Raw genomic sequence first — 1,125,563 nt, forward strand, 5'->3', positions numbered from 1 at the left:
ATCAAAAATGTTCTTAATGGCACCTAGAATGGTGAATCTTTTCCAGAAGCTTTTCAATTTGCTTTGCCCAGATCCATCAGATGAGTCACCATCTATGGCAGCGAAAGCCTTGTGAAATGTATTTCTTAAATAATAAGACTTGAAAGTTGAAATGACTCCTGGATCCATGGGCTGCAGAATGGACGCTGTGTTACCAGGCGTGCAAACAACATTAATCTTGTACACCTCCATCAGAGCTCCTGGGTGACCAGGTGCCTTGTCAATGAGCAGTCATATTTTGAAAGGAATCTCTTTTTCTGAGCAGTAGGTCTCAACAGTGGGCTTAAAATATTCAGTAAACTATGTGGTAAACAAACGTACTGTTGCCCAGGCTTTGTCGTTCCATTTACAGAGCACAGGCAGAGTAGCTTTAGCATAATTCTTAAGGGTTCTAGGATTTTCAGAATGGTAAATGAGCATTGGCTTCTATTTAAAGTCAACAATGGTGTTAGTCCCTAACAAGAGAGTCAGCCTGTCCTTTGAAGCTTTGAAGCTGGGCATTGACTTCTCCTCTCTAGCTATGAAAGTCCTAGATGGCATCTTCTTTCAATATAAGGTATTGTGTACATTGAAAATCTGTTGTTCAGTGCAGCTGCCTTCGTTAATGATCTTAGCCAGATCTTCTGAATAACTTGCCAAAGCTTCTACATCAGCACTTGCTGCTTTATCTTGTGCCTGTATATTATGGAAAGGACTCCTTTCCCTAAATCTCATGAACCAACCTCTGCTCGCTTCCGGCTTTTCTTCTGCAGCTTCCTCACCTCTCTCAGCCTTCATGGAATTGAAGAGAGTTAGGGCCTTGCTTTGGACTGGGCTCTGGCTTAAGGGAATGTGGTGACTGGTTTGATCCTCTATCCAGACCACTAAAACTTTCTCCATATCAGCAATAGGGCTGTTTCATTTTCTTGTCATTCGTGTGTTCACTGGAGTAGCACTTTCAATTTCCTTCAAGAACTTTTCCTTTGCATTCACAATATACTTAACTGTTTGGCTCAAGAGGCCTAGCTTTCGGCCTTGTCTTGTCTTTCAACATGCCTCTTCACTAAACTTAATCATTTTTAGCTCTTGATTGAAAGTGAGAGATGTATGACTTTTCCTTTCACTTGAAGACTGAGAGGCCGTTGCAGGGTTATTAATTGGCCTAATTTTAATATTGTGTCTCAGAGAATAGGGAGGCCTGAGGAGAGGGAGAAAAATAAGCTAACAGCTGCCTGGTGGAGCAGCCAGAACACATACATCTATCAATTAAGTTGGCTGTCTTATCTGGGAGTGGTTTGTAGCACCCCCAAACAATTACAATAGTAACATCAAAGATCATTGATCACAGACCAACCTAACGAATATAAAAGCAATGAAAAAGTTTGAAATATTGTGAGAATTACCAGAATGTGACACAGAGACACAAAGTGAGCAAATGCTGTTGGAAAAATGGTGCCAACAGACTTGCTCGATGCAGGGTTGCCACAAACCTTCAATTGGTAAAAAAATGCAATATCTGGGAAATATAATAAAGTGAAGCACAATAAAATGAGGTATGCCTGTATATTAGAATGTATCCAGAATATAAAAGAACTGTTCAATCAATAAGACACATAATTCAATAAAAAATTGGTTAAAAGTGACTTAAATAGGTAGTTCACAAAAAGGATATGAAAATGGCCAGTAAGGATGTGAAAATGTGCTCAGCATCATTATTTATTAGGTAAATGCAAGTTAAACCCACAAATTCCTCACCGATGGCTAAACTTAAAAGAATTGACAATTCCAAGTGTTGACAAAGATGTGGAACAATTAGAATTCTTTTTTTTTTTTGAATTTTTTCCAGTTTTATTGAGAAACAATTGACATACATCACTGTATAAGTCTAAGGGGTACAGCATGATGGTTTGATTTACTATATTGTAAAGTGATCAGCACAATAGGTTCAGCTAACATCCATCTTCACACACAGATAGAATAGGAAGAAAAGGAAGAAGAAAAGAAAAAAGGAAAACATTTTCTCCCTGTGATGAGAACTCTTAGGATTTACTTAACAACGTTACCATATTTATACACAGTGTTAGCATATTGCATTCCTAGTATTTATTTATCTTACAACTGGAAGTTTGTACCTTTTGACCATCTTCCTATTCTTCCTCCCCTCCATCCTCCATCTCTGTTAATCATGAGTCTGATCTCTTTTTCTATAAATTTGGGGGTTTTTTTTAACAGAAATTTATTTTTTCACAGTTCTGGAGGCAGAAAGTCCAAGATCCGGGTGTCAGCAGATTCTCCTTGGCTGGCAGATGGCCGTCTTCTCTCGATGTCCTCACATGGCCTTTCCTCTCTGCGTGTCCCTGGTGACTCTCTCTTCTTATAAGAGCAGTCAGATTGGATTAGAGTCCACCCTTAAGACCTGGTTTAACCTTAATGACCTCTTTAAAGGCTGTATCTCCAAATACACTGGGTTAGGGCTCAACATACAAATTTTGAGGGAAAACAATTCAGTCCATAATGGTAACTATAACTAAAACAAAGCCCAAACCCAGTTCATCCCCACTTAGATCTACTCAACCCCCCTACTTTTAAAAAAATGTCCTGTCATTATGCTATAAGTGTTTCCCCCATTGCTGCACAGTCTTTGTAGCCACCATGTTGAATGGCTCCATAATATTTCTTCGAGTAGATTTTTCATTCTATACTTATGTCCTCTCTTCTGGTTGCACATTTTATGGTTAATTCCTTTTTTTTCTGCAAGGAAATTTCTGTATGCACGTTTTTCTGTAGTTTGGAATGTTCTTTTAGGATAGATTCTAAAAAGAGAAATTATTGCATCAAAGGGCGTGACCTCTGTCATGGGATCAATTGTGTCATCCCAAAAATCCACATGTTAAAGCCCTAATCTGAAACGTGATGATTTTTGGATGTGCCGCCTTAGGGAGGCATAATTGCCTCATAATTGTGTTAAATGAGGCCGTAAGAGTGGAGCCCTAATCTGATGGGATTGGTGCCCCTATAAAAGGAGGAGGGGACGCCATAGAGCTCTCTCTGAGTGTGCGCCCACAGAGGAAGGGCCCTGCGAGGACACAGTGAGAAGGCAGCCTTCTGCAAGCCAGGACGAGACCTCATTAGGAATTGAATTTCCCGGCACCTTGATCTTGGACTTCCAGCCTCCAGAACTGTGAGAAAATAGATTCTACAGTTTAAACCCCCCAGTTTGCAATATTTTGTGTGGCAGCCTGAGCAGACTACTACACCCATTTTGTACACATGCATTACTAATCTGTAGTGTCCTTGCTTATGTGGAAAGTCACCTGCTTTTTTTCTGGCTGTTTACTTAAGGTTTTCTGTGCCTAGCCCTCTGAATTGATTTTCTATCGTCTATAAACTTAAGATATTCAGATATAGTCCCTCATTTAAATAATTTATGAAGATATGTGTCAGATCCTAGCACTGATATCCCATAATTGTAAATCATGGATTTTGTAAATTTAAGCTTGTCAATAACAAAGCAGTCCCCTAATTCTGACATTGCTTTCTTTCTCTCTTTCTTTTTTTTAGATCATTCCTTTTATGTACCAGGAAACACACACATAATAAAAACAACCAAAACAAAAACAAAAAAACACCAACCGCCCAAACCAAAATCCCCAGAATTCTAGAAATTCATGCCTAAACCCCATAAATATTTTAATGTAAATATTTTTCTGAAGTATATTTTTATGTATCTTAATACAGAAGGGGTGTTATTTAAATATTTGTTGCTATGACATGATTTGTGTTAGTTTGCAAAATAAAGAGGGAAACTTCAATAAACATTTTTCTGTCGTGTGAGTCAGCAAATACTGTGAGTGAAACTTATATAAAAATTGAAAATGAATAGCTGAGGAGAGACTTACCATTGTTGAGTGACCCAACTTCCAAGATAAACCCTTGATTCACTCTGGGATACAGCTTCTCTGGGACTGCAGAAGTATCACATGGTTGGAGGGCCACATTTGCTTCAGGACCTTTATTTTGCATCTTCAATCGAAGCTTCAGAGTCAGTCAATAAACATTTATTGATTTTTCAAGGTTCCTTAGGACACAAAGAATAACTGTCCACACAGAGTTTTCAAGTCACTGGTTTTGTCAGGGTGTTGTTTTAAGGTTGATTGTTGCTTACGAGGATATCCCAGTGGATTTGCGTCTGGGTTCTCACATGAGCTAATATTACCTGAAAGAGAGAAGCATCTTCGTTGCTTTTCAGGTTTGCCTACTTTACATTTCTTTGGCTGTATTGCAGGCAAAGTACAGGCCAGGACTTTTTGAGGTATTAGGAAACTTTTCGGATGATCCAAAATTGTCACTTATTATAATTGGTTCATAATTCAGTTAGTTCCTCACTACAAATGTAGCAAAATCGATGAAGGGGAGCATTTTAGTTCGAGTCTCATTCCCCACCAAAGAAGGTGATTGCAGGAAGCAGGAAGTAGGAAGCAGTGAGGAAGGGAGGGAGGAAAAGCCAATATCTGCGCATAGATGTTATCAATATAGTATGTAGAGACAATAGGGCTTGCTGCTGTGACAATGAGGGCTCAAGCCCCAGGGCGTTCCTCTGAGGCGTATGGATGCCCCCAGAAAGATCCATCTGAAGGACAGGAGGCTGCAGCCTTTGCTCACCTGCCTCATTCCCATTGACTGCGGACATTGACCTCTTCCTCCCTCCCAGCTGCTGAGAAGAACTTGGACCACAAGCAGGGAAAGACTCAAGGTGGCTACCTGAGGTGGGATGCTATAAACTGCAAGATGAGTCTGTGCTCACCCTAACTCTGCACTGTGGACAGTGGGTCAAGGAGCAAGGACTCAGGGCATCAGAGGCCTCTCCCTCAGTGAGCTTCATCTCGCTTTTCCTTTTCCTATTTGACTCCACCACCAAACAAGCAGAGACCATGGGAGGAGTAGAAGAGGAGGACATGAAAAATGCCAGCTGTGCTTAACACAACTTCTGGCACCAAGAGTTGAATCCTCTAAGTCTTTCTGCTTTATTGGCAAACTGCTGAGAAATTGTGCAGTATTTGCAGCTGCTCTTTGATTATGATAATTATAAGGAAGCAAATTAATGAAGAAGCCCGGGGGTATTGATGAGCATCCTTCCACGGCACTGATATGCAAATGGTTCCTTCAAGGCCTGTTGGAGTAACCAGACTTAAAAGCAATGAGTGTAACATGCTTTAAGCTCCTATATCTGTTCAGGGCAAATGTGGGTGGGTGCAGTAGCGACCCGCAAAATGCAAAGTTTAGATCTGTTCTCTGGAAAATGCACAACTCCTACCTTCAAAGACCAATGGTGAATAGTGGTGACCGCATTGGCTCCAGTTTTCCATGTATTAGGACAGCACCAACGTACTCTTGACTTTTTGTTTCATCATTAAGATAAAGATAATAACATCTGTCAGAAGGTGACACTACAAAATATAAAGCTGTATTTATACTTTCTTAAAAGCTTGATGTATAGAATACACTGCTGAGATGAGAGACTAAATAATGTAAAGTCAACCATGTAAACATTTAGATGAATATTTTGAAAAGTGAACTATCGGGTCAGCCCAGGGGCATAGTGGTTAAGTTTGTGGGCTCTGCTTTGGTGGCCCGGGGTTCATGGGTTTGGATCCTGGGCATGGACGTACATTCATCAGGCCATGCTGTGGCAGTGTCCCACATACAAAATAGAGGAAGATTGGTACAGATGTTAGCTCAGGGCAAATCTTCCTCAGCAAAAAAAGAAAAAGAAAAAGTGAGCTACTAGCCTCATCACTAAGTAGCAAGGTAGTAGTGAGTGAGTATGGTTGTGAGCGTTCATGTTTACTTTGGGGAGAGTGGCCTGGGAGATTTTGCTGTTGTTTTCATATAGTAGTAAGTTCCTTGGAAGAAATGGATTTCAAGGATTGCTCAAATTTAGGAAGAGAAAATAAGAGAAGGGGTCAAGGATGGGTAGACTGGGACCCTCAAGATGACTTGGAGATGGAACTGTGACCAATAGCACATGGAATACATTTTCCAGAGAAGAACACATACTTTAGGCAATTTAAAAAGAGTTGTTGTCAGAGGGTGGGCTCTTAATGATGTGGAATGAATGAGTAAAGAGAGATGGTGTGGAAAGGGAAGAAGCCCAGGGAAGGCTGGCCAAATTCAGTGAGGCGGTGGAGTTTGTATTGATTCACTTGTGAAGGGAGGGTGTCGAAGAGCTCTAAGGGGAGAGAGGTGGCAGGAAGAGGAAGAAACGTTGCCAGCGTCAGAGCGTAGCCCAAGGGAAGCTCAAGCAGCAGACAGTGGGCTAGTGAGGAACACTAAAGATTTCAATGAGGAACAGGGTTGAACCCCAATGGAGAAGGTGGGCAATATCACAAAGGACCTCCCCTTGGGCTGGGTCTTCTGTAACTCACAGGTGATGGGTTACTGAAGATCTTCTGAGAGAGAGTTTTTGGGTGGCCAGATTCTCCTTACAGAATTCTGACCTGAATCATCTCCCATTATGTAACCAAAGTGCTGAGTTCACCTCCCATAATCTTACTCGTAAAAGCCCGTCGCTGGTGACTTGAGCAGAGTCGGCCTGGTCTCCTGGTAAGAGTCCCGTCAGCACAGCCAGTGATTTCTGCAGGGGACACTGCCTCTCTCTCACACGTCTCATTGCAACATTTAAGAGGGAGGGGCACACAGGACACAGCCATCCTGGCAAGATCTCCCCTTCCCCAGCCACCTACCTCCATCCATTGCCTGAGGACGTCATCAGAGATGCTCACTCGCTTTTTCCTAAAAGACTATCAGGAGTGATCTCATCACTCTGTGTGCACATCTCTCTTCACGTGAGTCTCCACCACAACGCCACGCCTTTCAGATGGCTTTTCCCCTCCTGATCTGTGCCCCATAAGGTTCTTTATATCCCTTAATAAGACTCAATTTCCCACCCCTTCTTCCCACTCAAAACCTTCCCCTGTATCTTCTGGAATCAAGTCTGTCATCAGGAAAATCCTCTATACCTTCAATATTTTCCCAGAAAATTCCCCCCTTTCTCAGAAGGTGGTCTGCTCTCCCCTGAGGATGCCATAGTCCTCTCGAGTGGTGGCTGTTTCCTGACCCATTGCCCACGGAGCACAGGGCTGGGAGGTGGGGTAGGCATCCTTTCTGCTTCTCACGGCCTTTTCCTGACCATTTTCTTCTCACTTTCCTCAAAAATTCTGTCCTTTTGAGGAACAGCCATTATCACATGTATTAGTTTGGGTTTTCCAGAGAAACAAAATTAATAAGATATATGTATATATCTTATGATAGGATGTATTATTGTATTATCATATATATCCTATATATTTTATATGTATTCATAATATTTATATATTATATATATTCACTAGAAGGAGTTGGCTCATGTGATTATGGAGGCTGAGACGTCCAAGATCTGCAGTCGGCAAGCTGGAGACCCAAGAGAGCTGACGGTGTGAGATCCAGCCAGAGTCTGAGTCTGAAGGCAGGAGACCGATGTCTCAACTTAAAGACAGTAAGGCAGAGAGAGAATTCTTTCTTATTCAGCCTTTCATTCTATTCAGGCCTTCAACAGATTTGACGAGGCCCACCCGCACTGGGGAGGGCCATCTGCTTTGCTCAGTCTGCTGATTCAAACGTTAACCTCACCCACAAACGTCCTCACAGACGCACTCGGAATATTGTCTGACCAAATGTCTGGGTGCTCTGTGGCTCAGTCAAGTTGACATGTACAATTAGTCATCCCACACTTAGTTGTCACGGTTCTCAGCTCATCTACCGGTCACTTCCCCTCATTATTGAAGGTCTGAACACTCAGTTCATTTTTATTATCTGGGGAACTGTAGAGAAAATATTTTTATGTTTCTGCACAGTTAGGGCTTTCTGAGCAAATTTTATTGAAACTTGGGACCTGGGCTAAAAGAACAAGCCTTGGAAGTTAAAGGGTGATTAGAGAGTGAGGAACTTTCCAGATTTCCCGCCCTGGAAGTGTGTATTTGCATTTCAAGGTGGGAATGAGACCTGGGGCCATGGGCACATCCCTGGGTCCCAAAGCTGGAGACATGAATCTTCTCTTCCTCTTAGAGTCATTTATTTACATTCCAAAGGGTAAGAACCCAGGATCCTTTCTAAGGAGAATTTATGTAAACTTAGGAGAGACAAAGATTCTTTGCTTGACCAAACTTTAGTCAGGCTCCTGACCCTTTTCCTGGGACCATCTATGCACCTCCTTGTAAAATCTAGTTTTAGCCAGAACCCTGCGAAGTCAGTTTAACCAGAATCCCCCACCCTCACCGTCTGATCACCCTCGTTATCTGATCAGGTTCCTCATCCTCCGTCATCCTCCTGGTGATGTCTGATCGCCCTCTTCTGTCTTCAGCAAGAATCCCGTTCAGTTGGTTTAGCCAGAATCTCCCTCACCCTCGTGTTTCCTTTTAGTAACTTTTTATCCGCTGACCCCCACCCTGCTCCTTGGCTATGAACTCCCACTTGTCCCTGCCATACTCCCAGTTGATGCCGGTTCTATACCGAGATCTCTTTTCCCCTATTGCAATAGTTCTAAATAAAATCTGTTTTTACTGCTTTCATTACTGTCCAACTCTGGATTTTCTTTGACAGGAGATAAGGTTTATTTCCCTTTTTCAGAAGAGAAGGAGGGCTAGTATACAAACCACCCTGTATAATCATAGTTTGATTTGCAGGCCGTGGTATGTGTGGGGTGACAGCCGGTGTAGCTCTCATCGCATCGCTCCAGGGGCAAGAACTGAGGTGTGGGGGAGGGGGCCTGTTATTATACGTAATTAATAATTAATCTGTCTTTGCTCTGGAAATTCATGCCTACTTTCCACTGAATACGAGAAATACCAAACGACATCGTCTTCAACACTGCTCTCGTATTCTCGGTGAGTCAACACTCATGTCAAACCACCATGCTTGAGCTTCTCTATTTCTTCACTTCCTCCCTGCTCACACACAAGTTTTTCTCTAATCCACCCGCTCCTTTGGTCATTTTTTAGACCTCCAAAATTTTAATTCTGAACATATTCCTCTCAGACTCCCCACTTCTTATCTTCACTTACTCCAGTCCTTCTGCCTCCACAGTACTCGGTCTACATTGGAACCATCCATTTATTAGTCCTTCTTTTTCAGTGATCATTACTCCTTTTTCACCCAGTTTAGAGTTCATGGTCCTTAAATATAACTACTCCCATGCAAACACCCTCAGCTCCTTTGCCACTGTTGACTTTGCTTGACAAAACTCCAGCCTTCACTAAAGTAAATTTTCTGACTATTTCACATCTGCTTCCAGGCAACATAATGTGGCCAGAAACAACTGCCAGCAGTGCTGGCTGTTCCCACTTCGAACTCACGACACAACATCATGTGGTTCCTCAGCCCTGCCCAGCTATTCTGTTACTTTCTATGATCAGTTCTTTCTCTCACACCCAGAGATAACTATTTCATCCTTTCTCCTCTGTCCTTGAAATGGCAAACACCCTTCTGTATCAGTTAGTCTTTGCTGTGTAACAAACAAGTACAACTCCCAGTGGCATACAGCAATAAGAATTCGTGATCATGCTTACAGGTCTATGGATCAGCCAGGATTACTTGCTCCATGTGTCTCATGTTACTCTGGTACCAGTTGGTGGCCAGGGACACCATGGCAATGGCAGAAGCAAAGAGATCAGGCCCAGCTGAGCCAGGTTGTTTCAATTCTCTGTTCACCTCACACTTACCCAAACTCTGTCAGCCAAACTAAGTCACAAGGCCAGATCCCACATCAATGTGGTGGGAAGATCTACCCCTCAGATAGAGATGGTGGGGAAGGGAGTAAATATTGGCTGAGTGATAATCATTCCCCATTGATAGTCTTAATTTATTTCACTGAACAATCAAAAGAGAACTACCTTATATTTTCCCCACAAAATTGCCAGCCAGGCAGACTCTGTCCTACTCATGCCGTCTGCCTTTTCTCTTGTAATAAAGCACTTGCTGTGTCTATGCCCAGCCCCTCCAGTGTGCCCTGGATCCTGTTTCCTCTGGCTATCCCAGGTGGCTTCCATGCATCATCAATTTTTCCTTCTCTCCTTGATCATTCCCATCAGCAAACATGCTGTACTATCTCCCATGTGAAAACATTGTCCTTATTAATTTCTCATTCCCCTCCAGTCACCAACTCAGTTTGCTATTCTCTGTAGCAAAACTCCTCAAAGAGTTGCCCCAAATCACAGTTCCCACTCTCTCACCCCCTAATTCCAGTCAAGCTTTTATCCTCCATATTAAGATCACACGGGTCAAAGTCAGCAATCACCGCCATCTTGTCAAATCCAAAGGACGCTTCTCACTCGTCATCTTTCTTGACCCATTGGTGGCATTTGGTACAGCTGATCACTTCCTCCTTCTTGAAATCTCTCATTTGGTTTCTATGAAGCTCTCCATTCTCCCCCTCCTACTTCACTAACTCCTCTTTCTGTTTTTTGTTTGTTTAGTTTTTGGGATCCTCCTCTTCTTGTGACCTCTAAATGTTTGTTTGTTATAGAATGAGTTTTTGGTTCTTTTCTCTATCTACAATCTCTCCCTAGCTGGTTTCCTATTTCACTCAGTGTCATGGCTTTAAGAACCATGCATAAGCTGATAGTTCCACATTTTTATATTCATCCTTGACCTCTTTCCAAACTCCAGACTTGTTATCCAGTTTATTACTTGGCATCTCACTTGGATGTTGAATAGACACCTCAAATCTACATATCAGTACTAGATTTCTTCCTAAACTCATTGCTTCCCACATTGGTAAGCATTGGCTCTGGTTCTCGTCTTCACATCTTTCATCCATTGTCTTGTGGCAATATCCTCCAAATACATCTGGAATCCACCTATTGTCACCAACTCTGTGGTTGGCAGAATAGTGGCCCCCAAAATGTCCATGCTGTAATCCTCAGACCTGTGAACATCACCTTACATGGTAACAGCAACTGTGCAGATGCCATTAAGGTTACAGACCTTGGATGGGAGAGTCTCCTACATTATCTGGGTGACCCAGTCTAATCACAGGAATCCTTAAAAGTGGAAGAGGAAGGCAGAAATGTGGGTCAGAGAAATATGACATGAGAAGGACATAACTGCTACTGCTGACTTGGAAGATTAAGAAAAGAGGCTACAAGTCAAGGAACGTGGTAGCCTCTAGAAGCTGGGAACAGCCCACAATTTACAGCCTGCAATAAAACAGAGATGTTGGTCCTGTAGCCACAAGGAGCTGAATTTTGACAACTCAAATGAATGGGAAACAGGCTCTTCACTAGAGCCCCCAGAGAGGATTGCAACCCGTCAACACCTCAATTTTAGCCTCACGAGACTGTTCTGGACTTCTGACCTATAGAAACATAAGGCAATAGAGTAGACCTGTTTTAAGGCACCAGGTTTGTGGTAACTTGTCATGCGGCAATAGAAAACCAATACAACCTCCAACACCATCACCCCATCAGAGGTGTCATCCTCTCTCACTGGCAACAGTTTCCCAATTGCTTCTACTCCACAAAATATAAATCAGAGCATACCATTCTCCTCCAACAGCTCCCTGACACCTTTAGATAAACTCCAGATATTTTATCATGGCCCACAGGTCTCTACACGTCTGACACCTGTGTAACTTTATGATCTTGAATTCTCCCACACTCCTTCTTTCTCATTTTGCTCCAGCCAAACTTGTCTTTTTGCAATTTCTCAAATACCCCAAGCTCATCCCTACCTCACTGATTTTTCCTTGCAGTACTTTTCCCTCAAATTCTTGCTCTTTTCCCAGCTATTCACCAGGTTTCATTCAGGTCTATGCTAACGTGGAACCTCTATGGGCAGGACCACGCTGTTGGCTGTATTTATGATTGTCCCGTGTCGCACTCCTGTCACCTCTATTCCTCCACCTGCTGTATTATTCTTGATAGCATTTGTTAGTATTTGAAATGGGTATTATGGACTCATTCCTTTGCTAGTTTATTGTCTGTCTCTGTCACTAGAAAATAAGCTTCCTGAGGGCCCCTAAAAGTATGTCTCGTGTGTTGCTGTTTTGTGCGCTGCTGGCCAGAACAGCTCTTGGCAGTGGTGAATGAATGAGTGAATGGAAGAAGGTGGCTAGGGATCTGAGTCTCTGACTTGAAGACATATGACTATGTCCTTACAAAAGGGGAAATTTGGACACATACACGGACACACAGGGAGAACCATGTGAACACAGAGGCAGAGATTGGAGTGGTGCAGCTACAAGCCAGGGAGCACCAAGGATTGCTGGGCACTATGAGAAGCTGGAAGAGACAAGCAAGGGTTCTCCACTAGTCTTCAGAGACAGCATGGCCCTGCTGTTACTTTGACTTCAGAAGCCTGACCTCCAGGACTGTGAGCGAATAAATCTCTGTTTGTGTAAACTACCTAGTTTGTGGTAATTTGTTACGGCAGCCCCGGGAAACTCATACAGGGCCTCTAAATAATTGGCCATCATCAGAAGCTCAGTGTAAGTAAAAATTCCCCATAATTGCTTTATTTTTGTTGTTGAAACAGCTTATTTTTATTTTACAAAGTAGTTTCTAGCAATCTGTATGAACAGACAGTGTATTCACACGGTTCTCAAACTGAGAATCTAACAGGGGATGCAGGAAAACCCTCCCTCCTTCCGCTGCCCTCCTTTCTCCTCTTCGTAGGCACCATTTTTTTTTTTTATCAGTTTCTTGTATTCTTCCAGGAGAATTTTGTGTATATACAAGCAAAATTCAAAGACATATGCTTTGCCCATTGTTAAACAAATCATAGCATGCTACACTCTTTGTTTTACACCTTGCTTTTTTCACCCAATTATTTATCTTGGAAAACTTTCCATATGAGTATATAAAGAGCATCTTGATTCATTCTTACACTTGCAGAATTTTGCATTGTATGCTTGGAAAGATAATTTATTTAGTTGGTCCTCTCATGAGGGCCATTTAGGTGGCTCCCAATATTTTATTGTAAATAATGGTGCAACAAATAACTTTAGATCTATGTCATTTCATGTGTTTGTGATTATATCTGTAGGATAAATCCCACGAAAGGGAAATAGCGTTTGTTGTTTTTTAAAATTTCTTTATTTTATGGGCCGGCCCGGGGACGTAGTGGTTAAGGTCATGTGCTCTGCTTTGATGGTCTAGGGTTTGCAGGTTCAGATCCCGGGTGTGGACTTAGTGCCACTCATCAAGCCACAATGTGGCAATGTCCCACATAAAATAGAGGAAGATTGGCACAGATGTCAGCTCAGTGACAATCTTCGTCATCAAAAACAATGATTTATTTTATTGTGGTAAAATACACATAACGTAAAATTTACAATTTAATAATTTTTAAGTGGCAGTAAGTACAACGGCACTAAGTATAGTGGTGAGTTCAGTGGAATTGAGTACATTCATATTGTTGTGCAACCATCGCCACCATCCAACTCCAGAATGTTTTTATCTTCCCAAAGCGAAGCTCTGCCCCTGTTAAACACTAGGGGAAGGGAAGGGAAAATAGGGTTCAGAAAGCATTAGATGGATGAATCACTGAATTCACAGGAAGCCAGAGTCTTGAGTCTACCCACTTGGTTAAATAAAAGTCTGGTAGACTGTAGACCAATTACCAAGCAACCAATGTCCAGGCAAGGAGGAAAACTCTCAGATCCAAGGACTGCTACTTGGGGTCATTCATGCATTCATTCATTCATTCATTCATTCAACAAATGCTTATCTTGGGTACCCAGGGGCAGACAAGGAGCACGGTCCCCAGCCTCATGGAACTTCCAGTCTAGTTGGGGAGACATGCCTTAGACAAATAAACATGTAACTGTCAACTGACAAATACTAGGAAAGAGAGCACAGGCAGGACGCAGTTTAGAGGGTTTAGGATTGGCTGGTGGAGCTTGGGGAGCTCTGCACTCAGTAGTTCTCCTTGCCGTCCTCTGAGCCCTGACACACGTTCCCGGAGGGAAGGACAGAGCGGCAGGCGCTGCATTAGCTGCCCTGGGTTCTTGAAATGAACTGCTCTCCTCCCTGAGCACGAGTTCTGTCATCCAACGTGCTCCTCGGGCAGAGTCAGCAGTGTGATCTGGGTGCGCTTTCTGACATTAAGTAGCTGCTGAGATTCTGGCTCCAAAGAGACAATAAACCAAATATTTAAGTGAGATCAGATTAAAATTAACAGACAGACCTGAAGAAGATCCTACTTTGTAATTACAAAAAGTAGCATAGTTTCCTCTTCATAAAAAGGTCCACTCACAGGCTTTCCTGGTTTTCACTTTATGGTGACTTAGCGAAAATCTGAGCCCTCAGAGTTTAGGTTTTTAAAAATTTCATAAGGATAGTGACTTCATCCTATTCTTTTAAAGCTTTAATTTCTTGTCTCCATTTTGTGAAATGATGGGCTGGATTCCAAATCCTACGACTTTGCAATGCTTTTTCTATCCGATTGGGTTTCCTTTTCTGAGTGTTCTTTCTCTCTCTCTCTCTCTGCAAAATATAAAATTTGAAACTTAAAATTAAACCCTAAAAAAAGTTAGGATCCATCTTCTCTTTACTAAAATTCCATGAAGTAGTTTAGTTATTTCTAGGATCAGACAAAGGATATCCATAGATTTTAAGCTCTCTCTACCAATAAGCATATTATAAGAAACAAAATATTTAAGGATTTAATTGTTAGTAATTCTTCCTTCAGGTGACCATAATTTTGATTTCAAAGAAGTTGATATTCAGTCAATTTTCCATTAGCTTTTGTATAATTAAATCTGCCCACTATCTATTTTTCCTCCCTGGTATCTGATGTTTGTGGCCCTCTCATTGTTTCATTGGCTTTGAATACTGTTTCTCAAGTGTTCCTCTCAGTGTTGTCTTCACAGCAGAGAGAGAATATGTGTGTCCCTGGGGTTCTGGGGGATTACCCAGAATGGCTTACCAGAAGCCAAGAAATTTTCATGAAGTCTTGTATTTTAGTCTCACATTTTGCCTCCGATTTGCATTCTTATCATATTCCTACTTGTTCTAAAAAAAGAAGTCTGGGGGCTGGCCCTGTGGCCGAGTGGTTAAGTTCGCACACTCTGCTTTGGCGGCCCAGGGTTTTGCTGGTTCGGATCCTGGGCGTGGACATGGCACCGCTCATCAGGCTGTGTTGAGGCGGCATCCCTCATAGCATAAATAGAGGGACCCACAACTAGAATATACAACTAAGTACCAGGGGGCTTTGGGAAGAAGAAGAAGAGGAAGAAGAAAAAGAAAAAAAAAGATTGGCAACAGATGCTGGTGCAGGTGCCAATCTTTTTAAAAAAAAAAAAGTCTGTCTTTCCCAAACCCTCAACACTGACGCTTTGGGATGCTGGATTAAGCACCTGTGCTCTCCAGTTGTGAGTCTGAGGGATATGGGGTTGCTCGGCCCAGATGAGCTGCACAACATCTGGGGATGGGTTTTAGCCCAAGGTTTATTGAGCGCTCCACGCAGCAGGGCAAGGACCAGAGCCTGACCTTCTCTTGTCACCCCAGGAGGCTAGCAACCGTTGCCTGGATTGTGAAGACAGCTGTAGTGTCACCTCTCCCCGCCTGGCTCCTCACATATGTCTACACAAATCAGCTGGAAACTGGAGAAAGGATTGCCAACATGCCTCGCCCAGCCAGGACCCTGTTTGGATCTCTATGGAGTGTTCGTTTCCTAAAAAAGGCAAAAATGCAGCTTTTCAGTTCTCCTTCCACATCTCCAAAAGCCCTTGCCTTCCTTTAGAGTCAGGATTTCTCTCTCCAAATCCACGTGGCAAAAGCAAAACAGATCAAAGCAAAAGGAGGAGACAGAATCAGATGGAAAATGACAGAATTAGAAAATCGCTATTTGCAATTATTGCTGTAACTGATTCAGGTGAAATCATGGGATGAACGACTGGGGAGCAACATAGTCCCTTAGCCTCAGAGTGACACTCCCTAGGTCATTTATTAATTACAAGGGAAACTTCCCGTCCTGGCCCAGCCATTTGCCAACATCGGGGTCATGGAGAGGCTGACATCATGGGCTCCTGTTCTGATGCAAGGGGATGCACTCAGCATCACATATTTAGCATTCTGCCCCAAAGTGTTTAACCTGAATCTAACAAGGAGGACATGATCAGACAAATTCAGACTGTAGGACAGTCAATAAAACAACTGGTCTGGACTCTTAAAAAAACATGTTACAAACAAAAACAAACACAAAGTCACAGGCAAAGGATATGTTCTAGGTAAAAGGAGATGAAAGAGGCATGATGATTAAGCATATTGCATGATCCTTGGTGAGGTTTCGGATGACTGGGACATTTGAATATGGATTGTATATGCCATAACATTATTTATCAACGTTAAATTCCTTGGGTGTGACAATGATATTCAAGTTATGTAGGAAAATATTCTTCTTGAAGAAGAAATATTTGGAGGTGAGACATTTGGAGATGAAGTGTTATAACGACTTCAATTTACTTTCAAATGATAAATAAATAGATGGAGATAGAGATAGTGCAGAGGGGCCCATGCACGACCGAGGGGGGAGCCGAGAGAGAGATAGTAGGTGTTGGGCAGATGTTAACAATCGGCGAATTGGAGTCAAAGGTATGTAGGGTTTGTTGCAAACGTACGTAGGTCTTTGCTGCAATCTTTGACGTTCTCCGTAGGTTTGAAAATTTTGAAACTTTTGCAGGACAAACAATCCACATAACAACATATCCATCTACAACTCTCGTTTGGCAATTTGAATCTTGAACTCCAGTTGTTTGTGGGTGTTCTGCTGGCCCTAATGAAACCCTGACTTTTCCAGGATGAGATTGTATCTCCTACAGTCTGCCGGCACCTGCAGAGGCTGACTCAAGGCTCTTCACACAATGTGTGTTCAACCACTAGCACGTGCATGAGTGCGAGCACTAACGCTGAATGAATGAATGAGCCAGCCGTCTTGGGGCAATAAAGTGGGCACTCTCTGCTGCAAAGGGTAAGGAATTTTAGCTTTTGTGGGTCCTGAAGATCTTGTGAGTCCTTCCAGTAGGCAAGCCCCACATTTAGGACACTAGACTTCTTGACCTTGAAGGCCTGACCTTCAACTTCACAAGATCATGGGGATTTTTGTGTGGACGGCGTGTGTGAGGGAGCTGCCCCGATAAACTGAGAGTAACGTGAGGATAAAGCTTTTGAAATAGCGGAGGGATGATGCACAATGTTTCAGATGATAAAGTTTTTATGAAGTTATGTTTTATGGACATAGGGCATGAGTAATGGGAAGGAAATGCACATTTAAGTTAAAGCAATAACATTTTCCAGAATTATATATTTATTCAAGGGTCAGAAGGTTGTATATTTTTCTCATTTTTGTTTGATTTGGGAAGCACTGGTTTATCTCATAAAGGGGCTCGGAGGTGGTAGGGCCAGACTCTAAACATTCGCATCAGATCTCAAGGCTCTTAGGGCTTTTTCCATCTTTTTCTCGGTACCTCACAGTTTGCTGTTTTCCTGCATGGAGAGAGAGGCCTAGACTCTCTTCGCAGAAGGGTCAGGTCGATTGCGAGAAACTAGTCTCCTCCCCTTAGGTGACTGGGTTTTCTCCACTGCAGTCCCTTCATGAATCTTGAATTCTGAGCACCTCCAGGTTGGGCTGGGCACTGATGGAGACACCCGCCGCTGCCGAGGCCCAAGGTGGAAGGGTCAGCACTGTTCCTAGGGGTGCACAGGAAAGCAGACGCCCCCCTCCTCTAGTTCAGTCCTAGCACCAGCCGGATGGGCAGCTGACTGCCTTCCTGTCTTCCTAGCTCACCTGCAAAGCAGGCGCACCTGGCCCAGGTGAGCAGTTTCTTCATGGAGACAATGCAGCCAGTCTCACCCAATGAAAGGGATGTCGCTCCTATTACATGATCTTGGTGTCGCACCTCGCAAAACAATAAGCCCTGGCATCCCTGTGCCCAGGGCTGTTTGGCTTCTTCCCAGGACCAGCTTCTGTTACTGGTGCCTCCTGGCTGGCTGTGAATGGGTCTCTCCACCCGCAGGGCGGAGGGCCCTGATTTAATGAGATGGTTTCACCTCCAAATCTTCCCCAATGATTGGAGCAGTGGCAGTGGTTTCCAACTCTCACATTTGTAAGGTATTCGGGGATATAATAAAGTAAGACCACAGCTTCACGCTAAATCCTATGTTCCGCTCTTTGTTTTCGTTGTCATTTTTCCATTTTGATTCTTTGATTCTACTCTGAGGCATGGAGAGATTCTCCCCTCGCTCCTCCTTTCATGGACCGACGGCGGAGAGGGGCAGACGGGTACATCCACAAGGCACACTGTTGTCTCTCTCATCCTGGGTCCCCTTGTGTCCCAATGATTGACATACTTGAACATTTAAATTTTACTTTGTATTAATTTATTCAAACAGGAAACACATGTGTATGACTTGAAATTCAAAGCCATGTAAAAGGTGGGCCCTGAGCTGTCTCTGCCCATCCATCTCCCACCCGCCCTGTGCTATATTCTCCACTTGCCAACATCCATCTTCTGTCTTCTTCTGTCTGTTCAGTCTGGAAGTTGCCCCATGGAGCACGCTGACCAGGCTTCTCGGCTCCATTTAGCCGGTGGGAGATGCTGACAGCCGGTCAGGTAGAGTGCTGGAGGGAACCCAGGGGGCTCCAGACTCCCCTGCACTCCTCCCTGCCTCCCCACGGTTGGGACAGCTGCGTCCTCTATGGCCATGGGGCCTCCAGGATGGCCTCCTTCTGGGGATCCCCTTCTCTGGGACTCAGGTCGCTGCTCCTTGCCTTCAGGCAAGGTGGGTGTGGGAGGAAGACGTGGTGGAAACAGCTTCCTGGAGGTTTTGGCCCTGGACACTTAACTTCCTCTGCTGCTCCCTTAATCCTCCCTACCACTGGGTCCACAGGCTACATTAAACTCTTCCACTAAACCTACCTGAGCGGACCAACAACTGGTGGTCAGACCTGGAATGATACATTCGCCATCACCCATATGCTGTAGGGAACGGCTGGTACTCCGAGCTTTTTGTTTACGCAGATATAAGACATACGCATACATAGTCTCATCTCCCCCTTTCTTGGATGAAAGACAGCACATTCTTCACTGGTTAGTGTGTGCTGGAGGTGCATCCACATTAGCGCACACAGACTCCTCTTTCTGTTCCTTCCTTCCCTCCCTTTCTCCTTTCTTTCTCTTTTTCTCCTGCTCCAGTCTCTCCTGAACGAATGAAGTTTCTAGTCACACCTGCTCTGCGTATTTGTGCATGTGTGGATTGAGAAGGAGGTATGCTGCCTATCCCCTGCTCAGCTGGTGTGGTCCCACCGAGTGGGAGAAGGAATCTGAGGTTGGGTTCAGTGTCCCAAAATCTACTTTCTTAAGAGATTAAGCACCGAGATATTTGGGAGCCAGAGGGAAGAAAGACTGGGAGAGAGGCAGGGGAGGAGTGGGGGCTGAGGGAGGGGAGACAAAAAGATGAGGGAAGGTGGGAGGAGGGAGGGAGCGGAAGGGGAGAGGATGGTGGGAGCAGAGAGGAGAGAGAAGAGCTAGTGGCTGATGTAATGGCCCCTCACTGGGAGTTTCATCCCACGCTCTTTGGGTTTTTCAGTTTTAGAGATGCCACAGCACAGAAAAACCTAGAATATGGTTTGTATTAACCAGACACACAAGACACAAGAACAGATTTTATTAACTTCCTTTTCACTGGCTAGAGGCTTTGCATTCCATTCAGCAGGAAAATAACAATTCTGATCAGCCATGTGCTTGGCGAGCCTACCACCAAGGCAGTGTGGATTTCATAGTTTCATCCAGTATTCTCCCTGGGATTTTCTGGGCCATCTTGAGTCTTTGGTGTTCTGGAGATATTTTTTGCAGATTTGGGTGAGTTCATTGATTCAGTCCCTATGAGTACTTAGCACACGTCCAGTCAGTGCCCGGTGCCAGAAACCCAAGCAGTTGGCACTCTGATCTTGGACTTCCAGCCTCCAGAACTGTGAGAAATAAGTGTCTGTTTCCAAGCCCCTCGGTCTATGGCTTGGGTTTCTGGGGAGTTCTCTCTTCCCGGCTTGCACAGAGCCGCGTACTCCTTATGTCCTCAGATGCCCTTTACTGGGTGCATGCTCGTGGAGAGAGAGAGGGCTCTCGTGTCTCTTCCTCTTCTTGTAAGGTCACTAATTCCATCATGGGGGCCCCACTCTCACGACCTCATCTAACCCTAATTACCTTCCAAAGGCCCCACCTCCCAATACATCACAATGGGGGTTAGGGCTTCAACATATGGATTTTGGAGAGGACATTCAGTTCATAGCAGGTCTCTGCCCCCTGAGTGAGCTGTGTGACTTTGAAAGAGCTGAGTGACCTCTCTGAGCCCTGCCTTCTCTCCCCTCAGTCCATCAGGATTGGAAATATTGGCCTCCGTGGAGAATCAACAGAGCCTCCATGGACCAGAGGGCAACAGTCATCGCTCCCCTTGCCCTCCACACCACCAGCTGACGAAGACAATCCCGGAAGCCAGGAAGCCCTGTGGGTCTGACTGACTCAGGACTCTCCCTCTCCGGAGGGGCCATCGAGGCCAGCAGGTGTTCCGGGTGCAGCACGAGAAGCTCTGTCATCAGGGACGAGGCCTCGCTCTGGCGATGGCTCGGTGCGGAGACGGGAGCAGCTCAGCAGGAGGCTGCAGGACAGCTTCCCCCAGGAGGTGGGGGGACACTTGGCATGTTTCGAGGGCAGTGGACCAGGTGCGGGGGTGGGCTTCAGGCTCAGGGACGCCCTCAGGTGTGCAGAGGCGCGGGACTGTTTGGAATGCGGTCCCCTGGTTCTGAGGCACCCCGCCTCTTCCTTGGCAGAGCTTCCTCCCTGGCCCTTTGGCTCAAGGCTTCAGCCTGGGGAGTCCTCAGTTCTGAGACCTCAAAATGTGCTGTGGTCCAGTGGAGGAGCTAAAATGCTGCCTATATTGGGGCCTTTCAAATGAAAAAAAAGTTTTTATTTCTATACTGGGCTGAGGTGTTAATTTATTCATGGGGTTGATGGCCTCACAGCGCTTGCGCATCTGGCCTGGCTCTCTGGGAGCCGTGCTTAATCTGAGAGGCTGAAAGCCTTTCACCCCTGTCTACTTTCCATTCACAGTGGCTGACTCACTTACTCTTATCGTGTAAGAGTTGCAGGCTCAATTTTCCTTCCGAGGAAAGAAAGGAAGGAAAGAAAATGCCCCTTCTGGAAAAAAGTGGGAGAATATTTCAGAAGGAGGCTTTGCAGAGGAAACATCACAAGGTATAAATAATTCACCAGGAGCAGTGGGAAGGCATTGATCTCCACCAGGACGCTCTGCCAGCGTGAGAGCTCTAAGGTCAGGAGAGAAGAGAGCCCCTTGTCTTCCCGTGTGGGAGCAATTTTCTTTGAGCTCCAGCAAATTTTTGAGTGTGGAGAAAAGCCATCTGGCGACCAGGCTGCCCACAGCTTCCCTTTTTGCCGAAGTTAGGTGCTCTTCCTCCTAAAATTATTTAGGAAAATGAGGCCCTTCAATCTGGAACCCTGGCAGACTGTGTTGGAGGTGGCTGCCCTGGCATCCATGTTTCCAGAAACCAGAGGGGGAGAGTGGGCGCAGAGGTACACTTTCGTCATTTCTCCTTCCCTAAACTGCAAGAAATAATTATCGAGGCCTTTTTTAAACACATTAATTCCCTTGTCTGAATGGAGATTGAAATTTGTTAACTGATAATTAATGTCTTTTTTACCTTTTAATTAAAAGTTAACTGCCAGTGGAAAGTGCCAAGGAAAATTCTTGAGCTGCACCCAGGCAGTTACTGCTGTCTGTGCTTTCCTGACCCGTGGCCAGTCGGAGGGCCCGAGGGCGGCATTTGTATGCAAGTGACGGGTTAGGGATTTAGGGAGCTTGAAATAAAAGTTATTTCTTTTATGCAAAATTATGCAAGAGCTAAGGCTGAAACAATTAGAAAGGAAAATCATCTCCAAGGCCACAGTGTGTCAGCTACCACTCCCCGAGCTGCTTCCTGTGCTGGAGAGGGGAGGAAGGCTTGTCCTGTCTTCCTGGAGATGGCGATGAGTCATTGCAGGTAAAGGCTTTCTCCAGAATCTTCCATACGCTGAGGACAGCTGGCCACCATGCTTTAAGACTCCGTTGGGACAGTACCGCTTTTTTGCCCTTCAGATTATCACGAGCTGTGACAGATGGTGTTTAAATAAAATTTTGCCCAAAGGAAACTTCCTCCCATCCTTGTTCATACCTGAGTTAATGGCATGCGTATATTCTGTCGCAGGTTAGGGGATGGGACACAATGTTCTTACCTAGAAGTTATTTTTTTAGTCGTATTTTGCACTATCCAAGCTTAATTTGCATCCTCGTAGGATTCATATTTACCCTATATTGAGCCTAATAAGGCACCATGCTAAAGCCCTGAAATGTTGGTTTGAACTCTATGAAATTGCAGATATTCAGCTGTTTGAACTACAGAACCAGACGTTTCTTAAAGTTCAACCCAACACCTGATTTCACTTAATCCTCACAATGAGTCTATGGGAGAGGCATCATTTAATTCATTTTTTTGGGTGGTGAAGAACCACGGTTCAGGGAAGTTAGGTATTTGTTTAAGGACTCATGGCCCGTAGGCTGGCAGAGCTGGCTGTCTTGTGCTAAAAGCTTGTGCTATCTTGCACCTTGCTCTGGGAGCCACACCTGTGTGTTTCAAAAAGCTCAGACTACGAGTCAGTGCTTTTTAACAGGATGCAATGCTGTGCTCTCTGGAGGCGCTTAAGACAGAGCGGCTGGTTTAGTGTCTCAGTGGCCAGGCAGGAGGCCCTTTTGGCATCTACTGGGTGAACCAGGGGTGCTAGTGTGTTACGAAGTGTGGGTTGGTCCTGACCAATGATCAGTGATTCTGCTCCAAATACCAATTGTTTCTTTTTAGAAACATGGCCCAAATGAACCCCAGATTTCTTTGGGCAATAGAATCTGAGCCTTCAAAGGTGCAAGTGTCTTTCTGTGAATAGCTGACGGGCTGTCTGACCAGCCCCCTTTTGAAGACGTGCTTGCCCTGCCAGGCTCAGGGCTGGCTCTGGGGCCATGATTCTGTTATTGGACCATATCCCCCTGGCAGAGTCAGTCCATTCAGGGATGGGCACCCAGCCAAGCCAGGCCAATTTCTAGGAAATTTGACCACAAGTACAGAGACCCCATGTGGCAGGAAGCATACCTGTGAACTCGGGCTTGAGGGTGGCCATCTTCCAACCACATGTGGACTGGAGCAGCCAGGAAGGCCAGTTTGCAAACGAAGAGGGTAGAAGGCAATCATGAAGACTTCTGGGTTCCCTAGGGGCCTCCAGGTCTCAGGTGCAGCCTTCCTTGTTGCTCATCTTCCCTCTTGTCCTTGGGTTCTAGGAGGTAGGCTGCTTCTCTGCAATCGGTCCGTCTCTTCGGCTTAAGCCAGTTGGAAATGGTGGTTGTTTTTCGAAACCAAAAGAAGCCTAAGCAAGAAAACTTGCTGACCTTTGCACACACATGATAGAGCGTGAAAGATGAGCCATGCTGCAGACCCCCTCTTTAGAAAATAAAGTTAACTTTCATGCAAATGTGAAGACGCTCATCCTAATTAACTCCACAGAAGGTTAATATTTTTACAGTAGAAAAACTTAGCTTTCATTGTTCAAGGTGAATTTTCCACAATTAAAAAGGCAAAATTACCCGTGAAACTGGAAGTGGTTATGAACTAAAACAATTTCCAAAGGAAAATTTCCTGATTTCTCAACCAAAAAAAATTTTTTCTTGAAATCCTTCTTTGAAATTGGTCTTATTATTTGTCTGGAAATTTACCCAATATTCACTTGTTTGTTATGCAGCTAATTTTAATAAAATGAAAATGCATTATTATAATTGAACTACATTACAGTGTAAGAACATGAGTGCTTTCCACATCAAATAGCTATTATCTCTGAATGCTCTTCATACCAGGATTTTTTTGTGGGTAGTAAAAACAGCTATTTTCCTTGTATTTGAATCTTCACTGCTTGAGTGTTCCAGCTTAATTATCTTCAAGGTTTTATCTTTGTAAAAGACACTGAACTACTTGGAAATAGTTTCTTCATCAACTGATAGAATTATATGTGGAAAAATTCCATCGTCGGATGCTGAAAAGAATGATGACAGCAGTAGACATCTACACTACTCTTCTTTTATTTTTATAATTATAAGTATTAGATCCCATCATCATGAAAAAAATACACTTAATTTATTTAAAAAAGTGGATTATGCCTATTACATAATGAGAATCAGATTCTCAGCTCATCAGACACTAACAGAAGTTGTTTGAGATATGAGAATTTCCTGAAGCTTTTTTGCCAGAGTTGACTTTCAAGGTGAATCGTCAGCATTCTAGATAACTTTGAGAGTTCTGGAATGGCAACCCATTTCCTGCAGAGGCCCAGCTGTACCCCAGGCCACGGTCTGTATTATTCATGTCTGAAGCTACTTCTTTCGTTTATTTTTCCTCGCATCTCTGGGGGCAGAGAGAAGGGTCTATTGAGTAGAGTTGGGATTTCTCGTGGTCTAAAGCCTCATGCTGGCAGAGAATGTGTGTGTGTGTGTGTGCGCGCGCATGTGCGCGTATCCAGGTGTATGAGTATGTGTGTATGAGAAAGAGAGAGAAAGAGAGAGAGAGACCAAGAGAAAGTGGGAGAGAGAGTTTAAAGGCAGAGAAATGGGTGGGGGAACAGCTTGTAGTGAATAGGCTGGATGCTCTCTCAGTTCCAGGCATTTTAGCTACTGCTGTAGTAACCCTTTCATTTCTGAGTCGTGGGGTGTGAGAGTATGGTTGGCAGAACAATGACTTCCACAAATGTGTCCACATCATAATTCCCCAGACATGTGACTATGTTACCTTACATGGCAGAAAGCACTTTGTAGATGGGATTAAGTTAACAATTTTGAGATGGGAAGATTTTCCTGGATTATCTGCGTGGGCCCAATGTAATCACAAGGGTCCTGAAAAGCTAGAAGAGGGAGACAGGAGGGTCAGAGAAGGAGACGTGACAGCCAAAGCAGAGGCTAGAGTGATGCAAGATCCCGAGCCAAAGATGTAGGTGACCTCTAGAGGATGGGAAAGACAAGGAAATGGATTTTGTCCTAGAGCTCCTGGAAGAAATGCAGCTCTACTGATCCATTTTAGACTTCTGACGTCCAGAACTATAGGGTAATACATCTGTGCTGTTTGAAGCCACTGAGTTTGTGGTAATTTGTTACAGCAGTCACAGGAAACTGGGACACACAGGTCACTTCAATTCCCTGAGCCTCAGTTTTTTTCATACTTCAATTACGCTTAGATCATGGTGGGACTAAATGTCACAAGGCATGTGAACGTACTTCAGAAACTAAACTAAGATGCTGGGCAGCTAAAACCTTTGCAATGGGATCTCTCTGTAATGCAGAGGGGCCGTCAGATGTGGCCATGGAGCCAAATCATGGGCTGTCCATTGCTTGATTTCTGGTTTCCATGCTGACACTGTCCCTTTGGTTTTGTGGGTCTTACCCTACATTCAGAAAGCAAGCAGATAAAGACAAGGGCAAAGCCACAAAGACTACGGAAGCCAAGACGGCTGGCTGCCGAGGCCCATGTGCAGAACCGAATCGTGGTGAGTTGAGGCTTTGGGGCAGACTGTCTGGCACTGAAAACCAACACCTGCTGGCTCTGGGGCCATGGGCAGTGCTTAGTGGCCACGAGCCTCAGTTTCCTGCTCTACGCTACTTCTTACCTTGTAAGGGTATGGTGAGAATAAGTGAGATGATATGCAGGAAATGCTGAGTGCAGTAGATCCTCTGTAAGAGCTGGCCGTTTTTATCCCCCTCCCTGCACAACCCTGCTCCCTGGAACAACCGTCATTGCCCAGATTTGTAAACATCTCCTCTGCTCTCAGTTCTATTTAACGCAAGGATACGGGAGTCACTGAGTGGGTGGAGGGATGAAACAGTGCCATCCTCTCCCTGGGGCGAATGGTTATCCTCTTAGTCACAGACGGGAAAAGGAAATGCCATCTTCCCGAATAAAGAAAATGAAACCCAGAACCCCCAGGACTGATGCTGGAAGAAAAATAAAGCCTTGTTTCTTTTTCTAGAGAAATCCAGCTTCCCTTGAGATCCCTGGCTGACCTCCACTGCCGTCCATGCTGGCTCTTGGGGCACAAGTTCTCCCTTTGCCATCTCTAGAAAAAAGACCCTTTCCTGCAATCCCTGTTGCTTCAGCAGGAAATTAATGTTCAAAAAGACTTTGCTAGAAAGGCTGTTGGATATCACAATGGGAATAGATCCAGAAGGACCGGGACTCTCAATATCTGCTTTGTGAGATAGCACTTGTCGCTGAGGCTGGTAGGAATGCTCCATTCTTCCTGGGACTTGACCTCAACCCTTCAGGCTGCTGGCTTGTGCTGAAGACCCAGACATCCTGGGACTCAGTAGGCTGGGACTTTAAAATAATATCATACTCACTTGCAATGACCTGATTTGATCACTTCATCCCCACTGGCCTCATGACTGGAAATAAGCCTCTGTCCAAGTGTCCCCCAGGAATTCCTGGAAGTCCCCGAAGGGTGTCTCCTGGTACCTCTGCTCTTCCTTGCCTCTCTGGCTCTGGCTCCCTCTTATCCACAACCACTGCCAGCAAGCCATATGTTACAGGTACACCACTGCCACCATCACCATGGACGGCCAGTGCTTAAGCTGAGGAGATCTCTCCAGATGTGTCCAGAGCTTCAGACCCTCAAGATGCTGGCCCCACACTCAGGGAGGAATGGCTTCTGATCTGGCTCTGAGCCACTTGCTGCCACCGGGCTCCCAGAGTAGCTCTGCTTTGCACCTGGCCTGCACCTGACACTGACCAACACTTATTGTCTTGGATCTCACTAGGAGGGTTCCTGGAGAATAGAGCGTAACTCATGGAGAAGATGGTGCAGCTCATGGAGAAAACGGTGTGGCTCGCAGAGAAAATGGTGTGGTTCATGCAGAAAATGGTGAAGCTCATGGAGAAGATGATGAAGCTCATGAAAAGATGGTGCTGCTCATGGAGAAGATGGTGCCGCTCATGGAGAAGATGGTGCGGCTCATGAAGAAGATTGTGCAGTTCATGGGGAAGATAGTGCAGCTCATGGAGAAGACAGTGTGGCTCATGGAGAAAATGATAAACCTTATGAAGATGATGGTGCAGCTTGACAAAGACTATCTCCTTGACCAAACTCTAGTGAGGCTCCTTTGAGCCCTTGTCTTGTCTAGGCCTCAACCTTCATCTATAAAAACTTCAGACTCTCACCACAAATGATTTCATCCACTTCTTCACACTAAGAGACTTAAACAAACACTAACATAGTGTCTAACAGCTCAAGCCTGTGTCTCTAGGGTGAAGACTCCAGCTTCCTTCAGTTCCTGTCTGGGAAAGCTCGAGGCTACCAAAACAAGGTACTTTTTGCTCCAGCCAAAACTTGGTGACAGGCAGGTAGGCCTCTGAAACCCCTCTTAGAGCTGTTCCTATAGAAAGCTTGCAAATATAAATCTTTTCTCTGCCCCTTTGAGCTATAACTCTTCTACCACAGAGGTCTGTCTTCTCAAGGATCGTGAGCTGCCCTTGAGCACCATTCAAGGAGATAAGTCTTTGCTGCTTGCTCTCACTCCCGGTCCCCTGGGGAGGGAAAGGGCGTCACTTCAGTGAGTGCCACACTTCAATGAGTACTACGGCCTCCTGACATGGAGACACAAGAAGTTTGTTTCTCTGTGGGTGAGCACAATGAACAAATATAAGTGGTCCAGTCACATGGACCAACCCCCCTTAATGCCCCTCGGTGCCTTTCCTTTAGCACATCCAGCCCTTTAAAAAGTCTCCTGACTTTTGTCCTGGCAAAGTTGGGTTCAACTCATGTTGGGCCATCTTCCTTATTGCAATAATTATTACTAAATAAAATCCACCCTTATCACTTGAGCTGGTATCTAGCTTTGTTTCTCTCTGACAAGCTCATGGAGAACAGGGTGCAGCCCATGGAGAAGACAGTGTGCTTGCATCAGTTTCTGGCCCTCTCACCTCTAACCATCAGACCTCCATGGGAGCGCAGAGGGACAGACTCACAACGCCTGTTTCGTCCAGCATCCATCTCTCCTTGGTCCCTCCTCATTACAAAAAGTCTCACTCCTCCTGAAGCCTCAAACCAAAACTCTTCAAAGATGAATAAGGTGAGCAAATCTTAGCTGCTGTTGGAGGGAGGCAGGGACTAATGTGCAGGCAAACCCTCCTTGTTACCCGTGCCTCTGGGGCCATGCTGAGAGAGGGCTTCCTTTTTGTCTGCTCTGGGAACTGTACTCGGGTTTTCCTGACTTCCTAGGGCGAATGACCCCAGTGATAATCTTGACCCAATATGGTGACCACAACATGCATTCAACCAGAGAGACACAAAGGCCAGTAACAGAAGACACATTCCTGGCAGATGTCCCTTGGGTCAGCTCTCAGGCAGCCAGGACTAGTGCCCACAGATTCCCTCCCAGTTACCCCCTTAGTTCAGCTCAGTTTGCAAGTGTAAGAATTCTCCACGCCTAATAGGACAATCCAAGGTCTCCTAAGGTGCAGCTGTTCCTTTTCAGACTGAAGTCCAGAGTCGTCTCCCTTCTCCACCTCGCATTGCCGCCTATCCCCTGACTCGGATGCTGACCTAGCTGGTCCCTCCTAACTCCTCTCATATGAAGCATGATTCAGTTACTCATCATCTCAGACCTTTTCCATTCCTTGGCTCTGGGCCTCTTTCCCTCTCTTGCACTCAGTGATTCTTTGGGAGAACTTTTTGGGGAATCTCCACTAGCTCTTCCCTTCCTGGGTCTTGACTCCACCTTCCCCTCAGTCTCTTCTGGTCCTTGACCCTCCCATGACAAATTTTACATGTGGTGAGTGCCACTGGCCTGCCACAGAGCCACCCTCCCTCCCCACTGCCGAGCCCCTCCCTTCTCTCAAGGATAAAGCCCCTTCCTGAAGCTGTTTGTCTATTCCCTATATCTCTACCCACCCTAAGCTGGTGTTCTCGCAGGTTTCTGGCTGCTCTTCTCATAGTTCAAGTATCTTATGAAGTTTCAGATATTTTTCAATGGTCCTAGAGATTGCAGGATGCGCAGGACACTGAAGAATTTCATGTCCCCATGGATCTTATTAAAGGCATTACTATTACTGTTAAGGGATACGTATTTATGGGGGAATGGACAGTGAGCTTGTGCACACTTTAATTTTTGGGGTATGGATGTTGTCACAGATGACATTCTGGCCCTTAGACTATTCAGGCTAAAATAGGGCTACGGAATAGAATGTTATCACCCAAAATATCTTTGACTCACAGGTACCTCGTTGCAAAAGCAATTTTTCAGAAGAGGAATGAAGGCTTTTTCTGGTTAATTTCTCTACACGATGAAAACGGCCTTGCCTTTTGGGATCCCAGTATATGATGGCATTTATGCATTTTTTAAGCTTCATTCTCCATAGTTATGCCCAAGCCCAACTCTCTCATTTATGAGGCTAGTACCTCTGTGGCTGCTCTGGGGAAAATATTGCTCTTGCAATCCCCCACTCCTCAGCTCCTTATTTAGGGAATTAAATTTTTCCAAATACTTTAACTTCACTGAATTTAATTGACTGAGATTTTTTCCAATTTTTCTATATTGGTAGTAAGTCCTTCAGTATGATTCAGTATTTAGAATTATTTAAAGCAAGTACTCGTATTAAATGGAATGAATTTATCACTTTTTATGCTTATGTTTTACAGTCTTAAAATAACTAAAATGACATGAAAGTTTTGCAGGAGATCAAATTCGGACATCATTTTTGCTCTCATTTTGAAAGATATTGATAGTTTCCCAGTGTTCTATTGACAGATGCATTAGGCCCAGATAGTGGTACCCACATGTGTGATTCTTCTTTAATGACCCATTTAGATGCTGAACAATTTAGCGCCATAGAAAGTGTCACAGGGAATATACTGCAGTTGTCTACTTTCTGTATACTCCTTTCCCCAGTCTCACCCCGAGAGCCCCTCCCCCTAGATGTCCTCTTTATTTGCCCAACATAACAACCCCTAGTACAAGGCAGGGACTCTATTAATGAGGACAAGAGAATCAGAACTGCAGCCGCCATATTAATACACCCAAGAAGAAAAACCATGATCAAACTTTTAAATTTTCTTGCTATATAAACTATTTTTCTCGAGGGAAAATAATGAGAGTGTCTGAATTCAGGGAATTGAAAGTTAATATTGTGGGTAAGTAACAACAGCTAAATCACCTGTTTTGCTGGTATTTTTATTTCCAGCTCCCTTGGGGATTTTCGTGTAGACATTGACATACAGGACTCATTTCATCCTGCATGACCCATGTTGCCTTCTCCCGGATGCTCTTGTGATCACAGACTGACCCTGTACTATTTACAAATCCTGCTAATCCCCTATAGCCCCTGAGTGACATTTCCCTTGGTAGCAATGAGTCCAGGCATATTATCTTGTGTGCTGCTATGAAGTCAAGCACACAGATTCTGGAGTCAGATTGCTTGTCTCTAAAAACAAGCCTTCACAGTTACTAGCTGCAGGACTTTGGGTAAATTATTAACTTCTCCGAACCACACGTTCTTTATCTGAAAAAATAAGGTTAATAAAATTACCCACCTCATTCGATTTTGTGAGCACTAAATGTAATAAGGCATCTGAAGGGCTATATAGGCAGGCTCGCCGGGAGGCAGACACCAGCAGCTTTGCCCAGATTGGAGTTAATATAAAATTCGTAATGAGGTATAAAGTTGTTGGCTAAGTTGACCAAAAGAGAACACTAAGGTATCATGGAGGTAGCAATTGTAGGAAGCAGCTAACACCTCTGTGGTGGGGGGACAAAGGGAAGAACTGGAATTATTAATACTTAGAAGCTCTGAGGAGGGGTGCAACTTGGCTGGTGCTGGTGTCCTTGGGGGAGTGTGGTGAGGCTGGTTCTGCAAATGTTGAAAAAACCACAAACTAGATCCAGCCAGGAGGAATTTCCACTGCTGAGGTGATCAAGTACTGCCACCAATGGGAACAGGAATCAAGCAGGAAGGAACAAGAAGGAAACAGGAAAGAGCAAGAAGGAAACAGGAAAGAGCAAGAAGGAAAGAGGACAGGGCACACCTCTTCTTCCTCCTCCAGTCTTGCAGGATCCCTACTGTGCCCCTTCTTGGCCGAGCCTGGAAGGGAGCCACTGGCCGAGACAAAATGTGGTTTGCAGTGTTCCAGATCCAATATGGTAGAGCAGAGGTGTAGAAGAGAAAGTCTACTAATTCTATCATTTCGGTGATTGGTTTTCATGAAATGAATGGATCATATTTTCCTGCTTTCTTTTGTACACCTGGTAATCTTTTGGTGCCGGAGATTATGAATGTCATATTGTTGGGTGCTAGATTGTATTGTATTCCTTTAAAGAGTGTTGGGTTGTTTTACTGGCACATAATTAAGCAAACTGTGGGTCAGTGTGAGCCTTTTGAGGCTTGTTGGTGGGCTTTGTTATGGTGAGCCAAGAGCACCCTTTACTCTGGGACTAATTTAAGCCTATCGCTACAGCATGGCCTGATGGGGCCTCTACCCCATTTGAGGTCACTCCTCTTCGGCTAGTGGAAACAGAATGGTTTACAATTCAGTGAGATCTCCAGTAATTATTCAGGGGGCTTTTTCCCCAGCCTCGGGAACTTTCTTCTACTTTGGCTTCAGGGAGTATTTTTTACACAGATCAGTACTCAGCGCAAGATTCAAGGGAGTCCTCTGTAGATCTCTGCAGACCTCTCACTGCAGCTCTCTTCTTTCTGCTATTTGATCTTGCAAACCTTAGTCTTCCCAGTGGCCCCTGGTAAAGGTGATGCCTTCACTGTGTTTTCCAGGCTTAGATGTAATATCCACTCTAGCTTTCTGTCATACCTCGGTTGACATAACATGGGACTCTTGGCCCAAGGTGATGTTATGCAATATCCTATGTCAGTAGTCAAACACTCTTTAAGCACCCAGATGGTGGTGATGGACTTGGATAGATAGAGGCCTGTGAGCAGGGAAGGAAACTCACTCCAGAGTATGTGCCAATTCTTGTTAATCGGAATTCCCGTCTCTTCCAAGATGGAAGGGTCTACAGATGGCAACTTGCAACTAAAGAGCTGACTGATCTCCTTGAGGAATGGTGTCGTATCAAGGGCTCACACTTCTGATCCTCCTTCCTCATGATGAAGGAAGAGGACACATTTGCCAGATCAATGACCACGTACCACGTCTCTGAGGCCACGTTAATCTCCCCTAGCAAGGGTACCACATCTGGCACAGCAGTTGCAATTGGCGCTGCTATTTGGTTGAGTTTGTGCTACTCTACTGACCTCCTCCAGGGTCTGTCTGGCTTTTGTAGAGACCCGATTGGTGAAGCAAATGAAGGTAAGCTGGGAACCATCAGGTCAGCATCCTTTAGCTCTCTAAGAGTGGTACTTATCTCTTATCTATATTCCATTGGGATGCGATATTGCTTTTTATTGATCATTTTGGCTGGGATGGGGGCCCTTGCCTACTAGGAGAGCCCTTCTGCCACAGGCCATGGATCCACTGTGGAGATTCTGCCAATTGCCAAATATGTCTATTTCCAGCAGACCCACTTTGTGTGGATCCTGGGCCAGGACACCGTTTATACTCAGCTCACATATGCCCCCACTCGTAACAGGGAGGCTGACGCTTTGAGTCCCTATTTTCCACTTTGACCTTATATTTAACTATCTTCAAAATGTTTGAGTGTTCTTATTTTTTGGTGTACAGTTATTTAAATAAATGGTTATGGGCCCTTTGGAGGAATAACTGGGAAAATGAGCATTACGTACAGTTGCTGTGATGTTGGTGGGTCCTTCCTCCTGAGGACCTGGCCTTGCTTGCGGTCAATTGCTTCTGAGTCTGAAAACTGGCTCAGATTGAGAACTGGGCAAAGACTCTTGACTTTTTCTTGAGATGGCTGCCCTCAGTCTCTTGATTTCCATCTTTGGTTTCTTGTACAGATTTGTACAGATCCTTGTACAGATGTGTTTGCATAGATTAGGGTTTCTCAACCTCAGTACTATTGACATTTTGTACCAGGTAATTCTTTGTAGTGGGGGCCTGTTCTGAATATTGTAGGAAATTTAGCAGCATCCCTGGTCTCTACACACTAGCTGTCAGTAAAACTCTCCCCCGCCCCCTCCAGGTTGAGTGAAGGGGGAGGATGGGGCAGAGGCGGAGCTTGGGCTGTGATTTAAGCAGAACAACTGCCTCAGTTGATCCCACAGGAAGCTTTGGAGCTGGGATGGATGACCCTGCAGAGTTGTTCCGAACTGGGGCAAGGTGGCCAGACCTTCATTGGATGTGGACTGCCCCGTGAATGGCATGGTGACTTTGCGAGAGGCAGCTCCCTTTGTCTGAGAACAATCTCCCTGGGGGCACCGAGTTGAGAGCTGAGTCCGTCACCAACATTCAGCAGCTGAGGAATGAGCATCTGGAGGGTCCCCCATAGCGTTCTCTACAGAGACAACCACAGCTACGGTCCAGATGTCCGAGCTGCGGGGGGCCACCATAACAGAAGAACACAGGCTGGGGGCTTAAACAACAGAAATGTATTTCTCACAGTTCTGGAGGCTGGAAGTCCGAGCTCCAGGTGCTGGCAGGGCTGAGTTTTTCCTGAGGCCTCTCCCTTTGGCTTGTAGATTGTCTTCCTGTGTCCTCACATGGCTTTTTCTCCGTGCGCACACATCCCCAGTGTCTCTTCCTCTTCTTATAAGGACACCAGTCCTGTTGGGTTAGAGACCCACTCTTATGACCTCATTTAACCTTAACCACCTCATTAAAGGCCTTATCTCCAAATACAGTCACAGCGCATGAATTTTGGGGAAGGCACAATTCAGCCTATAACGCCAGACGAGTGGGCTGGCTCTCCAGAATTGTTGATTTGAAATTTGGGCAACAGTTGCTGGAGAGGGATTTGGAGGAGTTCACCTGTGTTGAAGTGAGAGCAGGGAGAATAATTAAAGACTCAACAAAGCACCATTCTGAAAGCTGTCACGGCCGCTGAGATCGGAGAGCCCTATCAGCAGGCCCACAACCTGGCCTTCAGCGATGAGCCCGCGGTTGCGGCGTCAGACCGGGGGCCCTTTGAATACAAACACCCGCTGACCTTTTCATCAGAGAGAGAGAGCTGCGAAGGGTGACACGCTGGTTCTGTGAGCAATCCAGGCAGTCCTTATCCCGAAGACAGGCTTGGACATTTAATTGGGCTGAAAAGGACTGTAGGTCATAAGATGACCTTTTCATCCATGAACAGGGAGTAATTTAAACCTTGAGAACAGCAGCAGCTCCAGGTAAGACAGCAGCACTCGAAGGTGAGACTAGACAGAGGCCACAGAGCCGTGGCAGGCGGGTTTGACCTGTCCATGTCCCCCTCCCATGGCGTTGTCCTTTCTCTCATATTGGCTAATGACCTTATGGAGTGTCAAGGTGGGATGGAAGGTTGCATGTGTAAACCCAGGTTATTTTAGGTGAGAGAGAGGCATAGAGGGGGAGAGGGAGAAAGAGAGAGAGAGCGCGCTCAAGGATAACAAATTTCCATGCCTTCCAGATAGAACAAAATGTACACATCCGTTATCCAGAGTGGCCAGTTAAGGGTGACCCATGGGGTATAGAAGCGTTGGAGAGAACACACGTGTTGGGTGGGGACGGAGAAACAGGGGGCAAATTGGCAACTGTGCAGTATTTTTTGCTAAAAACCCTGGAAGATCCCAGCCTAATATTTCCGTTAACTTATTTTTCTTTTAAAAAGGCAATAAAACACAGTCCTCTAGGTTTAAAACAGCTCAATTTTTCCAGAAAATGTTTAATGTTTTAAAAAGTTGGCTTAAAATTTGACAGCATAGGGATTTTTGAAGTCTCCTCTTTTCTCATTTTCAAAGGAGAAAATTCTCCATGTTGGCTTTGAAAAATGAATGTAATTTTACAGAAAAAGAGTTTTCTTTATATAGCAACATTCACATTTAGTGACTGATAGAATTCTTATTTGTTCAAAAGCAGTTTTGGGAGCCGACGGGGTGCCTGGCACTGTGCCAGGTAGGGGCAGTGGAACGGTTGAGAGGGTGGGTGCCTCACCCTCTTAAAGTCAAGGATGTGAGAGACAAGACTTGTGTAAGCGAGCAAACACGTGAATGAGTCATTCTAAGAAATAAATACTCCAGGGGAGGTTCGTGGAATTACGTTGCATTTCCACACCCGTGGATATAACCATGGTAGCCCCCTGGCTCTGGGCCTTTTGATGTCCAGCAGTTGGCAGAGGGTTAGGATCTGTAGGAAGGATTAAAATTCAAGGCAGCAGGAAATAAGGTGGGGCACCAAAGGCAGGAGCCCACTGGGTCCACCTGTTAGGATGGGGATTGCTGAGACTTGAGATGGGACTACTTAGAAACCCAGGGACTATAGTTGGCTTCTGGCTGGGGAGCAGTGAAGGCAGAAAGAAGGGAGGAGACTAGTCACTGACGCTGGGACAGGAAGCCTCCATTCTAGGAGGATGACCACATTCTCTCTGTCCCGAAGTCTTCTGTGTTCAAGGATTAGGATAGCACTGTGTCTGCACATGGCAGTATGTGAAAGGTCAAGAAGCAAAGGTGGGAACATGAAGCTGGAGATGGATTTTTTAAAAGCCCCACACCCCCTGAAATTAGAAACAATTGAAGCTTTTGGTATAAAAGTCTGATGAAAAACCCTAGGTCATCAATATATGCTGTCCCTATAAATAAGCCCAGCGGAAGATTTTGAAAGATTGCCTAGTCCAACTTTGCAGTTTCAGGCAGGATCACGCTTCCAAGAAGATGAAAATAATCTATCTGTATCATATATTTTTTCATAAATTATGGGACCATACTTCTGTATTTTAATTCAGCAAGGTTGAAGTATTCCCCAAGATCTAACGTATGAAGCTGTAGATCTAATTCTCCTGAAGTTCTCTCAAAATTTATTTCCAAGCTCAATATATTTAGTGTATATATTTTTGCTTAGGTTGGCAGAGGTGAAGCTTTAATATTTCTATATTACCGGTGGAGGAAACGAGACACTGAAGGATGGAGAGACTTTGCCAAGGTCATATGGAAAACTATTGTTCATCTCAAGGACTAAAGTGCTAAGATTCTGGTTTGTGACTCCATCTACCATGTAATATGGTGTTTGGCTGCTCTGAGGAAAGTCGTGATAGAGATGTGTTGAAGCTGTTTAAATAAAATTGGCATCTGTAAGAGTCAACAACGGGCACACAGATCCTAAAAGGAGGTAGAGGGAGGCGGGTGGGCAGAAAGTGGGAGGGAGCCTGGAAACTTTGGAAGGAGTGAGTAACGTGTGTGCATGTGTGTGTGTGTGTGTTTGTCCTATCACTGCTTCAAGCAATGATGCTCAAACTTGTCTGCTTATCAGAACCACATGGGACGGTTTAAAGACCATCGATTTACCATCCTTTCTCCCTTGGGATTCTGAGACGAGGTCCAGGGATTCTGCAATCCTAGGTCTGATGGCTGGGCTTGTTGGGGCACCAGTGCCCCAAGAGAATGGACGGGGCTTGGAGTTGTGGTCCGAGGGCCCACCTGTTGGTAGATGATGGAAGGAGCATCAGTGTGTCAGTGCCTGTGGAGTGGACCAATGAGCATACCTGGAACTGCATGGGGCGCACTCTCAGATGCATCCTGTGTAATCCGTGGGCACTGATTGCCCACGGGCAGCTTGGTTCTCCCTCTGTGCCATACTCAACATTTGCTTTGAGTTCTCTAAAACAGATACAACTCCACAACTCATTAACAGGAGATAACTGTTTGACTACAGATGTCCTGGGGAAATGAATAGCGTTAAACTGCGTGCCACATGGCAAACACTGATCAAATCCTTCTATTTTTTCCCCAAAAGTCCTCTCCAAGTGCTTGCTCTGTCATCTATCTTAGTCTGCCAGGGCCGCCATAACAAAGGACCACAGGCAGTGGGGCTTAAACAACAGAAATTTATTGCCTCACAGTTCTGGAGGCTGAAAGTCGGAGATCAAAGTATAGGCATAGTTAGTTTCTCCTGAGGCCTCTCTCTTTGGCATGTAGGTGCCACCTTCTCCCTGTGTCCTCACATTGTCATCCCCCTGTAATGGGTCTATGTCCAGATTTCTTCTTCTTTTAAGGACTTCAGTCCTATTGCATTAGAGCCCAACTATAGGACCTAATTTTACCTTAATTTCCTCCTTTAAGACCATATCTCCAAATACAGTCACATTCTGAGGTACCGGGGGTTAGAACCTCAATATATGAATTTGGGGGGAGGACAGCATTTGGCCCATAACATCACTCAGCCTCTCTTCCATGGCCATGGCTACAAATTAAGAAGATTGGTTCCCACAAGCCTTAGGAGACTTGTGCTTCTTGCTGCTTCAGGTTTGTGCTCACTCGTGTTCATGCAGCACAGACAAGGGCTCTGACCCAGGCCTCCTGCCTCGGCCTCCGTGGGCAACCCAGGCTCACTGGTGCCCATCTGGGGACATGAGGTCTTTCTCTCCCTCACTGAGGTGGACCTGAGGAGATGGGTGGGAACTGAGGAGATGGGTATGTCAAGGGGAGGAGGGCATATGGGCACTGAGTTAGGGTGAGAAGAAGATTAATCTGAATTGGGATGCCATGGTCTTCTCGGCACAGAGAGCAGCAAGGTGGTGGGGGGAGTGTGGGAAGAGGAAGGTATCAGGGGACACTTAATCTTCTTGCCAGACTCATTAACTCCCACCCCAGGACTGGCCAGGTAACAGGACTGGAATGTTCCTTGAGTCTCCCTTTCTGCGCCCCACACCTCCCCCAGGTGCTCAGCTCTGCTTTGTTGAAAAGCTGTTGCTGCTCTTCGTCCCAGGAGCAAACCAGAATCTGCAGCAGGAACCACCCTGGGGAAGTTTGGAAGTTTTAACTGAGTGTGCGAACTGTCGATTGCATTTATATGTCCTGGTTGCACTGGAAATATGCATTCTGGCTAGCTGGCTCTACAAAGGACCAGGTTCACAGCCTCTTCTCTGATGGGGCCCTAAAGGGCTCCTGTTCTCTCCTTTTACTGCTTTTATTCGTTGATATTGTGGAAATGTATAAAAGAAACCTTTACTAAACTGGATTAGGAAGACCTGGAGGGGGAGCTCTCATGCTCTATCATGCATCCTCAAGTACTCCAAATAGGAAGAGACACACACCTGCATCTCTGACAGGAAGTACAACTACTTTACTAGGAAAGAAGATTTCTCTCCCCACAGGGCAGCAGCCCAGCCAATGAGAAACATCACAGCTCAGCCAATGAGAAGCACCATGGCTCAGCCAATGAGAAGCACCACGGCTCAGCCAATGAGAAGCACCACGGCTCAGCCAATGAGAAGCACCACGGCTCAGCCAATGAGAAGCACCATGGCTCAGCCAATGAGAAGCCGTTGTTGCCCTGAACTGTTAGTTTCCTCCAATGGACTTTCATTTAGAATAGCCCCTCCTTCTCTCCCTTTTTCTCTATAAAAACAGCTCTCCTCTTTTATTTTCTGGATTTGCCTATGGTTTGCCATAGCATACACATCCTGAGTTGCAGTTCTTTTGGCTAACCCAGAATAAATTGGTTTTGAGGATAAAATAACTGCTGAATTTTCCTTTTAAGTTGGCAGTATGAAGCTCCTTGACCCTCTCCTGGGAATTGGGGAGCTACCAGCAGGAGAGGACTGAGGGGTCACCATCCTGGCACCCAGGGCACACAATTTGAGGAGGTGCAGATTCTCAGGTTCCAGCAAGTGCAGCATTGGCATTTGCACAAGTCTGAGAGTGAGTGCCTCCTTAAGTTTTGCACCTGCCCTGTGCTCATCACTTCTTACTTCCTCCTCCAAACTCAGGGAAGCTGCTTCTGTGGATACAACTTGTAGACCTTCAGACAGTAGGTCACTCTCATATCCACAGGTTCCACTAGCGCATTTCCATTTCAAGGCACCTGCAAGGCAGAGGTGGTAGGACTTTCCCCTAGAGCAGTTGCAGCGGGCCATTCCCTGGCCGTGAGGAAGGACGGTAAGGAAAGAACAGGGAGAAAATTGGAATTGCCACAATTGTCGGGGTGCAGAGGTGGGCGTGGCTCCTGGGAACAGAGAGCCTGGAGCAGGAAAGCATGGAGGTGAGAAGAAAACCCCATGGAGTGTGAAGCGAAAGAGGGAGGAACCCAGGGAGGAGGGAGTCGAAAGGAGAAGCCACCTTGGCAGTGGCCACGTGGAAGCCAATGGAGGAGAATCCGAGATAGGGTCTGTGCTCAGCGCTGATTCCACAGGTAGCTGCTGACTGAGTATCTCTGTGTTGTGGGGCTGGGTGAGGCCCTGTGACGCTTCTCAGCATCGTAACAACTCTACAGTTTCTCACTGATTCATCCACATGAAATATTTGGTGGCCACCGCTTGGATATATCGGAATGTCCAGTAGATCCTTGGTATGTGAGGAGTTACTGCTCGTCATGTGGACTGTTCACCAGGACAGGGCATCACTGTTATTCTACTGAGGCTCCTGCTTGGATCTGTGGTGGCGTTGAAACTGGCACGTTGCAGGAAGTCTCCCTGACCGGCGATGGGCCAAGGAGAGGCAGCCACATACATCTCAATTCTGTGCATCGGCTACATTCCCCAGTCTGTGACGCCTCCCCTGTGAAAGCCAAGTGTCCCCTGAGATGCCGTGAAGACTCCTCAGGGTCTCAAGAGTCCAGGACTGGGAAGAAGGGTTGAACCTCTTCACAGAGAGGCGGGATAGGGCAATGAGACCTTTAGTGGATTCCAGGGTCAAAGCTGAGTCTTCCTCCCAACGCTGGTGAGGTTATGACAACCACAGAGAAAGCAGGGGAAGCTCTTCTCCTCTCTTGTCACAGAGTGACTCTCCAAGTTGATGTCCTAGTCCTGCTCATGGCCTCCAGCCAGAGGGTGAAGTGCCCGGGGTACAGCAGTCTGGCAGATTTGGGGTCAGGGGACAAGGGGTGGAAAACGCTCAACTCTAAAGGCTGAGATGTGTGCTACAAACGCGGGGAGGCTGCAGCTCCTGAGAAGACAAGGAGGGGTGCTGGCAGGCACGAGCTGGTGTTTTCAGAGCTGTGCTTCCTTCAAAAACCACCTTTCCGTTGACATTAAAAATGTATTTTCCATGTGTCGCAATCTTGTGCCCCTTGATTTAACGAACAATGGCATCCCTGTGATGATCTTTGTACCAGTGACTTTGATTTTTTTTTAAATCCAGCATTTCCTTCTCTCCCTGGCAGAATTTGGAGCAGCGACCTAGCATGCCTGCCTCCTTTCTTCCACTAGGTGGCCCTTTGTGCTCTCAGATAACTGCGAGGCGTTCAGACAGGTGAATGAATCTCATTGGCTTACGGGAGGAATGATGCCACCGGGCAGCCCTTTTTAAGAGGAAAGCCAGGACCTGGGACTAGCGACCCCTGAGCAGTGCTCTCCGTGCTTAGCGGTGGGGATCCCAGAGCTGCGGTATTAAGGCAACATGAGCGAGGTGAGTGGCACTTCTACCTGAAGAGGGAAACGTGGGGGTGTGAAGGGACCTTGCCACACAGTTAGTCTCAGAAAATGTGAAGGGTTTCTGAGTGGTGGTACAGAACAAGTCAATCCTTTGGGGCTTTGGGGACCATCACTATTGATAGTTTGGTTTGTATGGCAAGTGCAGAAACTGGTTAAGTTTGCAACTTTTTAAAATTCACCTTCGAAAGAGGAAGAGACTGATTGTTTGCTTCTGATTTAATTGACTGATTTCAGTGACTTTAGAAAGTGCTTTGGGTTTTAGACCTCAGAAGAGAAAGCCAATTGTTTTCGTCTCTCATGATGATTGGCACTACTTCCAGTGTATATCTTCATGTGTTATTTTTTGGTGGGTACCTTTCTGAGGGTTAGCAGGCTGGCCATCTGGGGAAAGTCAGGCTCAGAGGAGAAGTGGGGAAAGGATTTCATTGCGTGGCTGTTTGGAAGCTTTGCTCGTACAAACTACATCTGCAGTTAATCAGAGTACCAGCTAGAGAAACGCAAATTGTATGAACCGTGAAAACAATCTGTGTATAGGCGTGTGGCTCCAGGATGGAGAGACGTGAGCAGAAGAGGAGCTACAGTTTTCAATGGAAAGTCACTTCGTGGATTAGGTTTATATGAATATGTTGTTGGGACAAACTGATGGCTCATTTTATTCTTAAAAAGATCATATTCTGTTTTTTTCTTTTAAACGAGGCAGATTTGGGCTTGTACAATGCCACCCTCTAATTCGCTTTGATAACCGAGACAAGTCCATTTTCGTTTCATTTTGGTTGGCACTTAAATAATTACTTTTAAAGATCTTTTATCTTTTCCGTCTCTTTTTTTTGGACAGATGGGTGATCCTTTTTTTGGAAGTCTAGAGTAAAATTAACAGCTTTGGAAATAAAATGCCTCTTCACTGTTTTCCTCTCTCTTACGGGGGACTTTGATATAAACACAGAAGAAGGAGTGGGCAAAGCATTATCAAATTTAGGAACGGGGTTTGGGGTGGAGCCAAGGGCTCAAGCAAGGAAGAGGGCGAGTGTGGGGAGGAAGAGAGAGTGGCTGAAACCCTTCCAACAACAGCAACAACAGTAACCACCACACCAGGTCCCATTGGCCCAGAGGTCGCAGTGCTCAGGACGGCGTCTAAATCTCCATTGGTGTTGCCTTATTTGGCCCTCCCAACAACCCTGGGAGATAGGGGCTATTATTATTCCCAACTGGCAGATGAGCAAACTGAGTCACAGAGAAGTTCAAGGTCAAGTGGTTCAAAGTCACCAGCCCCTGAAGGGCGAGCCAGGACTCGGGTCGCAATGCTGGGCGGCTGACCGTCAGGTGGATCTTGATGTCCAAAAACATATGGAATTCTCTGAACAGTGGGTGCCAGAGAAGGAGAAAGAGGAGGAGGGTGGGAAGAGAGGAAAAGGAAGTCGGGTCTTTGAAATTAGACACAGGGCAATGAGGACCAGGCCTTCATCTCCTGCACACTTGGGTGAGGGGCTTTCTGCTGGACTCTGCAGAGATTTCAGAAGCTTCTGTATTTGTGTCAGCTCACCTTGCTCGCGAGGAGAAGGGTGGCTGCTGGGTGAAGTGGCTTTTTTTTTTTTTATAGATAACTTAATAGTTTCACATAGAAACAGCATAGCCCTGAGGGGCCGTCTTTCTTCCATCAAGTCAGCTATGGGGATCTGTTGGGAGTAGTGATCCTCTTGCCGACTCTCCCCTCTGGCTATCGCCCCATCTCCACTGAGGCTCCTGCCCAGCGTCATGCTCATGAGCTTTCCAGAATGTCTCAGATCCCTGGTGTTCGCTTAAATGTGGGTCCCCAGGGACAGAGCAGATATCCCAGAGCTCACGCCATGATTAGGGTCACGACCTCCTTTCTGCTAAACGTGTAATTAGGGCAACTCTGTAGCCACGGCCCCGCCCCCCAGCATTCCATCAGACCCGTTTGCAGACTATAGCAAGAACTCCCTGCCTTCCTTCCTTGAAGACTGATAAAATCCCACAGTGTGCACAACTCACTCCTTTGCCTCCCTTTCCTGCCCACCAAGTCCCTTCCAGCTCCCTCCACCTTTCTCCCTCCTGTCCCTTCTGTGCCCATCTCTCCCCTCACATCGCATGCAGCCCCTGCTCTCTGATCACCATCTGGGTGACCAGCTCTTGGCTGATCTCCAAGTTTGTGGGGGTGTGCTCCTTGGGGAGCTGGAATTTATCTTTTGACTAAAACTTAAATCTGCTTAAAACGTTTAATAAAGTTGAACAGAAGCTCCTTTCTGGGTAGAGAACTGGACCCACCCCCCTGCCCTCAGTTGGATGAATTACATGTGGCTTCTAGTTTTAATAACTTTCAGGCAGCGATGGATTTCAGATGATTGTTTACTTACTCCTGTAACTAATGACCACAGAGGGCCGAAGCAAAGGATTTTGTCAGACTTTTCTCTGACTTCAGGATTTATTTGACTCTGATGGGCAAATAGTTCCTGCTCCAGCTGTCAGGGTTTAGCTACAGAAATACCCCAGTTCATAGCTGCTCCCTTGGGCCAGTGCACCACCTGGGCTGGGCGGGGAGGCCCCCAAAGGTCCAAATGCTTCCTTGGGTCAGCTCTGCTCTCCCAGGTCTTCCAGCCTTTAGGGGGAATGCGGTGGGCATCAGGGAACTGAGCCTGGAGCTGGCTCTCACCTGGGCGATTTTACTAAGACGTTGGTCTTCTTTATCCTCCATGACAATGCTTTTTGGGGAGAATGACGTATGATTGAAAAGAGCAGCTCAGTATAGGAAAGAAAGTAAAGTCCAAATTTAGGGCAATGTGAGAGAGTGGAGGTGGTTTGTGGGGGTGTCTAATTTACATTTCGGTATTAAAGTGTCAGATGTGCCTGGAGCAATCCACGAGATGAGTTGGAAGGTAATTTAGCAAGGATCAAAATGCAGGCTTAGTTCTATTAGTCGGATCAGAAATCCTAATCACCAAGGTTGAAGTTTGCAAAATGCATTCTCTTCTCTCCCCACGGGACTCCCCGTGCACAGGAAGAGGAAAAGGCTCCCTGTGTTTAGTCACCTAATATTGGAAAAAAGATTCCCGCGAACAATGACAACCATTCCCATTTCCTCATTCAGGTGTCCATTTTTAAGTTGCTTTTCAAAAGAATTTAGTTAGGAAGTCCAGGAACTAGATTTTAATTCATAAAGGCAAACATTTGGAGAGTTGATTTAAAAATGACACACACTGTTTGGGAAGGGGCCGGGGGAGTTCCCAGTTGCATAATGCATCAGTTGACAGCTATTAATTAGACTTGAGACCTCTTTGGAAAAGCACGCTCCTAATGCTTCGGTTTCCCTGTCACGGGCTCTCTTCTCAAATCGGCCTGGGCGGGATGTTCCCACTCGGTGCCAGGGTTACAGGCTTTTCTTCCATCCAGACGTTGGCCACAACAAAAGACTGCCTGTCAGAGGCATGGCTTGAACACACCGAGGACATTTAAGGGCAAATCTTCAGACACAGAATCAGAAGTTACTTGTCTTATGTATTAAATCTCTAAGGAGAGAAGAAAGCAGCAAGCAGCATTGTTCTGGACGGAGATTTGCAAGGGGAGGCTGTGCCCACTTAAATCTTGGAATGGGGGCATGGGAAAGACATGATCTTTTTGTTTTCAAAAATAGCCATTGGTTTAAAAGTTGCATACAACACTGGTTTGGGGCTAACATAGTCAGCCATCCGAGTAATCCATTGGAGAGACGAATAGTAAGATGAAACAGACCTAAAATGAGAATTATTATAGTCGCATGCTTCTTATGATGTAAGGGAGAACTGGAAGAAATGGTAACAAATGAATGATTAGGTTTGCAAGGAACTGTGTATTTTAGATCATGTAAGCATAGATTCTGAGGTAACTGCATAAAATGTGGGTTTTGCAACTGGCCCCAAAGGCCTAGCAACAGAAGGTCAAGTGACAATTCAATTTCTTAGTCATTTTAACCTCCTTTGGAGGTCTACCTGCAGTGGGGATCCAGGAAGATCTAGCGAGATCCACATGGTTTTGTTGGTAATATACACTTATTGTGTCTATTGTTTGCACAATAATAGACACCCTCTCTATTTTAATTGGGGATATTAGGTCTAGAAAGACCTAATTATGACTTGGGCTCAAAGTTCATCCTTCCCTAAGTTGGCAGAGGCCACAATTCAGCATGAAAATGTGTTTGCCGGGCAGATTGTAATGGACTGCCATAAACTTGTTTCTCTGGATCCTGCATTTCGTTAACGATTGCTGTGGGATCAGAACTAATGCTGTTTTTCTCTTTTCAATGTAAGAATGACAGAATACAAGATGTATTTTTTTTTTCCAGAAAGAAAAATGAATAAATGAGTCACAATTGATTTTATTAAAGGTTTAGTGGAATATTGTGATGAAGATAAAAGATGAAACATGGGTTCTTGTAATGGAAAGTGCCTTGAATTTATGATGAACACATTTTCTGCATTATTTTTTGAAGGTCTAATTTCTGCTCCCAGGGCTTTATCAGAGGTGGTGTCATAGGTGGGAGGCACTCATAACTGGTCTGTGGTCCTTCTCTTCTTAGTGCACTGGGCGCGCTGTACTATTTCAACACCTGAATAATATTACAGGCCCCGGCCCAGGGCTTTTCATTAATTTAGAATGACTTTCTAGAAAGGGCTTCATATTGGGGGAAAAGAAGGATTTTCAGGGATGCATATGCATCGGTTTAAATTATATTTGACTAATAGCTTTATAAAACACGGCATTAAAGATCACGGTGTTAAAGTATTGTGTTAGTCCGTTTCGGCTTCTATAACAAAGTACCACTGAACGGCTTATAAAGAGCAGAATTATTGGTCGTAGTTCTGGAGACCGGAAGTCTGAGATCCAGGTGTAGCATGGTCGGGTGAGGGCCCTCTTCCTGGTTCCTAGGCAGCTGTCCCCTCACTGTGTCCTCATGTGGAGGAAGGCACAAGGGAGCTCTGTGGGGTCCCTTTTATAAGGGCACTAGTCCCATTCATGGGGGCCCCAACCTCACAAGCTAATCACCTTCCAAAGGTCTCCCCTCCTAATGCCATCATCTTTTGGTGTTAGGATTTCAGCCTATTAATTTTGGAGGAGCACAGACACCCCGACCGTCACAAGTATCATGGACTGTATTTCATGTATTAGAGTTACCCTACCTGGACTGTGAACTCCCTGAGGACAGTATGTCATCCACAAGACCTGGCTCCTGGTTTGGTGCTTGTTGATGTCCAGTTACTGGATGAATACATGGCTTTCAGGGTGTGGATTTATCAGTTAATATGACCAAAGGACCAGAATCTCTCTTTTCTAAATGTTGATATTTGTGCTACGGGTAGGTTTGGAGAAGAAAAGTTCTATCATTTGTTTTTTACTCCTGGCTTGAAACCTGTGTTTGCCATTTAAATCCTTTTAAGTTGGAAATGGGTGCATTGTTATATATGTAAAATAAATGCTTTCACGGCGGACAAAGAAATGAGAAAAACTGGCAAGAATCTTGACAGAAAGAACTCTTGACATTTGGGAAAATGTCAAGGAAAATAGGGGAAGCTGAAGGAGGAATGGAGAATTCTAATATCCTGTAGGTGGGGGTTGTCTCCTTTGAGACTCTCTCACCTCAGAGAAGTTCTATCAAACTCAAACAAAAAGGACTGTAGCCAGAGAGGCAGAGCCCATGAATACCTTGAAAAATGGTTTGCTGTTTTGAAAACCAATCTGACTGCGGTTAGAGGCGAGTAAGAAAAAGTCTAAGTGAATCTTTAGTAAGAGAGTTCCTCCTGCCGAATCACGGTCAGCCAAACCGCAAACTCTGGCATATTGTTGAAGGCAAAACATATCTAGCACACAGAAAACAAATAGCATCTTTAAATATTTTAAGTCATATTTAAAAGTTAATCATCAATATTAATATTAAAACAAATATTTTAATTTATAGTTGCATATTTAAATATTTTAAATTAGTTTATATTTGAAATAGGAATATATGACAATTCATACCAATAAGAAATTGAATTGCATTTGCTCTCCTGGGAAGTTAGACATTGAATTGTGCGTCAATGTCCCTATGCAGTCTAATGGGATCTGTCCCCACTTTCCTGTAATCCCCAGGCATAAACTATTTACCATTTTTCTTCCAATCTTTTGAATGAAGTGCAGCATAAATAATGAATAGAGAACGTTTTCCATTCGATTTGGCGTAGGTGCCTTTTGGGTATGGATATGAGAATGTTCTATAGATCATCATTTTGTGCCATTAGCCAAGCAAGCTTGCCACACCCGTCAATGGCCCAAACCTATAAATCCAACATCCATTGCAGGGCAACTTTACATGAGCCATTTAGCATAAGTTACACATTCCAGGCATCAATCCACTTGAATATTGTTTGTGCCTCTCAAATAGCCCTAAATTTATGCTTCTGAATCTTACAGAATTACTTCTCATTCTATTTCTGACAGGGAAACGCTTGGCCATATTTATAACATTGCCAGTGGAAAAATCAATCACCTGCTAAATGCCATTATTTTATATTTTACTCTTCAACTGCCAGCTTATAAATAAAAGGAAGAGAAATTAGAATCATAAAGTAGGAAGGTAATCATCCACAAATTGGAAACTCCCCTGCAGAACATCTAAGGGAAAAGAAGCTACAAAGCGTGAACTGATGGAGCTATTCAAATGAGGCAGTTTTCATATCAACATGGAACTAGGATGGAGAACAGGGGAGTCCTTTCTTCTGGAAGATTTCTGCCCCCAGTTTGAGGACAGTTATGGACTTTGCCAAGATTAAAATAGCTCACCATCCATACTTCAATCCTTCTCCAAATGGTCTGAAATGTCCTTGGGATGTTAGTTTTTCAATACTTGTTTATGACTATTTGAGTGGTGAGTTTGTATCTGGATTGGTTTGGGATTATACTTTTCCCGGTATCACAATCCAAAACTGTAGTGGAGAGGCGTGACAGAAGAAATGGTCATCTGTCCCCAAGACACCACACCTTGCTTAGCCAAGGTTCTAACGATGTGACGAGTTATTTTAATTTTAAACAATGCCTGAAAAGGAATCCCAGAGGTTGACAATACTCCTTAACATTTGTCTTAACCAAACGAGAGTAAAAATATCACAAGGAAATGTGTTTCCCCATTTTCCCCAAGATGTTTTTTTTTTGTTAGCCAATACACTTTTCTGCCCGTAACATGGCTAATTTCCAATATTTAAAAGCTAATTAAGGAATTACACCTGTTTTAACATGTAAGATTCTTACATATATAATTTCCTTATTCAGTAACATCCACTATTTCATTAGGGAGCATTAGAAAAATATCACTTTTTTTCTTGAGCCTGGCAAAATGGCTAATCATACCCAGGCTTTTCTTTTTCACACTTGTTGGATGTGCAGAGAAATCCCTGACCGTGAATTGGTGAGATCATGAGCCTGAGAGTGATTGCGTTGGAGCACCCATGGGACCAGTCTTTTCACCTCTGAGAGGTGAGAGGTCATCAGTAGACACTAGTGTGGGCACAAACCTGTCCGCATCCTAGATGGGCAAGGATGTTGAGCCCTCTTTTAAAAACTGTATCTCTTCATGCGTTTCAAAGAGATGGAGATAGCAACAAGCAAAACTTCAAACCCTTATGCTACAGGAACGTCTTCTCTGCAAAGCAATTCAAGGTCCTTTGACCTGGGTCTGTCCTCTTCCTAGGGAAACCGTTGCTATCTTGTTCCTTTCCTTCTTTGGCTTTTCCACTGTTGGCTGTCATTGTCAGAACAAGAACCACCAACAAGGATTTAGAAACTCACATTCGAAGCTTATCAATTTTGGGGAACTATCTCCTCAATGTTCCCCCAGATCCACGACAGAACAATAGAATAGTGTCCACAGTGAGCGTGGGTATCAATCCTCTAGACCAGTGGTCTCCAAAGTATTTGAAAGTGCACCCTCTCAGGAAAATGATTTTGAGCCTGTATGCACAATACATCTTTATTTATTTATTTAAAAATTATGGCTACGTGCTAATGTGCTAAATGTTAAGTGCAATCATAAAACAAAAAAAATACTTAAAAGAATGAGAGAATGATGAAATAAACCAGACTTTTAGATGTCTTGCTAATTGTGATGGGTTTATTAACCCTAGCCAAAATTTCAAGGCACAATGTCTATTTGTGAAAGTTAATTGATGGAAGAGCACGGAAATCTCTATAGTTCAAACAGTCTTGGGAATTCTACTTCTTTTTGAGCCTAAATTGATGACTGGTTTTTAAGCTCGTCTTGGCTCTCAAGAAGATAATCTAGTAGTAGAAGGGTCATTTAGCACCTCCGTGGTTTCCTCGTTGCTGTTGCTGGCATTATTAGGAGTATTTTCAATATGTGAGCATTTTGTGCAGGAATTTTTTTTTATTGTGGTAGAAAACACGTATCATAAAATTTACCATCTTAACCCGTTTTTAAGTGTGTAGCTCAGTGGCGTTAAGTTTATTTACATTGTTGTGAAGCAGATCTCCAGAACTTTTTCATCTTGTAAAACTGAAACTCTGTACTCATTAGACAGCAACCCCCCTTTTCTCCCTCCCTCTCTCCTGCTAATCATCTTTCTACTTTCTGTTTCTGTGAATTTGACTACGTTAGGTGCTTCACATAAGTGGAATCCTACAGTGTTTGTCTTTTTGTGACTGGCTTATTTTACTGAGCATAACGTGCTCCAGGTTCCTCCATGTTGTAGCATGTGACTATGCAGGAATTATTGAAAGCCACTTACCTGCTGTGGGGAGATTAGTCTAGTTAAAGGTAGATTGTATAATCTATAAATCCTCTTATGCTGGAGCACGGGAACTGCAGTGCAGCACGTGGCGGTATTCTGAGAGCAAGTCGAGAGTAAGGGGGTCCTGGACAAGCCTCAGCTGTGGGGCTCCCACTCTTCCCCGCTCACCCCCCAAGTGATGATGTCAGCATCAATCCGGATACTAGCTATTGTGAAAACCCAATTTCTTTCGTATTGATCTTAGATCCTAAACAGAAAAATAGAAATTCTGAAGTCCTTTTCACCATGCGTCATTGTGAGAGTTAAGCACCTTACAACGCTGGAAGTTGTAAGGCCGTTCATAGTGCAGTCTGTGTCAGTGGTGCTCCCTGGAGTTGTGCTGTGCACAACCTGTGCAGCCGAACTTGGTGGCCCTGCCCCTCCCTGGGTTGCAGTCAGCCTTTTTAAAGATCATTGAGCTAGAGAAAGACTGTCGTTTCTGTGGTCTTACTTAGAATCTAGAGAATTGAAGGAGGCCATGGCTGTCATTTCATTCAAAGTAGTCATTTTAAAATAGGGAACTGAGTGCCCAGAGGCTAACCTTGTTCAAAATCAGAGTTTCTTGAGGAAAAGCCAGTAGGTTTCACTTACACATTTCCTATCCTATTAAATTTCTCATTTTCTATTATATCCTGGATACAACCCAATTTCTTTAATGCCTGTCCCAATTCCATTTAGAAGTTGGACATGAAGTATATCAAAAATAATATTGTCCTGGATTTCTTTTTATTAGTCTTGAGTGAAAAAAAGAACGACGGAAATCTTGATGAAGGCATTCTTTCCTTGCCCAGGTCTTCTATTTTATTTCCAGAGGTTCCAGTTTGCGTTCTGACCCCCACCCCCATCCCCATCACACAGGGAGAAGTTGGCCAATGTCAGCGTTGTTACTCCTGTGAAATATTTCACTAAGGTCTCTGTTGACAAAGTTTTCCTGTTCCTTGGCTGGGAGAGTTTCCTTGCCTTTGAGTTCACACCAATCACCTTCACTCCTTACCTTACTCTCCATGGCGCTGTGTGAATAAGAAGGAGCATTCTGAACCCCCCAAAATGAAACGCTTAGAAAACTTTTGCTCGGGGAATGCTGGCCCTTTCTATGCTCATCGGCAGTCACTATTTGTCACTCACATTTCTTTATGCCTTCTAGATTATGAAATTTTAAAAAACAGAGGCTGCATCTTTGACACCTTTTCATCTCCCCAGCACATACCGTTCAGCCCCCACTGATGGGCAGTCCTTTATGTGTGGGACATTGTGCGGGGTAAGTGAATAAGGCACGGTCCCTACCCCTCAACGAGCTCATAGGCTAGCAGGGGAGGCATATCACATGAAATTAACCACACTGCGGGGTCCACACAGAGTACAGGTCTATTCACTGTATAAACCAAGTGCCAGGGAAGCATGGGTTAATGTCATTGTGCAGGTCTGGGAAGGGGAGGAAGGACGTGTTCAGGAAAATCTTCCCCATGGAGTCAATGCTCACAAAAGCAGGGGATCAGTACCCTTTGATTGAAGAATAACCAATATAAAAAACTTAGCAGTGTGGTTTAGCTATAACCACACGAGAAATTAGCAATCTTGAAGTCCAATGAATGGATACATGTCTGTTATGATTCTGCAGTTGATTTCTAACTTCTGCCCAGTGATAAAAATTGCTTTAAACATGTCAGACATTTTCCCATTCTCATCACTGAATATTTGGGTTCTATTGACTATCTTCCTTTAAAAGTATTAGGTGAAGAAGAGTCTATTCAGTACATTGCAAGCAGATTACATGAGGACAGTCAGGAAGATTTTTGGAATTGTGCGCATTGTTTTATTTTTAAATTTCCGTGTTCTAATTAAAATGCCTATGTGAATTTAGGTATGCCTGTAATCTGCCTTCTGTGTGAGTATTAGCATTTGTCCGTAGTGGAATATCATTGCATGATTTGTATCTTAGAGTCCCTGGTAGCTTCTTAATGATTATTACTATTTTCTCCTCCTCTTTGGAGTTTGTTCAAGGCATGGGCTCATTCCTATATTTATAGCTCCATTCTCACATATGCATAAGTCCTGTCAAAATATCTAGATAATACAGTGCCACGTTGCAAATATTATTTCTGGCAATGTTCTATACCTCTGAAATGTGGGCTGTTTTATCTCTTCTTAAAGATAAGTTCTTAAAATAGATGTAGCAATTTGTCAAGTACTTCCACCAAATACCTCCTTCAAGTTCATAGTTATTTTTTCATCTAGATTTAATCGCTTCCATCTTCAGGGCAGATTTGTTTCATTTTGGGGGAACTATTTTATGAATTTCCGTGTCACTATTTTTTGCTGAGCTCTTGCTGAGTGCCAGATTTGGCTGAAATTCATGTGAGAATTCCCCCACAGTTGAATTTTGGATGAGGATTTTGAGTTCTCACTACAAAAATATAAATGCAGCGTAATGTAACTGTCGAGCTATAGGCGGTGCCCTCAGGGGGCCCTGTGCTCGCTCCTAGGTCCCTTTAGTATTACAACAAGGAGGCAAGAGAGAAACTGGAGAGTCAAGCAGACTTCCGTCAGAAATGAGGTAATTTAAAAACAAGCCACAGTTCTGTAGTTGTTTCCTCCCGTCCACTTCTGCAAGAAATCTCTTTTGATACGATGGTAGCTCAGACAGAGTTGGGAAGCCTGAGAGAGACTGCAACTGGAGTGGGGGGACAGGACCAGTGACACATTTTGTGGGGCCCAGCAAAAAATAGAAATGTGATGCTCCATGTTAAACTTTATTGAGACTTTCAAGATGATGATGACACAGCGTTAAACCAAGCATGTGGCGCTTCTAAGCCGGAAGACCCTGTGTGACTGCAGGGGTCACACAGCCATAAGGCTGACCCTGGGTAAGAGTAGGAGGCCAACCTTATGGCTCTGGGAGGATTGCTTTTCAGTGAAAACAAAATGAGAGAAAGAGCTGGTGAAATGTAATTCCGTTATCCCTTTGCAATACCTGGAGTCTCGTATGTAGTTTTCCCTGTCCAAGCAGAGGTTTTCAGAATGGCCCACCCCTGACCATAAAAGCAGGTGGCTTGAGGGTCTTACCCACAGATCAGATGGAGCTTTCAGGCTGGCTCTGAGGAAGCCCACCTAGAGGCATGTTTGGACAAGAAATCAGTGATGCTGGCTGACCCTGCAGGGCTATTGCGAGGATGGAGTAATAAAATCAATTCAAAAACACTTGGAAGGTATATATTTTTTAAATACTATGTAAATGCTAAACCATGACTTGAATGTGAAAAATTCCCCCAATTCAGATTCCCAACATCTTCACTGAGTGTTGGTTGTTTATTCCCATGAATGCTTCAAGTGACGCATTTTGTCCTGAGACTTTTCCTGCCCTCGAGTCTTCTGTCCTCCTCGTCTCTCCTTAAGGGTGCAATGTCAGGGGACACAAAGGGCAGGTGTAGGAGGCTTGCTCAATTAAAGAGACATTTTTGTGCTTGGGAAGTAAAGAAGTCTATCGTATTAAGAGCCAGAGTCCATAAGTGCAGATATGAAGCAATTCTGTGGTGTGAGTTCGGCCGTTCCTAACAGCCTCGTCCCCGGAAGACAACCTCTAATTAAATTACAGCTGGGTTTGTTCTCCAGCGAATTAAGTTGTTCTGGTTTTCAGAGGGATTTGAAGGTAAAATATGGTGCGAATATCCATGACGAAGGAGGCCGGGCCGGGAGACGGAGGTGGTAGGCGGTGTTGCTGCTGGTGGTGGGATGTGTGCATTTTGTTTGAATGGAGAGATGGCTAGAATTTTCACCTCCCCAGGGGGCAGTGGACCAGATGGCCCCTACAGCTTCTATCCCATCTTCTAATCTGTCTCAATTCACTTCTTGAGCTGTGACAACTGGTTTAGGACTAAGCATTCCCCCTCTCTCCCAAAAGTACGCAACCTCAGACTTCCACCGTCTTCTGAAGCTATTTTCGTTTGAGTTGAGTGGGGGAAGAAACCCGGCTGCTTCTTTATTACCAAAAAAGAAAGTCTCGAGCTTCTGAAGCCTCAGAACACCCCCTCTCGCAGAAACACATGGAGCGGCGCACGGTGCCAAGTCAGCATCTGCGCTTCATCACAAGAAGTCAGTGTGCGAAGACTGGGCTTCAGCCTTCAGAGGAGGCGTGTACACACAGGAATCTACGAAACTAGTTAAGTGTGTGAAAAATACACCAGGACATCCGGAGAGAGGGAATTACCAGGCGAGAGGTGTCTGCGTGGTCCTGGAGCCCAGTTCTCACAGGTGCAGGAAACACGTCTGCAGATCTGGTGTCCAGTGGACTCTGGACACTGCGTGGTGTGTTACCAGGGTCCTCGACAATCTGATGAAGTGTGTTTACCCCATCTTTTTCCTGATAAGTTTTATGCATTTTCATATACAGAATTTTGTGTGATGTCATGGATTTCTATAATAAGGAGGGTCAGGAAGCTTGATGCCCACTCTACCACCAGATGGATGGAGGCATGAAATGTCTGTGCTGTTGGTGGCAGAGGGGGTCATCAAAATCAGGTCTTCCATCTTCTTAGCCAATATTTTCCCCTCTAGCTAGGCAAGATGAAGTGGCAAGTGTGCAGACTTCCACGCCAGTCTGCCCAGGTTCAAACTCCATCCCCTGCACTTAGCAGCTCTATGTCATTGGGCATGTGACTAAACCTCTCTGTGTCTCAAGTTTTGTATCTACCAAATTGAAATAACTGTCATATCCATGTCACAGCGTTGTTGCCATAGAAGGGTTAAGCTACTGTTATTGAGAAAACGTAGCTCTTTGCATTTGCAGAAACAGAGCCTTGTGCCTTGGAGGCATCCCCTTTCCCTGAGCCCTGAATGTGGGCTTCTCTTGGTTAACGGTGGCTTTGGCCTGTATCCTGTCTTCTCGTGCACACTGTTTTGTTCCTTTGATGAAGAGGTTGAGTGCAGCAGTAGATCCAGACTGGCTCAGCCATGGTGGAGCCATGTGGCCATGGTGAGTGACCATGCAGCACCCAGGATGGGTGGCTGTTTAGGAGTGGGCAGAGCAAGATTCCCCCCACTGTGGGGGCATTTTCATTCTGTGGTCTTCGATCTCTCTTTGGCCTTCCTTTGATCTCAGCCAGCTCTGCATTCTACCAGCCATATTGAGGGAGCCATGGAGGAATGGAATGCCTGTGTTACTCTTGAAAGGAAGCAAAGATGTGTATTTCTCTGTGGGAAAGTAATCTGGGAAAACCACGTGTGGATTTTCTGACCCCATGTCAGCTTCTCTAGCCTGTGAAATATAAAAGTGCCCTAAAAATCACATGATTCCGGGAGGGTCAGGCAGCCGTGGTGTTTCCACAATGACACAGTATAGATTTCATCTGGTTCTAGAAAACTGGCCATGCCTGTTGGCTTTTTCCTTCACCGTCTGTATAAGGTAGACTTGTCCTGTAACAAGTTAGTTTACAGGCATGTCTCAGTTTCTGCTTTTGCATGTTTCTCTTATCGACAGTTTTCCACTTCCTTTCTTTCCCTTGGCATTTGGCTGGTCAGCCACAGCTCCCAGGGAAGGGGAGAGAGAGCCAATCCCTCATGTCCTCTGCCCTGCCTGAATCAGGTGCCTTTCAGGTGCACTGTGAGAAATAAGCGTGTGGATATCTGTGTCTTTGTCTGAGAGCCTGCTGTTGTCTTTTGTTCAGTCACAGCAGCTGTTCTAGAAAGCATCTGGCCTTTGTACCAACAACCTTTGTTCTGAGGATAATCTAGGAACTGACACAAATTCAGGAGGACAGAGAGGAAGTGGGGCGGATGGAGAAACATTTGTTTGAATGCAATACAGACGCGGAAGGTGGATGATGGCATCCAGGTTCACGGATCGTTCTAGCACCTTGCAGATCTATGGGGCTTCGAAAGATGGCTGAGGGCAGGTTAATTCCACTCTTGCTGGGATAAATGGGGGTGGTTGTGTGTTGACTCATGTGTCCTTTATTCAGCCTTAGACTTCCGGAGAGTCTGCAGGTTGGGTTAGAGGCACACCCATCATTCCGGGGCCACCCGGTTCTTCCAGCTTCCTTCCGCATTCCTCCTCTGGCCATCAGTCCGTCCTCATCCTGCATCTTCTCGTTCTAGAAAAAAATACAAGCTGTGATTTGTACCAAACAGGCAAAATGCATACACGTCAGAATCAGAGGCCCAGGAAATTTCAACTGAGATTAATAACTTAAGGACTAAAGGGTAGAGGGCACATACTTTATGAAAAAAATGATTCCAAATCCTAATAGTCCCTCTTTGGATTCTTGTAATAGCCATGTGAAATATATGTTTAATTTAATTGCATTTATTTAACTCCACAAAGAGGAAGCTGAGAAAAGATGGAGAAGCTGAGATCCAAGGAGTGCAATCGCTTGTTGGGGATCATTCGGCCGCAGGTGAGAGCTGATCTTCGCACTGCTGAACCCGATGGTTTCACTACCTCAACTTCCTGCAAGTCGAACACAATGGAAAGGAGAGAGGCATACCTCCTTTTGAGTCTTTTTTTACCATTACTTTGCAGTCTGATTCCTTTTAGGGACCAGGTCCACACAGTGTGACTGTTGTTATCTCATGTAATTCTCACAACCTGAGGAGGTAGGTTATTGTTATCTCCACTTTATAGAAGCAGAAATGAGGCTCAGAGAAGTTGTGACCTGCACAGGGTCACATAGCTGCTGAGTGACAGGGTTAGGATAACCTGGGCATTCCGATTTCAGGTCACTTTCTTTCTCTTTTTTAAAGGCAGATTTATTAAGGAGTAATTTAAACATACTGAAAGTTATGCTTCTTAGTTGTGCAGTCGATGAGTTTTGACACATTTGCAGTCTTGTAATTGAAATAGAGACTCTTCTATCACTCGAAAGTTCTTTTGTCCCTTTGGAGTCAGCCCCTCCCTCCACCCTTGGTCCCGGAACCCACATTCTTTGCTATCACACCCTCAGTAAAAATAAGCCCAATCGATGACACAAGGTGTTTACACTGTCTTGAGCGTAAATGACCACATAGGCTTCCAACAAGTGCAATCACGTATTGCAACAATTTCCCAACGGTGCTTTGTAATTGATGACCAAAAGTATTGGAAATGTAAGAAAATACCCAGGGGAGTGATGACAGTTCTGGTCTCACACAGCAGGGAGGGCCTTCGATCAGCATGGGAGCTTCAGCTTCTGCACAGCAGCCTCAGCCCCAGTCCTTAATGGGTTTCTGTCCTGCTCCTGAAACTGACGCTCAGCCTCAGCACCCGTTCTTGCTCGAGGGGCCGATTCAACCACATCTGGGCAATGGAGGGCTGTGGAGCTTCCCTTGCCAGCAAGGGTCCCATCTGCAGTTGCTTTGCTCTGCACCACAGCTCCCTCTCTGCATCCTTGCTGGAGGCTGGGAAACCCCTGGCTCTGGGCTGGTTCCCAGGGCGGGTGGTTGAAAGAGCACACTTATCTTCTTCCTAGTCTGGAGACAGCATCCTGCCTCTGAGCACTCTGGGGTTCAGGAGAGAATTCAGCTCATGCCCACAGAATCACAGAGAGCAGGTACCCAAAGTGGTGCTGAAGAAGGCCGCTCTGCTGTGTGCTCTGGGCACTGAAGGCCAAGGAGGCCCCTACTGTCCTCTGGGGCCAGGATTCCAGGGCACACAGGGCAAAGTCAGCTGCAGAGCTCTCTCTTGTGTGGGTCTAGTTTTCAGCCCAAGTGGAACAATCTGTCCTTTCTCATCTTGCTGCCTGCATTATTAGTTTGCTAGGGCTGCCATAACAAGGTGCCACAGACATGGGGCTTAAACAATGGGAATTTATTGTCTCACGGCTCTGGAGGACAGAGGCCCAAGATAAGGTGTTGGCAGGGTTAGTTCCTTCTGGAGAATCTGTTCCAGGCCTCTCTCCTTGGCTTATAGACGATGGTCTTCTCCCTGTGTCTCTTCACGTTGTCTCCCTTTATGCACATCTGTATCCAAATTTTCCCTTTTTATGGGGACACCAGTAGTATTGGATTAGGGCCCATCCTAATGACCTCATTTTAACTTGATTACCCCTGTAAGGACCTGATGTCCTACTAAGGTCACTTTCTGAGGTTTTGGAGGTTAGTACTCCAATTTTGGGGACCCACAACTCACAGCTCAACAAATGACACTGCAAGTGTTGTGATGGCTTCCACCCAACTTTAAGGACCATTTAGAACCTTCCATGCTATTCATTTTCTAAGAGCATTGACAGCAACACACGTGTCATCATGACTCTTTGTTGAGCTAAATTGAATAAACCAAGCAAAGGGATTTTGTTGGCATATTTGAGATATGTGGATTTGAACATTTAGAGGTATTGCCTGTAAATGAACTTACTAGGACGTGAGTTGACCCCATGAAGAGCTCATGGGGCACATCATCAAATCTGTAAAAGGAGAGGACCCCCCACAGAAGGCATCATAGCAACCACTCTTAAAGTTGCAACATGTACCTGTTATGAAATTCTGTGTGTGGCTTAGGGCAATTTTATAAAACAGAGACTATGTTTGTATATATCCACACAGAAAAAAGATGGGAAGGAAGAAGTATTCTGAGCCATCTCATTGAATATTAACGTGGATTAACTCTGTTTAGTTGTATTATACATAGTTTTCTGCTTTCCCCTTTGTGCATTTATTTTCCAAAATTTCCATAATGACCACATCTTACATTTATGAATAGAAATCAGTGTTCTAAAAAACAACTGGCACAAAGAAGGTTTTTAAGGTTAGAAAATTCTAATTTAAAAAATATTACTATAGGATAAAGTGAATTTGAACGAGACAAATCAGGAATCTAAAAATGAGAGTCCTTTCATAAATGGTCTGCCTAAACTACAGCAATCTAAGTTATTTCTATTACCATAAAGGTCAGGATAAAAATGCTAGGAGGAGAATATGGTATTTGGGGTGTAATTCAGCCTTTGGGTCTCTCAGAGGTGAGAGCGAGCCAGTGGAGGAAGAATTACAAAGGTTAATGCCCTTGTGGTTGAAGATTCCATCCCTCTTTTTTTAAGCAACTATTTTTTTTTTTTTTTAAACCCTTTTAGCTGAAATTCTCTTTGACATTAGTTTCTACACCTTTAGGGATTAAATTCGTGGAGTTTTTAGCGTTCAATTTTCAGAATGTAACTAGGAGAGTTATAGACCATTTAAAAATATCAGTGGCAAGAAATTAAACCTATTCTGTCCTTATCACAAAATGTGGGCATAAAGGCTCTTCTGCTCTTCAGACAAATTCAGAGGCCGATCTGGAAGAAGGCTTTAATGAGGTGTCTTTGATGTTCCTGAGAAACCACTCCTTTAGTGATTGCACTGGCCCCGGGGAGTCCTCCACGACCTGCTGCCGACCCAGCTGTTCCTCCCATTTCGCTGTGCTGTCGCCGTGGTCTCGCTTCTCTGTTCGTTTAAAGTCTGATATTTCATTGAAGAGACTCCCCATCCTTCGTCAATAAAACATTAAATATAATGCTATGGAAACACCTCTTTTTGTTTCTTTATAAAAACGATGATCAAAGGAATGCACAGAACAAACGCTGAGAAGGGAGGACTGAGGTCTTTGGGGATGGTTCCCCATCTTGATGTCACTCCCATGCAGAGGAGTCATTCTGCAGAGAGCACGCAATATCCAAAACTCATGGTCCCCAAGTGCAGTCTACGCCAAAGACATGCAGATTTGTGCTTTTCCTCCTATTTATGACCCATCTGAGGAACTGCATGTCACGATGCTACCATTTCAGGGGCTCTAGAAACTCTGAAACCGTTAGGAATCCGAATATCAGTATGCAACAGCATGAAAGGAAGACAGCACCACAGAGAAAAATAACTTAAGAGAAAATGCGTCACCAGGGCGTACATGACATTAAGTGGTTCTTTCTAACAAGGGCTTCCAAGCCACCTTGGGAAGGAGATGGATTTTTCTTTCCTTCTTTGGCCAAATCTCTGCAACTACTTGGTAGACAGAGTCCAACAGAGACCAGGGATTGGAAACAGAGGGCAAAATGCTAAAAAGCACCTCGAAACAAGTACTTTCCATGCAAGCTCTGTGGCCTAGTGGTTAAGTTTGGTGGGCTCCATTTTGGCAGCCCAGGTTTGGATCCCTGGGGTGGACCTACACCACTCATCTGTTAGTGGCCATGCCCTGGCCAAGTCTCCCATAAAAGAAAAGGAAAAAAGAGGAAGATTGGCAACGGATGTTGGTTCAAGGCGAATCTTCCTCAGCAAAAGAAAGAAAACAAAAACAAGTACTTTCTCTTTCCCTTTTCTTGATACAGAGATGCTGCCCACTTGATATTGTTGAATAACGCCTCTTCTAGAAAACACTGGAATTGATGGCAGGGAGAGCACCCCTGCTGGGTGCCAGGTCCCTACATATGGCAGTAGAAGCCAGAGGTTATCATCTCTCATCTTTCCTTCTCAAAGGGAGGGAATGGAGACTCTGAGAAGGGATTTCCCCAGCAAAGTGCAGCTATTTGGGGTGCTGTGACTCACGCTCTTCCCTCAAGATGTGGACAGTCCTCCTTGACCCCCACCCACCCCTGTATGAATTGGGCGCCCCTTGCCCATGCCTCTGATCTTAGTCATGTTGGGTCAGTCTTAGCCACTGTATTGAGATGATTGACTTAGTCTCTGTCCCTTCAGGTTGTGAACCAACCCCCAAGTCAGAGAATGTGCCCATCTCCTGGCACCGGCAGGGCCCAGCCCAGTGCCTGGCTCATGGAAGGACAAGGAAACAGGGAGTCCAGGAACGAGTCAGCCCTCCCCACCTCGGTTGACTCTGGACCTCTGTCTGACACTGAATCTGTGACCCTCACTGCAGATGGTTTTGTACATTGGTGAATGTACCTTATCCTAATAATCAGAGACCAGAGTCCTGTAAGTGGGGAATTTTCCTTGTGTTGCAGCTGTGAGAGGCTGACTTCCGGAGTGCAAGGAGCCTGTTTCGCCTCCATCCCTGTTGTCTTGAGAATGGGGCTGTGAAGAAATGCCTCTATGAGCCAAAGGCTTCTGTGGGGTTCCTTTGTTCTTTTTCCCCTGTAGACCTGGCTCCACGAGGGTCATCTTTTCTCCAGTGTTGCCAAAGAAAATGCATGCACAGAGCTCTACCCAATATTTGGTGGCAAAATGCATGGGTCTCTTGGGAAGATGGGAGAAGAAGGAATGGAGAGTTGGTGGGAGCCCGGGCATCTTGGAGATGACCTGGGGCTTGTACTGCTTCAAAAGGCTCTTTGTTCCCAAGCCCTAAGGGGGTTTTGGAAGTGGTGACCCTTCAGTCGAGTCATATCTCACCAAATTAAAAACCAAACCAAGTTCTTGCTGAATACAGATTTATCCACTTAAGTGCTATAGGTGCGGATTCAGAAAATATTCCTGGACTGTCATTTGTACCCCAAATTTCACCTGCTGGAATTCATTTCAAGTTTCATTCTCTTAAACCTTCTGAAATGAAAAATAAATATCTTTTAACAGGAGCTTGTGTTTCATCCTAAAGATGGAACAACGTGTGCTGGCTGAATGATTTTCCAAGTAGACATAATCTGTCCGGTGTTCTGAGTTTGCATTAATGAGGAAGCGGGTTTTGGTAATTCGGTTTCATACACAAAATATGATTGGCATACCCAATTTTATGGATATCAACAGCAAAGTAAGAAAGATGGGTCCCTCCACTACAGTGTTCTAGAAATTGTATAATAAAAACTCACAAATGACAGTGCGAATTCGTAACCTACAGTCATGGCCCATGAGAAAGCTGCAAAGACTGTATTAGAATAATTTTCTAAATCCTTGAAATTACTTGACTTCTTGACTCTTTTACTTGCTTTGGGGAAACATGTGATCAGTGCCTGGTGGAGCTGCACGGGAGCCTGAGGCAGAGGGAAACATTAGTAATACCGAGCGAGCCTGTCTTTACATAAAATGGGGATATTTTGTTTATCGTGACTTTTTGCAGTACTTTGATTTGCTAAAATATTACATTAAAATATTATTTATCTCTTTTCAGCTTTATTGAGGTATAATTGATGAATAGAATTGTAATATTCTTAATGTGTGCGATGTGATGATTCCATGTACGTATAAATCGTGAAAGCAGTCCCACCATCCAGTTAATTAACAGATCCATCACCTCATGTACTTTTTTTGGTGAGAACACTTCGGTTCCACTCTCTTAGCAAATTTCTGTTATATAACACAGAGTTATCAACTATAGTCACCACCTTACACATTAGCTCCTCAGACCTTATTCATCTTATAACTGGAAGTTTGTACCCTTTGACCAGCCTCTCCCCATTCTCCGACCCCCAGCCCCTGGCAACCACCATTCTACTCTCTGTTTCTGTGAATTCGACTTTTTTTTTCAGGTTCCACATGTAATTGATCCCATACAGCATCTGTCTTGACTAATGAGTTTCTTGGTCCCCTTAAACTTTGTGCCTGAGGTGCATGCCTCACTTTCCTTATCCCATGGTGACTACTCCAAGAACGCTAAGATTTTGTAACAGATTTCGTAAGGAGAAGAGTGGGCTGAGAAGTAATCGAGTCACTCATTTTCTAAGGGAAGTGCAAGCCTTGCGACGAACACGGGGGAAGGTTGTTTTTGAGTCTGTTTGTGATGGTCTGGATCCCAGGACGCTTTAGGCAAGCCGATTCTGTTAAGACATAGGTGTTTCTGATGTGTGTACAGCCTCTAGATGTAGCGAAGACGTGGTCAGAATGCCTCAATGTCTACTGTCAGCTCAAAGTACAGGAAGAAATGGATCCTAAACCAGTTACTTACTAGAAAGTTGGGGTGGCCTGTTGCACTAGTGGAGTATCTAATTTGATGAGATTGCCTATGATTTTGCAGCTTGGTTGAAAAACGTCACCCAGCCAAATTTATGTGCTGAACAGGATACCTCTCACGTGTCACTTCAGATCCTATCACTGAGGACCTCTGTGGGTGGCCAGCTTGGAGTGGACTCCACGGACTTCAGGCAGGTGTGAAATGACAGCATGTCACCACCTGCCCATGCCTTGCATCCCCACCTGTCCACCTCCAGCCCTGGGGCTTCTTCCTTGTCTCTAGGCAGGTGCCAGGTGGGAGACATTGCCCAGTCTAGAATCATCCAGAATTAATGGTCCTCGGTGCCTATCTTAGAACAGCGAGAGGCAGGAACTGGTGGATACCTCATTCATCCTCTCCCACCTGGGAGTCTGTCCTCAGACACAGTCTGCACAGCTCTCAGAGGGTGGACCATCAGCGTCCCGATGTGCCTGGCAATGCTAGCTTGGTGATGAATCCTCTCGTTGGCTCTCTCTCTCATCCCTGCTTCCATCCTTTCTCCCTCATTCCTGGCATTGCCTTCTCTGACAAAGTTGTAGCACAAGCAGCATTTGCCTCATGCTCTGCTTTTGGGGAAACCAAACTAAGACATATTCTTTGTTATTTTCCTAAGCCACGGGTGCAACAGGACTGTCAGGAAAAATGACTTCAAAAACTATACCTTTAAATACCAGTCTTGCCTTTTTATAGATACTTGGCATGTATCAGATTATCAGAAGGAACTATCATCTACTCAGTCTTTATTTAGGTTCCTTTTAATTGGAGGTTTATTAAATTCTGAAGTGCTCTCTTTTCATTAGTTAACCTCACTGAGGAAGCAAACCTCCCTTGTGAGACACTTGCCAAGTGTTTGAAGGTTGAGAACTCAAGCAAGGCCCCTTCCTATGGTGATTCTGCCTTCCTCCCTCAGATTTCCTCACTGCTGCCCAACAGATTCCACAGCAGGCATGCAAGCCAGCAGCCTGTGCCAGAGCAGAAGCTTATGTTAATGCTGCGATTTTAACTTCTTGTATTGCGTCCTTAGATGGGTATTTGGCATTTCCTAATGGTGAAATGGGGACAATATAGAAAGAGGGAATTTTGAGGAAAATGTGTGTATGTTCTAATGAACATGGTAGTTTTCTTATTTGTGATCATAAGGTAGATTGAGAGGAATACACTCCCTCACACAGGACTCTCTGCTCCTTAAAGATGTCTTGGGGATGATGACAGGGCCAGTGTCTTGATGTGTTTGAAGAGGAAACGCCAGTGTGCCTGAGGAGGATTGGTGTAGAGCTGGCTTGGGCAATAGCAATGCTGATTTCAGACGGCCGAAGAAGAACGGGACTGGTATTCTTCTAGACACTTAGGAGCACGTAGAAAAAGGTGCTGTGTCTGTGGTGGGACAAGGTGTCACGGAGGGTCCCAAATAGGAGTGTTTTATGAATGTGAAGTCGTTAGGGTGGGGGTGGGGCTGGAGTTGACCAAGAGAGTTGAGAGCATCTGTGCCAAGTGCCTTCGCAAGAGGCAGACAGTGAGAATCACAGCGACATTCTCCTGGCAGTGGAATTATGAGAACTTCTGGCTCTGGTTTCGTTGGTGTTGAAACTGATGCTGATATTTTTGCCTCTACTTGCTCCCCCATCAAAGAAAAAATAAACAAAAGCCCATATATTCAACCACTGCTATTCTTAGAGGCCATGACAAGTGACTTTCTAGATTGGTCTGAAAATATTGAGGCAAATTTCTGCTCATAAAATGATACTGAATGCCACACGCAGGAAGCTCTCAAATACACTTGTGCTTGGGTTTCTAGATAATTCTGACAGTATATTCGATACCTCTGCATTAACCTGGTAATTGTGCCTGTGTCTATTTGGTCAGAGAGAGCTTTTCCTGCTTTCTGCATACCCTGATACGTTACGTTGTTTTGATATGTAAACTGAGTGACACACTGGTGGAATTCATGATATCATTGCATCATTTGTGAAATTCCTAGGAAAGAGCTCAGAATTCCAAAATCTTATGCCAGAGTTTGTTCTGACGACAGTTCATCGTGCCGTTTTCCATTCACACTCCATCTTCTCATCAGTCCAATTAGAATAGATGGTATTCTTGAGGTGTGGCTATTTCTGTTCAGCAGGCAGCACGGGTTCTTAGGATGATGAGCTCATGGTTGGAGCTAATGGATGGAGGAGGCCAGCTCTTCTCTTATTTGGGATGAGAGTGGGAGGGGAAAAAAGGCAGCCTCTTCCCTCAGGGTGCTAACTTCTATCACCTCATGAAAAAGGACCTTTTCCTTACTGGACTTTTGGAGAACAACATCCAGCCATCCATCTATTTTAGCGCAGCCTAGCTCTGAGTTCTTGTGTTATTTACATTTAAAGAAGGATCTCACAGCAATTCTACCATCAAGCCCCGGACTCTTGGTTTGACTCCACTTCTTGTAAGTCAAGTGTCCTCAAAACTCTCAGCCTCCGGTGCTTATAAAGTCACAGTGACCTTCAGACAGGAGTCTCCCTAGCTATCACTCCCCATCTGCCTAGGGAGGCCCTCAGGAGGATGCTGGGAGATGCTCAGCTCAGTGGTTCCAAGGGAAGACTCCGGAGTCAGTGTCTTTGGGTTTGAGCTCTGGCTCTGCCACTTCCCAGCTGCAGGACCTTGAGCAAGCTCCTCTCTGTGCCTTAGGATACAACTGGATAGTGAGGCTGACGAGGATAATGGTGGGATCTACCTCATCAGGGATGTTGTCAGAATTCTTTGAGTTGGTGATGCCTGGGAGCACTTGGAGCATGTCTGGCCTCAGCACATGCGAATTGAGACCACACCCAAACCCCAGCCTGACTTAGACCCTCTTCATTTCCCGGTTCAAGGAAATTTCACCCACCATACCTGTTGTTAAAACAATCGTTTTACCACGACCATAGACCCCAGGGACAGGAAAGCTCTTGGATAATTCTCCACTGCTTTCGACCTTGCCTTAAAAATGTCACAAGGTCTCAAAGAATTATACAACCAGATGCTTTCAGTGACTAGTTCTTTCTTGTCAGGATCATTTTCTGATCCGAGACACCTTCTCCTTATGACATCTATCAGCTTCATTTTGCCTCCATCAAATAAGAGCTGACACAAAAACCCTGTCTTAGAAATCCTGAAAGAATGACTCCTTTTTCTCCCCTGTGCACATTTCATTTTGGTTTTACTCAGGTTTCTAAAAAGTGATCTTTTATGGAACGAAGTATTCATGACATTTGAAAGGTGTCAATGTTCAAGGTATTCAAAGACAGAGGGGTTGAGTGTGTGCCTGTTTTGCACTTGTATTCCATTTAATTTGACTTTATTCAACTCTAAAACACTGTCCTTTTATTCCATGGAATCTGCCGTTTTTGTCTGAGCCATCTATGAATTACGTGGGGAACGATGGAGACCCCTGGAGAAGTTCAGCCGCCCACAGCTGCTGTGTCACTAGCTCGATCCTCCACAATGCTGGTCAGATTTCCATAGAGTGCAGGGAACTTACAAGCTTTGTGTTTGAAAAAGGAGACACCGCAATAAGCACAGGCAAGAAGAAAAGGGCCTTTTTGACTTGCAAATCTACTATATTTAAGAAATGTGTAATTTGTTTAAATCAAGACGCAGTTTATTACAGGTTGAGTGCTTTAGATAACGATGTCATGATATGGGGACCTAAACGGAGTTTGTCGAAGAACAGCTGATGTTTGGCTAAGGTCTGGAAACTTCTCCCCCCATGGGAACACATGGGCAGATCTGGCATTCTGAAAATCAAGATGTCCCAAATTAAATATGAAGAAGGAACCCACGTTTATCTAATGTTTCCAATTTGTTGCCTTTCTTTCCACTTTCTGCTGGAGAGGAGTGGTCTTTCTTCTCATAACGGTGCAAAGCACCCCATTGACCTGGTGGGTGTTTGCGCATCGAATTCACTGGGACAGTGCTTGTGTGTGTGTGTGTACATGTGTATGGTGGGGTTGGTAATAAAAGGGAGACTTGACTTTGCCTCTCTCTTGGATTATCATCTACCCAAGGCAATAAGCGTATACAGGGAGGGTTAACTTTGTTAACATAAGTCTATATCATTCATCCTATCACTTAGACTAAGCAGAACCTGGAAGCAAGATTTTCCCAGACAATCATCTACCATTAATCAAGGGTTGACTAAAGACCTGGGAATTTCTCATGACAACACTGAACACTGATGGGAACTGATTATTATTTTTTTGATGTTGTTTTTAGGCTGAAGTCCTAGACCCGAATATAAATTTTGAGGGCATCTTTATCCCTTAGTGGGAGTCACCTGCAGTGATTTTCTCCTTGTTCAGTGCTCTGTGTCTCTTTCCAAGATCTCATTCAGATAGTTATGTAACAATGACAATTCCTGAAAAACACTGACCTCTGGGCAAAAATGTCTAGTCTCCAGTCTTGACTGTGCCACCAATTAGCTACATGACCTTGGACAAATCAGGCTCCCTGCCTGGCCTCATTTTCTTCACCTGAGAGTTAGAGACTTTACAGTCTCTTCAATATTTTCAACTTGAAGCTTATTTTCTGAAAATGACCAGAAAATTGAACTGAAAAAATACTTCTCTCTCAAAGGACTAGAGCAATTCTGAACATCATGTTATTTAAAGACAGTAGCTGGATAAGCTTTGAGGAAACATGCTTATATGTTTACACGTGTAATGCATTCATACAGTTCCCCAGACCTCACATTCAGAGAACCTTGCCCAAAGGTTCAAGTGGAACCATAAAATACTCATACTTCTGGTCAACCTGGTAAAATGAAAATGTACAAGATGGGCATAAACAATGACAGAAAAATAACTCAGTAATAGCAGAAACTCTACAAATACAAATTTTTTTTAGTTGATTAAAATTTATTTAAAAATAAGACATTGGACATAGTGATTGGAATAAGAATATAGCAGGGAAATGGCCAACATTGACAAAGGTGACAGTTCTGATCTTCTCACAATTGGTATGAACCCTTGGCTGTTTCCTTCATACTTTAGATGAGGTTATGCTCCGTAGACAACAGTCTCTAATTTCTCTTGTGACTGGTGAACTGCGTTCATCGAGCAGTGGATAATGGATGAGGGTGGCAGTCTGTGCAATTTCAGTTTATCCTTTCTTTGGTTGATCCTTTCCTAGTTTATGAGCACCATGCCTTAACTATCTGAGCTAAAGTAACAGAGAACTTGATATAGTGCAAGACACAAAAAGAAACCTGAGTATATTTGATAACAATTTCCTTCTTTTCTTTTTTTTCCTGCCTTTAGCGACAAGGTGCTGGGGCAACCAACGGAAAAGACAAGACATCTGGTGAAAATGGTAAGACGACATGAATAGTCCAAGCACTTACCTTTTCCCATCTGTAGTCTTGAGCACCTGGTAGCTGTGGATCGTGCCTTCCACTCAAACCAGCCTACTGTACGCGTCTGTGCTCAGCTTAGAGAGGAATTTAGTCATGCACAGTGAGCACCGTGGTCTGGTTTTACAAAGAAAACTGAGCTAGCTAAATACAGTGGTAAGAACAGTTTTCCTCCCGAAGGAGGACTCCCATTTTGGGCAACATGATAATTACAATGCAAATATAGTTCTCTGCTTTCTTCATTAGGGTTGGTGAGAATCATCTGAGTTGTTGTGAGGATAAAATGAGATCAAATGAGATAGGTGCTTTGAAAACTGTGAAGTGCTCAACTCCTGGAGGGAGGTTTTAAAACGTGCTTCAGCCCTCCCTGGTACACAGAGCACAGTGCTGGTCCCAGGGGAGGTGCTAGATGAGGGAGTGTCACTGTTGCGATTCACCAGCAAACCAAAGTATGTTGTAGAGAGCAGATCATTTGAATCCTGTCTTTCTGGTCTCCACCACTCCCTTGAATTGTAGGAATGATCATCCAATATTATGGATGGGGAAACTGAGGCTTGAGTGGAGGAGGTGGGAAGTGACCAGGAACGGGAAGAGCATGGGCCTTGAAGGAGACAGAGCTGGGTGTGAGCCCAGCTCCCCAACTTTAGCTGTTGTGATGGAGGCTGGCTCGTAATAATGGAAAATCCCTGGTAAGTGCTGGGGACGACAGTTATGATCTGGTGAGGTTAGCTTCTGGGTGCTCTCACTTTTTGTTAATTACAAAATGAACTCACCTTTTGTGAAAAACTACTCCTGCTTCCAACTGGATGGAATTTATGCTAGTGCCTACTCATCCAATTGTGCATAATGCCCATCTCACACACTAGCCGTAAAAATTCCTTAGGGGCCTGAAAACCACTTTGGATCCTCTGTTGTGACTCTGAGCTGAGGCCTGAGCAAGACTCATGTACTAGAATGTTCCTCTCTGCTGCACTCATCTTTGGCCTCCTGACACACCCACCCATTTTGGGCCATCCTATTGGGCAGGGTCAGTGTGGTGACCTCTAGGGTGAAAAGTTATCACATCAATAAGTAGGGGGTTGGTGCCTAAGAATGTCCTGATCAGAGCTGGAGAGGGGAAGGTGCGGAAGGAAATAAGTTCTTTCACAATGCTCAGGGCTCTTCCTGTCTTCACTGTGTGAGTTGGGGTCAGTGTGGACCATTGGCAAGGAGGTCAGAAAGCAGAGGAGGAGCAAAGTTAGAGATGCTCAAACAGAGAAGGATGGTCTGCCATATGGGAGACTCCCAATTTTCCTGGTTCATAGATTCGTATCCATCTCTCCATTGGAGTTCATTTCCACTGAGCCTCACAACCTTAGAACTGTGGGGTTTTATAGTCAAAGATCCTCTAATGCAGTAGTTCCCACACTTTTTTGCTCTCACAACTTCTTTCCGTTCTTAAAAATTCTCAAAGACCCCAAAGAACTTTTTTTTGTGTTGGTTATATCTACTGACATTTCCCATCTTAGAAATTAAAGTGGAGAAATTTTAAAAAGGTTTACTTATTAATTCATTAAAAATAAAGCGATGAACCTAGGACATAACTTAAGTAACATATTTAAGTGAACAGTAATTATATTTTCCAAAGCAAAAAAAAAAATATTTCCTGAAAAGGGTGGCAATGTTTTACATTTTTGCAAATCTCTTCAGTGTCTGGCTTATAGAAGGCAGCTGCTCTGCATTCAGTCTGTTGTGCTGTCATATGGTGTGTGGCCCCTGGAAAATTCCACTGTGCACTCGTCAGAGAATGAGATTTTAAAAAGCAAATGATACCTTAGTGCTATAAAAAATAATTTTGATCTTGCAGGCTCCCTCAAAGAAGGGAGGCACCCCAAGGGTACCTGGTCCCTACTCTGAGAACTGCTGCTCTCGTGTAACTCCTGTGTCACACACAAGGAGCCTGGAGTCTGAAGATAGGCAGAGTGGTGGCCAAGACAGGACTAGATCCTTTGTGTTTGATGCCACTGCAACCTGGCTTTCCTCTGGGGTCCCAGAGCTCCTTCGAAGCATGTCTGCATGCTCAGTGCTGCGCACCAAACGGAATTATCAGTTATTACGGAAGATGCCACTTCCTGCCGTTCCAACGCATGAAAGTTCTTTCAGCTGAAAATCGGTCCACTCTAGTGAAAACTGAGTGTGTCTTTTCTGGAGTTATAAAAATTCATTGAAAGGAAAAATTAGAGATACTATGGATAAAACATTTCTTTATATAATTCTAGATGTTACAGGATGTTCACTTTTAAGTAGAAAAACGGATATTTAAAGTTAGAGATTATTTGCTAGTTACAGAATAATGGTGCTGTATAAATTCGAATTGTTATTAACATGTTGTACTTTAATTTCAGATAAAGCTGCTCATGTATGATATATGTACAAGATATTTTATTATAACATCAAATTTGTGCTTTTGCCTCCCAAACTGAACATAGACAAATGTCAATAACAACCCAAGAAAGGGTGGGGTAAATATGTCTAGAAGTGGTCTAAACGATGTCCTCCTAAAAATCTGAGTTGCTTAATTTCTTATTCCTAATTTCATCATATGAGAGGATCATCTTGGAATTTCTCTTGTAACCTATTACATTCCATTGAAATTCAAATTATTTTACTCTGCCATCACAGGTATCTAGAGAGACCTTTTATCTTAATGTATATTTCTTATTAATACAAATGGAGCTGCCTACATGCATTGAAGGATCAGGGACCCAGGAGAATAGAAATACAAAGCACAGAACATCAAAATGTTATGAGATTTGGATAGTAGTCAATTAATCTTAAAATGAACATTCCCAACTTTCATTAGTCATCTACAAATCAAAGTGTTCTTATTTCAGAGATTATAAATTTAGTTGAGGTCTCCATTTAACACTTCAAGCAATGAAGATTATGAGTGCCTTGAAATTCTAATTCAGATCACAGAAGACACAAGTCGGATGCATTAAAACTCCAGAGGGATCTAAATTTTGGAGGTCTGCCATAATTTTATTGTACTAAACGTTATCTCAAGAGGGCCATTGGCTTGGAATCTGGGCTCTTGTGATTCCAAGATTTATTTTTTTTGTTGTTGTTCCCATGGTAATTGTTGATGTGAAATATGACATTTATCCACTCCGTATCCAGAACACCCCTGAAATCCTCTTTCCTCTCCAGGACACCAACCTCTGGATACACAACTCAGCAAATCCAGATGTTCTTCATCTTATCTGCAACATGGAGACAGCTTTTTCAGAACTATTGGGGTCATTATTATTTTTTAGTTGAAAACGAATTCATTAGAATCTTGGGGGTTTAGAGATTTTCATTCCTATACGAACAAAGAACCTTCATTATTTGATTAGTTTAGGCCAAGAACTTCATTTGTTTCTTGATATAATGCCCTATTTGAGTGAAACAGTAGTTTACAGCTCCAGTTACAATTCAGGTGCCACATTAAATTCAAACATGTTTATAAATACAGACACAACCATCTGAATCTAGATTATTCGCCACCAATTACCAATTTGGACACAACCAAAAGATTTTTTTGTACGACAATAGTTTTGCCAGATATCTTGATCCATATCTTGCTACTTGCTCAGAGAGACTCCAAGAGTTAAATTTCTTTATTGACGTACAAAAATAGGAAAATATTGGAAGGAGAGTTGCTGCTGGGAGGCTTCCAATCCGAAGGAAAGATTTATGAGTAATAAAGCTCTGATGGAGCTTCTTTGCAGAGCTTGGAGGCTTACCCAAGCTAAATTGAATTTCTAAAACTGGAATGGATTTCTCTCGACTTAGTGGGCTGTGATACATTTGTTTCGAAAAAATCTGTCTTTGGAGGTGAAAGGCATATGCACATACCTGATAAAAGAGTTCTCTCCACCCCAGGCTGGGGGTAAATGCCCAGGAGGAAGGTATTGTCCTGCACTGCCTGTGGGCCTCACCACAGTTGTAGTTTCTTTGAGATGTGAGTAGCTGAGCAAAAACTCAGGTACCATGTTTGAATGGGTGGGTGTGCCCCTTCTCGGGGAAAGCGGTTGTGGCTTGAGAAATTCTAGTAGGTGTGGGGATATGCTAGGAGCACTTAAGATTTAGCTTGCTTTGATATGATTATATGATTGCCAGCGATGAATAAGATAGATGTCATAGTACTGGGTATTCTCCTCTCCTTGTTTTGAATAAAACCAAAACCATAGAAATTTAAGTTTATGTCACCTTTGCATTTTGCAGGCACATACACACACATGCACACACATGCACACACACACACACACTATAGTTTTATTTTTCTGCTGTTGAGTAGGTGGAGAGAGAAATTGACTAAGAATCATCTGCATTCATAGACAGATAGATATATACACTACCATTAATCTGACATGATTTTTCAAATAAGAAATAAAATTCAAATATTTATTCCCAAAGCACTTTATGCGCTGCCTGCCACCTCCCACTGCCTTGGCTCCAGATCACCCAGTGGACATCAAAGTTTTCTTTTGGTGTTTTTGGTGCATGATGATCTTTCAATACCTACAAATTGACTTGGGCATATTTTGCCTAGGATGCTATCTCCTCTCCTTGGTGTGCGGAAGTGTGTGGAGTGAGGTCTTGTTTGCGAGGGTGGAAGATCAGCCTGGAGTAAGAAGGTACTGATGGTGCCAGTGGGAACAAAGGGTGATGGTGTGCTCATCATGGCACCCAAGAGAGAAGGTCGATTCCGGCAGGGGGTGCTGCCTGGCTACTCCTGTTCCTCGTGACAGGAAGATTGGGATGAAAGGCAGGAGGAAGAAATACTGTTGCTGGAAAGGCTACAGAGGCATCCTGGTCTGCAACTGCCCAAAGCGGTGGTGAGATTGGTTCTGCTTCAGATACGGGAAGTGATAGATCAGAGTTTGAGGACGGATAGAGAGAAGCCTGCAGCCTGCAATTTAGACCTGTGGCATTCCGACCGGCTGCTGTGTGCAGGGGTGTGGAAGCCAAGGAATGTGAAGCTATGCTCCACACTGAGGATCTAGTATGCCGATTCTGCACAGTTCCCAACAGGAGTTTGAGTGGAAACTTACCAGGCTAAGGTAAGCCTCCTTGAAAAGGGAGAGCGATCACTTAGAATGTGGAGCTGCAACGTGTTTCGGAAATATGCTGCTCCAAACTGTCACAGACTGTACCGGGCTGTGGGAAAGCACCTCCCCAAAGTTATCAGTCTCTCAGGTGTGCAACCATTCCCAGACCAGAAAGCGATAAATCAGTTTCCTGCTGGAGCCACAAAACCACAAGGTGCACAAGGCCCAGAATTTCCCCGAACTGAAACATAGTGAATGCTGGCATGAATGCCACACATACGCGAGGCTTTCAAGGTGAAAGATCAAATGACTCTGGCCTCCATCTGGGCTTGCTTGGCTTTTTCTTTCCTTTTTCTGTATTTGAAGCAGTCAGAAAAAAAGTTTCAGAACAAGAACGGGTGAAATGCTAACACGGCCTTCAGATATTACTAGCAGGATACTTTCTTTGCGCTGTCAGCTTTGAACACCCTAAAGCATGTGTATCCCAGAACGAAGAGACGGAGACATGAGGCAGCTTCTGATATTGACCCAGATGGAGAAGGCATGAAATTGGAATTGCTTATTAAGCCAGGCCTGTAAACCATGAGGGTCTTCACGCAAAGCTGGTCAATGGGTGATACTGTTCAATGAGCGAATCGATTCTTTGTGGAGGTTATTTGAGGGGTTAGTGCTGACTGGGAATTTATTACTGTCCATCTCAGTTATAAGAGTGATTACTTTTTGCCCTTCAGCTTGAGCACTATAATAACTTCCATGTGCAAGTGATGCCTTGGATAAATACAGTGTTTCTAACCCACTGTTTTTGGAGTAAACATGCTCGAAGCATTGTCAATAGAGGTGGGGATTTGTACTTGCTCCCAGGTATAATTCTCTACATCTGTATACATTTGCATAGTTTAAAATGCCCTCAGGCACAATCTTTTGATCCATTCTGTGGCAGACTTGGGAGGTGAGTAAGGAGTCCATGCCACGCAAAGTTCCTCCGGAAGTCAGGTGATTTGCCCAAGGTCACATAAATAAGAGGAGGAAAGTTTTGTTCATCTGGCTGCCGTTCAAACACACCAGCTGTCTCCACTTACACTGTCTCCTGAGTTCTCTCTTGACTGGGGGTCTTGTTTGTAAACTGGCCACTTGGGTGGGCTGAGGTCTGAGCCCATGGAACAGACTGAGGTTAACAGCCCTACATCTTGGCCAAGCTGAAACCGTAGTTTCAGCAACACCATTATCTCATCACTTTAGTTAACTAGCCTCTGCCAAATTCGTGCGATCTCAGATTAATTCCTGGGACAGCCATATTACTTTTCAAAATTAAACATTGAAGCAGTATTCTAATTTATGAGCTTATCCATATTTTTCCTTCTCTTTCTCCCTTCATGCCCCCCTCCCTCCCTCCCCGCCTTCCTGTCTTCCTTCTTCCCATCCTTCCCTCTTTCTTCTGGAGATTGAATATTGGATAACTTTAGATGAGCTGAAGACAGAATTTTGTTGCATATCATATGGAGAAGGCCAACATGGCTTAGTGAAAAGCTCAAGTTATAGATTGTGCTAAAAGAATTGCCATTTTAGATCTTTTTAAGCCTATGAAGTAGTTGGTACCAGGAAAACTGCCATCCTTCTATCCTTTTGGGATGCTGCCCCAATCAGGAGATAGGAATGTTTCATATTCTGCTTATCAATTATTTGTATGGAAATAATATTTCTCAAGTGCTTGAAAACACTTTGCTCTTTTAAGAAAGTGAAATGCTCACAATTTTATTTATAGAATTAATTTGCACAGCAAGCAGCTTTTCAGAAGAGAGAACCGACTTGAATTTCAGCCTGGGCTGCATGATAAGGTGGTGGAAGTTTGCAGGTTTCATATTAGTGGGATCCATCTGTGACGACAAAGGCACGCAGAGATGCTAATGTTCCCTCTTGGGAAAGGATGTTTTTGGGACATAGAATGGGCCGAATTGTCTTCAGAGACTGGACCTCGCTCCCAGGCCAGATCTGCTTTCTCAGCCACGTTGCGAAGGGAAAAGGAAGGCTTGCTGTCCCTGTAAAGGTCTCCCAGGGCGTCCTCAGAGCAACCACAGAACTCGCTTCGACCCTGAAGGCAGAATTCTCCCCAGATCTCCCAAGAAAGCTCTCTGCGAGCCGAGCGGTTCTGGAACACAGCTTTGGGGAGAGCACCTGGGGGCAGTTGTGAGCTTATGTAAATTCCGTTCAACACTATTGATTGGTTTCTTCCAGCATGGTTCATCAGTAAGGAGTGGGATTTTCTGATCAATACTAATTAATTGTGATGATTTGGCTCAGTTTGGGCTATTCAATCAAGAAACAGCTATTTTGCTCCAAGTACAATTTTTCGTTTTCTCTTAAGTGGGCTTCTCCTTGTTTTCAGGAAGTGACCAGTTTTCGTTAATTTAGGCCAGCTGAGAACAGATGCGCTCTGAATCCTCTTTTTAAGAGTTACTTCAAAATGTGATAGTAGGTTCTGTTGGCTCCATGCTAAAACCTAGTCTAGCCTACTGCTGCATCATTCTCCACAAAGGACAGGGCTGGCTATATCAGTTGTAGGGTCAAGGCAATAATGAAAACATGGGCCCTTGATAAAAAAATTATTAAGCAGATCATTAAATCAAGTCCAGGTCCTTCTGAGTGTGGGGCCTGCACATATTCCTGTCCCAAAGCCGGCCTGTGAAGATGCTACATTTAAACTTCCTTTTTTTTTTTTAAAGAAGTAAACAGACATCATTCACGGCACAGTACATTTTTTTCCCACCATTTTCTAAACTGATATCCTGGTTTAAGCACAGCAGATAGATAATTGGAAACTTTTTGGTGTAAAAAGTTAATTTGAATCTAGTTAATTTTCCAAATAAGGGATGTAAAACTTCCCTGTTCTTTATATTTTTTTCTTACTTTTTAATGGACTTGGCGAATATTCCTGGATCACTTCGTATATTGGTTGTAAAGTGCGATATCTGGTTTTGGATCATACTTTGTAGAGGATTAAAGATGGCTACACAGCCTTTGGCCCGAGGGGAGGGAGTTCTAAGTCGCCTCCTCTTGCATGGGGCAGGCTGTAAGTCCTTACACCGAGAGCACGCAGCAGAGAGGATGCATGTGAGTTCCTGGGCTGGACCTTAAGACACTGGCCCCTTCTACTTTTCCCTCTGGGAATGCTTACTCTGGGAGAAGCCAGTTGCCACTTAAGAAGTCCAACTACCTTGAAACCATCACACTGTAAGGAAGCCGGAGCTAGCCACGTGGAGCAGCCACTAGCAGAGAGGTTCAACCAGTCAGCAACGTGCCAGCTTTCCCAGCCAGGCTGGTGGACATGTGGGTGAAGATGCTCCAGGTGACTCCAGCCCCAGGGCCATCTGGCTGCGACAACACGGGAGACTCCATGCCCGAAGTGCCCAGCTGAGCCCGCCAACCTATAGAACTGGGGGAGAGAGTACTCGTTCTTGTGTTTAAGCTGCTAAATTCTGGGGTAATTAGTTCCACAGCAGTAGTTAACTGGAACATACCTAAACCTCTTGTCTTGGCTAACCCATTGGTTGGTTCTCTTCTCATTCCACCCCTCCATCAGGTGCTTGCTGGATTGTTTCCTATTCTTTGCTGGTGAGAATGTTGTCTCTGCAGGATGCAGACCTGTAGGTCCTTAATCATCGGAAAAGGGATGTTACCGAACAGTATGGACGCTAGCTTTATTTTGCTTATTCATTCATTCAAGAAAATATTTACTAAGCACTTAACATGTGCTAGAGATTGTAATCTGAGCTGTGATGGAATATTTTAAAGAGCAATGCTGGGTGAGTAGAGTCCAAAGTCCTTAGTGACAAATGGATCAGTGATGGTCCAGGGAGGAAATGGGGGTACATTCCACCTGGGTAATTTGCAGAGAGTTAACTCCAAAGGGACCATTTGGGAAGGTGTGTGCAGGGTTTAGAGAAACCCACAAAGAATAGTGTAGCACCTCAGGCTAGCTATGGCAGGGCCAGAAGTGACACCCCAGAATCCAGAGCGGTGCCTCGTGGGGGGCAGTCTGACAGGAGCCGCGTTCTTCTATTGAGGGACATACCTGAGCTCCCAGCAATTTTGCAGGCTTTCAGGGTTGCCATATTTAGCAAACAAAAATACAGGTTGTTCAGTTATATTTCAATGTCCGATAAGCAAAGAAATTTTTAGTGTAAGTGTGTCCCATGGAGTATTGGGATATATTTATAGTAAACACTTTTTCATTGTTCATCTGAAACTTGAATTTAACTAAACAGTCAATATTTTATCTGGCAACCCTAGCAGAGAAGGAGAGAAGGGAATAAATACCCAGATCTCCCTCTTTCTGTCTTCTGATAGCCTCCAGTCCCACCCATTGGATGAACCCAACCAAAGCTGCAGCCCTGTGGTTGGGAAGAGCGGGCAAAGGGTGGGGAGGGAGTTGGAGGAGCCGAGGTGAACAATTGCATTGTATCTTGCTGTGTACTTCTCTCTCCTGGCCTTTGGGCCAGGTCACCCTAAGCCCCTCTCAGTCCCCCTAATTGAAAAATGTAGCCCATTGTACTGTAAGTGATTGCAGTCTGACAAAGACAAACGAGGGATGATTTTTGTATGCAAATTCTGGATTGGTTTCAGGAAAAAAAAAGAAAGAAAACAGTCCATCAATTACATCCTTTTATTTTAACTGTGCAGTGTCATCGGTTGGCTTAATATTTTTAAAGGAAGGAAAACTGTCAGGTCTATTTTTGAAAGATGATATATGTGACATTCTTAGAGCAATTAGGCTGTCCCCGTGAAGGTTAATGGGTGTTCTTGGAGGTCACCTCCAGTCCTCCTCAGGTGTCATTCAGGAGCAAAGGGAAGTGGTGAAAGATGGGATGGGAGGCACTGAGTTAGACTGCAGCCAGGCAGGGCGAAGGGGTGAGGGTGGAGCTGAGCTGCATGCATCCTAAGCTGGTCTTCAGGGAACCCTGTTGGAGCCCAGGCCAACTGCGAAATGGGGATGGGGGACAGAGCAGGCACAGATCCCCCCAGGAAGTCAGGCTTATCAGAGCAGGAAGGGACGGACAGCGGCTCCCAGCCTCCTGAGATGTGGGGCCTCAGGGACCAAACAAGGGTGGAGCGTGGTCAGGCACCCTCCAGTGATCTGGGGCTGGAAGCCACTCACCCACATGCCACAGCTTTCCAGAAAAGCTGCCTTCCTAGGGCCCACTGCATCTGTGGATGACTCACCCAGCTGCCCTGGGCCAGGACAGGTGGGGAGAAGGGGCTGCCCTTGACTCCAGGTGTTCCCGGAGAGGCCTGGAGTAGCGGCTTCCTGCCCCCGGTTGATGATGACGGATGCAGCCCTGAGCTTTCCCCAGCTAGCGTTTCAGATAGGAGATGCTACTGTTTGCCTTCACTGTCCTGGAGAGGCATCAAGGAACAGATTTGCTTCCATTTAGGTTCCTTTTGGATTGCTTAGTTTCAGAACCTTGAATGAAACTTCAAACTTGTGGCTTCAAGGTCAACTGCTCAAAAAATTATGAGACAGGACCCATCATCTCTTTCTTTTAATTAAGTACAAACCAGACCCCAAATTTCCATCTCTCCCCTTCCCCACGCAACCAGGGCAATTGTTCTTTTGGGTACTTGGTGAAGGTATTTCCCAAAGAAATGAGGATTTGAGCCCCTTCAATAGAAACGATACTTTGAAAGTTCAAGGGGGAAGAAGAGTAACCAATATGGTGGGATCATTGAATTTAAAAGGTAACTATTTATAAACTTCACTTTTTCCAGCATTAATGTGGAGTATTTACTATTACTTTTTTTTTTTTTTCCAGAAATTACCACTTGTCATGAGTGGGAAAGCTATGTGCATCTTACTAGATTTAGTTTAATAAGACATTTAAAAAATTATATTTTCCTTGAAGGCTACCCACTTCTTCCCAAAAACCTAACTAATAGCAGATGCTCCTAATCAACCCTCTGGGATTCCTTTGGGTCCTTAGCACAGTCGTCCTGATCAGGGTGCTACTTTCCTTTGTCCTGTTGGGATCTGGAATCGAGTCAACCATTGATCAGCTGAAATGTGCATTGATTTGATAGCCCCAGATGAGGGATAGGGGCGGAGGGAGAAATGGGGAGACAGCGATATGGCCTCCTTCACAAGGTTTATGAGAATGCTCCTTCCAGTAATTTATGATGATGCTAAATGGAAGCTAGCTGCTATTTTTGTGCTTGGCAAGTGGCTTCTTCAATATTTCTCAAGCACATTCTTCTCTCTCTACCGTTCCTCCATCCAGACCCTGACGATAATTGAAAATTGAACCGTGCTCCTGCGTTCATTTAGAAAGCAAAATCTGCTCAGATGTCAGAGAGATGCTTTCATGGCTAGGGGCTGAAGTGAGGGGAGTAATTCACACCCCTTCCATCACAATCAGCTCACAGACCCAAGTGCAATGGGCTGGACCTCTGTACATGGCAGAACTCATTTTCCACGGCACAGAGTTGCTAATGGTGCTCATCACAATGAGAGGATAGGTCTTCTCGCCTCCAACCTTTCTTAGATTTTGGGGTGTTGGAGTTTTCAATGCAAACATGAACCTTTTGGCAGTTTGAATTGATGTGTGCTCAGCAAAATTCAATTTCCCACCAGTCCATAAAGGATGCGTTTTTATAGTGTGCTGTAAAAATGGGCTGGGTGGTCAGAAATGGCCCTTGAAGATGCCGGTTGTAGATCATAATGCATTTTCTGGCCACGATAAGTGCTCTGAACTCCCAGGTGGTTGCCCTCCATAATTGTTTCCTAGGATTTTCAGAAGAAAACAGAGAAAGGTTTAGTGTCAAACTTTTGCTGTGTTCATCCATGGGTTTGCTGACTCCATGCAGCCCCCTCTGAGGTGCTTGGGCACTTGAGTGATGGATTTTGGGTTCTTTACCTTTTAGCTGTTTCCTCTGATTGTGGCAGCGCTGAGTCTGCTCCGCTGCGTAGTCTGGCAAGAAAACCAGGTCTGATTCTCAACTTGCTCATGAAGATAGGGGAGGGTGCATCCCCAAAGGTTCTTGTTCCTGCGGTTGTGTGGTTTGGCTGTTTGCTGGCGGTTCACCCACCGTGGATCGTTCCATCTCTTTGGGTCCCAATTCCTCATTGCGGGACGATGTCGTCTTCAGGCTCTGGTCTAATTTTGACACTTTGTGATTCTGTGGCTGTCTCTTTCCTGGGACACTATAGAGTATTTGACTTCTTTTGATTTTATTTCCTGCCCACATCAAGGGAATATTGCCTGTGAGTCCAAAGGAGAAATATGACGCTATTTCTTGGTGGAGGCAGTAGAGGGGAAAGAAGGTACAATGGACAGAATCTGAATAGGATTTCACCAGCTTTGAGCATGTGATAACAAGTAATATAACAATTTCAACAAAATGGGTGAAAATGGGAAAATTCATCCAATTTGTATCTGGACAAATTGTGTTTCCAACTAGCTGACTGCTGAACATGGAAAGAGGGCTTATCCTCCTGGACTTTTCCATGGCATGCGTTCAATTTTGCAATGAGGCTGCCCGGCCAGTGGCTGCCCTCCAGGCAAGGACAGGTGTAGACCCTACTCATCACAGGAACACAAAAGGGGTGGTTGGCCTCCCAGGCTGAAATGGGCACACCTGCATGCATAAAGAGGCTGCTGTCCGCTCTCCCTCACCCCTGAAATTAAATTGTTACTGCAATTCTGCAGCCAGAAGGTGCTCCAATCTTATTTTGAAACTTTATGACCATTTCACTTGTGGGCCTAGGAAACGCCAGCTGGTACCATGCATGATTGGAATTGTGTGTGAGTTTGCCCATGTGTACCCTCTCCAGCCCCACGGCAATTGAATCTTGACTTACAGTTATTTCTTGAAAATGTCTCATTTGCATTTTCTATAAATCCAGCCCATAACACCTTAAATTATGGCAATGCACAGAGGAGTTGAAGTACAATTTTGAAATTATGGGCCAGATTAGTGGGTGGAAGGCTTGAACAGCGTCTCAGAAGGCATTGTGCACTACCTGCAGATAAGATGTTCAGCCGTATTCGGTTCACACATCTCAAAGTTGAACAAAACCATAAAATCTTGCCAATTACATATCTGGGCTGGAATTAGCCTCCTAGGTCATCCTGGTCATTCACAGCGGGCAAAATATAACCCTCTGGTGTATATTTCCTCAGTTCAGCTTAAAATGGCTTTAGCGAAAGGTCAGACGCCACCACTCCGGGGAACGCTTCCATTCTCTAATAGACTGATGTTAGACATTTTTTTTTTGTAACATTCTATCTAAATTGGTTTCCCCATCACTTTCTTGACATCAGTCTCTATTAATGCTCTCTTGAGTTACAGCAACCAAAAATGGATATTTTATCACTGTCTAACTTTTTGATCTACACAGAAATTCTTCTACTGTCTCTGTTGATAATTAAAATCCTCCAAGGGGTGATATTTCAGCGCTGGTTCTTTGAAACATTCTGTGTGTGTGTGTGTGTTTTTAAAACTATTTCAAAACTGAATAATTTTGGGTCACGTTGCTTGACACTGGAAATTTCTCTGTTTTTGGAATTCTTGACATAAATACACCCTGCTTTATTTTTGGTCTGTAAGAACTTCCAGAAGAGGGGTGCTTTGATGGCCTGCACAAAGGGCAGGGGACTTGCTGTCTTGTCACAGTGTCACATAAAAGGCCCTGGTTAGACAGTAGTGATGATTCATTGAACCAAGCACAGCCCACATCTGGATTCTCCCCAGGTATTCACCCACTGAACCAGTAGGAGTGACGGCTGGAGCATCAGGATCTTTCCACTACCTGAGAAAGCACTTCTTGTTCCATTTCTTGCTGGGATTAGTTGTCCTAACATTATTATTAAATGATTCTTAAAACTAAAACTGGAACTCTAATGTTAGCTAGTCCTTCTGGGTCTGGGGCTTTCTATGTGGCCCAGCTACATAGTCCAGAAAGCACATAACTTTATTCCTTCTTGGGTATTTGATTTTATTCTCTTTTTACAAATATGTGAAACCATCTTCCTGATGAGTAGAATAATAAAACCCAAAGTTTCAAATGCCTTGCCTCTAAAAAGCTATTTCCAACAAACCAGCAAGTCCTTGGCCATGAGCTCTTAAGATAGTGTCATTTAAAAAAAGCAAGTGGAAGCCATGTGTCTTTGCCTCAAACATACCAGAAGGATATGGAAGACTGAGGCTGTGGGATCAGGAAAGCAGAGTGCATGAAGTTTAAATCCACAGGCTGGCAGTTCCTGGAACCCAATGCACATCTTTGTTTATGCATAAGTACACATTTGCGAACAGCGGCACGTAGCTCTGTGCAGAACCCATCCCCATCCTTAGGACATTCCGACACGCAACGCTTGCTCATATTGGGAACGTTTGAAGGGTATTTTAAAGTATGGGAAGTCAAGGATGAATGTAGTCTTGTCTATTTCTGCCCCTCTTTTTCTTGTTGCACATAAAAAGTGTGAGAACGCAGAGAAGCACATGATGCAGGGCTAGATGGGGAATCGAGGTTGGTGGCAGCCTCGAGTTTGAGATTTTGAGCAGTAACGGGCATTAGTCAGCCCAGCTGCAGTGGGATCTGGCTCTGGCTTTGCTTCACAGACCCCCTTTCAAGGCATCACTCAAAGATTTACGCCGAAAGTCAAATTCTGTATACACAGCAGACGCATCTGCCCAATAGTCTTGTGCATCTAAGAAAGCTTGTAATCCTTGAAAATCCACAAATGAAAATGCCTGTCCGTCTGGATTAAAGGCACAGGGCTGAAAAGCCAGAGTGGGAATGTGCCCGGTGAGATAACACAGCCCCTCGGCTTAGCTGCTGGCGGGGCTCCAGGAAGAATGCAGAAACATCTGCCCAGCTGAAGCTGGACGCTGGCACACGGCTGGAGAGAGGCATCTTTAATCAGGCAGCACCACAGAGAGCAGGGAAGGAGGAGAAGCCTGCAGCCCCAAAGTCTGCAAAGAGCTCTGGTCCCTTCCTGGCGTGCATGTAATGATTTTGCAATCCACGCTGCTGTTTGCCTTCCAAGTCGTTCTCGAAGCTTGATTATTCACCCCATAGAGCCCAGGGCTTGTCTGCCCTTTGGTCTTTCTCCTCCTTCTGCACTGAGTCTTGGGACACCTTCCATTTGCCTGAGCTGTTACTTTTCCCCTTTAAAGTCAGACTGTCTAGAATGATGGGGGTGGGGAGCTAGAAACTCAATGAGTGCAAGTCAGGTTTTCTATATTAATTAGGCGAATCTCCTCCTTGGAGGTTCCTTGAAGATGTCCTGTAATTATGATTGCATTGGACTTTTCTTTCTATTTAAAACTGGGCAATTTTACAAAATTCTCTATGGTGGTGAAAATTTCAGAGTTTAATCCTTTAAAATTGTTAGTTTGAAGTTTAGAAGCTAGATGCGAAAGGGAGTTCAAGAAGTTTCCACCCTTCTGAAATAGTAAAACCGAGTAACATAAAAGAAAGGAAAAAACTCAAATTATTGCAAATTCTGAAAGGAAGAAAAAAATGGACCTGGAGCAGAATGAAGGGAGTTGGCTAAAACTTGATTAGGGAAAACTCCCGCCAAGGAGGAGCTGTGTGTTGCTTATGTTTGTTTCCTATATTTTCAAGCCCTTGGAAAGCTACATACTTTCAAACGTTGGAAGGAGAAGGGTGTGGAGGGAGAAGCTGATGCGCCACGAGAAGAAAAAGATCATATGATGGCTGGCGAAGGTTACCAAATATGCAGGAATCATTTCTGTGAAAAAATGGAGATTTTTAAAGCATTAAGCGCTATGAAAAATGACCATCCATGTCAGACATTTAACAGCCATATATATAGCAGAAGAAAAAGTGTATAGTTAAGGGTGGGGTGGGGTAGGGATAAAGCCATGGAATTTTCATTCTTTCCATGTGCTCAGAAGAAGAAAGAAACATTTGGGATGTGATTCTCGCTTCTGATAGGGTTCTTATTTATCTACTTTCCTTCAACTTATTCTCCAGCAAGAACTAAAGAATTTTCTATGCAAATAAAATGAAAGCCTGCTGTCTGATCCCTAAACTCATGGGGACATCCCTTTCCTTATGTGACATCCCTCTCTTCCTCCAGCCCCCTGTAAATTAGGCGTGCCTGTGGGACGTGGTGGCCCAGACAACAGAATCCACTCTTGCTAGGTTCAGTAGAAAGGGATTTATTACAGGGTGTCTGTGCCTTACAGAATTTCTGGGAGGCAGAGAACCCAGCCTGGACCGTGCAGGGCCAGGAAGAGCGCATGAGAAGCGCTCAACCACACGGCAGGTCTTTCCAGCAGAAGCTCCGCGGCTGCTACTGCCTCCTGGCACATGGCACAGCGGCTGTCCCTGTGGCTGCCCCAGAGACCCAATGCCTCTGCCTCCGTGCTTGGCAGAGGTGGATCTTCCTGTGTGTGCTTGCCAGCCTTGGCACTCCCTTCTGCCTTCTCAGATCCTGCCACAGTGCCCCCTCCTGGCTGACCCTCAGCCTGGGCTGCCACTGAATTCCGCTCCCAGGACATCTGGGAATGGGTTTGTCCAGCTTCTCAGCATCGGTGGTGGAGGAAGGAGCTGGAAGGAGAGGGTCTTGGGTGAGTCAGTCTGTGCATCATGAGCTCAGATATTAATCCTTGATTTGTAATTGCTCTTTACACATTACAAAGCCGGCCGGTGCATGTTCTCTGCTGGTCTCTCTAAGCATCTTGAGAGAGAACCAAGCCTTGATTCCTTATCATCCCCATTTCAAACACGGGAGGATTTGAACCTCAGAAAAGCAAATCTGACCACACTCAATCAGCCATAGCTTGAATTTGAGCCTTCCTTTTGAAGCTGATTCTGATCATACCTCATCTGCCTGTCTTTCTTTTTTTTTTTTCCTGGAAGATGTAGGCATTTTGACAAGTGTCATGGATTGAATTGTGTACCCCCCTTAAATTCATATATTGAAACCCTAACCCCTAGTCCTTCAGAATGTATGTGAAGATAGGGCCTTTAAAGAGGTAATTAAGGTAAAAGGAGGTCTTTAGGGTGGGCCCTAAGCCAAGATGACTGATGTCCTTGTAAGAAGAGATCAGGACACAGGCACACACAGAGGGATGACTGTGTGAGGACACAGGGAGATGACGGCTGTCGACACGCTAGGGAGAGAGGCCTCGGAGGAACCAACCCTGCTGACGTCTTGCTCTTGGCTGTAAAACCTCCAGGACAGTGAGGAAATAAATGTCTGTTGTTTAAGGCCCGCACCCTATGCTGTTTTGTTAAGGCAGCCCTAGCAGGCTCATACAACCAGGGACCAATTTGGCCTCCAATAGAAAAATTATTTTTTTCAATGATATTTATATCTTCTTTTTTGGTTCTCTTCCTAGGCTTAATAAATTTTGGGGGGAAATTTGATCTCATCTGTGCTCATTCTTTTCCATCAATCCCCACATTTGTGGGATAATCATTTATTATCTAAATGCCCCAGCTGGGTAGTCATTTTATACAAGTAAAGTGCATATAGGTAGGGACCAGAGAAATGGGATAACAGGAAACAGAGGACCCCGAGGAGCTGGAGTAAGCTCTCATTTTCAGCTGACCAAGCCAGGCTTGGCACTGACCACAGCCCGATCTGAATCGAGGAGACTGCGGGCTTCAGAATGCCTCCATTTCAGGACAAAAGAGAATGTCTCTCTCTTGGAAAAAGCTGTTCGTACCAAAGCAGATGCTAACGTGGTAAATGGAAAGTTAGGAGAAATGGGAATTGTGTTTTCATTTGCTGTGAGAAGACAATAGATGCAGAAAGCCCCTTGCCTGGTGCTGTTAATCCCTGACCCTGCTCGTTAATCTCCGCTGCTTAGCAAAGACCTGGAAAATTGCAATTCTCCGCACCAGCAGCCCCGTTCAATAAACCCCGAGCCAGCGGGCAGGAGCAAGGCTTGCTGAATCCCGTGCTCCCGCCGGGCAACAGGGGGGCTGTTTTGACTCAGGAACCACTGGCTGAAGGATCTTGTCATCTCTTCATGCTTCATTTCCAGCTTTTTAAGTTGTCTTTGCTTTTTATTGGCATTTTATGAAATGGATGCTCTGTGCCAGCATTTTTATGAACTAGATATACAAATTCATTTTTACTATATTTTTTTCTTGGGAGGAATTGACCTTTCCCTAACATTAGATGCATTCTTCTCTGGGTAGATTTTGATCCCATTTGAGGCTTAAGAGATAAAATTTCCAATTCTCATTTGCTTTCTTACTTGTCTTCGCTTTCCTTGCCTCGAGGGCCTGGGTTTAGATCCTTATGAAGGAGGCCATGCTGGGTCTCCTTGGCCAGGGGGTGGCCTGGTGCGGGAAAGGGCGGATAGCCAGCTGAGAGGCTCCTGGAGCCAAGGGCTCTGTGTCAATTCAGTATCAAGGGCAATACAACTGACAGATGTTAATTCTTTCCAAGTTAATAGGGTACTTTGAAAGAAGGTAGGACATTCTGAGGACCTTGGCATCATAATACCCCATTTGCAAGGCATACTTAAGTTAAATGACTGTTATTTCTTATGGCGTGCTAAAATTTAGGTCCTTTTGTAGTATGATCTGCGCTGTGCCTCCAAATCAAGGCAAACTCCTACTCAGGACAATTATATCCCAATTTACCGCTTACGCGCAAATTTCTGATCCACAGGATTAGGCCTTAGGAGGTAATTTGTTTCTATAAAATAAATCTTAAAATATGGAGAGTCTTAAATACATAAACAAAAGCCTTTACCTGTATGTGTATGTGTGTGCATGCGTGCGCAAGCGTGCTCCTCTGTTCATGAGTTATTGCCAGTATCTCTAGGCAACGACTTTACGTCATCAGAAACTCAGAAACAAATATATTTAAAAGTTCCTTTGATCAAGCGTGGGGGTTGTTTTGGAGTGATGCTAGGTTTCAAACTTCATCATTTCTCGGGCTGTTCAGAATCCACGAATAGCTCTCTTATGCCCTGACTGACTACATGTCTTTTAATTTCTAGAGCATTATGCTAATTATTTGATGTCTGCCTCTTAGATTGTGAATGCACAGATGAAGAATAATTTTTCAAAAAGCGTTGTTTCTTGTCAACCAAGAATGCCTGCTGCCCCTCCTCTGTGCAGGTGGTCCTGGCCTCATCTCCCCACCTGTGTCCTTCCTGGAGGCCTAACCTGACTCCTTAATGCATGCATGCATGCTCTCCTGCTCAGCATTCTGCTTTTGGAATTTCTGAAATTCCATTACTTATTGTGCATTTACCTTCTTATTTTCTGTTTTCCCCAGGAGAACAGAGGCGTGGGCTTGCACTCTGCTCTCTCCTAGCCCGTAGAACAGTGATGGGGCCGTGCTGGGCACTCCAGACCATTTCCAGAATTTGGTATACATTCTCCTGGACGGGCTGGTAAACAAGCAGATTTTGCACACTGGTTGGCTGTGTCATATATTCAGACTCGGGCCATTTAAGGTTTTTTAGCAGCACTGACTGGTCCATATGAAGGCTGTCATCTTGGTCTGAGTCTAAGGAGCTGAAAGTAATGCAGCGCTGCAGAATAAAAACAGGACTTGGAGCAAGACCTGGATTCTGCATCCGCCGTTGGTTGGCTAGGACTCACCAGGTGATCTTGGACGAGGTAGATCGTCTCTGTGCCTGTGTATAATGGGGACAATGAGCGCTTCCTGTAGCTCTCATAAGCAGTGGCAGAAGTCAAACCAGCACAGACTACAAAGCTACTTTAAAACCTAGAGAGCCCCATGGGGCTGGCCCCGTGGCCGAGTGGTTACGTTCGCGCGCTCCGCTGCAGGCGGCCCAGTGTTTCGTTAGTTCGAATCCTGGGCGCGGACATGGCCCTGCTCATCAGACCACGCTGAGGCAGCATCCCACATGCCACAACTAGAAGAACCCACAACGAAGAATACACAACTATGTACTGGGGGGCTTTGGGGAGAAAAAGGAAAAAATAAAATCTTTAAAAAAAAAAAAAAAGAGAAGCCAGAAACTATGTTTCCGGGAACGCTTTTCTAAAAAAAAAAAAAAATAAAAAAAACCTAGAGAGCCCCAGAGTTAAATTAGGTGCTGTTATGGGCCGAATAGGGTCCCTCCCCAAATTCAAATGCTGAAACCCTGACCCCCCCAGTCCCTTATAATGTGACTCTATTTGGAGATAGGGCCTTTAAAGAGGTGATTGGGTTAAAATGAAGTCGTTAGAGTGGGCTGACTGATGTCCTTGTAACAAGGGAGACACAGAGAGGATACAGGGGGAAAGCAGCCACCTGTGAGTCAAGAAGGGAGGCCTCAGGAGAAACCACACCTGCTGACATCTTCATCTCAGACTTCCAGCCTCCAGAACGGTGAGAAGACAAACTTCTGTAGTTTAAGGCACCCAGCCTGTGGTACTTTGCCGTGGCAGCCCGAGACGACTAATGCAAGTGCTCAATAGAATCTGTTGATGGGCTGTAGGATGATTTGACAACCACTAGACTGCGTGTTTATGAGAATAGATAAACGCAAATGGGATTTTAGTATGCCAAAGCCTTTTCCCATTTGATGGGTTTTCATGACCATATCAGAGACTTGTCACATTCATTTGCAATTGTCTTCAACTGGAAGTAGTTTCTTCCTTTTATATTTATGATTCTCTATTTTACCTTTACCATCAAATGATCTGTAAAAGAAAGTCCACTTAACGTCTATGAGGGAGGTCTATGTAGTGCTCCATAAAGAACGGCTCTTGTTACAATGCCATCTTTAAAAGGGCCACCTGAATGTTTCTCTTATGACATAATAAAATGCAAAATAGCAGGGCCACTTCCTGTCTCAGTCTCTGCAAGGAAACGGCAATATTTCAGGGAAATAGCAAAGAAATATCTACACTAGTGTGAAGTATAAATCTGAATCAGACTGGGTTCCTTCCTAGTGGGGAGACCATGGCAGTACTGAGTCATGAGCCAGCCTGAGCCCGGGGATGCAGCATTTCTCCATTATGCTTGGGCCCTTGGCAGCCCTCTGTGTCATGTCTTGGGTGTTTGGTAAAGTTTCTGCCAAGGGAGAAAAGCCTAATTCCTTGGGGTCATTTTGCAGCTGTGCTCTTTGTTCTGAGAGAGAGAGAGGAGTGGGGAGAGAAGACAGATGGATACGTAGATAGGAGGATAGTGGATAGGTGGATAGATAATTGAACAGATAACGTCAACTGCCAGCCTGATAGACTTTGATCCTCACTTCCTCTGACTGCTCTGCATCTTTGAGATGAGGTTTTCCAGGTAACAGACCTGGCGGAGTGTGGGAGAAGTCAGAAGGGCTTGTGGGGGATCCCTCTCCTCACACCTACAGTCAGAAAGTCATGGTTCCTCTCAGTCAACAGGGGAGCTGGCAGTCGCCATCTTTTTCCATTAAACCAGTGATTACTGTGAATAACCTCTTGACCATTCTCCTGGTCAACTTGGGAATTTCTACACAGAGGGACACACAGAAAACATAAAATTCCAGAACCCTGGACAGATACGCAGAATAACGACGGTGCAGTACTGGGCAGTTTACAAAGTGTTCTGGTGAGATACTGCTTGCTCAGACTGACGAAAAGCGTCTTCCGGAACTGGGTGGCCAATGCATTTGCTCACTTCAGACAGTGAATAAAAATGTCAGGTTGAGCCCATTCAGCCCAGATGTAAGCCTGCAGACATCTCTACGAAGCAACAAGTAGAAGGATGAAGGCAATGGCTGCATGGCAATCTGGAAATAAGATGGCACGCGGTCCCCCTGCACTGCTCCTTTAGATCTTCCGTTCCTCCTGACAGAGGAGCTGTGCAGAGGGCCTGGTACCTTCAGTGCCTCCTGGCTATGGGGACTGGGTCCACCCCCTTCTGCACTGTCCCAGGTTTACAGTCACAGGACCTTTGGGTCATGGGCTGCCTGGTCTTCAGACATCATCTCTACACCTTGTGCTGCTGAAAAGGGGCCATCCTCTCACAGCCCAACAAATGGCACCTGCCGCGCAAGAGGCTGGGGAGGGCCCAAAGCCTGGATGGCTGGAAAGCATTCCCTTCCCCTCCCTATTAGGGCCCAGGCATCTGTGAGTTTCACCACTGAGCAGACTCAGGGCCCTGAGCCTGGGGACCCTGTGACTGCCCACGACCCCTCCACTCACTGTGCAGCTCCAGATGCTCTGCTCAACACCCTTGGGCCTGTGGTTGACTTTACAACATGGCCTTGATCTGCACATAACACTGGACCTAGGGGGAGCAGGCTTTTAAACAATGGTTTTACTTCTCCATTTTCTAGATGAGCAAATGAGACTCAGAGAAGCCATGAACCTTCCCAAGTCACAGAGCAGCTGGAGACACCTGCAAATCGGACACCCCTTGCCTCTGCTGGCTGCCTCATCTGCGGTGGGAGGGTCTGAGGATTGGAGGGAGCCAGCCCCATCCCCGAGGAGGCTGGAGGGGCCTGTCAGCCTGATGAGAGGCCTGCCTGTGTTTATTCTCTGGCCAGGTGCTGGTAGCAGGCACTGTTCTAGGCTGGTGAGGAGGGGCTTAAAGCCCCCCCAGAGCTCCCTGGCATGAGAACCCACCATCAGTGGGGGTTTCTTGGGAGCTGGTGCCCGGCCGCTTGGACGGGGCTGCCTGTGTGTTCACCCAGGGCCCATCTGGGTCACACCTGTGCCTCACCAATTCCCTTCTCCCGTGAGGGCTGCGTATCTGAATGTGTGCACCCTGGAAACCCTGACTGTTTCCTGAGTCCCTCCCCCATGAAACAGCACTTCCTTATGTGGTTCCTGTGTGGCTGCGTTCTCCATCTAGGAGAGAAACCTCCCATCTTCTTCACCGTGTCGTCAGTGGATGGTGCCCCTCAGCCGGCCCCGCAGAGGCTTAGCATTGGCACCTCCCAGCCTCCACCTTTAGAGGCCTGGTGGTGGAAATGGGAGTGAGGAATCCTGCCCACATGGATAGGAAGTGGTTACCACTGAGGGTGCCTGACTTGGTTTAGTCCTCCAGACAAAGGCATGCACTGGACAGCTGCCGATCCTATTAATTAACGGACTCACTTGCAATCAACAGTTACTAACTGAACACCCGCTGCGTGTCAGGCCCCGTGTGAGCTGCTGGCACAAGACAGGTGAAGTCCCCGCTCTCATGGAGCTCGCACTGGAGTCGGGGGACAGACCACAGACCAGGGAGGAGAGAAGGAAGGAGAGTGAGGTAGTGATGGCCCATGAAGAACCAGAATGCGGGGTGAGGGGACGAGGTGCATACTGTAGGCAGCACACTCTCCCAGGGCCCTTCCTGCCCCCCGCAGATGTGGCCAAGGTCCTCTCTCTGTGTTTCAGCAGCAGAAAGGGCCCCTAGTGCTGTGAGCACCCTGCCTCTGCCCTGGAGTGACTGGGAAGGGATGCTTTTGCATGGCCACCCTGCTTCTGGCTGTTGTCACCATCCCCTGCATCACAGGAGGGGAGCCTTGGCAGGCACTCGAGGACTTGGATTTCTGCAGGGCCTGAGGCTCTGCAGAGTGGCTCTGGGGGCTGGGTATCCGGCTGTGGTCCCTCCAATGCCCTCCTCCATCATCCCTTCACTCCTGCTGAGTCTGGGGTGTTCAGGGTGTGCTTTCTAGGTCGTAGGACCACATGGAGCCATGTCCAGGCCTTTACATCATTGGAACTGAACCCTGTGCCACCCGGCTTAACTAGTGGTCCCTTCTCTGCCACCATCCCAGTCCCTGTCCTCTGCCTTACACATTCTGCCCCTCTCAGTGGAAGGAGTGACAATGACAGACCTCCTCCAAGAAATGCTTGACTCTACAAAGTAAACAGAAAGTAACAACTCCTGGAATATTAGTGGTTTTTGCTTAAAGACTGTACTATTTTTCAAATGAGAGAGGAATCTATAAATCATTTTTGGCTGAAGATATTAGTTTAAGGTATAATTGTGAAATTCATGTTTATGACCAGTCCTCATGGCCTCGTTACATATTCCCTAAATATGCATAATTTTCTGCACCTTCATTTATCATTTGTCAAAAATAATATTGCTGTTTTCTTCCATTATTAGAAAAGGGAGAAGATGAATCATACCTTTCAAAAGCTTCAGATCGCAGCAACGTTTTAAATCTAAAAAAGAAATTTCCCACCTCCTTTTAAATCCGAGTTCCTTTTTCCCCTTTGTAGCTGGGATGCAGTGGATGCAAGGATTCCTTTGGGAGGGGAAGGATTTGGGACTCAATCATCTTCTGACAATTCCCAGTGTTGAAGCTGCTGCTTATCTGCAGATGTTACCTGTATGAACGGGCTTGTTGCTGTGAGCACAGGAGCTGGAGCCATTTGAATTTCAGGTTTGCTAGATACTTCTCTCCAGTTCCAGGCTCATGTGAGCACAGCAATGAAACATTTTTTAAAGTATTGACTTGGGCTTCAGGAAACTCCCCCGCCCAGTGGTCTTGTCCCTTAGCAGATTCCCTGAAGAAAGGGCTCCTGCAGTGTAGATTAAGATGTGAATGGAGCCTGAGGCAGTAAGAGACAATCCCACTTGTTCTCCAGATCACCTAGGCTCCCATGGGTTAAAAAGATGCCTGCACCGCGCCCCCCGCCCCATAGTCCCTGGACATTGGTGCGCTCAAAATCACTGCTTTTACGGGCATCTGCAGCAAATCTGGGATAGAGGGAAACAGTTCTACTGATTTAGGTCACGCACTGATCAGTGAGCAAGGCTTGCAAAGCCAGTGTCCTCTCCTGGATGGAGGTGTGACTGGAGGGCTCTGGGGGGAAACTGTTTAGTCTCTAGGAAAATTGACATGAGCCTGCTCAAGGACGAGCAAAGGAAATGTCACCCAACCAGATGTGTCTGAAATGAGGGCCAATTCATACGTATATATATTCTTATTATCATCTATCTATCTATCTATCTATCTATCTATCTATCTATCTATCTGTCTGTCTATCTTTCTATCTATCTATCTATCTATCTATCTATCTATCTATCTATCTATCTATCTATCTATCTGTCTGTCTATCTTTCTATCTATCTATCTACCCGTCTATCTATCTGTCTATCCATCTATCTACTTATCTATCTATCTACCTACCTACCTACCTGTCTATCTATCTATCTATCTATCGATCTATCTATCTATCAATCAATCATCTATCTGTCATCATCATCTATCTGAGAGAGAGAGAGAGGACACAGCAAGCAGGAGAGAACAGGCCTACCTCCCTTATAAGCAATCCTAGTGTCCTCACCCTCTTTATTAGGGGTCTGCCTGAACATTGTTATCCAAAGTCACTGAGAGAGGAAGTGAATGAATGGACCACATTTTGGTTAAAGGATGAATCCAGGCTGCCTGGTGACGAAGTCAGGAACAGCTTTGTCCCTGCTCCCTGGCTGGGGCCTTCTCTCCTGCCTCAAATCCCCTGGTTCTCCCGTCCCCAACGGGCTGTGCTCCTCACACTGCCAGGCTCCAGGTGCAAGTCCAGGTGGCAGGGAGGCTACGGGTCCAGGTGCAAGAGGAGGGTCCTGTCCCCTGCCTTGAGCTAACTCCAGGGCCTTATTTGTCACTTCATCTGTAGACAAAGTAGCTTTATCTCAGTTCCGGCTGCATCTTTGAATCACCTGAGAGCCTTTTAAAAAAGCAGGCCAGCCTGACCCTACCCTGGGGACACTGATTTATCTAATTTGGCCTTGCTCGCAGGAGCCCCTCCCACTGCAGCTGTGCAAAGAGCATCCCTGAGTCTGGAGTGGGGCTCTGTGTCTGTGTTTTAAAAAAGATGCTTTTGGTGATTCTGATGATGAGCTTTCAAGGGACTGAGTTCTGAAGATTCTTCCTTTCTAAGACTAGAGGATTTTGTTCATGTATTCATTTTGAGTATTTGGCTAGAAGCTGGCCAGTACTCAGTAAGGTACACAGCCCAAAAGGACAACGGGCACATGTTTTCACTTGCTTTGGCTTATATCCTGTTTCAATGATCATTACAGTGTGAATTAGTTAAATCCTCCTGGTTTAGCAAACAAATTGCTAAGCCTACCTCATTGGAACAAAATGTAAGACTTGTGAAAGTTCAGCCTCACTGTGAAGGTCAAATGCTGTCATCCATTTCTGACAATGATAAAAACAAAAGCCCTAATTCAATAAGCAAATCTCATTGGCAATAGAAGTACCCACAGAAATGCAAAGACTTTAACTCAGAGGTGTTGTGAATATCAGCTCCTGTTTGGCCTGTATCTGTAGCACTATTTAAATTGTATCCACACTGTTTAAATTGTTGCTTTCAGGAGACAGTAACAGCACAGCTAAAATTATTAACACTATATGTGAAATATGGCCTTGAGAAACAGAAAATCGTGTACAGAAACTATCTGAGATGTTGAAACTGTGTGCTTGAGTTTCGCCGACTCTCGCAGGTGTCGAGTTGGGGCAGCCAGAGAACAGCACATTCTGAGCTCTGATGAGCATCAGGACACGCTCCCCTGGACTTTCCCTTGCAAACTAGGTCTTGTGCCGGGGGTGGAGAGTGTGCTGCCTGGTGGACCGGCAGCTGTCTGCCTTCATGCTCTCAGATCAGTGATTGCCTTATGTTTTTCTTGCTACAGATGGGCAGAAGAAAGTTCAAGAAGAATTTGACATCGACATGGATGCGCCAGAGACAGAACGTGCAGCGGTGGCCATTCAATCTCAGTTCAGAAAATTCCAGAAGAAAAAGGCTGGATCCCAGTCCTAGTGGGATAGCCCCTTCCTAGTCTGCCAGAAGACATCGAATTCCACCATCGTTTGTCAAGGAATTAAAAGAATAACACCCTAGAAAGAAATCATCTGCACACCATACACACATGCACAGCAGTCCCACAATGCATGTACAGAGGCCCATGATATTTATAGCCTGATAGGAAAGTGTAGACAATGCAATTGTGAGTGGCTTAATCTCTATGTTTACCTCTAGTATCATTCCTCCTGCAACTAAGTATTTTCCTTGATGTTGTAATAAAACGGAGTTAAGATGCGTGATTAAAGTGTCTGCTTTCATCTCTCCCTTTGCATTAATCCTGGAAGTTACGACTGTCAGAGATGACCGCCCACCAGTTGTCTCTTCTTTGTCCCTTAAGAGTTAGAGCTGAACCAAGGTGCCTTCTGCGAGGAGCTTTTCGGGAGAGAATGAGAGATCCGTTCTCAGCCGTGACTGTCTCATTTGGAGAGTATTAACTGCCGACTGGTGATGGTAATACATTTTCTTCTTATGATAGGAATAGAGCCTTATATCCTGGGGTGCCAAAGACTTAGAAGTTCACAGCGAAGCATGACTCATCCAGGAAAACAGGAGGGGGAAGGAGATGCATCTGTGTTTGGAGCGTGTCACCTAGGTGTACTCAGCAGGTGCATTTCAGAACTCCAAAGGGGACGCCCCCACTGTTGAGGGCGTTCTGCCACTTACCTGCAGTTCTGTGCACCTGCAGGGATTCAGGGGGAAGGCATGTTCTCCAGTCTTCCCCACACCCCATGAACTCCTCACACTGTCGTTTGCTACTGTTAGGATTATTTACCGCAACCTGCATTTTGGAGAAGCTATCTGGGTTCTCTCCCACCACACCTCTTTCCCTGCAAACTTTGCCGGAAAATTGCTTCACATACCCCAAAGGCGCTCTGCCAGCAGTGGGGAGAGGTCTGTCACATGGAGAGAATGGCTCTATGGAGTCAAGAGCCAGGGGGTTGGGTGTGTGCCTGCCTTGGGGCTCAGGTGGCAGGAGTCCCCAGCCCCTGAGTCTGGCTGTTGTTTGAGCTTTGCCATGTGAGAAACTGATGTGGAAATTGCATCTCTTCTTCAGCATCCCGAGGTGCTCAGTGACAGCACAATGTACCACCATGGGGCATCAATTTCTTTTCTTTGCCAGCTCCTTAACCAAGGATCAAGGTGGAGCTTGAAGAATGGTGGAAAGAGGAGGGACAGTGCTCTGTGTGAGTGTGTGCATGTGCTCACACACGTGTGCTTAGGGGTGTGGGTGTAAAATATGCTGGAAGCAGCCAGTATGCAAGGCAATGACTGGGGTGGAGGCCATGTTGCTCCTTGGGCAGGTCCCGTTTGCCATCATGAGGGTACAGACCGAGAAAGACTGGCTTGCTTGGGAGGATTAACTACCTCAAAAACTCCATGTAAAAACGTGTTTGTCATCTTGTGTAAGGAGATCCCTGCTCTGGGGCTGTTAGGGGCGGGGCGAGGGAGAAACTCCGGGGTTCCTTTAATGAGTTTCTAATTAGAGAAGCACTAAATAGGATTGCTTTGGCACTAGCCACCAGCCAGGGCTCCTTGGAGCTCCTGACGGCCTGTGGTCCCCATTGAAAAGAGGCCAGCAGGTTGAGGGGACACTCCATAGAAAGATTCCTGAGAGCGCGGGGGTACGAATGCCACAGAAATTAGATGGACTCTGACGTAGTCTTCTTTGGAGATCCCTAAAGGACCAATGCAGAGAAAGTCAGGAACAAAATAAGAGCTTACACAACTCAGTTGAATTCCCTCTGCATCCTCCCAGCACCCGAATTGTTCCCGCATCCTCTGAATATTTCACATAAAGGAAGCAGGACCTCCCCTTCCTGGGTGTGTCTGGCTCTGACCGGCGGGCACAGTCTCCTGGGGCTCTGACCCATCTGGGATCAAATCTAGTTTTACAGTGAAGATGCTCCCCCTAGAGGGGATTCTCCATGCAAAGCAGGAAATCCTAGGGAGTGGTTCTTCTCCAACATTCTGAAGGGACAGGAAGCACTCTTTAGTAGTAACGGCCCATTGATGCAGAAGGAGGAGAGTGCCGTGAGGGCTGTGGTGTTTGGGGAGAGGCCCCTCAGTGCTTCTGATGCACCTCCCTCATCGCAATCACAGGACAAGGGTACATCTCACTTCCTTGGAGCCACAGGGAGGAATTTTAATTTTTCACTTCCCAGGTAGATTCATGAGAGTGTAAAACTCCAGCTAACAGCACAGAGAAGATTCCAAACGTGTCCCCCTCTGCACGGAAATTGAGTGTGTTGAGTCCATGGCCTCACGGAGCCAGGGGAATAAGTGGCTTATGGCTGAAGGCTTTGGAGGGTCTTTCCATTCCCACGGGCTGTAGTGTTCATCCAAGAGGAAAGGAGGGAACTTTCCCAGGGGGGCTGCACAGGGTGTCAGCAAGTTGGAGCATCACTAATTCAATTTTGTTTCATACATATTTATTAATTTATTAATATTAATTATTAACATTAATTATTAATATATTAATTCATTAGTATTAATATGGCCATCCCTCATCAAGGTCCCGGCAGGCTAGTGGGGAAGAGGCTCAGATAACCCACGGTAAAACGATAAGATTTGTGCCTCCGAACAGAGGGGAGCCAGCCCATCCAGGCTTGGAGACTCAGGTCTTCCCAAGGAACTGCCCCCTCAGCAGCAGTCGGAAAGACGATGGGAGTTACTAGGGAAATAAGAGTGGGTGGCTGGTTGGTAGAGAAGCGTCTGGGCAAGGCCCAGGAGAAGGAGGTACCCAGCTTTGCAGACTCAGAGGTGCAATTTATTAGCACATCCCAGCCTGGGGGACGTGACTGCAACCCAGACGTGGGCAGGCCAGGAGGCAGGACTCCAACACTTGAGATTGGGAACTGGGTTCATCTTTGACTTATAGGTCGGTCAAGTGACTGCAGAGACGTTACCTACCTTGAGCAGCTGGCTTCCTTACCATCGAGGTGATAATAAAATCCACTTGGCAAGGTGGATGGGAAAATGTTAGGAATTTAAAATGAGATAAAATGCATGAGTGCCTGGCTCAATGTAGGTACATAATAAATGGAAGCCATTAATAATGGTAGACCCATGTGGCAAAGAGTCGATCACTGCCTCCATCGCCAGCACTCTTTTTTTTTTTCACTCAACCCAACCCAGAGTTCCACAGGACTCTGCTTCTCTTGACTACAGACTGTTGGGCCAGTGATTGGCACTTGACTAAAGAGGTGGGCTCAGCCAATCAGGATCCTTTTCTTGTGAGTCTGAACTAATCGTCATGGGAACTGAGCCAGTTATTGGGAAGATGTTCAGTCTGGGCAGAAGCTGGTATTGTGGCGGGTTAAAACTGCCAAAAAGCCTTTTAAAAGTAAAACACAACAAATTTTTTTCTTCCAAGAAGCTTCAAAAGCCCTTTTGAAGAGAGATGCAGGTTGATTCATAAGAGGATTTGAGATCCAAGATATATGGGCGCACAAAAGATAAAGGGTAGCCTAGGTTGGGTTAGTCGTTTGGTTGCAATGAGCAGAAACCCATTCACACAAGCTAAAAAAAGAGAATTATTGGGTCTTACAGACATCCAAGAATAGAACATCCATGACATCCAAGAAAAGAATAGAATGCCATAGGCAGGCAGAATTATGTTAAAGATAAATTTATAAAAATAAACTGGGGCACCGTAGGGGAAGAATTGATGCCCTCATGTGATTGTCTTTATAGCATTTTATGACTTTCAGTAAAGTTTTATGGTTTTCTTCACATAGGTTTTTTTGTTCTATTTCTAGCTATTTCATGGTTTTTGTAGTCTTTCTAAATAAAATCTTTTCCCAAAGCATTCTCTGGCTGGTTTTCCTGTTATCTAGGAAAACTACTTATATCTGTGTGGTTAACTCTCTCTCTGCTCATCTTACTGAACTACAGAACATCTGGTCCTTTTTCAGTGGATTCTTTAGGATTTCCAGGTAGACAATCCTATCATCTGCAAATGACAACAATTTTGTCTCTTCTTCTCCACTGTTTTTAGCTCCTTTCTTTTTTCTTGTCTTGTCTTCCTTATGCTCCATCCTTGTGTTTTGATCGTTTCGGTCTCAGGTGACAGTAACAGACCATCTAATGAGGTGGGCGTTTTCACAGGTCATGAGTTGACTGATTGTAACTTCACAGGGTCATTTACTCTCAAGTCTTGCAGTCCTCTCATTGTGCCTTTGAATGAACAAATTTTATGGGCCCTGAAGATTAACCTAGATAGATTAGTGTAATTGGAAGGGAAGATTGGAGAGGGAGAAGGAGTTTAGGGTCAGAGCTTATATAGGATTTGTATTTAAGGTGAGGATTCCCATGATTGGTATGTTTAGGAGATTTTACTTGATTCCAATTCGAAGTGTAGATCATTGAGGTGGGGTCCTTTGCTCAATCTGCAATGTCCAGTGTCTTAGGCAGCTTGGGCTGCTGTAGCAACCGTACCATAGACTGGGCGGCTTAGATAATAGACACTTATTTCTCATAATTCTTGAGGCTGGAAGTTCCAGATCAAGGTGCTGGCAAATTCAGCACCTGGTGAGGGCTCTCTTCCTGGTTGGCAGATGGTGGGGAGAGAGACAGAGCGCTGGAGTGTCTTGTTCTTCTTACAACGGCACCAATCCCATCATGGAGGGGCCACTCTCATGACCTCATCTAAAGCAAGTTACCTCCCAAAGGCCCCACCTCCTAATACCATCGGCATTGGGAGTTAGGGCTTCACCATATGAATTTGGGGGGACACAGACATTCAGTCTGTAACATCCACCTTCACAGGAGCAGGGGTCTCTGGTCCTCCCAGACGCCCTTTACTATGGTGTGATCTGACCAAATGCCACACTGGACGCATTCACTGCCCAGCCTACTTGCTACACAGCTCAGGTATATTTTCTACTGCCCGCCACTCCTCTTCTCTGTTGCTGCTTTGACATTGGCTCCGTTTTCCTTGTGGCTGTGATGGAGGACTCCATTCAGTGCCACATTTCCCTTTTAGAAACAGCTTGTTCTTTTGCTAACAGATGATTAATTGAATAAGAAGTAGGGGTGAGCAGAGTGCTGCTATGCTTTGAGTGACCTCCCTGGGAGTTAGGAGTCCGCAGGGCAAGGGTAAGGAGGGGTTTTGGTGGGGCTCTATCAGGCTTTGTAGATAACAACCAGAGGATTGTAAAGTGGATCCACTGAACTTGTTCTCTCTGCTCCTTGCCCCGTAAAGCTGATCTGAATACTGAGATTTGGGGCGCCCAAAGCTAACGATTCTCATTATTTCTATGCGCCTGTGCTGCTGCAGGGGCTCTACCATCTGAGTGTTTAAAAGGATGCCATCCCATGAGCCACGACTGCTCACAAAGATGGAGAAGTGCTTCTCTGCTAGAGCTTCCGAGCTTCAGTGGGGGGTCCTTCTTTCAGTCCCCACAGCTAAAGCATCATTTCCTAGCCCCCTTGCGAAATGAACTGCAGAGTTCCTCTTAGAGGATTGTCTAGTCCAAAGCCAGGCAGAGTCTATGACGTGTAAGATGGGTTCCTGCACAGAAACCCCTAGACACACAGGAAATCATGGGGTTCGCCCAGACTGAGAGGAAAGTGTGTTCCATGGGAACCTTACTGACGCTGAAAGCACCACCCTGACTGCACATTTCCCTCTGGTGTAGACACAGCTATCCATGTCTTGGTGCTTTACTCAATCATGGTGCTGTGGGAGCCACACATGGGGCCTGTCCTGCCTGAGACAGGAGAGCATGTGGCTGACTTTCTACCTATTGACTTGTTTAAAGGCCTCGATAGAACTAATAATAGGGAGAGAGCTGACATCATTCCATACTCCATCATTTCAGTGCCTGTCCCTTTGATTTCTCCACTTTGTGCCCACTTTTCTCTTTCTATAACATTCCCTGTGGCACCCAGAGTAATCTTTTGAGAATGAGAATTTGATCATGTCATCTTTTCTACGCCTTCCTGCCCCCAAACTTAAAATCCTTCAACAGCTTCACTGTGCTCTTAGGATAAAGCCAGTTTCCTTAATGTGGGCTGCAAGGACCTGTGTGGTGCCCTCACTGCTCACTTTCTGGATGTTTCAGTTCTTCAAATGCCCGCTTCTCCCTCCCATATCAGCCCATTTGAGTTTGCGCCTCTGTCTTTCCATCTGGTTAACTCCCATCATCCTCTAGTTCTGAGCGGACATGTCACCTCCTGGAACAGTTGAGATAAAACCAACTGCCGGTGAAAGATAAACCCCGAAATCCTGAGGCTGAACCCAATAGAAGTTTGTTTCTCACTCACGGCAGAGCCTGATACAGGTGTCCTGAGTCACGGCCATTGTCCATTGGAAGGCGGCTTCAGAGGTTGGTCGTGGGCCAGACCCAGAAGTGATTTAGATCAATTCCACTGGCTGGAACACAGGCACGTGGCCACACCCATTTTCAAGGGAAGCTGGGACGTAGTTGACCAGTGTCCAGGCAGTAGAGGAAACAGGTTTTGTTGAACACACTGCAGTCTGTGTCCCTCCCCTGCCAGGCCCACCCCACACGAGGCCCTGCTCTTGATGGCACTTGTTACAGCTTTAATTTCATACCTATTTATGTGGTTCTTTGATTAATACTCATCTCCTCCCCTCAGCTCTGTGAGGTCAGGGACGTCCTTTTTATGGGCAGTTTCGTTGCTCATTAAACACCATGAGAATGAATGAATACATATGTGCCCAAGGAAGTATTTGTGAGCAGAGGGACATAAAGGAAGCCCATACTTTCATTCAGTAAACAGCCAAGAAAGACCCTGATTTGGCCAGAGTCGCAGGAGGCCTGTCCTCTTGGTTTTCATTTTCCTTTCTAAAGAGGGTCTTAGAAAGCCAGTGTGTTGTGGAGTTTCCCGTCATCCTGGTTTACAACGGGCAGAAACACCGTGGAGTTCAGGACAGATGGGCACCAGTGCACAAGGACATTTCTAAGCCACCTCCCACCTAAAAGGAAACCAGAGCAAACAAATCCCCAAGACTGCAGTGGCCTCAAGGACCAGTCTGCATTCTGCAAGTCCAGCATCTTGTCTATCATCTTTTTGGTTGAGGAAGTTTGCCCCAATCTAACATCTGTACCAGTCCTCCTCTACATTGTATGTGGGCCACCGCCACAGCATGGCTTGATGAGCGGTGTGTAGGTCTGTGCCCGGGGATTCGGGCCCATGAACCCCGGACCGCCAAAGTGGAGTGCGTGAACTTAATCACTATGCCACCAGGCCAGCCCTGTATCATATTACTTTCATGTCATTCCTTCCAAGTAGAACATAACCCCTTCTCGCCACCTACTCTCCCTAGGGGAGCGACCACCTGGACTTGTGGTCAGCAGAGCCAGGCTTGGCCCCGACTCAGTCACTACTACTGTTGGTGCTGTCCTGCGCAAGAGCCCTAACTTCCTCTGGCCTCAATCTCCCCCTCTGCAGAGTGGGGATAACGAAACTCCCAGGGTGGTAGGCAGGGAGTGGCATCTTTTCTGCGTGTCAGGCCGAAGCAAGCTGCTGAGTGCTTGATGTGTATTATTTCATTTAATCTTAGCAATCTTTTAAGTAGGTACTTTTTATCCCCATTTTACAGATGAGAAAACTAATCCTCTGAAAGGAGAAGGAACATGCTTGGGGTCAAGCAGCTACTGAGGCATGAGGCAGGATTTCTCATCTGGGTCTGATTGGAGAGCCTGCAGTCTTTGACACCTATATCCCCCAGTATGAGGCATTGAACGCCAATATACCTTGTAACTAATGATATTTCTTATCCACATGGGCACGTTTGGGTTCTACACTGTTTGATGATCCCCATGATGCTTCCTTCATCCATTCACGTCCTTAGGGGGTCCTCTTGCCTCTGAATTCCAACACCAGTGGTGTAGATAGAATAACGGCCCCCAAAGGTGTCCATGTTCTAACCCTGGGAACCTGTGACTATACTACCTCACATGGCAAAAGGGTCTTTGCAGATGTGCTTAAGGTAAGGATCTTGAGATGGCAGACTATACTGGTTGTCTGGATGGGCCCAATGTAAACACAGGGTTCTTGTAAGAGGAAGGCAGGAGGATCGTGTCAGAAGATATGACGGTGGAAATAGAGGTTGGAATGACGCCCTTTGAAGGAGGAGGAAGGGGTTGTGAGCCTAGGAATGCGGGCGGCATCTAGAAGCTGGAAAGGGCAAAGAAACAGATCCTCCCTGGAGCCTCCAGAAGGAGCCCAGCCCTGCCAATGCCTTGATTCCACCGCATAGGACTCATTTAGGACTTCTCCGGAACTGTAACTGTAAATTAGTGTTGCTTCAAGCCACTAGATTGTAATTTGTTACAGCAGCCACAGGAAACTAACACCGTGGCGTTTTCTGTGCCATGTCCCTTGTACCTTAACACGCGATGGGTCTTGTAACAACCATAATGCATGCATTAATTATTATTGCCCCGGCTCGTGGAGAATCCCTTGATGGGGGAGACCTCAGTTTATGCCTCTCATGAGGGCAGTGCAGACACATCAGAAGAAGAGAGTAAAATTCCGTTGGGGTTCAGAACCCTGGTGAGGCCATGGAGATGGCCAGCAATCACTGTGTCAGCTGGCCTGGTCTCTTGGGATGGAAGCAGCATGACATCATCACCTCCACAGTCTCCATGGGATGCCCTCAGACAGGGAGGTGCTGACGGCTGAAGTGAGCGCGCAGCATCATGGCGCTGCAGCTGCCATGACTGGACCTTGGAGCAAACTCCACACACAGAGTTGTCCTGCCTTGGAGGCTGGCCGAGGGCCAGCACTGGTCCTCACCGAGGATTTTCTCGTGGTTCAGATGTAGCTCAGGCTCTTCTGTGTCATTTGCTTGCAACCCAGGCAGCAGCCTCTGCAGCTCCAGGGCACTGAGCTGAGCCGAGGAACCCAGCGGCTGCAGGAATGGCTTTCCACTGCAGAGCTGTGAGCAGGGAGGGGGCAATGCAGGGACTACACCATTCACAATATTCCTCCAGCATCCCTTGTCCTTCCACTGCAGTCAGGCTCCAAGGAAAGGAAGATGTATTCTCTGCTCATCTTCCTGGTGCGGATGAACCGTGGGGTGAGATACTTTATTAACTTGATCACGTCCTAGGTGGGCACACCGTGGTGAGGGAGCTCCCCAGTGCTGTTCGTGGAGTGGCTGGGCTCAGCTTTTGTGATTGCCTGGGTCTGAACGAAGAAAGGCATTTTGCAGCTCCCTCGTGAGCAGCCAGGCTTTCAATCCAGTTCTCATTTGCTGCCACTCTCACCCCATCTACGGCCCCCTTAGGTGCTTTCATGTTCGTAAATCAAAGAACGTTCAGGGCTGCAAGCTGCTGTAGGATCTCATCCACTCCTGTGTTTTGTAAACAAATAAAGCAATGCTCGGAGAAATGGAGTGGCTCATCCATGGCTGCAGGGCCAGGCCCCGGCCTCCAGGCCAGTGTGTCTCCTGCTGAAGCTTAACCCACAAACAGGATGCAACCCATTCCTGACTTTCCATCAGAGACGCGAGGCTGTGCTTTTCTCCAACAGGCCCCAAGAGGCCCCTTGCTGGACAGGTCAATAGCCTTTTGCTAAAAGTCCCTGGGAATGGAAGTGGAAGAAAGATCAGAAGCAAATAGTGGGCCACTCCATTGCTATTTTGGTCCAAATCTCAGAAGAGTGAAGGGAAGCAGTGTCGCGGTCAAAATTTAAGCTCAGCTGCTTTAACAAACACCCCAAATAACAGTGGCTCTGACAAGCAGGCTGTCTCACCTGCGACAGTCTGGATGAAGCCTTCCCGGGCTGTGAGAGCAGCTCCTGACACCAGGAACAGTGTTCCTTCCATCTCATCATTCCACTAGCCTTAGGAACTGCCCTCTCCCTCCTGGTCTAAGATGGATCATCCCCGTGTCCACATTCTAGTCGCAGGAAGGGGGACACGGGGAGGCACAACTGGGAGGAGGGATACAGAGGGATGGTGCAAAGTCTCTGCCACATGGACCATCTTTTGAGGCCTAAACTATGGGGATTGGTGTATATACGGCCCATGTTCCCCAGACAGTTGGCATCTGTCCACTTCCCTTGGCATGTGTGGCCTGGGGACATGATTGACGTGGCCTGGCAGATGCTGTCTGTGCCTGCCTATATCTCTCCAGCACTCGTCATTCCATTTAACGCCGATGGCCTCCTCCTGCAAGCATCTGGGGCCCCTGGGGGCTTCTCTCAGCCTGCATGTAGGCCAGCTGGGAGTGACGGGGCATCTCTGCTGCCCAGTGCAGTCCCCAGACAATGCCTGATTGAAACTGGAGGATAGGCAACCCAGCCTCCTGCTCTTCAGATGAGATCTCTCCTAGGCTGCTCCATCCTGCCTCCCAGAGTTCCCTGGTGGGGGTAAGCCCTAAATGCACACAGGAACCTGCTTGATGACGTATTCTTTATTGGTTTTGCTCCCTTCCCGTCCCATGTCCGCACTTCCCTCCCCCTGCTCCCTCGGATAACCTCCCAGATAAACCACCTCTGTCCAAATCCTTGCCTCAAAGTTTGCTTCTGGGGAACCCAACGCAAGACATATGGCAAGGGAGACATGTGGGCATTTTTAGCTAAAACTCGAGGTTCTGAGAATTCTGGACCATATGCTTTGTTTACATCATATTTTTCACAATTTCCTTTTATTAAGAAATCAACCTTTTAAGATTAAAATGGGCAAGAATTGACTTAGCTTTTATCCATGAAGAGTTGTTTTCTTCCCTTCCTTGAAGCAAAAACTTGCCTGTAAGGGTGAAGGAGGGTGGAGTAGGATGGTGGAACCCATCAGCTTTGTATCGGGCTCTGGCTAAATCCTGTAGACACAAAAACGGAGAAAGACGTCCTCTGCTTCTTCTGGAAGGTCCATTCCAGTGGGAGATTTAAGCTGTAAGTATATGAGAAGGCAAATATGAGCCTGAGAGAGTAATGCAAGATGTGTCACAGTGGAGCTCCTGCTCATGAAAAACTGAGCAAGTGCTTGAGAAGATTATAGGTGGTCTGGGAAGCCGGAAGCTTCTAGAACTAAAGAGATGGAAAGAAGGAGAAAGTCCAAGAATGAGGCTCACAACGTCCATAACAAGATCACGTGTTTCTGGATCAGCCTCACTTTCTTGATCACAGGAACACCAGCCACGAAACCCTCCCTTGGGAATTGCATACAAACTTTCCCTTTGCTTTTTCAAGTTAGCCAGACATGAATTTCAGGCTGCTTCAGAGACACTGCTTTCTTCATTGATTTGTGTGTTATGACTTGGTGCCTCTGGGCTATGCTGACATCTTGAATCTGCTTCTGCATCTCAGGTTAAACAGGGATGGTATTCTCCACACGGGTATGCCCCATCCCTTCTCTGCAGCGTTGTCACCCTCTGCCCGCTCTCTCGGTTTCTTCCAGATGTTCACTAACTTGTTCTTTGTTGAAGTTCCTTCAGCCCCCTGACCCCCAGACCATTCTCAAAGTGGTCCTCGCTCTCCAAGAACAACTCCCTGTGTTCGGTCCAGCCTCAGTGACAAGGCTCTCTGCTCAAGGGGTAATTGCTTTCTGGGAGGTTCCCTGGTGCCTCATGATAATAGCTCTCTGATGGACACAAGCTCTCAGTGGTCCTGGCTGCAGAGCATTTTGAGTCTATAACCTGCACACAGCAGAGCCCGTCTCCTAGCACCTATGACAGTCTAGGACCATGAAAAGCTATTCCAGTTAAAATCAGTGCAGTGTGGGGTGAGGTTGGTTGCACTGTGACTCCTTCAAATTTCCTGAGTCCCGTCTCTCCTCTTTCGCTACAGTTTGTAAACCCCAGGCTATGATTTCCTAGTTTTCTTAATGGGCAATCTAACAAGCTGAGTTATCTTCCAGACAGATGACATCATCTTTATCTAGCCTTAAACTGGATGCCTGACCTGGATTGAATCAGTCCTGGGGTATCTTTTTGGCTCCTCTGGCCCAGGGCCACACTCATTCTCAACTCGAGGTCTCCCCAGGAAACTTAGGTCAATGTCTCTCCATGAAGTTTGTGGATGTTACAACTCTGTTTTGTAGTAAATGGTCTGAGTTCGTCTGTGAGCCAACAGTAACTCCAGTAGGTTTTAAGGATAAGGTGGGACTAGCAGGGCCTTGCATGGATCATTCTATCCTGGACCCGTATCCAGGAGAAGGATCCAGAACTTGACATACCATTGAGGATGAGGGAGCAGAACTGCTTTTCCACCACCTTTCCTGCTGTCCAGCTTGTTCTCCCTTCCTGTCTCATCTAGATACCTACTGCAGATCCCTTAATAATAATAGTCACATTACTCAGCATCATTAATGCTAGCAGCGGTAACAAACATCTTAATGGTTTAATATGCAGGAAGCATGTTTCTCACTCCTATAAGGTCTGATGAACATTGCGCAGCTCTTTTGGGCACCTCTCCGCCCAGGGGGTGACTCAGGGATTCAGGCTCCATCTCCTGGGTGACTCTGTTATCTTTGGGTCGTTTACTTCCGAGAGGAAGAGCTTGAATGATTACATGGTGGGTTAGTTTCCTAGGGCTGTCGTAACAAGCTGACATATACTAGGTGGCTTGGAACAACGGAAATTTGTCTCACAGTTCTGGAGGCGGCAAGTTCACAATCAAGGTGTTGACAGGGATGAGAGTGGTTTCTTCTGGAGCCAATGAGTATCTGTTCCAGGCCTCTCTCCTGGTGTCTTGTGCTTCTGGTGATCCTGCAGCTTCCTTGGCTTTCCTTTCCGTCACTCCAATCTCTGCCTCCATCTTCACTTGGCCTTCTTCTCTGTGTCCCTGTGTGTGTGTTTGTCTTTCTCTTTACTTCTTATAAGGACACCTCTCATTGGATTTAGGGCTTAGCCGAAATCTAAGATTATCTCCTCTTGAGATCCTTGACTAAATTAGATCTGCAAAGACCCTTTTTTTCCAGATACTGTCAACTTCACAGCTTCTTCCGGTTAGCACTTGGATATATATTTTGGGGACGACTATTCAACCTGCTCCACATGGTTTGTTTGGTTTGTTTTATTGTCAGGCCCAGAAGTGGCACACAGGGCCACCCACATTCTGCTGGCCAGAACTAATCACACAGCACAGCCCTAATTGTGAGGGAGCCTGGGGAATACAGTCTTCCTGTTTGTCCAGAGGAGGAAATGGAGGTGGTGAGCATCCAGCCGGGCTCTGACATCGGCTCGCCCTGAAGGAGCACTCACTCTGTGCCAGATGGCCTGCTAAGGACTTTGCACGGACCATCTCATTTTAATCCTCACAAGAAACCTCTGAGGTAGATACTCATAGTTATCCAGATTTCAGATAGGTAAACAGAGGCACAGAGCCCTTTGAACAATTTCCCAAGCTCATTTGTACATGGCGGAATCACTGTTTTCGTCTGAGCAGTTGTTTTCAAATCCTATGCCTTTAGCTTTTGCATGATGTGGCTTCTAACTGCATTGACTTCTGGCTATTTTCCTTTGTGGGACAATTGTTACCCTTCCCCACATGTCCTCAAGCCTGTTCTCAGACCTTTGTTGACTCGTCCCTGGGGACTGACATGGCTGGGGCACAGTGCTCATTGGGTGCTGGCTTTCCTCTGAAATGTTCTTTCCTTCACTCTGAAAAGTGTCTCAGCTTTCTTCTCCCCACTATCCCTTATTCAGGGACATGTCAATGGATGCTGATGATACAGACAAAGTTCTTACCTTCCAGTCCCATAACTGGATGACATCGATCGACAGGAATGACAATGCAGATGTCCCAAGCTGATTGAAGTAAATGTTGACAAGTTCATCCTTCAAAGCAGAGAAGCTGGCTAGTGGAGACTGGTGTGTGTACCTCAGCACAATTATTGACTTTTGAGTGAGAAGATACTGCAAATTTATTTCTATTTTGGCTGCTCACTGAACCACATCTCAGCAGCTCCAGCATAATTGGCATCAAGCTGCAAAACATCAATTGGCAGCTTGGTCGAAGTGGATCCAAACTCCCTTGTCTGAACAGAGCAACACAGCATATTTGTGAACCAGAAGGTCTCGGATTTCCAGTGTGTGGGGAGGAGGGGATCACGGTTACCTTCCTCCTCTCTGCTGTGCCTTCTATTCTGGAAAATTTTCTGCTGGCCTGCAGAAGTCCAAAGAGGGAAAAAGACACTTGTACAATTTTTGTACTTAATTACTGATTATTGATCCAGATCTGTCTTGTACGTATAGTAGACAAAAAATATAAGTATTTGTTTAAAGAAAGTCCAGAAGAGGGATGAGGTTGGAGGAAGGGTAAGAAGAAGGAAGAAAAGAATCAAAGAAAGGGAGAAGTGCAGGAAGGGAAGAGAAAAAAGGAGTAAATAAGTAGGAGGAAAGAAAATAATTTCCCTCCAGCTTGGTTTTGTGGTAAGAGAAAACATTTTTCACCATGACCTTGACCAGTGCATAGTTAGGGGGTATTCATGCCTGCTAAAAGTTCTGTTAAATCTGCTCGCAGTTTCTGCAGATGCAGTAGACTTCATTCCAAGAGCTGGAGAGCTGTAGTCAGTCCGTGGATGGGGGAGGCACCTGACAGCGTGAGTTGGTACTAGTTCACTTTGTACCTGCTGTGTATGAGGCATTGTACCAAATCTGTGGGGACACAGAGCAAATGATGCAATTAGGTACAGTTCTTGCAGTCTCTTTTGTTAGGCACAATGTTAAGACATGATCATCTGTCTGCAAGGAGCTTTCTTTTTAACAGAGGTGATAGACATGCCCACAAATAAGGTAAAAGTGTCAAGTTCTTTGGCAGACAGATGAAGAATGGGAAGGGAGTGAGATCAATTTCAATCAAGAGAATACGTCATGGAGAAGTATAGGCCTTGAAGAAAGCATAGAACTTGAACATGTGGAGATAGAGAAAGGGACATTCCAGGTCGGCAGACACAGAGGCAAGAAAACACTTTTCTGGGAGAATAGCAGCTCTTGCAATTTGAGAAATGCATAGGGAGCTTAAAGTGGTGTGGTGGAATCGAAGCCTCAGAGGCATTTTAAGGCCAGGCTGGATTACAGATGGCCATTGTGGCAGAGATGGCTAGCAGTTCACCAGCCTGCGTCTTCTCTTTGTCTTGGGACCATAGCCAGTCTACACCTCCAGACTTCCTCACAGTTAGGCCATGTGACTGAATTCCAACCAATGAAGCCATCTGTCAGAAAAGAGGAGCAGACCCCATGGGAGGGTGGAAGGTAAGCATGTACAACTGCACCACCACTTCCTACCATGCCAGCTGTCACCACTACCACCACCGTTACCACCTTAACCACCATCAACGCCACCTCCACCTCTACCACCATCACTGCCATCATCAGTACCACCACCATCACCACCATCACCACCATCACTATCATCACCTCCTCCACCATCATCAACACCACCACCACCACCACCACCAGCATCACAACCATCATCACCATCACCACTACCATCACTCCTACTCCTGTTACTGCTAACAGGAGTATTGAGAAGACACACTGTGCCAGGTGGTGTTCTATGTGTTCTCACGTTTTATCTCGTTTGACCCTAACAGTGACCTACGAGGTGGGCACTATGATTAGCTCCATTTTGAAGACAAATTTAAAGCCATTGGTTGTGTTCTAGACTTCAGAGATTTTAGCCTATCAATGCTTTTGAAGTTCTTTGAAGTCAATTCTTAAATTATAGTATTCAGGTAATAGTTTAGGCTTTGTGTTCTTAATTGTGCTCATCACTAGTCTGGCAGTGTTTTAGTTAATCTTGAATCGTAGATCAGAGTGTTTAAAGATGAGCACACACATCTGCAGACGGAAGAGTTTCCAGCAAAGAGCTACAGCATATACATGTTTAGTGTGAGATGACTCTTTAAAACTTGGACAGTTTAAAAAAGCTACTGCCTTGATAACTGTCCTTCACTATTATGACTTTTACTCTCCTGATAATTATATAGAATAGAACAAAAGGGACATTTTGTTTCAGAAATAAAATTCGGTGTTTAACGACTTGACCTAGAGAGGAACAGAGAACTGATGAAGAGGGTTTTCAAAACAAAATGTTCTGATCTGAGTGCTGAATCCCTCCATACCTCCATCAATTCCTTCCACACCTCTACCAGCACCATCATTTATTGACCTTGCTATTCATCCATGCTATGACCTGTCTCTAATCTCTCTATTCATTCCCCACAACCATCGCCATTTTATCTTGACTTTCCTTTTAGTCTCCGTCTCTGTCTCAGCCATTTACTAAGGTACACATTTCCCTCCTCTCTTGATGCATTGCCTGTATTTTTTTGGTTAAATTTTACTTTTATAAATGTTACATAGTTCTACAGACCTTATAACAAAACAGCAATGTTCTGCCCCACCTTTCCCCTCTCCATGTCCTGTCTCCCAAAGGAAACATTTTCAGCTTTATCAGATGTTTCTTTGAGCATTTACCTCCATATTTCTAAAACATGCTTATACAACTCTTAATATTTCAGTATCAGGTATTATATGTGGACTTCCTAAATGGAAGGTGAGAATTTACCTCCTCTTGATCTTCCCCTTCTGCTCTTCTCTCCGTAGAACTTCCTTTCAATCAGTGTTGGTATTTCCATCGTTATGCCTATGCGAATGTAATCCAGAACTGAGTCATCTAATGTTCTGTCATTGCATTTTTTTCCCCTGAAGTTAATAATTGTCTAATTTTTTCTTTGTTTAGGTTTTATGTACCTACCACTATTTTAATCCCAAAATTTTCATCAAAAGTTTGTTTGTCCTCAGTGTATTAAAATACTTCAAGTAATCTGTAGTTCGCTTCATTATTTTTTTCTGACATATTCTTCCATTCTCTTGCTCCAATAGGACTGCAGCACAGCTTTCACCCTGGACTGTCTGTCTGTCTGTCCCTCAGATAGTCACTAACCTTTCTCTTGTGTTGAGGTTCCTGCCTTCTGGCTCCCACATGTTCCTCTTTCTTGGTTACCTTCTTCATGTTGATAGAATATACCTTTGGGTTCCTACTAAGAAAGAGTACCTGGAAGCTATATCTTTTGAGATCGTTCATTTTTGAAGATGTGTTTTTCTTAACTCTTACAATTAAATGATGGCTTGGCTAGGTAAAAATTCTAGGCTCTAAGTAATTATTTCAGATTTCTTATATTGATCCCCCCTAGCTTTACTGATACATAATTATGTACAATAAAATTCATTAGTTAAATGTATATAGTTTTATAACTTTCGTAATTATGTAAAATTATATAACTACCACCACAACCAAGATATAGAACAGTTTTATCACTCTCAAAAGTTGCCACTCTATAGTCAATCCTCAGGCAATCACTGCTATGATTTATGTCACTACAGTTTTCCTTTTCTAGAATTTCATAGAAATGGTTTAATCATACAGTTTATAGACTTTTGTGTTTGTCCTTTTTCACTCAGCATGATGTTTTTGAGGTTCATCCATGTTGTTATGTGTATCAATATTTTGTTCCTTTTTATGCCTGAGAAGTATCTCATAGCATGAATATATGTAATTTGTCCCTTCACCAATTGGTGGACAATTGGTTTGTATCAGTTTTAGGATTTTATTAATCATTCTGCAACTACTATTTGCAGACAAGTCTTTGTGTGGGCATATATTTTTATTTCGTTTCTTTCTTTCTGAGTGGATGGAATTTCTGGGTCATATGGTAAGTTTATGTTTAGATTTATGAGAAATGGCCAAACAGTTTTTGAAAGTGGCTATGCCATTTTGCATTCCCACCGGCAATGTATGGGAGTTCTACCAATTCTGGTCAACACTTGGTGGTGTTTCTGAAGATTTTTGAGGGTGTTCTTTATTTTGCTGTAGGCTCCATTGTTGCTGAAGAGGAATCTAATATTGTTCTGGCTTCCAATCTTTCGTTTGTGCCCTAGTTTTTGTTCGGGAACCTTTAAAGTTCTTCTCTTTATCCCAGTTTTCTGAAAATTTAGTCATGTGCTTTGAGGTAAGTGGCCTTCATCCTCTTGTGCTGGATGTTTAAAGCAAACTTTCCACCTGGAATCTCATCTCCTTCCCTTCATGGAAATTTTCTTAAACTATTTCTTAATTTATTCCTCTCCATTTTTCTCTGAACTCACTTTCTAAAACACCTATTATTTGGATGTTGGCTTCCTAGGATGATCCTTTCATTTTGTTTATTTTTCTCTCAATTTTTGTTTCTCTATCATTTTGTCTTGCTAGCCGGAAGATTTTTTTTTTCAATTTTATCTTTCAATATTTCTATTGTATTTCTCATTTTGATCTCATATTTTTAGTTTCCAAGATCTGTTTTTTTGTTCCCTGAATGTAATTGCTTTTAATCACACTTATTTTATTAAAACAGTATTTACTTGTCTCTATCAGGATATTAATTGTAACTTTCCCACCCAAAGATATATTATTCTCCTTGCATCACCCTTGTTTCTTTTTCCTTATTTGTTCGTTGTAGCATTTGTCTTTCCTTTCATGCTAGATCAGTGATTCTCAACCGGGAGAGTGGCGGGAAGACTTTACTCTGGGGGTATATTTGGTGACATCTGGAGACATTTTTGGTCGTCACACTGAACTGGCAGTGCTACTCCCTCTAGGGGGCAGAGGCCAGGGATGTTGCTAAGCACTTAACAATGCACAGGATACCCACCCCCTGCCCTGCAACAAAACATTATCCAGGCCCGAATGTCAGTAGTGTGGAGGTTGAGAAACCCTGTGCGGCTAGATGTTTCTGTCAGATGTTTGCTGGTCCTTGGCTGTCAGTTGATATTTGAAGTGCAATGCATTAAAAAGTATCTATCAGCAGAGCTTGCTAACTGGTGGATTCAACACAAGAGACGTTTGGCTGGGTCTTTCATTGCTCTGTGTAGGTCATTGTCAGTCTAAGTGTGTAGGGGGAAGAATATAAGTGTGGCAGCCCGTGTGCTCCAAACTGAGGAGGGAAAGGGGCCCCGGGGTCTCATCATGAGTGTGCAAACTTTTATTTAATTCTCGTGTTTCAGGCTATACCCTGACCTCAGCTCCATATACTCTGCCTTTTTTTCAGTCTCTCCAGAGAATAGACTTCAGCCTTCTGCCAAGTCGAGGTGGACAACTCAGGATGTAATGCCCTTACACGGACCTTCAGTCAGTGCCCCTGTTTTCCGTGACACCTGTCTCCCCATTGCTCAGCTGAGCTCTAACCTCGACCCATCCTCTCTGGGGCTCATTCTCCCTTTCAGAGGCGACTCTGCTGCTTTACCAAGCAGCTGCCACACACCCTGTAAATTCTCCTTAGACTCCCATCCCACCACCAGCTCTTCCCTAAACTCTCAGCGGGTGATCTCACCTCCCCTCTTCTCAGACTGAAGGCGTTCCGACAGAACCCCTGGACTCCATTCCTCTGATGGACAACGTTTCTTAGGTCCATCTCTTCTCTTGCTCCTGTTTAAGAAGAAACATCTATTCCCTTGAAAAGGGCCACCATTTCTCCCATACACAGGATCAGCCCCTTCCAGTCTCTTTAGGAAAGGTGTTCCACAATTTCACTCTTTTTCCTGAATCCTTAGTTTCCTCCTCATCATAGCCTTCTTTCTCCCTGTGAAAACACAGTTAGGTCTACTTTGTCTTTAAAAATGAAATCATCCCATGATTCTGGTGTTTCCTAAGACTTCTATGTTTCCTTTCATAGCCAAATTTCTTTTAAAAAGTTGTCTACATGGGGCTGGCCCAGTGGAGTGGCAGTTAAGTTCACCTGCTCTGCTTTGGTGGTTTGGGGTTCACCAGTTTGGATCCTGGGTGTGGACCTACACACCACTCATCAAGCCATGCTGTGGCAGCGTCCCACAGAGAAGTACTAGAAGGACTTATAGCTTGGATATAAGACTATGTAGTGGGGCTTTGGGGAGGAAAGAAAAAAGTTGTCTACACTTCTTGAAAGCACTTACTTACCCGGCATTTGTGGACTGGCCATCACTTCCATCCCTCCACATATCGTTGATGGTATTCTTGGCTTGCACCCTCCCAGAGACAGCCCCAGGCTTTCTGCTTCTTGTCACTGCTCCTTCACTCTGCTGAGTCCTTTTCTCCCCTCAACTGGGTCTTCCTCTTACTCCCATACACTAACAAATGGAGGAGTCACTTCAGGCTCTACACTCAACCTTCATTTCTCTTCTCCTGGATAATCTTATTTATACTCACGGCTTCTATCATTGGCTCCCAAATCTTCATTGCCAACTCGCTGGTTTTAAAGGCTCAGACTCCATATAAGGCACAACTGAGGGAAATGACTCTTTGATTTTAAGTTATGTGGGGGGGGGGGGGGGGGGAAGATGGTAGCCAAAATATCCAGAATGGCTAGATATGTATGGTCAGAGGATGGCATGCTATCAACTTGCTGTAGTTTTTTGGTAGGCTCACATCATCAAATGTGGGAAATAGCCTCCCACCTCAGCTAAAGATTCAATATTTCTGCCCTTTTGCCACACTAAATCCTTACCTTATTCTGTTTTAATTTGGGAGCTTTTTTACACCTAAACTATTCACATACTTCTGTTTCCCAAATTACCCTGAAATTATATTTTGAAGTCCATCCATAGCTACACCAAAGAAATATGGTCTTTCATTCTTTTCAAGTTCAAAATGAAAGCATGGTTTTGTTGATTCTGTGACTTGGAACACAAAGGAGGGAGGCAAGCCTCTCCTGAGCCTCACACTTGCTCATATACTCATTATGCTGCCCCTGGATTGAGTCTTGTGGCTTAGGTTCTTGGCCCAGGCTCACACTATAATCACCTGGGGAACGTGTGAAACACACCATTGTTCCGGCTCCGCTCTAGACCGATTATGAGGCTTGCTCATCAGTATTTTTACAAAGCTTTTCATGTGATTCCAATGTGCTGCCAGAGCTGAACCACAGTTCCAGGGTTTATATTTTTTCTTTGCCCAACTTTTATTTTCTTTTGGCCAAGACTCAAATCTTACTCTAATGGTTCTCAAACTTTCAAGTGTATTAGAATCACCTGGAACACTTATTAAGACATTTCTGAGCCTCACCCTCAGAGTTTATGATTCAGCAGGTCTGGGTGAGCCCCAAGAATGTGCATTTCTAACAAATTCCCAGGTGATGCCAAGGCTGATGGTCTGGGGACCATGCTTTAGGAACCATTGCCTAACTCTGCCTAAGGGTGTTAGTCTTCTGGAGTCTACTTCTCAGAGTTAGGGTAACCAGCTAGTCTCCATGTTGGCACTAAAAGTCCCAGGTCTTGAAAACCCCTTGGTGTGAAGAAAACTAGGACAATTGGTCACCAAAAAGTTATGTGCATGTCCTACCCCCCTAGAACCTGGGAACCTGATCTTGTTTGGAAGCAGGGTCTTTGTAGATATAATTAAATTAAGGATCTTGCAATGAGGAGAACATACTGGACTGACTGGGTGGGCCCCAAAGCCAATGGCAAGTGTCTTTAAAGGAATGAGGTGGGAGGGAGGTTATACAGACAGAGGAGAAGCCCATGTGGTCACAGAGGCAGAAGGAGGAGGGATCCAGTCACAAGCCAAGGAATGCCTGGAGCCACCAGAAGCCGGAAGAAGCAAGGAATGGGTTCTCCCCTAGAGCCGTCAGAGGGAGAGTGGCCTTGTTGCCATGTTGATTTTGGACTTCTCCAGAACTGTGAAGGAATATATTGCTCCTGTTTTGTTTTTTTTTTTTAAAGATTTTATTTTTTCCTTTTTCTCCCCAAAGCCCCCCAGTACATCGTTGTATATTCTTCGTTGTGGGTCCTTCTAGTTGTGGCATGTGGGACTCTGCCTCAGCGTGGTCTGACGAGCAGTGCCATGTCCACACCCAGGATTCGAACCAACGAAACACTGGGCCGCTTGCAGCAGAGCGTGCGAACTTAACCACTCAGCCACGGGGCCAGCCCCTATTGCTCCCGTTTTTAAGCTACCAAGTTTGTGGTAATTTATTACAGTAGCCACAGGAAATTAATACAGTCGCCCTAACCACTGCTCTTCTATTCAGAGGTGTTTCTTCTCTCTTGTGCCTATTGGAAGGGACATATTCTGAAAATACACTGCATCCACAGACTGGCTGATTGACTAATGAGTCTATAAAAATGCTTCCAAAGAACAGGCTAGAAAGCAATGGAGTACAGTCAATCTGCCCTATTAGAAGTTCTGAAGATTATCTACAGTAGGTCATTAAGCAGCAAATGAGGTAAATAGAAAATCTATTAATATTCAATGTGCCACCTGGTTATGTAGGAAATGGCAGCCCAACAATCGTAGGCGTCTCGTCAGAAATATTCTGGAGCAACCGTGCTCCGGGTACAAAAAAGAGACCATGTGGAGAAACCTGGAGAATGTCAGCACATCAACTACTGGGAAAGTATTCAACCCTAGAGTCAGGTATTGGAGGATTGTCTGTGTTCTAAGAAAGTGCTGGCACATTATTGGGTCACACAGAGAGAACCTAGGTGAAAGGACTGGGCCACCCTCAGGGCACACCCTGTCAATTGCAGGTCACTCCTAAGGCCTGTGCTTGGAACGGAAAGGTTAAGATATATACAGCAGGTTGCCCTGCAATGTACTTTGAATTCTATTCCCTAGGGTAGTTCTGCTCTGGAAAACCAGGTGTGGATCTCTCTTTGGGGCTCCCTAACTGGTGTACTCTATTTTCTCCATCTCTTCTGGGTGTTCTACCAGCTGCTTCTGAGGGGTATCTGCCGCCCACATCCTTGCTGAGGTCTGAGTCATGGTTTTCTCCTGTTATTCAACTTCTGGACTATTGTCTGAATGTACTGCTGTCCAGGTTGCTCATACTTAGCATGTGTCCAGCATATACCGACATGTGTTATGCTTTTTCTTCTGTTTATTTTTTTAAAGTTGTTCATCACTTGTCTCATGCACACGCTTTTGCACACGGAGATTGCTAATTATTTAAAGACGAGAATCAGGCCATCTGCTTTTTCTCACTTTTAAAACACCCAGGCCTCGCACCAGTGCACAGCAGGATCTTATCTGGTACAGAAGTATTCACAGCTACCCACCATTGTTTTATTGTCACTGAATCTAAGTATTAATAAAAGCCTTCCGGTTCAGCTGTGAATTGGGTGGGGCCCCCTGAATGGGCCTCAAAAGCTGGCTAAATGTTCTAGAACATGGGGCGAGAGGATCAGCATAGCAGACCTGGGAGAGGGTGGTGGAACCACAGGCGCGGCTCATCATCTGGCCTGTTGCAAACATTCAATGAATATTTGCTGAATGAATGTTGCCCGAGGGAATTAGCAGTGTCCAGCTTCTTGTAGGAGACTACTCTGTGGTGTTTTTACATCTCACCGAGAACCTATTTTTAAACTCAAGTTCTGCAATGGCTGTTCTTCTTGGACTCAGTTTCTGAGACCATAGAGAAGAAACTCTACGTTATATCTAATGTCATGTCTACTCCAAGGCAGGACCAGCCCAATGGCCCAAAATGTGTTTGAAAGCTGGTGTTCTAGCCTAAGCTTCACGTGAACGCTCATTCTATCCTTCAGTGTTCGCATCATAAATAACCCACCAGGGAATGAGATCAGTCTTTAGGGAAGATGCGCCATGTTTTTTTAATTTCTTTATTTCCTGCTCTTTCTGAACCCTGAGGTTCAGGGGCCTCAGGGGTAGCCCTCGAACATGACTAGCCCAGAGTATGACTGTAAGGAATTGTGTTAAAATGGTAATTTTAAAGAGGGAGTGATTAACATAGCTTATAAAATGTAAAGATGTAAGATCCAACATGTATTTCTCCCCGCAACCTCTACAGCTAGCTACGGAGGATGATCTTGGAGAAAATGTAAAGTGCTCATTGCGAAAAATAGAAGCAACCCATCAAGATACAACGGGCTAATGTAACGGCTCTGCAACTACTTTTTCCCCCAAAATGAAGAATTGTTAGTAAGCTAAAATGCTGTGACATTTTAATTCACAGATTTACTGTTGAAACTTTTAATTTGGGAAGGCTAACATAAAAAATGCTTTGCTTGCAGAGCTATCAATAATTTAGAAGATGGTTTCTTTGGGGTTTATCTACTGATTTCATTGAAACTTTGCAGTATGGGGAAGAGAGAGTGACTGTTTTTGAATATTGTTGAAGTTATGCTACCCAAGGCTCTAAATTGGGGAAAGAAGCTTAAAGGGAAAATAGATCAAATTATTTCCTATCAATGGGAAGACGATTTCAAATACTGAAAATCTTGTATTAATCACTTTGGTGCAAAATTAGGAAAACTTTTATGTTGGTTCCTTATAAATTTCAATTGGATTTACTATAGCACTTTATTACTAAGTAAATTTTGTAAAATGAATTTATTATGTTAAAAAAGAAAAAGCATATTCAAGGATAGTCAGACATCTGCTGATAAAAACTGACCATGTTCTCTTAGCTATTCTTCCAGGGATCTATTTCCAGAAGCTTATTCACGTCGTTAAAACTTAGAAGCACAAGCCAATGTCAGGCAAATGAAATTAAGCTTATGAAAAATTAGTTTCTAGTTTTAGAACTCTCAGTAAGCACTGCAAAATAATTTTTTTTTTAGTAACTTCTGACCTTGGGAAGTTAGGGTACATGGTTGAATAAAACTAAATAGAAATGGTATTTTAAAAAATTATGTGAGCCCGCTAACTCTGTCCTTGGTTTTAAAAGTGTCTGTTGGCTTCCAAGCACTCCATTTAAAGAAATTTAACAGTAAGAAACTAAGCTTCGTGAAAATAAATGGCACTTCTGAGATTCTTGGAGTTAAGTGTGTCTGAGAATGAAGACTTTTCTGTGAATGTGGGATTAAATCTTGGAGGCCCATTTTGAGAGGCATCTAACACACCTTCTGTTAACTGATTCTCCAACTGGCACACAACCTCGGGTCCGCAGAAGACTTCAGCACTAATTTGCCACAAATTACCACCCCTCACTCCACAAGGTCTAGATCACCATTACACAAATAAGCAGCATCTTTAACTATTAAGTCAGGGTACTGGGGAGGCTATGGGGCTCCAGGCACTACACAGGTATCCTGTTGCATTTTTCCAGTCCTCTTTCTCTAAGTTGTCCCAACGGTGTGCTTCTATAAGCGCCGATGTTCTATGGATAAGCTGAGCTGTCATGTTGAGTTGGATGTTCTCACTTGTTTCTTTTTCTGAAATGTGCTGACCTGGTGTTTCCACCTTGAATTTCAAGAGCCAGGTGGATTTTTTTGGCAGTTCGAATCTGTAAGTTTGTATGTTATCTTTAGCTTGGGCTCGAAAAGAAAATAGGTGAACATTTATAAAAGGGTGACTTTTCAAAGAACGTTATTTCTATATATTTTTATTTTTAACAGTCTGAGTAGACATTTCAAAAGACTGCTTCATGTCAGCAAGGAAGCTTACAGAATGAAATTTTTGTTAAAAATTAGAACTTACCTAAAAATCCCAGAAAGAACACTGCATCTTAGCTTAAGGTAGGAAACTGAGGGGAGGAGATAAAGCACGGGAAAGGAGTCTGGATATGACCCGGGTTCTTTCCTCAGATGGAAGGAAATAAAGTAACTTTTGGCTTCACAGGTTTTCAAACTTTTTGACATCAACAATCTTCATTTCCATTTCATTTCAGAAAGTGTCATTCATGGACTTTTTCTGGGTCTTGTAACTACCCAGAGTTGCTCTGCCTTCAAGGAGGGCAAATTCCTCACCACAGCTAAAACCTTTGGTGTCTTCCACTGGCTCACTCTGAATGTTCCTTTTTTTCTGCATCAAATCAGTAGCCCCATAACCTTACCCTCGGTCTCCCAGTTCCTCAGTCTTCTCTCACCTTAGTTTCCCCACTTAGTCTGGATGAGATGATCAGCCATTTGAATTGTTCTCTTACTAGTGTCCTAAATTTCAGTATCTGCTTGAACTTCCTTGCTACCATTTTGTTCTTGCCTAACATGACTAAATTCCTGTGTGTGCATGTGTATGTGTGCGTACGTGTCTCTGAGTGTGTGTGCCTGTGAACATGCACGTGTTTTTATAGTCCTAATGTTGAACATTTAGATGCTACTAGAGAAAGATACTCAGTAATGTTCATTATTCTCAGCACAAAATTATTTTATATAACCTCAGTTGAGGCCTCCTTGCTACTTGACATTTCTTATCATTTATTCTAGTAAATTCCCTAGTGAATTGCCCACAGTATCTGATCTACCCCTTTCTATTCTCTTCAAGTTTCAAACTTAGTTCCTTAAACTGCCTCATTTTCTGAAGATGAACTTGTATCCTACACCACTGAGAAGATATAGCTGTATAGACTCTCCCTCTCTCTTGGCCTCTTACACCTCCATATCAGAATTCATCTTCATCCTCTATTCTCTTCTCTTTTGCTACTATTTCAGAAGATGCTAATATTTCTTCCTTTTTCATCACTGAAAGTTTCTCAGTTATTTTCTCTTTGAATTTTACTCCTACCCAATTTTCCCTCTTTCTTCTCCTCTTTGGGACACCAAATATACGTATGTTGGACCTTCTGAGGGTATCCCAAATGTTGTTTATGCTCTTAATAGTTTTTCCAACTATTTTATTCTGTCTTCATTTTGGGTGGTTTCTACTAGCTTTTCTTCCAATTTACTAATACTGTGTTCTGTGTGTCCAGTCTGCTGTTAAACCTATCTGCTATTATCTCAACTTCAGATGTTATACTTTTTAAAATTTTAGATGTTCATTTGATTATTTATGAACTTAAGTTCTTTGGCAAACCTGTTCATCTTTTTGTCTATATTGTGATTCTTTCCTTTCATTTAAAGAAATGTATCAATCAAGTTAAAATTATTGTTTATGATCTCTAACATCTAGCTTGTCTGCACTTCTACTTCTATTGAATGTTTTTTTCTACTGATTATTGGTCATATGGTCTTCCCTCTTTGTGTATCTAGTTTTGTAAATTCATATTGGATATAAAAGAACAGTAGAGACTCCAGTTGATGTATCTTCCATCAAAAAGGCTTGTTCTTTCCTTTGTGAGGCAGGGAGGATAAGAGGCTGATCACCTAGTACAATCAGGATTCGGTTGAGTTGGTGTTGAGATTCAATTTTAGTAAGACTCAGTTTACGTATGGTTCCCCACTGTGTCAGGCTTTTGGTTGAGAGCTCAGCAGGTCTTTATCTCAGCCCTGAAAGACCAGAGGGCTCAGTTCTGCCCGTCAGAGGTTTTCAATTTAGCTCTTTAACTTCATATATGAATTAGTTATCTATTTCTGCATACAAATGACCCAAAATTAGAGGCTTAAATAACAAACATTATTATCTCAGTGTCTGTGGCTCAAGAATTTGAGAGTAGCTTAGCTGGGTGATTTGGCTGAGGGTCTCTCACGAAGTTGCAGTCAAGGTTTTGGCAGGGGGTGTCATCAAGATAAAGACTGGACTGGAGCTGGAAAATCTGCTTGCAAGCTTAGTCACTTGTCCACTTGCCAAAGCCCTTTTTTCCTCTCTGGTTATTGGCGAGAGACCTCATTTCCTCACCATGTAGCCTCTCTATAGGGCACTTTTGTGTCCTTATGACGCGGCAGGTGGTTTTCCCCAGAACGGATGATTCAAGAGAGAGCAAGGTGGAGGTCACAGTGTCTTTATGACCTAGGCTCAAAAAGTCACACTCCGTCATGTCTACCATATTTTATTCCTTAGAAGTGAGTCACTAAGTAGAGCCTACACTCAAGGGGAGGAGAATTAGCTCCACTGGAGGGAAGAGGATGAAGGCATTTGCAAACATATTTTAAACTGCCACACTTCCACACACATCTTTCAAAATCTGGCAACATCTTCCGAGAAGATCCGCTTTGTGTTTGAGGTAGAATGCCTGAAAGGCCTTGTTTTTTAAGCACTGAGAACACAGGAGAATTCACTTTGTTGTTTAGAGTTCTTGGCCTACCTCCGCACTCTCCCACAGGGCTCCAGAACTCAGAGAACAGCCTGAGGCCCCTCTCGTTTCCAGTTTGTCATGGCAGCCTCATTTGCAGCTAGAAGCTCTGCTGTTTCTCTTTCTCCCAACGGAAGCCCTCTGTTTGTCCAGATCCTCAGCACCCACCAGGAATAGTCCCCCAGGGACAAAATGGATGGCCATCATCACTTCACCTCTGAATGGTTTTTCCATATTTGAAATCTTAGATCATCCAGTTCTTCTTGCTTCTACAGTTCTCTGAGAATTTAAAAATGTAATTTTGTAATTGATCCAATTTTTTGTGCTTTTTGCACTAGGAACGTTGGCCTGTGTGCCTGCAGCCATCCTGAGACAGAAGCAGAGCTCCCTTCCTTTTCAAAGGAAACGCCCCCATCTGTTTTCTCATTTCTGAGTTCGTGAGGCCCTGCTCTGTAAGGTGTGCACCATTTCCTTGGACTCTCACTTTCCTCCTGTCCTTCTCCTTCAGCTTGCAAACAGATTTATGTCTTTGCTCTTCTAAACAAATCCGTTTTGTTTTCCCAACCCCGGCACCTCTTTAAAACCTCCCTCTCACTCCGTTTCACTCCGGTGCTGTAGGGGCTTGGCCTCATCTCCCCCTTGGGTCCTTTCCACTCTGGTTTCTGAAAGTGCCCTGTAAAGTCCTCAAGAGACCTCTTGACAAAATCTAGAGACTTCTTCCCAGTTTTCCCCACACCCCAACATGTAGCCTCATTTACTGTTAGAAACCCTCCCCTCTGGTCTTTTCTTTGGTGTTCCCGTTGAGGGTAATTTCCCTTCTTTGGGCACATCTTTTGTCTCTTAATGCTCTCTTTTCTCTTGTTACTGGGTGTTCTCCCCGAATTTCACTAAAACCCGGGGCTTCAACTTCCACTTCTACTTAAGGGACCCCCACATTTTCATCTATAGTCTTTACCTTTCCCTTGGGCAACACAGTGGATTTCAAGTGCTTATCAGACATCTCTACATAATTGGACTGTTATTATTCTAAAAATAATATTTTGACCTGAAATGTTATTTTCATAATCTCCATTCATTCTCTGAGGCTCAGATCACATTGTCCTTCCACCTGGCATCCATCTCTGATCCTGCAGGCTGCATGGTGTAGGATGGGAGCAAGATTCCTCTGTGCTCCTATGTGTCTCGTCTCCACCACGCCATTCACCAAGCCATTCACCACTCTGCATTGCATCATCTGCTAACTGTCTCTCTTGCTCCCCTAGAGCACTCGTTCTCAACTAAGGGGATTTTGCACCACTCGCCCCACCCGAGGAAATTTGACAATGTCTGGAGACATTTTTATGTTGTGAGTGACTATTTGGGGACTGCTACTGGCATCTAGTGAGTAGAGGGCGAGGATGCTGCTAAACCTCTTATAATGCACAGGACAGCCCCCATAGCAAAGAGTTATCCAGCTACAAATCCAGTTTCTAGGGCTGAGAAACTGCAGTAGACTTTCAGAAAATGGTAGCCTGTTTTCCTGATCTGTGAACCTGCAGTGCTTGACTCATTATGTGCGCTCAATAAATGTCTACTAAATGTCTGAAAGAAAAAGAAACTCATTAAATACACTCGCCTGCCTTATCTTCTTTTCTCCATTCTGTACTATCTTGTTTCCTCTTTGTTTACTAAAATCTTATACATGCTTCATGATTCAGCTCAAATCCTGGTAGCACTCCACGAGGTCTTTGTGATTCCTCCAGAACTCCAGGGAGCCCCCACAGCATCTGTGTGCAGTATTTATCACTTCTTCTGGAGAAGTATGCTTATTTGCTTCCATGGTCATCTCCCTAAGTAATTCATAAGTCCTGGGAGCACTGTTGGCTAACTGCTCCTTTTCGAATGCATCTTAGGGCCCAGCACAGAGCCTCAGGGCAGTAGGTATGTTTTTCATTGTTAATGAATTGATTCTGCTCCCAAGTGGCCTTCAGTATCCCCAATACAGAGTACTTTCTGTGTACGAGGCTGTATCCGCTAAAATGATGGAGAAACCAATGGATGATTTGAACTTCCTGTTTGGGGTCATTTGTTATCTGACGATAAATGCCTAATTGAGAACTTCTGGTGGGCTGGTGATGCCCTGTAGTATTTGTCAAATAAACTCCAACAAAACGACTTCCAAAAACATCTTGTTCAACAACGTCAGCATTGGAGTTAATACATATCCAACTGGACAATTGGACAATTTTTATTTCAATGTATAAATAAAAGTACGTTTGCCAAAAACAATAAGCACATCTCTAAGCAGTCATACTTGGCTTACAGCACTGCAGGGTAGCAGAAAATGCCACCCCAGAATATGGCACATTGACATAAGGATTATTTTGAGCTGAAGACAGAGCAGATATAAGAAAAGCTCTCTGCTCTCCCCCTATGTGCCTAAAAGCAGGACATGACTTTGTAAAGGTTCCCCTCCTCCCCTCATTACCAGGAAGAACGGAAGTTAATCCCTGGAAACAACTCTAGATTTTTTTCAGCCCAGAGATATCAGCAGAGGAATCTACATAACAAACTTTACTAGCTAGCCCTTATCTTCCATTAGTTCCCCCATATGTTTATCTTCCCAGAATTCGCCGCCCCCAGAAGCTCAAAGTCATTTTCCTGTGTCTTATTGCTTCTCTAAAAATGTAGTGTTCTTTTGTTAGGATGTTCTATATGCGCAAGTTCTCACTATCCTTTTGAGATACTCATCACTGGGTGCTCCCATGTGTGTGCAGCTGCCCATGTTAATAAACTTCTGTTTGTTCTTCTCTTGTTAATCTGTCTTTTGTCAGTCTAATTTACAGGGTTCCAGCCAATGAAACTAAGATGGTAGAGGAAAGAATGTTGAGTTTTTCCTCTCCTGAAGCACACATCTGAACCATTATGAGTGAGTTCAGAAGTATGGCCATTGATCTAACAAGTCCTGTGGGCTGGAACTAGGCACGTAGTGGTAAACAAAACGTCATTTCAAAGACAGACTCATTCTTCTCCCTGCTGGCAAATCCCTGCTCTTTGACGGTGGATATGAATTTTGGAAATTGTCTAAAATCTTTCAGAGTTGAGAATAGTGAGTAAAGGGAGACTCGCCCTAGGCCTTCTCTGAAAGTCAAAACTAGGGTCTAATTAAATAATTTAAGCCTGTTTCCTGAATCTCTTATAATCAAGTTGAGAAAGCCATTCCCACATGGCTTTATATGTTTCAAGATCTCTGAAATAGCTCCCAGAGACTCAAGGTGGCTACTCTGAGAGGGTCAAACTCTTGCTGATCTGTAAATTCTCATCATCTTGTTATCTTTCATTCATACCTTGTTTAGAAAGTGTGTTTAAACACCTTGTGAAGAGGCAAAGGCTCCTACTCTATTAGGACAGACTATGACATTCAGAAGATTGGGGACAAAGAAGAACATTCAACATTCTTCTTGTGAATGACCTCTTAAAGGATTTCTGTTGCTTTAAATCACAGTGTCTCTTTTCTGCCTCTGGTGAGAACCTTCCAGGCATTTTAGATTAGGTTTTCTGTGCTTCCAACACAAGCATATCATTGGGGAGCTAAATTACATTTAGAAGTCGCATTTTTATTTTGATGATATATTGTTGATTGACTTTGCGCTCAATTTAATAGAGTAATCATCTTGCTCCCGAGTGGCTATGACATGCTCAGTGCCCTAGGCCACAAGCCAGAATCAAGATCCCGTGTAAGAAAGTTATCAAGCTCTTTAATGGAGAAAAGAAAGATAATAGATTCTCTGCTCTGTGCCCTCCAGCCCCTCCAGCTACTTTGAACTCATTTTCACTTGGACTCCAAAATTAATGAATTGTCTTTTCCAAAATAGCAATACCAGTTTATACGAACTGGTGTGTCCTAAATAGACAAAATAAGTGTGTGCTTGTTTTGCAATAGAAAAGAATGGACTTCCATAATTATAGTTTTAATGTTACACGTTTAGTTTCATTTTCCTTTTCAAAATACATACACATGGCAAACTGCAATGAAAACTTCTAGAACATCTAATTCTACAGTGCTTGGATTGGATCACAGCGGACATTATAGTTCTACGCGGCTTCATAATTTACAGCACACATTTTGTGTTTTAATTTCCATAATGATCCCCAGAGGCGAAGTAACACACCAGAGATGAGAGAGTGACTATGCCAGGACTTAAGAACAAATCATTTGACCCACGTCTTCCACCCTCTTCATTACAAGGGTATTTCTCAAACTCAAGTGTGGTCCAGACCCATTCGAAAGGGAAAAAGCCTTCTTGTGGATCCCTGAGAGATACACAAAAGTGAAATGTTGCTGTTTTGGTGATTACCTGATCTAATAACATCATAAATCCAGAGGCAAATGTGAGCTTCCAGGCTTTCAGAATATGCTCATGCTTTTGGGGTGAATATCAAAGAGAAAACACACTAGAAAAGGTGCATATAATTATAGGGCTTGAAAGCTCCCTGCGATTTTATGGACTCCATGCTAAAAAACACCATGACTTAGGAGAAAGAATATTTTTTAACTTTCCTGAGTGAAGATGTAGAATTTGCCATCTTAGCGTGAAAGGTTCTGCAGAGAACATGAGTTTCAATCATTAAACCTAAGCATTCAAAAGGCAACCTCGTTTTCACATGTATACCCTAAGCCCCCACTGGATGATGGGGATGGAAAGAGTCCTATTTCATTAAACATAAGCACAACCAGTTCAGGGCTCCCTCTAGTGATCCAGGGTCTCCTCTTCTTCTCCCAATAGTGGAGACTACCTTCAAATGTGGGGGGTTTAGAAAATGCCACAGTCTCGGCGGGAGGGGGCATCTTGTCCTTGGATGTCATTGTCTTCTCTTGTGAGCTTCTGAGATACCCATGTTCCCATTTAATCAGGGATCACTGGTTCACCTAGATCTTTCTATCTGGAGCCCTTGGCAGGAGCCCCTCTCCTCCCCTTGGAGGAGGATGTCCACTGAGCCTCTGATTCTCAGCGAGAAAGGTGTGATGGTTAATTTTATGTGTCAACTTGATTGGACTAAGGGATGCTCAGATAGCTGGTAAAACACTATTTCTGGGAATGTCTGTGAGGGTGTTTCTGAAAGAGATTGGCATTTGGGTCAGTAGATGGAGGAAAGATCTGTCCTCCCCATGTGGCCAGCCATCACCCAATCCACAGAGGGGTCCAAATAGAATGAAAAGGCAGAGGAAGGGGAAAGCCTCTTTCTTCTTGAGCTGGGAGATCCATTCTCTCCTGCCTTTGGACATCAGCTCCACTGGTTCTCTGGCCTTTGGACTCTGGTACTTGCACCAGCGACCCCCTCCCTGTCTGGTTCAGCCTTGGACTGAATTACCCTATGGACTTCCCTGATTCCCCAGCTTACAGACAGCAGATCGTGGGACTTTTCCGCCTCCATAACCGTGTGAGCCAATTCCTATAGTAAATCTCTTCTAGTATGTATCTCTATATATCCTATTGGTTCTGTTTCTCTAGAGAATCCTGAATAATATTACCGAAGGGACACTCTCTCTCTTGTGCAGAACTTTGTGGGGCTCTCCCAGCTGTCACTTCTCGTGCATCAAAACACCTGGGCTAGGTGAAAAGCTGCTGATGTTGGTCCCCAGTTAGGAAGCAAGGCACAAGTCGTCTCTGCTCCTGAGGCCCTAAAATTCTCCAGTGGGGGAGGGGGCATCTATCACTCCTTCCTTATACTAGTCAGGGTTTGTCGAAGAAATAGAACCAATAGGATCTCTCTCTCATATGTACATAGGTAGGTATAAGATGTAGATATACGGGTAGAGAGGGAGAGAGATTTATTTTAAGAACTGGTTCACGTGACTGCACGATCGTGCAGGCTGGCAAATCTGAAATCTGCAGGTCAGGCCAACGAGGTGGAAATTTAGATGAGAGTTCATGTTACAGTCCTGAGTTCAAGTTCACAGGACAGATGGCTGGAATCATAGGCAATATTTCTACCTTGTGGTCTTGAGTCTGAATTCCTTCCTCTCTGGTGAAGCTCCATCTTTGCTCTTAAGGCCTTCAACTGATTGGATGAGGCCCTTCCACAGATTACGGAGAGCAATCTGCTTTACTCAAAGTCTACTCATTTAAATGTTGTTCATATCTGCAAAATACTTTCACAGCAACATCTAGGTTGGTGTGTGACCACACAATTGGGCACCATGGCCCAGCCAAGTTGACACATAACATTAATCATTACACCTCTCTCTGCACAACTCTGTTCCAGAAGACAGACCAGCTTGGGCATGGAGCCCCTTCTCAGGACACCCGGTGACCCCTAACTGTCAGGCATCCTTTCTTGTGCTCCTTCACCTCAGCCTGGGGACATTTGAAAATTCTCCCATGGGACAGGAAAAACTGGCTCTCACTTTAGCTCATGTTGTTCCAGATCTGTCGTTTATGGTGTAAAATGTGTTTCCCTGGGTCCTTCAGGAATGTGGCTTCTGTGACTCCAGTGGCTTTTCTTGTAAACTATAGTTTCTCCGTTGAGCTGCAAAGGTTATTTTTAAACTCAAAAGCTGAGAGTTGACACCCCTGTTCTGCTGCGTCATCGCAGCGGGAAGGGATCACACTGGAATGGATCCTGTGATGTCCGAGCTGCTGCCTGGACCAGGGGAAGCAGCATAAGCTACAAGAGGAGTCACGAGAGTGAGAACACCAAAGTCAATCCACCACCATGCCGGCAGCTGTGTTGCTGTGCTATCAGCCTGCTGCTGCTGTGCATTGATGAGATCTCACATGCGCCCAGACCCGAACCTTCTCTGTGGCCCCCTCTGCATCTTATTCATCTTGCATCCACCACACAGTTAGATTTCAGTGAAACGCAGTTGGATGAGATAGGCTAGGGAATATAGCAAGTACAAATTTCTTTAAGTCAGAACTGGAATTTCTTCCTCATCTCTGGCTGGCACTGTTCTTTAAGGTTAGTTGAACGTTTTTACAATCACTGAGACCAAAGGCGTAATCAATTTGCACGTCTCTCTTCATAAAGCCCTTTCCTATGGTTAGATTACAAAGCCAAGGCCCATCTATTTTGTCACTCAGATCACTCATTAGAATTATGTTGAAAAACAAGACTTTCGAAGCACATAGAATGAAGATCTAACCGCATCACTTACAGTTAGTCCTCTGCGTCCTTGAATGGGTTTCTAATTTGTCTCAGAAATAGCTGGCTTTGTGAAATACAGCATAGCTTTTAATTGCTGATTAAGACCTACATAGATCAAAGGCTCTGTTTCCTTGTTCAAAGACACACCATCTTATATAACTAGCATAGAGGAGGCTCTCAATATTGTTTGTTGAATCAACGAATCATGTTAATAATACAGATGCTCATATAACATAGAAACTACCAACTGAGCCACAGGAGGGGCACTCATCCATGTGGCTTAAACCACTTGGCATTGTTCATTCAGATATTACCATAGTCATTTCCTGGTCTTGAGGGTCATTTTGTTGGTGAGTGAATCATCATATCCTCTAGGGTGAAGCTGAGAAGAATCCACTGGAAGCTTCCAGAACTAAGGGGAAGACTGAAGAATCTGGCTGAGAGAAAGGGCAGGGATCAAGGTAGACTCAGCAGCAGGGTTGGGGCCAAGGGTCCTCCAGTGTGGACATGGTTGTTGGCACCATGGCCGCTCTTGGACACCTAATGCCAATGCCAATGCTGACAGGCTCTAAGGGCAGAGGCCACTCTGGACCTCTGCTTTTGTGTGGCAGCCACTATGAGCAATTCTTTTCACCATCCTGGCATCTTTGGATCACCTTCCTGGGTGCAGAGGCTGGGGCAGGAGCTTCTTCTTGGCCGAGCGGAAGTTGCACGCCCACTCAGTAAGAGTCAGGGTGGCACGCCAGCCTTGCCATCCACTGAGATTCGCACAATGCAGGGATTTCCCCCAAAGGGACCTGGGTTCAGAATCCTGGTGAGCAAACCCTCCAGCGACGTTCACTGCTGTGCTGCAACTGAGTCATGAACAAAGGTAGTTTTACGGGAATGAAATCAACTTAACACCGAGGAAAGCAACCTTATGTTTATATGGAGCCACTTAGCACTGAGTTGGGCTTGGAATAAACACACGACAAACATTGTTTATTATTGTTATTTTATAATCATCATTATTAACAACATGGAATTGTCCAGATTTTAAAAATAGTAGGTAGTGACTAATTGTCCACGGGCTGGCCCTCGGTAAAATTCGGAAGCAGAGTTGTGTCTCAGACATCTGTCTCCTTGAATTTCCAACACTTTCTCCCGTCTGCGTCCTTCCCATCCTCACTTTCTTTCTCGGACCCTCTTTCCTTCTTTCCCAGTAGCACAGGGTCTTGTTCTCTGCTGATAGTCAACTGACGTTTGTTAACGAAGTTAAACCTGAGAATGGCTTAAATGCGAGCTCTGCAAAGCTATTTGAAATTCTACCATGAGCTTGCAAAGTTGGCAAGGCCAATGAATGAATCTTTAATGGTGACACTTACTGCCGTAGGAATAACTAGCCTTCATTAGATACGCACTTCCATGTTGGGCACTGAGTTAAATGCTTTGAATGCGTTATCTCCTAGGCGTAAATGCATTTAATCCTCACAGCTCTTTGAGAGGCTTACTATTATTATTACCACCCTGATTTTCAGATGGGAAAATTGAGGCTTAGAGTTAAGGCAGGAACCTGGTTTTGACTGACTTGCTGCTCATACTGGGGGCTATAGCTCAAACTACATCACCTTCAGCCTAATTTCACATACTCCCAGGGCTAGTTCATGACACTGCTGTCCGCTCAAATGATAAAGAAAATAACTTGAGAAGCATTGAGGAGCCCTGTATTAGTCTGGGTTCTCCAGAGAAACAGAACCAATAGGATATATACATAAAATAAGTAAATGGTTCGTGTCATTTGGAGATTAAGAAGTCCTAAGACATGAAGTCAGCAAGCTTCCAGGAGAGCCAATGGTGTAGTTCCGGTCAGAGTCTGAAGGCAGAGAAGACTGATGTCACAGCTCCAGCAGTCAGGCAGAGAGAAAAACTCCCTCTTCTCCAGCCTTTTTGTTCTGTTCAGGCCTTCAACTGATTGGATAAGACCCACCCACATTGGGGAGGGCAATCTACTTTACTCAGTCTACTCATTCAACTGTTGATCTCCTCCAAAAACACCCTCGCAGACACACCCAGAATAACACTTGACCAAATGTTTGAGCACTCATGGCCCAGTCAAGTTGACAGGTACAATTAACCATCACAAGTCCTAATTTTCTAAAGTGTTTTGAGTTCCTTGAGGCCAAGGACTAATTTTTACTCTTTTTTGAAATTTTTTACTATTTGTTAATATTCAGTGCCCAGCTAGTTCAGTTGAATTGAATAAATCTGTGCCAGACTTTGTTTCAGTGCATGGGGACAGTCCCAGGGGCTCCCGTGAGGAATCCTGTGCTCAGGGAGTCCAGGGTGTAGGAAGCAGAAGAGGCCAGTTTCAAGTCGTGTGTCTGCAACTGAGCAAGTGATTCCAATTCTCCTTGGATTCTCCAATTCTCCTTCCATTCCAATGGAGACACTGAGCAGTGTCTCCAATTCTCATTTTCTCTGTAGAAAGGGAGAGAACAAGATCTACTTCCTTGGGTTGCTGTGAAGACTAGAGCGTAGGCAGGGGGAAGTGCCAGGCACGTAGTGGACCCACCATAAGTGGGTGCTGTTATACTTAGGAGGTGAGGAAACTGAAATTGATTTTCTTGGCAACGATTAAAGATGGCAGCTGTCTACTTGTTGCGCCCAAAGTGGTTTAGGGAGAGTGTCCTCCCCAAGTCACCATCCATCAACTGGACATATACAGGCTTTGTCAGCATCTATTCTGGATGGCTTCCTTCAAAAGACGCCCAGCACGCCTCCTTTTAAAAGATAAATCACTGACAGTATGACCTTTGTGTTCTAAAGCAGCTTTTATGTGGTGCAAAGAAAATATTTGAAATGCTGAGAAAGTCTTTCAAGTGGAAAGATTTGCTGCAGACTGGCATAGCCAGGGTAGATGACCTTTTAATTGATGATGCACCAAGCTCTCAAAAATCAAGTTCAAAGTTAATTTGTCAAACAGTGTTCCTTTAGGAGTTGGAAGCCTTGATTTTTTTCTCTCTAATAACAACATAGCGGTTTTGCTTTTTTAGCAAAGTATTTGCTCCCCATTTTAACATCCCTCACCTCCCCCTCCCAGGCATCTCTGGGGCTTTGATGGAGAAGTTAATTCTCTGTGGGTCAGAGCCTCTGCTGAGACAACTCAGATAACAGATTCGCCTCCGAGACTCACAAAGACTTACAAAGAGTTCCCAAAGAAGCAGAAAGATAAATGTTGGGTCTGATGTTGCAGGTCACTGAAAATCCATTTTGGAGTTACGATGCTATTGAGTCTTTCTGCTGAAATCTCCTTGCGGAGTCTTCACGGAACCAACAGTAAATTGTGGTTGTCAGTGGGAATGCTTGCCCCTCGGTCTTACCAAAGCAAACAGAGTAATCATTTGGGAGGAGTGGGTCTAAAGGCATTTCATTGGACTTGAAATAGACTTAAACTTCCTTACATTCCTTGGTCAGGCCACCCATTTCAACTTGACATTCTTTCATGTTGCACGTGTCCTTTCAGTTCTGGACTTCCCTGGGTACCACAGCTCATCTGCAGCTTTGCCTGTGAGCTTATTTCCAAGTAGCTCTTTAGATGGAGCATTTTCTATTCCTTTCAGTCATCAATATCTATGCAAATTTTCAGATTTGTTTAGCTATTTTGTGTGCGTTTTTAGAAAAATCCAATAGAGTGTTTGCCTGCATTGGTTTCTAGATTGTTCCGTTTACTGACGAATTTGTTACCTACTCCCACTTTCTGGGAGTCTCAGAAGGCCTGAGGTTTGGCCAGAGATTTAATATCTATCCAAAGGCATGAACCCTAGAATGTTTGCCATTCAGGGCCCCAGGGACCCCTACTGCCTGTCCTAGGAGAGGGTCAGCTTCTCTTCAGCCCTGTATCTCTCTTCCCTCAGGATGATCCACTGAGTCAGGGGACACAACTGCTCTTGGTGCCCCCACCCCTCCACCCAAAGTGCTCCTGTCCCAGGAGGCCATTCCCCAGGGTGCTGACGCCCTTCCAAAGTGTGCACGGTCAACTTCAAACTGAAGGAAATTGCTGCAGCCCAACGTATTTTTGGCTCAAGCTAGCTAAGAGCCATGAAAATGCTGATTTTTTTAATTTTTTATTTTTTTGCCAGAAGCACATAACTGCCTCTTTAAATTATTCCAGCTAACTTCCGTTGATGGTCTGTGGATAAACAAAAGTGCCAGCGGAACTGAATTTGTTGGGCGGTTTCACATAAAAGACGCATGTCGTAAGTAGAAGATCTCTACTCGAGAGCATCTAATTAGGAAAACCTAACAACAGCCCTGGTAAATGTCTCCCAGGGAGCTTGCATCTGGGCTCAATGCATCAACTGCGTATGAAAGATTCATAGCTTTTGTGAGTCATTAAAAGCTATGTAACGATCACGAAGGCATGTTCAGCTCTTGGGGAAAATGGAAGGCACGGTTTTGAGTTGAAAAGTCATTTGCCTTATGGGGTGTGTGTGTGTGTGTGTGTGTGTGTGTGTGACACAAAAATGTTCAGTAGGTGACCTTTCTTTCACATGCCTCCCGCCAGGGCCCCCACACCTGTATTCTGTGTCTCCCCTACAGGAGCCTACACGGGATTTCGTGCCTACAGGTTCTTGTTATTTTGCTTGCTGTCATGTTTGGAAAATTAACACCCACTAAGATTTTTTTTAACATTTAAGCAAGCACATTTTTATATGTAGCTTCTGAAAACGGAACAACTTTCAAGACCCACAAGGATTCATGTCAAAGGCTGCCTGAAGAGCTGATGGAAAGATGGTTGTGGTCAGAGGTGTCTCCTCCTCTTGACACTGCCATAACAAATTATCACCAACTGGGTGACTTACAACTACAGAAACGTAGTCTCTCAGTGCTGGAGAAGAGGTCCAAAATCAAAGTGTCAGCAGAGCCGCGCTCTCTCTCAAGCATCTCGGGGAGGATCCTTCCTTGCCTCTTCCAGCTTCTGGGGCTCCAGGGGTTCCTTGGCTTGTGACGGCATCACTGCAGTCTCGCCTCTATGGCCACATGGCCTTCTCCTCTTCTGTCTGTAAATTCTCTCTCTCTGCTCTTCTCTTGTAAAGGCACATGTCTTTGGATTTTGGGTCTACCTGGATAATTCGGGATGCTCTTATCTTGAGAGCCTTAACTTAATCGTACCTGCAAAGACCTTTTTACAAATAAGGTTACACTCATGGTTCCCAGTGGATGTACCTTTTGTGGGGGACACTAATCAACCCACTACTCCTCTCAGACCACAGCAGTCAACAAAGAGAAAGGCCGCTATGTTGTTGTAACTCAATTTCCCGGAGATTTTGTTAGAAAGTCAAAGCGTATTCCAGTGAAAGCATCACTGTATGTTGACTCCACCTCCTTGTTTTGAAATTTCCTGCCTGATTCCTAGGAAATTTGCATAGGAATTTTCATATGTAAAAGCCAAATATTTGCCAAGAAAAGAGATTCTTGTTTTTGGAGCGAGACTGAATGAAGTTCAAACACCAGCTGAGTCATTTTTTAGCTGTTCTTGACCTGGGGAAGTCACTCGATTTCTCTTAGCCTCAGTTCTTCATCTGTTAAGCATGGAGAGTAACATCTTTTACACAGATGAAATGTAAGGCAATAATGTATATGCTCCTAGCATAATGCCTGGGGCATACTGGGCACTCTACATTGTGACTATCATCAGTGTGATTGTGTGGCTAGATCCTTTGAGATGTCTTAGCTCAAAACATGTATGGCTGTTCTTGAGAAAATACTAGTTTATTTGCATGCATTATAGAAGATGAAAAAGGCCACTGGAGGTGGGGGAGCAGGTGTCATGGCCATATTCCACATTGTAATGGTGTACTCCTTTGAAAAAGAAGTTCTAAGCACTACTCCCTCCTTCATAATCATGTCTACCTTCATAATTTCTTGAGGGTAAAGCCTAAAGTCTCATACGTGTTATTAGTCCACATATTGGCTATAAACGATAGGGCAAATCCTTCTTACTGGGTCCCAGCGGAGAGGTGCCATGTAGTTAACCCATGCTTATTCTCTGGCTGCCTCAGAGAGCCCATTCTCTCTCATTTCTCCCCACCTTTCCTAGGCAGGCTCCTCCTAGAAGGTAGCCAGATTACGTTAGTTGGAGGGAAGATGAAAAGAAATCAATGGTTATGGCCTTACAGCCCGCTTGGGAAATCTGTGCCCTTTCTCCAGGAGTTTCCAAGTTTAATTTTTCTTATTCAATCATTTTACTTTCTGAACTTGCTGGCAGGCAGTGAATTTCCTTCAAAACTGTTGCAGTGTGGTGCTGCTGGGGACAGAAGCAATTTTTTGGAACTATAAAAATTTTGGCAGAGCTCGAGAAACACACTGGTGGTTCCAGCCCATCTGCGAGTGACCGCTCTGATGACTCCCAGGAAACAAACAATTTGATCCAGCCTCCATTGACTGCTGTTGTGAAGTTGGAATTTATCATAATGTTCAGAAGTCTAATGATCCTGGAAATCAGGAAGAAAGAGATTAAATTCCTAGCTCTATAGCATAACTCTTCCAGTAAATGGATACAGTGGTATCTCTTATTGTGAGCTCAAAAGACTGACTTTGAAGATCTAGAAGCTTCTGTTGTTGACGCTACTTAAAAGAGGCTGATTCCAAAATCATCAAGTGCTCTGTCTGTAGGACAAATGGAATTTTAATGGCCTGCAGTGCCATTTAAGTACTCATGCTAATAGGTATTTTCCATTTAGGACATAAGTACATGGTAACCAAGAATTCATTCCAATGCTGGCCGTTGTTATAGGCAAGTAATTTACACTGATTCTTGACTAGAAGTAAATTGCCACATCCATTAAGGAAATTAAAGAAGGGCATCTTTATTCCTTCTCCTGCATCAGACAGTGGACATCCTCCCCCTACATTTACTGAGCGTCCAAATGTCTTCCAAATATGTTCACCAGTTTTATTCCAACCATTAAGTTCTCTGTTTTCCATTTACTGTTATTCAGTTAACAATAACAACCCAATATGAAAAATGGAATAGATGCTTCGGGCCAGGAATAGGAGGTTTGTGCTGAGCTTCCACACCCTCTAAGGTTTTGCCACTGTCCCAGCACCTCAGTGTGGATGTGCTTACCCATCCAGAAGCCCATTGAATCTTGTCCTCCAAGAATCCTTCAAGAGCTCAATCTCCAGCCTCCCATCCCTTTCCCAGAAGGCTGTGTGTGGGGCTGAAAGTTTAACCCTCTAATCACCTGGTCTTTCTGGTGACCAGCCCCATCAGAGGCTATCTAGGGGCCTCACCCTAAGTCATCTCCTTAGCATAAAGTCAGGTGTGATCAGAAGGGTCTTGTTATGAATAGCAAAAGACTTATCACTCAGGAAATTTCAAGAGTTTTTTTTTTTTTTTTAGGAGCTCTGTGCCAAGACTGGGGACAGAAACCAAATATGTTTCTTATTAGACTACAGTAATCCTTCTTGGCTACAAAGTTGGGGGTTCCCACAACCCTGTCTCCCATTCGGGATCGATAATTTGCTAGAATGACTCACAGAATGCAGGAAAGTGCTTTACTTATGATTACTGGTTTATTGTGAAGGATACCGCTCAGAAAGCCAAATGAAACAGATGCATGGAGCAAGGTATGGGGATGGATGCGTGGAGCTTCCATAACTTCTCCGGGCTTGTTAATTTCCCAGCACCTTGATGTGTAGCTCAACCAGGAAGTTCTCTGAACTCCATTGTTTGGGGGCTCTTTATGGAGGTTTCCTTACGTCGGCAGAATTGATTAAATCAGTGGCCATTGGTGACTGAACTCGACCTCCAGCCCCTCTCCCTTGGTGTAAGGTGGGAGTGGAGTGGGGCAGAAAGTTCCAGCCCTCTAATCATGCCTAATCTTGCTTGTGACTAGCCTCCATCCTGAAGTCATCTAGGGTCCCCGGGCCACTGGTCACCTCCTTAGTGCACAAAAGACACTCTTATCACTGGGGAGATTCCAAAGTTATAGGAGCTGTGTGCCTGGAATTGAGGACAAAGACCAAATATTTATGTTTCATTATATCACGATGCTCTCATACTATTTATGAGAAGACCTCTTCATATGGCATAGATCATGACCAGTGAAATAATTAGGCACACTTAGGTTCTATTTCATGAATATATCTTCTCTCTGTATTTGTGTTGTGTGTATAACCATGTTCACTGCTGTATTCTCATTGCCTGCACATGGTAGGTGATGAGAAAATATTTACTGAATGTATAAGTAAATGAATGAATGTGATCTTTACGTAGGCCATGTGCTGTTGGGCATAAAGTATTCAACAGCAATGCCCTGACCTGCCATTAGTAGGGAGGGAGAGAGGATGATGTTTGATACTGTGACACAAGAACACACCCATTTCCATTTTACGTCCTAGAAGTAAGTAACTCTTTCAACCAGAGTGTTGAATGGGTCTCCTCCATTGCCAGTGACATCTCCAAAGAATCACAGAGATGGGTCCTTTGGGGAGTTCGTTTTCACACATCTTTCCTATTTCCCAGTCATATAGGTAGCCTGGATTTTGTGCGGCAAAGACAACCATTTCATAAGATTCAATGGATGAGACTCAGAACTTAAGTGTCATTCTTCCACATAATTAATAGAGTTTTAAAAATGTGTCTTTGTGTCAGGGACTATGCTGTATACCAGGGATGTCATGATTAAGATAAGATTCCTGTTCTCAAGGGTGGGAGGAGGCCACTCATTACTCACCATTGTTTAAAGTGTCATGACACAAACGCACAGGCCACACTGTGGGAGTTTATGCTAAACCTCAGACTGAGATTCAGGGCCCGAGTGATTTGGTGATCAGTCATCAGTGTCTGTGATTTTCAACACCGTGTCCCCTCTCTGGGCCACTGGTGATGCAGTAGATCCACAAAGAGTGATCAGCAACTGTCCCCAGATTTCCTGCAAGTTTTAACGTGGTGCTTACCGGATGGGTCAAGGGAAGATTTCTAGTTAGTGATGGTACTTGCCTCCATCACCTAACGAGCCTTCGCAAGTTTACGGTAGAAAACATCAAAGAGAAAGAAGTGAGGGAGGAGCGTTACTTTGGAAACTCGCTAAATTCTCCATAAGAACACACAGAGCAAGGAGGATAACGGAACTGAAAACCCATGGACACAACTACTGTGAAATTTGGTGGCAAGATACTCCCCTCAAATCCTAACATCTAAGTGAGTCATAATCTATGTCAACAGATGCTGTTGCCCCACTCCTGCATCACGCCCTCCTGAGGACCTCCCACCATCTTTCTATTCCTTCCTTCCCTCCCTCCTTCTCTTCTTCCCTCCCTCCTTCTCTCCTTCCTTGCCCCCTCCCTTCTTCCGCCCTTCTCTCCTTTCCTCCTCCCTCCATTCCTCCTTCCCTCCTGCCTTCTCTCCATCCTTCCTTCCCTCCTCTTTCCTCCTGCTTTGTTCTCTGAAACTGAGGTCAAAAGCTGGGAAGAGAAACTAACATGCATTGGGCTGCTGCTCTCTGCCCACAAGGGTACACACTGGAATCTCCCAAAACCTCCCCAAACATGCATGAGATTTTCCAGAATCCTGTGGTTTCATGTGATTTTGTTCCATTCAATAAAGTCATTTTGCTAAAAGTACATTACTGTTATTTTTGTATGGTTGTAAAACTTCTCATAAATAAATTCATAAATCATAAAAATAATCTTATTTCTAAATGTGTACCATGATTTTGGTTTGGGAAATACAATTTTTAGAGAGGACACAAGGGGACAAATTTAAACTGAACAGCTGGAGAAACAAGCTGGGAAAAAATTCAGCCTCCAAATAAGACAGAAGGGTTTGACGGTGAAGTGCAGTTCAGTGAAATTTGAAATGGTTGCGGAGGAGCTTTCCTTGTGGTGGTTTGTGTTCCTAAGGTATGACCCAGCTGGGATTAAAATCTGCTCTTGGGGTCTGCTTCTTCTTCTCTTTGCTGACCCTCCCTCGCCCATGCCGCTTGCCTGTGGAGGGCACCATCTTCCCAGTTCCCACCCAGCCTGCTGTGTTTCCTCTTCTCTCCCCTTCCCTGCGGGATGTCTCTAAGGTGCACAAGTTTGTACAAAAATACGCTGGTGACGCCCAAGTGCACTTCTGTGGCCCTGACTGGTCTCTGGAATTCCAGACTCATGTTTCCAAACGCCTGTAGGATGCCTCCAGGAAGACTGGAACTTTTTAGCCTGGACCCAAGGGCACATTTGGGAGTCCAGGAATGGCTGCAGGGGTATTACTGGGGACTGGTTTCCTGGTGTATGTGTGGGGAGAGACTGAGGCGGAAGGAGAGGGAGAACCTCCGTGATCGAGGGGCATCCTCCCAAATCAAGGCTAAGAGAGAGGCCCCTGGTGCTGGGATGGTGCTCAAGCTGATCCCCTTGAGCAAGGGGGCTGAGCTCTTGCACTGCCCTGCACTGACCTGTCACTGGGTGCAAGCTGCCCCCAGGGAGGGACATGACCTCCAGCGAGCCGGCTCTCATCAGCTGGACGCCTCTGAGACCCTTCAGCCACCAACACTCCCACAGCTGGGAGAATGAAGACCTCCATCCTTAAGGGGACTCTGGGTGATGACCCACGAGGGCACCCACCACCTCTGTGTATTTAAAACCCTTTAAGACTCCAGATACAAGAATCTTGCAGAACTAGTAAGAAAGGAGAGATTCTGTAGTCCAAAGGCCTCACTTTATAAGCCAGAAAAATGAGTTCTGAAGTCAAGTAAAATGTCTGCCCCAGCCTGTGGTGACACAGCAACTTATGGCTGAGCCAGGACTAGAATCCATCACATCTACTTCTTGGTCCAGCGCCTTGTCTACACATAACAATGAGCATCCACTGCCTCCCTCCCCAGAATAGACACCTAAGTTGCTTCTGGTTGATGCGAGTTATGTGCATGTTAAAAACCATAGGTGGCCAACTTGTAAGTTTCTTGCTGAGTCTGTGCAAAGAGAGTCACAGGAAAGGCTACAGGGCGCCCCTTCACAGAAGCATCAAGACAGGCTGGAAGTGTCTTGCAGGATAAGCAGAAGGCACTGGAAGTTTGAACTTCCCCCAGCCTTCTCAGACAGTGATGCCCAATGGCCTGTGAACTCGGGGAGGACAAGACCCCTGACCAATGACGCACGCACTCCCAGGACCTAGCACAGAGCTGAACTTGTGCTGGGGCACACTAAAGCTCTTCTGAACCAACAAGCCATTTCACTACTGGTAACTTGCTTGTCCAAACCACTAACATAGGCTTTCCTTCTTCAAAGGTTCCCTCAGAAATTAGTATTATCTTTTTTATTCTTATCTATATCTGAACTTTTGAAAAAACCAATGCTCTAAAACAAATGTCATGATCCCATTCTATTCCAATTTGCCAATCTGCTGTCCTTCCATTGGGGATATTTTGATTTAGCATCTAAGGAATTTCCCAGCAGGCAGTCTGAGGGGGAGATGGAGTGCAGGAGACTGGTTGGGATGTGTTCTTCAGAACAGCACCTGTAAGGGAGGAGGAAAGCTGGCTCAGGCAGAGGGAGATGATGACCTGAAATGAAGTTGCAAGAGACGACTCACCCAGACCCATGGGGGCTCTAAAACTGGGATGCCTTCAGAGTCCTCCCAAGTCAAGGCTAACGGTAAGGCCTCTGTCCTCTGCACCCACTAGTCCTTGGATGCCAGCTGGCCCAAGGAGGGGGCATCATCATGGGTGGGGCATCTCCCTACTCCCCTAGGACCAATCTTGGAGAACATCTCAGCCATGAGTCACAGCTTTGGTCCTGAAGATGTTGGGTGGCACATGCAGCATCCTCTGAATTCAGTGACTTGTCAATCCATTGAGATATGGCAGATAGACACACTGTGGTCCCAGCAGCCATCACACAAAAGCCTGGTATTCTCAGCACATGCTGAGGGTCATGGAACAGCCCACTCTGTGCACATCTAGTGCTCCCTCTGCTCTCAGCTCAGTCCACCCTCAACCTCTCCCCTACTTCCAAGTTCCAAGGATCTCCTCGCAATGTCAAGACTCCTGCATCTTAGAAAAAATCTTTCCTCCACGTCCGTCCCTCTGTATCCAATTTCTAAGCCTCCTGTATATCAAAACTTCCTTTAATAGTGACCTGTGCTTCCTGACTTCACTTCAACGTGCACACTCCCCTTAACCATAGAAAAGCCACAGAGGAAACAGGACTGGGGGTGGGAGGGGACTCTTTCCCCAAACAAACAGAAAAGCTCACAGGTGGAAACTTGGTAGAACTAGAACAAGCTCCTCGAATCATCTATGGAGATTTTGAAACATGAATCAAGATCCAATTTGATATTATCTTTAAAAAATGACAGACTTTTCACTTAGGAAATAAAAGCTAACACTCCCACAATATTTGGGCCCCTCCCCCCTCCAAATATTGCAGTCACATCGTACCTGCATCTCAACCCACTGCCATCTGGCTTCTGAATCTCCACTTGATGAAACTCAGGGTTGCTAATGGTCCACATGTTGCTTCATCCAGTGGATATTTTCCCTCCTTTCCCTCTCTCAGCCTATTTGTTGGCTTTCACTCTCTTCTTGCTCCTTCCTTTGGAAATTCTCTCCCTTGGCTATGGGGACACTCGACTCTCCTGGTTCTCCTCACATCTCATTGACCATTCTTCTCTCTCTCGCACTCTAATCCTTCTTTTTCAGCCACCTATTGAAGCATTAACTCTTCTCTTTCCACTCCATGTGCTTCTCCAGGACAATCCCATCCATTCCTATGGCTTCAGATGCTGTCTCTATGCTGTTGATGCTCACACGCCATCTCAAGCCTGCACTTCCCTCCCTAGCTCTACATTCTGAGGCACAGCTGCCTCCTGGATCCAGAGGCACCTGAGAACCTCAATCAAATAGGTCCAAACCCAAACATACCCCTGCTAAAAATCCTGCTACTCCTCCTGTCAGCATATCATTTAATGCAGACATCATTCTTTCAGTAAACCTGAAAGTCTTACTAAGTTTTTCTCTCGTCTTCACCTCTCGTGGGATCAATTATGCAATTCCTTCTATTTTGACTCTTAAATATTTTTTAGAATTCTCCATTCCTTTGACCAGTGCTCTAATCTAAGGCATTTACTACTGTAGCTCGTGTCCCCAGATGTGGGCCAGGCCTGCAAGGAGAAGCATAAACACACAACAGAGGTAGAACAGAGCCACTTGTGTACTGGGCTCTTGGACTCCCTGAAGAACTAGTTTCACACATTGTAATACTCACATGCACAACACACACACTCATATGCTCTCTTTTGCACACACTCCTGACTCTGTGAGCGCTGAAGATCAACATCTTTACTGCAGGTTTCTTGGAGAGACAAGAAGGCAGTTAGGTTGCACACCACATAGCACTTCTTCCTTAAAATCCTCTTTCAACATCTCCTTCTTTTTGCCCTAAGTTCTTCTCCTTGGACAGTCCTGCATCCCTTTCTTCCACCTTGTTCATCTCTCTTCTTCTGCCTCCTTCTCTCCCTCTGGCACTGCTCCTCCAGCCTCCTCCTCCTCCCAGAGATCTTTCCATCTTTTCCAAATAGAGACACCTGGATTTTCTTGTCTTCTATATTTTTATTCATCACTTATTTTGAGTGAACACTGAACATATCACCAGTTGAGAAAACACATGACTGTTTCTTTTTAGTAAATTCATGTGTTTCTTGTGGCTGCTGTAGCAGAGTCCCACAGACTTAGGGCTTAAACAACAGAATTTAGTCTCTCACAGTCTGGAGTCCGGAAGATCAAGGTGTTGGCAGGCTTGGTTCCTTCTGAGGGCCGTGAGGGAGAATCTGCTCCAGGCCTCTCTCCCAGCTTCTGGTATTTTGCTGGCAATTTTTTTGGTGATCCTTGGCTTGTTGAAGCATCACCCCAATTTCTGCCTTCATCTTCACGTGGCGTTCTCCCTGGGTACTGTGCCCACATTTCCCCTTTTTATAAGAACACGGTCATGCTGGATTAAAGGCCATCCTACTCAGTATGACCTCATCTTAACTAATTACGTCTGCAATGACTCTATTTCCAAATAAGGTCACATTCTAAGGTACGGGACTTTAAGACTTCAACATAGGAATTTTGGGGGGACCCAATTCAACTCACAACAAGTAGAGAGGGGAAAAAGTAAGAATAAATACCATCCCTACAATTTCGTATATTTTCCTCCACCTCCTGCTCAAGCAAATAAGTCTTGGAGTCCCCATTGGCCCTGGCCCTGGGCAGTGTCAGAGGAAAGCAATTTCCCTTGGTGGTAACGGTCCTTGGGCCAAAACAGGCCTCCTGGATTTTATACCAAAGTGAGTCCTTGGAAACCTCTTGAAAGGGCAGAGCTCTCTGCAGCCGACGGAGATGTGCTGCTGCGTTCATCCATTGGTCTCGAGGTGCGTCTTATTTTCAGTAGAGCGTGTGGTGGTGCGGAGGTCAAAAGCTGGCTGAGGGCACCTGCAGCTGCAGCGGTTGGCACGATGTTTTGTCATCATTCATTAATAGAAATAGTAAAACCAATAACAATGACTCTAACATTTATTAGGGTTTCCTGTGTTCCAGGCACTGGTCTATTCTACACGTGTTTCATTTACGTTAGATGTGGAAACCACGGCTCAGAGAGGTCAGGACATCTGCCCAGGATGTGCAGCAAGTAACTGCTCTGGGCATCAGCTGGGCTTCAGCATAAGGAGGGGTAAAGATGAGGTGTGCCACGTTGGGGAGGGCTGCCAACCGAGAAGTGAGAACAGGGATCTGCTCTATTCCACGCACACCTGCGGCCTCTCTCAGGGGCCCTCTCAGGTGTCCTCGACCTGCTCCTAAGGTGATACTGAGCCCACTTGCTCTGTCTCTTCTGCCACTATTGCCAAAACCAGTGATTCTCAAAGTGGGGTGCCCAGCATCCGCATCACCCAAGCTCTTGTCAGCAATGCAGAGTTCTGGGCCCCACCCCGGACATTCTGAACCGGACACTCCGGGATGGGGCCCAGCAAGCTGTATTTGTTTCCAACTCCTCCAGATGACTCTGATGCACTCAAGTCTGAGAAGCCTTGAGCTAAACTGCCAGGTTTACAAGCCCTCTGCCAAGAGCTGATTGAAAGGAATCAGTTTTTTAATTGGGACGGACTTCACCCAGAGCAGAGCAGACCCGGCTTTGCCCGGCAGCCTCAGACAGCTCCCGTGGAGGGGCAGCCCCGACCCTGGGCCCAGATACCCGGTCCAGCTTCTTTTTGCCCTGTCACATTGCTTCTCATCTTGCTCACTCTTCCACAGCCATTCTCATGCCTGCCTATTTAACAAGCATTTTTACTTTCCATCAGCAACTACCATTTCATTTTGGCTGTGAAATTAACTTTAATAAATAGAAACCCCTAATGCCTTGGGATATGTGCTCCCACATTCCCAGATAAGTGTCAAGTAGGAATGCTCAGGGCAAGTTAGGTGACATTGTGCAGGGCATCCAGAAATCCCAAGTTCTAAACACTAGGCTCCCTGGGATGCTGAGCACGCTCCTCTCAATAATTTATCAGGGGGAGGGATAGCCTTTGATCTGGCCGCGACCAAAAGCAAAATAGACATGCACATTTTGTTTTGCTACCTGACGAGTGGCTCCCCAGCTCCATACAGCTCCCTCACCAGCTGCAGGGGAGGAAACCCCCAGACGGCCTGGCCAGGTGCGGGTCAGCTTTCAGGATAGGAGAGGTGAACGTGCGGCAGGGGAGTGTGGCCGGTTCTGCCTCCCCACAGAAGTTGTTCCCAGTTCTTGCTCACCCTGGAATTTATGAGTAGGAAGGGAGCAGACCTGGGGTCTCAAGTTCGTGCCCCGCTATGGTGCTGCCCTCCCACTATGCTGGAGAAAAGGTGCAAAGACAAGGCCTGCCTGACACTGGGCGCTGCTGGTGGTGTTACTTTCATTTTGAAACCCAGATGCTGTCGATTTAATTGCACTATTTGATTAGAGTACATGCTCCTCCCCTGGGGGGCTTTTGTTTGACTGGCACAGGGTCTTGTAGTTCCCCCAAATCCCCAAGCCGAATGTTGAGGTCTGTGTGGGTCAGGATGGGAGTTGTCAGACTGTGGTGAGCCCATGGACCAGAAGGATGGGAGTTAAAGACAGGCAGGATAGCTCAGTGGTCAAGGCCATTGACCCTGGAGCTCTTGTTGGGTGTGTATCCCATCTCTGGCCCTGAAGAATTTCCTTTACCACCCTCTCCCCATTCCAGGTTTTGGTTTCCTCATCCACAGACTGGAGATGATGACAATGGTATCCTCCTCAGAGAGGTATCCTGTGGAATACATGACAATTTTTATAAAGCATGTAGAACAGTGCCTGGTAGAAGAAGTGCAATGAGTAAAAAAAAATCATTGATGCTGACTTGTTTTTTATGATTTTTTTCCCCAAAAGGCATAAGACAGAACAATCTTTCTGGTTAATGAAAATAATCGAGGGTTTTAGAGAGGACATTTATTTCAGTTTCCAGGGGCTGCTGTAACAAAGTACCACAAACTGGGGGCTTAAACGACAGGAGTTTATCGTCTCACGGTTCTGGAGGCCAGAAGTCCAGATCACGGTGTGGGTAGGCCTGGCTCCCTCTGAGGCTGTGAGGGAGAATCTGCTCTGAGCCTCTCTCCCTGGCTTGTAGGCAGCAATCTTCTCTCCAGGTCTTTTCACGTCATCTTCTCTCTATGCGAGTCTCTGCATCCAAATTTCCCCTTCTGTAAAGACCCCAGTCCTATTGGATTAGGGTCACCCTAATGACCTCACTTTACCCTGATTACGTCCATTAAAGACGCTATCTCCTAGTGAGATTCATTCCGAGGTACTAGGGCTTAGGACCCCAACATATCTTTTTTGGAGAGCCCACAGCTCAACGCAGAACAACATTCAACCATTGTTTTGGTTTCTGTAATCATCCCAGGCTGTCAGAAATTCGCCCCAGAAGGGCTTCTCTTCCACCAGCTCTTCCTTCTCCAAAATGGACAATTTACGTTTGCGTCTGTACTCCAACCCCCTGTGGTCTCTTGTGATTGGGAGTTCTAAATGAAATCAGCGTTTCCTCCCAGATTTTTACAGGAGAGCTCTACTTCCAGTTTTGAGGTCGTCTCAGAGGGGTTTTGCTTTAATTGGCTTATTTTTTCCCATCTAGCCAGATTGCTACAAGGGCTTGCTTTCTGGACGAGGCTTTGGGATGCTCAGACGCACACAGCAGGACGGAATCTGGCCCACGTGATGGGATGTTACAAGGTTGGAGAGCAAGCCCGTCTATTAATAACAATTATCTCAGGATGACTGCCCAGAGTCAATGTCATCTTCAGAATCATTATTCCCCTCAGCATCTGCTCACTTGAAATACAGGCGTGGGATTTTTAAAGAACCAAATATTCAGAATATGCCTCTCTTTTCTCCCACTTCTGAGGAACTCAAATCCCTTTGTTGTTGGTTCTAATGTGACTCCTTGCTTTTCGTAGGTTCTGCATAATCATGTGGTAATTGAAGGCATTGGAGAGTTCGATATAGTTACTGGAGTCCACGTAGTCTAGGGTGATTCATGGAGAGCTGCATCTCAAGGCAGCAAGGAGACAGACATAGGGAGGCCAAACTGTCTGACTCTTGGCCCTGTGTTCCATCTTCTAACCATCCTCTCTCTAGGTTGACCAAATTTGGAGACATCTGTCATTGCGATTACAGTGCATGCACTCTGATGCATGACTTCTGTGAAGGCTTCAAGGAGTTTTACTTGCTGTGCTTTTTATTATCCATTGCTGCCCTGAAGTACATACTGGGTTTTCAAAATCCTGATATTTTTGGGTGGTTCTGCTATTGACCAAGCAGATGCCAGGGATACCCCATGGCCGGGATCCAGATGTGCAGTGGGCTCGGTGGGTCTGGATGCACTTTCTCTTTCCAGATGAGACCCACTGCAGTCTTGAGCTGAAGAAGACAAAATATGGGAGTGCCAGGGGTGGGAGGGGGTTAACAGGATCACATTTTCCCTCCTTTATGAGCTTCAGAAGGGGGAATGGAAATGTCAGTGAGGTTTGCAACCTCTGAAATATGAGCTTGTTAATGAACAAGATTAAACAAACAAAAACCCTAGAACCCAGGCAACCCTGTCTGAGTGTCCCAGGGCTGCCATGACAAAGTACCACAAACTGAGTGGTTTAAACAACAGAAATTTATTCTTGCACATTCCTGGAGGCCAGAAATCTGAGATCAAGGTATCAGGAGGGCAATGCTCCCTCGGAGACTCTGGGGAGAACCTTTCATGCCTCTTCCTAGCTTCTGGTGGCAGTTGTTGACATTTGGCATCCTTTGGTTTGCAGCTACGCCACTCCAATCTCTGCCTTGATCATTAAACGGGGTTCTTCTGTGTGTCTCTGTGTCCAAATTTTGCTTTCCTTCTAAGGACACCTGCCACTGGATTTAGGGCTCACCCTAGTTCAGTTTGACCTCATCTTAACTTGGTTATATCTGCAAAGACCCTATTTCCAAATAAGGTCACATGTTGGAGGCTTCTGGGGTTGGGAGTTCAGCATATCTTTTTGGAGGACACAATTCAACCCAGGACACTCCACCGTCCTCACAAGTATTCATCTGTCTGCTTGGCTTTCAGAAGCTTAATAACAAGAATGTAAAGTCCTAGGAAATATTGGACATTATCTGACCTTGGGATTTTGCAGTTGGGTTTACAGTGCTCACGTGTCTTTGTTGATAGGGATAAGGAAATAAAATTCAGAATGGTTTTGGTTTGTAGGGATCATGTTCGTTGCGCAAACGGCAGCTATCGAGCTGGTTGGTCCCCGACTGTGGCCTTCAGAAGTGGTCAGTACCACCTTCCTCCAGTCCCGACCCACTCAGGCCACAGCCATGTTTCGTGGCAGGGGTGTAAAAGATTTCCCTGTGCTTCTGTGTGTGGTGAGGGAGCGTGGGCGGGGTCAACACTGAATTAAACAGTTAAGCAAAAAGCACTGATGCTTTGGAACAGTGTTCTTTGGCTTTCACTGCGAGTCTGAAGGTCTCACACAGAAAAATCTGAATAACTTGGGTGCCTGACTCGCATCTACCACTTTTAGGAAGTGACTGTCTACTGTCCAGAGCCACAGCCTAGGGAAAGGGGACACTGTTGGCATGGCTCCTCTATGCTCTTGACATTGGAGTTATAAAGGTGATGGACTCTCATGATCTGCACTATATTAAGAAGCTATCTGAGTGGACATTGGACCGGCTAGAAGACCAAGAGAATGTTCATTTCATCTTTTGATGAGATGACCTTGCTTCATGACCTTGGGCAAAGCAATTTGACTCCCTCTACTTTGCTTCTCTTGTTTTGAAGTGGAGATCACGACACGGAGACTCATACAAGAAAGGCTTCCCTTTGCCATATCCCAAAAAGAACCAAACAAGACCCTTAGAGCAATGCATTGGGGTCTAATGTGAATGATGTTATAGGCCCTCATACTGAGCCTTTGAATATGCTCATTAATGTTTTCAGGGTGCCGGGGCATTATTGAGTAAATTGCAACTTTAGGCATAAAAGTAAAATATAGCTGAAAATAATTATAAAGATCATAACAGCGTTACACGAACTTTTTTATGGGTAATTGGGACTTTCTGAATGCTTGGACTATAATGACTCAGCCATTCAACTAATGGTTGACTTGATTCTCCCACAGTCAAAGTAACTGAAATGGTAGGTCCTGAAACCTACTTTATGGCAAATGGTTGAGTTTACAGAGTGCTTCTTTATGTAAATATAGATTTTTTTTTTGCATATATCTTTAATGTGTTTTTTTAAGGTAAAAGTAATGTTCACCAAAACAACCACTGTTTGAGAGTTTTCTCTCAAGTGAAATTGAGGTTGCTGTGAACGAGGGAAAATGGCTTTTGTTGTCACCTCAGAACTTCTTAGGGCCATGGCAGGATGTGGGGGGTAAGAACTGCTTCATGAATTAGGTATCTTATGCTCCTATTATCAAGCTAATGATTTGCTACTTATTCTTTCATATTTCTTGATAAGAAGCACCTATGAAAGGATTGACTAAGCTTGAGCCATAGGTTTATGTGCAAGTCTGAAATTCTAACTTTTGGAAATTTAAACATATTCTTTTACTCACATTTACAATGAAATTGGCTTCTTGTGAAGTGTCAGCTCATTGGGATGATGAACAGGAAATCCTATAGTTTTATTTTTTCCAGTATCTGCCCTTCCCAACTCTGCTAGGATGAACTCTCCCTTCCTCCAGGAGGCAGCTCCCTGAATGACCTCCTGGCCAGAGCCTGTGCTTCTTTTCCAGCTCCTTTGGACTTAAAATAGTTCACTCTGGTCCTCAAGACTCGGTGTTTTTCCTTTGCAATCTTCACTATTAAGTTTAGCTCCTATCTGTCTTCTCCTCCCCACACAGCAGGTCACACCTCCTCCTTGTCTCCTCTCCTTGTCTTCCTTCTCCTCCCTCTCTCTTTCCAGCACTGGATCCCCTGAGAAAAGGGTTGGGAAGTTTGACAAAAAAGAGCAAACGTTTCCTGGTTGACTGGGTGAAACTACAGTCCACTCTCCTAGTATTGTTGCCTCTCTGGCTGACACTGACAACATTTCGGGTCCTTAAGTTGGGAATCCGAATGCTCAGTCCCTCACGAAGCGGACATTCAGACAGTTCTTTAGAGGACCCTAGAGAGATCTCTATCACTTTGACCCCCACTGCAGGAAGTTTCACCCACAGATTCTCACTGCTTGCACAACAGACCCCTTCTAGACTGGGTCTCCACAAGTCAGCACGAACTTGAGATGTTCACTCAACCCATGGGGACTCCTGAATTCTTGTGACATCAAATGGTGGAGGTTCAGGCTGCCAGGTGCCCTATTTGAGTACTTCTCCATGGTCTTCATGGAGGAGGAGTGATGCCCTGCTTGGATTGGGGAAAGTGAGGGGAGGTGACACAATAGCTGTGTTCATGGAAGAGCTGATAAACCCTTTTCCCCTCTCTGAAGAAAGCCTGTCTAGGGGCAGTGGGCAGAGTTGGTGTAGTGAAGCCAGCAGGCTCCTCAGGAAAGGGAGGGAGCCTTCCAAGCGAATCTCCTGACTGGTTGCAGAGAGTCATCCTCATACGAAGCCCAGGGTTTCTATCTTCATCATCAGTCTTGAATAGAAACACACTATCTACCTATATTTGCTTCTCACAGAAATCCCATAAGGCTGATAAAGCTGATGTCCTCATTTTAAAGATGAGAAAACGTTCCACATAACACGGTCCCCTCACACACCCTCTCCTTGCACACTTGCAATCCATCCTCCTTGTAAGACTGAGATAACCTCCTCTTTGAAGCTCCCAAGATTAAGTTGACCTTTATGGTCCTGCTTCATGGATTCTTAATTTGGCCCTGAGTTTAATCTGTTTTGTCTTATTTTATCTGTCAAGTGTATTCTTCTTGTTTCTCTAACAAGATGGTACAATATTTGAAGGTGAGAGTCACATCTTCTAAGACTTATATTCTCCTCTTAATTGACTAGCAAATGCTGGACATATAGCAGGTACTGAAAAATATTTCTTGATTGATTGAAACGAGCAGCCCAAACTTGTTTTAGAAGCTTAGATCATTCAGATATTTCCTTTAATTCTTTTTTACTGGGCAACTCAGATGTACTTGAAGAGATATGTGATTGACAGAGATCTCCATTTCCTTCATTTCATTTTATGGACAAATGCATGACCTTTGGCAGATCCAACCAAGGGTAGCCTCCATTCAAATACACTAACAGGGGAGACTTCTGTGGCCCACCTATTCTGAGATCTAGATCCTGCAAATGGTCTCCTGTTTTGCTTATTCTCCTTGGAAAGAATCTCTCAACAGTGCCTTATAGAGCCATCCAAAGGAATGGTTGAGAAGAACCAAAACCATGCTATGGAAAATGTATACATAGTTTAATCAGCAGGAAACATTAGCTATAATGTGTGCATAAAACTAAAAAACCTTATGTGGTCATAAGAACAGTCTAGTTCTGGTACTGAGCACAAATTCCTTCTTCCCAACGTATTGGGGGAAACCTGAGTGACTCCATCTCTGTTTCATTCTTGCTTGATGCTCTTTGGCCCTTTCATCCACTTCTGTGATGTCCTTGCTCCTCTCTCTGCCTTTCACTGTATTTCATTGGATGGGTAACTACTTGTGTGCTGGCTGATATAAAAATAACAGCAAACCCTTCATCCATCCAGAAATTATTACTCAAGATACTGACTTTAAAATACAGAGCTCTCATGGATTAGTATCCCACCACCATTTGTGCTAAAGCAGAGGTCCCTTAAAGCAACTCGAAGGGGTGCATTTCTCCTGCAGTGCAAGTTCTCCACACCTGGCTGCCGCTCTTGACTTTCCCTTCCCAGGAATGGCTCTTGTTTTCTCCTCTCCATTCTACTGGCTGGGTTCTATAATCCACTCTGGTTTTTGAGCAGACAAAAGCAAAAATTGGGGTCAGGCAGATATGGGTGCCAATCTCTACTTAGTTTCTTATTAGCAGTGTGTGACTTTGGCCAACTCGTTTGATTTCACAGCGTCTTCCCAATGACAGCCGCCATTTTGTATACATAGACAGGAATTATGGGTGTTAAATTATCAAAGGTCCCCAGCCTGCTGCAGCCCAAGAGTGGGGAGGAGATAAGGACTGCTGCTCTTGTTTAAAGGATTTGTGCCCACTTACGGTGACTTACATTTGCACAACAAGCCAAAAAATTACGCTGCTCTATCTGATGCATACATTAAAGTATTGATGCTGATGGTAAAAAAACCTGACATTTTTACATAAAATATCTTCCTATGTGGCATTAATTGGATTCTTCTTTTCTATTACTGATTTTTTCTGAGAATATTTCATAAGATTTCTATGAAGGCGTTCTTGTTGGCATCTATGAACTTATACTTACTCCTCACTTGAGTTTGGAGAAAGGAACAAAGATGTGGTCTCCTGGTGACCTCTTATTGTACTCAAGATGCCGTCAGTCCTGCCTCTGTGGTGAATCTGGTGTGCGGAGCTACGATGGCACCTTGAATGTGGAGGACATAGAGTACAAAGAGTACTGAGTAGTTAGAAGAGGTACAGAGGGCGTGCTAACCTTTAAGAGAGCTTAATTAATCCAAGAGCCGAGGTAAAAAGAAAAAAAAAAGTACAAACATTAAAAAAAATCCTCATTAAACTGGCGGCATTTGAGCAAAGCAAATCTAAGTCTTTTAGAAATCACTCATTTGGGCCCAAATCCAAAAGTATCTTTTGGCTGAAAATATCAACTTGAATAGTTACTTGAAAGTCATGACACATTAGCAGTGAAACTTTAATTAAAAGTAGCCATTGCTCACTACTGTGCGAGGACTTCCCTCTTAGTGGGAGGGTCTTTGAACTGTTTGCAGCATCAAATTTGCTTTCATTCTAATGATAAACCTTTAAAACTTTCAGAAAAATAACAGGAAAAAAAAGACTTTATTGACTCCTAGGGCTTGTGTCTGTGAATAGCCTTTTCTTCAAGGGGGAACTGGTCACCCCAAAAAGGAGTGCATCCTCCCAAAGCAAGGAGAGGGGCAGCATTTCCAGAGTGCATCAGCCCTGCTTCCATGAAATCTTTAATCACATATTCCTTCCTCAAGAAAATTGGTATGGATATCCTGTCTATTCACCCTGGGCTCTTGGTTAAATATGTACCGTTTTTCCTTGTTAGTTAAGCTGTTGATTCTCTTCAAGCCTGAAGAAATTGCCATGAGTTCGTAACTGGACCTGAACCCAGCTGGCTAATTTCTATAATTCAGATCCTGGAAATGCTCCCTCATTAAATAACACCCTGCTGTCTTCAAAGAGCCCTCCAGGGCAGCTTATTTTAGGTACGTTAACCCTTGCTTTGCCATGGATCCTAAAGCACAGCTTTCCATCTGCTGAAGGTCCAGGCTGGGTGGTCAAAGCCTTGCACGGTCAGCTCAGGGAACAGTGTGGTGCTCTGGAATCCAAGGTGTGGAGTCACACTCCTGCCTCTGCCACTCATCAGTAGCATGGGAGAAGTTACTACAAGGCTCTGCACCTCTGTTTCAGCATCTGTAAAATAAAGATCACTGTCTCATGGGGTTATTGGGAGGATCACATGAGATAACGCCTAAGAAAGGCTTTCTAGGTGCCTGGCATGTGATCAGGACTTGATCTGCAATGGCTGTTATATTATTGTTTTCATTCTACAGACCTTCACTGAGATCCTACTATGCACCAGGCACTGGGATAGACCAGTTGGGGAGCCAAGATGAAACCATGAGCCCTTTGGTCCTGGTGAGAGGAGCAGACAAGTAGATAGATCACGAGAGTTCAGGGTGATCCTGGCTTTGGTCAAGATTTCCCAGGATATTTGGGAGCATCTACTCAGATGTGGGTCCAAGGGTGGACACATAGAGGGAGCTCTGAAGGCTGGGTGAGAGTTGGACATGGCAAAGTGTCCCAATGCAAGGATGAGCTTAGGCAAAGGCTTTGAGGCATGGAGGAGCCTGGAGAGTTCTGGAGTCACTGGCACAACATGGGGAGTGGGGAGTTGAGTCTGGGCAGGCCAGGTCAGAGTGGCCTTGAGGGTCATGTCCAGGGGCAATAGGAAGTCACCAAAATATGTAAGTGGAGAAGTTATTTGATGATGTTTCTGTATCAGGGGGATGGATTTTCCAGGAATGCAAAGGAGGGACATGAGAGACCAAGACTGGAGTCCAAGGGACTGGTTGGGAGCAATATCCCATTGAGAGAATGAGTACCTCTCATTCATGTAGAGAATGGTCTACTGTAGGGGTGGCAGGATGGGCAGGAAGGGATAAAAATGAGAGAAGGTTGAGACTAGAGTGGACAGCATTGGCAACCACTGCAGGTGGGAGCTGAGGTGTCTGCAGGAGAGAAGGGTGATGAGATGGAAGTTGGAACATGGCAAGTGGTTCAGAGTGATGCCCACCTTCACCTGTGATGGGGATTAAGAGCAAGAGCAGCTCCCCAGAGGGGGATGGGGAGCTCTGGCTGCCTGAAATCCCAGCTGCTGTCCTCTATAACCTCTCTCCTTGGGCAAGTGACTCTCTGCAAGCCTTAGTTCCCTCACATGTAAAATGGGGGTAGTAAAGCCTTTCTCCAGGGCTGGGGTGCATCAAACAAGGGAATGTGTGAAAGAAATGGAACTGGGAGCCTTAGCCTTGGTCAGTGGGCCCAGACCGAACATATGGGAAGCGTCATCAGAATAGTTTGAGGCCATGTAAACAGGGAGGGGCTGCCAATATGGACTACATGGTGATTCAAGGTTTTACCAATTGCAATTCCTGTCTCTATAAAAACAGGATTTGAATGGATCCAAAAGGTGTTCTTACCCTGTCCAAGCTAAAGAACTAGTCACCATGAGAGTTACCCGGATAAAGCACAGTCATTCCCCTTAGTAGCTGAGGGTTGGTGAGGAGATGGGATAGCATCGGAGAAGTCTGGGCTTCATTCCCAGCATTGCTGCCCCTTCCTACTTACACCATCGTAGGCAAGCTTTTCACCTTCCCTGAGTTGTGTTTCTCCACCTGGAAAATGGGGGATGATAATGCTTGTTTTCTGGGCTTTGGGGAGGATCAGAGGTGACAAATTGTAAGACCTGGCAAGCAGTGGCTTCATTATCATTATTAGAGGAGATGAAAGGTAATCACATATAGCTATCTAGCTCAAAATGAGGAACATCGAAGATAGGATGCTTTGGAGGTTCAGAGGAGAAAAGGACTATTTTCAGCTGAGATAACCAGGAAAGCCTTCCCCTGGAGGAAATTGAACTTGCTCTGGGCCTGGAAGAAAGGTGGAGATTGTGTGGTGTCTTCACCATGTTGACTAGGCCAAGCTGGAACCACATTTTCCAGAATTCCCCTCCTCACATAGGGTTGTGTTAGGGTGGCCCCAGGGCACTTGCATGAGGTTTCAAAGGTGAAGGAGAAGAAGCAGGTATGTTCCTTCAGCCCTTGGGAGGTCAGAGAAAAGGGTCCAGGCACCATCACTTCTTGTGCACGTTGTCCTCATCTACTGGCTCAGCTGGGTGGTTCAGCTGTGCCAGCTCCTGCTGAATGCTCGCTCTGCCTTTCCAGTTCCTGGGCTGGGGGTGGACTTAGTTCCATGATGGAGAATGCCAGCTTGTCCTGCAGGACACCCTCGCCACCTGCCCCTGAAGTTGGCAGCTTAGAGGTATAAGACACTGGTATAAAGCCTAAATTCTGTATGCCTTCACATCTCAGGGAACCTAGGAGGGCCTCACATGGTCCAACTGCAATTCCCCTCCCTCACTGTGCTCCTGTGGATGGGTCCCCTGGTTAAACACTCTCCCTATCACAGGGAGCAGGCTCAGGGGCTGCTTATCGCTGGTAGCAGGCTTCCATTCTCTGCCGGCCTTCAGAATTATTCAAACAAACCAACCACATCCTCCTGTGGGAACCAGGGGTCGCCCTCTCCTCTTGTTACTACAAAACCTGCCTCTCACAGCCCCTGGTAGTTCACTCTGTTCCCAGATGGAACCCCTATGGGGCCCTGCATGGCATGTGGTGCCCTCCATTTCCCGAGCTGTGAGAGCGTGTGACTCATAAGCTGCTGTCAGTCTCGTCTGTCCCATGTCAGGTGCTGTGTGTTTGACCATGCCCCTCACCCCGTGGTGGGAATGCCTCCCTCACCAATGAGGTGAAGGGGTGGTGTTCCAAACAGAGACCCCACAAGTTCCAGTCTGTTCTGGATTCCACTTCCTGCTTGTGAGTTTCTCTTGTCTTCCCTCTCCCCCGTCTGATACCCACCCTTCCTTCCCATTGCCTCCCTTGTGCACTTTAAGCACCAGACACAAAGCCCACAGCCTTGAAGGGGCTGTTTAACCAGCTTGCAGAATTGCATGGCTCAAATCCCTGTAATAAATCCCTTTTTATATGTATTACCACTGATGGTTTTGTCTCTCGGATCTACTGCTAAGTTTTACAGATTCTAACAGGTACAATTAGGCTGAAGGACTAATAGGATCTGAAAAATCTAACGATGGTGAGGAGAGGCCTATTTATGCAATAGGTGGGAATTTTTCAATCCATTACCTTGGTTGTGCTAGAAATGTAACTTGCTTTCTTCCTGGAGGCCCCTTTCTGTAAGGAGTAGAAATATAATCTTCCTAATTCACGGTAAACACAATGAAAATTCATGTTCCTTTCCCCGCTCTACTTCCCTTCAGAGGGGGGCACATTCAATCTAGGGACCAACATGGTGGCATCTCTGCAGGGAATCAGGCCTTGCTTGGCATCTGTAGACATTGGACTCCTCTGCAGCATGCATGTTCCGTCGGTGTGTCTCTGTTCTGGCCGGCCGGTGCCCCTGCCCTCAGGACAGCCACCCCTCCTTTGACACTGTCTGCTGCTATGTATGATTTCTCTGCACTCGATCAGGGGTCAGGGCTCTGTGAGCCAACCTTGTGCCCTTGGCCTCAGCATTCCATGCGGATGCCTGTTCTCACTTGTCTTGGTGCCCAGGGCTCCAGGTGGCAAGGGTCCACCACGTCTCCTCAACTCTTGGTTCTTCAAACATACCACAGGTTTCCTTGCCTCCTCCCCTTGAGTCCAGTCCTGGGGTGGGTTCATGGTTCCTTTTCAGAGACCTGTATGCATTTAATTCTTTCCCTTTCCTTTTCTTCCTTTTAGTCTAAAGAGAGTATTTTTCTTTCTTAGGAGAAGCAAGTATTTTAAAAATCTCTTCCTTGGGCTATAGCTTAGGAAAAAACCTCCAGATATTAAGAACTTGACATCTTTCTTCTTTCTTTCCGGTTGACCTGATGACTTTGCTTTGGAGCAGTAAGAACCTCTAGTTCTAACCAGAGAAGGCCGTGGGGTGGGTGAGGGATGGGAGGACACATACATCGCATAATCCTTCAAAATCTCAGGCAGAGGACGAGAGAGGTGCAGAGCCTGGTGTTAAGGACTGAATGTCTGTGTGCCCCAAAGTTCATATGTGGAAGCACTGACTGCCCATGTGGTGGTAGTTGGAGATGGGGTCTTTGGGAGGTGACTAGGGTTAGATGAGGCCATGAGGGTGGAGCCACATGATGGGATTAGCACCCCTAGAAGAAGAAGAGGAGAAACCAGAGTTCTTCCCCCCACCCCTGCACATACGCACCCAGGAAAGGCCACATGAGGAGGACACAGCGAAGGCAGCCTCTGCAAACCAGGAGGAGAGGCTCCCCGAGAATCAATTTGCTGGCACCTTGACCTGGGACTTCCAGTCTCCAGAATTGTGAAAAATAAATGTCTGATGTTTAAGCCCCTGAGTCTATGATATTTTGCTATAGCAGCCCAAATGGACTAAGACACCAGGGAGCCAAGGATCGGAGAGAATTTAAAGGGAGAGCCAATGGAAAACGGACTCCCTTCTACAGAGAGATCAGCAAGGCTGGGCTTGAGGAAGCCCATTTGATTTGACACTCTGGAGCATTTTTGGGAGAATGCTGGCAAGAAAACAAGATTGTAAAAGGTTATGGAGTAAACCAGGATTGGAAATATGAGAGCATTGAGTGTCAGCCACTTACTTCTATGATATCCTAGTAAATAAAAGTGGAGCCAGATGATGGAAGCTTTAGGGCCTGCAGGGGACATTGAGGTCCCAGCAAGGTTGAGGGAAGGATATTTTTAGGATGAGTGAGGTTTAGTTATGCTGGTTGACAGAGGAGAAAGAGCCAAAGTAAACCAAGAGATGAAAAGTGTAGTGAGAAATCTTCACAGTTGGAAACAGAAAACCAATTTTGGAATCTTGGCTACCCTTTTTGTGAGCATGACCATCTTGGACAAGATAATAAACTTCTCGGAGCTTCACTTTCCTCATTTGTACAACTTATGGGGATGGCAAGTCTGTGTCACAGGCTCACTTTGAAATGTTATGCTATTAATTTAAAAGGACTTTGCGTAATACATCACTATTTCCATAAATAGGGACACATATAAGGTGCTTACTATGTGTCAGGCCCTGCTCTCTACATTTAATGTATATTAACTCATTCAGTTGTATGTATTAAATGCCTTTCAATTCACTTAATTCTCAGGCAACACTGTGAGGTAATTACTTTTATTATTTACATTTTACAAATGAGGCACAGAGAGGTTAAATCATTCTCCCAACAACACAGAGCTAACAATTGGCAGGAAGACTGGCTCCATAACCTATACTCTTAACCACTCTACAACACTGCCTCATGCCAAATGAGCTTTCAGGATAAAAACTGATTACTCGGTTGATTGATTGGCTGAACATAGAAAGAGTAAGGATAATTGCTGGAAAACAATATCCAAGAAGGAGCAAAACAGTGAGATCAATAGCCCAAGTGGAAGGATTGACCTTTGAAGGATGAAGGACAAGACCAAGAGAAATGATGAAGCTGCAAGGTGGCAGAAACACTGCTTGAGCACCTGTATCCAGCAGTTCCTGAAGTTGATCAGATCTATTCCCTGAATTTCTGCTTAAGCCAACAAAATCTCTTTCTTGCTTAAATCAAGATAGGTTGAATGTTAGCCCACTTGTGTCTGAAGGATGATAACTGATATGCTCATGGAATTTAAAGTCTGGTGGTAGAGAGGAGAGGTGGAGTGGGCTGTCATTTCATGAGAGTAACCAGTCCCTGTCCATCTGTCTGTATTAGTTTCCTAGGGCTGCCAAAATAAGTTACACCAACTGGGTGGCTTCAAACAACAGAAATTTATTCTCTCATAGTTCCTGAGGCTAGAAATGTGAAATCAAGGTGTTGGCAGGGCCATGCTCTCACTGAAGGTTATAGGAAAGAATTTGTTCCTTGTCTTTTCCTAGTTCCTGAGGATGCAGGTAATCCTTGTGTTTCTTGGCTTGTAGGTACATCAGCTCAATCTCTGTCTCCAGCATCACATGGCTGTTTTCCCCATGTATCTGTGTTTCTTCTCCTCTTATAAGGATGCCAGTCATGTTGGAATAGGGCCCACCCTAATTGAATATGACTTCATGTTAATTTCATGGCAGCTACAGAGAGCCTATTTTGCAATAAGATTGCATTCACAGGTGCCAGGGTTAGGACTTCCATATATTTTTGGAGGGACGTGATCTGCCCACTGCGCTCTCATCACTCGTTATAAACGGCCATGCAGGACAGAGGATCACCTTGATGTTTTCCTCTCATTTTCTCCTATCTTTCCACAAGTATTCAGGCAGCTTTCTGTCTCTCAGCTCTCAAGGGGAGGGATGAAAATGTCTAGAATAAAGGCCATATTCTTGACTTTGAGTTCTGAAACTGGCTCTTGAAATCCACTGTAAAGAGAGCAGTCTAAAAACCAAGGGATTTTTGATTTACAAGAGTTGAGCTTTGTTGCGAGACAAAAGCAATTGTGAGTTTCAGCAAGAAGGCTTGAGGGCTGAGCACAGAGACTATAAAATAAGCCAGGGCGCAGGAGAGAGGACACAGAATACAATGCAAGTGCAGCTCTTCAACTACTTACAAAGGAAAATAAGGATTCAACAAGCAAGGTGCTTAGGAGGCAATGAGGTCAGAACAGAGCTGTTGGTAGGTGTCTGAGAAGACCCTCATCCCACAGTCTGCTTCTGCCGAGAGTTAAAATCCTAAAGAGGCAAGAACCATGCTGAGCAGTTTAAGGAACCCAGTAGACACAGTCCGGTAATGCTGCAAGCCTCTTAGGATGGGGCCAGAGCACACAGCCCTGGGATAGCAGATGACCTAAGATTGATAGAGGTCTTTAGCTGGAAAGGTCCAAGGCAGTCTCTAGGTCTCACACATCCCCTGAGGACAGGCCTCCAGGTGGACCAGAGTGACAATAAGGTCAGAATGCCCACAGTGGCCATGGCAGGGACCACAGACTTTAGCGGTGGCTGCTAGCATAGAATGTCCAAAGACCATAAGGAGTCGCTTCTCTGAGACTGAGGCAGCAGCAATGGCTAGAGGCCAGACTTCACCTTTAGCAGCCTGTCCTGAATCAAGCGTATATTCCCATCCCCGCCCCTAGAACATTGCTACAAAGACTGGGAGAAGAGAAGGAGCAGGAGGGAACCCTGCATTTGGATAACTTCTTACCCCAGCAAGTTGAGCTCTAGATTGGAAGTGACGAATTTCCTTGAATTGAGTTTTTATTTTCAATCATCCATTGAAATGGAGGCTGAGTTCAGTTGCAGAGACATAGCACAATTACATTTTTACATATCTGAGTCTTCATAATATGTGTCCTGGTTACTGATTGCTGTGTAACAAATTACTGTAAACTTATCAGCTGAAAATACTCTATGTTTATGACCTCACAGTTTCCATCAGCCAGGATATTGGGTAGGATGTGGCTGGGTTTTCTGCTTTGGGGTCTTACCAGGCTGCAGTGAAGGTGATGACCAGGGCTGAGGTCTCATCTGAATGCTGTGAGCGAGAGGAATTCACTTTCAAGCTCTCTCAGGTTGTCGGCAGAATTCATTTCCTTGTGGTTGTAAGATCAAGGGTTGATTGTTGACCAGAGGGTGTCCACAGCTTGCAAGGCCACCCACAGTCCCCTGACACACAATCCTCTCCACAGGAAGTTCACAACATGGTACATTACTTCTTGAAGGACAGCAGGAGAGTGGAAGTGAGGCAGCCAGCACAAGGTGAAGTCTTACGTAACATAATCATGGGAGTGACAAATTGTCACATTTGCCACATTCTAGTTGTGAGAAGAAAGTCACAGGTCCTGCCCACACTCAAAGGAAGGGGCTTACATGGAGGCGTGAATGTCACAAGGAAGGGATCATTGGAGGTCACCTATTCCTGCAGAGTTGGCTGCGTATAGTCTTCATTCCAGCGTAGGGGTTCAATTGTTTCCAATGAAGTCTTTTGTCAACTTCATAAAGTTCTGTTCAAGATTATATTAGTTAGAGAACCTTTCCATGGAATTTATATATAAGCTGGGTAAATCCTATCTAACTGTTGAAGGAGGGAAAACTTGGACAAGCAGGACTCTGCAGAGATTCCAAGAAAGGATGGCTTCCAAGTGGGTGGACGACATGTTAAAGCTCCATACATCACTCGGGTCCAAATAGACTGTTTCTTTATTTACTCAAGTGTTACTCAATATAATTTAGCTATTAGAAAAAGACATACCATTTGAGAAACAACAACTTGCCCTTATGATTTTTATTAAGTCTAATGAACAAGAAATAATTGAGAACATGTAGCTACTTGACATTGACTACTTAAAAATTATAAACATGTATCTTTTAGGGTGATAATAGAACAGTTTCTTTTGACGTTTTAAGCTATAAATTCTGTCCTCTATACATTTTTGGCAGAAATGGCTTTAATTAGCCTTCCTCGTCTTTGTCCTCCTCCTCTCCCTTCTCCTCTTCCCTTCCTCCATTTCTAAAAAATATATATGTCAATATAATTAGCTTTATGAACCAAACTGGTCAACTAAGAAGAAAACGATGTAAATTGAAAAGGAACTACATGATCACACATTTAAACACGGTTAAATATGCTCTCACACGTGCTATTGGGCTAGGAATGGATTTCAGTACCATGGACATTCACCCAATCAAAAGCCCCAGTGGGAGTGTTTACTTTATGCTGATACACACAAATACAACCAAATGATCCTTTGCAGCCCCGATGTTGAAATGGTGCTTGGGATGACTGAGTGGAATGCTTGTTGGCACAGTCTCTGTTGACAGTTATTACTTAGCATGCATGATCTTGAATAAGCAGTCAAAGGAATAGCTAATCACAACGATAAACGTTTATTGGGAACCTATCATGTGCCAGCACTGTTCTAAAGCTTTTAGTTGCGTTAACTTATTTCATACTCACAACATTCCTAAAGGAAATTATTACTATTTCCCACCCTTTACAGATAAGGAAATCAAGACATGGGGAGTAACTTACCCAAGGTTACTAGAGCCCAGATTTGAACACAGCAATCTGACTCCAGGTCTCACACTCTTAACTCCTTTAAGTTTCCTGCAGGACTAGTACTGTACACCTGGGTAAGTCCATGCAGAGGTCTTTGGAATGATTAAAAGAAAGCAAATCAGTCCTCTTTGAGCTCTTCCATTAAGTCCCAAGATTAACTGCTTGATGAAAAGACCCTGGTGTGGTGTGTGTTCTGGGTGTCAGAGTGGTTTCTATCCGTATAATGGGGCAGGTTATATTGAAGACGTTCTCTCATGTTTATTATTTTGGGTCAAAGACTAGCTCATCTTAACTTTGCGTGAAATGTCATTTTTTTTTTTTGCCCTCTTTTGAGGTATTGTGCTCAGCTCAAGTCAACAATCTCTTGCCCCAGTTGTTAGAAACATCGAGATCCTCTTAGCAGGGAACCGGGAGGATGAATCAGCCACAAAGTGGGTTTCACAAAGAAGTCTGCAAAGGAAGCCAAACCCAAATTTCAGGAAATGGTGTTAAAGGTTCACATGGATTGTAAGACGTATAAACACCCCGTCTTCTATCTTTGAAAGCCCTTACCGCTACTTCAATTGCTAATCCTCATTAGGCTATAAACCTGGAAAGGACTTGGCATCAAAGATAGTGCTAAAATCAGATGCTTCCTGGCTGAGTCCAGCCCCTTGAGGAAACCAAATGACTTCCCCATCCTTGGCTTCAAAGTCCCTCCTGATTTACAGATTCCCTTAGCCTGTCAATCCAGGTCCTTTGCTGAGTGCCTGCTTTAGCTGTGTGTCACCAGTTCTTCATCCGTGAGAGGGCCTGGGAGGGGAGGTTAAACCCAGAACGAGCCCACCTTGCTGTCCACTGGCGGCAAATGCAGCAAACTCTTATCTTGGATCCCAATGGTCTTCCCCTTGGCTCACGGGCAGCTGTGGGGCAGACTCCCCAGGACTGGCTCATGTTTCCTCAAGAGTGCAGAAGAGCATTTTGCATTTCAAGAGGATTTATTCTTAACTTTCTCCTTTACTTTTTGGCCAAGATTTACTTTCACCATATATTGAGAAGTTCAGAGAGTGTTCAATAAGCATCCCCTTAGAGAAATCTTTGGAAGACTAATAAAGAGAACAATAATGTCCTTAATAAGGAGATTAAGACAGGGAGTATTGGGGGCCGGCCCCGTGGCGGAGTGGTTAAGTTTGTGCCCTCTGCTTCGATAGCCCAGGGTTTTGCCAGTTCGAATCCTGGGTGCCAACATGGCTCTGCTCATCAAGCCATGCTGAGGTGGCATCCCACATGCCACAACTAGAAGGACCCACAACTAAAAATACACAACTATGTATGGAGGGGCTTTGGGAGAAAAAGGAAAAATAAAATCTTTTTTAAAAAAGGGAGTATTAACATTTGCAATGCTACCTACTCTTATTTTCGAATATTTCTTGAACGTCTAATACACATTGGGCACTGGGATAGGTGCAGGGGTAGAATGAAGAATAAGACCTTATACTAGGTAGGGCTCCCTAGAAATAGAACTTGACATGTGAATTTATATATATGCAAGTGATTTATTAAAGTGCTACCAGAAGAAAACAGAAAGCGGGTGGGCAAAGAAAGGTTGGAACAGGGATGTGATATCTGGTGAAGTCCCAGCTTTGGGGTGATCCTGCCTGGGGTTCTAGAGTGTAAATTGCAGCTCATATTTTGTTTCAAACAGGCAAGGAAGCTGGGCTTTCATACTCCTGGACTTGTCAGTCATTGACTAAGATCTCTCCAGGAAGATGATAACTCCCAGGCATTTTGGCTCTCTCTGCTTGTAGGAAATGCAATCCCAGCAGGTCAAGAGCACTGAAGAAAGCAGTAGGCACTGGCATTAGAAGAAAAGCACACAGAAGCTGGGGTACGGGCACATGGAAAGAGCAAAAGGTGATTTGAAGGGTTGGATGGAGCACTAACAGAGACCACTATGGTCTACCCCTTGCTCTGCTTAGATTTACTCACATCTCACATTAAGTTTACTCCATCCTGTCATGGATTCTTCAAGATTGTGGTTGATTTCAATTTCTGTGGAAAATCCGATAAGAGGAGAGCTAGTGGGACAAGCTATAGCCCCCACTGCTGCAGTTGGTCCCAAGGCAGTATCTGATCTTCATCATCTCTTTCCTCTGGCACCCATGCTAGATTCCCTTCGCCATCAGCAAGCATACTTGCTGGTCTAGGGGGCTTGTTTGGTGAACTCACCAAGACCCGCATCCCTGAAATGATGGAACCCGTGGTTACTAGGCCCAGTTAAGGCCATGGTTCCTGTAACTGCCCATGCACAGTTAAAAATGGGCACAGGAGCACCAAGAGATGCCCTAGTGAATCACCTGAGTGTCAAACATGTTCCTCTCTGTACTCATTAAGTGGAAGCCCTACTTCATCATGACGATCAAGGTCAATTACTCTGGCCAGGAAGGTAACACTGTAATTTTCCTGCTGATTTGCTGTTAGAAAGAACCCAAAACGACTGGGCAGCAACTGTAGCTTTAAGTTAAATGTGACTTTTACTGTGTCTCCCAGTGGAAATGTCTTCCCCCTGGTAACTGGGGCCTCTAGACCCACAGAACCTAAAGTTGGGGGGATGAAATCAGAAATTTCCTTGTGAATTTTTGGAGGTGATGGTTAATAAGGTCACTCCTACTTTCAAACTTTTTTTCCTGGATCCATGCATTCTACCATTGAGGACTTAACACCATACCCCAACCTCAACGGGTGTCATCTCCAATCTAGCATCTTAGCTATATTTTCAAGATGCTGTTATCATGCTCTGTGCTAGCTTCCGGATGTAGTTTGACCAGTAGGTCCCATTGGCATGTGCCCAATGTCTCACTTTCTTTGCCATAAGTAAGTCCCTTGGCTCTAGACAATATTTCGATATGTGGGACCCCATTTTGGTACATTTGTCACTCTATGAGCTCTAAGATGTTGTTTGGGCCTCGGCACCAGGACAGAAGGGTAGAGTGGTAATGTTAATCCTGATCCCAGTTGCTACCTTTTCCAGGCCAGGCAAGAGGAAGGAAGATGGCAAACAGGATATAACTTCTGTTCTCAGGGAAAACAGAAGAATAAGGTACAGCTCTGCAGAATGGTTGCCCTGCTCTTAGCCAACAGGGCTTGGATTCCATGCTCCTGCACAAATCAGTTGCTGGCTAAGGCCCCTTTACTTAGGGGACATAAACTAGGCATGCCCTGCTCTCTTCACTTGTGGGCAAAGTGGCTCCAGCTGCTCAGGGAAATTCTTCCAAAGAGAGTCACATGTATAGACAATTGAAGCCAGGGCATGGCCCCAGAGGATCCGAGTAAAAGGGATTTGAGGATATCTGGGCAAAGTGTGGACAGTGTCTGCTACAGACCTGGCCCCTGTTCTCATGCAGCTCATGGTCTCAGGAGATGGGGAGATCCTGAGAAAATCCTGAAATTCAGAGTGGTAGGTGCCATGACAGAGGCAAAGGCAGGAAATTCTAGGGTCACTGAGCCTAAGTCTCTTTCCTGGGCTTAAGGGTGGGAGAAAGAAGAAGGGACCATTACTCCATAGGAGGGATCCTCTGAGCTGAGCTCAGAAAGATGGGCGAGGATTATTCAGACAAATGTGTTGGGGGATATGATGTTCTAGATAGAGGAAAAGGCATGTGCAAAATCACAAGGGTGAGGGAGCCAATACAAGTATTGAAGACTGATGAAAGCATTGTGTGTGTGTGTGTGTGTGTGTGTGTGTGTATGAGAGAGAGAGAGAGAGACAGAGACGGAGAGAGAGAGAGAGGTAGAGAGAGAGAGAAAGATAGAAAGGTGGGGTATAAAGGGATGTTGATCGAGATGAAATAGTAGTCTAGTCTAGACAGACGACACTAGATAAGAGCCAGGTCGTGAGTGGTCTGATATGGTATACTGAAGAGTTTGGATGTTTTACTTAAGGCAGTGGAAAATCATTGGTATATATTAAGCGGTGAATGACTCAATGAGAATTGCATGCGTGGAAGACTACTATGGCACTGGCATAGAGAATGAGATTGGAAAGGGTGCAATATTGGAGATACCAAGACCTGTTTCAGGAAGTCATTGCAATAATCCATGTGAAGAAGGACAGGAACCAGAGCAGGTGTGGAGAGATGAGGAATCAAGGGAAAAGCGCGGGAATAAGAGACATGGTTAGTGAATGTGGGGTGAAGGAGAGCTCTAGACTGGATGGTAAAGCCATCCATTGGGATAGGGAGTCAGACGGAGGGGAACCAGGGGTATTGGGGTCATATATAGTCATCAGTATTGCATAGGTTGAATTTGAGGTTGCATGGGACATCCAAATGGAGATGTCCAAGAGGCTGTTGGATGTGCAGCTCAAAGCAGAAGTTCAAGTTGGAGATACAAATTAGGAGTCAGCAGAATATAGATGATTACTAAAGCTGTGATTGTAGGTGAGATGCTAAAATTGTCCATGGTGAGATATAAATGCCAGAGTAAGGGCATAACTCTAAGACCACATACACTTGAAAGGAGTTTTGGAGAATGAAGACCTTATGAATGAAATTGAGAAGAATTAGCCCAAAGAGTCAAAGAACAAGAAACCAGGCAGAAGACAACTTCTCCAATGCTGCAGAAGAGGTTGGCCAAAATGAGGATTGCCAAGGGGCCATAGGATCCAGCCACAAGGAAGTCATCTGTGGCCTCCAGGAGAGCAACTTCAGGGGAAACAGTGGATGGGAGCAAAACAGGTGGTAAGGGAGTAGGACCACAGGGTACACGTCTTTAAGATGCTGCCTTGCAACGGAAAGGGGAGAACAGGACAGTGTCTATAGTGAGTGGAGTGAGAGAGATGGAGAGATTTTTTCTTTCTTGATGGGAAAGACTTGAATATCTTTACATATGAATACGAGAGGCAATAGAAGTGAGAGGGGGACTGAGGAGTGGGAGAGGTTGAGATCCAAAGTATAGATGAGGAGGTGGGACAGGGATTAGGAGAGGGTGCTTGGCCCATGTAGAATTGGGTTAGCATCAGAAGTGCTGGCCTCACAGGAATCTCACTTGCAGAATGTTGGCTCAGTTCTGGTTGTCTGGTTCATGTTTTCAAGAGTGAGAAGTGCGATGTACTTCCTGACCTGTATGCTATGGCAGGAGCCTGGACCTGGAGGAATGTGAGCAACTGGGGCCACGTCCACCAAGGACAGACCACCAGTCTTTTTACCAATGACGAAAATCACTGTTCTGCTGACTATTACACAAGGGGTGCCAGTACACACTGAGAAATCTGCTAAACGTGATGTCTGGATAGAGTTTACCTAAAGAGAAGTTTTTATTTAGAAAGGTCTGAGAGAAGGTCAATCTTTTCAACAGCAGTATTTGAGATTTTACACAGCACGGAGTGAAGTCTCTATTACCTGAGACTTTTGAATAACCAGGTTGTTTCTTTATTTTCCCCTCCCCCAGGATAAAGAGCAAACACACAGTAATTAGCTGAATTAAGGAGTTTATTACAAAGGTTAAAATCTTTCTTACACCCGGGGCTCATGGACATTTAGAGCATCCTTTTTACATTCTACAAACATCTGCACACCTACATTCACTTCATAAGCATCATTTAAAATCACTTACCAGTTTTGGCTAATGTCTCTGCTGGGTGTAGGGGTCCAAAAAGATGAATGAAATGCAGCCCTTACCACTGGCACACACTTCTGAGGAGCTCAAATATTTATCCAATGAGACTGACATTGAGAAGGATCCTCTCTTTGTTGAGCCAAAAGGGCCTTAGAAATCTTCTGGTCCAATCAAGTCTGTTTGCAGACGTCCAAATCAGATGGCCATGCATGAGATCGCACCATGAATTCCTAGAGTTGGTGGTACTAGAGTTGAGCGTCTCAGTGCAGTGGGTTTTTTTGCAGACACCATGTGCTTTGCCAACTCCAAATCCTCCTATGATCCGACATCTTTAAACAAACAAAAATGTTCATATTCATCAGAATGGGCACATACAGCAGGCAAGCAGACAAACACAGGCATCTTGAGAGCAGTCTTTGAGAAGGATGGGTCCTGAAGGATTTTCGAGTAAGCTCCATAGCCATCTCATGTGCCCTTCCTGCATGCTCTGATAACACTTGTTGGAAGCATCTTCATTATGCTTGGTTTGATGCAAAAGACTCTTAGTCCTCTTAATGGAAACACCAGTACGTTGATATTGACGGTTAACTCTTGCCACACGAGTGGGTTGAATGTCATTCACTAAAATTCACTAAGATGAAGATCACAAAAGAGTTGTAAGAGAAGATAAGTGAAAGTTTCAATGGGACAGGAATGTCCTCTTGTCATGTAGCCACGCAGTTAGAGGAATAGGTAGAGTGTTGGGTTAACACTACATTGAAATAAAATCAATTCGAATGTATGCATCTTTACCTGGTTTGCATGTGTAGAGTGTATTTCTTTGGACTGTTATCAGGTCACCTTCCTGGGCAATGGCAGAGCAACCTCCCATCTTGGATGGGGAAACAAATGTGGGAGGGCTGTTGGCATGGTGTGTGGGATGTGTTTCATTTGTGTGTTACTGAGTGTGGGCACAGTGGTTGCATGGAGAATCATGCTGTTACTCAGGGCATGGGTCCTTGATTTCCACATACCTGCGGACTGATGCTGGATCAGCACCCTGGTACCATCATTACTCCATCTCAGAAGTGGCACCTTTATAGGGCATTTGTAATTTCAGATCTAGAAACAGGAAGCATCCTTTTAACAGAGTGCTAAAATATTTCTCCATCGAGTGGTAAGAGGAGGTCCCCTCTATTTAGTGAGGCCCTCAACCCTTGGAGGAAGCTCAGAAGATGAGAGATTGAGGCAAACACTAAATTAACTCTTTGAGAATGTAACCTTGTGCCTACACACAGCGTGGTTGGAAATGCCACTTTCTCTCTCATTGTCAATCTCTAGGGGACATGGTAACCACTTTGGTGGTGCTCCAGCCCCAGGCCCTGCTGTCTCGAGGACACTTCTGAGCACCTTCCCTCTGACACACATGTGAATGTATGTCCCAGTTGTTTTGTTCTCCATGGGAAGGCTATGCTTTTGTGGCAGAACACAACCCTCTCTGGGCAGGCACAATGCCAGAGATAACAAACATTGCCTTTTCTTCTTACAGTTGGTTTGAAGTTTCTGGGACACAAAGAGCTTTCTGGCTTTGCCAAGCTTGTCTTGGGAGATGAAAGCAGGCACTCCTTGCTATGTGTTCAAAGCTACTTTTTCCATTTTTTCTCTTTCTTTCTGAAAGTGAGAAATTGAGAAAAGGAAAAAACCAACAACATTCCCATCAAATTGCAAAAAATTTGTGAGTGGGTGCATCACACCCAGAAGTCTAATCTGCAACTAGTCCCATGAGAGAGTGGAGGAGGGAGCTAGTGCTGCCCATGTCTAGTTTGTTATTGTCAAGAACCATAGAGGGTCTCGGATTTTTATCATACTTGCAAGCTGACACGTTGGCCTGCCACACTTCCATGGATGCAGCCTGAAGACACGAAGACATGAAGCCTGAGTTCAGAGACTCAGCACGATATTACTCACTGCACAGGAGTCAGCATGCGTGCCATGTTCCTACCAGTTTCCCTAGGTCCCCGAGGCCCATGGAGTGATGCAGAGCAGCCAGGTGGATGCTGTGCACACTGTGGGTTTGTGTCCCAGCGGAGGAATCTTGAGCTTAGGAAACCAAGCATTTTTTTTCTGATTCAACAAATACTTATAGGATGCTACCATGGGCCAGGTGCTGTTCTAGGAACTGGGGATGTGATGAATGAAACAGAGTTCTGTCCTTGTGGAGCTGACATTCTAGTGGGAGAAGACAGATAATGAATAATAACCATTATAAATAAGTAAATGATACAGTAATTTAGAAGATGATAAGAGTATGGGCAGAGAGCTGGAGAAGGTATGAGGAAACAGAAATGCCAAGAGGCGGGCAGAATGAGGTATTAAATAGGGTGCACAGGGAGGGTTTCATTGAGAAGAGGAAATGGAGTGAGGATGGAAGGAGGTGAGGGAGGCTGCCTGAGACTCCCCCCTCTCCCAGAACATCAGGAATGAGTGAGGGTTTGAATGCCTGTGTCTAATGGAAACCCCAAACCTTTAAAAGGGGTTGCTGGCAAACCTGCCAAACTTTGCCTCAGAGGGAGATACTATTTTTGTTATCCTGGCAGCAAACACATTTGCCTTTTGCCCAGCAGGGAGACAGATCTCTGTCTTCCACAGCTATTTGTTATGCAAAGATAACGCAGAACAGAATCTATGAATGCCCCTGCTCAGAAGACATACACAAATGCAAGGGACCCATGGAGGATTGTCTCTCAATGCTTATTCCCTACTCCTTCGCTCAATGACACTTGAGTGACCCAGGTCACGCTGAAGTCCATCCAGTCTTAAGCTCCAGCTGGCTGGGGGCGAGATGCTCAGCCAGGGTGCTGTCCTTAGTTACCATCTAACTCTGTCCTAGCCCCGGCTCATCAGGCTCAGGAATTCCTTAGGCCACCCAAGAGCTCTACCATCATGCGTCTTCCCAAAGAAACAAACATACATGAGCAAACAAACACTATTTCACACAGACCTGAAGACTCCTTGATTTGAGCCCTTGTTAAGGATTGCAACAGCTTGGTTTCTAAGAGCTGCAGAAAACCTTTCCTTCCCTCCAGACTCATTCCCCTCACTCTGTTGTTTGGCAGGTCATTGTGGGTCAGTGGTTGGAAAAGTAACGTGGTGCTCAGGACTCCTGGATATTAAATTGTTGACACTTAGTCTTCCCGAGAGACTTTAAGAGAGTTGATGAAGTAGCCCTCTTTCTGGGTCACATTTGTTAGGCAGTTAAAGAAGGCTTTTGAACAGGCTCATACTCTTAGCTCCCTTTAAACTTCTCCAGGGTAGGGGACTATAATGAACCAGTCCTTGTATTTCTGTTCCTGCTCTGGGCCCTGGAGGCCGTCCACACTGTCTGCCATTGCAGGAAATAGATTTACCGAGTTCACAGCTTTTCTGGAAAGCTTCAGTCATTTCCTTAAAAATGGCATGAAGCTTTTGGCATATGAGGACTCAAGGGCCCAGGTCAGAGTGACCTTAACTGAGTGGTCGTCTACTGCTTAAGAGCAATTTAAGCAATAGTGTGTTTTTTGTGTCTTAAGACATTATCAAGATTCTCCATAGCAAGAACACAAATAGGATGGGATTAGAGTTTACCCAGTCTAGCCTGTGACCAGCTTTATGCCATCCTACTCTTCCATCTTTTCTCACCTCCACTTCTCCACACTCTTCTCTTTATGGGTAATCATAGCAGACATGGATACAAGGAAGTGGGTAGGCAGTTCAATGTGAATTGAATGGAAGCACCAGGGCTCCTGTAGATGTATGAGCATTGGGTTCTGTGTGGCTTACCGGCTACGTATTAAGAGATCTTGCTCACTTCAGGAAGGTGGGCATTTTTCAGACTGGGGGCCAGATGGGTGCCTCGGAGGAAACCCAGTCCATTGACCCAACGTTTATTTTCCAGAGTCTGAGTTTCACCACTCTAAGATACAACAATCTGGTTATAGACTAAGGCTAATAAAATGACCTCTCAAAGACATTAAAAATCAGATTAGAGACAGGCGGAGGTCTGGAGGAAGATTAATTATGATACTCTCTATAACAGTTTTAGCAATACACAGCGTTCCTTTAATCTAAGCATCTGGGTAGACAGGAATACCGGGCCCCATCTGACAGGTACGGAGGTGGACCTTTGACACAGTGTTTGTGTGCTGAACTCATTTTAATACGCATTTTCAAGGCAAGATTATTGAAAGTAATTCATTCCAGAGGCAGACATGATACAGAATTTTTTATTTTTGCACAGCTTGAGAGAAAAATTTAAAAAAAGGTAAATTTCTAAGTTTGGGGAATATAGGTTTTAGACTGATGAAAGAGAGAGCTTTAATTTTTTTTTCCCGGAAAGTAGCATTTTATTTCTTTTCCATAAAAAAACAGTCTGTGAGGGTGCAGACAATAAGTTATCAGCATGGATTAAATTCTGAAACCATGGCAAGAAAAAATGCACATCTCACATCCATGGAGTCACCTAATGGTAGCACCAGCCGGCGGTCCTGAGATGGTTCTGGACCTGTTCTGCAGGCTCTTGGTGTCATTGCATCTACGTGGGCAAATGGGCCTACCTAGAAAATAAAAGGAAGGAAGAAATGATGGAAAAGAGGGAAGAAAGGAAGGAAGGAGAAAGAAAGGAAGGAAGGGAATAAATGAGGGAAGGAGGGAGAAAAGGAAAGAAATTTCTGAACGTGTTCCCAGGTGGTAATAATCGTCACCAGCCTATGCTGGTGGCTTAAAGGGGAGCCTGTAGAGAATATTAAGGGAAAAGAAGGTACTTGTGCAGTCTGTTACCTGGGGAACCGAGCACCCATGGGCATTTGATCAAGTTTTCTGGTCAATGCCAAACCTCTGACATGGAGACCTGGATATCGTTCTCTTTTGAGAAAGGGAGTCTGGAATGGGATGTGGGTACCATGGGAGGATTACATGCTGTTTCTAAAGCACACTATGGAAGGCTCATGGGATGACGAACGCAGACCATACTGTTTAAGAGCAAGTTGTCTGTTAGGACGAGCCACAAAGTAAGTAATTTAAACTGGAGGAATAAGAATGACAATAAAAACTTAGATTTCAGAGGAACATCACTTACTATCAACTAGTTTTCTTCTGAGTATGGAGGAGTGACCTGGAGGCAACATACATGAGGACGGTCTATTGGTATTTAGGTACCAGTCCCAGTGGTGACAGGACAGATCTGGGAGAGCAGGATGCACAGACTTCTCCTGGTCCTCTCTTCCTCTCTCCAGTAAGCTGGGGCTAGCTGTGGGACTCTACAGCAGAGGTCTACAAACTTTTTCTGTAAAGGGCCAATGGTAAATATTTTCAGCTTTGTTGACCATACCATCTCTGCTGTAACTACTCAACTGTCCCGTTGTGGCATGAAACAGCCATAGACAAAATGCAAATGGGGCGCATGGCTGTGTTCCAATGAAACTTTATTTATGAAAACAGAAGTGAGCTGAATTTGGCCTAAAGGCCACGCTTTGCTGGCCCCTGATCTAGCCAGAGGTCCAGGTGAGCATTTGGGAAGCCTAGAAAACCTGGCCAGCCCCTTGTTATGGCTGAGACCAGCTGCACCTTCTGTGCTCTTGCCAGCCGTTCCCGAGAAGTTCAGAGTGTTGGCATCCTCTCTGGTTTATTCAGCTGGGTTCTAGGTTCAGCCCCGGTATTTGCAAACACAAGCATCCATAGGAAGGAGGACCCAGCAATCAGTAGGAGGCAAGAGAAGCAGACATCGAAATAAAGGCAGACCACCTTTTCTTTTTTATTTCGCTTAGACAAAATGCAAAGAGTGTCTCGTTAAATTAAAAAATAAACAAAAAAGGAAACCAGATCAATTCCCCCCCCCTTCACTGATGGCACTCGTCCTAATGAACAACAGAACAAGGTCAGATTGGGGACCCCGTTTCTAATGGGAAAGAAAGGTGTGCGAATGTGGCTAAAGTTCCCCTGCCCTCACATCATTGTCCCTTTTAAATTCACAAAGAGGGTTAATTTTTTTTCCTGTTTTCTTTCTTGAATCTTGTGTGATAGAACTTCCAGTCAGAAGGTTGAATTAGTCACCCATGCACTTTGTAGAAAATCAGTAAAAATGCAGTAGCCTGTGAAGATCATAAAACTGGACTTCTTTCCCAAAAAATCAGATGCCCAGGCAGATGGAGCTCACACTCAGACAGAAAAAAAGCAGGAGAGTCTTTGCACTGTCTGTGGTTTCAGTATTTTCTCTTTTTTTTTTTTTTAATATATTTTGGCAATTTTCTTTAATTATAAATATCGGAATTCCGTAAAAAAAAGGTAGCTTTGATTGGATTTTTTAAATTCTATTTACAACGGCTGTCCAGTCATGCTGTCTGTTATACCAGGGTGTACGATTTCGCGTAGGGGTTGTTTCCTTTCAAATGCCCCCGAGAGTCAAGCAGGGACTCTTGAGAGCTGCTCATCTTAGCTGCCTGTCCCAGCTCTGCGCCCTCTCGCTGAGGTAATGTGGCCACGGCCCCCTGCTGCCACTGCTGTCCCTCTCTCGTGGAGGACGTGGAGGAGGAGGCCTCCATGGGGATTGGCTCGAGGACCGTGGGGCGCTTCAGGGTCCGACTTTTCTGAGGTTCCAAGCACGCTTGCCCTAAACTCAGGTCCCTGCTGGTGCCTGGACCGCTTCGGTTTAACAAAAAGTCCATCCTAAGGTATGGAGGCAAATGGATGAGGTCACCTGAAAAGAAACACAGAGGGGTTAGCTGGTTTCTTCATTCGGTCAACAGGTGCTGAGGGCTTTTGCGTGCATGCATAGGGTTTGGAGATGGACACGTCACTGCTCCTGGGCACGCTTTTCAAGACCCCTGGTCAGAACTCACACAGAGGCAGGTGGAATTGTCTTACACCTCTCCCCTGGGCACAGGAAGAGCTGGCTTCTCTACAGCATGTTAACTTGGGCTCTTAAATGTCACACTTTAACCAGAGAAAAAGAGATGACAAGGTCCTCCAAAACCCCACAACGGAAAGAAAAATGACATCAAAGGCAGCAGTGCACATCAGGTATAAAATGTGATAGACTGAGCCCCGGATGTGATGGCAAGTGCCAGCAGAGTGCCAGGTTTGAGGAGGGAGGCAGGGATGCTGAGGAAGGAGGAGGGAAGAGCTGAACCTAGTCTCAAGAACTCCACAAAACTGTGTGACCTTGGCTGGCCACTTAGAGTCTGGGTTTCTACAATTGCTCTTGGTGAAAATCCCAGAGCATATGGCCTCCTTCCCAGGCTTTGCCTACCTGCTAAACCTGTTGTGTCTCTTCTGTTTCAGTTAGTGCTGTGTACAAAAACAAGAACAGCTTGGACCACAATATTAGCATTTCTGCTTTCTTCTTGAGACCACTCACTTTGGTTTCTGTGGTGCTATGGAAATGCACCTTCAGGTCTCCTTCAAGAGAACCTACCGCCGGGAGAGAGATTGGCTGGTGGTCCAGCTGCACCCTCCAGAATGCCGAGGCCACCCGGCCTCCAGGCTGCTCCCAGCTACTGCCTGAGCATGACAGGATCCTCCTGATGGCCATTCCCACCCAATGTGGGATTTCTCTAAAAGGCAACTTTGGCTCAGAGATTCCCCATCGTCCTGGCTGCAGCCTCCTCAGCAGTGTGCGGCAGTCTGAGGTTCTTCCTGTCCAGTCCTTTCTTCCCTTTCTCCTCCCACAGGTGTCAGATCTGTATCTTGGTCTGGGGACTCTCCCTGCCTGCTCCTGCTCCCTCTCTCTCTATTCTTTGCAAGACTTTCCCCAGTAAATCCCTTGCATATCTAATCTATTTTAGCATCTTCTTCTTGGAAAATCTGAACTGCCACAGCTTCTGTCACCATTAAGTACTGAAATAGTTTCTTCTTTTGTTTTTGTTTTTTTTTGATGAAGATTAGCCCTGAGCTAACATCTAACATCTGCCTCCAATCCTACTCTTTTTGCTGAGAAAGATTGGCCTTGAACTAACATCTGTGCCCATCTTCCTCTACTTTATATGTTGGACACCTGTCGCAGCATGGCTTGATAAGCAGTGCGTAGGTCTGAACCTGGGATCTGAACCCACGAACTCCAGGCCACCAAAGTGGAGTGCATGAACTTAATCACTATACCACCAGGCCTGCCCCCTGAAATTGTTCTTTCAAGGTCAGCTATGACCTCTTATTGCCACATTCCTTGGTTTCTTCTTGGTCCTCATCCTACTTGCATGGTCTACAACATTTGATGCTGTTGATCTTTCTGTTCTTAGAACTCTCAGTTTCCATGGCACTTTGTTCTGCCAGATCCCTTCCTAAGTCTCTGTTGCCACTTGTCACTCTCCTTTGCTGGATCCTTGTCCTCCATTATTCCTCTATACAAGATTTTCCCAGTGGCCTGTGCTCAGCTCCCTCTCAGAGAGCTCAGCTGCTGCATCACCTCTTTATGAGTAGTTCCCACATCTATCTTTTCCATTTTGCTCTCTTTCCTGAGCCCTACACTTGAATTTCAGATGTTTTGCTAGACATTTCCACATGAACGTCCATCCTGAATTTTAAATGCCATGATTTACAAACTCAGTTCATGAAAGTCATCTCTGACTCCCAGCCTAACCCCCATTTCTCCTGTGTGCCTAATCTTGTTTCATGTCATCCTCCTCCTCCGAGACCTTAATGCTTGAAACCTTGAGCCCTCTCTGACACCTTCTTCTCTGGGTTAATTCTACTTGCAAAATACCTCTTGACTACTTTCTGATCCCATCTTCATGATCCTGGTTCAAGTCTTCGATACATCTCTTTGGTCCCCTGCAATGCATGAGCACAATGAGGACCCAGGCACTAGATACACTTTGCACCCAACATTCCCCAGGTTGAGCTGGACTGAAGCCTGGAGCTGAACTTCCACAGTTTTGGAATAGGCAGTGCTCGTTCTCTAGCCTGGTGCTTCCCACCGTTCTCACTTCAAGACACATGCAGACAAGGGGTATTTGCGCAGCATGCTGGGATGAACTCAGGGGGCTCTTCCTGGCCATCTTAGGGCCTGAGGGGCTCTCCAGCTTGGTTCACCTGTAACTCCTTCATGGCACACCAGGTAGGCAGCTCTAGTTAGAAAAAGGATAGGAGTATGCAGACCTGGAGCCAGGAGCCCAGTTAGGAGGATGAGCAGGGGAGGGAGCCATGATGGTGGCCTGAGCTCAGAAGGCAGCAATGGGAAGTAAGAGGGAACGAAACTGGAAGATATGTCAAGGAAGACAGCTTCAGAACTGATGACTGGTGGCACTGGTGAAGGGGAAAGAGGAGACAGGGATGACTCCTTCCAGCTTCCAAGCTTAGGAAACTGGGGAGAGAGTGAGACCATTCACTGGGAAGAGACGCCTAGGAGAAAGGTCATATTTTGGTAGAAATAGATACTGGGTTTGGTTTCAGACATGCTGAGTTTGATGTGATTGGGGGACACTCAAGAGGAGATGTCTAGTTGGCATTTTTATCTTAATAATAGATCAAAGGCATAACTCATCCCTTAACTTTCTGAATTTAAAATAACTGACAATTCTCCTTTCTTTTGCTTCAAAATATTCCCTGCTTTCCTTATTGTCAATCACGTCTTCCTCAGCCAGCCCCGTGGAGGTTCTGGGCTCTGAGTGCAGAGCGGGGGATGGAGGAACCACTTGTACGAAGCGGGGCTGCCCCTAGCTCTGACCTGCTCACAAAGTAATGGGAGCTCTGTGTGTTTACACAGTGACTTAAAGGCCCAAACCTTCAAAAATTTAAGTTCACTCACTGCAAGGGAAAACCAATTAAACAAGAGGAAAGGACCGCCCAATGGTATAAGAGAGCTAGAAATAAAACCAAGAACAGGCATCAAAAAATGCATTTTATACAATTTAAACGAACATAAGAATTTTGAAAATGCTATTACTTTTCTTGAGATACTTTTCCCCAGGATAAGAGAGACAATGACCTTATTTTTGGGAAATTTACCAAGTTGATTATCGTGTCTTTGAATTATGTTGTCATGTCACTCGATATTTATGATGCAAGAGTCCACTTAGTGTTTCCCCTCGGCTTTCTCAGGATGTCTTTATCCCACGAAGCCATGGTGAGTCATTATATGATTTCATTAGGAGCTGTAGCATGTATTTCACTAAAATGGCCCCAGAGACATTTTGGATTTGGCTCACTGAAATTAAAGCTACTCTGATTCAATGTTGGCTTTATACAGTGAGCTGGATCAAAGGAAAGCCCAATAATAAATGCCTTAACAACAAATCAGCCATAGCACTCTTAGAGAAAGAAATTACATAATTTGACATTCTTGTGAACAAGGTTTTGGTAACTTGACGTATTTGGACTTTGGCTTAGAAAAAACAATAGCATGAGGTCCACCATTAGAGACCCTAATAGTGAAGGTGCAGGTGTACCTTGCCATGGGGTCCACCATTAGAGACCCTAATAGTGAAGGTGCAGGTGTACCTTGCCATGCGTATTAGCTTCACTCCTGAAAAACGAAAGTATTTACTTTTTAAAAACGAAATCTTATGTCCCTGATGCCTTTTATGATGATATTGAAATTATTTATCTTCATTTATGATAGTAGATGTATTCTTCCACATTCTCTATGGGGAGTTAATTATTTGCAAACAAATATCATGAAAACATTAAAAGCTGTAATAAAAAAATAAAGTTGAAAATTGTTTTGCAGTGTGAAGAACATTTTGCACGTGAAGCAACATGTCCTATTCTACCCATTTTGAAATTTGTGGATTTTTATATATCCAATTTCCTAAAAGTGATTATCTGTGTTTATTCCTGAGTCCAAAAGCAAATTATGTTAATTTGCTCCTTTATTTCTTTACATGACTGAAACTATTTTTTATCATTTTGTTCAACTACTTGAGCAAATGTGGAAGACATTTGTCTCCAGGGTTATCTAAAAATGTAGGTCAAGAATGCCTCATGCTGTTCCTGAGACCCAACCAAATCGTGAACACTTGCCATATCTGTAACGTGTTGTAACAAACTGGGGAATGAGTCTCCATCCCGGCAACTCCCCGCTGAATGAGGGGGGCTTATTAAATCCTTAAAAAGCAGTAGCCTTTTGGTCCCAGCTGGATTGCAGGATGCTCAGTCCTAGATTGGATGGACCAAATGTGTTCGAAATCAAAAGACAAAGCCCATGATATCTGCCCCCTGCCCGCAGGGCCTCCCATTTCAGATTTAGCGATCAAGAGGGTTAGGGTAGCTGAAAAAGACTGGCGAGAACCGGAAATCCTTAATAATGGAAACAGCTCAGCACCGCAGCTTGATGCACAAGGGCTTCTTGTGTTTGCTTATGGCGGGTCTGCCAAGTATCTCTGAATATCCAGTGTCTCCGAGTGATCCAGTTTTTCAGGCAAAGCTTGATTAAGTTGTAGGATGCTCTAATTAGCTCTTTTGACAGTGTGTGTTTCCCAATTAGCACCCGGAGTAGCCCTTTCAGCTGTGTGAATGCTGCAAATGAGCTCTCTTAATAATTCATGCCCGTATATAGAAGAACGCACCAGAGCAACTGATGGTGAGCTTTGTTTATCAAAGGTACTTTATGTCTACTAAAATGGCCCCCCCACATTTTAGTCCAAGTACCAGCTGGGAAGCTGGATTCTCGAATCGTCTGTCCATCTTTTATGTTCTTCAGATGCCTACAGATACCAACTCAACCTGTGCACCTATCACTCCAGAGAGAGAGAGAAGTGAAATGGGAAATTTTGGTGACAATCTGGATATGGGCACCCCTGCCTTTCTTAACCTCCCTGCCTCCCTCTGCCTGTTTCATATGGGAGAAACGGAACAATGATTCTAATGGTGGCAGTTAAGATTGAAGTCTGGATGGCAAGTGACTGCATTTAATATGACTGGTTTAAATCCAGGCTCAGTTTCCACATTCATAAATTGGGAATAACAGCGGAATCTACCACATAGGGTTGTGGTGAGGATTTAATTAGATAATGTATATGAAAATTTTACTGACGGACGTCTCCCTTCTCAGAGGGGCTGAAGTTATGAGCTGGAGACCTGCCAGGGAGATGCGCAGGGAATCTTCCTTATACCTTAGTTTCTGTCTTTACTGGGTTGATCAGCAATCCCTAGAAAGATGTGTCCTTGTCCTAACCCTCAGAATCTGTGAATGCGACCTTATTTGGAGAAGGGGTCCTTGCAGATGTAATTAAGATCTCGAGATGAGATCATCTGGATTTCAGGTGGGCCCTAAATTCAGTGACGTGTGTCCTTATAAGAGAAAGGTGAGGAAGATCTGAGACACAGAGAAGAGGAGAGAAAGCCGTGTGAAGAAGGAGGCAGAGATGGGAGTGATGCAGCCACAAACAAGGAAAGCCAGGAGCCACCAGAAGCCAGAAGAGGCAGGGAGGGCCCTTCCCCAGAGTTCCCAGAGCGGGAACAGCCCTGCCGACACCTTCATTTCAGACTCCTGGCCTCCAGAACTGTGAGAGAATAAATTTTTGTTGTTTTGAGCCACGTAACTTGTGGTAATTTGTTACAGCAGCCATAGGACACTAACACAGACGTTCTTTCTTCTCAGCTGAAATGGGCTGGGGGGGCTTCACATGAACACCTCTGCCCAGAGAATAGTCTCTGCTTTCATCAACCAAGGAAAGGAGGAGATTTCTCTTGAACGATCAATGACAGCAGCCAACATGGTAGCGGTTTAGGGTGTCCCCACCCGTGCTCTGGGCTCATAGTAGCCCCTCGCTGGGCTATCCTGTCATCCGTCCTTCCTTCTCTCCACAGGCCAACCCAGAGTCTCTTCTCCCAGTTCCCCTGCTCCCAGGAAGCAGACGTCTGCCCAGCTGGCACTCAGAGACCCCCTCAGGGATATGTTGGAAGCGGCTTTCCTGGATTCTCCCCCAACATGGAGCAGAAGCCTCTTGGAAGGCATCTTTCTCCGCAAGAGTGGGCCTTCTTGCTTCCTCCCCGTCCAGTTCTCCCGTGCTGATCCGCCCGGCCACACAGCCCTCTCCGTGCTCCATGGAGACACACACCCTGATGGAATCAGCCAGGACCCTCGGGAGTTCTTCCATGCATCTGAAAGCAGCAGGGACCTAGCAGAAGTTTAAAGATATTTTTTGCTTTGAGCTCCAGAGTCACTCTGTCAGGTGCACACGCCCCTGGGCATCCTTGTGCATCAACCTACCATTGCCATGAACAGAACACCAAATGCTGGCAGAGCCCAAGCCACATCTTAGTGCTGTTTCCAGGAAAACCAGTCACAGTGGCACTGCGGTGTATTCCGGCAAGGACTTACATCCTCTGTTATCTAACTTCTCCTCTCTGCTTCCCTCCAGCTTTCCTTTCCACTTTCTTTCTCTCTCTCTTTCTTGTTTTGTTTCTCTTGTGCGGAAACTTCCACCCATGAAGTAAAAGGCATGGAGAAGGAGTAAAACAGAGAGTGCAGGAGGGGGAGACAGGTGAGTGCAGCACAACAAGCAGGGCCTAGACATCAGGGAAAGCGTGATGTGTATGTGTCTGTGTGTGTGCCTATGTGCGTGTGTGACAGAAAGACAGAGATGGGAGGAAAATTGGGGGGACAAGCAGCACCCTAACAGGGAAGGATGAGGGATGTAGGAGAAAAGGACAGTGGTTGACAGGAGGACCCTGGCTCACATTCTGAAAGCTGGAGGGAAAGGACCTGGGGACGATGCTCCCTTCCATGTCTTCCTTTTGCACTGCTTACCTAACTGCCCACACTTCTAGCACCTTCCTGGTTAGCTACACCTAGTTAGCTACCTTCCCAAACCCAGCATGAATACACAGGGTGACAGTGGGCTAAAAGAGTCCTGTCTGGGCCTTTGGGGGCCCATCCGCCCACAAATTTTTGTGGTTTTCAATTGTGCACTTGCACGTCATAAACAGTCACCCACTGTGCCCTGCTCCCGAGGCTGATGGCCCTCGCGTCAGAGATGTGCAGTGCGGGCAAGGGCTGAAGATGGCTGACAACTGTGGGAAGAAAGAGCTCTGAGAAACCAAATTTAGGGATCAAGGTGCCGGACCAGACTGCGGTCAGATTGGGCTGAGATGGATGGAGTATGGCAGGGGTAAGTGGGAGGGAGGAGGGCTGAGAGAGAGAGAGACAGAGAGACAGAGAGAGAGATACGGACAGAGAGATGGGGAGAGAGTCAGAAAATAGAGAGGGAGGGAAAGAGAGAGAGAGATGGAAAGGAAGGGGGGGGATGGAGATGAAGGAGAGAGAGAGAGCAACTGGATGGGGGAGAGACAGAAACAGAGAGAAAGAGTGGGAGAAAGAAGGGAGATCAGAAAGATAGACACACACACACACTCAGAGGGAAGCAACATGGAGGCATAGAACCAGGGAGAGATGAAATGAGCGACAAAGAGCCACAAATAGAGAAAAGCAGATGGAGAGGGAACAAGTGAAGACATCACATGGACTGAAGCAAAGAGGAGTGGGGAGGGCGAGAACACTGAGGCAGACATACGAGAATAGGTGTGGATCATGGACAGCAGGATGGCCTGTCCCCTTGCCTGGCATTGACAGCCCACACCCCCATGGGGCCTCTACATTACCAGAGCATTTATCCCACTTTGCCTCATCAACCCGTGGACCCCCACACCACAAGCTGCCCCCCTCACCCCCACCACGGGAGCCCGGGCGCTGCTGTGACTCACGCCTTGAGGGATGAAGGGTGATTTAGCTTTGTTTCAATGTTGCACCTTATTCTTTAACATAATGCTCCATTTCTCATCCTCCTGTCACTGCCCTCTGGGGACCCTTGGTGCCACTAATATCTCTGAGAGTTCACACTAAATAAGTCAGCATCGATTTCTCCCTCTGTCCCTAACCTTTTTGCTTGCTGGTGCCCTGAACCAGCACAGAGCCCCCCTGGCGGTCCCACACCCCTCAGCAGATACGTGCTCAAAGCTTGCCATCCTCCACCAAGGGGGCCTTCAAGTCCTCCTGTGTGAAAGGTCCTGACTTAAACCTGCCTTGTCTTAGCAGAAAATCAGGAGACTCCCCCTTCCTATCAGGAAAGCAAAACTTCCTGAACTTTCTCAATATATTCAGACTCACACATAGAGTTTGAATGCATTTTCGCTTTGGAAGAAGGATAGCAAAATCAATACTGAAACAGAACAAGAATGAATCGATTCAGAAAATCTATAATGGATGTGCATTCCACGAATCTATTCTTAGACTACGGTTTCTGTCATTTGCCACGCACACACTAGAAGAGAAAGGTCTAACATTTAGATCAGTGGTCCTCACTGAGGTTGATTCCCCCCACCCAGGGGGCATGTGGCAACATCTGAAAACTTTTTTGGATAACACAATTGGGGGGGGGTGCTGGTTGCTACTAGCTTCTATCAGACAGAGGCCAGGGATGCTGCTCAACATCCTACAACACACAGGACAGCCCCCACCGCAAAGAATGATCTTGTCTCAAGTGTTTATTGTGCTACTGTTGAGACATCTTAGTTTAGATAGCCAAAGGTCATGATTCCAAGTGGATCCTTCTATTACTTTAATTGTACTTGAAAAAACACTCAATTCAACCATAATAAGGAATCCTCCTCCCCAGCCTCCCTAGCACACAAGGAGTTACAGCTTCAGTTCTTCATGGGAGAAAGTCAGGGATGGGCTGGACAGAACAGTGGTCAGAAGGTCTTTCTCTGACTTGACCTGATGAGGTGGGAGCTTAGAACAATGGGAAGAGCATGAGTCAAGGAGTTCTGAGCTTTGTGTTGAAATCCTGCCTCTTTCTCTACATACTTTGGTGACCCCTTGTCTTTAGTCAAGTGAAGGGGGCACAATAATTTCCAAGGGCACCTTTAAGTCTAAAAGATTCTTTCTTATGCTCTGAACTATCTCACCTGCGAAGACTGGTTAAGCGCGTCTGTCTCAGGAATTTAGGGATAAGTAAGGGGCCAATGAATGCATATCTGGGAACCTAAAATTCCAAGGCACATGCAATAGCCTTCCTCCCCTTCCTGTGTACGACTTTACTAGTCGGCAACTGGGAAAACACACATGCTTTCACAACAAATTCGTACAGGATGAAAGTGAATCAGAGTCCCTAGGGGCTTAAGTCTCCTCCGGGGCCACATGAAAAGGAACTTTCATCAGTTTCTAATGAGGTTCGCTATCTGTGCTTGGATGGAGCTGGATGTTGGCGCAAAAATAAGACGTGAAGGATGCTTACCTGGAGTTCTAGCAATTTCAGTAAAAACCACACAGATCAGCCTTCCAATGATACTATGGCATCAAAGAGCAAGTTACAAAGGGGAGCGTGCAGCCCGCCCACACTGGAGGCAGACGAGATCTAACACTTTTTAGTTTAACATTAATGTTGCAGTATGGTAATGAAAACTTGTAAACGAACCTCTCCTGGAAAATGAATCTTCACTCCCAAACGGCAACCAGGAAAAACTCTAAATAAATAATGTGCGCTTGATAGCAGAGGTCCGTGCACACGGATCCTATTACCATTCTTGGCTTGTACTCCGGAGGCTTCATACATTTTTAAGAGCTCATGGATACTGTGATCCCCCACTCCCCGGTGGACTTTGAAAACTACACTGAAGTATAAAGTGGGGCTTAGAGTTTGTTGCTGTTCATGATTCTTCTGAAATAAAGTAGTTCTGAAGAAAAGCAGGATTGGAAAATGTCCCCCAGCATTTAGGCAAACCCAGAACTCATTAGCAGGATTTTGGAGCACTCAGTGAGGAAGGGTCTGTGAGGTTCAAAGACAGCTCCAGCTCCCACGTGAGACCCACAGGGACCCACACACTGGGGACCACCGAGGAGGAGCTCCCATTGGGGGCTTGTATCTGCTCAGCCATGAAGCTGGCAGACCCATCTCAACAACCCTGTGCATCTTGAGTCATCCCACAGAAGGACTGAGCTAAACTGGAAATGAGAGGATTCCAGGCAGAGGAAATATTTGTTTGTGGGGTTTAGGAGGCCAGAGAGTTGGAGCCCAGAGAGGGGAGGTCATGACTGGTGAGGAAGACGGGGCTGACCTCTCACAGCCTCCTAGGTCTTTATCCTGAGAGCCATGGGAAGCCACACAAGCGATATCAACACGAGGGGGTTGACTATGTAACTAGAATTTATGGCTTGTTGCTTCTCCACTTTGGGTATAGGATGCATTAGAACTTGGTGCCAGTTGTATCCACACAGAACCACACTGACAGACTATGCTCTTGCTGTCTTCTTCTTAGTTTTTCTATATTCCCAGGACCCTCAGCTTGGACCTGGCTCATCATGACATCTCACTGGGCTGTGTGTAGTCTGTGTGCGTGAGTGTGGTTGTGGGCGTGGGAGGGGGTGGTGCCTGCCTTCCTAAGCTGGATTTCACCTTGTTTCTTGGATCTCCTCATTTATCTGTCTTGTGTCTTCAGTACCTGCTGTCTATGACACTACATGCTGTTCTGATAAACTAAGGAGACTGTGGGAAGTGTTGATTTAATACATTGACATTTTCGTGTCTTAGGATAATACCTCATGCAGTATCTTTTTACAGAGAAGCTGTTCAATAAATATGGGTTGAATAAATGGGTGCAATATATTTGTGTCCTGACAGACCCTTTTTGGAAACGCAGTGAAATTTCAGTCACTGTGGAGAGCCTTTTTGCTTGTCATGTGCAGCACTGGAATCTAGAAGCTTCCTTCTGGTCACTCAGTAGGACACAGGTGGCCCTCTTGCCTCTCCATCGCAGGTCTATCAGGCACAGCCCTCCTCCTCAACTTCTACCTCCCGTGGGCTCCCCAACAACTAGACCTGAACCCAAATAAGCCTATCAAGCCAAACAGTGAGCTGTCTAAGGGGCTCAGAAGTCAGAGCAAAAGCAATTTGAACAAGAGAATCCAAGTCCAGGAGGCAGAGGATGCACACAACAGAAGCAGCTACAATAAATCAGTAATAACACTCAGAAAGGGGGCTTGGGCATCTATAACCAGTGGCAAGAGTGGGAGGAGGTGGGTGCAAAAGACAAGCAGACTTAGAGTTCCAAGCTTGGGAACCTTCAGAACAAGTCCTACCATCACTTTATGTGTCCAAGGGACACCAGACTAAAATTACAAGAGAGTCTTTAAGAAGACAAAAATGCAAATGTACATCAGAGAGATTTGGGTTTTCTAGCAGGGAGCCAGAATGAGCACTTCTGAATATTTAGATCTACCCAGAACAAGCCTGAATAGCAATGTACGGAGGTGTTGATAAAGGCCCCAGGGTCCTTCTAACTTGAAATTCTATGGGACTGTCTGAAAGTTTGTAAGTTTGGCAGCTCAGAGGAAACTCCTGCTGTGGGCAGTGAATGCCAAGGTCATTCCTGTCTCCTGCCTTTATCTTTGCTCTTCCCTCTGCCTGGATCACTGTCCCCTGAGGATCTCTGCTGGACTTCCTCTGCCTCATCCATCATTTAGATTTCAACTCAGGTCTCATTGTCTCCAAGAGGCCTTCCTTCCCTGACCATCCTCTCCATAAAACGCCCCTGCCAGACTATCTCCTTCTCCTACTTACTTCTCTTCCCAGCACTGCTCATGATCTGAAACTATGTGATTTGTTTACTTGATTAGTGTCTGTCTGCCCCCAGGGATGTGAGCTCCTTCAAGGTGGGGTCTTTGTGGATATTCTCTACTGCTGTATCCCCAGCTCCTAAAGCAGGGCCAGTTATTGAGTAGGCACTCAAAAAACACACACTGAAGGAAGAAATGGAAGCAGAGAGGCTGGGAGGGAAGGAGCAGGCCCATCTCTGGAAGGGTGAAGGCCAGAGCAACACCAACAGTGTGCATGTGTGCATGTGCAGGTGCATGCCTGTGTGTGTATGCATGCATGTGTGTGTGTACAGGTGCATTCCTGTGTGTCTGCATGTATTTGCATGTGTGTGCATGCCTGTGCACACACACGTGCATGTGTAGGCATCAAAGATACTTGTACTTGAAAGGAGACCCTTTCCCTAGTTCTTGGAATAACATTCATGACAGAAATTTCTAAATTAAATTTGAATGATGTGAAAAAGAGGAGGAATGCAAACCCAAGGCACGGGGCCCCAGCATCCCAACCCAAAGGAGAAAGGGCAGGAGGGAACCCCTCCCTGAGAGGAATGAAGTGTGACGCCCTGGGTCATGAGGCGGGAGTCTGCGCCAGTTGACCACCCAGGAGCAGAGCTCAAGTTCTCAGATGATGCAGGAAGAGCGAGGCTGGAGAGGAGGTTATTTGGCAGAGAAGATTTCTGGCGTCTAATTTTGATTTAAGAGCCAACATGAGAGCCATGTAGCCTTCGGAGGGGAAAACAGCACCTAAATGACACAGAGACCAAGAGGGCCAGCCTTAGTGGAGGAGGGCACGATTTGAGCAGAGGTGGGCTTGTCCTTCAGATAAGGGCCCTGCCTCTCACTCTCCAAGCTTTTTGGTTAAATACACACCCAGGAGAGCATGAAGAATGGGAGGAATGGATCAAAAAATGAAAACTCGAAAACTGCTTCGTATAACTGGTTATTCAGAGAACCAACAAGTTGGCGGCAGGCAGTGGTCATTTCCAGCTGGAAAACCACAACGGTGTTCATCACGACACAGGCTGATGTGTGTTCATTTAAGGCTGCGGCCCCAGAGGGTAAGGGCAGAGATCTGAAGGGGCCAACGCTTCCCCTGCTGCTAGTGGGGTCAGCTGCATGACGCTGCACATTTGAAGCTTTAAATAGATTTAAGTAGCTTCATGCAGTAGCATCTCTTGATTGCATCGGATAAACATCATGAATAAAGAAGCAGTAATCCAAGAATGTCAGAAACTGGCTCAAGATGCTACCCGAAACCAAGAACAGGTATTATAACCAAAGTACTGACGCTACCCTGACTGAGAGGAAGAGAAGCTGTTGAACTTTCCAGCTATTTCTCAGAGGAACAGAGAGTTTTGTTTGTTTTTGTTTTAAAAGATAGAAATAGCCATCCCTTATGGAACATAATAAAACAATTACACACTGGGCATTTTATTTGAAATATACAAGTCCCACAATGCAGAAAATTCAAAATTCAGGTATTATTAAAAATCGAAAGCTAGACTCTGATGTTTGCCTCTTGTATGAGCCTTCCACATTTCTTGGGGATCTCCTCCTTATCTGTAGAAGAGATTTTCTTTTGACTTGTTTAGAGCAAGAATAGGAAATAAATCACTTTGTTTAAAGTTAAGCTGGAAGATGGAGTGGACTTAAATGTCCTCTTGTGTTTTACTAATAATTTCTAATAATTGCAATATTTTAACCAATTGGCTAGTCTTGTCATTATCACAACCATGATGTAGTCGTTCATTCAATAACATTTATTAAGCACCTACAATATGTGAGACAGTGTTAGGAGTATATATTCAATATCATTAAGTCATTTAAATGTATTTCTTGAACGCTCACTGTTCTGCCAGATATCTGCTAGACACTAGGAGAGAAATACGAAGGCAACAGACATGTTTCCTATGTTTCTGCAGCCATGATCTGGCCAAGTTCATTCAACTTGATCCAGGTTTGTAGAGAGTTGAAAAGCTTGGGATTATAAATGAAAAAAAAAAAAAAAAAGATCATCAAAAAAGAAGAGGAACTGATGGCGAGGAGAAAGCTACTCAGAGGTTTGAAAGACTCCCCAGAGACACACACTGACTGATACCATCTAGAACCATGAGGGAACACAGGTACACAGCGCAGGGAACTGCTAATTCTGACACAGTCTCTAGTCAGCAGGAGAAGAAACTGCAACCTCGGGTTCTGTGCCCAATGTTGAATTTAGTTGCATTGTAAAGGAGCAACAGAAAGGCTTCCAGAAGGATGAAACATTTTCCTAAAAGCATATCAGACGTTCAATAATAACACAGTCATCCAGAGTGGACAAAACAAAGTTTGTGGACTTTAGAACTCCCATTAATTTAAAAACGTCTTCATATCTAAAGTTATACAATCATTTCATTCTCAATAGCACATTGAAACAACAGCAACTTAGTTACGATATTTCAACTGCTCTGATGGATCCAGGCAACAATGTCATGAAAAAAGTTTTAACTTTTTTTCAATATTAATCCAACAGTATGAACAAGAAGCCATCAAAAAGACACAAATCTTTAATTAGTTCAAAGTCTGCCCAAATAGGACCATCATTTAATCCAGAAGCTCCTTCTACGCTAGGGGGATTGTGGTTGTGGATGTTAGATGGAAGCATGAAGTACTTCCCTGGGTGATACATAAATGAGGTGGATGCTCCCCAGGATGTCAGTGGCCACTTCAGGAAAATGAACAAAAGAGGGAAGGAAGACCGCAGCCAACAGGACATCTGGAGACTGCCATTGGAGTCACCGTGGGAATTCTAACGACAGCATCACAAGGCAACAACAGAAACAATGAATGTCGATGACACGTTCTCTGCTAACCTCTGCTTTACCTCCATACGTCTTACACAAACCCCATGTGTTGGCACCAGAGTTACGCCCATTTTACAGATGGGGCAACTAAAGCCAATCAACGCTAAACAATACGCCCACAGGTTCATTTTCTCCTCTCCTATCTTCCTCATCCACAAAAAGTCACAGCATTTATCTTACATTTTCCTGCATTTGCCTTGCAAATAGATGCCAACAACAAAAAATACTTGAAATAAAAACACCCACAAATAACCGTTTGTCTTCTCCCGGAGGACGTAGACAGAGTGAAAATAAATGAAGCCATCATTCTTTATTGTATGCTGGCATGAATCTTGACTCAGTCTGGAAGATTAGTTGCTGGATAGGCACTTCTTATTTTATATATTTTTATGCATTTATAAGGCTCATTTCAGCTGGGCCTTATGCCATAAAACCCAAGGGAATTGCAATAATTTTAAAATGAAGATAAGTGTTTGAAATAGAACTAGCATAGTGGTTCAGAAAATGGGAAAAAGAGAAATAAAACTGGATCCCGTAAGAACAGATAAGCCAGTCCGTGAAGGAAAGTCTACAGGCAGCTATTTGAGGATGAAAAAGGAAAAGCGGTTTTTCAGATGAGAACTACAACTAGCTGCCGTGATTTGAATTCAGTCTAAAAATGCGTTTTATTTGTCCGCTACAACGATTTGCAAATATCAGAGCCAACACTTAAAAAAACTGTGACTCTCCATACAGTCAAGATTTCTGGCTTTTCTTGAGGAACTCCCTCATACTAGGCCCCCATTTCCACTTGGGACCCGTTGGCAGGAGCTTGTTAGAGCCTTTTCCCTCTAGACAGTTGGTGAATTCTTAAGTTGCCCATGCCCGCATCACTCCGTTTTACCCCACACCCTGGCCTCTTCACTCACTTACATGATCTGCCAGGCCCTGCAGAGTTGACAGCACCCACACACGAACCCAGACCATTCTCACATGTTCAGGCAAAGACCAACCTACCAGCTGACCTAGCAATAGCCAGTTAGTCTCACTTTGGGTAACTCAGTGAAGTCAAGTTCCAAGCATTGGCTCATTGGTGAGATCCCTCTCCTTTTGAAAGCCCTCAGCATAGCAGTTTTAAAATATAAGCCCTATAATTTTGATACTCCTCTCATCAAGTGGTGGTGGGGGGTTGGGGGCGGGGTTTCCTTCTCTTGAATCTGAGCTCCTTGGACTCTGCCACTGCTTGAACAATAGATATGGCAGAAGTGATATGTAATTTTCTAGACCCAACCTTAAGAAACTGGCAATTTCCACTGTCTGTCTCTTGGGACACTGGCTCTTAGAATGGAGCCACCATGACATGAGGAAGCCCAAGTCACCTTGTGAAGAAACCTCTATAGGGAGGACACGGCCAGCACCAACTCACCAGGTGAGCGAACATTTTCGAAGAGAGTCCTCCAGCCTTAACTGAGCCCCTCCAGCTGACATTGCTGGAACAGAGATGAGCTTTCCCCACCAAGCCTTGACTAGATTTCGGATTCATAAACAAAAGACATGATTGCTGTTGTTTTAAGGCAATAAACTTTGGAGTGGCTCATTATGCAGCAATCAATATACAGAACAGCCAGTCTAAACACCAAGAAGGGCTTTCATCGTAGACGAGTGTGAACGAGGAAGACGAGCTTTCCTCGACAACGGTCCACGTGGGTCCTCTCTCACCTGGCCGATGTGCCTTTGGAACCGCCATGTTCATCACGCGTCCTCCATCCTGAGGTTTGGGGGGAGATGCAGTGAATCTGCAGATCCCCGATTCTGAAGGGGTGCTGGAGGTCAGACTGTCTGTGTACTCATTTGTCCCTGCCGTCAACTGTTCAGATGATGTGTCCGATATGAAGCACTCTGTGATGGTGAACTTGGCGTGCCTCAATTGTTCTTCCATCTTGGCATGCTCATAGGCCCTGGCCAGTTCTTCGTAAGTGGAGGAGGCACTTTCTGTGGAGACCATGCTGCTTCGCGCTCGATCTACGCCGTGTGAAAGAGAAAACAAGACAGGTGAATTATCACCGTGAGTTTGCACTGACTGGATGGCCCTCTCTGGCTGGTGGCTATTTCTCCCAGATCACTGGACAGCCCACAGGAGTCCTGGGTCTTTGCCGGAGGACTGCCTTTGTTGCTGCCTTTGTTGCTGTGAGGTCAGCTTCACAAACCTCAGCAAAGTGGGCTCAGGGAACTTTGTTTCAACTGAATCACTGTAGTTAGATGCCCCCAGCCTGGGACATTTCCACTAATCAGTAATGCATCCCCTTTAAAAAATTCTGCTTTTAGTGAAAATAATTGGGAATGCAGTATAAACGTGCTGCGGTGTTTCCCCCTTCCCTGCTCTGACTTGCAAATCGATCTGTACTGTAGACTCTGTAATTGGCATGAATGATTGGAGCTCTGCAGTTCAGCTCCTCTGGCCTCAGAAGCTGTGATGATGGTTCGAAATGAAGACGTGACTTTGCAAGGAAATTGGCCAAGGGGCAGAAGTGTTCCCAATGCCTAGACTCATCCTTTGTGTGTACCTCCCTTTACCGGGACTTGAAAACCCCCAGGACAAAAAAAGGTGCACCTTGGTCCAAGGAATCTGCATTTTAAGCCCACTAAAAAGTTCTGAAGTCACCTCTGTGCAAAGCTGAGATTCTTCTAAGAGAAATAGCCATAAAAATAAATGTACAGGGTGACACTCCACCTTTGGAACACTATTTTTAAGTGTATCTTCCAGAACAAAAGAAAATGAGTATTAAAATTTCCTACAGCTATTAGGTTTAGATATAATTTCTTTTCAAAATTTAAGATGGGGGGGGGTGGGCAACCCAGTGCTATTCTTAGGCTCTGTCTCTCTCAGAAGTGAAAGCTTGCTGGCTGATGCCATAGGCTAGATGACTTACTTTATAATCAGCCCCTGTTTAATTGTCAGATGGATCAGCCGAGGTTCCCCGTAGAGGGTGCCACGACCTTGTCATGCGTCTTAATCCTGGAGATGCTAGTGGGTCAGACGCCCTCAGAGTATGATCAGGAATTATTGCAATCATGTGGGTGAAGATTTAAAAATGTCTATGTTTCTCTCGGTGGGGGTAGGAATAAAAGGAGACAGCAGCATGAGTCTGCAATTCAGGATATGTGCAAAATAGATGCCTTTGGCTCTTTTGCAGAATTCCTTGGGCCCTGGATGTCATCAATGCTTACCGCAGTATTGGTACCTGTTAGAAAAGCAGCCTAACAGTTTGAAAGTGACCTTGAAAGAGAATGAGTCGGGGCCCATGAAGCCCAGGGTGTGGGCTACACTCATCCTGGGGGTGGAGGAGGAGATGTGCAGGCCCCTACCTGTGTCTTGTGAGGGGCTGACGCTGTAACTGTCACTCTCCTTGTCCATTGACCCCGCAGCCCTGGGCGTTGGCAGCCTCCAGTCTGTGGTGAGGGTGTGTGCTGAAATGGTGGGGTGGGGTCTGTTGAGGGTCCATTGGCTGGCGTACCGGTTTCTCGCTGTGGGCCCAGCCTTTGCATTCCTCCTGGTGGTGGGATCTGTGAAGAGCCAAGAATAACGTCTGTCTCTGTCTCTAGGAGTATGGTGAGTCATGATCAAGACGCTGAGTGCAGCTCTCCCAACCCAGCCCTATGACCCACCCTGCAGGGATCATGCCTCCAGGAAGCCCTCCCTGATTGCCCCGTCCAGAGTACTCATTTCCTTTCTCTTATGGCCTGAGACATTCATGCGATACTTAAGCATTTCAAAAAGTCCTGTGGGGGAAAGGACTTGAGATTTGGACTCAGGAGTTATGGGTTAGAGTGTTGCTCTTGGCCCTTAATAGTTTCATGACCTGATGGATATCGTTTAAACTTTCTGAAAATCATCATCCTCTGTAAAAGGAGGAACCTTGGCCAAATACACTCTATCGTGGTTTCCTTTCTACAGTTCTCCTACCTTGAGGTGAGGATATGGGTTGAATCCTGTCCCCACAAAAGATATATCCGTGTTCCAACCCCCAGGCCCTCCGAACGTGATCTTATTCGGAAATAGGGTCATTGCAGATGTACTTAGTTAAGATGAAGCCAGACTGGAGTAAGGTGGGCCCTTATTCTAGCATGACTTGTGTCATTATAAGAAAAGGAGACAAGCACAGGGGGGCAGAAGGCCACGGGACGATGGAGGCAGGGCTGAAGCACGGTAGCTACAAGCCAAGGCATGTCAAGATTGTCAGCAACCACCGGAAGTTAGGAAGAGGTGAGGAAGGACCCTCCCCAAGGGGTTTCAGAGGGAGCATAGCCCTGTTGACACCTTGATTTTGGACTTCTAGCCTCCAGAACTGTGAAACAATGAATTTCTGTTCTTTGAAGCCACCCAGTTGGTGGCATGCCGCTACAGCTGTGCTAGGAAACTAACCCATGTCTCCTGTTTTATTGTCTTTATTTACTCATGGCCTTGAGCATGACTATTTTATGCATCAACTAAATTACAAGTTCCTAGAGCAGAGGGACGATAGCTTTTTCTTGTAACTCTGTCTTAGATGTTCGCATATGGTAGCATATCTCGTCAATGGATTTGTCTGAACTTTGACAAAGACTTGGATTACCCAACGTGGAGAGCAAAGGTTTCCTGAGTGTCTGGATCTGTGAATTCTTTGCTTCTCAAAGAGGGATTTTATGCAGTTCTATTTCAAAATGGTCTGGCCACTACCAAACCCAGCAGTCTCTCTCCACTGCTCAGCACTAATGGAGCAGCTTCAGAAAAACAAAACCAAGAGGGCCAACCTGTGCCATTATTACACTGACTTATTTATGTTTTCTCATGAACCCTCCAGAGTAGGGTCGAGGCTGTGCATCTTTGCATCCACCCATACAGCCTGCTATAATCCCCGGTACACACTGTTCCCTGGATTGATACATACAGCCCAGTGTCACTTTATGGATGAGGCAAAGGAAGCTCAGCGAGGAGAAGGGACACAGCTGTTAAGTGATGAAAATGGAGCCTCTGCCTTTCAGTTCAGAGATTGTCCATCACTGGACCACACGTGTCCTCAACCTGGACATCTCAGTGTTCTAGTATGGTGTCTGCATGACACTGGCTCATTCATAATTCCACATTAAGTCATGGGAGGCAGACACTTGAAAGTGGTGAAATGACTTTCTTTTCAAATGGAGGATTCTCCTCTTTGCAGTTTCTGGTTACTGGACTTTGAACCTAATCCATCATTCTACAATGCCAGAGAGAAGCATTAAGACGGCAGCCAAATCAACATATTTTAAGATTTCTTGGGTCATCAAAATGCTCCATCTTGGTGCATCTTCTCCGGGGCATTGATTTTAAGACACATTTCATCCCTTACTTGCAAAATTTCACGGAAGACTTTATTGGAAGATTTTTTGTTGCCTTGATTAGAATGTAAATGAGTTACGCTGGAGCAACAAGCTCTCTGGACAGCAAGGTATGAATGATAATTGTGTGTCTCCACTGAAACGCTGGGTGAGAGGTCCTCAAAGGATAGACAAACATTCTCATGGGTAGGAGGCTAAATGTCTTCCAGGCACTATTGACTTGATAAGTGGAGCTCAAATAAATGGAGCTTGTTATTTAAATGCTAATAAATCTTTTCCAGAAAATTACCCAGTCCCTTACATAAATTTTGAGGGTTCTCATTTTTATTCTTCTTTAAGTTTCTTGCAACTACAGCTGTGGATCAGTCTATTCCTGGCATGGATGCTTGTAGGGGGATGGGGTCAGTTGGATGGTCCTACTTAGAGGGCACAATTTCCTCAACTCCCCTCAAACCGTCACCCGCATTTCCTCCTGTCGAGCTCACCCACCACTGGTGAGGCAGAGCCCTCTACGCCCATAGCCCCTTCTCTCGCTGCGATCACCCTATTTGGAAAGCTCCATGGTCAAGGTGCACACGTCAGCCTCTACTCAAAGTCAGAACTCCTTTTAACTTAATTTTGTTCATTATCCCTTTTTTCTAGATGAGGACAGTTTTAGCCGTGGCCTGATAATGTTGGAAATATAGGTCATGATATCACTTTCCTTGAACCACAGCCTGCAATTCTTTTCTGCTCTAAGCAAGCATCCTAGCGGCGAAATTGTCTCAGTAGGTAGAATACTGGGGTAGTTGACACCTTTTTTTAATAACCAGGTTTTTGGAGCTGTTTTGTACCTGAACTGAACTCTTCTGTAGGATTGCTCCTGCGATAGAAACGAAAACAAAAATTTTACCTGGATTCCACCCCGTAGCTTCCTTGGTAGATCTTACTAGCTAATCTACCAACCAAATACACGTTGAGATTTACTGCCCCTGCATGGAAAGTATTTAATCTGGTTCCTCAACATGCTAATATAAATAAAACTTAGTGATAAGGCATTGTGCTTTCTAAACAGTCAATGAATTAGGGAGTAAGTGATATAAATAACTCTTGGCCTTTCAACTCTGGGTCTGAACCTGAATTAAGCTTCTGCCCATTGAATCAAATTATTTTAATTATCTTGAATTTGAGATAAGAGAGGATTTTGTGGATAATAGGGTTATAAAACATGTCATGTGTTTTGTGATCGTGGTATTAATCTGCTTTCATTCCCTGCTATCGGTTTTCATATCTTGCAGATGCTGAGGCCTCAGCTTTAGATGATGAATTTACCAGTTGTCTCATAGGGAGGATGAAACTGGTGGGCCTGAATGTTCCTATTATTTAATGAACAAATATTTACCAAGGGCTCATACAGTGGACACTCCTCACCCACATCAGACATTTTCTCCCAGTATTATGTCTAATACCATCTTGAGTGATACAGTGTGCAGTTTTTTCAAAGTCTCAACAAAAATGATTCAGTCCCAGGTGTAAGCTCTTCTTATTTAATATAAACATGAGTCTATTCAGCCTCTAGATTTCCCTTAGGAAGCATCAGCTCAACTTAATGGCAACATGGAGGTTGAGAGTGGGGGCTGCAGAGTTCAGTTGCCTGAGTTTGATGCAGTTTCATTACTCACTGGCTGTGCCCATTTCCCTGGTCTCTGAGACTGGGTTGACAGCATCACCCACCTTTAGAGCCATTGTGAGACTGTGTGAGATTAACGGGCTAGTGAGCTACAGAACATGGGAGGACTCAACAGATCTCAGGCTCCAGCCAGTGATTCCCGAGTGACAAACACTTGGCAAGGGATGGAGCACCTCCTGTTTATTGCGAAGACGGCATCCAGAGATCTGATGGACCAGGAAGGCTAGAAACTCAACTTAGAACAGAAAAGGTTTGGTAGAAAAATACCCATTAAAATCCACAAAACTGGATTCTGGAGAGTGCCTGTGATGCAGAAAGGAGCTGAATGGTAGAGCTGGTGAGGCAGGAAGCTCTGTCCTATTCATTTCCCAGAGTATGCCTACATATATCAGGGCTGCTTGGTTAATGCTCTTTGCATGAATGAATGAATGACAAATGGATGGATCACTTCCAGTAAATATGCCAAGAAAAACCCAAAACAGGTCAAGCCTAATATTTATCACTTGAATGCCCTTGTATCCTTGCATACTTTGTAAGTAAAAAAAATTGATTTAGGTTCTCCTAGGTAATGATCTCATCGGTAAGTCTCTGCAAAGTGTGCTGGGGGGAGACTGTGTACGTATTAAAATGGTGAGGGCACAGTACATACAGCCAGCTGATTAGATTTCTCAGGAAATGGAGAACAAAGAGAGGGAAAAAGCGATTGACAAAGTCCTGTTTAAAATACTAAACATCCTTCCTTTCCCATCTCCTTTACTCTGATTTCAGAACTCGACAGTCGATAGCTATTTAAATATATATACTGAATGGCTATATATACCCTGTGGCTGGAACTGGGGATAGTGACATGAATAGAGTTCCCACTTGCAAGTGTATCCTAACCCACAGGAGAGATGGGGAGTAAAGAGAGCTGGAGACATAGCCAACGCATTTGTTTTCACAGGCTGAAAGAGATAAATAGCAACTCGTTGCAATTTCTCCCATCCTCATAATAAGAATTTGTTGCAATTCTTTGGGGAACTAATACAATACTTAGGAATGTAACTTCTACGATGCAGTCATTCTAGTGTGCAAAGGACATATTTTATATGTTCTTCAAACTGAAGACTTCCTACAATGAGAGCATAGTCCTGAGATAATTAGAACAATAATGTCTTGTGGTTGAGGAAATAGACTTTAAATGAATGTTTGCAAATATGCCACGCCACAGTGAGAAGAATCTGCTCCAGGGGACTGAGATGACATCGGGGTGGCAAGTTGTGGGGTACAAGAAGCAAGCAGGGGGCTGGGCTTCAGAAAGCTCGCGGCTTCAGATTCCTGCAGTAATCCACTGGGGGCCTGTCACTCACTGTTTTTACTTCCAAATTAAAAATGAAATGCTCTAAGTCCCTCACAATGTGGTTTTGGGGAAATACTTAATGAAAAATGATCCCAAAGATCTTTTACTATAGAGAATGTTCTGCAGATGCTAAATGAATAACTATTTTTTTTTTTTTGGAACTAGAGGCTGATGCATGAATTTGAGTAGATCTGTCTAATATTTGTAAACATTATTTAACGAAGTTTAGCCCAAATGAGAGAAGCATTATTCTACAAGCTGTAGTTGGTTCAATGGGATGTGATCATCAGGCAGAAACCCCTGGGAGAACATCCCAGCGCTCTCAGAACGAAATGCAAACACATGACACTGGCCTAGGAGGCCCTACAAATCAGGGCGGCTGTTTCTCTGGCTCATCCTTTGCCACCTTCCCTGTCGCTCCCTGCATTCCAGTCCTGATTCTGTCTGCAACATGCCCTAGGAGCTTTTCCCTCCTCTTCCCTCTGCCTGGCAGGTGGCTCCTGCCTGTGACTCAGATCTTGGTTTGTGGCTTCTCCTCAGTGGAGGTCTTCCCCAAAGACTCAGATCCGAGGTAGCCCCTTTCACTCTCCCCACACTCCCACTGACTCACCATCAGACGATCGTGTTCTATTTTTTCCTAGTACTTATTGACAAACAAAAAATAACTTAGCTCCTTCTTTAAAACGTCTGACTTCCTCCACTAAGATGAACTGAATGTCTTTTTGCATCTTACAATGGATCCCTATCATCCAGCACTGGGCCGTATGTAAAGTAAAACCTTAACAAATATGTTTGAGCCAGAATGAACGAATTCTTAAAGCTTTCCAAACATGCTTACAATGTTATAGCCATGGGAGACACAGACATGTCCCTCCCATGTGCCTTCTACCTGCCATGCACCTCTCACTGGCTACAATTTCTACTTGTGACTGAGATGTACATCTGTTGATATGTTGAATGTCATCAAATCAACTTTTATTCTGGGACTGATCATGCAATTGGAAGTTTCCCAGTGCTTTACTTTCACTGTCTCCTCTCCCGACTTGTCTTGACTATTTATGACTAGACTTTGTGTGTTTCTTTGTTTGTGGAACATTAAAGGGAGGTGGAAATGCGTGTTCTTTTTACCTGGCAGAAAGAATTGATGTGCTGTAGCGTGGTGAGCTTGAGGGAGCCTGCACCGATTTACTAAAAGGGCAGGGATACGAAGAACACTTCTTCCTGGCTTCTATGTGACACGTGTCTAACATTTGGGGAAGTGTTTCTCAGTGAGGGATCCAGACAACCAGCATGAGAATCATCCAGGATGTCTGTTACAATACAGATTCCTGGGCCCTGCCCTAGACAAAGTGGATCAGAATCTCTGGGGTAGACCCTGGAGTGAGTATTTTAAACAAGCACGGTTGATTCTGACGCACACCAAAGGTTGGGAACGCCAGCGGGGGCAACTGTCTCCGTTCTCCGTCTCTTTCCTGCTAATGCCTCTGTTAACTTCCATGCTGAGTGGGACAAAGGAATATTGAAGTCAAGGATCCATCGATCTAAGTCCCCTGGGGTCTATAATCTTTCCCTGATTTAACAGCAATACGTGGCTCGGAAACCCATCATGGCAGTATCCTGATGTGGCCAGAAGCAGGACCAGCCAGAACACAACACAACAGGAAAGCCAATAGCTGGAGAGAATCTCAAGGACCTTGAGACAGTTTTTAAGAGCAAGGCCCTCGTCCATACACACCCCTTCACAAAGCTAATTCTCACTCATGCCCCATTCACGTCTTCAGAATGTGCTAATGCCATCAAAGAAGGAAGAGGGTGAGGTTAGACAGAAGGGAGAAATAAAAGACTTCTTTAGCATATTCTTGAAAACAATTTCTCAAATGAATTTCAATAACTGTTAAAACTGTTTTCTTGCATATTACAATGTAAATAATAGGAAAACTGTTTTTAACAGATTTATTTAGGAACCAACAAGTTTGCTTCATGAAGTTCAGTGCATTTCACAAATGCCTTAGAAGTCAGAAATTATGAAGAATAGCCTTTAATAGTATAATGTTTATTTTTCCCATTACAACACTCTACCCTAAGAATGTAAATTTTTGCAAAGAGAGTGATTAGGGATTTAAGAGTTGCACATCAAAGCATCCAAAAAGACAATAATCGGGACATCAATTTCTCAGGCTTTAAAGAGATTTAGGAACAATTTCAATTAGGAAGGAACAAGACTATCTAATTAATAAGCTCTAGATACTTATTCAGAGATTTAATTTCATTGCAGTAATTAATTTCCATATATCATGGCTGCAAATATTATTAACTAAACCAAACATAATACCCAGATTAACCAGAATTATAATTTTTCTCAAACAGTGTGTTCAGGAGAAAAGCATAAGCTCTGAGGACAGACAGATCTACAGCTAAATTGTGGTTTCACTACGTGTTATGCGGAGAACTTTGGGCTGTTTACCTAACTGCTTTCACACTCTGTTTTCTCATCTGTAGAATAGGCGCTGTAACATCTGCATTATAAGTAGGCACTTTGCAGGGTTCTTGCACAGATAACAGACACAATATCATCTTTCTATCCCAATCCTGGCATAGAGTAGATACATGCTAATATTAATTAACTTCCCTTTTTCCTATGTTGTGTAAATTAAAAAAATTAACTTGACCGGAAATTTCTAGTGCTTTTGTAGTAAACCAATACCAAGAGTTATTGGCTTCAACTGACACAATTTTAATAACAGCTGAAATCAAACAAGAGAAACTCAATGTCCCAATTACAGATGTTATCACACCTGTTTGTTTCTTAGGCATAGGGCTGAAAAGCCCCACATTTCCCTTTCATCAGGACAGAGCATTAAGGCGTTCTCTGCACCGAGAACATCCATACAGTTTAAGTGATGTTTGACCACTCACTCGTTCCCGGCCGAGCGTCCGAAACGTCCACTAAGGGTCCGGTGGCCTGCGACACTGATTGGTAGTGGACCGTGTGTGTGACCGTCAGGGACTTCTGTTTAGCTGCCTCTCCAAAGTCAGCATCCGTCAACAGAACCGTCGAGCGATCATCTACAGCACAGCGAGGACACAGAAAGCCAAACACATTTATAGCCCCCTTTAAATGACTCTCTGGCCTTTTTTCTCATAGGTACTTGAGTTATTATTAATAGCAACAATAATAATAACCTCATCAATAGCAGCAAAAACAACTAAAAATTCAAGCACTGCATTAGAATTACTCTAGAATGCCAAAAAGAGAAAATTATCCTTAGGGGTTGACTCCGGGGCCTGAGTTAAAGGGAGGGATCGAAGAGAAAAGTCGCTCGTCTCCCTTGGGGCTTGGTTTCTTCTCATTAAGCAAACATTGATTTGGGGAGGCCTGTTACAGCCATCCGTTTAATAGAGTTTTGGATATATGTGTTTGTTAAAAGCTCATCTGAGACATGGCCAGCCACGTCATCACCACCCAGCGATGGGGCTGCCATTGGAAACAAGCTCTGTTTGCAGAACTGGAAAAACTCCACTGCAGTTGTCTACACTGGGGTTGACCCTCAGACTGGACTTGGCAAATGTTTGGGGTCAGGGGGTGGGGAGGAGAGAAGGGTCAGTCTTCAGAGCATAGTAATTCTTCTATTTTAGAGTTTTGGAGGTATGTTCTTTTTCTTCCCACCTTTTCTGAGCTCTAATTACTCTAGAACATCCTTTAATTGACTGCTCAAAATGACTCACTTGTCAGATTTCCAAAGTCCTATTAGCGTAGGCACTTAAAGGTTAGAGAAGCAGGAACCTGGCCTCCGATGAATTAGGAGCATTTTAGTGCTTGGAGAAGGAGCGGTTGGTTGAGCTGTGTGTCATTATTTCGTTGTCTCAAGATTTTCATTACTTTGTTGTGATACTTTTCACATTTTCTTAAGAGCTTTTTTACTCCAAGGGAAACTTCCGTTAAGATATGGATTTTTCATAAATTTTCAAGCATTGCAGCCCAGGACGATGTTCACATGAGCTTATCAGTCAGCCAGGACCACGCTACAGCGTGCCTTGACACGGAACGGTAATGTGAAAGTCATAAACAACACAGCGAGACTTCTGTGCCCAAAAAAGGCTCTGAACAGAACGAACCTTACAAAATCCAATTCCTCAGGCTCTGGCAGGAAAGGAAAGCTTCTTGAAGTCAGAATAAAATTTCTTGGCAGAGAAATAGAGGAAACACTGCCAAGATGTCTGCTGGCATCCCAGGGTGTGGTGCAGCACAGGTTGACACTGTAGCAGAAGCCAGGGCTCATCTTGGGGGGCCGGCACCCCAGCCTGCACTTGACCCTCAAATACAGCTGTCTTTCTACAGAGACAGGTTCTTACAACTGGACCTGGCCTCAGAGGCCTGACATCTACATTGGTGTTTCATTAATAATACTGGTGTGTTGCAGTTTCTAACATGTGGCCCCGCTAAGAGCAAACCAGATATCCACAGGGCTAGGTTACAAAGTTTTAATGGGGAATTTCAGGTGTCTGTCAGTTTGTGAGGTTAACCATTCATTCCGGCTAGAAATTAATGGCCCTCTCATATTGGATTCTCATAGTCAGAGCCCAGAGCATTTTACAGCATCACATTTTTACTTCCCCAATAATTAGAAAATGCCATCGACCAACTGTCAGGCATCACCAGCAGGTCAATGACTCTTGGTGATAGATGATCCTGTAAGGAATGTGATGCATCTCTGGCTAAGGGTCATTATTACTTACAGAAATGATGAGCACACCTTCCTCTGGTTTGAGGCCAGCAATGACTAGCCATTGAAAAGCGATGCACCACTCCCAGGATCCACCTGGCTATCTATTTTAACAGCCATAAGCAAAGCTATTGACAAGTCCAGTGAGAAAAATTTAGCAAATATCTGAACCAAAAGGCCAAAGGAATTACATTTTGATTTTTGAACTGATGTTTCCAAGGAGATTTTAGTTTTAATATCCAATCTATTGAGTTCAATAAGAGAGATTCCAGATAGCCTGAAAAGAAAAGATAACCAAAAACGAAAGAGTGCCTTGTCCTGATGCAAGCAGGCTAATAAAACCCTGTGTATTTTAGGATGGGTAGAGCACCCTCACACAACATGGGTGGGGTTTAATGGAAGCTGGTTGGTCCAGGGCCACACTGGACTCGACAGGCCTTCTGTAAGTGCTGCTATGCCTGGAGCAACCTTGAATCCAGCAAGGGCAGCCCAGGCCTTAGAAGTCAGGAGCCATTAAGTCAAGCTGTCTTTGCTGTTTTGTTAGAACATAATAAAAGCAGGGCAGGGGCAAGGGGCAGTGGAGATGTTCTGCCAGTCTGGCCATTTATCACTGCCTTCCAGGCAGGAGGGAGCTAGGGTACATGCCAGGAGTTGGGTAGTTTTAGCCAAATCACAGAAAAGGATTACCATGGGACCCAGTGCTAGCAAACACCTTCCAGAACAAACACAGAGCGAAGGTGGAAAAGACGCAGCCGCGGCAGCCTCCCTCAGAGTCTGTTTCCATGGGTACTGGAATTCTCAGTGGTACTTCTAAAGTGAGGCATTCTGGGAAGTAGCCTTTAATACGGAAGCAGGTGGCGACAGCCAGTCACCTGAGGAGAAGCAGGTGGCCAAGCAGGGGCCCTTCCTGGCTCTGCTCCTCACTGTCTGTGAGACCTGCAAGTGACGGACCCTCTTGGCGGCCCAGTTACAAAGAAGTGCCCTTTTCCTATGTTGTTTGGGAGGGCTGAATTAAAGATTTCACATAGGGAGCTTACAAAAGTACGTGACATTTAGAGAGCTCTCAATAAATGTTAGCTATTCTTCTGATCATTATTGCATGAGAATATAAAGCCTCCGATTCTGGAATAAATAGAACTATCCAGGAATATGGTGTGGGACAGTGGGCTTCCAGTGGAAAGAGCCCAGAAGGAGTCGAGACACCAGGCTTCTGGGTGAACAAGCCACAGAAGCCCTCCCTCCAGGTGTCTGTTTGGTAGTTGTGAAATAAGGGAGCTGGGTGTTTCCCAATGCACTGGGGAGGAAACCATTCCAGGCTGTTTATGGGGTGCTGGAGGATGGTGCAAAGACACTTGTTTGTGCAGTGTTAAGTAGAGTTCAAATGTTTTCTTTCATGACGGGCTTATTGGAGTTGACAAGGAGAGGATAAAGTCAATTTCCAAGATGCGGCTTTGGCGTGGGGCCCTTCTAGGTTTATTTGATTCCAGGTGTTCATTCTTTGGAGCAGCACCAATAAACTCTCCAAGAAAGACCCAACATGGGTCAGATTTGGGGAACTCCTGTCTCAGGTGACCTGTCAGATATATATAAGTTCATTTTCCCCTATATGTGCTGGCACTTATTATTTTCCTCAATAACAATTCTCTATCTTCTAACTTCTTGCTCAGGTAGCATCCAAGACGTTCCAATATCTACTGGGGTTTGGGCTGAGAGGGCAGAGCTGCAGCAGCCACATTGTGTAAAGCGGCAAACAGGCACCTTACCGATGGTCTCCATTGTGTCTCTCTCTTCAATCAGAAGCTGGGCCCTGGGTATGTCAATGTGCATTCTCAGGGTTTGTTGTTGCTTGCTCAAGGTATCTGAAGTCCGGGTATTCTTACTGGAATAAAATAAGGGGGGATGCATTAACAAACACAGTCCAGTGTTACGTTATGCCAACATAGGCTTGCACATCAACTTGGTTTATGATCTAATTATGTGAATGCTTGTGTGTGGGGGGAAAAGGCCATGACTGGAGATTTTTTCCTTCATTCAAATGATATTTATTAATATTAAATTTCAGCAGTCAATTGTGAGGTTCAGAAATACAAATTGTCAATAGAGATTGGTTCAATATCAATAGAACCTTCGGAATTTCTCATTTCCTGAGTAAAAGCTAAGTGAAACAAAAAATCAATTTTTAAACCAAGAACAGTTTCATTTGTCAGATATAAGCTATCCCAATGATGGAAAGGGAGGAAGCGTGTGCACCGGCTGGTCACTGGATGGGGCTTTTACTAATGGATTTGTATCTATATCTGGTGTCATTTTATTTTTGTTCTAGTAACAAATCATAAACCTTGTTAGCTTTCCTGACAATAGTTTAGTTTTCCTAACCGACATTACATCTTAGAATAGAAAAATAAAACAATTACAATAAGAATTTTATTTCAAAATTTGTGTACCAGAAAATGATCTTAGAGTGAGCTGTCTTCTAAAAGTAAATGAAAATAAGTAGTAAAACTGTATGGTATAATCAAATTCAGTTATAGCCTGTAGTAAAAAAAATCTGCAGGTTGCACAAAAATACAAAAAAATCGATAAAGGCTGTAATTAGTAACCCATATCAGAAGAATGGTTGTTTGGTCTTTACAGAATTAGAAGAATTGAGTCGATTAAAATAATGGTTACTGAAACACCCTCTAAGAAGCAGCAGTCCGTCAGGTAATTCAATCAATGTGATAATTTACAGCATTCGTAAATCCAGCTCAATCATCAAAATCTGTTTTGAGGAAGATTTCTGGAGCCCGAGTTCACTCAATGAGTTACCCCTCTGCTAGTTACTTTTCACAGAGAACAAGAAATGGGGCGTCCACACTACAGCTCAAATGCTTTTTGCTCTAACATCCCCTAGGAGTCCCAGATCCTTCCTTGTCAATGGGGACTTGCCCATTCTTGAACCTTGTGGCTGAAGAAACGTTAATAATCTGAAGGTCGAGTTTGCTCAAGAACCCTGTAGACATTTTCATGCTCATGTCTGAGTTAATATTCTGAATATTTTATAATGGTCCTTCCTTCACTGAGTGTAACCAAAACAACTCATGAAAACAACACCTTCAGAAAGGTGTTCCCACTCGGGACTTGATCTTGAACGAGATTTCTTGCTCCACAGATGAGTAACTGGGTTAGGCAGCTAGATCATAGTAATTACACAAAGCCCAAAGTCAAATGTTTTGGCCTGAATTTTTCTGACGGTCTATATACTCTTTTCAATTACTAGTAAGTTCTCACTTTATTTGTGTTTAAGAAAAAAAGCAAAGATTCAAATACTTGAATGAGGAGCGTTTTGGTTACTTAGGGGGCTGCAGCCATGTTATGCTTAGACAAGTCTATTTCTCCAAAAACATATGGGGAACTACTCCTCTGTGAATATCTGAAAGATCTGTTTAGAAACTTCACTGGGGACCTGAGCTTGTCCTTGCACCAAAAATAGCAGTGTGAGCTAGTTCCTTCTGCTCATGATGAATAGTTATGAGGCAGCCAGCGGCTGCTCTATTAAACGGCGATGACCCCAAGTGCAGGCTATCCGAACAACGAGGGGTCCGCTGGCAGATTGACACAGGAAGCCAGTGAAATAACTGGTGTGTGCCACTGCAATTGGCACAAAGACTGAGAATATGATTAAACTTGGTGACCGAGGACAATCAGAGCTGGAGGTTAACTCCTCCTCCTGGAAAGACTGTAGGCTGCCAGGCGCTGCAGCTGAAAGGCAAGATCATGGGCCAATGAACCTTGAGATTCATGGGCTCATTGTTTCTCCCTCCCTTTGCATTTGCTGTTCCCTTTGCTTAGAACACACTCCCACTGCCCCCCTGATACCCATGTGGCTGGCTGCCTTGCTTCCATCTTTTCAATGGAGCTGGATTGGCCCTGCTGTGGGAACTCCTCACGCATCTTCTCTTCATTCTCTAATTTTGTCTCCTTACCACTTCATACTCTCTAGCATATATTTAACTGATTTATCTTTTTACTATCTGTCTCTCCCACTGGAATATAGGCTCTACAAGGGTTATTTTCATCTGTTTTGTTCCCTGTGTATCCCTGGAACTTAGGGCAGTATGTGGCCAAAGTAGGTGCCCAATAAATACTTGTTGAAGATTGTTGACTAAATCGTGTCGTTTGGAGGTACAGTGTGAGCTCAGTGACCTGTCCTGGAGACTTCGCTTTGGGGACATAATGTTCTTCTCATTCTAAAAGGGTTATTAGGTCCCAACTAAACTGTTTCTTTAACTTAATCTTTGCTGCTATATTTTATAATTTATTGTTATATGAAGGCTGACTCTCCAAAATTATAACAATCGGTCAGCAGAACAGCAGCAAACCTTAAAAAAAAAAAAGCTATTTAATGGAACCTCATTTGTGACCTGGAAAAAGATTCTGAAGGCTTTCACTGTGGAAACAAAATTGCATCTTTTATATGATATGGGATTATGCTAAATGTATTAGTTATTATTGAAATATAATCTTCCACCATCCATTTGCCATCTGCCTGTCTGATTAAAATGACAGGGAGCTGACGCTGGCTCACAGTGTATGGTATGTCTGGGCTTAGTCAGTGAATTACTCGCAGTTGCCACAACTCTTCAAAGTCTCAATATTTCCTTAAATGTGTGGAAAAGAACTGATGAAGATGCCTGCACATCACACCCTCCCCCAATGTGATAGGGAGCATTCTCTAAGTATAAAATAACGATAGGGCTCTCCGGATCATTTATCGTTATAACAGTTGGGTGGGTGTTTTGGTTTTTGGTTTTCTTTTTCACTATGTGTATAAAAATGAGAACATCAAAAAAGCTAACCTAATTTAAACTTTTAATTTGAATCCTTCTCTGACTATAACTAGCTCTTGCTAACACTGGTCCTTGGACATTAACCACATGTCGGTTAGTGCCTTAGAGCAGGCCAGTCCTTCTTAGAAGGCTGGGATTTTAAAAAAAATTGCTTCTGCCTAATCATATAAAAAGAAAATCCCTTCGATGTGGGCATGGTGGGCGAAGTCTCTCTTCTCTCTCTTCTTTGGGGTGATTTGCTTGGGTGAAGTGGATGAGTGTCCAGAAGCACGAGGCCCAGTGATGGGAGATGGTATCACGTGGGAGACGCCCTGGGGGGCTCCAGGTTGTCTGTGTTTGCCCTACAGTTGCAATAGCCTGTCTGGCCCTGGGACAGCTAATCCCGCTGAAATACACAGGAAACCCGCTGAAATTCCACTTCTTTGTAGAACGTGGTTGGAAAATTCATGCTACCTTCGCCAAGATCACAGAATAGTAAAGCTAGGAACAGTGTCAAATTGCTGTTTTTAGATGAGGAAAGTAGGACACAGACAGGGGAAATGACTTGCCCAAGATCATCAAACCAGCTGGTGGCAGCGCTAGGCTTGTGGTTCTGTGTTCGCACTGCACCAGCCTGCTAAGTCCTCAACTTCCCAAGAAAGCAGCAGCGAAGATCAGGGACAGCAATCCCATAGCCTTCTCTGCACCAATGGATGTGACTTGCCTAGACTTCCTGGGCCACATTTGAAATCCAGTTGGCCCCAAACTCACCAGGTAGGTCACCAGGTCTTTTGTTGCTGGGCCCATTAACCTGCCAAACTCAGATTGAACTGACCCTTCATGATTAAAAGCATTGCTTTTACTTCTAAATTAATCCCACAAAAAAACCCTATCTGAGGAACTTGGAAATTCTCTTCCTTTTCAATCGCTTTCACCCTTTGGAAGAAAACCACCTCAACTATCTTAAGTGGGAGTAATTACTAGTTTTAATCTTCCTAATTTCATGTTGGAAACTGTCAATTGCAAACAGCATTAAGTCCTGCCCTCATCAACAGGTGGTCTTTCAACCAGAGTAATTGCCCTATTAATGAGGAAGATGCTTTCTAATGTCTTGCTTGGGGCTAATGAGAAGGGAGAGGGATGCAGTCTAGGGCACCAGATACCAAATTGTCCTAACTAAACAAACATCGAACATGTCAGAAAACAGACTGTTGTGTCACGGGCTTTGGGCAGAGGCATGATCTGTGGGTTGGGAGTGGATGGAGGAAGTGGCCAGAAGCTCCCAGTGAGGGCTGCAGGAACCAGGCTGGGGTACAAACCAGTGACGTGAACTGGGGTGGGGATGGGGACGAGCTTGCTGTGCTGAGCAACAGTCATGCCCAGTCTAAAGGGGGCACTGTATGTAGCTCCAGACAGCCATTACCATCTAGGCTCTGCCCAGTGTGGCCAGAGCATTTCCAAGACACTCAGAGAGCCAAAATTTCATGTGAAATCTCTTGATTTTTAAATGTCATCAATGAATTCATATTTTCAAGTCTATATTAGAAAATTTATTTTTTTAGGTAGATAAGTCACTGTAAATCGCATGACTCTGGCTTGATTTTTGTTTTCCAGATGTTTTGTCAAATTTGTTCAACACAAGGGCACATGCTGGATGCCTTCCAGGTGACCACAGACATGTCCTAATACTTGCTTAGCAACAAGTACAGACTTTCACAAGACATGGACTCAAGGCATTTCATACAGATTTTCACAATCTTCCCATGCAAGTTTGGTCTAGTGTGACGTGATTAGATGTCCATTATGAAGGAGATATTTTACAGTCACTTGCATCTCCGAGCTCTCCTCTGAGCTCCAGATTCCTGCTACCAGCTATCTGTTTTATACTGTCATTGGATGCTCAAAAAGCATCCCAAATTCAACAGGACCCATACAGGTCTTTTTGCTCCCGTCAACATCTTCCCGCCCGTGCCCTGCAAAAAAAGTCCCTACCCAGCATCTATCTTCCCAATCTTGGCAAATGGCACCAATGTTCATCTAATTGCTCACACCACATATTTCAGAGTTATCCTTGGTTCCTCCATATCCTTTACTGCAATTCACACTGTTTTAAAGCACAATATGGCCAAACAAAGATGTCTGTGGGAAACGTCCTCCATGGGCTGATGGTAGTTGACCTTTGCCTTAGGTCTTCAAAGATACTGGTGAGATGGGACATGGGCTCTTTGTGAACAACAAAAAAGTACTAATTTTATAGGCAAAGATGGGGAGGGGAGTTAAACTGTGGTGGAGGAGGGAGTGGGAAGAGACCCCATACGCCATACTCCATCCTCTTTCTCTCCCTACATTAGTCATCCTAAAATGGCAACATCAAATTCACCATCAGGGTCCCTGATATTTTTCCTATCTGGTTCCAAGACTCTGATTATTGTTTTTTTCACTTTTGGTTTAATCATTACAATATAAAAGGCCTAACATGCAAATATCAGGGTGTCTTTTACAGTTGCGAACATTCACTTACTTATCCAAATACTCTAGTCATTCATCTACTCAACAATTATGAGTGCAGGAATTACAGTGCTGGGTGCTCCTAAAAGGATGATGAAATATCAGGCTGTGACCTCCAAGACCAGACAGAGAATAGATATTTACAGAAGAAGTTGTTGAGTGCTCTAGTGGAGGGGCACTGAAGATGCCACGGGGGCTGAGGGCCAGCAGACTCTTGAGCAGCCCACTGCTTTGGAAGAGCACAGTGCACAGCACATTTCCTCTTGTGGCTTTCTTTTCACTTGGCTAACTCTGTTAGGAAGAAGGCCTGGCCTCAAAGGTGGTACATTTGGGTAGAAGTAAGGCCACAGCTTCTGGATTATCATGTGTCTCTTCATTCCCAGGTTAGCGGGAAACATTCTATTGGTTGAGTTTTGTCAACAAGAAAACTACATATGGCACGTATAAAAGTATATTAGTTGGTATTTATATATCCAACTAAGTAGTACACGGATATTTTGGTATATAGCCTGGAAATCATATCTCAAAGAGAAAATATGTTATCAATTTCAGACTGTCATCAGAAAAAAAATCATTAAGACAAGTTGGAAATTGTTCTTTTAAACATGATATCTGGGATTCTAGGTCTTGTTCTTACCTCATGAGCATTTCAGCTAAACTCTTTGCATCTGGGGAAAGAAAATTAATATTAGTACATGATAAAAACTCATTAACATTCACTTAGGCATTTATGAAAAATATTCTACAGAGTCAAATGACAAAAGCCATTTTTAAATGTGTGTAATTGTATACCCAGATGACTACTAATAACCTAGAGTTTTATGGATTCCTTATTTCTTCTACATGGGGTATATGTATATATATATATTTTTAATTACAAAAAGATAGCATAATACTCTGGGGCCATAAAAATCATAAAAATTCTCAGACATCTATTAAAGATTTTATTACAACCTATTTGCCACTTTTCAAAAACCCACTTTTACTTTCTCAAGTCAGAAAATTAACATTTTGAAAGTAATTCATTTATGTAGCACAAATTCTACTCTTTTTGTTGTCAGAATTAAAAAGCTTATGATACCATAAATCCCTTTAAAAAGGCACTATTACAGAGCTGTGAATCCTGTATGCGGATCAAAGAATTGTAGAAATGGCATATCGCTGTATCTGGAAACTCAGATGTTTATTTTAAACTCAGAAATAAAACTTTATTTTTCTTCACTGAGGACATTGTTTACCAAGACTTGGTTACCACTCCTGACAAAATAAATCCTGCCTAAAAAGGGTGTACAGAAAAAATTCTGTATTTTTAGTGGCATTGCTTTGAAATTCTCATTTCCCTTAAAATATAATTTGTTCTTTTTACACATCTTGTCCTGGCAAAAATGAACATTTCCTTTCTTAGAACACAAAAGCCTTCTCTTTGCTTTTCTTTCATTGCTCTCTAAAACGTCTTGATGTTAAATGCAGTGTTCGATAAACAGAACTTTCTGGAAGTGGATTCAGGTGACTGTGTGTCTGGATCTATAGAGAAGAAATACGTATGTTGGCACATTTTCATCTTTTCAGGGGCTGACATTTAGATGTAATCTTTTTCCAGTTGGGGAGCAGCACGCTGTTATGGAGAGGTGTGGACGGTCCTAGCAATAACCACATGTGGGCTGGCACCCTCAGGAACCCAAGCTCAGTTCTTCAAGTCAGCCACACCAGTTCCCATTGGAAACCTCACAGCAGGACTCTGGGTTTTTGCACAGATGGGTTCAGTCTGGGAAATGAAACAGCTCCCTTCCACCCCAATCAGATGGCAAAGTAAAGGAAGAAAAACAGTATTTAATTTCCCAGCCCATGCCTTTATATTTATCTGCAAAGACAAAGTAAATACGATGAGCTTCTTCTCTTCCTGAATGAATTAGCACTTGCAAAGTAAATATATGTATATTAAATGCCAGGAGCTGGGGATTAATTAGCTCTATGTAACGACTAAGCAGCGACTAGTTCAATACTCTAAAAAAGAGGGGAAAATTCCAAGGAGTAAACATTTTACTTCCGCTCACTATTGGAAGGGAGCTCAGACTCAAATGGCTTCAGGATGGACCTAGTTTCCTCATTCTGCCCACCATCATCGTTCCTTTTCTATTCCTGAAGCCAATCACTGTGTTCTCTTCTGTGATTTTTCCATATCAGTGTGCTAAGGAATTGCAATGTCCAACAAGTGACAACAGAGGCTTCCTCAAATACTGACATGCTCCAACTGCAAATTTTCCCAGTCTACAATTAGCAGGCGTCTTCATTGAGGCTGAGCTGGTCCACAGGTGTAGGCGCCCAAAGCCATTTTGGTCCACGCTCCTCTAAGCTTAGATACAGACTGCCGTCTCTTCCTGTCCTAGCTACTGTTTCCTCCTTCTGATTTCATCTGGAATTGTGCGAAAAACTGTATTAATGGAAACACTTCTTCTGTGAGTTCACCTTTGAGACACGCTGGTGGAGTTTTAAGTACAGTGATGTGGTCTGGGTGGCACAGGTGGCATCGGGGATCATGAGTGACTGTCTTCTGGGGAGTGGGCATGGGGCCAGCTAGCAACACAGTTGAGTGCATATTAGGGATCTGCATTGTGCCAGTGACTTTAGGACTGCTAGCTTGTGTCCCCTTAACACCTATCCCTGCCTGGGAATTATTATGCCCTCATTCAGAAACCATGAAACAGGGACCCAGATATGCTCAGTCATTTGCTGCAGCTGAGCGGAAATTCATAACCAACATCTGTGGATTCAAACTCTTTTTTTCATCACTATGCTCAAGGCCCTTTGTATATAGAGTGGGACAAGTGTCATATCCTCAGGGACACACAGAGGAGCAGACACCTAGTGCCAGCTGACTGAGGAAGATGATCCCAGGAGGTCACTGTCTCAGGTGGGTCAGTCTGGAAAGATGGAAGACTGCCCGCACCTTAAAGGGACCATGGACTTGGGGAGCACAGACTTGGATGGGAAGAATGCTCCAAGGTACAGCAGTAGTGTGCATCGGAATTCCGAGCTCCTCGGGAAGCAAGGACTAGGTCCGTTTGACTGGACAGAGAAGTTGCCAGGGTCATTGTGAACTGGGGATGGTCAAGACATTAAGGAGCCAAGGGGATGTGACTCTGTGCTACTGGTCATAATCGGGAAGCTTTTACCTGGGCCAAGGGAAGGAGTGGAAGAAGGAGGGCAGAGGTGGTGGAGGTGGGTGCCGGTGCTATTGACTAGCATTAATCAGGCAATCCAGGGTGCTCAGGATGGGGGCTGGGGCGGAGACTTGTTAGCAAAGGTGAGAGGTTGTGAGGGTTGGATGAGAGGGCTGCAGTGAGAGCAGGGGCCGAGGAGGGGATGCCATTACAGTAGGTAAAAGGCATCTGTAGGAATCGAGGACCTACTGGGTATGGAGGCGATGGGCACAGAGACCTAGGGAGTCCAGGGAAATGGCGAGATTTGGGATACACAAGGCTGGGTGTATGGTAACACAAGTGACAGGAATAGGAGTCTCGAAGGACATGGGAGCAGAAATCGGGTGAAGGCTGAGGTGTCTGGCTTCAAACATTGGCAAACTTGAACATATTAAAGTAGGTGGGGGACATGAGCTGAAGCTGGTCAAGGCAGATCTGGAATTGAGTCTGGGAGAGACGCGAGGGCTGCAGTGGAGCTCAGGGTCTTATTCATGTCCATATATGGAGAGTGGAAAGAGATGATGGAATCTCTGACACACGTCTGTTTAGGCGTGAGAAGAGAATCTGGGACAAGTTAAGATAATTTTTTCAAGTCATGGAATCATAGGGTCTTCAGAGCATTGAAGACGTTTCAAGTCAGCCTCCCAATAACGTTTGAATCGCATCCACAATGTCTTGGGCAGACGTCAAAATGAGCTGGGGCCACTGGACTCTGCAGGGAGGGGTCATGCTGCTGCTGCACACACAGTGCCCTACTCTCGCTCCCAGAACTGACCTGTCTATCAAGTCTGTTGACCTCTCCCACCTCAACGTGTCCCCAGGGGACATTTGCTTTTTTCTCTCTCCTCGGTTCAAATCTCATTTACTAGTCAACAGTATCCTCCTGGTCTCCCCAACTCTAATCTCTCAGCCCTCTAAGTGACATCCATGCTGCAGGAAGGGTGATGGATCTGACACACATCCCTCACTGTGTCACACCTGTGCCTTGAAACTCTCAAAGGGACCTCCCTGCCTGTAGGACTCCTCGGCATAGAGCGCGAGCCTTCACATGCTGGTCCCAAGCTGTCTTTCCAGCTCTGTTGTCTCTCACTTCTGATCTTCTGCCTTCATCTTGAGTTTCTGGCTCTTGCATTCTCTGCAGAGACCCCATGACTTTGCTCCTTCAAGTCCCTCTGTTGTCCCACCACCCATGCAGGTGCCACTTGCTCTGTGCATCTTCCCAAGCCTGGCTTTGGTTCTCTGGGCTTCGTGGACCTTGGCACATATGTCCAGTACCGCCTATCCCAATCTGCACTGTGACTTCCTGTTTTTATGTTGTCTCTCTATTGGGCCTTTCATCTTTATCTCCAGGCACAGCCCAGTCCCTGGTAGAAGGTGGAGCCACACTAAGTTTTCTCAGGGATATATTTAATTGTGAGAGACATCTTTCTAGTCTTGCATTGAAATCCCATGATGTAATTTCTACCTGGATACAACAATGACACCTTCTGGAATCATTTACCAACCTTTCAAATATTTCCACGTAGCCACCAGTTCACTGCTTGCCTTCAGCTTTCTCTTTTCCAGGTTAAATTCTTTAATTTTCTCAATCACTCTCCATATGGCATAACTTCTAGGTAATTCTCTGCTTGGGACTCTCCTCTATGAAAGACCTGTAATTTCTTATTATCCTTTATTAAATGAGGCTGAGTGCAGAAACTGGTAATTTTTTGATATTCTTCTTGCACACCAGTGAGAACACAATGATCATTATATGTGTTGCAAATGAATTTTCACAATCTATCTAGGAGACTTTACAATTATCCTTATTAAATTTTATCTCCTTGGCTCCAGCCTTTCAAAATCTCTTAAAATTCGGATTCTTCCCTCTAACACATTAACTTTCCCACCTGGATTTGTGCCACCTCAAAAACCGGCTCAGCCTGTCCAGATTTCAGCTACAGCCTGGTACTCCCTTATCAATCAACCATGTCAAAATGCAAATGGAATTTGTCAGGCCTCTGCACAAACCATCCTTCCTACAACCTAACCTAATTTATTCCAATCTATAATTTCTATAATTTATTGCTTTTGATGATGGGTATGGAATATAACTATTTTCTAACAACTCCAATTTGATGGTTCAAAGATTATCCACAAAGGTCTTGGGATTATGTTTGAAAAAAATTTTGTTCAGAATCCTAATATGTTACCCTTTGGGGTCTAGAGACCAGAACCCCATGGCACTTAATCTCTCCAGTGGGAGAAATAGCTTCCCCTTCGGTGGATTAGCATAGCATTTATTGGTGTCCATAGTGTGCTGCTTATCATTTGGACTTTGTACAATGGCTTGTTGTAAACGTGGTCTGCTTCCCCTACTAGCAAGGGCTTGGGGATATTATTTTATGCAACATCTCCTCCTTCCCCCACCCCGCCCCATGACTAGAACACAGTAGGTTTTGAAAGAATAAATCAATTTAAATAATCAGGGGATCTGATTATTTTCTCAAGCAAGCCGAGTCTTTCCCTTCTTTCCCTCCTTCCTTCCTCCTTTCTCGCCTTCCTTTCTTCCTTCCCTCCCTCCCTTCCTTTTTTATGATTCTTGTTCCACATTTTCTGGTTTGAATAGCACTTCTCCTGGTGCACATCAAAGCAGAGCAGATGTTGAGTCCTTCTTTCTTTTACCTGCCATCTGTGAATATGAGAACATCATCTCAAGCTTCGTTCTTCTTGCCCAATGCAGCTAAACAGTCTTTTGTGTTGCCTGTCACATTTTCCCACAAATTTCAGCTCAGTTCGAGATTTAGACCTGTGACATCTCTTCTAAAGCCCCTTGCTACTCCTACACACCCATCCTCGGCTCTGTGCTCCCTGCTTAATCTTTCGATTTGGGAAATGATGGAGAAATATCACCAGGATAGTCTGGTGATAGTGAAACATGGAAGGAAGGAGTTGTAAAAAAATACATTTTCTAACACTCTGAATGTGCAAAGAGAGCTAGAAAATAAGAACTGAAAGGAGAATTTGATGATCAGAAGGTAACTGGCCATCTCCCTTCAGGAGAGCAGTTTCATTTGAGTGGTGGGGGTAGAAGCAAGACTGAGGATTTGGGAGCTGGTGAGCGGCAATGTCGCTGAGTACAGAATATCCTTTGAAGAATTCAGTGAGGAAAAGACTTAGAGAGAAGGGCAGTAGGTTGAAGATATGCAAACTAGAAGGAATACTTTTTTTCAAACATAGGAGAAGCCTGAGGGGTAGTGAATATATAGAGGTAAAAAATGAATAAACCAAATATTTTCGATGAGCAAAAATAAAATTATAAAGTGGCTATTGATCCCATATATTTTCTGGCCCCACGTTTCACTGATAAACCTTTTAAAGCTAACCTAATATCGAGGGGATGACCTATTTCCTTCTTGAATATTCCTAAGTCTGAAGAAGTTTCATGGAAAGAGAACTGCGGTAGGCAACAGTGACCCAGGCTCTCCTTCTAGTTCTGCCCTAACTGATATGGGATTTTGGACAGGTTGCCTTTAGTTTCCGTGTCACTAAAATCCTTTCAAGTTTATGCTCAACTGATCTGCACAGCTATTGAGAGACTAAAATAAGATAGTGTACAGTAAAGGGTTATAGGAGAGGAAACAGTGAAAAATGGCAAGGGTTAGTACTCTGTTGCTTATTGCACGGTTCAGTTAGTTCTTGGGGAGAGGCACCCCCAGCTGGAGTAGGAGTATCCCGGTGTGGTCTCCCCCACTTCCCACGTTCTTTCTGTGGACCGTTGCTTCCATCTTGGGTCTGCACGTGGCACGAAGGTTCTTATCAAGGAGGCAGTGCAGGCCACATTGTGTCAGGGGAGAGCGCACAGCGAGTCTGAAGGACTGCAGCTGTGCCAGCCTTGAGAGCCTGAGTTGCCTCATTTTTACATGCCCCAACGTTTCTTTAAAAGAGAAAGCTGATTCATAGCCACGTGACTACATTTTCATTTCTGAGGTTCTAGTTAAGCAAAATAGAATATGCTTAGGTTAATATCTCTACTGGGCAGTCCTCGCACACACCCACAGAAACAGAAAGCTGATTTGGGGGCAGCAGACCTCACCCCGTTTTGCCATCTATCAAAAGCTCTTGTTTGCAAGCTCCCTCGCAGCAATCTCTGCCTTTCTGTGGAATGGAACTGGGTCTTATAAACTCGCTATTTTGATAAGGGCTATAAACCTGCATTTACGTTTTTACAAGATGACAAATAGGACTTCCAATCATCAGCGTGCTCAAATGGAAGCTGATTCAAAACCCAAGGCAAAATAAATATCCAGAAAAGAAAACCGTATATACTTGCAATCCGAGAAAACTGCAAGTACAAACAGACAAAATAGAACACCCAGACAGGGCACAGCCTGGTACCAGGGCTGACCTCAGCTCGCTCCCTCCTGACGGTCCACTCTCTGTCCCGTGCTCCATTGGCTGCCCTTGGCTCAGCCCTGCTCCCTACTCTCAGATACAGAAACCTTGTTTACTTAGGTTTGCTGTAACAAGTTTGGAGTTTAGAAAGGATAATTTTATTAAGAAATACTGGCCGAAAAAAAAAAAGGAAAGAAAGGAGGGAAGGAGGGGAGGGAGGGAGCAAGAAAGGAAGGAAGTACAAAGCATAGAACTAGTTTCAGAGTACATGCTTCTAATTCCATCTAAACCGCAACCGCAATTTGGCATTTGTTAGCCTGGCAATTAAGCCCCCAAGGTGCACACTCCCAATTCCTTCACTAACGAATATCGTGGACTTCTGGAGCACAGGAGCCCTACTCGTCAGTGTCATGCCATCTTTGCCTAGTTTAAGTTGACCTCAAGTCTAAGTGTATTAGACTCTTAGATACAATTCTCTTCCCTTATATTATTAAAGTTTAAGCTAATTTTTGGTCTTACATATGAGGAAGGGTTTCTAGCTCATTTGCAGAGCAGATAAATGGCATATCAGAACTCAGAAAATAATGATGACCCCTCATGACCCACCCCTTAAACTGTGCCTGTGTAGAACCACGAGACCTCCTGGAACGGATCAGTTTTATAATATTAGTCCATTTCAGAGCATGTTTAAAATAATAAATATGTTTCTGTTCAAGGGAAGAAGTGCAACTGGCCACAGAAGCGTGGCCCAATTTTATATCATCCATTGATTTTTATCTTTAGTTTATTTGAAGTCTTGGAAGTAGCTTTTTGGCTTGGCACTGCCAGTTGACCCATACTGGCTGGTGCCAACATAAGTTTGCACCCTCTTGGGTAAACTCATGCTAAAGGAGAACGCTTTTAGGGATCCTGGAGTTGATCACTTGACATGAGAATCAAATTTTTATAAGGTTGAGGCTGCTGGGATCGTGGGCCCAGCCAGTGACTCATTCTATAACCTTGCACTTCAAAGGATCTAAAAGAGGGGAAAAATCAGGGCATCTTTAAAAGCAAAACATGGCTTCTGAACTCCTGGATAAGGTTATAGATTTTTTAAAAAATGTAGCACTTGCAGACAATTTAGACTTTAGGAGGTCGCTATGCTCTAAAATTAGTAAAGTGCTCAGGAAGCAAGAATATAGGTTGGCTAAATTGCTTGAGTCCCATTTTCCTTTTTTTTTTTTTTTAATTTTTACATAAAAGACCGTTATGTTGTATTCACCTAACTAGGTTGCTTGTCTATATGGTAAAACATCCCGTGCTTATAAATATTTACTAGTTTCTAGCAACCAAACAATGGAATCAAACAAGGTCAACTATGAGGTTGACCTTACATAGTAACTCTCACAGTGTCCACTAGGAACCCACATGATGTTTTTCTATAATTTAAATTTTCTAATTTCCATTTTTGATTCTGATTGGTGGCTGCTCAGGCAACACTGACATATTATTAGAAATGTCCTTATTTTGGACAATAAAATTATTGTAGGAAGCAACTCTTTCTGTTGAAACTGTAAATATATTTGAACTCATTCTAACCCAGGCACAGAATCTGTGCCCTATGTGGGTCAAGTTGTAATTGGGCGATTCTACTAATGAACTCTGTTTAATAGACAGGCATCCACTGCCTTACACACTCTGACTGTCATTTCCCTCCAGGAGTAAGCTGGGAATATGTCGTTAATGAATGGGGACCCTGCAGGGCTGAGAGACAAAGGTTTTTCTGGGGCAAGGCCTGGCCTTTCATTAATTGCCTCTTAACAACCCTAGTCACTTACTCTGTCCTTTTATGGGTCACTTCTCATGGTTACAGAAAGATGAGTCTGTCCCCTGTAAGCCTTTCCTCACTGCCACTGAGTGTGAGCATCTATAATTCTGAGATGCGGTCTTAGTAATCTGTTTTATCTCCAGGACCTAGCCAACCTCTTGTGATCAAATAAAAATGGTTAATATGAAAATTTTACTGCTGCGTTTAAAAATGGTACACCTGGCACACGGTAGATAATCAACAATGGTTTGTTGAATTGAATGTATTTCAGTGTGTCCATGTTAAAACTCGCCATTAGGAAGCAGATAGAATTGGGTACCCAATGCTTTGCATTCCTGCAAATCCCTCTTGTCAGATTCTTGATTTGGAAACCTTTATTAAGCATCTACAAAATGCAACACTGCAGACACCTTCATACCACAGCAAGCTACTTCTCCGGAATTCTCTGCTCCTCAGTGTCTCCCATAAATACATCCTCTTTGCCATGCCACTTATTTTCTTCCTACTGAAACCTTTGTGTTGGCTCTATCTTTTCTCTAGCACAAAGAAAAAAAATTGTTTCCAGTGAATGGAAGACCGTGCTCTTTGACGTGATGTACTGCTTTCTTTACCAAGACCAACTACAAAATGTTGGTCCTAGAAGTAGAGATGCCAACAATAAAAATGCCAGTCCCGGGATATTTTCTGGACACAGCCCTTGGAAGGCAATAGCTAAATTACAAGGGACGATTAAGAATGAAAATAAAGGATGCACGAGCCTCCCAACAGTCTAACCAAATGTATCGGCAAGAGTCAGCTACATCTTTAGCATCTTTTCCTTGTTCTTGGCAAGGAAGAGGAAGATTGGAGTGCTTAAGTTGTAGGTAGAATAGGAAAATAATAGCTGGGAAGGAAAGAGAAAGAAATAGGGGCCAGGGGGAAAAAGAAAAGGTGAATTTGGCAGAGAGTGGTAGAATTGCCTTCACACTTAATGCTTTGCTGCCAAACCCTGAGATCAAATAGAAATGACGAATAGGGGCTTGCCCCTTGGCTGGGTGGTTAAAGCTCTGCCCACTCTGCTTTGGTGGCCCAGGGTTCACAGGTTTGGATCCCAGGTGTGGACCTACTCCAGTCATCAGCCATGCTGTGGCGGCATCCCACATACAAAGTAGAGGAAGATTGGTGCAGATGCTAGCTCAGGGCTAATCTTCCTCAAGCAAAAAAAGAGGAGAATGGGTAATAGATGTCAGTTCAGGGCCAATCTTCCTCACCCAAAAAAAAAAAGATGAGTAAGAAAATTTTACCGTTGGTTTAAACAAATGTTATATGAACAATTCATAGCCTTCTAAACACAACTAGTTAGATTTGGCTGCCTAAATGCACCAGGACACACCCCCTTGGTACCTCAATAACAATGTCCCTGAAGTCCAGACTATGGGATTCTGTTTTCTGTGAAGGAGGGCTATAAAAACATCCTTTTAGTATTTTAATGATGAGCACTTGTGAATGGAATCCAACACGGCTCACCTTAAATCGAATTTCTCAACATATTAGGCAATATTATATCTGTGCAGTGCTGTTTTGCGTAGCCCTCACATGGCCTCCCCTCTTCTCCCCAGTTGGGATTAATTGCTCCCTCTTTTGTGCTTATGTAGGATTGGTTTGAAGTCCCGTTTGAGCATTCATGACATTTTTTGTTCTTTTCCTGGAAGACGCTTCTGTGTCTCCCTCCTACGCTAAACCTAGAGTTCAGAAGGCTCTTTCTTTTCATCTTTGCACATCAAGCATCTAGCACGGCGCTCAGGATATAGACTTCACTCAAGTAAGTAGAGTTAAAAGATACGTGGTTAACGTGATTTAGAAAGGACACTTCAATGAGACTGATGGTTCCTCTGAATTACTGGGCTGCAGAAGATTTAAACAGAAGGACTGTTAAAGTATAGAGATGAAGTGCAATGCACTTCAGATATTTTAATTAGTTGGCAAAGTGAAAGCAAATTAGTAGCAAAATGTGTTAAAGTCCTATAAAGAAGAGTACTTTGAACGAGTGAAGATGTGAAAATATCACCATGTTTTGCTGCTTTAACTGGATCACGGCCAAATAAAGTATTTACCAGAGAGGTCAATGTTTCCCACATACACCAGCGAGGTTTGGGGATATCACAGATATGTTTTAGGTGGAGTGCTTGCAGACTTGCTCCTCAAATGTAACTCTGAAGAATACACAGGATGCTGCTAACATTATTCCGCACTGCACTGATATTAAAACGTGAACATCTTGCAGACGCATTTTACCAAAAAAGTGGCTTGGTAAATACCCTGACAGGTAAAGAGGAAGGACTCGGAAACACTTGTCCTGTCCAGCTTTTCTGTTTGAAAGAACTTGTTGTCCTTCCACTGCAGAGCCAGGGCAAGGAAGGGCTGTCGGCCAGAAGCTGGAAACAGCCTCGTCGCCAGACTCCACAGAGCTGGACAGTATAACAATGGTGCCCCCAACAACGGCTCTCATCTGGCCGAGGGGCTCACCTTCCACTGTCGTTTTCTTAGTTAGACTGAAACTCTTACACTGGGCTTCGCCTCAAAATTTTAATTCGGGAAAGTGTGTGTTTTCTGCTTTCCAATGCCTTACCAGAACCATAAGCCCTCAATTTCCGCTTCCCGGTAAGAAAATAGTTCACATTTCCAGAGCAAATCTCCTAGGTCTTTTCAAAGGAAGCCGTACTTGGTGGTACTGCTTGAATGGCTAAAAATTAAAGAGAGTGGGCTTGAAAAATCCATGAGAAAATCCACCTACTGCCAGCTAGGATTTAGGAGACCTGTGAGGGGCTGACTTTCACTCCATTTCCGATTGACTGAGTAGTAACATCTGTAGGACTTTTCCTCTAGGCTTTGCGGTCTTGCAGAAGGCACGTCACAGAATCAGGCAGTTGGGGCTCCTGGCTCAGAGAGTAAAGGCTATTCCACTGGGGGCTAATTCTCTCCTGCCTGGCTGTCGAGTGACACCTGGCACGCGCAGTGGATGGCCGGAGCCTTGACTCACCTCTCAGCCTCTTCAGCCTCTGCTCCCGCCTCCTCCTTCGCACCACCAGCAGGAGAACAAAAAGCAGCAAGACCCCCACCAAGATACAGGAGATGGTCACCAGCATCTTGAGCCCCTCGTTGGTCGCCAGTCCTTCTTCGCTTTGGACAACTGACTTAATGAGTGGAGGGATTGTACCTGAAAGCAGGGCCATGATGTTAGATGGCTATTAATGAAGACAGCATGGCGGAGTTTTTAGGGATGACGGGTTATAAGAATCGGGCCGTGTGATCCAAGGGTGTCCAAGGTGATGAGAAATGAGAGGAACTCTTTATCTAGGTCCTTGCTGATTTATTTACTTGCTCGCTCCCCTCCTTTCTGCCCAACTCAACTTACTCTGTAGCACATCAAATCAGCATCGGCACAAAGGGTGGAGTGCATCTCTTTGAAAGGGACTTCATTTTGCAACCTACTGCTGGGTGCAGGCACTTGAAAGCATAATGTCCAGGCTAGGTGCTTAAAAAAGCCACATGCATTTACCTGGAATTCAGTGTCACCCATAGCACAACTGAGACAGGCTGTTTGAAAAATTGCACATCAAAGAACGAACAACAGGTTTGGCAAGCGGACAGAAGAGAGTCTGCAGGGAGACTGTACCAGACACACTGGCTTAAAGAAGCTTAAAATCCCTTTTTGTTTGGTTATTCACTTGCTTTTTATCACAGGTGTAAGACTACATCTCCTTTAAAAACTGTCATTGTAGGGTTTAAGAGCTACAGACAACTTTTCAAAGGGGAACCATCCAGGTCTCTAAAGAAACCTATTTATTGACCAGGCATTGTTAAACAGTGCTGTGAAATTCAGATTATTTAGAATTATAAGGAAATAACTAGAAGGCTGAACTCTGAACTATTTTAAGCTGCCTTCTACACAGAGGCTGAATGCAATGGGCGCAGAGATTCAAACACTGACATCCACTTTTTATGGAGCATGCATTTTGGCACCCTCCATTATGTAAGATGCGCCATTCCACTGTACTTTCCATGTACAACTAGGGCCAGCAAGTCAAAGATTTAGGAAAAATAATGTAATTTCCCCCTGAGCAAAAGTGGTCTTTATCTTGCATCAAGTGAGTAGAACAGAGATAACGAGCCCCAGTTCCCTATGCTATCTGCTAAGTCCAAGGAGAGCATTCTTCCAACTTTATAGTGTTTTGTGCTGGGAACCCAAGTCTGCAAATGCTCGGAACCCAGGTAGGTGGCACATAAGGGGATGCAGGCGGGGATGAGTCTGCAAAACCAAGAGAACATAAGGACAAGTGGAAACGTTTGGCCAAGGAAATGGTAGAAGAAAGAGTCAAATAAAGAAATGGAAGAATCTGCAATCTGACTGGTATAGATGGGAGGCTAATTGTCAATGTTTGTTTTTCCCAAAATGAAGAAAATTCTTCAGACAGATGTGACAAAAGAGATATTAAAGCTATAGATCCACGAGATTGGCTCAAAGAAATCCGTAATCTTTTTCAAAGAAAATAGAAACATATATTCTCACTTCGTAGTGTCATAAAATCATTTCAGAGTTCAGAAAATTAAAGGTAGCTCACAGGACTTTTTCATGATGATAATATAAGATCCCGGATAAAGTGAGAGCATTAAATATTCTTTTGGAAGACAAGCATTTAAAATCCGCACAGCGCTTTGTAAGTTAGACTCCAGTTTCAAATGCTGCACAGGAGCAGTTTCTAACTAAGTGGTTGGCTATGGACATACCACCAACGTGCACACTGAAGCTTTGCTCCAGCATCTCCACAGATTGTAGAGAAGCTGTGTGCCCGAGTGTGATTATTGTAAAAGTCAAGTGACGTAAGTCAATAATCTAAAGTAAGAAATATCCTGACTGCCCAAATGGTCACCTACTAGCAGAAGGCTTTGGGGAACCCTTAAATAATAGTAAAGTGTTTGATCTTTCATTCTGTAAGACCAGAGAATTAAACCATGTCGGGGGAGAAACCAAGTCAGAAGTGCTGCTCTGCCTGTGGTGATGCTTTGTGACGGGAACGTCTTTGAAGGATGTCACTCATAACCGAGGGCTAGAAAGTTAGAGCGACATCAGCCCTTGAGACAATGGTTACCACCCAGGAGCTGTGCAAAGCGCTCCGGGGCCATGGGGTAGAGCGCCACAGAGGCAAGGCCCCAAGCTGGTGTGACCAACACCAGGAGGATTTCCACCTAAGGACCTCCCTCCAGTCACAGGCCCCAGGCCTGAAAGGTTGGGGATGAGTGTGGGCTCTGGCTGAGGAGGGCTTTGTGGGGAAATGGCCCTGGACAGGACATTCGAGTGGGTTTCCACAGTGCGCCAGAGAGCAAAGAACTGGCTCTAGGCCAACCAGGAGATTCTGGGAGAAAACGGCCAAATGAGGATCCCAGGCCACATCACCTCATTAGCTTCCTTCAGTTATTTCTGAGGGTCCTTGGGTTCATGGACTCTCTTTTCATAGGATGCTCCTGCTGGAGCTTTAATTAGCAAGATCCCAAGTGCACGTAAGCGGGGGGGCGCCCCTTTAGCCTGCCTGGCAGTGAGTAAAGTATTGGGGCATTGGCTCAGGTACAGCCTTTCTGGGCCCACTCATCCGACACTGGGGTCCAGCCTGATCCACGGGGAGTGGACAGAAGGCTCTGAGGGGAGCTAAGCCAGCAGTCCCGAACATTCCGATAAACTGCAGCTGCTTTACATGGTGATCAGAGCGCCTAACGCAATCCCTTCGGCTCCCTGAGTGAACAGCACTGCAAGGCTGCAGAAATCAGCATCAAGATGCTGCTCTTCAGGACTTTCTAAAGTTCCCTAACCACAAGTCATTCAATGAGCTTCACCAGGCTGGGCACTTGTTCAATATCAATAAATGGCCCTTGATACAAGTTACAGAAAAAAAGGATAAAAATTTATATCATTTAATTTTGGTCAACTAAATGTCATGAGACGCCTCACCTGGTTTTCAGAAAGCCCATTCATATTGCACATGTGCATGCATGTGTGTGTGTGTGGGGGGGGGGGTGGGTGAGCATGCACAAACATCCTGACACTGTCCTATTTCCATCAGTGCCTCTATTTCTGCTGAGAGACTAACATAAATCCTTTACCATGGAAAACTGTTTTTGCACATGCAGTTTAAGGGCTTAATGAGAGCAAACACGAAAGTTATGTGGATTGGGATGGGGTGGGGAAAGAGGTGGGAGACAACAAAAGCAATGTTAGCTCACGGTCATTGACAAAGGTACAGAATCACGTGGTCAAGAATCCTTCAGCCCGGAGAGAAATCACTCCTGCACCAAGACTCGCTAATGAGATCCCGTTGGTTCTCAGCCCCTTATTTCTGGAACACGGTCATGGTCATGTGAGTACAATGAGCTAGGGAGCCCTGGAGGGAGCCGACTAAATGGCCCCAAAGCCTAATGGGATCTGTGGGCCCTGGTTATGCTGTGCCAGTGATGAATGTCAAGTGGGGAAGGGTCAGTGAGCACATGCATGTCCCGAGACACAAATAGGAGGGCTCTAAGGCCAGCCAGCTTACTGCCATCGTAGTTCAGCGTGGCGAAGTTGGCCTGCTTCTCCGCACAGCCAGCACTGTTGCACACCCTCATCTGCAGCTCATACCAGGTGGCCTCCTGCAGGTCGTACAAAATGTACGACTTGGAGAGAGAGGTCCGCTGCGCTGTGGTCCAGACCGTGGTCCCAAAGGGTCTGTACTCGAGCGTGAAGGAGGTGATAGGGCAGCCGCCATCATTCCAGCCGATGAGGTTCAGCCTCACGCGTGTGGTGTTGATGCTGGCGAAGAGCTCTTGCTCCTTCGAGAACTGGGGCTCTGTGGGAGAAGGCACACCGGGGATCAGCTCATAGCTGCATGAATGAGAGCCGTCAAAGTAGTCACACATTTCCCCTGGGCTGCTTTCTCCACCTAGATGAGGAGTTCAGTCCATGTCTGGGTCACAGGCCACTTGCAAATTGTCCACTATTTATAGGGACCTTATAGACCAACGGGCTATCTCCAACCATAATAACCTAGATGTGAGGGGGAAAAGTGGGTGGGTAAAGGTCATCTTTGTGTTTCCTAGAGTTCCTTGAAGAACGACACTCTTTTCATGTGTGCTTTTCCTTGAGTGGTTCTGAAGGACCCACTGCAGTGTGCTGGGCTGACCTTTCCATTCTCGTGTGGGTAGATCTGACTCACTGAAGACAGAGTTGGATTTGGGAAGTGCCATCAGGTACCCCTCACCATGCAAACACTTTATACTGGAGCAGAGGGACCTAATGGATATATTTCTGCATAAGTCAATCCCTCATCATCTGAATCTTTATGATGACGTTCTCCAAAACTCAGGTGCCGGATCCAAACAACGCCTTTGCCTTGCCATCTCTCACTCTCGTGCCATCCAGCCCACTCCACCAGATAAGAGTCAGGTGAGAGTGAGACCTACGAAGACCTTCTCTTCACCTCCCCCTTACACTGGTGTGTGGCTATATCTCTCCCTCTTTCAGGTGTGCTGGGCAAAAATTCAGCGCTGAACATCATTCCCCTGGGATTCATGTCCTTGAAGGTCCATGTTTCAGATTAAAAAAACAACCCACAAAAGGGTTAACAATCTATCCCAGGCAATTCCCACCTGAGAAGCAGGGCCATGGGGCAATGTGAAAGTTATAGATAGAGGGCACATGGGGAGACTAGGGACAAAGGTCACCCTAGGAGAAGGTGAGAAGGCAAATGTCACATTGCACGGTTGCCCAGCCTGGGCACTTTATGTTGGCACCAAAGCCCTCGATTTTCAAACGATATTCTTATTTTTACCTGCAAATGAAATAGGAAAAAGAGCTCCAGAATACTCTGTAAGGACCTGCCACTCTCTCTTTACCTTGCTGTGGCTGCCAAACCCATTTTGGCAATAAAGTTCAAACACACAAACATGCAAATATCTGATGCATCTTTTGTGATTCCAATGCCCCTTTGATCTGGAAAATAGAGGAAATCTAGAAACAACAAGAAGGTATACGCACCTTTTCCCAATGTTTTCGCTTCTATGATTTCACTTATGCGCCCGGGCCCCACTCCATTTTGGGCGGTAAGTGTGAACTTATACCAGGTACCACATTTCAGATTTTCCAGGCGGTAAGAACGTTCACTCGGGCTGATTGGAAAACTTCCCCACTGCTCACTGTTATCCTCGGAGTACTGCAATATGTATCCTTCAGAAAACAGGAAATATTCGCAAGAGCGTTATTTGCCTGCTACCAGACGTTGAGTGGTGTCTGTATTTTGTATCGGATGGGAGTTCTCAGAATTCGAGCATCTTTGGAAGAGAACATTTGAACTCTTCTTGATTCCAGGAAATTTAACCCAGGTTGGGAGAAGTGCTGTGACGACGTATTGATGAGTGAGGTATTTAGGCCACACCAACATTACTATGGTGGTATTACTGGATGGTGTGGTGGAAATAAAACCAGTTTCTGACCATAACCTTTTAAAAGGTGCACCTGGCAGCAGAGAGTGGACACTAAATTTCTGGCCTTGATAGCACACGTGCCCGAATCCTTGGGCATGGTCTGAAGCTGAGTTATTTTTAAGAGAACAAAGCTCTGGGAAAGTGATATGCTATCAATGGGGCTAGGAATCTCCTCGGCCATCCCTTGCTCAGGCCACAATTACTAAGGGAAGCGGCTCCAGATCTTGTAGCCATCTCAGCATTTCAATGGTAACCTGGCTTCTTCTTAGTTGGAAAAATCCCTCCAACAATTCATTTCTGCACATGACCACTGGTACCTCTATTTTTACTACTACTAACAACAACTGTCATTTTCTGAGCACTCACTACGTGCCAAGCATCTCCTCAGCCCATTACATTACCTCATGAAACCCTATGAAATAGCGATTATTATCTCCACAGTACTGATGAAGAGACTGAGGCCCACAGAGGTTAGGTGACCATTCTAGGGTCCCATATGTAAGAGTCACACCCCACCGTCAGAATCTGAATCCTACCCTCCTCGACCCTGTGGTCACTGAGACATTCCTCCCTGTTGTAGCCTTCATCCCTGTTTCTCCAAAGATTCTCCTGGGGCAAAAATATTCTGTCTGCTCTGTCCTTGTCTCCAAGGGTTCACACCCAGGCAGCCCGGGACTCGCCTACCTAGTGCATGGTGTCCTCACACCAACAGACTGGTATCTTCTATCCTGCCTGTGGAATCCCACTTTCAACACAGGCAAAGCACTTCCCACGTCCACACTCTACTCTTCTATAACCCACACTGGCAACATTACGTCTTCTCCAAGCCTGTCACACGGGGATCACCCATCTCTGATTCCTCCGTCTGTGCTCACGGTCAGTATCTTCCCTGCTCCTTCCTCCGTCCCTTCTCTCTGGCTCCTTGGGGTCCATCCTCCTCCCTGATCCTCATTTTCTCTTCTGTGTTCCTGATCTGTGCTCATCGCAGCTCCTCTAATACCTGACAGGCGAGTGATGGATCTGTGTACTCCATGCTCCCACCATCATAGCCTGACTTCCACTCCAGCTTTGCCCAAAACACCTCCTTGGTGCCCTACACACCGTGGGGACTGCATTTTCCTTCTAATTTCTACCGTCTAAACCACTATGAGGAAGCTTTCCAACCCTTGGCAATGGGAGCCCTCATGCCAATGGCTTTGACCACCACTGTGTTTCAGGGCCCCCCCGGTTGCCTTTGCTTGGAAATTCTTCATCGCAAAAATTGGCCTCATCTCTAAGACCTTCCACTCTGACACTCTTCCTGTACTACTTCTCCTAAGCTCTCACACTAATGGATCCAAAACTTCATTTCATTTGAACCTAGAGTCCTGGGGTCCCTTGAACTCTTTCCTTGGTGCCCCATTTTTTTCCATAAAAAGGTTCTCTAACTAGCCTAGAATTTTTGGTAGACCATTTCGATACAGACTCTGGTTTTCCTCACTCTTCTGATTTCTGGCCACACTTATCCCCCGGTCTGGTAGGACCAACTCTGGTAACCTGTGATCCGCTTTTCTTCCCAGCTGTCCAGCATCACTTGAGAAAGTCATTAAATGGTGATAATTGTGCCCGCTACAATCTGTGCTATTTCTCTGCAGCTGGGGCCTTGCTCCCACTCGGCAATGACTTTGTTCATCTATTAATGACTCCCTGTGCATTTCACACGGCAGCTGTTACAAATCTTTCCCACGCTCCTCAAACCCACAAAGAATCCTCACCCCTAATCATCCACCTATTTTCAAAAAATAATCTCACCTTCTCCTTTCCTAATAAAAGGGGAAATCCTCCCCTTTACCCAGCAGAATGCTGATAAATGTTTAATGACCAGCTCTTAAAAAACAGAAGAGCTACGATTGGTAGCATTTCTGATTTTCATGGTGTGTAAACACCCCCAGCCTGGCTGTAGTCACTGAGTGTGAAGCTGGGAAGAGATGCGACAACTCGATCTCATGAGCTAGAAGGAGCTGGGGGTCCAGCATACCACTGGCTTCACCCTAAAATGCCCCTATATTTCTAGTCGTCTTCTCACCTTGCCCTTCTCTCGGAAGAAAGGAAGTCCTCTGCCTTCGGAAATCTAAGGCCCCCATCCTCTCCCACCCAATCCAGGACCTCTTTCATCACCTAGTCCCGCACTCCTGCGCCTCTTCAGTCTCTTCCTCTGGATTGTCTCCCTTTCCCTGGTCGACAACTTACTTAGAATGATGTTCTCCCACCTCCACTTAGGCTGGAATTATCACGCTATCCCAATCCTTCAGTACAAACTTCCTTTATCCTTTTCTAGTATACACTAATTGCAAAAGCTTTGTGCAAATAGGTCATTTCCCAACTAAATTCTAGGTTCTCCATCTTTTATTATTTTATAAGTCAGAACAGGAACTGTGGTTACTTGAATGAATGATTGAACACATGAATGAATGAACGATAATGTTGACAACATGTGGAAGAAACGGCATGCGGAATTTCAGAGGTGAGATAACCAAGCTGTTTTTTTTTTCTTTTCTGCATTTGTTAATATTTCACTCAGACTGGATGCACAATAATAATTTTGTGAACGGGACTCCTTGGATGAATGATGAGTTTCAACAAATACCATAAAAATAGATGCATGGTTTCCTGTTTAGTTAATGGAAGGATTAATTACTCAATGTAATTTTTTGAGGAATAAACTAACATAATTATTTGATAAAGATGTGTCACATCAGCCTGTGGATAATGACAATTAAACAACTATTGTGGACAAGCTATTTCTATTACCTCTGATAGAGCTGCCCCCATTGTCTCCAGGAAGCCAGGAGAGGGTAATAGAAGAAGACGTGGTTTTGGACACCGTCAGCCGAGGCTGATCTGGTGGAACTAGAGAGGAAACAGTTTTTAGAAAACAAGAATTAGTTTTTCACATCCTTCATCTTCTTTAACAGTCATTTACCAAATCATTTTTAACAGCCATTTATTAAATAAGTGTTTTAGGTTGCCAAAATATGCAATTCACTTCTGTCAAAATGTCTATTTCGTTGATATCCTGGGCTAAAGAGAGAGAACAGAGCGAATCTATTATTTAAAGAAAATTCAACCACATTTCTACTTAGATTTATATCTAACTCATTTTCTCATCGACTTCTTGAATTTCTGAGTTGTTCATCACTAACTGAAATCTTTTTAAAACTTACTAAGGATGCATGCATTATTTTACTCTGAATTTCCCCCATGATGCCAGCGAGAAAGATAAGTGGTATCCACTTAGCTGTTCTGTTCTCAGGGACGTGAAAGGGAGAGGAGAAGAGTGGCTAGAGGGGAAAAGAATTGCAAAAATTTCCACTTTAACTACTCCCCCAAGACACAACACCCACATGTGCACACAGTCACTCAGCTCTGAAAATCAGAGGCGTGCCGCCAAGCAGCAGCACGCGACCTTGAGAGTTCATACAAGGTTTGAAGAATACATACTTTCAACCAATGAGCCTCAATACTATTTTGGATTAGCTCTGAGGATTGAAGTGCTGAAGAAATTCGGAATCAGGTTATCCAAATTATACAGAAATCTTCCCATAAAACGTCCTTCTCTTTCCTCCGAGAGAAGCCTGATATATTAACCCGAAGGCATAAAACATTGACCTACCTCTTTAGAGTCATTAATATAGTGTCTATCTTCTGAAATGCCCTGAAATGCTCCCGACTTCAATATACTTGAAATTCCAGATCAATTATTCATTGTTTTTTTAAAAAATATGGTTCTTCTCCTCCCCTCCCTTCCTACCGAGGACAATACTAATTTTATTTTTACTTGCTGCGATTTATTAATGTGATAACAATTAAACCCAAAGACGCATATGTTTTGATTCTACTAATAAAATATCACTGTTCCAAATTTGAACCCCATCAGTGGCCATTTGGGATTTTACGTATGATTTTAATTTGAAATCTTGAATTTGTCACGTACCTTTTGTGTATGATATCAAGAAAAAATTACGTGCGTTGTATTAAATACAGAACTAAATGTTGTAGCAATACACAGAGTTTTAGTCAGTGTCTTTTTTACTTACATTGCCTATAACAATTTAGTTACTTAGAAGACCTTAAAAGACCTCGGTTCAGACTTATTTTTGTTTGTATTTTCTGGGTTACACTTATATAGAATAGAGTCAACCATGCAATTAGTGGCAGTTATTAAGAAGGACTTTCTTAGCGATGCACACAGAAAGAAAAATGAGACTAAGCTCTCTAGATGCAAAACTGTAAACAGTGTTATCTCTGGGATTATGAATGCTTTTTATTTTCTTCGAGTTTTTTAAATTACACTTTCCAAAATGAACACGTATTTTTTTGTAACATGGAAATAGCAATTAGCTCTTTATAAAGGCTGATTTTTAAGTTTGTTCAATTTTACTCTTTGCATATAGGCATACATGCAAAAAAACGTCATGAAAGAGAGTCCCCAAATTTTGTACCTTGTACTTGTAAATTTAAAATAATCTCATCTGATCCCCAGTTGTTATTGGCGATACAGCTGTAATAGCCGGAATCTTCTGCCTTCACTGTGCGGATAACGAAGCTTCCGTTGCTGAAGATGCTCCTTCGCCCATCAATCGTTACTAGGCTGGGTGTCCCGTTACTGCCTCACAGGAAAAAAAAGGCACAGATTAAAGAAATTACAATCCAAGTTAGCTGAGGCTGGGGAAAAGCATAAAGACTCTCTCTGAAGCAAACGACACATTTGGAAGCTTGTATTAAGTAAGAACTAAACTATCATCATATGACAAAAACAATCAAATAGCTGAGTTTTGTTCTTTGTAAAAAATGCTATATTGGAGTGAGGTCTGTGTCAAAGGCCTAGATTCTAGCTCCTCGAATATGTCAATAACTGCCATAGCCCCAGTGGGCCTTTCTCTCCTCCACTGTGCAGGCACCAGTAACTTCCCCTTTTTGGGAAATCCTTTTGTGGACAGAAGTGCCATTTTGACCAAATCATGTAGGAACAACTAAATTTTGCGACCTCTGGTAGATTCATTTGAAGTTATAGTTGTTAACAATTTTGACATAAGAAATGAACTGTAGCATCTCAACAGGGCAATGAGCTGACCCTAGTATAAAGAGAGTTTCCTTGCTGTCATAAGCGAGGCCACGGTGGCGAGAGTCCAGTCATCTAGGGTCATCCCCAAATCAGGCAGAATGCCACTTGACCTTAGGAGCATACTTATTTCCTTTGGATTAACTGACTTTAAAAGAGATGAGAAAAGTGGTCACTGGACGAAGACCATTATTTCAATAGGTTATGTCTTTCAAGCGCTTTTGTTTTGAAAATAGGTACTCTTCAGAATCCGTTTTAAATCAAATCTCTGGGCACATTAGTGAATTCTCAACCCTTTATTTATAACCTAATTTCTTCCTCTGAACAGAGAGAAAGCATTTAAAAAAGTTACGCTGACAGAATACTTCTCACCCACTTTCTCCCTTCTATCTTAGCTGCTATTATTTTAATAATGACTGTTGAGTATGGAAAATCAGATTTTGTATTAGCAAAGTGCTAATGTATTGCACTTCTTAAAGTTATTTCTCAGAGCATTTGAGTCAGGGTTAGTCGGTCCATTATCTTGGAAGGGGAAGAGATGGGCGCTAAGTCTCACGTAACCTTGGGTACATTCATCTTGGTTGTACAGGAAATTTAGGCGACAAGGCACAGAAAACTTACAGAGATTATGGGGTTGATGAGACTCTTTTCCTTGAAATAATTCTCTTACAAACTTAAAGGCTGTGAATTTACGGCGGATTCACACAATAGATCTGATCCTTTTAGTGCTAAAGCTAAGATCCACCCCGCACCCTGACCTCCCCTCTATCTCGAATCAGTCAGTAGGTTTCCTGGAGCTTTCATTAGAGTAAATGAATACCAGGTTCGACCACTGGACCCAACACTGTATGTCTGATGCCATCTCTCAGAGTTCACTGAGGGCATACACTGGGTTACTGGTTACCTGTCTTTCATCCATTTTACTGCAGGAGAAGGGTCCCCGACAGCTTTACAAGGCAAGGCGATGTCTTTCATCCATGGCGTAGTCACTGTGCCACTGAAGGTCAGGATTCGTGCGGGGGCTGGAGCACCAAACAGCAGAAGCCCAGTTACTCCACTTGTCTACACAGAGGCCAAAATGACCTTGCCCACTATAGCAACACCCCTAAAAAAGGCGAGTGCAGCACCGCCAATTAACGTCACACCTCTCAACATTATTCTCGGTGTCCGGGTGTGTACAAGGGATTTTCATTGTAAGAACATACAAATAGCTGAAAACCTCCTATTGTAGCATTTTTCCCCCTTCTATTGACTACAATTAAATATTTGGGGCTTCATAAGCTTGGCAGCTCCAAGCTGTGTTTTCTATGAGCCCAATTATTTTTCAAAGCACTTTATTAAGCAATTTATCTCAACAGCAAAAACTGCACATTAAAATACATTTTTCATATCTGAGAGAATAGACAATACAAAACATAAAGCCCCCAAAGACAGGAGGAAGTAAAACTGGAACAACTTCTATTTATCAGTTTTGTGGTACCTTCCTGACTTTACTATATAAACTTGATCTTCTGCACAAACATTAAGGAAAATGAACATTTTCAGAGTGGCCTCTCTTGAAAAACAACCATTTACTTGGGACAGTGATTCAGATGCTTGAACAGGAGCATCATGCAGAGGTGTCTGGCGCTGGCACAGTCCCCAAGTAACAGGAGGGCTCAGGAGGTAGAGGGGGAGAAGCCCAGGGTGGACTCGCGTCAGCAGGGGCCTCTTTGAAGACTATTGGGGCCCAGCACTCACAGGCTCCTAGAAGCACCTTCTTGAGTGAGACACAAAAGATGACAGAGACACCAAGACACAAGTCTTCCAGAAGCAGAATCATCTGCCTGACCTTTGCCATACACTGGGACAGTACTTTCTACAATGCTCCATCTGCAAGCTCAGCATGGCCAGATGCACACAGATGTGGTCTTAAGACTGCAAGTGGAAGGTGGCCGCAATCTGATTCTGGACCCATAAAGATGGGACCAGTGTTCGGACCCCTCTACCACTTCAGGCTTGAGAGTTTGGACTGACCAACAGGCATAGGGGACAAATTCCCCAGGAAAGCCCTGGAATTCCAGGAAAGGTGGGTTTCCTGGAGCCAACTCATTATGGAGTCATCCTGGTCTAGAACACAAGCCTTGGTCGTTCAGGTCTACCAAACAACTCCCGTTTTTGTTGTTCTGAGCTCTGTGGGCAAGAGCAGAGAGAAGGAGGAAATGCCAGTGGGCTCAGAAGCTGGACCATTTTTGTGCAGCAAATATTACAACAAAACCCAACCAAGTATTTGAAGCAACGTTCCTGCCTGCAGGGGAAACAGAAGCTCTTCCTCCTTAGAGAAGGGTCTTCTGAGACGGCTCATGGATGGCACCCTTCACCACAGAATGGAGTATTCTAGGGCAGAGACCACTCTATCAGTCCCTGACGTTGCGGATTTTCATCATGATAAGAGAAATATCCTGGTCAGGTAGCACCGGCTTTCTGGCATTGGTAGTTTGCATTTTCCCTTTCAAACCTTTCAGACTGTCCTTTTATGAGGAATGTTTTCACAGAAAACTAGGGTAGAACTAGTGAAACCTAGCTAGAGTTAGGGGCTTTCAAGCTTTTTAAGAGTCCCCTCTACTGTAAGAAATATATTTTACATGAATCCCAGAAGTTACACACATATTAAGATGTGCGTGTGAAAACAGTTATGCAAATTAATACTTAGTGTGTATGATGCATTCTGCTTCTTTTTCAAGTCTAGGCTAGACTATTTGACTCTATTCCATTGCATTCCACTTTAGCTCTTAAATATGCTGGTTATAAGCCTTAAAATTAATTCCAGGACTTAGGGACGATTTCCCATCTGCTTTTTGAGCCCCATCCTTCCAGCTTGAACCTTTCTGTTTTTACAGTTTGCCAGTGTCTGGGGCTTCCGAGTGGTGCCTGCCAGACCGAACATTTGCTCCATGCTTGAGGAACTGCCCAGCTCAGCCCCTTTCTAGAAAATCTACCTAGATCAACCCTAACTCTGTGTGAACCCCATTTGAGCATGAGAAGCTGAACATTTCTGGAGAAATCCATGTGATTTGGGAACCATTGTGCATTCATGATCACCAACCTACACCAGACTCTTCAGCTCTCCCTGCCGGTCCTTCTGTTTCCTTAGTGAATTCCTTCCTGCTTCTCTGCAATGATGATTTCCTCTTGTCCCTCCTCTTCTCAAATTTCTGGTCCTCCATCCACCTCCACCCCCACCCCCCTCCCCCGCAACTAAATTGCCTAATACTTGAAAGAGAAAATTGAAGACACCGCTGGGAACTCTGCATTTCCTGCCACCAAATCTATAAACTCACTTGCGTTTCCTCCAGCAAACCTCGGTCTTGTGGCCATCGCTCTTTCTCCTGTGTTATCAACCTCTCCCTCTCTGCTGGAGCCTTCCATTGCCCTACAAACATGTCTTGCTAGCTGACATATTAAAAAATAGTAAAACCAGAGCCTTCCCCTCGCCAGACCCCCTGGACCTCCAACATGCTACCCTCTTTCTCAGCTGGAGGCCTTCTCATGTTGCAACACCATTGTCTTCCCTTGTCATGTAACTGCACTCATCCTTGAGGGCAGGTAGACATCATTTATATATATATAATCCTTAGAAGAGACTCTTGTGTGCTTACCAAACCCTGTTTCCTTTTCCTTCTTGACATTCACCCTGGCTTCCTTTCCCAGCTCTGTTTTGAAAATCACTAGGGCTCAAGCCTTCATTCTACACAACAGAATGTGGGTAAAACTGATGCCCATGCTTCCAAGTCTGGCCCATGAAAACCTCTCTCGCCAGCCTCCATGCCCTCTCTCTCTCCATCTATGTGGCTGGACATGAAGGACCCCAGGACTTGAAATCACAAGGTGGAGGAGACCTGGATCCCTGAGTCACCATGTGGAATGAGCCACCTGTCCAGGAATATCTGTGTTGGCCTGTGTTACTATGTCAAGCCAGGGAAACAGGGATATCTGCTTCAATGGTCAGGCTTCCTCGACTATATCACCCCTGTGTCCCTAGCCTAATGCCTGACATACAATAGGCACTCAAAATGATTTAAGAAATGGCCAAATGACATTTAATTTCCCCAGACAAGTCGTACTCCTGGGGAAGTAGCCAGTTTTCTTTTGTGCCCCTTTGAGTATATCACCTCCTACAACATCAGCCAGGACATTCCTGGCTATGTCTGGAGATATAACATCGAACACACAAAAGGAGAGGAGGTCTAGCCATCGTTAATCCTACATCTTATGTTGCATTTCTGTTTTTAATCCCACAGTGCTGTCCTTATGCCCATCAATAATCATTGTGTTCAAATGTTAGAGAGTGTATGTTAGGGGTGGCTCGATATCATGATCAAAGAGTATGATAAACAAAAACAAAAAAATCCACCAATTTGTTTTCCTTACCAACAACATGCTTATTTTCTATCTGTATTTGTTTTTAAAATGTGACACTATTCTCTTTTTCCCTCAGTATTTTATTCTCTCTTTCTCAGCTATCACACTAATAAGCATGTTATTAAGAGCACTTAGAGGTGAAATTGCAATCTTGGAAAGCTCACTCTCTCTTTCAGGCACCTAGAACCCGCATGAGCAACAAATGGCCAATGTGGTGTAGTCCAAAATAATGGGGCAGCTCCCACTGGCCTGGAATTGTGATGTAAGTACACCTGCTCATGATGAGTGCTAATTCAGGGGGACCCTGTGCACAGGGTGGTAGCAATGACCAGAAGTAGAATAAGAATATTCTGTGCCTATACGTGCTCTTAACATCTCAATGGGAAGACATTCTATTCATTTTTAGGGACTTTTTGTTCTTTGTTGACTCCAACTTCCCACTTTTACTTAAGGTCTTTGTTTATAGCACTCTATCAACAGAAGAAGAGCTAATTATCCCCTTATACTTGTAAGGTTCCAAATTCCATAGACCAAAACACAGACACTTCTCTTTAAGAAGTATGGTACCTGGTTTTGATGAAAGTAGACCTTGCTGGGAAGTTGCTATGTAGCGATTTTCATCTACACATAGAGGTGAGTGGGGGCTCCTTTTCTTAATTTCCCAAAAGACATATTAAGTTGTAGAGCCACCCACACCTCTAGGAGGATTCTTTTCTGATACGCCCAAAAGCCCAGTGCCAGCTAGCAGCCACCCTATTTCTTGGGCTGAAATACGGTAACATGCAATGTTCTGATTTACTTGATTTTTAAGCCTTTGTAAGCTTTATTTCGGATTAAATAGAGACTTAAAAACAGTCAAATGACAGTGGGAAAGGAGGTCCTTTCTACAGTGACACACCTTTAGCTAATGGCTCTACGGTGATGATCTCGCTGCTGTTGCCTCTCCCAGCCGAAGTCACGGCCACAACCCAGACGCTGTACTGACGATTCCGACTCAGGTTAGGAATTCTGTAGGAAAATGAGTCAGGAGAGGCTTCAAACTCGCTGATCACCTGTGAGAGGAGACATAAATGTTCCCACATTCAAGGAGGCAAATGGCACAAATGGATTTCCTAAAGGAATGGTTATTAACATATCATCTATCATAAGAAACCAAAGCCACCATTAGTCCCTCTCTGGAAGGCTGGATTTGCAATATGAATACATATACATCTATCTCCCCATAGTCTACCTTTCTCTATGCACCAGCTTTGACAGCCACCAATCAGTAATATAATCCTTTAAATTAGGGGTCCTTTAAATCTAACCCTTAAATTAGAGTAACAAGAACCAGATTTAGCCTCCTACTGGAAACAACCACAGAACATGCAGGATATATGAAACAACAGTTTCAAAGGCATTGTTCCTCCACTAATGAAGGACGATCATCTCTGAAATACAGGAAACAAATGAGGCAAGACCCACAGTTGGAGGGTGTTTACATTTTTTGAGAGTTTCCAGGCCATGACACAGGGAAGGGAACCCAGGAGGAGCCCAGCAGCTTCCCTGACTTGGGGAGACAGAACTGAGAGACTAGTAGGGAGCTGGAGTTCACAGGACTGAGTACTGGGGAGGAGAGTGCTACACAGAAAGCTCTGGAGAGCTAAAGAGCATCCCACTGGGGTATTCAACTGAGTGGATCTGTGCACACATGTGAGGAACTATCCGAGGCCAGGGAAGAACCACCTGAAAGGATCAGAGGTCACAGCACGCAGCATTTACACAGAATAGTGCCTGTTCCCACCAGACAGAGGGCAAACCCTCAAGATTCATGGGGCATTAGATATAGTACATAAGGGTCTTTCCTCAGTGATGGGCAATAATTAGCCCTAGATTGGACATCACATGGGTATTGCCTAACTAATATTAAAAGCAAGATTCATAAAGATTAAATTGACACTAAGTAACAACTGCATCCCAGAACAAAAGTCAAAAATATTCATAGAAATAAAAATATCCAGTACCCAATAAGGTAAAATTCACAATGTTTGGCATCCAATAAAAAACTTCCAGATATGAACAACGCAAATAGCCATCAACTGATGAATGGATAGACAAAATAAGTTGTATCCATACAACTTATTACTCAATAATAGAAAGGAATGAAGTATTGATACATGCTACGGCTTGGATAAATCTTGGAAACATTATACTTAGTGAAGGAAGCCAATCGCAAAAGACCACATATTTATGATCCCTTTCTAAGAAATGTCCAAAATAAGCAAATGCACAGAGATAGAAGCAGATTAGCTGTTGCTGGGGGCAGGGTAGTGGAGGGAGAGAATGAGAAGAAACTGCTACCGGGTGTGGGGTTTCTTTTTCGGATGATGAAAATGTTCTAAAATTAGATAATGGTGAAGTTTGTGCAGCTCTGTGAATATATTAAAAACGACTGAATCGTACACTCTATAAGCATGAATTTCTTGGTATGTGAATCATACCTCAGAAAAGCTGTTATAAAAAATTCTGGGAAGGTGAAGAAGCAGAAAAACACGACTCATAAAAAAATACACTTCAATCAATCCAAATCGACCCATAATTGACACAGATATTATATCTAGCAGACGAGGCCATTGAAAAGTTATTATAATTGTATTATAGCTATAACTGTATACACTCAAAAATTGAAGTAGATACATGAATGATATAAAAAGACCCAAGTTAAACTTGAAATGAAATTATAATGTGTGAGAAGAAAAAGACACTGGATTAGATTAATAGATTAGTTCTTGTAGAAAAAAAGATTCGTGAACTTGAAGACAGATTAATAGATGAAGCACAGAGAGAAAAGAGAATATATAACTTCAAGGAGCCTTAGTGAGCTATGGGACAACATCAAGCAGCCCAACATAAATAAAACTGGAATCGCTTAAAGGAAGGGACGGATGTAGGACAGAAAAAAATGATTGAGGAACTAGTGGCTGAAAATTTTCCAAATTTGATGAAAACTATAGATCCATAAAGCCAAGAACCTCAGCCATAAAAATATGAAGAAAACCACACCAAGGCACGTCATAATCAAATTGCTCAAAACCAGTGATAAAGAGAAATCCCTAAAAACAGCCAGAGGGGCTGGCCCCACGGTGTAGTAGTTAAGCTCGGCATGCTCCATTTTGGTGGCCCCAGCTTGCAGGTTCGGATCCCGGCACAGACCTACACTACTCATCAGCCATGTTACGGCTGCGTCCCACATACCAAATAGAGGAAGACTGGCACAGATGTTAGCTCAGGGACAATCTTCCTCGGGTTAAAAAAGAGGAGGATTTGCAATGGATGCTAGCTCAGGGTGAATGTTCCTCAGCAAAAGAAAAAGAAAAAAAAAAAGCCGCAGAAAAGACACACACGAAGGAACAAAGATGAGGATGCCAGCAGACTTCTTGTCAAAAACTATCCAAGTGCTATTGAATGTCCCCTCCAAATTTATGTGCTGAAACCTAATCCCCAAGGCGATGGATAGGAAGTGGGGCCTTTGGAAGGTGATTAGGCTGTGGGATTAATGCCCTTAGAAAAGAGGCTGCAGAGAGCTCCCTTGTCCCCTTCCATCATGTGAGGAAACCAGTCTGCAACCTGGGAGAGGGCCCTCACCATACCCTGGTCATGCCGGCACCATGATCTAGGGCTTCTAGCCTCCAGAACAAACACAGAAAATTAGCATAAGGAAATGGGAGTGATGCTGTAACAAATACCTAAAAACGCAGAAGCAGCTTTGAATGGGGTAGAGGCTGGAAGAGTTTTGAGGCTGATGTTAGAAAAAAAGCCAATGTTGCCTTGCTAAAGGTGATTCTGGTGAGAGGTCAGAAAGAAAAGAGGAGAGCTGGGGAGAGCCTCCATCTTCTTAGAGAACGCGAATAATGACATACAGAATTGCACCACAGAGAAAAGATGATCCTGGTCACAAAGTGGCAATGAACTTGGCTGAATTGTGTCTGTGTTCCAGTGTTCTGAGGAAGGTGGAATTGCAAGCATGAAATCGGATCCTTAGCTGAGGAGACTTCTAAGCAAAGTGTTGAAAGCGTGGCTTGGTTCCTCTTGACTGACTTTACCGACATAGTAAAATGCAAGAAGAGAGAAATGAATTGAAGAAAGAATGAAGCAAAAAGGAACTAGAAATTAAAAATTTGGAAAATTCTCAGGCTATCCATATTCCCCCAAAAATGAGAAAGCAAATTTGGGGGAGGACACTGGAGGGTGCTGCCTGGCAACCATTTGATCAGGAGATTTGCGTGGGTGTGAACACACGAGCCTAATCAGCCACCCCATGAGAACGCTGCCAGTTTATGGGATAGAACCAAGGCAGGCTGTTGAACTCAGATTCTACAAGGCAGGACCACAAAGCTATTTGGCTGTGAACTTGTGTTATTCTTCAAGAAAAGGGAAGAATGGCTCTGAAGGACATTCAGAGATCAGCAGGATCACCACCTTTGTAATTGAAGCTTTGGGGGCGGGGACCCCCCTGGAGCTGTGGCCATCAAACGCCCACCTGGCAGATCCCTGGGGTCTACTCTGATGAAGAGAACCACCGCCTGGGTGGGGTCCCTGCAGAGGGCCCCAGTACGGGCACAGCCGCACTCAGCAGTGGCGGTGATGTTGTAATCCTACTGGGCCTGGAGGATGCAGCATTAAACCTACGAAGACTATTCTTGTGCCTTAAGATCCAATGGAGTTTGCCTTGCTAAGTTTCGGACTTCCTTGGAAGCCATCACCCCTTGTTTCTTTCCTTTTTCTCCCTTTTGGATTGGGAATGTCTACCCTGTGCCTGTCCCGCCATTGTACTTTGGAAGCACGTAACTTGTCTTCTTCACAGGTTCACAGCTGGAGAGCAATTTGCCTCCGGATGAGTTGTACCTTGAGTCTCACCCATATCTGACTTAGATGACATTTAAATGAGTCTTTGGACTTTAGACTTCAGACTTAATGCTAGAATGAGTTAAGACTTACGGTACTATTGGGATGGAATGAATGGATTTTTGCATGTAAAAAGGAGGTGAATTTCGAGGATCCAGGGGCAGAATGGTACGGTCTGAATGTTTGTGTCTTCCTCCAGATTCACAGGTTGAAGCCCAAATCCTTCCTGTGATGGTTTAGGAGGTGTGGTCTTGTCATGGAGGTGATTAGGTCATAAGGGTGGAGCCCTCACAAATGGGATTAGTGCCTTATAAGGGAATGAAGACACCAGAACTCTCTCTCTCTACCAAGTGAAGATACAACAAAAAGCCAGGAAGTGGGTTCTCACCAGACTCTAGACCTCCTAGCACCGTGACCTGGGAGTTCCCAGCCTCCAGAACTGTGAGAAATAAATGTGTGTGGTTTAAGCCTCCCCCTGTGGTATTTGTTATAAAAGCCCAAGCTGACTAAGACAAGGAAACGAAGGTACGGACCCAGTCAGTGAGTCACTGAGGTCATGATGCCAGCCGAGGGTGGACAGAGGCTCAAGCTCGGTGCTTCCACTCTCAAGTCCAGTGCTGTTTCCTCACACTCCATGCTGCCAATTATGAGCGGCCGAGCACAGGAAGGACTTATTTCTACCCCTGCGAGCTGTTAAGTAAACCTTAGGAGGTCAGCAGGCTGCATAAAAAGCAAGACCAGCTGTGCAATTAAATAAGGGACGTAAATGTTAACTATACATCTTAATCGTCATACATCCTATGCTCCCTCACAATCACGTCAGAGAATTGCCCATTGTCAAATATTTAACTTACAGGTACACAGTGTCAGGTGATTAAAGGGAGACTACAGGGTCCTTGCACAGATTCTTCAGGTGTGCACATATACATTAGTGTGCACACGTGCATCTGTGTGCACACATCTGTACTCTCCCTCCTCCCTCCACCGCCCACACCAGTCCTCTCTCATCTTCAGAAAATCATGGGAAAATTAATGCCTCCAGAATTTCAGAGGGAATTTGGCTTGCCTCCTGGCAAACTGAGGAAATAATCCCAAGACTGTGTGTACTTGCATTCTGCCATGTTCCAAGGCTACGTTGTTGCCAAATTAATTTTACAAAGCTTAATGATGTGCAAAGTGTAACAACTGCATTAACAGAGCATTAAAATGTATTTACAAATTTAGGATTTCCTGTGAAGAGTACATAGCTTTTAGTTGAAACTCAACAAGTATCCTGTCTATAAGGTGCCATTGGTCCTTGACTATCACTAAAACATGTATTTTATTTAATTTTTACCTGCAACATGAAGCATGGCTAAAATCAAAGGTAAAAATATGATTTCCTATGCAAAAATGTTTGTTCACTATTTATATGGAAGATTAACCAAGAGCTGAAGTAAAAGGTTTATTTATAGAAAATTCCTCCAGTTGGAATGATGTTTCTCTATAGATTAGGTTGGAACGGAATAGTCAAGCTGTTCAAGGTTCTTAATGTTTATTTGGGAAAGTCAGTTGCACTGGCGTTGCCACCCTTTGATGCCACTGCATTCCCCTGATGACTGCCATAATTAGGCACTTTTTTTCTGGTCTCAGCAGAAGGGCAAGCAGAAAGTTGCCAGCTGCACAACTTAAGCAATCGAAGAGTTGATATGTTTTCTTTGTAATATATGTCACTGGATATTAAATGTGACTTTTCCTATTGTCTTGAAGTTTTAGCAATGGCCTTAAAAGGTGAGAATAGTGCCGAAGATGCCAGTACCTTTTCTCCTAACAAGAAACATGAGATCACATACGCAGGGCTTTCTGGTTCTGAGGCTTTGCCCATCAGCATCTCTGGGCCCCATAAGAGGCTGAGTCAGGAATAAGGACTTTTCTGTTGAGAGAGGTCTGTGTGCATTCCCACCTAGGGGTGAGAGGGGTCTTTGAGCTCCAAGAAAACCACTCAGAGATCTTGGAGTCTGGAAGGACATAGAGATTGGCAAGTGAGTCACAGCTGAGAAGGCTAAGGCTAGCCATAATGGCAAAGGATAGCCCTGCTCACAATGGGAGAGAAGGCTGTGCTGGGGCTGGCTGGGGTAAGGATGCTTACACACGGACCCCACGGGAGAGAGCAAGACTGGATGCCTCAAAAGGGAAGTCCGTAGGCACGAAGTAGCTCCTATACAAGGGTGTATTGCAAATTATATAACATTTATTTTAAACAGCATCACTTATCTATAGATAGTGCATAATTCAACTATTAACAATTTCAAGGGGGGGCAACAGGTGAGAAAAAAAGAGCTAAATGGGAAAAAAATGAGTCAAGCTCATTCAGGGTAGTGAAGCAAGTCCATTTGATTAAATCCTTTTCCTTAATGCTCAGCCAAAAATGCTTGCTCTGAGAAAGAGGGAGCATGAATATTGTTTCCTTATGAAACATTTTCCTCAATATTTTATATGAAATATAGTAGTATTGATTATGTCTATGTTTCATTAATCGTCTTTTTATTGGACATCAGATATTCCAACACAACGATCCAATAGTGTTTAAGCTGACTTGCTGATTTCACATGCATTTCATTATATGACACTCCCTCCTAAATACTGAGAATGTTCGATGAGAAGGGATGGATTTTATTTCCAAATTTCTCCCAATACTTCAGCTAGGTCAACACATCACAGACTTTGAAGTATTAATGGAGCGTGGAGGGAATAAAAAGTGACAGAGGAGAGCTTGACTCTCAAGGGCAACAAAACATGAAATTGCAGCATAAGAGAAGCAAACTCCCACTTTCTTAGAGATTAAGGAATCAAATGCGGCAAAGGAAGAAATTTGTGGGGAGGGGAGAAAGACACATTTTTCCGTATTGAAATATCTAAATGTTTAATTTCCTTCTAGAACTGCAACTCTCTAGACTTATTGTCTTCAAAATTAAGACAGAGACATTAGCCATTCAAGAAGAATTTATTATGCTTAAAATGTGAATTAATCTTGAATAGATTACATAATTGGGCTAACCATTTATTTTAAGGGAAGACTTAAGAGTTAACTTCATGACCTACGGAAACACAGAAACAATCAACATTAAGGAAGTTCTGCTGCCAGGCATATCACTTGCATAAGCATGGGTTTTGGTGGGGAATTCTGCCCTGCAGCTCATTTTTGATTCTTCTCTGTGCTGGCATGATGGAATAGACAGGAAATTTACAGACTGGAGTTGTCATTCTTCTGTGCCTATCATGAACTCCTGTTAGCCATTTGAGATAAAAAAGTCTGTTCTTCCTCATCTAAAATGTTTTGAACGTGTTGATTCTGTCAGCATCCAGAGTTGACCTAACATTTATTATTAATTAATCACTCTCGATTGAAATGGCTTCTAAGTGGCAGCCAGTTATTTATTTCTTGGTCCATCAGAGATTGTGAAGTAATAAGAGCAGGTTCTTCTCTCTAGCTGATGTCACCTAACAGGGATAATCCACAGAGTTCTTGAGGAAAGACTTTGGTTTTCTGTTTGAGGCATACAATTAAGATATAGAATATTTATGTAGTTTATCCATTGGGCTATCACAAATACTGTGTTTGCAAATGGAATGTTCATGGTTTTATTGTAGGAGGTAGTTGGAGGGTCACGCCGACACCACCACAGTGGGAATATGGAGGCCCATGACTGATGAGGGATAACGAGATGTCTAGGACACCTGGGGCCAGCCTCATAAACTTGCTGGACTACAGATCCCTCCTTTGGATTACGGTAAGAAAATTTATGCGAAAGATCCTAACGTCACACCTAGTCATAAGAAACGCTCAAAAACAGTTGCTGAGTTTGAATTCACAGGCATTTACTGAATTCAACTCCAGTGTGTAGATTATAAGGTAAGGTCCCTCCCCAAGGACCAAGATATGATCATGGCATGGCAAATGGAAGGTTAATTAAAATGAGGCATGGTGGGATTCCAACAAATTCTTACTAAAATCTAGAAATTAAATCCCTTGCGTTCCTTTTCTAACACTATCACTGTCATAGTTGAGGACATGGATTAATATTTGCAAAATGCCTAGGAAAGTAAATGGAAACTTCATGCGTTTCATTAAAAAAATATTTAGAGCAAGTTTTTACAAGACTTCTGACATGTTTGCCTTCCTAAAATTGTACCCAGAATGGAAAATTCAGCTGATGGTATAAACTTTGTGACACCCAAGCCACGCAGCTCATTTCCACTGTTCCACATTTCTGCTCGATTGCCTTGGGTCTGGCGGATGGAGTCATGGATTTTTAAGGAACTGGACAGTAGACTTGTCAAAAGAATGTAAGCGTTGCTGGAAGGTTACTCTCCCAGGGCTTCAGTGTGACCCCACAAAAAGCCTGCGAACAGTGTCTTCCAGACCTACTTTCATTCCAGAATGATTTCTGCCTTGTGGTGCTGGTGTAATATTCTTCCTCATGTTTAAGATACTTTTTAAACAGTAAATAAGATAAAATTAGCCACAATGAGCTACTTCAAGTGCTCTTTAGTAATTTCTATAAAACTGGATGTTTACCCAATAATGGGCAAATCCCTCTTGCTATTTAGCTCAATGGATGAACTTGTAAAGCCTTGTAAGCTTTCTTTAATCCCCTCAATCTGGTGCCATATTTGCCCTTTATTTATACGTGCTTTAGGGTCTTTATCTCTATTCCGCTTTGGATTATGCTCTTCATGCTCTTACCATCTCTCTTCCTGCTGGGTGGAGTTCAGACTCTCTGAACGGACATTCCTCACCCCTCCCTCCACTTATTCCCCAGGGATCCAGCGTTGGGACCCACTAACCACCAGCTGGAATGGACTGTGGAAATGCCTGCTGTACTAAGTGAGTTTAATAAGGACCTAGAAGTTATTTGAATACAATGGGGAAAAAAATGTGTAGAGAATGACCATGGAGTCGCAGGCTGTTCAGTGTGTCTGTCAGATATAAAAAGAATTCCACTTTAAAGAATTTCAATTAATCTTTTACTGAAAATTCTATCAAAGAAATGTGGTGCTTTAATATCTAATTATTAACAGGCAGTTAAAAAAACACTTGAATGCTCTGATTTTGTAGATAGAATGCTCACAGTAGTGATTAAAAATACCTCCCCCAAAACGGAATAAACCAAATGGACCGCTCTCTTAATTACAGAGCAACAACACTTTCAGAGCATATAAAATCTTTCTGTTTAGCGGCAGAGAAGTGGTCTGGATTACATTAAGAAGAAGCAGTTAGCTGGATCAGTTTAAGATTTGCCTCTGTTGTTTAAATTCCTACGTAGAATACATTTGGATCCTATTTCCATTTTATTTCACTATTTTCATCTCTGAAAGGAGAAAATATGGCACAAAGCCCTTCCTAAAAGGCTAGACTGGGACGGCCAGCGCTTATAGAAAGATAGCATCCTTGTTTCATCCGGTCAGTGTTAGTGGCTTCCTCTGACTTTACTGAGATCGCTGTAGCTGCTATTGGCTATGTATGACTATGGCTACTTTTAAAAAAGCTTTCCAAACAAAATATATCATCTTTTGGCTTCCAAATATAAAAATTATTGTTATAATGTTTTGCAAGTGAATGAAAGTTGATATCCAGAAAAGGCAGGAAAGAAACTAGTATCTCCATGTTATTATTTAGAATCAGGGCACTGTCCAATTTACCAGACTGGCACTACAGGATTCTTATATTTCCCAGGCTCTTTCTAACAAAACCACCTCTATTTACTACAATTTTGGATCATGCCTTCTCTGTTGTCATACCATCTGCCATACTTGATTGCCATCATCTATTCAACACATTCCACACAAAAGAACTAGTTTAGCATCTTATAACTTCTCACATATAAGAAAGAAATTAGTGAGAAAAGCTCTTCTTTATCAAAAAATAATATATGCACAACATACATTATTGGAAAAAATAGCTATTTTCCACGGTCTTAATTGAAAAGGATTTAAAGCCATTTATTTCCCTAAATAGTACCACATGTCTGTGTCAGTCCAAATCAAAAAGATAAGATGTTTTCAAAGCTGGAATCTTTCAAAGGCTCCAAAAGTGGTTGATCAAAATGGCATTTTAATCTGTGGCTCCTTGGAAAGCAGTAAGCAGCATTGGAGAAGCACGTTCAGAGGGGCATATACTCCAGTCTAGTCTGAATGAGTGCCATCTCGAAGCCAGAATACTTATTGGCAATTTATCTGCACAATTGGGCAGGCTATCTTGTGGGACTGAGCTTCAAAAGAGATTTCCAGGGCTTGTTTCTGTACAGAAATTCTATTTGAATATATGCTTCTGTTTTCCTCTGCTCCATAAAGTAAAAAATTGGGCTCAGGATTTTAAAGCTTTCTCCCGACCTTAGAGTATGTGTCACCTGCATTTTGACCAACTATAGCAACTGGACAGCATCACTGGATGGCAATGAAATTGAATGATTACTGAGGAAATTGAATGAATACTAAAATATGTATTCAACAGAAAGATCGAGCAGTTATTGGCTGGTTCATTGAGGATAGGTAAAAGGAGAATGAAGACCACTTTTAAAGGACTAGATTATAAAAGATAACATGCTCCTCCCACTCCCCAAAAGGATCAAATTCTAACAAACAGATGTAAATTGCAGCATAAAAAATTTAAAGTTGCTTTAGAACAATATTTCATCAGAATTGGCTTTGAAATTCTGAGGTATTTCCAAGGAAGCTTCAAGAATATACTTCCCAAGAGATTTTATAAAACCAGAATTGGTTTTCATAGGTCTGGGATGTGTAGATCTCGCTCTGTCTCAAGGAGACTTTTCTAGGCCTTTTTATCCCAGCCATGTGATTGTACGAGACCATGTTGAGTACTCTGGTGCAATGTGGTTGAGTACAAGAGCACTAATACATGGCCACCACACACAAGTACACAGCAAAGCTCTGATGAACAGGAAATTAAATACACATGTGTAAACGGAACAGGACTGTGCATTCTTATGCCAACTGTTGGCATTTCTATAATTTCTAGCTTTGCTGTTACAGAAAGAAGAGACCCACCATTGGGTCATTTAGATAGAAGTAAGAAAGAATGGCTGTCACGTCAGTGATTTAAAAGCATAGGGCTGAGACAGAGAAAGACAAACACCGTATGATTTCACTCATATGTAGACTATAAACAAACTTATGGACAAAGAGAAGAATGTAGTGGTTACCAAGGGGAAGGGGAGTGGAGGGTGGGCACAGGGGACAAAATGGCACACTTATATGGTGTGTGACAAATATTAACATACAACTGAAATTTCACAATGTTATAAGCTGTTATGACCACAATAAAAGAAAAAAAGATAAACCATGAAGACACTTAAAAAAAAAAAAAGGGCTAGCCCCATGGCCAAGTGGTTAAGTTCACGCGCTCCACTTTAGCGCCCCAGTGTTTCACTGGTTTGGATCCTGGGTGTGGACCTAGCACCGCTCATCAAGCCATGCTGAGGTGGCGTCCCACATAGAAGAACTAGAAGGACCTACAACTAGAATATACAACTATGCACTGGGGGGCTTTGGGGAGAAGAAGAAAAAAAGAGGAAGATTGGCAACAGATGTTAGTGCAGGGTCAATCTTAAAATAAATAAATAAATAAATAAAATAAAAGCAAAGGCATTTTATCTAACTCCTTCTGGGATAGAAAGCATCCCAAAGTGTATAACACACTTTCCTGCCTTATTAAGTAGAAACTTCATTATACAGCTTAACCTCTGTTGGATGACTCCCAGTCATCATCCATAAAATTTAATTCAACACAACATTTGCTGAACATCCACTATGTCAGCATAATACTAGATTTTCTGAAGGCATAACAGTGACTAGCTGTGGTTCCTGCGCTGAGGAAACTGATTCTAGGGGCTCAACCATGTCCCCGTCTCACGATAATGCGAGATATTATGGTTACACCAAAGGGACGTTAGCGATCAACGCTGAGGATCCTTGAAGTGAGATGGGGCCACCTTCCCAAGGAAGGCAGTAGGCGTCAGAGTGAAGAGCCCAGACCCCGAGCTCAGAAACCTGTGGTTTGCAGACTCTGTCTTTTCCTTGCTGAGCTGTGTGGTCCTGGCCAAATTGCACAGTCTCCGTTTCAGTACCAGTCCAGTGAAGATAATAATAACAACCTCTTCTGCATAAGGTCGTCATCAGAATTAACTGTTGAAAAACAGCATTTTAAAAAATGTGAGTCATGAAAGCAATTTAGTGGGTCATGACAATCGCTTAAAAAATAAAATAGAGGAGAAAAAAACCCCAAAAGAACAGAAAATATCAGAATGCCTCACGTGTAGTAAGTGTAAGTTTTGTTTACGAAGCTTTTGTTGTGCACATCCTGGATTGTGATTATAAAATCTATTTCCTATTGTGAGCCATGAAAAAACAAGTTTGGAAACCACAGGGATAAAGCATTTAGCAGATGGGACTAGAACACATTTTGAGGAAGTGCTCAAAAATGATGGAATAAATAATATAGCATTTAAGTTAAGCCTTAAGAATAAACATTTTTACATAAGAAGATGAGGGGGAAAAGGGAAGGAGGACCCAATACAGACACACACTCACAGGCACACACAAACACACACACACGACACCTGGCGTAGTTGAGAGACCAGATGGGGGCAGTTTGGTAGAGTATGAGACTGGAAAGGAATTGGAGCTGGATTGTGGAAATCTGTACCGATCATATTGAGGATTTTGGATTTTAATTTTTTTAGGTAAAAGGGGAGAAGTCAAGAAATTTGCACAAGGGAGTGATAGGATCAGACCAAGAATTTGAAAGAATACTTATGGCCGTGATGCAGACAATGGACTGGGAGCTGAGACAGGTATTGGAACGGCTTCTGACCCAGTTTTGGTTCCCCAGGCGAGGACTTGAACCAAGGCAATGGCAGTGGGCATGAAAGAAACGGGGAGGATTAAAAAGACTTTGCAGAGAGAGAATCCTCATGACTGGATGTCATTTTGCAGATGCTATTTCCTCTGATCATAATATCCTCTCATCAAGTAAAATTCCCCTCCTGCAAGCTAGGGCTTTATATATGTCCCAAGAAACCATCTCTGACCCTATTGTTTGAGTAACACCCCCATCGCCCGTGTTCCTGTGTCATCCTCTGCTGTGCATTCCACTCTTGTGACCTTTGCCACCTCACACAGAACATAATGATCTCTGATATTATCTGCCCTCCTCAAGTTAGGAACTCCTTAAAGAAACACACTCTGCCCTTTGTCACAGCAGTCCCACGGTAGTCATTAGAGCCGGTCTCTATTCTGGTTTGCCGTCTGCAGGGTGCATGTTAAGGTTGTACTTCCTGTTCCCTTGTGGTTGGGTGAGGCCATGTGACAAATGAGGGCCAATTTAATGTCTATAGCAGACCCCCCAAAGACTTCTTCCCCTCTGCCATAAAACTCTCGTGGGTCCTTCTTGGAGTGAAGGTAAGTTGGAGCAGTTATCACAACTCACAGTGGACGCGAATGTGAAAGAAACAAAAACTGTCTGTGTAAATCACTGAGACTTTAGGCTTCCTTGTTTTGCTGCATAACTCAGCCTCTCCCCACTGACGCACCTTGGAAGCTGGCTCAGTGTCTAGCTGAGAGTACTGCTCTACATAGATTTGCTGTGCAAATGAAGAAAAGATTTGGTAGCCAATCAGATAACGAGTGGAGAAGAAGAAAGGCATCAAAGGTAACCTTAAGGCTTCTGGTAAGAGGACAAAGGATATTGTTAGATCGTTAGCTCAGCTGGGAAACAGGAAGAGAAGTGGGGCAAGAGCGAATTTGGCTCTGGAGTGGTGGGACGTGAAGTGGGACGTGAGGGACTGGTGGGGTCTCCATGAGGACTGATTGGTTCTCTAAGATTGTCAAGATTAGGGATAAAAATTTTGTGCTCCTTAACTTTAGATGCCAGTTAAATTATGAGAATAGATTCAATGAGCCATGGAGATAGTAAAGAACATGTAAAGAGAATAAAGGAGGAACAGTGAAAAATGCCTACATTTAAGGGTAGGGGTCAAAGGTGAGGGAGCAACAAAAGAGAAAGAATAAAAGGGTAATGGAAGCTAAGAAAGAGAGAATGTAAAAACAAATGGCTTTACAATGGAATGCCACCGCTAAAACGAAATAAAATAGGAAGAACATTAGGAAGAGGTGATGGAATTTTACGACCAGGAGGTCCAGGGTGTCTTCTGAGCTAGGAACAAAGAACATTGCGATGAATATCAGTATAAATAGAGATGGTCAAGTCAGATACTACTTGCCTGATTCCATTATTACACCATGTTTTGACTTGAGATCCCTGAGCATTTCTGGTTCTCTGAGGCCACTGTCTCTTGTCCTCAGCCCCACTCTGGTTTATTAAATGCAGTTGTGGAGGGTTGGGAGGCAAAGACACACCTGCTGCTTTGGACTGAAAGTTATCTGGACCTGGTGAAAGTTACTCTCCTTGCTTCCCAGAAGACTTGCTTAATTCCAGATAGTGGGCAACATCGTACAGAGTCAGTTGCCCAAAGTGTCCTTTTGGTCAAGAAGAATACTAGTACATTCTCATTTGCTCGTTCAGCAACATCTGTTCAGCACCTACTATGATAATGGATAAGATTATCATCTGAAACTGGAATAATTGATGTGGATCACAGCTCACTGACATAATTTTTTTATTCTTCAGTAATGAGAAGTGTGTGCTATCTAATTTCACCTTTTAAGCTCTACGTCAATCAGCTTAACATTGTAAAACAGATGATTTCTATATCCCGGTGTTTATTTAGTACACACAATTTTTCACAGACTGCTTTTACGTGGGGAGTAGCGGAGAGGAAAATCCAGCATGGCTGCTTTCCACCCAGAACCTTACAAGGTTAACTTGCTTCTTTGGATTTTCATGGCTTATCATAGTGTGCGAATTGATCATTCAGATCATTGTATGTTAAAATCAACAGCCACAGTCCAAAAATCATGTGGCTGAGGTCCTGGAGCAAATGAGCTTTGAGACTTTGCTTTTTGAATCCCTGATGGGGCAGGTCGATGACTCTGCATTTGCTCCCCTCACAGATAGACTCCAGTTTCCCCAGCCCCACTTTCAGAAAACCAGTCTTTTGTTGAATTTACAGTTTCTTGTCTGTTGACATACAAAGTTTCAAATTCCAATATCTTTTACTATGCTGAACTGAGAGAACACCATGAAACAAATGCCTTTTATTAGAAAACGCATTTTACGTGTTGGAGAAGAGAGCGGCGCCTGTGTCATTTCACAAGGTCCTTTCACGAGGAAGATGAATTAGGGATCTTGAGAGAAAATTGACATCAGCAAGAAGGTTAGCTAAGGGACTCTTATAAAGAAGATTAAATTACAGAGTATAGTGTGTCCTGATTTATCCTCTCATGTTCTACATTCAACTATGAAATCATTTCAAGGAAAAAATTCAGATAGATGAGCAAGACAAATATACAGAGCTAAGACTGCCCTCTGGTGTTTATTCTGACACATAGACAGAAAGGAAAAAGCCCCGGAAAATTTGATAGCATTGTTTTCTGACTTAAAATTATAGAAACTAAAGATGGGGGGAAAAAATCTCCCTTTCCAGTAATTTATAGTTTCTCAGTGATTCCATCCGAAAAAAAAGAATAAGAGATGAGGTTTTCAAGTAGTCACCTCTAAGAGAAACGTATTAGCTCTCTCTGATCTTTACTTGTTATGGTATTATTTTGTTTTAAAAATAGGCCTCGTATGGGAAATCTCTGTCTCTCCTGCTCATTTTTGCTGTCAACCTAAAACTGCTCTAAAAATTGAAGCCTATTAGAGAAAACAGTCCTCGTGGTCTTAAATGATGTTTGAAATAGATGAATCTCAATGTGGCTCCAGAGATGGAATGAAACTGATTCTGGTTCACTTCCCTTTATTGAGGACAGGACTGGGGTTCTGGATCCTTCTTGCAAAATTTAATAAATTGCTTGTAGCTCAGAAGACTACAGGCACCTCATGACAGTCATATTTCTAGATCTATAGTGTTTTCTAATATGGTCAAAAGGCAGACACCCTGCTAGTGATTGTAAGACATCAACTAGGTGAGAAACTCAGTTGTTATTTCCCACCTTTTCTGGTTGTCGTTTTTGGAAGGCTCTTGTTGAGAGGGTACCAGATGGTCCAATCCCGTTGTTCCGTGCACGGAGAGACAATGGAAATCCCTGGGCAAATCATTTCTATCCATCCTACAGGCTGTTTGATCATGTTTTCAGGATAGTACTCTTCCTTCTTGATTGTATGTAATTTGTAGGCTGGGAGGATCCGGGCCAATACGGCCCACAGCGTCCACAAAGGGGAGTGCTCTCATCCAAGCGTCAGTCACTCCGGGCTAAGTTCAAATAAGCCAGGTTGGGGTTTTTAGTTTAGAGATAAAGACTCGATTGGGAAGGCAGAATGAGAGCGAGCTGCTGGAGTTCTCTGTACCCTGCTGGTCTCTCTCTGGCTTGTTGGACTCAAAATAGCAAAGGTGAATCGTTTAGCAAATAGATAGCTGAATGATGGCACGAAGAGCAACAAGAAGCACTCCACATTCTGGTGGAATACGGGTTCTCTTTACTTCGGGAATAATCTGGTCTTTCTTTGGTAAACACAGTGCTACATTAGGGTAGTGAGAGAATCAGAGATGACACAGGGGAGCACTGGCTTGCCTCTCCAAGCAGAGGAACAGAATTTCCTAGCTTTTCATCTCAGCATCTATACTGCCTTGCATCACTGGGCTTTGACGGTAGAATCCACCCCGTGAGAATAACAGCATATTTGAAACCAAATAAGGAACCCATAAAAAAGTCCTGGAACCCAACTCTGACCATTTGACATTTAAATCTACTTCGACTGCAGAGGTGCGGCTGTTGACATAGACACAGAGGGACATACAACTTGATATTTTTCAGCAGAGAGACGGACCGACCTCTGTGAGCTGCACACACGCTCTCCGTTGTCTCCCCATGGTTAATCATGCTGACTGTCTGGGGAGCCACAGGGTCTTGGGGTCCCCTACAGACTCTAGACCTGGGAAATTGTATCAATTTAGTTGAAAGATTAACTAGTAAATTAGTTCAAAAATATTATTCAGCCCTAAAAAAGAAGGACATTCTGACACATGCCAGAGTATGGATGAACCTTGAAAGACATTATGCTGAGTGAAATAAGCCAGTCACTAAAGGACAAACACTGTGGGGCTGTCCCATTGGTGTAGTGGTTAAGTTTATGCACTACACTTCAGTAGCTTGGGGTTCATGGGTTTGGGTCTTGGGTGTGGACCTATTCACTGCTCATCAAGCCATGCTATGGCAGTGTCCCATATACAAAATAGAAGAGGACTGGCATAGATGTTAGCTTAGGACCTATCTTCCTCGAGCAAAAAGAGGAGGATTGGAAACAGATGTTAGCTCAGGGCCAATCTTCCTCATCAAAAAAAAAAAAAAAAAAATGAGGACAACACTGTATGATTCTACTTGTATCAGGTACCTAGAGTAGTTGAATTCATAGAGACAGAAAGTGGAATGGTGGCTGCCAGGGGCTGGGGGAGGAGAACGAGGAGTTAGTGTTTATTGAGGACAGAGCTTCAGTTGGAGGAAGATGAAGAGTTCTGGAGACGGATGGTGGTGAAGGTTGCCCAACAGTGTGGGTGTCCTTCATGCCACTGAACTGTATGCTAAAATGGTAAATTTCATTATGTGTATTTTACCACAATGAAAGCAAAATTAATTCTGTATTCACTCCAAAAAAACTTACTGAGTGACTACACACGTCAAGTTCTATACCGGGGACTGGGAGCTAAAAGATGGCTTGGACACAGTGTCTACCTCAGAGGATGTCATACAGTTTCTATGAAGACGTCGTAAATTTTGATGAACTATGTTTCCTTTCTTTTCTCTAAATTTCCCTTTTTCATATGCTTTTGTATCTGGTCTGAGAAATAGCTTAACTCTATGTTGCTATTTAGTAGTAATAACATGAGTGATAAACACTTTGAAATATTAAGTACTCTAACTTTTATTTCCTTCACAATGAACTAAGCTGACTATTGTAAGGGTCATAGATGCTCATTAAAGTCCCTCAGACTTTAAGTCTAGAACAGGGCTTTGCCAGCTGCTCTTTCTCAGTGGGGGGATGGGGCAGAGAGGGAGGATGGGCTGGAGGTGGGAGCAGAGGAGGGAGGGAGGAAGAAAGGGAGACAGAGAAGGCACGAAGTGACTTGAATGATGAGTCCAACAGAAAAATCAGTAGGTGATGTCCACTGACAATCAATTAAGGCACAATTAAATCCTCAGGGGTTGGATTTTGATACGCTGGCTGGCAGTTTTGTACGAACTCGCCAAATAGAAACAATAATTCCAGACAATTGTGTCCCCTTTAATGATTCCGACGTATATTTTCAAATGAGGTGCAAATGAGGATGTTTCTTTGTATGTGAAGACAACGGGGGAAAAGTAAAAACCACTGGAAAGACCCAAGTAGGTGGGAAAGGAAGGAACGAAACTGGCCCAAATGCGTCTGGTAGCTTGTTCCTGGAACACGCCGGCAAGGCACCTGGTTATTCACCAACTTACTGTGGGATAGGGGTGGGAGCAGAACACCGTGTACTTTCTGATGATGCCGTTCAGCTTGAGAGGGGGGAGCCAGGACACGAAGACCGTGGAGGCGGAGGCCGCAGCTGCCTTGACTCCCGCGGGAGGACCTGGAACTAGAAGAGGCAAGTGTTTAGTCACAAAAATGCAGCTTCCACACAGTGCTCAGGTCCACTCTGCCCAGCACGACCCCCTCTTCCAGTTGGACCCAGGCTCAAAATCCCTATGTTGAAGCCCTAATCCCTAGCATCTCAGAATGTGACCTTATTTGGATACAGAGTCTTGACAGAGGAAAGCAAGTTAAAGTGAGGTCATCAGCGTGGGTCCTAGTCCAACATGGCTGGTGTCCTTACAAAATAACGGGAAATTTGGAGTCAGAGACATGCGTAGAGGGAAGATGGTGCAAGGACACAGGGAGAAGATCCGTCTACAAGCCAAGGAGAGAGGCCCGGGACAGATTCTCTCCTCACAGTCCTCAGAGGGCACCAACTCTGCCCACACCTTGATTTTGGACTTCTGGCCTCCAGAACCGTGAGACAATACATTTCTGTTGCTGAAGCCCCCTCTCTGTGGTACTGTAACAGCAGCCCTAGGAACTGGCAGCCTCTCTCTGACCGATGGCCTCTGAGCCCCACTAAGCCCTGTCCTTGGGCAGGTCCTCTGAGAGCCCCGTTTTAGCAAGAATCTAAGCCAGTTCAGCCAGAAGCCCCTCAGTGTCTCATCACCCTTGATATCTGATCAGTCCTCATTCTCCACCATCCCCAAGGTAATATCTGATCATCCGAGCCTGCCTTCAGCGAGAATCCTGTTAGACGGATTTAGTCAGAACGCCCCTTATCCCTCATGTTTCCTCTTAGTAATTCTCCATCCAATATCCCCGCCCCTTCCCTTCTACTCCTCGGCTATAAATTCCCACTTTCACTTGTATTCAGTGATGAGCCCACTCTGTCTCCTCTACTGCAAAACCCCATTGCGGCAGACCCTACAGCTACACCTACACCTACACCTTGCGATAGTTGCCCTGAATAAAGTCTGCCTTATCGTTCTTTAATGAGTGTCATGAAGAATTGTTTCTTTAACAGAACTAGAACAATCAGTTCAAGTGCCTGTTTTCCTGGGAGCCTTCCCTACTCATTTCAGTCCCAGCTGATTTCTTGCCTCTGAACAGCGGGAGAATTTAGTTTCTGGGTCATTCTTGTTTCTGCTACCGTGTTTGGCTTTGAACAGGCTGGGGATGTACATCTCGCCTCCTGAGTTAGAGAGGAATGAGGGCGAACTACCTCAGTCATCAGAGATCATTCATCCTTGCCCAAAACATTTTTTTTTTTCTTTTCTTTGAGGAACATTAGTCCTGAGCTAACATCTGTTACCAATGCTCTTTGTTTTGCTGAGGAAAATTGGCCCTGAGCTACATCTGTGCCCATCCTCTTCTACTGTATATGTGGGATGCCTGCCATGGCATGGCTTGCCAAGCGGTGTGTAGATCTGCACCCGGGATCCGAGCCGGCGAACCCCGGGCCTCTGAAACGGAACGTGTGAACTTAACCGCTGTGCCATGGGGCCGGCCCCAAACCACTTTTTAATAGTGACTCTTTTGGGTCAGGAGAGGTACAGAAACATTTTGCATGAGTCTGGATTTTTTGTCAAAGATTCACAGTTCGTATAGAGAACAAACTCGCCTCTGTAAACCATCTAAGAAGGCAGAGAACGGTGCTAAGGATATTAAGCATAATTTGGGAGAGAGATTGAATGCACATCCCACTCCCCATCCTTTTGTTTTCCAAGTTGAAGAAGGAGGATGCGGTGGGGTGGACAGGACACAGGGAGAAGAGGAAAGAGCATTCATATTGCTACGAGGAAAGCCTCAAGGATCTTGCTTGTTCCTCACTGGTCTAACTGTCCATGTGGAGAGTGGTCCCTGCCTTGATGTAGGTTTTGACATTCAAACTAATATACATCCCTTGTGAGCCCCTGGAGGAATCTTTGAGTCTCTTCCTGCTCCAACAACAACATAATTGCTCAGTAAGTACCTCTGGAGTTGAGTGTGTGTCTCATAATTGTCACCTTGACTCTTCTAGTTCAAAACGACAAAACCAACAACTCCAGTGAGAGTTAACTTGGGGTGGGACACCGCCACCATTCGAAAACATAAAATCTTGGGATCAGTTTTTGGCGAGTGCTGCTGACAGCAGAAGGTCTAGAAAAGGGAACACACCCAAGTGATGAAGCCTGGATCAGTAAGTCCTTGGGAACAAGGCAATGTTGTCCTGAGGACGGAGGGCATATGTGCTTAGGTTTCCTATAGGTGAGGGCAAGAGCCAAGACATCCACAAATTCATCACCTGATTCAGAGCCTCAAGGGCTCCTTCTGAACACCAAGGATGGAGTGGACATTGACTTAATAGTTCCATCCCAGTGAGCACTCCAGCTTAGCCAGCACTCTCCATTCCTTCCGGAAAGCAACTCCCTGGCCGGCATCTACCATGCTGAGCACTCCCTCTGGCCAGCTTCTCTCTAGGAGCCAAAGTACTTGGGCAACAACCACTTGAGTGACTGCTTAACCGGAGTCAGTCATGTATGTGTTCCCCCTGTTTGTGACAATCATGCTTGTCATGGAAATGCAATTTAATTAATTATGTCAACCAATGAAATATTAGTGCAAAAGCAAGCTGTTTCTACGACAATTAATGGGACTTCTTTGGAAAAGCTTTCTTAAAGGTAATTTTTTTCAAAAAGAGGTTCAATTAGGTTTGGGGCAAGACAATTGAGAAGAATGGGACACATGGCAAAAATCAAGACAAACCCAAAGAAATTTCAAGGAAACAGATTGTTGGCAATTGGCAACTTGCTTTTATGCCATTATCAAGAAACTTAAATGGAAATTGCAGATGATCCATGATGAATGGTTCATGGAATACAAGATGACCTAGGACTCTAATCTCTTCACCAAAAATTAAAGAACTGAGCCTGGATCATTTGATTAGAGAACGATTAGAGAATAAATCTATATTTATATATTTTAAGTTAAAATACAATGTTTCTTGGTCACGGTAAAGTTTATTGATTCCTTGTTTTAGCTGACTATTTCCGTTAACTTGTCTTGATCGCATCAGTTCAAAGGGCTTTTACTGAACTTACCACCTAAACCCCCACCTGGCTCCCCATACACTGACTTATGATCTATCTGATTCAGTCTTTCCTTACATGGTTATCAGAATTTTGTACAAAAAAATAATAACTATATAGAAACTGAGGAACAAGACATTCTGGCAAAGCTTTCTGGATTGCTGAGCCAATACTTTAAGAGATAGAATTTAAAATTTTAGTTCAGGTTTGGATTATACCACAATGGTTAAAGACATGGGTCCAGCAGCCCCACGCTGGCTTGTCCACCTCTACCACATAGTTCTTGGTCCTGAGAAAGTTCATTGACTTCTCTGATAAGCCTTAGCTTCCTCATCTGTGAAGTGCGGAGAATAATTATACCTATTTATGGCTTTACTGGTAGGATTATGAGAGAGAATTCGAGTAAAGAATTTATATGGAATTCTGCATACAGTGAGCACTAAATAAATTCCAGCTATCGTTGGTAATAACCGTCATCATTTCCTTACATTACACATCACTAAAGGATACTAGCCTTTACTTTGTGACTCAGTGTTGAATAATAAACACCGAACGTTGAGAGTTGCAGAAGACAGAGGTGGAGTAGGACAGTCTGTTCGGGACACGTTTTCTTAAAACCTTTCTAGTCATCAGATTACATTTTGGTAATCTGCTTTTTCTTATGAAGGTATAGGCAAGCCTGGGAATTTTTCACAAAGTCCTGGCCAGTGTTGAGTGAATTTCTGACTCCAGATTTGATTGTTGAAGTACAGAGCACAGCTCCAGGGGACCATCTCCTCTACATTCTCCCCATTTGCCCAGACCCACCTTCTGAGCTGCAGATGCTCTTATTTCTCACATACATAATAGCCACTGGCATCACCACTCTGACTCATAGGCACTGTAGACCGACCATGTCCAAAACTGGGCTCACCATCTTCTCTCCCAAGGCTGCCCTCCTCCTGTCCTCCATTTCAGGAAATGGCACAGCCCTCTCCTTGGTTGCAAGAGCCAGAACCAAGAATTCTCTTCCCAGCCCCCTCCTCCTCAGTGAATGTGTAAGGTTGGTGTGACCTCCTCGTGGACATGCCAGGTCAGTGTTTGGGCTCTCCTCCTGAGTTGATGTTGTCCTACAACATTGGACCCCTTTTTAGGTCCTTGGAAGTGGTACACTTCTCCCACCCCAGGCCCTTGACACACGCTGATCTAGGGCTTTGGGTTCTTTTTGTCTGAAATTTTTCCCATCCTCCACCTTTTCCTTGGCAACTCTTACTCATTTCTCAGGTTCTGCTAAATATCACTTCCTTGAGAAAGTCTTCTCTGACCAGTAGCCTAGGTTAGGTCAGGGCTCCCATGTTCTCTCAAGACTCTTCTCCTTCATAGCGCTTGTCACTATCCACTCAGGAGTGATTGATAAACATCTGTCTCCCACAGCAGCCTACAAGCCCTGCCATGCCCATCCTGTTCTCTGCTGTGTCTCCAGTACCCAGACTAGTATCTGGAACATGCTAGATCCTCAGTACAAGAGAATGGAAAAATGATTTCATCAACTAAAGTGTGGGAGACAGAATTCTAAGATGGTGCCCAAGATTCTTGACCTGTGACGTAGATACCTGTATAACTTCATCCCTCAAATATGGGTGGTACTTGTCACTATGGTGGACAGATCACTCCCATGGTCAGATTATAGTATGTGATAAAGGTGAAGAGATTTTGTAGACATAATTAAAGTCCTAATAAGTCCACTTTAAGCAAATCAAAAGGACAATATCCTGGGTGGGCCTGACCTAATCAAATGAGCCCCTTAAAAGAGGGTCTAGAGGTCAGAGATGGAAGAAGTCAGAGAGATCTGAAGTCAGAGACTCTCTCCCATTGGCCATGAAGAAGCAAAGTGCCATGCTGGGAAGGGACCAGATGACGGGGAGAGTGGGTGGCCTCAGAGCTGGGGAGACAGTGTCAGCCCCACAACCGCAAGGAACTGGATCCTGCCAGCAACCAGCGAGCTTGGGAGAGGACCTGATCTCAGAAGAAACCATAGCCCCAGCCAACACCTTGATCTCAGTTGGTGAGACTCCAGCTAACCCGTCCCCGGACCTCTGACCCAAGGACACAGTGAGATAATAAATCTGAATTGTTTTAAGGTGCTAAGTTTATGGTAATTTGTTATACATCATAGAAAATGAATTTATACAGTTAAGCCCTCTGATAATGTAACAATGTAAAACATCAACGTCAGCGTTCTGAGAAATATTGCCTTGGTTTGAAGGATGACAGAAGTCTAAGTACCCACACAGACACTTCAGTCAGCTTCATTTTTGTCACCATCATTTTTCTGGTTTGGTGATCAGCCAAAGGTAGGTTTGTGTGTGTGTGTGTGTGTGGTGTGTATATGTGGTGTGTGTATGTGTTGGTGGTGTTCAGGTGTGTGGTTTGTGTGGCGCGCGTGCCTCTGTGTGTGGTGTGTGAGAATGTCCACATGCGGTGTGATTGTGCATGTGTGGTGTGTGAGAATGTCCACATGCGGTGTGATTGTGCATGTGTGGTGTGTGTGTGGGGAGGAGGGGTGTGGTATATGTGTTCACTGTGTGTGTGAGTGTGTGTGCACGTGTGCATACGTACATGTGGTCCACCGTGGTAGCCAGATCCGCCTGAGCCCCAAACTCTACAGTGGCATCTCTGAGCCACGAGCAGATGACATGACATTGGATGCACACATCCACAATCGACACTGTTCATGGCCAAACAATGCACGCGAGTCCCTTCTCTCTTCCTATTTGCACAAGACTCATATATTTCCGGCCTTTGCTCTCACCAGAGCAATGGTTTCCAGACACCCTTTAAAGTAGACAAATCCTTTCAGTGAAGTATCATGTGGGAAACCAACAGATAACACAGTACAAGTGGAGTGGCTCTTCTTGAAGCAGAGCAGGGAGCATGGAGCCCCCACTGGGCCTCTCGCTTACCACTGGGCACCTCTGAGGCCCACCCAGGGGCCCTTGGACTTCATAGGAACCTGTATGAGAACCACTGTAGTGGAGGGAGCTTTGAAATCCATATGGTCAAACGCCTTCTAGGGCATCGTGGTCTGTCGTGCTGCTAGCGTACCTGTTCCTGCACAGAGCGTGACATAACACTGCCGTATGCTACGGGACTCTGGAATCCCAAGCAGCACTGATATTGGCTAATTGGTTGGCAGATCCTCACGTGTCTTCAGTGTCTACTGAGGGACAGCACTGCTGGTGGTTAGGCTAATAGACACACACACACACACACACACACACACACACACAGAGTCCATCGCTTTAAGGTATACCGAGGTGTGGTTACACAGTCACCTGATGACACACCATCCATGCCTTCAAGAGAATGTATGGCTCAAGCTATGGGTGGCCAGAGATGTCCTGGTGTCTGTTTATTTGTCACTCACTCTTAGCTCTACTTTGACATGTTGTGCCAAAGAGATTGTTAATTCCCGGGGGCAGGCAGCAAAGATCACGTTACGCCTCCGGCTGGCCTTCTGCCCACATAAGGCCTTACAGAGTTATGTACATTAGGGAAGCACTCAGTAAATGTTTAAATAGAATATAACCATCTCTATTTACACGTATGGTATGTTTACTTTTGCAGAAAGGATGAGGGCTGAATCTACTTTATGCCTGTAGGACGAAAATACAATTGGAAAATTAATAGATTACGTTATGTTTGTGTTCTTGTTCCCCACGGCTTTGCTCAGATTACAGTCTCAGCAAATAAAACGGTACTAGGGTTTCACAAATGGTTTAGAATTCAGAATTAGTTGTCTTCTGTTCAAAAACAGAAAGCCAGGTCAGCAAATAATTGTTTGTGTTCTTGCAGCATAATAAAGGTACAAGTTCTCATTGATCCAGCAGTCCTGGGAAGAGACTCTGAAACCTGAGCAATTCTCACCGACCCCCAGAATACGTCCATGGACCAGAGACAATGTTTATGCATCTGAGAATATGTTTACGGACCCAAGACTATGTCCATGGATCTAAGAATGCATCTATTGGCCCAAGAATCCTCACAGAGGTGGAGAAACTACTTGAGGCACAAAAAAATATTCTCTAAAAAAATATTTCAGTTGCAAATTATACCCTATAGAAGTAAACTTTTTGTCTGTTTTATTTTTCAATTCTATTCATTTAATCTACTTTTATTTATTTATTATTTTATTCTATTTTTGTCTTTTTTACTAGCAACTATAAATTTTTCCTTTTTAAGATGATCAGTGACCTCACAATACAATTTAAAACTCCAGGCCCCCTGACCCTGAGAGGTTAAGGGCCCTTGTTGAAGAAATGTGTTAGGCATAGAGGACCGAAGTGAATCTTTGTTGTAAATGTGTAAATATTTCTTGTGAGAACATCAACAAACACTGAAACTTCAGCCTGTGCCTAGAATAGTGACTTATTGAAAATTGTTAAATAAATATTAGCAATCATTATTTTACTGGAATTTTGTGCACATTTTTACATAATTCAATGGAATTTGGCAGTGTAATCCAAACTTCAAAACTATGAGACCCCACAGTACAAGTATAAACAGAATCTAGATCCTTCTGTGATAATTAGCCTTTGTCCCTTTCAATCAGATACAAAGCTGCATTCAGTTCTATAAACGCCTATTTATATTAGGTAATGAGTCTATAAAGGTGGTTGGCACAATTCTTTATCATTTCTAAATTAATAAATGTGGGAGATAAGCTGATTATTATACCAGTTTTTCTCTCCTTCCATCTAACCTCTGCTCTGCTGCTTTGTGAAAATGCTGATGATCTAGCCCAAGGAAACACTGACATTCAGGTCTGCATCAGTCTGTCCCACAGACAGCACAAGTGGAATTCTTCAGCTCCTCTCTGGGGTAAGTGGTGGACCCAAGGCAGGACCTTCCACAATCAATCACATCTCCTCATACTGTCAGCACCAGATAGGAAAGCAGAGAACAACTGATTGAAAAATTAGACTTTGGGTCTTAGGGTCAAGTTTTGAGACAGAACTCTATGATTTCTAAAACTGGAGGATTAATTAAAAATTGATCCAAAATTGCCTGTCAATAAGGAGCTGTAGACAACCTTTCCTTCTTATTGGATTTCTGTACATTCTTCTGAAAAATGCAGGTGTCAAAATTTATGTCGCTGATCAATTTGCTCTTTAAGTAATAATTCCAGTGACATTTGTGTTATTGCTTAGCAATGCAAAAGAATGTTCCACCCCCGCTCTGAAGGAGTGGAGATCAAATAATCAAATGTCTAGTGTCAAGAAACTTCCCACTTTGTGTCAAGCTAGGTGTTTGCACACATCACTTGACTTTTTATATCTTAATTCTGGTGCAGTCTGATCATTCTGTCAATTTTGTAGGTGAGTTCAGTTTAGAGGAGGTTAGATAAGGTGCCCAAAGTTCCAAGGGCAGCAGGTGACAGAGCCAGCATCGAGACAAGGCTCTTTGTCTATTACATTTTTAAAAATTAAATTATGGCCATCTTCCCTCAGGACATAGCTTTGTAGATCTCTCTGTTAACGTGTGACTTCCTAACGGCACTGCATTTTGACCTTAGATTTCCCTAAATAACTCAATTTCTTTGAACAGAATTGGCTGACACTTGCACATGCCTGGGAAGAATTAGAATGTTCTAGAATGACTAATTCTAAGAGGATGAATCGGTGTGCAGGCCCTGTGATGCAAGAGGGGCTAGAGAGACAGTGAAAATAACCTGTGAAGGTGGATGGACTGGATTGCTTCGGGGAGCAGGGCCTGGTTTGCTGAGGTGAGAGCAAAGAGTGAGGTGGAAGATGGCATGTGGTGAATGTCAGGGAAATGTAGTTAGCGAATAGAAAGGCTGAAGAGAAAAGTCTATTAGGCCTCTGGGAATGAGTTCCTAGCTTTGCTTCTGCAGGACAGATACGGGGTGGAACCACAGAATGTTTGATATTCTGTGTAGTGAAGGAGTTTGCATAGACATCAAACCTGCAATACATGAGAGGTCACGAGCAATGGCTCACAGCTTTCCCACTCCCACCCTGCCCAGCTTCCTGGGAAACAGAGCCCTGGCAAGAAGAATAAACTACGAAGCCAAAATCAGCACAGAACTTGGGTATTCTGGTGTCTCATCTCAGCCCCATCTCTGGTAGAATTCTATGCTCTGATTTGCAGGGTTCTACAGGGGTACCAATTTGACCTCAGTTGTTTCTTCCTTTGTTAAGGTGGAGACTGCTTTTTCTACTATTGCTGTAATATTTGTTAGAACTTACACTGTTCTTCAAACAGGTTTGGATATGGCCCCTCAGAGTTTCCCTTAAAACAAGACAAAAAATTATTTGCCATGTAGTTTTCGTAGGTTTGGGAAATAGTCACATAACCAAGTCCAAATTGCATGGAACGGCAAGAATTAATGGTCCGAACCAAAATGCTCCATGAATTAAAATTTTACTAAAACATAATGAATTCTTCCAAGAAATTAAAAAAAATTAACATGATTCTGTCAATTTAAGGGCTTATTCTAAAGAGATTCTAAAGCTGGCACAGAACAATATGACGCAGACTGTTACATAATTGTCAAGTGGAAGGATGGAAACAATCAAAGCTTACACTAATAGCTAAAGAGTCACTAAAATCTTTCTAACAGGATACAAAAACAGGCAAGTATTGCAGCTCTGGGATACAAGGCATTTTTGTTTAAAATAACACTTGGCCAAAAAACGAAAAAAAAAAAAAAGAAAGAAGAAAAATTATAGGGGAAGAGAGAGTCAATGGATAAATCAAACATAGGTGACAGGGAGTTGACGGTCTGAATTGCACTGGGATATTTTGGGAGGGCAGCAAAAGGTTTACAAAGAGCAAAGTCAAGGCTGACAAATTAATGGCAAGCTCCCTGACTGGCCTTCCCAACAATAACTTCAGCCCGGGAACGCTGCCACTTGGCAGCCTCACATGTCCCATGTGTTTCAGACAGGAACTGAGCGTGCCATCCACACCCGCCCCATTTCTCACCATCCTCTTTGGTCCTGGTAAAGATCTGCTCACTTCTGACGCCATCTCCGGCACGGGTGAAGGCCAACACCTGGATGCTGTAGTTGGTATATTTCTCCAGCCCGTCCAGCTCCAGGGAAGGCTGCGTGGTGGTGACATTTTTAATCTCGCCCAGCTCTGGAGGACAAGAAAACGCAATCTGGTTACCGTGGCCATGGGTGTGCGCCTTCCCCTGCACTGTTGCTTGCTGGCCAGCACGGGCCACGCGTATCTGTCTGTCGCACCCTGAAATTACTCAAGGGGGCTGTGGGCAACCTTCGTGTGACACTGACAGTACACGGAGAGTTGGACAAGATCATTCACACCAAACTGCCACAGGACACCGGGTGGAACATGGTCTGAAAAATCAGAGCAATTCACTCCAAGTTAAGAGTTATAAAGCCACCACCAGCACGGGGGCTGCCACCCCGGCAGAGTCCTCCAGCAGTGGCTGATCAAGCACGTCCCTCGTGCCTGGACCGCAGGAAGCTTAGGACCACAGATCGCTCACTCTGTAGACATATTGCTAACTGATCAACAAGAAGCTTCTGTAAGTCGGGTTTTGTTTTTTTTGTTCAAAAACCCCCTCTACTTTAACATACATGCATTTTTAAGTATCTAACTTCTGAAATGTTTGAGCTGAGATGAGGTGGCTTAGTGAACTCCTCCTTCACCTGGCGTGAACTCTCCTAGCATCCTTGCTGAAGTGACACGCTGACGTGTCAGAAACTTGGCGTTGGATAAAAAAGCTTCGTGTTCTGGAGTGGGATCAGCTAATAATATTCAAAGATGGAACGTTATGCTCACCCGTCTTAGGCATACTCTACGCGGCAATTTGAGAAAACTTATAAGGACGTGTTGAAAACTTATAAGGACGTGTTGAATACATCCACGGATGTTCTGGATTTTGAAAGAAGCTACCTACAGAGGCACCAGAGCAGGAGAGAGCGGACTGAAGAACTGCTCACCGCTAGGGCAAGGGGCCCTTTGGGGAACGTTTGGTACCAGCTGCGTGCCCGGAGTGCCCGGTCACTAAGAGAACTGGGTGGGAGGCGGAGGTCCAGGAGCGATTCTTCCTCGGGTGGCTGGCCATAGTGAAGGCCACCTTTGCACTCATTTAGAAAGCAATAGGGCTGCTTGTCAGCTTCTCCTGCTGTCTCTGGCATTAGTAAAGATAACTGACATGCCGGGCACGCTTACTTAGGTGCCAGCACTGTTCTGGGTGCACGTTAACTCTTTTAACCAGCACAGCAATCCTGTTATTTCCAACATCCATTCATTTTATAGGCTAGGAAACCGAGGCAGAGAGGGGGTCAATATCTTGCCCAAGGTCATGGAGCCTAGCCTAGTGGCCAAGAGCATGGGCTGTGGAGCCACAGTCCGTGGCCTCATGTCCACAGGCCACGTTCTCAGCCGCTCTGCTGTGGTTACTCTGTGGAGCTGTCATGTTGGCCAGATTACGTGGACTCTCTGCCAGCTTGGTTTCCTCTTCCTGCTCTCTGTCTTTCTTTTCTCTTATTCTTCTAGCATATTGAACAGACATTCAGAGATTAATGGCCACCTATTTTGTGATTATGATCAGTGTGGAATATCTTTTTTTTATTTCTACTTTTGTCACCAAAAGGATCAGGGTTGAACTGGATATAAGAGAAAAGTTAAATTTAAAATAATGCATGGGGTGGCCAAGCCTTGCCACACACGTGCCAGGGTGCCTCTGTGTGGTGAGGGTTGTGAGAAGAGTAGGGAAACGGACACGTGAAGGACGTTGGGTCACAGACACAGCCCCAGACCCGAACATGAGCCAAGGCCTGTCACCACCTTGAGCAGACTAGGGGCGAGTTCTGGGGGCAGGATGCTCTGCTGGGGGGAGAAAGCAGACAAGAAGGACAGCCCCCAAAGAAGCTTTTGGCCTGGTGTCTTCCGGGGAGGCCAGCAGGCTGCAGACTTTTAGGGGATACAATTTGGAAAGCTCCATAGATGGTTCATGGAAAATGAGAGCAATGTTTGCTCATACTTGTGGCCATCGTGCATTCAAAGTCAGCAATTGTTAGCCCCAGATGGGGGAGAAATTCTCCCCTCTGAAGGAAGGGCCCACCCAAGGTGACCATCAGGTATCTTTCTGTTATGCTATTCATTTATAGTTTTCATTTTCCAGAACATAACTAATATATGTCAATTGGGTTAGGATAAAAACCTCAAATGCTAATGGAAAAAGTTTAAGATCTCAACAAGATCTTTTCAGATTTAGGAACTTCTACATTGTGCCAAAGATTTCACACACCCACCCACACACACACACACACATACACACACACACACGCAATCAGGGAAAATTGCAACTAATGGGAGGGGTTACACAGGGGCTGTGTGCCGGAGGCTGGCGATGAGACCTTGACTAAATCATTCGACCTCCTGGGGCCTCTGCGTGTTTCTATCTTTAAGAAGGACCCAGGGGTCTCTGTCTCACAGAGAAAGTAATATCAGGATGTGGAGAAAGTTGTGCTGATCCCGCAGAGCTGTTGCTGAATAAGACACAGTGATAAGGAACAGAGCGGTTAAGAGAGAAGGGCAAAGTGGATCGCCTTGAGCTTTCTAAAGAAAGCAACAGTTATGACAAAAGAGTTACATCTGCTCATGAATTACTCTACCTATTACAATTAGTATTTGGATGTTGACTCACATTGGGGTTCATGTTGTCTTGAGGAACTAATTTATCACGAACCACGAATACGATTGCAGTCAAAACCCCCCTTCAAAATGAACTCCCAGAGATTTCTAACACTACCTGAGCGCCGGAATGGACTCTCCACACGAGCCCCTCGGCCCTCTGGTGGACGGTGTTTTCCTGACCGGCAGAGACTTGATGACTAGCAGATATGGGGGAAACCGGAATGAGAATGACGAACAAAGCCAAAGGCAGAACAGCACGCCTCATTTGGCATTTAGTTTAGCACTTGTTCTTTTTTTATGGCTTAAACATGGATTTCTCTCTCTTACCTTTCACAGCTCCGAAAGGGTTATTTTTTTTTTAAATATGGAAGCTAAATAATAGTGTTCAGTTGAAGTTATGTGTAAAATAATATGAAATAAATACATAAATTCAGAAATCATACTATTTCTAACACAAAATTTTTTTAAAAGACTTTATATTTTAAAATAAAATAGTTTAATGTCTTTATTACCCCCTCCCTCGTTCTCAAAGGGTTTTAAGGTGGAAACCAAAATAGGGGTGGAAATAACTCCTCTGAAGCCCCCAAATGTCCCCTCCCACCGCAGCAAACACCCTGGTTGGTGCCCGGTGTTTCTCTGCTTCAGAATCCAACACTTTTGTCTTGAAGAAAGCAGAGATGAAAAGTGGCTCAGATTCAGGTGGAAATGGTGACTTTTCCTAGTGCGCCATTTTCCCAGCAATCCCAGATGAAGTGCTTCTGTCAGGTCTTAAAAATCAATCAACGTACTGATTACGATGAAATACTCAGAAATTTCACCGACCTGTATATTTAACCTGCCTTATTAAAGATATTAACCAGTTTCATTTTATTTGATTATGTTCACAATAACAAAATGCTTTGTTATACTTATTTTTGAAAGTATTTGGGGCAATTGCTAACCACAGTGATAGCAACAATCTCTGTCTCTCCCACCCGCTGTGTGTGTGTGTGAGCATGCGCATGCGTGTGTATGTGTGTATGAGATGTTTTCTCAAGGGTTAGCAGGTGTAGTTCTTTTCATAGTCACTGTATGTTCTAAGTCTGTGGGAAGCTCGGGGCCACAACCTGAAGAGTTTGTGAAAAAGCATCCAGTAATTCCACAAAATTACCCGTTAATTCATAAATGTCATCTCTCACGGGTAGGGAAAGAGTTTGTGTTTCTGAGGGTTTCTTCCTATTATCTTTTGGAAACTAAGCACAGAACTTCTGCAGAAGACATTAAGCACCTCATTTTGATCTTAATGCAGTGAGTAAAAGTATCCTTAGAAACTATATGCATTTCCAAGTATTCTTTATTTAAAGAATTTTACTTTTTTTTTTTTGAGGAAGATTAGCCCCGAGCTAAAATCTGCTTCCAATCCTCCTCCTTTTGCTGAGGAAGACTGGCCCTGAGCTAACATCTGTGCCCATCTTCCTCTACTTTATATGTGGGACGCCTGCCACAGCATGGCTTGCTGAGCGGTGCCATGTCCGCACCCAGGATCTGAACCGGCGGACCCCGGGCCGCCAAAGAGGAATGCGCGCACTTAACCGCTGACCCACGGGGCTGGCCCAATTTTATATTTTTGAATATTCATATTTTTAAACCTTTGAAAGTGTAACATTCACTGAACCAGGTCAACCACATCATCCATCGTAGAACTAAGGTGCTAACAGGCAATATTAGCAAATACGAGTAATCTGTGAAAATATGGACGAAGAGCCACCACTAGATTCTGGAAATATTTCCAACAAGAACAAAAAAAGAACAATTTTAGTGTAACACCGCCTTTAGGTGAATACATCAGGGTGCTTAGTTTCACCTTATTCAAGATGAGGATTAGAAACCAGGACAAGTATATGCAATAATATTCTATGGTATTGTGTCAGTGAAACAGATAATTGTGCAAATTTTCATTGATCTACACTTTACATCTATGGAATTTTTAAAAGTTTTTCTTTGGAGGGGAGAGGGTGGAATTGTGAAAGAATCATCTACATAAATGTGTCCCTCTACGTGGTTGGCTGTACATTATCGGGCTTATGGTTCTGTATTCATTAGACTCTCCCTTGCTCACTAGTCTAGAACATCCAACAGGGCAGACACTGCATCCTCAGTGTCCAGCATGAGCCTAGCACAGAGCTGATGCTCAGTTAACAGGTCTGCTGGGAGATGGAGCAGGCGAATCTTTACAGAATGCCTCCCACTGCGGGCTGCTGTGGGAGGTGCTACACTCAATATCAAGAGGAATTGAGTCTGATCTTCAGCCTTGAGAAGCAAGCCTGGTTACAGACATAAATAGCTAAGGCTCAAACAGTGCTACTTATTTAGCAAGGTAAGCTTATTTTGCAGTGTGTCTTCTTTCCTTTATTCTGGCACCAATAGTGGTACCCCTGCAGCCTCTGAGGCCCTGTGTGCTTTGTTTACCTGGATGGGGCAGCGACCTGCATGGCAGAGCAGACCCATGTGGTCCTGAGCAGGGTGGGATCTGCTCTGGAAGCCGTGGCTGCATTTGCCCAAACTCAGAGGTGAGTGTGCACCAGGAGACCACAGCCCGGCAGAGAGGCTGAGAGAAGCCCCAAACCAGAGGGGAGGTGCCGCCCAGGGGCAGGGAGAGCAGGAGGAGGCTGGAGAATGGAGAGCAGGGGAGGACGCACTGCGGGCGCCCAGGTCTTGTGAACAGACCTACGGAGGCCTTTTCTGTTGAGGGCAGTGGCGCAGGTGTGCACCTGTCATGCTCACAGAGTGGGGCGTAGCCTGGCCCAGCACCCACCATCGGAAAGCAAAGACACTGAGATGTATTCTCCCCAAGAAACTTCTGGCCCCAGTCTTACTGCCACCTGGACAGGTACTCTCTCATTCAAAGCCTAGGCCAAACACAAGGGAAATTTGTGTCCTAAAAGTTGAAAGAAAAAACAAACACAAAGAGACAAGAAGAAGAAGGAAGGAAGAGAAGCAGGAGGAGGGGGAAGAGAAGGAGAAAAAGAGAGAGAAGGAGGAGACAAAAATGGACAGTTTGGGATTAAAAGGCTTCTCTTGGGGTAATAATATTCCTGTCACGATGTTCTAGCATTCTCCCTTCTAGTCCAACTACAGGAATTTAAGAAGTTTCCCTGCCGAGTTCTATTTGGGAATAGGAAGAGGTCAACGTTTTAGGATACGCATCACGTAGAACTTTCTAGATAGAGATCAAGGTTTTGGTGCTGTCTGCAGAGGCTTGACATAGATACTCATAATTAGGAAAACACATCTGTGCCTAGATTTCCCAAGTGCCATCCCCCTCCTATACTTCAAATTGCTTTTGGAAGGTGTGTGATGTTTTAAACAGCTGTATATACCTGTTAAAATGTCAGATGAGAGATAAGAACAGAACGATGTGGGGAAAAGAGGAAAGTGACCTTTGATAAGGAGGTGCGTGCTATATCCTGAATCCCGTGTGTGGGGGGTATCTGCAAATTCCATCCTACTTTAATCCTCTTACCTCCATCCATGAGGTTGGCCCAGTAAATGACTCTGAACCCCTGCAGAATTCCATTCAAGGCTTCCTTGGAAAGTGTGGACCAGGATATTGAGATGCTTTCTGGTGATGTTGCTATGGCTTGGACATTTTCCGGGGGATAACTGGGCACTGGAAACAAATAATTAGAATCTGTGATAACCGTGGGTGGTTTTATTAGCAAAGCAATACTGCGTAAGCAACATTAGTTTCATATTTCAACGTGCAAGCAAAAGAAAAAAATGCACTCCATGCCCAAAATTAAGGAAAAAAATGAGTACCATTTCCCTATGCAAATATCATGATAATTCAGTAAAATATAGTGTTCATGCACGTGTCCCAACGTGCTTCCACAGTCTCTCTTTCCAGCTTCACTGCTGCACTTTTAAGGAGACTGTTCTGGGCTTAAAGAATTGAGGACACTTCAGCTGTTATGGCATGAGTAAAGGACCATTGCTTGACTGGTCTATTTTCCCATTATTCTTGTAAGTTACATTTTTCTCCATAGAGTAATTCCCTTGGTATTTACTAATACCTAGCATATAAATTGGAGGCCTAGCTGCTTAAAAAGAGCTAAAAAGCAGACATGTAATTGTAATTTATTCACTGCCCCCTCCCCATCTGCCTCCCTGCCAAAACTATAACATTCTGTCAGAGGAAAGAGAGAAAATGGACTAAGACGCTGGTTAGAAGAAGATCTGAAATAATTTTCACATTGAGTTTATGCAAACCTTAAACGTTGTGGCTGGGAGAGGGGACAAAATATTGACTGAATCACATCCATCAATGAAAAATGAGCTTCGAAGTGAAAACCAAAAGTGGCACATGTAACCACTCTTGCAAAGACTATGAAGATGGGATGAAAATCCCGGTCTTCAGGGTTCTAGTTATCTAAGACTTCTCTTCCTGTAAAAATGGTCAGAAATTATACATACAAGTCACTGCGAGCCTCCTCAAACCTCTGATCAAGTGGTTAATTGCACAAAGGTGATTGCAAAGCAAGCTTGCTGCCTTAAGACCTAGACTTATTGCTGCAATGACTCCCGTATATTGTCTCGCACCCAGCAGACTGTGCCTCTGCACACCAGGGGTCTCTGTCTTTTCAAGCTCTATTGGAAATGGGAGCTTTTAGGTCATTTTCACTACGACGTAACAGAAGGGGAAATTAATTCCTCATGGCCACTAGGGGGCACTCGGTCACTGTGAGATTTGCTCTGGAAGTCTGCTCATTCCCGTTCCCTGGTCTCAGAATGCTTGAAAATAGAAAGCAACCTTAAAAAAAAAAAAAAAGAAAGAAAGAAAGAAAGAAAAGACAAAAAGAAAAAAAAAATCCTCCTTAACATTGATTTGAGAGAAATTCTTAGAAAATCAATTTCTACTTTCTGGGCAGACTTCTGCAGTCGTAGGAAGAGCCTTCGCTTCCCTCAGGAAAAGCCCCATTCTCGTGCTGGAAATGAATGGGAAAGATGCTGCAAAGGGAGGGGATTTCGGCTTTGTAATTGGGATCTGTCAAGGGCGGGGGGGCATCAAAGCAGTCAGCGAGTTAATCAGGGCCAGCGTCCCCACCAGCCACCCCAGGCCCCAAGGGCCCAGCGCCTCTGGCCTTTGTTACTACAAGGCCAGCAGGGTGCCCCACTGCAGGGAACCCAAGAGGCCACCAGAATGAACCAGTGAGGAAGGAAAGGCGCCAGCCCGGGGCCCCAGAACCTACCATCCTCGAGGGTGCTGGTGATGATTTCCTGAGAAGAAGGTCCCGTCCCGGCCCGGTTGCAGGCCTGCACCACCAGGCCGTACTGGGTGAACTTATTTAGGTTGTCCAGCGTGTAAATCTCACTGTCCCCAGTGGTGTCAATACTGATAATGTTGAATTGGAAGTTGCCCCCAGTGCTGTACTCGCGGTAACCTATCTGGTAGCCACGGATCATCCCATTTTGCAAATGTTTCTTGGGAGCCTAAACAGGAGAGAAAAAAAATACACTAAAGAATACTTGAGGTATGAAACCCGCACCCACCCACTTCTTACGGAAACAAAAACAAAGTCGAATCATCAGAGTAATAGTAATAACGGCATAGTAGCGATTACGTTCATAGTTGAAACTCATATGTGGAGCTTGCCCTTGGCCAGGGCTCTTCCTTTGCCTGTATTAATGTACACAGCCCTCACTGCAACCCTCCGAGGTGGCACAGATGGTGCCACAAATGACCCTCCTTTGACTCAGCAGATCACACAAACATAAGGGACAGAAGGGGAACCCCTGCCACCCTGCCGACCTCTCCAACTGGTGGCAAAGGTCCAGAAGACGGATTGTGTACAGCAGCCCCACACAGCACCACTGATCTTCATGTATTCCTGCAAAATCGGCTGAGCTCGCTACGCTGTGCCAGACTGTTCTAGGTACGGGGGAACAGAATTGAATTCAAAATAGACCCTGCCCCTGTGAAGCTTACATTCTAATGGAATATTCCAGAATAAAGGTGTTTCCAGGTTGAAAGCTGGATATGGAGGGGAGACCACTGCTGACAGGACGGCAAACCTCTCTCATTAAGGCCTGAGTTGTTTTGGAGTCATTTTACCGTGATTTAAACCGGGGAGGCTGCATCTAGAGTTAGCTTCCCTCTGCCAATGATAGAGACTGCCAAACCCACGGCAGAACAATCTTGGCTGACATGTTGGACACTTTTCAAGTATAAGAACAACACCAAAGTGATGTCGGTAAAGCAATAAAGTTTTTTTAGACTTTCAAGCAGTCAACAGTTACGTGTGTGTGCAAGGGTGCATGCATATTTGCATTACGTCTATCTGTGCATGTGTGAATGCATATGTATGTGTGTGTGTGCACGTGCGTATTTCAGTACAAACCATAGATTTAGATCTCTCAGGGCTCTGAAAAGTCTTCTCTGCTCTGAAAATGCTGACAATCCAGCTGGAGAAAGAGAATAAACACTTGGGAAACTATAGAGAAATCTCAGTGTGGAAGCATATGCTACTGCATGGTGAAGGCCAGCAGGCAACCAGAAAGTGGCAAAATGGAGAGCGTTCTGAAGCAGTCAGAAGAGGCCCACCCCTGGTGGGCTTGGAGCACTGGCCTGGGCTGTGGAAAGGGTGCTGAGGGTGTGGAGGCGGAGCCTGCAGAAAGGGGCAAGGAGAGACTGAGCCAGCTGCAATGGAGCAGAGGGTGCTTGACTCACAGCAGTGAGAAATGGCAGCGAGAACAGACAGGGTGGAGCTGCCTCCTGGGGGTAGTCGTTGATCGCCTGCAAAATGTGAAGGAGAAGAGTCCACACAAGGAGAAGCCAGGAGAAAGAGCGAGCAGGCAGCAGCATTAATGAATCCGGCAGATATTTATGGATTGCCTAATTTGCCATCCTCCCGGTGGGATTACGTGCCCCGGGTCTTTAGGTATTAGTCTGAGCTATTCAAGAGCAGCAAAAACACATTTCTTTTTTAAAGTAAGTTCCTTCATTTACGGTTTTCTTGGCTTCCAGTTGCTTTTCTCAACAACCAGCGTGATTTCATACATTTAAAACATGGTGCTGATAGACATAAACGAAACACTCATGGAAACCGTGACTTCCGTAGTCAGGTTGGCACAGTGGACCCTGACATAGAGCTCAGATCTTTCTCATGTCAGGCAGATATCTATGCACGCCTGTTTTTGCATTGACGAACTATGACTTTTCACTTTGCTTTAAAATTGAATCTAAAGATTTTAGATGTTGATAATTCGATTACATGTAATTTGTTTGACCACAACCACTGAATTGCATTTGTATCAACAAAATTAATTCCCCTGAAAAAGTCAAGTATAAGTCAAACAAAGCAAAGATATTTCTCTTATTTCACAGTTTTTTTAATGTTAAATACAGTGATCCAAATATTATATATTTTTTTCTTTTTTTTGCTGAAGAAGATTAGCCTTAAGCTAAAATCTGTTGCCAATCTTCCTCTTTTTTTAGCTTGAGGAGGGTTAACCCTGAGCTAACATCTGTGCCAATCCTCCTCCACTCTACATGTGGGTTGCTGCCACAGCATGGCTGATGAGCAGTGTAGGTCCATGCCCAGGATCTGAACCTGCGAAGCTGGGCTGCTGAAGTGGAGTGAGACAAACTCGACCACTATGCCATGAGGCTGGCCCCCTAATGACATATTTTTTTTAATTTAAAAAATATATTAATTTTTCAACTGGTTCCCTGTGTGGGTTTAATTCCCTCCAAGATATCAAGTCAGGATGACACTATGGGGGCTACGGAGTCAGCTCAAGAAGGAAGTGTGCACAGTGCAGACAAATGCCCACAAGCAAATGTTTATGCACCACACACAATTTAGCGAAATCTTCTACAAGTGCGGGAACTTGCTTGCTGCCATTAGTTCCTTGGGTTTGGGGAGATTAATCATGCCTGTGATCTGAGTGCACGGGTAGAGTGGAGGAATCTTCCTTTTTTCCCTCTCCATGGGGGAAAACACATTCTAATCCGCTTAAGTATGATGGACAACACAGATGATTTTGTTCTGTTCAGTGTCAATATTTTGTTAAAAATAAATAGAATATTCTTTACATTTTTCTTAGAACTGAATTTTAGTCTTGTTAATTCTAGAATGACATAATGATTATTTTTGCCTATTAGGTCCTTCTGCAAAATATTTTGTATAAAAATTATTTTTTATTTTTTTCTGATAAAAGTACACAGCCACCACATCTACACAGTCACTATTGACACTGGATACATTTTGCTTTATCTAAGTGAGGTTGAAATCTGTTTTTGCTTTTGTTTTTCACATGATTGTCTCCATACTCTGTATAATTTGGTGCCTGATTTCTCACATTTAATATGCTATTCCCATGTTTACTTGACAGTCTTTAAAAATCATATTCCACAATTGATGTTTGATTTTATCTAACCATTTTTCCATTGTTAGCCATATTATTGTGTTGTAATTTATTTTCAACCACAAATACTGTGTTAGGAAGCTCTGTAATACAGTTTCTGTGTTTTTAAGTTTATTTATTGGATGCAAGTCCCCCCAGTGGATGACTGTCTTATTTCAAAAAGGTTGTGTCCCAATTGCCTGTGAATGAGATAGGATTTTGTGTTATTCTCCCTTTAGATGTGCAATACAATATGACAACTTAAGGGACTGTATTTATCACAAGGAACAAACATGGGTGCTCTCCTCCAGTTTTCTTAATATTCCAGTTTTGAAGAGATATATGTTGAGTAGGGTTGTGGGTTACTTGAAGGTGGTAGTGTTTTCAGCTCTTTTCCTTTCAGGATTCTAACACAATCTATGGGTGTCGTGCAGAATGAATTGTTGCAGCTGAGAAAGAAGGAATAGATTTTTCTTACAAATGGAACATGCACTTTTAATTCCATAGCTTGTCGGCCTTCAGAAGGTTTTAAAAGAATCTAAAAAGGTGGTGGGGCCAGGAGAATGGATATGAGGTTTTGTTGTAGCATGATGAAAATGTTCTAAAGTTAAATTCTGGTGATGGCTGCACCGACCTGTAAACATGCTAAAAACTGTTGAATTGTCCATGGAAGGCAGTGGATGCGACAGTGTGTTAATTTCATCTTAATGAAGTTGTTGTAATAAAAGGCAGTGTGCTGAAATCATCTCTAGGCTACTTATCTTTCTAGTTCAGTTATAACAATAGCTCCCCTGGCCCACGACAATGACCGCCACCAACCAAAACTCACCACTTGTACCATCACATCTTCGCCAATACCACCACCAACATCAACATCATCACCTCTTACCACCACCACCACTTCCTCCATGCCCCCACCACAACCACTACCATCTATCGCTGCCACCACCTCCGCTACCACCATCACCACCACTGCCTTCACCACCGCCACCACCTCCACCACCATCACTGCCAATGTCACCACCACCTCCTGCATTAGTACCACCACCACGAATAGCATCTCTACCACCATCCCATCAACATTCTCACCATTGGTACCAACATCACCGCCACTATCATTACCTAATGCTACCACCGCTTCTACCACCTTTACCACCATCTCTACAAAACATCATTGCCATGACCTTCAACACTTCCACCCCATCATCACTGACATTACCATCACCATCACTGTCACCACCACCGCCACCATCTCCATCACTGTCCCAGAACCAACATCACTGCCACCGCAATCACACTATCACTACCACCATCTCCACCACCACCTCCACTCGTTGAACACTTGCTTTTTACAACCAGTGTAATAGGTAAGATACATATAAATATATATAAAATCCCATTTGTCCTGACAACAACTCCAAGGAGTCTCATTATCATTCTTTATAGATGAAGAAACTGAAAGTCAAAGACGTTAAAACATCCTCCTCAAGGTAAGCGTGGAGTTGGAATTCCAACCTAGGATTTTCTAACAGTTGTGTTTAGTCTCCACCATTCACAGAGCCTCAAATAACTTTTCTCCTTTTTGCAAAGGTTGTTAATTAAGTTTGTAAAGTTATACTAAACAAAGCATTTTTAGTCACAGAAAAATTTAACAAATATTATGAAAAGAAAGTATTATGTCTTTATGCACAAAAGCAAGCAAACAGTCTAACTATATCAGGTAAAGTTTAAGTTCTATTATTAATTTGTAGGCTAAATAGTCAGATTCGAATTTGGAGATGTTTTTACATTAAAGAAATCCTCAAGGGCATATTTAAAAACACAGATCTCTTTCTTTTTCTTTCTTTTTTTTTTTTTGCTGAGGAAGATCAGCACTGAACTAACATCTGTACCAATATTCCTCTACTTTATATGTGGGTCACTGCCACAGCATAGCTGACAAGTGGTGTAGGTCCAGGTGGAGGATCCAAACCTACAAATCTGGGCCACTAAATTGGAATGTGCTGAACTTACCCACTATGCCATGGAGCCAGCTCCGAATCTTTTTTAAAAAAATCCCTAAATGCAGGAATTTTGTACATTAAGTGTAGGAAATGTTAGGGGTTGTGAGGTAAGTTTCAAAGTTTTTTGAAAGTGACCTTGGAGGCTCTTACTGAGTTGTATGGAGACAAGCCAGTGAGGGCAGAGGGTGTGGATCAGCCAAGGCACTCTAATCTGTCTGGCAATGGGCTTCATATCACCCAAAGACAAGTTGGTACATAATACCCTTTACTCTAAAAATTGTTTTGGATGATGCCTTCAACATTTCTACTTGGAGCAGGTGTCTACTTGGAATCAAGGGAGATCGTTGGCTGGTGTGTGTGGAGAAGACATCCTAGTGGGGAAGACAGTTTCAGAGCACTGTTCTCTAACTGTTCAATAGCATCAAAGAAAGATTGATGAAATGGTCAAAAATCATCATTTCCTTTCACGAAGCTAAGTGAATGTAGTTAATGGTGGGGTAGGAAGAAAGGAAAAAGAAGAAATCAGGTAGAAATCTTAAAACATATTTTGAATCTGGTTTGCATGATACTGGAGAAGACAAATTTCCTAAGAAATCACTTTGGCATCACGTCTTTATCCCCAAATCTCAGTGGTGCCTGTTGGGAGATCTGAACCCTGCAGTAGTCTTTCCAGACTAATGTCCCCTGGATGTTCCTTGATGACTTAGGATCCTCTCCGACTGTTTGAATAAGCATGAAAATACCTGCTCTCTCACATTTCCCCATGCCTGAGAGCCCTCATCAGAGAATGCTCTCCTTACTCCTTTCTACTGTCAGAACCTGCCTCCTCCTCCACGGCCAGCTCAATTTCCAACTCATCAGGAAGCTCCCTTTGGCTGCCTGCACCCAAGGAGTCCTCGCCTTCCTCTGGTCTCCAGCGGCACTCATCCATCCACCATCAGCTCAGCAAGAACTGATCACTTCCAGCTCCTTTTGTGGCTGCTGTTCCGTTCAAATGTCTGGTTACCAAGCCCTTGATTGCAAACTCCGAGTGAGCAAGGATTCCCACAAACATGATTCGGATCTCGCCTACTCTCCTGTCCAAATCAGGGCTTCAGCACAGTGGACATTCTCAGAAAATGTTATTGTAGATGAAGAGAATGGTTTTAAGCATATATGAGGGGCAACAAAAGTGATGGGTAAGAATGACGTCGGTTGCAGGTTTATAATCTGATTGGATAAAGGGCTAATGTAAAGTATATAAAGATGGAAGAGATGCCTGGACTCCAGACTCATGATGTAGCTGTTGATCAGAGAGGTCTGGGTCAGGCTGTACGGAAGAAACCCTCAGGAGAACTGCGACAGCCTGGACACGTGGATTCAAGCTGCGAGCTGGCTTCCATGCCATCACTTAGTATGGCAGCCCAAGCATCATGACGGGAGATCCAGGCAGGATTCGGAGGGGTCCAGCTTCATTTCCTAAGCCCCATCAGGGAGGAAAATAGCTTCTGAAGAGCCAATTTATTTGGACAATGTCATCCATTTTTTTTTTCCTGCTTAAAACAAGGATTCCAGAGAGTTTGTTCACTTGTTCAGCCAACCGGTGGGTTACATGTTTTTACAGTAAGGATCATTCAAGAGAGACTCACAGATCTGCAGTGTCTCACCTGGCAACCGGTCCTCTTAATGCATATTAAAGAAATACTTCGGAAAGTAGATGAAGGGAAATAACACTAAAGTGGAGGAGGGCTCCCTTCTCTCTCTAGTGGGGAATTCAACAATCTGCGCCCCTTCCTGCAAGAAGATGTTGGGATTTACGGACCACTTTGACATGTGAGGGATCTGTTTCCACCTTTTCTCAAATCCCTTTGAATGTGCGAAAATTCTGAGAGAAGCCCTGACCGATTTGCTGTTATATTTCTCACATAGAAATAAATTGATTTTCCATGTTGAATTTTACTCTTCCATCCATTTACCTTTGGATCCAGTAATGATCCTGATTTCTTTTCATTTGTCCCATTTAGGTGCCATCTCTGGCACTCTCTCTCCCCTTTCCTGCCCTGGCATTCTCTTTTTTCTGCTGTAGTCTCCCTAAACAGCCTTCTTTCATCCTTCCAGCTGCCCTTTCTCCAGCCTTCAAATCCCTCCCAACCCCCACTTCCTTTAAGAAACTGTCTCTTTTGATCTCCATGACAACAGCAGCACCGTGTCAATTTATTTGTGCGGTTTGCAAGTGCCTGCATTTTACGTGTCCGTCCAAATCAGCTTGCAAGCTGCCTGTGGCAGATTCTTCGCTCTTTAAAGAGATGGAAAAACAGGGGTGATGTGCAAATGCTCCTGGCACCGTGGAGGATGGGAGTGATTAGAACAGGCATCTCTTCTTCCACAAACCACCAGCCAGGTCCTGTTTCCAGCACACTCCCCTCCCCCTTTCCACTGCAGGCAAAGAATGGACTTTGCTCAATGCCAGGATCCACCTGCTGACCAGGGGAGCTAAAATCCTGCACTGCAGAATTCTGCATTCCAAGAGCACCACCGTACTTGGGCATGTTGAGTAATTCAGTGGAAAAATGAATTGAAAATTTTCCTTTTAGATTCCTCCCAATTTACTTAAAATGTAACCTGTCCTCATTTCCCTCTTTTTTTTTTTTTTTTTGAGGAAGATTAGCCCTGAGCTAACATCTCCTGCCAATCCTCCTCTTTTTGCTGAGGAAGACTGGCCCTGAGCTAACATCCTTGTGCATTTTCCTCCACTTTATATGTGGGACGCCTACCACAGCACGGCTTGCCAAGTGGTGCCATGCCCGCACCCAGGACCTGAACTGGCAAACCTCAGGCCGCCAAAGTGGAACGTGCAAACTTAACCACTGCGCCACCGGGCTGGGCCCTCATTTGCCTCTTATTGTAGGGGTGGGGGACTGTCTTTTTCATCCTTGTGTAATTCCTCCAGCTCCTTCACTGTTCGCCAACGTAGACAGCAGCTACTCAATAACTTGTTCAGCGGAGGAGTGCATTCGATTTTACAACCGTGGACTGGGGGCTTATTCTGTACAAGGCTCTGTGGGCAGGGCAGACCTACAGTCCCTCCGCCATGAAAGAGCGGGAGGCTTGTGGTGCTGAAAGTTTGCACAGGGTCCTATGGGAGGGAAAAGGGGGCAGAGGGATTCCCAGAGAAGGGGACACTTCATCTGAGCCGAAAGGAAGACCAGCCTCTGCTGAGGAGGGGGCAACATCACAGGAAAGCAGTCAGCACACACAGCTGCCCTGGGTGAGAGGACAAGAGATGCCCAGGGATGGAGAACAGCTCCGAGTGACCCTTCAGGGAGGTATCTGTGGTGATTGTGGGGCTGAGGGATGGCGGGAGTGTAGAGGAGGTTAGGCAAACACCCAGAACCTCTGAATGAGAAACACTCTGTGGCAAGGGGGTGGGCGATCCACGTTTTAACAAGCCCTCCAGGGGATTCTGGTGTACGCTCAAGTCTGAGAAGCACTGTGGTTGTCATCGGGGTGTCATTAAAAGGTTTAGAATTGGCCTCACTTGGGATGGACTAGTCAGTTAAAAAGGGATGGCTGTGCCTTCTCCGATTTTTCAGGTCACCAATAACCCATTTTCCTGGTGTCTTTGCAGAACAAAAGGATTGAATGCAAATAAGACTGCAAGACCACTGTGGTCCCTCAAGCCACACAGCAGCAAGGGGACTCTCTTCACATGGTGGCTTGTTTGGAGGGGGACCAACTGCCTTACTGGACGGAACACTGCTGTGGCTCCATAGCCCCCATGGATATCATGGCAGAGCAGCCTCTCTACATGAATGGGCAATGGACTTCAAGGGAGAGGAGATGTCTTACATTGCCTCAAAACACGTTTTCATTCTTGCCTCTCTCCTTAGAGTTGCATTACACTAAATATACTATCTATTTCATAGGTCTTATACAAGCAATGGCCCTATGGCTCCCTCCCCCAAATTATTGTCCATTGAGGGGTTGAGAAAGAATTAGGGGACCACATGTTATGAAATAAAAAAAAAAATGGACTCATGAGCTGAGAATGAGACATGCTTAGAACAAAGGGAGCTATTCAATTCAGGTGTGAGAAATAATGATGAATGGCAGAATGTTTGAACTACACTACCTTGAGAGGCCAAGAACTTTGACTTGTAGCCAACAGTCACTGTATTCTAGTGAGACTTGGCAGCTGAGGGGGAGATGGCAGCCAAGGGGGTGTGTCAGCTTGGAACACAAAGTCGAATTTCAGAAACAGGTACTTAGAATGTTATGGAATGAAATTGAGATTAACTACTGCAAAACAGGACTCCATTTATTCAATTGCTAAACTGTAGAAATGGCTCCCATTTCATTCATTCACGCATTCATTCATTCATCTAACCAGTAAACATTTGTTGAATAGCTACTCTTGCCGGGCCCCTCTTTTTTCTGAATTTTGCTGTCTTTTGCATAGCACACTGTCTGGTAGCCACATAGTGCATTTCTCATCATCCATAAAGGCTGAACCAGTGGTTTCTGCCAATGACCTAAGAAAGGAATTCATGGCACATTCACAGACTAGGGTTAGTTTTGTATATATCCGCACCGAGAAGCCGTCTCCAGGAATATCCTTCGCCTAATGTCAAGGTCTCTAGATGTCATGACTCCTTCTTAAGGTTCCATTGCCAACTCAGGTAGTTGGTGAAGATGGGGAGGTGGCTGCCACAGCTCAATGAAACCAGAGACAACTTCCGAGAATAGAGTTGGTCAGAAGGGTGATGGCTCAATGTCCCAGTGTCTAGAAGTGTAGTCAGTCACAGGGAAGTGGCAGGGAGAGTGGAAGTGCCCTGGGTTCCGACCAAGGAAAGAGCAGGGAGAGAATGAGGAGGGGGGCTATGGAAGTTTCCTGGGCCAAAAGGGAGTGTAGCCAAGGTCCAGCCAGGAAAGAATCTATCTGGAGGCTGTGAGGTTTTGGGAGACTGGTCCAGTTTGCATATCTAAGTCTACAGGTGATGGGGATTTAGAGGGCAAGGAGTTTTGTTTTGGATGCCAAGAGGGAGTGTGTACTAGCCAGTGAGCATCAGGCTGGGGTCCCAACTATTTAGTGGTAGCTGGGTGATCCCAAAGGGCTCGGCTCCTTCCATGCAGATGGGGGGACCCAACCTGGAGTAGCTCCCCCTCAGGTAATGTGAGCTCCTAGAGATGGCAGAGTGGCCAAGGAGAGGGGGGGCTGACCCATTAAAAGGCCACATAGATCTGGGGAGGACACGGTTGACCCAGATATGTTAAGAAAGAGCAAAAGGCAGGATTTCCAATGACAGGAAGGCTCTGTAAAGGAATGACCTGCCACAACCATATGCAGGGCTGCTGCTGTGACAGTCTTTGTAACTTCTGCTAAGTAGGGTCTGTCCAGAAGAACCAAAGAAGATCTGAGGCTCAGAAGAACCTGCTCAATGAAAGGAAGGCTCTAACTTCACACCTAAGAACAGTTTCTCAATGCTTTAAATCTCGGCACAAAGAGCCAGTTACTAACAGGAAGCTGTTTGTGACATATTTCAATTGACGTGGCTGTTTCCCCAGGTACCCTCTTGATTCAGTGAAGCGCGGTTGACAAACTATGGTCCTGGGGCCAAGGCTGTTTGACCACTTGTTTTTATATATCCCTCTTAGCTAAGAATATATATACTTTTTACATTTTTCAGTGGTTGCAAAAAATCAAAAGAAGAAGAATATTTTGTGACATGAGAAAATTACATGAGCTTTAAATTTCAGCGTTCCCGGGTTAAGTTTTGTCAGAGCTCAGCTGCATTCACTCATTTATGTATTGGCTGTGTCCACTTTTGTGCTACAATGGCAGAGTTAAGACAGAGACATTATGGCTCACAAAGATGAATGTATTTACTCTCTGGCCCTTGACGGAAATAGTCTGTCAACCCCTGTAGGACACAGTGTGGATCAAAGCCACATGCAGGGTGGAGTTCACTGGGTGGGCTGAGGATGGGGGTGGAGTGGAAGTGGGAGGAGAGGCAGGGTTGGAGAAAAGCCAGCATCTGGGCCGAGTGTTTGATGGAGTCAGTTCCCCTCCTTGCTGGGATGGCAAAGCTCTAACTTGTGTTCTATCAGAAGAAGACAAGTAATGTCTGCATCAACCGTGGGCCTCTGGTCACGGATTTAATATCTGCCACCTGCACCTTAGCGATGATTTAAGCGTAGGATGGCATTGCTCCTGTACAGCTACTTACTTCTGTCTCTTATCTGTACTTGGGAATGAAAGGCACTAGCCTCAACCAAAGGAATTCAAGGCATCAGCATCATGAACGGGTAATGGAAGAGAGGGAGATTGAAAAAGTGTCTGATAAGCTACTCTGCCCTCTCAGGAACATGCTAGAAGCATTTGGACCAAATGTTCTGGTTCTGAAACTGGGGATGCTCCTGACACAAGCCCAAACACATGCAGAGAGAGTCACAGATTCTGCACAGACCCCTGGAAGGGACAGAACACACCCCCCACATCAGACCTTCCTTCTTTGGGAATTCTCACTGCTGGAAGTTAATAAGAGTATGTCTCCTCCTGAATTCTTCTGCTATTTATATAAAAACAAGGCTTGTTTCCAACTTTAGATTGTGACTGGTAGGGAAAACAGGAATGATCAGACACTTTTAAGAGGCAGCATAGTTTTATTTCCTATATTTCTGTGATTACTCAAAGCACACAGAACTTTTGTTTTCAGTTGCAACTTAAAACTTTCAAAAGAATGTCCTAGTGGGAGGAATCCATCACAGGAACTGAAAGAATGTGAACTTATTTTCCCAACTTTTTAATACACAGAGAAGTTTGGCCTTTAAAAAGTTATAGAAGATCACCTTGAAGTAGACTTAGTGGGTTACATCTTAGTGGATTAAGTTAAACGTATTTGCATTAGTGACATGAATCTGAAAGCATATATTGTGTTTTTCTGTTCTGCCTCATGTTGCCATAAAAATAGACTGTGGAGATTAGATGCAGAGGTGTCTCCTAGGGCAGCTTGCTCATGCTGTCCTGGCTGGAGTTCTTCCTGCAAAAGACCCTGAACAACTTGGTCCAGACTAGTTATAAAGGATAAACGTAACAGCCTATTTCTTCCCTCCCCTTAGGAGACAATGTCATGAAGTAGCAGATGTCATTCAATGCCTAGGTAATTCTTGATTGGACATAGGTTTTCCCTTTTTTTTCTTTGATTTTTCATCCTAACATCTACGCCTTGTTTACTAACTTATCCACATTATTTGATTTCTCTAAGATGGCTAATGTCATTAGCAAGATGGCATAGTGATGACTGTCTAAGAAAATTAGGCACATTAAACTGTATGCTCGTTCGTTCACTCCGTTGATAGATGCCATTCAACTCATTTATAAAACTCAATGCAACAGTCACGTTGATTTGATCTTCCAATTTCTCTGTGAAAAGTGGAGTCAGTATTTTATGAGAATCAGCAAAACTATACATGAGGCAGTCTTTTGAATACTTTTCTTGAACTTACTACCTATCCATCTATTATTAGATTATTTAAAATAAAAATTTTATTTATTTATTTACTTTTGTCGGGCCAATTTTACAGTATTTACATTCCTGGGAGGTATTTGTTACTGGGCTGTCCAGAGCCATCAGAAGGGCAAGATCCAGGGTAGAGATCAAAATCAAGGTTGTTATTCAAAGGACCAACCTATGGAAGGATTCTAAAGTGCTCTCATCTCCTCCCTCCTCCACGGTTATCAAGTCAGTGCTGTGAGATGAGTAGGATAAGAACATGCCATGAACATGTGCTCTGATTTATTTACCTACGATATAAGGAAAAGCACACTCAGACTGGAACTAATGAAAAGGGTTTGAGTTTCGGCAATGACCAATAGAGTAGCTTGCTCGAGGTCATTTTTATTAGGTGTAGAGATGGCAGTAATATCAAATTTTCCTGAAGTTTAATCCAGTGCTTTTAATACTATATCAAGTATTCTCATTATATGCTCTTCACTTGCTGTAGATGCATTTCACTTATGCTAATACTACTTAATGCATAATCTAATGAGATAATGTCAAGTTACAGTTTTACATATACTCTTCATTTTTCACTGTAAATACTATATATTCATACATTTATGTCCCTGTAGGGTTTCATGGCTAAAATTATACACAGTGTACTTAATAGACAATTAAGTAATTTTCAATATTATTCTGAACATAAACAAATTTTATCCTAATGTCTCAATTTCAGAACCTAAACCATTTGTAAAATGTGATATTGGTGTACTAAATACACACCCATGGCTGGTCATCAATAAATTTCTAAAATGTTCTTTTAGTTGCAACTTCATGGTTCCTACTCATTACTGTTATTTGCGTTTCTGATAATATGTTCTCTAAGTCACAGCAAAAATATCATCCTTGCCTCCTAACTTACTGTAACCTGACAGTTTATAACCTGACAGTCGTAAAAGAGAACAATGAAAGTGCCTGCCCTCTGTTGTCTTGTACTGTGCTTGGTTCATCCAGGCTCAGAGTGAAGCTTTCAAAAGAAACCATCTGAAAGGATTGCCAACTGATGAACAGAGATGGCCTTGGTCCTAGTCTTTAGTCCAAGTTCAGTTTATGTCCTGTCAGGGTCAATTAGCTGGAGAGGTACAGCCTTTTCACTGGAGTTGAATGGAGACATGCCTCCAACGCTGAGACCTGGCTAACCACTCTTCCCAGCATGCCTGTGTGTCAGACCTGGATCCCACCCTCTTGGCGCCTGAGCAGCCTCTGGAAAGGTGGCCAGCATCTTCACTTTGAGGCTGAGAACCAAGAGAACTGCTTGCTGGGTTGGGAGGCCAGCCAGGACCCTTTGAGCAGGCCAGCTGGCAGCTCTGCTCTGGGACAGAGACCTGGAGTCCTTAGAGAAGGCCCATCACATGGGTACACCAAGAGAGTGAATGCAACGGAGAGATGGAGAGAGATGCAGAAGATATACCAAGTCAAGCAAATAAGCAATGAATGGTTTTACTAAAGGGATCTGCGTATTTTATATATACTCCTTTCCAGGGAGTCCAGAGGTTTCCAAAGGAAGAGGTACCCCCACTTGATATGAATATTTTAACATATACGTGAACAGTGGGAGTGCTTCCTGTATTTATTTAACAAGTATTTACTGCTCTCTTGCGGAGGATGTAATGAACAAACAAAATATCCCCTCTCCCCTCACAGAGCTTCCAGTCTGGTCAACTGTAAGAAGTTGAGAGAGAATAATCCTACTTTACGTGGGTGACTAAGACGTTCTGAAATCAGTTTGCATTTTTCTTCTCTTGCTATAGCGGGAAGAGGTCAGACTTGCTAATACGAGAAGGGCTGACAATTCCTTAAATATTTGTAAGACATCTTGGTCATCTGGATTTTTAATAAAGCTGCTGTAAATCCAACTCTAGAACCAATTGATTAGCTCATCAAAGAAATCTAAACTTTTGCAATTTTTCATAGCCAAAGGATTAAAATGAGAAAAAATTAAATAAAATTAATTTCAAGGCAACCCTTTTGAATTTCAACTGATTAGGAACAAAGGGTGTCAATTTACTTCTCAAATTACGCTAAGGATAAGTTTACAATTTGGAAAGAAAATGGTAGCAGGTAGAATGTACCTCTTGCCTATTTTCTCTAACTTTAATGGGATTGGGTAAAATTTATAATATGAGGTTGGCAGGAGAGGAAAATAACTATTTGTCAAAACTTACTATGCACGAGCCACAATCTCGGCCCTTCATAGGAATTAGTTTATCGATGGCTAAGAAGCCCATGAGACACAGTCAGACAGCCCGGGTGGAGGTCCTTGATCTGACAGCCATGAGTCCTTAGATCTTGAGCAAGTCCTTCTGACTTCAGGATCCCCTCCGTACAAAATTGAGTGCACCCAGTGCACAGATCTAGAAATAATGCACAATCTAAAGACTTGAGCACAGTGCCCGCAGAGAGCAAACGCACAGAAAGATAACTTTCCCGGGAACCCCAGCCAGGAAACACCATACTAGAAGGCACTCTTTTTCCAATGTGCTGTGCCATTTCTTGGAGGTGTAGGTGTTTAAATGCAGGAGTCAAGTGGAGCCTGAAGTTTATTAAACCCTTACGATGAAGGTCGCTGGCAATAGAGCAGTTTTGTTTTTAAATGGCAGACTAAGCCATTTTCCCATTGTATGAGCTCATCTCTGAAACATATAATTGATTGTAAGGATGCCTCAATTAGCTGTAATTATTGGGGCTTATGGAGATGTGATGTTCTAGTTAAAAGTATTCCTCAGATTACTGAAATTTAATTCAATGCCTAAATCTTCAATTTTCATATTTTATGGAAATCGTGCATCTCTTCTGCAAAGCTTCTCATTCTAAATAAAATCTTGGCCAGAGGGTGTGATACTGAGGGGTAAGAAAGTGGTAAAATCCTTCTCAGGATTTTTATCCTGAGTCGTCAGTTTGACAATTGTTTTCAGCGCTGCAATATTTAAGTAATTGAAAATTTCATATTTTCGGGATAGCCCATGGCTCTAAAAAGATTTCTCATTCAAATCAAAACAAATCAAAACATTTACATGATTTTGTCCTCAAAATCTCTGACTTTAATTGCATTCTCTGGATAAATGTTTTGAGATATCTATAATAATTAAGTATTCCAAATACTGAAGGGTTTATTTTATGAGCACACGCAAATAGCAGTCAGTCAAACTGTCCTTCATTTGTATGAAATGAGATCAGTTGATTCTGAGACTGACCAGGAAAGAAGGTGACAGGCATTGTCAAAAGAGGCTTGTTCTGTCAGTATTTTTACACCAGGAGATAGACTAAAATCGGAATTTTCTGAAAAACCAAAAAATTCTCTTTTAGTCTTACAATTTTCAGGTACTTAAATATATTATCAATAAGCAGTAGTTTTAAATAGTTTTTCTGAATTTGAATAACCCCAGCAAAAGCATGTAGTAAATCGTATCAGCTTACGCAAATCCTTTTGTTTTCCAAAAGGTGTGGAGCAAGTTAGAAAATGAATCTTTATTATCCTTTACTTTATTTTTATTGTATTTAGAACCAGCTATGTTTTCTCTTGAGTTCCTATTTAGGCACTGCTTAGCATTTTTATTTAACTCAAAATATGTAAAAATACTTAAGCGCCCTTCAGGGCCCTCATCTTGCATAATATAGACAATTAAATGTGGCGCGAGTTCTTGGACATCTTCCTGTGGGCTTACAATTGAAGTGAAGTGCAGATGTCTATCTCCTCTAAAACATATCACAAATTTACTGGACCATGACTGCCATTTACTTGCCAATAAATTGTAGTAGAAACCCAGGTGTAAAGTGATTGGTCTGTCTGATACCCCGAGCATGGGTCACATCTTTGGGTGTCCACCATTACATGCTCCGGGGTATTTCACTGTAGCATGAATTACACCCTCGCTGTATTCAGTAGCCTGGTGTTTGGAGATTCTAACAGCTGGGATGCCTTCTCCATGGCGTTTCTGAAAGACGTAATGCTTCAGAGGCTAGTGTGATATGGAGAACACTTGTCATTCCCAACTTACATAGGCACACATTCATCCATCCATCCATTCACTCACTCATTCATGCAAACCTGCCAGCCACTGGGATCAAAGATGAAGGAGACACTCCCCACCTCTAAGGAGCTCACAGAACAGCAGAGGAGATGCAACCAAACGAACTGTAGAAACCATGTGACGGGAGCCTCGCTGAGCTACCACCACGAGTAATGAGTAACATGAGAATGAGACAATTGATTCCACTGCGGAGATTCATACATCTTCACAGAGAATCATGTAGGACCAGAGTGTTGGGTAAGCGGGACTAGACAGGCAGAGGCGGGATGTTACAAACAGTGTGAGCAGTGACATGGAGAAGGGGAGAAGACGACAGCTGTGGGCACCTGCATGGTCCCTTATAGCTAGGGAAAGATGGGGTGACAAACCTGACATGGGGTGTTACAGCCTGATGTTGAATGGCGTAGAGTGTCCTTTGGCTTTTGGTCTGTATTCAGTGGGCCATGGGCAACTTTGCCAGACTTGAAAATTAAAAATATTGAAACCTTCCTTTGGTGAAAGAAAGAAATAAAAAGGGAAAGTTGTTTATTTTCTTCAAGAGAAGGTGTATTTACGGAAGCATTGCTTGTACAATGATAATTAAACAACTTTAACATCTGTCCTGAATGTTAGAGAAAGGCTGCCAAGGCGCGTCTGACGTTTAAGAGGCTTAGCCTCTAAAATGGCTGTTTTCCCACCCAAACCCTGGAGCAATCCTCCTTTCTGTCTCATATCTCTCCATTGAGTGCAACTTTTCCTTCCGATCAGTTGTCCTGTGACCCTGAATGAATTTCTGTCTCACTCCTACAGCTCCCGATATATTTCCATCCTGGCTGACCAATGTGGGGCTCTCTCTTTGGGCTCATGGGATTTCTCCCTCTTTCTTTACTTCCTTCTTTCTTCTCCTTTGCTGTCAGTCACCTTATATAAAATGTAAATATGGAACTTTTACACCACAAAACAAAGGCATATTGTATGCAGCATACTGTAATTTACCTATCGTGTAAATTACGGACAGGAGCATACAAGTTGGTTGAATCAGTGCTGCACTTTCATTACATAATCAGGCCAACGTGAATCGACAAGCCAATGAATGGGCAGCCCTTACCTCATTCAATCAGTTAAATCACCGCCATATCCGTCCATGCGCTGACAGGCCAGGCAACAACGGCCTGCTACTCTGAGATAAATCACCGTTCCGTGAACAGACTATTACAATCAGCTCATGATCTAATGGGAGCCAGGTATCCTTTTAATTGCCTACAACACGTTCCTCCTTTTGACGTTAAGAAGAAATTTAACTGCAATTTACTGACTTTTGCTGCTGTTTTTAACAGAGAGAAAAAGGATGGAAAGCCTTTTTAAAGCCTCGTTAAGTTTCCATTCTTAGTTATAAGAGCTCCGTAGATGGACACCTGTTTCACGCAGGACCCAAAAAGCTTTAGGGGCCACGGTAATGGCTGGTCTTTTTCAGTGGCAAAAGGTAAGAGAAAGCGGAAGGCCAGTGGGTGGAACTTGAGAGTCTTTAATTCGAGACAGAGTGAGTCAGCGTTCCTTTTGTAGAGTGGCCGGCTTCGGACGGAGTTATGGCATGCTGTGTGCCTTTCATTACACAGTGTGTGATGCTCACAGCTGGCGGATGAGCTCACAAAGAGGAAGGACACCCCTCCCCACACTGCTCAGCCTGTGCTGTCTGAGCGGCTACACAGTCATGGCATACTGCCGCTGGAATCGCAAGTGTACAAAGCTGATGCAAACGGGCTTGCTGCATTAACATGTGCGAACACCAAGGGTGGTATCCACCCCAACAATGAAAATCCGTTTTTGTTACAGACACTGGCCGCTTTATGTTAGAGCTGATACTAGAAGGAAAAACCCAACAACAGGCGCAACGGATTAGGTTTTTAGGTGACAAGGGGTGTGAGACTTGAAGCCCTGCTTTCTTCTCCGAGTGAGAATGCAGAAAGAAGATGAGGAAAGAGGTAAGAAGAAAACCCATGTGAGGAGAGAAATCTAGAACTGGAAGAGCAAGTGCAAGTTTACAGAAGTTTTCACCCAACAAGAGGACTCTAGATAAAATGGAATTCGGCCTAAGGTAGTTAGTTCCAAGAGCACGTTGGGAGGATGACTGATTCCCAAGGCAGCTTCACCCACCAGACAGGTGACTTCAAAATCACTAGGGCAGAGGTGCCTAACGCTCCAGAACATAAATCAACACCGCTTCCTTCACTGAGAACATTTTGCTGTGAAAAACATGTTGCCAGACAAAACAGTGTGCTGTGTGGTGAGGTGTTTTGCATTGAGGCTCAGACGTTCTCTCCCAGCAACTGGCGACAAGCCCTTGGCTGGCCAGCAGCCAGTCTGCATCCGAGGGCCACACTTGAGGTACCACTGCCTCAGACAGCAGCTGGTTCAACGGCCCACCTCACTGGGAGGAAATGAAGGGGTGTGCTCGAGGACACAGCGAGCTAGTGGCACGGCAAGGACTTCTCTCCTTTCTGCCAGTTCAGTGGACTATCTGCCATATCATGATGTGCCATTTAGGAAAAGCAAGTGGAAAATGTTTCTGCTGGAATGAAATTAGCGAGTGCAGTCAAGCACATCCGTGTCACTACTTGTGTCGAGACAGCACTGAGGACCAATCAGGATTCAAAGAATAAAAACAAGACACAACAACAGCCCTCTCTGTGGATACAGAAGGTGCTGTCAAATTATCCAAGATGTAGCTACAAATGTTGGATTTTAAAAAAGGGCCTTTAATGTAATTTCGCAAAACAAAAGTTTTATAAAACGTTAGTGTCTTGGCATCATAACACTTAACGTGAGTGAAGCACTCACCCCCATGGGAAAAGTGCCAAGAATACAAGTGTTTACTTGGTTTACCTTCCAGGTGACCCTGATGCTCTGAGATGATATGGGCTCCAGGTGAACTTCTTGAGGTGGGCCATCAGGAGCTGTAGAGATCAAAACCCACAGGCTGGTTAGAAACGGTTCCAGAGTGGAAGGAAACCTATACAACAATGCACAGGTCAGGAAGACAGGCCACAGCAGCACAGAGAAGCATGTTTTCAGCTTTAGTGGGCAGGTCAATGTGGCAGAGTCATTGTGTACAAAATTGACCCCGCGCTTACTAGCCCCCAGGAGAAATGAATCTTGAGGACTTGTCCTTGTATTCTTTCTCAACATGTCTTTGACAATTTGATTAATAAACCTTGAGTTTGAGCAAGTTAACAGGTAAAATAGGAAGTTTTAAAACAACATTCATTTATAAAACACCATGGGGGCTGTTGAAGACCCTTCTCTTTCCCTTGGAAGTGTCTTTTAGTGACATGACGTTGGGGTCACTTAGGTTGCTCAGACATATTGGGGGAAAAAACTAAGGCTTCTTCTGCCTTTGAGTCTCTTTGATCTCTTTAGCTCTCCACACTTTCCAATTAAAAACTCTCATTAATGAGGGGCTGTAGCCACAGACGGCAGAAACAAAGTTGAAGAGTACCACAACGCGTGCAGCTCACACCAACCTATTTCCAAGCGTTGTACAGATGCCAATTCCATTCCAGGTACAGTCAATTAATGGGTATTACACATGTGCTACGTACTAAGTACTTCGCATAGGACTGAGAGAAAGCCTCTTTGTCCACCGAGAGTTCATAATCTAACCAGAACAGTGGAACGCATGCACTGAGATGAAGACAACGATACAACGTAGCATATGCTCAAATATCTTCTGAGAAGTTGGAGCAAATGGTAACCCAGGGGTCAGAGGGAGAGACCCCTGTGGGTGACAACATGTGGTTGGGTTGACAATTTTGCAGTTACTGCTGAGCTGCAAATGGGACATTTCTGTGAATGAGCAGATGCCAATTTGCAGAAGGGTGATAAAGAAAGAAAGGAAAGCAGAAGAATATGACCCAATTTGATGAGTTTGGAAGTGAAAGTAAGGGCATAGATAGAGGTCAGGTGAGGGGAGAGGCAAGGCCAAGGGACACATGTTTTCCTCTTTTTGGGGAAGAAGGTTTGAGTAAATATCACGATGTAGCTAAATTGATGGGCGTTTCAATCTTTCTGCCCAAGTTTGGATTCCAGCTCTAGCCCTTAGAAGCTGTGTGTTTTTTTGCAGGTTACTTAATTTCTCCATGCCTCAGTCTCCTTCTTTATATAAAGGGGCAATAAAATTTACCTCACAGAGTTGTCATGAAAATAATGTACTTAGTAAATATATGCAATAATAAGAAATATTATTATTATCATTGGGCGTTTTGTGCATATGCGGTAAAGGAAGGAATTCAAATAGTAAGAAGAGAAGGTACATTTGAAGGAGCAATGTTTAAGCAGAGACACAGAGGATAGAAGCAGGGGGAGGTGATGGAGTGAGTGGGTCCCATATGAGCAAACGCCTCCGGGATGGGAGGAGGAGGAAACAATGGGGAAGCTTTGGGTAGATGTGCTGGTCGCAAATAATGAGAGGCAAAACTAGGAAACCAGAATTGGGGGTGAAGGAGAGTGTCGTGGGCTTGAGGAACACAACAAAGCCTGGGGAAATTGCAGTGGCTTCTGGAAAAGTGTGCTCTGCACATGAAAGCACTGACCACAGGCGGGGGTGTGAAGCAGATGAAGATAACGTGGAGAGAAGATGATGACATGGAGAGATGCCAGCGTGCTGGGTCGTGGGCCTTGATGAGACCACCGACATGGTGCGGCACAGAATGTTGCTGGGTGGATTTGGGTTAAGCAGAGACTATGGGAAGGCAGCAATGGATGCTGGGTACTACTTGAGGAGTGAAATAGGACCAGACGGCTGCTCCCATACATCAGGAAGAAATGAGGGAAGCGATGCCAGAGGTCGAGGCTGGTAGGACTGGGAGAGAATGGTAACCTAAGAATGCCAAGAAAGGAAGCTGATTTTTCAGAAAAGACGAGTCATTATATTTTAGATATTTGAAGGGAAATGGGGACATTGCAGTATCTGCTAGGCAGCTGAAAATGTTTAGAAGAACTGGGGAGAGACAGGAGGAGTCAGGACTGTAGACTGCTTCCTTCTCCACGCCCCTCATTCACAGTCTTGCTGGTGCCAACCCTGAAATTTATTCTCAATGTCTCCTGTCCTCTGCCTTCTCTGCCACTGTCCCCACTACCAGGCTCTCAAAGCCTCTCACCCTGACAGCCCACTCCAGCCCAGCATCTATGCCTGGCGCCAGTTTCTATTTAGTTCTTAAACATTAATTCTGGTCTTCATTTTGCTCCTTTTAAAGCACACATGGACTCAGAGCACCCTTCCAGCTTCTCACCCTTCACGCTAACTTCCCACTGTTTGTGTCCTGCCTTCTTCTCCATGCTTCTGTTCTGCAACCCCCCACCGCCCAATGCGTCTCAGGCCCCAGCCACATCCAACATCTCAGTGGAACCTAAACACACCAGCCCTTGGGCAGATTGGAGCCCATCTTTTCCCTCCAGCAGAGTTCCCTGCCTGTGCCTGTGAGCCCCCACTTCGGCTTAGGGACCTGCCATATCAGTGTTGGGCATATGTTTGTATAGCAGTCTTTGCACCAGTCCTTCTCTCTTTCGCCAACAGACTATAAGCTGCACCTCTCTCTCCCCAGCAGGTCATGGGGACTGTTGGTTTTCTGGGGTGCTGCAGCCTCTTGGATTTATTGGTACTCCAAGTCTGCGGTAGCATTGATCAGTAACTGAGGGAGAGGCTGGCTCATTGTGATAACTTGCTAGAGCTCTGCACCTGATTTTTAATCAAGCCCTTTGTGCAGGAATCTTTTGATATCAGATCCAATAAAAACACGTGGAACAGATTTGTCTCCCCACTGAAAATTCTGTGGTCAGTGAGAAGCGTGCAGTTCACCCATGAAGATTCTTCCTGAGAGCCAGCCCTGATGGCCTAGTGGTTAAAGTTTGGCACTCACTGCTTTGGTGGCCCGAGTTCATTTTCTGGTCCTGGAACCACACCACTCATCTGTCAGTTGCCATGCTGTGGTGGCGGCTCACATAGAAGAACTAGAATGACTTACAGACTTACAACGAGGATACACAACCAGGTACTGGGGCTTTGGGGAGGGAAAAAAAAAAGAGGAAGACTGGCAACAGATGTTAGCTCAGGGTGAATCTTTCTCTGCAAAAAAAAAGGAACAAAAAAAGTCCTTGAAAACACGATTTTGAGGTCTGACAGTTATGCTGATGATTATTTTAATTTAGTTGTGTTAAGTCAAATTGAAGAAGGAGTCTGTTTAGTAGGAATTGGAGGTAATGTTAGGGCACCACCTCATGCTGCATCCTTTGGGCATGTCTGGGCTGTGGCCTTTGATGTGGCCTTCTCAGAAGTATGGCAGGCCAAAAATAGTCGCAGTCTTCATATTCATATGGAGATGTATTCATAATTAAAACCAAGATATTAGGATAGTGTTTACAAAAATGCTCTTTATTCTATCAGAAAACAAAGTAAAAAATGCAGTCATGAATTGGGGACAATTTCTTCTTCTATTCTGGTCTAATATTTTATGAAGGCCCCCGGTGAAATTCGCAGGGGTGGGGGGCAGTCCCTGTCTCCAGGACAGACCTGACCTTTAAGAACACAACACCTTTTCTGCTTAGCCTATTACTACTTCAATGGTTTGTCAGTGATTCATTTATCGGTCTGCCTGTCCTCAGAAGCAAATGCATTCCGACCTCTCCTCTCTTAAAAATAAAATGATAGAGGGGCTTGCCCCGTGGCCGAGTGGTTAAATTTGCACGCTCCGCTGCAGGCGGCCCACTGTTTCATCGGTTCGAATCCTGGGCACGGACATGGCACTGCTCATCAAGCCACGCTGAGGCAGCGTCCTGCATGCCACAACTAGGATGACCCACAACGAAGAATATACAACTGTGTACTGGGGGGCTTTGGGGAGAAAAAGGAAAATAAAATAAAATAAAATAAAATAAAATAAAATGATAGAAACAATATTCAAGACAGCCACCGAAAGAATATAACCTGTATACACACATCAGAGCTGTGCCCAGCATAATTAGGGGGACTTTTTGTTTCTTTGGGTACTGGATTTTCTACTCTAGGTTTCCAAAACATTGTAAGAAAAACTTTAAAAAAACGATATAAAAAGTATTAGTCTGCTTTCAGAATTTTAGTGCTTTCCTTATAGCTCCTGAGCTGTAACTTTTTCATCAGTCCTCATCTCAGTCCAAAAAGATAATTTCCGTAAAACTACAATCCAAGGCAGATTGAATTCCCAATGCTGAAAGTGTTGAAGATCAACCATTAGGTACCCATTTATTTAACTAAATTTGAAAATTGTGTTGACATTTAAGAATTTATTTACGTGCTCTTGAATGGAAGCTGTACTACATATTGAAAGCATAGTTTCTTCTTTTCCTTTTTTAATCAGAATATTTAGAGAGGGTTAAAGGTAAGAATTAACAATGAATGTGATTTTCTAAGATAAATAATCTCTGCAATTCCAGCAAAGCCAAAATTGTTCGATATGTAAAATAGTAATAAGTGAAGACTATAGTTACAGTTCCTAATGTTTTTTTCTAGGCAAGGCAACTTTTTTTTTTAAAGATTGGCACCTGCGCTAACATCTGTTGTCAATCTTTTTCTTTTTTCTTCTCCTCAAAGTCCCCTAGTACATAGTTGTATATTCTAGTCGTGAGTGCCTCTGGTTGCCATGTGGGACGCCGCCTTAGCATGGCCTGATGAGTGGTGCCATGTCTTCACCCAGGATCTGAACCCTGGGCCGCCGAAGCAGAGAATGTAAACTTAACCACTTGGCCATGGGGCCAGCCCCCTAGACAAGGCAAATTTGACTAATGCTGTTTGGCTCAAACTACAGTGATGTCAGACCCTTCCTAATTGCCAAACCCACAGCTCTGCTCTTGTTTCTCGTCCCGGTCACCCAGGGCTGGCTCTACATCCCTTCCTCCTGGGCTGGCTCCTCTCCTGCTGCCTGTTTCCCTGACAGCTCCTTTGTTGCTCTCAACGGATGGTCCTCTCTCTCGCTTCCGATCAGTGAACACCAAGACTCGAGTCTCGGCATTCCCCTTTGCTCAGAGAATATTCTCTCCTCCATAGATCAATCTCCTGGCTTCACCCAGAGTCTTGGACTTAATCCCTTATAGAGCCAGGCTGAACCACCCCAGTGGGGATCACTCCCAAATTTCTATCTCTGGTTTCCTTATTCCTCAGTATTCCTTACTGAGGGCCTGCTGCGTTCCAGGTGCTAAACTAGGCAAGAACTGGGGTACAAAAACAGGTAAAAAATAGACTGAGGGGCAAGTGCATGGTTCCACAACCACATGTTCATGCCCGGTAGACGCAGCATGGGTGAGAGGAATGTTCTTTGCTGGAAAAGGAGACCAAGACGGTGTTCAGTAAAAATCAGAACCAAACCAAGAACAGTTGACACCTAGATGGGGAAAGCTGAATTTATTTAATAGCTATTTTGTCAAATAAATAGCTTATTCATTAAACTATTTATTTACCATCTATTATGTGTCAAACACTAAGTGTCTGGGATACGGCAGCAAGCAAGACAGACAACTATTCCTGCCTGTGGGAGGGACCAAGAATAGATCATAAAATAAATAACTCAGTAAATTATATGGTGCGTTGATGGTGATAGAAGCTATTTTTGAAAAGCAGAGTGTTAAGGGAGGGAGATGACCAAGCATGCCAGAGCAGGCAGTGGGTTAAACTTTAAACAGAGGGTCAGGGTGGGACTCATGGAGATGATGATATCTAAGCAGATTTCAAAGCGTTTGCGAGGAAGGGGAAGAACATTCCAAACCATTTCAGAACAATTCCAGAACATTCCAAGATAGCTGGCTTGAGTATACTGGACATGAATGAGGAACTGCAAGGAGACCAGTGATTTATGTAGGTTTAATTTTCAAAGTCTCTAAATGGAAGCTGGAGAAAAACAAGTACGAGAGCAGATTGCTGGAGGCTCACGGGTAGGTCACACCTGGTTCTTCTCGGCAGGCAGACCCTGTGCATTTGACTCTGTCCTTGAAGAACACAATTGATGCCACACCGGGCCCTCTTGTGCACCACTATTCACATGTCTATTGTTATATGTTGATGCCTTTTATTCCCTATCCCCCATGATATCCTCCTCCCTCAGCCTCCAGCTCAGCACACAGGAAACTCTTCTTCTAGATCAAAGCTGTTACTCTGGATGTGATGAAAGATGATGCAAGGACCATTAACTCAGTGCCGGGTCCAGTGGAGCTCCAACGACTCCATGTGGTGACCCTTCCATGATCCTGACCTTCCATTCTCTGATACGTCTATGAAAATCCAGTAGTTTTTCAGGGAGCTCCCACGTAATTGAACTTCCACATTCTATGGACAGATTCATAATGACAATGATGAAGGGATCAGCCACCCCAAACTTGGTCACAGGCACTAAATGACACGTGACCTTCAGGGTACAGCTGTTAATGGAGAACTTGGTCTTGGGTGAGGTCAGCTGTGGACGTGACGTGCTGACTGGTATCAAGGAAACCTGGCAAGTCAACGCACTTCTGTTCCATTAGGAGCTGATCTGGTTAACTCTTGACAGTGTCTCCACTTACTCTCTTGACTTCTCCTCTTTGAGGGGTGAAGGGTTGCTAAGGGGAGTCAGGAAGAGTGTGTTAAAAACTGTGATCTCTGCTTCGTGGATTCCTGAGGTCAAGTGTATTAAAGTAAACGATAATGCATTTGAGCACTTTCACATGAAAATAAACTCAGTGTTGTGGAGTTGGAACGATGTTATTTTCCAGCATGAGGCAGAAAGGCTATGTAAATGGTAGCAATTCCTTCCTCACTAAGCTTTGCAATGGATGATACAACAGGAATCCAAAACCCAAATTCCCACCATGGCAAGACCTAAATTAGGCAGCTGTAAACTTTTTCTATAAAGGGCCAAATAAGAAATATTTAGGCTTTGAGGGCCACATGAAATCTCTGTTACATATCCTTCTTTTTAAAATGCAAAACCTATTCTTAGCTTGAAGGTTGTAAGTGGGATTTGGTCCACGGGCTGTAGGTTGCCGACCTCTTAAAGGAAAGAAGGGTGGCATGACGGTTAATTGGGGCTGCATGGCCAGCCTAAAGGGGAACCACTGTATATGTTCCAGCTCTTTGTTGCCAAGGAGGCACTCAAAATTTAGATTTTGATCTGATATTACCAGATTTAAAAAATTGACACCTAATTCAAAAGATTTGCATGGCAATAGGAAGACCCAAAGCAAACACATCCACAGGCCTGCTCTGCTGTGGTCTGCATTTATCACCTGGACCTGCTCCACCCCATCAGGACAGGGGAGGGCGGGAATCTCAGGCTGCCAGCTCAGAGGCTTCCTGTGGTCCTAGTTGGAGCTTTGATGGGTGGGTCTTCTTTCTCCCATCTTCTTCCTGCCTCCACCTTCCATCCCTGCCCTTTCTCCTTTCTGTGCTTTTCTTTATTTATGAGCCCCTTTGAACTTTCAGTGTAAATATTTTGTCACCTCTCTCTCACACATACACATTGCTCATTGTTACACCTATTCAAAGACGATCTTGTAAGGCGTGCAATCTCCCATGTGCTAGACATACATGAGGGGTAGAAACATGAGTAGTACATAACTCCGTGGAGAAATGACCTCATGGCCCAAAGCTATTGTCAGAAAGATTCCTACTCAGTGCTGGGGGAGGAGGCACTGATGCCATCCAGGGAGCCTGGAAAAGGTATTGCACTGGAGGACAACCTTGACCTGCTTTTTGAGGAAGAGTACAGAAAAGGAGACTTGGAGGGCCTTCCAGATGGGGATGTAACATGCACGCAGAGGACAGGGGACAGGCAAGGTCAACAGGAAGTCAAGCATATCTTCAAAGCAGTAGAGTCAGGGAGACGCAGACCTAACCACCTCACAATCCTATTTCCTCAGCCAGGTGGATATTGAGAGGTGTCTTTAGGGGCCTGAGATTTGGGCACTATATTACCATAAAAATGATTATGTCTGCAGCTTCTAGAAGCTTCCATCTGAGGATTCTCATTGCTTGAAAGATTAGCTCTTTTTTGTTAGGGAAAAGGGGCAATGAGGAGGGGAAAGTTCATCTCAAGATGGCTACAGCTCCTAAAAGATGTGCCTTTGGGGATCCCTGCCAAAGAAAGAGGCAGCAGCAATTCTGAGTATATCTTTGGTCAGGAGACTCACCTTCTGTTCTACGTGAGTCACACATGGGAAAACAACTTTTTGATTTTGGTCACGCAAACTTATGTGCCAAGACAAGCACAGATTTGGTCTTGGAGCTTTACTTTGCTCCACCTTGTTTCTTTTCTAGCATTTTCTCTTAGTTTGTCTGAACAGAAAATGAGAGAGGCTGTGCTGGGCTGCCAGCAGCCAGCACTGGGGTAAAATCCAGAAGGCCATCCCCGGGAGCCCAGAAGGTGGCTTCTGCATCCATCTGTCTGCAGAGATGCCAGGAAGCTGTACTGCAGACCCGTGACTGGTGACCGGGAGTGGCTGATCACCTGGCCTCCTGGCTGGGGAGAGAAACGCTGCCATGGCAACTGCAGCTGCAGCGGAGGTCACAGAGGAAATGAAATAAAAGGCAACCACGGCAGCATTCATAATGGGCATCAGGAAAGCAGCTGCAAAATGCACCACCGGAAAGATATAGCTACCTGGAGAAAGTTGTCGAGATGGGGCAGAGTCAGAAAAGGAGTTAACAGGAAGGAGAAAGTTGAGCACAGAAAGATTACACTTTGGGGGCAGCTGATTCTCCCTAAATATCCAGCATAATGAAATGCCAGGAAGTTAGTGGGTTGCTAAAATAAGTATTGAAATAAGATTCCACTTTTGCAAGAGCACATTAACAGTCATTTCCCACTTATTTGTGAGCAATGTAAAGGGCTTTCAGAGCTTGGAATTTTTCTTTTCGATTATCCAATGTGTTTGTGGTAAGGAGGAGAAGAGCATCATCACATCCATTCTGTGGTCAGAAACCATGCAGAGTATCCAAGTATTAGAGATGCCTCCCCTCAGACACAGAAGCATAAAGCTACCCTAACACCCACCCATGAAAACAATTTTCAAGAACTGACGTGTCCAGTGTGGAGAAATGAGAACTCACCCTCAGTTCAGGAAGAATTTTAACCCATTTAAACGTAAATTTTAACCCATTTCCTTGGGGAGAATATTGATAATGCATATCAAAAGAGTTACATTTTGGCATTTGCTTTGATCCCACAATCCTGCTTCTTGGAATTTAACCTAAGAAAATAATCGTGGAAATCGCACGAGATATACCACAAGGATGTTCATCACAGTGGTGTTTATAATAATGGAAAATTGAAAATAATCAACAAGCCTAACAATATGAGATTTGTTAATTAAATGGTAAAAGGTGCCATTATAAGTTGTAGGAAAGTATTTAAGAGATGTACATGAGGGTAGAGGAGTAATGACTATTTGGAAGGTCATTAATGAGGGCAACAGAGAAGGAGGTGGTGGGATGGAAGTCAAGAATAATCTAATCCCCCAATTGAAAGATGAAATGACCCTCCCATGAACTCTTACTCATTTGGGGGTCATCGCCTTAACTTTGGTGACGGAAAACTAGGGATCTGAGACTAAGCTTCTAACTTCATCGTTGTAGCAGCTTGTAGCTGATTAGCTCTGATTTCAGGCAGGAAAAGAAAAACTAGGTTTGGGGCTAGACACTCTTCTCCCCCCAAGAGATCAGCCAGGCCTTGGGTTTTTACCTCTCCTTCCCCAGAGAAGCCCAAAGGCAGCTTGCTTCCTCCTCTCCTGTCAGGAGGTGGGCTGACACTCGGCAGTCATTGCCACTGTCTCATTGTTCAGTCCCCTACAAACTGCTTAATGTCACCCCTTGTAATGATGAGTGGACCACAGTGTTGAAGGATGTGTGTACATGTGTGTGCACCTGCACGCGTGTGCATGTGTGCGCGTGATGAATGATGTAGCAGGGGATGTCAGTGTGTTCATAGGTAGCCATAGGTGGTAGGATTATGGAAGCTGTTTTGCCTTCTTCGAAATGCTTATCTCTATCTTCTAAATTTTCAACATGGAGTATGAAATACTTTGTAATAGGCAAAAGAACAATAAAGTTTATTATAGAGACATTGACATTTCTAGGTTGTAAAATAACGTGCACCACCGTCCCCCCGACTCTTCACACAGACAATGTTCTTGTTTTTTCTTACTTAAGCATTCCTCCTACCCCTGGACTGCACAGGGTCTCAGCCAAGACATGCACTCATGGTTCTCCTGTCAGCCCGGATTCCAGGCATCCGAAGAAAGGAATTATAAAAACAGCAGGGTTCTTTAAATCTCACCAGTGTTAGTCTCCTACGTCTTTCTTTTAATGCTTGGATATGAGAACCTTGAACTAAGTCCTATTTGAAGAGCGGTGCCTTCAAAGTGGGAAGCAGAGCACTGTCTGTGGTTTTGACAGGCCGTGGAGCTACGGAGAGCACTCATCACAGGCCCCCACCAGGCGTGGACAAGGGCCTGATTCTGCATTAACCATCTGAGCCCTGAGCCAGCTCTGGGCTCCTGGCGTGGGCCTCCGCCCAGTCAGACGTACCTGCTTCGTCCGCGGTGATGGACAGCTCGTTGCTGGGCTCACTCTTGCCAATCCGGTTCTTGGCGTACATGCGGATGCTGTAGGTGGAGGAAGGGTGGATATCAATGATGGTGGCCGAGTTCAGCTGAGGGGAAACATCTTTGGTTCTCTGAGCAGAATCCCAGGAGTCTTTTGGGTTTTGTTTTTCAAAAAAGAAGAGATAGAGACGTGAGTTTTTTCCCTCTGTCTTTGAAAGTTCACAAGTAGGAATCAAAAACAAAAAACCAAAAAAAAAAAAAAAAAAGGGAAGAAGGAAGGAGAGAAAAGTTACAACTCAAAGTGAATTCTCAATGCAATGCTCCCAATGTTCTGGCTGTGTGGCCATCAGAGGGGGCACGACATCACACACACTATCCGTGCTGAGCGAGGGGGACAAAGGCTGCGGGCAGCTGAGTTCTGGGAGGAGCATCTGAGGGGACACCACAGGTCTCCCAGTGGAGATCACGGAAGCTGCAAGTGGCGATAGCTCATGCCAGGGAAATGGAAAACGGCCACATCTAGGCACTCATTGTACAAGATAATAAAAGGAATTATGGTCTGGACACTTCTCCACTCAAAAGAAAAAAAAAAAAACAACCTCTGGTTCTAAAGGATATTTGAAAACCAGCAAAACCTTAGACCACGTCAGATCCTTTCTTCTCCAAAAAGAGAATGGTAAAAATGAAATACATAAAAACGAATCTCAATCTCCAGCATAAACACTGCTTACTAAATGTATTTCTCAGTTCTAATTTTTGGAATCATTTAGCCTCAAATCCTTTATCGTAGGCATTACGTTTCAACCACTGCTAATTTTAACAAGAGGACAGGCCTTGTATAAAGAGTTATCATTGAATATATGACAACTTATGTCTGTTGATTTTAGAGCTTCAACCAATGATGAGAATGTCAGTAAATGGTTCTTTTTTCAGAAAGAATTTGGGCAGGTGCCAATTTGGGGCAGGTGGTCAGGAAATGGTGTTGGTTGTGGAAGAACAAAGACCCCCCGGGACAGTGGACAGAGGATGCTTACATAGGCCCTCACTCCCCATGTCCCCTCGCATGGTTCTCAGCACACTTGTGAGAAGTGCATTGAGATTCTGTGTTCCCTGCTGGGTTCTAAGCCCCATGAGGACAGAGACAATGCCTGCCACGTTCAGCGCTGTATCCCCAGTGCTCGCACAGTGATGGGCACATAGCATTATAACAAATAATAAGTGCATGTTTCATAGATGAATAAATAAATGGAAAATATGCAGACCTTTGAGTCCCGGGAATGGCCCCACTGCCCTTTCCATATTGATGATGACTATGGAAGTTTAGAGGGCTGCTCTGCTCCAAAGTAACCGTAAATGCAAGAGATTTGCTGGATTGTAGAAAAAATATGTGGCTCTGAGATTGCCTTTGAATGCGCTAACTTATCAGGGAATGGAGAATAATAGAAACTGACAACGAATATTCCAGCTAAAAGAAAAAGTACCCTTTGAGTCAAGAAGATTGCAGGTGGAAGAACAGGACATAGAAAGAGAAGATGCTGCAAAAAAAATCAAACTGTGGCAGAGAAGACGAATGTGGTTCAGTGGAGGACAAATGAGGGGAGGGAATATAATACCAATGGAATAACACATAAATATGAGCCTTGTCCCATGAAGAGAAAGCCAGGCCTTCTGGAGAAGATGTTTAGGACAGTAGAGAGGAAGCTCAGGCATTGTAAGATGCAGAGAAAGTCGCTAACTAGCCCCAGGAGGAAGCAGACACTAGCAGTGTTGATGGCTCTGCCCAGAGCAGTGTGGATGTTTCCAGAACTGACAAGGTCATGAAGACATAGCCATCTTCACTGAGGATGTGTCTGGGAGGTAGCTGAAAGCCTGAAAAGGCAAAGTAATGTCTACTGGCCACTTCTTTCTCCCGCCAGTCGAGTCATATGAATAACCTGCAGGGGAGTAACCAAGGCGGGAGTCTTGCGCAAGAAGCGTAAGGTCCTTGGAGAAGGGGCTGTGTTTTCAGCTTCTCCCTTGCAATGATTATACATTGAAAGAAAAAGATGATGTCGATGAGGATGACTATTCGAATAAGGTTCAAAACAACACACGACGGATTTTTAGCTAAAGGTCAAGAAGATGAGAGAGAATGTGTTATCCTGAAGGATTTAAAAATAACTGAATGGAGAAGGAGAAGAGAGTCTAGTTAAATCCCCAAACGCATTCTGGGAAATGAGATGGCATCAAAGGCGGAATAAATACGGGGAGGTGACTACCCAGGAGAAAAGAGTCGAGAAAGGGAGTAAAAGCGCTGCTTCTGATCTCAGACGCGTGCAAACAGGCAGGTCATGAATTATTAACAAAGTGTGCTGGAGAATACAACGCCGGGTGTTAAAAACAATCACAGAGAGATCCTGATGCTTGGGAGGACGAGACTGCAAATTGAAATACAAACATAACCAGGAAGAACATACCATGGACAAAATAAAGAAACTTCTGAAGAGTAAGTCACAACCAGAAACGCATGCTTGGAAATCCAAGAGCTGAAGGAGGCAAGCATGAATGGGGTGTGTGTGGGTGAGGACTTGAAGAGGAAGGGAGAGGAATGAAATTGTTTTGGGGCTTAATGACAGGTCTCTTTGCCCAGTGGAGGAAGTGCATGGTGGTTTCTGGATGCAGAGGGCAAATGCAGCTCCAAGGAGGGTTTATGTGTCACACTGGAAGATTGTTTACAATGGGATGATTTACCAAAGCATGGGCTGGGCTAAAGGAATTTACAGGAGATGCTGAGGCTCTAGCAAGAGTGGGGAGCTGCTCCCTCTCAGGGCCAGGAGGGCCAAAGGGAAAGGACAGTGTTGCTGGAGTCCAGACAGGACTGGAATCTCAGAAGAGGGGCCCCCAACTGAAGCCGCTCACAGAGAGTGCAGACTCTGCCAGGATCCTTGTCTGAATGATTCTCTATGCCTGCATTGGGCAGACCCAATTGGAAGTCAGAGGGAAAAGGAATCTGCCTGGTGCAGTCCATGGCGTTCAGCATCCCAGAGAAGAGAGTTCAGTAGCCCAGACAATGGGATTGTGGTGGAAGTTGAGGCAGCAGGCAGAGAAAAACCAGCAAAGAGAACTCATGCTTGTGGAGTAGCATCTGTTCACTCAGTACCTTGCAAGGCATTTTACAAATGTGACTTCTGCAGTCCCCAAATCTGTGAGCCCCTTCCAAACACCCTGGAGCTTTTTGACAACTGCACTTTAAGACCTACTGAATCCCTGAAGAATGGTGCCCAGAAACCTGTACTTTTCAAAAGCTTCGTTCCCCGGGTCACTCTGATGCACAGCTAGAGTTTGGACAGACTGCTTTATCTGATTTCATGTAAATTAAATGCAACAAATGTAATTTAAAGTTACTAAATTGAATATTTATTGATGACTCTACATGGCGGCACTGTGCTAGGCACTGGGGATCCAGGGACACACAACGTCAGAGTTCCCGCCTTTGGAAAACTTACGGGCAAGTTGGGAGATACTGAGGATTCTGAAAAGGGGACAATAGTTTCACAAACACCTGTGGTTTTAGAGGCCTTTGATATATAAGCATTTCCATGCATGCTTGAGTGACACTAAAAGCTGCCACTTATTAGGTGTTTCTTATGTGCCAGCCAGTGGGTCAAGGGTTTTAAATGCATTCCATTCTTAGAAAGAATTCAACAAATATCTGTTGAGTGCCCACACATGTTAGGTGCTGAGCTGGGTGCTGGAGAAATGGACTGGCCAGAACTAGACCTGTGGGCACAGGGACCCCCAAGAAGCTTCCAGTCTGGTGGGGTGACATGTTGATCAATAATCATAGCTGCCATGACTCTATTCCCCAAATTCCCAAATGAGGTCACTTTCTGTGGTTCCAGGGGCTGGAACTTCAACATAGCTTTTTGGTGGACAGAATTCAACTCACAGCAACATCACAGAAAGGTCCGTTCTCCCTAAGCTAATAACAAATTTAATGCTGTCTCAGTGAAAATAAGAAAAATGTTTTTATGGAGCTAGACATGTTGACCCTAAAGTTTGTAAAACTAAGGAAACATTAAAAAGTAAAAGTGACAAGAGGGAACTAGCAATACCAGATAGTAAAATATAAAGCCTCTGTGATTAGAACAGAGCAGCACTGGTGCATTAATAGAAAGATTACTCGATAAAATAGAATAAAAAATCCAGAAAGAGACTGAAGTCCATATGGAAAGGCAGTTTATGATAGAGGTGGCTTCTCAAATCACTGGGCACAGGTGGACATCTTAATAAAGGATGTTGGGGCTACTGGATACCCACTTTGAAAAAGATAAAACTAGGTCCATATCTCTCAGCAAACACAAAAATGAACTCCAAGTGGATTAGAGAGCTAAATTTTGAAAAGAAAGAGGAAGAAGCCATACAAGGACTAGAAGAAAATGGGGTGAATTATTTTATAGCCGAGTGTAGGGAACAGATTTTCTAACTTGGCTCAAAATCCAGATGCTTTATAAAAGAAAATCTTGATAAAGTTGAAAAACAAAACAAAATGCAACAAAATAATCACAGAGATAAGGATGCGATCGCAGCCACCAGGAAAGAAAGGAGATGGTTGTGTAGGAGCACATGAGAGAGAGGCCTTGCCTCACGTATGGACCAGGGATGCGTCCCTGTGGAAGTAACAAGAAGAGTCTAAGGAGAAGGCGTGAGTAACCATAGCAACAGTGTGGTCCAGGGAAGGGAGGGCCTTCTGGCCAGAGGGGGCAGTCTGTGGCCTTTGAGGGACCCTTGTCACAGGGAGATGCTGTGGTATCCCATTTTACAGAGGAGAATGGCTAGGGGAGGCAACCAGCGAAGTGTTCAGCTGGTAAGAGACAGGGCCAGCAGCAGAGCCAGGACAGGCTGGACCCCAACACCCTTGTGGAATGTCTGGATCATCACCAGCACCTGGAAATGACCGATACCCCTGATTACAGGGAGGCACTGAGCTGTTCCCCTGAGGGGTTACCTGGGCACCAGCATCAAGATCCTGTGGTCTTGTGGTTAGGGCTCAGCCAGAGAAACTGGCAGGGCCTGTCCCTCCCTCTGGGGACTCTGTCGATTGTTCCTATGCCGCGTTTCTCCCGAGTTCTCATTGCCACCATCAGTTTCCAGGCTGTTCTGTGCTGGAACGTGCCTGCCTCACCTAAGAAGCATTTCCTTTCTCTAAAGACCTGCATCTCAGAACTTCTTGTTCTTTGGCTCCATCCTGATCTTACGTCTTTGACCAAGGACAAGGCCTCTTCTCTTCCCTTTGGCCCCGGGGAAGCCCCGCTGTCATAGTTGCTGGAAGATCCCTGTTTGGGACAGCACTATCCTCAGCTCATTCACCTGGTCACTTCGCCCTCTCCCTGCGCTCAGCCTGTGCTGGCTCTGTCACACTGCCTGGGAACAGTATGACTGGCAGCCACCATGCTCCTCTCAAGAGGCTCCCGTGGGCCCTGTGTGTGCATCACCTCACTTCCAGGTCTCTAGTTGGGACTCTGGGCGAATGAGCTGAGCCATTGCATCTTTTCTATGTGCATTTCTGATCCAGCTGCTTAGCCCAAGTCTCAAATACCCTTTCTAAAACCACTCTTCTTGGTTTGGTGCAGTTTCTTTTTAATCTTCACGTATCGCTCTCCTTAGCAGTTCCTTACAGCTCCTTCATAGTCCCACCTCACACCATTTTCTCGTTCTGTCCCTTCCCTGTTCTCACTGACACCTTTCCTCACTCCTGACCTGCCTCTCAGGCTGCCTCAATGTTTTCCTACGGCATCAGCTCAAAAGATACTGAATCGGTAACAACAGTGTAATCTCAAGTAACGCACGGTGCCCAGAAAGTGAAAACTAAGGCCATTTGTGTGGCCTCTGGGAATCATTTTAACCTTCACATGCAGATGGCGCTCTAATTCCTTGTCTGTTTTACAAGATGTGGTAAAAGTCCTGGCCAGAAGCCACATCCATGGTATCTGACCCTCCGCCTGGTGGAGCATCAAGCTCAAAAGGGTGTTTGCATTGTCACTTTAAGACAGTATGTTAGAGAATAAATAAACACAACTGTTCTATCCTGGCAGCTGGGTCGGTTTTATTCACGGGCTCCCGGCCGAGCTGGCCGAGCTGGCCCAGAGGACATGCAGGAGGGCTCCGGGATGCGGTCCTGAGTGGTCCTTGCCGTCAGCGCCCTGTCTCAGCAAGGAGCAGCTCTCTTTTCTCAGCACAAAACCCCACCGCACAGCCCACCCTACAGACACTGAACACAGCTGAGGCTCAGGGATGCGACCCAAGGGAAGTAAAGAGAAGCAGGAGAGGGAGGGAAAATAATGACAGTGGCCGGGTCCTGTCCGCTGTCGCCCACATGCTGATTGGGGGCAAGAATGCCAAATTGGCCCTCAGGAAGCAAGACTGAGGTCGGCTGGCTCGGAGAAAGGAACCGATGAAGTGCATCTCGACACAAAACGCCACTCCACCTGAGGAAGCGTGGGTGGACGTCGTGCCAGAGAAGAAAGGAACTAGGAAAGAGAGCCCCCTCTGAGTGTCTGCGGGTCCAGGTTTACTCTTACAGGTAAATGAATAAGGAAGGAGAAAAATAAAAGGACTCTTTGAAGTGGAGATGAGGCTGGAGGAAATAAAGGCCTTACCTGATTTATTTTTGCATTCGATATCGTAGCCCGTGATGGGGCTGTTCCCATCAAAGCCCATCGTCCACCTGAGGGTAATCGTGCGAGCTTTCACATCTTTGATCTCAATTTCGGGAGGGTCTGGGGGCTCTGTGCAATCAACAGAAAACCCGGCATTAGTTCAAACGCGGCTGGGACATGAGAAGCCAGTGGAAGTGCTGAGCGTGGCTCACACAAGCTGTGTCAGCCCTCGGCATCGGCAGCGGCTTTTTACTCGCAGACATTTTTTTCCTCGTCACGTTTTAGGAAGGAAAAATGCCGCTTTTCCAAAACTGCCCATTTTCATAGCACTTGCAGAGCTTGGCCAAACCTGGATGGATTTTAATGTCACTCAATATCTTGGCCCCAAACGTTAAACTTCCCTTTTAATTTGGATCATCTAGTATCAAGATTCCTAAGGTTGTGACCCAGACCCGGAAGGACTTTGTTCCCTGTCTTTTGGGGCTGCACCTTGAAATAATCTCAGGCACTGAAAAATACTGCTTTAGCACGAGCATTGTACATATTCAAAATTTTCCAAGAATTAGGAAGTGTTATGCGGCAAAGTGAGCTAGAGATGCCCACACAGATGCCCAAGCCTGGGCAGACACCTGCTGTCCTAAAAAAGCCCTGTTTTTCCCGCTTTGCTGCCTCCTTCCTACCTTGCACCGTGAGCTGAATTATTCCACGATCCTCCCCATACGAATTGATCGCATGACAGGAGAAGAAGCCAGAATCTTCTCTAACAGTTGGCAAAATCTATGTGTAAAGCAGAAAGAAATCCATCTTATCCCACAGCATGGAGCAAGAGAACCACTAAAAGGGTTTTTGCCTGTAAAAATCTCTCCATTCTTTCACCCTCCTCCCACCCCCAGTGTCTACACACATACACACTCGCAAACACACACACAATTCTGGAAGCAAATTATCTCAGGGCAACTGTAAATGTGCAGACGGACAGGTGCAATGTACATTATCATTGTAGCTGCCAGCTCGTTAAGTTGGATGTGCAATTTATGTGGGATTTCACGGTCAGGTTGATATATCCTCCACGTATCCTTTTTTTTTCCCTCATAGTAGATTTTCAAAGCATCCAAAGCAAGCCCGCCTAAAGAAACAGATCTATAATACTGCAGTAAAGGCTTGGTCTCACAGGACCCTCATTAGAGTCTGCTCAAGAAGAATTCCAGCATTGGACCCTGTGAGTGAATCAATACCAGTGTTTCAAACACAGGGCTTTTCTTTTTTCATGCCTGTGCTGCAGCATCATTTATCCCCCACACTAAAAGCATCACTCACTCACTACCAATAGTGCTAAAAATTATGGGAGACTATAATCCTTATTCTAGTTTTTGTGATCCTAGATAAAGAGCAGAATTTTTTTTGTATGGGAATTTTCTCAAGAAGTAAAATATTTTTCATTAAAATGTATTTTGTCCCAAGGCCTGACCAATTTTTCTTTTTACGGAAGTGAAAACATGCGCACAGCGTAGGCTGTCACTTCTCCAGGATTAACTGTCATTAAAAGACTCTATTTCTTATAGTTTTTATTCCAGTTGGGTTCCCTGCTGTGTTCATAATAATTTTACTCTTAATAACACTTACGCTAAAGCACTATTTTTGCAGGCTACTTAGTAATCTCGCTGTATGAAGGGGGAGAGAAATGGTGCTTCATACATAAGTTCCAGAAGATTATTTGGGGTTTATCACCCACGTGCACCCACGTATGGGAGAGGACAGGCTTATTCTGCCAACGAAGTTGGAGTCCATCTGTCATGTTTGTCCCGCTTTTACCTGCAGAGTCGAAATCACCTCCTCTCCCACTTCCTTGGTGGACACAAGATAACGGGCCATTTCGGGGTTAATGATCCGGTCCTCTTTCTCCCAGCGGACTATGATGGGTTTCTCCCCATGGGCCGTGCAACTCATTTCCTTCTTTTGACCCTGAGTGGCCAGGGTCGTGTTTGGGTAGGATGTAATCATCGCAGGAACTGAAAACCCAAGGGGGACACAACTTATTTATCAAAGCAGGTTCCTGATTTTCCCCACTGCGACATTCAGCTAAATCACGCTTAAAGAGACGTTCCTTTGAAATAAACCTTATTTATGAAACTGCTGAGCAAGAATCGTGAACAAAACAGAGGGAGAGTGGCAGAAAAATGAAACGTGACTCAATGAGCCTTAAGCAGAAGGTTTCATATTCAGAGGCTGTTACTCTTCCATTCCCGTGGAGAGCAGACGTGGGCCATGGAGCATGGCCCACGTCCCCTAGAACCCGTAGGAAGATGATTTTACTTGCTGATTAGACTGGAAAGGAGGTTTCCACTCAGAATCATGCTCCTCCTTCTGCAATCATCTACGTTTCTAACTATTACTTTCAGCTGTAGAACTATGAACCCTTATTCATCAACATAGATGGAACCCTGACCAGTTGCCGCTGACCAATCCTTGAAATTACTTCTAGACATCCCTACCTCCCATGGTTGTTACAAACTTTTGTAGTTACTTGGAGACCTCAGAGTTACCCTTCTCCCATAACTTACAGCCGGGAATCTCACCCCCAATTCACTAAGAAAACAGAAACCATTATTTGTGAAACTTCTCAAGTTCCCTCTCCCCTGCATCAAAATTAATCTATAGACTTCCATTCTTGGCAATATGCTGGGTGACATAAGACCCTACTCCCAATCCCTGAACCACCTAGAAATGCTGGATAGCATAAAATAAGCATCTTTTTAAATGGATACTAAGCTCATGAGAAAGTGAGAGAAATCCCAGGAGCCAGAAACAAAAGTGGATGTTGAAAGGCCAGAGGGATGCTGCTGCTGATGCTTTAACCACTTGAGAGGTAGGGAGTCAAAGGTGAGACTGCCAAAGCCAGGCTCCTCAAAGGGCTCTATCTTCAGAGCAAGTATATAACCAAAGTAAAAATAAAAATAAAAATCCATGATGGTGAAGGGAGATGCAAACCGCCTTGGCTTGTGTTATGAATGAAGAACAAAGTGTCTCCTCCCCTGAGAATCTGTAACTGCTCTGACTCTACATAGGTCTGGAATTCATGCTAAAGGATTAATAGGATGGTGATCCTAGTCTGGTGATAGGCCTGAGAAACTCAGCAAAAGCAAACACAAGCACATTCTAGGAGGGTGTCCTCTCCATCCAGGCCACTGGAATTCTCCCAGATAAACACTTGCTGAACATGAGCTTACAATAAAAAATATCAAAGACATGAGAAAACAATCCACCATAATTGAGAGTCACCAATAATTCACCATAATTCACCATATTTGAGAGTCATCCCCCAAGGACTTCAGATGCTAGAATTGCCATATATACACTCTAAAAGAATTATACACAAAATGTTTAAGTATTTTTGAAAAGCATGAGAAAGGAACAAGATATTATCAAAAAGGATCAGGAAGATTTGCAAAACCACCAAGACAAATTTACATTTTCACCTGCTTTTTATCTCATTTTCCCAATCACAGGAAGAAAGAGTCGCCCTCATTTTTCTTTTTTTCTGAGGAATATTTGCCCTGAGCTAACATCTGTTGCCAATCTTTCTCTATTTTGTATGTGGGCTGCCACCACAGCATGACCCCTGACAAGTGGTGTAGGTCTGTGCCCAGGAGTAGAATCTGGACTGCCGTAGTGAAGTGCATGAACTTAACCACTAAGCCACCGGGACTGGCCCTCACCCTCCCTCATTTTTAAGGTCAACTCACAATTATGTTCTTTATTGCCCACCTCAGAAGCCCTCCAATGCTCCCTGGGCACTTTACCATAGAAACACTGTGCTTTCTTCTAAGACTGGCATATAATGGATCATGTCTTCCCCCATGACCTACTAGATTGGTTTGAGACAACAAGACAAAGATCTACCATTTCTGTAGCCTGAACACCCATGGAAGAACCCATGCTTTGAAGTTTCTCTACTGTCAGCAGACCTGTGGCAGAGACAACAAGATGTGGAGTGGGCAAACTGGTAACTGAGGAAAAGAAAAACTATGAGTCCCACATGTTAAAGAAAGCTGCCTACGGCTGTGGTGAGGTTTCTCCTCCAGCATATCTGAAAAGCAGCAAAATAGCTATACAGTCCACAGCCTTTCATCTCAACCCCTCCCTTTTTGTAGTCTAGTTAAGAAAAATTTCAAATTTTTATTAACAGTTTTATTGAGGTGTAATTTACATACCATAAAATTCACCTGTTTTAAGTGTACAGTTAAATGAATTTTAATATTGCATTAGTTTCCTAGGGTAGCTGTAACAAAGTACCACAAGCCAGCTGGCTTACAATAATGGAAATTTATTCTCTTACAGTTGAATCCAGTCCAAAACCAAGGTGGTGGCAGGGCCACGTTCCCTCTGAAAGCTGTAGGCAAGAATCTTTCCTCTCCTCTCCCAGCTTCCGGTGGCCCTTGGTGTTTCTTGGCTTGTGGCCATGTCACTCCAATCTCTGCCCCCATCTTCACACTGTGTTCTTTCCTGAGTGTCTCTTTGTGTCTTCAGATGGGTTTCTTATAAGGACACCAGTCACTGGATTTAGGACCCACCCTATGCAGTATGACTTCATCTTAACTATATCTGCAAAGACGCTAATTTCACAGACGGTCATATTCTGAAGTTCCAAGTGGACGTGAAGTTTTGGGGGGCAATACAGTAAATTTACATTACCCAACACACATACACACACATGCTATTACAACCCAATACAAGTATATAGAGTTGTATGTTATCACCACATCAAATTTTCAAGTATTTACGTTACCCCAAAAAGATTCCTCCTGCCCATTTATAGTCCTTTCCCACCCCCAGTCCTAGGCAGCCACTGATTGACATTCTGTTCCTATAGATTTACCTTTTCTGGACATTTCCTATGAATGAGTGACACAGTGAGTATTCTTTTGTGTCTAGCTTTCTGGATCTTTTTCACTGAGCATGTTTTCACGGTTCATCCATATTATAGTGTCTATCAGCACTTTGCTCCTTTTTGTTGCTGAATAATATTCCACTGCACGGATAAACCAAATTTTGCCTATTCACTTACCAGTTGGTGCACATTTGAGTTGTTTCCACTTTTTAGTTCTTACGAATAATGCTGCTATAAACATTTGTGTACATGTTGTCGTGTGGACCTATGTTTTTATTTTGCCCAGGTCGATTCCTGGGAGAGGAAGTACTGGGTCACGTGGAAATTCTGTTTAAAATCTTGAGAAACTGCCACACTGTCTTCCCAAGTAGCTCCACCCTTTTTGCAATCTCTACGTAAGAAGATTAAGCACAGAAGAGGGAGAAGAGGTGTTAAGATTCAGGGTTCATGGGAAGGGGAGAGGGATGTTTCTCTTCAATCACGTGATGGGTAAAGTAAAGCTGAGGAAGGTGAGTGGGCATCTTCCATGTCAGCTTGATGCTTACTGGCTGTGGAAACCCTGAGCCCACCACGGTGCTGCCACTGCAGAGGAGCTGGGGGTGGTGAGGGAGATTCCAGGAGAGGTTGACATGTGCCGCCTTGGAGAATTAAGCAAGCACAGGGACTGGAACCACTCCTCTGAGATCATGAAGGCAGAAGGCTTCCTGTGGCAGCCTGTGCAGCAGCAGCATGAGAAAGGTCCACTGAGCTGTGAGCCTGGGACAACAGATGGAGACTTTTCCAACCCACCCCAGTTCCCCAACTCACCAAGGGAAGGGCCTAAGGCCCTGGGAGTTCAATGGCCCCATTAGTTGGTCCAGACAGTCACCACCCAAGAGCCCCCTGCCCAGAGAGGAGGCTGGATACATACTCCACTGACAGAGGCCGAAGAGAAACATGGCGTCCTGCTCCAAGGCAGTCCTCACAGCAGAGGAGGCCAGGGTGAAACCCCAGGAGGAGCAGGAAGCAGAATGGACCACTCCTCCTCAAATCTCTCCTCAGTCACGGATATTCCTGCCTTCAACTTTGCACCATCTGCCATCAAAGAGTTCTGGATGCTACTGGGCCCCTTTGAACAGAGGGTGGGGAACCTGGACATCAAGTGTGGATGGAGAGCTGAAAGGGATGCTGGCATCTTTACCAAGGGGGAACAGACAGGAGCATCGGACCCCTGTGCCCAGGACAGTGGGGCACACCTACTCTGTGTATCAGCCCTGTGTATGAGCCAGCATGCTCAGTGCACTGGGATGCACACTCATTACAGCCCTGGGGACCACTTTCCTGATCGCAGTTATGAGGAGAGGCCAGGCCAATCCGTGAGGTTCTTCTGACATGTTTCCTCATCAATTTTCCTTTAAACATAGAGTAAGAATTATTTTTTATACTTGCATCATTTCAGTAAATCTCAACCATAGGGAATATATTTATGAGAAAAATGAAGCAATTGTAAATTGTGTCTAAGAACCCCGGAATAGCCCTAAAATATCTGTACAAAATGCAAACATTTTAGCAGTTGGAGACAGCCCCAGATGCTCTCTTAGAGTCTATTGATGTTTTCAAGCAGGACAGATGAGTGTGGTTAAATTTCTTTCCTGCCCACAGCAGATTAGAATCCACCCTTGGAGAGAGTGGCAGTCAGCCAGAGCTGGGCCATCAACAAAAGTGAAACGGTGAAAGAACTGATATGAGAGAGGAGAGCTGAACCACACCGAGCAGGCACGAAGCTCGAGACCATGGTGCTGTGGGACCACTTGGGTCCAGCAAACACGATGTCCCTCCTCTCCTCACCCTGCAGCCACATGTCTACACCCACACTCACTTAGTCTCCCCTGAGTATTTCAGAGTACTCTAGAATGTCACCATCATGGGTTTTCAAATCATGATCCTCAGCCCTTGAGAGTATGTTAATACTTGGTGTGGTCTGTTTAATAGGACATAGAACTATTTAAAATACTTAAAAAGACTTTTTTCTGATGTGACTAATAAAAATATTTCAAGGGTCCAAGAGGGTAGGAGATGTCGGTTCTGTGGACATTTGACTCATGATGATGCTGGACAAATGCAACATCTCTCTGCAAGTGTCCCTGAATGTCTTCTTTTGAACAATATACCAGCCAGGAGGTGGCAGCACCATTTTCCTGTGAGGGATTTGGAGAAAGGATCAGAGACACCAGTTGAATACTGGCGCTGCAAGCAGTGGCACTGCTGTTGGTGGAACGTCTTCAGTAGTGGGGTATTAGCTATCAGCATGTATTTAGGCATGCTCAATAACTTTTCTTTTCTTTCTCCAGCTTTTAACATTATAAAAAAAATACTTGAAAAAAATGTATTTATGAGCCTTTCTTATAGCTAGCTGTTACCATATGACTGAGCTCAAGGCAATGATATATCTAAGACTTTTGGGAGGTATGCTCAGCTGGTTGGAATCCCTTTAGGCTTCCTCTATTTCCTCCTGTGTCAGCCTGAAATCAGGACCTGATAGCCGGAGCACCAGCAGCCGTCTTTGACCATGTGGTGACTTTGACGATGTGAGCCTAGGTCTCTCATGACACTCTGAAGCTATCATCCCAAACCTGGCTTGCTTCACTCCAGAAAAGGTCTACATGAGAGAGAAATAAATAATTGTGTTTATCCATTATTATTTTGGATTTTTCTATAATAGGAGACTGAGAATTGTTTTGAGTTGACTTAATCATAGGTCTAGACTCTTTGGGAACATATGGAATATGTTCTACATTGAAAAACAATTCCTATTGCATGGCTCTGCAGAGAAGGATGTCATGTACAACACAGATAGCTTCTAAAACAACCCCCATGAGTTGCGTGTTATGGGTTAGGATGTCATCAGCCTCTGTAACATGTGTTTGCCCCCTTAGTTGTGCCACTGGCTTGCTGTGTGATCCTAGATAGGAACTCAGCCACTCTGTGCCTTAGTTTTGTCCTTGTCAAGTGGAGATAGTGATTATTGAGAGGATAAAAGGAACCAGCTCACAGCACGGAGTCAGTGCTATATGAGCATACATTGATGGTGTCTCCATTTTCTGATGGCAGAGATTTCTTTGTGTCCTAGGGGAGGTGGGGTCTTCAGATGAGGAATGAATGTGGGCTTTGATCTGGGGGCTGTGGTCTGCTCAGGCCTTCGGGCACATCTTCCTCATGAGGCTTCTTTACTAAAGACATCTTTGGTTTGGGCTCATATCCACTAACCAAGACTTTTTTCTCATAAGGACTGAGGGCTAAGTCATGATAATTAAAGATCCCAAAGCCACCAAAGTGACCTAAATTGCAAAACTGTGAACAAGTCTGTTGTAGGCCCAAGAAGAACAAAACATTTACTTCTCATTCTTCCTTTCAAAACTGGGAAACATGAAACAGAAACTGTGAAACCAGCATACAATTGAGCTTTGAAACGTGGCCCCCTGGTCCCTCCAGAAAGGAGTCGATTCTTGGAACCCGCTGTGCTGAGCAGAGAACAGAGAAACTCTGGTCCCAAAGCTGTGCTCTGGAAATCAGTCCATGCTAACGTCCCAGAGTGGTATGGGTGTCTAAAGGCTATGGAGAGGATTCCTCATTGCAGTACTTGCAAAAAATAAAAAAATTGTAATATTGCACTGCATGAAAAAACACAGGTTTCCTGTGAGGACGTGGCAACTGTGATCACTACCCAATTCCAGGGTATTTGTCACTCTCAATTCTTTATATTCCAATGAGAGTGAACCAATTCCGAAACAGAGGTTTCTGTGCTGCTATGCAGGGAGCAAATGCATCGTGAAGGCTGGTGTTCCCCTGGAATGCAATTTCCTATCACTTTAAAACAACCAACCAGAAGAACACCTTATTGCTCTCCAAGAAAATGCATCTTTGCTTTGAGGACTTGCTTGTTTTCTGACCTTTCCTTTTCTTAGTAATGAAAAGCATTATTGCATTCTACATTGAGTCAAGAAATGCCGCGACTGAACCATGGACCTCTGGTTTGCAGTTTGCCCTTCTTACTCTACAAAAAATGCTTGTTCTGACCCATATTTCTCCTTTGGAAGAGCGCCCCACCAAAATGGGTATTTTATTTCTGGTTAATAAATTCTGTATTTAGTCAGAAATACTCTGACAAGCCCGTGTTCTCCTATCCCACCCAAGTATTTTCACCCCTTTAAAGGAATGGTCAAAAGGATTCTTAAAAAATGGCTCTTTATCATGCCTCTTTGCAATGCAAATGTTTGAAGGCATGACCTTTTCACTTGTCACAGTCATGGGTGCTGAGAGATGACAACACGTCAGCAGAGCGGTGCCTTCTGCAAGGATTTCTGAAGCATAACAAATGGATGGGGTAATTGAAGAGGGATGGGTAGCAAGGAGAGGCTGTGGGCCAACCCTGTTGTCACGAGCAAAGGAAATCCAGACCAGGAGAGCTTTGTTCAAGGATGTGGGCTGTGTGCTTCCTCCATGACATTGCCATTACGGAGGGTGTGGTTTAGTTCGTTACACAACGGTTTATAAATTTCCTTCATACACCAGCGTATCATCTAACAGCACCTTAACGTCCAGTATTCTGCACACTTATGGTACAAGGGAGCCGCATCTGACCTACTTTCTTGCAGCAGGAAGACAGGTGGTGCAGCGGAGCCACCGCCACCGGCCAGGGACAGCTGATGATGCGCGGGAAACCCAGCTCTGCTGTCCAGTGACGTGACCTAATTAACTTGAAACCGGAAATGGTGGGAGGATTTACACCACCGAAATTGGCAAATGCTAGAAATCAGGGTTTTTTCCCAGCCTTCCACTCTCAACAGCGAGTTTTTAACATTTACCGGAACACTTCCTAGGAGGGTATGTCACTACTTTGACGATTTTAGAGGGTGTTCCCATCAGATCAGTGAGTTTACCAAAGAGCCATAACCAACCTTGTCCACAACTGTCAATCCTACAAATGTGAACAACATCACTGTATGTTTGGAGAGGTAATTCAGCAGTAAATTGATGCATATGTTGATTTCTCAACACGAGGACATAGAGAGAATAAAAACTTATATTAATAAATCACTGATATTAAAGATTAGTTCCACACTTTACTCTCCTGTTTTAATGGCTCTACCAGTAAGACGAAACTGATCCTAATACATTTTTATTTCTATTCTCCCTTGCTGGCTCTGATGAAAATTCCACTGAAAGAGAAACAAAATGAAATACCAGGCATCTTGGATGACCCTCAACTAGAAAACCTGCCTGTCATGGTCATCTGGTTCAACGCCTTCATATTACAGAGAAGAAAAGACAAAACCAGAGAAGAGGAAAGAGCATCTATGGCCCAGATTCGAGAGTCAACCAGGGCCGGACTTAAATGACTCGTGTTCTAAAACCATCACCATCATCAATAACGACCTTCAACAGAGAGAGGGCGGCCAACTTCTCGGATGCCCAGGACTCCCCATGTTCGAGCAGGAAAGTCCTACATCCTGGAAAGTCCCTCAGTCTCTCTGCACAGTCAGAACAGAGGTGGCAGAGGAGAGTGTGGGGCCAAGAACAAGACAACAAGGCTGCCCCAATGCCCAAGCTGGAAAACAGAGGCAGGGACACTAGGATTTCCAGCTGGGAGGTGCAGGGAGGGAGATGTTCTGAGACCTGAACACATTTTTTAAGCTACTTCTTCAACTACTTTTTTTTACATCCCTCCAACGTATGACTATGAAAAATTTCAAACGTACAAAAAGTTGAACAGCCATGTCTCTGCTGCATGGATCCCGCAATGAAAATATCACACACAGATTTAAATTAAAATTTATTTTCACTCTTAGTCCATCAGTCAATCAAAATCTACTGAATAAATAATTTTCACTATTCTATTTTGAAATAGACTTAGGTGAAAATGTGGATCGCTGAGCATCTCAAAGATCAAGCATGCAGACGGCAGCCACCTTGCTGAATTCGGCTGCTTAGGGTGGAGAACCACAGTAGTGCTTTATTCCGGACTCTGCAGATGTGACTTGGGATCTGGTGGACTAGGGTTAGAGCAGTGCCTGTCTCACATCTGCCAGGTCAGAGGAGGAAGTGAGAAAGGAAACCGGGAGCAAGGAGCCTGGGCTGCAACCTCATGCGACCACAGACACACTGGTCTGAGTGGGAAGCTCACTGGCTGCCCTGGGCCTCTGTTTTCTCATCTGACTCATAGAGGAGAGCTGAATGGGACCAGGTGCTCCAACGTGGGCTGCATCTCAGAAGTTAGAATTACCTGAGGAGCTTTTCAAATGTACCAGTGCCCAGGCCCCATCTGAGCCCAAAGGAATCAGAGTCTCTGGGGGCAGGGCTCAGAAATGGATTTATCTAACGCTCTCCAAGTGATCCTAATGTACAGTCTGGATTGAAACAACTCAACTGGATGATTTCTAAGGCCTCTTCCAGCCCTAATTGTCCTCTCCTTTCCCTTTTTCTTTCTACTCCCTTCTTTCCTTCTTCTTTCCTTCCTACCTCCCTCCGCTCCTTCTCTCCTTCCTTCCTTCCTTATTTTTTCTCTCTCTTTCTTCCTCTTTGTTTCTCCTTTTCTTCTCTCTCTCTTTCACAATTCCATAATAACAATTATACCTAACTTTTATGCATGCTGACTATGTGCTAGAAACTTTTTCCTATCCTAAGCATGTATCTAATCCACATAGCAACCTGGTGGGATAGAAATTCTGACCATAAAAATGACCCAAGACATATTTATAAAATGTCCGTTAAAAGAGATTCTAAATTAGGCTATAAATATGTGTGAGGGATTCAGAAATAACATTTCTAGCAGATTCATTGGACTTAAATTTACATTAACAGATGTCTGCGCAGACCATCAAAGACAAGAAGACACCAAACATCTATTTTGAAGGAGGAAAAAAATAAAGATTACAGTTTAAAAGAATTTTAGGATTCACTTCATATTTGACATCTTCTCCTTTTTTCCCTTTATTTATAGGTAAGGAAACAGGGTTTGAGACTGGCTACACTAGAAAGTATTCCCTTTATGCCCCTGTCCTACCCCTAATCAAAGCTCCCTCTTGTCTAGTAAGGTTTTTAAAACATCAATATCACCATAAAGGTAATACAGTAAAGTTATCTTTTTTAATTGTTAACATGATGACTCTTTCCTTCTCCTTTCTCCCTTCCTTCCTCCAGGATCTCGGGAAGCTAAGCAGGTTGAAGCTAAGCCATACAAAGTAAATAACACACGTGTACCTCTGTATCCTGTCGTGTCAGGTCACTTTTACATACATGATCTCACAACAACATACGTGTCCTCAGTAGAGAAGGGAATTCTTAAGTTCCACTTGCCCATACTAAGATAGTGTGGCTTTAGACTGATTGCCATGCAACTAGTATTTGCGAGATCTAGAAGGAGAACCCAGCTCTCCTGAATCCAAGCGCAAAGCCTCTTTGCCTAACCAGAGTGGAGGATCCGAGGCTGGCTCACAGGGCACAGGTCCTCTGACCCAGGGTCATGGGGCAGCTGGAACATCCTTGATAGCCCCTCGGTCCGGGCTGAGTCCACTCAGGGGAGACTCTCCATGATGTCCTTGATAGCTCCATTCCTTAGCTGCAAAAAGGATCCCAACATCTCTCCCACCAGGCTGTTGCATATTTGAGAGATGATGCTGGCGGGACTGGGACATCATCTGTAGGACCCAGATGCAAAAGGAAAACATGGAGACTTTTGTTCAAAAAGCAGGAAAACCATGCCATTAAAGTTCTAAAATACAAAGCTTTTTTCTTCCTCCTGCAGTCCCTCTTTCTCCCCACGTGTCATGATGGTGTATATTTTCTATTTAATGTGGCACTCCTTTGGTCTTGGGCTGGGCAAGTGCCGACCCTCCCAGACACCCAGGACATGGCCTGCGACTTGGTATGCACATGCATACGCCCCAACAGGTGCCAGGTACCCCTCCTACCAGAATGACTGCCACACCCAGGTCTTGGATGGACGACCCCCAAGGTAGCCTGAGTCACCCTCTGAAAGCCTGTGGTGCTGCCGCCATGCCCCACATGGAGACGCTGCAGGAAGCCTGACCCCGATCTTCCCGCTACACATACCAGGTCTCCAGAGGGTGGAGGACCACAGCAATTGCTGAGTGGATGCAGGAAGAGGGAAGCCTGGGGCCCAGGGAGTGGGAGAGTATGCAGCTGAGAACCCATCCTGGGGAGGAGGGGAGGCGGTGGGAGGTGGGATGATGGGGGGGGGGGGGGGCTGAGGCTCCGAATCCTCATTTTATGCTCCATTGTTGTGTAGGACTTCACTTGCAAAATACAACTTTAAAGGCGAAATTGTTAAGAGTTTCAAGATGGAGGCCGGAGAACATTCAATCCCAAGTGCAAGCCCTTGGAAGCTGAGGGCCCCATGCCACTGCATTGGTCATCCAGGTCGCTGGCCCTGGAAGCTGGTAAATACTCAGCATCCTAGGCAGCTGCTGCTGTTACCAGTGGAGAAGAGCGGCCTGGTTTCCCTGGAGGGCATAAAGAAGACCTGGGAGGGGGCAGCCTCTTGGGAACGACTAACCGTAATCTTAAAGATGGGCCTGGGAGCCAGCTGCCTCCTCTTTCTCTCTTCCCATCACAACGGCCATGGGCACAGAGGCAAACCTTAATGAGAGAAGTGGTTAGCCCCCTTTCTAACACAGTGCAACCTATTAATGTCATCTTTCATTATAACTGTGGTTCCTATCCTTATATCACCTGGGGGCCACCAAGGAACCCACAGTTGCATTTCCCAGTCACAGCAAACACACGTTCTCCTCAGCATATCTAACGTACATTGTACCATTTCAACCACTTTTAAGTGTACAGTTCAGTGGCATTAAGCACATTTGCGTTGTTGTGCAACCTCCACCATCATCCATCTCCAGAACTTTCCATTTTCCCCAAAGGAAACTCGGTCCCCATTAATCAACAACTGCCATTCCCCCTCTCCCAGCTCCGGGCAGCCACCGTTCCACTTTTTGTCTCTATGGATTTGACTGCTCTAGGAACCTCAGATAACAGGAATCATGTAATATTTGTCTTTTTATGACTGGCTTCTCTCACTTAGCATAATGTCCCCCAGGTTCACCACGTTATAGCATGTGCCAGAATTTCCTTCCTTTTTAAGCCTGAATAACATTCTACTGTGTGTCTGTGGCACATCTTGTTTATCCATTCATCCATCGATGGACTCTTGGGGCGCTTTCACCTTTTCGCTCCTGTGACTAATGCTTCTATGATCACTGGTGCCCAAAGCGCTATTCTTGAAAATGTCTGTAGCATTTTGCTAGAGAAAATGGCCTGCAATTCTGTGCCTGGCCCTTCTCGAGGCGTTCAAAGGCTGAGTGGCTTTTTCTCTGGGATCTCTGCCTCCCAGCGTCATCTTCATTTCCTCATCTGTAAGAACAATGAGACCTCCAGCCTCCTGAGGCGGTGATGAGGATTAATGAGATTACGTTAGTGGAACCCACTGAGTGTGTTGGAAGAAAGGCCCCGCAGAAACTTGAAGTGCTATTATCAGGCTGCAGAATCAAAAATTCCTCCTGTCCAAATACTTATTGTTCATAAAAGTTTTAGCAAGTAAGGCTGCCTGCTGGGCAGCTCTAATCCCCATAAAGAAAATGATTTCTCCAGCCAGGAATTAACAAATTCTTAGCACGCGCTAAAATATCTCCTCGGCTGGGTTATTATGCTTACATAATGAAGTTACTTTGATTATAACCATTAATCAAATACATGTTTCCAGGCTAGAGTGGGCTGTATTTGATGTTAAACTCGAACAGGAATGACAGCATCCCTACTTCCTGGCAGCTTTGCCCAGGCCTCATGACATGATTAAAGGAGCTGGGGTGAAGACAGAGAACATTTAGGCTTCATATTATATTCACTCTGAACCTGTTTCAAGTCACATTATTGGAAGGAAGTTGACTTATTTTGCATGACAAGTATGAATATTAACCAAAAGATATTAAAAACGGTATTTTCCTCCAATTGGCATAGAGATAGGCATGTCCTTTTTTTTTTCCTGTCTGGTCATGTACGTAGATGCTATGTTTTGCCTAATAAGAAAACTTCCTAATAATTAGGTAGAAAAAAAGAAAATAGTAGACTTTGATTTCCTGCCAATAGTGATAGCAAAAAATAAATTCAAAAAAATGATAAGAAAAGAGACCATGCCATCATGAAAACTTGGGTGAGGTCGAGAACATTAATCAGAAAACATTAATAATTGGTCATGTGTTAGCCAGCCCCCCAAGGGGTCCCTAGTGATCTTGACTTCCTGCCATGCAAGCCCTTGCAGAGCCCCTTCCCACATTTTACCAGTTGTTGATGTGTATGACCAATAGAATACGGCAGAAGGGGTGGCATGTCAACTCTGAGATTAGATTAGAAAAGATTGCAGCTTCCATCTTGGGCACTAGAGTTCTCTCTCTCTCTCTGATCACTTGCTCGGGGGAACCTTGCCATCATGTCACCAGGACACCCAGATGGCTCATGGAGAGGACCAGGAGGAATGCAAGTGTCTGGCCAACAGCCTGGGGCGGGACCTTGGAAGTGGATTGTCCCCCAGACAAGCCTTCTTCCTTCTAAAGTATTCAGATACAGTTCTTGGAAGGTAAGAAGTTTCCATGGAACCAGGACCAGTGGTTTCCAGTGGCTAGGGGACTGATACACAGAATAATTAGGCCCAAAGCCACGTTCTAACTTTTGAGCAGGTGCTTTATATATAGCTGTTTTTCACAGAGAAGCAAAGAGAAGGAAGAGAAACCATCATCCCCATTAACACTCGTGATGGTGACTATGCCACATACTGTTAATGACACCTGCAACAACATATTGCCTTGGGGCTCCCTGGAAGTCAGGGCAGTGTCTCATCCGAGCTGTGCTCACACCTCCTCCTTCTTTAGGGCATCCCAGGGGCTTCCTCCACCTGAACATTCTTGTCCAAGACAAGCCAATGACCAGGACTTTGATCCTGCCTTTGACCCTGTAATCCCCAGTATATTTTAAATTTCTAACATTTTGCCTTTTCCTTGAAGCCATTCTGATCACTTGGTCTTCATCCTCTGTCAATATTCATTTCCCACAGTACCCTCTTCATTTGGCCACTGATGATGTGTTCTCTTTTGCTTGCATACAATGCCTATGTTTTTCTGTTAATTTGGTTATCTGGATTTGGTTATAATATTTGGTTTAATCTGGTTATCATTTTCTTCCTGCATGTTTTTATCATTTGACTATTTCAGTATCAGGGAAGCAAAAAGTCCTTTTAAAGACACCTGGGGTAATGATGATGATGATAATTATAGCCAACATGTATTAAGCGCTATGTTGAGAATTTCATTAGCTTTTAATCTTTACAGAAGCCCTAGGAGGTAGGTGCAATTACTACTCTGATTTTGTAAGTGCAGAAATTGAGGCACAAACAGGCTGGATGACTCACTCGCGGTCACACAGTAAGTCAGTCTACACTTTTCCCCCGTGGGCATGCACCGTAAACAACAGACTCCAGTCTTTCCTGTTTCTGAATTGTGTATACAATAGGACCACACTGTCTGTATTGTTTTGTCCTATCATTCTGTGTTTTGCTTGTATATCTGCAGCATATATATGGTGCCTGCAAGTGTTTTCATTGCTGAACAATATTTCTTTGTATGCACACTCCATGGTATATTGGGAGGTTTCAGAATTTGGCCATTCATTGCAAACACAGCGACTGTGAACATTTTTGTACACAAACCATGGTCACTTATGCATGAATTTCTCTAGGGAACATACAGAGGAGTGAAATTTCTAGTTAAGGTACGTGTATATCTTTAAATTGATGAGATAACGTCAAACAGCTTTCAAACATAGTTGTAAAAATTTATAGTTTTACCAGCAGTCTTTGTTATTAATTTGGTTACCACAGTGGTTTTCAAGAGTGGTCCCTGACCTAGCAGCAGAGGCATCACCTGGGAACTTGTTAGAAATGCAAATTCTGGGAAGGCCCATCTGTTTGAACGAGCAGGCCATGTGATCCTGGTGCACGCCAAAGCAGAGAACGGCCGCTTTAGAGCTGTTCTTTGCACCGTCACTCTTTTTCCCCCCAAATCACCCGGAACCTGACTTTAGCATCTTGTGGGGGTGTTGTGGAAACAGTGGAGGATTTGGAATCAGAAGAGCTGGCTCTGAGTTTTGGCTCTGCCAATTAGGAGCTATAAACTTAGGTGGGTGTTTATGCTCTGAGCCTGATTCCTCATCTGTCCTCTGCACCATGGTGATGTGTCCCTCAACACAGAGCAGTTGCAGAGAGCAAGTACACCGAAAGCCTTTTGTAGACTGTACAGGTTCCTAATGTTAGTTATTTTTTCTCTAGCTAATATTTGTATCAATGACTTGTTTTCCAACCTAGATTTACACCATTCCACCAAGGCTGAAGAGCTTTTCATATATATATGAAATATATATGATATTCATATATATGATATTCATATATATTCAAATATATACCATATTCATATATATATATAGGCAAGGACCAGAGGAGAAAAACAAAAACAGTTTTAGGGTGATGGGTTGACTGAGATTTTATGTTTAAACACGTGTGGTTTTTATAAGTTTGAGTAATAAATAAAGCATGTTCAGAAGTAAATTTCACTTTTGTAGGTTCTAAATGAAGTATCAATGGATTTGGTAAATAATATAATGGCTGTATCCATCCTATTATCTAGAAAATTGACAGCATAGGTTGAAAAAAAAAAAGAAAAAGGGAGTGGTTTTTTTTCAGGTGCTAAATTCTGTTAACTTGATATGACAAGAGTGGAGTGACAGTCTGCTTACTTTCCAAGAAGAGGGTTTCAAGTAGTGTTTTCAAAGGGATTCTTGCCACAGATCGATAAAAGGTTCTATAGGCATGTGCCCGCATGCATGTGTGTGCTTGAGTGTGCCAGTGTGTGCCTGTGTGAGTGGGTATGCATTCTTCTATATGTGCACAGTGTGCATGTGTATATGTGTGCACACGTGTACATGGATGTACATATGTGATCACACCTGTATGTGTGTGTGTTGGAAACACAGACAATGATTCCTGAGCCACTGGAGCCTTTGAATTATCTTAAGTTCTTTCTCCAAAATTTTATATGAAAGCCAAGATGATGTGCATTTTTAGTAATGTTTGTTAGAAAATATACAGTTATATATTTCCCTCTTTTTAAAGAGCTTTCTCTCTTAAAAAGGAAGAATTCAGAGTGCTCAGATGGTCTCTTGTCCTGTCTCCTAGGTTTGCTAAAGCAAAGACAGGTGGGGAGGCAATGGAGATACAAAATAACACCAGTGGTTTTGCAGACAGAGGAGCACCTCTTCTGAAGGAACAAGCAGCATGGCTAAACCCAGCTTTGTGGGAGCCCAAGCTAGCTGCTTTTTCTTTCTCAATTCAAAGTGGGGGAAATTCTCCTCATGCACTGAAATTATAGAATTAATCACGCTAAAAGATAGACATCAAGTCCTAGCTCTCAAGCAAATGCCAGGATAAGTAAGTGTGCACATGCATGCAGTCTAAACTAGCACTTTTTCTTGCTTTGTGCTGTGGGCTTATGAGCTTTAGAGGCACACGTAAAATCAGCAAGCTCTCACGTGTTGCATGTGCGTGGATATTTTCAATGTAACTGAGGGCAGGCAGCATCTCTTGGTGTCTCTGTATATGGCAGCTGATAAATCTTACAAAGGAAGAAATAGAAAGGAGCAAGGGACTCCTGGCAAACAGCACTGTTAATCAGGAGATATTTTATGACTGAGCAGCTCTCAGGGGATTTTTAGATTTCAGAGGCTTGTGAAGCGACATGTGTAACTGTCCCTCCCAGGGGAGGCGAGCAGGCACTAATTGAGGTATTGACGGCTCTAAATGAGGCAGAAACCCACTAGGAAGACTCAGCTCCAATGAAAATGAGCACTGCCAAGCAGTGCATGCCGGGACATTAGCAGCTTTCATTCACTGCTCGTTCATGCAAATAAATGCACTCTTGAGCGCAGTGACTTGGTCTCTTACAGCACATGGTCTGCGTGGAAAAGCCAGGAGAAATGATCTGTTAAAGCATGAAAAACATCCCCTTTATAATTTCCCCCATTCGTTGTCTTTATAGATGAATATTTATGTTGTATATTTCCCCTTACACACATATAAAACAGGTATAGGAGATATTTCAGCATGTTTTAAATATTCAGGCATATTAAAGAATGTTTGACAGCATCACCTATAGCTTCCCATGAAGGAAGATGGTATTTATGCAACAGTTGCAGGAGATTTCACCTCATCTGATCTTTTGTATTTATGTGGTAGCATGGTGCCTGCAGAGGCTCCTTTCTCTGCAGCCCGCCAGCACCTGCATCCTTCTCAGGGACACTTCAGTACCCAAAGGGGAGGGGACTGTGAGTTCTGACTCAACATTCAACATGTGCTATAATGGCATCTCTCTTCCTGAAATCCACCCAGTTCTAAGAATAAGTCATTTCAATGCATGTAGGTAACTAGGACTTTAAACATGTGTGGTTTGTGTGTGTGTGTTAATAGCGGATGAGCTGTAACAAAAACACCCTCATTCGCGAGGGTGTGTCCCTAGACAGTATGGAAGGTTGAAAGCACTGGAAGCTGCTCGGGGGGAAATGCACGTGAGGCCAGGGGGCAGCTCTGTCTGCAGTAGGCAGAGCAGTGGTTTCCAGCCTTGAGCTTGCTTCAGAATCATCCAGCAGAACTGTGGAAGCACAGACGGCTGGACGTAGCTGAGTGTCTGATTTAGCAGGTCTAGAGAGGGGCTCCAGAGTCCACATGTCTAACCAGACCCTCTGAGATAATGGCGCTGCTGTCCAGCGACCACAGGTTGAGAGCCATGAGCCCAGAGGAATGGGTGACTCCAGCACCAAACATCGTCTCCTGACCCACTGGGACATGGTTATTTGGATGTGCTATATCACAAAATATAAACACTCTTGTTTTTTTAAAATTCCATATAGTGTGTGTAGGAAACATCCTTAACACTTGCTTCTCCCCTGATATTTACAAAGTCATTCAAAAGAAATTTAGGTGAATAGTTTGAGGGAAAGAAAAAACTCATGTGCCTGATATTAAGCCAGAAATTATGAGTTAAAGCTTAGTAGATCTGAATATAAAACAATTTAGGAATTCTGTAGGACCATAAACAAGCAGACAGCTAAACAAAACAAAATGGAAAAGAAAATGGCAAATTGGAAAGGATATTGTAACATGCAACAGAGAAAGTATTATCATGTGATAACGAGTTGATGAATGTTGAGAAAAACAGAACATCTCGGAAAAAATACAAAAGGATACAGAGAGGTTATTTAAAAAGAAGAAATGGAAATGTCAATAATCAAATATCAAGGTACTCAGCTTCTTCTGTCATGAAATTAAACGATCATTGATCATTTATGCCTACCAATGAGAGCAAGTTAAAGACTGGAAGTGTCCAGTTTGGTAGAATGTGGAGATGCTGGTACTCAAATCCTGAAAATGGAAATGCCAGTTGGTCCAGCCTTTTGAGAAGCCAGTTTCGCCACATGCAACATGATTTTGCATGAGCATATCTTTGGACCCTGTGATTCCATTTCTCATATTTTATCCTAAGAAGTCAATTAGATATATGAGCACAGTTTATGTATAAGGATGCTCATTGCAACCTTGTTTATAACAGGAAACTTTAGGCACAGCATAAATGTCCATGATTGTTTAAATAAGTAAATTAGACAGTCATAGAATGCAATATTATTCAGCCATTAAAACACTGAAAACTATATTTAAATCTCAAAAAGAGAGCTGTGCTAGTTTGCCAGGGCTACCATAACTATATGCCACAGACTGGGCAGCATAAACAACGCAATTTATTTTCTCACAGATCTGGAGGCTGGAAGTCCAAGATCAAGGTGTCTGCTGGTTGGGTTTCTCCTTGGGTGGCAGGTGGCCACCTTCTGGCTGTGTCCTCACATGGTCTTTTCTCTGTGCGCATGCATCCTTGGTGTCTTATAAGGATCCCACTTCTAATGGATTAGGGCCCCACCCTTATGACTTCATTTAACTTTAGTTACCCTTTTAAAGGCCCTATCTCCAAATACGATCACATTAGAGCTCAGGCTTCAACATATGAATTTTGGGGGAGACATAGTTCCATCCGTAATACCAATAATACATTATCGATTGAGTAAAAAGCCTGTAAGGCATAATCACTTTTTGTTCTTAAAAAGTGTGTTTATAAACCTCTCTTTCTTTCTCTCTCTCTTCTCACCTCTCTCTGTTTGTATATAAACAAATCTATATATCTATGTGTAGGAATAAAAATTAAGAATGTCTGAAAAGATAGTAAATATGTTAACAGTGATGAATAATGGGTAATATTCACTTTATACTTTCTTTCTGACTTGTCTGAATCTTTTAAAACAAACATATTTTCTTTAATAAACAGAAAAAATAAAAGTGTCTCGTTTTTGACATAATAATTATGAGCTTAACGGCTTGAGCTTAAGGTTCCATTAAAATAGCCCAATTTGAGCAGCACAGTCACCACCCGAAAAAAGGTGCATTGAAATGTCTTTAAGTCACGGCTGAAGACTCTTCTGGAGGCTACATTGTTGAGCCAGCAATTTCACTGTCAAAGCAAATGGCAGCAAATTGCGAAAGGTTTCCAGTTGGACACGGACTCTCCCGTTGAGCTAGTGCTTTCACGATGCTGCACCTTTTCTTCGAAGGACTCAAATTGCTGCATTTCCTCATATTCGTAAATTCCTAAATGGTCAGGGATTCTCATCTAGTAGGGAAAAGCTGGGAAAAGAAGCAAACTTTCCTGTCCATCGTATATGTGAAGGAACGTAGGGAGCATGGTGAGAACATACAGAAAGTTATCCTTAGAGAACTAGTCTCTATGTGAAGGTCGAATTTAGCACCAAATGCAATTCCCTTGGGTCGTGCGGGGCAGATGCAGGGAGGCAGCTGCAGACTCTGGCTTGGACAATTTCCCATCTGCCCCTCCTCTTCTTACCCTCTGATTAAAAACCAAGAAGCAACAGAAAACGGGCTCATCTGATCCTCTAGGGAGAGCTGAGAAACATTTGCTGGTGATGGGAAGTGTCCCTCCACCTCCAACTAAGGAAAAACCCCTCAAAACAAACAGCCTCAAAGACAAGGTCTGAGCTATTGTGATTTCTTTCTGGAAGCTCTAAGAGCAAGGAAGCCGACAGCTAAATGAAGGGGCACAATTTTGAGGACTTGCAATCAGGGTTAATTGTAGAGATGAGGCTCTGTGGCTTAGAGAGGCTGCCTGTAGCCACTCGGACAATGAGCGATTTTCCCCTCATCTTCTTGCATCAGAGACTCTCGGAGCTGGTTGCCATGGAGGATGCAGTGCACCTGCTTCTGCCTTGACAACAGCCCGTGGCAGGAGCTTCTTAATGAAGCAGTTGGGGAGGGCGAGTGAGAGGGTTATGCAGGGTAGGTGGCCGAGCCTGGACCCGTCTAGGATGTCAGCTTCGAACAAAATGACAAGAAGAGAAGCGTTAAGTGAAGAAGTGTTTCTCATCTTCTCAACTCTGTATCGAGGCTGTCTGTGCACACATGAGCGTCCACATCTCTTTCCTTCATCATCTGCTTTCTAGTCCACTCTTACCCTGCAGATCTCATCTGCTTGGGCTGGTTGGATGATTTATGATAAAGCCCTCACCCGCCCTATTCTGACCTGCAGGCTCACATCTCCAGAAGTCACCAGATATTTCCAGCTGGATGGCGCACCACCACCTCAACATAGGCAAAATGAAACGTGGCACCTTTTCCCCCAAACTCCCTCCCTCTCCCTATTCCTGCATCCCAGACTCAACCTTAGACTCATTCCAGGTCCTCACGGCCAATCAGTGGACTAGCCCTTTTCTGTCAACATGCATAGCATCTTTCCAATCAGACTTGTCCTTTCTAGTCCCACGACCGCCAGCTTAGTTCAAGCCTTAATCAGGATGCCTGTGCTGGGCTGCTGGAAGAGTGTGTTAATCAATTTGTCTGCCCCTTTTCTTTCCCACTCCGGGCTATTCTAAACCTCTGCCATGTTCAGCTCCTAAAATGCCGCTTCCAGTATGACACTCTCTCACTTGCAATTTACAATGGCTTCTCACTAGCTACTATCTATTTCCACAGCTTAAAACTTAAGATATTTTACAATCTTGCTGCAGCCTATGTTTCCAGTTACCAACAAACTCCTCCTTTAACCAAACATTCTGCCTCTGCACTTGAACCCACTTGTGTGTTTCTCCGTCTCCCACAGCCTATATTTGCGGTCCGGGAACATACTTTTCCTTTTCCAGGCATGGCTGGTTGGCATTGCTTTTCCTTTCTGAAAGTTATCTCCACTTCTCCAACCCGATTTCCACTCATCCTTCCATGGCAAGTTCACATTCCATTCTCCCCATAAAGGCTTCCCTGACCTCACTTCTGCAAGATGACCTCTCTTTTCTGCCTCCTGCAACATTTTAATGTCTTTATCACATATATCTGACATCTCCACCTGCTGTCTTTTTGTCTTTTGGCATTACTTTGTTTTGGCATTATTTATTAAAAACTACTTATTTTGAAACATAGACACTAAGGGATTTGCAAAAATAGCATCAATTCCTGTGTGTCCTTCCCACAGCTTCTCCCAGTATTGAGGTTTTATGTAGCCATGGTACAATATCGAAACCAGGAAATCGACATTGGAATATTACTATTAACTAGACTATATTCTTTACTTGGTGCTCACCATTGTTAAACCCTCGTTCATTTGTGTGTGCATGTGTGTATGCGTGTGCATGTGTGGTTCTATGTAACTTTGTCTAACTATAGATTCACACACCCACCACCACAGTCAAGCTACAGAACCACTCCATACCCACAAAAGAAGTCCCTGTTGCCACCTCTTCGTATTTGCACCTGGCCCCACTCCAACCTCTTTCCCTGTCCTCTGGTAACAACTGAATTATTCTCCAGCCTTGCACTTTTGTCATTTTAGAATGTTCGACAGAACCTTTGAGATCAACTATTTTCATACATATATTGCCCTTCAGGTCCATCCAGGTTGTTGTGTGTATGAATAGTTGATTCCTTTTTGTTGTTGAGTAATAGTATCCCAGTTTATGGTTGGACCAGAGAGTTTTCAACCATTCACCTGTTGAGGGACATTTGGACTTTCCCCAGAATTTGGCTATTACAAATAAAGCTACAAGGAACATTCGTGTAGAGGTTCATGCCTCTGCAGTAAATGCCCAAGAGCGTGACTGCTGGATCACGTGCTAAGTGCAGGTGGTCAGGGTAGTTTTAGAAGAAACTGTCAAACTATTTGCCAGAGTGGTTGCACCATTTTACATCTCTACCAGCGATGGAGGTGATATCCAGTTTCTTCACATCTTTGCCAGCATGTGGTATTATAACTTTTTAAAAATTTCTGCTGCTCTTGTAAATGTGTAGCAAGATATTATATTTTTAATGTGCTGAAATCCTTCAGCGTTCCATTTCTCTCACTTCTTGTTGTATTCCGGCAGGTTTTCTTACATTTGGATACAAAGGTCAGTGTATGAAGCTCCGTACTGCACTCTGTGGATTGTTGTCCATCTATTTATTCAATGGAGGGCCATCTTATTTGTCTGGATAACTGCTTTCTTCCTGAGATTCTGTTTCATTTGAAATAAAGATTACATTGCCTGCCTTTTTGTGCGTCCACTTCCTGACATATCTTTGCCCATCATTTCTGAGAAGCACTGTGTTTTCCCCAAAGGCTTTCTGCTTCCATTGCGGCAGATTTTCTGAGGCACAAAGAAGAGATGTTCTTTGGAGTCTTCCAGATACCAAAGCTCTTCTGAGTTCTTCATCAGGGCGAAGACTGCTTCTTTTCTCTGATAATAAAGGATCTACTCTGCCTGTGTTGGTGCAAAAATCCTTCCAGTGGGCTTGCTCTATCAGACTTCAATGTATTTGCATCTCAGGAGTTGCAGTAGCAGGTCAAGCTGAGTCTCCCGCTACCCAGACAGTCACCAACATCAGCAGAGTGCTCAGGTATACCAGATGTCCATGTATGAGTCAGCTTTCCTACAGGCCAGCTACGGCTCCTTGGGCATTATCCTGGTGAGAATAAGGGCACCACGTTTCTCAGTAACAACATGAACACACACTCAATTTGTTGTATTTTTATACTGAGTACTTGAATGTACTCATAATTTATTAGAAAATATTTCATTCCTATAAAAAGAAACAGAGAAGAGTAAATGACCATCCATATGCCCTAATAGTAAACCTTGCCATCATGTGACCCCAGGTGACTACTCATCTCTACTTTCCTGACCTTCAGTTTTTTGTTTTTTTTTTTAAAGATTGGCACCTGGGCTAACAATTGTTGCCAATCTTTTTTTTTTTTTTCTGCTTTATCTCCCCAAACCCCCCCCTGTACATAGTTATATATCTTAGTTGCAGGTCCTTCTAGTTGTGGGATGTGGGATGCCACCTCAACATGGCCTGACAAACGGTGCCATGTCTGCACCCAGGATCCGAACCCTGGGCCGCCGCAGCAGAGGGCACAAACTTAACCACTCGGCTACGGAGCCGGCCTCCTGACCTTCAGTTTTTATTGGAGGGTCAGGGCGTGTGATCTAGAAGCTACGCAGTGAGAAGCAACCACGAAATTTATTTAGTGATGTAATATTCTCATGTGATTTCTTTTTTTTAGAGATTAGTTTTTTAGAGCAGTTTTAGGTTTACAATACAACTGAGAGGAAGATACAGAGATTTCCCATATAACTTCTACTCCCACATTTGCATAGCCTCCGCCATTATCAATATCACTCACCACAACGATACATTTTTACCAAGGATGAACCTACACTGACACATCATAATCACCCAAAGTCCATAGTTTACCTAAGGGTTCACTCCTGGTATTGTATATTCAACGAGTTTAAACAAACATATAATGGCAAATATCCATCATTATAATACTGTAGAGAGTATTTTCACTGCCCTAAAAATCCTCTGTGTTCTTCCTATTCATCTCTCCCACTGCCCACTCCTGGCAACCACTGATCTTTTTATCATCTCCATAGTTTTGCCTTTTCCAGAATGTCATATAGTCGGAATCATATAATATGTAGTCTTCTTAGATTGGCTTCTTTCACCTAGAAATATGCATTTAAGTTTCCTCTTCATGACTTGATAGCTCATTTCTTTTTTGGTGTTGAATAATACTCCATTGCCTGGATGTATCACAGTTTATTTATCTGCTCACCTACTGAAGGATATCTTGGTTGCTTCCAAATTTTGGCAATTATGAATAAAACTGCTACAAACATCCACATGCAGGTTTTTGTGTGGACATAGTTTTCAACTCCTTTGGGTAAATACCAAGGAGCACGACAGCTGGATGGTATGGTTAAGGGTATGTTCAGTCTTAAATGGACAACTCAAACAATGTCTGAGAGTACCTGTAGCTCCATGTTCTTGCCAGCACTTGACATTGTCTGTGTTCTGGTCTTTGTCCATTCTAATAGGTGTGTAGTGGTATCACTGTTGTTTTAATTGTCATTTCCCTGATAACATATAATGTGGAGCATATTTTCATAGGCTTTTTTGCTGTCTGTATATCTTCTTTGGTGAGGTATCATCTAAGATCTTTGGCCCATTTTTAAATTAGGTTGTTGGTTTTCTTATTGTTGCGTTTTAAGAATTCTTTGTATATTTTGGATAACAGTCCTTTATCAGATGTGACTTTTGCAAATATTTTCTCCTAGTCTGTGGCTTGTCTCCTAGCTCTCTTGATATTGTCTACCACAGAGCAAAAGTTTTTAATTTTAACGAAGTCCAGCTTATCAACTAATTACTTTCGTGGATCTTGTCTTTGGTGTTCTGTGTAAAAAGGCACCACCATACTCAAAGTCATGTAGGTATTCTCCTACGTTATCTTATGGGGGTTTTATAGTTTTGCATTTTACATTTAGGTCCGTGATCCATTTTGAGTTAATTTTTGTGAAGTGTGTAAGGTCTGTGTCTAGATTCATTTTTTTTCCCATGTGGATATCCAGTTGTTCCAGCATCATTTGTTGAGAAGACTGTCTTTGCTCCTCTATCAAAGACCAGACTATATTTATGTGGGTCTGTTTCTTGGCTCTCTATTCTGTTCCATTGATCTATTTATTTTTATTTATTATTCATTATTCTTTTACCAAAACCACACTTTCTTGACTACTGCAGCTTTACAGCAAGTCTCGAAGTTGGGGAGTGTCAGTCCTCCAACTTTGTTATTCTTTTTCAATGTTGTGTTGGCTAGTCCACGTCCTTTGCTTCTCCACATAAACTTTAGAATCAGTTTGTCAATATCCATAAAATAACTTGCTGAAATTTTGATTGGGATTACATTGAATCTATAGATCATCTTGACAAAATTCAGTCTTCTTGTCCATGAACATGGAAATCTCCCAATTTATTTAATTCTTTGATTTTATTCATCAGAGTTTTGTAGTTTTCCTCATATAGATCTTGCATATATTTTGTGAGATTTATACCTAAGTATTTCATTTTTTTGGATGATAATGTGAATGGCATTGTGCTTTTAATTTCAAATTCTACTTGTTAATTGTTGGTATATAGGAAAGCAAATGATTTTTGTATATTAACCTTATATCCATGTTTCCAGAGTGTTCTTTTCTAAACTATACTTCAGCTCCTACACAATACTCTCAAAAGAGTTTAAAACTTCCTTTCTTCTTTCTGTCTCCCACAATAGAAAATGAAATGTGCACAAATAAATTTTTAAATGTGATTTATTTTAATTTATATATCTAACAATCTAGAGGGGAACTAATCTTTATACTTCTTCAGCTTTGTCTATTGGTAGAGGGAGTATACAGGGACAAAAACGAGGGGCCTGGGAATCAGGGAGATAAGTTACTTGTGAAGCAGCCCATGCTGGCCTAGAGCAGAAATATTTACTTATAGTAGGAATTCTTAGCCAGGGCTCCATGGGTTCTTAGAGGATCACAAAGGAACTCTAGTATTTGATTTGGGGCATATGTATATGGGTGATTTCCCATGGCAAGAAGTGATAGCTATCCTCTGATGCCCAAAGAAGTCCATGACCCCCAAATTTTCAAATTTTTGCTTTAAAGCCACAGGTTGGCCCAGAGAAGCAAGATTTGGCTATGACCTTACTATACTCCCATCAAGGAATATAGAGAAAGCAGGTGTCAGAATGAAGGGAGTTGATAGCTATGGAAGCAAAGAAAAAAGAGCAAATGGAAGCAAGCAAGGAGCTTTCCATGTTCCTTCCATAACAGAGGCAATTCTGACTCAAAAATGTCAAGGATTAGGGTCATACTGGCAAAGCACCCGCAGCGGAAGGCAGTGCAGAAGAGCCAAACTGGCCAGCACTCCTAAACACTACGTTTCTCTTTCTAATGTCCTCTGTTCTGATTCTCATGATGTCTACCTGTCTCTGGCAGTTCTTTGGCTTCCCATGTAGGTCCATCTACGAAAGGCAGGACAGCTACACTTCTCCCTAAGTAATTAGTCCTATGTTTTTGGCTGATGTGAGGACAAATCCACCACCAATGCACAAACCTGTCGTGAGTCAAGGAGCAAGGCATGGCAATCTCACCAGGGCATTGACGATGCCCTGTAAGACTCCTTGGGAAGAGGTGATATCTATAGCCCTCAGCGTTACCGTGGAGTGAGCACCTTTTCTAGAAACTTCTACGATTTATGATACATAAGGGTGCTATATAGTGATGATAATCTATTACTGTTGGTAGACTTGACATTCCCACGAACCTTATAACAAACAATGATGGACTTTCTGAAGATCAAAACAAGGATGGCTCTTTAAATGTATGATAAGCCCTTTCGTCACTCTCCAAACAATGTCCTAAAGGCAAATTAATCCCATTTGTTTTCCCAATGAACCTAATGAAGTTAAATCGCTCAGACAATCGACACAGTGCCAGAAGGGAAGAGACAGTGAACTAGCAAATAAAGCTCGAAATGCCCAATCGTTCTTGCATTTTGTGGTGAATTTTTAGGATGCCATCCTTACTGGGAAATGTTTTCAAGACAGCTACTGTTCCATTTCTTCATGAACCATGAGAATGTCTATCAATCACAGGAAAAAGATGACACATCCTTCTGCATATTTTAGGCTATTTTTTCAGTTTCCCATCATTCTCACACAAGAGCACATATCTATTTTGTGAGACCTCTGCTGTATATTATGACACTGGGAAATTTATATGCTTGGCAATAAAACTATTCCTTTGGGGGGCTGATATTTTCCATTTTAATTTTCATCCCTGGAGTGGATTGAGTTGTGAGTCCCAAAGACATGTCTGCATCCTAAACCCTGGATCCTCAGAATGTGACCTTATTTGGAATAAGGGTCTTTGAAGATGTGACTAAGGTAAGGATATCCAGATGAGATCACCCTGGATTAGGGTGAGCTCTAAATCCAATGAGGAGTGTCCTTGTAAGAGTCAGAAAAGAAGACACAGGAAGGAAAGCCACCTGAAGACAGACATCGGAGGGACGCATCTACAAGCTGAGGAAGACCAAGGATTGCCAACAGCCACCAGAAACCAGGAGAGAGGTAAGAAATGAATTCTCCCTCACAGCCTCCAGAAGGAACCAACTCTGCTGACACCCGGATTTCAGACTTCTGGTCTCCTGAACTGGGAGAGAATAAATTTCTGTTACTTTAAGCCACTCAGTTTGTGGCAATTTGTTCCTGCAACACTTGGAAATGAATGCGATCCCTCGAATCATGTAAATAAGACATGACATTTCATTTCGTGAAAGTTTTACTTATTTCATGCTTTTTACTTCATCTTATGTGATTTGCTTTATTTTGTGTCTCAAAGTTTCCAGGGTGCATTCTTATCACCCCAGAAACAGGAACATAAAAAGACGTAGCTAAAACGTGCACCCTGAGCTAGCAACACAGTGAAGAAGCCTATGGCTTCTTCATGGCCTCCTGCTTCCTGGTGTAAAACACGGGTTTAGAACCAGGCACCGGTTCCAGGAGTGTAATCAAGTTGCGTGAACAAAGCAGCTTTAGAAGCAGCTTTTAAGTTGCCACCGAAATACATGTTAAGGAGTTTTTTTCCACCATAAATCGAGACTGACTGACATATGCATACATACGGGTATCTATACATAGCACACACATGAATAATGTATGATGATTGCAGAAAAATCCCATTTAACGTATGGAGTTTTCACTTGGGGTCCATGCAGGAGGCAGCTTAGGTAGCCACTGCAGATTACTTCTAGAAGCTAAGAGATGCCATGGATTGCTGGCTTGGCGATAGAGAGGAGGGGAAGGCTAGGGCAGAAGTGGCTAAAGGAGAAAAGGATGGATGGGCTCCTTCTCCGTGAAAACAAGCTGAGACGAAGCGGGCTCCCCGAGGCAGGGGGATAAGGAGGCTGGCTCCAGGAACAGTGTGGGGCTTCTCTCCTGAAGAGAGAATGCCTGGGCCCAGAGTCCTTTCAGCTCCTCTTCTTTATTGGCTCCCCAGGGCCCTTTGCCTAGTCATTTAGTCACTCAAACATATAGCTACAGGGGAGAAATGTTGGGGAGACAAACTCTTCTTAGCAAAGTCTGAGGTTACAGGCACCCAGTTTTTCAACAACTTGGCACAGGTTGACAACATGGCACAATGTTCTTCCTTTTCCACTTTCCTTCTAGAACCTTCCTTCAGGCAGAAGGCAGGGGAGGGGAGAGAGAGGGAAGCAGCTGATACTTCTATTTCCACTCAACAAGTCTCCAATCCTATCTTCCCACAACTCACTGCATGTAAACTGAGATGGTCTGATATCAGGTTGACTTTTGACTTTAGTCTGAATTCATTGGCCCTGCACTGCTTTGCTCCATGATCCCAGCTATGATGTTCATATAGGAGTCCTGATGGGGGACCCGCCTTCCTCTTAGTTTCCCCATGACACACAGTAACGTACAGGGCAGTCCCTCCACAAACATCCTTTTCCCTCTGTGGAGCTTCCTATGAGGACTGGGCTCCTGCTGCTCAGATGTCACTCAAGCCAAAAAGATATTTCTGTGTCGATTAAGCTGCTATTAATTTAGGGTTTTTTAAATATCTACTGTATTTGTATGCTAGTTTTTATGCTACTACCTTTGTCTTGGTTTTACCCTATTTTTCACCGGTGGGAGCAGGGGAAGTTTCTCCCCTGAGGACCACACCAGTGCCTTTGTGGGTCCCGAGCTTCTCCCTTCTGTCTTTCCCTTATGATGCAACAGAGCTCCGTCTCTTCCCTGTCTACTGCCCCTAGAGACACGCAGGTTTTCTAATTTAGGTTTGGAGTTCAAGTGCTTCTCTAGGCAGTTGCTTGGCCTCCACCAGTAGGCATGTGTCGGTCTGAAAAGCCTTGCTACTGGGCATGAGCACCCACACTAAGCTAGTTAACTCGGTCATCAAATCGCTCAATCATTCATTCGATTTTACAAATATGTCTCAGATGCCCACTGTGTCAGGCACTGAACCAGGTTCTGGGGCTACAGCAGTGGTCAAGGTCATCAGGCTCACTCTCCCTATGCAGCTTCCTTTCCTAGACAATTAACCAATGAACACAGGTAGGGTGGTGGGTCAGGCAGCGAGGGACAGCTGGGTTTGGAAAATAAGGCCTCCTTTCTGCTCCTGCTCCTAAGGCTTTTCAGGTAGTTTGCTGTCCAGCCCACTTCGACTGGACTCATGCTGCTTTCTCTCCAGCCAATCACAACTGTCAGCCGGCCTGGCCACCTCAGAGCCATCCCCCTGCAGGGACTCCCTAATTTAAATATTATTAGCACAGCATTTTTCATCATAGGTTCTTTAATATACCAGACTCCATGTTTCAAAGCTCCAATTCTTCATAATTTTGCCCCCTCTCACATCCAGACTACTCTCTCAAGAAACTCATCCCTCAGGCTTTCTTTTTGGCTCTTTTCTTTCTCCTCCATGATTTTAGAGAGCAATGAAGGCTCAGTCAACTGCAATTCATCGTCCCAGACCCCAAAGTCACGAGGACCTTTGTCAAGGGGCTGATGTAGGGCTTCAGCAGAAGAGTGCCCGAGGCTCAAGGCAGCACCCACAGAACTCAGACATTCTGACCCATGGAAGCAACTCAGGGAACCTCCCGTCCCATTCACCCTCCACGCATGTGGCCTTTAACAGGTCCTAAGTGTCAGCCTCAAGGGTGAGAGACTCCCCATGTCTCGCTTTGCTGTGGCTCAGCATCTAGACCAGACCCTGGGTACCCTGCTGATGAATGAATGCATGGGTGAGGCATGAATTCCTGGAGATCCACAGTGACTGATACACGTAGATCAGTGTAAGGGGGCGCAATGAACTCCAGTCCAAGTGGATGGTATGGTGAAAGCAGAGCACTGCCTTTGGAGTCCAGAGACCTGAGGTCTCAGTTGGGGCCGCCTCTCTTGCTGAGAGAAGAACTCGTGGGAAGCCCTTCACCCCCCTGCATCTCTGTTTGCTCCTCTGTACAATCGGAGGCTTGACTGTGCAGCTTTAAGGTCCTTCCAGTTAGGAGGTGCTGACTGCATTTGGCGCTTAGAGCCTTCTGCCAGAAGGGGCTCTGGATGGAGTCATTCCGTAGTTGGGGTAAGTGAGGTGTCCACTTTAGGAAAGGGAGGGGCAACTGCCCAGCCTCAGGTGTGCAGAGAGCTGGCTCACACCTGCAAGGACAGGTAGGAGCTAGAGCAATACAAAAGGAACAGAGGTCAGCGCTCATTTCTCTTAAGGTGCATGGCCCTCAGGACGGCCTCGGTAAAACACAATGTTAGTGTAATAGTGTTTCTCTTATTCTCAGAGTGAAGATTCCAAAGCTTTTTATAAGAAATGAGATGGGATCCATCTCACCTCTTATTTATAGTTTATTGAAGATTCAGATGATTAAAGCCTACTTAAGCAAAAAGACTAAATTGATAAAAAATTACTACCATTTGTCTATACGCTCTAAAAAAAGGGTAAATCTGCCCCTTTTCTTCTTTTATTTTTTTAAACTTAGATGTTTGTATTCAAGACTCTCTAGAGAAGGACCCAGGGATTAAAGTGCATTGCACTTCAATATTCTTTCTAGAGAACAAATGATAAACATAAGCGAGTCAAGGTCTGCAATTATTTCCTTTAGCCTCCTATGAAAACCAAGATCCACTTTTTATGAAATTTCTATGAAACCAGTTGCTTCCTGAAAAGCTCTTAAAAACACCTGAAGGCAAGGTCTGCTGATTTTAGAATCTTGCTTGAAATCACAGAGACTTATCTATGCGGATATCTATAATCAACACTTTCTACTAATCTATAATCAGTTACAAACCAAAGTGAGAGCTGTGGGGGGTAGAAACATGTTAATGCACTGTTTCGAATTAGATTCACTGTGAGTGACGTCACTTGGACAGCCAATCATAGCAAAGCAGAATTTTGCGCTTGGCAGACAGGACTTTGCTCCTGGCACAGCACAGGTAACACCGAACAGTGTGGCAGGAGACCACTTGCGTAGACCAGAGCAGCCTGTGGATGAGAAGGCAGAGCTGTGCTGGACCTCTCACCTGGAGCTGCCGCCCTACTGGAATGTGATGGCAGAGATGAGACACCATGGCAGGACTAAATGACAAATGAGAATTTTAATATCATTTGCCTTATTTTTCAAAGTAGTTTCCATAAGTGGAAAACAAAGATCACTGGGTCTAAAAAATTGATCAGCGCTAATGATCCGCCCCCACGCCAGAAGAGGGCCAGCGGATGGAGTTCTCTCGTCTAACTGTAAAACGCATCCTGACTTTCTAAGAGAACATTCCTATCCCTGTCTCAAAAATACTATGACAAAGATTTTCATCCTTTCAAGAATATTTGATATTCACTAAGTCAGAAGACAATGTATATTTCATAACATTTTATTACAGTTCTTCATTAATTTCTCCTGATGGAAAACTAATAGGAGCAATGAAGAACAATATGAAGAAACATGTTTTCGTTGACTCTGGCTGCCACAACAAAATACCATAGACTGGCTGACCTAAGCCACAGAGATGCATTTCTCACAGTTCCAGATGCTGGAAGTCTGTGATCAGGAAGTCAGCATGGGTGGGTTCTGTGAGGTCTCTCTCCCTGACTTGCAAATAGCTACCTTCTCACTGTACCCTGATATGGCAGAGAAATGGCGAGCTCCAGTCTCTTCGTCTTCTAATAAATACTCTAATCCTTCTTGGGGGCCCCCCTCTCACGACCTCATGCACCTAATTACCTCCCAGAGCCGCCATCTCCAAATACCCTCCCATTGGGGGTAGGGGCTTCAACATATGAATCTTGGGGGGGGACACATATTCAGTGAAGAATGAAGCACAAAAATGTATCATCCATAATTGTAATCCATAGAGAAGCGACCAATTTTGAGCACTGGCATTGCCTTCCTATTCTTTTCATGTGCTTTTCTTCACACTGTCAAGATGATACCATATACACATACACATTTCAAATCCTGCTTTTTAAAAATTTAGCTATATCACATGACTTTCTCCCTGATTAAGAAAACTTATTTAAATACATCACTTAAAATTACTATATAATATTGAATTAGGTTGATGCACCATAATTCATACAAATATTCACTTAATTTGGCTATTTAGAGATAAATTTTTAACTAATATTGTAAAGTGCTATACTGACTCTTTTTCCATAAATCTTGTCTACACTTTTAATTTCTTAGGTATGGATAACAAGGATGAAATTAGTGGATCAAAACACATGAACCCTTTTATGGCTTTCGATGTGTATTGTCAAATTGCCTTATGGAAAGTTTGCCACCAAATGATATATTAGAATGCATATCTTTGTGCATCTCTGCCAGCATTCCATATTACCAATTTTTGCTTTCTTACACATTTATTAATAAAGGCAATGTTCAACAAGTTGTGAAATTCTTTTTAGGTAGTATTCTATTTCATAAAAAATATATCTTTTGAGAATTAATACTAATGTCAATATGTTGAAATCTGCCATATGTTTTATTTTGTTATATATACCAAATAATATTTTTTGGATATGCTTGATGCAGATCAGACACAAATTTTCTTTCTCTCTATTAAAGATACTGAATAGTTCTGGGGAAATTCACTTTAAGCATCTATGGAACAACATCTCTTGGAAAATCATGGTGTTAATGCAGCACGATCTCTCAGTCATGCTTAGTAATGAGTCAGGAAATTGGAATCATTTGAATCTAAGGAGTGAATGACTCAACTTTTTCTACCAAATAGCTGTAAACAGTTTACAAAATTTGGCGGGTTTAGATTTTATTTTATTTTTTTAACTCTGACATGAAAGACTGAGCATCAGTAATATGCCTTTCAGAATTGCCTCACTTTTATCCTCCTGTCTATTGGAATCCTGGAGGCAAGTATCAACAGACATGGGCACCATGTGCCAAGACGTGTCTACCTCTTTTCTTCATGAACTGACCTCAGGTAGCAATTTTCCAAACATAACCAAGTCAAGAATCAGAAATGTTCCACTTAAAGTGAATATACACATTGAATTTAATAAACAAAATGTAAAAGGAAGATGCTGAACTGACTGAACAATAAAATATTAACTGAATTCATTATTTTCTCTCCTCTAAAAATATTGTGTGTTTGTAAGCACAGCCTTAGCCTGAGTTTGCAGTTCAGGCATTTGGTGTTCAAGAGGGAAATTAGCTCATTTTACCTTTTAATTAAAGTTGTTTTTCTCCATGATACATAAAAATTGATTATAACGGAACTTGATGCTAAGCAAACTCTTCTATAATAAACTCTAATACTTCATAATCTGATTTTTTAAAAATCTCCATAATTTTGGTGCCACGCAGTATTGAGAAAGTATTGGAATAGCTATATGAGTTATATGCGACTGTCGCCAAGACACTTCATTGTTCTGTGACCAAGGAAACAGATGGAGGACCCAATTCTTCCCTCACATAGCAGAGTGGACACGGGTGTTTGTGCACAGAGCAGAAGCTGGAGGAAACGGAGCCATCTTCACTCACAGGTCTGCCTTACCACACAACCAAAAGATGGTCATTTATCCTGTCTGTGCTCATCTCTGTGCTCGCTGGACCATGAGGCTGGACAAGCCCCCTTTACAATCCTTCTTCTGAGGTCCCTCCATCAGCAGGTTTGTAAAATCTCATTAATCTTCTAACAATCCTAGAGTCAGCTTTGCATTATCTCCATTTCACAGATGCAGAAACTGAGGCTCAGAGATGTTCAGACACCTGCTACATACAAACCACACAGCTGGTGAGAATCAATGTCAGGATTTCAATGCATCTGTGTCTGACTTTAATACCTCTGTTAGTTATTATGCAAAAGGTATGCAGCCTTGTGAGTATCACCAGAATAATAGATAGGTCCCACCCATGGCACAACACCCCCCACCCCTCAGCCTGCAGAGAACACTGAAATCCAATGTGATGGGGTTACTTAGATTGGAGATTTATAAAACCTGAATATACACACACACACACACGCAAATAATCGTAGGGTTATTCTATATCAACTGTTCTCAGATGATTTCAGGGATGATTGGCAGACACCGGGGGTCCCCAAGAATCTTCCAGGGGATCTGTGAGATTAAGAGCTATTTTCAGAATAATCCAAGAAAGTATTTGCCTTTTAAAACTGACAGTGCAAGAGCAACCGTGGGCCAAACTGCTGAGGCGAAGTTCGACTCGAGGCAGTGGCCGCGACAGCAAACGGTGCTTCCAGTCTTTTACCGTCACACTCTTGCAGCAAAGACGAACACACATTGCCAGCTTCCCTTAAGTGTATCCTTGACAAAACAGTAAAGAAAAAAAGTGCATTTTATTCCATCTTGACCCTTGAAGACGAGTCTTTTTAATATTCTGTGTGACAAACGGCGAGAACGTACAAAGCCCGCGTGTGCTGGGTGCTCAAGAGAGAAAGCATTGAGCAGGTCAGCTGCTTTTTTCATGGCATGTCATTTTTACTTGAAAGAAAACTAACCAACAAATTGTTTTTCTTTGGCTATTTGACAAACATTTTCTTGAAATGAATGAAGTCAGCCTGTCGCTCGAAGGAAAAGAACTGAAAGCATTTGGTGCTCACCATAAAATCTGAGCTTCCAAGCCAAAATTAGATTTTGGAAAACTCGCATTCTCCATTGTTTACTGAATAAACCTTCCCGATAGTTAAAGACTTTTTGGATGACATTAGTGGTGATATTAAAAATGGTGTTTTTACATAATATTGCATAACAAAATGTGTCAACATTTGAAATATCCACATAATTAAGTAAATCGGTATTTTCCCAAAACCCAATGCCAGCTGTTACAAAACTATGCATGTGCAAAAGATCCATACAAAGCATGCGAGAAACAGATAGATTTTAATGCAGCAAAGTACAAAAAGGCTGTTGATATGGTTTCTGATTCAGGGTGACAACTAATCTTTAAAAACTACCACTTGTCGAATTTTGGTGTAGTACCAAAAAGGAATAGCCACAATTATCTCAAAAGGCTAGTATGCCTCCTTGTTCCTATTGCATCTCTGTATGCAGCTGTATTTTCTTCATATACTCCAACCGAAACCATACTTCACAACAGACTGAACGCAGAGGCCGCTGTAAGCTGTAAGCCAAACATTTAAAGGAATTTGCGAAAATGTAAAAACAATGCCTCCCTTCTCACTGAAATCTTTTGTTTTGGAAATAATTGTCATTTAAATGTTTTTATAAAAATGTCTCAGTTGAATTTCCAATACAGTCAATACTAATAGCTATAACCCACATAACCAAAAGCTCTTTGGGGTCTTCAATAAGTTTTAAGAGTGTAAAGCCATCCCAGACCAAGAAGTTTGAGAAGTGCCCTTCTATATAATAAAGCAAGCTGAAAAGTTCGAAATCTGTTTCGATGTGCTTTCGAGGCTTAACGTCTGATGGAAGTTTCTTAGACTGAGGGCCAACACTCCAACTACACTGTAACCCCTAGGAATGTTCTTTGCTGGATGTTCTTTTGCCCCTCAGCGCTCTCTCCAGCTCACCCCACCAGACTGTTAAGTCAGATGTCTCCTTATGCATATCAGCTGCAACCTCTCTAGTTAAGTCTCGAAGTCTCTCGCTTCCCCGCTCTGGGAGTCCTGCACGTTCCTGTTCCCTAGGTTTGTTACAGTTAGAGCTGTCTGGTGGATTCTGACTCCTAGTCTCCCTGTGGACAGCAGAGCAGAACCCTGCCCGGTGTTTTTGTGTCATCCTCTCACCTTCTGGCACTGTATCAAAGTGGGTGGCCAGGTCCTTTTTCCTAGTCTGTCTTAGTCTGGAAGCTCCACTGAAACCTGTCCACCACGGGTGACTCTGCTGGTATTTGACATACCATAGGTGACACAGCTCTCAGCATCACAGCAACACGCAGCCACCACACTATGACAACCGACAGATGGGTGGTGTGGTTCCCTGACCAGAAATAAATCTGGGCTGTGGCAGTGAGAGTGCCAAATCTTAACCACCAGACCACCAGGGCAGGCGTACCCCAGGTAACACCTAGATATTGTCTTTCATCCTGGGATCCAGAGCCCAACCGTCACTTGGGCCTGAGAGCCCCTTTTCAAATGTCCCTCAAGCACACCACACTTGCTACCATTACCACTTTCACACCAGCTGCTCCCAATGGAAATGTTATTTTCGGCTCTTAGAAACTTTCCCAACTTTCTTGCCGCATGATCTGTGGGCTTTGTAAACACAGATAGAAGAGCTCAAATAGGTTAGGACAGCCAATCTCAGAACGAGAAGAGTATTTTAAAAAATCCTCAACCAAATAACCAATTACCTTTATCGCGGTCATGTCACACTTATACATTATAACTGGAAACACATGTGCACAGACACATCCCTATATTCATTAAAATGGATTTTATTCCTATCTTCATCGAGAGTGGTTATCAGCATGACTTAAGAAAATGCCTAGGCTACTTCTCAATGTGAAATTTTAGAAAGTCACAACATTAGAAAAAGGTTACTCTCACGTATGATTAGAAGGGTTTCTGGATATGAAAATGACAACATCTATGGGAACACTCTTAAAAGCCTCTCTAAAACAGATGACACCCAGAAAAGTCATATCCACACTTCCCACCTGCTCAGACAGGCCAGGGACACGAAGGATGGAGAGATTCGGGACACCCCTACCCTACACGCTGGGGGCCCTGGGAACTGCTCTGTCATGTCCTAAGCTTCAGAGAAGTGAAGAATGAATGACATCAGGAGGAAGCAAAGTGGATTTTTCAAGGTAACAACAATTGAGAAAACATTTACCTAAGTACAAATATGATGGGGATATTTTTTAATTGAAAAAAAGATTTCTTTAAATATCCTATAATCCAGTCTATCCCCCCCCCAAGAAGAATCGAGGCATATAATCTTTCATTAACTAATTGCTGATGCACTATTTAACACTGACACTGTTTCAAACAGGATTTGGTGAAACTATATAAGAGAATACATCTGGTGACACAAAGATACATATTTAAATATCTCTGACAATTTGGGACTTAGTCATGGTTTAAGTGAATGTTCAGAGGACAGGAAAGAAAAATGTTTGATTCTCTATGAAAACAATTACAGTTGTTTTCCAACGTGTTTCTCTTTTACAACCGCATTTGATCAGAAATGTGAGGTGTCAAGATGGAGGCAAGATGTCTCTGATGGGGAAAGATGATCGAGAGTATCAAGATTTCCACTAGACACACCAAGATTATCTACAATATCAATAAATATGAGTCTAATCCCTTCATAAATATTGATGCTTAAATAGGCAGAATGCAATAATTGGCAAAAAATATAAAATTCTTATTGGAAGTTTTGATATGCTCACAAACTAAAAAGTTGAAAACTGACTTTCATATTTTCTAAAATGAGTATCTGAGACTTTATATCACTTCAAGTGATACTAATTGGGACAATTGTCTCAAGGGCCAGACACACACACATGCACATATGCCAGAAAATTGCCAAACTAAAAATGCCACCCATTTCAAAAAGATAATAAGTCTAAATTTCTTGCCTTAAATTAAATGATCAGTCACTTAAATATCCACTTGCAAATGTAGTTGACCATGGACTCTTGATAAATATAAATTGAATTGAATTAAAGACTTTTATTGTTTTTCAGGAAGTTGGCTAATCTTCCACCATCAATCCTCCTCTTTTTTTGCTGTGGAAGACTGGCCCTGAGCTCACATCCGTACCCATCTTCCTCTACTTTATATGTGGGACGCCTGCCACAGCATGGCTAGACAAGTGGTTTGTAGGTCCACACCCGGGATCCAAACCGGCGAACCCCAGGCCACCAAAGCAGAACATGAGAACTCAACTGCTGCACCACAGGGCCAGCCCAAAGACTACCTTTTTAATGTAAGTAGAGTGTGTGCTATGATGTGATGGTGCATGAGATACAAGTATCATACACACACCACACACTCAGGTTGTTTGTTGGTAAATGATGAAAAATCTCAGTCCAAGGGAGTCTGGACAGGCCAAATGCATGAAGGACATTGCTTATGCACAGAGTCAGACCTTCCTTCCAACAAAGCCCATAAGTAAAGTGCATACATGTACGTATCTGTTTTTCTCTCCTGTTTATGGCCTTTGTTCCTGTTTGTAAAACCCGCCCTGACCACTTGACCTTCACCATCACTTGGTGGCCCTTTGGATCAAGACCAAGAAATCTGCCTTGTGTTTGGAATCTCGTCTCCATCCCAACCCCTTTCCTCCAGTTACCTCAGGCACAGCCTCTCAAAACCTCCCAGCCAGTCTCACTCCCACTCTCAAATACTCTACAAATTGTCGTTTTTCCACCCTCCACCCTTATGCCTCCTTCTCATATCTTTAAAATGCCTAAAATCCTCAAAGATGTGAGAGAAGTACTGGCACCTTCTTTTCCACCCCTGTTTTGTGTGGGCTTGACAGCTACCCTCCCGGAGCCCTCAGTTAAGTGGCCACCCTATCAACCTTGAGATAGCACAGACCTTGTTGATAAAAGTATCTGTAGGCCAGAGGGCAAGCTGCTTCATCCTCCCCCATCCCCACCCCTGTCACCCCTGGGGTCCACCTCATCTTCATTGGGACAATGGGGAGAAGACAAAGACAGTGGTCCCTTCATCAACCTCCTTAGGCTCTGTTTGAACCAACTGAGGGGAGAAGAACGCAGAGGTCAGGGACATCTTCCTATCCCCCAACACCTTCTTGGAATTAGATATACGTATCCTGGCGCTGCTCCATCAGCCACAAAAACCTCAGCACCATCACTGCATCACTGTGTTTAATTTTGGAAGATGCTGATTCCAACATGAAACACATCCATTTTTATGTGAGTTTGATAATAACCTTTTCCATGTAAATAGAACACATTTACTAAGCACTTTACATATATTATCTCTTGTATATCCACATATCAACCCAATGAGATGGGTTCTCTTATCATTCCTGTTGTGTAGTTGAGGAAACTGAGGCAGAGAGAGATGAAGTGAGTACATGGCAGACCTGAGATTCAAACACAGGCTGTTTGTCTCTGCGAATCTTTACTCTTGATCTTATCACAGAATGGTCTGAAATAAAGAATGCAGGTGACATGCACAGGGAATTTGGGGACAAGGTGCATATATAGATGGGGAACACATTCTACTTATTACTCAGTACATAATTCTTTGTAATTCAGTGGGTTGCCAATATTTCCTTGGGCTGAAACAGAAATTTCTCCCACGAATACTGACTTTATAATAGCTCAGTTCACTGTCTTGCATTTTTTAGGGAGCCATATTCACTGCTGAGACCGATATCAAGCGGCAGAAAAGATTTTACATTAAAATGATACAGACTCATTTGGTCATGAAACGAAAGAGAGACAGATGCAGAGAAGAGCTGCGTTAGGAGGCCTGGAGTCAAGAAATGGCCCCGACCCGGGCAGACACCCACAAAGACCAAAGTGTCCCAAGTCAGAACCATGAACCCAAATCCTCCTCAGATGTGTGGAAGACTGTTCGATGGATAGCAATATACGCATAAAAAAGTTAAATTTGCCATTTTTGTCGTTCATATTTAAGCAATCTCTTAGGCTGCTGAGAGGGAAGAAATCGCTTTGGGACCAAGGACCAACGCTCTAATGAAGGGAGTTGCGATGAAGGACGTGTCGCCCACGCTGAGTCTCCATTCTTGAAGACGCAGCACTTCAGTGTTTGGAGGGTCCCAAGCTTTCAGAGAAGACTACTATGTCACTAGCGAACCACAGCGCAATCACACAGCCTCAACTCCTACCTTCTTGAAGACAGAGGAAGACAGCTTATAACATTCTAACCAAGTCTCTGGAAAAGGGAGATTTTTCTAGGCTGTCACAAAACTGAAGTTTACGGGAAATTGCTATTTACTAATACTAACAGCATTTAGGGTGTATTGTTCTCTAAATGCCAGGTTCATCCCATCGTATTTCTCAGAGTTTGCAATGCTTTGTTCTGTCTTGAGATCACATAGGTATTTTGAAGTCTGTAGCTAGAAAGCACCACCTCCACTGCCACCCTACCTTGTCCACCTGGGGAAGATGCCTGCTCTTCCTTCCTGTTTTTTCAAAAATAAGCTTTACATTTTAGAAAGTACTTATATTTGCAGACATTTTGTGGGCAATACAGAGAATTTCTCATATATTCCACATCCAGTTTCTCCTATCATATACATCTTCCATTAAACAATTACTGAACGAATATTGGCACGTTATTAACTAAAGTCCATACTTTATTCAGATTTCCTTAGTTTTTACCTAATGCACTTTTTCTGTTCCAAGATCTCATCTAGGACACCACATTACACTCAGTCACCACGTCTCCTTGGGCTCCTTTTGGCTGTGACAGTTTCTCAGAGTTTCCTTGTTTCTGAGGACTGCCAGGTTTGAAGAGTACTGGCCAGGTATTTTGTAGCATGTTGCTCAACTGGGATTTGTCTGATGTATTTCTCATTATTGGTCTGATACTATGCGTTTTTCTAAGGGGAAGACCACACAGGTAAGGAGCCATTCTCATCCCATCCTATGCAGGGTCCATGCCATCAGTATGACTATCACTGATCACCTAGCAGAGGCCGTGTGTGTCAGGTTTCCCTACTGTGAAGTTACTCTCCTCCACCCCCTTTTCTATGTTGTACACTTTGGAGGAAGTCACTAGGCATGGCCCACACTTAAAGAGCAAGTCTTGTGCAACACTTCTTTGAGGTGGTGTGTCTACATAAATTATTTGAGACTCTTTTGCTGGGAAAATTTGTTTATTGTCCCTTTTTATTTATTCATTTATCATTCAATCACATCATTACCTGATACTACCTCATACATCCTGAACTGTATCCCTGGGTTGTTTTTCCCAGGGTGCAACGTAAGACAGACATGAATCCATGAAGCCCAGGACTGGAGGCAGGTCATGAACCCTGAGTGCTGGTCTAGCCTGGACTTTAGTCTCCTCCCTCTCAAACAAGAGGCTTCAATTTGCTTTCAAACTCTTATTCTCCTTCCAGCTCCAAACCTTTATATGCATGTCAGAGATATCATGACTTAGTCATCCTAAGTCTATAATGATAGTAGACCTTGTTAATAAAATCACTATCGACTCTCTCCATATTTGTGTGAAACTTGCCTCTTTAGGAATGCAATAGTATTAGGGATAATTACCTGCCCATGTAGCTGAAGAATCTATTACAAACTACACAAGAGACCAAAATCAGCAGAGTGTACATTTTCATCTCACTCTGTGGCAATGGTGATACATTACTACGGAACTATCCACCTTCAGTCTACTGAGGTTGGAGGCCAACAGTGGCCACAGAACGAAGACACAGATGAAACAGTCAATGGCCTCACGTTGGTCTTATATTCTACGGTAACCATCTGTAAGAATCGCCACAAAGAAGTACATTTTACTTGTGAAGTAGGAATACCCAAGAGAGAAAAATGTCAGATTTGGAAAAATATGGAATCATTTATTTTCTCTCATATTTAATTTGAAGAATGTTAGATAAATGCCAATAATTAAGACTAAAAGAGCTACTATCTAGGTCTATGTAGGGCTCTTTCTGACCTCTTTAATCACCTTGTCCCTCTTTAGCAAGAAAGCCCAATCAATGAGTTGGGAAATAGAGTTGAGTCCATTTGGAGGGAAAAAAATGGTATCACATACATGAGGGCAAAACATGGCCTTCCACTGAAATCTCATCTTCTTGCCCCCGTAGGACCACCTCATTTGTTGCTTCTTCAAATGTATTCAGTTGCAAACAAATTTAATCTCACTTTCGATGACAACGCAACCAAAAAGTTAATGAAGATGCATTGGACTTGCATTTCCTTTCAGAAAAAAAAGTCAGATCAATTTACACCGCACTAGAGGCCATCATCATTATATAAAGAGCTCTCTCCCACTAGATATGATAAACATGGGTTTGTATCATCAGTGGGACTAAAGAAAAAAGCTCACTATTGTATGGGTAATTTTTCCATTAGCCAAAAGGAAGCTTGTTTTGCTGAAATAAAAATTATCAAAGCCCCGAGTGATGAAGTACAATGTGGCTCTATGATCAAGCACTACATGGAGAGGGGAAACACCACAGTTGAAAATAGCTTTCCTCTATACATTTGCTTTGATCTGCACACCTAAATATAGAACAACTAGTTTCTTCCTACATTGAACTTGGCTGCTCATGTCTCCTGCCCACATTCTAGAAACAACTACCTGAGGGCAGGCAGTAGGCTGCCTCGTTCTGTACGGTACTCCAAGCATGGAGCCCCAGGTATGGCCCAAAGTGGAGACTCAGTCAACAGTGGATGAAGAATAAGTCAAAATGTGCTTCCCAAGGTGCCCCCTCAGAAGAGCATCTGAGCTTCTAGAACCTTTTCACTGTGCTGGACGTTCAGAAAGTCCATGGCTTTCTGGCCCTTTCTTATTCCTATGAGTCTCTACGGGTGTGGGCTAGTTTATGATTCCATACTTTTACAGAACTTCCAGCTCTGCGGGGTGTTACTTCAGTAGGACAAATGTAAGGAATGAGAACTAAAGCCACAGCTACCTATGGCTAAAGGAAGGAAATGCCCCAGCCCAGCAGGGATGCAGTACAGCAAGGGGTTCAGGTTGGGACCCTTGGGAACAGGCTGCTTGGACATGCATCCTGGCTCTGCTTGGTACCAGCCCAGTGGTCTTAGTAAGTACTCTGAGTCTCTCTTTCCTCATCTTTAAAATGGGGTTAATAACAGTACCCACTTCACAGTGTTGGAATAGTGATCCAATAAGTTAATATTGATAAAGAGCTTGGGAGAATAACTGCTACACAGAAAGGACTAAATAAGTGTCTATTGAATCACAGTCAGGTAATTGAATCACAGATGCCCCATCCTAACAATGTCTGAGAGGAGGCCGTGGCTGTGGATGTCACTGGGCTGGGTGTATGGCAAGAACCGGAAAGGAAGCCATAGGACAACTTTATTAGATTGCTGCCATTGAACTTCTCACAACAACTGAACAACTGTCCTCCAACTTTCCTGTCAACTCCTGGAGCATAGGTACCCTGTGCCTATCACTCACGCCAGAGCTAGCATGTCACCTGTTGCATGAAGATTGTTCACAGTTTGCTGGAAAAAAATGCTGCAAAATGCTAGGGGGTTGTATTAGTTTTCTATTGATGCTATGACAAGTTACTGCAAACATATGACTTAAAACAATGCAAATGTATTCTCTTACAGTTCTGGAGGTAAGAAGTCTAAACTCAGGGTGTTGGCAGGGCTATGTTCTTTCTGGAGACTCTAGGGGAGCATCTGTTTCCTTGCCCTTTCTAGTTTCTAGAGGCCACCTGCATTCCTTGGTTCATAGTCCCCTTTCTCCGTCTTTAAAACCCACCACTCCAATCTCTGGTTCCATTGTCACATCTCTTTTTTTGACTTTGACCCTGTTACGTCTCTTTTAGAAAGACCCCTGTGACTACATTGGGCCCACCCAGATGATCCAGGATACTCTCTCCATATCAAGATCCTTAATTTAATCACAGCTGTAAAGTCATGTCGCCATGCAAGGTAATATATTCATAGGCTCTGTGGATTAGGACACGGACATCTTTGGGGGGGTCATTACTACAGAGGTTTTGGAAGTTTGAGAGAAAAATCAACTCAGACATGGGGATATTTGGGAGTAAAGGAGGAAAGATGAAGCTCTAATGACAGGATAATTCAGAGTTGAGTGTACAAATAGCAAGAATACCAGTGATTGGTGTATCTGTGAGTGAAGATCAGGATGGTTGGAAGCAGTGTCATTTGACCTGAAGCCAAAACGATGATTGAGAACCAGAGTCCAGAGCTTCTTCTCTAAGGACAGAAGGAGTTGAAGGACTGAAGGTAACGAAGGAACTAGGACAAACTAGCAAGAACTGACTGTGACCTCTAGGGTCAAGTTCACTAGAGAAGCCATGTACTTAGAAGAAAAGAGACATGGGGAACCCCAAGGAGACATTGACTGTATGAACAACATATATCTGTGTACCTTTAACTGACCCAATCTGGGTATAGGTAGAGACCTTGAATATCTTTTATTGCAGTAAAATAAGTTGGTATCTTGAACGCATTTTGGTATGTCATAAATGTGGCTGACACTATAAGGAAAGTCGCAGCTCCTCACAGTGGTGAAACTAGAAAAGTATGGAACAGAGATGGAAGCAGGAGCCAAGGGGGCATGGAGCATGGTGGGTGGGGCAGCACTGTTGTTCAGTAATAACTCATAAGGGTTAGCTGCGAGGCCTTGAGGGAGTACTGGAACTGTATCCGAACGCAGAGCTTCTTTTCTAGGAACAAGAGGACTTAGAGCAGGAAATAGGATGATTGCCATGGAACCGCCTTCAACCAACCTGGGCTGGAAATCTGGCTTTGTGTCTGGTTGGCTGAGCGACTTTGGGAAAATCACATCACTTCCCTGAGACCCAGTTTCACAGGTCATCTACAGGAAATGAAGCTGATCATACAATTCTCATGGGTTTTAAAAATTTTTATGAGAATAAAAAGCCATGAGTTCATAAAGTGTTATCTTGGAGATCACACGGGATGTTGCAGCTTCTCCTTTCTTATGTTTTGTGTTCATCCGGTGTCAGGTACCCCCGATTATCTCAGTGTTTGGGCTTCCTAGAGCTTGACTCTCCCATGGTCAGAACCTTCCGAACATGGACCTGAGGCCAGAATTTCCCCGAAACCACAGGAAGCAGTGTGGGCCCCTCCTTTAGCCCAAGGGCACCTCTATGCAAACAAGAACGAAACCCACCCCTTCCTCGGGACCTCTGACTGCCATCTGCCTGACAGCTGTCACAGTAACTGACCAACCACGATGACCGTGGTCTGAACCCCCAAGATGTACAACACGTTATCACAATCTTAGCCAGTGGCCCTGGAGAAATGAGACATACGAGAATTTAAAAAAAGACTCCACCGTTTTAAATCCATATTTTGCCTTGTTCTAAAATATATCAAAAGGAGAAAAGCTTCCAGAGCCTCACAGCATTCTATATTTCATCATGTTTTTGCTCAAATGTCAGAAAACATGGATTTTTAAAACGATAGTGCCCAAAAGAATCAAGTAGGGAGCCTCTAAGTATAGAAATGTGAGGTTCCAGCCCCAGAACCCGACTCCATATGTCTGGAAAGTGGAGCAGGAATCTGCATTCTTACTTTGGTCCCTCATTCTCCCATAAGCGTGGACAACACGCCCAGGGTGTGGCAACCCAGATAGAAGAACTGCAAATTGGGCCAGTCATTGAGTCGAGATCCTCCCGTTTAAGCAGTAATCCACTGCCCCAGCCTCAGTATTATAGAACCAGGCCAGTGAGAGCTGGATAGCTTTGGGGCACATTGGGAACACTGTGAGTAGGGGAGGGGTGGAGGCATTTAACCCCCAAACTCTACTTAGCAGCTGGAGTAAACGTGAGGCAGGTGGGGTTGGCCTAGCTGGCCTCCAGGATGGAGAAGGATGAAGGTAACTAAGAGCTTTGAATGACTAAGCTTGTGTCTTCTCTCATTCATTCCATGCGATGCTTTCATGGCAGCAGGAAAAAAGGAAAATTAACTCATTCATGTAAAGGAACTAATTCATCTAAATGAACAATGATATCAAGGAGCGAGTCCTTCCTCTTCCATGCCTACGCTAAGTCTACCTACTGGCTTTGCACCATCTTAAAGAAGTGCTGTTACTCTTTTTGGTGACAGCTACCAGAGGTGACAGTGCAGGACCTGGGAAAAATTAAAAGCCTTTCCATGATTTTCTAGAACTTTACCACTTTCAAGTGAAGAATGACTGTGCCCTTCTCACCTGACTTTCCAACAGCGATATAAGTTCCAATATGAGGTAATTACCACTTCCCCTGACTTGAGAGACAGCAGCAATACCTCTCTCCAAAAGAGTGGATTCTGATATGTTCATCACTTGTCATTTACTGTCTAATTTCCAATCATTTAAATTCCCCCCTTGGATGACTTCAGAGATGGAGAACAGTTATGTGTCCAGAGTGGAATCAGGCAATTGTGATGGGTTTTCCTTGATTCCCACCATCTCTAGAAAGTCTGTTTCAAAGATCTTTTCTGCAGAGAAGAATATGCAACATTTCAGGATGTCAAAACCCTAAATACCTTAAGGTACTGAAAGATGATTTTGGCCCTGGAAAAGGAGAGAGCAACTAGTTTTTTCCCCAAGTGAGAAGAAACAACGACAGTACATATTGGAAATAGAATATTTGACATCACAAGTTTCTCAAGAAGAGAAGATGATAATAAACAATGCTCAAGCCTACCATGATGTTGCTTTAGACCACAGGATGGAGAAGTGGGCCTGTTTCATATGTGCCGTTTTGGAGACACATCTTAAACATGAGTAGTCACCTTGCGTGCAATATGAAATCAGCAAAAAGCAATGCTGAACTAAGGGGCACGTTCTAGGTTATTAATGGAAATGAATTACATAGCAAAAGAAACAAAACGTAGTGCTTTTTTCCAGTCTAAGGTGGATTATATCATTAGGTAGTTGTCCTATGCTGGGAAGAAGTTATTTAATTGAGCACAAGTGCCAGGAATCCTACAGGAAACTTCCAAAGGTGCTTGATTTAGAAGGACAGACAAGGCCCAATAAGGTTGTTTCCCTCAGATGCAGTCACGGGGGCAGTAACTTAATCCAGCCTCTGAAAGAGTCCACAAAGCGTCCAAAAGGTGATAATTGCAAATGGAAGAAGACCTAGAAATTTGAGATATTTTAATAGTGACCTTGAATGCTCTTGTACTGGTCACTTTTTAATGTGTCCGCTATCTGCCTATTACCTGTCAATTTCAGGTGTCCATCTGCAGGGACCCCTCCACTGGAGCCTCCTAGTGATGCAACCACCAGGTCCTTGCAGGAACATGGGACAAGAAGGTAAAGCTACTGTATACCACACACATCTTATGCTGTGGACTGAATGTTTGTGTCCCTCCTCCTCCCAAATTCATACTTGAAGCCCTAATCCCCACTGTGATAGTATTTGGAGATGGGGCTTATAGGAGGTAATTAAGGTTAAATGAGTTTATAAAGGTGGAGCTCTAAACTCATAGGACTGGTGGGCTTATAAGAAGAGGAAGAGATCTCTCTCTCTCTTTCTCCCCACGTGCATGCACCGAGAAAAGGCCATGAGAGGACATAGCAAGAAGATGGCCATCTGCAAACCAGGAAGAAAGGTCTCACCAGGAAGTGAGTCAGTCGGCACCTTGATCTTGGATTTCCAGCTGCCAGAAGTATGAGAAATAGCTGTCTGTAGTTTAAGTCATTTTTCTATGGCACCCTAAACAGACTGATGCATCATAGCTGCTCAGACTTTAATGTGCACACAGATCACCCAGGGATCTTTCCAGAACACTATTGCTGAGCCCCACTCCAGGAGAATTTGCAGAGCCCACTGATGTTGATGCTGTGGATCCCCAGACCCCACTGTGAGTAGCACTGACCTGCACAACTGTATGAGGGAGTCATCAAAGACTGAGCGGGAGAAAGCTGGCCATCTGCACGTGCCTATCCCACAGGGACCTCCACCTCAGCAAAAGTTTTTATCTCCAAGGACTCCCCAGGGAGATGTTAGTCTCTTGTGATGTTTAATTTTGTGTGACAACTCGTCTCATACTAAACATTGCCCAGTAAGTGTTGTTTCTAAGTGCGTCTATGAGGGTGATTCTGAATGTGTTTAGCATTTGAATCAGTGGGCTCAGTAAAGCAGATTGCTCTCCCCAACGTGAAGGGTATCCTCCAACCCACTGAGAGCCTCAACAGAACAAAGAGGTGGAGGAAGGAGGAATTTGCCCCTTTGCCCCCCAGACTGGAATTATATACATCACTGGCCTTCTTGGTCTACAGCTGGCAGGTATCAGATGGTGGGACTTCTCAGCCTCCAAGCATGTGAACCAACTCATAATAAATCTCTTCACATATATATCTCCTGTGGGTTCCACTTCTCTGGAGAACCCTGAGTAACACAGCTCTCAAGCTCCGTTAATGCAGGTGATCACCTTTCTAACGATCATTTAGTTTTGAAAGTTCAGCATAATCTGTAGCTGCTCCCTCTTTATAAAAATGAAGAGGGCAGGGTGTGCTCAGGGTCTGGCCCCAGGCTGGACACAGACTGCCCTCCTGTTCTCCATCCTCCCTTCCTGTCCAGTCTCTGTCAGTCATGTCGACTCTCCCTCCTGAAGGCTCTTACTCTGCCCTTTCCTTACTAGGCCTGCTTTATCTGTGGTTAGTAGGTATTTATAGCTTAGTGTCTAGACTCTTCCAACAGCCTCCTTACTGGCTTTTGCCTCCATTTCTATTCAACTCACCCCAACTATTCCAATCCATCTTGCATTCTAAACTCTCATAGCAAATTGCCTGCATGACACGCAGGACATTTATGACAAGTATTTTCTCACAAGATATTTGTAGCTCCCCCAACAGACGTGAGCTCTTTGGGTGCAGAGACTCCATCAAGATTCAGCACATCTTACACACAGTAAATGACTGTTTGTTGGATGGACTCCTGCAGGAATGAATGAGTGGATGGACAAAGGGATGAATGGATTGATGGATGGATGGACGAATCATCAAAATAATCAAGTAAAAAAGTCACACTTTAGGCTCTGTGGTGGTCATGAGTCCTGTTCACCACATGCATCAGATCTTCTACATTCTGAGCACTTGAGAGACTTGCTCTTCCTGGTCCCTTGTGGTTAGGCAGGGCCAAGTGACCAGCTGTAGCCAATGAGCTGTGAGCTGTGAGCTTCCAGCCAAGAGCTGTGAGTCAGCAGAAGTGACATGTGTGGCTTCCAGCCAATGAGCTGCAAGCAGGAACAACCTATGTGGTTTCCAGGCTGGACCATCTACTTGTTAGGATGAAACCATCCAGAATGCATTTTCCCATTGACATCTTGACAGCTCATTTTGAGACGGTGCCTGCTTCATCAATCTGAGAGCCTGAGAGACCCCCACAACAATGAACAGACTTTCTCCCCCTGGTGGGCATATTGTGTGAGGGAGAAATCAAGAACTCTTTATTTTAAGCTGCTGAGAGTTGGGAGTTGCTTGTTACTCCAGTATACCCTCTCTATCCTAACCGGTACAGGCCCTCTGGGTATCTCTCCCTCGATCCTTATTTTTATCTCGTGCTCAACTCTTCCAGCCATAACCATGTCCCTCTCTCCCCGACCTCTGACCTTGATGGTTTAGTAATCTGACAGGACTCCTCTGTGTCTGAGGCTTTGCTTCCTGTTTTCTATTTACAGTGAATGACCCCTGGGGCCCACAGCTCACAGCTGGGCCATCTGCCTGAGCTCTGGGATCACCCCTGAGTTTGAATGTGCTACGAACAGCTAATGTTCTTGCTTGTTGAGGCTGACTCCAGAACACAGAAGCTCAGGAGGAAAGATCTTCCCGAAACAGTCTGTCATATTTCATTATTTAGAATTAAAGTAAATGAACAAATCATGGAGGAAGAGAAAAAAATAATGACGTGATTAAAAAAATTATGAAGAGTAAAAAATTGAGTCCTTGGGGGAGGAGATTTTGGGAGTTGAGCACTGGGTGGGTTACTGGCTTGCTTCACTTTGCTAAAGAGACCTGGGGCTCACAGGCACAGAATTTTTCTTGAATGTCCTTCCTTTTCTTTTTTAACTAGCAAAGGGTAGTTAGTGAAGAAGGAAAGAAATAAGAATTTTTAACAAACATAGTTTCACATATCTTACCTGTAAAAGGCGATATAATTTTCAGGGCTCAATGGAAAATCAAAATGTGGAGCCCTTTGTTCACGGATTATTGAGAATATCCAGACAGTGACAGCATAGCATTAATTCAAGCACTGGGCCCTTTGTGACCACGCAGCTTGCTCACCCATGAAGCCAGCCCTGCCTGTAATGGATGCCTTTCAAGATTCTAGAATGTTTTGCTCTTGCACACCTTGTTCTCGCATTATATTCCATGACCTTGGGGAGTGCAGGCTATGACAGCTGAATTAGTCCAGCATCTCTGGAGGAGAAAGGGGTAATGCAAAGAAAGAGAAGAACTTGCTTTCCAGTAAACACCATTACTTGTCATCCCATTAATTCCCCCAGTGTCACAGAGAGAGCCCTCCATGACAGTGATCCATACAGGAAGCAGAGGGAGGGACCTCCCGGGGGTCTACCTTGCATTTCCCACCTGTGATGTTCATTTCAGCCCTGTCAACCTCCGAATGCACAGCTAAAGGGAAGCAAGAAATAAATGCATCTCTGTGCCCAAATGGATTCTTCTTTTCACATTTGGACAACACACGAAGGAGACCATTTCTCAGCCGGTATGTGGCCATATGGAAATAACCACTGGCTCACAATGGTCTACTATCCTAGATCTTTTATCATACAGGCTCCAGCCGAACAGTTATTAAAATTCACAATTGTGCTGCCATCAGCTTTTCTCCCTTTAATCATTTTCTTGAGACCCTGTGCCTGTTTTGCATTTCATTATTTATGATGCAGACCTAAGAGGTCTCAGAGCTAAATTCCAAAGGAATGGGGGGCCGAACGAAGGCCACTGAAGGTGTTCTCTAGCAAAGCTCTATGAGCAGGAGCTTTGGCTGCGAAGGAGCAGCACATGGAGGAAGAAGCCCTGTGCGGGTGGGGTGCAGGAGTGGGAAAGGCGAGCCAGAAAGGCCACAGACATTTGCAGCTGTGCCTCATTTTTCTCCGGCAGCCGGAGTTAAGGCAGATGAAAGCACTGTTTTTAAAAGCAAGAAGGCTCAGCGCTGTCATGATTTGCATGCAGAAGAGCTTGAAATTCTGTCCTGGCAATTATTTAACATGACAGTCCTCATTTTGACCGACAGCCAAGAGCTTGACCTCATGGAGAGTCTGACAAGGAGTTAGGAATCAAACCAAGAGAGAGACAGAGGGGTGCTCTTGCCTCCCGCCAGCGACCTTGGACCCATTCCCTTCCACCCTGCTGCAAAAGGCACTGTGTTGTTCCCATGATGGCCCAACTGCCATAGAACAGCGAGAGAGAGAATCTGCACAGGATGGCTGCAGCGACGTTCAGCGAGATTTACGGGCGCTCGTGTCTTGTGGCTCCTGACGCGTGTTGGGGTAATGACACGTGATAGGGGATTAAAGTGCATGTCCTTAAATCAAAGCTGTGTCAATGGTTGGGAGAGGCAGCAAACAAACTAAAGGAGGTTGGGAGCTTGGCTCATTCCTATGAGTGGGAGGACCTCATTAGGACCAAAAGGGGCCTGTGATTCTAACAAGAGCAAGTCTTGCATCTGGGAGCCTTCTCATGTTTGCAGGATTTACCCGAGCTCCTTGTGGATGAATGAGAAAAAGGGAGAGCTGGGAGCGGGGCCAACCCTTCACAGCTTGCTAGGCATTGGCGTGAGGCTTGCCGGCCTAGGCCTAGACTGGCCTCTACAGACCTCCACCTGTCCTGCAGGGAGGCTTGCTGGACCTCTTGCTGGATATGCAGTAGGCAGGGAAATTTTCCCAGGCCCCTGTAACCGAGTCTGCCTCTCTGTTTCTCTCCCTTTGCGATTGGTACTGGCAGGGAAGGTGGCTTGGGCGGGTGGAGCTCATAATCTCTCCTTTCCCTTGATCCCAGGAGTCAGCAAGTGAGAAAGACATTATACATGGGCCTTTCTGAGCCGGAGAAATTGCACCTGTGGTTTGCTGTGGGCTCTTACGTTCCCATCATTCTGAAACTGGACAGACCAATGATGCTGTCAGCTGTCATGGTGACCTGGGCAGGGGGAGGAGTCGGGGTGGGAGAGAAAGAACATTCTTTGAGTTCAGGGGAAATCCAGGTTCCTGCTCCTTAAAGATTCATCAAGAAGCATATCCAGGGGGCCTGAGTGAACACGGGCAGGAATCCCATACTCACTTCCCAAATGTCTAAGGAACAGGGGTCAGCCAAAAAGGAGGCCCCAGCAGAACAAGACTTTGGAGTTGGTGGGTGTGCCCTGCTCAGGATGTGGGCAGGACAAGAGCTAACATGGAGGAAAAGCTGCAACGGTGATTAAGACTCTAGAAAGCAGAACTAGACAAACAGGTAGAAGTCGATAGCGCTTGGCCTGGAGGAGCAATGGTTTCTATCTCAGCTCCTTCACTTCCTACTGCGTGAGGCGTCCCCAGGACGCTAGGTTTTTTATGCTACAACCGAGAGTGCCAGGCAAACCGGGATAGCTGTTCACCCTCTACATGACCTTGGATCCATCTTTAACCTTTATGGACATCAGTTTCATCATCTGAAACAAAGCAAATTGGCCAAATTGCAGCATTGTTGGAAATTAGCATAGAAATAGATTGAAAGTGTCTGGTATGTTTCCTAGAACAAGGCAGGAATTCAATAATAGTATTATAAAAAATAATATTCATGATATTTCAATTGGAATAAGATGTCTTTAAAAGTAATGAGCTCTCCATCAATAGGTGCATTCAAGCTGAGGCTAGATGAGACCCTTCCTGGGTTGTTGGGAGGGAGCTGAAGCCTCCAGCAGGAGGAGGGGACTGGGTGAGGTCCCTTCCCTCTGAGGAGTCCAGGACTTCTGGGATGGAGAGTCCACGGCATTTTGAACAAGCACATGTACAGAGCCAACCTTCCAGGAGGTTCGAGGAGGTTATCTGTGAAGGCAGCTGTTGCTCTGAAGTGTGGGATGCTAGGTTTCCAGCTCAGGGATGAGACGAAAACCCTCTCTGCAGCCTGGATGCTGGGATTGAAGTCTGGGGAGCCAAGACTTGAGGTAGTCATGACATCATGGGGAAGCACAGTGGTTCTGTGCAGCCGGAAGAGATGAGAACAAGCTCTGACATAGTGAGGAGAGGGGAGGCGTGTGGCCCCAGGCTGGCAGCCCCACACCAGGAGGAGGCCTCTAGGCATTGTGTCTGCCTGTGGTGAGTGAATCCAGACATGGCACTGGCTTGGGAGCAGGAGATCCCAGAGCCTACATCAAGGGACAGCCCTCTGAGCCAGTCCACTTGGCACTGTCCAATGGGGTGGGAGGCCCCCAGGCTGACACCGGTCTCAGGCCTGGTGGAGCTATTGTGAATGAAAGCTGTGTCTGCTTAGTGACTTTTAAGCCTCCACACACCTTCACCTCATGCAATTTTTGCAGAGATTCTGCTCACAGTGACGTTGACTTTATGACCTTTGAATTTAAATCTGAGACTTCATGTGTACTTGGCTGGGTTCTGCAATTCCAGGGCGCAGGCAGGCAGAACACCCTATGAAAGGCTGGGAATTCGTGGGCTCTGCCATGAGCCTCATCCATGTGGTATCAAGCAGCCCCAGCATTGTTCCTGTGGTCTGTGATATCTCTGAAAAATTCCTATGGGGATGAGCAGTTTGGTGTCTTAAGGTAAAGTCAGAGGCGTAGATTAGGATCGTGGGAAAAGGGAGATGAAGGCCATTGCACTTAAGGATGTGTGGGAGCAGGGATGAAAGACAGAAAGAGAGACTGGATATGTGGCACTACAGGGTGAGCTGGAAATAAACATTTTAAGTTAACTCAATGCATCTTCTGTGGTTTGTTTTATAATTGTTTCAAGATTCTGTGCTCACAGTGGACATATGTGAGGGATGGCATATAATACAGTGCAAAATGTGTGCATTCTACATTGCCTCAAGAATCAACCCAGAATTTCTGAATCCCCAGATGGCCTTGCTGTGCCCTCTTTTTATATCCACCGCTAATCAAAGAAAGGGCAGCGCGTGCATTACTACACCGCCGAAGTGCCAGCGATGGCTCGGTAATGGCTGCTGTGCTGCACTGGGTCAGGCTGATGCTCCCACACTCGCAGCTAATGAGAAGATTTGAAAGATTACGGACATGCTATGTCCGCGGAGGCTGCCAGAAGCAATTAAGAGCTGCTTCAATGAGAGGCTACGCTGGCACATCCAAGACTTGAATGATAAATGAGGGAGGGGTTGGGTTGTGCGCCTGTTACTTACCCCAGCATCTCCAACACCCTTTCCTTCCTGGCATCCTTCCTTGCTTTACAGCCTGGTTCCAGGGACTGCTGAGATCACTGAGCATTAGCTCAATCTCCATCCCATGATATCCTGAGAAGGCAGTAGAGGGTTTTCTGCAGCTTTCCAGGCTCCCACATCCTTGTTCTGGGGCATGTTGCCTGTCCTCTTTTCTGTCATCAATGAAATATGGTGCAGGAAGCTATGCTCTTGATGCAGCTTGGGGATGATAAACAGCCGGAAAACAGTTTTTGGCCACCAAGGACAGGGCTAAATAGACACACAGCTAACCATGTGATGGAGAGTGTGGACCACTCAAAAGCACATAGCAGAAGAACACTGAGTGCTAGAAAAATGTGGACAATATATAGATCAGAATAAAGAGTGGGTTATTCAAGAGCAAATTCAGATGTTTCTAGTTCTAAAAAAAATGTGTGAGCCCTAGAACCAAAGAGAAAAAACCAAAGCACAGGAGATTTACCAATATGCTTATAATCTTTTTTGGCAGGAAAGGATGTTTCCCACCACTTCTGACATATCCTTCCATGTAGGGTCAGCTCTGTTGGGGTAACAGTGCTTACTTCTCCCTACTGCCTCCCTTGTTTCAATTCAAAGGAGAAGGAGGAACTTACACTTAATAGTGAGTTTGGAAGAAGGAACTAGGCATATATTGCTCTGCCCTTTTTCTCTACTATTTTTTGGGAACTGGCAGCCCCTAAGAAGCACGCACCCTGTGGTGAGCAGATTCTATGGCAGCCACCAATGATTCTGCCTCTGGTATTCCTGCCCTCATGGAATCCTTTCCTCTGGAGTGTGGGCAGGACTGGTGACTCTAACCGACAGAGTACAGCAAACGTGATGGCATGTCACTTCCATGACTAGGTTACATGAAAATCTAACTTCCATCTTGGGACTCTCTCTGTTGCCTCCTCAGCTTGCATGCTTTGTTGAAGCAAGTAGCCATGTGGAGACATACATCCTCATTGTACGGGACTGAGGGAGTTGCCTCTGGTCAACAGCCAGAGAGGAACTGAGGGTTTCAGTTCAACAGCCCCAAAAAGAACTGAAACCTGACACTAACCACATGAACTTGGGAGCAGAGCCTTCCCCAAATGAGCCTTCAGAGGAGACCTCAGCCATGGCTGACACCTTGATGGCAGCCTTGAGAGAGAAGAAGGCCCAGGGAAGCTGTGCCTGGACTCCTGACCCACAGGCACTAGAGATGATAAATGTGTGCTGCTCCAAGCTGTTAAGTCTTGGGTAATTTGTTACAAAGCCACAGATAACTAATACACACCTTCATGCCAGAAGGTATGCATGGCGGGTCTATGCTTTGTTGGGCACAAAGGCTGTCAGGAATCCAGTGATGCTCAGGACTGCCTGGCTGTGTCTGCTGGATTCTTGGTTAGGAAGTTCCTTTGCTTATAGATATAAACAGCACTGTCCCATGTCAGTTTTATCAGTGACAAATGAGATGTTGTTGTTTGATGCTTTTGTCTCTTTCCAATTTTTCAGATCTTGGGCAGGCAAAAGAGAAATACTTCTATGAGGTCTCCTTTAAAACACCATCTTTGAAGGTTGAGTTCAGGGGAGGTTTTTCAACCTTTTCGCTTATTCCATTTTTAAAAGACGTGGGAACACGTGTAATTATTATAGTCTTCCTGGAATCCATATGGCTTCCTCCTCTCTCATTAACAGTAAAGACTCCTCTCTGAGCATGTATGGAAACTAAGTAATAAGGGACAGGAAGAAAGACAGGGACTTCTCAGTATGGACCAGATCCCACACCACCACCCAGAGATGAGAATCAGGCCACAACAGCAGGGAAGTGATGTCTCTGGGCCCATAGGCTAAGCATCCTTCCATTTCCTTAGAGAGAAGACTAAAATTAGAATCAGATGAGTACTGTTTATTTTATAGTGCTCTTTAGAGAATGAGGGCATTGAGTCGGCCATTCTCTACTGTTGCTTCTGCCATGCTTATAAAATCTTGTGTACTCCCTCAGTGTATAATATGAAACACGGACAATTAGAATCACGGTCTGATGCCCAGAATGAGCTAAACATCAGGTGACTGCTCTGCTCACATAACTTCAGAATGAGAAGGTTCCTATTTCTATGTGTGTGTATGGGCTGTACGCATCCATAATGGGCCTTTACATCAGCAGCTAGATGGACAGATGCACACATATGAACACCTAGCTTGAGGTGTTGGAATCAATGGGCTAAGGGTGTGGGCATTTAAATGAATAGGTGGGAAAATAATATATTTGAAGACCCACTGCCTCATCTCTGTCTTTCTGTAGCAGCCATGGCCGGAACTGCAAACAGATGTCTGTTCACAGCCCCAGTGTCCATGGGCATCCCGCCATGACCTACCATTGCATTACAAATGTTCATCAGTGACTCTTCTCTGGGGCCATTGTCTTTGGATGCATCCTAACATGAGCAGTTCATATCGTCCCTGCAGAGAGTCAAACCTGGGGATTTCCAAGAGAAAAGTGAGCGTCACAGTCCAGATACTGCACTCTCCTTAGAATCAATTAGCAGAGGGAAATTTCCAAGCCTCACTTTTCTGTAGGGTTATTTCCATGAACCTTTTCACAAGGTCCATGGCAGATCAGATGATCTGTGAACTTGTTTCAGCTGAGCTTGCAATAAAACTGGTCTAGGGACCCTTGAGGACAGCATTTATATGTAGCTGCTTTTCTTTAGTTATGCCTAAACAAAACTATCCATTGTCTTCTGCATCCTTTTCAAAATAAGTTACATTAAAATCGATGACCTGATAGCAATGATTAAGAGAAACAAGAGGAGGGAAAGCAGCCCCTGACATCCAGGAGCTGGTTGGGAACTGCCAGTTGGGCCTCAGCGTTTTTTTTGTCGAATGTAAACAATTGCACAAAACACCAACATCAGATGAGGCCACTCCGTGGCTGAGACAGATCAAGATAAAACAAGCCCATTCCATTATCATGTCTGAACACAGATAATAGCATGAACATTGTCCAAATAAACCACAAAGTGACCAAACATCCACTATCCTGGCCAACATGAGTGACCACTGCATCTTTACTAACCACAGCTTTGGCCTGACTGCATTCTTCCCCATTGTAGATAAGATTCAGTAGGATTCCCAATCACAGAGTTACCCCCACTCCCAAAAGCATCCAATCCAGAGCCAAGGGCTGCTTCTTTGACACCCCACACCACCCTACCACCAGCCCAAGTATATAATACATCCTTCCCAACACCCTCCCATGGAGGCATCTTACTGGTCCCTGTGGTGTGTGTTTTCCCTTATAACAAGAATAAATCCAACTTGTTTCATTACTGGTGTGTGGCTGGTGGGCTACGGCTGGGGGGCACTGACAGAAAAGAGATGGGAGGGCAGCAGGCTGGGAATCCCAGCTCTGATGCTTGACTGACGGCTTGGCACATGGTAGAAACTCAGCAAATGTTTGTTGAATGAATGAAAGAACTAGGAAGCTACTGCTGAAATTGATCTGCATGTGTCTTTGAGCCTTCTTGCCACTGACCACTTCACCATGAGGCTGTTAACGCTGTAAAAACATTCAAACATAATTTGTCGTCTGTAATAATATAAAATTATTAAGAATTTGGGCTTGGACCATACAAATAAAAGAAAAAGGCAAAATATCTATTTAAAATAGTATACAAAATTCAAAACTCCGTGGGAAAAAAATAACAACATATGTCTCAGTCCTCAATGGAGAAAATTGTACATCTCCCTTAAGGGATATACAAGAAGACTAGAGAAAATGGAGGGAAGTTTCATATATCTGGATGCGAGGACTCAATATAATAAAGATGTGGGTCCCCCACCCCAAATTCTTCTATAAATTAAACGAAATTTTAATCACCTTGCAATGTTTTTGAAATAGACAAAAGTGTATCTGGCAGAATAAACATGTGAGCGGAGCAAAGAAAATTTCAGGGGACAGTGTAGGGAAGGGCTGGAAGTGGGGGCGGGGAGGAGAGGCAGATCTTGCTGTATTGTATCTTTAACATATTATAAAGATTCAGTTACTTAACCACATGATACGGGTGCGGAAATTAAAAAAGAAACTCAATGCCAAAGAATCCATGCACATTTAAGGTACGAGCTTTCAGTAATTAACAGCTTATCCTCACTCTTTTGTAGACACTGCTGTCAAAATATTCTGTCATTTAATTGTCACAGCTCTGGACAGTGGGCACGATTATCTCCACCTCACAGACGAGGAGAGAGTCTTGGGAAGGCTGGAGAACTTGCCCAGGTTTGCATAACTAAGAAGCAGTGGAACAGGGATTTGAAACAAGACTATTTAACTGCAAAACACAAACTCTTAACAATGGTTACACAGGTTCGTTAGAAGTTTCTAGATATTCTGGGATTTTTAAAAATAGCTTTATTGAGGTATAATTCACATACCATAAAATTCGTGTTTTAAAGTGTACAGCTCAGTGATTTTTTTGTATATTCACAGAATTGTGCAAACTTCACCACTCTCTAATTCTAGAACATTTTTATCACTTCAAATGAAATCTTGCACTTTTTCTTTTTCTTTTTTTTAAAGATTGGCACCTGAGCTAACAACTGTTGCCAATTTTTTTTTTTTCTGCTTTTTCTCCCCAAGTCCCTCCAGTACATAGTTGTATATTTTAGTTGTGGGTCCTTCTAGTTGTGGCATGTGGGATGCCTCCTCAGCGTGACCTGATGAGTGGTGCCATGTCCCCACCCAGGATCCAGACCAGCGAAACCCCGGGCGGGGCCGCTGCAGCGGAGCGCGCAAACTTAACCACTGGGCAGCAGGGCCAGCCCCAAAATCTTGCACTCATTAGCGGTCACTTACCATTGCCCCCTCCTCCCTGCCCCCTGCAACCACTAATCTACTTTCTGTCTCTACGGATTTGCCTGTTTTGGACATTTCATATAAATGGAATCATGTGATATATAATCATTTGTGTGTAGTTTCTTTCACTTAGCAGAATGTTTTCAAGGTACATCCATGTTGCAGAACGTATTGCTACTTCATTTGTTAGTAAGGATGGATAATATTCCATTGTATGATATACCATATTTAGTTTATCCATTCACCAGTTGACGGTCATTTGGGTTGTTTCCAGTTTTTAGCTACTATGAATCGTGCTGCTATAAATAATCATGTGCAAGTTTCTGTGTGGACATATGTTTCATTTCTCTTGGGTACATATCTAGGAGTGGGACTATTGAGTCGTATGGCAACTCTATGTTTAACTTTTCGAGGAACTGCCAAGCTGTGGTCCAAAGCGGCTGCACCATTTTAAATTCCCAACAGCAATGTACAGGGGTTCCAATTTCTCCACATCCTCACCAACATTTTTTGTCTGTTTTTCTAGCTATCTTACTGGGTGTGGAGTGGTATCTCATTGTAGTTTTTTTTTTTTTATAATAATTTTTTTTTTAAATTGGCACCTGAGCTAACATCTGTTGCCAATCTTTTTTTTTTTCTTTTTTCCTTTTTCTCCCCAAAAAGGCCCCAGTACATAGTTGTATATTCTAGCTGTAGGTCCTTCTGGCTCTGCTATATGGGACGCCTCCTCAGCATGGCCTGATGAGCAGTGTCATGTCCGTGCCCAGGATCCGAACCGGTGAAACCCCTGGCGGCCAAAGTGGAGCACACAAACCTAACCACTGGGCTACGGGGCCGGCCCCTCATTGTGAAAACCACATTTCCCTAATGATTAGTGATGTTGAGCATCTTTTCATGTGTTTATTGGCTATTTGCATATCTTCTTTCCATAAAGGTCTTTTGAAATCCTTTGTCCATCTTTAAATTGGGTTATTTGTGGTTTTATTATTGAGTTATAAGAATTCTGGATACAAGTCTTCTATCAGATACATAATTTACAAATATTTTCTCCCATTCTCCAGATTGTCTTTCCATTTCTTGACGCACAAAATGTTTTAACTTTTTATAAAGTTCAAATTATGTATTTTTCCTTATATTGCTTATGCTTTTAGTGTCATGGCGAAGAAAGCATTACGTAAATTACTGCAACAGTTTCCAAGCGTTTTATGCTTTTAGCCCCTACAGTTAGGTCTACCATCTATTTTGAGTTAGTTTTTGTATAGGTGTGAGGTAGGAACCCAACTTCACTTCTACGTTCTAAGAAATGTCTAAGTTTACATTAACTCATTTAATCTCTGTAACAGCACTCTGGGGTAATCTAGAATTAAATAACCAAGGCACAGAGAGGTAACGAAACTTACCCAATGTGCACAGCTAGTAATCAGCAGAGCTAGCCGAGATGTTCGACTTGAGAGCTCATGTTCTCAACTATCTTTCTCTAAAATGAAATTGACATTTCAAAAATTAAGGACAGCATGAGATGTTCAACAAATGATGTTAAGACAACTGACAAACCATTTGCATAAAACATATTAGCTCTTACTCATAATTTCCATCACAAAAAATTCCTTAAGCATTAAACGGTTAAATGACAAATATAGAATATTAGTATCCTTGGGACTGAGAATAACTTTGTAAGCATGGTGCAAAATAGGAGAAAACCCTAAAGGAAAAATGATAGATTTAGCTACATAAAAAAATCATTTAAAAGTATATATCGAAATCCTATAAAATAAAATGAAATGTTTCAGACTTGTAGTAATGGTGGACAGCTTGACTAGAGTAGCCTTTTCACAGATAACACTGTAAAATCTGGATTGTGCATGTGTGTATATATGTACATATATATATACATACAAATACATAAATACATACATATATGTACATATATACATATATATGTGTGGTGTGTGTGTATATATATCCAGGCACTAAAGGCAAGCAGAAACTGAACTAAAACAGAATCTTCGCTTAAAAGATGAACCTCAGGGCCCCGCCTGGTGGTTTAGTGATTAAGTTCATGTGCTCCACTTCAGCAGCCTGGGGTTTGTGGGTTGGGATCCCAGGCACAGACCTACACAACGCTTGCTCATTGAGCCATACTATGGTGGCATCTCACATACAAAATAGAGGAAGATTGGCACAAAGGTTAGCTCAGTGACAATCTTCCTTAAGCAAAAAGAGGAATACTGGCAACAGATGTTAGCTCAGGGTCAATCTTCCTCACAAAAAAAAGAAAAAGAGAGAGAGAGATGAACCTCAGTGGATGAGATTTGTGAATTTACTGGGGACCTAACTAGATCTGTGTATGGATTAGTAGTAGAAATCCATAGCCTATTAGCTTCATCTATCAGAGAACAGAGTTAAGGACTGGCAGAGCAGTTCAGAAAACTAGGGGGAGGGGCAGGCCCCGTGGCCAAGTGGTTAAGTTCACCTTCTTTGCTTTGGCGGCCCGGGGTTTTGCCAGTTAGGATCCTGGGCGTGTACCTAGCACGACTCATGAGTCCACGCTGAGGTGGCGTCCCATACAGCTCTACCAGAAGGACCTACAACTAGAATATACAACTACGTACGGGGGGGCTTTAGGGAGAAGAAGGAACAACAACAAAAAAAGAAAATTGGCAACAGATGTTAGCTCAGGTTCCAATCTTTAAAAAAAAAGAAAAGAAAAGTAGGGGGAAATCCTAGAAAGAAAGGAGTCACAGAGAGTGTCAGTTCCAATATTTGCATATACCATCTACCCAAATCTTGGATGACCACTAAGCAATGCAGGGCATCACAGCGGGCTCAGGGGAAAAGCATCAGCTGGAGGAAGAAAGAATGATCAGAGATTTCAGCTGCGGCCCAACACAAGGGAGAGGGATCTTGAAGTTTAAGTCCAACTAACTAAAGTCTGTTAGGATCAAAGTCACTCTGGAGGAATGTGACAGAATCCAGTCTCTTCAATATATCACTTAGAATATCCAGTATCGAATTAAAAAACTGCCAGACATGAAAAACAACAGGAAAAAATGTGCCCCACGCTGAGACAAAAATGGTCAATAGAAGCCAACCAGAAAAAGACAAGACAAGAAAGAACAAGTGTTGGCGAGGAGGTAGAGAAAAGGAAATCCTTGTGCACTGCTGGTGGGAATGCAAACTGGTGCAGCCACTATGGAAAACAGTATAGAGGTTTCTCAAAAAATTAAAAATAAAACTGCCATATGATTCAGTAACTCCACTTCTGAGTATTTAACCGAAGAAAACAAAAATACTAATTTGAGAAAATATGTGCACCCCCATGTTAATTTCAGCATTATTTACAATAATCATGATATAGACACAACCTAAGTATCCATTGGTGGATGAATGGATAAAGAAGTTATGGTGTGTATATACATATTGTGTATACATATATATATATATGGTGTGTATATATATGTATATATATGGTGTATATATATGGTGTATATGGTGTATATATATATGTATGTATATATATGGTGTATATATATATATGTATATATAATGGAATATTATTCAGCCACAAAGAAGAAGGGAATCTTGTCATTTGTGACAACATTGAGGACATTATGCTAAGTGAAATAAGTCAGACAGAGAAAGAAAAACGCCATATGATCTCATTTATATGTGGAATCTAAAAAACAAGACAAACAAATAAACAAAAAAAGCAAGCTCATAGTTACAGAAAACTGATGGTTGCCAGAGGAAAAGAAGGTGGGAATAGGGCCAAACGGGTAAAGGGGGCCAAAAGGTACAAACTGTCAGTTATTAAAAAAAAGTCACAGGGATGTAACGTACGGCATGGTGACTGTAGTCAATAACACTGTATTCCATATTTGAAAGTTGTTAAGAGAGTAAATCTTAAAAATCCTCATCACAAAGAAAAAAAGAAAAAAAATTGTAACTATGTATGGTGATGGCTGTTAACTAAACTTATCGTGGTGATCATTTTGCATTGTACACAAATATTGAATCATTATGTTGTACACTTGAAACTAATATAAGGTTGTATGTCAATTACACCTTAATAATAAAAAGAAAAAGAACCAAATAAAATTCTAGAGCTGAAAAGTAAAATATCTAAAATGAAAACTTCAGTACTTGGGCTTTGTACACATTGGGGATAGCTAAAGAAAGTCAGTGATCATAAAAGTAGATTTAAAAATATTTAGTCTGATGAGAGAGGAAAAAGTTTGAAAAAAAAAATGATCTATGTATCAGAAACTTTGGTATTGGGACAATATCAAGTGGAATAACATATGTGTCCTAGAATGAAAGGCAAGAGAGAAAAGGACAAAACATATCACTCGAAGAAATAATGGTTGAAAACTTGTTAGATTTGTAGGAAGATAGCAGCTTATAGATCCAAGAAGCTCCTCAACCCAAATCAACATAAATACAAAGCAAACCACCTATAGGTACATCGCAGTCCAACTCTGAAACCCCAAGAGAAAGAAAATCTTAACATCGGCCAGAGAAAAATGACTCATCAAGTATATGGGCACTGACTCCGAATTGACACCAATTCTTAGAAAACAAAAACGTTACTCTGGCCCACCAATCAGAGTTATATGGGTCAGGGGATCTATGGTGTTTCGGCTTAGGTCCAGTTTACAGTGGACCTAATGCATCTTCAGAGCCACCCTCTGGTGTGTTCTCAGTTGCAGAATGTACAGTTGGAATAGATGAACTCAGTAACTGACGAAATACCTACATGATTCTTAAACTGTCACGAGGGGGCTATTATGATGGGACGGGAAAAGCCGAGTGGAAGCCGTGAGAACCGCCTCTTCTGATCCACATGGTAGTCCGAAAGCAAACTGAATTCCGGGAGGAACTGCAGAGATTAGTGCACCGGGCGCCCTGGGGAAATAGGGGGTGGGGGCAGGGTGGAGATGCAGGAGAGAAGGAGAGCCAGTCACCGCTGAGGGTCCCATAAAGCAGCCCTGGGCTCTGACAGCTCAGCATGCGGTCTGGAGGGGTCTGTTTGGGTTTCTGAAAGGTGGCCCCTCCAACCACAGGATGTGAGAAGCAGAATGGAAGCGAAAGCATGGGACACCTAGGCAGATGCAAGACTCCCAGCCTCCTCCTGGGACTGCCGCGGGAGCTCCCACCTGCTCTCCTGGATAGTTCTCCTGCCTCCCTATATTCCTCCTATAAGTCAGACACAGTATAGAATTATGAGTGTTATTATCAGAATTAGATGAGATAATACAAGTGTTTGGAGTAAGTTGTAGCTATAGTAGTTATAATACTTTTCCTGTGCTCAAAACGCTCCAATGGCATGTCATCATAATTAAAGTCCAAAGTGTGACCGTGGATCTGGCCCCTGCCTGGCTCCCTGGCCTCCTTGCTGCTCCTCCAGCGTAACCCAGTTGTACTTGGAGCCTCTGCACTTGCTGTTCCATTTGCCGGGAATGCTCTCTCCAAGCCCACGCACACCTCCTTTCCTTACTGCATTCTGTTCACTGCCGAGCATTATGCTAGGTACCCATCTGTATGTTTCCCCCCGTGGAAATGTATGCCCCATGATGGTAAACTAGTACTTTGTACTGTTAACCAAATATGCAGTGTCTAGAGCAGTCTGGGACACTAGGGGGCGCTCAGTGACTACTGCTGAGTGGACAGAAGAGCCAGATGTGACCAGAAGCAGCCAGAGGACCGAAGGGGGCTCCTGTGGGTAGCTGGGCAGTGACCCCATGGCCAGGGACCAGATGGGAATGTGGGCATCTCAGGGACATCAGCATGGAGGGTGACAGCTAATTGAGGACTCAGAACACTGATGCCACCTCCCACAGAAGAAGGCTGTGAGAGAGGGGAGCTTTAAATCAACCGAAAAACCTTGAAGTAGCTGAGATTACCCCAAACTGACAAAAACGAGTTTTCAGCTGCTGAGCAGAGGGAAGCCTCCAGACAAAAGAAGGAGGAAGAAGAAAGTAAATAAAGGGGAGAATATACTTTCTTTTTCTCGGGGGAGTACTGGCCCCAGTAACATTTTTTAAAATGCTGTTTGTATTTATCATTCTCCCCCCACCAGGTACTGGCCTCCCTGCTGTGGGCCACCAGATGTGCCCAAGGCTCTCAACGGCCATTCCTCCAACAGACTTCTCCTCTGCAACCCAGAGCATCACGCTTTGTGAATTCCTATAGTTCCTCAACCCAAATAGAACTCATCAGTCCCTCAGGGGTATTTACTGAGGCCTGGCTTGCTGAGGGGAGCAGCATGGTTGAATCCAGCCTTATTAATTGCGGATGATGCTGTCCCTTACCTATTTAGTTTGGCTGCCTCCAGCTGCAAATGGGAAAACTCTGACCTACATCGGCTTAGGCAGCAAAGGCAATCAGGTAATTGGCCATCTCCTGCAACCATGGGGGATACCAGATGCAATACATTACGGGTAAAACTCTACTTTTCTGGTTTTCTTGACTCTCCCTTCCTCTAGGTAGTGGTTTTATCCACAGGATGACAACAAAATGCTGCCACGGATCAAGGTGTCACCTCCAGATAGAGGCAAGAATTAAAAGAGATGAGCATCTCTTGCAGAGTCTCCTATTAAGAAATAGGGAATCCTCTGCAGAAATATCATAAAAGATCTCTTTTATATCTCATTGGCCAAAACCGGGTCGCATGCCTATCTTAAACCTATTATGTTCAAAGGGGAATAGGTTGCCCATGGTTGGTTCAGGCTAGAGTTCACATCCACCAATTTAGACAGATGAAGGTTTACCTGCTGGAACTGGTGAAATAGCTTGTGGTGAGCTTCCTTGACACACGAGACTGCAAAAGATCTGTTATCACTGAGTGCAAAGCATTCTAGGGCTGGCATAACAACATACCGCAAACCGGGTGGCTGAAAATGACAGAAATTTATTCTACCACAGTTTTGGAGGCAAAAACTCTGAAATCAAGGTGTCGGCAGGGGCACGCTCCCTCCAAAGTCGAGGGGAGTGTGGTTCTTGCCTCTTCTATCTACCCTCGGCTTGTGGCAGCATAACTCCAATCTCCGTTTCTGTCTTCGCATGGCCATATTCCCTCTGTGTCTATATCTGTGTCCAAATTTTCTCTTTTTATAAGGATGCCAGTCATATTGGATTAAGGGCCACCCTACTCCAGTAAAACTTCATCTTAACTGATTTCACCTGCAAACACTCTATTTCCAAATAAGGTCACATTCCAAGACACTGGGGGTTAGGACTTCAACATAGGAATTTTGGGGGCACACAATTCAACACTTTACACTGAGGGAGGAAGGAAATTGAAATTAGAGTCGGTAACAAAGTGCAGCTGCTATATTAGCCTTCCCATTTTGCAAATTCGTTATTATCTTCCAAAGCATCTTCAGCTGGTAGAATTTCAGGCTCCTTCAAGAAGTGAAATGCAAATATTGGGTGGAGCACAGGACATGCTACCGGAAAGAGCCACCATCCACCATTGGCATGACAGCCGCTGAGGGTCTTCCGCCAGCTGAGAGTTGCTGCATACACTGCGCTTACTCTTCCATGCTTCTTCCCATCGTCTATTTCTGCACCCAGACATTCCCACGAAAGCTGCAGATATTTTTGACAACTGGACTTCAGAGGGGAAGGGTGAGGGATGTGAGTGTATGCATGTGTGTAGGAAATGGGGTGGGGGCTGGTGGACTCTAAATTATGAGACTGTTGGCCCTGCCTGAGGGGTTGGGGGGCATCCCAACAGACAATGACTCTACAAAGAAGCGGATCTGCAGCAGCTGCTGTGCTTGTTGCTCCCGCCAGCACTGCTGGAGCCCCACTGCAGTGCTCATCGGGACGGGGACCCTACCCACGCCTGTGGGCCAGCACTGCTGGAGCCCCACTGCAGTGCTCATCGGGACGGGGACCCTACCCACGCCTGTGGGCCAGCACTGCTGGAGCCCCACTGCAGTGCTCATCGGGACGGGGACCCTACCCACGCCTGTGGGCCAGCACTGCTGGAGCCCCACTGCAGTGCTCATCGGGACGGGGACCCTACCCACGCCTGTGGGCCAGCACTGCTGGAGCCCCACTGCAGTGCTCATCGGGACGGGGACCCTACCCACGCCTGTGGGCCAGCACTGCTGGAGCCCCACTGCAGTGCTCATCGGGACGGGGACCCTACCCACGCCTGTGGGCCAGCACTGCTGGAGCCCCACTGCAGTGCTCATCGGGACGGGGACCCTACCCACGCCTGTGGGCCAGCACTGCTGGAGCCCCACTGCAGTGCTCATCGGGACGGGGACCCTACCCACGCCTGTGGGCCAGCACTGCTGGAGCCCCACTGCAGTGCTCATCGGGACGGGGACCCTACCCACGCCTGTGGGCCAGCACTGCTGGAGCCCCACTGCAGTGCTCATCGGGACGGGGACCCTACCCACGCCTGTGGGCCAGCACTGCTGGAGCCCCACTGCAGTGCTCATCGGGACGGGGACCCTACCCACGCCTGTGGGCCAGCACTGCTGGAGCCCCACTGCAGTGCTCATCGGGACGGGGACCCTACCCACGCCTGTGGGCCAGCACTGCTGGAGCCCCACTGCAGTGCTCATCGGGACGGGGACCCTACCCACGCCTGTGGGCCAGCACTGCTGGAGCCCCACTGCAGTGCTCATCGGGACGGGGACCCTACCCACGCCTGTGGGCCAGCACTGCTGGAGCCCCACTGCAGTGCTCATCGGGACGGGGACCCTACCCACGCCTGTGGGCCAGCACTGCTGGAGCCCCACTGCAGTGCTCATCGGGACGGGGACCCTACCCACGCCTGTGGGCCAGCACTGCTGGAGCCCCACTGCAGTGCTCATCGGGACGGGGACCCTACCCACGCCTGTGGGCCAGCACTGCTGGAGCCCCACTGCAGTGCTCATCGGGACGGGGACCCTACCCACGCCTGTGGGCCAGCACTGCTGGAGCCCCACTGCAGTGCTCATCGGGACGGGGACCCTACCCACGCCTGTGGGCCAGCACTGCTGGAGCCCCACTGCAGTGCTCATCGGGACGGGGACCCTACCCACGCCTGTGGGCCAGCACTGCTGGAGCCCCACTGCAGTGCTCATCGGGACGGGGACCCTACCCACGCCTGTGGGCCAGCACTGCTGGAGCCCCACTGCAGTGCTCATCGGGACGGGGACCCTACCCACGCCTGTGGGCCAGCACTGCTGGAGCCCCACTGCAGTGCTCATCGGGACGGGGACCCTACCCACGCCTGTGGGCCAGCACTGCTGGAGCCCCACTGCAGTGCTCATCGGGACGGGGACCCTACCCACGCCTGTGGGCCAGCACTGCTGGAGCCCCACTGCAGTGCTCATCGGGACGGGGACCCTACCCACGCCTGTGGGCCAGCACTGCTGGAGCCCCACTGCAGTGCTCATCGGGACGGGGACCCTACCCACGCCTGTGGGCCAGCACTGCTGGAGCCCCACTGCAGTGCTCATCGGGACGGGGACCCTACCCACGCCTGTGGGCCAGCACTGCTGGAGCCCCACTGCAGTGCTCATCGGGACGGGGACCCTACCCACGCCTGTGGGCCAGCACTGCTGGAGCCCCACTGCAGTGCTCATCGGGACGGGGACCCTACCCACGCCTGTGGGCCAGCACTGCTGGAGCCCCACTGCAGTGCTCATCAGGACGGGGACCCTACCCACGCCTGTGGGCCAGCACTGCTGGAGCCCCACTGCAGTGCTCATCGGGACGGGGACCCTACCCACGCCTGTGGGCCAGCACTGCTGGAGCCCCACTGCAGTGCTCATCGGGACGGGGACCCTACCCACGCCTGTGGGCCAGCACTGCTGGAGCCCCACTGCAGTGCTCATCGGGACGGGGACCCTACCCACGCCTGTGGGCCAGCACTGCTGGAGCCCCACTGCAGTGCTCATCGGGACGGGGACCCTACCCACGCCTGTGGGCCAGCACTGCTGGAGCCCCACTGCAGTGCTCATCAGGACGGGGACCCTACCCACGCCTGTGGGCCAGCACTGCTGGAGCCCCACTGCAGTGCTCATCGGGACGGGGACCCTACCCACGCCTGTGGGCCAAGCAGCCCCACAGCCAGGCACATGGCTCCTCCATCTGGTATGACACCACCATGGGCCCACCAGTTGGGCTTCCTTCCTTCTTCCCAAGGGATGCAAATAGGCACCCACCCTCCAGGAGTGAGACCCCCCTCTCCAGGAATATATCCACCAAGACCCTAGGATACTACTGATCCTTTTAGTCATGTTTTCCCTGCAATGTGTCTTGTGAAACCATAGAATGTTGGTGAGCTTTCCCTCCCCTCTGCTGTATGAATATTAACTAATAAATGAATGGAGCAATTTAAAAAAACAACTGTGTTTTTGAATCGGGGACACCTCACATTCTATTACAGGTGCTAATTTGTCTTTTTCGGGGTGGGGGGAGGTCTTCAGACTAATTTGGGAATGAGGATGATAACAATCACAACAGCATTAACAACCTCAGCCTCAACAGTGGGAGCTCTCAGTCTGTACCCGCCACATGTTGGGCACTTTGCTAAGTGATTATACATGATGGCCCATGTCAGCCTCACAGCAACCCCACGAGAGAGGTATTTTCAGGGTCTCTGATTTATGAAGGCTTGGAGAAAGGCTAAGTCACTTGCCCCAGGTGACATGGCTTGGAGGGGTGGAACCCGGGCAGCGTGAGTCTGGAGCCTGACTGTTAACCACAGAGTTGCATCACTTTGACTCATTTTCCTCACATGTGTCCCTAAGGCTTCAATAAAAGTGTAGACGTGAAGCAAAGATCATGAAATATTAAAACCTAGTTTTTAATAAAATCTAGACAGCACCTGATTCACGGTGGCTGACTCCTCCTTGGCCCCTTATAACCATACTCTCATGTGCTTGGTTGCTTCCAGTCTGATGATCTGAGATATGTGAAAAGCACAACATGCCATCTTCATTTCAGGCCGCCCCGCGCGTGACCTTCTAGAACAGTAGTTCTCTAGCTTCTTTGCATCATGGATCCATGAAGTCTACAGAGTTTCTTCTCGGAAAAATATATACACTTTTGCATGTGATTTCGAGGGGTCCCAGAGCCCTCACGGGTCATCCACAGCCCCCTGGGGCCCAGGGGCCAAGGTTTGAGAGGCTTGATTGAGAAGCACCCCGAATTAAAATATCAGAGGGAAAACAGCCTTAGACTGAGATGGACGTGAGCTATCTGGCAATTTAAAGAACAAAAAGAATTGTAATTTAGTAGTGTTATGCATTCAAACTTTACTCCCCCTTCCTCTGCAAGAGCAAAACAAACAAACAAACAATAAGCCTTTACTCCTGTTCTAAAGGAAAGGGCAGACTGTCAGAGCGACCATGAGGAGCCCAGAAGAATTCTGTGGGATTGACTGAGGCCATCACAGCTTCATGTGTGGGCAGCTTGGCACTGTGCTCCTTTCTTCTCCCAGGAGTATCACAGAGAAATTGCAAGGAGTGGAGAAGAAGATTTTTATTTCGATAACTAGGTGTTAAGGTAAAGATCTGTGGGTCCTGGAGGCAGCAGGTGAGGGCCAGAAGTAATGGAGATTGAAGGAATATTCAGGGCAGATAAGGATTCTTTGGTGGGGGAAGAATGGACTATTGTATGCCATGACCCACATATCCACCCTGGCAATGGCAGGACTTGAAGTGGCCTGAGGTCAGATCACGTTATTGCGGTCTGTCCAGCAATGGCAGAGGCCCTCGGGACTGTCTGATCAAAGCTGACTTGAGTTGGTGGGTGCACACACAGGGTGCAGGCATGTGTACTCACATTCTGGCAGAGAAGAGAGATGGGCATGGCACCCAGGGACCTGCCGGGGCTGAGCCTGACAGAGGAAGGCCTCAGGACCAAGGTTGCCCTGGAGCCTGTGGGTTGGCTCCGGGAGCCAGGGGAGTTTCGTTAGATCCCAAGAGTAAGTGACTCTCCAGGGAAACATCTGCCCTGTTTGATGAGGGATGCTCTGTTATACTGCAGGTGGGGTCAGGAAGGACCTATGCAGAGTGGCCGACCAGAGAAGAGTTTCTTGTGCATCATGGGCCCCAGATCCGTATGGTAACCAGCATTCCTGGAAACACACAGGCTCAGATCCGCCAGGGGCAGAAAGTTGGGAGAAGGGAGGACGCAATTTTGGCATCTAGGAGAAACATTAGGAACAGCTCATCCAGTTGAGAGATCCAGCAGTTTTGGGAACTATTCTCTTCCCACAAAAGGCCACCTTCCCAGATCCCAAACGGTCCCTAGCACAGTGGGAGAGGCTTCTTCAGCCCCTAATGGGCCTGGGGTGAGGGGTGCAATGTTGTCACCAGAGGACAAATTTGCTTGAAAGCAGAGCCTAGTCCTTCAGTCTTTTCTGCCAAGGGTCCTTAATCGCCTGATGTTTTGGGTCCCTATTCGTGGGATGAATTCTGGTGAAAGATAAATTAGAGTTGAGATGGATAATGTTGAATCAGAAGCAAGAAGACCAACAAAGCTGGAAGGGTTTGATTACTTTTCTGTCTCCCTGATTGCTTTCCATGACCATTCATTCCACACCTGACTGCCTGGTCTCGTCTCTGCCCATGGCCGCCTCATGACTGATTCCAAAAAAGTGTGGGTGGGAGATACTCATTGTTAAATTGCTCTATTATTGGAGTAGTGGGTTTTGAAAGAGTTGGTGTACAGGTAAGAAAATTTCTCAGACAGGAGACTGAGCCTGTGCTCAGTTCCCAGCACTCCCGGTGAACCCCCCCACAGCAGGTCTTGTCTTGTAGAGTTTAGGTCTTTAAAACGAGCATAAAACCCAGCACCAGGCATCCTGGGAGTCTGCAGTTCTCCTCTGAGAAGACGCCTTAATTTTCTGACATCAACTGATCAGCCAGAAAGTTCTCTCTTATTGAATTTAGAAATATTTGCAGCCCATTTTTTTTGTTTCTGTTTTTAATGACATAGAAAAGGAAGAATAGTTACTATTTTTACATAGAGCAGTGCAATTTCCTTTCTATCAAATTTTTTTTTTCAGTTTGAAATCCTCAAACACTTTATTGATGATTCTTAAACAACCAGGATTGGGAAAAAGATAGTAGTGGGGCCAGCCTGGTGGCCTGGTGGAACATGTTAAGTTCGCATTTCCCCTTCAGCGGCCTGGAGTTTGCCGGTTCTGATCCTGGGTGGGGACCTATGCACTGCTTGTCAAGCCATGCTGTGGCAGACATCCCATACATAAAGCAGAGGAAGAGGAAGGGCACGGATGTTAGCTCAGGGCCAGTCTTCCTCAGCAAAGAGAGGAGGATTGGCAGCAGATGTTAGCTCAGGGCTAATCATCCTCAAAGGAAAAAAAAAGCATTGGCCACCAGAGTTTGCAGAGGTGCCACTCCCATGGATCAGCATCACATGGATGTGAAAATACCTCCCCATGGATCTTGCAAGTCGTGTTGCCTCTTCCTTCTTCCTTCCTATGACCTTTTCATTTTCTTCTTCAGAGCGATTTTCTGGAAATGTTCTGTTACCCAGCACCACCAGTGTATATGTTTTCTTTCTCTACAACCAACAGCATCATGTGCTATTTGTATGTCATCGAATACACAAGTGGAGGGCTTTATATTATACAATGCATTTTCACATACATTATCCCCTTTAATTTTCATGATACCCCTGTGAGGAAGGCATAATTCTTGCTATTTTTTGGGTTCAGAGAGGTAAAGCAATTTGTCCAGAATCACATAGTTAGAAGTAGTGGAACCAGGAAAAGAATCTAGGGCTTTGGGGTGCAATCATAGAGGGATTTTCACTGTCCCCTGGGCTCCCCCATTGATTACATCATACTTCTTCACCCCTCTCCATGTCCTTCTCATATTGTCTTTGAGGATTTCACCAATTTTCACTTGGGAGTGTAAGATTTTTTTTTCCTAACAGGATTTCCTTTGGGGGCTACTGCTTGAAGGTTGTCAAAATAGTAGTCACCACCCCAAAGTAGACTTGTTACCATTTTTACGTAACAAATTTGAGCAATATTGAGAAATTCTTTAGTACATTAAAGCCTGTAATCAACCCTTTGGAGAAAAGGGGAGGAGACTTTGTCCCTTTTTTTAGGGATTCCATGCAGTGTTTTTCCCAGTGGCTGGCAGGGTGGCCCTGTTTGGCTGTCATTCTTGTCCTTTTGGGTTTTGAAGAGGTAGCTCTCGTTCATTGGTGATGGTTTTTCTGAGTTTGTGTGGAATAGGGGGTGTGTGTGTGCACACACATGAGTTTGAGTGTGTGTACGTCATTACTAGGACTATATTAAGAGATCACAATAAAGGATAATGAGATGATAGTCTTTGCTCTGCTTGCTACTACCTGGAAGGCATTTGGGTCTGGTGTGCACACTAGGTGTGCCCATGTGAGTCTGCATTTTAATATATCCTCTCTATTATCTCTAGAAATAACAATAAAGCATTACAGAAATTGTGCCTGATGTAAGCCTGGTTAATGTCAGATAAGAAGAGCCCAGAACCTCCCTCACTGTGGTGTCAGGTATAATCCTGTTACCACTTATGGGGACACAAAATCGGCTTCGTCAGCTGCTGGTGGGCAGCTGAGCAGCAGCCAGGGCGCCAGCTCTGCCCCCATCACACCAGCACCAACGCACCCTGCTTCCACTTCCTCCCTATTTTCTTAGTAAAATAGCCATACACCCAGCGGCAGATCTCCCATTGCTGTGTGTGCTGCCTCAGTGTGTCAGTTTGCACACACTTATAGTCTGGTCAAACCCACCAAGAGAAAGCAAAACTCACCTTACATGTGTTAGTTGTTTTTGTTAAATGGTATCACTTGAGCAACAGATATATTCACTGAATATCTTTCTTCTTTGTGCTTCTATATCTCTTTCTCAAATTATTTTTTGCCTTTCAGAATTTAAATATGATTTTTAAAAGGTTAAAAATACCAGACACTTAAAGCTGAAATAACTTATAAAGCCACCCGAGGATTAGCAAGAACTGGTGAAAGGAACTGTTGTTTAAGTGCATCCATCTCTCCACTAACAGTTTGTACGGGTTGAGAGAATCTAAAATTGGCCAACTCTGAGAACATTTTTCTTGGACATATGCTCACCCTAAAGCTTTCCCTCTCTATCCCCTCCGCGCACTGTACAACCTTCACACAGAGCTACTGCTTTTCTCGGGTCTTTTAATTTCTTACATCTGCTCTCTCTGTTCCCTCTCCCTTGAGTGCCTCGGTTTACCCACAACAATTCTGAAACCTGTTGCATCCTTTAGGACTCAGCTCAAAAGCTGCAGAGTTTCATGCTGTAGTCACCGATTCTACCAGCAAATGCGAACCGTACGCTCATCTGTACGCTCGCAGTGTGCCGCACTGTCTTCCAACAGTAGTGCATTCTGCTGGACAGGAGTAGTACACACCCACGCCTGATGGCCCCACGAGAGAGAAAGCCTGCTAAGGGCAGGGGGACGTTTTCTTTGTAGTTCCACGCCCACTACCAGCACCAAGGGGATAGAGAGAGGAGACGTGGGGAAAATCTTTAGTTTCTGCGTTTTTAAATTCTACTCATTCTTTAAAAGTTTTTTCCATGAAGCTTTCCTTAATCCCCTCAAGCTGGCAGTTCTGTCCTCCTTTGAAAAGCACATCTATGATACATATTACTACTCATCTCACATTATAATTAGTAGGCTCTATAGTCTTCCTTGTTATTTCCTTTTCCAAAGCATTTGCTCTTTCATTCAGGAGGGTGAGGTCCATAGTTGACTGTGTTTACAGCCTTGATAGGGCCTTGTGTCTGTTAGAGCCTAGATAAGTATTTGTGGAATGCAAAAATGCTTCATACATTTAAAATATATCAAAGCAATTGCAAAATATGTTCCTTTCATTGGGGAAAGACGGATCAACATTGGTCGCCACCGATCCTCAGCCCTTGGGTTTCCTTAATATTTCATCAATTTATCACTTTTTAAAGTTACCATTTCAACTTTGGATTCCAGTGTTAGGACAAATTATCTTCAGATTCTTGCACATCAGTTCCTCCAGAGTATAAAATTCAGAAGTCAAAATTATGTACTGGATACATGCAGCACATATTTCCAAGCAACCCTATTTCAGACCTATAATTTCTTACAGGATATAAAAGTATAGCAAATAGATGGTTTGATATTGTCAATGTTCTGTTGGAAATTATGGACTAACTAGAGCAAGCTCTTAGTGAAACAGGATGGATACTAGTCTTTGTGTAGCTAGCCTTTAAATATCTCATACACACGTACACACACCACTGAAACTCACTTTTAAATCCAGCCCCCCTAATAAACAATATGGTAGTGATCCTTTCCAATCAATCAGTAGCACAATTAAAATTAAAAAGAGGAAGCCAGATCAAAGCCTTGTACTCAGGAAGAAATCACAAGTTATCCAAAAGAAAATTATAAAAATGGAGAAAGACATAAGCGGTTCACTGCCAACAAGATGTACAACCATTTGCTAATAAGTGACGCTCAGTAAAAGTTGGTCCAATTTATGTCTTTTCTTTGGTGGTTTAGTTACCAAAGTACGAAAACAATTTCATTATAAGGTACCCTTTCCTATAAAATGGGTCAGCAACATGGCATGGACCCTAAGCACAGTGTTACACGTTTCAATCTTCTTGTAGTTGTGTGTTTTGGTAGAGGTTTCTGGTTGCTTGATTTCATAAGGATCTTAAAAGGGAAATCTATGGACAAGCCAGCTTTCAAATAATAAAATGCATGAAAAAAACCTCTGAAAAGAACACATCTGAGACCGTATATTGGGCTGTTCCACAATAAAATCAACAGGATAGCAAGGCAGAGACCCACTCGTCTGCTAGGTTGCCCAGAGACTGTACCAGTGGCCATGGGAACCAAAGGGAGGGAATCATGTGGCTCCATGCCCCAGACTCAAGGGGACATGGGCATGCTGTTGACAACTGGCTGGATTTTTGCCATCCTCTTCAATTGTGTTTTTTGGACAGCAAAACGTCAAATCCCAGCTATAGCAAACCAACATTTTGTTTTTGTTGTGATCTGTTTTTAAAGAAGTGTGTAGGGAGACCATTGAAAATTTAAGCCCGAAAAGACCTATTTAGGTAAAATGAAGCGTTCTTCTTCCTTACTTTTCACCGTGAGGTACATGGACTTGCTGACGTCCGCGCCCACATCGTTGCTGACCTTGCAGAGGTAGTAGCCACTGTCTTCTTCCACGACATGCTTGATCAACAAAGACCCATTGCTGAGGACCTGAATTCGGCCATTCAGGGCAATTGGTTGGAACTGGGGAACCCCAGCACCTGAAATAGAATAAAACAGAGCAACAATGATGCAAACATGAATAAATATGGGGAGACAGTAAGCTCAAGGTCACCCAGACTAATAAAGAGAAGCGATGCACATTTAACATATATCACAGGGGACAGTCATGGGAAACACGAAGTATTTTTTTTCTTTCTTCTAACATGGAAATTCTTGTTTGGAGAGAAACACGTCTATTTAAAATGACAGTATTTCAAACTCTGAGATAAAGAGTAAGAGACCTTACAGATTGTTTCAACACAAAAAAACAAATTTGATGAGTGTTAAGCAGCTGATAAATTATTCAAAGTCATCACAGTAGAGTGACTACAGAAGTAGACATCTCTCACGGTGCTAAATAAATTCCTTGTGTTCCCAGGGGCTTAAGATGAATGCAAACAAGGAGGGCTCCAGGGACACGGCATTTGAAGACCTTGCTCACTGCACACATCTGAGTCTGCAAAGAGAATACAAGCATTGCAGATTTCTCTTCTAAGTGTGGTCATACTCCAGTCTAGAAACACACACACTGTTAATACCATTCAATGTTTCTTAAATAAGGAAGCCAGTTCATTGCACTGAGACAGCACAGAATTAAAGGACCACTCTCTTCAGAGTGCTTGCATCCAAGTAGATAATGGCACAGGTGTGATATACTCTAATCACAGATGTGATATGATTTATATGGGAGATCCTTATGACACTAGTTTGAAAAAAAAATCTTTTAGAAATAATAAAACAGAGGATTAAGGTCTCAAGAGTTTTCTGGGCAGATGGTGGTTTGGATTAACCTGCTATGCTGCTTGCCTCTCTCCTGGGGACATTGGGTGGGGCTAGGAGGGTGTGATCCAAGACATCAAAGGCTGATTGGGCTTCTCTCTTCTCTGGCCTGAGTCTGAGGATTTGGGGAGAGGGCCCAGGGGTGAGGACCAGTTCCATCTTCCTGGAGAAAGCCCAAATCACGGGCCAAGAGTGTGTTCTAGAGAGGAGCTGCTGGTCTCCATGGCCCCTGAACCTACACAGGAGCTGAACCGTGTGCTGTCACCATACTCCTCATGCAGGAAACTTCAGACTTTGCATCTGAGGACATGAGAGGAGGAGACACTTCTTCCTGACGTCTCTGCACCAAACTGACCATTTGCCTCTTGATACCCCACAACTCACAGTGGCAGAGAATGTGGCTGTGCCACCTCTTCCCTTATTTCTACTTCAGGTATACCAGCCCCACCAAAGAGACAAGGGAATTTAATAAGGTATCCAAGGGGACCTTTCACACTGAATAAGGACAAGCAGAATCCCTACAACAGGTGATTTCTATCAAAACAGAACTGCTAGAGAGGAGTTAGAAAACTTAAACTAAAAAAAAAGAGAGTTCCATTTCTGTTAAGGATGGAGAAAGATACAAAAGAATATCACTTCCATTCTAACAACAAAAAAAGAGACTGTTAATCTATGAAATCATACTTTTCTTTGAATGAATCAGAAACTTGAAGTCACAGGCGGCTAGGTAAACTTAGTTGTAAAGACTTAGAAGCCTTGCAAGGAGACATGGGATGTATAAGCAATTTCACCTTTGGTACAGGGTAAAAGGACAAGGTCCTGGTCATAAAAGCAGATAAGAACTAAAGAACCGGAAATAAGTATAACAAACCTCCATCTCTACTCTTCTTTTATGCACCATGGCCAGAATTCAATAAAATATTATGAGACACAAAAAAAGCAAGGAAAAAGGACCAGAGGAAAAAAATCATCAAGAGAACTTTAGTACAGGACTATCAGACAGGAATTTTACAAAAACTATGATTAATATCCACAAACAGGTGAGGGATTGTATAAAATTATATAAAAGAGACAGATAGACAAATGAAATTATAGAAACAGCAAACACAACATTAGATATGAAGAATTTCTTAAACAAGATAATTAGCAGATTAGACACAGCAGAGGAAAGAATTAGTGAACTTCAAACTAGGTCAATAGAAATTATCCAAAGTAAAATAAAAAGTGCATAAATGTGAAAAATACAGAATAGATCATCCTAGAGCTCTGGAGCAATATCACATGTTCTAACATTGAATAATTACAGTGTCAAAAAGAGAAGAAATAAAGGGCAGAAGAAACAATATTTGGTATAAAGGAGACATTAATACCACTATCAATCAATGTGACTCAACTGACATTTATAGAACTCTACACCCTACAATAGCAGAATACATGTTGGTTGTTTTGTGTTTTTTTTTTTTTTTGAGGAAGATTAGCCCTGAGCTAACATCTGCTACCAATCCTCCTCTTTTTGCTGAGGAAGACTGGCCCTGAGCTAACATCTGTGCCCATCTTCCTCTACTTTATATGTAGGATGCCTACAACAGCAATGGCTTGTCCAGTGGTGCCATGTCTGCACCTGAGATCTGAAGCAGTGGACCCTGGGCTTCCGAAGCAGAATGTGTGAACTTAACCACTGCGCCACCAGGCTGGCCCCTATATGTTGGTTTTGAATGCACTTGTAACCGGTGTCAAAAGAGACAATATTGTGTGTGATAATACAAATTTCAGTAGATGTTATAAGATAAAAATAATACAAATTATGTTCTATTTCCACAGCAAAAGTAAAATTGGAATCAATATCAGAAATGTATCTGGAAAAACTCCAAATATTTGAAAACTAAACAACATACTCTAAATAACTTATGAGTCAAAGAAGAAATCACAAGAGTAATTAGAAAAACTATGTATTTTGAGTTGAAATGTAAAAACAATATATCAAAATTGTGAGATGCAACTAACAGTAATACTTAGGTGGAATTTTGCTGCACTAAATTATTGTATTAAAAAAGGAAAAAGATCACAAATCAATGAGCTAAGCATCTACCCTAAAAAGATATTATGAAAAGAGCGAATAAAGCCCAAAGTAAGGAAATAATAAAGAGGAAAACTTAAATTAATGAAATACAAAACAGAAAAACAATAGAGACAATCAATAATGCCAAAGCCTGTTCTTTGACAAAAACAATGCAATAAAAAAACTTCCAGCCAGACTGATCAAGAAGAGAGAAGACCCAATTCACAGGTAACTATAACGAAAGAGGCCATCACTACAGTGCTTACTTGAATTAAAATGATAATAGCAAAATAACTTCGTGGCAATAAACCTAACAATTTAGACTAAATAGATAAATTCCTTGAAATTCACAAACTGTCAAAGGTCACTCAAGAAAAATTAGATAATCTTAAGAGTCCTATATTTATAAATAAATTTAATTTGTAGTTGAAAACCTTCCACAAAGAATGCTCAAAGCCCAGACAGCTTCACTAGTGAATACTACCTAACACTTAAAGAAGAATAACACCAATTTCACACAAACTTTTTCAGAAAATACATGAGGAGGGAGCACTTTACAGTTGACTTTATGAGGCCAGTATCATCTTGATACCAAAATCAAGAAAAGAGAACTTCAGACCAATATTCCTAATGAAACAGACATAAAACTCCTTAGCCAAATATTACCAAATCAGGTGTATCAATATATAAAAACAATAATATATCATAACCAAGTGAGATCTACTCCAGGAATGCATGGTTGGTTTAAATTCAAAACTTAGTCAATGATATTCACTGTATCAACAGACCAAAAAAGAAACACAGGATGATCACCGAATAGACACAAAAAAAAGAAAAAAAACTACAGAATTCAACATCCTGATAAAAATCTCATAGTAAACTGGCAATAGAACAGAATAACTTGATAAAAGGCTAATACAAAAAATTCACAGCTAACATCATACTTAATTCTGAAAGACTGAATTATTTTCCACCAAAGATCAAGAAAGAGGCAAGAACGTCTGCTCTCACTCTTTTTATTCAACATATTTCTGGAGATTCTAGCAAGAGCAATTAAACAAGAAAATGAAACAAAATGTATTAGAAAAGCATACTGTAACTGTCTTCATTCATAGATGACATGATTTTTACATAGACAATCAAAAAGAATCTACAAAAAAGTTGCTAGAATAATAAACAAGTTCAGTAAAGTCACATCAATATACAAAATTCAGGGGTAACTTTCTTTATATTTTTAGTAACAAGAGATTGGAAATTGAAATTTTAAAAAATAATACATATGCATCTAAACAGGAAATATTTAGAGAAGAATTTAACAAAATATGTGCAAGACTGACCCATTAGTAACTACAGAAATTATTGCTAACAATGAAAGGAGATCTATACACGGAAGCCTGTACCATGGTCATGGATAAAAATTCTCAGTATTTTCAGACAGTAATTGAAAATCTTTTTCTACAAAGGGCCAAATAGTGAATATTTTAGGCTTAGCAAACCATACTGTTTGTCAGAACTACTTATTTCTGCCATTGAAGAGGGAAAGTAGCCATAAAAAATATGCAAACAAAACAGCATGATACGTCCCAATAACGTTTATTTACAAAAACAGGTGTGGGCAGGATTTGACTTGTGGCCCATAGTTGGCTGACATCTGGTGTAAACATATGTAAGAAGCACATGGATGAGAGATCATTGTAAAGTTGGAAGGGAGAGCACATCCTAACAATACTCACATATCTGGATCACTTCTTTATCACGTATCTAAGATATGAAATATCATAACATAATTCTGAGTAGAAAAACATTTAAAAATGTATCTCCTTCAAAAATAATTGAAAATCAAGGATGAATAAGTTTTAGAAATGTAACAGTATTTTGTTATAAATTCAATATGTTGCTTTCCTCAGTATCAGCTACTGAATATTTTATAAAGTGAGACTAAATGAACAAGACCATTTTATCCCCAAATCTGTTCACTCCTTGGAAACTGTCAGAGAAATTATCAAAAATATATAAAATGCAAAATTATAACAGAAACGTGGGTAACACAAATGATTTAAAATGTAACTCATATGAAAGTTCACAGAAGATTTTAACATATGTTTCATGAATACTGAACATGTCAGTAAAAGAGTGATTGATTTTGAAAATAAATTTATGAAAGTTGTTTACTAATTTACCTACTAGGGTTTAAAACATGACAATTTCAGGCTAGGGATCTGCGAATTTTTGGTTAAAAATTCAAATTGTAAAATTGTAAATGCCCTCTTTTCTCCTCATGATCCCAATCTCACTATTTGGCGAGACTATAGCTTTCCTAATATTTTATAAGCACATATGAAATGTGCATATAAAAATGTGCTCTGTTCTTACACAAATGGGCTTTATTGTTCAATTGCTGAGCACCAAGTGTGTGGCAGACACTGGGTCAGTAGCTATAGTTACAAAAGATTGTGGCCTGTCTCTCAATCTCTCTCTCTGAGGTCAGAGCCCTCTCTCTGGGGAATGTGAGCTGCCATATTGTGAGCTGTCCTATGGAAAGTCCCCCATGAGAGAGTCCTCCAACCAAGAGCCTGTGAGACACTGAATCCTGCCAACACCTGCCGACATGAGTGATCTCGGGAGAAGACTCTTCCTCACTTGAGCCTTGATATGATACATCCCCAGCCAGCACCTTGACTGCAGTGCTGGGAGAGACTCTGAGCCAGAGAACTCAGCTGAGCCATATCAGAATTCCTGACACACAGAAACGGGGGGATAACAAATGTGTGTTATTTTAAGCCACTAAATTTTGAGGTGATTTGTTACACAGCAAGGGATCACCGATACACTGTGGGGAATTAGGTAATAATGCAACTTTTCAGTTACTTGGCTCCCTCCTCTGTAAAATGGAGATAATAATAGAACCTCCTTCATGGGGTGCTGTAGGCACTGAAGTTCTTAAACTGGAGTACAGTATATCGTAAGCGCACAATATTGCTGTTTATTTTTTTAAATTTCTGTTTATAATTATCAAATCATTTTATTGTCAGTTGACTTTTAGTCTTTCCTCTTCCACAAGAATAAGGACCATGTTGCAATGGACCTCTCCACTCATCAATCAAGCCATAAATAGAGAGGAAGATACATTGGTAGGAAATCTTTTGGGTTAATCCTTGAAGTAGATTCTGCACATTTAAACGCTAAAATATATTGCCAAATTGCTTACTGAAAGATATGCCAATTTTACCTCCATCAGTGCTGGCTGGGGTTTTTTCCTCACGCATGTAAACGATTAATCTTGTTGATCTTCATCAATGCACTATACATCTAATTATTTAAATTTGCATGATTTTACTATTTTTTTGTTTGTTTTTGCTTATAGATAAGTTTGAGCATCTTTTCACAAATGTATCGGCAATTTGTACTTGTTCTTTAGTGAACAGTATGTCCATATCCTTTGCTCATGTATCTGCTGGACTTTTTATATTTTTCATTTTCATTTGCCAAGGCACTTTGGATCTTAAAAAGTATTTCTATATTCCTATTTTACAAAACTTTTTTTTCCCTGTTGTTTGGATCAGGGTTGAATGTTGAATATTATCAGCTACCTTTCCTCATCTATTAGGATGACCGTATATTTTTTCTCTTAGAAGAGTTGGATTGTATGTTTTAAGGATTTGGTTTTATAAATTCGACAACTCCTTCTTGTGGATAACCTGTTCTTTAGGATAAGGATAAGGGTATTATTAGAACTCAAAATCATTGAAAAAGGCTTTAATTTTTATTCAAGTGATTAAATTGGTCCCAAGTTTGAAAATCTATAAAGGCTAGTGAAGCCTTTCTCAAAGTCAACTGCGAATTGAGAGTTAGATCTAGTTTAATATCCACAACTTGAAAACGCAGTCAAATGTGAGATTTAAAAAATCTTCCTATAAGACAGCAAACCAGGAAATCTGAAAATTTTATAGGATTAACAAATTATGTAAAACTGTGTTACAAAACTCTAAATATCTACTGAAAAGCTGATAGAATATGAGAAAATTACAGGATAATTCATGTCAAAAACACACATGTTTTCCTTTCCTCAACGAATTTTCACCAGAAAAATACTTGTAATATTTGACACATTTATACTAAAGAATTACAATATAAAATTTACCGACATTGCTAAGCTGTCTCAATTAAGCAGCTGAAAAGGATTATCTACTAATTCCTATCTGGACCCAGAGAAACTTCTTCACTAATGAAACGTCCTAATGATGACAGAAATAAAGTGTAAGTGCATTTGAAAAACATTAAATCTTTTTTTCATTAGCAAATGAACCTAACATGAATGGTTATACCATTTATAAATCTGAACCTGCTTGCTAAACAGAATAAAAGTGAACCAATTCATCCACTATAAGGACAATAGTCTCAAGGGTGAGCACTTGTCATATCGAGGAAAGTGGACTTCGCCATGGTTTGATAGAATTATTGGTCATCTACTTTAGATTCATCATTATCGTAAAGAGAAAAATTTAACACAGCGCATACAATATTCAAAATTCTGTAATCTTACTAGCATAAGGTAAGCACTCTAGGTAATTAGCTAGAAGATACACTGTAGGAATGGAAAGTCATTCATTAAAAACCTGTCAATTTTCCGTGGATAGCTGGGGTCAATCCAGGACAGTTTTAGTGCTCTGTTACACGAAGAGAAAATGTTACAGCATTATGTAGGGCACATACTGAATTCCTGGGTATGTTAATACTGTGTGGCCTTTCTCGTTTATTGAAAAGATATGCCTAGCAGTGTTCTCAAGGACTGAGGGAGTGGAAATAGTGGAAAAGGGACAGCTGAGTGTCACCAACTCAGCCCGCTTTGAATGCAGCAGCAAAGGTGGTAATTGTTTCATCTTTCTTCCACTCTTAAGTCTTTGCTGGTCTGTAATGAGAGCGCTTGGCTGAGGATTAGAAGAACTGGGTTCTAAGTCTATCTCTGAAACTCATGAGCTGTGCCCTTGAGGAAGTAGCTTATTGCCTTGGCATCCTTAATTTGATTATATATGAAATGGGAAGAAGAATCCATTTACATACATATAGATTGTTGTACAGACAAAAAAGAAAAAAGATTGTATGAACGGGAGTGAGTTGCCCACAGGCAACGACCAGAAGAAGTTGGTCAATGAGCACAGTGAGGGAGTCCCCATGGCAGGGCAGAGAATGACTGATTTGAAGTAGAGGGGAATAGTGGAAGGGGGTCTCTACTTTCCCTGGGTTACATCCAGAGAGTAAGGCTACAGGCTATTACTTCTCCTCAACAAGGAATCCAAAACACAGTCTCTTTTCTCCTTATGGGGAAGGAGGTGTTTTCCTGAGGAATGAGTTCATTTTTCTTGCTCAGGGTGAGGGTTTTCCTCCTCTGAGAATAGTTGGTGAGTTGCAGGGAGGGAGCAGGTATAGACAGAGGTGGAGATGGGAAGAGGAGAGAACAAGCATCCAGAGTGACAGCAGTTCAACTATTTCAGGTTCGGCAGCTGGAAAGGGAATCCTTGCTCAGGGGCAGAGTGCTGAGTTCTGGTGTCCTGTTCCAGAGAAGAAGCCAGAAGTGTTCAAAGGCACATCCTAAGACACTGGTCCAGTTCCAGGCTGGAGAGTATTCCCAAGCCTAAAGAAGGAAGCGTCCACCCTGTACAATGCATGCATGTAATGTTTGCACCAGATACTGCCTGTTGGTCCTCAGCACTACTGCTGCCTTTCGAACTCTTCCCTAAACTGCAGGGACTGGAAGCCTGAAAAACACATTTCCTTGGCTGATTTGTCACCAGGTTCTGGTTTATATTTCACCAGTAAGAGGCACTTGAATATGATTTTGATGATGCAAGGAAGAAATCATCACTGTCCTTCAGAAGCAGCGAGTTGATGCATGGGCAGACACCAAACACCCAACTCCTGGAGAACAAATTGCTGCTTTATGGTGCTGTGGGCAGCTGTGACCACAGACGGGAGTAGCTTCTCATGGTTCCCACATTTCTTAAGTTCCTGAAAGTTCGCTGAGTTTCTCCCATCATTCCAAAAATTTTGCATGCATCTAATTCCCTGTATTAAATCCATTCTTGATAAAACACCACACCCTAGCTGGGACAGCGTCAAGGTTACTTCTTTCCTAAATATGCATACAGTTATGTTCACTGTGCAATTCAGTTTTCTTCCCTTAATTTCTTTATGTCTATACTGAAGAACGCTATCCCATGAAAACAACTGTAATTAGGTGGACTAGATTAGTGCCTCCCCAGGGGTTGTGACAATTTGGTAGCCCACCAGTTTAGCATGCCGGTTTCATGACTTTAACTCTGTGCCTAATCTGCAAGCATCCTTTTTTATTATCAAGATGGAACATGGGTCCCTCACTCACTTATCAGAAAATGCAACCATGAACTGACACGACTCAGCACTTGCAGATGGCACAGGTGATACTGGAAGCAGTTTAGGTGGCTCGGTTGTGCCAATGCCACCCCACAGCTTTGCATTGGGACTGTTGGCTGTGAAGAGTCCCCACAGCTCTGTCTACCCTATGAGGTCTTCAGCCACCACTTCCCTGGAGCAAGAGGTCCTCAAACATTAGCCTTCAGTGTGGCTGCCTCTATCGTCAAGAGGACTGCTAGAAAGTTCCTGGAGAAAGGCAATTAGAAAGAGAGAAGATGGAGGAGCGGAGAAAAAGAAGGGAAGAGAGGGCAAAATGGGCCCCAGAGTCTACTGTCCTGGTGACCCTATCAAGGCTCAGGGTAATTGCAGCTTCCTTGGGTGAGGGGTCTACGGTGGTCTTGGAGCAGCTCCCAGGGCCACTAAGACTCCACTGGTTTTAGCACAAAGGAGGGCAGAAGTGCTGGTGAGTTTTATTCTACCATCAATGGAAGAAAATAAAACAATATGTTGGCCCCTCATCCTCTCTGTTCTGCTCATAATCCTTTTCCAAGAACTCATTATTTGCTTAGTGAGATGCATTGTCCCCACGTGGGGGACACACCAGCAGAGCTGCTTTTCTTGGACAAGGGGGAGCCACGTTCATCTTTGAAGCTGGGTTTATTTTCACTACTTCTGTCACAGGGAGGTGTTGACTTCTTCTCCTTTTTAGATTCTTTGAGCTCTTTCCCTGTAAGAATTCAAGATTCATTTCTTGTCACTTATTTGCATGCTAGTGGGGATAAGGAACACTGGATAACAAGTGGGACCAAGAACCTGGTCAAGCCTGGTGCACGAGTTTGGAGTAGGTGTTCCTGGAAAGACTTAAGAGGTCACTGTAGGTCCAGGCAAGCAATGGCACAGAAAAGGTCGAACCCTTGGGGACTGTGGAGGGTCCCGGAACGTCACCTTGACTTTGGGAGAGAAGGTGTGAGCAAGACCAAGGTGAAGCATTCCAGGGCAAGTCCTTGGAGAAGGAGGAGGCTCCAAGGGGGTCACCTGAGCAGTCTGACCAGGTACTAAGCCCGGCGCTTGTTTCTCAGTCTGGAGCTGAGCACACTGCATGGAAACAGCCAGAGAACTGTTGCAAGTGTCAGGTTTTATTCCTATGGATTTATAAACAAAAGATTCAAGTCTCTGTTGGCCTCCATAAAGAGTCTATGACAAGTGGGGAGGGTTCTGGCAGGTGGGTTGACACCAAGCAGAGGAGGACTCTTTTGGGACCCTGGTGGTAAGGGACAGCCAGGCTCTCTGGTAGACTGCATCTTGTGGGTGCAGAAATGATAACCTCCCAACAGCTCACTGGGGACAGTGGGAGATACCTGAGCAAAGGCAAAACCATTTATGGATCAGTGCTCCAAAAAGTGATGGATTCTCTTGCAATTCAGGGAAAATTGGATTTGGGGAAACTTTGGGCTTACGTAAATGCGTAAATGTACTACAGCTACCAGCAGGAAGGACATAGGAAGATGGGTGGCAGAAAGCTAGTCTAGAGAGAAACAGGCAGGAAAAGGAGGGTCCCATCCCCACTGGAGCCCTCTGTGTGTGCTACAGAGTGGAAGAAAATAGGAAATCCCCTGAACTAAGGAAAAACTCTCCATTGTTGGGAGAAGAAAGAGATATGGGAAGCTGCAGAGACTCAATAAACCCTGGCTACAGACGCAACACCTTTCCACCCAGAAAACCAAAGAAGATCAAAGAAATTGTCAACAGAAGTTCACTACCACAAGCATATAAAAAGAATACAATAAAACTATAATGGACATTAAAAAAAAGATTTGGATAGACGGAGAGACTATTCACCATATCGGCTGGAAAGGCTCAACATGTTCTCCGTCTTAACCTTTAAATTTACTACAACCTCTCAAATTTTTCAGAATAATTTCTTTGAAACTTGATAAAATTATCCTAACATTCATTCAGAAGAAACAAACAAACAAAAATCCATGTGGGAAATCTAGGATATTTTTGAAAAAGATAAATAATGAGGGGAGTCTTGTACTAGATATGAAAATACATTAAGCAGAGAGAAAACTCTGATGTGCACGGTCCTGATGTCAGAACATACAGATCAGTGTAACAGAGAGAGGGACAAAACACGTATTTCAGTGAACACATTTTTTTTTCATAGACTCTCAAGCAATTCAAGATAGTGGGAAAATAAACTATTCAACAAACGGTTTTAGGACAACTGGCTAAACATGTGAGCTGATGATAATGACAATAATGATGATGATGATGATGATGATAACAGCTAACGTGTATTGACTAATTGCTATGTGCCAGGCACCATAATAAATGCTTTCTATGAATCATCTTACTAAATCATCATATTAATCCCCTTATTTTATCTGCTTCACATACGAGGAAGCTGTGGTCATGCAGGTTAAATAATTTTCCTGCAATAACACAGCCAGATGGTGTGGTGTCTGGCGCTTGAACTCAGCCCACTCTCTTAACTGATGATTTCTACTACTTCTCCTGGATTCCTACTTTACTTATTTTTCAAAAATCAAGTCCAAATTTAATACAACTGAGGATATAAACAATAGGATTTAAGGTTTAAAAATGGCAGCAAAAAAACCAGCATTTCTTCTCTGCTTGGAAACCATACAAAAACAAATGGGAGAAAGAGGAATAGAAAATACAAGCTCTATTTTGCATAAAATTAGGAAATAGATAAAATCTCAACCACAAAATAGTTAAATGGGCCACCAACCAGGTACATTGAGCAGAGGTACACGGAGAAAGACAAAGAGAGATGGACCATGCCTATCGAATCTGAGCAAGCCTCAGCAAAGCATGCATTGTGAAAGTGGGAGGCATATCCCAGGGGCAAAACCAACATTGGTGACCACAGTGTGTGCAGGCTGGGTGGGCAGGAGCTCCCGTGGTCCTGGTGTCTTGGAGAAGTAGGGTTGGGGGAAGAACCAGATATTCGCACAAAGCAATCTCTCTCTGGGGATATAAGGTTTCTGCAAATGTGAGTTCTCAGAAGGAAGCCAGGATCTAGCAAAGATACTATAAGAAAAACAGAAGAACGAAATAGAGAACGAAATCTCACCAGAAAAATGTTGCCATGATTTAGATGAAAGCTGTGAATAAAATGCCACTTGTCTATGAAGCAAGAGCTTAAGAAAGTGAAATGTGAGCTGGCAGATCTGGAGAAAGAAAGGGGAAAAGTAAAATTATCAAAATAAAGGCGATATTGGAGAGAGCATAGAGGAGCACAGACTTTGCTGGGGAACAAGACATAGAGAATAGACAGGAAAAAATATCAAATAAATAAAATGGAAGTAAATGAGCTAAAAAATCAGAGAGAAAATGACACCTACAGAAGACAGGTGAAGGGAATCCTAGGGTGCCCTAACTGGAGACACTGAAGAAGAAACTGAAAAGCATGGAAGAGAACAAATATTTACAGATAAAATTCAAGAAAAATTTTCTTAAATAAAAGATACTTTCAATCTACATATTAAGTAGGCACACCACATCTGTGGGAAAATTGACCCCAAATGAATAACATCAAGGCATAGGCTATACATTTACTGGACTTCAAAGTCAGCTCTTTGGTGCATGTAGCAAAAGGATTAGGTCCCCTCCAAGGGGAAGTCAGGCAGCCTGTTCCTTCCCAGAAAATCATGTGAATCCCCAGTCTCCCACCAGCTAAACTGACTTCATGTGTAAAGAAGTGACAAAAAAGACATTGTGAATGAATAAAAAACATTGGGATATTCCCCATGGGAAAAACTAAGACTACAGGACTAGTGGTGAGCAAAGGATTAATCTAACAGAGAGCAGAGGCGAAGCTAAAGTGGGGATATGGTGGCAGTGCAGAACGTTGATGGTATAAGCCCTGACAATGGAGAAATTTTTTATCAAAAAAAAGAAAATCAGGTATTTAGAAAGTTTATCATCACTAACACTGGGACTTGATGGTCATGCCCACAGAGGGAGAGGCCCAGACTCCTGATATGATCCCAGCCCGATTTGTTCTCCTGGAGTTGCTACATTTTGATAAGTGGCCCCTCCACTCTTCTCAAAGACCTGGGCACCATCTTTGACTCCTCCTTTTCTTCATACCCACATCTAGTCCATCAGCCAAACAGATTCAGAACCCAACCACTTGTCCCTCCTCCACTGCTGTCGCCCTGCTCCAAGCCACGTCACAGCACAGGCCTTCTAACAGGTCTCCAGCTGCAATGCTTGCCCTCCACACACTCTCCTTTCAACAGCAGGGCCACTGGGATCCTTTTCAAATACCAGGCAGATCACACTATTGCTCTGAGATGACTCCAGTAGCTCCTAAGTTCTGGTTTCAGCAAGGCAGCGGAAGAAAAGAGAGAGATCATTGTCACTACTCTGATCCCCATCCCCCTTTGGCAAAACTACATCCTTACAATGATTGCTCAGGAATCTGACCTCCTGGGACCTCTAGGATCTGCTTTCACTCACTCTGCCCCAGCTTCTGTGTCCTTCTTGGTGTTTCTGTAACATTTGAGGCATAAACCTGCTTCCTCCCCTGGCTTTGGCACTACTTGGGCCCTTGACCTTCAGTGCTTTCCCTGTAGATGTGCACACAGCTCATCTCCCATCTCTTTTAAGTCTTTGCTCAAACATTACCTTCTCCTAGGGCCTTTCCTGACAACTCTGTTTTAAATGCAAACTACTCTCCATTCCTTTCCCACCCACCACACCCAGGCATGCTCTGACTCTTGTCCTTGGACATTCCCATGACCAAAGCTTCTCTGGAGGTCAGAAGTGGCCCTGTCTATAGGCAGGCAGAGAGCTAAGGATGCCCAGGCAGGCCCTGGGCTGGTGCACTGGCTATCTCTTATGTTAGTAGCCTCTCTTTGGCCCTCAGCAGCTAACAAGGGGATGGCCCTGGTCCCTAGGACAGCGATTAACACCCATTCTCTTCACTATAAATGACAAACATCTGCTTAGCTGTGAATTTCTGGGAGCACAGGTGAGGCCCATTATGGCATTAAGCCCTGATTTTTTTTTAATCTCTTTTAGACAAGAAGCTTCATTTGTTCATGTAAAAGAAAAAATTCAGGAGACAGAATGGAATGCCTTAGACTTCCTTTACCCAGACCCAAGGTCAAAAATGTAATAACATTATTTTTCAGCAAAGATTGTTTCATTTCTGCAATAGCTGCTCTTAAACCACTGCGATTTACTCTGGAATTCTGCAGTTCCAGGATTAAATGTTTGCATCTCTCAGAGAAACAACCCGAGTCTGTTTTGTCTGAATCCTTTTTATCACATAAAAGGGAGCTTATGCTCTTCGTGAATATTTGGTTACTGGGAACATGTTCCATAAGCAATAATAAGTTTTCCTGAAGAAAAATCTTCATTACTTGCATAATTAAAATAATAATATACAATTTCCCACTACTATTGGAAAATACTAAAAAACAAGCATAACACCTGGTATTATTTTGGTTGTAAGAAACAGGCACTACTGTAGACAGCAGGGGGGCAAGGAAATGAATAAAAATCTGGCAAGTGGCCAATGCATATTGAAAGCTCTAGAAATTGCTTACTCTTTGAGCCATCAGTTCTACTTGTAGAAATTTATCCCCAGGGAAAAAATGGACACATGTACAAAGATCAATGAGATAGAAGTTATTGTGACATTTTTATAACAGTGAAAAACTGGAAAAAACACACAATATCCAACAAGAGAGTTGGACACACTTAGTTGCCAAGTGTCCATCCTCCCCTCTTAGTGAAATAGCACAAGTTGTATTCATGTTGGCCGTGTGCTTAGCTACAACACAGCTTGCAGACTCCCTATGTCCAGGGGTGACCTGGCCAGTGAGCCAGAGAGATGTTAGCAGAATTGACTCATGACGCATTCTGGAGAGGTCCTTAGAGGTAGCTAACTCACGTTGGAAAGGCAGCACTTTGCTTTTCCTCTTCTGCAGAAATGTGGACGTGACCACTGGAGCTCAGAGGCCATTTTTTGATGGTGGGACATGCTTGCTAAGAGTGGCAGTGGCAGAACAGAAAGATATAAGCAGTTTGAGTCCTTAATGACATAGGGGAGAAAACAAACTGGTCCTGAACTATCTATGTCCACACTCCTCTTATGAGAAAGAGTGAACCTTTGTGGCGTGGAGTCACTGAACTCAATCTTAACAAAGGAAAGAGACAGTTAGATGTCCTTATTGACGTATTAATATAAACTCTACACAGACATTTAAAAGTCATATTGAACACTCATATTTGTTGACACGGAAAGACACTCATATCATACTGTTAACTGAGTAAAGAAGATTATAAATCAGGAAGAACCACATGATCAAAATTTTTTTTAAACCACAAACTTACATGTTTATCTATAGATATACATATTTTTTTCCTGAGGACAGGTTTTAAAGGCTAGAAAAAAACATTTACAGTAGTTACCTTCAGTTATCTTTTAGTGATGTTAATTGGGAGAAATTTAGCTTTTTAAAAGTTTGCTGCAGTTTCTGATATTTTCTTTGATGACTTTATATTGCATATTAAATTTAAAGATAAAAAGGCTGTAACTGAATTTGCACATCAGAGATGGGAAGAAATAAAATGTTTGTAACATCTGTGACAGACAAAAGGTTATTTAATCTATGAAAAACACTTACAAATAAATAAGACATAGAGATAAGCGTACAAGAAACAAGAATAAGAAATTCCCCAAAGGGGAAACAGAAATAGTCAATAAACATAAGATAAAACATTTTTAACGTCATAGTAATCTAAATATGCAAACGAAAGCAGGAAGTCATTGCACCCGTCACATTGTAAATATTAAGAAAAAAAAGATCCTATAAGGTTGGTGAGGATGCAGGACACACACAGCCTCATACTGCTGGTTGGTATGTGAATTGCCCTAATATTTTCCAACAGGCCCTGGGCCAGTACAGACCCAGAGCCTTAAATGTGGTCCTGGTATTTCACTTCTAGTAATTTGCCTCAAGAAACAATCTCATACATGCACACTGAATTAACATACAAAGATACTCATTGCTGCAGTGTCTATAGTAGAGAGGAACTGGACACAACCTAAACAAGAGACAGAAAACATCCACACAATGGCAAGTATTAGAAATAATTTTGAAGAAGATAAGTGTCACAGAAAATGTTCATAATACCATATATGCACACCTATATAAACGAAATTAAATGTATGCTGTTTGTTTCCATATAATGTAACATGGGGCTTCAGGTATAATCTAAAATAAAAAATCACATTGGTAGTTACTCTGAATAACAGGCTTTTATTTTTGAATAAAGCACTTTTCACATGGACAATGTATATGATGTACAACAAAGGAGTGGCCTCAGGGACTTTTTTAAAAAAATTTAATCGATTCTCTCCCCAAACAAACAGTGTCTAGCACTCTCTTTCTTCCCTCTTCTTCTTCAAAGGAAATACACCAGAAAGGATTGTGGCAAGCATGCTATTTGTTTTCCTTCAATTGTTGTTACTTTCATAATAAGGAAACGCAACATACCACATTTGTTAGGTCTTAGATTGCAAGAAAAAAAATGATTTGTTTATTTATTTGTTTATTTATCCCACCAGTATTAACTGTTTAATAAATAAATTACCGAGTCAAGATGCATGAATGAGAAAAGAAAGAGAATTTCCAATACTTTCATAAGCACAGTTAAAGAATCTTTCCCAGAAAGATGATAAAATGAATGTAATTTATTTTTACAGTGTCTAGAATAGTTCACCCATTGATTTCCAGTTTACACACTTCTAATGTATTGTTTAAGGTGTTACCTTAAAACTGAGAAATGCTGCTTTGCCTTTGAAGAAAAAACATGATTAGGATTGAAACTTTGAATGTTTTTTAAAAAGAACCTATGAAGGAGATGATAGGTAATTTTTATATCTAAGGTATCCAGGTTAAAAAAAAATCAATAATTTCATCTTTGACCTTCAAAAACCACTTAATCTCATATGTCTGAATATTAAGTAAATAATTTTCCAACAAGGAGTAATTCTGACAATTTATACTTGTATCTCTACGCGTATGGGTTTGCAGTGGTCTTCAAGGAGATCCTGGTTATCTAACATAGGGTAGGCAAGGCGGAACTCTCCTAGGTGCTGAAATACCTTACAGGAATAACCTGCCTCCCCTCTATGGTCTTTCCAAGGACAAGTTATGCAAAAACACTCTCATGGTCTGAATAAAAACACATAGGTGGCCTAGTAGGGGTATATGTGAGAGAAGGACTGACTTGGTAGATATGGGGACATATCTAGTTGCAAGAAACATCTCTAGAAGAAATGCTCATCTAATCCTTTAGAATATAATGTACTTCTGGGAGATAACAAACAAATCAAGTAACTTCATACCTTTAGAGAACTTCCACACGATGGTGGGCACAGGATAACCTTCAGCTGAGCAATTGAGGATGACAGCCTTGCCATAAATCCCATCCTGATCCCGTGGTTGAACCACAAACTTGGGAGGAACTGAAAAAAGAGAAACGTCATCAGTAATTCAGACAAGACCACAACTAAGTAAAGGTGTGATTTTAAGAAATCCAAGAATTTTAATGGACATTAAAATACAAAGAATGTTTTACGTCTATGAAAAAATAAAATACATTGTTTGTGATTAGGGAGGCATTCTTAGGGTAGGCAATTTTTCTTATTTGTATCAATAAGCATATGCAGATGGAAGTTACTTTGCACTGGGGAACACTGGACTCTCAAGTGTGGGAGTCTGACGAAACCAAGGGAATGTGACATTCTGTTTTTGATTTGTGTTATGGAAGATCTCCAGGAATCCATCGGGTGTGAACCATTTAAAGCATCTGATATCTATTCTTCCTCTGCGAGGAGATAAAGGGAGAATTAACAGGCACTCCCTAAAAGCAATCAAGAATACAACATGGTATTGAACTTTTCTCAAAACTTTGAGGAAGACACATAGACCATTATTCCTGATGTCAGTACATTTCTGGGCCAAAAGGGGACTATAGAGGCCAATTCAAATGAGATACCATGATGGATTTAAAGCATATGTATAAAATGTTACATTTTAAGCAGATTAAGTAACTGCTTATTAGTGAGTTTTTGTGAGGTGCTGAAAAAAATCCCTTCCTATCTGAAACAGATGCATGCGCTCTGCTTAAAACATACCTGCCAAGGGAGAGCAAATGCTTTGAGTTAAGTCACTGAGATTTTGAATGTATTCAAGTCCTCTCTCAGATAGGAGAAGATACAGATTCCCCTAGGAAAGGTACCATCTGAAGATGTTAGAATCCTGGAATCTTTTCCAGCGGATCAGTGATTAATTATAGGATGGATTTTCAATGAGGAAGTCATAGGATTATGTGAGAGGAGATGGATTATGTCCACCATATCTTAGATGCTTAGCGAATGTAGGTGTTCTTTTACTTCTCTCCACAGTTTCTGGCAAGACTATCTTGTATGCTTAGCAATTTCCAGAATTCTTCATTTTGAGCAGAAATGTGGACCTATGTGCCACAGATAGACAGGGATTCCAGCCACCACATGAAATGGACTGGGGAGAAGGTTAGAGTCTGGATTATCTAGGAGCTTAGAAGCACGTTGAAACGATATGAGTCACAGTGAACATCACTTTGCCTGTAAAACAGCCTAGGAGGAGGGAACGATGTCAAGACACAGGAATCAGTTAAAGATAGAACTCACTGCTGTGTTTCTGGAAGAGACAACAGAGAATCATGGCTAGGAGTAGAGAGCCAAGGGCTAAACACTCGGCCTTGATCTCACACTCTGCTACTCCCAGTTAGATGATCTTTTGCAAGTAATCAAATATCTCTTGGTTTTGGTTTCCTTATCTGTAAATTGGAGATAATTACAGTACTCACTTTATAGGACTGGTATGGGGATAAAATGAATGAAGATTATGAACGTTATCTGAACAGTGCCTGGAAGATATTAAGTGCTATAGGAGCGTTCGTTAATTTAGTAAATGCGTGTATGTCCAGCTTTAACATACGGTTAACACACACAGTTCCCAACTTGCAAATTAATAATTTATACAGCTAATGGATATCTTCAATATTGCTTAACTAGTAAACAATTTTACTTCATTTAGATGGTATACTGAGACAAATGTATTCAATATAATGTAAATATATTTAAAATAAGGTGATAAGGGATGTCTGTCTCATGGCGAGAAAACTACTTCTAGGAAAAATGCTAGAGGGTTTATAGAGCAAGTTTTTTAGTAAAAATAATCAATCAACCTCAAGGGTAGATTATAAAGTTTAAGACATCATGTCAGAATTATTCTGCCCAGGGTGGAAGGTAAATATGCAATCATCTACATTATATGTCTATTTGGCTCAAATTTTGCTAAGAGCAGGGAATACTTGTCTAGTGGGCAGGGTAACTCATTTCCTCTGGAAGAATGTCTAATTATAACTCATCCATGACCCTTCCCCTCAATTTGGTTCTAATCCAAAGGGATGTTATTAAAAACTGATCATAGAGGTTTACATGGGAAACAACCATTGACATATTTTAGGTATAAGGTAATTACAAATTGAAATGGCCCATAAAGTCTAGAATTATCTTTCATATGCCCCTCTTTCATCTCCTTATATCAAGTATTGATGATTCTTCCTTGGAAACGTATCACATATCCTCAAATTCTCTTCATTTTCACTGCCATGCCCTACTCATGATGGGTAGACAGTGTGTGGTGAAGTGTCACACGTTCTCCATTTATCTGGTTTCAGCACACCTAGTTTGGATGGCTCCACGCACCTTGCCAGGATACCACAGCAAGAGCATGAGTGTCTCTTTGCTGTCTCAGGGCCTCCTCTGAAGTCACAAACGCTTATTCACCTTCATGGGTGCAACCCAGAAATGTGGGAGACAGTCTTCCACCAATGAGGGACCAGAGTTGGGATAAATGCCCTGCCTCTCCAGCTTCCCATCCCATGGGTCAATTCTGAGGCATGTTCAATGCCTGTGCTTCTCAAACATTAGAGACTATCAGAATCACCTGAAGAACTGACTAAAATACAAATTACTGAATCCATCCCCAGAAATTCTGACTCAGTAGGTCTGAGGTGGGATCCAAGATTCTGCCTTTCTAATAAGCTCTCAGGTGATGTTGAGGCTGCTGGTCCAGAGACCATGCTGTGAGAACCACTATTCTACGTGATTCCTCAGAGAGTTCCCAGAAACAATGAGCCCCAGTTGCCCACAGCAGCAACTAGCTCATTAAATGAACTTTTATTGATTTTTCCCTCTTTTTCTGATCTCATTTTCCCCCACTCTTTCACTCTGGGATCCAGGAATTCCATCTCAAACAAGTGATCTGCAGCCAATTCTATACCTCACCCTCTGCTTCAGAAGGACTTAACCTGAGACAAGGCCAAAATTGGCTCTTATCTGGATTTCTGAAATATATCCCTAACTAGTATACCTGCCACCTACTGTCCCACTTGAATCCATTCTCCACACAGTGGCCTGAAGAATCCTTCTAAGACATAAATTCTATGATGTGAATTCTCTGATTAAAATCATCAGTGCTTTCCCATTGTCCCTTGATACAGTGCAGACTCTCACAAGAGTTTGAAGGCTCTTTATGATTGGGTCCTAGGTTGATTGATATGGGTCCTAAGTCTCCAGCTTTACCTCTTGAGATTCCCCTCTTGCAGTCTTTGCTCCAGCCATTCTAAAATCCTATCTATTCTCCACTCCCCACAATCACTCTTGGTACTCAATCTTCACACATGCTTATGCATTTCTTTCTTTAATGAATTATAAATTATTATTATTTACATCTCAGCTCAAATCCCACTTAGTCTGGGACAGCTTTTCTGATGCTGCGGATGAGATTACGTGCCTCCACAGAACCCAGTGTTACCCTGTCATAGCCTTTACCACACTTGTTTGGTATCACTGGTTTAACTGCCCGTCTTCCACATCTGGCTGTACATCCTGTGAGAACAAGAACCATTCTTCCCTTGCAGATCATTGTACCCCAAGCAATCACAGTACTGTCACACAGTACTGTAACACAGAAAGCACTCTGAAAATATATGTTGAATGGACAAATGAATAAATGGATATTATTATCCCAGTTTTAAAGAATCGGGAAATAGACTTTGTCCAAAGTAGCATGGCCAAGTTAACAACTCAGATCAGAGTGATGCCAATGTCCAAGGTCTTTGAGTAGGATAAACCAAGAAGCAGCATCTGAGGGAAGAAATCAGAGGACACTATAGGAGGATTCTGGCCACGGAGATACAGAACTGGAGGTAGAAGGATGCAGAGCCATTGGGATTACTGCAATTTGGGCCAAAACTCATGATAGGACCTAAAGACTGAATACTCTATATTGTCTGGGTTGTAATTCTCCAAAATTGCTGGTTTGTTTTTTCTAAATTATATTTTGGTTTCCTTTTTATTTGCATAACACTTTATTTGGTATGTTTTAGTGAGCATATTTGCCAATCTAGTTGGCTTTCCAATAGAGATACTTTTCCAGTGGGCAGGAGGGTGATTAAAGAGATGGAAGGAATATGTCCAACCAAATAATGATGTCACGTCCCCAAAAGGCAATGTAGACCATTACTGCCATACATTTGTCTGAATCATAATTACATGCACATTATCCCTTGACCTCTCCCCTGCCAAAGTATAATTTGAGATATATATGTTCTAAAATACCCCAATCCTATCATGGAACCTATGTAGTGTGACAGCATCTGAAGACTCAAAGAAATCTCTTTGAGAGAGTTTCCTGTTAATGATGCCTAAAATGAGGGTTGTTTAACATACAGTGATCTTTGGCTCAGTCTATTTATTAAAGGGAAGAATTATTTTTGCTGTTTTTAAGGGAGGAATGGTATGTTTATAACAGGTCAGGTATTTTTCAATCTTAGATGGAGTCCAGTGTTTTTTATTTGGAATTCATGGCCTCTGTGTAGCTATATATTTCCAAAGAATGGATGTAGGTTTCCCTAGCTGTCAACAGGGACAGGAATTCAGTTTTATTGAAGGTAAAACTGGGGGCTATCTGGTGGTGCTGGGAGGGGGACAGCTGTGTAGATAAATATTGCCATTCTCTACTGGATGGCATTTAGTTAAGACAGTAATCAATCAAAGTCTAGCTAAGATTTAATTTATGACACTGGAAACTAAAATCCAATGGCTTCCCTCACACTCAGAATAGATGACCTGGCCCCTGCCTTCAAACCTTTCGCTTGTCCCTTAGTGAACAGTGAGCCCATTGTTCTCTTGCTGTCCTTCAAACATGCAAAACTCACTTCTGACTCAAGGTCTTTGTACCTGTTGGTCTCTCTGCTTGGAACTCACTCCTGTGAGTTACCCCCTCACTTTCGTCAAGTCTCTGCTCAAAAAACTCCTCAGAGAAGCTTACCATGTCCGTCCTACCTAAAATATCATTCCCATCCCTATCACTCTCAATCCTCTTACTAAGCCTTATTTTTCATACCGCATATAGATATGTGACATTATGTGTCTGTTTGTTCATTGTCTCTCTCCTCCACTGGAATCTAAGTTTTATGGAGCATGGACTTGGTATCTCTGTATTGACCACCACTGTACCCCAAGCACTCAGAACATATTATAAAATAGGTGCTTAATAAATATTTGTTGGAAGAATGAATGGATGAATGTAGTAAAGTAGTAACATGAATATGGCATCAAAAATTGGATCAGTAAACATGGCAACAAGATAGTGGCCTTGTATAATTTTTGTTTTTCCTGCCAAATAGAGGTCAGCTAGAGACCTTTTAAATAGTGTGTTTATTTTGCTATATGGCAGCTCATCATTAAAAGCCGGAAACAACAGATCCATCATAAGGTATAAACAAGTGTGAGAAAATTGACCTCCTTTGAAATCACAGATAGGAAATCATTGTGTTGGCAGCTTTCCCCTCAGTGGCACAGAGCCAATAATAGGAACCAAATGGCAGGTATGTTTTGTCATTAAGTCCAGTACTTTCCCTCCAAGTGGCTTCATTAATGCCAAGGTCACGCAATTGAGCATGACGTTAGGGCGATCATTGGTCCACTGCCAGTGTAAGCCATGGGTCACATACTCTAACCCACATTATCTTGTCCTTGCCTATGTCTCCAGCCACTGACCTGCTTGTGAGACACAGTTCCTTCCTCAGCATTATATCATCTAACTGGTGATTTAATGTTAATTTCACAGAAGCTCATTGAACATATTTGAAGAACCACCACATGGAGCCATTAATCAGATTGCGATCAACTACATCATCCCAAATGGCTAGGCTCGATCTCAGTTCATCTGACCTTTGGCTTGGTCAGAAAAGTCCAGTTGCCTTTCCTGAAAAGGCAAGTGATACACAGAATGCTTGTGTACATTTTTATCTAGCATTTCTGTTCTCCGACCTGGATCCTTCAGAGCGGATTGCATAGGGGACAGGCTGATGCCCTGCTTTGCCCTTCACCAACGATAGTCAGAGCCAATTCCTCTTATAAGAAAATGTGTGGGAAACACATACTAGGTTGGCTCTCATTTTGATTTATCTTCAAAAAATGAGAAAAAATTCATATATCCCAATGCTGATACTCAGAGCACAAAGCAGAAAGAAAAATATCATTTGTATCTCTAGTTTGTATCTAACCGAAGATATATTTTCTTACTTGTTCTCTCAGGGAAAATCTACTTCACAAATATAAAGTATTGAATTCTAAGTATGCTTCACTTTTTTTGTTGTTGCAAATAGATAGAAAGTGCATTACTTTTCAGTCAGAAACGAAGGAGAGGTGTCATGAGGACAAGATGTAAGGACTAAAGAAGGACATGGGATTCTATTGCTTAAGAAAGAGTTTGCTCTGGGGCTGGCCCAGTGGCATAGTGGTTAAATTCACATGCTCCACTTGGGCGGCCCTGGGTTTGGGGGTTCGGATCCCTGGTGTAGACCTGCACACTGCTCATCAGGCCATGCTGTGGTGGCGTCCCACATACAAAATAAAGGAAGATTAGCATAGATGTTAACTCAGGGACAATCTTCCTCAAGCAAAAACAGAAAGATTGGCAATGGATGTTAGCTCAGGGCCAGTCTTCTTCATCAAAAAAAAAAGTCTACTCAGATCTGTTGACTATCCTGAAGATAATGGAAATCTTCACCTCCCAATGATTACACTGAGAACCCAATGTTGGGGAATTTTAAACTGCAAATAATCAACATTAATATAAATCTTTAATTTCACACTGCCACTTTTGCAATGTGGGTGAATATCGTAATGCAGATTAACTCATATAGCTCTTGGGGAATCATAAAAGCACAGAAGATCTACGCTCAGCAGACTTTCGAGAACACTAGCTGCTCTTTTTGCAGATGAGGAGTATGATCCTCAATGGGAATTTGGTGACTTGAATAGAGATTTGAAACAAGACCGATGCTTACATTTTAGGAGTACTGAGACTCTTGCCAATGTTTTCTACAAGTTAAACGACCCTATTTAAAACTTTTTTCATTAACATTACCAAGGTTTGCTTAATTTAATAAATGCTGCAACAACTTCTCCAAATGATGAGAGATTTAATGCTAAACAGAAGAGAGGAACAAAGAAAACCACATTTCTAAAACTAAAGCAAAAAATACAAAAAGCTATTTTTCACTCTTTAGAAGAACTGTGACATACGGCTTTGACAAATATTACCTTTTAAAACCATCAACCTAAATGCTAATACTATAAAAAGTGCTATATAAAATAGATACAATACAGCAAGAGCAAATGGACTTTGGTCCTCAAAAAATCATTGGGTTAATGCAGGAAAGCCCTATATCACGTATTAAGTCCTATGGCTCTCACCTCCTCATTCACACATTTCTTCACTGCTGATTTTTTGAAACTTCAAATTTTAGGTAAATAAAACCTTGGCTTGCAGTTTAGGGAAGTTCATAGTTGGTTTCTAGAGTTGTGTTTTTTTTAACGGAATAACAGTGAATTCCATGAACTCTAGCTATTTTCATAATATTTCAAGCCAACGCCATCTGTGAGTGCTGTTGAATTTGATTGCTCAATGTCACGCATCCCATGTCTCTCTCCCTACCTCTCACAATTAGCTGGCTTTGGTGCTCCACAGCCGCTGCCTCATTCCGGGCTATGCAGGTGTAATTCCCATTGTGCATCAGGGATAGATTAGAAATCCTCAAGGAGCTTGTGAAGTCAATGTTGTCAATGGTCACCCCGAGGCTCGCTGGGATTGGCCGGCCATCCTTCTGCCAGGTGATGGTGATGGGTAAGTCCCCTGAGACCACAACACATGGGATGAAGACCCGCTGTCCAATGGAGAATCTTGGAAACTCAAAAGGTTGGATAAAAGGTGGAACTGCAAGAAAAGAAAAGAAAAGTAACAGAGAAAAGATGATAAGGAACTGCGTCAATATACTACATTGTCTTTTCCTTTAACCCATTTGCATGACATTGAAGGAGTCATGCAATCATCGCTGTAGCATATCAGTATATGAGCCAGTAGAAGATTTGAAACTGTGCTCCTGTTATTTGAATTTTCTCATCATTCTAAATGAAAAGCATGGCTTGATGTACTTTAGCATATATGCTTAACCTATTTCGATAAACATTTAAAAAATTCAATAACTATTTTTGAAATAAAATATTTCAGACTCTATGCTCTTCAGTGTAAATACTGTGAAAGAGGGTTTGGGTTTGGTTTTCCCTTAGAAGCTTTTAACCATGATGTGTACAAGAGGACATTTCTTTCCTGCGTCACTAATTTTAGCACTACAATTTCTGTTCTCCCTTCAATCTGTTTCATCCTTTATTAATAGACACACTTTAAGCCTGTTGAAGAAGCAGAGACTACATTTTTATTATGTTAAACGTTTTTTTTACATCCAACTAATAGCAAATGTTAATTAAAAAGATTTATTTTATGTTAAGATAATCACATCTTTACTCGATACCCCTCAATTTTACACATTCTGCATACATAACCTTAAATTATGAACTGGTCCATGGCCAGTTTTCTGAGTGCTGAGATGTGTTGCTAATGAGGACAAGGTTATAACCTTCAGCTTGGCCAGCTGCCGAAAGGGCCAAGCTCAGTCTGAAAAGCTCTTTCCAGATTTAATTTCCATGATAAACTCTTATTTATCTTTCTTGCCCCAAGACCACTCTTTCTCAGCTACTTCCTAGATGGCCTCACAGGGTAACAGCATCATAAGATGCTTAAAATGGGGCCAGAGAGCCAAGTTTGAAATCTACCTGTTACTTATTAATTATAGAGTCATAGGCAAGTTATCAACATGCTCTTCCTATCAGCCTATGGGGTGGTTATTCTTAGCCTCACCTTGTAGATGGGGAAACTGAGACTCAAAGATGTTACTTTGCCCTTGGTCATAAAACTAGTTCATTGTAGAGTGAGGGCTCAGACCTTGTTTATTTTATTGCGGGGGCTTGGAAATAAGCAAGATTGCAAACTAAGATTATTAAGCACTCAATGACCTAATATAAACCAGACATTATACTAGGAAATTTTACAGAATGAAGTTAGAAAATAGCAGAATGTCTACTCACTTTGTTCATTAAATCAACTATAGGTTCATTTCAATTATCAGCTCGGGAGAGATATAAGAGATCCAGCTGAGAAAAGTCTGAATGGAAACCACTCATTCATTGATTCACTCAAGAAGTGTGTATTGAGCACCTGTGTTTGACAACACTGTGTGTTGGGCATACCACAGTGACCATAATACACCAGTCTCTGCCCAGTGGAGCTTTCAGGCATAGTCATATGCAGTGGATATCAAGAGAGCCGTAGCCATGGCTATTCCGTTATTTAATATTACTATTATTACTACTATAAGCTTCCCAGAGTGGTTGGGAGTTAGAACTGCAAATACAGCTGGAGTTAGAAGAACGAGTAAGCAGATGGCTCAAGTTAGGTCTTAACCAGAGAAACAAACAAACAAACAAAGAAAAATAGCTGAAGGTACCAAGTGCATTCAATGTCAAATCTGCTGTGGCTTCTCAGTGTAAAGTTGGAGCTTTGGGTCTGCACTGAGTTGACCTGACGCTAAGAAAAGAAGATCTCAGGGTGAAGTTCTACCTGGTGCTGGTAGAAAGAAAAGCTGGATTAATTTGCTTTAAAAATTGGATTCAACTGTGATTATTTATAGTTGACACTGGGGGGGAGAGTGCCAACTTTTAGCCGAGTTGCTTGCATTTCTCTAAATGTTACCCCAAATGACATAAGTGTTTATTATATATGCAAATATTACTAACACTTAATAATACGACTTTTTAAAAATAAAAATACACACATTTCCTCTTCGTTAGCTTCTTACACACAGAAACTTGGTTGTCAGTCTACTCAGACAATTCTAGGCACCCACTTGGCTTGGTGCTCGTTATATATATTGCGCATGGTTTTTCTAAGATAAGAACTTTGGAGCCAGGCTGTGTGGGTTTAAGTTCAGCTGTGCTACTAACTAACATTATTAACCCTGCTCTGTGCTTCAGTTTCCCTATTGGTAGGACCAAGAGTGCAGCTGCAAGGAGCGAGTGTGTCAGCACAGGGCTCACAAACGTTCGCAGGCAACTGAATCAGTTTCTTAGCATTGGTTCTATTTCATAAGCCTTTACAATGAGGAAAAATCAAAACAGTTAAATTGCAAGATTATTGGTTAAGGGAAAGGACTCAATTTCTCTTATCAGTTATAATAGGAAGAAGAAATATGTAAGGACTTACTTTCCATTCCCCAGATCAAGAAAGAAAGGTAAGACATAGCACATTTTTGACCAATCAATTTAACAAGAAAACAACATAAGGTGTAGGCTGTCACTAATTATTCAAAGTAAGAATGTCTTCTTACAGCAGCAGAAAGTTGTAGGCTAGAGAAAGGAGGTGTGCGTACTGTTTTTCAAGAACAGAGGAAAGAAGTAACTACAGAGAAATCAGAGTTAGAAAAGAAAATGGAAGCAAAACCTGTACTTTCTATAACTCCAAAATATCTATAATTCATTTGTTTGTTGAATTCTAAGGAATATAAGTATAGTTACAGAAGTAAATTTCAGAAAGTTTAGCGTACGTCAACACTGCTGAAAGTGAAGACTGTTGCGTCTAATGCAGGGGAAACAAACGTCAGAAAACTGATGCACTCATGCTCACACAAGTCACTCAAAGGAAAATCCCTTGCTTGGAATGTCATCTTTTCAGTGTCACAGCACTCTTAGCTATCTCATTTTTTAGGCTAAACCAGATGCTGAGAATTCAGGTACACTGATGAGGGCTCAGTAAGAAGCCACAGTTGGCAAGCCAAGAGGGCAAGATACTGATAGCAAACTGTAAAGAATAGACAGAAGGCAACGCTCACAGCAGGTGGGGCACCTTCTGTGCTGGGGCACGCTGTCCTTAATAGCCAGCTTTTTTGTAATTAATAAAAAATCATAGTCCATAAATAAGACTGAATCATGAGTTATAGTTTATATACTAAATGTAAAAAAATATATCTCTAAAATATTTTAAAACATATTTACAAAGTAAAAACTATCCAAAATAGTTAAAATAAAAATTTTCATGATAAGAGGAAGGATTTAATTAGAGGGAAAAGTCATTTTCCCAGAATAGTATCAAAAATCAGGTTTGTTATTTGTTGTTTTGCTTGCACATTACATCAGAATGCATTTTTTTTAATGCAAACTTAATCATCAGATCTATTTGCCAAGCATATTACTTCTCACCACATATGCTGCCTCCCTGGCTTCAGTCACGAAGCCTAAGTCTGCTGTATAAAATGCTTAGAAATTTTCTAAAAGGTGCAAAATCTTATATTTTATATTCATAAGGTATAAATTGGAGGCAAAAAGTAAACCAAGTGATTCAAAAACTCTTGTAATGGTTTTTGGTAAAACCAAATCACCTGTTTAAGACAGACCACTTATTTCATGTGGCTCATTATATCACATTTTAGGGTAAATTCTCTGAATCTTGTTGACAGTGACAGCTTGTAATATTACAGGAGCAGAAGTTCTGAATGTGACCTGCAATAGGTTTTGATATAACCTTTCTATGCAAAGTATGTAAATATCTGCTAAATGTCACTTATTACCAGGTTTGTTTATTTCATTCTCCACAAGGGTGGGAGTTCCTTTCTCTGAGTCAGTTCAGAGCCATTGAATGCTGCCAAACGTTAATTTAGACTCTTATTCTTTCTAAATCCTTAACAAGAATGTTGTCAGGCTAATATAGCTCTGTGTCTTCTCCCTCAAAAATTAATTGTATATTCTTCTTCATAGGGGAAAAAAGATTTTTTATTTTCTCCCCCAAGAGGAGTACGGCATGTTGAAAGAAACATGAGTGAGGTGTCAGTCAATCTTGGGTGACTAGCTGGTGTCTTCTGGATTCCAGGTTCTTTAATTCTGATTCTATTTCTCCATGAGCAAAATGGTGACAATGAAACACAAATCGTGAGAGGGTTGAGGAAGGGCTTAGGCATAGAGCCCAGGTGCCACATTGAGGCTGCTCAATTAGCTCTGTCTTCCCTCTTCCTAACTTTTTATTTGTCCCAAATTTCATAATTCGCTGGTAAAAATCAAATACAGTACATGAACGTTGAGACATACTGAGGTTTGTTTGCATTGCCGTATACAATTTCATCAGTTCCACAATTTGTCATCTCTTTTCTAGTGGTCATTTAACCCCGTGAGCCTCCATATGATTCTCAGGTCGTCAGCTCTTGGTCTCAGACTCCTCAAAGACCCTTCCTCAAGCCAAAGTCATATGAGTTACAGCAATGGATATTTTCATCTTTTCAGCTCCTTGTCGCCATTCTGTCTAACAAGCTCTTTCTTCTCACCCTTTAGGAAAGTTTTCTTGTTTGTAACATCTTACCTGCTTCAAAGTCTCCAAAAATTGCATCTGCTAATCCTGCTCGTTACAGAAATGCAATCCTACGGCCCATCTCTGAGAGCTCAGTCCCAGTTACCTACCCATCTCAGGCACTCACATGCACGCTGGACATGCCCGGGACCTGCCCAGGCTAATAGCTCTGTGCTGTCCACGGAGACACAAGCTGTGGCTCTAAAGCCATGAGGCTGGTGAGCATGTGCAACTTGTGAGTCAAGTACATCACTCAATGGTCTCTCCACCCATAAGACTGGTTATTTGTCCAATTCTGCTACGTTGCAACATGCTTTAGATACCAAAATTGTAGATTACTGACCCTGTGTGATATAGGTCTGCACTCTGAGCACACAGCACTATTAAATTATTCCACCCTCTCAAGATTCTATAATGGAATGTATCACAGTATGACTCACATTTGTATTGTCATCTATATTCATATCTATTTCCATAAGTAGAGTGACCCAGGAGGCAGGAGATGTAAGGAGTTTTTATTTTTTATTTCCCACAACGAGTGGAATAAACAGTGCCTCGTGCATCTTAATTGCATATTAGTTTTTGAAAATACCTTTTAAAGGTGATGAACATGTGTTTACACTCTGATCATTAGACAATCCTGAAGCTATGAGTAGAAAGGGCGTTACATCCAGTACATAATAATGATGAAATGATAGGGGCAAAGACGAGGCTCCATTTCATAGCCCAATGAGGGTAGGGGCCCACGAATTGGACTAGTGGTTCCATGGAGCCATCTCTCCCCCTACTGGTGGGGCAAGTTGGGGAGCTAAAGTCAAGACTTTGCTTTTTCAGATATAACCATCTGTGCTAACTGAGCTGCTGTGTGAGCTTGTTCTCTTGAGCCGGGCAACTTTCAGGCCAGCAGCAGCCAGAGCTGCTCCTGGCTCACCATGAATTAGCTGCTGGGGCCTGTGCCTGCTGGAAGAGGAAGAGCATGAGGCTGAGACTCAGCAGGGCATGAGGCAGGGGATAAGAAGGGCATCCTTGAAGCCCACAAGTGCTAAAGAAACCAGAGGCTTAAGCATGCCCGCGTAAACGGGGGCTCCTCTGGAAGCCATTCTCGGTCTCTCACTGTAAGCTCCCCGCGGGCTTCAATATGATCTCATATTAACTGACAGCCAAACATCAATCTAGGAATAAAAGGCAAGAGTGAGCCATCTGGGTGGACCCTGGCCTGCCGCTGGGTGGGAAGGACAGGGAAGGAGTAAGTCATTGCCCCTGTGGTGTGGTGGGGACAACTTTTGGGTCCATCTCTAAGATTTCCTTGGGGAGTTATATCTTGGGCATATTTGCAACAGCCCAAACCATGCAAAACATAAAAAATTAAACATGTTAAAAGTATTTATTTTTCTTTAGCTATAGATTGAAAATGCCACATTTAAATTTCTGTGGCTGAGGTAAGTGGGAGGTTTGGGTGCATTTAGCTGTGAATTTAAGGCTTGCTCAAGCAAGAAGAATCCATTTGGCTTAGCATTCTTTTAAGACAGGTGTTATAAGCAAAGACAGTAAACCAGAGGTTCGGAGGCTACTCAGCTCTGGCCACGTTCTAAATTATAAAGAAAGATTTTTCTTCATGGCAGAAAAAAACAGTGGGACCAAATCACCCATATTAACCCTAGTTTCAGAAAGTCCCAGGTTCAAGGAAATCTGTCATGACTTGAAGGACTGTCTACAATTAAAAACAAACAAAAAAGCAAAATCAAGTAGATTTCACAAATTTCACAGTTCTCACTCAAGGTGAGCATCAACACCTGCAGACCCTGCGTGCTTGACCTACTACCGTTAGAATATCATCTGCTGTAGATACTGCTGTGATACAAGACATCTTTTCTCAGATCGCACTGTAATTCTTACAATGGTTTGGAACTATTTCCTTTTCTGGTGTTGTATCTCAATGCATGCTATGTTTTCTATGTAGAATTATCACCCTTATTTTAGTCAGTAAAGAGTCCAATATAGCCAATTGGAGGTGTTAGGTTTATTTCAATTATTAGAATTGAATTACACAATATTTATGTGGTAGATATGATTTGAAATTATGTCTAAGTTAATTAAGTGGATCAGCAGGAATTATTATTATTCTCAGGAATAATAAATGTTGTCACCATCTCTGCTTTCTTATGGGTATTTATAAAACACAGACAAGTGTTTTAAAAGAGTTTGTAAGAATTCATAGATCCATGGAGAAGGGATAATGAGCATGGGTGCCTCCCTCATTTGAAAAATTCATACCAAGTAAGATTGAGATTAAAAACCTTAAATAAGTAGTTCAGCAACTCAAGTGGAGACTGTGCGCTCCTTACTAATCACATACTAATGGAAACATTATTAATACCTCGATGCCCTGGCCTGGCCTTGCTTCCTTCCTCTATTTCCCTGATGATCTCATCTACCCATTCTGTTACAGTTGTCAGTTCAACGCCCTTGATTCCCTAATCCACATTTTCAACCAAAAACTCCTTCCCAAGCTTCGTGCCTGCTTGTTCAGCTGTCTGCTAATATCTTCATCTCCAGGTCCCAGAAGTACCTCGCATCTCAAACCAAGTGTCTCACGTTTCCCTTAATCTAACCTTCATCTTCAATTCTCTCTTCCTACTAGTGCTGGCAAAATCTCCCAGCAGCCAGAAGCCTAGCATAATAAAAGTGTTCCTAGGGGAACATCCCTCTTTATCTTCAACCACTTTCCGGGGGCTGCTGTGTCTCATCTACTCCACTTTTCAATATCTCTTGCATCTGGCTCCTTTTTTTCCCCAAACACATTACCATCAACTTTTACTAAAACTTCTTCAGTTGTGTTTGAACCGATCTTCCTAGTTTCTTTTTACTCTTTCTGCAATACAATCCATCTTACACACCTCCACCAGATTAATTTTCTTGAAACACCAGTGTGAGTATGTCTCTTTGCTTCAATCCCTTCCCTGCCTTTAGGATCAAGCAGGAAGTACCAAAGGCTGCAAGATCTGACACCTATCTGTAAGCCGAGTCATACTATTTGCCTACAGTGAGGATTCTTTGTTTCAGCCATATTGACTCTGACTCTGAAGGACTGAACCTTGGCCCTGTTTCTGTCCCCATGCCTTACTCTGGCTCCATTCTCACCCCTACCATCTAACAGTGTGAAAACTCAACTCAGTTGTTACCTGTTTGGGAGAATTTTTCAGGTTCCAGATCCCTTTGAGACTCAACTTAGTTTCTCTTGGAAACCATTTTTTTTGACTCCAGACTTTCTATTCTACCTCACCCCCAGAATTGGCCAGCTGCCCACCTTCTCTCTTTCTAAAACATCTCATGCATATTTCTTTGACGGTGTTGTTGTAAAACCAGTGTTTTTGTTATTTGTCTACCCACAGCCTATTGAGATATTTTCTGTTTCTCATCCTGCTGCTTTTTTCTCAAGACATTTGCTGCCTCCTGCTGTGTGCTATCATTATTTGTCCACAGGGCCTCTTACAGACCCCAATCTCTTGGCAGTGACCTATTATTACTCGATCTCACTAATGGTAGCTGCAGATATTACCTGAATAAATTAAAAAAATCACAGGAATCAAAGAACTAAAAGGATTCTTTGAGTTAAAAATTGTTTTGATGACAAAAGTCTAGTCCAATTATGCGACTTGTCATACACTGTGATCATTTTCATTTCTTATTTGAAATGTTGGGCTAATGTCATTATATAAAATGAGGGCAATTTAAGGAAAAAATTTTTAGGCAAAAGTGTTTAAGATGCACATCTATAGCTGTTTGACATCTATGTAAGTGGCAGGAGTCGTTGACGTACCTGGAGACATGTGGCCCAGATTCCTTTTCAAGAAAGGACACGTGCCCCAGATTCTGGGGGTGATGTCAAGTGGCGCCTTTCATTATCAACCTGCATTATGGCTCACCTTCTCCCTGTGCCCAATCCTTCTCCCGCTCCCTCCTTCCACAGATGTTGATGGTTAAAGCACTCCCTGATAAACACCTTGCACACTAAACGCCCTCTCCGAGACTGCTTCCTGGAGAAACAACCACAAGTTTGCTTTGCGTAGAGTGAAAAATTGATCTACTATTAATAAGGAAAGCAAGTCTGTTTGTAACATTGCCTCTGCATACTCCATCCCTCCATCCATGTTGCTTCTATTCATTTTGGGTTGTGACCTGAAGACAATTAATATGTGTGCTGGGTTCTCTTTTAACAAGACCTCTCTGTACATGATTAACAGTTTCTTCCTATTCTGGAGAATGGAAAGGGATGCTAGAGGCAGGGAAAAAATAGTTTGAAAGTTTAATTGTAAGATTGCTGCTCATTCCCTAAAAATATATCTGTCTATTTGTTTGTTTGTTTGTTTTTACCCCTTTAGCTGTCCTAATTTCAGGCAGTGTCCAGAACTGAAATTTTGCCTTTAATATTTTAATTTATTCTAAATAAATGGGATTATGCCTATTCACAAGCTCAAATATATGTGAAATAGAACTAAAATGAGGAAGAATTCAGTGCTAATACCAGAATTAGAACTCAAGGAACCCCGAAGACTCAACTCAGAAAAACATGAAAGCATGGCAAATATAAACAAACGCACACACATGGATAAATGCCCAAGCGCGTATGCACACTACACACTCTGGCCAAAGAGTTCCCAGTAGGTGAGGCCTAAAGCACAGGGCTCATAAGCTGACTACCAGCCAACAGAGTAGCACGGTTGACATAAAAATAGCGTAACTCTGGAATAAATCAGGAGTAAGAGTAGCTAACTCTTCTACAGTGGTGGTTAAACAAGATATTTGGATGACCAGATTGTGAGGACTGTAGAGCCATAAATATGACAACATAAATAGAAAGTAAAGACAAATAATTTTTTTTTTTTCAAAAATTGCTTAAAATTAAGTCCATGGGAGAAAACGCAATTAAAACATTCGAGGAAGAAAAAAATCCTTAAGGGCATAATGTAGAATTACAGTGAAAAGAAACAGAAACTGTTGTTTTCATGAGCTAGAAAGACACAGGTTAGACATAAGGAAGGAAAAAGACGAACCGCCTGGAATTTGGGGATAAAAACACTAGAACTAACACTCAGCATCTCCTTCTAAGGGGCTTTCAAGAAAAGTGACTCACCTATCTTATCGTCAACCAGACGCCTGCAGTGGGATATGGTGGAAGGAAGGGGGTGGATTCTAGTCCTTAGTCCTAGTGACGAGGATTTTTAGCCTTCTTAATTTAAAACTACAGATGAGAAGCAGGCTCCGAGGAGTGGAATTTGCTTGCCCCTTTGTTGGGAAACATTTACATTTCTAAGGGAAACCTCTATCTGTAAAGATGCCTCCCTGTCTGTCCCAGGAAGAAGGGGGATGGCCTTATCTCTAGAAACTCTTAATGCCAGAGGCAAGAACTTAAGTTGGTTACTTTCTGGCAACCTCATGTAACTGACCCCACCCCTCCCCACACTCCCACCCCGCTCCGCCAAATCCTCCTTTGTCTTTAGCTGAGGATAAAATTCAAGTGGTGACTTCTGCCATTTACTCAATCCGGTTTGATTCTTATCTAAAATTTGTGGGACCACCCAATGGCCGGACCCTACGGGCACTGACACCATTTTAACTTTTTTACATATTCTTTGTCTTGTAAAGAGATAACTCACATACCTATGACTTAAATTTAGCCTTACTCTCCACCCAACTTTGCAGCAGAAGCGGCAGCAGCAACATGCTGGCAGCAGCTCTGCCTGCCCATAGGTCCTGTCCCCATGCCAGTGGTGGCAGCAGCAGCTCCCCATGCCCCAGCAACTCTGACTGCCCATGGGTCGTGTCCCCATGCAGGCAGCAGAAGCTCTGACTGCCCATGGGTCCTGTCCCCATGCAGGCAGCAGAAGCTCTGACTGCCCATGGGTCCTGTCCCCATGCTATTCTATACTATTCTCTAAATAAAAGAGCACTACTGCCAGATCTTAAGAGTCTAAGAAATCTTTCTTTCAACTCCTCGGCTCACGGACCCTGCATCATTTTGAGATGTTTCTTCAAGGCTTCTGATAGAAGATGTTTTATAACCACAACCATTATGTTGAAATAGAATTTCTTTAACATTTAAAAATGATGAACAACTTTAGAATTTATGAGAATTTCTGTACTTAATTAGAGTTACCTTGGACTGAGGAGAATGGCAGGTTGCTTTTCTCCTGGTTGAGGGCAAGAACATGTTTACACAGAAGACCTGGTTTAAAAAAACTGGGTATTTTTCTGATGAACCCAAACTAATCTGCATCTCTAATATTTAAAGAAAAGCCATTTGAATCACCATGGCATGAAAAAATTGAAATATAGCTCACGTGTTACTAATGCAGTGAAGAAAAGACTCATCTGGATGGGTTGAAGGACTTTATTTTTGTTTATATGGACTATTGACAAAAGCAAAACCATGAGAATCCAACTGGAAGTGATGAAAGCCAGGCTAAACGACAAGGATAATGAAGATTTATAATACTGGCATTCATTTTAAAACTTAACTTCTTTTTCCAATCAGCTTCTTTACAATGATTATTAGCAAGAGCAGTTTATTTACTTGAGAAGTATTTTCCATGACCTTGACTTAGAAAAGGTCATCTCTCTTTATAAGCTTGGTTATTAATCATAACTGATTTCAAGTGGCTGTATTTTTTGAGCAAATGCTTAAAATGCTTAAATATGTCAGAGAGAATTCAAAGGTGTAAAAAAATAGTTATGATATTTCAACAACACTATATGTCAATTAAATTGTTTTGACCAATTTCAACAGATTTTCAAATTTATGACCCCAAAATGTAAGAAAAAACAAATACGTTTTGAAATATATGAAACATCCATAGAGAAAGCTTCAATACACTTCACAGACTAAAATTGTCTCTGACCACACAGCCATGATATCTTGGGATATGGAGAAGAGTGCATAGCATGGGTCATCTAATAAATGATACAGGAAAACTGACTCAATATATAGAGAAAGACACCCACTTCTCCTACCCCTACAACCCTCAGCATGGATTGAAGACCTAACTGAGGACAGTGGAATATAAACATAGAGCAAATGTAGGAAAAAAATGTAGGGATGTATCTTCCCTGACCTCAGAGCCTTCTTAATCAAGATCTCAATGAAGACAATCAAAAACAAAGTTAAGAGACAAGAGATGGTCTTGTAAAAGATTTTCACAACAATTTCTAAGTAATAAGAGATTCATATTTACATTAAAGAACTATAGCAAAGCAGGAAGAAATAGAAAGAAGACACGGCAAAATGGGCAAAGGAAATTCATAAATGAGATACCCAAATACCTGATAAAAATATGAAGAGATGCTCATCCTCAGTGGTGATGGAAGAGAAAACAAATTAAAATAAAACACTACTTTACATGCACTAGATTTGCAAAAATTAGAACGGCAGATGACATCAATTACTGGCAAAGGTGGGGAAATGTGACCTCTCATGCATGGCTGGTGGCTGCATAAACAGGTATAGGAATTTTGGAGAGGGCTGTGCAGTCATTAGCGAAATTAAGTTAAATTCTACAATCTAACAATTCTACTTCCGGGTTCTGTATTTAATAATACACATAGGCACATCTATAAGGATATTCATTGTAGGATTACGTACAGAGCCAAAGAGCTGGGGGACAACCTAAATGTTTACATTTCATGCTTTTATTGTACGTATTTACATACAGATCTTAATAAGGGCATAGAAAGGAGTTTTGAAATAAATATGGTAAGTACACATAAAAGTGTGCCTATGGGACAGGGTGGAATATTAGAATTGGTGGATGGTTAAAAAAAAGTTAAAATAAAACAAAACAGAGAATTTGTATGGACTGATGATAATGGTGTGGTATATAGCAAATATTGACAAAACAAAACAAAGTGCCCAACTGACCAGTCAGCAGCACCCTTAGGGGTTTTTGTTCATGAGCTCAAAGGAATGACAGCCAAGGGACACGGGTTACAACAAAGAAGACTTATCTTCAGTATGGAGGTGTCACTCTCATTGCCCTCTTTTAGACATTAGACGATGCCTAGAGGGCTGTGTTCCTTTGAGAGCAGACAGACACATCAGTGTCACAGAGGAAATGAGTTGCTGAACAGTCCTGCATACAAAGTAGGTGAACAAATGGGGATGTTAGAGATGGCTAGCCAGGAGGACAGCGGCTCACTGTTGCACACATTTGGGAGCTTATATGGAAAAGGGGGAGAGTTCTGTGCTGCCCTAGAGGGACTAAAGGGACCAGAAATAAGGGGAGGAGCTAGAGAAGGCAGATTTGTATTCAAAGGAGGAAGAACTGTCTGATGAACATGGCCTTGAGGAATCAGGAAGGGCTTAGAGCTCCGTGGGACACTGCACAGACCCTGTGCAGACTAAGTCTGAAAAACACGGGTATGCTGGAGGGGCCATTGAGTTGAGTATCATGTGAGAGGCTAGTCTAGACAAACTCCAAGTTCATTTATATCCTTAAGGTTCTGTCATTGTATCATCTATTTTTGTGTATATAGGCATATATTATACGTACTTATTTATTCCTAGCCATATGTGACTATAATACACATAAATATTTATACATGATTTTAACCTATGCATATATTTTGTATTTCAGATGAATATATTTATACATAATTATAGAAATATATATATTATATATACTTATACTATACTTATTATATATACTTATATAATATATAATATATAAATTATATAAAATACAATTTACAATGTATATTTATAAGCATAAATATATATCCTATATAAATATAATATACGTATTATTTGTCACATATCATATGTGCATAAACTACACAGTTCTGTTGAACTTATATATTTTGATATTTACTAGTGTTAGGTGCCAATTCATATGAAAGGTCCTACTGAATGATTTCAAACAGTTGAGGGTTGATTTTTCTGATTTAAAATGTTACCAGGGCATTATTAATTAAGCACTATCAAAGGGTCTTTTCCTGTGTGTGTGTGTACGTGTGCACATACACGTGTGCATTTGCAAAGAGTTTGATTATGGGCTAGGCAAGGAAAGTGTAAGTAATTTTCTTAGCATTCTTTCTTTCTCATCTCTGCTTAATTCTCTCTGAGTTCCCATGTTTAACAAGTATTGCAAAACACTATTTCTTAATTTTAATTTTGACTAAGTAGAAAACTGCATTCTTTGACTTTACAACAAATCCAATACATAATCCTTTTCTTTTCCTCTACTTAGAGGAAATTAATTTGAGATATTATTTTTAAAAATTTTTAACAAAAAGTTTCCTTGAAGAAAGGTACCAGCTCATTTCCTAGAATGGAACAGGAATTACAAGGCATTCTTTTTTGTTTTTGTTTTTTGAAAGGCATTCTATCAACAGGATAATCCTGTCAGAAGGAGAGTACTCAGACTGAGTTGGGAGCTCAATTCTGAGATCCTAACCAAAGCAAAGAATTTCTATTCTCTGGAAGCTTGAGAGCTCGAATCCTCATGTCAGACGAGTTTAGGACGGTGGGACAGTGACAGCCCCCCACTTCGCTGGCCTTCTTTACCACATTTAGATATGAAACTAACAAAGAGAATCTAAAATCCCAATTGAACTCACAAATTACCACAAAAGGATTTCACACCATTATTATCTTCATGTTTCCCCACTACGTCTATTTTCTCCTGTATTATTCACCATAGAAACTATACACTCCCTAAGAAATTGTTGAAAATCAATATACACATTTTGTGAATGACCAAAATTTATGGCCACATAAGAGCCCAGCAAATAGGACCCACTGAACATTGCTTAACTTTAATAAGGCACCTAAAAGAGAAAAACAACTTGAAATGCCGTGTTTTCTAGAAACGATACTGTAAAGGATTCCAGTAGCTAGAGAGATGGAGAGTGGAAGAAAGTGAAAGTGATAAAGAGAGAAGGCCCCTTGCTCCCTGGCAGAGTTGGGTGTGGAAGCTGGTGGAAGTTGATGGTGCTCTGGTTGGAACAGGAAGTGAGCAAATGTCAGCAAGTGGCAGTGGGTGACATGCACAGAGCTGTATCTCTCTCTGCCTGGGCCAAATGACATTAGCTGTCAGGAGCCCCCGAAGAACGATGCCATTAGAAGGCAGTGCTCCTAGCCGCTCACTAGAGATGGGAGGAGAGCAGACACATTATCAGCACTGGTTTTCATTTAGCATTCATTTCCCCAAATGCGCCAACAGCAAGACTGCAAGACTGCCAGGAGGATGGATGAGATTCAGCATATAATAAAAAGCCGCTGTGGATGCAGCATCTTTACGTCGAATTGTGCAGAAAGTGTCCCAGTTAGGCCCCAGAATACAAAAGGTCACTGCCATAAAGTCAGAGACACTGTCAGTGACACCTAATCCTTTCTCCAATTTAAAGCAGGATATGACACGAATTTCTCTTAAATTAGAACGAGACAGTGCTACAAATATAAAAATAAATGAAATATGAAAGAGGGAATATTTGTGGTTGCTCTCGTTGCATTTCCAGTATTATCATCTCATCTCCATATTGGTAAATATTAACTGAAAAAACCCAATAAAATATAATTCTGAAAGCTTGCTGTTTCTTAGACACTCTTGGCTACTTAAATTTTCAACTATCTCCCTCTATTAATTTTAGCCTGCTGTCCCCAAATCCCTCTTTCAAAGTTCCCATGGTCTGAATCCACGAGGGGGCTCCACAGACACGTTAGACGAAACCCTACCCTTCGGAAGACTTTCCCAAGACACTAATATTTTAGGTTCCCTCTCTCAGCCTTTCCATCATCCAGAATGGAAATTCTGGAGTCATCTTTGGTTCTTACTCACCCCCCTTCACCAAATTAATTCCTTCCTGTTCATCTCTTCAATTTAACTAATTCTCTCTCTCTTAAATTAAGCCTTTAATATCTCATGCCCTTAACTTTAAACATAACCTTCTTTCTTGACTTTTTAACTAGCTTTCTTCCTGGGTTCTTTGCCTTAATTTCTTCTCACTTCAAACCTGGCTTCCCACTGCAGTATGAATTACTTTTCTAAGACATACCATGAGGTCGTATTGGAACCCAAATATGTGTCTTCGAGTGTTGAATACATCAGTGGACAACTTTGAAGCAGTCTCCCGACTTCCTTACTCTGTTTCTCTGATTAGACTTTATCCACATGCCAAGTCACTGGGAGTATTAATCAAGGTTACACATATGAAAGTGTTTTGTAAACTATAAAGTTTTACATAAATATAAACAGAAGGTGACATTTTTATCTAGCAGCCAATTAACTTCCCTGGCAGTGTTGGTCCCCAGAAATTAGAACACTCAATTAGGCACTGTTCAAGTTCAAAGTGGCACCTAAAATGAGACAGAAAAAAGCTTTGAAATGTGTTAAATATAACACTGCTTGTTTAATTGAAATGAAGTGAAAGAAGGGATTCTTTTTGAGAAGATCAGCCCTGAGCTAACATCCACTGCCAATTCTCCTCTTTTTGCTGAGGAAGACTGGCCCTGAGCTAACATCCGTGCCCACCTTCCTCTACTTTATAGGTGGGACACCTACCACAGCATGGCTTATCAAGCGGTGTCTTGTCCGCACCTCGGATCCGAACTGGCGAGCCCTGGGCCACTGAAGCGGAACGTGCTAACTGAACTGCTGTGCCACCGGGCTAGCCTCAAAAGAAGGGATTTTTGACTTTCATTTCTCCCTACACATTTGAGGACTTTTGGTTGGTTAAGATATTTCAGAACTGCTTAAGTTTCAGGCATTATCAACAATTAACATGTTATTTATATCAATTTGAGTTTTTTTTCAAATTTCCCAAGTCATATGCTACAAAGCAGGCAAAGGGTCATGACTATCACCAAAAAAGACATCACTGAAAAATAGCATTGTTTTCAAATGTCATCTAAATACACATACACACACACACCACTCTATTCAGTGTTAAAGAAGAATCTCCTGAAAACAAGATAAAAATGGGTTTCACAGTTTGCAGCATTATTGATGGAAACAAGTGGGCCCACTTCCAAAGGAAGCTAACATTTAACACATCATATTTGCTCTTCCAGAATCATCTGAGTAAAATATTCACTGTGTAGTCTAACAGGAAAGGGAATGGAGCTGTATTTAATGCACAAAATGGGAAAGAGTTTCTTTCGATCCTGATCCACAGAGAGAGTCAAAAACCGCAGTCTTTTCCTGTAATTCAGCTGGTTCCTCATCTCTCCTCTTATCATAATTGAAAACAGTAAAGGTTATTCATTTTTAAAAAGCTTTGATGGACTACTAACCCTGACCACTGGAGTGTTATTTAATTTATATATTGCATTTCAAAACATTTTAAAATTCAAATTTAAATGTTCAGAAGTCAATTTGGTTATGACCTTACTAACAACATCGGATTAAAGGCTAAAATTGTTAATAGTGTATAATTGTTACTACATATTGAAAGTTAGAAGTCATTTTAAGCAATAAATGCAAGTGGTATCTTAAACCAAATTACTCTAAATATCTTTGTAAGAGTGCAATGCATGTGAATATAACAGACACAAAAAAGAATGCCCTAAACTGACATATAGGAATCCAGAATTTATTATTTTTTCACCTGGGAAGTCCCACACTGGCTTATGCATCCTTAACTCTATCCACTCAGCCTGCAATTTTCCTCTTTCAGTATCTACGTTTCATCTATCTACAGAGAAAAGATGAAATTAAGTAAAAGCAAGCTGGGATATCCTGCAGTATTGAAAGCCAACACTGTATTTGGTTTAGAAAATGTTCCTTAAAGCAGAAGAAAATATGTCTTGAAGCAATGATTAACAAAAAGTACATGCTCTCTCCTCTGCCCAGACATACATTTAAAAAATTAATTTAAATCTGATGAACATCAACTCAACATATATTTTTTGAGCAAGTTCTGCATTCCTGGCTTCTTGGCAAAACCACTGTTTTTTTTTTTTAAGATTGGCCCTGAGCTAACATCTACTGCCAATCTTCTTTTTTTCTTTTTCTCCCCAAAGCTCCCCAGTACATAGTTGTATATTCTAGTTGTAGGTCCTTCTAGTTCTGATATGTGAGACGCCACCTCAGCATGGCTTGAGGAGCAGCGCTAGGTCTGTGCCCAGGATCCGAACCAGCAAAACCCTGGGACACCAAAGTGGAGCACACGAACTCAACCACTTGGCCATGGGGCTGACCCCAAATCCATTGTTTAAAGTCTTTCCCATCAAACTTTTGTTAGTGTGTGATAGTCTCACATGGTGGGGTCTCCTGAGAGATCTGATCTGTCATCAAGGAGCCTATTATTAGAGACAGACGAGGATGTCTCTTGCTTTGTTCATATGGCTGTTGTAATAGTCATAGATCTGTTTGATCTCAGTATCTTCCTGCATCTGGATGACTTTTCTGCTTTCTTTATCTCTGTGATTTGATTGTCGCACCTGACATCCTCCTTTCATCTGGCCTCTCTCTTCCACCCTCCCTATCAATGGTCTTTGCTTGGCTTCCATTGCCTAAGATGGTTCTTCTTCTCCCTGGGGGTGGTTTTAGAGAGAATTCTTAGCCATTGGATAGAATTTATTTTCTGAAATATTGACCTGCTCAGGGGCCTTTCTCTATTGAGCACATTTTAATATGTAAAGTGAATACACATTCTGAAGTCGTTATGAGCCCTGTTCATGTTTTAAGTCACTGTCTTAACACAGCTTGTATTGTCAGCTGCTTTCATTTTCCTCCTTCTTTGATCTTTCAATCTTCTCCCTGGCATGGGGGTGTGGGTGGAGGCAGGCAGCCTATGCAGGTACCCCATTGCTCTGGTCATAGATACTGGTCCAGGAATGGGCTGGTGGCCTATGGAATGCCAACCAGAGTCCCTCTGTAGGATTTTCCTACATGGAATGGTCAGGAAAGGGCTCTGTCATAGTTGTGGGCATGTGAGTGCAGAGATATTCAGGGCCAATTTTTCTGCCATATCAAGAAGCTGCTCTGAGGGAATTAAACTGATGTGTGGAGGGAAGCACCAAAGAGACAGACAGAACATCCAGACGGTCATTACCGGTCTAGATCAGGCCTCCCCTGAGGCCCACCCTATCTCCGCCCCTCCCAAAGTTTGGCTTAACGTGCCCTTGAATTTCCATCCCTATCTCCCCCAATACACTATTGTAATTGCTGTGAAACTGGTGGATTCCCGCACTTTTTTTATAAATAGGGTCATGGTCAATACACTGCTTCCCAATCTAGGAAATTTAACAAGACAAATTTAAATTTCAGACAGTTCTTGTTTGAATTTTTGTCAGACTTTGTCTTTAGACATTTGGTGAATAGGTTTTGCTGTGCGTCTGCCTAAGCGACTGATGTCCGCCTACATGAAGGTGAAATCTGCAGTGGGGTACGCAGAGTCCCTCGACAGTCACACTTAGGCCTGTGCCCTTACACATTATCTATTCACTGTTGTCTCCAAATCCACATCCCAGAATCCTAAATACCACTCTCCTAAATCCAGTTTCCTACTTACTGGATCCAATTATTTGTGTAATATATATTTCAACCTCAACATATCAAAAAGTAGACTCCTAATTTCTTCCCTTAGACTGTTCCACTAGATCTTTTGCTAACTCAGTTGATGGCAGGGCTCTTCTTGCCATTGCTCAGGTCAAAATTTTGGAGTTATCCTTCCATCTTTGTTTCTCTCACAGCCACATCCAATCCATCAGGAAATCCTATTGAATAGACCTTAAAAACATGCCCAGAATCTTTCTTCTACTTGCTATCTCTCTGGTCCAAGCCCTCCTACCTCTCACCTGGGTTAGCCTTCTAAGAGGTCACTCTGCTTGTCTCTTCTTGCCCTTTAGCCTAATTCTCAGCACAGGAGTCAGAAGTATCCTTTTAAAACCCAAGTCAGGCCATGTGACTTCTGTTTAAAATCACCCGATATATCCCCTCATCTCACTCAAAAGAAAAACTCAAGTCATTACAACCCAAATCTAGGTCCCACATGAAATGGTCCTGCTAATTCTGACCTCATTCCTATTAATTTCGCCCTCGTTCACTCTGCTTCAGCCACACTAGCCTCTCTGCTCTTCCTCAAGCTCGCCAGGCACACTCCTGTTTTTGTTCTATCTGTTCCCTTTGTCTAGAATGTTCTTCCCCAGATATCTGCTTGGCTCTCTTGCACACCTCTATGTCCTTGCTCAAATCTCACCTTCTTAAAGAAGCCTTCCCTGACCACTCTGTTAAATATTGCAAATCCCACATCCCAACGACTGCCCCACTCACCACCAGCCATTTCTCACCAGGCGGCTATAATGAAACATTTCACAAAATAGGATTGTCCTTTTGTTTGGCAGCCTTTGCAAAGGAGCTGAAAATATTTATAGTGCATAATATATGCTTAAAAGAAAAAGATTCCTGAAAACAAAACTGTTTGATTAAATTGTGAAATTTTGTTTCCTAAAATCATAGATATGCTAGTTATAAAAGCCAATAAATTCTCCTTTGGGGCATAAGCTAGTTTTTGGATTGGTCTCTGTCACTTAAAATCGAAAGGGCCAAGATTAATACATTGATTTATGCTGATCTGGAAAAGAATAAAAGTTTTTGGAATTTTAAGAATAAAAGTGATTCAGATGGTCTTTATTTGAACTTATGTCTCCTAAAAAAATGGTATTAAAATATTTATATTCATTTATCCAATGGCCATAGTTCTGGCGATTTTTCCTGAAAGAAATAATCTTAAAAGCAGACAAAGGCCAACACATAAAGAAGCTCATTTGATGCATCATTCATAATGAGTGAACATTAAAAATAAATGAAACGTTTAGCACTGAATATTTTCAAAATGTAGTTTGCAGACCCATGGGGATCCTTGAAACCATTTTAATGAATCTGCAAGAAGACAACCATTTTCATTAGAGTACTAAGATGTTATTTGCTTTTCTCATTTTATGGACATTTGCACAGATGTGCAAAAATAGTGGTGGGTAAGACTGGTAGAACCTTAGCACAAATCACACTAGCACATCAGAATGTACTAGAAGTTGTATCGTTTACCAACACATATCCCAGTCGTTGTTGTTTTCTTAAACCAGTTTCATTTAAGGACACTTACGAAGCCATAAAAACAATAATTTTAATAAATCTTGACCCATGAGTTCATGTCATGTTTAATGTTCAATGTTCTGTGTAACAAAATGGGAAGAATGAACAAAACACTTCCACTGCCTGCTGAGAAGGTTGTTGATTTCGAGTAAAGTAGTTGTGCGCTTGCTGAGTTACAAGCTCAACTAGCCACTTTTTCCATGGAATTTCATTGCTTCCTCAAAGAATGTCTACCTAAAAACTACAGTTATTCAGGCTCGTTTATTTGGCAGACATTTTCCTGGAAAAGAAAGAAATGAGCCTGTCACTCCTACAATCACAACTGACAGTGTTTGTTGTAAACAATAAAATTCACACTTTCAAGCAAAAAAGTAGAATTTTGGAAAACTTGTACTGTCACCATGAACTTGACAGCTTTCCAATATTTAGAGACCTTTCTCATGGAATCACGGTGATATTTTGATATTGTATAATGAATTGTGTCAACATTTGGAAGCTCTACATAGCTCAGAGAACCAATCATTTCCAAATGATCAACCTGTCATGGTACAAAACCATGTGTTGGTAAAACATTCATTCAAAGGGTATAAGAGAGTAATGAATTCTAAGATAGGAGAGTACGAAAAATTCATTAAAAAGGTGCAAATTCTCCATCGCAGCTAGCCTTTAACATACTGCCATGTTTTAATTCTCTGCATGGTATTGAATACTGTAAAGTATTTTCTAGTTTATTTACTTGCTTTATTTTTTGTCTCTCCTGATTGGAAGCAAAGCTTCATGACGGAAAAGATTTTGTCTACCTTCTTCATCACTGTTTTCCTCACGGCCTAGAGTGGTGCCTGGCACAGAGTAGATGTTCCATAAATGATGGCAGAAGACATAAATACAACCACCAAATTGACTTTTATGCAGGTATGACCAGTCTGGTTTGTCAAGATTTTCTAATGATTTGAAAAAATTCTTAAGATAGGTGGTTATTAAAAAAATTCAAAATTATTCATTTGCAAGTGTATCTAAGGTAGAACAGATATTAGATAACATACAGTACATAACATATTACATATTGTATGTGTGTGTGTATATTTATAGGCGTTCCTAGAAAGGTAAACGGAAACGGTTTGTGAGAAAAGATGGTGGGGAAGACCATGGAAAACCCATGCAACTTTGTAAGGAGGACACCAAAGACAATGAGTGGTACACAGGGAGATATCTTGGACAGCTCAAGCAGGCAGCTTAACATGGCAGGAGGCTGCTTTCACAGATTTTTGAAACTGTTTCATAACATATTAGAGCTATTTTCATGACCTACTTCATGTAGATTATTTACATAATTGGAAATTTTCATTTTAGGTTCAGCTGAGGAAACTGAATTGAGGAATGGAAGAAACAGTCTCCTCTAAGGGTCTGCCACTATAAAGCTGTGTGTTCCTGGACGGGTCTTGTCACTTTATTGGTCTTTACTGATAAGGAGATTGGAGTTGAGTTGCATTATCTCCAAAGTTCATCCTCATGGTTAGATTCCATGATAGTCTATGTCATGATGTAAAGAATAACTTAAAAGTCAAGAAATTTTCTACGTAGTCCTTTAGTCATTTAATTCCTATATTGTTACTTGGAAGTGTTCATTCACTCAAGATGAGAAGCTTGTATGAAATCCTCTTTCTTCCAGTTGGATTCTAAAAGAACTCATTTTTAGGAAAAGAAAGATACATGTTTTAAAATTATCTCTCAGAAAACTAGATAACCAAGCCAATGATGCATTTCTTTTTTCTATGGTAATATTAACAGCACACGCCCTCCTGAAAATCAAGCCAAAAGTTCACACGAAAAGATAGCTATATCGACCACAGGTCTTGCAAGATGCAGTAGTAAAGAGAACAGGACATCTAATGTTCTAATCCAATCATTCCATGGTGTTTACAATTGTCCTACTCTAAATGTGCAGATTCTTAGATTGTTCCACTCCTAATTGTTGATCTGGTGAAGCAGCAATGGCAGGTTGTGTGGGGGTGGAGAGGAACAGCCTTACCTTTAACGGTCACGTGGACACTCTGGCTGGTGGAGAGCTGCGGCTGAACCAGCACGTTGCACGTGTACTCGCCCTCGTCCACTTCTTTTTGCACGTCTGAGAGTTTCAGAGTTCCATTGTTCTCAAACGCCACTTGGCGGTGGTTAAAAGGAAGCAGATTAGAGTTCTTGTACCATTTGATGGAGTAATATGGATAGCCAATCACTCGACAGTGAATGTACGTGTCCCGTCCTGCTATTGCTGTGATATTTTTCATTGGTCGAATGCTTGCAGGCCCTAGAGAGACACAAAGAAACTCTTGAAAATAATTTAAGGGTACTTCTCATGTGCAGAAATGGGTACACTTTTCCTTGAGTTAAAAATGTAGGTTATTTTCACATAAGACATCTTTTTCAATTTAATAAGTTTCTCTGTATTTGGCATTTTCCACTAAGGAGGTTTTTTCTTTTCCTTTAATTTCATTACTTCCAAATGAGTTGAGTGAGTGTTAAATACTTTAATTATCAATAACTTCCATTAAAACATTTTGAATTACAAGGTAAAAGGCAATTTAATCAATAAAAAGCAACTAGTCTGCACAGCACACTCATGCTCTTTCTGTGAAAACACTGGTAGCAATTTGGCTGTTTAGCTCTCTCTATAAAATAGATATGAAGATGGAGGGTATGCCACGTTGCACTATGAATGTAAGTTAAGATAGCATGTACATGAAGGTTTGCCATGAATGTAGGAGAACAGAAGAGGAAGAAGGAAGAGGCATGCAGAGCATTAACCAGGAAAGGAAAGATCCAGTGGACAAATCTAAGAGAAAAAGAAGGGGAGAAGCTGACTAAAGAAATCAAAACGCCGTTTCCAACGTTAACCCAATCAGTGCCATTCCTGAGTAGGAAGGAAAGGGCAGGAAATGAGAAGCAATAGTTAATCCGTTTTGGCATTCCAAGACTCAGCTCAGTGCATGCAGAAACCTTCTTCTCCACTACAATGAGTTATGTGTGTTTTTTTGAGGAGCTGATTTGACAAGCACCTCTTACGTTTATTCGAGCCTGGTACAGGACGACTCCTGCCGAGTTGTTGGCGGTGCAGCGGTACACTCCACCATCCCGGACCTGAGAGCTGGAGATGTTTAGGTAGCTGACCACGTTTCCCTCTGACGTGATCATCTGGCTGATGCGGTGACTGCCACCCTTGAGAATAGGGTCGTCATCCAGGGTCCACGTGATTGTGGGCAATGGAGTTCCCTTCACGTTGCACATGAGGGAAACCGGTTCTGCTGGACTCACTACTTTTTCACTAAAGGCGGAAATGATTTTAGGAGTTCCATCTGTAGGAAGACAAATCATGGAAGGAAGTGGCACATACAAATAATTAAACAACTTCCAAGTACATTTATTTAATGATTAGGAGGTAGATGATTACTAAATGACTAAGGCTTATTAAACACTACAAAAAAGCCTGGTTTTATTGATAAAGCTAAATCCCAATAACAATAAGATTTCACTTTCAAAAGAGATAAACACAGCATTAGCAAGCTTCAATAAATTGCTTATGTATTTCCTGATTATCATAACAAGAAGAATAACAATGCAGCCGAGATATTCATATTAAACAATGTCAGCTCTTAAGAAGTCTACAATTCAAAACTGGTATGTGCCCCTCCCAAAATTGTAAACAGAGGAAATCCACACCCCTAGTCACTGCAGCTTTCTACTTCCCCAAGGTCATTCGGGATTGCTCACTAGGGAACTGCTTAGAGGAAGAAAGACTGAGAAAGACTGAGAAACTGATTATCTAATCTTTCTTTTCTCATAAGAAATAACCTCTTGTAGTTTTAATGACAAATGGGACATACCTGTAAATTTCCAAGAAGCCTCTGAGAATGAGTAAAAGCTAAATAAAGTTTGACCTTTCTGGCACGTATTAAATATCTCTATAAGTATCTTAAGTAGGGTGGCCATATAATTTATCATCCAACCTGGGGCGCTTTTGAGAATGGAATGGGTACTATGAACAATTATAACAGGAGAACAGACACAACTCAAGGTTATCCCAGGCAAACTAGGTAGGAGCTTAGTCTTAGGGAAATTTCCATGGGAATTTCCCATATTTTCAACAAAGACCAAGTTTTCATATTCCATTATTTTTCTATCACAGATGTGGACTACTTCCCTCGTATTGTATAGTAGTAATCACAAATGCATGTTTCTTTTTTTTATATGGCTCCCCATGAAAAAAAAAGAGAGAGACATGCATATTACAGAAAAATACTTGAAAGTCAAAGGAAGGAAAAGTTGTGAATAGGCCTACTAGCCTCAGGGAAATAAATCAACACTGTGACACTTCTTTTCTAGGCGTAAGTGGCTCATTATTTGTGGGTCACAATTATGTCACATAATTGTGATCACATGCAACAGGATTTTTGATTTTAGTAATAAACTTTGCTGAAGGAGATAGTTTTTTAAAAGGATTTTTGTGCTCATTTTCAGGATTCATCGCAGAATGAAAGATAATGATTACCAGATATTATTTTTTAGGTTCTAATTTTTATTATAAGACTTATAGATATCTATTGTTGAAAAACCGGAAAGTATAGATACAGAAAAGACATATGGGAGACAGAACTGAAGATAGCTTGCAATTTCATCACAGAGAGATAACTGTTAGCACTTCCAAGTCCTGAAGAAAGAGTTACTCATTGACCCAAAACCTTGAAGCCCATTCTGTGGCCAGCGGGGCCAGCTGTGTGGGGTTCTCATGACGGGAAGCGTTGTGGTGAGGTGCTGCACTACAGTCTGCTACCATCTTTTCATTTGCAAATTCCTGAATCTTCTTCATTCCAACTCACATTCTGATTGCCTGGAGAAGGCTCTCAAGTATGTTTTTTCCCAGATGCATTCATAAGGAGCACATCTCAGTGTCCTTGTGTTGCAAACATCTCCCTTACCCTCCCAAAGATCAGAAAAAGAACTTCCTAATATTAAAATGAAGACCCTGCATTTCTGCCCTTAGAATACGGCAGACACTGCTTCAACAGGCTTTGCATTTAATTCACAGAGAAGTTAGACATCATCCTGATTTTTATTCTCTGTACATAATCAGTTGTTGATGCTGGGGAATGTTGAGATTATTTTATTTGACCTTACAATTCAACTTTATCTTCAGGATGTATTTAGCTGTAAATTTCTTTGCACTGAGTTTTACACCGTGGACTGAAAACTCAAGTCATTTTTATCTGTTTAGGAACGTTTTCTTCAGTTATACTGTTTTTTCATAGATAAAGTTTACATACAGTGAAATGTGCAGATCTTAAGTGTACAAACAGAATGAGTTTTCTTAAATATATACACCTGTGTAACCAACATAATGCTCGAGATATAAAACATTTCCATCATCCCGCAACATGGGGATCATCCATCATCCTTATTCCTAGGGCTCCTTTAAATCAATCCTCACTCACCATGGGCAGTCACTGTTCTGATTTCTATCACCATGAATTAATTCTGTGTGTTCTTGACCTTCAAACCCATGTAATCACAGAGGATGTACCTTTATACACGCATATATTCTACCATAACCACAGTACAATTAGCAAAATTAAGAAATGTGACTTTGGAACAGTACCATTACCTAATGTACTGTCCACATTGAAAGCCTGCCAATTGACCCAAAATGTCCCTTATAGCTATTTTTTCCCTGTTCAATCAGTATTACACATTACATTTATTTGTCATGTCTCTTTAGTCTCTTTTAATCTGGAACTTTCTTAGGTCTCTTATATTTCTTGACTTTGACATTTTTGAGGAGTTACTTTGTAGTAACTATTTCCTGAGGATTAGAAGCAGGTTGTGCATTTTTGGCCAAAATATCATGGAAGTAATGTTGTTTCCATGTGCTTATAGGACATTGTATATCTCCTTTTGTGAAATGTCTGCTCAAATCTTTTGTCCACTTTTATATTAGACTGTTTGCCTTTGTTATTGATTTGTAGAAATTCTTTATGTACGCTGAATACAAGTATCTATACATATGTCAGAATCACATAATGGTTAGATATATTTGTCAGATAGCTTATATAAATGACACAGAATGTTTGTCAGGCACATATATAGAATATAACACATATGTGTGCTCATGTGTGTAAAATAGCTTCTTTCAGTCTGTAGTTGCCTTTTCCTTTTCTTAATGATGTCTTTCTCTTTGCCACTCTGTGTTTTCTTGGTCCTAAGAAAGCTTTATCTATCCCAAAATGATGAAGAATTCTTCTGTGCTTCTTTTTCAAGACTTTATAGTTTTTGACTTTAAATTTCAATCTATAATTCATATCCCATTAATTTTTGTGTAAAGTATAAAGTGTCAGGTAGGGATTGATATTCATTTCTTTCCATACCTTCATTGAGTAGTTTCGGTACTGTTGGTCGAAAAGACTTTCCTTTACCTATTGAATATCGTGTGTTCTTTTGCAAATCCCTTCAACATATATGTGTGAGCATGTTTCTGGACCATCGATTGTGTTCCACCGAGCAATACATCTACCTCGTTTAATGCAGATGTAGAGTAAGTCTTCAAACCTAGTAGGATGAGTCCTCCAACTTTATTCCTTTTTTCAAGACTGTTGGAGTGATTCTCAGTTCTTTACTTTTCCATATATATTTTTTAAATCCGTTTGGACTACAGGACTTCCACTTTTCTATATAAATTTTAAAGTCATCCATAAAAGCTGTAGAGATTTTGATTGGGATTACATCAATCGTTTTAGAGAGAACCGTTACCTTAAGAAATTACTTTCCCAGTCCTTGAATATGGCATGTCCTTCCAATGTTTCAGGTTCTCACAATTTTATATTAGCAATGTTGTATCGTTTTACATGTTGAGCTCTCTCACATCTGTTGTTAAATTATTCCTAAATGTCTTATGTTTTATGCTAATGTAATGGGAATTTTAAAATATTATTTTCCAATTGTTTGTTCCTACTATGTAAAAATAAAATTGCATTTTTTACATTGATCTTGTATCCTATGACTTCCTAAACCCACTTACGCTTCTAGGAATTGTTTGATAGATTTCTTGGGGTTTTCTAAGTAAACAAGTCCTGTGATTAAAGACAGCTGAAATTTTTCCTTTCCAAACTTTATACATTTTGTTTTCTATTCATGCCTGGCTAGGACTTGTAGTACAATGTTGGATAGAAGTGGAAGGTGTGAGCCTCCTAGCCTTGGTCTCAATGTTAAATGAAAAATATTTAATGTTTAACCGTTAAGGATGACTATAGCTATAGATTATTCATAGATGCCATTATAGATTGTTCATAGATGACATTAATCAGGTCAAGGAAGTTCCTTATCCTCCTAGTTTGCTGAGAATTTTCCTTCTGAATGGATGTTGAATTTTGTCAAATGATTTTTTTGTTGATATATTGAGGTCATCAATTACTTTTTCTCCTTTATTCTGTTAATATGATGACTTACATATACATAGATAAGTTTTATTTTTAATGTTTTGCCAATCTTGCACTTATGGGATAAATTCCAACTGAGTTTTATATAGACAGATGCATAGATATACAGATCCATATATACATATTTATATATATATACATATTTGTATAGAGAGACACTTACACAAATACATATTTATATGTATATGAATACTAATATGTATATGTGTATGTATGCATATACCTATATGTATTTTTGGGGGGAGGAGGTGAGGAATGTTGGCCGTGAGCCAACATCTATTGCCAATATCCCTCTTTTTTGCTTGAAGAAGAGTGGCCCTGGGCTAACATCTGTGCCAATCCTCCTCCACTTTGTACATGGGACGCCACCACAGCATGGCTGATGAGTGGTGTGTAGGTCCACACCTGGCATCTGAACCCGCAAACTCCAGGCTGTTGAAGTGGAACACACAAACTCAACCACAATGCCACCAGCCGGGCACATCTATCTATATAATTTTAATCACCTGTGCTAAAATTTAAGATTATAATCTCCATGTGAAATGTAAGAACCTCGAAACAAATACTTTCAAATAATTTAATTTATATTCTGTTCTTTGGGTTATTATCTATTTATGTTATAAACTCTATAATACAGTGTTGTGATTTTATAATTGTATGATTTGTCAATTGTTTAAAAAAATGAAAAGAAAAAAAGAATTTTGCTAAATTTTTTTTAACATATTTACTACCATTTCTCATGTTCTTTATTCCTATAGATCTAAGCTTCCATTTTAGGTCATTTCCCTTCAGCCTGAATGACTTCTTATTCTTTTCTTTTTTGCTGAGGAACAGTCCCCCTGAGCTAACATCTGTTGCCAATCTTCCTCTTTTTTTGCTTGAGGAAGGTTAGCCCTGAGCTAATAGCTGTGCCAAACTTCCTCTATTTTGTATGTGGGTCACTGCCACAGCATGGCTGTTGAGTGGAGTAGTTCTACACCGGGGATCCAAATCCATGAACCCAGGCCACCAAAGTGGGGTGTACTGAACTTCACCACTATGCCACGAGGTTGACCTCATGACTTCATTTTTTTATGTAATATGTTTCCTCCCTCAGAATTACAAGATTTTCTATTTATCTTTTGTTTTCAGCAACTTGATTCAGATATGCCTGCATGTGATTTTCTTTTTATTTATGCTTCTTGGGGCTTGCTGAGTTTCTTGGCTTATTTTTTAAACCAAATTTGGGAAAATTATAGTCATTACTTTTTCAAATATTTTTCTTCCTCATTCTCTGTCTGCTATTTCTCTGGCCCTCTAATTATACGTATATCAGGCCATCTGATAAATGTCCCACATGCCACTGAGGCTCTGTTCATTTTCCTTGCAGTCTTCTTTCTCTCTGTGCTTCATGTTGGATATTTTATTTTAATTAATCTTCAAGTTCACTGACCCTCTCTTCTTCCTTCTCTGATCTTCCATTAAAGTCAATACAGTGAATTTTCCATTTCTCTTGGTTCCTTTTTATAGTTTCCATTTTCTCTGCTGGTCTTTCCAAGATGTTCATTCCTTATGCCTATACTTTCCTTTAAGTTATTGAACATATTTTAAATAGAAGCTTTAAAGTCTTTGCTTATTCTAACATCTGGGTTCTCTCAATGTCTATTTCTATTGCCTACTTTGCCTTTTGACCTCTGGTCACAACGTCCTGTTGTAGTTTTTTGTTTTTGTATGTCTACTTATTTTTATTGTATACTTGGACCTGCCTTCAAATTTTTGCAGTTCAGGTGTCCACTAAGTTTTTCAAGGAATTTTGCTTTTAGATTTTAGGATTCCCTACTGTTAGTTCCTCTTTCCTGGAATTTCTACTCACCTCCTTCAATAAGCAGGTGATTTGACAGTACAGACCTCTGCCCTTCTATACCTCAATCCCATAAGACTGCAGCTTTCTGCTTTTCTTCTAGTGCTCTAGTTTTTTCCCCCTACCCCACAAAGACTGGAGAATGTCCATCCTGAGGGGAAATGTGGTATCAATGTAGATATCACCCAGTTCTTTCTCCTTCTTTTAAAGGTCAAATCCTTTATGTCTGCTTTTGAGTGTCTCCCCAGTGTCCGCATACACTTTTGCTTTCCCCAAAGTTCATAATTTTTATCTTCTTGCAAGTTAATCTGATACATGCTATTCTATAATTTCCTGAAATAGGACCTGCTCTTATTCTTTTTTTACTATTCCATTCTCCAGTTATTCTGGTTTTGATCTTGAACCTATAATTATTAGATTCTATTTTCTTTACACTTCATTCCAATTCTTTTGGCCTCATAGAAAATACTCTCAGATTATGCATTATATCAATGGCCATTCTTAGTTCATAGTATTGCGAGATTTTATGATTTATGTTAAACCATAGCTATTTCAGTGGAAATAATAGGAGGCTTTCTCGGAAAATACTAGTTAGACACCACTTTAATGCAGATATTAGATATGTGTTTGTAATTCCATTTCTGCTCTCTTTTGCTACATTAGAACTGTCATCTCTCAGAAGAGAAAAAATAAAGTGAAGCTTCTTGTCCTGAATGGAAACTGACATGCGACAAATAAATCCATGAGTATGCTCTGTAGGCTCCTCTGCCCCCCCCTTTTTTATTCAAGTGACAGGCTTTTTTGGAGATGAAAGCAGACATTATTTCCCCAGTGAGTGCTGAGTGTCTTTGAAATCTTTCTTGCTGTCACTCTCCGATAACCTGAACTCTTCTGACATTATTATGGATTATCAATATGCTCTTTAGGTTTTCTTAGTCACATGAGATTGTTGCCAAGGTAACCAGGCCTGGACAGGTAATCTCTCCCTTTTCTACAAAGAATCTGAAAATAGTGACTATGTAAAAACTACAGTGCATCATCATTAACAAACCGGCTCTTTACAAATTGATTATTTTCTGCACTTAATTATTATGTGGAACACAGTGTCAGGCATTTAATAGGAGTACCATGCCTTCAGCTACTTTTCCTCTGATTTAAAGATCTCACTGTCTGCAAGGAAATTCTAAAATCAAAATAAGAATCTCATTGCTTTAAGCCTGTTCCTTCTTAAAATTAGCCAAGTTTAAGAAAGTAACAATAGAAATACTCTGTTAGCATGAAGACATATGTAAATTTATTTTCATATATAAATGGATTTTATTTTTCCCCCTGTAGGCTATATGAAAGTCATGTAATTATTTTAATAAGTTGGCAACAGATGAATTTTAAATTACATATAAGGACACAATTTCCAACAAGACATGCAAATATATAGATAAAACCTAGTTTAATAACTGATGATAAACATATGTCTCACTTGAGTGTTACCTTGATAGCTTCTTTCCTTGGCTGATTGATAAGCTTGAAGATGTACGTAGGCAGTTAAGAAAAGAAAACAGTACAACATACCTAAAACCTATTACCACATCCCAAGGTAATTCCTCACAAATTCCATTCACGTAAATCTGGACCCAATCAGTGGCAACCCTCAAACCAGATCCATTTGCATTACATCAAAATGTTGCCCTGAATTTTGCCTTTAAAGTTTTGCTTCTCAACTGGAGGCTATTTTGCTCCCCAAGGGGACATTTGGCAATGTCTAGAGACAGTTTTTAATTGTCACAACTTGAGGGGGGTGCTACTATCATCTAGTAGGGAGAGGCTAGAGATGCTGCTAAACATCCCACAGGGCATAAAACAGCCCTCCAAACAAAGCATTATTGAGAGATTCTAGAGGATAATAATATCTAGAGGACAACGAATTGTCCACCAAACCGGAGGTTTCAAGTTTCTGAGGTCTATATTGTAACAAGTAACTTTAAACACATGAGTGGGAAACATTTCTGTTACTTAAGTTTATGTTACTAATGTTACTTCTACCAGACACCATTTCATTTCATCAGAACTTGCTCTTTCATTTGACTGAGTTAGCTGGAAAAATTACGGTAGAGTTATTCTCAGGTCAGATAGATAGAAATCTTAAAACTAAGAGTTATCAGCACCGTTTCACCCTTTATTCTTCTTTTTGAGTGCTCTGGGTTTGGGTTCTTTTTCAGCCGAACCCCATAACAAGGCCCACTGACCTTCAAGGACCACCTGCACATAGTCTTGAGCGGACAGCTTATCCTTGCGCACAAAGCACTGGTATGCGCCCCCGTCACTTTTGACCATGTGATCCATTATAAGGTTTTCGTGGTTGATCCCTGTGATCCTCACATTTTTTCCAGGATTGAGGATTTCACCGTTTCGGTACCAGGACAGTTCCTGGTCCTCACTTCCTGTCACGCTGCAGGACAAGGAAACCTGGCTACCCACGCTGCTTTTAACTTTCCTGGGGCTGATGGTAGCTTTCAGCGGCTCTGGAGATTTTGGTAAGAGAAAAAAGAAGGTAAAAACATCACATATGTAGATATCATTTCAACAACATCATGGACTTTGGACCAGGCAAATTCATCATTGCAAGCATACTCCATAAGTTCTAATGTGCGGTGTTCATTCATAGTGCACCGTTTTGTTGGGAGCACCCTCTTTGCTACTTGTTTTTTCTAGCCAGCTTTCTCTAGGTAGCAAGTGGACTAATGTTGGTCAAATTGCTTTTCACCTGAGTAAATGTGAGGATTAACTCACTAACAATAAGAAATGCAGTGTGCTGGTTACCAGTAATATTTGAATACTTAAATCCTATTTGCCTCATCTCAAGGCAACACTCATGGGTTTTCTCTGGACCATTCTCACATACACATATACTCATTCACATCCCCTATGTGGCTTAACCAGGGCCAACAAGACACAACTGTAAGAAAACAGGTTGATATTAGAATTTGTGACCATGAAACAGAGTTTTTCCTTAAACTGAGGCTAATTGGTTTGTACAGGGATGGAATACTCATCCTTGACTTCCTATGTCTTCATTCCACAAACCCAATTCAATGTAGCAAGCATTTATTGAGCATCTATTGTATGCCAACAGTGGGGTTAAGCTCACAGGTGAGACAAAGATGAACAACATTTGGGTGCAACTAGCATGTGCCATAAAGTTACCAAACATCCTTGTACGTTATTTGAGTCAGATGGTGTTTGACTAGACAAGAGGGATCCTCTTGCAATCACATGCCTCCTTCCTCCAAGTCTGCCTTCAGCATCCTTCTCAGCTCATTCCTCAAGATCATCACTACAAATCAATGGGAGATGAAATCTATCCACCATACTTGGACCAAATGATCCATAATATTGAGTCCAAGTCCAATATTTGGATTATTTAGAGCCTTATATTTCTGCTGATAATAGCCCCATTTCGAATTTAAAGTAGCTTCTGAAAACAGGCCAAGGACAACCACTTTGATGTGACTGCCATCACTTGTGCTGACAGTGCAACCCTGCCGCTCTTCTTTGTATGAATTTTCAGACAGACTGGCCATTCTGAATTCAACAGCTAGGTAATATTATCTCAGAAATGTATCCTGTGGCCTAATGGAGTTTTGGAGGTTTGGGGATCAGACAGACCTGAATTCCAATCCTGAGCCCCAAACTCTCCAGCTGTGTAACCTTGAGCAATCTGTCTGAGCATTAATTTCCTTATGTGAAAAATGGGGCTAGAATTGGTCTCAGCAGGACTGTTGTGACGATTAATGGAAGGCTGTAAAGAAACCCCAAAGATCAGCTGATAACAAGAGTTCCATCAGAGGCAGCCAACATCACCATTGCAAGTTACCGTCCAACTTACGTTTCACGTACAGTCGGCCTATAACCTTAGCGGTTCCATATCTGTTGGACACTTCACACACATAGCTGCCTGAGTCTGAGGGACAAGTGTTCTCAATGAGCAGCCCTGTCACGGTCTTATGGAACCTTCCAGAAAGTTCCAGGGGCATGTTGTCCTTCAGCCAGCGGTAATCTGGCTCAGGGTGCCCAAGCGCTTTGCAAGGCAGCTCCACACGCTGCCCTGCCATGGCTTTGCGATGATCAAACCCATCCAGTATGGACGGGGCTGAGTTCGCTGGGTCTGCAGAAGAAAAGAAAAGTCTTAGATACAGTGAATGAGGAGTTGAAATGGATGTTTAGAATCACAGGGCCTCGTGTATAATTTAAATTCTATACATCACACCAACTATTAATATAAATCTTTAAAATTTTGTAGGTGAACAGAAAAAAAATACGCTATTCATATAAATTTCTTCTGCTCAGAATTTGCAAATGGTTGAAGCAGAAAAGGTCTTCCTTCTCACTCTCTACTAAATAACTAAGAACTCCAGAACTGGCATGCTCGAACAGGAGTTGCTGGTTCAGGCCAAGAGCTGGGTTGTGTTATAACCAGAGAATGTCAGACTTCCCCTTTCAAAACAGCAACAGTAGCAGAAAGTTGTTTCACATTAGTAAAATTTATTTCACAAAAAAAGAGTTTTACCTATAGTTATTGAATTTGAATTTGAATTCATTTATTCATTTCACAATATGGTTTGAGCCCCAAGTCCAGGACTAGCACAGAGTTAGGCCTTGGAGACGCAGTGGTGAACAAGAAAGGCGAAGATGTGCCCTCATGAAGCTTCCATTCTAGTTGGGTGGATGTGTGTGTGGAGTGGTCAGCAACGTATAGGTAAACAGATGCATACAGGTAATTTAGCATGCAGTAAGTGTGCAATGAAATAAAAGAGAATGACACAACAGAGAGAGTGAAGGTATAGGTGTTGGGGGTGGAGTGTAGGGGGCTTTGGGGATGGTCTTCATGGATGGTCTCTCCAAGGAGAGATAAAGGAATGAAGACCATCAAGTTGTGGAAAGAATTACATGCTTAATAAAATAAGAAGTTTCCAGATTATCACTTATGACAGGGCTCTGGTTTTAAAAAGTCATAAACAATGTATAATTAGCCTGTTCTCCCAAACGATGTTTAACTTGCATTATATTCTTGAGCCAGATGAGGAAAAGGATAAAACAGTCTCAAGAACTGGGTCAGTGGAAACCACTCAGTTCAATGTCTGAGCTTGCTTGGAGGAAGTGACATTCTAAGGGATTATTACGAAGAACATAAAAATAGGGATCCTTGATTGGGTGCTAAAAATACAACTCAATGATCTTTCCTTGCCATCTCTTCTAATTCTTCCTGTTCAGAATTGCACTAGACCACACACGTGAGCGGCCACACTGGTGTCCACAAAGATATTATGGAACAGAAACGGGCTTCTAACTCCTGATATGTTTTATCTTTGTGTTGGCGGGAAAAGCGCCACAGCCATGTTTTATCTTTGTGTTGCCGGGAAAAGTGCCACAGCTGTTTTACTCTATCTGAAATGAAATGCTGTGGTTCCTTAGTCAGCCACCAGGGGCAATCATCAGGAATGAGTGAAAACCCCAAAAATGTTCAGTGGAAACTGCTTCCGCTGTGGCTTTTCTTTGCATCATCAGAGATAGGAAACCTTGACAAACTTGCAGCTCTTTTCACTTTGCTGCTGCCTTCTGAGAACAGTGTGAATGTCCTCATGGGATATGCTAAGGGGACCTAAATAATCTCATAAGGAATTCATGACTGAGTTTCCAGGACTCTTCTGAAGTTCCACCATTCATTAACTGAAGAATTCCATGTTCCCTAATTACCTTCCCTCATGTGTTTGAGCGTGGGGCTCCAGAGGCGTTACAGACAGACAAGTCCACAACGCCAGGTACAGAGGCCTTGCCGGTGAAGGTCTTATCACTTTATCCCGCCTCCTGGAGGAAATTACAGATGGACTTGAGAAAGTGTTGCTTTGAAGAACAAGCTACTTTCTTGGGGGCTAACTAGTTACAAACTCTGTCATTTTGCTTAGAGTAGGAGGCAGGATTAGGGTTGGAAAAGGCAACACAAAGAAGGAGTCACTCCTTTGGTGGGGGTGGCTAATAAAAATTTTTGCAGGAGAAGCCCACAATCTTAGGAAACAAGAGGTGCCCATTTCCAACGCTAGTCATAAAAAATCAATACTCAATGACTGCGCTTAAAAATTTTATTCTGACTAAAACTAATTATTGATACAAATTTTTCAAATAGGTTTAAGAGAGTTCTGTATAATTATGATGACTTTTTTTTGTTGTTGTTGTTAAAGATTTTATTTTTTCCTTTTTCTCCCCAAAGCCCCCCGGTACATAGCTGTATATTCTTCGTTGTGGGTCCTTCTAGTTGTGGCATGTGGGACGCCGCCTCAGCGTGGTCTGATGAGCAGTGCCATGTCCGCGCCCAGGATTCGAACCAACGAAACACTGGGCCGCCTGCAGCGGAGCGTGCGAACTTAACCACTCGGCCACGGGGTCAGCCCCTATGATGACTTTTTAAGAAAAATGAATGGGACAATTGGATATCTGTATCAAAAATAAGAATTTGGAGCCTTACTTCATACCACCTACAAAAATTAACTCAAAATGGATCATAGACCTAATTGTAAGAGCTAAATCTATAAAATTTTTAGGAGAAAAGATAGAAAAAATTCTTTGTGATCTTGGGTCTGACAGAGTTCTTAAACACAACACCAAAATAAGTGGCAAGTAATCAACATATTAAATTTCATGAAAATTAAAATATTTTATACTTTCAAAGATATCATTAAGAAAATAAAGTAAGAAGCAACATACTGGGAGAATATATTTGCAAATAATATTTCTGATAAAGGACTTATATCCAAGAAATATAAAGAGCCCTTACATGTCTATGATAAGAAAAAACCCAAGCAATAACAGGGCAAAAGATTTGAATAGATAAATCACAACAGAAGAGATACAAATGATTAATAAGCACATGGAAAGATGCGCAGTATCATTAGCCACTAGGATGATGCAAATTAAAACCACAGTGAGTTACTGCTTCACCCCCACTAGGACGGCTGCAAGAAAAACATGAACAACAAGTGCTCCTCAAGGTGTGGAGACGAAATGGAAGCCTCATACGTTCTTGGTGGGAATGCAAAATGGTGCAGCCACTTTGGAAAACAGTTTGCTAGTTTCTTAAAATGTGAAACTTCAATTTACCATAAGGTCCAAAAGTCCCACTCCTGGATATCTACCTTAGAGAAATGAAATGTATGTTCACTGAAAGAGTGGGTTGTACACAAATATTCATAGCAGGATTGTTCATAATTGTCTAAAAGTGGAAACCATCTAAATGTTCATCATTTAGTAAATAGATAAACAAAATGCATATATACATACAATGGAATACTATTCAGCAATAAAAAAGAGTGAACTACGGATACATATTACAACATGGATGAACCTCAAAAGATTATGCTAAATGAAAGAAGTCTGATACAAAGCCACATACTCTATGATCCAATTTATATAAAATATGCAGAAAATGCAAATCTATAGGCAGTAGATTAGTGGTTGCCTGGAGCTGGGGCTGGGAATTGGAATTCACTGCAAATGGCAGGAGGGATATTTTTGGATAATAGAAATGTCCTACAATTGAATTATAGTGATGGTTGCACCATTCTATATATTTACTGAAATGATTGAATTGTATACTTAAAGGGGGTGAGGTTTATGGCTGGTAAATTAAATCTCAACAAAACTATTTTATAAGAAAAGAATGGGGCATTTCTTTTCCTGCTTTAAGTACACAACTCAAGCAACGCTTGAGACAGGCTCTCCTGGGGACGTTTGTCCATACACAGAATTAATACAACCGAAAAGCATTGTGTTTAATTTTCACCCCTTTGCCTTCAAACGTTTTATCTACATTTTCAAAAGTTAGTTTTTATCACAAAAATTTGCAGATACACAAAATTAGAGAGAATAATATAATACATCCCATATATTCATCACCCAGACTTAACAGGCATCAACATTTTTTCTTCTTTGTCTATTTGTTTATTTCTCTATAGTCTTCGCTTTTGTTGCTGACACATTTGAGTCAAATCATAGAATCTATGTTATCTTATCACTGTATCATGAGAATGTTTTGCTAATAAAAATAAGAGTTTCCTCATATGATCACAATACCAATATCACACAATAGTCATCATAACCCTTGGTATCATCTATTATCTACTACACATTAATTTTTTCCTGATAAGCTAAAACAAGCCTTATGATTATGATTATTACTATTATTATTACAATGGAGGTAATTAAGTCAGGATTGTTCTGAAGTTAACATTTAGTTATTATGTATCTTGAGCCTCTTTTAATCCAGAGCAAACCTTCCTCCTTTTTTCTCTCTCATGTCTTTGACTTGAAGAAATCAGGTGAGTTGTCTATGGGAAATCCCACATTCCGAATTTGTTTCTTCACAGTGTCATTTAACATGCTCCTCTATTGCCAATTTTCTTATGAACTGGAATTTAGTTCTAATGGATCAACTAGATCAAGTTCAACCTTTTTTCTTTCTCTTTGCATCCACAAAATGTGTGGCTTTTCCACACAGTGTTGCTAAATTGATCAGCAAGCTCAGGTGATAATGTTTGTCTGAATTAGTTATTTTATTAAGGGTTGAAAACGGGATTTTCTAATTTTTTTTAATTTCCTTTGTAAGTAATTAGATAATTACATAGATGTAATTATTCTATAAATAAGACCTTTCCTTCCTGAACTAGGGTTGTCTGGTTATCTTGAAATACAGTAACTATAGAAAAGACAGGGAGAATTTTTGTTGCTCTCCTTAATCATCAACTATCAAGACTTAGTGCCCTAGATACTGCTATGTAGACCAAGGAGATTCTTTAAATATACATATATATATATGTAGTGCGTGTGTGTGTGTGTGCGTGTGTGTGTGTGTGAGAAAGATAGTCCCTGAGCTAACATCTGTGCCAACCTTCCTCTACTTTGTATATGGGATGCTGCCACAGTATGGCTTGAAGAGTGGTGTGTATGTCTGTGGCCAGGATCCAAATCTGGGAACCCCAGGTCCACTGAAGAGGAACATGCGAACTTAACCACTATGCCACTGGGCCGGCCCCCCAATGAGATTCTTATTATTGGTTTTGCTATTATTAAAAGGATATGTATGTGTAAGTGTATGTGTACATACATGTGTGTGTATATAATCATAAGGAACCCAAGAGTTTAAAAAATATTTGTTATCAGTTATGTGCAATCATTATTTTTGACATTCAGCTCATCACACTTTTGACCAATGAGATCCCTTTTAGAAGTTGGCTTCTGTATCATTTTGACAAGACTCCATTAATGTTTAAGCTCATCTTATACAGTTGCTGTCCCAGACCTATAATCCACCGTTCTTCCAAGAACACATCGTCCCTTTTAGTGGAGAATGATATTTACAGGAGACAGTGATGTAGACGTTAGATGTGCTTGTTGCTATTGGTTGCCCAGTGCTTCTGGCCTCTTCAGTGAAAAGACCTTGGAAATATGTATTCAAAAACATAAAAAATGAGTGCATACTGCTAGCTTTAACTGGAATTTAGCAATTCAAGGATTTTACTTTAGTTCTTTGATTTTAAACTTTTTTCTTACACTGAAAATCTTGGTTCCAAATAAAAATAACACAAATATAATTATTTCCCCCTCTTCTATTATAGCCAGCCCTTGTGGTCTACTGGTTAAGATTTGGCACACTCACTGCCTTAGTGTGGGTTTGTTTCCTGGGCAGGGAACCACACCGCCCATCTTTTGAGTGTCATACTGTGGAGGCTGCATGTTGCTGTGATGCTGAAAGCTATACCACCCGTATTTCAGGGTCACCCATGGTAACAGGTTTCAGCAGAGCTTCAGACTAAGACAGACCAAGAAGGAGGACCTGGCCACCCACTTATGAAAAAAATTGGCCATGAAAACCCTTTCAATAGCAGCACATCCAGAAAGTGAGAAAGACTGGGCAGGAGTCAGAATCAACTTCATGGCACTAACAACAAACTCCTATTATATTTCCCATAATAAATATAAATAAATATATTTTCAAGAAATAACACTAACAATATTTTTATGAATAATACATTTTTCAAAAAATAATACTAGTAATATAGACCTTGAGGATACTGCGCTCCGTGAACTGCCCGACAGAGAAAGGCAAATACCATATGATTTCACTCATGTGCGGAAGATAAAACAATAAGAACAACAAACAAACACACAGATTCCAAAGGGTAAGGAATTGGTGGTTAAGGGTAAGGGGGTTGGGGAAAGGGTGAACTGGGCAAAGGGGCTCATTCGTATGGCGAGATGGCAACTGGACTTTTGATGGTGAACACAATTTGAGTGCATACAGAAGTTGAATTATAATTATGTACACCTGAAATCTATAAAATGTTATAAACCAATGTCACCCCAATAAAAAAATAAAATAAAAAATTAGGCAACCAAATGAATTTTAGCAATTTATTTTAAGCTGTATTTATCTTTATATTTTTCATAGATATATAGTCAAAAATTATGTCTTAAAAAGTTACTTGAAATAATTATTTTCTATGTTTGGTTACCTCAACTACTCAATATGCATGCAGATTCATTTGCTTCAGTATATTTTCCATTTTTAACATTCATTTTTCAACAATATTTTGAAATATAAACCATCTGTGTGATTTTAAAGTTGAAACTATGTAACAAGATATATTCAAATAAGTCTTATTTGCCTCCACGTCCTTTCTACTTTTTCCCCTAAAGGCAAGCAAATTTATTAAGTTTTTAGGTTACTTTTCTAATATTGCTTTTCACAATGAGAAGATCTACATATATTCTCCCACCTTCCTTACATGAAAGACTGCATGCTATATATACTGTTCTGCACCTTCCTTTTATCATCTAACAATATATCTTGGCTATTACTCCATTTTGGTTATAGAGATCATCTCCATTCCTTTTTCTGCCTGTATACTACTCCATTCAGTGTCTGCACCATGATTTATTTAATTATCCCCTATTGATGGATATTGGGGTTGCTTGCAAGATTTTACTAGTATAAGTAATGCTGTGATTATTAACTTTGCACATAAGGCATTCTTTTGCCACTTTATCATTGGGGAAGTTTCCTAGCTGTAAAACTAGGGAAAAGGTAACAATTGACATAGAACAGGTAAAGAGAAAACATTTTCAAATTCAGAGGAGAAATCACTGAATTCTGGCTTATGTTTGTGCTTGCCCTTGAAAGACATGTAGGCTTTGGCTGTTTTTAGAATGTGAATGGAGAAGAGGAATCCAGAGAGAGCATGGCCAAAGACAGTAAGTGTGTGTTCAGGTGACAATGTTTTCAACTATCCCAACATTTAACAACCTTCCATCACTTCTCCTCACAAAGCATCAATACCAATAAAATATCCGTTGCATGGAGCAATTTTACATTCTAAAGCTATAAGGGCAAAGTCCAGGTATTTTGCATTTGATTTTCTAATGCTGAGATGGACATTTCACACTTCCAGACTGCTCCATGAAACGTTAATGCATCACTGTGTGGACGCATTGCTTACTTGTTGGACAGATAACAAGTGAATTGTGAAGATTATGCAACAAGTCGACGTTTTGCCAAAGTATAAGTCCCAAGGCACAAAACTAACATATTTACCAGGGTGGAATCAACTGCTTTCAGATTTTCTTCCCTTGAGAATAATCCTGAAAGTGGGGGAGGGAAGACGCAAATATACTTTTAATTTTATATGTGTGTGGTTTCCCCAAACAACATTGGTAGGCCCAATATGGGGACCAAGAGGTATGTTCCACATGATGCTCTCCTCCCTCAGAGCTATGCATGGTGGGAAGCATCATGGTGTTGGTCAGTATTGTCCATGACAGAACATACAAATACGGAGGTCAAGGAGGTGTTGTCTTCAAATAGGGTCAAAGGAATTTGGAGTTTTACAAGACATGAAATGACTTGACTTGGAATCTCTATATTTGTGTTGTATTGGTATTGGTTTAAAAGACTTTAAGTTGCTAAAATATTTCGGAAAAAGACTGAAGGCTTCATTTTAGTCAGGAAGTCCACAATTTTGGTTGAGTCTTCTCAGGACGCTAACAAAGGAATAGCAGAAATGGCAAACACAGTCTCAATGAGTTTTTACCTGACACAAAAAGTCTAGCACTGTTGCTCTGCCTCGTCTCCCCGGTGTATCTGTGTCGCGTGATACAGCGGTAATTATATAATCCATCTTCATTCTGTACATCTTTAATATACAAGGCTCCCATGGATGTGATGAGAAATCTAGATCCTGAAACAGAGGAAAACCATTACCCAATTAAAATAGCACAAAAGCAACCCAATTACGTAAACCGAGTCGTTGAATAGTATTTTTTCACCTGAAGGAAACTCGTGTAAAGGCTAACAACAGGTGTGTGATTGTTACTTTAAGGTCCAAGCTGTTTTAATTTTTCAACTATCATAAATTATCAGTTTTTACTAAATATGATACTCAGTAGCTATATTCTTAGAAAATCTAATCTCATGAAATAATTCTTTAGGTCATGTATTTGTCTTACAGCAAGAGTTGGCACATAATTGGCACAGAGCTAATTTAGCAGATTTTCTTTGACAATCAGTTTTTTCTTAGAATAAGACAAATTAAGAGAGTATTAACTTCCTTTCGTAAATTACCACCTCACGAAAGTATAAACTTTTGCCTCAGTTTGAAGTGTTTCAATAAACACACAAAAATGTTAGATTATAAAGCAATAAAATATTCGACAAATTTTCAGGAAAAGATTATCTTATTTCCTCATGGTAATAACCAACATTTATCACTATCTTCTAAGACAAAGATCAAGTCTTCCTGTATTCAGTGTTTTAGAGTACTCTGCTGTTTCTTAATACCTACTCAAATAATTGACAACAACTATTTTCGCCTCAGGGAGAAAAAAATCATACTCAGCCATTCCTCTTTCATATTAGCACAGAACATGGTGACCTCTCTCTGACCTGTGGGTTTGTTTTTAACCTGTGGATTGTGCAATTTAGTTTTAAAATTAATTGTCCATATGTGATCTGTGATTTTTGCCTGTACAACTCTAGTTGTGCAGAAATGGCCGACGCTCAGAGATCAAATATCAGTGTTGCTTTAAGAAGAACGAGGATTTTTTTTCCTCTGAAAATGTAAATATTTAAAGATAACTTTCAGTGTTCAATTAGACTTTGATGATAAACCAAATAAAGGCAAAAGAGCAAACCACAAAGTGAGTTTTTGCTCCAACATGGCGGGTGACTCAGTACATTTTCTGCCACTGTTGGACTTTTTTCTATGGAATATTTCTGCATCTGATACAATTCTACCTGAAAGATAATGTGATTTTGTCTCTTTGGGAAAAGACTAAGATGCCAAAAATTCCCCTTCTTTTATTGTTTGTTTTCCTCAGGTTCATTTGAACCTTGCTTTGGTTTATTCTCATCGGAATTTACCAGGAGTCTTGACTTCATTAATGTTAGGTCTCAAATATTTAAGTTGTGAACAAAATTCCTACAGGTCTTGTTTATTTCTTGTAAGGACTACACTTTATTCAGTTTTTATACTTTATTCAACTTTATTCAGTTGCTCAAAGTAAAAATGGCTTATGATTTCTTATGCAAGATGAGAGCAATTCAAAATGACATAGATAAAAAGAATCATAAGCATGAATCCAGGAGAAGCTTTTCAAAAGAATACAAATTAACTACTAAAATAGTATAAAATATCTTGAGTAATAAATTAACTTTTAAACAATTCTAATCAGTTACTTATTTAAAATACGCTATAAATATGCTAATATTAGAACAGCTTGAAAAGCAAATGCTGTATATTCTAGATACTTTTGCTTTATCCTCCCCCCAAAAAGGACTGCATTTGAAAATACCTTTTACCGCTTGTCATATGTCATCAGACACCAAACATTTCTTACCAATACACATTGTGCATAATTGAAACATTTTTTCTTTCAATATATTTTGCATACTTATATAATGTTTTAATAACCAATTCCTTTAAAGCACAGAGTAAAGGACAGAAAAGAGGGACAAAAATGATAATGTATGTAATCCCTGTCACCTTCTTAACAAGCAGGATTTTCATCAGGATTGACAGGCCATCAGCAGTGGCAGAATGTAAGCGGAAAGCGTTCTGTGCGCCGTCCCTCGGAAGTGTTGGGAAATGCGCAAGGGCAGAGCAGCCGCAAGCGACAACGTGCGTTCCTTACCCTGCTCATCCCTGAGAAGACTCTATCCTCCAGGCACAGTTAATTTAATCACTCACTTCGCTCCTGTAATATCTAACTTTTTTTTTACCCACTTAGCATGCAGAATAAGACTCTCTTAAGACATGTCGTATCAGAAAAGCTTGAACCTTGTCTGTCTTAAATATTTTGTGAGATATTCACACAAAGTAAGAAGGAGTGGACTGAAAGACTGCACTTAATTTGAACTATCTCTGTGTAGCCCCTCCTTTCTCATTGAAACTCATCTCAAAATTGATAAGCATTTTAAAACATAAAATAAGGATGAAGAACAGAAGCCTTTGAACAGGAGAGGGCCCTGAAGACCCCAATGAGGGTCCAGTCCGAACTCCCAAGACATGTGGAACTCTCAGGGGACAAAGAGGGCACACAAAGTAACTCGAGTGTCAGATGTCTTGTCTCCATGGTGACCAGGAATCATTTTAACTACTTCCTGACTTGCCATGGAACCCCACTTCCCGCCTTGCATCACCAGGGGTTTTGTACCATATAGAATAAATAGTTTGTTCACAGCCTTAAATGGGATTGAAGAATGTGCTTCTGTTAAAATAGGCAAATATTAAAATACAAAATATCGCTATTAATAAACTGCACACGCAAACTCTCTGCCTGTCTCTGTCTCTCTGACTTTGTCTCTCTCTCTCTCACATACACACATACACACACACACACACATATCACTTTACTGCTCAGAACTATCTGGTAACATACAACTGTGCGAAGCCAAAATTTTATAGGTCACTTTATTTCCCTTGGAAAACTATTAGCACTTTAGATGGAAGCCTTTCTAAAATAAAGTACATACTTTTTGTCACGTTAAACACATTGTAAATCAGTCAACGGACAATAGTGAATGGTTCTGGGATTCGGGGTCATCACTGTGGACATTGATCACTGAATCACGCTGCTCAATTATTACAGGGATGTCTCAGAAACTATCCTGGCTTCTCAATATGCAGTAAATGGTCCCCAGGTCTTTAAGCCCCTGGTTCTGTCTTAATAGTTTATCTGCTCCCTCCTTTACTAGCAGGGTATCAGCTGTTTATCTCTGTGCTGTCAATATCCCAGTCCACACACTCACAATGTGATGCATTCAATATGCTGAGAGGTAGAAACGAGACATATCAAAGCTGTTAGAACTTTGCATAAACTAAGAGTAAATGGGTTATGATAAAGGGCTGGAGTGATTCTCCAGTGTTAGCTGACATGAGCTTGTATGTTAGTGCCACTAAAATAAACCCACGGCTTGGTACCAGTTCAGCCAGCCTGGCTAAGCTCAGCACAGGGACTAGCAGAATATTTCCATCTAGAGACATAAAACCACCAAAGAAAATGGAAAAGTTGCACAATTGGGAATGTTGCAGGAACATCCTGGGTAGATGATGTACAGCCACGTTCCTCCCACAGTGCGGAGCAGTGGAGAACGCATAGAGAGGTTTTCTGTACAATAGCATCAGAGGGAGAAATTAAAATAGCAACAGTTGTAGAAACCCATTTTGCCCAACTAGGTGTAGCTGAAGATCTGAGCTGCAGAAAGTAAGCATGTGCGGCCTCCAGAAGGGAGCGTGTTGGAGCTGATTCTAGGAGGCAAAATGTGTTATGAGCGAGCAGGAAGCCAGAGCCAAATGGTAGACCCATTCACTGGACCAGCACTGTCCTGGCCTCCTGGAATCTAGAAAAGCGTGAGACACAGCCTCTGCATTCAGGAAGCTTACAATCCAAACAGCTTTGAGTCTCAGGATCAGACACAAGGCATTGAGGTGAGAAAACAGGACGGGAGGGAAGAAGCTGGAGTAAAACCAGGGAACAGACATTATCCTTGTCTCACCTGAATGAAGGAAACCACCAACGTTTAGGGAGGAAAACTGGTGCTTATCACCAAGCCTGTATTTATCCTTGAATACTACTCTGATATAAGTAATTAACTTTATATATGAAAGCATCCTTCATTAATCTGCCTGTTCCATCTACTCAGCTAATTTTTTTCACGTCCTTATAAAGAATCAAATTGAAAGATCTTTTCCTGGTTCCAGGTGGAACAAGCTCACGCACCTTGAGAGAATCCTCTGGTGGAGGAAAATAATCTAGGTTTTAGAATCCAGTGGATTTGCCTTAAACCTATCAACGTTGCTTTCTAGTTGTGTGGCCTCAAAAAACACATTCAACCTCTTTAGACTTTGGTTTGATCACCCATGAAAGACAGATGATGAGGATGAGGAGTAACATCCTCCCCATCTGAGCAAGTGAGTAGAACAGTTTGTTCTACTGTTGAAGATTAGATTAACACATAGAGGTCATCTAACAAATAGCCACGCGTTAAAAATGGTATCTGCAAAAGTAAATGTCATGTTTGCTATTCTGCTGTTTTGATAGGATAAGTCAATCAACAGGATGTGCATAATGCTACCCAAGGCCATCAGGCCTGCTTAAGCCACACACGGAAGAGTCCATGGACACACACACAGTAGGGCACACTTTTACTTGTTCATTTATTTGCTTACATATGTGAGGCAACCTCCTGTATCAGAAAAAAAGCATCAAAGTAGAAATGACTTAGATGAGTTTTACATCACAATTCTGCCAGTTGGATCTGTGTTACTACAGGCGAAATATTTCCCCTCTGAGTCTGTGTCATACGACAGAGTCCTAACAGGGAGTAGAAAGCTATAACAAGGCCCACCGAGTACCTTTATATATCCCAGGGAGGGGCTGTGGGGAGAGGAGGGCTATAGAGACATTGTCTTCAGATATTCTGTCTGTAGTAGAAAGGGCTTTTCATGAAAACTCGGAGACTTCCTCTATGATCATTATCATGTTACTTGAAGAAGAATATTCCCCGGCATATTTTTCAGTATCTGAACACAAGATACATATTCTGAAGTTTTCCAATTAACCATTCCTCACCCCTCATATCTCATCCAAAGAAGGTCTTTCTGTTCCTACTTCTAAAATATCTCCTGAATCACCCAGTTTCATCTCTCTCTGCTGCACCACCCAGGTCTAGGAACCCCAAACTCCCAACACCATTCCCACCCCTGCTCCTCTCAGCCCATTCTTCACTCAACATCCGTGATCATTTAACACAACGAGTCATTTAAATCATTTGGTGTCTGGACAGAGTCCTGCTACACCAAAGCATTCATGGTGACCTATGATGGTTTATGCATTGACCTCCCTCTACTCTCTCCTTCTTCCACCATGCTCTGGACACACTGCCCTTCTTTTAATCGCTCTACTCGGAGGACCCTGAGCCCAGATCTCTACCTGGCTGGCTCCCTTCTCTCATTCTGACCTCAGTTCCTAAGTCAACTTTCCAGCATTGTCAGCCCACATTAACCACATCCATGGTCACTCACGCTCAGAGCACTTGATTTTCTTCTATCTGTGTGCAGTTATCTTGTGTGTGTTTGAGATTGGTTTAACATTTCTGTCCTCCAAGTAGAATAGCAGGAACTTGGTTTGTCTTGTTAAATTTTCATCTCCATTACACAGAACAATGCTTGGCTATGCTACCCAAAAATACCTGTTAAAGAGATGGGTGGATGAAACAGTCCATTATTGCTTGTACACAAAATGTCTCTTCTTAAGTCTAGGTAAAAAGAAAGAAGGCTAAAATGCCTCTTTTAAGATTTCAGCAGGAAATTTCCTAATGTACAACACACAAAAAGAATATTTTTCCCCTCTAGGAATGAGTATAATATATTCTTATATGAAAATGATTTTATTTTAAGATGTTGATGTTAATTACCCTTCATTATGCTCTCTGGCTTTTTCCTGTACAACCAGACTGTTAGATCTTCAATAAGGACAACATTATTTTCAGGAAGATTTTAAAAGCATATTTGATTTTTCACTTAGTCAGAAATATATCTGAGGGGATTTTTTGCTATTGCAATCTGAACTGAGCTAATAGTAATCAAAAGAACAGATGGTTCTTCTAATAAGACGCCTAACGGTAACACAACACAACGAAACTTTCATTAGCTGTGCCTGCCACCTCCAATTGACAGCCATAGTGTGTAATGAAACTGAGCTCCCTCCTAGGCAGTTTTCATAACAGTTTCTGGAAAATTCAAGGAACATAAGATTGAAATCTAAGTTCTAAGTATAGGGGAATAGAAATGAGACGAGCCTTTGAATGGACATCTTACATTTTTTAGTTTGAAAGTTAAATTAGCGTTAACTAAAATAGAAGTGGAAATAGAAAAAAAAAAAAGTGTATCTATATACATCCATGATAAAGTTAGCCAAGTCTCTTAATTCAGATGTAGATTTGGAATGGCATTTATCTTTCAGTTTGGTTCTGACGTGTGTCCTATTCTGGGACGCGATGGGTGGGTGCCAAGCCATGAGTAGATACAGGCATGAAGGAGCTACAGATATTTCTTGAGCAATTGAGTGGCCTGATAAAAATGACTGTTAAAAGAAAATTAAGTTGAAAGCTGCATATAAGAAAGAGAAAGGAGCAGGGCCCTAAGGTGAGACATCTAATCTGGTGTTACAGTTGAATTGTGTCCCCTCCAAAATTTGTAAGTTGAGTTCTAACCTTCACTACCTCAAATGTGACTGTATTTGGAAATAAGGTCATTGCAGACGTAGCTAGTTAAGATGAGGTCATACAGGGGTAGGGTGAGCCCCTGGTCCCATATGATGGTTGTCCTATAAAAAGGGGAAATCTGGGCACAGAGACATCTGGGTATTAATCCTAATCCTCATCAGAGCCAATAGGTGTTGTATGCTTAGGATGAGCCACCATTGCTAAGTGTTATACATTTTGACCAACTGAGTTCTCATGATGGCCCCATGGGGCAGGTACCTTACTTTATTTTATTTTTTTAAAGATTGCCACCTGAACTAACATCTGTTGCCAACCTCCTTTTGTTGTTCTTCTTCTTCTCCCCAAAGCCCCCCAGTACATAGTTGTATATTCTAGTTGTAGGTCTTTCTGATGGTGCTATGTGGGATGCCACCTCAGCGTGGCCTGAAGAGTGGTGCTATGTCCGCACCCAGGTTCCGAACCGGCAAAACCCTGGGCCGCCAAAGCAGAGCGGGCGAACTTAACGACTCAGGCACAGGGGTGGCCCCGTAGGTATGTTATTATTCCCATTTTTACAGATGAGAAAAGTGAGGAACAGAGGTTAAGTGACTTGCCCATGTTCATACAGCTAGAAGGATCCCAGCCAGCATGATCCCTCGGTGTTCTGGGTGGAGTCATGCCTCCCCCACTGCACTCCCTGGCTCTAGGTCACAGCCAGAGTGTGAGATAGTAAGGCCTATCTCACAGATAGTAAGGCCTATCTCACAACAGAAGCGATGAACACAGGAACATACATACACTAAAGAATCAACAGCGCTTGGTTGGGGAGAAGAGTGCTCCACGTGCTGAGTCTGAGGGCCTGATGGGATGTGGAAGCCTTGCCAGAACAGAGATGTCGGGGGAGGGATGTCTGTTTTAGGAAAGACAGGAGTTCCATCCTGAACATGCTGAGTCACTTAGAGTACCTGATAACAGTCAGGCTAGAGACAGAGTTTCTGGGATTAAGCTATACATATTGAGGAATGCTTTACGGGAACTGATACCAAAGAACCACATGGAGGGAGAATGAAGGAAGAAGGCCAGCAAAAGACACAGCAAGAGAGAGGTGGGACAGAGACTCAGGAGGGTGTGGGATTATGAAAGGACAGGGGAAGAGAGGCCTTCCAAGAAGATGGCGCAAACATCTCAGCTCTGTGTCTTCCTATCAGCATAACCCAGAACATAAACGTAACCTAAGGGGGCCTCTGTTTCCTCATCCATACAATGGGACAATAGTACCTTCTTGGGGCTATTGTGATACTAAAAAAGAACGTCCCTGTAAATGCCTGTTAGAGAAAGGCACTCTAGGACAGCTGTAATCTGTTGTAAAATATAATGACAAAATATCCCACTTGCTAGATCAATAAAAATGCTAAATATCTAGCTACGAACAGCTAGAAATACATAAAATGAACTTAAAGAATACTATAAATCATTACCAAAGGGCATCACAGAAGACCCGGAGAAATGAAGAGGCACATCCAACTCCAGGAGCAGATGACTTGATATTGCAAAAATGCCCATTTCCCACAAATGAAATGAATTACATTTTAATTGATTTCTGAACAGAATTTGTTTGGAACTGGACTGAATCGACGCAGATTAAAACAAGATGCTATTTTTCATCCAGGAGATTAGAAAGAAAATTAAAATATTTGATAATACGTAGTCTTGACAAGGATGGGGGAAATGAACACGGGCTGGTAGGAGGGTAAATTGGTGAAGACCTTCGTTCTTTTGGTGGGCAATCTGCTAGCATATTTCAAATGTAAGTCTTGCAAACATTTCGATCCAGCTTGTCCCCTTCAGAAACCTGGTCCTACGGAAACACTCGTACATGTGCACACATCAATGTATGCACAAGAAGTGCTCTGTAGTGTTGTGTAAAAAATTAACAGTTGTAAACAAACCTAAACGCCAATCAAGGGATGAATAAATAAATAAATTAGGGTACATCCATACTGCGCAGCCATTTAAAAGACAGTAAGGTAAATAAATATATACACACGCTCTGTGGAAAGATTTCCAAGACACAACATAAAGTGATGACAGAACGTTACGTACAAAAGGCAATGAATGTGTGCGTGTGTATACACTTGTGCATGTAAATGAAGAGACAGGAAAGATATTCACCAAAATGTTAACTATAGTAGCCTCTGAAGCCATGAGTAGATTAGGGGAAGGGAAGTGGGAATTGCATGTTTTATTTCACAGTCTCATGTATTCGCATATCTGACAAGAAGACTCTCTTAGTGCACTATTTGTGCAGTTGAAATTTATTTTGAAGAAGGTGTCAGTGGGTGGTGAGCATATGGACGCAGCAGGCGTAGACCAAACTCATTTGAGCAGCACGGCAGAGGGGAAGGAGAGAAATCTGGGATAATATTGATGTTGGGAGTAAATGTGTTGAAAGATGGCCTTCCGTTTTGCTTGGTTTTCTCTCTGATCACTTCTGTGCATGTTGAAAAGCAGAAGGGGAGGCTTTCAATATTTACCCTGGTCTTTGTAGCCCTTCCCCTCCGAACACTTGACCCCAAAAGTCTAAACCACTAAGCATGGATCTCCCCACCTTCCTAAGCTGCTTGGATAACACATGAGTTCACACCCAACTGCACTCCATCTCGTTGGTGTGTGTATATTAGGACTGCCTCTCCCAAATGGCAGCAGCCTCTCTGTAATACAGTAATCCTCAGTTTGCCTTACTCATCTTCTCTTTCCCTTCGCCTTGCACAATGCTGAATTAAATGATTGTTTGGACATTGATGACATACGTATTTTGAGTTTTTCCCCCAAGTGGGCTCAGTACAATAAGGCCTCACATGGTTGGGGCTTGCTATATTTCTGAAAGCATCATCAAGATATCCAAGGAATCGTGAGGCCCCAACATGGACCTTGAGCTGCTGGAAGAAATCACCTGCCTAGAATGAGGGACCTTGCCTCTGCACAGGGGCCACGAGGGCTAAGCTAGCAAGCCCGGGCTGGATTTGATAAGGAAGGAGCGATTGGGCATATAGATGTTCAAGTTCTTTCAAAGCAATCTCACAAAGACATTCTTCTTATGTAAATAAAATCCTCTCCGTGAAATTCTCCTGCAGTTAAATGAGGCTCAATTATACACGACTAATTCAACCGAGCACACTGCATTCCAACTGTATACCTAATTACCCTATTCAGGCTTTTAACGATCAGAGCTTCCTCTCGAGCAGATATTCCAGGCTGTCATTAATCTTTCCTCTAGTTAAGTTTCTAGTTATTTAAAAGAATAAATCCTTAGAAAGAATAGAATTTGATTTTTAAGAGAATTCTTTCAAGGGTATTTTAAAAGAGCCAAAGAATCTTATAAAACTTGAATTGCATTTATTCATTTGTACGATGAGCAAAACAGTTTTGGCCTCTAACTTCTAGGAGCAAATATTTTAGTCGGGGACAGACACAAAATTAGTAAATAGACAAAGAAAAGGATTACAAAGTGTGAAAAGTGCTCTTAAGAGAATTAAGACATGGATGTTGAATCTACTTTAGGAGAATTGCTGTTTAGACGGGGAGCCTGAGAGGAGGGTCTCTGTTCAGGGTGCATTTCAGATGAGGCACAGTGAATAGAAAGAGTAGGGCTGAGAAGAAAGAAGGAAAAATACGTGCAACAGTCCTGAGGTAGGAAAAATTGTGGCATGTTCAAGGCACTGAAATAAGATACATTTTGAAAATACAATTGATAGGAAGTAGGATTGGCTCAGATGCTAGAGTGAGGCAAAAGAATGAGGTCAAAGGCAACGCCCAGGTTTTGAGGACCGGAGCTGAATGTGGTGAAGAATGCCTTTGCTGGGAAGGAGAAGGCTTGGGGGCACACTGGGTATCCGTGGGTGACTTATTTTAGACTTGTGGGAATTAAAAGTGGCCCCTTACAGATTGTCGGAAAGGTAAGAAAATGAAGGCCATTAGGTCTGCTTGCTGCATCAGATTAGCTCACATTTAGAAGAGATGCATTAACATCATTCCTGTCCCAGGAGACTTCTGACTCTGCGGCTGAGAGGGAATGCCTATTTCACGTTGATCATCTGTTCCACTCGTGGCTGTGTGATACCGTGTAGATTAAAAAGCAACACGTTCAAAAAGGAAAAGAAAGTGAAGGAGGAGCAGACCACAGCATTTCGACCCACAATGAGTGTGCTTATCCCTTCTAACTACATTACGGACCCAAATGGGATGGAAGACCTTAGGTTTATTGGTGAAACACAGTGATGATTAATCATAACATTAGTTGGCCTGATGCAGAGGACATATGGTTTTGGGAAAGAATTTAGAAAAATGGGAGCCATTAAGAATGAAAATAGACACTATGTTGTAGCCACTTAATATTATGGGGTAACACTTTTTCACAATGGTGTGTAATGACCTATTAATGGGTTGTGAACTCAATTCTGTGGACCGTAACTTTAATTTTAAAAAGTAAAATAGAGTAGATAGAAGGAATTGGCGTGCATCAGAAATAGGAGGGGTATTTTATGAAGGTTTCATTTTAGTTCACGTGTGCCCATATAGGATTGTGTGTGTTTGCATATGTATGTGTCTGTGTATACGTGGGTACATACTGGGTCCCAAGATAAAATGTAATTTTTACTATGTATTTCTTACTGTGAGTCAGAGTGAAAAATGTTTGAAGAGCATGGCTCAGCACCCTGGAGATCCAGCTGTTCTCTCTTTGACTAGGTTCCCGATGTCCAAGCATGTCTAATTTGAGATTCTTAACGTCATCCCCTTAAACATGCCGACGGACAAGTCTATGAGGCCACAAATTTGGCTGCACTATAGCAACAGTGGTAGACAAAGCAGTTGATTTGTTTTCCAAACCACATCATTTGAAGGTCTTGGATTATGTCTGTTTCTTTATGACACATGAAGATATCTAAGGCAATTCCAATGAGTTTATTGAGCCATTTGCACAAATACTAACACAAGCACATACTTACAAAAACACCCCATGGTATAAATCATGTCATAATCAGCTTCTAGTGTCACCCCACCCCCAGAACCCCTTGACTTAGCCTGACCCAACGGGATTCGCTAGAAGGTTTAACACCAGCTTCCATGTCCCAGAGCTGATCATGAAATCCATTGCCTAGTGACATCTTTTGTAACAAAATGTTATTAACATAGTCATATAGCAATTGCCCACAATATGCAGAGCTGGTAATGGGGTTGAAGGTAACTCCATTACTAAAGGCTAATTCCTAGTAACAGGGAAAGGAAACACATCATAAATAAAAGTACAAACCTTACAAAGCAGGTAAAACAGCCCCTGTTGTATACACGAAAGTGTTGAGGTAAACAAAGATTGGAAATGAATATACCTATGATTAATCAGGGTGGGGCAGGAACCATTTGGTGCACAGGCCAACGAGATTCTACAGAGAAAGGCCATCAGAACACAGAGTGAGAGGTTTGTTCCCTGTATAAGTCTCCTTAATCCTTATGATTCTTTCAGAGGGAAAACCTCGAGAGAGTGACATTTACTGACCCCAAGCTGTGTGGCTACCCAGCTCCCCTCCACTAGGACTCTCAGTGGGGTTTTGTGGAAATGAGTTCTCTCTGCTACTTGTCCAACACCTGCTAATCTCCTTTTTCTTTTCTTTTTTTTGAGGAAGATTAGCCCTGAGCTAACATCTGTTGCCAATCCTCCCCTTTTTGCTGAGGGAGATTGGCCCTGAGCTAACATCTGTGCCCATCTTCCTCTATTTTACATGTGGGATACCTGCCACAGCATGGCTTGATGAGCAGTGTGTACGTCTGTGCCTGGGATCCGAACTGGCGAACCCCAGGCCACCGAAGTGGAGCATGTGAACTTAACCACTGAGCCACTGGGCTGGCCAGCCCCCCCTTTTTTCTTTTTTTTAAAGATAGGAAAAGTAAGCCACTCGCCTAGAGCCTTGGAAGGCAATTGTATCTGTACAGAATTTAATATTACTGTTTTGCTTTTATTGTATTTGAATTATATTAGTATTTTTATTTGCATATATAAATTATATATATTATATAATGGCCAGTGATACTATTTAAGGGTAGCAATGCAAATTTTCTTTATAATTCCATTGCTTTAAGAAAATGTAAGTTATTTAAAAGACAAAAATAAATGATAGTGTAGACAGTACTCAGTGATTGCAGAAATCATAACTGTGTTTCATGAATGACCAAAATTTCAGACGCACTATATTCATGATGCTTCCAAGAACAGGTGAGTTATACATTGTTCTTCGAGGAAAGGGATAGCCATCAATTGTTAGGAAGGGAAGATGAAACTACTCAGGACAAAGTAATAAGAAGTTGGCAAGTCATGTGTATGCCATATCTCTTTCTGTTGGGACAGAGAAATCTGAGCGCATGGAAGGCCAGCCCAGGAGCAAATTGGGTGAGCTGGGGAAGCCCAGGAGAGACCCTCAATGGAGGAACTTTGTGTGTTACCCTGCTGACGGGTAAAATAGGGGTTCCAGGGGGTCCAGGGGTTGGTGCCAGGATAGCGGTACATGATTTTCAGATTGTGAGGCAAGAAGTAAACCCAAGAGAAGCAGAGATCAAACAGCGGTGGTTAAATAGGGAACGCAGCTGAGAGCAGAGAGGTGAAGATGCAAAAGATGCTGCCAGAACTGGACAGCAAGACAGATGACCGACAGGGAAAGGCAGCCGGGCAGCACGAGGCCGAGGCAGAAAGATCCACTCAGCTCCCCCACAAGGGATCTCTCAGGTTTGTAGCAGCTCAGCCTTTTAGGAGAAGTTCTGGCCACATGAGTATTTGTTTTCTTCCATCTTGTCCTCTCCTCCGTCCTCTGTTCCTCCTCCTCCTTCCATTTTTCATTTAGTTTAAAAATTACAAATGACCCATAAATGCCCATCTGTGCACCCATCACTCAGAATTGGTCACCGTCAGCACTTACTGCTATTTGCTTCATTTATTTAATGAAAGAAATAAAACTTTACAGAGAAAGGTAAGCTGCCCTCTTTTCTCCCTCCCTTGTCCTATCTTTTTCTCCTAAAAAGCCACTGTGATCAGCAATTAAGTAATGTATTCCCAGTTTATAGTTTATATTCTATCACATACACTTATATGCATCCATGAACTGCATATACTGTTCTGTATTTTCCTTCTTGTTTCAAATTTACATAAATAGCTTACAATCTATCATGGGAAAACTTGCTTTTCCCACCCAACGTTATGTTTTCTTAAGCACTCTCTATGCTGATATAGAGAAATCTAGCCCATTCTTTTTAACAGAAACCTAGTGTCATGTTGTATAAATATAACTCATGCTAACCACTGCAACGGAGCTCAATGGCAGCATGCATTTTTCAATGCTCTTTTCATTGCAGTATCCCCAGCCCCTAGAACAGTGCAAGAGACATGCATCGCAGTTGCTCATTAAACACCTGCGAAATAAATGGATGAATCCTTTCATTCCATTACTGATGGACTTTAAGATTGATGTCAGGAGTCCACTATTACAAAGAAAGTCTCCTCAGACAAATTTTGACAAGTTTCCCCTGCACACACGTCAGTCTCCCTAACATGTCTACCTAGATATGTAGCTATTGGGTTGAGAGGTTTTGTGTTTTCCGTTTTCCTGGATCCTCTGCAATGCTATGAGACTTCTTCAAGGCCTGGCTCGGTGCACCAGGGGTCATGGCTCTGGCTGAGGGGAGTGGCAGTCATGACACCACTGCAGAGAGGGTCAGAGTGCATGCTGCTGATTTTGCAACGCCTCTTCCTTCCCAATTGGAGCCTTGCATAATGCTTTCTCTTTCCTTCAAATGCATAATACACATTTTAAAAAAATTGATAAGTCTTTATCAGAAAGAAGAGGCTGAGTTATTCCAAGTAGTGAAATAATCCTCAGTATAAAATAAAGAGGAGAAAACGATTCATAGCCAGGGACAGGGGGCGTCTTGGGGCTGATGGGGTATTGCCATCAATATTAGCCTCAGCGCCTTAAAGCACAGAGTCCCTTTCTACCCAGGGTTGTCAGTGGTAACCACAAGCTCAAGGTGGATGTGGCCCTCACCACCCCTCCACAAGGCCACTGGATACACGATGGTGCACATCACTGTGCAAAAGCAATATCCTGCTCCATTAATTACACCTGCTGCAATGTAACAGCCTGGTAAATCTTAACGCGCTGCTTTGATTTCCTTTTGCCTTGGGCTACCTCCCAGATAAGTACAAATGAAATAAAGCCTTTGAAAAGGAATAAACACTTGAATAAAATATATTTATTTTTCTTTGTAAAGCAACTCTTAATGGGCTTTGTAACCTCCTTGGAAAAATTAAAATGAAAACACATACGGGACCCTAAGTCTCCTTGCAGATTTTCAGATCCTGAGACTCGAGTTGAAGGCCATTGTAGCAGGCACGAGGCTGTTTCTGAGCCGTACCGTAAACAAGAATGCTATTCGCAGTAGAGGGACCTTGACTAGGCTTTTGAGCTGGTGCCCATGCCCTGCCACTGTGCAGACAGTACTTGGTACCCCTGCTGGTCTGCCTGAGACCCAGCAGCTTGGCCTGGAGGACAAGACTGAACACATACACGATGCAGGAAATCTAGCGTGGAAGATGCTCTATGAAGTGAAACTGTGGATTCCTGTGGAATTTGCACTATCTTAATACTTCCTCATTAATGACGCGTGATTTTTGCTTTATTAATCTGTAACCAATTCCTACGTTTACTCTTTCTAGGGCTCTGATAGAAACTAGTGATCAGCAAAATTCTATTTTCCAGTGGTACCCTGTCAAATTGTTTTCCAGTTTAAAGTGTGAGCAATTGCTATTCTCAACTCCACATGCATTTCTTATTCATTAGTATTTTTAATTGCATTTTTGTTAGATGGTTATACAACCATCTAATGAATTTTCTTCTAGAATATTGAGATAAAATTCCTCCTTGGATTGATTTTTGGCCATTCCTATCATGAAAATATAGAATATTACATGGAATCTTACTTTCCCCCTTTTTACAAAATAGTTTAATATGGCCAATAAGTCAAATGCGAGTTGTAGCAACTTTCATTTCTGACGATATAAATGGTTAATTATTATGAAATAGTTCCTGGTATAAGAAACTTAGAAACACTGGATAAATATAATAAATATACATTTAATTGAACAGCAGAGTTCTCAAGTAAGGAAAATCCTTAGGAATCTACGAATGAAGAGTGAATTGAACACGCTGGAGCAAAGATCTCATCAATGCTATGGGTATGGTGGGACATTGCTCTCCCAGAAAGCAATGAGGAAAGAAAAGAGAAGCCTTTAGTCTTATGCAAGTTGAGGAAACCTCTGCAGAAAGCCACAATCTTGCTGAAAGAATGAACTAGAAAAAAAATTATTATCAAATACCCTTCCCTGTTCCTGCCTGAGCTTTGGGTAGAAAACATGTGTGGCCAAAGTACTAGCCTTGCTCAGGTTGGGGGCTTATATTTGCACTATCTGCAGGGTCTAAGAAACCCATGCCAAGAAATTAACAGACAGTGACCCAGTTTCCAAGAGCATCTGGTGGAAGCAAGGACAGACCTTCTCTTGGGGACTGAGCTACCAAGGATGGTCACAGACAAAGCCCAACTGCTCTCTTCCAATGCTGAGCACTCAATCCAAAACCATGGAGCGCAGGAGGGAACAAACTACTCTAAGAAAGAGTCAGGGGAAACAATAGAGACCGCAGAGAATGGAATAACTGAGTTTAGATTACTCAATAAGTATTTTTGCAATGTTTGCACAAATATAAAACTGAATCAGGAATAAGAGAAAGGAACAAGACGGTGTCAAAAAGATGGACAAATTAGACAAAGAATGAAATAGAATGTCCAGAAATGAAAAATATAATCCTTGCTATAAATATCTAGATTCGACACATTTGGGGAGATTAGTGGACAGTAAAATAAATCTAAAGAAATTTCCCAAAATATTGCCTAAAGAGAAAAAGAAACATAAAGATGAAAGAGAAATTCAGAGACTTGAAGGAGGGATGGGGAGATCTGCATGGCTCGTTAGAATTCCAGAAAAAGAAAGTGGAAAAAATGGCAGACAAGCAATACTCAGAGAAAAAAATCTGAAATCTCCCCAGAATTGATAAGAACAGAGAGAGTTTGCCAATAATAGACACTGCTCTTGAACTAAAGGATGTGCTTCGGGAAAGGCAAGCGTACTCAAAGAAGGAATGAGATACAGAAAGGAATGATGAACAAAGAAATTGGTATGAATGGGTAACAACAAATAATGACCATATAAAGTGATCATCACCATAATGACTAATACGATGGATATAAAAAGTAAGATGTATCTATAATACTGGACGATAATAGCCTTTAAGATGGGGGGATGTCATAGGGTATTCTGAAGTCCTGTGTTTTCAGCAGGAGGTGGGTCAGTGGCATTATGTCTGTGCCTGAAGAAAAGCAACCTCTCTAGTGCATTTATGATACTGACCCATAAATTCTCTTCCCCTCTTTCCCCCGGCAGACACTTATTTATTATTTGAGAAGCCAGATCATCTACTTTACAGTTCACAAAGGGGTTGTATGGTCACTACTTTACTGAATCTTCATAGCAAAACCATGGGAATAAAGGCCATTTTAAACGCCCCCCCATCCTCCACTGATTAGCCAGCTGTGTCCTTTGAAAATATTTGATAAAATCCTAAGCACTGTCAACTTTATGTTTTGAGAAGTGTGTCCAATCTTAGTAAAATCTATTAGAATGCATTCCAATGCAAATGAAGTCCTGGGATACGGCCATATTAATTCGCTGCTCTAGGGTAAGCAAATCTTGCTTTTTAAAACAATTCTCTTCATTTCTTTCCCATATTTTCCCACCTGGTAATTGTTTACAAATCCCATGTGGAACACATTCATCTTATATTGGCTCATATAAGCAATCCTCACAGTAAATATAGTGTACAGTGTAACCATCCTGTACCATTCAGAAATCCATGGAATGCGACATGGTAAATTTACTTTTTCCTTCAATTTAATTCAACACGTGTCTAATAAAAGCAGAAAAATCCTTTATCAAGGATGAATAAAAATTCCTTGTGTGTTAAGATAATTTGCTCTCTTCTTAGAGAGAGCACAGAGGGTTTTCTCCAATGTACACTTTATTCATTTTGATATCTTCTGATAAATTATTCTCATGTCATGCTGAGAAAACTTCAACTTGTCATTTGAGCAAGGATATAATAAAGTCATTATGAATGTCTAGCATTGAAGCCATCTTTCTTTCATTTCTTGATATTAAATTTTAATTAAAGAATATCCTTTTAAACAGCCAATATTTTATGGAGAGAAATCGCATAAATGAGGGCCATAAGGAAAAAGCTAATGTTATAAAAAAAGACATCTGACTAGTGGGCACCACTTTTTTTCTGGCCCATTGTGAAGTTATCCACCATATATAAGAAACACCACAAAGGATTATACAAAGTCAATGCTGAATTTCCATAATAGATCTTTTAACATTAATACTTTCCGGGTATACTTACAAAATTCTTTGTTAAATTCCCCAAGTCATTTTAAGCATGTGAACCAAGCTGACAAGGGTCTTACCATCAAAACCAGAGCGAAGTGTAACAGAAATCTGGATTCAGTGTATCTGGATTATTGAAGGGAGTTAAAAAGCACACCCTTAACTCTTGCTCTAAAAAGAAAATATAACCTTTATAATCACTGGATGGACAAACACTCTCTCAAAAATCTTCTTCACATACATTGGCCAACTTTTCCGCCTGTGCTGTTTCCAATTCAATAGCCGCCATACTCGTTATCACAATGTTCACCCATCAAGTAAGAGAAAATTTGAGAACAGAGATTTTTCAATAATGTGGAAGTGAGAGAACACATGTGTAGCTGAGGAGAAGGAGAATAAATGAGAGCAAATGTATCCTCAGAGGAGGGCAGATTTTGCGGCCGGAGGCAGAAGTTTGGGTCTTCATCATCTTGGGGACCATTATTATGTATTATTGAGAATAAATCCCACTTGTTCCCTGTTCATCATCTGACTCTAACATCTGCCAATCCTCCTCTTTCTGCTGAGGAAGACTGGCCCTGAGCTAACATCCATGCCCATCTTCCTCTACTTTACATGTGGGACGCCTACCACAGCATGGCTTGCCAAGCAGTGCCATGTCCCCACCAGCAAACCCCGGGCTGCCGAAGCAGAATGTGTGCACTTAACCGCTGTGCCACCGGGCCAGCCCCTCTTGCCCAGTTTCATATTCAGACCTTCTCAGCAGACGTGTGAGCCTAATCTCATTATTCAGTCAAAAGCTCAATTTTTGCTCTTTTTTCCTCCACTGCACAAAAGTAAAGAATGTGGAGTCCATCAGTCATCTGTTAGACAGCAACAATTTTACAAGGATCTGTAATAGGCAACCAAGAGATGACAATCTTCGCTTTCAACCCGACTGGTAGAGAAAGAAGATTTGAATAATTCATGGCAAGAAGATGGAAGGTCTTTGATGAATTGATTGCTGGTGCAACTTATTTTGTGTTTTGCTTTTGGCTTCATCTTTCAATATGGCGTCTGTATTAGTTTCTTATGGCTGCCATTACAAAGTACCACCAACTGGGTGGTTTAAACCTCAGAAATTTCTTCTCTCACATTTATGGAGGCCAGAAGTATGAAATCAAGTTGTTGGCAGAGCCACATTACCTCCAAAGCCTCTAGGCAGTGATCTTTCCTTATCTCTTCCAGCTTCTGGTAGCCCTGTGCATTCCGTGGCTTATGGCCGCGTAACTCCAACATCTACGTCTGTCTTCACATGGCCATGTTCCCTCTGTGTCTGTGTCCATACTTCCCTCCTCTTAAAAGGACGCCAGTCATATCGGATTACGAGCCATGCTACTCCAGTCTCATCTCATTTTAACTTAACTAATTACATCTGTAAAGATCTATTTCCAAATAAGGTCACATTCTGAGCTGCTGGAGAGTGATGGCTTCAATGTGCCATTTTGGCAGACACAATTTAACCTGTAACAGCAACTCAAAGCAGCTTCCCTTGCCCAACTCATGTGGAACCAGGTTAAAATAAGAGTGAGCAAACCGTACCCCTTGCCAAGAAGGGGAGGAAGTTTCTCCTAAGAGAACAGTGTTACTATGTTAAAGGGTTTCAACATATATAACATTCCACATCAGATGAGTCAGTTTGAATGAGGTCAGTGTACTCTTGAACACACTCCATGGAGCACCAGTCATCTCAGCAGCCGCTGCCATATAAGCAGCCATCATACACGCAGGCGGGAGCTCTTCCCCTGGGCACACCTTCTGGCTACTAGAATGAGCATCAGTGTTTATTAACTCATTCAGATGAGCTTTAAATAAGAAGCCAATTCTATATGAAACATTCCATGGGTGCATGAACACAAAACACAGAAATCTTGAGGGAAGCTTAAATTTTAGACAATGTGCCCAGCTTGTCTTTGAGATAAGAATGCCACAGTTCTTAATACAATTTACAACAAAGAGTGCAGATCAGTGAGAACATGAAAGAGCCCTCAACTCAGTCTAATCAAATGAAATAATGTGCCTGCAAGTGATTTAAAGTACAACTACAAAGTATTTTAATTTATCTTTCATTTGGGGGAAACAATTTTAATTTTGTCAGCTCGTACTGAGATTTATCTCTCTCTCTCATGTTTGCGCCCACCATGGAGTTTTTCTCTAGGCAAGTGTGAGAGTGAGTTCAATTTTAATGACAAGACGTCTCCAGACAGCATGCTTGTTATGAAATGGTGTATGTTGGTATCCCCCACAGCATCCTGCACAGCACTAGCCATGTTCATTCAATAACTACTTGCTTGCTAATAATATTTAGAGAAGTACATCATTCCATTGCTTTTATTGGAAGTGCCCTATCACAAAAATTTGAAGAACTGTTAACTCCATAATATCATTTTGATTATAATATGTTAATGCAATTTGCATACACTAGGAGTAGGACTATGACACTTGATCATCTCAGATGAAGGGAATTTTGACCAGTTTCTTCATTCTTCCCCTCCAAGAGGGTAACAGATATGCAAAGGAGAAGCAAATTTGGATTCTGGGAGCTAATACATATTAATCAACTCATTGAGGATGAGTCTTCACTTCTTAATCACTCTTTTCAAAAGTGCTTTCTTATCCCCTTCATTATCTCCTTGGTTATTCTACATTACCTCATCGAACATTCAATACCTTTCTCAAATATCAGGCTTGGACCTTAAACAAAGGACAGGAATTCCTGAATAACAAGTCCTCTGTGCTTCTTGGACATGTAATCTTATTAACACTATTAAAAAAATGCTTGCAAGCGATAGTTACAGTATGCATTTACCAAGACTCTAAAAATCATTTGTTATCCTAGGATGGGTTAAAGAGAAACAACATTTGATAAGTATTTGGAAAACACTAACACCTAGAAAACAATCTTAGATGACCAAATCAGAGGGTCATCCATAGGCCAGACCTTTCCTAAAATGAAATATATTTTAATAGAGTTACAGAATGAGAGTAGTTTAGAAAATAATACTCCTGTACAGTATGAATGAATTCACAACTATTTTTCAGGAAACAACCCTAATAAAACTTAGAAAATAATAAATTAATTTATTTTAAGTATCCCCCAGAGATGCAAAGGATGGTAGAATGTAAGTTCTTATAACACCCCAAATTCCAGAATGGAGAATGTGTTATGCATCAGGGGGAAAAACACAGCCTTGTGGGACAGAGGAACCTCTGGGTCTGCTCCAGACGCTGAGCTTCTTCCCTTGGCTCCCTCTGAGCTCTAAAAATGCAACTGAAGAGATGCTCCCCACAAAGGACCAAACAGCAGCATCATAGCAAATATAACCTCAGAGGCAATGGTTATTACTCAGTGAGATTCTTAAAAGCGTGACATAGGTGAAAAGACAAAGTAAGCACGTACACAAGCACACTGCCGGAAGATTCTGTTCTTGAGATAGTACAACCTTAAGTGGGCCACCAGTCAATTTTCAACAATGAAAAATTATTTTAAAAATACAAACGTTCAAAAGATAGTAAAATCTACCACCCCAAAACGAAGGTTTAAGAAGAACCATGAGATGATAAATATGTACAGAACTGAACATTACTGCACTAGTTAGACATCACTCAAATTCTGCTTCCTTTATGACAAATGTGAGACTACATCTAATGCAGACTGTGTGCACATTAGTGTGTGGTTGTCTAATGCTGACTTCGGGTTGAGACCATTAAAGTCTTCTTGCAGGAAAGACTTAGATTGCCCTCAAACCTAAAGAGTTCAAATTCAGAGAAATACAACCCAGGGAATATACTGATTTCTCAGTCTCATTACTTCTGTAAGTCATGCTCAAAGAATCTGGTATATACCCCACACCCTCTAAGAATCTCTCAGGACCCAAGAAGACAGCATCCTGCACACAGCAGCATTCAATAAAGATTAGTTACACAGAGAGAAAATTGAATGCTTTTCTATCGAAAAGTAAACTGGAATTTAAACATGAAAAAACACATTCCTAGCCTTTGGGAACTTATATTTTATAGGAGGAGAAAATACAAAGAAAGTTCTAGCTTGAGAAACACTTTACTAAATTTATATGTTTATAAGCATATATTTAAAAATCAAGGTATATAGAAATCTATGTTTTCATTTTGATAAGGCTTTTTAAATTACATGTTTTATGATTACAAATATAATATAGACATAGTGTGGAATAATCTAAAAAATAAAGAAATTGTAAAGAATAAAATATAAATCCTTCATAATTTCATTACATAGGTGGCATAGATGACTCCTATAGCTGACCAAGAGCTGACCACGATTAACATTTTTGTGTATTTCCTTCTACTTTTTTCTACCTGTATACATGTATGAGTGGTCAGATAATTGAGATTATATTGTTATTTGAATAGCTTGGCATTCAGCTTATTTTACTCGATATTTTTATTAAATGGGTGTACTCAATGGATGTTGTATGAATGACGCTAAGTTGTGAGTGATTTCCTGTCATTAAAATGCCTTAACACATCATTTTAATACTGTGTACTCATCCATTGGGTGCACATATCATAATTTAATTAACCTATCTAGTCTTGGGTGCTTCCAATATTTCACTGTTATAATTGAAATAGAACAAAACTCTCCACATAGATCCTTATGTGGCATCTCTCATCAACATCTCTAAAAATTCCTTAATATAATTCCCTAAAGTTTCTGGGGCCGAACTTCACAATAGTTAAGGAATAAATTCTACAATATAGTTGTTGAGTAGCTTAATGCAACGGCAATCTGCTTAGGGTCTAAATACAGCCCTGACTCCACGCTATTTTACCCAGAATGTTTAAGAACATGGGAGGTGACAAGAAGAAGAGTAGTGATCTTTATTGATTACCATGTTCCAGGCATTTTGCATATTACCTCATTTAATCCCCCCAACACTCGTATGAGTTGAATGAGGAATCTGAGACTTAGCAAGGTCACGTAACTTGAGGACTATGGTCACATAACCCAGGTTTGCCTGACTCCCAATGCCATGCTCTTTCCATTACACCAGACCAGATGGTTTTTATACAGTTAAGATGAAAAATGATGGAACCTGGACCCTCACAGCCCCCTATGCATCTGACAGCACTCGAACCACTTGCCGAGTCCTGGCAACAAAGGTATCTGGGAAACAGCTTTTTGCTTCTCTGGGTCTTCAGCTCATCAGGCAAACAAGGAGACCGGAATGCCTGTTGCATAATCCGAACCCCATGTTCAGACAGAAATATTTACAGAAGAGAGAGCACAGAGGAGGGCTAAGCCATCTCCCTTCTAGAGGAGGAGAGAATGGGACAACCTCTATATTGTGCTGAATTTTTGAAAAATGGATGAATTTCAAGCAAAGGACAGAAAGAGGAGGGTTTTCAACACAGAAATGTAGGACCCGAGGCCCACAGGTTCATTTGTGAATTTTTTCTGTGTGTGTAATTAGGGAGCACTAGGAGGGCTTAAGATTGGGACATAGGCAGTCCTACATGGGAGGGGGGTTTAAAAACTAGTGAATCCCAGGATCTTTAATATATGTTACCTATCACCAGGGGGACCCTAAAGCAAATTTAAAATAAAGGCAAGGTAGAATTAGGTAATTTTTATATGGTTGATACAAGTATACTGAGTCCAGTTAGTTTAATTTGCCAAAAGACTTGCAAGATGTTTATGAGAACTCTAACTCCAATAAGAAATGGTAATATATTATATCTGAACTGCCTCCTCCCTTTTCTTTCCTAGCTGGTTCTAAAAATAATCTGATGTGGCTCTGTATTTTTAACTTGAGAAGAGGCTATTCTGGGACATTCATTTTTATTTTATTTTTATTTTTATTTTAATGCAAGAAAATGAAAGATTTGAAGAGAAGAAATTTCTCTCTTCAAAGGTCAGGTCTATTTTTACTTTCAGAATGGTCTTTTTTTTGGATCAAAAATTCATCTCTTTGGTATCTAACTTTAAGACAAAGCACATTTTTTTACCTGGAGATTATAACGTTTTCCTCTATTTTAGGTTGGAAGGGCTGAGGGCCAGTTTGTAAGGTCATATTCTGGGACCACGAAAATTAGTTACAGTTGGTTTAATAATACAATTTGGAGCTTTCTGTGTAGATTCCATAGTTGCCTTTGCAAGGAATTTCTCTTTGCTTTGTTTTTCTTAAATCACAAAACTTGAAAAAAAAAAAAACCTTCAGAAATATTAAGATCTTGCTGTTAGTTGTGTTTTCTCTTTGTATTAATGAACAGAAAGAAAATGGACAACAAGGCAATTTTATGAAAGACATTTTATGTCACTCCATATGGACAAAATTCTGTTAAAGATCCTTTGTGTTTGCAGTTCATTTTTATTTTATTTTATTTTATCTTGTTTCATTGTTTGTTCATGGGCCCTCTTGGGGAATAGAAGGAGTAGGGGATACTGGCATTTGCCACGTGATCGACTGTCCTGATCATTTGTCAAGTCTTATTAAGAGCCCCTGAAATTACTCTGTACCTTGGCCCCTACACCCCATCAGCCATCAATTCAGAATGTCCAGCCTATTACCAGCACTCTCTGAAATCCCTTCTAAGCCCTTCTAAGCCCTTAGCGGAGGGAAAGCTGTGTCTTTGTGCCTTTGTGTATGTAAATGTACCCCTTCAAGACTTTCAACTCTAGGGCAACTCACCATGCTTCAGCACAGCATTGACAGTGTTAACTTCCTAAATCAAGGGGACATTTACAATTTTAAATGTTAACTTGTTTATTTTAGTCTTCATTGCTACCACATCTTACCACAAGGCAACTTTAACTCAAGTTCTTAAATATAGATTTAGTTCACAAAACTAGGTTAAAAGGATATTTAAATGGCAAACAACAGAATAGCAAAATTTCCCTGAACAGCACCCATAACAGAGACTAGATAAAAGAAATTCTTCCCAATTTTGCCAAATTTCCAAAAAAAATTCTAACTTTGGGAATTAGCTAAACTTAGTTAGATCAGATTTAGCACCCATTAATCGACTATGATAAGGATGATTTCCAAAAGCAGGATGGTGTTGATTTGTCTTGGTGGTTTGAGTTGAGATGAGGGAGATTATCAGAGGAAAAATATACCAGCTAGGAGCCACTGATATTCCGTGTCCTTCAGGACATTTCAGAACTGAGGACTTATCAAGAGTAAAATACTTAACTTGAAATGGACATGGCCATTGACGTGAGGAAAATATTGATAAATGGAGGTCCCAAGGTACTGCTAATATTACTACCACGACTATGAGATCAACTCCTACTGTAAGAGCAGAGCAGCGTTAGCAACTTACTATTTTTATAACAAGCTCAGTTTACAAGGCAGTGTCACATGCAATACCTCACTGAGGATGTTTGTATTTGGCTGGTTGTTGCTGCACCTACTTATCTAAATTCCCTGGTACTGGGGCTACAGGCAACCTACAGCATCCTTGCCTTCTGGGCATTTACCCTTAGGTGACATGCCACTTTCATTCAGATATTTTAAGAAGTGACTCAATTTTAATGGTCCCTCAGTGCTTCTGAGCAAAGTGCATTTGGTGATCCCAAAGTTCAAGGTTACCTTAAACTTGACCTGTCCCAAATCCTAACCTCTAACCCATATCCCTTTCACAGTTGACTCCAAATGGCTCCAGAACACACCCTGCACTTTTCTCTCCTAACCCTTCATTCTCACTATTCATTTCCTCTTCCTAAAATGTCAGAACACAAACTATCAATTCCCTATCTCATGTTTAAAATGGTAAATAGCTTGCTCATGGTCACACAGTAAAAAATTGTTGGATTGGACTTAAAGTAAGTCTCTAGGCTCTAGGGTGCCAATGTCCATGCTGTCTCTCACATTCATTTTGGAATTACGCACGCATAGTGAAATCCCCACCCGGGGATGAGGAGTTTCTTAGAAGAGGCAGTGTTGTTTTCTCTCTGTCTCCCATAGTGAACACTCATTGCTTGAGGAAGGAATGACTCCACCACATGGGAGTCCAAAGATCCCACCTAGGAATACATACTTCTCATTGCTTTTAGGGTGTGGGTGGAAAGGGATTTCTGTATTGGAAGCTGCATCACTTCTAGTCTCCAAACAGGCTTAGGGCTCCTGAGGGAACCCACCTACTTAAACTGGGGAGTCAGGGTTGCTGATTACTTATGGACCTCCTAGTTGATCAGTTTGGTCTTTTATGGTCTTTATATTTCACCAAGTTTGAGAAATGGGACATTTATAGAGAATGCCCATTGGAACTTAGAAATCTAAATGTTGTCCTCCCTGAACCTGCCTGGGGTGAACAAACCTCCTGAATCTCTGGGGTCAGGAGTCATATCAACCTGGTTGCCTGCTTAGCAACGTGACTTGCAAATATGTCATTACACGTTGCTGTTGGGAGCTGTTTGTTTATTCATTCATTTTTATTTAACCAGCACTTGTATCAACTTAGTAGTGACAAGTATGTTCTAAGTGCATTACAAACCGTTGACTCACATAGGCCTCCTGCTGCCCTTAAGAGGCAGGTCAAGTAGTTACACCCACTTTGTTTTTTTTTGTCTGACATGGTAAGTAAAATGATTTTTTTCTATCTCTGAATTTCCATGCTCCAGGAAACATATTTCTAAATTTTCATAGATGTGGAATGGACTCTTCCAATGGGATTTCACACAGAATCCTAGATGGAAAAACAGCCACCAGTGAATCTGCTGTGATTAAAGCAGGCATGTGGGCCAGAGCTGCCCCCAATCTCGCCTTTCTCCCCTGATTCCAGAATCACCTTCCTCTAAGGCCTTACTGGATTGGGTTTCAAATTTTTGGATCTCAGGACCCCTTTTTATACTCTTACTCTTATACTCATTGAGGACCTCAAAGAGCCTTTGATTATGTGATTTACAGCTATTGACACTTAGTGTGGTAGAAATTTAAAAAGATTTTTAAATATTTTATGTATTACTTCTTTTAATAATGAAATAGTAACCCCATTATATGCTAATTAAACATTTTTATGAAAAAATCTACATTTTCTAAAACAAAAAAAAAGTGAGAAGAATGACATCGTTACATTTTGTAAATCTTTGCCATGTCTGCCTTACTAGAAGACTGCGCAGTTCTCATATCTGCTTCTGCTTCAATCTCTCGTGGTGTGTTGTTTCGGTTGAGTAGATAATGACAGACTGGCTTCACATAGATATGTAGTTGGGAAAGAAAGGAGCATTTTAATAGCCTATGCAGATAAGTGTGGATATTCTTCTTCAGTAGTTTTTTAAGTGTTAGTTGTGATGGTCTTTTCATACTCTGTTACATTAAAACCCATTGCTCAAAGTTTCTGAACTTTGAACAGACCTATTCCTGATGCCTGATTTTTATAACATCATGCATTATTCATTTGTCAAATATCAGTTCTCTGAGTTACGTAGATTTTTGAAATGTTGACACATTTCAATATACAGTATAAAAAATCATATTTGTGAATATCATCACTGATCTCATCAGAAAAGTCTTTAAATATTGGGAGGCTATCAAGTACATGATGCTGAGTAAGAGTTTTCCAAAATTTTAGGTTTTTCTTGGAAGTTCAAATTTTATCATTGAACCAAATACTCTCAATTTCTTTCCCTGAAGTGACAGGTTCATCTTGGTTCATTTTTAAGAAAATGTCTGCTAAGTGTCCATAGTCTGAATAATCATAGTCTTTTCATCCATTGTTCTTTTAAGTATAAGAGGTGTTCCATGAGAAAAAAATTTTTAAAAAGAGATTGTTCAGCCTGCAACTCAACCACACACGTGCTTTTCCTTGAGATAACCATCCTACCGGCATATGTTACTGAGGTGCTTTATAGAAACTTCTCATTTCTTCAGCTAGACTATTAAGACTATTAAAATATTATAGAGACTCTTTACTCAAGGGTGGAGATTAATAAATTAATAGTTTTATGACTGCATAAGCAACATTCTTAATTTCTTTCCTCTATGTGTCAGTGAACAATATAGTACAATACTTGTACAATACAAGTGCAAAAGGGTCCCAGGTCTTGATTCATGCTAAGGCACCAACAGTTTTACCCACCACTGCAAATGTCAAAAATAGTGAAGAAGGCAAATATCATGTTAGCATTATTTCGAAAATACTTTTGACCTTGCATATTCCCTGCAAGTGTCTTGGAGACCCTCAGGGGCCCAGGGACCACATACTGGGAACTGCTGCTCTTTGGCGTTATGATTCAGAGTGCTATTGGATCACGTCACGTCTGGAAAAGATGTAAGGGGAGTAGACATGATGGTATGCTCATGGCCACGTATCACCAGGGTCGTGTGCGCCTGCTTCGGGCTGTGCCTCCAAACTTGCCCCATCCCTCTCTGGAGAACGCTGACCTAGTGACCTACCAAAGGCCACTTTTGCTAGCTTTCCTGGTTCTCTCTACAGAGGGCCATCCAGCCTTGCTGGCGGGGTTTACCCAGACAGAGCAGAGCAGTGCTGGAAAATAATCAAATGGTTCACCTTTTTAAACACCTAACACAGTTGATGGGGAACTGTTATGATTTCTAAATGGTCAGGTAAATTTTATTCTTTCTAGGACAGATGATATTGATTCTTCAGAAGTGGTTTTAGCTAGCTCAGATTATTATAAAACGTATCAGCTTCGGGAAAAAGAAAACTTCTAGAGAGCGTAAGTATGAAATAATTTCTAAATGGAGAAAAGACTATTTTTCCAAAGAGAGTAAAATACCTGTGTATTTCCAAATGACATTGTTCTTCTTTAACTGAGGTTCGGAGGCCTATCGCTCCCTTTAGGTAAACAAGATGAAAAATGGAACTACCTCGAAATTGACATTGTCTATTTATTTTTAATAACTATTTCTGAAGGGGAAAGTTTTAACTTCAATTGACTCTAATCTATATACTTGAATTTGAATTTTAGGAAAACAGGTCCTCACTATATTAACTTTTTTTTGCCTTTTGGAACACAAAAATTTCAGGCTTGATTTTAATGAAATGCTAAAACTCAGGGTAACATAGCAGTTAGCCATAAATCACCTCTTCACATCGCCTGAGAGAGACAGGTTGAGAAAAAAATGAATTAACAAATTTGAGAAAATTTGGAAGATGTATTATGCTCCTGCCTCCCCCATCATAGTCCTTCCCTATCACAGCCCATTTAATTATCTATCTCCCCCTCCAGCCCCTGAAGGCAGGCACTCCCTAGGCCACGCCCACCATTGCATCATTTCCATCAAGCACATGCCTGACAATGACGTGTAGACGTGTGCTCAGCAAAGAAGTGCTCAGTGATGCAGAATGATCGGAATGGACGTAATTATAAAAATTGCCATTCTATGCCACTGAGGGTCCTTTAAAAATACCAAAAGGAAAACGTATTGACGAACTTACATACTCTAATAGAGAATGGACATTCATACATTAACATAAAATCGTAACTATTTTTCAAGTGTAAGTAGTTAGTAAATCTATTTTCCAGAGAAAAAATTAAAGACAGCGCTCACTGGAATTTTCATTGGAATTAGATATCTTAAAAATCACATGTGTAGTTTACCAAACCATGCCCATGTGACCTTGTTCTTACATGGGTGGTTTGCCAGTCTGAGGCTGTTGATACCCTGGCAGCTGCAGATGAGACAGGGCTGCCTGCACGACAACAGGGAGGCATTCCAGGTAGACCTGCCTTCCACAGTGACATCCACTTCTTGTTGTGGCACTAACATCATCATCAATGGACACACACACACACATACACACTTCTACTCTTACTAGGATCCCAGATTTTGTCATGACAGCACCAATCAGAAAATCAGACAAAATCCACTTGAGCCTAAAATGTTGATAAGGGACCCCAGGCTTGAAAGTGATAAGGACACTATGCTCTAACAAAGCTTCAGTATTAGACATTCTCTTGAAAATTTTTCCAGGGTACAGCAGTTATGGTTTTAAGTGTTCAGAAAATCTGACTACTAAAATATTTTAGAAAATAATATGAAATTCAGGCATTTCTGTCTCCATAACATTGACCATCACCACCATCATCATCACCACCATCATGGCTACAATTTATTGAACTACCTGATAAGCACTATGCCAAGTAACGTGCATAAATTATCTAATTTAATTCCCTAATGTCTCAGTCCATTCAGACTGCTATTGCAAAAATATCATAGACTGGGTGGTTAATAAAGAGCATAATTTTGTTTCTCACAGTTCTGGAGACTGGAAGGCCAAAACCATGGTACCTACAGATTCGGTGTCTGGTGAGAGCCCACTGCCTGGTTCAGAGATGCTGCCTTCTCACTGTGTCCTCACGTGGTGGAAGGGGTAAGGGAGCTCTCTGAGGTCTCTTTTACAAGGGCACTGATTCCATTCACAAAAGTCTTACCTCCATGACCTAATCACCTCTCAAAGGACTCACATTAGAGGGTTAGATTTTAACATGAATTTGGGGGACACAAACATTCAGCCTCACAAACATAAGTGAAAAGCTCTGAGATGGACTTCAGTCTCTCATATTGACTCCCTCTTATCTCAGACCTCTAACTGGCACCTTTCTTGTCTTCTGTGAATGCAAGTTCAGAACACATCGCTTGACAATGTCTCACTGAGGGTTAATTTCAAAGGGATTCACGTCTGCGGCATGAACCAAATGCTGCTGCAGAACACTTCACATTTGCAAAATGTTCTGGAAATGCACATAAACAGCAAAAGGGAAAAGATTTCGACTCCTGACTTACCATAATCTTTCAGATTCTGTGAACAAAAAGAAGGTCGGAGATCTGTTAAATCAAAGATTTTAGAGGAAGTTTGTGACATTGGGTAACATTTTGCAAATGAGCTCCTAAGACCCCACCTCTCGGCTAATTAGAGACAATTGTGTGCTCACGTGGCCTCTGGAGGACTGGAGACGGAAGGTTGCACACAAGGCTAAGAGCGTTTCCTTGGAAACAAGGCGCTTCTTCAATACAGCACAGGTCCCTTCGGACGTCACATATTTTCCAAGCGCCTTCTGCGTGTACGGAAATCTGCCCTATGAATTGTGCTTCACTTAAACAAATAAACCTGGGGAAGGAGCCAACTTTTAGAAATCCTCCTTAGAAAGTTCTACCATTGCTTAAGCTCCATTCAACAAATAGGGTCCCTCATCCACTAGACTCTAGGCCAACAGCTGAGAATAGAAGGATGAGCAGAGAAAGGTTTGTTCTCTTCTTGACTGGAACTTATCATGCTGTCACTGTCTAGGAAAGGCTCTTTCATTTGTACCCTGACATTGTTTGCTTTGTATTCATTTCCATTTTGACTTAATGAATGGGTCCTCGTTCCTGGAATGACTGATATTCATGAGATCTGCAGGCATACCCAGTATACATAATCATGCTTATTCTACATGGCAGAATAAAATAGTTGAGTGGAATGTTATTCCAGTCCTGTCATTTAGATCAAGAGGAGCCTTGCAAGAACCTCTAAGTCATAGGAGGAAACAAGCAGCACTATATGTGATACGGAGAGAACAAAATCTTAGCTGCATTTGACACATTATTTTTCACTCATACATTAGATTCCTAGACATAGAAGATCTAAGATATAGGAGATATGAAAAATAATCTAATCTGGGGACAGTATGGATTTTAATTGGTTCCATACAAACTACATATTATTAAAGTAGCCTGATTTATTTTCATTCAGTGAACAGATAGTTCATATATAATAGGAATCATGCCAACTACGGAAGATACAAAGGAGAATAGGACACTGCCCATGGCCCCCAGGAACTGAGAGTCTAGTGGGGAGATAGTCAAGTAAAAACACAATTTTCCTAGTGAGTGATACAGATATTCTGAGGGCACTGAACACAGGAGACTCTAGAAAAACATAGCAAGGGCCCTTCACCCATCTAAGTGGGATCAGGGGAGCCATCGTATCATCTTATTCTCCTGAGACCATTCATGTATAATAGTTACGTTTAAATTTAGAAGTTGTGCTATTTATCATGACCTAGAATTATAATCACTGGTGCAGTCTTGGGATAAAGCCTTAGTGATACGTGTGAAAAATGGTCCCCAATAAATCAGGGCTCTCTGTGTCAACATTCCCTCTGTGCTGTGACTTTGCCTTGAGTCCCAGATTCAAGGGATGGAGTCTGTGCCCCCCCACCCACCCCTTGAATCTAGGATGGTCTTTGACTTGTTTTGACCAAAAGAATGCCATGCAGGTGACCTCATGGGAGTTTCAAGGCCATCCTTTTAAAGATCTTGTAGTTTTTCACTTTGGTTCAGGAACAATCTGGCAGCCACAGGAAGGAGTCTAAGCTACCCTGATGGAAAGAGGCCACGTGGAAGGGAGATCTAGGAAGACCAGATGCTCCACATAAAGACAAGGTCACACGAAGAAATCAGCCCCAAACCTCAGGGAGCAAAAACTAGCCATCTGAGCCATCTCGACCTAGGTGCTAGACAGGTGGGAAGGCTGCCTTTGATAGTTGGGTCCCAAGTCCAGGGGACACCATGAGGAGCAAAGTCAAGCAGCCTTCTCCGCTCAGTTTCCTGTCCCAAAGAATCATGAGCTACAAATGATGTTTATCCTAGGCACTAAGTTTCAGGGTGATTTGTCAAGCATCTATTAATAACTGACACAATCTTTTTGTGTATGAACCAGATCCCATGAACCACTTGATGGTACAATACTGTTTTCAAGCATCCCGTTAAACGAACTAGTTCTTTATAAGGCTCTCTGGCTACTTGGTGGGTCTGCACCCACCAAGTTGTTAACAATAACCTTTGGCTGAAAGTAGGCTTGTACTGCTACTAAGGGACACAGAACAATTTAAGCCCTGGGTCCTTTGACTGCCCAACATGAGAATAAATATGGAAAAAACAAAGAAATGTTAATAAAGAGTATATTCAATAAACAAAATAATAAAGGACACTAAGCCTAGACTTCAGGCTAGCACTGACAATTTTCTTCAGTGGTATGGATGGTGAGAAAGAAGGAATGGTTATTAAGTTTGAAGATCCATAATAGGCTGGGTGGGCAGCACATTGAAAGACAAGCTGGAATTTAAGGTAACTTAGAACGATGGATTGGAGTCAGAATTAAAAATAATTAATACAATGGGAACCGTGAGGTGTCAGAGATTGAAACACTATTTACAAATAATATGAAGGAAAATGCTAGTTATGAGATATTTGGCAGAAAAAGCTCTGGAGCTCAGAGTGGATGGTGATAGCAGGTCCCTACCAGGCTTGATGTTCAGTCTTAGGGATTCTGAGAGTGCATTGACATGAGAGTTTCATGAGAGTGCATTGACAACCTGAAAACTGAGTATCTTCTAGTTCCGACATGACAACAGACATTCAACAGTCTTAAGTTAACATTAGTTCTTGTCGGAGGTTTCTTTTATCCTAAGATTCAGTTAAACGATGTATGAAAATGGACATTCAGTAGGTTTTGTTTTCGCTTGCCAGCTTGCTCTGCATTTTCCTTCCCCGAGCTATTTATTCACTCAGGAAGACCTGCACAGGATCACAGGAACCCTCCCTAAGACATCCAGAGTGATGGCTCATAGCGGTGCTCACTCACACGTGCAGCACGGTACACTGAGTGCCCTCTGATGTCAGTCATAATTTTAAACGACGTAACTAGTGTTCTTAGGCTGATGTGCTTTTGATTAATGAGGCATTTGTTCTCTATCAGGTAGCAATTTAAAACAGTCCATTTTCAGGGAGTTATGAATGAGATTTGAATATTACCATCTGACCTGTCTAGATGTTTAGGTAATTTGCGATTTTTTTTCACTGAGAAATTACTGAATATTTTTTTGAATAACAGTCTAATGGCCCAATATTAATGCTTATGGAGGAAAAAACCATGATAACTGTGAAGAGTAATTTAAATATTTTAGTATGGATTTAAATACTACTTCCAAATGTCCATTCATATAAAAATTTTACAGTAAATACTGGCAATACTTCTAGTTCCTGGCTATGGAGAGCTTTAGCATTAAAAGGTTTCATTAGAAAGTTACTTGGACTTTTTCAATGTTAAACTAGACAATAATCACTTCCACATTCAGCTATAATAGAGTAATAAGGTCCATATTTACCTTCTCATCTTAAACAACTTGAGGATTGGACAAGATGCATGAAATAAGGGCTTACAGAACTGGGAAACAGACGGCACAGGACAATGAACCCTGAGACAAAGAGAACGAGCGAAGCGGTCTCTAGGATTTCCTTAGCCGGCTGCCTGGAGACAGGTCCCCTGCCACAATGCAGGGAGGGGGAACCCAAACAACCTGACGGCCTCTCCTTTGAGGTGAGAGCACATCCTTTCAAGTTTGAGGGGGACAAGGCAGCTAGAATTTACAGGAAAAAACACAGAGGAGGATGTTGTAGTGAGGTAGTGTAAGGGCCCATCAATTAGCTTCTTATTGCCAAGGCACCCATTTCAAAGACATCCATGTGGAATAAACACACTATCAGCTACACAGCTAGACAAAAAGACAGCTCTCCCCACGCCCCGCCCAGAAGCTCCCATTCTAGAAAGCCCTGGTGACTTCGATAACTGACTGAATGACCTCACTTTTCTTTTCCTATGCTTTAATTTCCTCTCATACATTTTAAATTCAGCAATAAAGAGCGAGCCTGCACCCCACGCTTGACCCCAATAAAGGCAGAATCCCAGGTGCAAGCGCTCTCTCTCTCTCTCTCTATGTGTGACCTCACTGTGTGGTCCCAGGTATGCCATGTACCCTCCAGAATTTGTGAGTAATAAATCTTGTTCTTCAAAGTTCTCTGATGCTTGTTGCTGGTTGCATCTTGCAATCATAATAAAAGCCACGAGGGCCAGTTGCTGAGGCGCATCTTGCAATAAGAACTACATTGTGTGCTGGTCCAGCCACGACATTGGCTCCACTTGGGGAAATGTCTGTGGGGGCTCCACAAGTAGTACAGGCCCAGGTGAGCGCCCCTAGGTGTTCTTAGCCAATAGCATCACTATTGATAGCCTGAGACTGATACAAAACAAGCGAGAAAGGAACAGATCCCCAGTTTTGCAGAGGCATCTCCCAAGTCTTTTGTTGAGCACTTTTCCGTGAATGTATGTGAGAAAACTACCCAAGGCTGAGGAAAGGACCGTCAGAAAGGAGTAGACAGGACAATCAGTGGAGCTCACACAGAGCTGGGATAGTTTGTGCCCCCACCGTTCAGAGTGAACTGATGTCTGAACACAGGGGGGCTCAAGTAGAAACAACAGAAGTGCATGTGTATTGCCTTAGTAAGGAGCCAGCTCAGCTATGGACTGGAATCATGCAGCCAAGGCTGAAAGTCAAGGTTTAATGGAAGCTGAGCAAGGCCAAAGAACTCAACTGCATCCCAGAATACAGTCGAACACTAGTAAAAAAAGAAAAAAAAACTAAAAACATCCAGGACCCAACAAGATAAAATTCAAAATGTCTGACATCTAATAAAAAAATTACTAAACTTGCCAAAAGCAGGAATATTAATTGTCCAAGAAAGGAAGAAATAACACAAATAATAGAATTAACAGATGATTAAATTAAAACAACAATTATAAATAGATACCATTTGTCCGAGAAAGTTGGGAAAAGGATGAGGAGAAAAATGGAATATATAACTTTGACCCAAATTAAACATTAGGAGATGAAAAATACAATATCTAAAATGAAAAATTGGGGCTGGCCCTGTAGACCAGTGGTTAAGTTTGCATGCTCCAGTTTGGTGGCCTGGGGTTCGCAGGTTCAGATCCTTGGCATGGACCTACACAAGGCTCATCAAGCCATGCTGTGGTAGCATCCCACACAGAAGAACTAGGATGACCTACAACTAGGATATACAACTATGTACTGGGGTTTTGGAGAGGAAAAGAAAAGATAAAAAAAAGATGAAGATTGGCAACAGATGCTAGCTCAGGGCCAATCTTCCTTACCAAAAAAAGTACACCTTTTAAAAAATAAATAAATAAAAGAAAAATAAATTAATTAATTAATAAAGTCAAAAATTACTGGGGCTGGCCCAGTGGTGTAGTGGTTAAGTTCACATACTCCGCTTTGGCAGCCCAGGGTTTTTGAGTTTGGATTCCAGGCTTGGACCTACACACTGCTCATCAAGCCATGCTGGGAGGCATCCCACATACAAATTAGAAGAAGACTGGCACAGATGTTAGCTCAGGGACAATCTTCCTCACCAAAAATAAAAAAAAATTATCACTGGATTTTGGAAAATGCAGAAAAAACCATCAACGAACTTGAAATCATAGCAATAGAGATTATCCAAAATGGAATAGGGATAGAAAAAATCTACTGCAAAAATGAACAAAACATCAAAGGCCTGTGGGACAATATCAAGCAGCATAGAATATGTGCAATTAGAAACCAGGAGGAGAGAAAAGGAGAGGCAGAGATGAGACCAAGAAAATATTTTAAAAAAAATAGTTTCAAATTTGATGAAACTATATAGCCATAGATCCAAGAAGTACAATGAACCTTAAGCCAAGGACACATGAAGAAAATAACAAGACATATCATTATAAAATTGCTCAATGCCAGTGTCAAAGAAAACATATTTAAAAGAGCTAGTTAATATTACATACAGATGAGTATAAGAATGACAGCAGACTTAGCATGCAAGGCAGTGACAATGGAGTGGCATCTGTAAAGTTCTGAAAGAAAAACTGTCAATGCAGAATTCTCTACCCCATAAAAAACTCAGAAAAAAATATAAAATAAAGGCCAAAGACTAACAAAATTTGGAAGAATTCATTGCCAGTAGACCTGCACAATGAAAACTTAATGGAAGTCTTTCTGGCAGAAGGAAAAGGCCATCAGTTGAAAACTTCAATTTACATAAATGAATGAAGAGCACCAGAGATGGGAAATATGTAGTTAAATATAAAATTTTTCTTTTTCGTCCGTTTTAAAATTTCTTTAAAAGATAATTGACCATTTAAAGTAGAAACAATAAACATATATTGTGGGGTTTATACCATATGTAAAAATAAAATGCAGAACAACAATAATAAAAAAAGCTCAAGAGGGGAAAACTCAAAATATACTGTTAAAAGATTCTTACAGTATATATGACAAGGTATAATATTACTTGCAGATAGAGAGTGATGTGTTCAATAGGTATATTAAGTCAAAGAAAACACTAAAAATAAACAAATAACAAAAATAGAACAAATAAAAACCCAATAGCAATAAAAGAGAACTAATAAGCAAAGAGTTAAGATAAAATGAACTTTTATACAATCACTAAAATAAAATATATACCTAATCCAAAAGAAACAGGAAACATAGATCAAAGAATAGATGTGACAAATAGAAAACAAATAGCAAAATGATAGATTTAAACACAACACTTGCAATAATTACATTAAGTATAGATGGCCTACATACTTTTTATTAAAAGGCAGATAATGTCAGATTACATAAAAAAGCAAGACCCAACTATATGTTGTATAAAAGAAATACACTTTAAAGTCACAGAAAGATTGAAAGCAAAAAGACGTCAAAAAAAGAACAGAAACATTACTCAACAGAAAGCAAGCAAGCCTTGCTGAAACCACTGATAGCAAATAATTTTAAAATTAATAAACTTATAGGAAGACTAACAAAGTTAATAAGAGAGCAGTCAGAAATTACCAATATCAGCAATGAAATGGGGTGTATCCCTAAGACTTCCTACATGTTAAAACAATAATAAAGGAGTAATATGGACAACATTATGCACATAAATTCAACAACTTAAACGAAATGGGTCAGTTTCTCAAAAAACCACAAAATACCAATACTCACCCAATAGGAAATCGATTTTCTGGATAGTCCTATAATTATTAAAGTACTTGTATTTGCAATTAAAAACCTTACCCAAAACTGCCCCCAGGCAAAGATGATTTAACTAGTGAATTCTATCAAGTATTCAAAAAAGAAATAACACAATTCTATACCATGTTCCAGTAAATAGAAGAGGAAACTTCCTAACTCATTTTATTAGTCCAATATTAACCTTATTCCAAAACCAAAGACATTATAGGAAAAAAATTCCTCAATAAAATATTAGCAAGCTAAATCCAATGACGGATAAACAGAATAATACACCACGGCCAAGTTAGATTTATCTTGATTAGGCAAAGTTGGTTTAACATCTGAAAGTCAACCAGTGTAACCTGCTAGATTTGCAGAGTCTGACAGTGCTGGAGATGAGGTTTGTAGGTCAGATCTCCCTTTGAGATAATCTGCTGTGGGTGATTTAGTGGATTGACTGCCATCACCTGACATGACTTCAAATACACCATGGCATTAATACCAAAACCACACTGTACTCAGGCTGCTCCCAGCAAATGACCGAGCACAGAGGGGTACTAAAACAGGCCATTTCTTCTAGATGTAGGACACATCTAACAGGCAGTGCTTGCTCTGGGATTCCTCACTGGCCTGGCTGAGAAGTTCTCAGAAACGCACTGCAGTCTGAGGCCCTTTCTACTCAATCCTGTCTCCTTCCCTCTATCCTCTCACAGGTGTCAGACTTCCAGTGTGGTCTGAAAGCTCTCTTCACCTACTCCTGCTTGTGATGCCCTTTATTTTTAACAGACATTTCCCCTTATAGATTTTTGCACATCTCTTCTGTTTTGTCAGCTTCTTGGAAGACCCCAAATGACACACAGTCTAAACAAGAAAAGCCACATGATCACCACAATACATGCAGAAAAATGAAAGACTGCATTCCTTTTCCCTAAGATCAGGAGCAAGACAAGGTTGTCTGCTCTCAGCATGTCCATTCAACATTGTAATAGAGATGCTAGCCAGTGCAGTAAGACAAGACTTTACTGGCATAAAAATAAACATATAGGTCAGTGGAACCGAATAGAGTCCAGAACAACTGACATACATGGTCAATTGATTTTTGATTGATGTACCCAGGTAATTCAATGGGGAAAGAAAAAATCTTTTTCAAAAACTAATGCTGGAATTTGTGGCTATCCATATGCAAAATAACTTAGATATCCATATGCCAAAAGGGGACCTCAATTATTACTTCAATCCATGCACAGAATTTAACTTGAAGTGGGTCACAGATCTAAATGGAAGAGCTGAAACTATAACACTTCTAAAAGAAAATATGAATGACAATTGAAGTGACCTTGGGCTAGGCAAAGATGTTTTATCAAGGACACAAAATAAACTATAAAAGAAAAAATATTGATAAAACAAATTTCCTAACAAATATCTTTGCTCTTCCAAAAACACTGTTGAAAAATGCATAATCTAAGTGCAGATTAAGAGAAAATCTTTACAAAGCATATCTATGATAAGGGACTTGTATCTAGACTATATCAAGAATGCCTAGAATCCAATAGTAAGAAGACAAATGTACCAATTAAAAATATCCAAAGTAGGGGCCAGCCCAGTGGTGTAGTGGTTAAGTTTGCGTGCTCCGCTTCGGTGACCTGGGGATTCGCAGGTTCAGATCCCAGGCACAGACCTATACACTGCTCAGCAAGCCATGCTGTGGAGATGTCCCACATACAAAATAGAGGAAGATTGGGAGAGATGATAGCTCAAGGCCAATCTTCTTCAACAAAAACAACAACAACAAAAATGAAGATAATAAATATTTTCCTCTTTCTCCACGAGATGCACTCTGAGAGCTCTACTCCATCCTTTTCTCTCCTGTACCTTTTTCTTTAATGCTTGTCTTGAAATACTAAATTTATTTTATAACCCAAAAATGGGTTGCAATCTGAGTTTGAAATGCCCTGATCCAGTTAGCAATACAGGTATGTCTTGAAAATCACAGATTATTATAATCAAAGTGCAGAAAAGATCTCAAACAAGCTACCTGCCAACACGAACCTGCGTAAGGCTGCAAAATGTTCTGAGGAAGCACCAGGTAAACGGCCAGGCCTAAAAGCTAAGGAGATTCGTCAAGACCTAGGAGAAGTGGGGGGCCCTTAATAGTTCCAGCTTTATTCAGCACATAAATATTCATAAGTAACTGATGGAAAATTTCTCACCCTCAATAAAGTATCTCCAAGTTACATATAGCAGGATCTGTGATATGTATCTGAAGCTTTTCCAGGATCAAATCTACAGACACTAGATGTGTTCAGTGGAAGCAAAGGAAGAAACTACTCAAGAGAAAGAGAAAGCACCTAGAATTGAATTTGGACGTGTTTTGCACAAGTAAGGTTCTCAACAAAACTTATTTATTAATATTAATACTAAAGGCTATTACAAAAAAGAGATCAACTTTTCCAACCAAAGGCTTTGTAATTATACTTAAATGAGAAAGTCCTGCTTTAGTAATAGTTATAATAAAAAAGAAAAGACGGATGGAATTTGACTCTAATTCCAGCACAAAATAGCAGTGTAACAAGCTTGAATATAGAAGGATATTGTCATGTAAGGTTTCTTTAACAGAACTCTCCAAGAGGTGGTGACACCACCGTTAGGCTGTTGATACTGCAAATGGAGTTAATACACTAAGTTCCAGACCTATTTGAAGAGGAAATGGATAACTGGCAGAGAAACCAAACAACCTGGGAAGCTGCCCAGGGCCGGGAGAAGGATGAGCTCTCATCTACACAATGGCCCACATTCCTGTAATGGCAAGGTGCTCGCTGAGAGGCACTCTTCACAGGTGTTCCCTGGGGGCAGGTGAGACCCACCTGGGATGCCTTCTTACATCCACAGGCCACTTCCTCTCTCTCTCCTCTGCCCACCCCCACCACGATCCCTATACATGCCTCCTCCCCACCCCACTCCCACGAGGGCACAACCGTGTACTGACTCTGTCATACTTGCCACTTTCTTTTCCAGCTTTATTGAAGTAGTATTGACAAACGAAATTGTTTCTATATTTAGATTATATACTACTATCCACTTTTATTAATGACGCCTACGTGTTTTACAGCTCATATCTTCTCTTTTTTTTTTTTAGTTGGAAAAAAGACTTAGACTTTCTGGGGCCAAGGACTGTAGTCAGACTCCTAGAACAGACACGAGAGGCCGTTCACAATCCAGATCCCATCAATCTTTCTGGACGTGCAAACATACTCTTTCAAAAGGCGACCTGCACGCTCAATAACCTGAAAAGTCCTGTGTTGGCTGGACATTGGGATCGTTCTTTTTTCTGGATTGTGCATCTTTGATTTAACTTTCTGACTCCTACCTGCCCTTCAAGGCTGGGTTCCCTCCCACTTCTCTGTTTCTTCTGTGGTGTCTTCCTGACCACCTGGTTCTGTGCTGGATTCTTCCCCGCCTGCACTGCCTGATCTCCCTCTCCCGTGCCAGCCTCTTGACCCACCGCGTTCAGCTCCAGGTTATGTCATCATTTGTCTGCATGTGCTTTATCAACTGAGGAGGGGAAAGCCTTGCAATTATTTATAGAGACATGCTCAGTAGCATCCCGTGCCTGGCAGGTTCTTGGTGTTTAACAGACACTTGTTGAATTTACATTTTACAGGCCAAACAGACATTCCTCTGATCATTTCTTGCACATTTTTTTTTGCCAAAATAAGCAGGCAAATAGTGTGGAGACAGGACTGAAACATACTCTATTTCAACACAAACAAGGATCAAAATGAAAAACAGTTTTGCAGGCTCTTTCAAGATTCAGGGGGAAAATCACATTCAGCTATTTGCAAAGAAAATGATAGGGATTGGTATTAAAGTCAAATGAATTGCTGGAATTAGTAAAATAGAAAATAATGCCACTGTATTGAAAAGTTATAACACTATTTCATAACTGATGGTGTCCTGGTTTAATATTACAGTACTCTCTACTGCTCTCTAGTGGTCAGATTATAGAGCACGATGCTTTCAGAATAAATTGAGGAATTTTTAGAAAGGCAAGAAGGGCCATGTACAGAACATTCAAGATGTCATTCTTAAATGAACATTTGGTGAAAGATCTTGCATAATTTAAAAATTCAAGAATTCTCATGTAACTAGCTATTATTGAATGTGCTAATGAAAGGATTCTGAAGTGTTTCATGCTCCTTCAGGTTTTTTCAGCCTAATATTCTGTCACCTGAAAAGGTGACATTGGTCTGATGTAGTCAAGGCATGTAATCACAAATATAGCTCTGGTGTCTACATTTTCTTTTCCTATATTAATGTTTCAAATCAAGTAGGAGATTTCCTAAAATTACGCTTTTAATAACATTGTAAAGTTTTAAGAATTGAGTGGATACCTATTTTTATTTCCTGTTTGCTTTTAGTTTTCACTGTCAATATATGATATTTCACACAGATTTTGTTACTTTTGATCAAAAGTCATTTTCAAGATAAAACAGAAGAAACAAATGATCTCTAAATAAAGATTTTTCAGAGAAATAGTGAACTTGAGTACAGCAGAGAACACACTGGAATTCATTTCAGAAAAATGTCCACATGTTAATTATTGAGTCTAATATTGGATTTCATACTTGATAAAAACAAGAAAAATAAAGAGATATGTAGAGCCATCTATATGTCCATATCAAACAGTAAATAATTCAAATTTTATCTTACTGTTGTAGAATGAAAATTAACTATAATAGCCACCCAGATATTTATAGCATGGTTCTGGGTATGTAAGGCTCATTCAATTCAGTTTAACACAGCAAATAATAATCACTGTGCTTAATAAATGCTAGTCACAAGAAGCATACAAAGACTTTTGAAGAAAAACCCTGGCCAGACAATGGACATGGATATTCATAATCACAATAATGAAAGATATAAAACTTTGTCATATATATTATCTCATTTATTCTTAAGAAAAATGCCTGCCCTCTTCATAATCCCCATGTATGAATGAGGAAAATGAGGCTCGAAGCAATTAAACCTCTTGCGTAGAATTGCTGAGTTGATGGCCCCTGCAGACTCAAATCTCTTCTTTTGCTTAAATATGTGTGCTTTTTCTTCTACACAAAGATTTCTCAATGAAAGATGGGAGAACTTCCTTGAGAGCAACCACTGATACAATGTAGGAAAGTAAAGAACCTTCATGAACAGGAAAAGGTCAAATGAGAGCTGAGAATCAAGTGTGTTGGGCGAATTTAATGCCATCTCCCTCAGATTCTGGCAAATTGTGTGGCTGGGAAGATAGGAAAATAAGATTGGCCAGAGAAAAGAACTCAACGAAATTCCTCTAAACTTGCATATTTTGCCTGAGCAAGACACCCTGTACAAAAGAGCTCATGTTTTAATCAACCAGTCAGTTTTGACAGAAGCACAAATTAAAGACAAAGATGCTCAAATAAACTATGATATCTGTGAATCCAATCCTTGTAGCTTTGGAGCTGGGAGGAGGAGAATTTTGTAACGTTCCAAGGAAGCTGATGTTTGATTATGGCACAAGAATAGGGGATTTATTTTCAATGAAGGCCAGCCCTCTCTTGCCCATGACTGCCATACTGCATTCCTACATCTGTACATTGCTACTACTGGAATTTTGCAGGAATGTTTTAGCAAATAGTACAAATAGTAGATAGTTTTAGAGAATGTCTAATTAATTATCCTGACATAAATAATGAAGGCATTGCAAAAATGAATCTAGAATAATCTGCTAAAATGAAGGGATAAGCTGGGATGAGGACAAACAAGGTGGAGTTGAAAAACCCACAATTAATGAATTGAGCGTTGTAAATAGAAGATAGAATATTACGTAAAATTGAATGAGTGGGATAAAAGAAAGACTTTAAAAGTTTTGCTGACAATAAAGAGTAAAAAGTTAAAACACTAGTGTAATTTTAAAAATAAGAACTGGGCATGAATATCTAACCTACTTTGGCCATAAATCTCAGTAATTGAGAATTTAAAAAGGGAAATAATCAAAGAAATGGTAAAAAAAATAAATAAATAAAGTATTCAGGAGCTCACAAAATCCTGGTGCTTTCAGACAGAAAGAGCTCATGAAGTATCAGGCAATTTTATTAAAAAAAAAAAGAAGAAGTCTTACACATATACGGAAGATATTTTGAAATACAAGGATAAAGAAAGTCTAATTACACAAGCTAATAAAACAGATTATCTACAAATGGAGCAGAATGTACAGCTCTCTGAGCAAACTTCTAAACCCAGCCATATTATCTCTCATATATGAGGGCAAAGGAAGAGATTCACCCACATTCAAGGGCTCACCAGCTGTATCACCCATATACCCTTCCTTAAAAGAATTACTATCACATTCCAACCTATCAAAAGATTAAATAAGAACTAAAGAATATATTGCATGACTCGCAGTAAATGCAGCCAAATATAAATTACGTCAAAGTATGTGTTATTAATATGCTCATAAGAACTGATAAAATGACTAATCTATTCTGTAGTCATTAACATCGTCATTACCATCATCATGACGTAAAGCCCCAGGTTATTGCTATTGAAACAAGGCACTGGCACGAGGAGAATAGCAAAATTAAAAGCATACTGAATTACTTACCTTACACCCAAGAAACATTTAGACACTTTTTTTTTTTTTTTTTTTTTTTTAAGATTTTTTATTTTTTCCTTTTTCTCCCCAAAGCCCCCCGGTACATAGTTGTGTATTCTTCGTTGTGGGTTCCTCTAGTTGTGGCATGTGGGACGCTGCCTCAGCGTGGTCTGACGAGCAGTGCCATGTCCGCGCCCAGGATTCGAACCGACGAAACACTGGGCCGCCTGCAGCAGAGCGCGCGAACTTAACCACTCGGCCACGGGGCCAGCCCCCATTTAGACACTTTTTTATTCTTGGCTTTTAGAACTAGCAAAATATGTTTGCATATGTTCCTATAAAAATTTAGGAGTAATCATCAGTAGAACAAATATTTAGTACACGTCTTTCAAATCTCTAGAGAAAAAGTGGTTATGATAACATAGTCACATAGAAAATGCTAAGAGAAAAGGGACATATTAAAGGGATGAAAATAGGACACAACAAAAATATTAAGCACAAAACAAAACAGGAGACCAATTGTAATGACTTTATAGCTCAATGAAACTCATGCTTTCAAGAATATTGAATAATTTGATGAAATAATCATCATATAACAATTGGCAGAATAAGCTGAGTTAGAACTTGTATGTAAACAATCCCAATTCTCATTTTAAAGTAAGTCTGTGTGCACACCGAAGACTAAAGATATAGGTAAACGTGCTTATGGACTTGACCTCGTCTCAAAATCTATGGCTGGGGATGTGATTTTGATTATCTTTTTCAAATGTTTCTAAATTTACTACAATGAGAATGTATTACATTTATAATGAAGAAAATTAGTGGGTTTTTTTTGAGATGGAGACAATTGAAATTCCAAGGAGAAGTGAAGAAATGAAGCTGAACTTTATGGAACAAGCAGGAAGAGCAGAGAAATATCATAAGGTTTGCACCTAGCATACACGTTGTTAGAAGTTGAATTGTGTTCCCCCAAAAATTCACATGCTGAAGGCCTAACCCCCAATCCCTAGAATGTGACCTTATTTGGGTGGAGGGTCTTCGCAGACATAATTAGTTAAATTGAGATGAGGTCAACAGGGTGAGACTTAATCCAGTATGTCTGGTGTCCTCATATAAAGGAGAAATTTGGACGCAGACTCACACACACTGACAGCCACACAGGGAAAACACCAAGTGAAGGTGGAGACAGAAATCAGCGTGGTGCTCCTACAAGCCAGGGAATGACAAAGACTCCCAGAGAACCACCAGAAGCTAGGAGAAAGTCCTGGAACAGATTCTCCTTCACAGCCGTCAGGAGACCCAGCCCTGCCTGATATCGGACTTCTACTCTCCAAAGCTTGGCGACAAGCCGTTTCTGCTGTTTAAGCCGGTTTATGGCACCTCCTTACAGCAACCCCAGGAAACTAATAGAGCAGTTTAGTTAGGAGAGACCCTGGGAGCAACTATACCCTTAGGCATAGTCTTAAGAGTGTCACCTTCTCATTAATTTTTAAGATAATATGTTAACCTGACAGTTGTTACAGCTTTGAAGAAAGACAAAGGAAGTTGTGTATTTCAAAACCCTGAGAAACCTGGAGAAGAGCTGGCTCCACCATCCCACCATTGCCACATTGCCCATCTCCTGCACTCTGCCCCTCGACATTCCTCATCCAGTTGGCTTATCCGTGACCCTGATGTTGGAACCTGAGAATGCCTCTGCAACTGCTGAGAGAAAGAGAGAAACTAGGTGTGTCATACCCATCCCCTCTTATCAAAGGGAAGACTGGCCTTCAGTAAGCTCAGCTACCTGCAAGCTGAACCCAGCTTGCTCAGAAAGTGGTACGTGAGTTCATCCTGCAATCTCTGGGCATGCTTTAGCATCCTCCATTTACGCAGAACTGAGTATGTGCTTCTGGCATTAAAGTGGATCCTTTAAGATGTGTCTCTGGGCTAGAAAAATTTGGATTTCAATTTGGGCATCAGGAGAGATAAACTGGAGCCATTACCAGTCACTACTTTAGCTGAATTAACACCTGAGAGGGCAGAACCAAAATGGAGACAGGAGATGAAAAGGATGCGGATTCCAAAGGCGAATGTTTCCGTGATTTTGCCAGTGACAGCGCCCAGACAAACAGCTCTGCGGGAGAGGACACTCATCTTTTCCTGGGTCGCCTGCAAAGAGGGAGGCAGATAAGAGAAGTACAGAGCTGCCTCTCTGCCACCTTGAGAAATGTCTTACAAGGCTGTGGTTTTCTTTCCTGAGAACAACTGTGAATGAGAAGGCTCTGAGCACGCAACATACATGGAAGAGACAGAAAAGGTTCTTTCAACACAATGAATGCCCCACCCACACCACTGTTATCTTTCTTTTTCTATGGATTTACACCAGGGATGGCAATGTGGGCATGTCCACTGATACGTGCCCTGCTCAAGCACATGGCAGACATTACTAATCAATTACTATTCTCCTTTCTAGTGAGGACTTCAGATGCTTCTCAGCTCTGCATTCTGAGTAGCCTCTGTCAATCAGATGGAGCTGGCATTTGAAATATAACTTATTTCCAGTCTTGGCTTAGATAGGTGACATATTTATGGCTATTTTAATCTCATGTGCATGGATTGAAAGCCTTATTTTAAAAGGATGAATGCCAAGTTTTAATTTCTATATTTTTTTCATGATTTTCAGTAACAACTTGCAGAAACCACACTTTTTATTTTTTCCAAAAAAGGCAGCCACAAACCCAATATCTCATTGCTTCAGGTTTTTCCAATAGTTAAAGGTCTTGCAGAAAAAGCAAACTTTCAAACACACCATCAATATAATATGTAATAAACCTCAGCAAAATGTGAATCTGTAGACACAGAATACTGTTGTCTAATAAGGTCTTTTACTAAGTAATTATAATGACACAATTTTATCAGTAAAGGTTAAGTATCTTTATCTGAGCAGAATCCGATGAAATTAGTCCTGATGTAATAAGTACCATTTGTCACTATTACAGCAAGAGATGTTGACAGGATTTGGATGTCTCCGTGGCAACCCCAGTGTTCCATTTCTTTTTTCTGTAACCTTAGACACTAACAAGGCATAAAAGTCCAGAGGGCATAGAAGGTATTGCCTGGGTAATTTATTTACCCTTTCTGACTTTGCCAGGCAATGACATATGTGAAAATCTGGAAGCATTTTACATCAAATGGATATCTGCTTCCCATTTTGATTCTGCCGATGAACATTTAGAACGGAAATATTGAACACAGGTTTTCATTAAAAAGAGAAATCACTAATTTTTAATTGACTCATTATCCACAAGGCATGAGAGACAACACATATGTAAACAGAATATAGAGTTCTCCATTTCAGAAATTTACAAGAATAAATATCCCTAAGCAACACTACATGTTCCACTAAAATTAAGCAATTTTAATGAAGTGCTAGCTACAGCCCATTGTTCCAAATAAGGACATTTGTGGAGCAGAGTGTCCAATGGGGGCATATTTGCAGCTATATTGGAAATGTCAGAAATTTGCTAGGAGAACAGAGCCTGTGCAAGGGCACCGGGGCATGTGCATTATAAAAGATCCTCCTCTGGCCTCAGACTCAGCTGTGGCTCAGTTTCCAGCCAGAATCATACCTGAAAACACATTTACACGATTTAAAGGCCTCCATTTGGGTCACAACCAGTGACAAAATACAATTAATAATGGCATTTTATAAATGTTCCTGCTGTCTATCGTATTAGGCAAAGATCCAAGAATGGAGGGCTTTGGGGGTGGGAGGAAGGAAGATGCTGCTATAAAAATTTAGAGAAATACTGCAAATGAAATTTTATATTTAATTTCTTTCCCATGGTGCTTTATCTTTTGATAAATAGCAAGTATCAGTTTTTCCACTTTTATAAATAAACTAATATGAAAAATAATGATTTATTTCCAAAAATATGAAGTTAAGAATCTAATTATTCTATTTTTAGAATTTGTTTACATGGATAACCGGATTTAGAACATTGTTTATTTGAAGATACCTTACCAGCATGTTATAAGTTGAATTGTGCCCCTCCGCCCCAAAATATGTTGAAGTGCTAACCCCAGTACATTACAATGTGACCTTACCTGGAGACAGGGTCTTTATAGAGGTTACCAAGTTAAGAGTGGGTCGTTAGGGTGGGCTCCAATGCATCATGACTGATGTCCTCATACAAAGGGGAAATTTGCACAGAGAGACAGACATGCAAAGAAGGACACAACAAGAAGACACAGAAAGAAGATGGCAACCACGTGACTGGGGCGATGCATCTACAAGCTAAAAGATGCCAAGCATTGCTGGTAAATGCCAGAAGCTGGAAGAGGCAAGGAAGGACCCTCCCCTAGTGTCATCCGGGAGAGCATGGCCCTGCTGACACCTTGGTTTCAGACTTCTGGACCCCCAGGACTATGTGAGAATAAATTTCTGTTGTTTCAAAGCATCAATTTTTGGTAATTTGCTGTGGCAGCCACGAGAAACTAATACAACTTACTTTAGATTAAAGATAAAAAGCTATTTCTAATTAAGAATATAATGCCAGTTAAGGCTGCAACAGTGATGCCACCTACCGTGTAATAAATGACAGAACTGAGGTGTGGGTCACTAGGATGAATCTTAGGGTCAAAAAGGTAAGGCTGGAGCATCAACTAGTTCATTAGCATAAACCTAAGTTTCCTGTTCATTTCATAAACTTAAATTGGATTACAGCATATTTTTTCTGCTTTGATAAATTCTAAGGTATATATTGATTTCAAATCTTGTAGTTCTAATCAAACTTTTGCATGTATACACACACACACATATACACAAACATATACAGAAGCAATATATGTTTATACAGTATGTTTATATATGTATATATGTTATATATGTATATGTGTATCAACTAGATTATATATATGTGTGCGTGTATATATATATTTTTTTGGCAAAGGGGAGGCCAATGAAGCTCAACTTTTCAAATAAATTGAGATCATCAGGAAGATCCCTTTGCCTGTTGGTCAAAAACAGCTTCTCTAGGCCTTATGGTCAAATTTAATTTTGTGCCTGTGAACGTGCACGGGTCCAGGCGTGAGAGTTGGGCAAGACTTGTTCTATACATTGTTGGCAGAACTCAATAAAAGATCAACCCAAGATTGTGTCCAGCAAAGCCAGGTGCAGAGGTTGAGGCTCGTGTTTGAGGGCTGCTCACCCAACAGCCAGAGCTGCCCGCACGGTTGATGGAAGCCGCGTGGACGAGTTTGCCTACAACAGTCACAAACGTCCAGATACACCAGATCCATGGACAGTTTTCTAGAAAATCTCTCTCGCCTCCTTTTCTCTGCCCACTCACCCTTGCAAAGGCTGTTCAGGTTTTTGGTGAGATGGTCCCTGTGTACTTTCACAGCTGGAAACTGCATATGGAAAAAAATCGATCAGAGTATCTATATTCCTGTACTTTGTGAAACATTTAGGGAATTTGGCACCATTTAATAAATTATAAATATTTAAAGGTTGACAATGTAAATAACAGCATTGAAGTTGTCCAGGGCCACATTTCACAACTGATTTTTTAAAGGTGGATAGCATTACAGATCATTGTTCTAGAGAGTTCCATGACATGAGAGATCAAGGGAACCACCAGACATAATCCAGAGGCATAACTTGAAGGTCTGGGACATCTTTACTACATTCAGAGAGTTTTGTTCTCTGTTTCCTGGGAACCCCAACTAGTCACCATGGTAAACACAGCAACCAAAATGGCACCATTGTAGGGCCTGAAGCGGTACAATGGGAAAAATGTGCACAGTCATTCTCCTCAGTCAAACCCAAACTGCCATCTTGGCTCACCTTTGGTCTTTCTTCCTCGGTCCTTGGCTAACACTTCAAAAAACAAACGCAGTGTGCAAGGACACTATACCCCAAGGTGGGGATGCTTAATACGGAATTATGTTTAACAGGAAAAGTACCACCCACCTGGGTGTCAGCCCTGGAACTTGATGCCATTAGCCATTTGATGTAACAAGCAGCCCCATGTTCTGACTCCAGGCTCCCTGAGCAGCCTGCTGGCCAAGTGGCCCCTGTGCGATGAGCCTCCCTGAAGAGAAGGAGCAGGATGCACACGGAGGACAGAACCTGTCCATTCTAGGGGCCTGTTGCCCTTGGCTCAGGCCGTTCAGACACTGGCACGTGGATGACTCAGAGCTCCTGTCATCTTTGTTAACATGAGCCAGAATTCCCAAACCCCTTCAGACCTGAGTCAGGATCAGGATGGCTTCTCTGATCCCAGAAGGCTAAGGTCAGGGCTCAAGGAGGAGAAACTTGCTAAACGCAGTGGTCCCTTGCAGAGAATGGCAGAATTTCCCCAGCCTCCCCCAGAGCCTGAGACCGCTGCTCCCATATGTATCGCTGCCTACCTTGTAGCCTTCTATTCCTAATCTCGACAGGGGAGGAGAAGCAGGGAAAGGAGGCAGAGGAGGACCACCTCCCCCCAGACCCACTTCATCACTGCAAGACCGTCACTCTTACCCCAGTGCATCCAACTGAACAGAACAAAAGCTAGTCAGGCTCTGCTTGGTTCTTGTCTGCTGTATACTGCCTAGTGTTGCCATTTCTTTCTGTGAGATTTGGTTGGGGTTGCAATTAAATTAAGCCAGCCAATGTTGTGTTCCAGGTGAATATCGACACTCTACGAAGAAAGCCCCACTTTTCAGACAGAAATTCTTCAAATGGTACTGGTGAATCAGTTGAGTTTAGATTCTAAATGGATCTAGCCCTCTACCAATTATACTGCGAACCATATTGTCTCGTCCATCCAGGAGGAAAGTGGCTCACCATCATTTTTTAGTTTGTCCTCGTGGTTCTGGTTCAGTTTGATCTATTATGAAGGGGAATCTCCCTCCTACATTCCTGAAATCTTGTGTGATCTCTGAGACTCTCGTGGAGACACACTTGCCATGCTCACACTCTGTCGTACCCCCAATTAAATGTTTGAGCACAGATTGACTTACTCTCCATTCTCTCTACAAAGGTGCTGGCCCTCAGCTGTGGGAACGAGTGCAAAAATTACTTTATAATTAATTATTAGACTGGGGCTGTGTGTCTTTTATAGTCTAAGACAAGTCAGGACTAAGACAAAACTATTTCAAAACATCAAATTTCCTCTCGAACAAATATCCCCAGTTAGTGTTGGGAATGTCATGACACTTCCTTTTCATACAACACACACACACACACACACACACACACACACCCCCGTATATCATGTGAATCCTTTCATTCACAAAAATAAAATATAATAAAGCAGAAATTGCATCAGTGTGCCAACCCCTTGCATTTTAGGCTCTGTCACAAGTATCAGTGAAATCTTTTGCAACATGATTTTTACCATCAACACATATTTATTGAGCACATACTATATACCAGGTTCTGGGCTTACTAGGCAGGGGAGATAAACTGGTGAACAAGAAAAATCGTGGCTCTCATGGAGCTGACAGTTGTACCTACACTTTAGAAGTTACTAGATGGCATCAGAGGAGAATTATTTCATTGCAAACAAAAAGGCAGTTTTGCAAATTTTGGAAAATATCATGTAAAGTATTGCATTTACAGACTTTAAAAAGGTGGTCTTGCATCCAGTTTAAAAGTGGTAACTGTGGACCCAGGCAGCCTGGGCTCCCATCTCAGGGTTGCCAGTTGTCATTTAGAGTTTCTAAGCCATCCTGTACCTTGGGTCTTCATAATGTTGATGAGACAATCGAATGAGTTAATGTAAGAGCACACAGTAAGTGCTCAACGAATGCTGGCTATTATTAAATTCCACAAGGTATGTTACTTATTTTAGTTATTTGGTAAACATTTTCCAGACTTTTTCTATGCTGGGCACGGTTCTGGGTGCTGAAATACACAAGACAATAAGGCATGACCTCCGCCCTTAATGGATTCCACCCTCTAAGAATTCAACGAACCAAGAGCTAGTTAAGAATTACTTAATCAACCTTCAGAGCAACTCAAACAAAAGTCGTTAACTGCTTATGAAAAATACAAGTAAAAATGTAATTTTTCCATAATGTCCAATAGTTTAAAGACTACCTTCCCACACACGGTCACTGCACACACATCTGTTACCAAAATCAACAACACAATGAAACACTGTATGCAGATACATTTGATGGGGAATTCACCACCACATCCTCCCTCACAGCCTGGCTCAGAGCTTTTAGGTAAAGTTCTAGCAAGGCAACATTGTTTAGAAGTTGATGTCAACACAGCAGAGGAGTTTCCAGTGCTTGGGCCCTGGAGCTCAGCTCCCATCTTCATCCTGCAAGGCATTAGTGCCTGCTTGGCCTCTCTGGACCTCATTTTCATGATCTGCGAATAGGGTCATCCTAGCTCCCACCTCGAGGGGTTGCTGGAGGATTAGGCGACACAAAGCCCGTGAGGCATTTAGGCGGAGCATGCAGCAAGTGCGTGTTCTCTGTCGTTACTATCAAATTGTACAACCACCAAAGATGATAAGGGCAGGGCAGCAGTGCGTAGAGGCAGGTCCTGAGACAGTTTGGGAGGAGAAGACAAACAAAGGAAGACCTTATAAATGAAAGCTAACAGCTCAAAATGCAAAGCAACCTGAGGGCATGGAGCATCTCTATGTCAGATCAAATGTGTGTGGAGAGAAACAGCACAAAAATAGCTACGCTGTTCCGCCTTCATCATCCTTGGTTCAAAAAGGCTGACGTTGTGGGTAACCTTCAGAAACACTTCCATGCGCAGTAGGTGAAATCTCATGTAATGGAGTACACGCATTTCCTTTTGGTGCCGTAACAAATCACCACAAACTTAGCGACTTAAAACAAGGCAAATTTATTCTCTTATGGTTCTGGAGGTCACAAGTCTAAAATCAAGGTGTCAACAGGGCTGGTTCCTCCTGGAAGCTCCAGGGGACAATCTCTTGCTCTTGTCTTCCGCCTTGCGGAGGCTGCGGCAGTCCTTGGCTCCTTGCCCTTCACTCATCTCTGCTTCCACCCTCACATCAAGTTCCGCCCCCCATCGTCTCGCCGCCCACTTACAAGGATCCTTGTGATTACGTTTAGGGCCCCCATGTAACCCAGGATAATATCCCCACATCTCAAGATCCTTAACTTAATCACCTCTGCACAACTTACTGAACCTCAAAGCAATCCTGTGGTCTAGACGCGATCATCTCTGTTATACAGACAAGGAATCTGAGGCCCAGAGGGTTGCGTCGCTTCCCAGGTCCCAGGGCTGCTGAGCTGGGGTTAGCGCCCAGGCCGTCTGAGTGTGAAACCTGCTCTTGTAACCAGGACCACACATGGTCCCTCTTGTTTATTCTTCTCTCCTGGTTGTAAAAGGCAAAGTTTTTGCTATAACTGCTACACATCATCTATTTGTCTCAAGTTATCAGCACCTTACAGGTACAAGAAAAATCAGTCACCTTTCTGCTTCATTAACACATCCATCAAAAACAAAATGAGTGCCGACGCTGTGCAAGGTATGGGCTGCTCAAGGTGCTGTGTGGGGCTGACGGAGAAAGCCTGGCACCTGCCCGGTTTGGATGCTGCTCCTTCTGGGACCGCCTTCATCTCCATTCCCTGTACACAACTTTATTTTTCTTGGAAGACTATTGTCCTAAAATCAAATTACCAATGAATGGAAATGAAAGCTTGGAAGGAGTTGGGTTTATTCCCAGTGTCAGCTGGTAGCAGAAGCAGGATTCATCTTTCCTGCCTTTCTTGCAGTCTAGGCGAATGGTTAGCAAAAGACCGGACAGCATCACCTGAGTCAAAGTCACCAGGATTCACCCAGGAGGGGCCAGTGGCTTTCAGGGCATACCTGGACCCCCTCTCTCCCCTCTGCTCCCTAACTGGGCCTTTCATTCCAGCCTTCCCTTGGGTTTCTGTCCCGAACATTAAGTTAGTCAGCCGAGGCAACTCCACAACATTCCTTGCCAAACACTTCATTGCTATTTGCTTTCTCAAGAGCGTGTGCTCACACGTGATCATTCAGTGGCAGGGCACACCTGTTCTCAGATACTAACGCCACACAAAGCCCACCATGAGATAATGTATTTACAGTCATCTTGAAATGGACACGTGCAGGAAGAAATCTCCACCCTTTCAGGCAGTGCAGCCAGAGCATGTAGAAACAAACTCACAGGCAGAGAGAGACTGTCAACATGCCTAAAATTGGGATGCAAAATGGTAAAACATCAGCACATGCAAAATAGTATATCAACTTCTCAGTGTCTTAGACTTAACCAAAATTCCTATCTTGGGAAACAGATTACTTGAATTTAGGGCTGGAATTAAATGACTCAACTCAAAATGGATCTGGATCCTGGCAAGGCCATGCTCATTTCGGGGTAGTTGTTCAGCCTGAGGCTAGGGGCACAGACACTTCAGTAATTGGTCCTCATAATGGCGCATTATGCAAGGAGAACAATGAGCAATTTTCCTAATCAGGGCATCAAGTGGAAATAATTAAACAAAATCACGCGGCAGCACCTCAATTATAATTAGAAAAAGCAATTCCAATATGCCCAGTGTGTGAAGAAGTGAAAGGATTTTTGGATTTGCATAATTATTTATTATTCTCGATGAACTTATATTGATCATCAGCCATTAACTAGGTGTCACAAGAAATACCTGATTAGAGTCCACATCAAGATCTTCTGGAGAGTGTACCATTACCAAAGTTATCGACGAGACCTATTTCAGCCATCAATCATCAGGTTATTTTCTCACAATGCTGAAAAGTGGCCACAATTATGCTCATTTGTGGACTGGGGCTAGCAGCAGATGGAAAAAGAGTTTGACCCTAGGGTTACCTGTCACTAAAGACACACATTTTCCCCCACAATGCTCTAGAAAGCTTTTCAGTAATGGGATGGATCAGCATTAACAGAATGTCGACAGCACAGAGATCTTTTCATTAGGCAGGAGACTGGGGGAGGTGACTCCAGAATCAATAGTTTCCAGTTTTTAGATTTAGTGGCTGAAGTACAAGATGAGATGTATTGGTGGATTGGTGGCCTTGCCTGAAAGCTGCCAAGCTGGATCCCCTTGGCTCAAAGGACACCCCACGAGCCAACAGTCCCCTGTTCATGACCGCTGGGGTCGGAGGATAGGCTGGTTGCTAGATGATTTGTAAAATCCTTCCAGGTTTTCAAATTATATAATTTTTGTTTGATTTAGTTAGGATTATGCATTAAACAAAATGAGTTTTATAGTTTTACGTTTTACATTTTGGGTTAGTTTTTGTATAAGACACAAGGTTTAGGTCGAGGTCTATTTTTTCTGCCTGTGGATGCCCCAAATGCTCCAGCACCATTTGTTGGGGGGGGGGGGGAATATGATCTTTCCAACATCGAATTGCTTTTGCACTTTTGTCAAAAATCAGTTGGACATACGCGTGTGGGTCTATTTCTGGGTTTCTGTTCTGTTCCACTGACCTATGTGTCCATCCCGCCATCAAAATTGTAGGATTTTTAAACTCACCTTTGTGCCAATTCAAAGTGGTTCTGCCTCAATTATGGGCAATTTATTTCTTCATCTAAAAATAGTTTTATAACTCAGAAATTACTTAAAGACAAATTGGGGGGAAATTCCCCTTGAAATGCTTAGCTTATACAAATTACACTTACATCCTATTTTTCTGCTTTAAGTCACCAGCTATAGTACTTTGGGGAAGAATCTAGAACTCTGGTTCTCGAAACAAGGCTGAGCTGAGTTCTGTCTGGTTGGGCATTCGGCAGATCTGGTTCATGCTGGCATCTAGTGGTGTGTGCATATATATTTTAGGTTGGAAAATCTGGTACATATTTTTAACAATCAAGATAGATTCCTGACTCTTCATTGAGTTTGTCTCTCATTGACCCAGATGACAGGAAGCAGTATGCCTGGGGACCAGCAGACCCAAAACAGAGATAGGCATTGGGGGGGTCTCACCAGAGACTGCGTCTGACAGAATGCCAGCTCTGTGGGCTATGAACAGGGGTGTCAGGAAGAGCTGCATAACTTGCAGGACCTGGGAGAAAATAAAAATGGCCAGACCCTTGTTTAAAAATTATTAAGAATTTCAAGATGGCAACAGCAGAGCTCCTTCTGGGCTCATGGCCCCGTCTAACTGCCCAGGTCATACACCCAGGAAGCTGGCCCTGACGTGTGTTTCTTGCTCAAATGAGTTGCAGAATCCAGCTTTTGTTACCTCAGTACTTTCCAGAGTTTTTAATAAGCTACCGTAAATTTTGAGTTTCCAGGGAGGGGCTGTACTGTTTTTCAAATGGATATGCCTGCGTGTGTGTGTGTGCGCGTGTGTGTGTGTGTCTGCGTGTATGTGTGTGTTTTGACTGTATTTTGGGAAACACTGCATCACAACCCTTACAGATATACCATGTACCTGTAACAAGATATAGTATCTAAAGATATAGGAAATGGATTACATTTGACTAAAAAGGTAGAAATTTATTTTCAGAATTCCTGAAAATAGGCAAAATCAGGAATGTGGAATTAAACAACTATTTGAATGAATGCTCTAAGACGGCTTTCTTCAGAAGGGGTGTAGACAGGCTCTATGGTCATCACTGGCTTCATGTTCAGGACAGTTTCAAACAGGGGGAGCTCGGCAGTGGAGTCTTCCACCCTGAGACCCACAAGAGGGAGGAACTCAAGCTCTGGAACACACGAGGGTGTTCACACAGTCACACAGGTGACAACAACAACAACAACAATAATAATAACCAAGCTTTACCCAGCGCCTCCCATGGGCCAGGCATGGAGCTTCCAAGAAACCATCTCATAATCTCGGAGAGAATCCCGGGAGGCGAGCTCTGTTATTATCCCCATTTCAAAAGTGAGAAACTGAGGCACAGAAGGTTCCACACTTAGAGAGAAGAGCCAGAACTAAATCCCACTGCTCTGGCTCCCAAGTCCAGGACCTGATTAAAGTTACAGGAGTACCAGGCCCAGGACTAGGAGCCTGGGGACACAGGAGCTAGTCTAACTTCTGCTACAGACTCACCATGTGACCCTGGGGAAGCCACTTTGTCACTGAGTTTAAAATGAGGAGGACAAAATAATGTCTGAGACCTTTTTCAACTCTAACGTGCTATAATCTCATTTAATGATCAAACACAATAAGATATAGCTTGTGATTCTGTCCAAGGCAAAGCTAGTCAAGAATATAAATTTCTCGAGGGTGAAGATCATGCTTTCTGTTTATCTTGGTATCTCGGAGGTCTATAACCGTGCCTGACACACAGCCGGCTCTCAAACATTTACCGAATTGATGAACGAATGAATGAGTAAATGAGTGAAGGAATAAATGAATAGTGAGTGAGTTCAATAATGAGGGAATTCAGTAATCCAACACAGAGCAAATAAACATTGTACACTTTTAGAAGACTCACAAATCAGGGCAGCAAATAGAATCCTGCAATCGTAGCGTGGTGTTGGCCAACCTCAGTGTCAAATTCCCATTGGCATTCAGCTATTGGACACATCATTGCTGGTAACCAGAACTCATGGACCCGACCTATGTTGGGCCTCTGGGGTGAAAGCTTTCATGTCAGCTTAAGGAAAAGCTTCATCCGGCCTTCCTTTGGTGTCAACAACATAAAGAACAGGGACCGATTGAGATGACATATTTTTGCTCACAAGAATCAGTGTGTCCTGCGGCACCTTTTGCTAATCAGCAGACCTTTACTCTCTCGTGAGGCACCGTAATGCGGGCGCAAAGTGCAGAGCTGGTGGAGCCAGACTTCATGGCCTTAACTCCTGCACACGGCAGTTATCGATATCCTCATGCATATATTTTTATGACATTTTTTCTAGAAGGTGGCAATAGAGTAATATGTTCTAATAAAATCAGTATATTCTGATAATTCTTCAACAGACGTAAGTGAGGCATCCTGAAGCAGAAACTCCTTTTTCTCTTTGCACGAAGTTGCCATATGGACTAGCAAGAGCCCTGTTTACCATGTATTAGCTGTATAGATTTAGGCAAATTGCTTAACCTCTCTGGGCCTCAATCTGTTCACTGCTAAAGTGGGGATATTAATATTACCTCCTGCATCAGGAAGCTGTTGTGAGATAAGTGAGAAAATAGACATTAGAGCATCTGCAATAGCACTATAGATAGCAAGCGCTCCAATAATTAGTTATTATTAGCTTCGCCAACATATACGCAGACAAAATGGGATCAGGACATAGGATATTTGTTCTCAAAGATGCTGTGAGAAAACCTTACTCCAGCCCAGACCAGGCGTGGATCAGACTGCTCAGTCATTAATACAGATGGACTAGTCCATAGGAAGGCAGGGCTACCAGCACTGCAGAAGTTTGAAGAGAAAGCGTTGGGCTCTGAGTGCTTAGTAAGCGTGTGCTGGGAACCTCAGACAGATGCTGGCTGAGTTCTGAGTCCCCTGCACACAGCAGAGCCACAGAGCCGTCCTCAAGTGCAACCTTTCATTCCATACCCTTTCCCAGTGCTGAGGGCCTCAGTCTGGATCAGGCAGGATCACTGTCCCCAACAATTAGCTTTCCAATGTGGCTGAGTCATTGCAGCAGGACTCTTAGCTGCAGACCCTTCCAGGTCTTCTCTGATGAGCTGGTAGAAGGAGGACGGAGGAGAGAGGCCCCGGCAGCTGGCATCAGTAAGGACTCCTGCCCTCTTCAAAGCCATGGTCCAGGGTTCTTCTCACAGCACTGGCCTTGGATATATTATTCTCTATGACCACATGGGTCCCCAGCAAAGACCACCTTGTCGACAAGCTTAAAGCTTAGGAAAGCCAGGCAGGATGAGTGTTAATCATGCAGATGTCTTGTGGAAGGAAAACCGTATCAAATATGGAGAAAGAAACATTTTTGACTGGGTAACCTGGGCTACAGGGTGGAAAATCTTCTGAAAATGGAAGTTGTTGAGACATGTAGCTGCCACATTAATGACGTTAGTGGCCATGAGGAGACTGGCACCCAAAATCCCAATCCTTTGAACTTTTGACTCATTGTTCAACTCAATGACAGTTCTCACGCATGGAGGGGGGCATTATAGGAAAGCGTTAACATCAAATGTTAAAGGCTCTGAAGCCCAAAAGGCCCAGGTTTGAGTCCTGGCTGTGAGACACTGAGCAACTTACTTAACCTCTCTGAGCTTCAGTGCCACCCTATATAACAGGAACTGTCACATAAGGTTGTAAAGAGAATTGAATGAGGTGATGTGGGAATTCTGTTTTGAACAACATTTGGAGTTCATGTTACTTATTCCTATTATTAATAGAGTTGCCATTAATGTTATCAGACTGGACCACCTGGAGCCTTGAAGACACTGCTGCTTGAGGTCTGGGCCTAGAAATGGAAGCAGGCTGGGGAGGCCCCTCAGCGCTCCCTGACACCGGCCTGACACAGTCGGATGTTCAGTTCCTACCAATCTGAGGGCAAAAATTGGTAAAGCCAGTGGAAGACCCACCGAAACATGGACAAAATGGAGAGTCTGTCTGAGTCTTAGGTAGACCAGCTCTAGGCCCTGACCCCAGGGGCCCCAAGGAGGAGGTAGCCCCGGGGCCGTCTTTCCTGAGAGTCTGACCCGGGAGGGCAGAGCCCCAACTGTGAGCCTGTTCCTCGGAAGGGCCTCTCCTTCATCCTCAACCTCCTGTCGATCTTTCCCTTGCTCGGGGGTCCTTGGGGGCTGAGTTGGGTTAGAGCCCCGAGCACACAGGGGTCGTCCTTGCCTCTAACAGGCGGGATTATTAATCATGACAATTATCTGAGATGCAGAAGTTTGCCATCTTTTTTTTCGGTTTTGTTTTGGTAATAAAGATAGTAGATGCTAAATGCTGCACAATATGGGAAAGGGTTAAACGATGTCAGATCCATAACCGTGCATTTATGAAGCCATTTACGACACAACCTGCTTTACAGTGGCTTCCTCCCCCCACCACTTCTCCTGAAGTGCCTCCCGCCAAAGCGACCAATGAACTTCCTATTCCAAAACACAGATCATTCACCTCCCTTGCTTAAAAGATGCGAATGGATTTTAGAATAAAATTTAACCCTCTTGGCCTGACTTGCAAAGCCCCGTGTGAACGGCCTCAGTCTTTGGCTCACCAAGCCCACCTACGTCTTCTCTTTCTCACTTACCATTTCCCGCTGCGGGGTCTTTGCACACATGGGTCCCTCTGACCGAATTATTCCTAAATTCTTTGATGATTCATCTCAAGTTTCTGTTCACTACACGCCTCTACCCCGCCATTTCTCTTCATTGCACCCTGTTCATTTTGCTTCCGTACATTTCATATCATTTCCTTTCATGGCACTCTCTTGATTTTTCTTTCATAACATTTCTCACAATTTGCAATTATGCACCTGTTTATTTCTTTACTTATTGATGATTGTCTTCCTCTCTAGATGGTCGGTCCAGAGGATAGAGGTTATGAACACAACTGAACAATCTCACCTCCCACAGGGATGGCACATGGAAAGGGACCAAAACGTATTTGCAGAAAGAGTCAATTGCTATACAAATATATCTCTTAAGAGAGAGAGGGGATTCGTAATATATTTTTGAGTAAAAAGCTGCATTATAAAATATTAGTTACTGTGTGACCCCTTTTAAAATATTTGTGTAAAACATCCACGTATAAGCATGTGTGAAAAAACAAGTCTGGATGTAGAGACTAAAATGCTCACTGTATCCATCGTAGCTTGGTGGCGTTGGAGTGATTTTATTTTATTTTTTAAATTTACTAATCTGTATCTCCTAGTTTTTCAATAATGGGCAATTACTACTTATGTATTAAGTATATTTTAAAGCATGAAATGCAATTTAAGATCCCTGAGTAATTTAATTTTTGATTAATTTCTGGAGTCCCCAAATGGAAGATGTACTCTTTGATGAAAGAGACCATACACGATGCATCTATGAACCTCTTCCTTTTTCCCCAAAACATGTGTGTGTATGTGTATGTGTGTGTGTGTGTGTGTGTGTGTGTGTGTGTGCGCATGACACAAAGCACATTCAATAACAGAGGAGAGAGCATGTTTCCTATTCTTGTAAACTATTTGATGGTGAAATGCTGAGATGCATAAATCAACACTACAGATTTCTTAGGTATTTCTTTCTTTATGTCTGCTCACACGTCTCTAAGTCGTGTAGCGCTGTTGACGATAGAAATCTCCATTAGTGGCAGGTAGATTGTGTGGATCTTCTGAGTATTGGCTAATGAATGTACTTCACTTAATCAACTTCTGATACCAGTATACAATGCTAAATCATTCCAAAGTAAAAATTTTAAACAAGGTTTTAATTAAAATTTGTATTGCTATAGGCATAAATCCACATCATGTGCCTTACGTGGCCTATGGATTTATACTGTAATGGAGGATCGGTAAAGCTGTCGAGAATTCTTTATTTATTTTGGCAATATTTCATATCTGGCAATACTGTAACGTCTTCTAATTAAAGAGAATGTTCATATGGCCTCATTGTAAGTAAGAGGGTTGAAATCACAGATGAATGACGGGATTCCACTCATGAGGGTCTGTGTTTGCATCTGTGTCCCTACTGGGGAAGTCAGCTCCCCATGGTTCCACTTCTCATCACTAGGATACTTCATTATCACAATAAAATCCAGGTTTATATCATTCTCTGTATGTCCCAGTGGAGGTCACCATTATTTTTAAAAAGTAAAATCACATACGCAATCTACTGCTTTTCATTTGGGTCAACACGATTCCACAGGCAAAACACAGAGCAAGGAAACGTAATGTCCTAATAGTAAATACTCGCAGAGGGAATACGGGTACTATCTTCTCTGGCTTTGCCTCAGTCCTGCTGTTGTAGCGATCACAGGTGACAACAGCATGAAATATTTTAACACTTGAATTATTCAGCCAGATTTATAGTGGTTCTACATCATACTTACATTTCTGTTCACTTTACAAAGTTGACAGACAGGCATTGGTACCAAGCTTTCTCGTTGTTAACCTAATATTTTCATTGAGAATTCACAAGAAGTGGGTGAAAAGAAAACACTTAAAAATCTTGCCTTTGTGCAGATTGAGGGTTTCTTTAAGACAGGAAACAAGGTACAGTACTAGAGAAAAAACACTGCTTTTCCTTTTCTTTTTCTCCCTCTTGCATTGGCAATATGAACAGGAGCTACTCTTTCCTTTCTAAACTTTAAAATATGCCAAAACATGCTCATGGGAGCATCGGTAACTAAATTGAGAGACTCACGATACAAGGTTGTGGTCGATCTGTGATTGCTCCCTCCCTTTGCCAACGTTGCATGGCTGGAAGCATGCTTCTCAGCATCACTAAAGTTAGACTTGGACATGTGACTTACAGCCAAGGTCATGCCAACAGAGAGTCTGGAACAGAGGCTTTAAATGTGCCCGTGTGGTTTGACATGCCTCTGATGCTGCAGTGATCTGCTCTGAGGAAAGCAAACGCCTCCTACCGGCTGGTCCAAGGAAGAGAAGAATCAAGTGGAACCGACCTGGCCCAACCTGGTACCCAGAGATAAGTCCATCCCAGCCCAACCTAGCTGAGGTCAGCCAATACCCAGCCAACCAGAAAACTCTAGAGCAAGAGAGATAAAAGACTTAGATTCAGGGGCTATTTCTTACACTGCATTATCGCAGAAATAGCTGACTAATATGCAATCTGCTAAAAGACAGAGTTTTGGCATAATATGTTCAAAGACTAAACAGGAACGGAAGTGATCACCTGGACCTAATCCTCTTATTTGGTAGCTGAGAATATTGAGGCTCAAAATTTGTAACTTGCCACAAAGTAGAGAAGAGGAGAGTGGGATCCAGGTCTGCTGATTATCAGTTCCTTTCCTGACTGAGCTTTGGCAGATCAGCATGGATTTTTGTTATGAGCGCTGGATTATGCTGTCTTCCCTCCCCACAACGCTCCTCCATCATCGACCTATACTTATCCTCAGAGTTCGCTATGATTTCTACTGGTAACCCCATAAGCCTTTATTGTGTGCCGGCCTCTGGGCTGTGAGGTGACTCGGCTCACTCTGGGATAACACAAAGATGGGTCTCTCCCAAGACTAGTGACTTACGTGAACAGTCTCGTTAAATCACGTTCTGTTTTTGTTTGTTTGATTTAACCAAATCACTGTCCGAATCTCGGATTTAATTCTTAGAATCACAGACTCTCATAGTTCCCTGGAGTCTCAAGCAGATTTTAGGGCAGAGGAAAGAGTTCTTAACACACCTGAGGCCTGAGTCAAAATGTCTAGAAGTTGGTAAAACTCCAACACGTGTATGATCTTTCCTTTGTAAGTGTAATGGTAGTGATGCTATTCAGCACCCTGACCACTTCTCCTCCATTGCTTTGAAAGCTCAGCTCATTGAATATTTTCCTATCTCCTGTACAGCTTCTCTCTGATCATCTCACTACTTTCTCTAGGATGAAGCTTATAGTTGAAGATCTTCAAGAATCTCCTCAGTGGGCTCCCCAAAATAAGCATTGCTTCTCTTAAAAAATGTGCTCAGTGCAGCCAAAGTTTTGCTCTGTGCGTGATGCCCCTACTCATAAAATGCCTTATGGGATGTTCTTCTGACCTGTGCGTGAAGCAAAGCCATATAGTCCGTTGCCCCCCTCAGACCAGCTCTTGTCCCTTGAGGTGACTGCCCCTGGTGTGCTGACTCCCAACAGATTCACCCAACGTTCTCACCAGTTAAGGATTTCATGTTAGCCTCCAACCCATCTTTCCAACTTTGTTCTGTGCATGGATTCTTTCCCTTTCTTGGTTTGATGACTGTCTCAAATCCTGACTTCAACTTGAAGCAGTCCCCAAGCAAAAGAGAAACAATAGCATACACTGCACTCCATCTTGCCTAATCATTTATTTTACCAGGTTTATTTTTCTATCAGCAGCCTTTGGATTTACCATATTATTGGTCCCCAAATGTGAGAAGCAGCCAGATGGAGAGGGCAGAATCCCACGTCAGGGCAGAAAGTCTAGGTCTTTCTCTCTCCTGTAATAGCAACAGGATCTGGAGAAATTTATTGAACATCAGTTTCCTCCCAACAAGTGGGCATACAAATCTCACAGCATTATTTGAGAATAACAGAAAATACAATGCATGTGAGAGTCTTTAAGCAGTGCTATATTTATGATAAGTGATTTTGATGTAAGCCTTCTTTTATTGGCTTATTATAAACACATCTTTCTTGTGCAGTCTCCCCACCTGTCTACTTCAGAGCACTCTCGGAAAGCATCCAGAATAGGCAGCATCCTTCAGAAGCCAGCTGCTAGCCGGCATTCTCTTCCCAATCGGAAGGTGGCAGCCAAAACCTCACGCTCTTTACTGAAATGCTCAGCACCAGGTTGCTTTCTTCCGTCCCCAGGACCCAGGTTTGCCAAGGGCTCTGGCCCACTCCACTTTGGCTTACTTCTCTAAAATACCATAAAGCTTAAATGATTTTGCCTAGTTTCACATCTTTGCCTTTTTAAATGCAAAACTCCTTCCATCTTTCAGGGGTTCTTCTCTAAGTTATTTGATTTGCCACTGGCCTTCTACATTATTTAAGAGGCAAATTGGAACACCACTTTTGATAAGTAATTAATGGTATTGGCAGAAAATCTTTGTTAAATGCTTTGGGGCATCTTAGCTATGAGGCCTGTAGCTTGTCATGTGTACAGCATGACTAGACAGCTAATTTTATATTTGGACTCAGTCTGCAGTTTAATACGAAAGTCCTTTCTTGCAGATGCTTCCCCTTACCTATCACCTCGTTTCCAGGTAGATAAGGAAAAACACAAAACGTCTAGCATGCAAGGTCATACATAAAATCTGCTGCTGCCAGTTCCCTCAGAATGTCCTCTAAAAACCCAGTTTGGATTTAGAGCTGCGATGGGCTGCTTTCTAGATGCCCGTTAACTTAACCCTTGCTTTGGAGAAGTTCCATCTCCTTCACATGACCTGGCTACTCGGTAACTACAGTACTTTGCAACTAAGAATATACAAAACACGCTTGATTTTCTTGGAACGAGAAGCACATTCTTGTTTTCCCTAATGACTCAGGTTGTGCAATGCACATTGAATGCAGACCATCAGACTCTATTACTTTCAATGCAAAGATCTCCAATTCGCCTAAAAGATTGCTTTCTGTATTGGAGAAAATATATATCTATCTGTTGAGATGAACACATTGCTTAATGAAGGATCAACTTGCTTGTGTATTAATGTCTCAGCAAAACACCATTAGCTCTGGAAATAAAGGTTAAACAGGATACTCAGCTTTGTGTTCCTGCCTGGGACCTTATTACCCGATAGGCACAGAAAGTGGCACCAAGAATATCTCCAAGGTAAATACAGCTTTTCGCAACGCTCCTGAAAGATATTCAATAGTTCAAATAATGGACACTGGCATTAAAAGATAAAGATGTTTATCAAGTTGATTAGTATCATCTACGTGAATATTTTGAGGTTCAGCCTTTTAGATTCCTTCATTTACGTTAATTATGACAACATTTTTAACAGGATTTAAAAAATCTTCACATCTTTGCTTTATGTGAACTTTTGTCAAGAATATAGTACTGTTCTTCTGTGGGCAGGACAGCACTAAGACATCCCCACCTCACTTAAAGGCCCGTGGGGGGACATGGTCACGGAGGAAGGTGCCTATCCACTTCTCTGGCTGAAAGCTCATGCAAAAGTGGTTTGCTCAGAAACCACAAATCCGGGTACCTCTGTGAGGAGGCTCAGTGCCAAGGAGCTCCAGGTATGTTTTAGAGCTGATTTCACTGTATTAGTTACTTGTTTCAAACACCTTGGTAAATAACTTCAAGCACCCTTTTCTTCAACTCTGTAAATATCTATCTGACTCTTTGCTAGCATCTGCCTTTTATCTCTAAAGAAACTCTGGGCACTATATGATGCTAAGATCACATGAATGTAGTGGACGAAGGGAAAAGACCTGGGCTCAGGCAGAGGAGCCTGAGTACGCTGGTGCCTGCTGGAGCCCTCTGTTTACTTGTGTGTCTCCTGAAGTTGATGCCAACTCTCAGAGGGCATAACACTTCCATGATGTCTTGCTGAGGTGGGCACAAGAAAGTGCTCAGTTGGATAAGCACTTGCTGGATGGCTAGGGGAAGAACGAACGATGCATATCTGAGTGCTCTCGGGATGTGATGAGGAACTGGCCTTCCCCGCAGTTTCAGCCACCTGTCTCTGTCTCCCGAAGCAGAGACTCTTGTGTTATGCTGGGGGTGTGGGTAACTTCAGGGCTTGGCCCACATACAGCTACACCTGGATGCAGAAAGCAGATATGGGAGAGCTGGGGCAGGTCAGCTGATACTGTCCAGAGAGCCACCGGGGAAGGGGGTGGACACAGTGAACAAGTGGAAGAGGTGGCCAGAGTGATGGGGGAGGGGCAGGCAGAGTGAGCACACTCCTAGCAATGGAGGTGACACCCACTTCTCTGCTTGTCAAAAGAGAGTGTCTGGACTAAGTGACTTTACCATGAACATTAAGTCTAAACATCTATGATTCTAGGGTCTAGAAAATGCCTGTTTCTGAGAAGTCACATAAACTTTCTTTGGCCAAGAGTGCATCTTAGCATGCCTCCTCTGTTTGTGTTTGATGATCCTGAGTCAGGCGTGTAGAAGTCAACAGTCGGGCAAGCCAAGTCTGGAGGCTGGAGATGGCAGTGAAAGACACTACTGAAGACCAGCGATAGTGGGGTGCAAGGTAGGGTCCTTGGCAGATAAGGCCAGAGTATCCATTCAGGCACATTCCTGGCTCTCAGCAAGTGGAACAGACAAGGGCCTGCCCTCACTGAGCTTAGCATCTAATCAGGGAGTCAGAATGTAAACAGGCACTCATATACGTTATTGCATAACTAAAGACCACAATACTGACAAGGAAAAACGATGGGCTCCAGCAGTCAGGGAAGGCCTTTCTCTTTGAGACCTAAAGGCTGAGTGGGAGGAGATGGCTAGACAAAAAGGAACTTGGAGGTGAAGAGATGGAGCTGTGCTTGCGAAGACCCTGAGTCAAGGAAGAGGTTGGTGATTGGGGACCTGAAAGTAGAAAGTGTGGCTGGAACTGAGAGAGCAAGCTGTGGGGTGCGGGGAGAGGAGGCTGCAGGCATAGCCAGGGCCAGATCAGGGAGCCAGGATTCAATAGGAATCCTAGTTTGTCCTTAAACAGGGGAGGCGCCCAATACATTGTGCTCTTGGTCAAGGAGAAATGAATAATAAGAGAAAACAGAATGACCTAGACATCATGCCAAGAAGTCAGAGCAGATGGAGAGAATGGAACATCAGCTGCTGTTGTGGACATCTCCCTTCTGTCTGGCTGTCTGCTGCCTCCCACTCCTGGAGCACCCATCCTTTTGCAGACCTTGTTGAGGGCAATTCCTCCCCATTCTGCCCTTTCAGTAGGGCATGCATGAGATGGTGACCAAAGATAGTAGGACTTCTGTGCATTGTGCAGGTCTATTTAGTCACAGAAAAGGTGGGCAGTTACTGGTTTATAGACATTAAGGATCTCAAGTCTACTTCAGAGAGTAGCAGACAGTCAACTCACGCTGAAATGACAGGCCTGCCTTTCTGTTTGATATTGGTGTCAATCAAGGCAACACTGGACTCAGCTAAGGCCATGTGATGGGATCCAATGAGAAGGTTCAGTCCCAAGGGCACCAGGCCGAGGAATGTTAGCCAATCTCGGATGTCATCAGTGGAAATCTTTACCACACACGGTACTTCGCTGATTGTCACACACAACCCAATATCCTCCCAGTTTATCTTCCATTAAACACACAGGGCCCCCTCTGCAATATAGTGGAAGATCGACTCCATTAAGAAGGAGCCATTCCCAGTCAATGCTGCTTTTGAGAAAAGTAAAACTGCCACAAAAAACAAATGCCCTCAGTGCATGGTTGACAACGGCCAGAATGGACCCGGACCAAGTCGCAGAGTGAATCTCATTCAAGAATCGTCCTCAGTAACTCGGGGATATGGCTTTTCCTCCAAAGGAAATAATTCTACAGACTACCCCAAAATGAATAACATTTGGTTCGAACATGAGGGAGAGCAGCTGTATGTTCCCTTGGAAACCTGGAAGTCTTACATTGGAAATTGTATTTAAGAATGAAAATATAAATCCCTATGACTTTCAAAGTCCTGTTGGAGAAATTCCAATGAGAATGCCAGTTCTAAATGCAGCAAAGAGGACACTGAGCATAAGCAAACAGAGGATTGAAGATTCTGGCGTCTCCTTCTCATCAATTGGGCAGCCCGTCAGGAGTGCCCTCCTTTTACGTCATCTCCTTGTTCTTCTGCATTGTGCTTATTCCTTCACGCTCTGGCAGGGGTGGTGAAGAATGCTGATGGGATCCCATTCAAAGCAGCCTGGTCAGGCACTATGAGGGACCTGTTCTGACCATTCTTACTTGGGATGGAGGATTTACTCATCAGGTTAAGGTTGGACAGGCAGGTGAATGAAACCCTACCCCTTCAATGACCAGGGTTCTCACCCCCAAGTGGGGACTGCCTTGTGGAAGGCATGAAGATCTCTGTATTACCAAGGCAAAACCTAAGACCCGTAATTTCCTTCTAAAAGCCCTATTTCCCATTTTTGGTTCCAAAAGATCTAGGATAAGTAAAGACCAAGAACAAATTAAAATATATTTCATGGTATTTTCCACAGACCTGTGAAATGCTTGCTCTTCACTTACTGGGGACCAGTACTGTTCCACATACTTTATGGTTTAGAAATCATTAACCACCTCTATCCAGGGCTGAGGTGAATAAGAAGTAAGCCATGATTAGGAAAATATTGCTCAAATTGGGAAAAAGCATTTGAGACATTCCAGAACTACTGGAAAGATTTGTTCTCATTACATAGCAAAATGCTACAGAAAACTTTCCTTTTCTTTGTTTTTCTAATAAAAACCATATTCATCATATAATATATCCCATCACCATGCTTATAGTATACCCTGAATATAGTACGTTTGTACTTTCAGCATCAATAATCCTCTTTCAAAGAATAACCACATTGCTGTTGGCGTTCACTGACAATTTTTTTCTCCTAAATTAGACAACTTATTCGTGAAAAAGTCTATTCTCACATAAGATAATCCACAAAGCACAGCTGCTTAACAGGCAGGTGTGTGATACTTGCATCAACCAACCTCAAATCTACCTGGAGTTTTTGATGAAAAAGGTCCAAACTGTATTTTTACGTGATTGCCTTACTCTTAAAAATCCATACGCTTTACCAAAGAGGAGTCTTGATCACATAGACTTTTGTCCCTATGGGTGCTGGAACACTGGCCTAATAAAATTAAACGTTTCTTGCATGTCTCGAACAAAATACAACATGAAGGCAAATTTCCTTCATTCTGTCAATATGGAGATCCACTGTGCTATAGTCTGTTTGCAAACAGAAAACCTGTTTCTTCTGTTCTGAGGGGCTGGACTCCCACCGAAGACTACCGTAAAACATCATTGTTACAGTTTTGTCTCAGGGTTGAGGAAGAGAATGCTAAGTTGTATTCATATCTGTATAGATTTGCTATTTCTGCTCTAACACATTACTACAAAGGTAGCAGCTTAAAACAGCACAAATTTATTATCTTACACTTGTGGACGTCAGAAGTTGGAAACGCCTTTCACTGGGTTAAAACCAAGGTGGGCAGGGCTGCATTCATTCTGGAGGCTTCAAAGGAAATGTTTTTTCACCTTTTCAAGCTTCTAGAGGCCACCCGAATGTCTTGGCTTATGGCCATTTCCTCCATCTTCAGGCCTGCAGCGTTGCATCTCCCTGACCATTCTGTGCTCGCATCTCCCTCTGACAACGCCTGGGAAAGGCTTTCTGCTTTTAAGGACTTGTGTGATTAGATTGGGCCCATCTGAATAATCCAGGATAATGTCTCCATCCTAAAGTCACGTCAGGGCATCTGTAAGCTCCGTTCCCTTTTGCCACGTGGTGGACCATATTCACAGCCTTTGGGGATGAGGATGTGGGCATCTTTGGGAGGCCATTATTCCGCCTCACACAATATCATTATATCCATAACTACCTTTCCAAAATATTGTCCCACTGATAAAAATTGTGTAAAAACAATGTCAAACATAAGCTCATTATACTAATCTCATATTCTCAGAAACCAAAGATGGCAAAGAACACATCAACATATCACATTCACTTTTTAGGAATACAAAATAAAATTTCACCTGCCACAGATTTTCACGTGTGGCCAAAATAAGTGATTTCACAAGCCATCTATGATGTATTATTTAATGCTATATTCTAAATAGTAATTGAACAGACTTTTTAAAAGATAGTTTTACTGAATCATGTAAACTTATGCCTATATTCTTCTGTTGGTATTTTTTGTTGAAGTCACAAAGACATGAAAGTCCTTCAGTTAAAGTAATCAAAAAAGCTAAAATCTAACATATTCTTTCCTACCCAACCTTGATTAAAGTTCCTTGATAAAAGAAACTGTTTTAAATGTCTTAATAAAGATTAGGCTTACCTTTCTTAGCAGGAATTCTCACAACTATTTAGTGATTTCAACCTATTTTTATTAACTCTGTAAATCACAATAATTTTAAACAGAACAGCTGCATTTACAATATGTAAACCAATTAGAATCATTCTTCAAAGGCAGAAATAAAATCAATGTATTAAGTTTGGACTTTTTGTTTCTTTTTAGCTCCTTCTGACTTGGAATATACAGAAAAACAAGTCAATGAAATGGTCAATGACATTTCTGAATATACATCAACATAAACATTAATAAGTACTAGAAAGTTCTAGAATGCTATACAGGAACTGGTTAACAAGTTACTCTGATATTCTTTTTTGAATTTTTTTTTGGGGGGGGCAGTACACCATGGGACTACAAGAACCTGAATGAATGAAACCAAACCAAACAACATAACATAAGATAATATGTGTGAAGATTCCTCCTTGGCTTGAATACTGGGAAAACCAGCAGAACAAGCCAGACTTGGTTTGCTAAAGGGCCTGTAGAGTTTAAATCTTTTAAGTGTCCTAGACTCAGACTAGCACTTGAAAATGGACCCCCCAATACACCATTAGCTGCTTCAAATTCTGGCCAGAATCTCATTCATTCATTCACAACTACACGATGACTCAGTACATTGCTTTTGGGAACACAATAAATGTTATTTACTCATAGATGCAAGCTTGATGGCCTTGGAAAAGAATATTTACAGGGATAAAGCTCTTGGTTTAAGATTCCATGTGGCTTTCACGGACAATGACTTCCAACATTTGTCTAATTGCCCATATTTTTACCTAGGTTTTAATTCAGAAATTAAATTTTGTCTTTCGTATGTATTAAGCTCCTCAAATGTATCAGGACTCACGACTTCAGGTTATATATGGTTTTTATAGAGCACATTGAGACTTTATTGAAGCTATGCTTTGTTTTGCTGTTGCTTTTTAATTACGGACTTCATTTCAGCTCTGAAAAGAAATATTTAGAAAGCTACTTAGTTTACATAGAATTCATATGGAACTTTCTGGCAGTAATTGAACAATGTACATATATATATATATATATATATATAATTTCCGCTTTTGCATCTCAGAATTTCAGTCGTATTTTGTAAATTTGTGAATCTCTTGTGCTTCACCTGGCCTCCTGCCCAAGATTTTGTTCCATTGGTTGGTGTTCTGGCCAGTTGGCTGAGCTGGGCCATTCCAGGATGCATAAAACTCTCTAAGCCCTGTTCTTCAAAGCCAGGTCTATAAATAATCCTGCAGTTTTCACACACCACACTGGAGTAGGGGGTGGGCATGAAGGTGGAACATAGCTGAGATTTTTAGCAAGTCATCTCTGGGCATTCAGCCTCATCATCCAAAGACTCTGCCCAATTGGAATTTGCATCTCCCTTTGAATGGCTGAGGTTAAATCGTTCAGACTCCAAAGGACCATGATATAAGAGAAGACCAGGCTCCAGGGTTTGTACAAGAGAGCAGATAGAATTTTAATGAAAGGAGAATACTTAACTATTATAGTCCAACTCCCCATGACAGTTTTTACTAGCTTAGACATCCCTCCTCTTTGACAGAAACATAAATCTTCATAAAAGATTGGTGGGGCTGCTTTAACAGTCTATGAAAGATAACAGACTTGGAGCGGCGAAGGAATTTCTACATCAAATACATGAGACGATTGAGTGTCTCTTGGTTCCATGTGCTCGTGGTGTATTCCCAAGAATCACGTGCGAGCGTGTGTGCGTGGCTTGCCTCATGTTAAGTCTGTACCAGGTATATTTAGTTGTCAGAATAAGTGAAATTAAAATTGCTTTCTCAATTGCATCAAACATCATTGTGAAGCACAATAATGTTAGTAATTTAGCCACACAACTGTTTCTTTCCAGCAGAACACGTGCTGGACTGCATTCGGGTGTACAAATAAATCAAATCGCAATGGTCAGAATTTCAGGGTAGCCACAGATGTGTGCATACCACAAACTATTTGGATGGTTAATACAAACGCAATTTGTAACAACAAATTACTACTTCACTGTGGATACTGGTTATGACAGCGAGGTCCCTCAATAGCGTTACTGCTGGAAGATACCAATTATATTACATCCCAGGACTCTGAAGTCCTGAGAGTCCCCTCAGGCAGGCAAACTTCAAAAATAAAATTTATTTTTTGCCTATCTACACAAAATCAAGATGATTAAAATATGGAGACAAATGAGGAGAGATATAGATACAGAGCACTAAATATAGATACCAAGAAAAAGAGCTATCCTGGAAAATACCCCATGACGGCATCAATATAATTGCAAAACAAAAACTCAATATTCAAAATGGATATTTCAACAATTATGATCTTATACAAGCTGGTTTGGGAGAACATATTTTAGTGAAGTTAAGAAATTAAAGAGTAATATCACATGTAGTTATTTTACCATATAAACATATTTTTATATTAAAAAATGAGTTTCAGGGGCCAGCTTGGTGGCATAGTGGTTAAGTTCATGCACTCTGCTTCTGTGGCCTGGGGCTTTGGGTTCAGATCTTGGGCGTGAACCTACACACTCCCCATCAGGCCGTGCCGTGGTGGCATCCCACATACAAAATAGAGGAACATTGGCACAGATGTTAGCTCAGGGTCAATCTTCCTCACGAAAATAAAAATGTTTCAATAGTTATTGTAATAACCTGTCAGTATTATAAAAATATGAAATATATTATCCAGTTATTAGTAAAGAGCAACATTTTATATTTTGTTTACATGAAGCATACAATATGCGTTTGTGCTCAAGGGGCATCAGTGCGTGTGAGAGTTCTCTACTAGCAAAAAAGAAGAAACTGGATATGTCAGGATTTTTTTTTTTTTTTGGTACATGATGCAAAAAATTCCCTATTGAGGCTAATACTTACACAGCTGCAAAGAAGGTCTGATCTGGGATTTGTGCCAAATGTATTCTATACAGGAAAATGGAACAAATCTGCAAAATTCTGGCTGGAGCTGAAATTGGTAGTTTATGTCTTAGTTGTTCAATTATATATAATTAGATAATTCCTATTAAATTCAGAATGACATTTAAAATGTTTTCTGATATTTCTCATCTTTCCTATTCTATCATGAAAGAGAAAGATGGCTGCCTCTGTTTCTGAATGTCATGGGCTGTGTGTGTGTGTGTGAGTGTACGTGAGTGTGTGTGTACGTGTGGTATATATATACACACACAAGCACTATCACACACTCATGTTTATAACTGCATAAAATAAAGCTTAATTACTGTGTAAACTTTCCACCTGTTTTCTGAGCTCGTGGGATTGGTATGTGATAAATAAGCTCCTTTTTCTCTCTCAGAATGGACTCTTTCTTGAGCAGGTGAGGAAGACGGAGATTTACTGAAACAGCAATGCACAGCCTGTCATATTGTCTTAGTGCGACATAAAATTCCATGGCATGTGACACTAGAAAAGGTCACGCTGACAAGCTGACGGCTGCGATTCGGGTGGCTTTTGTACTTGGAGTGGGAGATGACTTTGTGTCGTCCTCACTGCACAAAAAGCCTGCAACAACGAAATGGATGTTTTCCTTTGCATTTCCACAAAGACTTCAGAAAGCTTCATTTGCCCCCACCCTTCTTGCAGCCATCCGTGGGGACCATTGCCCATCTCCTGATCTGGTATGTTAGGATGACAAATTTATCATCCACCCGAATATTAGTTAGTATAATGTCAAGAAATGTTTACTATTGTTGATTATGAGAGATAAATAAAAGGAGAGCATCAAAAGTACTACAATTTGTTCTTTAGGAATGGATAACACTCAATTAAGAAACATTTATTATTGTTAGTGCCATTCCCGGCGACCCTGTGTCTAGCAGACCAGAACCCCACCCAGTGTTTTGCCTTGTCCTCTCATCTTCCAGTGTTCTATCAACAACTCTCTGCTGCTATTTATAGGGGTTTCACGGCCAATTTTTTCAGATGTTCGTGGCGAGGTCCTCCTTCCTAGCCTTTCTTCCTCAGGAAGCTCTGCTGAAACCTGTCTACCATGGGTGACCCTACTGGTATTACTAGCATGGCTTTCAGCACCACAGCAACATGCAGCCACCACAGTATGACAACTGACAGATGGGTGGTGTGGTTCTCTGATGGGGAAATGAACCCAGGCTGCAGAGGTGAGAGCAACAAATCTTAGCCACTAGACCACCAGGGCTGGCTAAGAAACGTTCACACAGCAACTTAAAATGCTTGAAGCATTGAGGCTGTCTAAAGAGCAAAGAGCCCTAGTCCTCCTATAAAGTTATCCTAACTGAAAAGATCAGGAGATGAACTGATCATTCTCTAATAAGAGACCGAAAAAGAATAAAAGCATTGGTCCCTGGATTAACAAAGACATTCATCGTGTCTACATGCAGTAAGGGATAGGGACGAATCCTTGGCTGGGACTACTCACACCACACAAAAGCCATTCCGCTCTCTGACAGTGCCCCAACATAGGAACAAGGTCCATAAGTGTCCCCAAATTCCTGCCCCGTTGGGATGAAGAGAAGAGCATGCTAATGAGCAGAATCATATACCGAAGCAGGAAGATATATATGAGCCAATTAGACAGTCTGTCACCATGGCAAAGTCTGCTCATGATAAATAAGAGCAATTTTCTATTTTCTCTAATCTGTTTCAAATGTCAAAACTCTCACCACGTTCCAAGGGCTGTTTCTCTTCTTGTGTTCGGGTTCTTTTCCCAGTGATGAGAAGTAGTATACTGACCCAGTGAAGGGTGTCAGGAACTCAGCTATGCTATGTGTTGACTGGGTGACGTTGGCCATTGCATGTCATCTACCTGGGATTCTCGTGTTCATCTATAAAATGAGGACATCAATGCCCACTTTGAAGGCCTGTCAAAAGGACGAAATGAAGCATACTACATATGTCAAAGTTTTCCATCAAGACTACTCTGAAGGAAGCTCCCAATTTTCAACTATCCAAATTTTCTGCCTTTATAAATGTAGGAATAAATAATGACTTTAAAGACACTACATAGAACAGAAAGGAGCTCTACTAGAAACAAGTTGGAAGGATGGCCATGTGCATGTGCTCATGTGGCAGTTTTCAAACGAAAGAAATTCATCAAAAGTCTCATACCATTTAAAATTTGTCTTCAGAGAAAGCTAAGAGATTTCCGTGAACTCAAATCACCCTCCAAAAGCAGGAAAACAAATGGAAATGTGGGAAGTGACCACGAAAAGATATCTGTAGCAACTCAGGCAGAGGCGACAAACCATCCTTCTCAAAGCAGAAGAATTATACTGAGAGGGATAACTGTTAATGGCTTAATGAAGCACAACCTATGGTAATGTGATGGTGGGCTGGGGTGGGAGCTTCTCCAGAGCTTGTTTGGCATTGTGGACCAGGAAGAGAGGTTGGCTTGGATAATTTCTATCCCCATCTTTGTGGGAAATGAATGCAGAAGAGACACCCAGAATTAGGAAAAACTCAAGGCCTGCTGACTCCTGGTGGCTGGAAAGAAGTGAAGGCAAAATGACTCACACATTAATATAACCCCATGTTGGAAGTGCTTCATTATATACACTGGGAACAATTCCTGCTCATCTGGTTCTGGTTCCACCCCTGAAGAAACCTTTCATAAGGACCTGACCTAGCCAGGCCTTCTATTAAAAGGTGTGAAAAAAATCAAAAGTTCCCAGTATGAGGTTTATATAAATATAATACAAGATGAGGTTAGGAGAAGCTCTGGACAAACAAAAGGAACATGAACACTCAACCAGAAAGGGTAGTTACTGAGCCAATGGATGGTTTAAACAAATGATACAGTCACGAATGAGAATTGTTTCACGAAACAATCAGATAGCTCAAACAGAGTGAAAGGCTAAGTACAGACAAGAAGGAGTTGGAATATAAGCTATTTAAGAGCACAGGAAAGACAAAAAAGGGGATTTTTAAAAAAAAAATCACAAACTGACTTCCATGTTGCGGTCAACCCAAAGAAAGCAGACATTGTCCATAATGTGTGGGACCAGATTAGGAAAATAGCCTAAGTAAATAGATAGATAATTTAAAAGGACTCAAGAGAGTTGGGAAGAAGCCAAGGAAATCCAAAATCTGTATAAGTGGTGTACCCGGCTAAGAGAAGCATATAAATGAACTAAAAAGTATTAAAAATATTATTTAAGAAGTGAAGAGGACAAGAAGATTTGAATATATAGATTAACATGGTCACATTGTCCTAAGAATATCTGATATAGAAAAGCCAACGAGAACCTTATCTTTATTAAGATTTATTTTACAAGACTTTTGAAGATAAATAAAGGAATATTTTATAATCAGGTGAAAGAAGAAAAAACGTTACTTAAAAGAAGAAAGCAAATCATAATTACACTCACCTTTTTCACAATAACATCTTACATTCTAAGACAGTGGGAAAATGTAAAATATTCATAGAAATAAAATGCTATACCCAGGCAAAAACAGTATTCAATTATAAAGACTTCAGAGCACATTTTCAAATGGAAACATATTAAGAATTATAATTGCTATGAAATTGTCCTGACAGAAAAAAAAATTAGCTAATGGAAAAACTGAATGAGGACTATCAATATTGAGCTCTAGTTAATAATGTATTTGCCAAAGTGTCCAAGAGTCTAACAGTATCTGTAAATTATTTTGAAATGCATCAAGAAGTGAGAAGGATTGATGGATACAGGGACCAATAAATAGTTGTTAAAGCAAATATATGAAATGTCAATTGTAGAATCTAGGTAATAGCAAATGGGTGTTGACTATACAATTATTTTAATTTTTCTATACGTTTAAAAATATTCACAATAAAACGATGGAAAAATTGATCAAGAAATCATAGCAAAAGGATTGGCTCTGTGCATTAGCTCTATTTAACTATAGGATCAGGAGTAAAACAATTGTGAGAATTACAGGACAGAAATCAATTGTCTTAAATTATGGCTATTTAGAATTACTATAACTACCAAAAATTCCTAGGAGAAGGGAGATAGTAGGTAGAGGAATGTTTATAATCAGGGATCAAATACAGATCTTTTAATAATGATCAATGAACCAATCAATCAAGGTATAAGTGTAAACACTAGAAGAAGCAATATAAACAGAATCAAGTAAAATTAGGGGTGGCATTCTCAAGACGCTTCATAATCTCATCACAGGTCATCGTGGAGAGTTGATTCTGTCTTTAGAAAAAGAAGAACAAGTCTATCACATAAATTTGTAATTATGGAGTAAGCCATTATAAGGACTAAAACCAGCCCATCAACATTCCATAACATAAAAAGAAATACACACGCAGAAAAAAAAAGAAAAAAGAAGAAAAGAGAGAAAAAAACAAAAGAAGCAAAACAAAGACCAAGCACAACATAAAATATGATATAGCACAACATAAATTTGCTAAACTTACTCCCATATGGGATCACAAATGTAATTGCAGACCATTATGGTAAGTTTTAAAGTGACTAAAAGTGTTTAATATTAATGTGGAAAGGCATATTGGGCCAATGCAAACACAGAGGAAGCATTGGTCATGCTCACCAGTAGTAGACAAGGTTGAAATTAGGATGGAGAGCACTTATGTGACAAAGAATGGCTCTGCATGATGGCCAAGGCTATAATCTGCAACAAAGATATAACAGGTATGAACACCTACACAATGCAAATATCACCTGAAAATTCATAAAGCAAAACCTACGAGAAATAAAAGAAAAATAGGCAGAAATACATTGGTATCAGGCGACTTTAATTGACCTGTCTCAGCCCATGACTGCTCAAATACACATAAAAAGTAAAGATAATGAATTTTTAAACAACATAGTTAATAAGTTAGGTTTGCATGTAATTTACTTAGTTCTCTAACCTAAAGACAGATAATCCATCTTCCTTTCCAACACCCAAGGAAAAATACTGCCAATCTCGAAGACATATTAGGCCATAAAGAAAAGTTCATTAAATTTTTGCAAGTAGAAACGGTACAGAACAGAAACATTCTCTGAACTCAATATAACAAAATTGCGATTAAATAGGATTTTCCACATGGATTTGCTCTGGAGTCATGAAAGAAACCTGAACAGAGACTGGAGAACATCTAGAAAATGATGATAATGAGTGTAGTTCATATCAGAACCTGACGTATATGCCAAAAACAACACACGGAAGAAACTGTATTGCCTTCTACACTTACATAAATAACAAGAAAAAAGGAAAACAAATGAATTAAGTGTCCAATTTAAAGAATTAGAAAAAAGATCAAGAAAATATATACAAGTAAAGCAAGAGGAGGAAATTAATTAAAAATAAACGCAAGAATCCATGCATTAGAAAGCAGACTGATGTTAAAATTATTAAACAGACCTAAAGTTTTAAAATGACTAATAAAATAGATGAATGGTTGGTTAAACTAATCAAGAAAAGAAGAACAAAACACAAACAATTAGAAACGATCGTGGGGAATGAATCATAGATAGTGGTGAAATTAAAGGCTGTAACGTACAACTTGATAAGAGAAGGAAATTGGAGCAATGCATACTAAAGAAGAAGGAAATTATCCCTATTTGCACACAATATAATTGCACAACTGAAAAATTCATGAGAGTCGATTGAAAAATGATCACAAATGGTAAAGATAATTTTGTGAAGTGAATGAGTAAAAAATAAGAGGTAAAAATAGACTGGCTAAGTATATGCAAACAACGACCCTTTTGAGACCAAGATCATATTCACCACAGGAACAAAGAGAATAAACATAATAAATGAGTACGAACCACATGAACGTCATGTGGAACTGCTTCTCACATTTACAAAAGGACATTTGAATAAGTGGAATGCCAGACTCTATTTAAGATCAGAACACCTAATATCCTAAGGGGGGAAATTCTTGTACTAATCTATACATTTCAGACAACACTAATGAAATACCAAACAGATTTTTTTAATATAAACAATCTAATCTTTAAAGCAAACATGTGAAAACAGCCAGAAAAGAAATCTTCAAAAAATCAGTAAGTAAAGCAGAAATAGATCTACCAGATATTGAAACATATTTCAAGGCTGTGGCAGGACGCATGAACAGACCCAAGGATGGAACAGACAAGAGAGACCAGGAAGACAAAGAAACATAAACTTTTTAGGCTTTGATGAAAATGGCATTGGGCATCAATAGAAAGAAAGATAATTATTCAATAAATGGTGATGATGCAACTGGAACTTCTTGAAAAAACTGAAATTGCACTTCTATCGAACTCATCAAATCAAAACAAGTACCAGAGATTTAAATAACACCAATAAAATATTGTGATTATTAGAGGAAAATTGGGAAATTTTTGTTTTGTATAACCTAAGATAGAGAACGTCTTTTTAAGTATGATACAAAACTGTGATGTCATAAACAATTTATAAATTCAACCACATGAAAGTCAAATATTTCTGTAAGGCAAAATCAAAAGCAAACAAAATGAGAAAAAGTTTTGTAATTCACGTCATGGAAAAGAGTTCCTTACACTGTGATGAAATCCTATAAATTAATCATTAAGGGAAAAGTCAACCACCCAAAAGAAACATGGATGAAGGATATAAACTGATGGTTCATTGTAAAGAAAATATGATCGCGAAAATAACTACATGAAAATAACTACACGAAAAGATACTTGGTTCACTCATAATGAGAGATGCTGATCAGATGCATGAGACACTGTTTTCACCTGTCACAGTGGCAGAAATAAAATGCCTGATAACATGAGCCGGCCAAGGATGCATGGACACACACACGCAGTACAGATGGGAATGAAAATGGATAAAAGATCTCAAGAGACAAATTTGGCATTTTAGATATCAAACTTTAAAATGTACATTGCCTTTAATTGAGAAGGGCCACTTGTAAGAATTTTCATAAGACACACACGCCATGTGCAAGCTTAATTTATCAGAATATTAGTTACAGCCCTATTTGTAGCTGCGAAAGAACTGAACGCCACCAAATGTCCATCAGTGGAGGACTGGCTAAGTAAATTGAAGCACGCTCATAAAATAGAAACTAGACAGCTGTTTAAGAGTGAGGAAGCTGATGTGAATTAAATTATTATTCAGAAAAGTGTGAGTTATTCTCTACCACTTGTGCAAATAAATTATATATTTGCAAATGTTTGTAAATGCATAGAACATCTCAGAAAGGATACCCAAAGAACGGGTGTCAGTGAAGTGGGGAACTGGGTGGCTGTAGGCAAAGATGTATAACTCCTAATAAAAATAAAAATGATGATGATTATGACAATAACAGCTCAGATTTTTAAAATCACTTTGCAGGACCTGGCATATCTACCTATCAAGCATCTATCTATCTATCTATCTATCTATCTACTAGCTATCTAGCTATCTAATCTGTCTCCATCTATCTAATTAAATACCCACATCTTTAATCGTGTCTTAACACTGTGAGGCAGAGTACTTTAATTTCTTGACTTCCAGCAATTTAGTTCAATAGCCTGCCCCCAAAGTGTTCTCATCCCAATCCTCAGACCCTGTGGATAAATCAGCTGATCTTAAAGTAGGAAGAGCATTCTAGATTATCCAGGTGGGCCCAATGTAATCACAAGGGTCCTTGAAAGTAGCATGAGACAGAAGAGTCAGTGTCAGAGTGGTGTGACGTCAGACTTTACCAGCCATTGCTGGCTTTGAAGACAGAAGGGGGCCATGAGCCAAGGAATGCAGGTAGTCTATAGAAACTGGAAAAGGCAAGAGGACTGATTCTCCTCTGGAGCCTCCAGAAGGAAACACAGCCCTGCCAATGCCTTGGTTTTAGCCCCGTGAGATCTATTCAGCCCATTGAGCTAGAAGATAATAACTTTGTGTTGTCTTAAGCTGCTTAGGTTTGTGCTAATTTGTTAAAGCAGAAACAGGAAATGAATACGGTGGACAAGAACAGAAGAATGACCATAGAAAGACAGGATGGTAGTAGGGAGCAGACAGGACTGAAGCCCACGTCTTTCCTCTTGGAAGTCCCTTCCTGCAAGACTCCATAAAAGATCTCATGCAGGGAACATATGAGATTCCAACTGTACCACCTGCAGCCAGGCCCAAGGGCTTCCATCAGCCGAGCACTGCAGTGTGCATGGTGTGGTCCCCAGACCTGAGATCCAGTTACAAAATCAAATTCTTGGACCTGTCTTTGGACATCTGGAATCAGATCTGGAATCACCATCAGAGTGGTGGCCAACGATCTGTTTCAACAAGCCCTCCAAGTAATTCTGATGTGATGCATGCTTGAGAAACACTGGCTCTTTGTTTGGGCTGAGCAGTGGCCCCAAACCTTACAGCACGTTGGAATCACTCAGGGCTTTTTCGAAACATCCCAATGCCCCAGCTGCACCTCAGACCTATTGAATTAGAATGTTTGAGTGTGGGAGGTGGGTATCAGCAAAATAGCCTGTTCAAATTGGTATAGACCAACACTGGAAACTGTCTGATTAAAAATAAAGAGAAGAGGGGCCGGCCCGGTGGTACAGCAGTTAGGTGTGCATGTTCCACTTCCACAGCCCAGGGTTTGCCAGTTCGGATCCCGGGTGCAGACATGGCACCGTGTGGCAAGCCATGCTGTGGTAGGCGTCCCACATATAAAGTAGAGGAAGGTGGGCACGGATGTGAGCTCAGGGCCAGTCTTCCTCAGCAAAAAGAGGAGGATTGGCAGATATTATTAGCTCAGGGCTAATCTTCCTCGGGGAAAAAAAAAAAAATAATGAGAAGAGTTCACTCATTACCTCTGGGGAATAAAACTATGTTCTCTCTTCAAAGGACATTACAGCTAACTCTCGAGTTATTTAAGGAAGGAGCAATGACCCCTCGCTCTAACAACTTGTTTGATTATAAACACATTTGGTAAAAAATATTTTCTGCAAGATTGTCAAGTTCTAAGGTCTGTTTGTTTTATAAAGCACAAAAATAGAAGAGGAGCATATCCTTGCTGTTTTGGATGACGGAATCATGCCTGCGAAAATCTCAAAGAGACCATGAAATATGCAGATGTGGTCACAAGAAGTGCCATATAAATGGAACTGTTGCTCAGAAAGAAATGCCAGCATCCCACAGACATATGCACCATCCCATCTGTGATTCTAAATTCATTGCTCACGAACGACTACAGCGTTGCCGGAGATCAAAAGCGATCTGTGTTTTTATCCCTCTGGAAATAAGGCAACATATAGCCTAGATACACCCACCATCCTGGAACTCTAGACAAAGGACACTGACCCGATTCTAGACCCACTTCTTGCACTGATGTGACCTTCTGTTCCTGAAACCCTTTGATCTAAACAGACAGCCTCCAATGCTGTCAGCAGCTCCCGCGTCACTATAGATTATTAATCCACATAGTCCTAGGGTTGGAGGGTTGGAAAAGATCCTATAGTCCAGGCCAATCCTTGAAAGCCTGAATCCCATCCATGGCAATTCTGACAAGCAAGTGTTCCTCCTCTGCTTGAACATTCACGGCGATGGGGAACTCATTACCGACCAAGGGAGCCCATTCTGGTTTTTGAAATATTGTTTTGAATAGTAAGTTCTTTCCTATATGGACCTGAAACTGCTTTTTCTCCCAGGTTCTATTTCTGCCTTCCTTGGCCAGGTGAAGAGTGGAATCTCTATGACAGATACAGCTTTCCTGATCCTTGCACATGACTAACATAGCTCCTCTTTACTCCAGCTGACATACCCTCACTTCCTTTGGGCCAAAGTGGTAGCAATTTCTTTGGCGTCAGCTCAAAGGGCTTTTGAATGGCTGAGAGTGGACAGCAAGCCTCCAAGGATGCTGAGACTCCTCTGTGACCTAATATATAGGTTTGATTTCTGTTGGTTTCCAGGAACACTCATAAGAACTTCGTTGAACTTAGTCGATCATCACCTCCAAAAATCATAATTTTTCCTAATGAAGTTATATTTAAAATTTTTTAACTCTTAGTTAATTTTGTTTATCTTTTTATTAAAAAATTTTCCGTATATATTCAGGAACTTTAAAGTACCTGGATCTCACGAATCTAGAATTTAAGCTGAAGGACAAATATACTAGGCTGTATTTAAGGTAGTTTCACCACCTTTCACCACCAGAGGGCGCCCATATTTTGGTCGTTAGTCTTTTACCTGTATTTAAACAATTAAGAAAATAAAGGGGATTTGTAGCAATAGCAATCAAATTTAAACATAAGCTCAAAGATACATCAGAAATTATTTTTTTTAAGTTATGCTTTTTTTGGTGAGGAAGGTTGGCCCTGAGCTAAGATCTGCTGCCAATCTTCCTCTTTCTTTTTTTTCTCCCCGAAGCTTCAGTACATAGTTGTATATCCTAGTTGTAAGTCGTTCTAGTTCTTCTATGTGGGACGCTGCCATAGTATGGCCTGACCAGCGGTATGTAGGTCCACACCCAGGATCCGAACCAGCAAACCCTGGGCCAGCGAGGGGAGCACTCAAACTAAACTGCTCAGCCACGGGGCCAGCCTCCCATCAGGAAATTTTTAAAAATCAATTTGATTGTATTTGTTTCTTAACTGCAACACACTATCTACTTACACACATACACACACACCCCACTACATTTAATCCATAAAGTAATTACTTAAATATTAAATTGATCTTTATCCATAAATTTATTTAATTTTTTATGATTTGTTTGTCTGTATCTGCAGAAATTGCCATACGACTATTTTATGTGAAAGAATGAATGCTCTATTTTCAGAAATATATAGCTTTCTGAAAGCATACATTCAGAAGTATGAATGATGATGTGAAATTAATTTTCCTATCAAATTGAAAATGATAAAAGAAGAGATCATGTCTAATGTTGGGAAAGTTAAGAGTCAACACTCTGATACATACTTACCAGAAATAAAATTTATATATTTTGGAAGGTAATTTGGAAAATTATGGCATTTTGTGGAATGTGCATGCATTTTGATTAAAGAGTAACTCATCTAGGAATTGATTAAAGAGATATACGCTGGATTTTTTATCACCAATGTTTATAATAGTGAAAACGGAGGAAGGAGACTAAAGGTTCATCAATAAAAAAATTAGTCAAAAAATGCAATTCCATAGCAGAGAGAGAGAGAGACCAACTGAGAGAGGAGGAGGAGGAGAAGATGAAGAAGAGAAAGGAAACCTATACCATTCCAGAGACTTGTAGTACTTCAGGGCTACTCTGAAACACCCACAAAGCCAAGCTCCACCCTCTGAGGCCAGGAAGCCGATGGAAGAACAGGAGGTGTACATGTAAGGATGTGGGGCAGAGGGCTGACCAAGGAAAACTGTTTTCTTTTTTCTGCGCACACAGAGAACCCTGGAACAACTCAGGAACTGGAGGCACCAGATGCTTCTGAAGTTTGCAGTGAGCAGGAGCTGAACAAGGAGAACTTCCTGTGAGGCCCCAGGTCCTCATATTCTGCCTTGCATAGCACGTGACCACCCCTCCCTCACCATCTCAGGAGTCTAAAGGTTTATTCTCTGGATAAACTGAAACAGAGCTTTTGCACATTTAAAATAAGTGTAGGATTTTTTAAAAAGTTAATATGAAAAAAAGAAAAAGTTGGAGAAATTTCCTAAAATGTCAAATAAAGACAAGATGCGATGGGGCTGGCCCTGTGGCCTAGTGGTTGAGTTCAGCATGCTCAGCTTTGGTGGCCTGGGTTTGTGGGTTTGGATCCTGGGCACAGACCTACACCACTCGTCAGCCATGCTGTGGCAGCATCCCACATATAATAGAGGAATATTGGCACAGATGTTAGCTCAGGGCTAATCTTCCCCAAGCAAAAAAAAGAGGAAGACTGGCAACAGATGTTAGCTCAGAGCGAATCTTCCTCACCAAAAAAAGACAAGATGTGGACAATAAAAGAATAAAGAATTAATACATTATTATCTCAATCCAGGAGGTCTAACGTCTGAACAATGAGCATTCCAGGAATGGGGAGGGAATTACCCAAGAAGTAATACAAGACAACGGCCCCACCTTGAGGGACAGAAGTGTCTGTACTGTAAGGATGAACTCAATGCCCAACACAGAGAATACAAAAAGAGCTACAGCCAGACACATCCCCATAACATAGTGCGATGTCAGGAATTAAAAGAACAGCCTAGAAAGAGAAAAAAAAGAGAAAGAAGAAAATGAATCAACACCGAAAGATCAGGAATCAGAACGGCAACAACCCTGGACACTAAAAGACAACGGAGAAATTATTTTAAATTTCTGAGAGGAAAAATTATCCTCAAACTTAAATTCTTTTTGCAAACCTAAGACCTTAAAAACGTACCTCCCATGCACCTTTTCTCAGAAACGACTGGATAGAAGATATGCCCCACTCAAAGGAGAGAGAGAGAAAACAGACGGAGACACAGGACTCAGGAAAAGGGAATCCAACATAAGGAGTTGTAGAAAGAATGCTGTTGGTGACACAAGGGGCAGATGCTAAGCAGGGAGTGGCAGGTTTACACTGGAAGCCAGTGGAGGTGCTTGGAGAGCCCTCGCCTGGGACAACAAATGAGAAAGAACCAATCATTTATCTGACACACTCGACCACATGCAAGACTCTTCTGTGCTTTGCAGAGTGGAAGCCTTAGCCACTTAAGTAGAAAAGGAAATGCCATCATATTACGCTACCTGGTTCAGCTCATCATACTTACATGGTTCTAATGGATTTGACTAAAAATCAGAAATATGGGAATATGGGATACGTGACTAAATTTCTCCTCTTTCACAAGATGAAGGCAGTAGATACACGAACAGGATTTAGAAAAATGCAAGTAAATACCAAAAGGACCAGTAAAAAATGATGAAGTTGATTGCCTAAGGAGGGAAATGGGGGATACATTCTTACTTTTTGTTGTCATAAGCTCTTTATAATTAAAACTATTTACATATAGTATTTGACTAAAATAATACCAATGAGGCAATATGTACTCCATGGAAAAGTGTTTCAATAGCTTCCGTAGGGGGAAAAAGTTGTAAACTAATATAATCCCATATATTATCGCAGGAAAAAAACCTGGATAAATCTACGCCAACATGTTTAAATGTTTATCTCTGGGGCACAGGCTTATAGAGGTCTCTCACTTTTTAATAACCATTCCTGTTTTCTGAATACTTTACAGAGCATTTGTCTTTGGTTTTTTTACCTAAAAATGAAATAAATAATATAATTAATATAAAATAATGAAATTGATATGTTTTATTTATTTCAAGTTTGTCTGCAAAAGGAAACGTTTTGTAACTTGATGCAGTATAGAGAGCTTTTCAACCAACAGAATTCAGTAAAAATGGCTAAAATCAAGAACTCTATTAGGCCATTAATTTCACGTTTCTACCTTACAGGAAAAAGCTATGGGAACAGAATATCCAAGAGCCTTGAATTCTACAGCTTATGCTTGGGGCAGGCTCACCACAATGTCACACCAAGGCCACACGTGCAGTTCAGCTCTTGCCTCAGCGAGGTAAGGCTGCTATTGGAAGGTGGCTCACAGAATTCAAGAGCGTTATACCACGCTGTCTCCAACGGGGTCAAGTGCAAAGTGACACCATAGATCAATTTCCCACCCATCCTTCTTAGACTTTCCACATTTTGACCCAGCACTAAGGTTACTCTTCGTCATGAAGCTTGAAGTGTTTTCTTTGTTTTTAATTAATACGGTTAATTCAAGGCTAACAAAGAACTCATAATTTTAAATCAGCAGCCTTGGAATGCCACACACACATGAAAAATTATTATGAATTATTTTCGTTTTGTTTAGCAACTTTCTTTTCATTATGGACATTTTATGGTTTTCCCTCTCTAGATTCTGGTTGTCATATTCAATTTTATCCAACCCGTTTCTTTTCTGGTATTTTCTTCCTTTAATGCATCGGAGGGGGTAAAATGTAACTGATAAAGATCCATAGGTGGCAACTTTCTTTTCAGAGGTTTAGCATAATCAACATGAACTCTGACCAATTAGTAGCAAATGATCCCATCAACTTAAGCTCTTTACTTCCAGAGTTCTGACCTCACATGCAATAAAAACAGCCTGCTCTCAAGCCAGAGAAATGAGCTCACGCTAATGCTATGAAAACACTTTACCCAGCAGGCAGGACCAGTTGACTTAACGAGGTCGAGACCATCTGGACCACTCCCTCATTTCACAACCGAGGAGAATCTACCCGTCTCCATACCAGTTAGTGGGAGATCTCAGCTATGGTGATTTTTAACCCAGTGCTTCCAAAGCAAAAACAATAGTAATGAACCATGCATGGAGTGGGACTAGGGTCCCAATTCTGTTCTCAGTGCTTTGCAGGGATGAAATAATTTAATCCTCCACAGCAACCTGATCAGCTGGGTACTATTTTTCCCTTGTTTCATTGATGGAGAAACTGCGGATGTGCAGACCACCTGCCCAAGGGCACACAGCTGAGCAGCTACGGAGCCCGCATTCCCTTCCAGGTAGCCCAGCTCCACAGCCCGGGAAGCCGTTATCATCTCAGATCCTCTGCTTGGAGGGCGAAGCGACCTGCTCCATCATTTTACTGAGACGGAAAGCTCAGAGGAGCGAAAGGACTGTCCAAACACCTCGTTACTTGTCCAGCCATAAAGGTGACTGGAACTCACTTTTCTGTTAGTCTCTCTGTGGCCGCTTTTAGTTCCATTATGTCATTCAGACGTGTCAAAGTAGCGAGTGTGTCTGTGCATAAAGACGGGGAATGTGGACGCTTCGCCCTTCAATTCTTAAATTTAGAACAAACGATTACATCACATTTCAAAACATATGTTCCTGGGGAGATGGGTGTGAATTTTTTTTCATATTGAATCATATTTTAAATTCATGAAGAACTATTTAAAGCAATCCTGAAGTAAATCATTCTTTTTAACCTAAGGAAAACTTTTGGGAACAATCATCCTTTAACCATCAGCGTACCAGTTCCAATGTCCATAAGCGTGTTTTAGTTAACTGGAGATACACATGCCTCTTGTTGTATTGGATATATTGTTTCCTAAATGGAAAAAAAAAATGGTAAAACTTCATTTTGAAATAATTTTATCTTGGATTTTTAGTTACCACGTCTGTGGGAACTTGGAGATTTAAGATGATATCGCAAATGGTCCAAAATCCAACCCAAGAATAGTTGATCTTGTTTGTGTGTTTGTTTTGGAGGGTATTTTTTTTTATTTTTGTGAGTTAAAGTATTTTTTGGTTAAAAAAAAGAGCCACTAGTATTCATTTCTCAAAACGATGATAACGTGTCTCTGATCCTGTCCCCTCCCCAGATGGGCACACAGTGCAGGAATTGGGTTCCGGCTAACGTGCAGGGAGAATGAGAAGAGAAAGTACACAGTTTCTCAACGATTATTAGCACAAACAGCAGTGCACTTGATATTTTTGTTGCAAAGGTCATGCGGGTCAGCCCTCTCAGCGGGTTAAGAACGTATTTCCCAGCAAACAAGACTGTCCATATGGAGCGCTAATGTATGTGGGCAGAAGCATCAATGTCGTTCTAGGGGAACAAATGGGCAGTTCACCAAACTGGCAGAGATCTTGCTAAAAAGCAGCCACAGTAACTCAGTTTACCTGCTGGAACGAAGTGCCAGCTAATCTCAGAAAATAGTTATGAACTTTCCAGCCAGACTGAAATAGAAAAACAGAATGACCTGCATGGAGGGAAGAGTGACACATTCGTTTTGGACCTACAGATGATGAAGGTTATCTCAAAATGCAATTTGAATATAAAGAGACAAATATTGGAATTCATTATGAAGCTTGTTGAGGATCCACAGCTGAAATAAGCAGTAACTAAATGAAAAGCCTTTCTGACAATGAAACAGGCCAAGCTAAAGGCAGCCATGCTTCCCAACATGGCACAAGGTGAAATAGGACCACAGCGAGGGCTCTGAAAGGGGGCTGCGGTCATCTGTAATATAGATCATATAGAGTCTGCGTGGTCTCCAACAGGCATATACAACTGTTTTCAGATGCTGGGCTGAATTGTGTCCCCCCAAAATCCAATGTTACAGTCCTAACCCCCAGCACCTCAGAAGGTGATTGTATTTGGAAGTAGGCTCCGTAGGGCTGGGCTTGCTCAGCAACAACCTACGTGCCCTTTTACGTCCATGTGCTCTTCTGGTCCCTTCTGAGCAGGACACCAACCTGCTGGGATCTGTAATGGCCCAAGGCCTGGCCAACCCGGATCTCAACTTATCTCAAAGGATTTCAAGTCTTAAAGGAACACAGAGCCCTTCCATGTGAGCTACTGTTGCTGGGAATGCTGGTTGCACCAAGGACAGTCCCTCTTGGCAAGCACACAGTCTTTATTCCCCTGCCCCCATAAGCAACCCCCTCTTTGCCTACAGTAGCAGGTGCAGAATTCCATGCAGCTGGCTGCCCCTGGACACTCCCTGTACGTAAGTTCCAATAAAACTATATGTCTCATATGCCCTCTCCGGGTCTTGTCTTGATCTCTCCACGCGCTGTCCCACACTGCTCGCTCCACGGGGTGTACGGCCAGACAGGTCTTTAAAGAGGTAATTAAAATGAGGTCGTTTGTGTGGGCCCTAGTCCAATGGCTGTGTCCTTATAAGAAGAGGAGATTAGGCGCAGAGACACACATAGGGAAGTCCATGTGAGGACTCAGGAAGGAGAGAGCCATCTACGAGCCAAGGAGAAACCATGCCTTGAAAAACCAACCCTGCTGACACTGTGACCTTGGACTTCCGGCCTCCAAAACTGTGGTAGAATAAATTTCTGTTGTTTGAGCCCTCCAATATGTACTACTTTGTTATGGCAGGCCTAGCAGACTAATACAGATGATCATCAACACAGACACACACAGGTCTAGAAGATTCCAGAAAATGGTCCAAGAACATCTTGGCATGCTCCTTTGCAGCACATAATAGTCCATCCTGTTGTTTTCCAACTTTTTTCTTTTGTAGACAAGACTTACTTTTCTTCTTCTGAAATATTAACAAGAATTATAGACAAAGAAACACATAAAATAGCTAAAAATGGAGGAGCCACAGGAACAGCCACCCTCCCCTCCCACCCTGAGCCGCGAGGCCCCTGAGGCTCCCGCAGAGCAGAGTTTGAAAAATGCCGCTTCCATTCTGGTGCCTCACAAAGATCTAATATGTCAGCAAATTACCTCAGGTTTGCACATTATCATTAATCACGGTCGTCACGGGGGATGGCAACATTCCCCCAGACATAATAAATAATGATGACCTTAAGGCTCCTGCAGGCAGAATGTGTATGTGTGTGTGTGTGTGTGCACATGTGTGTGCGTGTGCCTGTGAAGGGGGTCCGAGTCCATTAGAGGCAGAGGGAGACATCGCTCTTGATGTGTCCTCTGGGGGTCCCTGCGAGGAGGACCGGCCTCTCTGCCAGGAAGCCCAGCTCCTGCAGACACCCCGAGCAGGTGGATCAGCAGCCCTGGCCCCAGCTACCTTCAAAGTCACTCTGCAGGCTCTCAAGGGCATCTGAAGATTTGCATCTCTGCAGAGAAAAAAATGCCCATCGCCCCAAACAACAAGCCTTGCTGTCGCCTCGCCTAATCTCCAGTCTGGCTTCCGAAGAGCACCTGAAACTTTCAGAAGCTTCTCCAGCCGTGAGGCGCCCCGCGGTCCTCCGTCAGCCGGCCATGCACAATTAATGACAAGCTTTCACTTCTTAGGCATTAGCACTTCAGTCGGCCCTTCTGGAGCACCCCTGAGTTTATTCTGTGCTTAAGCTTCAAACCCCGCTTGGATTTAGGTCTTCGCATTCAGACGAGTGCCCTTCAGAAGGACACGGGGGTGGCACATCCTATCGTGGACGGCTACCTGGGCCAGCCAGGTTCCTTCTCTGGTAGAACTCTTGATGAGACATGGCAGGGAGGCTTCTGGAACAGGACTGGGGCCTCCTTTCTCAAGGCTGTAGATGAGAGTCAGGGACCCTTTCTGTCGCCCTCAGCCTGGTCTAGTTATTGTTTGAGTCAAGTTATCCTCAGTTGCATTATTGACGTGTTCCTTCGTGGAGGTGCTTACCTCTGCGTACAAAGCGGTCAGCCTATTCCGTTTGGGTAGTTGCAAGTTTCCTCGGCCTTTCATTCCATTCTTGATTTTGTAGGGGATTGAAACTATTTGTTATGTTATTAGTTAGCCAATGCTAGAGGCCACTTTATTCCATCTCATGTTTTATCTTTGTGTAGACGTTGCTTCACTCCCCAGTTAAATGAGGAACCTCATGGAAGAAGGAACCTGATCTAAAATTTGCTTGTATTTCTATCCAAGTGTCCCAATTTGAAGGCAGAGTCAAGATATATTGATAATCTTAGGGAAGCACCATAGTGTGGGGAAGGCCAGGCAACTCTGAGTTTGAACTTCGGCTCAGCCATTCAATCCTGATGTGCACGTGGACCATTTCTTAACTTTACCTCTCCCGAGACTCAGTTTCTTCCTTTGCTACATGAAGCTAATATCACCCATTGGGTTGTGATGAGAGGTAAATATTTAGATAATGCATGCAAAATTGCACAGCTAAGTGCGATTTATAATGATGATCGCAAATATTTAGTAAAATGTAGATTTAAAATAGAGTTTGTTGGGGCTGGCCTTGTGGTGTAGTGGTTAAGTTCACATGCTCCACTTCAGTGACCCACGGTTCCTGGGTTTGGATCCCAGGTGTGGACCTACACACCACTTATCAAGCCCTGCTGAGGCAGCGTACCATATACAAAATAGAGGAAGATGGCCACAGATGTTAGCTCAGCAACAATCTTCCTCAAGCAAAAAGAGGAAGATTGGCAATAGATGTTAGCTCAGGGCCAGTCTTCCTCACCAAAAAATAAAAGCGAAAAAATAAAATAAAATACAGTTTGCTCCCAACTTTGTCAGCTAAAGTGTTTGTGGTCTTAACTAACCAACCAAAGAGATTTTGAGTCTACTTATGGAGGTCAAATCAACATGATCAATGCAGTTAACCTTGACCTGGAAAGCAAAGTTGAGGGCAAGTTCAAAGGGAGCAGTGAAGTTTACTCCCTTCATTTTAGTCCAGTGACCACATTTTTGACAAGCCTAGACCCCGTACAAATAATATTTATTTCTAAATGTATTTATCTTTGAGTTTAAGTTAAAAAGTATGCATTTCTATTGCATAAAATTGGGGCATTTGGAAGAGCCCAAAGAAAACAAAAGTTCTACTACTTCTTAAAAAAATATTTAATAAGGAATAACGCCAGTCTTCAAGCATTTGGAATCCCAATGTAAAAAGGCATAAAATGTGTTTTAATTTATAAGTAAATTTTCAAAATAGATCTGTTCAAACTTCCTTCACACAATACTCACAAATTAAGAGGAATAGGAAAATAATCCCTTTCACGGAATAGTCTAGAAAAAGAAAAACAGTTCTCTCTCTGTCGTGGAAAACTCAAACTTGATCTAACGAAAGAAGCAAAAAGAGGAATGGAAAAAAAAGAGATCTCATCCTTAAAAAAATTAAAAAAGAGAGAAAGTAAAAAAAAATAATAATGACTAAAACCGTATTTATCTGCTAGTCTTTTCTATAGCAGAACTTTGTAATTTCTCAGATGTTCGGCTCTGGAGTTCCAAAGGAATGTTGACTTTCCCTTGATGCTCATGAATCACCCATAATTATTTCCACCTTAGGTACTTATATCCTCTCCAGTGAACTCACCCGTTAGAAACAGCATTCACAACTTAATGTTTCACTTTTTTCTGTTTTGGAAGGAAGAGCTAACCCACAGCACTGGGTGTGCTGAATTACATAGAGTGTCTATCAACCCTGAGAGGTATGCTTTCAGTTTGAGCACAAATTTATAACTATTTCACAATTTTATCAAAATTATGTATTTAATTTCAAATCCAAATACACATTTCCATTGTATTATTAAAATTGTATTCAGTATTTTACAAGATGAAAGAAGTGAGACATTTTTAGAGGCTGGCCCCATGGTATAGTGGCTAAGTTTGGTGCCCTCCACTTCAGGGCAGCCTGGGTTCACAGGTCTGGATCCTGGTCATGGACCTACACCACTCATCAGCCATGCTGTGGTGGTGACCCACATATAAAATGGAAGAAGACTGGCACAGATGTTAGCTCAGGGCCAATCTTCCTCAGCAAAAAAAAAAAAAAAAAAGAGAGAGAGAGAGGGAGAGAGACATTTTCTGCACTGATATTTTCCCCTACATTACTCTTTTAAAAACTTGCTGGTAAAGTGTAATATATTGGGAAGAGTACATTTATTTTAAGGGAACAGTTCAATGGCGTTTTCACCAACTGACCCCACCCATGTAAGCAACACCTAGGTCAAGAAACAACAAATGACCAGCACCCAAGAGGCCCTCCCCTCCACCATGTGACTTTGTGGTCATGACTCAGCCTCCAAAGTCATGCCCTCTCTAACTTCTAACAACATAGATTACTTTTGCCTGGTTTTGAGCTTTACATAAACAAAACCACACAGCACACATTCTTTCTTGTCTGGCTCCCTCCACTCAGCATTGCCTTTGTGCGATTCATCCATGGTGTGTGTAGCTGTTGGCCGTTCATTCTCATTTCTTTGTAGGATATATTGTGTGAACGTATGTCAATTTATCTTTCCACTTAGCTGTTTGGGGCTGTTATGAAGAGTGCTGCTAAGAACATTCTAGCACCTGTGCAGTGTGAACAAAGATGAATATTTCTTTTGGGGACATACCTGGGTGTGGAGTGGCTTTGTCACAGGGCAGGCGTATGACCAGTTTTATAAGATAGCAGTGTTTTCCACAGTGATTGTATTTGCCTTACTGTTCATCTGCCAAGTAAAATAGTAAATTATAAAAATTCTATGTTATCCTAAAATGATGGCCATTTCTTTGTTACATATAAACTTCAGAATATATGGAACATCCTAAAAAATCAATTCTTGGCAATAGGGAAGATTTGCAATTTCAGGTGTTGAACTGAGATTTTGGAAAAAACTTAGAAATCTAATAACGATGATTACTACTCATATGACCACAACTACAACAACCAGGTGCAACACCACGACAACATAAATAATAAGGGAACCCCTTCTATGCACCAGTCACCGTGCTAAGCACTTTACGGCAGTAACGTGTTTAATCCCCTCAGTAATCCTGCAGATTCTATGACTGTCCCCAATTATCCATGATGAAACCAGAGACATATGCTATGAGTCATTTGACCAAGATCACCGAGCTGCGCACTCAGGTCTGTTGGACTTCAAACCCAGCTCCTCTTGCCCTCTGAAGCCCAGTGAGCCGGTTTCAGCTCCAGGAAGCACATTATCATCGTACAGAGGGAGGCGGGGAGACGGGGCTATATCCTGCTCATCTGGGTTTCCTGATGTGGTCAATTCGTTAGTCCTTCTAGAAACTTCTCACATGAGTTCTCTACGTGGGTTGTCATAAATATTTTTTCTTTTAACTGTAAAACTTTGTATCCTAGCAGTGAAGAGAAGTAGGTTGCAAATATTTTAGATTTTATTTTCATACGCGCACACGTACACACACATACGGACCTAGTGGTCTTTTTGCATCAGGAAAGTGATAGCAACATGTGTGAGCTCTAACAAGAATAAATGAATAAATTTGGGCTTCCTTTCCATGTTATTTGTTTAACTTAGCAAAATTAAATGTCCTGCAACAATATTCTGCCCCTAAATTCAGTCCTTTGGGGTGGAAACTGCCTGCACACGGTATGAAGCAGTAAGAAGGTGGTGTGTGCGATGCACTGGGCAGTCAGAGGCTGTTTCTCTGTGAGTTCCTATTTAGATGCTGTTCCAGCCTCATGGCCACGAGGTGGTTCCTTGTGTCTGGCTCAAGCTTCTGTTTAGAAAAGAGGATAGTCTCTTTATCTAGATGCCGCTTCATCCACAAAAGTAAAAGAATTATACGATGCATGAGACAAAGCATTTCTCAGAGCCTTTTTGGGGGTACAGGTCCTCCCCTCCTAGGATCCCTCCCTTTAAAAATTGAAACTCTGTGTGAATGAATAGCATGCCAGAGACTGACAGAGTCTGTTCCTAGGCTCACAGACATTATGTCAAATTCTATACAAAACAAATTGAGACTATTTTTAGAAATATCATAGACTTTGTTTTCTAAACACCTGAGACATGGTCAAGATGAATTTTAAACCATTGTAGAAATTGCTTATTTCTCATATACATTCCATATGAAAACACATCTAAACATGTAGTGTATACAATTTTGATGGTAGAAATTCAGCTGGAAGCTATTAACATAGGGCCCAGTACCAGACTGCATTACTGTTACAGGACCAGGCACCATGTATTTTGAGTGCAGAAAGTTAAAATGACATATATAGAGGTATGTGCCCTAGAAAAGCCATTATTAATTCCCACTAAGACTATGAATAACTGGACCTTAAAAATGATATTGGTGGGCTGGCCCGGTGGCGCACTGGTCAATTTCACATGGTCCACTTCAGCAGCCTGGGGTTTGCTGGTTCAGATCCCAGGTACGGACCTATGCACCACTTGTCAAGCCATGCTGTGGTGACGATCCCACAATTAAAGTAGAGGAAGATGGGCACAGATGTTAGCTCAGGGCCAGTCTTCCTCAGCAAAAAGAGGAGGATTGGTGGCAGATGTTAGCTCAGGAGTAATCTTCCACATACACACACACAAATGATACTGGTTCAAGGACAAAAGACACTCTAGATATTAATATTTGTATTTTTTCTCTCTAATGCAATCATAAAACTTTCTAGTCAACCTACCAAATATATTGATTTGGAAGAGAATTAACAATGTCTATTTATGTAGAAAAAACTATTTTAAAGCTATTAAATTCATTTTTCACTCTTCCCACAGAAGCCCTGGCATCAGAAGCCACATACTACAGAAAGTTCACAGGAGTGAAGGAAAGCCTTGCTCAGGAATATGAAATATACTCAAATGCCCAGCATTATTCAATATTAGTGTCAATGCCAAAAGATAGTTCCACAATGCTGTAAGAGAATGATTTTCTTCGATTTTTTAAAATGGACACTAAAGTCAGAACCATATTCAATAGTGCGAACAGTAAATTATGACAATGAAAAGCATTGTCCTAACTCACGGGCAGTGGTGCCTACTCACTTTGTTAGAATTGGGGTTTGGGGTCTCCAGAACTAACTACCCCGAGAGGCTGACAGGATGGGTGTCAGGCACGCTTGGAAGGAGAAGGCAGCTGAGTGTGGGACAGAGCAATTTCATGAAGCCACGTGCAAATGAACGAGAGAGCGAGAACCTGCAGCCGCTGCTCCTGCTGTTGACACAAGGCTGCTCCCCTCACCCCATGAGTCCATTCGTGGTCCCCAGGTGAGTGTGAAACAAGCAAGCTCAGAAGTTGCTGAAGTCACGATAATTACTATTAGAGCGACCCAACTCCCATGGGAAGAGCAAGAGTAATCTTTCTGCTTCCAATGAGCTCACTTCTTATTTATTCCTACATGAAAATGGCTCAAAGCCACCCTTTCCTGGGCATTCTTGCATAGACATGAAGATTATTCATTTCTAGCCTCTTTATTCACATTAGTGAATTTCTTCCCTATATGTCATACTTTTTAGTAGCACCCTCCTAACCAGGATTGTAAGCATAACTACTGTATACTTATCTCCTCTGTGAAGCACCCTCTCTAACAGACACTTAATTTTATGTCCTTAAAGCTATAAGATAACATCACTAAATTGTGCATGTTTTCTTTGAACACATTTAAAACACACGCTTAGCCCCGAAAATCATAAAACCAATGACTGCTTGTGCCACACGTTAGACATTCCACATCTCACTCTCCTCTCTTGTCCTCTCTAGGCTCAACTTTTTTTTCTTTAAAAGTAGAGAGTTTCTCAGAATTAGTCCTTACAACAACATAAGTATTGTTTGAAACAATCTCATGCTTTTGAAATTGGACCAAAAGAAAACACTTGGTGTCGAGACTCAAGACCAGAGAAATCACTCAACTCTCCCATTCTCCGGAGCTGTTTTGAAAAGGTTCAAAGCAAAAGGTGATGTATTCCCAGACATTAGCCCCTGACAAGGGAGGGCAATAAACGCTTTGACTCCAGAATTTTCGATTCCCTTTGCTTATATTATACGGGAAGCCCCTCTGTTTTCTGCCCCTTCAGAATTTCAGCAAGACGATTTATAACTCTTAGCACTCTGCCTCAGCACTTTTCGAGGTGTAAAATAGAGACAAATGGAGGTGGCAGAGCGGCTCACTTGCCACAGATGCGCGCTTGAAAATGAGGTGATAACACGCAGAATGCTATCAGGGAGCTAATGACACACAGCCAGCCTAATTGTGAAAATGTAATTAAGGTAGAGTGGCTGTGTTGCAGATGTAATTATTTTCAAAAATGTATCTGACTTGCTTTTTATGTATTGATTGACTGTGTCAGTGAAAGGCATCTCATACAATTTGACAACAAATTAGTTGTGACTAATTTTTTAAAAAACACACATGGTTCTTCTTAATTTCTAGGAGATTAGAAACACATGATGAAATGCAGTTTATAGTGGAAAAGTAAACATGCATGCCCATGCACACATAAGCACAGATTCCTAATGATTTAGCGTTAACTTATAAAATAGCAAATATCTATTCAAAAATTTCCAAAAGTGTTTCACCATTCTGAGATTGCATGTATCATTTATTTATTTTTTTTAGAAAGATTAGCCCTAAGCTAACATCTGTGCCCATCTTCCTCTATTTTATATGTGGGACGCCTGCCACAGCATGGCTTGACAAGCAGTGCGTAGGTCCACACCCGGGATCCGAACCGGTGAACCCCCCCCAGGCTGCCGAAGTAGAACGTGTGAACTTAACCACTGTGTCACCAGGTCGGCCCCCTGAGATTTTATTTTAATTTAATTTTGATTCTATTTGCAAAGTAAGAAAGGAGAAGGCCACATTTATTAGGAACCTGGTATGGATAAGTTTAGGTTTTTCTTTGCTTTTTTCCTTTCATTTGCTTGAGTTCACAACTTTGATAGTCACAAGGCTGCCTTCTCCTCGTTGAGCTGGTGTGTTCTGCCTTAGTTTCTCTTCTGTTGGCCTCTCTGACCTCTATGGCCAGGCCCTGGCCTAGCTCCTCATCCCTTCCCCAGAGCCCCTCTTTACAAACAAAGAAGGTCCTGGTCAAGGAGTTTTTCTCTTGAAAACAAGCACTAGCTTGTTTAACCTTTCCATGGCGAGGATATTATTATTAGTATAGTTTTATGTTTATTTTAAGAAAAAAACCCAACCTAAATGGGCAACATACTGATTTGAGAGTTAAGTTGGCTTGGTTTTAATGTCATTAGCCTAAACACTTTGACAAGAAATTACAATGGGAATTATATTTTTGTTATCTATTCTTTCGTAACAATTTTATTGTATGACCAGCCATGATGTCTTCACCTAATTAAATAACTATGAAAATTTCCTCTTTAATAACATGTTATTTTCCTTATATAATAGAGACATATTATAATTAAACATACACAATAAAACCATTTAAGCTGTTTATCAGATACATTTTTAACATAATTCATTTAATGACTATGACTATCCATTAATAAACCTTGACTACTATTTATCCATTTGAAGATGGATGGATAAGAAAGTGTGCCTAGTTCTCCCTATTGAGTTAAAAACAGAGGTGAAACATGCTTCATTTGCCCTACTACATGGATATCTTTTGTGTTACTAAAATTTTCTGTGAAAACGAGTTAAACATCAGATATTTAATCATTCCCTTCCTTACCAGGGCACCAAGTAAGCACTTTTTATTTTTCCAGGAATTAAGTTTTGTTTTGTTTCTTTTTTTTGTAAGGAATATTGGTCCTGAGCTAACATCTGTGCCAGTCTTCCTCTTTTATGTGGGAAGCCACCACAGCATGGCTTGATGAGTGGTGCTATGTCCATGCACAGGATCTGAACCCGCGAACCACAGGCCACTGAAGCAGAGTGTGAAACGGGGCCGGCCCCCAGGAATTAAGCTATTTTAATCAATATTTCTGCTTTGGCCAAAATTTATGAATTATAAATTCTATGGAATAGGAGGGGGTCCTAGTGGATGAAAGATGAGCTGTGGTTCTTGCCTTCAAGAATGTTCCAACCTCACCCCAGGTCTGCTAACCCTCAGCAGTCTCCTACCTGAGAGTCCAAATCTAAAGATCATGAGTTGTGGGTAAGTCCAATATTTCAACATTTCTGGTATGTTGTCAAGAAAAAATGTGGAAGACTGAAATGTGAAAAAATTGATTAAGTGGGCGCTGAGTGTCCTTCCACCCACCCTGGCTAACCTTACTTCTGCTTGTCCTTGACTAGACTGTTCACAACTCTACAGAGATAGAAGGTCACTAACAGAGCACGTACACCCATGCAAACCTTTCCTGTCCCCAGCAATGGAAAGGATGCCTGTCCATGGTGACGCAAATGGATTTTGTCCCGTAGAAAGTACAAATCCTTGTAAGTCAAATCCTCAGCTGAGCCATTTGCAACATCTTACCAGTTCCCTCATTAATAAATGAGTTAAATAAAATCATCGACTCGTGCTCATTTTATGTTTGCGTGAGAGTCATGATTTTACTTCCTAAAAAAAAAAATCCTTTAATAGTCTTCCTGGGTAGCTTTGGCTCTGGCTTCCTGCTGGCTGTGTCACTTCTTGCAGCTTCTGTCTTATCTCCATCTGGTGCGACACCAAGCATGAGACACAAATTCCCCAAAACACTCCTGACATAAGGCTACTGAGGTTCCCTGGCTTTACTTTGGGATCTGGGGTCATAGCCTGAAGGGACCCACACTGTGCAAGATGATATTTTAAAACTTTGTGTTTTAGCCTTGAAATGCACACATATCTTGTATTCTGGTCCATACTGTAGCAGTGTTGTAGCATTAAAAGTAACACGTTGAATGTCCACACAACTGATATTCCAGGAAAGCGCATCCTTTCTAGCTTCCCACGTCCCCTGAATGGCCCTGGCCTGCAATCCTTGTGATCAACACCAGTCATCAAACAGGGCTTGAAATAAGCTAACATCAGGGCAGAAATTTGTGGGGAAGCTGCACCCCTGTGTCTCCTCTGAGTTCCTCGTTGGCTCTTATAGGATTTCTGCTCCTTCCTGAACTCCTGCCCCTTGGCTTGGCGGCTTCAGTGTTTGCCTTTAGCAGCCTAGCTTTTCCTCCTTTTCTGTTTCTAGTAGGCTGAGAGTGCCAGGTAAGCGAGGAGGTAACAGCCACGTGCAACACAAGAGGATAAAATGATGAGGAACTCTCCCATGTTTGAAGTGCAGGATCTTTAGCACAAAGGCTCAGTCCTTTCAAATGTAGCCTTTCATGGGTCTTGTATTAAATTCTTGGTCTGGTCTTTCTATGGGATAGCTGAGCAATCTCAGAGAGAGGGAGGTCTCTCTCCACCTCTCTGTCCTTCCTTTCCTCTCTCTCTGTCCCTGTGTGTTTACAGGTGGAGGATAAGTATACCAGGCAGTTGTAAGACTTCACCAGGTAAAGCATACTGCTATCCTATGTCAAGTAGATGTGGGCGTTGCAGAGGTGAGGCTGGAGGGGTCAACTGGAATGACATGCTTTGGGAGTTGGAAGCCACACTAAGCAGTGTGGATTTACCCCCAGAGCAATGCCTAGCCATTCAAGCCTTTTCAGCAGGGGGATAACATGAACAGATTTGAATTTTAGCAAAATCAGCATGATGGCAGGGTAGGGAAGCCAGTGGAAGGGAGCCAGAGTGGAGGCAAAGAAGCCTGTGCGGCAGTTAGTAACCTGAGAGAGAGGACCAGGGCGGTGGCAGTGAGGATGAGCAGCTTCTAGACACATTCTAGAGAGAACCTACTGTGTGAGAAGCTGCTGTGAGGGGAAGAAGAAAGATGTCCAGGCTTTTGGCCCCGGGATTCATAGACGGTTTTATTTTCACTGAGATAGGGGGCATGGGAGTTGTAGCGAGTGGAGAAGCTATTCCCAGTAAATTACACTCATGCTCATATACGCTCTCCTTTGTGTACAGCCTGGACCAGCGCTTCTCAAACTCTAATGCACATCCAACTTGCCTGAGCATCTTCTTAAAACACAGACCTGATTCAGGAAGTCTGGGATGGGGTGGAAGTTTCTATCTTTCTAACAAGTTCCCAGGTGATGCTGATGCTGATTCCCAGTTGAATTAAAGTTCTATATTAATCAAAACTTTTCTCTTATTATGCATCAGTCCTCAGTGAACCTATCATCATTAACTCCATGAGAGTGATCGCCTCTCCATCCTCTGTACCTAGAGCAGTAAGAGTGGTTGGCTGTCCTTTGGGAGATAAACACAAAAATTTGCTGAGAGAGTCAGCACCCAGAGCAAAGGCCCCACTCCTTGCACTTCTGTTTCTACAGTGAGGGATGATGCAGCTGAAATGGGACCAAAGGCTCTGAAAAGTCTGTGTGTAGATCATGGCTCCTCTCCATGCTGGGCACATGGGAGGATGGACTTTGGTCTCTGTTAACTACTATTTAAAGTCTCAGCCATGTCAGAGGTTCTCTTTCAGCATCGGACTGTCTGATGGTTTGAATGAAAAAACCCCCTGAGCTCTGAAGTTCGACTCTCTACTGCATTTTAGGGGGAGGAATAAGCTTTTTATCCTTTTCTGACTCCTTGGGTTCCAAACAACACATGCATGTCAAGAAAAGAAAGTCATCCACTCAAAGGAGAAGGCAGTAAAGGTAAATTATCCCACTAAGGATGCCATTCCTATGAGAGTTCCCTTCAAGGATAAGAGCTGGGAAACCTCTAACCTGGAAGGGAGGGAGAATTATCCCAATTGTAGCTTGAACAGTAAAAAGGAAAACTTTAACTTATTGTTTTCTGCTCCAACTCCTACAGCTCACCCAAAGATTAATAAAATGGCTTATTCTCCCTTGGTTTCATTTCCAGAACCATTTCCAGCAGACACAATTTAAATCCTAGATATTTCCCCTCCAAAAGGCAACAAAGAAATGTTCAGGAGAATTCACAGAAATTGAAAGAAAGTTCAGAGATTTTCCAGCTATGTGGCAAGACTATTATGAGATTTACGACATTATGCTATACTCACGTGTAATTGGGTAGTCAAAAACCATAGGCACTATGCTCTAGATCTATGCTTTTGCAAAAACAAAATGAAACTATAAAATATTCACAAAGACAAAATTCCTTCCATCTCCTCAATGTTGGAAATGGAAATAAAGACAAAAGATTTATTGTGTCAGCCAGGAGACCATGTGAGATTTCATAGGTCTGTCTGATTTGCTAAGAACAGGGCTGTGCATGACAAATGTAGCTCATTTAAAAGAAAATTCTAGATCCAGACTGGAGTCTGGACATTTTTATTTTTTACCTACCGTGTTTACAGAGTGTAGTTGTACAACATGGATCTAAACAATATTACTTTCCCACTGATGGTACACCGCTCAGCTCCTGGTCAGGAGGTTCTAGGTGAAGATGAGTAAAGAGGAAGGAAGAGGGGGGCGGAGATGTCCAGGGGCCCCTCCTTCCTCCGCCCCACCCTTGCTTTCCTGCCAGCTCATTCCTGACTTGAGAGAGCGCTGCCTGGATTCTCCATATCCAAACGAGAAGTAAGATACCCCACCTGCACATCACAGACTGGCTGCTGGAGTGAATGAACTAGTGTAGGCGGAGTTCCCGGCACACAGTAGGATGTGGACCAGCTGTTCATTTCCTTTCTTTGCTTTTTTCTCGACACTACACTTTTTGCCACTGTCCTGGGAGGTTTCCTTCTCGTGCTCAACGCATTACGTGTAGCACGAACACTAGCATTCGGTGTTGGCATAAGGATTTGTAGTCACCGGGGATTCTGCAGACTTTTATTAGTGCGAAATGCCCCTTCAACTCTCTCGAACATTGCCAAACTCTGGCGAAAGAACCACAAGAATTAATTAAAATTGATCTGAGGTCACTTGTTAAACTACAGATGACTCATATTGGCTTTCTCTTCTTTTCAGATGTCTTGATGAAGCAAGAGAGTAAAATATACAAGCTTACCAGCTCGTAAAATGTGTGAGTCTCTGCCTCTATATTTTAAGCGCTTTTAAATTCCCTAAGTATCTTATGATATCATAAAAGGAAATACAATTTAACGTCAAAAATTACATTTAAAAGGAATGTGTACATTTCAAATGTAATTCTCTTTTCAAGAATAAATAATTTCCAGTGAAAAATCTATTTGATATTTGACAGTTAATGATCCAAAACATTGGAGAGTTATGGTTAATTGCTCTTTTTCCATATCTCATATCCAAGCATCAACAAATCCTGTTCTTCCTACCAGCAAGATATATCCAGAACGTGCTCCCTTCTGGCCACCTCCACTGCTGTCACTGTCATATTGTCATCCACTGCAGGACTCCTGAAATTGCCTGTTAACAACCCCCCATACACACCCCAACCGCCCACTGCACAACCGCTGTCTTTTCTCAACTCAGCAGCCACTGCAGTTCCTACAACAGAAGTCAGATCCTCTTCTCAACTTCCTGCAATGGCTCCCCAGGCCACAGAGATCTTACAGGGCTGCAACACCCTATGAGACCTGCCTCCCCCTTTCCCCTTTGAGCTACCTGCAACTCTGCTGTCCCCTATCCATTCAACCCAGCCGCCATACTGGCCTTTGTGCTGTTTCTGCAACAAGCCAGTCACTCCCTTGCCATAAGACATTGCCTTTGCTCTGCCTGAAAAGCTCTCCCCACAAACAGGTTTCACCAGCTACCTCTTTTGTTTATGCATTTCCTCAAATGCCACTTTCTCAGTGAGGCCCATGTTTACCACTTTGCCCCTGTTTAGTACTACCATTCCCGATCTTATCATTCTCAACCCTTGTTTCTCTGCTCTCCATGTGTTTCTTTCATCCACAGTGCTTAACGCCTTCTAACACACCATATAATTCACATATTTATTATGTTTAATGTAAGTATGCATTCCTTCCAACAGAAGTCCCACGAGGGAAGATTTCTGTCTGTTTTCTTCACACAAGTATCCCAGATACCTAGAACAGTGCCTGGTGTGTCATAGGCACTCAATAAATATCTTTTGAATAAATCAAGTTTTTTCAATGTTTTAAGAGAAGAATTATTATTCGAGAACTTCAGAGTCTTTGATATAGTCTACTTTATAATGAATATATTATTAGATATATATTATACATAATGATGATAAGTCCCATTTAAATTAAGAAATTGACTTGCTTGGTATTTGTATTGCTTTGGATACTAAAGTAGGTTAGCGAAGGCCAATTATATAAAAATAAAAGAAAGGAAATTATTGACCATAAAGCTCTGTTCTCACCCCACCTCCCAGAGCAGATGGGTCCCGCCTGTTCTGATCCCTTACCTTTGACTGTGTGTCTTTTAATGGCAGGATGTATTTTTCCTCCAAGCCCTGCTGTAGGAGACCTGTGAGGGACCCCTCACCGCCTACATAGGGTAGGACATCTCAAACCTGCACAGTACAGGGTTCCCAAGGCAGTCACTGTTAGATTGCTTAACACAGATTTCTCAAATCCACAGAAGAACTGCAAGAAACGTCAATGAGAGAACCACAACAGCAAAATCTAGACTGTGGGGCAACTAGTGGCCAGAAGATAACGGTGAAGGTTTTCATTAGAAGGCAATCACTCCCTTTACATGGGAACACACAGAAATTGATGGAACGCTGTACTTCCAACTGGTCATTCTCCAGCAAGCATTTAACTCATTTATTCTCCATAACTGACAAACATAAACGGTGCAAACCATGCTTTCAAAATTTGCTACAATTAGCATTTATTATATATGTCGCTCTTCTCTCAACAAAAATTCAACATTGCACACATGTGCTCCAAGAAACTCAGATCTAAAGATAATTAGTGTGTTTACTTTCCATAAAAATCAGTATACATACATTCGCCTTTGCACAGCTTTGTGCCACTAAACAGAAGCTTATTCCTCTAACTTGCATTTCCAGTTAACATCAGGAAATGCTAACACGATCTGTCGAAGCACCATGAATTTTCAAACCATTGCAATTGTGAAATATGAAGAATTAGATTTCCAAAGGAGAATATCCTCGGTGTGTCATCCACTGTACTCATAAACGCTGAGCACATAGTAGGCTGCACAATATAAGGCCAAGAATGTGGGCTTTGGCATGAAATCTGGGGTTTGAATCCTGCCCAGGACTTAACCTTGCTTAGCCTCAATTTCCTCATCTGTAAAATTGGGATAATAACATGGTTTCTAGTCAGTTGCCTAGATGCTCAGCACAATGTCTGCCTCACAGTGGGTGTGCAGGAAATATCAGCTGTTGTTATCACAAGGATCTCTATTGTCTTTTTCATATGAATGTTCTGATCCCACCATTACTGGCTCAGAGACCTTGGAAAACTTACTTTACTTCACTGGGCCTCAGTTTGCTCATCCAAAGATGGGGGATAACACCACCCACTCTGCAAGACTGCTGTGAGGACTACACAAAGTCATGTATGTGAAGACCTGGAGCACAGTGACTGGCCATGGCAGGGCTTCCAAAGATACAGGATCCTGACTCCTCTTTCCTGTACAGAAGGGCACTTGGGACACAATTTCTGTAAGCCTGGAAGAAAAAGGGTAGCAACTGATTGACTTCTGTTAAGTCAATGAGATTATCAAGAAATGCCTGCCTACCATTGTTCAGAATTTATAAGCAGATCTATAAGAAATTACACTTTAAGATTATCCATACCTGTATTATATTTAAACGGATAATATTTTATATATATACATCCATCACCAATATATGAGAAAAGGTAGCCAATATTTAAAGAACAATAGATAAACATTACTTTAATTCTCAAATAGGATTTTAGAATCCACAGAATGGGTCTAAAGTCCAAAGCTGTCTAAGAGAGGAGATTAATTAGAACACAAGAGAGTTTCTCATTACAATATGATATGCAGTCCACTCCTTATCAAGCATGAGAGTTGGAGCTTTGCCTAACATCATGGAGGCTGGGCAATAATTCCTGTAAAACTTAGGTCGTAGTAAAAACAGATTAACTCAGTATTAAATGAAATCATCCACAATGACCTAAACTAGAAAATAGACTGCGTTGAAATAAGCATATGAATACTTCTGAACTATAAAAGATTAAGAAGACAATTATTATATTTATTTATGTGGTCATGTAGCACGATAGAGGAAAACACAGTATGTCAGATGTGTAGACAGCTGCTGAGGATACCTAACTCACAATACATAAAATTCTAGCCACAAAATGTACTAGGGTTGAATAGTTTTGACAAGAACAGCCAACCTCCTCACCGAGTTCTTCCCTGTCCTCTACCACCTTGCTGGGATACTCAGATTAAAACAAACAAAAACCCTAGAACTCTACTACCTATGGGATGTTAGTAACGAGAAACCTTCCAATTTGTGCCTGCCTCTAGATAAACGATCCCAGGTCTTAATTAAGAATCCACCCGCTGGCAAGGTGTTCGTTGACTATGTGGAATAGACCATGCTTCAACATGCCTGCTAATTCTCTGGGAAAGGTTAGAGAAATAATTAGGGAATTTAACTTTGTTTCCCTATTGCTTCTTTCCTAACCATAGCTAAGACAATTGGGTCAAAAGGAGCAGAAATGCAATTAAATTTAGCAAATATTTTTTGAAAATCCTAGATGCATAGAAAGGAGTCACCCAATGTCTGATCTGGAGACATGTGCTGAGCACCAAGCTTTGAGAAGACAGCTCTAGCGGCACCTTGAGCAGGAGCAGGAAGGGGTCGAACTTGCAGGAAAGAACGTGACAAGACAAGATGTGACTGCTTTATTAGTTTTTCCTTTTCACTTACCAACTATTCTGATGTCTAAACTTTCTGAAGAAGTCTCCTTAAATATACATTTTCTGTAAATATAGGGTTTATGGTCTTGTTCTATGGGGGATGTGGACATTTTAGTGATAAATTCCATATTTTCACGTGGGTTTATTTATTAATTTGTTTCAGCTGATTAAGACTCCTATTTCTATTCATTCTTCCAGGAACCTTTCAGGAGTAGATGTCCACTTTATTAGGGAAATTAAGCGTCTATCAAGACTTCACCATCTGAATGGCACAGTCAGAATGCTAATTCTGCCCATTTTCTTTCCAAATCGTTTTTTTGCCCCAATTTGTGCTTTCAAGGTTGTAGATTGTACCCTTGACCTTGGATATCAACCCTTATTCTTTATTGTATTAGGGTTCCAACAGGGAAAAGATGGCACCTTCAAGCCCAGTAATTTGTGGAGAACCTAATAAAGGGACAATTTACAACATCAGCGCAGTGTCCACGGGCTTATGGCAGCTCAAGGCTGTTACTTCCCCTAGGACCAAAGGGTTAATGGGAAGGAATGGTTTCAGAGCCCACAGGAGGCACAGCAACCTGGCAGGAAGGAGCTGGCGAAATAAAACAATACCCTGACAGCACTCTTTTCCTACCCTCTAGTCTGCTGCCGGAGCCTCCCACTGGCTGAACCCAATAGGAAGCCAGGTGGGCAGGGAGCCCGTTAATGCATCCATCCTCCCAGGGCCCAGGGCAGAGTGGAGACAGATGAAAGAGTGGACCTGAGGAAGCATATGGGAGGTGTGTGTCAAGGCTGCTCTTCTTAAACAGAGCAAGGTCAAGGAAAACGGCAGTTGTAGGCATTCTAACCACAACCTCTCACTGTTATTGCAAAAATTACTCACTTCTCACAGCCTAGAGATAATGAGTCAGTAGTCTCTTCTTTGTAAGGTTGCCAGATATAGCTAATAAAAATATGGGACATCAGTTAAATCTAAATTTCCAATAAACAATACTTAAATTTTAGTGTAAGTATGTCCCAAGCAATATTTTAGATATGCTGATACTAACATTACTTATTGTTTATTAGAAATTCAAATTTAACCCGGCATCCTGTATTTAATTGGACAACCCTATCTCTTTGTATAAAGTTATTACTTCTGTCCCAGAAGACAAGGGCAAATGATGAGTTTCCATCAAGTATGTTATATTTAATAGTAATCCCGTGAGTTTCATATTTTTGCTTCTCTTTCCAATTTAATTCTTGGGTCCTCCCTTTTTAAAAATTACGCTATTTTTATTCATTGTGATATATAAAGAGTGTCTCCATTGAGAACGCACTGAATTTATTCTCATTGAGGTCATCCGTGAATTGCCTCTTTTCTCATGAGAATACACTTCTTAAAAAAGGCATTAAGCCCCGTGTCCTGTTGCAAGGCAGTTACGAAGTTTCGTTATGTATCTTGTGTACAAATGGTAAATATGGATTTTAAAAATAAGCCCTCATTTAGAAATGTTCAGTATGTTTGCAAAGATAAACATGAATCTATAGAAACCAGTACAAGAGCAAGCAAGACCGTGGTTCCACAGCTAAAGGATTCCAGGGGTTTAACGAAGGAAAAGTAATCTTCGGGATGGATTAGACCACGAACATTCTTGGAACTCTGCTTTGATGGTGCCAGCACTGTCCTCACCTTGTCCAGGGGGGGAGATGCTACGAAAGAAGAGCCCCCATGGCTGGGCTGGGTGGAGAGGGAGGGGCTGATATAATGTAAGGACACAAAGACAGCGTCTGCTTCTCCCTCTCATTCACCTTCTTGCGGCCCGTCAACTGAGTCCCATCTCATTCAGAATAAAGCCCAGAGTCAGTCCTCAAGGGGTTTCATGACCTGGCCCCCCCAACACTCAGATCTCATCTCTTCTTCTCTCCTTGTCTTCTTTACCTGCTCTCCTCCAGCCACACTGACCTCTTCAGGGGTCCTGAATTTCCCAGGCACACAACTGTGGCAGGGTTCCTGCACCCGCTCTGCCCTCTGCCAGAACTCCTCCCTATTTCCATGAGTCCATTCCCTTGACCCCTCATTTTTTATGGCCTTCCCTGACCAGCCCCTTTAAGATGGTACCACCTCCATCATTCCCAGACCCTTTGCCCTACTTTGTTTTTCTTCTGGGCGTTGATTACCACCTCCCTAATAGATAATTATTTGTCTATCTCCTTTGTTGTTAGAATATAAGTTCCATGAGGCCAGGGAGTTGTCTTTGGCTTTTTGTCTACTGCTATAGAGCTAGCGTCTACTGTACAGTCCCTTGCACATGGAGACCCCTAACTAATCAGTATAAAGTCTCCATCTCCCCGTTACATCACACCACGTATTTACTCTAAAGATGTGTATGCTGTATTCACCAGCTGGCTTTGCAAGTGTCCATTACTTGAGGAGTTCACCTCCACATTATCAAGAGACTTAGACCTCTCCTTCTCTTCTTTTCTTTTTTCTTTAATAGCTAAAATCAAAGTGGGTTGGAGTTGGGTGCTATCATCATCAAAGTCTAATGTCTAACCATGTTGATGAGCAACCACTCCATCCAACATTTTGTTCTATTGATTTCACTCTTAATGTATCATATTATTCCTTTTGAGTTTTGTTGATGATCTTATTGGTTCTTCAACAATACAAACCCACTGCATCCTTTGGAAGATGATTGGCCATACTGCCCTATATTGAAAAGTGTATTTGACATCTGTTGACCTCTTTACCTACAGGTCACTAAACCAAATCAGTCTTATCAAGTGATTACGCTTATTTCCCCTGAAAATGTTTACATTAATTGAAGCCTTCAGAATCTTGTTCTCAGTGTCTCATCCTCCTAGTTTAAGTTCACCATAAACTAAACTGGTCCTGTGCACATACCAGCCCCATTGGTAGTCCCACCAATGCCTTTTGAGTCTATTGAGAAATGCAGCAAATCGTAATTCCTGACACTCATACAGCCCTTTACAATTTATTAGAAAGATTTGATACATATTATCTTATATAGTCTTCATAGTAGACCTATGATGGATTGTTTTCCCAGTTCCACAGATGAGGAAACTTGGCAAGTTGATACCAAGGGGTTTAAGCAGGGCCAGTGGCAATGCCAACTCCACGGGGAGTGCCTCCCTCTCAGCGGTTGTGTGCATGATGGCCCTGGTTTTAAGTGACTTGGTCACAAATTACTTCAGTGGAGAAGGTAGTGGCATATGATTACAGAATCTAATTTGATGCATTTTTTTCTAAATATCATCAGTTCTCATACACAAAATAAAAGGATCCCTTAAGCAATTTACCATGATCAAAGTGCCCCACTGGGGGGCTGCCCAGCAGACACATATATCACTTAGACATATATTTTTCATACAATCTAGTGAAATAGTTTCAATGATTGGTTATTTTAATTTTATATTAACTCGTTCTGGAAGTGTACATTTTGGCATCCACAAGGTTTTTTGGGGGACTTATGCACAGAGAAACAATCTGGTCTTTAATGATGTAAGCCATATACAAACAACCTTAGGAGCCCAGGGTGTTATGTCTGGAAAGGACAACATGGCCCCACATACTCAAACAGAGGTCCACGTAATTGAGGTGTGTGAATACGTGTCATGTAATGTGAATCCACAGTATAAGCATAGATCATTGTACTGATGCTTTAATATTTCATAAAGACTAGCAGTTTCAAATAACATTTAATATTAAACCAAATATATATAATGTGGCAGAGAATAAAAATTCACATGAGTTTTCAAGACAATATAGGTTTCGCAGATGGTTTAAGCTGGCAGCAGGCTGCTTTGAGCGAATCTCAAACCCTCTGGGATTTTATGTTATTTTGCCCTTAGGGTTAGGCAAAAGGAAAGATTTGGGAAAAAAATTAAACCTTCTCAATTAGCAGATGAGTAAAACTTGAGACCCAGACAAGCTAATTAACTAACAACGATGTTAGAATTAGCTATTGCAAAAGATGCCATACCCTCTTGATTTCTGTAGGATAATATGCCTGTGTCTGAACTGGCTGAGCTCCTGTGGGTTGCATTTCACGGGCGCATGGTAAAGGGGGCAACATTAGTTTGCAAGGAATGCCATAACAAAGTACTGCAAACTGAGTGACTTCAACCACAGTTTGGAGGCTAGAAGTCAGAGATCAAGGTGTCAGCAGGGCCACGGTCCTTCTGGAGGTGCTGGGGAAGGATCTGTTCCAGGCCTCTCTCTTAGCTGCTGATAGTTCCTTGGCTTGTGGAAGCAGAACCAGTCTTGACATGGTGTTCTCCCTGTGTGTGTGTGTATGGGCGTCTGTGTCCAAATTCCCTTTTTATCAGGACACCAGTCATATAGGATTAGAGGCCCACCCTACTCCAGGATGGCCTCATCTTAACTAATTACATATGCAATGACCCTATCTCCAAATAAGGTCACTTTCTGAGGTACTGAGAGTTAGGACTTAGATAAATTTGGGGACGTTGCATAATTCAACCCACAACACAGATCAAGTCCATTTTCACCCAGACTCAATGAACCAGATGGTTCTGAGAAATGGTAGCCAAGTTCAAAGACGAAGATGAGCCTCACTGGTGCCCATCACCTAGGCTTCCTCAAGTTCAACATTAACAATTTACCACATGTCCAAAATACACTGCAACCACACAGCCTAAGGTTTTCAACTTATCTTATCTATGCAATCGTAAAGCATCTATAATTGTTGAACTTTTGCCAGTCTTAGGTCAAAACATACAGGAAAAAAGGAATGGAAGTTTGAGCTAACTGCCTATAAGAGAGCAGAAACCCATCTGCTGGCACTGCATTATAAAGAAGGCCTTTTTGAGATCCCTGAACATTCATTAGTGATAAACAAGCAATCGTCGGAAAAGTCTCAGTCATTCTTGAGCTAACTCATCTTTTATTTTAGGGGTAAAAACTTAGCCCGACGCTCATTGTCTGCACATTCCTGCATTTTTATTGAAGGGGTCAGGTATTTCACCATAAGTGAATACTCAAGACCTGGTCTGGAAGAAGCGTTCAGCGACTGTGCTCCATGTTCTGGCTTCCGTGATATTTCAGCTTCTGTTCATCATCAGGGGTACAAATGACACTTGACTCCTCTGCCTGGCCACATTAACAGTCTTCCAGTACTGAGCGAATGAGGGTTATCAAACAATGACTACTTTTAAATCTTTCACGAAACTTTTCTCCTTCTATTGAAAGTAGAGGTCTACAGCAAGCAGAATGTGAAAAATCCTATTGCTACTTTTGAACACAATTAGCACATTTTTGCCTCCCAATAAACATGCCACCAAGAAACAAGAGTTGTAATTTCAGAGCAGTAAGTTATACCAATTAGATGTCAACTCAGTTATGTTTCTATGGTTCTAGGAAATGAGATTTTGAAAAATCATCTCTTAAAATAGATTTTAATGTCACACTGGAGTATTTAAATTAACAAAGATTCAACAATGACCGTCACTCAGAATAAAAGGGATTCTTTGACTCAGCAAAATTGCAATAGTCACAGATAGCCAGGAAATCGCCTCATATCAAGGTCAGCTGACTAGCAACCTTCATTCCATCGGCAACCTTAATTCCCCCTTGCCACATAACATAACACTTTCACAGGTTTTGGGGGTTAGGACATGGACATCTTTGGGAGTCACTATTCTGCCAATCATATATATTAATACAAATTTGATAAATGACTCCCTTTATAACACTATGAATTCTCTTTATGCATTTAGAAACACTATCTTGAGGAGAGTTCCATTGGCTTCCTCAAATTGCCAAAGAGCTCCACAGCACTCAATAGGTTAAGAACCCCTGATTCCAGACAATGAAGCTGACAACAATGACCATTGCTTCCTCAAATGAAGCATCCACCACAAACGCACTTCCATGTATTTCCTTTAATTCCTACTTCCCAAAACCTTCCACAATAAGAGGATCTATTAGGTCATCGATAAAAGATGAGGAAACTAGGGTCTCGGAGAGAGATTTGCCAAAGGCCACACCGCTGCTGAGTTGTAGAGCTGAAGTCAAAGAGTGCTCCATCCTCCACTGAGCTGAGGATCCACCCTTCGCCTTGTTACATCACATTGTGTCTCCTTGCCACCTGATATGATTAGACCAAGAAAAAATTAGTAGTAATAGGAGCCCACAAAGTTTTCCCCTCTTACTAATGCATCTGACCAGAGTAGAAAAATATTTTTGAAAAATAAACTCCAGTCACATCCATCGCCAGCTTTCTCACATTATCAAAGACTTTATTAACATGCATTTACAACAAGAGTGGCACAATTCTCTCACTGGCTTTAGTAGCCAGAATAAGCCAGAGAGCAGACGCTAACGCTCTCGAGGAGCTGTCAGATGCTGACCACACTATCCATACCCATTGCCATTTCAGTCTGTTACCTTTCTCAGGTAGCTATGAGAACCCTCAAACAAAAATACACAGAAGTTCCGTAACCAAAATCTTTAAGTCATTGATGATCCGTCTCTTTAATTGAAGGGTGTAATCAGGATTCCATTTTCTCTGGATTTTTCAAGTCACGAAGGTTGAGATCTAGTTCTGTTTGTTTTTGAAAAAGCTGGATGGCATGTTCACTGTGTAACTTGGAACCCTAGTCGATACACTAAAATTCAACTCTGAATTCAACACTGATTTATTGCCGTTGTGGATTGATTATCACTGTAGTTTATCACTGCCACTCATTTACTAAGTGATAGAAATTTTCTCCCAGGCTTTCAAAGGAAAGGTGCTGTTGGATATTCTGTAACAGCTCTAGAGTTTCTCATCAGCAGCTCTTAACAGTGTCTAGCAGAATCATCCCATGGGACACAGACCTCTTACCCTCACTGTTCCGTCTGGCCAGCCCTAGAAGCTCATGTGTCCTGTGACTGGAACAGTGAGGAGAGGAAACAGAAGAAGAGAGAATGGAGAAGGGGAGAAGAGGGGAGGAGAGGAGGAGAGAGGAGGAGAGGGTAAAATGAGAGAGGCTTTGCTCATCCCCCAATACCAGGTCTGTACCAGGGATGGGGACTCATTCCTAGGCCAGCTGGACATCAGGACTCAGGTCACGGCCATGGTGATGGCCAGAAGGACACAGAGCTGGGTTAACCCTAACTCCTTCCCTGATGCAGCTCTGCGTCCGCGGTTCTCCATTGTTCCGTCTCCATGTTCCAGCACTTCTTCCCGCCTCAACTCTCCCGCAGGAGAACAGTCCACTTCTCACTGCCAACAGAGTCTGCGGTGTGGCACGCGACGGGCAGCAGGCTTTACACGAAGCTACACAGACTACAAGCAAGCTTTAAACCGTCAATACAACTTGACGCCAATTTTGCAAAGCAAAGGAAAACTAGAGAGAGTATGGGAAAGACTCAAATGACACATACCATCAAATGGGAGCAGACGGTCAAGACCCCTGAGCTGCAGCCAATGTGAATGTGGAATCCCCTCTTGGAACAGCACAACCGAGTCCCTGATTAAATGATCTCTCAGGGTAAAACTGTAAATGCTTCTTATTTTCTTCTCAGTGTTTCTCTGTAGTTTTTAAACTCTCCAAAGGAAACATGTTTTATTATCAGAAAAAGTCCCTGTTACTTTAAAACAGAAAGATCTAGCGGAAGTGCCTAGAAACTGTCAGAAATTCAGCACAGTTTTAAAATCCCCCTGTTGGGCCATCTTACCCTGCAAAGGTACACAGAGAGGACAGAGCTATTTCCGTGTGGATAAGTATTCTCACATACTAAAACTTTCTTCCAGTTATTTTTCACTGGTTTGCTTACTATTTCATAAGAATAGGAAAGTCTAGAGATGCCTATAATTCACTCATAACTGTCTGAGAAAAAGTCTGGTAAATTCTCTGAAAAATTCTATTTCTCACACCTTCCTCATCCTTTTACGGCAGGGTGCTACTTCCTTAAACTCTGCCTCCTGGACTTTCAGAGGATACCTCTAAATGGCAAGCGCTGTCACGAGTTGTCTTCTCTAGATGAAGACTTGGAACCCCTTAATTTCCCACCTGTTTACGGGGACTTTGACGTTACTAAGAGAACAGGCTGTTGCTAAGGCATGAGGTGGCTGTCACAACCTTCCAGCTTCAAATATGCTGATTAGATTGCTCTTCGGGGAGCTGAGCTCATCACTTAAGATCACTCAGGGAGTTGCTTAATGACTGTGATGCACGGCGCTCCTCATTTAAAATCCCGCTACGCTTCCCGCATCCAGTCCCCGTGCACACGGTGATAACAGCATTCTTGACTTTTAACACTTCACCAATAACTCTATTAATCAAAGCATCAATCTTTGAAAACAGCAAGGTAGCTATATTTGGCTCTTTTTCATTCAGGAAGATGTTTAAAATGATGCAAAGAACAACTAAAAAAACAAGATACGTTATCCACAGTCAAGTAAAAATTGAATACGACACTCGAACTAACTTGTGCTTCTTTTGAGATTTTTACAGATTTCTGAGGAAGCTTTGTTACTAATGCACTGCATGCTTACATTTCAAAAATATGTAACAATTCTATAGCTACCCGGTTAATCTCAAAGACAAATGAACGTTGTCAAGGCTTCCTCACCACTGATCTCCACCGCCACGCTGGTGTTTGCTGGGCTGGTGATGACATCCATCACATCTGTTTTTCAGACAAGCAATAAAGAATGAGTACTCCAGCTAATTGGATCTTCAGTTGGAAGGTTTGATGGCATTTTCCAGAACCTGCTACTGCCCACAGCTTCCCTGAGACACATGAAAAATGCCACCGGGAGCTGCTGACCCACTGACTTCAAAGAGGAAAGATGAAAAATATTCAAGGTTGTTGAACCACTTGTTCGCTCCATCTCACTTAACTAGAAAAACAAAGTTGTTCGAACATTGTCTGCTTCATTCAAATATGAAGTGGTAAACTGAGTTCGAGGATAGTTACGGACTACAAGCAGCACATTAGGAAGAGTTAGCAGTACCCTCCTTACGTCTCTCCACCGTGTCTGCTCATCAGAATGTCCACTCTGTGTATCCGGCAAAGGAAATGCTGGGTATCTGGGAGGAAAAAATATATCTTTTGTCTGTTGTGTTACTAAAATATTAACCTCAAATATAACATGGAAGATATTGATCTGGTGGTAATCAAAGGAGGAAAAAATATGTTTTGCCCTACTTTACTAAAACATTACCCACAAATATAAAGCATATTATTAGAGAATTTAGACTTTGATTTGAAAATAGACTTTCTTCATTAAAATAACAGCAACAATCGTTAAATACCAGGGTCTGATTTTAGAAAATAGTCTTATTCATCATCAAAACGCACAGCTCTTCTATTTGACTTACAGACAAGCACAGCATCGTATTTACACACACGCCACTGTCTTTATATAGCAGCTCACTCAGAGCCAGGAGCCTGTCCCTGACTTCCCAGGGGGCCTGTGCAAGCTCACCCCGATGGCAAATGCCAATAATGCCGCGGGTCAGATTGACAAGGAAGACCACACACAGACAGGGACCTGGTCAATAAGCAGCATTTCATATACAGTAACCAGCTGGTGAAGCTTCTGTGAAAAAATCATGTAGAATCACATTAAAAAGCAGGAATAAGGCCCAAGCACAATGTCTTCACACTTGGCGAAATTATAAAAATTTCATACGTGCATTGTGAAGCAAAACAAAACCAGAATAGAAAGTGAATTTTCTAAGTAATGCTGGGAGATTTTTTTTTTCTGAAAGAGTCTAAAACTGCCCTCCTGAACATTTCAAATAAATAACAAAAAAATTACTGTACAATCACCAGTGATTATAGTTAACTCTTATATGGAAATAAACTCTTCATGGGCTATACTTCAATAAAAGGTGATCAAATTGAGGGGAGAATTTATTAATTTGAGCAGAGCTAATATTTTTACTACTAAGATTCTATCTGCATAGTCTGACTTTACTGGCCATTGTATTCTAATAAATCCTCCTTTTAGGAATTAAAATATCTTTATTTGAAAATAATAAGTTGTTCAAGATATCAGTGTCATGCTTATTTACATATGAGAATAAAAGCAAAAAATTGGAGAAAATCAAGTCATGTTTGCTGTATAGTTCAAAAATTGCACAAAATCCTCATCTTTTTAAAAAATGTATCAGAATTGTATTGTGTATATATGGGTTAATAATAAAAGTTCGATTTATTTGGAAGGACAAGAAAATTCTATGAATTAGTGTAATTCTGTTCACGGTATATTGCTTCACAGTTCACAAAGTGCTTTCACATGTTCTCAGCTACTCTTGAGAGAGGAGAGGAGAGCAGAACAGATATCATCATATTCATTTTACAGATAAGGAAATGGGGAGAAATTTCAGAATAGCTCCCAAGAAAACGCAGCCGATGAGGAGTGATGTAAAAAATACATTCACATATGACATCATTAAAAATGCAAAGAATTAAGCTTAAGGTAAGCTATTCCATACATTTCCTTATTAGAATAACATAGAAGAGCTCCCATTGGAAAAGAAATATTATAAATTCTATGCCTGTTACTTAATAACAAAAATAATCAACGTGAGCATGACCTTGGTGGAGCCACTTTACTACTTCTTCAAAGAAAAGGCTTCTTCAACTAAACAGGATGGAAAGGATTGAACCAAAATGAGGTCACTAATGCCCCTTTCCATTCAAACATTCCATGAGTCTGTGAATTTTATGGTTCTTACTGAATAAAGTTATGATCCTGCACTTCCACCAAAACAAGAACTTTGCACCTCTGACCATGCAGCAGCTGCCTTTTCACCAACCTAAAAGGTATCAGATTGGAGGTCTTTTTTCTGAGGAAGACTTGCAAACACAAAGACGTTCTCTAGAATGAGAACAAAGCAGGAGACAGGCTGCACAGTTTTGCAAGAAGAGGGTAAGTGTGTTTGAGCGGAGGAATCAACCCGATAATGATCTTCAGCCAGTGAAACTCCATCAGTGATCTCTAATGAGAAGAAATTCATTTGTCCATTCAACCCTGAACGAGCCCTGTTCTTTCTCACTCACAAAGCTGATTGTGTCTATTTTCCTTCACATCCTAGGATTTCACAAATAGTAATTTAACACCTCCTCGATGTAGTCATTCCACTGCACACTGGGAATACAACAGAGAGGAGACAGCCATATTTTCTAAGTTTTACACCTATCACTTCAAACTTTGGAAATAATGGGCATCTTGTGATGTTCTGGAATCTCAACTGTCAGAAACAGTGGAATTTCACCATCTTCATATGTTGCAGGAGAAGCGGGAGAGGAGAGTGTGAAACTTTCTTCACGTTGCATTATTCCATCCCCATCTATGGTCAAGAGCAAGTAGATCTCAGAAGGGTTCCTATAATTGGATGTTATTTGGGTAGCATCAGCTTGACTACGTGGTTAATCAGTAACAGAAATAGTTGTCGACTTCTCAATTTGTACCTTTGCATGTGATCTTTAACTTTTACTGCATATTTGATATTTTTCTAGTGAATTTATACCACTTTATGGTTACATGCTTTGGGAGTAATGTGCTTTAACCTCCCGTGTTCACAAAGGGCAGTGCCCTCCGTTAGAGCTGTTAACAACACAACTGTGTCCCTGATGGCCAGTCTCAGAACTGCACAGAAGGGACCACAGATGCTTCCAGTCCCATCATCGTTTGCCTATTTCCTCCAAAACTTCTCTCTAACAGCAAGTCTCAATGAGGCGTAAATGGGGCTCTCATGTTCTTCTCCTCAACCTTTTTTCACTACCCCTTGCTTTTTTCTCTCATTTCTCTCTGCCCTCCTGGCATCCTTCTGTCCTTTGTTATTACCTACTCTACTCAGCCCGCCTTCCCCTTTTATCTTCTCCTCCCTTCCATGAACACCACTAAGTTTCACCCTGTGCAGAGTGTCATTCGCCACCACAAAGAACACAGGTCACAGCAGGACACAGCGATGACTTCTCACTAGGTCACTCATGGTCTCTAAGGAGATGCAATTTTCCCCTGGACAGAAACAGGTGGGGCGCTTCAGGGTATCTTGTCAAGATAGGAGGGAAATTACCATCTAAAAGCATATTTGCATGCTATTTATGTCCGAGTGCAGGAACCACAGTGGTTAAGAGCTTAAAATCCATTTTAGGAACAAACAAAAATTCAAAAACAAAAACATGTTTATGGGTGTTGAATAAATGGAGAGAATACAAGAAAAATAACATTTAGAAGGAGAATTTAAGAATCAGAAAATGTATGTAACAATGAAGAAAACCTAAGTGCAGTTGGAAATAGTTCAACTGTTTTCTAGGAACCTGATCAGATCGGAAGAAGCAGCAGAAAGGCACTTCGTGAATGCTTGAGGCTTTGGCCTCAAGCTGCCAGGTAAACAATGCAGTGATAGACTGTGTATGGAATCCACATGGAAAAGCCGAGGCCATTCGTGGATGCAGAGACAGGCATCAGCTGGGCATGAACTAGTAGGCACACATTATTCTTCAAAAATTTCCTTTCAAAAAAATGAAAGCACCTCCTGAAATAATTTAAGAGAAACAGTGGCAAGTACAAAGAAAATCCAACAAATATGGTAAACCATACTCCTTGTTCCCAAAGAGTTATTTCAGATCTGTCAGCTGGGTCCTGCACGCTCTATTTATAATTTCTGAATCACTTTTTCTCCTCCTCTATGCTGTCATTGAGCCAGGAAGCCATGCAATGCCTTATCATCCTGGAGAAAACAAACAAGGTTGTCTGATTAATTTTACTCCTTCATACTTATTCCTCTTAAACACAGCTCCGTGTTAGAACTCTAGATTAGTTAGAAGATGCCCCAGGCTCCATCTCCACACATCACAATAGAAGAGCGATCTTCCTATGCAAAATAAACCAAGGCACCTCTGGATCTTTGTTTTCCCTCTTGATGTTGCATAAAACCGATAGAGATTTCAATAAACAACAGTCAGACACCCCAGGTTGCATCGATGAATATTCGAATGCTCTGTGGCAATAAATAAGGGTGTAAATAAGATGAAAATTACTGACATTCATTTAAATATGAAAGCAGTTCTTTTTCTTTATGGGGCATAGTAACAGCACGGACAAATGGACCCTGTAGAACAATGTGCTTTCATTCCTTGTTTTCTCTCTTGTACTAGTAAATGTGATATAAATGTGTGATGTTTGCTGGATAATTGTGGCTATTAAACCATTACTAACACAGGTTTATCGAGAGATTTTATCAAACCCTGGTATTCTTCTCAATGAAGCTTCTGAAGGGAACAGCTCTGATTTAGATATAAAGATGTTGAGTAGGTCACCTGATCGTTTGATCCCAAAACAGTGGCAAGGCAAGTGTGGTCTGGGCAGGAAGAGGGAAAAGAGCATGAAATATTGTTTTCAAGAAGAAGAGGCGGCATGCATAATTTAATTTTATCTTTCCTTAAAGAATGAGTTGCTAGCCTTTCTTAAAATCTGGAACTTCAATATTTACAAGTTCATCACTTCTCTAGTTCTCGGAATATAGTGGAAACTACTCTGCTGCTATTCTGAAATAGGACAGAGCCTTTCCTAGATGTATCAAAGTTTTTGAAGTAGGATCATTTCTAAAGCAATGGTTTCTTAACTTTGCATCTGAAAATTTGAAAATCAGCGTTTCATCAAAGGCTGTATTCTCCATTAATTTTTAAGTTACAATTTTGAAAAAAAATCCAAACCTAAGGGACAGTTACAAAAATAGTACAATCAGCCACAGTGTACCTTTCACTTGGCCTCGCCACTTGATAACAATTTGCCACTTTTTCCCCATCACGTTCTGTTCTCTTTTTCTCTCTCTAATAACTGTAATTATTGTTCCTGCTGCTACTCAACAATTTGAGACTAAGTTGCACACATGAGGCCCCTTTGCCCCTAAATACTTTAACATTATCTTCGATCGATTCTCGAAGAGACCATGACGGTCTTTGAATTTGATAACTTACAAATGGTAGTGTCATAAAAGTCGAATTGAAGGTAAAAATACTTTTCCTTAATCAGAAACATTCTTTCTGACTCTTTATTCCAAACAACTAAACAGAGAGAAAACTTCGAGAGGGCAAAGATTTGTTTTCCTTATTCCCAGATACCCAGGAGCTCCCAGGAGATCTTCCAACCTGGTACACATATAGACACTGTGCACTGATTCTGAAAATTATTCTTCAAACCATGTTTAATGACTGTTTATCTCATGTGTCTAGAACAATATATGAAGTGATCTCAATTTTGGTTAATGTCAATAACGTTGCTATGACCCATGTATTTGGGAACATGATATATTTTTTAAATGATTATACTGAAATTGTCTTTTTTCCCCACAGATAACCCTCAAACATTACCCTAACTCTTGATTTATTTTGAAAAATGCTCAGCCTTTGTGCCTTTGGTTTGGATTTTTACCATCTGGTGGTAACACCCAATGATAAGGGCCATTATCATTTTAGCTTGATTATGGCATCACTGAATTGTGCTTTCCTTTTATCTCCCCCTACTGTCAAAAAAAATTTTTTTTCAAGAGAAAAGCAAGACTCACCAAATGGACTTCTATTAAAATTAATTTTTTAATAACTGCTTGGTTTTATCACTACTTCCCCAAATGCTAAGTAATTCTAACTCTAAACTATGTAATTATAATACTTCTACTGAAATACAAATTATCTGGTGCCCCTGGGGTGAGCACGTTAGAATGTATTTCATGTTCCATTCAGCTCTTTCGGAGACCATGGAAACAATGCAGCAACCCCTGCTGGCTCCCCTCCCCCAAATATTTGCAGTGCCTGTTTTTTCCTCTTTAGCAAGAAGACAGGAATGGAGCTGACAGTTGGCATCCCGTCAGTTTAATGCCTCTCTCCATGGGGCTGGGAGAATCAGTGGCATGCCAAGTTATTTTTGGCCAGGCACTGCCATACACAGAACCTTCAGGAGTCTTCATTTAGTCAGTGGCCTAAGTGGCTGCCGATATACCTGCAGAATGTGAATTGACGTTGCCATGGAAATGGAACAACTCTTCCTGGTTCTGTCAAAATCCATCTCTATCTGCGACTAGGCATGGGTCAGAGAGGAAAAAAACACCAGCTTCAGGGAGAAAAGGAGTGGAGGGAGGGACTCTGCAGTGCCCTGCAGTGTTGAGAAATCCAACTGGCTTTTTCTGCAAACAGATCCACACACATTGTTGCCTTTATTTATTGCTGTATTTATTTATTATTTTAAATAACAATAAGAGTAACTGATATAGGCCTTGGACACACAGATCGATATCCACACATAGATTCTAAGAAATCCAAAGACATTCTACTTTATTAAGTAAGTAGGTATCTGTGAATTGCTTTTATCCACATCATCTCCAGCTTTCAGAGGAGTCCCTCCAGCCTCTGCAAACACACAGGAATGGCTGAGGCCAGGGACTCCGCTCTCCCCTAAGGCCTAGCCTGTCCTGAGTGTTCAGGGGGAAAGGATGAAATGACCATTAGTTCTGTTTCCTGCCTCTGCCGAGCAGACCGTCAAGACTGAGTGTGATTGGCAATCTCTTCAGTTCTCTTTTTTTTTAGGAACCGGAATCTTACATGTTTTTAGATGTTCTCATTTATAAGCAAACAACAATGAAACCCTGAATCCCAGAGAGGTTGGTGACGTCTGAGGTCCCAGAATCAGTGAGATAATCAAGGCCTGTTCTATTACACTATGGTCACCGTGGCTCGACCCTTCACTGTCCATGTGTCCAGAAGTAAGTTAATCACCTTCTCTGTGCCCCAATTTTCTCATCTGTTAAATGGGAACAGAATTAGCACCTCTCTCTTTGGGTTCATATGAGGATCAAAGGAGATAATTCATGTGAAGTGCCTAGCACAGTGTCTGTCTCATAGTAAATATTCAATCAATGAGAATTCTCATTATGATTACTAATGTTGCTAACAGGGAAACTACGCATTAGTACCTCAGAAAGACTTGACAAAAGACAAAATTTTTTTTACCTTTTGACTCCCTTCACCCATTTCTCCCACCCCTGCATCCTCCACCAATCTGCTCTCTGTATCTATGAGCTTGTTTTGTTTTGTTCTACTTCCACATATAAGAGAGATTATACAGTATTTGTCTTTCTCTGTCTGACTTATTTCACTTGGCATAAAGCCCTCAAGATCTATCCATGCTGTCGCAAACAGCAAGATTTCATTCTTTTTTACGGCTGAATAGTATTCCACATATATATACATATATCCCACAACTTCTTTATCCATTCATCCATTGAGGGACACTTAGGTTGTTTCTATATCTTGGCTATTGTAAATAATACTGCCATGAACACGAGGGTGCATATATCTTTTTGAGTTAGTAGTTTCATTTTCCTAGGATAAATACCCAGAAGTGGAACTGCTGGATCATATGGTATTCCTATCTTTAATTTTTTGAGCAAACTCCATACTGTTTTCCATAGTGGCTGCACCAATTTACGTTCCCACCAACATTGCACAAGTGTTCACTTTCCTTCTTATCTTCTCCAAGAATTGTTATTTCTTGTCTTTTTGATAATAGCCATTCTAACAGGTGTAAGGTGATATCTCATTGTGGTTTTGATTTGCATTTCCCTGATGATTAGTAATGTTAAGCATCTTTTCATGTACCTGTCGTCCATCTGTGTGTTTTCCTTGGAAAAATGGCTGTTCAGATCTTCTGCCCATTTTTTAATTGGATTGTTTGTTTCTACTGTGGAGTTATATGAGTTCTTTATATATTTTGGATATTAACCCCTTATCAGATATATGATTTGTAAATATTTTCTTCCATTCAGTAGGTTGCCTTTTCATTTTGTTGATGGTTTCCTTTGCTGTGCAGAAGCTTTTTAGCTTCATGTTGTCCCACTTATTTATTTTTGCTTTTGTTGCTTTTGCTTTTGGTGTCAGATTCAAAAAATCATCTCCAAGACCTATGCTAAGGAACTTACCGTCTATGTTCTCTTGTAAGAGTTTTACGGTTTCAGGTCTTACATTCAAGTCTTTAGTCCATTGAGGCAATTTTTACAGATGGTGTAAGACAGTGGTTGAGTTTCATTCTTTTGCAGGTGGCTGTCTAGTTTTTCCAACACCGTTTATTGAAGAGACTATCTTTTGTCCATTGTATGTTCTTGGTTCCTTTGTCATAAATTAATTGACCGTATATATGTGGGTTTATTTCTGGGCTCTCTATTTTGTTCCATTGATCTATGTGTCTGTTTTTGTGCCAATACTATACTGCCGTAATTACTTTAGAATCCAAATTTCCTTTTTTTGTTTTTTTTTTTTACTAGATAGTAGCAAATCCAAGTACTTTTTTTTCCCCCTAGAACCCAAAACCAGGCTTCACAGAGCTTCCACTTAACACCTTTAGGGTCCTGTTTCCTCTGCTGTCACATGGAGAGGTTGACCCAGATGATCGCTAAGCCCTCCTATTCAAATATTTCTCTGATGCTGTTTAACTTTCTGTTTTTAGTCTTAATGTGCATTAGCTCATTGTTCCTAGAACCTGAACAAAAACGTCACAACTCAAGCACATGAAAACAAGGCTGTGCATGGAAAAACAGCAAATGAGTAGGGGCCAAGAAAGAAACCAGGTTGACTCCCCTCTGCCTTAGAGATGTAGTTTTGTGGTGTTTCTGGGGCCTGCAGCCCTGTGCTAGGCGAAGCCTTAGCTCTCAAGAGGGCAGAAGGAAGGTCGGAGGCATGCTGTCAATGCAGACAGGACTCCATCCCTTGTCACTGTGAATTTGTGGCTAAAGCCTGTTCCTGCTTTAGGCTTGGATCCAGCCCTCTGTCTCATCTTGAATCACTCGTTTGGCCCTGCACGTGGCTCTGAGTCTCAGCTTGCAGTCCCTGTCTCTGGACCCCACACTCTGCTGGCCTTGCCCTGAGCTGATATATGCTGGCTTCACAGAGATGCTGGTACTTAAGGCAGAGGGAGGGTGTACCCAGTTTCCGGTGGTGCAGGGGCCCATGGAGGGGATGAAGAATGCTGATGATGGTGTTACTGAATACAGCATCAACAACAACTATCGTGGTTCAATAGGAATCTATGTGTGCATTCCAACAGACCCTTCACATAGAAGGACATCACCTTTGTGTTCTGACCATTTGCTAGAGACCTCAAAGACTTGAGACATGTCCCACTTCGCTCTCTGGATGAGGTACAGTCCCATCATCAGCTGACATGTGGCAGCCAGTCCGTTAAAGAGCCTCGCCCACCATCTTGCACATACTGTCAATGAGGCTCTGCCCTTATCTACATACCATCGCTGCCTAAAACTTCTGAGACATTATACTTCATCGAATGTTAGAAAGAAAATCCAGGCAGGCTGACATTGTCAGGGAGGAAGACATTTCCTCTACCGGCTCTGGGTTCTCATGGCCAGAGAATGAATTAAATTCACATGAGACAGAATAACAGGAGAAAATTAAACAAAGCTTTATAACATCTATACATGGGAGAGGCTCAGGCAGACTGAGAAAGTCGTCAAAATGGCCAAAGCCACCACCTTAAATATCATCTTCAGCTAAAGACAAAGGAGGATGTTGGGGGTGGGGAGAGTCAGTTATGGGAGGTTACCAGACAGGTACAGTAAACAAGAGTGAGATTATTATGCAGATTTAAGTCCTTGCCTTCCTCATTGATTAAGAGTTTCTAGAGATAAGGTCATCCCTCCTTCCTGATACAGAGAGGGAGACACCTTTACAGATGGAGACTTCCTTTACAATGTAAATGTTTCTTAACAAAGGGTAAGTAAACTCTGCTTTTCAGAGTTTCTTTCCTGTCTGTAGTTTTTTAAAAGCAATCAGCCCAAAATATTCCTCATGCCAAAGAGATATATCTTGGGGTGGCCAGTTCCAGTCCCCCACAATATTTATGAATCTGGTAATTCAGGAAAATGTCCCAGGAGCCTTCTATTTTATTCTTCCTAGATGTGTCCATATACGTGGTGATTCGTTTTATGTGTCAATGTGGCCAGACTGCAGTACCTGGTTCTTTAATCAAATACTAGCCCAGATGTTGCTGTGAAGGCATTTGGTAGATGTAGTTAACATCCATAGTCAGTTGACCCTGTGTAAAGAAGATTATCCTTGATAATTTAGATGGAACTCGTCTGACTCCTTGAAGCCCTTAAGAGCAAACACCAAGTTTCCGGGAAAAGGAGAAATTCTGACTCAAGACTGTAACATAGAAATCCTGCCTGAGCTGTCAGTCCCATAATCGTGGGAGCGAATTCCTTAAAATCTCTCTCTCTACATATATATATAATATATACAAACACATACACATATATGTATGTATATATACGTGTGCATATATGTATATATCTACATATATATATCCCATTGGTTCTATCTCTCTGGAGAACCTTAATACAATGTATATTTATCTAATGTTTAAACCAATAAAACAAGCACATTTGAAACTTAAATCACCTGGGTAACTGAAATTAGATCATGAAAGACATGGCTTGCCTTCTTGCATCATTCTAGACCCCAAAATTTTCAGCCCCTGCCTCTTAACCTAAGTGAACACAGGCTCTTTCAGACCTCTTGTCTATTAGAAGGCCCTTAACTACTCTGAACCGCTATGCTTTCTGAGTGACATTAGTCCCTTGCCCTACATTCTGCCTGAAGTATATTAGCTAGCACTGCAAGGAAAAACTTCCACTGGAAGAAACTCTGTGAGCCTTAAACCCACAACCTTCTAGTTGAATTTCAGCGGTACACTGAAATGCCCACGTTCAGGAGGCACACGCGTCAGTAGCTCTGCCTTGCTTTAAATACCTTCCTTCTTCAAGAGGAAGTTCCAGATTCTCTATAATCATTCAAACAGGAGGGGCAAGATGAAGAACACCACCACCATGTCCCAGCAAATACCTTTCCCATGAAATTGTTTCAAAATCAAAGATTGCTGTCAACAATTTAAATGCCTTAAGTATGTTTATGCTTTTATAAATTCCTGAGGGGCAAAAAAAAAAAAAAGCCCAAAAAACAAACAAACAAAAAAACCCAACACTAAGCTGAGAACGGATGAAACAATATATAGTGTGTATATAAGGCATCCCCAAAAATTAACTTTGAGTCAGCGTGTGATAACGGAACCGAAATGGGTTTTCTTTGCTTAGCTTCTAAAAGACTCTAATAAAATAAGATTGCAGGAGACTCTAGAAGCTCTTTCTCTCCCTGGGGTTTTACAATAATCTTGCAACCCCTACTGCATCTAGAAGAGCGGTTCTCAACCAGGGGCAATTTTGCCCCCCGGAGGACATTTGGTAAATATTTGGAGATATATTTGGTCCGAAGCTGGAGTGGGAGAGTGGCTGATACTGACATCTAGTGGGTAGAGGCCAGGGATGCTTCTAAACATCTTAAAACGCCCAGGACAGTCCCCTTCCCCAGAACAAAGAATCATCTGGCCCACAGTGTCAACAGTGCTGAGGTCGAGAAATGCTCTAGAACAAAACGAGGCATCAAGTATGTGCTTTCCCTTGGTGTGTGTTACAGTTAAACTGAAGAGGGAGACAGAACTCCTGACTAAAGCAAGGGCAACACGAGGCGGTTAGGATAGAAAGACGGCATGAACTCAAAGTGCAAAATGGCACGTGTTCTCCTTGGGAGAAGAGCCCAGCAAACAAAACCCATTTCAGCTCCGTCGTCATGTGCGAACTCAAATCAACAAGAAGGGATAATAGCGACACAATTTGTTCCACTTGATTATAGTTCATTTTACTCAACAGGGCAGTCAGATTGCATGTTCATGATCATCAAGCACAAATCCTACCAAACGTATTTAATAAGAAGGAAATGTAGTTTTAAATGCCTTCATTAATTTGATTTTTCCCCTTTTAAAACAATAAATATTGATAACTAAATCTAAGCCACATTATCTCTTTGGGCTTCTACTTGGTGAGTCTTTTTCAAACTGGAGCTCATGAACCCTTGCTGGTGCACACCAGACATTTTCCCTTGAAAAGGAAACAAAATCGACCACTGGTGTCTATGGTCCGTCAGGAGCCAAGAGACTTCATTTTAGGAAGGTGTCACATCTCTTTATCTAAAGGCGATTTTGGTCAAGGGATTGTAGGAGTCAGATACCAAAAGCTGGCAGTGGAAAAATGTCCTCCACTCCTCTCCATTCTTTTTTTTTTTTTTTTAAGATTGGTGACTGAGCTAACATCTGTTGCCAATCTTCTTTTGTTTTTTTCTTGTTCTTCTTCTCCCCAAAGCCCCCCAGTACATAATTGTATATTCTAGTTGTGAGTGCCTCTGGTTGTGCTGTGTGGGACGCCGCCTCAGCATGGCTTGATGAGTGGTGCCATGTCCACACCCAGGATCTGAACCGGTGAAACCCTGGGCAGCTGAAGCAGAGCGCGCGAAGTTAACCACTTGGCCATGGGGCCAGCCCCTGCCCTCTCCATTCTTAACTCTGTATTGCCACGTTGACACCCAGAGTCTGGTACTCAGGTTGGGAGGGAAGAAGTCACGTATAATTGTCACATAAGTGTGAAGTTAATAAATCAACAATACGACAACATCCAATGAACAATGAACAATGAAGGGCAACTAAGTTGGTTTTCTGTTTAAATTACACTTGCACAAAAAGCATTCAACCGGAAATCAAGAGACCAAGACTCTGATGCAGGCTTCATATTTATTAACTTCATTAACCTTGGAGAAGTAACTTTACTCTTCTCTTTGAGATTCCTAATGAATTAATGCTTGCAGACATACAAATACTTTTTTTTTGAGGAAGATGAGCCCTGAGCTAACATCTGCTGCCAATCCTCCTCTTTTTGCTGAGGAAGACTGGCCCTGAGCTAACATCCGTGCCCATCCTCCTCTACTTTATATGTGGGATGCCTACCATAGCATGGCGTGCCAAGCGGTGCCATGTCTGCACCCAGGATCCAAACCAGTGAACCCCAGGCCCCCAAAGCGGAACATGCGCACTTAACCGCTGCGCCACCAGGCCGGCCCCACAAATACTTAACTTTTAAAATGTATTATTTCTAATTAATCTAGGAAAAGTGTCTCAGGAACTTCTTGAATGAATGTGAGAGCTTGATCTGATGAAAGGAATTTGGTTTATAACAAAAAAGGCCAGCATAGACTTTTAAAATAAAACTATTAGTGGCAGCTTTGGTCCCTAAGAAAATTTACACCCTGAAGAACTTAAAGATAGAATTTTCATGAACAAATTTTTCAAAATTAAGCTTGATGTTTTTATCTGTCACTTTCAAATACTATTTCACATAAAAATCTAAAATTTGGGAGAGAAACAAAGAGACGTTCCAAAACTTTTATTGTTACTGTGGTTTTGGAAGAATAGCACACATGAGGATTCTCTTTCTTCCTTTCCTTTTCTATGTCTTTATTTCTAAACTTTTTCACCAATCTTACTAATGCAGGTATATGAATTCACAAAAGTAACATCATAAATATTACAGAATGAAGTCTTCCCTGCTTTTTTCGTTTGCTTTGATTGCTAAAGGAACTCAAAATATTAGATATTTTTTCAAGGTTTACATAATGGTAAAAATTACCTTACATATAATCTTAAGTGCATATATATATGTGTGTGTGTGTGTGTGTGTGTGTGTGTGCTTTACCTAAGTTAAGGTTTACCTTTTACCTAAAGTTAAGATTTTTCAGCATTTTTTGTGTTACCATGTATTAACAATCAGTGCAAACTCTTGGTACACAGTATGTCAGCTAAACACAGAATCTGGACTAGTAAGCTCATTCATTCGTTGCTTGAGTTTTCTGGTAAAGGGTGACATTAAACTCAGGGAAAGCTTCTCGTAAAAATGGATGAAAGGGGCGTTTTTTAAGAAGTGCATTATTAAATTCACTGATAACTGTGAAATTCAAGTACATTATGTTTAATTCACCTCATGCAGATACTAGTAATATGCTAGAGAGATCTCAGAGATGTTCATCATAACTTTACAGATAAATATGTTCACACTACTTGTGTTTATAGATACTGTTCCCAAAGTGGATCTTTATTTGTTACATATTTATTTCATGCAAATATATGCAAATACTAGAGCATCAAATAAATATACTGGGGAATAAAAAACTAAACTCAAGAGTGATGCCGTGCTTTCAGATTTGGGGAGACAGAGGATGGCTCCGTCTTTTCTGTCCAGCAGTGGGCGGGGGTGCAGTTAGAACCAGATGAACATAGATGCCATCAGGGACCAGGAGAGTCTGTGTGGGGCCATGTACAGGGGCCATCACCCTTCATCACAGAATGTGGGGTTTTATGATGCCGGCCCCAAACTGACATGAAACAAACATTATTCGGGTAAGAAGAACAATTATACATTATTGATAAACCCCTCCCCGAATGACCAGTGGTTTGCAAAGCTCAGAGTGAGTTTTGTTTTCATCACCAGGCCTTCTGTGCACAGAGGAAACATCCATCGTCCATGTCTTGGATCTGAACAAGTACCATTCCCTCTTCTTTCCGGCTCTTCTCTGCTTTGCTGGTTTTCTCTCCATTTCCGCAACATCTAGCTAGTCCATCTTTAGGGCCCTTCTCCCTTCCAAGCTCACTGTCCCTTTCCCCAGCACACTTTGCCCCTCTGGTCTTCTCTTCCCTTTTTGGGGCACTGCGTGCTCTGTGGTTGGAATGGTGCCTCCTTCGGTAAAAAGGAACAAGGAATTTAAAGTCAGGTAGATTCAGTTCCTGGCTGTGTGGCCTCACAAAGTTCACCTAATCTTTGAGGCACCAGGTTCCAGTCCCAGACAAGAGGGGTTCTGCAGCCAACTCCTGCAAGCCTTCTCTAGCCAGCAAACAGGCCAGGCAGTGCTGAAGAGCGGCCCTCAGCCATAGAGAGGGCAGGTTCCTGGTCCCTCAGGCATGATCATTCTGAGGGATGCTCTACCACTCTCTCAGGGCTCCAGGTGGGGTTGAGTCCTCATCATAAATGCAATAACCCAATGGACAATGCTCACTTCAATGGCTTCTTCCCTTTCCCATCTCCCTTCCCAAATCCTTAGGATGTTTTCTGGGATTGCCTCTGAAATAAACTGTTTGCACTCAACTTCTTGTCTTGGGGTCTGCCTCTGGGGGATCCCACTCACAGAGAGGCCCCCCTTAGCAGCTCGGATGGGGAAGGACTTCCGCACGTGGAGCTGTGACTCTCCTAGGGCAGGGTGGCTCTCGCCTAGACCCCAGTGAACACTTGAAAGGGGACCACCTTTTTTCAGGAGAGCCCTGAATGTAGAAGAGAGGGTGGGGATATTGTTCACACCATGATTGTCACTCACCTCAAAGCCAGGCCTTTCAGGGAAGTGCCACTGCCCCAAATGACACGCACTTTTTTTTTTTTTTGAGGAAGATTAGCCCTGAGCTAACTGCTGCCAATCCTTCTGTTTTCGCAGAGGAAGACTGGCCCTGAGCTAACATCCATGCCCATCTTCCTCTACTTTATATGTGGGATGCCTACCACAGCATGGCTTGCCAAGCAGTGTCGCGTCCACACCTGGGATCCCAACCGGTGAACCCCGGGTGAACTTAACGACTGAGCCACCGGGCCGGCCCCAGACACCCACTCTTATTTGGCTTGTTCAGACCAGGGAAAAGGGGGGCTACTCAGAGATTCATGGCCTTATGGATGCTGGTCCTGTGATGAGAATGTTAAACAGGATTGTTCCATTGTCCTCCTCTTTCGAGCTGCATAGAAGACAAGGCATCTGCCAGGAGATGGTTGGGGTGAGAGTTGGTGTGGCAGGCGGGTGAGATTTGGGGCATCACAGACAATGGGAGCAGTCGGAGCACCTGCTGATGGACCAGAAACATTGCTGACCCAATTTTTGAGGCAGGAGGGAGAGAATCACATGCGCTAGCTTTGTATTTTGCATTGACCTACCAAATAAGGTGGAATAACTGTGTACCAGCAGCAAGCTAAGGCTTCAAGAGGCCTTATGCACTTCTGCCCTCTCTCTCTGACCTCTGCTGAGATGCCGGCTCCCTGCTAGCATGTTGAATGACCAGAGACAGCTGGTCCAGTTCCTCCCATCACCCTAACACACAACCAGCCAACCCCAAAAGCAGAGCACCTTCCTGACCAGCAGCTGACCACAAACTTACAGCTGAGCCCAGTTGAGCTCAGCCCAAACTGCCAATCTACAGAATCATGAACTAAGTAAATAGCTATTGTATTAAGCAACTGAGCTCTGGGGTGGTTTGTTACACAGCAACAGATAACCGATACACCCTGGAACAAGCCCAAGGTACCTGCCTTGCAGTGCCTGTTTGGTGGTCATAGCTACTGGTGCAAGAGAAATGTGGAGCCACTCCTGCCACTCAGGGAGGATCTTCAGTGAGGAATTGTGCCTGAGACAGAAACCCTGTGTGTGGCTCTCCTTTCTTTCTCTGTGAAGATGGCACTCCTCAGAGCTACAGAACATGAGAATGCATCTCTACTCCAGTCATCTCCGAACTGTCCACAGTGTAAAGTGATGCATGAGGGCAGCCATTCTCCATCTTTGTGTCTCAAAATATCACAGCATCATTTTAAAACTCTAAGCCAAAAGGCAGTCCTCCAGCATGGGCTGCTTCAGTGCCAAAGACCACAGTATTCCTGCAAAGTCCTAAGGACAACTCAAAAAATGATCATTGATTTAACTTCACAAAGATCTCCACAATGTAAGCACAGCCATAGCCACAAGCCACCACTCATATGGAATGGTGAAATTCCAGAATTCCATGATACGTTGGAATTCTCCTCTTTCCTCAAATAAGACACAGGAAAGAGACACAAAGCAAGACTCACCACATTAATTTAAGGACTAAAGCACCCCCTCGAAGAACTTGGCCAGCATGGAATCATCCGTGATATTAATTCCTGTCTTCTGATATTTTATTTTATATATTTATAGAGTATAAAAATAAATGATTTTTACAGAGAGAATATGCATAAAGACTTGCCCTGGATTTTCTAAGACAGTTCTGATTTAAAATATCATTCCAGTATATAATGGATGGTGTCCCTCATTGGACAAAAATAAGGAATTATTTCTACTATAGTCTTCACGTTTGCGGCATTGCTGGCACTATGGTCTTATATTTCTGGTAAACTGTGTGTGCTTGCTCCTCATCTTTCTAACGAAATAAGTGGTTCCTTAAGGTCACAGGCTTGGGGGTTGCCCCCTTACATCTCTCCTCCCCTGCTGCAGGATGCTTAGTACGTTTGTCTTTGCTGACTTGGCCCCAGTGAAACACCTTCTAAGTCATTGTCTCTGGTTTCAGAATCCTAGAAGACAGAGGGTTGAGCAATTAGTTGGGGTAAGGAGCCATTGGAGAATCTTCATACGTATGATTAAAGATATATTTTGTCTTCTTGGGAATGCAAACTGGTACAGCCACCATGGAAAACAGTATGAAGATTTCTAAAAGAGTTAAAAATAGAAATACCATATCATCCGGCTATTCTACTACTGGGTATTTATCTAAAGAACATGAAATCAATAATTCAAAAACATATGTGCACCCCTATGTTCACCACAGCATTATTCACAATAGGCCAGATGTGGAAGCAACCCAAGTGTTCATGAATGGATGAATACATAAAGAAGATGTGATATACATACACAATGGAATACTACTCAGTCATAAAAAAGACAAAATGGTGTCATTTGTGACATGGATGGACCTTGAGGTATTATGCTGAGCGAACTAAGTCAGATAGAGAAAGACAAATACCATATGATTTCCCCCATTTGTGGAACATAAACAAACACATAGATCAGGAGAATAGATTAATGGTTACCAGAGGAAAAGGGGGGGGCAGGAGGGCAAAAGGGATAAAGGGGCACATGTGTAGGTAACTGGTAAAACTAGACTATTGGTGTGGGGAACACGATGCAGCCTATACAGAAACTGAAATATAATGATGTACACCTGAAATTTACACAATGTTGCAAGCCAATATGACCACAATAAAATAATTTTTAAAGAGATATATTTTGTTCTTGGCAATGTCAAGTCTTTCTACTTTTAGTCTCGTCTCTTTCTCAAAGCATTCCGTGATGCTCACCTTTGGGAAGGTTCCTTAGGAAGCCACCGGAAAGCTATTGCTGCCCCCTCCAATGCTAAAAGGCACTGGCATACATCCAGCATGAGGTGTGCATGATCCTATTCCAGAACACAGTGGAGGTGCTTGGTGGCTCTTAAATAGTTTTTACTCTGGAACAGGAATTATGTTTTCAGAGATTTCATTCTAAACTCTAATATTTGCTCATGTTAATTAGGAGTAACCTAATATTAAAAGTCTTGGATCCTTTCAAAGCCTTTCAAAGTCACGTGGATCTTCTTAACACTAGGGATTTAGCCCATCAAAGGTCCGAGTCCTGATCCTCAGAAACTTGTGGTCATTTCTCTCTGTCATGGATATTTCACATTCATCTCCCTCATCCCAGCGCCTACCTGGACCCTAATCTGATTGGATAAGAAACATTCAAGGTAAATTTCTAAGCTTTTTAGCCCTTTATGTAAAAACCAGCTTTCAGAATGTTGCAGACACGTTTTTGAATGTGTAAGAATGTCCATCACCACCTTCAGAACTTCCCTTTCTTCTTAGAGGAAATCTTTCTTTCATTATAAAATATCAGAGAATAAGGATATGCCTTAGCCCTCTATCCTTTTTTCTTCCCTTTACGCAGGAAGAACAAAACTAAGAAGCTTTACCTAGAAAACCAGTTTTAGGAGGTAATAAAGTTTATGGAAACAGGTTTGCCATTTTTTATTCCCCAGCGGCCCCCACAATACTTCGAAGAAATAATTTCTATATTACAGATATATTGTTTTAACTCTGATGGTGCTGTTTATTTTCAAGAGATGCCTTACTATGAGGATGAAATACTAAGAAGGAAACATCGTTTCACAATCAACCCAGGCCCACTCTCTGGTTCAGCTCCACTCTGACCCCAAAAGGGGACCAAACGGAATACACTAAAATGTGGAGACTGTGCGATGAAAATTCAGCACAAAGAAAGAAAGCGCCATGGATTTTTTTTCCTGATGTGTTTATCGTCATAGAACAATTGCTCTTATGCTGGAACTGAAACTCGTTTTCTTCTCTTTAGAGTCTCATACAGACTTGACAAGCTCTCTTCTCGATCTGACTTTTGCTGATAAATAAGATAACGGGCTAGAAAATGCCTTCATGTGGTCAAGAAAAGAAAGACTGCACAGCCCTTCAGTTGACCAGTTCTCTGCAATTTACCTTTTGGGGGCTCTGATCTCAAGTGGCCCCTCTAATTGCTTTCACAGTGAAAGTAAATGCTCTGCCTCATTCTGTGTCGTGATAAGAAAATTCTGAATTATTGCACATCCACCCCATAGAAGGACTTAAGTGCCTCGCCAATTTAAAACAGCATGTAACCTAAAATAATTCTATTTGACAGTGAAATATTCTGAGAGAAAATGTATTTTCTCATAGACAGAGACAGTCTCACCTGCACCCAGAAATCCCAGGGACAGTTGGAAAACCCATCCAACACTGAACTCCTCCATCTCCATTCTAAACCTGCACTTCATCTGGTTCCTTCTACGTGGATCAAAAGTACCACCATCCACCCCGTTACCTGGTAAGAAAGTCACCAGGTCCTCCCCGTTCTCTCTCTTTCACTCTCTCTCAGCATCCATGGGTCACCAAATCCATTTGGTTCTCTGCCATCACATCTCTCAGCTCTGCCAGTTGTCTCTCCTGCTGTCCTCTGGCCCAAGGCTGGTCAGCCCCATTCCCTCAACCATTTGCCACACCTCAGGCAGAGCAAATTTTATGTTGCAAACGTGATTATGTCTCCCCCCAGCCATAATCTCTGTGTCTCCTCAATGCTAATAGGACCATTACCATGGCTTGTAGGACACCGAAGGTTAAGGGCCTGCCGGCATCTGCAGCCTCACCTGCTCCTAATCTGCCCCCTCCCAGGCAGCTCCCCAGCCCAAAAGCACCATGTGCTCTCTAGCCTCCAGCTTCCCTCTCCCTGATGCACTGCCCTGCCATCATGCCTGTCTCACTCCGAATTCTACCCCCAGGTCTCGGTTTACTTGCCCTTTCCTACAGGTGACCTGCCCATGGATCCTGATCATTTCCTCTCCTGGCACCAGCACACCTCACTGGACCACTGCAGCCTGTGGGTGTCACCTCCTGCACTGCAGACTGGTGAGCAGGGCCCATGTTAGTGTCTCCCACCACTGGGCCCCTGTGCCTGGCAGGTACTGGTTCACGGAGGCAGCTGCTCAGTAAGCATGGGGAGAAGGAAGGACAGGGTGGCTTGCACCAGAGAATTCCAACCCAGAACTCTCCTCCCAGACTCAGGGAGGGCAGGGGGCAGGCAGAGTGGTTCATCACCCATCTCTGCGCCATTTCCATTGGAGGTGGGCCCCACGCATGTCAGCATGGAGCACATTTCCTGGCCATCATAACATAAGCTGTGTCGTGGAAAACGTACGTCTTGTTCCCAATCCCCTCCTCCCTGCCAGGCAGAAATTCAAGTAAACTGACAAATCAACAACAAGGAGGTGTATTTTACAGGCCTGCATTGCCTGGTCCACATCACCGTCTGACGCGGGTGTCACCTTGAAGACCAGGCACTGGGCTTGGGAGGACAAACATTGAGTCTGAGGACATCTGGCCACAAGGAGGCAGAACTGGGACCTGATCACCCTCTCAGAGGCCAAAGCCCCAGAATTTAAACAGCTGCAATCTGTTCAAGGTAAACATCTTCAAAAGACTTGAGCATTTTCACTTACATTTCAATAAACTCTTTTTTACACTCTCACTACTTAAGAAAAAAGTCATATAAGTTGAGTGGTTCCAACTCAATGTTGTGTTTTTAATATTTTATATAAAAGGTTGTTTGAAATATTTAATATTTTAATATATAAGGAAATTCCTTTAAAATTCACACTGGTGGGAAAAACCGAGAATAAACTATGAAGCTGAAACGCTAATAAATATGAGAAAGGCAGCTTCGGGTTTCTAGTGAAACTCATGGTTGGTGTTATCCCTTCCCCCAAGCCAAATCCCCTCAACTATTTCGAGGCAGAGATCGCTCCAGCTCTGCCCTAGGTACTGGGGGTACATCACTGAATGAGGAGATAACATTTTGCCTGGGACACGGGACCCAGGCAAAAACCAAAATAAATGAGTGTACATGGAGTATGTGCAGTGGTAATGACAGTCACAGAGAAAACTGAAGAGAAGAGTGATAAGAAATGCACCTTTCGGTCACGACTTTAAAAACAGTGGTCAGACAGGTTTCACGGAGGGACATAGGAAGCCCTGGACCAAAAGAGAAATCAGGGAAAGCAGACTGAGGGTGATGGGGGTGTGCTATTGATTTGAGATGGTCAAGGCCATCCTGATAAAGGGCCAGAGGAGCAGAGACCCAAAGGGAAAGACCCAGAGAGACCGCGCTTACCTGAGGGGGGGCATTCTCAGCGGAGACCTGCAAATGGGACAGCCCTGAGGCAGGAGTGTGTGGGGAATGTTTGGTAACATCCAGAAGACTTTGTGGAGTGATCCTAGGAGAGAGGAAAAGGGGGCAAACTCCAAGGGGAGAGGGACATCTCACAGTGCCCTGGGGACCACCATGAGAGCCTCAGTTAACCATGTTGCTGTCAGGCCTAAGCCTGGATGTGTGTGTGTGTGTCAAAAAAAAAATAAAAAGAATACCAATTGATTTGATTGACTTTACCAATAGGAAATAAAAATATCTCACTTGTAGCTGGTCAACAAGGGCAGGAAATCTGACTGAAAAAGGACCTTGAGGATCCTAAGATTGTTTCGGGGTACTGTAACACAATGGTGACTCCTTACTGTGGCTTAAGAATGATCGAAACTACCCTTATCTCCTGCCTGTGTGTGTGATTGGATCCACGCATGTATGGATGTATATAAAAATCATTTCTTTGTATTGTGCTATAAACATTCAGATATATATTTTAAATATCTCAAACTTATTTAAAAATTGGTTCTCTTTCTCCAGTTTCCTAATTAAAGATCTGAGGCATGAACCTTAACCACTATACAAGCATTGGTCAAAGAAATAAATACACCTATATATCTATTTTCCATCTGTCCATTCATCCACCCACCCGCCTGTCTACTCACTCATCCATCCATCTATCCACCCACCCACCTATCCACCCACTCATGAATCCATCCATCCACCCACCCATCAACCTATTCGTCTATCCATCCATCCATCCATCTATCCACCCGCCCACTCATCCATCTATCCACCCATTGACCCATCCTTCCACCCATCTGTCTATCCATTCATCTAACCATCCATCTCTCCCTCCCTCCACCTAGATTTGAAAATTATGCTCCAAGACCTATTTAGGTGATCACAGCATGTCATCATTCACAATATTCTGACTGCTTAGAAGTTAACTTATTGAAGTAGGTTCCTCAAGATGAGTCCTTCTGATTGTTTTTGATAAATCTTCTGTGACCAATACCTGGTGCATTATAAGTCTGATTCAAACTTAAAGTGGTTCAATATTTTAAAATTTATTTGAGTGACTTTGTTTGTACTGTCCCTATGGAAGATCAGAAGTTTATAAATAGAAGATAAACTCTTAATACCAACTCTCTGTATTAAAATAAAACTAGGCAACCACATGCTTTTTTATCCATTGAAATTAGGATATTCCCAAGTTATGGTATGTGAAATTTTTTTATGAAAATTGACTTTTGTAACAAGAATAGAAAATTTGACCCCAGGTGGCAAAATCAATTCAGATTCCTTTTGACATTCTCTAACCTTCGAATTTCTCTAGGAGCAAGGTAGTTGTGTAAAGGTTATATTCTTGGATATTAATTATTTCGAGTCGTTTCCACAGGGAAAAAAGTAAATGTCATTTGTGACAGTTCAGAAGAAAGTCAAGGTTTTACCTTCTCTCATTTATAAGAAAAAGGGAAAGTAGGAAGTCGGCTAGAAAATGCATGCATCTCAAATGCAGCTGAAGGGGGCCTCCCACATCACGAGAGAGCTCAAGGTGATCAGACGTGGAGGCCCTGCTTGGAGCTGCTAAGCTGAACTCCTGCAGGCATGGCCCAGCTTTCTCATTTCACTCTGCAGGTGATAGCATTTATCATCCAGGGTTCATTTTTATGCACATATTTCATGAGATGCTGCCTTGACCAACCTTCTTTTCTTTTGAAGAGCATTTATCTTGTTTGGTATCAAGGACAGTTATTTAGGAGTGATGTGTATTTTTTAATTTATTAATCATTTTACTCAATGCTTTCATATGTGTGTGTGTTTGAAGAAGATTTGCCCTGAGCTAACGTCTGTTGCCAATCCTTCTCTTTTTTCGCTTAAGGAAGATTAGCCCTGAGCTACCATCTATGCCAGTCTTCCTCCACTTTGCACGTGGGACACCTCCACAGCATGGCCAATGAGTGGAGTAGGTTCACACCCAGGATTAGAACCTGTGAACCCTAGGCCACCTGCCAAAGCAGAGAGCACAGAACTCCAACCACTCCACCATGGGTCCAGCCCCTCAATACTGTTATATAAGGCAATTAGCCCATATCATTTTCTGTATTATTTGAATTTTATCTATTTACTATCCTCAGATTTTGAAATAATGTATGGAATGATATCAAATCATGGGTGACCATAATGATTTCTCCCAGTGTTATCTTTGGAAACATCATAGCATTTTAGTTGACTCTCTGATTATATGTGGAGTCATCCAATAAAGGATAAGAAAAATAGAGAGTTCTAATTTGGGGGAAAAGGCTGGGCTATTGTGACAGACATACCCGAGTTTGACCCAGTTCCGCAAGAGGTGGTCAGAGTTAAGAGTGTAACCTTTGGTACAAAGTCACTGGGTTTTAATCATGGTCTGCCATGATCCCATCTAACCTGCATATTTATTTACATTCTCTGTGCCTAATTATCTTTATTTGTAAAATGGATATAATGATACTCCCTATCCTAAAGGTTTTTGGGAGAATGAAATGAGATAATACATATTAGAAGGAATACATATTAGAAGGGCTTAGAACAGTGCTCCGTGCAGAGTAAGCACTAAAAATAATGGTTATTCTTCTTATTATAACATGCAGAAACTTGGGCAAATAATTTCCCTAGGCTTACATCCTCATCCATAAAGTCAGACAAAAATAGGAACAGAGTTAGGGTGAGAACTGAGCTGTGATAACATGTGCTGAGTTCCTGGCAAATGCTGCATTGCCACTTTGCATCTCAAGAGCATTACTTCCTTAAAATCTTCATTCTGCATTTACTAATCAAGACGGGAGATTTATGATGTTTGATGGGGTTAAAAATAAGTTGTTAGCATTAGAAATACTGTGGAAATTCAACTGACTTTAGATATGAGGAAGCATTTTTCAAAAATATATTCATCTCTATTCCTCACACACGTGAATTGAGTATCTACTATGTCCTAGGCACTGCGCTGGGTGCAGAGGGCACAGGGGTGTATGAGAGCCAGCTCCTGTGCTTGAGAAGCTCAGAGTCTAGCAGGAATGACAGGTAGATGAATACATAATGCACCAAGGGCTGGTGGGTGTGATATGGGCATATTAGCAGACCAATATGGCGCTGAACAAGAAACTGGGAGGAGGGCAGACAATGAATTCCCATCTCTTCCGCATGTTCACAGCAGGATTGGTCTGAAACAGAATCTCACCTTGGTGGGCCTGGACGTGGTTTTAAAGACATTCATCAGAAAGGGAATTGTGGCTGGAAAGGAGACAGCCTCAAGCAGGAAGACCGTAAATGAAGTTGGACCACTTGGCATTTATTTCAGCCACCTTCCAGTGACATGACTTGGGGCAAAAATCTGAGCCTCAGAGTCTGCATTATTAACAAAAAAAGGTATATTATCACTACAGGATTGTTTTGAGGATCAAAAGGGATAATATATTCTTTTAAAAAACATACATTGTGATACACATGATAAGACGGGCTGTTGTCGAAGAGGAAGTGCGCTCTATTGTTGGGAGGCGTACCATTATCCTGCTGTGGGGGAAGCTGCAGAGGACCCAGGAGTGCTGGTTTGTCCACAGCTGGTTGTGTCTTTGGTGACAAAGTCCCCTTGTGCAAATCTGACCCTGGAACAAAACTCTTAGGCCCCAATATTTAAACCAGATCTCATATGATCATTGTTATCTCCTTCCTTGTTTTTTTTTTTTTTTTTTTGGTAAATGCTGCTTTTTAAAATTCTTATCATAAAAGTAATTCATGTTCACAATAGAAAACTTCAATAGAAACAGAGAAAGAATAACGATGTTAAAGTTGATTAAGTTAGCTGTTCTCGATACAGGTGCTGACTTAGAGCTTTATAATACCTATTAACCCTTGAACCCCATGAAGCTGGTACAATTATTGTCCCCATTTTTCAGATGAAGCAAGTGAAGCCCAGAGAAATTAATTAACATGCCCATCAGACAAGTCAGAAGTGTGTTCCGCAAATTACAATGACTTATGTGAAATCCTTTACGTACAGCCCCGCCTCCCCGTGGTCGTCACAGTCTGCACGTTGTTATATATCCTTCTAGTTTCTAATGCCTTTGTCCACTCACTGCTCAACAACTACCTTTGAGAAAGCATTCTGTGTAGCAACTGTTCCACATGCTGGGGACAGAGCAGCCAACAAAACAGTGGATAGAACAGTGTGCCTTCCAGTGGGGGAGGTAGATGACAAAGAAGATGTATGGTATGGCAGATGGTGTTAAGGTTAGGAGAAGTCAGAGGTGAGGGTGGATGTTCAATTTATACTTAGGCAGTTAAGGAAGAACTTTCTGGAACGTAAGCATTTCCTGTAATGAAAGAGAAAGCCATCAGAGAGTTGCAAGCAGAGAGTAGGATCTGACTTATACTTTTAAAAAATCACTCCATCCATCCATCCATCCATCTTACTGAACAAAGTGCCTGGAGGGAGGGAGGAGAGAGAGGAATTATTCTCAACCTATGAATTTGGGGGGTACGCCATTCAATCCTTGACAGGTAGCATTCTTTTCCATTAATTAATTTCTTCTTGTGACAGTAGATCTGCCAAAAGTGAAAGAACTATTTTAGTTTTCTCACAGTTATTCAAAAGTACTGCCCATTTCTGGAACTGTCGCATGGATAGAAGGCAATAGCAGTCTATGCATGAGTCAGTCTGTCCTCAGTCCCTCTCTCTTTCTCTCCCTCCTCCCCCACCTCCCTTCCTTTTTAAATACATATGGACCAAATCCTGTTGAGCAGATATGATATTTCCATTCCCCAGTACTTCAGACCCTTATTTAGAAATAAGACTGTGAAAGATGCAATTAGAGGAGATGAGGTCATACTGGAGGAGGGTGGGCCCTACACCGTGTGAAGAGGAAGGCAGAGATCAGGGTGATGCTTCTGCAAGCCAAGGAACACCAAAGATCGCCAGCAACCCGCAGAAGATGGGAGAGAGGATGGAACACATCCTCCCTCATGGCCATCAGAAGGAACCCAGCCTGCCCAAACCTGGATCTCGGACTTCCAGCCTCCAGACTGTGAGACAAGACATTTCTGTTTAAGCCGCCCAGGGTGTGGTACTTTGTTACAGCAGTCCTAGCAAACTAGTGCACTTGCCAAGCACCTTTCCCATTACAAAAAGTACTCCTCTTTCTTCCCCTGGCTTTCGAGCTTCTTGATGTGGGGCACAGAGGGGAATTTATCTCTGGATCTCAGATAGAGTGCTCAATAAATGCTAAATAGCAGGTGAGTGAGTGAGCTCGTGATAAAGGGAATGAAAGAAGGGACAGATGTAGAGTTTGGCTGACACACGCACAGTGCGGGCTACCCCGCTGGGTAAAGGTCTGCGTGACAATTAATAACGTGAGGTTAACCCCTCCACCCTCCTGTCCCTCATCCCCGAGAGCCCTCTGCTTTCTCCACCGAGAGGCCACAGGTTCGATAGAGACAAGGTTTTAGTGCCCCTTCATTTCCAGTGAGAGAGATAATGGAAGCTTATTTAATCCAAAGCAAATCGCAAGGAATGGCGGAAGAGTGGGGCATTAAACGCAGCAGGATCGGCTCCACAAACGCGGTGCTGTCTTAGAGGAACGGGAGCTGTCGGCTCGACCAAAACGTGCAGCTTCTTCAAACACATTCCTTGTTATAACAACCCCCAAACTGTAAGATAAGCAAGTTTTAAGCCATTCTTGGAAAAGATTCCATCTTAAAAAAGAACGCTGATTTCTCCATTTTGGTGCTAAGTAGAATTGGGCCCAAAGCTAAAAGGGAGCAATTTCTAAGTATGAAGTGAAAATTTGCTTTGATACTGTGCTTACTTTCTATGTTTGCCAGTCTACGAATCTTCGAATAATCATTTTATGTTTCTGTTTCGTCTTTTTCTCCAGGTGTGCCCTTTGGATCATCCACTATTAAAATCATCAGGGATGCTCTCTTCAAATCACATCTGATGGCTCCTCAGACAGAGCTGCTCACCGAGACTGGGGAGCAGGGCATACAGAGGGAGAAACAGGACAGTGTTTGGCATTTTAATGAACGACCCAGGTGGTTCATACACGATATGGATTAGGATCTAGTTCTCTGGGTTCCATCTTTCTTACACAAAGCAAACTAGTGGAGGAGGAAGATGGCATTGGGGTAAATTAATTCATGTACTGAAGAGAAAGACTTGCATTTTATAGGATGAAAAGAAATTCAGAAACACTTTTTATAGATCAGGATTTGGGACTAGCAAGGAACCTCCTGATCACAGCCCAGTAGTTGTGTAGGGAGCCCGGCACACTGGGAGCCCCAAGATTTTCAGAGGAGCCTTGGGGATCTCTGGAAGAGCGTGTGGTGGGGGGAGGGATAGGTGGGTAGCGCTGCAGATGTCCCCACAGTCAATCAGAGCATCTCTGAGATTATTTATCTGTTAGAAATACTGGGATTTCAAATAAGATTTTATTTGAGAAAAGGATTTATCACTTAAAAAAACAAGTTTGAAAACCTACAACCGTTTGCAAATAAAACAAACAGAATCACAGCAGGATGGAATCTGGCTAAAGTCATCTATAATTAGAGCCAGTGTAAGAACTTTGTTTTCTTTCCTGTTATCTCTGCTTTTCTCGGGATAAGAAAGGAAGCTGTGATAGATCAGTTGAAAAAAAACATCAGTTCTTGAGTTTTTTGAAAAAGGAAAATACGGCATAGATTACGGCATACCTGTAGATTACAGCATATTCTCTATGTGTGGACCTAATCCGGAGCATCCCTCGTATGTCTCATTTTACCTAATGATTTTAATAAATATCATTTTTTACAAATATTTATTCACAAATATTTTTATTTTTCCATTTTTTCTCAAGTGCTATGGAAAAAATATGATAAAATGATACTGTTCTTGGGTGTATAGCACCTATAATTTTAGTGTAAATAATTTTTTGCAAATGTGCTTATATTGAGTTGCATTATACTTTTGGGGATGCTTTATTTTCATGTATGATCCATCTTCAACATCCTTATTAGAATTCCTGAATTCTTAACAAATCCTGACTAATTATCAGCTATCAGGTTTACGGGCTCATCCGTTTAGATCTGATGCCTACTCACTTCCCCATCACATGCGCAAGGAAGAAAAGAAAAACAAAACACTCTCTATTCATTATTTCATTCATTAAACATTAATTAAGGTCCATTTAAATTCTCGAGAATGCAAGGTACAGATCAAACAAAAATTCCTCTAAGAAGCCGCCATTGATTTTTCCAGATAGAATGAATTTCTCTCTGCCTACTCCCCCAGGATTCAGAGATGCTACTTTCGAATGTGGCATCATCTTCTTCCTGTCGATCTTAATTACCAAGTCTATTCCTTCCATCACTCCCACACTGTATGGTGAGCTTCTGGAGTACTACAACCATGTTTTATTTTCTTTGTGTGTTCTACTCTCACTAAATATGGCCTTAATCCATTCAAATTGTATGAAGCTTGGGAAAGGAACCAACACAAAAAATTTTCTAGGATGCAAAAGCTTAAAAAATGTAAATCAGGAAAAGACTGATAATAAACAATCAGTTACAAAAAGAAACCATCTACCTTTTAATCTATACCCCATTGTATCTCATTTGCTTTATGTCAAAATGCCCTAAAAGGGTCATCCATCCTTTTTTGCCACCCTATTCCCTCTCGGATGCTCTCCAATCTGGTTTTAGCCACAGGACTCCACCACAAATAATACTGAACCAACCACCTAACCACTACGAAACATATTTTATTAAAAGAAACCGCATATCTATTAAAACAGTAAATGTAATCAACGAAACAACGAGAATGCTGGAAGAAAATGCCATTGCATATCAACATGATCTCGATATAGGGGAGGCCTTTCTGCATATCAAAATATTAATGAATGTCATTATCTTTACAGGTCATCATCATTTTTATTTTTGTTTATCTGTGTTTCCTACATATTACAGAAAGAAGTGTATACATTTTCAATAGGAAAAAAGCAATTCACGTTACCCCAGTCTATCTCAAAAGTCTCTGCAGTGAAGCCCTCCTCAATATTTACTCCATGCCATGCTTTAGTAAAAGATACATTTAAATGTTTCTTTGAAACGGGACCAATGTGGAAGGTGAATTTACAAACAAAATAAGGTACGCGCTAATAAGCATCAGATAATAAATGTTCTAAATACACAAGACTAAATTGCAAAGCTTAAATTCAAGAATTTTAAGAGAGGAATCATTGCAATAGCTCTTTTCACAAACTGCTGTTTGCACTATGTATTTTGGTTTAGTTTACTCTAGAAATTGAAAGTTATTTTCTTGCTAATTCAATGAACACAGGCCTCTCCCAGAGCTGAAATTTTAAACATGCTTAATAGAACATGCTGAAATGTGTGTTCACGATGATTAGGCAGTGGGTTTACATAATTGAAAGGGAAGGAGAGGGTCTCAAGTCTGAAGCACTCTGCATACATGAATTTTGAAATCTATTGAGAAGTCAGAGAATACAGGGGAGCCAGAAATTTAAAAATCAAGACATAGTTAAGGAAAAACGTGCTTTGGGCTAACACCTGAAATCCTGTGGGTTTTCAGATATAAATACACATACATATATGTATGCACATAAAAATATGTATTATAAGACCTAAGGCCAACTTTTTGTAAGTTGTGGTGTTATTAAACTTATCAAAATGAACTTTAATAAGTCAAAAACTATCCTTAAGGAAGAATCATTTTTCCAGTATAGTGCTGTCCAGAAAGACTGAAGAAATGCATCCAAATTCAGCAACATTTACTGCTCTAAAAGTAATAGAAAGTAGGTATTGGGGGTAAATTTGAATTTATTGTTGCTTTGCACCTGGTAGATGTCACATGGACAGCAACGGTGTTCAGTTGCAATCTTTAAGAATGCCTCTTAAAGCAAGAGGAATCATTTGGAATAATATTGTAGCTCTGATGCTCATGAAGAAAGCCACCTACATAGGTCAGTAGCCGGAAACAAAGAAAGAGCCAAGCAGAATACACAAAAGAAGCTGGAGAAAATTGTACAGCAGCTCAAAGATTTAACAGGGAAACCACTTTTCTGAAAACACACGGCATTTCTGCTTTCCTTCTTTCTCAGTGAGACCATCTGTTTACTGTTCTCTAATTGACTAATTGATTTTGGAAGAGGTGCTTGATTATTCAAAATCTATAGACTGTTTCAAAAATAAGTATTTAATCTCTAAGAGGAAAATTAAAATGCTATTTATAGACATAGTGGGAAACCACCTATTCAATGTGAATTTAAAGCCATAATAAAAGAAAATGTTTAGAATTAAGAAATTCACAAGGAACCCATTTGCTGGCCGGTGTCTTCTCCCACACGATGCAGAAGTTAGACAGATGGCCTTCAAATTGTGCTCCCAGGAGTCTCGGGCAATGAGGAAAGCCCTCAGGAAGTGGGGGCTGAGCAGGGAAAAGTCATTTCAATTCAGCCTGACCAATTCAGTTTTTACACATTTCATATACTAGGTGTGCACTTCACAAGAGGGGAAGGCATCAAATGGCTTTGATTTGCAGGTTATTTTTATTCCTTTGGGTGGAGGTCATTCAGTTTTTTAAAAAAATTGATTAATTTAATAAAAGTCTGTATAAGAAGAGGAGAAAAGGCAGGTAGAAACGTGGAGAAGAACGTCATGTGATGACGGGGCAGAGATTGTAGCAATGAGCCTACAAGCCCAGGAACCATATGACGCCTGCAACCACCAGAAGCTGGGAGAGGGAGGCAGGATCCTCCCCAGAGTCTTCAGAGGGAGCACAGCCCTGGGGACACCTTGATTTCAGACTTCCGGCCTCCAGGCTGTGAGAGTACAAATTGCTGTTGTCCTAAGCCACCCAGTTCATGCCAATGTGTTACGGTGGCCACCGGAAACCAACACAGTAATTATTAGTGTTGTTAATTTAGCAGTTGAAACCTTCCAGATGAAAATTATCTTCCAATTTGCATTTAATAGTCAGATTGAACTGGAAGGCAGGCATCCTTTTTTTCCAAATAAGGAAACTGAGCCATGTATTCACTATCATTTAATTAAAAGCATGCAAAACAAGGGAGAATGGGGGCCAGAATTCAAAACTTAAGAACCTACCAGGGGCTGGCCTGGTGGTGTAGTGGTTAAGTTCGAGTCCTCCACTTTGTTGGCTCAGGTGGTCAGTTCAGATCCTGGGCATGGACCTACACACCACTCATCAAGCCATGCTGTGGCAGCACCTCACATGGAAGAACTAGAAGGACCTACAACCAGGATATACAACTACGTACTGGGGCTTTACAGAGAAAACAGAAAGAGGAAGATTGACAACAGATGTTAGCTCAGGGCCAATCTTCCTCACCAAAAAAAGCATTCAAAAAGAGAAGAACCTAACGAGTGTTTGTTAATCTTCACCAATCCGGGAAAACATTTCTTCCCTGAGATCTGCAGATTATCAGGCACTGCGATTTCTGGAACATCACACGTATTGGCTCCCATGGCAAATTAAAAAGCTCACATGCAAGTTCCACTTATTCTCCTAAGTCTTTTGTTCAACACTTTATAAAGGCCAAAAATGTCATGAGAAGCCAGGGGTGCTGCAGAGCATGTTCTTTGTACCTGCAATTACTCCCAGGAAGCCGCTGCAGTTCCCTCGGTGATAAAGCGGCTGTCCTGGGACACTGCGGGCGTGAGAATTGTGTGAGATGATGCATGAACTGCAGGTACCGGCCCAGCAGAGCAGGCAGGGGTGTGCAGTCTGCACTGAGCAACGTCAGGCATCACTCCCACACTTACTGCATGGAGGAAGAAGGAAGGAGGACGAGATGCACCAGAAAACTGACTGTCTCTGTAATTCTGGAATGACACAAGAAGCATTTTGGAGGCAGAAAATGTTCACTCTAGCCATCAGTGGCATTTCCGAATGGTTGTCCCCATTCGTCCATTGCAGTAGTCCAGCACCAACCCCCTTGCGTGGCGGGTTGAGTCTGTTATGGAGGAAAGCGATGACCTGGGTGGCAGCATGGCAAGCCAAGGCCTTTAGGGGCAGAGTCGGGTCCAGGTGGGGCTTTCCCTGTGGTCGTGTGACCTTGGACAGTTTCCTAGCCTTGCTAAGCCTTTGTTCGCCCCTCTATAAGTGAAGATCCTAATGATCCCTCGTAAGATGGTCATGAGACTGAAATGATGTGATGCGTGTGCACCTGGCCTAGAATACGTGTTCTTTCCCATCTTGCAATACTCCCTGTGTAAGACCCAGACTGAGGATTCTCCCTCTCCCAGGACACAGGCATTCTAAGGGGGCCAATGTGTGGTGGAAGTCCATTTCCTGAATGAATTTCCGGTATCAACAGGGGAGCTGTTTGGAGCAGGAAATTAGGGAGGGGAGCAGGGAGTGGCTTCTGGGAGGCGGTGAACTCAGTATAATCAAAGGCAGCATTTCGTTGGGTCAAGGGAGATACCTGGTGAAGGGCCCCTGCCAAGTGACTGACATCTCCACGGGGCAAGCTCTGGCCAGAAGCGAAATGCAAAGTGGACAACAGCCTATGGGGTCTGGATGCGACACATCTGGATTTGGATGACATCCACTTCCCAGCCTCTTGACCTTCAACAAGCTGCTAAGACTTCTCTGAGCCTCAGTTTCCACGTGTAAATAACGGGATGGTAACATCTACAGCACAGCTCTTGGCATGGAGAGGACAGGAAATCAATGAGATTCCCCTCGCCCCATCCATTCATAGGCCTCAAATGGCCTTCGATTTGTAGGTTATTTTTATTCCTTTGAGAGGGAGCCCATTCATCTAAAAGAAAAAGCTTGATTAATAACAGTCTGTAGATAACCTTTCCTAAAGTTGGATTTGTGACTCATTTAATATTTATTGGGATCAAGTCACTGCTAGACTCACCCCAAAGCACACCTAGAAAAGAGAGTGCAGGTCTTTCTAAGGAAAGTCACACCTGGCACTTCCCCACAGTACCTTTTCTGGAGAGAACTAGTGATGGGTGGCTTTGTTCTGGTGGCTGGGCTGGGGTGGGTGCCTGGAGGATATTTTATGAAGGCTGACACCCAGTTGTGGGGTCTCCTGGAGAGCGTTGCTTCTTGAGGCCTAAGTCGACCCCATTCAAATTCCCCTGTAAGACCATTCGAAGCAACCAAAACGGAACCCCAGGTCAGCCAACTTGGTCAGGAAGGGATGTTAACCATCCTCTCTGTCCGCAGTCCCATCCAACCCAGGGAGGACATGACCTCATTGTCCCTGCCACGAAGGTCCAGCTCGGCAGGAAGGCAGCTGCTGCTATTTCTATAATCCCTTTTCATTGCACCCTCCCTCCCCACGGCCCTCCTTTCCATTTCTCCAGCACCTGCTGTTAGAAAGATCTTAATCCCGGTGAGGGAGAGAAACAAGAGATGGTGGCTCAAAATCGGATCAGCCCAGAAGCCACGCTGCACCCAAACCTCTCACCTTGAGGGACCCGCAAGCTAATTCCTCAAAAGCCAAACGCAGCCATCTCCTTTTCAAAGCCCTGGGAGTCAGCTGTCAGGCCACATAAAATCCATTCTCCTCAAGACTAAAATTTTAATGCACTGTTTACACATGGAAGCAAAAGAGGTTTGCATAATTAATAGAGCACAGAAAATTGAGAGACAGTGCACAAAGTATGCTTTAAGGGGGAAAAAAGCGGGGGAGGACCCTGAGAAGGAGGAAGGATGCTCTCCTGATTTGTCCTGCACAACCACAAAGAGATGGGTGGAATCGGAAGGCAGGTTCCTGTCTGGCGTCTAAAGGGTAATGACTTAAGCTACAGGGGACCCCATTCCCAATGCTGCCACCCCAGCAGCGGACACTGGGAGGAGAGGAAATTGAGCCCCCGGTCAGTTTCTGGAGCAAAGCTTCCACTGTCCTTCGAACGTGCATCAAATCCTTTAAGCAAACTCAACCGTCTCTGCCACATTCCCTGAAACAATGGCACATCCTCGCCCACCGGGAAACGCAAGGAGAGGAGGTGGAGGGAATGCATGGGCACAATTTCCTCCGCAGATGGCGCATAGCGCTCCCGCAGCCCTCTGAGTCTGGAAGGAATTCCTCGGCGTGTCATCGGCAAGGGGCGCCCGGCAGAGGCAGCCTGGCATATGGTGTCTCCAATTTTTTAGTGACAAGTGGCATGTTAGCAGAGCCGTGGAAGAGCAGAGAGAGAGAGCCGGTTGGCTAATCGCTCCCCGTTGCCTGCACCCTCAGGCAGAATCATATTGCTTTATGCAGATGAGCTCATAACAGTTTCTTCAATTTGGCTTTTATATAAAAAAAGTGCCAGCTCCTCACACTGTGTCAACAGCCACCCGAGGGCCTACCACTTTACAACGCAAGTGTATTACTATTTAAAGACAAGCTTTTAGCTGAACATCAGTGCTGCCTTCAGAGTTTAATTACCGCCCTCCCCATGGGGCCCAATGAGCCAGTGACTCCTCCCAAGGGGGTTCTGCTTGGTGATGATCTTTAACTAAGTAAGTAAATGCCTAACCAGCTCAGCTTAAAGTGCCTGCGTCTGATTTCTGGCTCTGCTCCAAGATTGCAGGTGACTGATAACGAACCATGAGCCATCAGGATCCTGGGGTAATTAATTTCCAATTGAAAAAGAACTAGCAGACCACACACACACATATATATAATAAACTAGTGGAATACAATACATATTACATATAGTATATGATTATATGTTATTATATACAATATATATTACATTTTTATTTCCTCCTCTGAATTACCAGAGAAAGAGCTCAAGATAGCAGAAGCAAGCTCCTAAAACAATTTCCAGTTTTATTAAAGCAGTCATTTAACTCCAACGCAAAAAGAAGGGCTTCTCCTCTTAAAATCCTTTCTCACTTTACTGAGTAGAATGAAGCAAATTTGAAAGACTCAGTCAGGGCTTCTTCAGTTCCTACGTACTGATCGTTAACCTAGTCCTTTCTTCCAAAGTATCATTAAGTCGGCTCGACTTTGGGATATTTAGGAGACACAGGAACATGTCAAGAGTAGTGCACACTGAAATTGTATCTGAAAGTGGTCCAGAGAGTTAAAAATCTGGTAAAAGCATCAAAGTGTTGAAATAAGGTAAAATGTAAAGAATGCCTTTTATCTTTTTGTTTTGAGAAAATACACACAAAAATTAAAGACGAATCAAGGCATCAATTCAATTTTGAACTAAACCAGGCTTGGCAGAATATTCCGAAGGTGTGGACTGAGCTCCAAATAGGCCAAGGTGTTAAGCTTCCCTTCCAGAAAATTCCAGAAGGTTCTTTGCTCCTCTATTTTGACATTAAAAAAATGCTCCCAAGGTTGTGAAGCTACGCTGACAAAGAAAGCAGCTCAGAAGGATAAGTGGTGGTCCTTATGTGATGGTCTCTTAGCATTTGTGTAACCAAACTAAATAAAATAAAGCACCCTGAAATGTTTATTTGTGGCACTGAGTCAAATAAGTTATGTGTTTATTTTAATGTGGTGCTGACCACGTTAAGGTGGTGAGGCAGAGTGAGAGGGCTCACCCTAGGAGCTGGAAGACCCAGGTTCTAGTCCTGCCTCTTAAGATACTAAATTTTGGGACAAGTCATCCTCTAGCCTCACATCCCTCCTTAACTAAAGGACTGTATCTGTTACGTTGAAGTTGTTGGAACTCCAGCTAAGGAAATGGAGACAAGGGATGCTGTGAGGTCACAGAGATAGGACAAACCACTTGGAAGTACCCCCTGCAAGATGCTGCTGCTAACACTGATCTCAAAGCTGACACATCCTTCAGCTAAGTCAAGATTTCACTGTCTCCTGGACACACTGATGTACACAAAAGTAAGTGAATGAAATGCTGAAATGGATGAGATAATGTTGAAATGAATGAAATCATGAAAACTTACGTAGAGAGGCTTTATTGAATGTCTATGAAGTATCGAGCACTGTGCTTGGTCCTGTGTGTTCTTGATCTCATTACAGATGAACAGAACCCTATCAGAATACCAGCCCTGCTCTCAGGAAATGTCCAGTATCACCTGGCTGGTAGTTGGTCATTTGGATCCCAGCTGCAAACCAACATCTAGCCCCAGGCTTGATACTTAGCTTGACTCAACAAGTGTCCTTTCTCTGAGCTGCCTTAAGTGGCATCCACTTTTCATACAAGGTGACTGATAGAGGAGGGGAGTGTGGCAGGTGGACGGTGGGCTACACCACACCCTGAGGCTACGCCACCCATACAGTCACCCAGGCTGCAGCTTTCTTACTCTGGGTTTCATAGATGATGGGGACAGGGCTGAGGGTCCTTAAAGTGGGACTATCATGCTGAGTGTTATGGACTCTGATGAGGGTGTTTCCAGAGACACTCATCCTTCGATGGGCTGGCCATCACCTCGAGGTGATGCTAAAGCCAGCTGCCACCGAGAAGGGCATGGTCCTTGGGCTCGCAGCATATAAGGTTGCTCTTCCACTCACCCACAAACACCTGCTCAGTCCCCTTTAACTGGGGAGGGCTGCATTTGTCATCAGCCTAAGGAGACATTCTGTATGAGGGGTGGCAGCTGGGGGAGTGAGATCCAGAAATGTCAAAGTCCCTTTCTCCAAAAGGGAGACTATGTGTCACCCTGAGGTTGTGTAGCCCCCTCTTCCTGCTCACCCCACATGGGACCCAATAATATGGTGAAGAGTGCACCAGTCAGGGTCAAGTCAGGATGACAGAAACCCTATCTGTTATCTTAACAGAGAGAATTGGATACAAAGAATTGTTGACCAGGTACTAGAGAATGGAAAAGGCACGAAGGAGACCCTGCAACTTCAGGGATTGGAAACTGCAGGGCAGAGAGAACATAAGGGAACAGGTGGAGTTACTGGAACCTGGAGGCTTGGGGAAAGGACCCACAGAGCCAGACTCTGACCTCCAAGGGACATGTGAGGTGACATCTTGGTGGCTGGCAGATGCTGGAACCTCAGGAACCCAAAGGAGGGACCTTGCTAATTCAGAGCCCTAAATAGAGGATGCTATTGGCTGGCATTTGCCTCTCTGAAAGGGTACAATAAGGCTGATTTTGCAAGTGCAGAAGGGATAACCCTGCAAACAGAAGCTGAATGTGGCTCCAGGAGTCAACCGCCACCGCTGGGTCAAGTTTAGGTGCTACTGACACAAAGAGGAGTCGACAGGTGGGAATTCACCCCTTGTCAGTCTGCCAGCCTTCTGAACAACCCCAGTGGCCCCGATTGGCAGAGCCCAGTGGAGCAGCTGGTAAGGGAGAAGGCTGGTCTGCAGAATCTCAGCCTTGGTATCAGAGAGCAGAGTAGAGAGGATGGGTTGGAGCTGAAATACTTAATCCAACAAATGAAATGATCCAATTGACCATTGCTGTGCCTGGTCAATGAGTATTAGTTTTCTATTTCTGTGGACAAATCCATACAAGCTTAGCAGCTTAAAACAATGCCCATTATCAGCTCACAGGTCTGGACATCACACACTCACCATGGCGTGTCTGGGTTATCTGCTCAGGACGTCACAAGGCTGAAATCAAGGTGTCAGCCAGGCCAGGTTCTTATGAAGAGGCTCTGGGGAAAAATCTACTCCCAAATTCATTCTTGGTGTTGGCACAATACAGTCTTTTGTGGTTTCGGGTCCCTATTTTCTTGCTAGCTGTCTGCTAGAGGCTCTTTTCAGCTCTTCTAGGTGTTTCCTTGCCATATGGCCCCCTCCCCTCAAGTTTTCTCATGCTCTGATCCCTCGCCCAAATTTGAAGGGATCATGTGATTAGGTCAGGCCCACCCTGATATCTCCCTATCTCAAGATCAGCTTATTTGGGACCTTTATCACATCCACAAAATCCCTTTTGCCATATAATATAATCACAGGAGTGAGATCTCCTCACACTGGCAGGTTCCTCCCACACTCAGAGCAGGGACATTGTACAAGGGTCTTTGGAGGTCGTCTTAGAACTCTGCCTACCACAACCAGCATGTAGGAAATCCCTTCTGTTCTTTTCATTTAGAGAGTGAGAATTCACATGGAATTTTACTAGGCATACAAAGTAGGCCCAAGCTAAGTTCTGGTAAAAAATTAAAGCCAAATTTTTAGAAGTGTACTCAGATGAAGACTTTAACCTCCCCAAATATTTTGAATAAGAAATTAAGTTGTGGGACAGGGGAAGCTCCAGAGCCCTGTTGTAGCCTCCAGTGAACCCACCAGATTTACAACAGGACATGTGTGGGCAGGAGCTGAGCAGGCCACGCCCATTTCTTCTCTGCATGTGAAAGCTGCACCATGCAAGCAGGCCTTAGGTCAGGTTTCAAAGGATGATTCTTCCTATTTAGCTGTTTTGCATGATTGAGAGGCAAGGCTGAAAAGATGAGGACCAGTGCTACACAGCTCCAGGAGCTTGCTGTCACCATCCTGTCCTCAGAGACGCTTCTGGGCCCCAGAAGCGGAAAGAGAAACACCCAAATAGAAAGTGGAAGTTCCAAACAGAAAGCCAGAAGAATCCTAGCAGCCATTCCTCCATCCCCAGACGGGTCCAACGCATGAGATGAATCCTTCAGATCTCAAATGAGAGCTGGGAGGGGTGGGCTTCAGCTCATTGCATTTCTCAACTCTGATGCAACTGGAAACTCACATCTCTGGGAAACAGTGGTCCACTGAGGAACCTGTGTGTATCTCCCTCTTGCTCCCAGTGTGAGCAATATCTAGAATCTGCCCCATTGTCCTGAAATCCCCCTATGTGTTAGAAATATTTCTATCTCCTCCAACAACCTATATTTTATGTCAGCGATTTCACTTGCACGCTGCTGCCAAAGGTTAACCACTTCATTTACTTTCCATCTGAATCAGCTCTCAAACTACATTTAAATCTAATATGGTGGACCAAATCTGTGGGAAAACACTTCTAATTCTTTTATTATGGAAAGAAATCAGCACTTACACAATCTTTATGCATTTTCACCTTTTTACCTACCTTTGTGAACTAATTTCACTATGACTTATGCCACATAAATAGTTTTGAGACTACAATTGTAGGTAGTGTTCTTAAAAAGCTTTCTCTTCACGCACCATGATAACGGGAGTTCATTCCTGTGCATCAGGGCTCCCGAAGGATCGCAGCGACTGTCGTCAAAGAACATTGCAGACCATCTGGAGACAGTTTTCTAACTTTTTTAGTCTAGGATTAGGATGGAAATCCAACCCGGAAATTGAACCATCCCTAAATTGCATGGCTGTTTATCTGATTACTGCTCAAAACCATCTGCACTTAATTGTAAGACAACAAATCATTTAACAATCAGCTAGGATTAAAGGAGAAAGCCTCTTAGGAACAGTCTCTGTTGGTGGAATTTAAAAAAATAAAAGAAGAAACAGCACATAGCCCAACATTTCTCTCTAGATTTTAAAACTCCATCAGGGATTTTGTTGATAGTTTGAGGAGCACTGGAATGAAAGTACAAGGGCTTATCTTTGTATCTCAGAAAGGGCCTATGCACGATCTAAGGATCATCCCCTCTTTTCTGAGAACTGCCAGTGAATTCTGGAGACCCACACAATAACAACATCTCATTTGAATCATCATTTCATATGGAAGAGCCAATGGCGATATGGTGGGAGTCCACCAGGGCTCCTGAGAGATCATTTGTGTGCATGATGCCTCCTGGAGCTGTGCAAGGAGGGGAGGCCCTTGTATTTGAACATGTAATGTAGAAAAATACAAATGTTTCTTTTCTTAAATCTTTGCAAACAAATAAGACATTTTTATATTACTAAACCAAATACATACTCAACTCTTCTCTAACCAATCCTTCCTCTTCCAATCAAGAATTGTGGTAAGCTATCCCTGCTTTTCAGAAAAAACTGATGAAGCTGAGTGACTGGCTCAGGTGTGTATAGCCATTACGGGAGAAAGCCAAGTCTGGAATCCAGGTGGCGTTCCACCTGCTCAGGGAACCCAGGAAAGATAAAAATGCAAGTGTTCTTTAGCCTGGAAACACATAGACCTGTACTCAAGCAGATATTTTATAGATGTATATAAAAATGTTTTAATGGTAAAACCTGAAGAGCAATAACCATTCCTCACTACCAGAAACCTATCACAGATCATCTCTACAGTACTGAGCTATTGAAGGCACTATTTAATTCGCTGCTGAAATTTGCTTAAGCTGAAGATTCAGTTGAAGTAGTATGTTTTAATGATGCCAAAATAAGAATCAGAATGAAAATTTGATCATCAATCCAAATAACATTCTACTTAGTTATAGAAGATGACATATTAATTTAACTTTCTCGTATAAAATAATTATTCTAAATGTGAATACAGGAGACTTTGACAGATTTTAAACCAACTTGTGTTCTGATAGTAGAAAATTTATTAGTTGGGTGAGAGAGGTACCTATTGGATAATATTCTTAGATTTCGAAGAAACACTTCTGTCAGTAAGAAAAGAAGAATGCATAGAATGAAACCGATATAGAATATTTGCTTCAATTTGCTCTAAACTTTTTTCCACCTCGGAATCAAGATCACTATATAGAATCACCACCTTTAAGAAATGACATATGTTTGATGTTAATAATGATGTAACCCTCAGAAGATGAGATTATATGCACAGGGACATCTCACTAGAACATGTCAGAAAGATCCATCATGGGTCAATAGGGTTTGACAATAAGTATCAGGAATACTTGCCTTGTGACCTGACAATAATCTGACGTATAGCTGCATTTAACATATGTGCTCTTGGGCGTATACCCAAGGACAATGTTTTAAAAAGACCTTATGTCTTTGAATGGATGCTACAAGTCTACCTAAATGACTAGTATGCAAGGATCATTAGACAAAGGAATGCCTAACCCTTCCTTAAGTCTCAGAAACTTCCCATGATATATTCATATCACTGAGAAAAAGATGTCATCACTTGATTGCACCTTTAGCAGTTATCACTAAAAAGATCTAAGCAAATTGTATTTATAAAGTACAGACTCTTATCCACTAGGTCAATTTGTAGCATGAGATGGTGACTGTGTTTGCAAGTCAAGAGAAACCAGCCTGCAGGCTGATGACCAAGTGGCCCAGGGTCCCACCAGAAGTTCTCATTTACAGCAAGACAGAAACGCTGACGGTTCTCTTTGTAGCTTAAGCATCGATAAAAACAAATATTGGAACATTTCTTCTTTACATTTATTTTTAAAGAGATGGTCCTCTTTCTCTCTCTAAATTGAGAGAGATTTTCAATGCTATTTTTACCAAGTTTTCATCTCTTTTCACAAATTATCCTGGTTATTTTGTCATCTTTGGAAATGACTTTAAACCTTGATTGTTCTTGGCGGCACATGGAGAAATGTCCTTCACCAGGGACGCCAGGACGAAGTGAATTTATGAGCCCATACGTAGATCTGATAAGCAGGCAGAAATCATTTTTATTATGTACATAAAACAGCACCCGATGAAAGGACAGCCACATTCTCCCCTGACAACCTGTCTGTGTCACTCCAGAAAACAGGTTTTCTTTTTAAAGGCAACCTTAAAAGAGACTTACAGTTTAAAATGGAAACCCTTAAAACATAAAGGTGAGAGATGGGATTAAGCAAAAGAAAAAAGCACTAATGGGAGTATATGGAGAATAAAATCTCCCAGTTAAGGACAGTACAAGTGAGGACGAATGATTATAAACAGAATGAGAAGCTAAGAAAAACAGCCTTTCATAGTCTGAGTATCTCACAGGGTTCACAATCTTGTCGATTTTGTGTGCGTGTGTGTGTGAGAGAGAGAGGAAGATTAGCCCTGAGCTAACATCTGTACCAATCTTCCACTACTTTGCATGTGGGATGCCTCCACAGCACGGCTGATGAGTGGAGTAGGTCCACACCCAGGATCTGAACCCGTGAACCCTGGGCTGCCAAAGCAGAGCATGTGGAACTTGAACCACTCAGCCACGGGGCTGGCCTCCACCATCTTGTCAGTTTTGAAGAGTGATTTATACCTTCCCAAGTGAAGCAGGACCTCAGTAGCTCTGAAGTCCAAAGTCATGTTTAGAATTTGAGGCTCATCTTAATTATAAACAAACACCTAAATCATAATTATAAACAAATAACGAAATAAGTAAGATGATATTTTACTGGAGGTGGCCAAGGTGAGTGTTTCTCTCAGCACCTTGTATTGTGGGAGAAGAAGAAGAAAAAGAAGAATGAAACAAACGTCACATTGTGCTTCATTTCTTATAGGAGTTAAGAAAGTCTGTTAATAGAAAAAGCCATTTTAAAACCAACAGTTAACAAAAAAAGAGAAAAAAACCCACCAAGTTCTTTGGATTACCACAGCAGAGGAAAAGGAGTGGGAAGAAATGACTTACTCAAACGGTAATGGCAACCAGGTAACAAATGCATTGCAGGGTTTTTTGGATAATATTTTAAAAAAACAAGCACAACTATCTCACTGCTTGTGTACCGAAAACATCCCATACATTCTCTTTTTAAAAAGATACGTATGTATGTGTATAAATGTGCACAAACATTACATGTGTATGTGTTTATTTTGTAATGGTCAGCGAGATGCTATAATCCCTGGAAAAAGAAATCGAGTTCTGAAAAGCAGAAGGGATCAAGAGTCTCAGTTTCAGCTGAGCAGCTTGACTCCATATTCCCAGTCCTTTTCAAAGACTTTGTGATTTTGTGTGTGTGTGCACATGTGCGTGTGTGTGTGTGTGTGTGCATGTGTGCACGTGCATATGCGTGCATGTGTGTGGGGGGGGGAGAAAAGTAGATCTAGGCATTTGCATTTTTAGAGTTCTCTGGGTGATTATTACGCACTTAAAAAAAATCAAAGTCCCAGGACCTCAAAAGCTGTATCCAGATTTTGCCAAGACCCACGCACCCAGGAGTGTTTCACTTTGAGAAGCACAAAGCTTCCCCGACCAGGTAAGTCAGGTGACCTCAAGGGGCGGGAAGCTCTACTCCAGAGGACCTCTCGAAGTGCCTTCTCCGACCTTCCTGAGAAGATGGTGCGCTACCTGACCCTGACTCCCTGGCAAGGCAGTTTCTGCAAGTGATGTTGGGGAGGGCTACCCACATCAAGAAATTAATACTGGGCTGTCCTCTCAGCAGACTTGAGCCCAGCGACTTCAGCTACTGAGTACTGTCAGCTCGGTGGTGGGGCCGGGGGTCTGTGAGCCCAGTGCTTAGCCCCTGCCCCAGGGCTCTCCAGTTGCCTCTTCCGCATTTCTGAATTATAAATGAGCTGCTTTCTGACTTCCCCACTGGCCGTTTTTGAGGATTCCCAATGCTATCCTTTCTCTGTGGGAGGTTTTCCAAAATGGGATGATAAACCATGTGTTGTAGGAAGCATTCCTCTTTATTTCTCTTTCTGCCAACCAATTAAACCAACTCAAATATTACGAATGGTCTCATTTTCTTTTACTTCTGTTTAATAAAGGCAACAGCAAATAATCTGTTAGCCCTTCTTGTCTCTTGGATATCAGGATATCGTCAAGAAGAGGAAAATATCCATCTTCTACCTCCAACCACCAAAACAAATTGGAATTGCTTGAACTAACAGTTTTTGGAAATCATACTAAAAAATTCTTTTTAATTATTTTATTTTTTCTTTATTTCTCCTGTGGCCCATTTGACAAATTAGTTCATTGTTCACAGAGTGAGAAAAAATATATATATATATAAGAATTCATTATTGAAATTGCTAATTCTTGTTCTTTCCACTTTGCTATAAAGTGTAGATGGCATTTTCTTTGTGGGCATCACTAAGAAGCATAAAAGAAAATGATAAAAATTCCCCCATGTGAGTGTAGGAATAGAATTCACTAGAAGTTCATTAGAAGTTTGCGTTGTAGTTCTGGGGCCTGAAAGTCTCATTTATACAACAGACAAAAATCTGCAAGCACAAAATATCAATGATTCAGAACGTATAAGTCATATCAAAGTCATCCTATTACAATATCTATTAAAATGGAGCAGCATGAAGATATTTAAGCAGTTTATTGACTTCCTATAAAGTCTGTCTTTGTGCTTTCAAAATTTTCTGTTTTTAAACTCAACATTTGCCAAATTCTCATCCACCATTAAGTAAGATGAGACGATGTCAGAGCCAAGTGGCAGAATTCACAAGGAGTCCGCCATGTTGTCTCAATACAAGGAAGAATCTTCTCTTGCTCAATGGAATGAAGTGCCTTTGAAATAAGAGGGACTTAGAAAAGCTCAGAGCGAGACTGGAAGACAAGTAGTCAGGTAGGCAGAACGGCTCCTGGGGAGACTCCTGCATTGGATGGGGAGTTGGAGGATGTGATCTGGAAGTTCCTGGCCAGCTCCAGATCCCATGGCCCCATGTTCTTGTGAATATCCCCAAGCACCTTGATGCTGACATCTGCCCCGTGCTGAACCAAGTGAGGACACGGGCATTTTCAGTCTAGCAGTTGTTCATACTATGTGAAGTCATCTTTGTTTATGGGAATTACACTAGGGGTCGTGGGTTAACAAACATTGATAAATACTTCTTGGGGGAAAGAAAGAAAACTCTGCAATGAGCAACTTTGATATTGCTAACATTGGATTGAACAGTATAGAATAATAGCTATGGGCTCAGACTTTGGATTGACAAGGAGCTAGGCTAGAGTCTAGGCAGTGAGACCTCCATTTCCACACCTGTCCACCAACCTCAGCTAACAGTGAGGATCACCAAGGTACAATGGAAGACCAGTCTTTCAGACTAAACATGCAGGCACCTAGCAGAGCCTGGTGGCAACGCAGCCCCAACAGTTCTTTTCAGGGATACATGAATCCTTTGAAAGCATAATCCACAAAAAACGTGTTCACATGCTTATGTTGAATACATGTCCTTCCATCATTGTCTCACAGGCAGAAAGTTCTTAGGAAGAATATGAACCACCTTGTTTTCATCTGTCTGTTTCCGCTAACTCTATTTTCACAGTGACAGATCACTGCTTTGGGGATTACCATCAGAAACCATTTATATGGTGATGATTCAGCTTTTGTTTGGTGAAATTACACCTCATCGTCTCTATTTTCCTCTGTCTTTTCTTCAAACAGTTTACATCTTTAAAAAAATACGGGGTTTGGGTAGGTTTGCCACAGTGAGATGGTTTTCTGTCCTTTTTCCTTTCCAATCTTATTTCAGACCCCAGGTCTCTTGATGACCTTCTTTCGTAAAAAATAATAATGACAAAAGCAAGGAGACAAGTAGTAGTGTCTATTTTTGGAGATGGAAAGCCATGTCCAGGTAGTTACTGAAATGGCTGAAAGGAAAACAGAACTAGTGGCAAAAATACTAAGGGAGACTGGGTTTTGAGTCCTTTGCATATTTTTCAACTTTTTAAAATAACATGCAGACATATTTCACTTTTTAAACTGTTCAATTCACATATTTTTCATTACTTAAATGTGACTTCAATCATAATTTCCAAACCTTGGAAGCAATCAAAATGTCCTTCTCTGGGTGAAATGGATAAATGAACTGTGGTATATCCAGACAATGGAATATTACTCAGTGATAAAAAGAAATAAACTATCAAGCCATGAAAACACATAGAGGAAACTTAAATGCATATTACTAAGTGGAAGAAGCCAGTCTGAAAAGGCTACATACTGTATGACTCCAACTATATGACATTCTGGAAAAGCAAAAACTATGGACACAGTGAAAGATCAGCGGTTGCCAGCAGTTGAGGAGAGGGATGGAGGTGATGAAAGGGGGAGCTTAGAGGATTGGTAGGGCAGTGAAACTATTCTGTATGATACTATAATGGTGAATACATGTCATTATACATTTGTCCAAACCCACAGAATGTTCGACAGCAAGTGTGAACTCCAACATAAACTACGGATTTTGGGTGATTATAATGTGTCAGTGCAGGTTCACCAGTTGTAACAAATGCCCCACTCTTGTGGGGGATGTTGACAGTGGGGGAGTCTATGCCTGTGTAGAAGCAGGGGATAAATGGGAAATTTCTGTATCTTCCTCTCAATTTTGCTGTGAACTTTAAACTGCTCTAAAAAAACTTAAAGTTTTTAAATTACAAAAACTGACTTTGATGACTTTTTCAAAAACTAAACAAACCTAGCCATCTATCCATTTTATCGACTTTCCCCACATAGCGGCCTCTCTTTACGAAGAGTGTGTTCAACTCCTGTAACACACAATCTTTCGCTCTTGTAGAGGTCTCTCAACATCATGTACCCCCCCTCCCCAGACACAGCACTTGCTCAGAGAAAGCTGACGCCTGTGTTTACTTCTCATTCCTCCTCACTAGTCACTTCCCTATTTATTTCCCTCCCATCATCATCTCTGCCTGAACTGATTTTTCTACTACCTCTGAAAATAACAGCTCATTAGAAAGTGATCAGAGATTGAGTGAGCAATTGAATATAATCACACAAAATTATACAGATCTTAAACCAGGCGCTCAACTATGTGTCTGAGCGTGGAAAGCCGAAGCTCTGTGTTTTACTACCTAGGGCTGCTGGAGGTCACATCGATAGCCTTAAAAGGGAAAAGAGAAATGATCCCTTGCTGCAATATACACGGGACTTCATTCTTCACTGCACACTGACCTAGAAAAAGACCATCGGCAGCGATGGCAGTGGGATTTCTGCAACCTCCATGCTGAAAATCAACAGACAGGAGAGAGATGCTCAAATAAAGCATGTCAAGAATCTGGCTTATGGAGGCAGTGGCCTGTGGGTACCAAGGCAGACTTTTCCCTCCGAGAAAAGCTTACACACGGTGGAAGAGAGTCCATTGTCAAGGAAGGCCATTGCATCTCAAAATGACAGAACTACCTGGGTATTCCTGCAAACTGAAACCACTTAGAGAGTGACCAACCATCCCGGTTTGCCCAGCACTTCCCAGGTTTTTGCACTGAAATGCACGCATCCTGGTTCCCTCCTCTGTCCCTGGTTAGCCAGGATGGTTCGTCACCCTGCTGACAGTCCCTGAGACCACGAGATCGACTAAGTCTTGGTAGAGAAGTAAGGGAAAACCAATCCAGAGGTTGGCAAACTTCTACCAGATCAATGATATTACCTTGATTTTGAAAAAAATATATATATATGTATTATGAAATGTCTTAGTGAACGAACACCTCTAGCTGATTTACTCATTATTTTCAGCTGCATGTTTAGACACAGGACTGTAAACACAGGAAAACCAAACCAAAAAGAGCCTCCTGGAAAAGCGCATTCCAGCAGAGAAGGTTGGAGGTAGAGAGAAGCTGAAGCTGTGATTTCAAGGCCCAGACACTGCCGGAGACAATGACCAGAATTCCCTGATTCTCAGCTTTCCCAGCTATCAATGCGACATCTACTCTTTGCCCTGCAGTGTCTTTCCATAGCAAACATTTAACGATTACTACAATAAATGTATTTGGTCAGGATTCCCAAGTTTGGAAAAAGAAATCACCATAAAGCATCCATGGCTGTTCTTCCCCCTCGCAACTTCATGTCAGGGGGGAGCACACAGTTATCCCTGGAAGCAAAGTGCTTTAGTGTACCCTTCAAAAGAGACCACCTGCTGGAGGAAAAAAAGATCACAAAGCGTGAATTTTCCCGTGAGGCAGAGAAATGAGAACTGTGTTGTTTGCCTCATCAAAGTCCTTCATGGAGACTAGGCAATTAATCTTCAAAGGAAATTTGGGGAACCATCTTCGATTTTGCACACAAATAAGCTAGAATGAAGGAGGCAGAGTGACTTGATTTATTCAGGGCTTCTCCACCACCCTGGTGCTCCCACTACTTCTCCATTGCCGTTTCTGACTTCCCTCTGTCCCGTCTTTGGGAACCGACTTAGGGCCTAAGACAGCACCAAGTACCTCACCTGCATCACACCAGCCCCGCCCACTACAAACCGGGGAGCTTTGAGCCACTTTGCTCCTCTCTCTAAGTCTGTCCTAGTTCACGGGATGGTTGTCAAGACTAAATGGAACAAGCATGCAGAACATGAGCATGATGATGGCACATTGTAGACAGTCAAGAAATGTCCGATCTTGTGGGTTTTATCAGTTTCACTGGGGGGAGGGGTACCATCCTGGGGAGCATTCTGGGAACCTATGGGGACTTTGTGTTTCCATTATGACCGGTGACCCGGTGGGGCTGCAGAGGGAAAGGAGAAGCAGGGATTTCAGATGTCCTAAACGTGTAGGCCCATCCCACACAATGAGTAATCACACCAAGTCCCACAAGCCTGCTGTATGTTTATATAGATGAGAAACCCGCTAATCATTATCAGGACCTACAGCCTAATTCTATTTAGCTCATAAACGTGAGCATTTTGTACTCAGTTCTAACTTACACTGAATTTTTCAAGAATGTGACTACTGTGTAAACTAGAGGAAGGTGGTATGGTTTTTAGCTCAGAACTTCCCTTACAGCCTTTCACCCCATTAAAGACACCAAAAGGGGCCGGCCCCGTGGCCAAGTGGTTAAAATTCCACATGCTCTGCTTCGGCAGCCCAGGTTCGCAGGTTCTGATCCCAGGTGTGGACCTACCCCACTCATCAGCCTTGCTGTGGAGCCATCCCACAAAGAAAGTGGAGGAAGACTGGCATGGATGTGAGCTCAGGGTGAATCTTCCTCAAGGAAAAAAAAGAGGAGGATTGGCAACAGGTGTTAGCTCAGGGCGCATCTTCCTCACACACACACAAAAAGACACCAATGGCACTCTCGAAAATAGTAAATAGTATTACCTTCCTGCCCAGGTAACGTTTAAAGGCTTGCATACAAGTATCATAGCATCACCATTTACAACGTGTGAATGGCTAAACAAAATGTGACATATCCACGCAACAGAATACGACTTGACAATAACAAGGAACAAAGAATTGAAACAACCTCAAAAACATTATAAGTGAAAAACAACAGACATAAAAGATCACAAAGACCACCTGATTCCATTTGCATGAAATGGAAGGTAGATTAGGGGTTGCTTGACGTTGCATGACAGAAAGCAGAGCAGTGGCTGCCTAAGGCTGGGGTAGAAATGGGCAGTGACTGCTAATGTATATGGGATTTCCTTTTGGGTTGATGGAAATGTTCTAAAATTAGGTTTTGGTTATGGGTTCACAACTCTGTAAATATACTAAATGCTATTGAATTGCATATGTAAAATGGATGAATTTTATAATATGTAAATCATGCCTGAATGGAGCTTTCAAAAACTCAATATAATGAATTAATTATAATCTAACGACAAGATAAAATGGAAATCATTTTTTAATAAAATATATATTTCACCATGTACACACTCAGGCACAAGAGCGTGGAGGGTCACGCCTGTGCACTGAGTCACTGTGAATGTGACATCTATGAATGTTGACCCAGTGTGTGGGTAGATAAATAATATTAGCTATAAATTTCACTTCAGGAAGTAAAGCGTTATTCCAAAATATTTGTTATCAAAAGGGAGCTTGGACTTGATAGTGTTGGGAACTACTGGCATTGTTATTTCCTTTAATCCCCGCATATCTTTTTGCATGTAATACTGTTTTAATTTTAGAAATGAGAGAACTGAGCCTCAGAGAGGTTGAAGAAATTCCTGGAGTTCACACCTATGGTGCAAGGCAGACATGGATCCATCCACGGTTTATCAACTTCCCAGACTCAGCATTGGGCTATACGCAGCCTTGCATGTTGCCTCCACTCAGGAGAGCATCTTTAAGCTCTCATGTCTCTTAAAGCATGAAACTTCTCCTGGTTGTCATGTTAAACGAAGGCATTGGCTCTCAAGGTTTACTGAAGGGTGAGACCCACAGCCTATGCTGGCAGGTGAAAGGAGGATGATATAAAAATTGCACAGACTAGAGAGAGAAATGGCCCCTGGGAAGGGAAATGGGGAGCTGGATGGAATCTGAAGTTGTATTGGTCAGACTATGCGGTTTGCCCCATAGTTCCCCTGCCCTAATCTTGGAGGTCCAGAAAGCCTCTCTTATCTCCCCAGCCCACAGGATTTCCTTCTGAAGACTCATGCCTTGTACCACATGACTCACTTCCTTGGCCACAGCTGTTTGGACCTGAGGCTGGTCAGTGGGGGAGGGGTGTGCCTCGCATGGCACATTGAATAGCACACCTTCTGCCTGGGAGTCTGAAGGGGTCACCTACCATGACTGTCAGCAGATATGGAGCGGGCAGAAGCTGAAAGGCAGGTGGATAGAGGTCTGAAGCAGCAGAAACCCAGATGCAGGGTGAAAAGAAGAGAGGTGGCTTTGGCAGAAAGAGGAAAAGAGAGAGGCCTAAAGAGGCTGAGAGACCACAATGGGCTCACACAGCTCTGAGACAGTGAAGGGAGCCTGCCAAGGACAGAGCCTCAAGTGGACTGTCAGGGGCACCAAATTTCTGGAAGTTTGGTGTCTGGACTTAAAAATGCATGAAACTGCATTTTATGCATGATATAAGCAAGCTTCTTTTAATACAGAATTAGAGTGAGAAGTTACTTGGTGTTAAGAAAAATCAGCATGCCAATAAGAACTACCCCATTGACCTCGTTGTTTCCCATGCCCCAAGGTGGGTCCCTGGAAGCTGGAGGTGAGGGAGCCAGGGGTGGGGTACAGGGAGAATGCTGCTTCCCCCAAGCACATTACCCCAAAGTGGTGCCTTTCTGATAACACTTAAGATAATATGTTGTTAAGACTACAAAGTGAAGACACAAGTCGGGAGCCAAGGAGTATAGCCTTTGTACGTGTGCTCTCTTCTGCCTGCCAAGGTATAGGCTTCACCCCTTGGGCAAGGCCTGTTCTCCTGTCCCAGAGCTGCTGGGCATCTACTACTGAATGACCAATGTGGCCAACAAGGCTTATGTCACTTGATAGTTTACCAGTCATCTGGGGCAATTAGATGACAAGACTCAACTTGGAGAAGAGAACAAAGAGGAGGTCCCACTCCTCAGGAAAGCGAAGAAGTCACTGTAGCTACATGGTCAAGGTGGCGATCCTGGGTCTTTGAACTGACTCTAGACTACCCAGGGTTTCAGCTATCCAATCGATGTCAATCCCAACAAAAGAACGCTAAGAGGCTAATGAGTTAATGCAGAAGCCTGATGACACTGCAGTCATGGAGATGAGTCTCACAGAACGAACACCCCGGGATAAGTAACATATCAGATTTAAATTGGAATTTTTTTGCACCAAATTCAGTTGTTGTCCTTACCTTGTAAACAGCTTCTGAATGATCAACAGCCATATGTTTGCAATCAGTGCCTTGGGGTCTTCAAGATGTACAAAACTGCAACCAGGTCTCCCCACATGTGCAAAGACTCATGGTTCCATCCCACATTCTTCTTCAACTTTATATACAAAGGTGAAATTTAACTTTAGCAGAGGGAAAATACATCCTAATGAATCACTTTCAGCCACTTTTAAGGAACCATGAGTCTTCCTCCCAAATTTCAGGCTCTGACTTTATATTGGAAAACTGGACCATTACAGCTCCTGTCAACTCCATACATGCCTGTCCGTCACCCCTGACATGCACACCTACAACATATGTGTCCTTATATAGAAACTTTACACACCAGCTAATACAAGCTTCATGTGAAAAGGCACATAAATAAAGATAAATCATGAATTTTCAAACCAAAAGGGTTGACATTTATGTCCAGATTTAAACCCAGTCCTATTTCCCCCTTGCTAAATGGATCATTTAGCTTTCATCCTTTTCCCACATTCACATATGTTATTATTGTCCTAAATTTCATGGTTCAGGGTTTTCCAATTAGCCTGCCGTAAGCATGTGCTTCAGGAGACAGCACGGAAGCATTTGGCACCGTTGACGCTGGGAAACTGCAGCTCTGGAAGAGCCCGTCATGTCTGGGAATATTTCCTGAGACGGTGGCAGGATGCCATGGCCCAACACACGCTTAACTCTTCATCACACAGAGAAGGGAAAGATGAAAAGTAATATGATGAAATCTTACTAACACAAGGCAGGAAATCCCTTGTAATCTGCTCTGTGTTAAAAGACAGAAATGGCTGAGCCTCTGACCCTCAACTGCACCTAAATAGTTTAAGACTCTCTAGGTAGTCATCGACTCTCAAGGCTCCGGCTCATCACAATTTGGCTTTCCACACAGCTGCTCACTGTCCAATGCAGTCTTCACTGCTCAAAAGCAATTTGAATTTATCATGGACTGGATGTAGCAAATTTATCTTTAGCTGACTTCCAAATTATTTCTAATTCTTCCTTTAGTTCAAGGCAGTATACATTATGTGGCACAGAATGCTTTTAAAACAATCTCATTGTCTGAAACATTCAGTGGGCTGATGCCACATTTCTCTGGAAAAAAAGTCAGCCAGGGAGAAAAGGAAATAACATCACCACCACCGACACTGACAATGAGGGTTTCACTTACTCATTCCTTCATGCATGCATTCATTGCTAAGCATTCATTCATTCACTCAAGCTTATATTCATCATGCATTCATTTACTCAAGCACTCATTCATTTACTCAAGAATTCATTAATACATTCACTCATTCATTCATTCACTGAAGCATTCATTCATGCAAGCATTCATTTAGTCATTTACTCATTCATGTGATTAAACATTCATTCATTCAAACTTTCATTCTCTCATGAAAGCATTCATTCAAACTCATTCATCCACTTGAGAATTCATTTATTCATTCATCACCCAGGCATTGATTCAGTCACTCAAGCATTCATTTGCTCATTTATTAACTCATTTAACAGATACGCATCACAATTCTCCCTAGTGCTGGGTGCTATGTCTTGACCTCAATGCTCCTCTGTAGGCATCTCTTTATGTACAAAAGTAAGGTGGGCATGGGCCAGGTTGAAGTTGTCCCTATCTCACATGCATAAACATCTTTTATTCATCGTGAAGGAGAAATGCCAAACAGCAGAAAAATAGAAGGAGGGTGTGTTGGCAATAGTCCTATGAAAGACATGGGGCCATGGGCAGGGCCACATTAGGACGTTTATGGTTCCTTCCTCCACAAAAAATTGTTAAAGATCGTATCTTATGACTGCATCAGTATAAAGACAAATACAATCTGGGCTGGATTATGTTCATTCTTTTTCTTCTGATTTTAAAAGAAATTAAAATATTTTCATGGGTTCCTAGGATCGTCATGATCTTAGACACTGTGCCAGTTCTGCTGGGGGATAGGTTTTCCCAGGCTCAGAGGACATGCTTACCAGAGGCCCAGTCTTCTAACACCCATTAACTGCACTTTTCTTGCACAGGGCAGCTCACTTCCTAATGCCTGCATGTCTTCACTGAAGAGGCAGAGGAAATGGAAATGAAAGCACCTGGTTTAGTGCTGGGGACATGGCCAGGACTCTGTGTTTCTGCTTCTCCTTTCCTCACCAAATGACAATAATAATATGATTCACTCTGGAAGCCAATGAACACTAATGGTGGCAAGACCACAGAAGTCTCTTCTGGGAGCTCATAAGACTGAACCGGAGCATCCAGACTAAATGAATCTCATGAGATTGGGGCCATTTTCGTCAGTTACCCATGACTAAGTGGACCAACCAAACAGGCCCCATTTCAAGGAATGGATTGAGTAAGACCTTTATTTCATCTCCTATAATAATTCTCATTATACCCCAAACTCCACCTCCCCGGCCCTCATCTCCCTTAGTTATTACTTTTAACATGACTTATTTGTTATGTCCATCACCTGTCTCTCCTCACTGCAACATTAGCTCCACAAAGGCAACTGTTGGTATGTTTGTTTACTACTATATTATTATTCCTGACACTTAGATCAGTTCAGACACAACATAGGCACTTGCTGAATATTACTTTTTAAATTGAATTGATTTGAAAATTATCAGAAACTCTAGTTTGAAAAACATTAAAATTCAGCCTCTAGGATATTTTTTTTACTTTACTATGAAGATTTTCCTCTACAAATCCGCCACTCTTGATCTAGTATTCCTGGTAGTGTAGAATAATATTATTTTCCGTCTATTCCTCTTTCCATTTCTGATATAGAAACTATTTTTGACTATAGTGTTCGGCAAGGGGTACAGAATGCATTAGCACCTTTCCCTTCTCCCCCTGTCAAATGCTTCTTCATATGCCAGATTTTCCTACCTAAATTTTCTACCAATTTGACAGTTTCTCATAAAGCAAGGAAAATGAAGAGAGCATATCAGCAGTTATGGGGGCTCACTTTATTAAGGCACAAGGTTTTTAAGATATAGTTCAAATATATTTTTTTCTTTATGATTGGCTGGTCTGGTTGAAAAAGAGACAATGACTTTGGATTAATCATTTCTAATATCCTGAATGTACAGATTGTCCCATGTCCCATAAAGGGAAGCTCCCTCAAGGTTTAGGGCTTCCTCTGTCATCCCCATAGACTACTGCCACCACACAGACACTCCAGTCTGTACATTCAAGGAGATGCTTATGGTAATTATTGGGGGATACTTACGGAAAATGCAAAAATATTAAGAATCATATTTTCTTCCTTATGGAATGTAAGCTCATTTCTATTTTTATTCAAAATGTTAATAGTTGTATTGACTTTTTATTATAAAATTAATATATTCCCATTGTAAAAACTATAGTAAATACAGAAAGGTAGAAAAAAATTAAAATGAACCACAATCACATTATCACATCTTGGAAAACAAAATGCCTTCTGTTGCCATTTTGATGTATTCCCTATAGATTGTTTTGGTGCAATGAGCAGAATGATCTGAGAGGGGACCCAGGAGTTCACTCAGGGTTGCCTGGACAATGAGCCAACTGGAAGCAGGGCCCTCCCCTTTGTGCTGGCATCAGGTGCTCCATCTGAATGAGGCTTCTTCCCCCTGACAGAAGGGACTGCACCTTCCCATGGGCCTGGGGGTCTCCAGGTGCTGGGCAGCTGGCTGTCAGACAATTCCAGTAGCAGCTGATGCCTAAACCCAGACGGAATGTTTATCCTCCTGCTTAGTAGGATTTCTCTCAGGCTTATAAGAAAGGAGAGTCAAGGGATGCAGAAAAATTCCTCAAATGGACACAGACCCACCCACCATCCGGCATACTCAGTGCCAGCACACCTCTCTGTGGGGTGACGAATTGATTAGGAACCTTTCCATTTTCTTGTTTACATTTATTTTCTTCCTTAAAGTTTACTCCTTAACACATATTGGACCACATTGTGGAACATGTCCTCAGCCACTGTGCTAGTCAGTTTCACGTGTCAACTTATAGGTAGGCTATAGCACCCAGTTATCCAGTCAAACACTAGTCGAGGTGTTGCTAGGAAGGTATTTTGTAGATGTGGTTAACATCTACCATCAGGCGATTTTAAGTAGAGGAGATTATCCTGGATAATCTGGGTCAGCATCGTCTAATCAGTTGAAAGGGCTTCGAGCATATCTGAGGCTTCCCTGAGGAAGAAGAGAGTCTGCCTTTGGGCTGTAGCATCAGCTTCTGCCCCACAGTTGCCAAGCTGCCTTCCTATGGATTTCAGACTTACCCACTCCAACTGCTTAATTGTGTGAGCCAATTCTTTGAAGTATGTCTCTATCATCTATCTGTCTATCTATCATCTATCTATCTATCTATCTGTCATCTATCTACCTAGCTATCTATCCTCTACTGGTTCTGTTTCTCTAGTGGACCCTGAGTGATACCCTCACCCTGCACCAGAGCTATATAATATCTTCCATAAGTTTAAGATGTGGATAAATGAAAAATAATCTCTTGAGGTAAGGTTTATGAAACTTGGGGCTTTTTTTCCCCATTTATTTGCTTCTTTATTTTTCTATGCACTCTTGTTTCCCCAAACTGGATTTAAGATATCAACATAGCAAGATATCATAAATTTAAACATAATAACACATAGAATACTTATTAATACATAATTAATAAACAGCAAAAGGAAGTTTATGGTAGGAAAGTAAGGAGGCAAGAATAGATTTAGCAGACAAAATAATTGTCAAAAGCTGAGAGAATGGTAGGAGAAATGAGACAAGTCCATAGAAAGATCCCTGGACATTCATCAAGTACACAGCAGTGGCCCTCCAAAGGTGAGGGCAGTGCCTTAAGACAGAAAGAGATGCCCCGGGGTGTCCAGAGGGCAAAGAGAACACTCTAGAAACTCAAAATGCTGGCAGGCAGGCTGTAAAGCAAAAAGTGCATCCCATGGTTTGGAAAGCTGCTGATTGGCCCAGCAAAGTACACAGAGATCCAAAGTGTCCGGCTGGTGCTCAGATCCCAAGCCATCCGAAGGCAGACTTTCAACCCCATTCTCACAACACGGGGAGCCCATTGCGAACGGAATCTAACTAAACCTTCTAACTATGCCACAGAGTCCGGGGCCAGCTCAGCTCCGTGGTGGATTGACTCAGCCCCATGCCATCAGCCTGACAGAGTGGCACGTGCTTCTCAGGAGGTAAATATTCCTTACTTCAACCCCAACACCATGTTGAGCACAGAATAAAAAAAAAAAATCACAAGGTACACAAAGAAATGAGAAAATGGGGCCCATAGTTAGAAGAAGAAACAGTTCACAGAAGCACCTATGGAAATGGCCCAGATGTTTGAATTATCACTCATGGATTTTAAAGTCATGATGATGAAGCATCTGGAGGAAAATGTTGATGACATGTATGAACAGATGAGGAATTTCAGCAGAAGAATGGACATAGTAAGAACAAAAATCAAATGGGACTGTCAGAATGGAATTACGTGTTATCAGAGAGGAAGAATTCAGTTGATGGGCTTACTGGCAGATGGACACAGCAGAGAAAAGAATCGTGAAATCAAAATCAAGCCAGTAGACACTATCTAGACTAAAGGAGAGAGAATAAATAGTAAAAAAAATAAGACGAAGCATCCAAGACCTGTCACGTAATATCAAGCAATATAAATAATTGGAGTCTCAGAAGGAGAAGAGAGAGAGATCGGAGAAAAATATCGTAAGAGACAATAGTCAATAATACTGATGAAATATATCAAGATGCATATCCAAGAAGCTAAACAAACCAAAAACATAATTTTTTTAAAATAATTATAAAAGGACACTTAGCACATCAGAGACAATGTGCTGAAAACCAAAAATGAAAAGAAAATGTTAAAAGTAGCCAGAAAAAAGTCATGTCTTATGCAGGAGAAGTATGGAAAGAATGACGGCTGAATTTCTCACGGTGTGGTAAAATTTTCAAAATGCCAAAGAAAGAAAAAAAAGCTGTCAATGTAGAACTCTGTATCTAGCGAAAGTAAACATCAAAAATGAAAGTTAGAGGGCCGGCCCAGTGGCATGATGGTTAAATTTGCATGTTGCACTTCAGTGGCCTGGGGTTTGCAGGTTTGGATCCTAGGCACAGACCTAGCACTGCTCATCAAGCCATGCTGAGGCGGCGTCCCACATACAAAATAGAGGAAGACTGGCACAGATGTTAGCTCAGTAACAATCTTCCTCAAGCAAAAAAAGAGAAGAAGATTGACAACAGATGTTAGCTCAGGGCCAATCTTCCTCACAAAAAAAAAAAAAAAAAAAAAGCTAAGTAAAGACATTTCAGCCAAAGAAAAACCCAGAGATTTTGTAGCCAGAAAATCTGTCCTACAAGAAATACTAAAAGAACATCCTCAGAGTGAAGAGATATGATTCCAGATGCAAGCTCAGGGCTGCAGGAAAGAAAGAAAACCACAGAAAATGCAATTTATGGGTAAAAATAACTTATTTACTATCTTTAATACGTGTTTGTTTGTGTATACACACACATATATATGTTTGTATGACAAATATATATATGACACATATAGGGGCCGGCTGGTGGCACAGCAGTTAATTTCGCACATTCCGCTTCTCAGCGGCCCAGGGTTCGCCGGTTCGGATCCCAGGTGCGGACATGGCACCGCTTGGCACGCCATGCTGTGGTAGGCGTCCCATGTATAAAGTAGAGGAAGATGGGCACGGATGTTAGCTCAGGGCCACCCTTCCTCAGCAAAAAGAGGAGGATTGGCAGTAGTTAACTCAGGGCTAATCTTCCTCAAAAAAAGAATACAGTAGAATAAGGGGTGGGAGGGGGATAAATGGAGTTATAGGATCATGAGGTTCTCACATTTTGTAAAGAGTTTAATGTAACTGGAAACTAAACAATGATAAGTTAAAGATACATATTTTAATTTCTAGCAACCCCTAAAATAACCCACAAAAATGTATATTTAAAAAGGGAATAGAATTAAATAATTACTTGATCATTCAAAATAAAACAGGAAATAAAAAAGAGAAACATATTCCAAGATAAAAGACAAACACAATCTTATTGATAATTTCATTAAATATAAACAGACTAAGCATCCCTTAAAGACCAGATGAAAAAGCAAGATCCAAATGCATGCCTTTTACAAGAAATATACTTAAAACATAAACAGATGGTTGAAAATAAAATATTGAAAAACAACATCCTATTCAACCACTATGCATCATAAATCTACATGGCCATGTTTATATCAGACACAGCACAATTCAAGACAAATAGTAACACCAGAGATAAAAAGGAATAGCTCATAACGTCAAGAGTCACTCCATCAAGTATAAATAAATCCTTAACTTTATATGCACCTAACAAAAGACATTCAAAATGCAAAATTGCAGAATGCAAAATTTGACAGAATGCAAAAATTGACAGAATTAAGAATGTTTTTTAAGAGCTCACATTCATAGTGGGAGATTTTTACATGCCTCTCCCTAAGACTGATTAAACGAGTAGAACAAAAATTGAAAAAACATAGAAGATTTGAGAAACACTAACAAAAAAATCTAAGACAATTAACAGCTATAGAAAACTCTACTCGACAAGTATAGAATAAAGATCCTTGTCAAGAGCATGTGAAACACTCACGAAGATAAATCATATTCTTGGATATCAAGAAAACCTCCAACTGTAATAATTCATACAAAGTATGTTCTCTGACAACAACAGTATTAAAACTGAAATCAATAATAATAAAATAGCTTTAAAAATACTCATATATTTGGAAATTAAACAAAGCATTTCTAAATTAGGTGAGGGTTTACAGAAAAACCACAAGGAAAAATAGAAAATATTTTGCACTGAATTAATGAAAACAGAAGATGTCAAAATGTGTGGAAGGCAGTGAAAGCAACACTTAGAGGGGGATTTATAGGTTCAATTGCCTGATCAGGTAGGAAAACATAAGTTATAAAATAAAAAAATCTAGCCTTCAAGCTTAACAAGTTAGAAAAATAACAAACTAAAATAAAGTAGAAGAAAGGAGATAATAAAAAAATAGAGCAGAAATTAATAAAATAAAAACAGATGAAAAATCTTAAAAATCAGCAGTGTGAAAAGTTATTTTTCCAAAAAGATTAATAAAATTAATAGGGACTCTAGTAAAACTAGAGTACTGATCCTACAGGTATTTAAAAGATGGTAAGAGCATATTCTAAGGAGCTGTATGCCAGTTAAATATGACTGCTTATATGAAATGGACAAATTCCTTGAAAAACACATCTTACCAAAACTGAAGCAAGAAGAAAAAAATCCGAATAGCCCAATAACTGTTAAAGAAATGAATCCTTAATAAGAAGCTTTCCCATAAAACAGAACAAAAAAGAAAACTCTGCAGGCCAGATGTCAATGTTTAAGAAAGAAGTGATACCAATCCTTGACAAATTTCTTTTAGAAAATAGAGGAAAAGGGAACATTTCCCAAATAATTTTTGAGGCTGCATAACTCTGATAATAAAACCTAACAAAGACATTATAAGATAAAAATAATAAACAATATCCATCATGAACATATACAAAAACCTGTGAAAATAATAATAATCGAATGCTGTAAACATAAAAGGGATGATATATCTTGACCAAGTAGAGTTTACCCTAGAAATACAAAACTGGTTTAAGATTAAAAAAATAATCAAAATAATTCATTACATCAGCAGACTAAAGGAGAAAATTCATACAATTATCTCAATGAATACAGATAAAACATTTGACAAAATTTAGTCTCATTTATGATAAAACTCTCAAAAAACTAAGAATACGAGGGAACTGCTATAATCTGATAAAAGGCATCTGTGGAAAATATACAAAGAACATTACATCTAATGGTGAAATATCGAACACTTCCCCCTTAGAATTGGGAACGAGGCAAAGGTGTCCACTCATTACTTTTAGTCACTTCTAATCAACATTCAACACTGTACTAGAACTCCTAGCTAGCATAAGACAGCAAGAAAATGAAATTAAAAAGCCAACACAATCTCAAAAAAGAAAATTACTTATAGTGTCTGATTTTTAAGATTGCAGTAAAGCTTTAGCAATCAAAGCAGTATAGGCAAAACCACCTCAAAAAAAAATCACACAATTAGATGTTCAGACCAACCACATATCGTTAAAACAGAGTGGAACTGGCATGAGGATAGACAAAGAGATCGGCGAAGGAGAACAAAGATCCACACATATATGATTAATTATTTCTTTTAATCAAGGTGCAAAGTCAATTACATGGGTGAGGGAGAGGAAAGTCTTTTTCACAAATAATGCTGTAACAATCAGAAAAATAGATGGACGAAAATGAACTTTACATCCAACCTTACTCTATGTAAAAATTCATTAAAGATGGATCATAGGACCTAAACGTAAAAACTGGAACCATACATTTCTAAAACAAAACCTAGAATATGTTTACAACTTTGGGATAAGCAAAGATTATTGCTAAACAAACAAAAAGACACTAATCATACAAAAATCAAAGAATTAGACTTCATCAATTTTTTTATTTGTTTTTTTTTTTGATTCAGATAATTCCTGAGCTAACATCTGTTGTCAATCCTCCTCTTTTTGCTGAGGAAGACTGGCCCTGAGCTAACATCCATGCCCGTCTTCCTCTACTTTATACGTGGGACGCCTACCACAGCATGGCTTGCCAAGCGGTGCCATGTCTGCACCCAGGATCCAAACTGGCGAATCCTGGGCCACTGATGCAGAACGTGTGCACTTAACCACTGCGCAACCAGGCCGGCCCCTTTCATTTTTTTTAATTTGCTAATTGAAAAGCACCATTAATAAAATACATAGGTCACCTGACCCACTTCCCAAAAATACATATTCAGGCAGGCTACGAATAGGAAACAAAATATTATACCTGACAAATGATTTATATCCAAAATATGTAAAGAACTCTTACAACTCAGTAATAAGAAGACAAACAACCCAACAAAAATTAGGCAAAATATTTGAGAAGTTACTTCACAAAATAAGGTATACTATGGCCCATAAGCACATGAAACAATATTAGTAGTAGTCATGTAAATGCAAATGAAAACCATAATGAAATACCATTTCATAGACACTGGAATGGTCAAATTATAAATAGTGTCATACTAAAAGTTGCAAAGAATGTGGAGTAATAAGAACTGTCATACATATCAGGCAGGAGTTTAAATGGTAATTTTTTGAAGTTTCTTATAAAGCTAAATACGCAATCCCACCCCCAGTATTTACCACAGAGAAATACTAACATATGTCCATAAAAAGACATCTACAAAAATATTCACACCAGCCTTTCTCATATTACTCAAAGACTGGAAACAGCCCAAAAGTTTGGCAACCAGAGAATGGGAAAGATTTTTCTTTAAATAAAGGAACAAACTTCTGAAGGTGACAACATGTGTGAATTTCACAAGTATTATATTGAGAAAAAGAAGCCAGGTACGAAAGAAGGCATACAGCTTGACTCTATTTATATGAAGTCCAGGAATAGGTAAAACTACACTGTGTTGACAGAAATCAGAAAGGGGATGCATCTTAGGGGTTGGCAAGTGGGACGTGGTAATGGAAACGAGGGCACTTTCTGTGGTGACAGTTAATGAAACGTTCTACATCTTGTTTGGGGTGGTGTCAACATGGGTGTATTCAAATGACAAAACACATTAAGCTGAAAAATTGCCCTCAGTGCATTTTATTGTACGTAAATTCTAACTCAAAAAATAAACTAAGGAAAACTATGGATTTCTGTTTAATGCAGGAGACCACGCACAAAGTCAAAACAAGTGACAAAATGGGAGAAGATATTTTCAATGTTAAAAATCAATAAAACAATATTTGGAATACACATAGTTTTCCCGATAAATCAAAAAGAAAAAGACAGAAATCCCAATGGTAACAGAGCAAAGGATACTAATGGACAATTTTTAAAAGGGAAAATCCATAAGGTTCAAAAGAACAAAAATAAAACCTAAAATTCATTAGTAATCAGAAAAAATAAGAATTAAAATAATGATATCATTTTACAGTTTTTCATCTATCAAAAATCAGAAAACCAGACATTTCCAAGTGTTACCAAGGATGTAGGAATAAGGGAATAAGGTACAGGGTTGGACACCAAGAAAGAGAAGTCAAAGAAACAGACAGAAGAATAACAAATTCCAAAAGCATTCTTAACAAGAATCCTGGAAGAAGACAACAGGAGAGACAATAATGAGAGCTGCGATGGGGAGAGAAACAGGGAGGAAATGGCAGGTCAGCATGTAAGTTTTCCTTCGCTGTTTCAAAAATGTGACCCTCTAGTTTCATCAGCCCAGCACGGGATGTTTTCCCACTGTTAGGTGGGCCCACTTGGCACCCACACCTTCCAGAGTACACTATAGTCTGAATACATAGGTCTCACCTGAAAGCAGGTGAAATGGCATTAAAGTTGGCAATTCATAGCTAATAGTAATTTATTCTTACTCTCTTCTAAAGACTAACAACGACATCTTCCTACTAGTAGAACTTATTTCTTTTAATTTTTCCTTTAAAACACTATAAACAAGTCAAACATATTTTCACTCCCAGAGTCACATCCTAGCCTCTAAAGATACTATGAAATGTAATTTATTTGATCGGCTTCTTATTTTTAATTCCCTGATCCCATATGCTGGTGAGATTAGCAACTGCTAGTGATCTTTGGTTGAGTCACAAGGTAATTACTTTAGATAAATGTCATTCTGTGGTTTCGGATTATGGTGCTAAAGGCCAGTATTTAAGGGGACCTGATTAAGCCCTCCTTGGATTCACTATATAGTCCCGGGGACTGTATGTAATAAAACCCCGCAACATAACTCATTCATAAGTCAGTTCTGATGCATGCATCCCAAAGGCTGATTTCACATCTAAATCCAAATCTTCGTGTCAGATATCAGCAAGAAGAGAAGAATGGTTATGCACAGTTGTGTTTAAACAATGAGGATGCCTATTCCAAAGGCACACACCCAAAAGTACCTGTGTCAAATATTTTCACTGTGACTTTCAGGCGGTAGGTATTTTATTTTCTTTTAGTGCCAAAATGCGACAAAACACACAAAGAAACAGATTCTCTCTCCCTCTCTCCCTCTCTCTCACACACAATTCACAAAAAAGGATAACAGTTCCAGCAAGAAGGAGCAAGAACAAAACATTCCTAGGTTATATCATAAACATATAGATAGTAAACATACAGCCTTTGTAACAATCCCCAGAAAGTGGTTTTAAAATGCACCATTAAGCATACGAGGAGAGAGCAATGCAGAGATACAGATATGGGCACACATAATAAATATTTCAGAGATTTCCAGTCATTGGGATTCTGTCCCATGCACACGAAGATAAAATGCAGAGAAAATGAAACTCTAGTTAGATAACACATGGCCTTACTCATAAATACTTATTAGAAGTTGAAATGGTGTTCTGAACGTTGCCTAACTGGAAGCAAAACATCGCCTGACTGTCAGTGTTTAGAACAAAGTACTCAGATTTGGAAGACTGCATGAGTGAGCAGGCCCCACTCCCCGGGCAGATGGAAAAAAAGGTGTAACACAGAATGAGTGTCCTTAAGTAAACAAGGGGATTACCTTCCTGTAGATGGCACACTGATGTCTGAGCAATGGAAAGCAATGCAGTATTTGGAAGAGATTATTGAAGTCATGACTAGATAAAGGAATTGAATTAAATTTACCACAAAATTTCAGAAAGCAATAAAAAAAAGAAAACAAGATCAAGGATAACTGACTCTATATGAACCATTGAAGAAAGACCACCTAAGAATTCAGAAAAGTACAAGATAGGATCACAAAAGGATGTCTATAAAACCAGTACTGTATTTTCCAGGAGACTCATTTTATAAATGGAAAGCAATGGCATGTAATGAACCCAGTCAGCAACAAAAAGCCTATTTGGAGCAAGCACATATTGTACCATCCAAAGCATTTGCTGGTTTCGAGGCTGAGGACAGACTATATTAACAATTCCAGGCTGGGTTTGATTTCCATTGACTTAATGTTTGGCCATTCAGCTCCCAGAGAGTCACATTTGTGACATATCAACTTTCAGAACCAAAGGCCACAAATGAAGCCACAGGCACAAATCTGCTTCTCGTCACTAATGGTGATGGAATATGAGCACCATCGCTGCCCTTCTTTCTTCCACCACACCCCAGCATCTGCCTCAGCTGTCCCCAGCTGTTATCGTCCCAACATCATGCAACTCCAAGAGTCCTCAGACCAGCCAGGGGAATGGGCAGGAGAAAACAGAAAAGTACAAAGATAGAGAATATCTTCATCTCTAAAAATGTCAATTTCCTTTTGGTTGGCCAATGACCTCCTTGGGTCTTTCCAAAATTTTCAACGACACCTATATAATAACCAGATAATTTCAGAAGGATGTTTAAGAACTGTGCTCATGTGCATGTATAATAAATGAGTTCTCATATGGGGCCTGGAAGGCAGAATATAGAGTATTCTGGTTGTGTCACCCTGTGTTACAGACGATGGAGCTAAATTCCAGAAATCTTGACTGACTTGGTCTTGGTCTTCGTACTTAGCAACCCGTTAATGTGGTCAGTGATGGAGAAAAAGTCTTCTTTTATATGGAAGAAAATCACCCCATTTGTGAAGGAAAATCACCAACCTTTTTTTTTTGAGGAAGATTAGCCCTGAGCTAACTGCTGCCAATCCTCCTCTTTTCACGGAGGAAGACTGGCCCTGAGCTAACATCCATGCCCATCTTCCTCTACTTTATATGTGGGACGCCTACCACAGCATGGTGTGCCAAGCGGTGCGTAGATCTGCACCCAGGATCCGAACCAGCAAACCCCAGGCAGCGGAAGTGGAACATGCTCACTTAACCTCTGCGCCACCAGGCTGGCCCCTCACCAACCTAAAAAACAAAAAATCCCCAATGTTCTCATCACCTCATAGTCCCAATCCATTCCATTCTCGAAGGTGCCTACAGGCCAGAGGAGCCTGGGGATGTTGCACCCTCTGCAGTGACCCAACGTTTGGGGCTCACGACAGCAAGATCAGGTCATGGAGTTTGTGGGTTCATGTTCAAAGTGAATGCTAAGCATCTCAGAGTTTGACCATCAGGCATCATTCTGAGCTGTAAAAAAGGACAGTAAAGGATCAAAGGGAGTAAAATTCAATGACAAAAGAGTTTTTCTGTGTTGTAAAAGCTAAGATTATGATGCATTAAGGAAGGAGGCAAAATTGCCAGTGTGGATGGAATTATGCCTCAAGAAAACTGCAGGGCAAAACAATTCTATTTCAGTCAGAGAAAGACCTGTAATTTGATCCCCACTGCCCTGTGTGTCATGGAGAAATCTATAAGAAAAGGATCACCAGAAATTTGATATTCCTCTCATGAACCCTCCTGTTGGCTTCCTTCCTTGATGTTATGTAGGGGTTCACACATAGCTCAACTAAGGCACCAAAGGCTCCAGCTTCAAAGCCCTAGATGTGAGTTAACCAGCAATAGAGGTCAGTGGGTCAGGCCTGGGGAATAAATGAATTACACATATTTTGCAAATCCATCTGCAAGTCAGATGAAAGACAATTTGGAATTAGCTCAAGGCACAAAGCTGGAGTGTTATGACAAGGACTGAAATCACCTCTCATCTACGGAATGTCAGCGTTATGTAGGGAGGTGCTAGGGAAAGCACGGCCCCACGAAATCAGGAAGAATTGCAGAATGGAAGGAAAATGCAAAGGGTGCCCATGGTGATGTGGGGAATGATGGGCAGTTTGTGGAGTGCTTTTACACCCATCAGTGTATTGGCTCTCATTCCATCCCCATCATTCAAAGAAATGGACTCTGTAAAGTCAAGTCCATCGGCTCCAATATGGCAGATCACAAGAAATCCCCAAGAAGCTTTTCACAAGTACCAACTTCTGGGACCCTGCGGTCCAAAGAAAGCTTTGATGGTGGGAACTGTGAACGTGGAATTATCAAAAACCCATCTTGGTGATTTTGATGATCCACAGGTATAAGAACGCAAAAAGAATCAGAGAGTTGGAAAGTATTGGAGCCCATTAGACCCGTGAGGAAATTCTAATAAATGTTAAAGGAGAATGCTTAAAAGGACATATATTCAAAAAATTATAGTATTAATACATCTGCAGATTTTTCTTTCAGCATGTTAACACAATAGCAAAACGTGTGAATGATTTCAGAGAGGGTTTATTTTTCCTTGTTTAATGCTAAAGGGAAAATAACCCCATGCACCTCTCATCATAGTGACTGTTGAAATGAGAGGGTCGGGTTTGATTGTTCTATGTCCCAGAGGCAGAGTTGATTAAGGAGAATGACAAAGCTGCATCCTAGGAGGGCGCATTCAGATGTCCAGCCCAAGGTTGATACGAAGGACAAGGACATTTTAGCCTAGCACTTCTCAAACTTCAGTGTGTGTCAGAATCAGCTGAGGATTTGTTAAAATGTGGATTCTGATTTAGGAGCTGTGGGGCAGGGCCTGAGCATCTGCATTTCTGACAAGCTTCCAGGGGATGCTGACAACCACAGACATCCTGGAGGTCGCAAGATGTTTCTGGCAGCACAGTGGACTGTGGACAAAGATGTTTGAAACCCAACTTTCCTAGGAAATCCATTGACCACTGCAGAAAGGAGCACTGTCTCCTCAATATCTATGCAATCCTCAATTTGCTTCTAAAGCATATTTCTGCACCTAATAATGCCAGATTCCAATCATAAAATTGGACTACAGAAGTCTGTACTCTAAATGGCAGCAAATAAGACATCCGAGCAACAACCACATTATATGGCATCTAGAAAGAAAAACACGGCACCAACTGCATTACAACAGTTTAAAAGAACAGATGAGTGATTCAAAGGGTCCATTAGAGGATACTCTTTTCCAACAATTAAAAAAAAATCCAGTAAAATAGATTTTTACACAAAAAGGAAAATGATAGCTTCAGGAGAAAATTAATAACAACAATACTTGTAATAATCTCATCAATGACACAAGGATCTATTGAAGAGGATACGGAGAAAATCAAAGATTGCAGACTTTTAACTGGAAATCACTATGAAATCATCTTCTTCTTTTTTTTTTTTTCTGGTGAGGAAGATTGTCCCTGAGCTAACATCTCAGCCAATCTTCCTCTCTTTTGTATGTGGGACACCAGCACAGCATGGCTTGCTGAGTGGTGTGTAGACCTGCACTCGGGATCTGAACCAGTGAACCCCAGGCCGCTGAAGCACAGCACAAGAACTTAACCACCAGGCCACCAGGCCAGCCCCCAAATCATCTAGTTTTTATTTACACATTTTCCCAAACAGAAAACTAGGGCCATGTCTGAGCCTAAAGCCACATAATTTTCATGACAAAAATCTGGGCTGTAACTCATGTGACTACGTATTTTTCCCAATATAAATGCTAATCCACACACTGACTTTTTAAGGAGGCATTCACAAGTGTAGGTTAATTATAACATGTACTCACGCTGGAAACTGTTTTCTGTGTTTATTAAGTTTTATACAATATTTTATTAGCATCAGTAAATTAAAGAAAAAAGGTAATGTGCTGTCCATAACTGGCTGCATTACCAACAGAGGGAGAATGCATGGTCTTTATCACAAAAGATTCTATTTGCCATTTGTTAAGTCCTTCCCGAACTCTCATAAAGCCTTCAAATAACATCATCTCTACTTAACACATGTCTATTATTGAAATCTTGTTAACAGAATCATCAGCTAAATAACAACCGAATAAAAATTTAAAGATGCACAATTTACATTTTAGTCCATTCAAACTGGAATATTCTGTAAAAATCAACATTTTCTGATGTACAAGGCAGGGTTTTCTTTTCATGTATTTGCAGAGCCTTTGGGTGTGAGCTGGAGTTGAAAGTTAAACATCTATTTGCATTTGGCTTAGGAAATCCTTGTCACCTTCTCATGAAATTTCAGCTGTCTCAGTGGATTTGGCGAAGATCAAAGCCACGGTGCTCAGTGAGCCTCAGTTTAATCCCTGCCAACCATCAATCATTTGATTCTTGAGTACAAAGAGCTACTCCCGGGCGCAGTGCTGCCCACACGCTTATGACTTCATACGACTGCGTTTTCACCTGCTTCCGTTCAATGGGATGCATGGGTTCCAGGTATTGCAGACTTTGCAAAACTGATACAACGAGAATCTAAAACACACACTCGTGCTCAGAATTCCCTGACAGAAAACACTGACGAAGCCTTTCCTTTCTCTTCCTGCCTGGTGAGTAAGTGGCATGGTGTAGAGCTCTCCAATGTGCAAATATGTATTCCTGATCCCTGCACTTCAGGTTTATACCCAGCGACCTTGGCGGGCCCCCAGACACTCCAGCAAGAGGCAGGGTCCTTCTGACTTTAAAGTCCTTTTTCTTCAACTGCATCACATAACCTTGTGATATTATATATCGTCATATGTTCTGGAAAAATCCTTTGTGAATATTACTTGGTTAATACCAGCCTTGGTCAGAACATCTTTAAATAGGAGGAAGAAACTTGCAATTTATCTCAAACACAGACTAGGATGGTAAAAGCTATTATAAATATCCATGGATGCCATAAGTTTCAGCTGGCGGTGATGGGAAAAAATTGTAGCAAAATTGTCATTTTTAGAACAATAAATTCTCCTTGTTGAAATCATGGAGACTGAATTTTTATTTTTCATTTTACTACAGAGTCATAAAAAAATGATTGATAAAAGTGACCGATTAGCTAAGTGATAAATAATGATAATTTAATATATATAAATATAGTATAGAATGCTCATAAATATCCTAGTCTTTCATTCTCCTGTGACATGCACAAATGAAAAAAGAATAGAATTTTTTTTCTGAGTAAATTTGTGCTCGTCTACATGGGGAAAAATGTTTAACAAGAAAAATAACTGAATAAGAACAAAAGGAAATTATTTTGACAGAGGGAGAAGAAGAAAAATTTTATTCTCATAGAAAAGAAAGGGGAACCATTTATGTGAAGAAAAAGAAATCATGATCAATTATCATTATTCTGTAGCCTTATTTTCAAGAGCCAAATGTTCCATCTTAAGAATTAGGAACTCAAGTCTGTATTTATATGGGAAAAACAAGACTTGGGCATCAAGAAGCCTTGCGACACATCCCAGTCTGCCAGTGTAGCCCTCTTCACTTCTCTGCATCATTTTTCAAAGACCATGAAAATAACAATTCACAATGGAATTGCCATCTATCAACGTCACTTTTTCCATAGGAGCAATCAATGAAGGAGTTGCAAACTACCCCTGCTGCTCTCACCTTCAAAATGTAATTTCTATTCTTTGGCAGCCAATGCAGTACAATTAATGTTTTATTCATGCTCCCTCACCAAAGAAAATGAAAAGAAAAAATAAACAATAAAGAATTACCATGCTTTTAAGATATAAGGTATTGCACCTATGGAAGGTAAAAAAAAACAAGCTTGTAATTTTTGAAATCATCTTCAGCAATGCATCTGACATTATCAAACGTGTGAAAATGATGAAGCACAGAGCTTGCAATCGAGCACCTATAATCATCACAAAACCATTCTCATTACTAAACTTCTGAATACAAACTACTGAAAAATGACAAACACATTATATTCTTTTGTCCTCTGGTGGCTCACGTCTGGATAATGTAGCCAAAAATTCTATACAAATGAACTGGCTCTATTTCACCCACCAGTTTCTTTAAGGATGCAAAAAAACCCCACCAACCTAAACATATAACTCCTCTTCCCCAGAATTAAACTGATGGGGGCTGGCAGGAAGTTTCTGCCATTTTGTAAGGGAGCCCGCATGCTTAATCTGAAGCGCCAGTGTATCTAAGAAATAGACCCAAAGTGAAACAATATCCACACCCAAGGAAAGACCAAGCCTGGAGCCAAAGGCCTAGGTTCATATACTGAGTCTGCAGCTTACCCAAAAGTATAGAAATATAGAAAATTAATACAATGTAGACAATGACTTTGAAAAATGTGAGTTTCACTACCACTAGGTCCACTGTCCTCACCCAGGCTTAGGGATGTCAACCACTCACGGAGTCTCTGCGGCGCTTCCACTCATGGCCTTTAGACCTGGGATCAAATCCTAGCTCTCCTACTTCGCTAACTGTGCCAACACCGGGGAAGTTAACTAAATTCTCAGACTTCAGATTTCGTATATACAAAATGGGAGGACTAGTAGCCCTGACTTCACAGAGTCCCTCCGAGGAACAAAGGAGATAACATGCAAGTCTTCCCCAGGTATGAAAGAGGGATTGCTTCCAGGATCCCCTTGGGTACCAAAATCCACAGATCAGCAAGTCCCTTATATAAAATGGCGCAGTATTTGCATATACCCCACGCACATCCTCCTGTATACTTGAAATCATCTCTAGATTACTTATAATACCTAATATAATATAAATTTATTTAAGTAGTGGTTATACTGTATTGTTTAGGGAATAATGTCAAGAAAAAGTCTGTACATGTTCAGCACAGACGCAACCATCATAAGCCTTTCGATCTAAAGTTGGTTGAATCTGCAGATCTGGAACTGGGAAGCTGTGGATCCAGAAGGCGGATTGTATTTAAAAGCCTCAGCACAGTGCTTGGCTAGTAACACCGACAGGTGGTATAGCTAGTAATAGTATTCACTTTGAAAGATGTGCCTCAAAGTCAAAAATGCTGAAAAACTAACAAAAGCCTATACCTGGTGTCTTCCTTCTGTAAGATGACCTTTTGAGCATGATCTCACTACTGAGAGACCTGGAAAAATATTATCAGCGTCACATCTCAGATGAGGAAACACCTTACAGGGTTAATGTCTTGGCCAAGTCATTGGTTACCCTGGGGGCTGGGACAGGATACTCCTCTTTCCTCACCTCTGCCTGCGAGACGTGTACTCTAGACGACCTTTCAGAAAGAGGCGGTAATGAATATGGATCATCACCCAGTCATGTTTCATCTTATATCATTTGACCACTTCTGTTTCCAATCAGTCTTTTAGGCGCCGGGGACACAAAAGCAGAGAGCAAAGCAGAGCAGACCCCTGTCCTCAATGGGTCCCCTTACAGAGAGGATAAATGAATGTGTGATGTAAAGAAATAAAATCTCAGGGTTTTGACAAGCAGTACAACCATTTGGAAAAAGGCTATGGCCATCTTCCAGTCCAGTGCGTGATCCTCTTGTTTCAGAGGTAGTGACGGTGCCCTAAAGAAATGAGGTCACTGCCCGTCTGCCTGTGCTGGAGTCAAGGCTAAAACTCACGTCTTTGGACATTCATTCCTGTCTTGTTCATTCTGTACCCTGTCCATAAAGGCAAAGGTTTTCCCCTGACTGAAGTCCAACACAGGTAAGAAAAGAGGATGCACATGAAATATAGATTCCTTCCTCTGTGGGGAGCTAGCTGAGAGTCTGATGTCAACAAATGATCTCCATAACAGGAAGAAAAGACACACCTAAAAAACATTAAAGAAAGCAAATGTAGACAAGGTCAAGATTTTAGCTGACTGAATTCAGATGCCAAAAACCCTCTTGACGTTCCTCATCATTGCCAACTCTGATAATTGTCTAAAACTTTCTTTCAGGTAGACCTGAGAAGGGGTGGCAGGAAAGAAATCACAAATCTTCTTTCTGATGAGGAAGAGATTTTGAAGCCCAGTGAAACGTGTGTCCATGGTGCCAATGAATAAGCCACAGCCATCGCCACCATTGCCAATGAAGCACTGAGCAACCACATGCGACCCAAACGTACAACACTATTTCCTGTATAGCCTCATTTATTAAAAACCTCCTTGTATTCTACGGCAGGGTTACAAACATCTGAAACACAGAGAAGGACTGTCCTGGGAGTGTAGTTGATGCTGTGAGAAGTGAGTGTGCAGCAAGGTTAAGGTCCCGGGAGTAATTCTGTTCAAGATGAGTTCTGAAAGAACCAGGTGAGCTGACAAAAAAAAGAGTATAAGCAGACTGTAGAGCCATCCCAGAGAAGTGTTCATAGCCATGGCAGGGACATACTGAATTCTTATTGAATAATTCCCATTTCAATCCCATAATCGTATGCCAAGTATACATTGACAATATGAATGGTGCAGGATATTTGCAGAAAATGCCTTGGATTTATATGTCATATAACAGCTTACCCATCATTTCCCTATGTATCAGCTTGTTGGATCCTTGCAGGAAATCTATGAAGAAGATATCAGCCCCATTTTACAAAGGAGGGAATTGCATGCCATAGAAATTCCATGATCTGCCCAAGAAAAACACAGCCAGAAAGTGGCAGGGCTCTACTCAAACCTTACTCAGACAGAACCCTTCCTCCCAGCCCAGCTGCCCGGTGGCATTCAGAATTGCCGATATGCCACATTTAAGGAGAAGATCTACACTTTACAGGAAGGAGATGATATTCCAAAAGAATTTTAGCACTAATTGTAACTTTAGTTTTTTTTTTTAAATCTGAATTTTATATATACAAACGTTCTACTTTTCAGGCAAAGAATTAGCCTTAAAATGTGATTGTTCTCCAGGGAGTTCTGCTGTTTTTCCTAAGTCAACGTACCTTACAGATACTCCAAAAGACTAGAAATCACCATCTGTACAGGCTGACAAAGAAACTCCATTACTCAAACGTCTATCAAATACCACATGGTTGCACGGGCTTGTGTATCTTAATGACATTTTTAATAAGCTGAAGAGACTCAAATTGACAGCAGAAGGGCGAACTGCTACTTGGTTTTGGGCAATGACTTCGTGCTGCAATTAAAATAAAAGGCAAATGGCTTGCTTTAGCCTGCAAGGCTCGGCTTGACTTTACCTCTGCTGATCCCTCTCACTTCACCTTAAGCCATCCTCCTCCTCAACTGTTCTCTCTGAAACAACCATTCTCTCTGTCCTTCCAGTACAGCGGGCTCCTTCCTGTCCCTGCACATTTGCGATGCTTTTCCTCTGCCTGGCTTCTTCCTCCTCATTCAGGTCTTGACCCAAGTGTCGCTTACTCAGAGAACTCTTAGAGACCTCTTGTGACTATCTCTGCTATCATCCTGCACCAGGCCCACTCTAAAGCAATCCCCCTGGGTTATTTTCTTCAGCATACTTGCCAGTGATCCCTTTGATTATGTGTGTATTGTCTTTCTCACAGAATGTAAGCCATGGAGGCACAGACCTCATTCTTATATGTTGCTGTCCCTGGTCCTTAAAAGAGTTCATAGGAACTCATCACAGGCACTCAATAAATATTTGATAAGTCAATGAACTGCAGATAATGTGCTCGTGATTAAACTGAAATAAGGTTTGGGAAGATGCAAAGCAAAACACATTTGACTAATTTAAATGTTTGGAGAACCAAAATAGGTCCTGAATTGTTGTTCAAAATTTGGAAGAAAAATATTTTCTGCCCCAAATTGAAGTTTGGAACTGCCTTAGAAACCTTTTGATTAACTTAAATCCACACTAAATATTTATGAGTTAAGGTATATGTTTTATATGTTGGAACTTCACAAAAAAATTTACTTGTTATTTTATTTTAAGTCTCTCCTATTAATAATTTTTGAAATTACTGGCACATAAAATAAAGTCCAAACTCCCAGACTTATGTTATGACTTGGCAGCCTTACTTGTCAGCCTTCCAGGCTCCACCTTCACATGAAGTGCTTCCATATAATGAAACTATTTGAAAAGACCTAAAAACATCATTCAGTGATGTCTCTAGGAAGAGAAAACTCCAAGTGGTCAATATAGAAGATTGTGTTTTGTCCAAGATCACTGATCAGTAAAAGGTAGAGCCGGGATTAGAACTCCAGGCTGGGCTGACTGCACAAAGAACGATTTTCAACCATCCATGGTTTCACTGAAGCTTCATGCAGTACCAGGGGAGCCACAGACAAACACGAAGGTAAAATTCATAGTTATCCCAAGAATGGGAATGATGATGCAGAATTGCTGTTACATGCAGGCATGGCCAGGGAATATGTGCAGAAACTGGGTGGAGGGAACAGCAATGTGATTAAAGCAGCAAGTTGTTAACAGGTTTAAGGTGAATGGAGAAAAAGGGGTGGACCAGGAGCACGGCTACTTGGCTGTTCCTAGTGTCCTGTTAACTTCTAACGGGTGAGAGCTGACACTCATTTAACTTGCCCAGCCTGCCTCACAACTGCATCATGTTCATGAGAGTTTTTCATTGTCATTTAACTATTTAGAACTAGAACTCCTAGGTAGAGTAATCTGAGCAGGTTTAGCACACTCTGAACACATGACAGGTAGGCTGAATTTCCAAGTGACCCATTTCTGAGGTTCATCAGTAAGTTAGACTTAGATCTTATATAGTCACTGACATTTGGGTACTTATCTGCAAATGTTTTCCACTGAATGTAACGTTCCAAAATGGAATCTTAAATCTGCTCCTATGAACACAAGTTAAACACTGTGATATTATTTTTTGTTATTGTTTTGGGTTTTTTTGTAAAACCACTTCAGTTCGTGCAAATATTACACTATATTTGATACAAAATTCTATTTCTCACATGTTCCTTCTCAGTTGAACACAGGTGTTATAATATTGAAAATTGTGGAGCATTATTCTGATCTTCCAAAGCCCAGAGGAAGATGCCCCCGCCCCAAATTTATTGGAATAACGTCAGGAAGTATCACCCTCTAAAAGATAAAACAGGAAAATAGTAACCAATACTAGATTTGGAACAACAACACATCATGCCGTAGAGTTTGGGAATGTGTTACAGAGTTTCTGCAGAGCTATGGGTCATTGGAAGGTGAGCAGCAGATGCCCATGCTTTCCAGCGTGACATGGCTTGGCAGGGCATCACAGCGGGTGGGAGCCCAGGACTGAAGTCAACTCACATGGGTGTTAATCCCCATTCTGTCTTATCCAGAGTATGACCTTGGGCAAGACACTTCTATCTTTGTCTCAGTTTTTATCATTGAAGAATAAAAATACTAATGACTATCTCACAAGACTTTTATGAGTATTAAATGAAAAGAACTCTTTTATGCCGTTAGCACAATATTTAGCATAGGGTGGGGGGTGAATAAATGGTCGCTTCTGTGATAATGTTGGGGATAATGATGCAAAGAGAATGCTGGTTAGCCATGACTATAGTTCCACTTGTTACAACATGACTGGGCTGTCTACAACACAAAGATGTGGTATCTCAATCAGGCACAGCAATGGGAGCCAAGGACGGGGAAGAAATTATTGTGATGGTGGCCTGGTTCAGGGTCTGATGCCAAGAAAGCAACCACAGTCCTCCCAAAGGGCCCAGTGTATGCTGAAGGCATATCACTTGAGGATATTTCATGCTCTTGGCCCTAACTCTGCGTGCTTTCTGATGGAAGGAGAGGCAGGAGTTGTGTTAGGTGAGGTAACCTCCTTTCACCGGCACCTTCTACTCTGGCACCGCCTGAAATCCCTCCAGTGCCAGGCAGCACCGATCATGCCTTCTTTGGTGCCACCATGCGTCTTTGTGTCCACTTTGAACTTTACCACCCCTTATTCACTTCTTTCCACAGCCATCCATTCAACTTGTATGTATCAGAAGTGGCCTATTTTCAAAATTCAATCTGAAACATCACCTGGCCCGTGGTAGGTATGTCACAACGGATGAACGAATGAATGGATAATTATACTTGCCTTCTCTGCATTAAGAACCTGTTAGGAAAGGGCCCACACTGAAGTTTTGAAGAACCATCTCCAATCAAAGGCATGCTGTAGGCTCACACTGCTGCAAACACAGCCAAGCCCTGCCATGCAGCACAGAGCTGGCAGGTTCTGATTGGCTCAGAGATATGAAAGCTCTCTTCTTACCTGAAAGTCAACCAATTCTTCAGAAACCCCCCTGACATAACTTATTCTTCCTGAGAACCTATTTTTACCATAAACCACTAGAGGTACTTCTTTTTTTCTTCTTCAGAATTTGGCATAAACTTTCTTTTTAGCATAGTCTAAATATACTGATGAACATACGTGAAAATCCCTCCTTGCTGGTAAAGACCCCTGACTTTGAGTGAATACCATTTTAAAATAATGACACAGTGTTACTTTGAAATATTTGGAACAAGGTTATTCAAAATAGATTGAGTTTTTGAAAAGATCAAAACTACACAGGCGCACATGCCTATATGTATGTGCATATATTTATTTATATTGGAATAGTAGCAGACACTTGCTGGGAAACCTTTTTGACCCAGAAAAAAAGTAACATTTCATTTGTTTACTTTCATTTAATCCACACAAACTGTAAATTTTATAGGTACTTCTTATGTGAAACGGTTCCTTTCTTTGAGAGGAAAGCTTTCAATATTTTGCTTATCAAGTCAGCTAATGTTTAATTCATGGCTTCTTCTGCCAACTCAATTTAAAGAAAGAACGCTTATCAACAGAAAAGAAGAGGCAAAAGTCAACCACATTCTGGTTCCAGTTTATAAGAATTTGGACCAGATTCAAATTCTCTTTAATGTTATACTGAAAGAATACTGACAACACTACATTTTTAAAAGAGAGGAAGGAAGGAAAGAAGAAAGGAAGCGAGCAGGCTGCAACATTACAACAGCTCCAGGACACAAACATCACTAATGATAAATTCTACAGGCAAAGTAAAATGCATGGCATGAATGAGGTGGAGTACGCTGGCCCCTAATGTCGGCCCTATTGCTAATGGGCTATATGGGGGGAGGGCACCTCATTCTTATTACCCAGGTGGCCTCTGGTTTTACTTCAGACAAAGACCAACAAAGCAGAGCCCTCTGAGCCACCATTTTTCCTGCAGTGGTTTTGCTGAGCCCATGAAATAGGGACAAGCCTTAAAATGGTGGATGAGTGCAGAGCAAGAAACACCTTCATACTGTCATATCAACACAGCTGACTCACTTGTTTCATGAGAATAGATGGCTACTACCTAGAAACGTGGGTGTTTTAGAAAAATGGCCAAGATAATTTCACATCCACTGGATTGGGAACACTATCAAATTTTCTGATACCTAATTTCAAATACTGATTGTTTCCCCTGAATGACAGCCTTTTAAGGAGGTACTGATTTGAAAGCATATTAGAACCAATATTCTGATATTCACTAATGAGTGAGAGTTGATGAGTCTGAGGCCATGCAAAGCCCCTTGATGCCCATTCTTTGTCAAAGAGTTTATTGAATTTTTCTATTAATTTATTCTGTTCAGATAAAAATAGGAAACCTCTAGTCTGTTCAGAGTAATACGACACAAGGAAGCAAAGGTCTTTACTGGAGAGGTTGGAAGGAGAAAATATGCTGCATGCTTGGCAGGTAAATATCTCGGGGGGGAAGAAAACAACAAAAGAAAACAGAATACAGAATTGTGGTAATTCCTTGAAGCAAGAAAATATTCTTGAACATTGGCCCCCAAAAACAATCTGGGTGACACTAAACGTACACATTAAGAAAAGCTATTGAACTGTATTCAGACAATTTCTCAGGGAAATATAATGCTTCCTCTTTGATTTAAGGTCTGCCTCACATTACAACTTCATAGCTGGAAATCACTCTCGAGGAAAAATGAAATAGCTCACGTATGCCTCATTTCTTGACTATATCACATAAATAGAGAGAGATGCTCATGTTCCTCAGGGTTCCAGAATCCATCACAAGATAATACGTAAGTCAACACGATGCTATATTAAAAATAAAATAAACAGTATCATTTATTTTATGCATTTGTCCTCGCCCTTAGAAGAAAACACTTTATAATTCTCTTTGTAATTAAGGTTCTGATTTTTTAAATATTTCTTACTGATTAGTTTTGTTTGCCAATCCCAAGAATTTAACATATTTTAAAAGTCCACAATCAAATAACGCAATGCTCCTTTAATAAATAATAAGCACTTGACAACATACAGAATACATTAATGCAGTCATTTATATAAGCCAGTTCGGCTGTCGCTGGTTTCAACCAGCTTCTGCCTAATCAGATGTCACTATTATGTCTCACGAGTAAATAGCATATAGGGCAAATCAAAGTACTCAACTTTCCCTGTCTCAGATGACCTTGTGTATCTTACACTGAAGTTTGATTTCTTGGAAAAACGTCCTCTTCAAACAAATGAGAACTTTCCTCTGTCGATTTACTTACAGAAATGGGGTTCCAGGTTTCTCATAGACTTTTAAGACAGAAAAGTTCATGGCTCTAGACCAGGGCTGGCAAACTGGCCTTTTTGTTGTTGTTTTTTTTCCCCTTATCTTTTAAAAATTAGTAGACTTTATTCTTTATAACAGTTGTAGATTTACAGAAAATTTAAGCAGATAGTACAGAGAGTTCCCACATAGCACTCCCAGACTTCCCCTACAATTTCCTTTCTTATTAACATCTGGCATCTGTGCGGTAAATTTGTTACAACGATAAACCTATATTGACACATTATTTTTAACTAAAGTCCCCAGTTTATATCATTTCACTCTTTGTCTTGTACATTCTATGGGTTTTGACAAACAAAATGCGTGATAGCATGTATTCACCATTACAGTTTCATACAGAATAGTTTCACCGTCCTAAAAATCCCGTTTCACTTATTTATCTTTCTCTCGTCCCTACCCCCAAATCTCTGATCTTTTTACTGTCTCTACAGTTTTGACTTTTCCAAAATGTCATATAGTTGGAATCATACAGAACGTAACCTCCTAAGACTAGCCGTCTTCATTTGGTAGCACACATTTAAGGTTCCTCCACGTCTTTTCCTAGTTTGGTAGCTCATTTCTTTTGATCACTGAATAATATTCCATTGTATGGATGCAGCACAGTTTGTATATTACGTTCAACTATTAAAGGACATTTTGGGTGATACCAGCTTGGAGCGATTACGAATAAAGTTTCTATAAACATATGTGTGCTGGTTTTCATGTGGACATTGAGTTTTCAACTCATTTGAGTGAATACATAGAAAGATGACTGATGGATTGTATGGCAAGACCACGTTTAGTGTCAAATAAACAGCCAGCCTATTTTGAAAGCAGCTCTACCATCTTGCCTTCCTACTAGCAATTAAAGAAAAGTTCTTGTCACCACACATTCACATCAGCATTTGGCATTGTCAGGAGTCTTTTTGGATTTTAGCTACTTTAATAGATATTTAGTGGTATCTCATTGTTTTAATTTGCAATTCCCTAATGATATATGACACTGAGCATCTTTTCATATGCTTATTTCCCATTTATGCATATCTTCTTTGGTGAAATGTTTGTTCATATCTTTTGTCCTTTTTTAAGTTGAAATGTTTGTTTTCTTATTGCTGAGTTTTAAAGATTCTTTGTATACTTTGAACATAAGTATTTTTCAGATATGTGTTTTGCAGACTTTCTCCCAGTCTGTGGCTTGTTTTTTGATGCTCTTAGTGTCTTTTGCAGAGCAGAACTGTTTAATTTTAATGTCCAGCATTATTTTTTTCTTTCATGGATCATGCTTTTGTGGTTGTATCTAAAAATTCATAACCAAATCCAAGGTCGCCTAGATTTTCTTTTATATTATCCTCTACAAGTTGTATAGTTTTGCATTTTATATTTAAGTCTATAACCCATTTTGAGTTAATTTTTGTGAAAGCAAATTTTTTTGTTAAATTTTGTGTCTAGATTGATTTTTGTTTGTTTTTGTTTTTATTGGGTTTTTTGCTGAGGAAGATTCACCCTAAGCTAATCTCCATTGCCAATTCTCCTCTTTTTTTTTTTTTTTTTTTGCTTGAGGAAGATTAGCCCTGAGCTAACATCTGTGCCAATCCTCCTCTATTTTTTTGTACGTGGGACACCTCCACAGCATGGCTGGTAGTGGAGTAAGCCTGTGCCTGGGATCTGAACTGCAAACCCGGGCCGCTGAAGCAGAGCATGCAGAACTTTAACTGCTCATCCACTGGGCTGGGCCCTCTAGATTTGTGTTTTCACATGTGCACATCCAATTGAGTTCAGTACCATTTGTTGAAAAGACGTCTTCGCATTGAATTGTCTTTTGCTCCTTTGTCAAAAATCAGTTGAATATATTTGTGTAGATCTATTTCTTGTCTTATTCTGGTCCATTAATCTATTTGACTCTGCTTTTGCCAATACCACACTGTCGTGATCACTGGAAGTCTTAAATTCAGGTAGTGGTTGTGCTCTTACTTTGTTCAACTACAATATTTTGTCGGCTATTCGATATCTTTTGACTTTCCTTATACCCTCTAGAATCAATGTATTGATATGCAAAAACGAACTTGCTGGGATTTTGATTGAGATCGCATTGAATCCGTAGACCAAGTTGGGAAGAATCGACATTTTAGCAACATTGAATCTTCCTATTCATGAACATGAGCTATCATTCCATTTATATACATCTTTGATTTCTTTCATCAGTTCTGTAGTTTTCTTCATATAAATCCTTTCCATATCCTGTTAGATTAATACCTAAGTATTTCATTTCTTTGGTGCTAATGGAAATGGTATTGTTTTTAATGTCAAATTCCAATTGTTTATTTCTAGTACATAGGAAATCAATTGAAGGTATTATTAACCATGTATCCTGAAACCTTGTCCTAACTGCTTATTAGTTTCAGTAGTTTTATGGTTGATTTTTTTAGAATTTTCTAAATAGACAATCATGTCATCTGTGAACAGTTTTATTTCTGCCTTCCCAATTTGTATACCTTTTATTTCCTTTTCTTATCTTATTGCATGAGCTAGGATTTCCAGTATCTTGTGAATAGAAGTGGTGAGAGGCAACATCCTTACTTTGTTCCCAATCTTACAGTGAAAGTATTTAGTTTCTCACCATCAAGTATGATGTTTGCCGTAGGTCATTTTGTGGATATTCTTTATCGAGATGAGAAAGTTCCCCTGTATTTCCAATTTGCTGAGACTTTTTTTTTTATCATGAATGGATGTTGGTTTTATCAAATGCTTTTTATGCATCTATTGTTATGATCATGTGATTTCTTTCAATAGCCTGTTAATGTGACAGATTATATTCATTGATTTTCAAATGTTAAACTAGGCTTCCATACATGGAATAAGTCAACTTGGTCATGGTGTATAACTCTTTTTATGCATTGTTAGATTCGATCTGCTAGAATTTCATTGGAGAATTTTGTATGTGTGCTCATGAGGGATGTTGTTCTGTAGTTTTCTTTTCTTGTATTGTCTTTATGTGGTTTTGGTATTAGGATAACACTGGTTTCATAGAATGAGTTAGGAAATATTTCCTCTGCTTCTATTTTTAGGATGAGATTGCTGAGAATTGGTATTATTTCTTCCTTGAATAGTTGGTAGAATTTACCAGTGAAACTATTGGGGCCTGCTGCTGTCTTTTTTGGAAAGTTGTTAATTATTGACTCAATTTCTTTAACAGATATATCTTTATTCAGATGGTTTATTTCTCCTTGTGTAAACCTTGGTAGTTTGTGTCATCCAAGAAACTAGTTTATTTCATCTTAGTTACCAAATCTGTGAGCCTAGAGTTTTTCATAATATTCCTTTATTCTCATTTTAATGTTCATGGTATCATTAGTAATGATCTCTCTTTCATTTCTATTAGCAATTTGTGTCTTCTGTCTTTTTTCTTGGTAGCCTAGCTAGAGGCATACCAATTTTATGGATCTTTTCAAAGAACTAGATTTTAGTTTTGTTGATTTTTTTCTACTGGCTTCCTGCTTTCAATTTAATTAACTTTTGCTCTAATTTTTATTTCTTTTCTTCTGCTTGCTTTAGGCTTATATTGTATTTCTTTCTCAGTTTTCTAAAGTTGGAAGCTATATCATTGATTTTAGATCTTTCTTCTTTTCTAATATATACATTCAATACTAAAAGTTTATGTTGAAGCAACGCTTTCATTGCATCCCACGAATTTTTATGTCTTATTTTCATTTTCATTAAGTCCAAAATACTTAAATTTCCCTTGAAACTTTTTCTATGACTTATGTTATTTAGAAGTGTTTTATTCTTCAACTATTCAGAGATTTTTAAGCTATTTTTCTCATACTCAATTACATTGAATTCCATTATAATTAAGTTCCATTGTAGTGCAAGACCATATTTTCTATGATTTCTATTATTTGAAATTTGTTGAGGTGTGTTTTATGGCCCAGAATGTGGTCTTGGTGAATAATCCATTTGAAAAGGATGTGTATTTTGCTGAAGTATTCTATAAAGGCCAATTAGATTCAGTTGTTTGCTGGTACTGTTCAGGGCAAGTAAATCCTTACTGATCTCCTGCCTGCTGGCTCTGTCAATCACTAATAGACAGGTGCTGGTCTGTATAATAGTGAACTTGTCTATTTCTCCTTGCAAATTTTATTTTACCATCATTTATTCCTCCTGCGATGCTCCTCCTTTCTTTATGTAGATCTGAGTTTCTGACCTATGTCGTTTTCCTATTTCTCCACTTTTGAGGAACCATTATGTTGGATATAGAATTCTATGTTGTTGTTTTTTCTTTCAACACAGTACATATTTCACTCTACTCTCTTGTTTGTATGGTTTGTAGCAAAAAGTCCAATGTAATTCTTATCCTTTTCCCTTTACAGGTAAGGTATTTTCCCCCCTCTGGCTTATTTCAAAATTTTCTCTCTTTCGTCAGTTTTCTGTAGTTTAAATATGATATGCTTAGGTGTAGAATTTTTGAGTACTTATCCTGGTTGGTGTTCTCTGAGCCTCTTGGATCTCTGATTTGGTGTCTGCCATTAATTTTGGAACATTCTCAGCTATTGTTTCTTCAAATATTTCTTCTGCTCCTTTTTCTCTTTTCCTCTGCTATTCACATTACACATATATTATACCTTTTGTAAGTTCCCCACATTTCTTAGATACTCTCCGTTTTTCACTTTCTTTTTAATCTTTGCATTTCAGTTTGAGAAGGTTCTATTGACATATCTTCAAGCTCACTGATCCTTTCTCGGCTATGTCCAGTCTACTAATGAGCCCATCTCTCACACTGGTTTTGATTTCTAGCATTTCCTTTTGACTCTTCCTTAGAGTTTCCATTTCTCTGCTTATATTACCCATCTCTCCTTGCACATTGTCTACTTTTTCCATTAGAGCCCTCAGCATACGAATCATAGTTATTTTAAATTCCATTCTGATAATTCCAACATCTGTTTCATACCTGAGTCTGGTTCTGACTCTTGCTTGGTTTCTTCATATGTGTTTTTACTTGTCTTTCATTCCTTGTAAATTTTTAGTTTACAGACAGACATGTTGTGTTGAGTAATAGGAGCTGGGATAATTAGGCTTTTAGTGTGAATTTTTGTGTGATTATGGCCATGAGTTGGGCTGTATTTAATGTCTGATGTATGTGTATGTGCCAGAGGCTTCAATTCCCTCTAGTTTCTTTGTTCTATTTTTTTCTCTCCCCTTGTCTTTGTGTTTCCCTAGGAACTCCTTCTCAGATAGAGTCTGTGTTCTGCAGCTCTCTCAGTTGAAATGCATTGCTGCTATTTTGGAGTTTTATTGATGTGGTGGCAAGGTATTGGGGAGGGGAAGCTTTCTATAATCTTATGATCAAATCTCAGTTTTTAGTATTCTTGAGTCCCTGGGTTATTACCTTCAGAAGTGTTATTTTTAACCATTTTTTCCCTCTCCTCATATGAGATAAGAGGAAAGCCACAGGGAGCTTCAGTTGGCTAATTGGTCTTTCACAGGTCAGATAAGATGCTAGTAAAGTAATTTCCCTTGGAAGACAGTTATTTGTTATGGAGGATGCACTGGGCTTATTTCAGATCACTACTGTCCCACTTCGCATGCTCAGAACATAAGGGGTTCTTCTCTGATCTCTATGTGAGAACACGATGAGGTTCCTGGAGGTAAAACCCAGGAAAGTATGGGGCTCCTAGGAAATTTTAACACTCAAGCTGTCCATCCACATTTAACCACCAGTGATCGGTCAAACTTACCATTTAAATATTCCAGCAGTTCTACTCCCACTAAACTGATCTTGGCTGTCGTTCTCTGTTTGGGCCTATTTCTTCAGATTTCAGAGTGGTGGTTTGCCCTGTAACCTCAGTTCTCTGATGGATCTAAAGAAGCCACTGATTTCCAGTTTGTTCAGCATTTTCCTTGTTGTGAGGACATGAGTGATGGTTTCCCAGCTCTGCCTATACATGTCAGAGCTGAAAATGAAAGTCAGCAAACTTTTTCTATAAGATGTCAAATAATAAATGGTTTTGGCTTTACGAAATACTCAGTCTTTACTGCCACTACTCAAGTCTGCAGTTGGAATGTGAAAGTGGACACAGACAATATGCAAATGAATGGGCATGACTGTATCCCAATAAAACTTTATTTACAAAAATAGGTGGTAGATTGAATTTGGCCTGTGGGCTAGTTGGCCAGCCCTGCTCTAGACTAGAGGCTGCAGACTGAAATGTCATCAAGGGTCAAGAAGGTAGCAAACTTAAGCGAAGTTTGATGGGATATTAAAAAATACAAAATACTCTTTACTCATATATTAATTACATATTCTTCATTTCCACAAAAAAATATGCCGTATCTCATTTTTCTTGAAACAAATATTTTGCTTTGGATAAAAATGTGGGTACCACTTGGGGCCAGCCTGGTGTTGTAGTGGTTAAGTTCACATGCTCCACTTTGGCACTCTGGGGTTTGCAGGTTCAGTTCCTGGGCAGGGACCTATGCACCACTCATCTAGCCATGCTGTGGCAGTGTCCCACATACAAAATAGAGGAAGATTGGAACAGATGTTAGCACAGGGCCAATCTTCCTCACCAAAAATAAATTTAAAAAGTGGGTACCACAAATCATTTAACATTTCTAAATTACTAAGAGGAAACAGCCACATATTGTGAATATAATTGGAGACTGTACTTCATCTCAGTGTCAGGGATCCCTAGGGATGGTGGGGACACTGATGAACTGGAGAGGAGAGCACTAGAGCCAAAGCCAGCTGCTACCCAGTGGGAATAAAATTCTAAATTGCCAGATTTACAGTTTTTCAAGAGGAGCTGGAAATCTAGATTTTATGGTACCTTTAAAATTTTAAATGTTGGCAACTCCTCAAAATAAACTTTAAAGCATCATACAGGCCAACACGGTGTAAATCAAACACAAATATCCCAGCTTGTTAAAATGGCTCTTGGCTGAGCTTGCCCTCCAATCTAGGCCAACCCCAAGTTTACCAAAGGTGGGCCCAGGAGTTAAAGAACTCGTTCAAGGTCACACAGCCAGGGATGGCCGAGTGTTATGCATGCTGTAGCTGTCAAGTAGACCACTTTCCTGGGTCAGCTCACAGGTCCCATTAAATGCACCTTTAGCCTCCATGGCATTGACGTCTCCTTCTCTGTAATTATTCCCACTACTGTGTCACCTTCTTCCACTGATAACATCAATAATCCCCATGCTTACATTCCTAAGTAGCATTTAAAATCAACTAACTTAATGCTTTTCATTTTTTTCAAAGAGCACAATTATATTTCACTTAATCAGCAAAGGACTAATAAAACAATCACATTTATGTTTGCGCTGCGAGATCACAGCAAGATAAATGGTCCCAATCAGTTACAGTCCACAAGGAACACCTTATTCAAAAACTGTGTTTCAGGTTATTTGGATCGAACTTCCCTGTGCAATGTAGGGGAGTCTGTTTTAAGACTGAATTGGTCTAGAAAAAATTTCATCTTTCCAGGATTTCAGCTTAATAGAAAGTGATATTATGTATTTTAAGGGCAAAATGACAACAGGCGAAATGGTTAGAATATTCTCCCCCTGACAGGTGTCCTGTAGTTTGTGCAGTCCTAGAAGGAGCAGTCAGTTGGTGCAGAGGCAGAGTCAAGGTGACTTTATGAAGACCAACAACGAAGGGACAGGACGGAAAGTGGAGTTTTCAACTGGGGCATGTCAAGAGGGCTCAGATTTGCATTCATTGCTGCCCTCACTAGCAATCCTTTGATTTGGAATTCTTCAAAAGCAAGAAGAAAAAGGGCACTACAAATGGTAGGCCAAGACTGATTACGCAATATATGCAATCATAGTGAACTCGACCGAAAGATTTTCACATGGACTGCAAGAAAAGAATTGTCCTAAAAACCTGGTGACATCACATCATATTTCATTGCCATAATTTTGGAGCGCCATACAAGTATTTTTTAATGGAGTTAGGGATAAAGACTGACATTTCAAAAATACATTCCAAGCTGGAAAGAACAACAAAATATTCTGCAATGAAATGCATTCAATAAAGTTAGGGAGAAGTGGCTGGGTCTGCTGAGCAGAGCGACAAAAAAGGAACCAGCCCATCACACAGCAGGCATCAGTGCATGTTTTAGCATTTCCTAAACCGGCATTCTAAGGAAAAATGAGAGATGTGGCTCAAAACAAATTGTTTTGTGCACAAACAGGTTTTGGAAATAGGAGTTAGATAAAGTTAAAGGGGTATTTTTACTATAAAATCTCTCAGCACTTTTACCATGCTTGAATGCATTGGACTCTCAACAAGAGATCTCTGCTAGGAATTATTTTTCAGGCCTGTTGACCCTCAAAGGCTGTATTCAACTTAAATAATAACTTCACATATTAAGAAGTTAGGGGGCCGGGCCAGTGGCGTAGTTCACACATTCCACTTCAGCGGCCCAGAGCTCACAGATTCGGACCAGGTGTGGACCTGTACACCGTTCATCGTGTCATGCTCTGGTGGGGTCCCACATACAAAAAATAGAGGATGATCGGCACAGATGTTAGCTCAAGGCCAGTCTTCCTCACAAAGAAAGAAGGGAAGGAAGGAGGGAGGGAGGGAAGGACGGAAGGAAACAAAAAAGGAAGGAAAAAAGGAAGGAAGGAAGGAAGAAAAAGAAAGGGGGAGGGAGGGAAGGAAGGAAGAAAGAAAGAAAAAGAAAGAAAGAAAGAAAGTTGAATTTGCAATTTTCTTAAACGTCGGAGCAATTTTGGTTATAAGGGTACCAGACCACCTTTTCTTCTCTTCTTCCTTAAATTTAGGTTATTAGTTCTAGGAGCTACCACTGGTTCATAACCAGCACAATTCTCATGTTATTTCTTTGTAAAATATTTTGAATATGATGAATTGCTTCAGATTTCTAGATTAGTGTTTTCTTTCCAAATGGGTCTAGAAAGAGTTAAAATATGCACATTATACAGAATTTTCAGTTCCAGCTATTAAGCTAAATTGTCATAAAATTTATACTGAAGCAAGATAGAACACCTGGTTAGTTATCAATTAATACCTTTTTATTATGTTCTGGCTGGCTTTCTCCCTTTTTATGTGTGATGATCCTTGGGCTGGGGTTATTTATGATTTATAGCAAGGACAGTAATTAAGATTTATGCTCACAGGAAATGCTTTGCATCTCTGCTCTATGTAGAATAACACAATGCAATGTTCCTTCTAATCACACAGTGGGGAGGGGAGCTGAACCTCACAGAGAAAAAGAAAGATGATCCCAAAGAGGACATCACTGTTGCAGAAGGGGGCAAAAATGACATTGGAAATGCTTATCAGAAGGAGAACTGTGAAATGGGAACACTTTATTGGAATTAGGTGCTTATGAAAGGCCAGCATGGGCTTTGACAAAGAGTGGGGCAGGCCTTGCCTGGGAAAGTCTAGACCCAGGATGAGCAGAAGACAGTGAGACTGTCAAGATGGCTTCAGCTCTGGTTAGAATTCTTGTCACTCAGGGCTCTTATTTCAAGACAATTCTGGTAACAATCCATTAAAGAGGGTCACAGTGCTCATGAGATTAATTTATAAGATGCTACAATCCTTCCTTATGGGGAGATGGACTCTTTCCCAGATTCAAAAGTCTGCAGAATACCTTTCATGGGGACCAAACACCTTTAAAACAAAAATGGTGCATAAGAATAGTCCAAGCGGCAATCTTGAGGATTCTGTGTCGAGAAATGGTGCATTTCCATCTCTCGCCTTTCCCATTGAGAACACAATTTGGAATACTCAGAGAGAAAATGCCCACTATTGATGGTAGAAAGAATAAAATGCCCACATTTCTGGCAGCCATTCAAGGGGATTCAGGGTGCTTTGTGACACAGCTCTCATTTTTTCCCTCCATGCCCCATCTCTCGGAGATGCTTCCTTGGGTTTACCTCTCCAGCAAACTAGAGAAATAAATCAAACTAAGAAACACTCCAGACTTCTGTGAAGAGCCCAGTGTGGGCCACCCAAAACCCTGGGGATGGCAACATTCTGTTCACCTCAGAGCAGACTGTGACTTCTGGCACCCAAGGGGAAGATGGGTATCTTATGTGACCTTATGTAAGGAGAGTCCTTCAGTTTGGCTTTCTCCCGTATGTCCCCCACTTCATGCCCCCACCCCACAACAAGAAGGCACTGAGTAGATTCTGCTTCTAATTTCATTAATGAGATTTGGTATTAAATGAATCACATCCATGACTTCAGGGTCAGGCATCCTGGTGGCAGGTACCTAACCATGTTTCCCTAAATGTGTGTCATGAAAGATGAATATACAGGGTGCTAAAAAGAATGGATCCCATGCATGGTCAAATGGCTCCAAAAAACACTGGCTTAAAGAAAACAGGTGTGTCGCCGCAGGCCTTCTTGGGGCCTTTGATAGTTCATTATAAACCTGCTGAAGAGTGAGAGTGTTTGCAGCATTTCGTCAAGTGTATTTCCCCTAGAGCCCTCTATCCAGAGCAGTTTTGTTCAATGAAAATATAACAGGGTCCACAAACGAGAGCCATGTATGTGATTTTAGATTTCAAGAAAGTCACATTAAAAATGTAAAAAGAAACAGGTGAAGTTAATTTTAATAACGTAGTTCATTAACCCAGTATATCAAAATTATCATTTCAACGTGTAATCTATATAAAACATTATTAATGAGATAGTTTACATTCTTTTTTGTTGTACTACGTCTTTGAAATATGCTGTGTAGTTGACAACTACAGCACCCTCAGTTCGGACGGGCCTCACCTCCAGAGTTCAATGTGGTATCGCACGTGGCCGTGGTTACTGCACTGGAGGTGCAGGTCCAGAGCATCTCGGGAGGAAATTATTTCACAGAATTGGTGCAATTTGGGATACACAGACAAGCACGATTTCCGGATTTGGGCTAATGCAATGCTGAGCTTAATCAATATTTAATAAATTTAATTAATATTACTTTAATTTTAATTAATAAATGTTTATATTTATTTAATATAATTTATACTAAATGTAATAAATTTAATGGATTTTTATTTTATATAAATCTTTTTTTATTGAGGTCATAATAGTTTATAACATTGTGAAATTGCAGTTGTATATAATTGTCAGTCACCATATAAATGTGCCCTTCACCCTTTGTGCCCACTCCCCAGCCCCCTTCCCCCTGGTAACCACTAATCTGTTTTCTTTGTCCATGTGTTTGTTTATCTTCCACAAATGAGTGAAATCACATGGTGTTTGTCTTTGTCTGGCTTATTCCACTTAACATAATACCCTCAAGGTCCATCCACGTTGTTGTGAATGGGACGATTTTTATATAATATAATTGATATTAAATGTAATAAATTTAGTCATTTAAAAGATTTTTATGTAAATCATTTTAATAAATTTAAAATCACAATAAATAGTTACTAGATGTTTACTGTATGCGAGACACTGTGCCAGATACTGTAGAATAGCATTGAAGCTTAAAACCATCTTGCCTTCTGAGGCTGTCATTCTGGTGAGGAAGCTGAGCACTGAATCACAGGAGGAAACATTTAACAACACTGAGTGCTAAGACAGGATGTGATGGAGGGGTCTGACTCCACCAGGGGTCAGTGAAGGCTTCTCCCACCAAGTGGTGTTTAAATGGAGACCTGGAAGATACTTTGGCTGTAGCTAGACAAAACACAAAGGGAAGAACATGAGGTGGGAAAAAACATTACAGCCAAGGGAGTGAAGGAATATTGGGATGTCGAAACACAGACAGTGGAACCTGGAAGGACCCACGATGAGGTAAGCCTGGTCAGCAGGAACAGGCAGGATGTTTCGGGCCAGCGTTGGATTTTATCTGAAAAGCGATGGGAAGCGCTGGAGGCTTTTAAGCTAGAGAGTGACATGGCCCACTGTGTTTTTGTGAGAAATTAAAGATAGCTCAAATCCTTTGCTATACCACTCAGTGAGAGGTGGAATCTAATAATTCCTTTCTCTTTGAATCCAAGTTGACCTTAGTGACCTGTTTGACCAAAGACGATTTGGTGATAGGAGGCTCTGGGATTTTTGAGGCCAGGTCATAAGCAGTGTTTCAGCTTCACCCTGGTCTTTGGGGACACCCTCCTGGAGCTCTGAGCCACTGTGTGAGAAGTCTAGCTACTGCAACAGTGCCATGCTGGAGACACCTTGTGGAGAGGACACAAGGTGTTGAGCAGAAGAGAGAGAGAAACAGAGAGAGAGCGGTCAACCGATGAATGAGAACAGTCTCTTCAAGTCCCCAAATCAATTTGCCCCAAGAAGAGAACAGATCTCCATTCTACTGGCCATCCATGCCATGCCAGCTGAGTCCGCATATCTCTGAGCAGAGGTGAGTTGCTCTGACCTCTGCCCAAATGTCATGATCAAGAACAAAGTAAAGGATACTTATTTTAAGCCACCAAGTTTGGGGATGTTTGTTACACAGCAATGGATGAATGCAACGGTTTTTGATGATTCCTTTGGCTGCAGTGTAGAGATGGACCACAAGGGAACAAGGACGTACATGGAAAGCAGTAGCTGAGCCACAACACGGCAGCAGACAAGGAGTTAAAACACTGCAGAGGTAGAATTGAAAACCCTGTCTGCCTAGGTAGGAAGCGGAGGTTCAGTCACCCGTGTTATTTTCTTCATTTTTGCTCTCTCCTCTGTAATTTTCCTTATCACGTTAGAGAACTAAGATAGGGATCTTTAATTTGCTTTCCTTTGCTACCAATCCCATATGTTTTCAGGGGACTCAAGAGAGCCTGTGGTCACCTGGCCATGAAAATAAACCAGAGATGGTGTCATAGATGGCAGTGCATGAGGGTAGAAACACCTGCCAACTCATCCTCAGAAAGAGGATGTTTGGGCTTATTGAAAACTGCATATCCATGGTCGGGTGGCTTAAAAAATAAAAAAGGTAATCTAGAAAACAATCTTAAAACATTTAACTTTGCCTCATTGTAGCTAACTAAAAACAACTAAAATGTTTTTGAAGTAGGAAGAAATATTATGAATAGTGAAGTGGTCAGAGGCAAAAGCGTTCTCAACAGCTGACATTCCTCTGGGTAAGTTGCAAAGCCATTTCCTAGCACCATCTTGGAAAATGTAGTGGAATTTTGTTTAATTGGGTCATCTAACCGTAGTATTTTATTTGTGCCTAGCTATAATGGTTTTATATTCTTAATTCTCAAAGAAAGTTTTTATTGTGATATCTAAGGCTAAATTAAACAAGAGATTTCTCAGAAGTCTCTAAGAAAGACTTCAGTGGATCAGCAAAGGCCACGGTTTTTAATTCATCAGTGTAATGCAAATTAATTGCAATCACATTTTTAAAGTAAAATTGTTAGACTGGAGATCGGGACGTAAAACCTAGCATGTAGTACTGCTGAGAAGCGATATTAACAGCCCACTTTTCCACTTCACATTTGGGGGATCTGTAGCTATTATTTCTTATTTAGGAAGTAAAATTGGCTGCACCTGGGCATATCATTAGCCGCTCACCACAGGGAACCTGAGGCTGATGGGTTATAATTTAGCAGAGAAGAAAAAAAAAAGGCAAGCCAATTAAAATGAAACACATCACTTGGTGCCCATTCACTGATTGTTTGTCAGAATTTATTATCTTATATTGAGCAAATAAGAGATAATTAGAAAAGGAATAAGTGTGACATAATCAAAATTTGGGGAACAAATCACTTCTCCTGTACACGAAGAATAGGTCCCTCTGAGCCCTCAAAACTCAGTCCTGCCCAAGGAGAAAAGCACACCAACCGACATTCACAGAGAACTTGAGAGGAACCCATAAACCAGAGCCCAACCACAGCGCCAGGACCCAGCAGTGTAGACCGTGTGAGGGCCATTGGGCACAGCACACACTGTATCAGGCCTGCTCAGTGAGACCCACAGAACCTGGACTGCAAGGAGGAAAATTGACCCCTGGTCATGCCGACTGGGAAGCCCAAGACGGAGACCACCCTCATGATTTATTTAGGGTCAGGTACTGTTTTGTTTCGCTCTTCCTGTTATTTGGTAAATCTGAACAGACTGACACCCTGATTTAGAAAAGAAGCCAATCAGGTTTCATTGAAAGGTTTCCTGGCTATTGCTTACTAATCAACTTATTTTACATTTTCATTATAATGAAAAGCAATTTATGAACACCAACCTGTTCAGATCTTTTAAAAACTCATAATCACTAAGACTGGTAAGTTTGTGAGGGAATGGGCCCTCAGTGTGAAAGTGGGAACAAATTTAAGGAGGACAACTGGCCATAAGCTTCAATTGTTTGAAAAATGTGCATTAATTCAGAAATTCCACCAATAAGAATATAGCCTTGAGGGAAAATCATATGTGCACCTAGATTTGATTAAAGATTTTCACCTCGGCGTGACACGTGACTGTAAAAATGGAAACAGCTGTAAGTCTAATGACAGTAGTACTAACTAGGGTATAACCATGGGACAGAGTATAATGAGGCCATTTAACAGTCTTCAACAAGGCAGAATACATAACGCTGACCGAAACAAATAAAAAATGCATGTTACGGAAGAACATCAATAGGATCCAAATGATATAAATTATATATAAATTACAACTACGTGTATGCATATTCCTAGGCATATATATGTGTGTGTGTGTGTATACAGCCATCCCTCAGCATCCGTGGGGGATCGGTTCCAGGACCCCCGTGGTACCAAATCTACAGATGCTCACGTCTCTTACGTAAAACGGTGTAGTATTTGCATATAACCTAAGCACAGCCTCCTGTATACTTTAAATCATCTCTAGATTACTTATAATTCCTAATACAATGTAAATGCTATGTAAATAGTTGTTATGCTGTATTCTTTAGGGAATACTGACAAGAAAAAAAGCCTGTACACGTTCAGTGTAGATGCAACCATCGGAGGCCTTTCAGTTCCAGGTGGGTTGAACCCCTGGATGCGGAACGCAGATACGGAGGATGAACTGTGCATAAACACACACACACACACGCATATAATCTCCCACATACGTGTGTGTGTGTGTGTAGCTATGCCTTGAAAGTAGACGGGAATATTATACACGAAAATGGTAGCAATTTTCTCCAAATAATGGAATTATGAATTATTTTAATGATGAGCTTCACACCTTCCTGTGCTTTTATATTTTTAATAAAAACTCTGCATTACTTTCATAATCTGAAAAGAAAGGGAAAAAAAAGAATTTCAGAGCAGTCTCATCATCATGGTCTTCAAACACTTTGAAAGAGAGAGAAGAACTTGATGTGAGAAAGTCAGGAGACATAGCCAAATATACGCCAGCAAATTCTCCATATTTCAGCCAAATGGACCCCAGCAAATTCTCAACATTTCATGCTGAGTCTTTCCTTATTTTGAGTGGCAATATTGCTTTCCTCAGAGATTATGATCTGCCTTATATACATGAGCCACATTTACTCTATACATAAGAAAATGGAATGCCTTACACCATAGCAATGGTGGATCTATCGAGTGGCCTGGGATAGGTAACAACATACAGACAGAGAGCTAAAGTCATTCCTGGGCACAGAGCTACACATCCACAAAGGTCTAAAATGTGATATGGGCAACATCTTTGCAAGTATGCTGGGTCTAGGCCATTAACAAAAATAGACAAAATGTTGAAAATACACATTTTTAAAAGCCACAGGGAGATATATATGATTCCTTATGCCACCCTTCCCATTGACTCAGGCATCGTCTCCACTGGAGTCTTCAGAAAGCTTACTTTCTGAGGGAGATGATAAAGGTAACGGTCTGCAATCACACACACAACCAATGCAAAGCACAGAAGTGGTCTGGGCTGTTATTTTTGAATGACATCACGTGTGAGCCAGCTCCTGGCTGCTGGCTGCAAGCAGCAATAGCCAACTTTGCCTAATTCAAGCAGACAGGGCTTAGCTGAAAGGCTACTGGGAAATGCACAGACTAAATGGGAAGGTGTTCATGACTGTGGCGTGCAGGAAACAGTTGGCAGCCTGATGTTGCTCAAGTCTCACCTCTCTTCGGGGGCCTGCTTGCACATCTGACCTTGGCCAGCTCCTGGGAACCCAGCCCTTAAAATGTTCCCTAGGCCACTAATTAATAATGTTGTTTTGTACCCGGAGGCCTGAAACTCCCTTCATAAGCTTATCTGAGTTATTTGTACCAACAACATGATTTATGATGGTCACCAGACTTCCTTCTTATTGTAGGTGCCTATGTGACCAGACCAAAAAGAAAGCCCTGGACTCTGAGATTCCCTGGCCTGTGACACTTGGCACAGGTCACACAGTTCATGGCTAGAAGAATAGTGTGTCCTGTGCCATAATGTCGAGGAGACTTTGGAGGCCGGTGCCAGGTCTCCAGACTTTGTCTGATGTGTCTTTTCCCTTTAGTGACTCTGCTGCATATCCTTTCACTGTAATAAACTGCCTCTGAGTCCTGAGTCCTTCTAGTGTGTCACTGAACTTGAGAGTGGTCATGGGACAACAGAAATAAACAAAGAAGGCCCAACAGAGGTCAAGACCCAGGACAGAAGAAAGTCATAGAACCAGGCAGTGTGGACATCAACCACTGCTAGCATCACTGAACACCAGAGGCCACAGCCCGTTCCCTCTAAAATCCTATTAATACCTGCACTGGACACTGGAGACCCCCATGGCCCTTGATTCCATCACTTTCCTGGACACCCAATGGCTACAACCAGAGTGGAACTAAGGTCCCTGCTTCTTGACTTCACTGGCTCCCAAGTACTGTAACTTAGAGCCAAGCTTCTCACAAGCTCGGCACTGTGGACACTTTGGGCCAGATAACTCTTTGTAGTAGGGACATCCTGTGCACTGTAAGATGTTAGGCAGCAGCCCTGTCCTCTACACACGAGATACCAGCAGCTCCCTCTCAACAGTGACCATCAAAAGTGTCTGCTGACATTGCCACAGGGGTCCCAGGAGCAAAATCGCCCTGGGTTGAGGACCACTGACTCAGAAGAAGTCAGGTCAGGGGTCCAATAGTAGCTAAAAGCACATCTGGAGACTGAGACTCTGCTGGCTCAACTTCTACTATTTTCTCCTTCTCACCAAAACACATATAGCAGACAAACACCTGGACAGAAGAAGGGCGTTCACATGTGAGGCATCCGTGCACTTGGCAACACCTCCAGGGCCTTCATCAGTATGATTGCCTTTCTCACAGTGAAGAGTCAAGAGCAATAAGAAGTGTTACGTCTGCTTTCTAAAGAAAATTTTCTTTACTCACATTCTGGCTCCCAAATTAAGAGCTGCGTGGGACTGATTAGAATATGGCATTGCATTAAGAAATTAAAGCATCGTGTTTCACTAAACGTCTCTGATAAGAAGAAAATTGCTAGTTAGTGCACAGAAAATCAATAGGCTTCTTGATGTCTCTCAAAATGTAAATGAAATCTGAATAAATGCATTTTAAGAAGTTGCCCGATGACATCCACAGATGAACTCTCCATGGTCTTTGCCCTTACGGAACTTCCACTCCCTGTGGCCTAAGGAGGGATGGGAGGAGGATGGGAAGGTTGGCGGCAGCTGGTGCAGTGTGAGGGATGAACTCGAAGGCAGGACCACAGGGCTGTCTCCACAGCACGTCCACCCATACCCTCACGCCTGTGGCCTAGGAAGGGGCAGTATGAGGGAGGACCAGACATCTATAACCCGGGGATCTGGATGCATTCTGCCTAAGGTTTTTCTGCACATTTGTGCTCTGTTAGAAATAATCTACAGAGTACTTAATAAATTCTGGATGACTTAATTTGAATATTAGAGGTGAGCCAATTACATGGGGTTAAGAACATCCCACTGATTGACGGTCTCAAAAAAATCAACGTTTTAGGGGTAATATTTTTTCAACAAAATATAAATCACTCTAATTTTATTGTTATGTAGTCCACACTTCTCTATTTTGCTCATTTATTTGTATGAAATAAAATATTACATCTATTAAATTATTCCAATATATAATTTAACTATCTCATCAAAAAGAAAGAAAAGCCAGGTCCCTTTGGCATAATTTATTGAAGGCTTCTGTTGATTACCACTTTATTTAATATCTACTCCTAAAAGACCTACAAAATAATCTGTACTAGAAGTTTGTTTTCCCACCACATCCACAGGCATTGTAAATATGCCAATCTGTACTTTCTGGACTTAACGCATTCTTCTTTTGTGAAAGGTAAAATTTGAATTGGGAAGCTATTTTAAAAAGCCCAGTCAAAAGATTTGAACAAAGACTTCAATAAATATACAAATAGTAAGTAAGCACATGGGGGAGAAAGCTCCAAAATATTAGTCATTAAGGAAATGCAATTTAAATCACGTAAGACAGCACTGTGACATCTATTAGAATGGCAAAGGAAGAAAGAGAGAGAGGGAGGGAAGGAAGGAAGAAAAGAAAGGACGGAAGGAAGGAGGGAAAGAAGAAAGGAAAACTGACAATAGCAAGTGCTGGAGAGGACATGAGGATATGGAGAAACTGGGACTCTCATACATTGCCAGCGGGAATTCAAAATGAATAAGTCATTTCAGAAAAAAATTGAACAGTGTTTTATAAAGTTAAACATTCACTCACCATACAACTCAGAAATGCTACCCCTAGGTATTTACTCAAGTGAAATAAAAACCTGTAAATGAATGTTTACAGTGACTGTATTCATAAACACCCATAACTAAAACTAACCAAAATGTCCCTCCACAGGGGAGATAATAAACCTGTACATCTATACAACGGAATTCCACCCAGCAATAAATAGAAAATAGAATACTATCCAGCATGTACTGATACATGCCATAACATGCATGAATCTCAAGTGCATTCTAAGTGAAAGAAGCCAGACTCAAAAGGCTACCAGATTTGGGGCTTGTGGTGGGAAGTGGGAGGAGGACAGGGCGGGGGTGGGGGTGGGGATATAGAGAAGAGGAGGAGAGGAAATTGACCACGATGGGGGGCCAGGGAATTTGGGAGGTTTGAGTCAATGTTCTATATCTGATTGTGCCGATGGTTATATAACTCTATACATTTGTCAAAATTTACAGAAATATACATTAAAAGGAGTGAATTTTATTGTAAGGTATTATTATACCTTCAAAAAATGAAAAAAACTAGCCTGGATGGAAGAATGGAGCCAGAGGTTTCGGGGTGAGCTCACAAATAGCGACTTAGGATGCTCTCCTCACACCAGACACCCTTCTGGATCTCCTTTTCAATATTTCAGCCTTCAGGGTTCACGACAGGACTTACAAGGCGTCTTTTGTAAAACTCGTTCTAGGTGTCATGTCAACATGCTACCACAAGGGGTGCGATTTCATCCTGGCGACTGAGGAAAACAGCAAGAAAAGGAACATCTTAGGAAAGTATAACATTCCCCATGACATAACTGGAAGAGGCTTGAGGATCATGGAGTCAGAAGACAATTTACAGAACAATGATCACTGGATCCCTGAGCAGCATGTGCCAGGCCACAGCTGCTGAGCGCCGTTTTCTTTATGCTGACTGGGAGGGACAGGTGTTTGCATGAAGTCATGGAGTGGTTTGGGGGGAATGAGTCCAAGCAGAACCCAGCTTTCCTGATTCCTCCTTAGTGAGTACCCATTCATCTCCATCTCGATTTTGCATCACGGGTATTGGGTAAATTTATTTGGAGGCAGCGTACAGAGATGTCTCCAAATGCTTAAACCAATTGAACAGTTAGGAATTGCTTTTATGAGGGGTCTGATGCACAAAGAGAGGGATCAGGGTGGGAGTGAGAACTGGCGCTGAGCCAGGTCATGGATCAGCCACAGAAATAAACAATATAAGAGAAAAGAGTAAGGAATGAGGAAAATCACTTTTTACATCAATTACCACCACAATGAAAAAAAACTCTAAGAAAAAAAGATTTTTAAAGACTCAGTTAAAGGGTTGCTCATTTTAGGCTGAATTTCATTTATGTACCCACAGACACTATTGGGATTGCACAGTTGTCACCTTCCTGCTCTCTTCTCATTCCTTGACCTCACCCGGTTCCCTAAGTCAGGGAGCTTTCCTAATTTTGAAGCCAAACAAAGCATTTGAATATCAGTTACCCTGTCGTAGGTGTAGAAAAAAATGTGTGCTTCAGTGGAAAACTGAAATGTGCAGAGGTCGTCCGACTCTGAGTTTTCACCATCTTTGAGCAATTTCACAGTTCTGTAGATTGCAGGTAACTGATAGACACAAATTCTGTTCAATTGACTTCCCTCCCACCTTATCCCATCTCCATGGAAAAACCAGTTTTGCCTCTATTTGCATATTTATTTCGATATTCCCGATGAATAAATATTTGTTTTGGTTCTCTTTTCAATTGGTTGAAAAGCTCCCAACTGGTTCCCAGCTCCTTCCTTGAGTACGTTACATAAAATCTTTAACACATGTCCATTTTTATATCTGCATGAGACATCCTTTAACAGGAAGGTCTGTGACAGCCGCCCTGCCCTAACCCTAACACTGGAGGTCCCCTTTGGAGGTTGGAGCTGAGAGGTTTCTGGTGCTGCCCACACTCGAGCACAGTTGGGCTGCTCTTTGCTTGAGGACCAACTGGACCAAACCCAGCTCTGTCTCTCTCTACTGCTTTTGATGGAGTTGGCTCAGAGCCCGCCCTCAGGAAATATTTGTTTAGAATTAAAACCACTTAACACTGATTTGTATGTACCCGGTACAAAAAAAACCAACATTAAGGGTTACAATGTGCTCACTCCTTGCAGCATAATTGGACCTAACAAAGAAACATCACGCTAGTTACTTAAGTAAATTTCAATTTATTATTAAATTATTAGCTCTCCTCACGTACATCAAACATCCTCAACGCTTTCCTGGAAACTAGCGCTACCCGCAAATGTAACCAATTAAATAATTAATTGAAATAAAATGACTCTTGTCCCACAGAAAGGATATCAGATGTGTTTACTCGCTCTATCAAATCCTCCCTTTTCCATATTGCACCATTTCTGAGAAGGAGATCTGACAGTGGATCCAGGCTGGTTCTTTCATTGAAGACCGCATAAAACATTTTGAAGCTATTCAGAGGGAACACATGAAAAACAACTTTCATACCGGAGGTTAAGTGGCAGAAATCTTTGTAGAGAAAAGTCCCTTTGTTTTGTATGCTATTTTCTGAGTGCAGCGAACTTAAGCCCTTTGATGTAGCAAAAATTGTGATGTGCATATGTACAAATGATCCAAACAGTAAAAAGCAGCTAAAAAAAAAGAAATCAATAAAGCGGCTTTTTAACAAATGCATCCCAAACTGGATCAAAGGGATAGCCTCACAGCTACATGCTACTGATCTAACATCATTATATTTTCATTTCAAGGAAACATCCTCTGCAACAGAAAGGTGAAGTCGATCTGTAATGAGCTTCTTCTAAGGCAAGAGGAAAGCTGCTTTTCAAACAAGAGACTAAATAAACACAGGGCCTGTGTGAGGCTCTGCAAACAGGAGGGGACAGAGAGCTCACCTTGGAAACAGAGGCCTCTTGAAAGCAACTACAGACTCAAAGGGGGAGCTTCGCAATCCTTTTCCGTCTGCCTCCCCACCCGGTGTGGTCAAGAGAAAACACTTGCCTGGGGATAGTGGCTATTATTTTTGTTTTGTTTTTTATTGTTGTTTGAAGTGTAGTAAACACTGGAAACGGTAGGCTCCCGAAAGCTTATGGATACCTGATTTGAAAATGATGCTCACCACTCAGCCAACAGCCCGAGGGATGGTCTCCCCTCAGAAGTTTTAAAGGCACAGGATCTTTCAGATGAGTTCACTCTCAAGGTTGGGTTGTTTTCTGGTATTCATGTGGACTTTGGCCTTGAGGGTGATTTTTGGGCTCCTTGTGCTGAACAAGTTATTTTACCAGACGTGTCTGCCTACTGCAGCAACGCAACATCCCAACAAGACACGGGACTCATCCGTCCTCTGTCTGGATCCCTCTTCTCCCCTCAGCCTCTCCACACCTCATTTTGCATTTCGCTAACATGGAAAGTTATCCTTGCCTCTATCACTGGGCTAAAATGAAATAAAACAGAACTGCCTCCCAATAAGCTTAAGGCAATATAATACAACCGGGAAATAGGTGAATAAGACTCAGAGATATAAAAATCCTCCTTCAGACCTGTCTTATCTGAACATTTAGCTAGAATAATATGTCACCAGCATTGCCATAATATAATCAGATTTTTAAAAAACAAGGTTTTTCTTTTTTATCTTTTTTCCAGGCCTTTAAAATGGAGACAGTGGATTACAGGAAGTAGAGGAATATAACAGGCTCCTCCCCAGATGGAGTGATGGGCACCTGAACAGCATCACTCTACTAAAGATGCTCAGAAGCAGGGTCTCTTGGAAGGCAGAACACTCTGCCAAAGAAAGAAGGAAGCCTACAGGAAAATAAAAGTCAACATTAGCGTCGTTTGTGTTCATAAGAACACATATTGCCTTACCAGAGGGGCTCACATAATTGTGCATGGAAGTCAGGTCAGAAGGGCCAGGCATCTGAAGAAACTTCTGGTTTGCTTTCTGGTTGGTTAACTTTTACCCCCATTGGTTCTACTGACTGTAATAGATAGTTATATATGCTAAGGAAATGTCAGATCAGGAAAGAAGAAATCTTTGTGTACATACACACACAAAATTCACACTTGCCAACCTTCCAGGTATGGGCAAATTATGAAATATCTGAAATATATTTTGAAAAAGATGAGAACGTATAATTAATTGAACAATTTTCCAAACAGCTTATTCATACCAATCATTTCATAAGCAACATAAAGAAAAACAATCTTTGATGGTATAAATCAAAATGAGTTTTTCTAATCTAAGAGCACATTTATTATGTGAGTTGTTGCTGTTGTGATACACACTATACAAATATATTCTTATTATAAAAGTTGCAAATAATGATACATCTTTAAGTTAAGTAAATTTTTACTTTAAATCTTTCTTTTTCAGGTGTCCCAATTTGACAAAATGAACATTTACACCGTTTCTGAAAGAAGAATAAGCGACCTGGAAAAATGAGAGATGTTTGTGAAATTCAACAGATATAAAACCCAAACTAACATTAACACAGGAGTGAAAAACTATAGAGATATACACGGAGACTGACTTTGTCCAGGTTCTTTAACAGAAAACAAAAGATCTTTGTAGTAAGAGAAGAATATTCTATAAAGATGCCCGATAATGCACAGCACGGTTAGACACCAGCTCTCCACAAGCTTTCCTCACATGGAACAGCCACTCCACAGAAGCTGCCAATCCTCTCTCGCAGGCTCCTTCCACCTCTCTTAGACATGATATTAAGTTTCTTTTCTTTGCTTCTCCCGTAAAAGCTCTTATAATGCCTTCCTCATCCTTTCTCTGAGCAGAGGACCTCATCTTAAATTGCCTCAGTCAGACTGTCCCATCTCGTCACCCCCTCCAGGAGGATGCCCCCGCAGGAGCTCCGGAGCCGTCCACCCGAGGCTTTCTTGAAGGCCTCGTCCCTTATTTTATTCTCTCCCTTGCATCTGCTCCTCGGTATCTTATTCTCTATTGGATTGTTGTACTCATCAGGCAAACATGCTTGCTATATCTCATCGTTACAAAAAACACATAAACAAGTAACAACAACAAAACCAAATATTTTACGAGACACTCTCCCTCACTGCTGTCCCATTTTTCTGCTTCTCACGCACAGTCACATTTTTCAGAGGGGGAGACCACATACCCATCTTCACAGCCTCACCAGCCATTCACCCTCAACCTCTTTAACATGGCTGCTGTTCCACAACTCTACAGAGATTAATCTCGTCCAGGTCTCTGACGATTTTGGCGGTGCAAAATCCAGTGAATACTTCATCGATCTCATCTTGACCTCTCAGCAGCATCTGATACAGAAAAAGCCTCCCACCATGGTTCTCTGGCGTCCATGACACTCTCACATTCTTATATCTCCTCTTAACCCATTGGGCGGTCTATTGAGGTCTCCTTCTTTGCCTGATCTCTAAGCGTTAGTGTTCTTCAGGAATTCATCCCAGGCTCTCTTTTCTTCTCTCCATAGAGTATCTCATTCAACCATCGACTTTAGATACAATTACATAGCTGATGACTCATCGATTTATGTAGCCATATGAAATCCAGATATCCACCTGCCAACCTGGCTCTTCCACATAAGGATCTATTATATTTAAAACTCAACATGTTTTAAAAGCATTATTAATTTTCCCCATACAACCTTGCCTCATTTTTCCTCCTCTCAGGAAATGGGACCACCATTCACCCAATGCCTCAGAGCAGGAATCATTCTTGATTTCACCATCGTCCTGCCTCCACGCTCCTTCCTCCCTGTCATCCCACCTCAACACATCCTTCTGCAGGTCCCAGTCTTTCTATCTCTGGACTATATCTCAGATTTGTCCATTTACCTCTACCTCCAGTTCATGTGACCATCCTCTCTTAGGCGGACATCTGAAATAGCCCCTAACTGGTCTTTCAGCATCCACATTTTCTTCTATATAATTTATTCCTCCTTATCCTCGTTAGTGAGCAGGATCTCCATAACCCAGTATCAGATCACGTCACGCTCCTAGTTAAAATCCTTCACTGACTTCCCCTTGAACTTGGAATAAAATCAAAAGTCCTCCCACTGCCTCCCAGCCTCTGAGTCATCTGGACCACATCTCTCTGAGACCTTGTCTCCTTTTCAGTTCCAGCCACAATCTTCTCGCATTCCTCACTGATGTCACCCACTACTCTTTCATGTGGCTGGTCTTTCTCATTCCTTGAGACACAGAGAGAGCTTCCTGTTTCCCTAATTTAAAATAGGTGCTTTCCCACCCTGTCCCAGCACCTTATCTCTCTCCCTTGCTTGTTTCCTTCAGAACATTTATTACAATCGGTAATTATTTCAATTTATTATATGTTTCACTATTTCTTTTTTCTATCTTCCTCAGTAGACTGTAAGCTCCTTGAAGACAGAAATTCATGGCTGTCGAATTTGCCATTGTATTCCCAGAGTGCCCATCACATAGGTGATGCTAAATAAATATTTGTCGCTAGAAGGATAAAGAAGTAGGAGGCTAGGGGAAATAAAACTTCTCAATGAGGTCAGAACAGGCAGTTTAAATCCAATGCTATAAAAAATGGAAACTTTATTCATAAGAAAACACTTCAAGCTCTTAGATTCTTTCTTTACACATCAGGAAAACAAAACAAATGTTGCTTGGGAGATCATAACGATAACTGAGTGAGCCAGGTCTTAAAAATTACATAGCAGTACAACAAGCAGAAAAGGCTAAGAAAGCTGTCCACACAAGGAGAACCAGAGGAGCAAAGCTGACTTCTTCTACCATCACTTCATGAGCAAATATGATCTGGACATCCTCAACAATTCTAAGTCTTCTAGAAAATCACTTGAGATTTAAAGAGCTAGTCATTTTCCTTAAACGAGTATGAGCAACTTGCAATTAAATGACTCTCAGTTGGAGTTGGCATGTCTTTAGAGCCTTCTGTCTCTACACACAACCAACCTCACTTCAGTCCCCTAGAAATACAGCAAAAGCAAACCCTTACCCTGAGGACAACAGTGATGGTGAGGGTTCCTCACATGTCTATACCGTGTTATGATTCACCCAGCCAGTGGATTTACTTAAACTCCTCTATTATTTACAGCACACCTGGAAGTAGATATCTTATCTCCAGTTTTTGGAGGCTAAAACTCAGATGTAGAGAAGCACAAAGATCTGTGCAAGGCCACACGGTGACGTGGACTGAGCAGCATTTGCACTCAGCCTTCTAACATTAAGTCAGCTGTTTCCCACTGCCCTCGCCATACAACAGCGACTCTTCCCACTCTTGGACAGACTTCCTATACTTTCTATGCTGTGTTTTTGCCCTTTCTTCTACCCTGGTGGAGAGGCATCAGAAAGAAACCTGAAGGCCCTCCAAGTTGCGCATAAGAGGTGCCATACATCATTCAGATGGTACATTTTTACCACTTTGTATATTATCCAGTTTTGTACCAAGTGTGGTTAACCAAGGCACACGACCCCTGCATGATGGAAGCTTGAATAATTTGCATCTTTGTGTAGATGGTAAAAGAGATCACCCATAAAATGGCCAAACTATTAAATATCTGGGAATCCAAGATATTTTTTCTGATCTACATTTCAATAGCCTATCTGAATCCACCAGAATAGGGTCAGCAGAGGAGCAATGCATCCTAATGGTTAGGAACACGGGCCCTGGACCCAGACTGCTTGTTCAAAGCCTGGCTCCTCCACTTACCAGCTGGTTGACCTCTTCTAAGTTACCGTACCACTATGAGCTTCAGCTTCATTATCTATAAAATGGGGATGACAATAGGATTGTCATGAGGAAAAAATACGTTAATTCAGGGGCCAAGAAACTACAGCCCATGAGTCAAACCAGCTCACTGCCTGCTTTTATAGACAAATCTGTATTAGAACACAGCCACACTCATTTATTACGTATCATATGTGATTGCTTTTGCACTGCAATGGCAGAGCTACATAGTTATTACTGAGATCTCATGGCCCACAAAGCCTAAAATATTTAGTGTCTGACTCTTGAGTAAACATATGTAAAAACTTAGATCAGCCCCTGGCATACAGTAACTACTTAGTTTATCTATCTACCTATCTATCTATCTATCTATCTATCCATCTATCTATCTATCTTTCTGTGTGTGTGTGTGTGACATTACTTAGTCTGTGGGAAGTACTTGGATATATATGGTACTGCTTGCTCTTTGACATAGTTCAGTCCCTACCCCCAACACAGAGGCCCAGAGGTTGGGCACCAGGGGTCAAACATTCCTGGAATTGGATGAGATTATCCTTATAAATTTCCTTGAGCCCTTTGATTCTGGGAAAGTCAAAATTAAATTGAAATAAAATTAACAGAATTTACTTCTTTGGAAGGATTGAACCTTATGAAAATGCGCAATTGTGTGTCTTTTGTGTGTCGACCGTGTATCCAGCTAAATGATACCCATCAAACTCCTTTGGGGAAGATTATACACCCATAGTCTATAGACATCAGGACTGGCCTTGTGACTCATTTGGGCCAATGATACGGTAGAGTGTTACCCAAAAGTGGACAGATAATTGCAACATAATTTGATTTTTACCTAGGGCGCAACTAGCGTTCAGCTGAGAAATGTGGAGGACACAGTCCTTGGTCTCTGACCATCTGTAGGAGGAAGAAGAGGAATAAGAGCTAACAGGCACTAGGGAGGTAGGATGCCCGAGAAGTCAAATAAAAAGAATGGATTTTAGAGGCTGGCCAGGGAGAGAAGCCCCCACAGAGAACCCACGTCAAGCAGCCAAAAAACAAAGACCCTTGGAGTTGAAGCATCTTTGTAATAAGTCCGGAGAGTAAAATACAATCATTTTCCAAAATTAGCTCACATAAATTTTCCCCCATGCCCTTCAGCAGATATGGCCATTAAATACACCACGCAATTAAGTAGTAATTTTGAATGCCAGCGTTGAACCTTCTGCAGTCACACACTTCCATCAGGTCCCTTGGAATTATTTTATAGGCACACCTCTTCATACCACCCAGTCCTCTCTCCATGTGACCCAAAGGCTCTTGTCCTCTCCACCAGCCCTCGGGTCAGCCCAGCCATGCGAGCTTCCTGCATGACCTCATTTGTCTTCTCGGTCCTTAGGCGACTCTTCTTGGCAACTCACTCCACTTGATAATTAAACCAGTTACTTATCTGCTCCACTAGCTCATATTCCCTTCTCTAACTTTCAGATTAATTCTGGTAAATTGTTGCCACGTCTTGCTCATCAACCACTTTTGTTATTTCTTCAAAATAAAATTTGCCAGCTTTCCTGGGCATGGCTTTCGGGTGGGATCTTGGGTATTCTGGATAGTCAGATAGCTCACGTGGATGATTCACTGTTTTACCCCAACTGATCAGCACTCTTGGGACCCTGATATTACTTCCTAGGATCATTTCTTCCTCTGTCCTCTCTTGCACGCTCCACAGTAATGGGATTGGTGGGAAGGAGTTAAGACATTGGGATCTTTCATTTAAACAGATAATCGCTCCGTTCCCTTGGGCACAATTTAGATGGTTTTCCATGTTTAGCCAAATGCATCTGGATAATAGAATGTCAGAACTGGGAGGGCCAGGGAAGTCACCAGTGATTATCTCTGTCCCAAACTAGGAATTTATGCAGCAACAACACGTGTTCGTTCAGCCTCTATTGGCACCTGACTCTCCACGAGGCCTCCCAGTCCAACGTGGGATGCAGACTTACGGTGCAGAAGGGAAAGTGAAGGGTTGACGGTGACAGAAGCCCTGGGCTGGAGACCTGGATCTGACGCCATCCCTGCAACCAAGGGCACATTCTTCAAACTCTCTGCGTCTCGGTGTTTTGCTTGTACGATGGGGACAACCGTGATGCCTGCCTCCCTCCACCTTTGAAGGTTCTACAAGAGTGTGCCTTTGAAAGCACGTGTTCATGCAGCAGAAGCAGGTGTCCCTTTACAGGTTGAAGTTTGCAAGGGTAGCTCCAGCTGTAGCGAAGTCTCTGAAGAGCTGTGCTGGCTTCCACAGCTGCTGACACCAGTGCTCATGGAAGTGCTCCCGGGTGAGGTCCCACAGCTGCAATAACCAGACTTCGCAGGACTTTTGGATATAAGAGGGCAAAAATAATAAATAAAATCGACCCCCAAATGAGTCTAGCTATTGTAGCCCACTGACAGAATTTGCTTGTACCTGGCTATATTAATATTTGTCATTCTATAGATAAAGGAAGATGTAGAGAAAGCAGTTCCAAGATTAAAAGGAAGTTGAAAGATGGAGAGAGAGAGGAAGAGAGTGAGGATGGAGGGAAATGGGATGAGAGAAGCAGAGAAAGAGGTTATGAGAGGGAGTGGGGCCCCAGATGCTGGGGTTTCCTCAGGGAGGTTGTCCAAGAACCGGAGGAGGGCCAGGAGCAGCTGAGTGGACAGACTTAGCAAAGGATCCCTACAAGGGCATGGTCCACGTGTCTGGGAGCATTGTGTCTTCCCATGCTTAAGAATCTCCACTGCTCCTGCCCAAGGCCAGCTCAGAGATCAGCTGAGCCTCCCCGTGCCCAGAGAGGTCTTCATTTGTCAGCATCCTCCACAGCAACCACACGCTGGCCAGAGAGAAGGGCACCTCGTACCACCCGGCTGAGTCAGGCCCATGTGGGTGTCCCCTTTGGGCACTTTCTCACCTCACAAGCAGCCTACAAGACCAGGTGAGGAGGAGGCAGAACAGACGGGTGCCTCTCCCACCTGGATGTCCCTATCCACTTGTGGCCATTCTGGGCCACCTGAGAGCACTGAAGGCCGTGGGCACACCAGTGACACCTTTGTGCACTTGGCTCTCCTTGACTAGTCCCTGGCTTTGAAATGGTCACTTTACCTCCAAAACCTGGAAGCTTCTTGGTGGTCTTTTGTCCTTCTTTTAGTAGCCCATCCAAGACAGTACATTCGCCACCTAGCTTCTATCAATCTCAGTGTACCCACCCCAAGCACAGCAGCCTTTTCACTCTGCCTAGACTCTCAGCAATGAAGCAGGGGTCTGGCCTGCCTTTCCAAAGTGTCTGGGGGCACTGCTCTCCTTGTAACAAAGAAAAGAAGGAAAAATGTCTGAACAAAAAACTGAAATCGATGTTCTTTTCCCCAAAAAGCGCACTTTGATACACTTCAGAGATTTCTAAATACCCCATCCCTAACTTGGATATAATTTTTTAAACACATTTAAATATTAAATTAGTAGTTTATATAAAAGCCACAAGAAACATATGAAAACATGGCTGGCTCCTATGAAGTCTGAGATTTGATACTGAATCCAAATTCTTTTTAGAAACATCCATTAGGGGGCCGGCCCAGTGGCACAGCGGTTAAGTGCACACATTCCGCTTTTGGTGGCCTGGGGTTCACCGGTTCAGATCCCGGGTGCAGACATGGCACTGCTTGGCACGCCATGCTGTGGTAGGCGTCCCACATATAAAGCAGAGTAAGATGGGCATGGATGTTAGCTCAGGGCCAGTCTTCCTCGGTGAAAAGAGGAGGATTGGCAGCAGTTAGCTCAGGGCTAATCTTCCTCAAAAAAAAAAAAAAAAAGAAAGAAACATTCATTAAAGTAAAAGTAAATTCTGATTTGACCCAATGCTTTGTTCAACAGATAAGTAATGCCAGGGTCTGGACGTAAATGAAAAAGGCAATGTTCTAATGGAATTAATTTATATCAAAAAATTAAGTAGCAATGAGACTGAAACCCAAAAAGTGAGAGAGAGCAAGACTATTAGAAAGTGGTGGCAAAGGACTGAGATGTCAGAAACTGGGAGCAGGATTGGGGCAGAGCTGAAAGTCAATGCAGCATCTTCTGATACGTTCCCTGCTCCTCCCATGGTGGAGGCATCTGAACTCCTCTAGTGGTTTTACTACCCTCCCCTCCTCTACAAGTGACTTAGGACTTTATTTTATAGTTAGTGAGTGCATCTGTTTTTCTACCTAACCAATTCTGATCTCTTTGAAGACAGGAACTAAGTTTTGTTCAACTATTTCACCCAACTAAGTCTAACACAGGGCTTACTAAACAAAGTGAGTGCTCAAAAATTAGCTTTGAAACGAAGAAATAAATATGTCACTTTGCATACATCACACATACACTCATGATCCCACGAGTCTGACATCCCCACCTCCTTCTCCCTCTCTCCTCCCTGCTTGATGCCTCTTCATCTGTCAGAGCAGGGCTCCGCAGTCACAAATGATCGTGTTCACAGAACCGTGACATCCACCATCACGTGGTTGGTAGCCATTTATTTATCTCCTGGACTGTAAGAACCACAACAACCCCATCTCTGGAGCCTGGCACAGACTGTCACGTAGTGACACTCAGTAAATGTTTACCCAGATAAGTTGAGCAGAATATGTAAGGTCAGAAGAGCTGACAGTTATTTGTCCTTTGATTAGAAAATCACATTAAATATCATTTCTTTTAAATCTTATTTGGTGTACTGACTACATCACAGAAACATGATGAATGACAGACTGAGACTATAACTATTAACCAGAGGAAGGCTATGAATCTCTTTCAGGAAGAGAAGGAAATCCTGGAGGCCCTGACCTGGGGTGGGTGTACAGAGGATATGGAGCCTGGAGAGGTGAGCAAGCGCCTGGAGGAAGCAGCAACAAGGCTGTTGCTGCTATCTCTTCCCCAGGAACCATCTTGGGAATACATCTAAACGTTGATTAGAGAAAAGTTTTCTCTATGGCCATATTTAATTGGATATCCATAAGGCATAACTGGACAGAAAATCTATCCACTTATATACTGGCCCATCAGAGTTGCCCATATAGAGACGTGGACTGCAATCTCTATAGGCTGGGGGTCCCTGGTGAGCCCACAGGTCCCCACCCAGTAGACATGAGCCCCTCAGCAAGCAGAGTTGCCCATCTGTAAAAGGGGAAGAATAATAGTCTCTCCTCAGTGGGATCCTTTTACACACATGCACAAAAGGGCTGTATTATGCATGTATACACATGTGTACATGCATATGTGCATGCGTAAGTACATGCACATGTACATATATACACATATATTAAAGGGATGTGTTATATAGACGCAAAGATATAAAACATATATATAGTACATGTATACATGCATATAGGCACACATATGTTGAAGGGTTCTTTTATACACACATACTAATGTGTTGTGTAATATAGAGATACACACAAATACTAGAGTTGTCTTAAACATACACATACATTAAAGAGGTAAAACATAAAGTGTCTAACAGCTCCCGTCAGTGCTCCACAAATGCGGGTTATTATAATTGTCCTTAGTCTATCAAATACTGGATCCAAAATGAAATAACCCACTGGGCTATTGAGAGGACACGATCTTATCACAGCGCTGAAATTGCTCGGTTGGAACATGCAAGACCTCTCACGTGCTTCTTATTTCCAAACCTGTAGGTTTCATTGCCTTGCTTTTGTGCAGCACTTTTAGAAAGAAAGATCCACATAATCGCACTGGATCAACATGAAGCCCAGCTCTGGAACTGAGAAAAGAATGTGACCCTATGAGAGTCCCTTCAAGAGGTGTTATTTCATCTGAACACTAAGACACCACAAGGACTTGACGGATTTTAGGTACAAACAGACCATTTGCTTAAGGTTTTCATCTGCACCCCTTTTTCCTTTTATTTGTCCTAAGGGAATTGATTCTCAAGAGATTTTGCAGAATAGCATGGAAGGCAGTCAATTATCCATTTCCTTGTCATTGCCCACATTCACTCTTCCATATTGATTTGCTTTCCAAAACCTCTTTCAAATTGTTTATTGATATCTTCCCAGTCTGTGGTTCTCCCCTATTTAATATATCATCACCAGAGAATAAAAAGAAATGCTGAATGATAGCTATTTTAATAGATTCCAACTCTGAGTGTGATACTTGGATTTCCAAAGTAGAGAAGAGTTGTCTGAAGTGACTTTTCTACAGCGTGTGTCACGCGGTCATGAAGAAACACACACCCCGCACAATCGTATGGTGGCGATCCCGGGAGGCAGGCAATGACTCTGCAGATCAGACAGCACGACTCACGTTCACACCACTTCTGAGTGGGTGGTATTTGGTATACTAACATCACACACACTCAACCACAGCTCAGATACAACAGGGCAGCCATAATTCCAAGCATGTCACCCACTGTCCACTCTCAATATGTCATAGAAATTCCTATTCTTGGTAAATAGCATCTGAATAAATCAAATAAAATATGCATAAATCTAAAATAATTGTTTGGAAGATCCCAGGTTAAAGACGTGTGTGAATTTCAACGTATTAGTTTAAAGCCTGTATATCCATATTTACATCCTTAGCACGTACGCGTGCAGATTTTTCTATTTGGGCAATTAACTGAGTGGAAAGAAAGGAGAGGGTTAGCTAGAAATTGGGGATAAGATCACTCCCCATGTGAGCATTGGTTAGGACTGCAGAATAAGAACAATTTGACGGGAACAGAAAGGACAAAAACACAAGGGCCCCGGTGAGTTGTGGGAGGGAGCATCAACGGTATGTTTGAGGACACGTGACTTGGACAAAACTGTGTGCAGAAAACACAAGCTTGCTTCCTTTCAAAGGAAAGACATGACGGGTTTGACATTTCTTTTTCTTGACCCCAAAAACAGACTAAATTTTTAAAAAATAGAACTCAGCAGCTATTTATTCTTAAGTATATTCGGATATATTCCTTTAAAAAAAAGTTTTAAGGGATCAAACTGTAAGCATCTCTATTTAAAGATCATCGGAGCATGGCCATCCTCGTTGGTCTGCCCAAGACCCGTGGTGTCAGCTCTTTGCAGCCTGTGCAGAGCTAGCCCCAGCCTGTCTCTCCACACGCAATGGGATTTCATGACTGCAGCTTGAACTTTCCCTCCCAGCGTCTTCACCCTGCAGCCACAGGGCGTTTTGCGTCTTCTTTTATTAAAATGCAATAGCACTAATTTTCCACTTCTGCGCTTAGGATTCTGTCTGCCTAGAAGGCGTTACCCCCAAATATACTCACATCTTTCTCCATCATGTCTTTGCTCAGATGTCCACCTCTCCAAGAGACCTTCACTCAACATCCTATGTCAAGTGTTCAACAGCCTAAACCTCTTACCACCCTTCCCAAATCAATTTCTCTCCATAGCACTTACCAGCAAACATATGTACTTTACATGTTTATTTTGCTATCTTCTTCCTCCACTGGAATGCATGCCCCATGAAGACTGGAAATTTGTCTTTTTTATTCTCTATCATACCCTTAGTCCCTGGAACAGCATCCGGCGCACACAAGGAGCTTGGTACATATTCAGAGAATGAGAGAATGGATGTAAATGGGAATAGATTGTACAAAGGTCACAGTTTAAGAAAGAAGGGTCACAGAGAGAGGGGACAGCCAGGGCAGAAGAACCAAGAGGAATCCCATCAACAGGAAAGGAAGGAGAAAGAAGGAAGACAAAGGGAGAGAAATACAAGAGAGCAAGGGAAGGAGAGCTCTGAGGAGGAAAAGAAGGATAGACAGCACTACCAAAGGCAGGCGCAAGGTCCAGAAGGGTGATGGCTGCTGGATTTCAAAATTAAATGGTTGTCAGTGACCTTCAAGGAAGTAGTGTCAGTAGAATGGTCCAGACTGCAAATTGCTAAGGAGTTGAAGGGGAGATTCAGAAAACAGAGTTAATGAGAATAATCTGATTGAAAAAAAGAGGGAGTGAGGGAGGCAGGCCAGCCACACAGTCTCAGCAGCACAGAATCTGGAAACAAGGCTATTACCTTAGGAGTTGTGTGCTGTGCTGCGGGGGCTGGAGGGGGTGTGTGTGTGTGCTGATGTGCACGTGTGTGTTGATGTGTATGTGGGTGCTGACATGTGTGTGCTGATATGAGTCTGTGTGTGTTTGCTGACGTATGTGTGCACGTATCTGAGTGTGTCTGAGTGTGTGTGTTGATGTGTATGTGGGTGCTGATGTGTGTGTGCTGATATGAGTCTGTGTGTGTTTGCTGACGTATGTGTGCACGTATCTGAGTGTGTCTGAGTGTGTGTGTTGACTGAGAGTGGTGGATGACCCAGGCGTAGACCTTTCAAATACACAAGGACTAACTTCACCATGTTTTCTTTTACAAGTAAACGGGAGAAATTAGCATTGAATTAAAATGCCATCCACACTGTGTATTTCAGACTCTCTATTTCAGTTCCAAGAGGTAAGACATCATAACGTCCACACATCAATGTATTTAAGACCTTTTCAGATAAAAATTTTATGATAGCTCAGAACTAAATTTCCAAGTCAAAAGAATTGACCTAAATACCTGCTATTGACTCAAATAGAGAAAAGTAGGAACAAAGTGGGAAAAAAAAACCTGCATAAAAAAAACTAAAACAAATGAAAAGCCCTATGGAACCCAAAGACAGAGGCAAAATGAATTCTCTGAAGAGCAAAATGCATTTTGTTCTAATATTCTCTTAATAGATTTTTTTAAACATCATAAGGAGATTGAAAGAAACCTGGGTGCCTCTAGGTGGATTATGCAAATACTCATTTCATTTCTCTGCTTTTGGGTGAAGTATCGGCACCATTTTTAAGGCTGTAAACCCCCGACATTCCCTATCTCTGCTCCCCAGCTGGCGAGCACAACCAAAGGATTATGCAGAACGCGCTCGTGATCCGGGCAGCAAAGACATTTATGCAGCGCTCAAAAGAATCCGGGATACTGCAGTTTGCGGGGGCTTAGAATGAAGATTTTTAAAATACAGTTCCATGATTTTCACCAGCTTATCTCAACCAAGAGGTTAAATATTCTCTCTCTTTTACAGAAAGAGAGAGAGAGAGAGATTTGCTGCTCCTGCAGCTAGGAAGGGAAATGAATTTGATTCTTTGATTTCAACCTTCCCTCATCTCTCCTCTTTTTGAAAGCGTGAGGTTTACACCAGTGAATATTCCATACCAAATTTTACCATAACCACTCTTTTTTTCAGAGTTGTATCTCTAACAAAGAAAAATATGCCTTGCTATATCTTAGTCTAAGAGGAATGAAATGAACATAGTAGGGGATGTTTGCATTGTCTCTTCTTCTCTAACTCAAATGACCTGACTTGCTAGGAAAAGAAACACCGCTCTCGTCTGAGTATTTTAGTCTAGGATTCTCATGACTTCTTTTCACAATATCTCATTCAACAAACACTTCATAGCCTGAGAATATGCCCCTCAAGTAAATATTCCCCTCATCGGTGATCCTAGATCAGAGGCATCCTACAAATACAGGTTTCATTGAGAATGCCCCAAGAACCCAGCGATCAATACAGAATCAAGCCCGCCTTTGTCACTCAAACACTATCTTTATCTGAAAAGCATTATAGTTATATTTTGACCAAAAGAGGGATCCAAATAGAATTAATGCAGAAAAGTCTACTCTTGCTAGAATAGTCACAGGAAAGGTATCTATAGTCTTCATTTTTCTGATGAGAACATAATCGAACTTAGTGTTCCTTAAGTGAACCTCAGAGAGAACATATTAGAAGAATAAATTGCAGCTATATTTGCCTTAATGCTCTGATTTGTATGAAACAGAAAAGATCAGGAGAGATCCTTCTTTTCTAAATTTGCCCTGCTAAGTAACCTGTACTGTCAGGTGTTGACTACCTATGTGTAATCCCGAACTTTCAAATGGAATTTCCTTGATAACAAGGAAGTTAGCATAACCCCTAATAGAACCCTGGATATAAATAAACATGTGTAACTTTAACACATACGATGCAAAGGGTGATTGTCTACTTGGATCATTTCTAGCAAAAAAATGACCTCATGAGTTTGTCGTTGGAAATGGATTCAAGACTATTAGCCTAAAAATAAACTGGAATTCCAAACAGAATTACAAGCACTATGGTTTAATATTTGGGTGGCAAGGGAACCCAGAGTTTATAAAATTCACATTAAATAGACAGTCACAATGCTCTGCAAGCAGTCAGGGTTAATTCAGATGGTTTTCTCGGCTCTTGTGTTTCTTGATTTCAAGCTCAGCAAAGCGGGGCTGTAATTACGGACTGGGTAGTACTCACTGTTCACCAGTTGGGTGTAAGCTTTAAACTAATAACTCAGCAATTACAGGAAAAATGAGCTGTAATTACACCCATTTTACTCGCAGCTAGACAGATGGAACATTTTCTCCTTGTTATTGGCAAACTGTCACCACATTTATTTCATTTTTACTGTTTACTATTTGTTGTACTTTGATTAAGAGTAATTACAGGCTAGGAAAATATGAAAAACATGAACGTTACAGATGTTTTAAAATAGAAGGAGGCCCTTCTCTCCGATCTATATGGAGAGAGGTTTCATTTTAGATCCTGTTGAAATGGTGTCAGCATTCTTGATCTATTTTGAGGCAGCCTTGATTTCTGCGATGCCTCTTCTGCAGGAAATTTCCATGTTTACTAATAATCCGAATCATTATAGGCCCTATAAAGACCTTGCATTTGTTTTTTTTATAGCAGCCCCCATGTCCCTCACACTCATCCATTTTGTGCGCAGTGATCAAGTAAAGCAGAAATTCACCTGTGCCCGGAATAAAAGGAATAATGCGAAAATATGCCATTGCTTATTGTTTTCATGGCTTTTAGGGATAAAAGTCTATTTCCCTCCTACCATTGTAAAATAAATTAACATACATTGTCCAGTAAACAACATTATGAAGAGTCCCTATTAAAACTTCCCTCTGAAGCCCTTTAGCATAAGTGACATCAATTTTAAGATCACGTTGATATTTACATTTTAGTTACTCACAAGGCAAAAGTGGTACTGATAACACTAGTAAGAAAAATACACTTGAATTAATTTTCAGCAACCATGTTTCTAGCAGGTATTATTAATTTTTAATTTACGTGGGCTAGAAAATTGTACTATTTTAAAAGAAATATTAATAGCAGAAGAACACACATAGAATTATCCTTCGTTAAACATAGACTTTTGCTGATATTAAAAATAGTATCTATTTTAGAGTAAGTCCCCATGTGTAAAATACTGTGTTCTCCATTTGTACAGTTCTTCATGAGATTTAAAAAAAAAAATTGTGAATCCCAATTACCTAGGGTGTGATTCTCAGCTCTGGATGCCACAATGCCAGGAAAAATGAAAGCCACCATGATCTACAATTGGCCCTAACAAAAGCATGCTTTTGCAAGAACAAAAAAAAAAAATGCGTCCCCATCCTAAAAGGTATACTTGAAAACATCTGAAAAGTCGTTTTGGCAACAATTTTTATTAATGGGAGAAAAAAAACCCCTGCCTTGTTCTACATGGGGTCCATATTGATTCATGGCAATGCCATGTGTTAATGCACCGCCTTACTAATGGCTCTGCCTGTGTGGTACTCTGCTGTGCTAGTGCAATGCATGGAATTGATTAGTTCCCTTAATGAGCCTTAGATTGTGCTGCTACCAGTATGTAGAATGCAAAGCAGGGTAAGGGTGTGGCTGGAGAAAACCTGCCTCAAAGCACTCATCAAGAGGGAAGCCAAGAAGAAAAACTGGCAGTAGCTCAAGGGGAGAGCTGCAGTCAAAGATGCCTTTTCTCTTTGAGGGATGCTGCAGCTTGCTACCTTCTGGGCTTTCTCCCAGGACGACGGGAGAACAGGGCAGGGGGGTGCTCAGACCTCACTGCAGCAGTAACCATGTGCAGCTTGGAAAACAGCTGCAGTCAGAGAGATCTAGAGCTGACTCCTGTCTCTGCCCTTTCCCATTTAGATAACCCGAAACCTCCCCTCCCTCATCCACAGCTTCCTATAAACGAGGGAAAGAGTGAGGCAGCCATCCCTATCTTCATCTGTGTGTCAACGGCATCAATAAAATGTTAGCTAGAAATGTACCAGAGAAAGTAAACAATATAAAGCTATGAGGAAAGTCAGTTCAGTTGATGGATAGTCAATGATGGGGGACTGTAGGAGGGGGAGAGATGGGGACAGGTATTCTGGGAAGCCAGTTGTTAAGGCAAAGGGAAGCACAGGAAGGAAAGAAAAGAAGGTGTGGATGGGAGAAGTGGCTTTAGACACATTTCACGTCCGCAAGGGCTCAATCTGCCATTAGTCATTTGTCTAGAAACCCTGAAAGGTTTACTGAGAAAGGAAGATGGGAGAAAAGGAAAATAAAAAAATAAAGAAAACAAAAAAACAGCTCGCCCTTTTCTCTGTGCCTCCTTTCCCATGCCACACACACAACACAGGCACACAGAGACAACACACACACACACACACAACACACACATGCACACACACAACACACACAAAACATCATGCATACGCATAAATAACACATATGCAAACAACACACACAAAACACACATGCATGTACACAACACACACAAGGCATCATATATACATGCACACAGACATACATAACGCACATGCAAACACACAAAAAACACATACACTCCAGGAAAGGAGATGTTAGATTAGCTGCTAAGAACTTCTACAATTTTTTTAAACAGTATGCTAAACAATTTAAGAAAATATTTCTACTTTTGTAAGGAAATACAAACAGACAATATGACCTAATCCATTGTGTCAGGTCAGAAGAGAACAGTTGCTTAAAAGCCGTAGAGCTGGTGGAAGGAGCGATCAGAGGTCCCATCCTCGTGTAAAATACCTCTTCCTCCTACTACACAAGGGAACACTGCATGCAATGTCGTATGTGGCAGTCAGGGTTTATGCTTCCTCATGCCTTTATTCAGCATGAAAGGGTTTTCCCGATGAGATGAACAGAGTGTGCGACAGTGGAGATAAGATGCACCTAGCAAGCCAGAGTGTCGGTGGCAGCATTACTGTGGTCCGTGTGGTGGACGTTCAAACTTAGGTCACTGCCACCCACAGGGGCTGGAAATGGAAAGGGGGAGAGAGGAAAGACATGGGAGCTAACTGCAGGGAAAGGCATCTCGATGAAGTCTTCAAGGATGCTTCCTCTACCTCTAGAAGCTCAGATGGGGCTCTTTGTTTCAAGTATTAAAGCCCATTTGACAGATCATATTGAATTTTGAGAAAAAGCCAAAATGCTTTTTCTCATTTTAGTTGTTTCACTTTGGTAATCAGAAGCCACTGGCTTTCAAAAGAAGCTTGCTTTTCCCCTTCTTTTATATACGTAATACAGAAGACTTAACATGATTGAAAATATCTAGAACAGAAGTTCTAGAATCCCCGAATCTTAAGACTTCAGGTAAGAATTTATTTGGTCCCAATTTGGCGCATTTATTTGCTCTGAAATGGAGATTCTTACAGATTGATAAAAGCCACGTCAATACGTGTTTCAAAGATGTGTTGTCATTACTGCTCTGGAGTCAATTCCGATTCCTAGTAACCCTGTGTACGGCAGGGCAGAACCCTGCTGGGTCTTTCTGCACCATCCTCTCACCTCCCAGTGCTCTATCAGACAATGTTCTGGTGCTATTCACAGGGTTTACAGGGCCAATTTTTTCAGAAGTAAGTGGCCCGGTCCTTCTTCCTAGTCTGTCTTAGTCTGGAAGCTCCACTGAAACCCGTCCACCATGGGAGATCCTGCTGGTATCTGAAATCCCAGTGGCATAGCTTGGAGCATCACAGCAACATGCAGCCACCACAGTATGACAACTGACAGATGAGTGGTTTGGTTCCCTGACCAGCCAACAAGCCCAGGCCGTGGCAGTGAGAGCTCTGAATCTTAACCAGTAGACCAGCGGGGCTGGCTCAAAGATGTGTAGTAGGGGAAAAAAAATTAGTTGAATCATTGCTTTAGCCCTTGAGAATAGCATTAGTTTTTCAAAGCAATACATTATAAGGTATCAACTGCTAAAGGTTGTTGCATAAAGTTAAACTGGAAAAGTGAACTTAACCTTGGGTATAGGGGTTCCCAATGCCAGCAGTGTCATGTTCCAGCTCATCATTGTATGCTTTTAGATATATTACAGGGCAAGTCGCTTAAAAAATATACATTAAACATCGACTATGCACCAAATGCTTTGCCAGATACTATGAGAACAACCAGGAAGTAAAATCTAAAGTTTTTCCTTTAAATGAACTTATAATGTAGTTGAAGAAAGAAGACCAATGTTTTCACAGGGTTGTTTTTTTTTTAATGGTTCAAGTTCTACTGAACTAAAGAACAATGGAAGGTGGTAAAATTCAATGCTGGAACAGACCGTGGTAGAAGGGATCATTTCCCATGGACCCACTATGTGCCAATTGTCCATAGGATGATTTATAGATGTTATCTCACTTATCGTCATGGCATCTTCACAATATAAGGATTATTGTTTGTGCTTCGGTTCTTGGATGGAAAAATGGAGGCTCAGAGAAGTTAAGTAATCTCTCCAGGGTCACACATGCTGTAATGGTACAGCTGATCCCTGGCTGTTGGACTGAAAACCAAGAAGGAACTCAGAGATAAAAATCTCAATATTGGCGTTAGCCATGAAGTAGGCTGCACAGATGAGGAGGGGGCCAATGCTGGCCTCGAGAATGACGAGACGGCAGAGGAGGAGAGCACTGCAGTGGGGGCAGAGGGCAGGGACTGACTGACCCAGGGCATGGGTGAAAGCCGCCATTAGAAACAGCAAGAGATGAGGCTGGAAAGAGCCATGGCCTAGGATTCCAGTCTTCAGTCCACCTGCATCAGAATTACCCAGAGGGCTTCGAAAAAGATAAATATCTCTGCCCCTAATCATGGGAGATATTTATTCTGAAGGTGATGAGCCCAGGAAGAAGCCTCTTTATAAGCCCTCCCGTGAACTGTGATGTACCTGCCATGAGATTGGGAACCACAGGTGCCGAGGATCCCCCCAGAGAGCCAGTGAGGAGGGTATTTGCTCTGATAAGAGCCTGGAGCCTAGACTCTGAGCTCTGTGATTGCAGAGACTCGGGCTTGTCAGGTCTTGTGTTTCTAGCACCCAGCACAGTATCTGGAGTAGACTAAAATGTCTTCTGGTGGAGGGATGAGTGGATGGATGGGGAGATGGAGGAACGGTAGAGAGAAACATAATAAAATTCTCCTTCAATGCAGCTCACATTTGTGTGAGTTGGATTTGCATGGTGGCTACTGCCTGTAAACAGAAACTCAACATTTTCAAATATCTTGAATTGAGTAAGAGGGGTTGACATTCTCAGCTCTAACTCACATGTGGGTGGCCTTCTGTCAGGGACCTGACTTTTTTTTGAGGAAGATTAGCCCTGAGCTAGCTACTTCCAATCCTCCTCTTTTTCCTGAGGAAGACTGGCGCTGAGCTAACATCCATGTCCATCTTCCTCTACTTTATACGTGGGACGTCTACTACAGCATGGCTTTTGCCAAACGGTGCCATGTCCGCACCCGGGATCCGAACCGGTGAACCCCGGGCCACCAAGAAACGCAACGTGCACACAACCTCTGCGCCACCGGGTCGGCCCTGGGGCGTGACTTTTTGTTTTATTTTTTCTAACTTGGAGAAACTACGTATTTTGCAAGTGAGCAACTTTATCAATAGGAATTTTGCAAACATTGGAGCATCAGGGTCAAATAAGCTTAGGAAGCCCTGGGTTAAATGCAGTTACACAAGCCCCCTCAGCAGGAATTCTCAGAGCCTTAACTGTGCACTGTGAAGCTCTCAGGGGAGAAAACCATATCCACGGAATGCCTGTGAGCATTTCACAGAGCAGACTGGCAAGCACCGGCATGGGATGGCCAAAGCTCAGCTAATTGGGCTATTTCAGCCAAAGGTGGCCTCTTCTGCCTTATTATGGGTTGATTACGTCTCCACAAAATTCATATGTTGAAGTCCTGACCCCCAGGACCTCAGAATGCAACTGTATTTGGAGAGAGGGTCTTTAAAGAGGTGATTAGTTAAAATGAGGCCAACAGAGTGGGTCCTAATCCAACCCGGCTGGTGTCCTTATATAAGAAGAGGAGATTCGGACACAGAAAGATGCCAGGGGCCACATGCAGGCACAGGAAGAAGTTGGCTATCTGCAACCCAAGGAGAGAGGCCTCAGGAGAAGCAACCCTGCCCTCACTTGATCTGGGATTTCCAGCCAATAGAACTGTGAGGAATAAACGTGTGTTGTTTAAACAGCGCAGGCTGTGGTGCTTTGTTATGGCCACCTGAGCTGACTGATACACGCTCTATTCCATCCACATCAGCTCCACTGAGACCCTCAGGCTCACTGTGCACAAGGATCACTGTGGACCTTCTTAAACTCCCACCTTCCCAAAGTCCGGCCCAGAGCTTCTCATTCAGTTGGTCCAAGACAGGGATTCAGAAAGCCCGTGGTTTCAGAACCACACTTAGATTGCACAGCTCGGCAGAGCAAGAAAGGCCAGCACAGAGTCCACACTGGACAAACACGTTCTGGATGGATAAGCGAACTAACTCTTTCTAAGAAGAGTATAAAGCCAAACTCAGACTTCATGACACTTCCCACTTCAGCAAGTCGTGTTTTGGGAAGGACCAAGGCAATTTATCTGCAGTTAGGACTCTCATTAGTATATGCACGACCATGAAAAACTTGGGACATGAAGAACTGGACTTGCAATTTAAAATCTGAGGGGATCCACGATATATTTTCCTTTAAAAATAGATTTTAAAAAATAAAATGCAAGATTCTAAAAATTATTTTTGAAGTCACTAGAAGCCAGACACTCAAATTCTTTTACCACATTTTGCCAAGAATGGATACAGGAAAACAAAAAAGCTTCATCTTGTTCCAGCTTCAGGTTTGGCCACAGAAATACACTGGGAGCCATCAAATCATTGACATTTTCGTAGTTTGATGTATAATGGCCTCTTTCGTGAAGCATTTACGTACTCACTTCCTGCACTTTTTCTCCTAATATTTCCCCTTTCTTCCTTCTGTGGTGGTCATTCGATGTCCTGGAAGCTATGACAATTAAGGGAATTGTTCTCGGGCACAAGAATAATGTTTCTCGTGGTGTTGAGGATTTAATATCTACCCAGGCATTCAAAGCCACAAAGATGCAATAACCGAGGATGAAGTTCCTGATTATGAGCAGTGTAAAGCATGAACCAAGAGCAAAAGACTTTATTAGAGATGATGATACACAAAGATGAAATTTAGCTGAGTGTTGAAGGCTGTTAACTGAATTATGGGAAAACAGTGAAAGCGGAAACTGATCCATATTTATGGGATAGTGTGATGCTTCAATACTGTCCTTCTTAAGGCATTCACTAGTTAGTAAAGGCTTATGGATAAGCCACTGGAAATATGAGGACCAGAGGTAAGAAGAGCCCCCAAATTCATGGCCAGTCAACAAGAACTCAAGGTGCCCTCCTTCCTGTTTTACTTTATATACGTGCTTTCCTTTGCTCTGTCTGGAGTGAACACTTCCATAATTGGCAAAACACCGTCACATTTGCTGGTATTGGGTCAAGGGCCTGAACACCATGTGGTTATTAGACAGTTATTTTACACATTCACTTTTAAAGCCAACTCAATTTAGCAAAAGGGATACATGGAAACTTTTAACGTGAAAGTGTATTTATCACGGTACTTGGTAAACTCAAGGAAACTCGCAGGGCAAGGAAGGAGGGATGGAAGGAAGAAGAAAAGAAAACGGTATTTAAACTAGAAAGTATTTTGTTTTGTACATGGAATACTCTAAAGCAATGGATCCTTTAAGCAGTCTTATGACATTAAAGATATTTCCTCCATAAAGTATAACTGGTGCAGAGTGGATAATGCATGATGAAAACTACACATCGATTATAACCGTGTATGCTCCAGGCCATGAAACTAACTGCATTAACTGGAGAGATGTCCTTATCAGAGGGGAGGCCGGAGGTGAAAGGCTGCTCTACTGTTCCAGCCAACGGAGGAAGTGAGCTGGGAAAACCATGACTGAAAGGAGAGACAAACGGTGGAGCAAACGATCTAGAACTTAATTACCGAAAAACTATGAAAATCACTGAAAGAAGTGGGTATCACCTGATATCCTGAGTTCCTCTTAGTTTTCCTTCCTTGGATGAAATATTTAGAGATGACAGAACTATTGACATCAAACAGAAAGTATCTAGGAGGAAAGAATGGCAGGAAGAAAAGACTACTGGAGAAAATGGAACACAAAATAAACATAGTAAGTGGAGAGCTGGCGTGTGATTGAATTTCAGTGTGGCACAACAATAGTCTCTTCCAGACTCTCCAGGTGGAACTGGACTGTCCCCAGGTCCCACCAGAGCCTCTAAGTGGCTCCCTGCCCTATGCACAGGCATGCTTCCACGTGCACACACATGTGCGATAGGAAGCTGTGCTCGGCCCCAGCCACCCAGGTCTTCTTCCAATATTTTCTCCCAAAGTTTCTCTTTGCTCTAGATATGACCCTGTGCATTCATGTAGAGAATGTGCAACATCATAAGGATACAAAGCTGTTCAAATTTTGCTCTGGGTTTTTAAAGGAGGAAAATTTCAAGCCATGAATATTCATGGGACGTGCTAACTTTTCATTGGGAGCGTAAGTTTTCCCATCCTAAAATCATCACTTTATTGGTGTCTGCTTTGTAGGAGCCGTTCCAGTTCACAAGACTGACTGTAAGGACCATAACAGCATCCTAGAAAGGCCAATCGATTTGCTCCTAAATTATAACAGCAACAGTCTTTGCCTTAGTCCCTGTGTGTGAAGTGCTGCTTCTCTGATAATTATATTTACGTTTCTACTTCTGCAAAGTGTTTTGCATCTTCTGTCATGTTTCTTTATCAGACATATTTGAGAAAATAACTGTAAATAGCTTATTAAATGTCCCAAATCTAATAGTCAAAAAAAACCTGGTTAAACGTCAGTCTTAGATTAGTGATACAAAGTAACATTTGATGTATTACGGCAAATTTTATGTAAGTTTTTATTATTATTGAATAAATTTAGCTGACCCCCAAGAAATTCCATTATATAAACTATAGTCCAAGGCCTGATTCTCTGGTCTAAAATGGAAAAATTGCTCAGGACAGAACAAAGATTTAACAGTGCCAGCATAGTTATAAGACAGAAACTTTGGTATAGTCAGCATATAAACTACATATCATTTGAGAAGTCATGTCCATTCAAAGCATTCCTTCTGCAACTATTTACCTTCAAAACCCATCAGATTATAGTAGGTGATAGCTATTTTTCATCTCAGGACTCAGAAACCCTAGGATCTTCAACACCAATAAAAATGTGGCTGGTTTATATGAAACCACACATCTGCATGAAAAATCAAACACTGACATCATCCAGCTGTTTCTAAATGTCCAGATGCTCTGGAATGATTCACTCATGTGTCCTGCACATTGAAAGTGCGAAATAATAATGTTGAGAGTGCAGTAATGCACTCCATAGGGGAGGGAAAGACACTGACGTTAGTTAGAGAAATAAAATGAGTTCTCGGTACATACAAGAGAACACTGACGAGAAGATAGACAGGAAAAATAAATGGAAAAACAAAGATGGCAAAATGGTATATTTTGTATTCTTGCAACAATAAAAAAATAGGATTTTTAAAAAGTAGGATAAAAGATTCAGTAACTACTGCATTGCGCATATTCCCAGGGGTGATGTCAAAATATTCAACAATCTGTACAGTTACATAAATCATTAGTTAAATAAAAGATTAAAAATTTTTATCCAACTTTTTTCTCTGACTGTATACATGTCTGTACACGTATGCATACACACACACACACACACACACAATAAAACTGCTCAGCAAGTGACTTATGCTATAGCGCCAATCATTCACCAAATTATCCCTATGCTTCTGATTTGAGTAACTGCTGGCGTGACTGTTCCTTTGCCGCGAATGCCCCGAGCTGAGTGATGCCCCGAACTGAACCATGATTGGGCATCATACACTTTCTGCCCTCCCCTTATGTCGACGGCCATTAGTTCCCTGCACCGAGTTACAGAGAAGGTGTTTGGACCAGGCGTGCCCTGGATGCCAGCACTTTCCATACTGCCCGGACTTAAAGGACCAGTGCCTTGGCCTCAACTCCAATTCCCCACCTTTGCCTTCAGCCTCTTACCTGTTCGGCTGTCTCCACCACCTCTGGACCACATCCCCGGCCTCTAACCTCCTTCTCTCTCCACATCTAAGAGGGTCCCCCTCCCAGGTCCCCATCACCTCCACGGCCTTTGCAGAGCAATGCCATTAGACACTTTGTAGTCCAAACAATTAGACTGTTTCTATTTACCAAATGGTATAGAAGAATTTTTTTAATATTTAACAACAGATCATGCCACATTGTTGCATATTGGCTAAATACCTGCTCTGAATATATTGTCTTTTGCCCTGGTAATAAACCCCAATACAATGACCTGGAATTTGGAACAATGACGTGCAAACATTAGTAAGTAGTGGTAGAAAGACATGTGACCTGGCAGTTTCACGTTAGAGACCACCTAGGAAGGGGTTTGAGTGGCGACTGTGCCACTGTGAGGTCCCCAGCAAGAGAAGTCATGCAGGACAAGTTGAGTAGAGCCCAGGTGCACCAGCAAGCCCAGGGCATGGCAGGTCGGGCTGTCCCCTCCCTGGGTTAGTGGCAGCAGGTCCACTTTGCACTTCACTTTGCCTCCCCTGTTCGACCTGTTGGCATTGCCTTCTGGAAGGAGACCTGGACAGGGAGAGTGGCCTCTGCTCCAGGTGCATGCTTGGCAATGGCAGTGGTTTTGCTGGCCTCTCTTCCTACTTCCAATGTGGTCCGCACTCCAACAGTAGGAGAAAGTGGGGCTGGAACAAGGAGAGAACGCAGCTCATTGCGGGGATGGAGGATGGGAGGCCAATCTATGCCATTTTATGCGGTGACACAAAATCATGGATGAGGACTTTCTTTTTCTCCTTTGGACTGAACTGCTTCCAGAAGTCAAATACTAAAAACAAAAACCTTTTCATTTGGGGAAGGCTTTATTTTCAGCTAAGCCTTTTCCACTCACCTATCATGTTTTGTTTTACGCCAGAGGCAACATTTCCATTATCATTACCTAAGTGCTTTGGCTCAAAGATAAGGGAGGATGTTTATCATCTTGTCAGGGATGGAGGCCTTTCAGCAGTTTTTACCTATGTCATCTTGCCTTGCGCCAAGGAGGAAGTCCCGAATGTGCCAGAATGTCATTATTAGGGAAGGAGGGAAAAGGAGGTGACTGGGTAGTGGGTCAGGCAAGAGCTTGGTTAAGGGGCTTTCCCAGTTCTGGTGGAGGGCTCCCAAAGGTTGACCAGCCGTCCATAACCCCAACCTGGAGGAAAAGCCCAGACTCTGGCCTGGAACAGAATGGCTGGGATTGTGGGGCAGCCTTGGGAGTGCCCAGCCTTGGGGGTACCCAGCCTTGGGGGTACCTAGCACTGGAGGTGCACAGCCCTGGAGGCCTGCAGCTCAGGCCATCAGCTCCTGCGCTCTGGGCACACAGCTCAGTCCCAGACCCTGTCTCCTGGGGAGGAGAAGCAGCACACATGAGGACAACCTCGGCTGGGTTTGGTTTTTGAGTCACAGTGTCTAAGGCTGCAGGGAATTGAGTGTCCCTCAATGATGACGGCAGGAGCTAATGGAACCCTCAGAAACAGTAGCAGACGTTTACTAAACATATTTCTTGCGAGCCTCCTACTTGGTTCAAACATTAGCACCTCCTCCTTCAGTCTCCCCAAGGCTTCCACATACCGACAAGCTGTCATGGCCTGCTCTAGGGACCCACAGTCTTTGTCCCATTTGAGAAGCAGATATATTCTGAACACTGGCTCACATCTTGTCTGTATTCTAACCTCAATGACTTCCCAGCCCTCTGATTTACACCTGTAAAAACAACGCCCTTGCTTCCTCCAACCTCAAGAGTGCTGTGAGGTCCCCAGAGTACAGTTACTTGGTCATCGAAAGATTTAAATTCTCTGGTCTGTTGAAAACTCTCTCCTCTGGAGCTTAACCAGGGCTGCAGTGCATGGTCTCCCAGACACTGTTGCTTGATTACCCAGGAGATGTCTTGATTTTGTTCTGATGGAAATATACTCAGTTTTAAGGGATGAATTATGTTTGGAATGAGTCAAACACGCCACAATTAATTCCCCCTTGGTCTGGGGAGGGGGGTTGTCATGTGACCCAATTCTGGCCAATGACATAAAAGTGGGAAATCTTCTGGGGAAAGTTTTCCTCCTTAACAAGGGACAAGCACAAGAGGAGAGCTCTGTCTCCCACCTACAGGACCTGGCCACTGTCCTGTAGGCCCGCATTTCCTCATTTAGGTGGTGACATCCTTTCTCCTCCATTCTGTGCCTTTTCCTTTGCTATTTTAATCTATATCATTTTACTGTAATAAACTATAACCATGAGAATAACAGCTTTTCAGAGTTCCATGAGTCTGAAACATCAAATCTATGGGTGATTTTGGGGATCCCCAACACAGTCTGACCTTCCTACATGGGTTCCCCTTGACAACATGGCCGGGGAGCAGTAGACAAAAAATGGCTGGGTTGGTGCGTCCAGCAGATGGACCTGGGAGAGTCTCATGGAGTTGCTACTTTCAGCAGGGTACAGTGAGCAAACAAGTATTTTCATTGTGCCCCAAAAGGGCCCCAGAGACTGTTGATAGAACCCTTTCTGAAGAGGCCTTATATTAACAGTGAAGACCCCAGAGGCCACAGGCAATCTGCCTAGACTGATGGAGCATGAAAGCTGCAGCAGCTGCCGATGTTGACCATGAAGTCATGTCAGTGATGGAAAGAGGACCACATCCCCCGTGGCTGGCCTGTTCTAATGCCTCAGTCCCAGGTTAAACGCCTCAACACAGCAGAAGCCCCCTAGGTGCAGGCTGGAGGGGATCCTGAATTGACTGAACAATCTCTGAATGGATTATGATCATCGTGAGCTAAATAAATAAAGATTCCACCACCTAGCGCAATGAGGTATATATTACAAATTAAGTTGAGCTATACAAAAATAAAATACCAGTCCTAACACATGATATGTTTGGGGTTTAAGATTCAGAGCCATTACACAGGTAAAAACACGTTAGCTTTTTAACCCAATCGCCTATGCAATAATCCTGAGGTTGGCAAAAATCTTACAAATCATATCAACGATGAGGGAATGAACACAAACACCAGATATGCAAGCTGAAGTCCCGATTAACAACTTAAATGCAAGTGGATTTCTACGTTGAGTTCGTGGAAGTGTGTTTTGTACTACCCAGTGTTGGTGCAGAAGCAACAGCAGCGTTTCTCAGCATCATTTTGATCTCAGCACACGTCACAGGTTGCGTGTAGCAAAGGGATCCATTCCATCTTGATTGCTTACCGTACTCATTTCCTACAGCTGCTGCAACAAATAACCACAAAGTTGGTGGCTTCAAACAATACAAAGTTATTATCTTATAGATTTAGACATCGGAATCCTAAATGGGTCTCTTGGGGCTAAAATCAAGGAGTTGGCAGGCTGCGTTCGTTCTGGAGGTTCCAAGGGAAAATCTGTTCCTCACCTTTTCTGGCTTTGAGAGGCCACCTACATTTCTGGGTTCGTGGCCCCTTCCTCCATCTTCAAAGCTGGCAGTATCGGGTTGAGTCTTTCTTACCTAGCATCCCTCAGTGCCATACCCTCCTGTGGCTTTTCCCTTAGAAGGACCCTGGTGACTACATGTGGCCCACCAAGTTAATCCACGGTCCTCTCCCCATCTCAAGAGCCTTAATCACACCTGCAAAGTCCTTTTGCCATGTAACATAACCACGTCTTCTGGAAACGAGGATGTGGACAGCTTTGGGACCAAATATTTTGCTGACCACACTTAGCAAGTACCAGAGGCCAAGATGCAGCCATGAATTAAAATGTCATCTCTGTCATTGATGTGCTCCAGTCTAGCCAGGGAGATAAACACGGAAATGCCTATTTAGAGTCTGTGATCACAGCTTGCTTTCAGCAGGTCCTGAAGCAGCAGACCCTGGCTCCTGCTATCTTGCAGTGCATTGTCCAAGGCGCGCCACACGCATGTAGACATCCCGCCAGAAACTAGCCAGTTCAGGATTATGCGTCTCTAGTTCCCTTCTTTGGGAAGCTAAAATACCACTCATTTCATTTTGTCCTTCTCACCTCCTTTTAAAGGCTACCTTCTATCTTTCTGGGAGTTTCTATTTAATTATCACACACAAATGCAAGGACCTCCAGGTTCCTTATGAGTCCCTTCAAGATCCTCAGGTGAAAAATTTTCTTCTATTTTTGCAAACCTCATAGCCAAGCCCTGCTGTGCAGGAGTGAAAGCTATCGTTACTTTCTCCATTTGTGGCTGCACCATCAAACAAGCTGCGCGTGCCGTTTCTTCGCTCCAGCCTCAAGTTGACAGGGAAAAGCCGAAATGCACTAGGAGACGCTTGGATACAAACAGCGTTTGTTGGGGCAAGCCCGCTACATTCTTCTCCTTTAAAAGAACAAGATGGAGGGGCTGGCCCCGTGGCCGAGTGGTTAAGTTTGCGCGCTCCGCTGCAGGCGGCCCAGTGTTTCGTTAGTTCGAATCCTGGGCGCGGACATGGCACTGCTCATCAGACCACGCTGAGGCAGCGTCCCACATGCCACAACTAGAAGAACCCACAACGAAGAATACACAACTATGTACTAGGGGGCTTTGGGGATAAAAAGGAAAAAATAAAATCTTTAAAAAAAAAAAAAAAAAAAGAACAAGATGGGTCATTCTTGCACTATCACTGCCACATTTCTGCATCGCTTTCATTGCAGCTGCTACCTCAAGACAATGAATTGCAATAATATAATTTCTCTTCCTAGCTGTATTTGATGTTGGCAATTTAAAGGCTGGAGTTTAATTACATATGACATGTGGACAAAAACGGCCATGTCTAATCATTTCAGGCCCACAGCGTGGAAAGCAAGAACTAGAAACCAACAGAATCCTATCAGCTCTGTTTAAGCAGGAGTGTGACGGTGGAAGGTATCTTATTGTATCTTATCGTAACTAACACAGATCAAAGTTGAGAATGTGAAAGCTGAGGATATGAATTGCCAACTGCATATGAAGTACGCTCTACATTAACTCCTTCACATAAGTATGGCAGGCCCCCAATTTTATGTCTGTCAAGAAAAATAAGCAACTGCTTTAAAAATTAAAATATGTACTTAATAAAAATTTAAAATAAAGTTGAAAGTAAAATAAAATAAATTAAAAATAAAATAATTTTTTTAAATTAAAAAATAAAAATCAGGTGACTCTATTTTAGCCGTATCTTGTATTACAAGAAAGTTTTGTGCGGGAGTCAGCTGACATGATATCTACACTCTACGCATGGGGTGGCTATCTTTCTGGATCATAACGGAATTTATAAATCACCTTAGCATGATCTTGGGTGGACTGAAGCTTACAGAGTCACGAGCAGTGTTCTTTCTTGATCAGGGATGCGCTGCCTAATCTTCTATCCCCAGAGGTCACTTTCTGGCTGACATGAGGAATACATCAACATTTAGCCCTTAAGATGCGATTCTCTGTTGGCCTAATTATTCGGGCCATTTTCACAGACAATAAAAGCAAATAAACCAGAGCACAACTCTTTTTAAAATGTAACAGGAGTTAAAAGCAACATCAGGGGGCTAGTTCAAATGCCTTTCAAACTGCAAGGAAAAAAAAAAGTGAAATGGACCAAGTCTGGGGGTTTTATTTTCGGCTGAGAATAGGAGAGCCCATGGGCCCCACGGAAGCCAGAGTCACTACAAGCTCTGATGACTTTTCCCAAAGCACCATGGCCTCTATTTCCTGGAAATCCCATGGACAGGCAGAAACATATCTTCTAGAAGTGGCAGTTCAATTACAGAGCGCTCAGCAGGAGAATCAAGGCTATACTGATTTGGCCAAGCACAAGCGTTACAAAGTGACACATTTTAACTTGTTTGTGCGCAGAGAATTTCCGGAAGGATGGATAGACAACAAACCAACAACAATAGGTTTCTATTTGAGGGTAGGGCATGCAGACCTGGGAACAAGGGGATGAGGGGCTAGGGTGGGACCAGAATTTTCTCCATACGCCTTTTTAACACTTTTTGAGTTTTGAACTACGAATGTATCACCTATTTACAAAAGCAAATAAAATAACAAGCATAAGCCAACAGTAATCTCCAATTCAGAAGATGCTACTTCGTGGGAACAAATTGGTCAGGCAAAGCTTTCCTGCCAGGAGCTGTCACCAGAAACGTCCACGAGGAAGAAGCCCCATTTCTCTTACAAAGAAGTTGGCTCATTTTGCCAGGACAAAGCCAATCAGAGCAGAAGAAAACATAACAAAGGCAATTCTACAAATGTCACCTCCTCTCAAGTTCACAGCACTAGCATTTAATTTCCGAACTGCCTGGATCTGCGAAGACACTGACCTTCTCGGGTTTTCTGTCAAGCCCTTTGGACTAATGTGCCTCTCAGACTGCTTCTGCCAAAGCTTAAAAATGAACTAATATGTGGTTTGCACTTCATCAGAGTAAACATCATGTTGCAACGGAGCCAAACTGACACTCTAATAGGTCACAGTGAGCTGAGAAGGAATTTTATTGCAAATCCTCACCACGGGGCATCATGGGAATTCTACAAGAATCTTCATATTCATGAAGCTTAATTATAGCAAAATTGCCAATCTGTAAAATACGGCTGCATGTGAATACTACTTTCAAGTCTGAAACACGAACAAGGAGACTATGGTCCCCCTGAGACCCCCTTGCAGTATGTGCAGAGATGCACGAGAGAAAGAGAATTAGAGGGAAAAAAAGGGGAGAAAAATAAAAACAGATCGAGAGGCACTCTATTTACCAAAAGAAATGGAAACGCCAATCACAAAAAAGGTCTTATTATGTACTTGTCATCAACCATAATATTCAAATTGGTGAATAAAGAATCAAATAAAATCACAAATTTAAGAATTAGTCCCGAAGATAATACAGATTTTAGTTACTGAGGTGAACAGAGTTGCAAAGACTGTGTGCACATCCCACCTGTTCTGACACAGCCCTGCAATAATCGATTTGAAATGCTGAGTGCTGCTCTGGAGAGGAGGGGAGGCCTCTTGAAATAACTGGATGGAGGGGCTTCAGCAACAGACGAACAGAACCGTCACAAGTACCTCTTTGCCCGCAGAGATCTGCCCCTGTGTCTTCTAGAGTCAAAAATACACCCATGTTTCCAACTATTTGACAAAAATTGAGGCAATTAAACTCTGGCAGGGCTATGATTTCCTGTCAAAGAGATAACCTTCACCTTATGAATTCTTCTCTTCTTTCTTTTGGAAAGATTCTCTGCTGTGCTCTGGTCCATAGTAAGTGCAGAATCCCATGGTAGCTCATGGCCCTTCCTGTCCACAACCACTTGGGGTTCGGGTGAATATCTATCTATCTATCTATCTATCTATCTTTCTATCTATCTATCACCTATCTAACCATCTATCATCCTTCTATCCACCTATCTATCTACCTATTATCTATCTATCCATCTACCTATCCATAAATCACCTGTCAATCACCTATATATCTATCATACATCTATCCATAGATAGCATCCATCCATCTATCATCTATTTATCTATCTATCCATCACCTGTCATCCATCCATCCATCCACATCTATCTATCCATCTAAATATCATCTTTCAATCTATCTATCTATCTATCTACCTATCCATCCCTCTACCTATCAATCACCTACATATCTATCATACACCTATCCATATCTATCTGCCGTTGATCCATCTGTCATCTATCTACCCATCTATCCATTTATCCATCACCTATTTGTCATCCATCCATCCATCCATCCATCCATCCATCCACATTTGCCTATCCATCTGTCTACCTGCCTATCTAAACTCACAGGAGACAGCAGTCATGCTCCTCACAGGCTCAAGCATGACTGTGTGCGACATGTCCTCAGGTAACATTTAAAGCAAAGGCTAATGAAGACAACCATGATGGATAATGTTTTCAGACAGGTATTACCAAATAACTTACGTGTAAGCAAAGCCAAATGCATTCCAAATTTTTTTTAAAGGAATATATTTGTTACTTAAAGAGAACAGCAAATGTAGTGTGATATGGTATGACTTGGTAATAACAGCAGCAACAATATTAGCTGTCAATCATTGAGCGCTGGTTATGTGCTGGGAACCATGTTATGTGTTTTCACACCCGTCACCTTGTTGTGTCTTCACAACACCCAGAGGAGGTAGATGTGATGATTAGCTCAGGAAACAAGCCCCAGGAGTTACATGGAACAAGGGGTGTGCAGGCAATGAGCAGCAGAAACAGAATGTGGCCACGGAGCTGTTTGACTTGAAAACCTGAGTCTTTAAGGACCACACACAGCTGCCTCTCTCCAAATTTCAATGAAATGACCAAAGAGGGAAAGGAAGGAAGGAAGGGAGCCAAGGAGGAATGGGGGAGGGAGGGAGGGAAGGCTGGAGAGAAGGAAGAATCTGAGTCAGTGCTGAAAATCAGGATGATGCTATCGACTGGTCAGAAAGTGTATGAATGTACAATGGAATGATAATAATAATGAACATCTACCATCTCCTATCTGTAATTCCAAAATTGAAAAATATCTAAAAACTGAAAAAGTACTTTCATGATTCACCTGCTGGTAAAACCTGACCTGAATTGATAGGAGACTCTATTTGGTCCTTGTTTATCCCACTCAGAAGGAAAATTCTGAAGTTCTGCTGCAGAAATTTTGAAGGAGTGCTGCCCCACGCTCCATTGGGGGTTGGGGGTGTAGAAAAAACTCAGTATGCACAATGTCACCTGTCTAAAATCTGAGAAATTCTGAAACGCATTTGGCCCCCGAGGTTTGGATAAGAGCTGAGAATGTGTAGTGGCCGCTGACCCAAAGAATCCCTCTGCCATGAAATGTCCTTGACGATCAAAGCAAGCAAGAAAACAACTCATGGGCAAAGCCAAACCAGCAATGACAGAAACTTAATGAAAAAAGAAACAAGCATCTCAATAACCGATGGAAAAAAAGCAGCCTGCTCCATGGCAAGGAGAACCCTGGGCAATGTTATCGCATTAAGATCTGACATCATCCTCTTTCCCCTCCAGGCTAATTTCATAACCCAGTTTAGTGTGAGCACAAGGACAGCCACTTCTGGGCCCTGATTACATTTGATCCCCCCGGCCTCACGAACCCTTGACCTTGAGGTTTCAGGAAGTAGAATATTTTGGTGCACAGTTTCTGTAGAAAAATGGGGAGGGTTTGGAGAAATGATTTATGAGAAACCTCAAGGTGAATCTTAACATGTATGATACCATGTATATACATTTTTAAACCCACCGAGTAATAGCTTATGTGCTTTATGGATTCATAAATATATGGTAAAGGCATCAAAACATGCATAGAAAATATGGATGGGACTTTACGTCTGTCTAACATTATTATTTATGAAAAAATGAATAAAATGTGGCACACTATACACATCTGTCTCCATGTTGCATTTAAGCATCTGTTTTATTATTCTCTGTCCTTTTCTGTTTATTTGAAATACATTTATTCCTTCAACATTTGTTTCAACAAAAATATTCCTTCTGTGCCAGGCGCAGAACAAGATGAGGGAGAAAACAGACAAAATCCATATGAAAGTTTCCATAATCAAAATAAAAAATTGTATTAATTTACTGTGTCTTCTTAGGAACAGAAAACAAACTGACTTTTTTTAGTAAACAAGAGGATAGTATTGATTTGCTTATTTGCTTTCAGTGGCATTTAGATTGATTAAATAGTTAATGATAATATATTTCCCTAACAAAATGGACATATCCTCAAACTATACAAAAACATTGGGGCTTCATCAGGCATCAAGGGAAGGAGGAGGGAGGGAGGCGGTTAAGAGAGATCTTTTGCAGGCGGGGTCTCTGCCTTAGGGCGTCTGTCCAAAGAGTCACAAGGAAATACGAAAATGGATATTTAACTCCATTTTCCCAAACTAGGCTTTTTTCTTTGAGTAAAAGTTCCCTTGCTTGGTCAACAAATGTAAACAACATAGTAAATAAATATTTGAAGAAATAAAACTATAAAATTGAGATTTTCATTACTTGGAATATTCTTATCAAGATATTCTTATTTTTACAAGGTTCTTATTCTACACATAGGATTGGAGCATAAAATCACGTAAATAATCTCTTGGCAGCCCACGGTGAGGGTTACAGCAATCCTCTGAAAGTATAAAGAATGAGGGCGTTAAGTTGTAAAAATAAAAATTTGTAAAGAGACAAAAGCGTTAGAATTTATGAGCAATGACAATTACATAAGAAACAAATGTCTGAAGGATGTTCGCTGCTAATATTTCTTTCTTGAAAGGTATAATCTTCTCTATCTTTTTTCCTTCAGTTCTATAGATTTTTCCCTTTTATTTGTCCTCTATCAAAATTATTGTCATGATGGATATGTCCATCTAAATATGCGCTTTTTGTAACATAATGAGTTCCACGCTTCGTCGTGAAAGAGGTGTATTTGAGTTTGGAGCAGACGGAGAGGGTGCTGTGCCTTGTCCCAGAGTGAAAGTGAGGACCAGACCTTCTCTCTCTTCACTACCAGAGGACATTTGGAGAGCAGATATCAGCCCTGGTCCCCCCAAGTTTTTCTTCACCCCCAAATATACCATTGGGACTGGTTTAGCTCTGTTTCAAAGCACATAATGAAAATAGAAGTAAATAGAAAAACTAATAAAAATAGAAGAAGTTGAGTGCTGAGTGCTCATCAGAAGTCCAACTTAGGGGGCCCTGGAAATACACAGGGGCTTCCTCAGTTGTCAGTGATGTGTGTATATGTGTATGTGTGTGTGGCCTGTCGGCCTGAGTGCCCAGGGCCACCCCACCATGCACAGGCCAGGCCAGTCCCACGCAGCATGGAATTGTCCACGTTGACAACATTCCCCTCCCACCCCATACACACTGGGTTATGGGCATCTGTCACTTTTGTCCCAGAGCACCCACTTTCCCTTCTTACAGCAAGAGCACCTGGGCTTTCATGGGAGGAGCCACCCACCATTGGCATGGAACTGAGGTCATCGCCACTACATCCCTGACATAGTGAGTGGTTCATAGATGAGGGTGTGACATGTGCCATCTCTGGGAGTGTGGATGAAGAGAATTCTTTCCCCCAGGTGCTGAGCTGCTGCTGGTGGTGAGCAGTGTGCTGCACCTGTCTGCCAAGGGGTAACCCAGAGGAAGTCCCAATGCAGCAAGACTGACAGCAAGAGTGAGATGTGCTCCCATTAGAGTTGTTTGAACACCTTGATCCAGCTGGACCTGATTTTCAGTTAGGCGAGCCAATAACAACCTCCTTGGTTATTATTTGTCATTTGCCATTAGCAGTCCTCACTAATACAAATGATTGCCCCAAGCCTGAACTCAGTCTATTGCTGCAAATATAAATAAAATCCAATAGTTCTGAATTATAAGTGTATAATATACTTGTAAAATATGTATCCAGAGGTCAATCTGCCAAAATATTGTCAGGCTACAATATATGCACAAATCATATATTCATAGTCACAAAGTCAGTGTTCCCTTCCTTAAGTGTCTGTCCCCAGTGATGAATGCCTGCTTGTTCACACCTGAGATAAGAGAAGTGGGTTCTTCTAACAGGCTGAGAAACACCTCCGCACGCCACCCCACGTATGGAGCACCAGCTGTGAAGTCTGCAGGAAACTCTGTGCTTTCATGAGATAAGTAAGTGGGGTCTTTCCACCAGAACCCACAGGTTTTCTCACTGTATTTATAAAGATCTGGTCACTCCATGTGTGCTGTCCTCAAAGCCTGGGTTTTTTTCTGCGTGAGTTTGCTTCCTCGCATCATTCATCATTGAGGGAGCCCATTCTCGGTCATTTCCATGGCGGATGAAGGTGCAGATTGCCTGGACTGTAATCTTGCTTCCTGAGAAACTGACCAAAGTTGTCAATTTTGTCCTGGCAGGGAACAGAGGGGCCCATCCTGACAACACAACGCCCCCTGGAGAGAGGCTGTCATCACCATGACCAGGGAAAGGGCCCAACCCCACCACAAGGCAAGAACGAACCCCGGTGAAACGTCTGAGGGCTTACAGATGCGCTCTCAGGAAACCACGGCGACTCCAAGCGGGCTGAGACACCAGCTCCTCGCCCTTCCTTTCAGTCCTGCCCATCGCTCACTGTTGCTTTGCACGCTCAAGGTCCCCAAACAAATGACTTAAACCAGCAAAAGGACCAAAGTAAGTCAGCCGTGCCAGGACTCGCATTACAAGCTCGTTCTGTGCATTTGACCTGAATTCAAATGTTTCTCATCTTGTCCTATTATGGAAACTTTGGCCATACTAGGAACCCCTGTCCATTGTTCCGTAAACAGTGGGAACTTACTACATGCAGGCACTGTTCTCAATATGGAGAGCAGCCTGGACGCGACAAAGGACCTACCTTCAGGGGCTTTCGTTCAGAGGAGGAGGAACAGACGACGAGCAGGAAAAAGGATAACTGAAGGACAGGATTTCAGACGGTGGAACTGTGACAGAGAAAACTCGAGAGTGGCCAGGCGTGGGGAGGGGGCGGCTGCAGAGTGAGCAGTCAGAGCCAGCCTCCTGGGTGGGTATGTTCTGAACCACGACGTGAATGGCAAGAAGGGACCAGCCAGGCCCTGTGAATATCTGGGGACGGAGTATTCCGGTGGGACACAGCCTGAGAGAAATTCCCAAAGCAGGAACAAGGGGACAAGACTGGATTCAGCAAACAAGAAGGGGCTGTCCCCTTCTCGCTCATGCCACTGCAGGCTCCCAGCTACTGTCAGTTTCTGCTTCATCATCTTCCTACCTCAGGGTCCTCACATATGCTGTTCCCCTGCCTGGAATGTTCCCTTCCCCACCTCGTCTCTCGCTTCATCTCTAAATCACTGCTGTCCCATTGTGGGGACACATTCCCTGAACTCCCCTCGGACAGGTCCCCAGTACCTCCCTCTTACAGCTCCCACCCCCCCCTTTCCATTTCTAGCATGTCTCACAATTATAACCAGATAGTCATTTACATGATATGTGAGGTCTCCCCGGGACCATAGGCCAATGAGGACAGAACCCCAACACCCCTGCCCACTGCACCACCCCCTGTGCTCCATCCACACAACGCCTGGTTCACCGCGACGCTGAACCAACACTTGTTGAATAGATGGGTGAATGAACATCAGCCAGTAAGCACAGCACTAAGTCTCCGAGGGACAGAGGACTTTGGCGGCTGTGGCACTGGGTGGGAAGGCTGGCTGGGCAGACTTCAGAACGGTGGTTGGACACACCGCCGCGGCAGTCCCTGAATATGGCAGGCCAGCCGTCCCCTTGGCCCACAGGTGAGTTAGGTACAGTCAGCCCCGTCCTTCCTGCGCCCGTGTGGTGAACCTCCCTCAGGTTCACAGCTGCCCGAGGCCCAGCCCAGGACAGCAGGGGCTTGCGCAGTGGCTGCCTCTTCTCAGTGGGGACCTTCAGTCATCTAACGGTGACCTGAGGAGACCAACCACACCTCGAACATGCCAGCTAATGGAGCAGGGAGCTTGTCTCCGGTCCCTGTCCTTCACCCACTTGCAGACTATGCATGAGCACAGTGAAGCATTCTAATTATGAGGCTGATGATGCTCATAAACAGTGCACGCCAGACACAGATATGAGTAATTTCCATGCAATAGCCCATCGAATCCTTAAAACAACCCTATAAGAAGGGTGGTATCATCGTCATCATTCTCCAGAAAAGGAAACTGAGCTCCAAAGGGGCTGAGTAAGTTGCCCAAGATGACACAGCAAGGAGGTGGTCAGACTGCAGAATCTGGCTGCTCTCAACCCCTGGGCGAGGTTGCCTTGCCATGACCAGGCTGCTCCCCTGTGTGTCCGCTCCTGCCCTTGCTCTCCCTGCATGTACGATAGCGCCTTCTGCACACTGTCAGGACAGTCAGGCTTCCCTCTGGGATGGTCCATTTTCACATGGATGGGAAAGTCCCTGGCTGGTGTTCTCCTGTCCCTTTTGTCCTTGAAGCACTTAGGCCCTCGGCACTCATGTACTGACACTGCTCTGTCCCTCTGCTCTCACAGTCGACGCAGCTCTGCAGGGCTAGTTGTTAGTAGGACTAAACAACCGAGACACGAAACTAGCTAAATGTTCAAGAATCAGAGACGAGGACTCCACAGATTATTTCAAAGTGATGCGCAGCAAGGCGGCACGAGAGCTGCCAAAACAACCGTGGCCAGTTAATTCTCTTTTTAACGCAATGCTTTCCTAGTTACTGGCTTCCATAGTTGGCCTTATCATTATTTTATCCCCAGCATTAGTGAACGGCGGGTGTTCTGCGAGACGGACACCATGCAGCCTCGAAAAGCTCCCAGAGCGTCGTTCACAGCTTTATCGGCCGCTTCCTGTGGTCACCCCCCCCAAGCTGCACGGACGGTAGATTATCCGGCTGACCCCACACCTCCCGAAGATGCAGGACTGCTGAGGAAAATGTTTCCCAACACGTATATCAGGAACACATTAGAAAGATAAAACCATATGAAAGCCACTTCATGTGTGAGTCTTACGATGCAATCAAAATAATATCTCAGAAAAAATGCAGTAAGTCCTTTCTGCTCAGATGGAGAAAACGCGTGTTCTCCTTCCCACCTACACGGCGGGGCCGTGCTCCTCTGAGAGTCCATCCCAGGCTTAGAAGCAAATGGACACCATCTGAAAAGTGGTCCTTAGCATGAGCAACGTATCTGCATCCAGAAGCAATTTTTTAAGGCTTGATTTCTCTTTTTATTGAAACATGCTTCCAAAAAATAAATGCTTCTTTATTTCGCTAGATGTTTGTTGAACCTGGATGCCCATAATGTCTGTGTGACCCTCCAACTTGAGTCCCTTGAAGGTTACCATTGATTCATGCCTCTGCATTCTGGACTGTAGATCTTTGTTTTGGTTTTTTCCTATTTTAACCTATCTATCTAACTATCTGTCTATCTATCTATCTATCTATCTGTCTGTCTGTCTGTCTGTCTATCTACCTACCTACCTACCTACCTATCTATCTATCTATCTATCTATGTATCTATCTATGTATCTATGTATCTACCTACCTATCTATCTATCTACCTATCTATCTGTCTATCTACCTATCTATCTATCACAGATATAAACTTAATTTTCCAGTACCTTATTTCCAGTACTTTTCCCAAGTTTTCCCTGGGAGTACAAGGCCTCTTTCTCCCTCCGTCAGCTCTGCCATCCAGTGGCCAGCAAGTTTAGGATACTGAAGTACAGTGAGCTCTAGGCCCTGTGGTCAAGTCACTTGTCATAATCCACAATGTCTGAAAGGATCACTCGCTTGCCCAGGGAACATATTTCTGTACACTAGTCCCTGTGCTGTCGTATGACAATCTCCCCAGCCTTCCTTGTACCCCTAAAAGACACGGGTACGCACCAAGTTGCATCAGTGGATTCACCTGCACGGAGTGACAGAAAAGTGCTAGTTGTGTTTGTCCCGGGCAGTAGTCTTCCATGTTGGCACCACATCAAACTCACTTAGAGTGCCTTTTAAAATATGGATGCTGGGGGGGTCAGGCTGGTGGCGCAGTGGTTAATTTCATGCACTTCACTTTGGCAGCCTGGGGTTAACGGTTTCAGATCCTGGGGGCAGACTTACACGCTGCTCATCAAGCCAGGCTGTGGTGACATCCCACATACAAAATGGAGGTTGATTGGCACAGAAGTTAGCTCAGTGACAATCTTCCTCCAGCAAAAAGAGGAAGACCAGCAACAGATATTAGCTCAGGGCCAATCTTCCTCTCCAAAAAAAACCCAAAACAAAGGAACAAAAGAACGACCCCATAACCAAAAAAATTAATTAAATAAATAAAATAAAAAATGGATGCCTGGGCCATCCCCAGAGCAACTAAAGCAAATCTCTGAAAACAGGGCATCAGTATTCATAAAAATCACCCAGGTGGTTATAATGTACGCCCACAGTGTCTGTGTGGCCCAGCCAGGGCCAAGAATCTGTCGTCGTTGGACTAGCAGATTCAGCACCACCTAGGAGCTTGTCAGGAATGCAGAGTCTCAGGCCCTCCCAGCAGGACTGAATCAGGCCTGTTGCAACAAGGTCCCCGGGTGACTCGTGGGCACATAGCAGTTTAAGAAACACTGTTCTAGGAGATTGAAAGATAAAACTTTATCTATTGAATTAATAGAGTGTACTACAGGGGGCCACCTGTTCTACCATTTTCAGAAACTAACGAGTGTATAACCTCTTGTCCGTGAGACGTGAACCACTCCAGACCACCCGGAGATCCAGAGGACCCTACTTTCTCTCTTTAGGATAATCCCACCGGAAGATTGTGGTTGGGAAAAAACAAAGTGCAAAAACTGGGGCTAAGAGGAAGCAAGGTGGGAGAGGGCAGAGAGGATTAAGCTGGGAAAGAAGTGGATTATAATTCTCGAGCGCAAGGACCAAGTAGCTCTCTTATTCACAGCCATAGCCACAAAGCCCAGCGCCTGGCTCGCACACAGCAGGTGCTCACTAAATACTCATTGCATCATTTAGGGTCCTGAACAGAGGACCGCTCTGTGACTCGTCTATTCGGAGACAACGGACACGTCTCTCCAGTCCTCTGTTGCTCAGTGTTCTGATCCATATGGTGCACTTACGTGATTTATTCTGAGATACAAAATACTTAGCAACGGAAAGTGCACTGATCAGTAATCACGTGATGAACAGACCCCAGGAAGGCTCCTTCGATCCAGAAGCTCTGGTTTATTGGTTGAAGACTCTGCTCTCCCACATACCACGTGCCCAAGTGGAAATTAGCACACCGGCACCCTCGACGAGCACTCATTAAACCAACATTCACATTATGTGCCAGCTGCTCTCCTAGAAGTTAACAGAACAGACCAAAATCCTTGCTTGCCTGTATCTTAAATCCCAATTACATATCATTCAGGCAACCATAGTGTTAAAAAAAATAAAGACTGGCACAACTGCCATCATATTTTCCCCAAATGTTGCCACAATTTTTAAGTCTATGAGTTACTTGTTTTTCATTTTCTAAGGACTGACTTTTTTCAACATATGGCTAACATAAAAAACCATCCAGATTCAATATCATCAACCACATCTTTTTCAACAATACTAAGACAAAACAATTCTTTTATGATGATTTTCGAAGCTGTTTGTAAAATACAACATTACACATATGATACTATTTAAAGTGAAGTATCTAGGTCTTTACGAACAAAATCAATTTTCCCAAGCAGTTATTTAAAGGGAAAAGATGTAATAATTTATTTTTTATTTTTAATTGTGGCAAATTATGTATAATATAAAACTTACCATTTTAATGATCTTTAAAATTGAGGTATGTTTGACATATAACATTATGCTAGTTTCAGGTGTACAACATAATGATTCAATATTTGCATATTTTGTGAAACGATCACCATAATTAAGTCTCGCTAACATCCGTCACCACACAGAGTTACAAATTATTTTTTTCTTCTTATGATGAGGACTTTTAAGATCTACTCTCTTAGCAACTTGCAAATATGCAACACAATATTGATAACTATAGTCACCAGGCTGTACATTACATCCCGTGAATTAATTACTGTAAGACTGGGAGTTTGTACCTTCCGACCCCCTTTCCCATTTCTCTCACCTTTAACCATTTTTAAGAGTACCATTCAGCAGTGTCATGTATATTCACACTACTGTGCAGCCAATCTCCAGAACTTTTTCATCTTGCGAAACTGAAACTCTGTCCCCATTAAACAGAAACTCCCCACCCTCCTCTTCCCAGCTCCTAGCAGCCACCATTCTACTTTCTGTCGCTATGAGTGTCACTCCTCTAGGCCCTTCATATAAGTGGAATCATACAGTATTTGTACTTTTGTGACTGGCCTATTTCACTCAGCAGAATGTCCTCAAGTTTCATCCATGCGGTAGCAGGTGTCAGCATATCTTTCTTTTTAAGACTGAATAGTATTCTCTTGCAAGACTATACCACATTCTGTTTCTCTGGTCTCCCATTGACGAACATTTGGGTCGCTTCCTCCTTTCGGCTATTGTGAATAATGCTGCTAGAAACATGGGGGTACAAATATCCCTTCAACGATTTATTTTTAAAAATTAGTTTCCATTGCTTTTCTATAGGTGACTCAGCATGCTTACTTAAAACACAATCAACTTGAACAAATAGAAGATGAGTCAAATATACATATATTTCACGTAGCTTGTACAAGAGAAAATACCCAGTCTTCATCAATAACGTTGCTATTCCATAAGAGAAAATGCATCCTGATTTAAAGGTAGACGCTAAGAAGAACTTAAGAGCCTCACTCTGCTGTACCAATGCACGAAACACATTGACAAGGGCATGATTCATAGCCATATTCTAATTAGAATCATGACCACATACAGCTTCTCTGAAGAAGCGTGATTATAGTCTGACTGCATTTACTTTCTTGAAGAGTAATATAAGTTCATTTTCCTCACTGCATGATTTTAGAAGAAAATTTATGCACTGTCCTTAATGGAGAAATATTTGGAGAGAGATCAAAGAAAGCAAAGAAAATGACCCAAAGGTTGGGAATTGTAAAACTTATAAGGAGAGGTTAAAAGAATTTCTTCCAAAGAAGAAAAGGCTGAGAGACTAGCCTAGAAAGAAGTCTCCCCACACTAAACAAGGATAAACCAGGGCATGGCTGTGCGCGAAGTAGAAAAATAGTTCAAACTTATAAAGACGCACTAAAGTTAGAGGACTTGGAAGCTCTATGGAAACAACACAGAGGAGCAAGGAGAATTTGAGACAGCGCTTCAAGAAACCCACACTCAGATGGAGGCGCAGAAAGGCACTCTCCACGTTTTAAATTTTAGCTTAAATAAATTAAGCAAAATTAAACAGTGACTCATAACTATTGTGAGACGTCAAGTGGTGCATACAGAGTGTTTGGAATGGGGCAGTTGAGAAGAGAGGCCCACCATCTTTTGTCTCAAATGCCTAAACCATTCCCTTTCCTTTATTTGGAAAACCTGAAATCAGTCAACGAGAATGCAGTGAAGTCAGTGGCGAGGCAGAGCCCCAGTAAGTCAGACAAAGCCCAAGGTGAAACCGAAGAAAGACAACAGCTTGAGCAAAGCTAGGAGGCAGGAAGAGCCTGTTGTGTACACTATATGCAAAGCCAGCTTCAGAAAGAGATTTTCAGTGAGCTTAAGGGGCTAACAGGACTCCTCTCCCATCCCTACAAGAAGAGAATTCCAAAAGGGCTCTGCCTATTATTAAAACGATTCGATTTCTGCTTGATAAAATTAAATAATAAAGTTTCTCCACCTGTTCATGTTACCACCATCCACTCAATTCCTTAAGCCAAAACCTAAATCATCCTTGACGACTGTCTTTCTCTCACCCCTCACATCCAATCGACCAGCCAACATATTAAATCTTCTCCAAATGTTTCCCAGATCTGTCCTCTTTTTCTGTCCCCATGTCTACTACTCCAGTGACATCTCCACCGTCTACGAACTAAGCATCCAGTGACACTTTCTCTTCCTGCTCCCCACTGTTCTCTATATAGCAACCGTGGTCACATCGTTCCCCCTGCCAAGATGTCAACAATTTTCCATTATCCCCAGAAAAACTCCAAACTCCTTGACGGCCAATAAGGACCTCCATACGCTTGCCCTGCCCACTTCTCAGCCCTCTCTCTCTGAACTCATCCTTCTTAGGAGTCTTTGGCCCACCCCACCCAAGGACCCGTGCACCGCTGGTTCCCTCTTGCTGTTCTATCTCAGGGTAAATGCACATCCTTTCCTTCCCACTCCATTGTAGAGTTGGCCATGATGGCGTCTTGTTTTACAGTAGTAAGGATAAAAATGATGCCCAGAAAGGCACACAACAGAATTAGAATTCAATAAAACCTCAGACATCTATAAACTAGATTCTAGAAAAACAGAATTTTCAGACTTGTTCTACCCATAAGTGGTGTTTGGCCCTATGGAAGCATCTAGCCCTTACCTAATCTTTAATTATTGAACCTAAGGCTTAAAAGATCACTACTTTTATATAAATCAGCATTAGTGGCCTTAAATTCTAAAGCAGAATTTCCCAAATTGTATTCTAAGGGATATCATGGATGGTCTTGGAAGATAAAAATAAATAAAAATTAGAATTGCTGTGATCACTTAGGACTCATGATGCATGGTCCTATAGTAAAGGATTGCATTGCGGTCGTTTAATATATTCTCTCTTAAATTGTTTTGAACCCAGAATCCACGTGACCTCTGCCCCATCCTCTTAACCTCTCCATGGACACAGTTTGTGAAATGCTGGTGGAACACATCCCATCTTATTAACTGAGAAGGAACACTCTCAACTTGGAGAAGCATCACTAATTTTAAAGGACCTTTTTTTTATGGTTCTAGTCTCATCCCAGAATTTCAGAGCTCATAACCAGCAGGAACACAGCACTTCACTTAATGTGTCATTAATTTTTAAACTACGACATTCATAATCTGCCTATTCCTGCCTTGATGGTGTGCCAACTGTTCATGTTTAACTGTGTACTGTGATGGTTCAAATAGAAAGTATTATGGTTTGTTGTACAGGTGTTTTTTTCCCTCAGCTTTTTGCTATAGAACATTTTAAACATACACAAAAGACAAAAGCAAGTATAATGAACCTCCACGTACCCATCACCCATTTCAACAACGATGAACTCTTGTTGCACACCCACCATCCCCATCACTGGATAATTTGAAAAAATCCCAGATATCATAAAGGTATTTTTTTAAGAACTAAATGCTGGTTATTAAGAGGAAAAGAACCACACCTCTGATCCCAACATTTATACGTACATAAATATACACACGTGTAAAATGTACATTTATTAAAACAAATAATTCCAGCTACTTCTGATTCTACGTTGGCGTCTCTGAATTCATTTCATGGCATGGCAGAGGAAGGTGCCTCAGTGGACCTCTCTCTTGTGTTCAGTTACTGTTGATAAGGACTAGGTATAAAATGTTTGTTCCAGACCATGGGGACTAACATGGTCGTACACTTTGGACTGTCAGATTAGTTTGATCCACACAAACCTGTCAACAAAAGCAGGCCAGCAGGCTAGAGCAGAGCAGAAAGAAAAATCAATAAATCTTTGCATTAATCATGCAGCCGTCAGCGAGCATCCGGGTGCACAGAATGAAATGTATACGTGTGGCCTGTTTGTTTTTCCTCTCTTCTAGCTTTCTTTCACTTCTACCTGATGTGCAGGATTCCCACTGCTATGGCTGAGTTCAAATAACCGTCCCTAATTTATGGTTTCTGTCCCACCTAATTCTTTTAAAAAAGGATTTGAGACTGAAGATAAATGAGTCCAATTTCCATCAAAAAAACAAAAAAGTCCATTCTAACTTGCTCTCTTTCCACCAGTCTTTACATTCTGGTCACATATGATACTTATTAGTCAGCAAATAAACCATTCTGTAAAGCCAGGTTTCATACCCTATGTAATCACCTGACGAACACAAAGAATTCTATGCAACCTTGACCTCTGTTCTGCCTCTCATCACCTTGAACATCCCTGCTGGGGGGTTAAAATGTTTGACATTCATGCTGCCGCAATGTGATCTATTCTCCAAAGCAGAAATACCCCAAATCACGCGTCCATGGATCTTCCTCTTCTCCTTCTGAATAACTATTTCACAAGCGTGGATATAAAAGACGTACAAATCAATACCCTCTATTAGTAAGAGGTAGCTTCATCTTAGATCCTGAATTTGAAATAGAAGCAGCCATGGATATATTTTTTTCCAGTGTACAGCAAACTGGTGTAAAATTTGAGATTATTCATGTTGAATTTGCAATAAAGGTATATTGTAAATACATGAAACTAGTTTTCCAGCTTCACTATTTTTCTTTAAAAGATAATTTCGCATGTACTCACCACCTACCAAGGATTTCTTTGTAAAAATATCAACACAAAATTAAAGATATTTAAAATAAATATTTTGGTAATTTTGGCAAAGAAAGGGAGGAACATATATGTATTCATCTTTTGTATCAACAAACAAACCCAGTAAACAAAGAGCGAGAGATTCAGGAAAATAAACCTGGATTCACGTGTTCAGGATCATCAATAAATCATGCAAGGAGCCCAGTGAAAATCAGTCATCAGGCCTCAAAGAAACTAGAGTTTCTGTGTATCTCATGTCTCAAATTGACTTCAGAGTTTCACGGAAACCTTTTCCTGGACAATCACCGAAGGCATGGCCAGCAATGGGATGTTCAGGTTTTCTTGCTTGGTGATGGGATGGCATAGAATCCAGCAGAAGAGGAAATGATTGAGATATATATTGGCATATTTTTTCCTCACTTCATGGCAGGAGATAAAGCAGAATTCAGCAAAAGAGGGAATAATTGAGACATAGATTGGGACATGGACCAACAGAAAACAATGACTATGCAAAGCTCATAGGTCCTGAATAATCTTTGTGTATCATCTAAACAATATCTGAAAGGCTGAGATACACTTTCCTACAACGTTTGATTATACATGGTAGGAGTGTGTAATACGGACAATTTTTTTTTAATCCTGAATCTTGGAATAATTTTTTAAAGAACGAATTACTTAACTTGGAAATCGGAGCCGCAGCCACGTGTCCCGTGCATGCAGATGCTGCGGCTCTGGCTTTCCACGGAGGGCTCAAGCCTGGCTGCGTTCCCTTTTGGGAAATGGTCCTCCTCAATTTCAAGTTCATTTGGCTTTTTCAATGATAGGGTTTCAATTCAAACAGATAACAATGCCAAGAACTAAAAATTTCACCATCTAATTAGGGAGGAGGAAACAGTATGGCCTTTCTTTCCTAATATCATCTGTAGTGTGCAAATGACTTGATGAAGCTTTTTATAAAAACCCCTTACTTTCCCTGGGACAAGAACAATTGTCCTCAAAGATACTAGCACAATGCAATGGGCACAGAAGGAGAATAACATGCATGCATAACAAAGGGATCGAAGGAAGCAAGGATAAATAAAAGATGAGAAAAAAAGGGGAGGCTGAAGATTTCAACATGAAACTTAGTTCAAAAAAATTATAAAAGAGAGAGAGATAGTACACACATCTATTATCAGAGTGTTTAACCTGGTATGAGTACCCGTTAATCTGGGTTAGGGGAAGTGAGGATGAGGTTGGGAGGGTATGGATGGGTGTCAAGGTTGAAGGGCTGGAATTCAGGTAGGTCTGGGTGCTTATGTGTTTTACTGGGGATCCATCGCTCCACAGTTTTCATTACCTCCTCAGTCCGTCCTTGATGCCAAAAAGTCAAGAAACATTGATCTCAGGACATTGTCACTTATAAAAGAATTGTTTTTCAGAAACTACCAGGAAACATTCCCAGACAGACAACATATTGTTTGTATCAAAATGCATTTTAAATATTTGATATGAAAAGAAGACTCGGAAATTCAGAATTTTAAGTCTATTTCAAAATGATTCATTCTGAGAAGTGCAGTTTTCAATGAACTTTTCACTCAATAGTCAAAAGCACCCCGTTAGTCTTTGCAGTTCCTTCGATTATAATAAGCCTACTGACCTTCAATAAGTTATATCTGTGTCTTGATCTCATTTGCACCCTTTTTAAAGGGTCATATAACAAAAAAATGGCAACTTTAAAAACAATGCTGTATGCAGATTAAGTGCCTAAATGGCAGTAATGAAGGAATTTTAAATTTCTAGTGCAAAATCACCACAGTGAAATCCCAGGTTGAGTCCCCACTTTGCTACTTGCTGCTCAGGTGACTCTTTCTTCATCCATGAAATAATTTCCCAATGCAACATCTGATCCTCTGATAGAGATGGAAGGACACCCTAGGCAGCATCCCCATTTTCATCCAGGCTCACATGGGTGAGCCCATGGGCTAGGCAGCCGCCATTTCTGCTGTCCCCATGTGATCTTTCCAGGGCCCCACGGTTCAGGATGTAAAGATACTCTGACGCTCTTCCACACAGAAATTCTACAGTTTTTAGATGCAGCTTCATAAATTAGTGAAGCACACTGATTCTTATTTGAAACAGGCACACCCACACACCAAAGCCATAAGTACAGATTGAAGCTCTATGTTGACTGAATGCGTATGAGTGAGTGAGTCTCTGTGTGTGTGTGTGTGTGTGTGTGTGTATCCCTTTAGATGAAGGAGTAAAGTAAAATCTGAGGGACACTGGCTTGGCTATGGACCTAGAGCCTAAGGAAACGCTATAAAACACCACTATAGGTCTTGGCACGAAAGGATTTCCATTGGCTTGTTCACCCACTCGTACTCAGCACTACATTTTAACAAATGCTGCAGCAGAAAATGGTAAGCAGGTTACAAAAATAAAATCATTTCATGAAGATAAAAGGAGACAGCTTCTGCTTTGGGACTCATAAATATTGGGGATTTGGAATACTTATTTCCCTTAGAACAGCATCCTGTTGTGAGAGTCACCTGTGAAATCCTGGGTTGCCTCTGATTTGCCTACTCAGACACTCTTCACGTTGGGAGGAGAGGTTGATGTCAACTTGTCCTTTGGAGTAGCAGAAAAAAATGTAGGAACGTAAAAGCTCTTCTTAAAACATTAAGAATAATTTGAAAGGAAATAGCACCATCATGTTGATGAAAAGTTGCTCATTCGACATGCATTCAACGAATCTTTAAGCTCCTACTTTGTATCAGGCATCATAGCGTTATACTTGAGGTCAATGGGAAGGGACGATTTTAAACAAAATGGAAATTAAGAAAATTATTTTTGTGCTAGACAGTTTCCTCTATTTTTATTTTCCTTTAGTTGGGCAATATTGTTTCAAAAAACATTAAGCATCTTGCCCTCAAACCACAGTGAAATGCCCTAAATATGTCAAACATCCAGAAGGTGAAATCTAGCTTGGATGAGCCCACATTCAAAAATGTTTTTCTTGCTTAAACAAGTCCCTCCTCTCAAGTTATGGCTGCTTTAAGTACGTGTCATTCAGTTGACAACTTTTGTTGACTCTTATGTGTATTTGCACTGAGGGAAACTGAAAGAAAGCATTTAAAAAGACACAATCTCTATCTTCTAGAGAGGGTGAATGGCAAGATAGGTCCTTGGGAAGTGACTGATGCTCTCTGTGCTTCAGTTTTCTCACCTGTTAAGTGGAGCTGATGAGAACAGTCACCTGTGGGGTCATTGTGATGTTGTTAGATATAACCCGACATATATCGTTAGCTATTCAATAACACAGATGTGCTGCGAACGTTTTAATGTAAGTCCATACCTTGCCTGCAAACATGTATTCTGGTTTATCTGTGATGGTTAAGGCAAAAAATAAGATCCTTTCATTCTAGTTCATTGCTCATTTCACATCATCCAATCTAATAAGTAAAGTGTTTACTTTGATAAAACCCAAAACACTATTTGTTCAGTAGCATTCTACTGCTCTTATTTTGAAATTGCGGGATTTCAGATCATTTCCCCATGACCTCTTCAGCATACCTGGCATTTTAGCAACTCTCCTTAAATAGAATTACTTCTGTTTTTACTCTCTAACAAGCTGCACACAAGTAATTTCTTATTTGTTTTGAAACCATGGAGTCCTGAGCTCCCAGTTTCTGGAACAGGAACACTGTAGATAGAAAATCCTAATCACCATGCCAACTTGTGTCAAACACGGTTCTAAGCACTTTACATACATTAACTCATCTAATTGTTACAAGAATCTTATGATGCTGTTATTGTCTTTGTTCCCATTTTATGACTGAGGAAACCGAGGCATGGAAAGGTTCTGTGATGAGCTCAAGGTCTACGGCATGATCTATAGTGGGTCTGGAATGTGGACCTAGACATTGGCTTCAGGGTCCGCCCTGGTACCCTCAAACCAGATAGAGGAATGCATAGCTAGAGATCAAGACTTGGCTAGGTATGGGACTGGCCCCATGGCCGAGTGGTTAGGGTTCCACATGCTTCACTTTGGCGGCCTGGGGTTCGCAGTTTCAGATCCTGGGTGCGGGCGTACTCCACTCATCAGCCATGCTGTGGAGGCATCCCACATACAGAGTAGAGGAAGATTGGCACAAATGTTAGCTCAGGGCAAATCTTCCCCACCAAAAAAAAAAAAATTGGCTAGGTATGTATAATTCATGAACCACCTTCCCTGGCATTTCCAATATTTATAAAAACACTGTGTCCAGTTCCACAGAGAGGTCATTAATTGTGGAAGCTCTTGCAGCTGTGATGTTGGGACCCAAAGCCAACATCATCATTGGTTTGAATTCAAACCCAAGCCCTCAGGCAGACTTGGAAAAATAAAGGGTGGGCAGAAACCTGAAACCGTCCCCAGGAGGGCATGTGGCCCAATCGGGAGATTGTAAAAACAGTCTAAATTTGGCAACTTATGTATTTGCTTATTAGCGTCTCTACAGAGAACTTCGTGACTACACCCTCCTGCAGAGCAGCGTGCTCTGGAGACCTCCAGTGCTCTATGCAGCCCAATTCTGGACAGTCAATACTCTGCATCTTCCTATATTTCCAGAAACAAAACATGCTGAATATTCTGTAAATATTCTCACTACTTCCCCACACGTGGACACAGCACAGTCAATGCAATTTTCCAAACAGGACTTAGTTGTAGACATTTCAATCCTAAGTGATTGTTTATCCAGAAACATTCTGTTACTTTGGAATTGATTTTGGAATTTGGGGTACTCTTTGGGAAAAAAAAATTATTGCATACAGGTTTGTTTATTTTTTTTTTAAACCACACAGTATGGTACTTGTGGCCAAGGCATTCCCTTTATTTTATTTTATTTTTTAATGTGCTATCTTAAGTCCTTTTTTTTTGGTGAGGAAGATTGGTTCTGAGCTAACATCTGTTGCCAGTCATCCTCCATTTTTTTTCTTCCTCCCCAAAGCCCCAGTGCATAGTTGTATATCCTAGTTGTAAGTCATTCTAGTCCTTCTGTGTGGGATGCCACCACAGCATGGCCCGATGAGCAGCACATAGGTCCGCACCCAGGATCCAAACCGGCAAACCCCAGGCCACGAAAGCAGAGCACGTGAACTTAACCACTTGGCCATGGGGTTGGCCCCTGCATACAAGTTTTTAGACTACTGGTCCTTTGGGAAATTTATTATTCATTTTTACAATAATAAATTTTCCCCTTTCCTCTAATGGAGGGAAACTCAGGACTCTGAGATGCCAAATAATCCAGTGCACCCGAAAGTAGCATTTATCAAAAGCTTGAGTGCTCATTGTGTCATCAGATTGCTTCATATAATACCACATCACGTGGTAACCCAGAAAGTTGGATAAGGGAGCAATGTAAGATGTGGAGTTCAGAAGTTGCAGAATTAGACTCAGAAAGTGAGTTTACATACTTAATATCTCTATGAGTCAGCTCAGGCTGCCATAACATAACATGCGTCATGCCACAACATAACAATAGCATAGACTGGGCGGCTTAAAAACAGACATTTACTTTCTCACAGTTCTGGAGGCTGTAGGTCCAAGACCAGGTGCCAGCGTGACTGGGTGTGGGTGAGCTCTCTTTGCTTCCTGCTGGGTGTTCCCATGTCTCTCTCCCTCCTCTTACAGAGCCACAGTCCTATCGAATTAGGCCTGAATCCTTATGATCTCATTTAACCTTAATTACCCTCTAAAGGCCCTATCTCCAGATGCAGTCACATTGAGGGTTGGGGCTTCAACCCATGAAATGGGGCGGGGGGAGCATTATTCGGTCTGTAGCATAATCTGAACTGCAAGTCATGCAATTTGCCTACAGACCCTGGTGTCTATCTCGATTCTGTCCCCATCCTGGCCCCCAGCCCAGCCTGACACAACAGTGGGCTACACACAGCTGAGGGAGAGGCAGCTGATGGTGTGGCTGCCAGCTGGAATTCTAACGCAGTTGGGGCAGGGCTAGGGGGACAGCAGAGGAGCACCTGGTATCAGCACTTCTCGCCACACTGCCGAGGCTTTCTGCTCTTTGTTTCCTTCCTTCAAAAAATTATTTTTATTTAAGGATTTCATTTGATACGCATTTATCAGTTGTCTATTATGTGTCAAGGAGACAGAAAGATGTACAATATATGTGAGTGAGGGTCACAAAGGAATGGAAAGGATTTGTTAATGTACTGGGTTGAATAGTGTCCTCTCAAAATTCATGTCCTTCTGGGAATGTCAGAATGTGACCTTATTTGGAAATAGGGTCATTGCAGATGTAATTAGTTAAGATGAGATCATAGTGGAGTAGGGTGGGCTCTTAATCCAGTATGACTGACGTGCTTATAAGAAGAGAAGAGACACAGGGACACACACAGAGGAAAGACGGCCATGTGATGACAGGGGCAGAGATTTGAGCGATGCTCTTACAAGCTAAGGAGCACCCAGGATTGCTGGGACCACCAGAAGCAAGGAGAGAGACAGGGAACAGATTCTCCCATAGAAACTTCAGAGAGAGCATGGCCTTTTTGACTCCTTGATCTTGGACTTCCAGCTTCCAGAACTGAAGTAGAATACATTTCCGTTGTTTTAAGCCACTAGTTGGTGAAATTTTGGAAACTAATAGTTACTATCTGGAGAAAAATAGAGAGTAGTGCAAAGGCAAATTCATCTGTGGTGTGGGGAATGTTGACTTCTGCTTTAGCTACGGTCTGCTGGAGGTGACGGGAGGGCAACAGGCAGTGGGAAATAAGCAAGCCCAGGAGAAGAGGCAGGTCCAAAGTCAGGGTCATCTACGTACAAGTGATGGAGGAAGCCCAGGGAAAGGGATGAAATGACCAACAGAGAAAGTGGAGATTGAGAGGGGTAGAGGAGGAGGACTGAGTTTTGGGGTCTATGTACATTTCTGAGCAGGGAAAAAAAGACATGAACTAAAGGAAAGAGATAGTGAAGAAATAATCAGAGAGGAGAAAGTCAACCAGGATAGCACAGGAGGGCAACTGACTGGAGAGGAAGATCTGTGGATTCTTCAGGGACATCAGAGAGCTTGCACCAAGAGACAGCCTTGGTATTTGACGTTAGGAAGTCATGGGTGCCCTTGAAAAGGTAAATTTCAGTAGAACGCAAGAGGCAGAGCCCAAATCACGAGAGATTACGAATAGTAGTGAGCATAGACTATTCTTTTACTAAGTTTTCCAGGAAATAAAAAGAAAGCACATAAACATATAGTAGTATGAAAGTTGGCAAAGTGAAAGGTCTCTTTAAAATGGGGAAACTGAGTACCTACATCATAAGAAATACGGTCATCACCAAAGAGATGACGGCAGAGGCAAGAGAGGAGAGAACTGATGAAAGAAGTTCCTAGAAAAGTCAAGGGGATGGTGACAACAGCACTGGTGGGGGAGAAGACTGGAAGGAAAGAGGAGCATATCTTCCTGTGAGAGCAAACATGAAGACGAATACAATGTTTGAGGTAGGAGGGGTCGTCAGAGAAAGCCACTTCAGATTCCATAAAGGGAAGATACTATCTTTTGAACACTGGAGAATAGATCTATGAGGGGCTCGGAAGGGGGAGCTTAAGAACTCTGAGGAAAAGCTTGGGAAAGCCACCTTCGGCAAGACAAAAGGGATCAATAGAAATATCCAAAGATCTGGAGAAACAGAGAAGGACCAATTCAAAGTAAATGGCATGATTGGTCAGTGTACCAGTCCATAGTAATGCTCAGCAGGCTGGAGGAGGGAATATAAAATGGTGGCGACCACTTGGACCGGGGATTTACTGGTGATGGGGCTACTGAGGAGGGAGGAAATCTAGAGTTCTAGAAGTTTCATCAACCTGTCCCATCTGCCCGGAAGTGAAGCCACAAGGGCTGAAAACTGTGTTGGCTCTGCTTGGTACCTTTCTGCAGCTCCTGCCACCAACCCATCTAGTGAGGGACTTTCTTCTTCTTGGTCTAACCGAGCAAGAAGGAAGCAGCACCAAGAGCCCATACAATCCATGTTTATCTCAGGTCTTGACCTTGATTTCACATGGACCTCTTATTCTGAGTCAAAGTTTGTGTTTCTAAATCTTGAATCCTGCCTTCTTATGCTATGGCATATACATTGCCTAAAGCAAATTTTGATTCATGACATCTTATTTTAGCTTGATGATAATGATATTAAGAGTATTATTGCTATCACTGTCTGATATTATTTTGTGAATGATCCTGTTATTCTCTTCAACGTTCCTGAAATGAAAACTCAGAGATGAATAGGAGACCAGAAAATGCTCTTGAGTCCAGATTAGATCTGATTGACTTGGCTGACCATCTCTTACCAGGTCTAGAAAGAACCAAACGTCATAGGGAGAAAGGAGAGCAGACAGAAGGCCCCTGATAGCTAAACACGAGGTGAAACCATATTTACATTTAGGTGAAGCAAGGAAAGAATCTGGGTCAATGGGTTTGGGGAGCTTAAGATAATTTGGGATGAGATCTATCTGAAGGCTGGGGATATTTGGATATTAGGCAACAAAGTCCTTAAAGAATAGATTTCTTATTCACTTGGTTTCTCCAGCATTTTCTGCCGGGCATATTCAAAAAGCGATTGTTGAATGAGTGGACAAAAATGAGCCACCATCACAGAGCAAGCTGCATTGAACAGAAAAGAATTAACGTCGTAGGTCTGGGACTGCTGCCCTCTGAAAGGTCTGCCTGCAAGGGTGACCCGAATGGATGAGAGGGGCTCCTTGGGCCTACACTGTACAAACAATTCGGTCTAGGCTGGACACCTGCTTTTGCTCTGGGAGTCTGGAGTTTTGGTACATGCCAGGCAGAGGGTGACTACATGACAGGCCCCAATAGAAACCTTGGGCACCGAGTCTCTAATGAGCTTCCCTAGTAGACAGCGTTTTGTATCTGTCCTCACTGCTCTGGGAGATTAAGGGCGTCCTGTGCCACTCCACAAGGAGAAGGCTCCCGGAAGCTCGCGCCTGGTTCCCTCCAGATTCCTCCCACGTGCATTTTCTCTTCACTTATTTTTCTCTGTATCCTTGCACTTTAATAAACCACGGAGGTAAGGAGGACTATGTGTTCTGGGATCCTTCCAGCGCATCACTCAACCTCTGACACGTGCATAAAATACAAAATCTATGACAGTAAATCTAAGAAGAAAAAAATAACGTGGACAGTAGTTGGTTTGAGAAATGGAATATTCAATTTGGAATTTTAATATCCGGCCATTTTGTTGCAAGGAGAGCCAGTGAAACCATCTTTAATCCACATGTGGAAGCGGGGGCAAAAAAAGAGGCATTTTCCTGTGTCACCAGCTCGTCTGTGCTGGAGCTGCAACTAGAAGTCATGTTCTCCTGGCAACACTTGGAGCAGGATATCAGGGGGCATTTTAGGCTGACCTCATGACTGATACCTTCACAGAAGATGGGGATCTTACACACACACACAAACATACACACACACTCACATACATACACATATACATGCACATATGCACACACATACATACATATACATACATACACATACACACACTCATACATACACGCATACATACTCATATACATACACATACACACACTCATATACATAGACATACACACGCACATACTCATACACACATATACACACGTATGCCTACACATGTGCACACATACACCCAACACACACACACACACAGGCACACACACCCCACTCCTGCCATACTCCAGGCTAGATTTGCTACCTAACATTCCTTTCTTTTTTTTTTCTCTTTTTAAATACTATGTTGACAGGCCTATCACTGTGGGTCTGTCTACCTGTCTCAGTAGTTCAGAAGTCAAAACGTATTTTTGGTTTTGGGCTATAATCTACAACACACACTTTCCAATTTTGAGAATGGGAATTTCTCTTCTTTCTGAAGGCTGCTAGTAGATTTTCTGTTTACTCCGGATCTTTCAGGATCTCATTAGTGGGTTATTGTTGGAAGGCCAGGCTCAAGCCGCTCATCTCACGTGCCCTTCACGCTCAGGCTCCGGAGGAGTTTCCCCAGGTCTGTGGACAGCCCTGCTTTAATTACTTTCAGATGGCCGTGGAGTGACATGTAAAAACTAATTTAGTGTGCGATAGATCTAAATGGAAACATTATAATCAATTAATGGCCTTTAAAAAAAGAGACCTGAATTCTCTCTTCAAACTCCTATAAACTTTCATGTGAAATAATTTTTCAGTTACCTCACTTCCTAAAAATGCAGCACAGCGAAAATATTCCATCTCTCCACCTCTCTAATTCCAGTCTGCTGCATACCTCCCATGCTAAGGATGATTTCTAGTGTCTCAAATGAGGCTCTTATTTGTTGAAAATTAATATAGATAGATAATTGATAGATAGATAATAGCTAAATGACAGATAGACGATAGATAGATGATAGATAGGTAGGTAGATAGATATAAAAATATCCCTTTTGCAGTTTCCATTTGGTCCTACAAATTTCTTTTTAGTGAATGTTAAAGAAATGCTTCTTTAATTTTGCAGCTCTGGTACTTTTAAAATCAAAGATGAAGATTTCAGGAGACGACAGATCTGTTCTTAAACCATCTTGAGGTTTGGGCTCACTCCTTTTACTCATAAGCACCTTGAGGGCAGCACTGGGTCTTATCGTCATGGCAACCTGAGTAGCTAGGTAGTAGATTGCCTTGAAAATGCTCAGTAACTAGAAGTAAAATTAAAATACATGTGCCTTAGACAGAGGGAACCTGGCCTCCCAGGGCTCTATGTTATAGCAACAGAGTGCACAATGACTGACAGCGCCCACCACAGCACAGCCCTCCCTGCCCCCAGCAGCTGTGTCCTCCCCCTCCAAAACACAACAGATCGCATCAAATCTGCTCTGAGTTTAAGCTTGCTGAAATGTGCTTAAGGAAAACTGTGCCTACTTGGGTTGACTGTACCTATAATGTAATTGTGTTCCCCATCCAAAAAGGCAGACAAAGACTTTCTTAAATGACACCTCTTTTGTGAACCTTTCCTACCTCCCCAGGCAAAAATCATCTGAAGGTGTGTGTCCCTGTAGCGTTTTGCCCACATGGCTGTCACAACGCTCACACCACACAGCACAGTAATCTCTCCCCTGGGCTCCCTAAGCCAGAAGCCATCTCCACGGGGGCCTGGAGAAAGGACTGCTTCTTAAAGCCCAGGCCCTGCTTTATCTACGATGGCCAGACCCAAATGCAGCATCCAAGAACTGCAACGAACGTTTCACGTGAAGTGCTAGGCTGATGTCCTTTGATATTTAACGTGGGCAGAAAATTGCTCACTGTTACCCAATACGCAGGAAGAAGATAATCATCCATGGACTTGAACCCATTGATCCCAAGAGATAAAATTCTCCTTGAGTCATCACTAACAGAGGTGTAAAGATGGGAAATACCGTAACCGAAAATGGGGCCAGTGCGAAAGAGACAGACCGATTCTCTGGGAAGAGTAAAATGTGTGCTTTTTCCATTTTCCAAATCCGGTTACCCTTTGGCTATATCTTTGATGTTAATGTAGCTAAACCCCCAGTGAGATTCTCAGAATCTTATCAGAGGAAGCAGACACGGAAGGCCAGGCTCTCTCATTGCTGGCCTTCCTAATCGGCAAGAAACTCACAACAGCCCTTTGAGTGAGACCCAAATACAAAGCTGTCGCTATTGTTCTTTTCCAGGATGGGTCTTATGTATCCATCTGCACATCAGCAACACTGCCCAAGGCATGCCACATTTTTATTGGGCTACATTAATATTCTGATGTTTAAAAGATTCTCATGTTTGCTCAAAGGAAGAGAAGTGATCAGGATGTCTTCAAAAGGCATATAGACATCAGCACTCTTGTTTTTCCTGGCTCATTTTAGTTAGGAAAGAAGGCAAGAAGTCAGAATCCATCACATCAATTGAGGGCATTAGATGCACAGTGTATCTGTCCCTGAGATATTTTCCCCCCTCTATATATTTACAAGCCTCCTACCACCTATTGTGCCAGTGTCTGAGCGGGAAGATCAACCAGGTAGTGTCCTGTGGCCCAGATGAAGAGCCCAGGTAGAGGGCAAAGCAGAGGGACAGTAGCATCAGACATTATAAGCCTTTCTTTCCCCTGGGAATTGTGGAATTTCTACTTCTAGACTTGTCTTAGTCAGCTCGGGCTGCTGTGAAAACATGCCCTAGGCTGGGTGGCAGTTATTTCTCACAGTTCTGGAGGCTGGGAGCCCACGATGGGGGTGCCTGTGCGGTCGGGTTCTGGCAAAGGTCCTCTTCTGGCTTGCAGACGGCCGTCTCCTCACTGTGTCCTTGTGTGGTGGAGAGGAAGAGCTCTGGCGCCTCTTGTTACAAGGACACTGATTCCATCGTGGGGCCCCACTCTCATGACTCATCTAAACCTAATTACCTCCCAGAGGTTCCATCTCCAAATACCATCACACTGGGGGTTAGGACTTCAACATAGGGATTTGAGGGGACACAAACATTTGATCCGTAACAAGACCACTGGAGTCAGCTTTCAAAGAACACTTAAAACAACTGAACTCGTTCATGTTCTTACTATCAGTGACCTAATGACCTCACATGACAAAAGACACAACTTGATTCCTGAGTCAAGAGTCAGGCCAACCCAAATCCTCCCTGGAAAGAAATCAATGCATGACTAATGTGCAATAAGCTAACGAAAGCAACCGTAGGAATGGCTAATGAAACTACGTGGCTCATTGGAACCCACACAGACACTTGACTGCTGCTTCTCACCCCTAAAAGAACCGAACCCAGTCATTTATTTTTTCAACCAAGACAAAGGACAACAATCAGTAAGATGTACCGATAGAAGGCATCTTGTTCCTTTTTATAGGAATATACCAACATTTTTAATTTTTTTCCATTGAAAAGGAATCTCTTTGTAAATGTAAATACACATTTACTTTGGCCAAGATTTCCAAAGAACCCAGCCTAGTATATATGCATAAGCCCACTGTTCACCTACTAAAAGCAGGTCTTGCTGCCCCGACCTCCCACGAGGCTGCTCTGGACCCACCAAGGCTGAGCAGTGGAACCCCAATATTGCCACAGCAGACAGGCCTCACTCAGGGCAGGGGTCATGGCCCTCTCTTAACTGCCATTAGCTTCCAGCTTTCTCAGGTCAGCCACCACGGCTTAGCTGCTATTCCTTCTCCAAACTCAACTGCCCTGAGATACTTCCACAGGCTTATTTCCATGGCCGATGTAGTTCATTGCTTTTCTCCATCAGGAGAATCAGAACTAAAGGAAGTGATCTGTGCAGAGTAGGTGTGTTTCCTGGGACAAATTTCCCAGCCAGATTCACTGCTGGCTGGGATGTCTCGGAGTCCCAGGAAGAGAGAGGTAGGGTGACGGCCGCTGCCAATGACTACATCTAAACTAGTCAACAAGGAGTTACAGTGGTTATCAATTCACAAAATAAAGACAAATTAACCTTTTATAGACCATCTGCTGTGCATATGGCATCCAGGATGTCTTTCCTGGAGCGCAGAGTTAACTCAGAAAAAGCTTGGTCCCTGGGACCTGTGTGCTGCAAGGTCATCCCCTACAGTCAGGAAGCCCTGGTGCTCCCCCACCACTCAGCCCGGGGGCCTGGAGGAAGGAGGTCTCAGCTTGTCCTCTCAGCCTGCCTGCCTCCCACGGGCCTGCACCCTGCCACCAGAGAGAATTGTACCCCTTCTCCACCGAAACCATCTGAAACTGGCTTATCGATTAAGATCCCCAGTGTTTTTAACCACTTTGTCATCTCTTCAACCTTCATGATCTCCTTCCCTGGGCATTTTTGGCCACCTCCGTGGCTGGAGCTCAGGCGCTAGAAACAGTCTGAGAATAAGGGATAGTAAGTCACATTATGAGGCTTAATTCCAGATGTTTCACTTACAGATCAGAACACTGCTCTGGGGACCTGTTCTCAGGTTGAACTACCTGAGTACGAAAATCCCTCCCTCTTTCTGTGTGGGTCTCGATCTCTCTCTGTCTCTCCCTCTCAATCTCTCCGTGTCTCCATCCCTCTTTCTCTCTCTATTTATGTATTTCTGCCATGTGGAGCATCTTGGGAATACTTTGTGTTTGGTTGAATGGCTTACTTATAAACAAACAGAAATTTCCTATTGCTGTATCCTTTAATGAGACAACAGCCCATAAAATATTGGTTTTCTGGACGCTTTTGTGAATAAAGAAAAGCCACGTGCTTATCCATGGTATCTGTTGTTGCTTTTAAAATTTTGCCAAAGGATTAAAGCTCAAGTGCCTGACTGAGGAGAGGACGTGAGAGACATCGGCTCTCATCTAAAAGACACTAACTCTATATTTGCATGTCAGCATCCTCTCTACTCATTATATACAAAATTCCTTTTATTCTATTGAATTAGGTTCATGTTGGAAGGAGAAAAAAATCTATTCACATAGATTGCAAAAAGGTGAAACCTGGATATGAGCATCTCACTAACCAAAGATGTCTAGGAAACACAAGAACACACACATTACATTATATTACATATATATAATAAAAACCTATACAAAATCTATATTATATATATATAAACCTCATGGTAGATATTTCTATTTCTCATCCAGATTTCCAGTTGCTCTCTCCTTCCAGGCACATGCCTCATTGAAGTCAGACACGGCCATGTGACTTGTTTTGGCCAATTAAATATGGACAGAAATGACATATGTCACCTCCAGGTGGAAGCACATGGGGGCAGTTCATAATTCTCCTTTGCTCTCTTCTCCATCCAGGGCAGACCCTGAGGTTGTGTTTGATGACTATTATAAGATAGCAGAGGCTCCATCAGCCTAGACCCTGAGTGTGGGAGATTGCAAATATTGCCCCAAATTCTTCCTCTCCCTGAACCCACAAGCTCTGCCTCTGGGCTCAGCCAGACGGACTTGTCATCAAATCTCTCCATTTGCCATCAAGAAACTAAAATGACCTCTAAAGAGAAGCAATTAAGACCATTAAAGAATCCAAATGAGCAAATCAAAGTGTACAGGTGAGTCTCTATTCTGATTATTGCGATCAGATTTCAGTTCTTAAGCTTAGCACTTTTTCAATACTCTAAGTTAACAAATTATGACGATGAATCAACGTAACAGTAACGAGTTTATTGTTCAGTGAAGCACGAAGGACTTTGAACTCACTTAAATATGATAAAATAAGAAAGGCTGGACACATCCTAGATTACTGTAATGCACTTTAAAGACCAAAGATTTCATTTTTGATTTGGACCTTTTAATGGTTTTATCTTTCTTTTAATGGTCTTTGTCTTTGTTCTATAGTAGCCTATACTCTCTAGCAAATCAAGCTGAAAAACAACAATGATGTGTCACCATGAGAGTTCAGTCCAAATGAGTGATTTCTAGAAATTGACCAAATTTTGGTGGTATTCAAGAATCACATTAAAATGTGTGTGCACACACTCTTGCACACACATACAGAAAGACATATAAAGAAAAGCAGTCATTTATAATGCATTATGCCACATTCAATGCTCATCACGACTCTTTTCCAAAAGCAGCCTACAGTCATTATCCAAAGACGTGTAAAACAGGAGCACTGGACAGTGTGCCCACATGGCCTTTCCCAGTGAATACCATGGAGCAAGAAATCAACTTAAAACCCATGAGGAAAGAAGAACCATAAGGTCTTAGAGACCAAATTTCAGTTGTGCCATTTCTAGATACCAAAAAGAAAACAAGAAACTATTTACATACAAATATATATATTTCAGGGCTGAATATATATTCTGAATACAATCTTTAAAAAAGTGATCAAGGATACCACATAACTCTTAAGACATTTGAAAGGGTCAAAACAGCATGAAATCAGGGGTTCCCTTTTCCAGATTATAGTTTCAGAATATCAGTCCTAAGTGTATTGCTGAGGTCTCTCACAGACACAACAATCCTACTCCCTATTTTCAGGAGCAGAACTAAACCAAAACGTCCTCATAAAAAGTCATATAACGTATACATATAGTGTAAGTAACTCATTTCTTTCCATCAGTAATTCACTGAAGAATTTCTGAATTGAGCCACATAAAGCAATATAAAACATCGATATCATGCAATCATAAAATAGCATCAATCTTAAGTATATTAATTCTTGATTATGATGAACGCATAGATGGAGACCCGATTCGATACCTGAAGCAACCTGGGAGAAGGTGAGCCCAGCACCCTGCGCCCTGGGAGCGCAAAGCCTACCTGAGATGAGTGAAACAGTGTCTTTCTCCCATGAGACGACAGTGATGTACGCCTCCACCGAGGAGGGGATAATGCACTTGAAGACCGCGACATTGCCTCTCATGGTTTTCTGGTCCTCCACACGGACTGTATAGGGCTCCCGTAAAACTGGAAGGCAAGAAGAGGACCCTCAGTGACACACATAGTCAACGGTTCATTCTCAGAGCATCCCATTTGAATATATACATTGTATCTTACATATAATAATTGCATCAGATAGGTTTATCGGAAAAAAATCCAAAGAAACCTGCATTTCATGTCTTAAATTTCCATCCATTAACAATAAACTACACTATATGCTAAAGGACTAAAGAGAACATCTAAAACCAGTTCATCTGAATGCATCTTGAATTGAGGAGTAGCTTCTTAAAAGAAGTCATGATGGGAAAGTTATGATGATGCTCTCCATGTTCTCTGAGGACTAAGGAAGAATTTTCTGACTATAAAGAAAAAGAATTAAAAAATTCAAGAAAGGCACCTTCTCCTGGGAATCCTTGAAAACGATCTGACAATTAACGTAACTCTTTATGAGTAAATTTTTTTCAACGACAGTTGCAAAGCAGTTTGGGGAGCAAATATTCTGCTTCCCATCTCTTAGGGAAGGATGCTGATTAAGGAGCCTGCCCAACCACCCCCAGCAAGAGGAGCAGCCCAGAAAGCACTCACAGGGGACTTCCATGAACTAGACGTCCGGGCTAGAGGCAGGGTGGTGCTGGGGTTACGTGCCCATTCTGCAAACCCCACTGCCTGGGTGCTAATGCCAGCCCTACCATTTACGCAGTGAGCAAGTTCTGGCGCCATCTGTGTAGTGGGGATTTTGATGATCCTATCTACCACATAGGGCAATTGTGATTGCTCAGTCAGTTAATGTAGATAAAGCACTCAGGATCAGATTGGGTGAGGTTACAGGCCCCAACACCCAGAGTTAGATCTACGCCATCCCTTGATGGGCGGAAGACCTCTGTCTGCTGGATAAGGAGACATCGGTGCGTCTGATTCAAGTTCTGCCCCCTTCCAGCTCTATAAATATGGGTGCAAGCGTTACTTCTCCAGAGCTTTATTTTCCTCACATTTACAATGAGAACACTGAGACAGGAAGATATCCAAGGTCTGAATTCTACAAATCTGTGATTTTCTAAGATACCCATAGAGACAAATTATTCTACTACCTAATCAACTCTCTTCAAGTTTTAGTCATTTATTGGACAAATATGTGTCAAGAAAACTGGCCATAAAATGAATTTCAAAAGAAACTAACATACCAGCAAAGATAGGAGTGAATTTCTAAAGGAAAATCTAAAAGGCAGAGGTAAATAATGCTCAAGAAGAAGTATTTTTGAGATTGGTGCTAGCTCTGTGATAGGCTGAGTATTTTAGTTTTAGAGTATGCCGTTAATAAGAGTATTATTCCCCAGTCCCCATTTTTAACTTTAGTATTTAATATCTTCCCAACTGGGAGAACTTTTTCATGCCTATCTCAAACCAGAGAGATTTGCAGAAGTTTGGGAATCTTTTTAAAGAAGATCTCATCCCTGCACTCCATGTGCACATCCTGGCTGATGTGCTGTTCCGGGTGGCCATTCCATGCCTCCTGTGGGAGGTCCACTAGGCGGGCAGTCAGGGTGCCCAAGAGCCTGAGCTCAGAAACATCGTCATTACACACAGTGGCAGGAACTGACTTTGCACAGGCAAGCACCTCAATAAATAACCCCTTTGGGGAGAGTGGAGGTCTATGATCACAGGTTGGAGAGAGGCAACAGAGACAAGTAAACCAATCAAAAGCATTAACGAATGAGAATTTGGGCATGGTGGAGAGTAGAAGACAGACAAGAGGAAAAGGGTAGAGAATAGATGAGAAGGGGGCACTGGACAGCATGGCAAAGGCTGAAGAGAGAGCCCATTATTGCAGGGTCCAGGTCACCTGAGCAGGTGTATGAGTCCAATTTAAGTTTGTGTCTGTGTGATGTTTGTGTCTGAACTATAAAATCACTCCATCTCCCCAAACCTTCAGTAAACAAATGGCTCAGGTGAGGGAACTTTTAATAGAAATCAAGAAAAGGGAGGCTAGTCCCACGTCTCAGTCAGAAAAGAGCAGGGATGAGAGAAAACGCCCATATGGGGACAGAGGAAGTACCTTCCCACAGGACATGCAGTCAAGCACTAGGCCTTGTGACGGGAACCACAAATATAGGGTGACCAACTGGGACTTCCCCTGTTAGCACCCAAAGTCGGGCATCCAGGAACCCCTCAGTCCCGGGCACCTATACACATGCCAAGAAGTGCCCTCTCCCCTTCAGCTGCCCACTGGCCTCACCAGCACCAGGACCATGGCAGCAGTCACAGGTTAAAATCTCTGTGACTTTTTCTCCTCCCTATCTCCCAAGCCAGCCCCATGGAGCCCAGATCTTCTTGAAGCAGTGACACAACTACGATGCACTGAACCCTACTGAGCTCAGAGAAAATGCGATGTGGACGGAAATTCTCCACCCCTTCAATTTATCATTCACTCCACAAACACAGACCACGCACCAAGTCTTTAAAAATTTATTTTAGGATTTCTAACTATGCTTGGCACATAGTAGGTGGCCAATAAATATTTGGATAATGAATAAATGGAAACACAGAGCTTCCCTTTTGAGAGTACTTCTAATCCTATTGTAGAAAAGACATGTATCTACATTTGAATTTATAGCCACTATCTATTGTTTAAAAAAGCAACTTGGGTTTTCATTAGAGATCTCTATCTCATTAATGGAGAAATGTTTATTCCTGAGGGACCCACAACTTCAGAAGCCAACACTGCTATCTACTGGTTTATACCTCTCACGGCACAATATATGTCTCCCAGGGTCATTGTAAGCCTCCCAAAAGGCTTGTGTAGATTTGGTCTTCAATCTGTATCCAAGTACTACTAATCATTGTCACACAGACTGGGCTAGAAATCTAAGATACAGGAAAAGACTAATCCTCATTTTAAATGTGATTGGCATTTGCATTATAAGACAGCCTTACCTAAGATCGTGCTTTGTGTCCTACGTTGGGGTTTCCCCAGAAGCAGACCCTGAGATAAGGGGTTGGGTCCAATTGATTGATTAAGGACTTGATTGCTAAGGCTGAGGGAAGGAGGGCAGGGGAGACAAAGCAGCCAAGCCAGGGTGTGATATCAGGGGAGTCCCAGCTTCAGCCTGATCCTGAGGGGAGCTCCTCCCACTCTATGCCCAGGAGCTGGGACTTTGTCATCTGAGAGCAGTTTCTCTCTGGTGGGGGCTGGTCCCAGGAGCCTGGCATTCCCAGGCACTTCCGCTCTCTGTCTGTGTGAAGCTGCTCCTGGGCACAAGCGATCCTTGGAAGGCTGCAGATCCAAGTTCTTAGCAACCAGCATAGATGCTGGGGGTTCTGACTCAAGGGCTGCCCACAGTGTCCACTACAGCCATTGTAGTTCTCCTTAGTCAAATCTACAAGCTTTGAAATCTTTCTGTAAGAGCTAACGTGGTAAGGGGATCAGGAGCGAGAATCTACAGTGATGGGACTTTGGGGAAAAACCAGCCTATGTGGTGAGTAAGGGATGACACAGCTGATGGGCAGTGGTAGTACTCATCCCTCTCTGTCAGACTTCATCCTTTTGAATGGAAAAATCCTTTAAAACGTAAATATCAGTAACCAAGGAATGGTCTCATTTCACATTTGACTATGGAAATTAATTTAACCAAATCAGGCCAACCACATAATTGGTGGGGCCCAGGGCAAATTGAAAATCCAGGGCCCTTTATTTAAAATGGAGGGGGAAAGGGCCACTAAAGACGCTAAAATATAAGACTTTTCCTTTCTTCTATGGTCTTTCTCTCAATCTTTCATGGTGTTTTTTATTTGCTACTTCATGTCACACTCCCTGGAGTGCAGAGATCATCGCCGAGCAAGCGCAGAGCCTCACAGGCTCCCTGGACCACACTCCACTCAGCGCAAACAGCCCGCCAGCTGCAGGGCCCCTTCCTGCCAGTCTCTAGGCTGATGCGCTATGCCCTGGCCAGGGATGAGAGAGGCAATCTACCCTTCCACATGCCCATTGTCCCAACCCCCAATGGACAGGCAACCACTAAGGAATTGCAACCTCCATGTGTGGATGCTCTTAGTCTCTGGATGGAAGGACATGAGGCTTGCCCCCAGCAAGTTGCTGTCTAAATGAGCTGTGGTGCCACTAGCTTGGGGCATGAATGGTTTCCACTGTGCCCCACTTCAGCGTGCGTGCACCTGTTCCTACCCACACACCACCCAGGCCCCCACCAGGATGGAGGGTGGTGGTGGTTGCTGGACAGGGGTGGAGGCGGGGGCCAGGCAAGGCCAGAGCACCAAGAATTAGCAGGACAGGAGTGGTCATTGGGTGGGGTTAGGGAGGTGGAGGCTAAGTGGGGCTCTGGGCACCGGAAGACTGGGGAGAGGGCGGTTGAGAACCCTTCCCGGGGAGGTTGCATGAGGCAGGACCCTGCAAGAGCTGAAACTGTAGGTCCCTGGAGCATGTTCGGCTGTCGTATCGCACGTCACTTATGAAACACAAATGGGGAGATAAAGCCTTAATATTTCAAGATGGCAACAGGAGAGTGTTAAGCCTGAGCACAGGGCCCTTCTCAGCACTGGGCCCCGTGGGACTGCACGGGTCCCATCCCGTGAAGTAGGTCCTGATCCGAATTCTGTCTATGCAGCAACCAGAGGATGGGGGAGGACGGGATGCAGGTGAGTGAGGAGAGTCTGGAGCATTGGGTACTGCCAGGGAAGGCATGCCTCAGTGGCCCTCCCTCTCCTGAGGGGTCAGATTCGGATTGTTCCTAACCCCCTTGATTCCTAAGTGATAAAACAGAAAGAGATGCCCATGTGTTGGATTTCTGTGGAACACCAGAGGACTTGGGGCAGGGATCTGGGTTCACGCCTGTTGTCTTTCCTGGTTGGGAGATGGTGATCTGAGGTACAATGTGATCTCGAGGAAGATCACTTTAAGAGAAATTGGTTTTTTTGCTCTATTTTATTTTGTGGCTGATTACCTAAATACTTGTGAGATGCCCTAAATATTCAGTACATGTTGAGTACACTCTCAGGTCAAGCACTGTCTCGGGGACTATGGAGATCCTCACATTTATGGAATGATGAGCTGCAGAAAGAGAGAAAATTCACATGGCAGAAGAACTAGAAGGAAAGAGTGAAAGACTGAGGTGCACGGGACTGAGAGTGAGCAGAGGTGAGAGGAATCTAAGGAAGGACGGAATGCAGGTCCCTGTGAGGAGCTGGTGGGGAAGGAGGCACTTGAATTGGTCCAGAAGGGCTGGAGGGACTTAGAAGGCAGAGAGGAAAGAGGGAGAAGACGAAAGGTGAAAATGAGCACCGAGTGCTCCAGAGACTCTGAGGCACTGGCCCAGTGCCACTTAGCTAAACCAGCCTCCCAGTTGGCTATGGGCAGCCAACAACAGGCTCACAGAGGCTTCTATTTCCTTCATCTGAAAATGGAAATAACATCTACCTCACGGGGTTCTTGTGAAGATTGAAATAGCGAATGACTTTAAAGTACTTGGCACAATGTCCAGCACATAATCATCATATTCGTTAAGTCTCTCTGATTGCTGGCCAGAGGAGCCTACTTGAGCTACCCTTGGCTGAGATAGGAAGCATCCTCTGAAGACATCAGGAGCTCTGGAACCTGCAATTGAGCCCTAGGAAGGGCATCGCAGCCTGTCCCTCTTTGATTCTGGCTTCATCCTTCTCTTTTCCCGCAGACAGGCTTCTTCTGTTTTTCTGGCCCACATAGAGGATAGAAGGTGCCTGCGCGGCCCACAGTTCCCAAGCATCCTGAGGAGAGATGGACTCTCTCTCAAGATTTCAATGTCAAATTCAGAGGGTAGGGGAACTGATAACCAGCTTGGTTAACTGCTCTCTCTCAGTACAATCACCTGTGTCCAGGGGTTCAAGACCATTTTGTGTGATGTGGAGGCAAGACAGTTAGGGGGTTATCATGGGCTGGGCAGAGAGGTAGAGATGTCTGCCATATATGCAACTATTCTTAGCTACCATTATTATATGAACATTAAGACAACTTTCTTAAGAAAACAGGTCAGCCAAGTGTTATCACTTGCTTTTTCTTAAAACAACTTTATCAAGATATAATTGGCATACAATAAACTACAGGTTTATTGATTAGTTGCGATGTATGTACACACTCATAAAGCCACCACCACAATTAAGATAATAAATGAGGCATTATCCAAACAGATTATTTGTCCTCCTTTGTATTCCCTCCTTCCCACCCCTTCCCAGTCAACTGCTGATGTGCTTTCCATCATTAAGGATTAATTTGCATGTTTTAGAAGTTTAAATAAACGAAATCGTATAGGACATACATTTTCACATGGCTTCTTTCACCCAGTGTAATTATTTTGAGATTCCTCTCTGCTACTGTGCTTACCAATAGCCCATTCCTTTTCATTCAATTGTATGAATAAACCACCATTTGTTTACTCATTCATCTAATGATGGGCTTTGACCTAATTTTGGCTATTCCAAACAAAGCTGCTATGAAGATTCATGTAAAGGTCTTTGTGTGGACATGTGTTTTGGGCAAATACCTAAGAAAAGAATGCCTGGAATATATGGTAGGTGTATATTTGTCTTTCTAAGAGATTGCCAAACTGTTTTCCAATGAGGCTGTACCATTTTACATTCCCACCAGAAGTGTATGAGAGTCCCAGTTGCTGCATATTCTCAGCAACACTTCTCATCACTGTTTTTAATTTCAAACTTGTGGATATATCTATCTCATTGTGGTTTTAATTTGCATTTCCTTGAAGGCTAATGATGTTGACTATCTTTCCACTACTTACTAGCCACTACATATCTTCTTTGTTGCAGTATCTCTCCAAATCTTTCACCCATTTATTACAATACGATTGTTTTCTTACAATTGAGTTTTTAGATTTCATCACATTTCTGAATAAAAGCCCTTTAACAGATATATATCTCGGATGTATTCTCTCCCAGGCGGTTGCCTACCTTTTTACTCTCCCAACAGTGTCTTTAAAGGAGCAGAGGCTTTTAATTTTTATAAAATCCAAAATAACAATTTGTTCTTTTTATGGATTGTGCTTTTGGTGTCATACCTAAGAAATCTTTGCATAACCCAAGATTGCAAAGATTTTCTCCAATTTTTCTTCCAAAAAAGTTTATATTTAGATCTATGATCCATTTTGAGTTAAGTTTTATATACAGCACAAAGTATAGATTGAAGCTTATTTGTTTGCATTTGGATATAAAATTTTTCCAGCATCATTTGCTAAAATGACTATCCATTTTTCACTGAATTCTCTTTGCACCTTTGTCAAATTTCAGTTATCCATATACATGTGGGTCAATTTCTGGATTCTGTTCTGTTCTACTACTTATACTTATAATATTCATCTTTAAATAAGTCTTAAAATAGCATTAGCCCTCTTAAATTATTGTTTATTTTTCAGGGTTCTTTTGGGTATTCTAGGTCCTTTGTATTTCCATATAAATTTTAGAATCAACTCATCAATTTCTATTTGTTAATAAAAAAAGGTTACTGGGGTTTTCATTGGGATTGTATTGAATCTATAGATCATTTTGGGCAGAACGGACATCTTAACAATACTGAATCCTCCAAGCCATGAAAAAAAAAAAACTATTTTTCTCCTTTTATTTACATCTTTAATTTCTCTCAGCAATGTTTTGCAATTTTCAATGTATAGGTCTTTCACATTTCGGATTGGATTTACCCTCGAGTATTTCTTGTTTTTGATACCATTATAAATACTATTTTTGTGTGTGTGAGGAAGATTGGCCCTGAGCTAAAGATTTGTGCAAATCTTCCTCTATTTTGTATGTGGGACACCACCACAGCATGGCTGATGAGTGGTACGTAGGTCTGCGCCTGGGATCCGCAACTGCGAAACCCTAGGCCGCCAAAGTGAAGTACACGAACTTAACCACTATGCTACCAGGCCAGGCCCTATAAATAGCATTTTTTTAAAAATTCATATCTACAATTTATATGTGTGTGTGCACTGAATTTGTACACTGTCATTTAAATAGCTTCACTTATTAGTTCCAGTAGCTTTGTTGGTAGATTCTATCAGATTTTCTGCATTGATAACAGTTATCTAAAAATAAAGACTGGCGACCTTCTTTCTTTGCAACCAGAATTCCTTTTATTTATTTTTCTTGCCATGTTGCACTGGCTACAAACTCCAGTATAATATTGAATAGAAGTGGTGAGAACACACATCCTTGTTTTTTTCCTTCATCTTTGCAGAAAAACACTTACTCTTTCCCCATTAAGTATGATGGGAGCTATAGCAGGATTTTTGTATTTGCATGTTAGCAGGTTAAGGAAGTTCCTTTTTACTCCTAGTTTTCTGACAGTCTTTATCATAAGCGGATGTTGTATTTTGTCAGTGCTTTTCTGTATCTATTGAAATGATCACATGGCTTTTATTTTTGATATGTTAATGTGGTGAATTACCTCAATTAATTTTCAAATGTGAAACCAACTTTGCATTCTAGAGATAAGCCCAACACAGTCATGATGTATTATTCTTTTTATATGTTGTTGGATTCAGTTTGCTAAAATTTTGTTCAGAATTTTTACATCTATATTCATGAGGAATATGTGTCAGTAGTTTTTTATCTTGTGATGTCTTTGCCTTGTGTAAGTATCACAGTAATACTGGGCTCATAAAATGATTTGAGTATTCTCTCCTCTTCAGTTTCATGGAAGAATTTGTGCAGAATTTTTATTATTTCTTCTTTAAATGTTTGGTGAAATTCCATAGTGAAGCCATTTGAACACGGAATTTCATTGTAGGAAATTCAAATTCAAATACTTTAATAGATATAGAACTGTTCAGGGGCTGGCCGCATGGCTGAGTAGTTAAGTTCACGTGCTCTGCTTTCGTGGCCCAGGGTGTCACCGGTTCAGATCCTGGGCACACACCTAGCACCACTCATCAAGCCATGCTGAGGTGGCATCCCACATAGAGGAAATAGAAGGACTACAACTAGAATATATAACTATATACTGGGGAGCTTCGGGGCGAAGAAGAAGAAGGAAAAAGGAAAGATTGGCAACAGATGTCAGCTCAGGGCCAACTTTAAAAGAAAAAAAAGAACTGTTCAGTTTATTTCTTCTTAAATGAGTTTTGGTATTTAACATCTTTCAAGGAATTTCTCATTTCATCTAAGTTGTTGAATTTATTGGCATACACTTATTCTCAATATTCTCTTATTATCATTTTAGTATCTGTCGAATATATACTGATGCAACCTTCCTCATTCTTGACATGGGTAATTCGTCTTTGTCTTCATAGATTTCCTGTTTTACAATTTATTGATTTTCACTCTGATCTTTATTATTTCCTTTCTGCTTATATTGGTTCTAATTTGCTCTTCTTTTCTAGTTTTAGGATGGAAGCTGAGATCACTATTTGTGACTGTTTTTCATTTCTAATGTAGGTTTTTAGAGCCATAAATTTCCCCCCTAAGTATTGTTTTAGTGGCATCCCCAAAATTCTTAAATATTATGCTTTCATTTTTATTCAGTTCAAAATACCTTCTAGTTTTTCTTTTACACAGATCATTTAGAAGTGGGTTATTTAGTACCCAAACATATGGGGATTTCCCAGAGATATTAATGTCAGTGGTTTCTAATTTAATTCCATTGTAGTCAAAGAACGTACTTGATATGACAATTTTTTAAAAAAAAATCATCTGAGACTTGCTTCATTGCCCATAATGTGGTCTATATTAGTAAATTTCCGTGGTTCCTTGAAGAGAATGTGAGTTGTGCTATTTTGGGATGAATGTTCTTTATTTAAATGTCAGTTGGGTCAAGTTGATTCATAGCGTCATTCAAGTATTCTTTATCCTTGCTGATTTTGTCTACTTCTGCCAGCTATTAAGAGAGGGGTATTGAAATCTCCAGCTATAAATTTTGATTTGTCTCTTTCTCCTGGAAGTTCATGTTGAAGAAATACTTCATGTATTTTGAAGTTCTAAGGTTCATAAATATTTAGAATAGTCATATCCTCCTAATTAATTGACCTCTTTTATATTAGGAAATGAACTTCTTTAGCTCTGGTAATATTCTTTGCTCAGAAATACACTTCGTTTGATATTAATGTAGTGACTTCAGCTTTATTCTGATATTTTCTTTTGATTAGATTTGTTTGATTTGATGAGCATAGTATATCTTTTCCCATCCTTTTACTTTTAACATATTTGCATCTTTATATTTAAAGTGTATTTCTTTTAAGCAGTGTTTGAATCTAATCTGGTAATCTCTGCCCTTTAATTCAGACGACTGGAGCATTTACGTTTAATGAGAGTATTGGTATGGTTAGTTTAAGTCTATCATCTTGTTATGTGATCTCTACTTTTACCATCTGTTCTTTGTTTCCTTTTTCCTGTTCTTTTCTTCTTTGTTTTGGATTGAGTATTTTTTTTAATGATTCCATTTTTTTCTCCTTTGTTGTCTTATTAGCCATAACTCTCCGTTTTGTTATTTTAGTGGTTGCTTTAGGTTTTATAATAGATATCTATATACCTGTATATTATAGTATACATTATACAACCTCACATATAATAAAAGAAACTTACAATATTATTCTTCCACATCTTTACTCCAGTCCTTAATGCTATTGTTGTCATATATTTTACTTATACTTATGTTACAATCCCCACAAGACCTTGCTATTGTGTTTAAACAGTCAACTATCTTTTAAAGAATTTCAAATAACAAAAAAATATAATTTATTTACCTATGTAATCATTTTTGTTATTTTTCTTTCCTTGGAGTAGATCCAGGATTCCATCAGGTGTCATTTTTCTTCTGATTACAGGACTTTCTTTAAGATCACTAGTAGGGCGAGAGTCAGCTGCTGATGAATTCTTTCAGCTTTTGTGTGCCAAAAAAGCCTTTATTTCACATTTATTTTTGACAGATACTTCCACTGGACATAGATTTCTAGATTTACAGACTACTTTTCTTTCAGTACTTTAAAGATGCTGCTTCACTGTTTTCTCACATTGGTTTTGATGAGAAATATGCTGTCATCCCTGTGTTTGTTCCTCTGTGTGTAATGTGTCTTTTTTCATTGACTGTTTTAAAATTTTCTCTTTATCATTGGTCCTGAGCAATTTGATTATGATGTACCTTGGTGTTTTTTTATTCATGTGTCTTATGCTTGTGGTGTGTTGAGCTCCTTGGATCTGTGGGTTTATAGTTTGCATCAAATTTGAAAAATTTTGGCCAGTATTTCTTGAACTCCTTTTTTGATTTCACCATCCATTCCTCTGGGGATCCTATTTGTATATTAAGCTACTTGAAATATTTTTGGGTTTTTTGGAATAGATTTTATTTTTCAGAGCAGTTTTAGGTTTACTTAAAAATTTCACAGCAAGTACAGAGAGTTCCCATATGCTCCCTCTCCCCACCCCCTATGGTTTCTCTCATTATTAGCATCTTGCATTAGTGTGAAACATTTGTTATAATTGATGAACCAATAGTTATACATTATTGTTAACTAAAGCCCATAGTTTACATTAAGGTTGATTATGTGTTGTACAGTTCTATGAATAATGTCATGCATCAACCATTAAGGTATCACACAGAATAGTTTCACTGCCCTAAAAATGTTCCATAACCCACTTATTCATCCTCCTTCCCTCCCCATTAACCCCTGGCAACAAATGATCTTCTTACTGCCTCTACAGTTTTGCCTTCTCCAGAATGCCATAGAGTTGGAATCATATAGTATGTAGTCTTTTCAGATTGGCTACATCATGTAATAATATGAATTCAAGATTCCTCTATGTCTTCTCATCATTTGATAGCTCATTTCTTTCTATCACTAAATAATATTCCATTGCATGGATATACCAGTTCGTTTATTGCTAAAGAAAAATTATTCTGATGCTTGTTGAAATGTAAAGGAAGAATTCACTCAAGACTATTGCAATAGGGGTCATGACTATTTCAATACGGGAGAGGAATTCTTCTCAACTATGACTATGCCAAGGACAAGTGCAGATTTATAGACAATGGACAGAGTGAGGGGGTCAGTGGATGGGAAATTACTAAGAGGAGATATCAAGACTAGGGAGATTCTTGCCAAAGGCAAGCCAAAGACTTATGTATCTAAGGTAAGATGAGGAACTTGATCAGATATCAGAGGTGGGGGATAACTTAGCCTGAGTCTCACTAAAACTGGGCTCGAGGAGGATAGACACAGAAGGTCAAGGTCAAGGACTAGTCAAGAAGAGGACTCAGAGGAGTCTAACTTTTAGTCAAGGAGAGAGAATTGTCATTATCCGTTCACATACTGAACAGCATCTTTGTTGCTTCCAATTTTTGGCAATTATGAATAAAGCTGCTATAACACTTCATGTACAGGTTGTGCCCTCCATCTGGAAACTTAAGACAGTAAATTGGGGCAATCACAGGGCTCAGCTGTTTCTTCCAGTTTCTCAAGGATCACTTTCCTTCATTACCTGATGGCCAGTCTTGAAAACTATTGCTTTATGTATTTTGTCTGTTCGTTATTGTTTCAGATAATATAGCAAATTTGGTCTCTGCTACTCCATCTTGGCTATAAGCAGAAGTCCCAAATGTCATTAACCACAGTTTACTAAGGAGGAAACAATGACTAGATTTTTTTTTTTTTACTTGCCCAAGGTCATATAGCTGATTACTGTTTGCTAATTAGTAAATACAGCAATGGGCAAGGGGCAGAACTATTTCAAGTGGTCCATCTGCATTCCAGTCCTCAGAACAGAAAGGGAAATGAAGCATCTTATGTGAGAGAAGAGCTAGAATTGCTGATTAATGAGACAGGATAGGTGAACCATCCTTCTTTTGTTGACAGCCAGACCTAGGTCAAAGTCGCTGAAAACTGTTAAGAATAAGAATTCCCTGTACTGCCAAAGGAGAGATGAGAAAGTCATTTTCCCTAATGGATTATTACAGGAAAATCCCAACACCAATCTAGAGGGACATTTTGACGTTTAGGATGACCTGATACACAGAAGGACACCCCATGAGTCAGTGCTCATTCTACTCAAACCTGCACTACAGCCAGCATTGGGGGACATAAACGTCCCTTGCCTGCCCTTCTAAGCAGCCATCCAGTTCCATACTACCATCTACATAAAAATAGTAAACCAGATTTTGAAGCATCTGATAAATAATCTAAAAGATTATTAAAATCACAATGTGTTCATAATAAGAAGTAAAATTAAATGAGAAAAGAAATTTCATTTGGACGACATGACTGTCCATCTTGTAAGTTCAAATTGGCACAGTAATCATGAGTGTGCTGGACTCATATTTGGTTGGACTTCAGATGTCAACATACCAGCACATAAACAGCAATAACAAACTACGTGGGAGAGGGGCTAGCTGCCAGACAAGAGGATACAATTTCTATCCCTCTAAAAATTTCAGTGTCATGCAAAAACAATCAATTCCATGACAAATTTAGAAAATAGTAGATAAAACATGAATAAGCATTTAATTCCTTTATCTGATGGGAAACCCGAGACACAAATATCATTAACACATACAAGCACAGCTTTTTGAAGTTCCAGGTTTCTCTATAAGTGGCACTTTGTAGATTACAAATATGTTTTTATAACACATCATTAAAATGTTCAGCCTGCCAAGTAAAAGCATTCATTATATCTCCCTGTTTGTCAAGTTTAGAAGTCTCTATACAAATTTCACTTGCTTTATTTTAATTATTTGGGCATCAATTTTTCCTGTCTCTTGATTAAAGCCAGTCTCCTTTTCTTCCATTCTTAAGTGCATTTTTGTGCAAGTCTTGGAATTCATGAGCACGTCAGGAAGATCAAAATACAGTTGGGAAAATGACTAGCTAGCAGAATGAGTCATAGTCTAATGTTTGATCGCTTACATCAAAGATTATATGCGGGAGTTCAGAAACATTTCATATTTTGCTCATGTTGTGATGTCTTCAAGTAGCACCTCCTCAGTTGTGGAAGAAATTACTACAAAATTCCCCCAGCTACCTGCTGCCTAGGATAACAATCAAAGTTGCAATCTCTGCCCTGCCATTATATTGTGTCAGTCTACTGTAGTATTTGAAAGGATAGGCTTAAAAAAAAATTAAAACACTATTTGCTAACTGGAGTCTAGCTGTGAGTTTGTTTTTCAGGGCTTTGTTAAATCTATAGAATGGCCCAATATGTCCTGTTCATATAACTTTTGATGTCTGTGGATCTCAGACTGTATTCCTGGTTTGACTTGTAGCAATGCAATTTAAAAAAAAATACAGTATCTTCTTAAAAGCAACATAACCAATTCAGGATTTATTCACTGACATCATTCCTGCAACATGTGACATAGTCAAACATGTTACAATAGCTCTTTTTTCTTAAATTTCACAAGGAATTCAAGAATATCAGACTGATTCTGTTTCAGTTATATCACACCTTGATGCTATGGTTTTATTCCAGTTAGATTCTTTGTCTTCTTTTCTCCCTTTCTCTTCCCCACTCCCTCCACTGTCTGCCTCCAGGACTGGGTATGGGGAGGCAAGTGGGAAGAGTGGGGCAAGAAGCAAACCCACTCGGTTTGAGACACTGAAAGTTTGAGTCAGAGTATCAATTATTCAAAATACAGTAAGTTTAAGATAGAATTTAGACCTTAGCAACTTGATATCACTAATTTCAAGTTTTAGTTCCAGCAATGTAAGGCACTCTGAAATTCATCAAGGGTTGCTCTGACATCTCAAGAAGCCGTCAGCAGTGTCAGAATGAACGATGACAAGGCTTTCATTGGTTCTCAACTGATGGCCTTTTTTAATCGTCAATGCCCACCACCACCCCAAATAGACACAGAGGGAATAAAGCCCAAGAATGGTACTCACCAGCCTTGATGTGGACATCCTGACTTCTAATTTTCCCTGAAGGATTTTCAGCTGTGCAATAATAAGTATTATCATGGATTAAGGTACTAAAGCTTGAAGGAGGGAAGGGGAAAATTTGGAGAGTGCCGTTGGGGTGGACGTGGCGGATCCCGGGAACATCGTAGATCTCCTCGCCCGTCGCTAGGTACCATCTGAGAGACACAGGAGGGATGCCCGCAGCGGGGCAGGGCACCAGGGTCCCCGTGGTGCTCGCAAACACTACCTCTTGCAGAGATGCATTGACAAAGTACAGGCTGGAGTGAAGGTCCTCACTGAAAACTGAAAAGACAACACAAGAACCGGTCAGTAAGATGCGCCTTCTAAATCTGTCCTCTGATCAGCCTGGTCTCAGAAGGTTATTCTCGACTAAAACTAAGTAATTCAAAATTTGTCAACCTACTAGGGACAGAGAGGCTTATTTTTCCAATAAGGTACCATCCTCATCTCATATTTTGTACACAAACTAAGTTATATCCTGGATCTTAGCTTTGACTAGATCTTCAGCCCTGCACCGCATGCTCGGTTCTGTCTCCATATTACTGACCACTATTGGAAATTATATTATGTATTTTGTAATCATTTATTGTCTGTCTCCCCCGCTAGAACACAAGCCCCTGAGGACGAGGTCCTGATTTCTCATGCTATTACCTGGAGCACAGAACCTAACCTTCAGAGGGCACTCAGTAAAGAGAAGCTAAATAAATGAACGACTAGATCCAGTTGCTAGGACCAAATTGCTCAGGTTGGTAGGTACACTGAGAGCTATTTTGGAATGAAAGTAGTCACAGGTTTTTAAAATTAAATTTGAAGTTCATATGTAAAGTCCTTTTAAAAGCACAATTTGTTTTCTGAAAATAGCGTGCAATCAAAAATGCATTTTTTCATTGAAAATATATAGCAACATTTTGACAAAAGTATCATTCAATTCCACCAGACTGTAACAGTCTCTGTGTCGCATTTTACATTTTATTTTCTGGTCCATCTCCCTACACGTCTTACCTATATAATTCTTATAATGTGCATACATAAACCATGCAATTGCTAGAGACTGTTTCATCCTCTTAACACTGTTTCATATACATAATATCATATTTCTCTACAGACTTCACAAGTAAATAGTAAGGGGTGCACTTTTGTATAATATGAGTTTCTAAACTATTTTCTTGACCTTAGTTATTTAAACTGTTTCTGTTTTAATTACTACAAATAAAATGTCTGCAAACCTGTTCACACATTTGGTTTTTTAATTCATTGATTGAGTGCCTAGATTGCACTTAGTAACAACTAATTATGAAGTGTCATTTATACAAACAAAGGAAACAACTTCTAGAACCCAGAAATTAAACAAAAGATTTATAAATGCCACGAAGACCTCCTTCTAGGACCTCTGTGCTTATATATGACTTTCTTTAACAAATGCACACCCAGTCATATATTCACAAGAGAGAATAGGAACCCTGGATGCTTGGAATTAACCTCACTGGGCAGAGACGAGAATAACATCTATTGAGCACCAATTCCCTCCCAGGCAATGTTATGAGACCTGAGTGTTAGTTCATTTGCTCTCAGGAACAACAGCTTTGCCAGGTGAGTATAGGCTCCACTTTGCAGAAGATGATGTGGAGACTCAGAAGGGTTGTCACCTGACCAAGGATGGAGCTAGGATGTCGCAGAACCAGAATTGGTCCTTCTGATGAGGACTTTCACTATGTGGCTGCCTTTATCTATAAAGCCAAATCTTGAGGAAGCTGTGTTGACAAAATTGAGCATCCTCCAGATATCTTGCTTGAAGCATTTGCCCACTTTCTTTCTTTTCTTTTTTCTTGAGGAAGATTAGCCCTGTGCTAACATCTGTTCCCATCTTCCTCTATTTTATATGTGGAATGTCTGCCACAACATGGCTTGATAAGCAGTGCATAGGTCCACACCTGGGATCCGAACCAGCAAACCCTGGGCCACCAAAGTGAAGTGGGCTAACTTAACTGCTACGCCACCAGGCCGGCCCCCACCCACATTCTCTTAGTCTCTATCACGGGCAGTGACCACGAGTTGGCCCATCAGGGCTAGTGCTGACTATCTCTGAGCTGGGAAACAGAGTGAATGCCATTGGTCAAAAGACAATGGAGAAAAATACACTCTGTAAGGGCGACAGACTTACTCAAAGAGAAGACAGGGGTGTTCATCAAGTGGTAACTGATAGTTTGCTGTCCCAATCAAAACTAAATTCAGCAGTGCTCCATAAATCAGAATATGAAAATTATTGCTCACTGAGAAACTGGTTCGGATCAGAAGCGTAGTTCCTAGTTAAACATTGCAGCTTTCAGCTCAAATAAAAATGCTGACAGTGGCACTGTGATTTTACGTTTCGGCTTTCTAGGAAACTGACATCACCCCAAACATATTGTTAGGAAGGAGGTAACTGTCATTCTTCGAGGCTAATTAATTCCACCCAGATTCTTTTCTTCCCTCCCCACATTACCCTTCTGTCATCTGGATTGCGGGTAATTAAAACTAAATAAAACTTCGTCAAATTTGAATTTATTCTCTTGCCTCATAAAAGTAGCCTTGTTAGAAGAGCAAGTCTTTGAAAATGTGAATGTATATAAGACATATTTCTTAATTAAACGTATAGTTTCCTACTGTAAACCACATCCCAAGAGCCAGCTTGTGAAATTATTTAAATGACTGCGAGGAAAATGCAAAATAAATGTTTAATCCTAGTAAAGAGATAAGTGACCTGTAGGGGATTACTGTCACTTCTCCTTACATTTTTTAAGGCATTTCACATTTGTCTTTCTATTTCACACCACTGGGTTTAATAATGTAACATAAACTCATTCTCAAAGATACACGTCATATGGCCACAGGCAAAAGAAAACCCAACTATATTCCAACAGTTTTTGTTTCTTCCATGTAAGGGACCATCCATCTGCTTACATAACAGTAATCCATTTTATGGTGTGCCGCACGCACTTCAAATACAGTAACATTTGCTCCCTCCAGTAAGGACACAGGCAATCTTAATGTGAATTATGTGTGTGTGAAAGTTCCTTGAAAATAACTGCAGTTTAATAACAGAAAGCTAAACAAAACATTTGGCAGCCTCTTGTTGTGAAATTCAGGGTATAAATTCCTGCAGTACAAACACTAAGAGTGATGGAGGAGGCAGCTTCCGAGGATTGTTCCTCCATTTGCAGAGTTCTCCAGATTTTATATCCTTATAACAGATGGTACAACCAAGGCTCTAGTGACAAACATAAAGAAGAATGTTACATTAAAAAGAAAAATAAGTCAATATTGCTTTCTTTAAAATTCAAAGATGGTAAGGTGGAAAGAAGAGATGAGGGAGAAACTTTGCAGAAAGGAATGACACCATCATTCATGCATGCAATGATGTTTAGTGAGCATCTGCTATGTACCAGGCCTTGTGCAAGATCCCAGTGATCAAATTTGCAAGGTCAAATGATCTGTGTCATGGTACTGCTCTCAAGGAATCTCTGGGCTAGAGGGTGCCATGTTCATGCAAAGAGATTGATGGTAATTCTTTTGCTGAGTGTTGTGGCAGAATTATTCACAAAATGCTACAGGAGCATAAGTGGTAGAGAAAGCTTGCCAGAGGAGGAAGGGAAGGTAGATTCTAGGTAGAAGGCATAAGAATGTTAGGTCACTGAGTTTCTTAGGCAAGAGGGAAGTGAGAAGATACAGGATAACTGAAGGGCAGAACTAACAGCAACACAATTTTGGAGAAGAAGTTTGAGGTTCTTTATATTCATTTATTCTGTACATACTCACTCATCACCTAGTAAGTACCTGGCTCTGTGCTAAGGCCTGAGGACACACTAACGACCAAGGCTTGGAGGGCGATCTCCGGGAGCTTACATTTCAGAAGCTTATTGTAAAGTCTAGATCATAAGAGGTGTCAGATCTCAAGATGAAAAGCATCAGCTTAATTCCGCGGGCAACAAGGAGTCCCACCCCTAGGTATATACCCAAGAGAAATGAATACAGATGTCCATGCAAAAACTTGTACACAAACGTTTAAAGAGGCATTATTTAAAACAGTCAAATGTGGAAACAACTCAAGTGTCATCAACTGAAGAATGGATAAACAAAATCGGGTATATCCATACAATGAATATTACTCAGCAATAAAGAGAAATGAAATATTGATATATATTGAAATAGCGATGATATAGACATAGATAGCCCTTTATAACTTCATGCTAAGTGAAAAAAGCCAGTCACAAAAGATCACATACTATATGACTACATTCATATGAAATGTCCAGAAGAGGAAATTGTAGAGACACAAGTAGATGAATGGTTTACTTAGGGCTGGAGGTAGGGTGAGGAGGTAGGAGGGTGACAGCTAAAGCATGCAGAGTTTCTTTTCAAGGAGATTAAAATCGTCTAAAATTGACTCTGGTGAAGGTTGCACATATCTGTGGATTTACTAAAAACCAGTGAATTGTACAAACGGGTGAATGCTATTATATGTAAATTATAACTCAATAAAGCTATTTAAAAAAAGAGAGGGTCAATGAAAGTTTTGGCACAGAACAAGTAATTTCCCAGATTGTAGTTTCAGAAAGTAAATACTAGGTGGATGAGGAGTGAAGACTAGAGATAGGAAGCCTGAGTAGGCTGCTGTGGGGGCGGCTTAGACCTCCCTGGGCGTTGGTGCTGTGAAACGAGGAGAAATACTAATTATATAGATATGCCTGATTTAATCCTGCCAGAATTTGTGGGCAGGGCATGGAAGTAAGGAGAGTGAGGATAAGGAAAAAGTCAATATGATCCAACTTTAATAGCTTGTATGCCTGGTTGCATAGTTACACTATGAATGAAGATGGAGAACACAGAAGACAGAGCTGGTTGGGTAGAGAAAATAATGATGTTAGTTTTACTAAGGTTAAGGGGGCCCTTCCCTTGGGGCATCCATTAGCAAGTTGAGAATAGGCATCCAAGATCCCAGAGAGATTCCACAGTGAAGGAAGCTGAAGTCCACCACTGGGTGAGATATACAAAGAGAGTGTGAAGAACAAGAAGAGACAAAAATCAGAGATATCCTCTGGGATTGTTAACATATAAAAGGCAAGCAAAGGATATTCGACAAAGGACTTGCACCCAAAATGCATAATGAACCCCTCTAAGTCAAGAAGAAAAAGACAATCCAATAAAAAATGGACAAAAGACACGGACAGTCACTTCACAAAGGCCAATATACAAGTAGCCAATAAGCACATGAAAAAATACTCAATGTCACTAGTCATTGGGGAAATGCAAGTTAAAAGCACAAGGAGTTACCACTACATAACCTTCCGAATGACGAAAATGGAAAAGACAGAATATATTGAGCGTCTCAAGGATATGGAGCAACAGGAACCTCATACATTTCAGGTGGGAATATAAATCGATAAAATTATTGTGGAAAACTGTTCACCACTACCTGCTGAAGCTGAGCATACGCATACTCTATGACTTAACAATTCAACTCCTAGGTATCTACCCAACAGAAATGCATACATATGCTCACCAAAAAAAATACACACTGAGGGGGCCAGCACTGTGGCCAAGTGGTTCATGGTTTCAGATCCTGAGTGTGGACCTCCTCCACTCAGCTGTGCTGTGGAGGCATCCCACATACAAAGTAGAGGAAGATCGGAATAGATGTTAGCTCAGGGCTAATCTTCCTCAAGCAAAAAAAAAAAAAAAAAAAAAAGGAGGAGGATTGGCAATGGATGTTAGCTGAGGGCAAATCTTCCTCACCAAAAAAATAACCACACTGGAATATTCATAGCAGTACTATCGGTACTGGAAACCTCTCAAATATTCATCAATAGTAAGATGAATAAATATATTGTGATATATTTGCATGTTGCATCACTACATAACAATAAGAATGAACAATTACAAACAAAATATTATGAATTTCACAACCATAATATTGAATGAAAGCAAACAGACACAACAATAGTATATACTGTTTTATTCCATTTATATCAAGCATAAATATGGGAAAAACTAATCAATGATGTTGAGTCAGGATAATGGTTACCCATGAGGGAGGGGCTAGAGAATGGAAAGGGCAAGAGGGGGCACCCAGACAGCTAGCTATGTTCTTTCTCTTGATCTGCGTGCTGGGCATATTGATGTTTGAGCTAATGAAAAGTTCATTGAGCTGTACACTGTGATATGCACACTTTTATGTATATATTCTACACTTCAATTAAAAAGTTGAAGATTTTAAAGAAATGGAAAAAGACAGAACCATCAAGGAGATAAAGGGGAAATTATGAGACGAGCAGCCCAAATCCTAGAAAGAATGATGCCTTAGAAACAAAAGGACAGTATTTTGGGAAGTCAACCAGCAGTTTTCAACAGTATTAACAGCTTCAGAGAAATCAGAAAACATGAGAACTAAAGAAGACCACTAGTTTTGCAAATTGAGTATATTCATTTTGAATGGAAATGTCATTTAGGTCCAAAATACTTTCATTGATTTTATAGGAATATGTAAGTGGATACGCTTACTAAAACAAACCATTTCTATAAATGTCTTCCAAAATGAAAAGGAATGTAATTTAGCCTTAGGTAAATATTATCTAGAAAGCATAACCCTTAGCTGATTCTGAGACTCCAAAATTTTTTATATTTAAATAAATGCTTAGAAGTTTAGTGTCATCTTGATCAGACAGTCTGAAAGCAGATAAATGAATGGTCTCATAATGACTTGGAAAGCATTCTAAGTTTCTATGAAATAATTGCAAGTCAGGTTATAAAAATGTGCTCATACGTTACAGTAATTGTGCATTTAACTCTATTTCAATCATTCTATCTATTCCCCAGCATGGAAGAAATTGTGCAACTGTCCTCATGAATAAGAATTGGATAAAAACATGAAATGACACAGAACTTAGAAATATGAAATTCTGTCTCTGTCCATTATATATATATAACCAAAAACTGGATTTACCCTCCTGCAAGGACACAGTCAGGCAGTACAGAACAAGAAGCCATGAAATAAGGAAACAAGCACAGTGGGTCCTGATAGTGCCCAAATTTCTGCCCGGAGAGAGATCCCAAATCATTCCACAAGGAGGAAACCTAAATAGAACCTGGTGGAATTTCTGAGTTGAGTAGGAAAAAATATGAAGCTTGGGAAGGCCAAGACCACTAGAATTTACAAAGCAGGAAGAGGGAAGTTGCATAGAGAGGGAGCTCCAGAGATCTGAAGAAGGCTCTCTTGGATGAGTCTTGAGCTGTGTACTGACATTTCATGTGCTTGAGCAAACTACTGATGCAGCAAAAGAAACATCAGAAAGGAGCAGGTGGAAGATCCCTGAAGCTCACACGGAGGAGGGAAAAGCTCATGTTCCAACCAGCCAGAATGGAAGGAACCAATACACGGGGTATCAGATAGAGTCCTCAAGTAAACACCCACAACAGTGGGGACAAAACACCATAAAAATACTTAAAAGTGATCCCAGAATGGATCCCAGAAGGGATTAAATTGATTTCAAGTAACTTAACTGCACAACAAACAAACGTGAATACTAGTTAATGGAAAAGAAAAAAATCTGATAATCAATAATGTAAAATTTACAATATCTGGCCACAAAAAATATTGGACAGAAGCAAGAAAATATGACATGTTATCAGGAGTAAACCCATTCAATAAAAACAGACACAGAAATTGCAGATGCTAGAATTAGCAGGCATGGACATTAATTAAAATAGCTATTATAAGTATTCGCCCAATATATTCAAGACAGTAGGAGAAAGCAAAGGCATATTAATGAGAGAGATGGAGATCGCCAAAATGGAACTTCTTGAGATTAAAAATACTATATAAGAAATGAAAAACAAGCAAATGGAATTAACAACAGATTAGACCTTGTAGAAGAAAATGTCAGTGACCCAGATGAGAGAGCAATAGAAACTACACAATTTGAAAAACAAAAAACAGGTCTAAAGACAATAAATATGAAATTAGCGAGCTCTGGGACAATATCATTTGGCCTAATATGTATACAATTGTTCCAGAAGGAGGACAAGAAACAGAAAATTTTTGAAGAATTAATATCCAAAATTTTCAATATTTAATGAACATTAGAACCTCAAATATCCAATAAATTTAATGAACACCAAACAAGAAACATGAAGAAAATTGTACCATGACACATCATAATTAAACTGCTGAAAGCAAGTGATAAAGAGAAAAATCTTAAAGGCAGCCAAAAATTTCTTTTTAGTTCATATTACATACAGAGAAACAAAGATAAGAATGAAAGTAGACTTCTCACCAGAAATAATGCAAGCCAGATGACAGTGGAGACAAAAAGTTAAAGTATTATTTTAAAAGAATACAGAGAAAAAACCTTGCCAAGGTAAAATTCTATACCTAGAAAAAAACTTTCAAAATGAAAGCAAAATAATAATGACTTTTCAGACATTCAAAAGCTAAGAGAAGTCATTGTCGGTAGACCAGCAGTACAAGAAATGTTAAAGGCAGGCTTTCAGGCAGAAGGAAATTGATATCAGATGGACATTTGTGACTTCACAGAAGAAATCATAGTGCCAAAATATGGTATATATGTGGATAAACATAAAAAAAACTTCCTTATTTAAAAAACATCATCAAAAGAGAATTTGCTATTTAAAGCAAAATAACAATGATGTATTGCGGGGTTTATACCATATGTAGAAGTAAAATGAATGAAAATATCATCGTAAAGGCAGGTGGGAGGAGGGAAACAATCTGCTGTGGTGTCTCCTATACGGTAAGAGGTAGAATATTATTTGAAAGTAGGCCATGCTCATTTAAAGATATAAATTGTAAACTCTAAAACAAGCAGTTAAAAAACAAAACAGAAAGCAAAACAAAACTTAGATATTAACCAATAAATGTAGATAAAATTATTTTTAAAATACTCCACTAATCCCAGAAGAGACAAGAAAAGAAAAAAGAAAGAACAAAAAATAGATACAAGAAATAGGAACAATTATCAAGATGGTAGATTTAAATCTGACCCCAAATGATGTTCACATTATATAAAAATGGGCTAAACACTCCGATTAAAACGCAGAAATTGTCAGATTGAATAAAAAATCAAGACCTAACTAGACACCATTCAGGAGAAACTCATTTTAAATATGAAAAAGAAAGGAGATTAAAAATAAAAGGACAGGAAAATATACCATGCTAACACTATTCAAAAAGAAAGCTAGAGTGGCTATATGAAAATCCAATTAGATTTCAGGATAAGGAATTCTACTAGAATGGTTAATGTCTAATGATAAAGTGGTCAATTCATCAAGACAATATAACAATCCTAAATGTTTATGTACCTCATAAGCGAACTTCAAAGTACAGGAAGCAATTCTTCCAGAATTATAGTGAGAAATATCAAACCCAAAATGAGAACTGAGAACCAGGCTTCTTTCTTTTTTAGTGCTGTCATTGGGGTGACATAGTCATGTTTTTTGTTGAGATTTGATCCATCTACTTGTATTTTGATCTTAATAAATTGTATATAGAAAAAATCCAATCTTAACTAATGCTTATGATTTACTAGGGTCCAGACACACTGGTCTCCTCAGTGTCTTGGGTCCCCAAGACCCTTCCCACCTCAGAACCCTTTCCTGGAATACTTCATCATCCTTTGCCCAATTGGATGCTACTCATTCTGTGAATCTCAGCTTGAACATCAATTCCTTAGGGATTTATCCCTGGTCTTCTACCTCCCAGACTAGACCCTATGTCCTACCTCTGAGCTTCCTGCATCATTCATTCATAGCTCTTAGAGTTGTTCGGTATGTACACCCCACTATATTGTAATATATAAGGGAGGTACTGCATATGATATGATGCAACCTTATTCCCGGTACCTAGTGCACTGACTAGTACATTACAGAAGACTTCAAATTTTTATGGAAAAAATAAATAAATGTTTAAAAGAAAATTATTATAGTTTCATACTATATAAAGCTAAAAATATTGCTTATAAGGAACAATATTTAATCCGTATTTCATATATGTCAACTATTATAATCTAAATTCCATCATATAGTTATCAAAGGACAACAAGCGTGAGTGACTGAGAAAAAGAATTTCTCACATATTATAAGAAGAACACATTTATGAGAGTTTAGCTACTATGTGTAAGAATGTTCTTTTTATCCAATATTTGTACTGATTTTGCAACAAGGAAAAAAATCTCAACTTTGCTGTGTGTTTTACAAATCTCTGGAGGAAAAAAATAAGAAAAATGTTAATGTTTTACCCAGAAAATGTCTAAGTACTGTTTGCAATAATTGTCTAGAGAATGATTTCCATATGTGTACAGGGAATTCATTTTAGAGAGAAAGTCTCTCCGTCCCTTTGGATGGATGAAAGTCACTCTCATTAATATTGCTGGGGGTTAAGTGTACATTTTCAGAGGAGAATACGGACTCTGTAATGAATAGTATGTATGTAGTTCGCTATGTTCCAGCATTTACCTTTTAAGCTCAAAGGTTTTCAGACACATGAAAGTGGCTCGAGGTTTGGAAGAAGCAGAAGACACTCTGAGAATTATGATTACAAGCTGTAAAGCACATGAATAAACCAAAATGATGTCAATGACTCTTTGGGATGGGGGAGCACAGAAATTTGGGAACAAAAAGAGAAGAAATTAATTAAGAAAGAGAGAGGAGTGCAGATTCACATAAGGAATTATAAATTACCGAAATCATCAGAAAAAGAGAGTGGGAAATAAAGCTAACATCATCATAATGTTGACAGAACTGTTTCCTGCAGATTAAAAGGCTGGGAGAAAGGGGAAAAAATTACAAAAAAAAGAATGTCCAAAAACACAGCGACATGAACTAGAAACAAACAAAACAGCTAAGCAACAATAAAACAAGACCATCAAATGAAATTAACTGAAGCCAACTGAATCACCTATCCTAGGGCTAAAAAAACAAAATAAATCACAATCAGGGACTGCAATGGCTTCTGAACAGAAAACAGAAAACCCAAGTCCAGTAAGGAAACCTTAAACTCCAGTGTTAGGCGTCAGCGCTGAAGATGGAGTAAGAAGAAGACACACATTCTTCTTAGGTAATCTCATTGACCGTGATAGTGTTTAGCATCCTTTGTGTTTTTTTTTTTGGCCAGAACTTCATCATGCTCAGGGGCACTCAGTTTTCCATTTGCTCCAGCCTAAGGACTAACACAAGTCTAACTTTTCAAGTAATTAGTTTTTTCAGGTAATGCATAGGTCTTGTGTTTCAGTCATAAAACAAATGACCGTTCTCATAATTGCAAATATACCCCAAGTTGCAAGTGACAACAACTGTTTTAATTAGCAAGACCCTCAGAGGATTGACTCCAGTGTAACCTGGTCCCTCCAATTCACTAGCCTGAGTTCGAGGCCTGTTCATTGGCTTCGTCCTGTGTGACCTCCTTTAGCTTTCTCCAGTATGTTAAATCACGAGCCACTCGTCCATTGCCATTAGCATCTCATGGCTGCCATCATCTTACCTCTCTTCTTCTTTGTCCTTAGGACTATGTGTAAATTTCTTTGCTATCATTTTAACGGACTTTCAGGCACAGGATGGGTGACCAGTAACAGAGCATAGATGTTCAGTTGCCTCATCTTACCAGCAACGCCAACTGTCTCCAAAGCAGTGATGGGAAGAACCTATGTCTGGGCTCCAGGTATATGAGACCCCTGTATCTTTGCACAAAACATGGGGGAACATTGCACAGAACTCACCTGGTCTCATCAGCATCTGTACGTTCACACCACCTTATCCATACATGTTGTTGTTGCCCTTGCTTAATCAAGATTTTGCTTATTTATGTGACCTTACTCATCGCTCAAACATTTGTACCTTGGATGCTTAGAAAAGGGGAGGGCATTGTTCTCGCACACCACCTTCTTATACAGCACTGAGCGCCTGGATAATGCAATGAACACTTAAAAATAACTCAAGCCAGGCCTCCGTTAAGGTAGAAAGGGCACTTCTTTGCGACAAAAGGTGCACCTTCCTTGGGGTTCTCTGTGGTTGAAACTTGCTGTCAGGTTCTGATCTACGACAGCATGGAGGCCAAGGGCCTGCCCTTTCACCTCTCTGGACCTCAGTGTGCCCATTTATAGAAAAAGCCATGGGACTGACCTGGAGTTCTACAGCCAGAGTATCAAGCAAGGAAATGAAGATATTTTTAGATGATGCAAAGTCAAAAATTTAAAATTAAAATTAAAAATTTAACCTCTCATGCATGCTGTTTAAAAAGCTTCTGGAAGACCAAAAAAAGACAGCAAACCAAGAAAGAGGAACATGTGAACTATGGGAAACAGAGACTCAAACACAGGTGAGAGACAAAAGGAACTTCTGCAAGATTCCAAGATAATAACTGTATAATGAAAACTAGCCCAGCTTGGTGCAGAAAGGAGGCTCCCAGAGAGATGTTTCAAAGACAAAAACAAACATTGGAAGACCCCGATGTATCTGAATGTACGAAAAGGAGTACTTAGTCCTATTGGAGAATTTGGGGGATGAATTAGTTACATATGCAGTGAAGACTAAGTAAACAAAAAAGTAAGTGATTATTAATCCTAGGAAAAACACAAAGCTATAATAGAAAGGAAAGTGTTCATAATATGCTATGTGGCTCAGCTGTAGCTAATATTTACATAGTTACAATAATGTAAATCCTAAATATTGATTTAACCTAAGATGGTAATATCATTACATGGAAAAGTATGAGAGGAGATGAGAAGGGAGGGTATTTGTAGTCCATATGATTAAGTTAAATAGATATCTAAGCCTGAAAAATTAAATATTTCAATGTAAACAGAGAATTTGAAAATACAGCCCTGAATATGTGGAGAAAGAGCTTAGAAAGGAAAAATATGCAGACAGCAAAGTCTGTAGGTGAATGTGTTTCTAAAGAGTGTATTTATTTGCAATCATGCTCAGAAACAGCCCCAACCAACCTCACGTAGAACAATGCCTCCCATGTGTGCGAGTCACAGTGTGTCTGATTCTCATCCTACATCAGCCGACGTGGAGCCTAATGACACCCACAGGCTCTCGATGATGGAATGTAGGCTGTAGAAATCCCACCTACACAGGATTATTTGGGAATCTCAAACACTCAGGACTAGAAAAAAATCCATTGATGGAACCCTGGTAAATTGTCCTAACATCCTGGTACACTCAGTTACTCCCATATTCTGAGATTCAGCATTCTTAACATATAACAGTCAAGAAGTTGACTTCCCCTTTTCTTCCATGTGATTTTTTTCCACTTTTGTTAATATTTCAGAAAGAGATATGTTATAACCACACAAGGCACATACAAAAATATTCTATCCGCAAAATATTAGTTTTTAAATAAAAGAGCTAAGGGCCATCCATTCTTGCAGTTGCTCAGACCAAACGCCTGGGGTCCTCCTTGATGCCCCTCTTTTTCTCATACCTTACATTTACTGCTTCAGGAAGTCAATGAGCTGCATCTCCAAAATATGCTCAGAATCAGCTACTTGCCATCTCCTCTGTCACCTCCCTGGCCCAAGCTACATCATCTCTCCCCTGGACTGCCATGATGGTGCCCGATGGCTCTCTCTGCCTCCACCTTTGCCCCCTACTCACACATTGTCATTGATGAGCCAGAGTGATCCAGTGTGTCAGGCCATCTCTCTCCTCTGGTCAGAATCTTCCAGAGCCCCCACTGTCTCACATAAAGGCCAATCTTTCTCCATGATCCATCCTCACTGTTACTTCTCTGATGCCACCTCCTACTTCTCTTCCTTGCTCATTCCACTCCAGCCATGCTGGCCTTCTTGCCATCTCTAGACCGTCCCCACAGGCTCCAAGCTCTGGATCTTTATACATCCTCCTCCTTCTGCCTGGGATGCTCTTCCCACAGAAACCACCTGGCTCACTCTCCTAATTGTTCAATTCTTTGCTGAACCATCTCCTTCTCAATGAGATTTTCTCTGACCCACCTACTTAAGTTGCAGTGCCCTCCACCACGGTGAGTGCTCCCACTTGACCCACGTGCTGTTTCTCTCCATCTATCACCTAGTATACTGCATTATTTACATATTTACTACATTTGTTTAGTCTGTCTGTCTCTCCTTCCCCTTAAAATTTTAGTTCCTAAAGGATAAGTATTTTGGTTGGTTTTATTCCCTAATATATTTTCAGTTCCTTGAATAATTTCTGGCATGTAGTAGAATCCCAATAAATGCTTCTTGAACACATGACTATATTCAAGACATGCTTAAATTCAATTAAATATAAATAAACAAATCCCAGGGAAATATAATATTTTAAAATTAACCTTTCACTCTAAACAATTCATAATTCCACCTGTACATTTATAGAGCATTTTGTCCATTCCAAAGCATTTTCATCCATGACTGCCTCCTGTAATCACTGGAGTGTTTATTGTTACACACTGTACTAGGTGAGAAGGCAGAGGCCAGAGAAGGGAAGGGAGTTAGTTATACAAGATCTCACGTTGTGTGTCCTAGGGTGTGCAAAGATGAGAAAGTGTCCCTTTCATTTAGCGGGCTGCATCTATATATGACACTGTTTTAATCTATACTTACGTGGCTTGCCAGCCTCATTTCTACCAAGATAGTATCACCAAGTGCATTACTAAACTTTAAATTTGGTTTCAGTCTACTACTATTGCTTTTCTTTGGGGCGTAACTGATTAGCTAACATTTACTCAACATGTATTATATGCCAGGATCATGCTAAGTACTCTATATACAAAACCTAGGTTTCTTTTTTTGCTGAGGAAGATTAACCCTAAGCTAACATCTGTGTCAGTCTTCCTCTACTTTATATGTGGTTTGCCACCATGGCATGGTTGACAAGTGGTGTTGGTCTGTGCCACTGAAGCAAAGTGCGTCAAACTTAACCACTAGGCCACCAGGCTGGCCCCTACAAAACCTAGTGTAATCCTCAAAATACATCTTAGAAGCAGTCAATACTGCTATTGTCATCTTAGAGATGAGAACGCACATGAGCTTTGAACTCTGTCACGAGGAACAGACCTAGGATTTGGTTCCAGGGAGCCGTTTCAGTAGAGACTGTGTTTGGACTCAGAGCTCTCTGAGAAGGAGACGAAAGTCCTGGGCTCTCTCCTCAGAAGGCAGGCAAAGGCACCCACCATTCTGCGTTTGAGTCCTTCAAGGTCAAAATCCCCAAGTTAGACACCTTTGATGGAAACATCCTTGCAGAATGATGATTTAAGATTCTCATAATAAGTTGTGCTTGGCTAGGTACACTGTGTATTTCTTGGAGCTCATTCCAAGTGGTATGAACTAAGTCTCTGCCACCTTTCATCTATGTAATCTCTTACCTTTAGATAGATTAGGGCTCAGCAATGACACCCTTAACTCAGAACTGCATAAGAAATGAAAAAAAATGAAACTCTGCCACTGAAATGTCTTTGATTGCAGCACTTATTTCTTTTTTCTTTTCTTTTCCTTCTGTTTTTTCCAGAACATCCTAATTACCTACTTCGATGTATTTCTTCCTAAAATTCAAACTGTGATTAAGGATTGAAACAACCAAACCAGAAAACATAAATTTTGGAGTGGTTTCCTCTAAAGACATCCTCTAGACCAAAATCTGTGGAGAAAATGTAGCATGTCCAAAATACGTCGGGGCATTAATGCTAATTTACAACTACACTCGGTTTTTCTCCTGTGGGACAAAATCTCAGTTGGAATTCATTACTTTTGACAGTTTGCCCATCACACTAGAATGGATTCGCTGAGTCACAGAAACTTCTCTCTAAAAGAGAAGGATCACATCCTTCTTGCTATTAAGTATTCAGAACAGAATGGAGTGTGAACATTCTCAAGGCAGGTAGACACACCATTAATAACCCCAGAACCTATGAGATATGGCTTGGACCTCACTAAGCAGAAACCCCACAGCCACTCGAGTTTCTTTCCTAATACACCTAATATACACCAAGCAGCTGTGTAATGGGCCCAAGCACCCCCTGGGGCACAGAAAAATGTCATAAAATAGAGTCCATTATCCCACATTGGAAATTTGACTTGATTTGGATTTGACACTTCATTTGGAGAAATGTCCTGGAGGCATATCTTTTCTAGAAGGTTGGGGTTGGAGTGGGTGGCTGGCTGTTGCCAAATTAATTCTGCAGAACATTTTTAAACTTAAAGGAGTAAGACTTTTAAAATATTCCCTTCATGATGACTTCTGAAAATCAAATTGAGTTGTAACGTCTGGACGTTATTACTGGAGCGTTTTAAATTAAACCAACCTGGTATCCTTCATTTCCAGGAGGGAGCACGAAGACAGTGCCAGTGACAGCATTTTCCAGTGTTTGATAAAAATCAAATCCTATTTGTAAAGACAAAATAGTTCTAACTTTAAATGGTATTCTAAGGAGGCTATAATGCCCACACAGGCTATCAAAGGACACCCCAGGACTACAAGCCTGGCATGCTCTTAATCCATTATGACTGTCTCGACATGAGAATAATCTGGTGTGAGATGCAGGTAAGGTTAGCAAAGAGACACAAAGTGCAGGAGAGGAGTGAATAGGAGGCTAGAACTGGACTCACCATACTCTGGCTTCTAATTTAGTAGTGTCTTCATTTGCATATGTGGGATGGCTGCGGTATCATGTTAACAACATAATGCATGCAGCTCGCTCCATGATCACTGAAGCCCAACGTGGATACCATTAGGAAATATTATGAAGCAATTCTATGACTATTAGAAAAAGTTTAGCCGATAGAAAGTAAACCCATGATCCCAAGTAACCATCACAAGAGCCATTTTCATGTTTGGGTATTTGGACCAACCCTACACACTTAAAAACAAATAATTTAAATATTTTTGAATCACTTCTGTAAAATATAAGAGGCCAATAAACTAGAAGAATGCCAGAGGCAATAAATCTAAATTTCAATAAGGAATGTATGGACACAACAATGTGAGCCATAGGAATAAATGTCTGAGGAAGCATTTAGTAATGGCTCAAAGTCAACTCTACAGAAATTCAGAAGTAACATGGCATTAGACTGGTCCTAACCTTGTTTTATTTAATATTTTTGTTAGTTACTTAGACAAAGATAATATAATGATAGAAATGATAATGAGAATAATATTAGCAAGAAGTAATATTCATTAAATACTATGCAGGAAACACTGTTCATTATCTCCTGTAATCCCCCTCTGCCCCCGGGGGTAGGTGCTCTTGCTGTCTTCATTATGCAGAGAGGTGAGGCCCCGTGGCTCAGTGGTTAAGTTCACGCACTCTGCTTCGGTGGTTTTGCAAGTTTGGATCCTGGGCTCGGACCCAGCACTGCTCAGCAAGCCATGCTGAGGCAGCGTACGACATAGCAGAACCAGAAGGACCTACCGCTAGAATACACAACCATATACTGGTGGGCTTTGGGGAGAAGAAAGAAAAACCAAACAGACCAAAAAACTTGCAGAGAGAAAGCTGAGGCAGGATCTTGACAAGTTACTGCTCAAGGGTGGGTGAGGGCATGGTGGGTGTATTACCCTGCTTGAGCTACAACTACAAAATACCACAGACATGGGGGTTTACACAACAGAACTGTATTTCCTGACAGTTCTGGAGACTGGAAGTCCAAGATCATCGTGTCAGATGGCCGTCTTCTCATTGTATCCTTATTGTATCCTCACATGCTCTTTCCTCTGTGCACACACATCCCTGGTGTCTCTGTGTGTGTCCAAATGTCCTCTTCTTACGAGGACACTACTCAGATTGGATTAGAGCCTGACACTAATGGCCTCATTTTAACTTAATCTTTAAAGCCTGTCTCTCCACTATAGTCACATTCTGAGAAACTAGAGGTTAGGGCTACAGCACATGAACTTTGTGGGGACACAATTCTGTCCATAACAGAGCGAAACAAAGATGGTGGAAGCATGAAAAGAGACAATTTGGGACAACTGTGAACGAAGAATTCTGAAGATTCCACAATGATGGCTGCGGGCAAGAGCATTAAATGTTCTATCTGGCCCCAGGACTCTCCAGCAGAAGTTAGAGGAATGCAGATTTTGCCTCGATGTAAGGTAGAATGTGTTAAAATTAAAAGTACCCAATATTGGGGCTAGTCTTGGAATGTTTCAGAGAGCAATGATTTATTGGTGCAGCCACGGGCCCTGAAGGTTAATTGGACAATGTTTAGGTTCTCACGCCTTCCTATTAAGAAGCGTGATATAACTAAAGGGATGCACGTCTCTGCCTTGGAAGAGATATATCGATTCGATAACTTGATCTCCTTGGAGGCTCCTTTTCTGAGCGATGTGAACAAGGGTCCTGTAATTAATTACATATTGGCTCTAATTCCTAAAATAGCTTATACAATTATTGAGACAACTTCAAGTGAACATGCCTTGAAGAATAAGTTGTGTTTTGCCCCTTAAGTAGTCCTAATTAGCTGCATGTATCATATAATTGGAAGATTATAGCTTGAATCCAAGATAAAAGCATAAGAATGATGAACAAAAAAACACTTTTTGAGAGGAATTAAAATGTGCAGAAGGTAATATATGTGACTATTATCGCTATTTAATGACACTGAGTGCTAAGACTGGGCTTGGAGCCAGTACCCTGGACAGGTAATTGCTTGCTATTCTTTCCACCATTTTAAGAGTCTCTGCTTTTTGTGCTGGGGAAGATCCATGCATTTGGCAGGTCAGACGAATGCATAAATGATTTGCAGAATTATATTGACAGCCAAATACTAATATTGAAAAATGATCACAACCATTATTATTCTAACATATGAAAAAAATTTTATAAACTCAATACCACCATACACACAAGAGGCCATGCTATGTCAAGGACTGTTCCAGGCACTGGGAGGGGTACAGAGATGTAGGCAGGCACTCAGGGGACACAAAGCCAGGGAGCTTCTGCCCTCACAATAAGCCACAGGTGACAGTAATTGCAAGAAGGGAGGCAGAGAAAAAGGGAGGAAGGGGCACACACAGGGAGCTGGGATAGAGCAGAGGAGGGCAGTGGGTCCTGCCTGCTGGGACTAGGAGGGCTACAGGGAGGATGCTGCCTGCAGTTCATTTTGTAGTTTCAATTCCCCTCTCAGGGTCTGTCCTTCCATTTGGAGGGTCCTTATATTGGAGAAGTGGTTCTCCACTGGCAGAGATCTTGCTCCTAGGGAACATTTGGCAATGCCTGAGGACACCGTTAATTGTCACAACTGGGAGGCTGGGTGGCGCTATGGGATCCAGTGAGTAGAGGCCAGGGATGCTGCTAAACATCCCAGAATGCACAAGAAGCCCCCACAATAAAGAATGACCCAGGCCCAAGTGTCAATAGTGCTGAGGTTGAGAAACCTGCATTGGAGTCTAAAACGCACAGACTTTTAGGCCTTCCCTCCCTCCTGTCGGACAGAAGGTGAATTTGGGAGAAGGCAATGGCATATCCCCTTTTCTCCCCACCTGCTGCTGGCACCTGTCTGCCTGCAGGGAGTGTGTCCTCTGGGCTGCTCTCACCCACACTGTAAACTGAGCGGGGTCCAGCTTGGCCTGCTTCTGGGGTTCACACCGAGACACTGTCATGAAAAGACAATATTTTGACCTCCATCTGACTCCTAGGTGTTTGTCTCTCTCTCTCTCTCAGTTGGTTCCAGGTGTGGGAAAGGAACCAGGATGTCTCATTGGCTTCCTTAAAACCCCAACATCAGTTGCCCTTGAATCTAAAATATATGATAGGCATTAACTAAATCCTAGAAATGTCAGCACTTAATAAACGATGAGCAGATTAAACTTGGCTTGCAGTGAATTAGATGGGCATTGACTTGGGGTCATCTGGAGATCCACAGCAGATCCACGTCGCCCTACAGAATTCTGGAAGTGGCCTGAAGATGAAATCAAGGACCTCCAATCCAAGGAAACTCTAATTAGAGGCTCTCGGCTTTAACAGCTTCTAAAGAGATTAGACGACTTGGTTACTCTAGAAGACCATTTAAAAATATTTTTTTTAAAGTGTAACTGTGTAGTGATGAGTGATAGACTTATTACAGTGATCATTTCACAATATGTACATAAATTGAATCACTATGTTGTACACCTGAAACCAACATAACGTTATATGTCAATTAGACCTCAATAAAAATTAAAATAAGTAAAAATTATATATTCTAAGTGATCAGTAACCACCTTGAAAAAGGCCTCTTTGACAATTCACCAGAGCCTTGAGTCAAGCCATGTGTACACAAAGTCTTTCCTTCCTTCCTCCCTCTCTTCCCTCTTTCCTTCCCTCTTTCTTTCCTTCTTTCCTTTCTTCTTGCCTTCCCTCCTTCTCTCTCTCCTTCCTTCCTTTCACCCTATTGCAGTGTAAGCCTGATCTGCCTGTTTGAATGTAAACAGAATTTTTTGTGAAATCTGCAGATAATGTACCAGCAGCCTTGTCTGTAACAATTCAGTTGGGCCCTCCATGCCACCACTGCATTCAGAGAGCTTCAATACAATTGGTCCACACTTGATTTTCCAGGACCCTCCCTTCAGTTATCTTATTTCCTCACAAATGCCATATGGAAATGTAGACTATAGAGGTGGTTTTTCTGCTTACTTAATATATGCAATCCCTACCCTCCCTCTAGCTTTGTCAACTCCTCCTTCTAGGGTACCAAAGGATGAAGCATCGCCTCACATAGTTATGTAGAAGAAAGATGTAATGTGCTTTTGGAAGAGGACAGAGTGGACAAAGTAAGAGAATCTGGGATTTGACTCATCATCTTCATTTGCTTCTATAACACAAAAGAGCAAGGCTTATTGTTTTAAAATTTAAGCTGGTCAACTATTCACAAATCACTTTTAAAACTTGCTAAGGCATCCAGAGATATATTGGAAAGGCATTCATCACTCTCTGCTCTCTCCTTGACCATGTGCCTGTTACTGTGTGTATAGCACTGAATTATATGGAGTCCTGTGCTTGTCTTTCTCCCCTACTAGACTGAAAGTTCCAGAGGCAAGGACTGCATCCATCCATCCTTGTGTTTCTAACACCTAGCCCAGAGCTGACACAAAAGAGATACTCTGTAATTGTTTAATGAATTTAATTCACTTCAAAGGATATATGAGCAGACAAGTCACAAAGAGGAGATACAACTGCAGATATGGGTCACCTAACAATGAGCATGTGCTCTGAGAAATGTGTCATTAGGTGATTTCGTCATGGTGTGAACATCACAGAGTGTACTTATACAAACCTAGATGGTATAGCCTCTTACACACCTAGGCTCTATGGTACCGATTTTGAGACCACTGCTGTATATACGATCTGTTGTTGACAGAAACGTCGTTATGCAGCACATGACTATAATTAAGGAACATGTAGAATTTACTGCACTTAAAGAAATGCCACAAATAGCCACAGTGTTTAAAATTCACTTGTATTCATTTGAAATGAAAGTATATGCACATTTTAGAAAGCAACTGGTTAATAGGTTATCAAGATCCTGAAAAATATTATAAGCTTTCATCCAACATTTCCTCTTTGAGGAACCTATTTATAATACTAATATTTACCATTGGTGAAGTATCTAACTACAATTGTGCTAAGAAACTTGAAACGTCCTTGTATCCCTTAATTCTCAAAAGACACCCACAACCACAACAATTTGACAGGGTAGGTAGTAGTCCCATTTTAAGAGTGAGAAACAGAGGCTTCTGCATGTTAGCTAACATACAGAAGGCCACGAAGGCCACGTGGCTGGAGAGTGGCAGAGCCACCATTCACATCAGATCTGTGTAATTCCCAAGCCTGAACATTTTCTCCTACAACGCATTCTGAGGTTACAATCTTAAATAGCACAGATGTTTTCTGCACCAAGTTATTCTTTCCAATCTTATATAAAACTCTACAAAGTTGGAAATCATCTAAATAAGCCATAAGAAGAAAATAATTGTGGAGCATTAGTTTGGTGGAATATTATGGATCAAAAATTGTATTCAGTGAACACGATGCAGTCTATACAGAAGTTGAAATAATGATGACGTAGACCTGAAATTTACATAATGTTATAAACCAATGTGACCTCAATAAAAAAAATTTTAACTATATTTAAAAAGACTATGAAATACTACAAAAAATATTTAAGATACAATGTCAAGCAGAAAGCAAAATTGTGATTACACTGTGGTTTCAATTAGAAAAACAAGTTTATAGGTAGAAAAAAGACTATAAGGAATATTCTAGCATTATGAGAGTTAGGACTCTAAAAGATATTGTCCCTTATTCCAATTTCTTGTCTTTACTAATGGATGAATTTACTAATGGATTTCTTGAATTCTGACGGTTGGTTAGAAGGTCAGCTTTTGATTTGACTGTAAGGAGAAATATTATAGGATCTGGTGCTTGCTAAAAAAAAATAGACGCAGCTTTACAAGGAAAGATATCAACAGTTTATCGAGCTGTTGGAGAAGTTTGCATTGAAAAGCTGAGCAACCTGAGTGCTGATTCATTTGTCATGGATCAAAACTAATTATAGGGCTAATGGCACTAAGCCACGAGGGAAACAGAACAACCCTGGATCAGCACTGCCTTGGTCATCTCCTCTGATGAACCTAAAAGCAGAGACTTTCCAGGAGGAGAGAGCCTGAGCCAGCTTCTTCCTAACTGTGTGTTTGCTCTACCTAACATGTATGCTACTGACCGACATGTTGCTGAAGTTTTCTTGGACCATTCTGCTTGCTGGGCTGTACGTTTGATCTCTGCTTAGCTTATCAGCAAAGGGACTTTGGGCAAACTAACTTGTCCAAGCCTCAATTTATTTATCACTAAAATGGGACTAATAGTAACCAGCTTGTATTTGTGTAAAGCACTTACTGTTACTTCTGATGAATAAAGGTTCAATGAAGGGTAGTTACTCTTATTAGCATCAAAATAGTAGCAATAATAAAGAAAACAATGTTGATAACAATATAGCCACCTGATTAGAAATTAGAATGTTTCAATGGACCCAATGCTATTGATGGATGTGGTTTACCAGCAGGAGTCGTCCTTCCCTCCATTTGAAGTGTGGGGAATCTTTTCACCCATCTGCTCATATCTTTGTCACCCAAACACACACACACCCTGATATCTCCTACAAGACCTTAAACAGTGGTGGTTAAGAATGCTCCACAACTGGACTACGCTACCCAGGATTGCATCTTGGCTCTACCACATTCCAACCACCTGACTATGTTCAAGTTAAGGACCTTCAGGGTGCCTCTGTTTCTGCATCATTAAGATTGAAATAATAATAGAATTGACTTCACAGGGTTATTGTCATCAGTAAGTGAGCCAGTACGGGGGGAGCATTCAGAACAGTGTGGGCATACAGCATGCGGTCAGTCAATGCTGTCCTTATCTTCACTGAGATGCTGAATGTTATAACAGGGAAACAGCCTACAGCTATTAAAAAGGTTTGTCTTAATCATTTTGACAACAAAAAGGAACCAAAAATAAAAAGAATACAAGAAGTCTGTGATGGTTATATGGCAACTTGGCTGGGCCACAGTTCCTAGAGATTTCGTTAAACAATCTTCTGGATGTATCTGCGAAGGTATTTTTAGATGAGGTTAACATTTAAATCAGTGGACTTTGAGTTAGGTAGATTGCCCTCCATAATGTGGGTGGGCCTCGTCCAACCAGTTCAAAGACTTAACAGACAAAAAGGGCTGACCCTCCCCAAGCAAAAAGAAATTCTGCCAGCAGATAGCCTTGGACTCAAACTGCAACTCAGCCTGCCAGCCCACCCCGTATGTGTTGGATTTACCAAGCTTCTACAGTCACATGAACCAATTCCTTAAAATAAATCCCTACCTAATCATCTCTTTTTCTCTCTCTCTACACACACACACACTGTCGGTTCTGTTTCTCTAGATAACCATGACTAATATAAAGCCGAAGACTAGCTTCACTTATCAAGGGCAGATGGGTTCTTCTCTGATCTTGGCAGACTTACTCCTGGCTGGTGGTCTCCCTTCCACACCCTGCCCCAGGAGAACATGTCCCTCAAGGATTAGCACCTTGAAGGCAGCAACAGTGTCTCATTCTCTGCTGGCTCCCCAGAGCCCAGCCTGGTGCCAGCATCTGACCAACCTCATAAAGGGGTTCTTGTTGAGTCAGTGGGTTCTGGACTCCCTGGCCACTGGCCTGCTCCAGATGGAGGCACCATCTTACCTCCTGTCACACAGGAACCACTTTCCACTAAGGAAAAGTGCATAGATCCTCTTCCTCAAGGGCCCCCTCTCATTCCATTTTAGTCTAAGAGGTTAACTTTCATTCCTGGGGGCGGGGGGGGGGGGGGTGAGAGCCTTCAGGGGAAGCCCTGCCCCCCACCAACAGGGCGCATATCTTTCACTTATTTCACAAGCATTGCACAATCCAGTAACAGTACAGAGAAGGATCGTCTCCAATGTATACCCTATCCCTTTCTCCTCCCTCTAATAGCAAAGATGGATTATACTTCTTTAATTGATATTTTACGACAAAAGAATGAGTAGATTAGTTTCATACTTTCAAGAAATTTCTAGATAAGGTTTTGAAAAATTTGCAAAGCAATTAAGTTGAATTAAACTGCACAATGCTAGTAGACCATACAAACACACTTAGTTCTGACTCCCGTTGCCTCGTCCTAAAGCAGAAGGTTGGGGAGAGCTGCAATGGAGTCCTGGGGCTGCTTCTGCATCCTCTTCACTGTGACCTTATCTTCTGCCAGGCGGGAGGGCTTACTCACTTCCTCTGCGTTTCATTTAGGGCTCCAGATAGCATTCTAACTGTGGTAACAAATAAATCCCCAAATTTCAGTGGGTTAAGCTAACAGAAGTCTATGTCTTGCTGTTTAAGAGTCAAATGAAGGGGATGGTGGTAGTGTCCTTGGTTGGTGGCTGCCCTTCTTCTACAGAGGGATTCAGAAACCTTGGCTCTGCCTTCTCATGGTCCCTCATTCTCTAGTCCCATGGTTCTCAAACTGGAAGATGACCAGAATCATCTCTGGTAAAAAAGATTGCTGAGCCCCATTCCAGAGTATCTGATTCAGTAGGTCAGGAGTGGTCACTGAGCCCCCAAATGATGCTGATGCTGCTGGTCAGGGGAACCATACTTTGAGAACAAATGCCCTCAATCCAGCCAGCGGAGAAGCAACAGAGCAGGGAGAAACACACCTCCTGCTTAACTATCAAGGCCCAGAAATGACACCACTTCAATTCACCCTCCAGCAGCAGGGGCCACTCACAGGGACCCCCCTCCCAGGGGTGAGCTGATGAGAAATGTGGTCTATGACTGGGCAGCTGCTTCCTAGCACGAACCCTATGGAATAGAAGGGGCAGGAGTCCTGCTGGGGAGCGAGCCATCTCTGCCAGCATCCAGTTATTTACAGAATCAGCTGTGCCCGTTATGAATCCTCCTGGAAGCTCACGTTCCCTTTCTCCAGATCGTATGTAAATTTTGTTTGCTTTGCACACTTAGGCTGGGGAGAGGATCATCTTCCCTCCTCACCTCACCTTTCTCTATCTTAGCCACAGACAAAGGTAAAGCAATGGATGCAACCAAATCTAGACAGGTGACAACAGGACACAGGGAGGAGCGCGGTCTGCAGTACCACCAGGAAGGGAAGGGAGGAGGTCCTGCCTCTGTGACCCTGACAGAGAAACTCCGCCTACCTGGGGGCGGGGCAGGGACTGAGGGCAGCTTGCGTAGGAAAGGCGCGTCTTCAATAACAACTTCTCCCACTCTTATTAATTTAATGGGAATGTCTTGGTCGACTCAGGCTGTCATAACAAATCCCACAGACTGAGTGGTTTAAACAATAGAAATTTATTTTCTCACAATTCTGGAATCTAAAAGTCTGAAATCAAGGTGTGGGCAGGGTGGTTTTTTTCTGAGGCCTCTCTCCTTGGCTTATAGGCGGCGTCTTCTCCTTGTGTCCTCACATAGTCTCCCCTCTGTGCATGTCTGTGGCCAGATCTCCTCCTCTCACAAGGACAACAGTCAGATTGGATTAGGGCCCAGCCTAATGACATCATCTTAATTTAATTACTTCTTTAAAGACCCTGTCTGCAAATCCAGTCACATTCTGAGGCACTGGGGTTAATACAAGGCTTCAATATAAGAATTTGAAGGGGGTGGGGACACAATCCATCCCATAATGCTGAGGATAAAATGTGGCTTTTATTTCTCAAGTCACTGTGTCACTTAAGACACAGATTACAGTTTCTCCAGCAAAGAAAACCTCCTAAATCGGGCAGGCAGTTTCGTCTCAGCGGCTGACTTCACTGTAGTCTACAGTTTTCAGACACGAATTTCAATAGCCAGCCCGTTGTCACAGGTGGACACATTCATCAGGGAAGAACATCTCTGGGAAATGTGAGTGAGACTTTCTCTTGTCAACATTTAAACCAAGAGCCACAGAAAACCTTACCCAGTCTCTAACCTGAGGACACGCGGCAATACCCGTATGTGAGCAGTGGAAACCCCTGGAGCTGGCGACCCTTTAAAGGGACTGCCTAAAAGCACCTAAAATAGTGCTCTGTAAATTTTGATATAAATGAAACTTAAAGCTCTTGTGAGGAGGGAAAAACTAATACAGGAGGCCTTCTTCCATATCTGAGATGTGAGGTTGCAAATATTCATGGTTAGCATTGAGCCACACCAGCCCAGCTATGACATGCTTGACTGCAGCCTCCTTGCAAAGCTAAAGAGAGGGGAGGGGGTGGTGGTTTTGGCCAGAAACCTAAAGCCATGTGTTTAGTCCCTACCAGACAAACTAGGCCAGCCCAGGAAGGAGGTCAGGAAATTGTCTATAGCATTTGCTGTCCATAGGTGTCCTTCTTCCCATATATTCCCATACATGAGTGTCATTACAAGCTCCTCTTAAAAATTCAAGACTTCCATGGAGCATCAAGTCTCATTTCCATCTGAGTGCCAATTACTTTAATCTTAGAATCTTTTGCATTAGTCGAGTGCTGCTGTGTGTTTCAAGAATGGACAATTTCAGTTTGGATAAAGTGGATGGAAGGGAAGTCTTGGATCCACCTGATTGGAGTCAAGGTCTTCGACCTAAGCAAGGCAGCCTGGGGACCACAGTCTGGGTGGTAGCAATACTGGGGGTGAGAGGAGGGCTCAGAAAGACAAGGAGGACAGCTAGCAAGAAGGGACTCCCTTGAAATTTCACCTGGAGGCTTTGAGATAAGCAGCATCACCCTAAAAGGTCTCCTGTCATTTACAAGATCCTGGTCAAACTAGCAGAAGTTGAGAATGATGCTCAGCTCAGTAAATCTCAAATTGGTGTCATTTACCAAGTCTAGGTTAGTCAGCGTGCAGTCTCTCTATTCAAGTCAATTCGAGATGTCTCAGCTAAGTGGCCACTGTGTGTCATGTAGCAAGGACAAAGGCTGCTCCTCTTACACAGAATTTAGTGAGGGAAATAGGATAAGCTCCTATTTCGGGACTCTGTCACAGCAGAGTCACCTAAAGTCAGAGCAGGGACAGTGATCAGAAATGGAGAAAGCAGATGAACTCAAAATAGTGGAAATGGTCTCTAGTCTCCTAGAGGGTGTGACTTTGTGACATACTGAAAGGATCAAGCACGGCTTGAGCAAAATCATTCACCTCCCTGGTTTTCTAGTTTGTCAGCTAAAAATGTGAAGATTGAAAATGCCTACATGGAAAGGCTATTGGATGGGAGGAGACAAATTACATATTTAAAATGCACAGAGCGGGCACTTAATATCTTCTATATCTGCATAAACACGCACACAAACACACACTCTTCCATGGCTTCTGTGCATGGCAAAAGGACTCATCTTACCCATTACCTTCCAGAATAGTGGTTCGCAAAGGATGGTTGCCCACATCAACAGCATCAGCCTTAACTGGGAGCTTGTTAGAAATCCATATCTCAGCCCCCAATCCCAGACCTACGGAATCAGAAAATCTGTGTTTGAGTGAGCCCTCAAGGTGATTATAATGTACACTGAAGTTTGAGAACCGCTATTGTAGACCAATGGTTAGCTACCTGGCTGCACAGTAGATTCACCTGGGATATTTTGAAAAAGAGCAGTAATATCATAGCCCCACTCAGACCAAATACATCAGAATCTCCGTGAATAGGGTCCAGGCCCAGAACTTTCTTTTTTTAATATCTCTGCCAGGTGATTCTAATGTGTAGCCAATGCTGAGAAACCACTGTTCTGGGTACCACACATGAGGAGCTACTTGGTGGTTCTCGTACTGAATATCCATCTAATTCATTTCTTTACTTCCCTTAATACAAATGCCTAGTCTATCCCAAGAACTGCAGTAGGTAATGGGGACATAAGACAGACATGGACCACACATTTCTGGAGTTAACAGTCTGTGGGCATCCCCGAAAGTCCACCTTTTACAGCCACACAAGTTGTGTACGGTACAACTCCAGTGGGTGCCTTTCACATCTTCATATACAACCTGTAAAGCCACACACAACATCTAAGTTTGAAGCCCAAGGTAACCTTGGCACTGAAAGATGTAGAACATGTAACTTCCAAGCAGCTTTAGCCTCTACTGTTGGCATGTCCAAGCCTTCACAGGAAGTCCCAGCAGGACCAAGGCCAGTGAATTGATTTCTTGTCACTCTGTTATGTATAAGCACTACATTTATTAATTAATGAGGGACCTTATATGGAATATGACTTTGCTGAGCATGGTGGTTTTCTTTTGTAATGAACTGATACCAATACAAAGTGCCTGCATTTTGATGTTACTTTATTCTTTTTGTGGTAGATGAAACATGGCCCCCAAAGATATCCAGGCCTTAACACCTGGAACCAGTGAATATTTCCTTTCATCGTAACAAGGACTTCGCAAATGTGATCAAGTTAAAGAGCTTGAGATGGGGAGAGGATCTTGGATTATCTGAGTGGGCCATAGATGCAATCACAAATATCCTCATAAGAGAGAGGCAGAGGGAAATTCGATACGGAAGAAGAAAACAATGTGACCAATGCAAGAAGATGGTACACTGCCGGCTTCAAAGATGGAGGAAGGGGCTGGGAGCCAAGCAGTGCAGTGTGAGAGCTGATAAAGACAAGGGAATGATTCCCTATGATCCCTCTGGAGGGAACATGGTCCTCCTGACACATTGATTTTGGCCCAGCGAAACTGATTTTGGACCTCTGACCTCAAGAACTGTAAGAGAATAAATGCATGTTGTTTTAATTCACTAAGATTGTAATTATTTGCTGCTACAGCAGTAATATAAAACTGATACACTTATGTATACCCAAATAAAGAAAATACAGAAGGAGAGAGTGGAAGTTTGGGAGAGAAGCTAAGGGCAGCTGAAATTTAAGAACTCCATTTAGTGGGCCGGGCTCTGTGCTGGTTACTTTACATGGATAATCAATAATCATGTGAGAAAGGTGATATCATCATCGTCTTCATCACCACCACCACCATCTTCATCATCACCATCTTCACCATCATCATATCATTTTCCTCCTCCTCATCATCATCATTTCAGTTTTAAAATGAGGAAACTAAACTAGAAAAAAGGGTAATAATGTTCCCCAAATCACCCACCTGGTCAGTAGCAGTCAGAGTTTGAACACATGTCAGCTTGACTCCAAAGTACGATCTCCAAAAGGCACTTTTCACTAAACAAATTAACACTTAATGTCACTGAAGAGAGCTTTTGCATTGAGTTCTAAAATTCTCCTCTAATTGGAACACAGCAGGTTACCAGTTAATGATCTTTATGGCCCGAAAGCAGAATGGCTGAAGCAACCAGGTTTGAAGAGCTACGGAGCAGATTTGATTGAGAGCAACCCTTAAAGAGCAGCCCATCCCACAAATGAACACGGCAGGTCTGGGTCCCACAGACACAGTTCATACAGAAATTAACATGGTAAGATGCCCTTAATAACTCCTCGTTCAAGACCATCTTGCCCCAAAGCAATTGCCTCTGCATCAACTCCAGAAAGCAACACTATCACATCTTTGCTGTTGTTTCTGTGCTTATTTTCCACCCTGACATAACACAAGAGGTAAATCTACTAGAGAGGTTGAATTTCACATCCCAAAAAGATGCAATGAGGACTTGCTCATATTGGAAGGCAAAGAATTCAATTGATATAAAAAAGTAAAATCTGAGATGAAGAAAAATTATTTTTTAAAAAAATACATTTTATTTTATAATTTCCTACATAAAATTTCTTCATGACACAGAATGTTACTCAGGTACGATGTTTCTATCTGGTCAATAGTTCTCAGTATTTCTCATAAGTCCTTGATCTGAGGAACTCTCTCTATCATCCCTCAAAATTTGTCTTTGCCCTTGCGATATAAAGTTATCAAAATTCCCTTAAGTGATCAATCAACTAAAAGTAAAGTCCACAAAAAATACCAATAATTCGGACACCTTACACTAACATAGCGACCCCATATACCAGGCCATGATGGAGGTCCACACAGTTCGTAACTCTTTACTATTCCCACTATGAAGAAACACTTCTGTCATCCTTGTTTTGCAGATAAGGAAACTGAGGCACAAAGCTAATAAGAACTGGACACAGAATTCTATGCTCCGGAGTCTGTCTTCTGAAGCACAACGTTTTAATGTCTTATCAAAATTCTAAAAGGACTTTCAGAGGAGCTTAAATATCTTATTTCAAAATTTACGCAAAAGTCTAAAGAGCCAGGAAGAGCAAGGCCTTGCCCTAGCAGAAAACAAGGCTAGTGATAAAGCCATGGTCATGGAGCCAGTGTGTCCTTGGAGCAGGGATAGATCGGTGGATGTGATGTCTGGAACAAACCAGAGAGGCCGGAGGAGAACTGCCGATATGTGGAAATCCGACATGTATGAGAGAGAGGCACCATGGGAAGGAAAAGGAAATGCTCCATCAATGATTTGGGGACTGTTTCCTATCCATAGGGAGGTAAGTGAAATTTAATCCCTCTCTCTCACCATACAAAAATCAATTCCTGATGAATTAAGGACTGAATGAAACGAAAGGTAATGCAAAATATTCTAGAAGAAAAGAAATAGGAAAACTTTTAGTAGGAAAAGCATTTTTTAGACACGAAACAAAAATCAAAAACTGTAAAATTAATCTAAGATCACCTATTCATGAAGAAAAACAACAAAAAGGTGAAATATAAGCCACAAATGGAAGATATTTACAGCACTTACAACCATATAACTAAAGGATTAGTAGAAAGAATATATAATGGACTCTACAGAAGAGAGAGAGAGAGAGAGAGGAAGAAGATGAACAATCCATAACAACAACACATAGCCTAAAGGCGATAGCAGGCATTTCACAGAGTTGGAAACATGAGTAGTCCATACACGATGTGAAAAGATGCTCAGCGTCATTAGTCAAAAGGGAAATGGAGATCGAAATGGAAAGAGAGATGGAAATTTCACACATGAAAGTGGTAAAAATTAGGAAGTTTGACAATATCAAGTGCTAGCCAGGACATGGAGTAATGGAAATGGAAATATGCTTCTGTTGCTAGTAAATGTTTGTACAAAAAAACCCTGTAAACCACACGAAAGCATATCAACAATGGAATATATTCTTTACCAATTACCTATTCATCTCTCTCTCTCTCTATCATTTATCTATCAGCTATCTGATCAGGGATATTATAGAGCAATTCTTCCTTTTCTCTTTTAAATCATCAAATTCCCCTTTTCTACCAGATCATTCCTTACAGCATATAAATACATGAAATGTTGTTATTTCTCCTGTCTTACCTTCTCCCCTCCAATCCTTCCTTGGCCCCACTTTCCCCTTCAGCCTCCTATTCTCACATTCTAGGCAGGTTTCTGTCCCCACCCTTCCACCAAAATTGCTCTCACAGAAGTCACCAGTGACTCGCATGTCACCCTAGCACGGATATGCCACACAGTTTATCATGCCTGGCTTCCCTCTGATAGGACTCTTCTTGCTGCTCATTTCCAGCCTCCTTGCTGGCTCCCTCTCATTTCCCAATTTCTAAATTTTGAAGTGTCGCAGCACTCAGTCCTTGGACCTTTTCTCTCTGATATTTATATGCACTCCCTTGATGATCACACCCATTCTGAAGAATTTTAATAGTATCTCTAGGCTGCCATCTCCTAAATTTCTATTTCTATCCTCAACCTCTTATCTGAACCCCAAACTTCTATACCCAGCTGCCTCCTCCCATCTCCACCAGGATGTTAAAATTTGCATCACAAACTGAACATGCTCCTAACCAAGAGACCTTGGTCTTTCCCTCCCTGCCGACCAACCTCTCCTCTCTTCATTTTCCCCATCTCCGTAAGCAGCACCTCTGCCATCCTAATTGCTCAGCCTACAGCAATTAGAATTAGAATGAGAAAGCAATTGTCACTTTCTCTACCAACCCAAATCCGACCCATCAGAAAATCCTGACACTCAACCTTTATATCTACCTGAAATGTGACCACTTTCCATGGTGTCTGTATCATCTCTCACTAGCACTGCGGTGACTCCTACCCGGTCCGCTGGCTCCATACCCCTTCCCCTTTAGGTCTCTTCTCAAGGCAGCAGCCAGAGAAATCTGTTTTTAAAAAATTATTTTATTGCGGTCACGTTGGTTTATGACATCGTGTAAATTTTAGGTGTACATCATTATGTTTTGTCTTCTGTGTAGACTAGATGGTGTTCACCACCAAAAGTCTAGCTTCCATCCATCATCATACATAGGTGACTCTTTACCCCTTTCATCCTTCCCACCCCGTCCCCTTGTTAAAACATAAGTCATATAATGTCACCTGCTCAAACTCCTCCAGTGGCTTCTGTCTCCCACTTCCTCTCTGTTCTCATCTGCTTCTACTTCCTCTTGCTAACTCTGCTCTTGTCACACTGGCCACCTTACAGTACTTGAAACACACCAGTCAGGATGCTGCTGCAGGCCTCTGGCGCTTGCCGTTTGCTCTGCCGGGAAGCTCTTCCCCTGACACCTCCATGACTCGCCCTCACCTCCTCCAGGTTTTCACTCAAACGTCCCCTTCCTAGCCTCCCTATCTAAAACTCCAAGTTTCTCCTAAAATTAATTTTCTTCACTGCTTCAGTTTTCTCCATACACCAATTACGATCTAATGAGCCACATATTCTATTTATCTTGTTTATTGCCTGCCCTTCACCCACTAGAACTCAGCTACCTTAGGACACGGGGTTTGCCTGTTTTATTCACTCTATACCCCACCACCTAGAATCAACGTGTGCCACAGGGTAATTTCCCTCCAAATTATTTGTTGAATGGATGAACAAACTACACACATCATCATGGATAAATCTCAAAGCAATAATGTTGAGAACAAAGCCAGTCCCAGAAGAACACCTCCTCTGTGATTCTAATTACACAAAGTCCAAGAGCATGCACATCTTAGCAAGATATTACTTAGGGCTACAAACATATGTGGCACAACTACAAAGAAGAACAAGGATGAACCACATGGCATTCAGGACTAGCGTTCCCTTGGTGGGAGGGGCTGTGGTTGGAGAGGGACACACAGGGGACTTTTCAAGGACACTCTTCTGTTTCTTAACTTAGGTGGGGTTCTATCCATGATTACATTGTGTGAGTGTAACGAGTTTTTAAGCTGCATTTTGAAAAGACAAGAAACATCATTTAGAGCATGTCAGACCACATCACCCCTTTGGAATCCAATATTCACAATATAAATGGCCCCACCACTGAAATGAGGCTTTGTTCTGTTTACCTGGCTGTATTACAAACTCACTGTGTGGCAAAATCAGGCTACTCATTCTTAGCTCCATAGCCCAACTGGAAGGGAAAATTCACCCCAAGAGACTGACCTCCAAGAACAGTCAAGGCAAAAAGAATTTGAAGGTCAGCTCTTCTTTTGTCTCACCTGATAGCACTTTGCACATGGGAATGATGAAAAAAAATCTACTAATTAATTACACAAACCACAGAGTTTTACTTACTAGCAGGAGGGTTTGTACCCCGAAAGGAGAATGGGTTCCCCAAGAGTTTGTTGAGAGTGGGTGCTTCCTTTCTGCTACATCCCCACTTTCTCCAAAGCCAGCCCAGCTCTTCCTCCTGCCTGAGAGCCCCTGAGCCTCTCTCCCACACATGTGGGTCCTCACACGTGCATGCAGCTGAAAATTGCATCACAAGGCAAAGACTTCATCAACTGTCCTTCCTTAGGAAAATTACCTGTGGCCCCAATGACATCTCACAATTTGGCATGAAGACCAAGAAGATTTGAAGCAATATGTGAGAAAACATTCCAGTATTTTTAAAATATTGTTATAACACTGGATAATAATGCAGGCATTCAAATGAAGCCCTATGAATAAAGCTCAAGGAGATAGATGGATGGATGGATGGATGGATAGATGGATAGATAGATAGATAGATAGATAAATGGAGGAGGGAAGAGGGGAAGGGAGGAAGGAGGGAAGGGAGGGAGCCTGTTTTGTTCACTAATATAGCCCCAACAATGATTACACAATAGACACTCAAAAAATATATGTTGAATGAATGAACGAAGTAACGGATGTGAAACAACAGGAGAAAACATGGTCCAAAATCTCTAACCCCTTGTCAGGTATCCTACACCAGAATCTACACCATCAGCCCTCCCATCTCCACTATGTGGCAAAGCTCAGGTAAACACGCATTTTGCTTCTGTCTCTTGAATGCCAGGCCTATTCTCATTTAGAAGACAGCCTGTCTATGCTCCTGCTACATGGCAGGTACTTGATGAACAAATTGTTTTATTTAATTACTATGTTTCAGGAGAATATTTCTAAGACTCTATCCAATTTAGTGTATCACAAGGTTTTCCTTGGTCTGTTAGATTCTAGAGAACGACCTCACTCCATGGAAAGTCTGGTTGTGCCTGGTGTATCTCAGGTGGTGACACCAAGACCTGTATCTCTGGGCTCCAAAGAGCTCAGATTGGTCAAAACCTTCCATGGCTCAGCGACAGTTCTTCATCCTCAGAACGGTGCTGTCCAATATGGCAGCCATCAGCCACATGTGACTATTAAATTCAAATTCATCAAAACTAAATAAAATTAAAAATTCCACTCCTCAGTCACTCTAATCACATTTCCAGTGGTCAGTAATCACATCGGCCTAGTGGCTACCAGCCACTAAATGCCTTAATGTTCTAGAATATTTCCATCACGACACAAAGTTGCATTGGACAGCGCTGAGCTCGCATGTGATCTGATGTAACAATATCCCCTTCACCTGGGATTGTGTCTCAATAGATGCTGAGGATAAGCCAGCTGGAAATCCTCAAACTACAGAGAGGGCTAACATGATTTAATAATGATTATGGAACTGAAAAAGATATGAATCGTACCTTAAGAAGCAAAAATATCAATGAAGGAACATTCACTGGGGCAAGGGGATGAGTAAATCCTCTACTTAAAGGTGAAACACACATTCATACAAAGAGTAAGCCCATAAAACTGATACATTTTAAACCCGTATTATACTGAATTTAAAGCAAGTGCATTGGTCAAGAAATAGATTAATCCATTTACACACTAATTGGATTGTTAGGTGCACGTTTGTATCAGGGTAGCCTGAAGTAGCCCTTCCAAGTAATGGTAGAAATTGCTCTTAAATAACCTTAAGATGAGTAGAGTCATCTTAAATGTCCTATTTAACTCCCTCTTCTACTGTAGAAATTATGTTATAGATCAGTCTAACGGGACACACACACCCAATATGCATACAAAGGACAACTGGAAGAGTCAAGAAGTAAAAAGAGAAAAAATGCAGCTCTGTAGAATGACATGAGACAAACGAAAATCTGAACTGCACTTGGAGCAAAGCGGGCCCTTAGCCACAGTTCACAGTTCACGGTTCTGCAGCTTGCTAACGTTATGACCTTGAACTTGCCACTTGACCTCTCCGTGCTTCAAATTTTCATCTGCAAATCCAAGGGGGCTGTACAGGTGTCTGACACTTCTTTCAGTTCCTATGGGCAGTGACTCCGTGAACATGGCTTCATCCACGCCCTTTCCAAGTAGTGAACTTTATCATCCTTGACTCTGTGTGGCTTTACTAAACCCACATTCAGCTCCAGGCTGCTCCAAGCCCATTAGCTTGGCACCAGTATTAGTTTCCTATTGCTGTTGTAACAAATCACCACAAACTTAGTGACTTAAAATAATACAAATTTATTATCTTACAGTAGTAGAAGTCAGAAGACCAGATGGGTTGGTGGGGCTGTGTTCCTTCCAAAGGCTGTAGGGGAGATCTGTTTCCTTGTCTTTGCTGGCTCCTAGAGGCTGCCTGCAGTCCTTGGCTGATAGCCCCTTCCCCTATCTTCCTTCTCTTTTCCTTTCTCACCCTCCCACCTTCCCTCCTGCTTTCCTCTTATAAGGACCCTTCTGGTTACACTGGGCTGGCTCAGATAATCTCCCCATCTCAAGATCCTTAATTTAATCGCATCTGCAAAGCTCTCATTCTCCTCTAAGGCAGCAGATTCTCAGGGCCCAGGATTAGGATGTGGACATCTCTGGGTAGACATTATCCAGAGATGAGGACATGTTGGGGGGCCCATTATTCATTCTCCCACAGAACCCATATGGGCCGTGACCCACAGATGGCTGTGTGCACTCTCAGGGTAGGAGCCGTATCTTCCAAAGTTGTGTATCGCACATGGCCTTGTCCTTAAGGGCCACTTGACACGTAGTTCTTGGATAAATGAATGGATAGTGTTGTGGACTAAACTGCGTCCCTTCAAAATTCATAGATTGAAATCTTCACCCACAGTAACTCATAATGTGACCTTATTTGGGGACAGGATGGTAACAGAAGTAATCAAGGTAAAACGAGGTCACTGGGGTGTGCTCTAATCCAAAATGACTGGTGTCCTGATAAAAAGGGGAAATTTGGACACAGACACGCACACAGGGAGAGGGCTGTGTGAACATGAAGACGGCCATCTACAAGTCAATGAGAGAGGCATCATAGTCTTCCCTCACAGCCTGAAGGAACTGACACCTTGAACGTCCGCTGTCTGAGCCACCCAGCCTGTGGTGCTTTGGTGCAACAGCCCCAGTAAACCAGTACGGAGAGCAAAGCTCCTAATTAGAGAGTGCCTTGGTACATTGAAAATAAGATTGAAAAAAACAATGAACTTGTCAGAAAGTTCTGTGCCACCAAAAATATTTTAGTCTAGTTGTTATTTTAGAGAGGCAGAGGAGGGGTTTAGGGGTGGGGGTGTCTGAGGGTATCAGTTCCTAACCAGTGTGGTTGCCATTGCTCAGTGCACGGAGGTTAAAGCAAAGATGGGCCATGCGTCTGCCCCTCCCCCAGTGGGGCAGTCTGGCACCAGCGGAGGATGCTGCCCTGGGGATTCCCAGCTCCTCCCTGCACAGAGCAGGGCCAGCCCCGAGGCAAACTGCAAAGGAGCTGCCAGTTCCCTTCCTGCTCCTCCCCCTGCCTCTGTGGGACCTCCTGGTCTCCAAAAAGTCACATGTCCAGAGTCAGGCGTGACTCCCTCCAGCCCAGAGCACTGGCCGAGCCATCCACACCTTTATTATGAATTGTTTATTCTCCAGAGTGTCTGTGGTCACAAGTGATATCTCCCATTAAGAACGACAGAAAAACAGTGTCCCCTGAGAAGGAAATTTGAGGCATTAGAGAAGTGGTGGGGGAAAGGAAAGGATTAGGGGGCATCAAATCACTGCAGGTAGGATCGGGCCCCCTCCTAAGACCATCCTTGACACCTTGTAAGATTTGCGAGAAGGCATTTTCTCCAGCAGAAATTAGTTCAGGGCCATTTTGCTAGAAATAGGCTAAGCATCTGCCGGAGGCCACCAATAAGAGAGGTGTTTATTTGTTTTCTTATCCCCATCCAAAGCTGACCCATCTCCTTCCCCTGCCAGTGTATTTTATTAAAGGCAGCGAAGGGTCTTAATCTCTGGCTATGCATTTTCTTCTCCAGATGCCCCCTTGTTTCTCATCTTACACACCACTGGTCAATTGCGGGGAAAATAATTAGCTTCTCCTATTCTGTGCTAATTATGGAGAGCATCATTTACCCAGCCCCATGCACGCTCTCGTGGCAGCCTACCTCCATCCTGCCTTCCCACAGCCGCAGGAGGCAGACAGCGAACACGTTCCGGTGACAGCTGGCAAGCCAGCCTCTGGGAATAAAACATTTTAGCACTTCATAAATTTCTAACAAGGTTTCAAATTGCCGCCGTTTCCCTCCTCTCAGCTCTGTCAACTAGCAAAAGGGAGGGGAAAAAAGACTAATTAAATCTACAGTGGGAAAGTGCTGCTGGTAAGATTGCAACTTATTAAAAATAATGAACTGTTAGGACCAAATTGCAAAGTAAGGTGAAATTCTCCCCATTTCCCTCATATATAAAAATACAAAATATATCCTTCCACTTTTATGTGTTTGGTATATATGGGTAGATATCAAAGAATTAATACATAACAGAATGTCAGATACAGGACATTCTTAAACCTAATAGAAAGTGACAAATAAAAAACCAAGATGTTGAGAGACTATATAACAATACTGAATATGGACATTAAGGCTTGATATCATTTATAAAGTAGGTCATTTCAAATCCTTTTCCTGTATGATTTTTATGCAAGAAAAGGATTGCTGGTAAGGCATCAAATGGAGAGAAACAGTCTCAAAAATCTCTCTGCAGTGACAATTTCTGAGTTTAAATCACCATCACTAATTTTTAAAAATAACAACAGTAAAACCCTCTTCGTTCTTTTGCTCTCTGTTTAAGCGGAAAGATGCTCGACTGGGCACGTGCAAGGCTTACAGGCAGGGGGAGCACTGGAGAGGGAAAGAGAAGGGAAAATAATTCACGAAGATGTTTCGCCGTCAACTAAAACAAGCCAGCAGCCAGGTGGGAGGCGTGAGTTCAGGGAAATAAGAGATAAAATTTTAAAGACTTTTACTCTGAGAAAAGCAACATTCCTGTTTCTATCAGCACAAGTAAGCAACCACAGCTGCCTCAAGCCTGTAGGGGTATCTCCCACAACAGCTCGTCAGCCTGAAATGAGGGGCCTGAGACGGACACGTGAAGAGAATAGGGCAAATCTAGGGCACTGACAGATTCCGCCAGAAACTCGGGGTCCAAATCCTTTTGAGCAAGCATATGGCCAAGCGCAATGTAGGTACTGGACAATCGGCAGCTGCTGGGCTGAGGGTTAGTGGTGACCATGCACCCACCCAAGGCATGCCTGACACCATACACCCAGGGGCACTCGATTTCCCCTGATGCCTGTTTTCCCAGCCTGAGAAGGTTGACCTTTAAGAGGACATACATAATCAAGCTTCTGCAGCTAGGATGGAAGGAAAATGCAGTGAACATGTGCCCTATCCACGTTTGGGAATATAAACCCTCCTCTAAAGTACCAGCCTAGCTGATATTCAGAACAGTGACCTCAGGATTGGATCTCTCACAACTGCTCCTGACTGTATTTCAGATGCAAACGATCTCTTGGTATTAATTCCAGCCTTGCTAATATTTGGTCCTGGGCATCACAGCTAATTGACGGGAGGAACTGCCAGTTCCGCTGATGGCGGCCTCATGTGACATTTGGGATCTTCTGAGCAGTGGAACCCACAGTGACTTGATGTTGCCAGTTTGCCAATTATGATTCTTGGTACATCGCTCAGCATTCTCTCTCTCTCTCTCTGTCTCTGGTTTCACTAAGAGATATAGCGCATCTTATTTTTCCTATATATGCAGAGGTTCGGTGACAGGAACAAAAACAGAAAAATCAAGAATAATAAAGGGTGTGATTAAGTGGAAACCTATCTATAAAACACTCCGATGTTGCCTGATAATGGCAAACAACGTAAAGTGGATTTTAGAAATTCATCCAGGCTTTTAACTCCTAGGCTGAGACTTCACTAGAGGAAACAAGGTTACCCCTCACCCTCACCCCAGATTGCAGTGCTGGGCTGCTAATGGGGACCTCCCCATGGGCCCCATTGCTTTACGGTGACACCCCCTCTGGGGGCTGCAGTGTGATCATTCTGAGAACAGAATCATAACAGATGTTTTTCCTGCACGTTTATGCAAGTTTCCAACTGATTTCATGGGCATTGTCTAATCTAATGCTTGCCACAATTACATCTTGTCTTCCACCAATGGAAACGATTTTTCTCTGTCCCTTCCAGCAATTCTGGCAGGCATAACTGGTGAGGAGGAGACTAGTGACCAGCCAATACCTTGGGCTTACTGAATAAACCCGACCTGAGTTTATTCTCATCATAAACAATTTCCATTTCCAGGTATTCCCAAGGTTCGATGAACATCGCGGATGGTCTTGCCCTGGTAAATTTTAGAAATCCATCTGCTGCTAGAGGCACCCATGCACTTTGATCTCCCGATCCAGAAGAGTTTCAAGGTAAAAGCAGGCTTCCAAAGGAGCATGTTGATTGTAATCAGAGTGAAGCCAGTAGTTACCAGGAACCGAACTTGAGCACTGAACTGTGGCCGCAGCCTAGGGGCACAGGGCAGCTTACAAGAAGGAGAGAAAAACTGCTCTTTCCTTTGAAAAAGAAGCTGGAGGTCTACGTGAGACATGGCTGAAGTTTATCCAAAAAGGAGAGGTGATAGGAGGGATCAATACTAAATATGGCAGGTAAAGACCGCCTTCAATGTCAGGGAGAAGTAGTTTTGGGACTAAAACATTAGACCTGTCTCTAGAGGGTAGTTGGAGGATGTTTGCTCATATTAACTCACTGGAGTCTCTACCTTAGAAGCTCAGGGGGTGGTACACCTGCCCTCTGCAGTCTCCCCTAAGGCTCTGAGTGGCCTCGATCAGTGCCACATCCCCTCTCCCCCAGGGAAAATTCTAGAACAGAGTGACATTTACATCTCTGTGATAAACTACTTATACTCCCTCATAAATATTCTTAATACTTTGAATTTTCTGAGCAAAGTCTTCTAGAAAAGATGGTGTAGCCCCTTAAATGCTTAAACCCCATTTTCCTCTTGGGAAATGTGGGGGTCCTGGCCAGGGATTCACAGATGACCTCTGCTACGAGAACTGGCCTGTCGTGCTGCAACATCCACGGGCAGAAGGAGGCAAGTCCTGCTCTCCCGGAGCACACCAGGTGAGTGTTACTGATGGCACCGTGGTAAGAACCCTAAAGAGAGCCCCGAATCCTAGGCCAGCCCTCCTCCAATGATCCTGGAGAGCTCGGTCTCTCAGCTTTGCCCAGGTATCTTGTGTTCAGCCGCATGGCACCCTGAGCTCTTCCCCAAGTCAAACCAACGTACATCCTCTAAACTATATCCATTATCTTCCTAAAAATAAAGGAGAGTTGTTAGATAACTGGTCTTCATGATCCCTTCGAGACAAAACTAGAAGTCGCCTTTAACATTTCTTAAAAGACTCTTTTCCTCAATTTTTTTCAGTTTCTCCTCATATTTATTGAAATGTGAAAACCAAATTCAGAGTCAGTTCCCCAACCCTTTGCAACACTTTTTTTTCTGTTGGTACATTAGGGTCACGATGTCAAGGTAGCATGTTGGGACTCACAACTCCAGTGCCCAGGAGATTGGCAAACTCACGTTCAAATACCCCATCCCAGTCTGCGACCATGGAATACAGGGATGGTCTTGCACCACCTTCAAAACTCACCATAAATAATCGTTAATTGCGTTTTCTCCATGAAATGCGAGTGTAATGTCACCAAAGTTACTGGTGTGGCCAATCCAGGTGATAAATAAATGAAAAGCAACAGGATATTTTGGAGCACATGAGGAAGCCATTTGGTTTCAAACTAATTCGGCCTGACCTCATTTTTCCAAAAGGACCTAACGTGGCCTGTTGAGCATGCATTGCACATCTGCTTTAAACATTTACTATGTCCCAAAGACAAGAATGATGCCCTTAAAGAGAGGGATATAACTTCCCCGATATTGGCATTTCTTTAAGGATAAGAATCTCTTCCTGGAAACTAAGGATTAATTACTAACCTGATATGCTCACCTTGCAACCACCCATCTCTTGTGCCAGCAAAGCAATCTCGTGACTATTGTAAACGGGACATTTCTATCATATGTGATGGATGCTCTTTGTTCCAAGACAGTATATAACCACTCTGTATACCCCACTTCTTTGGTGCCCGTCCTTCCTTGGGGAAGGAAGGAAGGCCCCAGGCTATAGTCCTCAAACCTGGCTCATAATAAACTCACCCCAATTTTGATTTATAGACTGGTTATGGATTATTTCCATCGACACAGGGCGCGTAGTCCTCTTCACCTTCTCAGGACGCTTGGGATGCGCAGAGGAAATAAAGCTAACATCCACCACCTACAATTGGCCAGTCGATGCTTTAAACCTTTTGTGTGCCTGAATCACCCAATTCTCACAGCAGCCCCACACGAGGCAGATGATACTATTATCCCCACTGTCCAGATGAGAAAACTGAGGCACAGAACAGTTAGGGAAGCTGCCCAAACCACACAGCATGTAGGAAGAGAATCAGAGCTTCAAACCCTGAAATATGAATCCCCTAATTAGGAAAACTTTTTTCGCAGTTACTAAAAAGCAGTGAAAACACGTTGAGAGCATAAGTAAAAAGTCAAAAATAAAAGAGGTAAAAAGTCGTCAAGTTGAAAAGCACATGAGGACCTGGACAGTCTTTTCTGGAAACTCCTCGAAAGATTTAGAATATCTGGAAAGGAAAAAAACAACCACTGAAGGCAGGGGGAATAAATATAATGCAGTCTGGGGATGGGCGTGGGCACGGCATACAGCTCCCAGGCTGGCTGGCTTCTGGAGGGTGCCCGCTGGGTAGCTACAGAGCACCGCCGGGCAGTCGGGGCCGGGCAGAGAGAGAAGTTTATGCTTGAGGTAGTTGGAAATGGGCCAGCCAGGTGTGCTGAGAACAGGAGGGACCGAGAGGCTGGGCAAGGAAATGAGCCTTCATCAGCACAGGAACCGCGCAGCTCATTCAACCAGGCATCCTCCTGAGCAGGCACGGGGCTGGGGTCCTTCAAGGGCCTCGGTGCACGCTCAGGCTGCTGGTCAAAACGCAGCTATGAACTGAGATGGAGGGAACCGGATGGAAAAGAGTGAAGGTCACCTCAAAGAACAGTGTGCCTTTTGAAATTTTTCCCAAATGTAGAGTTTTGAAAGCAGAACTCCTCGAAAATGTGTACCAGGGCGTGCTGCTCCCTAGAACTATAAACGAGTTCCTTTCTGGGCACCCACACCAGGGGACAGGGTGCCTGCTTGACCCCATTTCTGCGAGGCGCACTGCTACGGTTAACGGAAGCGAACCCCAGAACTTAGCCTGCTTTCTCTGTCCCTCAGTGCACGGCTCATTTGCACCCAAACTGCACCTCTAAGTAAATCAAACACAAACTAAAGAAAGTATGAAGTTATAACGAGGAACCTTGAACAATACATTTTTTATTCTCAATTACTTTAGGTAAAACTCTGAAACCAATTTGTTTGATTTGTGAGGCCATTGTTACTGCCTCAAAACCTGTTTTTGATTTGGAAAGGCATTCTGCTTAAGTACCCCAAGAATGCAACCCAAACCAGCCATGTAATTTAATTTTACATGCATGTTTTACTTCCAGGGAAAATGCATATGGTGCAAACAATGGAGAGAAAAAAATGGAGACTGGAGTTTATGAGGTCATCTTTATGTGAACATTCTTTATTATTTCATAAACTGTGACCATGTTAATGGGAAAGAGGCCATGAAAAATACTCATTTTTGCTACACGTGTGGATAACCACAAATAAGATGGATGGGAATTGATACAGAATTTTCCTAACAAGGATTGATACAGTGTCCTGTTGTGTCAACACACATTCAATTCATAGCTTTTGTTATTACATGTTTTGTGAGCAACAGATGAAAAAGCAATTCAGTGGTTACTGCCTATCTCTTTTCTCTCAGTTATAGGTCTTTCAGACCCACAACCTATGTCTTCAGTTGTTTGTGGGGTTCAGAACGGAGCTCCGCCAGGTTTGGGAACTTAGTCCTCCCCTCAGCAGGAGCCCTGCCCATCTCCAACTATTGGCTCATGAGCCTCTGCAGCCAACTTCCTTGTACCTTTCTGTATCGTGTGACTTCCCCCTTCCCAGCCGCAGATAGCTGGGAGAATGGTGGGCATCTGATGCGCTGCGCAACGTGGTACCCTTTGCGGGTATCTACTGTCATGCAAAATAGTTGCCCCTTGTCACACATCAAGACCTACAACAAATTCTATAACTTCACAGGATTTGGATTTAGAAATGGTTATTGGCATAGTAGAAGCTGTGGTAACCCAGCACAGAGCCCCTTTTCCAAGCTGGCATACCCATCTAGCCACCGTGACTATTAGCAGCTAATGCCTCTCAGCTTCACCTTGCCCTCCGCACCCCAGGGGACTGTCTCTGCCAAGCGAGAACCAGCTCACCCTGGAGGATACACCCCACTCCTCCCAGGCAATAACTCCTCCACAGTCAATAACTGGCTGACCTAGGGCTCCAAAGGGGGGCCCTACTGCCACCGCTGGAGCAGACCCGGCAGGACACTTGGTGCTCCAGAGCCCTCGTGTGAGGTCAGGCTGGGTCCAGTCTCCAACGGAAACCACATCTCTGACTCACTTAGCGCCTCACACTGGCCTTCATCAATCAATCCTTCAATCACTTGCACAAGAATCTCCTTCTCAGATTCTGCTTCCGGGGAACCAATTGCATTAGGTTTCTCAGGCTGCCATAACAAATGACCACAAAGTAGCTGGCTTGAAACGACAGGAACTTACTCTCTCTCCACTGGTCTAGAGACCAGAGATCTGCAATGGAGCTGCAGGCAGGGCTCGTTTTTCTGGAGGTTCTGAAGAAGGAACCACCCCATGCCTTTCCCAGCTTCTGGTATTTGTCAGCAATCCTTGGCAAACCCTGGCCTGTGGTTGCATCCTTCCAATATCTGCTCCATCTTCACATGGTCTTCTTTTCTCTGGGTCTCTGTGTCTAAATCTCCCTCTACTTTCTGTTGTAAGTTATTGGATTTAAAGCCCACCCTAAATCGAAGATGATTCCATCTCCAGGTCCCTACTGGATCTGGAGACTCTATTTTCAAATAAGGCCACATCCTAAGGCTCCAGGTGAACATGAATTTTAGGGGGACACTATTCAACCCACTACACCAAACTAAGACAATTGAGCAAAGTACCTACAAGCTGGGGTTAGCAAGAGAAGGCACAGGTCCCCTGATCTTTGCTCTGCCCTCATTAAAGGGCACGTTGGCCAGGACACTGTGATGGACATGCAGCATGGCTGTGAATTCCAGGGAGGTGCCCTCCACTGTGCTGCTCTCCATTTTTATAAGGCGAGTGTTAGAGCAATCTTACAAGCAAGGGAATACTCAGGCTCCTGGGGCACAAGGCAGTGTGGGTTCAGATGCCAGCTGTTTGTAGCAGTTGTTTGGGAAGGCTGGATGCCCAGCACCTAGAAGCCTTGGGGATCCATGGTAAGCTGGATTCAGGTGCGCCCCCTCAATAAGGAGGAAGCTATTGGTCTCACGGGAAGCTAAAATTAGGTCGAGCACCCGGCACTGAGAACAAGGGAAATGTGCCAGCTGAGACACTGTCCAGGAGGCAGGAGAGAGCTCCCAGAGCTCCTTCAGACAGCTGTGCTTTTTATACCACATCTTACAAGGACAGTCAGCCTGTGACTTGCTGACTGTGAGAGCTCTGACATAGACCAATCTTTTCTTTCCCTCTGAAATTCTATGAAAAAATACAGAATCAAAGAGCATGAAAGTGATAAAGAGACAAGAACAAGCACACTTCCTGGTGGGCAGTGAAAAAATAGACACAGAGACCAACGCAGCTATGTGCAGAACCTAAGTGAGTGAAGTCAATAGTGGAAACCAGAGCGAAGATCCACGAATGGCACATGAAGGGTCAACGAGGCAATGTGGTCTCCAGAGCTGTCTGGGAGCCTCAGTCACCTTCTAGTTCTAGTTTCCAGAAGGTCCAGCTGGGCCAAAGTTCCTTTTCTTTCTTGATACCTGGTCATGTAGCTGAGGATCCTAGCATCTTCACTCCCAAATGTATCCTTTACAATAAACTCATTACTTGCAGTGACATAAGTTAGTCTTATTCTAGTGTATTAAAATGAGCCAACATAACATCCCATAAAACTATCAAGATAAAATTAGTCCGAATATGTGATACCACATTAAAACCCTTAGACATGAATAAAGCATCTGCTGGAAGCCACATTAATCACTACTTAGTCTTCCTTGTATCTCAGATGAGTCTGAGACTCAGTTTAGTTAAACATCTTGCCATGACCAGTCAATGAACTCATCTCAGGAAGCAGAAAGAGCACCAAAATCAAGATAGAGCATGATTTAAAATTAGGCTGAAAATTGATCCAAGGAGAAAGCTATTTAGAACCTTGGAGATCAAGGTAACAATGCTGGTCTTTGTTCTATGGGCAATTAGCATGCTTTAAGCAAGAGATTAATATGAGGAGATTTTTTTTTTTTTTAAAAAAAATCACACTGGGCTTTTATTTCAAGATGGCAGAATAAGCCTGCTCGTGTTCCCTCCTCTCTCTCAAAGCTTCCTTAAAGTAAGAGTAATGGGCTAAGAAAAAGGTAAAAAAAAAAAATATATATATATTATGGCAAAGAATACAGAGCTATCAGCAACCAAGAGATTTCAACAGATTCTGAAGTGCAGAGCCCTCCATCCACAAAGCAAAGATGGCTATTCCATAAGCCCTGACCACTTACATAATCCTCCCAGTTTCTCTTCCAATTCGCTCAACCTTGAATATAAATAGACAACCAACAGCCATCAGATATTCAAGGAAAGCTCACAGCATAAAAGAGTAAGACCAAAGTAAAAAAATGGGACAACACGAACCTTGGATGAGACATAATACAGAAAACTAAAATCATCATCACCTCTAATAAATATCCAGTGAGGGATTCCAGAAGATAATTTATTTCTAAGACAATAATAGAATAGTGATAGAGAATATAAGAGACATTAAGAGAAATGAAGAATAGAATGAGAAGGCCAGATATACATCTATCTGGAATCTCAGGAACATAAAAATAAATGAGAGGAAATAATTAAAATGAAAATGATGGTAAAATTTCCTGGACTGAGAGAAAACATGGATTGAAAAATCCCAAAAGCACCATATACTAAGTTAAATAAAGTTGGGTATATAAAAAGAAATTCATGTGTAAGCACACTTCAATGAAATTACAGAACATCAAATACAAGGAGAAGGTCTTAAATACAGCCAGAGAAAAAGGACAAGTCACCTACAAAAAGGAGACAATTTAACTCGCAGCTGATCTTCCAAGTGCACCAAGGAAAGCCAGAGATGGTGATGTATTACCTTCAAAGTAAAAAAAAAAAAAGAGGGAAAATAACGGTCAGTGTCGAATTGTGCACCCAGCCAAGTACTCTTTCATGAAAAGGATGAAATAAGGACAGTGAGAGAAAACAGAAACTGAGACAGAGCAAAGAGACCCGAAATGAAGGAAAGACTAAAGGATATACTTCAAGAAAAAGGAGCATCATCCCACAAGGATGGTCTGAGATCTAAGTAGAATGAGCAAATGAAATGATAAAATGGTAGGTAAATCCAAACAAATATCATGTAAGTAAGGTAATAATAAAATAATGGCTAATTTCTGAAATAAAAAATAAGATACAGAAGTGCCCAAAACAACAAGAACATGTGCATCTTGAGTTGGGTGATCAAAACCAACGTGCTCCAAACCCCTGTTGTCTTAGTCTGTTCAGGCTGCTCTAACAGCATACGACAGACTGGGTGGCTTAGAAACAACAGAAATTTATCTCATAGTTCTGGAGACTGGAAGTCCAAAATCAAGGCACCAATAGATTTGGTGTCTGGTGAGGTCCCACTTCCTGGTTCGCAGACGCCATCTCCTCGCTGTGTCCTCCCGTGGTGGAAGGGATGAGGGGGCTCTCGGGCTTATTTCATAAGAGCACTAATCCATTCATAAGGGCTCCACCCTCATGCCCTTACTACTTCCCAAAGGCCCCTCCTCCAAATACCACCACATAGGACATTAGGTTTCAACATATGAATTTTGGGGGGACACAAACATTCAATCTGTAGCATCTTTTTTGTTCTGTTCTTTTTTTCCATAGAGGAGGGTGGCCAGAATAATTATTTAACTGTAGACTTTTGCTAGTTTAAATACCCCTGGTAAAATTCCAAGGTAAATTTAAACGTACAGAAACAGAAAACACAAATCCTAAATAAGTAGAGCAAGAAAGCAAAACTCATTAAGCAAAGAAAGAAAAGAGAAAGTATAAATACAATAAAGTCAAAAAGTAAGAGAAGAGAAGCTTCAATATATCAATAATCACAATGAATGCAAGCCGACATGTAGAGTTTGGATGACCCTGTCCCAGACGGCTTCAGGAGAGCTGAAACAACAAACTATTGTGTTCCAGCACACTGGACTTCAACTTTTTAACCATGATGATTTTGATAAGAATACTTCTTTTAAAGGGAAAGAAAAGATATTTTGGCTTAAGTATGAAAAAAGAGAATAGAGAGACACAAAGCTGGATATCAGGATGTTATCACAGCAGCCTAACTGGGAGATAATAAACATATTTTACTTTTCAAGGACATCCTCAATTTATGTCCGTGGAATTACTTTTGAAGAAGTGAAGTTTTGAGGTCAAACAGATGCAAGTATTTTTCATTTTTAATAGGTATTGCGAAGTTTCCCCTCCAGGAAGTTTATACCCTTTAATGCAGTTAAGTGTTTATAAATTTTCTTGTTGAAGTTCTTATTGCATACGTAACAAGGGCAGGCACTCTCCTTGATTGTAATAGAGAATGAGACACACAAAACCCCTGTCCTCAGGGATCTACCATTCCGTGCGGGGAAGGCAGGAAAACAAATAGTACAAAAAGTAAGTCAACAAATAATAATTTCAGATAATAAAATGTTATGAGGAAAATAAAATAGGTGAGTTGATGGGGAGTGACTTCATAGTGTGTAGTCAGCGGAGGTCTCTTTGAGCCAGGACTTGAGTGATCCCAAGGAAGAGCATCCCCAGCAGGGGCATGGCAGTGTGCAGGCTGTGAAGTGAGACTCCCTGAGCATGGACAAGGAGTAGAAAAATGCCCACGTGGCCAGTGTGTAGTGAGCGAGGGCTGAGTGGGGTAAGACAGATCAGCCAGAAGAAGCTGGTAAGAGGTTTGGTTTTTCTTTCAAATAGATGACTCAGATTTAGATAGATACCCACATCCATGGCGGGACAGAGGAGGAACAAAGATAACTGATGTGCAGATGAAACGCATAAGTCTGTCCTCATTCACACAAGGCAGGGATCCCAACTTCAGCAAGCAGCATTATGTGCTTGGGACCTTGTACATGCCACCTCTTCAATTATAATATCAAGTGCAGACGTACACATCATCATCTCCGTTTTAATACTGAGGAAACAGAGAAGCAGAGCCAGATAAGTCACACAGCCTGTAAGTAGCAGTCTGGCTGTAAATTCAAGTTGTGCCAACTCCAAAGTCCATGTTCTTTCCACCATGAGCAAAGGGACCACTGACTTGCATACTGACACTGTGATGAGACTGTTAGAAACCAACAAGCAACCTCTTGAGTGCATAAACTTGTAAAGGTGAGACGGTTCTCATGACTTTACTTACCATTTATAACTTTATGAACCACTCCTTTCCAATTCTATATTAAAATTATATATACTATTTATCATACATCTTACATATAAACTAAAATAATTATTAGGAGAAACTAGAGAGCAGAGAAAAATAAGTATGGCAGCATCCTAGGATGAACTGGCCATTATAAACAGGGATCAAATTTAGTTCCAGTTAATCGCTGCTTCATGTATGTTTAAACTAAAAACTGTTATGTCTGATAGTCTTGTTTTTTTTTAAAGATTGGCACCTGAGCTAACAACTGTTGCCAATCTTTTTTTTTTTTTGCTTTTTCTCCCCAAATCCCCTCAGTACATAGTTGTATATTTTAGTTGTGGGTCCTTCCAGTTATGGCATGTGGGATGCTGCCTCAGCGTGGCCTGATGAGCAGTGCCATGTCTGTGCCCAGGATCCAAACCATTGAAACCCTGGCCCACCGAAGCAGAGCGTGCGAACTTAACCACTCGGCCATGGGGCCGGCCCCATGTCTGATAATCTTGTTACCTCATGTCACAATAAACTCTGATTTCTACTAATTACCAGCTCATCTTTAAATTGAGATTGATAAAACTGGTAGTGACTATCTCATAGTAAGTTTTTAAAGACAAAATTGTGCTTACAAAATCACTTTGGGGTCTGAGAATCACAAGCCAAAAGTGGGCGGTCAAACATTTTCGAGTGAGCTGGAAAAGGTAGGCCAGCAGTGACCACTGGTGCACAGGCTTCTGAAGGCTTCTCACACGAGACAGGAGCCACAATTAGTTGAAAAGAACACTTGAGAAAATATTTGAAAGGAAAACCCCACAAACTTATGAGTACATGATATCAGGAAACCCAAGGGTTTCCATTTGGAACACAGGGTTGACTACATTGTGAGATCATATTAAAGGAATAAGGTTTGCATAATTAAACAGAAGGAGGAGCTATACAAAGACCTGAGCCCATCACTCCGAAGACAGCGATTTCTAGTGGAAAGAAATCTCCTGAGCCCTTGTCTTTGGCTGTAGGAGATGGATTTGATTTTTATACTCTATGGGATCATAGAATCACTGCTGGAGAGAATTCTAGAGGGACTGAACAGAGAGGCAGAGCCTTGATGGGACACATATTACCATTCTCAGTCATCTCTGGGGACGAGTTCCCCAGAAGCTACTCCAAAGGCAGAATCGGCCTCAACACGCATGGCTGAACTCAAACCCTCTTAGTAGCACCCATTACAATTCATTCATTCTTTATTTTGAAACTGACGATTTGCTTTTTTAATGCTCATAGTAAAATCTTTTTAAAGTATAGAAAAGTGTAGATTAAGACCAAAAATTTACCTCTACACTCCCAACCTCAAGTACAAAAGGAGGAAATCGTGGTTAAGAGTTTCATATGAATTCTTCCAGATCAAAAGTATACATGTATGTAAAGAATATAATACGTATGTACTTGTAAAATACATACATAAGATTAAAATATGTATGATATTATGCATTCCACTTTTGTCACTGGGTAACCTATTGCCTTGTGTCAGCGCACACACATCTACCTCATGCATTTTAATGGCAGTACGATATATTATTTTATCATATGAGAGCCTCCTATTTATCATCGTTACCGATATTGCTGCAGGAATATTGTCACACATGTCTCTTGTGTGAGAATGTCACAGAGTAGATTCCAAGCAGAGAACCTGTTGGGGGGTTCCATTTTGAATCCTGGGAAATACTGTCTTCTTCAAGGTCACTCCAATCACCACTCCCACGGCAAGTGGGAAATGAGGGGGCGTTTTCCCCATACTCATGCTAATGCAGTGGCAAATTTCCATTTTTACCTATCTGGTAGATAAAACAGGGCATGGCATTGTTTCGACTTGCAATTCTTTAACCATGAGAGGAGCTGAGCCCATTTTCATGTCTTTACTGGACACTCAGATTTCCTTAGGAGTATCTGCCTGACCATAAGTTTTGCTCATTTCTCTATTGGGTTACTCATCTTTGTTTTATTCATTTTAAGCATTCTTTATAAGAGAAGAAAATTATAGTCCTTTGTTATATATCTTCTATGTTATTACAAATATTTTCCCAGAATTCCATGTGCATATTGTTTTTATAATATTTATTGAATTGTAGGTAGTCATCGAGTGTTTTGTCATGTCTAGAGAAGTTTTTCCCAATGCAAGATTATTTTTTTGATTCAAACATATTTTTCTAGTACTTTTTTGGTTCACCTTTTAAATATAAATATTTATTTCATTTATGACTCCTTTTGGTGTAAAAAGTAAGGTACAAATTCAGCTTTATTTTTTTCCTAAATAACTAGTTGTTTCAACTTTATTCACTGAAGACTCATCTTCCCTTTCCTGATTTAAGCCTCCTTTATCATATAATAAATCCCCACACATATCTGAACCTATTTCCAGACTGACTTCTGCAGTTGTGCGCTGCATAACGATGTTTCAGTCAACAATGGACTGGATATATGATGGTGGTCCCATCAGATTAGTACTATACAGCCCAGGTGTGTAGCAGGCCATCCCATCTAGGTTTCTTTAAGTACACTCTATGATGTTCGCACAACAACAAAATCGCCTAATGACGCATTTCTCAGAACTGAGCCCCATCGTTAAGCGACGCATGACTGTATTCTATTCCAGTGGCTCTGCATCTAAGACAAGTTGAACAATGGGTACACATCATCTAATCTCCACTTCATCACTTTTCTATAAAACTTTCCTGCCTTCTCCCAAAAGGATGGGACTCTGGTTCAAGCCCCAGCTCTTCCACTTACTGAGTATGCTTCCACTTAAGCAGAAGTCACTTAACCTTTCTTTCCCCCAATGTTCTCACATAGAAAATACTGGTATAACTAGAACCTATTGCCTAGAATTCTTTTAAGGAGTAAATGATTTAAGACAATTAGAACATATCAGGGATAATAAGCACTCTATTATCGTCTCCCATTGTCATCATTACTATTATTCTTTTTCTCTGTGGATTGATGTTGTTTAGTTGCGTGCATTTTCCTTTTGGTAATATTGGAGTTTTACATTTAGTCTTAGCCCTTCTAGTGGTAACATTTATAATCACACATAATATTAAACTTTCATTACTTTGTCCAGTGATTTCAAGCAGTAACTATTAACTCTCAGCTATCTACCTTTCCTCATTCCTCTTCATCTCCAATTTAACATATATTATTCCACATTTTCATGTTTAATAACATTTAAACTCTATGCCCATAACTCTGCATTGTGGAGCCTTAAAAGTTCACCAGCACTTCATTGACCAGAGCTCCGCCATTCCTGAGTTCTTTGGAACAGTCCTTGGTTGACTGGATTTTACCATCAGTCTGCTCCTCTCCAAATTTGGCCAGGGTAGGGGTGTTCTAGAGGTTTTTCAAAACGTTGCCCAATCAAGTTCCCTGGTCCTACTGCTTGGGGCAGGAGTGAAGGTTCGGGTCAGAATTATTTGCTGAGATTGCCTGCCTCTCCCTACCTAAAAATGACCCACTCATTCAGGATCAATCTGTTACCTCCTGCCCCGTAGTCAGTTTCTGCCTGTGCACACTCTGCTGTGCTTTACTTAATGCATTAATGTTTAGGGACAGGATGTTCTGGGAGGGACCCAGCCTCCCTTTGCCATCTTCCCAGGATCTCATCTCCAATCTAAGTACTCTGAAGTGTCAGTAAAATTTAATAGGCATATATTGACTCACAGAGTCAGAACTGAGCTCTGGCTACATTGTTTTAATCTATTTTTAAAAAATCTTCCCAGCCATGATGATCCAGGCAAGGGATAAGCATGCCCATTTCTTAAGTGGACAGGCTCAGTTGAGTAGGCTGGCGAGAATGGTTCACTTAGTTGTAGGAGGTAAAATCCCAAATGTGTTCCTCACAAGTCAGGAAACATTGATAGGAATCCTTCTTTCTTGCAGGGCCTGTCACATACTACCTATATGAACACTAGAATGTTCTGGAAAGTCTGAAGCATCAAGGTGAGGCATTATGCCAACAGACAACTGTTATAGTGGCCAACATTTATGGAACCTTTACTATGTGCCAGATACTGTTCTAAGTGTTTTATACATTTATTCATTTAATAATCACAAAAACCCTATAAGAGAGTATTATTATTACTAACCCCTTTTACAGATGGGGGACATGAGGGACACAGAGATTCAGGACCTTGCCCAAAGTCATCCAGCTCCTCAGCAATACAGCCAGGATGTGAAGCCATGCTCATTGGCTCTAGAGTCCCTGCTCTCTACGCCCATGCGGTTCCAGCTCCTGAGTAATATGGGGTGGTCATTATTTGTAGTAACTCTTCCATTTGAGCACAGAATGACCTAGATCACAGCTAGATCAGAATGACCTGTGATCAGATCACAGCTGCCACTTGCCATCCACCTCAAGTCTGGCTTGGGCTCGTTCATTGGATAATTATGGAATACTGTCTAATTTACCACTGAATCAGCCTGGGAAGACTTCCAAGTGTCTTCTGTCATCCATCTACATTTCTTATGTAAGAAGTCAGAGGCCTCAGTTTAAATTTGTATCACGCATTATTTATACCAAATGCCCACATTAACCCAATAGAGTTGTAGAAATAGCAAAGTGGGAGTAGATCGAATTACCAGATCTGCTACCAACTGCCTGGGTGAATACGGGCAAGTGATTTATATTCCCTCTGCCACCGTTTGGGCAGCTTGGAGAAAAAGGCACCAAAGAGCAGAGTATTCTATGTTACTATCTTTTGGACGGATGGCTTCCCTCAATGGAAAAACTGAGCTGAGAAAATGTTCTTTAGCCTTGCAAAAAACACAACCGTGGCTTCCGTCTTCAAATGGTAACATTGCAGGCTGAAACAAGAGATGCTTAGTAGATTTTTTTTCTCTCTTTGATGATTAGAGAGCAGAAGAGAGTGGGAAAAAAGGAGAAAGAGGAAAAATCCAAATGCATGACTTGAGTTTATAACAATCTGGTTTATCTGCAAATTCACAAAAGGCTCTTCAATATGAAACCACCTTCCCAGAGGTAATCACAAGAAGAGAGTGGAGAGTAATCAATCATTACCAAATTGTGACACTCAAAGAAGTCTGGAGGTGGATGACCAGGGACTGGGAGCTCTGATTGGAACAGCAATCCGGGTCACCTGTTCTAACACCATATGGACCTTTAAGAGTTCCCTCCAGAGGAAGTAATAACAGTGGACAAGTTAAGGGATTATTTCCATGATCCCAAAGACGGAGCAAACATGTTACCTTAGAGAATGAATTCCACCTACCCATATTCAGACTATGACCTTCACAGAGAAGACTTCTCCCCAAAATGATTGCTTCAAATTCGACAGCCTCAGTCCAAAGCAACAATGTTAAGGCCCACTAGTCTAATCACTTCTTTGTAGCAACGATTCATTTTACCGTCTTAACATATCAGGCAATAAAAAGCTAAATATGTGGAGTGTTATGGACTGATCTGCGTCCTCCCAAAGTTTATATATTGAAGTCCTGACCCTCGCTACCTTAGAATATCACTGTATTTGGAGATATACCCTTCGAAGAGGTCATTAAGGTAAAATGAAGTCATTAGGCTGAGCCCTAATCCAGTATGACTGGTGTCCTTAAAGAAGAGGAGATGAGGACACAGACACACACAGAGGGAAGTCCATGAAAGGACACAAGGAGAAGATGACCATCTACAAGCCAAGGAGAGAGGCCTCAGGAGAAACCAACCCTCCTGGATCCTGGGATCTCAGTCTTCCAGCCTCCAGAATTGCAAGCAAATAAATTTCTGTTAAGCTACCCTGTCTGTGGCACTTAGCCTAAGCAGAGTAACACAAGGAGCATTTATATACACTGAATGTGCCATATAATATTGGAATATTTCTGAGGCCACGTTTAAGGTGATTCATTCAATTAACTTCTGCAAAAAACAAAATAGGTTGTTAAGCATGTATCTCTTGAATTATTATCAGTGTAGTAAAAATAACTCAACAGTGGCACTTTCCATGTATTTTTGGATGGTATGTTTTAGGTGAGAATTCAGGTGGGTCACATGTTAATGTTACTGCCTCGAGATTGACCATGGCAACCACAGATTCACCTGCCAACAAGAAATGCATGTAAAAGGTTCAGATCACGGGGGTCATGCCCTGAAGCTGTCAGGGAGGTAGCTGGTGGTCTTATTGGTACTGTTCTCCATCCTCCAGAAAAACAGTGCAACCAAATTATTGTAAGAAAAGAGAGAAGAGAAGGAATGAAAATGGGCCTTGGAGAAAGCCCAGATAAACAACAACATTCTCGGGAAGGAGTCAGAAATTCCTGAGACTGTTACACAGCAGCATTAGCAGGTCCCAGTTCTCACTCCAGGGGGGCAATCTGCCTGAAATCCAGCACTGGTTCACAACATAAGAGGAGCGGTCACTGGTTCTTCTGATTCTGACCAGCAGCAAAACACACGTCATTGCAGTAAGGACCCGTACCCAACAAGCTGTACCCAGGCACTTGTAAACCAACAAGTGGGGTGAGACTGGATTTTGTGTGCATAGCTTTAAACCCACTACTATTTGTGTGTGTGTGTGTGTGTGTGTGTGTGTGTGTGAAAAATAACAAACCACTACGAGGCCTCAGTTCTGCTCTTGGTGTGGGGTCATTCTTTAAAAGGACTTTAACTGGAAAAGTCATTCTCCAGTGGGAGACAAAGGGAGAACATTTATGGAGTGACATGGAACATAAAGAGTAAAAGACCAAAAACCTCTTAAATTTTAGCTGTATAGAAAACCAGAGCAGTGGACTGGATATAATCAGTATGATGAAACTCGTGAATGGTATTTTTAACTCATCACACAAAAAATTGCATAAAAACCTCTTTCATAAGTCCATGAGCACTAAATTGTTGAAAGCAAATGATTGTAATGCTTTGAGGATACCCAATTTGAGGAATTTACTGCTTTCCAAAGACACCTGCGTGGGGGTCATATCCCAAAGTAGCTGGTAAAATTGCTTTCTCCTTTCTTCTCACACACACCTTTAAAATATTGGAAAGGTCAAATTTGATTCTGTGTATAATCTGATGGACATGCCATATTTTGGGAGCCTTAAGGCAAGTTTTTTTTTACATGGAACTCATATGACTTATTTTATTAGAGGATATATAAAGCTTGCTTTGGATTAATTTCTAGAAATAAGTCAACATTTATTAGAATCACCTTTGCATAAACATATTCATTCTAGACAAGGCCATGTCATGGCATATTTTATCAATTTGATGCTTTTTGTTACCCACCACCACTCAGTCCTCTATTTCACAAAGTCTCAGTGCACAGAAAGATAGTTTCTAAATAAACTGAATGAGTCTGTGCTAAAAATCTGTTGGAAGTAGAAATCAATACAATTAAAGTGGAAATAAATTTACACTAGGGCAAAGAGATTAGTTCTGAGCCACAAACATCAACCATTTTTGGCGATGTTCAAAGCTGTAAGCAGGAACCTGAACCACGCTTATGGGCAAGTCTGTAGGAAACCCCAATTTGTGAACGTTTCCCAGTTGATTGTGTATCGTCCTCCAGGAGTTGTGATGACACACTAATAAGAAAATGCTCTCCTGCAGAGGACGTGAGGGGCTGTAAGTGAAGAAGTAAGTGGCCCCATCCGTGCCACGTTCCACGGGCTCACCCTGGAATTACTCTCACAGGTAACTGCTCATGTTGTCCCACCACACTCCTGGTGCTCCTGAACTGCCTGAAAGAAAGCGTAGGAACAGTCTTCACAGGCCAGCACTCCATCAGAAGAACATGAGTAAAGACTTGTAACTGACAGAAAGTAGGAAATACTGCCAGTAAGTGCTATATAGAAGGAATGCTTTTGTACGCCGCCCGAATCCTAATCTCGTACATGTCTTTCGGTTCACATAGTCTGGCCTTCCGCCAGCCTCTGGCGTGTGGCATCTGATGAGAAGTCCAGGAGAAAGAGACTCAGAGTCCTTTCACTCGTTCATTCATTCATTCAGCCAGTCAGTCAGTCATTAAATATGTACTGATCTGCCTCTGGGATGCCAGGAGAAGCACGGGGCACTGGGGACACAATAGTGAGAAAACCAACAGAGCTCTCTCCTCAGAGAGCTTAGTTGAAGGGACAAAGACAGTCATATCATCAAAGCCTCACACAATAGTGTACCTGGTGTGTCTCTCCTCTCCACACATTCCTATGAGTGTCTTCCCCTGAGAGGATATTCTGTCTCTAAGGCTGATAAAGGATTGTTTCACCTAAAAAATCACTTAGATAAAAATTTCAGGAATAGTTACAATACCCACACGCTCTGAGTCCTTGCTCCGTATAACGAGGTCCATGAACTAGCCGCATCAGCATCACCTTGGAGCTTCTTAGAAACGCACAGTCTTGAGCCCACCTGGACCTAATGAATCAGAGCCTACACTTTAACAAGACCCCCAGGAGATCTGGAGTCACGTTAAATTTTGAGAAGCACTGCTCTAAAATGCTTTTCCCAAAGCTTGTTCCAGGGAGCACCGCACATGGGTGCTAACGTGAAAACAAATGAGTTCATTGGTCAAAGAATGTGGGAAATCATTGTTTAAGGTAAGTCACTGATTTCTTCATCATGGGGTTTTCAGAGTCTTCGATGTTTGTTTTAAATACTCAAGAGGAAGAAATAACTAGTAATTATAATAATAATAAGGATAGTAAATAATATTTATAGAGTATTTTCTATAGGTTATGCACTAGATATAACTATAAATATGAATACATACATGGAATCATATTTAATTCTCAGATGAACCTAAAATTTAGGTATTATTGTTCTCATTTTTCAAATTGGGAAACTGAAACTCAGAAATGTGAAGCAATTTTCCCAAGATGACCCAGCTAGGAATTGACCAACCAGGATTAGCACCCAGCCCTGCCCAATTTCAAAGCCCAAGGGCTCAACTTAAAACTTCCGGCAGTTTTCTTAGCATATTCGATCACTGAACTTCCCCTAACATGCACACAGCTTTTTACTAGTTTATAAAGATCATATAAGTCTAGTCCATGAAACACAGACTAGGAAAGTCTTTCATAGAAACAAGATTTGCCACAGTGTGTCAGACCCACATTCCAGAAAGAGAAGCCCCGACTGTCGTGGTGTCAGGGCATCACCAAATGTGACATCAATTTTAAATGTGAGGCTTGCATTCTAGCCACTTAGTGGGTCACAAAACAATTTTTCTTCCAGACCCGGAACATTGGATACACCCTGCCAAATTACCCCTGTCTTTATTGGCATGCCACTAACATACAGAACATAAAATCCACCTGTGGCCCTGGTCCAGACATACAGCGGACTTCTGTAACCTCCTCCCATCGTTGCTAAACAGTTGGTACAAATGGATCTACCACTTGCTCATATCCTGCTTGGGACTTATACTCCAAACCATTTCTCAAGTAAAGATTCACCTTCCTTATGATGTCAAAACTCTTGGGTTGTCTTGTCCTGTTTAAAACTGAATGGTAGCTCATCTTAGGATCCACTCGGTCCTGGTTTATTCATATGCATACACTTTTATTCGTCCATTCCACGCTTATTTACTGAGTTTCTACTACGTGCCAAGAAGCCTCTCAATGCAACACGAGGCTCTTCACATTTGCAATTATGATCTTCTCAACCCAAAATTCATGTATACGCGATAATGGCAGCCATTTAGGCATATTCTGATACAACATTCCATCCATGGACAGACTGAGGAGAGTGGAAAGTCAGAATTCAAGGTCAGACCCAGAAGATATGGGGGGAAAAACAGACTATAATACTCGTCTTCTCCACTCCTCCCCCAATTTTATGCTGAGGAAATCAGTTTAAAATGAACATTAATGGCAAACTTGAAGTAGGAAAAGAAGCCACAGAAAAATGGACATTATGGTAACGTCAGTAAGCAGGAGGGAAGACCTCTCTGCTGGCTGCAAAGCTGACCCAGACTGAAAGATGTCTTTTCCTCCACGGCAAGCTCTTTCTGTCCGTGTGTAACACCCAAGCAAATTAACACCGGAGTCAAAAACGCTTCCACTTTCCTCACCTCTCTTCCAAGAATTCCCTAAATGGTCGCAGTTAACTAAATGTGTTTAGTTCTGAATTGAACGGATGCTATTCGCTAAGGAAACATTATTACACAAAGGGCTCTGGATTTTTCTTCTAAATCTGTGTCTGTTCTGAATAAAAAGAAATGTACAACCAGCACACATTTCTCTCTAATCTAAAAGGACAACATTATGAAAATTCAACAGGGACAGGACCCTGCCTATCCTAATTTATTGTGTTTGTAAATAAATTTGGTTCCCCTTTGGGTTAAAGTGTAACTTTGATGGGTGAGACAAAGAATTTGCATTTTATGCCTTCACTGGAGAAAATACTGTATCCTGGTAGTCCCGGGTGAAACGGGCAAAACCACAGCCCATTAAAACCTTGTGCATCTCCTACCTTATCAGTCTCTTTCTTCTGTTTCATTTTGAGTTGGGATCATTGGTTCTTGTCTCCAACTTCCCTGCCCTATAACTGGCAACATTAAGTGACTTCTGCCAATAGCTATTTTCAACCACTTTCTCCAAACTCCACTGTCCTATAAATTCAGCAATTTGGGCATACACTAGGTATGACTATCACATGTAGAGACGATCACAGGTGGATTCTGTTTTAATATCAGAATCCCTTTACTGTAAAAACAGATGGAAGGAATTCCATCATGATTTAAATCTAAAGCCATAATCCAGCTTTAAATTTAAACCAGATTATTAGAAGGACATGCAGTTATCAATCAAAAAGATTAATTCAGCAATTTATTTTCTTTACACTGTTTTGTGGTGTAATGTAACATTGTAAAAGCACCATAGTTTTAACCATTAAAAGAACTGTTTTCTATTTACTGTCAGAATCTAAGTCTAGAATTTCCACTAGAAAAATATTAATATTTTTATGGCATTGTTTGGCACATAGTTGGCACTCATTAAAGTTGAAACAATAATAACGTATTAAGGACCCATGAAAAGTATTTTACTATAAATGCTTCATCTCATCCTCAGGAGTAATTAGAGAATATTGCACACCCATCTGTTGGAAGGATATTGATAGAGCAGTTGAGTTTGCTAATACCTTAAGATACAATGAAACCAGGGAAGCATTGAGACAATCAAGAAGAAGAAGGAAGATCACTGACAGCAGAAAAAGACAACTGAGATAAAAAGGATTCACACTTTCAGAGAATAACTCAAATCTTAACCCTTTGGCTCCAAAGAAAAAGTGACAGCAATGGAGTGATTACCTGTCTTGGACAATAAATCAAGTTGAACAGCCGCTCTAGAACCTAGCATGCTAGATGTGACAATGACAATGCTGGAGCAGCTGTGCAGCTTTGCAAATAACTGGGACAAAGTTCCATAATCCTAGCAGCTGCCTCATTCCATCCTGGTGAGCTGCCTAGGTAATTAAAATGTCACACATGATGCAGAAGAGTAGATGGATTTTTCTGCTCTACTTAAAGTCAGATGATCGTTCCCAGGCTCAGTGCTGGGAGCCTGGACCATGCACGCACCGTCTACACGGCTCTGATTGGCGCCTCAGCCAATTTAGCATCAGGAGGTCTTGTTGGTCCTTCCCAAGTAGGGTTGAGCCTTTGCTTTCAAGTCTCAGCAGAGGACTGGATGATTCACGTTCCTTCCCAATATGAGAGACTCACAAGCCACCATCCAGAACTCACAGGAGCCTCAAAACTTCTGCTTAAAAAGCCCCCCAGGATGGGAATGTTTACCTTAACCGAGCTTATGGTAGGCAGCTTTTCTCATAGGCCCTAATTAAAGTCCAATTTATCTTACACATAACGGAGCCCATTCTGGTCCTGACAACTTGTTCTGCTCTCTACAAGGAAATTACTTTCAGAATTCATCATCCTATGTGCTTGAAATTTAAAGAACACTATATAGGATAAATTTGTGCATGTGATTTCCATCAAGGCTTTCTGATGCTCATATTCCCATCGTCCTGTTATTTGGAATTGCTGGTATAGGAACTAGGAGTTGGCTGACTCTTGGAAAGAATAATCGTGTGTGTGTGTGTGCGTGCATGCACATGTGACCATGTTGTCTCTAGTGCAGTAAAGCACTGCAGATGTCTGGGATGCTATAGGATAGAACCTAACAAATAAATAAGAATTTATAAAATTTTCTAGGGATCATATAACAAATAAAAAGTGAATATTCCATTCATCTTTGTTATTTGCCCAGAATGCACACGTGATGCTTCATGTAATGAGGAAAACATCTTTATGGAAATAGGCTCAGCACTGACCGGCTGCTGGAAGCAGAAGCCTTCATGAGCGCCCACATAGATGGATGGAGGGTGGGAAGCATTCATAGCCATCGTCCAAGATGCCCTAATAAATCGAGGGGGAGAATAGATAGCATGCAATACTCCGACAATATGTTCTTAAGTAGTCATAGTGTTGCTAGTTATTTGTATAATAAATAGAATAATATCAAAATACATCATTTTCATTCTTGGAGTCAGGATGCAGTGAAACGGTTTCTTATCCTGTTCCTCAGAGGCTACGTAACCATTTGAGCTACAAATAAAAGTGCCTCTCCTCACATTGTCATAATCCCAACTTCAGGAGCCCCGGCCAGGAAGGACAGAAGTGCAGGCGTCTCCCCAGCTCCCCGCACAAGGACTGAGCTGGGCACGCTTCCCGAGTGTCTGCTGTCCCTCCACTCCACCCCACCCCACCCCGCTCAGCTAAGGGAACTGAATAATGCAGGCTTCGAGACCACGAAGCAGAAAGCGAAAATAAGGACTCATTTCATCTGAGGCCTATTGGATTTTCTTCAGATTTATACAGGCTTCTTATCAACAGTTGTTAGAGACACAGATTAGGGTGTGTTGTGAGTCGACTTTTTCCCCCCAAAATACGTATGTTGAAGTCCTAGTCCACCAGTACCTCAGAATGTGACCTTGCTTAGAAATAGGATTGTTGCAAATTGTAATTCGTTGAGATGAGGTCAAACAGGAGTAGGGTGGCCCCTAACCCAATATGACTGGTATCCTTATAAAAAGTAGAAATTTGGACACAGAGACATGCAAACAGGAAGAAGGCCATGGAAAGATGAAGGCAGAAAGATCCAAAAGCCAAAGATCAGCAAAATTGCCAGCAAACCACGAGAAGCCGGGAGAAACACCTGCCACCGATTCTCCCGCATGGCCCCCAGGAGGAACCAGCCCTGCCGACACCTTGATCAGGGACTTCCAGCCTCCAGAACCGTGAGATAACAAGTCTCGGTGATTGAAGCCCCCAGTGTGTGGTGCTTGACTCTGGCAGCCCAGCAAACTTAGACAGCATGTCTGTTCTTGGCTGATTTAATTACAATAGAATAACCGTCTTTGACCAGCTGACCCCTGTGGCCCTGGCCTCTCATTCCTTACAGGTTTAAGAGCAACACTATTATTGTTGATAAAAACAGGCTCTTCACATCAATGAAACTGGTGTAATACATCGATCTTGCAAAGACAAGTATTTCCTCCTGAAAAGAGATCATGACATGCAAATAAAAGAGCAAATACCAGTTTGCATGGAGTCAAAATTACTCGAGGAGGAAAACCATGATTAAAATAAGAACTTATCTAAAATTATAAATTTGGAAGCCTTTACTTTGGTTCATGCCTGATATAATATTGCTCAAATTCTATTTATTATGAAGCCCACTATAAACCAAAAAACATTTTAACTCTATGTATGGACACATAGACACATACATATATGTATGTGCGTATAGTTTATATGTGTGTATACGTGTATCCATTAATACACATACATACATAAGTATGTGTCTGTGAACAGGCTGCTGGGATGCTCTCACCCATGACGTCAGGCAAAGCAGAGAAATACCACCCAGTACATTCGAAAAAACGTCGGGCTGACAGGCAAAAACAATTTAAGTAAAATTAAAGCTTTACAGATGTCTCTGGGAACATGCCAAAGGGAAATTATGCTCGTTCTACAAAGTCAAAAAAATTTAGAGTCCTCATTCGCCATCACAACCCTGCCAACACACACACACACACACTCGGCTGCCGACTCGCCAAATTACGGTCCTTTCACATCCCAGGTTCTCCAAACCACTATCTCCAACTCAGCCCTAGGCTCTCCTCTCCCCTCCCCTGCCTCTCCCCCTTTCTATAGGGTTTCTTCTCCATCAGTGGCTCTCTACCCTTCCTGATATGAAACCCCTTAGTTTTCTGGGTTCTCTGACTTCTGTTTCTTTCTGCCCAGGCCTCCCCAGAAAGCCTCAGGTCAACAGCTTCCTGTCCAACACGGGTGTCTCCTTACCCAGGGGAGAGCAGAAGAGATGGGGGGCAGGGAAAAGAAGGCAATCACTTTTAATGCGCTATCTTTTCCTTTTACCTTGACAAACATTCGAAGTAAAAAATGCTGTCCCCTTTCAAAAAAATCAGATTTCTTGCAAGAGGTCCCAAGGTCTCCTAGACTTTCAGGGGTGGCCCTCCTTGCTCAGGGATCAAGCCGGTTCTTTAGACCCTCAGAGAAAGAGAAAAATGTGGAGAAGTCTGAGGAGTTCCTCTGGGGCAGTTCCCACCGCGATGGGTCCCCATCCCAGCTCTGGACAGAAATTTCTGCAGTTCAGCCCATTGTTTCAGGAGTCGGGGAGGTGTCTTCGTGTGCTCAGGCGGCCATAACGAATCCCGCAGACTGGATGGCTTAAACACAAACATTTACTTCTCAGGGTTCTGGAGGCTGGAAGTCCATGATCAACGTCTGGTTTCTCCTGGGGCCTCTCCGCTTGGCTTGTGGATGGCCACCTTCTCTCTACGGCTTCACATGGCCTCTTTGTGCACACACATCCCAGGTGTCTCTTCCTCTTCTAAGGACACCAGTTCTGTGGGATCAGCGCCCCCTCCCTATGACCTCATTTAACCTTAATTACCTCCTTAAAGACCCTGTCCCCAGTACGGTCACAGAGGGGGCCTAGGGCTTCAACTTATAAATTTTGGTGGGACGCATTCCAGTCGAGGACAGCAGGCATGTACGAACATGTGACTGAGAAGGAGGCAGGACAGAAGTCTGCAGCTGGGAGTCACAAAGTCAGTCATCTTCAGACGTTGCCAGGATCCAGCCAATGGGCAACAGAGGAGCCTGTGACATCTGGAGGGGAGGGGACCCCCACATGGGCAAATTAAAGAAATAAACACATCTGTGGGCTGAGGACTATCGGTTTCAACCCCTGCTGGAGAACTGCTGGCAACTTTCAAAATTAATTGAAAACGGCCTGGACGGCACTGGTCGACCTGCTGGTGTTCATTTGTGCCATGTTTGCTTTTTGTTGGGTGATGACTATTCTATTTGTTACAGGATTGGGCATGGAGGGAACCTGATTCTTAGCACATATTTAGTTCCCTCAAATGTATATGTAGGTACAAAAGGTAAAATACACATGTCACTTAATTTCCTTAAAAACTTACTTGTGGCCCTTATTGTGCATATATAAAACAGAAAGAACTCATTTCTACAGGCTGGACTAAAACATAGGTGATGGATGTCTGCACGTTGTAAACAAATCAGACAAAGTGTTAATATGCCAGGTAGATGTGACCAAATTCTTCGTTCCTCGGATCCTCAGACGGATGGCAGATCTGCTTCATGCCACATGCCATTCTGATCAACTAGTAGTGATTGCCTGGAGTCCTGTGATGAGGAGGATTCTGAGGTTTAGACTAAAGATTGGGAAGACAGAGCTCTCGTCAATGAGCCATATCTGTCAGGGATGGTGGAGGGAGGGCTTGGCAGCATCAGAACATGGAGGCACAGCAATCAGATCGACTTTCTAGGATATTCTTGTCTGGGATAAGATCCAGTGTGGCTTCAGCCAGACAAATCCCTCGCTTTGGAGATGCAACAAATGGAAAAGTGCTCTGCTGTGTTTTACGGGCCAAGGAACAGAGAGAATGAATCATTTCCTTGGGCAGAGAAGATTAAGATCATGCGAAATATAAGTAGCACACCCACTCTATGAAGTTAATGCGAAACCCAGAGAAACAAATATTTATTAGTTTTGTTGTTTGGGAGGTTGGTGGTTAGTATTTTGTGGTTTTGATTTTAAAAAAAATTATCTTTGTAATAAGCTTATTGATTTTTTCCTCTTAAAATCAGCAATATTCTCTGGGAAAAGGCCAACCTTTCTTGGCGCTACCTCTCTTTTCTGGAGATTATTAATTTCTTTTTAATAGACCTCATACTGCAAAATCAAATTTTTATATCACAAAGGGATTTACATTTATCTTGAGCGGCACACTCTTCATCGTCTATCAAACTGAGTTTAAGTTTCTAATTGGAATAATTTTTCAAGTGTTGAGCAATAAAGAGGCAATAAGTGATATATTTAAATTATTTATTCAACTTATTTATAATTAATTCGGTTTTGGTCCTTGCTGCACAGTGAGGCTAACCCGATGCCTTTGATTTTCAAATCTTTTCTATCATTAGGCAACAATAGAAGTGGCTGCTTTTTCCACCGCGCTTGTGTTTCATTGGTCTCTGGGGACTCAGGCAACACCAATTTGAATCACAGTTAAAATTAACACATTAACTTTGTTTTCCAACACGCTGCTCCAAAAACAGAGTGTCATGAATACAGCGTGCCTATTCTTAGTCAAACTAAAAAAAATTACCCACCTAGTAAGATGAGCCATTGCATTAATAAGACCTCATCCTTTAGCTCTTAAGGACTGCATATGCCTTGGCCTACACTTTCCTTCCATACACTAAGGTTGATGTATCTTTAATACGTATTCTGTAATAATCCTCAACTAGTTGCTCCAGTTAGCTGGTTTGCAGGTTATCTGAAACCCTTTTTCTTTCTTTTTTTTTTTTTTTTAAGATTTTATTTTTTCCTTTTTCTCCCCAAAGCCCCCCGGTACATAGTTGTGTATTCTTCGTTGTGGGTCCTTCTAGTTGTGGCATGTGGGACGCTGCCTCAGCGTGGTCTGATGAGCAGTGCCATGTCCGCGCCCAGGATTCGAACCAACGAAACACTGGGCCGCCTGCAGCGGAGCGCGCGAACTTAACCACTCGGCCACCGGGCCAGCCCCCTGAAACCCTTTTTCTGACATCCCTATCTGCTTATCCCTTTTGTAGCACAAACTTATGCTCCAAATTGAATGCATCATCTCCTCCGTCACCTAAACAATTTTCCTAATCACAATTCCTCTTTCTGATTATGGCATCATGCTCATCTTCAGAAGTCCATGGTCACTGGTTGCTTTCTTCTCCCACATACACAAATATCCAACACTGTTCACTCCATCACTGGTCTAGCTCACATCCCTATAATTTCTCCCTCCACCAAGTTCTTGAGAACCAGACACTCCAACAGCTACACATACGACCCACATTTTTTTCCTATAGCCCAGGTCAAGCATCTGCCCTGCTCCCAAAGCTAAAATGATTCCCCTTGGCTCACTGAATCTGCTCAAGCTTCCCAGAGTCCCATTTATTTAGGCTGGATCCCACCTTTGCAACCCCATCCACCACCACCTTCCAGTTGGACTTCCACGTAACAGACACTCACAAGCCCTCATTCAACAGTAACTATCCCTTATATGTGTCTTTGCTTCTCACACAACATCTGCATACAGTGGATACTCAATAAATACTGATACTCAATAAATAGCTGTAGAATAAATGATCAAAGAACAGCCACAAGACAAACACAGAGAACAGACCAGAGAAATCAAGTGATCTAAAATGCAAGCCAAAAACTCAGAAAATGTGGCAGGCAGGAAGATTGAGCCACTGCCTAAAATTATTTGGAAATAACTGATTGTGTGATGACTCAGCCACCTAGAACTGGAGGTGAGCACCTCATTGACAAAATGGCCTTAGGTGATCTGATTGCTTGGTCCATACTGGGCGTCCATATGTTCCACATGTCATGGTAGGCAGAGAGAGGGATTTTCCTCAGGCTGGAAGATGCCCCAACTCGGTAGTGAGAATGAGGGTGAGGTATCAGAACAAAAACAATAACAATTATGATTACAGACATTTGTTGAGCTTCTCCTATGCGTCAGGTACCAGGTGCTATCCATTTCAACTCATTCAACCCCGAAAACAGCCCTGTGAAAATAACAAGAGTGCACAGCTGCCGAGTGGCTGTGGAAGACTGTGTGTTCTTGTCACAACTCTTCACTCCCTTTCCTACAGGGGGTGATACAACCCCACCTACGGTGGTGGGTGGGCGCCTACTTCCCTAGGCTTGCCATGTGATTGGCTCTGTGGCTTGTGAGCAGACATGACATATGCAGATCTGAGCAGAAGTTTTAGGAGCCACTGCACGGTTCCCAACAGACCTGAGGGAAATAGCATGCCCCAGAAAAGGCTGTCTCCTGAGTGGATCCTAAATGAGCAGAGCTGTGGCCAACACAGCCCTACCTGTCCATCATGTGAACAAAAAATAAATAATCTTTGTTTTTGTTGGCCATAGTTACTTAAGGGTTGGTTGTTTCTACCCAAACCTTAGCATTAGTAGAGGCAAGATTCACACCCAGAGCCTACACTTTTATCCATTCACTCTTCTGTCCCCTTAAGCACATGCCCTATTATTAGAAAAGGCCCTAAGTCCACTTCAGTTGGGCCCTGTCCCCTCCATTCTGCAAGCTGGAGCTGAGCATGCTACTCAAAGTGTGGTCCATGGACCCGCAACAGTATGAGCATCATTGGGTAGTTGGTTAGAAATGCAGAATCTCAGCCCCTCACTCCAGAATCTGCATTTTAACAAAATCTCCAGGTGACGCACGTTCACAGTGAAGTATGAGAAGTGCTGGTTTAACACATCTGTGTGAATGACACGCTTCATGAAAGGGCAAGATCAAAGGGCCATGAATTAGAAACGGAAAGGCACAAGCACACCCTTATTTTCCACACCTTTTAGAGAACAGAGGAGGAGAAAGTGTTGTGACTACCATAATATTACTGTAAAACTTCCTAGTACTTGCTCTCGCCACCAAATAATGCCCTTTGATGGAGCAGCTCACACACTGCTGGCTACCCACTGACCCCTTGTGCACAACCCAATGGCTGGTTTATTGAACAAATAAACATTAGAGTCTATTAGTCCTCATTAGGAGCTGTTAGCATGTGAAAAAAATGACACATTGTGCTTATCTTTATTCTCCTGTTCCAAGATCCTATTATCGGTTTATCACCCTTTTGATGAGTGACATTGACCATTAACCATAACAGTAAACATCACAGCTTCCTAAGTACAAGTTATCATCATGATTAGAAGAAGAATATAGCCCTTACCTAGCGCTACATAGCCAAGAACTCAATGTCATGGTCTCTTCTCCACACAGTCCTAAAACCCAGTGGCAGTGAGCCAGAACATCCAAGCAGTAATGGAAATGCGTAACGACCTTTCAAGATGGCGGAGGATACAGGTGGAACAAGTACCCGTGCAACGGAAACGCATTCTCCCCAGTGAAAGCTAAGGTTTTTGACAGGCTGGTTTATGAATAAATTCATGACATGAGACATTTCCAAAATGTCTGTTAAGAACCGTTTCAAAACGAAGTCATCAAAATTACTGCAAAATGTATACTTTAAATTCAAACAGCCGGGGGAAAGAGTGTGCTTGTTATGTAGAATTCATTATCAGTATTTCGGAGTGCAGCCTCTATAAACACTTGTTGAAGATTGCTTTTATGCAATTGTTTGGAACATAAGCAGAGAAAGAGCTGACTGGGAAATTCCAGAAGCCCAGAGCTTACTCATCTTGGTTTTTTTCCCCTGCCTTGTTAGAAAGAAGTCATTTCTTTTTCTTCAAATTTTAATGCAATTGGAAGGGTCTGATTTTATCTAATTTATCAGTTAATGTTGTTAAGAATAGTGGCATCGCTTTCCTGTGGGAAATGGAAGCCAAATAGAGGGTTTCTCTTTCATTATCATGTGGGGGTAAAAAGGACCCTTCACTAGATGCAAATTACTTTTCATAGGCATTTCACTCACAAAATAACTATGTGCATATTCACAGACTCACATAGGATCCCTATACATTGTTAATTCAACCTGGAGCTGCTAAAAGGTGAGATTACTTGGTCAAACAATCAAATTAGCCAAAAGAAGATATTTAGGGTCAAAAATAGGCTACAGGGAAAAAAAAGCTATCCTTAACATAGAATGAACTGAATGGTTAAGGATTAGAAATAACACTGCTCACCACACAAAGAAGGAAAGTTGCGTTTAAACTAAAAGGAGAGCTGGTTCAGATCTGGTACGCCATCAGAATGGAAGAAAATCAATCCATAAATAACAGAGAAGAGAAATCACCACTGACACACCCAAAAAGGAAAAGTCAAATAGTTTAGAGTACACAAAATTTAATAATATTCATATGTCAAAAAACTCACCAAAACATTAAAATGAAATAGTGACCTCCAAATTGTACATTATCTATTAAAAAATTAATAACCCTAACATACGACAGCAACAAAAAGCTTACAAACCTGTTTTTCAAATAACAGACCAAAAAAGAAATGGGCAAAGCACATGAACAGGCAGAAATAAAATTCCAGGGACAATCTAAATGCACAACAATAGGAGGACTGGCTAGGATATATATAATAAAATGCTGCCATTTACAATCATGGGATAGGAGAATATAGACTGATATGGGGAAGATGCTCATGAAGCAGTGAAAAATCAGATAAGCACCTAATTATGACTCTCTGACAAAAGATATCCCAAAATGTGAACAGTGTTTATCTCTACATTATAGACCTACAAGTGTTTTCTTGGGTTTTTTTTTCCTTTTGGCTTATGCTCTTCAAGTGTTTTACAAATTTTACACATTCAGTATATATTGTATTTAAATTAGAACAAAAAACAATAAAGATTATATTTAAAACTGGAGCAATTTATATCAAAGGTTTTAGCATAAATAAGAGGGAAAATTCTTCCTAATCCTGTAAAACGAAAGCCTAAACCATTGAAATATCTTACTTCCAAGAGTAAACTGGTGTATTTTGGACAAATAGCACGACCCTACACTGACATTTTTAGATATCAGCAGCTATGTTTGTAGGCAAAAGACAATGTTGAGTCACATACGTAAAGAGTCCAAAAACTTGAACCAAAAGGAAAATTCCATTTCCTTAATTCAGAGCCTGTGTTTGCAACGCTGGACACCCTCTTGACAGAATACCTGCTGGATTCTGGAGTGAGCTGTAAATTACAGAGACTTCAGAGCCTTAATAAGAAAGGGTTTTAGACTAGATGGTGCCTCCTTACTAACTTTGAATCCACACCGCCAACAGGTCAAGATGGGCGCCAACACATCAGCTCAAGTTTATTGCTTGCATCACTTCCCCTTATCCAGAAAAACCAGTCACGTAAATTCATTAGGGTAACTGATTCATGAAAGACAAGAAAAAAAAAACAACCTCAAAATAAATTATCCTACAGTGTTAGTTTCTTGTTGCCACTGTAACAAATTAACACAAATTTGGTGGCTTAAAATAACACAGATTTATTCTCTGACAGATCTGGAGGCCAGACGTCCAGGATCAATTTCATGGGGCTAACGTCAAGGTGCCAGCACACCTGTGCGCCCCCTGGAGGCTCCAGAGGAGAATCCGTTTCCTTGCCTTTTCCAGCTTCCTGAGGCCACTCGCATCCCTTGGCTTGTGACCCCTTCCTCACATTGCTCCAGCCTTTTGTTCCATCATCACTCCTTCTACTGGCCCTCTGACGTCCTGCGTCCCTCCTAGAAGCAGCCTCATGGTAACATCAAGCCTATTGGATACTCCAGGATAATAATTTAAATACATTTGCAAACTCTCTTTTGTCCCATAAGAAAACATTCACAGGTCCTGGGGCTTAGGACGTGGACCTCCTGGGGGAGGTGGCAGTATTATTCCACCTACCACACCGACCGGTCTGATGGGCAGGGCCCAACCTACAGAATTCCTCTTCTTAGAGCAGCAATGTGTTATGTTTTTGCTAATGTTTTTAAACCGTGACAAACTATGATTCTCTTCAAAAGTGCTGAATTGAAAGTAAGTCAGATAAGCGGGTTTCCAAGAGGAAAAGGAATACTCATTTTTAAATTTCTCGGTCTTTCCCTGCCTACAGTGAGTGCTCTGCAGCTGAAAACTCATATGTTTTTAAAAATAATTATGGAACATCTGCCATATGGTAGATACAGATGTGATCACTGGCTTTTGCTTTACAAATGCAAACGATGCCTTTGACTTCCGTTTGGCCTGCCTTTGCCAAGAAGGCAGTAACGGATGAGCACACCACTCTGCCACGTAAGCACACCTACACTACCCCATCACCCCCCCAAGCCTGAGAGAACAACTAAGGACAACTACAGCAATCAATGGAGGTGATTGAAAATCTGTTAAAGAAAAATATACAACTGTAGCTTCTTGAATGTGGCAGGGCCTTGATACAGAGGCCACTCGTGCGTGAGATGTCTTCACCATTGCGACACCCGCTAAGAAATGATCTCAGGCCTCCAGCCCCTCTCTTCTCTTGGTCCTTGTGAGTTCATCACCTATAAGGTGACATATTTGTGCTTCTATCATCTCAAACCTCTCAGCTGTTTGGTGACTTAGTAATTACTGGACTATATAGACTCTTAAATACTGAACTCCAACTTGGACAGACTAGGAAGGAAGGTAGGGAAAGAGTGAAAGAGGAAGAGAAGAATGAGGGAAAGCCACCTTTATGCCCATATCTGGACCCTTGAGAGTTGTTGGAGAAAACTGCGCAACTGGGAAGATTTGTGTCACAACAAATGCATGGTCACTAACCTACATGAGCCCCTCCATGTCTCCAAGGAGAGGGCCCTCCCCTTGTCTCCGAAATGACCCTTTCCCCTATTTCAACCTCTCCAAGTCTCATATCCCGCACTCTCAGGGGCCAGTCTTTCCCTCCCGCTTTCTGGAGAAAAGAGGGACATAATCAGTTAAATATCCCTGTAACCGTCTCACCACTGCCACCAAACCTACAAACCCTCCAGGATCTGATCCATTCTCCCTTCATTTGGGTTAGAACAGAGACAATGATCTGTCCGGTGCAAGGCACTCCTCTGGTTGGGTCTATAAGGAGATGGAGACACAGGCATCCTGGAGATCTGAGTGTGGACATGGCCTTGCTGCCACTGAGTTTGGCTCTGAATCAGGAGAGTCCAAAGTCTGGAAACCTTCCCCTAAAGGGAGGCCCAGAGGTTGCTCTTCCACACAGTGATGAAGCTGGGGAGGAACACCCTTAGGGTGGCAAGGCTTTGTCTTCTTCTTCATTCCAAACTTTCTCTTGACTATCTGGTTCCTCTTAGGTCCTTGTCCTCTCAATTGCCATTGATTCTCCAGTGACAAGTCGCCATTTAAATATGCTCAGCTCCTCTCACTGAGTAGAGCTCTCCTTGTACTCCTACCACCCTCCAACTACTGACCTTTCTCCTCCCCACTGCCAGCAACCCTTCCCTGAGGAGATGCAAACATCTCAGCCTCCATTTCTTCATTTCCCAGTCACTCCACAACCCACTCTGACCCACCTCCTGCCCCGTCCCTCTTGAATTTCTACCATTTATGGCCATTCCTTCTCAGTCTTCTTTACGGAGTCCTTTCTCTCTGCTCAATCCCAAAATGTTGGCATTTTTAGGGACTCTAACTTATGCCCTCTTCTCTTTTCACTCTACACTCGCTGTTCAGGATGTCAGCCAGACTCATTGCCCAAAATACCATATTTCAGCCATCTCTCCAGCTACCCAAGCCTGTCTCTCGAGCTCCAGGCCTACAGCTCTAACTGCTGTTTGTAGTACATCCACTTGAATGCACTCATAGGCATTCCAAACTGCCCAGGACCACACTGAACTCAGGCTTTCTCCTTCCTCACTCCCAAAACTGCTTGACCTCCAAGCTTCCCTTATCAGTGAAAGGCACGTCCACCCAGCTGTCCAAACTAGACTGTCCAAAGTATACCTCCCTTTGGCTCACCTCTCCCCCCAAATACATTGCTCAACTAGTCTAAGCTCCCATCATCTCTCCTAGTGAGCTGCGAGGACCTCCTAAATGGCCTTCCAGAACCCACTCTTGCTCCTTTCAAATCCATCCTCCACTCTGCTACTTTGTATGGTACTATAAAAATCTGATTACATTACTCCCTTGTGTAAAGGCTTTAATAACTGCCCAAAATCCTTTGAATAAAACTTAATCCTTTTTTTTTTTTTTTTTGCAGGGAAAGTTTCACTCTAAGCCAACATCTGTTCCCCATTTTCCTTTTTCGTTTTTCTCCTCAAAGCCCCAGTACATAGTTGTATATTCTAGTTGTAAGTCCTTCTAGTTCTTCTCTGTGAGCCACTGCCACAGCATGGTAAGTGACAGATGAGTGGTGTGGTTCTGTGACCAGAAAACGAACCCAACTAAAGGGGTGAGAGTGCCAAACTTTAACCCCTAGGCCATCAGGGCTGGCTCTAAAACTTAATCCTTAACATGAGCTAATCTTCCCGTTATAATCTGGCCACTGCCCACTTCTCCAGTCCTAGCTGTGTCACTCTCCCTCCTTCTGTGAAGATCCCTTCTGTTGGCTCATCCACATCCCCTCTCCGCCCTGTCCTCTGGCCCCTGAGGCTGACTGTATTGGCTTTATTAATGAGCTGCCCAAGCTCTCTGACTTCCAGTGGGCTCAGGGCAGTGGGAGTGCCCACAGGAGATCAGAGGCAGGTAGGAGAGTGGAGTCAGTTATTAATCCCCGTGGCTCACTCCCCAACGGGAGCTTTCTTTAGGTTGCTGCATCTGTCAACAACGATCACTCCTCCTGTCAAAATGAGCCTCTCCTTCCAGCTTGTGGGAACCACTCCACCACCCCCTGACCCCACTAGGCTTATGGATGGTGACTAATCAGCCATCACAGGACCTAGGACACTGCATCATTTGTGCTCTCCTGACACAGCCCACACCTTCATAAATGGTCCCTTTATTAAACGCTCCTGGAGTTTTCTAATCTGGGAGAGCCATCTGTGTCCTGTTGGGATTGTGCCTCGTGGGACCCTCGTCCTCTGCACTCCAGCCCTGCTGAGCTTTCCTCAGATCCTTCAGTGTGCCATATTTTTTTATTCCTGGAGGCCTTGTCACAACCAAGGCTGACCCTTCTGCCCTGCCTGACTCCCAAGCTACGTGCTCCCAATGTGCAGTCTACTTTGCCGCAGACACACTCTGAAATGCTACCATAATTGCCATATCTCTTTAAAGTCAGCTCCACAAGGGCAGGGACCACGTGGGTGGCACCTGATTCCCTCAGTGCCTGACACCCTGTGGATGCTCAGTAAATATGTGTCGGCCAACAAACTCATTTCTCTGAGTTTACCTGGTGGACACCTGATGAGATTTAGTTTCATTCCAGCCCTTGTATTATACATATAGAACTGCTACAGAAATAGCTTTGGATGACCTTGAGTAAAAGGTGATATCATTTACTGCCAAATCCTAGAGGTATTCAAAACTCATCCTTCATTTTGACAGTCATGAGGTCCAAAAAATTTATGAATGCTGCAATACATACAAATACATTCAAGGGCCAGATTCTCATTAGTTTCATCGTCACAAGAAATTAGTCTTGCGTAGCAGACCCAAGGTAATATTTAATGGAAAGCATTATAAATATCTGATTAGTGGTTTATTATTATTGAACTTTGTTGCCAGCTGACCGCCTAACCATACGGTGTCCAAAATCCTTCACCATGAGGAACACATCTGCATCCTATAAACCTGTGGTCTAAATCCAGATGCTCAGACCTCCCTCCTTCCAGGTCAGCCTCCTCAGCCTCTGGATGGCCACTTAGGAACCGGTTCCTGTCCTTGGCCTTTTGATTACCCTTAACTGCTATCAACCAAATTGTAGGTTCGTGGTCCTCCTGCCCTCACAGCCCTCTGCGGACAGTTCTCCTGCCTACTCCCCTTGAAAAGCTTCAATCCACTCCCTGGACCTGCTCACTCCTCATAAGTGACCACAACACTCCTAGCTTTTTGCCAACACACCGAGAAGGGGGGACGTTTGACTCATTCACACAAAGACCCAAAGGTAACAACAAAATGAAAGGGGGGCATCTTGAAAATGGATAAAGAAGTAATAACAGCAAAGCCAGAACCACAGAGTGGCCAGACTCTGGCAGGAGACAAGAGAAGAGAGAGAAGAGAAAACCAGATTGGGGAGGGGTGAGGGATGAGGAAGGTAGTTCTAGGGAGGGAGCAAAAGCCTGAATTCCTCCCCACCTTCTTCCGTCATCCATCGGAGGCATTTTTACTTCTTACAACATACTATTGTGAGAGATGTGCATGTCACAAGCCACCAGGGCCCTCTAGCTACATGCTCCCCGGGTGACTTGTTTGGCTTTTGTTGTCTGCCGGGGACACTGTAATCTGCTGCCCAGACCCCACTTCAGGACTCAGGTTCTCATCCCCCATTGCCCAGGCATGTTGCCTGCTGAGAGCTCACAGCTGAGTCCCTTCAGGGAATCGACCTCAACCAAAAGATGTCTCCAGAGACATCATTTATCCAAAGATGGGTCAATGGGGGTGCAGGAGCCCAGCTCCGTTCAGGACATCTCTGAGCGGCATCTCAGCTCCAGAGTTTCTCCTGGGATCAGCTGAGGCTCCGGCTGCATGTCAGGGCAGCTTCCTCTGCCCAGCCCTCATTGCTTCATTTTCCCCCGGGTGTCGTTCCTGGGAGCATTCCCTTCCAAATTTCCTACAGGCAAACCTTCCCAGAGTCTGTCTCCCTGGAACTGACCTCAGCCATCGACCCTCCCTGCTAAAATATTGAAGCAGTGGTGGCCCTATCCTGACTGTCCTTCAATCAGCCAACATCTCTAGTCACCAGGCTACAGGGAGATAAATAGGCCCAAATATGCCCACTAAAGATGAACTTTGACCTTGAGATCCTAGGCAGGCCCAGCAGTTATACAAGCACTGTTATAATCTCAAAGTTGAAACAGACTTTGGGGGTCACGCATTCACCTGCTGCTCAGTGTGTGTTCGAATCATGCCCTGAGCACACGCCATCCACAGACGACTATCCCTCTCTGCCTTGGGTAGCAGTGTGACTCCCCTGGGCCACCAAGTCCAGCCTCGTTAACTGGTGTCTACCTCTAACTTCCACCGCAGAGACTGTCCTACATGCCCTCCATTGCTCCATCCCAGTGTCAACCTGGCCATTCCTGAACAATCTTTGATGCCCCCTCCTCATTGGATGAGACTCTTGTCCCACACCCAGATTGCATCCACCCAGCTCTGGCCTGCTGGGATTTGTATGAAAAGGTCCAGGGTGCCCCAGGGCAGCACAGCCACAACCACAGTGGGACAAGAGGAAGCAGTCACCATCATGTCCCAGGGTAGGACCAGCAGCCCATAAGACTGGACAAGGGGCAGTGTCTTGGAGTGGGTTCTCCAGAAGTAGATCCTAATTCAAGGATTCAAGTGCAAGATACCTACTAACCCTGCCACATGGGGCAGGTGCGATATAAAGTCTGCGATCAAAGTGGGCCTGAAGCTTCATCCTCCAATTCTACTCCTAGGTATAGACAAAGAGAATTAAAAACACACATCCACATGAAAACTTGTACATGAATTTTCATGGCAGTATTATTCATGGTAGCCAAAAAGCAGAAACAATTCAAACGTTCATCAACTGGAGAATGGATAAACAAAACGTGGTCCATCCGTATGATAGAATATTATTTGGCAATAAAAAGGAATGAAGCACTGACACACGCTACAGCATGAATGAACCTCAAAAACATGTTAAATGAAAGAAGCCAGTCAATAGACCACATATGATATGATTCCATTTATGTGAAATATACAGAAAAGACTACTCTATAAAGAACATGGAGCAGAGGCTACTGCCCGAGGCTGGGGCTGGGAGTAGGGATGGGGAGTGACTGCAAATAGCCATGGGGGATATTTTTGGGTGGTTCTAGAATTGGATTGTGGAGATCCTGGTATAACTCTGCAAACTTACTAAAAATCAAATTGAATGCTTAAAACAAGTGCATTGTATGCTATCTATGTAAGCTAGAACTTAATAAAGATGTTAAAAATATAAAAATAAAATTAAAAAGTAGATAAGTGGCTAATTGACTGAGCTTTGTGGTCACCCAACACAGACCCCACCCTGCCTCAGACCAGGGTTAGTTGATACGCACTTGTGTCCCCATGGAGACTTCACGCTTCTTGTCAACTGGCATTTTCGTCTTTGTTATACTCACAGCAGAGTCCCTTGCCTATAGAGATCATTCAATAATTATTTGTTGAATTGAATTTTAGTGGAGGGGGAAAAAGACATTTTTCAGGACCTCAAAGCAATGCTCTAAAACAAGGTTTCACAAAACCTTTCCCTCAACATGGGAAATCCTTACAAGGGAATCATGAGCATAGCGTCTAGAAAAAGGGTGATGACTTGGGTGTGAGAAGAAGACATGACATTGAGCTAAAGACCCAGCAAGTCAGTCTTTGGGCCAAAAAGTGTATCAGCAGTGAATGTGGCGTCGCCTCCTGATTTGGGGCCAGATGAGAGTGGTGCTCCAGAAGGGCAGCCATCCCTCCGCCACTCCACAATGCCAGAGGCTGCTGGCTCCTCTGCCAAGACTGTCAGATTATGGCCCACATGGCTGAACTTGCGGACAAACAAGACAGCTTGGCTGCTTTTCACTTCAGTCTAAATGTTACCATGCATCTCTGGGCGGAACAACATCGGTGAACTGAATGTCGCCTCCATCCTGATGAAATCTGTCACCGGGCCAATCAGAAGATCCTGAGTAGCTGACATTCTGCACCCCCAGGATTACATGCAGAAGAGATGGCACAGTAGTAGGTAGGGGGAAAAGTTCTCTTCGAGGAATGTAAGTTATTTTTTCTCTGAAAGTTCACTGAAAAGGAGCACAGAACTTGCACCAAAAGAGAAGGATTCATTGGAATCTCTTCTTGGTCCAGTAAGCCAGCCCGCTCCTGATGGAAAGTTTGCTAAACCAGGAAAGTAGGTGGGTGGGTAGAGTGTTTAGGCTTTGGGGTCCAAGAGATCTGGGCTTGGATCCTGGCCCCATCAGTTAGTAGCTCCCAGCTCGAACCTCCCTGGACCTCTGATATCTCACTTGTACAACTGGAATAATAATAAAGTCTTCTACTTGGGGTTATTGTAGTTTAGAAATGAGGCTGTACCATGACCGGCGGCGTAGGGAGGAAGCACTCAGCTACGTGCCATGGCGTCCCCAGGGAAGAACATATCAATAAGTTAAATGGACACAGCCCCTGGCACAGCTGGTCATCAGATAAAACCGGAAGGTTGATGTGTCCTTGGTTGGGGTTTCAAAAGTCCTTTCCAGTGGGTATCTGTCAAAGACGAGAGTCTGTTTTCATCCTTTTCAGGCCATAACATGCAGACTCAAGGAGGAGGAAGAAGAGCCCCTGTGCGATACTGAAACACAGACTGACTTTTTGAGGGTATTATGCATTAGCCAGAACCCCAAAATTAGTATCTGTGGTTCTGCATTTTAGAGAGCCTTCATTTCAAGTGAGCATTTCTTTTTTAACACCTATAAAAATTTTTTATACCTACCAAATGCTTAATAATGATTATTGAATTTTAATTGATGATCATTCCCACAACTTCACCAACATGAATTATGAAGAGAAAGCATATTATAAAGAGATTTAAATTTAACCTAAAGATGGGCCTAAGTGGGGACCGATTCTTTCCTCCAGGAAGGCAGGCCTGGAATTGCAGAGCTGGTGGTCCATGCTGGAGAAGCAGATGAAGGAGGTTTGCAGAGAGAGAATGAAGCCAACACACAGAGAGAAACAGGGGGAAACAGCGTGTGAGCCCAGAGACTAAGACAGCAGCTGGCTCAGCTTTGGGTCACCTTTCAGGACTGGCTTTACTTTCTCATCATGAGAAATCTGTATCTCCCACATAACCTCCCTTTGCACTGAGCCCGGCTGAGTAGATTTCTGGAGGACTCAGAGGGGAACTCATATCGGACAGGCACCTGGGACCACTTAAGTCCAACTTGGTTTTGTTCTGGCCTTTCTCACTTCTTACTCCTTTCATACGCTGATTCCCAATCACTATGGTCCCCATTTGAGGCATCTGGGCTGCAGTGAAAAGAGAATATTCCTTCTCTATCTCCCAACCTCCTGGAATTGATGGGTAGAAGAGATGCCTTAGAAGGAGAAGAATGATAGATAGAGAAAAGGCTTTGAGGCTTACATGGGAAAACGTTGTTGAATAAACTGAAAGTGAAGTTTTCTTTAGATGGGGAAAAATAACCAAGGAGGGGAGTACCAGAGTAATATAACAGGTAGGTAACAGCCAGAAATCCCTAGCATTTGACCCCACAAACTGCCTCGCCGCAAAGAGCCACTCAACGATAAACACACCTTTTCATTTTCCCTGCAGGTGCTCAGGTCAAAGACCATCATACCAGAGTATGTGAAAGACGGGGATGGCCAACCCAGTCTTCCCAGGTAACCTCCTGGTGCCCACATCTTCAGTTCAGGAGCCTATGTACTACACTCTCGCACTGTCCCCCAGCACCCAGGCCACCATCCCTGCCACCACAGCTCTCAACCAGCAATCACATCCAGGGCTCCCATGACACCTGAATTCCCTCCCACTTTCCTATGCTCTCTTCATGAATACATGTAAATGACTTTTACCCACACCCTTATGGCACGGCTATTTGTGGGGGACAGAGGGAGAAGATGGAAGCTTTAGAAGTGACTTTGAGAGTTAGGGGAATACGTCTAGACAATTGAATATACAGGTCTGAAACTCAGAGTAGAGCTGGAAATAGTAAGTTATGGGCATGCATTATATCATTCAGAAAAAGAGTACAGAATAAAGACAGAGGAGGACCTGGGTTTGAGCACTAAAGAATTCTAATATGGAAAGGTCACGCATGAGCTGACAAAGAAGACTGAGACGGAGACTAGAAAAATAGGAGAAAGCATGAGAGTGAGGGAAGCTTGAAGCCAAAGGAAGAGACTGTTTCACTAAGAAAGGAGTGGTCACCGGTGTTGAAAAGTACTGTGAGGATGGAAAATTGTCCACTGAAGTTGGCAATATGGAAGTATTTGGTGGTCTTGCAGTAAACTATTTTAGTGAAGGGATAGGGCTGACTGGAGTTGGCATATTGGGCGTTCACTGAGTACAAGGTAAGGACATGGAGTCGGTGAATGTAGACATGTGTTTAGAGAAATTTGGATTTGAAGTGTGAGGAGAGAGATCAGAAAACAGTAGAAAATGAAGGCAACAACAAAGTGCAAATTTGCATGAAAGTCCAGCCTAATATATACTAAACATGAGAATAGAGATGATGATGGAAACAGCAGAAATGAAGCACCATTTCATTCCACAAAAGCCTGGGGGCCAGTTGATTGAATTTGAACCCACATCTCTGACATAAAGATTGGGCAACAGTAAAGAAGCCGATGAGACCAAACACACATTCATTAGTCTAAAGAACTATGGCACATGAACACATGAGTACGAGGCAGGTCTGATGCACTGAGACTTTTGGTCACTTGCAATCTTCCAGAGGTCACATAGACAGCTGAAATTCACTGCTACAGCCAAGCAACCACATAATATCCAAGAGGAAGAGGAAAGCAAAGCCGCTAATAAGCATGTGTGACCAGAATACAACTGGAACATATTTGTGCCCCAAACTAGGGGCTGGGTGTGCCAACTGTACAATCCCCCTGCACATGGAGAACCACAGAACCAGGAAGTCTCTCCAGCTGTATATACATCCAGTTGCCCCTTTCAGAACCCTTTTAGAACACTTTTTCAGTGTTTAACCTCAAGCCCCAAGCTTTACTAGTGTTGTCATTGAAATCTTAAGAACACTCAGCGTGGAAGCCCCATCTCTTAGCCTAGTGGAGAAAGGATCAAAGTTAGAAGTGCCAAAATCTCTCCTGAAAGGACATGCTAAGACAAAGAAATGCTGCTTTTTCTCAATTATACCTAATAGCTATTTTAAAAGCTCACATAAAGATGTGCACTGATGAGGAAAGGAACTGTTTATCTCTATTGGGTCGGTCCTAAAGGCTTAGGAACAACATTGGCAAATGAATAGTTCATTGACATTGGGAGATTTTAGTTAATCTTGGAGTAGAGAGGGGAAAGGATATAATGGAAGGATAAAATGAGATGTTGATCCATACATGTGCTTGACTTGGAACCACATCCTTGCAGTGGTACAGGCAGAAGTAAAAACACTAGGACCACCCACAAGAGGCAACAAGGCAATCCAGTTGACAGGAGGTAGACCAGATAACTGAAATGTTCAGGAGCTTCACATGCTGACCTTCAATTACTTAACTGTAAAGGAAAATACTGTCAAGGGCTGCTTATCTCATAGTCGTGCATCTCTCAATGGCGGGGATACGTTCTCAGAAATGTGTCAATAGATGATGTCATTGTGGTGTGAACATCCTAGCGTGTACTTAAACAAACCTAGATGGTGTAGCCTACTCCACGCCTAGGTTCCATGGTACTAAGCTGTGAGACCACCATCATATATGCAGCCCATTGTTGACTGAAACATCATTATGCAGCGCATGACTGCGCTCATTAACAAAAAACAGCAATTCGTGAGACAAGTGCAACGTTCAAAAAAGTGACGGCAATTTACAAGTTCAAAAGAAACACAAATAAAGACAAGCACTTGAGCAGAGCCACCTATCAGATCTTCTCAACGTGACTTGACCTGCTTCCAAAGAAAACGCCCCAACGCTACAGCACCGTGATGGAGGCAGGAGGTTAGAGCTGACGGTTTAGGGGCTGAATGGAGAAAACAGACCTACTGCGACCAATCTCAACCTTCACGTTTTGCCATTTTGTTTATTTCTAATTGTCAAAAAACTGAAAAAAAAAATGCAGTCTTAGAGCAACCCCAACCTTAACCGTGTTTGTACACCAGGAGGGGCCTCACACTTGGTAATTTCCTCAGGACAGATAGGAACATACAGACTACCACGAGATAAGGCTATTTTCCCCTCAACAAAGCTCGTTTGTTTCAACCTGGGCTGACACAGATAATGCCTCAAAGGCAGGCTGCTCCCTCACGGAGACACAAGACCCTATTCAGTGAACAAGAGCAAATGTAGGTCCCTTTGTCTCTCAGGATAAAGCTGGCACCAACCTCTGCTGGAAAAATTAAAAGACAAATTTTTCCAGCGCTAATCAAATCTCTTCCACTTAATGACCGCCAGTGTCTTCCAGGGCAGCTGCGATTGTGTCTGTCTTACGAATGGAATCCTGAGAAATGAAATCCAGGAAATGACAGCAGTCGTGACAGACACTGGGATATGTTTCCATTTTTCCAGATATTTTTACATGCTTTACGACCATTTGAGTTAATGTTTACGATAACTTGTGAAGTATGCACAGCAGACAGTAGGAACCAGAATTTAGAGATTTGGGTTAAAAATACTGGTCCTGGGGCTGGCCCCGTGGCCCAGTGGTTAAGTTGGCGCACTGTGCTTTGGTGGCCCAGGGTTTCACCGGTTCAGGTCCTGGGCACGGACATGGCACCACTCATCAGGCCATGCTGAGGTGGTGTCACATAGCACAACCAGAAGGACCTGCAACTAGTATATACAACTATGTGCTGAGAGGCTTTGGGGAGAAGAAGAAGAAAGAAAACAAAAAAAAAGGAAGATTGGCAAGTGATATTAGCTCAGGTGCCAATCTTTGAGGGAAAAATAATGGTCCTGAGGGAGAGGATCTGGTTCAAACTGAACACCCACCTCTACTGACCTTGGGCAATTTTCTCAACCTTGCTGTGGCCCAGTTTGCTGATCCATAAAGGGCAGAGAGCTGTAAAATAATGGATTTCTAGGAAAATAATTAAATGTGACAATCAAAGATCTTAGTACAGTGCCTGGCAGACAAAGGGTGCTCAAGAGACTCTAGCCATCACTATCATATCTGTCACCACTGTTGTTCTGACCACAGATGAGGCAACCTGACTGGGATCCCACAAGATCCCAAAGCTAGAGATGCAACCAGAAACAGAAGCCACAGCCCCTGACTCCCTGTCTATCACTTCTTCCAACTCACCATGGAAACGAGTTAAAAAACAACAAAAGAAGGAGTTTTACTAAGGGATGGGCTCTTGTGTTAAACATGGTGTTTAAACAAATGGAGACCAGAGTCCTATAGGAGTAAGGATAGTGTGGTTTGGGCAAAAGCTAAAAAAAATAGTAGTGGTTTGTCCTTTGCTCTGTGCCTAACTGTGAGATGATGTATTTAAGATTTTGAGATGCTGGAAGGCTTTCCTGCCTCCTCACAACAAAAAGGGTGGGGAACCGATCGTCTACATTGAGGTGCAATGACAGGAGAGAATCTGGTCATCGTCTGATTGGAAACTGCCAGCATCCTCCTGGGAAGCAAAATCCTAGCCCCACAGACCACATTATGTGAGTTTTACAGCAACACAACACGGTGGCTTCAGCAAAAACCTATTTTCTGGAGGATATGCACTTTGAGTCCTGAGAATATACACTCACATTTATTTTTCAGACACCCAAATAATATTTCTGAGGGTTTGAACCCACTAAAATTTTCCCAGGATATAACTAAAATGCACCCAGGAGAAGAAAATTAAAAACAAAAATCTACACATACTTTCCAGCTCTGCTCCATTTTGAACTTCTCTGTTCTATCTGACGCTTAGCATTGTAGGAGAATTTCCCTGCATTTAAAATCACCACCTTTACCTCTGCAATAGGTAAGGATTGAAATCTTGTACGGCCAAATAATGGGTTATCCTTATTTAAAGATATGCAGTAAATTAGATTTTTTTTTCCTGGTGCCAACATTTAGGAATACATACTTCCCATTTCTAAGCAATTTCAGGTTTAATTAGGATTCTCTAAGCCCCATTTGTCTCAACAATTTGACAGCTCCGGCTTCCCCTTCCACACCCACACTTCTCCTTTTTTTTACAATCTTCCCATTTGTAGTATTTTATTCCGTCTAAATGCCAGGAGGGAAAAAGGAAGCAAGCGTAGGTACAAATCAGATCACTCGTTTCTTCTCTGAGCACACCACTTTCAAGGCACCTTTGATGAAAGGTTATTTTCCCTTGACTGACAATTATCTCTCAGCTAATTATTAAAGTGTCTGATTAAAATGTGCATGTTTGAGGGGCTTCCAAGGGAGGTGGCGATGAAACCCCCTGGAAGAAGAATATGACATCACAGAAATAACGTGCAGGAGAGCGCCCTGTTTGTCCATTTAAATTAGTTCCATCATCCATAACAAGTGTTTAAAAAGCAGAAAAGCAAGCGTGATGCATAATGCATTGTGTCATGATGCATAATAATTAGGCCTGCTCCCTGCCACCCCATCTCCCAAGACTTAAAAATCTCTCCAAGTAAGCATTTTGTTCTAAAGGCTTTGACAAAAACACCATTTAGGGACTTTCAAATTTACAGCTAGGCAATTTGTCATCATTTATAGGAGAGGGAAGAAGGTAGAAGAAGCAGAATGCTGCACACTTCATCACCTCACCTCACAGACCTCCTGGTGATGAAAGCTCCTCAGGCCTTGAGTTGGAAAAATGGCAGCATCCAGCCCCTGCAGGACCGCGTGCATGCAGCCCCTCCCCATGCAATGCACTGCTTTTCTTTAAAAAAAAAAAAAAAAAAAAAGACAAAGCCACCTAAGATATTTATTCCAGGCTCAAGCATGAGCAAAACCATTTGCTCTTGAAATAGCCGAAGTGAACCGAAGGTTTGGAAACAAATTCCCAACTTCATATGGGCTTCTCCAATCTTCCACCAAGACTGGGGTTGAGGCTGGAATGGCATTAAAAACATTCTTTATGCTAAAACACCGTTTTTAGAAGGTATGAGGAAATCTGAGATAACACTAAATTTATATAACAACTAAAAAACATGAGGAAAAAGGAATAGAGGTTCCTAAAAGAAAATAGATGGTCTTTGGAATGAGATATTGTTACTTTCAAATGACCAATTATTTTATTAAGAAGAGCGTTTTCTAGATTTAAAAGAAAATTTAGATCTGAAGCACAAATGTGATCCTCCGTTGAAGCAGGGAAACAAATCAGAATTTGAAATCTGAAAGACATGCACAGTATACGTTTCCTTCCACTGTTCATTCAACACTGAGCATCTAATGTGTGGTGGATTCTTTACCATGGCCCAGGGCTACTTGTCCAAGAAAAATTAAATGAGGAATAACAGAACAGCAAGATGCCTAAAAGCTGGTTATTTTAGGACTAGTAGGAAAGGGTTAACGTAAATAATTTAATGAGTGAACGATTAATGGAGTCCAAAAGGCAGACTCAAGTAACCAGAAAAATTCTCTTTCAGCTAATTTAACATTTTACCATAATTGAACACAGAGCGCCTTCAGCCACAGCGCTGTGCTGGGCTGCAACCAGGGATGGGCACCTTCCGGCCTTGTGTTAATCTCTCCCAGACAACAGGGGCAGTCCTTGTCGTTAGGAACATCTTCCAGGACTTTCACAAAAGACACTCAGTCCTGGGAGAAAAATGCAAGGACCAAACACAGAATGACTGTGTATGTGTTTCCAACTGCAGTCATATTTAGCATTCATTAAGCCACAAATTTCGGAACATAGAGCTAACACCACGTCATTTATAATCCTCACAAACTCCTAGTACAAAGAATCCATCTCAGTGGACAAGGAGATCGTTGTGGGCCAGGCTGTTAGGATAGATCACGCAACACAGCGTGCACACATTGATCTGCTTTGACCAATGCATTTCTTTCCAGTTTCTTGCAATATCCTTCCCAGACATAGATGTGGCATGATGGAAACCGTGTAGAGCTGGGAGGCAGGTCAGCTTGATTTGAAGCCTCGCTCTCTCCATATACTATTGCGTGTTATAAAACAAGTCAATTTACATCTTTGATCCTCCCTTCCCTCTAATCTCTCAAATGAAAGAGTTTGACAAGTGGTTGCCGAAGTCCCTTCCATCTCTCATTGTCCCTTGTTCTAGGATTGTGAGATCCTAAGCCTCAAAAAGTAGGGCCCCGTTGTCAGGAAAGTGATGAGGTGGGAAGGTGGAAACTGCGGCGGAAGATAATGTGTGTTGGGACATATAAATGAAGGCTTCCTGCATGTGATCAGAAACAGAAAAGGCACCTGGGTAAAAGATTAAAGCCACAAGGGCACATTGAGACAAAATAAAACATTATCTTACAGTGGAACTCCACAGTCAGGAGAAAAGATAAAGAAAGGAAGAAGAAGAGGGGGTCTTAGGACGAGCAGCTCCACGTGGCTGGCGCTCGACTCCATCTCGGGTTTATGCCAACTTAAACATCAGCGAGCTCACGGGCTCGAGTGTGAGAATTATCATTAATTTCCCTACGAAGCAATAACTTGTCTAGAGCATAAGAATAGATGGCTTTTTATTATGCGTTTAACTTCGTAAATTGCGTTAAAATCTCCTATCAATAATCTAGGAAGGCAAGCATCTTGACCCCAACACGGCAAACATCTTTACCCCATTTCTCCGCCGTTTTGATTGTGTCGAGTTGTCATTTTGGCTTTTCACATCCTACGATCAGGACGTGCTCAATTTTATCCCTTCACCTTCCTGGCAAGGTTCACAGCTCAGTCCAGGCCTCCTCTTCTATGCCATTGGTCATGACAGCAATGTCCTAGCTAAGGTGTCGCCTTCAAGTCTTTCCACGTTCCAATCAGTCCCTTATGCCACTTCCAGAATATTTTTTTCAAAAACACCATTCAATGAGTCACGACAGTAGAAATTTTAAAAATAGAATCACTCTCTGTAAGAAAGAAAATATGAAGTAACAAATATAAGGCCATCTTTAGGAAATGGGTCTACTTTGCAGGAAAACTGCAGCAAGTCTCTTGGACATTCAGATATGTTGACAGGAAAGTTAAAGACATCGTGCATTTAGAACTCAGAGAACTACAATACACATCCTATTTGCTGACAGGGTTAAAGTGAAGATATCAGGTGAGACAATTTGACTGGGTTATAACTTTGATTAAGAATTAAAGATCAGTTTTTTCCCCTAACACTCCTCATGTAGGATGATAAGGACCCTCTTCCGGTCGAATTGTCTGAGCACCATCTTCGCCTTTATCCATTCTATCTGCAATGGAGACCTCTGCATGTGTACAGAATCAAAGTGTGTGAAACATATTTTCGATAATTACAGAAATCCTAAAACATGGCTGGTGTTAGAATACTGAGCGGTCACACAAATTTTACCTTTTGTAAATCTCTCCATTTGTAACTGACAGAGAACTCACTAGGTTTTTCTTATTTTATTTCCTCCCTTCATCTTTTCCTGACTTAAATTAAAACCCTTTACTTCACATGTTGTAAAACTTAGTGCCGATTCTGAGGTTCGAAACAGCTGCAGCCGTTGCTCCCTCCATACCACGGCTGTGTGCCACGAGCTTGAATCCCACAGAAGGGCTTCTAGCCATTTCTAAATGCCTCATATAATGTGAAACCGAATTTGCCCCACCTGGCCTTGCTCTGAGAGTCTTTGAAAGCTTCTTGCTGTGGCTTGAATTTTGCTCCTCAGCCTCCTAAAGACCCGTGGATCAGTCTCTAAACTTACAGCTCTCACCCCTGCTTCCGAGCCTGCAGGCTGCGTGCAGACACACACACACACACACACACGCACGCACGCATGCATGCACACATGCAGGCACGACTCCCCCAAAACAGATGCTATTGCAGCCAACACTCAGCCTATTCCTCACATTGCAGTCTCTCACTGATCCATGTCCTGTAGCATTCTGCTGAAGCTGTTCCTCCTCCAGGAAGCCTTCCCTGACTTCAGCTAACAAAGCTTGCTGTCTCTATTTTAAAATACAATGACTTTTCTGAACCATCAGCAACCCATTTTGTAGTCTAACTGGATTTGATTACGCAGCTGATCTCCTTATTTTATTAGTTTATAGTACCTCGGGTTTAAAAAGATCTTATTCCTTTGTACTTGTAAATGTCATGATTTTCTGACGAAATGGCCAACTCTTTAAAGAAGGAAATTATCTTTATGCTTCTTCCATATTCCCAATGGGCATAAAATAAGCACGGTAAATATTTTCATGGTAATTAAGAAACACTCTCCTTCTAAGAAAGCCCATTGGTGAGTTTCTGTTGGTTTCATGATTATCCACTAGTAATATTAGTAACATTCTGTTACTAATGAAAAGCCACTGTAGATAATGCCAGTTGGTCACAATCTGTATCATGTCTCCACATGATATATTTGTGTGTGTGTGTGTGTGTGTGTGTGTGTGTACGTATATATCCCTTACTCCTTATCTCAATATTCAGTTTTGAAAATACAACTCTTTATCAGTAAATACACATTTTTATTAAACTTATTATAAGAAATAGTGCTTAATCTAAGGACACATAGACTCTGTGTGTGTGTGTGTGTGTGTGTGTGTGTGAACAATTGTAGAAGGTGAAGAGAGGGCACTACAGAAGAGATAAATCATAAAAGAAATCCTACAGGTTGCCCAACAAAAAATGAGGCCACAATGTGGAATATGAACTCAGCTGTAAATTATTTTGAGATCGAAGATACGCTACCTTGAATTCTGCTAAATCTAAATTCAACTTGTTTAAGAACAGACTTTGGAAACTCACAACACAGAATAAATTTTTTAACATATAATTTTTAACCCTGCCGTAGATTTCTATGGAGCATAGTATATAAATAAGAGGAAGTGGCTGTTTGGGGTGATGCCGTTTTAAACTGGCGCATCTTACGGTTAATTTAGTTATGTTATGTGACAAAAATTATAAATCTTCATCCCTGTGGTTAACTCTTCCTATTCTGGTGACTGTAGAACCCAAACAGGTTCATGCTAAAAGGAAGCAAAACTTATTTCAATTATTTATAAAATGATAGATGGTGATTGCTACAGTGGAACCTTAACCCAAACTCCCTGTCAATTTTATATTTTGTATGCTTTACTTTCATGAGAGTTACAAAAACTAGAAGAAAGTAAAGTTGTTAGTTATCTGTTGATTTAAGCCAATTAGTTAATCTTTCCAGGTGTGCCCTCTGATCTGCACCTTGGGGTCCAGTTTTCAGCATCTCTTGGGTCATGCTGTGATAACTAAACTACAGATTGCCTTTCATCAAATGCTGTAAAATTGCCTGTCCATGATTCCATCCTGGCACACAGTTTGCAGGCAGGCAGATTCCGTAGAGTCTCGGGGGGAAAAAAAAAGATTGAAGTAAAGTAATATGGGCAGTAATCAGTGTATAAGGCTACAAACCTATTCATGCCTTTAGCTTTCCAGTAAATTCACATAGTGAGATGCTCCCATAGGGAGAATCTGGACCTGACTTAACTAGTGGTCAAGCTGGGATTATCCCCTTTGATTTCCCTCTTTACCCCATCCTCCCACCTGTGTCGGAACCCTGCCATCCACCACCATCCTGGCAACAGTTGGTCTCCTTCCTGCACCACTGAAATAGCGTTTGTTTGATCACACCCCCACCAGTTCTCTTGGCTTTGCAAACGTTCCTGAGCACCACAACCAAAATGCAGCACTGCTTGCTCTCATGACTTCGAGACTATGATTTTAACACATAAAGCTTAAATTCAAATTGAATTTCAATTTGAATTCAAATGCCTCCACATTCTGCTCCCTATCCCATTATTAGATGTATCCCCCGCCCTGACTTTGCACAGAAGCTGCGTGGAGCTGCACACCTCCCCTCCACCTGTGGGAACTTCCCTGTTTTCTACCTTTATTCCCGCCAATCTCTTTGCAGCCCACTTTGTCCAATCAAAAATATACACACCATCAAAAGCTAATTTTTGGAACCTCCTTCTCCTTGAAGCCCTTTTTAAACAGGCTAATCGGAAGTTGTTTCTGCTTCCATCAACACTACAGAACACTGTATGTCCAACATGGCAATCATGTCATGTCCAGCCTTTTGTAGTGATGAGCTTTTCTTATCTTCCTTGGCACTTTGTCATGACCTACGAAAAAGAGAACAGTCTTATTTCTTGCACAGTCCTCAGTAGAGTGACTTTCCATCATTTCTTCATTCAAAAAATGTTTATGGAGCAACCTCTGGGTCTGGCCCTGTTCCAGGATCTGGAGATACTGAGATGGACGGCACACAAGCCCTGCTCTCTTGGAACTTACAATTTAGTGCATATAACAGATGCTCAGTAAACATTTGCTAGAAAATTGTTGAACCAAATATCTTCATATTCCCCCAAATATGTATAATATTTCTATAATTACATAGACAGTCAACAAAGATTGTTTTAATGAAGGTATTTTTATTGTTATGCTTCTAGGAATGGGTCAGGGCTGAAAATTCTAGAGCGTAATGCTTGTTGACATTTCAACCAATATGCATGTCCAGATCTTCCACATAAAGACACTCCTGGCATACAGAGAGATACCATCACTCCATCAGGAAAAAAATAAAATGAATTAAAGAGACAGCAAAGACAGTGGGCCAATAACAGTTATACCCCTGTAAACAGCATTTGTTGATTTAATCATTTAATCAGCAAAGACTTACTGGGTACCTGAATTGCTGAGTAACTCTTCTAGATGCCCAAGATGCAGAGGTGAGCACAACAGACAAGGTCTGTGCATCCTCAGTTATAGGAGACAGATGTCAAACAGACAAATAACTATATCACTCCAAGCACTCATAACTACTACAAAGAAACACAAAGCGTGGAAAGGAGAAATAGAGTCATCAAGGATGCCACTTTATTTAGGCCAAGTGGCCATGAGAGTCCTCTCTTAGGACATGATATTTGGACAGGGAACTGAATGAAGCAGAAAAGCAGAGCATGAAAGGGCCCTGGATAGAGCAATGCAGGAATAAAAAGCAGCGGGCGGAAAGCTGCTGAGATAGGAACTGGCCCAGCGTGCTGGAGACACACCCAGAAGGCCAGTGCAGCTGCAGGGGAGGAAGCATGGTGTGGCCAGCCTGAGCCAGAGCACAGAGGGCCTTTTAGGTTGTAGTAAGGGATCTTGGGTTTATTTTAGGGATGAGGGGATGCACCTATGGGCTCTGAGTGGAGGAGTGACATGATCTGATTTACAGTTTAAGCAGGTCCCTCTGGGTACTCGGTGGAAATCCAACTGTGAGGGTAAGTGTAGAAGCGGAAAGACCAATGGGTAGGTTATTGCAATAGTCCAAGAAATAGGAGAAGAGCTTGGACTGAAGTAGAAGGAGAAGAAATGGTCACATTCCGAAAGTAGTGTCAGTAGGATGTGCTGGGGGTTTGAACATGACATGTGAAGAAAGAGCAGTCAACTATGACTCCAAAGATTACGTCCTGAGCAGTGGACGAACAGCGATGCTCAACTTGGATGACAAAGACATGAGATAGGAGTGGAGGCAGGGAGAAAAATCCAGGAGTTGTTTAAGACAAGTTAAAGTTTGAGATTCCTACAAGATTTCTAACAGGAGATGTTGAGTAGGCAGTTGGATCTGAGGGTCTGAATTTGAGCTCAGAGGGGAAGTCGTGGATAGAAATATGAGTGTGGAAGTTATCAGTATATAGATGGGATTCAATGCCTCAGCCTAAATTAAATCGTATAGAGCATAAGTGTAGATGGGAAGGGAAAGGGAGGAGAGGAATGCGAAAGGGAGGGAAGGAGGAGGGAGGGAGAGAAGAGAGCTGAAAACTGAGCCCTGGGCTATGGCATCACTTAGCGTTTGACTTGAGGGGAGAAGTAAGCAAAGCAGCAGGGAGAAACCAGTGAGGCAGAAGGAAAACCCAAGGAGTGCGATATCCAGGATCCAAGGCGAGGTGTTTCAAGAGAGAAAGAGTGGTCTGCTGGTCACACGCTACAGAGAGGTCAAACACGATGAAGACTAGAAATATGGAGGTCCTCAGTGATGTTGACAAAAAGCAGTTTCAACAGAGTTGTGACGAGGACACTGATTAGAGTGTATTTAAGAGAGATTGAGAGAAGAAGATGTAAAGTGAGTTTAGACAGCCCCACTCAAAGTGTACACACACCAGCTGCTTATTTCTTGTCTGAAATCAGACAAAGACAGAAACTGAGATGTTGCTGCAGCATCCAAGTGTGTGAGCAGTGGCCTCTGTTCTCAGTGAGTGGGGTAGAGACAACTTCAAGAACTGCTGAGCTCACACGGCAGGTAGCACGTGGAACAGCCTGAGTGCTAGGCATGTACCGTAGGACCCCACAGCAACCTGCAGCAGACTGGAAACTGAAAAACTAATCCTTCATCTTAGTTAGTTTGAGAAACACTAGTATATGTGACTCTTTCTAGTAGTTTTGCCATAAATTGTAAGAGAAATGAAGTCGATGAAGAGAACAATGACCAGAGCGGGAGTTTTGTTTGTTAGTATGTTTACAGGAGAGATAACAGGGTGAGAGAGGGAAATCAGGAGATGCCTAAGGGTGAGATCATAAGTGTAAGGGCAAAGTCCTTACATGAACGGGAGATGATGGAATTCTGGATACAGATGGAGGTCTCAGCCTTTGATGGGAACAAGGCCAGTGGGCCACTAGTTCTCCTGTCTCCCTCTGCTCCCACAGATGAAGTCCCCTAGGCAAACAAGCCTCCTTATCAAGGGACCAGGCACAGCTCCTGCTTATCCCTGACTAGCAGGTATCAGTTCCCTGTCAGCCTGTGGACCTGTGAAATTATACCTGTAAGCTAATCACATGCTCCTGTGGGAACCAGAAGCACCGCACCCTCTTGTTACTACAGAGCCTGCCTCCCACAGCCCCTGGCTGTTCATTCTGTCCCTGCACTCGTGTGACCCTGCACTGTGTGGATGTCCATGTCCCCTGGGCTGTGAGTGTGTGAGACTAAAAATCTGCTGTGGATCTCTCCGTCCAGTGCTGCCTGTTGAGTGTTTAGTCAGCCCCATAACTCAATCCCTTCCTCACCAATGGGGTGAAAGAAGGTACTCAAAACAGGTGTAGACACTTACAGAATGACGAATTCATTGTGTGTGGGGGAGGGGATATTCCAAGTGGTTCGCCTGATTCTTCTGGGTTCTTGGTAAAAGAAATGAGGTCATTGACTGAGAATCTCGCAGGGGAAGGGGAGTTTGAGTTCTATGGAGGAAGAAGAAGGGGTGAAACAGTCCTCCTATGAAACAGGAAGCAACAGGGTAGTCAGGTGGGGCGGAGGGCAGAGCTAAGGGCTCACCTGAGGTGTGTAGTCATAAGTTAAAATGAGACCAATCAGAACAGAAGTGTGAGTAGTGCTTTTCCACTCAAGCTCAGTGGCTCTGGAGCAGTGGCATCTAGGCAGGGTTGGGTTTAATCAGGTGTATCCTAAAGTCTGAAGCCTCTGAAACAAGTACACGTGAGCACTTGGGTGAAATGAGTTAGAGGGAAAGCTTGTTGGAGAGAAGGCATACAGTGATGACAGCTGTCAGGTGATGCACCAGACAAGATTTGGAGATCACTACATGTTGTAGCCGCCTAGCATCATCTACCAAAATTTGGAGGGTTTAATTTTTAATCCAAACACCACAGAAATAGACATGTAAAGATATGGGACACGTGCTGCATGTTGGGGAGTGGAGGTCATAGGTGCTTAGTAACGTGGATAGGCAGCATGTGCTTGGCGATATTTCAGCGACTGAGCATCCTATCTCAGGAATGAGCTGAGATCCTAGAAATGTGGTGATTAAACAAGCAAACAAAACCTGAAGCTCCCAAACTGTTGCCGCACTGCCACATTTTTCCAGTATCTTCCACAAAGAAAACTTAAGAAAGCAATGCTCGCTATCGGGCCCATCCCAGCTCTCCAGCATCGCTCCTATTTCCAGTTCTCCAGATAAGTATTGCCACGTACAATAGTGTGTGTGCTCAGGAACCAGCCAAGTATCAGGAGCTCACTGATGGATGAGGATAACCTGGTAGTCAAGTGCAGGCATTCTAGAATTCCACTGCCCAGGCTCAAATGCTGCCCTCACCACCAACTGGATATATGACTTTAGGAAAGTCACTTCCCCACTGCAGGCCTTGATTTCCCCCAAGTGTAAAATGGGGATAATATGAGTAAGGATCTCAAAGACATGCTTGAAGATTAAATGAGATGATGCAGGAAATCACTTGGCACAGTGCCAGGCCCATAGTAAGAACTCAGTAAGTAGCAGCAATTATTAGATTATTATAAACAGGTTCATTCAGCACTCCACAGAAAAGTGACTCTGTAGGCATTATCATAGCCGTCAACTTCAGGTTGCTTAGCCAGTAGAGAGGATGCCAAATATCTTTTCATCTCTCTGTAGTCAGGCCTTGAGGATGCCAAATATCTTTTCATCTCTCTGTAGTCAGGCCTTCAGGGAACTGCTACCCAAGGTTTGTGACATGGATAACTGGATAGGAATGAATGCAGACTCATGATAGGGGTCCAGCTGAGGGATCCAGGCCATGACCCCATTAGAACCTCATACCAATGAACCCCACGCAGTGGGTGTAGTGCAAGGAGGCCACCCAGACAATAAAAAGAGCTCTGTCCATCCTCTTGCAGCCACCACCTAAGGGAAGCTTGGGCCATCGGAGCTCTGAGCCTGAGAGAGCTGAGCTATTTTCATCACATCCAGACAATGGAGTTGCCTAGACTCCACAGAAAGCAAATATGTCAAGCTTGACCGCTACCTAAATGTCAGAGAATAAGAATGTCACCGTAGCATGGCATGAGTGTGCGCACACACACACAAACATGCACACACGTACATTATGCTTACTTACGGCAAGAGCTTTCATTTCAGTTCAGTAAGCGAGAATGTCTAGGAAGAATTGTCCAAACTCTTCCAGAGCTATGTCCCGTGGACACTTCAGTAAAAGAATTCAGCTGCAGTGATAAGATTCGGACTTGTATCAACAAAACTGCTTTGTGTCTTTTTGTATAAGAACCCCAACTGATACAAAACATATACAGTTTCAGTCTCTAACGACCAATTTCAAAATAATTTTTTCCCCAATATTTTGGCATTGAGAAAATCGATGGTCAATTCATGACAAATGAAACGCAATGTACTTAAAGACAGATATACAACTTCAACTTGGGGGCTGGGGAAGATCCCATCATGTACTATGAATGTAATATAAATGTCATCCCTCCACCAATTTCATTCTTAAGCACGCTAACAATAGAACACAATATCACCGAACAGTTCCACCAGTGAAATGGATAAAAGTTAATTAACCTGTCGCTGACTCACCTATCTCAAGTAAGGGAACAGGGGTTGACAAGTAAAAGTAAATGAATTTTCCCCATTTATGCACTGATTCTTCAAAGTTGATATTTCGCTTTCTCGAAACAACTCTTTATTGCTCAACTTTAAAGCAAATTTAACGTCATCATTGTCAAAGTTTAAAAAAGTCATATGAATAGGTATGGCTTTGTATGGAAGGTTTGGAGATGCTCTTGATGTAGAGAAAACAAGGCCTGTGGCATCAGACAACACAGGTTCGAAATGCTGCCCCCCATCGCACGCCCCATCTCACCATTCAACATGGGCCCATGTTGAACATCTCCAAACCCTGGGCTCCTATTCTGTAAAACTGAGATGAAAAACACCAACTCATTTGACGGGTTGAGGCTGAATGGAGGTCATATATCTGTGTGACCCATAGCACATCACTTAATCCCACCTTATTTATAGTGGTGATAATAAAAATGTCTACCTCTCAGCTTTCAGCATTAGAGGAAATACTATAAACACTTAGAGTAATACTCCCATTTAATAAAAAATGTCAGCTGTTATCACTGACATCATCATCACTATTATTACTAATAAGCATAACTCGTGCATGTAACATGGTAAGCCAAGTGCCCACACTCTTGAGATGCTCCACAAATGGGAGTTTCCTTTTACTCTCATTCTCTTTTATGGGAAGAATTACAAGCAGGATTTCTTTCTTCAGAGAAAACCAAGAGATCGTAATCTCTACAAGTGATATTGCACAATTTTCAGAGAGGGTCAGAAAATCTAAGCAGATATTTACTCCTTCTATTGTCATTAACTCTTGCGGCCCAGCAGTTCTCAGGATGAGGTATGTGGGACCAGTGACACAGTTTCATCATGTGGCTCGTTCTTAAACAAAAGATGCCGCAAGTTCCAGGGAGATCAAAACACTTGCACATTTTGATAGAAGAAAAGACTATACATATTCTAAACACACAGGTTCCTGCCAACCAGACCACCCCATTATGTTAATGTAAAGGGCCAAAAAAGTGACAGAGTGTAAAGAAAAATCTAACCATCACGAAGCTTGTCAAACGACAAAATGAGCCAGCAACTTCTCATCTTAGCCTAGAAATCCATTAATAACAACTCTGCCACCCATATTGCTCACTCCCATTCTTTCCTACGCATTCTCAATTTTCTTCTATCAGAAAGCATTCCATAAGCATTTAACTCAGCAAACCTCAACGTCACCGCAAGTACCTGGCACGGAAAAGCAAACTCACTAAATAAAAAAGAGTGACGAGCGCCACACTTGGAGCCATGCTGTTAAAAAGCAAAACAAACGAGAACAGCATTGTGGAGTACTTTTTAAAGGAATTCACACTTGAAACAAATGCAGAAACATAGAACGCACCCCTCCACGACCACGACAGACACCAGAAGCTTATGCTCACGTGACAGTGGGAAGTGAGAGGAATGCAAACGGGGACGTCCCTCTCCCAGAGAGAAAGCCTTGGCAGAATTTGGAGCCATACTGTTTCCTCCGCGCAGGAACAGTCCCTCATTTCCCAGAGCTTCTCTGCATCGAACGTCCTCAAATAATTGGTGCTCTCTAACTAGGGTTTCCATATTTCCCAGAGGCCTCTGCATCCAGCCTTTGCCTGAGAGAACAGGTTACAAAAATATCCCGTCTCCCTTTCACCAGGCACCAAAGTGGATCTGCGGTGCTTTGAAAACAGAAATCTACATTATCAGGAAGAACAGGCCTCCAACAGCCCGCAGAAGCAGGCGCTTCGGGCACAAGGTACCCAGGCGAGAGAAAATGCAGTCAGAGCACCTAGCACACAGGATGGATGGAATTATAATTTAACCAACTGATCAAACACTAATTAGCATAATCACTTGAGGGCAAAATGGCTGGAGGAACCCAGGAATACCTCACCTCAGCATGCATGTTCTTAGTAACTGATGAAACAGGGGACACAGATATGATCTTGTTTTCGTTCATGAAAAAAAAAGAAAATAGGAAATAAAGCTTAACTAATGACAAGCTTTACTAGCTATGATTTTTGCAGCCAAAGGAATCAGAATTGAGATTCAGAACCTCTTCCTTCTTGCTTTCTCTCCAGGACCACTCTAGCATCCATAGAAAAGCACAAAACAGATATTATATTGTAGCAACTAAGCTCTATTAAACTAGTTAACTATCTCAACTATTTAACTTGGGGTTTCTCCACCTCGGCTCTATTGACATTTTGGACTAGATAATTATTTGCCGTGGGGAGCTGTCCTGTGTATTGTAGGATGTTGAACAGCACCCCTGGCCTCCCCTCACTAGAGGCCGGGAGCACCTCCTCTGCCACGAGAATTGTGACAACTGAAAATGTTTCCAGATATCGCCAGTGTTGCCTGGGGGGTGAAATTGCCCCTGGATAGAACGACTGATTTAACTGAAGAATGCAATTTGCCAGGAGCATACCTCTTTTCAAAATGATCAAATCATACAAGGAGGGAGGGGAGAGTCTTTTTATTTCCACTTATCCAAAATAATGAGTCTAAAATGAAAGTTCTATGGAGTTTCCTTTCCAGCTCACGGCTCTGTCTAGAGGTTTATAGTAACTCATAATGCCTATGCTTGTGCACTTCAGAAAAAATAATTAAATAGCAGCCTCCCCTATTCCAAGATCTCTAGGGAGACACATCAGACTTCCAGAGGCACCCCGAGGGAAACACCCACAGGCTGAAAGAACACTGTCCCTTGCTTCTAGACTTCAGTGTGCCCTGAGAGCTGAGGGGTCATAGCAATGTCCCCCTACCTGCCATGTGACAGCAAAACACCTGTGACTTAGGACATCAATAGAGGCAGCTAAGGTCTCCAGACTCTGGGGAAAAACTGCTTTCTTCCTGCACCCTTACTGTGTCTAAGTTCTGATATTAGCTCCCAGATTCTAAGGAGAGAGAGGGAGAGGTGAAAATGATGACAAAAGGCTAAACGCAGAAAGCCCCTCCATTTCTTGCAAATGCCTCTCCACCACAGTAGATTCATTGCACCCCCTTCAACTGCCCTGGCCATGAGTCAGACTGGACCTAATGACATTCATTCTCACGGAGAGACGTTAGAAACCTAAGGAAAAGACACTCAACGCTTATTAAAGTATGTAATAAACATTTGCTATGGCTTAAGGTGATTCGTTCTAATAAAAAATCTCGAGTCACACAATCTCTCATTTTCATTTTTTCTAAGGAGAGTGTTTAACCATTTATAATGACTCATGGGTCTCTCCCAGGTTATTAAACTTGATGATGGAAATATTTATGCCCTTTCCGTGGGGGAAGAGAGGAAAAAAGCTTGACCTACTCTGCTACAAAATTTAAAAGAGAACCGTCTTTACAACGCTGTGTGGGTTGTGAAAAGTCCAAATCGGAGAGGAACTGTGAGCTATTTTAAACACATATCTTCCTCTACAAAATCCCCTGGCAGAGCTTGTGACTTCTTAACACAATGCCCCCCCTCTGTTAAAGGAACATAGATGTAACAGCCTCTTGTTGCAAAGAAAGCGTCTACCCTAACGTGTGTGGCTGTGAGTAAGCAGAAATTACATTTCTGCAGCCTACAATGTCTTTCCTACTGTTTTCTTCTAAGGCTAAAAATCAAAACAGGCGCTCTGAGATATAGTTTCTATCACGAATCCATAAAATCGCCAAAGGATGATAACATCAAACTTGTTGAAGATGCCTAGGAGGGAAAATTATTTTTAATATTACCTAAAATAAGATCTCAGGACACAAAAAGTTATTTTTAAGGTTCTGAATTTAGGCCTCAGTGCAGCACATATCTGAGTCTATTTTAGTTCAAAAATCAAGGACATCGTGTTTTGAAAGGATTATTCCGCCACTCACTAATAACTGTCCTCAATTTTATCACACATGTGAAAGGTCTAAAGTGCATATGTGTCCTATATGCCATTTTTTCTTTTTATGACAACTTAGCTCAACGATACCTACTCTGTATGATACATACAGCCAACTTGGGGTCATTTACCTAAAAGAAGAGAGCGAGGCCAAAAAAAATTGAAAAGAGCAAATGATCCCCAAATCATTTCTATCGGGCTTTGGAAGGTGCTTGTGCGTTGATATCTGAAGGAAGGCATGTGTGGTGTTCCCAGGCGGCATGAGAGTAAAACCTCAAGCTGCAAACAGATCCATTTTCCTGTCCTGGCTCATTCTACCCTCGCTCATCCCTGAGGCTTGTTCAATACAGTAACCCAGAGGGCCTCCACTATTGACCTCTTGCTTAAAGCAATGCCGTTACATTTAGGTTTCAAAGGGCTTCTCTGCTAGGACTCCAGCTGCTAGCAAAGAAGGGGTCAATACGAGAAAACACAGTGGAACCAAGACCATAAGCAAAGCACAGGCTGGCAATGAACCTGAATATCAAATATGCTAAAACTGTCAGAAAAATGGAGTGTATATATACCCATGTGTATATATTTGGATGCTGATATATGTAGATATTAGACGTATACAGAGATGAGTCTCAAGCTACTAGCATCCAAATTAGAAGTGTCCCTGGTGGGATCACCTCTCCCTCTAATCAGGGTCTTCCCTGTTACAAGTTCCCACCCCCAACTCTCCCGAAATCTGCCCAAATCCCTGTGATAGTCAATGAAGCCCTAACTCTGCATATACATACCCCCTAATAAATTACTGCTCAACACAGAGCTCCCCAACAGAGCACTGGGTCTACTTGAAACTTTACTGGGTGGCTTTCTACCTAGTGTCTGACTCTCTACGTCAATCAGAGGCTGGGCAGCCCCTTTCCAGACTCTCTGGTGGTCAGAGCTGGGAAACTACGTAAACTATCAGGTGAGCCTTATGCACAGTCACGTGGGGAGCCCTCATGGGGGTGGGGAAGAAGATGACAAAGATCCATAACAGAATGAGACCTGAGGAGCTTTTCAAACTACAGCCCATTCCCCAGGGTGCCAGCATCAGAATCTCCAGTGGGAGGTTCATGACAGGAAAATCTCTCCAGGAAATTTCCATACCTTCTTCCTCCCTGACCCAGCCCACCTGGGCATTGAGAACCAGTGACACTGATCCTCACCCGGGAAGGTGCAGACAGGCACATTAATTAGATCATGGCTCAAGGCATCAATAGACTGTGGCCTACAGACAGCGAGCATCCTCCTTTCGCCCCTTTTAAGATTCCTGTTATCCCTACATGGGGCTGACATGGGGGCTGGTGAGCCCCTTCCTCCATATTCTTGGTCTTCTTATAACCTTTACGCCAATTGCCTCCAAGCATCTGAAACCACAGAAGCCTGCAGCATATTCTCATCCTCCCATCCTCAGCGACGGGGTGATGGCACAATGGGGCGATGGGGTGGGAAGGAGAGTGAGGAGTCTCTTGTGACTAGGAACAACAAGGAGGGGTTGTGGCTGGTGATGTGAGATCCCACAAGACACAGACGAACCGACCGCAAGTCAAAGTAATTACCCAAAATAAATTCCAAGATCACCTCTAGGTCAAAATTTTTCTACCCAGGTTTCTATGTAAATATCCATCAAGCCTACTGCAAAACAGCCACCCAAGATTTAATAGCTATTGATTTGGGTGAATTATAATACGCACGCACACGTCTGGCAATTAACCATCCCACTCACTTTCTGTTATCATGTCAAGGTACCAGACAGAGACTGCGAACTTGGGTTTTACCAACCTGAATAATTTATGAAAGAAGAATTCTGTTCCTTAGAGACCGTCTCACATTTTTTATGCATTTCCTTTTCACTACCCAATGAAGGACACGAATGACTACCCTTTGCAGAAACTGGCATTGGCGAGGTCCAGTAGGGGTGATAACCATCACTATGGTACCCCCTCTATGGTGTCAAGTTGCCCATTTTGCTCGTAGAGCCAGTTGTTGTTGTTGTCAGGGGTCTTCAGCTCATTGCTGAAGTCTCACATGTAATATTACAAAGCTTTGTTATTTCTACCCTGGCAGCCACAAATCAGTTATTAAAAATGTTCTACAGCCGATATTAATAAACACTGTAATTAAGCAGACTGGGATTTTGGGGTTTCCATGTCCTAGGGGACCTCAAGATCAAATCATGCCACAATGGGACTACTATGGAGAGAAGAAACGAATCTCGAGTTTCTCTAATGAGGAAGAATGTTTGCTCAAAAGTTTCCACAATATAGCGCAGGTCCTTTATGTAGAAAAAAAAGTAGGAATGAAATTTAAAAACACATTGAATTGCAGTGGTTCTAATTATCTCTCGACTTTGCCTCTGTCTTATGATATAATTATGGAAATTTTCCCATCGTCCTGAAGTTCATGCAATGAGTGGAAAAACAGGACTCATGAGAAAAGTCAATGCTTTACTCAACAGGAGGAAAAGGAATCGATGATGAGGGCCTCCACTACCATCAGCCATTTCCCATGCCATGGCTCCTCAGTGTGTGACACAGGCTACCTCATCAGCATCCTTCTACCTGAGGTGACCCATTCGCACTTGTTCTAACCCCAGCTTAACAGGATCGTCATGGCACTCCCATGAGGATGCAGAAGGCACCCGGGGACCCTGAGGTCATCACAACCTTCACTGGGAGTATTATGGCCACTGTTGTTTTGCAGAAGCATCCAATAATTTGAGAGTTCAGTTATCTAGAAAGAACTATAAACCGACTTTCCCTGTATTTATGCACAGTGGGACAAGAAGAAGAATTGCTTAAATTTTGTGTAAAAGCAAGCTTCAAACTCTTTCTTCACTTTAATATTGAAAGAGGCAAAGCTCAGGTGAATCAAAACCAGCAATTAAATAGTTCAGATTTCTTTCCACCACCTCACGGAACATGCCCACGTCACAGTCTGGGGAGACAGGCTACAAAACAACCCATTTTAGAGACAGTTCTTCATAAGCTAAAAAGCAAATGCTTTTCCCAGCATCATACTCTGGGGTGGGTCTGGCTTTTGTCCCAACTTCCAACCTGTTAACCAGTAGTTTCCATACGAAGTCAAGGAGTCTACTCTTAATAGAAAATAAGGCCCACTCGGGACTAGTGAAACCAAAATGTTATGAGGAACAGATGCAGTCCGGGGAACGAAGGCTGTTCCATTCCTAAGAGCAAGTGCCTTCTTTTTGCTTGGTCCAGTAACATCTATGTCAATCAAGCCACCTGTGGCGACATCCCCTGCCCCATCTGGACTAACCAATTAGAAGAGCATGTACCCCATTTAAAACCCCAGAATTTAATAATGGGTTACATGGAGGAACCTGCGATAATCACAAGATCCTAAATTTGAACCTTTCTCACAGTAATTGCTCTACTGTAACCAGGCATGTGGATTCTGCCCTCTTACTTTCTCCTGTTGAACGTCTTCAAGAAAGGCAATGCTTCTTGCCGAATAAATATTTCAGCCACACCGCAAGTTCAGCATCCTCCCTTCACCTTCAGTCCCCTATTCACAACTATCCAAACCCAGTTTCCAAATAATATTTATATTGGCTCCCCACCCCTGCCTCCCAAGTCTGACATGGACTTAACTCTGAGAGCATTTCCAGAATATTCTGAAGAGTCCAAAGTGAGTTCTCAATATTTCAGCAAGGGTGGGTATGGTTTTTTCCTCCTCCAAAAATTCTGCCCAGGGCCAGGAAGCTGAAGGAAGCCAGCATTTGGTATGGAGGTGATCTCTCCTGTATTCAATTCCTTCTTTCATTCTCTCAGTTGCTGCATTTCAAAACGGCTTTCTATAAATAGGACTGCTTGCTCACTCTTAACTCTTACTCACTGTCTTCTGCGTAAAAATAACTTAAATAGGGATGCAGGCAAGATTCATTAATCCCTGTCATTCTGTCTCTCTGTGTAGTAGCCTCTTTCTTCTTATCTCATCATCTATCTTGTCAACTCCATTCATTCCCCCCCCACCGCCCCCCCCCGTTAAACCGTGGTATATATTTACATAATCCAGGGGGCTCATACACCAAAAGTTAATCCAATTGAAATTAAAAAAAAAAAAAAAAACATAAGTATGGATCGATACAGAACAAATACGGATCTCCCAAAATTGAAAGATGATAAATACTCTAAGCGACAAGTCCCCTAATTTATTCTTGTATTTGAATAAAAATCAAACTTTTAACAATAAGTAAAATGTACCGCTTTCATGTTACTTTGAAGGAATGAAATTTTATTTGATTATGCTGCAAAAGAAGAAAAAAAGATAATGATGAGAAATCCATTAGTCAACAGGATACTTCAGAAAATAGTAGTGCGATTTTTTAAGACGATTAAGGCCTAAGAAACTGAGCTGTGTTTTGATGTCCTGGATGGCCCTTTGATGAAGAAATTAATTCCCAGGCCCCCCCCCCAGGGAAACTTATGTGTCGTTTTGATGTTTCTGACTGGTTTTCAGAATGCGACAGGGCATTAAACATTGTATAGGATGTTTGAATCGTGCCACTTAGCAGCGCCCACTTTGAGAACACAGGGTCCAATGCATTTATGAACTTACTTTCTGTGACGTTTGACCCAATCCACCTCACGAAGAGCACCCAGAGCAAGTGTATCACTGTCATATAACCGTGATGAAGTCCCAGTGCAGGTGCCAAATGTGAATCTGTTTTGGAAAAAAGAAAATGCCCAGAAGCATTTCGAGAAAATAAATATTTCTACAGCCATCGAGTCAGAGTGTCATAACGAGCTGGCAGGAGCCAAGGAAATCACACGGTTGCTCACGTACATTTCTCACTACGGTTTATACGTTAGAATTAGAGATTGGGGGCCAGAAGGCGCTAACTCAGTAAGGAAGGGTAAGAAAGGCAGGTGAGCGAGGCAGGTGGGAGAGAGGAGGGGATTAAGGAGGGCAGAAGGGCTTTGCCCATCAATTTGTCCTTCTCTCTCTCAGTCAGCAAACAACACAATCCACCTGCTGCGTTCACGTGCTCTGCACATGCATGTCTAAGGGTGCTCACCTGTCAACCTTACCATCCACGAGGGAGGCCGTCACTACCCAAGTCAGCACTAAATAAGTAGAGTTACAGATGACCCTAGACACAATCGAGGGAATGTCCAAGGTTTTACGAAAGATGATAACTCGGGGATCTAATTTGGAGGACCAGGTCTCTGAATCCAGCTCTTCTGAATATCCTGGTCAGAAGCTACCTATCCTTTGAACAAAAACAGGTTATCCACACCTGCTCCATGGTGCTTCCCTCCTGCCCCGTTGGTGGATGGTGTGTCACCTGCAGAAGGCACCCCGTGTACTGCACCCTGGGAATTCAGAACTGCACAGTGGGTACATGTCGGGTTGCTGGAATCTTCCATTCCCACTCTTAATCCATAAATTCAGCAAGGTAAATGCAACTTTGAAATTTCTCATATTTTCAAAACATCAAAGAAAAGAATATAAACACAGTGTGTTGGGGGAGAGGGGCAGAAAGAGATGAGAATTTCTGTGCTCAGCTCTCTGGAATGTGAAGAGTTAACGCCCAGAACAGGTGAACAGGTGCTGCCCAATTTGCCTGAGGGAGCGGGGAGGGGGCTCCTGGGCCCCAGAGCCCTGCCCCCCCCCCGCCCCCGCAGCTCCAGACTGACGGACTGCAGAGGAGGGGGGGCGTTAGCATCACCCCTCTCACCATCAGCAGGAGAAGCGAGCGGCGCCTCCTGGAATGACATTGGAAGGTCAGCCAATCAGGCGCGGGGCTGCTCCAGGAGCTGCCACCTCCAAGTGGAGAAGCACACACTGCCAGCCGGCTCCCCTGCCAGTTTGGAAGGGGATATGCAAACGCACTCTGGCAGGCCCACCAGCCCCCTGAAATACCTGCTTTTCCTTTCTGTGCACCTTCTACACCTCAAAATACTGCTGTGAATGTGATCTCCTTTTGTAAAACTGGAAACAAAGACGGCCGGACATTGCCACACCTGCTGTAACCTTTGCACAGCTCCTGCTGGACTGAACTCCATGACACGGGAGTCTGGGCACAGCGAGCCTGGGAAATTGCGGGGAGGAAAGCCTCTGACCGCCCTGCACAGAGCAGTTCTCCCTCGGAGGCGGCGATTCTGCCTGTTCTGCTGAAGGCTTGCTGCACCCGTCTTGCGAGGTTTGCCGCCCACTAGTGTCCTATGGCAGGGACACAATTGACATGCAGGTAGCACCAGCTCACCATCTCCCAGGCCTCCAAAGGAGCCGGTCACCAAGAGCCAGCATGTGCTTCAGTGCAGCAGGCAAGAAAATGCCCAGACACAGCTGTCTGCAGGTGAAGGCCCCAGGGCCTCGCCTGCTCTGCTGTGCGCCAAACACGCATGGAAACCAAGGAAGCGGGAGTGCTGGTCTCTGAAAATGCTGCTGAACGTTCTGCCTAACCTAACGCTAAATGTATTATTTTTCACTGCCTATTAATTATTGATGAGGCAGATTCATAATCTCACCCGTAGAATTCAGCCAATTTGGTGAAATTCGGAGGCTATAGATTTTGTAAATGCAGCTACTGAGAAATCCATCGTTTCATTTTCCGAACATAAATTGCCAGCCTCCTGCAGTGTTCATAGGTCTCTCTTTATAAAATGACCTTCGCCATCTCTCTCCCTCTTGCTCCCCCTCTCTCCCCCCTTTTCATGGAGTTTCAGGGCACACTGCATCGAATCTCTTCAGGAAATACTCAGTGCACCTCATCCCAGAACCATCAAGGATAAAACACTTTGACAGCTACACGGAGGTCCAGGAATTAGGGATTTAGAATGGCAATTTCTTTTTCATCAAAATGACTTCCCCCGCCAGCGTGCTGTGTGGTACCGGTTCTGCCCAGGGACCACTGACTCCCCGAGGCGGCAACCAGCTGTGGTCACACCAACGTGGCATCCAGGAGAGAGTAAAGAACTGGACAAGGATGGGCTGGCATTTATGAAAGGTCTGCATGGCATTTTCTTTCCCTACAGAGGGCATCTTGTAGGGGCATACAGGAAGACGTAGAAATTTTAGATGAAAATTCTGGGATGGAATTTGAATCTGCTTAATAAGAATAAGGAAGGGAGAGGAGGAAGGAAGCCCGGAAATTAGTCACCTGATAACATTCACCTGATAACATGAATTAAATACAATCACCTTAGAAACCCTCAAGGCGCATTTGCACTCACAAAGGTCTGCTCCTAAATGTAAATCATATACCACATTGGCGGTATGTAATTCTCCGTGGAGATGACCCGTGAACCCCAGAAGATGCTGCACACCCCCACTTCCTCTCCAACGAGCACCATTCTCTCTCCCCCCACCCCCCACCCAGTCTCTACAAGCTCCCTGAAAATGTCAAAATGGCAAAGCCCAAGATTGCTTGGCTCAGGAAAAGACAATGTGTATGTGTGTAGATACAAACAGAGATGCAAAGATACCAGCAAAAATGTATTGTACACAATAAATCTGCTTCTTATTCACTAGTCTGCTTATCTGGAGGCCACCTATGCTTTGAACACGAATTGTAAACTAGAATGTGCTCATTGGGGTTAAAACCAAGAGAAATTGGGTTAAAACCTGATGCAGGCTGATCTGTCCTGAGGAGCCGTTGAGGGACGTGTGTGAGGATGTGTGTCTGCACATACATGGACCCCCTTCCACTGCACTGCCACGGAAGCTCTCCTCTGAGTATTTCCAGAGCATTGCAGAACAAGCCGGCTGCTTTAAAACATGATGACCGCACCTGATCAGGTGAGGTAATTCATTCAAGGCTTTAACCCATGAAGGCACTGCTCTCTGGCTTCTAGTTTTCATCCAAAATACTGTCTGCAGCCTGCCAGCAACCATGCTTTCATTAAGAAATAAATGTTCATCCCACAACATCGATAGGAAAAGGGCTATTGTCTCCTGTTAAAATGCAGATATATTGGGAGCTTCTTATTTTATTAGTAACCCAAAATATCAAACTGCACGATCTTTTACAAAATAGATATTTTAAAATCATGTCAGGAATTTTGATGTTCGAGGCCTAGCAGTCCTCAGTTTGGGTATTAGAATCCATTGATCTTTTATCACACACATTCAGGAATTTTTCATAATTAAGGTAGACCAAAATATGACAGTTGTTGAAAAAAAAATATTTCTCCATTTTTTTTTCCCAAGACTCATTCAGATACGAAGGAGCCATTTAATTTCTCCCTTTTGAAATATGGTCCTATGAACAGGCAGTGTTCCAAACCGGACTCTTATTTCATTTGGACATGACTATAGATTTTACGATCTTTTGCACAGTATGCCTTGAACATCACTCCTTGAAAACCTCTTTAAAGCTAGTTCCCCCCCAAAAATGAAAAAGTCCAAAGCTCTACAGTCAGGTCGTTTTTTTTTTAACGCTTGATCACATAAAAAGAGGGCCATTTTTATATGAGAGACTTCCATAGCCTTCTAGTAGATAGAATCAGAACATGGAATACACCAACGTAAAATATTCATGTGCACGTCCAGTCTATAGCTTATACTGGGAAATCTACCTATATCCATTATAGTACCAATAGTGGTGATTATCAATCGACTTTAAAGGTCTTGAAAAAGGTGAAAGAAGATAATGCTCACAGGACTTCGTATACATGTACATACCTATTCTTTGCATATATTTTCCACATAGTGGAATATTTGAGGTTTTATACAATTTTCTCACTATATATGATCCTTTTATGATTATTTGAGTATGAAAACTGATTCCCAAAAAAAGTCACACATTTATAGCATCTCTGTGTCAGGGACTGTACCGGAAACTCTTGTCTACTATTTTTGTCATATAGAACTATAAAACTCTAAGATAGATACAGATTGACTGACAATCAGAAGCACCACCTCTTTCGTCATCCTGAAACACATACTTCCCAGTAGAGTGGAAATTATGTTCCATCCTATAACCCAGGCCTTTCCGAGGAGTCCGGAGATGTACGCCCTGACAGGTGAGATAGGCGTCAAGGCTTTATGGCACTGGCACACGTATGTGAGCCTTTTCACATCTGCTCTGAGACGCATCAGCAGATCAGCACAGAGGGCAGACTTCCCTGATACATCAGCACATATTAGCAAAAGCAATCTATCCCCCAAGGTAAATCCCCGCGAGGCTGCAGAAGAGGTATAGTGCCCTCTGGGAAAGATGGGTGTCATGTCAGAACTTGTTGCAATTTTTCCTGCTAGGAAATCTCAGAATGAAAGTTGGGAACACTTTGCTTTAGGTTATATGAGAGAGCGAAGTATCATTTTAATTTCAGAATCCTTCTTGCAACTCTACCTTTTCTTAGTCATCTTTTTGTTTTTTTAATTTTACAAAGTTTATGCATTTCCTCAGGCCTGTCTGTGTTGATTCTTGAAGTACCATTTAGGTAGGCAAAGAAAATGCACTCCTCTGCAGCTAGCTAATGCTCAGAGCTTCCCTGTGTATCTTCCAGGAAAATCTTACAGCCTCCTCTTGGCTTCTGGTATTTTCTCACAAGGGCGAAATTTCCTTCCTCCCTGTCTCTCTCTCTGTCTCTCTCTCTCTTTCCTGGGTAGGGAATTTTGCTTAATGGTTTAATTTTAACTGTCAACAAGTCACACATTTTATGCAGATTTGTGTTCCGAAATTTGAAACGGGAATTGAAGCCATAGCTACTCCCAGGCAATGCCAAAGGATGACAATTTCCTCTCATTCCCAAATGAGAGGAAGCCATTCATACGTGCAAGTTCATATTTACACAGTGAGGGTGACCTAAGGTGCAGTCACACTTACTAATTAGGTCTGACTCAGTCAAGAGCAATAGCTTTTCAAATACTCAGGATGAAAATGTTTCAAGATATAATACTGGATGGGCATGAGGAAAGAAATGCTATTTACAATATTCACTGATTTCATTTTTACAACTGTACAGGTGTTTTTAAAAAAAAATTTGTCAACATTGCAGATGATGTAATGCCTATCAGTGCATATTTTTTACATAAATGACTGTCAGGAATATGTAGTACCAAGAAGGTTGCGGGGAGGGAGGATGGAAGGACAAATCTTTCTTAAAGGCTATTGCTGCTGGGGATAAACTAACGCAGAATTAAAGCACATGTTTTAAAAGCTCAAAAATCTTTGCATCTGAAGGCAAATGTTCTTCATTGACCCCCTCCACCTGCCTGCACTTGGAACGGCATGTCTCTTTCTGGTTGTAATGTGTCACAGCGGCGATCTCCCCGTTTCTCCCCCTCTCACCAAACCTGGTTTGTTCTGAATGAGGTAGCTGTCTCGTCCTGGAGTTAGCTCGAAGCTGTCACTTTGCTAGGTAAGCTCCTTTAAATGATTACAGAGCAATTTTTCCCCCCCGGCCTCTCATCATTGCTTCCTCTCTTCCCAAAAGAAATAAAAATAATAGTAAAAAAAATTGAAAGCATGAACATTTAAGCACAGACAGGAGAGCAAAAGGGAACGATTTCACTCATGCATCTAATGCCCCCACACTCTGGTCCATACAAGAAATGAAATTCATCACAAACCGAAAGGCTCACCATTCGCGAAGCTCTGGAACAAGGAGAGAGCCAGTATCCACATGCCCTGCTGCTCCCCGGCCTCCCGCGAGCGACGCGCCGGCCTCGCCCCCCGCGCTCCGCCCGGCTCCGCTCGCTCGCCACCTGCCCGGGGGCCGCCGCCCGCCCGCCGCCGCCGCCGCTGCTGCCGAGCCGCCCGGGCACGCGGCGCGCCGGGCTCCGGGCCGAGGGCTGCGCTCGCCGCGCGCTGCGCTCCTGCACACCTGCTCCCGGGCGCCGCGCCCGACGCTGCGGCCAGAGCGGCCCGGCGGGGCTGCAGCCCAGGGGCGCCGTCAGCTCAGGGGGCCGCCGGCAGGTCGGCACGGGCAGAGAGCCGCCGCCGCGGGCGTGAGCTCATGCCGGGCGCCCGGCGCCCCGACTGCGCAGCAAGGGCCTCCCGTGCGCCAGCCCTCAGCCTCCACATCCAGGCAGCAGGCGGGCGGGCAGGCTCATCTTTCCTCTCCTGCGGCCCGAGTCACATTGATCCCTCGCTAACCTTCCCTGCCTGGGAGGCGGGCGGGCGGGCGAGGAGCGAGCGGAGCGGAGGCGAGCGGGGACCCCCTCCCCTGCCTCTGGCCGCTGGGGCGCTCTGCAGTCTTAAAGCAGCAGCGGAGAAGTGGAGGCGAACTGGAGGCAGGACCGGCGGGAGAGCGCAGCCACGGCACAGTCACGCACAGTCATCAGGATGCATTTCTTAGAGGCTTAAATAATGATTTCAACAGCCCATTATTTTTAGTTATTTTCTTGCCGGTTGCTAATAAGACGTGGCCAGGGGTGACTATTCCGGAAGGTTGCCAGCTAAGCAGAGGTGACCATGAAATGTTAGCAGTTTTAATAAAATGTGCAGCTGGATTCAGATTTCATATTTACTCCTGTAGAAGTCCAGTTCATTTGCCCGGGGGGAAATGCCTCCCCAAATCCTTGCTGGTGCTATGAAGAGCTCTGTGGCTTCGCGGGCTAATTTTTAATTATCTCAAATACATTGCAGAATACAAACACGGGCAATTCTAATTTTGCTCTCTGAATGGTGCAAAAATAAATAAATAAATAAAACCTGATTAAAACTGCTAATAATTTGAGTAATTCCAAACATATAACCCCTTCCACAACACGGTGAAAAGCCAGTAGGATAAAATTTCCTGAATGTTCTGTATGGTTCTCAAAGTCATAACAATATCCAAATAGAAGCTTTAAAAAAGGGTGTGCATCCATCTCTATCACTTTGCAAAATAATGACCCACAGGGCTGGAATGTGCCCCAATTTAGGATCCAAGGTAGAGTGCTCAGAAGCAGTGCAATAGAGACTGAGGAGAAGCATTTGCGGGGGGAGGGCAGTCTGCGGGAACTGAGTGGGCTTCCTGGGCACTGGTTATCTTCTGCCTTAGCTAAATGTGCCCCTCCAGATGCAGAAGGGGAATTATGCTCACCTAGAATGGTTCACAAAATAACAGGAAACTCAAATGGTGAGGCAGAAACAAAATGGTGTTTTACCAGAGTTGGGCACAAGATGGCCAGGCCCTGTGTATGAGGAAGGGCCAGCTGAGCCAGTGACGCTTGCCATCAGCTCTGCAGCTGCAGGTGGTCACGTGCTGCCGCCCACTCAGGACGCTGGCCCAGCCCTGCCTTACCACACACTCCAGTGTCCTCTCCTTCTGCATGCACAGGGTGCCCACACACTAGTCTTTCCTAAATGCAGTCCAGGAAGGCAGGGGATTGGCGTAATTTCTGTTCCTGCTTCCAGCTCCTTCACCCATTCATTCAATTCACAAATTTCTAACAGCACACCACCCATCCGTGAGGCTCCACACAGCCTTCAGAGTTAGGCGTCAAGGATGGAGGTCAGACACACCCGGGCTCAGGGCGGCCTGGCCACTGACCCTATGTGGGGCTTGTGCATGTTGCTTGTGCTTCCTTATCCTCATATGCAGAATGGAAATTATCAAGTTCCTAATTCTTATGGTTCTGAAGATCCCAGGGCATGTTCCTAGCGTATGGTCATTGTAATAAATGATGGCTATGGTGATCAATGAGTTCGGGAGCAGGGCCAGCTACATAATTCGCAGCGTCCAGCACAAAATGAACATGAGGGGCTCCCTTTGCAAAAAGGAAAAAGGCACCATTCAAGGTACTAAAATATAACATTTCTCCCTCTCTTTCTCAGTCTCTCTTGATCTGTCATGGTGTTTTTTATTTGCTAGTTAATGCCGTGCTCCCTTGGGCATGGGAATAGTCCTGGTGAGTACATGTGGCTCACTGCAGCACCAGTAGCCCACATCTGCCACCCTCTGCTGGACAAATGTGCTGCACACTTGCCAAGGCTGGGGGTTGGGAGGCCAATCTCTTTTCCCCCCTCAGGCCACCAACCCAATGCATGATGGACAGGAGATTCCCGTGGGACTGCAGTCTCCATGCTGAGAAGGACTTGTACCCAGATTGGAGGTGGCAAGAGGCTCACCCTGGTCAGGTTGCCTGTGGAATATGCCCTGGCCAAGGCGGGTAGCCTGATGCAGGGACAGTGGCTGCCAAGCCCCCAACCTAAAATACCACGTGACACGCATGCTCGACCTCAACACTCCTTTCCTGCATACCCAGGCCTCCACCAGGCCAACAGAGCATGGCGGTGGGACCCAGGCAACCTCTTCCAACACGACCCAGTCACAACCTTATCGGAAAGCAACAGCGATTGCAGGATGGGGAGGCTGGTCAAGGCCCAAGGCAGCATGGAGTGGGAGAGTGGGCAGCCAAGAACCCCTCCCAAGAAGGAGACAGGAGGCAGGAGGGTGCGGGAGCCATAAATGCAGGGATAAAATTAATTTTAACAATTAATAAAAATTTCAAGATGGCAACTACAGAGCATTTAACCCCAAGCTCAGGCCCTTCTGGGAGGGCGGAGGTCCCAGTGTGGGTGCATTGGTCCCACCGCATGAAGCCAACCTTCTGTGATTGTCTATCTAACACATCTGTCCCAAACTGAATAGGTTAATTACCTAGAATGCGCCTCTCAGAGCACCAAACTCTCCTTTCACGAATGTTTTAGAACATACTTCAGTATAAAAACATACTTACATCCCGTGAAATCGTGAGCTCCATGATGTCAGACAGTGCATCTCTCACCTGTCCCCAAGGCCTGGCGTGGTGCCCGGCGCATGGACACAGTAAGTATCCCGGGAATGGTATGCAGATCTCTGAGGCAGCTGGAGAGTGAAGCCGGCTCTAAGATATGTACACATACGGTGCCGCGGAAATTTAGAAGGAGCACTTCATACCCTCGGAGACGTCTTTGGAGGACACAGCAATTTGGCTGAGCCTTCAAGTTCAGTTAAGACGTCAATGTGCAAAACTGAATCAAGGCCAGGGGGCATTCTACCCTGATGGCGGAGACATCAGGAAAAGCCAACTTTATCAAGTACATTTAGGGTTAATGTATGTTGGTTCAAAACCTCCTTGGGAGTCCCCTGGTGAAATCTGAAGATACATGGAGGGCAAGGAGAGATTAAATAAAGAGGCAGCCCACTCTAGATTGGTAGGTAATGATATATATATATATTTTTTTAATTGGGGTAACATTTGTTTATAACATTATATAAATTTTGGGTGTACATCATTATATTTCAATTTCTGTGTAGACTGCATTATGTTCACCACCCAAAGACTAATTACCCTCCATCCCCACACACATGTGCTCAGTGACCCCTTTCGCCCTCTTCCTTCCCCCCTTCCCCTCTGGTAACCACCAATCCAATCTCTGTCTCTATGTGTTTGTTGTTGTTTTTATCTTCTATTTATGAGTGAGATCATGTGGTATTTGACTTTCTCCCTCTGACTTATTTCACTTAGACAATACCCTTAAGGCCCATCCACGTTGCCACATTTGGTCAGATTTCATCATTTCTTATGGCTGAGTAGTATTCCATTGTGTATATATACCACGTCGTCTTTATCCATTCATCCGTTGGTGGGCACTTAGGTTGCTTCCAAGTTTTGGCTATTGTGAATAATGCTGCAACGAACATAAGGCTGCATATATCTTTACACATTCATGTTTTCGTGGCCTTTGGATAAATACCCAGCAATGGAATAGCTGGATGGTATGGTAGTTCTATTCTTAATTTCTTGAGGAATCTCCATGCTGTTTTCCATAGTGGCTGCACCAGTTTGCACTCCCACCAGCAGTGCTATCCCTTGGTAGCAATCTTAATAAGCAAAGGAATTTGCATATGAGGCTTATCTTGGCTGGCTTCAAGACAAGTAGACCTCCGCTCCAGCCAGTCAGAATCTTAAGAGTTTATATAGAGGCCTTCATGGCGTTGAGGCATGTATGCAGTCCAGATGTCTCAACAATACCTTACTCTCTCAAGGTCGCATCCTTGAAGCATCTCCTAGTCCGGGAAGGGTGAGGGGTGAGAGGGTGGAGCGGAAGGAGACTTGGCTTGCTGGACCAGCTCAAGGGTCAACCAGTGGTCCTGTCACCTCCATGACCTCCTCCAAGAATGTAATCCTTCTTTTTTGTATCTTAATTGGTAATAACTAGCCTCTTGAGGATCAACCTTTTGACCTGAAATCCTCCCACGTGTAATTGCCCCCACCACCTCTTGCACTCTGTCTTCCTACTGCTCTGGGTCAGCCTTCCTAGCAGAAGAGAGCCAAAGTCAAAAAGGCTACTTTCTGACTTTTTTATGGCTGAGTAGTATTTCATTGTGTTTCCAATAAGAAACAATCACATTTGGAGAGTGGCATCATCTGAATTAGATTGTCTATTATGCCTCTATTTTCTGTTGGAGGATCAAGAAGAGCACCTCTGAAGAGGTGGCATTTGAGCCGTGTTCTAAAGATGGGGTTGGAGGTTGCATGTAGATGGGGGTGAGTGATGAGGGCATTTCAGGTGGAAAGGTCAGCAGTGGCCACAGTGGGAAGGCTGCTCCCTTCCGATACGTGTGGGTAATTCTGACCAAGAGGATAAGTAGTTGCCCAAATGGGAGCTGTGTGCGTGCCCTCAAGCTGCCGCAACAAGTACCACAACCTGGTTCACTCGCAGCAACAGAAATTTACTGTCTCACAGTTCTGGAGGATAGAAGTCCAAGATGAAGGTGTTGGCAGGGTTATACTCCTGAACCTCTAGACAAGGATCCTCCCAGGCCTCTTCCAGCTTCTGGTAGTTGCCAGCAGTCCCTGGTGTTCCTTAGCTTGTAGATGCATCACTCCAGTCTCTGTCTTCACATGTCCTTCTCCTCTGTGTGTCACTGTGTCTCTTCTCTTCTTCTTATAAGGGCAGCAGTCATATTGGATGAGGAACTCACCCTAATCCAGTAAGGCCTCATTTTAACTAATTACTCTAATAACTCTGCAATTTGCAATGACCCTACTTCCAAATAAGGTCACATTCTATGATACTGGAGGTTAAGATTTCAATATACAGCTTGGAGAAGGAGCAATTCAACCCATACAGGACTCAAGATGCCTGAAATCAAAAGGCAAGAGGCATGGGGAGTGTTTCCAGAGAGAAAGAAATGTGGACATGGATGAGGACCTCAGGGTCTTGTCCCACCTCACTTATGCCATATGCACCAGAGGCCTGTATATGGTGCATATGCCCAGAGAAGGAGTTCAGACTTTATCCTGGAGTCTCAGTTTCTTCCCTTGGAAAGTGAAATAATCATACGTGCTCTTATCAAAAAGATTGTTGAGATGATCAAATGAGATATGGGAATTGGCTTCAACAAGGATTACACAGAGAACAACTACGTGGAATCATTACTGTGTACAACTGGACTGGTAGAAATATTTTGAGTAAATTTATTACTTGACGGAGACTCACTCTGGCTGCTGGTGCTTTGATTAAATTGAAATCAGGCACTATTACACCTCTGGTGTCAGAGCCCAAAGAGCAAAGACGGTGAAGAGTGTCAGCAGTGGCCCATCCATTTCTTCCTCCAGTGAACTGAAGGAGACCTTCCACAAATATCTGGAGCATGCCTGCTACTTACAAGTCCTTATAACAGTTCCTAGGGGATGGAAGACGAAACTACATGAGCTGGGAAGGGCACTGGGGAGGATCTGGGCTGCTTGAAATGTTCTCTGTCTGCATCTGGGTGCAAGTAACAAGGATACGTACACATATAAAAATGCACCAAGCTGCACACTTAAGATTAGTGCCCTTTACACACTTTACTGTATGTTAAAAAAAAGACACAGTCCCTACTAATCTCACAATTTAGTAGAGGATTCAGATAATAGTCACAGTGATCGATGAGATAAGCTCTATAATCAGGAGGTGGCACATTTAACTCAGCTAGCCTGTGTGTGTGTGTGTGTGTGTGTGTGTGTGTGTATGTCTGATGGGAGCAGACATGGCGGGAAGCAACCAGGAAGGAAAGGAACGGAAGAAGGAAGTGCTTGGACTCTATGCTGAAGGCGAGAGGAGACCACTGACATATGGTAAGCAGAAAGTGACATGATCAGATGTATGTTCTGAAACTATTTCTTGCTAGAGACAGTGACGAATGGCCTGAGGGATTTGAGGACACAGGGAGACCATTAGAAAATTAGCCTGAGTCCAGCAGGGAAATGATTAAGACCTAATGAAAGCCGTGGTACTGGGAGGAAGACACTTGCATCCCATAACATTGGGAGGTATTTAAAAGGTGACATGATCAGAACTTTGAAATGCTACAATAGTGATGATGTTTGCAGTCACTATCAATATAGCGGTCCTTTAACTCGTCACTGACATTTACTCAGCATTGGTATGTCCTATTCCATGCCAAGTGCAGTACATGCTCACCCAATTCAATTCTTCTCTGTTAGATAAGTGCTATTACTGCCATTCCTTTTCCTCAGAGGGGGAAGCCTCAGCTCAGAGAGGTCCAGAAACTTGCACTGTAGCACCCAGCCAGTCAGGGGCAGAGCTTGGCCTGAATCCAAGCACAACACTTGTAGGTCTGGTAAGGATTCATCTCCTCTGAACAGGGAAGAGGTAAGGAGGAGATGGAGTGAAGGAGAGAGGAAGTGGTAAGAGACAGAGAGGGAGGAGGTGATGAAAGATAGGGAGGAGGTGATGAGAGATAGGAGGTGATAAGAGATAGGGAGGAGGTGATGAGAGATAGGAGGTGATGAGAGATAGGAGGTGATGAGAGATAGGGAGGAGGTGATGAGAGATAGGAATGTGATGAGAGATGGGGAGGAGGTGATGAAAGATAGGGAGAGGGTGATGAGAGATAGAGAGGAGGTGATGAAAGATAAGGAGGAGGTGATGAAAGATAGGGAGAAGGTGATGAGAGATATGGAGGAGGTGATGAGAGATAGGGAGGAAGAAGTGAGAGATAGACAGGAAGTGGTGAGAGAGATAGGGAGGAAGTGGTGAGAGACAGGAGGAAGTGGTGAGAGACAGGAGGAAGTAGTGAGAGCTGGGAGGACGGCAGGATGACTCCCAGGGTTCCACCTGAGATGCCTGTGCGGACAGAGGAGCCACTGACCAAAAACAGGGACACCATTGTCTCGCAGAGGCTTTTATTGTTCCTCTCCACGTCCACCCTCACCCCACAGTCTATTCTCTATAAAGCAGTCAGCACGATCTCTTAACACTCATACACACACACACACACACTCACACACACGCATGCCGGATCACAGGAAGCCCTGTTCAGAACCCCCACCGCCACCACTCTGCGGGAGATCTCCTGCTGTGTTCCCCTCGCACACTCCACACTGGCGTCCTTGATTTTCCTCAGACACGACCAGCACATTCCCATCCTCTATGCAAAACCCTTTTCTCCAAGAGGCCCCCTGGCTTGCCTCCCTGCCGCCATCACTCCACCCCAAGTGCCTTCTCTTTGGAGAAGGTTTCCTGACAACCCCCACACCAAGAGCATCCCTGCCCTGTCAGGGTTTCTCCTCTGAGCGCTATTTCCTCTGTATTTATTTATGAATATATGTGCTTATTAACAGGCTGGTCTACCTCTGTGGGAGCTGGGACGATCTTTGCTTCCCTCCTGCCTTCTCCACACCGACAGCAATGCCAGCATGGAGTGAGGGCTCCATGAATATCTGCTGAGGGATGAGAAAGAAAGACTAGGTTTTCAAGAGAAACTTCGCACGCGGCAGAACCTCACAAATCCTCGGTTACATCTCCTCCGTTCGACGTCCTGAGAGACGTACAGAATTGCAATAGCAAAAAAGGACACCCAGATGGCGGGGGGAGAAGACAGCCCTCCTACATGTCAAATAGTCTCCACTTGCATAAACACTTCATCAAAATAAATATTTCTTTACTCCCCACTGGGCAGGTGCCTGGGCAGGCACTCTAACAAGTTATTTTTCAAATGAAGGCAGTTACCGAGCCTGGGGATTTGAATTATAAGAAAAGGTCAAGGCAGGTTTTGTATCAAATACATTTTAGAAGCAGAGAACACTTCAAAGAGAAATAGGAGTCTGTGTGGAGAGCGCCAATCCTGGCTGCCCATTGGGAGTAGAGCGGAGGGAAGGAGGGACGGTGGAGGGAAGAGGCTGGGAGGAGAGGGGAAAGGGGAGACCAGGACGACTCTGCCTGGGGATCCAAGTTTCTGCCCGCCCCCTGCATGTCTGCCTGGGTCTAAAACCAGGGGTTGCAAACTGCCCCTTCTTGAAAGACTAGCAGTCTCACAAAATCCCCAGAGACGCAAGAAGTTGGACACAGCTGTGCTTTGGACCTCCTTGCAGGAGGTGCCTCAGTTCTGAATGAGGAGAAGGAATCCTTCTGGGTTTAGCATGGGGTTTTGGCATCCTGTGACACGATCCAATGTGGCCCTGAAGACAGCAGTAGGGGAAACAGCCTGGGGTCATTGGGTGACCCTCACGTCCCCAGCCACAGCTCAGCTCTGTGGCTCTGTGGGCAGCACACCAGATGCCACTGGAAGGAGCACTGATGAAACACTCAATGGGGCCACCATCATTACTGGGGGGTTACCAGACAGGGAGGAACTGGAAACCAAAATACCAAAGTGAGAAAGGCGAGGGGGCAGGCCTTATGTTCCTGTGGTGTGATGTGGGCGTGGAGCACAGGGGTTAAGGGACAGACTGCGGAGTCGGGCCTGGGCATGGTGCCACTAAGCTGCGTGACCCTGAGCAGTGGCTTGACCTCTGGCTTCCAGACTGCTCTGTTAACCCTCCCTATGCCACAGGGCTACTGTGCCGGTTAGATGGCTTAACACGTGTGAAGTGCCTAGAACAGTGCATTCTGCAAAATATAGCCAATCAAAGTGGAAGACAAATGGGGAGCGGGTTTGGGGGCACGTTCACTACATACAGGACAGATAAGGGCCCCGTATCAATACAGACCGAACACTTACTTACCAGATGATAACAAAAAGACAATCAAGCCCATAGGAACGTGGGCGCGGGATTCGAATATGACTGTTCACAGGAGGGGAAAACAACGCAGCCAGCAACCCTGATAAGATGCTCGACCACATTAATAGGGAACAAAATGTGAATTTAAATAGCAATTAGATGTTGCTTCTCACCACCAAATCGAAAGGAACTAAAAGAAGCGGAAATTCAAATGTTGGCGGGATGTGGGGAGAAAAGGACACTTGCAGACATTGCTGGTGGCAACGTGATGTTTTTGTAGCTTGCTTCGTTTTTAACGTATTCAGACAATAGGCATTTGAAAAAACAAAATGAAAAAATACTCTCACCCTTCAACTTAGCAATCCTACAAGAGTAGGAAATCTCTCCCATTAAGGTAGAAAAATAACCAGAACTTAAAGTGATTTGTACAATGCTTTCCACTGTAGCACTGTTTGCTGAGACAACAGGAAGAAAACGAAAAAGAAAGAGAAGGAGAAAAACAAGAAAGAAGACAATCATCTGAGTGCCCATCAATGAGGGATGTTGAATAAATTTTGGAACAAGCAAACATTGGAACATTGCAATAAAAAAAATCAGTGATGTGAGGGCATTTCCACCACATTTAATTAAGCGAGGAAAGCAAGATGCGGAGGAGTGTATAAAATATCTCATTTTTGCAAAATAAACAATAATAGAAACCCTATATCTGTGTGTGTGTGTGTAAGCAATCTCATAAGAGTGGGAAAATGTTGCACACTACATGTAAATGTTTGTTGTCTGATTGGGCTGAGGTGAGGAGAGGTGGAGAAAGAAGGAAGAAAATAACCAAAAGAAAAAAAGAAAGGGATTGATTTAGAAAAAAGAGTGTGTGTAACATGAGCTCACTATGTAAAATATAAATGTCAAAATTAAAATGTTAATGGTGGTTGTCTACATTGTGGAATATCTGTTATTTATTTGTTTCTTATTCTTTTCTACATTGTCTGATCCTTTTTATTTTCTTGATAAGAATATCTAAAATTAAATAAAAGACAATAATGAAATAAAGTCAATCAGGAAGCTTGACAAGGTCTGTGCACCATAATACAAGGGAGCACATACTGAGTATGCGGGCTGACCCTAAAGGTCAGTATCCCCTCATGTCCTTCTCTCTTGACCTTTCTGGTCCAGCCTTGTTGAATCCTAGTTGCACGTTTAAGGAGAGGTGCGAATTCACTTTCGTCCCAGTTGTGGAGTCACAGCCCCATTCTTCCCATATTGTTTGTAAGTTCATCTTCTCATCACCCACATCTTGCAAGAGCTCCATAAGCAGCCCATTGGATGTGACACTTACGCCTCATTCTGCAGCTCCCAGGACACTGAAAATGTATTGGATGAGAACCCATTTGACCTTTCTCATTGTAAAAATCCCTATGCAAAGTAACATGCCCCATCACGTCACTTCCCCACTCTCCTGCAGAGGGGTAGGGGAGGGGTTGGAGGCCAAAACCCAGAGGAAGTGACAAAAGAAAAAGAACGCTTTTCCCAGGGCTTACTGGGGCAAGCCCTTGCAGAGGTGAACGAGTCAGGGGAGGGGGAGGGAGTTGTTACAGAAGAGAGAGCAGAGAGAGTTTGTGGAGACCTGTGGTGGGCGAAGACAGAAGAGAGAAGGCCAGGCTCAAAGTCCACCTGGAAATCTTGCCCAATAGCCGCCGTGCAACCTCAGCTTCCCCTTCTGAGCCACAGTTTCAGATGGTTGCCTTGCAGAAGCATTGCACGCACTAGGGTGGCCAAGAGCAGGGTCCTCTCAGCCGAGGAAGGCCCAGGGCAGCAACTAAGCAGAGCTCAGTCCACAAAATGGGCAATGACCCTTCATCTGCACCAACTTCCATATGGTTTTACCAAATTGTAAGAAAGAATACGAGCTGTATTTGAAGAGCGACTCTTAATATTTGTAAGGTATTTTAACATCTTTATTATTATTTCTCTAGGAACAGTAAAGGATATTACTCCAGGAATAGATATGAAGTGATTAAAAAATAAATAGCATTTGATTGCCAGATAGCCTTTGCTGTCTGTGACACAGCTAATCCATTCGATCTTCAGCAGCTCCTTTCCAAAGTCTGTGAAAGACCTAAGGATGCGAGCTACAACTAGGATATCTCCTCATCCAAATAACAGAGATTTATTGCTCCCCTGCTACGGGCTGGGACCGTGTGTGTGTGGGATAAGCAGTGAACAAAATGAAGAGCAAGGACTTCTCCCACGGTACTTAGAGTCAGCATTACACCCATTGGATGGAAACTGTAATCACTCTGGTTTTGTTTCTGAGAGCAACTCAAGAAAGAGAACTTGTTAAATCCTAACTGATTTGCATCCTGGTGTGGTCTTTGAGAGTTCTTTTGTCATGCACTTTATTATCATGGAAAATGCCAGCCTCACACACATATACGTGTGTGTATATATGTGTGTTTAAAGTGATGCTTGCAACTGGAAGGAAAAAAAACAAAAATATCTACAATTAGGAGACTAGTTAAATAAATAATGGTGCATCTAGATAATGGAATACTATGCAGCCACTAAAAAGATGAGGCAGCTTTACAGCTCGTATGGCAAGATCTCCAGGATGTTTTGAAGTGAAATAAGCATGGAAAACAGTGGGTACTACATGTTCCCACTTAAATAATGAAAGGTATATACATTTTTATGTGTACGCATGCATGGACAACTCCTGGAGAGAGATACAAGAAGTTACTATCCAGATATAAGAAGTTATTATGCATCTCAGAAGGGGTACTGGACTAGGACGTGAGAAGGATACGTAATTTCACGAAATAGTCTTTCCTATCAAAGAGATGTTTTCTTATTAATTTTATTTCATTTTACTACGCCTATGTGTACTTTTTCAATTAAAAGTTATTGGCATAAAAAAGATATCAGCGAGCTTGAAGAAATTATTGTCTACAGTTCTACAATGCCACTAGCCATATGTGGCTAATTCAATTTAAAGGTTAATTAATTAAAATAAAAATTTACTGGGTCTGGCCCCGTGGCCGAGTGGTTAAGTGCGCGCGCTCCGCTGCAGGCGGCCCAGTGTTTCGTTGGTTCGAATCCTGGGTGTGGATATGACATGGCTCATCAAACCATGCTGGGGCAGCGTCCCACATGCCACAACTAGAAGGACCCACAACAAAGAATATACAACTATGTACCTGGGGGCTTTGGGGAGAAAAAGGAAAAAATAAAATCTTTAAAAAAATTAATTAATTAATTAAAAAATAAAAATTTACTTCCTCAGTTGCACTAGCCATGTTTCAAGCGCTTGATAGCTACATGTGGGTGGTGGCTAGCACATGCACAGTGCAGGTGTAGACCATTTCCATTATTGCAGACATATTGGACAATGCTGGATACTCTTACAAACCTAGAGCCAGAGGATTTATCATAAAATGTCTAAGCTTCTCTTCTTCATACTCGAGTTGACGCAAAAGAAAAATACAGAACAGATTTTGCACTATAGAACAAAACAGGCATTTCCTTAGAATTAGCATACATCTCTCCCTCTCTCACCCCTCATTAAGCAGCAGGAAAATGAGAAATTCATCCCTCCAACATTTTAGTGTCATGCATTAAGGCGCTAAGTTATTTTGTATATGTTTTAAGTATGACCATGTCTGGGTACTTTTGCCCACATGGCGACCTAAATCGATCAATATTTACTGATGCTATTTGCAAGCGTAAAGTAATAAAAAATAAATAACAAGCCAAAAATCATCTGATTTTTTCATTATTTTGTAAATACTGATACGTCCTCACTTTTCCAGATCCCTCATACTCTAGCTTGTTTAGGAGTCTGAGGTCCCTCCCATCTCTGAGAAGCCACAGGTGTAATCCCAGCTGATAGCTAAGCTTGGGGAACTATGGCTCCCTAAGGGTTATTATCAGTATATTTGGCTCAATAAGCCACAAAGAACTGACAAATCAGTTAGGGATTTCCCATCCGTTTGTGCTCTGAAAATTTTACTTGTGGTTTTTAATAAGTCCAACATAAATTTAAATCTTTTCTAGCCACTCAAACTGGGGTCTTGGTCAGTCAAATGGCAAGGAAGTAACCTTTAAGAATGAGAAGTCTTTTTCTTCCAATTAGTGAAAGATAAATGCACAATTCACATTTATCCTTGCCCTTCAGAGTGAAAAGAGCTGACTCTCAGATTCTCTCCTCCGTAGGCCTGGCTGCCTTAGTCCCAGCTAATGGCATATCAGAACTGCCTCCTGAGGACTCTCTGTGGAGACACACGCATTTCACTGGTTAACAATAGGATCTTCCACGCGGAGCCCTCACCCAGCCGGCTGTTAGGTTGAGAGTTTCTGTCATCAACCATTAGAGGAAGAAGTCTGGGTGAATACAAAATGTTCTTTCACTCCCTTTCTTTTTTGTGTCTTTGGACTTCCTAGAAGACACTGCAATGACCCATCACAGAGGACAGAACTTAGACCCATCAGAGAAAGCACGAAGCTGCATATTTACCTACAGGGAGGAATCCAGAAGGACTTTCTTGCTACCGTGAGAGGAATATAAATCTCCCAAACCTGCAAGCTCTCCTCTTCCTTATTCACAGACTTTAATGAGAGTCGGTGGAGAGTAGCAACCTGATCTGAACTCACCACGCAGGAAAATGAGGCAAAAATGGGGCCTGGCCAGGCTCACAAGGAACATTCTGTCCCAGGCTAGGCATTTACTGGGACAGCCTCCAGACAGGCCAGCGGAGGGACGGTACAGTAAAATAGTATGTTTCTGCTGTTCATTGTTACTCAGGCTGGGAAAACCCAGCAAACATCAGCCCTCTATGGATCTGCCTCTATTTAGGAGGTGCAAAGGAGTGAAACATGACAGAATCAGTTTTATTTTTCTTTTTATGCACCAAAGTGTTCTGAAAGCAAATGAAATAAATATCGAAAATATCCTACTTGTCAATCATTATTCGATCCATTCCTATGGGTAATTTTTAAGTAAACATAACAGTGGTTCATGAATACGGAGCTGATAGGTAATGACACGTTCTTCATAAAGGGATTTTTCCCAACAAATTTGTTGTTTATGTGAACCAAAGGAACTTATTCAAATAAAGTTAATATTATCCACTTCAGAGTCAGACCAATGAAGGCTAGGGTTTATCTCTCCAATTACTAGTAATGGGACCGTGAGTAACTCACTCCATCCTGCAAGACCTCCGTTTCCTCATCTGAAAATGGGGATATCCACAGAAAGGAACCTGTAAGGTTCTCATGAGGCTTAAACAAGGCATCATCTCTGTTCAGAGCTGAGCCTGGCAAATCAGAAATACTCAGTGTGACACTGCTGGTGATTTACTGTGTCCTGCCTTCTTAAGGAACACAGCTGGTACACAATAGACTTTTTCCTGATGGGTTAAGTCCATCATGACGAACATCATGATGTTGATCAAAGCCTGTTTGTCCCCATACCTAGTGTTCCTGTTGCTTTTGGGGAACTCTATTGTTTGGTGTTTGGTATCAGTTTCTGGTAAATCCCCCACCCCTTCCATATTCATTTATTTCAATCTGCCAAGAGTCAAGAATCCAGGTGACCAAGTCAGTTACTATCTGCTTAAGTCAGGTGTAAATGAGCTCAAAATCAGTGATTCTCATGTTAGAATCACCCAGGGAGGTTGGCGTGGAGTGGGGTCAAGGCTTCAGCGTTTCCTAAGTTCCTCAGATGAGTCCAATGGGCAGATGGGAGCCACGGCTGTACCTGAGGGTCTGTTCCCTCCTTCTCAGCCAGCAGTCCAGGAAGGGCAGTAGGTGACCAGCTTGCAGTGAGCATAGTTGTAGGGCCGGCGCGGAATGTCCTGTCCAGTAGAAAGGCCAAGGTCACTGACTGCCTTATAAATCCAGAGACAACTCAGTCTGCCAAGGGGAGACAGAGAGGAGGAACCACGGCAAATTCAGTCCTTCAACCAATGCTAACCAAGATCATTATGTTCTGGGTCTGGTAGACACTTGGGGTACATTAGTGAATAAGACAGACAGGACCCCAATTCCCTGCATGCACAGAGACTGATGTGGGTGAGATAAAACCAATAATTGGACAAGTAATTAAATAGTTGAATAAATAAATAAATTGCAACTAAATAATCATACTGTGGAAAGCGCTTTGGTGAAAAAATGTAGGCTGCAGGGAGATCGACCAAATGAGTCCCTAACCAAGGGTAGGAGATCAGAAAGTCATCCCTGAGGAGGACCAGAAGGGCAGTGTCTCAGTTTGCTGGGACTGCTGTGACAAAGTACCACAAACCAGACAGCATCAACAACAGAAATGTATTCTCTCACAGTTCTGGAAGCGAGAAGTATGAGATCAGTGTGTCAGTAGGGTTGGCTCCTTTGGAGCACTGTAAGGGAGAATCTGTCCCATGCCTCTCTCTTATCTTCTGGTGCTTTACTGGCAATCTTTGGTGTTCCATGGCTGGTAGATGTATCACCCCAATCTCCGCCTTCACATGTTACCTGGCATTCTGCCTGCATTCATTTCTGTCTCTCTGTCCAAATTTCTCCTTTGGATAAGTACCTCCGTTGTGTTAGGTTAGGGTCCACCCTAATGATCTCATCTTAACTTGATCCTCTGCAAAGACCCTATTTCCAAATAAGGGCACATTCACAGATGTGACCCCCTAACCAGGGTTACAACTTCAACATCTTTATGGGGACATAATTCAATCCATCACATGTTGCCTGGTGAAGGAGACTGGAGGAAGAAAGCATCACTAGAGAAAAGAGCTCATGCTGAGGCTCTGAGTCAGGAAGGCTGCTGCAGTGACTGGGAAGTGGGGCTGGAATACGGTAAGCAAGGGAAAGAGGAGTGGGGATGCAGGCAGCAGCCCAGTCCTGCAGGGTTGTTGTGGGCTCTGTTTGGAATGGGGGAGCCAAAATGGGGAGTTGGAAACCAGAGTCATGGAGGGTGAGGTGTAGCAAAACCAGCAAGAGGAAAAAGAAGGAACAGCCCTTCTGTGACCCACCAAAGACTAGAGGTTTAATTCCGGAGAGGGATACAGTCTCTGAACTGGATCATGGCAGACACAGTTGAAAATTGGATACAGATTGGAAGCAGGGGATAAAGAAACATTTGTGCAGTGAATGTTGCGGGTCCCCAGCTTATTCCCTATTTGAGTTCTCAGAACTCCGGCAGCAGATTACTCTGGGACAATGCTCAGTCCAAAAGAAAAGGCATAGAGATACTCACATGCAGATTCCTGCCCCCGCCCCATGAAACCATCCAGGCAGACCACACCACACTTTTAAGTGCTTCTAAAATTTTAGCATGAAAAAAATTACAGGGGGAAAGGGACATTAGAATACAGATCCCTAGGGGCCACCAGCAGAGATTCTGATTCAGAAGGTCTGGGAAAGATTCCAGAACACCCGTTTCTAACAAGCACCTGGGAATGCTGACGTTGCTGGTCCATGGACCACACTTTGAGAACCACATCTCTAAGTGAGAGTCAATGGGCTTCCAAACACACTTGAGAATTCTGCTCTGAAACATGAACAGAGATTAAGTATCCAAAAGGACCAAGACGTGAAAAAAAAACATTTAAAGAGAGGGACCAAAACAAACAGGAAAAAACAGTTACTTAGAGGAAAGAGGCTCTGAGCAAGAAGAAATCTTGATTAGATCAATCATTATTCTCAGAGAGAAAAGATAAAAGATATTGCATCCATGAAAATAAGAACAGATGCTATTATTTAAAAAGGAAAAGTCAAAGATCAAAAATGAAGTACTTGGAAATTAAAAATCTGATAGCAGAATTGAAAAAGCCAATAGAAGGACTGGAAAATATCTAGAAAGCAAAGCAAAAATTTTAAGATAAAAAATTAGAGAGAGAGAGATTTTTTTAATTCGAGGACCAGTCCATGGAGCCTGACATGGGAATGAAAGGAGTTCTAGAAGGAGAAAAGATCACATTAGGGGAAGAGAATCATCAAAGAAATAATCCAAGAAACTTTCTTAGAGCCAAAAGACATGATTTTCTGGACTAAAGGGGACCATCAAATATCGAGCACAACAGATGAAAATAGATGTACATGCAAGCACACTTCTGTGCAAGTTAAGAGCACAGCAGCACAGGTACTGTGAACTCCTAGCTAAAAATACAGGTTTAACACGAAGGATCGAGAATTGCCATGGTATTGGATTTCACAAAAATAAGGTATTAGAAGTTAGAAAACAGAAAAGCACATCATTCAAAACCACAGGTAAAATTATTTCCAACCCAGAATTCTATGCCCAGGTAAACCAAGCATTGACAACGAGCATAAGTACATTTTCATAATACGAAGTTTCGAAAAGTTTACGTCCACTGTGCCCTTTGTTAGGGAGTTACTGAAGGATGAGCTCCACCAAAATGAGGAAACAGGAGGTCCAAAACAAGACCGAGATGGAGGGAGTCTCCAGGATGATGGCGAGAACCAAGCACGCAGCTGCACCACGCTCCTGGAGAGCAACAAGTCCAGCTAGTGTCTGGTCGGGAGCTCCTGGAGAGATGTCTTCAGAGAGATGAACTGGTGGGACATCTGGGTGTTTGAATGTATTGAGAGGAGAATTTCACAAACGGGAGAGAGTTGGGAATTAGTAATGAATACATAGGAAATAATTCAAACAAAAGACCCAAACAATATTAATTCTAAGGAAAACAAATGTTTAAAAACAGACAGAAAAGCCAAAGGAGTGTACTGTGCAGCTCAGCCGTAAATACTGATGGTACTCCAAAACGCTGGATGCTGAAAATATAAACATAGGCCATTGGTCTAATCAACATCACTACTATCTCAAAAGAGACATGGTGGAAGCACAGAGGTATAGGAGGAATGTCAGAGAGAAACAGAGCTCAATCCTTATCTGCTCTCATGGGAAGTTGATAGATAACGCCTAAAACTGTAATTTGTTTGTTTGTTTTTATGATGAGGAAGATTGGTCCTGAGCTAACATCTGTTGCCAATCTTCCTCTTTTTGCTTGAGGAAGATTGTTGCTGAGCTAATATCTGTGTCCATCTTCCTGTATTTTGTATGTGGGACACTGCCACAGCATGGCTTGATAAGCCGTGTGTAGGTCCATGCCTGGGATCCAAACCCATGAACCCTGCGCCACTGAAGTAGATCATGTGAACTTAACCACCACACCACTGGACCAGCCCCAAAACTGTAACTTAAAGAAAGAGATGTTCTGTAAGCATGTTACTTCTAAACAAGGAGATAATTTTTTAAGTCAGTTTTTCAAAGTTGAATGATTTTCTGTAGGGAGAAGGAAAGAGTAGGGATGGGAATTGTGTTTTTGTAGCAAACCTTATAAACTATATGACTCTTCAAATTAAGTACATGTATAAGCCGGAGAAAATTTTTTTAAAAAACATAAATATCTAAAAATCTAAACAAAAATAAACAAATAACATACAGATGAACACTTCTGAAATGGTGGCATGAGGAGTTTACGTGGACTCTCTCTCCAATGAAACAATCATAATTGCTGAAAATTATTTTTTAGGAAAACTAAATCTCTGGAAATTGTTCTAAAGGCATACAGGAGAAAAGCGTGAAATGAAGAAAAAAATCTACTAAACCTTGGTAAGAACAGTGAATGTCTGTAGCTTCTGAGCCATGACCCGCTCCCTCCCGACCCCACTTCCGACTCAACGTGACAGAAGCTCTACTCTAAGCAGGTGCAACCGAAAACAGGAGGCTCCTACCTCCCTTCGTTTCCATTCAAGAGCTACAGTTTCTCCCCAGGGCAAGGCAGCTGCCAATATTTCTCATCCCTTTTCCCCCAGCTCTGTGTTGCAGAACTTCTATTTCAGGCAAGCATGACTTTTCATCAGAAATAATGGAGAACAAAGCAGTGGAATGACATATTCAAAATGCTAAATGAAAAGAAAAACACCTGTCAACCAAATATCTTCTGTCCAGCAAGGCTATCTTTCCAAAGTGGGAGCAATATAATGATATTCCCAGAACGGACAAAAACTGAGAAAATTCATTGCTAGCAGACCTGCTTTACAAAAAACACTATAGGAAGTTCTTCAGACTGAATGCAATTGACATCAGACAGTAATTCAAATTCATATAAAGAAACATGGAGTAGCAATAAAGACAATCATATAATTAATTATAAAAGAAGGTATAATTGCATATTTCTTCTCTTAACTGATTTAAAAATCAATCACAGGGGGCTGGCCCAGTGGCGCAGTGGTTAAGTTCACATGCTCTGCTTCAGCAGCCCAGGGTTCGCAGGTTCGGATCCCAGGCATGGACCTAGCACCACTCGTCAAGCCACGCTGTGGCAGCATCCCACATAAAATAGAGGAAGACTGGCACAGATGTTAGCTCAGGGACAATCTTCCTCAAGCAAAAGAAGAACTGGGGCAGCTACGTAAACAGATGAAATAGACTTTAAAATAAAAAATGTTTATAGAGATAAAGAGGGAAATTTTATAATGATAAAACATCAATTCTTCAATAAGGCATAACTGTTATAAACATATACGCCCTAGCAACAGAGCCTTAAAACGAGTCAAGCAAAGCCTGACAGAATTGAAGAAAGGAATAGACAACACAAAAATAATTGTTAAATATCTCACGTTCAGTAATGCATGCAACAGTGAAGACACAGAGGATGTGAACAGCACCGTAAACCAATTAGACCTGACAGACATCTACAAAGGACTTCACCTAAAAAAAGCAGATTTTATATTCTTCTTAAGTATAAGAACATGGAACATTCTCCACATAGACTGTATGTTGAGCCATAAAAAAAAACTAAACAAATTTAAAAAGATTTAAATCATCAAAGTTTGTTCTCTGACCACAATGGAATAAATTAGTAATCACTAACAAAGGAAAATTTGCGAAATTCACAAATATTTGGAAATCAAACAACATGCTCCTAAATTACCAACGGGTCAAAGAAGAAATCGAAAGGGAAATTAGAAAATATTTGGAGGTGAATGAAAATGAAAGACATAAAATATAAAAACTTGTGGGAGGCAGATTAAGTGCTTCTTAGAGCAAATTTTGAGTTGCAAAGGACTCTATTAGAAAATAAGAAAGATTTAAAATTGATAACCTAATCTTCTCTAAGACACTGAGAAAGAAAAAAGAAGGAAACTAAACCTAAAGCAAGCAGATAAAAGGAAATAATAAAGACTCGAGCAGGAATTAGTGAAACAGAAAATGGAAAAACAATAGAGAAAATCAATAAAATAAAAAATTCTTTGAAAAGATCAACAAAATTGACAAACTTCTATTTAGATAGACTAAGAAAAAAGAGAGAAGATTAAATGTACAAAAATTAGAAAATAAACAGGAGACATTATCATTGATCTGCTAAAAAGTACTATAAGTAAATACTATGAACAATGTATGCCATAAATTATATAACTTAGATGAAATGGACAAATTCCTAGAAAAACACAAACTCCTGAAACTGACTCAAAAAGAAACAAAAAATCTGAATAGACCAATAGCAAATAAAGAGATTGAGTTAGTAATCAAAGACCCCCTAAAATTGTTCAGGCTCAGATAGCCTTACTGGTAAGTTCTACCAAATATTTAAGGAATAATTAATATTAATTATTCATAAACTCTTCCAAAAATTAGAAGAGAACACTTCCCAATTCATTATATTAGGCCAGTATTAACCTGATACTAAAAGCAGTTAAAAGATATCACAAGAAAAGAAAACTACAGACCTATATCGCTTACGAATACAGATGCAAAAATCCTCTTCTAAATACTAGAAACTGAATCCTGCAAAATATAAAAAGGATTGCACATCATGACCAAATAGCATTTATCCCAGGAATGCAAGGTTGTTTAACATCTGAAAATCAATTCGTGTAACATATGTCAACAGAATAAAGGATGAAAACCACAGGATCATCTCAATAGATGCAGGGAAAGTATTTGTCAAAATTCAACATGATAGAAGCACTCAACAAACTATCAATAGGGGGGAACTTTCTCAATCTGATAAAGGACATCTGCAAAACCCCACAGCTGACATCATAGTTAATGGTAAAAGATTGAATGCTTTCCCCTCAAGATCAAGAACGTGGCAAGGCTGTATGCTTTCACCACTTCTATTCAATATTGTACTGGGAGTTCTATCCAGCTGATTGAGCAAGGAAAGAAATAAACATCCAGATTGGAAAGGAAGAAATAAAACTATTTCTATTTGTAAAAGACACGATCTTGTATATAGAAAATCTTGAGGAACCCAGAATCCACTAAAAAACTATTAGAACTAATAAAAATTTGAGCAAGGTTGCAGGATACAAGGTCAACATACAAAAATATATTGTAGTTCTATGCAGTTTCAACAAACAACCTGAACATGAAATTAAGGAAACAATTGCCTTTATCAATAGCATCAAAAAGAAGAAAGTACTTGGGAATACATTTAACAAAAGAAATGCAAAACAGGTACTCCGGAAACTATAAAACTGTTGAAAAAAGTAAAGAAGAAAGGTAAATGAAAAAACATTCCATGTTCGGGGCTGGCCCCGTGGCCGAGTGGTTAAGTTCGCGCGCTCCGCTGCAGGCGGCCCAGTGTTTCATCAGTTCGAATCCTGGGCGCGGACATGGCACTGCTCATCAGACCACGCTGAGGCAGCGTCCCACATGCCACAACTAGAAGAACCCACAACGAAGAATACACAACTATGTACTGGGGGGCTTTGGGGAGAAAAAGGAAAAAATAAAATCTTTAAAAAAAAAAAAAAAAAAAAAATTCCATGTTCATAGATCAGAAGAAACTATCATTAAAATGACAACACTCCCCTAGCTGATCCACAGATTCAATGCAATCTCTATCAAAATATTAGCTGGCTTCCTTGCAGAAATTGACAGATTGATCCTCAAATTCATATGTAAATGAAAGTGATCAAATTTTAGACGTGGCGATAGATGTACCTCTCTGTGAATATCCTATAAACCATCGAATCGTACATTTAGATGGGTGAATTGCACGGCATGTGAATTATATCTCAAAGTAGCCATTTAACAAATACATAAGCAAGAGGCAGATAGAATGTTATACACCATATTTACCAAAATTTCTCAGTGAGCATAGAGGCTCTTTGCTTATTAAATAACGTGTTTTCTTCCCCTTGAAGCCATGATATTCTTCATGTGAGATCAAACGTTTTATAGCAATAGCTCATGGTCTCTTAAAAATATAAGTTCAGAAATATAATAAAAATGCAGATTCAATTAACTTTTATTTATAACTTTAAAGATGTAATAAAGATGCAGATTCCTCATGGCGTGTACCGGTTGGTCCCCATTTACTCCACTACCCTTCCCTGCCCTCTGTGATTTAGCAGCTGACCTCCTTGGACTGCGTCATCCAGCTTCCCTGATATTCTGGCTTCCAGAAGCTTCTGCCAATAGAGTCATGAGCAGGAGACCAGAGATGAGGAACAGAGATTAAATATCCCTCCTTACCACACCATGTTTTGTCAGTGGCTGTGTTTCTCATGACCACAACCCTTGCCTGCAATCCTGCCTCCCACAGTTCTTCTAATTATCATGGGGTCCTGTAACACCCTTTGCTCTCCTTGTCCCACCATGCTTAGTTAGGAATGGAAAAGCTTTTCTGCTGGGGCCATTCCTTAGTTACGTCCTCATCTGTCATTGGTGCCCACACCGTGGTACATGGTCCTTCATTGGCACCTGTTTCCTGCTGGGGCCTCAGTGGGGATGGGCATCTTACATCAATTCCTTACTCAATACGAACCTGCTAGGGTTGACTGGAAGGATTAGTTTCACCATTCAGACTCATTGCATCATGTTCAATCTTTGGCTTTAATGTGCCTGCAGACACCAAGTAGTCCCTGACTTTGCAGATTCACGTCGGCAGGATGGATGTGATATCGGAGTTCTACTCTGATGCAAAATGATGGCCTTTTGCTTCCAATTTTCCATGAAACTAGAGATCCTCTTGCAAGCAACAGAGTTTTACTTTAAAAGGCAAGTTTTTTCTCCTATAAGAATTAACTGTAAATATGGCCTGGCTGCCTCTTTCATAGTCTTTCAAATAAGATAGTAAGAATCAAAATGACTTTGAAAAGTAAATTGCATCATACAAATTTGATATCCAAATAATATTTAAAGCTTATTGGACACAGATTTTTGAAGTAGAAATCTGAATCCTGGGCTTCCAGTCCCTGCGAGCGCCTCCCTGGGTGCCTCGTCTGCCTTTGTCCGTGAAACAGTTCTCTCACCGTTCTGAGCCTGCCCCCACCACGATCTTCTGTGTCTTAGCACACTCACACCAACAGCCTCAGGCTTTCCTCAGGATGGGTAACAATTCACCCAGAACCAGCAAAGCCACAAATAAGACATCTCTTACTTACTATTGCAGATCTCTGAAGGACTGATTCTAAAAAATTATATAAAATATTCTGTGTGGGTTTCTTGTGGGTTAAGAAATACATTGCACTATTTTTCACAGCTGCTTTAGCCATTGGTGGCCTATATTTATTCCTTTCCTTCAGGTCATATAATATCAGATCTCTTCATTAACATGCTAGCTGGAGATGCATTTAGAAGCTTTTTCTCTATAGCAACTAAAACACCCAATATAGGGAACATTTATGGAATTTCATTTATCATGAACCTATCTCTTGTGACTTTGAGAGAAGTCAGTCACAGGGATGATGTGACTTAGGGGATGTCTGGCCAGAGCCCACGTCTGAGAATATGAGCCCCTTCAGCAGGCGCACTGCTGTGATGGGGTGACCCTTTCATTCAGGGTGTCTTTAAATGTGTGTCTACACTTGCATGAGCGTGGAGAAGGAACTGGCTAGCCCACCGACGTTTGTCATCTCAGAGGATGGGACTGTAAGGGACCTGGGGAGAAGAGAGATTATCATCATTTTCTATTGCATCATTTTACTTGTTGCAGCAATATGTATTACTTAGGTAGTTTGTTTTAAGAAATGTAATACCAGGCATTTACAAAATAAAAAGTAGTCCCATAGAATTAGCATTCTGGGAACACATTTTGGGAACTCTGTTTTAAACTAGTTTCCATTGATAAAGTCCAGGCCCCTTCCCATAGCACGAGGCCCCTGAAAACCACATCCCAACCTGGAGACTCATCTTCTTCTCCCACGTCATGCATTGTACAGACACCGCAAGTGCCAGCACCGCCGTATATCCACAGCTCCCCAAATGCACCAAATATATCATGCTGGTCCCTCTGCCAGAAATTCCCTCCTCTCCCTCTGCCTGGGGAGAGCCCACCCCTAACCCTTCTGGACCCGGTTCAAATCTCACCTCTCACCCGGCTGAGGTCTAGTGCATCTCTGGTTCCTACGTTTTCCTAACGACTTGCTGTTTACTCACCTCGCATTGGGGGCCATCAAGTGCTCGTGTGTTTGAATCACACTCGAGAACATCAGGTCATTATTGAGCACTCTTTGCCCCTCCCACATCAAGCTCTTTCCAAGTGTCCTCTCATTAAAGGCTCCCAACACCCTAGCAGGTAAAGAGAATTCTTTCCCCATTTGACTGACCAGGAATCCAAACTTTGGAAAAGTTACAATCTTGCCCAAAGTTACATGGCTAGTGGCTGGTTCACCCAAGATTCCCACTCTGCCTGGACCGCTCTGGGTGCCCATCCTCTACTGGGAGCCTGACGTTCAATCATGAGCTTCTCACGAGGCTGGCCAGGTGAGCCTCTTATCTCTATACCCCCCAGGGGCTGGCACGACTGCCACTTGGTAGATGTTTAATAAATGGCTGTTGAACAAATAAGGGAATGCATGAGTGACTCAGAAAGATTTGATTCCTTTTAACTTCTCAATGTTAAAACATTATTACTTCTGGGCCGGGTCCTATCTTAATCCTGTATCAGATTACCTGATATGGCCTCTGTTATCAACACCTTAGCAGGGTGACCAGATGTAAACAGTCCCAAGAGAGGGCCTGAATCTCGGTAGACTCAGAAATGTTGGTCTCCTTGTCTTCTTTTCTCCCAAAGCTGGAAGGACGGAGGTTGGACGTGTGAGGTTGGGGAGAGTCACAGTGTGCCAAGAGGACATTGAGGCAGTGACGGAAAGGACGTCAAAGATAATCCACCCCACTCACCATCTTGATTAGCACCCCACTGTTCACCTGACTAAAAATTAAGGAAAATACTTAGTGCAACCTCACTCACCAAAATGTCCACCGTGCACGACCATATTAGGCTTTGGAGTTAACAAACTGCCTTCGTGTGCACTGTCCCAAATAAAATTCTCAGCAACCCAGCTCTTGTTCGTAGGTGAAATAATCAAAACTCAGAGAGGTTCAGTTGAGATGACTACCAGGCGGCCATGGAGCTGGAAATCAACCCCAGATCTCTTGACGCCAACCCAAATCTCCATCTCTCCCAGCAGTGCCTGCTCTCTGGCTGTGGTTTCCATCGCCAGAGAAGGACAAGGGACAGGAGAAATGGTCTGACCTTGCTGGTTTCCCTTTTATAGCTCCGTCTCTCAGTCAGTTAAAAAAAGTGGTAAAGAAATGAAAGAGACCATAAGTTGGGCCTCCGAGAAAAGCACCATCCTCTGTCTCTCCAGACCCTTTGCCTTGTGGAGGAGGAAACAGGTGCCTTTCATCCTGTTTGTTCTCCAGGCTTGGAACTGGGTCAAGGCAAGGGAACGCCATAGGAACAATTTTATCCAAGAGCAAATGTTTAAGTTTTCCTCCCAAACCTCCCACTTGATTTTTGAGAGCATGAATACATATGGAAACTGATGACTAAGGTTAGAGAGAGGATTTTCAGTATGAAATAATCTCTGTTTTTGTCTCTCATTAGGCATGAGAACGAGGAACAAAGTCATCGCTCTGCATTAAAATGGAGCAGCCCGGGAGGATAAAGTGGAGGCGTGGGTCCTGGATTTACTCTCACCTCGTGAATTGTATGATCAGGCATAAATCACCGGACCTCTCTAATCCTTGATATTAAGCACCTATAAAATGGGAATAATACGGCTTGTGCTATTTTTCCCACAACATATTGTCAAAATAAAAAGGGTGGAATATTTAAAAGTTATTAAGAATATATAAAAACCTATAGGAATGTCAAAGTACTGTTATTAATTCTCTATTTTTACTACTATCAATTAAGAAATAGAAAGAAGAAAATATGCTTTTCATATTAATATTTAAATTCTGAGGGTTAAAGTTTTTTTTTAATAATAAAGCAATTTTTTATTCTGTGGTGGTCCAGGAGCAATAATTTATTTGTTTCCTCATTGAACAAACAAACAAATAGTGTAGACTATTGCCCACCTACTTATGCAAATACAGATTAGTATTTTACTCGGGAAAGAATGGTTAAAATTTTTCAAATCCATATTTCTATGCATCAATAAATCCTCAAAAATAACAATAGCTCTGAGATTCCAAAAGGGCAAATTTTTTCTGCTCCTCCATTTTAAGGACAAGTATTTTTTTTCTTGAGCTTTAAATCACTTTCACTCAAAATGCCCAAGTAAATGTGACCTATAGAGTCGATTTTTTTTTTGTAACAGCATTATTGAGAGAGAACTCACATATTCTACATTAGACCCATTTAAATTGTACAATTCAATGTTTTGGTATATTCACAGAGTTGAACAACCATCACTAAATCTAATTTTAGAGGATTTTTGCCACCCTAGAAAGAAACCTGTACCCGTTAGCCATCTTTTCCCATTTCCCTCCACTCCACCAGCCCTAGGCAAACACCATTCTACTCTCTGTCTCTATGGATTTGCCTATTCTGGACATTTCATATAAATGGAATCATACAGCATTTGACCTTTTGTGACTGGCTTCTTTCACTTAGCACAACAATTTCAAGCTTTATCCATGTTGTAGCATATGTTAGTACTTCATTCCTTTTTATCATGAAGTAATATTTCATTGGGGCAGCCCTGGTGGTCTAGTGGCTAATGTTTGGCGCCCTCACCACCGCGGCCTGGGTTCATTGCCCGGTCAGGGAACCACACCACCCGTCTCTCAGTTGTCATACTGTGGTGGTTGTATGTTGCTGTGATGCTGAAAGCTATGGCACCAGTATTTCAAATACAAGCATTTGGACATCTGGGTGTCCAAATGTTACCCATGGCGGACAGGTTTCAGAGGAGCTTCCAGACTGACAGACTAGGAAGAAGGACCTGGCCACTCACTTCTGAAAAACTTGGCCAAGAAAACCCTGTGAACGGCAGCAGATCATTGTCTGATACAGCACCAGAAGGTGAGAATATGGCTCAAAAAGACCCAGCAGGGCTCCCCTCCACTGTCTACAGCATAGCTAGAGTCAGAATCGACCTCACAGCACTAATAATAACAAAATCCATTGTATTGCTGTTCCATGGTTTATCTATTCGTCAGTTGATGGACTTTTGAGTTGTTTCTTCTTTGGGGCTGTTATGAAGAATGCTGCTACAAATCTTCATGTCAAAGTTTTTATATGAACATTTCACTTCTCTTGCGTATATACCGAGGAAAGGAATTGCTGGTTCATACGGTAACTCTATTTTTAGCTTTTAAACTCTAAGGCTGTTTTCCAAGGCGGCTATACAATTTTTCATTCGTACCAACACTGTGGGAGGGTCAGGGCTTATTTCTGAAGATTAATCTGTAAGTCTGTCTCTTAGCTGACGTGTGTTCAGATCCTGCTGCTGTGTGACCTTGGGCCTGTGACCTCCCATCACCAGCAGTGGACCTGCACCTTGGGGAAAACAGCATCTGCCTCTTAAGTTCCATGTGTGGATCCAAAGAGCTGATACCTCAGGGTACCAGCCCCGGGCTGGAGGTATGCAGCAGGTGCTCAGAAACGCTGGAGGCCTGCCATGGCTGGCCATCAGTAGGAAAACAACAAAAGTGATAAAAGCGTATGGATCACAAAACAGCCATCACTATCTGTTTCCAAAACAGGGCAGGTCGGCTCAAGGAGTTCAAGTAAGTTAGACCAGACAGGGCTCAGGCAGACAGGGAGGAGATTTCGGGTGAAGATGAATAGCTCCCACTCTTCTTTGCCCCAGGCACACGCAGGGAACAGCATGAATGGCTCAGGAACAGCAGATTTGCCTCCAGATACTAGGGAGGGAAAGAGCATTGACAGGACTGTCCGCAGAGAAGACTCAAGCCCATGGGCAGAGCTAAGCGGTAGTATTCTGCCAGAACTTGAAAAATCTGGTTCATCTGGATGCATTTCCCCAACATTGCTTTCAGATATAGAGGAGCTCTAGCCTGCACCAGTGTGTGTCCCATAAACGACCAACCTTAAGGAGAATGACCAGAAATAGTTCATTTCACTTCCTGTTCTGTCGGAAAAAGGCTCATCGCTGAAGTTTTCAAGCCGACTGCAAAAGCAAAACCAAAAAGTGGGTTACAGCAGCCACTGGATGGGTGTCAGCCCTAATTTAAGCCCAACGTGGAGTGCGGACATCCCTATATGGCCCTTACGGGACACGACCCCAAACTTTTTCAACAACACACAGTTGAGCGCCTGCATCTAGCACAGCTCCGGAGTCTGTCACTATTGAACTCCTGCGAAGAGGAATCTGGCAGGAAATTGAGACTCTTCAGAAATGTGGAGAGAGAGTGTGGACAGGTGCATGGTGGGCGGAGGGGCGGAAGTGTTGCTAAAATAAAAGGGCCATTTATTGAAAGTTAGCTTAAGCTGTGGCCTTGCCAGCGAATCGAGCTGGAAAGGTGACATAATTCCTTGCAATTTCTTTATCAGCTCTTAACCCAAAAGGGGGTAAATCACCGAAATCCTTTTCAGAAGCTTGAGGTCCGTTTAATGATATTCTTTAATAGCAGAAACATAAAAGCGAGCGAGCAACCCCAGCAAGAAGGCGCCGCTCACCATTCGCGAAGCTCTGGAACAAGGAGAGAGCCAGTATCCACATGCCCTGCTGCTCCCCGGCCTCCCGCGAGCGACGCGCCGGCCTCGCCCCCCGCGCTCCGCCCGGCTCCGCTCGCTCGCCACCTGCCCGGGGGCCGCCGCCCGCCCGCCGCCGCCGCCGCTGCTGCCGAGCCGCCCGGGCACGCGGCGCGCCGGGCTCCGGGCCGAGGGCTGCGCTCGCCGCGCGCTGCGCTCCTGCACACCTGCTCCCGGGCGCCGCGCCCGACGCTGCGGCCAGAGCGGCCCGGCGGGGCTGCAGCCCAGGGGCGCCGTCAGCTCAGGGGGCCGCCGGCAGGTCGGCACGGGCAGAGAGCCGCCGCCGCGGGCGTGAGCTCATGCCGGGCGCCCGGCGCCCCGACTGCGCAGCAAGGGCCTCCCGTGCGCCAGCCCTCAGCCTCCACATCCAGGCAGCAGGCGGGCGGGCAGGCTCATCTTTCCTCTCCTGCGGCCCGAGTCACATTGATCCCTCGCTAACCTTCCCTGCCTGGGAGGCGGGCGGGCGGGCGGGCGGGCGAGGAGCGAGCGGAGCGGAGGCGAGCGGGGACCCCCTCCCCTGCCTCTGGCCGCTGGGGCGCTCTGCAGTCTTAAAGCAGCAGCGGAACATGCGGAGTGCGAGGAAGGGAGGAACAGCAGGGAATCAGAAAAACGAAAAAAATGGACTGGTCTGCTGTCTATATTCCGGGTCCTTTGTGGACATCTACTCTTACATTATTTATAGCATCTATTTTCAATAAGCTAAAGAAATATGTAACGCTCATAAAGACGCTAACTTTGATAGGTGATCAAAATAGGTTGCATTTAATGTAACCTTCTCGCCTTTCGGAGAGCATCAGCGTGTGACACTGTTCCTCATGCCCCCGCCTTAGCTGCATGATGCAGGTGTCAGTCGATTAGGCTCATTTTCCAGAGAAGGAAACAGATCTGGAGAAATGTGACCTGTCCACGAATAAGCAAGTGGTTGAGGAGCAAAGTTCAGCCTTTCCAACCGGCGGCCAGTGTCCCGGGGCTTATCTGTGATATTCTGTGGCTTATCCACATTGTCCTCAGGTTCCCTTATGTATTTTTAGGAAACATTTCCTAAATTCTAAAGACCTGAAAATATACAGTGTGTTGTAGAAGCTCAGGGATTTCCAGTTAACCCTGGAGCGTGGGACACAAGCTCCTCTCAGGAACCTTACTCAAGTGACAGTAAATGAATTGAGCCCAAAAGGACAAGGAGAATGGAAAGGAAGATGACCATAGGCTCAAGATGCCAATGTGATTTGAAAAGTCACGGAAGAGGAGATTGTGTGCTGACTCGGCAGGTGGAGAAGGTGAAACCTCTGTCTGTGGGGAAGGGGTGGACAAGAGGCAGGTGCATGGGCGTTAGGACCCTGGAAAGACTGAGGGACCTGGAGGCAGCAGGTGTTCTCAAGGGGAGTCTTGGAGGACTCCTTTGAAGGACTCTCCGCCAGAGAGCATCTGGACTCAGTCACCAGGAGCCCTGTGGACTGGGGTCAGTTGAAATCCACATGCCTCAGCGGGGAGCTTCGTCTCCCCTTGCTCAGGCTCCAGAATTCAGGCAGTCAACTTACACCACCCCTGCCGAACTCTCTGCTCCCTCCGTGAAAATGCAGCCTGCTCTTTGGGGAGGTGACCTTCACAGGAGAAAAGACCCACACTGGCATTTGGGGGCTCCCCAATAGAAAAGCCGGGACTCCAAGGAATGACGCTAGAGAGAAGCCCATTAGTTGACAAGTCCCTCCCTCTCACCCCACACGCCCAATACGCAGAATTTCCCATTAACGCTTTCATTTTCTTTCTGAAATATAAATATACATCCAAGGATTAACAGACGTTTTAGGAAAGTCCCAACCAAAGCAGAAGGAGACTGAAAAACAAATCTTACAATGAATGACCCCAGAGGAACATCCGAAACATTTTCAACCATGAAACAAGATATCATGCTGGAAAAAGACTGCTTGGACAGTGAGAATGAACTCTTGCAAACTGAAAATATGATAGTGAAAATTTAAAAACATCAATAGGATGATTGGAAGATAAAGTTCTCAGGAAGTTTCCCAAAGAGAAGAACAAAAGAAAGGAGACAGAAAGTAAGAGGAAAAAAATAATTAGAAAGTGAATCAAAGAGATTCAGTGTCTGAATTATAGGCGTTTCTGAAAAAGAGAATAAAGACAAGGAAAGAAAAATATTATCAAGAAAATTATTCAAGAAAGTTTCCCAGAACTGAAGGACGTGAGCTGTGGGAATGAAAAGGCAAACTGAGGACCCAGAAGAAAAATCAATCAACCATTTCAAAGCACTTCTTTATGAAATTTCTGGCTGCTAGGGATAAGGGGAATATCTTTAAAATTTCCTAAAATCTTCCATATTAAATGATCATGGTTTAAAAAGACGTCATATGTCTCAACAGCAACTCCAAAGGCTGGGAAATAGAGGAACAATGTCTAAAAACTAGAGGAAAAAGAATCACCAGCTTACCCCAGCCTCACGGTGGAAGGGCAGAATAAAGATACACAAGATCCCTGAAGTGTTGCCTTCCATGCATCAGTTCTCACAAAGCTTCTGAAAGACTTGCTTCACCAAAACCAGAGAGTCGAGCATGAAAGAGAAAGACGTTCCTCATGGCCTCCCCCAGGAAGAAGGGAGCCCTAAGAGAGCAACACAAAGGAAATCCCCAGAAGGATTGAGAAGGGAGGTCCCCGGGACAAGACCCGTCCACCACTGGCACGTGCAGCCAGTCCATCATGGAGGAGGTCACAGACAGCACCAAGAGGGAGGTTTCCCAGAAAAGAAAATCACTGATAGATTACCTATGTCTCTGAATGAATGGAGAGAAAGATGGTTCTGTTTGAATGGATAGGACTAATTAATGATAGTTATGTGGAAAATGAAGCAAATGGAAGAAACGAAGCACCTTCAGGAAAAACAAAATTTGTACAAAAAGGGAAAAGTCCTTGCAGGACTCTGTTGTCTCAGTGTGACTAATACTTACACAGCGATCGTGTAAATACTGAAAGGAGATTAACCAAAAGTCCTTCCACAAGTATGTTGGGAGGAAGCCGGGGAGCAGGTGTCCTCTTAGGTGGTAGAAGGAGGAAGTGGAAGACAGCTGAAACTTCGTTATCCGTAGTAGGGGGTCAACAGATAATTTCTTCAACCGAACAAAATGAAGAAATCACCCTATAAGCAGGTTTTTGAGAAATATGGAGGTTAATAGCAGAAAAGAAAAAAGGCTACATTCTTTTTTTTTTTTAATCCAGGAAAGCATTTTTTTTAAATGGCATTTTTAAAAAATGGTGTTTAGACTAAATCATTGGTGTCAAGGCAAGGTGGCATTCTTTCGAAGCTAATGAATGGCCAGAGTTATCTTGCCTGTCCAGGGGGTCTGGGCTCACCGGCCAGACCCAGGCTGGTCCTTCGTGCCATGCCGTTGGGCACCACCTGGTGGCCGACGTCTGCACGGGATTACCTGTTGACTGGACTGGTTTGGGCCTTTTTGGTTTCCAGGGACTCCCAGGAAAGAGGCAGCAATGCCTGGATTCTCCAGGACGCTGGGCACCTGTTTGATGGGGATCTGACCTGAGGACAGTGAACCGGGAGAATATCGGAAACCGGAAGACTCACCCTTTGTATTCCCACTTTTTGAACTGGAATCTCCTGCCACTTCTCCTGGTTTCAACCTTCTCTCCACATCCTGCTTCCCCCGGGGAAGAGAATTGGGGCTGCCCACCAGTCATGTTATAACTGAATTTTCTAAAATCACTTTGTGTTGCTGAGAATTGGGGCCGCCCACCAGTCACGTTATAGCTGAATTTTCTAAAATCACTTTGTGTTGCTAGTGAATAATGGGAGGATTACTCTTTTTAGCTTTAAACTACTTGTAGTACCTGTGTTACTTTTAAAAACAATAAATCATTTAAGGGACAAGAGTATGTAAGCCAGGGGCAATGACTAAATATCCGAGAAAAAAGAATCACCAACCTAACCCAGCCTAACTGGAAATCTCGTTGTGCAAGGGTAGAATAAAAAATAAGACCTCTAGGAGCCAGCCCTGTGGTGTAGTGGTTAAGTTTGACACACTTCCCTTCAGTGGCCCTGGTTTGGTTCCCAGGCACAGACCTACACCATTTGTTGGTGACCATGCTGTGGCGGCAACCCAGATACAAAACAGAGGAAGACAGGTACAGACGTGAGCTCAGTGACAATCTTCCTCAAGCAAAAAGAGGAAGATTGGCAACATATGTTAGCTCAGGGTGAAACTTCCTCAGCAAAAAATAGATAAACAGATAAATAAATAATCAATATGCTAGTGAGGGATATTTTGGGGTGGCCTACCATGGGCCCCAACACTTCCTACTTTCTAGTAGATTTCAGCTAAATTCTCTCAGTTAAAACAAAAGAGTTGATAATATATTTCTTGAGCAGCCCAAGACAAATTGCATGACATTTTCGTGTGTGTTTGTGATCAGTCCAGTACTTACCAAATCTTTCCTTACAGAAATAAAAAAAATTATTCTGTCCTTTCATCTTCCCCTCGCTCATTGTTGTTACAATTTGCATTCATTTATTCAGTGAAATTTTAGAACAGGGATCATTGTCCATAAGATGTCCTTGATAACCTTGGGGACAGTTTTAAAGTCATGCCTTATCCTTCTCCTCACGTGTCACGTTCAACATCCCTTTCCTCTTGGATCCTCTTGTCTCCGATTTTAGTCTCTGGCCAGACTCCAAGCCCTCCCTTGCCCTTTTGGCTGCAAATCCCAGTGGCCTTGAAAATGTTTCCCCACTGAAAATGTTGGAAAGGATGGCATGCCAGCGCCATGGACTCACACCTGCTGGAGGCCTCCCCATGAGCAGGAAGTGACACCTCTGCAGGCTCAGTGCCCTCCTGGACCCTTTTCTGTCACACCTGGCCTTTTCTCATGTTGCGTCTACAATAATAATACCATCAACTGACAAAATAAAAAAATTAACCAAGTCAGTTAAAATAATAAAATAAGTTTTAAAAGTCAAGAATAAACGGTACTGGGCATTTGAAAATTTTATAAAGCCTGTAACTCATTGAGATTTGACCATGACATTTTGCATGAGGTCTGCCAGGCACATCCCCAGACACCACCTCTTTTTAGCCTCATAACAAGCCTGTGTGGAAATTCTTCTCATGCTCCCAGAGAGGTTAAGGACTTGCCCAAGGTCACATAGCTAAAAACTGAGGGAGCTAGGATTTGAATTTGGTCTTTGACTGTCTGCCAAAGGTCTTAAGACTGCAGAGCAAAGTGGCTAAGATCGTGGTCTTTAGATTCAGATTAATCTGGTTTCAAAGCCTGCCTCTACAACTGACTAGTTGACCTTTGGACATCCCTTAACCTGTCTGTGCCTGCATTTTCTCATCTGTAAAATGGGTATGTTAATACCTCCCACACAGGACTGAAGTGACAATTAAATGAGATATTTGTAAAGAGTTTAGACCCTAGGGAGCACTAAATAAATATAGCCAGTATTATTTACTGCTTTGACTACATTTTGCAATATTTAGTCAAATCTTGATTGTCCATTCTGTGAATCATCCACTTCTCTTGGGAATCAATTCTTATATCTCGTATCAGCCCAGACCGAAGCGCATACTCTGTGCTTCTCAGCACATGAGAAGGTCAGTAGTGATTCAAGGCATGAACTGAGATGGTGGGGACATGGGAGAGGGATGGCCTGGCGCAGAGTCAGCAGACTTTGTATGAAAGGATCAGATAGGAAATAGTTTAGGTTTTATGGGCCACGTGATCTCCATCTCAACTGCCCAACTCTGCCTTCATTGCACAAAAGCAGCCACAGACAGCACGGAAATGAACGGACATGGCTGCGCCCCAGTGACGCTTTATTTATGGACACAAATCTAAGATTTACTTAATTTTTGCATCACAAATATTCGTCGTCTGGTTTTTTCAACCATTTAAAACTGTCAAAAGGATTCTTGCAGCTGGCCAGATTTGGCCCATGGGCTGTAGTTTCTTTGACCTCCAGACTAAGGCATTACACAAACATAACGCCATCACGGGAGCTGAGAGTCTTTGGAGCAGGAGAGGTTTGGAGAAGGGTTCCTGGAAGCCAAGGACTTGGGTAGATCCAGAAAGGGTTGTGGGGGAGGGGGAAAGCCATATCAGGACATGTTCAAGAGTTTGCTTAAATGAGACAACAAATGTGGAAAGATTTAGCACAATGCCTGGCACTTCACTGACGCAGACTTTTTAAAAAAAACTATTATCCTATATAAGTGGATCTCTGTTTTTTAAATGTAAGAGACCGCACTAAAGTAACCTACATCCGAACCATTTGAATACAATTCACTCTTTATGATTCAAAGGACATTTTCACAATGGGACAGCAGCCTCTGTAACAGGGCTTCAGGAATGCAAGATCCTACTCCTGTGTCCTCCAAAATACGCTTCCAACAATTAAAGCTGTGCCTGGAATTTCTTAATTAGAATTTCATTTCTGTGACTTGAACTTTTGCTTGCAGATAAATCTCAATTACACCTGGCAGGAGTTGCACATTACACCGCCTTAAGCATATGCACTTCTTGATATCAAAGCAGAAATTTTGGGGAAAGGAAAAGGGACTTAAGTTCTGAGGGAAGGAGAAAAAAAAAAGAAGGAAACACCTTTCCGGGAGAAGAATCCAGAATGTCAGGTCAGGACCTCATAGCAAACTCAACCGCCTATTTCACCTGTTAATTCAGCTCTAAGATCATTATTCTGGACATCAGTTTTCATCGTAGAGAAGTTTTTCTAAAAGGGCTAACAGACTGGGGGTCCTAGTTAAAAGGATGTTGGCTAGTAAGCTTTTTATGTTTAAAACACCAGTGCTCTCCATAACCAAGGTTGAAGATTTTGATGGATCACATCAGAAATTTAAAATCCTGTCTAAATTATTTGAAGTAGTGGATTTCTTATTCAGGATTTCACTCCTAAAAATATTTAGTTCAAAGTTCTCATATCTGGACTTGTAATTAAGATTATTTAATTTTACTGCAAATGATTTAATAAGCTACTGTAGGCTCCTGAATGATATAATATTGATACCGAACCTCTTAATCTCAAGTCTGTGTGCCCGAAGTGCAATAAGTCAAACAGCGAGACCTCGGTGCTCGGAGATGGAGAAACGTTTATTCGAATTGGCCAAGATGAGATGGTGGGAGCATGTGTTTGCATAAATCCAGCTTAACAAGAGAAGAATGAATGGGGTTTTGTAGAGCTAAGGGGCTTGGCAGGAGGAGCTTTGGAGAAACAAAGGAGTCGCTCCCAATAAGCCCCTGTGATTCCAACCTCCCTGAAGGCATTCTCTCTTCTGCAAAACAAGCTCACAAATCCTCCAGACCCCCTCAGTCGCCCCCAGGCTAAACAGGCAAACAGCAAATTGCTTATTGAATATCTACAGTTACACTCAGGTACCTGGTTTCAATAGTAACACCAAGATTTTCACCTTGTCCCTATCCAAGATGATTAAGAATCATCTTATGACTCATCCCTCACCAAGTAATTACAATCTTACCTATATCCTGAAAATAGCATGTTTTAGCACTTTATTGTCCCAATTATTGCTCCAGAATCATCACTGTACTCCTTCCTCATGATCCCATTCATTTCAGGTCACCAGCTCACTTGATCTTTAAGAGGTCTGCCTCTGTAGAGAAGGTAAAAAAGGGTTGCTTAAAGAATTGAAAAGAGCTTCTATTTGATTTGGGAGCAAAGTGCACTAAAACCCGTAAGCCACAAAATAACTGTTACATCAAACAGCAAGTGTCAATGTAGAGTTCGCCCGGTTCTATTTCACTCTGTCTCTTGTACCTTTTAAAGCATCGTCATTATCGTGCTAAAACACATCACGTGCACTCAGGGCTTTCTAACAAATCTTGGTGATTTACCTTTGAAAAGGACTTCTAAGCTGCCATTGCTGCTTGGAATTTTATGTCAAAGGGTAAAGAAAATTGAATCAGGCAATCATCTGTGGACTCCATCTTCCACTAGCATAAGTCCTCAGAGCGCTCCACGCTCCTCACTCAGGCCAGACAGGACGACACATCCCGGGCTGATGAGTGACTAGTGTTTTGTGACCACACCCTGATGCTGTTAGATTAGAGGCATGGAAGACACTGTTTTGACATTGTCTTAAAACTTTGTTAATGGCCGGGGATGCAGAATTATGAATCACGGTGTGACTTTATTTGATTTAATACTAATTCATTAAATTTCACTCTAAGAAAGTTTTGCCCAGAGACATGAGCCTTTTATTTAATTTATTTTTTTTAGCAGGCACATGGATTCAAATATGTGGGGATAAACAAAAAAGGTACATAGTAAGGTTTCTTGAAGCTAGTATTTGGTTTCCACATCACTATTCCACACTATTTTCCCCACATTTCTTTTTGAAAAAGCTCCAATCCGTGCTATTTTATGTTATACCATATTATGCTTTCTTATAAATTTAATTTGAAGCCTGTATAGTACTTTTGCATGGTTGCTGTGCTTAGGGGACAAAATCATGTGACAGCCAGAATTAATTCAATTTGATTATGAAAGAAGTATAAATATTCCAAGAGGAAGGGGGACATCCAAAGCAGTGATGGTGGTGGTGCTGGTGGTGGTGACAATAATAATAATAATATGTGGTGCGAATTTTAAGGACAAATACACACACAAATAGGTTGAATCCTGAAGACAGTAAAAGCAAACTAGTTCACTCACTGCAGGCAGAAAGACCTGGGAGCTAGGGGCAAACATTTTGATTGCATCAGAACCAAATTATCGTCACTGCTGGGATCACTTCTAAGATGGCGCTACAGTTCGTCAACCTTCAGATGTCCCAAAGCTAAGGAAATGTTTGGGCCCTTGTAACTGTAAGAACTTTATTTATCACAGTTTCCTTTCTTGGATTCCAAGCATCAGAATGCCAAGTGCCGTGCATTCTGACCTGTGCCACCATCCTGGGTGGAATTGGGTCTGGAATAACTGTCTTTCCACTATTACCATTTTCGCAATTTCTCTTTTTTCCCAAATGATCATTCATTCCCCAAGGGATTATTGATCTTCCAGTTCTGTCATTCAACCTGGTTCCTTCTCATGCCAAGAAATAAAGTACCACTTTTAATGACCTTCTGACTAAGTCAATGTAAATTTCAAGCATTAATAGTACCTTAAACTTGGGTTCTTTACAAAATATCACTATTAGTGGTTACTTCACTAGAATATTAGTGATTTATTAACTACACACTGGTTTCTCATCAAGTGCTGATATAATCACTTCCTTAAGATTTTATTACAATACTGTAGCCAAGGGTCCAACGTCTAGACAGGAACGAACTCTCTAAGGAGAAATTAACAGCACATGCAATTCCAGGCGGTCGTCATCCAACTTAACTGAATTAACCCAATGGCATGTGTTTGTCTGGTTTTGGTTTTGAGCTTTGTGACCTCATAGCAGGCAAATCAGTTAATGCTCTAAGGCTCTGTATTCTCAACTGTAGAATGGGGATAATGCCCTCACCTCAGAGCATCTTGAGAGGATCATGTTTGATGATGCCTGTGCAACCACTTTATGGAAAGGGCTGAGCTTGGGGGGATGTAGTCAGGAAATGGTTTTATTTTTAACCCACCGCAATCTTCAAACCTGCTTTCAATTCTCCATTCCACAGAGCTGGATGATGTCTCTCAGAAGCTCATAGCTTTTCTCGTCAACTTCTGGTGTCAGTAAGGCCTCATTTTTGGATATTAAAAAGCCAGTCTAGTCTAATGCATCATTTTCAATATCTTATTGATTTTCCCACAGTTCAGCTGTGACTTAGGTTTGACAGTCTGCAAGGAAGACGGCAGGATTTCTTTTCATCCTGCCTTGATCATCTTCTTGCTACCTCCTCCCTGAGGCCCCCAGGATTGAGCAAGGAGGAAGCATGAGAGCTGGAGACACAAGGCTGTCTCCTGACCCAGCCAGTGCTGTCTGTGGTCCTTCAGCATGGCAGATGCTCAAATGCCATCTCCTTCTCTCACGGCCGCCTCTATGGGTTTTTCAGGAACGGACCTCACACCCTCTGCCACCCCACCAGTCAAGAGATCTCCATGATGGACACAGGCTGTGGCTCACCTCAACGGCTGCCTGAGCTCATGACAGGCATCTTTCTGATGGTAGAAGCCCTTTCTTGACAACCCTGCTTCAGCCTCCTTCTTTAGAGAGAGCCCAGAGGGAAGAAGGACGTGGTCAGGGAAGCTGCCGACAGGCTCCAGTGAGACCACACCTGCAAGTGTGTTTCCTGACTTCTGCAATGGGGACAATCATTGTATCCACCTTCTGCTGTCTCCCTCATGAGCTGTCATGAGGGTTAAATGAAGTGGGCTGCTGAAGCCCTTGCCACAGCAGCTAGCTTGACAACACCTAGCAGAAAGCTGGCATGGTCAAGGTGGTTAGGAGCAGAGACTACAAAGCTGATCGCCTCGGTTTGTACAACCTTGCACAAGTCACAAGTGAGTTGGCCTCTCTGTGCCTCAGTTTCCTCTCTGTACAATGGAGATAATAGTGGTACCTCCGAGTCCTGGACATTGTGTGTTGACATTCAATACTCTGCTGCCCTCAAAATTCTCCCCCACACCCACACCAGGGCAAAGCCTGGAGACTCACTGTCCACCCTCTCTGCCCTGGGGTTCCTGTTGGGTTCTGCCAGTGAGAGGCCCTCATGGGCTATTCAGAGTCAGGCCAGGGATCAGCAAAGGCAGCTGCATGGACGTCAGCACGGGATGCCTGAGGAGGTCTGCCAGGGGTTTCTGAGATCCTCCTGAGATTTGAGCACTTGGTTGCTGCAGGGCCGTGAGCCCTCCCTATTGTCCTGGCCAAGCCCTAACCTGGCCTCATGGGGTTGCTGAGAGGATGAAGTGAGGCTGTACCGAGAAAGTGCTCAGAACCGCTCTGGGCACTGTCGGTGCTCAGTAAATGTCAGCTGCTGTGAAGTGTTCATTATGATCCTCAATGCCACTGATTGATCCATGCATGTCACTTCACCACACATTTACACTCACAGGAGGAGGGACATAGGAAGACAGCTCGGCCTCCCCAAAGGCCTGGGCAGAGGCTGCTGTGCTCACTGCCACTCACCCAGAAACGTAGAAGATGCTCTGAGTGCTCGCCCGAGTGGAGCCATCCCCATAGACCCCCCACAATTTGGTACCCAAATGGGGCACATGCATGGAGGGGAAGCATATAAATTCACCAAGTTGTTGAACCATTTGTTAGATTTTACTTGAAGTCACCTTTTATTGGCAAACACAAACCGGGGATCTTGAAGTTAGATCACGGAACTCCAGGCAAAGCAGAACCAAGCTGTCGTAATCACCAACCCCCAGCTACACGGTCCAGCTGCATCTGGCTTTGAAGCCGGGACGTGACTGGCTTGCAAAACCCAAACCCAGCTGCATTTGTCTCTGCTCGGCAGAGAGTTGTCGAAAGATGCATATTTGAGGATCGTGGCAATGACCTATTTGCTCACAACTCTAACAGGGCAAACATGTAAAAGCCTAGAATGTAAGGAAGAACCAACAGTAACACATAAAGCCCTTCGTGCCACCTGGATTGTTTGCTTGCAGAGTAAGGAATTGCTCTTTGATAAAGCTTCTAGGATTCACCCTCAAAACTCTTTGTCCCAATGATGTATCACAGCTTTATTTTTAAACCCCAAAGCATGTGTCAATTATGTCTAATCTCTCTAGTGACTCCTACATATTCTTATGGCAGCATCGTCTCCCCACCTCTAACACCAGAATAAAGCTCAAATGTTGTATGTTTGTACAACCTTATTATCCCTCGAATGATCTTTCTGGGTTAAAATGGTCCAGGTCATCGCCACTCCAACCCCAAGGATGACAAGGGCTCACGGCAGCAGAGGCCACTCCTTTCTCAGCATTATCATCTCCAGTAAACAGATGCCTTATTAGTCATCAAACCCAGGCATGCATAGTGTATCCTACATGAAAACATTCAAGTTCACAGTCAAGACAGAGTTGATGGCAGTTATCTTTCACCCTTCCTTCCATTTCTCTAGTTTTTTATGATATGATTAAAGAGAAATGGATTCACTCTCTGGGATCCTATTTGGATACTTAAGAAAAGCAACATAAACATGCAAAGTTTTTGAAGGAAAAAATGGAAGATTTCTGTTGATATCGTATATATGCATGTTATCTGTATACGTATATACGTGGAGAGAGAGAGAGAGAGAGATGATTTTCTTGGGGAGATGTATCTTGGTCCCGGGGTTCCTGCTCCACTGTGTAATCAAAGTGCAAGAAACCAAGAAGAAGGAATGATGAATCTCATTCTGGGAGAGCAGGGCAAGCCCTGAGTAAAGATGAAATATCCAGACTCCAGACTCTCAAATCTGAGGGCTGGACCAAAGACAGATCCCGTACCCAGGAGAGAAGTCAGTATAATGTTTGGTCAATTTTCACGTTAATCCTGGTGGGCTAACAGCCTGTCCTGCCTTCTTTCAGGAACATAGGAGTGCCTACCAGTGGTTTCATCATTCTTTTGACAAGTGGGCAGGCAACAGTAAACCAGAGACACGGATTTCTGCCTTTGTGGCTATTCCTTGCTAGTGGAGAAGATACAAATATACAGATAGACCAATAGGAGTCAAGGTATTTGAGATGTGGTCCCTGAGGAAGACTCCAGGCTGCTGTGACAGTCTGTCGTTGGGGGCCCTGGCCAATTCAGACCAGGTGGGAAACATAATATTTGGAAGGTAGGATATAAGATAGAACAAAATGGTGGGGATGAAGGCAAGCCTTTGAAGCCATAACCTGACAAAAAGCACAATTCAGAAAAAGTTAACACTGTGTCAGCCCCAAACTCCAAGACTGCCGGCAACTCCACCGGCCCTGCAGTGGCGTCCGATGTTGCTGATGTATTTGGAGATCTTTGCAACTTCATGGTTTCCCCACTGAATCCAGTCCATCCCATCAGATTGCCTGAGAGGTAGTTTCCTCATGAACGATGATTATGAGGCTTCTTAGTTTAACCAAAATACACGTTTTTCCACAGTGCTTGCATCACTGAGATTGGATGTGGAGTTTCCGGGAAGGCTTATGGAGTTAGCAAAGGAAAGATGCCAGGTTGGAGTCTCTGCTGTGCATCTTCCTCCTGAGACGCAGCTTGTTTATCTCCTACTGCCAACGGGGCCAGCAGTGAACTTGCCAAGACACATGGGCATTGCCAAGACCAGTAGGAATAGATCATTCACTATCCTCTGAATCTGAAAAACAAGACGGCAGAGTCACAGTGCCCTGACTCATGCCTTGTGCAACAGGGAGACCACGACTTCTGCGTGGTTAGAGGGGATGTCTCAAGGATGAGTGTCCAAAATGTGTTCATCTTACCAGGGCCTTACAGGACTGTGTCCTAGCACTTCGATGTATAGTATTGAACAAGATAGAAAAGACTTAATGTACTGGAGAGGCAGAATGGTGAGGGAGTGGGGAGAGAGGGTACTTACGATTGGTCCATATTTGTGACCGAATGTTTGGTGTTCGAGTGTGCACGTAATTTTGAGGGTTAGCCAATCCACTCGGCTTCTCCCTCATTTCTTACCATTTTGCTTCCATTCCCCAGTACTTTCCCGGCTCCGGGCACCGCTCCGTCTTTGGCATCTTTCTCTGTGCCTTCCTTTGCTGCAGGTTGGCATGATGTCACCATGACAGTGTTTGTTCTCCAAGCATGATCTCCATGTTTTCCTTCTCTATTCTACCCAAAAAGAAAATGGCATTTGTTTTTTACTAAAGAATAACTGACAGCCCCTTAGTCAGGCTAAATGCCATTGGCAAGAATCAGACGCCCATCAGCGAGTCCAGCGACTGAAGGCAGCCCTTAGAGGCTGCATCTGGGAGGGAAGCAGACGCCTCAGAAGCTCAGGGTAGATGTCTTCAACCCTCCTGCCTGTTATTTTCTTTAAAAATCCTCCCCACAAGGAATCCTATAGATCATGGCCCAGCTGCAACTCTGCTGTGCACTCCATCCTCCATGAGGAAGGCCTTGTCACTCCATCCTCCAGGGCCAGGGTGCAAATCAGCTCTTCCCAGCGCCTTTCCAGCTCCCTCAAGCCCAGACCATGCCTCCCCTCACAGAATCAGAGCCCCCCTGGTCTGACCACTCTTGGCGACAGCCCTTGTGCCCTAAAGAATCCACGGCTTGTTTCCTCATCCAAACTTTGAGGTCCTTAAAAGAAAGCTCCATATGGAACATCTTTGTCCCTCTCACAGCACTAAAACACAGCAATGTTCAGGTGGCAGGGGCTCTTTTCATAACCACCTGCCATGTGGAAGGGCCCAGGGGATAAGGAAATGATGCGGACATGCTCTTGCTTCTCCAGGAACTCTCTGCCCAACGAAGAACCAAAGGCCTGTGGAACATCATTACTAGGTGTTGAAAAAATGCACCAGCTGCTCCTTCGTATTTACCCAAAGAAACTGAAAACTTAAGTCCACACAAAAACCTGCACACAAACGTTTACAGCAGCTTTATTCATAGCTGTCAAAACTTGGAAGCAACCAAGACGCCCTTCAGTAGGTGAATGGATAAATAAACTCTGGCAAATCTAGACAGTGGAATATTATTCAGTGCTAAAAAGAAATGAGCTGTCAAGTCATGAAAAGACACGGAGGAAACTTAAATGCATATGACTAAATGAAAGAAGCCAGGCTGAGAAGGCTCCATACTGTATGATTCCACCTACACGACATGCTGGAAAACAAAAAACTATGGAAACAGTTAAAAGATCAGTGGTTGTCAGGTGCTTGGGAGAAGGAGGGATGAATAGATGGAGCACAGGGTTTTTAGGGCAGTGAAACTATTCTATACGATACTGTCATATAGATACGTGTCATCATACAATTGTCCAAATCCATAGAATGTTCACCATCAGGAGTGAACCCTACTGTAGACGATGAACTTTATGTGATTACAACAAGTCAATGTAGGTTCAATTGTAACAAATACACTACTCTGATGGGAAATGTCAATAGTGGGGGAGGCCGTCCCTGTGTGGGGATGGGGTTATACGGGGACTTTCCAGACTTCCCCATCAATTTTGTTGTGAACCTAAAACTGCTCTAAAAAAGTCTATTAAAGGAAAAACCCCACAAAGGGTTGGGTTGAGGAGGATTATGTTAAGAGGGCTCTGGGGAGGTGGGTTGAGCTTAGCCTTCTCTCAGGGTGAATCAAACCACCAATGAATTAAGAGACTCTGCTTCTGAAACGTCTCAAGTTTAGTTTACAGGGACAAGCTGAACTGAACACAGTTAACCCAGAAATGGCAAAGAAGTTGATCCCTGTGAGACATGGTTATTTTCATTCTGGAAGCTTAGAGTCAAAGACCATTGATCTATGAAATGAATTTGTAGATCGTTACTTGAAACCACTAGTAGCATAAAAAAAACCAAGTCTGATGGAGACGCCACGATTTACCCCAAGTGTCATCAGAGCCGTCCAGTTCTCATCACTCCTCTGAGCCCCAGGTCTCCTAAAAGAATCTGCATTGGTATGAGCCCACGGATGGGTCAGAATCTACAGCCTCAGCTTCTGAATCTGTGAAATGGGCATAATAACACCACCTCTCAGGGCTGCTGTGAGGATCCAATGAGACCGTGCAGCTAGCAAATTTCCTAATTCATAACTCTCTATTCAACAGGAACTTATTCTGTTCCAGGAATTCTATGACGGGGCAAGTCAAGGCAGGGAAGCATCCATTTATTACAAATCTCACCCCCGGGAAGTCAGAAGGGCTCCATCAATTCTAACAGTAACTTCTGGATGGAAGAACATGAGTGATAAAAAGTTTTGCTATTGATGTTACAAATACCGGAAATACCTTATTATTAAGAAGCGTCTGGTTACCTGAACTTTTGAGTTTTAGTTCTTGCTTTTTCAGAGCCCAAACTGTAAGGCTTAAGAGGTTTTAAAAACTTCAGCAACTTCTTTGAACTTATTAAAAATTTCTTGGGATTACTATGCTTAGTAAGTACTGAGGTCCATCATTTTTTAGCTAGTTTCTCTTAAACAGAAACTGGATTTAAGTGCTTCTTTGAATTAAGCAGCTATCTAATCTTATTGGAAGGGAAAAATACGTGCTTAAGAAAATATCTTTGATGTATTTAGTTAAAATCGTCTTTTGAATAATTCCTGGGAGAAAGTATAATGAAGAGGATAAGGAGAAATAATCATGCCTCAGCTTTGACCTAGCTTCTCCAATTAGTAGATATTTATTGATTACTTATACAACCCTATTACGTAGCTACTATACCCCCTTGTTTCAGAGATGGAGATGCAAGGCAGAGAGATGGGAAATGGGGAGGCATTACACCAAAAACACTTACAACTTTAGGTCAAAGATAGGGATATTTTTTCTTTGTAACTTGTGACACTATTGCTTTCTTCTTTTCCAAATTAAATATCTAATTGAAGAGATTAAGTTGTGACATTCTGTGTCCAGAGGACATGAGTATTTGAAAATCCGCCAAATGAGTGTGATTCTACAGTGAGGAGCATGGGGGTGAAAAGAAAAGAGGGGCTCTCCCATAACCGGCCACAGGAAAGCACCATCTGTGTCATGTCATAACGATGGGGTCGGGGCCTTCCATCATGTGAGCATCTGATGAAAGTCTCACTCACCTAAATGAGAACATTGAATATATTATGGTTACCAGTAATGCTCAAAACTGTGTCTCAGAAGACTCAAGGGAGAAGGGGACATTTACTATAAACGCCAAGAGAGAATTGGATTCTTCGGGAGTCCCAGCATAGCACAAGGTTAAGAACATGGCCTCTGGAGTCAGACAGCCTCACATGATCCCAGTTCTTGGGCAACTTCTTTGCCTTTTCAGAATCAATTCCTCCTCTGAAGATGGAGGTAATAAACAGGACTTTGCTCAAAAGACTGCTATGAGGATTGAAAGAGTTTAGAACAATGCCTGGCAACTGGTAGTTTCTATGAAAATAAGGCAGCAGGTTGAGAAAAAGTGAATCTGAGCTAACTGGAAAATTCAGAAGGAATGCTATCACGAAGTAATTGCAGGGGATGGTGGCTCCCAGGATGGGGGGGTGGTGGTCCAGAGGTACCTAATGGTCTATCAGGCAGCCCAGGGGGCATCAGGCAGTGCCAGGGTAAGGAAGAGATGATGGGCAGCCACAGTGGAGGGTGAGTATCAGTGCCAGAGTATTGATGGGCTGGGCATGCCAGGCAGTGGGCAGCCCTGGGGGAGGTGGCAGCTGGTCGGATATCGTCTCTAGAGTTGAGGATGAGACCGCAACCATGATTTCACAGGACAGACAAGCAGGCCCTCAATGATTCCCCTGGAACATGCTGGACATACACAGGCCCTGCGGGATGTGTTTACAAGCAAAAGACAGTAATTAAGAGGCAACATGGGGTCATGAAGAGGAAGTCTTGCCAAAAGCATCTTTTTTTAAAAAAACATAAAGCAAGATTACCAGTCTGTAGATCAAGAGAATCTGTTAGCTCTCAGGGATCACGTTCACAGAGGGATGTCAGCTTGATTTCAGCAAGTTCTTTGATGAAGACATGACATTCTTGTGAATACAATGGAGAGCTATGAGGAGAAACTGAATAATTAGGGGGATCGTAGCTGGTTAGACGATTGCTTCCAGAGTACTGGTTGATGGGTGATTGTAGAGATCAATGGATTCTCTATTGGCATATTAAAGAACCATGCTCTTGACTTCCAGTGTTCGCATTTTATCCACAGGTTGGATGAGGACCATGTGCTCATCAACGGTCCGGGCAACACTGGCTGTCACAGGTAGACACTACACTCAGGGCGGAAACAAGCTTCACAAACATCATTACCACGGGGAGAGATTTTCAGCTGGGGAAGATGCAAAAGTCCCGGGGATGGATGGTGCAGGTACTGAATGTCACGGACTTGTTCCACCTAAAAATGCTTAAAATGGTACTTTTTAGTCTGTATATTTTACGTAACATAACAAAAAATGCAAAAAAAAAAAAAAAAAGGTTGTTACAGCCAAGAGAAATAGATTTATCATGTCATGTATAAAGTCTATTTAGTGGAGAGCTTAAAACCCAAAGAGCAGTGTGCCTCATCTCATGCTATGCTGCGACAAATTTTTAGTGATAAGTTTCGGTGCCCTCATGATGGGTTTGAAACAAGAACACATTTGGAGAAGACATCAGGGAGATTCCATTTTGTGTTTATGTTGGTTTCAGATACAAGCTGTTTGAAGTTCGGTGAAGGCAACTCCTGAAAAGAGAACTTTAAGCCATCATTTCCATATAACTAACAAATTCAAGTGAGAACTCAGTATTTAAAACTATTATGATTGACCAATTTATCTACAAAAAGTAATTTTTAACAAGTAGATGATACTAACAAAACCTAGGGGTAAAGTCTGTTTACAAGTTTGACCACATATATGGCATATTATGAATATATTTCATTTTATATTATATTTTGAATCTGTTTCATTGACTTGACATACTCGTTTTAACCAAATGTCTCCATGAGATGTAGCAAAGTTACCTCATTGCTTGTTTACGATATCATGGAACGAAGTCCAGTGTGTACTAGTTCTGCTACCATGAAAAATGAAGCAGAGGCATCTGGACAATTTAATACAAATATTAAAGGAATTGAGAAACTTGTGAAATTAGATAAATGACCAAAAGCTATATTTTTGTTCCAGTTGTCTGAATTGGATTAAATACTTTACCATACTTCAGTAATTCAATGTGATTTCCACTTAGCTACTAATGGACACCAAAAAAATTGAAAAATTTTACTAAGGAAATCAAAGTAAAAATCAGGAAGTGAATTAAAGAGGGGAAGTGTACATATGGTTGGATGTGGGCTATAGAATCAGAGATTCTGGGTTTGTGCCTCAACTTCCCCTTCTATGAAATGGCCTAGATACCCAAGGGGTTGTTGCGAGAAGGAAATAAGCCAATATGTGTGACTCTGATGTTCCTACTGCCTAGTACCTGATCCGTGGTGTGGAGGGAAGACTAGCTCTTTTTATTGGAGGTCCCTTCCCCATCAACGTTAGAGCAGAGAATGCGTCCAACTTCTTCTCATAGGTCTCTTGGAAGAGAGTTCCATGGGAGGACCGTTTCCTGAGAGGCAAGTAGACAAGAGGGGACCCCAAGTACCCAGGGACTAACAGGGGAAGCCATTTCCAAACCTCTTTCTCCCCTCCCACCTGCAAGTCTTCCAGCCTGCCTCACACAGGTGACCCCATGAGGAGCCAGAGGGCAAGGGCACTGGGGAGATGCATCTATCGAGGTCAGCCTCCGGGCCCAGCAGAGCAGAGAATACTCGTGGGATGAATCAGCTGAGGATAACCAGCTCAGGGAGCATTTGAGGCTCTTGTGTTCTCCCCGATGGGACTCCATCAAAGTAGCAGGTCCCACACCTGAGTTTCTAACAATGGCGTCTTATTTCTTCATTGAGTTGCCCTGAAGCAAAGTACTGCAGGAAATAAAACCTATTTAACTGCCTTAGCAAATAAAATGGCTTTTCCAGACACCAGTTTTAACTCTGATATGGCCAAAGTGAAAGTAAAAAGTGGATGTGAGGCTTAAGAAAAAGAAAGAATTTCATCATGTGGTATGAAAAGCACACGAAGTTTTTGCAATAATCATAAATTCAGACTGAGATGGCCTGAATGTTTGTGTCCCAACACAAAATTCGTACATTGAAATCCTGCTCCCCAACGTGGTGGTTTTAGAAGCTGGGACCTTTGGGAGGTACTTAGATCATGAGAGTGGAGTGCTCATGGATGGGATTAGTGCCCTTATAATAGAGACCCTACAGAGCTCCTGAGCCCCTTCCACTGTGTGAGGACACGGCGAGGAGTGTGGCACCCAGAAGAGAGCCCTCATCTGACCGTGTTGGCACCCTGATCTTGGGCTTCCAGCCTCCAGAAGTGTGAGCAATAAATGTCTGCTATTTATAAGGCACTGCGTCTGTGGTATTTTGTTACAGCAGCCGGAACAGACTGAGACACATAGCCCAGCCACGTGCTAAGGATGTCAAGTGCTGAGCATCCCAGCTCGTGCTGTGCACGCCTCTGGGGCTTGTTCCCGTAGGCACCATCCCCTCATTTCTGGCCAAAGCCTTGCGTCAGCGTGACCCCAGATCAATGGATCGGCAGGCGCATTGGATTGCCACTTTTTAAATAAAATTATGGCAGAGACATTAATGAGCCACGGGCTTTGGGTGGGCTGGCAAACCCAGCACACTATGTGGAGGAGGAGAACTTATTGTCATCTTGGAATTAGCAGTTCTGAGATATCTGCCCTAATTTCCAGACTCATTTCTCATTATCCCACTTTAATGAAACTTTCATTTTAACCAAATGGGTCCAAGTGCCATCCTCAAGTCCTGGTACCTTTCTATGCTGTTCCCTGCCCAGAACTCCTACTAGGCTCCTGGCCACCTTCTCATACCCTCCCTCCTTTGGGGAGCACTCGCTCCCAGAACTCTGGTCAAACAGCATCAGAGTAGTAATTAAATATTATTAGTGCAATTTCTATTATGTACAGACAGCCACAAGCTAAATGTGACACTGCCATCAACTCCTTGCCTTCTCACGCTCTCTTCTCTGTGGAATTTATTGTGACTGCCTCCCATTTGGCACCTAGTTAGTGTCTATACCTAGTAAGAATTCCTTGTGCCGTCTCTCTCCAACCAGGCTATCAGCATCTTGAGGATGAAAATCTTTTTTTCTTTCTTTTTTTTTTTTTTTTTTGCTGGGGAAGATTTGCTCTATTGCCAACTTCCTCTTTTTGTATGTGAGCCACCACCACAGCATGGCCACTGACAGATGAGTGGTGTAGGCCCATGCCCAGGAACAGAACCTAGGCTGCTGAAATGGAGCCAGCTGAACCTAACCACTAGGCCACCGGGCCTGGCCCAAAAGTCATTCTTAAATGTTTCCAGGTCTCATCTGTTGCCTGTTACAGAGCCTCAGTGGAAAGGCATTTAACCAGTGGCTCCTCCCATGATAAAACCCTGGTAATGGGACTATGAGAAGTGCATCTGATATCAAAAGTCATTGTGAGAAACAGCTTCACCCCCAGCGTGCAGTAAAGATCATACGCTGTAATCAGGTAGTTCAGCTTTGCAAGGCACGTTTCAATCATAGGACCGTTCTGAACTCAAACCATTCAGCCACACAAGAAGTGCTCGGTGGCACATCGGGACAACTGATTTGCTCAAAACCTCCCTGGAAAGTGTTTTAGAGTGGAACTGTGTTTCAAGTGCAAAAAAGCAAACACTTGAGCTGAATAAATTTAAACAAATAACAAATAAATAATTAAATTTATTTGCACTAAATAAACACACATCTTTAGGTACATAAATATATATATATATATGTCCCGGGATTCAGCAGCAGCAGCAAACGACAGATAAACCTGTGAAAAGTGCTGAACGGAGAGGCCACAGGTGAGGGAGGCTCCAGGTGGTCCACGAACCAAGGGAGAGCCAGGTATAAGAAGGTAAGATTCCAGGTGAGAAGGTCTACCCACGGTACAACAGGAACAACCATGACCCAAAAGCAGCTAAGAGCCAAGAGCGGAGGAAAGGCCCGGATATGCAGTGTGGTAGGTTCATCTGTCTAATCTACCGCCCCTTTTCTGGAAAGATGCAGCGGCTGCAGTGGCTCTCAGCATGTGTCCTCACCCCCTGAGCTCGGGGGGTGCCACGATCATGGCTATGACTCTTTCTCTCAGCTCAGGCCGAAGCTGCCTGTGGCCCAGGGCGGCAGGGCACAGTGTTTCAGGGTGTGTACTGCACAACTGCAGCAAGAACCGCTGCATAAACCAGCGGCCATGGCGACAGCCCAGCCGACCACAGTCAGCTTCAGGACAATCGCTTCTCCACACAAGACAATAGGAATTTACGCAGTGCCTGCTGAAAAAGAAAAGAAAACCAAGAAAAGCTATTAGCCATGTGTAATAATTCATCCGGCAGTGATGAATTCAATGTTGCAAGTTCTATGCACCTGGGACTTCGTGTCCCTTCCCCCGCCACATTTCTTCTTCTATCCCTGCTATTGCTCGTGTCAAAGGGCGCCCTGCCCCTCCAGCACTCAGTGTTTCAGTTATGCACTGTGAGTCCCCTCCCAGGAACTGTGGGTGTTTGAAAATAACGTCCTGACAATGATTTTCGCTCCCTGGCACCCTCTTGATGCCCCTACTTTTCCATTATCCATTGCTTCTTTCTCCTATGGCTCCTTCCTTCTCTGATCAGGTCTGGAATGCCTGGGAGAGGTCGGACGGAAATCTGTGCACAGCCAGGGCCAGGCACAGGATGACGGTTCAGGATGAGTGAGAGGGGACGGAGGGAGGGATACCCCTGAGCTTCCCCCTTCATGGGGCCCCCAGTGCCTATGCAAGTGGCCTGAGGCCACGGAGGCAGCCACAGGGATGCTCCACTCAGCTGGCCCTTCCAGAGACGCTTGCACAAGGAGTGTGGTTGGCTGGTAGAGCCCAGTGCCCCTGCTTCGAGATCTGCTGCAGTGTTGACCCTGAGGTCCCACTCGCCCCAGGAAGCTCTGGTGGGGTTCCAGAGCCAGGCCTTTCCGCTTGAAGCTGGGATCCTCTAAGGCAGCCTCGGCTCTGGGACTCCCTGCCGGCCCGGCCAAGACTTTCTTGGCCCCGCACCTCAGTCTGGGGTTCTTCCTCGCCAGTCCTCCCTCCTTCTCACTTTCCTTGCACCCGGGTCAGACCTGCATTGCACTGAGGCCCACCCTGCCTGCTTGAGCTCCTTGTCCTATTTATCCTTCACAGACTGGCCCCCAGTAAGTCTCATGCGTGTCTAATTCCTCCTAGGCACAGCTTCCTGGAGGACCCCAGACCACGCAAGGACCAAGGAGGACTGGAAGCTTTGAGGTATCCATCTGGGTTGAGCACCCGGCAGGTGAGTTCCCCCCGTCACCTAAATGAGAGAGGCCCCCTCTTCTCCATTTATCCACCAGGCTTCCAGGAGCCGTCGCCTTCCCCAGGCAATGTTTGTACTTCTTTGAGACCTCCTTCCTTTGTGGCCGCTATGCCTGATTCCATTCTGATAAATCCGCTCCTTCTTTAGAAATGCTAATACCCTCATCCAAGTTACTGTTACTGTATGAATTACAACAAGCATCTGTGCATATCTGAAAAGTAACAGTGAACATAGTATCAAATGTGCAGTCCTCAGCCAGTCCTCTGGGCGCCTGTGGCTTTGCGGGCTCCTTACAACAGCTCTGCAGGCCGCAGGTTTGTCAACACTGGTGGAAGCGCTCCTCACACATCGTAGGAAGTACCTTAAAATGCTAAGAAGCTTTGTTGTCAGGTTTTTTGACACCGTGTCTGCAAAAAGGACTTTGGCAACTGTACTATTCACAAAGGTTCATTAGTCATTATTAGCCCACGCCAGATTAGAAGCAGCACCAGTGACAAGACGCAATGAACAGTGAAAAGGCAGCTGGTGGCGGGTGGGAAGAGGGGAAGTCACAAAGAGCAGGCGCAAACCCGCAAACCGGAGAAAACACCCGCGGCTTTGTGCTGCAGGAGCAGACGGTGGCGCTGCAGTGTCCGCCCAGGCAGGACAGGGGGGAGCTGAGAAGCATCGTCCTGAGCCGCAGAGAAAGGCTGAAGGCAGGTTTGCTGGGGCAGACTAACCATTTTCTAGTATTCATTAGGTTAACAGGTATTCATTCAGTGTCGCATCCTGTGTCAGAAACTCTTCTAGACCCCGGGGGGATATTGTGACAACCAAACCCCTGTCCTGGAGAAGCTGAATTTGAGCACTGTTTCCATCAAAAGTGGCTAATGTGCTGTAGGGGATGGCAGCTAATGCAGGGAGCTTCTGATATCTGGAAAATGCACCTAAGCAGCTGACGTCTTTCCTGAAAGATGCTCAACAAATGTAATATTGTGCATCTTAAGAGAGAAGGTTTGAGAATGGAGTGGGGGACTGAAATAACATCCTTCTCTCCCTGTGAAGACTGTCCCTTCCCCTCAGTGGTGGGGATCATTGGACGTCGGGGGCAAGTACTGATGTTTGTTCAATGGATGCCCAGTGAACGCATTGTTCTGACTGCACTGTTGTTGGCCAATGATGGAAGTCCATACTTGGACTCAGATGTAGCAGTGCCACCGAGATATAAAATACACAAAAGCCGTCAGTGATGCTAAGCAAAGTCCTGTTCTGCTCAGGACAGTCCCCGTGGAACCACAGCAGCAGAGGTCAGACCACTGGGCTCCAACTCTGGCAGAGGAGAAAAGCAATGACAAATAAAAAGTCAATGGAAAATAGAATAACACATGATGATAACACTATGAAGGGAAATAGAGTGAGGCAAGGAGACAGAAAATGGCCAAGTGTCCCTTTACACAGGGCAGTCAAGCGAGGCTCCTGGAGATGATAGTGGATGAGGAGAGAAGGGAGACACTGAGCCACACAAATATAAGGAGAACATTTCCAGCTAAAGAAACGAGAGAAAACAGCCAGAGATGGACTCATGCGCCCAAACTGAGGGAGAGGTGTTGGAGGTCACATGGGTCTAAAGGGTAGGCTGGTGGGGACCAGGAGATTCCAGAGTGGTCATCAGAGAGGTAATCAGTAAAAGAAGAGGAAAGGATGAGATAGACGGTCCAGGAAAGGAGTGCGGGGTCAGAACCATGGTGGCGAGATGCCGCAGATGTGATGCATACGGATTTCAGCTGGCCAGGACAAAAAGGTATTGCTGCCAGCAGTGGGGGTGCCAGTGGGGCAAAGTGAGCTGTTGTAGGAGCTGAAATAGTAAGTCTGGAATATTGCTGGGTAAATGTGGCTAGAAAGAGATAAGAGGGAAATAAAACAAAGGCTCTTTGTGTTGGTTGTGGGGCTCCATGGTGAGGATGGAGAAGATGCCGGAATCCGCTGCCTTCCCGCCAGCATCTGGGTTTGACAAGCACCTTCGGCAGCCGTGGAAGCACATTCTCTGCCTCAGCGGCTTCAGCCTCCAGCAAATGCTGCTGCCTCAGCCCTGTCTCCAGGGAGGTGATTTCTCTTGAGCTTCCCATGAAATCTCCAGCTGAAGATGGGACATCCCCACTTGGATGTCGCACAGGCTCCCCAGACTAGACACGTCCAACGTTTAACTTACACTTTTCCCTCAAACACCCCTCCTCCTCCATGTTTCATGCAGAGGAGCCATCAGTCACCCAGGGACTCAGTGCATAAATCTAGTAGCCATTGCAGACATACTTCTTCACGGTTATCATTTGTGGTCAACTGGCCTCCAAGTTCTACCAAGGCAGACTCTGAAGGCTCTCCCTCTTTGTCCCTACCCTAGCACGAGAAACTCTTCCTCCTCCCTCATTCTTTCTCAATAAATTGAAAGACTGGCAATGGAGAGAGATGCCCATGGGGGGAGGGGCAGCTGAAACACTCTTAGACACACTCTTGTCCTTGACCTTTCATGGGGGTCTGCCTATGACTGTCACTGCCACCCCGTACTGGGTCTCAAGGGACACAAAGCTCTCCCCAAGATGCACCTACTTTCACACAGACACAGACTCTTCCTTTTAATTCCATGTAGCTCAGTTGATTACAAGCTGAACCTTGACAACAAGAGATAACAGAAAGGGACCATCGCAAAAGGTAACTTGAAACCAAATCTGTCTTGTAAGAAGGACCAGCTCCCTGAGGTTCAGACTCCCTCTCCCGTTCTGCAGCTCACGGCAGGTAGGTGCTGCCCAGCTCTCTGTGATTCTCCCTTCTCTGGAAAGGATGCCTGGGCACAGATGTGCGCACCACTGGCCATGTCTGCAGCCCAGGATCCTGTCCTACTACATCCTGTCTTTCATTGGTCAGCCGGGGATTGACATCAGACCCAAACAGAGCAAATCAAATTCTTCTCTAGAGTTTTTTAAACTGGCACCATGGGCGCATCCTCTAGCGTGATGAGCGACGGCTGTCAGCAGCCATGTGGACACCATGTGGAGAAAGCCAGCAGGGAAGGAAAATGAGTAGGAAGATGACACTGCACACACGGGGAGAAGCAGAGAAAGCAAACAAACAGGGGTCACAGCTGCGTGTGAGGCTCCATTTCTCGTTCTCCTGGAGACCCAGATGCTCTCTTGGCCTTCCTGGGATTTGGTAAAAGGACAAGCCAGCATCCTCGCAGAAAGTGTTCACCCTAGCCCAAACTAGATCAAGTTAGTTTTCTGTTTCTTACAATAATACTGAGTAGTACATCCCGGTCTCTAGTTTGCTTTCTCCTTGTCAGGGACCCATCCCTCTGGAGCCCTGTCCTTGAAATCCAGTCCCGCAGGAATGACGTCATCCTGTCCTTGCAGGGCTGTGAGATCAGTAGCAATGGCCTTTCCACACCCTCTTACACTAAAACCCACCAGGCTCCTGGGCACTTGCAATGGACCTTTTGCCCGTGTGTGCTTTGTACCATCATGCATTGGTCACTGGAAAATACTGGTTCACCAAATGATGCATTAACAATATCAAAAATCACAATTGATAACAGAACATCAAAGAAGTCTTAAGTATTGAGAAAATATCAAGTTCAAATTTTTTTAATTTCGATTTTTACTCAAAAGATTGAATTTTATCATTGTCAACAAATACTGTGCATTTTTTTCTTCGAAGTGACAGGCTCAATAAGTTCATTTTCACAACCACGTCTTCCAAACACCCAAGTCTGAGTAACCATAGTTTGTGTGTCAATTGCTCCTTCAGGTAGAGTGGTGTTCCATGAAAACCCAAATGCGGCTAGTTTAGCTGGGCGCTCAATCACACAGGTATTTTTCCTGGCAACAAATATTGCACTTCAGCCCGTGGAGGAAATGCTTTGTATGTTCTTCCCATCTTCTTGCACAGAATCTTAAGAGACGTGAGCTCCAGGATTAAGATATAATAAAATTAATTATTTTTTATTATTTCATCAAGGATGTTCTTAAACAAAACTGGCTTCCTTTTATTCATTCTTTCTTTTTTACCCATATGTGCGCAGTGAAGAATCCAATGACTCCTAGTACACTTTGATGTCCTGGCCTTCAATCATGGTAAGACACCAGCAGTTTTACCCACTGTGATGGTTAATTTTGTGTGTCAACCTGGCTAGGCTGTGGTGCCCAGGTGTTTCATCAAACGTCAGTCTAGATATTGCTGTGAAGGTATTTTTTAGATTTGATTAATATTTAAATGAGTAAACTTTGAGTAAAGTAGATTATTCTCCATAATATAGGTGGGCCTTATTCGATCAGTTGAAGGCCGTAAGAGAAAATACCGTGATCCCCTGTGGACAAGGGAATTCTGCCTCCACACGGCCTTTGGACTCGAGCTGCAGCATCGTCTCTACCCTGGGTCTCCAACCTGTCAGCCTGCCCTGCAGATTTTGAACATGCCAGCCCCCACAATTGTGTGAGCCAGTTCCTTAAAATCTAATCCCTCTCTTGTGTGTGTGTATGTGTGTGTATTATCATCTATCTAATCTGTATCTATATCATATACGTATTACTATCCCACCAAAGAGCACTGTTTCTCTCTCTGTATACACACACACACACACACACACATCCTGTTGGTTCTGTTTCTCTGGAGGACTCTGACTAATACACCCACTGTTGCTCCTGGATCATCGATGCAAAAGTCAACTCAGTGAAAAAGGCAAATAGCATCTTCATTATATTAAGAAAACCATTTGGACGATGTGACACTGTGAATGTACTTTGGGTCTCAAGATGCCCAGATGTCCACAGCCCACACCTGGAGAACCCCTGTCCTAACCCTTTTCCTCCTGACGTCTCTGTGATCTCAAACCTTCACGATGGCGTGAATAAATGGATCTGTATCAAACCTGATTGGCAGGAGAAGCCTAGAGTCTGCAGAGGAAGAGGGCCGTCCTGGCAGGCCCTGAGTGCTTTCACTCCTGGGAGAAGCAGTTCCCTGGACCTCGAGCTGCTCAGCCCCGCTGTCTTCCAGACGCCTTTTCTCTTCCCCCAGGTGCCCTTGGTTCAGAAGTTTTTCCTGATGATTCAATTTGTGGACAAAGTCCTAAGGATTTCTGTTCCCGCTCTTCAGGTGTAACAGCGTGCCTATTCTATTCCTATAAATTATGAGAAATTGAGCCATCACGGCCTGGGAACAAAACAGGACGTGTTCTCTGTGCCCTTTTTGTCTCTGCACGACTCAGGATGTGTGGGATGAAGCACGTGCGGTGCCGGGAAGAGGCTGAACACGTTCTCCTCCTGCTGGCTGAGATCTCGGGAGGCCCTGGACCCCGGCCAGGCCAGCTCAGGAAAAAGGAGAAAGCAGAAAAAAAATTCCCCAGTTGGTGGCAAAACTGCCTCCTCGCCCGGAGTAACTTTAGCATTCAAGTTATTCAGTAAAGCAGCCCGTCTGGCAGCGGACTATGAGAAGCAATTCATACCATTGCAAATGGAGAAGTGAAATGTGAGGTCTTCCACATTTCAGTGTGGATTATTCAAAATGGGTGCACGATTTTTAACATTCAAGAATTGTTTTGAATGTCTCCAGAAATGCAAAAAGTAAGTACGTTTCTCACTTTGGGTCTCAGAAGAATGTTTCCCATTCTCATTCTCTTCCCTCTTTGCCTGAACCTACCTTTAGCGTCAGGCGGGCCAGCTGCCTTGTTTCAGTGTGAGGAGGGAACTCATTTACGTGCATCGGGAAGTAAAGAGTCAGAATGCCAGGAGGATCAAGGAGGAGGGTCTGTGGCTGTCCTCCCCTGCCACTCCCAGCTGGCGAATTCTGACGAGAGCCTGGAGGAGGAGCCGTGGAGTCCCCGCCCCCGGAGCCTGCCCTGTGGATTTCCTGGGACAAAAGGGTAATTAACACGCGCAGCAATAGCTTCAGAGCTGCTTGCCCCCTAGCTGATCCCTTCTGCATAAATGGCACGGGAGGACACGGCATCTGAGAGCCAACTCTAGGGGTGATCACAGACTCCAGGTGCATGTGGTCGTGGAGAGCCCTGCTCATTACCAAGGCTGCCGTCACCTCGGGACAGCCCCGCCCACTACGGGTACCATTTTGCTGCGATGCGCCGGTGCGCTTTGATTCACAGACCATCCTTTAGCTGGATGAGTGTCTAGGGGACCACCGTTTGCTGCCCTTTCACGAGAGGAGGCCTTGGAAGGTGGCAGACAAGCCATAGAAGTCAAGTCCCAGTGCAAACATTCTGTGAATTGTAGCTGGGGAAAAAGTCTCTCTAGTGTTGGCGACTGGGAGGGGAATTCCCACGTGCCCTGGGAAATCATGACCCCACCAATTTAATTCATTAGAGGTGTCAGAAAATACAAAATCCAGGCCACGTAGAGAAAGAGGAGGGCCACAAGAAATAGAGCCTATTGGATCACAAAGCAGGGGGGACAGGCTGCAGGCACTCGTGGCGCCGTCCCCATCTCCCTATGAGGCCAGAGAACGCCATCTGGATCTCTCTGACAAAGACACAGGCAAGGGCAGGGAAAATGGCAGCAGTGGAGGGGCTGATCAAGACCAGAACAAATGATGGTGCTGGCCTCTTGACCTGCCATGACCACTGGTTGCTTGTATAAATAACTGTGGGAAACATAATCCCCCAGGTGGGGGAGTAGCAGAGACTTGCAGAGCCCTCTTCACTCACGCCTTTATTTATTTATTCCTATCGCATTCAAGTTGCCAGTTATGACCACCAAATAAATCTAGAATGCCCAATTTAAACCAATCTACTGGAAGCGTTGCTGAGTGCCAGGGGTCACACAGAACTCAGAGCCTGAATCTCTCCATGCTCCTCAAGGAAATGTCTGGCTCTGAGCTTTCTTTTAATTATTGAAAATCCCAGATGCTCTGCATGTAAAGAGATTAACATATGCTTCAGGGGACAAGGGCTCGGAAAATGCAATCTCTCTCCAATTCGTAATCTGAGTTCTTGGTTTAAACAGATCTTTTTCTTCTAACCAGTCAAGAAGCATCTCCTGAAGTTGGAAGTGCTAAATGAAGTTTTTTGCCCCCTCAGCCCCCCACTTCACTTCTGGCCTCTGAATTTAGAAAAAGTCACTCTTACCAATTTCCTAGCTTCAGGTCAAGGGACAAAATGGAAAGAGCATTTTGAGGTTGTATTTTCACATTTTTTCATTCTTACCCCTCTAGAATGAACATCATGTTGGGTGGAGGAGTGCCCGCCCTTCACCTGTGCCAACAGGCATGGCAGCACTTTCTCTTTCCTGCCTGTGGGATGGTGCAGGAGCGTCTCAGGTGGGCTTTCTTCTGTTTGCATTTCAGGGTCAGACGAGGGTTCATACTCCGGAAGAAGGAAGAGACGTGCCTGACTAATTCTATTGTCATACATCAAAGAGCCCAGACGCCTTCTAAGAAGGCAACGGGCGATGACGGAAGAAGCTGAGCATTTTAGGGCTGACGTAAGAGTCTTGGGTTTGGTTGTAACGTTCTGTGATTTTATAGGAATGGAAATAATGGGTGTGAGGGCGGAGAGAAGGCGACACCATCGGAACTGAGTAACTCATCTAAAGTCAGAGCAAGGCAACGGTCCAGGACGTTTTATGATATTTTATCAATACTATGGTATGAAAACGAAAAAAACTAACATGGTATAATACTGATAATAATAGGATATAAATATGATAAAAACATTTTTTATCTTCATATTCCAATCACAGCTGCCTGTGAGATTCATTTTAAGTGTATGCTTGACTCCTAACGGAATGGAGCTTGCCATAATCTCTTCCTTGATCAGATGATTATAAATTGCATAGCCAGGAATAAAAATGATGCAATTTAATGATGCAGATTAACCATCTAAACGGCCCAAAGTCACTTTCCTTCCCCCTTTGGCATATCATGTGTGTGCGTGTGTGTGTGTGTGTGTGTTCCCTGAGCAGGAATTCTGTGCCATGGGTACAGGAATTCTGCACCTTTGAGTGCTTCAAAGAAAAAGATAATTCAGATATTCCAGAGATCAGATAGTTTCTTATGAAATTCATAGGAAGATGTACGCGTAGATCTTAAGCAAGCTGTTAGTTTATGAGATACAGTGAAACCATAGGGTAGGTTAAATGTAGATAATGAGTAATTAAGTAGCTTGTGAAACAAAGGCAAAATTGATAACGTGTTAAATATAGAACATAAGTTAGTAACCTGTAAGACATGTGAAGTTTAGATGGAATAAAATCTTAACATATAATGCAATAAAGAATATTCTGGCTTATAGGGGAAAAGCGATGGAGAATAGGTCATGATCATGTCACGCCTGGGCTGTTGAGTGTCCCCCACATTCAGCCAGCCATCGGTGACTCCCATTAGAGTCTGCCCAGGGCCCCAGTGCTCTGCCCAAGGAACACAGATGAAAACCACGGCTTCTGAACAGGCGCTTTAGTGAGCTACAGCTGAGCCAGGCCTGCTTGCCTGTGTCTCTCCAGTGGAGCAGGTACGTGCCAGGGACCCAGGGAACCTTCCGTTTGGGGCGTCCCTTGCTCAAACCTCAACCCCAGTCCTCAGAACCGCACCCTCAGTGACAACACTGATGTGGCAGGAAAGGAGACAGGACACGGGAATTCACCCCTTGCACCTGCTCCATATGTGTTAACTTGCCTTTCTCCTCTTGCTTCCCTCTGTATGACTTCCGTTGACTTAGTAAACTGTGGGATTCGAGCATCTTAACCTGGCCCGTGTTCCTTTTGCTTGCACCATCTCTGGGATAGCCCGCCTGGGAGTGACTTGGGGTTACTGCTGCATCCAGGCAATATTCTACAGAATAAGTTTTGTTTTTAACTTCTAATTTCATTTCATTCCACTGTAGTCTGAATGCTCTTAATTATTTGGTATTTGTTGAAGACTTTTCTTTGTGACCTAATCCATGACCATTTTTGTCAACGTTCAATATGAACTTGAAAAGAATATGTATTCTCCATTTTCTAAGTGCAGGAATATATACTTTTTTGTTTGTATAAATGATATTTCACCCAGTTTTTGTGATATTACAGCTGTATCTGTTTGTTCTATCAATTTCGGGTAGAGTTGTGTTCAGTTTCCTCACTGAGATCGTGCAGATGTCAACTTCCTGTTGTAGTTTTCTGAGACAGATAAATAGTCATGATTGAGTGAATTAGTTTTATAGTTTGTCCTTTTTTTTTTTTTTTTAAAGATTTTATTTTTTCCTTTTTCTCCCCAAAGCCCCCCAGTACATAGTTGTATATTTCTCGTTGTGGGTTCTTCTAGTTGTGGTATGTGGGACGCTGCCTCAGCGTGGTCTGACGAGCAATGCCATGTCCGCGCCCAGGATTCGAACCAACGAAACACTGGGCCGCCTGCAGCGGAGCGCGCGAACGTAACCACTCGGCCACGGGGCCAGCCCCTATAGTTTGTCCTTTTTATATATGTTCAGTCCATATTTTTTAGGCACACCGGGACTGTGGTTGTCGCATGTTCTCAGGAAAATGTTTGTTTTATCATTAATGCATTTCTCTTTACTCCTAATGGTGCTTTCACCTTAAATTCTATCTTGGTGACATAACTCAAGCCACTTCAGTACATCAGTTTGTTTTTGGTTAATACTGACTGTTGTGTCTTTCATTCAACTTTGCTTTTAATCTCTCTCCCACATCTTGTTTGGGTGTGTCTCTTTCCAGCATCGTATAGTTGAATTTTGGTTTTTTTTTTTTGCAGGGGAAGATTTGCCCTAAGATAACATCTGTTGCCAAACTTCCTCCTTTTTTTCTCCTTTGTCTGCCTCAAATCCCCAGTTGTGTATAGTTGTAAGTTCTTCTATGTGAGCCACTGCCACAGTATGGCTACTGACAGACGAGCAGTTTGGTTCTGTACCTGGAAAACAGACCCAGGCCACCAAAACAGAGCACACCAAACTTTAACCACTAGGCCATCAGGACTGGCTCATATAGTTGAATTTTTAAAGTCCATTCTCCTTTTTGCTGTCTTTTATTGAGGAAGCATAATCCAGCTTATAATAAGTTAAACCAGGTGCAATTACCAATATTCAGATATTCTTACCTAAAATCCCATAATGTTCAACCTAATATTTATTGTGAGGTATTTTCATTTATTACCACCATCTTATTCTCTGCTTATCATGCTTTTTTCCTTTGCTTTATTATTTCTCCTTTTCTGCCTTTTTTTTTGCATTCATTTCTTTATTAACTTCTCTTCACCAGCATGTATTTCCATTGATTTGGAAATTATAAATTTTCTCTTCTTTGGTTGTTACTTTCAAATTGTTAATGCACAAACTTTATTATAATTCTAATAGAGTATAAAGCCTTTTCTATCTCAATAGCTGTAGCCCATTGCTTAATAAGATGAAGATGATGTTTTCTTTCTTTCTTTTTTTAAAGTATGCTTTATTTTTGGTGAGGAAGATTGGCCCTGAGCTAACATCTGTTACCAATCTTCCTCTGTTTTTTTTCTCCCCAAAGCCCCAGTACGTAGTTGTATATCCTAGTTGTGAGTCATTCTAGTCCTTCTGTGTGGGATGCCACCACAGCAGGGTCTACTGAGCAGTGTGTAGGTGCACACCCAGGATCTGAACTGGCGAACTCCAGGCCTCTGAAGTGGAACACATGAACCCAACCACTCAGCCACGGGGCCAGCCTCTGATGATGATATTTTCTTACCATTGTTATCTAGTTTTAATTGCACATTTATGAACATGAAAAAAGTATTTTTTTATAGCTCATTGTTAATTAAATTTATAAGTATGTTTTACCAATATCTGAGCTCGTCATCTTTTTTCTTGCATCTCTGTTCCTCTCTCCTAGTTCACTTTTGTTTTGCCAAAGTGTATTTTGCAGTTGACCTTTCCACCAGGATCTGCGGTGGGGACAACACTGTTACTCAGCAAGGGAGGCTGCAAAATGCATCTTTCTTCAGGGCAGGATGGGCCCAGCTAAAAACTGAGGTTGACTCAGCTCAGAGGAAGAGGAGGAGGATGTTGACAGATAACCAGCAATGCTCCCACAGCCCTGACCCTGTTGATTCTGTTAAAGGAAGGACAACACTCTTCCTTCCAGAAGGACGAATGGACATCTTGAAGATTGCCTTCCTGCTCATCTGGACAAATAAAGAATAAAGCCTAACAGAGCTGTTTATTTTTCTGGGAACACCAAAAATACGGGTATGTGCATCACAGAACAAGCTGTTTGGGGCCAATGGCAGAGGAACGGTAGCAGCTTCAAACAGAATAGCCACTCCTGCCCCCGGGTTTGTGTGCCTCCAGATTCATACATTGAAGCCTTAACCCCCACGTGGCTACGTTTGGAGATGGGGCCTCACAGGAACTAATTAAGTTTAAATGAGGCCATAGAGGTGGACCTTGGTTTGATAAGATGGGTGTCCTTATAAGAAGAGACATCAGAGAGCTAGCTTGCTCTCTCCCTTCATGCACACACGTGGAGGAAAGGCCATGTGAGGACATAGTGAGGAGGTGGCTTCTGCAAGCCAGGAGGACAGGCCACCAGAAACCTAATCAGCCAGCACTTCGATCTTGGACTTCTAGCCTCCAGAACTCTGAAAAAGTAAATTTCTGTTGTTTAAGCTTCAGTCTATGGTATTTGTCATGGCAGCCCAAGTAGACTAGGATACTCAGCACCACACAGCATTGGCCAGAGGCCCCTGCAGAGCCCTGAGGTCAAGGTCTGATATCGAAGGCACAGCCTGGCCTTTCCCTGCCAAGAGCATCTTTGACAGCAGGCCTTAGCCACAACACTTCCTGTGTGTGTCAAGAGGAATTTGATGTTCACAGAGCTGGTGGGATCAAAGCCAAAGAAATGCTATCTGGGGACTCATATTGAGATCGAAGCTTTATTTGGCCTAGGATGACAGCATATAGCATAGAACCCAATGCTCAGCAAGATAACGGACAAATGTTGGAACAGACAAAGACTGAATGAACAGACTCCAGGAGGTGGGCAGGAAAGACATTTCTATTGCCGTGGTACAGACGGGAAACACGTGCTTACACAAGCAGCTTCCCCAGGATCACAGAGCTGGCCAGCAGCTCACCAGAACCCACCCTACATCTCCTTTGACCTTTTCTTCGCTGTGCTATGATGGGCGTGGGAAGTATCATCAGAAAGAACCAGTGCCTGTGAAAGCAATACTAGCATGGGGTTCGAGACACCCAGCACCTGTGTCTGCCGTTCCCTCAATGAGCTAAATCACCTTGGGTAGGTCATCTGCCCTCTCTGCACCCAACTGCTCTTGCCTATAGAAAGCAGAGTGGTTGGGCTCAGTAATGACCAGGGCCCTTTTCAGTGTTGAAATTACCGATCTCTCCCAAAATATAAGTTGGTGAGTTTCACTGGGATGTGCTTTTAGAAGCGGATTCTGTTAGCCAATCCCTCCACAGATGGCCAGGTCCACGCCAAACTGCACCAGGCTTTGATGTAGAGGGGCCTCCATTTTCTGTCATTTATGTAAATTACATCTTCTCGGCTTGAAAATCAAAGAGTTATTTGAACTGCCAATTCTACCCCCTGCATTTGGGGTCTGACAAGTATTTGAAAAGCTCCCAGCATTTAGGAAATTGCCTCTCAGTGCGCGTGATGGAGGCAGGCTGGCTGCTAGTTCTGCATTCACATCAGGCTTGGTCCTGTGATGCCAGGAGAGGGGCCACCTGGGTTTTGTCCTAAGTGAAGAGAATTGGATGATAGGGGAGTAGGTAGTTATGGAAAGATAATTGCAATACTATTTCATTTTTCACTTGTTCTCTTTCCTTAATGCCTTATTAAAATGAATGAGCAGGCATTGGCTAGGTGAAGAGGGAAGCAGAGAGCTTTTCTGTTGGACAAAGGCCTTGCAGGAAGAGAAGAGAAGCAGCATATTTAGGGGAAAGAAATGTGAGTAGTGTAGTATTTGGGTGCACATGCTCAAGACAACATATGCCCTGAATGGTGAGAAATAGAAGTAAGCCAGGTCCAGCCCTGGGGGGGCCCTGGTCAATAGCACTAGGCGTCAGTCTGTATCTTGCAGGTGATCTGAGGCACTGAGAGGTTTTACGCAGGAGAGGCACATGACAGATTGACATGTTGAAAGATCACTGAGGCCGCTCTGAGGGATTTGGGGCCAGATGAGGGTCTGGGAATCATTTAGAAGACGGTAACAGTCATCCCAGTGAAAGATGGTGGAATGCTGGGGATGCAGGGATACTGCATGAGTGAGAGGGATGCGTTGAGGGTGACTCCAGAGCTGGTCTGAAAGCTCGGGATTAGCAGGGTCCTCCATCACTGTCGGAGACTCACGGCGGGGAGGTAAGTGGCTCTGTTTTGGAGACGTTGAGTCAGGTAGGGGTAGGACAGGTCAGTGGCGCTCCTTAGCAGAGTAGAGTGCTGTTGGCAAGGACATGGAGAGGTGGTGGTTGACAGCACAGAGAGTGATGAGAGGAGTGGGAACAGAACCTAGATTTCAGTGGGTGAAGCAGTGGATGGGGGGGTGGAGGTGGGGACAGCGAGTGTCGACCAGATGTCTCCTAAGGAAGAGAGATACACAGAAACATGGGCTTGGGGGAAAGTTGCTGGTTTCTTTTTGTTAATAAAGGAGAGACTGGGTTGGTTTAAATGCTCTTGAAAGTCTACCAGTGGACAAGAGTCCTCGTGTCCGTCCCCTGCTAAAAGAGCCCATCACCAAATATACCTGTCTCAATGTGACATTGGGGGCTCCCCATGAACCAGCCTGATATGGGCTGAATTGTGTCCCCCAAAAAGATACGTTGGAATCCTAACCCCTAGTACCTGTGGATGTGACCTTATTTGGAAATAGGGTCTTTGCAGATGTAATCAAGTTAAGTGAGGTCATACTGGATAGGGTGGGCCCTAAATCCAATGACTGGTGTCCTTATAAGAAGAGGGAAATTTGGGGAAAGACACAGAGACACACACTGGGGGAACGCCAGGTGACAACAGAGGCAGAGATTGGAGAGATGCGTCTGCACGCTGAGGGACACCAAGCGTTGCCGGCACCCACCGCATCTGGGAGAGCTGTTGGGGAGAGCACAGCCCTGCTGACATCTTGAGAGAGGACCTCTGGCTTTCAGAAATGCAAGACAATAAATTTCTGTTGTTTAAAGCCCCCCAGTTTGTGGTGATTTATTGCAGCAGCTCCAGGACACTGATACACAGCCTGCCTGTAGCCACTGCCCCTTCCTTTCTCCATCCTTCAGAGAAAGCGCCATGTGGCCATGCAGCCACACTGAGCTATTCTCCTTTCCCAAATGCCCCTTGCGTGTTTCTGCCTCCGTGTTCCTGCGGATTTCCCTCCTCCTCCTGAAACGTCCTTTCCCTCACTTTATTGTCTTGAAATTCTCCCCATCCTTCGCAACCAAGTGTATGTTAAGCTTAGGGTCTCTAGAAGCATCCTATCTCTACACCCAGCAGGACTGTGGCCTTACCTCTTCCTATATTTCAAGACATCCTTTCTTCCAATGTGTCTTCAGAGGCATTGTCACCCTCTGAGAGCAAAGAGGAAGCCACTTTACATCTCTACCTCCCCTACACTGCTGAAATGGTGTATCTGTGATGGTCTGGCAAGGAAAGAAAGTTCCTATCAGAGATTGGCAACACAAGGAAGCTGCTGGTCCACACTCACACTCTGGGCAAAACGATCCCCTTCTGCTTTAAAATCAGGTAGATGGCTTTTATTTTTTGTTTTGCTTTAGAGAAATGTTCCTGTTGACCTACACTGTCTAACACGTCATGATTTTCCGCTAAAACACCTAAGGCAGATTCGGCTTTTTCTACAGATCATGGGTAATTTCATTCAAAAAACATAAAACTTCTGTAAAAACTCTAGGTAGCCTCTATATCTTTTGATTTGCCTTGGTCTTCAAAACCATTCATTATTGTTAGGAGCTGGTTCCTCTGAGGCCACACGTTCATCGTGTCACGGGGCAGCCGGCATAGAATTCCATCACATTGGCCTGTTTTGTTTAACTTTTTAAAACTCCAGCTGGAGACTCTCCTGGAACTAACCTTGTTTTGCCTAAAATTACAGCTAAATTTACCTAATCCACATGGTTCTCGTAAAACCATTGTCTCTAACTTATTTTAATTTTTTTAAGTGCATTTGCTTTATTTTGAAAGCACAATCCCAACCAAATATTTCTCTAAGGGTTCAATTTGGAATCAGGGTTGAAGGAGCCAGAGGAAGGATAATTTTCACACCACCACCTTCCGGGTCCCGGGAGCACGTAGTGTCACCATTGTTAAGGTTGATTGTTGCGTTGGTGACGGACGTCAGGTTGATCCATTACTGGAAACAGGCCGCAATTAGTTGGCTTAACATATTGTTATAACTACATATGATTTTTTTAAATGTCTCTCTCCAACCGTTTATTTCATCCTTTCAAAATTTAAAAGATTTTATAACAGGTTCCCAAAGTCATTGACAGGCACAACGTACCTGAGTTTTCTGTTTTTCTTGTCACATTTAACTCTTTTTATATTAGTGATTTAGAATATGTTGGCATTGAAATTGGCAAGAAAGTTAATATTTTAATATATTAAACCAGCTTGACCTCTCATGCTCATAAATATTATTACTATTGCTTTAGAAAAGTGAGAGAAGGGAATTCAGATTTTAACAATATACGTCTCAATAAATAGGAAACTAAATGAGACCATCTACTGAAACAGAAAAAGAGAGCCAACGAGTACCGGAATATAGAGTGAACAGCCCAAAGCACGAGAAGTAGTACGTTCAATCAACAACTCAGTCAAGTTTGGTGCAAAGTAGGAATTCAAGAAATATTTGCTGAATGAATGAATGAAAACAAACTAAATTAAAATTGGGAACCATCAGGAGTAATTTATCCCTGGGATGAAATTTTCATTAATATTCTTCCATGAAATATTTGTTTCTAGGGAGGAAAAAAAATAAAAGAAGGATTTCCCAATAAATTGTGGTAGCATTCCAGTTCCACACAACATGGGATGACACTTGTGTTCCCTTTCACTTGAGCATATTATTTGTAATGTCACTGAAACTCTTTAAGATGTGGCTCTTCTCTTTTCTAGTCAAGTCACAGCTCCTTAGGACAGGCAGGTGCTCGCTGCTCTGATCTCGTTGCTTCAGATTTACTGAAGGGCGTTTCCGAAAGACAATTGGAGATCGCAGAACGTGAGTGATCATCAGAGGAAAGCAGAGGGCTGGAAGCTAGATCATTACAGAAATTCTGCTTCTACCTATGAAGAGAGGCTAACAAGTGTTACAAGGCAACAAGTGCGGACACGCACGGAGATATATGACTCAGCATCCGAATCTCACTGTATTAGCTGAATCTTGATGATTCAGATTCTCCAGGTTATTGGACAACACCTTTTGACCCCTTTGAACTCTTTCTGGCCTGTAAGGAAAGTACACACGGGTCGATACAAGGTTTATTGGCTACTAGCCTACCTGGAGGGAAAGTTGTTTTTGGTCTGCTCCCAAGCTAGCCGAATAGACCTCATATAAAACCAGGCCCTCTTGCTCTTGCTTGAAGGACCATCTCTATGTGATGATGATGTCAAAGAATCCCCAGTATGTCTACCAGACAATTATTGAAATTCAATTTAAACCTTTAAGGAAGTCTTAAAAAATTGCCAAAGGGAGAATCCATTCATGGCGTGCAGTACACAATGCTTCTTCTTTAAAATTCCCCTTTCTCTGAGTCTTTCTCTACTCACAGCCCAGATTTCCCACTTCTCTCTTTCCAGTACCTTAAAACTCAAATCCAGCGCAGCTAGACCTTTCCCCCTTTCCTCCCAGCCTCTTTGCCAACAACTGATTTTCACCCCTTGAGAAGGCATCCAAGTGGGACTTAGGGCAATGTACAAGGTTGAATTGCGTCCCCCAAAAAGATTTGTGTAAGTTCTAACCCCCGGTACCTGTGAATGTGACCTTATTTGCAAATAGGGTCTTTGGAGATATAATCGAGTTAAGGAACTTGAGATGAGATCATCCTGGATTAGGGAGGGCCCTAAATCCAATGACTGGTGTCCTTATAAGAAGAGAAGAGACGCAGACATTCATACCGGGCTGGGGGAACACAATGTGAAGGCAGAGGCAGAGACTGGAGCACTGCGTTTACAAGCCAAGGAGTGCCAAGGACTGCCTGGAGCCACCAGAAGCTGGGAGCGAGGCCAGGGCCAGATTCTCCCTCAAAACCCTCGAGAAGGAACCAACTCTGCTAATGCCTGGATTTAGGCCTTTTGGTCACCTGAGGTGAGACAAGAAATTTCTATTCTTTCAAACCACTCAGTTTGTAGTGATTTCTTACAACAGTCCCAGGAGACTAATACACACCGCAGCCTTTCAGAGCTGAGGTGAGGTCTCAGTGAGTTCAGTAAATTTGGGCTGCAGATCTTTTTGGTTCCGTTTGACCCAAGTGTTTCCAACTTTCCTCGTGGTCCTGGGTCAGTCCCACCTGAACACTCTCAGTCTGATGATGTCTTCCTGATAACCACAATTTTCCCCTCCTTGGGTCCATTCCCTGGCAGGGATGCCATCTGCCATGACAACAGAGGTTCTGTGGCCCTACATCCATGAATAACCCCTCCTATGGACCCTGCACCCTCTAACTCACTCCCTGACATCACCCACCTCCACTTCCATGCAGTTCAATGGCGTCCGTTCCTCGCCTGTATCCTGCTCCCAGTGAATTTCACGGCTTCCCTGTGGGAAACATGTCTATCAGTGATTCCAAGGAAGAAACCCAAGGCTCGGTCTCTGCGAGGCTCCTTTCTCCATCCAGAAAAGACTCTACTCCAATTTCTCAAGAAAGTAGCTATCCGTGGAGATAGGTTAACCGTCAGCTCCAGATGGCAATTTCACAAGGAAGTTTCTCAGCCTCTGTCCATTCAGGCAATTCACGTCATATAGTGTAGGTTTGGTTCTTGAGATGCATCCGGTCCAGAACAGCGTACCCTCTGAAGCACATTGTGACTACCTCCAGTCCTTTTTCATGGTTTTCTCCAGCTCTGCTGGGTTTCTCACAAACCTCCACCGTTCACCTGCATTAGCCGTGCCTTGCTTGCTCATCAGCCCACTGCAAGGTCATGGCTGGCTCTAAGCAGATGATGACTCAGAGGGTGGCAGGGCAGGTGTGTGCCTGAAATCAAAATCACAGGTGGACCCTCAAAATGCAACTCATATGAAGTTGCATGTTTTGGTCCTTACCTTAAGTCAGTGTGAACATTTAAAAATAGAATGTAAGTTCCATGAGGGCAAGAGTCTTTGTAACTGTTCTGTCAGCTATTGAACCCCAAGCATGTGGAACAGCCCAGGCATAGAGTAGGGACTTAAAGAACATTTATTAAATGAATTAAAAATATTGAAGAGAAATGTACTTACTAAAATTCCTTGAAAGATGAAACCTCTTTTGCAATTCTTGGTGTCATCTCCCTGTCCCCCCTTTTCCTCTTTCTCTTCTTCTCCTCCCAGCACCCTGCCCCATACATCACGGGGTATTGGTTTCCCATGGCTGTCATAACAATTTACCACAAACTTGGTGGCTTACAACAAGAGAGATTTATTCTCTCACAGTTCTGGAGCCAGAAGTATGAAATCAAGTTGTCGACAGGGTTGGTTCCTTTTCGAGGCTACAAGGAAGAATCTATTCCATGACTCTCTTGTAACTCCTGGTGGCTGGGGGCAACCTTTGGTGTTCTTTCATGTGCAGCTGAATCATTCAATCTCTGCCTCCTTCTTCATATCATCTTCTCCATCACTTTCTCATCTGTTTTCTACCCTTCTCTTCTACGGACTCTTGTCATCCATCGAGGACCCACGTTAAGCCAAAATCTGAGATCCTTAATTCCATCTGCAAAGACTCTTTTCCCAAATACGGTCACAAACACAGGACATATCTTTTGGGACTCACCATGCAACTTACCAGACTTGGTATCTATCATAGGTGTAGCATACAACATCTCTGATTTTTCTCTGAAATCTCCCCCAGATTCCTCCTAATACTACCCAGACTGGCTCTTTTCTCTTTCTCCTTTTTCCCCAACTAATCCTTTTTCCAGTCCCAGGCGAATTGCTGTGGAGCATCAGGACTCCTGACAATTGCCCCCCTTCCTCCACAGGCTTCAAAAGCAATCTCCTTAAGGGGCCGGGGAAAGCAAAGGTGGAAACCCACTTTATCAATAGCATTTTTCCCCACATAAACTGATAAATAAATAATTCAGAAGAATACCTTTTTTTGTACTGATGACAAGAAATATTCATGCTCTAGCCCATTTGACACAATATTTTCCATGGTCACCTGTCTCAAGGCTGGGAACCTCTAAATTTAAATATCAGGATCTGAGGAATTATCACCTTTGGGACCGTCCTACAGCTTTAATTTGAAAGCCTTCCCTGATTCTTGAAACATAGAGATAAATGCCCAACTTAATTAATGAGGGGCTTTTCCTGTGTTTTGCGACCATGTTCAGATTTCAGTTCAAGTAATAACAAAATCAAACATTTGGAGATTGTGTGTGTGTGTATGCATGTGTGTGCATACATGTGTGTATATATATACATACATGTGTATATATGCATACACACACACTCGTTTTTACCAGTTTGTTGCAATCTCAACTCTTATTTTTGCATTTTTCCTATATTTGGCTTATATTTTATTAATCTTCCATTTATTTTCTTCTCTAATCTTCCACACTCTCTAAGAATTCTGATTAAGGGTCAAAGCAAGAAAGTTAGATTCTCTTTAAAGTATTGCTTAGAACGATGATGTTGGTGTATTCATCCTCAATCATGATGCATCTGTAACTTTTTTCCTGTCCTGTTAAATTTCTTGCATTCCTGTCAATTCCTCTGTTAATTTTTTTTTTTTCCGAGGAAAATCAGCCCTGAGCTAACATCTGCCACCAATCCTCCTCTTTTTTTTTGCTGAGGAAGACTGTCCCTGAGCTAACATCCGTTCCCATCTTCCTCTACTATATATGTGGGACACCTGCCACAGCATGGCTTGACAAGTGGTGCGTAGTTAGGTCCGCACCGGGGATCCGAACTGGTGAACCCCCGGCCGCCAAAGTGGAACATGCGAACTTAACTGCTGTGCCACCATGCTGGCCCCACTCTTAAATTTTTATTGTTTTATTTTTTATTATGGCAATGTGATTTTAGGTGTCTCTCAATTTGCTGTTTGTTATTTATGATATTCTATGTTTGAATGAATGGCTCAGTGGTCACCCATTTCAAATTTCAGACTATCTATTCAAGAGCCAACCATGAATACATCTATTTCACGCGCAGCTCACTTACATATGTGATATTTTATCATTTATCTCCAACCGGTGGTCCTCAAATTGTAATTTTGAGTGATATTTTGTAATACTCTGATTCGTAATATGAAATGATCCACAGTTGTGGAAAGCAAATAGCAAACCAACCCCAGGGGCTGTGGCTGCAGTAGTGTCCAAATTCTATAACCACCAGGGCAAAGAGAATCAAATTACTTCCCGTTGATTATTTCCCTGAAATCAGATTTCCAGAGATCAAGTTTACTTATGGCAAATGAACACCTGTGCTCTCGTTTCACTCCTTGGCACATGGACAAAAATTTTATGAAAGAAGGGAAAACACTCTAAATGGGAAATTCAATAGTAATTTTACAATGATACCATCATTTTAGGATGAGAGATCCAAGAATGAGACTTTTGTCCAATGGAGAGACCCCTGTGACATTCTCAGGAGGCCCACAAGTATCTTGAGAATTTTCTATCAGCAGAAGCACCTGTTTTGCTCCCCCTTTGGCTTGGACCAAAAGGGACAGAGAGAGGATGAAGTGAAAGGAGAATGTTGGACCCCCCTCCAAATTCTGCTGGCGGGAAGCAGGTTGACCAAACCGTTCAGCTAAAAGCAAGCTGCCTTTCATGGAAAAGGAAAGATGAGTCAAGGCAAAATGAGAGTCCAGAGGCAGAGCCGGGAGCCATGGAAGATTGTTCCCAGGCCTTGAGATCTAATAGAATTTGCCTGGCTGGATTTCAAAACCACGTTGGATGGGTGACTTCTTACCTTCCATTTTCCCCCATTTTGAACAGGAATATCTGTAGCTGTCGACCTGCCCATCCCACCACTGTAAGGTGGGGGCAGGTAGTTTGTTTCCTCTTTAGTGTCACAGGCCCACAGAGGGGGAGGAATTGCGTCCAGGAGCTGTACTTAATAGATATCTCATCTGCACCTGATTTAGATGATGAGATTTGGTCTTTTAGAATCTGTGAGGGAAGGGTGTAGCTCTCGGGGACCAGAGGGCAGACTGTGGTAGGCAGAATTTTGGTCCCCATGACTTTGACGCTTGGTGTTATGCCCATGAGTATGTTACGTAACATGGCAAAAGGGACTTTTCAGATGTAATTAAGGCTACTAATAAAATGACCTTAAGATAGAAAGGTCCTGCTGGATTAACCTGGCGGGCCAATGTAATCATGTGAGCCCTTAAGAGAAGCAGAAGAGCAGGGCTGGCCCCGGGGCATAGTGGTTGCAGCAGCAATGGAAAACTAGTATACCTTCTCAGCCACTGCGAAGGGAAAGACCCCTGTTCTCCCCAGCCATGCTTCTCCAGGTTCACTGGCCGTTGTTACTCCACTGAGAGCAAGAGGAGAAGCCTTGAGAGAAAGGCTCGTTTGCACAAGACACAACTTCTGTAACACAGTCATCATGCCACACAATATAATTCCACCTCCTTCCTGTAAGATATGTGCACTTCCCATGACATTTTAGTTCACCCTAGACATTTCCCCTTTGGCAATCTCTGTGGAGTAACAAATTTTACTTGAAATGAGAATAAGCCTCCAGATTTTCATTCAAAATTTTTTTCCCAAGAAAACTATAAGCCTGAGGCTTTCACCCAGCACCCAGGTTGGGTTTCCAATGACTCAGTGGGAATTGGGAAGAGGGAAGTGGGAAAGCTGCCATAGAGTGGGGTTGGAGGAGACTTATGACCAAAGACAACTGCGTTCAGGGGCACAGCAAGAGCAGGGCCCTGGGGCAATGGTACGCAGCTGTAGCGCTGTGCAATTTTTATTATTCTTGCTGCAAATCTGCTACCTGCCCTCTGAAGCCCCCACCTCTGCTCTATTTTCCTTCATAGCACTTATTAATTTCTAATTCTCCAGAGTGTAAACACCATGAGGACAGAGATTTATGTCTGTTTTGTCCACTACTGCTACATCCAGCCCCAAGAGCAGCATGCACAGTTGGTCCTCAATAAAGTACTCATTCAAAGAAAAGATGAATGATCCCATTTGGATTTCAAAAAGGTTGGAGGGGGCAAGAGTGGATATAAGGAGGCCCTGAAGGGACCTAACACAGTAATCATTTGAGACGTGGTAATGATTGAACTAAGGCAGTGAATTTTACTCTCCTAAAGAACTGGAGCACACAATTCACAAATAATAATAACATATATAATACTCTTTGTTGTCAATTCCACATAGCAAATTGACTCAATTCCACATAGCAAGTTGATTCTCATACTATGTTTTTATTTGTTTTGGCAGACCCCTTATATCTATAGAGAGCCTGTGTTCCAATGGATGAAGAAGCTTCTGACATGAATATTGGTTGATATTTTTGCTTACATTAACAAGAGAGACAAAAGAGAAATAGTGGAACGTATGTCAGAACTTCACCCACTCACACCTGACCGTTTGCTTGTCCACGTGTATGATGGCTCTCGGCTGCTCCAGGAAAGGGAGCTGGGCAGCTGGAGCATGGAACTGGAGGAAAATTTCACATTCTCTTTTGTATTTTGTAAACATTGTGCAAATGTATCATCTAAAAATGAATATTATTTAAAACATAAAAAGTCAGTTATCCACACTGTAACCTCTGCTTCGTGCTGGCTTCACCGTTATGCTCCCCTTATGACTGAGTACATACACGTCAGCCACTGGGCCTGGAGCGGAAGAAGGAAAAGAAATTTGTACCACAAAATTATTCTCTATTCTGAGTTGAGATATAGCAGGAAATCCTCAATTCAATAACTGAAGGTCCTTTCTAGATTCTCTGTAATATATTTAATATCATGAAATCCGTTTAAAATGTATGGTTTGGAATGACCGGGCTGACATTCCTTAGAAGCGAACCAGTTCTAACCAATTTTGAAAAAATTCTTATTACTTTTCTGATCATAAAAGCAATACCTTCTTAGGAAAAAAAGAAAAGAAACACTATAGAAATTGCTACCACACAAAATACCTTTTAGCACGAGCAGGAGTTAGGGAAGTAGTCAGACCCAGGAGCAACTGCTGCCAGCCGTTTTGGGTATTTTAAAGAACGGTGATTTTACATGCTGACAAGGTCAACATGGCCCAAATAGTGTCAAACAGAGGCATCAAAAGGTCTGTGTTAAACTGTCCTGCAAGTCAAGCAGCCACACGAAAAGGTCCTGCTTCCTATGCAGGTGACTGGTGCCACCCGGGAGGGCGAGGTCTCCTGTGTTGGTTTGCAGGTTGCTGGAGGCCATCTCTGTATTCTCATCTCCCAGCTGGGTGCCTGGCACATGCGGGTGATCAATAAGTACTTATTGAATGTATGGGGAGGTGGCATGGGATGGCGCAAATCCTACCAACCTGGGAGCCGGACCTACCTCAGACTCCAGCCTCAAAGCCTGCAGGTCGAGCGGTCTGAGTAGGTCACCCCACGCCTATGAGTCTTGGTCCGTCATGCATAAAGTGACCATAATAACACTCTTCTTGCTGTGGAAGTTTAAAAACGATCTGTGCAAAGGTGGTCACACAGCTCCAGGAACAAAATCAGAGCATGGTGTCTTTTTGTAATTATGATGATTAGTTCTAGGAAGGAATTGGACCGATGGGCAGAGTCAGGGTGCACAGCCCTCCTGGAGGTGGTAGGGGTGACAATGACTGTGGTCAGGGCATGGCACCCTCAGATGGGGCTCTATCCAGCCATCACTGCAAATGTGCCCAGCCCACTACAGAGGGACACACATGTTTGGCGAGTGAAGTCAAAACCTGCATTCTTCGAGTTTCTGTTTCAAACTTGGAGGACACTTGCACATCCATCCGCTGAGGGCTGCTGAGAAACCACGTATCTGCAAGGAGTGGTGTGACTACAAGTTCTGGGGCACCAAGTTCACCTGAGCCCTCAAGCCGCAGCCTTGTGAGCCTTCTCAGCCCCTGGTCAGAGTCCCTGCGCATCCCTACAAGAGCTGTTTCAAATCTCTATCTCCCTACCTAAGGCTGCACCCCGACTGCCAGGCCTGGGGTCGTTAGGTGACGACCTCACTGTCTATTTCACAGAGAAATCAGAAATTGCTGACGGAGGTATGATTCACATACTGTATAACTCACCCATTTGAAGTGTACAATTCAGTGCTTTTAGCATATTCACAGAATTGTGAAACCATCACCTCAATCAATCACAGACATGTTCATCACCCCAAAAAGAAATCCTACACCCGTTAAGCACTCAGTCCTCATTCTCCTTCATCCCATCCCAAGCCCTAGGCAACCACCCATCTAATTTCTGTTTCTATGTATTTGCCTATTCTGGACGCTTCATAAAAATAGGATCATACAGTATGTGGCCTTTGTGTCTACTTTCACTCAGCCGAACGTTTTCAAGGTGCATCAATGTTGTACCCTGTGTCATTACTTCATTCACTCTTTTTCATTGCCAGGTAATATTCCATTGCATGAGTATACCATATTTTATTTATCCATTCACCAGTTGATGGATATTTGGATTGTTTTCGCTTTTTTTCTATTATAAAAAAAAGTTGCTATAACTATTCTTGTACAAATTTTTCTGTGGTCATATGTTTTTATTTGTCTTAAGTAGACACCTAGGAGTGGAATTTCGGGGTCCACATGGTAACTGTATGTTTAGCCATTTGGGGAACTGCCAGATTGTTTTCTAAAGTGGCTGAACCATTTACGTTACCACCTGCAGTGTATGAGGATTCCAATTTCTACGTACCCCCCAACACCTGCTATTGTCTATCTTTTGGATTCTAGCCATCTTGGTTGGGGTTAAGCTTTATCTCATTGTTGTTTTGAATTGGATGGCTAGACTTCAGGTTCTTGAACCCACTATGACTACTGATTTAAGATAATCATATTAAGTATAATATACTTTATGTAAATGAAAATATAATAGAAATATAAAATATGATAAAAATATAATAGAAAATTAGTAGCTACCTATAATAGGAACCCTGATAGTAACCCTAAACACCTATGTTAGGAAATGTGTAAATCCAGTCAGATATATTCATTTAGTAGCAGCTGTTAAAAAGAATGAGGTAAGTCAGTCTCTGGTATTAACAATAAAAACATCCGATGATCGCATCCATCTTTACCAGACCCTCCCCTTTTCAAATGAGGAGGGGCCATCTTTCTGTCGCGGGTCCATCCCAGCCTTGAGTCCTGGACCCCATTCCATCACACCTCTTCAGGAACTTCCTTTCCATCATTTGCATCCTCTTTCTTATCTGTATCATCGGCTATAGAAAGAGCCCCTTTCTACTGGTGTTTCCTCCACAAACATCCGATGCAACAGAGACTTGGAGGCTGGGGGAGCGCCAGTCCTGCTCTCCACTCAGCAGCTGTGTGCTTGCACTTCGTCTCTTCATCTGCAATAATCGTCCCCACCTCCTGAGGCTGTGGTGAGGATGCTATGCGTGGATACCTCTAAAGCTCTCAGAGCAGTGCTGGCGCAGAGTCAATGCGGCTGTTTGCTATTATAGTTACTATCTTCAAAACTGTATCCATAACTGGAATAAATAACACGTGCAAAGGATACAAAATTTAAGATAAAAATGTCATATGGTAGCATGTAAGTTTCTCTCCAATCACCTTTCCACAGCCTTACCCCAGAGGCAAGCACTGCTACCAGCCGCTTGGGTCTCCTTACATAAATGGATATTCCATACTTGGGCAAGAAAATTTGCGAGGGAAAATTATATACACAATAGCCTTCTGAGCACAGTATTCTTGCTCTTGATTTTTTCCAATTCATATTTATTGTGGAGATGTTTCAACGTCAGTAACAAAGATTTACCTCATCCTTCTTAGTAGCTGCCACCAAATGAATGTGTCATCATGGATTTACACGGTTCCTAATAAAGATATTTAGGGTTTGTCTCTTTCTTTTCTCTACTACTTTTCTATTATTAAAAAAAAAATAGTCCTGCAAGGCCTTGTACAGGCATGAATTTGTATATGTGACTAAATCTGTAGGTAAATGACTAGAAGAGGAATTTCTGAGTCACAGGAGAGCTGCACTTTAATTTTATAATTAAATATTACAAATATATAATAGTAATATATTATTAGTAAATAATATTATTGATATATTACATTAAATACTATAAATATATAATTATGAGTGAATATAATTTAAACATAAAGTTTATAATGAATAATGCCAAATTTACCGTCAAAAGATGTGCCAAGTGACAATTCCCAGCCACAATACAAGAGCATGTCTCTTTCCCCCATCTTCTGCAGCCAAGTGGTGTTACCCTTGATCCATGTCAATGTGATCGTTGAACAGCAGAATCGGCATATAGATTAAATTTGTGTGAATCTTAATTTGACTGAGGAAGACCATGCATCTAGAAGCTATTTGTATTTGTGATGGGAGGTGTGGAAATGTAAAAAAGAAATCTTAACTAAACTGGAATTAGGAAGGCCTGTCGGGGGAGCTCTCAGGCCCTGTCATCCATCATCAATTACACCACACAGGAAGAGAGGCTTGCATCTTGGACAGGAAGTACAACTACTTTACTACTGAAGGAAGATTCCTCTCCCCACCCAGCAACCGTCCAGCCAATGAGAAACGCCGAAGCTCGGCCAATGAGAAGCCGTTGCAGCCCTGAGCTGTTACTTTTTTCCAATGGATTTTCATTTAGAACAACCCTTCCTCCTCTTTTTTCTCTATAAAAGCAGCTTCCCTCCTTTGTTTGTTGGATTTGCCTATGGTTTGCCACAGCACGCACATCCCAATTGCAATTCTTTTGGCTATTTCGGAATAACCTTATTTTGATATAAAATAACAGGGAAATTTGCTTTTTTTTTTTTTTTTACATGTATGTGAAGAAGATTGGCCCTGACCTACCATCTGTGCCAATCTTCCTCTACTTTGTATGTGAGATGCCACCACAGTGTGGCTTGATGATCAGTGTGTACGTCCATGCCTGGGATCTGAACCTGTGACCCCTGGCTGCTGAAGTGGAGCATGTGAATTTAACCACTACGCCACAGGGCTGGCCCCCAAATTTGCTTTTTAAGTTTAAGAGAGGAATGGTGAAAACTATCTGAATATACTTCTTACTCAATTTCTATTTTATTTTAAGTATTTTCTCATTGTTTTGTTAGAAACATTAAACCTTTGATCATGACAAAAATTGCAAAATCTTGTCCAAGATTGTCACTTGTGTTTTCAATTTGCTTGTGGTGAAGTTTTTCCCAATTCAGGGATTTATGTAGTCAAATTGATCAATCTATGTCTTGTATAATACTTAAAAAGGAATTCTTCATTACATGTTTTCTTTTAGTGTGTTTTTTATGTTTATAATTTCAGCTATTGAAAATTTGTCTTCCATAATTTATTTTTTCCAAATACTATCTGGTTATCTACAATCCTTATTTAATAATTAATATTTTCCTATCTAATTTAAAATACTGTCTTTAAATTTTTGTATCTAATTGGGTCTGTAGAGAGGGCTCTTTTCTATTTATCTGTCCTTTCTAATACCAGCATCACATTGATTTGATTATTACACTTTAATTTAAAAATTCTTTTTCAGAAAGCTTGTTTATCTCTCCCCTCAAAAGATGTTACTAGGGCTTTTCTTATGATTATGATAAGTGTATAGATTAACCAAGGTAGAGTTGACCATTCTATAAAGCTGACTCCTGCCCAAGCACAGAAAATGTTTTTCCATTTTACAAGTCTGTCATGTTCTTTTATAGCTGAATGTTTTCTTCAGCGTGATCCTCACTATTTCTTGGTAAGTTTTGTCCCAGTTATGTTGTGTTTTTGTGATGCTATAAATAGTTTCCTTCTTCCACTCTAACCTCCCACTGCTGTGTATAATAGTATTTGATATCTGTATATTACTTGTTCTATTCTGATACTTTCTGGATTCTCTTGTGTGTAATTGTTCAACCATTTCCTCTTGGTTTTCTGCTTTTTGCCATAATGTAAACTTTACTTCATCCACCTCTTATTTCTTTCTCCCTTCTAGTTACATTGACTATCCAGATTAAGATGAATAAGGATAATAATACTTAACATTCTTTTGTCTTACCCCTGACTTTATGGGGATGCTTCCGATGTTTCTCTATGAAGCATTAGAGTGTCCTTTGAGTTGGGATGGATATTTTAAAAACATTTTATCAGGAACATTTTAAAATATGCAGAAAATTAGGAAGTATAGTACAGTAAATATTATAAACCCAACAGCCTAGACTCACAACAATTGCTAACATCCTATCTTATTTTTTTGCATACACACACACTATATATATATATTGCTGAATGATTTGAAGTAAATTACAGAAATCATGAATCTCCAAAAAACAAAGATATTCCTCTACATAGACAGAAATCATTATTAAACATAAAATTAATAATGATTATAATACTCAGGTCATTTTCAAATGCGTCCAATTGATCCCAAAATGGCTTTTGTGGCAGGAAACAGATCACAAATTGCATTTGGTTTGTTACACCTTGGGTTGGACGTATTTCATATTGATGAGAAAGTGTACACTTATTCTTTTCTTATTAATAATTTGGATGTTGAATTCATCTACTGTCCTTTCAGCATCTAAGGAGAAGGTTATAAACTTTTTCTCTTTTGCTTTATTAATGTGGTGAATTGTGACTAAAAGATTTCCTAATATTGAAGGAAGTTTGTATTCGGGGAACAAAACTCTCCATGTGTTATTTTTTCCAATGTGTTGCTGGATACTGTTACGGAATGAGATTTGCCTGTGGTTTTTGTTTTTCATACTATTTTTTTTAACCTTTAATAACAAAGCTGTGTTTGTTCAATTTTTTAAAAAGTAAGATTTTCCTCTTCTATGCTCTGAAATAGTTTCAATAGTATTGGGGATATTTCTGCTTGTAGTATGGCCGTGTACTACCCATATATCAACTCTCCCACTGCTAACACCTATAAACACTGGGGAAACTGTAAATTTGGTTTATTCTCCACTCTATTGCTTTCACATTTCACTTTCTTCTTTCTCTTACTATTTCTTCCCCAAGCTCTTGAATGTCTGATTTTCTTTTCCCTCTTTTGCTTTATGTTGCTTAATGGTGATAACTTAATTAAGATTTCATAGATTTTCTGAAGACATGCTTCACCTCAGCTTCCATCTGTTCCATGGCAACTTTCTTCTGGTGAGTGTTCTTGACCTGCCATTTTCTTTTTTTTTTTTCAGGGAAAGATTCACCCCAAGCTAACATCTGTTGCCAATCTTCCTCTCTTTTTCTCCCTCGCCAAAGCCCCAGTGCACGGTTGCATATCCTAGTTGTAAGTCATTCTAGTTGTTCTATGCGAGCTGCTGCCACAGCATGGCTACTGACAGATGGGTGTGTGGTTCCACAACCGGAAAGCGAACTCAGGCCACCGAAGCCGTGAGTGCCAAACTTTAACCACTAGGCCATCAGGGCTGGCTCTTGACCTGCCGTTTTCTTGATGTGCCATTTTTTCCCACTGTTTCTTGAAGTGCCTTTAGATAGAGTCTATGGTGATTTATTACTGATTAGTCATCTGGAATGAGGTCAGTTCTTGAACCATCTTCTAGTAGGACTTGTCCGTAGAGGAGGGATACAGACCACATTCCAAGCTGTGGGGAATTTTTCTTATCTAGGATTATGAACACGGATTAACTATTTCAGCCTTTGCTTCTCCCCAGATAATGGAGATCAGACGCTGCTCAAAGGAAAGATATTTTTCTTCTTACCTGGATCAGACCCCCACTAGGCAGATTTCTGAATGTGCCAACTATTGAGTTTGGAATAAACCACATACCCCAGCCTAGGATAGACTCATGGCACTCACTCATGGCATTTGAGTGCTGAAGAAGGGAGGAGAAAGACAGAAAAATAACATTTATTGACCCTCCCATGGGTGCCAGTCACTCTGCTAGGCTGTTTGTGTATATTATCACATTTAATTCTTAGAAAGATTTCATGAATTAAGTATTATTATTCCCACTTCTTCAGATGGACAACTTGGAGCAAAGAAGAATAAGTTCCTTGGCCGAGATTACTGATCCAGTAAGTGGTGTAATGGGATTCCAATGGCTCCAACGTTCACTTTTGACAGGATCTCCCCAAGCTGAATTTCTTCATTGCTCCCTATGTCTAAGCAACTGTTATTTAAACGAGACTCTCTTATGACAATGACAAGCACAAAGAAGCTCCTGTTGCCCCCACAGGTGGCACTTATCTCCCCTTTGATTTTTGCCTCTCCTCCCTGTTTGCCAGTCACTACACTGCCGTTGACTCACTCAATGGGATTGGTCTTCAGCATTGGTCCCTCTCTGATCAAACCATTGCTCTGCACTTCTCCTGCCAGTCGCTAGGAACCAATACCCAGCCTTGCCAGAGGAAATTTATTTTCAAGACTCAAGGCTTCTTTACTCTGAGCCCTCGCATGCCTCCTGGCTGGGGTCTAGACCCGAGCAGAAATGAACCAGATGATCTGACACCTATTGCTGCCTGGCTGCCTATCACTGTGCTCCACCCGGCTGGAGCCCTGACACTCATTATTGCCAAAATTTAATGAAGATGATTTTATTTATTGGGAACAGACATCCTAGAACAGGAGAAGCCTGCTGGGCTCCTGATGGAGGGCAAAATGCTCAGGTCATGGGTTCAGAGGGCTTTGTTTAGTTCTCTTGCTCGTTTGGCAAGTAGTCTTAGGCATAGCCTCCTGAGTTAAGCTATTCTCCCAAGAAACAGGGTTAAAACATTTGTCCTGCCTACCCAGGACGTTGTCAGGAGGCTCAGAAGAGAACAAGATGAGAGAAAATTCTACCAATTATAACATACTCAATAAATGTTCTCTATTATTAACAATATCATTGCCATTGACATTAATAGGATAAATGGATGGAGAGGGAGAGCTTCATGAGTTACATCAAGTGATAACTTCCCATTGAGGAGGGCTTGCTTGTTACTCAGTAGAAGCAGCGTGGTTGGGAGGGTGGTTCCTGCAGGTGGAGTACCTAGTTTGCAGCCCAGCAACATCTCTTCCTACCTATGTCAGCATCAGTTCCTCTATGTGTAAAATTTGTGTTCATCCATGTATTTAATTGAGATAAGGATTAAGGGAGATAATCCTTCTATGATGCTTATCATGATGCTTGCTCAATGACTAGAAACTGTTATTGTTATGGTTAGTTGAATTGAGTCAATTAGAGTTAGATGGAAGGTCCAAGAAGAGAGCCACAGAGATCCTTCTCTCCATTGTAAGGTGAAGTCTCTAACCATGCAGGTCCAGAATCTTAACCTAAGTGGACTCATTCTCACTGATTGACAGGGAGATCAATTCAAAACCAGGCTGTGAAATTCTTAATCAGCAGTGGGAACTAAAACTGATTAACACAAGACAACACTTAGGAACTCTGTTTGGAGGATGCCTCCAGGCACACAGGGCTATTGCTAGGAAGAGAGAGCCATTAAAAGGCTGGTGGAAGCCTGAGGGCTGAGAAGAGAGAAAGGAAAAATTCCTGTTGGCTCTCCCTTTGCCTCTCTAGGCATGCAAATGCTCTGCCCAGGAAACTGCAGCAACTGAGTTACCAAAACATGTGTCCTTGGCTGGCATTTCCCACAAGACATGGACCAACCTTCACGCCAAAACCTTAGCCACCAGCTGATGCCTCTGTCCAGCACCGCTTCCAATTTCACTCCCAGGTTTTGTTAATTTCATTTTGGCTTTTGGTCACTCACAGCAGCTTGTCTTAGAACCACTTTGAAAAAGCCTCCAAGGAGAATACAACTTCTAGGCATCTGATGTTTATTGCCCTGGCAGGGGCCCTTAGATTCACCTTGGTTATAGCAAAAGAAAGACAACTCTTGTTTTTTGACAATCCTTTGTTCTTTCTGATTCTTGCACACATCAGTAAATTACTCTCATTTTTTTTCTAAAAAGGTTTCACAGTATAAATTGAGGCATGGAAAATGGTGTGTTTCCTCTGGTTCCAGATAGGAAAGCTGTAAATAATTTAAAATTCCTGCTGTGCAAATTTACCCAAACAGAAAGTGCATTTTTTATGCTTGGCACTGAGGATGGTAAAATAAGAAATTGTGCCAATTTTCCTACAGGTGAAATTTTAGCTTCTTTATAATGTAAGCACTTTGACTCTGAAATAAGTAATGTAATGAGATTTCTTGCAAGGCTTGCCAGCATTAATGTGGGACCACAGGAATAATGGCCCACATTTACCTTTCTCAAAAAAAAATACTCACAGAATTACTGATTGAAAATCTGTGCCTGGGACCATTAAGCCACACCCCAGGGCTCAAAGATTGTGCTCACTAATATCATTTATGTTACCATAACTGTCGAGGTAAGCACACCAAACTTACATGAAAAGATATTGTTTTGTAGCACAAAATTCTGGTTTGTGTGTTATTTGAATCTCTATAAGCCACTGTATTTTGAAACAGCAATATGACCTATTTGTCACCCCTTAATTAACGTCATTGTAAAATGGGGCCATATTGAATTTCTCCTAACCCTCTGTGCCTTGTGAGCACCTCCAGAGATGTGCCGCTGTCACTGCAAGGCTGCGGGCTTTTCCTCCTTGATGTCCAGGTTAGCACTGAGGCTGGCAAAGCTAAATTCTCATGAGCCAGAAGGTCCCAGAACAAGAGGAGAGAAGACATCTTGCCCAGATTTTTCTCCCTGGGAAACCTGCATTGGGAGCTTATAATGGAAAGAGAAATGGACTCCTGGTCTCCAGTTGAGGCGCCATTTTGTAATGCGGGCTGCTTCCCTGGGCACCACACCAGTAGCTCCCATATCAGCTAGCAGTTCCAGATCTCATCCTTCATGATAAGGGAAGAGCCAGGTCATCAGCCTTTATAAAGACAAAGCACAAGCATCAGCAGAGAAGAGCCAAATATACATCAAGGACCATAATAAAAATTGTTTGCCAACAGCTACTGTAGGGGAGAAAGACATTTCCTCTACCCGCTCTGGGTTTACTGGCCAGAGAATGAGTTAAATTCACATGACACAGAATAACAGGAGAAAATTAAACAAAGCTTTATAACATGTGTACATGGGAGAGGCTCAGGCAGACTGAGCAACTTGCCAAAATGGCCAAAGCCACCACCTTAAATATCATCTTCAGTTAAAGACAAAGGAGGATGTTGGGAGTGGGGGAAGTCAGTTATGGGAGGTTACCAGACAAGTACAGTAAATAAGAGTAAGATTATTATGCAGATTTAAGTCCTTGCTTTCCACATTGATTAAGAGTTTCTTCCTGGTACAGAGAGGGAGTCACATTTACAGATGGAGATTTCCTTTACAAATGTAAACGTCTCTTAACAAAGGGTAAGTAAATTCTACTTTTCAGAGTTTCTTTCCTGTCTGCAGTTTTTAAAAGTAACCAGCACAAAATAATCCTCATGCCAAAGAGACACATCTTGGGGTGGCCATTTCTAGTCCCCCACACTGCTAAATATCATAAAATACATATACAACTAGAGTTTGTTTCTGATGGTAGCTATCAGTCCCTCTCACCCGAGAGCTGGCTTCATCCTTAAGTGACAAGCATTCAGTCTCTTTACTTCCCCAACTCTAGTTGCCTTGCAGGATGTCCAACTGCTGAACAGTTCTGAGCAGATGCAGAAAGGCCAGAGGGATGAATCCTCACACATATGAATGAGTTTGGCTGATGTTTTCTACAAGAAAGAAAGAAAGAGAGGGAGAGGGAGAGAGGGAGGGAGGAAGGAAGAAAGAAAGAAAGAGGGAAAGAAGGAAAACAGGAAGGAAGAAAAGAAACGAAGAACTTAAAAAAAAAAAACTGTCTCCCATAAAATAGCTCCACAGTTAGAGTAGGATGGGTGTCATGGGTTTCCCTGACTATAGGAGACAAAAGAATAACCCTCAGTCCTTTTACCTGCAGAAGTCCACCTTGGGGCAGGTGCCGTGGCCGAGTGGTTAAGTTCGTGCGCTCTGCTGTGGCGGCCCAGGGTTTCGCTGGTTCGGATCCTGGGCACGGACATGGCACCACTCAGCAGGCCACGCTGAGGTGGCATCCCATGTGCCACAACTAGAAGGACCCACAACTAAAATATACAACTATGTACTGGGGGGATTTGGGGAGAAAAAGCAGAGAGAAAAAAAAAGAAGATTGGCAACAGTTGTTAGCTCAGGTGCCAATCTTTAAAAAAATAAAGAAAGAAGATGTCCCCCTTTTCTCAGTGTCCTTCATCTGCTGAGCGTGTCCTAGGGCAGCAGCTGGCATCACAGGTCATCCCACGTTCCCACATCTGTTCTGCCAGCTCTTCTTCGAAGAGATTCTCCATGACTCCTGCAGCAGGCTGGGTCTTCCCCTTATGTGTTCATTACACGGTGTGCCACCTTCTTTTGAATTCTCTCTTCTCCACTGAATTATGAACTCTGGGGGGGGGGGGGAAGAATTTTATCTGTATTACTCATGACGTCGTTCCCTGAGCCACCTGGTCAACACCCAGCAACAATTGTGGAATCAATGACCTCGGGGTATCTCCTTGAATAGTTTTAAGCTCATTGACACGCAGATGGCAGGTTCTGTGTTCTATGCTGCCCTTAGAGAAACAAAACCATGAGTCTTTTAGCCTTTCCCAGAAAATGCATCTCACATCCAACCTAAAACAATGGAAGTGCTCTGGGTAAAATAAATCCCAGGGGCAGATGCATAGATTCCCCTCTCAGTATCTTTCCTGCCCACTATAGGTTGGAAGTTCCAGGGGGCAGGACTTGCGTTGTCTCAACTTGTGTAGACATAGGACAATGACAAGCTCAATGAACATCTTTGGATGACAACTGGTATCTGTCTTCCCTGAGCTTCAGGCAAATCGGATCTGCTTTGAAAATACCTAATAATTACTTGAAAATAAATTCAGAATGAGTTTCTTTTATGGTGACAGAATCACAGAATAGAGTGCTCAATAGCCAATTTTTACAATTTATTGCCATTGTCTCTGTGGCTCTCTGGATAAAAGGGGGCTTGGCACTATGGCTGGAGTCCGACAGTCTGCTTTGTCACCGACCTCCTCAGCAATGGGACTTGGGCTGAATGACGCTTCACACATGGGATGCTCCGCATGGATAACAGAATCCAGGCTCAGCTTCTGGTTTTCTTATCATCAATTTCTCCCCAGTGAATACTTAACCCTCCAAAACAGTGCGGGTGATATATTTGATAGGTTTCACCTTCAAGCTTTATTTCATAAATTATAAACACCTGCTGCCTACAATCTGCTATTCAGTCTCCTCTATTCTAGGTATTTAGTGGCAACTCACAGCATTGTTTTTCCCCTTGGAAGTAATTGAGAGCACATTTACCCCCCAATAGTGCAATTTGAAGGAATCATAGACTAACTGTCCCTTAATTTTTAGCACTTGTTCTTAATAATGCTCAAATGCCCAGAGGGTGCTAAGACTCTCCTTGAAAGGAGCTGCTGACTGTGTGGGCTATGTGTATAGCAATGGCAGAAAGGTCCAGAAAAAGTAGGTGTACTTGGTGGTCAGAGCTGTCATGATGGGAACTCAGAGATGCCAGTCACTCAGGTGCAGTTGACAACTCCCTCAAGACAGATTTCAGGGGAACTTAGAAGTGTTCCCAACACCTGTTAGCCTCACGGCCAAATTCCTACCCTGACGTAATCTTTTACATGGGGCTGCTTACTCCACAAGGCTCCTTCTAAACTGTAAATACACCATCCAGAGAGTGGTGGGAGGCACATCTTAATCAATAGCTCTGCCTAACTCAGTACAATTTTCTGATCAGATTTATGGGAAGAATCCTAATGGGACGTGACTCAGAAATGCCTTCTGTTTAAGTGGCCCTGCTAGTCTTCTTTTATGTGACAGGAGAACCTACCTTATATGGGGTGGTCACAGAAGGAAAAGAGCAGGTAGTCAAGATCCCTAAATCAACCTAAATCCCCATAGCCCCTGGAAATGGTTGAGTGTAGAGAGACTATTTGTGTGTTTCTGCAGTGGTGGGGCTTTCTGAATGAATTTGTCGCAAACTGGGGCTCCTGGGCTCAACGAGAGGCTTGGGAAGTGAACCTACATCTGTAGAGAGACTGAGAGAACCCCCAAGGGCTTCACTAACTCTGGACGTATGTTTGTGTTTCAAGGGGAAATGAGGTCTCAGAACTTGGAAGTGTAGGTCATAAAAGCTGGACACCTGGGCTCCCCTGGCCTTTGAAGGGATGTATTTACATTCCAGAAGGTTAGAATGAGAACCCAAGGTCGTTTCCTTCTGTCTCCAAGGAGCAAATGTGTTCCTCCCTCCTTCTGGGCGGGGAGGGGTGGCAGCTGCCTCTTTCTCCTGTAGAGGAGGAGAGAATACTCCGTCTTCTCTTAGCTGCAGACTCTGAAATTTGTATGTGTAGGAAGTTTGGCCTGGTTCTCATCACATCAGCCCAGAGGTAAGAATCAGGCCATGAGAAACCATGAAGTCATTATTTGTTTTCTAAGTGAATAATGACCTGTCTCTAATCCAGAACACCTCATGTACACATTCAGGATAAAGTTAACAAAGATGAATACTAACACCTAACAGCAATTCAAAGGGAAAAAATACAGCCTACTTTATTTCTCTTTGAGCTTCACTTGTGGCCAGTCAAGGGGAGGGAAAGAATGGGGCAAGTGGAGGGAATTCTCACGTCATCTATTTTTGTAATTGCTGTTTTCTTTGTCAAATACATGGGGGTGAATTTGAGACTGTCAAAATCAGGGGTTCTCAACCCCAGCACTACTAACAATTTGGCCTGGACAATTCCTTATTACGGGGAGTGTCCTGTGCCTTGTAGGAGGTTGGCAGCAACCCTGGACTCTAGGAATCAGATGCAAATAGAAATACCCCACCCCTCAGTTGTGACAACCAAAAATATCTCTAGACGTTGCCACATGGCTAGTAGGGGCAAAATCGCTCCAGTTGAGAACCACTGTTTTAAATACACGTGTGACACCACATGTCTATGAATTTCACGTAGTAGTAGTCATGGGTGAGATTGGAGGAGCTGGTCTTTTGCACAGGCAAATCAGATTATTTCCTACTCGTCTGAAGAGGTCTTTCTAGATGCTCCTATATGGTAACCCATTTAAATGGTAACCAACATTTTACTCACAATGATAAAGCTTAATCTGCAAATGTCCCTGAGAGAGGTTCACAGTTATACGGGGCCACTTGAAACAGAACGTCAGAGGAGATGGCCAACATAGCAGATGCTTTTTTTGAGATCAGCATTTGATAAAGGGGAAGGCATCAGATTCTGGAAGGGAAAAAGGGATTCTAATGCATGAGGAAGAGGATACAGAAATCAAAGACCGGGGGGCCAGAGACGAGGTTCACTTAATACATTATTTTGCAAAGAATGGGCACCACTGAGTATTGAAATATTTAGAAAACAGAATGCACAGTGTTGGGGAAGTGGGAGAATCCCCCCCCCACCCTTTTCCTTAAAGTTCTTATGGCTGGGCCAATAATTAAAAAGGCAGGTTAGCAGGGGAAAATCAAACAAAGTTTAATAGCATGTGTACATGGGAGAAACTCAGGAGAAATGGAGTCACTGAGCCAACTGGCCAAGGCTGCCTGTTTAGGTATCTTCAGCTACAGACAAGGAGGACGTTAGGGTAGTGATTTGGGGCTTCAAAGGGAAGGAAGGCAACCCACATGGAAATGGAAAAGCAAATGTTTGGTAAAGAGAACTTTGATAAGCGTGGGCTTAACAAGCATCCGCCTGGTCTACCAGATACCCAGAGTTATCTGTGGTGATGGTGTGTCCTGGAGATAGGCCTTTATTTTAAATTTCTTTTAGGCAGTTGGGGGGGAAGGTTTAATGTTCTTCCTGAGTCTGAGCCTTTATTGCCTTCAGCTCAAAATAATCCTCATACCAGGGTGGCGCATCTTGGGGCGGCCTGCCCTGAGCCCCATCAACAGCATTTGAGAATGCCATAAAAATCAGCCAACTCTGGTATGGGAAATGATGCCTTTGTGTGGTCTCTGTTCTAGAACATCAGGTCATGGGCAGGGAAGTCAGCTCGAATGAGGACATGAAAGTCTGGGAGAGCAGGAAGCCTAGAAAGTGGGGCCAAAATGGGGAAGAAGATGCTCAGAGAGGAGTGAATACAAAAGCACTTCTACATGGTTTGTATTTTCCTTAGGATTGTCTCATTGCCTGGATCGCAGACGTGCCTTAAATAGAGGTTATTTATCTAAATACTCTGCTACATTGGATTCTAAATTTTTGTCAGCAGTTCCTTGTCTTCGCCATGAATATTTCTGCTGAAGTGCCTAAGCCAGGGTCTGACACAACAGGAGGATGTAAAATGAGTGAATCCATGCCAAAGGGAAGCACTGCCTTAAGTAAGCTTTGTATAGTATATCTGCCACTGTGGCTGTGCAGCAAGATTAAAGATAAGTTTCAGAAGAAGGTCATACCATCATCAATGGCCACTCATACCTGCCACTGTAGGCAGCCTACAAGATGTGAGAGCTGGGCACCATCACCCATGGTCTCAAGGACTCTCGACACAATGGCATCAAACCCCAAGAAGACTATGGTCTGAGGAGGTGTATGCATCTTCTATTTTGCATAGTAACTTACCACAACCTTAGTGGCTTATAAGAACACCTACTTATTATCTGAGTTTCTGTGGCTCAGGATTTTCAAGCACAGCTTACCTGAATCCTCTGCTCAGGGTCTCACAATGTGTCAAAGGGGCTGTATTCTCATCTGGAAGCTGGACTGGGGGGGAATTCACTTCCAAGCTCACTTAGATGGTTGGCAGAATTCCTTGATGGCTGTTGGCCAGAGGCTGTCCACAGGTCTTACAGGTGCCCACAGTTCCCTGCCACATGGCCCTCTCCATAGGCAGTCCACAACATGGCATATTGCTTCTTCAAGGCCTACAGGAGAGCAAGAACCATACTCTGCTAGTAAGATTGCAGATACCATAATGCAATTGCAGGAGAGACATCTCTCCATCTTTGCCATTCTCTATTGATTAGAAGCAAGTCATAGATTCCCACCCAAACTCAGTGGAAGGGGATTGCACAAAGGCATGAGCAACAAGAGGTAGAGATCATTGGGGATCATGTTAGGATCTGTCCACCACAGGAGGGCATAAGATAAAAGAGAATCGTGGTAATTCCCTCCTGCACAGCTTCCCTGAAACTGCTCACAAGGGACATGGTTACCATCACTTTGCAACAGCTCTGAGTATTCTCCATTGAAGGGAAAAGCTAAGCAGAAAAAAGTGAAGTGCAGGATGGTTTTTCCCCTTTCCACACAGCAGATCACACTGCAGTAGGTCTCCAGGCCACAGAGGATAGGATCGCATCTCATCCATCACTTTGACCTACTGCCTGAACAGAATGGGCTTGGGGGCAAGGGGGAGAAAGTCCAACCACTGCGGAAACCTTGGATTTAAACACTGAAATGTCTTTTAAAATGTCTTTTAAAACATTGAAACGCTTTAAACTTTTGGTGTGCTGTTTCCTGGCCAGAAACCTGAGGTCACACTGACTCTCCACTCTTCCCATCCCAGAGCAGGATCAAAAACCCTTATCTTGACTCTCGTGCATAGCCAACATCTGTTTTAATGAGGGGTCACCCACAGAACCTTCTGCCCCTGGAAATCTGGTTGGTCCATCCCTCATCCACTCTGCCCAATTTCTTTTGGATTTTCCTTGGAATTCTATTCTGACCTCAAGAGAAGTAGATTTATTTGGTCTCACTGGCATGCTCAAAGACCCTGTCCTTATCCACTGTTTGACTAAGCACAAAGCATTTTCATCATCAGGTAAATTTAATTAAGAGGCCACTTACTCAGCATGCCCAATCCTGCCTGGGCCAAAGGTTAAAAACAGAGGGAGAAAAAGTCCTCCCAGACAAAGAAGCAAAAGTGAATCACGCTCTAAACCTCACTGCGCAGTGAACCCTTTGTCAAGGAGGAAGTAGCCGCTGTTTCTCATTACCTGGAAGCACTGGGTTCTGAGTCAGCTCCTTTTCCTCCTTGACCTCCAACCCCCATAAGAAGGTTATTTGACCAGCTTGCACAGGTAGAATTGCTCCTTCTCCCCCTAACAGGTCCCCAGTTACCCTCTGTTCCTCAGCAGGGTCACAAATGAAGATGTGTGTTTGGCTTGTAGTCCACTATGACCCCTGCATTGTTTTCTTCTTATTCTCACTGTAGTCGTTTATCATTTGTTTTGCCTCTCATTGCATGTTATGCTTGTTTTCTCACTTTGGTCCTTTAAAAAAATTATCGGTGGGCAGCCCAGTGGCGTAGTGATCAAGTTTGCACACTCGGCTTCAGGGGCTAGGGTTCTCAGGTTTGGATCCCAAGTGTGGACCTATGCACCTATGCTATGGCAGGCATGCCACATATAAAATAGAGGAATATAGGCACAGACGTTAGCTCAGGGCCAATCTTCCTCAGCAACAACAACAACAAGATTATCAGGTGTTTCTTCAACTTAGACATCATGGATCTTTAGCTCTGTAAAAGTCTTCAAAGATCTCAACCTCCTCATCTTACAAATGAGGATAGTGGGAATGACACAGTCAACTGGCTTGACAAGGGTCATATGGTGATTTTACTGTGAGCAGAATTAGATTACACCTGAATCCTTATATTTCTTCAACACCCTACTAGCTTTATGAGATGCAATAGTGGAGATGCTGGATTGCTGAATTTATTGTGACTGCATTGTGATTGTTGCGCTGACAGGGTCACAACTAAACCACAGCTCAGAAGAATCTAGAAGAAGCCAAAGTCAGGGAATTGCCTCTGGGGGCCGATCAGCCTGCATCCTGCATTTTTCATCATCTTTCTTTCTTGTCTTCTTAGAAGGCATATTTTCTTGTAATACTAGCACCAGACTCCTTCACCCTCCAGCTGTGCTCCCTGTGCCTCTACTCTTAGTGACTTCACTGAATTCACATGCCACCACCACCCCTCTCCCTTTCAACTTGAAACATCATCCTCAAGCCATGCCCCTGCCCATATCCACCTGACAATTCTTATTCCGCTTGCACTGCATAGTTATAAGAGCCATCATTTATGGAACACCCATCCGTTACCCAGCATTGTGCTTGGCATTAATTGGGTATCACTTAATTGCCACAAATACCCTGTGACGTGGATGCCATCTCCACTCTACAGATGAGGAGACTGAAACTCAGAAAGGTGAATGATTCAGGATCTGAATCCAAGTCTGACTCCAGAATCCATGTTCTCCTGACTGCCCCAGCACAGCAACCCAATATGCCTTGAATCTTCCAGGATGTTATTGATTTCAGATGCCCTGTCCCATGGGACCTCTTCGTATCTATACACACACCCCCCACAAATACAGGTGTGTAATATACCTCCACATTTTGAACAGGCAGACGTTTAAACCCTAGGGAACCCCCCAAAAATAATCAAAAATCTGTTTGCAGTTGGAGTCTCACCATAACTAACCCCTTCCGCCATCTATCTTGCACTCCAACCAACTTTAAGTCATACAGACTATTTGTTTCAGTTTTCTGAGGTCCTTGACAACTCACATCCTTGCCAGCGACATTGAGAAATTAATGTGGTCGTTTTCTGGTTTTCCTGGAGCTGATCTAATTGGCATTATATAATGTTGAAACATTTTGAGACTTTTTTTTTGAAGTTAACTCTTCTTTTTTCCTTTTGTTTCTGAGTTTCTCTCCCCTGTTTACCATTTCCAGTATAATTTTTTTGGTATACCGCTAATTAGTCCTTTGTGAATCTACACTGGATGTTTCCTGTTCTTTGTGTTGTTTCTAAAGAAATTGCAATTTTCTGGGCTCTAATTAAAGTGCCCCACAGGATATTCCAGTTTTCTTCTGTTTCGTGTAATATTGTGCAATTTTTTCTCTTGTGCTTTATGCTCTCTTTGTGGATGCTGAATTCTCCTTGACTGTGTTGCCTTAAATGCCCATAAGAACCATAGATGTGTGTATGTTTATTACACTTTTCAAAGAAGTTTGAAACACAAATATTGGATTCCTACTCTTCTTGACAGTCCAGCACTAAATATGTGGGGATGATTACGTATCCTCAGCTAATTAGAGAGCCAATAGATGGGATCACACAGCTTTGTTGTTATCTACTCCTAGAGTGGTACCCCTAGGCAAGTGCCAAAATAAAAAAATTCTGATTTTTCCTATTGGAAAATAAGGGTCTGTGTCTTCTGATTCCAGGTATATATAGAAGGACATGGCAGATCTATACTACCACTGCAACATTTTTTTTAAAAAAAAGCAAGATAAATTACACAACTCAATTTTTTAGAGGATTGGAGAGCCATAGAAGTGATGAAGACTACAAGAACTAAAGGCTCAAAGATACAAGAGTTGCTCCTGGGTGAGATGGCGATTGCTGACTATTTTCGTCTTTTGGCATATTTGCCAATTCTGAACATGAGTTGAAGATTAAGCTTGACCCAAATTCAGGGATGTTACTAGTAGGCTGTGGGCAGACACTTGTGGCTGGAATGATGGATTGAAAACTTGCATAGCCCCCAAACAAGCATGTCTTCCCCAGGAGATGTTTGCCAACCTCTGCTGCAGTGCTGGGAATGGGGAACCTAGACACAAATGCAGATTGAAATTTTACCCAATAATCTAGGGCTTAAGAGACTAATCTCATTAGAAAGAGAAGCTCTACGACCAACACAAAGCCAGTCTCTCTCTCTCAAGACATCAGCTATATTTGAACTTGTGTAAGCGGAGACCGAAATTCAAAAACTCTGGAGGACAAAACATTCAGAGCTGAGAAAACTGAGAACATTCTAGGATGAGGAGATAAAGCAAAAACCTAGGCGTACCACACCCAAGAAAAAGGAACTTACCAGATACAAAACAAATCTTGCTAAAATTGCAAGCCAGCCCCATCCAAGATAATCTTAATTGGGTTGAAGTGATTAGCCTCTCGTCCTATATGCCCACAAAGGAAAAGGGAACCAGTACTGATGGAAGGTATTATCTAGAATGCCTATGATTTATTTATATGCAAAGCCTGGGATATAATAAAAACATCATTAGACAGTCAATGGGACCAATAATCAATTTTAGTTCTGACATGTAAAGAGCTTAGAAGTTATCGTCTTATACTTAAAACAAGAAAAATCTGGACAAACTTAAATTCAATGACTTTCCTTGAAATCATCAGAAAAGTAAGCTCATGGGATAAATCACCATCCCTAAATCTGGAGAGACAGACAAATACAGAAATCATAGCCAACATCTGCTTATCTGGAGCAGAAGGCACTGGAGCCATAAAGTGGTAAGAATGCTTAAATGGCAATTTTGATGAATTGCTGAATGTTGGAGTATAGGCTACCACAAGAGTGAGAAACTTCTAGGGACCATAGTTTCAGGGGGGACCCCCAAACATTTGTGGGCTTTACTTCCAAGAACCACTCCACCTTCTCACGGTGAAGATTTGAGAAAAGTGTCCCCAGCTCTGGCAGGGGAAAGGCAATCATTGTGAAATACAGCAGGAGTTTTTTTACAGCAGAGGACTGCTCAGCACTGGAAAAGAATTTGCCAGAACCTTATCCCAACTGTGGGAAGGGCACTCCTCCCAGTCAAGCCCAATGTAGCTTTCCTGTCTCACCTAAGGGGGAAAAATAGTCATCAGAGGTCAAGGCTTTAAGAAAATAGATTGGAAATGCTGCAGCCAAGGAAGAGAGTAGGAAGCAAGGGTAAAAAGAAAAAGTTAAGTTACTGGAGAAACACTTGGGAAGCTCACAGCCCAGAGACACAGAGCCACAAAAACACTGAGATTTAATCATGGGATTATAAAATGCTTCCCATCTCCCACATGTTACCACCACACCAACAGGGGTGCCTCCAATATAGAATACAATGGATTACAGCTGAAAGAGCTGCACGATGCAGACTTTACATAAGGAAGCCCAGAGTCAACGGGGAGGAAAAACAATGACACTAAAAGAATAGGAAGCCTCTGGCACCTGTAGCAACAGCAAATATTAAACACAGCCTAACTCCTAGCCAGAATACAAAGCCTAGCATTGTAGCGCTATTTACTTTAGTTCCTATTACCTGATACATCACATCCAGCTTCCAAAAAACATTACGAGGCATGCCAAAAAAAGCCAAGAATCTGCAAAGACAAAGGGAGCATAAGAACTCATATATGACACAGATGTTGGAATTATCAGGCCAGGAATTTAAAATAACTAAGATAACTAAGAGAAAATGTAGACAACATGCAAAAACAGATGAGTAATGTAAGCAGAGAGTTGGAAATTCTAAGAAAGAATAAAAGGAAGAATGTTAGGAATAAAAGATACCGTAAGAGAACTTAAGGCTGTATTCACAGGCTCATCAGTCAACACGACATAGTCATGGGATCAGTGAACTTGAAGATAAGTCAATAAAAACTTCCCAAACTGAAATACAGAGAGAAAAAAAGAGTTAAAAAGCAACAAAAAACAAAAGCAGAGCATCTCAAAACTGTGAGACAATTTCAATGATGTAACATACGTGCAATTGGTATACCAGAAGAAGAAACAGAGAACTCTACAGAAGAAACATTTGAAATTATAATGGCCAAGAAGTTTCCAAAGTGAATACCAGACACTAAATCACAGATCCAGGAAGGTCAGGGAACACCAAGTGGGATAAATACCTCCCCCATCTAATATTCAGCTGATGCTTGCAACTTTTGGCAACTATAAAGTTAGTATAACCATTCACGTGTGGTTTTATGTGGCTGCAAGTTTTCAAACCAGTTGGATAGGATCAATACTTGGGAGAACAAGTGCTGGATCATATAGTGAGACAACGTGAAGCTTTGGAAGAAACTGCCAAATCATCTTCTGAAGAGGCCGTACAATTTTGCATTCCCTTTAGCAATGCCTGATTCCATTTCTTTAGTAGATGTAGGCCTATTCAGATTGGTAACGGAATATAGAACAAGCAGAATAAAAAATTAGAGAGCCAGGCCTGATTGCCTAGTGGTTAAAGTTCTGTGGTCACTGTTTCAGCAGCCCAGGCTCACTTCCCAGTCACGGAACCACACCACTCGTCTGTCACTTGCCATGCTATGGCAGCGGCTCACATAAAAGAACTAGAATGACTTACAACTAGCACATACAACCATGAACTGGGGCTTTGGGGAGGGGGAAAAAAAAGAGGAAGATTGGCAACAGATGTTAGCGCAGGGTAAATTCTTCCCTGCCAAAAAAAATAATTAGAAAAGCTATAGAAGAATTAAACAATATGATTAACTAAACTGATCTAATTAGCATATATAGAAAACTAATCCTGACATACAAAATACATATGTTTTCAAGTTCACATGGAATATTTATCAAAATAGACAATAGGATGGGCCACATAGTAGATCTCAGTAAATTTCAAAGAATTGCAAGCTTCCAGATTAAGTCCTACATCAGTGGAATTAGACCAGACATCAACAACAGAAAGATGACCAAAATATTCTTAAGCCCTTGGAAATTAAAGAACACACTTCTAAATAACCCAGAGTCAAATGAGGAATCACAGTGGAAATTAGAAAATATTTTGAAGTGAATAATAATGATTTAACATTTCCAACCTTGTAGAATGAAACTAAAGAAGCACTCAGGATAAAACTTATAGCTTTGAATAAATGTGATTAAAAAGAAGAAAGGTTTATAATTAATTATCTAAGAGTTCGTCTGAATAAGCTACAAAAAGAAAAGCTAACTATACACAACAAAAGTCGAAAGAGGGAAATAGTAAAGTTCAGAGCAGAAATCAATTTAATAGAAAGCAAACTTTAATAGAGAAAATCAACAAAGTCAAAGGCAGATACTTTGCAAAGACTAATGATATTGTAAAATCACCTATAAGACCATTCAAGAAGAATGAAAAAAGTCAAAGATTACCAACTGAACATTTTAAAAAGGACATTACTACAAATCCTATAGACATTAAAAGGATAATAAAGTATTATTAATAATTTTATGCTAATTATTTGAAAAAATTAAATTAACAAGATTTTAAAAACACACATTACTAAAACTAACAAAAGAAGAAGGGAAAAAAACCTGAAGAATCTTGTATTTTCTAAAGAAGTTGATCTCATTAAATTGTTTCCACCAAAAGTTCCAGCCAAGATAGTTTCACTGGCGAATTCTTCAAGGCATTTAAGGAATAAATAATAGCAATTTTTACAAGTAGTTTCAGATAATAGAAGATCAGGAAACACTTCTCAAATCATTTTATAATCTTAATAACAAAATTTGGCATGGTCATTTCAAGAAATAAAAATTATAGGCCAACATCTCTTGCCCAAAAGTCTATTTTAAAATTACCAAATTGAACCCAGTTTTTTATATAAGACCAATACAACATGACCCTAGGAGGTTTATTCTGGGAATAAAAGGATGGTTTAACATTTGAAAAATCAATCAATTTAATACACCACCTTAATAGAATAAAGGGGACAAATGATATGTTTATTTCAGTAGATGCAGAAAAAGCATTGATAAAACCCAACACCCATTCATGATATCAAAAAAAAATTCAGAAAACTAGGAATGGAAGGAAATGTCTTTAGTCTGACAAAACTGTTTACAAAAAAAAAAAACCTGTGGCTAATATAATACTTAAAGACGAAATATTAAAATCTTTCCCTAGAATTTAAGAAAAAGGCAAGGATTCCACTATCATTCTGTTCAGCATTTACTAGGGCTCCTAGACACTGCAACAGAGCAAGAAAAAGAAACAAGAGATTCATTTGTGAGAAGAAATTAAATAAACTGTCCTTATCCACAGATGACATCACTGTATGTAAAAAAAATCAAAATGAATCTACAGATGAAATAATAGCATTAAAAAGTGAATTTAGCAAGTTTGCTGAATGAATGGTAAATATACAAATATCAAATCTTTGTTTATATGCTGTCAACAAAGAATTAGAACATAAAACATTTAAACATCATTTCAAATAGTCTTAGAAAATACAAAATATTTGAGAATAAATGTAACAAAAGATATGCAAGAACTCTCCACTGAAAACTGGACACTACAAATGAATTTTAAAAATGAAATATGTATTTCTACTGGAATATTCAATATTGTTAAGACTTCCCAGATTTTCTATAACTTCAATAAAATTCCAATCAAAACTCCAGCAGATATTTTTGGAAAAATTAACAAGTTGAATTTAAAATATAGATGGAAATTCAAAGGACCTGGAATATTCAAGAAAATCATGAGAAAGAAGAGCAAAGTTAGAAGATTTATGCTGCAAGATTTTAAGCCTTGTTATAAAACTACAGTAAATAATGCAATATATCAACTCAAGAATAGACGTGTTGAGCAATTAAACAGAACACAGTCCAGAAATAGACCAACAAATTTCTGAACAATTGATTTTTGGAAAAAGTCCAAGGGCAATTCAATGGAGAAAGAACATTCCTCTCAAGAAATAACGATACAATTATTAGATAGCCACATGCAAATAAAAATAATAATCCTTAACATACCTCCTATAGCCACCTAATATACAAATGAATCTGAAATGGATGAAACAGCTAAGTGGAAAAAGGAAAACTATTAAATGTCTATAAAACAGGACAGGAGATGTCTTCATGAGCTTGGGCGAAGCAACCAAAAGTTAAACATCACTCAAAAAGCACTACCTATGAGGAAAAAAATTGACCTTTGGACTAATAAAAATTAAGTTGTATCAATCAAAAGACACCACCAAGAGGGTGAAAGGGTAAACTCAGACTGAGAGAAAATGTTTACAGTACCTGTCTCTGACAAATGGCTTGTATCCAGAATATTTAAAGGAACTCTAAAAATCAATAAGACAAGAAAAAAGACAGACAACCCCTTTTTTCATGGGCAAAAGAATTGAACAGACACTTCTCCAAAAAGAATATCCAACTGGCTCTTGAGTGTACTGAAGGTGCCTAATATCATCGCTCATCAGAGAAATACAAATTAAGAAAATGATGAAACACACCACTGCACACCCACCAGAATGGAATAAATTTGTAGAATATTTAGTGACAGCCCTTAGCCCAATTCTTTGCAGCATCTCAGGCAAGCTCTAAGCAAAATGCACGGCTGGGGAGTTTCTTTAATCTCCACAGTTGCAACGTGAATTTCGACATTTGGGAATTTAACTATAGAAATAGAAAAATATAAATATTGGAAATTTCCTTAAACTCAAAATTTTGTTTCCCTAAATGGATATGTGAGTGACATTTCTATTTTCTAGAGCACCATTTTGGGGTGTTCTTCTAGGACTCACATTGGTAAGAATAGATTTCCAGAACTCAAATCACAGGCTTAAAGTACTCTCGATAGTACTTGCTGGGCTTCCTGAGAGTTTTTCCCCCCAGTCTTTCTCATTGTATTTTTTCCCCCAAATCAAGTCCTCTATTGGTGAATTAGTTAGATGTTGGTCTCTCAGAGCTCATGCAAACTTGAAGGTTGAGTTTCTCTATCTTCTCTTTCTTCAGATCTCCATTCAGAATTTCATATCCTCTAAATTTAATAATCCAGAAAATTAACTTTTTTACTTTGCTGCTTTTATTAAGTAGTATTAGCGTATTTTATTTCAAACTTTTAAAGGATTAGAACATTTAACGTATTTTTGTAATAGTAAGAGATGATGTTGCTTTTTCATTTATGTGATCCTTAATTGAATTTGTATGTATTAATGTTTCTTTGTAGAAAAGCTTTCCCATCTATGATTAAAAGATGATCTGAACCGTCATCCTGAGTTCTGGAGCAAGATGAAAAGATACCCTGTGTATTCTTTCCTTGGGGAAGGAGACACAGAATAAAGTGCTAGGACTCTCACTGTGCTCTGCTCGGTTTCCCAATATCTATGAGCTGTTCTCTTGAAGCATCCTGCCCTCACCTTCAGGAGGGAAAGTCTACCACACACACACAAACCAGACACACCACACACACACACACCACATTTACAGGACACACATACACACCACATGCATACACCACACACACACCACCCACACATATGCACTACACACATGCATGCACAGACCATGCCACATGTGCACACACATACACCTCACACACACACATACACACACCACATACATGCGCATACCACACACATGCACACATACAACACACATACGCACATCCATTAGAATGAAAAGAAAAAAGCTATACCCCTACCTTGACAGCTTCCCCTTAAATGTCTTTATTTCCCTCTACCCTGTAGAATGTTAAGGTGATCACAATAGAGGCTGAGAACAGTGACACCCAGGGGAGCGGGCCTCCCTAGGAGACATCCTGAAGCCAGAAGCAGCATCTCCAGACTAGAGGGGTTCCTAGTTGACCGATACTGTGGCAGAGACAAGGTTGCAAAGTTCCCCACCTCCGAAGGGCTGGGCAGGGTACGGGACAGAGGACTCCTCTGCAGCTCTGAAGAAAGCCAGTGAGGGCACCAAACAAACAAGGCTCGCTGGCTCTGGAGTCACAGGATGACCACTTGCGAGCAGCTAAACCCCTCGAGGTCTCCACTTCCTCACCCGCAAGATGACATTGTGAGGACGAAATGAGACAGAGTGTGGAAAAGCGGGCTGTAAAACACAAACCTGTGCGACGTGCTGTCTACCATCTTTATTAGAGAAAACGCCAAGAGTAAGAGATTGAAGAAAACGATTGTCAGATGTGGCAAATAACAATGAAGCCAAGGGACTCGTGAGGAAGTTGACCCATGAGGAGGGTCGGAGCCTCCAGGTGATTCCTAAGGAGTTGTCTTTTCTTCATTTTAACGTGCGAGTGATTTGAAGACCTAATGTTGCTTTGTTCCTGGTGTGGCTTTTGGATGCCAGAATGTTTCTGCGGGGGCAGTCAACAATAGATCAGGAAGAGGCTGTGCCAAGAAAACCAGCCTTCTCCTTCATGTCCCAGAGTGCACACGTGCAGTCTGGCCAGCCAGGCGGTCGCACACGACAGAGACAGGACTGTGGCAGTGGGGACGACCTCCATGTGGTAAGAGGTGGGAACTGACCTCTTAGGACACTTCGCTGGTTTTCTGAGGGAGCCCTTCTCTTGTTCCACCCCAGCTCTGCTGGAGCCCCAAGGGCCCATTTTTCCAGGTAAAAGCATCTTTTCCTGCTTGTCATAGACCACACATCCAGGCAACATTTCCTAAATATCCAGGCAGTGCATCCTCTAAGGGCATTTTTATGGGGAAAAATGGATCTGCAAAAGAATTATTCCAAATTGTGGAACATATTACAAGATACACGTGCACATCAGAAGATTCGGCTTTTCCAGATATCCTTGAGGAGACTAATTTTCCTCAGGAAGGAGCCACACTGGGAAAATCCTGCAATTTCTGCCTTCCTTGAGGAAACAGCCAGGAGCATGCTGATGCTCGTTGTTTCTGCTCCCTGCTCTTCATCGGAATAAACAGAGACTGCCTGTCGGAACACACGAATTAAATAAAAACATTTCCTTCCTATTTTGTGTTAGTGTTATTTTACATAGGTGCATCAGGGTACAGACTGGAATGGGGGAACATTGGACATTTTTATCTATTTTTCCAAATTCTGAAATGTATTGTCTTTACAGTTTAAAGGAAATATTGTGATAACTATTGTTTCATATAAAGGATCTAGACTTCCAATGAATGCATTCAGTTCAGAGAGGGGATCATCTAACGCATCTAACGTATCACATCTTCTGTCCGTTATTTTGGCAAATGCAGTCCTGGCAGCCTCACCTCGCTGACGACATAGCAATCTGGAGAAGGGGAAAGATATCTTCACAGACAACAAGACACAGGGCTCCAGTTGGAGGAGCTCCCCATGGGTACGACTAAACCTAACATAGCTGAGTGGAAAGCAATGCAAAGTTAAATGTTTAAAAAAATGATGCCAAAACTCAAGGATGAGCCAAACAGCCAAATACAACATTTTGAAAGGCAGAAACTAAGATTTACTGATAATCCACATCTTACCAAATATTCACAACAGTCCCATGACTATCACCCTCATATTACTTATAAGGCTCAAAAGAGAGACGTGAGTAAGAAGTGGTAGGAATGGATCCAAATGCAGAGTATAAACACTACACATGTGTGATACTACACACTGTTGTTGAATGAATGCTAAGAAATTATTTCTATAACCTTTCCTGTGCAAGGTAGGATAGTCGTATATCAGAACGGGGGTTCCCCGGGTTACAAAGGCCAAATGCTTGACTCAATGAGCTTTGTATTCTGGGAGGGTATACTGGCAAAGAAGGTAGATTTTTACAAACACACACACGTGTGGAGGGAGCATGTTTGTGGTGTTTGTGGACATACATACAAATGTCAGGAGGTACAAGCACTTGAGAAAAATGAAGACATATAGGAAGCTGGAAAGGGACAGGCTTCGTGTACGCATGCGGGTGTGGGTGTGGTGGTGACGCCAGAGTGGGCAGGAGGGTCTCTCGGAATAGTAACATATGAGCAGAATCTCAGAGAAGTTCCGCAAATCAGATTCCCCTGGGGCCCTGGGGAACAAGGAGCCTCTCCAGCCCCGGGTCTGGCCATTGTGGGAAGTCAGAGAGGGAAGCTGTGGCTGGGCTCCGGGAGAGAGGGGAAAGGGATGTGGGACGGTTTCAAAAAGTCAGTCGTAGTCCAGGACAAGTGGGGATGCAGAGGTTCAGGAAAGTTTGGACTTTATTCTTAGAACATTTGTGTTTTAGAGGATTTCTATCTACTTACGCTAAAAATCAAAACTCCTGGAGAGTTATAGAAAATTGATTTGGGTGTGGCAGGAGGAGAAGCAGGGAACGAATCCTGGGGTGCAGGCCCCCGTCTAAGAGTTTGAATAAGGATAGTAATCGTGGAAGCGAGGAGAACTGGACATATTCTGGACCATTTTTTAATAAACTTTATTGTATGGAAGAGTTTTACATTTACAGAAAAATTGCAAAAATAGCACAGCCCATCCCCATATACCCCACTCCTGGATCCCCCCTTAATTCTCAGAGTGGTATGATACCTCTGTCACAATTAATGAACCATACTGATACATTATTATCAAATAAACTCAATATGTTATTCAGATTTCCAAAATTTTTACCTAAAGTCCTTTTTCTGTTCTAAAATTCCATCCCGGGTACCACTTTATGTTTGGATGTCATGCCTCTTTAGGTTCTCCTGGCTGTGACAGTTCCTCAGACTTTCCTTGTTTCGGATGACCTTGAGAGTTTTGAGGAGTACTGGGCAGGTCTTCCTAGAATGTTCCTCAGTTGGGATTTGCCTGATGTTTTTCTCATGATTAGACCGGGGTCGTGGGTCTTGAGGAAGATCACAGAGTAAGGGGCCATCTGCATCTCATCAAGGACACATGCCATCAACATCACTTATCACTGTTGGTGTTGACCTGGATCATCAGGTTGAGGTGTGTTTCTCAGGGTTTTTCACTATAAAGTTCCTCTTTTTCTCCCCTTTCCATACTGTCCTCTGTGGAAGAAAGTAACCACACACAGCCCACACCTAAGGAGTGCCGAGTTATGTTCCACTCCTTGTGGAAGTGGTACCTACGTAAATTATTTGGAAGTCTCCACAAGAGATTCGTCTACAACTCCATTTATTTATTTATCCTGTTATATATTTACATCTGTATGGACTCATGGATATTCATTTTATACTTTAAGTTATAATACAATGTTTCGTTTTTCAAATTGGTCCAGCTTTGGCCATTGGGAACTCTTTCACTTGGTGCCTGTGCCCCTTTGACATATCCACGTGCGTGTGTGGGTGTGTGTGTATTCCTTACTTTTTGGAACTACAAGATGCCCCAGGCTCATTTTATATATTTCCTGTCCCAGTCATAAAATTATTTATTTCTCCAAGGAGCCCTGATCCCTTTTATTTTATTAGAGAATGGTATTAGAAACCAAGATCTGGGCACTAGATGTGCTCATTGCTACAGGGGTTTCATTATTTCTTAGCCCACTCAGCTGACGGAGCAAGGAAGTATATGTACTTACACTAATCCTGCATAAACATGTATCTATATACATTTCTATATGTAACCATCTATATCTATATAGATATATAGACTTTATACTGATATATACTCTAATAACCACACCGCTTCCTCCCCTTGCTTCTCTATAATCTTCCACATCAACAGTGACAAACCTGGCCCTCACCATCTGCTATCGTCTTACCTAATTTTTCAGGTCGAGTATACACATATAGTAGTTTCAGAATTGTTAACATCTACCCCCAGGGGAAACAACTTTATCAAGTAGGGTACAATTTCTTTTGCCTTTAGTTTTATAAACTCCAATCATTTCCAAGGTACTTAGATCAGCAACTTTTCCCACACTCCCTTCCTTGAAGATGTTTCATATATTCGTGATACAGTTAGATTTGTGTGTTACATTCTGCATTCCATCCTGAGATCTCCCAAGCTTCTAAATGATTTTTTTTCAATTTTCATACATCATCATTCACTCTTTATGCTATAAAGTTCCATAGGCTTTGACCAATGGATAGTGTAACATAGCCAACATTACAATACCATGAAAATAGTTCCACTGCCCTAAAAATATCTCTGTGATTCATCTATTCAACTCTCCTTTCTTCCTCTGAATCCTGGTGATGAGGATTTTTAGGCTGCTTAATTTTAAAACGGTTTATGATGAAGATTTTTAGGCTGGTTACTTTTAAAACTGCAGATGAGAAGCAGGCTCTGAGGACTGGAATTTTGCTTGCCCTTTTGAGACATTTGCGTTTGTGGAGGAAGGGGGATGACCTTGTAGGGACCTGAAATTGGCCACCCCAGGATATGTCTCTTTGGCATCGGGATTGTTTGGGGCTGATTGCTTTTGATGGGCTGGGACAGGGAAGGAGGCTCTGGGGAATGGAACTTGCCCTTGTTGGGACACATTTACATTTGTAAGGTAAATCTCTACCTGTAAAACGTGCCTCCCTCTCTGTACCAGGAAGAAGAGGAGAGATGACCTTGTCCCTAGAAACTCTTAATGGGGAAGGCAAGAACTTAAGTTGGTTGCTGTCTGGCAATCTCATGTAACTGGTTTAGGGTGGTGGCGTCTAACCTTTCTAACCTTTACTTAATCTGATTTGATTCTTGTCTAAAAGTCATGGGATCACCCAATGACCAGACCCCACCTGCACTGATACCATTTTAACTTTTTTCATGTTCTTTCCTTTGTCTTGTAAAGAGATGAATCATATACCTATGCCTTAAATTTAGCTCTAACCCTCAACTTGGGGCAGCAGAAGCTCTGACTGCCCATGGGTCCTGTCCCCATGCTACACTATTCTCTAAATAAAAGAGCACTACTGCCAGATCTTAAGAGTCTAAGAAATCTTTCTTTTGACTCCTCAGCTCACCGACCCCGCATCACTGGCAACCACTGGTCATTTTACCATCTCTACAGTTTTGTCTTTTTCAGAATGTCATATGACTAGAATTACATAATATGTAGACTTTTTAGACTGATTCCTTCCACGTAGAAATATACATTTAAGATTCACCCATGTCTTTGAGTGTCTTGCTGCTCACTAAATAAAAGTCCATCATATAGATGTACAATACTTTGTTTATTCATTCACCTATTGAAGGACATTGGTTACTTCCGTTTTTAGTGACCATGAACAAAGCCACTATAAACATTGCATATAGGTTTTTGTGTGGACATGAGTTTTTGAATCTCTTGGGTCAATACACAAAGTATGACTGCTGAATTACATGGCAAGACTACGTTCAACTTTGTAAGAAACTGCCAAACTGTCTCATAAACGGGCTGTGGCACGTTGCATTCCCACTAGCAAAGAATGAGAGTTCCTTTTGTTCTGCATCCTCATTAGCGATTGGTGTTGTCAGTTTTAGTTCTCTGGATTTTGTCCGTTCTAATAAATGTACACTTGCATCTCGTTGTTGTTTGCTATTCCTCAATGACAAATGACAATAAGCATCTTTTCATATACTCATTTGCCACCTATCTGTATATCTTCTTTGGTGAGACGTCTGTTCAGATCTTTGGCCCAAGTTTTAAATTGGACTGTTTGTTTCCTTATTGTTGAGTTTAAAGAGTTCTTTGTATATTTTAGATTCAAGTGCTTTGGCAGATATGTGTTTTTGCAAGTATTTTCTCCCTTTGTGTGTCTTTTTTCATTCTATTAATATCGTCTATAGATCAAGTTGGGAATAATTGACATCGTAACAATATTAAACTTTCCAATCCAGGAGACGAAATGTTACTCTCTTTATTGAGATCTTTGATTTCTTCATTAGAGATTTGTAGTTTTCCACATATAGACCCTGTACTTTGATAGATTTATACCACAGTATTTCTTTTTTCTTTCTTTTCTTCTCTCTCTCTCTTTTTTTTGGTGTTATTTTGTATTAACTGTGCTGACTTCGAATGCCCCCAGCGTCCTTGTTTTTGTCCTTCCCTATTGTCTTTGTGTTTCCCTAAGAACTTTTTCTTACGTAGAGTCTGTATCTTGCAATCCCCTGAGCTCTAAACCACTGTTAATACACGATGATGGTAAAATGTGGGAAGAGGAAGCATTCTGGAATCTCATGATTAAATCTTAGTATTTTCGTGAGACTGTGTCGCTGGGCTGTGATCTTCACAAGTGTTTCTTAGCTTTTTAAATCTCTTAGATGAGATAAGAAAGCTAAAGGGGGCTGAGGTGGGGTAATTTCCTTTCCCACGTGTTGGGATGAGGTTCCAGTAGAGTCTTCCCCTTGCTGATAGGCCTTTGTTATGGAGAACGCCCCAGGTGTATTTCAAAATAGCAACTCTTCTCCTCTTGCCAGAGACACAAGAGGATCTTTCTTGACTCTTCCCTATGATAACCTGCTGGCATTTCTGGAAGTAAAATGCACAAAACTGTGGTGACCCCCAAGACTGCTACTCCCAGGAGTTTCTTACCCTCATATTAGTCCGCACTCAGCCTCCAGCAACTCATCAAAATGACCGTTCAAGTGTTCCTACCAGTGGACGGCTCCAGCGACCTCTGTTCCAGGTAAGTAGATCTTAGAGACTATATCTCGCTCTCCAGATTTTGGGGTGTCAGTTTTCCCTTAAATGTCAGTTCTCCGATGGGGCCAAAGAAAGTCGTCGATTTTCAGCTTTTTCAGCTTTTCCTTGTTGTAAGGATGGGGATAATGACTTTCAAGCTCTACATTTTGGAGCTGAAACTGCAAGTTCTGGATATATTTATTTTTGAGGCAAAAAATGTCCAGGCTTCCTGTTGGGTTGAATATGGAGGTGAGAAAAGAATACACTGATTGGGAATTGTTTCGCTGATGATGATCAAAAGTTGAATTCACTGTATGCAACATTTGTGTTTCGTAAGCACCACTGGCCTCAGGAGATCAGTCTATTGCACATGTCCCCCAGCTTGATTCTGAATTCAGAGGCCCCAAGCAGTTAAGCTGACATTATTTCCATTACAAGGTGGCACAGTAAACACTGTGTGCTTCTGGGTTCAAAATTACTTTGCCCTTCAGAATTGCCCACGGGAAATCTTGAGAAAAATACCTTCTAAGTGGATGATTTTAACAGTGCTGTGCTGTAAATATATCCTTAGCTCTAAGTAAGGTGCTCTGCAGCCTTCAGTAGCTACCGGGTTTGGACCGTTCTCTCGGCTGAACTTTGGAGCCCACTTTTTGCACGTCATTGACAGCATCCCATGGCCCCCAGGAACGCCAAGGTGTTGGCAAAGTTTTGGAATTAGCATTTAGTGGAAGAGATTTACACTCAAACTTATTCAGGGGCTACTCGCCCATTTACGGGGCAATGGGATGAACAGATCTAGATTTTAATCCAGACTCTGGACAAGGACATGACTCCTTTGCTTGTGTTTTGCATCTGTAAAATGGGCCTGGGAATAACTGTTTCCAGCTGTTCATGGAATCACTTTATCCCATGAAGTTTAGCCCTGATGTACATAGCATAAATGCCCAGTCAATATGAACTCATCATTTGGGTTGCTTGCTGCTGTCTGCTCCACGGTTTGGTAAAATTTCCACCAAATAGTATAAACACTGGTCATTTTGCTTCTGATTAACAATCCCTGGGAGACTTCCTGAGTTAAAGTGGGAGAGTTTTCGCCCATGGAGCTAATCTGCCATGTTTGTCTTGTGACACGTGACCACGGACAGTTGCTGGCACAAGGGATGGGTTCTGGTGGGTCTGAGTTTCTGGAGGTCCCTTCTCTTGTACATGAAGCTGTTCTCCTCCTCTGTGTGAGATGTTGTTCAAACCTCAATCATGTATTCGACAAACATTTCTGTGATGTGTCAAGTGCTGTTGATACAAGGGTGGACAACACAGACCCAAACTGCCTCTCCCAAACCTACAATCTCCAGAGGAGGACTAATTTTAACCCCCTAATCCCACCAGTATTAACTGTAGCAAGTGTCAGAAAGGAATAAGACAGTGTGGAGCAGGGAGACTGGGCCGGAATCACAAGAACATGAGGAATGGAACCGAGAGCTCGCTGGGGCTCGGGAAGCCTTCCCAGGAGAAATTTCATTGACTCCTCACTGCTGAAGGACGGGAGGGAACTCAGCTGATAGGCAGGCAAGACGAAAACTTTGGAGGGCGTCATCATACAAGCAAGGCGTTGGCAAACTTTCTACAAAGGACCATCTAGGAAATATTTTTGGATTTGCAGACCACATCTGTCACAACTACTCAACTCTGCCATTATAGCCCAAGCCACAGACAATAAGCAAACAAGTATTAAGGGCTGTGCTCCAGTAAACCTCTATTTATGGACACGGAAATTTGAATTTCATGTAATTTTCATGTGTCACAAAATCTTTTTTCTTTGATGCTTTTTTCCAACCAATTAAAAATGTAAAAATCATTCTTAGCTCACAAAAACAGATAGCGGACCAGATTTGGCCTTTAATTTATAGTCTCTAGAGGTAAGCCAAGAAGGGGCTGTGGCTGGCAGTGGTCCACATGGCTGAGAGACTCTCAAAGATGAGGACTAAAGACACTGAGCTATGCATGAGATGCTGTCTTCCCTGGAATAAGTGTGCAAATTAAAACTGCCATCTTGTAAACTATTAAGTGCTGCACAAACAGGAGGCATTCTATTGCAATTGCTTATGGTCTCATCAAATGTTAACGTTGGGGCCAGGAAAAGGGTATCTAAGTTACCTCATTTGCATGTAAGGAAAATTTGCAGTTGCCCAAGGTCAAGAGATCTGTCCAAGACCAAATGGTTCTCGGGAGACCGCATTTAAGACTACGAAGGCGTAATTTCCTCTCCTCTGGTGATGAACATATCCTCCAGTTCAAACTGCTTAAAAATTCATTCCCAGCTGCTAATGAACATCAGTGAGCAAAACATGGAGTGTCCCAAGACAGCATTCTTTTCCTGAAGAAGAAAAGTCAGGAAATCTGTACACAGTTTCATTGAAACAACAATCAGGTGCCAGGTAATAGTTCTGTGCTTCGTTAATTCACATATTCACAATAGTGAGACTGCAAGGGTGGGTATTACTTCAGAGGGAAACAGTAAACAGAACAGATAGGTCCCCGCCCTTGTAGAACTTAGTTTAGAGGGAAAGATCGATATTGCATGGTCACATAAAATTATGTATTTTCATAACGAAGATGGGTGCAATAAAGGAAAAGTGTAGAAGACCAGAAGTCAATTAAACAGGGCTAGTCATTCGAGTTAGGAGGTTGGGGTGACCTCTCTGTTGTCTCTGTTGACAGGACAAGTCTGAAGCTGGAAAGGGCTTAGAATATTGAGAAAACTCAACAATGGTCTTTGGGACTCCATACGTTGAGGCTAAACAGTCCCCAGGTCAGATTGGGAGGTGGGGAGGGGCTGAGAACAACAGCGTGGTCAGTGGAGGTGGCCTCCCAGACTCCAAGGCCCCTGCAGGGGCTTACACACGAAGGGAGCATTAAGGACTGAGTCGGATATGCTTCGTGCCATGGCTGCCTGTTCCTGACGTGCATGTCGGGAGAGGAGAGAGGAGGGCACCCAAGACATCTCCTCTGTCACCGGGGAATACATGTGTTCACTGTGAAAATGAAGGTTGTTTCTCGAAAGCTCTATCTCCCCCAAAATGCGATGAAACTGCCATGTGAGTAACTGACCTCCGTTCACGCAGATGTGACACGTAAGAACTCCAGGTAGAATTATAATGCACATGCTTATCATCTGGAGGTTTGGGGGTTGTGAAAAATAGATACTGAGCACAATGGAGATCTAGAGTGTAGTAAAAACAAAAAACGAGTGGGAAAAATGTAACCCGGACACTGATTTAACAAATCCCTATGGGATCATCAGCTCAATTTCTCTGTAAGAAATATTCTCTTCCTGTTTGAAGTGACACTGCAACCACCACCACATCTAGTCCTTATGGGGCACTGATGTGCCAGCGCTTCTCTAAGAGCTGTGATGTTATAATTCATTACTGCTTACCCCAATTCTAAGAGGCACAGCACCATCCACATTCTCTAGAGGAGGAAACAGTCCCTGAGAGGTAAGTGACTGCCCAGCTAGTAACTAGAAAGACCAGGTTTTGCTCAGGCCTTTGGGATTCCAGACTGAGAGCCCAACCTCTATGCTATAAGGACCACCATGTGGCTGTGCAGAGGCCTTGGAGGAAGGCAGTCCCCGGAACACGTTGGCCCGGCTGCAAACCAGTAACCCAAATTCTCAGAGACTCAGTTTGTTCAACAGTCACATGTGTAAAGTGACAACATTGCTACAAGAATCAAACGCAAAATACTTAGCCAAGTGACCCTTAGTAAATGATTGGTAAATGGTAGCTCATCTTGCTCAAGGTCAGAACACACAAAAAAAAGAACCTGAGCTGTCTCTGCAACACTACCATCGCTGTCACCCTCCACGCCAGCAGCAGGAACAAACACGCTCAGAGTTCAATTCGCGTGGAGCTTATTTAAAAGAAGTGAGAGAAACAAAGGAAGCGACAGAGGGGCTCGTCCCTGCTTGGGCAGGGCAGGTCCCCACGGTTCTCATCAGCCCAAGGCTCCAGCTCGTCACCCTTCACAGCTGCCCCCACTTTTACGGGGCTCTTTATTTTCCCCTGCACCAGTCAGTAACTCCGCCCAGCTCTTCTGGGGGAACCTGCCACTCTGTGTGACATTGCTATGACACTCTTAGGTAGAGAGACACATGGAGCCACCAACCTGAGTGGCTGGTTTGAGGTTATTAAAACTACTGTCTCCAGGAGTGTTCCAAAAAGAGCAAATTGGGAAAGAAAGACACAAGAAAACAGCTCATCAGGCCGGCTAAAAATATAGAGAATGGGCCCACTGAACTTTCTCTTGAGAGAGGATGATTAGGAATTAATGAGTCAGCCAAGGGTGTCAACAGATGTGGCCAAAACACAGGCCAGAAGCAAAAGACAAGGGAGGCAGTGACTCTTCAGAGAACGTCCGAGAGGTCCCCTCCCACTGCTGGTTTATTTCTGATGAAATAAATCTAAGCCCAAAGTGGTAAGTCACCTATATTTTGATGAGAGACTCAAAAGCTTTATTGCAATTTTTTAATTAAAAAAATCCATTTATCTATATTTTTAAATGTTTTAGCTCTTAAGTTTTTCTATTTTTCTGTAAATAAGGGATATGGAAATAGAACTTGAGGGATGGTTTATCACAAGAGAAAGACGCTATTTTCTTTATATAAGCCCAAGGTTTTCATATAACTGTTAGGTTGTGTTTTGGGGGGTTTTTTGCAAGAGACAGTAGGACTGGAGCCTCTGGGCAGACCGGCAGGCCTGGGCCCTTCAGAGGCCTTGCTTCTGCTGAGGATTTCCAGCCCTGCTCTGGATGGCTGACCTCAGATCAAGGAGGAAGGGGAGGAGGGCATGAATGAAACCCCTGAATAAACAGCCGAAGGGTCCACATGGTCACCCTAGCCTGTTACTAGGCCACAGGAAGATCAAGTTTTAATTCCCAGGAGGGAAATAGCCCCAAAGCTGTTATACAGATATAAATATAGATGTATATTTAGAGGGTAGATACATAAATATAGATACGTATGTGAGAGAGTATGTGTACATATTATATAAATGTAAAAACATATGTATGTGTATGCCCACATATATGTATATGTATGTACACACATCTATATGCAGGTATACGTGTATGTATGCATATGTGTGTATATATATCAATGTATGGATAGACAGATAGATGACTGATAATAGATGATAGATATTGATAGATGACAGATGATTGATAATAGATGATAGAGAGAGAGAGACAGACAGATAGACAGACACAGACTATAAAGCTCATATTTTCAGAAGCTGGGAATACAGGAGCAAGGTCGACTGAGTCCAAAGGCAGAAACCAGCAGAGGAAGCTTAGAGTTAAGCAAAGTCAAAGTTCACAGTAGGGTCAGGTAAAGTCTCATTCCAGAAACCTCAGGGGAGCCCTAACACAGCAGACTCAAAACAGGGGCATGCTCCAGCCCCAGGGAGCACGTGAGAATCCAGACTCCGAGGTTTCAAGCTCAGTGCTCGCAGGCCAGGTGGGGCCTTTTGCAACTGGAGCAAGGTACCTCGCAGCTCCAGCACTGCCACTGAGCCACTCAGAGGGCGGGCACGTGGCTGCCAGAGCTTCACCTTTTGAAAGTGGCTTTTCACTCTTCCAGTTTTTAAATATTGGGTCCGTTTATAAAAAGAGGGGCAAATAAAAATCTCTTATGGCAATGTGTGTCCCCAATCTGACAGCAGGTGTTGGTTGAGCTCCCCTTGGCATCCAGGCACACAAAGCTGAAAAGAGCAGTCATGGTCCATGGTGTCCAGGCACACGACGCTGAAAATGACAGCCATGACCCATGGTGTCCAAACGCATGATGCTGAAAAGGACAGTCATGGTCCATGGTGTCCAGGCACACGATGCTGAAAAGGACAATCGTGCTCTCTGTTCCTGCAGATCTTCTAGTCTGGGAGGGAGAGAGAAATTCGGCACTGCTGGAAAATGTGGGAGCTGGCCCGGACACCTGGCGGGAGGATGCAGGATGGCCTCCATGAGGAGACCCTGAGGAAATGCAAGAGCCAGCCCAGGGAGCAGGGCTGGGGGTGTTGAGTCAGGAGCCCAGCGCCCATGTGAGGAATAACGAGGGGTTTAGAGAGCCAAAAGGAGTCCTTGAAGTGAGAGATGATGATTTTCTACCACAAACCACGCTGCACAGGCCTCCTTACACCCAGTCCTGCTTCACAGGAAACATCCTTGGGTCTGCTTCTCCTTCTATCCTTAGCCCATCTTCCTATTGTTTTATTCTCTTTTTTCTTGTCATTTTTATAAAACATCACAGCTTTATTTGTCATCTCCGCCACAAACACATTTTACAAAACTGTCATTTGTTTTTCTATTTTGTTCATAGCATCTTCCTGCCAGATAAGTGTTTACATAGAAGAATGTGTGTATCTACTATTCCATGGCTTTTCTGTTTTCCTTGTCAAGGAAGTCTCCTCACCCTTAGAACTCCCTTTACAATTTTTATTGGGATTTTTAAAACATATTTCCTTAATCTATCTGCAATTTATTTTTGGCTATAGTCTGACATAGGAGTCCAACATTATTTTTTTCCAGATGGACAGTCAGTAAACTGTGCCAGCACCACCTTTCTAATAAGCCAACTTGTCCAAATAAATGGCAATTCTATCTTTATCATAAATTAAATGTTCCTATATATTACGCTTGACTTCTAGATTCTCTATCCTATTGCATTAATTAATTCACCTGTTCCTGTGCTAAAATGATATTGATTTGCTTGCTCTAAAATGTGAATTTCTCTCATTAGTGTTCTCATTATTTTCAGGTAATTTTTGGGCTTCTTTTTATCCTACTTGATCATTTAAATCTCCCCAAAAAATCCTCTTGAGATAGCAATTTGGGAGAATTGGTGTTTTTATGAGATTGTGTCTTCCTATCCAAGAATATGATCTATCTTTCCCTTTAGTCAGGGGTCATTCAATAAGATCCTGGCAGAGGCTGAGGCTGGCGCTCAGTGGCCTGGGTTGGGAGGCAGAGGGGGGTTCCAGTTGGGAGTGGGAGAGAGCTGGTAGACTCCCCGCCTTTCAGGATGCCTGCCACACCCTGCCTGCTCGTCCGGGTGGACCTTGGAGAAGGTCCATAGGCCAGATCCCGTGGATGAATGGGGGAAAAGCCACCATGCACTTCAGAGGCTTGGGAAAGCCCCAGCCTGCAGCACTATTGCCAGCACACACACACACACCACACACATTGTACACACACACACACCACACACATACAGTCACACCACACATACACACTCATACCATACAAATACACACCATACACATGCATATCATATGCTCACACCATACCCACACACACACACATACACACACTCACATACATACACACTCAGACTCTGACACACATACACACTCATTCACACTCTCAAACTCATTCAAACACTCACACACAAGTGTGCACACTGACAGGCTGAATCTTGGAATTAAAATTCTAAGTTCCTTTGTCTGAACGTCACCATCTCCCAAAAAGATAAGAAATTCTCTGAACGAGCAACATTTCCTGGGAGCTTTTTACACCTGAATGTGAATGAATTCATGAGTCCCCGCTGTAAGAGGAGCTTTCTAGGGAGATAGAAAGAGAGACAGGGAGTCAGGACTCAGGGTCTCTGCAGGAAGTTCTAGAAGAGGATGTCTCAGGCGAGAAGAAACTAGGAGATGAAGCCGGCAGTGTCTGGGAGAGTCTGGCCGTTTCCTAAGGTGATAGGCTCCATCGTGTCCACTGGATACTTGCCCTCATTTATTACAACAGTTCTTTTAGAATAGGGGTGAACGTACTTTTTCTTAAAGGCCAAATAGTAAATATTTTAGGCTTTGAGGGCTAAGAGGCAGTATAGAGGATAGTATGAAGGCTCACGCAACCACTTCAAATTTAACCACTTAAAAATGTAAAAACCAATTGCTTCTCAGCCTTTCAGCTAAGATAAGAGTAAAAATGTATAAATCGTTCTCAGCTCGTGGGCCTCAAAGAAACAGGTGGCCCGCAGATTTGGCCCACAGGCCATAGTTTGATGACCTTTCTCTAGAACCTTCCACTCAGTTCACAGAATTCCAGAATCCAGTGCAACTGTCCCACTAAAATGTTTATTGGTAATTAGGCACATAAAAATATTGTTTCTGTAAACACGCCCACACCACATGTTGAAGCTACACATTGAAAAAGTCACCGTGAACCTGACAATATTGACCGAGAATGACCAAATCTACCCGAGTGAGATTACTGGACTTAAAAAAAAATTCTTGGGGGCCAGACACGATGACCGAGTGGTTAAAGTTTGGTGCGCTCCACTTCAGCCGCCCAGGTTCAGTTCCCCAGCTGCGGAACCACACGGCTCATCTGTCAGTGGCCATAATGTGGCAGCAGCTCCCATTAAAAAAAAGAAAAGAGGAAGATTGGCAACAGATGTTAGCTCAGGGTGAATCTTCCCCAGAAAAAAAAGAATTCTCAGGACATCTGGGCAAAAAGAGCAAGTGCTTTATAAGGGGGGAAAAATAAGACTATTAACAGGCTTTTTCACAGCAATAGCTTATGCTCTAAGAGAATGGAGTAAAATTTAAGATATGAATGAAAAGGTGAGTCCAAGCTTTATAAACAAACGGACTTCCAGGCATAAAAGGCACAGAAAAGCTGTTATCAGCATGCAAGAGCGCTTCTTGAGGAACTTGTTTGGAAAACAACTTCAGAAAACCAAAACGACTATGAGGCGTTGATATAAGTACTGGCGGCAAGCATTGAACGCATGGTTACTTGTGTAACCAAGTCTCGATGTGGGCTGAAGGGAGAGAGGGTGGTGTGAGTTGGCCATGTGCTCTGACAGTACAGATCTAGTACCAGAGACAAACAGGGGGACCATGAGCAAACGAGATGCTTCCTGATACCAGCAATCATATGGGTAGTCATAGTATCAGGATTGCTATGCTGAGACTTTTGTGTGTGCAAAGCGGGATAAAGAAACAAGGAATCCTGGTTGTTCTAAGTCTCTCCTTCCCCACCGAGAACCAGGATTCCCAGTTTGGAAGAAGGGAGATACAGCTGTAGGGGAGAAGAAGTTAGGTCAACCCCTATCATTCTATTTATTGATTTATTTATTTTTAAGTTAAGACTTTATTTTTTTAGAGCAGTTTCAGGTTCACAGCAAAATTGAGGGGAAAGTGCAGAGATTTCCCATATGCCCCTTGGCCCCACACAGATGCAGCCAGTAGTAGGGTATCCTGGACCAGAGTGGGACGTTTCTTACAATTGATGGACCTACACTGACACGTCATCATCACCCTAAGTCCATAGTTTACCTAGGGTTCACTCTTGGTGTTGTACCTTCTGTGGGGTTCGACAAATGTCTAAAGACATGGATCCCCCAATACAGTACCATACATACTGCCCTACAAATCCTCTGCCTGTTTGTCTCTCCCTCCCCGCTAATCCCTAGCAACCACTGATCTTTTCACTGTCTTCATAGTTTTTCCTCTTCCAGAATGTCATATAGCTGGAATCATACAGTGTGTGGTCTTTACAGATGGGCTCCTTTCACTTCATAATATGCATTTAATGTTCCTCTATGTCTTTTCACAGCTTGATAGCTCATTTCTATTTGTACTGAATAATGTTCCGTGGTCTGGATGGACCACAGTTCATTTATCCATTTACCTACTAAAGGCCATCTTGGTTGCTTCCAAGTTTTTGCAATTATGAATGAAGCTGCTATAAACATCCATGGTCAGATTTTTGTGTGGACAGAATTTTTTCAACTCCTTTGGGAAAATACCAGAGTATGATTTCTGGGTCATATGGTAAGAGTCTGTTGTAGTTTTATTTTGAATCAGAAGTGCCAGCAGGTACTCATAAGATTATATATATATATATATATATATATATATATATATATATATGCATGTGTCTGTGTGTATCCTATATGTTTCCACTAAAAATGTCTTAACGTCTTAGGAACGGTGACCAACCCCAGTAGCGTCAGCATTCCTCAAACCGGATTGTAGCATCGTGATTGGAAATAACATTTTACATTAAAAGAGACCAGGGCTTCCTAAAGAAATGGCTGATTCCCTGTCTTCAAAAGGAAATGTACCAGCTGCGCCTAAAATATCTTTTCGCATCATAAAGTGTGGGGGCTATTAAAAATTATTAGGGTCATGTCAAATGAAGAGCAACATACAGGAGTTCCCACTGCAGCTCTGTGAGCTTCAATGAGAATAACAATGAGCATGGATTGAAACCTGTCACATAGATTTAAATATATTCTTTCTTAATGATATTTTTTTTAAAGCTAATTGGTCACCTTTGGACAATGATAGGGAATCAATTAATTATTTTAAAAACTGGTCAATAAGGAGGAAGCATACAGCATTTGTCTCGAAAACTGGTAAATAAAGGGGAAAAGACAGCATTTCTTGCTATTTATATATGAACTAAACTACTGGGTAACTAAATAGTAGATGTGAGGAAGTATTCACAGCTTGGGGTTAAACTATAAAGAAATGCAAGAATTGTTACTACAAAAGTCAAGTAGTGGTAACTTCGGGGCACTCAGTGTGGTTGGAATGGGGCACATGGAGAAGCTTCCAGTTGGGTGACAAAGTGCTATTTTCAACCTGGGTATTGGTTATAAGTGTGTTCATATTACAGAGATTAATTAAGCTGTGCATGTGTTCTGTGTGGCTTTCTGGATCTCTTATGTTTTACAATAAGAGATTTTTAAATAGAAAAAAAAAAACAATAAACGGGGTGATCTTCAAAGTTATCTTCCACCTCAAAAAATAAATTTGTTTCCATGTACAGGGCTAAATCTTTAGGGAAAAAAACAAGATATGGTTTGGGGGTAAGAAGGTAAAGCAAGAATAATTAAAACTACTCATGCAAGGCCATGTCAAGAGAATTTCTTACAGAATCAATCTCTTGATATTGAGGGTTAAGTTGCCTGCATGGCTAATGAGAGGTGCGAAAAGCCAAAGTAATTAAATTAAGCAGGAAGAATATTAGTGGGTAGACTGTGTGAGTTTTCTAACCATATAGAGGTCACGCATTTCAAATATCAGATCACAGCACATTTAAAAAGACTGTATGTTCCACAAATTTGGACTTTCTACCAGACTTGCTGATAGACCTGCAAATCCTTGACTGGAGACTTGCAAATTGGACCTCAAAGTGATTAATCCAGCTGGGTGATTGAATCAGGCTTGCCTATTAGGGGTGGCGAGGACTCATTTGATGTTCAATACTATCTGTCTTGACAATCAATGCTTTTGTCATATACATTTCATTTGAAATATTTATATGAAAAGTAATCTACAATAATATTTTTTTCTAAAGGTTCATATACACAGTTAAATATATTTCTCTGTTAGTTGAGCAGGTGGTCTATTTGTGGCTAAAGCTGAAAGATTTGCATCATCTGTTGTCCTTTGAGAGAAGCAGACCAGCAGGACAGGCAGAGTGCCTTAGCTCCTGGCAATCCAATTTGCTCCATTGTCTCCTTGGATTAATCCTCAGCCCAGCTAGCCCAGGCACAGAGTTGAATTGAATTAACAAGCTTATTCCAAACCTGAAATCACTCTGATAGAGGAATGTCATTGACAGGTTAATCTTATTCTTTATTTTCAATTAGATTCTTTTTTAATTTTCTCCAAAGGAAATTAAAATGCTTTATTAAAGTAAACAAAACTTTCCTAAGAAACTTCTCAGTTTACGAACACAGTAGACCTGTAGGTCCTGGCTGGCTGTCCAAGGCCCAAAGGGAGACCTTGGGACATGGATTTCCAGGGCCCTTGCTACTAAGAACAGTCTTGTTGCCTCTGAGATTCCAGATCAACTGCACACAATAAAATTTGGGGTGGAAGAAAGGCCTCAGAAATATGGGAGGAAAAATTTGGAAACAGGCCCGATGAAGTCAGATAATGTAGTGCAAAGGAACATATTGGAGAGACTAAATAAACTCTTCATAAATTCTGGCCAGCAAATATGCAGGAAATGTCCTTGCAGGGGTTATCTTTTTATACTTTGTAGGTCTGGGTGTAAATAAAGATTTTGAAGAGAAGTAGAAAAAGAAAGCTTGAGTCAAAGGCACTCAAAAGTCAGAAGAAGCTTAGAGGTCACCCAGTCTGGTCCAGCCCCAGCCCACCACTCATACAGCATACATGAATTCCTTGCACAGCATCTCTGACAAGCTGTCATCCAGCTTCTGAGTAAGGACACAGAGGGAGGGATCTGGGAGACTGGAAGATAAACAACCCTTGAGCTGGCGCTGGGAAAAGTGATAAATGAAGTCTTCCTTCATGGTTCCCACGTTCCCTACTCTACGCCCTTTCTCCTCTGCGGAAATTCTCTACACTTTTTCATCTGCCTGGTATGCACTTATATCCTGGCTGGGGAACTTTGCAGTTAGTCAGAGTTCCAAAATGGTATGTACTGCTTTGTGTGATAGCAAGCTCGCTGTTATCAGAAGCAACCAAGCCAAAGCTGCATGACTATAAGCCAGGAAATTGTAGAGTACACTGAGTGGGGAAGCAGGACTGAGACCCTCCATAAACTGAGGCCCTTATGACATCAATTGTATATATTGATATCAATTCAATAAATCTTTATTTACCTTTTATAATAGACCAGGCATAGTGCTGGGCATTACCAAGAAATTGCAGGCTCAATAATTACAAAGACTATGTATGCTGTATTTGCCACTCTAGACTCAGCCTGTTGCCTGAATCAAAGTGCTCAGTATTTGTTGAATAAATGAATCATTGGTACAGGCAAAATAATTGTTAGATAAGTGATATAATCAATTTGCTGAACCCTCAGTGTCTAAGTTTTCCTAAATGTAAAATAGGGCTAATAATAATATTAACCTCTTAGGGTTATAAGAACTAAATTAAAAAAATACAAACTTCCGCTTTTGTCCATGGAAGGGTAACTGATATAGTATGCACACTCTTGCCATTAAAGGGAACTAGGAGGGGCAGGCCTGGTGGCACAGCAGTTAAGTTTGCACGCTCCACTTCGGCAGCCCAGGGTTCACTGATTCAGATCCCAGGTGCAGACCTACACACCACTCATCAAGCCTTGCTGTGTCAGGTGTCTCTCATACAAAATAGAGGAAGACAGGTGCAGATGTTAGTGCAGGGCTAATCTTCCTCAAAAAAAAAAAAAAAGAACTGAGAAAACTGGACAAAACATATGAAATAAATATTTCTAGACACTAGATAGTACATGATGCAGAACTGTGATCCCTGATTAAGACGAAACAAGTGAGGTGAACCCTATAGCCATCTAGGTTCTCAGACCACAAGACAGAGAAGAGAATCCTAAATAGATCCCAACAATCTGCTGAGTGGAGGAAAAAGTTCAGGAAGCATGTGGCAGCTGGAACTTGTGGAGCAGAATACCAGAGAGAAGAAAGCTACAGAGAAAGAGCTCCGAAAATCTACGTCAGAAGTCCCTAGGATGTGAATCTGCACTTGTCTAGGGTGAAAATCCACAAGGCTGGGCAGAGAACAGTTACTGGGGAAAGAAAAATTATTTGCAGTAACCATAGGCTAAAAAATTCCCAGAGGTCCCATGTGACTTGGAATTGCTCAGGTGTCCACCAGGCAGCCACTGTTCCTGGAGTACATGGGGCATTCATTACAGACACAAGAAGGGCTGTGTCTTAGTAGGAGAGATAGACTGGTCCTAAAAATAGGCTACTCAAGACCCATCCCATAATCTTTTTAAAAAGAGCTTGAAAAGACCAAGCAGATTTGTAAGTAACTTAGTTGCTTGCTAGAACCAAGGTCAATGCTCTTTAAAGCAAAACAGCAAAATCCAGCACACATACACAAAATACAATGTCTAGCTCTAATAAAAAGTTACTAGATGTGTGGATAAGCATGAAAATGTGACCAAGAACCAAGATAAATATCTATCAATAGAAACAAATCCAGAAATGATGCAATGAGCAGAAAAGGACATAAAAATAGTTACTACAAATATTGTAAATATGTTCAAGGATTTAAAGGAAACTATGAATGCTATGGGTGAAATGGAAGATGTAAATAAAGGACTAAGTGGAAGTTTTACAGATTTTAAAAATACAGTATCTGCACAATTCTGTATGCAGTATGATTCCAAGTATGTATATGTATGTTGGATATTTGTAGAAAAAGATATTAAATATACCAAATGTTAATTGTACCTTTTAGTTTTTATTATTTTATATAGCTGCCATGTTTTCTTAAATATACAATATAATAGCTTGTAAGACGAAAGTTTTATTACAAAGGATGATGTGATAAACCTAACTTGTAGGGTGAACTTTAAGCCTTAACTGTCTTTAGCTCCTGTAAGTGTACGCATTTAATATGTCATAATCCTAAAATTTTAGAACTAGAAGAAATCATAAGATGTCATCTTCTCACACACCTCTATTTTACAGATGCAGAAACCAAGCAGCAGATAGGTTAACAGACTTGGCCAGGGTCCCCGATTGTTAGTTGCAGACCTGGGGCAGGGCTCTACCCTCCCTCCCACACTGAAACATGCCTTGTATGGAGGGAGAACGCAAAGTCCTACTCTTTAAGGAAAGTTTCACTGACTTTTCAAAACATGAGTATGTGAGAATTGTAATTATGCAATATCACCAGTGAAATGTAAATCTGTAGTGCAATAAAAATCTAATAAAGCAAATGTGAAAATTGTGTTAATAAAAAAATGAAAATGTAGCACCTAAATTTAAAACTTCACTGAATGGATGGGAGTAACATGTGATTAGATGCTATAGGAGAAAAAGTCAGTAAACTTGAAGATATAGCAATAGAAGCAATCCAAATAAACCATAGAGGGAAAAAAGACTGAAAAAAATGAGCAAAGCCTCAGTAAGCTGTGAGATAATATCAGGCAGTCTAACATACAGAGAATTGAAGTCCCAGAAACATAAGAGAGACCAAGGGGATGGAAAAATGTTGAAGAAATTATGGCTACAATTTTTTTTCAAGTTTGAGGAGAACAAAAACTCAAAGATCTAAGAAGATCAAAAAAACAAATTAGGATAAACATGAAGAAAATTGCATCAAATCATATTATAAACAAATTGCTGAAAACCAATGACAATAAGAAGCTCTTAAAAGCATCAAGAGAAAAAAACCAGAGTATGTTTTGAGGAACAAAGGTAAGAATACTTCATATGTCTTGTCAGAAACTGTGTAAGCCAGAAGACAATGGATTCCCTTCAAAGTGCTGAATTTTTTTTGAGTTTCGTCTTAGAATGTTATACTCAGAAAAAAATCTTTCAATATTAAGATGAAAGAAAAATGTTTCAAACAAGCAAAAGCTGAGAGAACTTATCTTCAGCAAACCGCAAAATGAGACACGTTAAATAAAGTTCTTTAGGCAGAATAAATATGATACCAGATGGAAATCTCTACACAACGGAATGAACAGCACCAGAGGTGACAAATGTGTGATAAATATAAATAAATTTGTGTTATGTTTTTAATGTATTTAAAAGATAATTGTTTAAAGTAAGAATAATAGTAATGCACTATGGAATTTATAGCATTTAGAAATAAGTGATTATTTAGAAATAATAAATAATAGTAAAAATGATGGGAAGAGAAAGGAACATACTGTTGCAAGTTTCTTAAATTGTGGTATAATGTTATCTGAAAGTATACTGAGATAAGTTGAAGATGGATATTTTAAAGCCTAGAGCAACCAAAAACAAAATTTCAAGAGATATAACTAGCAATGTAAATAAATTGAGTTCTAAAACAGACTCAATTGAAATGAAGAGAAAAGTGACAAAATAAATAACAGATGAAATCAATAGGAAGCAAATAATAATGTAGTAGATTTCAATCCAACTATATAAGATATCACATTAAACGTAAATAAAACTCTAATTAGCTGAAAACCTTCCCAGCCAATTAAAAGACAGAGGTTGACAGAATAGACAAAAAAACAAGATGCAACATATGCTTTCTACAGGAAATCCACTTTAAACATAAAGACACAGATGGGTTAAAAGTAAAAGGGTAGGAAAAGATAGGTGATGCTAACACCAAGCCTAAGAAAATAGGGGTCAAAATACTAATATCAATTGAGGTAGATTTCAGAACAAACAATAATATTAGTGATAAAAAGGGACATTTTGTAATAATAAAAGGATCAAATTATCGGAAAGAAATCATTAATGTGTACTTGCACAATAACAAGACCTCTAATACATGAAGGAAAAAAAACAGAAAGACAATAGACAAATCCATAAATACAACTGAACATTTCAACACTTTTCTCTCAGCAATAGAACAAGAGGAAGAAGTGCTGGCCAGTGCAATAAGGAAGGAAAAAATATCTACTTATATAGACGATATATAAATCTATCACATAAATTGGAAAGGAAGAAGTAAAAATGCCTTTATTTGCAGATGATATGATCGTATACATAGAAAATCCTAAGGAATTTACAAAAATGCTATTAGAAAGTCAGAGGGAGAAAGTCAAATACCATATGATCTCACTCATAAGTAGAAGATAAAAACGACAAAAAAAAAAAACATATAGCATTGGAGATTGGACTGGTGGTTACCATTGGGGAAGAGGGGAGGGAGGAGGGGAAAAGGGGTGATTAGGGTCACATGTGAGGGGATGCACTATAATTAGTGTTCGGGTGGTGAACATGATGTAATGTATCCAGAATTTGAAATATGATGTACATCCGAAAAAAATAAAAATTAAAAAAAAAATGCTATTAGAACTAATAAGTCTGTTTAGTCAGGTAGTAGAATACAAAGTCAATATTGAAAAATCGATTTTATTTTATACTAACAATGTCCAAATCAGTTTGTCAATTGATACAACATAGCCTGCTACAATTTTGGTTCATCCCTAATTATTACGTCGTTTTGCATGCAAATGGAAACAATGTTGTGTTTAATGTTTTTTCTTGTTCCTTCATCGTTAGTCCAAAACAGGTAAGCGGAGAAATAAATTATAGTCTGTATACCCACACAATGAATACCATGCAGTAAAAAGAAACAGCATGGAATGAACTACTTGTCCTGTATGCTTTAAAGGTGCATTTTATTGGATATAAATTGTACCTCAATAAAGTTGATTTTAAAAATACATATGAAGCACCCAGCCTTGCATCTGCCACATAGTAAATGCATAAGAAATGTTAGGAATGAGGAGGAGGTGGGGGCAGGGGGAGAGAAGAAGAGGAGGAGGGAAAAAAGGAGGAAGTCCTTGTTAAATTGTTTAATAAAAGTATTTAATAAGAAACATCTTTAATCACAACTTGTAAAGATATCAAAGTTGTTGTCGTTGTTAGGACATTGCTTTGCTCTCAGAGTTCATAAGCAACTGAGGGAAAGACTCATCTCCTACCACAGCACAGGCACACACAACTAGTGCTTCAAGGCAGGAATTCCTTCCTGAAGTTTCTTTGGAGATTTATGTTTTTCCAAATCCCCAAGTTTGAAAAAAATTGGTCAAGAAATCAGGAAAACGAAGAAAAGTATTAGAATTCTCCTGTGAGAATTAGCTGAAAAATCAACATATAGATGATGTGACCATTTGGAAGGAGTGCACTGACGTCAAGGTGCGGGCAGGAGCAGGCACGCTGACCGTGGGGCTGAAGGCTGGGGTGGACATTTCCAGTAAGCGGAGCAGGAGCACTGAGATGAATGGTCAGTCTTGGTCAGTCCCTTCTGCCTGCACCTGTGTCATTTTGTAGCCCTGTGTGTTCCTGGCTGCTGATAGTGAGGCATTCTTGAAAATAAAATTATTATTAATAAATTTATCAGAATTTACTTCACACAAATCTTATGAGTGGTGTTCCAAGGAATAATACATTCCGAATGCAAAATTTGTCCTTAAATTGGCAATTTTGCATAGTGCTATCAACCTGGACAGGAAATGCAAATTTTATGTTAATTTTCACTAATCTTTGCTAGCATTTCCCAGTGTTTGAATATTTGCTATAGGTTGCAATTCTTCAAAAATACTGCTAAATTTACTATTTCTTATTTACAAAATTTTTTAGATATTGATAAGAGTCAGTAAAGAGTGTAAAGAGAGGCCGGCCTTGTGGCCAAGTGGTTAAGTTCGTGCACTCCCCTTCAGCGGCCCAGGGTTCTCCGATTCAGACCCTGGGTACAGGCCTATACACGCTCATCAAGCCATGTTGCGGCAGCATCCCACGTGAAGGAACTAGACTGACCTACAACTAGGATATACAACTATGTACTGGGCTTTGGGGAAGAAAAAAATAAGAGGAAAATTGGCAGCAGATGTTAGCTCAGGGCCAATCTTCAAAAAAAAAATAAAAAGACTTGCTATTAAAAAAAAAGAGCATAAAGAACATTGGCTGTGTTTTAAGAATAACACTGTGGGTATTCAGAGACTTCCCCCCAATTGAGATTTCTTATTCTCAAATCCCAAAGATCAATATTCATTAGGAATTTGAAAATAATCACAAGTGTCAGCTATGGAGAGAACATGAAATGATTGATGCTGCCTGGGCTTCATAAGTTAGGTGGCATTTGAGAAAGCATCGAGGGATGAGCCTGGGATAGCAGGACATGGCTGTTACGTTGAGAACCAGGCAGGTGGGAAGGGGCTGGGCCCAGCAGAAATGCTCACCACCCACATGGGCCGGGCAAGTCGGGGTGGGGAGGGCTGAGGGCTGCAGATTCAGCATTCAGCAATGTTCCTCTGTTCGTCAGCCACTCAAGCAAGCTGTTGCCCGTGAAGAGTGGAGATGCAAAGATGTGATGTTCTGAACCTGGGCAGGACACAGCAATGGGGAGACTGGCAGGTAGTTGGAGAGACCCTGTCTCTGGCTCTGGAACCAAGGCCCTTCTCATCAGGGATTTAAGGAGCTCACGGATAGAAGCTCGGCGCCACTGGCCTTCCGTTGTTCTGCTCAAACCCTGCACCCCCATTTTACTGACTAGGGCCTTCTGACCGAGTCCCCCTCATATGCCCCAGGCCCAGGGTCTGGGTCTCAATGAGCCCAGTCCCTGCTGAGTTCCACTTCCTGGCACCCGAATCCAGCCTTCTTCCAGTTGACACTCTGAGGAACTCAAGTCCTGCATCCCATGGCCACCGAGCACCTGGTCCTGACAGCTGGTCCTGCCACTTATTCTCCTCACCCCACTCCCTCCCATGCACTGGGGCTGAAACTGCCCACCTGGACCTCTACACATCCCAGGGGACCCGACACACACTCACCAGGTGAAATGTTAACATGGATTTTTTCCTCTTTCTCTATTTCAGGAAGGTGACAGGTCTCATAGCATTTCTTTGTCTCAGTCAGAAGACAGAAGCTTCTGAAAGTCAATAACTCATCCTGTGTTTAGTAAGAACCTTAGTTCATCTGAGAGTTTGTGCACGGAGTATCTTTGAGGGCAACCAGGAGACAGTGGGGACTTCCTCCGTATTGCCAGATTGGAGGATGTGGCTTGGGGCAGATTTAGGAGCAGTGAGAACCCTCATAAAACTTGATAGCAGCACCCAGAAGGGTCAATCTCAGAGGGGATGGTTACACTAGGGGCAGCAGGCAGAGATTCCTGTGATCTCCAAGCAAGGCAAAAGGGGCTGAGCCACCAGACCCAAGGGGTCAGATCACAGAGAAGGGAAAAGAGGCCCCTTCACAGAAACCAGATAGCCTCCCCAGGTCTCTGCCCAGCCCTGGAGGTGATCAAACCCAGGGATGACCAGGAGTAATGTCCTGCAGGTGGAAGGCTGAGTCGGAACGTGCAACTTCGTGCACTTCTGTTTGTCGAGTGTGATTTGTCAATGGCCCATGGCTGCACGAGTTGGTGTCTCTCCAGCTCGTATATCAACTCTGCTGAGCCCTGGGTAGGATATTCAAAATGAAATCTCTTTTCTCTCACTCATATCTTTTAAGGAGGATTAACTGTGTTTACCGAGAGTTGGTTGAAATTGTGTTATGCGGCTGAAACAACTGCATTGATTGCCTAGATGGGTCCATTCAGGGAACCTTCCATTCCTAAAGTTAAGCATGGAGGGGCTTCAAGAGGCCCCACAGAGAGGTCTGCACTTATCCTTCCTCCTTCCTCCTGGGGGGATCTGTTCATCTGAGGAGCCAGACTCAGCACTCAGCATTTCCAATTAAGCCCTGATTACATACGTGAGCCCCCTACTTCTGGAGGTAATCAACCCTCTCTCACCATTTTGTTGAAAGTGACTCAAGCTCTGGGAGAGGAAACAGCAGAGGAGAGCACAGAATCAATAGGCGTGCCCTCTGTGGTGACCAGTTGTCTGAACTTCCAGATTAGACCTCCTGATATCAGAGGAGGAAGTCTGCAAAAAAAAAAAAAGCATCCCGCTGCTCCCTTTGAGTCAGAGGAGCCAGCAGGTCATGCAAATGTTGCCATGGATTCATGGACTCTAATTCTGGAAAACTCGCCTGTTCGAAGAGGCTGTCTTGGGAGTGTTGATTTTGTTTCTAAAGATCTAGTTGCCTTAACTCATGAAGGGCCACAGCTAGTATTTAGGATGGAAATGATTTACTCTTTAATTGCAGAATTGATGCTCTTTGTTCTCTTTAAAATATCGAAGAGTCTTGCTGATGTTGTCTTGAAAGTCATCAGGGCAGAATTTCTCCCCATAGCTCAGTCATGAATGACAGAGAACTGCAAGCACCTCATCCAGGTTGTCCAATCCCACTGGGAGCAGTCTGCAGGGGATAATTCCTGGTCCTTAGTGTGGTGGCAGAATAATGACCCCCTAAAGATGCTCATGTCCTCATCCCTGGGACCTGTGACTATGTTACTGTAGAAATTAATAAAAGAAAGTTTAACTAAATTGGAGTCAGGAAAGCCTGTAGGGGGAGCTCTCATCCCCTATCACACATTGTCAATTACACCAAATGGGAAGAGACAGATGCTTGCATCCCCCACAGGAAGTACAACTACTTTACTACTGAAGGAAGATTTCTCTCTCCACCTGGCAACAGCCTGGCCAATGAGAAACACCACAGCTCAGCCAATGAGAAATGCCACAGTTCTGCCAATGAGATAATTCCACAGCTCAGCCAATGAGAAACACCACAGCTCAGCCTATGAGAAATGCCACAGCTCAGCCAATGAGAAATGCCACAGCTCAGCCAATGAGAAACACTACAGCTCAGCCAATGAGAAGCTAATGCTGCCCTGATCTGTTACTCTCCCACAATGGACTTTCCTTTAGAACAACCCCTTCTTCTCTTTCTTTTCTCTATAAAAGCAGCTCCCCTCCCTTGTTTGCTGGGTTTGCTTATGGTTTGCCGTAGTTTATATATCCTGAATTTCAATTCCTTTGGCTATTCCTGAATAAACTCATTTTGAGGGTAAAATAAGTGGTGAACTTGCCCTTTAAATTGACATTACCTTACATGGAAAAGGGAATTTGTAGATGGGATTAAGGATCTTGAGGTGGGAAGACTTTCCTGAATTATTTGAGTTGGCCCAATGAAATCACAATGATAGTTACAGAAGGAGGCAGGAGGGTCAGAGACACAGAGAGATGTGACAACAATGGAAGTAGAGGTCCAAGTCGATGACAAGAGAGAGACCAGAAGACGCTATGATGCTGCCTTTGAAGATGCAGGAAGGCACCACAAGCCAAGAAATACAAGCGACTTCTGGAAGCTGGAAACGGCAAGGACACAGCCTCTCCCTTAGAGACTTCAAAGGGAGCCAGCCCTGCTGATTCAGGACTTCTGACCTCCAAAACCGTGAGATGGCAAGTGCGTGTTGTTTTACCACTAGGTTCGTGGTTGGTTGTTACAACAGCAATAGGAAACTAACACACTGGAAAAGGCAGAGAAAAGGTAAAAGAGCCTTCTCACCACACTCATCTGCTGCCTCCTTCGTGTGGGCTCATGTCACGGCTATAGATACATAAGAAACACCCTCTCCCCACCCACCATCAAAGCTGATGGTACCTCCTCAGACTCTCAGTTTTTCATCCCAAACAATGTCTTTTTGAAATGTGATTAGTATTGGTCAGACCATACTCCATTTTTAGCAACGAAGTAAATAGAAACTAAATTTGTGGATGATTTTTAAGCTTCTAACAGACCCTATTCTAGAAATCAAATGTAAGTCTTTTTGGGGGGAATATTTGCCCATATCTTCCAAATGTGTGTGTAAGTGAGAAGCAAGCTTTCAAGAACACATACGCCATTCTCATGAGTCCAGGCCTTTCCCCAAGAGGAGACTTGTTCTTTCCAAGGGCTCAAGTTCTCAAATGTACTTTTTTTTTTTTTTTAATTTTTAGTTATTTTTTTTTTGATGAAGTTATCTTTTTTTTTTTTTTTTTAAGATTTTATTTTTTCCTTTTTCTCCCCAAAGCCCCCCGGTACATAGTTGTGTATTCTTCGTTGTGGGTTCCTCTAGTTGTGGCATGTGGGACGCTGCCTCAGCGTGGTCTGACGAGCAGTGCCATGTCCGCGCCCAGGATTCGAACCGATGAAACACTGGGCCGCCTGCAGCGGAGCGCGCGAACTTAACCACTTGGCCACGGGGCCAGCCCCTCAAATGTACTTTCTTAAGGGAAGACTTGAGAGGATAATCAAGACGACCAGAAATAGGAAAAATCCATCTTTTCGAACCCAGGTTTCTATGTAGACGTGAGTTGTGGAGACAAATAGTTTGTCCTTTTTTTCCCCTTCATCTGATTTGTCAATATTCCCCAGGACTTGGAGGCGTAATAAGGGAAGGGTGTTTAAATCGGTGTGCAAACAAGAATGCTCACGTGCAAACAGACCGCAGAGTCCCTCAACTGGTGTATTTTTATTTCTACTCCCAGCCTTCCTGCTGTCTGATACTCTGGAGCTGGATCAAAGGAAGGTTAGCCAGTGCCCGGCTCGCCCATCACCAGCTTCTTTCCCACACGCGTGGTGGACATCTCTAGTTGATCATGGCACCCCTCTGTCTCAGCCTGGATGCAAGCTCGTAATTCTCAACACAGTCTCTAACAATCAAGGCTGGAGCTGAACTCCCGAGGAAACCAATCTGCCAATCCTGGGATGAAGCCGTGAATCTGCAGAAATCTCCCGCTAATACCAAAAATTGTCAAGGATATTTCATCAATGAATATTTGCCTGCTGTGACCTTCAATATGGTAGTACTTCCAGGTCAGCACCATCAATCTCTAAAGAGATGGCAGAGAAACTACCTGAGACAGGTAAGGAGGAATGGATAGGTCTGGTCCACTGGATGCTTCCTAGCTTGGAGCGCCAAGTGCAGAGTCCTCAATGGCCCCAGCAGGGTGGGGCTGAGAGAGGAAGAGGAGGGAGGAGAGAGGAGAGGCAGGAAGGAGCTGAAGACAAACTTTCCAACTTGACAGTGCAGCCCAGCACCAGCTGCCCCCAATGCCTCCTGCCTGGATCGCATCCACCCTCCTCTCGGGTTTGTGGACCTCATGTGACACCCTAGTTGAGGGGCTTGCATATTATCTCAGTTGCCATGGAAATCTCCAGGCTCATCTAGCGATATCATTAGGGTTTGAGTGAGCTACACTGTAGACTGAGGTCCATTGGTTGTAAAGGTTAGAGCATCCCCGAGCTCAAGGTCTCCACTGAAGTCACGATTTTTCAGGAAGGCCTGCTTGCTCCATTGCAGGGGAGGAATGCACTGGGATTCCAGCTGAAGGGACAGAGAGTTGATTTAACAGCATCTCCTGGAGAGACAACCTGACTGCAGGTTTCCAGAATGTGAACATCACAAATACAGTCTGATACGCACCCCGCCGTGGCCCCACCTCCAGGTCCCAGAGAACAGAAGGCAGTGAGGTAACGGGCAATTAGACCTGGTGATGGAAAGTGGAAACTAAAGGACTTGTCTAAGAAAGCAGACCGTGCCCCCACATGCATGCGTCCTGCACTCCAGGATCTTATTTCTCCTTATTTCCTTAGTGGTATGTTTAAAGTCAAGGCAGAATTTGGGGCTGGATCATTCATAAAACTGTAACAATACTTATCTAATTCATTTCTCACATTGAAAAGCTAAATAAATAATAGCAAACTAGGGAACTGATTAAAATAAATCATGGAATACCCCTAAGGGGATTGCAGATATCAACGATGCTGTAGAACATTCAGAGACATAAACGACGTTCCAATTTTAAGTGAAAAGGCAGTTGATGAAACTATACGATACAATGCAATTTTTGGCAATTTGTATGTGTGTATAAAAATGGAGAATTATATAAACAAGAGTGCCTAAGGATGGGGGAGGTGAGTGTTGTTATTTTGTGTATTTTTTAATTTGTTTTTATTTTCCGTTTTTTTCTTTTAAAAATGCATCAATTTTGTAAAAGAGAAAAAAGTAAGCTCTTTAATATTCAAAAAAATTAGCAAATCTAGTAAGCCCGTTTACAATAATAAGCCTGTTAAACTATAGTAATAGAAAAAAAAGAAAAGTGACCAAAATTATTCTTGGCTCCCCTTTGTTCAACTGATGTTCACTGCCAGAAACGAGAGAAATGTGTTCCTAGCAAACTCAGAGGGGCATGTTTGTCCTTAACTCTGTTCTTCAGGTTCCAGTGGGGTGCTAGCCACCATTGTCATCATCATCATTGTCATTGCCTTCATCACCACCATGACCTCCAGGCCGATCAGGATCAGTTCTCTTGGATCAGTTCTCTTATGACGGCACTCATTGAGCGCCAACGTCTGCTGGGTGCTCCCGCATCCGGACAGCCCTCTGGCTAACACTTCATGTATTAAATACAATCAGTTGGAGAGAACAGGCTTTTCCCAGAAACTGATAAGGATCATGTTGCTTTGTCCAAACTTGCTCCACACCCCGGTAGATGAGAAACATACTTTCTCCTAATTTCTCCTAACATTTAAAGCTGGTACAAAGGGGAGGACAGAGAAAAATAAGAACTGGAACTCCACATAAATCATCCTGCTCTGGAAGTGAGACGCAGACAGACGTCCTCAGCCCAATGAACAGAAAACCGGTCTGAGCACGTGGGGCAGAGGAAGAAACTAGAGGGGATCCTAGGCAGGATCAGAATATTTTGGAAATCAACTGAGCATTTGGCTGGAGCATAAGATACGATATTTGCACCCCCAAAACCCTGGTCTGAAGTCTCAGCATTTAAGAAGCTTCATGAAGCCTTTTCTCGGGAGCTGGTGTGATGCTTGTCCTTGTATGTGTGTGTGTGTATATGTGTGTGTGTGTGTGTGTGTGTGTGTGTAGGTGACAGTCTATCTTAAATGTTTCCAAACTCATCATATAAACACATACATGCTACAGTCACCTTCCTTTAGGGAAGCTATGCAAGGAAACTATTCCATGTGGTTTGAATCCTGGGCAGCAGGACAATGAGCCGCCCGCAGCGAGGTAACCAGATGTCCCCTTGGGGCACAGCCCTGGACACTGCTGATCTCATGAATGGCTGGGATGCCAGCCAGAGCCCAAGAGCAACGGAACACAGCACTGAAGAGCCAAGCAGGTTGCTGGCAAAGGTGGCTAAATGGAGAGGCGGTCGTAAACACGCATGACAGAGAACACCAGGGAGCAGCCACCTTTGGATTTAGCCATGTCGTCCATGGCAGAAATGCTGCAGGAAAAAAAAGGAGCTTCGGAACAAGAAGAGGAAAACACCGAGGGGATAGACACTGAACTATGAAGACTAACTGTCTTTTTGTGCCATTAACTGTCTTTTGTGTGTCATTTGAATGTCCTTCTGAAGTATTTGTTGTTTTTAACAAGGAACATGAATATTTTGAAAATGAATAGAAAAGATACACATGGAAGAATTTTGTGCACCCGTTTTCATTTCTTTTCACAAACGTACGCCATTGTTCTCGCAGGCCATGTCTGGCCCATGCCCCAAGTCTAAGCTGTCTGCTTTCCTTTGTCTGACACGCCACACCCGGTCACCAGCTAAGTCCCACCCGTTCTACCTCAACAGTCCTTCCCATCTCTTTCCTCCTCACCTAGATAATTCCAATAGCCTCTCAGCTTCCCTACCTCTTCTTAGCCCCAGCATGCTTTATACGAAATGCTGGGGTCATCTTACAGCAGTGTAGCTGCAAACACATATCCCACGTATGGGTACTGTCTCCTCTACTGGACTGAAAGCACCTTACAGGCAGGATGTGTGTCTGAGTCGTCTTTGCATCTCCCAAAGCACCTATCAGTCAATATTTCTTGAATGAACAACAGCAAATGCAATGCATGCATGTATCAGGGGCATGGGCCACACCCTGGCCCCCACCCAGTTTTTTATCTCCTCTCCTCCACACACCCACATTCCTTCCTCACCCACGCTGGTGCTTGTGCACAACAAGGGTCAGGTCCAGGCACCGGGGAGAGAAAGGGAGAGGTAGGCCCTGCTCCGGGTTCTGAGGCCCCCACTTCTTTGTGAAGCACTAGCCAGACTGACCCAGTTCCAGGTTCCGTTAGAGGAAGAGGCGATTCCTGAGTCCGTCAGGAGGAGACTGAACTTTCTCCTCAAGGTCAGACGAAGTGTCACTTAATTCTCATCAGGTCTTTGACCCTCATCCTCCCCCTGTTCTTACCATCACCGTGTCCCATAGTGGGAAGTTGAACGAGCCGATCCAAATCCCCACTACTGGGTCTAGATGGATGAATTTAGAGATGCCCATTTTTACTGTGTGTAGAAAACAGAAATTATGGGCATGATGCTTTATGCTATGGGCGCATATAACTGTTTAGCCCAGCAAAAACCAGTCTCAAATACCAAGAAAGAACATTTAATGATGCAGATGAATAAAATATGGAGGTGGCAAACTCCGCTAACCCCCACCCAGCTCCTTTACCCCACCGCAGGAATACAATTGCATTCATCAGCAAATACGCCTGGATGATCACCTCCTTTGGTTTCCATTTTGAATGTGATGTTTCCCAAAGAGAGGGCCTGGCCAAATGAATAAATACAGCATTGCATCAATGACATTCTGATGCTAAAGCCAAGTGTAGGGGTTGGGTGCTTCCTCCAGCTCGAGGCCCAGCTCGCGGCCTCTCCTCTATGTGTGGTACTAGCTCCGGGCTGTGGAATATGGGGCCATCAACATAGAGGTGTTGCAGGGAATGCAGCCTTTATGGGAAGTCAAGCCACAAGCAAGAAGGTTGCATGGGTAGCAAATGGTTAAAATGCAAAGGAAGGAGATAGACAAAGCCAGATTGATACCTAAAGATAGTCACCTTGGACACCATCTGAGGATGATAGGGAGGGAAATATGCCAAACAGAAGCTTGTTCATTAATTCCCAACCAGAACTACAGCTGTTAGGAGGAAATGGGGACATTTCTGGAGAGCTTTATAACTAAGGGGACATATACCCTTGTCGTGCAACGTTAATTGGTGCACAGTGGGAACATCCAAGGAAACAGTGATCAGAACATGCTTATCTTCTCACTGTGGAATAGTAAGGGGAAAGCTAGGAAATAAGAGATTGATTTTAAATCCAGGTTTACACCCTTTCCAGATTGTTGAACTTTTGCTTTTTCATTGTCAAGGTTAACAGTACATACATTTCTGAGATTGGTCTCTAGGTTGATTCTAAAAGGTAAAAATCAATAACATCAAAAATAATTCTATAATTAACTTCCCTTCTGTGTGCATTTTATTTTTCCTGGAGTACTTAATAATCTGTCTGTCTGTCTATCTATCTATCTATCTATCTATCTATCTATCTATCTTGTAATATCTGCTTTTATCAGATCCTTACCATCATCTAGTGTTTAAAGGACATTTTCAAATATATCGAATCCTTTTTCTTCCCTTCTTTTATCTATATTGAGCCCTTTTACTCTAAACTAATCCCTTTCTAGTTCTGTTGCAGAGCTATCACCCTGGGTAAAATCTATTCTTTCTGAACCTTAAATCTTCCTCTTTGGGTTTACTCCCTTGTTTTGCTGGAGCACATCCTTGAATGCTTTAGTCACAAAGATTGCCTTAGAAATAAAACTTCTGGGTTCTTGCATAATCTTCACAGTGAGTTGATAATTCTGTGGCTTGTAGAATTCTAGGCTGGAAGTCACTTATCTCAGAACTAAAAGACATTCCTCCTTGTCTTGTAACATGAAGCTTGTAAGAATTCCACAGGCAGTCTGACTCTGATCCTTTGTGGGTGAACAATTCTTACTCTCCAGAGCCTTTCAGAATATTCTATCACTTGGCATATTTTGCACCTTCATAGCAATGTACCTCAGTGCCATCTTTCTCATGCATTATGCTAGGATCAGGGGACCATTTCAGTCCAACGAAGGATACCTTCTTCAGCTCTTGCAAATAATCTTTTAATATTCCTTCAAAAACTGATTCCCTTCGGCTTTCTTTTGTCTCTCCTAATAGAATTCCCGTAATTGTCTGTTGGTCTTTTAAATTGATCTGTGTTGTCTCTCAGGGGCTTGCACATGTTTCTATCCCTTTGTTTTGTTCTGGTTTTGTTCCACTTTATAAGAGATTTCCTTGATTTCGTTGTTAAACCTTCTGCTGAATTTTGTAGTTTGAAAATAATTTGTTGCTTTCCAAGAGATCATGCTTTTTCTCTAATAGTCCTTTAAAAAAAAATCTGTTTATGTATTATACCCTCTCTCTGAGGACACCAATTAGGATTTTTTAAAGTACACTTTTTTCCCCGGAATTATTGGTTTCCTCCTGGGTCGTTTTCTTCTGTTTGTTTATCTTTGCCTCTCCCCTTTACATTGCAGACTCTCCTCAAATGTCCGTGACCCCCCGCTGTCGGTTCATATTATAAAATCCTGCAACGGCAGAGCCCTGAGCTCTCTGCCTGTAAATAAGGCCCCTCATCTGGAGGGTTTCACTCCAGCGTGAGCAGGATGGAAGCCAGCCCTACCGCTGGGGCCCCAGAATCCATTGCTTTGGGGCATCTGCGCTCCAGCTGCCCTGCTCCTTCTCAGACAATTTGTTTAGTTTCTTTAGAGTGAAGAATCCTTTGCTTTTTTTGCCTGAGGGGTAAACATCTGCCTATTGGCTGTTCTGTGCTCCAAGGGTAGAAAGAGGTGAGTCAGGGCTGAAGTGTTGATTAACCCTCACACATCTCACTCCCACCCTTAAAAGCATCTCTGAGGTCAAAGCCTCCATGGGATTCTACTGGCCACACAGGCAGATGTGTGATTTGGGGTCTCTCCTCACTACGTCCCCTTCCAGACCTTCCTCCTCTGATTTATCAGTTGCTATTAACTCCACCTGCTATTCGTCTTTAGGAAACGTATAGAAAGCTGTCTTTCATTCATGGTTCCCCTCCAATTCTCTTGATGCTTGTAACCTAATTCATTTTTCACTCCCTAACTCTCTTTTTAATAGGATTTTGAGAGGAAGAGAAAAGAAACATATGCGACCAGCCTGACATTTTGAACTGGAAGCCACTTTTGGAAGTAATCAACTCCCAAAAAAGGAATAAGATTTAGTTAATTATTCAAAAAATCAATTAAAATAAGAAAATTACATTCAGTGACATTTTCTCGGGTCCCTATTTTGTTCAAGGTAGGGTGCTGGACTAATGTGGGGATTTACAAAATAGTAGGATTGGGGATTCAGTCCTTGCCCCAAAGGAATTTACATTCTGCTACCAGTAACATGTTTATCAATATGCTTTAACTGTATGTTTGACTATATGCTAATTTTAAGAAAAAACTAAATATATCTGAATTCCCCCATGTGTAGTTTTGAGTGCAATATTCTAATCTGGCTGCAAAAATGGGTGTGCATTGCCAGAAAAAAAACAGGATGGCACAAGGACAGAAAAAGGAGAGAAGGTGGCATTCTAGGCGTAGAGGCCATGAGCTCTGGGTAAGCAGAGAGAATTCACGGCTTTTAAATTAATCAAGGGAAATCTGATGGAGGTAGTTGAGTCTACCACTAGCTGTGATGTTTGCAGCCAAATTACAATGTTACACTAAAAACCATACATAGGGGCATTCAGATCTATCTAGCCATTTCTTAAAATCAGTGTACAGTCAAGTGTGCGTTGTAATCCTTTTTTGTGAAAAACATGTATTTATATTTATAAAGGTCAAAATACAAAAAAAAAAAGTCTATTGTATTACCTAGGGGGAGTCATGATTAGGAGGGGACACAAATGAGGACTTTTGGGTGCAGAAATTATTTTATTTCTGCATCTGGGTGATGTTTACAGGGGTGTGTTTACTTGGGGAAATTTCATCCAGCTGTCTACATTTCAATAAGACATCTATTTTAAAAAGAAGAAGAAATAAAAAGAAAAGGGAAGACAAAATAAGTCAAATACCCTTCTGTTTAGAATTTATTCCAAGGGGAAAATCTACAGCAGAGACCATGATGAATTCCTTGTGATGTGGGGTCGGTGAGCTGAGGAGTTGAAAGAAAGATTTCTTGGACTCTCAAGGTCTAGCAGTAGTGCTCTTTTATTTAGAGAATAGTGTGGAATAGCATGGGGACAGGACCCATGGGCAGGAGGAGCTGCTGTAAACATGGGTTGAAGGCAGGGCTAAATTTAAGGCATAGGTATGTGAGTTATCTCTTTACAAGACAAAGGAAAGAATACGTAAAAAAAAAGTTGTTAAAATGGTATCAGTGCATAATTATTGGTTATTGAGTGGTCCTATAATTTTTAGCTAAGAATCAAACCAGATTAAGTAAATGACTGAAGCCACCACCTTAAATATTATTTTTAGCTAAAGACAAAGGAGGATGTTGGGTGTGGAGGGAGAGTCTATTATGGGAGATTACCACACAAGTGCAGTAAACAAGATGCAGATTTAAGTCCTTGCCTTTGGCATTGATTAAGAGTTTCCAGAGATAAGGTCATCTCCCCCTTCTTCCTGGTGCAGAGAGAGAGACACGTTTACAGATGGAGATTTCCTTTACAATATAAATGTCTCTTAACAAAGGGTAAGTAAATTCTACTCCTCAGAACCTCCTTCCCATCTGCAGTTTTTAAAAATAACCAGCCTAGAATAATCCTCATCACTCAGAAACACGGATTGCTGATCACTGTATTCCTAGCACCTCATATTATACCTGGTCCATGGTAGATGCTTAATAAGTGTTTGTGGGGAAAGAGAGAGAGAGAGAAAAGAGAGGTAGAAAGAAAGAAGGAAAGAAAGAAAGAAAAAGAAAGAAAGAAGCCTTTGTGTACTCAGCCACTGAGACCTAGAGTTGTTTTTTGTTTTTTGTTGTTGTTACCACAGCATAGCCTCACTTAACCTAAATATTGCACCTTCCCTGAGCTTCCAGGGCACCACGCATGCACAGCCATCAATAGCATACATCTCTCCCTCTCCCATAACATGAACTTCTCGAGGTAGGGGCTCTTTCTTTTCACCTTAAACAGTTCTTAGCTCATAACAGGTGTTCACTAAAAGTGTGTTGAACAAAGTCATTTCTAACCCTCATGTGCCAGTCACAGTGGTTTGCATATGGCAGGCCCTGAACCAACGTAATGGTTGATTGGTTGCTGAGGGAAGTGGTTTCCAAGAGCTTATAAACAGGACGGACAAATACCAGTTCGTTTTCTTGAAAATTTGCTGAAATCCCACTAAAAACATCAGCTACTCTGTTGTGCTTGCCATATGCATATGAGTGAACTCTCTTCTTAGAAACTCCTTCAATACTTTGTCTCCATTTCTCTCTTTCCAACCCACCTTGGCAGCGAATGCTACCTTGCAAAAATGCAGCCTCTGTGGTTGGATGATGAGCTGGGTAAGACCCCATCAGTTCAGTGTGATGGGTTTCACTCGATGCCTCCCAAAATGACTATGAATTCCACTCCTCCCGGGCTTTCCAAACCTAGCAACCTCTCCAGGCTGCCACGCCGTGCTCTGCTCCAAAGGGCCAGGGAGCCGGGAGCACGTCTTCCTGCCTGTTCACAAGGAAACGGAGAAGGTTACTCAGAGAATGAGCAGCTGTAATGGTTTCCCTGAGGGGGTAGCATCCTTGGGCCTGCGGAGAATTTTGCAGCTTTTCTTTATGCATTTTTAATCAATTCTAAGCTACTTACAAATATGTGCAATTACTTTCTGCATTTCGCTTTGTAATAAGATTTAATGACTCTGCTGCAATCCTCTGGGTGAACATTGATAATCTGACTCTATGATTTAAAATTTAGCTTTAGCAAAAGAGGAGGGTAGAAATGGAGAGGGAGCCTTTTTTAGTTTTGGGTTTGTTTTTCTTTTTTAAGGAAATCAGAAGTTGGAATTATTTTAGCCTTGAAAAAATCCCCAATACGAGAGAACAGAACATCTCATTTATCTGCCACATAGTGTCTGATTAAAATACAGGGAAAAAAGCCCTGGCGACACAAGCTCTCCTTTCTTTAAAACATTTGGCAGATTATTTTAAACAGAGAGACCCAGAGGCACCTAGAGAGGTCACCGAGTCCATCTGCAAGCATTTAAATGTGGAATGTCCTCCAAGCGTCCTTGACAAAGAGAATGTGTCCCACTCTCCAATCATTTGCAGAAGCCCCTGTTTCCACCGTCCTGGTATATGCTGACCGCATTGTTTGATAGCAAATAATAATCAATGCACCAAATATCTACCGAGTGGGCGCTCTGTGCCAGCCACTGATGGCCAGTCTGTAAATATTGTCGTTATCAAGAGTGACCCATAGAATTATGTTAAGTGAAATAAGCCAGTTAGAGAAGGACAATCTCTGTATGACTCCACTCATTTGAGGAATTTAAAAATGTGGACAAAGAGAACAGATTAGTGGCTACCAGGGGAAATGTGGGGTGGGGGTGGGCACAAAGGGTGAAGTGGTGCACCTACAACACGAATGACAAACAGTAATGTACAACTGAAATTTCACAAGATTGTAATCTATCATTAACTCAATAAAAAAAAAAAAGAGTGACCCATAAAACATTGGGAGAACTGCATTTAGTTTCTGAAATAGAAACACCAGGATTAGCCCTCTTACTCCCAAACAGCCCCAGCATCACCAGGCATCCTGTGTAAGGGGCAGCCCTGGAAGTTGGGCCACTCAAGGCTTTATATATAACAAGGAGCATTTTCCAAATGTTTATTCTAGCAGTGAGGCACAATGTAATGTAATTGACGATTGTATTCCTCGTTATTCATCTTCGAATTTGAGTAATTTACTTGTTCTCTGTTTAGACGTGGAACACTGGCATTCAGATCTAGAATGGTGTTCCAAAAAGGTGCATGTGGAAGGTTGGATGAAATGGGCGTGGCCAAATTCTGACTCATCCTTTAGTAGCTGAAGAGGCAGTAAGTAGTGTTGAGAGACTACCGCGTGGTCAAGGGGAAAGAAGAGAATATGAGATTAGGGATGGGCCGGTGAAGCCAAAGGCAGATGCCTCCAGGGGCAGCGCAGACCCTGGTGCGCCTAAGCTGCCTTTTGTGGGGAGAGCTGTGGGGACAGGAACTTTTGTGGGAGAGGGTTTCCCCAGCTACAAGGCAGATCTGAGTGTGGACAAGGAAAGGAGACTTCTGCAAGAAAGAAAGGCAGGTCTTAGTATGTCATCCCCTCAATAGACTGAGCATCCCAAATGGTACATGGAGTTGGAGCCCAAAGGACTTGGCAGAGAAGGTGGAGGGGAGAAGCAAGGGCCTGTCAGACCCGGACAAAAATACAGGTAGTAGGGAACCAAAGTGGCCATCTGAGCAGACGAGTCTATTTGCAGGAAGCTTATTTTCCATGATCAACAATCCACCAGAAAGCACAGCCTCTCAGACAATTTCCCCAGCTCCGTGAGCAACTGTCCACCAAACGCACACTTTCCAGAAACCCCTTAAGGAGGTTGGAGTTTCAATTACTATGATCAAAAGGAAACCATCTACTTAGAAGAGTAACTCACGCAGAACATTTGCTGGTACATTTGGGCACTAAGTATGCCCTAAATGGTGGTCACGAGGCAGAACGTGTCTGCAGAAGGCCACTGCTGAGCTCTTACGACGGCACCCTTGCGAAGATGGCAAAAATTAAGAAATCAAGAAAACCACTCTCCCTTTCCGAAAATTTGAACATTTAAACCAATAGCATAGACTCATTCCGGCATTTTGCAGCACCTCTCCCACTCAAAGAATTGACAATTTGATTCTCTCACAGAAAAAACGTTGGCTTTGCAAGGGAATGCGTGGAAAGGAACTAAAATTTATTGAGTTTTCCTAGAATTTGAACCTCAAAAAGGCCTACGACCAGCCTGCCCCCCTCCCCCCACCGTATTACATAAGCAGGGCAGAGTCAGTATCTGTGACATCTGACATCCTGACATCTACTTGATCCTCTTCACAATACAGTGATGGAGGGACTGTTATAACCCCATTTACAAGCGAGGAAACTGAGGCAGGTGGAGGAAAGAATCCAAAGACACATAGGTACTAAATGGAAGAGTCTGAACTCAAGGCTAGCCTTCTAAAGCAACAAATAATTTAAAAATAAATTTAAAAAAACACTATTTACAATAGCATCAAAAAATCAAATACCTAGGAATAAATCTAGCAAAATCTATGCAAGACAGCTACAGTGAAAGCTAAGAAACATTACTAAGAAATTAAAGAAGACCTAAATAAATGGAGAAATAGACCACGAACACAAATGAGAAAGCCCAGTATCAGTAAGATGTCTGTTCTCCTCAAACTGGTCTGTGGGTTCAACATAAGCCCAATCAAAATCCCAGCAGGCTGTTCTGTGGACATTGACAAGGTGATTCTAAAATGTCTACAAAGAAGAACAAAGTCAGAGGACTCACACTACCAGATTTCAAGACTGACTACAAAAATTCATTAATTAGGACAATTTGGTGTTGGCTCAAAGGGAGACAGACCAACGGAACAAACTAGAACAGTCCCACACATAAACATATAAAAATGTGACGTGTGTCCTTTTCCCCTCCTTTTTCAGATGTGCTTGGTGAATGCTTGGCCCCAACATGGCTTCCACGTCTTACAAAATTCACCTCTCTCCCAATACACCCAGCACAGGGCTGTGAACAGAGTAGGATCTTATCAGTTCTTGCTGAATCATATTATGCTGTTTTTCTTCCTGCTCCAACCACAAACCTTGAACCTAGAAATACGCTGCTCCCCATCGGATCCCCGGTGCTGCTAAGCAGAACACCTCCCTGGAACCATATCCTGTGCACAATGGGCCATTCATTCTTTTCTTGATCCATTCACGAGCTCATTCCAGTCTTTCATTAAGCACTGGCTTCATACCAGGAACTTTGCTAGATGCGCATGCTTGCACTTACTCATGGATCTATACACACTTTCAAATTCCTTGAGTTACCATCTTTGATTTGACCTTGTAATGACCCTGTGGGACAGGTGTTATCCTCCCATGCCTTATGTTGCAGACAAGGAGTGGAGCCTCAGAGACAAGACGTGGTTTGTTCAAAGTCACACTGCTATGACTTCTCAGAGCTCAGGTGAGAACCACTGAACGTTCATTATTCCCAGAGACACCACCCATGACCCTGAAGCTCCACAAGGCATCTAAAGGGGCAGCCCCTTTCCAGCTCTTTTCATTCCCCCATGAGGAGCCTGGAATGCCTGTGGCACATCCACCCCACATCATCGCATCACTTTCACTTATGCTTCTGACTGGTCACTACTCATTTTTATATCTGGGGGTAAAACCCAGAAAAAAAATAACAGCAAGAAAAAGTTCAGTGCTACAGCAGTTATGTGACCCACAAGCCAGCTTGGAAAGTGAACCATATGATGGAATGTTGATCAGTGCGAGTGCATTGGACCAGGTCTGTGGGAAGTCTCAGGACTTGGACTGATGTAGAGAGCCGCCACGCTCTCATGTTTCTCTTTCCAAACCACCTCCACCCTATGCCAGTCACAAATGGACCTGCACAAGCACTGAGCACCAGGATTTCCAAGGTAATCCTTTAAAACGTACATGCTAAGAAGCATCTGTAACTAGATGCTTGAAACATCCTCAATCGGTTCCCAGAGGTGGGAACAACCAACCAAACCACCCCGCCCCCACCACCACGTAGGTTGAGATTCAGTAAACTGTGCAGCAAAAAAATAGTTCTAAGCATCTGATAACGACCTGTTTGTATACTTTATTGAAGATTTCACAATGACTTGACAAAAACGAGGTATAGTGTTGACACATTAAATAATGAATCCAAGCTGCAAAGTAGGAAACATCCTTTTTCATGATACCATGGAAACTCATTCAATAAAATGGAGCAGTTTTCATATTTTGGTAAGACGAGGAAAAGCAAGATCAAACTCACAGGGACTACCCTTTATTCACAAAGATAATGCCTTGAAGGGTCATCCTGCTTCTACATCCCTTAACATGTATCGCAGATGCACTGCTTGGTACCATCTCCCAGTGGAAGTGCTGAGGGAGGCTCTGGCACCCTGTTCATTTTTTATCCCAGCACGGGCAGTCAGCACAGCAGAGCTCAGCAGATGTAGCCGAATGCGGGTTGTGGAGTTCTCAAACTTGATTCCATCACAAGCCCATATTTTGAATTATTGAAAACCTTCCAACACATTTACCTTGAGGTAATAAATTTTTAAAATTTAAAGGGAATGTTTCCAAAGTGAGTTCAGACAAGAAAAACTTGATGAAGATGATCTTACCCAGTCTGATTCTTAACTTAGTCACCCAAGATTATGTACACCTCTGAGCATATTTGTACCAAAGAGGAAAACTTTATGGCATTGCCTTATTTTTCCGGCATGTGCCTGTTCACCACATCTACGAAGGGCTATGAAATGTCTCAAGCACAGTGAAATGGACCTAGGAGACGCATCACACCTTGTTAGGACAGGCGGACACAGAAGGACGGACGGAGTCCAAGCTGAAACAGCTCTGATCAATTACAGACTGAACGCAAACTCTGTTCCTTAGTGCACAGACTATTAGGAAAATCACTGCATGCTGTTTTGGAGAATTCTTACTCAACTCACTAAATTTTCCTCTTCGAACGGCCACGGATGTAATAGTGAAACAGTTTAAAAATCGGTGAGTGTGTAGGCAAGAATTTTGGCATCACACATCACACACCACACATGGCATCACACACATTCGTTCAGGGCTGTATCTGAAGAAAATTGTGAAACAAAGATAAAAGTGATAGGTGCGTTTTCGCTAAGCCATCACTTACGTGCATTTATGTGCATTATTCCAGCAGAAATGCCCAGGAGTGTGCCATCAAACGAGGAAGGAATCTGAAGCTTCAAATGTTTTCTAAATAACCCAGCTCGGTGACTCCTGGCACTGTGGCAATCATGATGATGCTGTCCACACCTTCCCCTGCTGCTTGCCGTCGTCAAGAGCAAGTCTTAATCTCAGGGAGAAATGGCCTGTTAACATATGTAGTGGGTAGAATTGCATTTCCCGGAAAGAGCTGAAGTCCCAACCCCTCCTCCCACCTAAATACGTGCAAAGTGAGCTTATTTGGAAAGAGGGTCTTTGCAGATGTCGTCAAGCCAAGATGAGGTCATGCTGGTTTCGGGTGGGCCCTAAATCCAATGACTGGTGTCTTTATAAGAAGAGGCTAATTTGGACACAGATGCAGAGGGAGGATGATGTGAAGACCCACAGGGAGAATGCCACGTCGTTGGCGTGATGGGTCTACCCGCCAAGGAACGCCAAAGAGTGCCACCCATCACAGGCGGAGGAGGGAGGATCTTTCCCTGGAGCCTTCAGAAAGAACAAGCGTCAGCTGACACCTTGACTGTGGGGTTCTGGCCTGAACTGAGAGAACAAATATCTGTTGTTTGAGGGCATCCAGCTAGTGGTAATTTGTCATGTCACCGTAGGAAACTAAAACAGTTCATAAATCATGATATGGCTGCAAGTGGCATTTGCTCTGAAAAGATGACAAAATTACTCCAAAATTCTTAATTTCTAATGGTGAATTTCCAGACACCACCTGCCTTGTCCTGTCCTCTCCCCAGATCACTTTTCCTCACGTGGGCTTGGGCAATGTGGTTTCCTCCTCAGTAAACTGGAAATAACACTCCTCACCCCACAGATAGATTGATTGGCATCCTTCAGTGAGAAAATGCAAGAAAATTCTGGAACATAGTAGAATGTTCCTCCTGTTTATCATTAGAATCCTTCATAAAAGTTTGGCCTGGATTTAAAACATTTGCCAGTGATCCTAGAATCTGCTGGAGGTTTTTAAATTTGGTAGTTGTGATGGTTAATTTTACCTGTCACCTCGACTGGGCCATGGAGTGCCCAGATATTTGGACAAACATTATTTTGGGTCTGTTTGTGAGGGCATTTTTGGATGAGATCAACATTTGAATCAGTAGACAGAGTAAAGCAGATGGCCCACCTCAGTGGGGGTGGGCCTCGTCCAATCAGTTGAAAACCTGAATAGCACAAAAGTTGGCCTTCCCCTGAGTGAGAGAATCCTCCCGTCTGACTGCTTTCAGACTGAAACATGGGTTCTCCAGCAGCTCCCAGTTTCAGACTCAAACTGGGGCATCAGCTCTACAGATTTTGGACTTGCCAGCCTCCTCCATAATCACATGAGCCAATTCTTCATAATCTCTCTTTCTCTCTCCCTCTCCCTTTCTCTATTTCTCTCTATAGATAAATGGATGGATGGATGGACAGATAGATAAATAGATAGGTAGATAGATATGTAAGTATATATATCTCCTATTGGTTCTGTTTCTCTGGAGATCCCGGAGCACTACAGTATTGAGCATGGTGCTAACCCCTAAAATCTGAGCACACATTTGTACTTTGCACCCATACCATTTATGGAGCACCTGCTACGTCACAGGCACCCAGGAGACGAGCATGAATGAGCCAAGGTCACATCTTCATGATGCTCACACCCTTGGCCTGTGTTCTAAAGAGTCCCTCCTCAGCACGGAGCACTGACATCAATAAGAGCATGACAAAATTGGATGAGGCTCAAAAGTGCGGGTGGTGTCACCCCTCTAATCTAAAATGAGAGGCTAGCACCTATGGGGCCTTCAAAGGAGGCTGCAAAAACCCGTTTGCACCCTTGACACAAAACTCCACTCCAAACAATTTCTTTGGGGGATGTTTTACAATTCTGTTTATTTTTTCCTATGAGGAAGGGTGGGGACTATGCTGTCCTATCATTTCAGGGCCCAGTGGAAGGTTCCAAGGAGACCTCTCAGAGATCTTATCGTGTGTCCCTCGGAATCAGAGGATCTAGAGATTCCAGCGTCTGGGGACTGGGAAGTCGTGGTGAGAGACTGGCAGCTGAACAAAGAGCCGTGGCAACACTGGAGCTAACTGCGCATCCACCAAAGAGGGATGGAGATGTGTTTCTCCTCAGGACTCCTCTTAGATTGAGTTTCCCCCAGAGTGGACCTGGGTCATGGATGTGAGAGCAGGTGTTTGTACAGAGATGATCTCAGGGAGGACCTGTGAAAGGAAAGGGAGGAATTCTCCAGGGAGGGGAAGGCAGCCCATAAGGGAGGGGGTCGGTACTGAACAGTTCCCTTTTGTGAGCACCTAGGGCTCACACCTGCTGGGGATCCTCAGAGAGACTGTGGCAAACTCGCTTCAGAACTGCCCACCTGAGGAATGACAAACATGGGGCATTTGTCATCTGGCCCCCATGGGACAGAGTCATAGGTCACAGGCCCAACCCAAGGGCCAGGGCGCTGAGCATCAGCTGCAGCATCTTTAGAAATGACTGGCCTAAGAGGGCCTCTGGTCAGGGGTGAAAAGAAGCCAGAGGAAAGAGGGTGGAATGTACTATGGGCTGCAGAAGCTGAGGGGACATGAGTGAGTAAGAAGCAGTGTCCCCATTGCAGGATCAGCACATAGGTGCTCCCAGTGGAATTCCAAGGAACCCATAAGAGAAGGTGCCAACCGTGACCAAACGCAAAACCCAGGGTGTGCCAAAACTGTCTCAACCACACCAGTCATTGTCCTTCCACGCCCCACCACCACCCCCCACCGCCGGTCTCAGTTCTAACCTGGAAGGGCCAGTGAGGTGGGGTGGGGAGGGCGACAGAAGACCTGAAGTAGAAATAAGAAAGACTGACTAACCCTCCATCTCCCCCCCGGGCTTCCCAATCACGGGCAGGGAGAACCTTTAACTTCGAATACAGTTTGGGGTTTTGGCTACTAAACTAGACTGGACATCTTAAATACCAAATCAAGGCTGTTTGGGGGTCTAAAATTGTCTAGAACAGCTTTTTATCACCCATCAGAGATTTAAGGAGTTACTGAGTCGCTCAAGATTTCATCCAAGAGTGGGGCTGGGGGAAGAGACCACGTCAGACAGTGGGAGGAAAGAAAACAGTATTTTATGGAGTTTGTCTTGTTCAAAGTAAAAGTTACACATTTTGGCAGGTAGGGGAGGATAGAAACTTCTGAATTCCCAGACCCAAGCAGGCATCCAACAAAAGCCATGCAGCCATGATTCTAGAATTACAATGAATAAAGAAATGGAGCAATAAAGAAATCTATTCCACCCAACGTTCTTACAATCTTAAAAATAACAACTATCCAGGCTCCTATCCAACTGGAAATGAAATTTTTCCCTCTAATAAACATTGTCCCCTGCCACACTCCTTTCTTCAATTACCCCAAATTTAAATATTCTGTTTTCCACTCCCTTTGGTACTCTTGCATTTATTTTTCATGAAATGAAATCCACCCCTTCGCAGGAGGTCCTTTAGTTAATGAGTGGCACGTGATCAATAGGATAGAAGGATTGTTTGTTGCAAATGACTCAGGATTGTGTTCCTCCCTTGCACGGGGGCAGCAGCGTCACATAGTGGGGCAAGTTGGTGGTTTATGGTTCACGTGCAGGTTTTTGCACACTTGGCCGTGGTACCAACTACCATGGAGGCCCCAAGGCTCCTGTCTCCGCTCAGGATGCTGCCGTCTCCTCCTGGTTCTCTACCTCTCTCATGATTTGTTCCCTCTTGCTGTTCCTGAAAATGGCCCCTTTTCCTCTCTCCACCCTTAAGACTTGGTTCTCCCCAGTCACCTGTCAGCAGCCGCTCCTTTCCTCCCTCTTCCCGCTCTCACTGGGTTTTAACCAAATCCTTATCACCAACCTCACCCTCTGTCCTGAGCTTCAGATGTATTCAATTATCTAATCCAGTGGTTTTCAAGCTTGGCTGCACAGAAGAACCACCCGAGTTGCTTTCCAGAAGTGCCGGTGGCTGGGCCCCACTCTTATCCACCGGGATCAGAGTGTGTGAGACAGGGCCTGGAGATTTGTACTTTTTGAGAGCTCTCCTGATTGCAGCACACCAGTGACCTATGCATCTCCTTTCTCCTGTTGGGTTAGCATATTTCCCACACATGTCAGTTTTGTCACCACAGTTCAGCAGTAACGACATTGAGGATATAGACCATATTACCCCATGGCCCCTGAGCTCATGATGATCACCCCAAAAGGACTCAGTGGGAAGAGAAATGGCTGAGAATCCACAGCTGCAGGGTCTGGTTGCAGATGTGCATCAATGAGTGCCGTTCCCTCCGGAAGCTCCACTGACCCCAGTCCCTTTGCCTGTGAAAGAGGAGCCAGAACCTCACTGCATCATTGCTAAGGCACTTTCATGCTCCGTGAGCCTAGGTCCTTGCAAATCACCTGTAATTACCTGTGTCTATTTTCTTTGGGGCCACTTTCTTTTCTCTCATGTAGCTGAGAGCTTTTTCCTTCCCTTTCCCTTTTTTATTTGTAATTTCTAAATAAAATCGTTTAGCCTCTGCCCTATGGAACTTCCATGAAACAAATAGTTCATGAAGGTCATTGACCCAAGGAGCTAGAGTTTCTCAAGAGAGGAAGACATGAGTAGTTCTAACAGGTGAATGCCCTAGTAGAGAGAGTTGGCCATTAGCTGTGCCCTGTAGGGGAAGGAGAAAGCTTCATAAAGGTGGTGGCTTTTGCTAAGCACCTTAAAGTAGGAGTTTATCAAATGGAGAAAATGAAGGAGAAATGGAAGGAGCTGTGTAAATACCTGAAGAATGGGGAAATGTATGGGCAGTGAAGCGAAAAACAGAAAAAGGTAAAAATAATGCACATAGAGAGGACTATGTGTAGATGAACAAATATGGTGTCTGGAATTTCACAACCAAGTGTGTGATGCTCAGGAAGTCAAATGGAGAAGGTGCCAGAGAAACACGGGCAGGAATCCCACTCCAGCAGACTTCACCCTCGCATGTAAAGGAGTGGAGGAGAGTATAAGCCATGACTTTCCACCTGCGTTTCTCCAGAAATTAAGTGCTTTGGGAGAAGGAAGTAATCATACCCTCAAAATATTTGGTCTCATCACAGACTGAAAAGTTGTTCACATCTCCCCACTGGTCCTTTCTTTAATAGAGTCAAAAATGCTTTAAATCCCTAACATGAGTCCTCTACATAAAGGAATATGATATGAAGTTGAACTTCATGTAGAATTTAAAAAAAAAAAAAAAAAGCAATTCCTGCCCATGTTGTCAGGCAATCCTTGGATCCTAACTGCGCAAACTCTAGCTCAGGGTTTGCTTTCAAAGACTCGTGGGGGGAGGGGCAGACAGAGGGAGCAGGAGGGGGCAGGGAGGCAGGAAGAGGCAAGCCTCTTGAGCATGAGGAATGTGATGCAGCCCTTAGCAATAATTTCTTTATCATCTCATGCCCCTATGAAGGAACAAACCACTACTTTTAACCACATCTTCCTAAAAGACAAATACCAGCGTTTACAAAATTAAAGAAACTCCAAGGATGCAAAACTGTGGCCAATTATGCTGCAGCCCAGAGTGAGTGACAATGACCAACTGAGGGCATCCGCCTCTTGCAAAGGGCCATTGTAATTGAGCCACTGCCAGACCCCTAACTAGGGCAGCACCGCTGGGTGCCTCTACAACACGGCGCATCTTAATTGTTTATGCTGGCATTTATTGGATGTCTTCAGTCTGGCTCAGCATCCTTTTATAACTATCCTATTTGACCACAAATCAGATACAAATAAAAATCAGCCACAACATCCTCCGTCCTAAAGGCAGTTGTATTATTTTACAGCTATTTGATACTTAAATTTTAATGAAGGTGGGACCAGCATGGAATATGGACAGAAGCGGAGTGAGCAGAAAGAGAACTTGTTCTGGAATGAACAGGTCGACTGGAAGGAGGGGAGGCTCAGGGAGATGGCGAGCCGACAGGGACAGACGGGCATATGAATGAATGGACCACAGACGTGCATATGAATGAACGGACCCTGCTTATAAATGCGTTGACCAGAGGCCGGTAGTCAGAGCGACAAGATGGCTTCAAAACGCAACACGCAAGGTGCGAGCCTGCAGATGAGGGAGAGGCTCGCGTGAAGTCACCACGCTGTACTTACGTGTTGCAATATTTCACTGCATCCTAAAGCAGCTTGCTCTGGCAGAGGCAGCCCGATGCTGTGCTCCCTCCTGTTTGCTGTTCTTCAGCTCCTGGAGGGAGCCGCGCATCTCCTCTCTCCCACCTGCTGGCAGTTCCCTGAAATGCAGAGTGCACCTGGTCATCAGCGGGGCTTCGAGGATGCCCGAATTCCACTGTACTTCCTCTCATTTGGAAACCGAAATGTGGTACCGAAGCGACTCCAAGTCAGGCTAAACGTTTCTTATCACACACTTCTCTTTTGAAATTTATCTCCATCTCGATGGGAAGTTCTGGGTTGCATGTGAGAACGGAAAGCTACGTAGTGGATGATAAATATTTCATGATGTCAACTCTGCAGCAATTTTGAATGAGATCTTCCACCAAGTTCCAGAAATAACTCCACTTTCTCGTTAGAAACAACAGAAAGAATCCTACTGCTGTTTGGGGCGGGGTAGGGGTGGGTTGGAGTCCAAAAAGCTCACTGTTTTCAGACACTGAGATGATATTCTTTTCACTTAAGGGATCTCAGCCAAAGAATAGCCCTCGGACCACAACTCCAACCCCTCCAGTTAGGAGTCGTGCCTTCTAGAAACAGGAGGCAGGGCGGGAAGATGTGAAAGGGAGAGAAGGGCACGATGCCTGTACCTTCTCAGACACACCAGCGGGCTCCCAGAGCAGATAAATTAGTCTTTGAGTCTCATCCAAACAGTGAACTTGACCAATCTCGTCTCCTGTGTCTTGACCGGCAAGTGGATGGAGTTAGCTGTTTTGAGCGGGAGGAGTGCAAATGGGGGCTCCAGACTAGGAGGAGTGGGAAGGGTTGATTGGTGTGAATCCATCAGTCAAAGTCTTGAATCCAGAGTATTTAAACAGGCAAACAAAATTTGACAAAATGGGAAATCGGAAGACAGTAGTAACCTTCATGGTTATATTCTGACATAAGAGGAAAATTCAGTCGGCTACACTGACCCAGGAAAGGGATTGTTGGGTAAGAAAGGGGTGTCTTCCCAAAATAGCCAAAGAGGCTCTTTGTAGATCAAGAACTGTCAGCCCCCGTCAAAGAAGCAGTGGTGACATTTTGGTGTCATGGGGGAAGCAGTAGCCTCAGAAAGGCAGGGTGTGGAAAGAGCCCGAGTCCACACAGTGGGCCAGGATATGGTGTACATAGTGGGTCTCAAAAGGTATTCCCTGAACCAAGAGCATAGGCTTCACTTGGGAACTTGTTACAAAGGCAGACTCTTGGGCTCCACCTCAGACCCTCTGAAAGAGAAATTCTGGATGGGGCCCAGCCCCCTGTGTTTGAACAAGCCCTCCAGGGAACTTGGAGGCACCCAAGTCTGAGGCCCACTGAGCAGGCACCTTGGCTCCTAGCGACTGCTAGTCTGGAGAAAAACAGCCACTGGGTTTTACTGCCCATTCCACTGTGCAACGCCAACACCTTCCCGTGGAGAAAAGGTCCTGCAAAGTGACCTTTCTGTTCTCTGAGTTGCAAGCCTTTGTCCAGCAGAGATATTGCCCTAGCTGCTTCATCCCTGCTGTAGAAATGCCAGCCTTGTTTCCCAGAACCCGAGGCTGGGACGGCCATGTGCTTGGGAAGGGAGAAGTGAAGGGGCGGGCAGAGGTTCTGCTCCCTGGTCCTCAGGCCATCTCCTGCACCTGCCTTCCCCTGCTATCTCCCATCCATCCTTCGGGAAGGGGCTCCCTCTGTGGGGAAGCCTGCCCTGGTAGCCCTGAAGCCCTCGATGGTTGGGGCCACCTTTGCGAGCCCCTCCACGGTGGCTGTCTGAGGCCTGAGTTGATAGACACGGAGCAGGGGTCAGGTGGAGAAGGATAGAGCAGCTGGGGCTGCTTGCTTTACACAAAGGCACCTGGGAAGGAAAGGAGAGCAAGAGATGGAGGTCGAGGAAAGGGATGGGTTCGTGCCTGTTCCTGCACAGTGTGAAGGGCCCGGTGTCTCACTGAGAAGAGGGTGCTGGACCAGAAGCTGAGGGGGCTGTACTCACAAGAGACTTGTTCAGGGACACTTGGGGGACAAGTAGCCACGCTTGAGGCCCAGGGCCAAAGCAAGTGTCCATGTGGCTGAGACAGTGAGAGCCCAGCTGTCCTCAGGCAGAGGCAGTCCACTCTCCCCCAGAGCCGGCTGGCTGCGAAGCCATGAAGAGGAGCTGGCACAGGACAGCTGGGCAGACTTGCCCCTCCCCCGACATACACCTGGGGGTTCCTAGAAAAAGTTCTTCATGGAGGTTCAAGGAAAGGCTGAGGGCCCTGGAGGCTGCCCTGGAGGTATACAGCTCCGGCCTGCCTCCAGGGAGAACCTGCCCAAAGATGCTGTGAGCAGCCGGCCTCCAGCTGCTGCACCCTCGGGACCCACTGCAGCCATCACTGAGCCCAAGCTCTCCTGGGCTGCTCCAGCAAGGACTGAGGTTTGCAGGGGTGTCAGAGCTGGGCCTTCCTGCCCGCGGGGCTCCTCCGTAGGCAGTCTGTGCTCTGGGCCTCCCTGTTGGCCTTGGTGGAGACTTCCTCTTAAAGGCACAGCAGACTGAGGCTCCCCCTGCAGGCTCAGTCCTCCTTGGCTCCCTCCTCCCCTTCGCAGGTGCCGACTTCAGCAGACTTTGAGGCTCTCGCCGCCCGTTCTGCTCCTCTTCTTCCATCCTTCCCAATAAATCTCTTGCACTTGCTCTTCCGCCTTGGTGGCTGCTTCCCAGAAGACCGAAGGGACACATCCTGCTAAGGAGAGAGGGGCTAAGGGCTGCCATATATCCAACAGCAAGATCTTCGTATGGACCCACAGTCTGGTGGGGCTGGGACCTGTGGCCACACACTTCCCTCTAAGTGCAGATAGTAATGGCCACACTCAGAGTACATACGCACCAGCGGCTTCCAAATGCTTCCTGTGCCGTCACTCATTTAATTCTTGCCATGACCCGATGAAGGGGGCTACTAATGCTTTCTCCATTTAATGGATGAGAAAACTGATAAGCAAAGAGATAAACCAAATTCGCCCAATGTCACGCAGCTTTGAAAGCAACCCAGGCCCACCACTCCATCCAGCCTCTCGTGGGTTCACGTGTGTCCACCTGAAGGCAAGAATTGTCTCTTATTCATCTGTTTACACACAATGCCCAGAAATCATTGGCACCAGTAAGCAACTAATGAATAAATAAATGGAAACTTATGCATCATGAGTTCATTGGTTCCCAATCTATGGGCAGCTACAGCTGTATTGTAAGCTGTCTTTCGGTCCATATGGGCCCATAAGTTGAAAAAATACTTCTTCGTATGTTTATGTATAATGTTTATTAAATGTATATAGAAACCACTGTGATAAATTAAATAATTTCGTTGTAAGAGGTTGTTGAGCTCATAGTCATTTTCAGTGTGCTGTGTCTATTTTTACCACTGCAGATATTAGAAGTACAACCAACAGGTGAGCCTCCAGGACATTTTGCCACATTGAAAAAAAAAAGAGTCATAATATTGGAACACGAATCAGAAGGAGCAGGAGGAAGAGAGAAGAAAAGCTGGAGAGGAAGAACGATTTGGAGGAGGAGGAGTGAGAGAGGATGCAGAGAACCAATCTTTGGGGCAAAATCTGTGATGAGGATTTTGTTCCTCTCTCTCTCATCATATCCTACTTCCTATTTTTCCCCGAAAAGGGCTCACGTAAGAAAATTTTTATTTGTTTTGTCTAAGGGCCGCCATCTTGGATTGGCCAAAGCAGAATTCAAACTGAAATTGTACTAGAAATATTTGAGAACCACATTCCATGTTACAAATTATCACTCTTTGCTCAAATCATTTTGGGACACAATGAATCAGCAAGAATGGAAGCTCATGCAAGCCACCCCAGAAAAACCGGGCAGAAGCAGAAACGCAATCTGCTTCCTGCATTCCCAGCTATAAACAATCTTTTATATCATAATGTCAGATCTAAAAATAGTTCACTTTTAAATTTCGAGCCCTGGTACCTAATGAAAGGAGGCCGTGCATAAAAGCCAGTTATTCATTTATTCCCTACATTAAAGGCTTCAACGGTAAGAGCCCAATTAACAAAAAGACCAGTGGGAAATTATACACAATACTTTTTGTTTATTACAGAGAGACTTTTCGTTCATATCTCACTGAAATGAAATTTTGTACCAACTCACGTAATCACCCATGGCATTATTCCCTCTGAATACAGGGCTCTCACAGAGGACTGTGCAGGAAAAACATGAAACGGAAAAATAGTGATTTTTAGAAAGATAGTGCCACTGTGTCATTAAGAGTTGTGAACAGCATTTCCCATTCCAGGGGTCGAGTCTTGGACAGATGGACAATGCCATAGCTGTGGCTTTGAAGATGCACCAGGAGCATGACTCAGGAATTCTGGATTCTAGTCCTGGTTTAGAAAGGATCATTTCTCCATAGATTGTCTTATCAATTCTGGACACGGTGTACAAATTACCTCGAATCTTCTCCCCACCGTGCCATTGTGCAGATATGGAAACAGAGGATTAGTGAATTGCAGGTTTGGGGTTCTCCCTCCAGCCCCGAATTCCTCTTCTGTCAAATGAGATGGGTAATCAGATCACATTTAAGATACCTTAATCCTCTGCAACTGTATGACTACTTCTCAAGGAGCCTGAGACATTCCTAGGAAGCCAGATAACTAAGAAATAACCTGGCTCACAATTGCCCTTCAACATTCAAGCATGCAGTTTACTGTTCTTCTCAATTCCCAGCGTCCATAACAAATGAGAATTAGTGACTTTGCTGACGCCCATATTTGGAGGCCAGCTAGGAAGCTGGCATTTTGGAGCAAATCATTTGACCAGGAAATGAGCCTGCTGGCCAGCACCCCCATTGCAAAAACCCAGGTGATTCTTTGCTCCCTGTCATAGCGAGTAGCTCTTACGAACTCATTAAAGTCTTCTTCTTCCTAGGAGAATAAATGGCCACAAAAGCAAGTCGCTGGCTAGTGCCGGTAATGGAGCTGAAGAGAGAGAGAGGCGGCCTCGGGACCAATAGATCTTTCTCAGAGCAGGTGCAGTACATACCGACGAGGGAGGGGACAATTCGGCTGCGCTTAGGTATCTGACCAGCCCGCCACATGCTCTTCCACGGGTGAAATCACTTGTTATTCTTGCATTTGAGAATTGGAGTATGTGTGAAGATCTCAAGACGAATCTTTTAAGAGTATCAAAGACCTTTCATATCAATTCTCCCATCCTTATTATGCCTAAAATTGCCGGGAGTGAGAATACGGCTTTTTGAAATACATGTCTTGATCAGGCGGATGTGATATAATCAGAATGTTCACACGTAACAGCTAATTGGGGCCACTTTCACAGGGATGTCATGTTTCCAGTTGGTCTTCTTAGTATCAAGAGTGCCTCAGCATGCCTCCCCATGTTCTGGCCACGCTAGGACACAATCATAAATTCCCCATGAAGCACACCCGGAATGATCGCAGAAGAGGTATAAAGCCAGGAGGAGGGGAGAAATCTCACACATGCCTTGGTACCAGAACACAGGGACTTTTAGTAACCGAGGGGTCTCAAGTCTCTGACAGAGTGCTAAGCAGATCCAGTCTCCCAGGTGCCCCCAAGTGACTCAATTCCTAGACCTCTCACCATCCCAGGCAACAGTCTCTAACAAGAGTTACACACCGGGCTCCCCAGAGCAAAGCATGCTGTTCTAAATCAATGATTCCCAACACGAACAACCCAGGATGGGACACATGATCAACAAGAATAGAAATAAATATGACAACTTCTCTTTATTGCCATCTTTACCCATCATATATATATGCTCATATGCACACATATATATCTATTGATTGCATACATGTAACTGTAGTAACATATTTTATGTTTATATATACATACAGATGTATATATACAATGGGTAAAAATGATAATACATAAAAGTAAAATATATTACTATGGTTACACAAATATAATTCATAAATAAATATAACACATAAATATATGTATATTGGAGTACGTGCTCAAAATTGTTTCCAAATGGTGATACAAAGCAAGAATGTTCTAGATTGCCTTCTTTGATCTGGATACTGTATTTTCTCCAATTAATTTTAAGATTGTGTTGGCAATATTTCCTCACATTGTTTTTGATCAACTGAAAAAATGAGATATTCTTCACTTAAACGTTAAAAAGCCAGGGTTCCCTGAACTTGTATCTGCAAAAATACTTATTGAACAAAATGTCAGGATTTCCATTCATCTTATTTGAATTTACTTTGTTGATTTCTGCTCATTATTTTTGCCTGTCAGGATCAACACATGTGTTTGTCCTCAACTATGTTTTTTAAAAAAGAGAGAAAAAACATATAGAAAGAGGCTGGAAGGAAATATGCAAAAATGTCAAGAGAGGTTGTTCCGAGGTGGTAGGTTTGGGGTGACTTATTCAACTTCTTCACACTTTTCCTACTATTGAAACATTCTACAGCGAGCATGTATTTCTACGATAATAAAAAGATAAACATTTGGAAGCAAAAGATTCGATTCTGTCATCTGCTCCCCTCGCTGCCCCTCCTCCAGGCGCCGGTGTAAATGCTCTGGGTTCATATGCCCTAAAGCACAATGCAGGAATTGACCTATGACCTTGATTTGGTTTCAATGGTTTATTTCCATTAAAATTTCACAATTTTGAATAACAACAACATTTGACAAAAAATATATATGTAATGATGTTTATCCAAGGCGAACGTAGTTTGAAAGAAAGGGAGGAAACAGTGTGTGGTTGGCGGGCCCCGTGATGCCCTGGGCCAGCCTCTTGGGGCTCCAGCCTACTCAACCTGGTTCATGTGGCACAAATCCACTTAGCTCCCGGTGACGGAGACTCCTCTGCCAGTGTATTTGCAAAGCACCTGTTACCCATCTCTTACATAAGTCCTTGGTTGACTGATTAGTGGTTAATTAGCTTCAAAAGGAATGTTTAGCTCAACCCAGATCTTTTATCTGTAACCTGCTCACAGCAGCCAGATCAAAGCTGTCGTGCTTTCCTCAAGGATATCAAAATGTTATCCCATAAACATCTTACACCAATTTTGAGTGGAACAAAATCGTTAACCACAGCTACAATTTTTAAAAATTTTTTATAAATGATTTCAAGATGTCACTGGCGAGATCAGCCAGCACAAAAGAGGGCAAAGCCAGCTGCTCCATTCCCCAGGAGCCAGCTATCTGTCCACGATCCCCACGGCTCCCCTGGACGAGGCCATGAGGAGTCAGAGTGTGGCTACGTCAGCTCAAATGGGCAGGACAGCGTGGGTGTCTCACCATAAGCAAGTGTGTCACCTCCTCAGAGCTAAGGAAAAGCGCAAGACATCCTACAAAAACTTTAGCCAGGTCAGCACTTACCAGCAGAAAGTAGGCTGTGACTGCTTTTAATTCCAAGAATTAGGATGTAAGAGAAAACCAGAGGCACTTGGATATGTTTCCTGAATGCAATAAATGGCAAATGAGGTGAGTGAACATTAATGAAATCTGAGGCAATGGAAGCAAGGAGCACAGGCAAAGAACCATACACGTGTGGGCAGTCACCCGGGGACGGGGGCCCGGCAGCATCTGGACGGAGGATAACAGCAATAGGAGCAAGAAGAAGCCAGCAGTTGAGAAGCAAATAAGATCATGTAGGGATTCAAAATTGGTATGAGAAATACGTTATTGTGTTTCTAAAGATGAAAACATTCACAGCATGGATTATAAATACACAGCTATTATCAATGATTCTGTACAAAGTGTGTTATTATCTAGATTATTAAACTAGCGGCTGAGATGCAGCCGTTATGAAATGATTGCACAGAAGCAATGCTGCAGGACTGGAGACTAATTAGACAGGATCCGAGACGCCTGGTGCGTAGTGGAAGCTAACAATTGGATCTAGGGAGGGGGTGTGGTTTCGGGGTGAAACCTTATTTCTGGCCCTTATCATTGACCATAAAAGTGCATAATGAAAACCATATTTCCAAACTCACATGCAATGCACTAAATCACTTTGTACAATTAGAGTAGGTATATTCTGTACATTTCTGAAAAACTGTGTGCAAATAATTCCTTTTGGAAAATCAAGTTATGCTTTAAATGCACCAAGGGAGATAACGCATTTACAAATGTTTTGAAAAACTTTAAAGCACAAAAAATATCAGTGATTAGTGATCACAAGGTCTGCACAGCTGATCTGTGACCATAGTTCTAATTTGATTTTTTAAACTCAGTATGTAAAGTCACAACGGTAGTAAAATAAATAATGATTGTCTCTCGTAAATGAAGAATTCTCATGTCAAATGATGCTTTTCCCCCATGTTTTGTGCTTTAGGAGATAATGTGGCTGCTGCATCCAGGACGTGCAGGCCTGGAAACGCAGACCTGACTTAGGCTGGGAGGCTGTGGGAACCAAATGGAAATGCATGGATGCTGGAGGTGTGATAAAGGAAAGTGAAGACAATCACACAATTTGGTGGCTGACTGTAATCGGGAGATAAGGACTCTGGAATCAAAAACCAACTCAAGTTGCCAGCCCAGTGGCACAGGAGTTAAGTTCACACATTCTGCTTTGGCAGCCAGGGGTTCCCCGGTTCGGATCCCAGGTGCAAACCTATGCATCATGTATCAAGCCATGCTGCGGCAGGCGTCTCACATATAAAAAATAGAGGAAGATGGGCACAGGTGTTAGCTCAGGGCCAGTCTTCCTCAGCAAAGAGGAGGATTGGCGGCAGATGTTAGCTCAGGGCTAATCTTCCTCCACAACAATGAAAAATCCAACCCAAGTGAGCCTGGGTGATTAAAAGATGCTGCTGTCATCACCAAATAACTAGGTGGTTATGGGGTGAAGCCAGGCTGGGGTATAAGGAGAGTGGGACAGGGGACTGCAACTGATTCAGTCTCCTTGGAAGAACCAGGGTGCTGGAATCACTGAAATCAGCATTTTCGCCTGAGGGTTTACACATTGATCTCGGGCAAGTTTAGCAAGTGTGAGTTGGGTTAAGGGCCTGAGGATCCCCACAGGCTCTGATGAAACTTGAGTTCCTAGATCTGGAAGGATGAGCGGCAGAGCTGGGGTGTCCCCACCAGCCTGATTCTCAACTTTGTGCAAGATGGGAGAACCAAGTTAAGCAGAAGCCAGGGCTCCCTCCTCAATTCCAACAGCTGCCCACGGGAGCTGGACACGCATGCCATACCAGACGCTCTGTTTAGACCCAGCAGCATGCCAGGGTCTGGCCAAAGCACACGCAACACCCAAACACACTTTATAAGCTCCCTGTTTTGCAGCCGGAAATGACTATAGAGGAGAAAAGGAATCCAATTCAAAATGAAACCTTTTCAGAAAATTTACTCATTGAAGAAAATCAGCAAATCATTACTGAAAATTCACAGGATAGATGATTATTTTGCTAGATACTCCAATGCACAATTATAGGAACTACATCCGAGCTAAGCGTTAAGGGAAAATTTACACTGTTAAGAACCAACAGAACGATGACATCTACATTTGTAGAAAAGATTTTTTTAATCCAGATGGAACATTGAAAAGTATGGGAAGAGAAATTGTATTCTGTCGATACAAGAGAGAGAATATTTTTTGCCACTAAGAATATGGTGGCCTTTCAAAAGAATCAGTGTTGGACCTGAAAGTGTTTCTAAGAGACAGAAAAATCACAGAGTCGCATGACCACTCTCAAGGTGGCTAATTTACCACTGCTTTTCAAACACCCTCTGTCCATTCTTATCTAAAATTCATCTGAAACACGACTATATGAGAACTTGGGGCCAGGTAAGATGCCAATAATGTGGCTTATTCCTGTGCCACCTCTTCTTTAAGCCTATGTCACACATGTGCAGCTGTCACCTTAGCATTAGTCATATATTTTTCAGAGTCGAAGTGACACACACCGAAAGCATTAGACCACTTTCATGTTAATTGCAATTACAAAGCAAAACGTAATGTGCTGCCAAAATAGTCACAGGATAATTGCCCTGTGATGACAAGATAATTCTTCCTACTCTTCCAAAACAGAATGCGGATGCCCCATCTAATTACTTCACAGTCTCCCAGGCGAAAATTTTCACGAAGCCCCAGCCAAGCGTGTACCTTTCCACACACAGCTTCTCCCCAAGCATCTTATCATAATGTCAAAGGAAGTGTGTGGATATGCCAAGGATTCGATCAGGGTTCCTCAGCCTCAGCACCACTGACAGATGGAGCCAGATGATTTTGTGCTGTGTGTGTGGAGAGCTGTGGGAGAAGGACTTTCCTGTGCAATGTAGGATGCTGAGCAGCATCCCTGGTCTCTACTCACTGGGTGACAATAGCACTCATCCACCCCCAGTTTTGACACTAAAAATGTTTCCAGACATTGCCAAATGTGCCCTAAGGGGAAAAACTACCCTCTGTTGGGAGCCACTGGATTAGATGTATTTGCCCAGTTGGTAAAAAGGTCCTGTTTACAGCAGTTGACCCAGGGCACACACCACAAGTAGAGAAATATGTCTTGTGTCACCTCCCAGCTTCCTGTGGTCCTGATCGATGCCTCCTTCTCCATTTCCAGGCACCGAGCGAGCAACTGTTACCCTCTCTTCACTGAAAGATTCAACTCTATAAAAAACCACCCAGGCCTTTCTCCCTTCAAAGAGTCCCAATTTCAAAATAATTCTGCTGTCCCCCTCATTTTCCACAAACTCTCCTGACCACCACCACCGGAACCACACACATACACCTTCTCAAAACATCTATTTCATCACGGTTACTGATCTCAGATCAGAGTAAAGAGGAAAGCACTTTGATGGAAAAATAAAATATAAAAAATAATATCCTTCATACTCACAGGAGTATTTGATGAAATTTTAAGTGGTGTGCACAAGCGAACAAGGAGATAACTTGGGGTCAGAAAGCTGTGTTCAATATTTCCTGCATAAGGCTAGCCCTGCTGAGCCCTCCCAAGATTTTGGGGACAGGAAATCCTTCAGATTCCAAGGACGGTGCAGCCCTGAATAAAGGAAACAGCTTGTGTTAATTCTGAACCCTGACCGTATTAGGCTTAGGCTGTCTCTCATTATTTCAAGTGATAAATTAGGAAACTTCCAAAAGATTCTCAATACATCATTGTAATTTGCTTTGAGATACAGTGGCCAAGAGAAATGCAGTTGCCTTAGAGCATGGATCAGCAAACATTTCACGTAAAGGACCAGAGAGTAAATATTTTAGGGATTGTGGCTGATAGAGTAGCAATAATCAACTCTGCCTTTGCAGCGTGCCATAGACAAAATGTACATAAATGAGTGCAGTTGTGTTCCAATTAAACTTTATTTACAAAAGCAGGTTAATGAGTGCAGTTGTGTTTCAATAAAACTTTATTTACAAAAGCAGGCTAGGCGCCAGATTTGATCAAAGGGCCATACTTTGCCAACCCCCAACTTAGAGGATCCTCCTTGTTCATGCATCTGACAGTTACTGACATCAACTATGAGCCAGGCATCGGAAGGCACAATGGGGATATAGGATAAATAACACACTGACCCAGCTCTTAAGAAGCTTGCTACCTAATGAGGACACTGACATGTCAGCAGCGGATTCAGGAAAGTGTGAGAGAGGTACCATGGAAACCCAGGAGCAGAAATGCTTTCCCCACCTGGGGACGGGGCTGAAGGCATGGCACTAAAGAGGTGCCTGAAGCTGCTGATCCACTGACGGAGACGTTGTTTCTGCAGAAGCTGTCTCTCTCTGCCTCACTATCATGCCTGGGCTAACCCGTCTGTCTCCTGCCACTTGGGGCTTCCCACCTCGGCCCTGCCTAGAGGTTACCCTCCCTCTTCTGGGGCTCCTGTGCTCGTGAACAAGAGGCTGCAGTTTTGAAATGCCTCATCCTCAAAGACTTGAACCACGTGCTCTGACCCCCTTCCCCTGCTGCAGGCCTACCCAAGTGAAGGGCACAGATTTTGATGACCAGAGTCCTTCCCTCCTTCTTTGTGGCTAAAGTGCCAAACTCTTAACTGACCGCAGAGGCATCATTCAAGTTCTGCATAATGCATTCATGCCCTGCATTCTTTGTTTTAATTTGTGGATTCTACTGGAGCACTTTAGAGCGCTAACTCAGCTGCAAATGTGTCTCATTTCATATTTCGCAAAGCCTAGGACTGGCTGGCCTTCTCACTGCAGAGCGGTGATTGGATAATATTTTAATGCTCACTTTAGGATGCAGCTTCCCCTCTGACTTGTGAGTGAGAGAACATGGAATGCCATTGTTTTCCTCTGTTTCTAACCACAAAGGGCAGGAGCATGGGAGGTAGAGAGTTCATAGAAAAGCATGAAGAAACCCACTCCTGGAGTATTATGAGAAGCATTCCATCGGCTCCACAGCCCAGATAGTTAATACTCTCTTTGATTATTACGATTTTCTTGTATCTCTGATTTCTAAAATTCCACCCATCACAAAATGGTCGAAGGATGCACATGAAAAAGATTAACACATTAATTTTAGTAACAAAAACATCCTGGAAGGATGGCACTTAACAGCTTAAACTAGCGTAGGAATAGCAGCAATGACATAAAGTCCCCCAGTGGCAGGCTTCTTGAGATTCCCTTGGAGAAGTCCCACCTTTATAAATAGAGAAAAGTGCTGTAAACCCCGATGGGATGAAGTGGAAGGCTTTTGACCTGCTTACTCTGAAGCCTAAGTCAGCCCCACAGATCCCCTGTTTGTGAAAAGGGGCAGGAAGATGATGTCGGTGCCTTTGCCCCTGGGGCACAAGGCAGAGCACAGAGCTGAGGCCAGTCCTTCCCCTGTCCTGGCCACAATGATCTGGAAGTGACTCACTTTACCATGAGCACTGCCAAGGCTAACTTTACGGCTGGAGCCAGTGTAGCTATGCCTGGGGCTTGACTGGCCTCTGACATGATGGATGCGGAAGGCACCATCTGCTCACCATTGCTCCCTCGCCAGCCTGTCCTCATCTCCAAAAGAGGAGCAATCATTGGTAACCTCAATGCTCTCGCAAAGATTAGCGCAACATATAAGTCGGAACAGAGCTCCGAAAGAAAGGATCTCAGACTAGGTAAATTCTCATGTAAGATGTATGAGTTTCTCATTGCTGCTGTAACAAATGACCAAAAACTTAGTGGCTGAAAACAACAAAAATCAATTCTCTTACTGTTCTGCAGATCAGAAGTCTGAAATGAGTCTTCTAAGACTAAAATCAAGGCTTTGACGTGCCGTATCCCTTCTGGACTTTCATTTCCTTGCCTTTCCCAGCTTCTAGAGTCCACCCATGTTCCTTGGCTTATGGTCCCTCCCTCCACCTTCAGAATTCATCACTCCAGCCTCTGCTTCTGTTGTCACATCTCCTTTTCTGACTCTGACCCTCCTGCCTCCCTCCTATGAAGACCTTGTGTCTGCCCACTCAGACAGTCCAGGATAATCTCCCATCTCAAAACCCTTAATTTAATCACATCTGCAAAAGTCCCTTTGGTCATATAAAGAAAGAAATTCATAGATTTTAGGAATTAGGATGCAGATCTTTTGAGGAGTCATTGTTCTGCTTACCACAAAAAAAGCAAGGGCAAGTTCAGAATGAAGTCTTTCTGCCAAAGATAGAGTATGGGACACGTGAAAGTGGAGGCTATTTAAAAATCCTACTGGCTGGGAGAAGGAGGAACAAGGCAGAGGCTGCCAAATTTAGAGGTAGAAAGCACATGAAATAGAAGTAGCAGCCTGGAGTCAGGAGTCCCGCATTGTCGGATGGCTCAGCTGCCATCTTTCTCTGTGACTCTGAGTGAGTCTCAGGTCACTTGCCTTTCTGAATTTCTTCTGCTCTCTTCTCCCACCTCAGGCCGGCCCCTCCCTCTCTGCCTGTGCACCCACACACTCTGCCCTCCCTCCTGTTAGAGCCATTTCTGCTCACCCCTCCTCTGGGAGTCTGCATCCCTCCCTCTCATCTTTGCTTCAGAAGTCATCTCCGCACTCTTGTACATTGTCAAGTCTTTCCTTCCCCAAGGAATTGCTTCCTTAACCCATAAATGTGCTGCAATATCTCTTTTCTTTAAAGGATCTCCCTGGGCCCCATGCTCACCTCCATCTACCGCCTTATATTTCTCCTCCTCTTTATAGCAAAACTCCTCAATATAGTGGTCAATGCTGGCTGTCTCCACCTCCTCACCTCCCTTTCCTTGAACCTACTCTATTCAGGTTCAGGAATGACAGTGACCTCCGTTTTGCTGAGCTTGTGAGCTGTTCTCTCACCCTCCTTGACCTCTCAGTGCATTTGACAAGGGGGATCATCCCTTCCCTTACCTTCTTTGACTTCAAGCCCTCTTAGTGTTCTTCCTACCTCCCTGTCTGCATCTTCTCAGCCTCATTTGCTGATGCATGCTCTTCCTCCTCTTGCTAGCATCTCAACATTTCTTGTCCCAGGCTCAGTCATTGGACCTCTTCTCTTCCTACACTCACTCATTTGGTGAGCGTATCCACTCTCGCTGCTCTAATTGTCTCCTGCCGGCTAATGATTCCCTAATTTATATTCCCAGCTCAAATTCCCTCCCAGCTCTAGACTTGTGTGTCTGACTGCCTATTCAATATCTCCACTTGGGTGTCAGACAGACATCTCAGACACAGCATGCCCAAGGATGATCCTCGGTTCATCAACTCCAACCCTGCTACTCCCAAAGCCTTCCCCGCTTCAGCAAATCCATTCTTTTGGTTGCTGAAGCCAAAACTCTAGGTGCCATCATTGCCTCTTCTCATTCTCTGCCCTTACATCCAACTCAGCAGCAAGACCTATTGGCTGCACAATAAAACATATCCAGAAACCTCTTCATACGTTTTGCAGCCTCCACTACAAACACCCCAACTTGAGCCGCCATTAATCTTCACCTTGAATCCTCTATTAGACTGTCATTGGCTTCCTCTCTTGCTTTCTCTGTGGTCTGGTTTAAACACAGGAGTCAAAGAGTAGTACTTTTTTTTAAAAAAACAAAAATCAGATCTTGCCTTTGCCCTGCACAAAATCTTCCCATGACTTCCCATCCCATGCAAAAACCAAAAAACAAAAACAAAACACAAAAACAAAACAGTAAAAACCCAAGCTACCCATGGTGTTCATATAACCGCACATGCTCCAACTCAGCCTCCCTCTGGCCTCATTCCCAGCAGCTCTCACCCTGCCTCACTGCGCTCCAGCCTCTCCACTCCTTGAACAAAAGCTGCCTCCATGCATTAGCATTTGCTGATCCCCCTCAGAGACCGTGGTGCCTTCAGACCTTCCTAAGGTTCCTGCCCTGCCTTTATTCATGTCTCTGGTCAAATGTCACTTTTGTAGAGAAGCCTTTCCTGATCACCTTACTCAGCATGGCCCTTCCTTTCTCCACCGCTTCCCCATCTTCTTGCAGAACATTTGATTGCCTGCAATTGGCGCACATTTTCACTCGTAGACCTGCTTTTCTGTCTCCCTACTATGACGGAAGTACCACGGGGACAGGGATCTTATGAGTCTCATTCCCTGTTCTCCACGACTGAGAATAGGGCCCAGCACAGAGCAGGTGCTCAGCACATTTGTAGAATATTGGTAGAATGGGTGGGCATGTTCCCATAGCACATCTGCTTGTGCCATCATGATGCTCTCTCGCTGTATTCTAATTGCTGTTGCCCTGACTGCCTCCCCAATGGGACTGTAAAGTCCTCAAGGGCAGGGAGCATGTCGCCTTTATCCACAATGCCTAGACAGTCCCTAGGTATTGGATATTTGGATAGATGGATGGACAGATGGATTTATGAGATTAGACGAGTAAGAATTATGCATGGGCTGGCCCTGGGGTCCACAGTTTGACAGGTAAGTTGATTTGCTTTTAGAAATTAATTCATCATTCATTTCAATGGGCCAAATAAAGGCCATCCAAACTGGTCAGATGGACAGGAATAAGCAAAATGATTTTTTGAAAAAAAATCTATGGGTTGACACATCCTATTTTCCTCTGAGTTGTAATTGGTACTGAGGTTACTTTCATTTAGCAAGCCCTGTTATTGGTGCCCTGGGACATTCTCCAAAGGCCACTCTCACCTTCACAGCAGAAAATACAAAGGGCCCAAGTCAAGCAAATTCCTTCCCAAAGCTAATTCTAATACAATGAGAAGTAAAGACAAATGTGTCGGTTTTCTTCTGGGCTCTTGACCTGATCTCTGTCAGACCTCAGCAGATTCTTTAAAGACCTTGACCAGCATTCGTTTGTGTGGATTATTTAACTCCCATTGTTACTACTTTATGTCCCCAAAGATTTCTTGATAATTTGGGGGTACACAATAAAATCTTAGCAATCTTGCCTTTCTTTGGTCTACAAAAGCAAAAAAATAATTAACTAAACCAGATATGTTATTTGAAGAAGGGAAAGGGAGAAAATGAAGAAAGCCTTTAAAATACAGATATTTTTAAAGTACGGTTGAGAAAACTAGCATCCAAACCATTTGTATTAGAATTATAGTATTTTCCATTTAGAGAAGTGGGACAAGTTAATTGCATAGTTACCATGAAATAAACTACGTGGTAATTACACAGAAACTCCTTTAGAAACCGTAGTAATTACACTGAACTAAAGCCTTCTAAAATAGACCAAGAGTTACCAAGTTCACATACAATGAAAAGATGTTTAACCTGTATTCCAGCGACTTGACGTGAATACGGCACCGTCAATGACTTTTGATGCCAATTTTTGAAGATAATGATTTTTAAATATAGACATATTTCTAGAAATGGTCCCTGGCACAATCTCGCCTTTCAAAAAATGGGAGGAAAAGCTCAGTTAACTACTGCCGGGCAGCAAGAAAGTTGACAGTAATTTCCTGCCTAAAAGAGGTGACAATCTTCAAAGAAAAATATTAACAGTCTCAATTTTAGGAAGGAGCTTTTGGTGGTTGGCTCACATTTACATACTGTATGTCGAATTTGAAAGGAAGCTGTGTCAGAATAGAAATGGCTAAGTGGAGAAGTGAATGGTACAGTGTATTTTGCATAAAACAAGCAATTTTCTTGGGAATTACAAGGCCTGTTGTGTAGCCAATCTCCCAAAAGGCTCAAAACAATCACCTTCTGTAACTCTGTTTTACAAAACCCAAATTATTCAGCGAGAGAGAAAAAGGGGGGAGATGGATCTATGGACGACGGGGATTGTCAAACCCTAAGGAACTGGTAGAATGAAGAGGTCAAGGAAATAGGTTCCTGGAATCCTGGGTGTTTTGAAACAACTTATAACCCTTGGGAGTGACTTTATTAAAAATGTCAGGCTCTCTCTCCAGGTCTTCCTTACTTAAGACCCTGGGATTAGTGTTTCAGAAAAGGTGAATTGAGAGCTTCCAACCATGCCCAGAGTTTTTCTGTATGTCAACCAGCCCCCTGCCATCTTCCCACCCTACTGGACAGGTTTCAACGGGCGCTCGGCTTCCTGCTCCGCGCCCCCGTTACCAGGTCCACCTACTGGCTGCAGCCCAAGGCTGAGACTACGTCAGGGCTGGATTTGGAATTGGCTGCCAAAGTTTTTGTGAATTTAATTTTATAGACATTGTTCTGCTAAGTTGATGCCAGCCTAGATGACGGGCATGACAGTAAGAAATGACATTAGAGATGAACAAAACCAGACGAAGGGGGAAAATTCTAATTGCACATAATTTAAACCTTATTTGTGCTTAGCTCTGGCATGGCCATGCCAGCTCAGAAGCCTTGGAGAAATACATTTAGTCCAAAACTCGTTCTGTTAAACCTTGACCCAAGCTGCCTCTTACCCTCACACACACACGCACATACACACCCATGCACACACACACAATAATTGCTTCCAGGGCTGTGGGCATCTCCACTGAGTTGTGAGATCCTGGAGAGCAGAGAACTATCTTCTGCTGCGTCTTTGTATTTCAATGAATGTTTGTTAACTGAATAAATGGGTGCTCAAATCTGAGCACAGACGAACTGCATACCACCACAGAATGTTATTGCCCTTAGCCACAAAAGATTCCCACAACCTAGGAAGGGAGGAAGAGCTACAAAGTGGTCCTTTTAAAAAAATGTATGATAATCAAGAGAGAACAAAGTTGTTAGAATCAGTCTGAATTTAGAAATAAGAAACATTTTAGAGTTGCCATAATCATTTAAAGGCACGCGGAGACTAATGAACTAATGAACTCGGGACTCCTGGAGACGCTTTCTAAACTCTTTTCACTCCGTGATGTTGCTCAGGTGTTGACTAATATTCACCTATGTCATGCTGCTATTTCAAATGCGATGTGTCAAAAGTCGATTTAGCCATAATTTTTGAAGAACCTATGTCTTTAGAGAGACAGGTGGTTTTATGTGTGTCTAAGACAGACAAAACTAACTCGATCTTCTTAATATTGTTCTAGAGTGGTTTCTAGTTAAAGTTATTAACATTAAACTTCTCCAAACCCACTGTCAGAGAAGTATTTTATACCAACCATTGCTGTGGACTGAATCTTTGTGTTCCTCCAAAATGCATATGTTGAAACTCTAATCCCAGTGTGATGGTATTTGGACGTGGGACCTTTGGGAGGTCAGGAGGTCATAAAAGGCACCCAGTTTATGATATTTTGTTAAAGCAGCACACACTGACCAAGACAGGCATGCTCTTGAACATGGATGTAAATTAGTCAATGCATGACCCACTCCGGAGATGTATGTGCTAAACCTTGGCTCTAACATAGCATCGAGGTTTTGTCCCTATGGAAATCACAGAGGGGAAGGAAAATCTTGGAGTCCCTCCCAGCATCACAGTCCAGACGTTGCCAGAGCTGAGCCCCTTTTGGTCTACCCTCCACGGCCTGGGGGTAGGCCTTGGTCACTCACAGCCACACAGGCCAGATGGATGCCAGGACAATGGGAGGCAGCCCCCAACTGAAAGAGATCCAGACCAGGTGATCATTGTGTCTAAGTAGAGTTAGAATCCTGCCAGCCCTATAAACCCAACCAGATCCCACAAGAAGGCAGCCTTCTCACCTAGACCTGGAAAGGACCGAGAATGTGGAATGGAAATTTTAAATAACTAAACTTGATGTGTTATTTAATCCCCAAGGTCCCCTCCAGTGCCATCTACTGTGTAAGTCTCACACATCCCCATTGGGGTGTCCCATTGCCCGTCACCCCAACTTGAAGGGGCACAATGGCCTGGCGTGGGAACACACACCCTGGAGGCCACTTTCTGGACTTGGCTCACTGCTGGCAGCTTCTCCAACCCCCATAACCACTCTGTGCCTCTGTTTTCTCATCTGGAAAATGGGATGATAACAGAACCTCCCTCTCAGACTTGGTGTAGGATTAACGGGGAAAATGCTTAGCGCTCTAGAACATGGCGCATGCTCAGTGAATCTTGGCTCTCGTTTGCACAAATTACAGTTGAAGAACCTGAGTGTCAGGAAGATGGCTGAGATACCCGGCGGGGGTCTGCGGGCCAAGCACGGAATCCCCGTCTTCCGAATCTAAAGCCTGCAGATGGTCCCCATCAGTCATCCAGGCAACACAGGCCACTGCTCACAAGTGAGTTTTCCACTTCTCACCTTGCAAGAATAAGTAGATTTATAAGGTGATAACTCATTTTTACAAAGAGAATCCCACTTTGGAAAGCAAACCCCTGGACATTATACACACATACACACACAGACAACATACACACATGCATACATGCGTATATACATCCTTATATGTTTCTATTTGCTAATATCAAGGTAATGTCAAGTGTGGGACATTTGAAAAGTAGAGAAAAGTATAAAATAATTAGGACTTCCTCATAATCTCATGATCTCAACACCACGCACAGTCACAGGTGACATTCTAGGAATGGCTTTTATGGTCTGAGAGGTTTTTCCTAAACACACATCCATTTGGGAATATATGCACTATATATGTACAACATTGCATGATGCCCTTCTTTTCAGCTCTGGGGGATTCTTGCCATGCCCCATGAAGCAGTTATTAGATTTTAGAGGACAAAATTTGGAGGGAAGTTATAGTCTTCTGATGCTGTGTTTTTCCTTTTAGGGGTTTTGTGGTCTGAATCACAAAACCTGTCCTTCGGAACCGCCCCCCCCCCAACCCCAGTGCGTGGGGTCAGTCTCACTTCACCCCATTGAGGTTTCAATACTAGAGAAGTGACAGGTGGCATCTCCTCCCAGGACCAAGCACTCCAAGTGGCTTTGATGGAAATGAAATAAGCCTGTCACAGGAGGACAAAGACGGTGCGATTCCCCTTATGTGAAGTATCTAAAGTGGTCACGCTGAGGAAAGCAGAGAGTAGAGTGATGGTTTGCAGGGGCAGAGGGAGAAGATAATGGAGCATTGCTGTTCAATGGGCCAAAAGTTCCAGTTGTTCAAGATAAAAAAGTATAGAGATGTGCTGTACACATCGCGTTTATAGTAACAATGCCATACTGAATGCTCAAATATTTGTTAAGACGGTAGAATGCAGTTATGTGTGTGCTTTTTGTTTTTACCACCACAAATAAACAAATAAAAATACAAAAGACTTACTGAATTCTGCACATGGGGCACTATGCGAACAGCAGGTACTCAGGGACCCAAGATGGGCAAGCTGGCATCCTGTCAGCGCCCTGTCTGGGGACAGTGGAGGTGAGCTGGCCACCCGGGAGCGTCAGCCTCCATGGCAGGAAGCTGACCACCCCTACATCTGGTAGAAGTTCTCCCGGAAGCAGGCTGCACCCCTGCACTGAGCCTGCCCAGGACTCTCTGCTCCTGGGTCCTGCGACTTTCTGTTGCTTGGTAACTAGAGTACCTAATTATTCCCACAGGAGGTCAAAGAAATGTCAGCAACCCCATTACATGGGCCCAAGACAGTCAGATGTAAGGCAATAATTTGCATAAAGAACTTCATTTTCCAGCGAGGGATAAGAAAGAACGAGAATTGCAAAGTTCAGTGCATTTTTGCTAATACGGAAGCAAGAGGATCTAGAAAACACAGCGCAGTTCAAAAAAGGATGATGAAAAGCAACTCAGAATAGGTTTTGGGCATTTGCTGGGGATTTTTTTGCCTCTAACTCCGGAAATTGTCCATAGATAAGGAGTCATGAATGGTCAAGGAGAAAAAGTACTTCTTCATCTGTTAGATAATGAGATGTTTTCCAGCAAAGGTTTGTTAAGGATCGTAGCTTTTTTTGGCTTGAATTTTTTTTTTGTCTCTTTGTATTTGAGTTTTCTTCTCAACTAATTCTAGGTTATCAGGTTTAAAAATAATTGAGCTGTCTTTTTTACTTTCTTTGTTGACAATACCCATCCATTTTTATCTGACTATCTGTGGCTATAATTGCCAAGGTTTTATTTTCCAAAGAATTCTTTCCTGTACTCTGGGTAATTTGCTAAAAACGTTCTAGCTGCCTGTGGGCAATGGAACATGGTTGTTCCATATAAACTCTTCCTGCAGATGGACTGGCCTCTGTTATTCATAGCTGGATCCGCTTTGGGAACGTGGAGCCTGGAAGCCCCGAATTCTTCCTCTCCTCCACATAATGTGATGAGCGGCTGTGGGTGCTATGGAGAAACATTTACCACTGGCACTTCCCAGAGTTCACAGGTATGATTCGCTCCACATCATTCCAGGTGCAAGAAATCCCCCCCACTCCCATTTCTTTATTTTTCTCTAAACCAAATGAAATTCCACACCAATTGACAACACACCCTGGGTCTCTCTCCCTGACTTGGGTGGTACTGGATACCCACGTACTGTCCCTCCAGTTTAAAACACCCAAATAATGCTACTGTCTGCCCCCTGGGGCAAGAAGACTCAGATTCAAAGAAAGAAGCACCCTGGAAGAGAGGGAGAATGATCGTTCTTCCTCCATGATTCTTTCACCAATGAAAATTGGTTACCAAAAAGCTACTTTAAACACTTAAAATGTTGCCTGGCTCCAGTGTTCTTTGTATAGTGTAGTGCTTGTTTGATAAATGCTGGCTTGCTCTCTGGCACCCGCCTAACTGGTCCTGCTCCCTGGGTTTAGCGCGGTGATGTGGTGGGATAACAGGTCCGCGAGGCTTGGCCCGCCAGCCCCCTCTGCTGGCATTGAAGCGTAAATGGCCTAGTCGAATCAGCCACTTAAAACCTCCCCCTGGTTTCGTTATTTCCTATAGAGCCATTTTACTAAAAGCTCTCCTTTATTTTGAACGCCCATCACTGTCCAGAATTATCTCCAATGACTGACTGAGAGCAGGAAATAATTTATTGGAACGCACATGTGAAAAATGACACACAGGATGGTGCGATGGTTGCACAACGTGAATGTACTCAGTGCTGCCGAACAGTACTTTTAAAAATGGTTAAAATGGTACCTTTTATGTTGTGCGTATTTTACCCCAATAAGAAAATAACATACACAAAGAAGAAACGGCGCCAGTAAGAACAAGTGAAATGATGAGCGCAGTATGCATCTAATGTGTAAGCCCGGATCTACTTGAATGCTTCTTACGTCACTTTTAGGGGGCAAGGGCCCGCATGCCCTGGGCCACCGAGGGGTCCGTCAGTACCCAAGGATGGTTCCTAGATGGGAGGTTGATGAGTCACAGGAAAGGAGGGCCAGACTTCAGGGGGGCTGGGGCAGACCTTGGTGGACGTGGTGACACAACACTGTCCTTGTGCCCCGTCCCACCCGCCTCGTGGTTCTGCGGCCCTGTTCTCAATCTGCCTCCTCACTCTCCAGAGTGTGAAAGAGACTCATACCTTCCCCCAAAATGGAGCTATAGAGGGCTTTGAAGAATCCTATGTGCCCAGCCTCATTATTTAAACGGTTCAGAGGATGGGAAGGAGATTTGAAAAAAGGACCGAGAGGCTCTGAACAGGCTGAGTAAAGAGGCGTGGGAGGCGCAGATGGCCCCACCTACAGAGTCACCCCCCAAGAGGTTTGTTCAAACAAGGAAAATTTCAAAACCCAGGAGGCTGAGCTTCAAATGGGCGCAAAAATAGGCCTTGGGGTATGTCCAGAGAAAAGACAAGCCTCTCCCTTCCTCTGCCTGTGTGTCTCTCTCTGGAGGAAAGGAAGCTCAGTGAGAGGAGAGGAAGGGAGGAGGGAGCAGCGGGAAAAGAGAAGAGGAAAGAGAAGGGAAACAGAAAAAAGAGGAACAGTGGATACCAGGCAAGAGAGACCGCTGGTCTACCTTGAATCCCGGCTCGCAAGGTGAGGGGGAAGCCAAGAACCAGCATTTGCCCTTGTCTATGCCGAAGGTGGGACTTATATCGAATCGGCAGGCAGGCCAGTGTTGGAGTGTTGAAAGAGCACCTGTGTGTGTGTGTGTGTGTGTGTGTGTGTGTTTGTACTCGCAGCGCCCATTGCACAGCCATTGTTTTTTTGTTGTTGTTAGTAGGTATTACATATCAAAGGAAAAAATAAACTATCACACCATCTCTCAGTTTATTCCCTCACTGCAGCCCTTACTTTAAACTCTAACATGTAGCCCCCAAATATGGTACCATTTATTTCAACAACAACAACAAAAAATAAGATAAAGAGCTTGTCTTTTTTTGTTTTTTAATGCAGTAGAAAACAGGAGATCATGAGAAATTTGGCAAGGTTCTGGTCAATTCACATCTTGCCTGGAAACTCATATTTGTCATCTGTCAACTCCACAGTCTGCAGCATCCATAAAAATTAGGCGAAAGCCGTGTATTAAGCTACAGGTCATGCGGAACATCGGTGCTCCGCCGCCTGCTCAGCAAGGGCTTCAGAATGCACAGCGGCCACACTTCGGGCTCTGCTTTGTGTGGGCTGCGTGCATTCCCAGCGCCTTATGGAGACGGCAGGGCATCTCTGAGCCGTCGAACTGTCAGCGCGGGCAGATCTAACCAGTCCTGTTGATAAGACAGACACCACCTCACACGCGTGTTGGCTCCTTCACGTTCCACTGAATCGCCACACCCACAAACTACAAACCCTTTGCAAACTTTCTAGTAATAGACAGAAGCGTCTCTTGAAACGGCATGTTCACAATCACATCCTCTGCATTTAGTTTAGAAAAATGTATGCAATATAAATAAGGCTCAAATTTAACTCATGAAACCCATCCTTCTGGAGAACCTTGAAGAACTGTATTCTTAATGAGTTTCTTTCATCTGGGAAACAACTGTTGAGAACGTGCCAGGCCCAGGCACTGGGGCAGCCACCTGTTCAAGGGTGCTGGAATTGTTATTGCAAACCAGTCCTCGGAATGAAAGACCTATCTTAGTGATCCAGCCTCCCGCCTGCCCTCATTCCAGACTGTCCTCTGGGTGGGGTGACCAATGTCAGCAGCTGCATGCAAGTAACAGGAAGGTCCATTGCAAGGGACCCCTCACAGAACTTAACAAATTTCACCAATTAAATGCAATCTACAGAGAGAGGTACGTAGATAGCATCAGTGTAAAGCTATTATTACGCTCAATTGTTTTTAAAAATTATTTTTTAATGTTTTAATTTATATATTTTTAAAATATTTATTTTAAAAATCATAAAAATTTTTAAATGATTCCTCCAATATATTTTGGGACCATAGTTCAGTCTTCCATTCATTCAACAAACATTTTTGAGCACCTGCTATCTGGCAGGTGTTGTGCAGGGAGAGAACACGATGGACAGAGTCGCTGACTTCATGGGGAGAGGCAAGAAAAAAAATAGACAAATAAATGTATGGTGTGGTCATAAATATTTTGGAGGAAATAAAGGAAGAAAGACAGTGCCGGGTGGGGGAGCATACCAGATTTAAGTTTAGACTGGCACACCCGGAAGACCTCACTTCTAAGGTGACGTTTGTGCCAAGAGATGAAGGAGTGAGACACTGAGCAGGGAGAAACTATATCTGATCATCCTTTTCTTATATCTTTCAGTTCTTCAGGGACACTCCGTGTCCATCTATATTTTGAAGCTGTGGATAATTTGTCAATAACGTTGAAATATGCAGGAACACAGTAGTCAACTGCAAACAGGATTCCTCGCGGTGCGGTGGGGTCGAGGGACAGCAAACAGATGATTGCAGCTCAGGGCGGGTGTACACTATGTGAGGGTGAGCTCCAGGTGCCAGTGAACACACAGGTGGGCATCTAAGCCAGAACAGGCGGGTTCTAGATGCTGGGAATGCTGCAGTGATGAAAGCAGGCAAAAATCCCTGTCCTCATGGAGCCCGCATTCCACTGGATAGGAAATATCTATATTCATATCTATTTCTGTATCTTTTTCTATGCTTAGATCTCTATCCACCTGTCTATCCATCTGTCCATCTTTCTATCTATCTATCTTTATATTTATCTATCTATAATAGCTGTAGTCTTCAAGGATTATAATTTAGCACGCGGACCAGGAATACATCTGTAAAGGGGCATACCTATAATTCGAAACAGAAATATGATGCCTCCAAAGAAAAGTAAAAATGCAATGAGCACACGAAGGGAGGAAAACAGTTACTTGATGAGGCTCCTCAGGAAAGACTTGATAAGAGAATGCAGGAAATGTAAGACTGGAAAAATCTAGAAGCCCAGGTGGCCTCAAGCACAGCCATGTGGAGAAAGATGCAAGAACAGAATGAGGTGAGGCTGGGAAGGTGTACTGGGGCTGCAGCCCTGGGGCCCCTCTGTCCTCCACCTGTGCCGAAACACAACATTGATGACAAATACTTAGACAACATGGAGACTGCGGTGGCCACTCTGAGATCTTGAGATATGTTTGCTTAGTTTTGTGAGTGAAAAATCAGAAACTAGAAAATCCCCAAAGAGATTCAATTTTCCTGCAAAAGAATAGAAAAATTCATAGTATTTGTGTAGAATAATAAAGCACAAATTGTTCCTATTCCGTGTTTTAAAGTCAACTTAAAAATATCCCATTTTTATGGAAGAATTATGAAATTTGCTAGTTTATCCACAATTAGACAATTTATCAAATCAGTAATATTTGTCAATATTGGTTTAATAGTGACTATAATGGAAAAAAAATCCTAACACTACCAAATCATACAAATCCCCATCTCTTCTTAAAATAGTCCTAAAAGTTTGTATGTATCTCACTCACCCATGTTTAGCAGAGTCCGCCTTCAGGAAATGTTTGTTGTAAATGCAATGATCCAATTAGAAATGTTATAGCAATCTTTGAGACAAGTGTTAAAAGACTGAGAAATTTTGAAGAAAGCAGAAAAATTTAGAAACCATCTGGAAATCTTAAATAGGCGACAGTAATTATTCAGCTGTTTAGAAACAAGTCCTTAACAAGAAAACTTGAAGCTGGTCTCTCATTTTCTGAGAAAATAATTGTTTGTTTTCAAATCTCACAGCTTTGGGTTTTGCAATATCACGAACAGCCACCCTCCCCTCTCTCTGTGGACAGATTCCGTATGTCAAGTCATGGGATCCTGATTTAGAGAGCGTCTTCAGGCTCCTTGTCCTCAACACGAAATTCACCCCCAAAACTGCTGCTAAGTCCCTCCTTTAATGACCTGCCTGCTGTTCTTCCCCTCATCCTTCAACTTCCAAAAGCTGAAGCGTCTGCCCCTGTAGGCCAGGTCCCATCCCTGGCTCCCAGAACAACTCTGTGTCTTGTGAGAGCAAAGTGACGAAGGCCCAGTTCAGCTGCTGAAGTGACTGGAAACAAGCCAGTTCACCTTACAGCACTGTCCCGGGTGCCTGAACCCCAGTGCCTTCCTAAAAGTTATTGAGTAGACATGAGCGAGTGAGCAAATGTTGTGCTTTGCTCTTGTGCCTTTTTTGGTTCCTATGACCAGGCCCCACCTTGAACCCAGTTTCCCCAGAATCAGAGCCCAGCCATGCTCGAATGGGTCTTCCACGCCCAGACCAGAGATCCTGTGCTGGGCAGTCTCTCAGCAGTCTGCACCCAAACTCTTATAGAGTTCATGCTTTGTTCATGCTGGGAAATCCATCTTTCACTGGCCCTCCTTATCTGACAGTACCCTGGATCGCCAGGGGCTCTTGGGCTGGACTTCGTCTATGGTCTGAACTCTGTTCTGCCCCTGGCCCCCTTCACTGGCTGTTGCTTTGACTCTGAGTCCTGTTTACCGCCCAGGCCCTGGCCCTGACAGAACGACCCTTCTCATTTACTATTCCAGCCCTAGTTTGATGATCACGATGTGACCAGCACACCCTCTTCCCTCAGAATTCTTTAGAAAGTCACCACTTCACCTCTACACAGAGTCCCTGGCTTCCCATTAATTGCGGTGCACCCTAGACCACCCAGCATTCCTCATGCTCCCTTTTTCCTTCCTCTGGCCCATGTTAACCTCTTTCTGGTCTTTATTTCCCACCAAGAACCCAATAGTTTGTAGAAGGGCCAAGGAAGGACAGAGAACCACTCAACTGCAAAGATATCTTCTTAAAAATCTAAACTACAAGTCCGCCCCTTTATTAGTCTGCTCAGGCTGCCATAACAAAGTACCACAGACTAGGGAGTTTAAACAACAGAAATTTATTTTTTCACAATTTTGGAAGCTAGAAGTCCAAGATCCAGGTGTTGGCAGGCTGGTTGCTCCTGAGGCCTCTCTCCTTGGCTTATAGATGGCCATCTTGTCCCTGTGTCCTCACATGCTCCTCCCTCTGTGTGTATCCATGTCCTAATCTCTTCTTATAAGGACACCAGTCAGATGGGATCAGAGCCCACTCTAATTAGATCATCCTAATTTAATTACCTTTTTAAAGACCCTATCTTCAAATGTGAGGTACCAGGGGTCAGAGCTTCAACATATGAATTTTTAGGGGATGGAATTCAGCCCAAAACAAAGCCTAACAAACTACAATATAAATTCATGTGCCATTCTCTTCAAACTGGGCTCCCTAAACAGTGGGATTGGGAGTATGCAAAGGCACAGATTAAAAGTAGCACAACCTCCTGGAGAGTCTGTTTTACTTCATGCTATGTTACACCCCAAAAAAATATAATCAATGTATTTTGGAGAAGAATTAAAACTTTGAATAAAATTTTGCTATTAAAACGCAGAACTTCAAAACAAAATCTATACTGGCCTCAGACCAACCGAGGCTGGATTCTCAGACACACGAGTGGTATAAATTCTCCCTTCTGTCTTGCAAAAATTATGCTGGTGAAGAAGTTTGAGGAGCCCCTGACTCTTTCTCCAAAAGAGCACTCATTACCAGCTTCCTCGTTTCTTAATGCGTGTTATTTTGATAAGCAAAACAAAGGTTTCCAAGCTCCCTGGGGTGTAAATGCTGCTGAAGTCTTGTTGGGCTAGAAACATACTGAAATTTTTCTACTCAGGCAGAGTTCATGTCTTAAGTCACATCCCCAGGGTGCAGTTAATCTATTTTAATTGATTGGAGCTTTTTAAATTTCTGAAGGGCTCCGTCTAAGGGGAAGGCTGGAGATGGAACAGAGCATGCCAACTCTGGCTGAGAGGGACACGTCTCCCCAGACCTTTGTGATGGAATCTGACAGAAAGCCCTTCACAAGAATGTACCCCCAATTAAATTTTGTTAAGACTAATACCCATGCTTAAAAAAAAATAATTGACCTGAGTGAATACATGATACCTTGAAGAAAAATGTTTAATTATTAGTAGATATTAATAATCTGAATAAATGGGGATTTATGCCATGTTCCTGGTATAAATTAGTATAATACAGTATACCTAATATAGTAGATACACCAATTAACCAACTTAATCTAGTAGATATACCAATCATCCCTAAACTAATCTGTATATTCAATGCGATCCTAATCAACATTCCAACTGGATTTTTTTAAATGAATTCAACATAGTAATTCTAAAATTTATATGAAGGAATAAAGATCTACAAATAGGTAAATTGATCTTGAAAATGAAGAACAAAGGTAATGATCAGGATGAACTCAACTTGAGAAAATTATGTAATAAAAGCAATACGATTCTAGTATGGGTTTGGACAAATAGACCAATGGAATGCCTGAAGGAGCTTAGAGATAGGCCCACACCAACTTCATGTATGATAAAGACAACACCACAAAGCAATGGGGGAAGAAGAAATTGTTCAGTAGACTATTTGTGAGAAGCTGAATCACTGTGGAAAAAAATAAAGCTGTATTTCCAATTGATGAAATGTAAACTCCAGACAGTTTGAAAACCGAAAAGTTAAAGCTAGTTGCAAAGATGTAGGGCTTTTTAAACAAGAGCCAAAAGAATAAACCATGAAGTAATTTGTCAATGGATAAATTTGCATCAAAATTAAGGATTTTTGCTTCATGTTGAGCACCACCAAGTTACTACAGAGATGACAGCCTAGGAGAAGATATTCACCACATCAAAAATCAGTGGCATAATAGGGCCTATCCAGTGGCGTACTGGTTAAGTTCACGCACTCTGCTTCTGTGGCCCAGGGTTCACAGGTTCGGATCCCAGGTGCAGACCTAGCACTGCTCGGCAGGCCATGCTATGGTGGCATCCCACATAAAACAGAGGAAGATGGGCACAGATGTTAGCTCAGCAACAATCTTCCTCACACACAAAAAATAATAATCAATGGCATATTACTATCTACAATAAACAAGGACTCTTGTAAATCAGTGAAAAAGAACACCCTATAGAAAATTGAAACCCTACAGAAAGAAAACATGAATAAGCAATTACAGAAGGGTGTGTGCAAATAGGCATCAAATATACTAGAGATCAAAACAATGCAAGCAAACCCACAGTGAGAGACCACTTTACAGATATGGTGAATACTATCAGAGTTGGAAGAGACGTGGGGAGATGAAAACTTCCTGTTGCTTGTTCCACAAGATACATGAATATCCAAGACTATGGAATAAACACACTGGAGCGGGGGCCTGTGAGAGAGGGAGGAAGAAGGGGGGGAGGCAGTATAAGGGGGGAGGGTGAAGATGAGCCTCCCACACAGCAGTGATGAGCGCATGGCATGATCTTATGTATCATGACCCCAACTCTGTCCTAGAAGAACAAAAAACCCTGTGGGAATTACATACATGATTGACAGGCATCAATGACTTAAAAGCTTCCTTAGTTATGAGCATCAGGGACCAGCGAGATCCATACCAAATCCTTATGTGCCTTTCTGGGCACATGGGAAAGCTACATTTTCCAACCTCCTTTGCAGTTTTCTTGGAACCATCTGACTGGGCTCTGGCCAATAAAGGTAGGTGTAATGCCATTTCCCCCTGGCCCCTACAACATCCCACGTGATCGTCCATGCTCCATCTCTCCCAGTCATGAAGCCAAACATGGAGGACTCCAAGGTGGCTTAGCCACCTGATGAAATCAACCTGGGCTCTTCAATCAGCTTTTGGAGGAGAACCACCCAAGAAAGCCACTTGACCCCATCAGACTCATGTGATAAAGAAATGAACCTGTGTTGAGCCACTGGGATTTGAGGGTTGTTTGTTTTAACAAGTAGCCAATCTGGACTAGAATAATGTTCTGTCAAATCTAGTTTGAGTCTCTCTTTTGAGAAAAAATAAATAAGGTAGATATGCTTACCCAGCGCCAAGTAAGTTTGCAATCATGAGAGAGAGTCAGGTTCAGAGGTAATGAACTTAAAGAGCAATTGGCATTATGACGGTTCAGTTCTTAAGAAGGAACTTAGAGATGTTCTTTTCTTCACTCCACGGCAACACTCCAGCATGCCAGAGGTCCTTATTAACGAAGCCCATGCCTCTGAGGTTGAATACAATACAAAGGCATTTGCTAAACCAGTCTTCTTCAATAATTCCTCTGACAATCCCACAGCATTCTCCAGAGAAGCAGAACTCTCAAAGAAACATCAGAAGTAGAAAGTCCTGGAAATTTACTTTTTCATGCTAAAAACACATTTCCCTTCACAGAGTAGGCTTTCCTTTCCAAAATGAAATGCATAAAGAAATGAAGATGGAAATATTTCCTAATACTTGGGAGTAATCAGAGGTTGAATCTCGGGATTGGTACCGATTAATCCCATTCCTTCCTCTTCAGGTTCCCTCAAATAAATGAACTTCCTTCAGACTTTAAAGAGCAGTGTAGAATTTCCAGACAATATTGCAAAGGAGACTGGGAGAGCTTTTATATGGCAAGCCCACAGTGCACTCTGACAATCCATATCTTTCCCCTTCTCATCTCACCAACCGGGGATCCTCTTTCCCATTGTTCCCAACAAAGCAGTACCCAGCCCCAGCAAGCGTCTCCATCTGCCTCCTCTGCAGAGAATCTCTACCTACTCAACGCAACCCTAGACGACAGGTGAGTCCAGGAACTGGAGACTCAGCTAGCCGGAGGGATGTATCCAAGCTTCCACCAACAGACACAAGTCTCTCCCTAGAGAGGGACTCTTACACCACCTCCTAAGGCAATTAAATTATCTTTATGCTATTATATATGTGTTTTGAAACATTAATAAATTACCAAATCCTCGTAGAAAGTTGCATTCTATCAGAAAACTTCTCTGTCATGTACCTTCAGGAGTTGTCCCTCATTTGTTATTATCAAAGTCATGTAGATAATAGCCGTATCTTTATTTGTTCCCCATCCAGATCAGGACTTTCTCTTTGACACCATAGTTGGCTTCTCTGGAAAGAATGAGGAAACTATGAAGTTGGGTTCTGATATTATGGAAGATGGCAACTGACATCAGAGCTAAGCCATTGGGGTACTGTAACCTCTTCAGTAACTGTGTAGCTCAGAAAGGGTGCATAGTTGTGGTGCCCTTGCCTCTGGGAATCACTTTGAGAGCAATATCAAATGAACTTCAAGTCTCAAAGAATCACAACCCAAGGTAGATCAGCCTTTTGGTGACTGATCTGTTGCTCAAAAACCACTATGATGAAAATAAGGCAGTAAGTTAAGGAGTGTGCCACTCATTCATATTGGCATACTAAGAGGAATATCTGCCATTGAAACTCTGCTCTTCCGTCAAGTGACCAAGTGACTGGTACTTCCTACCTCAACCCCAATCCAAAATTTCAAGCCCAAGCTCGTGACAAGTCCTGTCCTCTCATAGTGCTTTGTATTTCAGTTACAGTTATAGAACTTTTTATTTTATGTGCGTCAAAAATTGCTTCTTGCCCACTGAAATCCATTTTCCCCTTTGTCCTAGAACTAGAGTTATAGGGAGGCCAGTGGAGGCCAAGCTGGAGGCTGTGCATGTCCGAGCTCCCTTTGCAGCTAGGTGTAGCTATACGCATCTATGAGCAGACCCAATATGTTGCTTCTGCCTCATTTAGTTGAAAAGAATTGTCTGCCCTGGACACCTCCCTTTCTCTCCCTCCACTTGAGCTGGAACATGGGCCAGCTTGCAGATGAGCACAAGGCCCTTGGGGATGGTGGAACAATAAGATGGAAGGAATCCGCTCCCTTCCAGGAATGATCACATGCAGGAAAGCTACTCTGTGTCTTAGCACTGTTACAGGAGAGAAAAGTCAACTTCCATCTTCTTTAAGCCATGGTGTCTTTGTTACAGCTTGTTAGCTTTCCCATTATCTAATACTGCCTCATTTATGATAGCTATTTGTGCACACATCAGTCTCATCCCTTAAATTGTAGGATCTTTGATGCCAAAGAAAGGAAAACTAAGGTGGTGCATCATTGTTCTGTATCAGGATTCTCTTGGATGCTTTTACTCCCATTTTCTTCTTTCTTATTCAACATGAAACGCTGAGATAGACATGCCTCTTTTCTCAGATGAGGAAACCAGCTGTTTTGTTACCTGTTGCTGTGTAGGAAATTATCCCCAAACTTTGCAGCTTAAAGAAACCATTTTATTATGCTCACAGATTCTTGGGTCAGGATATAAGATGGGATGAACCATGGATGTGGTGTCTATGCTCCAGCATGTCTGAGTCTCAGCTGGGGGACTGGAAGATCAAGTGTGGCTCAACAGCTGGTGGTGGGATTCTTCTAGAGGCATCTTCATTCACATGTCTGGGGGTTGTTGCTGACTATCAGCTGGGACTTCAGCTGGAGATATTGGCCAGAACACCTGCATGTGGCTTCTCCATGTGGCTTGGGCTTCCTCCTAGCACGGCAGCCTCAGACTTCTTCCACCTTGTCTCAAACAAGGGAGAGTGTCTAAGAGAACCAGGTGACAGCTCGTTACCTTTGATGGCCTGGTTTTGAAAGGCGTCTGGTGTCATTTCTGCATAGCCGCAAGCCCATTTGCATTCAAGGGAAGAAATATGGACACCCCTAACTCTTGATAGGAAGAGTGTCAAAGTCACATTAAAGGAGAGTGTACAGAATGAGAGATTTTTTGTGACTATTTATAAAAGATATAATCTGGAATGTAATAAGGTACACCTGAAATTTACACAATGTTAAAAGCCAATAGGACCATAATAAAATTTTTTAAAAATTAAAACAAGGTTAAGCTTTAAAATAAATAAATAAATACAAATATAATCTGCTAAACAAGCTCGGTGAGGAAGTATTCCATTGAACCTTATGAAACTACCGTTTGGTGGTTTCTCATAGTTCCTCCTAGTTCTGGAGGCCGGAAGTCTGGACTCAGCATCACTACGCTGAAATCAGGGTGTTGGCAGGACTGCGCTCCCGGTGGAGTATCTAGAGTAGGATCTGTCTCTTGCCTCTTCCAGCCTCTGGCGGCTGCCAGCATTCTTTGGCTTGTGGCCACATCTCTCTAATTTCTGCCTCCCTGATCACATGGCCTTGTCCTCTTCTCTCTGTGTCCAATCTCCCTCTGCCTCTCTCTTACAAGGACATTTGCATTTAAAGCCCACTCAGATAATCTTGGATGATCTTCCCTTCTCAAAGATTCTTAACTTAATCACATTTGCAAAGCCAGCCACATGAGGTAGCAGTCACAGATTCTGGAACTGAGGAGGTGGGCGTCTTGAGGAACTGTTATTCAGCCCACCAGAGTCAGAATAGGAATTTTCAAGGGCACAGGTGAAAACATTCGAGGTGGCAGTAGGAAGAGTCTGAGAAGCTGGAGTAGAAATCCATGCCGCCATACAAGACTGTAAGACAAGCTTCGAGACAGGGTCGCTGGCAAGCCCTTGGGTCTCCTGCACATCCTGGTGACGACTTTCGCCCCAGGTGGTGTCTCCAGTACTCACACCGTGAACCCAAGAACCCTGAGGAGAGTCTAGTGATCGTCTGGCTTCCTTGCCGGTTTTGTGGATGCTTGTTTCATTACTCAATTTTCCCAACATCTTTGTTCTATATAAAGACCAGGGTTGTAAGCAAAAAATGAGAATTATCTATCATTAATCTTTATTATTTGAGCAACAATATGAGGAGCTTTGGGTTATTGGACCACCCAGTGCCAAGAACATATGGTGGAAAGGGAAAAAAGTCAGGCGACAGGGGTTTGAGTCTTTGCTTTGCTGGCTAACATTCCCATCTCCTCGTCTTTTTTTTTTCCCCTCAATCAGCTGTTTACATTTTGGCCATTTCATGCTCTCCACACATCTATAATCATTTTTTTCAAGTTTTTGATTTTCTTATTGAGTTCATAATAGTTTACATCATTGTGAAGTTTCAGTTGTACATTCTTCCTTATCTGTCACCACATAAGTGCTCCCCTTCACCCCCTGTACCCCACCCTCACCCCCCTTCCCCTGGTAAACACTGAACTGTTTTCTTTGTGCATGTGTTTGTTTATAGTCCATATATGAGTGACATCATCTGGTGTTTGTCTTTCTCAGTCTGGCTTATTTACTTAGCATAATTCCCTCCACGTCCATCCATGTTGATGCAAATGGGATGATTTTGTCTTTTTTGTGGCTGAGTAGTACTCCATTGTATATATACACCACATCTTCTTTATCCAATCATCAGTCAATGGGCACTTGGATTGTTTCCATGTCTTGGCTATTGTGAATGGTGCTGCAATGAACATAGGGCTACATATGTTACTTTTGATTGTTGATTTCAAGTTCTTTGGGTTGATACCCAGTAGTGGGATAGCCGGGTCATATGGTAGTTCTATTTTCAGTTTTTTGAGGAATCTCCACACTGTTTTCCAGAGTGGCTGCACCAGTTTGCATTCCCACCAGCAGTGTATGAGGTTTCCCTTTTCTCCACACCCTCTCCAACATTTGTTATTTTTAGTCTTTGTGATTATAGCCATTTTAACAGGGGTAAGGTGGCATCTTAGTTTAGTTTTGGTTTGCATTTCCCTGATGATTAGTAATGTTGAACATCTTTTCATGTGTTTATTGGCCATCTATCTATCTTCTCTGGAAAAATGTCTGTTCATATCCTGTGTCCATTTTCTGATCAGGCTGTTTATTTTTTTTCTTGTTCAGTTGTGTGAGTTCATTATATATTATGGAGATTAACCCCCAGTTGGATATATGGTTTGCAAATATTTTCTCCCAATTGGTGAGTTGTCTTTTTGTTTTGGTCCTAGCTCCTTTTGCCTTGCAGAAGCTCTTTAGTCTGATGCAGTCCCACTTGTTTATTTTTTCTTTTGTTTCCCTTGTCTGAGAAGACATGATATTCAAAAAGATCCTTTTAAGTTCAATGTCAAAGAGTGTACTACCTATATTATCTTCCAAGAGTTTTATAGTTTCAGGACTTATCTCGATGTCTTTGATCCATTTTGAGTTTATTTTTATGTATGGTGTTAGATAATGGCCTAGTTTCATTCTTTTGCATGAGGCTGTCCAGTTTTCCCAACACCATTTATTGAAGAGACTATCTTTTCTCCATTGTATGTTCTCAGCTCCTTTGTCGAAGATTAACTGTCTGTAGATGTGTGGTTTTATTTCTGGGCTTTCAGTTCTGTTCCATTGACCTGTGTGCCTGTTTTTGTACCAGTACCATGCCGTTTTGATCACTCTGGCATTGTAGTACATTTTGAAGTCAGGGATTGTGATGCCTCCAGCTTTGTTCTTTTTTCTCAGGATTGCTTTAGCAATTCGGGGTCTTTGGTTGCCCCATATGAATTTTAGGATTCTTTGTTCTATTTCTGTGAAGAATGTCATTGGGATTCTGATTGGGATTGCATTGAATCTGTAGATTGCTTTGGGTAGTATGGCCATTTTAATTGTGTTTATTCTTCCAATCCATGTGCATGGAATCTCTTTCCATCTCTTTATGTCGTCATCTATTTCTTTCAGCAATGTCTTATAGATTTCATTGTATAAGTCCTTCACCTCCTTAGTTAAATTTATTCCTACATACTTTATTCTTCTTGTTGTGATTGTAAATGGAATTATATTCATGAGTTTTCTTTTTGTAAGTTAGTTATTAGAGTATAGAAATGCAACTGATTTTTGTAAGCTGATTTTGTACCCTGCAATTTTACTGTAGTGTTTAATTATTTCTAATAGTTTTCTGATGGATTCTTTAGGGTTTTCTATATATCAAATGATGTTGTCTGCAAACAGTGAGAGTTTCACTTCTTCACTCCCTATTTGGATTCCTGTTATTCCTTCCTCTTGCCTAATTGCTCTGCTTATTCAAAATGTTGAATAAGAGTGATGATAATGGGCAGCCTTGTCTTGTTCCTGTTCTCAGGGGGATGGCGTTCAGTTTTTCCCCATTGATTATGATGTTGGCTGTGGGTTTGTCATATGTGGCCTTTATTATGTTGAGGTAATTTCCTTCTATCACTGTTTTGTTAAATGTTGCTATCATAAATGGCTGTTGGATCTTGTCAAATGCTTTCTCGGCATCTATTGAGATGACCATGGGGTTTTTGTTCCTCATTTTGTTAATGAGGTATATCACATTGATTGATTTGCGGATGTTCAACAACCCCTGTGTCCCTGGTATGAATCCCAGTTGATCATGATATATGATCTTTTTGATGTATTGCTGTATTCGGATTGCGAATATTTTGTTGAGGATTTTCGCATTTATGTTCATGAGTGATATTGGCCTGTAGTTTTCTTTTTTTGTGTTGTCCTTGTCAGGCTTTGGTATCAGAATGATGTTGGCCTCATAGAATGTGTTAGGAAGTGTTCCATCTTCCCTAATTTTTTGGAATATCTTGAGAAGGATAAGTATCAAATCCTCTCTGAAATTTTGGTAGAATTCTATGGGGAAGTCGTCTGGTCCTGGGCTTTTATTCTCTGGTATGCTTTTGATTACTGTTTCAATCTCCTTACTTGTGATTGGTCTATTCAGATTATCTATTTCTTCTTGATTCAGCTTTGGGAGGTTGTAAGAGTCTAAGAATTTATCCATTTCCTATAGATTGTCCATTTTGTTGGCATATAGCTTTTCAGAGTATTCTCTTATAATATGTTGTATTTCTGGGGTATCTGTTGTTATTTCTCCTCTTTCATTTCTAATTTTAGTTGTCTAACCTTTCTCTCTTTTTTCCTTTGTAAGTCTGGCTAGGGGTTTGTCAGTTTTGTTTATCTTCTCAAAAAACCAGCTCTTCATTTCACTGATCCTTTCTACTGCCTTTTTTGTTATTATTATTGCCTTCTTTTAGGTTTGCTAATAGTTGCTCTATGTACTTCGGTGCTCCTGTGTTGGGTGCGGAGATCTTTATAAGTGCTGTGTCTTCTTGGTGGAGTGTCCCTTTAATCATTATGTACTGCTCCTCTTTGTCTCTCTGTACCTGTCTTACCTTGAAGTCTACTTTGTCTGATGCAGGTATTGCCATTAGCTTGGAGTATCATCTTCCACCCCTTCACTCTGAGTCTGTGTTTGTCTTTGGGGCTGAGGTGTGTTTCCTGTAGGCAGCATATTGTTGGGTCTTGTTCTTTAATCCATCTCACCACTCTGTGTCTTTTTATTGGAGAATTCAATCCTTTTATGTTTAGGGTGATTATCAATATATGAAGGCTTAATGCTGCCATTTTATCACTCATTTTTTGGTTCTCTTGCATTTCCTTTGTTTCTCATCTTGTGTATTTTGGTCTACAAATTGAGTTATGTAGTTTTTTATGTCGTGTTTCTTTGTTTTCTCCTTATTTATTATTTATGTCTCTGTTCTGCTTTTTTGTTTAGTGCTTACCAGGAGGTTTGTATTCAAAATCTCATAGATTAGATAGTCCGTTTTCTATTGGCCTCTTATTTCCTCAGACTAAACCGATTCAGTCCCTTTTCTCTTCCCCTCCTAGGTTGTTTTTCTCACATCTTATTCCATCTTGTGTCATGAGTTTGTGGTTAAAATGACAAGATCTCTTTGTTTTTGGTGTTTTCCTTCCCGTTATCTTTAATGCTATACTTAAGGATTTACTATCCTGCTCTGATGTATAGCTACAATTTTCTGATTTTGTCTACCTATTTATCTCCTTACTCTGTGCTTTGTAACTCTTTCCCTTTGTTTCCAGGTATGAGGGCCTTCTCGAGGATTTCTTGTAGTGAGGGTCTCATGGCTAGAACCTCCCTTAGCTGCTCTGATATTTAGTATTTCTCTCCTTCTCCTGACTTTGGGCTTTGATTGTTCTTCTTTTGTCTTTTTTTTTTTCTTCAAAGATTGGGACCTGAGCTAACATCTGTTGCTAATCTTCTTTTCTTTTTTTTTTCTTCTTCTCCTCAAAGCCCCCCAGTACATAGTTGTACATTCTAGTTGTGGTCCCTCTGGTTGTGCTATGTGGGATGCTGCCTCAGCGTGGCCTGATGAACGGTGCCATGTCTGTGCCCAGGATCCGAACCAGCGAAACCCTGGACCAATGAAGTGGAACATATGAACTTAACCACTTGGCCACGGGGCCAGCCCCTCTTCTTTTTCTAATTCAGTTAGCTGTAGTTTGAGATTGCTTATTTGGGATTTTTCTTGTTTCTTAAGGTGAGCCTGTATTATAATGACATTCCCTCCTAATATGGCTTTTGCTGCATCCCATATGAGTTGGTATGTTATGTTTTCATTTTCATTTATCTCCAAATATTTTTTGATTTCTCCTTTAATTTATTCAATGATCCATTGGTGGTTCAATAGCATGCTGTTTAGTCTCCACATCTTTGTCCCTTTCTCAGCTTTTTTCTTGTAATTAATTTCTAGCTTCATAGCATTGTGATCAGAAAAGATGCTTGCTATGATTTCAATCTTCTTAAACTTATTGAGGCTTGCCTTATTTCCCAACATGTGGTCTATCCTTGAGAATGTTCTGTGCACACTTGAGAAGAATGTGTATTCTGCTGTTTTTGTATGGAGTGTTCTGTATATGTCTATTAAGTCTAATTGGTCTAGCTTTTCATTTACTTCCACTGTTTGTTGATTTTCTGTCTGGATGACCTTTCCATTGATGTGAGTGGAGTGTTGAAGTCCCCTACTATTATTGTGTTATTATTATTATCTTCTTTCAGGTTTGTTAATAGTTGCTATATGTACCTTGGTGCTCCTGTGTTGGGTGCATAGATATTTATAAGTGTTATGTCTACTTGGTGGAGTGTCCCTGTAATCATTATGTACTGCCCCTCTTTGTCTCTCTTTACCTGTCTTACCTTGAAGTCTACTTTGTCTGATGTAGGTATTGCGACACCTGCTTTCTTTTGTTAGCCATTAGCTTGGAATATCATCTTCCATCCCTTCACTCTGAGCCTGTGTTTGTCATTGGAGCTGAGGTGTGTTTCCTGGAGGCTGCAAATTGTTGGGTCTTGTTCTTTAATCCATCTCACCACTCTGTGTCTTTTAATTTGGAGAATTCAATCCATTTATGCTTAGGGTGATTATCGATATATGAGGGCTTAATGCTGCCATTTTATCACTCATTTTTTGGTTCTCTTGCATTTCCTTTGTTTCTCATCCTGTGTATTTTGGTCTACAAATTGAGTTATGTAGTTTTTTATGTCGTGTTTCTTTGTTTTCTCCTACTTATTATTTATGTTTCTGTTCTGCTTTTTTGTTTAGTGGTTACCAGGAGGTTTGTATTCAAAATCTCATAGATAAGATAGTCCATTTTCTGTTGGCCTCTTATTTCCTCAGACTAAACCGATTCAGTCCCTTTTCTCTTCCCCTCCTAGGTTGTTTTTCTCACATCTTATTCCATCTTGTGTTGTGAGTTTGTGGTTAAAATGACAAGATTATCTTTGTTTTTGATGTTTTCCTTCCCATTATCTTTAATGCTATAATTAATTATTTGCTATCCTGCTCTGATGTATAGCTACAATTTTCTGATTTTGTGTACTTATTTGTCTTCTTACTCTGTGCTTTGTAACCCTTTCCCTTTTTTTTTTTTTCAGGTATGAGGGCCTTCTTGAGGATTTCTTGTAGCGGAGGTCTCATGGCTACAAACTCCCTTAGCTTTTGTTTATGTGGGAAAGTTTTTATTTCTCCATCATGTCTGAAGGATATTTTCACTGGATAGAGTATTGTTGGCTGAAAGCTTCTGTCCTTCAGTGATTTGAATATTTCATTCCAGTCTCTCCTAGCCTGTAAGTTTTCTACAGAGAAATCCACTGAAAGCCTGATAGGGGTTCCTTTGCAAGTTATTTTCTTCTTCCTTGCTGCCCTTAGTATTTTTTCTTTGTCATTCACTTTTGCCGGTTTCACTACTACATGCCCTGCAGCATAGGCCTTGTAGTAGTAGGGTCTTTTTACCGTGATGTATTTAGGAGATCTGGCAGCCTCTTCCACACAGATTTCTCTCTCTTTCCCTAGGTTTGGGAAGTTCTTTGCTATTATTTCTTTGAACAAGCTTTCTGCTGCATTCTCCTTCTCGAATACCTATAATTCATATGTTACATTTCCTAATTGAGATGGATATTTCTTCATTTCTTTCCAGTGTTAGTTCTCTCTTCTCCTGTCTGGAGCATTTCAACATGTCTGTCCTCAATCATGCTGATAAGCTCCTCTATGATGTCCACTTGAGTGTTCAGGGAATCCATATTTTGTTTTGTCTCTTCCATTATGTCTTTCATCTCCAATATTTCTGATTGATTCTTCTTTATAGTTTCAATCTCTTTTGTGAAGTAGCTCCTGAACTCATTGAATTGTTTCTCTACATTCTCTTTTAACTCACTGAGTTTTTTGATGATGGCTGTTTTGAATTCTCTGTTATCTAGATGACATATTTCTGTGTCCTCAGGACTGATTTCTGTATACTTGCCATTTTCTCTCTGAAGATTTAATATAATTTTTGATACTGCTAGAGGGCGTGGCTCTGTTTTTGCACATTGGGGTATTATTTGGTCGCAGTTACCGTCTGTCACCACTGGGTGGGGATCAAGAGCCACATATTCTGAGCCCTCTGTGTTCCACTAGGATAGCAGGCACTGGAGCCGGTGTTGGGTGGGTCAGGAGGAGGTGCCCTTTCTCCTGCGTGCTCTCAGGGTTTTCTCCCTCTGCTCTAGCTATCTGCTCTCCCCGGGTGTTGGCTTGATGAGGTCACCCTGTGTTATCTTTCACCTTGGTAGGGACTTTCCCCTAGACTGAGGTTCCTTGGGGATCTTTGATGTTCTCACAAGCAAACATCCCCTCCCCTATTCCTTCTCTCTAGGAGGCCATCTGCAGTCCCAGATCCCAATCTTTTAGGGAGGGAGTGAAGTTTTCTCTTACCCACTTCCACTTCCTACAAGGGGGACCCCAGCCTTTCTGCCCTCTGTCCTATGACTGTGTGGGTCTCTCAGATGTCTTTTGTGTTGTGTTTGGATGTCCTCTGTCAGAATATGAATGTTCTTTTCATTGTATGGTGGAGGGGAGAGATTACTGGGAGAGCTCACTCCACCATGATGCTGACATCACTCCTACAACCATTTTTAAGCACCCACCATGTACCAAGAATGGCTATATGAAGATGACCCAGAGATGCTTATGAAATCTTGACATCTAACAGTATTCTGTGCCTAATAGTATGTATGCTTCAGGCTTTCATCCTGGCAGGAGCATTGTACCACCAACAAGGTACCTCCACCATCTTCAGTCCAAGAAAATATGGCTTATGTCTGGCTCTGAAAATCTCCTAATACCCATCCACCTACTTAATGTCCATTAAGACTTATACAAAGGATATGAACAAGAGTTGGCTACATCTGATGTATTAGTCACTTTAATAAAGGGTTCTCCCTTCCTTATAGTAAATGTATATTTTTCTAGTGAAACAATGAATTGTAAGACTTTCTGCTTCCTGGGTCACAATCACACTGATTAGATTAACAATCTTTTGAACAAGGCATGAAAGTACAAGGGATAAGGTGACTAGGAATGATTTGAATACTAAAAGGCAAGAGATGCTCTGTTTTTAAACTGCAAACCATTCCAGGTTCCATCAGGAAAGCCCAGTGATGCTAGAAAGGAAACAACCTCCACAGGGGCAGGCTTCCTGAGCAGCCATGAGATGCTTCCTGGGTCCTCGGGGGTAGGGGAGAGAGAGGAGAGGTTAAATGGGAACATGTGGTGAAAGATTAAACAACATCCCTTTAATCCCCAATTGTCCAGCTACTGCTGCTGTAATTACATGCCATCAGACTCAAAAGCCACCAGATGTTCAAGGCCTAAGCCAGGAATTACCCACTTGGCCACTATCTTAGTGAATAAGCACTCTGACCGGAAGGGCAGAGCTGCATTTAAACTGAACAAGATGGAAGCATTTTTAGATTTGTTCATGGGAAGTGAGAAGATGGACGCAAACCAGAATATTAACCATTTCCTCCCAACAGAGGACCGCAACATCTAGGCTGCTGAGTGCAAATTAGGTTATAGTAAAAGCACCTGTTGGAATCTACCCAGCAAAGTCTCACTTTTCTTTTGAGCTCAGAGAATTCCCACTCCAAATGTTATCTTGGGGGACAAAGTCTATCTCATAGGTTATTTTTTTCTTGATACTCCAATAAATAAGTCATCTCTTTTATATGAGTAAAAAAGAAAAGTCAAATTTCCTCTCTCCTTCCTTTAAAGAGAAAAATAAGATGAGATGCAGTCAACACAAATGTTACCGGCTCTTAGTTAATGTCAGCCCTGATATGGGTTGCCCTACAGTGAACCTGGCATGTATGGGGTTAAAACTAAAAACCTGCATTCCTAGTTCCCTGGGTCTTTAGTTACACTCATATGTAAAGGTTTGTTTCTTTAATCTCTGACCCCCTGAGCTTTACAACCAAACAGAAGTTATAAATTGTTAAAGTCCAGATGGACTCAGCTGGGCTCCCACTAAAGTTGTAGCTAATCCCAGGGCCTTGAAGCTCTTTTACAGAGAAACTAATGTCCAGAGAATATCAAGAAACTGAAGCTTCCCAGGCCCAACTCCTGACATGAGAGTCCACTTTCCTCCACGGAGATAAACAGCGAAGGACACGCATCTGAGAAATCCTGTGTCTCCTCTGCTGGAAGCAGCACCAGACACAGGATGATGGGAAAATGCTGATCAAGAAGGCCATGGCCCCTGCTCCCCACCTAAAACCCCAAATAAAAACCCTCACCCATTTCTTAATGGAGAGTAGGCAACTTCTGGGGCCCTGGCCCTTTCTTTGTTCCCTCTGCCTGGCAAAGTAAAGCTTTCCTTTTTCTCCCAAGTCTCTGTTCTTGTCGTTTGGATTGGCATCAGGATCAGAGACCAAACTTTCGGTAACACAAAGAGACTTTCTCATTTGTGCTTCCTTGATTTTCCAGGAGATGACTTTGGATTCTGGGGAGAGGGGATATTTCCCCAAAACTGGGAGTGATGACTAGGTAGATAGATATATCTGTATTCCTCCTGATTTTAAAGTTTCATATAACCACGGAACTGTTTTAAGTTATGTACATATTGTTGAAGGTCTGATTCTGATTAATTTGGTGTGAAATTCCACTAACTAAATGGTCTTTCCAACAGACACAGCCTAGATCCTCAACACTGGCTGCTCCTCACGCAGGCTGTTCTTATGTTTACCTCTGGACCACCAAGAACCCAGCATAAAACAATGGCGTCTGTCAATGTGAGAATAGGTCTCATCTTTTATGAACAATGCATTATTAAAAATATTTCCCATATATGCATTAGAACAGGTTGCAAAATCATGGAGCTCAAAATTTTGGGGGGTGAAACCCAAGCCTATGGAATTTTGATAGGCACTCAAGTGACCCTAATGTGCAGCCAGGCTTAAGAATCAATGGTCTAACCTCATAAAAGTATTATGGCCCTTGATTTGCAGTCTAAAAGACCCCAGGTGACCAAGCTTATTTCCTACGATCTATCAATTGCAGGGCAGTAGGTGAGGCAAGATAGCACAATGGTTAAGGATGAGCCAAGCTCAGGAGTCAAAGATCTGGGCTCGAATCCTACTATTACTTGCCACCTCATAGCCATTACCTAGTTACTCAACTTTGTCCTCTGGGACTGAACTTCCTGGATGATTCAATGAGATGAGGATTGTAAAGCGCTTCTTACTTCCTATTACATAAGAATTCAATAAATGGTAGCTACTATCATTCATAGCTTTGAAATAGTAATGAACTGATCCTAATTTCAGTGCCTAGATTGTCCATACGGGGCTTTGTTCCTGCAATAGAGACATTTTATAAAATTCTGGGGTGGAGGTGTTACTGAGGTCTCGTTTGGTGTTGATGTCTACACGTGGGATCCATTGTGCTTTGTTCATCCTCTCAACCCTCCTGACCGTGAAATATGGTCCTGAGCATAAAACAATGACAGATAAAGATGGGGCCATCCCTCTTCCCTTATCCTTAGCTTTCCCCTCCTATTCATTATGCCCGGGTTTTATCTTGTCTAAGTGCCTGTAACACACAACCTCACCCTGGTTTTCACTCTCATGGCATGACCCCATTCAAATGGTTCATTTAAGTTCCAAGCTCAGGTGCCACCTTGGTCTCCAATTTGGAAAGCTGGCCCTGAATCTGATCTACCTCCACCAAGTCTTGATTGAATCCACATAGCCCTGGCTCCTCTCCTTGACCGTGTATATCTCAAATTAAAGGGTGGGGAACCATTGTACCTCCGTGTTCATAGCAGTATGTTCACAGTGGTCAAAAAGTGGAAACAACCCAAGCATCCATTAACAGAGGAATGGGTAAATAAAATGTGGTATACACATGCAATGGAATATTATTCAGCCTTAAAAAAGAAGGAAATTCTGATGTATGCTACAACATGGATGACCCTTGAGGATATTATGCTGAGCGAAATAAGCTAGACACAAAAGGACAAATACTCTATGATATTACTTATATGAGGCACCTAGAGTAGTCAAAGCCATAGAGACAGAAAGTGGCATGGTGGTTGCCAGGGGCTAAGGGGAGAGAGAGTTGGGGAGTTGGCATTTAATGGGGATAGAGTTTCAGCTTTGCAAGATGGCAAGCATTCTGGAGATGGATGGTGGGATGGTTGCACAACAACATGAATGTTCTTACTAGACACTTAAAAATAGTTAAGATGGTAATTTTAGGTTATGTATATTTCACCACAATTATATATTTTAAAAAGCTTGGGAACAACTGGAGGTAGTCTCTTTAAAGTTAGGGACATGGCAGTGATGTTCACCATAACCATTATTGTTTAGATTTGACCTAGAAATATTCATGATTGAAATTAGAGAAATAAAAAGATCAATATTGCAAAGGAGGGGCCTTAATTATAACTAGGTCTAATATAATTTTGTACCTAGAAAAATCAACAGAATAAACTAAAAAAAATGGAAATATTAAAGAGAAATTAAAAGTCCACAAAATTAGTAGCTTTGAATCCCTTGCTCTACGTTAAACCAAGGCAGGTCAAGCATTTATGACTTGCTTACCATGGGTCACCTTTTGGTCCATGTTTCAGCCAACCAAACTAACTGGTTTGAAAGGTAGAGCCCTTTCTAACTCCCTGAGCTGCACCATTAAATTCAGAATCTCTGCTTAGTGAGCCCATATCAGTAAATTCAACCTGATCCAACTTTCTGTTCCTTCCATCCGGAGACACAACAATGATTCTATTGAACTGGAAATTAAGACTGCCTCCAGGCCACTTTGGGTTCTACACACCTCTCAATCAGCAGGCAAAGAAGGAAGTTATTGTGCTGACTGGGATCATTGATCCTGACTACCAAGAGGAAATTGAACTACCACTCCACAATGGAGGGAGTGTCTGGAAGGAACAGTGTGTCCAGAATACAGAAGATCCCTTAGGGTGTCTTCCATGCCCTGTGATTAAGGTCAATGGAAAACTACAGCCTAACCCAGGTGGGACTACCAATGGCCCAGACTCTTCAGGACTGAAGGTTTGGTTCACCCCATCAGGTAAAGAACCATGACCAGCTGAGGTGCTTGCTGAAGACAAAGGGAATATGGAAGGAGCAGTAGAAGAAGATGGTTATAAATACCAACTACAACCATGTGAGCAGTTACAGAAATGAGGACTGTAATTGTCATGAATACTCCCTGCTTATTTTGCTATCAATTTGGTTTTGTGTGTGTATATTTATATTTGGAGATTAAGTATGGCTTAAGGAGATGCATATAGGTGCCAAGTTGACAAGGGGTGGACTTTTGATGGTTAATTTTGTGTGTCAATTTCACTGGGCCACAGGGTACCTAGATTTTTGCTCAGACATTATCCTGGGTATGTCTGTGAGGGTGTCTCTGGATGAGCTCCACATTAGAACCGGTAGCCTGAGTAGATTGCCCTCCCTAAAGTGGATGGCATCATGCAATTAGTTAAAGGCCTAAGTAGAACAAAAAGGCTGACTACCTTCCAGCTGAGACAGTGGCTTTTTCCCTGTATTCAGACTTGAACTGAATCATCAGCTCTTCTTGGGTCTCAAGCCTGCTTGCCTTCTGACCGAAACCACACCATCAGCTCTCCTGGGTCTCCGGCTTGCCAACTGCTGGGACTTGTCAGCTTTACAATTGTGTGAGCCAATTCCAATAAATAAATAATTTTTTTAAAATATTCTGTTGGTTCTGGTTCTCCAGAAAATCTTGAGTAATGCAGTCGTCTTTGAGAAGGCTAGAGTGAGGGAGAGACTCTTGTTATTTAGTTTGTACATCTAGGAGCCAGACTGAGGATGCCATACTACCAAATGCCCCTTCCCTCCACTGGCTTTTTATTTCTCCTGGTCTCCCCTGGGCTTTGTCTGCAATCTGACTTTCTTCACATGGCAGGAAATTTGTTGCTACAATCCCAGACCAACATTCTTCTAGTTCATGAGCCAAAAGGAAGAAAAAACTAAAAACTATTCAACACTACTCCACCTTCAACCTTTAACCTAGAACATTCCCAGGACTCAAATTATCTCAGCTTCAGTAAAGAGCTCGCCCCCTTGCAGTAATTCCTGCTTTCAGAAAGTGGCAATAGGTGATTGACTCAATTTGGTCAATGTGCCCCCTAGTGGCCAAGGGGTGCAATGCACTATGATGGACAGCCCAGCGGGTACACATAATATAATAACACAACTAAACATAAGGGAGCGTGTTTCTCCAAAGCAGGAAAGCTAGGCAGACATTAATCACACACGGTTGGATTCAGCCTCCTCACTGAACTCCCATCTCCTCCAGCCACCTTTCCTAGCTATACACATTCTGTTGCCATAGGTAGGAAATCCAACTCTAGTTTTTGAATCTAGTCCAGTACCCTGGCTAGGTAAGCCATGGATCCCCAATGTCCCCAGGAAAGGGGGTGAAATTCTAAAGAATAACACGAATTCAAGCTGTCCTCTTACGAGCTTCCAGTTAAGAGCACAAAGACCATTGCATTACCCCAAAATCCAAAGATTAGTAAAGGTCAGACCCTAAGACTCACAGTTGAGGGTTCTTGTCCACTGAAAGGAGAAGCTCCATCATTTATGACCTGAAGTGCCTCTTAATGCTTTTGGCACACATTTTTCTCCTATGACTAGAAAACTTGTTCTTTCACGTGGGAGTTGTTCTTATGATATGATTCATTCCCAAGCAGCCCCAGATGTGTGTCTGCACCATCTTTTTCTATTTGCAGGTCTGTGTTGAATTCCTACAACCTCTCCCTATGGAGCTTCTTCCCCTCCATGGGCACAGCAGAGCCTGTCCAAAGCTATATCCTCTAAGGTCCCCTGTCCTTTGTCCACACCTACACTCTAATGTCAGGACAAACGAATAAGGAAACACTTAATCAGTACCACTTATCAGGCATGTGATAGAAAGATTTTACACATTGCAAAAGTCAATATATTATGGCATAATATATATGTACGTGCCTGAACATAACCTTTGGGCCGTGCCCCTCCCGTCCAGCTGCCACACACATTTGGAAGTTCTGTTATATAGCATTCACTCTCCAAGTCAACCCGGAAACTTGTATCGATTAGGGCTCTGGGGCTGGCCATTCGGCCATCCTTCCTTGAAACAAACACGGATTTCCTTCTCTATGTGAATTACCATGCTGGCAGCTAAAAGTATGGGAATGCCTACAGAAGCCTGCATCCTGGGGCAGGGAAAGTCAAGCAACAGACAGCATGAGAAGGGCTGTGATGGGGGTAAGCTGGGATGCTACGGGAGCACACACAAGGGTGACCCAACTCACATGAGGCCAAAGGAAGGGGCACAGGTGACCAAGAAGGACATCTCCCAACACATCTGTGTGAGCTGAAGTTTAGATCTGGTCAAATGTCCAGGTGGGGAAGGTGTTCCTAGGAGAAAGCCCCGGCAACCTGTGGAAGATGGGGAGAAGTGAGGTGCACACGTGGCTGAGGAGCAATGGGCAGACCAGGGAGGCTGGAGTACAGAGCGCAACCCCGTTCCCCTTGTGAACCTCGGGCAGGACTTGGCCAGGGCGTCCATGAGTTGTTAGTGAGCCCCTGGTGCTGTTTCAAGGAGAAGAAGACAGCTGGCTTTGCAGGAGCGCCCTTAGTCATGCCTCCACTGTAGCTCTCTGTCACCAGCCTCAACCCGCCAGGAAGGTGGCTGATACTTCTGGTCCCTTCTCCACCAAAAGGCATTTGGCGTCTGGGTCCCCTAGCTGGCCCCCACTCTAATAGATGAGGACCATGTGTAACTCTATGGGGACCCACGTATAGCATTTATGAGCGCTCCCACACCCAAAAAACATGTGTGTCATGTGGGAAGGCGTTGAAACTTCTCTTTAAGTGGCTGAGAGTATCAGATGGATGCCCCAGTGTCTTCTCCTTCTCTATTGATGTCCTATTGTCTTGCTTTCATGTGTAACTTCCAGATGTCCTGTAGGACAACAAAAATCCTGATTTTAAAAACTCAAGTGTATGCCTTCTTACATAGTAATACTCTTGTCATCAGCTAGACCAGCTACTAGATAACTAAATTATTTTCCTCTTCATTGAGATGCTGAGTTCCTTCTGACCAGAGCCAGCGAGCGCTATCAACTGGCCAATGTTTTGCCACAGATATATTGCATGTATCCAGCATAAGCTCTCTGGAACGATCACAAAATCTGGTCTTGCAACTCCTTGAAAACAAGCCAGGTAAATGTATGGTGATAATTTACAAACAGGTCAGAGAACTGAAGACTAGAAAATCCCCTGCCAGGCCTGGCTTTGCTGCTACAAACCAACAAAGATGGAAACCAGCCTCGTTTTCTTTTGTTTTTCCTCGGGAGCGCACTGGGGCTGTCACGAGTCCTCATGCTCTCTCCATGCCTTTCTGCTAAGGAGCCATATCACCTCTGACACATAAGGAGGAAGGACAGGAGGGGACCCTGTCAAGACAGCATTTTAATGAGCTGGAGGGAACACTGCTCACGGATGCAGGCTCGGCCCTCCCTGTAGGGCTGCGAGCACTGCCAGCATCAAATTCCCCAGCTTCACGAAACTTGAACGTAGAAGATGGCACCATGAATCAAACTTGGCTTCCTGCAAGGGAAGGAGGAGATCATTGTCACTGGCTTCTGGCCAAGAGAAGACAGTGTTGCTTCCAGTATTGAGTATGGCCTCTGCCCAGTTACTGCAAACTTTCCTCCATTTATAGGATTGAGCTTATTACTTTACATAATCACTGTTTTTACAGCAAGCCCTTTCACATGCAAACCAAAAACCATCAGGAATGCATTAGCGCTGTGCATATGGATCAAAGAATATGACGTATAATAGATAATCTAATTCATGCAATGAATATCACATACAAGCCACCCAATCTCACCAACACTTCTGATCACGTCGTGGAAGAACCACACCACTGGTCCTGACAGGTCTGCAAATTTAGAAGAAACACACTAATTACTAGACTCACATATTTTATAGAAAAACATGCAGCTAAATTTGTAATTCTGAGGTCAACATAAAAGGTGATCATTTTAGGAAATAAGTAGAAATAGGGTTATTGGACATCTCTTTTTTTTTCTCAAAAGAAAGAAAATTTCTAAAAACAGTGACATAGCTTTTTGGTTGGGTATCATTTCAGGCTTCTTGGTTAGACTAATGAATATATCGTTACTAAAATCTGCATACAATCCATCTAGCCAACTGCAATGATCAAAGAAGGTCAATCAATCAAAGAAGGTCAGCTGAGAACGGAAGCAGCCCACTGCTTAACTCGGCCAGCAGACACTTAGAGTAATATATAAGGTGTTCCTTCTTTCATGCGTGTCCACACTTTCTTCTTTCTCTCTCTCTCTCAATACACACACATACACACAAGGTAATTATAAATATGGTAATCTTGGCAGAGGGTAATCTCAACGAAATAAAATGAAAGAATTTATTACTGTTCTTAGAAATACCTAGAAAGAAGCCAACCAAGCTGCACAGAAGGATGTAAAGGAGAGAGTAGAGAGAGGAAAGCAGAGGCTCCCACCCGTCCCCGTAAACACTTCCCTGTTCCTGCAGCAGCGTCTACACACCAGTGGTGGTCCAGGTCCCCAGTTCCTACTGTTTGACTTTCATCCTTCATACCCATCAGTCTCCTAGAATTTTATTCAGTCCCAGCTCACTAAAAAGGCAGGATCTGGGTGTATGATATGGGTCAGATCATGAAGAGACATCTGAAATGTTACACAGCTAAGAAAGTGGGTGCTGGGTGTGGCCATTCATTTATTTGGCTGGAGGAAGGATGACTGTGTTGAGACAACCTGTTGTAAGCAAAGCGTTTCCTGTGCCTTGTTGGGTTTTCAAAGAGCAGAATTCAGTCATACACATAAATAACTATAGTTCAAGGTTCAAAGTGGTTGTTCTCATAAGACAATGGCTGAGAAAACTTTATCTGGGAATTTAAGAAGGGAAAGATTACGTTCTGTTTGGGGCAGTGATTCTCAATTGTGGAGAGAAAACCCACCACGAGGGCATCTCAGAATCATCTGGAAACAGTCGTGACAGAAACTGGCTAACCATCCACCAAAGCTATGTCTCTTTCCTTCTAAATACGTAAGTAATCTACACTCCCCAACTTCTGACGGAGGTGTGCCACATAGCTCAGGGGTGTGATGGGTGAAATACGCCTGAGAACCATTGAAATGCCATCAGGGAAGACTTCCTGGAGGAGGGAGCATTTAGGCTGAGTTCTGAAGGATGGGTAGAATTTGGAAATGGAAGACAGGAATCATGAAAACTCTTGGTGGAAGGAACAGTGTGGATAGAGACATGAAAGCGAAGAGGATTTAAGAAAGTAAACAATACATTTGGTTTGGAGCAGTGGTTCTCAAACTTGGTTCCTTTGGAACACTGCAGTTCTCTGAGCAGGACTGAATGAAGACCTATAAATTCACATATGATAGTATTTCTCCTAATTCAAAAACAACAACAACAAACTAAGTGAATAAATAAATTTTAAAGATTTTTCCCTCATTTATTTTTCTTTCTTCCCTTCTTTCTTTCACATATTAATAAACAACTGTTAAGGAGACACTGTGCTTTGTGCTGGGTTCTGTTGATTCCTGGTGACACACATAGATGTTACCTTTGCCTTTATGGTACTTAGAATCTAATAAGGAAGACAAACATTAAATAAATTCTTGTAATCATGGTCATGATTAAGCAGGGGAAGGGCAGTTTGGCAGAGAGGCGTATAAATGATCCATTAATTTCCCAAGCTTTCCGCAACAGTACTGCAAACCAGAGGGCTTAAACAACAGGAATTTATTCCCTCACAGTTCTGGAGGTTAGAAGTGGAAAATCAAGGCATCGGCAGGTTCGGTTCCTTCTGAAGGCTGTGAGGGGGCATCTGTGCCAGGCCTCTTCCTTCGTTTCTGGTGGTTTGCTGGCAATCTTTGGCATTCCTTGGCTTATAAACCCATCACCCCAGTCTCTGCCCTCATTTTCACAGACCTATGTGCATGTGTCTCTATCCAAATTTCCCCTTTTTATAAGGACTCCAGTCATGTTAGATGGGGGACCTGTCCTACTCCAGTATGACCTCATTTTAACTATAATAATTACACCTGCCATGACCCTATTTCCAAATAAGGTGGCATTCTGAGGTTCTAAGGATGAGGACTTTAACATACGATTTTGGGGGGGACATAATTCAACCTATAACATGTGGGGAACCGAATACTCTGAAAATATCTGGGAAGGCTGCATGCAGAAAATGAGTGAGCTGGAGGAAAAGGAGGCAAAAGCATTCCAAGCAAAGGAAACAGCACATGCAATGTTTCTGGGGCAAAGGAGAGCATGGTGTGTCCAACAGCAGTGTGCTTCAACTAAAGAGGCCATGTTGATAGGCAACGCAGTTGTGATGGAAGGAAGTGTGAAGTAACAGTCCTGGCAAGCGTTTGCCAGGACCAGAATGAGGGAGGGTCTGCAGTGTGGCTGTCACAGGCATTGGACAGACAGACAGACCCATTAGGCCTTGCCAAGCTCTTCCTGGATACTAGAGAGACAGAGAGTTATCAATGATCACAAGGGTGATTACAAGAGGATTGGAAAGTAGACGTGCCATTAAAAACTCAGAGAAAAGATGAGCCCAACATCAGAGATGCTGGAAGAAAAGGCTCAGAAGAGATGAAAAGGTTGGGTGATGGAACCACAAATTATCCCCGTGACGGTGAAAGAGGCGTGACACTGGGAAAAAAAAAAAAAGCATGACTGCTGCCCAGCAGCCTTGAGGATAAACCGAGATTGTATAAGCCACATCTGAAAGACGAAGAGAACATCCCAAACCAGAGCAACATTCCAGGAAAATTCCAAAAATGTGACACACTTAGATAAAAGTTATGTTCGAAAGATAAAAGTGCAGAATGAAACAAGGCTTGTGAAAAACTCTGAGAATGACAAATTTTTTCGTACAGCATAGTGGTCAAGAAGAAAATCCAGGAAGGATACGTGAGGCTAGTGCTGACGCACGGAGAGCACTCAACAAATGCACAAGGGACAATGGACAGGCGAACAGTAACATGGGTGATAAGAGATGACAGAGCAAAAAGATACGATTAATCAATATCAGTTTTGCTTCTGGGTTGAGTTTCCAGCAGAATCAATATTTGCAGTCTGATAAGGGCACCAATGGACACGCCTGGTTTGGAGCTCGGCTGTGCTCCTGCCTCTGACCTACGACAAGCCACATGCTGTATTTGAATCTCATTTTCCTCATCTTCACCCTGGGGCCAGCAATAGAGGCCATGCCAGAAAGTTTGTGGAGAAGATCTCATGAGATAACGTGCTTTCACAGCGTCTGCACATAGCACTTGGCTGTTGCCAAACCAGAATGACAGAATAAACACGTCCAAGAAGGAAAAAAAGCCCGGAGTAGGTAAAGGTTCAGTAAGAGAATCTGAACTTCTGAAATACGTTCACATCTCTAGGCTAATTGTCTCTGCCCAGGATCCTGAGATTGGGGCAAAGTCACAGGGCACCTGTATTAGTCAGCTTGGTCTGCATAACAAAATACCGCAGGCCAGGGGGCTTAAACAACAGAATTTATTTTCTCCCAATTCCAGAGGCTGTAAGTCCAAGATCAAGGTGTCAGCACATTTGGTTCCTCCCGAGGCCTCTCCGTGGCTTGTAGGTGCCACCTTCTCCCCGTGTCCTCACATGGTTGGCCCTCTGCGTGTCTGTGTCCTGATCTCCTCTTTTTAAGAGGACATGAGTTATATTGGACTAGGACCCACCCTAATGACCTCATTTTAACTTAATTACCTCTTTAAAGCCTCTATCTACAGATATAGTCATATTCTGAGGCCCTGGGAGTAAGGACTCCAACATAGGAATTTACGGGGACACAGTGAAGCCCATAACAGCCCCCCTTGCTTATTTGCATGATCCCAGGGAGTGGACATGATGTCAGGAGACTGATCATGGCAGTCATCCCAGTTTTAACAAGGACAGATTCTGGAAACTTCAGATCAGTGAGGTTGACTCTGACCCCCAGAAAAATAATAGGATGCATTATTAGACTTCGGCTTTGAGAGCAATTAGTCAAAGGAGTCCTGATGTCCTGGAGTCAACATGAGTTCACAGGAATCGCGCCAAAACCCCCTTGTTACCTTCTTTTTCAATTAGATTCTCAAGTTAGTAAACGTTTGTTGAGCATCCACTGCGTGCCAAGTATTGTGCTCCAGCTCAGTCCCGGCTTCGAGGAGTTCACATTCCCCAGGGGGAACTGGGCAGCCACGCAAAAAGTTAACTTACCGTGTGGAACTGCAACAAAAGAAGGAAATGCGTGTCACAGAGATTACACAGCGCAGAATAATTTTATCTGAAGGACTGCGACAGGGTGGCTGGTCGAAGGAAGCTTCCTAAAGGAGATATTTGAGCTAGGATTTGAAGAAATAATTATTTTCCAACAGAGGAAAGGACTTGGAGCTCCCCAGGCAGATGGTGGGGGGTGGGGAGGTTCAGGAAAGGGGCCAGCAGGCAGGGGAGGAAACGTTGACAAATGTTCAGATATGAGACGACGCATATTCAGAAAACCATAACCTGCTTGTTTTTCTTCCTCATATGTAACATCTTAGTGGGTCATGTGGAAAGACACCAGGGCAAAAAGGAAGTCAGAGGTCAGATGAAAAGGACCTTTGCCATGCCAACGAGCCAGAAGTTTCTCTACTGATAATGGGAAGTGAAGGGGCTGCTCAGAAGTGGAGAGGAGACAGCAAAATTAATACCTGTGACAGAAGCACAACTTAAACTCTTGTGGGAAATGGTGAATGTCTCAGCTCATGCAGAAAAGCAGAACGAGGACAGAGCAGACACTAACACCTGGGATTCAGTGCCCCTCCCTGAGCCCCCTGACCTGCATTTCTCAATCTCTGTCAGCTCTGGAGCACTTTGTTACCCTCCAGCTTTTGCCAGGGGCTGGAACAATGGCTGCCCACGTTCCCTGGGCTTGCATCGTACAAGCCCTGCCATTCAACAAAAAAGATACTCACCCATCCTTCCAAGTATAAAAAGTTCAGGAAAATGCTCTCACCGTCCCAGCATCCATGTGGCCGGAGTCGGGCTGATTGACAGCCCCACTGGAACAAAGAATAGGAGTGGACAGGAAGGAGCGGCTGCAAGTTGTCAGGGGTGGGGTGGGCAACTGTTGGGCAGACCCAATGACTGATACTCACAGAGCATTCATGAATCTACAGCAGTTGTCCAGGCAAGAGATGATGAACACATGAACAAAGGCAGTGGCAATGAGAAAGAAGTTCAGAATTGAAAGATATTTAAGAGCTGGAATTAACAAGTCTAGAGGGCTGATTGAACAAATGCATAAAAAAGAAAGGGAGATAGAGACAACGCTCAGGTTTCTGACTTGGAAGATGCTATGAATGGGGAGGTCATTAAGGAGGGAATTGGGGAAAATGTGAGAGCAGTTTTCCTGGGAAGGTAAAGGGTGCAGCTTGGGGCATCTTGAATGTGAAGGGTGTCTTCTAGTCTTCAGATGGAGATTCAACAGGCCACGCAGGTTCTAAGCCTTGACCAAAGCTAGAGCTCTGAGAGCTATTAGGCTGGTGGAGGCAATTACAGGTGCAGGAGGAGACCGTCAGTACTCTGGGACCACAGCATCTGTTCTGGGACAGAGGCAAAGCCTAGAGAAGAGTCTAGATATTCCGAGAGCTTGAGATCAGCACTCCAGCCACTTCCTTTTAAATAGCCATTGTTACTTTCCAAGGTCAGAACTGAGGCCTGGGTACGGAAGGTTGTTTATTCCAAAATTCCACTGGCTTTGTCGTATCCTATTCATTTCTACTACCGCACTTTGCAGAGACTTCTTGCTTCATGCAGAATGAAATGTGAATTCTTTCACCTGGAATTTACCGTGCTCCATAATCTGGTACCACACAGCCCCATTTTTTTTCCAGTTTTACTGTACTGAGATATAATTGACTCATAATATTGTATGTTTACACATAATTTGACATATGTATACTTTTTGGAATGATTACCACAGTAAGTTTAGTTAACATCCATCACCTCATATAGTAACACATGTTTTTCCTTGGGATGAGAACCAAGATCTACTCTCTTAGCAACTTTCAAATATATAACACAGTGATGTTAACTATAGTTACCATGCTGTACATTACCTCCCCAGAACTTAGTTGTTTTATGACTAGAAGTTTGTGTCTTTCATCCATTTCACCCACCCTCCTCCCTCCGCCCCCTGTTTCTGGTAACCACCAATCTGTTCTCTGTTTCTATGAGTTTGTTTTTTTAGATTCTACATGTAAACGAGATCTTATAGTATTTGTCTTTGTCTAACTTACTTCACTTAGCATAATTCCCTCAAGATCCATCCATGTTGTCGCAAATGGCACAATTTCCTTCTTTTTTATGGCTAAATAGTATTCCATTGTATATATTTATACTACATATTCTTTATCTCTTCGTCCATCATTGGACACTTAGGTTGTTTCCATGTCTTGGCTATAAATAATGCTGCAATGAACATAGGGGTGCAGATACCTCTTCAGAATAGTGATTTTACTTTCCTTGGATACATACCCATAAGTGGAACTCCCAGACCATACAGTAGCTCTGTTTTTGAGGAACCTCCATACTGTTTTCCACAGAGGCTGCACCAATTTACATGCCTACCAACAGTGCACAAAGGTTCCCTTTTCTCTACATCCTCACCAGCATTTATCTCTTGACTTTTTGATGATAACTATTCTAACAGGTGTAAGGTGATATCTCATTGTACTTTTACTTCGCATTTCCTTAATTATTAGTCATGTTGAGCAACTTTCCACGTACCTGTTGGCCATTTGAAAATCTTCTTTGGAAAAAGGTCTACTCAGATCCTTTGCCCATTTTTTAATCTGATTATTTGTGTGTTTTGCTACTGAGTTGTGTGAGTTCCTTATGTATTTTAGATTTTAACCCCTGATTGGGTACATGGTTTGCAAACACTTTCTCCCATTCTGTAGGTTGCCCTTTCATTTCTTTGACTATCTCCTTTGCTATGCAGAAGCTTTTTAGTTTGATATAGCCCAACTTGTTTATTTTGTTGCTTGTGCTTTAGGTGTCATATCCAAAAAGTCATTGCCAAGATCCACGTCAAGAAGCTTTCTCCCTATGTTTTTTCTATGAGTTTTATAGTTTCAGGTCTTACGTTTAAGCCTTGAATCCATTTTGAGCTAATTTTTGTGAGTGGTATTAAGATAGGAATCTAGTTTCATTCTTTTGCATGTGAACACACGGCCTCAGTTTTTTATCATAACCATTCTATTACAACCTGACCTATTTGTAGTTAATAATGAAGAATACATTTACTCCATCCCAACATCCCCCAAATTCTCAACCCATTATGGAATCAGCTCAAAGTCCAAAATCTCGCCTAAATCTCATCAGGTCAAAGTCCCAGATTTCATCATCTAAATAAGGTATAGGTGAGATTCTGGGTATAATCCATCCAGGGATCCAAAATTTCTCTCCATCTGTAGATCTGTGAAGCTGGAAAACAAGTTATTGTCTCACAACATACAATAATGGGACAAGCGTGGATATTAGTTATAGACATTTAACAGAAAAGAGAGAAAGTGGAAAGAACAAAAGGAGTCACAAGTCCCAAGAAATTTTGATAGTCATCTGGGCAAACCCCATTAGGCGTCAATGCCCGGGAAAATCCTTTGTGACTCTTGGCTCACCCTCTGAGCTTGTGGTTCCACCCTCTGAGTCATATTTCCTTTTTCATAAAAAGTAGCAGGAGTAGTTTCATAAGCCTGTTTCTTGCCCATAGGCTTTTGTGGGACAAACATCCTTCTTTTCTTTCATCCTGTCTCTCTCTTTTATTCCAAACAGGCAGCGTTTTTACTCATATAAAATTCTCAAGAACATTTTGGGTCTCCCATGTGTATCATAGGGATTTATTCCATCAGACAAAAGGATCCTCCATGTCTTTCCTAGGTAATCCCGCCTCTAGTTTTGGCTTCTGCTGAGATGACTGTGGGGCAATGCTCGTGAGCTTCCTAGACATTCTGTGATTGATCTAGGGGAATGGTGAGTCACACTCTTAATCTCTTCAAAGAAATTTTTGTATGACTGAACACTGATATTTTGGAGATATTAGGAAAAGGTTACACAGCCACACTCTCAGCTTTTTCTCTAGACTATGTTTTCCTGATGGTAAATCTCTTAATTTTAGCATCTTTCACATTGTGGACAGGATGAGGATTTTTTAAATCACTGGATCTTGGGCTCATTGATCAACCCCAATGATTTGAAAGGAAAATAAAGTTCAAGGAATTCAGGTAGAGTTAAAGCCAGAAATTCAAAAACAAATATTCAAACTTTGAAAATATCAATATATTCATAACCATTACCAATACTTTATATTTTTCTAATAAGGTCTAATTTCTCTCTTATTTAACCAAGAATAGCACCACCTTCATAGTTATAGAACCTCCAGTCTAGCGATAAACATTTGTTGAGCATGGGCAGGCTCTAGGCTACGCTATTTGTGTGCCTACTTTCATTGAAAGGAGACTGAGATGTCTCTGAACGATAATATCAAGTAAGAAATAAAAGCTTCCATAAGGGTAAGAAATTAACACGCTGGGTGCCCATGTCTTACATGTTATCTTATTTAATCCTTTCAACAGCACTATAAAATAGTATCATTTTGTTGATGAATAAATAGATTCAGTGAAGGAATGCAACTTTCCTAAGTTCCCACAGCTAGATGGTGACAAAATTGGGTTACAAACCTAAATATGGCTGACTTCCAAGTGCATCGTGTTTTCTCTACACTCTGATGTCCACAAGAAGTACAAGGCAAGTTCTGTGCAGGACCCAAGGAGAGAGATGTCATTGTATGGGGTAACTGGAGAAAGATTGACAGGAGGAAGGGCTAGAATTAGGAAGGTGGAGAGTTGGAGGGAGGACATTCATGCTAGTCTGACAGATGAGTGAGGACGACGGCACAGATGAAGAGAGACTGAGATGTGTCTGGGAGAGCAAGGAGTCTGTTTAGCTAGAACAGAGACACAAGGAGAAAGTAGTGGAGGAACAACTTGGACTCAGCAATTGGATTCCAATCTAGAAGACCTGAATGGAAGGCTGTGGAACGTGGCTATTCTTAGTAGGCAAAGGAAACCCACTAAAAAAACACGAACAAGGAATTGATGTAATTAGAGCTGCACTTTGTCAAGATTCGTCTAACCACAGTGTGCAGGATGGAGGAGAAGAAATGGCGGGCCCTGAGACAAATGAGACAGCGATTGCCTGGATCTGCGTGCAGGGTAATGAGGGTCTGAATTACAGGGATGGTAATGGGAATGGAAAAGAGAGGCCAGATGCCACAGCTGATGTGAGAGGCTGCAGAAGTAGGCTTGACAGGATGTGACAGCTGATGGGATGTGGAAAATGTAAAGAGGGGGAAGTTAGGCATGTCTGACTCAGAGATTTCCAGCCCCGGAAAGCAGGAGGAAGCTTGGTCTCAGACTGCAGGAATGGAGATGCAAGAAAGCAAACTGGAAATGAGGCCCTGGATTTGGGGGAAAATCAGAACTGCAGATACTGATTTAGGAGTCCTCCAACAAAACATGAAAGTCAAAAGAGAGCAGAGAAGACCCTAGCAAGGGAAGGAAGGAGGACCTGGACTCATGACCAAAATTAAAAGACGGGTGCAGGCAGAGGAACAGAGTGACTCATGTGTGTTTTGGGATCAGCGGTTTATTGTAGGGTTTAGACTCTAGGTGGTTGAGGAGAAGACAGAGGAGCAAAGAGACAGGAGAGAAGGAGAAGGAGTCAGCAGCCAGTCACTCTGAGCAGCTGAGCACATTCAGACCCCCAACAAGGCTGTGAGATTCAGGAAGGCTCACAGCAGGCTGTGAGGGCAGCCAGGTCCGTGGTGGGGATGAGGTGAACAAGGAGCAGGGGAGAACAAGGACGATTTGGAGCGTGCTGACACCTTTGTTTCTGTCTACCCCTCATCTACAGTAACAACCGTTAGAGGGAGCAGTGACTGAGGCTTTATCTTCCCCCAAATCTCGCATAAACTCCTCTTTGCCTCCTTCTAACTGGTATCATACAAGGACGGATTGGGGGACACAGAGTTCCAGCTTAACTAAGTCGACAAATGGCAGGCTGGAGGAAATTATTTGCACGTCTTCACTAAAAAAGTAAAGAAATGCATGATTAAAGCAGTAATAAGATGGTATTATTTTTCCCATGAGATTGACATCAAATTTAAAGATTGAGAACGTTTGTGTTGGTGACGCTGTCAGGAAATGCTCATTTTCACATACTATTGGTGGAAGTGTAAATGGATGCAAACATTTTAGAGGGGAAACAATGCCTCAGTTCCAAGATTTTAAATCCGCACACTCTTTGTCCGAACAATGTCATTTCTATCCCGGAGAAATGGCAGCTTGAGGGAGCAAAGATGTGGTGGATGAGGTTATTCACGGCGGCCTTTTCTGTAACAGTGAACAACAATACTAATTACGGAAATAACCTACATCCATACCATGAAACAAAATGCAATTGTTTGCAACGTGATGTGTATGCAATGATGTCGAAAGATGATTACAACATATGATTAAACTAATGAAAGGAAATTGTCAAGATAGATAAGTAGGTACATAGGTAAGTAGTTAAGAAAAGAAGGAAGAGGAGGAGGAGAGAGAGAGAGAGAAACAGGAAAACTGGCTGTGGCAGCAGAGAAGCGAAGGCCCCCGAGTGAGCTCGGAGATGGAGAATAACTGGTTTAGGTTTTGGTGGAAAACTTACATTTTACTTCGGTGTGAATTTGTTTGAATTCATTAGAATAATTATTTGAATTAGTTCAAACAATTATGTATTTATGTATCTAAATTTGTTTTTAAATTATGTGTCTAACAACGAAATAATTAAAAATTTTTGGCATATTAAATGAAAATGAAAGCAAAGAAATGGAGAAGGGAGGAGAAGCTTTCTCTAAAGGTCAGACACACATGGATGCCTTTCCCGTAATGACCTACCTCCGAGGCAACTTTTTGAAAAGTGACTTTGCAGTAAGAGAGCACAAATCAACATTTATGTAAGTAAAACCACCACCACCTTTAAGCAAGAAAAACAACTACTAAATGTAGAATTTCAGCATCTAAGCAGACACCTAGTGCCAAAATCTCGTCCGCTTGTCCCAGGAGCTGGCGTCTTTCTTCCAGAGGTACGAGAGCTCAGTGCTCAGAGATGCAGCTGAGGCTACAGCCCCAAATCCTGATGTTGAGCTTCCTGGATGACACGTTCCTATGCGTCTTTCACTCTTTTACTGCTGGACTTGGAGCCACGGTGTCTCCTGCTGCACAACTTTCGAGTCAGTGCTTATCACTTAGGACCAATCACAGAGGACTTTAAATCATGGCTGTGTTCTCTGACGATTTATTAACCTTACTTTAACCCCAGGAAAACAGACCCACCAAGAAACACGTAGACAGTTCTGTGGATATAGTAATCCAACAGGTAGTATATACACTGGGTTTTCTCACTGTTTCACTGATGATGATAATGATGATGATGATGATGGTGGTGATGATAGTTACCATCCACCCTGTGCTAATGTTGAGCTGGTCAGTATCCCAAGAACTCCACATAGGTTAATTCATTAAACCTCACAGCTATTCCGTGAGGTCTAAATTGTCATCTTCCCAGTTTGCAGATAAGGAGCCTGCTGCACAGTGGGAAGTGGGGGGTCTTGGAGCCCCAGCAGCCTGGTTCCAGAGTCCGCAGCCTTCCTCCATACAAGGTGGGGGGGTCTGCTTACCGCCAATTGACTCTGCAGCCCGCCACAAGCTGGTCTTCGTCCTGTTTCACCCTCCTTTTGCAGCCCAAATGGCAAGCTAAGACGCCCTGTCTAGGAAAGAGGTAGCTGGCCCAGTGCTCCCCACAAGCAGGTGTCCCACGTACCCCCGGGACTCCATGCACCTGTGGGCTCCACTCAGCAGTACCAGGCTGCCTGCAGTTACCAGGAAACAGCCAGGTGCCCAGCACAAATCAATTAGAAGGGGCGATGAGTCCTTTCACTCTTGAGAGTGCCTCCTGAGATGGGTACAAATTGCCCCACTTTACAGATGGGGAAACTGAGAGTGAGGAAGTCTAAGAAATCTGTCCAAGGTCGGAGAGAATTACCAACCGAACAGAATTGTGGGCATCTTTAAACAACGTCCTAACAATGCTTAAATGTGTCTTTAAAGTCCCTAAAAGTGAATTTCAGCATTCCTCCTCCTTCTCCTTCTTTCCCTAGCCTCCCACAGCCCACAGCGCAGTCTGAAGGAGAAGAGGTCGGCCCTTCACTGGGGTTCAAGACACTGTCTTCTCTGATGATTGGAGCCCCGTCCCAGTGCCCATGCCCGCAAGGAACCAAGTATCTCCCTGAGCAGTGGCTGGCACACGCTTTGATGTAAAACAAGGTGACATTTCCCATGAGGGACGGGAAACCACATCCAGCTACAACTTGAACCATTTCTGCAGGGCACTGAGCTATGGCAGGCCCTGACTCTTATCCTAGAGCAGCGGCCTTCGTGGGTGCTGTCCTGCTGTGACCTTCATGCACCCGCTGAGTGCCATAGCATAGGTGGCACTGCCCTCCATACACTCGAGCTTGGCATCATTGCTCCTAATAGTAATAATATCATCTACCTGGTTTTTCATTTTTTAAAGCCATTTGATTGAGGTATGACCGACTTACAAAAAGCTGTATATATTTAATATGTTTGGCGATAACTATACGCCCGCAAACCCATCACCATAATCAATGCCGTAAACATACTCATCACCTCCAAAAGTTTTCTCCTGCCCTCCTTATTTTTGTGTGTCATAAGAATGCTTAATATAAGATCTACCCTCTTAGCAATTTTTAAGTATACAATCAGAATTAGTAACTATAGGCACTATGCTGTACGGTGGATCTCTAGGATTCATTCATCTTGTATAACTGAAACTTTGTATCTTTGGGTAATACCCCCCGTTTCCCCTCCCTCCAGCCCCTGGTAACCACGATTCTACTCTCAGCCTTAAAAAAAGAGGAAATCCTGCCGTATGTGACGAAATGGATGAATCTGGAAGACATTATGCTGCGTGAAATAAGCCTGACATGGGAGGACAAACACTACACAATCCCACTTAGATGAGGAATTGAAACTAGTCAAAGTGTCTCCCTGTACCAGCTGGTGTGAGCCGTGTGCAGTAACCCATTTAACTCTCACGAGCCCCCGTTTATCCATTCACTGAGCAATACTTACTAAACACCTGTGACGTGCTAATCACCAAGGACAGAGTAGTGAAGGAATCAGGGGTGACAGAGTAGAGCTGACAGATTAGAGGGCGTGTGACAAGTGATGAGTCATCGGTAACCTGCACGCAGGTGTCACAACAAGGTAAGTGGGGAGCATGGCATGTGTGGGGTTGGGGACTATTTCAGAGAGAGGGTGAAGTCAGTCGTGATGGACAGATGATAAGAGTGGGCTTGCTTGACAAAGGATGGGGGCTGAGGGAGGGCCGGCTTGCCCAGGCAGGGGAAAATCTAAGGACAAAGGCTTAGCTTAGCAGTTAGAGAAACAACGGGAGGGAGAGAACAAGAATGAGAACAAGAATGGGCACCATGCCGTGGGCTGTGAGCAGTCCACCACAATAGGGCTTAGAGTTCTAGAGGCAAGAGGTGGCACTGGAGAGGAAGGCGTCCTACAGCTTGAATGAGAGCATGAGGAGACTTTGAACGGTTTAGGCAATTTGAGACGTGATCATATTTGCATTTTCAATAACCATTCTGGCTTCATTTCGGAGTGCATAGAGAAGATTCGTGTCTGGAACCACAACTGGGAGCTGTTGCAATCAGCCAGATCCAAGATGGTGAAAGAGAGTAGTTTCTGTAGAAATGGCGATAACTGGATGGGTACAAGAGATGCTTCTAGAAACAACATGAGGTGAAGGATTGGCTGTGGGAAGTGGGGGAGAGAACAGTCAAGGAAAATACCTAGGTTTCTGGCTTGGCTAACTTGATAGATGTTACTGTATTCTCTGAGATACAAATTCTAGAAGATAAAGCAGGTTTAGGAGGCAGGGAATTCATTTTCAGTTGGAACACATTTGAGTTTGAGAAACCCACGGAACAACCAAATGGAGTTGTCTTGTGGGCAAGCCTGGCTCATTTGAGCAGGAGCTCAGGAGAAAGGTCTAGGATGTAAGCACAGTTTGGGGAATTATGAAGATGGGTTATTATTGAAACAATAGATGTGCCTGAGATAGTTTAGGAGTTTCTGCAAATTGAAAAGAAGTCCTTGGACAGCCCCAAAAGAACACTGACAGGAAGATGAAGGCATAAACGCATGGGGAAGGAACAGCAGAGATATAGACGTGAGACCAAGCGAGTGTGTAAGCGCTGAGGACCTAGGGAGAGCATCTTTTAAGGAGAGTGTGGTCCATAGTGGGACAGTTGCAGGGAATGTAAGTGAATAAGGACCAGCAAGGATTCGTTGCATTTAGAAGCCATTTCAAGGTAAGGTGGACGCCCAATGACAGAGGACTGACAGTTGAGTGGGATGGAGAAATGGAAGCCATGAGTATAAACGATTTTTCACCAAATTTGGCTATGAAAAGCAGGGTGTGGTTCTGGGAATAACAAACTCTGAGAGTGAGAATGAAAGTGGAGTGAGATAGAGACCACTGTGGAGGAGAAGGTTAGGAAACCAGAGCATTTAGTGAGGACATCAGAATTGAGAGTGTGGAGGGAAACCATGAGTCTGGTGCCAAGGTCTTCCATGATGAGCGGGATGGCCAGGTAAAGACAGGAGGTCAGCCAGGAGAAGTGATGAAGGATGCTAAAGCAAGAGGTACCTGCCTGCTAAGAATCAAGACATGACAGAATGGGATTCCCAGTGAGGAGTGAAGCCCACGGAACCCACTTTGGTGGTCCTGTGGTCTGGGAGTGCAGGTGAAGGAAGAGCCTGCCCCTGAGAGGGCTGTGGGGAACTTGTCCTCAGGCAGAAGGAGGTTTCAGCTAGAGCAAGGAGGGGGAGGACTAATGGAGAGTTTTCACAATGAGTAGTTAGCTGGTTTGTGTACCCATAAACTTGGTTCCTGAGGGCCGGGTGGACAGGTGTGTGAGGGAGGAGAGCAACGGGAAGCACAGGGAGAAGCCCAGGGCAATGAACTCTGAGGAACCTTCTGAATTTCCTTTGCTAAGGGCACAGGTGGGATAAGAACAAGGATTTCCACACTTTCCATGGAGAAGTCTCTGTAGCGAGAAAGTGCCCTAGCCAAGATTTTCTTTGAGGACTTAGGTTTTATCACAAAATCACGTGAGAATCTTGCATCTTGCTTTGTGTCAGTGTCCTAGGGCTGCTGCAAAAACTTACCACACACTGGGTGGCTTAAGACATAGAGCTTTATTCTCTCACAGTTCTGAAGGCCAAGGTCAAGGTGTCAGTAGGATTGGTTCCTGCTGGTGGATCCAGGGAAGGATTCGTTCCATGTCTCTCTCCTGGTTTCTGGTGGCTTCGCAATCCTGGGAGCTACTGTCAGACCCAGATGACATCCAGATTCTGTAACAAAGTAATTGATCATAGGATTGGCATTGTAACTACCAGAGACCATAGAGAGGAAGCACATTCCACATGAACTTAGGAGACGACATGAGCTAAGAGGAGCCCAGACTTGGGGGGTTACCAGGTGAGAGTCACTCTTTGTGTTGACACCACGTGATTTAAAAGTCATCCACTGGGGCCAGTTATCTCACATTTCTGTGCCGGTTTCATTATTGCTTCAAGATGCGTCCTCTCCGCAGCCATTATCCTTTTTGGATTTAATTTCCTCATCAGTGAAATGGAAAGTAACATACCACTAACCTCCCAGGATATTAGTGCCTTAAGAGCCATTATGCGAGCCATCAGAAGGAGTCTTTGGAACAAATGCTTTGTGTCTGGCCTCATCTGAGAGATGGCAGAGGAACTGGCCTTTAGAAAAGAGCCTGGTCCACAACGTTCAGAGCAAGCATTCACTCAATGTGTGATGTTCCAGAAGCAGCTACCAGGTCTGTAGGTGTGATGGAGGGGCCTCCTCAGAGACAGAGCAGAAGAGGAGCTACTGGCTGGGGACACAGCTTTCTCGTTTGACTGCCACCATCACTCAGCTCAAATGTAAGGCTCTAAATACCAGTCAGGGTGATGGAGCTCCCCAGGCCCTCCCTCCATCGTCTAACTTGTATCCCAGCTTCCATTCCCTCTGCCCCAATTCATCCCGTATGCAGATTCCTGATTCATTCTCCAAACATGTACTTTTAGACCAACTCATTCCTCCCTGCGAAAATCTTCACCATCTTGACATTGTTGGTGTTCATAACTCCATCATCCAGTAACAATCTCATGTTTCAACTTTATCTTCCACAACTTGTGCACAAGAATCCTTTCCTGCAGCCAACTAGCTAACTCAGGGCTACAGCATGCCGCTGTGCAGGTTTCGCACTGCATCTAGGGTTGCTGTTCACATATGGTAGACTCTACGAGGCACGCACTGACATGTATTCACTCTTCACTCCCCTCCCGCCACCACCCACTGCCACCAAGCACGCTTTACACCTTTCTCCTTCCAGGCTTTAGTTGTTGAATTTTTTAATTATTTTGTGATTCCATGGATATTTTTAAATTTATAGTAAAAAATATATAATATAGCAAATGCCCCATACTCTACTCCTGAGAATTAAACAATATTTATCATATTTGTTTTGATGTTTAGGAAGATGAATAAAATATTACAGATAGAGTTGAGGTCCATTTCTTACCCAAATTTGACTCCATTCTCTTCTTTTCTTCCCCTAAAGCAAGCACTGATGGGAATTTGGTGTGTATTTTTCCAATTGACCTTCTAATACTCTCCAAATACATGTCTGTGTAGACAATACTGGGTCAGTCAGGGATCGGTTGTACAAAGCAGAAAGCTCTCTGGCTAGTTTAAGCAGGAAATAAGTGTGTAAGGATATTAGGTTGTCCTCTCGGATTAGGAAAGCAGGCTTGCAGGAGCAACACGCCAAATCACATCCTGAGCTGCCCTAATGGGAAGAGTGTGGCTCCCCTGCAGGGAACAAACCCTACTCGGGCCCTGCCACCCACCAGGCCCTCTGAACCCTAGGAGCATAGATTCCGGGACACACAGGCTGTCCCAGAACCTAGATCTATGGGCCCCACTCCACCAGCAAAAGGTGTGATGCAGGCAGCGTTCCAGTGTCGCCATGTTCTAACGCAGCATCCGTAGTGGGTGCACCTCATGATCTGACGGACAAAACCGAGGGGCTGGCTCCAAGCCTGACAGGGCGCCTCAGGAGCAAGAGCTGTGGCCTGAGTGTTGTTTCATTCTATAAATTCTATTAAAAATTTTAAAAAGTAGATAAGAAGAGCGCGTGCAATCCACGGCGGGTAAATTATAGTAAGCCGGTTGCTCATACCAAGTGCATATCCTCTCAAATCAAAGAGAATTGCAATTTATGAAACGCACCAGTTGAGCACTAAATTTTCTAGAGTGTGTCTACACTGCTGCTTGAGATCGTATGCAACCAGAATGATTAACATTTTTTATGTGTATTGGACTTCTTCAAATGCCATAGCAACGGCCAGCATCAAAGACTTTTGACTTGTGGCTGTTCCTTCTTCCAGATGTTTAGGATTCCAAATCTTCAATATTGTTACTCCTTCTAGGAGCACATAGACTTCTGACTAAACAAATGTCCCCATAGAATGAATGTGAAATATCTATCATATCGGACATAATGGTAATCAGTGGCCTAATGAAATCTGATCTTTGAAATGGCTTCAATCCATCAGACACTTAAGATTTGGCTACCCATCTATAGCTGGCTAATTGGTAAATGTGTGTTTTATATGTGTTGGAGAAAGATGCCATTAGATGGAATAACCATCTCTTTACATACATTCTGGAAAATGGCAGAAACCCAGCAAATTCTTTTGGGGGGAGGCATAATGCTATATGCTCAGGGCTCAGCCAAATTAGAGCTCTGAGACACATTCAACAAGAGATTCAACCTGTCGAAAACCATCATTTGTGCTTGCAAAATGTTCTTCCAGTGCTCGAATAATGAAGGAAGTACCCCATGCATGCTGCACTAATTGGGGTGGGGTTTGTGATCCTCAACAACAACAAACAGCGTGAGAGGCACAAGGATTCGTCTCCTGCCGGCAGGTCATTCCCAGTCAAATGTCTAGTTCCCCTGCTCTGCCAAAATCTGGGCTGGGAGGACTTTCAAAGCCACGGCCTCTTCCCAGCAGAGAAGGAGCTCTGAGCTCAGACTAACTTAGGAGATGAAGAAAGTCATTTGTAAAATTGATGTTACCCAGAGTAACCAAGAAAGAAATGGTACTTCTTCCCTAGATAATGAGCTACCCCGGAGAGCTTCAGGGTTGTCCCAGTAAAGTGTCAGCTTTGGGGAATAAATACATGCTACTCTTTTCCTCTTCTTTCTGCTGAAACTAGCAGAGTCTGCAGCCTCAGGATACTTGTCCTTCCTATTTTGTTTTGACTTGGGTAAAATATACATAATATAAGATTTACCTGCTTAACCATTTCTAAGTGTGCAGTTCAGTGGCATTAACTCCATTCACGTTGTTGTACAATCATGACTGTCATCCATCTCCAGAGCTTTTTCATCTTCTCCAGCTGAAACTCTGTCCCCATTAAACAACAACCCCCCATTCTCCCCTCCCTGCCAGCCCCTGGCACCCACCAGTCTGCTTTCTGTGTCTATGAATTTGTGTAATCTAGGTGCCCCATATAAGTGGAATCGTATAGTATCTGTCCTTTTGTGACTGGCTTACTTCACTTAGCATTGTCTTCAAGGTTCATCCATGTGGTAGCATGCATCAGAATCACCTTCCCTTTTTAGGCTGAATAATTTTCCCTTGTATGTGTAGACCACATTTTGTTTATCCATTGATCCATTGCTGTTTATTTTTTGTGTCAACAAGTCCAATGGGAACAAAAAATAAAGTGAGATTATTGGATCACACACACATGCAAGAAAAAAAAAGGGGGCTCATTTAGCTTTATTTTGGACCAGCCTTGAGCATATGTGGAGGCATAAACCCCTGAATCCACAAGCATCGCTTCCATCTGCCTGTGATTGTTGCCAAAGGCATCACTGTAGAAAATTATCTTTCTGTTCCCTGATACACCCGGGACTAAGTAACACATTAAAGTATATGGTCCTCTAGTAGGCTGGCAGAGAAGGCCTCTTCGGCTCCTGTGTTCTCCATGACAGCTGTCTGAGAAGCGGTAATTGATTAGATATGAAATTTGATGGGAGAGATGGAAGGGAAGATAAGGGAGAGTTTTGAATTATGGAGCTCTTCTTAGGAGAAAAGTATCTTAATGGAGACTTCTGTCAAAGGAGAAAAAGGACACGATTACCTCTGAGACCAAGGTTCCCACAGGAAGGCAGAGAATGAAGGTGATGGAGAAGGAAGGAAGGATGAGAAATGTCTGTCTCTGAGGAGTGTGGGGTGAAGGAGGGGGCACATCCTCATTTCTTACCGTGGACCCTAGTTTGAGCAGACTGAGCAATTGAGCCACGAATAAATTTTCACCCAGAAAATCTAAGAATCCCTAAGGAAAAACAGCAATACGGTTTAAGCAGTTTTTTAAAATGCATAACAAATATACATATATAAAATAGTGGATCCAGTTACCAACTCATACGTATAATTTTCTTATCTATAAAATGGGAATGGCCAATAGACTATGAATGTTTGGAACTTGGAGGTGTATTCTAGCACTTCAGGCTGAGCCCCTGCTCCTTGGGTGCCATTCCTCCACAGCGTCACCTGCTGATCCCTTCCTGACATTTACATCTCAGTTCAATGTCACCCCTCAAGAGGACTTCCCTGACCAGCGGCCCTCCTGTTTTATTCAGCAGGACACTGACCATTACCTGATATTTTCTGGTATATTGGTTTAATGATCTAATTCCTCTCTACGATGTGAACCCCATGAGCACAAGACCTTGCCTGTCTTTATTGCTCTGTCTCCTCAGCACCCAGAACAGTGCCTGGCACACAGTAGATGCTCAATAAATATTGGACATGTTCTAGAAATTTTCCAGACGGGCCAAGTGTCAGATGCAGATGGGTGACTTCCCCATGACTTAGCCTGGCAACGTTTTCTGCAGCGAGATGGAGTGTAGAGTGGACATGTGGGTCGCCTCAATTTATCGCCTCTCAGCAATGAACACACCTTTCTACACACTTTGCTCCACAACCAACAGCAGAATCCTTTAAGCATTTGTCCTTGAAAGTAAGCACTATGCTGAGTTTTCTCAGTAGAGGGCACTGGAGGGACACAGAGAAGGAAGAGGCATATTGCTCTTTCCAGCGTAGAAGGAGTCTAGGAGTAGGTGTGAGGACATCCTGGGGGGCTGGTACCCCAGGCACGGGCCCAGAACGGCTCCCTCTGTGGTCCTGCAGGCTTGGCCTGGTGACAACATTTCTGCAGCCTTCTCCTGCAGCCCCGTGCTCTGAAGGCCTGTCTCCCACACTCACATCACATATGCTCTTGCAGTGTCCTTTGGCTTGCCCAGCAGCTCCAAACCAGCTCTGGCCTGGCCAAACCAGCAAGTGTCCTGCTGCCCAGTGGCTGCACCACGAGATCTGAAGTCCTTCTGAGTCTGTCCTTCCTTGGTGTCTCCTCACATCTCACAGTTAGTCTTTTGTCATAGCGGGGAGTTCTTTATGTTATTCTTCCTCTGTTTCGCCCACTGTTTGACTTCTGTCTCTTCAACGGACTCAGACTTCTAACCACAATGGTCCTGCATGAAAGCCCTGCTTAGGGAGCATCATTAAGTTGTTCTCTGCCCAGAGGAGGCCACTGATTTGGCCATGGGGGCTGAGAAACTGACCCATGGTGGCCCACACATCAGCTCACGAAAGACAATGAGGTGCTTCATTAACAAATGTTAATCAGCTAAACTAATCAGTGTCTCTTTCTCTAGCGTTTGGTGGAGGAATGCAAAAGATCAGCTTGGCTTTAAAATAGACCAGTAATGATAGTAGGTAACCCTTATAGAGGGATGACTACCTCCCAGACCCCTCCTCTGAACATCTTACTCATATTAACTAATTTAATCCTCATAATGACCCAGTGGCATGGGTTACTGTTACTAGCTCCACTTTATAGATGATAAAACAGAGACCCAGAGAAGTAAAGTAACTAGATCAAGGTCAACAGATTGTACATGGCAGAGCTTGGAACTGAATCCAGCTGTCTGGCTCAAGAGGCCACATTCATCATTTACATAAAATTAAAAGATGTAAACACAAAACAAGAATACACCTTTTTAAAAGATTGCCTTCCAACTAAAGGCTACCCCTTAAACTGTATAATGAGATCGCCAGTGGAGAAGGGAAGAATGGGAGCACGGGATGAGGATAGACATAACTGAACACCTTAATGAATAAACAACAAAATAAGAGTGGGGGCTTGCAAAGATGTGTACAGTTAGGATACATGCAGAGATGAGTGTGACCGACCCAATCCTACCTGTGTGTGTTGGTACACATCAAATGCATGAGGTTCAAGATGGCAGCAATGGTGATGGTGTTCAAGATGGCAGTGACAGTGATGGTTCTCAAGATGGTGATGACAATGTTGGTGTTCAAGATGGCAGTGACAGTGATGGTTCTCAAGATGGTGATGACAATGTTGGTGTTCAAGATGGCAGTGACAGTGATGGTGTTCAAGAGGGCAGAGACAGTATGGTGTTCAAGATGGTGGTGACAGTGTTGGTGTTCTCTGTACCAGAAGGGCCAAAAGGTACCACAACTCAGAGCAAATGTAGTAGGGAGTATTCTGACCTTGATGAGTTTTGCTGGACACCTCTCTGCTACTAAAAAACAGAGCCACTAGAATGTAAGTTCCACTAGGGTAGGGAATTTTGTCTCGCGTCTAGAACACAGCCTGGCACACAACAGATGCTCAGTATTTACTGAATGAGTGAACAAATTACCAGGGTCAATTATCTCCCTGGGAGTTCACGCTAGATGGGGAGGTTGAGGACCTGGGGTTAAGAGCATCCTCCGAGAATGAGTGTGGAGGTAGCTGTCCCAGTGGATAAGGCAAAATGCATCTGAGTCCACCATCTAAGGCAAGTCTCTTGCGTTTTTCAACTCTCTAATGTAAATCTTCCAAAGAGCATGTGCATTACCTGTCTCGTCTTTACATTAAATTTGGGGATGAGCCCATCAGATGCCCAAATAAGCTCTTTCCCACTAGTTTTTCTGCCCTTTAGAGGAAAGGGAAGGTACTCAACATTTAATACCAAATCAGAATGAGGAATTGATTTTAAATGCTAATGAGAAATTAGCATAAATCAAGCAAAGACAATAATCTCAGAAACAGCCATGTTTATTTTTCACTCTAGCCCGAAATATGCCCCAGAACCTGACCAGCATCTGGTTGCTAGAGCAAGCACTAAATTAATATGTGTCCCCATGAGATGCCCTTAATAAAATCTTCAGTGAGACATTTAAAAGTCAAGCACACAGGAGTACTAAAATTGCCATCCACAATCCAAGCACATGACAGGTTTTCTAAAGTTAGTGCCTCACCTAGCACTAATTTTGTCTATGTGACTTAATCAAGAAATATTCCCTACTCTTCTTTCTTTCTCTCCTTTTTTCAGCTATGCCAGAAAAAAATCAAACTTCCAACATTCCAGAAGGTCTTCCTCACTTTTTCCCAAGTGGCAGTTTGAATCTTATGTCTAATATTCCCTAGTGAACATCTGGCCTGACAGCAGTTTCCCGGGGATGAGAAGAAACACAGCTGCCTTAACCAAGGTGCCAGTCTTGAGCGTCAGCAAGCTGATATTTATCACTTCACTTTAAGACGCATGCAGCGTGCACAGATGCGATTATATAATTACAATCAAATGGCAACGGAGTGTGAGCCTTGAATTACTTGTCCTAGAACAGAAAAGGTATTTATAATTACTCTGAGACTGGGGAATAGAGTAAGTGTGGACAAAGGCAGACTAATTTCTAGCTCAGGGATTGGGACTCAGATGAAGCATCATGAAGGGGCAGCTGCCTCTTATGGCCGAGCAGCCCTCACCACCCACAGACCACAGGTGAGAGCTCTTAGAGCGGTGGCCTCGCAGAAGGGGACAAGCCTTCACAGGGAACTGTGCTGTCATGGCTGTCAGCAATGAACCACCAGCTATTCTTGGCAGCGAAGAGTCCTAAGGCCTCTTTTCTTTTATTCGCTTGCTGGGCTGAGTATTTTAGCTCCTTACAGAAGTGTAGACACCAAAAGAAGAATTTTGGAGGGGGCAGAAGCTCAGTGATATGAATAAAATAGTTCTTCTCATGTTAACAGGGCTGGGTTTTATTTCCAAGTAGTGAAAATTGAGGGGTAAAATAGGCAAGTAGTTTATTCCTCGATGTAATGACTCAGAGATTAACGCAAGGACTCACCTGTTCGTTCAGCAGCCAGTCAGGTAAAGCTGGGCGATGCTGGAGCAATGTCCCCAAAATACTCATGTGGGCTTTGTTCTCTACTAATGCAAAATTGCACTGTGGTTCGGGCCCTGAGCTTTTGGGTCAGAAAGACCCAGGTTTGAATCTTCCTTCAGTGTGAGCTTACTCAAGTCACTTAAATTTATCTATGAAATATAATGTATCTGGACAATAGTTTTTATTCCTACTAATATAGTCAATTGCTCTCGGACTTATGCATTAAAGGTCCCTGACTTGCTGACTCCAAGGAACTGGGCCAAGATTTAGAAGACAGATGCTGGAGAAGAACGATTTTAGCAGACAGAGGGAAAGGTCTGACTCTCATATCAACAGAATGAGCTCATAAATATCTCCTCCGCTTCACCCTGTGTCAAGAGGATGAGAGAGCTCCTCCCAGACCTTGTTGCCTAATTAACATTGACATTCTGGAAGCTTTTCCTGTCTCTTTTCAGCTCTTTACCTCTTGAAGGGCTCTAATTTTGTTCCGTATCTAACTTGTCAAAAATTGTAAAGAATTGAGAGAATTGTTGGCTAATTATCCCCAAGGCATTAATATTGACCACTTCAATTTCCCCAGTTTTCCGCTTAGTCCACTGAACAAATACTTATAAGGCACTCTGTTAATTTCCTATTGGTGCTGTAACAGATTACCACAAAATAAGTGCTTTAACACAATACAAATTTATTCTCTTCCAGTTCTGGAAGTCAAAAATCTAAAATCGAGGTGTTGGCAGGCCTGCACTCTTTCTAGAAGTGTCAGGGCAGAATCAGTGTCCTTGCCTCTCCAGGATCTAGTGGTCGCCCACATTCCTAGGCTCAGAGCTGCTTCTTCCATTTTCGAAGTGCATCCCTGTGACCTCTGGTTCCATCGTCTCCTCTCCTTTTACTGCTCTGCCACTCCTGCCTCCCTCTTATAAGGACCTTATGATTATTTTGGCACACCCAAGTAATCCAGGGTAATCTCCCCATCTCAAGATCCTTAATTTAATCAGGTCTGCAAAGTCCTTTTTACCACGTAAGGTAACATACTCGTGGGTCCTGGGGACTAGGATGTGGGCATCTTTGGGAGGGGGAATTATTCACCCTCCCATGTAGATGATCAACCAGGAGCCTGTGGACTCTGCAAGAGCTGGGATGCACAGGTTGAAAATCCCTGTCACTGTCTCTTGAACTCTTCTCTTAATGTCCAGGGGAGTCAAGGGGAGCAACTGGGCCCAGGCTAGCTGTTGGCCTCCTCTGCTCAGAAGCAGACTTTGAGCAAACTATTCTCTACTTAGTTAGGCAAAGAAAAATCTGGGACAAGCCAGCTCCCCTTCTTTCAAGCTGCTAATTATACCATGAATTCTGGAGAGACTCAAGGGATCAATAAAAATTTATTGAGACATCATTTCTGGTCCGGAGACAGAGCTGGACCTAGACACGGCCTCCTGTCCTCATGGAGCTCATAGGCTGGGAGGGACACAGACCAGAAAAAGGGCAAATCTAATAGAGTCCGGTACATGCTTGGATGGGGACTGTTGCTTGTTCCAGACTTGATTCCCCCGGAGGCAAACCTTGAGACAAGAACTTGAGCTCAGTTTATTCGGGAGGTGATCCCGAGAAGCACTGGTGAGGGATGGAGAAATGAGATCTAGAAGGGAAGGAGCCCACACACAGTACATGGCTGCCTCTGTGAGCACCTGGCCCAACCCCACTGGAGATGTCTGGAAGACTGTGTGCCCAGGATGTCTTGTGAGGGGTGAGGAGCTGAGTTTTTACCACCACCTCCCACCCAGCACGGATGAAGTGCTGATCTGGACATGCTGATACCCCGGCACGTTCAGTTAGCCCTGTGTTCTGGCCATGCAAATGTCCTGGGACAAAGAAGCAAGTGCAAGAGAGAATGTTGCCCTCAGGCATTGTGGGGGCCTCAGGAACGCTACCTGGAGGTGCAGGTGCGTAAGTTAGTCAGGTGAGAAGGAGGAGGGAGCAGAGCATCCTAGGCAAAGGAGCAAATTAACCATATTTACTAGAATTATTTGTGTGTGTGTGTTTTGTTCCCCACAGGGTGTAAATTTCTATGGGACATGATTAAATCTTGTTTGTCTTTTCATTCAACAAACCTTTCTCAAGCATTTTTTCCTTTTGTACTGGGCTAGAAAAATCTAAGCTCAAGAAATATGAGAAAAAGTATAAAGGGGCAACTGGTCTACCCCTTTTCTAGCTTCAGCAAGAGATGGCTACCAAGAAAGAATGACCAACCTGAAACTCTCGTCACCACACAGAATGCTCAAAAATGTTTCCAGGCATGTGACTTTGCGTGAGAGAAGCCACACTGTTTGTTTCTTTAAGAACTTTATTATTTTTTACAAAAGAAAATATTTTGATTTAATTTTTAAAAATTGAAGTGTATAGAATGCATGTTTTATAAAAGGACTATATTATCCATGCTCAGTTAGCCTATTTTTTAAAAACGTGCTGTGGATACCATTTGTAGCCACAAACACATTTCTAGAATGTTCTAGAATATCACATCACATCAGATTTCTTTGCCTTCTTTCTAGCCTATACTGTATTTACCTTAGGACCTTTGAATGAGGTTAATGTAAGTAAATATTTTCTGGCTATTTTCTTCAGTCCTTTGAATGTCTGTTGCATTTTCTTTGAAATAGGATGGATTTTTCCTCAAAGTCTTGTTCATGCTGTGTCAAAAGAAAGAATAGGAGGCATGATGATGTTGCCAGTCTAGGGCAGTTGTGGCCTTCAATGTCTGAGAGCCTGTTCTCCCCGCTAATTGTTTGGATGCAAGGTCCGGCTAGACCTACATTATACTGACATCTGCTGGTCATTTCGGGGTCATCGTTGGTAACAACTATTCAAGATGGAGAAAAACTTGCCCAGTGGTTTTCTCTGAGTATGCTGAGCTTAATTTTTACTCAATTTCAAGGCTTTAATCAAGACATGTACCAATTTCTCTGGGCGGCTATGTCCATACTCAAAGAGATAACTGGTGGGACCTTGTTTTCTTCGATCCCCATTACATCCATTGTTGCTGTTTGCTATTGGTTGGACTAGCTATGATCATTCAACACTATCGTGGGAGCATTTCTGGTGGAAAAAGCAGACAAATAGAAAACTTGTACAAATTGTTACCTGTTTTCCTTATTTCCGCAAATTATTCTCAGAGCCTGAGCTCTTAGTCCTTCAGCAGAGCAAATCTAAAGGGAGGGGAGGATGGAGGATGTGGAGAAACGGTTTTGAGAATACCGTGTGTCGAATGCCTGGTCTTTACTTCCCATCATGCTCTGCCCCAACGGCATCTGCAACGTTGTAATAAGCAGCCTTCACAGAAACTTCACTGGCAGAAAACTAAATTGTTATTTGTCATTCCAGAACATAGCTTAGAATTGTAAGGTGAGCTTCCAGAACCCCAATTCCTAACCAGAGAAACTGATCTGGAGAATGAGCTCCTGCTCCTTGTCCTTCTGTGTCGACTACTCCATGCTAATGTCACCCCAGCCTCTTGCCCCTTCTACGAGAGTGTGGTCACAGAAAGAAATTAGACTTCAAAGTCCATGACAGTGGGTTCAAATCCTGCCACCACTTACCCATCTGAACTGGGCAAGTAACAAAATCTTACTAAGTCTCCCTTTCTTGCACCAGAAAATATGAATAATAACAGATAATGCACAAGGTCGCAGTGAGGATAAAAAGGGAATAGGCACGTAAAGTCCCAAGAGGAACGAACCTCCTAGCACACAGTAGGGGTTCACTGCTCCATCAGTCTCACAGCAAGTGCCCAGGTCTCTCCTTCCTGCCTCCCTGTCTCCTCCCTTACAACCAACTTCTTCAAAGCAGTCTCCAGCCTTTCTTCCACCCTCCAAGCAGGATGCGCCCCACCATTGCCCGCTGCCCTGAAACCATGCCTGACAAGCTCCCCAGAGACCTGCTGGTGATTTCTCTGTCCTTATTTAACTTCTTAGGATTCCGTGACACTCGCTTACCTTGTTTTCCCTCAGTCCTAAGCCCGCCCACGTTTCCTCTCTAATCTTTGCCTTGGCGGATGCCTATGGCTCTACATGTCATCCTGACTCCAGCATTTAGCTCAGCCTGACCTCTCCCTGAGCTCCACACGCATATGTCCAGGTGTTTACATTCCCTCTCTTTTGGATGTTGTGCTGGATGTCTCTTGTGCACCACCTCATGTCCTCACAGCCCACCTTTTATTCCAGCCATTGCTCTGCAGCCAGCTGCTCCTGACAGCTGCCTCCCCCAGGCCCTGCACATCCTTGCTCTCCACCCCGGGCCTCTTCTGCTGCTGTAATGTTGGCTATCTGGGAGCCCACTCCCTCAGCCGAGTGGGAGCAATCTTACCCTGGGAGAGCAGGGGGGCGGACACGCCCTGGGGTGACCCTTAAGAGTGGGGTATGGGAGCTGGTGGGTGATGACCCCACTTCCCATTCCCCAGCAGGACTGAGCCCAGAGGCCCACAGTGGGAATCACCCCAAGACCACACCCGTGGAGTGACTTTCCCCTGCCTCAGTTTCACTTCTTCCTTGTCCCTGAAACACTTCCTCAAATAAATCGTGTGCGTATATGTTCTTGCTGCAGGTCTGCTGTTGGAGGGAACTCAAGCTAAGTTATGCGTGTCATTGGCCCCAGAACGTGCTACAGCCCTAGCCACACTGCTCCCTGCTCGTCTTCCCGTCTCAACAAATGGAACCACCGGCCACCCAGTTGCTCAAGTCACTCCCAATCTCTCAGTTTACCTTGTTCCCCCACATCAGTCCATCAGCAAGATGGAGCAGCTCTCCCTTCAAAATAGTCCCCAAAACTGTCCACCTTTCTCCATCTTCCACCAGTATCACAAGCTCCTACCATCACAGCAGCCTCCTGACCTGATCCTCTCCTTCCATTCTCAGCCCCCGAAAGTCCCTACTCCACCAACCAGCCAAGGCAGCCTCAGAAAGAGGTAAAGAATGTCATGTCTCTCCTCTGATTAACACCCTCTTGGGGCATCCTGCCACACCCGGAACAAGATTCAGGAGCCAGCTCAGCTCCTAAGACCCTCGCTCTCTCTCATCGAACTTCAGCCACCCTGGTCTTCTTCCTTTCCCCCAAACCTACAAGCTTCTTCTTACTTCAGGCATTTGCACTTCTGTCTTCCAAAAACCGTATTTAGGGCAGATCTGCACCTGACTGGCGGTTGCTCATCCACCAGGAGTCAGAGCAAAAGTGGCGTCCTCAGAGGACCACGCAGCACCCGGTGGCCCTCACTCCCTCCCTCCCCCATCACAGCCCGGTTTCATCTTCACTGCCGTCATTACCATCTGATGTCCCTTGGTCCATCCGAAATGGATCTACACTTCTAGGCCAGAGCCAAGCCAAGCCCCCTGAACACCCTAGTCCACAACCCGTCTCTCCCTGCAAATGCCTGGAGCTCTTATTTCCTCGTCACTCGCACAGACGCACGCACTGCCGTGAACGGACGTGTCTTCTCTGTAACCGCAGATAGACTCCGTGAAAGCAGGGATCAGAACTCCTATAGCAGAACCTCGGCTTTCTGGAACCTCAGAAACTGAGTCCCCCTGAATAAGTCATTCTCAGGCTCACTTCACATGATCATTTCCAATTTGAGAACCACCTTCGTTTCACGAGTTTGGATGCAAATATTGTTCATGCAGTTGGGCTACAGACAAGCACGGAATGACTGCCCATACCAGGCCCTGGGCTGAGCACAGAGGATGGAAATGGTAAGTGAGACCAACTCGTTCCCTTGGTGGGGACCTGGGGAGTCCACTGACCATTAGAATAAGGTGGAGGGATCATGGAGCGTGCCACTGGGAGACGACAGAGGTCACTAACTCAGACTGTGTGTGACTATGGACTGTTAAGGAAAACTTCCTGGAAGACTTCCTGGAAGAAGTGACATCTAAGCTGAGACTTGAAGGGTAAGTAAGGGTGAATTGAAGAGGCCAGTTGGGTTGGGGAGGGTCAAGGATTCCCAGGCCCCTAGTTCAGGTGACTGAGGAAACACAGGAAGTTCAGCAAGATTGGGGTGCAGGGCTGATGGGTTGAGTTTAAGATTTATTATACGCTTCCAGAACCTTCTTAAAGAGAAGATCCTAAACTTGGCGCACTGCAAAAAACATATGTAGCTCTGTCACTTGCCTTTACTCATTAACTTTTCTGTTGTTTATCACTCTTTGGTCTTTCTCCGCATAATCACTCATGCTATGTGGGTGGAGCGGACTTCTGGAAGGTGTTCCAGAACCTCCTGCAGCAGAGGCCTGAGAGGAGATTGTCAAAATGCAGAGTGCTGGGCTCCTGCCTGGACCTCAGAAGCAGGCTTGTGGGGTCAGGGCTGTGGACTGAATTTCCTCCAGGTACCCATGTGGTTCTTAAATACATTCAAAGGCGAGGACCAGTGGTCTGGGGGCTCTCACTCAGGACCTTGGATGCTGCTTTGTTGGGAAATTGAGAGGGTGTCATCAGAAACCCTTTCTCGGTCTGGATGGCTACAAAGTCAGGGCCCGTGCTGGCCTTCTCCTGGGCATGTCTGTGTGCACCCCTCCCGAGTGGCCTACGATGCCCACTGCCTCTTTGAGGGCAGCACGGCAGTGTTTGACATCCTCATGTGGCCTCTGCTGCATGTGAAGGAGCCCTGCCTCCCATCTGATGCTGTGTGGGCACCAGGTACAGGCCACGGCGGGGTCCCTCGCCCCTCCCCACCTTCACGCCCAATGACCCCCCACACACGACCTGCAGACACAGCGGCGTCCACCTGCGTGAAGGAGGCTGCCTGCCCTGAGATTCTCAGCACGCTTGGGTCCCCAGCACTTTCTCCCCGTCTCATCGACACACCCACACAATCCGCAGCCCCAGGGCCTAGCCGGTCCCCACGTGGACTTTTCCATCATGTGCTGTGCGTCCACCCCGTCGCCCCCATGGTACTGAATTCCACCAGTGGGCATGACCACACATGAGACACAACAGCCTCAAGAGGTACTGAGATTCAAGAGACTTATGCAAATACACACATGTGCACACACACATGCACACACACATGCATAACGCACGTACACACACACACACGCAGGTTTTCTTCTTATGCTTGTTACCAGGGATCATTAAGGGCCTGTGGGGTCCATGAGGTCCCTCCTCAGCTCCTGCCCTCCCTCCCCCCTGCTCCCATAGCTTCCTCTTTACTCCCCGGAGAGCAGCTGTGGCATCAGGGCCACGTCGCTCAGTCCTGTGTTCCATTTACCAGCTTTAGGAGCTTAACTACTCTCTCCCTAGGTTTTCACATCTCTAGATTGGACAAAATCATACCTCCTTCGTGTTTGCAATGCAAATTAAATGAGACGCTTGTAAGACACCCTGCGATGCAGAAGCGCCTGCTTCCTGAGTGACGGCCGCTGCTGGGATGCGTGGGATCCCACCTCCCAGGGCAGGGCTCAGTGGACAGGTGTCGTAGGGAAGCTTTGGGGGGATTTGGGCTCACTGGAAACCAGAGCCAGAGGCAGAGTGCTCATGGCTATGGCCTCGGTGGTAAGCAAAAGCCAGGAGCAGAAGTGAGGGACTGGGGGCGGGGCCAGGGAGAGCTGACGGGAAGAGGGGTTATCCAGCCGGCCTCTGCAACGGACTGCTCGACCCCCAGGATGGCGCTCCAAGAAGCCTGATAAACCTCACTCAGGAGCATCCCTTGGAGGGGATCCCCCACCCCAGTCCTCTAAGCAGGTGGCCCCCGTGGGAGTGGCTCTGAGGAGGCGCTGCAGGTGGCGTGGGCAGGGACACCCGGGGGCAGAGGGGAGAGGCACAGGCCAGGGCAGGAGTTGGCACCTGGGGAGCACGCTTGTGACACAAGTCAGACCCACCCCGAAAAGAGCAGAAGGCACAAGTGAAGTCTCGAGGATCTGAACTGGAGCATAAGAAGTGCTTGACACACCTTGTTTGCAAATCGAATCGCCCCTGGGGTGCCCTCCGGCTTCCTCCGCTTTGTTTTCTTTCTAACTGACTTGTGTCACCACGTCTCAGCGGTTTTGGTGAAAGCTTAGGCTTTTGAGGGGACTGTCAATCCAACAACATCCTTTCATCCTTCCAGAGGGGTGGGCCACTCAGCACACGGGATTCATCTCCAGGGCCACTCACTCTCCTTGGCCAGGTCCTGCTGTGGGCAAGTGGTGGTGTTGTGTTGTTTTTGCTGTGTGGTGGTGGTGATTACGTGTTGTTGTGTTGCTGTTGTGTTGTGTTGCTGTTGTTGTTTAAGTCCTGGGATCACTGAAAACCCAGAACTCTTCAGATCCAGAGCCTTCCAGAACTCAGAACACGGAGTTTGCTGTACCCCTTAACTCCCACGGTCCCTGTCATGTGTCGTACACACTGCAAACAAAGATTGATGGAGCGATGTCCCTGAAGAGTAAATATCATTAAATTAAAAGCAAATGAGCCGCATTAGCAGGCACACAATAGCCTGTTTACGTGGCTGGTGCCTGAGGCCATAAGAAAGCAGAGAGGAAGATGACAAAGGTGTGTGTGTGCGCGAGGACCCCTGGGCCACAGGGCATCCCTTAACTGACACAGGAAGCATCGCTCCTCCACTCAAGCAGGGTCCAGCCTGCTGGATGCACCATTGACCTGCCCTTCTGCTCTGTCCCATTCCGCATGGCATGGACTCTACCTGTCACAGGAATTTGGGATCCCCCAGCACCAGGCTGGGAGCTCTGTTGTCAGGGGTGTGGGACTGGGGTCCCTGGCTCCTCCATTTGGTGTCCAGCTGGTAGCATTCTGTGGATAGGTGTGGTCTGACTTGCTGGGCACTTGCACTGGGAAATAACTGCAGGAGTGTCTCCACACCCTCTTCTCAGGAGAGGAGCAATGACAAGTGGGTACCCAGTTTAAACTCGGCCTGTAGTCCCCCAATAAATCAATCAGTTCAGAAAGGCTGGCGGGGTCTTCCATCTGTGTGACTTTCCCCTTAGCGCCCCCAGGGCTGCCAGGAACTGAGCCTGCGTGCTGACAGGTGTGACTCCGTGCCCCCTGCACACCGGCTCTTCCCGGGCAGAGATGGTGAATCTCGGTGCCTCCAACAGCAGCAGCCCAGGAGTCTTAGGTCCTCCCCATTATGGTAGGGGCAGCTGGACTACGGAGCTGCTCCTGGCTGAGACCCTCTGGATAAGAGGACAGAGACACCAGAAGTGTGAGAGTCAAGCATCCTGCAGAAGCAGGGTGTCCGTCGTCCACCTGGCTGAGAAAGCCATGGACTTTTCTGCCCCCTCCCCTGACCTCTCCAGGCCAGGGAGAAGGTGTGGGGCAGCCTGTGGGATGTGGGCACAGCCCTGTCACTGCTGCTCTGGTGCACTTCCCAGAGGGTGGGCAGCGGCCACAGCTCCACCATCTGCCCCTGTGTTCTAGGCAAATGACAGATCCTGTTCTCCAAGCGCCTTGCCCGGCATCCCAGCAGAGGGAGAGAGGAGAGTCTTTCAGCCGCCGGGAGCCAGAAGCTCTCCAGATTCCTCGAGTCTGAGACATCAGGAAGAACAGTAAGTGTGGCAGGCACTTACTGGATGTTAACTGGGCACCAGCCCCCATCAAGGCGCCTGTCTCTGTTTTTTCGTTCTCCTGCCAGCTCTATGGAAAGCTGTCAGCTCCAACTCACATATGTGGAAACTGAGTCTCAGAGATGGGACTATACTTGCCCAGTGCCACCTCAGGTAAGTGGCAGAGCCCAGATGTGAATCCGGATGTGTCTAATTCCCCCAAAGAAGGTGGCAGTGGCAGTTCCATCTGCCCAGGGAGCCAGGAGGGTGGAACCAGAGACAGAGATACTGTGAGGAAACTGGAAGCACGTGGGGGTGGGTGGGGCCGAGAGTCCCACACTAGTCCCCTGACCCTCCCTTGTGGGTTATGGCTTGTGTTCGTGGCTGCCTGCGATGTGGCATCTCCTTGTGCCACTCCTCCCCACCACCTGCCCAAGAAGGTCAGGTCCACAAGGGCACCCTTCTTCCTCTGCTTTGTTTATTGCTGAATTCCCAGTGCCTAGACCTGTGTTTGCCTACAATGGGCATTTGGTGAGTACTCGAATGAGTCAATCAATCAATCAATGGGATGGCTGACCTAGACAAGCTAAAAACTGAGCAGACCAAAAACTCCTGACTCCGCCTAGTTACTCTCACAGAATTAATCCAAACTTGGCTTTCACTGTAGTCATTTTGAACATCCCTACGTATTATGTCTTGCACGCGCACACACAAACACACACACACGCACTCTTTCGCAAAAGCCCTATGCAGCCACTTCTTGAATTACGGGTGGGGAAAGTGCAGGAAAGGGCATGGGCATGGGGTGAGAAATCCCTCCAGAAACGCAGATTCCTTCCCGTCCCCCAGCCTCCCCCTCCAAACAGCTCATGGTGGAAAAAAGAAATTTAAAATTGTGTCTGCATATGAAACCTCTCAAGAGTGAAAAGAGAAAACAAGGGTTTTTTTTTCCCTCTATATAGTGTGAAGTTGGCTCAGAAAGAAATTTGAGAAAAATCTGTGTCCGTCTGCCACCCGGCCTTCAGTCAGCCGAACGTTGCTCAGTCAGGGTACGCGAAGCCGAAGAAATAATGGAAAAGCGCAGAAAACTTCATCCCAACCCACACTGCTGATCATTTTCCAAAACAGCGTTCTTGCCAAATGGGCTTTTGGCTTCATCCTCTTGCTGCTTTCTTGCTCATTGCTTAGAAGAGGCGTTTTGGCAGGAAAAGGAATCCACGGTGTGAGTCTGACGTGACATTCCCGTTCTGATGGAGACAACGGCATGGGAAACAAACACTGAGAAACAGGTAGGGCTCACCTAGTGTTCTCTTTGCAAGGCGTTTCCGCCCCAAACACCTGTCCTCTTGTCACCCAGTCATCCGGGCAGCTGCCTCTCAGCCCCACGCTGCCTACAGCCAGCTGCTTGCTCCCTATACCCATTTTACAAACTCACGTGTTTAGGGCTTATGGTGAGCCTGGCACTATTCTAAGTGCCTCGTGTATATGAACTACACATATACAGTCTGGAAGGCTGACATTATTACTATGTCCATTTCACAGATAAGGAGTCTGAGGCTCAAGTTAAGGAATTCGCCCAAGGCCACACAGCTGGCAGACAGACGGCTGAGCCAGGATTCCTAGCGAGACCTCTGCTCCAGATCCATCCACGTGCTCCACGCACACACGGAGCTCTTTTGACCTTGAGGTGGGGGACCAGCCTGCATCTCATCGCTCCAGAGCCCAAGGTGGCCAAGGAGCTGGTCTGGTCACCCTTCTGCTGATGGAAAGGAATTAGAAGGTAAGTCTCCAGAACCTTCTGCACCCAGCGCCTTTCAGAACCAAGTCTCTCCTATTTGTCCTTTAAACTGGGGGGCAGGGATCCCAGAAGGAGATTTTTCTGGCTACTTTAAACCAAGACACATGTGTCAAGGAGCTGCTGTGTGCCAGGTTCTACCACGCTAGTCATTCTAAGAAGTCCGAGTCGATGCTCCTCTCCTTGCTTTGTTCTGAGGACCGTTTGACAGACTAGCCTGGAGTGGGATCTGCGTGTCTGGGAGCCAGCAAGGTTTTCCCAGCGCACTTTGAACCCTAAAGGCTGGCAGTAGGTCATGTACAGAACATCAGGAAGACACAGTCTCCAACGACCTTGGTCTTAGTGCTGTTGGTCACCACTAACATTTGCTTTGTGGATAATTTCGATATTTATTTGGTTATAAATGCCCGCCTGTTTCCCAAATAGCTAGCTGTCAGCCCCAGGGCATTGTGACCTTAGAAACTTGATGTGGAAAAGCAAACCAAGGGAGATGGTTGGCTGTGGCTTCATTCAGAGAAAAGAGAAGAGGAACCTATAGTCCAGATGTATCCAAGGCACTTCCGGAAACAAAGAGGGATGGGAGAGAGCTCCAAGTCTGGAAAATAAGCATGGCCTCATGCTCAGAAGGGCTGGGAGCTGTCCAGTACAACCTCTGCCCAGTGGGGCAGACCTCTGCCAGGACAAGTGGCCCAAGATGTAAGGAGAGAGCCCTGGACAACAAACCAAAAGACAGAGAGTCACGTGACGTGGGTGGCTTTGGATCAATTGTGTGCAAATTTTTTCGACCACAGAGTCTCCTCTTCCAAAGAAATCTTACTCAGAAGCCTACCTACACCTGCCAGCAGGAGGAGAGATTGCCCTCACTGATCCAGAAGTTTCAGGACCAGAAGCCACCAGACAACATTTCAGCCTCTGCCATACGGGATCTTTTCTTTCCCACAAACCCAGAAACCCCTGCCTCACCCAGATGCTGGGGTCGGTTGGTCAAAGGGGCAGGAGCGTGTTACACACCTCTGGCACTAGTGTTTGGGGCCTGAGACATTGGCCAGGCTGGCCCTGCTTCAAGGCAGTACAGATTCTCACACCCTTTACACTTTCCCCGGGACCAACATGGGGGCCCAGAACTGCCCCCCAAGTCAGGGTTCTTGTATGAATGTTCTAGAGCTGTGAGAACAAAGCACCACAAATTGAGCGGCTTAAACTACAGAAATGTCCTGTTTCACAGTTCCGGGGGCCGGAAGTCCAAGGTCAAGGTGTGGGCAGGGCTCATCCCTTCTAGGGCCATGAGGGAGAAGCTGTTCCATCCTGTCTCCCAGCCTCTGGATTCACTGGCAATCTCTGATGCTCCTTGGCTTGTAGACACATCATCCTAATCTCTGCCTCCATCTTCACATGGCGTTCTCCCTGTGTGTGTGTCGGTGTCCGATTTACCCTTTTATAAGGACACCAGTTATACTGGATCAGGTGCCATCCTAATGACCCCATCTAACTAATTACATCTGTAGCCACCCTATTGCCAAATAAGGTCACATTCACAGGTCCTGGGGGTTAGGCCTTCAACATAGAGATTTTCCAGGAGACGCAGTACAACCCCTAACAGTTCTTCCTCAACTTTAGGGCAGGTCTAACCAAGGCAATGCAGCCCAACTTTCTTACTGCATTTCAGGAGCCAAGGGACAAAGGCTTCTTTTCCTCTTCCTTAATATACATGTTAAAAAGCAAGAAGCTTAGTTTCTAGATAAATAGGGACCCCCTCTGTTCCCCCTGGCTGGGAATGGAACACACAGACTTTCACGGGAGCTTCATTGAGAACAATAGTCACTGTCACAGCCTGATAACTCCACCTCCTTCCTCAGTGAAAGTGAAATGATGGCACGCTTGGGGGGCTCTCCAAGACTTCCAGGAGAATTTGGCCAAGGGTCTTCCTTTAAAAGCCCAATGTGGGAAACTGATATAAGGGGGAGGTTCCTGGGGAAGGAGGGAGGGGGCAGTGGAGCATTTCATTGTAGAATAATCCCCACGCCTCCCACGCCAGCCCTCTGTCAACTTCCCAGGGCCCCTGGAGGCAAAGGTGGGCTTCATTGTCTGTAAGGTCCCTCTAGTTGAAGCATCAGTGTTGGGCCCTCACAGAGAGTCTGGCTACCTGCTGCTGGAGTCTGGAGGGCTTCATGGGGCTCCTCCAGGGGTGGAGGGTGTTGCTTCAACAGAGGCAGGCCTGACTCCATCGATGCCCCCCACCCATCCTGGGCTGCTCTGGAGCCACAGCACAGCTTCCCTCTTCATGACCTTCACTCCAAGTCCCACTGCAGACTCCTGGAGACAGCCGCAGGGACACACTGCAGGGACAGCCATGGCTGTAAGAGTTGGGCCAGGAATGTCACCGCCCTGCCCTGGAGTGAGCAAGTCCTTCTGGTGATCTCCTCCATGTAATTGGCCGAAGGGCTTTGCCTAGTTTTTGACAAGTCAACCCCAACTGCATGACTTAGAGGCCAGTAACGCCTTCTATGAATATCCTAGCCTGACAGGTGATGCAAAGCGCTTACAGGTCACGAGGAAGGCATTCCCCAGTGTGTAAATTAGGAAAGCTTGGATGTGCGTTGACTGCCTGGGGCCACGAGGGAACCATGTCTGCCCTAAAATTGTTCATCGAATCACAACACTGCGAATTGCACTGCCACCGACATGTGCCAAACCTGACATCAGAACAGAGGGCCAAATGCCTTTCCAGTGTCGTCATAAATGGGCAATAGTGACACAGTTGTCCGAACGGCTTCTGTCTGTGGGTGCTGAAATCAGGTCTAGAACCTTCCAGCCCCCAGCTCGCATCATCTCCATCTCCTAGTCTCCCAGCCCACATAGCTTGGCACTGTGGAGAAGAATTCAATCAGATGTTTGGTTAAACATCCAGATCTTTCTCCTTCCATTTAACCACAGTAACGACCATGAAATCTGATGCACCAGGACTGTCAGTCTAAAAGCAAACGTTTTCTGAATTTCCCCTTTTGCACACAATGAAACACAGAGTGGACCAGTCACGTTGGTACTGACAGTTTTTTGAGTCACAGAATAGATTGTGACCTTTGTGAGTGTCCTTGGGCCTCAGGCTAATGAGGTGGGAAGACAGGGCGGAGGAAGCGAGGTGGGGCTGGGGGAGCCCTCATTCTGGGCCTGTGTGCCATGCTTCCTGGTGACAGCACATCATGTCTTGCTGTTCCACAGTAGGGAGGACTATCGTGTAGATGCACCAAAGAGGAAACTGAGGGCCAGAGAGGGCAAGAAATGACCCAAAGTCCCTCAGCTCAGGGAAGTGGTGGCGCCAGCATGGCTCCGAGGCTTGTTGGCTTCCAAGTCTGTGCCCTTTCTGGGACACCAAACTGCCATTTATAACTCAATGCTGAAAGCATTCGCTCCTCCAGACCTTTATAAAAACGAACCCAGCAAGTCAGCGGTGCCTCCAGAAAGCAATGTTCACTCTTCACATCTACCTAGGCAGGAACGGGGAGCAAACCCACACAGGACATCGCGATGAAACGCAGGTTAATGCTTCCCGGAGAAATGTGACTGCAGGGTCATTATGTGGGAAAATAAACAGTGGACAGCTGAAGTTTTAAAAAAAAATCCTAGTGATTGCAGTTTGGAGATTGATGGCATAAAGGAAGCTGGGCTGATGATCAGGACAAGGTGACAAGGGTATTTCAGAGAGGACACTGAGAAAGGTGACAGCGAGGCCTGCTGCTGGTGTCGGCGGAGCAGGCAGCTCTGGCAGGTGGAGGTGACATAGATATTTCCAATAGCAAAGCACTCAGAGATCACTGAGGAAACATCAGAGAAGAAAGTATGTCCAGTCACAAAACTGGTTTTTCTGGGTTTTCCTTACATCTCAAAGTGAGCTCGGGAGCCTGGGGCTAAAGCAGGCCCTCCAGCCTAAGTCAGCAAGGACCAGTTAAGATGACCCCCACCGGTCACCAGCTGGACTCCCCCAGGACTCTTGCTGAAGTCTCCTCCTTATTTTCCACCGTCTTCCCTCATTCCTTCCCCAATCCCGGGTGTGTCTGGGATCCAGCAGCCATCACTCCTGTTTTTACCTTGGCTTCCTCCCTGAGCTAATCTTCTGGGCTCCTGAGCACAGGCGCGGCTCTTCAGGGCCCCACAGGGGTTCCTGGGCTTGCTGGGGGTCCTCATCTGCTGAGCCTACAGCGGACACGCCCACCCCGAGGGCCCCGTCCCTCCGCCGGGAGCTCACAGCACACGGGGCTCTGTGACACTCTGGGTGGACAGGACATCAAGGTCACTGTCCAGTAAAAGGGGCCGTATTGCTGAGACAATTCCCCCACCGGGGCTTCAAGTAGGAAAACCAGTCACAATGATTCCCTCCTTTAGGCTCAAATCATCAAATTATGTGGCTGCTCTCATTTATCCTTCAGAAAAGTTGTCCAGAAAGGTTCTTTCTCCAGGTCACGAGGTGAGTCCAGCCAGGCTGCATTCTGCCACCAGCCTTGTCCCCAGGGCCACGCCAGGGACAATGGAACCACCCAAGACTGTGCCTGTCAATCTATCAGCTTCCGTGGAACAAACTGGAGAAAAGAGTGTGAAATACTAGTGGAAGGTGTGTGCTGAGGGTCAGAGAAGGGATTGAGTCCTGCAGGACATCTGAAAAACGAGCATTGAAGGGGGCGTCTTGGGATGGCTGCATTTGGCGGTGGAAGAATATACACATGTGCACTCTTGGTTTTTGTATCTACATCCAGAAACCATAATTTTAGGAAAGAAATTGATGTCTGCAGTAGAAAAAGTCAGAAAATCTAAACTCCAATTCTAGCTGTGCTATGTACTAGTTATTTGTGACTCCAAACAAATCGTTTAGCTCACGTAAGCCTCGGTTTCCTCAGTACATAAACTAGAGGTAATAACCCTCACCCCTCCTACCTCGAAAGATTGCAGAGACAATCCAGTTACATTGTGAATCGAATGTGGGCTTTTTAAAAACAGAAAACACAGTAAAAATGCAAGGTATTTATTCTTACCCTGCGGTAAAGAGAAAATGAGAGTAAATGGTGTTATTATATTCACATTCGACTCCCAGGTTTTGTGATGGTAAAGAAGTAGTGTAGATTATATAACCCCCTAAAAAGCTTTATTGTATATTGGTCAACAACAACAAAAATCTTTTTTTCAAATATGTGATGTCTCAAAAAAGCCAAATGTATACCATAACCTAATACATGCATCTTTAGAAAAATAACCTAGAATCTACCCATTTTCCCCCCGTGTCTATTGTGAGGAGTGAAGGGCGTCGTGCAGCTGAAACCTTCTTGGAACCCTGGAAAGCAATTCCTGTAGCGGTTGTCATTGCTGTCATTGGTGGTGTCAGCTGGGAGGCAGCATCGTGGCGGGTTGAGTGCCACCAGAAGGGGATTAATAACCCCACTGGAGGCTGAGGAAAGATGAGGATGGGGAGATGGGGTGACAATCATGAGAGGGAGGAAGGTGGAAAAGAATGAAGGGGGACAGAGTGCACAGAGGTTCCCCAGACAGGAGAGGGGCCCTCCCTGGACCCTGATGGATACCACTAGCTGAGTAGGGGACCTCCCTGGGCAGCGGACAGGAGCACCAGGAGCCCCTGGCCCAGCAAAGGTCATGAAACAGAAGGAGTTTTGAGACACCCGGCCTACCTCAGAAAACACTATCAAGCCATTAGGTCAAAATCCTAAAACTTGGTCTTCGTCCTCCTCACTTCGTGATCTGTGAGCCCGCAGCTGCCAAAACTTGTCAGCCCTCTCGCTATTTTCAATGGATCCGACTCTGCTAGATGAATGCAATTACAGTGTCACCTTTATATTCTGGAACACCCTGCCAGGAGAGGATAATGAAGCAAGTGACACCAGAGAGAGCTGTGGGGCCAGCCGACACGGCCCCTAGGAGCTGGTGACTTGGACTATTCCTGAGGGCGGGGGCAGGACGAGCTGCTGGGCTTCCCCAGGGGCTGTCTCTTCTGCAAGAGCCCTTACTCTCCCTCAGGGTCCTGCTGGGCTGGGAGGTCAAAGCTGCTCACTCCAAAAGGTCAATGGATCGTTATTAATCAGCATGATAAGACTGGTATTTCGATAGGGCTCTGAGCCAGGAGTTAAACAAAGCCGATGAGGCCTTCCCAGAACTCAGTGTGGACTGCACAACCCTAAGGGTCCTCGCGGACTGTGCTAGGAATGGCACCCCCTAGGGCTGTCCAATCCTAACAGGCTCCATCCTGAGCTGGGTCTGGAAGTTCGGCTCCTATAGGCTCAGGTGGCTGGGGATGGAGAATGACCCTGTGCACACCTGTGAGTGGGGAGTTCGGGGGGGTCGCTGCTGAGGGAGGAAGGAAAATCAGCAGCTTCGTAGGAGATGTGGAATCCTTTCTTCATCTCAAGCCTGTTCTCCAGGATTCACGCTCCTTGGCCGCTAGCTTCTGGGAATTTCCTCACTTGTCTGGAAATACTCGCTCTCTGTTGTTCCTTGAAAACAAAGAACAGTAATATAAGGAAAATCCTTTCATTACCTGGTACAGTGCTACACAGGGACACAAGGAAGGGGGGATAAAAGCTGGGGCTTGTAGTAGCGAACAAAGCCGGATTCATTGACTCTGCTGAAAGAAATGCACACAGCAGACAAACCAACATACGCCTTTTTTTTTTCTTTTTCAGAATATTCCAGCCAGAAAAAAAAAAAAGTTTAATTCAGGGGGAGGAAAAATCAGTCGGGGACTGAACTTATCCAAACTGATCTGCTCTGCGCATCCATATTTAAGAAGGACCCCCAAGCATAATCCCCCCGCCTGGGGAAGCTGTGGACCCTGCAGAAAGAGAACATTTGCCACAAAAGGGATTTCCCAGGATGGACCTGCTCATAAACTGGCCCAGGTGTCACTTAAGCTATTTTCAACTGTTTCTGCCATTCTGAAGGTGGATTGCAGACAAGAACCCGGAGAGCATTCAGCCGTGGAGACCAAACCTGCAAGCTAAAGAGACAGTGCCAGAACTGCCCAACTGGCAGGCCCTTCCAAGGCCCTTGTCCACCCAGTGTTTGGGAAAGGGAGAGAAGCATTTGCAGACAAAACATGGCCCAAGGTTTATACATTCTTATCGGGGGTAGATTCATCTTGGACAAACAAACACTGTTCATTTCCCGTGTACTCAAGGGATTTCATGCAAGTTCAATGGCAGAGCTGCTATTGCTGAAATGGGACTGGGAGCGGGATGCAGATTTGGGGGCAGGACTGGACCTCTCCTCTGCAGGGCAAATGGGGCGGCTTCTCCGTAGGTTCTCATCCCCAGGGAGACTCGTGTTCCAAACCACGACCCCAAGTGCCCAGAGGAGGTCAGAGCAACCGTCCCCGCTGATGCTCTTGGCAGAACCGTCTTTCTTTTTATTCTGGAGGCGCCTGCCGGTTGGAGTACTGGGTGGAGCCAAGGGAAAACCTGCGCCAGCTCTCTGAGAGCATCGCCTATAACCCATCAATGGACTGTCGGCTTGTGTGCCCGTGTGATGTGTGTGTGTATGGTGTGTGGTGTGGTGGGTATGAGTGTGTGGTGTGGCGTGTGTGTGACATGATGTGTGTGTATGACATGGTGTGTGTGGTGTTTGTGGTGTGTGATATGGTGTGTGTGGTATGTGTGGTGTGTGTGGTGTGGAGTGATGTGTGCATGTGAGGGAGGAGGGCAGGGGTGCCCGTGGACAGGGTGGTGGGGAGCCCCACGTGCGTTAGGACATGGGAGCACTTCTCAGACAGAAGGACGGACCGAGCCCCCCTGGCACTCTGTCGGGGAAACAGCCAGGTCCTTTCCGGCAACCCGAGGAGGGTGGGAGCAGGCCGGCAGGAACCGAGGCCGGCCCTGCAGAAGCACCAGCCTTCGAGGCAGCAATGAGGAAGGGACCTTCGCTGCAGTGGGAGCTGGGATGCACGCAAAGCTCCTGTCACTCTGGCAGAGCTCCAGAGAGTTGTAGTGAAGCCTGTGATGATATTGTTAATCGTGCCCTACATTACTGCAATTTTAATCTTGTACAATTTCATGCAGTAAATATTTTACTCAGGTGTTGGAATAGTCTATTCTTCCTATCCTCTAGAGATGCACGGTAACAAAGCCCTGAGGCTTTAAGCCTGTAGAGGATTCTATATCATGTCTAATACTCTCAGATACAAAGTCAGCTCACACCTGTTACCTACCCACCACTTCCTCTCCAGGCTTCTTCCTAACCCTCTGCTCCCCAGTTTCCTCTCCTGTGAAATGGGGTGGATGGTTTAGGAATGTCGTAACAAAGGTAAAGCGTCTAAACGTGTGTATACAGGGAGCGCCCAATAAGTGTTAGCCAGCCTCCCCAGCTGGTCTCCGCTGGGCCCTGGGCAGGTTCTCTGCTCCCCCTGAGATGCTTGGGCCTGAGGTTCTGGAGTCAGTAGGCCTGGTTGATAGAAGACATCCACGGCAGTGAACCTCAGACAGTGCGAAGGATAAAAAGGAAGAAGAAAGAGAAGGATGGAGGCTGGGAGGGCGGAGGAAGGAAGGAAGGCTGGAAGAAGACAAAGCAGAGGAGGGTAAGGGCGGGGAAGAAAATGCCCAGGGCCAGAGTCAGGAGAAAGGGAGCTGGCTGCAATTAGAAATGGAGACGCTGAGCAAGGCTCGCAGGAAGTGAGGGAGTGCACTTCTGTCCAGAGGCAGAGCATTCCGGAGGGAACAGGCAGCCAGGAGGCCCTAAGGGCGCAGCACACTTGCGCATCCCCTGGAACAGCATCGAGGCTGCGCACCTGAGAGGGTGGAGGGGCGCTGTAGGGATCACAGAGGGCCTGGCAGGTCCCTGTTAGACATGGTTCCTATGGGAACCATTGCAAGATTTGAACAGAGGAGTGACAGTGTGACATATTTTAACAGGACCACTGTGGCAACTGGGCAGAGAACCAGACAGTGAGGACAGGAGTGGTGGCCAGACCAGCGAGGAGGCTAGGGCAGGTGGGAGATGACGGTGATTAGGACCAGGTGGCAGTGGAGGAGTAAGAAGTGGGTGGTCAGCTTCTGGCTAATTTTGAAGGTAGTGCCGGATGACTCCCGACAATTAGACGCAGGGTGTGATGGAAAGAAGAGTAGAGGATGCCTCCTGAATTTGTGGCCTGAACAACTAGAAGGAAAGGTGGGATATTCATTGAGGCGGGGGAGACGGCAGGTAGAAGATTTGGGGGGAGAGTGAGGGTAATAAAGCCGAAGTTCCATTTTGATCATGTTGAATTTGAGATATCCATTAGAAATCCCAGCGGATTATCAAGGACGCAGAACATACAGTCATAGCGCGGGTCGATGAGAAGAGCGCTGAGCTGGTACTACAAACTGGCAGGATATTTCAAGCCGTGATTCTGGATGAGACCCCACAGGGCACAGGAAACCACCAAGGACTGCTCCTGGGCATTTCTGACACTAAGGGGTCGAGGAGGGAGGAACCAGAACCTGAGAAGTAGAGACTCAAGAGGAGAGAGGAAAACCAGGAGAGAGAGATGGCGAAGAAATCAGGAGAAAAGAGAAAAAAAGTGAGCAGCCAGCCCTGGATCGAGTGCGGCTGAGGGCTCAGGTCACACACAACCGAGGACTCACCGACTCCATTCCGGGGCTCCGAGCCAAACATTATTTTCATGTCCTTGACTGTCCTTCCTTGGGTTGTGCAATCCCATCCCCAGGGTTCACACTTGGTTTCCATCAAGGGACTCCATCAAGTTCAATGTCCAATGTGGTGACAACAGGGACTCTAGGATGTGAGCTGATTTATTTAGCCTCGAGCTTCGAGTACATAATGCCCCAGCCCAAGGTTATCACAAGGAGTTAGAAAAATAAAAACACTGGAGCCATCACATTCCCAGGCAGAAGGAAAGGCGGGTTGCCATGTTCATAAACAGAAAGCGGCAGGCTGCAAGAGCGCAGGGAGAAGGCAAGATTGTTTCCATTTCAGGGGGGCAGTGTTACTGTTCTGCACCTTCACCAAGGACGGATACATTAGAGTATTTTCTTTCAAAACCAAATTAAAGCCTCACCTAAATGGAAGTCACCTAAAAATATCGATGAAGGAAAAGTCTAAAGAAATATGTTGCCCCAAATTCTTCCTAAAGTTATGGGGTGGGTCCATTCCTCCAGCCCAGGGGTCCAGCATCTCCTCCACCTACGATGGGGTAGGTTCCTTAGCTTCTCCAGGTCTCAGAGCCCTCACGTGTCAATTAGGATTGATAATGCCCCCTGCCCACAGTTCCTTAAGGATTAAATGAGATAAAGTGTTTGAGGGCCTGGCATATGGCAGCTGATAAATAGCAACCATTATAAAGGTGATTGTCTGGCTTTAAATAAACTTCAGGAGAAGATAAGTTTCTATCAGAGGTCCTCCTCCCTCAACCCCCAGAAAGTCCCAAAGGCCAGTCCTGACAGCGCCCATCTGCCCTCTCTGACCCAAACCCCAACTGCCCCTAGTGACTCTTAAGGGAGGGTTTCCCCCAGGAGAGCACCTGTCTGTAAGAGACTGCTGGGGACCTTTTCTCTTCATCGTCGTACAAGGAAGCACAGCCCTTTGCAGGAGTTCCGAGGGCAGAAGGGAGCTCCAAAGTACAGTGTAGGCTTGTGACTCAAATCCCATGCCAGCGGTTGCAAAGCTAACAGCTGCCACCCCACTGTGTACACAGGCCTACATCCTGCTCTTTGCCCCGAGGGAGAATTTTCACGTGGTTTCCTGTTAGCTCTGGACTAGGTCCCCACCCACCTGAGGGAGTGAAGCCCCAACCTCCTAGAAACAGCAAATAAACTCCACCCTCCCAACCCAACCCAACCCAACCCAGGTCAGCAGATTCCATTTGTATAGCTCACTCAGGGACAGGACACACCCAACTCCTCCCCTGGGTCTTTACAAAGGTTTTTCCCTCCACAGGACTCCACAGGGGTACAGGTTTGTCACTGGGGCGTGGAATGTCACTATTGCAAACCCAGAATAGTGCATTGAAAGGTGTTTATATTTTATATAAAATTTATAATTTTATAATTTTTATAAATTTATATTCTATATTTTATAGTGCATTATAAGTTTTTATAAAGGCTTAACTGAAGTCCTAGGGTTTTGTTTTGTTTTGTTGTGTTTTGAAGATTAGCCCTGAGCTAACATCTGCCACCAATCCTCCTCTTTTTCCTGAGGAAGACTGGCCCTGAGCTAACATCCATGCCCATCTTCCTCTACTTTATATGTGGGACACCTGCCACAGCATGGCTGGACAAGTGGTGCATAGGCCTGCACCAAGATCTGAAACAGCGAACCGCAGGCCACCAAAACAGAAAGCGTGAATTTAACCACCGCGCCCCTGGGCCGGCCCCTGAAGTCCTAGTTTTTTTAATTAAAATATGGTTGAACTTATATTTTCCTATCACCATCAACAATAATGATAATTGTTATTAATTAAAATAATAACTAGTGACTATTAAGCACTTCAAACGTGCCAGCTCTGTATGGGGTGATTGGCATGTATGATGTCTTAACTTCACAGTAGCCAATGAAGTAGGATTTATCTCCCATTTTATACACAACAGAGCTGAGGCAGTGTGAGGAGGTAAAACAGGAGGAAAATCCTGTGTCTGGGCCCTGCGATGTCTCCTCTCTCTTTTCAAATAACCCTTCCATGAACCCACCTGGCTCCCACCCTCCTGATCCAGCCTCACTCTCACCCAGGGGAGTGTTGCATGGGCTCTCCTGTTCCTTTCTCCTTCTTCCCGCCCAGCCCCTCCCAGCCAGACTGAAAGAGCTTGGTGAAATAATCTGGAATTGTGGTTCTCCATTGTTAACTGGTTTTGGTTTCGTATTTATAACATTATATAAATTTCAGGTGTACATCATTATATTTCAATTGCTGTGTAGATTACATCATGTTCAGCACCTAAAGACTGATTACCATCCATCCCCACACACATGAGCCTCATCACCCCTTTCACCCTCCTCCCTCCCCGCTTCCCCTCTGGTAACCACCAATCCAATCACTGTGTCTGTGTGTTGGTTTGTTGTTGTTTTTATCTTCTACTTATGAGTGAGATCATACGGTTCATACAGTATTTCACTTTCTCCCTCTGACATTTCCGCTTAGCATAATAGCCTCAAGCTCCATCCCTGTTGTCACAAATGGCCAGATTTCATCGTTTCTTATGGCTGAGTAGTATTTCACTGTGTATATATTCCACTCTTCTTTATCTATTCATCCCTTGATGGGCACCTAGGTTGCTTCCAAGTCTTGGCTATTGTGAATAATGCTGTGATGAACATAGGGGTGTGCACGTATCTTTACGCATTCCTGTTTTCATGTTCTACCCAGCAGTGGAATAGCTGGATTGTATGGTAGCTCTATTCTTAATTTTTGTTGTTGTTCTCTTTTTTTTTTTTGAGGAAGATTAGCCCTGAACTAACATCTGCCACCAATTCTCCTCTTTATTGCTGAGGAATACTGGCCCTGAGCTAACATCTATGCCCATCTTCCTCTACTTTATATGTAGGATGCCTGAGACAGCTTGGCTTGATGAGCGGTGCCATGTCCGCACCCGGGATCTGAACTGGCGAACCCTGGGCTGCTGAAGTGGAACATGTGAACTTAACTGCTGCACCTCTATTCTTAACTCTGGCCAGCCCCTCTATTCTTAATTTTTTGAGGAATCTCTATACTGTTTTCCATAGTGGCTACACCAGTTTGCACTCCCACCAGCAGTGTATGAGGGTTCCCTTCTCTCCACATCCTCTCCAGCACTTATTGTTTCCTGTCTTGTTAATTATAGGCATTCTAACCAGAGTGGGATGATATCTTATTGTAGCTTTGATTTGCATTTCCCTGATAGCTAGGGATGTTGAACATCTTTTCCTGTGCCTGTTGGCCATCTGTGTATCTTGTTTGGAGAAATGTCTATCCAGATCTTTTGCCCATTTTTTAACTGGGTTGTTACTTTTTTTGTTGAGATTTATGAGTACTTTAAATATTTTGGATATTAACTCCTTATCACATATATGGTTTGCAAATATCTTCTCCCAATTGTTAGGTTGTCTTTTTGTTTTGTCGATGATTTCCTTTGCTGTGCAGAAGCTCCTTAGTTACCCATTTGTTTATTTTTTCTGTTGTTTCTCTTGCCCAGTCAGACTGGGTACTTGAAAATATGCTGCTAAGACCAATGTTGAACATACTGCCATGTTTTCTTCCAGAAGTTTCATGGTTTCAGGTCTTACATTCAAGTCTCTAATCGATTTTGAGTTATTTTTTTATGTCTGGTATAAGATAATGGTCTACTTTCATTCTTTTGCATGTGGCTGTCTGATTTTCCCAATACCATTTATTGAAGAGACTTTCCATTCTCCATTGTATGTTCTTGGCTCCCTTGTTGAATATTAGCTGTCCATAGTTGTGTGGGTTTATTTCTGGGCTCTTGATTCTGTTCCAATGATCTGTTTGTCTGTTTTTTTGCCAGTACCATGCTGTTTTGATTACTATGGCTTTGTAGTATAATTTGAAATCAGAGAATGTAACACCTCCCGCTTTGTTCTCTTTTCTCAGTGTTCTTTTGGCTATTCAGGGTCTTTTGTTGTTCCATATAAATTTCAGGATTCTTTGTTCTATTTCTGTGAAAAATGTCAGTGGAACTTTGATAGGGGTTACATTGAATCTGTAGATTGCTTTAGGAAGTATGGACACTTTAACTATGCTAATTCTTCCAATTCAAGAGCATGGAATATCTTTCCATTTCTTTGTGTCTTCTTTAATTTCTTTCAACAATGCTTTATAGTGTTCAGGGCACAGATTCTTTCACCTCTTTGGCTAAGTTTATTCCTAGGTATCTTAATCTTTTTGTTGCAATTGTAAATGGAATTGTATTCTTAATTTCTCTTTCTGCTACTTCATTGTTAGTGTATAGAAATGCAACTGATTTTTGTACATTGATTTTGTATACTGAAACTTTACCGTATTCATTTATTATTTCTAAAAGTTTTTTGGTGAATTCTTTAGAGTTTTCTACATATAAAATCATGTCATCTGCAAATAGTGACAGTTTCACTTCTTCCTTTCCAATTTGGATCCTTTTTGTTTCTTTTTCTTGACTGATTGTGCTGGCTAGGACTTCCAATACTATGTTAAATACGAATGCTGAAAGTGGGCGTCCTTGTCTGGTTCCTGTTCTTAGAGGGATAGCTTTCAGTTTTTCTCCATTGAGAATGATATTTGCTGTGGGTCTGTCATATCTGGCCTTCATTATATTGAGATGTTTTCCTTCTATACCCATTTTACTTAGAGTTTTTATCATAAATGGATGCTGTATCTTGTCCAATGCTTTCTCTCCATCTATTGAGATGATCATGTGATTTTTATTCTTCATTTTGTTAACGTGGTGTATCACATTGATAGATTTGCCGACGTTGAACCATCCCTGCATCCCTGGAATAAATCCCACTCGAACATGATGTATGATCTTTTTAATGTATTGTTGTATTTGATTTGCTGAGGATTTTTTGCATCAATGTTCATCAGTCATATTGGCCTGTAATTTTGTTTTTTTGTGTTGTCTTTGTCTGGTTGTGGTATCAGGGTAATGTTGGCTTTGTAGAACGAGTTAGGAAGCCTCCCCTCCTCTTCAATTTTTTGGAAGAGTTTGAGAAGGATAGGTGTTAAGTCTTCTCTGCATGTTTGGTAGAATTCACCAGGGAAGCCGTCTGGTCCTGGACTTTTATTTTTGAGGAGGTTTTTGATTGCTGTTTCAATCTCCTTACTAGTGATTGGTCTATTCAAATTCTCTATTTCTTCTTGATTCAGTTTTGGAAGGTTGTGTGGTTCTAAGAATTTATCTGTTTCTTCTAGATTATCCAATTTGTTGGCATATACCTTTGCATAGTATTCTCATAGAATCTTTTGTATTTCTGAAATGTCCATTGTTATTTCTTCCCTTTCCTTTCTGATTTTATTTATTTGAGCCTTCTCTCTTTTTTCCTTGCTGAGTCTAGCTAAAGGCTTCTCAATTTTGTTTATTTTTCGAAGAACCATCTCTTGGTTTCATTAATTTTCTTCTTCTTTTTTTTTAGTTTCTATTTCATTTATTTCTGCTCTGATTTTTATTATTTCTTTCCTTCTACTGATTTTGGACTTCATTTGTTCTTCTTTTTTCAGTTCCTTTAGGTGCACTGTTAGATTATTTATTTGAGATTTTCCTTGTTTGTTGAGGTAGGCCTGTATTGCTATAAACTTCCCTCTTAGAACCACTTTTGCTGTATCCCATAGATTTTGGCATATTGTATGTTCATTTTCATTTGTCTCCAGGTATTTTTTGATTGCTCTTTTGATTTCTTCATTGACCCAATCATTGTTCAGTAGCATTTTGTTTAATCTCCACATATTTGTGGCTGTTGTGATTTTTTTCCTGTAGTTGATTTCTAGTTTCATACTGTTGGGGTCAGAAAAGATGCTTGTTATTATTTCAGTCTTCTTAAATTTTTGAGACTTGTTTTGTGGCCTAATATGTGATCTGTCCCGGAGAATGTTCCATGTGCATTTGAACAGAATGTATATTCTGTGGTTTTTGGATGGAATGTTCTGTATACATCTACTAAGTCCAAGTGGTCTAATGTATCATTTAAGGCCAATGTTTCCTTATTGATCTTTGTTTGGATGATCTACCCATTGGTATAAGTGGAATGTTAAAGTCCCCTACTATTATTATGCTACTATTTTTCCTTTTTTGTCTGTTAATGTTTGCTTTATATATTTTGGTGTTCCTATGTTGGGTGCATAGATATTTACCAGTGTTATATCCTCTTGTTGGATTGTTCCCTTTAGCATTACGCAGTGCCCTTCTTTGTCTCTTGTCACAGTTTTTTTTTGAAAGTCTATTTTGTCTGATGTGAGTATTGCTACGCCAGCTTTCTTTTCATTCCCCTTTGCATGGAGTATTTGAGAATCCTTTCTTATCAATTGCATGAAGTTTTTCAGTCATATTATCAACAACTGTCTAGATTCAATCCTAAGTTTTATTTGCATCATTGCTCACTGTTTCTTACAGAATGCATCTTCCTTTTTCTTGAATTCCTCTTGTGATTCTTTTTTTTCATTTGGTTGTAGTATTTCATGAGTAAGACCTTTTTCAGAAATGGCACGTGAAGGTGTACCATACTTTCTTCTATTCCCTCCCACAAAAGAGACAGAATTCTGGGACCTCGGGTCAGTTGTTCTACTGTCTTCTGCCATTTAGTCTTCTAAAGACACTCCCATGCCAGCCAGACACACAGTTTAAACAATTTTTGCTTTATCTTGGAATTCCTAAGTGTCTTTTTCAATAATTCCACCCAGCATTTGGGGAGCATCGTTAGATCCGACATCTTCAGCTCACTTCTTGTTTCTTTGATCATTGATTCTCCTCCACCACTTCCATTCTCCCTTCCTGGGACCTGTGACATGAAAAAAATATCTCCTGGATTTCCCTTCGTCATAGATAGTGCCTTTCATAGTTCTTATCTCTTTGTCTGTCTGCTCTGGAGCTGCAGCAATTCCTTAAACCATATTGAGCTGCTAATTCATCACATCAGATCTGAGCTCTGTCCTTTCTGCCATTTACTGCCTCCACTGAGTTTTTCTTTTATTCTGAAAAATTATGGTTTTATCTCTAGGAATTCTTTTTTGAGCTCCAATTGCTCAATTTTTTCTAACAGTAAAAGCTCTTATTTCCTTCATTTAATAGCTTCTGAAATTTCCATGGGGAAAAATTTTTTTAAATTATATTTTAAGTCTTCCCCTGCCATCCCAGGTCAGTGGCCCTCCTTCAGCTGCTGATTCTCCTCATGTGTCTGGGAACTTTTCATTGCCTGCACATATTTATAAGTAAAAGCTAAGACTGATGAATTTGGTAGTTACTGTAGGCTCTCTCTGTAACTGGTTTAGCAAGAGTCTTTGGGAGAGAGTCAAGAGAATGGAATTAGGGACCAGGGTCAGCTGGCATGCTTTCTTTTGGGGATGGTGCAGAGGCAGGATTAGGGGCAGGTGGGCAAGGGCTAAGAAGCAGCTCACAGGGAGTGGCTGCCATTTTGAGTCAGGTGGTTGCCTATGGACCCTTGAGTCTGCAGGCAAAAGCTGACAGTCACTGTGTGTGTGACACTTTGGTGGAATTTCTGAGATTTTTAATGAGTTCTCCCACAACTGCTCCACATTCACCCACCCACCCTTTCAGCCTCTCTTCTGTCTCTGAGTGGTCATCAGAAGGCTGAGGAAGCTCAGAGTGGGGGCCGGGCATGCTTTCACTGCTGCTTGGAGCCCTCCTCCGCAACTTTTTTATAATGCCATCCTAAAGTTAACTGCAGCCCTGCCCTCTCCCCTCGGGGTTCCTGCTGTTTGCTAAGAACCTTGCCAGACCAGATGTCCCACATCACTCAGCAGGCAGCCCATAGGGGCAATCTGAGGTCAAATACCTTGGTTGGCTGCTTTATGGGGAGCCATATGTAAGTATGGGGAGGGCCCTGCCTGCTTATTTGTCTCTTGAGGTCCTTGACCTTCCCCTCATTTAACCCACATCCAGAAGATCCACTATGGGCTGCAACATTCTGAGCTTGAGGGGGAGGGGGCTTCTAGGGCCACATTGCTTCTCTCTCCACTGGGAGATGAATCTGATCTGATTTAAACTGGACCAGCCAGGGGCTCTAAGACTCCACTGGGCACAGGAATCTCCTGGGAGGGGGTGGGCCAGTGCAGGTTCCCAGCTGTCCCCCACTGCAGGTTGACTTGCATTTTCTCCTGCCCTCTCTTCCCTATTTTTTCTCCTTCATGCCCTCCCTTCTTCACTGTTTACTTTTTTCCTCCAACAAACTCATAAATCCACACAAAAGACAGTCCCATTCTCTAAATGGCCCCTGTCAAAACAGATGCTTTTGGAGGCACTAGCTTGAATCTGTCTTCCAGACTTTCACCAGGACAGGGAAGCGATTAAGCCTTTCAGAAGGTGACCAAAATAAATACAGCCCATTAAAGAAGACATTTGTGCGGCTGAATGAGTCAGTCTGCAGCCAGCAACCCACTTCTGACTTTGCCACTCAAGGACTCTGCCTGCATTGAATGCATGAATTCTGTGCATGAATATTAATTAATTATGATGATGTAAGAGTCGCTGAATGAGAAAACTGTGAACTCCAGAAGGAAGCTAACTATGTAAAGAGGATTCCACTCTCTCATCTATGGGATCATAACCAAGTACTACTGGTCTCTAGAAGGAGAAATGGAAGCTGTTCCTACTGCAATGAGAAGGTGGAAGAGCCAAGCCATAGAGTGGAAAAAAGCGATTTCAGACGAAGCCCTAGAAGTGAGTAACAAGGAAAGACAACAGTGGAGATAGACACCCCAAAAATCCCAGGAGACATAGCCAAGGGGTCAAGTCTTAAAATCCAGCACAACATTTTCAGGGATGGTAAACTACAACTATTGAGCGGCTGCTATGTAACGAATCCTTCCACACGGGTTGCCCTGTTTCACCGACTCTGATCAAAGTAAGACACACACCTCAGCAAAAAGATCCATTACTTCGTGTGCCACTAAGAAGAAAAATGCTACCCTTAAGCCATGACATGATACTTTCTTATCACTTGGGATTTTTGTTTTATATCTATGAAAGTGGTTTTTAGCCCAATTTGACATTCCTTTATAGATTAAATAAACTGGTAAGTTATTCCTAAAATTTTCACATTCCCCAACTCTTCAAATCCTTTTCGGACTCAGGGCCATCGATATCCATGCTTTCCCATACAATATCATCCTCTGTGCCATTAGGGTAAGAGGTGATACAGTTTTCTCTGAGTGGTGCATGAGTTTCTTGTTGCTGCTGTAACAAATTACCACAAACTCAGAGACTGAAAACAGCACGAATTTTATTATCTTACACTTCTATAGGTCAGAAGTCTGACTTGGGTCTCATAGGGCTAAAATCGAGGTGCTGGCAGGATTGCTTTCCTTTCTGGGGCTCTGAGGAGAGGCAGTTTCCTTGCCTTCACACGTTGCTCAGACCACCTGCATTCCTTGGCTTGTGGTCTCTTCCTCCCTTCTCAAAATCAGCAACATTGCATCTCTGACTGTTCTTCTGTAATCACGGCTCCCTCTGACCTCAGCTGAGAAAGGCTCTCTGATTTTAAGGATGCATACGATTAGATCCGGCCCACCCAGATAATCTAGGATAATCTCCCACCTCAAGGGCTTTGATTTAATCCCATCTGCAAAATTCCTTCTGCCATAGAAGGTAACTTACTCACAAGTTCTGGGGGTTCAGATATGGGCATCTTTAGGAGACCATTTTCCTGCCTAACACAAGTAGATTCCTAGTGTCGTCTCCAAGTGTTGTCCCAGCCCCTGTCACCTTCTTGCAAGCATTTATGCTGGGTTTTCTTGACACTCCCTGAAAGTATCAACAGAATGTTTTAGACAATCCTCAAGGATCACACATCTTTCTCAAATGATCCTTAAATGGTTTGCTAACTGAAACGTCGAGGCGACTGGTTTCTCATCCTGGGACCAGGAATAACACCAAACACACAGCTATACGGGCAACTACATCTGTGTCCTGGCTTTAGAGTGGTTAATGTGTAAACAAATAGAATCAAGGGACTATGGAATATAACTTAATCCTAACAAGGAGTTTACTAAAGCAAGTAAATAAGCCAGACTGATACACAACTTCAGGAGGCACCATTCATGCTGAGTCCGAGAGAACAGGCCCCTAGAGCTGGGCAGTAGACACACAAATAAGGAAACCAAGGCTCAGAGAGCAGAAGAAAGTCACCTGGGGACACTCACTGGTCTGAGACAGAATCAGAAGTCGGTCCCAGGTCTCAGGGCTCATAGCCCATGTGCCTTCCATCAGCTGTCACCTCTGCATTCACTGAAAGAGCAGGGTTGGTGGTGGACAGACATTTAGAAACCACCATGATTATGTGGCCCCTCTCTAGGTAGAGCCTTGCCTAGTGGGCCCTGCTGATGTCATATAACACAGATGGGCCTTATTTATCCAACCAATGTGTTCCTGAAAGTGTGCATGGCTTTTTGCAGATGGGGACCTATTTTAAATGCATGAGGGCAAGTTGGTATTTAAAGGAAGTCTGAGGTGAATCCTTACTTCCCTCTGTCCCAAAATGTGCCTCGTTAGTCATTTTAAGAAGGCAACATGGCTTAGAAAGTAGAACATAGGCTTTCGCGGCTGGCGGACCGGGTTCAAATCTGGTTACTTGCTGTGATTTTGGGCAGATCTCCAGGCTCTCTGTGCCTCAGCGTTCTCCCCTGTGACGTGGGCACACGATGCCTATCCACCCGGGAGTGTTAGAGGACAAGCGGTAGAGGACGTGAAGCAATTAGCATCCAGGGTGTGGTGGGAGCTCAGTGCTCCTGTCCCTCATAAATGGAAATATCTGCCATCTCTCCCTCCCACTGTTTGAGGATCAAGATGAGCCAGGATTTGTGTCACTGCTCCAAAAACTCAACAGCACTGGCACCACGCAAACAGAAAGAATTATTATGCAGCTATGTTGTGAAGATCTAACCTCTCGACACTAAATGTTAACTTCTCCCTCCCTGTGCCCGTTGCCACCATCCTCGTGGATTCTGGCAGTGGGCTCCCAGTTGGTCTCCCTTTCTCTGGGCTTGCCATCCCCCAACTCTCTTCCACTCAGAAGGTGGAGGGGTGTTTCCAAAAAGGAAATGTATTTACAGTCTGTCTCCCGCTAAACTGTGATTTCTGTTGGAAGGGGCTGTCTGGTGTTATTCGCCATGTGGCTCCAGCTCTGATGTGGTACACGGCACAGAGGAGAGCTCGACATATGTCTGTTAAACGAGCAATGTGGATACTGTCTGTAGGGCCACCCTGGCCCGTTGCACCTTCTCCACGCTCCCCAGGCAGGTGCACTTCTGAAGGGCATCTTCAGTGTGACCATTCTGTGATCTTCAGAAAGGCCCCATCAAAGGGGTGGCCCTAGCCCCATGGTGAAGAGCATAGGCTCTGAAACCAGACCCCAGAATTTGAATCCGGTTCTCACCACTCAGCAGTCAAGTATCGACTCTGTGCCTCGGTTTCTCCTCTGTAAAATGGGAATAATAACGGTGCCTGCTGATGGGGTCATTATTAGGATTACACATTTTGCTGAGAACACTGGCATATTCCCCACCAACCCATATTATTTTGAAACACATCTCATTTCATTCATAAACATTGCAACACGTGTCCCACTAGATAAGAACTCTTACACATATTCCATACCATTATCATATCTAAAAATAGTAATAATTCCAGAACATCATCCAACCAGTGTTCAAATTTCTCTGATTGTCTCATAAATAACCTTTTCATTTTGTTCAAATTAGGATCCAAATAAGGTCTCTATATTGCAATTGGTTGGTAAGGGTCTCGGGACTCTTTTGATCTAGAGCAGGAGTTGGCAAACTTTGTAAATATTTTAGGTTTTGAGAGCCACGCATCTTTGTTGCAACTCCTTAAACAAATGGGTGTGTCTGTGTGTCGATAAAGTTTTATTTACAAAAACGAGCAGCAGGCCAGATTTGGCCCCCAGGATGTGGTTTGCCAACCTGTGATGCAGAGGCTCCGTCAGATTCAGGTTTGATTTTTCGGCAAGAACATTTCCCAGGCACTATTGGGGACTTCCATCAGGAGGCACAGAATGTTGGGTGGTCTCCCTCTTTTTTGGGTCGGATGTTATCAGCTACGTATGCTCAACACCTAGACCCATAAAATCATTAGAATGGAAAACCAGTGTGGAATGGGCGGAGTGGGTAGCTAAGCATAAAGATGGAGAAATATATACACGGCCTGTCAATATGTGAGTGGAGCTTTGTATGGTGAGGAGTGAGGGAAGGAGCAGGAAGTTGAGATAAGGGGCGCAGGCGGCACTTTCAAGAAGTGAGGCTATAAGGGGAGGGAGATATGGGGCAGTAACCTGCAGAGGGGTAGGATCAAGACAGTTTCTTAAAAAAGAGAGAGAAGTGGGAGCTTTAAGCATGTTCGTAAGCTGCTATGAAAGAGCCAGGAGGCAGGCAGAAAATGAAGCTGCAGGACAGGGAAGAGCTGAACTGATAAGCTTCCCCCGGGCTGCAGGGGGCCAGTGTCCCTTTCTTGCTAAGTCTGGGAGGCGCTGGGATAGACAGAGAGGAAAGGTGCTCCTTGATATAGCCTGCAAACTTAAGGACCAGCTCTTACTGCGCCTTTTCTTCCCAGTCTTTGACACAGTGCCTGACACATAAGACTCCTTATATGTTGAAAATGACTTAAGATGCAAATGTAGAAACCAAAGACAGATGGTAGGAAAACAGCGGTTAGGAAAGTGCGGTTTTACCCTTTCAGGGGGTCCTTTAGCTCAAAAATATTTTTATGTTAAAACTAAAGTGTTATTTTCCCTTTTCTCATTCATGCCTTCCTGCGCCTTGGGTAGAATTTTCCAGAGGCTTCCTAACACACTGAATGCAGAAGCAGATGTGAGAATCAGCAGCCTTGCGTTAAGTGAGATGGGTCTGCAAAAATGGAAAATAACGTCATTCTTTTCACTAATTTTTGAAAAGTGCAGTTAGTTTTCATTAAAATGTTATTTATGTTGCTGTGTAATCAGTTTATTATTGTAATTTTTAAATAAATTATTACCTACTGGTAAAATTTCTCAGTTTTATTTCCTAATTTGATAACTATTGATAGAAATGATTTACATAAACAAAAGCTCTTTGGGGTCCTCAATTTTTAAGAGTGGAATGGGGTGCTGAGACCAAAAGGTTTGACATCCGCTGGTGTCAAAGGAAGTCAGAAGTAGCAGCAAGAGCAGTCAACATCAGCAAACACATTGATGACAATCTTTCTGGCTAAGTGCCACGTATTCCAGGAAGGAGTTCCTGGTTAGCTCCTTGGGCTGGGGGGTGAGACTCCTCCTCAATTTGGGCTGTCCAAGGACATGCTAACGATGACGTCCACCCTTCGAAAGAAGGAAGGGCCCATCCCACTTGTGGGGCTTTGTGGACCAAGGAAGTGTGTGGCAGAAAATGGCGGCATTCACTGATGCTGGAAGGAGGTAGAGGCGGGGAGAGAAGGGAGGGTGGAAGCTATGGGTGCAGTGAGGGAGCATGGGCCAGTCTGAAGACGTTGTGGGGGTGCTATGGGGAAGTGAGGTGTTCACCGTCTCCCCCCTCCTCCTCTGCATTGCTCACCAATACTGCGGGAAGTGGCTTCTTTCTTGAAGAAGTGCTTCAAGGATGATATTAAACAAAATGGATGCTACCCCATCAGAGGACTGCCACCTATGATTTCAATTAAAACACCTGGATGATAAAATTATTGTTTCTCAAATCCAGCCAGCCCCACAGTTCTGAGTAGGGATTAAGAACTCTAGGACCACTTATAAAAATAGAGATGACCAAGGGGACGGTCAGATGCTGTCACTTCAGCCTGCATTATTTTCTGATGAGACAGCTCTGCCATCCATTAAAACTGCATGAGCTCCTCTGCGACTATATCTTAATGCATCTGTTTACCCGCAAACTTAAACTAACCCTCTCAAAATGAAAAGCTCATGAATACTCACACTAGAAGGAGTCAGGAGTTTCATGAAGGACAAACCTTTATTAGACTTGATTTTTTAAAATTTCCCTTGTGGTTTTTAATTATTAGAGAGAGCAAATGTCCCTAATGTTGAACTTATACATCACGTAGCCCCTATGTCAATGTCCTTAATAAATTCCGTGTGCTTTTTACAAGGTTACATTCTTCAGGGAGCTGTCTGAATGTCTTTTTGAACCCCCCAAGACTGAACACTGAGGAGTATAAATAATCATTTTTTAAAAATTACACTTCCTCTACAACCTTGAATTTGAATGTGAATATATGAATGTAATGGTTCTGAAAGAACTATGCAGATTTATGGGGAATATCAATTTAGATTATATCATGGGACCCAACTCGCCTTTCTTTGTGTGGCTGAAGATTTGTTAAAGTTGGGATATAGTTTGGGGAAAATGTGATTTATAGTTAAAGTCATCAAAAAATCAATACAGCTGAAGATCTCTCACAAAAGGGTCCCTTGCAGAGCCAGAGCTGGTTTTAAAATTGAGAAGACAGAAATAAAAATCAAATCTTGAGCAGAAGTAGCTGGAAATTGCACGGAGGAGGGAAGCTTTGCAGCGACCTCCCCACTGTTTGAAGATGGGCTTGCATGTTTTTAAAACAGCCAACATAATTCAGCTGGAGGAGGTAGAAAGATTTTTCTACTCCCTGTTTCAGTAGCAATCGATGGACGTTAGCGTGTATAATTGTTCCCCCTGCGTTTAGCACCTAAAATAAAATAGCCCTCATTGCTTGCATTACTAAACGCATTTCTGCGGGCTTGGTGTCTATGGCTAAACAAGTATTAATTAGATAATCCGCCAGGAGCTGGCTGGGGGAGGAAGGGGAGAGATGGAAGGCAGCGTGCAGACTTGGCGGCCCCGATCTGGGATCCTGACAGCAACTTGCTAGGTAGCCTGAGGGAGTCCTGGGGGAGCTGAGGGAACAGCTCCAGCTGCGTCGTATCTGCATTACGGACCAGCGTGGGGCGGAGAAGCCCAGGCTCAGAGGCCACTGCAGACGCCACCTCCTCAGCGGGAAACGCGGGGCTCAGGCAGGCTGCAACAGCAGCTACCCCACCCCACACCCCTGCCCAGGATTTCTAGGGAGAAGTCTCTAAACCTCTGCCGTCCTCGCCTGCCTCCCTCAACCCTGGACCCTCTCAGCTTCCACTCAGACCTCATCAAAATCACTCAGTCGGGGAAGGGGGCTGAGGAAGGGGAAATGGGCAGGAATGGGGGCGGGGGAGGGGGAAGCAGCCAGACCCGGGTGGGCTGAAGTAAGGAGGGATGAACTTGGCGAGGAGAGGCGCAGACTCGTTGACTCCTCGAGATGCTCACGGCT

At 42.9% G+C, this 1,125,563-nt stretch overlaps 2 protein-coding genes and 3 long non-coding RNA genes across 11 annotated transcripts; 2 read left to right on the forward strand and 3 right to left on the reverse strand.

Moving 5' to 3' along the window:
- Positions 1–40,362: 40,362 nt before the first annotated feature.
- On the forward strand, positions 40,363–94,654 carry PCP4 (Purkinje cell protein 4). Its single transcript, XM_005606157.4, has 3 exons — positions 40,363–40,602; positions 67,517–67,568; positions 94,238–94,654. Exons 1-3 carry the CDS (start codon positions 40,594–40,596, stop codon positions 94,363–94,365), a joined length of 189 nt encoding a protein of 62 aa, XP_005606214.1. The 5' UTR covers positions 40,363–40,593; the 3' UTR covers positions 94,366–94,654.
- Positions 94,655–173,606: 78,952 nt separating this feature from the next.
- Positions 173,607–864,122, reverse strand: DSCAM (DS cell adhesion molecule). 7 transcript variants are annotated; one of them, XM_023630201.2, is made up of 33 exons: positions 863,813–864,122; positions 753,296–753,613; positions 738,318–738,464; positions 457,764–457,910; positions 449,513–449,791; positions 447,873–448,148; positions 439,362–439,658; positions 438,338–438,613; positions 415,427–415,705; positions 407,713–407,832; positions 389,914–390,087; positions 313,289–313,485; positions 312,157–312,253; positions 311,477–311,605; positions 304,822–304,989; positions 294,126–294,196; positions 274,535–274,775; positions 272,809–272,955; positions 266,619–266,774; positions 256,488–256,621; positions 237,907–238,060; positions 233,512–233,629; positions 231,988–232,151; positions 230,297–230,395; positions 227,061–227,249; positions 225,583–225,873; positions 222,036–222,212; positions 210,273–210,303; positions 204,083–204,198; positions 200,512–200,661; positions 192,599–192,796; positions 190,952–191,254; positions 173,607–174,578 (listed from the first exon to the last, which is right to left on the reverse strand). In XM_023630201.2, exons 1-33 carry the CDS (start codon positions 863,853–863,855, stop codon positions 174,226–174,228), a joined length of 6,039 nt encoding a protein of 2,012 aa, XP_023485969.2. In that variant the 5' UTR covers positions 863,856–864,122; the 3' UTR covers positions 173,607–174,225. The 7 variants fall into 7 exon arrangements, 5 of the variants coding, with proteins under 5 accessions (XP_023485969.2, XP_070108807.1, XP_070108806.1 ...); XM_070252706.1 differs by lacking the exon at positions 863,813–864,122 and adding an exon at positions 822,380–822,514; XM_070252705.1 differs by lacking the exon at positions 863,813–864,122 and adding an exon at positions 777,334–777,445.
- On the forward strand, positions 237,527–250,859 carry LOC111770824 (uncharacterized). The gene is made up of 4 exons (XR_002804254.2): positions 237,527–237,641; positions 245,523–245,662; positions 246,695–246,759; positions 250,634–250,859. It is a non-coding gene; the product is annotated as an uncharacterized lncRNA (long non-coding RNA).
- An 81,113-nt stretch (positions 864,123–945,235) lies between the features above and the next one.
- On the reverse strand, positions 945,236–1,016,010 carry LOC138920884 (uncharacterized). The gene is made up of 5 exons (XR_011432843.1): positions 1,015,702–1,016,010; positions 955,045–955,269; positions 950,263–950,765; positions 949,884–950,044; positions 945,236–949,215 (listed from the first exon to the last, which is right to left on the reverse strand). It is a non-coding gene; the product is annotated as an uncharacterized lncRNA (long non-coding RNA).
- An 89,714-nt stretch (positions 1,016,011–1,105,724) lies between these two features.
- LOC111770827 (uncharacterized) lies at positions 1,105,725–1,111,310 on the reverse strand. The gene is made up of 5 exons (XR_002804259.2): positions 1,111,115–1,111,310; positions 1,110,219–1,110,528; positions 1,106,923–1,107,098; positions 1,106,342–1,106,457; positions 1,105,725–1,106,041 (listed from the first exon to the last, which is right to left on the reverse strand). It is a non-coding gene; the product is annotated as an uncharacterized lncRNA (long non-coding RNA).
- Between the last annotated feature and the right edge of the window lie 14,253 nt (positions 1,111,311–1,125,563).

This window comes from Equus caballus, chromosome 26 (assembly GCF_041296265.1).
Source record: "Equus caballus isolate H_3958 breed thoroughbred chromosome 26, TB-T2T, whole genome shotgun sequence".
NCBI lineage: Eukaryota > Metazoa > Chordata > Mammalia > Perissodactyla > Equidae > Equus > Equus caballus.

Coding starts and splice junctions, on each gene's coding strand:
- PCP4 (XM_005606157.4), top strand. Junction 67,569..94,237: donor CAAGACATCTGGTGAAAATG/GTAAGACGACAT, acceptor TTCTTGCTACAG/ATGGGCAGAAGAAAGTTCAA.
- DSCAM (XM_023630201.2), bottom strand. CDS start 863,855: ATGTGGATACTGGCTCTCTCCTTGTTCCAGAGCTTCGCGAATG. Junction 227,250..230,296: donor TGGGGGCAGCTCTATCAGAG/GTAATAGAAATA, acceptor TGTTTTCTGAAG/GATACATATTGCAGTACTCC. Junction 204,199..210,272: donor TTAGCTGAAATGCTCATGAG/GTAAGAACAAGA, acceptor ATTTTATTCCAG/TAAGAATACCCGGACTTCAG.